Raw genomic sequence first — 1153433 nt, 5'->3', positions numbered from 1 at the left:
AATAAGGGAACAAAGAAAGATTCCCCGCCCCCTCGCCCCAATAGCCCCTGCATAACTCCCCTGCATAAGTAAGTGCACAGCTGTTACCTAAGTAGACACTGGAGCTCAGGATTTGGTCTAAGGTGAACTGATGTAGTATTAAAATTTGCCTACCTACCTCCAGAGAAATTAGAATATCCAACTTGCATTCCTATTCCAAGTATGTATATATTTGTTCACTTTGTTCGATCTGATCTGAAGGGTTTTTAGACTGCCTAGCTGAAAAAAAAGCTTATAATTTTCAGTGGTAGCTTGTAAGGTCAGGTAACTGAGGTCTTTATTGTGAAGGGTTGTGCCCTCCTTCCTCTCAGCCAACAATTATACCAATCTTCAATTAGATTTCCATTAAGGAGCACTGCTTTCTGGCCTGTGAATGTCATTCAAGAAAAATGTTCTTGTTTAAGATTTATCCATACTTATCTGTAGCAGTGTATTTTAAGGAACAACCTTTGAGCTGGCAGATGCTCCACTCTGAAAAGGTAGGGTTGGGGAGAGGAAGAAAGATGCACCAAAAAAGTAGGGGCAAATTTTCCCCTCAGAGGACATGCTCCATGCCTAAAGAAAAAAAGCAAATGCCATGAAAATGCACTGAAACAACTTGAGGCAGAACAAGTCACACTCACATCAAAAAGCCTGTCTCATTCTAAAAGTAAGAGAGATATTTTTAATCTCTTAGGATGCTAGTTATGATTACCATATGAAATAACTAATCTCCTCTGACAGGGCCTCAAACTGTCACATAGCTAAAACTCAAGGCTGAGTAAAGCAGAATATATTTTTCTTCTCAAATAAATCAAACAGCAGTTCTTTGATGACAAGGCCTCAAATTTGCTTTTCAAATTCCTTCTTAGAGGTATAATTTTCGAGAGCCTTGTTTACAACATCCAAGGTCAGCTTCTTCAGCCAGCATTAATATCAGCTTTGCCAAGTGGTCCCCCCACCTCCACACTGGGCTGTGACCTAATTCAAACACCCCAATAGAATTCAACATGCTCCTCACTGCTGGTCCTAAGCTCATTCTGCAGGGGCCTTTCACAGAGGTGAGCACAGGATTCACCCCTGTAAAATGACCTTTCAAAAGTGCTTATGTAAAGAAGTCCCTCACCTTTTCTTTGAAGAATCCACTCCAGCCTCAGGCTTCTCCCAGGCGTTATTTTCAGTCTGATGAGTGGTAAAGAAAACAGATCCTTTGAATCTACTGTCTTCTCTTGACCTGCAATGACCAACAAAAAGATTTCAAAGCTGATTACATGACCACTTTCAGTTTTGCTTAGGCATGAAGTTTGAAGCTGTATTCTTATCTTGGGTTCTGAAGTTAAAGCAGCTTTTGTCCTCATGTATCAGGAAGAATAAAGTTTCAGGAATATGAAATCTCCTGAAACCAGAAATTTATCATCACTTTTGCCTTCTCAGTTGGGCATCTATGAAGAAGCCAGCCATTATATGCAACAGTATCCAACCTGTTTGCAGATAACCTTCTTTGCAAGCAAAATAGATCAGCAACAATTCAATGCTTCTGCATATGCTTTTTCAATGTACAAACCACTTAAATATAACAGTTCAAATCTTGAAAGCTTCTTTCATATTCAGATTGAAATGGACCAGGATAATATAAATTCAAATTTATCTTTACTGTGTATACCTTTATGGTGTACTCTGCTTTTCCATTTTTTATTCTATTTATTTTGGTCTTTCAGTTTCTTTTTTCCTCTTTGCCTTTCTTTTCCACTCCTCTGCCATGCTTTAGGAAACCCCTTATTGGGTCTTACCTTCCCCTATACCAGCCTGGGTCCTCTCTCAAACATGGACTACAAATGGCACAAAGACCTTCCTGGTGTAGGCCAGGTGTCAGGCACAAGCTGCTTGTTTTGATGAGGGAACAAATTTTCAGTAGCACAGAACAGAGACACTGTGCTTCCCTCTTGTACCAGGGAAAAGGCAGGCTGTTGTCTAGAGATAAGAGAAGTAGCAGCTGCTGTAGAACAGCAACAGGTGGTGCTGCTGTGCTGCCAGCACAGCTGGGGAGTTGGCTTGGCAAGCAGCAGAAACCCAGAAGACAGGGAAAACCCCAAGCTGAGGAAGTTTTCTTGGCACAAGGTTGTAGCTCTGGCTGCTTGTTATGGATTTGTTTGTGTAAGTCTAGTACCTATACTTTCTTCCTTATGCACATTACACAATTTGCATCAAACATATTACACTACTAAAAATATAATGTAGAGATCACAGGTAAGGGATACCCCAACAAATTAAAGACAACTAATAGTCCCATTATTTATTAACAGCAACCAACTGGTAACACCCTGCCTCAAGCAGTTTAAACTCAGAAAAGCAAAAAAGCTTACCTTGAAAATCACCAAATCTGGGATCCAGCATTCAAAGGATGGAAGAGTCATTCACCTCTCGGCCATGTCTCTCTCATTTGTACCAAAAGGGAGCTAACAGTTGTAGTGACTCAGATCATTTCAACTACTGCAGCATGTTACACTAGGTAGTAAGAGACCTGGTTGTGGCACACATTAGAAAGTGGAATGATTCAGCTAGGGCACATCTGACTGATCTCAGAAGCAATACCATAAAGGTATTTTTTGTTTAAGTCTTGGTATGAGTGCCTCTAGCAAACCAAGGATGCTGAAGACTATAACAACTAAAGGAGAAGGAACCTCAGTCAAAATGAACAGTACAGATCACGGAGCATGCATGTAAAGTACCTTCTACTCAATATCCTGATAGAGAGACACACCCTACTTTGCACCAGCTGAAACCTCTGCACAGTTTTAAGGAGTGACCCAATGAAGAATGCATCACAGCACCATAGCCTTAAGATAATACAGACATAGATAGTATGGGTGAAATCTATGCCTGACAAGAAAGGACTCAAGCACTTTTGCCAAGTGCAGATGATAGGAAGCACACTTGACAACCAGCCTTAAACCAAGGGCACCCTCAGATTATGAACTAGCAGTCAAATAATAAAACTTCCCTGATATATCCAGGGGCTCTGACATCTGCAAGTTGTACCAATTGCTTGTCTCATCCTGAAATGAGTCTCAGCAACTAGCTGTCATCCATGCCCCAATTTCATGATAGGGAGTTCTGCTGTATCCTTGGGGTCAAAAGAGAACAAGAGGGAGAATTTGTCAGAACACTCTTATTACATATATGTGTATTAAAGTAGCAGCCAAAGATCCCAATGAAGGTGAAGGACCCATTGTGCTAGGCATTGTACAGATGCATAACAGGAGACAATCCCTTTTCCAAAGACACAACATGCAAGGATGCCAAGCCTAGCAGCAACAGCAATGTGTGCATACACAGGCTAGTTCCATCTACAATTAACAGATTTCCAATCCATTTTTAACAAATGGACTAAATATTGCTGGAGGTAATAACCATTGAAGGTTCTCAAACCCTTATAGTAATACTTTCATCTTTTGTGAGCAAAGATGACTGCATCTGGGTGGGGGAGGGAAGAAGAGAGAAAAGAAGTGGGAAAGAAAAAGAGAAGACAAGAGAAAAAGAGAAAGAAGGAAAATGAGAAAAAAGGGAAAGGGAAGAGAATGAAGGGGGGTAGAGGCTAGGTCACGTGAGTACATGGGTGACTTATAAGTCCGATCTTTGCTTTGAACAATCTGCTGCAGCAGAGGCAGGAAAGCAATGAGGACTGGATATGGGAGGTTTTCATTTTCCTGGTCGTGCATTTCTTCATTGCTTCTGTTGTGCATTGCTGTTCAAAGGCCTATTCTCTGTTTTGTATTTGGGACCTCCAGGATGGATAGTTGTGAGTGATTTGCTTCCATGACTCTGGGTTGATGCTGAAACTCTTTAGGAACATCTTTAGGGTGTCCTTGTACCGCTTCTTTGGTGTGCCACAAAAGCATACTCCATTTGACAGTTCGCCATAGAAGACTTTCTTTGGCAGGCGAGTGTCAGGTGTTCTTGAGAGGTGGCCAGCCCATCTTAGCTGTGCTAGTTTCAGCAGGGTGTGAATACTGGGGAGAGTTGATCTTCCGAGCATCTTGGCGTCCAGAATCTTGTCCTGCCACTAGATCTTCAGTATCCTTCGCAGGCAGCACAAGTGGAAGTGGTTTAGTTTCTTGGCATGATGCTGGTAAATGGTCCAGGTTTCACAGGCATAAAGGAGGATTGGAAGTATGATGGCTTTGTAAACCTTCAGTTTTGTCGACATTCTGATACCTCTGCAGTCCCAGACGGACTTACGGAGCCTACCAAAGGTCACGCTAGCTTTTGCTAATCTCGCATTGACTTTGTCTCAAATCCTTACTGCCTCATAAAGCCCCATGAACAAACCTCCCTCAGATTGGTGGATCAGTTATGCAATATCCATCACTAGCACCAATTTGGAAATAGGTGCAGGATTCACAAGCAGCCCATAAGTAGGGCCTGCATATCTAGTGGGCTTGTGCTAAGATTTGCAATGGATCACATCTTGGAGCTGAGATAAATGCTTTACAAAAAAATCCCTGAAACACTACAATCACTCTGGCCACACATTTTCAGCAAGAATACCAATGATCATATCAATGTGATAAACTTCCTAACCCTGGCCCCAGCCCCTTCAGCACGCTGCACCTTTCTGAGAAACCTATCTCCTAAACCAGAGACTGTGAAACCACCTGCACCTGGAATAGGAGGCTGGTAATTAGCAAAGCTGATTGATGCTGCAAATTGCCCACCTGGTGTTAATGTGCCACGTTGTGCAGACATAACTACACTGTTTCCAGTTTAGGGGCAGCTTGCCCACAGCAGCCCTTGAAGTGTAGCATGTCTGAGAGCATTACTGCTGAGAATTACAACATTTAGGTAAATTTTCCTTTTATCTGGGAAATGAGGGAGGCCTTAGGAAATGTTTGTCAGTAAACAATTCTCAAGTGAAAATGAGAGAAGCTGATCTACCCGAGAAGCGTTTCTTTCCTTTAGCACCCAAAGTTATAAGGATTATCATCCCAGTTTTACAGGTGAGAAAACTGAAAAATAAAGAAGTTCAGCGACTTGCCAGGGGTTCTCAGTAAGGACCAGATCCAAAAAGGGACACAGATACCTGAAATGGGGTTTAGACACAAAAGTCGATACCCAGAAGTATCCAAATCTTGACCATACTAAACCATTTCATGCTACTCAAACATCTGCTTGAGCAGGCTCCAGAAACAAGGCATTCCCCCGCCTACCTCCTCTTGGAGTTTTAATCTGTACATAGAATATGTGAGGGCCCTTGGTACCTGACACAGAGCTCTGGATTCTTCTCCTGGGATTAGGGGACTAAAAGATGTTGCAAACTCAGAATCACAGGCTCCTTTTTGAGTCTACCCCTAAGTCAGCAGCGGAGTGGAGAACAGTTCTTTGACTCCTGATGCTGTTTTTTAAGCACTATGTTCTTCCACTACAGACAAATTTGTACCTGAAAGGATTTGAAGCCATGAAGATCAATTTCTTTGGTGAATATGTCTTGCTGATCCCAACACATGCATAACACCTGTCCCAGAGAAGAAGTATATACCAAATATATACCACCAGCTGGTCTTGACATGATTTACATTAATAAAAATACACTGGGATGCTCATTCTCATTAACACGAATATAGGTATAAATTACATACACTTTAAGGTCCCTACACATTGCCAAGATAACAAATTAAAATTGGACTCTCTACATTTCTTTTCCTTACCTCTGGCTTGCAGCAGTAAAACTAAGAACTACATTTAGTGTAGTAAAAGACAGAACGGTTTCAGTTCACACATTGCATGTAATCCTTCTCTGGCTTCAGTTAACATGAGCTCAACCCCCGCCCCTAGAAACTTACACTGAGCTTCGATTTGTATTACAGTTCCAAAACCCCAGTGTGTTTTCTCCGAAATTATTAGCTTTTAAGCTTTGCCTGGTTTCAAGTCAAAACCATTTGAAACTGCTGAGTTCTACAACACTGTTATAAACCAGTTTGTTCACAACTCAGCACAGGTTCGTGAGCATTTTGAGTTAGCTTGTAAATTCTAGGTATGTAAACCTGAAACTTAGTAACTTTTGCCTGTTGTTATTAAGACTTATGCCTGTTGTCACGAATAACTTATTGTTGCCATGTTATAACACTTGGTTACCGTTAAGGTATCTGAAAAAAAAGAGTAGTGGGATTTTACTTTTCACAAATCCAAGCATGTATTATTGATCTTTGGAGACTGAGGATAATGTAGATCAAAGAAGAAGCTGAGGTGTCCTAGCAACTGAAAAAAACAGGGAAAATGAAAGAAAAGTGGGCTAACAGAGAAGGATAAAAAAGTTGGCCAGCAAAGAAAATGGAAAGTGGAACAAAGATTTCTGAAGAGTGCTTTGTGACAGCTTTAAAAACTGTATGGCACTATGTTGGAGAGCTAGAGACTAGGCAGCATGGTTCTGAATTCAAGACCAAAGAAAATCCGAGGATGCCCTTTACTTGCATCAGGGACAGTGAGTTATCTTGTTCAGTTAAAGCAGGCCAAACTGGTAGCCTGCAGGACACACGGCCCCTGAAACGTTAGCATGCTGCCCACAAGCTCTGGCCCAGCCTCCACTCCCTTTCTCCCACCAGTTGCTCTTGCCCCAGCAGCTGGGAAAGGGCTGGAGCACCAAAGCTGCATACTCAGTAAAGGAGGGAGCGGGGTTGCCCATGCTGCAGGTTGTTGGTGCATGTGACCAGGAGAGGGAGTGTGGGGGCTGTGTGCATAGTGGTAGGGGAGATCCAGGCTGCCTCTGCTGCAGGGTGGGCTGCATGCATAGCTGGGAGAGGAAGGGAGCTGACTGCCCACACTATACACACAGCAGGGAGATGGAGACAGTACAGCCCATGCAGCATGTGCAGTCAGGAGGGGAAGGGAGCTGGGCTGCCCACATTGTGGGTGCAGGGGTGGCCACCTCACATAATGAGGGTGGAGCACCTGCCTATGTGGAGTTCTTCCCCCAGGTCTGTGGCCACGGTGGCATGCAGTCCCCACAGAGCACGGCCCCAGGGTCTGTAGCCATGGCTGCCTGGAAGTTGGACAGCCCTGAGTTAGAAGGGAACAGGCAGCTGAATAAAGGCTGTAAGTCAAACAGTATCATGGGACTCCTACCCTGCCCCATTATGCTCTGATTCTCTACTTAGCACATGAACATATGGCTCATGGTACATTTTATATTAAACAACTGCAAGATTTGGGGAAAAATATAGGACAGGACTAAAGGAATAACAAGCAATTTCTGTGTTCTTGGAAGCAGCAGCAGCTGGGCTGGCAGGGGTGGCAGACAGCATTCTTGCACCCTCTCTAAACTAGGCTAGGTACAGACATTCAAAAAGCCCAAAGTAGAATCGATCTAAGTTGCATAGTTTTCTGTAAGTGTCATAGTTTAGATCAGTAGTGAACAGAACACGCACTCACCCTGTAGTACTTAGTTTTACTACTGCAAGCCAGAGGTAAGGAAAAGAAATGTAGAGGCAAATGCCATACTAGCATTCCTACTACGTTTTTCTTGCCGAAAAGATGTTACTTGGTTCTGCCATTTTTAAACCAGGCTACGTGTGCTAAACTTGTGTTCTGTTATCTGTATAGACCAGTTTTGTGTGTCAAACTTCTGTTTTGTTATGGGTATAGGTTAGTTACACTGATCAGTTATACTGGTAAAGGTGTAACGTCTGTACCTGGCCTTGGTGTCCACAGCTGGTGTCCCAGTTGCTTATCCACAATTACCCTACTGGATGGTACCATTAATATGTTAGGTGATAAGCTGATCTCCTCATTTTGAGTGAAATGAAGACAGGCCAGCTTTGGAAGGGATGCAGGCTTCTCTTTAAAAAAGTAAAAAAGAAAAAAGAATGCATTTTTAGAATGCCATGGAAGGGTATCACACATAGTCCTGTATCAGCAGAGAATGCTTCTCAGAGGTGTGACACAATGTATGGGCACAATGAAGTGCCAGGTGGAGACACCCAAGGAAAGTCTACATGCATTAGAGCTCTTCAAGCAAAAGCAATAAAGCATGCACAGATACTAAACCCCACCTAATAAACCCTGCTTCTCACTGAGCTAATTAACTTGGGTGCAGATCTTTGTTATCCTGGCTATACTGCCTCCAGAACCAGAGCTAACACAGAACCAGTGCTGAAGAACCAGAATCAGTGCTGCCCTGAGCCATGAAGAATACTCAGAAAAATCTTGTGCAAATGGCAATGCAATTTTTGCCATGCCTACAGGTTTGCAAAAAATATTTCATAGATTTCATAGACATTAGGGCTGGAAGGGACCTTGCGAGATCACTGGGCCTAAGGGGCAGGACGTCAGCTGGGGTCAGATCACCTCAGCAAGATAAGCATCCAAGCATTTCTTAAAGGTATACAGAGTAGGTGCTTGCATTACTTCTGGGGTGAGTCTATTCCAGACTTTGGGCACTTGGACAATACAGAAGTTTTTCCTTATGTCCAGTCTAAAATGGTCTTCCAGCAGTTTGTGACCATTAGACCTTGTCTTCCCTTGGGGTGCCCTGGTGAACAGATGTTCTCCCAGTTCCTCATGCACACCCCTTATATACTTACAAGCTGCCACCAAGTCACCCCTGAGCCTTTGCTTCTCCAGGCTGAACAGTCCCATGCCTCTCAGCCTCTCCTCATAAGGTCTGTTCTCTTGACCTCTAATCATGCACATGGCTCTCCTCTGGACTCTTTCAAACTTCTCCACATCCTTTCTGAAGTGTGAAGCCCAGACTTGGATGCAGTACTCCAGCTGCAGCCTAACCAAGGCCAAGTAAAGTAGGAGAATAACTTCTTGGGTCTTGCTTGAGATGCATCAGTAGATGCAAGCCATAGTTTTATTTGCTTTGCCGGCTGCAGCATTGAATTGGTGGCTCATGTTCATCTTGTGGTCAATCATGACCCCTCAAGTCTCTTTCAGTCGTGGTGCTAGTGGGTGTAGCACTGCCAAGCCTATAAGTATGATGTGGGTTCATCATCATGTTGCAGTAGCTCAAGCCCTTTCTCCTTCATGTCCTTTGTCCCATTATTGAAACTGCAACTCTAATAGGCATATGAAGATTTTGCAGCAACAAGTAACATCTTTTTGGCAAGAAAAACATAGTAGGAATGCTAGTATGGCATTTGCCTCTGAGAGGTGGGATAGGGGGCACTTCTATCCTTATAAATACGTAAATCCTTTCTTTAATGAAAGCTGTCAAAACACCTTTTTGAGTTCTGTCACACCTTGGGTATACAGGCAGTCCTCAGACTTATGACACAATTGATTCCTGAAAACCATGTCTTAAGTGGAAAAATTGTAACTTGGAATCATTTTCCCATAGGAAACAATGTTTTAAATGGGGGATCGGTTCCTGAACCAAGGCCTGATACCCTATTTTCACCAAAAATAATCCAGAATTTTGTACTCAATCAATTATAGATGAGTAATATAGCTACATTCATGTATTTATATTGTAAATAGCAATCGTATTGATTTGGAAGAACTTATTTGAGGAGATTTTGCTGGATATTTTGAAGGGCTCTTGGTTGGACTTTTTGAAGGGTTCTTGGCTGGAGTCTTCTCAGGAGTCTTGGCTGCAGGTTTTTCTGGAGTCTTGTCTGTTTTCTTAAAAAAAATGTCCAAGGAAGTTTGGACAGATGTTGTCCAGGGAGATTGGTGACACAATGAACTTGTTCACTGGCATGGCATCGCATCAGATCAAGTGTTGTAAAGTTGAAACTGACATCAGAAAGTTGAAACAGGGTGTCAATTTATAAACATTGTAAGTGCGAAACATTGTAACTTGAAACACCAAGTTGAGGACTGCCTGTATACCCATCAGCATTGATATAAAAAAAATGCTTTATCCATGTGAGACAACCCCTAGTATCAGGGAAACTAACAAGCTAGTCCAGAGATATTATACCTTTTGGGATCAGGAATAATTCCACATGAGAGTTTGTCACACCTGTGGTAATGTTTATGTACATGCTGATGATCTTTCAGCTACTCCTTTGAGTTCTGTCACCACTGGCTATTCCATTTACCTGTATGGCCTCTATTACTCTCAGACCACGGTGATGCAATGTTACCAGTCAGTTCAAATGCTGCTATGCAGTATGTACCTCTTTGCACTATCATAAGATTGGGGTCAACCTACCTTGCTCACAGATCCAGCATAATTTATTAGGCAGCTTTGTGCCAGTGACAGCTTCCTGGACCAGGCAGTGCCACATAGACAAAATAAATTTAAGGCAATTTACATTTCAATTAAAAACAAAAACCATATGCCTGGAATCACTCCAGCTACCTCTCCATACTATAAATCATTAGATGGTATTTGTCATGCAACATGAACATGGATCTGTATTTTATCCTGAATCCAGCCAAGGAACCAGAGGATGCCAATAAGAATGGGACCAACTCCTTCCAAGGAGATGTGCCAGGCAGGCACACAGTCTTTATTTTGCAGGAGCCCAAGCAAGACTTCCCCACACAAACAACTTAGATATTCAGCTGCCCCCATTGTCAGCTAGCCTTTGCTCCCAAGAACATGTTGATTGCAAACACTATTACACAGAAGAATGGTAAGCATCACTTTGTGAGGCTTTCTTGTAAGTGATCATTATTGCATGCCAAAATAAACAACTGATCACAGAAAAAATAGCTTTCTTTGCAAGCTTTCAGGCACATGCACCCTTCTTCAGGCTGAGGACAAAACCAAGATTGTAAAAAGCCTCTTAGGTAAAAAATAAATTTCATTTTTCACAGGGGAATTTTGAGGCTGGTAGTCTATTCTCCTGGGTCCCTGAGAGTTCTTTGTGTGAGTTGTAACTTGATGTGCAAATACAGCTGATCCCTGGAGGTGTCAGATGTTAGAAAGGCAGGGAAGCTCAACTAATCTTTCCTTCTTGTTCAGCAATGAAGATTATATTTCCAAAATCAGCTAAAATACAGGATCTTTCATGTTTCAGGGATGTATTTGGTAGCTATTTAGTAGCATTTCTTTTGTCTGAGACAAAAAGAAATGCAAAATTCTAGAACTCTTGGTTCAGAGATGATACCTTTTATTAGACCAAGTAAGAAAGACTTCCAGCCTCAAAATTCCCCCGTGAAAAATTAAGTTTACTTTCTACCTAAGAGGATGTTTGCAATCGTGGATTTGTCCTCAGCCTGAAGAAGGGGATGTGTGCCCAAAAGCTTGCAAAGAAAGCATCTGATGTGTAACTCCACCATCAGCTGATGCTTAGCCAGATGCCACTCCCATCCACCTGCCATATGCTTAGCTTTAAAACACATCAGTTTTAATATAGAGATATGTTGGAGGCCTTGTATGTTTCTGTGTTGTGATCACATAAGGAATTAATTCTGAAAAATCAGTGCAACTTGACTATGTTTACAAATCTTAGAAAGGAGCTTTCTTTTCAGTTAAACTCATCACAGTGTTTTCTCAATAAAAGTCTTTTTAATAGCAACATAAATCCTAAAAAGGCTTTTTTATATTAAAAAACCCATTAAAATGATTTTTAACCTTTATCAATGAGATTTTAAAATTTTCTTATAAATCACATTACTGTTATATGCAAAATCCTACTAAAAAGGTGACAGACTGCAAAGCACAAATACTAGGATACAAACACTCTTGCTCCCCTAGATGTCTGAAATGTCTGTGGAATAATTAACTTTGACCATGTCCAGAGGGGATAGAAAATGGAATTTTAAGTATGAAAAGTCATTTAACAGGGCTCTAACCCTGAAAGGCAGGACTGCCTTTTCCCTGGATTCTGTATAGGTGCCTATTCCCCTCCAGCTGTACAAAATGCCAGGGGACATGATTCTGATGAATCAAAGCAATATAAATCTTATTGGATTCCCTTGAGTTCCTGGAAATAAGTACTTTTCTTTCTGCTCCCTCCTATAGATCAAGGCCCATCCTCCAGTGTTAAGATTACATCCAGATATACAACCATGATCACTAGCTTCGCCTCATCATGATTCACATCCCAAACTCTGACCCCTGACCATGCTCCACTTACATTGTTAATTAGATATCAGGCCTCATATAGCCTCCAAAACAATAAATGAAGCATAGCATAGCAGCAATTCAGCAGGTTACCCACTAGAAACCACCTGTGTCAGCCAAGGAGTATTTATGCATCAGCACACCAAAGACCACAGGTAGAAAATTAGAGAAAGAACTTACAGGGTCTCTAAAGACTCCTTTCAGAGCCTACATAGATGACAATCCCACAATTTTGGGGTGAAAAAAAAATGTCTACCACCAAACAATGGAAATCGAACAATGACCAATAACAGCTTGCTACTTTTCTCAGCACTTACAATATTGGGACCCTCAGGGACAACTGCATGACATTTAGTGAACCTGAGAGGAAAGAAAAAGAGAACAGAATAGAAAATGTCCAAGGATCTTATGAAGGCATCTGAAGTGTGGGAAGGAAGCTCCAAAATAGAAAATATTTCTAAGGCAAGAGAAGAAGAAGAAAGGAGAAGGACCTCATGGCCAGGAAAAAATGTATTGGGAGATAAGTGAAGGAGGGGATCAGTTTGACCAAGAAGTTGGAAATATTAAGTCTCAAAGAGAATGAGCATAGACTGGCTGTACCAGAGCAGATAATACTAAATGACAAGGAATAGTGGCAGCAGTTCATTGATATTATAGAAAATTTTTTTTCCAGCAAAGTGGAATAATTGGTCCTGCACTTGCTCCTCTCTACTCTCTACTTCTCCTTTGCCCAAGGGTGACAGGAGATGGTGCTGTGGGGTGCCGCACAATATTAGCACCATTAGGTGTGCAAACACCTATGCATGATTCACTGGATAAACACAGAGATTTCAAATAAGAATCCACAGTGGCAAATCATTCTGAGCCATTGTCAGAATAATTACTCTATTATTTTGCCGTAGTCAAAAAAAAAGTGAAAGCTAAGAGCTGGCTTTTTCCGAAGAGTGCCTGGAGTCTAAGAAGGTTGAGAACCACTGCTATATGGAAACAAACATTCTAACTTTAACTTGAACTAGAAAAGGTTTATGGTTCCCCTAAGTAATGAGTGGGAGTTCACAAAGACAGTCAGGTGGTAGCTTTGTTTTCTTATGAGTTACTCTCATTGTTGGCAAGCTTGAAGAAGCAGAGGAATGCATTTAGAGCCAAATGTTTTACCGCTTACAGTAAAAGCTGGTAATCATGGGAACAGAGCTGTTATGCTGCCACAGTAGATTAATGCTCTAACAATTTGGACTTTTTATTGCAAAGCACTATTGTTTACATTTTGGCAAGTTTTCAGACCTCTATGGGATCACACTTCCATTAGAATCAAAACTGCAGGACTCTTGTGCAGACAAGGCCAAAAAAAGGCAGATCTCCAATAAGTAAGACCTTCCAGATGACTCCATTGGGACAAAGCCACATAACCATAAGCAGCGTTTCCTCCAAGTCTGGATAGAAATTTTAAACATTGGAGTCTGAAGGTAGTAAGAGCCACCCTACTCCAACTAAACTTCACTGAGGTATGAAGACCTTAGGCTTTTTTGAAAAATCTTGTCTCTAGTACATCACTTGCCACTGAGAACCTAGCTTTAGTTTTCTCCTAAATTACATGTGCTGAGGGACTAAGCCGTCTTTTGGTGGATGGTTCCTACAGCTGGCTGGAGTCCTAAAGGTTGCATTGAACAGACTGAACAGCTCAATCAAATACATTCAGTAACACTGCTCACCTGCTGGCATTTGTGTGGGAAATGAGATACTACACAAAAATCCACTCAAAAAAGACTGTCATTCTTTCAGAATATCAATGTTTAATAAAATTTAATTTTAATGCCATTGTGTGCATGGATTTCTTTTCTGTCTCTAGGCACATCCTTAAAAACTAATTTAACTAACGAGTCTAATTAAGCTTTCCTTTAAAAAGGCAATGGAATAAAATAAAGGAGGTCTGAGACTATTATACTGTTAATTTTCAAAGAAAAGGAAGCTGCAGTCATAAGGGAAAAGTACTGGTCAGATTCTATTTGACTATCAGGGTATTTAGGGACATGTACCAGAGTTTAAGGATTTTTTTTTTTTGCATGAGCTACAAGGATTTGATGTGGATGAATGCTCTGATTTAAGTCCCTGTGCCATCTTTAAAAGACATTGGAGCTGATTTTCCAGTACAGTGATAATAGTTAATCCCCAGTTACTACTATATTAAAAGTCAATTTTAAACATATGTTCCTTGCTGATGTAGTTCTCTGTAGGTGCCTTATACAATAGCCTGAAGTATACAGCCATTTGAGCCAATTTCCCACTGGGAAATCAGTTACCAGGCTTTATTTCTCTGTGAGAAAATTAAAAATCCTCAGATTAACAAATTAATGAAACACACCTGTTATTCCAAAATCTATTTAGCTCATTTCACTACAGCAGGGGGCAAGGAAGTAAGACAGAAAAAAAGAGCAGGAGTAGCATCATCCTACATTTCTGTCCATCCTTAGATGCTAGAACAGACCCACCTTCAAAATGTAATAGTGCAGAGCACTTCATTCCTAAGTTAAGTACTAAGGACCAGGTATTTAGCAGTAGTGATGTGCGAAGCTTCGTTCCCCAATTTGGTTTGGTGGAGATTTGGCCACCAAATAGGGCCAAATCTCCAAATCTGAATTGAATCTCTCCAAATCGTATCCAAATTTAATCTCGCCAAATCGTATTGGAACCCTCCAAATCAATTTGGAGAGATTCGGAAAGATTTGGAGACTTGGACATAGACACGGCTTTAAACATTTTTTCTATATACCTCTAGGTAGCAGGTGGCTCGTGGATGCTGCAATGCTGGGGTGCACGGAGTGTCCCAAAGAAGTGCGGGGGGCCCACCAGTGTGCTTGGCAGAAGACCCGGAAGTGACCAGAAGCACTTCTGGTCCACTTCCAAGTCTGATGGGGAGTGCACAGGGGGGCCCCCCTGCACCTCCCAGCTTGGCAACTGGTGTCTCCTGGGTCTGGGGGGGAGGGCACCTGGGGTACCCCTGAAGCCAATTGCTGAGCCAGGGGAGTGCGAGAGGGGGGCCCCTGTGTGCTCTCCAGTGGACCCAAAAGTGGACCGGAAGTATTTCTGGTCCTCTTCCAGGTTCACCACTGAGCACATGGGGGGGCCCCCCGCACTCCTGTGGGATGCTCCATGTGGCCTGCATCGCAGCATTCACAAGCCATGCTGGTACCTCAAGGTATGTAGAAAAAACCATTAAAGCTGTGTCTATGTCTGAATTACTGATTCTTCGAATCAGCATTGAATCTATAGATTCAGATTCGGCCAAATCAAATCAGGGACAGTGATCCAAATCAACTAATCGAATTATGGTCCCTGATTCAGGCAGAATCCGAGTCTGGCTCAAATAGGGCCTGCTTCGCACACCCCTGTTTAATAGTATTTAGGACCCTAAAGGATTAAACCTATTTAATGTTGCTCCCATCTGCTTTGTAGCAACCTTTCCATTCCTTCCCACTCCCACATTTTCCCCTGCATTTTATTCTCTCTTTGGCCTTCTAGCAACTGAAATTCTGCATAAAACCCTATGTTCTATATGAAGAAGAGATTTTTGTCTAATCATTATACGAGTAAATGAAGCTTGTCCCAGCAGGACTGAGCCCTTGAAGATATTCATCCAAAACAAATCTGCCATGGAGGTGCGATCCTGATGCGTTCTCATGGGTTTAATATATGTATTATCTTACCTATTTGGCTGATTAGTGTTTTACTTGTGGCAGCTTTGTATACCACAAGAAGCTAAAACTGCCATATTTTATATAGCATTTTCAAAAGAAATGCAGTAAAAGTAACGTACTATGCCTTTTATTTCTGAGTGTATTGATTCTTGCTTCCATGGAAACACATACATGGAATAATAAGCAAGGAATAATTTAGAATTCAATTGTGCACAGTGAATCATGAATGATAACACATTCTCAGCTTTGAGGTACAAGAAATCCTGCCTTCACTGCCAGCTCTGGGGAAAAAAAAAAATCTTTTCAAGGAAATGCACTTGGAAATCAATAAAAGTTTTTTAATTAAATACATGTATTTATATCAATGAAAATATAAATTCAAATGAAAATTTCAACCTATAGTTGCAACCCCAGGCACTGGATTCCCACTCCATATCTACCTTTACTACCAGCACTAGGAGACCCAGTATCTATGCAACCTTAATTCAGCCTTGTGGTATATATGCATTATGATATAATCTTTAATTACATGATTAGAGTGTATTTCTTCCACAGGTATCTGACCTCATTCAATCCACTGTGGATTTTATGAAGTATTTCAGGCCCTTTACAGTTAAGGGGTATTATATAAATGTAAGTCATGTGTATAATTGCTTTTTCATTATTATTTCTCCCACTGGAATGCAAGGAGGATATAATATAAGCCAGGGGTTGGCAAACTATGGCCCATGGGACAAATCCAACCTATGAAGACTTTGCCTATACCCTTCCAGTCAGGGCTCCAGTGGACAAGGTGGGGGAGCCTTCACTGCACTACAGTTGAGCAGAAGAGAGAAGCAGTAGCAGCAGCCAGGTCCTAATGCTGACTTACCTCCAACCCAAGCTGGGTCATTCCAGGCCCCCACCGAAAATGTTGCTGTGCCCTGATCTAAGGCATTCTGTGATGGAAGGCAGGTTTTTACCATGTACAATATACTTTTAGAGGAATACTGTACTATTTTACCTGTCTTTCAAATTATCATTAAAACTTACAGCCCATCACTAGTGGCTGTTCAGATGTAAAATATGTTGAGTTACTCAGAAAAAAAAGGAAAAAAACAAAAATGAATAGGGAATTTGGTTCACATTCCCCCACAGTACAGCAGATGTCCTAGGCTGTGTGTAATCTGTTGATGATCATGCTTTTGCTGCCAAATTTGCCTACAGTCATTGCACAGGCAATTACTAATTCATTTTTGCAAACATGAGAGGATACCTTGAGTCAGAAAGGGGCTATATTCAACAAAATACCATGCTACATACTACAAAAATGCAGCAGTGTTTCTTAGGAAGAAACATGCATGAAAATCAGTGATCAAAACTGAGTCTGGGCCTGCAGTTCAGTAACCCACACAGGTTAGGTTTCTTTTGCTAGGGATATAAAAAAAATCCCAGAAATTAATTTGAATATTCTGGTGATTTATGGCTGAGAGATCATAAATGGTCAGGTTTAAGAGAAAAGGGAAAATTATATAGCAACATAAAAAAATTGGTAAAGCTTTTGGACTGAGGTAAGGCAGCATGGCCCAGTAGATGGGGAGAGGAGTTGGTAGGTCCTCTGCTACCAACCTGCTCTGCAAATTTGGGCAAATCATTTAACCCTAGATTCCATGTCTTCTTCCATTGGTGTACTAGCATCACTCTCAAAGCATCCACGCCAGAAGACAGGTGGGTGATCCAGGCTGACCTGGACAGGCTCAGCAAGTGGGCGGATGAGAATCTGATGGTGTTCAACGCCGATAAATGCAAGGTTCTCCACCTTGGGAAAAAATACCAGCAGCATCCTTATAGGCTTGGCAGTGCTATGTTGGTTAGCACTATGGAAGAAAGAGACTTGGGGGTCATCATTGACCACAAGATGAACATGAGCCTGCAATGCGATGCTGCGGCTAGTAAAGCGACCAAAACGCTGGCTTGCATCCATAGATGCTTCTCAAGCAAATCCCGGGACATCATTCTCCCCCTGTACTCGGCCTTAGTGAGGCCGCAGCTGGAGTACTGCGTCCAGTTTTGGGCTCCACAATTCAAAAAGGATGTGGAGAAGCTTGAGAGAGTCCAGAGAAGACCCACGCGCATGATCAGGGGTCAGGGAAGCAGACCCTACGATGACAGGCTGAGAGCCCTGGGGCTCTTTAGCCTGGAAAAGTGCAGGCTCAGGGGTGATCTGATGTCCACCTACAAGTTTATCAGGGGTGATCACCAGTATCTGGGGGAACATTTGTTCACCAGAGCGCCCCAAGGGATGACGAGGACGAATGGTCACAAACTACTACAAGATCGTTTCAGGCTGGACATAAGGAAGAATTTCTTTACTGTCTGAGCCCCCAAGGTCTGGAACAGCCTGCCGCCGGAGGTTGTTCAAGCGCCTTCATTGAACACCTTCAAGATGAAACTGGATGCTCATCTTGCTGGGATCCTATGACCCCAGCTGACGTCCTGCCCTTTGGGCGGGGGGCTGGACTCGATGATCTTCCGAGGTCCCTTCCAGCCCTAATGTCTATGAAATCTATGAAATCTATGAAACTGGTGTGAGTACAGTCCCTGGCACAACAGGGCTCCAGTCCAGTTTGTGTTCTCTAGGTTCTATCATAATACAAATGATTAATGGTGACAGTTTGTACAAAATTACCATAAGAAATCTCATACTGATTTTGCCCTTTAAGAGGAAAGTTATACTCGTTGCACTGTGCCACAAATTACCTTGGGTCAGACCTAATTAAGAGGAAAAGTCTTTTACAAACTGACTGCAACAATTTCATATCCATGTCTCTGGCCCTTCTAAAATGTTGAGAACTTTGATGGGTGGCAGCAAGCTGCTGCTTAAGCTTTCCATTGTCGGGCCCTGTATGGTAGACTGTCTTTGTTCAATTGTGCTGCCAAAGCTAAAAGCTTACTCCTTTTAAAACCTGGTCCTTCTCCCTTACTCAGCTCACTCCAGGAGGAAAAGGACATCCATATTAGAGCTTCAGCAGATCTGACTCTAGTGTTGGCTCTGCCACAGATTAGGCTACTAGTGTGGCCTTGAATTTAACTCCCAAGACCAGCTCTGCATTTTGTGAACAGGGGGATGCAGACTGGTGGAATAGTTAAAAGCCTTTGAAAGCCCTGTTTTATTATTATGTGTGCTGTTAAAATGTTATCTAAAAGCAAGCAAAGGTGATAGCAGAACATGTACTTTTACTGAAATAAATTGTTTTTATTACAATTTTTTTCTGTAAAAATGGAACATGTCCTAAGGTGGAATTTATAACATATTCATGATGACGTTCCTGCTTTTACTCCCTCTGGGGAATTATAGGACTCTGTATGTAATGAGAGAGAAAATAGGAACTCTTTTGCTATAAGAAACAAACAGAAGGTTTATTATGATTTTCCAACCAATCAGTCTGGGAAGCTTTGGATACAAAGGTGGAAATATTCTGAAATGGAGCTTCATATTCAAAGTAGAGTGTGTCAGATATTTTTGTAATGATTTTACATATTTTGTTTAACAACTTCCAAATATAGGTAATATTTGTATTATAAGAGTAGATTCATCTTTTTCATATGCTGCTTTCTATCTGCTTTTTATTCCTATATTATATGAGAAATAGAGAGACCCTCTGTTTCTCCAATGAGGATGGGTGGCTGGGTCTGACCCAAATCTGTTTTTGCTTTTTTTAAATCTGGGAGCAGCAAAGACTTTGGGGCCTTAACAAGCCCCAGGGCTTCACCCTGTATCCTTGGTGACTCTGGTTCTTGGCAATGGGTAAGAAGCAGAACGGTCTGCAGCCTCTTCTGTGTGGGCATCCAAATCCTCCCCCCCCCCGCCTCTCATTTTTGGCCCCCATGAGCCCTCAGGGCACACATCATTGAGAGTCCAAGAGAGAGGGCAACTCCAACTACCTTCTCAGTAGCCTTGGGGAAGGGTAAGAGTTCAAGGCTACCTGCAGCCTTCCTTGATGTTTAGAGGCTCTGCTCTTAGGGTACCAAGGATTTTTTTTCTTTCAACAATGAACAACTCAGATGGGCTCCTGAGCCCACCTGACCAGTGGCAGGGCTCTGGGGTACAAAATTTCAGGTCTTGGCATGGCAGGCCTCTGATTATTCAATACAAGCCCTGGGAGTGTCTATGAGGATAAGTGGCGGAGTCTGGCCCATATTTGGCTTTTTGTGATGTTTTTTAATTTGGAAGTGCCCAAGACGCCTTGGGGTGATTACCTTACCAATGTAATTTATTTAGGAGTATTCTTCATGTGTGTTGTGGGCTGTGTAGAGCTGAAGAGCTTCTACATAGTTTAATATTTTCTCCCCAGCCATTTAACTATTCTGTTAACTCATACAGTACAGTAAATGACAGCTCAGGTGGAGGACAAAATATTCATAGCAGAATAAGAAGGGCAAGCAGCAAAGCCAGGATGGTGGGAGTATATTTCATGCTCTTGACTGCTTATAGACGTGCTCGTGCACATTCTAATTAAAGTGTATTCAAAGAGACTTGATTAATCAAGTTTGTTCCATGTTCTAATTAAAATGCTCTAGTGTTGCCTCACCATTACATGTATTAAGCCCCAGCACTTTTCAAAATGGCTCCAAAAAGGCTTTAACTAAACCTTGTCGAATGAGCTGTAGTTAAAGTGCCCCCACAACCATTTTGAAACAGAGGAAGGCTTAATACACTCGATGATGAGCTGTTTTAATTAGAGCAGCTGTCCAGGAACTGCTCTAATTAAAACTCCTCTCTCCTCCACTCCAGCCCACCTCCAAGTACATTTATAGGCAACCTTTTTGCTGTGCTTTGCACCTGTGATTATCTGGAATATTTATATACCAAGTTAGGGTTCCTGATAAAAAAGAGAAATGGTCCATACTTGGTCATTTTTAAGAGCCTATGTACTAGCCCCAGCATGGAGGCTTTACAAAGAAGTCCCTTATCATATAGAATAGAGATGGAAAGAGTTTGGCAATAGCAGTTAATAAAGGTGCCCAACCCACAGAGGGCTAAAAAACAAGTTTAGAAGTTTAATCCACCTTGGGATTGTCTTCCATTGCGTTATATTTGTGTGCACCCTAGCAATATCCTGTCTTTCTGAGGGCAGGTTACTTAACTGAAGGTGACAAGTGTGATAGGGTACTATGCCCCACAATATGAACAGGTTAAACAAGAGCACATGAAACGCTGAGACCCAGAAGCAACCAAGGCACCTTAGACCACTAGTTGTGTACAGCATAACAACCAGGGCCTGCAGCTTTGAGGAAGAGCTATCAAAATACAGGGTGGGCATTAGAGCTGTGTGACACAACACCGTTCCACTGCGACTTCCGCTTTGATATTTTCACAGAAGTGTTTTGTTTCAGGTTTTGTGAGCACTGTTCTGTTTTGTTTTGTTGAAACTGTTTCGCTGTTTCAATGCTGTTTCGATGTTTTACCCATAGGCTATAAGGGGGAAGCATGAAACTGCCTATAATTTTGGTATTGCTAGCCTGATTCAGATGACACTTGCAGGGACGGTAGCCCCTTCTGAGGACATGAAGTCTGCCAAGTTTGAAGGACATAGGTGCAGAGGTTTCTGAGAAACTGCACCTCAAGGTGCTGACAAGCAAAACTATCGCTTGCTGGCAGTAGCAACCTCCTGTCACCCGGCATACAGATCCGGGGGCCCACACCCCTTGGAGGGCTGCGGCACTGTGCTGGACTCCTCCCCCGATCTGCTTGCCAGATGACAGGAGGCTGGTCCTGGCCAGCTGGGACCGGCACTCAGTGCAGTCTGCACCCAGTGCTAGGAAGATTGGTGCTGCAGCTGGCCCCAGCTGGAGCCAGCTGTCATGTTGATCCTGATTGAGCTAATGTGGAGCCAACTGACCATGTTCTTCAGGGCCTGCAGTGGGCTAGGCTAGGCTGGGCCCTTGCTCTGTACTACTCTCCTATTGGTAGGCAGCCAGCCCTGCAATAGGCACTTGCAGCCTATTGGTCCTTGGCTGCTTACTTCCCCGCTGCTAGCCCATAATGTGCTGTCTTCTCCCACTTGGGGACATCCCTGCTGCACCTTCTCCCTTAAAGTAACAAGGAGCCACAGTCTTCTACATTTCAGAATAAGTATCTTACTTGTACTGTTCTAGTCCCCAAATATGCAACTACTCGCCTTTGGTCATACCAATAACATAATGGATGTCATAAACAGGTGGCCTAACCCAGTAAGCAGGCAAAAAAACCCTTAGTATTCAGATTACAGAAGTGATTAATGTGTTTCAGAATTTGCTCCTATTCATACTTGTCAACTGATGCTCCATTTCTGAAATCAAAAAGTCTATGGTTTTCAGATCCTGTGCAGCAAGCATCAATGGGTGACAGGGATATGAGCAAATGGGACAAGAGTTGATCTGAATTTTTCCATACAAAAAGGAATTGTAAAATGTGGTTTCTCAAAACCACAGTAAATTTGTGAAATAACAAGCTTAATGATTGTTGCATTTCACTAGAGTCTTGCAAAGTTTTTCCAAAAGATGACATTCAGTTCCTCTTATACCATATCACAAACGAGTGATTATATAAGTAGAAAGAAGAGAAATACAACTATGTATAGAAATTGGGATTATTATGGTAGTGATATCATGACAGGCATGTTTTCTTCCTCCAAGTCCAATCATGTGGAGAGATGATAGAGATGAAAGAGATATTCATGACTGATGATAATGAGAAAATTATTTGTGTCAAATCCATTTGGAAAATCTTTTTATAGCTGTTAATCTCTGTGGAAGTAGAACTCCTGCTAATATCCATGGGTTTTAATGTATAAGCAACATCAAGTTTTTAAAAAAGCATGGGGAGTTAAGAAAGATACACACAACTTTGCAGAGCAGTCCTCCTCACGTTTTCTCATTTGTAGTTTAGATGAGGTATGGGCAGCTCTTCTCTCAACTCTGTGAATGAGATACAAAACAATGACAAGGACAACTGAATGGAACTGGAATGTGAATAAGAGAGAAATCTTAATATTGAAATGAAGAGCTGGGCTGCCTTGAACACTGTAACAAACAGCTAGTCCAAGACCACTGTAAATTCAGCTGAATGCTGAGAGGTACAGATTTACAGAAGTTTAGGGCTGGAAGGGACGTCATGAGATCATTGGGTCCAGCCCCCCTACTCTGGGGGTCAAATAAACTGCTGGGGGTCAAATTTGACTGCTGGGGTCAAATAAACCCAGCAAGGTGTATGTCCAGTCTCCTTCTGAAGATCTCCAGGGGAGGTGCCTGCACCACCTCCGCTGAGAGTCTGTTCCAGAGTCTGGTCACACAAACCGTGAAGTTTTTTCTTATATCCAGTCTGAAACTTTTTTCTAGGAGTTTATGACCAGTGCTCCTGGTTTACTCCTGGGGGGCTTTGGTGAATAGTTGTTCTCCTAGCCCCTGATGCTCTCCCCTGATATATTTGTAAGCTGCCACCAAATCCCCCCAAAGTCTTCTCTTTTTTAGGCTGAACAGTCCCATATCTGTCAGCCTTTCCTCATATGGCTTGCTCTTCAGGCCTCTAATCATATGAGTGGCTCTTCTCTGGACTCTCTCAAGCTTCTCCACATCCTTAACTTTAAGAACCTGAGCAAGTTCTGCCGAAATTGCGAGAGCTAATTAGACTTAAAGGACTTTCCATTGACTCAGTAGGCTTTTAGGCCATACCCAAAATGCTTAGTGAAACAGATAAAAATTACTCATGTTTACTCAAACAAAGCACATGTTTAAGTTCTTTGCTGAGCTGTGGCCTAAATGCCCCTGGATGCCAGTGAAACTGAACATCACTCATTCAACATCTCTATGACCATCTCCCCACTTTGCATTCCCTCTAACAGAAGTAATCCCCAGCACAGACAATGTCCTGGAAACTAATGACTGACTGAAGTTAATAGGGTGATTTGGTTCATCAGCTCCACCCAGGCTGTCTTTAATCCCCTGAAAGGGCCCTGCACTTCAATTATTATTGCTTAACTAATAACCAGGCTAATGACAGAGGTGAGGTGGGTTAATTTAACAACCACTGCAAACCATTATGATAGGTCATATTAGGGAGAATAATTATTTCCTTTTTTAAAAACTTTCCTCATCTTTTACCATGGTGAAAAAGTTTGTTGCATTGCCTAGTATAAGACATCATTGACTGCTGTTACCATATTAATGTACATTATACACTAGTGCATGTCTTCTACATTGTTTTTAGATGACGTCAGTTTCAACAGCTGATTTCAGGCTGTGCTAAATATTGGTTCTGTCTGAGATAGTATTGACTTGAAAATCTAGAAGATATATTCCAGATGCATTATACTAACAAGGTCACTTTCTAGCAGCACTTATCTGCATGTCTAGTGGTATCACTCCAATACAACACTTGCATTGTATATGAAGATACCTTATTTTCCAAGTTGGACTAGTGGTTTCTTTGTATATTGAATCTAAATATTAAATCTGGTACTCATCTTTCCCCAATCACAGACAAAACTATCATTCACTGTTTTTTGGAATCATTAAGCTTGTTTTTGGAAACTTTTGGAAAGTTTCTTGTTGCATACATGCTGATTCAAAGGTAATACAAGAAAAGTAGTAGACTCAATGAGAACTGCTAATGGGATAACCTACCAAAGGTAACAAATGACGTGCTTTACCAGATCCTAAACTACATCTACATGACTCATTATACATGTTTTAATACAGAACATAAAAACTGAAATACTTTATTTGTTTCAGTCCAAAGTTAATTGCAGGATAAAAATGAAATTTACATTTATTTTGTACTGATTCCCCATATCACATTAAAGAAGTTATTCTTCCTTTCCAGTTTGAATGTACTTAGTGCCTTCAAGTGAGGACAATGATAAGTGCTCTTTTAAATACTTCTGGCTATCTTCAGTTCAGAAAACTAGATGGAGGGAAAAATACTGAAGCACATAGAGTTACAGGCCAAACAAAAACAAAAAGGCTCATATCTTTTTCAGGCTGCTTGCAGACATTAAAAAACAAACAAAAAACCCATGCTTTACTGGAAGAGGCAGCACATTACTTCAACCCAGCTCTACAGCATCTGTAAAGATCCATCACTTCAGTGGGGCTTTTTGGCACTTTCAGTTAAAGCTGATTCAATCAGCTATTAGATAAAAGCACCAGAAAAGTCTCAGCCAAGAGCCTGATCTTTACAGATGTCAGGCTAGGCATGCATGGGCCTCACCACAGGAACGCACTGAGTTTAAAGCTAAGTGCCAGGGGGTTGTTTTTTTGGGGGGTGGGGGAGGGGGTATTTACATCTACAAGCACCCTGCACATGTGTTAAAATTTCTGTTGACTGGATATTTTTATTTTAACTCGCCCCCAAAGAGAGCAAAACTACAGTGATCATTCCAAACATGCCAGGGTGGTAGCTACTTCAAAGCAATTATGCAGAAAGGCCATAATAGATCACCCCTTAAAATCTCTCTGGGTTCTAGTTTATCTGGACCATTTATTTTCTAGTAGCCCATACCAGAACATAGGTCTAGAAATATGTTTTGCATGTTTTGTTATCTTAATATGCATTTGAGGAAAAAAGAAAACAAAAAATAATTGAAAATTGGTATGGAAAAAAGTTGAACAAGATAAAAATAGCTTATTTCCTGCATCTTTTTTTCCTCAAAAAATACTTGCTGGTTTTCTTAATCTGCCTACTCACTCAGATGTTGGAAAAAAGACTATCCAGGTACTACCGAGAATTAGTCTTCTCTACCTCTGAGGACAAGAGGAGTTCTTGCCCACCCTGATTAGGAGATACAGGGCATGTCTATTAGGGGTGTGCAAAATGGGCTCTATTTGATTCAGATTCGGATTCAGCCCGAATCAGGGACAGTGATTTAATTTGTTGATACGATGCTGCTTTGGAGAATTAGTAATTCAGATATAGACACAGCTTTAAATGTTTTTTCTACATACCTTGAAGTACCAGGCACGGCTCATGAATGCTGCAATGCTGGGGTAGATGGAGCATTCCATAGGAGCATGGGGTGGGTGGGTGGCCCCGCGTGCTTGGCAGTGAACCTGGAAGAGGAGTGGAAGTACTTCTGGTCCACTTCCAGGTCCACCAGGAAGTGCACAGGGGATCTCTGCCCCCCATGCCTGCCCAGCTCAGAGATCAGCTGTGGGGGGATCCTGGGTGCCCCCCAGTCCTAGGAGGCACCAGTCGCTGAGCCATGGAGGAATGGGGGGGAGGGGGCGGGCCAGTACGCCCTCCGGTGGAACCAGAAGTGGACCAGAAGTGCTTTTGGTCCACTTCCAGGTCTGCTGCCAAGCACGCTAGGGACCCCCCCCACGCTCCTGTGGGATGCTCCATCCACCCCAGCATTACAGCATTCATGAGCCGCCTGCTACCTAGCAGTATGTAGAAAAAACATTTAAAGCTGTGTCTATGTCCAAATCGCCAAATATTTCCAAATCGATTCAGAGGGTTCTGATTCGATTCAGAGAAATTAAAGGGTCTCCTGATTCAATTCAGATTCAGACATTTGGCCACTGAATCAGACCAAATCTCCGCCAAATTGTATCAGGGACTGAAGCTTCACACAGCCCTAATGTCTACACATGCACTTTAATGTGCAGTAGACTATTTTACTGTGCAATAAAGCGTCACGTAAAAAACCATGACATTACACTAATGCGAAGTAAAATAGTCTACTGCACATTAAGCATCACTAAAAAGCATGCAAATGTGCTAATGCACATTAGCACAGCCTAATACACATGAATTTAGTACCTTGGAGGTACTAAATTTAATGCAGTTAGAAAAGGCATGTTAATGCATGTGTAGATGCACCCACAGATTCAGAACTTAACATGAAAGGCATTACCAGTCTCTTTCTCATACACCAATTCTGCTTCCTTTGGTTCATTTTAAGCATCTCCCTTCCCCCTTCCCTGTCCTAGGTCTAGCTAGAATAGGATAGTACTGACTTATGAGACTTAAAGGTGCTAAATAGCTTATTGGACTTAGTATCCAGATATCATTATTCATTTATATTTAAGCTGAAGACAATATAACTTTAACATGGAGGCTTTTCTTTCCAGAAATCCCACACCACTTGGACTTCAGCATCAGAGATGACAACATAAAGATGAAATGATATTTTAAGGCAAGCTAGTAAAAAAACAGAACATCAGAGATTATCTGACCTTTTTTGTTCAGTTAATAGAAAATGAGTACTTTTTAACTATGACTCATCTCTTCTTTTTTTCTCATACAGATAAATGTCCTTAACAGAGAAAAAGCCTTCTACATTCTTTAGATATGTAGACTGCAGGATGTAGAAATAACTTCAGATTTTTAGAAACATTACTTCAAATCACTACCTCTGTCAGGTTATGTTTATTCAGTGGATAATGCATCTACTTGTAGACTAGCTAGAGAGAATAAATTATAACCATTTGTGGCAGGGCACTGTTGGTGCCTGCCACTTTAATGGCTGGGTCAGGTATCCAGCAGGTGCTTGATGGTGGCAGCCATTTTGAGAACTTAGTATATAAAGGCTGCAGTCTACTGCTGCCAGCCCAGGCAAAAACATTGTCTAGCTGAGCTGCAGCAGAAACAACCAGGAGGTAAGGGCAAGAGCTTAAGGGGATAGCTAGGAAGCTCTTGGTCCTGGGAATGACTTTAAACTGCACCCTGCCAGTGATGGGTGGCCTGGTGGGGCTCCTAGTGGTGTGGGAGCCCCCAGGAAATGCCAGCCAGTTACCACCCTGGTGAAAGGCTGGTTGGGCTGCCTTAATAACCCCAGCTCCCGCAACTGGGTGGGTAACCCCATAGTGGGGCCAAGAAGGTGGACCCGTGTGAGAGAGTGGGCTAGATGCTTGGAAGCCTGACTTGAGGCACTCTCAACTGGTCAATGCTGGGGCCAGGACAAGAAGGGTTAAAAGGGCCAGCGGCCCACCACAAAGGGCACCCAGAGCTGAGGGCCTGGGGTTCTGATCTGCCTTGGAGGGGGAAGAGTGCAGGGAGCTAGGCAGCCCAGAATGAGGGCGGAGTAGGCTGCCTGATAGGAGGGATCCAGTTGGGGTCCAGGCTGGAGGGTTATGGGGCCCAGTGTGGGCCTGGAGACATCAAGAACTTAGATACCATCTGTGAGGCATGGGCTGCGGTGTAGAGGTGGTTCAGAGCCACAGATAGCACCACCTGGCATGAGGGCTGGGAATGGGCAGCTTTCTTCATTATACCACCAGTTTATGGGAACAACAAAGTCATGGCAAGCAAGACTGGGTAGACTGACCCAGAGGGACAGGTAGGTGGGTCAGCATGAGACCTGGCCCTGAGAGTTGCCCCCTGTCACACCATTCCCTAAACATAATATAAAGATAGCAGAGACAGTGGAACAGGGCCCCAGTGCTGTAGCCACTATAGAAACACAGTAGCACATACAGACCCTGCCCAAATAACCCATCAGCCTACACAGACAAGAAAACAGAGAGCTTGGGAAGACGAATCAACATAATAGTGGCAATTAGGACCACAATTATTTTTCCATAAGTGTAATTAGGAGGGAATGATCTTAAATTGAAAGATAAGGAAGGCAGAAGTATGGGAAAAGAGCAAAGGAGAAAAAATGTCCTGATGCCTTGTTGTAGAAATTCAAATTCTTTAGGTGTGCCTTGATGAACAAAAGTGCCTTTAGTATTTTGAAGTGTTGGTGGGGGAGATCACAAGTTATATGAGAACTGGAACCATCTATGAACAATTGCAATGCTAAGAATGGACAAACAATGTGTATAATATTGCCAAGCACAGGTGCTTCCTTAAGGACTAAAGTCTCGACAACTCCTCACACCAGCACAAACATACCCTTCATAACCCACAAAGTCAAGATTTTTAGTGTTGTACGAGTTTGAGTATCATGTTAGCAAGTAGTCTCCAGTGTCAAAAATGGGAAAATATTGCAGAACCAATTTGACCCTATTTTGAAATATTGGGATGTCCTATGTTAAAGATTAATTAAAAAATTTAAATGAAGCTAATAAGAATGGAGAATAAATTCAATATGGATCCCAGAATTTTAACCTGGTAGGAGATACAGCAGAACGGCAAAGCTACTACCAGTACTGAATGAGAAAGTGCTCGCAGACAGGGAACACAAGGACTGGACACTATAAAACTTCCATCATGTACAATTTGGATTCAAAAGCCACCAATTTAGTAGGAAAAAATACACTACTCATAAGACGTTACGCCTCATAGTTTCATAGTAGTTTCTTTGTGTTTAGGGTCAGAAGGGACCTAAACAGATCATCAGGTCCGACCCCCTGCCCCAGGCAGGAATGAGTGTTGGGGTCATAACACCCCAGCCAAATATCTGTCCATCCTCCTCTTGAAGACCCCCAAGGTCTTCCCTTGGGAGTCCATTCCAGAGGCTGGCAGCCCTAACTGAAAAGTAATGTCTCCTGATGTCCAGCCTGAACCGTGTCTCTAACAATTTGTGGTCGTTATTCCTAGTAACCCCCGATGATGCCTGGGGGAACAGAGCCTCCCCCAATTCTCACTGGTCTCCCCTGGTGAGTTTGTAAATGGCCACCAGATCCCCTCTCAGCCTTTTCTTATAGAGGCTGAATAGATTCAGGCCCTTTAGCCGCTCTTTGTAGGGCTTGACCCACTGCCCCTTGACCATGTGAGTGGACCCTCTCAATGCTAGCCACATCCCTCTTGAAGTGCGGTGCCCAGAACTGGACGCAGTACTCCAACTGTGGCCTGACCAATGCCACATAAAGGGGAAGGATCACCTCGCTGGGCCTGCTTGTGATGCATTTGTAGATGCATGACAAGGTGTGGTTAGCCTAACTGACTGCTTCCTCGCGTTGGCGGCTCATGTTCATCATAGAGTCAACAATGACTCCAAGATCCCTTTCTGCAACTGTTTTTACAAGAGGAGTGTTCCCTAGCCTACAGGTGTATTGCTGGTTCCTTCTCCCTAGGTGCAGTACCCTGCACTTGTCTGCATTGAATTCCATCCTATTCTCATCTGCCCACCTCTGTAACCTGTCTAGATCTAGCTGGATTCTGTCCCTCCCCTCCAGCATACCCACCTTGCGCCACATCTTGGTGTCATCAGTGAATTTGGACAGTGTGCTTTCCACACCCAGATCCAGATCGCTGATAAAAATGTTGAACAGTACAGGCCCCAGGACCGAGCCTTGAGGGACTCCGCTGCCCACATCCCTCCATAAGTCCATAAGTGTAATTAGGAGGGAATTAGGAGGACGCCACTGCCCACGTCCCTCCAAGTCAAAAATGACCCATCTGGCCTTGGAGGTGAGGTCAGGGCCTGTGTAGCCAAAGTGGTCCACCACCACCCATCTACCACCACTCTCTGGGTGCAACCATTTAGTCAATTTTCCACCCATCTGACTATGTAGGCATCAGTGCTGCAGTCACCTAGTTTTTTTAAGAGAATGTGGTGGGAAACAGTGTCAAAGGCCTTCTTAAAGTCCAGGAAGATGACATCCACCTCACTGCCCTCGTCCAGGGACTTTGTGACCTGATCATAAAAAAGAAACCAGGTTAGTTGGGAAGGACCTGCCCTCAATGAACCCACATTGGTTACCCCTAAGCATTACCTCCCCTGCTGGGCCCTTACAGATGTGCTCCATGATAATTTTCTCAAAGGTCTTCCCAAGGACTGAGGTAAGACTGACTGGCCTATAATTGCTGGGGTCCTCCTTTCTCCCCTTCTTGTAAATGGGGACCACAGTGGCCCTTTTCCAATCCTCTGGTACCTAGCCAGAGCCCCACGAGCACTCATAGAGCCATGTCAGGGGCCCCGCTATTACCCCCGCCAATTCCCTCAGCACCCTCAGGTGAAGAGCATCTGGACCTACTGATTTAAACACATCCAGCCCCTCCAAAAGTTCCCTAACTAGGTCATCCCTGACCCTAGGCATGGCAGTGCCTCCCCTGGGTCCATCCATAATCCTAGTGAGGGAAATGTCCCAGTCCCTGTTCAGAAATATGGAGGCAAAGAATTTGTTAAAGAGGTCAGCTTTTTCATTTGCTGCAATCACCAGATTGCCAAGCCTGTCCTGTAGGGGCCCCACATTACCAGGTGCCTTCTTCTTACTCCCAATGTATTTGAAAAAGGACTTTTTGTTATCTCTAATTCTGGTCACTAGCCCTAGCTCCATCTCTGCCTTAGCCTTCCTAACAGCCCCCCTGCAATCACGAGCAATGGAGGTGTAATCCTCTTTGGTAATAGCCTCTTGCTTCCACTATTTGTACGCCTCCTTTTTTGCCCTCCAGCATTTCTGGATGCCTTTGCCAAGCCATTGGTGTTTTTTAGCACTCCTGCCCCCCTCAGTGCACATTGGAACTGACTCCCTTTGAGATCGGAGGATCGTTTCCTTGAGGAACAACCACACATCTTGGACTCTCATCTCATTGAAGCTCCGAGACTCCAATGCCCCTCCTACTAATCTTCTTAGTAAGAAGATTCCTGGTAACACCAGCTCTGAAGCCACCGGTTGACCTCACCGTTGTATGCCTCATGGCACCCTCCACCTCTGCTTACTGGAAGAACAGAAGAGAAAACCACCTGTGCCCCCGTCTCCTTGAGCTTGGCCCCTAAAGCCTTGTAGTCTCTCATGACACGGTCCAGGCTGCCCCTGGCCGTGTCATTTGTTCCCATGTGGATGAGGACCATGGGGTATTGATCAGTGGGTCAGATGAGGTCCAGGATCCATGACATCCCGAATCTGAGCTCCAGGCAGGCAATAAACCTCACATGACATGGGGTCAGGGCAACAGATGGGCCCCTCTGTTCCTTTCAGGATGGACTTGCCGATGATGAGGACCCAGTGACACTTCCTCTTGGTGTTCCAGTATCGCTCAATCTATGCCACGCATGGAGTGGCATCAGCTCCTCTGGAGCCTCCTACCTCCTCCTCTCCTACCTCCTCCTCCACAGCTGCCAGGGCCTCATACCTGTTCCCTAGCTGTACCTGGGGAGCTGACACTGTGGCAGCACAAGTAGCCCTGGCTCTGGAGGTGACCATCTGCCATACCACTGCAGCAGGTCTCTCCCAGGGGGCTTCTGCACTAGGATCCTAACCTTGCAGAGAATGAAAATACCCATCAATTTTGTCCTTGGCAGCCTTGATCCCTTGCAGCCTGCTGACCTTGGCCTGGAGCTCCTGCACCTGCTCCTCCAAGGCCCAAAGGTGGGCACATGTGGGACGGACAGGTAAGGGAACTCCCGCTCCCCACTCCCCACTAGGCTGCAGAGGCCCTGCCAGGCAGCCCCCGCAGATGGGGGGGAGGGTGGCTCTAGCCCCCCAGTGGGCTCCATCTGGGTGGAGGCCTCAGAGGAGCCCCGGGTAGGCAGCGCCACCAGGGGCAGGGCCCTGGCAGTCTGCCGTGTACTCACCACTATTGTAGAGTGAAGTGTCTTCCTCTCTCCCCTGTTGAAGCCTCTGACCTGGCTCCTGCTGCTTGCTTGCCTTGCGCAAATGCCAGACCGCCCTTACAGAGTGTGCCTGTTTGCGCGCTCGGGAGCGCGTGGCTTAGGAGTGCAGCTCCCTGCTGCTGTTTGCTAAATGGGATCTGGGGGCTTTCCCTCTGGATCTGCTGCAGCTGCACCTGACCCTGCTTACCTTTCAGCTGCTGTCACCTCTGCCACCAGTGCTGGTCTCGGGTGAGTGTGTCAAGGGCACACGTGCGCTTGAGGCACACGTGTGCCCGCTCCTGCTCCTGGTCCCAACTGATTTGAAAGATTCCATAATTTCTGGGGGCGGGAATCTCATAATGTTGGATGATGAACTGGTAACAAAATAGAAGTATTAAAAAGTCTCACACAATCCTAGAGAGAGCTAAACATTATATTCATTTTACAGATTGATAGGTAACTTATTGGTTGAGAAGGCTAAGTGCAATTCAGAACCACTAGTTCACCTTGAAACTATATCTCAGATGCCTATTGCACACTTTATTATATGATATTTGTCATGCATTGTATGTGTGGATCTGACATGTAACTCTGATAATCTGGTCATATGTGTATACACAAACAGTATGAAAAATGTGAATACAAATACATGGTTCTATTTCTGGAATCATGGTCTCCCAGGAAGGTTAATAACAGCATCCTGCTGATAGTGACTACATTTAACCTGAAGAAGTATACACATTATGCATTTAATACATTTATATAAAACACTGGGTGTAATGCACACCTCTTCAGATGATTTATACTCGCTAGCTGTGGGATTCTGTGTATCAGCAGAATCCTAATTATATCCTCACTTAAGAAAGAGGGAGGAGTCTGACTCTCACACCAGGCAAAAGCTCAAGTAGGCTATGATAACATTCCTTCCATTGACTGAGTTCAGTTCATTAGTCTTCTGTCACCAGCATTTGTAATCCTAACTCTTCTACCATACTGGACCAGTTCCTAAAAGAAGGCAGGGCAGGGTGGCACCATAGGGCCTTTGTACATGCCACAAAATTGGCCTTTAAAGCAGCTTGAATGCCCTTTTGCACTGCTTTAATGGCAATGTTGTTTGCACGCTCGGCAGTATATTCCACTTTAATGGCATTGCTGTTTGCACACTTGGCAGCGTATTCTGCTTTAAATGACTTTGTTAGGTAGCAAACTAAAACACCTCAAAGGTGTTTTATCTTGCTACTTACCAAAGTGCAAGAGTGCACAGGGCACTGGAAGCTGATGTACTTGGGGCTCAGGGGCTGTGGGACCTGGCAGCAGCCCATGCAGACAGGCTCAGCTGAAGGGAAAAAAAAGAAAAGTGGTAAGTCTGATCTTTTTTTTTTCTCCCCAGAGCCTGCCTGCCTGTCTGAGCTGTGCGGGGGCCCGGTGCTTCCCTCCATGGCTGGGGGGTGGGGAGTGGTACTTCCCTCCGCATCTGCGGCACGCCCTGGGACCACCTGGGCCGGGTGCCAGAGGCTGGGTGCTGCCTGGGGGGCCCCCACACAGCTCAGGGACTGCTCGGCCTGCCATCAGCTTCCTCTGCCAAAGAGGCAGGTAAGGATCGGGCCCCCACCCTTGTGAAAATGCCATGGGGGTTTAGTTCAGTTTAATTCTCCCTAAATTGAAGTGGTGTTTTTTAAAAAAATACTGTTTCAATTTAGGGAGAACTAAACCACATTAAACTCCTGTGGTGTGTACAAGCAGCCTTATACACTCACTCATTAACAAGTTAGTCTATAGATCCATAAGGTGCCACTCTGCCCTACCTTCTGTCTGAATTACAACTACTACAGCTAAATACCTCTCTCTAACCTTGAAAAGTTATTAAGATAAAAATCCATAGAAACATCTATAGTCAACTCTAACACTTTGCAGCAAAAAACCATGTTCTCAGTTCTTCATAAAATGTTGTCGAACATCAAAAACTCAGGCTGAAAGTTTTCAGATTATATTTTTGTTTTGGCGGGGGTTTATTAATTTCACTGAAAATTGTTTTCAAAGTTCTCAGCTGTTTCTAAGAGCAAGTTTAGGTAAAAAAAGGGAATTTCCAATACAGGTAAAGTGAACTTTTCTTCAAGCTTCCTCCATGCTTTGGAGCAGAGACTTGAAGTTTGACAAGTATTACCTACTTTTAATACTTAGCATCAAGTTTTAATGTTGTCCTGTTTTTTTATTGAAATATATAAATATCCCTTGACAAAAGTATAACAAACTACGCTTCTCTGAGAATGCCATCTTACAAATGAAGGAAGTATTAAGTGAAGGGAGAAATGAACCAACATTTCTCATCTTACCAGCCCATAAGCAGAACAAAAGGATACTGTTAAAGCAGCTACAGTAAATACCACACTAAAACAGAGGCGATATAGAACTGAGACAAACCTTAAAATAAATTGTGTATATTTTTCTTAGATTAACAAACAATCCCTCTGATATAAACAGTGTGCAAAGGCAGAAGATGGAACTCCAGCTTTATCCTTATTATTGCCGGTCATTTTGAATGCGTTTCAGAAATACAATGGAGTTGGACTTTTCACGTGAAAAAAACAGTGGTTCAAGGCCACAACCTACAGCACATACAACATACATTTTAATTTTGAGCAAACTTTTGAAGCACTTCTAATGCTGCCATAGGTTCTTTTATGGTATTTAGAAGACATTTATGTTTTAAAAATAGAAATGAAATTCTGAACCACTCCTTTTTTTCCTGGTACTGTGCTGATCTAATATAATCTGTTCGAGGAACAAGGAGGACTTGAGGGGCTTAGAACAGCTTGAGTTTCTGATTTATTAATTGTAACATACAGGGGTAAGCAAGGAACCCAGTTATTAGGAATACAAATATTATATGTGCTTGAGCAATGAAACATATTGAAAAACTAGAGAATTAAATTCACTGATTTTTGTGACATGTAGCATGCAATGACAACCATATTTATTAGTAGTCAGTGGTGGAGGCTAACCTGCCCTGGTACTATGTGGTTATAAATTTTTTAGGAAAGGGCTGAACAAAGGAAACCAAGGTCCATTATGTATTCTTCACCCTTCAGCCTTCCTCCTGCTGAAGGAAGCACTGTTGCCTTTAATTTAGATCTCAGTGTATGGCGGGCTGGGTTACTTGTACAGTAGTAATATTAGTCCTCATGGCTGTAGGCATTGATGATAGGGACTATTAATGGCTAGACTATACTTAATTTATTCAAATTGGTTATGACTTACTCAATGAGAAAATAATTTACTCAGCACCAGCAAGGTTGATGAATCTGGTTGTAAAAGACCACTCTATGACCAAGTCTTCCAAACTGCTCCCAACTCCTATTGAACAAGCAGGAACTACTAAGCGCTGAGTATTTTTAGACATCTCACCACTTCATTTGCATTACTAAATGTGAGTTGAGCTATTTTGAAGATCTAATCCTCAGTGAATATCGAAACAGTCTCAAGTCCTTTCACTAGAAAAGACAGGCTTCCAAACTAAGCTTAATTATTGTTTCCCTTATCAAAGTACAGGAGACTGCTGTTCTTCACCCCCACTTAGTGGGTGCCTGAGGCTGGTACCCCAGTCTCCCACCCAGAGTTATGGTACTGCCTGCCACCCATTTTAGAAGGGATTTGCTTGGAAGCAAATATAGCCTGAAGCTATATAAACTCAGAAGTATTCCTGTGGAACCCTCACTGAAGTGGAGCTATAGACCTAACCGGTGTCACTGGTTTCATTTTAGCATATCTCAGCCAGGACGGTGTGATAGGAATACAGAAAGGAGTCATGAGCGGACAGAGGTTGTACAGGGACACAGTTCCTCTCTGGAGATAATTCTGCTCTCGTAATGCCTATACATGTGCTCCAAAGCATTCTAATTAGAACGCCTCGGATCAGACTCCATTAATCAAGTCTGCTCCGCATTCTAATCGGAACACTCTAGCATCACCTTATCATCATGTGTATAAGCCCCTGAGGGTTTTAAAATGGTTGCTGGGATGCTTTGACTAAAGCTCATCGAATGAGCTTTAGTTAAGGCATCCCATGGCCATTTTTAAAGATGCAGGGGCTTAATACATGTGACGATGCATTTTAATTAGAGCAGCTCTCCAGGAACCACTCTAATTAAAACACCCCCCCCTTACCCCAAAGCACGTGTATAGGCACACCGGGTGATCCTTGGATATTGGAAGCTGGACCTGTTTCCTGTTCTAAAGGGCACATGCTCTGTCTTCTCTGAAGGTGATTATGTAAAAGCCCCACAAGGTCCGCCACCTTCCATGTTTCCCTAAGGGAAAGGTTGTCGGGGTCAGAGACCACCCTTCTGTAGAGTTCATATTTGTCAGTGTCCCAGGGGAGCGGGGGCACTGGGAGACCCCCGTGGCGGCCAAGGGGTCTGCTTACCTCCTGCAGGGCTGGAGGCACCGAAGAAACTCCATGCGCCGGCAGCGCCGGCGCGGGTTGTCAGCCGGGCATTTATCCGGCTGCGGCTGAGCAGCGGGGGCAGGGCACACCGGCTGGGAGAAACAAAAGGCGGCCCTGCTGAGGCAGCGGGGCGGCTGAAGGGAGAGAGCTGGAGCGTGGAGCCCCAGCGAGCAGGGGATCAGCCGCCACCCGCAGAGTGCGGGACGATGCAGGGAGGAGGCGGAGCCGGCTGCGAACAGCGCGGCAGAGCACACGAGAGCGAGATGACGAGGAGAGAAGTCAGCCCCGTAAGCGGGGCAACAGCCAGCAGGGAACCCGAGGCAGCAGGAGGTGCGAAGGCAGCGCCGAGAGCAGGGCCAGCTGCACCCCGCACTACGGAGCCGACAGCACGGGTAACCGCGACAGGGACCATTCGAAAAGCAGACAGGCCATCTGCACCCCAGGGAAGGAGGGGGCAGGTCAGCATCCCCACTGGGAGAGGCATACCCGGTCCGAAGACCGCTGGTAGTGGCCGGGGGGACTGAGCCAAGAGAGGACGAGACGAGGACGGGTTGGAGGCCAGGATAGGAAGACCTAAGGTAGTGTATAGCCGGGGTGTAGGGGAGGACAGAGCCCCGAGAGTACCTGCGAAGAAGCGCATCGGCACCGGGGGATACCCCAAGGGAAGACCCCCCCCACTGAAAGAGTCATCAAAGTTGTGGCAGGCAAGTTCTGGGGTCCCCCCTTATACCAGACAGGGTAAACCCTGGGGCATACCAACGAAGCCCAGGTGCGCAAGATCTCGGGTCCAGGTGAAGGCGGCGCACGAACTCCTGGTCGAATGGAGGTGGGTACAGTCGGTGTGTTTGTCATCAAAGATATCAGGTTACTCCGTGATACTGATGTAATCTCAGTGAGCGTCAGAGAAAGAGCCAGTACTGAGGAGACTACAAAAAAATCCAGAGCTGGCTTTAAAAGAACATATTAACTAGATCTATAAGGAGAACTGAAGTATGAAAAAGCAGTCTACATTTACAACTTATCAGATCTAAACTTGTATCTGTTTATATGCTGTCTGGGACCAAATAAGCATTCTGGACACAGCATTTGGCACATAAATCAATGTAGCCTTCAGATGCTGTTAGCCAAGGCCAGTTCTGTTTTTGGAAGTGGGTAAAGGAGGAAGCACTCAGCCTTTCCAAAGATTTTTCTACAGCTGTCACTCACTGCTGGAGAGTGGGGGTGGGAGCCAAGCTACATCAGGCAACACACATTTTTTGGATGGTTTCAATACTGCCAACAGCTGGTTACTTCTGTTCATAGTCAATAGACAGTCAGAATGTATCTATTTTCAGCAGCAATATTGACCCTAATTTGATACAGACATTGTAGTCTGGAGTTCATTCCTCCAAACAAGACATATTCAAAGGCCCTATGAAATCAACCATCCAACAAGCTACCAAAGATGTAAAAAATTAAAAGGACCTCCTGTATGAGTTTTTATTTACTATGGAAAGAAACTGAACTATGATTTCCCACAGTGCCAGCCAGCAAAAAACACTACCTGTATATATTTGCATGAAGTCCTTTGCCTCAACACCGATAGAGCCCAGTTGTAATTTAGATCTTCCAAGGTCCACTCTACTGAGCACAAGGAGATAAAAAAACTGACTCACCTCACTTCACTGCACTCAAGTGATGGCAAAACTGTCTTGTATGTCAATATATGGATTTTTAGTTGGTGATAATGACATCAGGCAGCCCTCCCCAAATACTGATCAGAAGACTGATGAGCATTGTAATACTAACTAGTTTTACAAATCTTGTATTAATGTCACATTACTCTCCACAGAGGACTGCCCTTTCCTCCCAAGTGTCCCTGGCTGCATTAAAAAAGCTTATTTGTTCAGAAGAAAAATACTTTCCTATTTTGCCATCTGGATACACAAACCAGAAAACAATTTATGACTGAAGAGCTACACACTGCCAGAATATTTTTAAAACCGGTGTGTGTGTGTGTGGGGCGGGGATAGTTTTTAGACCTTCCTTGGCCAATTGTAGAGCGTATTTAGGGTGAAAGGACTTTTTCACTTGTAGTCCAGCCTCTTTCCATAATCTAAATTCGTGTATTCCTAATGAATAGGCCAGACACGTGCAGAGCCCAGACCCACAGCTTGCATGGGACTGCACAGTGAAGAAAACACTGATTGTTATGACTTAGTGGAGTCTTAAAAAATCCAAGGGTTTTTAGCTGCAAGGGAAACATAAAAGAAATTTTGAGTGGCGTGAACAATTGTTTCAGAACAAACAGTTACAATTAATTTTCATACAAGATGCTGTTTCAAACAGAATAGGTTTGATTTGATTTGGCAGGGCTGCTTTTGACATGAGTAGCTGTGTTTCTTCAAACCTGATAAACAGAGAATGACAAGATGTTCACGTAGTTGTGGAATTCAGATTTTCTGAGACTTTTGGGTCTTCATATGGCTTCCTTACTAAACAAAATTATGTGCTCTGTGACTGGGGAATTTAGCAAATACCTGAGCCCTCGTCAAAGACATGGCAAGCTGTTTTAGCACCCGTGCAATGATGTGTGTGTGTGTGTGTGGTGGGGGGGGGACAATTTATGCTGGGGCTCTCCTCACTTTGTGGTGGTTGCTACTGCTGCTGCCACTGAGGGACAGGCAGGGCAGCTCCTTGAGGGCTGCTCCTGGTACCCTGTTCATCTCTCCACCCATAGGAGCAGGGGTGTGCTTCCCATGGCAAAGCCTTCAGGAGCATCATTTCACCTATCATCCACCCCCAAGATACATTACTGGACATGGGACTGAGCCTGCCCAGCTTCTGGGGCTGGGCTATGCCTACTGTAGCAAGAACACCTGGAGGGGAGGGAACTGTACTGGTGCCCCCTCTAAGTTGGTGCCCACGGTTAGAGACCTGCTTCATCTGTCCCTGTTTAGCTACTGGATCTAGTCTTTGAAATGCTGGTTAGGGATAATAAAATTTCTCCAATTCACCCTGCTGATGGTGCAGTGTTAAGAAGTCACTGGGAATTTCTCTTCTCTCTCTCTCAGTTCAGTATAGGAGGGGCAACAAGAATGGTGTGGGGGCTCTTGGGATCATGGTTATTACAGGGCACTGCTCTGCTCCCCTCCACTAATTCTCGGCTGCCAGGTGGTCCCTTGGGGAATATACACTACTGATGTAAACCACTGTAGTGCTTATGTTGGGCTTGGCACAGGCCAACCCACAAAGTCAGAGAACTGCAACTGGGTCTCCGACAGTCCTCCATAAACCTGTACTAAGCAGGTGTCAGAGCATTGTGTTTGTAATCCCAGAGAAAGGCATCATTTGGTACATAGATTAAAAGCCTTAAAGATAAAATGTGACCTTATTTGTTTGGGAAGGTTATGCTTAGAAGAAGTCATACTTACAAAGCCTTTACCATTATTCAACTTCTGTTTAAACATTACAATGCAACCTATGGATTATATTGGCTATAAATCACATTATTTTCAGCTGCTGCTTTTCTTTTACAAGCCTAAGGATTTTCTCCTACATCTGCTGATGGATATGGCTATAAAGATAGAGCTTCAGTAAACAAATGAACAGGAATCAAACACCAGGTCAAGGTTCTGAATGGGACCAACCTGTAGCAATGGCCTATTTGCCATCTTGGCCAATCCTTTAATCTCTAGGTGCCCAACCTTTTCATCCTGTAGACCAGAGGAGCACTGCCAGGTCCCTTTGTGAACAAGATCTGGTGGGTGGGCTCGATCCAGTACATGGGGCCAGTGTGGTGGGAACCTGATCTGGCCACAGGGAGGGGCAGCACAGCCCAACCCTGATCCATCTGCAGGGAGAGAAGAGGGGAGGGCAGGGTGCAACCCAGCTCTGATCTGGACACACAGGGTGAGAATCGGTGGTCCAGGGCCAGGGGTGGAACAGCCCTGATGCAAACATGCCAGGTGGCAGAGAGCAGCTGGGCCCCAGTCCAGATGTGCAGGAAGCAGGCTCAGCCCTGCTTCTTCTCCACAGCAATGGCCCAGGCAGACCTGGATCCAACTGCACAGAGCTTCCACCACTGCCCCACTGGCAAATGTTCTGACCAGTGGGGATCCCCATGGGGTGGATGCCATGTCTCCATGGGCAAGATTTGGCCTGTGGCTGGGCACCCCTGCTTTAATCCATCCCCATTGGCTTGCAGATGCAGAGTTAATTCTTCAAGTTTGTTCTTATATGATGTTCCTGAGTATGGACCATAGCAGTACTAAGGAAATAGTAGTGCTGATAATTGTACTGTATTGTCATGCTGTTAATTGTACTGTATTGTCAAGGCATAAGTTTTGGGACCTGCATAGTGTGCTTTTAGGGAAAGGATGTGGGTTTTGTCATTAAGGTTTAAGGTTTATAATGCCTTGTTAACTGCTAGTGTTTAAGATAAATCCTTTTGATTACGTAAAGGCTGCTGTGAAACTCACACACTGCGATTCACAGAAAGATAGTTTTTCAAAAGCTAAATCTACCCTGAGTTCAGACTGATTTCTACCAGAAAACTTAGCTGTGAGGAAGGCTATATCCACAGAAGCAAGCAGCCACAGCATTCACACTGCCAGGGGTGATGTTAGTTAGGAATAGGAAATATAGATGTTTGTTGCTTCTCTACATTTGGGTAGAAATGGCTGGGGAATGTGGTAATTTAACTCTCCCTTCGTACTTAGGGAGGTCCTGTGGAGCACTCAGACCAGAATCCCTGTAGGAAAAAATGCACAGCGATAACGATGTCTGCCATTCCTCGGTGACACTGCAGGAGGTCAATGAAATTGACCCTATGGTCTTAAAACAAAGTGTTCTAAGAAGGAAAGCGGTAACATTTCAAAGTGCACACCATCTAGAAAAGAGTATCTTCTAAAAATGAAATGAAATTAGGAAGAGTATTTCAACCACAGCAGTATTAGTCCTTATTGTTGAGGCAGAGAGAGAAAAAAAACCCAACAATATTCTTAGGAGCTCTGTCTGGTATTTCAAAATAATGCCATCAGGTATTTTGTCTTGCTTACAGATTTAAGCCATCTTGTATGAAATGTAAAATTTCCCCTCTTATTTGGTCTAGACCTAAAAGGCAAGTGGAGGAAGCTCTGACTGAAATTCAAGGTCCTCAGAACAGCACAACATACTACGCCCCATGAACAAGACAAAAAATGCTGCCAGCCACCTTTTCATTTGTTGCTAAGGGAACATGGGAAGGAGTGCTATAATTATACCAATAAAGACTGAGACAGACAGAGAAAGAAATGTGGTATGGGCATGCATGACAGTTCTCTCCTTATTTTTATTTGGTTTACTGCTTTATAAATCATTGCATCGAAAGCATTTGAGGCCCTGTGTATGTTATCTGATTAGTGACACATAACTGGATCCCTTAATCAAGAACCATCATTGATTTCCAAATAAAAATGAAAAATTGGAAAACCCCAAAAGAAACATCAAGAAACATAAACTACAAATAATATGAAATGCTCTGAGGCTATAGTACTCCCCTGGTTTGCAGAGCAGCACATGAGAGTAGGGCAGAGACAACTCAGCAAGGACTGCATAAGTGAACAAGATGAGGTGTGTCCAGAGGCATTCCTCTTTATGCTGCTACCCCAACATATCACCTACCCCAACATGTGTAGCCTTACTTGGAGGGTGGGGGGAAAGGAAGGAGGGGAGGGCAGTACATCCTGCTAGTACAGACCTGCATAGATTCATAGATTCATAGATGTTAGGGTCGGAAGGAACCTCAATAGATCATCGAGTCTGACCCCCTGCATAGGCAGGAAAGAGTGCTGGGTTCAGATGACCCCAGCCAGATCCCATCTAACCTCCTCTTGAAGACCCCCAGGGTAGGGGAGAGCACCACCTCCCTTGGGAGCCCGTTCCAGACCTTGGCCACTCTAACTGTGAAGTTCTTCCTAATGTCCAATCTAAATCTGCTCTCTGCTAGCTTGTGCCCATTATTTCTTGTAACCCCCGGGGGCACCTTGGTGAATAAATACCCACCAATTCCCTTCTGTGCCCCCGTGATGAACTTATAGGCAGCCACCAGGTCGCCTCTCAACCTTCTCTTGCGGAGGCTGAAAAGGTCCAGTTTCTCTAGTCTCTCCTCGTAGGGCTTGGTCTGCAGGCCCTTAACCATACGAGTGGCCCTTCTCTGGACCCTCTCCAGGTTATCTGCATCCTTCTTGAAGTGCGGCACCCAGAATTGCACGCAGTACTCCAACTGCGGTCTGACCAGCGCCTGATAGAGGGGAAGTATCACCTCCTTGGACCTATTCGTCATGCATCTGCTGATGCACGATAAAGTGCCATTGGCTTTTTTGATGGCTTCGTCACACTGCCGACTCATGTTCATCTTGGAGTCCACTAGGACTCCAAGATCCCTTTCTGCTTCCGTTCCACCCAGCAGGTCATTTCCTAGGCTGTAGGTGTGCTAGACATTTTTCCTCCCTAGGTGCAGCACTTTGCATTTCTCCTTGTTGAACTGCATCCTGTTGTTTTCTGCCCACTTGTCCAGCCTATCCAGGTCTGCCTGCAGCTGTTCCCTGCCCTCCGGCGTGTCCACTTCTCCCCATAGCTTTGTGTCATCCGCAAACTTGGACAGAGTACATTTCACTCCCTCGTCCAAGTCACTGATGAAGACATTAAAGAGTATTGGTCCAAGGACCGAGCCCTGCAGGACCCCACTGCCCACACCCTTCCAGGTCGAAACCGACCCATCTACCACGACTCTCTGGGTGCAACCCAGAGGTACAACCCCTAAAGGGTACAACCCCTAAAGCAAAGGGAGACTCACATGACTGAGTCACATTCTGCCTCTCGGCCTCCCCAGGGGTAGCAGAACAACCCAAATAATCATGGCTTGCATTTTATGCTGTGACATTCAGACAAATACTACTTAAGATAAAAATTAATAGAATTTTAACTGGCTTGTTTTGTTTTACAGCAACTGCAGACAATCTTAGAAACCCCATTTGTAGAAGAATAGCATTCTATTAGTGCAAGTGCAGTACCCTGTATGCTACTTTATATGACTCACAAAGAAGCACTTTTATACCACAAGCAAGTTAAATGGCTTTAATGCAGCTAGGTGGCTGGATTAGTTGGCCTGTATAAAAGAATATGCTAGAGGAGGAGAAACTGAGAAGTGAGGTTAGAAGGTAATTACAGATATTTAGCAATTAGCAGGTTAAATGGAAGCTACCTGTTCAGCAGGGATTATAGCTCACAAAGGAGGTGATTTGATTTACACTCTGAGAATGAGATAGGAACAAAACACACTTTCAGCCTTTATAAGTCAGTGAACTCCAATTCTATACTATACTGATAACTGAGAGTAAATTGGTCACTGCATTGCTTTCACTCCTGCTCTGTACTGGGACGAAAGATAGATACATCCATTCAATGCTAACTATCTTCCATTTCACAAACACTTTTGCCAGTGTCATAATGACCCTGACACAAAGGGATCTGTCATGATGACACACCTACACATTACTCTATTGAGTTACTCAAAACCACAAAACATGTCATCAGTGTCTTTCTTGTAAACAGTAGATGTACAGAGAGTCAAAATGCTCTAAAGTAAAAGAAAAAAAAAGGGAGAGAGAGAGAAAAAAAAGATAAACTTCATCTTTGTAAATATACAAACATGAACTAATGGCAAATGAGCACCAGATCTAGTATAAACAGGTGCAGCCCTATTGAATTTAATGGAATTGCAGCTGGCCAACCTATGTTACAATTTGGCCAACTGTTCAATCATATACACATTATTATTACAGGAAACAAAGGGGGTCAGATTCATTTCAGATATAACTCTGCCAAAGCCAAGGGTTACTGAGGCTATGAATCTGGCTATGTACAAAAGATTGTTTGGGAATTAGTGCATTTTCTCTCAGCAGCGTGATTTATTGTCAGAATACACACATGCACACCGGCTAATTACTGGTTTTAATGAAACATGTCAACACAATATAGCTGGCTCAAATTCCTTCTAACTTAGCCATGCTGAATATCATGGGTGAAATTGTTATAAATAGTTTGCATAATTGTAAGTGTACCATTCCTAATGAAAGAATGCTGAGTATTTTAAGCACCATGTAATGGAGCAGAGAAAGCTAACAAAATTCAGTAGAAATGAATAGAGAAATTGGATATTATTTTTTAACATGTGGCTTAGAAAAAAATATATTTATGTAGGGACAACCATTTAGCTGAAACATCTTTACAGAACAATAGACTTTGGCTTCCTGCACTGACCTCAATTTGGTGGGAAAAACTCACTCTCCCAGTGTGTTGTATCCCAAACATTTGCTTTTTCTTATGCAGAGAACTGTGATGCAAATGAATCCAGCACACACAGAAAGTAAACAGGTCCGTGTATCTAGTGGGTCCATGTATCTAGTGGCAAGGCTTCCAAAAGGTCACAACTCCTGCCTTCTCCCAGAATTCAAACAGCTCCCTTGCCTTTGCACTGGCGACTCAATTTCTTTCTCCCATGTCTGACATCCCTCCACAGTTCAAAAATTCCCTGTTTGAGCACCTTTTAATTTTTACATTGAGAATAACTGCACTAAGCTCACTCCATGTCATGGTGGATATTTGCAGTTTGAGCTTTTACAGTGTAGTGAAATCTTATTTTGAGTATGTGAGTTCCCAGGGTTTCTCAACCGGTGGGACAAGAAGGTCCTCTAGGTGGGACTCAGGTCGCAGTGGTGAAACTGGAAATGCCACAGTGGGACTTCCGGTTTCACTTTTGCATACTTCGATCAGCTACACCCCCCCCCCCCTCCCACAACGCTCTTCGACTGGGACGTAAGGTGCAAAATGTTAAGAACCACTGCCTTAATCAACTGGCTTTTGTAGAAGAATTTGCTCCCTGAAGAGCATCTTGGCCAGCCCTCTGAAGCAAAGTTCAGTCTTTTAAATAACAAAAAAACCCCAAACAAAGCAAACCCCGCACCTTCCCTGTCCCAAACACTGTGAGCAGAGCCCCTTTCATTCTGCCCCAGTATTGCATCCTGGTCCCTCTTCCCAGAGTACCCCCAGTGGGACACTCCTTGCTTGCCCAAATACCCCACATCTGGACCCCCCAAAATCTACTCTTGCTGTTGTTTCCCAATGCTGCTTCCACAAGTGGGCTTTCTCTTAAAGGAATGGACTACCCTGTTACAACATGACAATTGGATAAATCCATCTATATCCAGCTAATGAATTCTATTCTGTATTTTGAACTATGCTCATCTCTCTCCCAGAAAGTGAGACTGCATTTGGGTTCGCTACCCTCAGGAGGCAAAATGAGAAATTCTTGCAGCTGGTATAGGGTTAACAATAGATGGCTGTTAAATTGAAAAAATCCATTCAATGGACCCCTGAGAATGGGTATCAGTTACTGGGGAGTCCAGAGTATGAGCACTGGTTTCAGATCCTACAACAGCTGCATTACAAGGTCCTATTTTTCATGCAAGGGTAAGAAATTGCAAGCTTGTGCTCAGGAAATGTGTTAGAGGGGCCGAGGTGAGGCAGAGTGCTGTAGCCTATTCAGAGCAAGGGAAATGGTTAGAACATGTAGCACAGAACTCAAAACACAGGAAATTGTTGAGTGTACAGTTGGGGAAGTTTTACCAGAGCTGTGCAGTCACCCTATTGTTCCTTTATTCAGAGCAATAGGTGGAATAATTTCCCTTGAATAATGCAAGTAGCACTCAGCTCCAGTTGAAGCAGTTTCCAAAATTATTTTGAACAGTATTTTATTTATTCATCTAGTCACCCAGGTACTTGCATTGCCTCCCTCTCCACAGTACCTGAACAGTGACAAGTATCTATTTCAGTGAGCTATTTTTCCATGTGCATCTCTCCCTCTTCACTTATTTGTGGCTATACAGCATGTGATAATTTTAGCTACACTCCTGGTCCTAGAGAAAATAATACCAAAACTTCCTTTGTTATAGGAGGGCTGTCTAATCTGTGGATTGCAGGTACCCCATGAGGGGTTAAATTGTGGCTCCCAGGCTCTTGCTCAGTCAGTTCCCCTGATTGCTCCAGCTGCAATAGCAATAGCAGCTGGATTCTCCAGGCTCCCACTCCTTCCTCTGGCTTTCGCTACCAGCCCCAGCCCTAGGGGGTGGGGCAGTGTGGCAGCATAGATAACTGAGGATGAGCCTGGAGCACACCATGCAGTGTGGGGTGTGGGAGGTCACAGGCACATAGTGCAGCAGAGGTTGGGAAAGCTTGGGGGAGGGGGGCGGTCAAAGGGGTGCAGCGCAGCATGGTGAGTCACAGGTGCAGGCATGTGGTACAAGGGTGGGGGGAAGCGGGTAGAAGGGCGGTGACCATGGGGTATGCAGTCCAGGGCTAGGGACAGACATTCAAAAAGCCCGAGCCTGAATTAATTCAATCTTTGCAGGTTAATCTAAACTAGCTAGGCTAAATCAGTTTTGTAAGCAGACAGACATCCCAGAAATGCAGGCACATGCCTGTAGTGGCTTAGGCTAGAAGCCAGGGAGCACTAGAGCAGCCCTCCCTTCCCTTGTATAGGGCTAAGCTGAGGGGGTCATGACCAGGCCCTGACAGGACACTGTGATTAAGGAGGGGTCCCCATTCATGATAACAGAGCATTTTTCAGATCTGTTATCAGCATTTAACACCCCATCAGAAAACAAAGCCTCACTCATTACAAGCTCTTCTTAAACAGTTTTTTCCAAAGGAAGGAATGCAGGGACATTACCATCTGAGCTGTTGATTACCTCCAAAAAGCCCTGAGCGGACACTGTCCTATCTGCCTTACACATCACTAACTAGCATACCACATGCTGGCTACAGCCTGTGCTGTAGGAGAGAGGAGGAAGGGATCTCTGCTTAAGCAGCGAGTGGTGAGAGGGGGGCACAGGGAAGCCAGCAGACCCTGCTGTGCCTCCAAGTCTCTGCTGAAGCTCCAGCCAGGGAACAGAAGGGAGGTGCTAGCCCTGCTGTGGAACAGAGAGCCCCACCCAGCCCAGAGAGCATGCTGGGATGCTGGAGGTGTCTGGTTTAGCTTAAACAAGTGAAGAGTCTGGGACATACTTTGCATAAACTGCTTTGACTCAAATCACTTAAGTCTGATTCTATATTTAACCAGGTTTATCTCAAACCAGTTTCAGCCATTTTTAAACTGGTTTATGTGCACTGAACATCTATTCTGTTACAGGTTTAAACTAGTTCTGATCACTTAAATTAGTTTATGTGTAAGGTCTGTCCCTAGCCCAGGGGGCCATGGCCCCCACTGGTGCAGTTCATAGGGCATGTGGCTCCCCAGCTTCTTGGAAGTTGGACAGCCTTGCATTATAGGAAGAATCAGAAGAACACTATACTTTCTCTTCATTATAATTTCTTTTACTCTTTAACTGTCATTATCTTAGATGACTGTGAGACATCAAACAGTAAAATATTCCTCCTATTTTCTCTCAGTTACCTTAAAAATATATGTAAGAGACTTTCCATCCCAGATCAGTCCTGGGTACTGAGGAGAAAAAAAATCATATTTGCCAGTTTGAAGAACAGAGTCTGATTTAGAGCTTTCTGAAGTCAACAAATCAATTGACTTCAATGAGCTTTATAGCAGGTTCACAGATTTTAAATATATGGTCAATGGACATATGAAGCAATAATGCTCACAGGCTCAATTTATCCATTTTGCTCAATCAGTAGTTCTATCATTCTATCACCAATTTAACATTGCCCCTCCCCCCCACCTACCTGTCTCACACCTAGTGTCCCCCATTCCCTCTGATCCTCACTGCCATGCATTTGCATTTTCAGACTTCCATTTCACATATTGTCTCCTGGTCCTGGGCATGACCTGGAACTGCACCCTGCTGGGGTAGGGAGGCCTGGGGGAACTGCCTGTGGTGGGGCAGTGCCATTCAAATACCAGGACCATGAACCTCCCCAGTAAAAGGTGAGGAGGGGCGCCTTAAAACCCCAGCCCCCACAACCAAGTGGGTGACCCCTTAGTAGGGCCCAATAAGGCAGACCCATATAATAGAGAGTGGGCTAGCTTCTCAGAAGCCTGACTCAAGGCAGCCTCAACTGGTCAATGCTGGGGCCTGGACAAGAAGAGTTAAAAGGGCTAAAGTGCCCATCGCGAGGGACGCTCAGAGCCAGGGGGCCTGAGGTTCTGACTGGCCTAGAGGTGGGGCCAGGGCCTCTGTGGCCAAAGGTCCCAGAGAGAGGGCCACTGCTGAGAGGGACAATGTGCAGGGAGCTTGGCAGCCCGGAATGAGGGCGGAGTAGACTGCCTGATTAAGAGGGATCTAGTTGGGGTCAAAACTAGAATGTTATGGGGCCCAGTGTGGTGCTGAAGCTGTTAAGAACTTATGATGTCATTTGCGAGGCATGGGCCCCAGTGTAGGGAGGTATGGAGTTGTGAATAGCACCCCCTGGCATCAGGGCATATAATGGGCAGCCTCCCACATTTACTACCAATTTTTTATACCAGCAAAGTTGTGGCAGGCAAGACTGGGTAGACTACCCCACATAGACAGGTGGATGGTCTGAGGTTGAGACCCAGCCCTGAACATGCCCCCTGTCACAGAGGAAAACAGAAATCTATAGATACTCTTGCCAAGAAATGCTTCCATTTACCAGCTAGAAGGAGAGATTTAGAATTCTGTTTTCTGGAGATATAGCAACCCATATAATTTATAGTTAGAGATCAAACAAAAGAACATCCACATACGTGACACAAGTGAAGACTCCTAAACAGATCTATATCTGACCTTAAGTCAATATACTTCAGGAAAACGCAATTAATTAGCCATAGTGGTTAGGAAAAAACATCCCTAACCTTATCTTTGCCATCTCATTGATCAAGGCTTTCAAACCAGTGAGTCATCAAGCACAAATTTAAGGTTTTCTGGACTGGTAATTTTTTTGAGCTCAATTCAGGATGGCATGTTGGAATATTTTAAAAAGTCAACTTAATGCATCTGACTTTTCAAAAGGGTTCATTCAATCAATGTGCATTTTCACATGCAGGCAAATCAATGCGTATAGGATATCAGAATTATTTTGAGATAAGCAATATGGCTTTGTATAATGGATAAATGGAGAGATATTTATTGATAACAATATTTTCTTATGAAAAGTGGCTTTCCCTCTGTTTGTACAGTATTTCATAGGTATTATTACAAAGCAGCATTTATTAATTTGCAGCATTTAGGCATTCTCTCAAAATTCATCTACAAGACAGAAAAAGTGAGGAATTGGGCTTGAATCTGTGAATCTGTACTTTACCTCTCTAAGTAGAACTGCATTAATTTTTCCTGCAACACTTAAGCTGGGGGTCTCTTTGCCGGTACACAGAGACACAGATTCATTTCCCCAAATCCCTGAAACAACAACATTGTGGTCCTCTCCTAACGTCAGATCTAATTTGACTGTGGATGAATCTGCCTCAAAGTAGTAGGTGTGTTTGAATGGTACACACCCATAGAAGTGTGTTGCTAGTTATTTATGTACCTCAAAGGCTGTGCACTTTAACTTGTTAGCATGACTAGTCATCTTTGTCCACCTACTTTCTCCCCCTAAAGGAGAGACTTCAAGAAAGAGACCATGCTTTCAGCAAACAGAATGTACGTGTGTATTTTCCTTCTGTGATGAATATATTATGGACACACAGCTGTCATCACAGCTGTACATGTCAGTGTTTGCTTTGTGCTTGAGTAAGCCATCTCAGTTGCCATTTTGAGACAAGACAGTATAGATGTCCCCTGTTTCAGATGCATTGCAACATTGCAGTTGATCCAGATAGATAAATATGGAAGATATAAATGGAACTAACAAGGGTGATAAAACTTTTTGGACAAGCCATGTGTGTACAAACTATGTACCAGACCCCATTATTTAGAATGAGGAATTCTCAGCAGGAAGAGAGAAAAATTTTGAATCAAAGCATAGTTTCTCTATCATGTTCCCTGAGCAACAGAGGAAAAAGTAGAAGAATAGGTAACTGCTGTTCACTGTTGCTAGTAAACATGCAAGTTGAAGCTCAACAACTCTTCTTGTTTCCCTCTTCTCTGAAACGAGTTAGAAGAACTGTTCCTCTGCTAGGTCAATCAGTTATAACAATGTGCGATTTTTGAACACATTAGGGAAAGTGGTCAGCGTCAGATAACCTTATTTTTAAACTCAGATGCTTTACTTGATTTGCCTCCAGCTTTTCAGAAAAAAATCTATGCCAGTGACAGAACTTACCTGAGAAATATCAGGTGAATATCTAGGGAAGTAGAAGGCTGAAAATAGGTATTTATGATAGAAAGATAACTTTACCTTTAGCCATGGAGAATCTTTCCATAATCAGAAACAGAACACTTTTCCTTTAGTGTACCACACCTTGTAGTTCTTTACTGTGTTGCTGAATGTGTAAGGGAATCATTCTCTGATTTCCAAACCATTGTGATTTTGTTTGGCTCTGCTACTTACCTAGGCTCTCAGAAAAGCATCAAGTTTAGCACATGACCTAGTTTAAGACATACAGCCTGTGTGTTGTAGGAGGGTGAACAGGAATGGTTCGAGAAAGAAAGGCCTGCTATTGGAACATGCAGCAGAACATGAATCGCAGGTTTATGATCAACCATGAATACAACTGAAATTGAGTCAGAAAAGAAGAGAGATTTTGTTCAACTCTGGCTTCACAACAAAATGTAAGCATGCACACTACCCTTATTACAGGACTTTCACACATGACAGTACATGGCAGCTTATAAAAGCAATACATATGTGCAAATAAAATTAAAATATTTTATGATTAATTAGCAGTACTGTACCTAGACTCCTGGCAGCCTTGGGTGAACTTTTTGTATCGGGCTCCGCTTCACCAGAGGTAATGATAATAATCATCAGACAACGAGAAAAAATTACCATTTCTGGGCCCCCTTTCTGTCCCTCAGTGGCAACTGAGATGTCTCTGTTAAATACCATTAGAAAATAGGAGAACAACAGCAAGAGCATATTTTTTCCTAGAAAAACAATTGGTTAGATTTGTATGTGGAGGGAACCCATGCAGGTAGGGGAAGTCAGGGAAAATGTTAATGCTACCTTAATGTTATTCACTTTCCTATAACCCCTTAACATGCTTGGAGACAAGAGGTGTTGGGAGTGAAGGATGGAGGCTTGGCACAGAGCATAGTAATAATGATATTGTTCTGTTGCCCAGGACCAGAGCCAAAGCCAGAGCCAAAACAGAAGAACTAGGCTGATATGTGAATAGGCTGTGGATCCTCCAGGACCCACAAGTCTCAGGAAAATGCTGACGCTTCTTTGCATCTCCTGTGACTCCTCTCACAAATGGAACAAGCTGAGAAAAATTCAATGAGGGCAATTTAGCAGAATGTCCCTCCCTTAAAGTCCCTGCTTGCACATTTTTCCCATGAGTGCAGTGCTTTAGACCCACATGCTCTTCAGAGCAGGTTATGTGGTTCAGTGACTTGCAAATGAGTAGGAGCCAAGAGAAGTCTAGGTCTAATTTCAGCTGAGCCACTGACTCCTTGTGTGACCTTAGAGCAGTCACTTGACATCCTTGAGCTACAGTTAGTCCATCTGGATGTCTCAAGGAAAAATAACAGAAGCTTTTGGAAAACCTGATTCTTCTTGTGAGTTTCCCTGGATAAATATGTATATACAATACCTATATGCATCTCTGTGAAGCAACTTTTATTTCAAATGAACCTATGGCCTGAAATATTAGGCTTTTATTGGTTCTTCATTTAAAATTTTTCTTTTGTCTAAGCATGGCAATATTTTATGGCTATTAGCGGAGCAGAATCTGGGGGCCCAAATCTATTGATACATATACCAACCACACGTAAATGCCCATCATCTCACACCTGGAGATTTTAATCATGCTCCAGAAACTCTAACAGGCAACCAGCTTGTCTCTCATTTTAAACCAAGACCCTTTTTAAAGCAACAAAACTGGCATCACAGTAGTCCAATGTCTATTAGGAGCAAAATTGTTGTTCACAATATAATTATTGCTATAATTGCGTTTAAATGCAATGCACATTTGCTGATTAGTTTGCAGTCTGTCAAGGCGAGGCAGTAAATAAACACTTACCAGGGCTTTTATTTTGCTGTGTAATAATTAGCAAGCATCAACAGTATAACATGGCGGAACTGCTTTCCTATTATATTGCAAAATCAGGGAATTGCCATTCATTTTTGCACCAGACCCTTTGCTGAAGAAAGTGCACGATTCAATCTGCATGCTTACTGCTTTCAGCAAGAGTTAAAGAGATTCACATAAATGTCTGCATTCTACCAACCCCCTCCTACATTTAAACTGCTATTCCCATGTGCCTGTTACTAAATATAGATCCCACTCTCCAGATTGACAGCAGAGTTCCTGCAGCTTGCACCACGCTCCTAATCTTTGCTTTACACACTCCTAATATGGTAGAGAGTCACAGCCAATCAGGGCTTTGACAGGGATTCTAGTGGGTAAATTGGGTTTGCTGCACTGGACCTCCCCCACCATCCCCCTCAAATGAACCACTTCACAGGAAATACAACAGCTGCCGCTCTACAGAGGCTCTAGCTTAACCTTTTGTTGTACTGGCATCAGAACGACGGTGTGTGATGCAGACCGCTTTAGCATGCAAAATTGTGCAAACACTAAAATGCTTCTCTTTTACAGTAGCAAAAAACAAAACAAAACATGCAGAAATATCTGGATGCGGCCGGAAGAAAAGACATGGTGGGCTAGAGGTGTGGTGGAATATCCACCCTTGGAGCTTTTTAAGAACCAGGTTGACAAAGCCCTGGCTGGGATGATCTAGTTGGGGACGGTCCTGCTTTGGGCAGGAGGTTGGACTAGATCAGTGGTTCTCAACCTTTTTTTGTACTGGGACCCATTTGTACTGGCCGATTGGCCAGTCCTGACACAGTGCTCCTCTCTCCTGACCTGCTGCCCTCTGCCCCCAGGCCTCAGCCCCCCAGGGTGTGTGGCAGGAGGTAGATGTGTGTGGGACATGAGGGGGCCCCAAATAGCCCCTCACAGGTTGGATCTCTGCCAGCCTGCAAGGGGAAAGCCACAGCTACCCATGGTTTTCTCCTTTTAAGGAGAATCCATTTTTAAAGTTTGTTCGCAACCCTTTCATATACGCTTGTGACCCACTTTTGGGATCGAAATCCAGGGGGTGAGAAACAGTGGCCTAGATGACCTCCTGAGATCCCTTCCAACCATAATTTTCTATGATTCTGTGATTTTCTGGCAGAGTGGGAGGTGAAAATTTCTTTTAGGCTCTGGAATGGGAATCCAAAGCAAGAGGTATGTGCCTTTAGAGACCCTTTTGCCTATTTTTCTGACTGAGATACAAAGTAAGTGCAAGGTTATTTCAAACAGCACTAACTTATTTCATCTATACCTGTTGGCCTGACAGTTCTGAAAACTCAGCCCAATAATTAAAGGTCTAATAAAACATTTTGTTTGGATTTCAGGTGTCAAATTTTTTTGTTTAAATAAAATTATGTTTTACTTAAACAAAATTTCAAATGAAAATGAAAATGTTTCATTTTGAAAATGTTAAAATAGAATGTTTCTTATGGCAGAAATTGTTCAGGGGGAATAAAAAATTTAGGCAAAACAGATGCAAATTCTTTGAACATTTTGCTGTAGCAGAGTCTGCACTTCTTAAAAAAGCTTCAATTGACATTTCCCCTACTTAAAATGAAGTTGGGTTCCAAACTCAGTTCAATTAGCATAATGAATTATTAGAAGTGCTCATATAGCAAAATGAAGGAGATTGGATAGACTAGATCAGTGGTGCTCAACCTATCCCTTCCAACCCTGCACACCAGATCTGGCCACAGGAGGGCCCCATGTGCCAGATACAGACACACCGGCAGCCAACTCCAACCTAACTCAGCGGGTGCGTGGCGGTGGTGAGCGGGGACTGCCTGCAGGTGGCCACGGTGACATCAGCAGCAAGGGTGGGTCGAGTGGGGACTGCCCACAGGCAGCCATGGCAGCGTCGGCAGCGAGGTGGGGTGTGAGCGGGGACCACCCACAGCCGCCATCCACACTGTTGGCAGTGGCAAGTGGAGACTGCCTGCAGTCACCAGCAGCTGTATCAACAGCAGTGGGGGGAGCAGCGACTGCCCTCAGAAGCCATCAGTGGCTTAGGCAGTGACCAATCTCGGGGGGGGGCACATGTCCCCCTGTGCCCCCCCCCCCATGCATCACCTATGCCTGGGACACCCATTATAATTCCCAATAGCCGGCTGGGACCAGCCTCTAAAATCCAGGACTATCCCAGCTAAAACGGGACTTATGGTCCCCCTACTCTGTGGACCAGATCCAGCCCAGGGGCCTGAGGTTGAGCATCATTAGATAGAATAGCACACAGCAGAGGTGTAATGTTGCTGATCTCCTCACCTAAACAGTCAAGTTCTTAAAATATCTTCTAGGTGAAAATTCCCATTTCTCATTAATGTAACTCCAAACATGACACACTGCATAGTGTAACCTAGATATAACAAAAGCATGTATGACTACAGTCAAGCCAACATCATTAGAGTAAGGCTGTAAGCTTACATGTAGATACAAATGGAAAAAGTGCTAGGAGTTATGTTGTTATCTGCAAATTTGACAGCAGACAGAGATGAAATTCTGGAAAACTCTTTGGCAAAAGTAGACATACCTGTACAATAGATGGAATAGTCATTGCCATTGACAGGTTCTAGAGTTGAAACATGGTTATAGAAAGATGAGACCTACCCCGCCCCCCCCCCGACCCAATAGCTGCCCTTCCATGATTTAGTAACTTTCCCAGAAATCCAGAAACAAAATTAGGAGAAAGAAACAATTGTTAACACAGTCAGTCATATAATGGCTTTTCACACAAAGGACTAGACACTACTGCATAAATTTCATTTTAAAATTGAATTGTAAGAAGTGGCATGAATTTGTTTGGTAAGAAGCTTTACAGTTACATTGTTCAAAAGAGCAACCTACAGCCTACAGATGAAATCCAGCCCATTAAGTAATATTATCCATCCTGCAAAACTGGGAGGTCAGTGGTAGTGTCGCAATAGGGCAAAGCGATGGCCAGCCTTTAGAGCAAACTCTGTTCATTTGGTACCCCTAACTCCTTAAAGGTCGCCAATACCTATACTAGAGCAAACAAACCCCAAATGCTTCCAGTTTTCATGTACTTTCTACCAAACACATAACGTCCTTGAAAATGAATGTGATCTATCACAATTTAATCTATACTGAGAGTTTTAAAATTTCTCATTTACCCTGCATCAAATGGACACTTGATGAAAAACACTATTATTCAGCTCTGTTTTATTCTGATGGGTGTTCTGGCTTTGCTCCTAGGAATGGTGTGTTTTCACACATTGAATGAGTAATGAATTTAGCCCAGGCTGTGACTCCCTCTGAAGTAGTTTGCCTGTAGTATGTGTTACCTATATTTGAAATTAAGAGGAGGACTTGTTCCAACAATTACATATTGAAATAATATAGCTACAAGATTGGCCCACTGTAGATAAATCTATATATGTCTTCAGGAAAGATTTGGAACATGGAAAATAGTATTTTATATCAAGCACTTTCAATTAATACTAGAATGGATGAATGAGTTCAGGTTAAAAAATATATTTTAATATATGCAGAGGTAGAACAATTGTTAGTTTTTATTTTATTTAAACTAGTTCCCTACTGAATCCCTCATATTTAGGGGTCCTGTTTTGATACTATGACATCAATGAACTGCTCCCCTCTTCCTGATCTGACCATTCTCTGAAGGATGGATTGAGAACCTCAGCCTTAACTAACCCCACAGGGATAAGTACTTCATCCAGGCTGCCTATTAGCTGCTAAAACCTTTACTCCTGGATCACTGGTTTCCAAATTCATCTTTGTAAATGCATGGTGGTTTTTAATAAGTTGGACTCAAGCCTGTGCAAAACACTCAATTTAGTCCAATTGCAGAATGAAGCCATCAACTTTACCTTACAATTTTGAATTCATTCACTTGAAAGTCAGCCCATACTCAGAAGTTTGAAGCAAGATGGGTTCCTTGTACATCTCTTTGTATATCTGGATGAAAGTTGAGGGACAAAGATCTAGTTTTAATTCTAATCTTAATTCTGATTTTCTGAAGGGGTCTTAGACTGAATTTTATATCTTTACAACTTTTTTTTTTAAATACATGGTTGCTTTTGTGCCACTGCAGTACTAGAGCATTAACCATGCCTTGCTCTACTGCTTTTTACGTATAATATGTTACAGGGTATTTTTTATTTTTACATATGCTTTGGAGTTGTGGTATGTGAGGGTTTAGAGTGGATAATTTTTTTAGGACTCTTTGAATAAAATATTGCCTGCAAAATACATGGACTGGACTTAGTTCTCTCAAGAGGCTCCTTCTAATCATATGTTCAAACTTTTTTCAGAATATATAAGGTATATTCTCAAAAAACCTGAAGTGTTCATGACACATGTCTTGAGATAGAATAGATACATGATCTAAAGGCAATACAGGACAGCATTTTTTCACTCAAGAGTTAGTTCAGGCGTTGGGCACTCTGGTACAAGCAACCAACTAGTGTGAGTGTGGAGGAGCTATTGGTCTGGGGACATATCCTATGGTTTAACTGAGCTTCTCCATGATTTCTTCCCAGTTTTGTTGTGGGAAGCTTGATTGCCTTTCAGAGCACTCAGGGAGAAAGACAATGCTAAAGTGCTAGATATTAGAACTCCCTTAGTTAAGCCTATGTCCACACTGCAGTGCAGGCAGATTGCCATCCAAATGTCAGTAGTGCCTGGGCTTTAGGCTGTATCTAATAATAGGCCAAGTGGCCTGGGTTTAAAGTACCACCATGATCTAGCAAAAATCATTGGCCTTTGCATGAACGCCATGTTAGGAACAACACCCAACTAAAAACCCATATGAATTTTGAAGTGAAAACAAATCTTCAAAAGTCACAAATCAGCTTAGTCCTCATGGTATGCTCACCTTACATTTCACAGCCACTCTGGTTCCCCTGCCTCCTGCATTCAAAACAAGTGGTACAAACTTAGAGTTGAGGGTAGGTAGCCAATATAAAAAAGAAGGTACTGCCAGAAAAGAGAAAAGCATGTATGTTGCATAAAACATGTTTGCTGCAGTTAACAGTAGTTCTTAGCAGAGATGCTCCATTCCAGAGGTAGTCTGAACAAATCACTCTAAGCATAGATTATACATGCATCAGAATTTTACTATCTATCATATCTAGGGATCTACTCGGTTCACAATTTCCCAGATTTCGCAGAAACTGAAATTGGGCATTGTCCATGAAATCCACACCCACAAAAAAAAACTTACTAAAAATAAAATGCTAGATGCCCAGTGAGATCCAGAGGTCCTCATGACCACTGCAACCCAGCCTTGCAGCCCAAAGCGGGTGGAGGGGGGAGCTGCTAGTGCAAAGGGGAGCAGCCAAGATGGAAGCTACCGCCCCATCCCACCTGCCCCTCATTGCTGATTTGCTGAGTAGGCTGTCCATCTCATGGCCCTGCCCATCTCGGTCAATCAGTAGCAAAGGGAAAGGCCACATGATGGACAGCTCTCACATCCTTTCAGCAGTGAAGGGCAGGGCCACAACTGGCCCTCAACCAATCAAAGGGGTCGAGGGGGGGCACTGCAACAAGCCTGCAGAAATGGTGGCCAGCCCCAAGATCAGCTCACAAAATCAGCCACCTGCCTCCTCCATTTCATTAGGTCCCTAATCATATCAAATTAGGACAGGCTCATAAAACAGTAGGATTTGCAGGAATAAAGTACTGAAATCCAAAGTGGCAGCTTTTAGTCTATGACTACAGGTCAATGGGACTAGATTCCTAACTCCCATTGGTACTTTTGGTAGGGGCATAGAACTGAAAAACTGGAGGTTCAGGTTGAAGCCTCCTTAAAACATGTGGTCATTTAGAGGTTCTGCTTCTATTGTCAAAGATGGGTGCAGGCCCTCTGGAGGCATATTTTTGGTCCAAAATCTTTAGGTAGTTCAAGGTTTGTTCATAAAGAGTGCTTATACATGTGCAGCGAGGCTGCTCTGACATGCTGTAATTACAGCACATTGGAGCAGACTTGATTAATCAAGTCTCCTCCTGTACTGGTATCCCCACATTGAAAAATGGTGGCAGGGGCACTTTAACTAAAGCTCATTCAAGCCATTTTTCAGTGCAGGGATGCTGATACATGAGCTGCTCTAATTAAAGTGCCCCCCACCCCTCATGTGTATAAACACCTAAAGCGCTGAAGAAACTCATTTTCACTTAAGAGCTCAGTTTCCTTTTCCTTTACATCTGCCTCCAAATAGTTTTACATTTCTTAAATTTCAAGGTTAAATATATTTTTTAGCAAATTGAGCAATTATGCTAAATACAGGAAATGCAGATGCTGCCAGCCAGCTTGAGCAGTTTTGTTAACAAAAATGAATCTATCCAGATGCATAATGTATAACCTTAAGGCTGTAACAAAAGTCTGTTCAATTTGGAGATTAAAGTGCACACAGAAATCCAGAACTAGGTCTGGATATTTATAATATTAATTCTTTTGCAAGGGTACAGCTGATCCAGTTTGAACAGATAATTGTTCCTGCAACTGCTTTAAGTTAATCTGACTCAACATCACATGTCCAAATAAATTTGAGCAGGGAAAAGTAAGCTAAAATTAAAAACTATTAATTTCATTCATAAATGTGTTACATGATTGTTGTGTTTAAGTATCCTCCCTTGGAAAATGGGTTTTTTTCATCTCATTACTGCCTTAGCAATAAGCGCTTTTCCTGCAGTCAATTCCTCCAATTGTGGATATCATATTTTATGTTCACATAGTTAAAAAAGTATGATGTATTTACTGGTGATACACAATTGAGAGTAAGGGAGGCAGACTGACAGGCACGTTGTCTTCTGTCTGATCACTTTAATTTCAGGCTTCAGAGACCACAAACACAGTTGTTCAAATAGCTGTATTTTAAATATGTGGTACTGGAAAGAAGCCTGTGTGCACCTGTCTGGTGCTGTTATCACTGATGTGGCACAGCTACAGAAAAAAAAAGTATATTAAAGACTGAAGGCAGGCTATTATAGTTACTTCAGCTGAAGTGTCATCTTTAGCAGATGTGTTTTCATCTTTCCTTTTCTTGTTCCTTTGCAGACAGCAAACATTGTATCCTATCCCAGCATGAAGTACATCAAGGGGATTAAAGTCCTCTATTTCCAGAACAGGTAAAGTTTGTGGCTTACCTATGCAAATTTCCCCTACAGTGCCTGCTGATATGTTTCAACTGAAAGGGTCAAATTGATTGATAAGATGCAGTTTGTATGCTTATTCATACTCCACACTGGGGACATCTACATGTGCAATTAATGCAAAGCAATAAACACCAGAATTTATTGCTCCTGGGTGCAGTGTTTGAATGTGTGCCAGGGACTGCAGCATGTTGAGCTGGGGGGAGTAGCCCCAGCTGGCGGTGGCCCCAAGAATCAGCCTGCCAGCCTGGGGCAGCTTCCCCCAGCTCAACATGCTGCAGAAGGGCTGGCTGGGGCATGAGGGTGCTTCAATGTGAAGCTAGCTGGCAGGCAGCCCCTGCACTAAAGCACCCTTGTGTCCCAGCCAGCTGGGACAGTGTCTACAAGTGTGCTGATACAAAGTAAAAAACTGCAATAGGATAGTACTTGTAGTTATAAGTCCTACCCTGCTGCAGAGCCAATTAGATTACTCTAGCCTCATAGGGGTGCACATGTGGATGTGCAACATTTACTGCCAAGCTAATAAGTCAACTCCAAGTCTTGTGTAAACACACCCACTGAGACTACAAAGATGGGGACCAATCAAGTTGCATGTAAAAATATGCTTAGCTTAAATGTGGGTTTCACCAGTGTGGCAGCCCCCTCACCTCCCTAAGAAACTATATGAGGTATTCATCTGGTATTAAACATCATCATGTTACCAAGGGAAAAATGACAGGCAAAGGGCTGAAAGCAGTGTCTGTCAAGGACTTCAAAGTTGAGGGTCTACAGAGAGTTCTCATTTGAATAAAAGCAAGGAACTCCATTCTCCTTTGTTCTGTAAACCTAAAGAATGCAGAATTGTATGTCCTTTGCTATTACTACTCATTTTAAGTAAACTGTGTTTCCTTGGTAACGCCACAAGTAGGACTCATAGGATCACAGGGAATTAGGGCTGGAAAGTCATCACAAGGTCATCCAAAGCAGTGCTATGCTCAAGGCAGGATCATCATGACTAAGCAAGCCAAGCCAAGTGTCTGTCCAACCTGGTCTTGAATATTTCCGGGGATGGAGATTCCACAACTTCTCTAGTAGGCCTCTTCTAATGCTTGGATGCCCTTACAGTCAAAAAGTTAACCCTAAAGTCCTAAATTTCCTCTACTGGAGCTTGAGTCCATCACATACCTACAGGCTTGGAAACTCCCTTCTTGTCAGTGCGGAGGCAGAAAAGGATCTTGGAGTCATTATTGATGCCAAAATGAACATGGGCCAACAGTGTGGGGACGCAGTCAGGAAGGCCAACTGTACCTTGTCATGCATCCACAGATGCATCTCAAGCAGGTCCAAGGAGGTGACCCTCCCCCTCTATGCCACACTGGTCAGGTTGCAGTTGGAGTACTGCGTCCAGTTCTGGGCACCGCACTTCAGGAGGGATGTGGACCAGCAGGCATTGGGAAAGTCCCTGTTCCCCCAAGCACTACCAGGAATGACAAGAAATAATGGTCACAAGCTGGCAGAGAGTAGATTCAGGCTAGATATCAGGAGGCGCTACTTCACAGGGTGGCTAGGATCTGGAACCAACTTCCAAGAGAAGTGGTGCTGGCTCCTACCCTGGGGGTCTTTAAAAGGAGGTTGGATGAACACCTTACCAGGGTCGTTTGACCCCAGTACTCTTTCCTGCCCATGGCAGGGGGTTGGACTTGATCTGCTCAGGTCCCTTCTGACCCAACCAACTATGAAACTATGAAACTTGTAGCCCTATTCACTATGACTAGAGACTTACTTAATTCATGGTTTTACAGATTTCGTGGAAACCACAAAATCTAAGATTGTGTGCAAAATCCACAAAATCAACAACAACAAAAACCTTAATAAAAATAAAATGCTGGCTTCCTAGTGGGAGACAGCAGTCCCTACTGCCAGGAGGGGAAGGCTCTAGCTCATGGGGGAGCTGCCCCCTTGGACCCTCCTCTCCCTGCTGAGGACACTTTGCCAATAAGCATTGAGGGGCAGGGCCACATGAAGAGCAGCCAACAATCAGGATGGCAGCTGCCCCCTCATCCCTCCTCCCCCCAGGACCTTTCTGCCAATCAGCACCCAGGGGCAGGCCTCTCCACCAATCAGCAGTGAGGGGTAGGGCCACTATGAAATGCCCACAAAATCGGCTCTGTCTGCCATTGGTGGACTGTGAAAAAAGCTTTCTCTCACTGCAGTTTAAGTAGGTCCCTACCTATGACCACAGAGAAAAGCCCATTTGCACCTTTTCTACAATTACCTTTTGGGTATTTGAAGATCATTATCAATTTGCCTCTCAGTCTTCTCTTCTCCAGATTAAATAACCTTAGGTTTTTCAGACTTTCCTTACAAGTTATGCTTCCCAAGCCTCTAAGCAGTTTTGTTGCTCTGTGCTGGACTCTTTTCAATCTGTCCACATCCTACTTGAAGTTCAGGGTTCAAAACTGTACACTGTACTGCAAGTGAGGTCTCACCAGTAATGAAGAGAAACAAAGAATCACTTCCCTTGATTTGACCTTTTGGCAACAAGAGCACACTATTGGCTCATATTCAGCTTATAGTCTAACTCTATTGTAACACTTAGTTACTTTGACTGTATTTACTTTGAAAATTTAAACATCTCCAAAGCCTGTTCAGTCAATGGTCAAACTCGCATTGCCATCAGTAGGTTTTGAGGCATAGCTTAAATTTCATCCCTATATATCCTTACTAAATCCACATTATATTTTCCCTTTAGGAAGATAGAGATTCGGAAACAATGTGGGTAGCAGAACTTCATGTTAACCATATAATCATTATTTGTTGAAGAACTGGGAGCCCAGAGAATAACTTTGTCATTTATTTGCACCTATGAGATGCTAGGAGAACAATACTAGAAATGGAATCAAGAACACTTTCACCATCAGAAAGTTTAATTGTTCCAGTGCCTAAGGCTTTGGATTTACCCAAAGACATTATTCAAATTTAGTCCCATTGAAGAATTATTTTCTTTCCACTTAATGCATAAACAGCATATTCCTAAGGATTCCTCAGGTAAGTAAAGGTTGCAAGATGGGGCATCAGTTGGTCTCAGTAGACATCACTGTACACCAGATGAGAAAGGTAACGTAGGCAGAAACACAACTACACATACACTTTAACAATGCTCTATGATACCAATGTTTCCAGTGCTGTTGAGTCTTACAGTCTTTGGTATTTTTCTTTTCATTCCCAGTTCCTACACTCATTTGATTACATTAAATCTCAACTTCAATTATAAAAATAACAAGAAGTACTAGTCCCCATGATCGTTGTGGAAAAACTTGAAATTGTGACCACTGGAGGCTAGGACACCAGAAAGCAACCTGTCTCCTTCAACATTTTAGTATTAAAAAAACAAAAAACCAACAAAGTCTCATGATTTCTGACTACCACTGTTGTGACAGGGGAAATAGCTGTTTAGAAAATGCTATTGTCATAAAAAAATCACAAGAGGTATTATTATTTCTAATTTGTCACAGAAGTTTTTTTAGTGTCATTGTTAAAAGAACAGTTTTCAAGAAAAAAAAATTAAAACCAATTACAAGTAAAAACTTCACAATGGAAAATATAAGGGAAAATATTTTCTTTGATTCTGCTTGCTCAGAATTAAACACACAAATGGTGCCTCTAAATCTGTGCCTGTTGAGACTAAAGGTTTGCTCTGGGGAAAAAAAACACGTTTTTCATTGGAGATTGAGCAATGCAATTCATAATTACTGAATTCTAGTAAACTGTAGCCTTAAAATTCCAAATAATTTTACAATATTTGTACAAATACTAGTAGTAGAAATTGGTAAAAATGCAATATGATACAAGGAAGTATGGTACAAGGAAATAAAGGTAAATATACTCATTTTAAAACAGACATTTTAGATGAGTTTGGTTCATTTGTGAGGGGACAATTGCCTCTAAATTTCAAAGTGAAGTGCAACCCCATTAAAATCTTTTTCACAGACTTCATTATCTTCCAACTCCATAAGAATGGACAAAAACAATATAAATTGGGATGATGTCAATGGGTTACCTTCAGATTTAAAACTAACAGAGCAATCTGTTGAAAACTGTCTCAGAATATGATAGCAAGATTAAAAAGAAGATATTTCCACCAAGAGGCATTTCTTACACTACAGTAAAATAAGTTTTAAATGAATAAATAAGAGAATGATAAAAAGAGAATATACAGGTGGAATATAGGTACTAATATGTTCCTTGAATATTGAATTAGAAATCAAAAAAGTCTAAAAAAACAGAAAATAACTATTCTGTGACTGGAGAGGTATAACTGTGGACATTGGGGAAAATACTAAGACAGACAAGATACATAAAGCAAGTAAATAATTGGAGAGAAAACAAGAACATTCAAAAATCCATCTTAAAGAGCATTACAGAGTCCACATTGGCTCCAACTGAGGAAAACCAGCAGCACTTTAAAGTCAATGGGCATTTATACATAGGCTGGGGAAGGGGGTAGGGGGACACTTTAATTAGTATGTCTCTGAGAGCCGCTCTAATTAAAGCGCCCGGAGTGTCATGTGCATCAGTATCCCCGTGCTTTAACTGAACTTCATCAAATGAGTTTTAGTTAAAGCGCTCCCACTGCCATTTTTCAATGTGGGGACACTGATACACATGACACCAGAGTCTGCAGGAGCACAGTAATTACCACGTTCCAACAGACTCGATTAATCAAGTCTATCCCAATGTGCTGTAATTACAGCATGTCGTAGCAGCCACTCTGCATGTGTATAGGAACCTGATAGGCCTATTCCTTTACCTAAAAATCATACATGCAGTGCTGGATCACCTCTTTAATTTCTACGAAGTCTCACTTCCCTGTTCATAAAAAGGAGACAGTACTTCTTCCTCTCTTAGCTTTTCTGCATCTAGTCTATTCAGATGATAAACTTTGACATTTTTATTGATTCATAATCAACCATAATCACTACCTATACCCACACATCTGCTCAAACCCTCCAGTTGGGCAGCACCTCTGTACTAGGAAGCCCTTCATCACCTACCTGCACCATCTGTGCTCTATTTCCAAAGGCTCTTCCCCAGACAACTGGGCTGCACAACTATGGAAAGAATGATGGGTCTCTGAGAACTGCAGGCTCAAAACATTCATCCCAAGCCCCTCTATGAGACCTCCTGGCTTTGATTTGGACAGACGCTTCTGGGTCTGCCTCAATAGGCTTCAAACCAGCTATGGCCGCTTCCGCCATAACATGCATGAAATGTGCCTGACATCAAGTGCCACTTGTGAATGTGGTACCCCCACACAGACTACAAACCACATAGTTACAGAATGCCCTGTCTTCCATTGCCCTGGAACCCGCAATGCCCTCAGCAACCCATCTTGATCCTGGCTCAGCTCCGTCTAATGTGAAATATGACCAATGCACCATTTTTGTCATACAAATAAAAGAAAAGATTATCAACTTCTGGGGCCAGTGAATACGCATATTTCCTTACTATTATGCTATAGAACAAAATGAGAAAATACACTTACACTTGAAAGTGCCACTTTCTCTTGGTTAGTAACACTTTCAGAAGAACATAACACTTTGCATTTTAAACAGCAAGGGTTAGAATAAATAAAAAGTACAAGGAAGTGAAACTTTTTTTTTCCTAAAAGGGAAACTAGAATATTTCTATGAAAAAAATTTAAAGAAGGATTTTTTTGGTAGATGGAGAGGGAATCCCAGCCAGCTTTAATGTATAGTGCCTAGTACAGAGGGGCTTGCTGTACTGGATTATACACATATTAATCTTATATGAGAAGAAAACAAATTCACAGAGGAAAAGGATAATGGAAAAGAATCAAAGAATCAGGATATGTCCATGTGCAGATCTAAGATTTTGAAAAGGAGGGTGCAGATGGTGTGGAGCATCAAACATAATACAACACATTTTTATCAAGTTAAAAAGTAACAAAAGCTTTAATAATAAGCTAGGGACCTAGGACTATATTATTCCATTAAGATCTAAGCAAAAAAAAATATTGAAATGTGTGTTAATTTATAGATTTCATAGGTTTCATAGACATTAGGGCTGGAAGAGACCTCGAAAGATCATCAAATCCAGCCCCCTGCCTCAGGGGCAGGAAGTCAGTTAGGGTCAAAGGATCCCAGCAAGATAAGCATTCAAACTGTTCTTAAAAGAGTCCAGAGCAGGTGCCTGCACCACCTCTGGAGGGAGTCTATTCCAGGCTTTGGGGGCTCAGACTGTAAAGAATGTTTTCCTTATGTCCAACCTAAAACGGTTTTGGAGGAGCTTGTGACCATTGGACTTTGTCATCCCTTGGGGCACTCTGGTGAACAGATGTTCCCCCAGATCCTGATGCACATCCTTTATATACCTAAAAGCTGCCACCAGTTCACCCCTGAGCCTGCACTTTTCCAGGCTGAAGAGTCCCATGGCTCTCAGCCTCTCTTCATAAGGCCTATTCTCTTGCCCTCTGACCATGTGTGTGGCTCTCCTCTGGACTCTCTCAAGCTTCTCCTTCTTGAATTGTGTACTGTACTCCAGCTGTGGTCTCACCAAGGCCGAGTACAGTGGGAGGATGACACCCTGAGATTTACTTGAGAAGCATCTGTGGATGCAAGCCAGAGTTTTGTTCATTTTACCAGCTGTGACATCACACTGGTGGCTCATGTTCATCTTGTGGTCAATCATGACCCTCAAGTCTCTTTCGGCCATGGTGCTAGCGAGCATAGCACTGCCAAGCCTATAAGCATGCTGCAGCGTTTTTTGCCCCAAGGTGGAGTACCTTGCATTTTTTGGTATTGAACATCATTAGGTTTATATCCACCCACTTTCTATGCCTATGCAAGTCACCCTGCATTACCAACCTATCCTCAGGTATGGATGCTCTACACCAAAGTTTAGTGTCATCAGCAAACTTGGCCAGTCCACTTCTGACACCAGTGTCCACATCGTTGATAAAGATGTTAAAGAGAACCGATCCAAGGACAGAGCCTTGGGGGACACCACTGGTCATGGAGTGCCATAATGATTCACTTCCATCAACTACCACTCTCTGGGTCCAACCTCAGGGCCAGTTGGCCAATTTTTCCATGAGGAGATCATGGGACACCAGATCAAGGGTGGTGTCCAGATATATAATGTCAATCACTTCTCCCTTGTCCAGGTGATATGTCACCTGGTCATAGAGGGACATGAGATTGGTCAGGCAAGACCTACCTACAACAAACCTGTGCTGGCTGTCCCTCAGGATGTTGCCATTAGCCAGCTTGTCAAGAATGGTCTCTTTGATAATTTTTTCCAGAAGCTTACCAGGGATTGAGGTCAAGCTGATTGTCCTGTAGTTCTCTGGATCTACTCTCCTCCCTTTCTTAAAGATGGGCACTACATTGGCCTTCTTCCAATCTTCAGGTACTTCACCTGAGCACCATGAGTTTTCAAATATTTTCGGCAATGGTTGGGCTATGGCACCTGCCAGCTCCTTAAGTACTCTGGGGTGTAATCTATCAGGACCAGCTGACTAGAAGGTGTCCAGCCTTTCAAGGTATTCTTTTCCATGGTCTACACTGATGCTGGGTATAAATTCAGCCTCACTCTGGCTATCCTACATCATGCTAATCAGGGCGGTCCCTTTGGGCTGATGAAAAACCCATTTGCTATATAGTATGTATAAAACCAGAACAATATAGGTAAAAATAATCAAAACTTGTTGTTTCATTAGTCTATAATCATTAAAATTAAATATACATGTCTCTTGGATTCATAAAACAAAATCTAGCCTTCTTGGTCACCTTGGCAGTGCATCTAATACTTCAGTGAAAGTTATTTTCACACCTGAGTGAATGTTCACTTGAGTTAAAATTTCTACACCTCAGTTAGTGTTTCTAGTTAGAGTTAAAAACAATCTCCAGGGCTGTGAAACGGGAGCTACATTACCAGGAGCAGCTAACAGACAGCAGAATTGCAGAAGAAAAGAAAGCTTTATTAGTGGAATTATTAAAGATCATTAAAAAGAAAGAGGGTCATTAACACCAGTGGAATGAAGAGTTTAGAAAGAATTAAGTAGATTATAATGAGTCATAATGTCAGTTGACTTCCCCTCTACAGCCTGAATAGAAATGCTGCCACAATGCCAGGCAGCTGGTTTTAATCTTTAGGTTGACCAGGACTTAAAGGGAGGTATGACCACACCACTGCATCCCCTTGTGGATCCTCCCTGAGATATGTCTCCATAAGAACACACACTGTGGAACACAGCACCTGTAATAACACAGTAACTCTAGTATGGTTTCGCTCAAAACTGGAGTAGGCTACTCCTTGTGACATCACCCCATCATCTCTGCAGCAAAGACATATTTTAAGGGGTTAACATGACCCATGCATACATAATTTTGGTTCTGTTAATGTGACCAGAATAATTCTATCTTTTTATTATGTCAAAGAAAAAATTGTCAGTGATTGATACATTGCATTGAATAGAGTATTCCTTTCACCAGCCTCTTCTCTCATCAGGCTGTCACTACTGGGGTGGAAACAAATGACCGATTATGTAGGACACCTGTAACCACAACCAACATGCTTGTTAAAAACAATTACAACAAGGTGGCTCTCAAAAGAGCCAGTCGTCTTTGAGAAATTGTGCTGATAGATGTTTTGAATCCCAGTTGTTCTAGGATTCTCTCCCTGCAGTATTCCTTTTAGCTAGAAGACTTTTAGAACATTAAAAAGATGGTTCAAATGTCAAAGCTTGTCTTTCAAAGGGCTCTATTATGAAAAAAACGGCTTTGAAAGTCAGCTTTTCCCCAGCTCTTCATTTCATTTTGATAGCTTTGTCCCTCTGCAGCACAATTACTTCTTGCTGTTCATGTGCTGGTAAGTATAGTCCCTATAAAATGAAGAATGCTTAAACTAAGCCACATACAGACAATAAGGTTATGTCATCAATCAGCTCAGCCCTGACACTTACACTCTTGCTCATTGATTTTAAGGTTTAAATAAGTATTAACATTATTTCATCCAGCGTCTAGCCAGGTGCTTCTCCCTGCCCTGTGTACTTTACAATGCCAACAGTTCTGAAAGCTTGAGCACATCTGAGCAGATTCCTCTCACTTTCCTAAAATCAAGCTTCACAATGTGTGGCAGCAAGAAAAACAACCCAGACAGTTGTTATGCCTCAGCAGATGCCTCTACAGCAAAATTCAGCAGGAGACTTGTGTTTAAGTGTCTCCCTCTCCTAATATCACAAAACACATCATTGTTGGCAAGTGGCATCTGAAAATTGTTCATTGTTCATGAACAACGATGATATTCTTGATGATATTTCCCTTCTATCGTGGGCAACTAGGTTTTAGGGCTATTTATCTAGTCCAATGCCACCCTGGAACTGGAAATGCATTGTCTCTATTATTATCTTTATTAGCTCTAGAAACATCGTTATTAGTTCAGATGGGGCCTTGATGAGTTAGTACAACATAAACAGATGTTTAGCCTGAAATTTAGAAAGATAATTTCTTGTAGACTTCTTTACATCAGGGGCATCTAATTGGTGCCCCGCAGGCAGCATTTGGCCTGTAAGAAAGCAGCACGTGGCCTGCAGGCCACACACAGCCCATGAGTGCTTAACACATGGCCCACAGGCCCCAGTGTCTGTCTTTCCAACTTCCATGTGGCGGAGGGTGGCTCAGGGAACCTCATGCCAACTGTGCAGCCTGCCCAGTGTGGGGACCACACACCACCCACAAGGCCACATGCCACTGACACAGCCCACACAATTGGCGGGGTGGGGGGGAATCTAGGGGGATCCACCTCTGCTGTGTATGGCCCCTGCATGTATGGGGCTTGAACTGCATGTTGATGCTGCCTGCAGTCCCCGGCCACACCAAATTGGACAGTTTGTTTTTTACGTCATGCTTTCTCAAAAGAATCACCAGTCATCTATTTTTAATAATTTGATTTGTGCTAAATTATGAATCACAGGGTCACAGAGAAGACGCCTGTTGGAGATATGCTGTTCTAAGGGCCTGATAATGGCCTGATACTTACCCCACCCAGGACTCTCACTAGCTACTGTGCCCTCAAAATGCAAGCAGCACTTCATGGAGGATGTGAAAAACTTCCTGGATCAGGCTTTACAGCACTGGTCACCACTGGTCAATCAGGATCAACTGGTGGATAATGCAGCCTCTTGAAGTTGATCCCGGGCTGCACATGCCACCCCCCCTCCCTAAGCCCAGCAGGTCAATTGGTGGGGGAGGGAAGGAGCGGAGGCCTGGGGGGCATGTGCAGTGGGACTCCGGGCACAAAGACCAGAGCAGGGGCAGAGTGCAGGAGTGGGGGATGTGGGGAGGGGGAGGGCACACAACCTGGGAGAACACGTGAGGGCGCATGCATACCTGTATTCAGGGCAGGCTGGGGCAGTGGCAGTGCTGGGCTGTTTCCAGCTGGGTGGCTGTGCTGGCAGTGCTGTGAGTGGCAGTGCTGTAAGCAGGGGGGGCTGTAGCCTCACCCTGCAACCCCCGCTCCCAGCACCACCGATGAGTGGAGAGCAGGCCAGGCCTGGCAAGAATAGCCCAGCACAGCCTTTCCTCCACCCCCAAGGACAGGAGGAAGGCAGGCTGCAGCTGCAGGCTGAAAGGCAGCTGGGTCCTAATGCTGCTGGGGATATTGTGTAGTCCCTTCTTTGTTGTATCGGGCCTATGAACCCCACCACATCTCAGTTGAAATTTCTAACAATGTAGGCTCAAATAATGCAGGAAATTACACTGATTTTGCTGATCATAATTCCCCCACCAAAAGCTGAATCTACTCTGAGTGCACTATCCTGAAGAGGAAAAAAAAATCATAAAATTGCCAGGTTTTAATAACTGGAAGTGTTTATGCAATGTGTTGGCACACTCTGCCAGCTGCCTTATGCTACTGAGGTACAATAGCTACCCTTCATTGGTTTCTCATTGTTTTGGGGATTTATAGAGAATTTGAAGACACTGATGTAACAAGTGCTCTTCTGAGACATCATTCTCTTGAAGAGTGATTTTAAACCACCTGTTGATCCTTTTTTACCCATTCCAAGATTAGTGATATTTAGAAAGGTAGTTAAATGGGCACCTTATGAAAGTATCAAAACAGATGAACAAGCAGTACTGGATAAAGTTTGTGGCATTATTAACTTGTGTTTAAGGAAAGTAGGGAACACTTTAACACTTTTGAGTGAGGTTTATTCATTGCAAGTTACTATTATTTGTAACCAGTTGTGCTCAGGGTCATTCTTGCCAGCTACAATGAATTCCACTTTATAGAATCGCTGGTTAGAATCAGCCACTTATTTGAATCAATATGGAAAAACCAAAAACATTTTTATATTATTGCATGTAAAAATTGCTCATATTAGAATCACAATTTTCGGTTTTTGGAATCATTTTACCCGAGAAGCCCAGGGATTTTGCAGTTTTGTGAGGAGCCCTCTGCAAGCTAAGAGAGTTCCAGCCTTCAGAGGGCTGGGAGGGAGTGGGAGGAGAGCAGTCAGGCAGGGGGTGCCATGTGCATGTACAGTACATGCACATGGGCCCAGGCAGCCTGGAGAGCAGTGCCCACATGTAAGTGAGGGAGGAAGGGAATTGAGCCCCCATAGGGAGGGAGGGAGGGAGTTGGGAAGGGCTTGGGCCCCAGCAAGGAGTGGGATGGGGCCATGGGCAGCTTGTCCGGGGGCAGGGGCTGGGCTCTCTGGTGATGTGCCCCCTGTGTGCACGGTAGCATTGAGGGGCACAACCCCATGCTGCTGCCCACCCCCGCCCCACACACAGATCTGGGGTTGCAGGTCCCCCCCCTTCAGGAGTGCGCACCAAGCCAGGGAGCTGGCCTCACCCCCTGTGCCCAAGCCCGCAGCAGGCAGCAGCAGGTGGGGAACTGGGCTCTGCTTCGATGCAGCAGCAGCCACCACCTCCTACTGGGGAAAGTGAGCGGCAGACCTGGGTCCCTGGCCCTGTAGCCCTGGCAGGTGGGTGCCCCATCCACAGGGCTGGGAGGCCAGGGGGCTGTGGGCAGTGGGCTCCAGCAGGGCTGGGGCAGCTGTGGGATGGGGGAATGAGAGGTACGAGCAAGGCCAGGGGGCTGGGGGGGGGGGGGGGGGGGGAATTAGTATCTGTGTTCTTTAAAAAATTGGGTCTCCTTTTAAAGGAATCAGCTGATTAATAGAATCAAATCACCATTTCCCAAAGTGATTCCAATAAGAGGAATCCACTGTATTAAGTTTTGTGTAAGATCCTGCCAGTGCTAAGCAACACCACACAGAGCAAGCCCACAGCTTTGAATAGACTAAGTTGCAAACTGAACTTATCCAGTCATATAGGAGTTTTCGTTTTACTAACACAACAGAACACTATTTTCAAATAGATTAGATCCAACAAAGCTCACTCTGAAAGGCTTTTCATGCCAAACTGGATTCTTCATTCCCATTCACAGCTGTGCATGTCCAAAGATGATAAGTGAAATTAGCTATTGTTTATCCAACTGTTTGCTGGGGATAAGAGTGACTTTTTAAAATGGAGCTTAAATAGCTAAACATAGCCAGTTGCATTTCAATATTATTATAGAGAGAGGAAAAACAAACATTCTCTTCCATTTGTACATTATTTCATTCTGTTCTCATAGGGGTTAATGAGTATAGATCAGCTCACTGAATAATTTGTTCTCTAAGGTTCTGTGTTTTTGGCATAGTACTGATATGCTTGGCACCACTCATACTAATTTAGAACTCACTCCAATGCTCTAGCTAGCCACAGGCAGACAAGGTTCTTTGGGTAAATCTGATATCTTTTAGTAGACCAACTATAATAGTTGGAAGAAAGTAAGATTCCAAATAGTTATTAGTGTTTTAAAGGGAGGATGAGTTCCTTAAAAAAAAACTTACCAAAATTCGTTGTTGTTTTTGGCAGTGCCTCATTATGAGGATAACATTCTTCCAGTAAATTGGAAGTGATCAGTGAGTCCATAGATGACTGGCCTATCCAAGATCCACATGTTTGCCTGAATAGATAGCAAATACTTCCGGGAGCAAGGAATGGACCCTGGTGATGTTGGCTCACAGCTCTTTCCCTTCTACCTGCCTCTTTAGCAAAGCAAGTTTCTTCAAAATGATCAATGCTTTGTCATACATCAGGGCACCACTGGAGACGATTCGGGTAATAACAATACAAAACTCAAGAAAAGAATTTTCAATGCAGAAGCAATAAGCTTCTTTAAACAAAATTGACTTTCTTCTAACCAATCAACTGGGCAATGCATTTGTAACTTGTTCATGCCTGTTCCCCCTTTCTAATGGCATAAGGAGGGCAAACTGGTGGACTAAGATATGAAAGTGCAGGAGCAAAGCAACAGCTCTATTACTTCCCAAAGACTCCAGGGATAAGTACAGACAGTCAAAAAGTCCAAGGCTGAATCGATTCAATTTTCACAGGTTAGTCTAAGCTGCATAGACTGAACCAATAAGCAAGTGAACAGACATACACTTTTGATTCCAGAAATGCAGCCACAGGTCTGCATTGGCCCAGGCCAGAAGTGAGAGGGTGCTAGAGCGTGCCTCCCTGTTTGGTTGGAGCAGACCGCTTGGGCCAAGGCTAGCCTCCCCACCCTGCAAAGAGGGGAATTGTGGGATAGATGCAAAGCAGATGCTGGGGTACTGTGAGTTAACTTGAATCTGGAGGGGATCTGGGACAGAAGGTCAATAAACTGATTTAACCTAATTCAGTTAAGTCTGATACTGCATCCATTCGGGTTTATCTTAAATGAATTTTGGTCATTTTGAAAGCAATTTATGTGTACTGAACTTCTGTTGTGTTACAGATTTGAACTGGCTTCTGATCACTTATACCAGTTTATGTGTAATTTCTGTCTCTTCCCATGACTACAGCAGGTCAGGGATCTATCCAGAGGGGTATGAATAGACCAAAAGAGCATCTGTCATAAGTGTCATAGTAAAAATAGAAAAATCTAAACCAGAAGCCAAAGCAACTTACTGCAGGGGTAGGCAACCTTTTCGTCCTGCAGGATGAAATGACACAGCCTTGGTCAGAGGCAGGTGGGTAGGTGCCAGGACCTGGCCATAGCCACTGCCACTGCTGCTGCTTGTCCCTGTGGCAGCAGGGAGAAAGCACCTGCAGAGGACGCCACACACTACTGAATGCCACCAAAGTCCCATGTCTGCAGGTCAGATCCAACCCATGAGCCATAGGTTGCTGACCCCTAGCTTACTGCATTAGAAAGTGGACACATGACATGCTTACAGTGGAGTAAGTCAATCTTTCTCCATGATAAAAGTACAGCAAATAAATTAAATGCATCTTGCATCAGTAAATGTCATTCCATTAAGGCAGTGATTGTCAACTGGGGGTACCCATAGGGGTACTTTAAAAAGTCATAGGGGGTACGCAGAACAAATAAAAAGGAATTAGTGGTACACCGATACATCGGTCTCATATCAGATCAGCACCAATGTAAGGACAATTGACTGTATTGGCAATCGACTTCTTCTGGCTGATGTGGCCAATAATGTGGCCAATAAATGCCGTGTGCGTGCACACAGCCACAGGGCAATATGCAGGCAGCCAGGAGCGCAGCTCAGCAGTGTGGAGAGCAGCTGGTCCAGCTGGTAAGTCTGTTGTGAGGGAAGGGTGTGGGGTTGGCAGATAGAGACCCCAGAGGTGGGGCAAGGAATGGGAATAGGGCTGGGGCTGCCCAGCCAGGGCAGGGTGCATGACTGAGCTGCATGCTGGTGGGGGGTGGCTTCCACTGCTATGCACATCCCCAGGAGAGCATGGTGGGGACGGAGCATGTGCTCCCCAAATCTGCAAGCAAGGTGGGGGCAGGCTGCTGCTGTGGGCTGGGGCAGTGCTGAGATGTTTCTGGTGGGGGTTGGAGGGGCTACAGCGAATTCTGGAGTGGCTGCAGCCCCTCCCGTAGCCCCCCTCCCAGCACTGCAGACACCGCCGCCTGCCCCAAGTGTAGCCCAACCCCCCCCCCCCGCCCCCACCCTGGGAACAGACTTGTGCAGCCCTGGCCCCAGCCCACAGAGGCAGCCTGCCCCATCTCGCACACAGATCTGGGGACACACACCCCCCATGCCTTCCCAGGGTATATGTAGTGGCAGAAGCTGCCCTCCCATGCCCTCCAGATAAGCCCCATGCTGTGCCCCGGCTGTGCAGAACCTGCCCCAGCCCCAACCCCACTCCCTCCCTCACCACAGGGGCCTTGATCTGCCCCCCCTCTGCCCCTTGCCTCCCCCAACAGACTAGCCAATGCTGCATATATTAATAATGCATTTAATGTTAATTAGTGTAGCCTGCTTTATATCACATGATTGGCAACATTAAAAATGAGAAAAAAATATAAAGGCGTGCATGAGCTGAAACAGAAGGGGTACACTTGTTTAAAAAGGTTGAAAACCCCTGCATTAAGGTATAGTTACCCCTCAGAAGTGAGGAGTAGCTGTTTGCTCAACATGAACCAGTTCCCCTGTTACCTAATAGCTGGGTCCTATTACAGAGCATACTATAGGCAACCAACTTAAGACAGCTGGTCATGCTTCCACTCCTTCCATAGAGTAAATTTTCTAGGGAGTAAAACCTGGCGTAATTATTCTGTTGTAACTGAGTTATTTGGTCATACTCTTACTCCACTACAACATGAAAGTTTCTATTGAACTTACTCTGCATTGCAAAGTTATGGTTTGGGAACCCACCTGACTTGACTTGGCTGGAATTACACTCCTCTCAGGAAGGTGGATTCCTGACAAATTTGGAAAAGAGCATCTGCTTTATGGGACTGGCCAAGCAACTATCTGTCCCATTGCACAATCTGGAGATGCCACACTGCACAGTGAGGAATGCCACACCACACCTGAACCCCACATTTCTACATGAATTTTTCATTTCATATTTCTAACAGGAGGAGTACTTCATAAACGTATTTAAATATTGATTTTCTCCATCTGCATTTCAGAGACACAAGATAAACAGTAATATAACCAGAGGTCTTGCATATCTGTTTATGACACAGTACATATATTACAACTGATATTCCATAATGTGCTGATCATTTTGTGGCACAACCTAAAATCCTAGAATGCAAAGCATTTTCCATTGTATTGCTAGTTTCTACATAACATCTGTTAAGATTTTAAGATAGAATATTGTCCTCATTCTGCCTCCAGCAAAATGCATTTTTGAACATCTCATTCAGAAGTCCACCGACTTAACAGGTCAGAAACCCAGGAGATACAGACAGCTTCTCAGTCTCCTATGTAAAAATGTCAGCAGCTGCACAATTTGATTATCACCAGTAGAACTAACAGTGACTTGGAAGCAGGTTGTTTTAACACATCAATAATCACCCAAGTGATAACCAATATTATCACCTACAAACTCCAGTATCAGTTATTCTATTACAGGGGGACAGTCAGTTATTCTATTACAGGGGGACAGTGGCTGTCAGATATGGAAGAAATATGAAATTGTATTTTATTTAAATATCCTACCAAAACAAAGAGCAATGTGCAATCTAGGGGTCACCCAAAATAAATGGGCCATAAACAAAGGATGAGAAAAAAATGAATTGTCTCCAGACCTTGGGATAAAAATCAATCCTGGCTGGCTTAAGTGGGCACAATCCTTCTGAAGTCAGCTTTTCATAACATGGAAACACAGGTCATCAAAATCCTTCATCATATATCACCACCCTGCTGTTTGTATGCAGTAGCCTACTACCATCCATGCCAGCCTTGATAATCTGACTTTCCTTATCTCCTGCAAATGTCTTTGCACTTTCTCCAACATTATCTCCAACACTTTCTCCAGCACTAACTTTGAGGGATACCCTACCTTCTGACTTTAGACTAACATGGCTAACTACCTCACTCTACAGCTGGGATAACAAGCATGTAGAAAGTCCTAGTAAAAAATGCATATAAATACCACCCTTATCTTTCAACCAACTGCCACCAGGCCTGCAAAAGATAGCAATCTACTAATGGCTAGGCAGGCAGAAAGCATGATCATTAGCAAAAACATTGGTAATGTCCCATTATTTGCTTCCCTGTTTTTCCCCTGCATAGCCTGCTTGCTTGCCTCAGCCACATCTTTACTATGATTGTCTGGACTGTAAACACTGAGGCAGGGGCAATGATTTCCTAGATAATACTTAACACAATGGGGCTCCAACCTGGTTGGCTAGGCACAACCACAGTATAGGTGTTAAGTAAAATTATTAGTTTGCTAGTGATAACGGGACTGAGGTAAAATAACTGATGTTATGTCATTTCCTTTAACTTTCTAGCCAATATATTTTGTAGGCAGAATCCAGGCATATTTTCTTTCATTGACTGGATCTATGAAAGACATCAAACTTTGGAATTATGCCCGGGATATCCAAATGTCAATGGTGTATATAAAAACCCTAATAATTGGGCTAAATGATTATGTAACATTCAATAGGAGAATTTTTAAAAAGATTTCTCATCCGAATTCATAGGGATTTTGCATTGCTTTTAATATTTATTTTTAGAAAACTGCAATCCTTTGGAACCTCATGCAAGCGCTCATCACATTTTCCCTTCAAAATGAAATTGCCTTAATTTTAGGGGTTTATTACAGTTATAAAGATGAGTAATGTTAAGGTGCAGTCAGTTGTAACATGGCAGAACACGATAAAAGTGGTTAATACAGCAGTTTCACAAAGCAGTCCATATTTTAACAACAGAACAAAAGCAAGCATTTTACACACAGGAAGAAAAACTTAGGAAATTATTCCTGTACATAAAAGGACTGGGGAGGGCACTTTATGAATGCTGAGCTGACTATATTATAGCCATAAAAGAAGTTAGTGTAGGAATGGAAGGGTCAGTGTTTTGTACCAGGGTGTGTTGTATAAGTACATTTCATGATGTAACATAGATGAATCTGATACATGCTTTATGGACCACAAAGAGAGCTGTGGTGGACCAGTTAAAGCTTCCTGCCATAGGTCTGGAGGTGAGAATTCAAGCCTTTCTTTGGACTTGTGCTGAGAGCCACCCTCAGTTGACCCAGCTGTACATGGGTGCCTGTTTGTTTAAGTTGAGGAGTCAAAGATGGTTATCATTTCCACATGTGCTGCTGGCTACAGAAGCTTACCCAAGCTAGGCCACCGAGGATTGGGCAGACCCTTGACTATTTTTTAATACGGCACAAAGGCACCACCAGCATTTCCCAAGATGTGTCTTGTTTTTTTTTCCAGTTAAGGCACATAGTAGATGGTTTCACTGAACTCATGTCTCATTTCACAGTTAAAAATGAACTACTGAAGGTTATTTAATAATATTCATTCACCAGATAAAATAGTTTTTTTAGTTTGACCCAGAGGGTCCTGTTACTTCAAAAGAGAGACTGCAACAAAAGGGCCCCACACAGCTGAACAGGGGTTAGCTGCAGGAGGGAAGGCAGCAAGGGAGCAACTGCAGCCTAGGCGCAGTAAGTTGCTCAAGCTGGGAGAACGTACCTACGGCTGGTCAGGAGAGCTCCTAACTGGGAAGGGAGGGGTTCAGGGGATAAGCCTGGGTTCCTTCAGCAGAGGCCTAGTGCTGCCCTAAGCTCCATGTTGAGAATAGCCCCAACCAGCCTGAGCTGGTAAGGACCAAAGCTCAAACCAGACCAGGTACCCCAGGGGCTGAGAAAGCCAGCAGTATGATGCTGCTGCAGCAGTATGATAGGCTTCTGCAGCAGTATGATGGCCTGGGGGAGGATGGGGGGGATAATTTAGGAGCAGTCAGCTTTTATTTTGTGTTATAATTTAAACCAGAAGACCATGTAATGGCTGGAGGGGAGGCTAGGAGGCCACACAGAGGTGCCTGGGAGGTATTCCAAGTTCTTAGTCTATTCTGGGGTGGACCAAAGCTGAGAGGGGCGGAGCCTGTGCCCCAAGGACAAGATAGGCACTAAGGCCAAGAAGGCCAGAGTCTGCACCCCAAAGGCAAGATAAGGGCAGGCTCAAGCCAAGATGGCCAAGGGTCAATCTTGAGTGAGATGGGGCAGGCTTCAGCTGAGAGGGCCAAGAGGCTGATACTCAGGGGCTGGGCCAGAGGAAGTGGGCCTAGGCTGGCAGTCTACAGTGAGCCTAACCAGCAAGCTAAAGCTAAGAGGCGGAATGGGTCTAGGGTAACATCTGTGAGACATGGGCATGGCTATAGGGCTGGATGGATGGAGGCCACAAATAACCCATAAATTGATTGGTATGCTGAAGCATGAATAGGGCCAGGGGGACCGTGACCGAGTATCCAAGAGGAAAGGTGGATCCAGACTGGGCTCACTCTAGGACCCTGGGGAAGCCTCCGTCTCACACAAAAAATAATGACATGAAGCATGGCAGACAAGAAAGAAGAAAGGGTACTCCAAGGAGTTAGAGTGGGGGCAGGGGTTAAGTGGACACTAGGGTGTCTGCTCCTTGCTACTGATATCTTAAAATACCTTGTGTTTTTTCAAGTATTATACTGGTTCATTTAAAACTGCTCTCCCTTTCCTTGGAAGAGGTCAGGGAGGTTGAGGTAGACAGGTTCTTCCAAAGTTAAGATACTAGAGCTGGGTAAGCCATGGCATCAAGATGCCACATCAGGAGTCAACCCCACGCAGATTATGACATGACAAGTGTCCTTTAAGCCTCTGCCACTGATTCTGAGCTGGGCAGAGTGGGGGCAGCTCCAAATGTTTGCCCTCATTTGGATGAGATGGAAAAGGATTTTGAAAGGTTACCCAGCTGATCTCCTAGATAGCAAGTTTGCACATCCAGATAGATTCCAATTTTTATCTGATTCATTTTAACCTTTAATCTAGCAACTGCCAAGGCTGTTATCAGTTTCTACCTCTTTGGCAATTATTTGCATGATACCTCAGTCCTTAACACAAGCTTGACATATTTGTTAGTAATCTCAAAAAAGATCTGGGGCTGAATGAGCGGCATATGTATAGGCTTCTCTACTACTCCTGCCCTAGATGATGTAGTGTAGTGTAGTGTAGTGATCATCATGATCAATAAACACAGGCATACATGAATGAGAAAAACCAAAAAACAAGCTTTATTTATGAAGCAGTAGGCTAGCCTCTATAGACCCTTTGTTTCTCACTGATTAACCTGACTTGGGGACAGTCTCCCAATTCCCAACCCCTGTAGCCTTCATAGTTAGGGAGTATCTGTATAACTTCAATCATTACATCTTCCCACTTAACAATAACTACAAAAATAAATTAATACAAAACTCCATTAACAGCCATCTAGAGATGTGGTTACTAACACATCATTTTGGAGTGAGTCTTTACCGCTTATCTTCCCACTCCCCTTTCCTACAGCTCTTTTAAGAAGTCCCTGTGAGGGTTTGGTTTGTTGTTGTTTTTTTCTCTTCTCTCCAGGTTTCACTTTTTTCTCAGACTGACAAAGTAGCAGATACAGTTTCTGATTTGCTTGTGATAGGAAGCTTTTCCTCCAAGGCTTGATAGACCGAAGTCCTTATGCTGGGACCTGAATGACTTGCACTTTTGGCAGCTGTGCTTCTGCACCTAGCACAAAGTTCATTAGCTACAGACCACTGCAATCAATTCCCTCTTTCTGCATGATAGTATTTTCATTCGTCTGTAGGTACATTTCTTCCCATTTCTTCCAGTTTAAATATGTTCTGAAATAATTGGTTTCTTTCCAAAAAACTGTCAAGATTTGAGCCGTGATAGCCAAAAGGAACATCATAAAGCCTGAATACTGTGTCTTCTTGTACTGCAAGCACACACTTAAGTAGACTGAGTTCTCACAAGCTGCTAGACTCAAAATTAGTGTCACCTTGCTAAGTACCACGATAAACAGGAATTTGTATACTCTGTTTATATGTTGAGTGCTAGTGATGCATCTCCCTTTCACTGGTATTTTTGTTCCTGAATGGAGTTATTTTGCTGTGTGTTGGACTCACTTGTGGTCTCAATTTTAATTTTCTATATTCACACTCCAATAAAATATTAATCTGAACTTGTGTTCTGAGGACTTCCATGCCCTGCAGCACAGAGTTTGGAAGGCCAGGGATTCCCAGGCTTGGGTGGTCTGTAGGGCAGAGCTGTTCTGGAGTCCAGGAAGGTCTTTAGATGACCTGGGGTCCCCTGAAGCCCACTGAACAAATGGCCAGGAAACCAATTAAGGCCCTGCCTTTGTTGTGGCAAGAATTATCAGTATATTTCCACAAAATGATATGGTATACATCAATTGTGCACAGCCTTTTCCCCAGCAGGCTGGATAGGCAGTGTCCAGTCCATCTGCAGGCTGGATCCAGTTGGTGGCCCTGATCCAGTGCCTGGGGCAGGCATGGCAGGGCCCCATCCAACCATAAAGAGAAGGGTGGGCGGCAACCTGGCCCCAATCCAGCTGCTTGGGGGGAAGGGTACATGGCCCAACCATGATCTGGCTGTGGGAAGGTAGGAGACATGGGAATTTGGCAGCGGAGGAGGGTTGGCCATATTAATGTTATCTTCACCACTATTAATGTTACCTTCAGCACCTATAGGGAGCCCCTGTAGGCCAGTTGCCATGGCTCCATGGGCCACATACCAGTTGCCATAGCCTGCAGACTAGAGGTTGCGCTGGTATAGATGAATTAGCCTTTCCACCAAAAAAGTTCCATTGGAGAATTCCCAAGCACCTCTAATAATTCTCCTCCCTTCTCCACTGCCCTTGGGTTGCCATATATCATATGGAAATAGGAAGGGAGCAGTCCCTATAATTCCCTGAGAACAGGGGTTGTTACTCTTTCCCATAAAAAGCTTGGAAAAAGAAAACACTCTTTGGGCGTTTATACACGTGCTTGGGGAGGGGGGCTCTGAGAGCCACTCTAATTAAAGCACCTGAAGCATCATGTGCATCAGTGTCCCAGCACTGAAAAATGGTGGCAGTGGTGCTTTAATTAATGCTCATCGAATGACCTTTAGTTAAAGTGTCCCTGCCACCATTTTATAGTTCAGGGATGCTGATACACACAATGCTGGAGTCTAATTACCACACTCCAGCAGACTTGATTACGTAATCTATGCACTGTAATTACAGCGTGTCAGAGCAGCCTTGCTTCACATGTGTAGGCACCCTTTGTGATGCCCTGAAGTCCCTTATTGCAGGGACTTCACCTAACATCTGGCCAAAATCTTGCGTAAGATTATTTATTGGTACAACCTCTAGTTATTATCATCAATGCTGCAACATATTAAAGGACAGCACAAACACTTTTTACCACAGGCTTTTAGCACTTAAGATCTGCAAGCATATCTGTTTATTACAAGCATATGCTTGTTTACTGCAGGCTAATTATCTTGGTGGGTAACATAGCTTGATTTCTTATGTCACTGCTCATTCAGTGCTGAAGATAACAAATTGCAGGGATGGGAGCCATCCCTGCCAAATCTAAAAACCACTACTTCACCTTCTTTTCCTTATTACCAGCTCAATTCCATACTTAAAAACATCATCCATCTCTCAAGATATTTACCATATTCTGCATTCATCACCATGGTTTCTGAATACTCGTGTGTCAAAGAGCTGATCTGTAAAATAGAAAAAAGTGGTACCCATTTAATTCTGACTTAAGAAGAGAGGTAAAAAATGGCAAGGTGGTGGAAGGACTGTTAATGGAACAAAGTCTTTCCCCTTAAGGCTGCCATCTGAAATTAATGGCTGTTCAGTGGTTATGACTTATGTTAAGTCAATTTGATGGTCCCAGTTCAGTTCCTATTAAACACTTGCCCACCTTGCAATTGGTAGATGGCACCATCAGTGAAAAAGCCACACGTCTCTAACACTTTTCCATTCCTCTAGGCCAGGGCTATTCAACTGGCAGTCCACAAGCTGCACGTGGTCCCCAAAGGGTTAGCATGCTGCCTGTAGGCTCCCAGAATAATGACCGCTGCTCCACATCCCTGGTTATTGCATGGCAGCCAGTTTCTTCAGACTCCCCACCCTCCTCTAGCTTCTACTTCCTGCCCCAACTCCTAGTGGGGTGGGACAGTATGGCACAGTGGAAGAGAGCTGGGGTGCCCATGCTGCATGTGTGGCAGGGGAGGGGAGCAAGTTACTCTCACTGTACATAAGAAAGACAGGACCAGGGTGCTTGCACTGTGGTGGGCACATGATCAGGAGGGAAGGTAGGTGCCACACATGTGGCAGGGGGGATCTGGGCTTCCTGTGGTGTGGACTGCCCGTGCAGCACGTGCAGCCACAAGTGTAAAGGGGGAGCCAAGCTGCTCATGGGGCATGCATGGCTGGGAGGGATGGGGGAGCTGAGCTGCTTTTGCTGTACATGCAGCTGAGAGGATGCGGATGCAGGCTGCCTGTGCAGTGAGGGAGAACCAGAGGGCCACTCACGTGGCAAGTTGTCCTCGGTCTGCAGCCTGCACTTTGTGTGGCTCCTGGGACAGCAGCCTGCGCAGCATGGCCCCAGCTGCCCAGAAGTTGGACACCCCTGCTCTAGAGGACTATTCAGAATGGTGTCAAGGTCCTTTGCAAGGAAACTTTCCCTGTCAAGAACTGGGTTGCTCCTGTACTGTGGACTTCACCCTCAAAGTCAGTACTGCTTAGAAGAATTATACTGGGAGAGAAAAATGTTCTGTGCACAGAGATTAGTTTGAAATATAGCAACATTTGAGAAGCAAGAGATTCAAATCTTTTCTTGCAACCTAATACACTTGTTTTGCAAACCTGTAAGCTACACTCAAGTGTTAATGCACGTTTCATTTTATGGCATACATAGGATCTTACCTGCATTCTCCAATTCAATAGTTTTATTAAAACAAATGCTAACATTTGAATTGATACATATCTTGGTAGAATTGGAAAATAATATAGCATGCTGCACATGGTAGCTATTTAGGTGCATAGTTGTGGTACATTAACACAATTTAAATCATGCCATTAGTAATGCAGTCTATGTTAGTCTGGGGTAAAATAACTGGGATATGTCCATGTGATGCTATGGTAGGAAGAGAGACAAGAACCTGTGCATAGTCAAAAGGCTGAGTGCTACAGTTTTGCAAAACACAAAGTAACAAATTGCCTATAGCTAATATAAATAGTTAATCAGACAAGACTGTTGGTAGCAGGGACAGGCCCAGCAAAGCTGAGACCACAAGTTGTACTATAACTTCCGAACCTCCAAAAGACAGCCAGATGCATTCCATAGTGCAGTATTGGTCTAAGGTTTATTTTTGTTAAAAATGGGAGCTTAAAGTTACATAACTTGATTTTTCAGTAGTGTTCAATACCCAAAAGCCCTTGAACCCCTACTGACTTTGAAAGAAACTGAAAGTCAGAGCAGACATTTTTAAATATGGACATAAGCCAGAGTTTCCAAAATTTTAGGCTCCTAAGAATCATGAATCAGGTTTCAAATAATGTAACCAACTTCTAAGTAACCATTTAATTGAATACGGATTCCAGCTGTGTTTACAGTCTTAAGACCACTACAGAATTTACATTCTTGAACATATAGCAATGGCTTATAAGGAAAGCTACTGTCGTACTATTTTTCTTCTCTTCTTGAAACAAGGTACAAGTCTGTGAAAACTGTGCTGTGACCTTCTTGTGCCCTGGTTGTCCTGGAGATTGTCCAGCTCCAAAGTAGAGCAGAGGAGAGGAGCTGCACAGGGAACTGTGCTTGACCTGGGAACTTTTAAGAATGGAGACTCATCTTGTTTTTCAAAATGCTCCTGAAAAAGAGGATAAAGGAAAAGAAGCAACTACGATAGAAAAGAAACAACTATGATAAGGAACCAGAAGGCAAACCTAACAGGTTTCAAGGCTCTTTTGGACAGGTATTTTAACTGGCAGAGGGAACTGTTTAAAAGAAAGCCTGGAAGAGGTACACTTGCTGAGTTGCCAGCTCATGATTTTATCACAAGTCTCTTAATTTTTGTTATTTTTCAGGTCCTGGAGGCATGACTTTGTGCCTTTGTGACTGCATAGAAAGCATGGAAGCATGAAAAGCTCAAAAGGAAAATCAATCAGAAGACAAAATAATTCAGTTCGGAAAGATTGTGGATTTCTGCAAATATCTGAAGTCTGAATTTCATGCAGAACTCCCTTGTAGAGTAAGCCGTAAAGCTTATGCCTGTCAGAACCAGTCAGTCTCTAATATGCCATCCTGCCTCAGGAGGCATAGCGAGCTCAGTGAATGCCAGGGCAAGGGGGAGACAGGGCTATGCCGCCAGCTGTAGACTGGGGAGAAACAGGGCAGGAGACAGATGTAGATGAAGGGAAGGGAAGACTTACCTTTCTGTGCTCCTGCTGCCACTGTCACTGCTGTAGCAGTGTCAGTTCCAGTCCAGTGGCAGCTGCCTCATATCTGGGCTCTCTGGTGCCCCACTCACTCCCCATCCCAATATTGGGCAGGGCTGTGCCTGCTCTGAAAAGGCTCCCCAGCAGAGATGGGTCTACTCTCTCCAGTCATCCTGCACCCCCTGGATACACTGCTTGGTATGGTGCTGCCCTGCCTGGCCCCTATGTCTGGACATAGGCCAAGGGGGGATCCCAGCACCCCCTCAGAGTCAGTGGCCAGGATGGGTGACCCACTCACCCTACTCTAGTTACAGTTCTGCCCTTCCTACCGTCTGCCAGCTAAGGAGTGTAAGCTTGCACAAACAAAACACACAGGATGACAGCCTTAATGAGGATATCTTTAACCAAAGAGGAAAGAGTACCTCTCTTCTTCAGTCTCTGTCAAGTACAAATTACAGGGTGTTTTTACATGTGCTCTGGGAGTGTGTGTGAGGGGGGCGCTTTAATTAGAGCAGCTCTTGGAGCTGCTCTAATTAAAGCACCCACAGTGTCTTGTGTAGCAGAGTCCCCACATTTCAAAATGGCAGTGGGAGTGCATTAACTAAAGCTTGTTGAATGAGCCTTAGTTAAAGCGCCCCCACTGGCATTTTGAAGTGCAGGGATGCTGCTACATAAGACGCAGAGGCTGCTGGAGTGTGCTAGTTAACACACTCCAGCAGACTCAATTAATCGAGTCTGCTCTGACATGCTGTAATTACAGGCACCCACAGGTAAACTTAATCTCCAAACCCTTTACTTTGAACTGCTAAGGAACTATAAATACTGACTGGTGGTAGTGTCCCTGAATGGCTGTGAAACCGGTGTTTACCCTGGTTTTAGATATGCCTGCTCTTACCTTTTACACTTATTAAGGTTTTTGTTTTACATTTCAAGGCTTGCATTACATTTTCCCCCCATCTTATTCTCCTGCTTTTTGTGTTTTTTATTTATTCTTCCACCCTTTTTTAATTAAAAAATTAGGACTGAAACTGACAAAAATACTGAAGAACCCTAGTCTTAATAAAAAGTGCAAAATAACACAAAACACATAGTGTAAATGGGAAGCAAACTGTTTACCTAACATTTAAACTAATGATGCATTCAAACCTGGCCTGAGAGAGCTTTACTAATCCTAGCTTTCTAATACAACTAAAGTTGAGGTGGAAAAGAGGGATGGTAGTAATAGGAAGAAAGAGGTCTATCCAGTGCTAATCTTGCCACCTGCATACGTACCTGTGTCAGGGCTAGCAGGAAAAGGACTGTAGTCACTGAGTACATATTAGTAACATCATTTTAGCTCAAAACTAGCATTTAGATCGATGTTTGAGGCAGATAAAGAGGCAAAAAGCAGTCATGAGATCAGTATCAAAATATTCACAAGAATTACAAGAAAGAAAATAACTAATCTGCAGTGCTTGTAAAAGTTGCTTGTGACAGTTCTGGCGATTGAAGCCTACCCCCTTAGCCATAGAACAAATCCAGGACCAACAGAGCAACAGCAGCTGCCTGCTGACATATTTCAGCTCTGTCTGGAAGGATCACTTCTAGTCATGGTGGGGGGCAGTTTTATCTGTCTGTTCAGCCTGCCAGCAATGGTGACCATCTGTCCCAATGGCATCGGCAGCTTTGTGGCACAGCTGCCATTAAATAGGAACTGGACTGTGACCAGCAACTTACTTCACATATGCCAAGTTGCCTTTACATTAAAAGGATTTTAAGGTACTTCCCTAACAACCAGCTTTTGATGAATGTTGGTGCTTTCCAATACTAATTTACTCATTCATCCAATACTCCTGAAAATCAAGGTATTTATATATTTCTTTGATGTTTGCACCACTCTCCCCAAAAAGGCTCCAAGTAGCTAACAATAAAAACAGATAAAATAATAAAACAATAAAACAGTACCTCAAAGAATACCCAGAATTAAACCCCACCTGCTGAAAGCCTGCCCAAATAAAAGGGTCTTACACTGCTAGCAAAAAATGGCAAGGCTCAGGCTCTGGCAGCCTCAGTGGAGAGGGAATTTCAGAGGTGGGGAGCAATATGCAAGAACTACCTCCCACGTGTTTTGGCTAAACAAACTTGGGGCATAGATAGTACTTTCAGGAAGTTGCTCTTGATTGACCTCAGGGATCATGATGGAGCATAAGGAAGGAGGCAGTCCCATAGGTACGGTGGGACCATTTAGGGTTTTATAGGTCAAGACTAGCACTTGAATTGTACCCAAAAAGGTACTGGAAGCTGGTACAGACCCTGGAGCACTGGAGTATTTTGCTCCCAGCAACCTGCCCCCATCACAAGGTGGGCCACTGCATCCTGTACCCGCTGCAGCTTCTGAACAGTGTTCAAGGTTAGTCCCACATAAAGCACATTGTAGTAGTAGCCACAAGGTTACTAAAGAATGGATGATGGTAGGCAGATCCAAATCTGAAATAAAAGGTTGCAGCCTTCACACCAGATGAGTTGACACAACGTACTCCTAGCCACTGCTACAACCTGAGCATCCAGGTGCATTAAGGGATCCAGAATCACCCCAATACTGTGGTCCTGAATGACAAAGGGAGGCTGAACCCCATCAATAGCAGGTGTCCCTATCCTCCACACCATGAGGTCTGCCCACCACCATCACTTCTGTCTTCTTTGCAATCAACTTCAATTGGTTCACCTATACCCAGTCCCCAGCTGAGCCAACCACTGCATAAGAACAGGGACCTGATGGAGCTGGATGTCATCTGCTTACTTATGGTACATCACGCCAAATCTCCACACAATCTCAGCCTCAGATATATTTTGAACAGAAGGGCAATAAGACAGAACCCTGGGGTATCCCATGGGAAAGTTTCTGATGGGAAGATGAACACTCATCCATCACCACCATCTGCAATCTCCCTGCTAGGAAAAAGCAGAACCACTAATACCCACCAGGTTAGTAGATGTTTCGTCAATAACCCATGGCCAACTCTATTAAAGGTGCTGAAAACTCTAATAGGATCAACAGGGAGCAATTTCCCCTGTTAATCTCCAGGAGAAGATTGTGAACCAAGGCCACAAGTGCACTCTCTCTGTACTATACCTAGAATGAAAGCCAGGCACACAGAGGTGCGCAAATCCAACAGCATCCAGAAATAACCATCCCCCAAAAATGGGAGGTTAGAGACAAGGTGGCAGCTGGCTAAGTCATCAGTGTCAAGCAATGCTTTTTATTGTAAAGAGTGGACAATTGCAGTTTCAAGAATATGCACCATACTCTACCAAAGGGAGGCACTGAAAACCCCTGACAGCAGTGGCCCCTGTCTGACTTTTACAAGCCAGGATGGATACAGATCTAGGTCACAACTGATCTTCCACTTCCTCTGCATTGAAGTGACAAGAGTTGAAACTGGTTCATATGAAGCAGACAAGACTCAGCTTCCTCAACCCCAGTGTTAGACTGCATCTGAATGCTGGTCATCAAGCTGAGCCAAAGACAAGTGATTTTTTTCTACAAAGTAGGTGGCAAAGTCATCACAATGGACTATAGATTAACCATTTGCCACATGGAAACAAATCTGACTTAACTAGCTATTTGCCATCTGAAATAGCTTTGCTGGATGGCATTTGGCAGGTGCAACAGTACAAGAGGGGGAAAAAAGTTTCTTTGCAGCTACAATTGCACAGTCCTTAAAATAATAGATATTTTATAACTTCCCCCTGCTTCCATACTGCATGAAGATCTCTATTATAGTGGATCATAAAGGATCTCTCAATCCATCCTGCCCAACCACTAAAGTAAAACACAATGGAGGCACCCTGGAGTCCATACATCACAGATCAGTTAGGGCTTTCATCCAGTACCATAATGAAGGGTGGGCACCTAGAGCAGCAGCCCAGGTACCCATTTAGAGGGGGCACAAGAATGGCAGCCACAGCTGCTATGAGGCCAGTCACCACTGATATCACCATCCAGGATGCAGACTTTTATGGTCACACCTCTGCTTTCATCAAGCAAATTCTCCTGTTATCTCCTACTGAGATGTGTTAAAATGATCCAGGCTAAAAATAAACAGCCATACAATGGGGCTTTCAACATTTCTTTTGATAAACATAACATGATGGAGGGCATATAGACTGCAAGGGTGAGACAATAACAAGGTGCCTACAAGTCTTAATCACAGAAAAAGGTGAAATATAAGTGATCTCAGACAGAGGGCTGGTTCAACAAATGAAGTGCAGACAGCATGTTATTTGGCATCTTTTAACAAAACTGTTCTCCTGGACAGCCTGGGCCACCTTACCAAAGTCAGTAAAATAGCAACAGTTTAGAGCTCCCTCTCAAATTATTTTTAAGCTAAAATCAAGTTCTGCCTCCTGCTCTCCAGCTAAGTGATATCCTGAAATATTCAGAAATAAAACTATATCATAGAAATTATAGAGAAGAAGGACTGGAAGGGATACCAACAGGTTGTCTAGTCTAAGCCATGCCTGAGGCAGCATCATCCCTATCCAAACCCCCATCCTATTTAAATCCATAATCTAACTTCTTAGTAAAACTACCATGAACCCCAGAGACGATCCGAGCAGGGCATGGAGCCCAGGGCAAATCAGCCTGTGCGAGAGGAAGAGAGTGCTGAGTGGCCTGACATGAAGCCAGCAGCAGCGTGGAGTTGCTATGGTCGCTCTGCCTGGCTCCACAGGGCCCCGCACAGCACAGGGTCTGGGGCAGTTGCCCCAATTCCCTCCCGCCCGCCCGCTTCCGGGATGGCCCTGATGAACCCTGACACAACACAAGATATAACACCCAAATCTGCCACAGGTAAAGTAGAGGGACCCCAGCAGCCAACATCTTGCTTCTGTAAAAAGTTGTTAGTATACGCTCAAGAGATCCCAGATAGTGGACTATGCCCCCTGCTACAGGAGACAAATACTCCCATAGTCTATACAAATATAACCATTCCTTCCTAACCCCAAATATGACAATCAGCCTGACCCTGAGTGGAAGGGCAAGACCCTCTAGCCAAGAACCTCTGACTTTAAGGCTCAGCAGAAGCAGTGGCATACCCCAGTCAAAATCCCCAGCCTTGGCTGCAGCCAATACCCAATTCATGTGAGGAAGGCTTAAAAAAAAAATCCTGACATGTATACCAGAAAGAAGGGTGGGGAGGGGGCGGAGGAGCAGGAAGATGTAGGATTCCCTCCCAATCTGATGCAACAACCAGTAAAGACCCGAACCATGGGAAATACCCATAGTACGACATAGGCGTAGCTGTGCTTATATCAACCCCAAACAGTAGTAGTTCAACCTCCTCTTGAACACTTTCAGCGATGGAGAGTCCACAACTTCCATAGACAGTCCTTTCAACTGCCTCACTATTCTCACAGTGAAGAAGTTTTTCCTGGTATCCAATCTAAACATGCAAACGGTATCAAGGAGATACAGTGCAAAAATGGGTCAACCTACTGTTCTTTTGTGGATAATGGGAGAAGTAAAATAAGATGGTAAATAAGAAGGCAACATGACAACATGATAGCAAATGAAATTCAATGTTCACAATTGCATTGGGCAATTTACATTATTATTTTCAAACAAAGATATGATCCAAATTAGTTTTAATATCTCAGAAAACGATGCAAGTATAAGTGAACCATCACAATTGTCACAATGGTCAAGGAAAAAACAACACAAAGAATGATTGTTTGTAACATGCTACATACACTACTGCATGAAGCATAGGAATTGTTGGTAAATCACACTGCATGAGACTTTTGGTAGTATCACGCACTTCAACTCATTAAAGAAAGAAGGAAGTCACAAAAGGCTGAAATTATTTCAAACAGCATTTGAAATAAAGGGAAAAGACTCCAGCTGAGATTGAAAGTCACATCCTTGCCCCACCAGTTTCTTAGAATTTCTGATCATTTGCAGGAATCCTGGTTTTCTCTGTTTAAAAATCACAAATTCTCTGATAAAAAATGCATATTCTCTGATTAAAAACCCCCAAATCCACATTTTTCCGCAGTTAAAATGAAACACTGCTATATATATAGGTATCAGTTTAACACTGTTTTATTGACATATTTACAGTTTAAAAGCAGCTTGGAAGCCTATCAGCACCTCAATCATTATAATACATTTTAAAGCAACTGGAAGCTATAATAAAATAAATTCTAAATACCTATAAGTTTTGGCATTTGATTTTTGTATTTTTTATCATGGAAAATCAGAGCCTCCTCTGTCCCTTTCACTCACCAGGACAGGGGTCCAACTGTGGCCGTCTCCTCCGCTGCTTTGTGGTGCTGAGCAGTCCTGATATGCTGATGCCCTGCCCATGCCCATGTTGTTGCCCCTCACTGCCAACCCACAACCCCCTGGCCTTGCCAGTGCCCCTCACTCCAAACTTGCAGCCCCCCAACCCTACCGGTGCCTCTCACTCCTGATTCATGGCACCCTGCCACTGCTGATACCCTTCACTCCCAACCCACTGCCCCCACTCCCCCAGTGTGCGAGGAAGGGAGTAGGTGTGTGGGATAGGTGGAGGGGACACATATCTCCACCCAAGATTTCTGCACCCACAGCAGGGCACAGGGCTGCAGCTGGGCCAGACCAGCTCTGGACAGGAACCGCCTTCACTGCCCAGCAGGTGGGACCCAGTGAGACACAGCAGTGACAGTGGCAGCATGAAGTTGTGCCCCCACTGCTGCCAGGTGGGCAGGGTGGCCCTCAGCTTGGCAGCCATGGCAGTGCAGTGCTCCCTTCTGTGCTGGGTCCCACCCACTGGGCCACAGAGGCAGCTCCTGCCCAGAGCTGGTCCAGCCTGCCTGCAGCCCTGCACCCCACTGTGGGTGCAGAAATCTTAGGGGGCACATGCCCCCTATGCTGTGTCACCTGTGCCCCCCAATGTGTGATCTGTGCCCTGTCACCCACTGCATGGCTTGTGCTCCTTCCTCCCCACCCCCGCTTCCCCGCCCAATGTGTGGCCTGGGCTCCTTCTCTCCCCCCACAATGTGTGGCACACATGCACGTAGTGCCCCCTGCTTGGTCGCCCTCTTTCCACTCGCCACAGCCCCAAGCAGCCCCTTGCAGGCTGGAATTCTGCCAGCCTGCAAGAGGAAACCTGCAGTTTCCCATGTTCTTCTTCCTTAAAGGTGAAAATCCATGTTTTTCTGCAACTGGAAAACCTGGATCTCTGCTGATCAACCACAACTCCAGTTACTCAAAAGCAACTGAAATAAAGCCCTGAACTACTTAATGCAGAGAAAAGCAAGGGGTAATTTAATGGAGAGCCAGATGCATTTACAGAATAATGAATGGAAAGGGCAAAGCTGACATTACTCTATACTATTTCCCATAATAAAGTAAAAAACCAGCATACAAGAAAATGTAACTCCAAATAAAAAGGAAATAATTAAATAATTAAAGAAATAGGGGGCTTTGATACAGAATAATTCACTGATCTATTGAGTTCACTGTCATGGGAGGCAAACAGTCTAGTCTGAGTAAAAAAAGAAAACTAGATTTTGTTTTTTAAAAATTCAGTTTCAATTAAATTATATAGGATAAAATTACAAGGGTGACTGGTTCTCATTCTCTGGGTATAAACTGTATTAGAGAATGCTACAAGACATATCCTGCATGAGGTAATATTCCAAATAATGAGTTCTTTTTAAAAAAAACCCACAAACTGAAGTTTTATGCCCACTACCTGAACCATTGCCCCCTGCTTCCTAGTGTAGCATAATTACCACGTATACTTTGACACTGTAGTATTTTATGTGAATTTATATACAGAACTAATAATGAGCTATTAAGCCTCAATTAAAAACACCACAAGAAACTTCTTCAGATAATTAAATCTACTCCTGCAGTTTTATACACTAAAGCTAGCCGCGACTTAGGTCAAAACAGTTAACTTAGTGTATAAACCACTGCAGTGGGCACATCTATAACGTGCATTTATGCTGGCTAAATTTACTGCACAGTAAATTACTGCACAGTAAGAGGGAATAGGCTGGTGTCTACATGTGCAGGCATTAAAGTGTATTAACTCTGTGTGTGGACTGACTTGGGACTAAAGTTAGTTCCAAGTCAGTCCACATACAGTGGTACTGTGCAGTAAGGCATCTACACATGCATTACTGTGGAGTAACTAATTAGGCATAAATTTGATACCCGCATCATGCAAGTATTGAATTTACACTCAAGTCTGCATAAGTCGCCATATTTACTGCACAGTAGACATGTTCCCGTACTGTGCAATAACTTTGGTTACTGCACAGTAAATGCAGATGTGCAGATGCACCCAGTATGTCATAACAGTTGGTCACTAGGGCTGTGCGAATCGGCAGCAATCTGATCCGGCTTCAGATTCGGCCGCTTCGGATGGCCGTGATCCAATCCAGAGCTCCGGACTGGGTTTCTGCCTCGATCCCTCCTAAGCGGCTCCGAAGCTTCGGAGCTGCCTCAGAGATCTGGCCATAGGGTATAATGGGGAATCAATGGAAGATCTATAACTTTGTTGGGTTTTGTATGATTTGGATGAACTTTGGAGGAATGGTAGCCTCTGCTAAGAGCATGAAGCCTGCCAAGTTTCAAGAAGATCAGTGCAGGGGTTGAGGGAGAACTGCACCCCAAATGCTTGAAAGCAAAGCTCCTGTCACGTCTGTGTTACAACACAGAGGGCTGAAAACTGCAGGAGTGGTAGCTCTTGCTGAGTCCACAAAGCCTGCCAAGTTTCAAGATCAGTGCAGGGGTTGGGGGGAACTGCACCCCAAGCTGCTGACAGGCAAAACTCGTGACACAAATGACCCTGTGCGTGTTAAGGCGCAGCGAGCTGAAAACTGCAGGGATGGTAGCTCTTACTGAGGCCACAAAGCCTATCAGCTGTGTGTGTCCTAGAGCAGGCCTGAGTGAGTGCTGGGCCCTGCCAGGCTGCAAAGCCTGCCTGCCAGCTGTGTGTATTTCATTGGGGGAGTCTCATTTGGGGCCCTGCACCCCAAGCTGCTGACAGGCAACACTCGTGATGTGGGTGGGTGACACTGTGTGTGTGTTAAGGAGCGCCCTTCCTGGTGCTGGAGCATCTGCACAACATGGCAGTGTGCCCCAATGAAGTCTCCTCCTCCCCTACAGCCTCACACTCGTTCCTCCGCTTTGTGTGACAACAGGTTCAATAACTTAGTTGGCTCAACACCAGTGGCATCAGCAGCAGCAGAAAAGGTACCCACACGGAACTGTCACAGAGCCTGTTGTTTTATAAAGGAATTGACAGCAAGAAGTAAAGATGTTGTGTTGTGTTGGACATATGATGTTATTCATGGTGTGTGATGGCTTATCTTGTGTTTTTATGTCTATGTGTGTATTATGAAAAAAAAGGAGTACTTAAAAAAAATGTATCTTTGGAAGCTTTAGGGTTGAAAACCCCTTTGTCAGGCTGAGGAAGGACCTGCAGTTGGTCCTGCATGGAAGGAATAGTAAAGAAGCCAGAGGCTGGCCTGGCCCGCAATGCAGGCAAGAATGCCAGTCAGTGAAAATGGAAATGGAGGCATCGGGGGTGAGGGTGAGGACAGGGGGATGTAGCAGCGCAGGTAAAAGTGCAGCGGTACCTGGGGAGTCAGATGTCCGGCCGGTCGCAGTGTGCCAGAACTCCACTGTGTATATTGAGTCCGTGAGTTTCTGTACCTACTACCTAGGAGGCTGATAAAGTGCAGTTCATAGGCCCAGCTCTGAGAAGTGGTTTGTACATTCAAACAAGCACCTAACCCTATCACCAGAACTGAAGCCAACTTCCCACAGATCAAAACACAAAACCTGCCAACTACCTCCAGTACCCCCGCAAACTGTGCACCAGAATCTATCAAAGACAACAAAACCCAACTACCTGTGGGGGCACATTCCTCACCAAAAAAACACTCTGCCTCCAGTCTCTCAGGCCTGATCCTGAGAGGGAACAAATTACAATTGAAACCACTTTTCAGAGCTGGGCCTATGAACTGCACAAAGAAATAAATTGAATTGTAATACAAGTAATAATTTAATTGAATAGCTAAGTTAAACTAAGCTAAGTTAAGCTAAATCCTAACCACTCCTTTATAACATGAAAAAGCAGCAGGCAGGTCTCAGTCACAGCGTTCCTCTCTCACGCAGCTGCTGACAGGGAACAAGCTGCAAAAGACACAGAAGGGCTGGAAACAGGGGCTTTTATACTTTCTTTAGTCCCATCCCACAGATGCTGCCATTGGAAAGATAGCCAGGGAGAAATCCTTCTCACTGGCTACCTACAGATATCAGTCTTCCCCCACCCCCCACTCCCACTCTCCATCCCCCACCCTGCTTTAATTGCCTCAAATGGCCAAAGTGACTCCGAAACATCCAAAGCGGGTCCAAAATGCTTTGGATGCTCCTGACCCGCTCCGGACACCATTGCTGGTATCCCGCTTTGACCCAGAAGTGCCATTTCAGATGCTGAAACATCCGAAGTGGGTCCAGATCCAAAGCGGGATCTGAAGACTCGCACAGCCCTATTGGTCACCCCAAAATGAACAGTGCAGTAGCTAAAACTACCACACAGCTCACCATTATAGTTCTCTCTTTCCCTTAAAGGGAAGAGTCAAGCAAACAATAGCTGTTCAAGTGCCATTGTCTAACATCCTGCTGTCACTCTCTTTCATGTACATATTATAATCTTTATTAAACTGTATCCAATTTAATAAAGTCATCCAGGAGAAAGAATTCTTGTTCATTTATTCAAAATTGCTGTGACAAGTGGAAAAACACTTGACAAGATAAATGTCACCGCTCAGTGTCATTCCTAAAAGCTTGTCTCCACCATCAGAAATGACTTATGAAAACAAGCTTCACTTAGCATATATTTAATTGTGAATCTACAGCAACAAAAATACTATCAAATCTTAGTGTTCTTGGGTTTATTATGGATGACAATGGAGCTGTGCTGCAAAGAAAAATTACGGTGCATTCACAGAAACCTAGAAAAATAGGGTTAATCCAAACTTTTGCTCAAGGCAGGATGGTACCTAACTAAACCATCCCAGTCAAGTGTCTATATAATCTACTCTTAAAAACCTCCAAGAATGGAGATACCTCAATCTTTCTGGGTAGTGTTCCAATGCTTAACTGCCCTCATAGTGAAATAGTTCTTCCTAAAACCTAACCTAAATTTCTGTTGCTATAATTGTTCCTTGTCCTGTTCCCTCCGGCCACAGAGTTTAGTCTATTTCCATCATCCATAGAAGCACCCTTCAGGTAGTTGAAGACTGCTATCAATTCCTTTCCCCCACCCCCAAGTCTTCTCTTCCCCAGACTAAATAATCCTAGGTTTTTTTCTGTCCCTTTTCATAAATCATGTTTCCCAGTCCTTTAATCATTTTGTCACTCTCTGCTGGATTCATTCTCTCTGCTGTCCACATCTTTATTGAAGTGAAGGGCCCAAACTGGACACAGAGCTCCAGATGAAGCTTCACAAGTGCCAAATAGAGTGAGAGAATCACTTTCCTTGACTTAATACAGCCTCTTTCTGCAAGAAGAGCACACTGCTGACTCATATTCAGCTTATTGTCCACCCAGGTAACACCCAGATCCTGTTCAGCAATACTGCAGCTTAACCAGTCATTCCCCAGTCTGTATTTATACGTGCCATTGTTCCATCCCAAGTGCACTTGTCCCTGTTGAATTTCATTTAATTAATTTTGGATCATTTCTCCAGTTTATTACCGGCATTCTGAATCCTATCCCTACAAGCAAGAGTGCTTGCAATTCCACCCAACTTAATGTTATCTGCAACTTTTTGAGCTGTGCACTCAATCACACCCTCAAAATCATTAATGAAGATATTAAACAATACCAGAATCAGAACAGACCCTTGGAGAACCTCACTTGATACTTCCTCCCAACTAGATGTTGAGCCATTGATCATCACTTGTTGAGCATACTGATTCAGCCTGCTATATACCATTTTACAGTAATTTCATCTAGATTTTATTTCCTTTGCATTTCTCCTTTATTTCCATGAGAATGTCATGGAAAATTATATAAAAAGCCTTGCTAAAGTCAAGGTATATCACATCCACTGCTCTCCCCTACCCACAGAGCCTGACACCTTGTCACAAAAGGAATCAAAAGAGCATCCAGATACAATGATAACTTTGTCAAGTAATCTCTGGCATGGCAATTCCCCATCTATCCACACTTTTAAATGGCTATTGTTTTTAACCTTAATTTTCAACATTGGACCAACTCCTGACAAAACTGCCCTCACCACAATAAGCTTTACATTTCCTAGTTTCATAGTTGGTAGGGTCAGAAGGGACCTAAGCAGATCATCAAGTCCGACCCCCTGCCATGGCAGGAAAAAGTACCAGGGTCAAACGACCCCAGCGAGGTGTTCATCTAACCTCCTCTTAAAGACCCCCAGGGTAGGAGCCAGCACCACTTCACTTGGAAGTTGGTTCCAGATCCTAGCTGCCCTGACTGTGAAGTAGCGCTTCCTGATGTCTAGTCTGAATCTACCCTCTGCCAGCTTGTGACCTTTATTCCTTGTCACTCCTGGTAGTGCTTGGGGGAACAGGGACTCTCCCAATGCCTGCTGGTCCCCTCTGACTAGTTTGTAACAGGCCACTAGATCCCACCTCAGCTTTCTCTTGTGGAGGCTGAACAGGTTCAGGTCTCTTAGCCTCTCCTCACAGGGCCTGTCCTGCTGCCTCCTAATCATGCAGGTGGGCCCTCCTCTGGACCCTCTCAATGCTGTCCACATCTCTCCTAAAGTGCAGCACCCAGAACTGGATGCAGTACTCCAACTGCGGCCTGACCAGTGTCGCATAGAGGGGGAGGATCACCTCCTTGGACCTGCTTGAGATGCATCTGTGGATGCATGACAAGGTGTGGTTGGCCTTCCTGACCGCGTCCCCACACTGTCAGCCCATGTTCATTTTGGCATCAATAATGATTCCAAGATCCTTTTCTGCCTCTGCACTGACAAGAAGGGAGTTCCCCAACGTGTAGGTATGCTGCTGGTTCTTCCTCCCCAGGTGCAGTACCTTGCACTTGTCAGTGTTGAAATGCATCCTGTTCTCATCTGCCCACCCCTGTAACCTGTTCAGGTCCAATTGCAGCCTATTCCTCCCTTCTAGCATGCCCACATACCCCCACATCTTAGTGTCACCAGCAAATTTGAATAGGGTGCTTTTTACCCCCTTGTCCAAGTCACTGATGAAGACGTTGAACAGTGTGGGTCCAAGGACCAAGCCCTGGGGGACCCCACTGCCCACATCCCTCCAGGTCGAAAATAACCCATCCATCACCACTCTCTGGGTGCAGCCCTCCAGCCAGTTAGCGACCCATTTGACTGTGTAGATGTCGACGGCACAGTTCCCTAGTTTTTTAATGAGAATGGGGTGAGAGACAGTGTTGAAGACCTTCCTGAAGTCCCGAAAGACTATGTCCACTGCTACCCCTGCGTCTAAGTATTTTGTGACCTGGTCATAGAAGGTCACCAGGTTGGTCTGACAGGACCTGCCTCTAATGAATCCATGCTGGTTACCCCTAAGCATAACCTCCCCTGCTGGCCCCTCGTGGACATGCGCCAGGATAATTCTCTCAAAAAGCTTACCCAGGATCGAGGTAAGACTAATTGGCCTATAGTTCCCTGGGTCCTCCTTCCTCCCTTTTTTGAAAATGGGAATCACATTGGCCCTTTTCCAGTCCTCTGGCATCACATCAGAGCACCACGAGTGCTCATAAAGCCATGCCAGGGGTCCTGCAATGACCTCTGCCATGACAGGAAGTTTCATTGTGTCCAAAGAACTCCTTTATCTTAGTGATTTAGGCAAATTTTTAGACTTGCTGGCCAGGGTGTGGAGGGTTAGAACAAAAACCTTAAATTTGACTCCATGTTGTACAGCAGTAGTTCCCAACCTTTGTGCCCTGTAGGCTGAATGGGCAGTGCCAGATCCCTCTGTAAGCTGTATCCAGCTGGTGGACCCAATCTGGCTGCAATGGGAGGTATGAAGTGGGAGAGGGAGCAAAGCAGCCCCAATCCGGATACACAAAGGGTGAGAGATGGATTAGCCCTGATCCAGGCATGCCTAGAGGGAGGGGTGGAGCAGCCCCAAACCAGATGAGCATGTGAGGAGGGAGGGAAGCAGCCTGGCCCCAATTCCAACATGCAGAGGGCCTGGGGAGTAGGGTTTTTCAGCCCTGGGTAGAGGCCCTGGGAATCAGGGTTTTTCAGCCCTGATTCAGACATGCAGGTTGAGGGGTAGCAGCCTGGCCCAATCTGGACACCCAGGGGGAAGGTCTGGCCCTGATCCCACCATGTGGGCAATGGCCTAAGTGAAGCTGGACCCCGCTGCATGGAGTTTCCACTGTTCCCGAGTTTTCTGATGCATGGGGATCACCACAGGGTGGATATCACAGCTCCACAGGCTGGATTTAGCCAAAGGTTGAGCACCTCTGTTCTATGGGAAGCCAACATAAAGAAGGGGAAGTTTGGTCCAACATGTTCCCACTTGTCAAGAGTAGAGTAATGAAGGGGAGTGAATGAGATACCAGTCGTCCATCCCGTCGCCCTCCCACCCTCCCTCGCCCCCCTGTCACTGGCCTAGGCCAGGTGGATGGTGTGAGAGGCAGAGGGAAAGAAGCTAAAAAATAGCATCAGTTGTGCATCTGACCTAGATGCTGCTACAAGCAGAATAGCCCCTAATGCTGCTTCATGCACCACTATAGCCCAGGGGTATCAAATATCCAGTTAGGCCTCTAGCTGTCAATGTTCTCAAGAAAGTACACTATTGCATTCTGTAGTACCTGGAGTTTCCAAAGGCTGATGGTTTTGTTCCCAGTACTTTGTGTTGGTGTAGTCTAGACAGCAGATGATGGAAGTGTAGGTAACCAGAGTCTGGTCATCATTGACCTGGATGGGATGGGATGTGATGGGATTAGATGAGATGGGATCTTCTAGCCAACTGGGAGTGGTAAGAAGTGTTAGCAGCATCTCAGAATATCTGATAGCATAGCATTAGCAAGCAATCCAGAACCACAAACATCAATCCCCTGAGCTGAGAGAAGGATACCTTCCCCTTGACATATACAGACATTCTAGGTTGTTGGTATGTAGAATTACCTGAACAAACCATTTGGGCTTGTACCAAGTGTTTCCACTCTCACTCCTCTGAGACAGCAATACAAAGGACTGCAACTGAGCTGCTGAAACAGAAGAAGCCAGAAAACTTTGTCTCTGCCCATGGGCTTTAGGGTTTTCTGTGGATATTTGCACCTTTCTCCTTAAAACATTAGCTATGCTAAAGCTAAACCAAAATTTATGATGGAGAGAGGGTTGTGTAACGGAGAACTTTATTCAGGTTCTTACATTGGCCCTATCCCTATAACTGGTTGGACAAGTTATCAGACCCTCCCTCGGGTCACCTATGAGGTCATTTTTATCCAGCCTCTAAATAAACCTGTATTAAACTTAATACCTGAAGAGCTCAGGATATATCATATATCTACAATAGTTGGAAATAGGAAGCTTGCATAGAACTTTAAGTTACTCTTTGAGATGTAATTTGAATCCTAAATTCTAAGCATCTTCTACTTTGTAACCATAAGAATGATCTGCAAAGTCCACAGAAACCCATATCAAACAGCCCTATCAAACTACTGTCATTCAATAGTTATGAACTATATGGTTCACCTGAGACAGTGTACCAGTATTTTGCATGGAACTTTAACAAGCACACCTAATTTCTGATGGAATATTGAACAACATTGTGACATGAATTGTAGTGAATATCCTTTCACACAAGGCATTAGGCACGTGGAGAATCTGAATTACAGTTAGATCACTAAGAGAGAACCTTATTAACTCTTCCCTTAAGAGCCCCTTCAGCTAAACATTGAAATAATCCTGTACCATTTAAGACAATTATATAGTACGTATTTATAGTTATGCACGCAACATAAAAATCTGTTTGAGCAAGAACTGTTACTTTATTAGGCAGGAATTTCAGGCTTGGATTTGCAATTATTTACATGTATATGATTTTCATTTAGTTCTGATTTTAAATGAAAGTTAAAATATAATTGCATTTAATTCACCCAAAGGGTCTAAGAGTTCATTTAACAAAGGATAGTCTAGCTTCATTAAATGATTACAAAGGAAACTAGGAATTGCTGGTATTTTACAATACAGCTTGAAGTCTCATGGGACTCAAGTCAGATATGTTACATACCTTTAAAGAAATCAATTCTTGAACCCCAGTAAATGAAACCGTAAACTATTCTTTAATACCTTCAAGTGCTGCCTTTCTCAAATGGAATTTGTCATTCTCAGGATCAATACAGAGAATATGGTACTAGAAGGGTATTATAGACAGCAATTCACAAGACTGCATCATAATAATGTCACATTCACAAAGAATCCCTAATTCAGCCTAAAGTGTATTTTAGTCTTGAAGTGAAGTCTAGGTATAATAATTTGCTACAGGTTAATCTTCAGATTCAGCACAAATAATGAAAAGGGATGTTAACCAAACTTGGCAAATATATGTATAAAAGCAGCACCTATAACAATTATTGAAGCATTGAACACTCCTTAGAATGATTGGCATGCCTTCACACACAAAAATCAGAATGAATATTCCTTTTTAGTATGGTCTTATAGAAGAGACATAAAAAAGTCTGCTCTGCAAGACCCTTAGTGAAGTGAAATTGCTCTCAAGTAGTGTACGGATATTACAGGGCAATGGGTTGACTGGATAACCATGTATAAAAAAGGGGGAATTCTGACGTTTTTCTGTTTAACTACATTGGCAGGAAAAGCAGAGAGCCATGAAGGGTTTATTCATGAAGGGTGTTAGACTTGTGATAAGTATTTTCTTACCTGGATTCTAGGCTATTCTAATGCCTTACTTCAAAGACATTTTACTTCAGCCATACCAATATCTTCTGTAAGGTTGAGGTGGTTTGCTAATATCTTCCTACTGAAACACTGAAAGGTTAAATGACCTGTGCAAGGTAGCAAGTCCTATCTGAAAAAGCATTCAATTTTTATTAGATACATATTTAATTAATTGTATTGCAAAGTGAAGTGCTGCTCGTATATCTATATTATTTTAAATATGACTTTTGTGATCTTGAAAAGAAAGGATGCTTCTATGTATTATAGCCATATGTTTAGAGGCTAGGTTTTAGGATTGGCATCTAATATAACTGTGGACAAATGAAATCTTGAGGAAAAATTTAGCTTTGAATGTTTAGGATCGGAACATTAAAGGTACTCAACACTGATCACCACTGCCTCTACCAGGTTCAATGGTGCACCCGCAAAAGAAGGAGTTTGGTGATACCACTTGTGCCTGCAGTTAGTTTAGTCCATTTTCTCACCTCCACCTTCAATCAGCTGCAGGTATAAAAATGTGAGATCAGTTTAAAACACAAAGGAAAACCCAATACACAGCTCAAGCCCATGCTACGGTTAAAATATAACCGACAACAAGCTATGTCCCAGTTGGAAATACTGGGAAGAAACTACATGAATTTCAAAGAGTTTCTCAGCTTGAATGCCTGGGGCCTTCAACCTTTCATTCATTATGATTCTACCCTTCTCCCTTTTAAGCCAATTAACTGCAATTTCTGACAGAGTGGAAATGTTCCTTTTTTGCCAAGTGGACCTGCCAAGTTACCTATCAGCACTGTGTTTGTTGCACAAGACAACCTGTAGAAAGAGCCCCACTGGTATTTCCACAGCAAATGGCGCGCGTCAGTTTCTAACATTCTGTAACTTGTTCACTCAACCAAATACATTCCTCTTCAGGAATGCCAGAATTTCCAAGTGCATAGTTTATGCCATGCAGAAATAAAGGCAGGTGGAATATCTTTTTCTCAAAGATTGTCATAAGAAGCTATTGCTGACTTCTTCATTCTGTTGGGTGGATTTCCATGAAAGTGACATCCACAGCTTATTGCAACGTATTATCTGTGGTATTTTAAATAGAGTGATTTTTCAAGTAGCAAGAAGGAAAGGAGTTGGTTGGCTGGTTTAACTATAGATGCCTTCTGGACAGAGTCCAAAACCCAGCAGATAAACAGTCTGATCATGTGTCACAAAGAATTTATTTACAATGTGATTGTTTTTCTTTTGGCTCTGTAGTTGTAATACAGCTGCCATGGAAGAGCTGTGTTTTGCATCTTTTGAAACCCTTAAAATCCCTCTTGTGTTTTTTCAACCTGTCTAATGATTAACTTGTTTGTTGTTGAGTCAATGAAAGGTATTATTAACCCCACAATCACCTTGATGTTCTAAGCACCATTATTCCTCTAAGTATTTATAGCACCCTTCACTGGGATGTCCTTTTATTCACTTTTGTAATTTGGTACATTACTACAAGCACATCATTTTTCTCTGCACCACAGTTAGCTTCTGCATATAAAGCAGTTCATCACACTTCAATTTGTTATCTGATCAAGGACAAAAAGTTCCCGTTTAAGAAGAGCTGCAAGCCCACCTAGTTAAAATTCCCCTGCAAAAATGCCAAGTGCACTGGCTTCTGCGAGTTTAAAAACTCCCTGTGCATAGCCCTGCATTTTTAAGAGGGTTTGATTATTCTCTCCAACTCCACCCAAGCCAGGCACCAAGAAGCCTCTTCATTTAGGATCTTCACTAGACTGCATAGAAAAATGGCTGTGGGGATATCAGTAAGACCCTTATATAAATACTAGTGAATTGCCTATCAAGAATGACCGGGGGGGCCAGCAAACTTGCTAACCCTACCCCCTGCTATACCACCACCACCTCCCAGGAGCAGGGGGGAGGAAGCTTGCCCCACTGTCCCCTCCATTTCCCTCCACCAGTACCCCGCTCTGTCCCCTCCTTCCCTGCTGTCATGGCTGCGCATGTTTCAGTAACCAAGAGCGTTACTGATAGAGGGACAGACAAACTAAGGCCTTTATTATATTAAAATGATGGCATACAGTGAAATTTAGCCACCTTCCTGGGACCATAGTTACTTCCAAGACAGCCACAGAGAGGCCTTCCCTGCCTCAAAACAGTAAAGCTACCATGAGTTTTCTACACAAGGGATGATACTTACCCTAATTTTTTTTTTTTTTTATTTTACTACAGAAATACAGTGCAACATCCATAATCTGTTGTATTCTTGTATGCCCAGTATCAAGTATAATATTGGGGTATTTTTATACTCGTTATTGTAGTATTTGATTATATGAACAGGTATAGCTATATTTTCTTGAAAACAAGTAAAAGCATGAGACAGAGGGAGAGATCTCTGCCTCTAAGTCACTGCCAGTTTCAGAAAAATGTTTCCTTTCTCCAGTTTTAGATATTACAAATATCTTACCTCGTGGAAAATATGTTTTGTACCAGCCTGTTTGTCAACAGTCCATTGAAAATAAAGAAATAAGAATTTGCGTAAGCATAAAATAAGGTCTGAGAAGTAAACCATTTATGTGAAGATGTGCTTGGGAATGAAAAGTTGACACAAGTTAGACTCATGGGCAGCCAGCATCTCTGGAAATCCATCCCTAGGTGTCTAAATTTAAGTACCCAAAATTAGAGGCCACCTTTGAAAATATGAGCTTAAATGGAAACACATGGACAGTAAACAGGCTGCATGATATTTTCAAGGAATAATAAACCAACATTTCTAAGCCAGCCTTTTCTGAAAGATGTTGAAAGCATTTCTCCTGACCAAGTAAAAAAAAAAAAAATCATGATAGTATTTTGTATTTGAAAACTGCCGAACACAAAATCTAATCCCACGTAGTAGCAGAATAATTTTTCTGATAAGTAAAGAAAAACTTCTTATGTATCAGAACCCAATGAGTAGAAATAGGACAAAAGATCTCCATTCAACTGATAACATTGAGCCCTAGAAATGAGGAGTTAAGAATATTGGCTCACGCTTGGATTTCATTGCAACTAAGTGTTAGTCTGAAAACATTTTCAGAACAACACTGTAACACTGATAAGAAGGAAGAAAAAATTCAGGTCTAGGAAAGCCTTTGAATGTGGTTGGGTAATGATGAGTGTGAATAAGCAACACAGAACAGTCAGCAAAGAGATGCCTTTGTCAGACATCAGATGTAGCTAGACATCATGAGCTAGCAGTTTTCCAGAGAGAGATGAGGAAATCCCACACTAGAGTTTCTGTTCTTTGCAGAGAATTAGTCAAACCATATTTTATTTATTGATTGATTTTAAACAAAGGTATCTGGGGAGGTAAGTCATCTCCAAAATATGAACAGAGTGAACAAAACTGATTATTGGGGAGACAATTGCATTTTATGACTATAGATTCACACTATACATTTTGAATTCCAATTACATTTGTACAATATCATAAGTGCTGGTCAAAACTAGGAATTTCCACTTTGTATAAAACTCTGACCTTTTGCAGATTTTGCTCCAAATCAAAACAAAGTAGTTCATTTCAACATTTTCCATGAAATAACCAAAAAATGTTTTGAGTGAAATGAAAATGTTTCTAGTTATTCGTTTTGTAGAATAAAAAAAGTTGAAGCAAATTTTTTGAAGCGTCTCACTTCAAAATGAAAAGTTGGAATGGCATAGTCTGATGCTGTCAAAGAGAAATGTTTTAGCTATCAAAATGCTTCATTTTAGTTTCAAAAAGAAATGTAATCAAATTTGATCCATTCCCATGGAACATTTTAATTTTGAGCAACTGACAGGTTCCAACAGAAATACATTCTGTCAGGAAATGTTATCCAAATCCAGTCATTATTAAAATAGAGCAACTCACTACACTAGTATACTTACTCTTATTATGACCATTATACACCATCATTAATTCTCAGGTTTTCAAAGAAAATTTGAATTTTTCATCATTATTTCTCGTCTCTCTATTTCCTTAACCTGCTTACTGTCTTTCCATTTGCTTTTCATTTTGCTTTGTTTCACATCCACATGGCTTCTCCAAAGTAGTTTCTCCTTTAGAGGTAATGCTCAAGCTGTCTTCAGTTTCTTTTGACCCCTACTATAAAATGCATTTTAATGAATTATTTATATATTCAACTCCCCAAGGAGTTTCACTTGTATCTTCTATAGTTTCTGCCTGTCACAGGCAATTACTGAGTTTCATCGGCTGGACAGCAGCTGCCAGTAATCAAAACATGTCCCTTCTTTACCTTTGGGTTTCACACCATTCAGCACACACAAGCCTACCAGATCTCCTCTATCATCAAGATGATCATCTTACGGGTTTCCCTGGCCTGTTTTGAGGATAAGGTTGGGTTGGCTATTATTTGTAAATCACCCTGTTGGGTAAGGAAAACAGTGAAAAACAGACAGCTTCTGCCACTTGTATGGATTTGGATGAACAAATGTAAATGCCAGAAATAAAATCCTTTGCATACTAAAGCTAGAATACCCTCATATCTAATAATAACCATGGCATTTTACCATTTGTGTAGACACCAACACATGATCTTTGCTTGGCTTTATCCAAATAACATCCTAGGCAGGGCAAAACCACGGTAAGCTTGCTAACCCCTTTAATAAATACAAAGTAATAGGTATGTATAAATATTTATCTAGTATTGTGTGCTCTAGTTCTTATTTTCCAGATAATCCACCCATCATCTGGCCTTACCTTTTTTCTTATGTTTTAGATCAAGGGGGGGGAGGGGGAAATCTTTTTGGCAGGTGTGCCATAAATTAAGCCTTGCACCCTCCCCAAATGCCACTCCTATCCCTTTCCCCTGCCCAATCTGCTGCTCTGTTTTCTGCTCCCTCTTTGTGCTCCTTGCCCAATCTGCTGCCTGCCCCCTCCATAATCAGCCATGTGCCACCTAGAGCCTGCCTGTGTCATTTGTGGCAAGTTGGCCACCCCTGATCTAGACAATACAAGAAACTCAGTGGAACAGGTGTATCAGAAGGAAAACTGTTTATTATTTCAAATGCATGGATCTGTTTCCTTTTAACTTTGTAAAAATTCTCCAAGATATTAAAGCATTGAACGATTAAATATTTCACACAGGACTTTGTAATAAAGCTTGTATCACTGAAATCACTTCACAGTGACAGACCTCTCTTGTTCAAGTCTGTTAAAAGTACTTGGTCCTCCTCTTCTGGGGTTGGTCAGGGTCAGTATCACTTTCAGCCTAATATCAGTCTACCAGGCTGTGAAGGTTAAAGGTCCCTTGCCATCATGTCTAACTCCAGAAGAGACAGACGTTTAAAGCCTCTTCACTGGTTAGTGGGTATAAGGGGCCCTGAGACGTTGGCACTCCACTGAGTCCCACCTCAGAACCACAAGGACAAGTTTTCATGGCAGCTTCATTCTTACTAATATCCCTCAGTTTACTTCCTGCCCTACATGGCGTTAGTCCAGTTATTTCCAAACTCTCTGCAGGTCTAATCACCTCTCTCACACTGGCTGTCTGTGGTCATGCCAATTCTTCACAGGTCTCTTTAGATGACCCAGGCCTTCCTTCTACTGTAGGTTGGACCTGTCTCTTGACTGGTTAGCTGGAAGACCTTGGTTATTGTAGATTTCTAGTTGCCCTGCTGTGGTGTTTCTAGAGTCCATCACCAGTTAACTAAGTTGCTGCTTTAATAGTTCTTTTCCTCCTGATACCTCCCAAAGCCTAAAAATAAAGGCAATAATAAAAAAAACAGATTGAAATTGTAGCATTTTGAAATACTGTACCAAATATATATCCCATAAACCGTCTCCTACAAAAACCAAAGAATTTCACACAATTGTACCATAACAGTTTCCCTTTTCATCTACCTTTATGGCCCAATCCTGCAAAAAAACCAAAAAAACAGAAGAAGGATATTTTCAAATACCCTCGTGAATTCATTGGGAATACTAATATATGAAAATAAGCATGCACTTGAAGGATGTGAGCTGGTTAAATTTGTACTATATTAAGTGAACTAGTTTAGCTTCTAGAAATGAACATTTTCTCACTGAAAAAATACTTTTTTGTGAAATTGAAAGCTCATGGGAAAATCTTTTGAATTATTTTTATTTTAACATTTAAATTGAAAAACATGCTAATTAGGTGTGTTACTTCCATTTGAAATCTCTTTGCTGCTGCCCTTTTTCCAATAGCAACATAGAAAAGTTGGAGGAGGCACTTGCCCCCTTAAAAATAAGGAACTTTCAGAATGTGCATGAAATGTTTCTCCCAGTTTTAAAGCAACTCTGGGCATAACACATTCATCCTCCTCCCACAGATTCATTTTTTCTTCTCCGTTAGCATTGTAGGTCGGGGGGGAGGGGGGGGATTTTGTAATGTTTAAGAACCATGTGTGGAGAATTCAAAATCAAGTGCCTTCACATATAGAGATTTGCTGTAAAACAGAACAAAAAAAAAAGGACAATTAGTGGAACCTGGCAGTTAGAGCCCTTGCTTGGCCACCAGGAAGAAAATGCATGGTTTGGTTTACTTGTGAAAGTTGCCCTCATTTTGAAATATAGATTGTGGGGATCATGGGGTACTCTGGGTTCAATTTTAAATCTCGCTTGTGGAGAGGTAGTTTCAAATCCTTGACTGAAATAATAGATTAAAGAGCTATTGCAGTTCATATGTCAACACACCAAGCCCCTTGCTTAATAACCTTTTCTTCAAAGGTCTAGGAGTGCGAACCGACCGAGAAGAGCACTTTGTTTCACACTTTCCCATGAACTGTGAAATAAGCAGTCATGGTGAAGCTTTGCATGGCTCTTAGTCCCTTGGAATCATTAAATAAATTCACCCCCGCACTCTGTTTTCCACATTTGAATGAAGCCAAGCAGGTTGACCCTCAGAAAAATCAGAAGAAGCTACTTGCTCTAAACTCCTCATTGCGCATGCAGGTGACAATATTGCCAAAGCCAAACACTCATAAAACAAGCAAAAATAATCCACAGTTTAGACCTTGACAGTCATGAGATTCAGTTTTTCTATGCATGCTGCCTCACAAATTGCTTTCTGGCATTGTAGTTTATAATTATAGCCTGCTCTTTTCAAGTTTTTGTATGTAGCTGTGAGGACTAGAAACTTTGTGTTCATTGAAAGGGGAGAGCTTCTTACATAGTAATAAAATTCTAGGAGCTGGGGCATTAAGAAGGATACTATCTATCTATCTCAAAACTGATAAAATCATGAGAGCTGACAACACTGCATTGGATATGCTTCTATTATTTACTCATGTAACTGCAATGCCTCACGGCTTCAGTGTTGATTAGAACTCCATTGTATTGGAGAAAGTAGCATGAATACCTTTGGCAATTCTATGTTATTTTCTTGTCACAAGCCTCATCTCAGATGATGATGCTTGAGTCTGAGTTTTAATTTCTTGTAGCAAATAAAATGAGATGAAAGAGTGAGGTCACCCATGCACTTAGGAATTAATAACAAAAAAGATCTAGGGACATGAGTTGATCACAAAGTAACTACGAGCCACCTCTGAAGCAACTGTGGAAAAGGTATCTGTGATCCTAGGATGCATCAAGCATGGTATTTTCTAATAGAGGGACAGGAAATTATTAAGGCTGTTGTACATAGCCCTAGTGAGAGCTTATCTGGAATACTGTGTAGGATTCTGGGCACCCATGTTAGAGAAAGACTAGAAGAGGTGCCATTAATCAGGCTAGAAGGGCTATTAGGACGATCAGCAGGGATCCTGGTTTTCTATGTTTAAAAATTGCAGATTCTCTGATTAAAACTTCTGAAATCCACATTTTTCTGTGGTTAAAATGAAATGTTGAACACAATGTTTTATTGATATATTTACAATTTTAAAGCAATTTGGAAGCTAGAATAAAATTAATTCAAAATCCCTAGAATTTTTGGCTTTTGATTTTGGGGTTTTTATCAAGGAAAATCAGAGCTCCCTCTGTCCCCTTCACCCACCAGTACATGGGTCCAGCAGCAGTCGTCTAACCCCGCTTGACATTGAGCAGCCCTGATATGCTGGAGCCCTGCCTATGTCATTGCCCCTCATTCCTGACCCACAAGCCCCCAACCCTGCTGGCGCTCATCACTCCCCAACCACAACTCCCTGACCCTACTAGTGCCCCTCCCTCCCCAACCACAGCCCCCTGCTCCCCTCCCCAGCCCTGCCAGAGGGGGCTCCCAGCTGCCAGGGCTATGGGGCCAGGGGCCAAGGTCCTCAGCCCCCTGCTCCCCACAACACCCCCCAAGCCCCAGCTGCCACCCATGGGAGCCAGCAGCTACTGCAGTGAAGAGTGGAGCCTGGCTCCCCTTCCCCCATGGGCAGCATGGCCAGAGTGAAGCCCATTGGGGGGGGGGGGGGGGCTGCCCACTGTGGGCTCGGATAGGGAATTGGGGGCTGGCTCCCCGTCACTGTATGCACTCCCGGGACAGTATGTGGGGCACATGCCCTCCAAATCTCTGTGCCCCAAATTTCTGAGCCCACAGCAGGCAGCCTGCCCCCACCACATGCACAAACCTGGGGGGCACATGCTTCCCTGCCCGCTGCCCCTCTGGGAGTGTAAGCAGTAGCAGGGAGCCAGACCCCTCCCCATCCCCCAGACAAGCCACCCACAGATCTGTCCCTGTCCTTGCCTGGGCCCTGCAGCCATGCACTCCAGCCCCAGGACCCAAGCCCCATGCACTGCCTGGGCTGGGCAGCAACCCCAGCCCTGCTCAATTCTCTCCCTCTCTCACTATGAGGGCCTCAATTTCCCCTACCCCCTATTCCAGACTTACCTGCAGGAGCTGCTCTCCAGGCTGCCTGGCAGCCATGTGCATGTGTACATGCGCACATGCACATGGCTCCCCCTACCTCACCACCCTTCTCCCACTCCCCCCAACCCCTTTGAGGCTGAAACTCTGCCAGCCTGCAAGGGGAAACTGCTGTTTCCTGCATTTTTCTCCTTTAAAGGATAAAATCTGGGTTTTTCTCCTTAAAATGAGAAAATCCAGATTTTACTGCATTTTAACCATGGCAAATGGAAAACCCAGATCTCTGATGATCAGGAGACTAGAGAGCCTATTGTACTAATAGAGACCTACAAGAGTTTGGCTTATCCAGCTTAATAAAATGGAGGATGAGTGTGGATCTGATTGCTCCCTATAAATACATCACAGAGGGTGCTTCTACATGAGACATTTGCTGTGCTGTTGGCTACTTAGCTGTACAATAAACATGCTGTCTGGGTTGGCTGGGGCACAAGGGTGCTTCCGTGCAGTGTCGGCCTGCTGGCTAGTCCTGTGCTGAAGCATCCTCGTGCTGCAGCTAGCCCCTCCGCAGCATGCCAAGCCAGGGGGAGCAATCATGGGCTGACAGGCTGAGCCCCTGGGTCCCCTGCCAGCTGAGGCTTTTCTACCCTGCTTCAAAGTGCTGCAATTCTGGGAGCAGGTGCAGTTGTGCACCCTGCAGCAATAAACTCCAGAACAATAAGCCCAGGGTGAACACGAGCAAAATTAAAAATATTTAACCTAAAAGACAGTGCTGACAGAAGAACAAATGGGCATTAGATGGCCATGAATAAATTAGGCTGGAAATTAGAAGATGTCTATCAGAGGAGTGAGGTTGTAGAACTGTCTTTCATTGAGACTTGTAGGGGCAAAAAAGCTAATTGGTCTGAAGACAGAACTTGATCAGTTTTTTAAAAGGATTGTATGACATAGTACTTGTGATAGCAGGAACTGCACAAGATAATTCAGAAAGCCCCTTTCAGTCCTATATTTCAAAGAAGTTTCTACCCTTCGTCGTTGTGAAAAACAGTTGGGTAAACATAAAAATGGAAAACCCTGAGGATATATCAAAAGCATATTAGATTTATCATTAATAAAATAAAATCTCAAGATGTTAAGAGGCCTGAGTCATGATTTTTTGAACACTCAAGGTTGGCAATACTAATTATAGGTAAAACTGTTTGCCAATGCTAAAGTCCCTGTACAAGAGCACACCTGGATTGCAGCAGTTAACACAACAAAGACAGAAATAAAATACGGCCTGTTTATAGCACATACCTGTCTGGGCAGAATCTTTCTGCTTAGGCCCACTTTCAGAGAGTCAAAACTAAGTCTTATGCTGCAAGAGAGACTCCACTGCCAAACACAGGCAGACTACTTCAGCCCTGGGAAGCCAAAATAAAGATTATAAGCTTAACTCACAGTCTTCTGCTTTGACTACAGCATGTTATTGGCTCCTCCCTGGTCAGAACACCCCAGGTGCATGGAACCTCCCAATCTATACAAGAAGAGAAATAATTTGTGCCCTCCCCACTTTTGATTGCTTTCAATAGACTTTGCCTTGAGCAGGGGGCACTGGGGAACTTTCCTTTTCAACAAAAAGGAGCAGGGCCTCCGTCTGGGGTCTCATGAAGATGGAATCCTCTTCAATTCATGCTGATATAGCATTGAGTGTACACACCCCAGCACAAGCTCTGTAAACGCCATCAAAGCAACCGCTTCCAAAACACTGATTATAAAAATAAGCTGGGAAGTATTTTATTACGTGTCTTCAGAATGAAAGCAATTCACTCACCTGGTGAATGTGGTGGACTCGGTCAGGATCTGGGGGAAAAAGGAACGCTGGCTTGCAAAGCATCTGCCCTCCGGAACCGTGAACACACATGAGCATTCCTTTCTGACAACTCTGCCCAGATTTATTAGCTGCAAGCAATTCTCAGCTAATGTGTGAAGAACATTGACGTTAGTTAATTCCTAATTATAAATCATTTCAAATCATTTAGTCACTCAGAATATAGCCTTTCAATTGTGCAAGTGTGGATCTTGATTTACCTGAAATGCCTAGATTGGGGAAAAAAAGGGAACACTGCATTAGGAGAAAGGGAAAGCATTACTTTAAAATAGACAACACCTTCCCCACTCCTACCCCCCACAAAATCCCACTTGGGCTGAGATGTTTTTTGCTACATTCCTGATTTTGGCTGCTACTGGGATTAAAACAGTCAGAGTAAAAATACATGGGCAGACCAAGAACAAGCAACTCAACTGAAGCCTTTGTAAGGATCACACACATTACTTGTCTCTTCTTATAGGTTTGACTCTAATTATGTGCAGGATAGACAGGATGCGGGGTGTAAAAGTGCCAGGGGTAGAGTTCTTTGGGTAGATGTGCTATCTTTTATTAGACCAACTGAGTAGTTGAAAAAAAGTTCTTAGTAAGCTTTCGGGCACAGTCACCCTTTGTCAGGCATAGGGCATCTCTGCTGGTCTGAGACTCCAAAGAAGGAGAGAAGCTAAAAGTGTGGAGGGATATCAGTGAAAATGTAAATAGATAGAGATAAGCAAGACAAAAGGAAAAGAAGGGAAGGGGAAGAGAGCAGGGGGAAGAAAAAGTTAGAGGGAGACCTGTGCTATGCCAAACAATACTTGGAAGAGTACTGAACACATCTCAGGGAGCAAGTGCTTGGCTAGGATGAAGCTCAACCTTGAAGTCCAATGCTGGGAAGAGCTACTGGAGATGGGATGGACTGTTGTTGGGAGGAACTAAGGGATTTGTAATATAGATGGTCAGCAGGTTTGATTTAAAGGCAAGCCTGGGAACAACCTTCAATAGGATTATAGACATAACTTTAGTCATGCCCGGGATCTAAGATAAGGTAGCTGCTTTTATGGGTGGAAAAGTTGCCGCAAATCCCCACAGCACTATGCATTACAGCCCCTAATTTCTGTCCAGAAAAACACCCTAATAAAACACTTCAATGTGGAGAACTAGAAGAATTCTTCCGACACCTGTGCCTCAAAGAATATTTCCACGACCAAACTGAACCCACTCCCAACAACAACTCATCCTCTGACAACATTCAGGAAAGGATCAACGCCAAAAAGCCCAAAAAAACATCAGATTGGACACCTCGCAGTGGACGAAACCCTAACCTTGACCGCTACATTGACTGCTTCAGGGAAAGAATGAACAATGAAATAATCAGCAACACACACCACCATAACAACCTCTCTCTACCAGAGAAAAAGGCAATAGAATCTCTAAGATGTAACCACCAAATAGTAATAAAACCAGCAGATACAGGAGGAGCCATAGTCATCCTAAACCATGAGGATTACATAAAGGAAGCCAACAGACAGCTCTCTGATACCACCTACTACAAAGAAGTACAAGAAGATCCTACTCCCCTTTTCACCAAAAAACTCAACAATACCATCAAATCATTTCCATCAAGACTACAAGAAAAACTACAGACCTTGATCCCCCCGCTATCTAACCCGGGGACTTTTTACATGCTCCCTAAAATCCACAAACAAGGGAACCCTGGCAGACGTATCATATCCAACCATGGGACCCTAACTGAGGAAATATCAGGTTTTGTTGAATCCATCCTAAAACCGCTTGTCACCCACAGAGCAAGTTTTGTACAAGACACTACAGACTTTCTACAGAAACTTAAAAACATAGACCACCTTCCCAGCAACGCACTCCTGGCCACCATGGACGTTACTAGCCTATATACCAACATCCCACACCAGGATGGCATCCAAGCCTGCCTTGCATATCTACAGGAACAAGATTACAACCCAGAATACAGACCCAAAGATATTACTGAGCTTATACACTTCATCCTCACACACAACAATTTCACTTTTAATAATCAACACTTCCTCCAGATGATGGGAACAGCTATGGGCACTAAAATGGCCCCAGTATGCCAACCTTTTTATAAGCCACCTGGAAGAAGACTTCCTTAAGAACTGCACCATCAAACCCTTGCTATACTTAAGATACATGATGACATCTTCATCATTTGGACTGAAAACCTGCAATCTCTGATTGAGTTCCACCAGAAATTCAGCAATCACCATCCCTCCATCCGACTTTCTTTAGACTACTCCAGCACCAACATCTCCTTTTTAGACACAATGATCAGTATCCAGAAGGGTAAAATACAGACCACAGTATACAAGAAACCCACAGACCAACATACATATCTGCACAGAACCAGCAATCACCCGAAACACACCAAAAAAGCTGTGATATATAGCCAAGCCCTCAGATACCACCGCATTTGTACTGAAGAAAACACCCAGGATTGCCACCTCACCAATCTTAAAAAGGCTTTCACCCAGCAAGGACACTCCTCCAGAGAGGTAGATCGCACGTTTGAAAGAGCCACCCGGATACCACGTGAAGAACTGCCGCAGTACAGAAGAAAAACACCCACAAACCGCACACCGCTGGTTATGATGTATCACCCCTCCCCTGAACCTGTACGGAAAATCCTCAAAAAATTGCAACCCATACTAGGCAGAGACCCTATTCTTAAAAAGATCTTCCCAGAGCCACCCATCCTAGCCTTCAAACAAGCACTGAACCTCGCCAACCTCGTCACCAGAAGCAAACTTCCTCAAGCCCAGAACACACCAAAAGGATCCAGACCGTGCCATGACAAGAAATGCAAAACCTGCCAACACATCTCCACCACCCCCACAATTACTACACCCCACAACAGAGCCATCAGCATCCCTGGATCTTACAACTGCACCTCCAGAAATGTGATATACCTCGTCCAATGCACCAAATGCCCTGATGGAAGATATGTAGGAGAAACCAAACAACAACTGAGCACCAGAATGAATGCACACTGGAAATCTATCAAAGACAGAAACACCCAGTTACCGGTGGGGGCACATTTCTCACAGGAGGGCCACTCTCTCTCCAATCTCTCAGTCCTGATCCTCAAGGGAAACTTACACAACACTTCCCAGAGATGAGCCTACGAGCTCCATTTCATCAACCTGCTGGATACTAGAGATCATGGACGAAACATAGGCATTGGATTTTTGATACATTATAATCTGCCTGACAACTGACTCCCCAGCCCAGCCCCTGGCTTCTTTACTTTTCATTCCATCCAGGAAGAGCACACACCAACTGCTGAAGCTTCCTTAGCCTGACGAAGGGTTTTTTAACCCGAAAGCTTGCTTAATAACTATTCTTCAACCATTTGGGTTGGTCTAATAAAAGATATCAAATTCACCCAAGGAACCTTGTCTGCCTAGCCCCTAACTATGACATCAAGCCATGTTCCTTTGGCCTCCAAACCCACTATATGTCCACTATGCTGAGGGTTGCAGCACAGCATAAGCTACCTTGTATAAAGCCAGTGCCTCGTGTTATCTTGTATTCTAAGAGTGCTCTTACACTGGTGGCAACAGTAAAAAAAATTGTACTGCAGGAAAATGAATTCTTGGGGTCCTGCCATATTTGAAGACCATGCACAGAATAGCTACATCTCAGACAGGTTTTTTTCAAATCACAGAAAGGGACTTAACTAAGAACATGAACAAGTGATTGTTACTAATCCTGCCATTCCTGTGATTGCTTGCTACTATGATAGCAATGTATAACTTCAGAGTTCTCTAGCTACTCATCTATAGGTAAATAGTAAGCCCACTTTACAGATGGAGAAACAGTGACAGAGAAATTAGGGTCAACATTTCAAATGTGTGTGCAAAGGTAGGCACCTCCATGCATGCCACAGTGAAGGCAACCAGTGGGTGTGAAAATTAGTTCACTTATGTAAAGTTAGGCACCTAAGTCAGAAAATGCTAGCATAAGTGACTTGCCAAAGGCCGCATGACTAAGGTTTGAGTCATACAGAGGCTTACCCACATGATTAATTCCACATGCTGTGAGGAGTCTTTTTTAAGCCTAAAGGAACTACTGACAGTGCATAAATTTAGGCACGTACTGAATTCTTTATGGGATCAGGTCCTCGCGCTATTTAACTTGCAGTTGCTCTGTGCAGATGGACACCTCTCCCAATGGAGAAACCCAGTGAAAGCACTAGGTGTGCAGTTGTAGCAATGCAGAAGAGCCTGCAGAATCAGGGTCTAAATCAGTTGCCAGTAGGTGTAACAAATCTTAGGAGTTCATGAATCCCAATCACTAACCACTCTGCCACTTTATATATAAATGGAATTTTCCTTATTGCAACCCTGTATTTTTTCATATAAAAATCTTCATTTGCATCCTGAGGCAGACTGAATTGCTCATAGCACATACACAGAAAAACTCTTGCTGTTGGGCAAGAAGCATTGGCATGCTCATTCTAGTCTAGAGCACTCCATGTTCCATTTTATACTCAAGGACGTTCTATGATGTCTCTGCAGAGATACCTGTGAACACATCTTAACTTTTGGAGGCTGTAAAGAGGGTTTGCCAAAAATTAAGTCATCTTGTTTTCTGTATTGTAAATGACCCATTTTATCAGGATGCCAAGGCATATAGTTGGCTCTTAAAAACTCCTCTAGACATAAGCTTTAGAATTCAGCCTGGCCTTAGAACATTATTTCTTCTTGTAAAGCAGAAGTTGATAGACTCAGCTTGTACTCTTAGGCTTGGGCATTAAGCATTAAGGAGCCATTTTAGTGATCAAATGGAGGAAGTTCTCAACACTACAAGCTTCTCTCAGCTGATTAACAAAATCAACTTTCAAACATACCAAGTAGTGGATTTTCCAGAGCAAGGGGAAAGTCTTTGACAGAGCTGGCAACAGAATCCACATCCACTAGCTCTTCTTCTTTCTTTCCTCTCTATCATTTGATGTCACGGTTATACAGTACTTGAAACTAAAGAACAAATATTTTTCTTTTCTTCCCATTACATGAATAGCAATTATAACATTGTTACAATTTTGCTTTAAAGATGTAAGAGTTTGGCATAAAAATCACAGCTGAAAGCTATCTTTTAATTAGCAGAGTTTAGAATGACAAGCTACAAAAGAGAATAGTGACACTGATTTTAAAGACACTTTTGGACTGTAGTAAATTAGTCCTAAATAGTTTTCAAACACTTTAAATAACTTTTAAGTGACTCCTTTCTCAGTACCATATTCTCATCTTACTTGATCCTTCAGTGAAATCAAAATAATTTGTTATAGCACATTCCTCACTCTAGGAAACACTTACCTCAAACTGCCTTTTCCCCCATAATTGTCTGGTTTTTGCACATTCAATCCCTTCTCATAGAAAGTGGCTTAAGTGCCTTGCACCCACAGCTGCCTCAACAAATCAGAAGCTTGCCTGCTCATGTTTTCAGATATGATAAGCAACAACTCTATACGGAAAAAAGGTCTTAAAAATGAAAGCCTGAAAGGGATTTAAAAGGAAAGAAGCAGTGCCACTGAGGAATATTAGTCTGTATCATATTTTAAATATTTATGCTCTTCATATTCTTTATTTGGATCACTAATTCTTTAGCTTTCAGTCATGATAGAACATCATGATTATCTGGCCAAGAGAAATACTGCGAAGAAAGGAATAGCCACAGAGAGGTTATCCTTATACAGCATAACAGATCCTTATTCAGGATCTGTCTTGAACTCAGAAAATACGATGGATATGTTTGTTTTTTATTTACAAAGATTTATTTTCACTCTTAGTTAGCTAAAAATGTGGGAACGCATACTTGCTTTATCATCAGTACGTACATATCTAAGAAGGCAGGGCCTTCCTAAAGAAACTACATAAATCTGTTGCAGAAATTCCCCATCCATGTTGAAAAAAGAGCACTGTGAAGTGTGATTCTTCAGGGAAGATCCTCTAGATCTGAATTGGCATAACTGGGAAGAAAATGTAGCCAATAAAATATAATTGGGACCCACAGAATCTGGTGTTAAATAATGAAGTTTAAATTCTGGACTTATTCCAACTTTACTGCAAGCAGAATTTAGTCCAATGAACCTATTTAATATTGACAATATGGTCTGTTTACCTGTCACTCTGCCAAATACTGGAGAGCAAGTATCAATATTGCTTTGGTTGTCATGTTGACCAGTTCCTCAATTAGGGGTCTCATTTACAGGAGTTTGAATGAAAAGATAGTACAAGTGCTTGATTTCAATAAAAGATTTTTGACAATAAAAAAATATATTTTTTTTTTATTTTAAAAGAAACTGAAAACTAAATCCTGTCTTCCTTATATACTCTTACTGAAGATCTGTTTCCTTCGAAGTGTAGCAACAACTTGATGTTTAAAAGAATAAAGAAAAATTATGCTCTGGCGTGTAAGATGAACATTAGAAAACTCAGGCCAAGAAACATTTGAGCAACATTCAAAGGTTACAATAAGAACACAAAAGACATACTGAGTCAGACCAAATGTCCATTTAGACTAGTATCCTGTCTCCAACCGTGGCAAGGAGGAGGTGCTTTATTGGGATAAGTGAGATGGCTGATAAATCCTCATCAGCCATCTTTGGACATGCAGATAATACAATCATGGAAGGCATTCATCCTTGACTGTGAGGGATTGCCAAAGAAGAAGGATTGGGAAAGAATATGTACAGGGCATATCTAATGTAAACCAAGCCCTGTTATACCCTCTCTGCCATCAACTATCATTGATTTGGGGAGGTTAGAGGATATATCCCTGACTCTTAATAGCTACTGATGGACCTGTCTTGTCCTTTAGATATTGTCTAAACATAAATGAACCAAACAGGCTGCATCCATCAATATGTACATACTGTATATGTAAGCATTTTAAATATAAATCTCATTACATACAAATCTCACTAAGCATTTGAAGCTTTGTACTGCATCCCTGGTTACTGTACAAGGAACTTTGTTATTAACTTCAAGGTGTATACCATCAGGCTTTACCTAGTTAAGAAATGCCAACAATCTGAGGGACCTGTATGATCAAACAAAATCCAAACTGCAGTGGAAAGTAGTAAAGTAGGACATAAAGTTTTATTCTGAAATGATCTCTGGCCACAACAACAAAATGTAACAAATATTCACTAAAACAGTCTTACTCCTGTCATCAGCTGTACAATACATACAGTATCATAAAACTGGCCACTAGGATTAAAATCCACTACAACATCTTTAATGTTAAGTGGCGACAGCAGCATCTCACAGAAAATTATACATACATATATACACAGTCAACATTCAATCGTTTTTCACGTTTTCAGTACACACAGTTGCAGCATATTACAGTCACGTGTCTAAGTCGTTGCTCAATAAAAACCCAAGCTACTGCTTAGACATAGTTGTAGCAGTTGAGCTGAGATTTTAATTACAATTCGTAGCAGAGATGTACAAGCCCCTAGAAACAATAATTCACAAATGTATATTTTATTTAAATGCTACCGGAGCAGTATGTTGGGCAATATTAAAATCTTTACCAACATGGAACAAAGTGTTCTTTTCCTACTTATTGGAAACATCATTGATGGAAAAAAATATATACATTTCCAAATGGAGAGTAGCAAATAATACACACTTTTCTTAAAGATTCTAATATTGCCCAATGCTACTTATGCCTAAAGTGTTTTAACATTCTCCGGGAGTCATTTAGAACTCCACACCACCTACCAAGTTAAAAGTGGCTTAAGTGCCTTGCACCCAAATTGTAAAAATCCCTGGCCACCTTTATTAGAGCCAGGCACATATAAAAGGAATGCACTTTGGTTCATACCAAATGCCCTGGGATTAAATCACACTATAAAATTAAATGGTTTGAGGTAAATTTTTACAAATACAGTTGATTTCTGTCTAGTGTTATCATAACAAAAATTTATTTAAAAAAAAAAACAGTCTGATGTTAAGGTACAACCAATGAGGAAGTGCCATCTTTAACCCCTTTAAGCAACATGGAAGTTACTACAAGAATAGAGTGTTCTATCGAGCATAGTAGTATGATTGCCTTATGGTATCTATTAAGGCCTTGAAAAAGTACAGGATGTTTTTAAGACAGGTAGAGCATTTAAAAATAGATTTCATCCTCACTATCTAGTATTCAAAGGGTTAAAGAGGCCACAATGCATGCCCTACAACATGGCATTTATAACAAAAGGCACATTGTTAACACCAAGGGCACAATTTATCCTCTATTGTTAATCTACACATCTTGCATCACTTTGTTGTTCCAAAACACTTAAGTGGTAATGAACACTCCAGTGGTGCAAGAAACTGAGCCAAAGGAGACTGCAACCAAAGACAAGACAACACTGTGCTATTACTAAAATCTGAAAATAGCTCAGACATCCCTAGACAATGGTTACATGTGAGACTAAGCACTGTTTCCAAGCCAACTTCTATGCGCCTAATTATCAGAGCCCTTATAATAAAAATCACATCAAAGCAACATCCTTTTCCTTTTTCCTTCTTTTTACATTTAGAAATAAGCTACAATAAAAAGCAGCTAGATCACTAAAAACCATAACATAGCTGCTTCTTTAGGTATAGTTGAAGTTTCAATGCATTGGGTTAAAAAAATAGCTCTGCACACTATATTTTGGCCTAAAAGTTTCCGGTAGCATTCATGAATAAAGTCAATCACAAATGCATTATTGGCATTTAAGAACTGGTTACATGAAACAGAAAATGTAGTGGTTTTAGCCTATTAATGACCCATGAACGATGTTATAAATGTTTTCTCTTTACATTTACACTGAAACCAGGAACAGAAATCAATCTTCAATTTAAAATGTGATGGGGAAAACTATTGCCTTCCCTAATATAATGCAATCTTCATGCTTTAACATTTGTGAATTTCCTAAACAGCTAATGGTAGAGGGGGAATCCCAGTTACTGCAGAAAAATATAGTTATCATAAGAATCTAATTTTTTTTTTTTTATAAGAAAGCTAATAGGCCTAGAAGTCTATTTTCTAGACCTAGAAATTACCAATCATAAATTAATGGATATTTGGATTACAATGCCACTTTTATTTTAGTTGTATTATTGTATCTCAGTTTTGAACATGATTCCATATAAGCTTACATATTGCACTTACACACACTGTATAAAATTGTGTACATTTAACACTGGGACAGGGAACTATAATTTAAAAAAATAGTAAGAACATTAGTTTATCAAAGCTCTAGTGTTAAAGTTAGCAATTAATAAACATCATCCTTTTTCACAAATTATTTTTGGGGTTTCTTTATGTATTGACTTTTTGGCAAACAGTTGTATGTTTCCTGAGAGTTCTATCTTTTCTTATTACTATCGCACCCCCAGAATTTTAAGTTAATTTAAAATAATTAAGAGCAATTTAAGTTTTAAGTGAAAATCTCAATGAATATGTAAGAGAATTTAACCGGAAACTTTCTTAGCCTCTCTGGGGACCGTGCTTTAAGTATTTTTAATAATTTTTAGAAGTAACGTAGTGAAGTCTGTGCACATAAACATTGTTTATAATAAAGTTATTGAAGTTTTATGAAATCCATCCTAAGGTCGCTCATTCTAACATCCACAAACCCTTCCCTTTCCTTAAAATTCCCTTTGCCTGTCCTTCACAATCCAATGTAGATTATTATCACTGCATATGATTTAATACTGATTTTACGTTTCAAACTGCTTTATTCAAAAATATGTTGCACTGCACAGTAATTCTTACTTAATCCTGGTTCTCATCCCTTGATTAGGACCACCTTCTTTCCATGAGTGCAATTAAAACACATACATGTGTGTGCACACGTGTACACACACACACACACACACACACACACACACACACACACACACACATATATACATAAATCTCTACTGTTCCTTCAAGGTTCTCTTCAGCTATCATGCTAAAGATTAATTCAAATCACTTAAACTTTCCCTTGATGTTTCTCCCTTAGAGATGTACCAACTATTCCACCAATTAAGCTGATGTCATCCACAAAGGATGCAATTAACATGCTAAGATTTAACAATCTTCACATGGTAGTTCTCTAGAAGAGCAAATAGTGTTTTGTCCTTGCATACAGATTTGATCAGAAGGTTACAATGTACCAATGAGGTCATAATCCATCAACTAGAGATTGTCTGGAAAAAATATCTGTGAAACCTATGTAGCATTAACAGTCTGGGAGGTACAGTATAAAGGTGACAACAACTGCAAATATGATGTAGCGAGCCCTGGCTTCACTTAAGCAGAGAGGAGAAAATAGGAGGGAAAAAAAAAAAAAAAAAGAAAGAAACCAAAAGTGAGCGATGTTGGCTGTACACCTGAAATTAAGTGCAAAACATTTTCCTTTACATTTCTTCAAAGTGGCTCATCTGTCTTATTAAGATTTAGAGGAACACATACAATCCCACCCTCATTCATCCTCCCACTGTCTGTTCCTCTCCTTTTAATACAGGGTATGAATGCTAATAAGGTATTCTTAGTCCCAGCAACTTTTTTTTGCACTGATGCCTGCACATTTGTTTTAATCATTAACATTATGTCTCATTTTTTAAAAATTCTCTAGGATGTGGCTGTATCATTATGAAGTCTCAGCTTCCTCAAAACATCATGGAGAAAATGACAATATTAGATGCTATGGCCTCAATTCTGAAAGTGCTTACACAGGTGTCAAACTACTCAGATGAGTAATCTCAAACAAACCAAGCAAACCAAAGACAAGCACAAGTTCATTTTTTGCCAGATTGGGGCCATCATCATTGGGGGTAAGTATGGAAGAGAATTACAAAATTATCCTAAAGGAAAACTAATCCAAACCATGGAAAGAAAGGTTAACATCTTTGATGCCACGCTGTAATGCATGACAGTCAAGTTGTAACCAGTGGCCTGCCACTGATGTTTATTACCGTGCCACACTAATTACAGTAAGGCTAATTGTACTTTAGAAGACAAACATTTTTAAAAAGAAGTACAAAACTTAAAGCATCGTCCCCATATTTTATAAAAAGAAAATCAACATTTCTTACATTTAAAATGAGTGCTTGAAAGATACAAATGAATAGTTATTGAGCAAATAAAAATAGAAATCTGAGCTACTTCATATGAATAAGGCTCAGCCATGTAGTATCTCTTGTATAACCAGCAGTGGGGTTTTTCAAACTCAGCTAACGAGTTTTGGCAACACTGTTCTCTGCTGAATATTCCCATTGGCATCTGTCATCTGAGCCAAATTAGTCCTCAGTTTTGAAGCTGAGCTTGAAGTTGGAGGTAACTTGGAAATTGACGTTATAGCACCAGTGCTCTCCGTTATTCTTTTTGTCGATGTCTTCTCCCCAGTTGGAGGCTTTGGCAAACGTCTCCTAAGCCAGGGATGACGTAAAGCCTGGCTGGGCGTCATACGTATAGCAGGATCCCATTCTAAACACTGTTTTAAAAAGTCAAGGAAGAGGGGATCATCACATCCCTTTAATGCATTCCCCCACTCTCTGCTCTCTGGTGGGCCACGCAATTTTCCCCTCCGGGAACGGCCACCATTGAGTACTACAGAACCATCAGACAAAGTTGTAACAGTACAATAACGGGGATAACCCTTAGAGCTTACAAAGTTTTTGGCTCGTTTGGATGAATCTAGCAGTTTTTGGGAGGGCATGCCCAACAGCTCTATCATACAAGCCAGCTGGTCCCCTTCATCTTCTCCAGGCAAGAGTGGATAACCTGTTAGAAGCTCTGCTAGAATGCAACCTAAGCTCCACATATCAATAGGCATCCCATAACGAGCACCAAGGATCACTTCTGGAGCACGGTAAAACCGTGACTGAATGTAAGTGTAGACACGCTGATGTTCATAACAACTAGAGCCAAAATCAATAACCTTAATACCACTTCTACCCTGCTGCTTCAAGAGAATGTTCTCTGGTTTAAGGTCACAGTGAATGATTCTATTTTTGTGCAAAGCATCCAAGCACTGTAGAATTGAGTGGGCAAACTTGCGAACCAAAGGCAGGCTGAAGCCCTGAAATTTGTTTTTCTTTATTAGCTCATAAAGATTCATACTCAGCAACTCAAATGTCATGCAGATATGGTTGCGGAATGTGAAGTTTTCCAACATATGAATGACATTCATGTTGTTATCCTTATCTTGCTTCCTTAGATGCTCCAAAATTCGGATTTCTTCCGCAGCTTGGCGGTGGAAACGTTTTTCATTTCTCACCATTTTTAATGCCACATGCTGATGTATCTTGTGATCATAGGCTTTCACAACTTGCCCAAAGCTTCCTTTCCCTATCACTTTCAGGACTTCATACCTGTATGCAATATGATCATGGGGTACTTGCACGTAAGACCCCTGGTCATCGTCATATCCACCATTGTTTGGCCCACCAATCACGCCTTGCCGTTTCTTTGCATTTGGACCCAAAAAGTATATTTCAGGGTAGTTGAAAATTTCATGGTGTTCAAAGGCTGATAATTTTTGCATGTATTGCTTCATTGCTTGCTCTGGTGTCATAGGGGAGGCTTTTACCTTCCCTGTTCCATCTGTAGATTTTAAAGAGCTGGAGCTCCCCTGTCGCCTGTGAGCACTATCCAGCTGTCTGTCCTGAACCACTGGCAATCCAGATTTGCCTACTGTTGTAAGTCCATTTGGTTGTGTCGTTAGAACTGTCCTCTTGTTGCTATTGTCTTCGAACAGCTGCTGAACCTGGATCTGGCCGTGGCTACCAACATGTAGGTGCTCATTCATTGTGTGCTTATTGCCTCCAGCCTAAAATTCAAAACAATACATTTCCAATTAAAAAGAAGAATATAGAACTGAAGGATCCAGACTTCCAAAACTCCCAATGCTTCCACCCCACTATGTCAGAATTATTTCTACTAACCATTTTTCTAAAAGTCATTTGTCTATAGTTAGGTTAATATATGATCAATATATCATGATGTTTTCAATACTGGCTGCATTTGCAAGATTCCCTATCTCAATTATTTCCTCACTCTCACAACTATTTAAATTAAAGGTTTGCAGCAAAGATGTGGTAGTACCATGAGCTAATTATTTCTCTGGGCTATCTGTATGGCAACAGTCCAGTCATATCAAGAAGTACGCTAGAGGGAAATTAAACCTGATGCTACAGAATACAAGTAGCAGTTTGACTTAAGCTTGGGATTCACATTATGCCTGCCAGCAAGTCTACTGATAAGGCTCTTTCTGTTCCCTTTCAGTATAAATTCATAATAATTAGGATTGTAAGTCAAAATCTGGTATAGGACAGGACTTTCCATCTTCAGGTCGTGTACAGCCCCTCCCCCACCCCCCTTCCCCCAGGAAGTCCCCCACATTTCCTACCATATGGGCATGACATGGCCCTGCAGAATCCCCCTTCCCTGGCACATGGGCAGTGTTGGCAGCACACACGACTCCCCAACCCAAACCACCCGTGAGAAGGGCAGCTGCAGGGGTCTATGGGCCACTGGCTGGGCAGGCCTGCGGTAGGAAACCAGCTGCTACATATAATTTTAAGCTACAAGGAATATGCTTTGACATTTAAAAAAAAGAAAGAATCTGGAAGTTATAATAATCCAAGAAACTAAGTTTAACACATGGAAATGCCACAGCCTTCTTTCAGCAAAGCTTTTAGTCACTAGACCTAAGTGTATGCTTAAGCACTTTGGCAAACCGAGGCCTATTACAATAGCACTTAGGTAGCATGGAGTAATAGCCATGGTACAGAGAGAAAAAAAGAAAACACACTCTGATACTTCTGTAATTTAGAAAATAGGTCTGGTTTTCTAGTTTTGATTATGGACCAAACATGAGCATTCAGTGATCTCAAACAATAAAAGACCTGAAGCACTGAAGGGTGAAAACAACTAGTGTGCATTACCACATTTTGTAAGGAGAAGCAAACAATATGCAAGCATACACTTGTCACCTAAATATATATCATTAGAATTCCTTATTTATTCTATGCAGAGAATAGTTATTCTGTCCCTAAGAAAGGATTGCAGCAGTTTTAAACACATTAAATTCATGTATAAATTTCAATCTTTAAAATAAAAATAATTTTTCTGTAACTTTTTAAACTTACATTTATCCTTTGTGTAATTCACTGAAGCCAATGAGGGAACACATATGAATCTGAGAATAACAGAGTAATAAAACTAAGCTTTATTGAAGCTATGGATTCTAACGGTGGTAACAGTCAATAGTTACACAAGGAGCTAGTCTGGCTCTTAGGGCCTAACCTAACAAGTGTGAATAGTCACAACTTTGAATGCTCTCATGTGTACATGCTGTAGGTGCTTGGCATTAATAAAAAACAGGTCTTAGGAATTTAAACTCATTCTCTTGGCTCCTTGACCATATGTGGGAAACTTAAAAATATTAGGTACGACTATATGGGGCCTGAATTTTCTACATGAATTTACTGCAAAGAATTCACAAGAAAGTAAGTGAAGCTATAGCTGTGGGACTGACCAGTGCTGAAGATGCATTTACAAATACAGGAACAAAAAAAAAAAAAAATCACCAGCGCATCAGTTTTTTAAGGTAACTTCACAACTGTGATACCAAGTCACGGACTGTAAACAACTTGGCAGCTCACTATTTGATTCAATTCAAAATATTTTTCAAACTAGAATACAGGGTCGTCTTCTTAGCATATCTTGGATAGTATACTGGCAGGAAATATGCAAAATAAGAGTGTCATCTTTGGCCAATTACCCTCTCTCCCATTAATGTTTTGGATAAAAATGACCCAATGAATGTCTTGATGGTCAAGTGTTACCAAGAACATCTTAGAGTTTTTGCCACTAATAGGAAAGAGATATTTTTTTCAATATATCTCCTATATCCCTGTCCACTGACTTTCCGGCTCCGTTACATATTTCCTGTGTAAACATAGGAAAGGCATTTAAATATTTTTGTGTCTCAGTTCCCTATTGATAAAATGGGAGAAAATCTTTCCTTTCTTCTATTCTTGGCCTACTTATTTCAAATGCAACCTGTTCAGGGTGCAGAATGTCTCCTGCTAGATGTTTGTACAGCATCGCTCTGGACAAAACGGAGTACCACTGGTGGCTGGGGCCACATGTTATCATTATACAAACAACCCTCCTTTCTTTCAACTTGGTCTTACACAAGTCTGAGAAGAATTCTACTGCTGTCTCTCTACCTGATATACCAGCTGCAATATTGATGCCAAATCACTCACACAAGTTCACTGAAACTATTATGCAGAAGAACCTAGCCAGAGTAAGAACACTTGCATCCGATTCTCATTTTCTCTTCTTGCAACCAAAGAAAAAGACTACTTCACTAATCGTTTAAAAAATGTGCTAAAACTAAATTCACAAATAACTAGAATGGGTTCCGATTTCAGGCAATGAAAAGTCTGCTGTTTAACTACAAAAGAATGACAGACTTCCCCCATGAGAAAGTCTGTCCATGTAGAGCAGATTATACCATACTGTCGGATTCTATTAAAGTTTTTACTGTGTTGTGACAGACATTTTTAATAAAATCATTCTTCAATGCCCTCCCTTCCTCCCCAAATAGAAAAACCTAGACACTATCTACACGTTTTTGATCATATCCGTTCAGTTTGTCCATCTGAGGTTTGCATAACAAAGAAACTCTCCAGAGTTCCTGGGAGTTGTTTCTGCTGAGCTTACTGTTCTTTCGCATCCATTTTGAATCAGCTCTAACAACAGACCTGTTTTATTTCATCACTGTGATTCAACTGCATATGTTTATTTGCAAAGTCATTTGGGCATGGGTAATCAAATTTGATTGATCTCGCAAGAAATGTTATGACATGCTAACATTCAGAGCAAAGGAGATTGAAACATTCAAGCACAGAGAAGATATATAGAATATTGACACTAATTGCCTCCCTTGTTTGAAATCTCAGAAGCACCAGGAATTAAGCCTTCAAGGAAACTTAAGTGCCCTGTCACTCCTAAAGGCAATTCCTCCAGGTCAAGTTTGAAGAATATTTGTTTGGCATTTCCTGGAAGAGGGCCCTGTTCCTCTCCATCTTTTCTTCTCTCACAGCCAAAAAGAAGACTTCAGTCCTCAGAGCAGTTACAAGAACCAAATGCACTTAATGGGAGTTGGCTTTGTTCTGGAAGGTGACGAGCATAAAGATTAAATGCATGTGGAAGACTATGTTGATATGACTAGCACAAAAATGCTGCAATGTACAAGTTGAAAAAACTCAAGCCAAGAAATTCTAGAAATCAAAATTTCTTCTGGCACATTAATTTAACGACACTTAATGATGCACATTATCAACAAGCTAGGACAACAATAGGAAATAATATTTAAGGGCAATTAGGCTGAGCCACTGCCCTCTCTTTTGGAATTTATTGACTAAAGTGCTAAACTTGAATTCATTTTCATTTTCTTAATTTGATTCCCCAGATGATACGGGTTCATTGTTGTCTGCATTTAACAAGCACCGCAGTTTTCATTAGATGAATCTGTACATTCCTCAAATTGACAGTCTTTGTCTTGTACAAAGGTCTTAACAAAATTAATTTATCCATCCATTGGTAGTGAGCAGGGATTCTTTTTCCAATGAGCATGACTGCAAATAGCACTTCAAATTTTAGACAACGTTGTTCTGCCTTCCTCGGTCTTTAAAAATCTTCAACGTTTCTTCTGCTGCTGTTCATAATTTTTATGAGGGGCAGAAAGAAATTACCAAGACTTTCTGGGTTTTCTGTATCCCCACTTGATCCTAAATAGCATCAATGCATGCATTTTGTGCTCACGCTTGTAAGGAAGCAGAATTTAGTACTGGACATATTCAGAGTGGAAGGGGCTGAAAGACAACTTGAGAACCTACTCACATAGTAGTCACACAGCTACAGAGTGTGAAACTGCTTATTCTCCCTTTAAATAACCTAAAGAGGGTTTCAGATTTATCAGGCTTACCAAGCAGAGGCTGAAATATAAGATGGAGTTTCCCTCCCTCACACAGGCTACTGGAATACAGAGACACTATCACAGAGCTCTTCTACCTAGCAGTTTGGAGGGATGAAGACTGAAGTCTCCCCAGGGTTTTGCCTCTACATTTCAGCCTCTGGTCATAGGGGCAGAACTGTTTCATCTAGTGGATGAGCAAACGGCAGCTTGTGGCCAAGTCTATAAATAGATATTGTTTTTGGAGTGGGATCAGCTGTGCCAGGATGTGCCCTGGAAGAACAGATCCACTTCACTAGCATCTACAGATGCCACCAAGGCCACTGTTCTGCAGGATTGGGCCCATGCTGCTCCCAGGGTTTCACCCTGCACAGATGTGGCCCTGAGCTGAGAAGTGGCAGAGATACATGCACTACAAGAATACCTCGTGGGAGAATTCCCAGGGCATGTATCTGTGAGCATCAGTGGTGCAAGAGAATTGCCAAGGCATGCATCTGCAAGCGTCACTGGTGTAAGAGCATTCACATGGTACACAATGGGCAAACAAATGTCCTCCCATTTAAAGAATCATAAACTGTGATTACCTCTGGTCCCAGCAACATTTTTGGGCACCTGAGGCATGACAAAGGGCTAGGATATCTGTTTGCTCACAAATTGTGCCACAACAAAAAAAAACCTATGGTGGCACAAGGGCAATGTCCTGTTTGTACCCTAAGTTACCCTGCTATAGTGATCTTATTACCCACTCTGGATGCATAAGTGTCCCCATTATAGGATCACCCTCCAGAGGTGTGCAGACATTTCCCTGTTCCTATAATGGGGGACTTACACACCCAGTGGGGGTAAGAGAATCGCTCCTACACTTCAGCTGGGTTACACAAAGTTGGTCACAAGCTGCAGCATGGGCGACTGGTGCCACCTTAGTCAGGGGGGCACATGCCCCCCCCCAGTGACCAGTCAGTGACCGCAGCCAATCTTGCCAACTGGGAGGGGAGCCTACAGCAGCTAATCTCGCCAACCGGGGGGTGCCCCCGCAGCTGATTGTGCTGGCTGGGAGTGACCACAGACCTCCTGGAAACAGCCACAGTGCTCCCACTCCTCAAGCAGTGCTTGCAGGGGGGGCACCAGTGCTCCTGCCTGCCCCCGCCTGTCGCCTAACCAAGGAACACTGGCTGTCAGGGGGTGCATGTGCAGCCCCTACGTGCCACCTCCTACACGTCGCCACTGAGCTGCATTTTGGACAACCACTAAATGAAACAGAAGGGTCCTGACAATTTTATCAAGTCCAAGCTTGTGCAGCTTACAAACTCCACTGGATTCACTAGTGAAGCTTGTAAGTTCCCTGAACCATAACTAATGGACTTTTGGAGACATAAAGGGCTTTAACATGTCTTAGCTGAGTGCTGAAATGCTTGCAATATTCACAAGCACCATCACTATTTGATTCGAATGTGTAAACCTAACATGTTTATAAAATATCAGCTTCTGCTTCCACAGGTGAGCTTGTAAATTCTTGTAACCAAATAGCTGCACAGCCATATCTCTACCCGTGTACATTCATATCATGGTTTATTGCCCATCCTCAGTTTTATATTTATAAAGGTTTATCATTTTCTCAAGCTCATTTCTTCTCAAATATCAAAGCATTAATTTCTCACTAAAACTGGTTTTATGTGACTACCAAGTTTGAACTCACAAAATTTACTTTTTGAAGCTATCTGGGAAAATCAGCTATAGAAGAAAATTTAAGTAAAAATGTTTTCTCTATTATTTCATAACTCTGAAAACGTGACTGCTATTTTGCTTAATACTTTGTTTGTTCGTTTTATGGAAGGGGAGAAAACTGGTTAAAAAACATCCACATACACCCTTAGAAAAAATTAATACAGAAACCATTTTTCCAGCATGTTATAAATGTTTCAAGACAAGATTTTAGAATGAAAAATATTTTACAATCATTACTATAGCACTGGTAGCAGTTATATTTAAATTGGATCCTGTGTGCTAAAACTGGGAACTGATTAGCAGTCAAGTTTATTTCAGTAGCTAAGGCCCAGTAAGCGTATAGCTCTATCCCAGTATTTTCTGTTATGTCCATCACTGTAGGAAACAGTATAAACCTTGGTATTTCCATCTATTAATTATATTTCCTAACAATAAGGAACTATATGCAATCAATACCTAGGATATTATTTTTTATCTTTGCTTGTTAAAGTCATTCAGCTTCAGGAATTGTACTCATGAAAACTGCCCAAGGCAAACAGATGAGCTATAATTATTTACAATCAATCGGGTCCATCAAAAACATAAACAACCATTTATGCTGTCATCAGAACGCCAAAAAATGATTCCTGAAATGAATCTTAATAAAAAATGACCACGCACACCACACAAAGGATGAACAAGGGCTCTAACTGTTAAGACATTCAGTAGAACAAGACATGTCAGTCTGATGTGACAAAAATATTAGGGAAGGGAACATTTTGCCAAGGCAATAAATAGCACACTTCCAGAAAGTGTGTTACACAACATACTTTGCTCTCTAGGATAGTTCCAGGTGCTTGGCTTTCAGCTGCTTTGTGCCTGTCATGCCACAGGCATATAGGTATCAGGTGTAGCATGCTTCAGAGCTTATTTAATTTATAATGTGCATATGGCTGAAGGTCTTTTTTCTGGGATAAATGGATTCAACAGTGTATCTATGTTTATAACTTCTAAAAATAGCTGTTTATTATCACGCTAGCAATATGGTGCCATTGTTATAATGACCCTATAATTACTATACTTCTTACACATGAGAAGACAAAGTCCTTGCCCTGGAGAGCTTGCTCTCAGTATTAAACGTAACAAAATTCACCCAGAGTGGACTGATTACTTCTGGCACACATCCCACTCCAAATTCCTTTTTGAAAAGTTAACTTTGATCTTGCATTGCAACGGCTTTAAAATACTGTCATAGCAGGACCTCATCTCAAGAGCGATGGTTCTGTGAGTGCCTCTGATCTCACAAATATTTCCCTAAAAAAATACAACATTCTTGTGGCACCACAAGCAATTGATTATGAGGGGGGCAGGAAGCAATAAGGAAACATCTATTGTATTTGTCAACAGTCATAGGATTAAACAGCTGCTGGAAAGAAACAGAACTTGCAGCATAGATGTCCACAAGCTTTCAATTACAGGAGTCTCAGAAACTCAGGATATTATACTGAAATGTAAACTAAACTGTCTGATATGGAGTTGAGGCCAAAGAGCATGAGTTAATGAAAGCTGGTGAGCAACAGACAGTTAACTGAAAGTAGGGAAATATTAGGAGGGGCTTGAATAAAGATGACAAAATCTTTTGGTGCACTGTAGAAGGGCAGTTGTTACCAGCCTAAACAGCAGGAGGAGACTAAAACTGCAATAATGGAAGAGAAACTGGAAGAGTATAGGGCAGAAGTGTGAGTGCAACAGGAAGAATAGAGAGATGTAGGCAAAGCAGAGGACAGAGACAAGACACTGGTAGAGGTACTCACAGATGGATGGAGATTTACATGAGCAGAGCAGGTGGCAAAGATTATCTTTGCCACAGCATGTAAAGTGGATACAAGGGTTGAGATGTGAGATGAAGACTGAAGTAAAAAAAAAGTTCACAGCAAACAAAGCAAGAACTAAAGATTTTGAAAGTAGGGAACAGATACAAAAGGACAGATTTTGGAGAAAAGGACTAGGAGTCTGCAATGACCCCTCCAACATTTTCAAGCTTGAGTGTCCAGAAAAATAGTGGAAGTATTGATGAAAATGGAGAAGGAAAGGATTAGGATAGTCTCACACTCTTAAAAAACAAACATATTAACCAACACAACCTGGTGCAATACACTGCTAAGTCTGTCTGCTTAGCAACACAGGTTGCCATGATGACAGAGACTGAAGCCATATCTCTGTCCTGATGTTCACAAACTTCTAAGGGAAGGCACCTCTCCCTGTCTGACCCTGCTGACTAATAAGACGAGACAGGATTTTCACAGAAGTTGAACCTATAGCATATGACTCAGCTGTGTAAGCAGTTAAGAATGGCAGTGGGCCCCTTCACTTTCATTATAAATTTCTTCAACTTGGTTTTCCCTCTACAGGTTCTTCAGATATGTGTGCACACACACACACACAAATATCTAAACATGCTATTTTTCCTAAAGGCTGGGAAGGCAAAAGAGACTGCTATTTTTATTTTTAGCTGTGTGGGAGGTACAGAAACTACGGTGATGGGAGCCATGTAAGTATATGCACAGAGGGAGGGAAGTCAATGTAGAAAGAAAAATTAGAAGTTCCATTTTCAGCTCTGTTTTGAAGAAGTGGTGGGAAATAAAATTAAAGGGAGTTCAGTCAGGCAGTGTTAAGGGAGGTCACTGCAGCTACAAATCCTAGAATGATCTTGCAACCAATATATCCAAATGGTTTTAAAAGTTACAATCCACCATTCTGATGTCACAACTGATTCTTACCATAAAAAGTTATGTTCACATCTTCTACCAACCACAAAATAACAACCTGCAAAATTCAGCGAGGCAGCCTGCAATACTTCTAAAATAGTACTCAAGGCTAAATAAGTGGCATATCACAGAGACACAGATTTTAACAGTGAGAGCTAGAGGGACCTGAAATGCCATAAAATTGTGCTTGCCCTTTTCTGCTAAAAAACCCATCAGGGTTCTGTACTATCAACACCATGATCCTAGGCCAGCAAGCAGAGATAGACATGAGGACTACTATATCTGTATGAAGCCCAAATTAAATCCATGGGTGAATGCACATGTCTGTGCAAGAACACTTGCATGGCTATTTTCTATGTTTTTACTATTATGTCTTATATTTTGCTTTAAAAGAAAAATGTAAACTGCCTCCACATTGTTTTAACTCAGCCAGCACTTTACCAGCTCTCCATCTGTTTAACTACAAACAAAATTTAGCCTCTGTGTTTACAGAGGCATATAGTACTGTACAGAAGTAGCTTCAGTATATACACATGCTATATAGATATAAATATATGACATGCGTGTGTGTGTGTAGGCATGTATAAAATATAATGATATATATATAGCACTTGTAGCAGTTATACTGTTTAAATTAGGTCCAGTGTGCTCAAACTGGGAACAGATTATCAGTCAAATTTATTTCTGTAGCTAATGCCCAGTAAAAATATAAATCTATACCATAATGCCCATCACTATAGGATAAAGTATAAACCTTGTCCATAGGAACCTGTAATTGTTCCTGGAATTTCTATGTATATCAGGATGCTCCATAAGAGAATGAACTGATATTCTACAAATGAAAGAGGGGTCTGCGGGGGGAGAGAGAGAGTGTATGTGCATGTGGGTAAAACATACTGATGCTGAACATAGACCCATCTTTGATTTGTAGAACATCAGGTCATTCTCTTATGGAGCATCCTAAATTTAATGTTCAATTAAAAAAAACAAAATGGAAAATGAAAGCCTTAAGCTTCTTCTTACGGCAAGTGGATCGGAGTAAGATATCTGTATCCCAAACGCTATGCAGAAAGCCGCTGCAACGCCGAGATCCGAATGCAGACAGTTTCACCTTCCACCAGCACATAATCACATTACAGTGTAAAGCTCTGCCATATGTTTACAGAGATAGCATGTGAGCATCCAACCGGGCAATCATTAGTCTGAAGCAAAACGCAGGGGTGAGCGCTGCCTTCTGCATAAGGACACCTTCTGCCATCGACAAGGCAATCAGAGGGACGGACGTGGCAGTGATTTGGGGCTCTTGCACCACCCGGGAGAGGGAGACCCACCCCTCCAGAAATAGCAGCTTGTTTGGGAAGCCCCATGGCTGGTGGATTGGCCAGGACTGGGCGAGGATGGGAGCTAACCACCCCCCCATCCCATCCCCTCCCGTCTCCTCCCTCCACCTTCCTTCGGGAAAGAGCTGAGGCAGTTCATGAGACACATCAATGAGCAAAGAGCAGCCTTCAGGTCAGGCCTCCAACCCCAGCCCCCAGCCCTGGCACATCACCCGGCGGCGGCGAGGGAAGGGCTCATGTGTCCCTGCTAAAAACAGATTCATGAAGGGGTGGGAGGGGGTCAAAAACAAAGCAGCTTCTCAGCGGCCCTGACCGTGCGCCCAGATGTGAGCTGATGTTGCCCCGCTCCCGCACGAGACTTGTTGAAACCAGGAGCCCCGGGGGCGAGGGGAGGGGAGTGGTGTCTCCCCGCGGCCAGGCTGCAGCGCGCCCCCCGCCCCGGCCCGGCCCGGCTCTCACCGTGTGCGCGGCGTTGCTGGCCCGGAGCGGCGGCAGCGCGATGGGAGACGGCGGCCCGGCGCCCGCGGCCGTGCGCGCTCCCAGCCCCGGGGAGGGCTGCGGCTGGCGGCCGCTTTCGCCTGCCCGGCCTGCGGGGGGAGAGCAAGCGGTGAGCGGCGGCGCGAGGGGACGGACCCCGCCCCGCCCCGCCCCGCCCCGCGGGTTGCCTCCCCCCAGACCCCGCGGGGCCGGGCCGGGCGGCCCGCGCTGCTCACCGACTGGGTAGGCGGCGGCGGCGCTGGTGGAGGGCTTCCTGGTTAACATGGCCGCTGCGGCGCCGGCGGGGGGAGCGGCATGTCAGCAGCGCCGGGCGGCTCGGCCTGGCCGGGCAGCTGCGGCCTCGGCGACGCCCCGCCGCAGCCCCCTGGCGCCGGGCCCGCCGGGCACAGCCCCCGGCCGCCCGCGCCCCCAGCCCCGGCGCATCCCCGCGCGCCCGGACCCGCCTCCCGCGCCCGGCCGAGGGGCGAGCCCCGCCTCGCCGCCTCTCTCCTCCCCCTGGCGGAGCAGCGACCCCCGCCCGGCCCCGCCGCCGCCGCCGCCGCCCCCGCCCCGGGGAGGACTGGCACGTGCAGGGCCGAGGAGCCGACTCCCACCTCGGAAACCCCCTCCGCCCAGTCCCGCCCCGCCGCCTCCCGTGTCTGGGCCGGGGCCGGGGCAGGCGCGCGGGTCCTGCCTCCCGCGGGCCGGGCAAAAACCCTCCTTTAGCCCCGCCGGCAAGGAAAGGGCCGGCTCCTGGGAGGGGGAGAGCTCGTCCTCCGCTTTCGCATTGGCAGGCAGTTCAGTCACCGCAGAGGGTGATGCCCCCAAGCCTGGTATGCCCACACCTTAGCAGGTGATACCCTCAAAAGCCTGGTATCCCCACACCGCAGAGGGCAATACCCCCAAGCCTGGTAACCCCCAACTGCAGAGGGCGATACTTTCAAAAGCCTGGTATCCCCACACCACAGAGGGCAATACCCACAAGCCTGGTATGCCTGCACCTTAGAGGGTGCAGCTCACTGGAATGGGGGGGAGGGAGAAGGCATCATCCAGACCACCTCATTCTTGAGAGCATCAGCCAAGACAACAGCAGTGGGGAGAGGGCAAGAATGGGCAACAGAAATGGGGCTGGGGGCAGAGCAGGACAAACACCAGCTGCAAGGAGACAGAAAACAGCTACCAGGGGCCAAGGTGAGAGTTTCAGAGGGGAAAATAAATTGAAACATTTATAGGGACAAAGTCTTACCAAAAAACACATCTGACAGAAAGCAGATTCTGAAACATACAAAAAAGCCTCAATTTGAATAGGGGGAAAAAAAGACAGAGCAAGGGATTTTTTTTATTATTATTTTCCTGTGTGTGCTGTAGAGATCACATGAATCAAAAGGATTCTTGATTCAATGTCAGTTTGAACTGTAGTACCAACAAAAATAGATATCTGAACATTTGCCCAGTTTAGGATTGAGCTAGTGAACTTTCCTCTCTACACTCAACCCTTTTTGGATGCTGTACATTTGTTTATGAAATGCTGATAGGTAGGCAGATGGACAGACATCCTTTCCTTTCTCCCCTTTCACAAGGAAGTAAAAACAAACCTCTCCTTTTCCCACTGCTACAGATATGTCTTCCACTTCCCCTCCCCCTCTGTCCTCCACTGCCTGGGGCACAAACATGCACAAAGACCTCCCCCTCCTCCTTCCCCCATTGGTACAGAGAAATAGACACTTTCCTCTTCCCCTCTTGCCATACACAGAAAAAAATACCATACCTTTTCCTTCTCGCATACAGCTGACCTTTTCCCCTCATGGCAAAAGAGAGATTTTCACCTTTCACTGCCCCTCCAAACACACTCTCTTCACAGCCCATAGAAAGAAACCACATTGAGATACATTTGTGAATGTAAAAATAACAGTAACATGTTACCTCAGTGATCTAAATGAGTTTTCTTTTACATAGGTTTGAGTGGTGTGGTAGCTATGATGGTCCAGGAAATGTTTCTTTTATTGGCAGAGCAGGAAGCTGATTAGTAGAGAATCCTGTTTGTACAGCAGCTGTATAATGAAGCTTTTAAAAAGTGAAGCTTTAAAAATGCTTGCAAAAGTGAGGCTTTAAAAATGAAGCTGATGTTTGACTACCACTCTGGTCCCACAATTCATACCAACAAAGAATATGTACACCAAATCCCCTGAACAGTCAGCACCATGGGAATATTTCCCATGAAATGCCTTAGAGGTCCAAAGAGTGGTCCAGAGGAATGCAGCATCCCAATATATGGAGGCAGAGATAAGTGTAAGTAAGATAAGTACTGAGATGAAAATGCAGCTGGCTCAAACTCAGTCCAGATAAGAGAGAAGTGATATTGATACCAGGGAAACACTTCACAGGACTAGCAAGAGCTCTAACTTCACCTCTATGAAAGGTGTCTGGTCTGTTTGTCAAGGTGAGAGAAAGCAGTAAGTTCCTCTGGACTCACTGCTTCCTCTAAATATCCAAACTTCAGAAAAGCCAAATAGGGCTTTTTCCTGTTTCAGCAAGATAGGGCAGAGTCTCTTTCCCTAACAGGTGTGCTTTACCTGTGTCATCTAAGGCTGGCCTACTGCAGTTCATTTATCCAACCGTACAATCGCATAGATTAAGATTCAGCTGATCCATCACATAGTGCCCCATCTGGTAGATAAGACAGGCCAAAAAAAAGAGCACATCACATCAGTGACTGGCTCCCATCCAATTCTGTATCCACTTCACAATTTTGGTGCTAATTTTTCAAGTTCCCAGTGGGACAGATAGATAATTTAAAGTCTCTCTCTCACTCTGTCCAATCCACCTTGACAGTTCTGATCAATATGGTCACTGTGGCTGATGCAGTCTAGAGTGAACCTGGGGATCAGGATAAGCCTGTCTCAACACTTTCAGGCACAATGGAAGATACCTCTGTTCAAGCATTTCTTCTTGCAGTGAAGATTATTAAATGGCTTTACTTAGAAAGAAAGAAACAGGAGAGAACATCCCCTCTTAGAAAGCAATGGCAAAATCATAGAGAGGAGAGCTGGAGAGTGCTGTCCTTTTGGATGAAATACTGCATTGCCTAATTGTATATTTGGACTCTAATCCTCAACAGTATCAATGGGAGTTAAGCTTCTAAATACCTTTGAGCATCTCAGCCTTCATATCAACATACCACAGTATGCTACAGTGATGGTACTGTAGGAATAATAGACATATCAACACTTCTTGAAAAGCACTGAGTACCTTTAATCAGTATTAATTGCAAATTATGGCCTCTCTGAAGACTGGCATATAGAAAGGGGAATTGTAATGGAACTGTTACAGATAAGTGATTGTAAATGGCAGGATTTGGATGGAAGAGAGACACAGATCTAAGGTTGAGATTTGATTCAGAATTACTTTAGAACCCTGATCCCATTGAAATATACAGGAATTTTCCAATTGCTTTTGTGCAAGCAGAATCCAGTCTTACTTTTTAAATCTGATATGCATCAGCCTTCATTATCCCCTCCAAAAATATTATTTTCTCACTGAAATACCTATTGCAGTGGAAGTTTTATATAATATTTCAATATAATTTTTAAAAATAAAGCTGGGCTTTTGTTATTGATATATACATTCAGAGCGGAGAGGAGAATTCTTGCCACAGAACTGTAGAAAGTGCATTAGCACTGGTAAGAATATAGTGCAAAGCTAAAGTAGCTTGCAAGGATCAAGTATTTGTTGGCATTCATAAACCACTCCAGCTATACTTTATTCCAGCTAAACTACTTGCACACAGTTTATTCTGTTTTCAAAGATTCAGTCATACTTCTCTCTAAGAATGCATAAGCTGCTACTTTTATTATAGCATTAAGATACAACAAAGGATGTTTTATTGGTCCATGAATATGCCCTAAAAACATGTTCCAAGGTTCTATATGAGACTGCAGGACAAAGAGTAATTTTTCTCCTTATATTATTAAAGTTATTTTGTGAGATTTCTGTCCAGTATATTCAGATCTCAGGACATGCTCACCATCCATCCTTTCTTAACTTCTATATTTTCCCCCCCAAGTCATGTAGCACTAATGTTCAGTCTGTGCATTCATTTTAGTTTGCACAGATGATGGAGGAAAGTGTTCTGTGCCAGATCTCCCTCTATTGCAATTTGTCATTTCTTTTTCCAGATTGTGTTCTCAAAGTATATTAGATTTTTTTCCTTTTACCATTTATTATTGTGTAAACTCTCTGCATGGAGTAATTTGGAGACAAAGGGTCCCATTTTGCTTTCAGTTAGAGTGCTGTAAATCAGGAGCTACTGTACTGAAGTCTGTAAAGTAGCACTGGTATAAAACTAATGTAAGAGGAAAAGAGTCAGATACAGATATTTTTAACTCCCATAGTGAATTAGTTACACTGAGAATTAGCTACACTGAAAATTAGCATGTTATATAAGGACAGTCTATAACATTCCTTCACCCATCTGCAGCAGAATTCTGGTCCATCGTGCAGAAGCAGCTTGGTAGCTTTTCTTCATTCTTAGAATCAAAGAATTATAGAAAAGTAGGACTGGAAGGACTGGACTACATGACCTCTGGAGATGATGTAGTCCAGGGGTGTCAAACAGGGCTGGATAATTTCGACACCCCTGGACTACATCATCTCCAGAGGTCCCTCCCGAAAACTCCCCCCACCCCACCTCCCCAGCCCCTCCACCAGCATACCTGATCCTGTGACTACTCCAGCCAGTCTAGGATCTATGCATGCAGTACAGATCCCAGAATAGCTGGAACAGGCACACTTTGACCAGAGCAGCAGCTGCTATGCATACACAGTAGCCTCCCCCACAGATCCAAGACTGGGCTGTACATGGCATCCACTCCAGCCAGTCCCGGACCTGCAAGGCATATGGCACCTACAAACACCACAAGTAGTGCAGGTCCTGGACTGGCTGGCGTAGGCACCATGTGATGCATGTTCCAGAGTGAGCACCATGTGTGGTGCAGTCTGGCCACGTGCAGCACAGCTACTGCTCTAGCCGGACTGCACTTCATGCACTGCCTATTGCAGCCACTCTGGAATCTGAGCTGGGAAGGGGAAGAAGAGAGAGTCCGTGGACCAGATCCAGCCCACAGGCTTTATGTTTGACACCCCTGACCTAATCTAGCCCCTCGCCTGAGGCAGGATACTCCCTATGCAAACTATTCCATAAAACTGTACAGTCAACCCTATCATACAACCACAGCGTATAGCACCCTAATCTGCCACAAGTAAAGCAGGGGAACAACAGAAGTCAATGTCCTGATGCCACAAGGGTTGTTAAAATATGCTCTTCCCCCATCTCCCACTCCCTTACCACAAGTTCTGTTTCTTTGTTTTGCCAAATGTATGAAATGTATATTAATGTACCTCAAACAGTGAAGGAAGGGAGAATGAACAGAGGAGATGCAAGATGACAAGTAGAAACAAATGAAGGTGAAATGGAAAAATGAAGGGAATAAAAAGATGGAGGGAGAAAGGAAGTGAAGAAAGGTTTAAAGAATATATAGTGAGTAAAGGGAAGGGGGAAAGGAGACAGAGAGGCTTCATTCTGCTGCCCTTGAGGCCTGATTAACTCTTCCTGAAGGATCTATTTTTGGTTGGCAATAGGGAGAAAAAAAACCCCAGGAAGTTCTCCTAATGGATTCCACTCCCAAACCTTTCTATCAGAGTGGGCAGCAGAATTCTTGTTTACCAGCAGAATAAAGACAAGATACATATCCCAGGGACCTTTTAAAATCTGAATGGATTTCTCTGGGTCCAAATGAAGCTGGGAAATTTATGCAGAGCTGTGCTGCAGCACTGCCTGTCACCCGTGCCTGCTGGTACTCACCCCTTTTTTCTTTGAAGTACATGACTTCTAGCAACAGCTGCCTCTGAACAAGCTTGTAAAATAGGTTTCCATGTCTAAAGATGGTTGTTTCTTCTCAATGGTTGATAGAGTCTTAATCTACATGGATTCCTGAGAAGATGAACTGTAAGACTGAGGATGAAGGGAAATTGTTCTCTTCCCATGGGTCATTCTTCTGTCCTATTCCCATGTGCCCTCTGCATCTTCAAGGGCTGAGAATAAAGATGTTGCCATCTGCTCTTAGATGCGACTGAAAATTACCATCTTCCTCCTGACCTTTCCTAAAAACTTAATCAAAAACAACCTAATAACTCAATCAGAAGCAACATAATAACATAGAAGGAACTAAGCAAAAGGGGTAGTTAAATCTAATAAAAAACTGTTTCAGTTTGTTAAATCCAGTGTCTTTCCTTGGTCTCAGTTTCCCCACAACATCCACCTTGAAAGCCAATTTAGAAACTCTTTGTAACCTTTCCTGAACCCACTGTGTGCGTGAATCAGTTCTATGATGTATTTCAAAACCAGCTGTTCATACATGGGTTGGGTTGGTCTCAGCAATAAAAATTCTTGTAATCTTTACTCCTCCCACCCTTCACGTAAGAATGAAAGGCCTTCCCAGTAAAGGGTGTGGGGAGAAGAGAACTCTATTATGCTGCACTATTTTGAAAAGGTAGAGTTGAATTCTGTAAGGTTTTGACTGCTTTTGGTTCCCTTTGAAATCAGTGGAAGCAGAAGGAGCTCAGCCTCCCACAGGATGCACTCAAATTACAAAACTACAAATCTAGATCTCTTATGATAAAGCTCATTAAAATCATCACTCTTCAAAAGTACCAAAGTGAGCCACAATTAAAAGATAATGGGTCAAAGAAATTCAGAATCCAAAAAGAACTCCAACCCAGTTTTTTCCTAGGCTGATTCTGGGAAGAATGTATTAATCTTAAAAAGAAAATAATTCATTACAACTAAGGAAAGAAGTGTAAATCCCAAGGCCCACTATTATATTATTAACTGATGTGATCTACTGTCAGGATTTACACTTAAGATTTTGGATTAAGCTGTGAACTAAGTGTTGAAAATCAAATTTAAGGCTGCATGCTGGGAAAAAGCCTTTTTCATTCAAATGTATTCAGGAATTGTGTTAAGGCAACAAGAAGGGAATCATCCTGATGTTCTGGGCTTAGCTTCATGTTCCTCTGGTTGGGAATACATGAAGCAGAAGAGATGTGTTGGGAGCTCTTCCATTCTCCATTTTGTGCATTTGTCCTGGTGCAAAGCATAGTCTGGATGGCTCCAGGCACTGCAGAGGTAGCTGGCTGTGGCTAGCACTATCAGAAGTGCTAGTTGTAATAAGGGTGAGTGAAGCAAGAGTATGATCATGATTCCTCCCTCCTATGTTGACATATTGGAGTAAGTGCTGGCTAAACTTGTTCGTATGGTTGTACAAGGGAAATCTCTATTCATGTTTTCCCAGAGATTTAAATGTCATGCAAAGACAAAATCATTAGGCACCTCTGCTATGGTAATACAACCCTTAGCTTCCCAGTACAGTTCAGGGTGATACAAGCTGTAAATGAACCCACTGTTTTAAATTAAGAGATTTAGACAGAAATAAGAATGTGATCAGTGTGTACACAGAGGCAGGGGCAGAGGGATGCAGTTGTACAGCTTTTTGACTCCTGATCCACCCAAAGTTTAAAACCAATTGCTAGCAATGGCAACAGCATTTCTTTCAGGCAACGAGGGAATCATTTGATTTCATGGCTCACTGTAATCTACCCAATTCCTTCTACACTCTTTGTCTGACAGGAGAGGTGTTAATGACCCTCTCTCTTGTTTTAATAGTTTTGATGCTCCACTAATCAAGCAACTCTTTCTTCTGCCCTTCTGATATTAGCTGCTCCTTTTAATGCAACTCCTGTTTCACAGCCCTGCAGGATGTTTTTAACTCTTGCTAAAAGCATCAACTTAGGTGTGGAAACTTGACTCAAGTAAATGTCAATTCAGGTGTGAAAATAACTTTTAGTGAAGCATTGGATGCACATCAAAGATGCTCAAACAGGTTTAAATTTGTTTTATGAAACTGAAAGAGATGTACATTTAATTCTAATATCAATACGACTAAAGGAAAAACCTCTTTTGATTATGTTTTTATCTAGTTCGTTGTGTTTTATGTATATTATAAACTATAGCAAACCAATGCACATTCCTGTAAAGTCATACTTGTTTTTACTTTCATCGTAAATTGAATAAAATAGCCCTAGGCCCCTAGCATATTACTAAAGCCTCGAGTTTCTTTTTACCTGGAGAAAAATGTGTATTGTGTTATTGTGATGCACCACACCACACCACCTGCACCTGTACCCTTTTCAAAATCCTAGATCCACACATGTATATTCACACCCATATTTGAATGTGTGTGTGGTAAGAAAGGGATGGGATTGATAAACTGCAAATACATTCTTTTGTCACTGAGTGAAAAACTGGAGTAGAAAGTCATAATTCATTATCATTTGTAATCTTCCTTTTCCCCTATATATACACATACAGAAACAAACCATTCACAATCAATCCATGGAGGGAAAACCTGAAAAAAAAATCACTGAATAATTCTGAATGGTAAGTAAATGCAAGAGAATTCTTTTCATAACCATTTTGCAAGTAGAAAAAGACAATAAACTCCCAGGAAAGATTTTAGCAGGTGCAGGAAATATTTTAGCATGTGTATTGGATTTTACTCATTAAAATAATCCCATTTGGCACATCTACATGTACTATTAAGGTGACTGAAAAAACTCAAGCGTACTTCATGCAGGAGTTCATTGCTCCCAGGCACAGCATTTATGTGTGTGCCTGGGACTGCAGCATGTTGAGCCTGGGTGGAGAAGCCCTGGCTGGCAGGGGGTCCTGGGGGCCAACCTGCCAGCCCGGGGCTGCTCCACCCTGGCTCACTGTGCTGCGGAGGTGCTGACTGAGGCATGAGGGTGCTTCAGTGTGGAGCTAGCTGACAGGCAGCCCCTGCACTGAACTACCCTCATGCTGCAGCTAGCCCTGTCTACACATGTTGCATCTACACATGTGTTGCAGTGGAATAAACTCCACCATAGGAAAGTACTTGTGTCTGGCAGTGCTATTCTATGGTGGAGTTATTAATTTACTCCATCCTAATAGCACTGCATCTGCAGACCCTAATGTTTTACTGCAGAGCTAATTAGTCTGCTCCACAGTAGATGTCTCATATAGATACACCAATTGATTTCAAAAGGACTTCTCACATGCTCAAAATTCTATATATGATTAGCTGTTTACAGGATCTGGACCTACTTGTGTCACCATTATTTTCTGGACTAGATCCAATGAAATACTTAGATGGCCCAAAATTACGTACAATAGCAACTAGTGTTTAGATGCGTGGCTCCCCCAAACTGGGATTGATAATCCAGTGTTAGGCATCTAGGCTTCAACAAAGCATGGGGAGAGTTAAAGCACTATAACAGCAGCATCAGGGAGTGCTGTGTTGGGGCATGTCATGCCCATTTTGTGCACATTACCTCCTAAAGAGGAAGTATTGTAGCGAGAAATCCTGCCTTTCAGGAGAGCTTCTTGATGTGTGCCCAGTGCTACACTAAGCCAACTATGCTACTTGGGTTCATTTGGCAGTTTTCATAAAGAAGGCCCAAAGTATTTGTATGATGTTCCCTAGAGCCATACTGGGGTGGTATAAAACATGCCCCTCAGCACCCTAGAATAGGACACAAAGCAGCGAACACACTGAAGAGGGAACCACTCAGAGTTATCAAATAAAAGATGCAGAGGGCTTGAATATGTCTGCAATATGGGATATATGACTTCCTCTGCAGTTTAGGTGCCTCTTTCAGGACAGGGCCTCTATCCGAGTTTCACAGTCCAGAATCCTCTCCTGAGGGTAGGGGCCTGCCACAATTTGAGAAAAGGCATAATGAGCCATTTTTGGATCCTGGGTGGCAGCAGCAGCCACCAATATGGCTCCCCCTCTAAGTTGATACTGGGGCCTAGTGCTTTGATCTCCCATACCTGCTTACACTATTGGAGTTGAGTATATCTTGCTGTTTCTTTTAAAATATAGAGTCATCATAATGCCTCTGCTTATGAAACCATTAGAGCAGTCACCCAGGAAATGGGGGAGGTGAGTTAAATTCCCTCCTGCCTCAAGGGCCATATCCAAATGATTGTGGCCATGTGGTATGGGGTTTGCAGCACCTCACACTAGCATCTTGCAGCATGGGGGGCAGGGTTTGACCCTGGGAGATCCTGGGGTCAAAAACATCCAAAAAAAGAGCAGAGCAGCACATGTGGCGGCAGCATGTGCCACCCAAAACCAGAGCCTGGCCTACCAGAGTCACACTCCAGTGGCTGGCCAGACTCCCAGCTGCAGGAGCGCCACGGCTACAGCTTCCCCAGCCCCCAGGACCCCACATAGCAGGACCGTTGACTTCTGGGGCCAACACAGTTGCTGGCCCCAGCCCCTGCTACCCCATTGGGGGTGCCAAAGTGCATGTGGCACAGGCATTCCCTGCGACAAGTAGCAGAGGCACAAGGTGTGCTGCTGCTATTTGCCCCTGGGGAATCAAATGTCTATGCTAATCTGGATGTGGCCAGGGAGTTCAAATGCTCAGAAAATGTCCCAGCCACTAGGAGCAGTGCTGAGTTCTGGGCCCTGCTTATTGGATTGCTTCTGTGCTTTATGTTAAACAGTCTCTGAGGACTGGAACCCTCCCAGGAGAGTGTCTTTGAATTCACTGGTGTGCAGTTGTCTAGGTTCACCAGATACGGAGAGTGTCTTTAGCCTTAGCCCTGGTGGTCAGGACTCTCCCATTTGAGGCAGAAGGTGTAGTTTTGAATAGTCTCAGGAGAGGATGGAATTGAACTTGGGTGTCTCATTTTCCAGTGATTTCACTTGGTTAGGACATTTAAGACCTTCATTGCCACCACTGTAGTCTTAACAAGGAAGCAACAACAAGAAACCCTCACTATTCGCAGGTTCAGCATTGGTGGTTTCAAATATTTGCGAATGTCAAACCTGCATCTTAAATACACATTTCCCCCTCCAACTAGCACAAATATCTTAAATACACTTACAGGGCTCCCACCACCGCCAGGCTTCTGCCGCCACCAGCACAGTCGTGCTCCTTCCCCCGCCAGCCTCCGGGGGCACTGCATTCATGATGTTCATAAACGCAGTGCCATATTCGCAGATTTCACCATTCGTGGGGATCTCAAGAATGTATCCCCCGTGAATGGCAAGCATCGCCTGTACAATTGCATCATTTAGTGAGTCTGATCCTGTGGACTAGGGCTAGGGACAGAAGTCACACATAAATTTGTTTAAGTGATCAGAAGTTGATTTAAACTTGTAACAAAACAGAAGCTCACACACATAAACCAGTTTCAAAATGGGTGAAACTTGTTTAGGATGAACCTAGTTGAATGTAGTATCAGACTTAACTGATTTCAGTCAAGCCAGTTTATGAAACTTCTGTCCCATACCCCTTCCTGGTTCAAGTTAAATTACAGTCCCCTGGCATCCCAGCATGCTTTCCAGTCCTGGGCTGGGCTGGGCTGGGCTGGGCTGTCTGCTCCAGCAGAGAAGGATTGGCCCCAACCCTCTGCTCCCTAGCTGGAGCAGTGAGGGCTGGCTGACAAGTGAATAGGGGGACAAGCCCAGGTAGGGATACAGTCCATTCTGTGGGGGGACTGCCCCCCCAGGCAAACCCCAGCTGGGGGCTGAGGCCAGTGAGCAAGGTTAAACATTCCTTCACTCACTCAGATTTACTGCTGGCTGCAAGTGTGGACTACAAATCCCAGAGACACCTGGAATCAAGAAGAGGAAGTGATAAGCAACCCTGCAGAGTTCTGCTGCTGTGAGTCTGGACTGCAAATCCCAGAGACTTCAGGGGCAGCAGGAAGAGGAAGCAAACACACAGCCCATGCTGGCCACATGCCAGAAAGCTGTGCTCTAGTGCCCCCTGGCTTCTGGTCTAAGCCACTGCAGGCATGTTGCTGCATTTCCTGAATCAAAGGTAAATGTCTATTCATTTCTGTTTCAATTTAATCTGTGCATCTTAGACTAACCTGCATAAACTAAATCAATTCAGCCTTGGGCTTTTTGACTGCCTGTGCTTAGCCCTGATGTTTCCAGAGAATGCCTCCTGAATCAGGTCCCTCAGAGGACTTAACTAAAGGAATACTTCCTCCTTGGATCCTGATTATGCTTAGTTGTCAGAAAAAGCTGAGCGACTCAGCCCTGTCAAGACTGGGGCCCTTCTGGGCACACACAGAGATGCAGCTTTAGGCACCAGGGTCTAGTCAAAAAGTAAGATGTCTATGGAGCTTGCAGGCTGCTAAGCAAAGATTTTTTGGATTGGAGATCTGGACTTCAGTTCCTAAATTCTGTCTAGGTCCTCCTTTATGCACATAAGTCCCTTTTAGGAGCTAACCTTATGACCTCATTTTCAGAGGTGCTGAATAGGAACTGGGAGCACTCAGTACCTCAGAAAATTAGCCTACTAATAGCTCTGACCTTTGGTTTAGCTTTGTAAAATGAGCATAAATGCACAAGACAAATATTTTTAATCTCTCTGAAAGGAGCCTTATCAAAGCTTATTAATGCATGTTTTGAAGTATTATAGATACATATTATATACACTCATTATTATTTTCCTTTTATTTAAAATGATCTTTGTAGTGTTGTGTAGAGCCCATTAATTCTCTCCATTTACTCCCTCTGGTAAAGTATTGCAATAAGTACACCGCCCATACATGCAGCATGCAATGTCTTTGTCAATATCAGGTGTCAGGATGTGATAAGTATATTCAAATGCAATTTAACTTCAATGCATACAAGTTAATGATCATTATCTCTAATCAGAAAAACACCAGAGGATAGGTCATAAATACCTGGCACACAGGAAGGGCAAGTGATATGCAGTAGGAAAGATAACAAGAAAGAAGATTATGGAGAGCCAAGTAGAAACAGGGAGGAGTAAAGGAAGCCAAAAGATGAAAACAAAATCACTTTTTATTTTGAGGCATGAATTTTCATTTTAGCAGTGACCTTTGTCTCTTTTGCATCTCCATTCAGTGTTGTCTCCACTTGTTCTCTCTTGTTTTGTGTAAACTTTTTGTCTGTCTCTCTCCCACTGCTTTCTATTCTGTATTCGGTCTTTTTGCATCGTCTCTTGTCCCCTTGGAGCCCTTCCCCTCTCTATATATCTCTCCATACCCAAACAACAATGGCTGAGGTCAATAGAATGCATAAAGAGCACCTTCTCTGTCCTACATTTTATGATGCAGCATTTCAAATATCAATAACTTACAGCAATAAAAGGAAAATAACTAGGACTTAATGATCCTGCAGAGGCTGGTTTATATGGGTTCATGAACTGGAACTTGGAGAGTTCCCAGCTGAGCTGCTGCTAATATAGCTGAGAAGTGTGTGGGGTTTCTTGGACATCCTGTGGCTCACTTGGAGGTATGTGTTCTAGAGCGGGGTTTCTCAACCAGTGGGACTTGTCCTCTAGGTGGGAATCAGGTTGTGGCGGCAAGACTGGAAATGCCACAGTGGGACTTCTGGTTTTGCTTTTGTGCACTTCGATTGGCCATTGGGGGACTCCTCCCCTCATTGACCAGTGGGACCAGGGTTTTTTTACCTTAAGTAGATGGGACATAAGGTGCAAAAGGTTGAGAACCGCTGTTCTAGAGAACCTGAATCTTCTGGAAACTGTGTCCCACAGGGACTTCACTATTCAGAAGTCCCTAACCACCCAGGCCTTAGGACTTCCAATTCTTACCTTTCTTGCCTTCTGGGGAGGCCCTCCCCTCCCTGCTAGGCTGCTACTAGACACCAGTGCCCAATCTCTGGTGATTCCATGATGTACCAGGTGGCTGCTTTCTCCATCTAGCTGTGGGAATCTATTTCACCTTGGTTACTTTGTTCCAGAATCCACAGAGCTATAGGACTCAAGAGGAAACAGCCTGTAGAAACAACAGGAAAGAAGAAATGTTCTTTTCCTGCAGCACTGAACTCCTCAACTATTTGCAGGAATAGCTGAATCTCCTTCATTCGAGATTTTCAAGAAGAGGCTGGATAGACATCTATATCCAGGATGGATTAGATGCATCCAGGATGCATGAGATGCCTCGCATCTGCCTGGGAGTTGGACTAGATGACTTGTGTGTTACCACATTCAGATTAGCAAATAATTCTAGAGGAAGCCCTCAGAACTAGTACAACTTGTATCTCCAGTTAATTTAAGGATTAGTACTTCTAGGAGTGTTTCCTAGCGGTACTAAGAAATCTCACAGATACCTAGCACTCAGTCAAAGTTAAATAATCACCACATTTGGGGACAGGAAATAATTTTCCCTATGATCAGGGTGTCAAAGGCAAGGGCAGGAGAAGGAAGGGGTTGCCTCTCAACAGCATGGGACATAATCCACTTCCTAGAACCATTTAGGCATCTTTTGCCTAACAAATTCCCTGCCATTGCAGGAATCCAAGGCCTTGGTCATACCCTGGTCTTCTGCTCTCTTCCTGTAGGACATGATAGTTTTCTGAGGCTCAGGCTTTTTCTGCATTAAAGATTCTATGTTTGTCCTGGGCAATTATAGTGAAATAAGGCAAAGTTAATATTCTTGCAGACCTTTCACAACTAAATGTCGATTACAATGGCCTCAGATGGCACAGAACTGGACTTGATGAAGCAGGTGGTCTGTTACAGTTCTACATTTCCGTGCTTTCTATTTCTATCTTTCTTCCTTCTCCCTCTGTCAGAGGAGGGTTTAGTCTAATTTCTGACATCCTAAAAGAGCTGGTGGACTTAGCCAGACAACAGCAATCCCCATCATAGCTAGAAAAAGAGGAGGCAGCTACCTGACACACACTGAAAATTCAGGGGTCTAGCAGTGAAGAGAAGGGATACTAACTCAAAGAAAGCAACAAAAGAGTGGTCTGGGTGGTGGGTCCAGACCCTTGGCAAGGTAGTACAAGATAGTGCTGTGAAAATCAAAAGCACATAGAGGTAATGCTGGCATCCCTTCTGATTTCAGGTGTATTCAGGGTTCCGATTAGAATGACTTTATCTGTAAAAAAAGTCCCTCTGACAAGGTGCTTGGGGCATTGTAAAACATACTAAAATCTGCCTAATAATGTAAAATCTGTTTCTACAAAAACAGATCAACAAAATGTTGATTCAACAAAATTTTGTTCAACAAAATGGTTTCTTAGAAATTGAAGAGTCTCCCCTTCTATTAATTCAAATTCATAGATTTCATAGACGTTAGAGTTGGAAGGGACCTTGAAGATCATCAAGTCCAGCCCCCTGCCCCAGGGGCAGGAAGTCAGCAGGGGTCAAAGGATCCCAGCAAGATAAGCATCCAAGCATTTCCTGAATGAGTCCAGAGTAGGTGCCTAAACCACTTCTGGAGGGAATCTATTCTAGGTCTTGGAGGCTCAGACAGTAAAGAAATTTTTCCTTATGTCCAGCCTAAAATGGTCTTGGAGGAGTTTTTGACTGTTGGTCCTTGTTTTTCCTTGGGGCACTCTGGTGAACAGACATTGTCCCAGATCCTGATGTATACCCCTTATATACTTATAAGCAGCCACCAGGTCCCCCCGAGCCTGCGCTTTTCCAGGCTGAAGAGTCCTATGGCTCTCAGCCTCTCTTCATAAGGCCTAGTCTCGTGCCCTCTGATCATGTGCATTGCTCTCCTCTGGACTCTCTCAAGCTTCTCGACATCCTTCTCGAATTGTGGAGCCCAGAATTGGATGCAGTACTCCACCAAGGCCGAGTACAGTGGGAGGATGACATCCTGGGACTTACTTGAGAAGCATGTATGGATGCAAGCCAGAGTTTTGTTTGCTTTGCCAGCTGCGACATCTCATTGGTGGCTCATGTTCATCTCATGGTCAATCATGACCCCCAAGTTTCTTTCAGCTATGGTGCTAGCAAGCATAGCACTGCCAAGCCTATAAGCATGCTGCGGGTTTCCCCACCACCACTCCCCCAAGGTGGAGTACCTTACATTTATCAATATTGAACGTCATTAGATTTCATAGATTTCATAGACATTAGGGCTGGAAGGGACCTCGGAAGATCATCGAGTCCAGCCCCCCGCCCAAAGGGCAGGAAGTCAGCTGGGGTCATAGGATCCTAGCAAGATAAGCATCCAGTTTGCTCTTGAAGGTGTTCAATGTAGGCGCTTGAACCACCTCCGGTGGCAGGCTATTCCAGACCTTGGGGGCTCAAACAGTAAAGAAATTCTTCCTTATGTCCAGCCTGAAACGGTCTTGTAGTAGTTTATGACCGTTCAACCTAGTCGTCATCCCTTGGGGCGCTCTGGTGAACAAACGTTCCCCCAGATACTGGTGGTCACCCCGATAAACTTATAGGTGGACATCAGATCACCCCTGAGCCTGCGCTTTTCCAGGCTAAAGAGCCCCATGGCTCTCAGCCTGTCATCGTAGGGTCTGCTTCTCTGACCTGTGATCACGCGCGTGGCTCTTCTCTGCACTCTCTCAAGCTTCTCCACATCCTTTTTGAATTGTGGAGCCCAAAACTGGACGCAGTACTCCAGCTGCGGCCTCACCAAGGCCGAGTACAAGGGGAGAATGACGTCCCGGGATTTGCTTGAGAAGCATCTATGGATGCAAGCCAGCGTTTTGGTCGCTTTACTAGCCGCAGCATCGCATTGCAGGCTCATGTTCATCTTGTGGTCAATGATGACCCCCAAGTCTCTTTCTTCCATAGTGCTAGCCAGTGTAGCATTGCCGAGCCTATAAGGATGCTGCGGGTTTTTCTTCCCAAGGTGGAGAACCTTGCATTTATCAGCGTTGAACACCATCAGATTCTCATCCGCCCACTTGCTGAGCCTGTCCAGGTCAGCCTGGATCACCCGCCTGTCTTCTGGTGTGGATGCTTTGCCCCAAAGTTTGGTGTCATCGGCAAACTTGGCCAGTCCACTTCTGACTCCAGTGTCCACATCATTAATGAAGATGTTGAACAGTATGGGTCCAAGGACAGAGCCTTGGGGGACCCCACTGGTCACAGGACACCACGATGAGTGACTTCCATCAACTACTACCCCCTGGGTCTGACCACGGAGCCAATTTTCCAGTCAGTGGATCATGGTGGACCCAAGGCGACAATTGGCCAGTTTCACCAAGAGGTGATCATGGGATACCAGATCGAAGGCTTTTTTGAACTCAAGATATATGACATCAATCTCTTCTCCCTTGTCCAGGTGATAGGTCACCTGGTCATAGAAGGAAATGAGATTGGTCAAGCAAGACCTACCCGCAACAAACTCGTGCTGGCTATCCCTTAAGATGTTGGCGTCGGCCAATCCATTAAGGATGGCCTCTTTAATAAACTTTTCTAAGATCTTCCTCGGGATAGAAGTCAGGCTGAAGGGCCTATAGTTAGCCGGATCCACTTTCCTCCTTTTCTTGAAGATAGGCACCACATTGGCCTTCTTCCAGTCTTCGGGCACTACACCAGAGCACCAAGAGTTGTCAAAGATCCATGCTAGAGGCTGGGCTATGATGCTCGCCAGCTCCTTGAGTACCCTTGGGTGAAGATTGTCAGGGCCGGCTGACTTGAAGGTATCCAGTTTCTCAAGATGTTCCTTCACGAGGTCAGCATTAATGGAAGGCAGGGGATCACCCTCACCCGGATTTCCCTGTCCCGTAGCGGGCATGGGCGTCCCATGGGACTGATGAAAGACCGACGCAAAGTACCCATTTAATAGGTTGGCTTTTTCCTGGGTGTCAGTTGTCAGTTGCCCCATCTGGTTCAGCAGGGGTCCAATGTTGCCCCTGCTTTTTCTCCGGCTCCCCACATATCTGAAAAAGGACTTTTTATTGTCCTTGATGCTCGAAGCTAGTTGGAGTTCAGTTGCAGCCTTGGCTTTCCTGGTATGCTCCCTGCAGGACCGGACCAGTGCAGAATAATCCTCCTTGGAGGTGACTCCCATCCTCCATCCTTTGTAGGCCTTTCTTTTTAGCCTCAGGAGGTCTGCTAGGTCCCTGGAGAGCCAGGGGGGCTGCTGTGCCCTCTTGCTGCCTTTCCTCCGAGATGGAATAGTCTTAGCTTGTGCATTGAGGATCGCTCCCTTGAGGAGCAACCACTCTTCTTTAACACCCCTCTCCCTGGGGTCATGGTCCCTTAGGGCCTCACTGACAAGCCTCCTGAGCTTGTCAAAGTCGGCTTTCCTGAAGTCAAGGACTTCTGTGTTGCTGACTGACTTGCCAGCTTTTCGGCGGATGGTGAAGGTGATCAGCTTGTGGTCGCTGTCACCCAGCTTCCCATCGATCACTAGGTCGCCGATTAGGTCATCCCCAGTAGCCAGTACCAGGTCGAGCAGCGCTTTGCCTCTCGTTGGCCCATAGACTTCTTGAGTCAGGTAGAGGTCATCCACACACGAGAGGAAGCTTTGCGACTGCTCAGATTTTGCTGAGCGATCCTCCCACGAGATCTCTGGGTAATTGAAGTCACCGATGACAACCATGGTCCTGGAGCATGCGGCCTCAGCCAGTTCCCGGGCAAACTCCTGGTCAAGCTCAGGACTTTGGGTGGGAGGTCTGTAGTAGACTCCCACCATTGTGTCCCCTGTGCCATGTTCCCCACGGATTTTAACCCAGAGGGTCTCCAGTTGTCCACCCTGGTCGCCAATATCGGTTTGCAGGGACGTGTAGTTTTCCTTAACATAGAGAGCTACACCCCTGCCCCTTTTCTCTACACGATCCCTCCTGTACAGGGAATAGCCATCTATACCCGTGGTCCAGTCATGGGTGGAGTCCCACCAGGTCTCCGTTATCCCTATGACATCATAATTATTTGCATTGAGCAGGAGGATGAGCTCCTCCTGCTTATTCACCAAGCTCCTGGCATTTGTGTACAGGCAGGCAAGTGTCCCCTGGGGGGCTCCTTCCTTGTCCACAGATTTTACCAGGGCTAGGGCAGGGGTGGGCTCCCTTAAGTGCCTTGACCCGCTGGTTTTGCAAGGGTTGCTCAGCAGGCCAGCAGTGTCGGTAGTCCCCCCATCCCTCAGCAGGCTTAGTTTAAAGCCCAGTGGAGCAGGTATGTATATTAGGTTTGTATCCGCCCACTTACTAAGTTTATCCAAGTCATTGTGGATCTCTAACCTGCCCTCAGGTGTGGACGTTATGCCCCAAAGTTTAGTGTCATTGGCGAACTTAGCCAGTGAACTTCTGACACCAATGTCCACATCATTGATAAAGATGTTGGAAAGAACTGGTCCAAGGACAGAGCGTTGGGGGACACCACTGGAGATGGGGCACCATAAAGATTCACTACTATCAACCACTACTCTCTGGGTCTGACTTCAGAGCCAATTACCCAGCCATCAGACTGTGGTGAAGCTGAGGCCACAGTTGGCCAATTTTTCTGTGAGGAGGTCATGGGACACCAGATCAAAAGCTTTTTTAAAGTCCACATATATGGCATTAATCTCTTCTTGCTTGTCCAAGTGATATGCCACCTGTTCATAGAAGGAGATGAGATTGGTCAGGCAAGACCTACCTGGGACAAACCCATGCTGGCTGACCCTCAGGTTGTTGCCCTCAATCAGCTTATGCAGAAGGGTCTCCTTGATCATTTTCTCCAGAATCTTAACAGGGATTGAGGTCAAGCTGATTGGCCTGTAATTCCTGGGATCTACTTTCCGCCCTTTCTTGAAGATGGGTACCACATTGGCCTTCTTCCAATCTTCAGGTACTTCACCTGAGCGCCATGAGTTTTTGAATATTTTTGCCAATGATTGGGCTATGACACCTGCCAGCTCCTTGAGTACTCTAGGGTGTAATCTGTCAGGACCAGCTGATTTGAAGGTGTCCAGCCTCTCAAGGTGATCCTTTACTAGATCAACACTGATGCTAGGTATAAATATGGCCTCACCCTGGCTGTCTTGCATCTTGCTAGGCGGGGCGGTCCCATTGGACTGATGAAAGACTGACATGAAGTACCCATTAAGCAGATTGGCCTTTTCATGGGTGTCGGTTATCAGCTGTCCCATTTGGTTCAGCAGGCGTCCAATGTTAACCTTGCTTCTTTTCCGACTCCCTACATATCTGAAAAAGGATTTTTTGTTATCCTTGACATGTGAAGCCAGAAATGAGTCCTTGTATTGGAGCACTGTCTAGAGCTCTGCCAGAACTAGAATTTCTATTGCAGAAAAAAAAGATGGAGATTTCAAAATTTATTTTCATTCTTAGAATGTGATGGAATGTTGACATTTCTGTGATACAACGGATCTCGGGTTAATCAGAAGGTTTAATAAATAAATAAGAGCATTTTTAAATGAAAAGTCGTTTCAAAATGAAAACTCAGAATATTCCATTCTGAACAGGGAATACTTTAACATCATCAAAATATTTAGTTCAATTATTTTTTTTCAAAATGGAAAGGCTCTGCTATTTACATTCCTTTGGAAAAATCAAGTATTGATGAAACAGCATTTTCCAGTGGAAAACATTCCATCAGAAAAGCATCAACTGGTTGTTAGTTCTGGCCACTCAAAAATCAGGATTCTGGCAAATATCAGTCTGCAGCTTCTACCCACATCATGACTCAACAAAGGAGAATGATGCAGGAAACAGAACTATGCAGAGTTGAACCATAGACTGGAAATGTTGTACCTACATCATTCTATGCTATTTGCATATAATCCAGTTATATATACATGGAAATAATGACTGATTTGTATATCATTATTAAGAATGATGCCCCCATACCTATCCTGCCATGTGCCTATATCAATGCTCCATTATTTGCACTGACCATTAGTGCGCTTCTGAATTCACTGTCTTTGGGCTCCTACACACGTGCAGGGAGCTGGCTCAGACGCACTGGAAATCTAGTGTGTTAGAGCAGACTCAATTAATCCAGTCTGCTGAAGCACAGAAATAAACACGTTCCAAAAGACTCTGGTGTCATGTGTATTAGCATCCCCACATGGAAACTGAGTCTACTTTAGCTCAAAGTGCCCCACTGCCATTTTTTGCTGTGGGGATGCCAATACACATGATACCAGTCTCTTCTGGAGCGTGTTTATTTCTGTGCTCAGTGTGGAGCTCACTGATACATGTGATGCTCAGGCACTTTTAATTAAAAGCACTCACTAATTAAAGCACCCCTGTACCCCCACCCATGCCTCCTGGAGCACGTGTAAAAATGCCTTTTGACACTGAAGAGGACTTCTGACATGGGTTTCTCTGTGGACAGTCACATGGATTCACAAGTCACTTTCTTCCTCATGGTTCAAAAAATTATTGCTGCTGTTGTTGCTGTACTTGATGATAATTATAATACTACTTAGTACTTTCTGTCACTTTGCATCAGTTGATTACATGGTGCTTTATAAAGGATGTCACTATTATTATTCTTTTCTACAGATAGAAAAACATAGGCACAGAGAAGTGAAGTAACTTACATGAGGTCACTCAAAAAAGTGATTTTTAGCACACATTGCAGAGCCCCTCCATTTCTCCCTTGCATTGGAATATATGGGGACATAGTAAGAGCAGCTAATTTTTGAAGAGGATGAAAAGTTAAATTTTTAATTTGCCTGGATTATTGATTATGGTTAATATAGAGAACAGTTTCTTAGTTATACTGGAGTCCTTTTGATATGTATGCTTTCATTCTATCTGTCCTTAAAGACTGAGTAGATGCTACCCTTAGTTTGTATAAATCAATGTAAATACATAGATACTATAAGGAGGCACATTCAAAAAGGAGCTGCAAGGTGTTGTACATTAAACTTTACCCCTTTATACTCTGTTAAGCCCATTTACTAGAGTGCGCATGAGTGTAAAGCAGGCTAAGTTTGTGTAATGTGTACAGTGAGGAAGAGGAAGGAGGTGTAAGAACATGGGTAGTAAAGAAAAGGCTGTCTTGCTTTAATTTACACTATCTTACATATTCTCCTATTTTGTTTTTCTTACCATAGCCCTTTTCCTGGCATCACACTGAGCTAGACTCCATTTAACTCAGCTATACACTCAGTGAGCCAAACTCAGAGGTGATGTGTAAGAAGGAGTGCTCACGTCTTGTATGCAAATGATTAGGAACAAGAATCTGAATAAAGCTGAGGAATCTGGACGGATGTTTTACCAAACTGTACTTATTATTCCATGTCTTTATAAATCTCCCAGAAGTAAAAAACATAACACCGCCCCAAAACCAAACATTTCTTCCCACAATGTACAACCTTTCCACTCCAGGAATTTTTTCCAAATTTTTTCACTGCAACAGAGACAGTTCAAACTCTGCTGATGCTACTGTCCAGATTCCTAACTCTCTAAAGCAGGGGTGAGCAAAATCTGGCCCATAGACTGGATCCAGCCTGCCAACTGATTGGATCTGGCCAGGGGGTAGGTACCCACCAAATAAATGGATCTGGCCCACAGACGGGTGGTGGCTCCAGCTCCAGTAGCCATGTTATGCCAGGTTACCAGGGCTGCTTCCAACATGTTGGTAATGTTTTCTCTTTCCCTTTGGATCAAGCCTGCCACTGGCATGGAAATGTGAACCTGCCCATAGCTATAGCATGGCCACTCCCCACCCCCAGCCCCCAGTCTGGATCCGGTGGCTGCCCGCCACATCCACAGCTGCCCAAATACAACTGGCAGCTTCCACGTCAGAGCTCTGGGTGCACAGGGGGAGAGTGGGGTGGGGACACAGTGGAATGTGTTACAGCTGCAGGTGGATTCTGGCTTCCGCACTGGTCGCAGCCCATAGCTATAGTCCACCCTGACCCACTCCACACCTGGGGCCCTGACCTGGAAGCTGCCAGCTGTATTTGGGCAGCTGTGGACATGACTGGCAGCTGCCAGGTCCAAACTCAGGAAGGTGTGGGGCTCAGTAAAACTGGGTGGGTGGACTCCAGCCACGGGGTGGGGAGGCATACTAAAACTGCAAGCAGGTTCAGGCTTCCAGGCTGGTCGCAGCAAGGGATAGGGAGAGGGAGGAGGGGGGAGAAGTGTTACCCTCAACAGGTCACTAAAACTTATTATGTAGCCCGCCAGCCCAAATAGCTGCCCACCCCTGCTCTAAAGGGGTATCAGCAAAAAGCAAGGGAAATGTCTCAAAATTTCCAAGTAGCAAAGTCTGGGGTTCTTAATAGTGTCCCAATAGCTACATTTCTGCAACATATTTATTATTGACTCTGTTTAGAAACTTTGGATACAGCTACTTAATACTTTAATATGTAGAATTCTGTAACCTATAGGTTTTGTGCATTTCCTTATACTGCAATTTTTTATATTTCCTTTCTGGACACTTCAATAGCACTTATAATTGAACTATGTCAGGCCAGACCTAAACTACAGACTTCTATCAATGTAGTTACATGGGTCATGACCATTCCCTGAGCAACACAGTTGTGCTGGCAGAAGCACTTATTGCAATTATAAAAGCAAAATGAGGCTTGTATTGGTGTAGCTTGTTTTCTTCAGAGAGATGGTGGTAGTTTTACTATAGAGGTATAAAGTAAAGATTCAGTAGTAGAGCTGCTTTCAAATTAAGAGTGTTCTGTCAGTACAGCACACTAGTATTCTTATACCAGTGAAGCACTTATGAGTATAGATATATATATATTTTTTTTTTTTTTCACTGTCTCACAGACCTCCTGTGGTGGTAGGCAATGTTACATGCCATAACATAGATTCAGGTTGTTGGCATCTTAGGGTAGGAGCTAAGGGGGACTGATCAGAGGTAACTTTATCTCTTCTCTATACTTCCTCCACATAATTTGGGGATGGCCAGACAGCAATTTGATCTGAACACAAATTAGGATGCGTCAGCCTTGTAAATTGTGACTCCTGGCAGTGGGATGCTCAAGCAAGCCATCTCAAATCTCACTGTACAAAATTGTCATAGGGGTACACATGGGCAACTGGTGCCACCTTAGTCAGGGGGTGGGGGGGGGAGGGAGATGCGCCCCCCCCAGCAACCAGTCTGTGACCACGGAGGAGGCCCCCCATGGCCAATCTCGCTGACTGGGGAGGGGTCCCCCTGTGGCCAATCTCACCGACTGAGAGGGGGAAGGGTTCCCCCGTGGCAAAACTTACCAACCAGTGAGCAGCCGCGCTGCTCCCAAAAGCAGCCGCAGCCTACATCCAGCGCTCGCACTCCCTGGCCAGCACTCATGGGGGTGGGGCTCCCATCACATAAGCAGGGAGCACAGCCGTTCAGGGGGTGCACCAACACTTTCAGGGGGTGCACGTGCACCCCTGTGTACCCTCTATACATTGCCACTGGGGATACAGTCTCCTCCCATGCTCCTGACATGGCCAAGCCATCGCAACCTCCTCTTCTTGACAGTGGTTTCTAAGTCTGTCAGTCCTGTGCACTCCAGCACCTCTGTGTTTTGTATTTTGTCTTCCCACTTTATTTTCAGGATCCTATACAGGCATCTCATGTGGAAGCTGTTTAATCCCCTGATGTGCCTAGCATATGTAGTCCACATTTTTGAACCATAAAGCAGGGATGACAACATGCAAGTCTCATAGATTCACATTTAATAGTTTGCTGTTATTCCATGCATGTTTCTGTAATAGCCCAAAATTCTTAGCTGCTTTTCCAATTCTTTTAGTCAGTTAAGTCTGAAGGCCAAGATTTCTGCTGGTCATAAAACCCAAATAGCAAAAGCTGTCAATGACACCAAAAGATTTGCCCTCCAGAGTGATGTCAGGTATTGGTTCTGCCACCCCTTGGTACATGATCACATCTTCTTGAGACTAGTTGTCAACCCAAAGCTCTTGCATGACTCAGAAAATCTGTTCAAGAAATTTTGCAGGGAAGATTCGCTGTTGGCAACCAAAGCTGCATCATCCACAAACAGGAAATCTCTCAGGACAAGCTCTTTCACCTTGGTTTTCGCTCTAAACTTTGTGATCATAAGCCTCCATCTAGTCTGATTTGAAGATAAATGCCATCTTAGCTGTCCTTGAATGAGGAAACAGGAATGAAAAGTAGATATTAAAGAGCACGGAGGCTAAGACATATCCCTGGTTTCACCCTGTTTCACTCCATATATTTGTTTAATAAAAAGAGAAGTGAATTACCAGGCAATGTTGATCTTTTGAAAGAACATGATTTCTAAGAAGAGAGGAGTTTCTGAGGAGGCATTCATATATCACACAGTAGGCCTAAGGAAATAGAAAAAAACCCACTCCTGACAAGATCTTTGAAGTCCATCCCTAAAACATGATGAATCCTTTCTTGAGTCATGAGCACTGGATATTGCATAAAGAGAAAGCTGTAAGTGATTAGAATTTTATAAGAGGAACTCATGTCAGGGAAGTAAAAACATTTTCCCCTTGCCTCTCCCCACTCCTACAATAATGTAAAAACCTCTTTTGCCACTGGAAGGTCCCCAAAATCTAAGATGAATGGATAGACAACACATCAGTTTATGAAACTTAAGAATCTTTGAACAGACATCCAGCCAGGATATACATTTTTTTAAGAAAAAAAATCTAACCTCAAGCAATCTAATGTCCTATGAGGAGGCCCTTTCATCTCCCTTCTTCCCCATGTACTGTGACATGAAGTCCTTGAAATGACAGTAATTACAGATTAATAAAGAACCAGGAGAAGGGCTTAGCTAGACATTGTGCCCCAGGGACATATCGTTCTGAGAACTGTGATGACAACATTGGTTTTTCATGAAAAAACGCAGCATCACAGCTCTGCCATGAGGAGTATATGAAAAACAAGATAGAGATGATTCACATACATGAACAGCCAGCAATTTGGGAACAGTACAGTTGTCAGTAACCTGTAGAAAAGCATCAATCTCTTGCAGAAAATAAATTCCCAATTTGCTTATTAAATTAAGATTGTTATGCCTGTTCAACCATGAACACTAACCACACCATGGTTTAAAATTACTACTAACAGTAACATTAAATGTCATACATATCTTCCCCTGTGATTGTCACAGTTTTCTTTATTGTACTTTTTCCCAGAAAACTGAAGTCCATTTTTTTCTTTAAGGACCAGTTCAGAAATATGACAACATTTACTTTTGAAACTAGATTGCTGTGGACACCTTGGGGCTCTGCTCTAAATATAAATCACCCATGCAGCATGCTTGTCAACTTAGCCCAGACATGTCAGACAAGGTTTTTTTTCAACTAGACACAAGCAAACCCTTTATAAAAAAAAACTGCATAAGCTTGAAAAACAACTAGACTACTGTCACATCTTCTTGAGATTAGGAAACAAAGAAATACCTTGCTCTTGTATGTCTTTTTTGTGCTACTAGTAAACTGTCAAGTTTCATCATTTTCTCCCCCATGTGCTTGCTGATCTGATATGCTCCTGCTATTGATTTCAATGAGGTAAATAGGCATCTTGGTGTAACTTCAATAAGAACAAAATCAGGACCTTCTAGTGGAGCAAATACCAAATATAAGGTTCTTAACACAAAACTTAAAAGCTGGTTAATCAACTGCAATGTGGATAATCTCTGAGAAAATGCAAAATGGTAAAAAATAATAATAATGGGTATTATAAAAAAACATGGTAAACTTAATCTGATTCAGGCTGGTGCAGACTGAAAACTTATCTTGACATATATAATGACTAGTCGCTGGCCAATGTGATATAAGATCATGTTTTCAGTGTAACTGCCAGTCCACATGACAGAAAACCCTATCTTAATTGTTATCCTTTGATGGCAACAGCATCAGCAGAAAGTCAACACAAAGGGCATTTATAGACATGCTCCAGGAGGTAGGGAGGCCTTTAATTAGTGCAGCTCCGAGAGCCGTGTTGATTAAAGTGCCTGGAGCATCACATGTATCAGCATCCCTGCGCTGAAATAATGGTGACCGGGCGCTTTAAACTAAAGCTCGTGGAATGAGCTTTAGTTTAAAGCACCCCACAGCCATTTTTGGCATGGGGACACTGATCCACATGATGCTGGAGTCTTCTGGAGCATGGTAATTACCACACTCCAGCAGACTCGATTAATTGAGTCTGCTCCAATGTGCTGTAATTACAGTGAGTTAGAGCAGCCTCCCTGTACATGTATAGAAGCCCATGTATTTCCATTGACTTCAATAATCTTCCTGTTCTGTACATGCAGACAACCAGTGCACCCAAGTAACATTGCTCTTGTAGTTTTGAGTAGCAGTGCATCAATTAGGAAGAGGTACAGAAACTTGTTCTTCTGTTTTCTCTGCTGTATGTCTTCTGTAGAGAAACAATGGACTTGGTCTCTATGATTGTCAGTACAATGCCTTTACCACCACTACATTCACTCAGTCACACACAAAAGAAAAAAGGGAGAAAGGGGGAAATCTACAAACCTTCAAGAATTACCGGTATTTCATATAGAGGTGCCTTCCATCTAGCACCTAGTGATGACATTAGCATGTTCACTGGTGGTATTCCATCCAGAGTGGCTTTTGAATTTGCATTTTTTTAACTTCCTTTCAAATTTAGGGCACAGTACAAATTTATTAATCCCTAGGATCACAGCACATCCTGCATTTTTTTAAAATGTACAGAACTATTCTTTTAGTGGTTAAAGGTCCTAACAGGACTGACACTAATTTCTGTAGAGCCCTGGGCAAGAATACTGTGTAATACAAGCCTCCATCCAGCTTCCTCCCCTCTCACACCCCCACCTCTGCATGTCCACAATAAACCCTATTCTGCCTCCCATCCCCTACCTCTGACTTTGCACCTGTAGGCTGTGGCTAATGTCCCAGTTTTGGAGGCTTTGCAGCCTCAGATGCTTACACAAATAGATCTGGAAACTACAAAATAAGATGAGCAAAGGAAAAGTATAATAAGGAGAGGAATGCAATCAATGAGCTTGGAGTAAAACTAGGGAATTCAATGTGTGCCATAGCTTGCAAACACTAGCTCAAAACAAAGTATGGATGCGGGGAGCAAGGATTAGAGTGATAGATGATATGCCTGAGGACTGGGTCCCCAGAGTAGTCTTTTTCGCTATATAGATTGCCTGCTTGGTTTCAGACTGCCACTGGCTTCTTATTTGAGTATGCTCCAGTTTGTTGTAAAGGTCACTTACAAAAAAAATGCTGTCAGAAACACAGACTGAGGTTTTCAAAAACAACTAGTGCCCAAGTGGAATCACCTTCAACATTTTTCAGAAGGTGGATATCCAATGCCTTCTAAAATCAGGCCCTGTACAATCTTTTCAGTTGAATGCCCAAAGCTTGACACACATCCAGAGTTGTGAGCTACCTTAGAAAATATTTGCTCTGAAGTCTGCTACCACAAGTGCTCTCTACTACACAAGGCAGACAAGGTTCTTTGGATGAATCTGATATCTTTTATTAGACCAAATTAAGTAGATGGGAAAAAAAAATTAAGCAAGCTTTCGGGTTCAAAAACCCTTCGTCAGGCTGAGGAAGTTACAGCAGTTGGTGTGTGCTCTTCCTGGATGGAATAAAAAGTAAAGAAGCCAGAGGCTGGGCTGGTATGCATACAAGATAAGCGGTCAGTGCAGATGTATGCATACCAGCCGAGCTGCTGGCTTCTTTACTTTTTATTCCATCCAGGAAGTGCACACACCAACTGCAGAAACTTCCTCAGCCTGACAAAGGGTTTTTGAACCTGAAAGCTTGCTTAATTTTTTTTTTCCCCAACTACTCAAGTTGGTCTAATAAAAGATATCAGATTCACCCAAAGAACCTTGTCTGCCTATGTCCTTAGACCAGCACGGCTACAACCTACACCCCTCTACTACGCAAGGAGGTCTCTGTTTTTACACTGAGTCACAAGTAGGCCTTTTGTGTGTTTTACGTTTTATACAAAATATGTAACAGGAAGGAATCTCACAGGCACAGCAGCTCAATGAGACTCTCAAGAAGCAATAACTCTTACTGCATTAAGATGAGATGGACATCCAAATGCTGTGAACAGTTAAAATGGGATTTCAAGACTCATTCTTGCTTTTGGCATGAAGGAAATTAACAATTTGAAGCTAGGGGAAATCTTATGACAGTGACAGTTCCATTCACTAATTCTGACCCTCCTATAAAATTTGTCTTCCAAACCTATCAGTAAAAGGGTTACAAAGCAAAAATCCCTAAATAGCTAATGGCTGTTAAAGTTAGCAGACAAGCACTACCAAAGTATAGCACTTGGCTCCAACCCACAGTATCTGTTAGCATTTTTTTCTCCTGAAGGCTTTCCTAAAATATATCCTTGATTACACTCTTGTCCTTGTTCAGTAGTTGAAGATCAGCTGAGATCTCCACAATGTAATCAATCTATCAAGTGGATCTAGATCAATCATTCCATTTTCAGACTACACACATTTTTCTTGTTAGATAGCTGAAGAGCAGCTTCCAAATCTAGCCCTTCTCCTCAAAGTTACCTTGCTCAACAGGGTCTCAACTTCAGGAACAAAAAAAGATGCAAGACAAAGCAGCTATTATAGAAAATAGAGAGGTAACCACCAGTGATACAAGAGTATTAGATGCAGTTCCAAATTCAAAAGCATCTAGGAGTAAAATTAAAAACATCCCAAAGCTACTATCATGTTGGTTGGACAATCAGAATTTTGAATAATTTCTCAAAATAGTTTCAACTATTAAATTAATAGATTTTAAGATCAGATGGTGTCATTGTGATGATCTATTGTGATGATCACCACTGTTGTGATCCTGCAAAACTCTCGCCTTAGGACTTCCTTGAATTAACTCCTGTTCCAGATACAGTAGTTGTGATCAAACCTGGGCATAGTTTTCAGAAAACCATGAGCTCCTGATTTGAAAATTTCCAGTGCTTGAAAATCCTCCGCAGTCCTTGGAAATTTTTTTCAAGTTAAACAACTAGGCCTTTTTTCTGAGTTTGTCTACCTTTACTTTCTAGCCATTGGTTCTTCTTGTACCATTGTCTGCTAGATCAAAGAGCCTCTGTTATCACATTTCAGTTATACTTGTGTTTATAGATTCATGTTCCATATGCCTTTATGTAGCTTTTTATGTACATATCACTTGTCGATAACCTTTGTGCACACTAAATATGTGGTAAATTGTGTATTACTTCTATTGAGTGTCATTCAATATTTATTGAATATTTTATCTCAAGATCAATTACAGGCAGTCCTCAACTTACAATGTTTCGAGTTACAATGTTTTGCACTTGCAACGTTTATAAATTGACACCCTGTTTCAACTTTATGACATCAGTTTCAACTTTACAATGCTTGATCTAATGTGACACCACACCAGCAAACAAGTTCTTTGCGTCATTCATCTCTCTGGAGAACATCTGTCCAAACTTCCTTGGACACTTTCTTTAAGAAAGCAGACAAGACTCCAGAAAAACCTGCAGCCAAGACTCCTGAGAAGACTCCAGCCAAGAACCCTTCAAAAAGTCCAGCAAAGAGCCTTTCAAAATGTCCACCAAAGTCACCTCAAAGAAGTCCTACCAATAAATATGATTGCTATTTACAATATAAATACATGAATGTAGCTATATTACTCATCTATATTTGATCGAATTCAAAATTCTGGGGTACTTTGGTGAAAATAGGGTATTGGGCCTTGGTTCAGGAACCAATCCTGCATTTATAACATTGTTTCTTATGAGAAAATTGGTTCCAAGTTACAACGTTTTGACTTAAGACGCAGTTTTCAGGAACCGATTGTGTCATAAGTCCGAGGACTGCCTATACTAATATATTGTATGAAATGGGGGTTAATGTCCTACTGTACATTAACATTATTAAATACTGGAGTAAATTTTGTCAAAGTTGCTCCTGGGGCAAAGGCAGCAGGGAGCAGAGCCCTGAGCTCACAGTAGGCAGCCTGCCCCTGCCCTGTGGGAGGCACATGCCCCCATGCCTTCCCCAGCGGTGCATGCTGCTGTGTGGAGATGCCCCCCCTTCCCTCCCACTTTTGGACAACCGGCCCCGGCCCTGGGGCCCCATTTACCTCAGCATCTGCTCCTGCCCTACTCCCTCCCTCACTTCAGGGACCTCAATCTGCCCCCCACCGTCCCTTCCCTCTCCCCCTGCCCCCTCCCCTCCACTTACCAGCTGGGTGCTGTCTGTGTCTATGTCTGCTCCTCACTCCCAAGCCACAGCCGCCCCCCAGCCCTGCTGCTGCCTCTCACTCCTGACCCACAGTACCCCAAATCCTGCCAGGGTGTGTGGGGACCTCCCTCCCCAGACTCCAAAACCCACAGCCCTCCACACCCTCACAAATACCTCCCCCCACCACCATACACACTTCAAAAGTAACATCTCATGATTTACATGCAAGTCTTTTTGGTTTTTTAAGAGTTCGTCTCATGATTTTTGGCACAGTGGGGTCGGCAATACTGTCCCTTCCAGCCCTAAATTTCTGTGAATCCGTGAAAATGGGCCGCATATATATTCAACAAAATCTAGTGAGTGAGAGTTAATTGAGCAAATCCTGCCCAAAAGCACAGGACTCACCATCAAAATCACACCAGAATGTTCATAAATAAAACTGAAGGTCTGCTGTTTTCATTTCACACACAGATTTTTTTTTTTTTTTTTTAACTTTAAAGGATTTTTAGAAACACATCTTGGACAAATAATGCTGAAAAGTAATTGTAGTAGGAAACAGGGCAAACATATTAAACTATCTACTAGTTCTATATCTTTAGCAGCTGAAAACTTTCCAAAAGCACAACAACTACCACAGAAGAAAAGCAAAAGAAAATATTCAGCATTTCCTGAGGCACTAATCTGTGCAGAATAGAAGGGGAGGAATAGCAAAGCCAGGTGCTTAGGAAACAGCAGTGTGAAAACATACTGATGCTTCTTGTCTTTATTTATAGACATTAGTGGAACCAACTCTTAGTTACACTGAGGGCACTTCAGACAAAATACGAGAGCGCAGCATCTCACAAAATGCAGAATGAAAACATCATTTATGGCCATATTTAGACCTCTCTACAAGGCCAGAGGGGTTTAACTGAAAATGAAAATCAGGCTTGCTACTATACACAAACAAGTTAAGAGAAAAGCTTGTTTGAAATAAACTGCATGAAAGACAAAACTAATGGGTCTAATGTAAATATTACAAATGTACTTCACAGCAGGTGTCCATAAAATATTAACAGAGTACATGTTCTTAAGGCATATGTTGGGAAATAAGAGAGAAAAATGACACAGCACTTAGGAAAACTAAGTCCCTTGGGACTAAAATATTCCATTTATCAACAGGCCTGATTGGGGAATAGTTCATACCTGCAATACTAGGAAAGAGCCTGCTCTTCTGATGGTGACTGCTCAGATGTCACAAGTTAGATACCACAAACCAAAATCATTAGTCATGATTGAAAATGGTTGCACTGAAATTGCACACCTGCCACTAGACACTTTTGTGAGTACCACTTTTTCCCTTTTGCTCACAGGTGTTGGGTAGTGCAAAGCTATTATATCCCTTTTCTTATAGACCCTTCTAGATACACAAGAACTGCAATTTTGCCATGCACTTTTGTAAGGTGTACAAAGTGTTTTCATTGACATGCGTACAGCTCACCCATATAAGCACTAGGGCTGTGCAAAGCTTCGGTCCCTGATTTGATTCGGTGGAGGTTTGACCCGATTTGGTGGCCAAATCCCTGAATCTAAATTGAATCAGGAGACCCTTTAATTTCTCCAAATCGAATTAGAACTCTCCAAATTGATTTGGAAAGATTTGGTGAGTCAGCCATAGACACAGCTTTAAATGTTTTTTCTACATACCTCAAGGTAGCAGGCGGCTCATGAATGCTGCGATGGTGGGGCGGATGGAGCATCCCACAGGAGCATGGGGGGCTCCCCAGCGCACTCAGCAGCAGACCCAGAAGTGGACCAGAAGCACTTCTGGGTCTGCCAGGGAGTGTGCTGGGGGCCCCCCACACCCTCCCGGCTCAGCAACTGGTGCCTCCTGGGTTGGGGGAGCGCCCGGGGTCCCTCCGCAGCCAATTGCTGAGCTGGGAGGGTGCGAGAGGGAGGGGGGGCCCACACACTCCCCAGAGGACCTGGAATGGACCAGTCCACTTCCAGGTTTGCCGCCAAACACAGCCCCCCCCCCCCCCCCCCGCTCCTGTGGGACGCTCCATTTGCCTCAGCATCACAGCATTCATGAGCTGCACCTGGTAACCCGAGGTATGTAGAAAAACATTTAAAGCTGTGTCTATGGCCGAATCTCTGATTCTCTGAATCAGCATCGAATCTTCAGATTCGGCTAAATTGAATCAGGGACAGTGAATCACTGTCCCTGATTCAGGCCAAATCTGAATCCAAATCGAATACAGTCCATTTCGCACACTCCTAATAAGCACTGGGCGCAATCTGGCCATAGATAAAAGTATGGGAGTACTGTCGTACAATCCCAATGGAAGTTATTATTTAGGAAGCAATAGCCACTTTATCCATCAATAAACACTGACCAACAAAATAAACTAAGCATACAGAACAGGTAAAAAAGTTAAAATATATGGTAACATGATATGTGGAGTTATCACAACTATATCTACAGTACCATAAAGTCTTAAAAAAGGATAACCTTAAGGCCCAAACATTAAGGCCTAATTCTCTTTTTTTATTCCTCAAAAGCACAGATTGTGACTCATTTTTTCCTGGATTCTGTAGTACCTCAGCTTCCATCCCTCCCCCGTTGTGTTAAGATAAGCACTAAAAACTGCATGGGTAAATATCACTATTAAGGAAACTAGAACCTAACTTTGATTAGAGCAAGGAGTCAGATTTTCCACTGGAAAAAAGAAGCAGTTTAGATTAGAAGTGACCCATTGGTGTAAAATGAGGATGGTAAGTGCTATTCATCTAGGACAGTTGTAGACAGCATCTAAAACTCCATCTTGTGACCGGACCAGACCAGTTTCTAGGATTGGTTACAGTGACAATGGTCAGATCTCTAGCTATCTTAATTTGAACAGTACCAGGTGGGAATTTGACTCAATGCTCTTAGTTCCAACATCCCTTTGGATTCTGCTGGGCGAAGTAATATTATTTTGATTAGCCATAAGTTACTATAGTCTGTTTGTTGGAATGCTTTATATTCTCCTTCATGAAAAATAAAAATTACCCAGTCAGAGCTTTATCCATGTAACACTCGATTTTTTCTCTCACTTTAAATGCCTTGTTCTACACTAGGACAATACCGATAGAACAGAGCTTTTGCAAGCTGGAACCAAAGCAGTCCTACCGAAGTCAATGGACTGGACGCCAGTGTAATTACGCTGATTTACATCAGCTTGTGATCTGGCCCCCTAAGTCAAATGAACCAGGCAATGTCACACAGGGACTCATAGGAAAAGGCTGATTCTCCCTAGGATAAGGGGATCTTCCCAAGCTGTGCCTCCTGGGTGACAGAAAATAGATTGGCAGCCAGCACATAGCTTTAAAATATTTCCAAATATAGCTGTGCCATTGGCTGGAAGGTTGATTGTGACACTAGAGAGCACAACAGCTTCCAACAGTAGATAGATAATATAGTGGAATATGTCCCTGTCAAAAAGTTAACAGATCCTAGCAAAATGATATGACAAATATTTGAACAAGTTTGATAATCCCTTATTTCCTTTAGCGGGGAGAACAATTTGGGAATTAATTGCAAATATTTTTCATATACAATGACTCAGTAAAGTTGTGCTTAATTAGTTAAGTCTGAAGAGTGGATATTGTAGTGCACTTAAGAGCTACAGGAGTTGTTTAATTGATTTGTTCATTAGGCCTGAACTCATAAGCCATCGGTATTTTGTGAGAACTTCCTTTTCTGCCTGTGAACTATCCACCAGAGACATTTTGGAAATCTGTTTTGCTTTATTTTGGCATCCATGGGTTTTGAGAATGTTCATGTTGCACATGAAGCTTGCATTGTTTTTTCCTGGGATATGAAATATAGGACAAATTACCTTGTCATTTCCACCTATTACTTTTATTCTTATTGTATTGTAGTCTTAGTGGATTGTAAAGTGCCATGTAAATGACTGATAATCATTAATAATAGCGATACATGCATATGTATAATCTCACTAGCCATTTCCCTCTTCATGATTTCCATATCATAATAACTTAAGGACAATCCAAGTTGTTTAGTGAGTGGTCAACATTATATTAGCTTCAATCATGAATTGCTATGGAAATCTATAATTTCTAAACACTGCATCCACTTGTACATTTGCTGCATCTTCATACATAATTTCCAGCAGCATAATTCCACTTTCATCACACCTATGGTATTGAGGTATTTGTCCAATAAAGAAGCTGAGTAATGCGGCATCACAACAACCAAAGTGTCATAACTTTGTTTTAGTAGGACATTCACAGCGCTATCGTAAGAGAATGTGCTGACATTTCATTTACAACCATCATTTATATGGACTCAGTGTCTGACCCACCTCTGACTTGCTCTAATTTTACATTGGTCTAACTCTGCTGACTTCAACAGTTATTCTTGTTTTACAGAAACATGGAAGGACAAGCAGGCCCTAGAATTCAGACAAACTCATTTACTCTGGAATTAAAAGTTGGTTGAAAATCTCAGTCTATCAGAATATTTAGAATTAGTTGATATGTGGCTTTTTTAAGGTATGGGTGCAAACAGTATAAATGTACTGATTTGGCCCAAAGTTTTTCATAGACGGCTGCCCATGGATTTAGCACTAGCTCTTTTTTTGTATGTTTTGGCCCTGGATTGGTGAACAATCCTTTTTTTTTTCCTCCCAAACTTTAAAAAATGGAATCTGTTGGATATGCTGTGTAGTTTTGGTACTTTAAGTAATATGCAAATAAAATTTACACCATAAACATTCTGGCAGAAGAAGAGATAGGAGGGCTACACAGAAGATATACCATGTAAGACTATAGAGTATTGCTTCTTCCTTGCCTTTCATTTATTCTTCCCAGACAACCTTCATTTTTATCTTTGGTACCTCGTTCTCCCTCTTCCATCTCAATCCTTCACCCTCAGCAGCTTCAGCTTTCACAATGATGGCCTGTCTCATGCATTAACCACCCACCTCCTAACATTAACTCCTTATTTGATCTTAAGCAGTCAGTGTGGTAGAGGTGATATCTTTTATTAGACCAACTAGATAGTTGCAAAAAAAAAAAATCTTTATTTGCAAGCTTTCAGGCTCTCATGCCTTTCCTCACACAAAGGAAAATGTAAAGTTTGTAAAGTTTCTCCCAGGTAGAAATGAAACTTCATATTGTACAGGAGAGCTAGAAAGTGGTACAAGTTTTCCTGGCTGGAAAAGGTCATTTTATGCAAATTAGGCTCTGATAAAAGTTATTTGATCTCAAGTACCCAGGTTGTATTTGATCTCAAAAAGTATTTGATCTTAAAAAAAAAAAAGGATTTGATCTCAAAGCATTCTTCAAACTTTTCCCATTCTGACTTCTTTGGTTTCCATGTTCCTGCTTTCTCAGTCCTTAAGTACCCTCTAACTCACTGATGAGATGACTATGCTGCTCTCTTTATCCTCCTCTCTGCTGTCTCTTCTTTCTGTTAAATCCATTGTACTTCCACTCTTGACTCCTTTGTTTCTTTCCCGCTATAAAGTCCGTTCCTCAACTGTGATCTATATAGATCAACAACTCTGACCTTTCCTCCCCAATATCTTCCTCCTAAAATGTTCACTGCTCCCACTTCCTCATTCTCCTGCAGATGATTGTACTGCCTCCTTGAAAGGAAAGACTGACATAGCGTGTTGCCTGTGAATGTGTTGGGCAGTCAAAACTCTAATATACAAATATTAAATATATATTATATATATATTTATAATATTTGTATATTAAATATTGTATATATAATATATTATATACATATTAAATATTAAAGACACTCTCATTGACCCAGAGGAACAGACTTCCACCTTCAGCTTCCTCTGTGCAAAAATGAAGTTTATTTTCTATCTATGGGGACTTTTTACCATCTTTAATTTTCCCTGAGCCTGAGGAAGGGTGTATATGCTCAAAAGCTTGCAGAAAAAGATTTTTTTTTTTTGCAATTTCTTAGTTGGTCTAATAAAAGGTATAATCTCTGAACCAAAAGTTCTAGAGTTTCTTTTTGTCTCAGATCCACATGACTACCAAATACATCCCTAAAATATAGGCACTGGTCTACTCTGACCTCAGTCACTATAACCTCCTTCTTTCTATTCTATGTACACACTTTACTCTCATCTAATTCTACCCAAACAGACCATAGGATCCCTCCCTTTCATTATTTTGAGTTAAAGCTACTTCAGCTCACCATCAAAACACTTCACAGCACTGCCTGTTCTTATTTACCCAGTCTTGTCTTTTATTCCATTGCCCTCCCCCTTGCTTTCTGCTAAACTCATTTCTGCTAAGCATAATGTCAAGCTCATTCACCCACTTATCACAGCTTCTCACACAAACACCTTCATGCCTAGTGCTATGCTCCCGCAGAAACAGGCTCCCAAGTTGATCAATAAGGCCTCTCATCTTTCAAACCTCACAAAACTCACTCTTGCCATGACACCTAGGAGTCAACAAGTTAGTGACGGGTGAAGAGGCAGACAGTTAACACTTACCTTATATATTTATATAGGAAAAAGGCAAAGGTCTGGCCTTGCCTGAGGACTAGCAGACAAGTGTGGTTACAAGACAGCAGTTTCAACAGCCAATGGCATACAAAGTATACACATGATAATGTCAATGGAATACAATGGTATACACATGATAATGTCAACCACACATAAAAGAATGCTTATGGATGTCTAGGCTAAAAACATTCAACCAATTTAAAGCAGTTCTGATTAGTGTGGGATATGACTGGTATTAAAAGAGAGGCACAGTCTCACACCCAAGGCTTAAGTGGCAATTAACTTGAATTAGTTGCAATTGTTTTGAGGCAAAATGTTTGTCTGGATACTTTACAGGTACTTAATGTGGGACAATGGCCTTGTCTACCTCTAAGGTGTCTTTGGCAAGACACTCAAATCAGATAGTTGGTCTAATAAAAGATGTCACCTCTGCCACTATTTTAAAAGCATTTACTATCAGATGGGAAGACATCCAGCTGAACATATATTGCAGATGTGCTTAACACCACTTTAAAATCATTGTGCCTTTTCCAATATGTTGTAAATGTTCTCACCGAGTGTTCTACTACAGAAGAAAGATGCACTGAATATTGTTAGCAAAGGCAACTGAATCTTTTTGAGTAGCTCTTCATTTGCAGGCTTCACCCTCACCTTCAGGCTGCTCACTAGCAAGTTTGTCACCTTGCTTCAGGCTATTAGTGCGTTCTCTCAGAGCTCTAACAGGATGAAGGATACCCCACTGCCCCCCATTCTCACAGTACTTAAACACCTTGTTGTCTGCTAAATAAAGAACCATGTCTGCCTATGTCCTTAGACCACCATGGCTACAACCTATACCCCTGCTAAATAAATGCATCTGAACAGGTCCCTTCAGGTAACTCTTGTGTCAGCTATATTTTCATTTTGTCCTCGCTCACAGCACTGGCAGCAATCATCATTTCTTCTTAGTTTTACAGATTTCCCCTTGAAAATGGAAAAAAACCCTTCCTGCTTTGTCTTGATTGGCAATAATTCTATCAAAAAACTCTCAGATGTTTCTAAAAAATAATATCATTGGAACAGAAGAGCACAAGGCTTGCTCTTCTACCAAATCCCTGTTGGGGTAGGGAGCTGGCTTATGCCTCTCCCCATCCTGTGCAGAGATTGTGATTTGACTACAGAAACATTAGGTTTTGTCTACACTGTGACTTCAGCCATCAGTGTAGATCCCCCCAGTGCAAACCCCTTGGGCAGAAACATTTTACAGGCCCCCTCTGTGTGCATGATCCACACAGTCGCATCTCCTTGGGAGATGCCCTCTGCTGAGGGGCTTCCAGCTGCAGGGTACCCCGTGCACCTCCACACCTGGGAGATGGCAGCAGCTGTGATCTCCCAGCTCCAAGGGTGCATGGTGTGCCCCTGCAGCTGGAAGATGGGAGCAGCTGTGGTCTCCTAGCCCCAGGGGTGCATGGTGAGCCCCCACAGCTGGGAGATTGAAGCAGCTGCAATTTCCCAGATGCAGGGAGCTCCATGCACCCCTAGGGTGGGGAGACTGCAGTAGCTGTGATCTCCCAGCTGCAGAGGTGCTCCAGACATCCCCAGGGCTGGTGAATTGCTGCCAGGACCCAGTGTCTGCACTTTTAGGGCTCTGGGTCCCAGCAGCCATGGGAAACTCCTTGGACCCAGTGACTGCAGCTTCTGGGCACTGCCCAGGCTGAAAGTCTTCTCAGCTGTGGGACTCCCAGCCCTGGCTGGAAATGGTACACCCCTGCAGCTGGGAGCTGGTCAATTGATAGGCTCCCAGTCACAGGAGAGACCGTTACACATGCAAATTAAAGCATGTAGCAACCAGGTATAAAGTTAGTACACATTTTCAAGGTCTAATGTTATAGCTGGTTGGACCTTTTTATGGCTACTATTATAGTAGATACACTGGAGGTAGGGCTAGGATTCAGAGTGAGCCAGAGAAATTGGAGGACTGGGCCACAAGAAATATCGTAAGGTTCAACAAGGACAAGTGCAAAGTCCTGCACTTAGGTCAGAACAATCCCATGTACTGCTACAGCCTGGGGACTGACTGGCTAAGCAGCAGCTCTTCGGAAAAGGACCTGGGGGTTACAGTGGACAATAGGCTGAATATGAGTCAACAGTGTGCCCTTGTTGCCAAGAAGGCTAACGGCATACTGGGCTGCATTAGTAGAAGCATTGCCAGCAGATCAAGGGAAGTAATTATTTCCCTCTATTCTGCACTGGTGAGGCCACATCTGGAGTAATGTATCCAGTTTTGGGCCCCCCACTATAGAAGGGATGTGGACAAGTTGGAGAAAGTCCAGCAAAGAGCAACAAAAATGGTTAGGGGGCTGGGACACATGACTTCTGAGGAGAGGCTGAGGGAACTGGGCTTATTTAATCTGCAGAAGAGAAGACTGAGGGGGGGATTTGATAGTGGCTTTTAACTACCTGAAGGGTGGTTACAAAGAGGTTGGCAGTAGACTGTTCTCAGTGGTGACAGATGACAGAACAAGAAGCAATGGCCTCAAGTTGCAGCAAAGGAGATTTAGGTGTGATATTAGGAAAAACTTTCTCATCAGGAGGGTGGTGAAGCACTGGAAAAGGTTACCTAGAGAAGTGGTAAAGTCTCCATTCTTGGAGGTTTTTAAGGCCTGGCTTGACAAAGCCCTGGCTGGGATGATCTAGTTGGGGATAGTCCTGGTTTGAGCAGGGGGTTGGACTAAACTAGATGACCTCCTGAGGTCCCTTCCCACCCTAGTTTTCTACGATTCTATGATGTGCTAAATACTTTGCACAGTATCTGGTCTCAGTCAATTGCACATGTCCCGGGGGAGAGTGGGAGAAAGAACCCCAAATTACAAATGGGGACTCCCAGGGACGAGAACCCCCTGGAGAAAAGAAAATGAAAACAAAAAATAAACAAGGAAAGTACTTACCTGCAGCAGGACCCGCGACGCAGCTGAAACAAGAGAGGAAGCACATGCAGATCCGTGAGGCGTGCTTTTATACAGCTGGGACTGGCCGATGACATCATTGGCAATCACCAGCCGACACGAATAAAGCAAACCACTGGCAGAGGTGGAGGGGAAGGAAGATCAGAGCTGGTGAAGGCATCACTGGGTGCCTCCTGGGAGTCCCTTCAGAGGGAAAAGCTTGCAGAGGCTGCTCCTTATTCCGGCCGCAGCGACGGAGGGAACAGGGAGCCAGAGGCTGCTCCTTACACCGACAGCAGTGACAGAGGGAGCAGGGAGCCAGAGGCTGCTCCTTACTCTGGCAGCAGTGACAGGGGGAGCAGGGAGCCAGAAGCAGCTCCATACTCCAGCAACGGCAGCAGAGGGTGCAGGGGGCCAGAAGCAGCTTCTTACGCCAGCAACAGTGGCAGAGGGAACAAGGAACTATAAGCTGTTCCTGACACCAGCAACAGCAGCAAAGGGAACTTGAAGTCCGAAGGGGACCCTGATGCTGGCACCAGGAGCGGAAGGAGAGCCAGACATGACTCTCTACACTGTAACAGGTGGGATCATCGAGGGCACTGGGGAGGTGGAGGAGAGGCTCCCTCCGGAAGGCACCAGACAGGAATAGCACATAGGGTGCACAGTGAGGTCATGAGAGACAGGGTGCTGACCCTGGGTATGAGAAGTGACCAGGAGTCCCCGGAGGGGCTGCAAGGCGCCCGAAGGGGGACGCTACTAAAGGAGGAAACAAGAAGTGGGGCTGTAATCCATAGAAGGTTGGGAAAAGGGGGAGACGACCCAGGCAAGAGACCATGGGCTACCCCAGCCACACGCAGGTTTTAGCCCCTGACAGACCCTTAGAGAGGCAGGTACTGGTACCCTGGCGGTAGGGCCTAGGAGGGAACCATGCAGGTCCCTCGAAACAATAGTGGGTTTTTTGGTTGGTATTTGTGTTTCCCCCTTTTGGAGGGGTTGAGGAGTAGGGCCAGGTAACATAGGCAGGATAATGGTAGCAGAGCTCTTTTGAGCCCTATCTTTGCTTGGGACCCGGGTTAAGCGCCGTACCCTGGGGGAAGGGGAGTCAGCCCTGTGACCCAAGTTAAATACCATGGGCAATCTGGGACTCTTCAAGCAGCGCACCCTTCAGGAGCTAATACTCCAGATGCGAAGGGACTATTCAGACCAATGTAACCAGGGGCACAATGGTGTCAGGAATACAGCCGGAGAAACATAGTGATCCACCGAGGCTTGGTGTAAGGCTGGGGTGTAGGGAAGGTGGAGCCCTGTAGATGACCGCCGGACGGACCACCCGCCGACGAGGGACCCCAAGTGGTCGGACCCCACCACAGATAGAACATTCAAAGTCATGGCAGATGAGATTGGGGGAGGCCACTCCGGAAGTAAACATCTACTCAACGGCCTACAGATGGTGGTAAGGCGAACATCACTGGCCATCCAGGCCAAGGCCACACATGACCAGATGTTCGAGGCCAGGCAGGCAGAGCGCAATTAACCAGTTAATTGCTTAATATCTCTAACATGTAGAGGGGACTACAGGAAAGTGTATCTACATGGCACAAGGCAGCATCATTCAGAGATATCCTGAGGTAGGTCTCTGTGCACTACCCCAGGTACTGAAGGCAAAGCAGTGTCATACAGTGCTATCTAATCTAGCTCTGCACTACTTGGTAACAGGGGTAATTACCCTGCTTCTGGCACTGTACAGATATGCAGCCACTGCTTTAAGGCCAGGAAGGAGCATGCATAGAGCAGTACTGCATGCCTGAGGTGTCTACTGGGCACAACAAATCTGTAGTCTAAAAATGGCCTGCCTAAAACTTTAGGACGGTATGAGTGCCTACCCTCCTGGGATAGATCAGGTGTTTCTTCAAGCACAGTTTAAGACTTACATCTAGCATCAGTCTTAGCCTACAGCCCTGACTCCCAGAGCCACGTGAAGAAATCAGAATCTCAGCATTCATTTTTAAAAAGGCATTTCAGGCCCTATGGATAGAAACAAAGGCTTTCTAGCATGACCAATGCCTGCCTGCATTTTTAGGACAGCCTTAAAACAATGCTGCAGAAGGTGTGACTCAATGATCTGAACACTGAAAGCTGCTGTCACATCACCCTGGAAACTTCCAAATCTCGCTTATAGGTTATCAGATACCAGTGTATCTTGCTTTTCTTTTGGCCCTCAATGCTGTCCATATTACCATGCAGCTACAGGAGAAACAAACAGGGGTAAGGCAATATTTCTGGTTAGCCTGGAGACCATTCTGATCCCAGTAGTCTTTCCTGCCCATGTGCAGGGGGGCAGGACCCAAAGATCTGTAAGATCCCTTCCAGCCCCTAACAACTATGAAACTGCATTTAACTTCTAACCTTGCCTATTTATTGGGAAGAGAGTTACCTGTATAAATACTTCTGCTATAGTTTTTAAGTTTGCGCTTTTTGTCCTTACCATTAATGTCCTTCACAATCTGTCTCTCCATACTTATCTGCTCTTGTCTGCTACAGCATTCTCCCCTGCCATCTCTGCTTTAAAAGGTGCTGCCCTCTTCTTTTGTCAGTTATTTTCTCCTGCAAAGATCTTTGTATTTTGCTTACATGACCTCTTATATGTGGAACATCCTTCCTGAACCAACCCAGAGGTCCTTGCCACCTTTATCCACTTTCCTCCTACTCTCCCATAATACCCAATTTCAATTAGCTCATAAATTCTTTGGAGCAAAGACCATATTTTTTTTTACATGTTTATTTGATACCCACAGTAGAAGCATGCTCATCCTTACAGATAAACACTGGTACTACCATAATACAAATAAATCAGACCATTTGTAACAATTAGCTCTTCTGGAGACAGCCACATGTGGTCTCTGGGCCATACCTTTGCAATCTCTGATTTAGAGAATGAAACTTTACTGTTGAAGTGTACGCTACCAACAGAAGAAGGAAGTGTTTGAAAAGTCCTAATATACATATATGAAGGGGGATGGGTGTCAGTGAGAACTCAGTTAATAGTTTCTTCATGGGTACATACATCTTTTGAAATGACCCAGTTTAGGAATAAGATTGTAGGAATCTTGGGCCATTTCCTGTAGAACAGGCAGAAAAACACTGCGTAATGTCTGCAGGATGTTGTTGCTATGGGGAAAGCCAGGAGTGACAGCACAGAGATCCACAGAATGTGAAGGAAAAAATGAACCATTGATGATGGTTCTACATTTTTATTTCTTTAAGGCCATAAACGAAAGGCAGATACACTAAATTGACTGAGCCACTGGATTTTGATAAACTGCCTCAGATGCAAACTGTTGGTACAACGTTTCTGAGCTCACTGTGCAGTGATATTGGATTGTATAAATTCCTGGAAATGTTATATATGTATGCAATAAGTCAACCAAGCTCAGGTTCTGAAGTTTGCCTTCAAGATTAATATCCAGTACTCTCAAAGTTAAAAAAATTAATGCATAGCTTTTTTTTAGGGCCTATTACAAGTAACAAAAACCAAAATTCTTTTCTGGCTTTTAGAGTAGGTGCCAGATACCTTAGAACTGCTCTTAGGCTAGGGACAGAAGTTACACATAAACTGGTTTAAGTGATCATAAACTGGTTTAAACCTGTAACAAAGCAGAAGTTCAGTGCACATAAACTGGTTTCAAAATGGCTGAAGCTGGTTTAAGATACACCTGGTTGAATGTAGTATCAGACTTACCTGATTAGGGTCAAACTGGTTTATGGAATTTTTGTCCCGGATCCCTTCCTGGTTCCAGTTAAATCAGAGTCCCCCAGTACACTTTTCAGCCCTGGGCTGGTTTGGGCTGTCTGTTTCAGAGAGCAAAGCTGGCCCCACTCCTCTCTTCCCTAGCCAGAGCACTATCACTGCTCCGGCTGGCTGAGAAGGGGGCTTATACCTGCCCCACCTCCCAGTTTGCTGCTCACTGCTTAAGTGGGGATCCCCCTCCCTTCTTCCCCTGCCCTCCCACAGAACAGACCCCAATGGCACAGACCCCAGCTGGCATCTGGTCATGGTCACACCACCCCCATGCTAGCTAATGCTGAGATGTGTTTGTGTCTCCAGTTTCACTGGGACAAAGGCAGACAGAAGTGTCTGCTTAGGGCTTTTTGGACCTAATCAACAGGTCAGCTGGTAATATCCCTCTGTTCCTTCCTTGGAAAAAGCTGTTTAAGAAGAACTTGAACTAATGAGATAAACTTTGTATTACCAGCTCCCTGCTGGCTTGCTTACCTGTCAGTTTGCTGCAGACAGTATGAAGAAGCAGAAAGAGGAAGATTGAAAAGCTCAGTATCATCAACAGATGCATGCACTCCAAACAAGCAGTTCTCCCTCCCCACATCTTTGCCTCAGAGTGCTCACCATGGGCCAGGATCTGGCAAAACTCCCCGCCCCTTAAGCAGCAAGCTGAGAAAAGCTTGGTGTGGGCTGCTTCCCCCACCGCCTCCAGGCACACCCCAACTGGGGACTGTGCAGGCCAGGGTGGGGGTTTAAACCCCTCCCTAATCATAACATTCTGCTGGGGCCTGGCCATGCTCCACCTCAGCTCAGTACTGTGGAGAGAAGGGAGGGCCCCCCAGCTTCTATCCTGAGCCACTTCAGGCATGCGCCTACATTTCCTGAATCAAAAGTGAATATCTATCTGCTTGTAAATTGGTTCAAGCTTTTAGACTAACCAGCAAAGATTGAATCAATTCAAGCTTGGGCTTTTTGAATGTTTGTCCATACCCTATACCTATCACCTGGAAAAGGGAGAAGAGACTGATGTCACATATCTTGACTTCAAAAAATCTTCAGTCTGGTATCCCATTGATCACCTCTTGGCAAAACTGGCCAACTGTGGCCTCGGGTCTACCACGATCCACTCTCTGGGGAACTGGCTCTGTGGCTGGACCCAGAGGGTGGTGTTTGAAGGAAGTCAATCATCATGGTGCCCTGTGACCAGTGGGGTTCCTCAAGGCTCTGTCCTTGGGCCTATATTGTTCAACATCTTCATTAATGATGTGGACATTGAAGTCAGAAGCAGATTGGCCAAGTTTGCCAATGATACCAAACTTTGTGGTAAAGCATCCATACCTGACTACAAGAGGGCGATCCAGGCTGACCTTGACAGGCTCAGGAAATGGCAGACGAGAACCTGATGGTGTTTAACACCAAAAAATGCAAGATTCTCCACCTTTGGAGGAAAAACCTGCAGCATGCTTATAGGTTCGGCAGTGCTATGCTGGCTAGCACTACAGATGAAAGGGACTTGGGGGTCATGATTGACCACAAGATGAACATGAGCTTTCATTGTGATGCTGCAGCTAGTAAAGCAAGCAAAACGCTGGCTTGCATCCATAGATGATTCTCAAGCAAATCCCAGGACATCATTCTCCCATTGTACTTGGCCTTGGTGAGGCTACAGTTGGAGTACTGCATCCAGTTTTGGGCTCCACAATTCAAAAAGGATGTGGAGAAGCTTGAGAGAGTCCAGAGAAGAGCCACGTGCATGATCAAGGGTCAGGAAAACAGATCTTATGACAACAGGCTGAGAGCTATGGGACTCTTCAGCCTGGAAAAGTGCAGGCTTAGGGGCGATCTGATGGCCACCTATAAGTTTATCAGGGGTGTTGCCCCAGACAATTCTTCCACAGCACATTGAGCCAGTTTGGAGCTGACCTCTAGGGGCCCCCTGCCAGCCAGGGCTGCTCCAACCCAGCTCAACGTGCTGCGGTCGTGGGCACATGTTCAAATGTTGCTGCTGGGGGCAATTAACTCCAGTGTGATATGCACCCGAGAAACTTCACAACATGAAGAAAAAAGAAGCTAACCTCAACAGCAACATATACTTTTTCTAAGCCTATGCAAAAAACACAACATCATTCCCAGAGGACTGAACCTCTACAATCCTCTGACCACCATACACACTTCCAAACATGCTTCACAACTCTGCAGGAAAACTTCAGAAAAACTTAGAAATCATCTCCTTCACATTACTCTACTCTAAAAGAAATCACCTCAAGAAGAAAATCAACACATGCTACAACATTCTACAAGATGCTAATCCTGTTATCTTCCCAAACATTATACAATGTACACAAAAAGACTACCAAAGATTTCTTACATCATCCATCCAACACAAAAAGAAGAAATGGAACCAATTATCACAAGAACAACTGTCCCAGCCACAAAACCCTGAGTATTGTACCAATACTGTACAACATTCCAACCATCATACTTGATGAAACAGAAAGAATCAATCAACCCTCTAATGTTAACAATATCTCCATGCACACACTTACTAAAGCTGAAAATCTGTCCTCTCCAAAGACCTCAATTTCTGTCCAGAAAAATACGTGAATAAGATACTACAATGTGGAGAACTAGAAAAAAGTTTCCAACACTTCTGTCTGAATTAATATTTCCACAACCAAAATTAATCCACTTTCAGCATGAATTCATCTGGTGACAACATTGACAAAAAATTAACCCCAAAAAATCCAAATAAACCTCAGATTGGACACCTTACAGTGGACAAAATTCAAACCTTGACTGCTACATAAATTGCTTCAGAGAAAGAATGAACAATGAAATACTCAACAACAAACACCACTATAACACAACCTCTTCCCCTCAGAAAGAAGGGCCATAATATCTCTAAGATCCAACCATCAAATAGTAATAGTAACCACCAGCAGATAAAGGAGGAGCTATAGTTATCCTTAACCATGAAGACTACATAAAAGAAGCAACAGACAACTCTCTGACACTACCTACTATAAAAAACTAGAGGAAGACCCAACTCCCATTTTTACCTCAAGACTCACAACTACCATCACATCTTTTTCATCTGAATTACAAGAAAAACTTCAGACCCTGATCCATCCAACTACCGAATCCAGGGACATTTTACATGCTCCCAAAAATCTACAAACAAGGGACCCTGGAAGACCTATTATTCCCAACCATGGAACCCTAACAGAAGAAATATCAGGTTTCATTGAATCCATCCTAAAACCACTCCTCACCCAAAGACCAAGTTTTATCCAAGACACAACAGGCTTTCTGTGAAAACCCCAAAACATATACCACCTTCCCAGCAATACCCTCTTAGCCATCATGGATGTCATTAGCTTATACAACAACATCCCACACCAGGATGGCATCCAAGCCTGCCTCACATATCTACAAAAGCAAGATTACAACTCAGAGTACAGACCTCAGGATATCACTGAACTCATATACTTCATCCTCACACACAACAACTTCAGTTTCAATAACCAACACTTCCTCTAGGCTATGGGCACAACTATGGGCACCAAAATGGCCCCACAATATGCCAACCTGTGCCCGAGGACAGTCTGATGGGTACTCGAGGCTTCAGTGCCCAAGGTGAACCCCCCACCCCCTCTAACTTTCCTGCCATGACTTGATGGAGTGGGAGGTTCCTTGGGAGATGACATGTTCCTCTCCCATGGGCTGGCTAGGTGTAATAGCGAGTGGTGTGGGGCTCTGCCTCTCCTACACCTCATCCACTCATCAGCTGAAATGCTGCCGCAGCACAGGCCCATGGTGAGTGGAGTCATGCACATGTTATCCCTTCTGATCTCAAGACATCTCTTCCCTTCTCTTGGGTCCAAGTCTGGCATGACCAGCATGTGATGGTACACTGGTCATCTGTTAAAAGAAAAAAACTCAGGTCTGCCGACCTTCCTCTATGAGTTTCCCTCAGGGCATGCCAGGTCAAGCTTCCCTATGAAGACCCAAGCTTTGTTTGAAATAACATCCCAAGAAAAAGGAAAGTGGAACTCAAAGCTCCCTGGTGTCTCACAGTGACACCCAGGGTCAGGGATTCATGCGTCCTGTGTCCCACAGTGGGTTCTCTCTGGCAACGGATCCCACCAGTCACTCCCAGGGGTGAGGTTATCGGTCCTCTGATGGGGAACTGCCCCTTGCTCTCCCTCACTGCCAGGCATGCCAGCTTTTCCGGCTATGTGCCAGCTGGTGTGGGCTACCTGGCTGCCATGCCGGCCAGCGCAAGATATCTGCCTGGTGAGCCTGCCTGGGCCGGCTCCCTCTGGTGCAGCAGGAACATTCCCCACAGCGGGGGTCACTCCTCTGGCCATGCTGGTATCCAGGGCTTGCCAGTGCCCTGGATGCCTTTTTATGATATCAGCAGAAGCACACCCTCTCATGTGCAGGGGAAGCATGCTTTTAAATCGGGCTGGAGACGCCATGCGTGTCTCAGTGTTCCTGCCCCAGGCTGCTGGAAGGAAGGTAAGTATTTGCTCAGCCCAAGCTGGGCTGAGCTCCCCTTTGCCTGAGGCTTATCAGGGTGGGAAACCCCCTGCTCTCTGGAGCTCCGGGAGCCAAGTTACCCAGCACAACAACATGGCCCACCTGGAAGAATTCCTGAAGAACTACACCATCAAGCCCATGCTATACCTGAGATACATAGATGATATCTTCATATTTTGAACCAAAACCCTGCAGTCTCTGATTGATTTCCACCAAAAATTCAGCAATCATCATCCCTCCATCACACTGTCTCTGGAATACTCTAACACCAGCATTTCCTTTTTGGACACCATGATCTATATCCAAAATGGTAAAATACAAACCACCATATACAAGAAACCCATGGACCAACACACATATCTACACAGAACTAGCAATTACCCTAAACACACCAAGAAAGCTGTAATTTACAGCCACACCCTCTGATACCACCAGATTTACACCAAGGAGAATAGCCATGATCGCCACCTCACAAATCTCAAAAGACCCTTCACCCAAAAAGGACACTCCTCAAGAGAGATAGATCGTACTTTTTAAAGAGCCACCCGGATACCAGGCAAAGTTCTGCTGCAGTACAAAAAGAAAACCCGCATAAATTGCACACCATTAGTTATGACATGCCATCCTTCCCCGGAACCTACATGGAAAATCCTCAAACAATTGCAACTCATACTAGAAGACGACCCAATTCTTAAAGAGATCTTTCCAGAACCACCCATCCTAGCCTTTAAACAAGCACCCAGCCATGCCAACCTCATCATCAGAAGCAAACTCCCTATGACCCAGACCATGCCAGGACAAGAACTGCAAAACCTGCTAACACATCTCTACCACTCTCACACTAACCACACCCCACAACAAAACCATCACCATTCCTGGATCTTACATTTGAACCTCCAGATATGTTATACATCTCATCCAGTGCACCAAATGTCCTGATGGAAAATATGTACAATAGACCAAACAACAACTGCATACCAGAAAGAATGCACACCAAAAAGCCATCAAAGACAAAAATATCCAATTACCTGTGGGTGAACACTTCTCAAAAGACAATCACTCGCTCTCTGACCTCTCAGTTCTAATCCTCAAAGGGGACTTACAAAACACCTTTTGTAGATGAGCCTTCGAACTTCACTTCACAAATCTACTGGATACAAAAAATCATGGACTCAATATAGACATTGGATTTATGACACATAATAACCTGCCTGACATCTGATTCACCACATACCTTCCTGAACTTACCATTTACATTTTCCCCCACCCGGCCCCTTTCTCTCATTCCCTCCTTCTCTACCTTTTGTTTTCCTAATTTCCAGCTATTTACTTTTTCACAGACTGCCTCTTTTGTATCTTGAAGAACTCATTATTATAGCAGAATCTCCCTTGCTTACCTTTGGCATTCCTTCACCCATTTTTCGCCCTCATTCCCATTTTTCCCTCTCCTTCCCTCCCTTCTCTACCCATTGTTTTCCTAATTTCTACCTATATACATTCTCACTGACCTCCTGTCACACATTTAGCTTCTTTCATTCCTTGGAGATCTCAGAACAACAGCAGTCTTCCTATGCCTGAAGAAGGGTACTTGTGCCCAAAAGCTTGCAAAGAACTTTGTTCCAACTAGTCAGTTGATCTAATAAAAGATATCACCTCTACCCAAAAAACCTTGCCTGCATGTGCACCAGAGTTTATTGCTGCACATCAGTTGCACATGTAGATGCACCCAGTGGGTACTATATCTCTGCCTATCCTTAGTTGAAATCAATACATTTCTATCACAATGTATCTTGTGCTTCACACTATTTCATTATGGAATCAAGGCAGAGCTGGTGTGGCCACAACATTTGTTTCAACTGAAACATTTTTCCACTAGGCTCTATGTCTTTTTTCTAAGTTCAAGAGGATAATGAACAGCTGAAGAAAAGTGATTAAAGGTAACAAGGAAACCTTGTTTAAGTTACCACAACACCAAATTTGATGGTTCCAAGTCATTTTGGAAGCTCTTAAAAATATAGTAATATTAAATATCTAAGACTGTTTTTTTAAATATAGGGGTACACTCTGCTGGAGGTGACATCTTAGTGAGTGCGTGAGGCTAATTTTTCTGGCTCAAGTACAACAGGAAACTAGCCAGGGCACAACATGTTGCACCTGTCTCCTATTCCCTGTACTTCATAGGAATGGCTAGCACCTGTTGTATAAAATCTACTCCAAAGGATTGGCCAGAAATGTTGCCTAACAAAGAAGAGATTCTAGCCCTGGAGAAAATTACAGTTAAAATCCTGCCACTGTTTGCTACTGATTCCAGCCAGAAACCAGGTATTAGACCAAACCAAAGGATTTACTATTGGGCTTTAACAAATCCTGGACCTCCTGGGCTACCAAGAGAAAACAAAAGAAATGGTACTATTCCACAGAGACCACTAAAGAATTTTAACAGTCTCTTCTAATTTCCATTAGGAAGATGAGGATTATTCTGTTACACTTAATTAGCCACCTTTCCTAACTTAATCAGTAACATTCATTTACAGGAAAGAGGTCAATCGCAAATATAGTCCTCTCAGTCATGAACCAGGAAGTCCAAGGAGGGAGGTTGCTGCCTAGATAAAAGGGAGGAACACCAAAAAGTAATTCAGAACGAATTTCTTTGCAGGACAGAAATGGAAAATGTAGAGCAAATTTAGCCAAAGGGAAAATGCAAAGCAAAGCGTCCTAATTGGTGCCAGAGAGAAATGAGTTTGAGAGAAGAATCATAGACTCATAGAGAAGCAGGGCTGGAAGGGACCTCCAGAGGTCAGCAACACAGAGCACAGCCCCATAGAGTCTGGGAGAGAAATGCTGAAGATCATGTCGATCTCATTGCTTGAAGTATTCTGCTTAAAAGACAAGCTTCAGCAAACCCTGTCTTCTGGCCTATGCCTGTACCCATATAATATAAAAATTTCCCCCCTTAATCCCAATCACTGACCTTGAGGATCTTTAACTCTTATGGTTTTGGTGTTTTTGCTTTTTACCTTTACACCATTTTCAAAAGTGCTCAGTGAAGGCTCTCTCGTATTGCTATTTATATTATCTGGGATCTCCCAAGTATTAACAGCTGATGCCATCTGGCCATCTTTCCACCCTTTCTGTTCATGACCTATACTGGACACATGCTGAAATCTAAAATATTTATACACAAGGGTGACACTGTTCTTCTAATTACTGCAAATGATGTTTCCTGTGTCTTTCATATCATTCCCTCTGAGATGCAAGATGTGATCATTGTAGTAATAATCTCTCCGTCTCTGCCATGCTAAAAGCCTGTCTTATTCTTGGCTGAAATTCCTTCTATTTAACACTGTCACATTTACTGAGTACCTTGGAAAAAAACTTGATCTTGTTATCTCCAGGGAACCAAGTGAATGTCTCAATAATAAGAGCTTTGCTACATCATGAAGAATAACATGGTATCCTCATCCCTCTGAAGGTCAAAGCTTCAACACTGAGTTTATTTAGGGCACCACCGCTGGAGTTGTTGCAAGTCTTTCAGATGATCGGCAAAACAATGAGCAGAACTGGTCTTAGATATACATAGGTTAATTTTCTTTGGGACCCATGTTCTGGAAAGCTCTCACAGTATCTCAAGGATCCTCATTTTCTCTGTTTAAAAGTAGCAAATTCTATGATAAAACCCCCCAAATCCATCAGTTTCCATCCACAGCCCGCCCCCCGCTGGTGCCCCTCAGTCCCCTCCTACAGTCCCCCATCCCTCCAGCCCTGTCAGAGGGGCCCCCAGCTGCCAAGGCTACAGGGCCAGGGAGCTGGGTCTGCAGCCTCCTGCCCTCTGCAGCAGCACCCAAGCCCTGCTTGCCACCCGTGGAAGGCGGTGGCTGCGGCAGAACGGACCACAGAGCCCAGCTTTCCCTCCCCTGTGGGCAGCGCGGCCAGAGCGGAGCCCATGGAGGAGCAGAGCCCCCAGGGTGGGCTACCTGCTGCAGCCTTGAGCTCCCCACCCTGCTGCCCTCTCCACAGAGCCTCCACAGCCCAGCAGGGGAGACCCAGTGTGGCAGGTCAGAGCAGGGCAGGGAAGCTCAGTGCCGCTGCCATGAGACAAGTGCTGAGCTTCCCTGCCTGGCCCCACTCTGCTCTGCCATGCTAGGTCCTGCCCACCGAGCTGCGGAGGCCGCAGAGAGAGGACAGCACAGTGTGGGATCCTGAACCCGCAGCAGGCAGCCTGCACCCACCCTACACATGGATCTGAAAGGCATGTGCCCCCATGCCCCACCCCAGGAGTGCATGCAGCAGCAGGGAGCCAGCCCCCTCTGCCACCCCCCTGAATGAGCTGTCCACAGCTCCATCCCACTCCCCACCCAGGCCCTGCTGCTGTGCATTCCAGCCCCAGGCCCCAAGCATCGTGCAGGCTGGGCAGCAGCCCCAGTCCCAGCCCTGCCCAGCTACTTTCCTCCCTCCATCCCTCACTATGGGGACCTCAATCCCCCTCCAACTTATCTGCGTGAGCTGTTCTCCAAACTGCTTGGTGGCCATGTGCATGCGTATATATGCACATGCACATGGCTCCCCCTGCTTGACCACTCTTCTCCTGCTCTCTCCAGTCCCTTGCAGGCTGGCAGAGTTCCAGCCTTCAAGGGGAAACCCACTGTTTCCTGTGTTTTTCTCCTTTTAAAGGAGAAAATCTGGGGTTTTCTCCTTAACATTAGAAAATCTGATTTTTACCTCATTTTTCCATGGCAGATGGAAAACCCAGATCCTTGCTTATGAGCCTAACCTTACTCTTTCCCTCTGCCAGTTTAACCAAAGCCTTGCTGAATTTTGTCCCTCATGGCAACTCAGAGCTTTACTCCTGCAAATTGTAAGAGCAGATTAAGCAAATGATAATTTGTTGTGCACAGTCAAGTATTTGGGGTAATTTTAAATTACCATATAGCTCTTGAAAAGGTCAAGAGTTCATAAACAAAGCTGAATGGAGGCCATTCCATCTGCCATACAAGGAAGAAGTAAGAATACTTTCTCTAGAACCATCTCCAGTATCTTCAAAGCACTTTGCAAATAGCAGTTAATTTTCACAGCAGCCCTTAGACATAGGTGAGAAATCTGAGGAACAAAGAAGTTATGGGACTTGACAAAGGGCAATTAAGTCAACATTATGATCTTGGATCAGCCAAGATGAGAGACGAGCTGAAGATACATCTTGGAGCAGGGGAGCTGCTATTCTCAACTGCATTTGCTGGCCATGGCCCCAAAGATACCATTCTGATACTCAGGGATTCAAGGGTGCTCTGCGTACCAGTGGCATGAAAGTCGCAGCACAGGGAAATAGCTTGGCCCTGTTGCTCTTAATTAGTATCATCACTAGAAAGCTACAGAACACCATTTGCTGCCTTCAAATTCTGGAACTTGAACCACTGATCCTAGGGTTACATTCTGTGCTGACTTAGAGCCTAGTCGACCTCATTGTTGTCCTTCAGCTGGATTGTGCAGAGTATAAATCAGCTAGAATTTTTGTCTAAAATCTAGTATCATCAAATTTGCCACATCCTATGATCTCTCAGTGAATATGATCAATCTGCATTTCCTTTTCCAGCTGTAAATCTTTCAAACCTGGGCACTGGTATGTAGTGATCATGTTCAAATTAGGTCATCTGCTACTTGACCAAGTTAAAACAGGGTAACTGTACTGTTGCAGACACTTCCTCTGGCTGAAGAAGGATGTCTATACACAAAAGCTTGCAAAGAAGATTTTTTTCCAACTATTTTAGTTGGTCTAATAGAAGATACCATATTTACCCAAAGAACCTTGTTTGCCTTGTTGCAGACAACACATTTGTGTGATACTGTTTATTTTGTCATGACATGTTTGTTAAATAATTTTCACTGTGACCCTGCCTGTGTCTCAGGTGTCTTCCCCTCCCTCCCCCACATTGGACACAGTTATTTTCCTTTATCTGAACGGAGTGCTAATTAAAGGGGCAAGACTGACATTCTTCATCTACAGAGAGCAAACAGTGGGCAGGAGCTGGGCATGCTCTCACACAGTCCTGCCAATGCATTCCAAGCCTGTTTTGGAGGCTCACCAGAGGCGTGAGAAGGTAGCATCAATGCCCATTCAGTCCTCATCCTCTTTGCTGCCAACAGAGCTGTCAATGAATGCCTTCTGTGGTGATGCTTTTGTGATGTGGACACCTGCTCAATAGCAACTCAGCTGACATTACTAATTCCTTTTCTATGAGACCATGACAGCTGTCAGACAGTAAAGGCTTTTGGTCACTGCCAGTTCGAGCTAGATTGAAAAAAAGGCTAGAGGTAGAGAGCCCTGGATCCCATTACCAGTCCCTTGAGCCATGCAGTCTGGTGGCTTTGTTTTCCAAATTGGATTTTGGTTTGTTTGGTAAGCATTTCAAGGTTTGCCTCTATATTGTGTTATTGATACTGACCTCCCAGGTGGATTGCTTTCTCAAGTAAAGAGGACGAAGCTGTATATCAGACTGCCTACAGAGAGAATGAGCTAACCTGTGTAGAGATTTGGGTTATCAGAAAATGCAACTGTATGAATGAATGTAACATACAGACAGTCTTCTTCTTCAGCACACAGATTAACACTAAGAATAGCAAGTCTGCCAGCTCCTTTAGTCCTTGAGTAATACAACCAGGGATTGGGCTGACATGGCACAACACACTGCTTGACACACATAGCTTAGCACACACCTCCAAAAGGGTGTGCTGGGTGCAGCAGAGATGAAGCCACAGTCACTTTGTGCATTTCCTAGTGTTGGGTGGGAGAACACATGCTGAACCCACCAAGTGCTGAGTATACTCCCCATGAAAGTATTATTTCTTGGCTCCAAATTCCAGAAGAAGAGTGCCTCTAACAGCTGCCTCGAGGACACTCCCCTACCTTATCAAAGTAATGATAGCTACAAAGTTCACAAAGCATTCAAACAAAGGCTGCTTTTAATTACTATGAGTAATAAATGAAGTGTATGTATAAGTATGAAATGAAAATCAGCAATAAAAAAATGACATCTACATAAAAATAAACAAAAAGGGAGAAAGTACCCTGTTGGAAGAGGTAGGGTTGTGGGTAGACTTGGTGAAATGCTTTCAATGAATAATAATTTCACTGAAATGTTCTAATTTCTGAGGGGACTGAAACTATTTGTGAATTTGGGCTGAATTCAGCTGATATTTTAATACAAAAAAATTAGGAATATTATGTATTTACTATTTATTTAGTAAATCTATAGAACACCCTCCCCAAAAGAGGGTCAGGGTGCCTTACAATGCAAAACAGATAAATTATAAAGAAAGAAAAAAATGTTAAGGTAAAATAATGTGTAATAAGAACAAACTCTCTAGAAAATGCCACAAAAATTAACCCCGCCTGCTGATGGCCAAATAATTTCAATTATTAATGCATGTATTTAATATATGCATTCATGTATTAATGCCTAAATATTGCTGAATAGGTTAAGCAAAGTTGAAATGCTTCATTTTGACATTTAAAAAATAAAATGGTTCAAGTTTTTATTCAAACATATTTCTGTTATTAAATTAAACCATACTTTTAAAAATGTACAAAAAACTAGATAATGCATTAATATAGCTAAAAAGTTGATTTGCATCAGAAAGCTGAAAACTTAACTTTTAATTCTTACCTGAAAACTGGAAAAAAATATTTGAATAAAAGCTAGACTGAAAAATCAGTGAAGAAATTTTTGGACAAAATCTGTACCTAATGACCTGGGTTTTCTTTTTGTCTCTGCTTCTGTTTCATTCATAATCAAACAAAATCTTTTATTTTGGATCCAAGTAAACAGTTCAAGTTGACCCAAAATGCTTTTTTTTCTAATTTTGCAATTCACCTACCAAACCAAAAATCCACTGTTCACACAGCTCTAGTTAAAGGGAGATATACGGCTCTCATTAAAGGGAGATGAACTGTGAGCACTGAATGGGGTGGGTCTTTCCATTACAACTTCTGTATTAAAGAAATCTCAGTAAGAAATTGAAAATTGGCTATTCTTTGTCCAGGAGCCCGAAGCTCTGATATACAATGCCAAGGATTAAACTCTAATGAGACTGTCTCTTTCAAAAAAAGACAGACATAAATTCTAAGCATACATACAAAATAAAAACCAGGCACCTAGTCACGTCATACCTATTAAATGAGCCTAACCTGCACATCCAGACATTTTTCTTTTGATAATTTGTCGGCTATTGAGCAAGTTGCTGTTTTGAGCAAGACATGCTGTTAAACCTAAAAGGAAACACTGCATTTTTGGGAACTTGTAAAATAACACTGGAAGTGAAGGGGCAAAATCAAAAAAGTCATTGTAGTGGCATCCCCTTCTTTTAGTCAGATGGTCAGTGATTAGAACAGACGAGAGAGAGCTAGGTCTTCCACCTAAGAAGATTTGAACTGACAGTGGACAGGCAGGGGTGGATCCGGAGGGTTTCAGTGGTACAGGTGTACCACGCTTTGCTTCCTGCTCCGCCCAAAGTTTAAAACCTGTTGCCTGGCAATGGCAGCAGCACTTTTGTTCAGGCAGCAGTGAGGGAGTCACTTGACATCATAGCACATTGTAATCTACCCGATTCCTTTTAAACTCTTTATCCCACGGGCATTAACATCCCTCTGTCCTTTTTTTAATAGTTTTGATATTTCATTAATAAAGTTATTCTGTCTTCTTCAAGTCTGCTATTAACTTCTTTTAGTAATGTAGCTCCTATTTCTCAGCCCTGCAGACTGTTTTTAACTCTAGCTAAAAGCATTAATGCAGGTAAGGAAACATTAACTCAAGTGAACATTCATTTGTACATGGAAGCAACTTTCAGGGAAGCATTGGATACAGCATCACAATGTGTGAGAAGGTTTGATTTTGTTTTTATGAATCTGAAAAAGAGGTACATTTAATTCTAATAACTACAGGACTAAAGAAACGTCTTTTAATTTTTTAATATCTAGTTTGTTGTGTTTTTATACATAATATTGGCTATGGCAAATTAATGCACAATAAAGTTACACCTGTTTTTGCTTTGATCTTATAGCCATAGGCCCCTAGCATATTAGTAAAGCTTCTAGTTTCTTTTTACTTGGAGAAAAACATGTGTTGTGTTGTGATGATGCAGCACCCCATTATGTACTACCCTTTGCAAGATCTTAGATCTTCCTACCATGACTGGATAGATTATTCTAGATATATCCTGCTCTCCCTCTAATGCTCCTGTCCCTGTTAAAGGCAGGATACTGGACTTAATGGACCAGTGGCCTGATCCGGTATGACACTGCTTATCTTCTTATGTTCATATCTCCAGCAGCAGGCTACTGGCCAAGCAAGGATGGTGCTCTCTCACTCACTCCTGTTGGCTGTTCTGCTTTGTACAAGTAATTGAAGGGTCACTGAAGCAGGAATCAGAACCCTGCTGTCCCACTCCAAGGGCAGAGTTTTTCTCTCTTACTTGTTCAATGAATATTTAAGTATTTTATTAAAAAGTCGAACAGATCCAGCAGGAGGGACTGAAACTTAAACAGACATCAGTGAAGGGCTTTTTGCAGTATCATAGTCATATTATTTTTTCTTGACACAGAAATGGAACATACTAAAGTCTCAGTTTTGGTTCCCAAGGGAAATGATACTAGAAACAGCAACTCATTGTTTCAGATTTAAAGTGGGGGGGAAGAAAGAGCATAGAATCATAGAATCATAGAAGTAGGGTCGGAAGGGACCTTGTAGATCTTCAAGTCTGACCCCCTGCCTGGGCAGGAAGAAAACTGGGCTCAAATGACCCCAGCCAGGTAGGCATCAAGCCGCTTCTTAAAGACCCCCAGGGTAGGAACCAGCACCACTTCCCTTGGAAGCTGGTTCCAGATCCTAGCTGCCCTAACTGTGAATCTAAACCTACTCTCCAACAACTTGTGGCCGTTATTCCTTGTTATCCCGGGGGGCGCTAGGGGAAACAAGGTCTCCCCCAAACCCTTCTGGTCCCCCCTAGTGAGTTTATAGACAGTCACCAGGTCCCCCCTCAGCCTTCTCTTGTGAAAGCTGAGCAGGTTCAGGTCCTGTAGCCTCTCATTGTAGGGTCTGCCCTGCTGCCCCCTGATCATGCAGGTGGCCCTCCTCTGGACCCTCTCAATGTTGTCCACATCCCTCTTGAAGTGGGGTGCCCAGAACTGGACACAGTACTCCAGCTGCAGCCTGACCAGTGTCGCGTAGACGGGGAGGATCACCTCCTTGGACCTACTTGAGATGCATCTGTGGATGCATGATAAGGTCCGGTTAGCCCTGCCGACCGTGACCTCGCATTGTCGGCCCATGTTCAACTTGGAGTCAATGATGACTCCAAGATCCCTTTCTGCCTCCATGCTCTCAAGACGGGAGTTTCCCATCTTATAAGTGTGCTGCTGGTTACTACTGCCCAAGTGCAGCACCCCGCACTTGTCAGTATTGAAACGCATCCTGTTTTTGTTAGCCCACCCCTGCAACCTATCCAGGTCTTGCTGCACTCTTTCCCTCCCTACTAGCATGCCCACCTCACCCCAAATTTTGGTATAAAAAAAAGCACTGAAGATGGAACTGAAAAATAGTACCAAGAGGTGTTGTTGCTCACAATTCCTCCTACTTCCATTCTCACTGCTTTGCCCATAAAACCCCTCTGGCCCAGTTTTTCTCATGTGACTGTTCATAACCTATTGGTAGAAACACAGGTTTTTCCACTGACCACCTAGGGAGAAAGCTGGCAAGAGATACAGATGCTAGCTTAGAGCTGTGGAGACTCAGATTCAAGTCCCAGCAGTACCACCAACATCCTGTGCGACCTCAAACAAGTCAGTTTCCGCTGGTGGGACACACAGCAGGTGTGTGCTCATAACAGGTTCCACCAGAATTCTTGTAACTTGCAATTCCTCTAATACCATCGACATGACTTTGGTATGAGACACATGAGATGAATAAAAATTTTTATGGAAATTGATTTTTAGTTTTTGGTCTACATTATCTTCAGTGGCACGAAAAGGAGAGAACAATTTCTGACCAGGTGATATCAGGTGACTTGGGTTCTATTTCTGTCTGGCTACTTCTATGAACACAGTGAAGTAATTTCACTTCTCTGGGTCTCCCTTTCCCCTTCTACCTCCTTTCTATTTTGACAGTAAGCTTTCTGTGACCAGTATCCCTTACAATTTGTAGTACATTGGGAGTCCAATCTTTGTTGGCTCTTCTAGGCTCTACTGAAATAATAAAGAAAAAATAGTAATGTTAACATGTAAGAACCTGATTATTCTCTTAACTGTACTACAGTAAATTGTAGTGACAGGAAAATCAAACTTCATAATCTTAATCAACCAACCAAACTGTCCTTCTAAAGACAAAAAAAAAATCTGAGCAGCTCTATACCAGTTTTTTGGTCTCTCTCCTCTAAACTATAAGATGCTTAAGACATGGCCCATGAGGTATATTTTTTTACACAGAATTGTGCATGCTGATAGCACTCAACCAAAAACATATACAAAACAAGGAGATTCCATACTTATGCCTTCCAAGAAGTTTGAAGGACAATATTTAGCTGCATATAATAAGTTTGCTGAATACTTTGACAGTGATGAAACCAAATATTTATTGCTGTCATTCCAAAGCTCCTCTCATAATTTTTTACATCAGAGACTGACCATTGGTTAATTTTATTGCTTTAAAATGTATAACAATTTTCTCAGGCCAGAATTAACTTAATTCTTATTTTGCCACTCCACTGAAATGAATTATAAATCCAGAGGAGCTCCATGGAGAGTTAGGATCATTTTGAAACCAGCACGGGTTCGTAGCAGGCAGATCGTGCCTGACTAATCTAGTTTCTTTTTATGACCACTTTATGAAACGCCTGGACACAGGAGGAGGGGTGGATGTCATATACTTAGACTTCAGGAAGGCCTTCGATACGGTATCCCACCCCATACTGGTGAACAAGTTAAGAGGCTGTGACTTGGATGACTACACAGTCCGGTGGGTAGTGAATTGGCTAGAGGGTCGCACCCAGAGAGTCGTGGTGGACGGGTCAGTTTCGACCTGGAAGGGTGTGGGCAGTGGGGTCCCGCAGGGCTCGGTCCTTGGACCGATACTCTTTAATGTCTTCATCAGCGACTTGGACGAGGGAGTGAAATGTACTCTGTCCAAGTTTGCAGATGACACAAAGCTATGGGGAGAAGTGGACACGCCGGAGGGCAGGGAACAGCTGCAAGCAGACCTGGACAGGTTGGACAAGTGGGCAGAAAACAACAGAATGCAGTTCAACAAGGAGAAATGCAAAGTGCTGCACCTAGGGAGGAGAAATGTCCAGCACACCTACAGCCTAGGGAATGACCTGCTGGGTGGCACGGAAGTGGAAAGGGATCTTGGAGTCCTAGTGGACTCCAAGATGAACATGAGTCGGCAGTGTGACGAAGCCATCAGAAAAGCCAATGGCACTTTATCGTGCATCAGCAGATCCAAGGAGGTGTTACTTCCCCTCTATTGGGCGCTGGTCAGACCGCAGTTGGAGTACTGCGTACAATTCTGGGCACCGCACTTCAAGAGGGATGCGGATAACCTGGAGAGGGTCCAGAGAAGGGCCACTCGTATGGTTAAGGGCCTGCAGACCAAGCCCTACAAGGAGAGACTAGAGAACCTGGACCTTTTCAGCCTCCGCAAGAGAAGGTTGAGAGGCAACCTTGTGGCTGCCTATAAGTTCATCACGGGGGCACAGAAGGGAATTGGTGAGTTTTTATTCACCAAGGCGCCCCCGGGGGTTACAAGAAATAATGGCCACAAGCTAGCAGAGAGCAGATTTAGATTGGACATTAGGAAGAACTTCTTCACAGTTCGAGTGGCCAAGGTCTGGAACGGGCTCCCAAGGGAGGTGGTGCTCTCCCCTACCCTGGAGGTCTTCAAGAGGAGGTTAGATGAGCATCTAGCTGGGGTCATCTAGACCCAGCACTCTTTCCTGCCTATGCAGGGGGTTGGACTCGATGATCTATTGAGGTCCCTTCCGACCCTAACATCTATGAACTATGAACATCTATGGCTCATTACCATCCCCCTGATTCATGTTAATCTCTCCCCACTCCACAGGTGACAACAAACTTGTATCTTTTTAATGGTTTTGATGTTCCGCTAGTCAAACTATCTTTTCTTGTGCTGCTTTACTGTCTGTTAGCCATTCCTGCTAATGTCTCTTCTATTTCACAGCCCTGCAGACTGTTTTTAGCTCTAGCTAAAAGCCCTGACTCAGATGTGGTAATATGAACACAAGTGTAGAAATAACTGACTATGGAGCATTGGAAGCACTGTCAAGATACTCAGGAGAGCTAGATTTTCACAGAAGATTAGGGCTGGAAGGGACCTTGTGAGATCACCAGGTCCAGCCCCTCTGCTCTAAGCAGGAAAGACTGCTGGGGTCAAATCACCCCAGCAAGGTGTGTGTCCAATCTCCATTTGAAGATCTCCAGGGTAGGTGCCTGCAGCACCCCCGCTGAGAGTCTATTCCAGAGTCTGGCCACACCGTAAAGAAGTTTTTTCTTATACACAGTCTGAAACCTCCTTCTACGAGTTTATGACCGTTGCTTCTGGTTTTCCCTTTGGGCACTTGGGTGAATAGTTCTTCACCTAGCTCCTGATGCTCCCCCCTGGTATATTTGTAAGTTGCCACCAAATCCCCCCAGTCTTCTGTTTTCTAAGCTGAACAGTCCCATATCTGTCAGCCTTTCCTCCTATGGCTTGCTCTTCAGGCCTCTAATCATATGAGTGGCTCTTCTCTGGACTCTCTCTCAGGCTTCTCCACATCCTTCTTGAAGTGTGGCATCCAGAACTGGGTGCAGTACTCCAGCTGCAGCCTCACCAATGCTGAGTAGAACTAAGTTCCTTAGTTTTGTTTGAGATGCATTGGTTGATGCATGGCAGTGTCTTGTTTGCTCCACTAACTGTAGCATCGCATTGGTGGCTCATATTCATTTTATAGTCAAATATAGTTTCATAGTAGGTAGGGTCGGAAGGGACCTGAGCAGATCATCAAGTCCGACCCCCGGCCATGGGCAGGAAAGAATGCTGGAGTCAAATGACCCCAGCTAGGTGATTGTCTAGCCTCGTTTTGAAGACCCCCAGTGTAGGGGAGAGCACCACTTCCCTTGTTCCCTTGTGTCCGGATCCTAGCCACCCTGACTGTGAAGTAGTGTCTCCTGATATCTAGCCTGAATCTACTCTCTGTCATCGTATGGCTGTTATTCCTCATTACTACCAGCAGTGCTTGGGGGAGCGGGAACTCTCCCATTGCCTGTTGGCCAGCTTGTAGATGGCCACCAGATCCCCTCTCAGCCTTCTCTTGTGGAGGCTGAACAGGTTCAGGTCCCGTAGCCTCCCCTCGTAGGGCCTGCCCTGCTGCCCCCTGATCATGCAAGTGGCTCCTCTCAATGCTGTCCATATTCCTCCTGAAGTGCAGCAGCCAGAACTGGATGCAGTACTCCAACTGCAGCCTGACCAGTGTCACATAGAGAGGGAGGATCACCTCCTTGGACCTGCTCGTTATGCATCTGTGGATGCATGACAAGGTGCAGTTAGCCTTCCTGACAGCGTCCCCACATTGGCGGCCCATGTTCATCTTGGAATCAATAATGATACCAAGATCCTTTTCTGCCTCTGTGATGATGAGAAGAGAGTTCCCCAGCCTAGAGGTATGCTGCTGGTTCTTCCTCCCCAGGTGCAGTACCTTGCACTTGTCAGTACTGAATCCCATTCTGTTCTCATCTGCCCACCTCTGTAACCTGTCTAGATCTAGTTGCAGCCTGTCCCTCTCCTCCAGCGTGCCCACTTCTCTCCACATCTTAGTGTCATCCACGAATTTGAACAAGGTGCTTTTCACCCCCTCGTCTAAGTTGCTGATGAAGATGATGAACAGTGCGGGCCCTAGGACCAAGCCCTGGGGGACCCCACTACCCACATCCCTCCAGGTCGAAAAAGACCTGTCCACCACCACTCTCTGGGTGTGGCCCTCCAGCCAATTGGCAACCCATCTGACTGTGTAGGCATCGACACTACAGTCACCTAATTTCTTAATGAGAATGGGGTGAGAGACAGTGTCAAAGACCTTCCTAAAGTCCAGAAAGATGACATCCACTGCGACACCTGTGTCCAGTGATTTTGTGACCTGGTCATAGAAGGCCACCAGATTGGTCTGACAGGACCTGCCTCAAATGAACCCATGTTGGTTGCCCCCAAGCATGATCTCCCCTGCTGGTCCCTCGCAGATGTGCTCCTGGATAATTTTCTGAAAGAGCTTCCTGAGGACTGAGGTAAGACTAACAGGCCTGTAGTTCCCTGGGTCCTCCTTCTTCCCTTTTTTGAAAATGGGGACCACATTGGCCCCTTTCCAGTCCTCCGGGACCTTGCCAGAGCACCACAAGTGCTCATAAAGCTGTGCCAGGGGTCCTGCAATGACCTCTGCTAATTCCCTCAACACTCTGGGGTGGAGATCATCAGGACCTGCTGACTTGAACATGTCTAGACCCACCAGAAGTTCTCTGACTAGGTCCTCGATGACCCTGGGTCTGGCAGCACCTCCCCTGGGTCCATCGGGGATTCCAGTGGGGGGGATGCCCAGGTCCCTGCTCAAGAAGATGGAGACAAAGAAATTGTTAAAGAGGTTAGCTTTGTCATCTGCTGTGACCACCAGATTTCCTAGTGTATCCTGCAGAGGCCCTGCGTTACCCAGTACCTTCTTTTTACCCCCTATATATTTAAAAAAGGACTTCTTATTGTCCTTGATCCGGGTCACTAGTCCCAGTTCCATCTCCACCTTAGCCATCCTAACAGCCCCCCTACAACCTTGGGCAATGGAGGTATAATCCTCCTTGGTGATGGCCCCTCCTTTCCATTGGGTGTACGCCTCCTTCTTAGCTTTGAGACATTCGTGGATGCTTTTGGTGAGCCATGGGGGCTTTTGAACAATCCTGCCTCCTTTGATTCGTGTGGGAATTTTCACCCTTTGGGCTTGGAGGATCATCTCCTTAAGGAACAACCACTCTTCCTAGACTCCCAATCCCCTCCACTCTGGGACCTCAGTGCCTCCTCGACTAGTCTCCTTACCTCATTGAAATCTGCCCTTCTGAAGTCTAGGGCTGTTGCCTTGCTGCAGGCCTTTGACACCCTGCACTGGATGGTGAATTCCAGCAGGCAATGATCACTGTCACCCAGGTGGTCGAGAACCCGCAGTCCCCTCACCAGGTCATTGCCCGTGGCCGGGACCAGGTCCAACAAGGCATTTCCCCTGGTGGGACTGTGCACCTCCTCGGTTAGATGGAGGTCCTGTAACTCGGCTAGGAACCTACATGAGCAGTCAGACCTGGCTGACCGCTGTTCCCAGCAGATGTGTGGATAGTTTAGGTCACCCATGATGATTAGGTCCCTTGACTTAACTGCCTTCGCAAGCTGACCTGAGAATTCCCAGTCTAGCTCTTCCCCCTGGTTGGGTGGCCTGTAGTAAACCCCTACCGTTAAGTCCCTTTCCCCGCGACCCCCTTGTATACAGACCCAGAGCACTTCTGTCTGCCCCTCCTCTGACCCAGTGCTGTTTGTTGAGGATGTGTATTGCTCTTTGATGTAGAGCGCCACACCCCACCTTTCCTCCCTGTTCTATCCCTCCTGTATAGCCTATAGCCCCTGATGTTTACTGCCCAGTCATGTGTTGGATCCCACCAAGTTTCAGTGAGCCCCACTATGTCCGGGTTAGTGTTAGCTAGCAAGAGGGCAAGTTTCTCCTGCTTGTTCCCCATACTACGAGCATTAGCGTAGAGACATTTAGGGTCTTCTGAAGGTGCATGTACAGCCCCGCTAATCCCAGGACTATCTGGGCCTCTGTCTCTTACCTGGGTATTTCTTGTGTTCATCACCTGTCTTGGCTGGGCTGTTCCTGTGGGTGTCTCTTTGTTCGGTGTTCCATGGCTCCCTCCGTCCTCAACTTCCCCTTCCCCCAAAGTAAGGGTCGTGGTCCAAAAAGCCAAAGCCTGCCTCAAGACACCATTTCCAAAGCCACAGGTTGACCTCCCTGATGCAGAACTCATGGCATCGTCTGTGTCTGCTCACTGGAAGGACAGATGAGAAGTCCACCTGTGTCCCTATCTCCTTCAGCTTGCTCCCCAGGGCTTGGTAGTCCTTCATCAGGTGGTCGGGGCTGCTCCTGGCCACATTATTAGTGCCCACATGGATTAGGACCATGGGGTAGTAATCGGTAGGCCGGATAATAGCCAGGATTATCTTCTTCGCATTCTGAATCCTCGCTTCAGGCAGACAGTAGACCTCATGTGACGTAGGATCCTGGCGACAGATGGGAAGAGCACTCGGCATCTCTTCTTCTGGGTCGGCTTGCCTCCTTCAGCCTGTTCTGTGCATAGACTGGCCCCCTCTCCAGAGCTGTCCTCCTCTCCTTCTTCTTCTTCCAATGCCACCAGGGCCTCATACCTGTTCCCCAGCTGGACTCGGGGAACTGGTACTGCACCTCTGCAAGCAGCCCTGGATCTGGAGGGAACCACCTGCCATTCTCCTGTGGATGGCACCTCCTGGGGTTCTTCTCCCTCTGGTGCTTGGCCCTGCAGGGAAAGGAAATACCCATCAATTTCATCCTCTGCTTCTCTGATCCCCCTCAGCCTCCTAACCTCCTCCTTGAGGTCCCCCACCTGCCACTCCAAGGCCCTAAGACGGGCGCCTGTGGAACAGGTGTGGGGGCTTCCATCCCCTGCCCCCCCAACCCCACCGGGCATCCCCCACAGGCCAGAGGGCAGGGTAACACCAGCCCCCCCGTGGGCTCCATCTGGGTGGAGGCCTCAGAGAACCCCGGGTGGGTGGCACCCCCTGGCAGGGGCCCTCGCATCACTCCATGACCACACCATTTTTTTTTTTTTTGGGTGCGGTGCCTTCTCCTTACCCTTGCCGAAGTCTTTCTCCTATCCCCTCCTACTTGCCCGCCTGCATGAACACTGGCATAAACACCGGCGCGCTCTGTTCGCGCGCGGCTCCCTGCCAGCTCAACTAAAAGGGATCCGGGGAGCTTCCCCTCTGTATCTGTCCCAGCTGTGCCGGCCCCTCTCCCACTTACCTTAGGGGGATCAGCTACTGCTGCCCCCTCCACTGCCTCTGCTGCTGCCTCCACTCAAAATCCTAGATCTGTTCTTGTTCATAGCCCATGAATCTGTATAATGGTTGAGCCCTTGCCTACGCTTTGACCATCCCCCAAACCTGAACTGTGACTTAAATATGTTGACTTTCTTAAAAACAAGAAATGGCTTTCTAAAAGTAGTCCAGATACCACAAACAGTCATTTATGTGGCTGGTGCATTTACTGTAGAATGTGAAAGTATTATAGTGCTTTTCTAGATGGCAACTTGTACTCTTTTTGCCATTATCTAAACACCACAGCTGAAGGAAGAACACCATTTTTCCAATCCAGATGGGGAGATTTTTAAAAAAATCACCACCTGCCATCACTTTGCCTTTCATGATATAACAGAAAAGTACTGCTATTAATTGCAACACATAGGGCACATCCAGACGAGCCCGCACATGCCTAGTGCAGTGTCTCAAACCCCTTTGCAAGAGGCACATGCAGAAATGAGAAAATGTTCCTCATGCTGCAAATTTTTAGCATGGAGCAAAATTAAACCCCTGGATATCCAGGGGGGCAAAAAAACCTGCAGAGAAAAAAAACAGGGCAGGACAGCCTATCTACCACAGGCTAGATCCTCCACAGAGATGCTCTGGTAGCAGCCAGAATGTCTCTACAGTTAGCCCTTGCCCATCAAGGGCAGACAGTATGCCAGCTTCAGGGAGCCGGACCCAGGCTCCAGTGAAGGTAAGTAGAGGAGGAGGGGGTTGGAGGAGGGGGAAGGGGACGATGGGGAGGGGGGACTCCCGCTAGCTCCACCCACTCTCCCAGCCCCGCAATCACTGCCCTACCTGGCCCCATCCCCCACCTGCCCCCCAACCCCTGCCACACCTGGCCCCAGCCCCCCCTGAGGACCCCCAATCCCTGCTCCACCTAGCCCCATCTCCCCCAGCCCCATGAGCCCCCCAATCCCTGCCCTGCCCAAACCCATCCCTCGCCTGCCCCACAAGCTCCCCTGAGCCCTGCCCGACCCCATCCTCCACCTGCCCCCAATCCCCCAATACCTGCCCCACCCTCAACCCCATCCCCCACCTGCCCCCCAAGCTCCCTGATCCCTGCCCCACCCAGCCCCAACCCCTGCCCCAGCCCCCCCAATCCCTGCCCTGCCATAAGTAGAGGCTTTTTTTTTTTTTTTTTTTTTAAGTGCCAGAGGCTGGGGTGGTGGGAGCAGCCATCAGAGGTCTAGAGGTGCAAGCGGGGGCTGGGGCTGGGTAGGGCAGCCATTGGGGGGTGGGGCAGCCATGGGGGGGCTGCAGGAACTGGTGCGGGATGGGGCCAGGCAGGGCAGCAATCTGGGGGCTGGGGCAATAAGCAGGGGTGGGGTATGTGGGCCCTGCAGGGGAGTTGTAGCACCTGTGGGGACCATTTGGCCCCTGTTGGGGGACTGTAGCCCCTGGGGGGGGGCTGTTGCACCTGTGGGGGGCAGCAAAACATATAGGTATTGAGAATTAACTTTATTAGGATGATAGAGACACTGGTAGGCTTCCAAATTGCTTTAACACAGTATATATATCAATAAAACACTGCCCAACTGGTCACTGTCTCTCTGTCTCTCACTCTATATATAGTGGTCTTTTGTTTTAATTGTGGAGGTACATGGATTTTGGGGTATTTTGCAGAGTAATTTTGGGATTTTTTTATCAGGGATTTTTCAGTTTTCAAATAGCAAGCACCAGAATTCCTGCTAGGGAGGCAAGTGGCAGGACCCAGGCAGGGGAGCCTTCTCAGAGCTGGAACCTTGGACCCAAGCAGAGGTGACTGACCTCCTGGCCAACTGGGGCCAGGAGGACATGCTTTGACCACCCAATAGATGCCCAGATGGCCAGGCAGGGGGCACACATAGCAATAGTGCCACACAGAGGCCAGCTTTGCAGCCACAGCCCACTGGCAGCTGGCCCAGAGGGTCAGATGCCTCTACTGGCTGTGCAGTCCCCATTCGGGTCTGGCAGGTAGCAGCAGGTCACAGCCAGGCAGCAGCCCCCACTGCCAGACTGCTGCAGTGGGTAAAAGGTCAGGGAATTCTCAGGGCTGCTTAAGGAGTCCAGCTGGCACAAGAGGTAGTTTCCCCAGGTACCAATTGGCTGGGCCCCAGAAGCTCCTGAGAGTGAGTAGCCCTGAGCTACTTGATAGGGAAGCTTTTTATATTGCTGGGGACAGCACAGGTGCTGGCCCTGGGCTCTAGCTCCCCTGGCCGCAGATCCAGGAGGACCTGGGCAGAGTTATTTTTCCCCAACTGGCACAATTTGCCCCATGCCAAAGAGCATGTCTGGGCACGTGCACTGAGGCAAAAAGCCCCAACTCAAATTTGCACTGCTTCTATTTGAGCTGCTGCAAGCACATATGCTTGCATGTGTGGATGTGCCCACTGCGTTTAACTGCATATATAGGGAGAAAAGTGAGCACACCTGTGTATTAGTATAGAAAAATTAAGTACTTACATTATGGCAGAACATTCAGATGTCTTTGATTCATTTAACTTGCACACTACATTATTTAAGATAATGGAAAGGAATCATTTGCCTTTGTCACTTTTAGTTGCATAGAAGTGATTTGGCTCTGGCACAGACGGCATAGTGCCTGTTGGTACAAATGTACTTTTGTGATAGGTGATGAATTTTACTTCTCTGAACTGAAATCTAATTACCTCTTACAGTGGCACCTATGCCAGGGCCTCCTATGCCCATCCCTTCTGCTTCCTATATCTGTAAAAGCACATTTATAAAAAGACCATTAGGAGCCCATATATTTTCAGTGAAAGGACTGATGTAAAGAACTGTCTCAGGACAGCATAACAAAGAATAATGTAGCCTATTATCTTCTCACCTAAGTAAGCATGCATCTAAACAGCTACCTAAGTGAATCAACTTTTTTCTAATGGGTCTGATTTCTTGCATGGGAAAAGAAAGGCATTCTGACTAATACATTCTTCTCTTAGATCTATCTGTTTTCAAAAATGGATTACATTAAAGATGCATATCAAAACAGTCCTTCACTTCTAAATCAACATAGTAGCTGTTTTCTTCTGAACTTGAAGAGCTCTGCCAATACTATCCTGCCATCATTTGTGTCATACAATTCTGGAATTCACATGAAATTTTAAAACAAAATTGTTCTCGTTATTCATTTCTTATCCAAAGTACCCAAGATCAATATTCTGTTGCATGGCCTTCAGAAAAACTGCAAAAGTTATTGAACATATCCTATTATATTTAAAGAGACCGATTTCTCTTTAAAAACAGCACCTTTCAGAAGTAGCATTGCCCTTTGATTGGATTAAAAGTTGAAAGAATGAAAAATTGGTGCCTTTCCTGAGTCACTCTGAAATACCAAATATGACAACAATATACTTTAGGCAAATTCTCACTCAGATTATAGATCTTTACTTTGTAAGTTACAGTGCAAAATTACACCCAGTGGGGCAGCGTAAACCTGACTGTAGAACAAATGAAGATAAAGTATGTCATTTCAATGTCAAATCCATCGTTGGCAAAGTCCATTGAATTTAAATCATACAAGCTCCAGTGAAACTAGCATGCCACATTGTATCAATGGGGAGAACTATACATGGTTAGCATTGCATCTCAAAATGAGCCTAGTCAAAAGTCAGCGACTCTTTCCATTGACACTGATGGGCTGTGGATTAAATCCAATATTAGCACTGTTAGAAACACAGTGGATCATGAAGAACTTTACAGTGTGCGTGAGGCAACATGCAGATCCTAACTTGACATGCTATAAAGATAGAACGATAGAGCATCTGAACAACTGTTTAATCTATGTGAACCAAATGGAACTTGAGACTCACAATAGGCAATGTTATTATGGCCATTAATTTGTTAATGTGTATACAGCCCTTTGAACATGGGAAGTACTACATTGATACTGTTAAAATTAGAATTTGCTCTAGGAGCTATTAATCTTTATAGTTACTGTACCAAAAAAGCCTTATGTTACCATACATAGCTTTATGGTCATCGGTGTATTAAGTTCATACTCACCCACATAACCCACCACAGTATTGCCAACCCCACCATGCCAAAAATCATGAGACAAACTCTTTAAAAAAAATCAAGAAATTGACATGTAAGTCATGAGATCCTATTTTTAAGTGCGTTTGTGTGTGTGTGAGGGGGGGGTTCTTTGTGAAAATGTGGGGGGCTATGGCTATGTGTGAAGTCCAGGGAGAGGGGGTCCCCACATGCCATGGTGGGATGTGGAGTACTGGGGGTCAGGAGTGAGAGGCAGCAGCAGGGCTGGGGGGGATGTGGCATGGGAGTGAGGAGCAGACACACAGACACACCTAGACAGACACCCAGCTGGTAAGTGGAGGGGAAGCGGCAGGGGTGGGAGATCAAGGCCCCCACGGTGAGGGAGGGAGTGGGGCAGGGGCTAGAGTGAATTGGGCTCCAGGGCTGGGGCAGGCATTCCAGAGGCATGGGAGGAAGTGGGGGTGCAGCTCCTTGCATTTGCATGCAGCCCCAGGGGAGGAATGAGCGGTGTGTGCCCCCCGCGGGGCATATCAGGGCTGTCCACTGCAGGCTCAGGCCTCTGTGCCCTGCTGTCTGTGCCCCAGGAGCTCAGCTGTATGATACCACTGCTGCTCACTGGGCTGGCAGGGGATGTTGGGAGCACTGGCTGCATGGCATGTCCCCTGCCCGCTTGGCAGCAGGAAGCACACTGGTGCCTTTGGATCATCTGCCCCAGCCCTGGGGCCCCATTCACCCTAGCCCTTGCTTCTATCCCACTCCTTCCTTCACCACAGGGGGCTCGAAATCCAACCCTCTCCCCCCCACCCCCAACCACCCCTTCCGCTTTCTCCTCCAAAGACTTACCAGCTGGGAAAACTCAGAGAATTAAGGGTTCAATTGGAGATCATGAGTCAGACTTATTTTGACTTAGAAATCCTGAGTTTCACAATGCTTTCCCAACAGTTGGCATTACTGCCACTGTCAGCACACTCTTCAATATATTCCCTTTGCTTGATCTGCAGAGTTGTACAGGCTCTCAGACATCTGAACAACATAAGCATTAGGAAAACACGGACCCACGTACTTGAATCACCTGCTGTGTTTTGTGTCTATCCCAGGTGGGGAAAAATTACTACAACTCCAGTACTCTTCAGTAAAGGTGCTTCAGGGGTTTCTGTGGAACTTAGGACCCTGGACTATTATGTAGTAAAAGTACATAAACAGGAGGTCCAAAGACCAAACATCCCCATTCTCTGTTGTTTAGTATTTGGAGACAATTAGTGCTACAACATTGAACAATGTGCTTTTAGATCAACTTTGACAAATGTGTTCCAGAATGGCATGGAAGAAGGAAAAATGTCAGTGGAAGATGGGAAACACCAGCAGTTTGGGTTTAAGAAGGTTGAAAATTTAGTCCACCGCTATTTTAAATATTTGCTGTTTGATCAGCTGTGATAATTATAATATATTAAAATAAGAAGGACAGGGTCACTTCAGATATTAAGATTCTCCTGATAGGTTCTAAGCATCCCTCAATCCAGTCCAGTTGCCAGGAAAAACAAAACAACTGGAGGGCTGCTCTAACCAGCTTCCCACAAACTCATCAAGCTCTTCCTGTTAGCTTGAGATGACCAATTATGTTTCCTTTACTTTGAGTAAATTCCCTATGCTAGTGACCTAAAGGAACAATATTGGAGTTGTTGTAATGAATTTATACAACACAAAGAAGCACATAAATAAGAGGAATCTGCACAGGAGCCAGATCTATCACTCCTTAGTGCTACCCAAACAATGCAAAGAGCTGGTGGGAAGTGTCAGGACCTGACCTAGGATCCGTAATTTTAGACATGTAACTGATTTTTCATTCTTTGCTATTCTCAGTGTATCAGCTATGATTATTGTTATCAGGTGACCATCAGTATTCCAGACAATAGATCTGTGTGTTTGGATAACAGCTGTTATCATGTATGGAAGTCTGTTTGCCTGACGTAGCTTAGTAATTTTAGAATCCTGAGACAGAAACAGAGCATAGTATGTGGTGCGCGTCCTTTGCATGGCTCTATCTTGGGTAGGTTACTGGGTTACTTTAACATGATGTATTCGGGTTACTCCACTGGGAATCAATCAGATCGACTTGGACTGTGCATCTGGTGATGATAGATATAGTTAATAGCCTTATCATTTGTTTTGTGACAGAGGACCATTTTTGTCATTCTGTTTCTACAGAATAAAGTGAACAGACTAACAAAAAAGCGAGGGGGGGAGAATAGAAAAAAGCAAGCATTTGGAACTGCTTCCTTGACAATGTCCATGAATTCATAGGAAGTGCTCAGTATCTTTCAGGGCTGGTGCTCTAATGTTTATAATCCTAGCTGAATCCCATAGTTAATCTTAGTGATGTATGTAGTCCTTTTTCCTGTTCAAGACATATGCAGCATACATTTCAATCAAGAATAGATCCAGCCTGCAAAGTGTGATTCCAGAAGTGTAATTCAATCAGTTAGAGATATTTGGATCTAATATCAGATTAGATGTGGCTGTTTCATTCTAGGTTTTAGGTCTGGTTCCATCTCTAATTTCCATTATTTCTTCTTCAGTCATGTATTCAATACTGTCCCCCTGTTGGAAACAGATTTCCCATGGGCCAAACAATTCCAACCCCTATTTCTCGGGGCACTTTGTATACTGTTAGAACGAAGTTGAAGCATGGGTCAGGATTGGGGTGTTTTTGGAACTCTGGCCAAAAACATTGCCAACCCTGGCCTAGGCTATCGAATCAAATACCCTGTACTCACAGGCAAACATTTTCAGGACTCTTCAGATAAATCTAATACTTCATCCTATCACCATAAGCACAAACTCCCTTAGGAAAACGAAACTCAAAACATCCCACCTGCAACAGATAAAAAGCAGGGGAGATACGGGCACTACCAGCCAATACTATACCAGATGAGTCCCGCCAGTTTGGCCTGAGAGATTAGATCACCTTCTTGCCCCCAAATCTGGTGATAGGCTTCACCCTGAGCAGAAGAACCAGAAACATGAGAGGTTTTCAGCTAGGCTTTGACTGCTCATCCCAGTTAAAACTAAGCAATCAACCAGGAGCCAAGGCTGATGCTTCAAAGGAAACAGAGAAAACACACACACACACACCCCGTAACCCGGGTACACCCAAAGGGTGTGCTCTATTCTCAGTCGGGTGGGACAGGTAGGCAGGAGGGGGTGCTGTGAGAGGGATACCAGAATTTTGAGCAGACCCCTCTTTCCTCTATAGAGTTAGCGCAAGCCCAAAGTTCTTAACTATATACAATTTATTGAGTTACCAACATATATATATGTTATATATATTTATAAAAAACTCTTTAAGATAGATATCATTACAGATATAGATACAAATATACATATAAAGGTCTGTTAGCTGGGGGAAGTCGGCCCTAGGGAGGGCATTCGGGTAAATACCCATGCCTCAGGCCCAGAAGAGGGGTGGATCCCAGGACAGTCAATCCAGCAAGTTTATTAGCTAACCCACTTGTGGTATAAAGACATCCTTACAGAGCCCATTATACAGAATTAATACACCCAACTATTTATAACACCAAGAATAACAATAGATACCAAATAGGAAACATAACTATACCAGATATTAGATGTACCCTATCTGGGTTCCAAGCACTTGGTCCCTCAAATGGGATAGGGTCTTCTCCCCCTAGGCCCACTCCCCCCAGGGTTCCTTGCCTGGGAGCGCCTCCTGTGTGGGACCCAGGTTCCTGGCAACACACGGTCCTTCCTCTGGGGGCTGTCAATCTGGCCTCTGGGTCCTCACACCATCTCAGGCCTCCTGGAGCCGTAGGCCTTGAGTTGAGGGTTCTTCTCTCTGGGCCCTGGGCCCCATGTTGGGCACCCAGGGAGCTCCTATGGGAGCCAAGCCCTCACTGGATCCGGTTCCCCGGCCTCACGCCAGGGGTCTTTCCCCTTTGTGAGCCCTGCTCTGGGCACCACTCTGGGCCCTGCTCTGGGCACTCTTTTAGTTTAATGTGGAGCCACACCGTGAGGCTCTAGTTATCCAGCCTAGAGCTGGGGCTAACTTGAGCAGCCTCAAGCTGCTCCCAGGGCTGGCTCTCTGTACACTAATCCACACACTGTCGAGACTCAGGTGGGGTCCAGATGATGCTCTTCTCTGAGCTCCTCTCTCCTCACCATCCCTCGCTGCATCTGCCCAGTGTGCTGAGCACACTGGGCTTTTATTTACACCGGCGGCCCCATCCCTGAAGTCTGCCAGACCTGCAAAGCAGTCTTCAATCAGGTCCAGGGGCTCCGAGCAGGGGCGGAGCAAGCCCCTCCCAGCTGTTACCTGATTGGTGGAAATGTTCCAAAATAGTTCTAAAATACAAAGGCAAAACTGGGACAGGGTTATCAAATAAAATATATAAAGCACAACAGCACATAAGCTATTGATTAATTAATTTAGTTTATCCTCTATCATTTGTATGACATATACAGAACACTTTTTAAATTTGTTAGTTATCTTAGTTGCTTCAAAGGTAGATTTTCCCAATATTTAATTAGTTGGATTCATTATTTCTATTCTGGACTCCATTATTTCTATCAACCTGCTGCCTCATGGTCTCATTGTTTGTTTCTGCAAGCAACCTACTCTGTAAGAGGGGTGGAGGTGCACCCTGTAGATCTCAAGGATATGAAAACTGTCCCTCCCCAAAAGAGTCATCACATTCCAATTCTCAGGATTCTTAGGATCAGAACAGATTCATCCTCAGAAGTACAAGTCCATATATACCAGATTGTAAAAGTAAACTGGGATAGAGGGCAAAATAAATCAGAGTTCCTCTATGAATTAATCAGTTTAGTTCAGAAGGTCCCATCCTACAGAATCTGGAGATTCACCATAGCCCCATTTACACTTCATGTGATTGCCATCATATAACAATGACAGACTAAGCAGGATCTGATTCCTAGAATCATAGGGCTGGAAGGGACCCTGAAGGATCACTGGGTCCAGCAGGAAAGGCATCTGGGGTCAGGTGACCATCCAGTCTTCTCTTGAAGACCTCTAGGGTAGATGATTGCACCACCTTAGCAAGGAGCTTGTTCCATACTCTGGACACCCTAATTGTGAAGAAGTTTTTCCTAATGTTCAGCTTGAAACTATCTTCCAGGAGTTTGTGGCCATTGTTTCTAGTTTTCCCCCAGGGCACCCTGATGAGCAGTTGTTCACCGTGCCCCTGATGTATACCTCTGATATAGTGGTAAGCCACAATCAGGTCCCCTCTCAGCCTCCTTTTCTTTAGGCTGAAGAGTCCAAGATCCCTCAGCCTCTCCTTGTATGGCTTGCTCCAGCTGCCATACTTCAGCTGTGGCTGCACCAGTGTTGAGTAAAGTGGGAGAAGTGCTTCTTTGGATTTACTGGAGATGCACTGATTAATGCATGTGTAACCCAGGTACACCCAAGGGTGTGCTCTATTCTCAATTGAATGGGATGAGTATGCAGGAGTGGGTGCTGTGAGAGGGATGCCAAAATTTCAAGCAGATCCCTCTTTCCAATATAGAGTTAGCCCAAACTCAAAATTCTTAACTATATACAATTTTTTAAGTTATAATATATGTAAACATAAAACTAAATATCATATACATATATTTACACAGTGAACACTAACCAGTAACCAAGGTCAAACCCTAAATAACACTATTTACAACATCACAATACAACATTTCAATTACAAAATATAAGGTGCAAACATGAACAATCTTAATAACATCTATTCCTTAATATAGTTCCTGGCCCATGGCAAGAGATAGTCTTCCTTCCAATGGTGTCCCTTGGGGGGTGTCCAAGAAGCACCAGGGGCCCCTCCCCTTAGGGCCTTGACTAGGCTGGGGGCTGCTCACCCAGCCCCTTCTCTGGGTTTGCCCGCCTCAAACGTCTTTCCCCTGTGGGACCCCAGGGCCCAATGACTCACGCTCCCTCAGGTGGCAGTGGTCAGGGCACAGCTCAATGGGGTCTCCTCTGCTGGAGCACCTCTCAAGGCCTCTCCCGTGCCACTGGGTGCCTCCCCACCCTGTGCCCCGCTCTCGGCACCAAGGGCTCAGCTCCTCTCAGCTGTTCTCTCCTAGCACAAGCCGGGCCCTTCAGGCTCTGGCCAACTGTCCTCACACTGGGTGGCTAACCCAAGCAGCCTCCACTGCTCCCTGGCTCCCAAGGCTTGGGCCCGTGCACTACCCTGCACACCGTGGGACCCAGCTGCTTGCCAGGAGCTAGGGCCTGAGCCGCTGCACTGCAGCCCCGAGGCCTTTGCCCCATGCGTTGCCCCAGGTACTGTGTGGCCCACTGGCCCTGCCAGGGTTGCAGGCTTGAACTGCCGCTTGCAGCTCCCAAAGCCTGGGCTCCATGCACCAAATCGCGCACTGTGTTAGGCCCAAGCAGTCTCAAACCGCTCCCAGGGCCAGATCTCTGTGCACCGTCCCTGTGCGCCGTCAACAGCCCAAATGGTCTCGCACCACTCCCAAGGCTGCTCCTCCAGTGGCAACTTCAGGAGCCTTGGGCCTATTGCCCACTGGGGGAGAGCTCCCCGGCTTTTCTTGGCTCCACTCTTCTTGAGTCCCTCGCTGCATCTGCCCCTCGTGCTGGGCATGCAGCTCCTCTTGTATGCTCCAGGGCTCCACTCCTGGCTCTTCCGGACCTGACAGTTTACAGTCTTCAGTCAGGTCCAGAGAGCTCTTCTCCCCTTCCCCTCAGGAAAGGGGCATGGACTTTTTCTCCTGCTGCCTCCTGATTGGTGGATGGGCTCCACCAATCAAAACAGCATGATCTCAAGCCTGGGACTCAACCCAAGCTCTGAAAGGTGAGCCTGCTACACATGCCAGAGTTTTATTGGCCCTAGCAGCTACTGTGTCACATTGCTGACTCATATTCATGCTGGGGTCTATTGTTACCGCCAGATCCCTTTCATTTGTAGTGCTGGTCAGGTTAGCAATGCCTAGCCTGTAGGTGTTCTGGGGGGTCTTCCTTCCCAGATGCATCACTTTGCATTTCTCTTTGTTGAACCTCATCTGGTTCCGTTCTGCCCAACATGCCAGCCCGACTGTCTAGGTCTGCTTGTATCTGCAGCCTATCTGCAGGTGTGTCCGCACAACCCCAGTCCCCTTCAAATACCCCATGCCCCCAATCTCAGTCCCCCCCAGATACCACACTCTTCCCCTTCCTAACCACTACTCCTCTTTCTCATGCACTTTCTAACACATGATAACTGTATAGCCCTGCTATTTCATCCCCTAGTTTCATTTTCATATCTGTCCCCAAAGGCCCCTTCCATTCTTCCTGTAAGTACTGACATAACCAGAGGGTCATCCCTTCCATCAAATCCATGTCTGTACTGGATACTAAAAACTGCTTTCTAGACACAGAAATACATAAAAATATGGGCTATTTGTCTGCACTCATAAATGTGGACTAGGGAAGGGCAGAAGAGTCATCACAGTAGAACACATAGGCATTTGGTTAAAGGGCCTACGTTTTAGCTATTTCTGTCACAATTCTTAGAAGCTCAGCCTGAGCCAACGGAAGGGAGGAGCAATGCAAATGTATATGCCAAGTTCCGGATATGAAAACCGAAGGAGCAAATTTTATGCAGAAGAAAATAATTCCACAGCGAACTGGTCCCCAACCTGCCAGTACATTGGATGGCAGCAATGATAACTGCCCTGCCATTGATCTGTATAGACCCCATGCCTTCCATCCTATTGTTCCTAATCATCTGCCTCTCTTCAGTGGATTGTTACCATCTTCAGGCAACATATCTTTATAGCAGTAAAGCTATGAAGCCATAGGTAATAATGGAATTGAAAGAACCTCCTAAATCTTCTAGTCTGTCCCACTGTGCTAGTGCACCAACCTATAAAGCCACTGCATGAATGATAGTGCCAGGCATTTGCTCAGTGATGCCATTTTTTATTCCTGCATACAGCTCAGCGGGCACAGCCTCACCAGGAAAGGCTCTCCTGCCTGCCAGAATACACTGAATCTTGAAGAACTGAATTGAACAGAAAGCAATGAAACAGTTGAACCTTAGCTGTTAAGTAAAACTTTCAAATATATTGAGCAATGGCCTCCTTATTGAATTCCACACTTTCCTGAAGGCAACCTTGCTGGATGTCCTATTTCTAGGAAGACATGCATGTCTCTCCTGAGATAATATTATTTGGGTCTCAGGCTGTTTCATGTATTTCTAACATCCCAGCTGTCGATTCCTATGATCACACAACAATCTCAACTTCCATTTGAAATAAGTTCATACTTTCATGATTGTGGAGTAGAAAGGAGATAAAAACCCAAATAAAAGCCTAAGTGTTGGTAACCCCTTCAGGAGCCTGGGGAAGCATGCACAGCAGTGGCTGTAACCACACACCCTTCTAATAGAGAGTGGTTTGCACTTCACTGGCCTATTTTCTCTAGTTGCCTCTGGGTTCCAGGTAAGTAATGAGGTTCTGGCCGATCCCTCACAAAGTTTCTAGCACTGCCCTCCATACAAGACTGTCCTGTTTCCTGTAAGCCATGGGCAGCCCCCACATAGGGATAAAAGAAGTCAATGTCTTCCTTTTGTGCACCTATGCTGCAAACCCTTTTTCAAATGAATCGTGTTTGTGCTTAATGCAACATGTTATATATATAAAACATGTTGCATTAAGCTTATATTTGTTTTAAGTTAGGAGTTTTAATTTGGGAATACTGCATGCATTCCAGTACAGTAAAACATACACTACTTTTCAGCTCATCCTTTTAAAACAAGGTTTACACTCCTGTTAGAGCTATACATTCCTCTAGTCCATAATTAAGTGAGATGTGACTAAATGTAGTAGGAAAGATGAATGAGTCCACCTGCTTTCTTCTCGATTCCTATTCAGTTATCACCACACCTCCTCTCTACAGAACTGTTTGGAATCTCATCCTAATCTAGAAGCAGCATTTGAGATGCACCTAATTCTCACATCAAATCTCAGAGTAGTTCATTGTGGCCTCATTAAGAAGAAAATACTTGATATGGGAGATTTGTCTTATTTTTTAATTTGAAGGATTTAACAAATGCTACATGTACTGCTTTCTTTCCTCCTAATGTTCATCTGCTTCCGCTTGGTGATATGAGAATATGGAAAAGATTAAAATTATGCTTTGGGGTTTAATTATTTTACCCAAAGGACATACAAATTAAATCACAAAATGTCTACATTAAAAAGAAGAAGAAAAAGGGGAAATCAGCTTAAGCTAAAAGCTTCATAAATTATACATGGAAAATGGTAAACAAGGTCTAGTGAATGTTAGCTTCATATACTTGTAAAGATAAAATGTTAATGTACAATTGTTGCAGAAAAAAAAAATCACATATTTGCAGTGGGACGTAACTGCAGCTTAATTTGCCAGCATTTGTTTTCAGTCAGCTCTTTGATTTCTTTTTCACAAATATGCTTAGCATTTTATACATGCAGTTGTCAAAGGGATTGGTACAATCCTGTATGCTTTTATTTGCAATTACACCTTTCTGCATAGGTAACTTGTTAGTTGTCATGAAGTGAATGCTATTATAAATGCAGATCAGATAAGCTTGTCTGACCCCAGGAATGCTAGACACACGGCCTTCCACAATTCCATGGGAGCTCAGAGTCGGTTCCTTCACAGACAGTAAGTAGAATCTGCAGCCCTCTTCCACCACTATGAACTCAGAGTAGCAGAGTAGCTGTTAGGGCTGTACGAAGCTTCAGTCGCTGATTCGATTTGGCAAAGATTCAGCCTGATTCAGCAGCTGAATCTCCAAATCCAAATCAAATCAGGAGACCTTTTAATCTCATTCCGCATTCCTGTGGGATGCTCCATCAGACTGACCATCTCAGCATTCATGAGCCATGCCTGGTACCTCAAGGTATGTAGAAAAAACATCTAAAGCTGTGTCTATGGCCGAATCGCTGATTCTCTGAATCAGCATCAAATCTTCAAGTTCAGATTCAGCTGAATCAAATTGGGACAGTAATCTAAATTAATCAATCAAATCACTGTCCCCTGATTTGGACTGAATCCAAATCGAATATGGCCTGTTTCACACACCCCTAGTAGCTGCTATAATTCTGCAATTTAAGGTTTCCCTGCCCGTTACAGATTTTCATGAGCTTTGACTGCTTGTATTTTTCAACCTAATGAATCAGTTCCTGGCTGGAAAATATAATTGTGGATATGCTTCTGTACACCCACACCCACAAACACCCCCATAGGTAGATACTGTATGACAAGCAGATACTAGGAATGCAAAATTATCAACAAGCTGCAATCTGGGAACTACAGGCATATCTATATATTGCAATGGTGAAAGAGGTTAAAAGGTATATCAGCAGCAATAACAACAAATTCTAAATTTCCAATCAGCATTTGAAGTGACGTTACTTAATCAATTAGCTTGTATTACCCCCAGTGAAGCCCAGGTGACAAAATAAAAATTATTACCAACCAGGCAGTAATATGGGCCACACTGTGAAAATGACTGGTTTTTCCTTTTTCTTTAATGGATGGGTTTAATAACAAAAACAGGTTTTTTCCTTTCCTGTTTCTTAAAGCAATATTTCTTTTTTTCCCCTTTGTAATGAAGAACTGAAAACAATACAAAAAAGAGAAAGATAAATTGTGAGGTGACCAGAACATTTCCTTGATTTTGATTTGGACACAACTTTCAACTGCCTCAAACTTCATGCCATATTTTATTGCATACAATACACCATGGAATAAGATATGGATCTTGTTTTTGAAAAGCAGAAGGGAAGGAAAAATATCTTTCCTTATAGTAACTGAGTAAGAGCAGCTATGAAGACAAGCCTACTGATTGCACTGCTCCCTGTGAATGGCACACAGACTTGAGATGTTAGCATCCTACAGAGATGCTCAGTATGTCATATGGGGTTCAACTGCATCATTCATGCTACAGCCCTGCCTAGAGAGGTATGTGAAATATTATCCCCCCCCCCCCCCCCCAATCTGACTATCCCCTTTTGGGGCAGGTGCAGAAGCTACCCATATGCTTTCCCAAAGCAAGACTGCTAATCTGATGAGGCACTTATGCACGTGCAAAAGAAAGGAGAATGCTTGAGTACCTCTGTCTCCAAGCTGCCCTTGCACACAAGATCCATTTCCAATCTATTGAAAGCTGTCTAGTAGGCTAACATCTCAAGTGTACTAAACCCATAATGTCCTCTCAAACATCCTTGAACTTGCAGGAAAGCCTGAGAAGATGCCTTGTTTTCCTGATGTTTTATGAAATCCCAGTAAAGAGGAAACCTGCACTAGATTTTAAACAGAAACATGATTGTTACTCTGTGTATAGCAAATTATTAATATAAGCAAAGATATTAAAAAAAGAATGATGAATCCATATGCTGGTTTTGATCCTTCTTTTACTGAACTCAGTATTTTTCCCATCAGAAGCCAGAGGAAGCCCACAAAACAGAAATATATACCATATTTACTTAAATCTAAGATGACCCTGAATTTAAGACAACCCCCCAGTAATTCGATTCTACATAGGAAAAATGCCTCCCCTGTCTCCACCCCCCCCCCCCCCAAACACACAGCTATAGCAGGGGAAATAATGGATGAGGTGGATCAAGTGGCCTCCTTACCCTCTGCCCCACCCACACACTTCTTCTGCCTGCAGCCCCTTCCCTCTCTTATTATCAGATCCTGTTCAAGCTCTATTCTCCCCCAGAGCATGTGTAACAGTAAGGGGGGAAAGGAGGCAGGCAGAAACTATCTGAAATGCAAGAGACCAAAAAACAGTGACTTTGAAATAAATATACCTATAATAATTTGCATATATCCAAATGACTATGGGTGCCTATAGGCTTAGTTTATTCAGAATTGATGCATTTTATCTTTTTTGCAAACCACTGCAAGCTTTAGCACAGATATTCAGTAAACACACTTTTGAGCAGCACCGTTGTATTTACTTATTACACAGTACAAACTTTTTTTTGTTTCGTAAAAATATATGTCTCTCTATATATAAGGTTATATATATCTACACTCTACCAATTACACCACAAAAGGGAAAAAAACCTTTCCCATTACAAAAAACATACCCGCACCCCTGTACAAAGGCCCGCTGGCCACCCGAACCCATTACAGTAGCCACAATGCGCACCACATACACAAAACAACTAAGTCCATGCTGGTCCCTCAAACCAGCCCATACTTCCTTTTCTCCCTTACCCCACTTGCAGGGTCACACACTCAGTTCTCTTGCTATCTCTGCCATTGTCACTCCAGCTTCCACTGGAAGAACCGCTGCTGCTATTGCTATCACTGTCCTCTGTTCCACTTATCATACATAGTTTGTACTGTGAATATTTGCCCAAAGCCAAAAAGCTCATCATCTAATATATAATTCATTGAACTGGGCCCTATCAGAGTCAACAGTATTTCAAGCCATGGTGATCCCACAGCTCAGCACTGCTCAGTATGTGTGTGTACTCCAGATACCCCTCAGAAAGGATCCCTGCGCTATTTATCCCTCCACTCATTCTATTCTTGTCACGATGAGTCCTGGGACCCTCCAAACATTTATATGCAAATGAATCATAGGGCCACCTGATCTGGCTCTACCCCAAGGAGGGCAGGACCACATCAGTCGTGTGCAACAGGGTAAGAGAGGGGATGATAAAGCCTCACATTTACACAGACATTTGGTGACGTTTGCCAGACATTTAAGGCTGGCAAAGAAACAGGAATCATTGGAAACAGGAAAGAACAGCTGTGGGAGTGAAAAGGAAGTCAAAATATATTCAACACAGTGGTTCACCATGAGTTGAAAAAGAGTTGGTCCTGAAGGGGACTGAGTGTAATGGATACTATATCTTACTTAGTTGGGCTGCACTAACCTAACTTTGTAGGTAGCAGGAAAGCAAGCCTAAGAGAAATGCAACACAGATGGGGTTTGGTACGAACAGCAGAAAGCCCAAGAGAACTGTGCAACAGTGAGGAAACAATACACCATATGTTCTGGGAGTGCTTCTTTGTAAAGAAACTATGGGGACGAGTACAAAGGTTTTTGACTGAGATAGGATGCGGAGTAGATGTTTCCTTTGAGGAAGTGATATATGGGTTGGTAGAAGGAAGACCTAGAGAATGGGAAGCTAAAGTGGTGATCATGGAAATGAAAGCTGCTCTATGGAAAGTCAGGTGCTTATTAGTCACCAAGGGCTTATGTTTTACAGTGACAGAAGGTTTACAACTAGGGTACTATGAAATAAGGAAGTACATGGGACAAGAGCAGAAAAGGGGCCAGGACCAGTATCTACATACGGTGTGGAAATATATAAACCGGAACAGACTGTTTGCACTGGTGGGAATAGGATAAAGAGAAGGGTAAAGGGAAGGAGTAGGAATGCCATATCCAGACAAGGGGTAAGATTTCAAAGTATAAAACAAACAAGAAACATGATATTATATGTATGACAGAAGAGGTTCATGTATAAACATTATTGAGGTTCTAAGAAGTGGTTTATGTAAGTGTTATATATGTTGTATAAAGTTGATTATGTAAAAAAGTTCTTAGTGTTGTATGAAGTTGGTGATATAAAAATGATACGTGTTTTTAATAAAATTAAAAAATTAAAAAGCAGGAAAGCAAGCCAAGACCTTGATAAAGCTGCTACCCTAGAATCAAAAGAGTCCCAAAATTGAGCATGGGCAGTAATAGTGATGGCAGCATTTGTGTGTAAGGGGGGGGGGGGGGGGGGGGGGGGGGGGAGTGATGAAGGGTGGGGGGGAGAGTGGTGAAGTCCAGGCACTTAGTTGAGATTCAAAGACTAAGGGCAAGATACAGAGAGGTACATTAGGTACTTTATCTCCAAAACATTATTCCAGGAACCATGGAATGAAATCCCTCCCCCCTCAGACCTGTACTCAGGTATGTCTACATGTAACTGTGTACCTGCCCAGCCAATGCACCCTCCTATGTATGCTTATGCATTCACACTGCAAGGGCAACAGAAATACAAGCTGTGTGCAAGTGCCAAAAAGGCTACTGACATTTAGGCGCACGAAGGGTAATGGAATTCTGTCCCTCAGCTATATACACAGCCAACATTCCCAAGGAAGCTCACAACAATTTTTCATACTGAATGAAAAGAGTTAGGCACTTTAGAAAGGTGATTTACCAAAACCCACATGCTGAGCATGAAGCTGCCTGTAAACCAGGTGCTCGCAATCTACAGCCTGCATGCCAGATCCAGCCTGTGATGAGAGTCTATCTGACCCACCAAGCATGCCCAAAAGTAATATTATCCTTTCCATTGTTATTAAATTCTGCATAAAGTTGTTGTTCAGCAGCAGAAGTTCTAAAAATGACTGCCTCCATCCTGCTTTGGGTCTCAGCTGTGTTAATTTAGCCCACTGCCAGTGAAAGATTTCTGACCAGTTTCCTAACCAGCAGGAAAAACCACATGCAGGGATCAAGTCTGACCTTACACCCATTTCTTAAGCTTAGGTACCTGCCTCACAGTTGCACATGTGAGGTTCCTAATCCACTCTGGATTTAGATCCGGGAGTCCTTTTTGAGGTAGGTGCCCTATCAGGCAGGACTCACTGTTGGCAGTGAAGAGACACACCTCGTATATAATAAACCCATGATGAAAGAAGGCACTTGCCCAGGAAGTGGGAGAGCTAGGTTCTAAGACCTCCCCAGCCTGTGGGGAGAGAAGCATTCATGTATAGGAATGGCTACCATAAGGGAAACAGAGAAACATTGTTCTCCTTCGTTTTTAACATTGTGTGTGCAACACACAATGTTAGCAGTGTTAGGTGTGCGAACATGATTCACAAGATCAACCCAAAAATTTCATATAGGAAGCCATAGTGTCAAAAACATTCTGCCCTGTTATAACCAAATTGTTCTGGCATTTGTCTATAGTCAAAAAATGAGTGAAAAGTAAGAGCTGACATTTTCCAAGGGATGCCTTGAGTCTAATGGAGGGGTATCTCATGCCAAAACTGGGATGCCATGAGTGTAAAAAAGTTGAGAATTACTGGTATAGGGCAAGAGAAGAAGCTAACCTAGGGAAGATGTAGAATCTCCTTCATTGGAGGCTTTCAAAAAAAAGGCTGAATATATATCCATCTGCGATGCTTTAGAAACAGATAATACTGCATTTATATGGGGAGTTCGATTAGATGATCCTGACAGTACCATCCAATCCTGTGATTCTATGTTGCTTTCACCTGAGATAAAGACCTGGAGTTCTACATTCCTTTTAAAAATAAATTCTGCTTTCAAGTAACCTGTGCAACATCAAAGTTTGAGAGCCAGACTCGACCTATGAATGCATTATCTTGGACAGATTTCCCACCTAAAGAATACCTGTAATTCAAGTACTTGATTTTTTTCCCAGCAGTTCATCATTTCTGCAAATGAAATCTATTTGTGTAATGAAACATCAAGAAGTTCACAGAGAGATGTAGAGCTGTTATATAGAGAAAAAGCTTTGAACTCAAATGCCAGGGAAAAACCCATTTAATTGTAGTTACCGTACACTGCAAAAAAATGCAGAAACAAGCTATTTTCATTTCCTAGCAATTGCACAATGGAAGTTCTTCCTAGAAGCTCAATAAGCTTACAGTTGGTACTAATTGGAACTTTGTTGGCAGTCTCAGTAGCGAAGACAGAGTGCAACTGAATACGGAAGCTGAACGCCTCTTTCCCCATTGTTGTGGGGGGGCTGAGAGAGACATTCTGGTAAGGCAGCATAGGGAAGCTTGCATTGATGTTCTGCACAGACAGAAGTGACAGTTTTCACCCAATCTAGACACAGAAAGCAGTCTATAGCTATGACCAAACACAAGTGCGCAGTGGCAGACAGCTTCACAAATAGCTGATCAGGCGAAAAATTGCACGGGGGGTTCAGATGAAAACGCTTCAAAACATAGCATCTTCTGTAACTTATGTCTGTACTGCCTACCAGCCTCCGAGCTGTTTTCAGAATGGGAGGGAGAAAAGGAAGTGGAGGGAGGTTTAGCCCCTGCTCGAGGGTGGAGCGGGTGAATTGGAGGGTGACTCCAGTTTACCCACCCCACCCTCCAGTGCCAGCTGGGGAATCCCTAGAATGAGCTCCCTCTGCTACCTTTCCCCCGCCCATTCTGAAAACAGGGACGGGCTGGGAGAGTAGGGACCATTACTAGGAGAAACCGGCTGCAGGCTGGCAGCCAGCAGCTCGATTCCCCTCCCCCCTGGGACCAACAATGAACTTCTGTTTGGTCCAGGGGTTTGTTGAAACTCAGAACGCTTCCTACAAAGCGCTCACAGGTACAGAGGTACCTGCACTTCTGTGCCCTCTGTGCTGTACTTATTTTGTGAATAAACAGAGGTTTGATTTCTTACTTTTCACTCATTTTTGGCTATCGAAAAATACCAGAACAATTCTTCTGTTGCAAAGAACTCAGAAAGGCCATAATAGGACAGAAGTCTGCAATTGCTAGGAAATGAAAATGGCTTGTTTCTGTAGTTTTTTTGCAGTGTATGGTAACTACGATTAAATGGATTTTTCCCTCGCATTTGAGCTGAAAACTTTCACAAGTTCTAAAATAATTTTAAAAAAATTAAAAATAAACAAATATGTTCAATACCATACTGCAACCACAATGGAGGATCGGTTTATTTAGCACCTTTTAAAAAATTATAGACTAACGGGCCCTAGCTCAGGAAAGCACCAAACTATATGCTTAACTTTAAACACATGCCCAAGTGTTTTCCTGTAGAGAGACCCAAGTAGCACTCAAGTTCCTTCTTTGCTTGCCAACTAGTGGAATGCAAGATGATCCCCCAATTTCCTTGCTCCTACCCTTTAATGTTACCAATTTTCCATCTCTTTATCCTTCCAATTAACTTCTTCTCTTCACTTGACAATTTCAAGCATGATAGTTTTACTTATCCCTGAAGAAAAGCCAGTAGCTTCCTCTCAAGTCAGTGCTGTAACTGCTTCATCATGAGGCAGTCAGATGAGAGCGCATCTTTAATTAGAACCACCAAAACTCAGCGTCTCTGGAGACCAAATCAGCCTCTTCCACAGTGCACCTAATCTCCACCAAAGTGGCTGTCCATCCCAAGTAATCAGAATCCAAGTAATTCTGGAAAAAAATAAATCCATATTATACCTACTCCTGTGATTCTCCAAGCAGTACTAAACTGTGCTGAAAGAACTGATAAAAACTTCTTATGCTACTGAATTTACAAATGAGGTTCTGCCACTATGAAACACTATAAAGTCCTTAACCCAACTGTACATGAAGTTCCCAATGACTTCAGTGGAAACCACTTGTACACTTCCTAGATAATCCATTTATATGGGATATTTCCAGGGTATCTGCCCTAAATAATAATATGCTTTATGGCTTTAGTGATATTGTACTATCGGACACACATCTGTGCCCACACACTAACTTCATGTAGAAAGGCCTTACCTGAAACTCATGGTAGGTAATGATGGTCTTTCTTTTTATTTCAATCAGCTTTAGAACAGACTCTAATGTGGAACACCTCCTAGCTTCAGTGACTCTTATGTGGTCAGTGAGGGGTCAAACTCCATTCCTCATTTAAAATGTTTCATTTATTAAAGGTGTGGGTCAATTCAGAGCATGTGGCCATAGTGACAATTAAAAAAAAAAAGAGTCATGCTTAGTACGAGTAAAAATTTTCCCATCTAAACAGTTTTTTGACAGAGAATTGGATTTTGAAGATACAAGATTTTTTTTTATATGCAAACTTGTCTATGGAAAATGTCAAGTTTCTTTCACATACTTCCCAGTCAAAAGGTTTGATACTGGGGGAGGGGCATTTTTGATGAGAAGTTTAAATTGTCCTGGATATATTTAAAAAAAAGCATTGCACTACTCGGTAATTATTGAAAATTCACACATTTATGTGAAACGTATATTAGATGTACTACAAATAACAGTTGACTGAAGCTGAAACAAATGGCTGCATTGTAATACACGTTTCTTGCAGAGGGGGCAAAATCTGTGTGCCTCCTTGTCAGGAAACATTTTATTTTTGTATGCAAATAGGCATTTCCATCCATAATTACTATGCAAGGAGATATGTTGATTATAGTGAGATTACTCATACAGCAAGATGCTTCTCAACATAGTAAGTCTGAACAGCATGGTTTGCCTAAATAAATGTTTGTCTGTGTGCATGTTTAGATATCTTTCATGCACAAAGTGAAAGGCCCTTCAAAATGCTATACTAAAAGCTTTAGTATCACAATGACAAGTTAGTACTTAATAAAAGGATAATGCCATCAAGTATACTCACCTGAAGGCTAAAAGTCATAAACTGCAAGTCCTAATCTCAGTTGTCAGTAAATCATTGTGTCATGCTGGACAACTCATTTATCCTCTTACTCATTTTTCCACCTGCAGAATGGGTAAGTCATGCTAAAAAGCCCATAAAAAGTTCAAGAAATGAATATTAATATGTTACCATAACAATTAAGGCTGTTAGAGTACTTGGCAACTTTGTAACTAACACCAAATATTTAGATACCTAAACAAGGCCTTACAAACAATTTTAGTTGCGTGGTTTTGAAAATGTGGAGGCTAGCTCACAGATGCATCTTATAGCATTACATGAGAAAATAATACATAGGAATAATTGCACTGCAGGTGATACTAAATGGACTTGCAAATTGTATTATAATTTTAACAGCAATGGTGATTTTTTTGTAATAAATAAAGGTAATTATGCATTTCATATCCATTGCATTAGATAGATAGCGGCAAGTATATTGGAACAGCATCACACAAACAGGTCCTGAAAACAGCACACCCAGTTTTAGATTAAACAGATTCTGCTCTTGGTTCCCCAGTAATTATAAAGCAGCACAAAGAAATGCACATAAACAGCATAAACAGCAAGGAAGCCACAACTGTCTGAGGACTGGCTTCCTTTACCTCACTACTGTTAGTAAACTTGGTTTTGTTCAGATTAATTGGTGAAAAGCCTGAGATTAGCACAGATGACAGGAGAACCATCCAATAATGCTTTAATAAAGTGACAAAAGACAATGTTTTCTTCCAACTGCTCCAACACTGGAAATGCAATTAATTAAACACATCCATCTAATTACTGTATGAATTGTCAGGAGGCAAAACCATACTCCAAGGCAGATATTCTGGGTATCATTTCAGGAACTGGATTCAGTTTCCTACTTTCATTTTCAGGAAAATCTAAAATAATTGAATTCTTTAGAAAGGATACTAAATCTGATCATTTTCCAGCAACAGATAAAAGCTGATTCTAATCTCCACAACTAAGCAAAACTGCAGGAAGCTTTTTGAAAGCCCTGCCCCCCCTTCCTGTGGCCAACCAGCCAACCAACCGGCCACCCGGAAATTCCCATTAAAAGAGTATTCCAGCGTGTAGAATGCCACATAACAGGGATTTTACTGTATTTCAGAAACAGGAGTCTTAAAATCCTGAATCCATACCTGCACATCTAAGTGGCCTGATTTTCAAAAACACCATCTATCATTTCTCATTAGGGCTAATGAGGGCTGTTCAGTGTTTTCCCAAACCAGATCACATGTTTAAGGAGCTAAAGCAGAGATTTTGGAGCCTTACTTTAAGATCCTATTTTGGAAAACTTTGGTCAGGATTTTTGCAGTATGCCTTAAATAACTCATCTACAGTAGCCTGTTGGCTGAAAGACATTCAAGGAACAGGAGGTAAAACGTAGGATACCCTCCTTTCATACAGATGGGGGTTTTCTAACCAAGAATGTTGCAAGACTGTAAGTATCCAGTCACTCAGCAACCATCAATATACCCGCTGCTAAAGAGATCCTTGACTGCTTAAATATGTAATTCCACAACAATGCTTACCAAGATAAACCTCACCATATTTGTCACTTTGCACCTCATAGTCCCTTGACTGGTTACTAACTTATCCACCTTTGTGAAACACAAGGCACATCTACATGTGCTCTTAATATGCAGCAGTTAACTCTGGCACATTTTGTGCTGGAGTGTTTTGCTCCTGGGCACTGCTTTTACACATGTACCTGGGACCACAGCATGTTGAGCCAGGTCACAACAGCCCTATCTGGCAGGGGTCAGCCTGCCAGCCTAGGACTGTTCTGATCTGGCTCAACATGGCTCAGGCATGAGGGTGCTCCAGTTCAGGTCTAACCGGCAAGCAGCCCCCCCATACTGAAGTACCCTTATGCCCCAGACAACTAATAGGCCTGCACGTGTAGATGCTGAGACGTTTATTACAGAGTTAATTAGGCAACTCCACAGTAAACATCCTGTGTAGACAGGACCACGGTGTCTTGGCTCAAAGTGTTTAGCACAAAGGAAAAGATAAACAAAAGAAAAAATCTTTCCTGGTCAGCCTGGCAGAATGCTGGCATTTCACGTGCACTTTATTGTGCATTAGCCTATTTTAATGAGCATTAAAGCATCACAAAAAAAATGCTCTTTAGTTAATGCATATTAAAATAAACTAAGGCTCCTTTTTCTAGTATCTCATAATGGAGGTACTAGATTTAATGCGCATTACCTAAAGCACATTAATGAACGTGTAGATGCACCCCCGAATTCTGGGGAAGCTTTGTGGTTCAGTGAATGCAATGACACTCCTTCCAAATCTCTTAAATTCCTCCTCTTCTGCATAATGCAATTCACTGCATTGCTAACCTATGTAAAAGACTTAACAATAGCTGCTGCAGATATCATTATGAAGTCATGATTCTGGATCTGGGAAAAGACAATGAAGATGAAAGTCAGTGGAGCTGCATTCATTTGCAAATAGAGCTCTAGTTCATCCTGGGAGTCATTAGTGAAGAGTGATCTAGTTTTCTGTCTTTAATCCTGAGACTCTCCCACACACTGTAAGCAGCCCAAGGCAGCATTACTAATATGCCACAGGTGTACTCAGCAGAAGCAGTTGAAAAAAAAATCTGCTCAGAGGGCATGTGAGGATGGCTTTTGTAATCACTATTACAGTACAATTAGGGCTTTACTATATACCCCCATCATTTCATAACACTGACTGGATAATTAGTGCCACTTCAGCACAATAAGGCCAAATATAAAGCCTGTCAGACCATCTGAATGGCTCAATCTACATGTGTGCTAACTCATGCCAAGGATAGCATGGCCATGTGACAAAATTTTTTTCAGCAATCACCTGGGAAAGAAGGTAATGAAATAAAGGCAGGATACTTCACACAGGAGCTATGTGTGCATGTGAGATTATTACTGTATGCTACTCAGCCGCTACCAAAACTATTCAAGCATTTTAACATCTATTGCATTAGTAATGCTTTCTAAGGTGAATATATAGCCCATGAAACTTGCCATATCAACAATATGGAACATAAATTCCTCTCTGTATTCTCAGAACAGGGAGAGCATGAATATATGCTCATTGACACTATTTCATAAATCAAGGGTAGACCGATTTTAAATCTAAGTGGAGCTGTATGCTCTGTATCCCCTTCAGGGCCAGTTAAATTAGCACATTGGAGATTATTGCACATTCATGTGTGTGTGTGCGCGCGCGCGCGCGCGTGTGCCTGTGTGTGTGTGTGCGCGCGCGCGCGCACACGTTTTGGATGGGACTTAAATAATCAGAGCCTTGTTTCCTCTGTCTGTAACATTCAAGATGTATTTCCTGATATGTCCCTTCAAAGAACCTATGTCTGGAAGAAGCCTCCTGGGCCACTGAGTTCAGTCCTCTGTACTCGTAGGCAGTCATTAACCAAAAGAATCCCCAAAAGCATCACTTCAATCCTTTCTCCAAAATGACAAAGAACAATACCTGAAGCACCAAAACAACCCACAGTATGCCACAAGTAAAAGCAGAGGACAAGGATACTGCCAAAGGCCTGCTGCTGCAATGACAGAGCCCTGGCAGGTGGTTAATTGATGCTCAGTTGATCTTTAGAAAAGGGCTATGCCCGAAACTACTAGCCCATGTGGTCTGTGCCGATAAGACTTAAGGGAAAACTTACTTGCATCCTAAACCCAAATTTGACAATTAGTATGACCCTGAGCAAAACTACCTAACCAGAACTATCTAGTCAGGATAAGGGGCAACTGTAGACGTGGTTGAATCATCCCCACTTGAATGATGCTGCAGGAGCAGCACCTGGGAATTTTAAATCCCCAAAGCAGATAAGAATCCCCTCCCCCACATCAGCTTTCAACACCCCCTCCTTTCCTCTCCATGCTCAGTGCTATGTCCACTCCCCTCCCATCCCCCCCAGCCTCACCTGCCATTGTCCCTTGTTGACCTGGGGGACAGGCAAAGTGCCAAAGCTGCTCCAGCCAAGCTATGCAGGGAGCTGGGCTCAGCTAGAGACAGTGGTGGCAGGTGGATTCCTCCTCTGCTCAGCCCCCCCAGCCCATCCCAAGGAAGCCCAAGAGCAGATACAGGGAGGGGGAACTCACTTGCTGCAGCCACCACCACTGTCCCCAGCCATACCCCATTCTGCATGCAGCCACTCCCTGCAGTCCTCCCTGGAGTGGGGCAGGAGTGTTTGGGACAACAGTTGTAGCATGCCAATCTCCGTGACCTCTTCTTCTGCCCAGAGGTGTAAGTAGAGAAGGTGAGGGGGGAAATGGGAGGTGAGGGAAGTGGAAAGGAGGTGCTGTGATCACTGAAGGTAAGGGAGGGGGGTGCCAAGAATGGAAAAGGGCAGATTCTTACCTGATTTGGGGACTTAAAAAATTTCCAAGGTCCTGCTCCTTCTGCATGTTCTGCCTGTCCCAGTGGGCAAGGGGAGTCCAGGAGTGGGGGTACAGTCATCCCTGAAGTAGTACCAGTCACTGCTCCCAGACCCCCTTTTTAAAATCCTGGATCTACCTATGGGTAGGACCCCCCAGTTTTGTTGTTGTTGTTTGTTTGTTTGTTTGCTTTGTGCTGTTTTTTAGAGTAAGAAATCAATGTCTGTGGCCATAATTACCACTCCCTACATTGTTTTTCTCTTTGCTGTCTTATTCCTCTACTTGACTCCAGAGGTGACTAAATTTCAGTGCAGCACCATGTATGAGTCTAGTTCATGAAGCACTTTGGGATGAAATATGAGCTATAAAATGTCAACTTGATGCCTCAGTAAACTGGTCTGCTAAATGTCAACTGGCCATTTAGCAGTATGGCAGCCCAGTAATAACACCCCAACCCCACCAAAGTGGAAGGAACAGTATCATTGTAACACCAGTACAATGCTGTTGCTTTTTAGCTAATTATACTAGTCTTAATAAGCTATTCTTTACCACTCTGCCTTTTCTCCTAGTTTTATACCTCTTAACATTTATTTATGGACTGTATTGACTTAGCAGTAAAATACAGTGGGAGGTGTGGCTGGAGATATCACAACAGCATGAGTCATAAAACAGGAGAGAGAAAACTAAAACAAAGGTGTGTGCCTATTTTATAACAGGGTGGGACAACTACTGAATTTGCCTCACTGACATTAATTAACATATAAAAATACCATAGAAGTGGTTCTTATTGTTCCAAGATGCATTCAGGGATGCACTAAAAATGTAGGTGATGAGATAACAAATTTGTCTTTCCATAACTAGGCATAGGACATATTCCTTTACACAGAATACAATTAAGTCACGATCTTCTTAGAATTTACACGTGGCATTCTTTCCTCCTCACATAAAAACACTTACCTCAACAACTGCCTTGCTTTTGAGGAGCTACAACTCCGCCGTGTCAACCCTTTGGGAGCTGGAGATTAAAAAAGCGTTACTGGGTAAGAAGCAAGGATTTGTGACCGCTAAACTTATACAATTTCAAGATGCATGGGAGAAAATGGATGAAATCTCATAAATCTTGAGACCATCCAAAATAGCAGTCACAAAATAACAGCCACACCCTCAGTCCTAAACTAAGGAATTTTGTGTTTATTATTTTATATATAAAATCTACCTGGTAAGGTACAGACATAGATGCACTGATACCAACTGGCCACAGTGGCAGAGTTTGTGGGAAAATGGAAGTCCACATAGAGTCTAAGCACCAGAGAAAACAGTATAACCTTGGCTAAAGCCTAAAGTGGAGGGACATTTTGGACAAAAAAGGGAATCGTCAGGAAGAAAAGTGAAAGAATCTGAGGAATCCATAGGAGGAAACAAAACCAATAAAGATGTTCACCCAGACTTTAGGAGCTGTTCTTACCCCTTTCTTTCATATGCATAGGTACATACAAAGAATTCTGTCCCAAGATAGAGAATGATATGGTTCTGTCGAAATCATGGGGACACAGTTTCCATGGGACAGCCCAAGCAAATACAAGAGGAAGCTGATGTCACATGCATCAAGATGTACCAAGATATTGGTATAGAAGGAATAAGAATCGAGCTCTCATGCAGCAGAACCTATTCAATTTACCTTCATTCATATTTTATCTATACACATTAGCTTTAATCCCAGAACAACTGAAGCTACAGATAATGTCAACTGCACCACAGAAAAAAATCCCTAATTTATAAAAAGAACTTTCTATTATTTTCTTGTATACATCATTTGAGGACTCTTCACTAATTATTTTGGTAGCAAAGGGGGCGGGGGAGGTGTGGTTGGAAATGCCAGTATATTTCCTCTCTAACCTTTTTCCTGTTCAACATTTGAGCCAGCTGTATGTTCTGTTGCCAGCTATATAGCAGTTTGGTCATTGAGAAAGTTTGCTATAGCATCTCACTTCACACTTTAGGGACCTTTATGCAGGATCTCCTGACCAAGGGATTTCAGAAATCATTGTGTATGTTCTTCCCCACCAGTATTCCTGTCAAGCTATTTGAAATGCAGAACACTATAAGGGCAAAATGCCATTTTAATGGAAGAGAGTAATACACAGAAGAACTGTAAGCTAAGAGCTAGTGGAACACATTTTAAAATATGATTTTTTTTTGCTGTTATCAGGGATGTAGATTCTGCTCATGATCAGACTCTTCTTTTCTTGGGCGAGTAAAGCCAGTGATCTTCACTTTCAAATACATTCCATAGTTTGTTTTCCTTGATAAGTGCCTGTCAACATGTGCAATTTCGCATTTCTGGCCTAAATAAAAAGGGTGCAGTTTTTCTCCTTTAAACAGAAAGATCAATAGGGCCGGGAAACGAGGTTGTGTATGCGCAGTGTAGTGTTTTGCATAATTTGGTACTAGTCAATGACTAGCGCTTCTAGAAACTACAGAAACACAAACAAAAATCATAAGAAAGTTACAGACAAGCATGTTTCATTTCTAGTGGAGTGAAAGCACCATTCTATCCAGAGTTTCTTTCCATAGTGCTGGCGTACATGGTATTATAGTTGTACTCTAAACCTTAAAATGTTTATACACAGAGGATCTCACAGATTCCTTTACATGTTAGATAACTGACATCTGAGGTCTTTTTCCCTCCATGAGAATAAAACACATAAGAGACCCAGTGCCTTTTCATTTACACTGCTATAAATAAAAATTGGTGGTTCCAATTAAGTCAATTGAGTTACACTGAAGTGAAAAAGATGTTAGATCAAAGCCTGAACAATGGCTGTAAAAACAAGAGCAATTCTCTATTAGAGATGGCTGTTTAAGAACAAATGCTTGGCAAAAATTGGGCCAGTCAGCACCAGATACTCGGTGTCAAAAAAGGCACTTACAGCATGAACTAATTTTAAATCCCTGGGATATTAATGGGCAAGCAAGAGACAGCTGGTTGTCAGGATGTCACGTACTCCCAGCTGTGGAAATTTAGGGATTCATTTCCACTTCTGGAGTTCAAAGCAGAAGGTGTACAAGCCAGGCTTTTTTACATTTGGATCAGGAGATTGGTTAGGGTGGGACTGAGGGGTAATCACATCTGTGAGATGGGAGTCCAAGAAGGGTGGGAGGTCCTCAGGGGACTGATCCTACAGGCACAGAGGGACACCATCCCAATACATGCAAAGGGAGGCAAAAGAGCCAAAAAATCTCCTTGGTTGAGCAGGGAAATCCAGGAGAGCCTTCAGAGGAAAAAAGCAGCCTACAGGTTGTGGAAACAGGGGGCGGGCAAACACCAAGGAAGAGTATACCTGCTTGGCTCATGCTTGCAAGGAAACAGTGAGGAAGGCCAAAGCAGATACAGAACTCAAGTTGGCAACAAAGATTAAGGACAACAAAAAGTCCTTCTTTAAGTACATAGGGAGCAGGAAGAAGGCACAGGGTAACATAGGGCTGCTACAGAATGGACTAGGGCAACTCGTAACTGATAGGATGAAAAAGCGGAGCTCTTTAATAATTTATTTGCTTCTGTTTTCCTGGACACGAAAACAAATACACCTCCCAATGAGTCATTAGTCAGGAGTGAGAGTAATACCAATCCACCAATGGTTAACACTGATCTAGTGAAAGGGCACTTGGAAGGGCTGGATGTTTTTAAGTTGGTGGGCCCCGACGATCTTCACGCAAGGGTACTAAAGGAATTGGCCGATGACATAGCAGAACCACTGGTGCAACTGTTTGAGCGCTTGTGGCACTTGGGACAGGTCCCAGAGGACTGGGAAAGGGCCAATGTGGTCCCTATCTTCAAGAAGGGGAGGAAGGAGGACCCAGGTAATTATAGCCCAGTTAGCCTCACCTCTATTCTTGGCAAAACCTTAGAAAAAATCATAAAGGATCACATTTGCAGGGGCCCAGCAGGTAGCACAATATTAAGGGGCAACCAGCATGGGTTTATAGCAGGCAGACCCTGCCTGACTAACCTGATCTCTTTTTATGACCAGGTCACAAAGTGCTTAGATGCAGGAGTGGAAGTAGATATTATTTACCTGGATTTTAAAAAGGCTTTTGACACAGTGTTGCACCCAGTTCTTACAACCAAACTGAGTAGCTGTGATGTGGATTTTTTCACAGTAAGGTGGGTGAAAAACTGGCTTATGGGACACACCCAGAGAGTGGTGGTGGATGAGTCGGTTTCTTCCTGGAGGGATGTGGACAGTGGTGTCCCCCAAGGCTCTGTCCTTGGACCAGTACTTTTTAATATCTTCATCAGCGATCTGGATGAAGGTGTTGAAAGCACCTTGTCCAAATTCACAGATGACACTAAACTATGGGGCAGAGTAAACACACTGGAGGGCAGAGAGCAAATTCAAGCAGATTTGGACGGACTGGGGAAGTGGACAGATCAGAATAGGATGCAATTCAACAAGGATAAATGCAAGGTGCTGCAGCTGTGGGGAAAGAATCTCCAACACACCTATAGACTGGGGGGGTACCATTCTGAGAGCCACAACAGTGGAAAGAGATCTCAGAGTCCTGGTTGACACAAAAATGGACATGAGTCGCCAGTGTGACGAGGTAATAAGCAAGGCTAACCGCACTCTTTCTTGCATCAGCAGGAGCATCACAGGCAGGTCTAGGGAAGTGCTAATTCCCCTCTATGCACCATTGGTGAGGCCGCAGATGTAGTACTGCACCCAGTTTTGGGCATCGCACTTCAAGAGGGATGTGGATAACCTTGAGAGGGTTCAGAAGAGGGCTACTTTTATGGTTGAGGGTCTGCAGGTAAGACCCTATGAAGACAGACTGAGGGACCTGAATCTCTTCAGCCTTTGCAAAAGAAGGCTAAGAGGCGATCTTGTGGCTGCCTACAAACTCATCAGGGGGAGTCAGCAGGGAATAGGGGATACTCTGTTTACCAGGGCGCCCCTCAGGGTTACCAGAAATAATGGCCACAAACTGAAGGAGAACAGATTTGGATTGGACATAAGGAAGAAATTAATGGTAAGGGTTGCCAAAATATGGAACGGGCGTCCAAGGGAGGTGGTGCTTTCCCCTACTTTGGAGGTGTTCAAGAGGAGATTAGACAGGCATCTAGCTGGGGTTACTTAACCCCAGTGCTCTTTCCTGCCTGGAGCAAGGGGTCGGACCCAATGATCTACCAGGTCCCTTCCAACTCTAGGAATCCATAAAATCATTACACTGAACACTGGCTACAGCTCAGGACAAAAACAAGATTTATGTTTTCAGATTGGAAAGAAAATATCAGGGAGATAACAGAGGGATCAGTCTATAGCACTTTTTAAAATAGAAATGTACTTAGATGATAATACTGAAAGCACAAATTGCCAAGTTTACAGATGAGAGGCAGATGAAGTAATAATCGACTTACCACTTAAGTGTGTCCACAAAGAGAATAAATATAGTTCAGTATGCATGACTATAAAACAAATAATCTTAGGAAAACATGATGATATGCAACAAGAGAACCTAATAGAATGGAAAGAGTATTATAAATGATCATGCAACCTTTTTCAAAGCCTTTAGCAACATGCAGCTGTTAGCAAAGAAAGGATGCATGATATGAGGATGGAATGACGAAGTCCATATGAAAGAAGGTGATACTACTGATATATTCAAGGTAATAGCTACCTCTAACTTGGAGTAGATTTCAGCCAACATTCTGTTATCATTAGCAAACCCACTAAATTGACTGCTTTTCCACAATAGACCACTGTTTTGAGGCTGTTTCTACTGTGGATGAAAACCAACCTTTATAGTTGATTTTAGATCCCAGGCTCAGGAAAGCAGAACTTCAAAGCAATTTGCACACTGTAAGAAATAACCTAGCCACTAAAATGTGTTAATGTCTTCTGTTCTCTTGAGATATTTCATAATTAAAATGATCTGGATTAAAACTGCTTTACATCTGCCAAGACACAATTTTCAGGCATATTTTGTGCCCACTTTGATGCTAATATATTATAACTTTGCAAAGTCTTCTTCTGCTGATATGGATATAGATATGGATACTTCTGTTCAGAGGATATCAGCAGCCATACAGTTGGGGTTCAGTCCTGCAAGGCACTTCTTTGCTAGATCAGGATCAGAGTGTTCATGATCACCAGGGATCTGGGTTTTCTGTTGGCCATGAAAAAATGTATTTTCTCATTTTAAGGAGAAAAATGCAAGAAATGGTGGGTTTCCCCCTGCAGTCTGGCAGAATTCCAGCCTGCAAAGGGCTGCGGGGAGCAGGGGGCGGGTGATCAGGCAGGGGGCGCCATGTGCGTGCATGTACATGCACTTGACCTCCAAGCAGCATGGAGAGCAGCTCCTACAATTCCCTGCAGGTAAGTTGGGGGTGGGGGAGAGGATTGAAGCCCCATTGGTGAGGGAGGGAGGGAATTGGGCAGGGCTGGGGCTGGGACGCTGCCCAGCCAAACAAGTGCATGGGGCCTTGGACCCGGGGCCAGGGCAGGAATGTGCAGCCACAGGGCCCAGGCAAGGAGTGGGACAGAGCTGCAGGCAACTTGTCCAGAGGATGAGGGGGAGAGGGGAGCTGGCTCCCTGGCTTTACAATTGTAAATATATTAATAAAACATTATGTTCAGCTGATACACACACACGCACATGCACACATGACGTGCACACACACACATATATATTTACATACACATATATGTATGTATGTATGTATGTATCAGTTGAACACAATGTTTTATTGATATGTTTACAATTTTAAAGCTATTTGGAAGCCTACCAGTGCCTCAGTCACTGTAATAAAATTAATTCTAAATACCTAGAAATTTTGGCATTTGATTTTGAGCTTTTTATCTAATATTTTATATATATATCTAATTATATATATATTAGATATATTATCTAATTTATATATATATATATATATATATATATATATATATATATATATATATATATATATATATATATAAAAATTAGATAATATATGCATTAGTGGTGTTTCATTTTAATCATGGAAAAATGCAGATGTTGGTGTTTTTAATCAGAGAATTTTGCAATTTTTATCAGAGAATGTGTGATTTTTTTAACAAAGAAAACAAGGATCCCTGATTATCACTCAGAACTAGCCCTACAGGAAGGCTAGTATGGAGACCCTGGTTTGGTTCCAAACATTGTTGCCTGAACTAGTATCTGGTGAGCCAGATTCTTAGCTACAGTAAATCAACAGCGCTCCATTAACTTAATTACAGCTATGCCAGTTCACATCAAACATGGTGTGGCCATGTATGTTTAAAAGAATATGGTCCTGGATGAGACAATTCTAGTTTTTAACATGTATTTGATATTATTAAACAGAACAATATCAAGCAACTATATGACATTAAATTGCCCAGGTTTAAATGTGAGAGAGAAGAAAGTAAAACAGCAATGTATGGCATTCCAGGGGAAAATTTCAAACTACGAAATGTAAAAATACTTTGGACAGTCCACTGTCCCCAGCCCAGAAGATAATCCCCATTGCCCAAGGTAGACATGCCACGATACTGTACACAGTTTCTGTGCCATTTGTTGTTAACAGAATAAATACCATAAGAAGGAACCACATGGGTACAGCTAGGATCCAAATAAGCCTAGGCTACTAAATATACACAAATAAGCTATGCTTAGCTACATACTACTGCTCTGGCTGTATCTGCCAGCTTCAAAAACTTACCGTGATAGATTAGATACTGTTAGAATGCTCACAAACTATTTAAAGGGCTACCATCCTAGTCCTATACACTTTAACAATATAGTGTGACCACCACACAGACAATGTGTGGAGTTAGATACTAGATGCTAATAAAAGACCCAATAAAGATCAAAAATAAAAATCTTGGTAGCTAAAATAAGAGATGTTGCCCATAGGAAATTAAACTATGTCATAATGTGCTGGTACGTGGTGTGCGTCTGTACCCACGCATGTAGCCATAAATGTGGGTTTGCTCCTAGCATACAACAGACAGTGTAGCAGGTTCAATTAAAAACTGGCAGTATTTTTTTTAAACAAGCTGTTCACTGCTGTAACTTCTAAAACTGCTTAATGCTTGGATTTTATTGCGGTATTATTTGAAAACCACATTGGAAAATGACTGATTTAATTCTGCAATGCTAACGAAGAGAGGGGCTTAATGTCCTAGTAGACAGAGGTGCCCAGAAGAGTGGGTTTAAGGGAGACTATTGATTTTCCTTCCCCTCCAGTCAGAAATAATGCTCAAGAGTGCAGCTGAAACCTGCTCATGATCTCTCATTGGTTTTGCCTACAGTTAAGCTGAGCTACCATAGCTTTACAATAGCACAAGCAAGATTAGAATTAGACCTTCAGCTCTGGTCTCCTACTGCTTTTTGATTTATCTGAACAGTGATTTATGTTTAATTCTGGAGGAAGGACTCACTTTCAGGGGGCTTTGTTAAACAGAAAATCCTTTTCCAGAATGCTTTCTGACAATCCGTTTACCACAACATAATTTAATGCCACCTTCTAATGATACATTTGTGATGAGCTTGCCCTGGAACTATGACTGCAATATCTTTCTTTTCCCTTTGCATGGTTGCCAGACAACATGTTACCTTGGCAGTTTTCCAGTTTCACTTCATTTTCTGATAGCTTCAGGTATTCAGGCTAAGCCATTCCTGCTCTGCTTACATCTTACGCTTAATATTTTCTGCACTGGAGTGACTGACCACCAAAATAAACCCGACAGGAGTTTTTTTCTGGGAATATATTTCACCTATTGCATCAAAAGAGCATTCTTTGATTTTACGTGGCTTGGGGACCTGTCCCATCTGTGCACATTGTATGCCAAAAATTGGGAAAGCAATGCCTTTTGCAGAATGTAGAGCCAGGGTCAGTGCTGTCTTCTCTTTCTCAAATTAAAACGTACCTCCCAATTTTGGATACCCAAATTGTCTCAAGGAGCAAGTTTAGCTGTATACCTTCTATCCTCATCTAATCTGGCTGTTTTCTCACCTGAGAATAGCCTAAATATATCTTCACCTCCAATAACAAAATTACATTCAAACCCAGATTCTTCACAGATTAGGTTCTTTAGTCCCCTGAGAAGATGAAGATTTATGAACAAGGCAAGGATCATGTACAGACCCATTAAGTAGCTACTCAGGACCACTGAAGCAGGTCAACTGTTTGCGGTGGCCTTTATTTCAGAGTATCCCTTCTCCAATCTGCTGCTATAGATGAGGTCTATAGAAAACTGTGGCCTATGATGTAGCAGGTTGAAGATGGATAAACATTTGGTAAAATAGACAGGTGCATACTCTGCTTATTATTTTTAAAAGATCTGTTCCCTCTTAAATGCTTTTGTTTTATATAAATAATACTTTGTGGTGAGGAGGCTGTTTGGTCACTGGTTGGCATAGTTGTTGACCTGAAAAGGACTGAAGGACCCAAGCCCAAATCACCTGCCGAGATTAAGAATAAACCTGGTACGAAAGTGAGAAAATAAAGAGATTACAATCTAAATGAGAAGTGATGGTTCTAGGCCTGAAAACTAGTGGGGGAGTACTCAAAAGGCCAGAAGAGATGCAGTTCTCTATGACAGGTAGGTCTAAATCATTTGGATTGTTAAAGGTCACTTTATCTCTTAGGGTTTCTGTCTGACTATCTCAAGATCCTAATTGCAACTATGTTACATTTTAGCTCTCCTCAAATAGCCAACCTGGGTTTTGTCTTGGTCTCTTTCAACCCAGGGGGGTTTATCCACCAGCCTGCAGCTAAGCTGTCTCTCACTCTGCATAGTGTCCTTTACTGATAAGCTGTCTTGGCTGCCTCATTGGACAAACATTTTTCTTTTAATTTCTTGTTAGCATTTTCTGCATCTCTTTTCTCTGTTTTCGGACAGAAGGCCTTACTACTCCCTCCTGAAATATTTGATATTTTGAATGTATACTCTTCTCAGTGTAATAAAAAAATCTGCTTTCCCCCAGCTACTGTGCAGGTCTCATTACTACTATTTTTTTTCCTCCCTTTTCTTATTAAAGAAAAGAGAAAAAAAAAATTGCATTTATATTGTACCTCTGATCCCAAAACAATTCAGAGAGAGACCTAAAAATGGAACGTAGGCAGAATGTCATTATCTGAGTTAGGATTTATCCAAAGAGATAAAATTCATTCAATTGCTAAAAGTGTATAAGGAGTCAAAACTCAGTTTTAACCTTATCTGAGGTTCCTTACACAGCACATTGCTCCTTAACACCAAAGTCATCCAGACAAAGAGAAGAATTACCAGCCCCATAACTTGAGGCACTTGGTATTTCAAGGAAGTTTCCCTGAAAGAATAGTGTCACTACGGAAATAAGACCTGTGCCATAGATTTCCCTCTGCTTGATTGTATCCATACAGCACTAAGTTGCAGTTGTATAAAATGGCTATGCTGACTCATCTCTTGTGCATTCTCCATCCAACCTAGCCACCAGTTGCTCTGCCTCCCCTGGCTGTCATGAGAGCAACGTCTTCAAATAGAAGTTGGGGCAGAGTACATAAGGAAACTTAGTCCCATTAAAAAAAGAGTGCCCACTGCTGTCATCCCCACTGCTATTATAATCTATCAGGAGAAGGGAGATGGGGCAGAAGGAAAATCAACCCCAATCTGAGGGATGGTAAACAGTGGCGACATGTAGGGGGTGCACAGGGGTGCACGTGCACCCCTTGAGAGCGCCAGTCCACCCCCTGACTGGCCATGCTCGCCGCTTAGGCAATGGGCAGGGAGGGCAGGCTGGAGCATCGGTGCCCCCCCTGCAAGCACCAGCTGGGGAGTAGAGTGCTGTTGTTCTCCCAGAAGCAGCCGCAGCCACTCCTGGAAGTGGCCCCAGCAGCCCTGCTGGTTGGCTGCAGCAATCGGCCGTCTCATGATCGGCCATAGGGAACTCCCTGGGTCAGTGAGATCAGCCAAGGAGGGACCCCCTGGTCAGCGGGATTGGCCATGGGGGGACACCCCCCAGTTGCTGACTGGTTGCTGGGGGGGCATGTTCCCCCCCTAAGGCGTCACCAGTCGCCCATGCTGGTAAAGTCCATATCTAGATATACTTGAGTGTAGAAGTTAGTACTAAGCCTTGCCCCTACCTGGGATGTGCAGGGAACTGCTCCAAAAATTGCTACGTGTTAGAAGCAAGTCCTACATTTTCATGTTATTGCGTGGAAGGGTGGACAGGAAGAGGAGGTCCTCAGTGGAATCCAGTCTAGCACCATCCACTAAAAGACACAAAATGACTTGCATGAAGAACAATTTCCTCAAAGTGAAAGGTGATAAATTCCTGTAATTTCTATAGTAGTGGTTCTCAATATTTTTTCCACTCAGGACCCCCCTGGGTAGATTCAAGGGACCCCTCAGAAAATCTCAGCTCTTAGTTTCAAACTTAGTTTTTTTACTACAGAAAATAATAGAGCTGTGTGTGTGTGTGTGTGTGTGTGTGTGTGTGTGTGTGTGTTACAAAGGACTCAGAAAGACCACAACAGGTCAGAATGTTTTTGACCTTCAGGATTCCATTTTGAAATACCTAAGTGTATCTTGTGAATCATGCATAGGTGTTTCCATACCTACCAGTGCTAATATTGTGCAGCACCTGTTGATACATCTCACAGCACCCTGGTTGAGAATAATTGTTGTACAACATAACAATATTTATAGGTCAAATACTGTCCAGGTTCCTTGGTGGCAATTTCTGCTGAGCCAGGCTCAGTTCAGCACTCTCCTGTTCCTTACAACTACCTAAAAGAGTAGAGTTCCAGATCCTTCCCTTTTCCCACCATGCCTTGCCAAGAAGTACATCACTTTTGTTTTCTTTGCCTCCTACTATTACTAGAGTGGCTGAGAGTCAGATTCAAATGAGTTCTTCCCCCTCTCTTTACTGAAGAGAAGTGTTTTGTAACCACTTCAGTTTACGATCACGTTACAACAGAAAAAATATTCGGTCAAGTCATAAAACAAGTACGTGTTGTGCTGCTCCCTGGAGCCTGTTAGTAGCCTGAAAACTCTTGTTATAGCTCTGCAGCAGGCTCAAAGTCCATCCTTTAGGCTAAGGGAAAAAAAACACCCTAAAGCTTGCTTGTTGGTCCGTCCTCGTCCCCCCCAGCCCCATCTACTAGCGCTTAGGAAAAAGACAGCTCTGACCCATCTTTCTTTCAGAGGTCCATCCTTAGAGTCCCAAGAAAAAGAAAACAGACAAGAAAGTGTAGCCTGACATGAAACACTGATTCTTCTATTCTGAACCCCTATGCCTTGCTTTCTTCTGCAGAGGCAGATTGTCTTGGCATAGGCAAGTCTAAGGATTGGGCTCTAAGGAAATGTATGAAATCAGGGAGAGACACTGGGAAGGATCTGGTGATAAATAAATGACTGGTAACTACTGGACTGAGAGAATTAATGATAGGAACATGTCTTAGAAGCAATTTAAGTTATAAGCGTACCCTTCAAAGGGCTGATGTCACCTCTTCCCTTGACCCAGTTTAAGTATTGGTCTGGTCTAATTCTGCTTGGCTTGTGAGCACAGAGAGAATACCAATACAAAAGGATAGAACTTCAGGCTAATTTTGTGTCAGTTTACAGCAGGTCACTTAGAAATCAGGTTTAATTTTAAATGCTATATGAAATATACAGTCTCTTAAAGGCACCAGATGCTGGCTGCTGGTTTTGCTCATTCTCTCAGTTAATTTCTGTTTGAATTATATCCCTTATATAGTCACTCATCTTGATGTGAATCAGCAGTGACTCAAAGCTGTTACCATCTGCCAGCTGGTTGGTAGAATAGGTTCTGTAGCATTATGGTGGAGGTGTCAAGAATGAAAAATGAAGGAGAGGCCCAGTCCTGAAAAGAGCTGTATGCAATAGCATAAGTAGGGGTCAACAACTGGGACACCAGCTCCAGGCACCAATTTTGAGAAGGGCCAGGAACGGTGGTTGCCACTACCAGCCTAATCACTACAGCTGGCCCACAGTGGTCACTCTGACCAACCCAGCCACTATTGCTGCCCACAGTGCATAAACTTCTTGTTACATCCCTGGATGAGTAATCAACTTCAGAAGGAGTTGAGGATATTTGGCATGACACAGGAGAAGGTCTGAAAGGCATAAATAAGGTTCAAGCCATCTCCTTAATTCTGTCCTTACAAACCCATTAGACTCAGTCTGTGCCCAGGCAGGCTGCAGCCTACACTTGTGAGTGGAGGTGACTCCAGGGCCGTGTCTCCGCAATCCCCCCCAACCATGCTGTGCTCAATGCACATACAGTCAAGCAAGGCAGGATGCCATTGCCAGGCCCCTGCTTTACACAGGGTTGGCATCCTTCTGCAGCTTCCACCATGTCAAGGGAACTGCCTCTGAGAAACCCTTTTGTTCTGGGAGTACAATGGGATGTGGGAGTATCCCAAGAGCATCTCCTTCTCAGGGTTGCTCCTTTCTGCAGCTGCTGACAGCAGTTCTGGGTTCCATCCAGCCTTCCCAAGTAACCGGCAGCTAGCTGCACAGACCTCCAAAGGAAGCGTGCTGCCCTCTCATTACCTCCATGGAAGGGCAGACATGGAATGGAATTGCCCATTTGAAATGTCTGCACATCTCCCTGTATACTGAGAATAGGAACATTTACATGCCCCAGGTGAGGTAGAAGTTGCACCTATACTTTGCCTGTCTACATGGGTTCTACTCTTTGCACACCCATCTGCACCAGTAGGAGTTGTAGGATTCTGGCCTTAGCTTGGAACGCTGCTCCACTATTTGGATGTCCCAAACATCAATCCCATGACAGCAAATGGATTCAGTCCCATTGTAGGGAGAAGGAGAGGAATAGTGGATGATGGTCTCTAGTTAAGGGCTGCTTGTACACACCATGGGAGTTTAATTCAGTTTAGTTCTCCCTAAATTGAAATGGTGGGTTTTTAAAAACACTGCTTCAATTTAAGGAGAATTAAGCTGAACTAAACCCCCATGGTGTGTACACAAGGGTGGGGGACCAATCCTCACCTGCCTCTTTGGTGGGGGGGGGGTGGGGAGGGGGGGGATGAGCTGCCAGCAGGCTGAGCGGTCCCTGAACAGTGCAGGAGCCCCCCAGATGGCACCTGTCCACTGGTACCCAGCCCAGCTGGTCCTGGGGGAATGCCACAGCTGCAGAGGGAAGCACTGGCCCCCCAACAGCCATGGAGGGAAGAACCAGGCCCCTGCACAGCTCAGGCAGGCAGGCAGGCTCCAGGGAGAAAAGGAAAAAAGATCAGGCTCACCACTTTTTTTGTTTTTCTTCAGTGGAGCCTGCCTGCATGGGCTGCCACCAGGTCCCACAGCCCCTGAGTTGCACAGGGCCCACCAAGCCCTGAGCACATCAGCTTCCAGCACCCTGTGCACTGTTGCACTTTGTTAGGTAGCAAACTAAAACACCTCAGAGGCATTTTATCTTGCCACATACCAGTCACTTAAAAAGCGGAATACACTGCCGAGTGTGCAAACAGCAACGCCATTAAAATGGTGCAAACAGGCATTTAAGCTGCTTTAAAGGCCAATTTTGTGGGGTGTACAAAGGCCCCTGGACATCAGCAGCAAAGAAGAAATATTTAAATTCTTATAACTGTCCTCTCTGAAGACTTTTACTTCAGCGCCTGAAAGACCTTTTATGTATAGTGTAGATAAGTCCACAGACCTTACACTATAGAGAAAAAAAAGAATGCTCTGTGTTGATAATTAAAATATTACCACATTTTCAAATGTTCAGAAACTTTGTAAGTCACCTAAAGCATGCATACATATCCACCACCTACACATGCCCTTAAGGGGTAATCACCTCCTCTGTGCTGTTATTCCTTTGTCACAAAAAAGAAAGAATACCTGAAAACACATTGTTCAAATTCTTTTTTCACCCTATCCCTTCCTAACTAAAATGGCTCAAGAGGTTTTGCTCTAGCCCTCAAAGATAAACAAAACATGTCAGCCCTTAAAGATGAACATCTTGGGATGGTGTGATACAACTACTTAATGCCAATACTTATTTAGTCTCCACTACAGTAGTCTCTGCTAGCAACAAATTTGATGGTAGGAGATATTTTAGCAAATAAGCAAAGAAACATCAAGCACAATTGATGTGGTATTTCCACACTGCAAATACTTAAACACTGCTAAAAAACCCCCACCCAATTTCTGCCTTATCTGATATCATAAAATGATGTCATATTTTGAAACTGACAATTGGAGAAATCTCCTGTTGTGTTTATTTCTAGATTTAATACAATAAGAAAAAATATATTTTTAAAAAGCTTCTGACAATACTTCAACCTATCTACATGCTTTCAATAGGACAAATAAAAAATAAAGAAACAGTTTATACTGTGTATGTGCTAAATCCCTTTAAAGCAGGGACAGGAAAAATACCTGTGGGCCAGATCCAGCCCACCAAGCCATTCTATCTGGCCCACGAGACCCCTAAAATTTTAGAAAATTAATTTTTATCTGCTCTGGCTGCCTGTCAAAGATGACAACCAGCCAGTAGCAGCAAGACCCAGGGGGAGCAGGTGCCAGGACCCAGTGGCTAAGCCTCTACAGGTTCTGGCCATGCAACACTTGGGCTGTTCCCTGCCTCCCTCTGTCTGTGTTGAAAGTAAGATAAGATTGGATGGAGGGAAACCACTGTGATATGGCCAGCAGCCAGGAGCTCCATGATGCTGGCTGGGCTGGGCTGGAGCCAAAGAGGGAAGCAGCAAGCAAGGGGGTGGAAGTAGTGAGGGTTGGGGTGGGGGGTGGGAAGTGGTGGGCAGGGGGGCTGTGGGGAACAGCAGGCAGGAGAGCAAAGGGTAGCAGGGGCAGTGAGGGGGCTGTGGGAAGTGGTAGGCAGGGGGTTGGAGGGTAGTGGAGGTGGCAGGGGGGCCTTGGGAAGTGGCAGGCAGGGGGGCAGAGGGAAGCAGGGGTGGCAAGGGGACTGCAGGAAGCAGCGGGAGTGTGGGGAGCAACAGGGGGAGCTTCAGCAGGGCCACGGGAAGCAGCTATGGCATAGGGAGAAGCACAAGGAGAAGCCAAGGGGCTGTGGGAAGCAGCGGCAGTGCAGGGAGCGGCGGGGGCCGTGGGAAGTGGCAGCAGGAGGAGGAGTGGTGGTGGCTGGGAAGCAACAGCAGCAGTAGTGGGCAGGCATCCAGGAGGAAAAGTAGAGAAATGACGAGGAAGTGGCAGGAGCACAGAGCCCATGCCGGTGCCCTGAGGCCAGCGGGGACCCAGGGTGGGGCAGCAGGAGCCTGGATCTTGGGCATGGGGTTTGCATCGCATGAGGTGCTCACACAGTTCACAAGACTCACACACGATGAAGCCAGCAGCCCAGCCCCATCTCTCTCTCTCTCTCTCTCTCTCTCCCCCCACCCCCACCCACCATAATCCCACACTCCTCCCACAGAAATCACATACCCCACACAATAAGGGAGTATATGTGGAGAGATGTGGTTGGGGATGTGTGTGTGTGTGGTGGGAGGTGTGATGTGTGTGGGGGGGGGGTATAGATTTAATAGATTTCTAGGGTTGGAAAAGACCTATTAGATCATCGAGTCTGACCCCCTACTCTGGGCAGGAAAGTGTGCTGGGGGTCAAGTAACCCAGCCAGGTGCTTGTCTAACCTTCTTTTAAACGCCTCCAAGGTAGGGGAAAGCACCACCTCCCTTGGAAGCACATTCCATATTTTGGCAACCCTCAGTGTAAATAATTGTTTCCTGATGTGCAATCTAAATCTGCTCTCCTTCAGTTTATGGCCATTGTTTCTAGTAACCCCAAGGGGCACCTTAGTAAACAGAGTATCCCCTATTCCCTGCTGACCCCCCATGATGAGCTTGTAGACAGCCACAAGATCAGCTCTCAACCTCTCAGTATGTTGCAGCTGGAGAGAATGGCAACCAGGTCAGAGCTCAGGGGCCTCGACTTAACTCCTCATGAGCCACATGCAACCCATTTGCTGCCGGTTAGACTGCACTGATCTAGCCAATTTCATTGAGCACTTAATTCCTCTCTGCTTCCCTGAACTGACATACCTATTCTGTATTTTATTAAACATAAGCTACTGGTCTTTACTTTGAAAGTCCTACCCTACCTACCATCTGATTCAATACTGAAAGGTCAACTCTTGCCTCTGCTTTGCCCGATGCCAACCTCCATTATCCCTTTACATTTTCCACTAAGTATCTTTGTGCTTTGTCCTATGCTGCTCCTGAAACTTAGGTGAAGCTCCTGGTAAACATTGCAAATAAACGTTTTTTTTTCATTCCAACCCCCTCCTTGAAGCTCTCCATTGCTTTAAGGACTATAAAGAAAATCTTGAAAGTGGTTAAGTGGTTGGTATGCTATGACCACCAGTGCTGCTGACCAATCTTACCACATTGTCTCTTTGTACCTCTCCTCCCAACTGCCTGAATCCACCTATTGATTCTCACACTTACATTGAAAGGTGTCCTCAGCAAGGAACATCTATCCATTCTGTGTTTCTACAACACCCAATAATGCAGGTTCCTGGTTCAAGATTAGGGCCCGTGGCTCCCACAGTAATATAAATAATAAGTTCTAATAATATAAATAAATGTTCTGGACAGATCATTTTTCAGGCCCATTTTTATCAAGTTATAAGGTAAAGTGTTACAAGTGGATCAAAGCAGAAAGACACCAGTTTCAACACCTGAGTATTGTAGTTTGTTGTAGACAGAACAATACATTGAAAAATGCCACTGCCACTTTCATGGCCAAAAGCATGAAGGCACAACATAAAGTTTACTATAGGCAACTTGAAAGCAAAAAGGTCCAAAAATTCTGAAACCAGTTTCCAAAAGCAACAGATGAATTTTTTCCAGTCTCCACACTCCTTTATAAGGAACCTGAACTACTGTACAGCACTGGGTAGAATAAACTCGCCAAGGGGACTTAAGCTCAGGTTTGCAACTCTTGAGTGTTCTGCAGCCCAGCGGAATCCTCAGCTCTAATTTCAGCCCAGCATTTCATGATCAAGAACAAAAGCAGTAGTCTCCTACAACAACAACTGTAAATACAATCTCTATCATATCAGAAATTCCAGTTGAACATTTTCTATTCTTTTCTTTGGCCAGTTAGGGTTTGGGATTCTTTCAACAGTTCTCAGCCTGCAGGTTTCAGGGGATACTGATCTTCCCAATAAAACCAAGAGCTCAGTGAAAATAAGGAGAGACTAGGTTAAAGGATGATGCTTAGTGTTATTTAGTGTTTTAATGAAGTTTAGTGTTATTTCCTGTTAGATACTCTTATACAAGGATCTGTGTTAGTATTTATCTCCCAAAATTTTGCTATGCTGTTATAGAAGAAACAAGCCTTGTTTAGATGACAAATTGGTCAAAGGATTCCATCACTTTTTATTCTAACCAACTTAGTTTGTCAGTGCTATGGAATTGAAATGGGTCATGGAAAAAAACATGGGTCACCCTCCTTCTGCAGGTTGAATTGGGTTTGGGACTCAGGGTTGATAGCTTTGGCATTGCCTAAAGTATAAAATTGATAGTACCCCAACACTGGTGCCCCTCCCATTATTAACCCAATCATAATTATAATTCACTCTGCAAAAATAAACTTTAGTGTGTTTATAAAAAAAAAGCCAGGGGGTAGGTAAAACACAAACAGGTTGACAATTGCTGTCCTGGGCCTACTGGACAGCTATCTTCCAGACCATTAGGACACCTATACACAGGCAGAGAGGCTGCTCTGATGTGCTGTAATTACAGTGTGCCAGAGCAGACTTGATTAACTGAGTCTGCTGAAGCATGGTGATTCCATGGTTCAACAAACTCCAGCATCACATGTATCAGCATCCCGGCACTGAAAAACGGTGGCGGGGGCACTTTAACTAAAGCACCCCCACCAGCATTTTTCAGCACAGGGATGCTGATACATGTGATACTGGGCGGTTTAATTACAGTGGCTGTCGGAGCTGTTTTAACTAAAACACCCCCGCCACCATTTTTCAGCACGGAGATGCTGATACATGTGACACTCTGGGCGCTTTAATTAGAGCGACTCTCAGAGCTGCTTTAATTAGCCTCTCTAATTAAAGCACCCCCACCATCCAGAGCATGTGTATAACCACCATTAGGGTCTATCCTAATGCCATCAGATTCATATTCATATATCATTGGGCTGTAACTTATTACCTTCACTTAAGCGTCTGAGTGGTATGATATTACATATACAGGTATGCTGGTCAACATCTTGGTGCCAGCCAATTTAGCATTTATTTTGCCAAGATGCAAAAAACAACCTTAAACAAGTAAAACTTTTCACATGCTCACAAAATCAAATGTGTTTTATAAGGAATGATCCTATCCCAAGTCCATTGGAAGAGCTGTGCAAATAAATATCCCAAAAAAACAGAATATCAAAATAATTGAGATTAAAAGTACTCAAAGCAGTGGTGCTTTTGATCTTATTTTTATTATTTTTTGTTCGTTTGATTTGAAAATGCTATAATCTGTGAGGTCAAAAACCATCTTTCCAGAAAGCCCCTAAACAAAAGATTTCCTCATAAGTATTTAAGGGCCAGTTCTAAAGAAAACAACACCTGTATTTACACACAGTCACATTTGAATATTCAGTCATTTATGCAAGCAAGGAACAGACGCTACACTTGTTAAGCAAACAGCATAAGATATGGGGCACAAAAAACCCCACTTTACCTCCCCAATCCCAAGCCAGCAGCATGCTATACCAGTCTACACAAGAGCAGCCTGAGGGCTGCTCTAAATTACTTCTGCTGCCAGTGGCCCCAAGTGGAGACCAGGGTTCCTGATGATCAGCAAAATAAGGCCATGCTTCCTAATCTGGCTCCAGGGAGAAGAGAGTAGGAGTTCTTATATAAACTATACTTCAGCAGAAATCTAGCTCACTCCACTAATTTAAGAAACATTTTGCTTCAGTGACACAGTACAAAGCAACATTAATGCCTCAGAAAATCTGGGCTAGGGTCTTTGAGATAAAACTGTCCAAAATCTTCCCGCCCAATGAAAAATTTCAAAACCAAAAATGTTAATCTTGAATTTGTCATTTTCTTCAGCAGGGATTTTTCTAAAGAAAACAACTTTCTGTTTACTGGTATTTTTATTAATAGTTAATTTTCTTTAGATCTGAATAAAAAATATTTTTATTTTATATTTCCTCAACCTTAGAAAAGTTATGAAGTAGCAAAAGTATAATTTCACGGTTTTCTTGCTTCTTATTCTGTAATTTTTCCAAAGATGAATATGTTTTTAGATATTAAATTGAAAGTTAAATGGAAAAAAATACCAAAGGCAAAAAGAGAAACAGAGATACTGGGAGGAAAGCCTCCAACTAACCTTATATACATTTCTGTATATTTAATTTTTCATACACACACACACACACACACACACGCACAAGGAAAAAGAAAAAATAGGGAACCAAAATCCAAAATTTTTAACTTTTTTCAGTTTTTACAAATGAAAAATTCAAATGAAAATTTGAAATTAAAAGAATTTTTCTTATTTCACTTAGTTCCTAAATTTCTCATTAACATTATAAATGTTATGAAAATTACATTTTCTTTAAAAATAAAAAGAGTGTGTGCGTTTTTTAAGCCCCATTTTTCTAGCAGGTACATTTTTCAGTAACATTTTTCAGGCTAGCTTTAAAGGAAAACAGCACTTGTGAACACAAAGCAAAACAAGTTTCTTAGCAGTTTGTTCTTTGTGTACACATTTGAGTGTGTGTTAAATTGGGCTAAAGGCTATCATGGAGTCCCTACCTTGTTTCTGAAAACCAACCAGCATATGAAATAAACTGACTTACATTTACCTATTTAGACAGTTTATATAGTTCCCCCATCATCATAATTTTAGGGCACTTTATAATCATTAGTTTTATTCTTGTGATACCCCACTCAAAATCCCATTAAGGTCAATGAGAGTCATTTCAGTGACTCCATTTCTTGAAGCACCTGTTAGCTTGATGTAAATTGTTCATTTCTTTATATCCTAAGCCACAGCAAGGTCCATTTGAACATTTCCAAAAGCATGACATTCTGTAAATGTCTCTCTCACCAAAAGCTCCTTTATCAAAGGATTTTACAAAACTAGTTGATTTTACACAATATATGAGCTAAGACACGATTTATAGGCGCTCAGTTTCATCTCTGAATGTCTTTGGATTTGTAAGTTTAAAACATCCCTTTGATGTTATTTGAACTGATTTTATGTACATGCGCAGACATACGTTCAGGCAGGTTAGGATAAAGGATACGTTAGTCAGTGTCAGCCATCAAACATTGACCAGCAGCCCAGAACTGGCTATGTTGGAACTGGTTTGTGATCTTGCACAAGAAGTTTGTTCTTGTGAGGGGGAAGGATAGACTGAGGGGGAAGGGATAGACTGAGATTTCATTATGCGCCTGGAGCAAGGATTTGAGTTTTGCTGAAGAAATCCTTGGAGGGCAGTCCCAGGGATTCATTTAACAGAGTGTCATTTAAGGTTTGCTTTGCTGCTGTGTTACATGCAACAGAACACCCAAGAGGTAACTTTTCAAAGGATTCATTGTCTGCTGCTTTCTATCATTTTCTTCGTTGCAGAGATCAGGAAAGAAAAGATTTGCTAACAAAAACATTTGTGCACATTACATATGGTGTAAACATCTCTGATGCTCTTGCCTCTCCCACTGCCTCTCTCATAATGTGACTGATTAAGCAAGCAGCAGGATTAACTAGGTTTTTTTCTTTTCTTCTTTATTGGATTTATATGCCACCTCTCTCAAAAAAGCTCAGGGCACCTTACAATAAAAGACAAAAGGAATTTATAAAAACAGATAATATATTAAAATAAGATAGTATATCACAATACCCTCAAAACTTAAAAAATCCACCCCACCCACTCCCAACTCCTCTGCCTCTTACCAAGGAGTGTCCTTCCCCCTTGCACAGTCCAACCTTGCTTTCAACCTCATTCACTTTCTTTATTAAAAGACAGAAATTTTCTTCCTGTATTCCCTCCCAGCCCACCCACTCCCATTCCCCTGCTTCCCTGGGAAGTCTCCTCCTCCATCCCCCTAATGCCCATTCCAAGCCTGTAGTTTTCCCACCTCAGAGGGAGTTATGACTGCCCCCAAAACCCATTCATCCTCCCCTTCCCCATGATGAGCATATTATTCAGTTTAAAGAATTATAGAAAGAAATAGCAGGCACCCCTCTGTCATTGCTGAAGAACAACACCAAAGGGTGCCCTTTAGCTTCATCCTTTGGCACTGTCCACCCACTAACAGGTTTGGCAGGCATACGTGACGAGTGGGGGGGGGGCACATGCCCCCCCTGAAATTGGCCCTCACCGCCTGGGGAGTGGGGAGCACTGGCCAGTATCCTCTTCCCCTCCCCCCCCAAAAAGCACTGATGGCACTTTTGTTTTTTTCCGATGGCACTTCCAGTTTGCCAGTGGCACTTCCAGGGTTGGGGATCGGCTGCTGAGGAACTCCCTCCCAGTCAGTGATTGGCTGCTGGAAGACCACCCCACCCCAATCAGTGATCGGCCAGTGATGCTCCCCTAGAACCTGGAAACACCAGTCATTCATGTTGGTAGAGTCTGTAAAAGCATAATTAACAGGCCTTTTGCCATAGCCAATGCTGAGGAAGCATGGTGAGGGAGGGAGCAGGGCACAGGAGTCTTATCTATACCAAGGAATCAAAAACAGTCCCTTGCTGCTGCTGTCACCACAACTATCTTCCTGCCCCAACTTTTGTTCACTCAGTGGTCTGTGCGCCCAGCTGCTGTTGCAAAAGGAAGGCCATGGGGCTGCTTCTGCTGCTAGGGAGTAGACTCTGCAGAGGTGGGGGTGCTTTTGGCAAAAATCTTAAATTGGCACCCAGGCCTGGTGCCCCAATTGCCTGCCCCAAGCTATATTACTGAGCATCTGCAGCCTGGTTGGCTTTACCTATGCACTTGCAAAACATATCTCATCATTACATGCCTGATGAGAAAACCTGCAGGCAGGGGCTGAACTTATCCAAACTTTCCCTCACAAAATTTTCCCCTTATTTCCATCAGAATCTGCCTCCTCCTGAGCAGGTCATGGGCCTAATCTTAATCTACATGGATAGGTGGAGATCAATGGGAAGCCAAGGCTATTCATGTGCAAGCCTTGCTATTTAAATGCAGTATTGCATTAAAAAAAATTAAGACTTAGGTCATCTCTTAGGAGGTTTAGGGAAAGGAAAACTCAAGGAATGTCTTCCTGGGCATTCCTTCAGATCAGTTGGAAAAAGGCTCTTCTACAATTGAATCCTTAAACCACTCCCAGATACCCAGTTATCTTTAGAGGCCAAAGCGTTCTGCTCAGATTCTTGACAACTCCACAGTAATTGTAGAAACTCCTCCATTCCTTATCAGTTCTGTGTATGACTAATTCCACTTACTATGCCGTAAGGCTTCCCTTGCAATACATGGCTTCTTAGGGTGCATATACATGTTATCCGATGCGTTCTAATTAGAATGTGCTGAAGCAGACTCGATTAATCAAGCCTGCTCTGCATTCTAATTAGAATGCTCTAGCATCACCGCAGCAGCACACACATTCTGGGAACCACTCTAATTAAATCATGCCCCCACCCCTCCACCCCTGAGCATATGTATAGGCACCTGTAGAGTCCTAGGCAGAAGAAATGCAGAAAAGATTAACTGTTCTTGGTGTAATCTCTTAAACACTATGTCCTCTATCCTCCTCTGCTGCAGCCTAACCAGTCCCTACCTGCTCTATTTATACAATTCAAGCCTTTAGGTCTCAGGGGGTGCATCTACATGTGCGCTCTACTGTGGAGCTAACTAATTAGCTCTGCAGTAAAGTATCACTGTCTACATGTGTGCCTGTATTAGGGTAAAGTAAATTAACTCTACTGTAGGATAGTACTGTATGGGGCAAGTACTATCTTACAGCAGAGTAGTTGCATGGGCCAAAATGCACATGTAGACAGTGACTGGGACATGAGGGTGCTACAGTGCAGGGGCTACCTGCTGACCCCCACCCTGCTTTTCAGCATGTTGAGTGAGGCGGAGCAGCCCTGGGCTGGCAGGTTGAACTCCTGGGGTCCCCTGCCAGGTGGTGCTGCTCCTCCCAGTTGTGTAAACTCAGTGACTGGGAATAATAAACTGTAGCGTGAATTACACCTCCATTTATTGGTATATGCTAATTGCATGTGTAGATGTGCCCAGGATGAAGGAATGGTGGTGTAAGTGCAGCTCATTTTCCTCAGTCCTCATCAGCATAGAGGACTCTTGGGATTAACTAGCTCAGTATATAGTGGTAATTCATAATTAATACTGGCAACATGCCATTTGAGCTTAGGTAAGCATTATGATACCTATTTAGCAGATGGAAAAGTGATTTACTAAATGAGTAAGACAATGTCACTTTTCAAAAGATCGCACTTTCTAATATATGGCTAGAGAAGGTTTTAAACCCCAAAACCTTATTAGTTTTTCCAAACAGCCAGTTACAGGACTGCAGTCTCACTGTTACATATAGCATTCAAAACTTATTAAGCCCTTTCTAAACAGCATCCCTACCATGAAAACTAGCAGGAAGGCTTCTCTTAGCTCTTCCAGAACAAGGCGTAACGCATCTCAACCTGAAGCTGCTCTTACCTAAATCACACACCTACAAGTGGATCACAGGGACCAGCTGCCATTTAGGGTTTGAATTAGATGTCCACAATGTTAATTCATATCAAAGGTTTTCATCAAAATATGAAACTCCCTTCGCTCCCAGGTTCATTTATGACGTTCTCCTCACTGGAATAAGAGAATGAAATATAAGGAACTTGGGATTTCTTAGCAATTCGATGTGGCACATTCCTTCAAATATCACTATCAAGAAATCATGTTCTTTGGCTGGCTGTCTATTTGCTTTGTCTGTGCATGTTATATTAGATTTTAGGGGTCATACCCTCAGATAAGACATATTGTTAGTGGTCAAACTAGGACTTGAACCTGTAGCTTTTACATTATAAAGGGACAAAATTTAACTGCAGGCCCAGCCTAGAGTTTCATCCCTAGGTGTCTAGTTTTATAACGCTTTCATTTTTCTCCTTCTGTTTGAAAACAGTCTTTGCCTTGGAGAAAGAATTTATATAATAGAAAAAAAAGATGTGTTAATATCAACTGCTATGCATTTGCATATCACCTTCTGATGCAGACACACACACTGACAGAATATGCAAAATCAGTCTTTGATCTAATTCCAGTTTCGCCCCCCAAAGATACAACCATACAAATTTAGATGAGTTTATAATTGTCCACAATTCTATTGTGCAAATCCTTGCTATCAACCTAATTCTGTGCAACACGCCTGACGTTTCCTAGAAAGTTTCATCTGCAATTGGGTAAAATCCCTAGAAAATCAGCTATCATCTCTCAGTACATGATTTCTGTATTTAACTTGCATGGTAAAATCCTGACAAGCACATAATGTTTTTCATCAAAAGCCATCTCTGACCTAGATCAGCATAGTCAGTGATATCAGCCTTAGAGGACTGGAGAGACAGTTCATCATCATACAGAGAGTCACAAACTGTTGTAAAGTGAAATCCAGACATTGCATAGTGATGACATTGCCTCATCACACATTGAGACCAGCCACAACAAAGTCATTGCAAAAAGATTTACGACACCATATTAAGATTATTTTGTGGCTTTCCCAGTTGATGCACCTGGCCAAATTCTGTTCTTACCTGCACCGCTTCCTTTGCTACAAAGCTCATGAGGTTAAAACAATCATATTTATATTTCACAAATTGATGTGGTCCTGTATACTGTAGATCCCATTCCCATCATTGACAGCAATGACATTCAAGAGCCACAGAATTAAACTTGAGACCAAAATCCAACTCCCCTTTGGCAGATTAGTAACAGTTAAGTGGCATTTTGAGCTACTTATGAAGATTTAGATCTTACTGTCTGTACAATATACTTTGTCCTTCTAAGTAACTGTCACAGGACTTGCTCCAACCTCTCCAGCTCAGATGCAGGAAAACCACAAATAGTGAATGACACCAGAGAAGGAAGGCAGCTCTCCCACCCAATAGATTAGTGGTCAGGACACTTGCCCAGAGGCTAGGGGGTCCAGGCTCTATGCTCCCCACTCATGAAGAGCAGGTTTGAACCTACATCTTCTACCTTACAGCACGCTGCTCCAAATACCAAGCAACAGGCTTTATTCTGTTGAGCAAAAGATACGTGGAGCCAGAAGGGAAGTAACTCAGAGGGCCAATGATTCAGTGAAATGAGTTCTGACCCTCTGGCTTCTGCTCTTTCTGCAGAAGCAGGTTAGGACAGAAGCTATGTTATGGCCATAATATCCAAATGTAGAAATATCACTGGGGATAGAAGCAGGGACCAGCTCCAGCACAACCTCCCTTGCAAGGCAGTGCCCTTCTCACTGAGGTCCAGTTCTGCTTGCTTTCTGGTCCCCCACATGATCCCCTTGTAGCCATGCATAGGCCTGTGCAGCGTGAGCTGTGGCTGACAAACAACTCTATAACTTGAATCAGACATATGCTATCCAAAGCATAACCAAACTGCAGGGAAAGTGAGGATGTCAAGCTTGGCCAGTTTCAGGGAACCTAAGTCAAAGCTGCAAAAATATGACTGAACAACAAGCCAAGGGCCTATATCCTAAATACTCTGCATTACAATTGCATCCTAAAACATTACTAACTAAGGTAATCAAATGTATTAATAGTTATTTTGCTATAATAAATGTATTTTGCTAACATATTCAAATGATTATAGACACAAAGGCAGCCTTGAGGATGGAAAGAGCAAAGCAGCCTTGTTAGGTCACAGGCCACAGTAAATAACTGACCAAGGGCCAAAAGGCAAGCCATAAAGACGATAAGAAATCTGCCCTTCTGCTATCTTAGAAATATAAATGTCGATTGATTAACAAGATCTTGATTAAAGATTACCAGATGATTAACAGACTGGGGTCAGACACCTAAAATAAAGAGCCTTAGCTAAATTGATCCCTTGACCCCTTTCCTAGGGCCACTAAAATCTAGTTCCATCCAGTTCTGAAAGTTCCAGTGCAACAAAGAAATTTAAGTAAAACCAATCAGAGATCAAATATTAGCATGTCAAATCGACCATCTATAAATATTGGGCCTGAGGCAAGCAACAAATTAGATCTTTCCTGAAGCTCAGAAGGAGAAAACCAACTCTGCAAGAGTCCCCAGGAAAGCAGAGATGCCTGGCCAGCAGACCTGTTTTTCCTGAATCCAAGGCTGCATATGCATTGTCTTTATTAATATTAATAAGTCTTTGCTATTGTGTATCCTAATAAAGCTTTTGAGTTGTGACTGGAATGGCTGCATTGATCAATTAATCTCACTCTTAACCACCAGTCTAATCAGAAGGTAACAACCACCTCTTGGCTAGCAGTGGGCCAATCTCAACAGGAGTGGTGAAGGATGCTTTTGGCAATAGCTTACCCATAGCTTCGTGATTAGGAAGCACTTTGCTGAGAAGCAGGAAATGCAGATTGAAACCCATTTTGTCTGGGTGTGGGGGTGAGTGTGAGTGCTGGTGAGAGAGTGAGAGAAGAGAAACGGGAACTCATGCTTCCTGCTCCCTAGGTAAATAACTAGCCATCATAACAAGCTAAATAGTCCCTCAGTATCATTGCCCGCCGGAGTGGATCCAGGGGAGTGCAAGGGTGCACTTGCACCCTCTTTGATTCTTGGTTTGTTTTTTATACAATTATATATATTTCCTTTTCTTCAGTCTTAAACTGAATAATACAGCCCTAAGCTCCTAGCAAATAGTAACGCTTCTAGTTTATTTTTAATGGGAAAAAATGGTAGTTAGTTTTGTGATGATGCACCTCACCATGAGAACCCCCCTTTGCAAATTCTAGATCTGTCCATGTTGCCCGTTGCGCACCAGAATGCTTGTAAGAGCAAGGGTCAAACTCTGTATGAGCAGGAGGCAGAGTTTGATGACTAGCTGGACACAATGCCGCTACACATGAGACTAAAGCACCTTAAAGATCAACAGTTGTAAAGCCTACCTTAGCTCCTTGCATCCTGCCTCTACTGTCAATCCTGCCTCTCCTGTGTTCCAACCAGGCTCTGAAAGGTATTTATTTACACGTAGGAAACTTGGCTATACACTTGTAAAGTGGGCTGTATTTCTCGAAAAATTCTGATGCCTTTCATTTTTTATATTTTTAAATCTTTTTCATCTTTCCATTTTTTTAATCTCTTCATGTGCAAATTTGAGAGGACATTTTGCTCCTATGAAGAGCAATAGGAAAAACAGAAGTTTCAGAATGACAGTGTTCTTTGCTTTGGTTCTTTCTTGGTTTTTTTTTCTTATTTCACAGTGAGAATGATTTGAGGCTCTAAGGCTGTTGAGCCTGAATCCTGCATCCACATAATAGATGGGTGAGCAGACTGTTAAAAAAATTATGCAATAGTACTGGTGGTTATGCTATAGCACTGCCTCCGCTGTAGGTCATCAAAACCTGCCTATTATAAACAACCTGTTCTCATTTGCATAGAACTTTTGCAAAACTTTAAAAAATGTCACTTTGCCATGTTAACAAGACTTCTGACAACAATTCTCCAAGAAGCTCTTGTATCACTGTTCTTTGGAATAGGGACAAGTTTATAAAGGCAGAGTTGTAATAGGTCTAGAGAGGTACTTTTGTTGTCTTGTCCAAGTTACAAGTTTTTTCAAAATTGGACTTTGCATATGCTCAGTAGATACCTGTCAGATTTTTGGCAGCTATGTTCACAGATGAACACTGAGCAAACTCCATCCCAGGACTTCGAAGAGATGAGCAGGATGTTCATTGCATTCATTCCTCTTGGCAGCTAGGTACCACTGAGGTACCAAGCACAGGAGCAAAAAACAGGAGGACTGACTTACCTGTGCTGTTAGTGCTCCTCCTGATGCCACCAGAGACAGGAGGTGATGACAGGAGAAGGATGTAGTGATGATAAAGAAGGACAAGGAAGCAGTCTGAGCCAAGTGCAGAGGGGCAAGAACCAGACCCAGAAGAAAATATTTGACCATGTAATTAAAGACTATATCAGAATGCATACCCACAAGGAGAATGAGTTAAGACTGCACAGGCACTCTTAATTCCGGTATGCCTAAATTCGCAATTGTTTGATGTTGCAACCTGAGCCTCCCTCTGACAGAGGCGGATTAAGGTGTACTGGAGCCCTGGGCAAGCACAAAATTGGAGGCCCTGTCCCCGCATGGGAGCTGGGCTGCTGTGGGGGGAAGGGTCCCTTCCCCTCCTGGTGCTGGCGAGGGAGGCTGGGTGGACCCCGCTGGGCTGGGAAGCACAAGCCCATCTCTTCTCCCTGATCCCCACCCCATCTACAGCTGAATGTGCACACACACAGGTGCACACACTCTATTCTCACTCTCTGCACATGGACACAGACACACACACACACACACACACACACACATACTTTCCTCTCACAGGATCTCCCCCCTCCCCCACTCTCAATCACATGGAGGCAGCCCTCCATCCCCACCTCCCTCCCCTGCCGCGAGCTGCCTGCAGCTCAGTCTTGCTTCCTGCCTGGCCCCTGTTACACTTACCTGCAGGGAGCTGCTGCCTGGCTGTCCCGTGCAGCCAGACAGATGGAGAGGGCTGGCTGGGCTGGGCCAGAAGTGCCACGCTGTGTCTCTGTGGGCTGGCAGGGGCACTGAGAGGGGTGGCTGTGGGAAGGCTAAGATGAATTTTGGGAGGATATAACCCCCAAGGCCCTCCCAGCGCCTCTGCCCACGAAGGCGCAGCTCAACTCTCCCAGCCCAGCCCAACCCCAACTGTCCCCCCCCCCCCCCCACCAGGCATGGCGCAGCTCTCCCAACCTGACCCCAGCCTTGTGGGCCTCTCCCCACCCCATTGGTGGAGAGGTCCCACTTCCAGCTCCCAGGAAAGGAAATGTGAAAGCTTCAGTTTTCAACTTGGTGCCAAAAATAGGCGCTTATTTTAAAACTGCAGCTTTCACTTCCCTGCTGATGAGGATCCTGGGGCCGGGGCTCCAAATTGGTAGGGACCCCTGGGCTCATGCCCAGCTGGCCCGTGCATTAATCCGCCTGTGCCTTCTGGTCTAGGTTTTCTGTTGTGGCAGAGCATTTGATGTGCTACCACTTTAAGAGGTCAGGCAGCCTGCTGAGCCAAGGGCAGATGGGGGTCAGAGCTAAGTATGGAACCAGCAGACCCAGGACGCCAGCAGGTGAAGCCTGATCAAGGGAATCACCTGTTTGGAAGAGAGCTGGGTATAGACAGGGTATAAGCCCAGACTCTAAGAGCAGGATGGGCACTAACAACATGGGAGCTGGTATGGGAATATCACCCAGCAGGAAGGCTGCTGCTCCTGAATGCCAGCAAGGAGAATAACATCTGGAGGTTTTGGTAGGAACTAAGGGGATGGAGGAGGTTCCTGGAGGACCCAGTGTGGGGGTCCAGAGCCCTGAGAAGGGAGCTGAGTGTCCAGGGCCTAGCGAGAGGCCTGGTGAGCCCTGGAAGAGGAGCTGAGAGTCTGTGGGCCTATTGAGGAGCCAGGTGAGCCCTGAGAGAGGAGCTTAGTGTTTGGAAGAGAGTGAAGAGTCTGGGTGAAGCCAGTGAGTGGGGCAGAGTACAAGGGCCTGTAGAGGGGCCCACATGAACCCAGAGAAAGAAGTGGCTCTTAAATAAGACCTATGGAGGCTCCATGTGAGCCAAGAGAGAGGGAGTGACCTATGGAGGGGCCTAAGAGGGTGGACCCACAGAGACAAGAGGGCTAACAGCTGGAGGACTGTCCCTGGGAATCTTAACTGGCCTGTGCAGGGCCAGGGCCCAGGAGGGGCCAAAGGGTGAAATAGACCATGGCAGAAACTGCCAGATCCAGAAAAGCCTGGAGCTCTCAACTAGCCTGAGGTGGGGCCTAGGCCTTGGAGAGGCCAAAGGTCCTTGTGTGGTCACAGCCAAAAGGGAGGGGCAAAAAGTGTGCAGCCCAGGATGACAGTGGCTGGTGCTAGGGTATCTGATAAGGAGGGATCAAGGAATGGGGTCTGAGAGTGAGCTGGTGGCCAGAAAAGGAGGACTCAGATGGAAGATTGAGCCACGGCCGAGGGGCCCAGTGGTTAGCAACCCAGGAAGAACATAAGACATCCAGGGGGAGCCTAGAGAGGGATAAGTAAAATGTGGAAAGTTGGAAGACCAATCCTGGGCAAGACCTGAAACTGCACCCTACTGGAGCTGGTTAGCATGGTGGGGCCGTCTGTGGCAGGGCAGCCTCCAGGAAATGCCATGCATGGGCCATTCCAGGGAAAGGCGAGGATGGGGCACTGGAAAGCCTCAGCTCCCACTGCCTTGTGGGTTACCCCATAGAGGGGGAAGTCTAGGGGAGCACACCCCAACAGAAAAGCACTTAGCAGGGAAGACCAGTCCAGCAGTCCAATGAGGGGCTGGGAAATAGTGTGCAGGACCAGATGGGTCCAAGGGCCTGAGGCATGTACTGATGCCAGCATAGTGAGAACAGAGGGGTCCAGCAGCCCAGTGAGGGGCTGGGAATAGAGTGCAGAACCAGATGGGTCTTAGGGCCTGCAGAGCATCCAGGAAAGTGGAAAACTGAAAGAGTCCAGGACCAGCGACCAAAAGGAGCTGGCAGGCCTGAGAGGGGCCAGGAGAGAGACCAAGGGGCCTGGTAGCCCAGGTGTTTGTTGTACGAGACCAAGGGTTCTGAGGGCCCAGAGAGGGGCTGAAGGGGCCTGGCAACCTGAGTGGGGCCACAAGGGAGACTGAGGGGTCTGGCTATGGAGGGACCAGGAAGGGGCTGTGCAGGGAGATCAAGAGGTCTGTAGGTCCAGATAGGGGCTGAGAGAGGTCAAGGGGTCAGAAAGCCCAGAGGGTCTGCATCAGCAAATAGTAGAACATCTGTAAGTATGCCATCTGTGAGGCCTGGAGTATGGTGTAAGGGAGGTACAGAGCCATGCAATTGGCCCATAAGGCCAGGACCACAATCTGGGTGGTCACTGTAACAAGACCAGGACAGCCTCCCACACTGTATATCAACTAACATCAAGGCATGGCAGAAGAGCTGGGCAGACTGTCCATAGAGCAGAGTATTTCGAATTTTTTTGTGGGGTACCCTCTGACATCTATGTTTATACTTACATATAACAAAGTAGTTTTTTCTAAATGTGCATAAGTCTGTCACTGTTTTAAAAACAGGAATATATTGTGCCTGCAGTTCAAGTACACAGATAATTCTATCTTTTCCTAAAATCCTGTTGAGAATTCTAAATATTCCTTGCATTTTTATAGCTCCTTCTACTGGAGGGTTTAAACATTTTTAATAGCCTTTGAATCAAGCTCCATAATGCCTCTCCTCTGCATAACCAGAAATCAAGCATAGAGAAATTACCTGAGTTGATTATGGTCAATCAGAAAACTGGGACTTGAACCAATTTATTTCTTGCTTTCTAAAGGTTCACTCCTAAACATACAACTGGTCTAGATTTTAAACCATAATAGATGCCTATTTTTATAAAGCTTCAATTTTTCTTCTCCAGTTTTAAAATAGTTATTGACTGATAGAAAGCATTTATACAGTGGAAAAATGGATCAATTGATATTGACTGGTGTTACAGCATGCATACATATCGTAGTCACTAACTGCATGCCAGCAACCTACAGCTTTGCTTCTATCTGGAAGACCTTTCCTACAGAAAGAATCATTTAGGATGTCAGGGTGAGCAAACTCCTCTACTTCCTAGAATGATCTAAAAGGAAATGAATTGTTTTGCCTTATGGAAAAGCATCAGCAAGAGCCTCGATGCTATTTTTAAGATAGATACAATTTTGACTAGACAAGCCTGGAACTCATTTCGCTAGACGGAAGACTATAAAAGAAATTAGTGTCAGCAGCATCCTGTCTGATGCTATTTTTTTTCTTTCAAGAATCAAACCCACTTGCTTGAATTTGGAATAAAACAGAAGCGTGAACTGGAGTTATTTTAATACATGGGAATGGATGTGAGGGATGAGGTGGAACAATAAATGAGTTGCTTGCCTAAAATAATAACGGGGGAGGGAGATCACAGTGTTAGCATCCTGGTCGCATCATCCTGTGGTTGTTTTAAACAGATTCAAGCAGATTGCTTTCTTTCTGTGCATTCTAGTAAAAGAGATTTTGCAGCCAGCAGACATTTAGTTTTCCTGGCTAGTTTTTGGATTCTGGCCACATGTCATTAGTGACCTATTTTCACAGCAATGAGATCAGCTGCGTTTGTAGGACCCTGAATCAGCAGCTTGCTCTATTACTCCTTGACTCCGCCTGCCAAAGCTTCTAGTCTGCCCAGATTCCCTAAATGTGCTGCTCCTGTGTTCTCTGTATAGATCTGTAGGAAATAGCAATTAGTTATAAAGAAATCAGAGTGGGACCTGCAACTTCCTTCCAAGCAAGGCCAGCAGGCTTCACGAAATCCAAGCAGCTGATGCAGCTGAACTTGAAATTAACTTTGCCTAATTAAAAGGACCTAAAAATAGCAGAAACCTGCTCTGTTCATGGAAATTATAATCCTTCCCAGATGGTGATATTAGAAAAAAATGGATGGCAGCAGAAGCAGCAAGAGAGGGATCATACGGCATTTGATTAGCGCTAGAACCCCTTCAGTAAGAATCTGTGAAAACTCCACTCCATGTAATTTACTCATCATGTCCCACAATGTCAGCATCATATTATCATCATTTTCTAATAAGATTTTGAGCTTCCTCCTAAGTCTCCTTCTAAACTAAATTTACTGGTACAACCCAGGGAACAGTCTGGGCAAGGCCCTCTAAAGTACTTGAACTCTGCATTAGTGGACTATTGAGTAAGGACTAAGGGCTATAGGTACAAGACCAGCCACTCCAAGAGTTTTTCAGCTTCAGTGAAGGCAAAGATTTTTGTGGGTAAAATCCTTTATTGGATGAAATACATGGTTGGGATAGATTTTGGTAAGTTTGAGTGCAAGGCACTTCTCTTCAGGGCTGAGAAAAAAATGAAGCACAGCTTCATTTAATCGTCTAATATTAAAAATATTCACTAAAAGTTATATTTTAAAATGGTAGTTAAACATTCACTAAAGCTGTGCTCCCTATGGACTTTAGAAGTCTTCCTGAATTAGTTTCTCTTATTCAGCCAGGTCAAAGACTGAACACAATGTTCATGAGTACATCATCCAGGATGCCTAAGTACAAGAAAGAAGAAGGATTCTTGGTTTACTGGGCAAATCATACAGAACCTCTTAAAGAGCAGCCAAAAATCAGAGAAAAGGGGGAAAAAAAACCTAAAACAAAAAGGAGAAACATGGGTCCCCTTAGCAGCTAGGAGAAAGAAAGCAACAAGTAATATACCAGAAGTTACCCTCATTCAGTCTCATGCTGTGGTTCTTGAGTGTCACTGTCGCTGCTGTAGCATACAGGGCCACATCAGCATGCAATATGTACATATGATCATTGTAACCCCACAAAGAGGGAGAGGACAAGTAAGAGCAGAGTTAGACCAGGTAAATCAAGTAGAAAAGCCACAATATAATCTCAGTGTGGTATCTGAAAATGTCTTTGCAACAATTTTGTTGTAGCTTGGCCTCAATCTATGATAATAACGCTATGTTCTCAGCATAGGATGTTTGGATCTCACTTTATAATTTTGTGACTTTCTGCAAGCCTATCTGAGAATAAAGCATCTCTCCAGTCCTCTGAGGCTGATATCACTGGGTGCATCTAAATGAGACTCTTTACTGTGCCGCAGATTAATTTGCTGCACAATATAGTGTCACCATCTACACATACATGGCGATTAGGGCACAGTGCAGTAAGTTACTGTGCTTAAACACACAAGTAGAATGGTGATGTTAGGATTAGTTTACTCCAGCTCAAATTGAGCTGAGTATATTCAGTCATATTAATTACACACATAGACGCACCCACTGACTCAGCTTATGAAGGTCAAAGGTGGCTGCTGACTAAAAAAATCATGTGTTTGACACAACTACAGAAATCCCAAGCTAAGTGATAGCCCCTGATTTCTGTGGACTCTACACTGTCATAGATATATATTTGTGAAAACATAGGTAATGCAAACTTATTTCATTTTTCCGTCCAGTTGAAACTTCACCCATCTGATCATGCAGCCCTCTTCCTCTGGAACCACTCAACAAAGCCCTTGAGAGTCCCTCAAAATACTAATAACATTAGGGTGAAACAAAATACGCCACAGTCTCTGCTGTTGCAACTCCATTAATACCAATATCTTAGGCATTTTAAAACTATTTAATCTACATAATTAAAAGTAATCTCAAGTTTTTTAAATTCATAAGATTTCTCCTGTGACTACTTACATGTTCTTTTCACTTTCATTCTGAAAAACAAGTTAAAATGGCTGCCCTCAGGCATTGTGACAAGGATATAGGACAATGTAAAAATCCAAGCTCCTTCTGAGATGAGAGGAATGATTCCATTAAGTTAAATTCTCCAAGGACTTGTTTAGGCAGACACAGTAGTAAAAATGACAGAAGCCATTAAGGAATGGGTACATTACAGCTAGTAAAATATAGACACTGTTGGATGTTAGATGAATACATAGATGTTTAAACTATTCATGGCTTCCTGTGCCAATTCACCTTACCTCTACAATAGACCTTGGGAGATGCCCTTGAGTCTCTGAACTGCTGTTACAAATAAATTTGTAGTGACTGATATACTCTGGTTTCCTTTGAGAAGTTGTATTATTGTTAGTAGAGTTTCTTTGTTGTTTGCTGCCTCCAGCAGGATTATTGGAAAATTTTTCTGAAAAAATGGCAAAGCACCTGGAATAATAAGTGTAGCTTCTCTAAATGCTAAGAAGACATAATTAAGTGGCCCTGAGACCCAAGCCAGATTTGTTGAAGAACACACTAAAAAACTGTATAGGCTTAAATTTGGAGTTATCTCCCTACACTATTGTCTATGTATATGGAGACTGAAACAGTTGAAGAATCTTAAGCTATCTAAAGAAAAGAAATTATTAGTATTACATTTTAAAAAAATCTTTCAAACTTATTTTCTTAAAAAACCAAAAATCCTTATACTTCATTCATGTTTCTAAGCTCATTCTTGGAGGTTTCATTGATATCTGGGGGAAGGAGATGGAAAAAGGGTATTGCTGTTGGTCATCCCTTGGGATAAAACTGCTGAGAGCTACCTAATCCATCCAAATAGTCCAGCACATCCATCACCATGGTATCTGAGCTCTGAATAGAAGATGCAGGTTCTTTAGTCATAAGGTTCAGGGAGGCAGATGAAATCCAAGCACAAGGCAGAAGCAACAGAAAAGGTCAGATAGATGATGAAGTGCTAGAAAAATAATAAAGTAGCCAGTTCTTCTTGACCTGAAGAAAAGTGAATTCTAATGTGTCATTTTAAGTACAAAGGTATCAAAGAAAGGTAAGTATGCAACAAAACTCCAGGTAAGTACGTGGAATACTAGTTCTTCTCCTTCTGGGAGAAAAAACGAACCAGTCTGAACAGAGAATGTTTCAGAAGTGGGACCCCAGCACTGAGCAAAGAGGAGTCCTTTGGATAGATGAGGCCAGGTGTAGCCTCAAGGGCGGACTCTCTGCCATCTTGCTTCACGGGGGGTTTAATCCCCAAGATTTTATTCTATGCCCCCTAAATTGAAACAGTGGGCCATAGAATAAAACCCTGAGTCCTAAACCATTTCAGTTTTTCCATCCTGTTACAATGAGGGACCTGATCCTTTTTTTTTTTTTTTTGGAGCCAGAGCCGAAGCCAGAGCCTGCCTGGGGCTGGGAGGCAAGCTGCCAGCAGGCTAAGTGGCCCCTGAGCTGCAGGGGACCCCAGTCCTTCCCTCCACAGTGGTGGCACCCCCTGAGGCTAACCAGGCGGGGTGCCAGCAGACCAGGTGCTGCCCCAGCTCGGAGGCAGCACCCACCTGATCCATCTGTTTCCTGAGCCCGCCTAGGCAACAGCGCCCAGTGGTCTTCCAGCGTGCCAGTTCAGGGAAGAGCTGAATCAGGCCAAGTTCTGTCTCTGAGCTGGGGCAGCATCTGGCCTGCTAGCAGACTGTCCAGGTGGCTTTGCGGGGTGCTGCCACTGTAGAGGGAAGACTGGGGCCCCTGCAGCTCAGGGGCTGCCCAGCCTGCCAGCAGCTTGCCCCCTGGCCACAGAAGCGGCAAGGAGCCCAATCCTTTTTTCGGTGGAGCCTGCCTGCCTTTCCTGCAGCTGTGGGGCAAGCTACCAGCAGGCTGAGTACCCCCTAATCTGCAGGGGGCCCAGTTCTTCCCTCCACAGTCACAGCACTCTCCAGGGCTGCCCAGCAGGCTGTTAGTGGGCTGGGTGCTGCCCCACCTCCAAGGCAGCACCCGGCCTGATCCAACTCTTCCCAACCCTGAGCTGCAGCAGCACCTGGCCTGCTAGCTGCCTACCTAGGTGGCCCCGGGGGGGCACCACTGCCCTCCTGCAGCTCAGGGGCCAGTTAGCCCACTGGCAGCTTGCCCCCCAGCTGCAGGAGAAGCAAGAAGGCCCCACCAGAAAAAAAAAAGGATCAGGTCCCTCACCTCTTCTGCTTTCAGCAGGTAGCTGCTGAAGGGAGAAGCAATGAGAGGCCCAATTCTTTTTTCCTGCGGAGCCTGCCTACCTCTCCCACAGCTGGGGGGGCAAACTGACAGCTGCATCATTGTAATTTGCAGAGCTGCAAACTAAACTATATCCGGATGTCTCCCAAAAGTCTTGTACATGTACACTGTGATGTCATTAAGTCACACACAGTGACAGTTTCATGATGTGTACATGTTAATGGCATCACGTATACAAGTGCCCGTCATGCGCAGTGTAACAATCCACTTCACCATGTACTGAGAGCAGTCAGCTCCTACAATGATCATTTTCTTTCCAACAATACACTGCATGTACAAAACCACAATCAGACTGGAGGGGAATGGGGAGGGGAGTGGACAACAAAGGTGTACTTCTTCATATCTGTACTTAGCTCTGATTTCCCATTGTGTAAACAATTATTGTACTTGAGAACTGTTATTCTCAGTGTTACTGTGGTACACGAGCTATGTACTTGCACTAAATGCACTGAGAAATACTTATAACCTGTTAATTTTATTGGCCTAAAATTACCACTAAAAATTTGTCATCACAGAGAAAGCTTCTGTGGCTGGATCCCAATGTACAGGCACATGCGATTTGTGGCACCGCAAACCTCTTTGTGATGCCACAAACGCTACGCCTGGAATGTTAAAATGTACCTCGCACTGCAAATTTGTGGTATGGGGGCAAAATTTACTACTGGTAAATCCCAGTACCAAACAAAAAACACAACAACAACAAAAACGCTGTGAAAAAAGCAGCGTGGCATATGCCACAGGGCATGCACAGCGGGAAGCAGTACTGAAACAAACTTGTTCTGCTACCTTCTTGCCACTGCAGGCATACGCCCCTGCATGTGGGGACATGCCCTGTGAGTTCTTTTGTTTTGTGGGGGGTTATTCTGGTTTTTGCTTGGTTTTCTAACCTTCCCTGGAGGCACTGGACATGCAGAACACCACAGTCTAATTCTCTGGGGTCTCTTTGACAGCAACAAGAGACCACAGGGGGTTTCAATGAGGTGTTCTAGTGCTCCTACCAGTTCTTAGAAACCTCTAAGGTGTTTGGCTGGAAGGTCTTACTTATACAGCCAGAGTTGAACCAATTGCCAGAACTGAGGTCAGGGAGGAACATGGGTTTGTCTGCCTTCCTCTGTAGTATAAGTCTTGGCCCTCTTCCTAGGATCATCTGAGTATTTATTAATTTAACAAACTCCCTGCCATTGTAGGCATTGTCCATGCCCTTATTTCCCCTGCTTCTTACCCCTAGCATGTTGTAGGCAGATTTTGGGAATTCTGTGGATGCAAGGGGAGCAAGAGGTCAGAGAGACAATCTTGTAGATGCTGCTGGATAAATGGTTTCCCGTGAATGAGGAGACTGGACACGATGGTCTGTGAGGCCCATTCCCATCCTGCGTTACTATAGAGATAAGCTTTTTCATTCCGAAACTGCAATAAGCTGCTTGAGTAATAACAGCGTTTAGTGAAGAGTAAAAGTGCTTTAATTCAGCAGATGTGAAACAAGCTAACTGGTAGTGCTAAAGGCTTGGAATAGACTGCAAGGGAAGATGAACACTCTTAGGTTACTGCATTTATTACTGCACCTGCATAGAGAGAGAATACATTAGAGATCAGTCCAGGGAGCCTTATTCTCAGTCATTCCATTCCCATATTTGAGGCAGAAATTCTGGGGAGAAAAGATGGTTTCCTATCATCTTTGCCCATCCCATATTGGGGAGATACAGAGGGACCCTTCTGGTCCTTAGTGTAAACTGAAGAAGTTTTCAGGCTGCACTAGTGTATACTCTGCTTCCCACAGCCACCTATAAGCCCTAGAAAGTAAAGAACAGCTGTAATATAGTACAGTCCATACAGATCCTTCAGCAGCATAACTGAGGGTGGGCAAGCAGGGCACCAGGCCTGCATGCCATCTCAAAAAGGGTGCCACAATAGCACCCTTCCCACCCCAGCCCCCGAGGAGAGCCTGTGCCATGACAGCAGCAGCTGCTGGGTGTAGGGACATTGTACTGCTGCTGCTGCAGCTCAGAGAGATTGTGCTGTGAAAGTAGCACAGGGGATTTGAGACCTTGGGGCAGGTAAAACTGACACTCACTCCTGTACTCTGGCACTCAATGTATACACACACACATACTCTCTGGCAGGGTTTTGCACAGGGCATGTAGCTTGCTAGTTATGTCTCTGATCTATCCTCTTTATGTCTAGGGCAAAAAGCAAGGTCAGTAAAGAGGCCTTAGACACCTGGAGAATGCTCAAAGGGCAGTTTCTGCTGATTTGAATGATCCTTAATGCTGTCAGAATGGCACAGAAGGGCATTAATGCAACTAAGAACTTGTTAGATTCAAATCAGGCCATTTTCAAAATGGGCCAAGCCAAACCCCTAAATCTGAGCATCTCCAAACCCTCTGGCTCAGGACCACCCTGAGTTCCCAAAGCAAAGCATCATTTTCTACATGAAGTTATTAAGCCCATTTAGCACCTCAGTTTCTCATTTTAAGCAATGCATAGTTGCATAGAGAAAGTTGTATCTAATAGAGTGTTGGACCAAATCTTGGGACCTTCCTAAGTTCTTACTCACTCTGGATACAGGCACACCCCCCCCCACACACCCCCGTCCTTGCAATAGAGGTAAGATTTGGATGGCAGATTTGTCTGAGCAAGAGCTGCAAGTTCAGACCATAAAGTTAGTGGGGTCCACATATGTGAAGCAGACACTGACTACTTAGCCATGTCAGCACTCCCATAGCAATACCTACACTGACGGAACTAATTGTTTAAACTACTGATTTGAAAACTAACAAAAATACCAAACATTTAGAATAACAAAAAATGTGGGAAGTAGATATTGTTTTTACCCAAGATTGTCTGAAAAACCATATAGCTAACACTCTGGAGATCAAACTACTGAAAATAGGGGGTTTATAGTAGAACTGCTAATACAAACTTTAGTGGTGCTATTGGACATCACTATAATAAAGTTGAGGGTCATGAGCTGTAATAACAATTGTACCCAGCCTGTTCAGGAAATGCTAGTTCTGCCCATATAACTCGACTGTACATTTTGTATCTCTTTGCTACTGTGCTGACACTGTTTGGTCATAGTGGATCCTAAATTAGCAGTTAAGTGGAACAGGTAGCTAAGGGCTTGAGACGATGGAAGCCTAATTACATTTCACTGCCATTAAGACAAAATTCTCAGCATGAAGTTAGAGGCAGATTTTACAGGCTTTCCAAATGTCATCAGTGCTATTGATAGGACTCTAAATAGCTGAAATCAGCAGGTGATAGCAAAAGACTGTATTAGGAGCTGAGGGGGAAACAACCTATTCTCTCAGTTGGTGATCACCTAGTATACAATCATTGGGGCATGTTTCCTGACAACTGTGCTTATGTGCTGATGGAGTACGTCACAAAACAAGCTTTGTACACAGACCTTCTGCTTATCATTAGCTCTATTATGTTCAAATTTACTGGTGTTAATATAATCCGAACTGGCATATTTTGTATCACTCCTCAGTCAGTGCCACCAATAATGAATCCTTTAGAACAAACTTCTCAAACTTCTGCATGCAGGAAAACTATGACCTGGATGATGCCTCTCTTTCCCACCTGCCCAACATGAAAGCATGGAAGGAAAACCACAGAGAGGGACCAGCCAGACACTCCAGCTGGTAGAAACAGTGGCAAAAGTACCAAGAAGGGACTTTCAAACACTCAGAGCTTCCTACAGGTCTGACTGGAATGTCTCTCCCCTGTGCTGAACTAGTGTTTGCTCCAACCCTCTTCAGAGGCTTTTCCCCCCAGCTTTACTCTACACCTGTCCTTCTTAGCATCTCCTTCCCTAGGACTTGCCTTTGGCTAAGAACTACTAAAGCCACTTCATTACCAATTTTACAGAAAAAAGTCCTCAGGTTTAACTGCATAATGCTTCCTGAAAATTCCTGGAAAGACTCTAGCCTGACCTTTGGCAAAGATTTAAGCTGAGATGCAGAAAGAAGGGGATTGTAACAGTTCTATCTAATACTGCCTCAGCATTCCCCTGGCACATTATACTTGAATTAGGCAGTGGCTGCCATAACCTTATTAATACTGTTGCAAAAATACCCTCTAAAAATACACTTGTCCCACCAGTCAGAGCACAACCCCCAGTTCCTCGTTAGTGATCCCGACTGATCCTGGTACCAGCACAGAATTTACTTCAGTGCCTTTCCCAAAGCTAACTTAGAAGAGATGGTGCCCTTCCTCCTTCTAGCTTTATTACCCAGGTAGAAAGTAGAGGCTAGAGAGACTAACTTACACCAGCAGCAAGTGAGGTTGCTATAACCTGAGGCCTGTTGCAGATAAAGAAACCAAAGATAAAACAAACACATGAGGCATTTGGCAGTGAAAAGTTTTCCTGCAGGGAGGTAAGGAAGCTGAATAAGGAAGCTCACGTATTACTTTCTCTAGAGTCCTGTTACTAAGAACACCAACTCCTGCTTTAAAAGCAATTATACTTAAAAAAAATAAATTAATTAAAAGTATTACCATTTTGGCAAATAATGAAAGAGGAAATTTGAGAAAATAGAAAGCTTTGAAGTCTTTCTTAAAGCACCTTTTTTCCCCCCTGGTCTGATGCAAATTGTACATTTTATTTTACCCAGCAGAATTTATTTTACCCAGACTTAATATAAAAAGAAACCTAAAAGAAAACTGCAGTATTCAACACCAGGAATATCAGCCTGCAGAACACTAGAGGTCGCTCTTTACAATGAAACTTCCCAAACCTAGTGTCCACCTCCAGGCTGGCAAGTTTTTCAACCTGCAACCTACATGGCCAAATGAACAAAATATGAATTAAAAGGGGATAGAAATGTGCAAAGGAGGCCAATAGCTCCCAAGAAGACAAAACAGTGGTAGAGCATGAGTATTTAAGTACTATTTAATTGCCAGAAGAAACTACAGGAACCATGGCAGGAACCTCAGTATGGCATTATGGGCCTGACAGAATAAAAGGATGTATGTAGCTGCTCCGAAGACAACAGGCTTCTGCAGAGATAGTACTAGAATACAGTCATTTTGTTTCCTGTTTAATGCAAGTTTATGTTGTGTTGGAGTTTGTGGGGAGGAGGGGCGGGGGGCCTACATTTTTTCTTGGATTTTTACATATTTCATTCTGATGTTGCTTTTAAGCTTAATTGCCCCTAACAGGTACTAGTCTGATGGACCTTGAGACCAATGACCTGTAATTCAGGTTTACCAGTCTTAATCATCATTCAAGTCACTGTAATAAATTAGGACACAGATACAAATGAGAACAGAAACAGAGTACTTTTCCAACTTTATGAGTGCATCCAGACGAGTGCACATATGCCTCTTGCAGCATCCCAAGCCCCTTTGAGACACTGCAAGATGCACACGTGGGAACAAAAAAACATTCCCCGCACTGCATATTTGCAGTGTGGAGGCAAAAACTGATACGTGGAGGACCATGGGAGGGGCCTGCCTGGCCCCGGCCCCACCCCCACCCGCTCCTCCAGCTCCCCATCCATTCCACCAGCCCCTGCAACACCCCATTCATTCCCCCAGCTCCTGCTGTTTTCCCCAGGGACCACCACCATGCACTTGCCTTTGTTGACTAGATCCTGCATCAGGAGGTAGGACAGATTTCACCTCTTGGACCAGACGGCAGGTTGCACATGTTGTGGGTAGACCCATGCGCCGGGCCAGCACAGAGGGGTGCACCCTCTCCTGCCTATCATAGTCCAGGAGGTCTCCAATGTGGGTGACACCAGCCAGGATCAACGTCTGTTGCAACTGGGGTGCCTCTGCCATCAGCACCTCCAGATGGGGGTTCCAGAGGAGGGGCTCGATGAGCAGGTTGGCACCCTGGCCAACTGTTGCAGGGGACCTAGAAGCGGAGACCAGCCTCCAGACCCAGAGGAAGTCCTGGTAGAAATCTGGCAGTCCTCGCAGGGAGAAGCCCCGCAGGCTGAGGAGCTGCCAGTTGTATGGGAGCCCCTGGAAGTGGTGGAAGAAAGCGCACCCCTGGTGGCCCCATGCTGCGTGGCTGCCAACACTGTATAGCAGTCACTGCAGGACCTGAAGGTGGAATGCCAAGACCTGGCTGCACAGGCAAACCAGGCCCTGGTCACCCTCCCGTAAGGGGAGGCTCAGGACCTCTGCAGTGACCCAGTGCCATCCTGGCCAGAAAAACTCCAGTGTCCATCTCTGGAGTCCTGCCAGGACCTCAGGGGGCACAGGCAGGGTGTATAAGTGGTACCAGAGCATGGACAGAACGAGCTGGTTCAGCACCCGCACTCTCTCACACAGGGAGAAACATTACAGGAGCCCTGCCCATGCCCAGAGCCACTCCACCACCCTTGCCTCCAGCTGGTGCCAGGTGTCTGGCAGGGAAGAGTCTGTGTGGGACAGGTAGACCCCCAAGTAGAGCAGCAAGCCCACGCCCCAGTGGATCCCGCAGAGTGTGGATGGGAGTGAGCCTACCTGCCACCCATCACCCACTGCCAGGCCAGAGCTCTTGACCCAGGTTACCTGGGGAGAGGAGGCCACCGAGTACAATGCCTGGCAGGCCTCCACCTGCACCAGGTCGCCTGAGTCCTGGACCATGAGGAGTACGTCATCAGCATAAGCTGACAGGACCAGCTGCACTGCCGGCTCCTGAAGCATCAACCTTGCCACCCGCTTCCGCAGGAGAATGAGGAAGAGCTCCAGGACCAAGGTGTACAGTTGGTCTGACAGCAGGCAGCCTTGGTGCACCCCTTTCCTGAACAGGATGGGCTCCATCGGGGTCCAGTTGAGCTTGACCAAACATTCTGCAGATGTGTATAGCACCTGGAGAGCCCGCATGAAGTGGGGCCCAAAGCCAAAGGCCTAAAGCGTGCCTGTGAGGTACCTATGATCCACTCTGTCAAACTCCTTCTCCTGGTCCAGAGATAGGAGGGCGAAAAACAGGCCCTCCCAGTGTGCTAGCTCCAGGAGGTCCTGAGCCAGGTACAGGTTGTTGAAGATGGAACATCTGGGCACCATGTACATCTGGTTGGGTTGGATTGCGTCCATTAGCACGGACCGCAGGCACAGCGAGATGGCTTTCGCTACCACCTTGTAGTCCATGAAGCGGAGGGACATGGAACACCAATTCCTTAGGTTGAGGGAATCTCCCTTCTTCGGCAGGAGGGTCAGCACAGCCCTCTGGCACGACAGGGGGAGCTCCCCACTTCCCTCAGATTCAGCCCAGACTGCGGGAAGCTCTTTGGGAGCATCTTCCCCCCAGAAGGTTCCTGCCCTGCCATTGTTTCACATGAAGGCAGGGAAGATGATAAAGAAAAACAAAAAATCCCATGGGGCTGGTGAATCTAGTAGGGGCAGGCTGGGGTTGTGGGGGCAGAAAGGGGAAGGAGGAAGGGAGAAAGAGGGCTGAAGCTCACTGAGCCACAGCCCCACAGGAAAAAAAGAACCAGGAGGCCTATATTTTGAGAATGTGGGGCAGGGAGGGGGAAAACACACACAAGGGCTGAGGAAACTCGAGCTGGCTTACTAAGCTACACAACAAAACACCAGGTCAGGGAGAGTGAACCACAGGACTTACCACACAAGGGCAAAAAACAGAAGGAAGGCTGCTGAGGCAGGTGTAAAAGATGGCTAGAGCAGTGGGGGTCTTTGTTGGTGGAAGATCTGTACAGACGCCCCTCAGGCCTCCAGCTGGTCACTCAGCAGCAGTGTAGTTGGCAGGAAGACAAATCAGATGCAGTGAGGTAGCTGTGGGGGAGGTGAGGAGCAGTTAGTTAATTAGGAAGTGATCCAGGTCAGGTGTGGTGTCGGGTGGTGCAGCAGGGAATCTCCCTCTCTCCTGAAAGGGGGCAGCAACAGCAGTAGCAATGGTGGGAGCCCTCCAGCTTGGCCACTCAGGGTGTGCTTTGGGTGAAAATGGAGGTGAAGGTGGGGGTGGCCTGCTAAGGCAGCTGGGGCAGGCAAGGTTCCTTTAAGCTCTGGTAGTGATGGTGGGGGGGCGCACAGGTAGCGCAGGCTCCCTCCCCAGACTGTCCCCCGACTGCAGCTTGGCAGCGGGCTGGGCCGCAGACCAGAACAGGGGTGCAGAAGCTAGGGTGCAGTGCTGGGGTGTGGTGCAGTGCAGTGGGCCCCTACCTGAGGGGGGTAGCAGCATGCAGCAGAGGACCCCCTCCTGGGGGGGGCAGCAACAGCAGCAGCAGCCCAAGGCAGGAAGGGGTGTGGCCAGCTTACTCCAAAAGCTCTGAGAACAAGCCAGCAGCTAACAGGAGCCAGAGGCAGGAAAGGGCCTGGCCATCTTCTCCCAAGAAGCTCCTGAGACCAACCTTTCAGCAACCAGCAACAGCAGCAGCAGCCTGGGACAGGAAGGGGTGTGGCCAACTTCATCCCAGAGGCTCCTCCCCCAGAAGCGCCTGAGAGCCAGTAGCCTCGAGCTGCTTGCCAGGGCAGCCTTTTGTACTGCTGGAGCCAGCACAGGTACTGACCTCAGGCTCTGGCTCCCCCTGGCTGCAGATCTGGGAGGAGCCAGGCAGGGTTATTTTGCCCCAAGTGACACAATGTCCTACACCAAAGTGCATGTCTGGGCACGTGTCCTGAGGCAAAAAGCCCTGATTCAAATTTGCACCACTTCTATTTGAGCTGCTGCAAGCGCATATGGCTGCATGTGTGGATGTGCCCCATGAGTGTTTATTACATCAGGAAACACAAAAACTATGCAGAACCCAATCCCCCAGAGCACAAGGGAGATCAAAACAGTAATGCTACCCCAAAGACTCTTCCTTTAACTAACCAAAAGGCTTTTCAAACAGGGGAGGCTCTACTTGAGTTTCCAATATGTTCTAACACACCACATCCTCATGATACCACCTCCTCTTCTGCTTTCTACAGACACTTACTAAGAGCAGAATACATAAGAAACCACTCCCTTTCCCTGACTCAGTATTTCCTTTGCAGAAATATGAAACAGTCAGCATTTTCCTCCCTATTTCTGAAATTGGGAAAAGCATTTTCTATACCATACCCTGAATCTCTCTGAGGTGGGAACACACTTCTAAAATCCTATTTCTTGTTTTTTCCTGTGGAAAAGGAAAAACTTACCCCTCCTAATTTCAGGGTTCCATGGTGGGGGCCTAACAACACTGGAGCAGAATACATCTAGATTTTTACATAGCTTGTAAGAAAAGACTCCCATGACAGTTCACTGGGTACAACAACTTTGGAATTTAGGAACTCTTTCTACAGCTAGGAAGCTAAGGCTTATCCGTCTCTGCTAGGCCTCTGCTGCAATTATCAGCAAAATATAAAATAGCATTGGTTTAGTTTTTGTTGTGTAGGTACCTGCCTGCCAACAGGAGCAGATCTAGGATTTTGAAAAAAGGGGCTGCGGATGGTGAGGCATATCATCTGTACAACATCACATTTTCCTCCAGCTAAAGGGAAACTAAAAGGTTTACGAATATGGTAGGGTGCTAGCACTATATTCAGTTTTAAGATCAAAGCAAAAGGAAATTAACTATTGGAATGTACACAAATTTGCTAGAGTATATATAAAGTTTAAGATAACACAACAAACTAGAAAACAAGGTCAAAAGATAGCGTAATTAGTTCTTTATGCATTATAGTTAAATGCTCATCTCTTATTCAGATTCATAAAACAAAATCTAGCCCTCAAGTGTCTTGACCATGCCTCCAATACTTCACTGTCAGTCATTTCTACACCTGAGTTAAGGTTTTTAGCTAGAGCTAAAAACAGTCTGCAAGGCTGTGAAATAGAAAAGAGACATTACCAGGAATGGCTAACAGACAGCAAAATAGCAGAGGAAAATATCATTTAAATACTGGAAGATCAAGACCATTAAAAGGAGAGAAGGTAATTAAACCTCTGTGAAGTAGAAAGATTAGCAGGAATCAGGGAGATAATAATGAGCCGTGAAGTCAATTGACTCTCTCAGCATTACCTAAACAGAAATGCTGATGCCTCTCCCAGGCAGTTGGTTTTAAAGTCTGGTTGGAGCAGGAAACAAAGGGAAGAGTGCACCTGAACCACTGTACACTGTACTGCACCCCCTGCTTCCCCAGATTCTCCCCTTCCTGCCAAGGAATCAAACTGAGCTCATCCACTCATTTCACACAGGCCACTGAACAGACCTCAGCTAATGAAGATTTACGATTACTTAGCCTGGATTCTAAACAATGGTATATCATTGAAACACTCTGTTTATTTTAATCTCGTCTGAAACAATCCTATGCACATGCTTTAGAGATGTGTTTTGGTGCAGTGCAACACCTGCCTCTTCTGATAAGGATCCATTTTCAGTGTGGGGTCAAAAGAATTAGGCCTATATTTAACTGAGAAATAACCTGAGTTCTATTAATTCCCTATGTAACATGCCAAAATTATATTGTTTTTTCCACAAAATGGCATATATCACAAGAATAAACATTTATGCTAATGTTCTAATTGTGGTTTTAGTTATAGTTCGGACTAGTCATAAAGCATTTCAATGAGTATATTAGAAACAAGCAAAGATCACATTAAATATTCTTGTGACCAGCTTTCTGTGGCTAGTGCACTGCAATACTCAGCTCTGCCATATAAGTGTAATGTCTGCCAGGAACCTAAGCCACGATAAGTCTTTTATCATGCCTTAAATAGCAACACAGATGCACAGTCAAGTCAATTTATGGTGTAATAATGCAGCAAGTGAGCCACAAAGCTATTCCGTGTAGAATCATAGAAAGCTAGGGTTAGAAGGGACTTCAGGAGGTCATCTAGTCCAACTTCCTGCTCAAAGCAGGACCATCCCCAACTAGATCATCCCATTCCAGTCTACCCAGGTCTTAAAAACCCAAGCTGACAATCAGCTATTTGTTTGGCACTTAGCTTTCAGCTTGCCAGTGCAAGGAGAGTCCAGGATCTGTACAGTGCAATTAGGACCTGCTCCCCTGTCCCAGATTTGTACTTCCTGATGTGCCCGTGTGGTATGGCAGGAGATATGATTCTTGGGATCAATGCCTTTAAACGAATGTCCGCTAGTGGCCATAGCACCAATTTCAGGAGATTTAAGTGGTTCCATTTTTATGGATGTTTAGAATGATTTAAAGTAAGAAATTGCTAAACCTGGATGGTCTGCTAATTTGTAAGAACAAAGGTTGTGCACTGGACAAAGAAGACTGGAAAAGAAACAGGGAGAAATAAATCCATCTGAAAAGAGGGGAAGTTCTCACTGCTGTTTTTTATGCAAAAGATGGTTATTAATTATAGAAGAAAAGGAACATTAGAAAGTACTGAAGGAAACCTTTGTTCTTGACAGGCTACTGGTAAAAGAAATTAATTTTGGAAGCAAAATCCTGGTTCCACTTAATTCAATGCACTTTTAACATTGTCTTCAAATATGATCAGAATTTAGTTTTTGGCATTTTTGACCATTCACACTACATAAGCTGCTTAATTTTTATTAATTTAACAAGCAAAATGTTAGACATGGATAGAACATGTGAGCAAAACTCCTTTTGCTTTAATGATACAAATAAACAACAAGAGCTATAAGAAGGTATTATATATATGGCACTCTATGTTATGCTTTCTGTTCTTAAAGGTAATTCCCTTGCACCTTTTCCCTAATATTTGTATTTTAATGTTTGGAGTTCACACACATTTTTGTACTAGCTGAATCAAATAATTAACTTTTAATAATTGAATGAAATGTGTTAGTATGTTTCTCAGTACTGTTGGGTCCAATAACTCTACTTCATAGACATGCCATTTTCCAAGAAATGAGATACATTATTAATAAAATGCGCTGTGTCTATTACCCATCCATTATCAAATACATTTGAAATATGGATGGAAACCTGCCAATGTTAACTGACCATTCAACTTGCACCACTTTTTGCGTGTACAGTTTAACGTCAGATGTTATATATGCAAGCTATTAAATGTTTTCAGGAAACAAGCCCCTAACTCCATATAATATGAGGTTTTTGATTTCTTGAGGGGGTTGTTTTGGGTTGGGTTCTTTTTGTTTGTTTGGAGGGGTTGGCTTTTGTTGTTTTGGTTAATTTTTTAAGCCATTTTTTGCACGCTGGCTTCAGCCCACTAACATTGCCATATACCGAGTTGAATATTCTTCCATATCAAATACTGTCAGTGGAATTCATTCAAAAACATACCACACAGAACGTCTGAGGAAGCAGACATTGTGGGAAGAAGCTATTCAGTAACTGTAGGGGAAGTCTACTAGTAAGGCATGGAAGACTTACCAAAGCACTGATCACTACTCCCCTTCTGGGGTTAGATTCGCATATCATAATATTTCATGTATCCTACAGTGGACATTGGAGCACTAGGGTCAATCACAGATTCATTAGCCTCATCAGTTCAGCACAGAGCTCAAGTCAAGCAAATACAGATAGTGCAGTTGCCAAGGTTGCCAACTGTCCATAAATTTATGGATACGCTGTAAAAACAAATTGCCCTAAAAACACCTGTCAGTAAAAGACCCATAAAAAGATTTTCCCTTCCTTAAAAACATGGAGCTATCACTCCTTTAAGACCCCCACCCCAGAAAAAAGCTAGAGCAGCCATAAAACCCAGAGTACAGCAGCACCACCTACTGTTTGAGCAGGAGAATAGCACTCTGCAGGCATGGGACTCCTGCAAGTGTTTTGTGGCTCTCCCAAGCCTGCTGGACCTGAGGTTCTCAAACTGTGGTTCGCAGACCAAGCTCCATTTAAGTGGCCTGCAGAAAGGTTGCAGAACAATCAAGAATATCTGTACTTGTAAGATTACTGATATTAAAACACAAGTTGTGTGCTTTGATTTGTAGAACAAAAAAAACGTTTATTAAGTGGTCTGTCGAGACCCTCAGCAATTTTCAAGTGGTCCACGAAAAAAAAGTTTGAGAACCACTGTGCTGGACCCCTCTCCTCTCTCTGCCACTGGGTCCCTATGACCGTGCTCTACCTCTGACAGCTGCTCCCATTGACAGTACAGGGAGGGGGCAGTGCAGATGGGACACCATCGTCAACACATTTTGGCATGGAATTATTGTTTTCATGTGTAATCCCTAAGACTCACCAGGACCAATCTGTATAAGGAAAATGTCATTTAAATAAGCTATGGGAACAACTTCCAAACCACTTCTTGGTCAGAGCTGCAGCATCCAAGATGCCATATGCCTACACCCTTCTCCATGAGAGTGCATCACCTGTAAAAAAGTAACAGAGAAATAGTTAGCATCAAACTATTATTATCTCGCATTCTTTCAGGATAATATAAGAGGAGCTCCTGAGGAATCGGACTCCATAGCATGCCAGATGCTTGTACTCCCTTTTCTGGAATCCTGGCACCCTTCCCTGTTCCCATACCTCACATAGCAGAAGGAGGATTTGGGATTTGCCTGTAATTGCTTAGAGGAGAGCATGATGATGAATGATGTGCCTAAATAATTATTTGCAAAATTAGTTTCCTCAAAACAAAATCAAAAATATAAATCTGCCCTCCAAGGAATCATTTATAAAACTACCAAAGCCAATTTTGAAGAACTCCACTGACTTGAGTCTTAGGGGACACCATATTATAATCCACCAGCAGGAAGGAGCTAGGGAACCTTAAAAGACACTGTAAATAAGTTTCTTTGAATTTAAAAAAAACCCACAGGAAACAACTGGCATAGCAGCTTCTTGAGGGACTGCTTAAATATCTGAAGTAAGAACAGAAAAATCTCCTGTAAACAAAAAACAAAAAAGAAGTTGGAGTTAGTTATGGCTTGCAGGGAAAAGGTAAGTGTATGACAAAAATAACAGCAGAGCCCAATGCTAGTAAAAAGGCCTAAGGGGTATGTTGAGGTAGGAAGAGGAGCTAAAAGAAAGTCAGCCTATTTATATATGAAGGAATAAGAGGGAATTAATGATTCATATGTCTGAGAGGCTGAGCTCCTTTTAGAAATCAAAAGGAAAAAGAAATCCCATATATATTTAGATCAGTAGGAAGAATAGACAAACATAGAAACAGATTCTGATAAGGCTAAATGCAGGAGAATCTCTCTTATTCTGCAGCTGGATGAAGAAAAGTCAATGAGACTATAAAATAAAGGTGGGGTCAGCAACTTATGGCCCATAGGTTAAATCTGGCCTGCAGAACTAGCTCTGTTGATGTTTGGCAGCAGGAGGTTTCACCTGCACTGCACTGCACCACAGCCAGACAACTGGGTGGCAGAGAGCTTTCCCATGCCATGCCACAGTCAGGAAGCACAGAGAAGAGGCAGCACAGAGAAGCAGTGCCAGCAGTGGCAGCCAGGGCCTAGCACCTGCCAGCCTCAGACCTAAACTAGACTGTTCCAGCCCGCCACTGGGAAACATTGACAAACATTGAAATAAGGTATAACTGAAGATTCATAGATTCATAGATGTTAGGGTCGGAAGGGACCTCAATAGATCATTGAGTCCGACCCCCTGCATAGGCAGGAAAGAGTGATCCCTACTATCTGGCCCCCAGTGCTGCCCCTGGGCCTTGTCAGACCCACACAGGCATGCCCATGCCATGTAGCCAGGGCAGATCCTGCCCATTGTCCCTTCCTCTTCACAGCACACTCAATCTAGGGGCTGCTCCAGATGGTCAGGACTGTGCCCTGCATATGGTATGATCTCTGCATGCAGGACTTACTCCATCCAGTTCAGGACCTGTGCTGTCTGCAGTACTTGCAGGCACCAGATACAACACGGGTCCCAGACTGGCTGGAGTACTTGCTGGCACAGGCCTGGCAGAATATAACCCATACAATAATTACTTCTAAATAGCAGTGGAGCTTCTTGGAAAATATGAACATAAATCAATCAGCAGATGGAAACAGTTTGTATGCTTAAGGGATATAGCAACACAACATTTACTTAAACTGGCTTTCCTATGTATTTTGAAGGGATCAGCTAGCTGGAAAAAAAAAACCCAAATAGGGCAGATGATGGCATTCCTCCTCCACCCTTATTTCAAGATTTCAGATTGAGACTGGATGTCTCCCTGGAGAGACTCCCATCAAATGCCTGTATTAGACTTAATCCAAGCATAGCTAGGGGGCCCTCTCTACGTGAAGGTAAAGGCACATGGGATCTAATACACAATCCACACAATTGCACCTCCTGCCATGCCACACATGCATAGCAGGAGGTATGATTGTGGGATTGCACATTAGATCCCATTGCACCTTATCATTGGTGCAGGGGGAGCCCAGGATCACAATCCTGGGCTCCCCCTAAAGCAGTTGGGCCTATAGCTGCTAGCCCCACAGCTGGCAGGGCTTGCAGCGGGGAAAATGCTGTTTCCATTGTGAGCTTCATGAGGTGTGGGGCTCACAGTGGGGGCAGAGGGCAGAACGCTGCTGCCGCTAGCAGCCTCACAGCTGACACCACTGCCCCCCAGTGCAAGCCCTGCAGTGAACAAAGCTGGGAGCAGGTGATGGGGCTCCCAGCCACAAGGGAGCACTTCCCCCCCACCGCCCTCCTCCCCCCATTCAATTAATGGCATGATTAGAACAAGCTACAAACTTATTACTTATTTTCTGTGAAATAACTTTGTAGATTGCTTGTTTTAGTGTACCATTAATCATGGGCGACTGGTGCCTCTTGAGTCGGGGGGGGCACCAGTCAGCGACTGGTATGTAGCTAGGTCACTAACATAAAGTGTGATTAACTGGTTAATCATGCCTTAAGTGTAACATGTAGAAGGGGCCCAGGTGAAATTCTATGGCCTACACTACACAGAAAGTCAAACTGAATGATGTAGTGATCCCTTTTGGACTTAAAGAAATCAGGTTGGATCTGTGAATGATTCAAATATTTCTTGCAAAAAAAGGAAGCACCAGGGGAACTTTCAGTTAGGGATAAGGAGGGACACATGGGCATAGTGGTGAGAACAGAAGAGGAGGAACTGGCTCACCATCAGTAGCATTCACATCTACAGAGCAACTGTTTCTCATATTGAGGTTTTATTTTAAAGGAGGGTGCTCATTTCTCTCTCACATGTGAAAGTTAATTGCATTTGCTGGTATGCCTCAGTACTCCATATAAATAATTCCTCACCAGAATTAACTAATGTGCATTAAGGTTTGCCACTAAAATTTCATAAGTAATTGCACAGCAGATGATGGTATAAAATAATGCATTTCTACAGTCTTTCCCATGTCTTCTTTGTTTGTATGAAACTTCACAACTGAAAGAGAATACACAGAACTGAATCCTGCCCAAGAAGGGTAGAGTATTTCAGAGTTAATTTCCTAAACATCATGGTGGAGATTTGCAATGGCCGCATTGTCACCATGTAGTATTGGAAAGTCACCAAGTGCCACAGCTACCTTTATGCCACTCACTTTCATGGCAAACACACCACTAGATCTACCACCTACAGCCAAGCTCTACCTTACAACTGTATCCTCTCTGATCCCACCAACTGGAATGCTCACCTTAAGGATCTGGAGCAGGGATTTTTACAATACAATCTCAAAACTGTAGCCACTAAAATCAAAGCCAGACTCAGGCTTTGATTTGAACTGCTACGATGCCCATCCCACAACAAGGACAACAGGATCCCTCTGGTTGTCACCTGAATCTCCTAACTTGAACACCTCAGATTAATCATCATTAATGTCAACCCCTCCTGGAGAGGAATGACCATCTCAAGGGAACTAATCTGTCCTGGATCACAGACAGCTCCCCAAGCTCAAACTACATCTCAGAAGCAACAGGCTACTTAATTCCCATTCTCACTGAGGCACCAGGCCTTGCAGCAGACTAAGGGCACTTTTACATATTTCCCAGTGCATTCTGATTAAAACACATCAGACTAGTCTCAATTAATCAAAGCTGCTGCAGCATCTCATGTATTCAGCATCTCCATGTTTAAATATGGCAGTGAGGGTGCTTTAACTAAAGCTTGTTGAATCAGTTTTAAAGCACCCCACTGCCATTTTGAAACACAGGACACTGAATACATGAGTTGCTGTGGGTGTTTTAATTAAAGTGTCTTCCAAGAGCCACTCTAATTAAAACGCCGCTTCCCTTCCCCCTCCCCCGGTGAACGTGTACAGACACCTCCAGATGCCAACTGTGCCCACTCATCAATAAAGACCACATCATCACCACAATCTGCTGGCTGGGAAACTAGCTCCGTGGTCGGACCCAGAGGGTGGTGTTTGACAGCAGTCAATCGTCATGGTGTCCTGTGACCAGTGGGGTCCCCCAAGGCTCTGTCCTTGGACCTGTATTGTTCAACGTCTTCATTAATGATGTGGACATTGGAGTCAGAAGCAGACTGGCCAAGTTCTCCAATGATACCAAAAGTGTCCACACCTGAGGTCAGGAGGGTGATCCAGGCTGACCTCAACAGGCTCAGCAAATGGGCGGACGAGAACCTGATGGTGTTTAACACCAAAAAATGGAAGTTCTCCACCTTGGGAGGAAAAACCTGCAGCATCCTTATAGGCTCGGCAGTGCTACTCTGGCTAGCACTGTGGATGAAAGGGACTTGGGGTTCATGATTGACCACAAGATGAACATGAGCCTTCAATGTGATGCTGCAGCTAGTAAAGCGAGCAAAACACTGGCTTGCATCCATAGATGCTTCTCAAGCAAATCCCAGGATGTCATTTTCCCCCTGTACTAGGCCTTGGTGAGGCTGCAGCTGGAGTACTGCATCCAGTTTTGGGCTCCACAATTCAAAAAGGATGTGGAGAAGCTTGAGAGAGTCCAGAGAAGAGCCATGCGCGTGATCAAAGGTCAGGAAAACAGAACCTTACGATGACAGGCTGAGAGCTATGGGACTCTTCAGCCTGGAAAAGCACAGGCTCAGGGGCAATCTGATGGCCATCTATAAGTTGATAAGAGGTGTTCACCAGGATCTGGGGAAATGTTTGTTCACCAGAGGGCCCCCAGGGACAACAAGGTCGAACAGTTATAAACTGCAAGACCGTTTCAGGCTGGACATAAGGAAGAATTTCTTTACTGTTTGTGCCTCGAAGGTCTGGAATAGCCTGCCATCGGAGGTGGTTCAAGCACCTTCTTTGAATGCCTCCAAGAGAAAATTGGATGCTTATCTTGCTGGGATCCTATGACCCCAGCTGACTTCCTGCCCCTGGGGCAGGGGGCTGGACTCGATGATCTTCCGAGGTCCCTTCCAGCCCTAATGTCTATGAAATCTATGAAAAATCACTAGATCAAGGAATACTGTTTTTAACATCTGAGGTTCATTCACCTGCACCTCTACCAATATCATATATACACTATCACCTGCTTATAGTGCCTCTCTGCTTTCTGCAGTCCCTAATGAACAAACACAGATCTGGCATCAGTTCCAGAAAGACACAGAAGCTGGTGGCAGAACACTTTAGCCTCCTTGGACACTCCACTGCTCACTTCAGAGTAGCTGTTCTTAGTAAAACTTTTTTAAAAAGGAACATGAAATTACAGAACAAAAACTCAGCCACAGACTGGATTGTATTAAGTATGATCTAGACCGTGACTATCAATTATTATCCTATTAGCTGGACTAGCTTTTCCCTTTTTTCGTGCATCTTAGTTTTCATTCAGGATACAGCACAGGTCCTTCAAGATTTAAAAGTCTTTCTGGATTTTAAGAAAAAATAGATACTATTCAGAGTTTGCTATGATGTGTAAAACATTGAACAGAAGGGGTAATAACTAACTGCTAACAGTCAGCCTTAGAGCCAAGTACCATACGGTTTTCAGTAAACAAACATTTACACAGAAGTGACACATAGAAATACTTCTCTCCCCATCATGGGCAGCTATTCTGCCAGACACTTGCTTAACTTGCTTGTTAGCTCCTACTTCAAATTTTCTACCTCCCTGCACTGTAAAATGTAAGGAAGGAGAGGAACTTCCCCCTTCTTTTAGCAGAGATGTGGGATTTACATTCTCCTTCTCTTAGATCCAGGTCAGTCTTTAGAAGTCCTGCCCCACTGAATTTCAGAATTCACAAAAAAAAATGCCAATCTAATTGTAGAAAATAATCAAGTATCTCAAACTTATGCACAGATCGTTTCTGTAATAGATTTCATTTTCTTCACATTCCCTTTCATAGGGACAAATTTTTAGCACCCTAGCAGGGGACTCTATACCTTTGCTGGAGAGCAGCTGTACAACTAGCAAAATTTAGGACCATAAGAAAGATGTTAGCTGCTTGAATGCTTCTCTCAATAAAGATTTACTGTCTAAACTGAAGAGGCACATTGCTGGGAGGCAAGAATTTATTTACAGTTCAAGCCTGACCTTTTTAATGACTAGTAAAATCATGTTATGGAGCTGTTGGAAGATTTATTGGCCCCATTTAAGAGTGCTGACATTTTGTGATTATTGGCTCTAGAAAGCATACTGGCACAGTTGCACAGAAAAAGTTTGAAGGTTCCTTCCAAAAGAACAGCTCTTTTATCTATTGGATTAATACAGTAAAAGCCTGATTTTCAGAACATAGAGAAACAGCAGAAGCTACTATAATGTCAACTGCAGCTTTGTGTGCTTGGGTATCTCAGAAACCTGGGTGTTAAGTTTGAAGGGATAGAAATACTCTTGACTTGTTGCAAATCAAAAACAATTATTGACAGTCCAAGAATCTGGTGGCAAAATTTAATGGGCTTATTGAAGTCACAAGTCAGAGTTACTATAGGAAGGTTACCAGATCTTAGACTGTCAGATAATAAATCAAGAGGGCTGATCCTTAGGTCTGGCAAGGGCTGGTATGTTGAAATATACAGTAGCACTTGGATGGCCAACCTGAGGCACAAAGTGCCACAATGTAGCATAGGCAACTTCTGTGTGGATGGCACACAGCAAACCAGGGAAAAGATGGGCACTGTAGGGCTGTGCGAAACAGCACCGTCTTGTTTCGACATCCATTTGCCATTTCAAAGGGTTAGCATTTCATTTTGTCATTTCATTTCAAAGCGCTGTTCCGTTCCGTTCCACTTCGTTGAAACTGTTTCACTGTTTCAATGCGTTTCGCCCAAAGGCTATAATGGGGAATCATGAAAATGCCTAAAACATTGTCATTACTTGCCTGATTTGGATGAAAATTGCAGAGATGGTAGCCCCTTCTGAGGACATAAAGCCTACCAAGTTTCAAGGAGATGGGTGCAGAGGTGTCTGGGAAACTGCACCTCAAACTGTTCAAAAGAAAACTCATGATACATGCCAGCAGCGGCAGCCTCTTGTCATCCTGCATGCAGATCTGGGGGCCCGCACCTCTGGGAGGAGTTTGGCAGTACTGAGAGGGCAAGTTGAGCTTGGTGGGGCTTGTGGAGCCAGTCAGAGTACAGACCTGGCTCTCTCTGCCTCCCGTCACCAGGCTGCACTCTGACCCGCTCTGCCAGCCCCACGGAGCTCATCCTGGTGGCGGGAGGCAGGAGAGAGCCAGGGATGAGCTCCATGGGGCTAGCAGAGCCACTCAGTGTGCACCCTGGCTCTCCCCTGCCTCCCACCACCAGGCTGCTTCAAAACTCAAAACATTTTGAGTGCCCTCATTTAGTTTCAAAGCTCTTTCAATGTTTTTGTTTCATTTCAATTTCACTGTTTTGAGCTCGAAATGCATCTACACAGCTTTGAAACGAAACACTCCGTGAAATTTTGCACAGCCCTAATAGGTAGCACAGTGGCAGATAGGGTAGGAAGCAGAAAGCAAAGCAGTAGATCGGGCAAGGAGCACAGGGCAGGAACACAAAGCAGAACAGCTCATTGGACAGGAGAAGGGGACCAGAGTGTCAACCAGGGATAGTGTGCGGCTAATTTGTGGCATGCCTGCCAAAAAGATTGATCCACACTGCAGTAATATATCTGAAAGCTTCAATAAAATATAACTTAATATGGCATTCAGGAAAGCATTGAGAAAGTTTTTGCCAAATTGATTTTCATTGGGTTTGTAGGCACCAGTTGAATAGAAATCCTGACTCTCAAATCCTATTTCCCTCCTCACTCAAGTATAAATAGCAAAAGTCCATTGTAAAAACCTACTTGTATAACTTCTATATATGACCTTTGATTTTATTTCTGTCCTCTCCTTTTTCAATATGTGTCTCAAGCTAGACCCCAGCTGCCATTGAGGTTAGGCTTGGTAGGACTCCTCAGCTGGCATTAGGGCTCTTCCCAAGAAATAGCCAGTGTCCAGGGATGGTTCCTAAGGAGCTCTTATAAAACGAATTTAGTTTTGGGGCCCTTTGCTTCCCCTTTCATAAGGTTATCGTTTCAACCTGAAGGACTCCCAATGCTAGGGTTAGGAGTGGACCTATCAGGGGTCTCTGGTTAGGTAATATGTGTGGCTCCCATAGTGCTCCCCTAGCTAGGGATAGGTGTGGGTAGTCTCCAGACTTTGGTTAAGTCTGGGGTTCAGCAGGGCACCCCCAGGCAAATATTGGTGATTATGTTTGTCAGATGTCTCAGGGCTAGGGTTTGGTCTGGGTCTGGCAAAGCACTCAGGACTTGGATTAGGTATGGGACCAGCAGGGGTATCCTGCTTGGGATATTAGTGCGGGCCAAGAGGGCTCCCCAAACTTGTTATAGGGATTAGACAAGTAGGACTCCCTAAAGTTAAGGATAGGATTGGTTGCCTAAGGATCAGTTAGGGACTCCCGGGCTAGGGGCCTGGCAGAAGCAACTAGGTTAGGGATGAAAATGCTTGCCAAGCATGGGGTACTGATGGAACAGGCAAATCTCCCCAACCTAGAATCAAGAATTTTAGACTTCAGTCCAGCAGGGCACCTTGGGCCCAACAAGGCATCCTGAAATAAAGTCATGGCTGAGTCCAGCAGAGGTATCCTGGTTAGGTTTGGGTTGGACCCTGTAAAGTCCCCTAGAGATAGGGATGGGGCAGTTGCCCTCAGACTTCGAGCCCCATAGGGCCTCCAACTAGCATTAGCCTTGGGCTCAATAGGTGTTACCCCCAAATCCTGGATGGGAGAACCAGTGGGTTGCGGAAAGAACAAATGCTTGAGAGAGAAGAGTTTTCACTTCACTAATGTAGGTTTATTTAGCAAACAGCGTGCACCCTTATATTAAGAAATGTACCTTGGAAGCAAGTCTTGTTTCCTATCCCATTGATCAGACAGTCCAAGGTCTTGTTGAGACATTCAGGGGTATAGTAATCCAGTAGTGCAGTGACCCTTTTGTCCCAAACTTTTTCTGCCTTTTGTTTCTTGCATAGTCATTATTCCTACTACTACTACTACTGCTATTCACAGTTTATTTACATAATAGATTTTTTACTATTAGGTATTTCTCTAAAACTTCATGCAGAAACACACCCAAACTTGCATACTTTTGTTATCATACTTCCTCTCTTTCTGTATATCTTCCTCCTGCTGTCCTTGACAATGTTTTTTCTTAATAAATTTGCAACTGTTTGCTCAGCTTTAACCAAATAGTGACCTCCTAACAAGATTGGCTTCTATGCAGTATCTTGCAAGACTAGACACTGGTAATTTTTTTCTTTTTTCTTTTTTTATGGTTACATAGGGACATAGGGGCTACAGTCAGGGATGGATCATGTGGGATTAAATTTAGAGCTCTCCTTCTTCCTAAATAATTACAATTGGGCCTATAGGGACTGGTAGGACATGCCACCAATTAGTAAAGTGTCCTAAAATTGTTGAATATTCATAATTGAAAGGCAGCTTTTTAACCAGAAACATTATGTAATTTTTTTAACCTTTCTTTATATCCATCAATTTTTGCTGTTCTTCTTGCCTCTTCTTCTCCAAAGCTAAAAGACTAAGCAGTCTTTAGTCCTCTAAGCATTTTAATTTATACCTATAATCTTCTTTCTCCCTGCTCTTCTTTGAGACCATCTTCCATGAAGCCCCCATGCAGAAGGAACCTGCCCAGTTCCTCCCAACCCAGTCCAACACAATTCCACAGTCACCTATGAGACCCTTCCTTAAAACATCTCTGCAGAAGTTCAGAACCTCAAGATGCCTTCCTTGCTCCACGGGGCTAACTGCAGGCAGCTGAAAATCAAATTTGAACTGTAATTAAGTCAGACATAAGTAAACATATCAGAACTAGTGAAGTTGGCAGATCCCTGCCACCAATAACTTATCTGCAGCTTGCATTCAATATTGTTGAGTACAATTGATAAAAAGCATTGGGATTGTTTCTGCCCATGGGGGCAGGTAAGAGTGCTAGGGCCCAAGGATTCCTCCCTGCCAAGATAGTATTTCTCTCACTGAGCCCATGCCTTCTGACTTGCTCTCCTCCTTACCCCACATATCAGGAAGTACTGGAACATGTTCTGTACAGTACGTAGCTCATACCATGGACACACCGCTGGGAAGTGGGAGATGCAGATTCAAACTCCTGGGTGAAGGAGATCTAGAAACTGCATATCCTACTCTCTGGCAACTGTCCTAATCATGGGGCTAAAAGGTGGGACGGACCTCTGCCTCCTTCTCTGTTAAACTGTCACTAATCATAGTTTTTCTCTGACTAGGACTGGCACACAGCTGAGCACATCCAGACATCTCTATTTTACTTTAGAGAATATACAGCCATAGTGGAGCCTTCTGAACTTGCTCAGTAGGGAAGCAAAGCTACGCTAGTAAAATCTGTGCAGGTACCAAAAATGGCATTCTTGAGGCTACATAAGCAGTTCCAAAATGTGTAAAGGTAAAATAGGATGTGGCCCTTTTAATGTTTTTAAATGTGCTAAAGAGGAAAATGTATGGCACATTTGTAAAGCCATCTGTTTATGAAGGACCTATTCTTCAACTGTTCATTTATTTCTATGTTAACATTAGAAACTCAATTTCAAAGGTATTTTACATACTTCTACTCATAATAAATAAGCAGCATTTGAAAAGAAGGCACTAATTACTAAATGGAGTTTTCTGTGAAAAAAATACATTTGGTAGTCATTCAAGAAAAACACATGTCAAAAAGCAAAGTGGGAGTAAGGTTTTAAAGGAAAGCATATTGAAGAAGCATAAATATAACAGTTTCTTTATATCTAGGGTTTGGTTCCAAGAAAAAAATCCCAGAACTAATCACTATCAACTTGTCCATCTATTTATTCCTAATTTGTTATTACTGAATTACGTACTGCTAGTGTCTGCACCCAAGTATTGCAGATGGCCGTTATCTTTATGATCAGCTGAAGCAAACTCCCAGGTTTAAATACAGCCAAGCCAGAGGGAAGTGGCCAGAGATATACAAGGTGCTGAAAAGGAAAGAAACTGGGGAGGACATACAATGCATCCCCTTTTACGTTTTGATGACTTAGAATCATGCAAAAGGTGCTGAATTGTTGTTTGAGGAATAATATCTGCGAGTTTTATCTGTTTATGATAAGCTGCTCTAAGTTGTTGGATAGGTGTTGCATTTAGAAAGTGGGTTCTTAAACCTAGTGCTCTGAGAATTGACACAACACTCAGTTGATGAATAGCAGAAAGGCTTGTTTTAATAACTACCAACACGCTACAAAACTAAACAACAGAAAACAACTGTTTCCCAATATAAAACACACTATCAGTCCTTGTATTGTCTTAGCTGCTAAGAGATCTTTACCCAATGTAAGCATGAAGCAGTGCTTGTACAGCCTCAAAGCATGGATCCTTCACTTGTTGGCTGGGTGGCAGGGTGGTTTCTTGGTCTTTCCTGGACTGCAGACACCTTGATGGCAGATTTGCTTAGTTCTTATACTGTTTAATTGTATAGATTCAAAGCATTTTTCCTTGATGGTTGGCCATTAAAGTCCCAACAAACAGGGAGGAAAAGGACCAATATATTACAATTGTTAAATTGCCTGGCTCCTGTTTTCAGATTTCTCTAGGTGTGAAGACTTGCATTTTTCTCAGCCACTGCAATTACAGGTCAATTACAAATGATGGGCCTTGAGTGGTCAAACAGGATGCTTAGAGGCACTGATTACCGGACAGGTCTTTGGGTATTTGTTTATCAATGGGGCAAATTTGCAATAGCTTGTACTGGTGATGGTCTATTTACAAAACTCCAGTCATGAATTGAATGGTTGAAACACTTGTAACACCTTAGACATTGGATTCCTGTTTTGAGAAATGTGAGGATGTCAGGTACAGAATATATCTTTTCTATATTCAATGCACTTTTTACAGGTTTCTCTTGAGATGCATATTTAGTCTTTTGTTTTCTTTAGCTGCTAAGACAATTGAAATGCAAGGAATACATAGTTTCCTTGCCTTCATTGACTCAGCCTTTTCTTTGGCTTTCTTAGGTACACACATGTGATGAGCACATCCAGTCTCTGCCAATAATTTTAAACATCACTTTATATATGCAGCATAGGACAGGATATAAAAATAAAATAAATAAATGGTTTTTAGATGCATTACTTCAGTGGGGGACAACCATTTTGGCAGGCATACCCAAATTAAGCCAACATTCTCCCCAAGTGCCACTCGTGCTACTGCTTTCTGCTGCCTGCCCTGTGTTACCTGACCAAACTGCTTCTCTGCTTTCTGCCCTGTGCTCCTTGCCAATATGCTGCTCTGCTTTCTGTTCCCTGCCTTATCTGCTACTGTCTTGCTTGTCCCCTCTCTGACCTGCCATGTGCCACACCACCTAAAACACCAGATCTGCAAAAAGATGGCTAGGTATTATAGTCAAAGATGCTGTTCTTCTACTTAGCAAAGTCCATCTGAGGTATGCCAGTGCAAGTTTTAGTATTACACGGGTATTCTGTGTGCATTGCAAAACTCCAATTCAGCACAACACTGACTTAAAATTAAGCACATGCTGTAGTGAAGAGGCTGTCAAAAATGTAATTGCCTTCCAGAAACAGACCATGAGCGAGCGGGAGCTAGAAGAAAAAACCTGAATTTGGAATCTGCTGCCACTGCTATTCAGACTCCTCTGCTGTTCATGTCTGCTTGTGGGACATTTACAGGTGAAATAGGATTTGGGGCTAATGCACCTAAACTGGCACAGTCACTTCACTTGAGTCCCTGAAAAACCTGTTAACTGGTCAACTTTTGTAACACAATTTCATCTTAGCCTTCAGACGATCACAAAGCAGCAAGGACATAGAGGACTAGACTCTTAGGTTGCCTGTATATGAGAGCAGAGGCTGCTCCAACACACTGTGATTACAGTGCATCAAAGCAGGCTCAATTAAATCAAGTCTGCTGGAGTGTGGTAATTACTGCAATCCAGCAGCCTCCCACGTCTCGTGTATCAGCATTCCCATGCCTAAAAATGGTATTGGGGGCACTTGAACTAAAGCTCGTCAAGCTTACCATTTAAGTGCAGGGATGCTGATACACTAGATGTTCTGGCACTTTAATTAGAGAAGCTCCGAGAGCTGCTCTAATTAAAGCACTCCCTTCCCTCCCCCACCCCAGAGCATGTGTATAGTGCCCTTATAGGCTTTAGGATGATTTATAATTATCGTAAGTCAAGTTAGGTCAAGAAGCAAAGCTAAAAGAAGAGGCAGCAAAGGAAGTGGTAACAGGCAAGGAAAAGTCATATGTGAGAAGACTAAAATGTAGATTAAAGGTTGGCTAAACTACCTAGGTCAGCTTGGGATCACTTATATCTATGTTCATGGGTTCGTACCAATTATATCTGGTCTTACTACAGAAGTGCTTGTATAACCAGTAACAAAATTAGGCATATTTCCTGGGTAACAGATAAGGTTAGGGTGGCCATCATAGAGGACATTCCGTTTTCTGCTACTCTGTCCTCTATTGATTTGAAACCCAACACCTTTATGTCCTCAATTTTTCTCTTTTCTCTCTCTTTAAGAGAAAAATAGAGGACATAAAGGCATCCAGTTTCATATCAATAGAAGACAGAGGACAACTGGGCTGTCCTCTATGATAGCCACCCTAAATAAGGTACATTCAAAATGTCATACTAGAATAGGTGCAACTTCATATCAATGATTAGATTACATATTAGGGATAGTCACATATCCACTAAATTTGAGATACCTTTATTTAGCAAGCTTTTAAAGTCTAGTAATCAAGCATAGAATTTAAGTCCACCACAGAGTTATTGCTCTTCCATTTTAAACTCCAGTTCTTGTTGAACTGCCCATCTGCAGGGAAAATAAGATAAGCAGCTTTTTTAAACTTAGACTTTAAAACATAGGTAAGAAGTTCTTCTCCCTGACAGGTTGGCCACCTGTCAGTGATTTTTAAGGCTTTAGGGTTCAGTAAATTTAAGATCAATTTATTTTTGTTTCTGGGACATTAGATTCTATTGTTTCTTTAGGTTAATGATCATTTCATTATTCTTAATCAATGCCTTGCAATAGCTTACCTGTATTGTTTTATCATTCATATATTTTTTGTATTTCAATATTAAAATTGCCATTAAAATTTTTTAGAGCATGTGATTTTTGTGGAACAGGCTTCTTGAACATTCTTTGGTCCCCAGAACATCGCTGGAGTTCAACAGGACCTACCCTCCTTTAGCATTAACCCACCTACTTTTTACATGATTTTTTTTAAGGACTATGAAGTGAAAAAAAATATACTTAGAAGCAGAGTTGGAAGGGATCCAAAGGTCCAACCCTGTGCATGAATGTACGTGTGCTGAATGATCACAAACAAATGCTTACCTAGCTTTCTCCTGAAAACCTGCAAAGAAGGAGACTAACTTCCCTGGACCTTCTCATGCATGGGATGATTCCCATGCATCACTGTTCTAAACAACAAGAAACTAAATCTGCTTTCCTGCAGTTTAAAACCATTGCTTCATGTCCTACCCTCTGCAGTGAAGGAGAACAGTAGTTTTCCTCTTCTTTATGATAGCCTTACAAATACTTAATAACTGATAGCAGTTCTTCCAAGCTAAACACACAGAGTTCTCTCAATGTTTCCTCATACAGCATGCCTTCCAACCCCCTTATCATGTTTGTTACCCTCTTCAGCTTCTGTACATCCATCTTAAAATGCAGAGCCCAGAACTGAACTGAATACTATAGCTGAGGCCTAACCAGCACCAAGTTAAAGTGGTACTATCATGTCTTACTCCTGTTGATGCAGCCCAAAATTACATTAGCTTTTTTTGTGACTGTCATACTATGGACTCATGTGAAGTATATGATCCACCAAAACACTCAGATCTTTCTCAGCAATGCTACTGCCTAGCCAGCTATCAATGACTGCATATTTGGTTATTTTTCCTTCCATGTAGCAACTTCCATTCATCTGTGTTGAACTTCATTCTATTGTCTCTAGCTCAGCTCTCTAATCTATTCCTATTATTCAGTAGGTTTATAATCCTTCCCAGTTTTGTGTCATTTGTAAACCTGATCAGGAAGCTTATTCCAGCAACCAAATCATTAACAGATATATTAAACAGCACTGGACCCCTGACAGCCCCTGTGGAACCCCACTTGAACCTTCCTGATATTGACTCATTTATAATTGCTCTTTGCTTAAGATAGATACATAATTGACTCAGTCTAATAGCAATTTTATCTAGTCTACATTTTTCCAATTTACTTATGAAAATGTAATATGGAAGTATTTGAAAAAACCTTACTAAAGTCCAAGTATAATATTTCTACTGCATTCCTCTGCATATTCATCCAGCTAGGTGTGTTATTCTCAGAAGACCAATGAGTTAAACTTATAAAATGATAAAGCTTGTTTATTCAGAGAGCCTTCTTAGCTTACTGATCTGCTGTTTCCTCTTGCCAGTGTAACAAGTGATACATAACACTCTTAAAGGTACCCACACATCTTCCCCCTTTACATACAACATATCCCCATGTAATACTAACATTGGAAGTTTAGTTCAACCCATTGTTAAAGCACATTTTAACAGGTCTCTATTAGTCTTTGTGTTGGATTTTCAGCTCTAAGTGATCTCAGTTTCTCTGCATTCTCAATCCTTATTGGTTCAGTTCTAGTTCGGTTTCCTTGTTCAGATGTCTCTACTTCTGTGTCATTCTCATTCTCCTCTGTCATTTCCTGTAGCTTTGTTGTTAGCTCTGTTTCCTTTGGTGAATCTTGTGATGCTGCTTCGTTTCTCCCCTTTACAAGCCACAAGTGTTGTCTGTGTCTGTTCCTTCTTAACACCTGTCCCCCAGTGTGACTACTTGATAGGATCTGGGAGCTACTTGGTGGGAAACTGGTACTTTTTGTTTCCACATTTGTCCATCTGAAATAAGCACCATATCTTTGTTGACAGGGGGAGTTACCACAACTGCACATAATACTATTTTTGTTAAAGTTTCTCAATTTTTTTAAATGTTTTGACGTTTTGCTTTTCATTCTGATGAGCATCATTTCACAAGATTTGGCAGCCTGGCTTTGAGTTTCTTGTTAAACAGTATTTCTGCTGGGGACAATCCATGTTTCCTGGATTTTTAGAGTAATTTAAGAGTGACAGATAAACATCAGTGTACAAATCCAGCTTTTTTTCAATGATTTCATCACTATTTGTATTCCATTTTCCACCACAGCATTGGATAGTGGGTATTTATGACTTGAAGTGCTGTGACGGACCATATTTGCTTGCAAACTCCTTAAACTCAAGAGAGTTGAATTGAGGTCCATTGCATTCTCACAATTTGTGGAATCTCGCATATAGCAAAAATCAATTTGATGCGAGTTATGACAGGGTTTGTTATTGTGCTTTTGGGCAACCCAACTCCGGGGATGGGATAGTGAGAATAATAATCCAGCATTAATACATAATTTTTTTCCTGCATGCATGCATAAGTCAATGCCCACTTGATACCATAGAGGTATGGGCTCCTCCATGACCATCATGCTCTCTTTTGTTTGCACTGATCTGTACTTTAGGAATGTTGTACAAGCCTTTACAGCATCTTCTATGCCATTATTTCTGTTGAACTAATATAGAGCACCCCTTGCGCTCCTTTTGCATTTTTCAATGCTTAGATGCCCCTCATGTATTCCATTTAACACATCTTTCTTTAGCACAGCTGGAACAACATGTCATAAGCCTCTAAACAAAATGCCATCCAGCACCAACAGCTCTTCCTTTAACTGAGAGTAGGTGGTAGGTACAGTAAAAGCTCTGTTATCCGGCATCCCCTGGGAATGGGGGATGCCAGATAACAAAATATGCCGGTTAATTGAGCAGCTCAGGCCGCTGCTTCTCCTGCTGCATCTGGGGCGTCCCTCCGCCCCTCCCGCAACATCGCCACCTCTCCGCCCCTCCTGCAGGCCCATGGAACAGGGAGGCAGGCCCTGCACAGCTTGTTATGCCCCCGGGCTATGGGGACTCGGCAGTGCAGGCTGCTTTGCCCCAGGCTGTGGGGCTTGGAGAAACCGGAAGTGTCATGGTGGGCACTTTTGGTTTCACTTTATCCTACAAGCTGGCATGCTGGTTAGTAGAGCATGCTGGCTTGTAAGATGTCAGTTAACAAAACTTTTACTGTATATATTTTGCAGGCCAACCAGCACAAATAGTTTTTATCACTTTTTTCAATATGGTGTCCTGCGCAATAGCTTCTGCAATTAGTGCCCACATTTTATTTATGACACGAATCACTCTTTTAATTAGTTTAACATGTACTATGTCTGAGCCTGGAATTCTGTCACATGCTCTGGACAACATATCTGCAATAAGTAGATGCTTTCCTGGCGTGTACTGTATGTCTATATCATACATTTGCAGTAGAAAGAAAGGTCTCTGTAATCTGGGAACCATGTCTGATTACCCTTTCTTTGCTATAGTTACCAAAGGTTTATGATCAGTTTCAGCTGTTACAGGCTTCCCACAGATGAATATATGAAGTTTCTTATAGTCATATACCAGAGCTAAACTTTCTCTCTCAATTTGTGCCTATAGACACTCTGATTTAGAGTGCCCTAGAGGCATACGCTACTGGTCTCCAGCTACTCCCAGGCTTTTTTAAGCAAAGCTGCTCCAATGCCTTCTTTAGAATCATCTGTTGACAATTTAATGGGACTTTTAGCATCACAGTATTTTAGTACCAGAGCTTTCATTATTTTTTCCTCCAAATTTTTTAAATTCAGCTTCATCTTCATGTTCCCATATCCACTGAGCATTTTTTGTAGGAGTGATCTAAGGTGTTTTGGTCTGCTCTGCTAAGTTAGGTAGATATTTCCCTACAAAAGTGATCCTTCCCAGTAATTTCTGCACTCCTTCCTTATCTGTAGGGGGTGGCATGTTTGTAATGGCTTTAACCCTTGCAGGATCAATTTGCACCCTTTTCTCAGAGAGCTTTTCTCCCAGATATGTTATTTCTTTGACCCTAAATTTGCATTTTTGTTTATTCAGTTTCAAACCTGTTCTGCAAGCTCTTTCTAGTGCCTTTCTTAGCCTCAAGTCATGTTCTTCCATAGTATTTCCCCAAACTAATAGAAATTAATATAATTTCCCCAAACATCAATATAAACCAGGGGTGGACAAAATAGGCAATCCAGCCAGCAGCCAGACTCCATTTCCCAGCAGCCTCTGCCCACACGGCTGGGGCTGCCATGGAGACCCCAGCTGCAGCTGCACTGTGAAAGCTCATGGGGTTACCATGGAAACCAGCCCCAGCCAAGCTGGCAGGGTGCACAGCAGAGCAGGGCAGGAGGCTGCTTCAGAGCCAATGGGATCTTGTGATGGAGGCAGCTTGCTCCAGGCCCAGGGCAGAGCTGAGGTCTGCAGCCTGCACACTCTGGGCAGGGGCATGCAAGCAGTGGATTGTGGCTCTGCCCCTGCTCCAGACCATCTCCTTCTCTGTAGCTCCACTGGCTGTCACATATATGGTGAAGCTCTGCTTAAATTTCTTCCAGTTTTCTGCGGCATTGCTGGACAGCTTTAACTCCTCCAGAATTCTCAGATGTTCCATTTTTCTGTCCTTCTTCGCACCCCACTCCTGGTACCATGTGTTATTCTCAAAAGACCAAGGAGTTAAAAACTTATCAAATAATAAAGCTTGCTTATTCAGGGATCCTTCCTAGCCTACTGATTTGCTGTTCTCTTCTGAAATCCCCAGGCCAGTGTAACAACTTATAGATAACACTCTTAAAGGTATTCACACACTAGGTACTTTGTCACAGGAGGAGGTCAAATTGGTGTGGCATGATCTAGTCTCAGAAAATCCATGATGGCTGCTAGCAATCACTCTTTCCTTCTCCCACTATTTACAAATTGCCTTTTGTTTGTTTGTTTATTTTTAATAATTTACTTCCTGTAACTTTCCAGGTACTGAACTCTGGCTGACTGGTTTCTAAGTCCCTGAGTCTTTTTTTTAATAGTTTAAATAGTATCTAGATGCTGAGTACTGTGCATCCATCTGGGCCTCAAGTTGACATACCAAACTCATCGACACACAACTCTACTCAGTAAATAGTATCGATCAATCGATTGATCAATAGATTGATAGATATTTGTCTGCCACCCCTAAAAATACAAATATGTTACTGCTAAATACCAAATAAATAATAGAGGAGGGTCCCAGCAGGGCCTAAATGAAAATCATATACTCTAAACTCTATTAACTACAAATTTACAATTATAAAATACACAAGACATATACACAATAACATAAACTATGGATAATATCCATTTAATCTTATACCACCCAACACAGATTTCAATGAAGGTCATGCGACTCTAAAATTGATTAAAGTTCAAACTTGTGTAATAAAATACAGTTCACAAAATATAAGATGCTATCTCCTATATATATATATATATATATAGAGAGAGAGAGAGAGAGAGAGAGAGAGAGAGAGAGAGAGGAAGGATCTAGATCCTGGGTGAGTGCCCAAACCACTAGGCTAGTTAGGTTCTCAATTTTTTTTGCAACTTACATAGTTATGTACCTACCTGTAAGTGGGCTGAAATGCCATTTAGACACCCAAATTCACCACATAAATGCTACTTATCCATCTCAAGATGGATAAGTTCTTCATTTCCTCTACATGCACAACACCCATTCATTACCTCTGTCACACAGGACAATGGAAGTACTTGCCCTTTGGTTAATATAAGATTACTATTAGCTATACCGACTATGCATAAACATATGCTACAGCAATACATCTTGAACTGCACATGTAAGGGATCTTCTTACTGCTTTTGAGTTACAGTATCACCCCTCTTAATTGTGTTAGCTTCTACTTTTATTCTGGAAAGAAGTTTCTAAGTCATATCCCCATGTCTCAGGATTCAGAGCTGTGCCTCATGTTCCTGACATGCCACACACTGGTGACTGACCTTTCATTATAGTGCATGTCTGGAGCTGGGCTAGTAACCTGTTCTCCTTTTCACCCCAGGAAACTAGAGATGCAAGCATATTCTGAATATGGATACAATTATAAAAGTGTGCTTTAATTTAAGCTTTAGTTTCAAATTTGTTTGTATTTTATGCAGTGACTGTTCATTGTAATGCACATAATGCAGTCCTGCCCCCAAGACTGAGACCCATCTGATTACGCTACCTGCTGGTCTCCCTTTTTCTTCCTGACTCTGTTAATCTTGGGTCCTTCATGCACAGTAACACATCTTAAACAGAATAAGCTAGCATATAGACTAGCAATTAGGGGAAATGTGGGTTTGAACCCCTTCAAGCAAAGGAGGAATAGTCTCTCACTAACCACAGGGTAATTATAGAAAAAGTGGGTAACAAAACACTCACACCACCTCCTCCTCCTCTGAACAGAAAAATAATGAGCCTTAATTCCATCTTTTGAAAAAACAGCTATAGGTTACCTGTCCTCAGAAGAAGACTCCAGGCCCTGGATCCCAAGTGGATATACACGGCAATCCTAACTTGCATGCCTAAATTCTGGCGAGGGGTGAGATTTAGAGACACACATCTGTGCTTACATTTCCTAGTGGCTAGTTCTTGGCCCCTCCATGACTAGCACATGGGGTTTTTGATTGCTATGATGAGGCATCTAGCTCTCTGCATAAACCGTAGACAAGGAGTTAAGGCTCCTACACTATGAGCTTTGGATTCTGCTTCAAGAGGTGGGCACCTAAACGTTAGGCATTTCAGCACTTAGCTTGTAGGCACCAAAGTCTTTGATTGGGTATAGCCCAAAGCCATGTCAAATGCACCAAGTGCAATTAAAAAGAGACTAAAACCATTCCCTTCCCCCCCCCATGCGCCAAACTAATTTCTTTCAGCATAAAGCTTTTAAACAAAATCTTAGTTCTTGGGTAACATTCCCTTTAGAGGTACCTGTAGTAGTCTCTCAGCTCTATAGCAATTCCTACTCAAATTTTTGCAAATAAGCAATATTACCACATTCCCAAGCATAGTGTTTTTTCTAAAACATTGCCCCAATGCATTGCTCCCCCCCGTCCCTAGTACTTACCAGCTCAGAGTGGCTGCAGCTCCCTGCTGTAGCCACCGGGTTCTGCCCAAATCATCAAAGCTCTCTGAATCTTTGCTGAAGATTCAGAGAGTTTTGAATCAATTCAGACCTTTAAATTGGTCTCCTGATTCAATTCAGATTTGGAGATTCGGCCAATGAATCAGGCCAAATCTCCTCCATATTGAATCACTACCTGAAGCTTCACATAGTCCTATCATTTAGCATTCTTACCTTGTGGAGGAAGGGAATAGCCTGGGTAGACACAGGAATTCTAGATCTGGCTTTGACTTAGGTAGAAGGTATTGCTTTGCTTTATGAAAAAGGCAACATCAGCCAGCAAAATTTCTCCCTGTTTCACTGTCTCTGTGTTAATTACAGAGACCTGATTATTAGAAGGGAAGGATGTGAAACTGGCATAGAACTAGCTTTTATTTTCATACACCTCAAAGAGTATATGAACGTTAAATGAGAGAATAAGGAGTTGCTTGCCATTTAGTTACTGTTCTATCCAACCTCTAAAGTATGTCATTTGAATTTCAAATCATGACAGATCAACTGCAATCTCTCAGCAAGAAAAAGTGCCATGTGCATTGTATATGGCATGGCAAAAGACTACAGTACATGAATCAGCAACACTACAGAGAGAGCACGCTACAGAAATAAATAATGAGATTTACCTAATGGATGGATTTATAATTACTGGATGTATGTATTGTTGCTATCTATTACAAATTTTACTGCGAGTTTTATAATATTTGATGTGTTGCATAAAACCTCAGCTCTTGGAGATAAGTGATTATGCAAAAAGCTCAGGCATTTATTTATGCACACATATTAAGCTTCTCATTACTGAAAAGAAAAGCTTGAAAAAAGCACCATATAAAAGGGAGTAAAGACCAGAAGGGCTGGTATCTGTTTTAAGAAAACTAAGAAAAATTGATTTGTTTTAAATTGCTTGGTTTTACATCAAATGCTCTGATTTTCTGGGGCACTGAATTGATTTCTGAATGTTTAGAGTTAAAAATTCCATAAAATTATAGAACATAGAACTGAAAGATGCCTCGAGAGTCATCTATTCCACTCCTGCCCTATCCTAAGACAGGATAAATCCTGCATAAACGTTTTCTAATAAATGCTTAGCTAACCTGTGCTTAAAAACCTTCTATAATGGAGACTCTACAACTACCTTGAGTTATCTATTCCAGGGCTTAACTCTGCTTATGGTTAGAAAGTTTTTCTTAATATTGGGATATTTGTGCTTGCACCTAATTATTGGCAAATCAAAGCCATCTTGTTGTAGTTTAAGCCCATTATTTCTTGTCCTAGAGGGCATGGAAAATTATTACATTCCTATTTTCAGTAATCTTTTACCCAGATCATTAACCGAGATATTGTATAGTATCATACCCAAGATAACTATCTGCAGAACTATACCTAATATATCCTTCCAGTTAGACAGTGAACTATTACTAACTCTTCTTTGAGTATGGTTTTCCAACTGTGTGCACACCCTGCTACAGTAGCAAAATACAGCCCCAGAGGCCCAATCCAGCATGTAGGGTCAGTCAACAGTATTGTGGGTCACCTTTGGTTTCAGAAATTTGAGCAGTGGCAGAAATTTGAGTCCAGAAATTTGAGCAGCAGTAGTATTAATTGCTGTGGGTTTGGGAGCCTTGGCAATTAACACTGATACCACTCACACACCACCCAATTTCCAGACCTGTGGGGAGCCCACAGGCCAAATGACATGACCCAGTGGGTCAGATCTGGCCTGTGGACCAGGTCTTGATTACCCTCGATCTAGATCATATTTCTTTAGATTGCTTAGAGGACCCTGGGAGCTACAGGCCCATCTCTTTGCTCTGCACAACATATAAGCTCCTGGAGTGGCTCACCCTTCTAAGAATTAACCCTATCATCAACCTATTACTCCCCCAAGAACTTTAGACCCCATTGTAGCTGCTGCGAACAAGTCCTTGCCATCTCTACAAACATCAAGGATGGTTTTCACTGCAAGCTCAAGACAGGGGCTGCCATGAATGACATGTGCCCTCAGCAGCTGGTGGGGCACAGCTGCGCTGGCAGTGGCAGGAGCTCCCGCAGACGGCACCGGCACCTTGGCGAGCGCCAACCAGAGGTTGGCAGCCACCCACAGGTGCCGCCAGCAGTGGCCAGCGGCGATTGCAGACCACCCACAGATGCTGCTGGCAATGTTGTTGGCGGGTGGCAAGCGGCAACTGCCCACAGGCGTCACCAACAGTGTCAGCGGTGCCTTTTTGTAGGGGGTGCAACAACAGCCTCCCATAGGGTAGTGTTCTGGCACTGACACATTTTAACAACTACGTAAGTGATATGCCCTACACATGATCATGGAAATGTATCTATGCCAACGATATTGCTTTGATCACACAAGCAAAATCTTTTCAGGAGACTGAAGCCACACTGAACCCTGACTTATCCATAATGGCTAAATACTTTTGTAAGTGGAGACCACAAACAAATTCAACCAAGTCCATCATCTCAGCATTCCATCTTGACAATTGCAAGGCACATGACACCCTCAACATCACCTTTTGTGGAGAAAAAGCATGTCATCCTAACTATCTTGGGGTGAACTTTAACCACCCCCTAACCTACCATTATCACCTCTGAAAGACTGCCGTGAAAACAAAGGCACAAGTGAACATCATCCAAAACCTTTCCAGCACAAGCTTGGGTGCAAAAGCCATCATCCTCCACACTTCTGCCATAGCCCTGGTCTTCTCAACAGCTGAGTACTGTGCATCCATCCGGGCGTCAAGTCGACATACTAAACTCATCAACACACAACTCTACTCAGTAATGAGGACTATCTCTGGAACTTTGATATCAACTCCAGTGCAGTGGCTATGAGTACTTTCAAACATTACCCCTCCCTCTATTCAACAGGATGTAACATACAGAGAAATAATGTTTATCAATAGTATTCTGGACCTTCCCATCTACAGAGACCTTTAAGATCTCCCAACTCATTACATGATTTCACAAAAAACTTTTTGGGCAGAAATCGAGACCCTCTTATACCACAACACTAAAGAATCTTGGAGGAAACCTTGGACAGAAAACACTTTCCCCAAAAACACATTGTTTCTCACCTGTGACGTCCGTGGGCCTCACGTCTGGTGCCACCCTTCGTCCGGTAGCCCCTCCCCTCGTCCCGCCTGCCACGACTTTGATGTTATTGGTAATTCGAAGGAGGGGTTCAGTGGAGATCTTCTACCAGAGGGGCTTACCCGACGTGGGGTACTCATGATTCAGTCCTCAGGTGTTCCATGGGGTTCCGCCACCCCTACACCCCGTCCACTCGCCAACCGGTCACTTGTGCGTGAGGTGGTCACTTGCCTGCTATTCGCCGGCCTTCTTGCCGACCGGAGTTCCCGACCAGAGGGACCAACCAGAGTTCCCGACCAGAGGGACCAACCAGAGGGACCGGAGGGACCCAAGCTAATGGTCGACTTCAGTCTGCCTGTCTTGGAACCCAGCTAACCTGGCTGCTAGCTTGGGTCGTTTCCTTTCTTTCCTCCCCTGATCTTTAGAAATAATACTCCTCCGGGATAGGGAGATTTCCCGGATCAATGCCTTGACCCTGGCAATCCCCAGGGATCACTCCTCTTGCCCCCGCCGGGGCTTCTAATTTTCGCTCCAGCTGCGGAGCTAGTACAGAGCTGCCTGTTTGATGCTCCTGCTCCGGGGAAGCCGCAGCACCAGCGACGTGCTGCACGTCTCCTCCCTCCTTCCCTGGCTTCTCCCCTACTGCAGGGTTTGTCGGGGCTTTTAAACTTCCCACAACAGCCGCAGTGGCTGCCACGATTGGCTCAGCTGCTCCCCTTGTTGGGAACAGCTGTTTAAACAGCCGGCGTAATGGCGGCCGCGTCTGCTGCTGCGGTCCCAGCTCCGACGTCAACGTCCCTCCCGGGGGTGAGTAGCCCGGCCCGTGGATTTCTTGAGGGGGTGTTGTTGCCCGCCTATCCTCCGCCTTCACCCATGACAGCGACCCATCGCCGTCACATCACCCAACAATGCAAAAACTGGGCTTCAATCATCCACAGAGCATGTGGACAAACCTTAATAGGATATGCACTGAACATGGCCGGTGTGGCCACCTGATGTATAAGTGGCACCTAAAACCTCTCCTGGTTGTGACTGTGGAAACCCTGACCAAACCATGGAGCACATAACAACATCCTGCCCCAGATACAAGTTTGAGGGCAACATCCTGGAGTTACACTCACTTTCCAGCAGGGCATTGGTTTGGTTGGGGAATTTGGAATTAAAACTGTGACAATAGCTCTTGCTCCTAAATCTGTGTGAAAGGAGATAGGAATGTCACGTGAGGTGGCATCAAAAGACCACTTAAGTCAAAATGCGATACATCTATGACTTCTTCCCTATTCACAAGGCCTGATAAAGGTCACAGAAAGAACCTAGTCAGCACAAGATTTGTTCTTAATTAATCCATCTTGATTGTTACTTACCACCTTCCAATATTCTAGATGCTTATAAACCAATTGATTAATTAACTGACTAGTCTGTAATTTTTAAACTCTTCTTTTCCCTAGTTTTGAAAGATAAAACACTGTTTTCCTTTTTCTTCTAGGCCACTGCCCATCTTTCACAAGTTATCAAAAATAAAGGATAACAGACTGAAGCAATCTCAGAACAGTTCCCTAAGTACTCAGGCCCAGCTGGGCTGAAAGCACCTCATTTATCTAAATAGTCTCTAATTTATTTTTCCCTATCTTATCCCGACTTCATCCCCCTTGTTTCTGATGTTAATTGTGTTAACCATCTGATCACAGTTCACCTTTTTAGTAAAGACTGAAGCAAAAAAAAAAAAAAAAAAAGAAAAGAAAAGCATTAAACATTTCAGCCTTCTTGGCCTCATCCATTATTCACTTTTTCTCCCCATCAAGTAATGGAAGAAAGTCATACTTTCTTATAACTAATGAACTTACAGAATAGTCTCATTATCTTTTATATCTCTTGCTAGTTGCACTTCATCTCTTGACCTTTCTGATTTTAGCCCTACTTGCTTGTGCTGTTCTTCTTATACTCATACTTAATAATCTGAGTTTGCTACTTTTTGCTTCTTTCTTGGATTTCAGGACAATGTGAAGTTAGTCCCTTACAATATTTCCTTTCTTTCCTTCTCCCTGGAAATTGGAATATTTATACTTGCACCTTCTTACTGGCAATAAAAAAAAAAATGCTAACTCCCCCAAACTTTTTCCCCTTAGATTTATTTCCATAAAATTTTACTCATCAATTCTGAGCTCATTCAGGCCTGCTTTCTTGATATCTATTGTCTTTTATTTTTCTGTTTTCCTGCCTTTCCTTCCTAAAAATCACAAACTTTGTAATTGCATAAATCACAGTCATTCAAGTTATCTTCCACTTTCATGTTCTCAACTAGCTCACTATTAATCTGAAGCAAGTCTAAAAGAATGTCCATTCTAATTGCTTTCTGCAGCTTCTAAAACTTGTATCCAACACAATTCAAAATTTTGTGGGATAGTTTGTTCAATGGATCTCTTTCCCATTATACACACCATCACTTACATTTTTGCAGACCTTCACAAAGTATTTTAAATCAGGCAAAACAAATTAATCTGTGAGACTAAAGGACAATAGGATATAGGGACTGGCACTGAACTGGGACTTCAAGGTCCCTATGTTGAACTATTAAACAGGTTAAACTTAACATGTGTTAATAATTACTTATCAAGTGAATGCTACATTAAGAAAAAGAGATATAAACTGTCTAACTGTAGGCAAAAAATAAGGCTACTAGTTCAAAAAAAGTTCCATATTCACCGTACAGTAAGACAATGTAGGTTAAAATTAAGGACACCTACAAAGTTATAATGTGACTGGTCTTAAAAGCGGCAAGCTGTTCATGTTATCTCCCCACAGTCATATTCAGGAGTTGATCAACAGGGAGCTATCTTAATTCACTTAAATCAGTGGTGCCAAGTTGTACCTAACTCCAGCTACTTATATGTCCTGTATGACTTTCAGATTCTGCACAATATACATTTCTACAGCTAAGGAAAAATCTTCCTGAAATTCACTTAAGTATTCACTAGAGCAAAATTATCTTCCCAAGTCTGTAAACAATAGATTGAGAAAGGCAAACAAACCACTCTTCCTTTCATTTGGAGTTAAATTGGATGATGATCCTTTAAATATCAATGCATTGTGGATTACTTCAGTCAGGGGAGTGGAAAAGGCTGCAGGAAGGATCTGAAAGATGGTATAAGGAGAAAACAGAAAGGAAAGATATGGCAGGGAAAGGGAAAAATCAGTGAAGTCCAATGGATAAACCATTAGATTGAGGCTCAAGAGGACCTGGCTTCTGTTCATGCCTCTGCTGCTGACCTCTGTATAACCTTAAGCAAAATCACTTCACCTCTTCATGCCTCTGCTTTTCTTCCAACCTTTTGTCTCTGTTGTATATTTAGAACAGTAGTTCTCAACCAGGGTGTCCTGCACTCCTGGGGTGCCTTGAGATCTTTTCAAGTGGGCTGAGGGGTGCCACACAAAGTTAGGTGTGCAAACATGATTCACAAGATAGGTTCCTATTCAAAATGCCTAGGTTTATAAAATTAAAAACATTCTGACCTATTATGGTCCCTCTGAGTTCTTTGCAACAGAAAAATTGCTCTATTATTTTTTGATAATCAAAAAAATGAGTGAAAGCTAAGAGCTGGCATTTTCCAAGGGCTGACTTGAGTCTAACAAAGGGTGTTTTGAGTCTAACAAGATTGAGAACCACTGATTTAGGCTTTGAGATTTTTGGAGACAATGACTATCTTTTACTAGATGTTTATATAGTGCTAAACACAACAGGGTCTCACCTGGGGTAAGTAAGCTCTACAACAATATAAATAGTAATAGAAGAAAAAAAAAAGAAAGAAACAGAAGGGAAAAGAGAAACAAAGGGCAAAATGAGCAGTGTACCATATCTTCCCCAACAGAGTAATGATTAAAATGATGAGGTATTTCATAAATACTAAACAACAACAGCCAAAAGCTTACTTACCACTTTAGGACCACGTTCTATCCTTGATCTCTGAAGCTAACCTCCTGCTGATAATCAGTCAGTGCTCTGTTACGGGCTGCTATGCAGGACCAAAGGTACACCATAGCCAAGGATCAGCAAATGGAAATTGTTCCCCTGTACACCAGATTGAGAATCTTTTGATCAAGAGTCTGCTTGTAGGACAATGGGCATCTCTGGAAACCAAAGCTTTCCATGGAAACCTACCTGTTTCTGTTCAGCTTTCACTGGGAAGTGTTTTTCAAATGGAATGACAGACAGCACCCGCCCCCAGAAGAGTTCAAAGCTGTGCAAATGGGAAACTGAGGTTCAGGCTCCAGCTCTGTCATTCTCTCACATGCCAGAGAATTGTTCCATCACCAGACTGTTGAGGCAGCCTTTGTGTTTCTCAATCCCTCCTATTCCAGCTGTTCCCCTTTGTATAAGTAATTAAGTGTTAATTAGGAGAGAGAAAGAGAGAGAGAGAGAGGGCCCTAGAGCCCAGCAGTTGGGGCACTCACCTGAGTTGTGGAAGATGACGAAATCTTTGTTTCAATATAAAAAGTGAACAGTTCAATAGGATAGATTAAGTGAGACTCATACCAAAATAGCAAGTAGACTTGTTTACCCATTCATCTGGAAACATGGGAGACACCAATTCATTTCATGAGGCTAATCAGAGCTTGAACCTACAGTTCCCCCACAATGCATCTCTTTGCCCTAACCGCTGAGCAACTGGCTAATCTGGAATTTCCTCTCTCCCTCCCCTTCCTTCTCCACTTTCTCTCCCCTCAATGTAGAACAGGAAGAATTTCATAAGGGGGGAAAAAACGCAACATTTGCTTCATAGATCCTCCCTCCAAGGAGTGAATTAATGTGTTAGTGCAACACACTAGACATGTTTCAAGTGGTAACGATACTTAGTATTTACAATAGTTTACATTAATCCATTGCAAATAGCATTTCTGATGGAAACATTCTTGTTTCCAGGACTCTGCACATCCTGGCATTTTTTCAACGTTCTCATAGAGGATAGATTGAATTCAGACTCTCACATTCATTATGAATAAGTCTTGTATAAGAAAATGTGCAACATTTTTTACTTGTAAAATTAATCCTTTTCACAGAACATAAGAAAAAATGGAAATATGGAATAATTCACTAAAGATAAGATTTAATTAAATAAATGTGATAAATCACCCCCTTGACAACTTTTTCTTCACAATTAGCAACACAGCAAAATGATCTGACCTTTCCAACACTGGCACCCTCACATTGCAAGTGCATCATAAACGATCGTCTCCTTGCTACCTGGATTCACAGTAGGCAAATGCTTGTTTTAAGTCCCTAAGCATTTCACTGTAGCCTCAACATTCTAGTTAATCATTTAAAACGAAATCTTTTCTCCAAATGTATTTTTCATGAGCCACTAAAAGCATTTGCCTTCTTCTTTTAAGCTTGGCATTAAATCATTAAAGGAACCCTGACTTAGCAAATGGTACAGCAGTGATATCTGAATGAAAGGCTGAGCCCCAAAATAATGGATCAGTTAATGCTTAATTTGATACATTTCTGTCAATCACTTTGGATGATTTGGAAAAAAAAAAAAGAATCTGAAGTGGTTTTGGAGTTTCACAAAGAGAAGACAATAAAGGGAGCTGCAGTAATTCTAGAAATCAATATTTTCAGTACACAGGAAAGAAATTATTTTGATTCGTCTGCATATATTGATTCTTTGGTATTGCCAATACCATTACTTGTACATTATCTATACATTTCAAATGAGAGCACATGACAGTCCCTTTCTTTCTCAAGCAATACAAAAGAAATGTACACACAAATATGAAATAAATGCAGTACTGACAACCAAGTTCTGCCTTATAATATGCATAGGTAACCCCTGCATTCCTATAAACAATAGGAGTTCCTCCGACCTTGGCTAGACCTGCAATAGTGCCTCTTTTGGGTAAGAACAGTAAATAATAGTACTTCAGTCTGTAGACGGATATTATTCTCCAACATTGTAACCTGTGAATACTTATAATGTGCCCTTTTTCCTGTAGCTGGTAGAAATCTCTTTCAGGGAAATCTCTTGGTGGAGATATTATTTAAAGTCAGCTAGCGAAAGGGAAAGGCAATGTCAAATCTCCTGTGGAGCAAGATTCTGAACTGCATCAGAATCATAAGACATGGGGGAAGGAAAATGGGCTGACTACAACATAAGGAGAGAAGTTTGTCATTGTATTCTCTACAGTAAGTATTTCTAAAATAATGTGTACAAACCAACTTTCATGTCTCAAGTTGCAGTCGGGGAAGTTTAGGTTAGATATTGGGAAGAATTTTCTTACTGAGAGGGTAGTAAAACACTGGAACAGGTCACCAAGAGAGGTGGTTGAATTTCCATCCTTGGAGGTTTTTAAGACCCGGCTAGATAAAGCCTCATCTGGGATGATCTAGTAGGGGATGGTCCTGCTTTGAGCAGGGGGGTGGACTAGATGACCTCCCGAGGAAGAGAGAATGAGCTAGAAGTCAAATTTCAAAGAAAGGCTTATAGTAAAGACATAGAAGAGGGCAGATGGCATCAATGTGGAGACAGAGAGAAGAGTAAATTCTACTGAAAATAGAACAGAGTGGAAAGGAGGAAAGGGAAAGGGCTGGAAGTACTGGAAGCAGCAGAAATGGGAGTTGAAGCCTAACATCCCCACCATACCTTCTTTTAGGACATGAACCATAAGGAAAGTGGAGGCCTCCCTAAAAAAGAGATAAGTGACCTGCCTTACCTCTCACATAAAAATGCCATTGAAGAGTTATGGACAAAATTCAGTTTTCCAGAACATTCAAGTCTTTTAACCATGAAACCATGCTTTCTTTTACTGAAACTCCCCGCCTTTCACTATTTACCTACCACTTTTTACAACAAATGACAAACAGCCTCCTTTTAATACATAACTCTGCCTCATTCCCAGTGCAGGTGTTCTGTCCACTGAAAAAAAAGCCAATTGAAAATATAAACCCCATCTTGTCAGACATTGCCACGACTCCCATTCCTCCCTTACCGGTCCCTATTCCCTGTCTCCTTGCCCAGCCAGTTCTCCCTCCCAACTTCCACCACCTCTTCTTGTTTGATTTCAGCATTTACCCACTTTTCCTCAGCAGCTCCCTTTCCCAGCATCCTGGTTCATCTCTCTAATCCTCAATTATATGTGGCTACCAGCCATACTTCTACCTCTCTTTCCAAGTCCTAGTTTCACTGTCCAACCCACATTAGGGGTTTTTTTCCCTTCCTTCTCGCTACACACCGTATACAAATCTACTCCTTTCTGTCCCTGCTGGTCCAGCTTTTTACACTGAACATTCAAATAAGGCTAAAAACAGCAAGGCAAAATGCACAGGAAAGGTTCCTAGCTTTCAGTTTCAGCACCTAGCCCAACCCTGGATGACAGTAGTAAAGTCCATCTTCACCTTGCAACACCGCACTAGAATATGCTCGGCTGTTCTGTGGGGAAGCCACATATGCGGTGTGGTCATCATCAGGAGCTGTAGGATACTGCATGCACCACTAGCCCAGTACTGGAGCACAGATCAGCAAGAACAGAATCTTCAGAAATTTCAGCACTAAACTCAAAATTTTCTACTAAGCAGGTTGAATGGCAATTTTTCAACAGTTTATAACAAGCCGGCCAAATCTGAACAACTGTTCAACAGACCTGACAAAGACCCACATCTGGGACAAAGGCCAATATTTTACCTTGTTATTCCAAGGAATGGTGGTATCAGCACCAAAGAGATCAGCAGAATCTTTTAATGATGTGTTTCTGCTGCCCTCTTGACAACAGCTGAACCATTTTGGGTGAAACATTAGATCAGCAGTTCCCAAGCTGTGGTACGTTACCACCAGCGGTATGCAGACAACCTGTCAGAGGTATGCGTTAACAGATTTATTATAATGACTTCATATGACAAAAATTTGCTGGTGGTGCTTAAGGTTGAACTGAAAACTTTGCTGGTGGTGCTTAAGGTTGTATCATTTTAAATTGGTGGTGCACAATCTGTCAGAGTTTGGGAATTGCTGGATTAGATGGTTTTCCAAAGAATCCTCACCTGGCCTTCAAGTTCAAGATAGGCAGCAGTGGCCTCTCAAGTAAAGCATAATCTCTACACAGCATTTGAGTAGCAGTAGCTTTGAAGAAGATACCTAATAAGATAAGAAAGAAAAATTATTCTTTCATTTATTCCCTTGCTCAGTGAATGCTTATCTCTACAGTCCCAAAGGATATTTGGAAGGATATCAGAATTTAGCCAGCAATTCCAGTTTCTTCAAATGGTACCATGATTGGAAGCTCTGAGTGTACAGCAATTTTGTCAAGTGAATCATTAGTTTTGGGGAAAAAAAGCTGAAAAGCAATTTAAAGTAGATTTTAATATTGTGCTATTTTTCATGCATTCACAGTGAGCTCCCAGCCCTCAGTAACAGAAGCAGTCCCTGCAGGCCAAGGCTGCTGTATCTCAGTTTAGACCGAGCGAAGATTTTATTCTTCCATGCATGGCTTTGGCAGGAATCTTTCCTCAGCAGATGACTAAGGACTTCAGTAAGAAGGCCACAGCAGATTTATCATTAAACAGAGGAATGAAGAGTTTATGGTCTTTAAGTACAAGTATGTACAATAATTCCTACTAAATTTAATCACAGCCTCAGCCTTAAATTAGATGAGAAGGAAGAACTGTCTGCATGATTCTAACTTGACAAAAGGCTTTTTGGTGCTTGTATTGCTCAGGTGTTTCATTTCCTAAAACCAAATGCCTTTGATATTAGAACACCCCTAATGGTGTCAATTCTGGAATGCTTAGTTGAGAGTCTGAGGTCTTTCATTCAAAGTACCAGATTTGAAGTTTTCACCTTCTCTTTAGAGTAGAGGTCACCAGTCTATGATCCAGCCCACAACTGCTTGGGGGATCAGTAGCATGCTGTGGCTAGAGAGGAAGTATCCCCAGGATCCTACCACTAGCTTTTCCCATTGATTCCCTCAGCAGCATCTGCTGATTGTTAGGGGATATGGAGATTTGCAACCTACAGTGTGTGTGTAGGGTGAGGTTGTGGGTGTGTGGGGGGTAGGTCACAAGCAATGGCCCATGATGACCAAAGATTGCCAATCCCTGCTTTAGAGGATTTAGAGGTGACACGCTCATGAGAGGTTTTAAGTTGATCCTCTAGGAACTATTGGTCAATATGCACTAGCTACCCTTGAGGTAAGACCTTAAAAGAAAGGGAGAGATCACCTGTGATGGGAAGTTCACATTACCAGAAACTGAAGGGATGATCTATAGGCATGTGTCTGATACATCAGCTTAAAGAAAGTAATAACCCTTTAAGCTCCCTTGGGCCCACTGGAGGGTAAAAGACAAGGCAGGGTCATTTCCCCAAGGAAGGGGATCTGAAATCACTTCACACCAAGTTTCTTGCTACTGTGGTCAAGCTGAGTAGGATTTGACCACAGAGAAGAAGTGAGCCAGAGCCACTGCAGACTTGCATCTCACTGGTATCATAATGGTCACAAACCTTTGCATCTTTCATGGGAGCTGTGACCTTGAGGATGAAATAGATAAAAAGGACTTTACTTCTTCCAACAAGCCCTTTCAATCATTCCTTCAGACCTGCATGCTAGCTGGGAACAGGAATTTCTTCTCCCTAGTTTCTATGGTTGTGGGTAAGGGAAGGGACTGTACCTTCCCCAGTTTCAGGAGGGTCCAGTGAATGCGTATTCCTGCTTCGTGGGAATGCCTAAATAAGCTGCAAAGTAATCTTTGATGGTGAGAAAAGGGATCTTCCAAGTTCTATATCACTGATTTTGGCTTCATATCAGTGACAGAAACTTCCCTTTGATCTCAACCCCACCCTTTGACCTAACCCCACCAACGCAGTCAAGCTAGGAGCCACACTTCACTACCATTTGCACCTCACCCACACCGGCAGAAACCATGTTCCTCCCCTGGTTGCTCCTCCAGTATACCAGTGTGAACCTTGCCTAAATGCCAACTGGAAGGTAAGTTCCTGCAACTAACTATGCTTGCTGTGCCCCTCAAATCCACCTCTAAAACCCAAGAGTGAAGTACAGCAAAGCTGAGACATACAGGTTCAAAGTTATTGAACAGACCTATACGTAGCTAAAATTATTTGAGAAATCCCTTGAAAGCTCCAAGTCAGCTGTGCATGCAGCTCAGAGGCAGAGTTCTGGAAAGCTCTTCAGAGATATTTCTGCCGCCAGGTGCCAGGGAGAGAGAAATACCATCCTGTAAAAGAGTTTGTCATGAAGTGGGCTGAGTAAGGGAGAGGGACAGAGGGAAAGGAAGAGGGAGGGGAACATATTAAAGAGCTCATAATTGAAGTTCCTTAAAACAGACCTCAAGATTTTTCCAAGGTTTCAGCCTAATTTTGTTTTGCAGGAAACACTGAGCATGCTAGTACAATAATGTTGTCACTGACACCACTTAGTACCTTCAACATCTAATCCTAGGAAAATACACGGGTGGATCCAGGATTTACTCAAGGTAGGTACAGGACACCATCCTTCAAAACATGGGGGCATGGGGGTGACGCATGGCTGGAGCCCCTGGGTCAGCTAAGAGCACTGGGGAACAGGGCAGGGAGCAGATACATGAATGGCAGGGGGCACAGAGCAGCCAACCTGTTCTGTGCCAACACGGTTGCTGCTGTCCCTGGCTGACCTGGGAGGGGAGGGATGGGGGAGGTTGCAGAATCGCTCTTGCCCCATTCCAGCTGTGGGCTGCTTCTAGCTAGCAGCTGTGCAGGGTGCCAGGCTTGGCCTGGGATGGTGGTAGCAGTGTACAAGTTCCTCTGCCCAGTGCCAGTTCCCTGCCTGTCCTCCCTCGCCACTGTCTCACACTGGCAGAGAGCAAGTGCTGGAAGGAGGAACCTGTGCATCACCACCGCTGTCCCCAAATGAGCCTGGCTTCTTGCACAGCTGCTCCCTGCAGCACAGGGAGGAACAGCCCTGGGGTTTCCTCCTTCCAGCACATGCTCCTGACCAGTGAAGGACACAGCAGAGGAAAGCTAGAAAGGGAGCAAGTGCTAGAAGGAGGGATCTGTGCACTGCTGCCGCTATCCTCTGCCAAGCCCAGCTCCCCACAGACCTGCTGAGTGGGGCAGGAGCAGCTCTGCACCTGGATCATGTGGGAACAGTTTCAGAAGTGGGGTGTGTCTGTACCATTAAGCTCTCCTCTCCCCCCCCCTCCCCAAAATCTGGCCCTGGAAAAATATCACACATTTCAGCAAAAAAAGCACTCCTGACATCACATGCCAAACACTAGTTTATCACAACCTCTGGTAAACTAAATCTAGTGCTCAATGCTGAAATTCTTGTTCAAGTCTAGTGCTAAAAGCATAGGGGAAGGCAAAAAGCAACTAGCAATAAGGGGGAGTATATTAGTAATGCCATGACATTTGCTTTACCATTTTTCAAGTTTTAGTCCATAATTAAAGCAGTATCTGATTCACAGTTTCTCTGAATGCTCAATTGGAAAAAAACCCAAAAAAACAAAACTTGGTTCAGATCATAATCAAAGGAGGTTAGAACATACATTTTGAAGAGACAAGCACATCTAATAAATTCCATCTTAAAAACATAGCTCACATTACAATGTTTCTGAAAGAGCATAGGAATAGTGTTCTTTCAGAAGACTAATCATTGTGACAGACAGACAGACAGACAGACAGACAGACAAGAACCTATATGCTCTATAGAAAAAAAGGTTGTAGATTACTCTCAAAAGCTTTAAACTGATTTTCATTTGAGCCAGCCACAGTGGTAACCTTCAAGAGCCTGGTGAGGAAAAATATTTGCTGAAATCCACCAAAAGGTAATGCTACATGAACATTAGATTTATTTGTGCAGAAATCTTGCAGTGTTGTTGTGTGTTTATGAAGGCACAGTGCCATCTTCTGGGAGAAAAGATAAAAAAACTCACTGGAATTGTAGCTGGAATTCAGTGGAGCTAATATAATACTCCATAGTGATGTTAATTGGGATTACATAGCCAAGACAGTATGTTACATTCTGTGCAGAAAAGGTATACATCTAGACAGGCTAGGAAAGCAAAAAAATGTTTAAGTAAGTTGTTATTAGTTGTGCCCCATACCAGATCAATGAATGCAATAGGACAGTGAGGATGCTGAGGTCAGCTAAAAACTACATAATCCTCTGATGTTTATGCTCCATCTTGGATAGATGACATCAGATTCCATCTTGGTAGTCAGCAACACTGTGGGAGCACAGATCTGATCTCAGGGGGTTAATTTTTTCCACTAGCTGCTCCAAACAGAAATTAATCACAGGGTTTTCTGCATGGAAATCATTGGATTCAAGAAAGACAAATGAACAAAAGACTCAATTTTACAAAAAACTGGAATTTAAATGAAAATAAAATGGTGCAGATTATCAGTTTATGACTGTTAGATCAAATATTATGTTATTTAATGAAGGTTGGAAAATTCTTGTGTATAGTAACTAAAATACATTCCTTATGTTCTTTATATACTTTAATATCAGAATACATTTTTGCCTTTGTATATATTTGTCCAAAAGAAGAAAGTATTCCATCCAGTACTTGAAAGAACGTTATTTCATTTTGGGGTTTTTTTCTGGTTATTAAAAATGTTTTCCCCAGCACAATACTAATTACTTGTTATTGCAAGTCTTAAGTGATTACACCCAGGAAGAACAATTTTTGGAAAAAATCCTCAGAGAATATGCAAACACACACTTGCTCACTAACGTAGACAAATAAAATCATGCATATTTGGGTGTAATACCAATGCAATAAATTGTACAGCTACCTGGTAAGCAGAGAATACATGATGGGTGATATAATAAGGGTTTAAAATAACACAGTAAAGTAGAAGATCCCAAAAGGAGCAAAATTAAATATTCCACATGAGTTTTTGAAGGTGCATCACATATTTACCATTTAATATTTAGTCATATTTAATATTAAATATTTCTAAATATTTTATTTTAATGTAAGAACTATCAATATATTCCTTTTATGTTATTCCATCTTTACATCTGAGAGCATTGGCAGCCATGTATACCTATAAAAGAATCAAAGGGGAAAGTTAACTATATAACTATCTCTCTCAAAACTACTTAAAATAACTGTTGTTGCATAAAAATACCATATCTTTGAAGTCTGATATCCAAGGTCCCTTTAAAAGCTAATAGAAAGTGAAAAAACAAAAAAACTATTTTGCTTTTCACTTAGAGTATTTTAATGACTTAAGGTTTCTCAAAGTGTCTCAATCTCAGGATATTTCACTGTGTCCATTCATTGAATATAGTAATCTCTGCAACTCCTACCAAACATGGCTATTGAAAAATCAGCTAGAAACCCAACACATGTTCTCTTGCACAAGGCAGCAAGTTACTTTTAAAAAGAATAATGTTCAGCCTTGTGCCAGTATTTACCAGTGTCTGATAATGCATTAACAAAATTAAACATAGTATCCTTTTTCTTTAATGAAAAGTGATAACCCATGAAAACTGACCTCACTGACTCATCTGTTTTTCAGCCACATTTTTGCAAGATATAAAGATAAGCTTATTTTTCAAAAGGGTTTTATATTTCTTTTGGTATTTTTCTCAGATGCTATGCTTTTAATAAATCTATCTCCATCACCATGTCAAAGAAATAAATATACTCCTTGAAACAGAGTTGCACTGGCAACTATGTAGTCAAACATTGTATACAATCCTTAGATGTTTCTTTTGTCTCCTTTTGTTTCATTCCATCCAGGAAGAGCACACACCAACTGCTAAAGCTTCCTGAGCTTGACAAAGGGTTTTTGAACCCGAAAGCTTGCTTAATAACTATTCTCCAACCATTTGGGTTGGTCTAATAAAAGATATCAAATTCACCCAAGGAACCTTGTCTGCCTTTTGTCTCCTAGGGCACCTGTGTTTCTGCAAGTAACATCAGCTCAGTCAGGTATTGCTACAGGCTCAGATAGGGAGGAGACAATAGGGGAGATTGGCTTGATGAAATCAAGAATACAAAAATTTCCCTGTACCCTCCTCCCCCGAGATGGCACTGGTATACAGAACCCACCCAAAAATGCATATTTGTAATAAAAACTGTGATGTTTACAATGGAAAAATGCAAATGCTGGTATACAACATGAATACTGTACTGACCATCAAGCATTTCTTCTGGCTACTTATTTTAGAGTAATTCTTACACCTCCTTTTAAGCTTTCGAAGGAAAGGCAAAACATTGTTTCATTCCTTTAATGTGCGTAACATAGTCCAAGTCTCCTAACTAAAGATCTACCCTTACAAATTATACAGGATTTTATCAGGTCTATTCAATTAGACAAAGTAATTATACTTCATTTAATGGAGTATATGACAGAAGCCTTAAAGACCAGACTTCTTCCCCAGCTGGGAGAGGCAGGTCTTTAATGCACAAAGAAATCTTGTGATAGTCTGCAGGGTTCTTTCCCTGTAACCCTTGTAAGGGGCTTCCTGCCTGAAACAGGCAGTGATTAAAGTTAGAGCTACCTTACAGGTCAGAAAATAAGCGGTTTCTTCTTGGAAGTGACCTGCAAACCCAGGTAATTGCTCTATTCCAATTTCCACTCCCTCCAAGTCATCTCATTCCCCTTCTCCCTCTCCTGGTCTTTGGGATTCTTGATGTAATTTAAGATTGCTACCTATTACACTTTTAGCTCTGACTACAATTAGTATGTATTCAATTAGGCACTATGAAAACTTGTGGAGCAATGAATGCCTTAACTACCAGCAGGAAAACACCAGGAGGAAAACCGTTAACAACCATTTACTGGTCAGGAATGTGATGCAAGTGCACATTCAGTTTACTTGTATGTGGCAGGTTTAGTTTTCCCCTTCAGTTTTACATTTTGATTCTAGCATGTACATCCACCTTACAGAAAGTAAATCTTTCACTTGAGGAGCCAAAAAATTCCTATTTCCATGAAATTATTTGCATTTTATGACTTCCACCTGATGTTCCCCAAGTGCTCAAACACTAATCAGTCAATCAACTCACAGAACTCTTTGAAAGAGCATGATCTCCATTACAGACAAAGAAATAGACAAGAAAGAGGGAGGAAAAAGAGGGTATGTGATTTCTCTAATGCAGAGCTGGGCAATTATTTTGGCTGGAGGGCTGCTTAACAAGTTTTGGTGAACTGTTGAGAGCCACAAGGGCAGCCCCACTCCTTGACAGGTGCCCTTCCCCCTAGTCACCATCTTCAGATCATATGTCCTGTCCTTAACCCCTGGCCTTTGCCACCAGAAGTCTTTACCCTTGCCCTGGAAGTCTTCCTTTTGGGAGGGAGGTGCCATCTTGAACCTGGAAAAAAAAACAAATCGTATACCAGCTGCAGGTGGCAGCAGTGTGCAGGGCTAGCCCCACCTGGCCTCATAACACACGGCTCCCACCCAAGTCCCTGGCTACACATGGCAGTAGTGTGTGGTGCCAGCCTCACCCAGCTCAATAGCACTCCCTCCTGCATCCCCAGCTGCACATAGTGACAGCATCCAGGGCCTGTCCCGCCCAAGTCCCCAGCTGCACATGGTGGCAGCATGTGGGCCAGCCCCATTTCACCCCATAATGTGCAGCTCCCCGTGCTCCCACCCCAGTCTCTGGCTGCAGGTGGTGGCAGTGTGTGGGGCAAGCCCCACCCGGCCCAACAGTACTCCGACCTGAGCCCCAGCCACATGCGGTGGCAGTGTGCAGGGCTAGCCCCACCCAGCTCCATATGCTCCTGCCCAAGTTCCTGGCTGCATGTGGTGGCAGCAGGCCAGACCAGTCCCACTCAGCCCCATAGCTTGCAGCTCCTGTGCTCCCACCCATGTCCCTGGTCGCACATGGTGGCAACGTGCAGGTCCCGCCCCAACTGAAGTAGTCCGAACCACATCATGAATGATGACAGGGCTCTGGGGTTCCACGCTTAGTAAGTCAGGAGCACAGGTGGTTTTCTCATCCATCCTTCTGGTAAGCAGTCACCGTCAGCATCAGGGCACCTGCGTCAGGGAAGTCAAACTGCGGCTCAGGAATTGGTACCATCATGTGGGTTTTGGCTTCTACAACCACAATCCACACTTCCATGAGAGAGGCATCCTGGGATGAAATGGTCTTCATCTCTCTTCTAAAGGTAAGAGTCTGTTCTCTTACAGGTTGGCTGATCTCCTCCAAAGGGCTTTAAACTAGGTTTGTTGGGGGACGGGGAAGCAGAGGATAAGGAGAACCTAGGATCAGCAACCCATGAGCAATGCACTGGATCAACCCAGGTAAGCACTAAAGTAAGCACTAAGGGGTCTGATAGACATCAGGACAGGGGGGTACCAAGGGCACCCATCGAGGGGCTTAAATGTCTCTACATTAATGCTAGGAGCATGGGGAACAAGCAGGAGGAACTTGCATTCCTGCTTCCAAGCAACAACTTTGACCTGGTTGGACTAACTGAAACCTGGTAGGACCCTACTCATGATTGGGCAGTAGGCATTGAGGGTTACAGGTTGTACAGATGAGATAGAGTGGGGGAAAAAGAGGGGTGGAGATGTTGCTCTCTATGTTAAGGAAAATATACATCCTCTATAATCAAGATGGGATCAGAGGAGAGCCAAACTGAGGTACTGTGGGTCAGGATACAAGGGGGTCAGGGGGAAAGGGACTTGGTAGTAGGGGTCTACTATAGACCACCATTTCAGGAGGATGAGCTAGACCTGGAATTCTCCAGACAGCTCTCAGAGGCTGTATGGTTGAGAGATATTGTTGCCATGGGTGACCTAAACTACCCTGACATCTGCTGGGAGGAGAAGTCAGCCAAATTAACCATTCACGTAGGTTCTTAACCTGCATACAGGACCTCCACCTAACGCAGGAGGTATACGGTCCCATTAGGGGAAATGCCTTCCTGGACATGGTGTTAGCTACAGGAGATGACCTGGTGGGGAATCTGCAGGTACAAGATAACCTTGGGGACAGTGACCGTCGATTGATTGAATTCACTATCTGGCAAAGGGTGGGTAAACTAACCATCATGGCTGAAGTGCTAGACTTCAGAAAGGCTAACTTCAGTGTGCTCAGATTAGTTAGTGAGGCATTAAACCTCAAGAGCATCAGTGAAATGGGGGTCCAGGAAGGGTGGTTGTTCCTCAAGGGAGAGATCCTACGGGCGCAGAAGGAGACAATCCCATTGCACATAAAAAGGGGCAAAGGGGCCAAGAAGCCCTCTTGGCTGAACAGGGAAGTCCAGGAAAGCCTAAGGGCAAAGAAAGGGGTATACGGGTTGTGGAAACAGGGGGTAGCTACCAAGGAGGAATATACACCTCCCTGGCTCACACTGCAGGGAATCAGTCAGGAAGGCCAAAGCAGGATTAGAATTTAGGCTGGCAACAAAATTTAAGGACAACAAAAAGTCCTTCTTCAGGTAGATGGAGAGCAAAAGGAAGGTGCAGGGTAGCATAGGACCCGTACAGGACAAAATAGGGCAACTGATGACAAAGAGGGGGGACAAAGCTGAGCTCTTCAATGAGTTCTTTGCATGTGTATTCCTAGACACAGACCAAGACAAATCTCCCAGCTGGATAATAGACAGACGCAGGAGGGATACCAGCCCACCAACAGTTAGCACAGACTTAGTGAAGAGGCACTTGGAGGGGCTGGATGTGTTCAAATCAGTGGGCCCGGATGAACTTCATCCAAGGGTGCTGAAGGAATTGGCCAGTGTCATAACAGAGCTGCTGACATGGCTGTTCAAGCACTCATGGGGCTCTGGTCAGGTCCCAGAGGACTGGAAAAGGGCCTATGTGGTCCCTATTTTCAAGAAAGGGAGGAGGGAGGAACCAGGAAACTATAGGCCAGTTAGTCTCACCTCTATCCTTGGGAAAAATCTGGAAAAAATCATTAAGGATCACATATGTGGTAGCCCAGCAGGGGAGATGATGAAAGGAAATCAGCACAGATTCATTGCAGATAGATCCTGCCTGACTAAGCTTGTTTCTGTTTATGACCAGGTCACAAAATGCTTCAAACACAGAAGTCGAGGTTGATGTCATCTGCCTAGACTTTAAGAAGGCCTTTGATACTGTATCTCTTTCGGTTCTCGTAAATAAACTGACAGGCCGTGATGTAGATGATTACATAGTTAGGTGGGTGGTAAATTGGCTTAGGGGTTGCACCCAGACAGTGGTGGTGGAACAGGTCAATATTGACCTGGAAAGATGTGGACAGTGGAGTCCAGCAAGGCTCGGTCCTTGGACCAGTGCTATTCAATGTCTTCATCAGTGATTTGGATGAGGCTGTGGAGAGCACCCTATCCAAGTTCACAGATGATACCAAATTATAGGGCAAAGTTAACACACCAGAGGATAGGGAACAGATCCACGTGAATCTGGACAGGCTGGGAAAATGGGCAGAACAAAATAGGATGCAGTTCAACAAAGACAAGTGCAAAGTAGTGCACCTGGGCAAAAAGAACCACCAACACACTTACAGGCTGGGGAATGACCTTCTCAGCAGCACAGCAGCAGAAAGAGATCTTAGAGTCATAGCTGACTCCAAGAGGAACATAAATCATCAATGTGACAAAGTGATCAACAAGGCTAACTGCACTTTTATCATGCATTAGCAGGTGCATGATGAACAGGTCCAGGGAGGTGATGCTTCTCTTCTATGCAGCACTGCTCAGGCCACAGTTGGAGTACTGTGTCCAGTTTTGGGCGCTGCACTTCAAGAGGGATGCGGAGAATCTTGAGAAGGTTCAGAGGAGGGTCACTGGTATGGTCAAAGGCCTGCAGGGAAGGCCCTTTGAGGAGAGACTGAGGGACCTGGATCTCTTCAGCCTTCACAAGAGAAACCTGAGAGGTGATCTTGTGGCTGCCTAAAAATTCATCAGGGGAGGGCAGCAGGGAATAAGAGATGCTCTATTTACTAGGGCACCCCCTGAAGTAACTAGGAACAATGGCCACAAATTGATGGAGAGCAGAATTAGTTTAGACATTAGAAAGAACTTATTTGCAGTAAGGGTTGCCAAAATCTGAAATGGGCTTCCAAGGGAGGCAGAGCTCTCCCCTACCTTGGGGGTCTTCAAGAGGAGACTGAACAAACACGTAGCTGGGGTCATCTGACCCCAGTGCTCTTTCCTGCCTAGGGCAGGGGTTCGGATTTGATGACCTACTGAGGTCCCTTCTGACCCTAACATCTATGAATCTATGAAACTGGCCCCGTAGCACACAGCTTCTGCACTCCTGCAACATTCAGGGCCAGCCCAGCCTGACCTTACAGCACATGGCTCCCCACATTCCTACCCCCTTTCCCCCAGTGGGAATCCCTGGCCTCGACCCATTGGGCCCTTACCTGAATTCTCATTCTTGCCAGCAGGGAGGCTGGGAGCAGCCATGGAGTGACCAGGCAGAGGCTTCTTGTCTCTAGTACCCCCCAGCTTGGGACTGGGGCAGGTCAGGCCAGGCATGGACAATGCAGCTTGCAGAATGGCAGCAAAAGCAAGGGCTTACAGAGGGGCCTCATGAGCCGGATGGAATTGCCTGGTGGGCCAGATGCAGCCCGTGGGCCATATTTTGCCCACCCCTGCTCTAATGCTATGAAGACATGTTTAAAGGATAGGTTTTTAAGTCATTAAACCTTGTTATTATTTCTAATTTTCCTTTAAGAACATCTTTCTTAAAGCATACAAAAAAAATTACTGAAGATTCACAGGATTATGATTTCCCCTGTGATAAACTGAAAAGGTGCCCAAAGATTCTTTGACAAGACAACATGCATATGTACTATAATACACTGAGTATAGTCATATTCATTAGACAAGAAAACTTGCTTAACAAATTAAAAGCCCGCAGTTCTCTAGGCAAAACAAACACACAAATATTCTGTTTGCCACCAAGGCAGGCCTACCACTCATACCTACACACTTGCCAGTTTATGTGCAGCATCAGCATCTAGGCCAGGTACAGACATTATACTTTTACCAGTGTAAGTGATTGGAAACCAATCTATACCCGTAACAGAAGTTCAATACTGACTGCTTTAAAAATAGCAAAACCCAGTCTAAGATTTGCCCCCCACAACTCCTAGGCGAATGTGTGTTTTATTTGCTACTGACCTAAACTACACCACGGACACATAATTTAGATCGATTCCACTTTGGGCTTTTTGAAGGTACATGCCAAGCCCTAGTCTATTATAAAGCTTTGATAACACATATCCAGATATGCTAACTATACCAAGGAGTTGGGTTCTGGCCCCACTACGCTCACCTCCCATGTTAGGCTTGCCAGCGAAGTCTAGCAGCAGAGAGTCACCACTGCAGACATGGGCCCTTTAAATCTGGTGTCTCCATGTACAGTGGGGCAGAAGCAGAACCCCAAAAGGCCCTAGGAATTCAAGGCCACTAGGAAAAAAAGGGCCGTGAGAGACAGAAAAAGAGAAGTCCCCTGGAAAGAGGGCAGACTGGGAACCTTAGCTGGAACCTTCACAGAAGTGTGGTTTAATCGTCACTTGAAAGTCAAGAGGGCTGCCTTTGCCATTCATTGCTGCTGCCAGGAAAGGAACGCCAAGGCCATGGAGGCACCAGCCGTAGCTGCAGACTGGTAAGAAAGCATTCACCCGTGTAGAAAGTCAGGGGAAGGTCAGGAACTTTGACCCTACCCTCCAAGAGTATGGACTACCCCTGAAAGAGGGGAAGTAAAGTGTACTGACTGTGTTAGCATGAAGCTGCAAATGAGCCACTGACAGAGCGAGCTGCAGAACAAGTCCCCAGCGGGGGGCATAAAAAAGGGAGCCAGACATCCAGGTCCCATTTGGAAGCATGAACATGACCCTGAGGGAACAGAAAAGAGAGAGAGGTGAGGGGGAACAGAGGATGGGTCGAGAAACAACCTACAGTTGTGCATTAATTAGATGCTTGATGGGAATGAGCCACGACCCACGGAAGGTGGCCAGGCTGGACTGATTAAAAAAGAAGCTAAGAAGAGTTTCTCTGGACAGTCTGTCTGGGGGGAGCTCATCTTCTCTCCCTACAGTGAGGGTGCCAAGGAGAACTCTTAATCACCTTACTGGCTAAAAGACTATAAAAGGGATAATAACCGATAGCCCAGAACCCAAGAGACTGACCAGGGACTCTGGAAGATATTTGCTGGCTCCAGGTATGGACTATGTTATGACAGCCATGTAACCTGAGAGTTGAAATTAAAAGAAGATGGGCTTACTTGTTCAGGGTTGAATTGTGATGAGGGAGGTCTTGAGATACTGTGAGTGAATAAGGGTTATAAATAATGTGGGTTGGACCAAGAAGCAACCTGATGCATCCTGAACCTAGGGTGGGACAATGAAGACATTAAGCAGAAACCAAGGTTCCAGCAGTACCAACTTTTGTCTTAAGAGAGACTACCTATTAGTGTATCTGGCTTCAGTCAAGATCAGCCAGGAGTAAGTCATTGGCCAATCAAATGAAGAAGGCTGAGAGAATAGATGTTGAGATCCGTAATTGTTAAGCACCCTGAGAGAGTGATGAACCAGGGTGTAGGGAAGGAAAAGAGCCCTGGGGAAGATCAACAGCAAGAATTAGCAGAGAGAAAACCCACAGGGCAGACATTCATTCTGTCCACAACAATTCCAGCAAAGTTGTGGTAGGTGAGAATTCTAAGGGCAGGGGAGTGTTGAACCAAAGCGGGAGATCCACTAGCTGACCTGACAGCACCCTGTCACAAGTGGTGCACTGGCCAGGAAATTGAGGCTCCTGAGACTTGTAACTCTCCTACAATTGAGGAAAGACCTCAAGGACAAAAATGGACCCCAGCATGAAGGCTCCAGAGTGGCAACAGGCCCAAAGTATGATGATTCAGCTCTTTCAAAATCAACAGGCACAGATAGAAGAATTCATACAGGTAAGATCGCTAGAAGATGATGCACAACAGCAGTTCAGCGAGAAAATTGACTGGCGATGTTATTGCGGGCGGCAGAAAGTCTAAGGATGCCAAAGACGACAGAGGATGATGTGGAAGCATATTTAGAATCCTTTGAGAGGGCAGCCCTAGCGGAAAATTGGAGCCCTGAGAGATGGGCCAATTACCTAAGCCCCTTATTTGTCAGACCCAGGCAGCCTATAGAGCCTTAACACAAGCAGCAAATGATTAAAAAAAAAATATGAAGGAAGCAATCCTATACTAATTGGGCGCAGTACCATAGATGTATTGGCAAAAGTTTAGAGCCAAGAAGAAATGGGAACAAAAACATCCAAAGCTATTGGCCCAATACTTGAGAGATACAATAAATGCTGGGTACAACCCCACCAGAAAACAGTTGTGGAAGTGATAGATTTGTTCACACTGGAACAGTTAACTGATTTAGAAGAACAAATGAAGAAATGGGTGCAGTGTTACCAACCCCGAACCATGGAAGAGGTGCTACAACTTGCTGAGGCATTTACAGCGGCTGAAGAAGAAACACTGTGGGGGAGGCCAGTGCCAGGGACAGACTCAGTGGGGCCAGCTGACACACATTGGGACACAGGGAACTAAAGGATTGAAGGGATACGAAGATCACATGGAGTTTTAAGAGTTCGAGAACCAGAGAGCCAGTGTACTAAAGGTGTGGATGTGAATGGCAGGTCATGTGGCACAAAATTGCACAGGAAGAGGCAGAGAGGGATTGTTGGGAGAAGGGGTAAACTCTAGACCAGGAGATCTGTAAGCCAGTTTGGCACCACAATGAAGCCATGGATTGTAGCTTTGGGAGACTGGTGGGTCCCTTCCAGTGTACCAAAGGCCATGGTAGACACAAGATTAGGCTCCATGATTCTATCACCTGCAGTTGATTCAGGCTGTGCTCAAACTATGTTGAAAGTAAACCTGGTACTTGCTCAGGTGGGCACAGAGGAAGGCCTTATTCAAATGGTTGGCATCCACGGGGAGTCATATCGCTATAAAACTAGAATACTCTGACCATAATGGACTGGATGAAGAATGCAATGGTACTATTAGAAGAAAAAATTACCATGTCCCATGTTATTAGGAAGGGACTGGCCATACTTTCATGAAGTGATCAATCAAACCATGGGGTGAAAAAACAGACATAGAAGAAACTGAGAATGACAAGGAGAGGAGGAAGAAGGTTTGTTAGAAGAACACCTGGTCCTGGAACAGGGGCAGGAAGAAGAAAATATCAACTTGTAAGATGTCATCAATGAGGGCCCAGTTTAGAGAGGTGCAGCACCAAGAGCCCACCTTTAGATACGTTTATGAAATTGGTTGGCTAAGAGACAGGAAGAAGTGGTACAACTGGATCTCTCCATGGTACATTTTTGTTTAGAGGTAAGAAAGGGGATCTTGTACCGTATAGAGAAAGGGCATCAAGATGATTCAGAGATAGCTCAAGTACTAGTAACTCAGAAATACAGAAGGCCCCTCATGTGCACTGCACATACCCTGCCTATGGGTGGGCATTTAGGGAGGGACGAGACAGAAGCTCGATTAAGGTGTTGGCTGTATGGACCTGGGATTGTTAACCAAGTGAAGCAATTTTGTAAAAGTTGTCCTGTATGCCAGGTGTAAGATATTAGTCCCCCACAAGGTATTGTTAATACCAATGCCTATTGTAGAAGATCCTTTTGAGAGAATTGCCCTAGATGTAGCAGAGCCCCTCCCAAAAAGTACCAAGGGCAACCAATTTGTATTAGTAATTATTGATTATGCAACAACATATCTGGATGCTATTCCTTTGAGGACAGTGAATGCTCCCAATAGCTGAAGAACTGACAAAGTGGGTGTCTCGAGTGGTGTTGCCACAAGAAAAAAAAATATTAAGGGACTAATTTTATGTCAGGGGTGATGAAGAGTGTGTGTGAAACCTTACGGGTAAAGCACCTAAGAACACTAGTATACCATCTGCAAATGGATAACCAGGCTAGCAGCTTTCCAGATTTCCGTTTTTGATTTACTGAGGTCTTTTCTCCCCAACAAACCTCTAAGGAACTCAGACTGATTCTCTGTGGAATCATTTTGTGTCAGTGAATACAATTTAATAATGTAGTGCTTGACCCTACTAGTGATGGAAAACTATACTTTTCATAACAGGTTTTATTGATGTTTAGGTTTGCAAAAAAAGAATAAATGACCTCCAGGGAGATAAAGAACAATTTAATAAGGCTTTTGCTAGAGAAAACAACTGCAGATACTTTGTTAATGTGCTTATTGGAATAAATGTTATCTTTATTAAAAGGAGCTACAGAAAAGTGGATATCATTGACTCAAGTGGATTGTGTATAGGCGTTTGTAGTACGTTGTAGACAGGTACCAGCTTGAGAATATAAAGCCAGTTGTTTTAATAAACTGAGAAATTTCTTACCTGTTTGTAGATTCACTCCTTGCTCATCATGAACACACTGCCTGGAATTCAGACTCCAATGCTGCTTCTGGAATCTCCTTGCACTGATACATTTGGCTCCCTCTTCTTCTTGCTTGACATCAGTTCTACCACATTTCTCTCCAGGGTTTCAGATAACACTAGAAAGGCACACCTTTTTCCTTGGTTCAGTTATGTTTTAAAACTTGTTTTAAGGGAAAAGCTAGAGCTCAAAGATGACTGTCTTTTAGCAAACATTCTCACCCCTGCCACCAGTCTGAATCCTCTTTATTAGCTGAAACTGCTGTTTTAAATTACAGCACAACATAGGACTATTACCATGTTATCTCCTCATTCTTTGAAAGGGGACTGAAAAAATTATATCAGCATCACTGTAGATACCCAGATGCTCTACCAGAAATGAAAGGGGAGTTAGAAAGCTGGATTCTTTGCTCACAGATAAATGTTTTCTAATCCCAAACACATCATTAACAGCATGACACCTCTGATATGCAGGCTGCCTCATCTTACTGAGAGGGTTTTGCAGGCATCGAGTGGTTTTAAGGCAGGTACAGGTTCTGATATGCCATCCAAACTGCAGTCTCCATACCCAGCCATAACACAGTTTTAGAATAGGGAGACAGCATTCCTCTTCTGAAGCACAGCAGAAAGATTACTTCTTCAGCTTCCTCTATTTGGCATGCTGTGTCATAAGGAGCAAGAGAAACAGAGCTCAGCAGGTAGCCCCAAGAAAAGAAGAGCCTAGTAGGGGTGTCTGTAGATGGAACAGGGGGCCTAAATTGAAGCGGTGGGTTTTAAAAACACTGCTTCGATTTAGAGCTAATTAAACCCTCACGTCATGCACACATCCCACTGACTTACCTGCCCCTCAGTGGGGATGTAAGGGTGAGCTGCTGGTGGATGGAGCGGTCCCTGGGCTGCAGGTGGGGGGGGCTGGTGCTTCCCAATGTGGCAGCAGTGGGGCCCATCCCCCAGGCAGCACCTGCCCACAGGCACCCGGCTCAGGTGGTCCCAGGGGGCACTGCAGCCGCGGAGGGAAGCACCGGGCCCGGGTGCAGCTCAGGCATTGAGGCAGGCTCTGGGGGAGAGTGGACATCAGGCTCACTTTTCTCTGGTGGAGCCTGCTTTCCTGGGCTGCTGCCAGGCTGTCTACAGGGCTTCCTGCAAAGTCGTAGAGCTGCACAGAGCCTGGTGCTTCGTTCCACAGCTATAGGCGCCCCAAGTCCTCTAAGCCGCGTTACACTGCTGAATTTCCTACAGTGGCTGGAATTAATGTGCAATACACCATTAAGGCATGCAAACACTGACACCATTAAAGCGGTGCAAAAGCATTTAGCTTGCTTTAAAGCGTTGTGAACACACGCCTCTTGTTTCGTCTACACGCAGGTGATATGGTCCTAACAGAGAACAGAGGAGGGAAGGGGAAGAGAATAAAATGGCAGCTGTTTACTATTGCCCCCAATTAAACTTTAATAGATGGTGTGGCACTGAGTAAAGGTAAATGCACTGAAGAGCAACTCTGTTTAAACCAGAAGAATAGATTTTTGAAGTATTCACAAGGGGAAAAAAACAGCTAAGCCCCAGGATCTGGGGATTAACTTCCTGGTTTTGCTCAGAAAGTGTTATCCGAAGATTCTGACTGGCTAGATCTAGAAACTGATTATGAACTCTGAAGTAAACAGATTACTTTGATGTTGAATGTTTTCCCAAATGAAAGCAGCTAGTGGGTACAAAGATAGTGCCCATCAGCCATTTGGTCATAGCCATGAGTAAAACCCACAATAAGATTCTAAGCCACAGAAGAGGCAAAGTGCAGGATGCGTAGAAGGAAACTGTTCTTAATAACACTCTACTTGGCTTGTTTTGGGGCCTACCATAGTAGCACATGAACTTTTTGTGCATATAATTTGAACCGTTAAACAGAAGATCACTGCTACATCTTATATGACAAGTACTACATCTTACATGCTCCCTCCCTTAGATACTTACTGAAATCAAAACTTCTTATGTGCTCAGGATTTTTCCTTGTAAGTGCTTCAATAAAACCACTAGCATTTCACATTCTGAAACAGGTTGAAATTAAACAGAGTATTCACCGCTACAGATTTACTACTTACTGCTAACCTCAACGTGGGCTGGGGGCAGGGCAGATCAGGCCGTGCCAGATTCAACATGCAGAGCCAATCTGGTGGGGCACTGCATACAGCATATGCCTTGTGCTGGCCCCCCGTGCCATGTGCTGTGCATGCAGATGTTCCAGCTCCCTGCACAACACATTCTAACCCAGTTTCAGTGCTCATTCTGCACATAGGATGCTCCACCAGACCAGCCCTGCATGCTGGCTCTGAGCCGGGTCCAAATTGAGCCCCAGACTATCTGCGTGCACCAGAACCAGTGCACAGGGCGATCTGGCAGGGCACCCAACAGAGTGTGCGCCCTGTGCACCACATACAGACCAAGCCCTAGTGCTGGACTAGTGCATGCATGCTACACGCAGCACTGGACTGGCCATGTGCACTGCATGCAGCCACCATTAGACAAGTGCTTCACGTGGTGTCCCACTGAGCTTAAAGCAGTGTCTCACTGGACCAGCTGTGCGCGCTGGCTCTGGCATGGCCCAAACCAGACCAGCCCCAGAGCCAGTACACAGGGCCAGTCCAGTGTGCACTCCAGACCAACCTCTTGTGCCAACCTTATGACAGACCCACCTGTGCCAGGTCAGTCCAAGACCCATGGGCCAGATGATACAAAACTCTGCAAACTATATTTTTGACACCCCTAGGCTACGGCATAAAAGCTTTAGATGATATAACAGCGAGCAGAATCAATGCACAGAGTGAAAAATGGAAAGACTTGGTGAATGATTTGTAGTGTTGTCAGCAAACCTATAACTCAGAGGTGTTCTGTGGTCAATATAAATTTTATTAGCTTTTAATTAGATGCAAGCTGATAATGACTAAAACAGATCCATTCCTCATTTCCTGAAATGTGCTTTATTTGAAGTTAAACTAACAATCAGACCACACCTGAATATATTGAATGACTAGCTACCAGAATCTAAGGTGACATGTTCACCTGACAATAGGAGCTTTTAAATGCAAATTAAAAAGAAGCACCAGAGACAGGAGACGAGGATTCCTCCAAGCCCAATGCAGTGAACTTCCATCTCTGTTTAAAAGTTCAGAACTCTTCAGGACTTGTTTAATCTAAAACCTCTTCATAGCACTCGAAGCGTATGAATTACACTTGCACTTCATTTGCAATTTACACTGTGAAAACAGTATGAATGGAAACATTTTGAGCAAGTAAGTAGGAGTATCAACCTAGGCAGTATTGAAGTGATGATGTAGATGGAATGATCCAGGAAACTGCATAGTTGGTTCAAAGATAGACAAGTTTTTGAAAGCAAAGTGATCTGATGAGAATGACTTGCATTACAATCATAGAAAATGAGGGTTGGAAGGAACCTCAGGAGGTCATCTAATCCAATGCCCTGCTCAAAGCAGGACCACCCCCAACTAGATTGTCCCAGACAAGGCTTTATTTAGCTAGGTCTTAAAAACCTCCAAGGATGGAGGTTCCACCTCTGGGTAACCTGTTCCAGTGTTTTACTACTCTCCTAATGAGAAAAATTCTTCCTAATATCTAACCTAAATTTCTGTGCTGCAAGTTGAGACTGTTGCTCCTTGTTCCATAATGTACCACCATTGAGAATACTCTAGCTCCATCCTCTTTCAAATGAACCTCCTTTCAGGTAGTTGAAGGCTATTAAATCCCCTTTTCTCTAGACTAAATAAACCCAATTCCCTCAGCTTCCCCTCAGAAGTCACGTGCCCCAGCCCCATCACCATTTTCATTGCCCTCAGCTGGACTCTATCCAATTTGTCTACATCATTTCTGTGTGTGTGTGTGTGTGGGGGGGGCGGGGGGGGGGGAGGAGGGCAAAACTGACACTACTCCAGATTTGGCCTCACCGGTGCTGAATAGAGGGGAATAATCACTTCCCTTGACCCGCTGGCAACACTCCTACTAATGCAGCCTAGGATGCCACTAGCTGTCTTTGCAACCACACACTGCTTGCTCATATTCAGTTCATTGTTCAGTGTAACCCCCAGGTCCTTTTCTGCAGAGCTGCTGCCCAGACAGTTGCCCCAGCCTGTACCAGTGCATGGGTTTCTTCCATCCTAAGTGCAGAACTTTGCCCTCATCCTTGTTGAACCTCATGAGATTTCTTGTGGCCCAATCCTCCAATTTGTCTAGGTCACTCTGAATCCTAGCCCTACCCTCCAGCGTATCTACTCCTCTACCCAACTTGGTGTCATCTGCAAGCTTTCAGAGGGTGCAATCCATCCCACCTTCCAGGTCATCGAGGAAAATACTGAATACAACCAGCCCAAGGACCGACCCCTGGGACACTCCACTTGATACAGGCTGCCAAATAGACATCGATACATTTATTACTACCCTCTGAGCCAGATGCTCCAGCCAGTTTTGTATCCACCTTACAGTCCATTCATCCAGCCCATACTTCTTTGGCTTGCCTATGAGAAGGTTGTGGGAGACCATATCAAAAGCCTTGCCAAAATCAAAGTATACTACATCTACTGGTCTCCCTGCAACCGCAGACCCAGTCATTCTAATAAAGTAAAAGCCTTAGTGTGTCTGTCTGTCTGTAATGCTTTATTCGCACTCTGATTGGTTGTTTTGGCACCCAATCACAATGTTGACTGAAACAACCAATCAGAGTGCTCTGTACAGACAGACAAACACAGTGGAGTTCCACCAGGATAGCAGGGACTGAGGGGCCAGAGTACACAGGTGAGGCCAGTGGCACTGGCCTTGGCCCTGCTCCTTGGAGGCAGGGATGGAGTGGGACTGAGGGGCTGGAACAGTGTGGGGGGGGAGGGAGGGAGAGAAGAAGAGTGTCTCATGAGGCCAGTGATGGAGCAGCGGCACCATGGGACATTGGGTGGTGGCACTCCGTCCCCACCCACCCTCCCCCCAGTCATTCATAACAGGCAATTTGCTAGTCTCATCGTAGAAGGCAATCAGGTTGGTTTGGCATGACTTGCCCCTGGTGAATCCATGCTAACTGTTCCTAATCACCTTCTTCTCCTCCAAGTGCTTAGAAGTGGATTCCTTGAGGATCTGCTCCATCGTTTTATCAGGAATTGAGGTCAGGCTGATTGGTCTGTAGCTCCCTGGATCCTCCTTTTCCCCTTTCTTAAATATGGGCACTGTTTGCCCTTTTCCAATCATCTGGGACCTCTCCTGATAAGCCATGAGTTTCCAAAGACAATGGCCAGCAGCTCTGTAATCACATCAGCCAACTTTTTCAGCACCCTAAGGTGCATCCCCCATCCAGCCCCATGGAGTTGTAAACGGACTTCATCCTAACCATGCAATGGGTTCCATAAAATCTCTCTCACAAAAATCAGTGCCTGAAGCATAAGCTTACATATTCTGGATCTGAGCATCATTTTTCCTCCTTTTCACAGAAGGAACACCATTACTGACATATGAAAAAGGGGTAGAGAGGGAAGTGTTATGGTATAGTTCCTTCGAACTTCAAACAAAGAAAAAAAAAGGCAAGGGGGAGGGGTTGCTGCACCAGAAACGGGAAAGAAAATGATTTAGCAACCAAGAACTGCTTACCTGATAAGTTGCTGGATACAGAAAAACCTATACATGTCACAGGTTAGGTTCTATAACCCCTCCCTGCACAAATGAGGGTTTGGAAAATAGCTAGGGTTATAAAAGAACTACAGTTCTTTAATTGGGACTGATAGGGTGCTCTCTAGCTGTTTGCTGTGGCTTTATTTCAGAAGGTGCTGTTACCTATAGTAAACAGCTCTGAATTCATTCAGCAACTCGGTGAAAATGAAGGAATTTGAGAAACACCTGGATCCAGGTTCTACTGTATTAAGCTTCTTAATAGTTGGGATAGTTTCCATATTGCTGTTGCCCAGTATCTTTGGATCTGTCAACACATTTTTAGATACGTATTGCGGTTTTGTTTAGTTTTCCCTCCAAGTTACATTTCATCATTAAAATATGGAATCCTTTATGAATTTGCACTTGTCAATTTATCATTTTGGGGAAAAAGGCCTCATTATCAGATATAGCACCTAAAGTATGTTGACCTATTTTCATCTATCAAGCAAGTTATTTCTCATTTCAAAACTACACTTAATGTTTACTGCACTTTACTGACCAATTAAAACACATATTTTTTGAAGTGCGTTTTGTTCTCCCACCTCACCATGTAACAAAGTTTTTACACAGCTCAAATAAAAGCCATAGTTATGCAGACACACATTCCTCTCATGAGTTTGTACAGATAGAAAATGACAGGAATTCAGTAAACAGAGGTACATAAATGGCAACAGAAGTGACTGACCATTCCTCACAACTGGCTAAAAATGTGTGCCCTAATCTCACTGTGGCAAAGAAAACCTGTAAAAATACTGCAAGAGAGTAGCGCTCCCCCACCCCCATCACCACCCCTTAAGGTTCTTTTAACTTCTCTTACTTAACTCTCCTAGGGCAGGCAAATACAAGGTAACTCGTAAAAAGCGTCAACACACCGATATTTACAGTAACATACAATATCAGATCAACTGTTTACAATAATTCTAACCACTCCAAAAATTAACGTATGAAAGCTTTTCAAATAACTTGAGAACCATGTGCCACTAAAACAGAATGGTGCTTCTCTCTCCATTAAGGAGAAACTCAACTTCCTGCTTAGTCCCAAATCTTGCTGTTCTGCAGTTTATTGTGAAATCAGTTATTGATACACAAGGTGTCTTGGTTTTCATCATCTATATTATGGCAGTTCTTCATATGTGACATTCTGTTCTCTCAATAGAGAATTACTTGTGACATCTAATCTCTTAATAGAGAATTACTATTACAATTGCATGGAATTTTTCACCACAACCCACCAAGTATAAGACCTTAAATTTTTTCATGTCACATCCAAGATCAAGTCCATAAGTACTTTCTCACTCATTGCGAGTGAAGACATCAGTGAAGAAGTTTAATATTAATGATGACTAATAATCTCAATAGATTTTTAATTCATAGCATCACATTATGGTTAAAATTAGATGAAATACAAAGGAGTATGAAATTCTCCTGCATCGTGGTCCCAATAATAAAAGTGTATTCCCCCCCTCCCCCAACATACGGCATTTCTCACTAAAGTTGACCACCATCCTTTTCCACCATATTTAAATATGTTGGTACAATTTAAGATGTCCTTTATTTCTACTTCCAAAAGACAACTTTGTTACATGAGCATGACGACTTTGAAGATAGATAAGCTACAATATCAAAATGATTATTTTTGCAGAGTTACTTGGAATTGTAACTACCATTTGGAGTTCATGTAAACTTCTCCATACAGGTCCTTTTAAAAAGAAAGGCATCAAACCCCACCAGTTTGCAAATGTGTAAGCAAAATTAAACAATTCATCTGGTAGCTAACAAATCCTGACATACTACTCCGAACTTCTCAGAGTTCATTAAAAATGCATGCGTGAGATACTCCAGTAACAGTCAATGTATGCCAGACAACAGTAATATTTGATTTTAAGAATTTGTAAATGGCTAAAAAGTTATCAAGTAAAATTAAACCAGAGAAAAACCTGAAGACCAGAATTTTAAAACAAAACAACTGTAATCAAAGAAGTGACAAACTTCAGTTTAAGGCAGTGGTTTCCAATTTTATGATGAAGCCTCAACTTGCAGTAACCACCACCTCCATAGTCCTACTCCCCAGTCTGCTACTCACCAGAAGATTACATGATGCTTGAAGTGTATGAGCTTGCCAGTGGGGGGTCCCTTGGCCACTATATTGCTATTACTTCTGACTAGCAAAAAAAATTGCAGTCTACCAAGTAGATGCGTGAATCTACAATACTACACAATTTTACCTATTGGGAGTTGCAAAACAAGGGATGGAAGGCAGAGATCTTCCGAGAAACAACCTGCTTGGACATGTTTATAGTAGGTAGAATGCAAATTTGGTCCAGGATTCCATGTTTTACCTACTCTCTGAATTTTTCCCCACCCCACACCTGCACAAGCTCCTGGCTTGTCTTCCAAGTGATTCATTCCCCAGGTTGGGAAACACTGGAATAGTGATTACTTTAACTATAGACCACCATAACTGAAATTAGAAACTTGTATTAAAACATAACCCTCTCTCTTTTTTCCCCTCCTCTATGAACATTTTCTTTGTAAAAATAATACCTGCAAATCGCACTGATACAGTAGTACTTATTTTAACTTGTATTATGAATAAACTGCACATGCTGTTTTACAGACAATATATTTGTAAACTTGCTCATGCAAAATTAGTGTGCACAACAGGGATATTACTTTTCTAATTCCCCACACCTTTAAAAATGACATGTATTTATGTCTGTATTTTTGAACTGTGCCCAAACCCTCAGTAATAAATCTTACACAGAAGAATCTCTCATCTGCCAGCCAAATCCATTTATGTAACTAAAACAAAAAAAAGAATAAAAGTTGTACAAAAACGTGATGGTTTTGTTTTTACAGGAAGAGAAACTTAATAAAAAGAAAAAACCATGGTCATGAAATTTTAACATTTTAATCCTAAACATTAGGTGGCAAATGGATGTTGGAACCTAATTTTCATACACCATGCGCTTAAACTTTTTATTTCCAAATGTGGCCAAATCCACTAAAACATGAGTGCTTTACAAACTCTGGATTATGGAAATACATTTCTGGAATCAATGCAAGAAAAGCAACAATGGGAAAAAAGCCAACTGTTTCCATAAAGGTAAATAAAATGGAACAAATGTGAAGATTAGGTATTTTTCCATTTCTTACTTTTAACCCGTCAAATCAGTGCATCATATGGTTCAACGTAATGGTCCCCATTTTGAACAAGTATCTAACTAGTGTCCATTGATTCCAAGTTAGTGGATGATGAATCTTTTTGGATACTTTCGAAGATGGCTGCCAGCTCAGGGTTAGAGCTTATCTGCGACTGAAATTCACTCATTAATGGACTCTTCTCTGCTTCTGGAATAGTTAGAAGTGCTGCTACTGCCCTCATGGCAGATCGCTTGAGTTCATCTTGTTTTTCAAACTCCTGTTTCACCGAGTTTGCCTTTACCTGGGGTAGGAAAAAAAAAAAAGCATTTAGGAAGTTTAATTTTTTTTTTTTAAAACATGCACTTTAGGACATTTTTGTTTTCATGTATAACCACTTTCATTAAACAGGTATCTGAAATGGTTTACTACTGTACTGGCTGCAATGTACTCAAAAGCTGAAAAAGCAAAAAGCCCATCACAGGAGACTAGAAACTTGTAAACTAATGTTTAACGTACTTAAACAAAAAATATTACAAATAGACTTGTCTTGAAAATAGCAGAATAGGCAAAAATTAGTACTAAAGAAAAAAAATAGCTAATCCATATACCAATTGAAAGCAGAAGTACCCAATCTTCATTTAGTCGGGTCAGCAGCATTATAAAAATTAAATTACAGCTCTGGGCATATTTACCAAAGTCAAATTTTTATAAATTGTTAGAATCTCAATGGCATTGCCATGCAAAACTTTTCAATCGTACAGATATTACTTCACCACTGAAAAAATGCCTCAAGTCTATCACGTGAAACAGGAAGCAGAATAACTGCAAAAAGTGAGTAACAAAATGAACAGGGGAAATTATTTATATAACGTAACACCTAGAAGTCCTGGCCATGAACAAGGACACCATTATGTCAGGTGCTGAATAAAACGTACTGCCTCAAACAGCTTATCATAAAGGTAAATAAAGCATTCAGAAAAGGAAAAAACAGCAGTCTTATGCCACTCCCGTCATGTCATACTGCACGTCTGTCCTTTCAGTAGCCAACTGCAAGTTTTCTGTAACTTTTAAATCACTGTTAAAAATTATATTAACACTCAATATTCCATATTTCATTTACATAATGAAACTTGAGTTTGCCAAGTGCTGAAACAGCAATGAAGCTTCTGACTGACCTCAGACAAGGTAACCAAATGATCCAGGAATATTTACATTACCAAGTATATTCAGAACAGAAGAGGAATTTCGATTAAAAATTGTACATATAAACCCAAGCCCTTCAAAATATTTTATAAACTTTTTAAAATTATAGCAATTCTTGAATATAACCTACCAAATCATGACAGACTAAAAGTGTACTGTGTGTGGGTGAAAGTACCACTTTGGGCATCTTATCTTACAATACAATTAGGTTATGAAGAATACATTCATGCAAACCCTGTTGAAGCCTAGTTTACAACTACAGGACATAATAATTTCATAATGATTACTTCTCAAACAGTACTGTATTTGGTATTCATGGTAAGACCATGATTCAGTCGCACCATTTCTATGACCTTTATTCTGTTGCTGTGTTCTATCAGTCAAGAGTAGTTTTAATTAAGACAGTACCTTTGTTGTACATGTGGCACGTAAGGGTTCAACAAGTCTATCCAGCCTCTGTAGTACTGCACTTGGACACAGGGTAGACAGTCTCACCAACATTAAGAATGTTAGCATCTAGTTGAAGGGAAAGTCAATTCAGAAACAAGTTATACCCTTTTCCTCTACAGCAATACTTAACATAAACAGAATTCAAGCAGAATGGACCATTTAAAAAGAAAGATTGCCTCACAATAGTTGTCAATCAGCCTGCTGGTCTATTCAACATTTACATAAGCAAGAGTACAATATAATTCAGTAAATCACTGCTTAGAAGAGAATGCTCACATATAAAATGTATAAGATGATAGCCAACCTTAATATCATAGTGATCCTTCAAGCCATCTTCAACATGGTTTAAGAATTCAAATATGTCTAGTCTATCCAAACAACTATCTAAAAGCGTATACATGCACTCAAAAGCAGCTTTTCTGATGTCCAGCCCATCATCAACTGTATGCTTAAATGGTCCCATTTCCACCTGCACACAGAAACAAAATGTTATAAAGTCATACTTAAAAGTCCTCTTAATTTTTGTTTAGAGGTTTTTCCTGGTTCACCTACCTCTCTTATTAGCTCCTTTCTCACTTTTGTTTCATTGTAAAGATGAGGAAGCACAGTATCTAAAAGGTCCCTTATTAATGATGGTTTATTGTGTGCTGCTGAGTTAAATGTCACTAGAGCTACTCTCCTTACATTGAGATCTGGGTCTTCCAGTGTTTTCAGGAAGTCACCTGCAACCATGGAAATAAATCAGTTACAAAACAATTTTTTTAGTTTGCTATTATAAATATTTCTCCATATTGGATTCATGTTCATCTTTTAATAGCAAACTACTTAACCTGAGTACAGTTTTAGGTGAACAGAAATGGCCATTGCTACTTTTAGCCACAGTGCACAGAATTGTCTATAATCTTGTGACTTAATATTTCATATATCTGGACTTTGGGTTCAGCATTATATACATTAGTATCACACTGAGAAATACACAGCATTGTAACAGAGCACTTACTAGCAGGGGCCTGAGTGGCAGCTAGGCAGCCTGCAATGCCAATTAGGCAAAGTTGCCTGATTGGTAGCAGAGCCCAGCTGTGCTCTATTAAGAGCTAAGCCCTGAACTGCAAAGAGGCAGCAGCTTGCTGCCAGCAGCTAGGGAGCAACACCATCTGGCTGGGCTGCTGCTCAGAGTAACATCTTAGGGCCAGGGCTATGGGGAAGGAGAATGCCCCATGGTCCTAGGCATGACCGGAAACTGCACCCTGCCGGAGATGGGTGGCCTGGTGGCACTGTTTGTAGTGGGACAGTCCCCCAGAAAAGCCAGGCCAGTTACAGGCCCAGTGAAAGGAGAGTATAGGGCACCTTCTAAGCCCAGCCCCACATCCCTGGTGAATGAGATCAAGCAGGGGGAGCCCAGACTCACCTAGAGTACTGAGGCAGGGCCCAGGTTGGTGGAGGGACTGGTGGCAACACCCAGATTCTTGACAGAGGTCTGAGGCTGCATATAGGAGCCAGCATGAAGCTCCAGGGGGTGGGGCCCTGAGCCTTGAGGAAGCTCCCAGGGCCAGGGATAGGGAGAGAGCCCAGGGAGGGCTTGGGAACAGGGCTCGAAGCCCTGATCCCAGAGGTGTGGGGTTAGAGTCCTGAGAGTGTGCACAGGGCCTGGGGCCCAGTGTATGTGTACAATGAGAGAACCCAGGGTGAGAACGCTAGGACCGTGAGCTCTAGTGGGGAGTGAGAGTCCCACGTGAGACTCCGGAGCTTGGGTCCCAGTGCTAGCTAGTTGGAGGAAACATCTGCGAGGCATGGGATATGATAAGGGGAGGTCAGAGACATATACAGAGGCCCTTGTCATCAGGGCAGATAAATGGGCAGCCTCCCGCCTGATTACCATAATTATTAACATAAAGGCGTGGCAGGCGAGGAGGTGGGTGGCTGGCCCTAAGACAAGTGGGTAGGCCTATTTTTAGACTGGCCCTGGGACACCCACTGGTTACAAGCATTTTATGCAAAAAAGTGCCACTGATTTCAATTACCACTTTCAAAGTGTCCTTTTAAACCTATACTGTTATTTTTCGGTGGTAAGCCTTACATAATTAGTAAAAAAAAAACCAAAGAAAACCCTACTTGAAATCATTTCTATCCTCCCCCCTGATTTTCATAAAACATGTTTACGAGTGTGCTACCATCCACTCTAACGTCAAGGAGTTAATACAGATGTAATCCTAAGAAACCTAAAAGTGTATTTAAAAATATCTTTGCTACTGCATGTCCTTAACTTATAAGCGAGTAAATTTGTTATTGCATGCTCTTAACTTGAGCAAGCAAATGAGTGAGAGAGAGATTCCAAACCTATTAATGAAAAACTACTTCCCAAACTCAACCATAGTTAACATTCAGCCTTTGCAGAAATCATTTGTATTGTACTTCCACAATAAGATAAATGAGACAAGAGTTTTGTTTTAAAGTTTACCTCACACTATAGCTGGTTGCTGTGAAAAAATAGAATATAAAGGGAAAAGTAAAGGACACCTATATTCCTACATACAAAGAAAAACAGGAAAAATGATGAAAGAAGCAGGACAAAGAAATACGGACACTGATGGAGGTCCAATGACAGCCATTAGGTTTGGTCCCCTGTTCACTAAGCCATTACAAGAACTCTGAATTCTTTCTGGATTTTTTCCTGGCCCCATAAATAACAACTGATTCTAAAAGGAAGCATCTCTGGTTTAGAGGCCTGCGCATCATACTGCAAGCACTCTGGAGGACAAGTAGTAAAAAAAACCAGGATCTAACCAAACCACTTGCCTCACTCATCGTTCTCTACAAAAAAACTGGAAGATTAACTAGAAAAAATGATTGTGATGTAATTTTGAAAGAAAAGAACAACGAGATTTTTGGACTAAGCCACTAATGGTAATTGTATCTTTTGGCTGGCAATTTAACAAAAGGCTCACCTGAAGTTGAACATGGAAGTCCAACCCAGTCTTGATTTGAAAAAAAAAAGTACACATAAACATTTCCAATACAGAGACTAGCTAGTCACACCATGAACAAAGAGTAATTGAAAATGCATGATTCTGAAAATATGCCAAATGTTTTACTTTCCTACAAGACTTAAGAGAGTAGGAAGCATACATTTTCTATGGATATTAACCAATTGGCTTACAAAAATTCTCCATGGCAGGTTTGGCCTCAATGGTTTGTCATGAACAAAAGTAGATCTGAGGATTAAAGTCAGATAGCAATATAAAGCCTGTTTTTTCATGCCAAATATTACCTTAGTTATTAACAAATCAAATAGCACAATTCTACAGCTCAGATTACTTCAATAGGTATAAGGAGAGTTCAGTAAATCTTAAAATTTTAAAGAATGACATGACTATGCTTGAATTTATGATAAAATGTTTGGAAATAGTTTCAAAGTGTAGTATACCTATACAATTGCAAGTGAATGCTTAGCAGTTTCTATCATGACTGTACTCTGAGTTCCCATGATCTACAGTGAAATGTCACTATTGCCTCCAGGTGCTTCAGTCTACAGCTTATAACCAATACTAATGTAATGGCTATTAGTAAGAGCAAAGTGACGAATTACAGAAACTGCAAAGTATTTATTTTTTTGAAAAATGGATTCTTTAAAATGCACACATTTCAACACAAATATGAAGTAACTGTTTGAAACTAAACTTGTTTAAACTTTTTTTTTTTTTTTTTAAAGTGCAAGAAACATACCTATGCAATTCTTCAACAGTGGATCTATGGGTTGTGGATGATCAGAAATAGTGAACTTCACGGCAGTAACTACTGAGCTTCGAGCATATGATGATCCTAATATGAAAACATTAGGGAGTATAAGGATTAGGAATTACTGAAAAACCATGACTACTAAATTATTTCATTGCAAGTGACTTTCTCTTGGGTTCCATTTCAAAATATTAATTTTCCTAAGGATGGCATTTGAGGTTGATTTCTGAATAATATAGAACAAAACAACTGCAGATTGCCTAGCACTATGTTGTTTTTTTCTTCATATATATCCTATTACATTTTAAATGAAGAAAAAAATTAGACCTTAAATGTTACTTAGAAATATATTAAAGTCTGCATTCTATACAATATTAATTAAATAATGGACAACTTGAAACCATATCCCAATACATTCAACACAGGAATTCTGTTTTACATGACAGCAAGTATAGAAATGTTTGTCAAGTCTTACAGATGAATCTGGAGTACTGAATTACATACAACAGACATACCATATTTACTTGAATACAAGATGATCCCGAATAGAAGACAATGCCCCAATAAGTTATATATTTTTTTAAAATCAGCTTTCAGGTATAGAATCTAATTATTGGAGATTTGCCTTGAATTGGTCTCCCTTCCACTGCTACAGCAGGGAAATAAGCTTGGGGAATCAGGTGGCCCCTTGCCCTGTGGCCCCCCCAACTTTTTCCCCCTACAGCCAATTCTTGCTCTTACTGTCAGCCCTTGCTCTCCCTGAGTACATGAAAGTAAGGGGCAAATTTCAAAACACTGACATTGAAATAAACATGCCTATAGTAATTTAGTTCATTCACTATTTAGTGTACCATCACACTAATGATAGGTGACAGGTAAGAAACAGACCAACAGAAGTATTCTGGGTGAATTGTTTAGGGCCCGGTTGGGTATGTATGTATCTGCCATACATTTAAGACTGGCGAAGAAACCAGGATCACTGGAAACGGGAAAGGCACAACTAAGCTGTGAGTGAAAAGGAAGCAGAAATGTATGACTCACCATGACTTGAAAAAGAATTGGAGCTGAGGGGGGACTGAGCACAATGTGTACTACTATACATCTAATTCAGATGGGCTGCACTAAGCTAACCATGTAGCAGGTTTCTATTAGCATGTTCGCCCAACATGGGCCATGTGTTAGATAGTCATGTTCGATGTTAGTACATTTAATAAGCTTCATAGTTGGTTCCCATTACTGAGCACATGCTGCTTTCTGGAAGCAATTTAATGATAGACAATGTATTTAATCAAGGTTTTTTTTCTATTCAAGTGCAAAATAAGGGGCTTTTTCCCCATGCTGATGGGGGGGGGGGGGGGGGGGCGGAAATCCTTGTCCTTGTATTCAAGTAAATGCAGTGCTTACTCCTTAACCCTCCTTATTATTTTACAATTATTCTTATCTGCAGTTTAGGAATCTTTCAAATTTATCCCACTGCCAGTGGCATAATAATGTCTCCATCTTATTCTTTGAAACTATTTACATACTTTATAAGAATTCTAACAAAAGCCACCTTCCATTGTCAAAAACAAGGACAGGAAAGTCATGTTGACTTATTTCTGAAGCATAAGGAAAACGTTATACTAAAAAGAGCCTTTTAAATGCTTACTATTTCAAAAGTATAAATTGGACAGTAAAATTCAGTTGAATTTTATGTGGATTTTGACTTTTATCAATTCACTGCTCTATAAATGTTATATGAAATTCAACTGCATTCATGAACAATGTGTAAAATTTTGTTAGCTTAATTATATGGGCTGCAATGGTACTGGACAACAACAGTCCCACAGAATTCAAAAGCACACCTTTTCAACAATAAAATATAAGTATTTCATAGCTTTTGCACTGAACTCCTTGGAAGAAATCTTATCAGGAAGCCAATATTTAAATATATACATAGGTGAATGTGTACATACATATGGTATGAATAACTACTCACCTGATGCTAAATATCCCTTGAGCCGTGGGAGAAGAGTCTCTGGGTCTATTAAAGTAAGCTTGCCCAAACATTCAGCAACAACATTTCTTGTACCCTCTTCTGCACATTCGCAGTGCTTCAGCAATAAGGCCCAGATGTTCTCAACATATGGTTTCAGACCTACCACTGATGCTGAGCTAATTATTTCTTTCAAGGAATGGAGAAGAAGGTACTGCCTCTTAGGTTGACTAGTTATTTCTTGTAAGACAAATGGTAGATATTCAGGAAGATTACCAACACTAATACTGCCCAGTGCATAAGATGCTGCAGACTTTACTTCTTCACTAGGAGAGGAGAATGCTTCTAATATTACAGACTTGAGCTCAATTTGTCCACTTAGGTCAATGTGATGCCCAACTTCCCCAAGAGAAAGCAAAGCTAAAAGACGAATGGAATCCGTAGATCTTGAGTTCTTGACATCTTGAATGAACTGACCTACTACAGCGGGTCCTTCTTTAGGGCAAGCTCGTGTAAGGGCAGCTACACATTTGGCAATGGAATAATAAGACTGCTTGTGAGTAAGTGCTGTGCTCTGTGAATACACTGGACCCGTTAACATGCGTAGTAAATCCATATATCCCAAATTATTTGTTCCAGTCACAACCAAAGCTTGGAAAAATTCTAGCATGGCACTAAGTGCTCCACCCTGCAGTAGGGGTGATCTCACCAGCCCAATAAGTTCATTGAGAATGGACCCACTGATCTTTGACAGGGAGGAAGGATACACTTTAGCCAGTGTAGTCAGAAAACTGATTGCCATCTGTGATACATGCATATCACTCTCACTTATGAGAGGTGGAAGCTCATCCAGGACTGCATCAATCATGGCAGCTGTCAAGCTGTCACTGTAATTTTTAATTAATATATCTAGAGCAGAAAGGGTTCCCAGTTTCAAAGCTCGCTGGTTCTTCCTGAGGAAAGAAGCAAGAATAGGAACACCTTCCCCAAGGACTGGCCTGAGATCTATCTTCAAAGGAGAGCCAGCAATCAATGTCAAGGCCTTCACTGTAGTTAACCGAGTAATCTCATTCTTCAGTCTCTCCAGGAATATCTGAAGCGTATTAGGCAGGTCAGTACCCAGATTATCACCAAGGCTACAAATAATCTGGCCCATGCAAGATATTGCCCTCTCTTTTACTTCTTGATCAATATCAGCAGCCTTCAATCTCTTGATCGTGCAAGTAAATAAATCTTTGATATATGGAGTAGCATCAAAGGAAGAAGGCTGGTCTAAAGGGCGAATGACCTTCACAAGCTGTTGTGTAACCAGAAGTGCCTCTGAGGTTATCTTGTAAAACGGGTCTCCAACACAAGCTACAACTGGTGGTACCAATGCTTGAACATGAGGATGGAAGACTTGGGGAGAATGGTTACAGAGGATCACATACAAACAAGACAAAGCATCTATCTTCAGATTAGAAGAGCTTGATTTGTCATTCAGTGAAAAAATTATCCCTGTAAAAGAAAGGACACACTGTTATTTACAGGCTGGGTTTTAACAAAGAAATATCCCTAGTCTTGAAGGGACTACAGCCAAATCATGCTGATGTTTTCTGCTCCCAAACCCTATTTTATGAAAGCTTCCCCTACACTTTACTACTAAAGAAATAACAGAAACCTCTTCTACTCAACCCACTTAATGCCCTTTTCTTGTCTGGTAGAGAACATTTTGAACACAACTGTTCAAAATGAGTGTACTTAAAACACACACACATACCCAGCTACTTTATAAGAGTGAAAGAAGTTTAATGTTGTATCTGGAACTAAGCACTGACATTATACATTATATTACAAAACTGTTTTACATATAGTTATATAGAAATTAATAGAAGTTCCATGTGCCTAAGTTTTCTTTTGAAAAGCTATCAGCTAAGTACTAAAGAGTTTCCAACTAATTTCCTGTTAAAATCAAGAAAAAAAAATCTAAAAGAAAAGCTTTTTGGCTTTGGCAGTGTCACTAATAAAGATTCTACATATGCAGGAAACACTAAAATACAGACAGTATTTCACCCCAAATAGGTGATAACATGGGCAAAGTTGGCCTTGCAATTAGATGCAAGACAGCCATTTATACACCAAGAGAAAAAGAATTCTGTTCACCTTGCCACGAACAATATTGGCTATTTGCTGCTAAGAGGAGTAAGATTACATTTATCTAAAATATACACTCAGATTCACACCAAGCTACTTTAAGAATGGCATTTTCTTTTAGCTTTACATTTTAAAGCTTTTCTTTCTTTAAAATTATCAAAATGTTTGAAATCTAACTCACTGCTAATCTTACACTAGCCACCTGCCCATCAAGAATGACCGCAGGGAGGGCAGAAGGCAGGCAGGGACGGAGCCCTATGTTCCCTCCCTCCCATCCAGGCTCGCTCCCCCCTTCCTTCCTGCCACTTGGGGTCCAGGTCTGCTCCCCGCTTCTGCACCACAGTGCTGGGGGGAGGGGAGGAGCGGACCCAGGCCCAATGCGGGGGGTGTAGGGGAGGACCACGGCCAAAGATGGGGAGAAGCTGGCTTGCTGTGGCAGTGCAGGTGGAAGGGTGGGGGAGGCAGCAGTGGGCCCAAAACACAGCAGTGGTGGGGGGAAGGGAGGAACAGGCTCAGGCCTGATGTGGAGGGGAGGAATGGGCCCGGGCCTGAGAGGCAGGGAGGCAGCCCGCTTCGCCCCTCCCCCTGCCACATCAACCCAGGCCCGCTGCTCCCCCCTGCATCGCAGTGGGCTGCCTTCTCCCTCTCTCGCAGGCCCACTCTGCTCACCCCCACCACGCTGTGTCAGCCTGGGCCCACTCTCCCCCCCCCTCCCCCAACCTCTGCCACAGCGTGCCTGCTCCTCCCCCTACTGCCACCACATCTGCCCTGCAGGCGGTGACAACAGAAAGGGGGAGGGGCGGGCTGAGGCCAGTGCTGGTGGCCTTGCCCCCCCCCCCCCCCCGGGGTCCTGATCCCACTGCCCCCCCCACTCCCAAGGAGCAAGGGGTGGGGGGCCAGGCCAGCTCTGGTGGCCTCACCTCCCCCCTGCTCCATTATCACTGCCTCCGGGGAGTAGGGGGGGGGTGGGGGGGGCACGGAACAGTGAGGGCTAGCCTAGCCCCTGTTCCATCTGCTCCATTGCCACCATCTCCACCCCGTTCCTTTGCTCTCTTGCCACCTCTCCATCCTGTGTCCCCACCATCACAGTGGTGCTCCGCCATGCTACCACCTCCTGTCCCAATGCTGTATTTGCACTCTGAACGGTTGTTTCAGTCAGCCAATCAGAGTGCAAATAAAGTGTTATGGACAGACAGACAGAGCCTTTTATAATATTAGAATTTACTAGTATGTTTTTCATACCTGGCACAAGTACAGGAACATGTTGCGTCAGGGCTCCAGGTAACACATTTACCAGCTCAGTTAGCATGTTAAAGCAACACTGACGAGTCTTTACACTCTTCTCTTTCATCTGTTTGTGTAAGGCTTTAACTATATTGGGAACCTGAAATTATTACATATCTGTTAATTAGTTTAGCAGTTATCACTTCCTTTGCACAATTACCCTAGATCATGGGGGGGAAAACCTATCTCCCTTTACTTTGATTCTTTAGATAAGCTTTATTCCCATTTAAACTGACACGTAAGATAAAGTTTCATATGTTCAAATCAACCCATATACTGAGAAATTTTTAGGAAGATTTAAAATTAATCTTACTTAGCTAAATATCAGGTTCGCTCTTTTAAAGAATTTCTACAAACAAATATTAATTGTACCGCTGTACTAGAACAGTTCAGAGAAGGTGTATTTTGTCTGCACTACCACACCGCTATTGTTTCAGTAAAGTGTTCTAAAAATCCCTGCCTTCTACCTAAAAATCATGTCGCTTCACTTTCATTGTATGATTTCTTTTCATATTTTGAATTTAGTTGAACAGTTATAATAGCAGATAAAACCGGAAGAATTCGGTGCTTCGACTCCATAGCATTCTTGGAGAGGACAGTGAAAGCTTCAAGTTAGGTAAGTGCTTCTGCTTCTGAGTCCAACAGGTAATTGCAGTTCCCAAATCAATAGCAGCTTTAGGGACCAAATTATCCTACACCATTTTATAATGTGCTGGCATATGGGTTCTGACTATACAACTCCAAACTCCATGGTATCAGAGAGTAAAGAACAAATCGTTTTGGGCCATCAAAGAAACAAAAATTATGCCAGCTAACCTGACTCTGAAGCATTGTCAAAGGTGTCTCTCCTTGTTCCATGGCATCAGGATCACAAAGCCAACTCTGCACAGGTCGAGTTTGTTTTAAAAGAGAAAGATATGCATGGAAAACATCTGCTTTTACATTCTCCTCACGCTCTTTGAATCTCGCTATCAAAGCAGGGGATACTGTCTTGTAGAATTCTGGAAGCATTTCATGCCTTGTGCTAACCACTGCATCCAAGCATTTAGCAGCTGCACGCCTCACTTTCCAGCTCATATCATCATCATCACTATATTCATCATCACTCCCTTGAAAAAATAAAATAAATCATCACATGGAAATTTTAAACTAGACAATTCAGGCCAAGTTTTGTATAGAATGATATTTTACCCATTTCATGCAAAAATGTATGGGAGGGTCTTTACATTTGATAAGACATACCAAAGACATTAGCTTAAGGGATGTTTAAGAATCACTTGGTCCATAACCAAAAATAAAGAAAAGGTCATTCAAGCTGCCTCAAATCTAAATTTTAATTACTTCTTTTGCTAGTTTCCTCAGACTGGTCTCTCACATCTGGCCCCTCATTAACTTCTGTTGTGAAAAGGGGTTCGGTTTCTTTCATTACATCTAGGACATCACTGAACTTTTGAAGTACAACAAGGCAAAAATTAACAGCAGACCGAAAATTCTGAAAGCTAGTCTGTTCATAATGTTTTACTCTTATTATGGGCATCATACCAGCAGAAGGGGGTTATAAAATCTGGCTGCAATATTGAAGAGATCTCTAGTTTTAATAGACAGTTGATTTTATTTACTGTGACACTCCAGAATTATAGTCAGATGCCATTTCACAGACAAGGGGTCAATATGCAAACAGTGATCACTGAAAGCCAAAGCTCATCAGTGTTTAGGTACCAATACTCAAAAAGCCCAAGGCAGAATTGATCTAAGTTATGCAGTTTTCTGTAAGCTATGTAGTTTAGATTGGTAGCAAACAGAACACACATTCACTCTTTGATGGGTGAGGGAGGGAAGGGAAGGGAGCAAATCTTAGGTTCCGTCATTTTTAAACCAGTCTGTGTGTGCTGAATTTCTGTTTTGTTATGGGTATAGACCGGTTTCCAATCAGTTACACTAGTAAAAGTGTAATGTCTGTATCCGGTCTTGATTTAGTTGAGGTTCACAAGTTCTTCCCAAAGCCAAAAAAATATACCTTGATCATCATCATCGCCACCATCTGCATCCATAGCATTTTCATCTTCATCTTCATCATCATAATTATAATTGGGATCATAAGTAAGGTATTTAAGACAAATGTTTATAATAGTAGACACATGAGGATAAACTTCTTTAGGACATCTGCATGATAAACACACACACACAAAACCTCATCTTCAAGAATTAAATAACAAACAGAAGGCATTTAACACTGGGCACTTTGTTATGGGGTCCATTAGCAAAACTGAAATAGTCAAAACCTCATTGTAGATGTTTTTCCAGAATTCAACTCATTCAGCTATAAAAATGCAATCCAATCGAAAATTGGCACACAAGACCTCAGGCCACAAAGAATACAAATAGAGATAGGATAAGCTTGTAGAACTAGAAAGAGAACATGGAGTTCTATCAGCAGAACAGAAAGCAAAATACAAATATAGTTCACTAGTAACTTGGCAGTGATACAGTCTTGTTCTCCATAATTTAGATACCCAAAATGCTATCATAATAATCGTTATCATCATTAAGCAGTGGTAAAGGAAGCAAGCAAATCTCATTCTTTCAGAAAAAGCACAATGGACAAGCAGCAAAGGAAGCATGCTTTACACTGTCTAGGATTCAAAGATAAAAAAAAAAAAAAAAAAAAAAAAGATAATTCAGGGCCCCCTCAAATTACCCAGTGTGATCTGTTTAAACACAGGCTCTGGAATCTCATGATCTATTTGTGAAACTAAGTTGTTTCAGGTTCCACTAATGAGGATCAAGCACTATCCACGAGCACTGTATTGATTAAAATACGAAGTAATATTTTTTTACTTTGTCCCTGAGGTACGAATAGCATTAAAATGCCATACTTTTGTGTAAGTCAAGAAAAATTATGGTGGTTATCAGTTAGATAATAAAACACTAATAAAATATGATAAGCTATACTATATTTCAAAAATAAGTAAGCAAAGATCTCTCATAACAAACATCTCCATTAGTAAAGGAACCATGTGCTATGTGGTTTATTACAATGCTTTTTAACTGCTCAAGAACTGGCAGTAAAACACCTTTGTAATCAAACGGTACACAATCTCTAAGAAAATCCAAACTTAAGTGTACTTGAAAAAAAACAACTTACCGCCTCACAAAGGATTCAAAGGCTTGAATGCAGTACTCTCTTAGTTCATCATCATCCACATTACAAAATTTTACCACCAAAGGGATTATTTTCTCAAGATATTCACCTGATAAAGAAAGTTGGAATAGTAATTAGTCACATCTAAAAATATTCAGAGTTACCAAAAAAAATATGCATTCTCTTACCTATTCTGTGACCAGCTTGCCTACTGATAGCAGCAATACATTGTATATAGGTCCTAGTTGTTGACATGGAATCATTTTTAGACAGCTCTGTCAAGAGGTGTTCAATGAGGTCAACAAAAACTATATTGCCACAACTCATAACCAGATGACCAAGAGCAATGATGGTTCTTTTCCTCACAGCAAGTCTGGGGCTAGTCAGCTGGGGGAGCAGACAGGTCAGAATTGAAGGATGGAAGTTAACAAGCAGTCCTCCTTGCCTTTAAACAGACAAAACACAAACTCAAACCAATTGAACCTAGAAAAAGATGTTGTTCTTATATTGTACCACACAAATAATCAAATTAAGATCCTAATATCGTATTTAGAATTATTTAGGAGAAAAAGTTACTGTTTTCAGACACATTTTAATCATATTAATAAAACTTTAAGAGACTTTCAGCAATGTCAAGATAGAGGAATCAATAAGTCCAATAGTCATTAAGCTTAAATGCATTCTAATATTAACGCATTTGTTCTTCTACAAAGTTTCATTTGTATTCATTTTCCTTAATATGGATCAAGTTATACAACTATTTCACATCTTTATAAAGCTTAAAGTATAACCACGTTAAGGTTAATCAATAGAAAGCAAATAAAGTTTTGGGGGCGGTTGGGGAGGGGAGGAGGGCGTGCAGAATTTATCCACTTAAAGTGCAACATTGTGTGGAATAGATGTTTACCTGCTCAGCATGTCAGCCATTATGTCCAAGGCCTCTAGTTGAACAGACACATCTTCCTGCTTGGCTATAGCACTAGTAAGACGCCCTGTGATCTTTTTACAAACATTGGCTGCTAAGGCAGATCCTGAAAAAACAAAACCATGACATTTTCCTAGTGAAAACATACACATCTAATACCAAATTTAATATGTGAAAGTATGACAAGTCATTTGGACACGCCATTAGGAGCACATTTCTCACAAAACAACCACTTCCTTTCTGACCTCCATATCCTCGCACTCGAATGAAGTTTACCTAACACTTTAAAAAGGCAAACTTGGGAACCAAAAATTATCAGTCGGATGTATACTAAGAACTAAGGACTAAACAGAGACGTTGGTTTTATGGCACACTATATTTTACCCGACTCCTAAATTCTTTCCAAACATAAAAAAATGGGACTGACCCTCCTCTGTGTCAATCTCCCTGTAATCAGCTTTTCTTCTGCTAATTGGGGCTGCGTCCAGACGTGCGTGGATGTTTGGTTCTCCAAGGGCAACTAGCAGTGGTGCACCTTGTACAGTCACTAGCTGTCCCCAGGGAATGCCTGTGCAATGCATACTCTGGCACGCAGCAAGTTACCCTGGGTGAGGCAAGGGAAGCCAAGGCCAGCACTGGGGTGGCCCCAGCAGCCTTACCAGGGTTTTGGGGACCTCCCAGGGCTGCAGCAGCAGCAATCCTACCGCGCGGAACCTGGCTGGCAGTGAACTGCAGCTCCAGCCAGTCGGGCTCTGGCTTTGGGCAGTGCATGCTGCTGCCGTGTGCACCACTTTGCTTTCCCCCACCCAGGTTTTTTTTGATCCCTAGATATCCTGTGCCTAAACAGCTTGCTTAGAGTCTTATATAAAGAAAACAATGAAATTGGAAAACCAGTATAAAAACCATAAAAGTTAGCAAGGGTCTTCACAGCAGATATAAACTGAAATTATTTTCATGACCTTTTTAAAACTGACTTGATAGCAAGTCTATGTCTATTTCAGTATGAAATAGGTAACAGTATTTATAACAGGGGTGGGCAATTATTTCAGCTGGAGGGCCACTTAAGTTCTGGGGAGCTGTTGAGGGCTACACACACAAAATCTTGTAGAAGACATCATTTTAACAAAGTATAGATTTTAAAAAATCATATACTTAAAACCAAACATCTACTATAACATTTTAATTTTATTTCAAAAAAACTTTTTCCTGATTTTTGTTTTCCTAGTAGTGTATATAGAGGCGACTGCATAATAGCTCAAAATAAAGTTTCTCTCTAGTATGTTGTATGGGGGAAAAGGCTGGAGGAGAATGTGGCGGGTAGGGGTACACACAGGTGTGTAGGGAGCTGCCCATATGCTTGGTGCCAGGAGCTGGCCAGAGGTAGGGGGAAGAATGAAGGGAGGAGTGGCAGGGGGTACGTGTAGCAGAGCTCACCCAGGCGAAGCGGAGGTGGTCCACATTGCACTGGCATCCAGCCCGTGGCTGCCCTTGTGGCACTCTGTACAAGGTTGAATTGTGCCTGCTCCCACCAGGGCAGCCCAGGTACTGTTTGGGTCCCCTTGCCTCCAGTGGCTCCTCCTCCTCCTCCTGCCCCTACTATAGCATTCCAGGCCCAGGGGGGGGAGGGGTGGGAAGAGCTGCAGCCAGATGGCTCCTGCCCCAGTGCATAGGGCTCTAGCTCCTGGCTGCCTTCCACCCACTCAGTCATCCAGAGTGATGACCTGCAGGTGGAATGAATGGAAAGCTGTTGGGAGCTGGAGCCTGACATGCTGGGACAGCAGCCACCTGGCTGAAGCCTCCCCACCCCCGAACTGGAACAGAGCAACAGGAGCAGGAGGAAGAGGAGGACAAGCCGCTGGAGGCAGGGAAAACTGAGCAGTACCTAGGCAGCTACACTGGAAGCAGCCCTGCTGGGAAGCTGTGCGTGCTGACCAGGGCCAGGATTGTCCGGAGGATGCAGGCAGGAGTGTGGCGTGGACTGCCTCAGGTAGGAGCAGGTAGGGCTCAACCCCATGCAGAGTGTTGTGGGCCAGATCCAATTAAGTGGCGGACACCCACCCATGGGCTGGATGCAATCAGTTGGCAGGCTGGATCTGGCCCACGAACTGTATTTTGCCTGCCCTTGATTATAACAAAAGAACAGCAACAGACACACAAAATTAATTTTCATCTGATGACAATGAATTTCAAAGTCAATGCTAGCAGATGTACATCAGAACCTACTTCACTTTCAATAAAATAAGATAATGAACTGAATGCAGAGAAGAAATTAAGTCAGCATACCTTATTCTTAAAGTCAGAGGTTGACTATGTTGTACAGCAGTGGGCTGGTGCTTGGGCTGTATGTAGTGTGGCACGAGCAAAACACTTGGCCACCCAGTCATGGCACAGAGCAACACAGGTGAAGCCCCACCCCCAGACCAAACACCCAGAAAGCCTCTGCTCTGCAGACCAGATGTTTACCTTCACATACAGAACATGCATCCAAAGGGAAAAAAGTTGCTGCTAGGGAGAAGCAGTGGAAAGTGGGGCCAGTGTCAGTAGCACAGATCCAGCTCACAGGCCATACACTGCCGGCTCCTGCTTTATGTAAACAGTGAGATGGGAAAAGGGCATCATTTCTTACCACTGGAAGCTGGTGGAAGTTCTCCAATGACCGTCTTGAGGCCAATGCTTGAAATATCACGTAGCTGCTCTTTATCCGAAAGCATGTTAGTACAGAGCGTATCTACAATTGTCTCCACCTGATATTCCTTTACCTTACTGACCAACGGGCCAAGACTGTAACAAAAAACAAAACCATGCAAAAAGCAATTAAATCTGCAGTTTTAAACAACCATCACCTTAAGAGTTCTTCATTTAGATAGTGATGGTCCTAAACTAAGATTATTGCTATTATTTGTGCTTTTTATTGAATAGTATTCTTGAAGTGGCAAACCAAGTTTCCATTAATTATGACTTTTCCCCTGTAAATCCCCAGACACCATGCTTTTTTTAAAAAAAAAATTTGCTTTCATATCATGAGTTTAAAGCCCTTTAGATCCAACAAATTTTGTACCAAAGTTAGTACTTCATGCTTTCAAAACCCACCTTTTTAACTAAAAAGATCATTTAAAACAAAACTAGCACATCCACTGAAGGAGTCCCCTGCGGTTCAGTGGTAGAATCCTTGTTTGCCACACAGGAGAGAGAGGTTCAATTCATGGACGCTTATACAAAATACAGCCATGGAGGCACCAAATGTCTGGTCCTATTCTAGGCTTTGGATTCTGTTTCAGTGGCCTAAAAGGGGGGGGGGGGATGGAAGAGCTGGGCAGCCTTCACTTAGGCATATGCATCGAAGGTCTGGGTGACCTCTCATGCATACACCATGATCTGGAAGGATCAACAGCTGCCAAACCACATCCACTGTACACAAGTATGTGCACTAAGCTACAAGTGCATACCTGAGCCTCAAACTAAAGTATGCACAAAAATGTTAAAGAGTGAACTAACTGATTATATGGCACCTTTACTTTAGGCTTGATTTATGCTCAATCTGACGTGCAACTAGACAAAAATTATTTCCAGTATTATGCTGTGTGAAACTGGGTGTCCAAGCTCTTATAGACTCCAACCATTCACTCTAGCATGAATACCTTTCTCTTCTCAGTGTTTTGCTGAAATTGGTTCCTTAACCATCCCACGATCCATTTTGATGATCAGGTCAGTCCCGTATATCCTTTGACTCGCATACTTCCATTTGTACAAAAATGCTGTGGTTCTAAGTTGGCGCATCACTGAGCTTACTGTAACAAGTAGTATGACTGCTGGAAAATCTATAATGCAGTACCCACAAATGGTATTTGCCTATAAATGGTAAATAGTACAGCATGCTTTAAGCTTTTTCTCAGTCCTCCCCATCACTGACTCTCACTCTCTCCCCACAATTACAATGGTCCTTTATCAAAAGTGGCAAACAACAAACAACAATAAAAAACCCAGCAACACCTTTTCCCAAGCTATTGTTACCTATATGCACTGAAATGTTTATCCAGAAGAAGAGTTGCTAACTTTATTCTTCAGATTCCAGACAAACACAGCTAAAGAATAAATTCTATTTTGCTGGCTCATAAATCAAAAGATACAAGCACATTTCAACTACATGGCCAAATTCTATCATAATTACATAACATTTTTAGAATCTGGCCTATCATTATTGGCAATAATGCATGAGCAAGTAATTACAGCTTGACTTTCATATCCCAAATTTAGTTTGCAGGGCTGTTTCTATTGCTGGAATGGTGAGACCACTGCTTGTCACGCTGGCCAAGTCTCATTGTTTTCTTGTACTGTCCTACCCAGCCACCTGTTGCTCCTCATCTTATACTTATGAGTCTACCAAACTCAAGGAGGCAGCTGGCCAATTTCAAGGGCATATCCCAGGGCCCACTGCCATTTTTGCAGACTGAGCATGGCAGGACTCCGCCACACCTCTGATTGGCTGAGGAGCCCCAGCAGTCCCACTATTCCCCCCAGATTACCACATGGTTCAAAACTGCATCTTAATTACCCTGGTTAAACCTGGTGAAGCCATTAATCCATGTGTTAAGCACGGATTAATGGTTTCCCTGGGCTTAATCAGGATAATTAAGACACAGTTTCTGGCCATCCCCGAGCAGCAGACTCTATGATTCTGGTGGGCTCACTGCAAAAACACACCAAAAAACCCCACAACTTTATCAGCAAGCAGAGAAAAGGATGAGAAGCCCTGCTGTCTTGGAGCATGGGGAGGAAGGCCAAGGGGGGAGGGGAGGGGAAGAGGGGGCAGGGAGAAGGGGAGATAGCCCCCTGCTGCAAGCAGCTCCCTCCCTTCCCCCACGCCATGCTCCAAGACTGCAGGACCCTTCACTCTTTTCTCTGCCTGCTGGTAAGAGGGGAGGGGGGGTGTTGCAGACAGCCTGCCAAAATTGGAAAACCTGTCATTCTTTATGATTTCTACACAAATTGCTGAATCGTAAATTTAGTAGGTCCCTTATATTTAAACCACTGGTTCTCAACTGGGTACTGTGGCATTCTTGAGTGCTGTAAGGGTACTGTGGAAGTATCCTAGTAAAAACTGCCTTCCGGGCTCCCCCTGCATTATGGCTTTCTTGTGCTATATAGCACTTCCTGGTCTGGCACTCCCTGTGCTCCTCCCAGACACGGGGGCGGGTGGAAGCAGACAGGTAAGTGCTGGTTCCCAAAGTGTAGGGAGTGCTTGGCTAGGTAGGGTTACACAAGGCAGCTGCTGCCTGCTTTAGGCTGAACAGAAAGCTCTAATGCAAGGGGAACATGTACACATGACTTAGCCATTCACAGGCAGGCAGAGCAGTTTCACCTGGAGGCTGCAGAACTGCGCTGAGAAGCACTGAGGTAAGCTGAGGCAGCACCGACAGGGGTTCTCAGCTAAGGAAGGCCTCCACATTCAAAGTGGAGGTGGGTGTCATAACCCTGAATAGGTTGAGTACCACTGACTTAGACTATAACCTCTTTAGAGCAGCAACCATCTTTTTGTTCTGCTGGCACAGCACCTACCACAACACAAGACCTAGTCATGGACCAGGACCATAAGTGCTATAATAATGGTAGTTAGAAACAAAATCTGCCTTTAAACAAGAACAAGTCTGATAAGGTAATCACCAAGACCAAACTTCTGCAGTCTATTTGTATTTAGTCACTTTCAACTTGTAAGACTGTAGCTCAGTCTGCACCTAACCACAATTTAAGAGTCAAGGGGAGGAACAGATATCATCTTGTTAAAGATCAATTTTAAAAATTCACTCATTTGCATGGTTGCATTAGCAAGTTTCAAAATCCCATTCCAACACACCTTCTCTCTCATCCATCTTGGCCGTTTTGGAGTTGTGTGTTCATTTTTCAAGACCTATTAATGCTTCCCCATGCTTGGGATGAAGTGTTCCAATTATTTCAAAGAAAGAAAATCTTTTAAGACACCTATCACCAACTCCTTAACCTCCTTTAACACCATCAAACAGAGAACAAGTATTCCAAACACAGCCTGGCTAATGGAAAAACACCCCAGCTTGGTTAATGCACACAATAGCTAGCGTAAGTCTTAAACACCTACTTTGTTAGCTTCCTCTGCTTATACTTTTTGATATACCTCTTGCCATTGCCCTTTTTCAATGCTTTCTATAATACTGCATGGAACATAATTCTTTGTCAGCAGCACCTGCAAAAACATGAGTGTATGCTTGTCAGGCCACAATTTATTTCTCTTTTTTCTGTCGAAGTGGACAACATTACCTATTTTGAATGTTCAGGCAAACAGAGCTACTTCAGTTGCTGCCACTGAAGAAATGCTACAAACTGGTTTAACAGCATATGGTTGCAATCCTCCCATAACCAACAGAGGCTTTCAAAATTGAGTCTCTCACACTGTTACATACATCTAGACCAGAACACAGATCTGTTCTAAAACCGCAACCAGCAGGATCAGAAGCTATTGAAGTAATCCTAAAGATTTATCCACAATGCAACCTTCAAATAACAGTAAGGTTAAAGCTTTGAAGCAACCTGTTAAAAATATCTGGTTAAGGCTTTGGGTGCGTACGCAGGAGGGGAGAAGAGCAATTAATTTGTTAGGTAATTATTTTGTAAAGGAAGCGCTGTTGCTCGGAGACTGCCAGCTTGACAGCCAACATTGTTACTTTGGATGATCGCTACCACAAAGACCTACAGTGTGCTAAATCAATATACATACAAAAGAAGAACATGTAAACAAAGCTGTTCAGAAGCAAATTACCCAAGATATAAAACCATCCTGCCTGAACCCAAATATTTATTTCTCACATTTAACATGGAATACCAACATATTTGGGAGACTGAGATGTCGTCTCCTAAACATTAATTTTGAATACCATAGTTAGTCACATAGTACACATACCATGAACCCAGAAAAGCAGCCCTCCAAAACTGGGGTGCATGTTTTAAGCAAGGAGGCTGGCTTTCTTCACCAGAAGATAAGCATGAAAATGCTGTGTTGAAAAATGGCTGCCACCTTCTCTGCAAGGAGGCAAAGCCCAAAGTTAAACCTCTTCACAGCAGCTCAGCTTGCTAGCTGAGAAAGAACCTGGCAGCCATTTCACAACATAGTCTCTCCATGAAAAAGTAGGGTTAGGCCATGACTTCTTCCTATATTTGGGTTCTAAAAAAACCCAAAACAAACAAACAAAAATCAAGGTCCATGTCTTATTTGAGTGACATGAAGTATGCGAGAAAACACCATATCTTTCTATTTCATTTCAACAGCAATCAAACTGAAAACCTGTAAGATACTTGAATTAAATGTTTGTGATCAAAGCAACTAAGCTTAATGGGGAAAAAACCTAGGAAAGCTTAAATTTCCAAATACCAAAGTGTTGTCTCTTAAAACATCAGACTTCTGATGCTGCAAAGTTTAGTCACCACAAACAGTCTGAACCTTATTAAAATATACGAAACATTCAAAAGCTGAACAAGCAGCTGAAACTAAAAATAAATACAAACTAATGTATTTAACTAAAAAAAAAAATAAACCAACTTTTACCTAGAGACACATGCCTAGTGTCACCCTGATGACTCCACTGTATCCTTTTTCTTCAGTTTTTGTAATAGTTTTTAGATGCAACAGGGGGCAACCTATACACATGCCAGATGTCTTCTCCAACAGAATTCAGTTGAGCAGAATCAATTAATCTATTAAACATGTTTCAGCAGCCTCCACATCATGTGTATTCAGCATTCCTGAGCTTCAAAATGGCAGCGGGGGCACTTAAAGTGAAGCTCATTAAACGAGCTTTAGTTAAAGCACCCCGCTGCCATTTTGAAGCGCAGGACGCTGAATACATGTGACGCTGCAGATACTTTAATTAGAGGCTCTCGAAGCTGTTCTCACTAAAGCTCCTACACGGGAGCACATGTAAAGATGCCCAACCTGTCTTCAAGAAAAAAACGTTTTCCTCCTGTGTCTGAAAAGTCTCTTTTCCTTCTGAAAAGTAGTGGGCACTAGAGTAATACAGCAGTAGTAATCACTGAAAAAGTACCAATATGGAAGAACAGCAATAGGTATAAAGCTAAGAGACTTCTAGCCACAAAGTTCAGATTCAAGGTAAGATTATTTAACTAAAGCTGCAGTTGTTGCTTCATTTGTATGACAGACCTTAAGACCTTTAAAGTCCTTGAAAAAAAATCCAAGTTCAAATAACCTGAATACTCTAAGTTCCATGGCCATAAACATTTCTAGCTGCAAGGATTCCAGTGAACAATACTGGGATTATAAAGTCATAATATTAAATTAAACCCTATCTGTTAAATGTTGCTACACAATTCCAGTAAGGTCTGATGAAGAAACTAAATACTTCTATACTTTGAAAGGAAATAGACTCTGCTCATCCAAATAGTATCTTTCCAGTAATCTGATAGTCAGACTCCAGGTTAGCCACTTAGCATAAGTTTTTTCTGAAGGAGGTTAATAGAGTGCTGCTGCTATAATTTTATGGAACTGTGGATTGTATATAAGAATCCTGCTGGAATTAAGTTAACATCATGTCTCAAGGAAAATCTGCAGGGATATCAAAAGTTCAGACCAAACTGACAAAGAACTAATAACACTTCAAAAGAGGACTCGTGCGCAAAAAGGAATATAATCTAAGTTAAGAATTGATAATATATGTTACACAACCGACTACTTTATTAAATTTTATCTTGGTACTTAAAGCATCACTTATCCCTTCTCCCTACTGTATCAGATAGCTCCAAAAGCTTTTAAATGGAAAAAAAACTACAGGTATGTGTTCAAACCTGTAATAAGTATATACTGAGAAATGCTACATTAAGAATAATTTTGCATTTATTTTTGTAGTGCAGTTAGAGGTCTTTTCTCACAATGAGAGAACTGGATCCAGAGTTAAGTCCAACAGTTATCACAATTCTGGATCCTGTGCTGAGCAGTCCCAGTGAGAGGACAGTTTACAGTTCCAGTCAAACATGAAAATCATCATTTCAGATAAGGGACCTGCATGCAGCTAAGGCCAAGACAGATGAAAAGTCTGCCTATTATATGAGTACTTATGAACTGTGTACTCAGTGAATGGACTAGAGTGGACAGCAGATCACCTGGCTGATGTGCTCACTAATGTACGTTGCAGATTGGTTGCTACATTTTTTCCTGGTTGGATATTCAAGGGTATACGATTTCCATCTTAAGGGCTGTCAACAGGGGGATGTTACATCATATTAAATATAGTGTTACCCCTAAATGGTCTCAAGTATTCTTATCTTCGATCATACAAATAAATCTGCTTTGAAACAAAAATATTCTTAAGTGAATTAATCACTTTCAACTGTGCGTGGACAAACTCCTATCTACTGTTACTTGCAGTCCTTCCACTGCAGTCTCACTGCACTACTCCTCTCTACACCAAAATTGGACTATAACCTCCATTGCTTGTAGGCCATATTGACTAAAATTATAAAATACAGCACACTGCAAAACACAAGAACCAAATGCCGATAGATGGAAACACCTGCAGAATACAGATCTATCACTGAGTGATAATTCAGGGTGCTGTACAACTACCATATTCGCTCGATTCTAAAACAAGCCCTCTCCCACCCCATTTACAACCGAATAGGATATTACTTTATTTCTTTTACATCATTTCAACTAATCAAACAGAACACTTGCTGCTTAAAGTTTTAAACAAATCATTAAACAGGTAGAGGATATTGACCAAGCATCTGGAATTGTTTTACTGACTCACTTTTTAAAGTAGTAACCTCTTCTGCCTCTCCTGAGAAAACATTTCATTTCCATTTACTCAGCTACTTTGCTTCAATGTATTTCATGCAATATTGAGAAAGCAGTTGGAAACTGAAAAAAGAGGGGAAAGGCTGTTTCCACCTACCAATCTATGAATAAAAATGAGATGAGAAAGAACAAAATCTACTATAGCAAGACCCAATGACCAGTAACAGCCAGTTCACTTGTCTAATTACAACCAATACTTCATTAACAGATCAGTTTTAAATACAAAATGTTTTGATAAGAAACGTTTTTATCTAGTCATTTAGCTAATAGTTTTTGAAATGCCGTTTGTGGATTCTGACTTTCTATGTCCGTCCAAATGCAACCTGGCAAGTCACTAGTAAAAAAATATGATTGGTAAACTAAACGCATCGTTTACCTTTCCAAAATAAAAAGGAGAAATTAAAAATCAGAATAAATGTATTTTAAGTTGCATAACTGAGAAAATAAATATATATATAGAATACCCTTTTTTAGCAATAGTACAAAATTCCATGTTAAAGAGTACATTCATTTGCAATTCAACATGTTTTAATGATTACCAACCAGTGAGTATAAACCACTTTTTACAAAAATAACTAAGTACAAATGCAAGTTAAGATCAAAGTCAGTCATTTCAATTAAGGCTTCCTTTTAGCTAATTTAAAACAGCGATTTAGGTACTTTTGAGTTAAAAATCAATCCATCCCCAAGGTAATTTTAATCTAATTTTCTGCTATTCTTCTACCTACAGTTATATTACTATGGTATCCAAAGCCCTCTAAAGCTCCCCAAGTCAAAACTGGGTACGTAACTTCCAATACATTTTTATCTTCCTTTTCACATTAGTAACTTTCATGATCATGACACTGACCCTCCATACTGTCTGAGCAGTTTGAAAAATGACACTGACAAAAACTAATGAATTATAAGAAAACCAAGAGGAACCACACAATTTAATCCCCCACTCTAAAATTACATCGGTCCTAGCAGGCATTTCACAACACTCTGCAACAGTGGTTTTCAAACTGCATTTCACGAAACCTTGGGGTTGTGCAACAGGTCATCAGGGGTTCCACAAACCAACTGGGGGGTAATGGCAGAGTGGACTGGATGATGGCATGCCATCATTACTGGGCCAAGTCACCTGGCTCTGCATCAGCTCACAGCCAAGGGTAGAGGTTCCATGGCAGAAGAAATTATATGAAAGGGGTTCCGTGACTTTAGGAAACATAAAAACCACAGCTCTGCAACAAAAAAATTTAAAGCACACACCTGAATGGTAAAATGCTGCACAAAGGGATATCTGTGCAGCATGCTGCACAGTTCATCCGAACAAATACAGAGCTTCCTTGGTGCAATAATTAAAAGCACTTTAAACCAGCAAAGAAAAACTACGCAAATGCATTTTGTTAGACCCCCGACTCCATGCACCACCCAACAACTAGGGAGACGACAATCCAATCATTCATGGGTCCTGCTACTCATTAGCCAGAGCAGACGGAGCAAATGCTACTTGCACACATTACTCACAACAGCTTTATTTAGAATGGAGACAGCTTCAGGCGAGCTCCCTCACAGACACCCAGTCTATGAACACGGGGAGCAGCCATGAACAGTAGTTTCCCCCCCACATTTATACACTTCGGTTTATGCTCATTAACATTTATTCCACCCTGTCCCTCCTTCTGTTCCACCCATTTCTCCTCCCATTTCAAGCTCTGCCTCTGTTTACTGTTTGCTTCATTAGCATGGAATTGTCTATGCATTTCATTCATTTACATGTCTTTTTGCTACAAGCACGTCTAAGACCGTGACTCCTCTTCTTCGGTCAATGGGCGGACTTTGCTCAAAACCTGGAAGCTTCTGGAGGCTTCTTCACCAATCGCCATTCACCTGTTCGCATATGTTCATCTTGGATTCTGTTACCAATTACGTGTTGTTTTTCACATTGCAATCTGGTTTTCTGTCTCAGGTTATACCATCTTCCACATTCCTAAAACATCATCTCATTCACAGCAGATTCACTTGTTGCTTTTTTCTCAGAAAATGGTTGACACAGTTAAGATGGTTACTTAGCACAAGGAAATGACTGGCTTAGATATCATTCTGCCTTGTGGTCAGCAGCTCTGCTAGGCCACAGATCGTGCCTTTATTCAGCTGCAAATCCAATGCTCCCCAAGATCCAAATATTGTCACCCTAACACATTTCCGTTCCAGAGTTAATATCACGTACCCAGGGCAACCAAATGGATTCACTGTAATATTTCTGTATAAACGTGCCCTTAGGTAAGGGTTACAGATAACTGAATTAATGGACTGTACAAGCAATGGTCAGTGAGGAAATATGAAGGAGGACTGTAGAAACAGCCTGACCAATAGATAACCATCAGTTATCACAATCCAAGCTTTAAGAGTAGTCAAAAGTGGAGGCTAAAGAGTAGTCAAAAGTAGAGTAGTCAAAAGTGGAGGCGCTAGTTAAAAAACCATGGCCATGACACTAGGTTCAGACTTGACATCATCATGAAGCCTAACAAGCAAAGACATCTTTAAACTAAAATACAGTTGAGAAGATGAAGCTGGAAGACAGGGACGCATAAGCTTATGCACAAGGACCTACCCGACTCGCAGTTTTGCAGATTTCGTGGAAACCACAAAAAACAGCATTGTCCACAATTCCCAGGAACTCCGGGATCGGCTGCAACTTCCCACAAAATCAACCAAAAAAAAAGTGGCAGTGACACAGACTGAGTGAAGGCACCCTTTGCCAGTCAGCGGCATTTATAGATTAAATCAGACACACATAAGTAGGGACCTAAGTCACAGCAAGACAGAAGGTTTTTTTGTGGCCTGCTTGCAGTGCACAGAGCTGATTCTGTAGGTATTTTGCAGTCGCCACCCTCCCCCCTCACTGCTGATTGGTGCAGGGGCCCTGGGTTTTTCTGCACCAGAAAAAATTGCTTTATTATTTTTCTGCAATTAAAAAACAAGCAAAAATGAAGAGCTGGCATTTTCCAAGGTGTACTTCCAGTCTAAAAAGGTTGAGAACAACTGGCCTAAGGTGCAAATCTACCCTGCCTTCAGACTATATGATTAAATACCTCTCTCTGCTCAAAGATCAAGGTAGTAACTTACGTAACTGAATATTTAAGAGAAACATACTGCCAAGCCCATGTTGTGGGAATATTTAGTAGATGAGATAAGAGCTTTCGGTCCAATTTAATCACCCTGCTGCAAGACTAGAAAGATAGCACCTTCTATAGCTAGGTTTCATCTTGTCTACACCAACTAGTTTCATGTGCTTCTGAAGACCGCCTATGTTAGAATCACTCCCCTCAAGATCAGAAGTACAAGTTATAAGGCCAGATTAAATGACTAGGTCCAAACAAGACAGCAAGATTTTGATAGCATCTTGCATGCTAACAAATAAGCCACTACCCAACAACATAAAAGCAGGCCATTTTGACAGTACATGTTAACTGTAACTCTACAAAATGACCATAATTCACGTTTTTGTTTAATTTTTCCCAATTATATCTGCTGACTGCAGCAAAAAGTTTTTAATACACTTACGTAATTTTGCAAGACAAAAACATCTCGAAGTGGACTGGATTTTACTTTAGAAATCTATCGAAAATATTTATTAATTAAAAGTAACCTTGTAAAACACAATGCAAGTTTTTCACAGGTCACTGAAGGTAAAACCCGAGTTACAGAACTAAATTTCAACTGATGCTGCTGTATGCAAAATCGAAAGAAGCCAGTCTGACAGGCAGACACCAAGCTGAGTCTGCAAGCCTAGAACATAAAAACATTTATTTGCCAACTGAGCACAACTCAGATGGAAGTAATTTAAAAAATACACACAAACCAAGTAGCAACAAATAAAAACAATGGGGATTGTAAAAGGGAGAAAATATGCATCTGTGCCTGCTTTGTCAAAGAAAACACTTCTGATCTTTAGACTCCATCCCTGAATTTTCTTAACTGCCTGCCTTTGAGCAGGTCCCTGATGAAAGAAAGGCATCAGAAGCTAAGTATGCATTCAAGAGGAAAAGAAACTTCTTCCTGGCTCCTAACTTTAACTGGCAGAAGTCCTCAAGCATGGGACACAAATAGAGTACACAGTCTGTAAGCATATTTAAAGCTAAAGAGGAAGGACAGTAAACACAAAGGAAAAAAACTAATCTGGAAAGATTCATCCCAACTACAGGGCTTAGACTTCCTTGCTTACATGTGTAAACTAGAGATATCTATACAATTTAAAACTAAAGCACATCTTCACAAAGACTTCAAATCTCATCTCAAGAACACTGAGATATCTGCAAGCCTCCACACTGAAAGTAAAACACCACTCCAAAGCTTAAATTCACTCTAATGCAAGGAAGCCATGTCTTACCTTTGACCATTATTTTCAACTTCCACCAAAACACCTTGCCTGTACTATCAATGCAATTGAGAAGATGCATGCCAGACACCTTCCTCACATGCAAGCATCCCACACTGTGATGAAGTCTGCTTTCCTAAAATCATAGAAAAGTAGGACTGAAAGGGACCACCATAGGTCAGCTAGTTCAGCGGTTCTCAGTCTTTTCTGTACTGGGCCCCATTTGTAACATCAATGGCTAGTCCCAACCCACTGTCCCTCAGTCCTGACCCACTACACCCCAGTCCCCCAGTGTGTGGGGTGGGGGACAAGCAGCCCCTTGCAGGCTGGAACTCTGCCAGCCTGCATGGGAAAACCTACCGTTTCCCACATTTTCGTCCTTCAAAAGAGAATCCATTTTTAGAATTTGTTTGAGACCCTTTCATATATACTTGCAACCCACTTCTGGACCGTGACCCACAGGTTGAGAAATGCTGACCTAGTGCAACCCCCTGACTGAGGCAAGATCATCACTATCCAAATCATTCTAGACTAATTCATAATCTAACCTTTTAGCAAAACTACAGTCAACCCCAACACAAGACAAAGATGTAACAACCTAACCTGGCACGACACTCTTCTCACAGCTGCCAACAAATTGAGCACCAGAAGCCTCAGCATAAGCTTTTATTGCTAACACTGAAATCACTTCCAACCTGCTACCCCTTGCACAAACTTCCTGTAAAAAAAAATCAGTCCTTGCTCCCCAATGGTTAGAAGTCTAACTTATAGGCTAGTTTTTCAAAACCAAGTCATAAATTTACAAGTCTTATCTTCTACGCTTAAGTAGTTTTTCCTCAATGCTTCATATTGACTCAGTCCTCCAATGAATTAATAAAAAATAACTAACTGTATCCCTACTCCCACTTCTCTATTAAAGGCTAAAGAAACCAAATATTTCTAATCTTTTAGAACACAGATTTTCCTTTACTCTTATGGCCCTTCTTTGGTAGGGGACTACTACTAAGGGTCAACCCAACTTGAGGCAGTAGCCAGCTGATTTTACAGGCAGAACATGGGGCTAGTCACTATTTGAGGGCTTATCATGGCAGGAGCCTCCCAGGCTTCTGATTGGCAGTGCCCCCCCAGGTTTCTGATTGGCAGGGGGACCGGTGCCTCCCCACCACCGCTGATTGCAGATGTCTATCCATCATATGACCCCACCACTCAGCACTGACTGGCTTAGGGCTGTCTGTCATGTAGTCTTGCTACTCACTGTTGATTGGTGGAGAGACAGGAAGCCCTCTCAGCCAATCAGCAGTGAGAGGCAGGGTCACCAGCGATCTTTCTTGTGCTAGCAGCCCCCTTTGTGTGGGGCAATGCAGCTGCAAGGACCACTAGTTCCCACTAGGGAGCCAGCATTTTTTAAGTTTTTTTCTCTCCTGCATATTTTGCAGCAATCACCCAATTTTGCAGTTTCCATGAAATCTGCATAATCACAATTTGGGTAGGTCACCACCTATTACAAACTGAATTAATCATTTCCGAACACAGACGACAAGCAGTGCACACCATGTTCTAATTGCAATTTTACCAACAGATGTACAACAGAACTAATACTTCCCTGCTGTTACTATAACAATATTGCCTAATATTTCCCAGAATTACAGCAGCCTTTATTATGGCTGCACCAATGTTGCAGAATGGCTATGAGCCACTAATCAGCCAATACATCTAGATCGGGGTTGTCAACGAGGGGTATGCATACCCCTGGGGGTACTTTGAAATGACCTAGATGGTACACAGGGGGTGGGCAGGGATGGAGCACCACCACCCCGTGCTGCTGCCTCACAGGAGCAGGGCTGGGGCAGGGCAAGAGCAGGGCCGCACAGACACTGCACTGCCGCTGCTCACCGTGCCCTTGCTCCGTGTCTGGCTGCTTGCCACTCCTCCCTCAGAGCCTTATGCCCCTCCCCGCCCCCCATGTCCAGCCACTCGCTACCCCCCCCCCAGGGGTACACTTCCTAAAAAAGGTTGAAAACCCCTGACCTAGATGATTTTTCTGTTGTCTCCAATCTGAGCTACTAGTTTACTGCAAAACATCTTGGCAGAAGAACATCTTGGCAGAACCCTTAAGAACTTTGCAGCTCAAACTATTAAGTTTCATGCTCCTATTTCTCCAATACACGGTGCATCTTTTTCTCCCCATATTGGCAATACCTCTCAGCTTTGGGTCACCTTGAAATTTCATAAGCACACACCTAAATGAAAAATCTAAACACTATTGTTTGAGACCAATCCCTAAGAAACATCACTAGTAACCTCTCTCCAACCTTATAATTCCCTTTTCAGTATTACCTTTTTGCAGTCTTCCCTTTAACCAGCTCTTTATCCAGGATACAATTCTACTACTCATCTTCCTTTTCTCTATCATTCAAGTTTCCCATGTGGTTCAACATCAAATGATTTGTTTATACAGATTAGATCAATTCCACTGCCCTTTCTTAAGTCTGTTATCCCATCAAAGAACAATCTTAGGTTAGTCCAACATGATCTACCTGGGATAATGCTACATTGCATTTTATCCCATTTTCTTTTTACTGCTGTTTTTGGCAATACCATCCCTTAAACAAACTGTAAAGTCTGCATTGTATCAAGGACAAACTAACAGGTACAGATCTCTTGTTCCTAATTTTGTGCCTATAAACATTACAGACCAGATCCTATTCCACCAATAAGGTACTGAAATGGAATTTAGGCTTCTAAGCAGTTGTCTACACCATGGCACCTGTACATCCCAGCCAGCATGTCTCACCCACCCATGCCTATGGGCACAATCCAAACCAAGAATGTTGCTGGCAAGTTTGCTTACGCCAGGGGCTCTCAAACTGTCGTACGTGTACCTCTGGAGGTACATAAGACACCTATGGGGGGTACATGGGAAAAATTGTGTAATGGTGGATTTAATTTTCATTATACGGTAAAAGCCATGATATCCAGCATTTTACTAACTGGCATTTCTATTAACCGGAATTTCAGGCTGTCCGGCCAGACACGGCGGGGGAAGAAAGTTCACATGTGACAGTGGGCACCACCTACCACCCTGTGCTGCCAGCGCTCTGGATGCAGCCGCCACCAGTCCCCCTGTCCCACGTGTCACCACCACCACCCCTCTCCACCCACCCCACATCTGGCCAGAAGCCCCTGTGCCTCAAGGTAACTGGCATTTTTAGATTACCAACACCCCCCATTCCCCACTCATTCTGGAAAACAAGGCTTGTACTGTAATAATAATTAACATTTAAGGGATTAAAATATAAAATGTATGCTGGTAGAGTATGTGGGCAGCTGGTAAATCTGGAAGGGGGTACATAATAATAAAGTCTGGGAATCTCTGGCTTATGCCATCGATCTCGAGAGCAACTGCTGGGTCCAGCCCAGAGTACCTCACCATGTACATGTTATTTGGAGCATGATGGAAGGCACAGACAGAAGAGATATGGATATGCCATGTCCAGGTCCATCCTGGAAGCATAGACAAGCTTTAAGTGTCTAAGCACAATCTTATTCCATCTTGCATGTGGTCCCTGTAAAACAACTGATACAAAGGGTAAGTGTGTCTTAACTATTTTTTGTAACAGTCTTAAAACTAAGATGAAGGCATTTTGCAAAAATAAACATATTAATGGTTTTTCAGGGACTCAATTAGGGCAGAATAGGAACACACTTAGATAACCAAGTACCCCCCAGTCCCCCAGTGTGTGTTTGATGTCTAACAAAGAATACATAAAATGACTCCAAGTTTGCTATTCTCTAGTCACAGGGTACAACCAGCCAGTTAGCAAGAATTTTTAATTAATCCATCACCAATTTACAATTTTATAACCATTTTTCCAATAATCCAGAACAGATATAATCCAAGCCCACTCCCTCAGTTCTGGTCACAGTGAGCAAAATTTTGCACTCACCCGAGATGTGGAGACTGCCATTAACACATCCTCATTCCCATTAGGCATCTCCCTCTTATGCACCTTAATTCTTTGTGGTAGGCTTAGACAAGGTATTAATTTAGTATTTGTACTGTATCTAAATTATCCTTAAACTCCACCCTCAGCAGAGATGCTCCACTTTATTTCTCTATTTTTGCAGCCTTTTGAAAGGCAAAAAGAAAACCTTTTGCTATTTATTTTTTCTGTTAGATTCAGCAAGCTGTCTTGTGTTTTTGTGCTAGAAGCCAAATTACCTCTTTTTGAAAAGAACTGAATTGACTGGAGAGAGGCCCAAGAGACTTGATCCTAGAAACCTGATCAACCATCACCACTTTAAGCAACTTTTTTTTTTTTTGGTTAAAGTGCATAGTCTCTGAGACAACTACAATCAGGATCATATTTTAAATATTGAATAAAAAAAATCAACCCATTTCTAAAAATAACCATTGTCCCTTGTTGGCAAGTACTATTACAACTGCGGATGTCATGCTACAATTGAAATAGAAAGACTGTAGAAAAGAACTCCAATGATGCTGTGGATATCATCAGAGAAAGATCAGCAGAAAGAAAGAAAGGTCTTCAAAACCCAGTTTTGTAATCATTTTAACATAGGAATAATTTGAGCAAAAAGCAAGGAACCACCAAAATACTATTAAACTTGAGAAGTCAACATCCACTTGACTAATAAATGAAGAATAAAGTTTGCTGTACAGCACCAAAACACTGGCTTCCATGTGTTATACCCAATCATACCAATGAGTGCTTCAAGTTAGCAAAAACTTCCCTGAAGGATGTAAGGGACTACTTTCTCAAACAAAGTTCTAATTCCTATCTAAAATGCTGTAACTAGAGTACCAAATAAGAAAAAAATTGGAACCCTTCTTTTGCATTATTCTTGTATCTGCCTAAAAGTAGTTATCTTCTTTAGGCTTCTCTGATCTGTTTTAGATGTGAAGTGTGAGCTATCTACTTAAATCAGAGCAGTAGAAACTGACTTTGGAGAAACACCTTTGCCTTAAAAAAATTCTCTGTTCAAGGTTATCAGTATCATTAACATCCATATCTACTGTGTCCACATGAAGTAACTAACTTAACTGAAAAGGAGAGCTCCTTTCCTCCACCCTAACAGACGCACTAAAAAAATATAAAAGCCTGGAGAAAAAGTTTACATGAAGCACCACCCTGTACACAGAATCAGCTACATAGATCAAGTTACTCAGACACACCCATCAGTGGGTCACCCACATGTCAACCTAGCAAGTTTCTTCTGCGTGGCCTCCAGAGACAAGCAGGACATATGAATTAGCGGAGTGACCCAAGAACAAAATACACTTTCTCTACACAAAACAAGCAAACCTGAGGAGGCTAGCTGCATAAAGACTATCAAATCATGCCTTTCATCATGTTGGTATCAATGCAATGCAATAATACCCCATTGCCACATCTCTTTTTGAGCAACATTAAAAACTGAGAAAAATAACAATAGTCACATTCAAAAGTGTCCTGTCAGAGAAGACGTACTATATCTCCTAGGCCAGGGATAGACAACCCCCAGCATGAGTGCAAATTAGTAGCGTGCGGAGACATTTTCCTCGGCGTGCCAGGTGGTGCGCCAAGGAAAACGTTTAAAAAAAAACATTTTTTTTCCAAGTTGCTGCTCCGGGCTCTCTGGCCCAGCCACTGCTCCCAGCGCTGCATAGGCACCAGAGCTGGGGCGAGGAGGGGGTGGGGTCAGCGTCCCTGTCTGTGCCTGTGTCTGTGGTGATGCTGAGAGTTTCACAAAGCTTCACAAACTCGGCCACAGGCATCAAGGGTGAGGTCAGCAGAACGCCGACTGCACACAAAGGCAGTATATGAACTTATTTATTGTCACCAGGTTTCAAATTTTTAGAAAACCTGGTATTTACTGTAAAAAAAAAAAAAGCAACATTTATGATTAACTATATTAATATGCAGTGCATCCTGCCATGTACCCCCCACCCCAGCTTTGTTTTTCTGGCATGCCAGCACTCCGGCACCTTACGAGGTAGACAGCGAATTTTTTTCAGCGCTTTGGCCAAAAACATTGCCTACCCCTGTCCTAGACCCATTTAACCTATTAATAAGCCAACAAACTAACTTAATCTAAAATGCCCTTTAGCTGGGGCTTTATTCCAGATAAAACCCCAAGATCTGAGACCAATTTTGACAGGCACATGATACCATCAGAATGATGCTTCCTTGGGAAAGCAAAACAAGAACAAACCTTCACTATACAGCACCCATCACCAGCTATGAAAAAGATAAGGAGAATTAGAAAGAACAAACTTGGGAAATGGGCTTCTATCTAATCAGACAGGAAAAAACTATTGAGTAGGATATGCCAGATAACTGTTTTTAAACACCTTTTAAAAGGAGAGTGACCTCACAAGAAGTTATAGCTTTTTTTCTGCCTAAGCCTGCAAATAGAATTTAAACAATGCTTTATGGTTTGCTCAGTAATTTTTCCTTTACATTTCTCTTCCCCTTTGTGGTAAGTTGAACATTGCTGAGTAACATTATTTGGATTGTTATACAAAACATCATAGTGAGCAACAATGAGAACACAATCCTGCAGCAACAGGGCAAGCAGTGGCATCAACTCCCACAGCTGCCAGAGCCACCATGCCCTCACAGCAGGGCCAGTTAACACCACTACCTCTCACCCCATTTCTGGACGGAGGGCATCTGGCCTATGAGGTCAAGTGAGTTTGACACCCCTGATCGAGAACAAACTATTCATCATATTACGTTTAATCCTGAACAAAACAACATTACATTATTGCTTCCATCTCACTGCTGAAGACATTGAGAGTAAATTCTACATGATTTTCCAATCCAAGTCAATTAGCAAAAACACTATAAATGTTCCTTTTCATATGGATAACAGATACAGCAAAGTAAAATAAAACCAAGAGCAGAAACTCGCCTTCATACATTGCATGAAAGTTTGAAACAAGCAGCATGTTGTGCATAAATAACTAATGAAGTACCATGTCAGTCTACTAAATATTAAATCAACAGATTTATTAAAGGAGGTCCTTTCATTAGCTACTGTGTATTCGTCTAAAGGACTGGAGATTTAGTTTTGAGCATTTTAGTCAGATTTAGTTTACACCTGCTTGCTTCTCTACTGTCCCCTTTCAGGGAAAGTTCAGATGTTCCCCCACCTCTAGCTTATGTCAGCATACCTCTATTTAAAGACCACCACTAGGGGTGCACCAATAGAGATTTTTGGGGCCGATACCGGTATCCGATTTTTAAAGAGGCACATCGGCTGATACTAATCTGATTTCTAATACAGCATGAAGAGCTGACTCGAGCTGGTAAGCCCATTGTGGTGGAAAGGGAGGGGGCGCAGATCAATGTCCCCAGTGCCATGAGGGAGGGGATAGGAGCAGGCGCATCCCAGGATGGGGTGGAGCAGAGTGCAGGATGGAACCATGGCTCATCAGGGGGGAAGGTGGCTCCCGCCATTGTGTGCACCCCAGGAGGGCGGGGGGGGGGAGGCGCCGCCATAATGCGCCCCCGGATCTCTGTGGGGCAGGCTGGAGCTGGGGCTGTGTTGGGTTCTTCTTGCCAGGGGCTGGGCTCGGGGCGGGGGCTACAGAGTGGGCTGCAGCCACCCCAAATTTTGTTGTAGCTCCCTACCAGTGCTGCTATGCGCCTGGTGCAGCCCGGGCTCTTCCCAGAGTGTGGGGGAAGGCAGAGGTTGAACTGGGGCTACGCCAGGCACGTGGCAGCGCTGGGAGGGAGCTACAGCGAAATCTGGGTTGGCTGCAGCCCCCTCCATAGCCCATGCCCCGAGCCCAGCCCCTGGCAAGAAGAGCCCAGTGCAGCCCTGGCTCCAGCCCACAGCTGCAGCCTGCCCACTGCACGCAAATCCAGGGGCACACGGCCCCCATGCCCTCCCAGGGTGCATGCAGCAGCTGGAGCCACTCCTCTCCCTTTATTTATTTTTGAGTGTTAGTTTTTCACAGTAGTGCCTAAAGCACCTTCCTTTCTTCCCTAACATATCAAGGCACACTACCTAGAAACTTGCTAGAAAAATTGTTATTTCTAGAGTTAGTATAACAAAGCAAACCAGCAAGTGAAAATGTGAGGATGCCAAGGAAAATGGTATAAACTCATAAAGCCATACAAAATGTAATCCACTGTATTTCCTCATGCTAGTTTATGTTTATATTGCTTTAGAAAAATGAATAAGTAAATATAAGCTAAGACAAAAAAGATTTTCTTCTGCAGCAAAAACAATACTAATTAGAATACATTGAGACCTGGGGGCTCCTAAATCCAAAATTAGGGACCTAATTTTATGCTTACAAGTTTGAAAATTATAACTAAGTGTTACTGTGTACACTACAGCACTAATTTTTCATTATATTTTTGTATTACCCATGTCAAGCTTCAACCAAGTTCTATAACCAAACAGCGTGCATCTCAAATTTGGTTACTATTTTCTTTAACTGTCTAACCCAATAACGCACACCCTTTTGGTCCTGTGGGCTAGATAATGGATAAGTAACATGGGGCTAATCAGCAGGCTGGATCCCACATGTAGTTGGCACACAGGGTAAGTCCACAAGTGCAATCTAGTGTAAACCCACATACCAACTTCAGCTGCAGAGCAACTCCACATGCCAGAATGATTCAGTGCACAGAGCCATGTCATCCAGCCTGCTGGGCTCCTTACAGGCTCAGAAAGTTGGTGGTGAAAGAGCAGTGCGTCTAAAAGCTGTGGTAATTAATGTTGCCACTGCTCCCCCATAGCCAAATTTCCATATTCCTGGGAAGTATCCATGGCCAGATGACATGGCCCCACAGGCTGGAGGTTAAGTACCACTTGTCTAACCTGCTTGAGTACAATATAAAGACTTTTATTACAAGATGGTACAACTTCAGTATCCATAGCTAATTTCAGAAGTAAAAAACGTGACAAGAAAACACAGATGCTTCTGCAAAGACTGGGTAAAATCCTACCCCATATTGCACGTCCCTGAAAATCCATTAACTTGTCCACCTTTGTATCATAAAATCATCTTAAAAGTAAGATTTAAAAAAACAGTAAAGAGAAGAAGTACTCACCCATCTTTTGAATTAGTGTGTTTTTAAAAAAAACAAACAGCAGAATGGGACAGTGTTAAGGCAACTAAAGTACACTCAAGTGCCTAACACACTGAACAGGATCTGGCCCACTGTGATCAGCAAATTAATGAAGTAGAACTACTGTGAAAGAGATACTAGCTAGTACTGCAGCTTCTGAGGGACACAGTGTAATGAATATCAACAACTATATTAGCATACTATTAAGAAAATCCTAAAACTAAGAAGTTGCCAACTGCCTCCTGATGCTTCCTAACGGTACTTTTTCCAGTATTTTGGCCAGCCTAATATTAAACAACACAAAGACATTTCCAGCTCTTCCTACATATAAAACGTGAACATGCATTAGTTATAAGCATTGTTCAAACAAAAATTTGTGCAATCTAAAGCTGAAATAAATTATCTCAAGTAACCGCAAGGTGAGCTGCCTCTAAAGAAGACTTGTGTTCAGCCTCACCTATGACATTTACTTCAATTTACAGTTCATGTGACAAACACGTAACAAAAACCAGGCTAAATGAAAGATAAAGGCAGCCTAACTTCAGTCACAAAAAGTACTCAGGAGGTAGAGGGCTGTGCGAATTTCTCCACATGGAGAGACTCTTTTTAGGATCTGGAAACTATATGCCTATAGGGAACAGGAGCCAGTTGGGAGAACGGAGAAACAGATGTGTTTAAAAATGCGTTAATAAATTAGACACCCAAGGAGAGTAGGTGGTTAATGAGAAAACACCCTCAGTATTAATCTGGGGAAGATGAGAGACTATAGACCTGAGACTGAAGTACTTAAAAAGCTGAATGCATTAAACTGTATTAAACAAAAAGCTGGTTGATTTGATGACCAAACTTATACTATTCATATTACTTTGAGTGTTTGGATTTGTATTTAAAACAATCATAAAAGCATGAACCCTCTCTTGCATTTAAGACAATGCAGATCAAATTCCTCCCCTTAGACAAGGAACATCCATGTGGCAACTACAGACACATTTTATAGTTTCAAAGTTGATAGGGTTGGAAGGGACCTGAGCAACTGATCAAGTCTGATCCCCTGCCATGGCAGGAAAGAGTACTGGGGTCAAACGACCCCAGCAAGGTGTTCATCCAGCCTCCTTTTAAAGACCCCTGGGGTAGGAGACAGCACCACTTCTCTTGGAGGTTGGTTCCAGATCCTAGCCACCCTGACAGTGAAGTAGCGCCTCCTGATGTATAGCCTGAATCTATCCCCTGCCAGCTTGTGACCGTTATTTCTTGTCACTCCTGGTAGTGCTTGGGGAAACAGGGACTCTCCCAATGTCTGCTGGTCCCCCCGGACTAGTTTGTAAACGACCACTAGATCCCCCCTCAACCTTCTCTTGTGGAGGCTGAACAGGTTCAGGTCCCGTAGCCTCTCCTCTTGATCCCTGATCATGCAGGTGGCCCTCCTCTGGACCCTCTCCATGTTGTCCACATCCCTCCTGAAGTGCATTTTAATGGAAGGGTAATTAATTAAGTTTCTTTTAATGCTGTTTTACAACAGGCAATGGAGAGAGAGAAATCACAAAAGACTAGGTCTCCAAAGATCACCAGCAAATGCTAGGCAAACCAGCTCATCAGAGTTTAGGAACAGCGATATAAACAAAAACAACTTCATAAGAAGTCTATTATTAAGGCAAAAACCCCTGGAAGAAATCCCTTGAAAGATGATCAATTTAACATTGCCACATTTATTTGAACAGTTAAGTGCTATACAGAAGTAGATTATGCTGTCCAAATATTAGACAACTGTTTCCATGAAAGACAGAATGCATACCATTTGACAGCCAAATTTTGCACCTCGCCATTCTTATCCTCTAGTAATTTTAGAATCATCTTCACCACCTTCCTCTCACTGTCATCATCGAGCTTGATGGAATCTTTCTGTAATTCTGTCATCAGGTCATTTGTAGCCATAAACCTGCCCAAAAGAAAAATCAAACCATTGTGTCATAAATAGTCTGCATCCATTTAACTATACAGTTCAAGATTACGTTTTCTTCATGCCTGATGAAATTTAGTCTATTTAAAACTATATTAATATTACCAGTCAGAAGTATTATTACAGGGTCAGAAGCACTATTTTTAACTACTTATACTGAGGAAAAAAGCTAATTCAAGAAAAATCACTTATAGTATTTCTCATACATCAAGAACATTTATGTTGAAGTTTTCCCTAAGAACAAGGGGAAGTACAACCTTTATTTTTAGTGTTTATATTATTTTAGAGATTAGAGGTCTACAGAGAGAATAAAAACCACAGGTTAAGAATGGAATCCATTCCTAGTCTTAAAGCAATACTGTGAATGGCTTCAGATATTTTGTAAAAAAAAACTTTTCCAAATCTAAAACCAAAAAAAAGCATCACCACAGGTCTAACTGTGCAAAACTAACTGAAGCAAAACCTAACTGAAGACAAGATCATTCAACTGTTTTACACTTATCTTTTGTATTTTCTTTCTCCTAGATATAGATTTCTCAGGACTAAAACATGGTCATTTACACATTTTTCAGTACCTAGTCTTGATTTCCCAGGCTCCTGTGGAGAAGACTACCAAATTCTATGTTTAATTATGATCTATGGACCAGAGTGTATAGAACTCAAGTGAAGAAAGCGGTATTTATTTGTAACTAATCATTTACCAATTTGTTCTATGTTCATTAGTTCCTGCAAAAATTACCTGTTAGGACCCTAGTACATATGCCTTGTATTTCTCCTCTTTGTCTACATTTCTTCTTCATTCTGCAACTGCATCTACTTTGAGTTTCAAACTGGTAGCTTCTCTACCAGTGGTTTTTCTACTTTTCATTCGTAGACCCCTAAAAAATTTCAAAAGAAGGTGCGGACTCCTTTGGAAATTTAAAATGGAGGTGGTGACTCCTCTGAATTGTAAGTGCGGTATTCACATACTTTTGATTGATCACAGGCATCTTTCACAGACCCCTTAAGACACAGTTTGCGGACCCCCGAGGGTCCACGGACCACAGGTTGAAAACCACTGTTCTATACCATCACACGCTATCATTTAGCTACCTAAATGGTCAACACTTAAGCACTTAATGTTGATATTTGGGCTTTAAATACTTCAGTGGGACTCAGGCAGACATCTCAGCATCATCCAAACTCAGGTCACACCTGGAAAGTTACCTCTACAGCTTTAAATACAGAGATGAAGTAGAACACACTTCCTCATGCAGTCTTGATTTGCTCCGTCCCACTGAAGCCAATCCTAACCTGGGAGGGACCAGATGAGCCAAAAATAGCTAAATGATTAGTCTCAACAGGACCTGCATTTAAGCAGAACCAGGAAAACAGCTGGAGACAAAGTCAAAATTGAAAAGCAAAGAAAATGGAAGAGTGGGATGGTAACATGGACACAAGCAAGACAGTCGAGCACTTAGGCATGCATTCAATAAAATAAAATCCAGTTTCTGACTACCTTTCACTTCCTTCCTCTAACTCCACTTGATACACAGTGTTTTTCTGGCTCATTTCCTGATCACCCACATCTACTTCCCAGGCCTGATTAACCTCAGATTTTCTCAATCTTTATCCACCAACAACGCAACTTATGCTCTCTCAGTCCAGCAACAGCTTCCTCTTCAAAACTGTAAGCCAAGAGCCCTCCACCCTGTCTTCCATGTAACATATACATGAAGTGACAATTTCAATCATATACAACTAGGAAAAATAACTGGCATTTAAAACCCTAGTCTTCCATAGTTTGGGCCTGGTTTTTCATCACAATCCCCTTTCTTCCCCAGACATGCTGTACTCAACATGGCCTGAAGAGGACAATCAGGCAGCTATGTCCCAATAACTGCTATAGATCACACTTAGCAGTTTTCAGCTCTATTTCCTGAGGAACAGAGTGTGCCTGCTTTAGCAGGGATGATGGCCTTGTAGTAAGGGCAACTAATAGAAAAAGAAAAAAATGTATCCCAAGCTCACCAAAGAAAAACCCAAATTATATTACTGCCCAGGAGCTTTGAAAGCTCATAAGTGCCTTTGGAGAATAAACTAATCACAAATGATGGATAATTTAGATTTAAACTGAATCTTAATTTTTTAGATAGGTAAACTGTTACTTATTCATTACTTTCACAAGGCATTTTCTAACTTAGTTTGTTAGTTCTGCTTTTTCTTGATAGCATGTTTACATCTAAATCAGGAGTAGACAACCCCCCACACAGGTGCCAGAGTATAGAAAACAAAAGCATTTTACTTGGCACACGTGCCTCAGGACAGATGACAGGGAAGGGGCTGGGGATGCACTGCCACAACAAGGATTGGATCTTAGAAGTCGAGGTTGCAGGTGCTTTTGCACTCTACCCAAAAACTTTGCTGACCCCTGATCTAAACTGTCGTTCTTTCAATGGCTATGTTCTCTGAACTACTCAACATCCTATAGCATCAAGGAACTGTAAGAAAACTGACCTTTAACACAAAGACTTGGTTCTGCATGCAAATACATGACAAACTCAGTGTATCTCAATTCTTAATCATATATCTTGTAGTTTGCAAATTCAAAGAGGCTAATCAAAAGTTAAAAAATATAGAAACACATAAACACTTTCAGCAAGTGTACATACACCTTCTGAGGTACAAAATACCTAGTGCAGAACTTCTACTCCTCAATTAATGCCTAATAAGCTTTAGCTACTTTTTTCTTTTGCTTTCAATTTCAGCCAAATATGTCTGGTCCCACACAGGTCATTTTTGGGCAAAATATTGAAGTCCAATCAAACCTGTATTTCGTAGTCATATGACTAGACCTCTCCAGAAATTACTCACCACAATAAAGTACGTTTTCTTAGATTTATCACATGTAAAGAACAAGTTTGGGAAAGGCTGCCTAAATTTTAAAAAGCTCAAGAGATAAGGTTTAAGAGAAACCATTCTCAAGGGTTAAAATGTTATTGTTAAAATACTAGCTTTCAAGTAATTTAGAAGACTATTAAATACTAATATACTTTCCTTTGTAAAGGTATAGCCTAAGTCTAGGCCATTTTTAGGGCGTTCTACTGTGAACTGGAAAGAGACTCCCCTCAGTATCTAATGGTGAAATCCAATCACAAGTCCCTAATGTTACAACTGCTCCAAGAAGACACAGATAAAACACATACACCTGTAAACCAGAGCCCACAGACCCTCTCTTTCCTACTACGCAGAAAAAACACTCTGAAGCAGTCTGGTTAGGAAGCATGTGCTCCCGCAGCGACTATAAGCTGAGTGCTAAAATTCGGTGCAACACGAGAGAACCAGAAAGCCGCCTTGTTTTCATTTACGTCTAGAATTTTTTAAAACATCTATTTTCTACTGTCCGCAGCAGGAAGCAGACCCGCCACTTTAATTTTTCTGAGGCATTTAACCCCAACACCGGACTTTATTTATTAGGCTCAAAATAAGATTTTAACCTAAAACTTTCAAGCAGCTGAACCCTTTGGCTTCCTGCTACTGGCTCCAGAGGTTTGTTTTCTTTTTCGAAAGGGGGGGAGGGGGAAGCCACCTTCACCCCCGTCACAAGTTTCTGATTAAAGGGTGGCAGTGCCAAGTCCTGCACCACCCTCTGCACTCCCCCTTCACACAGGACGAGCCTTTGGAGGGCTCCAGACGGGGCTGTCAGGGCAGCCGGTGGCCTTTGGGGCGGTGAAGGTCTTAATGCCTCCACAGGCCGCTCCCGCAGCGCTTGCCTGGGCCGCGAGACCGCCTCCGCGCGAGGGCGGAGCGGGAGCAGGCCCGGGCCGCAGACGCGCGGGGCCTCCCGGAGCAGGGTACGGCGAACCGCCGGGAGGACTGGGGCCGGGCGCCCACCTGAAGTCCTTATCGCTGGACGTCATTTTCTCCAGCAGGTTGGAGATGTGGTACGAGGCGCTCGCCATGTCGAGGGGCCCGCGCGGGGGGGAGGGCTCTCCTTGCTCTCGCCGGCTCCACCTCGCCTGCCGCCGCCGATGCCGGTGCTGGGGGCGGGGCCGGGCTCTGGGGAGTTGCGGATCAGCGAGGCCGGGGCGGGGCGGGCAGGCGCATGGCCGCGGGGCGGGGGAAGGGAGAGGGCAACGCCGACGGCGGCCGTTCGCTCGCTCGCGCTCGGGGCGAGGTCAAAGGTCACGGAGGGTCTCGCGAGCCTTGCGGCGCCACCGCCGATTGGTCCGGAGGAGGCCGCTGGTGGCGTCCCCGTGACGTCAGAGCGGACGTGGCGCAGGACGTGCGCGGGAGGAACCGGGGCAGCGGTTAAGGGAGGAGGCGTGCGAGCTGCGGGGACTACCTATCCCGGCATGCAACTGGTCGGGCCAAGGCATGCTGGGCTTCGGTGACTCGCCGCGCGTCGAACACGGGGAGGCGGAGCTCGTTCTGCGCGCTGCATGTCGGGACTCGTAGTCCCCGCCCGGGGGCGCCCGCGCTTGTCCCTGGCATGAAAGCTTGTCGCCTCAGCGGGATGACGCGAGGGGGTGGGGACGGGGCGCGTCCGCCGTCTCCCTTTCCCTTTCCCTTTCCCGCCTCTGTGCGCGGGAAACCGCAGGCGGCCGAGCTCGCTCCTCCCAGCTCGGCGGGAGAGGCCCTGCAGTGCCCGCCCGGCCCGAGGTGGGCGTGAGCCTGAATATTTTCCCGCTTTGAGGCTTCCTGGACAGGGCGGGCGCAGCCCCTACCTCCGGGATTCTGCCGGCGGGGAGGCAGCGTGGGAGCCTTGCTAGGATTGGCTCGCAGGACAAAGCCAGAGATTCCCAGTAGGGCCCCACAAAGTTCAAAACCATTCTTATCTCTTGTGCTCTTTCTGATGGCTTTGCCTCAGAAAACTCACTCTTGTATTTTTCTGTAGGGGGAAAAAAACGAGTGAAAAGAGTAGGGACCCTGCAAGTCTCCCCACAGGTGCCTGAAGTCTGAAAAGGTGAAGCACTACACCAGAGTAGTACTCCAGGCCCGAGATCGGGACCGTTCTTGGCAATTCAGCCTAGCACCCGCATGCCAGAAAACCAACCCCTGCCTGAAGTCTCTGAACTTGTTCTCCTCTCTGGCCAGTAAGCTCATCAAAGCACCTTCCATCAGTGGAGCAGGAAATAAGCTGCACAAGAACTGCAGCTAAAGAACTTCACCCCTAACACCAGCTTCTGCCCCTCGGGATGGCAGCTCCTGCAGGGCCTGGATGGCTCTTAATCATCTCAAAATGGGCGTTGGACAGTTTAAGGTCACCATGCACTCTTGGGGGCCTTTGTAACAAATGTTAGCTGCAGCTGTGGTGCTCAAACTCAGACGGTGGACCACATCATCTATAAATGCCCATATGGCCCTCATTTGGGCACCCAAGTTCTTATTGATACTGACCATTCTACCTGTTGGTGGCTTTCTGGCTCTCATGCTTCTGACGCGAGTTTGGCGACACTTGCTCCATCATCATCATCAGAAGTTACCATGAAAAGAGTGGACCTGGCCTCTCCCTGGTGCCCGAATACCTGCTGGGTCAGAAGTAATCTGCAGATAGGAAAGAGGAGTCTGTTATCTGTCACCTGTAACTTCTGAAACCCATTTTTGACCTGTATTCTGTGGCAACGTTTGCCCTAAACAACTGTATCATTCCTAAAGGAAGCAGTTGGGGGGCAGTTGTAGTACATGCTTCTGCGTGTTCAAACGTTCAAACCAATTAATATTATGCCCTGCTTACAATAGCACTGTTTTAGGCCATTCAGTTGCAATGACCTGTGAGAATCCCAGAAGCACTTTGATTCTCAGAGGTTTCCAGATGTCACAGGGAGATCCTTGGATTATAATGAAAAATTATTTGAACCTAATGTGCTATTTTGGTAATGACTTGCATCTACATTGGCACTTAAATATTCCAGATAGACACAAGGATTAGAGCATTAGTAGAAGAAATTATTCATACAGTATAAATGATCACAGCTAAAGAGCTGAAGTTAATTCTAATCCAAATGTTATTTGGCACACATGCCACTAGAAGTATTGTTGTGTGCATTGTGTTTCACTATATAAGCAGGCTAGGGTGGGGGAGCCAAGCACTTCTGGTAAATGCAAAAATCTCTAATGTCTGTAAGGCATTCATCCACCTTCACCACTGTTGCAGAACAACACATTGCAGATGTCCGCTGTCCGCAGATCCATTCAAGATATTAATTCACATTTTGAAACCATCATTTCCAGTCAGATCTAGTATTACATGCTTTACACCTTGAGAGTTTTCAGCACATTTTACAGATAAAATAATCAGATTCAGAAAGAACTTTAAGCTTTCATGGAGAAAGAGCTCATAGACATTCTTGGATTCCACTTCAAGATTCTGGAGGTAGTGGGAGAGAGAGGAACCGTCAGCTCTGAGTCTCTCTTAATTTTCAATGCCTGATTGGATTTCAGCTGGAACTAGCTGTTTCTTTCTGCTCCCACTGGGATTTCAGGGTCATTGTATGTGCTTCTTTCTCCAAAACATTCTTCCAGGAAAGAAGAGAAACAGGATTCCTGGAAACAGGCTTCCCCACCTCATTCAGTGGGATTCTTTGGTGGGCAGTCATTGGTACTCCTAAGAGGATACTTTTTTCCCCTTCTAGGTGCTGATATACGTGTAGGCCCCTGTAACAGGGGGCCTGCTCGGGGCTGATCTCTGTGGCCCGCCCACCTGTTCTTGGGCCAACCACCTGCCTTCTTGCCCGCCACGCCTTGATGTTAATTGATTAATTAATAGATGTCAATTAAGCAGGAGACTGCCCATTTTGCTGCCCTGATGCCAGGGGGCACTCTCTGCGACTCCTTTCCTCCCCTACACAGCAGCCCAAGCCTCGCAGATGGCATCTAGATGTTCTCATCAATCACCGGCCCCAGAATCCACCTATCAGGACCCCTCCAAGATCCCTCCATTCAGGCAGCCTACCCCACCTTATTCCAGCCTTGGACCACCTCCAGGCCAGTCAGGACCCCAGGCCCCTGGCTCTTGGGCATCCCTTGCAGTGGGCCTCTGGCCCTTTTGACCATCCTGGTCCTGGCCCCAGCACGGGGGTGATGGGCCAGTCGAGGGTACTCTCTTGTTCAGGTCCGAGTCTCTAGCCCCTCACTCTCTCCAGGGGTCTGCCCTCTGGGCCCTTCACACAAGGGTTACCCACCTGGTGGTGGGGGGTAGGGGTTAAGGTGCCCCAACCCACCTTTCACCGGAATGGTAACTGGCCTGGCATTTCCTGGGGGCTCCCACACCACTGAGAGTCCCACCAGGCCACCCACTCCCAGCAGGGTGAAGTTTTAGGTCATGCCCAGGACAAGGAACCTCCTTACCATCCCCTAGAGCTCCTCCCTTACCTCCAAATGTAGATCTGCAACCCTCTGGCCAAACAATGTTGTTGCCTGGCCTCCAGGCAGGAGGACTTCCCTGTTTATATAGACAGCCCCTGACTCCAAAATGGCTGCCCTCACAAGCACCTGGTGGCTGCCAGCTCCAGGCCCTTAAAGTGGCAGGCACACAGTGCCCTGCCACAACCCCCCACTCCAACTCATGGCACTTCACATAAAATGCCATGAGTTAAAGCATCCTACCCCCACCCCGACAGAGGTTTGTCTGTTGGGTTGGAAGGGGCAGGGGATCAAGCCTGGCTACAGCAGATGAGTTACCCCTCTCCCCCAGTTCCTCCCCCTCCCCGCTCCAGTGCTATTTGCAGGAAAGTAGCGGGGAGAGAGGAAGAATAGCGAGCTGCAGCCTGGGGTTTGCCTAGAAGCTGTAGCTGAGGGGGGTGGGAGTGCTGTAAAGTGGAGCGCCTTCATCGGATTCCTCATTTGAGAGGGTTAATATGCAATTGGCCACTTTTAACGTGCTCTGCAGCCATGCACCTGTGTCACAGCATGGCTGTAGAATGCTTTTAGGGGGACAATTGTGACAAACGTAACTTCTGTCTGCACCCTCTGTGCCACCAAATGTAGCTTTGATATATCACTTTTCACAGACTGTTTGGTCAAGAACACTTACTTTTAAGAAATGGTTTTCACATCATTTATCCTTTCTTTCTTGACCATAATAGCTGAGAAATTTCAAAGATTGTTCAGCCTGGTTCTCTTCAAAGCAGGGTTTAATACTGGTCTGAGAAATACTCGCTAATTTGGTCAACCTATACACTTTCTGGTCATGGCTGCATATTACAAATGAAGTTCAGTAGATGCAAATTTTATGGAGGGAGTTAGAAATTAATTCAAGTAACTGGAAATAAATATTTTCCAATTGATAACCAATACTTTCACACCTGCATTGGCACTCCTGATCCTGTAGATAGATGCATGATGATCTCACTTTATTCTCAGAGATATTTGAAATCTTAATTACATTCTGGAACTTAAAGGCTATATCTTGCCTTACATTTTTAAATATATGTCCAAACTGCTGACAGTGAGTAAAAAGCAGAATTGGCTTACAGATACATCCATCAGTTTACAGTTGCTCTTTCACTCATTGCAATAACTCTGAATTCACCAGTCAGAAAAGGAAAAAAATATACTGCATCACTCCATATCAGTATGTAAAGAACTCTGCTATACTGTTCTAGGTTTTAAAAGTAATCCTTTAAGATGAGAACTTTATAGCTGGTTATCAGTTTCTACAGCTGGTTTCGGGAAAATAAAAGGAAAAAAATACTTTAAGTCAAATGTAGCTAGCTGCTATAACCAGATATTCTGAGCCAAAGAAACTGTTACATAGACTTGGTTTGTCATTTGGATAGGTTTTTTCTTTGTTTGGTTGTATCTTAGAATTCCAAATCTTGAAAAAAAGATATATTTAAAGCAATACTTCAAAAAGTCCTTGTTTCTCTGGTGGTAACATGAAGGTATTGCCTAGATTTAAATATATAAAAAAAGTGACTTTGAAAAGTAGAATAAAGAGAGAGGAAAGTTACAAACTTTTTAAAAGAAATATTAAATAAAAAACCCAGCAACAGCAGGACCTACATTGGAATATTTGTGTGTTTATGTGTCTTTGCGTGTCTGAATATAGATATTAAGGTTGATGTTATATGGAGTCATATATAGGAGATAATGTTAGAATAGATACAGAAACAAAAACTTTGTATTTCCTAACATTAGCATCTTAACTATAACATCACTTTGATGGAAGGTTGAATTTTGGTTTCTTTTTTGTTTTGTTTTGCTGTTGTTTCTCATTTTTCTAACTTTGCTGCTGGGTGACATTTCAGAGCAACTTGTAACAATTTTGAAGCAGTGCATTAAAGCAGTGCTTCTCAGACTATCTGATGTGGTGGACCAGCAATTTTTTTTCCAGTGGGCCAGGGACTGGTGCCCGGTTCAGCCGGTGGCAGCAACTGCATAGCGCTGCACAAATGCACGACCAGCTGTTTCTTTCTCTTTCCTCACCTCGCACAACGTGGCGTCACCTGGAGTGTTGGAACGTACGAACTGTGACACTATGACATATCAATGTTATGCTTCTGAAAATATATTTCTTTCTTTCCTGGCAAGTCACTGCAGACCAGCGAATATATTTCTTTCTGTCCTAGCAACTCGCTGTGGACTGGCAACCGGTGGCTGCTGGTCTGCGGACCACCACTTTGAGAAGCACTGCATTAAAGGACTAAACAGCTTGACAGCTTCTTTCAAACAAAAATATTTATAAATCTTTTTTCTACCTAAAGATAAAGAATTATTCATCAGAAAGCTAAAAAAAAAGAATCCCAAAATGTCTCTCCAAAAGCAATTTAAAAATGGTGTTAGTCTAAGAGATTTCTAGAAATTTACAGAGGGGAATAGGTCATTTCATTTAAAGCTGCATGACTGACTTACCCGCCTAGCCCAGATAAGCCCTTTTCAAAAGCAAAAGAAACTGTTTGAGTGCCTAGTGATCCCAGGGATTTCAAAAAGAGCAAGATGAGGACCAAAGTGCTGAAAATAGCAAATGCATGTGATTAGGACATGAATTGGAAAGGGCTGTCAAAGGGGCTGAAATTGCCTTTCAAAATGAGTCCAGCTCCAATGAAATTCTCCAGAAGAGAAATTTTAGAAGGCTGTAGATCAAAAAAAAGTCTGAAAGTCATTCCACCTTCGGATGATTAAAAAATTAAGTATATTTGCAGGCTTCACAGTCCAAAAAAAATTTCAGACATACCATTCAGAATAAAATGTCAGACCTTTCAAATGATATTCAGCTTCAAAACAAAAGTCTGCAAATATGCTATAATGAGGTTTCCACAGTTGTTATCTCTCAGTTATTTCTATAACAAATGAGCTCAGTTTACAAATCAAACATTATTTTTTTCTTACTGCCCGCTCCGCAAACTTATTCTGCGCTCTGCAAATCAAGCCAGGCTCTTCTCCTGTGTGCCAGCTGAACACTAGCCAGTTGCACTCTTGCTCATTAACAGAGCTTTGAAGCTGAAGTTTCAGCAGGCCAAATTATTATTTCATTTACATCCATGCAACTCAATTGTCTTCAGATTATATCCTCAGGGACACCCGTACAGTCCCATCCCCTTCTCTTAACTTGCAGACATATAACTGATTGGAACATATGGTAGTAAACAAACCTATTTATGATTACCAAGAAGGTAAAAATACAGCTTGGTCCCTTTTGACTGTGTTGATTTTAGGGCTTCTTATAGCTGGTTAGCCACGCCACAGCTCTATGCATGATCCTGTCCGCAGCAGCTAGGCCAAAAGATAGTGGCTGAGCATGAAATCATTTGCTTCTCTTTTTCTGTTGTGGAGATATCTATCTCCAAGCTGTAAAGTCAGAATATTTTAACCAAAAATTGTACTTATTTCCTTGGTTTCAAATGTAACAACATAAAAAGATTGTCTCTGCTGAGCTGTAGATGTCCTGGCCATTTTGATTAAAACATGCAGTCTACAAATGTTATCATATTTTACCACACACACCTGTCCCCCCAGAAAACCCTGTAAATGTGGGGTGTGTTTTATGTGGGAAGCTGATTCTGCCCTGGAACTGAAGCATGTAATAGTGGCTTCTATGAGCTGTGCTTATCTCCCAGCCCAGGAGGGAGAGGTGGAGTGCACCCTTCAGGATCACAGTTAGTTTTAACCCTGTTACAGCCACTGGGCAGTCCTGAAGCTGCTGGTCGGGACTGAGTAACACTGAGAATCAGGATCCTCCCTCCTGTTGAGGCCAGCCTTTGTGCTGAACTCATGCTGTGATAGTTAAGATTCTGGAAAAAAAATGTTTTCTTCATTCTTCCTTCCCAAAACAAGGTGCACATATTAATGCAATATTACACAATTCAAACTTTTCTTGCCATCCCACCTAGTAAGCATTAGTGAGCAAAAATATCTGACACCTATTCCTTATATTCCCTGCCTAAAAATGAATGGAACATTATAAAGAATGTGCAAGAAATATACTGTGAAGATCAACATACAACAGCATAGTTTGATGTGTTGTTGAGAAGGCAGCAGCTCTGGGATACTTACAGCTTGACATCTGATCCGTTAGTTTTTCTAGATACAGCACTACACTTGCACCCTGGAAAATCCAATGTAAATAGCCAACATGTTAATCAAAGCTGACTAGTTTCTGTCATTTCTTAGCATTCTTAAAGCATTGGTTTTGATTCTTGATTAGGGACAATGTATTTGTGGAGGATGTAGGTATTCTTACCATCTCTTTCCTCGGGCTATAAATGATTGTCTGTAAAGGTGACAGATAGGAATCCACTTTCATGAACCAAATTGAACTTAAATGATTAAAATATATTGGAAAGTATTAGTCATATAAAAGTATAAACAATATATGTCAGGTCTGGTTTCTGGGAGCGTTATTAGACTGATTCATCAAGAAAATTGTGTAAGGTAAAGTGATTAAATGCCATTCATCTTCTAGAGCTGATGCCATATGCCAGAGAACATCACTGGAACAACAGTGGTAGTCCACTGCTTGTCAAGATACGTCTCTATTAGCTGCAACAATCAGGGTCATTTTTCCCCCGCTCCATGTGAAAGTTTTACTAAAGGAATATTGTAGCTCACAACCAATTTACAGCTGAGCTGGAGAATTTCTCCTAGTAAAATTATATTCTGGATTTTTTTTCTTTAAATAATGTTATTTGAAAAATAGACTAGTAGTTTGAAACCATTACACACTTTAAGCCAAGTCCTGTCCTCAGCTACACAGTGTACTTCTATAAATCTACACTGTCTTCAGTGAATTTACCTCTATATTACCTTGTTTGGATATGATTTCTGCAAACATTTCCATACATATTTCTCAGCAAGTCTTACATCTGTAGTATTTAAGATCTAGTGAAAAAGTAGCTAACCTACAAATCAGATTAGACCGGCAATTTAATAACATAAATAACCTCACCTTCATTACAGACAAGACTGGGACTGCAAATCACGTTCTATATTTGTCCAAATCAAGATGTTACTGAATTTTTAAATGAACTGAAAAAAGCAAACACATAGGGCATCTTTACACATGCTCGGGTGGGGAGGAGGGCACTTTAATTAGAGTGCCTCTGAGAAACACTCTAATTAAAGTGCCTGCAGCATCATGTGTATTCAGCATCCCACACTTGAAAATGGCAGCAGGGGTGTTTTAACTAAAGCTTGTTCAATGAGCTTTAGTTAAAGCTCCCCCTCTGCCATTTTAAAGCACGGGGACGCTGAATACCTGTGACATGGAAGCTGCTGGAGTGTGCTAATTAGCACACTCCAGCAAACTCAATAGAGTCTTCTCTGACGTGTTAATTAACACGTCGGAGCAGACATCTGGTATGTACATAGGCAACCATAGTGTGCAGGAATTGGGTAATAGTCTTCTAAATTTTTTGGAAACCAGAGAGGGGCATCCCTGGTCTCTATTACAGAAGTCATTAGTATTGTGTCAGAGTGCATATAACTAAACCTTGAATGTTTAGATATAGTTAATAAACAGAGTTTATTAACTATATCTAAACATTCATTGTTAAACAAATGAACAACCAGATTGTATCTATGTGTTTTCCTCTTATTATTAATGATGTTCAGAGAACAAAGGTGCAACAGTACAATAGACTGAGGAAATTACTATGAGAACAGAATAGTTTCCTTATCTTTTTCCATTCATGGCCCTAGACCTGCCCTCTTTTTCCTGCACAAGGCCCTCTGTTTTTGAATCCTTTGCATCTTATGCAAAACTAATTTTAAAAAGCAGCTGTTTCGTTGTCCCCTATTGACATTAACTCACTTTGTTAATTTATTGAAAAACTGCATACTGCCTTATTTCCTAGGATCTTACCTTGTCTTACTTCATTCAAGTTAAGTCAAATTAAAAGCCCACATCTTTTCCAAATGAAGATGTATAGTGCCTGGCACTTGATCATTCTCTGCAAGATCCCTCAGGTTCCTGTGTACCAGAAATCAGTATGCTCTCTGATAGTCTTGTGAGTAGGCAGTGGTATCAGAAGGATGAAATGAAGAGGCGTGCTCAGGCCTTCGTTCTGGGAAACTATTTTACTACTAAACAGGGTTACATTTCATTAAGAAGTCTAGACTATAACAACATTCTATTTTTTCATGATCATGATTTATTTCAAAATTTATTTTTCTCCTGGGTACAAACTTTTGATTACATCTTTGTGCAAAATGTTAGTAAATACTTAGAGACGCATCGATGTGAAAAATTTTGAAATCCATTTGGTTAGATTTTTCATTTGGCTTTACCATTATCAACCATATATTATAATAATGTGGTGGGGATGAAATGATTAAAAATCCTCTTCTTCCAATCTTTCAGGATACATATTCAATTGTAAATATTTGAAACTCTAATTACCACCATTAGAATTTTTGAGGCCTGGAGCTATGTGTAATTCCTGGTCCATTCATAATGAATATGCATAATATTAAATAGGGCTGCCTGGAATTGGTAGGGCTCATTTGTGAATATATAAGTATATGAATGACAAATACAAAACCCAGTATCTAGGAAGCAGAAACATGTAGCCAAGAGCTTTATATCCTTCATATGTATTATTTGAGTTGAAATAAACTTTACAAGGAAACTGCTGGTATTGTTTACAACACTGTCAACAGTTAAATCATTATGTGCCAATAACAAATATAGATATTGAAAATATGGGCTTAAATTTCAGAACCATTTTTAGAAGCACCTCTCATCATTTCCGTATTTCCATAAGCATTAATGATGCTGATAGTTCTAAAGGAGAATTGATATTTTATTAACATTTTCAAGACAAAAGACATATCTGATGTTCCAGTATGTGACATAAAAACAAAACTTTAAAAACACACAAATAAAACAATCTGGTAAAAACTCTGCTTTTCTCATGCATGTAAATTCTGAGATGCATGACTTTGTGTCTCTGTTAATATCTTCACACTCTCAAGATGGTTTGTCATTTACTATTTAATCTTTTTAAGTAAAAATTCTAGAATACATTTTTCTTTATATTCAGAAATAGAATGATTGGAAATTATTTTATAATTAACCTGTGGCTTTTGTTTAAAATGAAAACCAGTATTCTAGAGCGTACATTGCTACACAGGTCTAGTAGATGAAGCAGAGGACTGGTAACCTCAGGAGCTAGGATAAATTCTAAGAAGGCCACAGTGCTCTCACAGTGATTTCTAAGGGGAGCAGGATTCTACCATATGGCTCAAACACCAGCTTTGTTGTTAATTTCTACCTTAAGTGAATCAGTTGTCTTATTGCACTTTAGCTACTCTATCTTTGGGGATAATGTAATTATCTACCACTTTTATCCTTTTACAGTCAGACTGGTATAACAGCGGTACGGGCAGCACTAAGGTCTACAGATCGAATGTAGAGTCTATTTTACTGTATGGAGTGGAACATGGGGTGCTGACCCTATCGTTCATTCAAAAATAGAAAAAAATCCTAATTACCTTCTAAGGCAACTTTTAGCGTTATCAAATCCTACAATGGGGAACTCATGCAATCTGAAATGGAGCTGCTTACTGTGAGCACTTTAGCTCTATTAAGAACTCTACATTACTGGATAAAAATTAGAACCTGTACCCTAATCAGATACCTTAAGAAATGCATTTTAGAAGTCTCTTCTCTTCCAAATAAATATTTATTTGGATATTTATATAACATACATATTTTTCTCCAGACAAATGGCCAGGGAAATTTGCTGACACTCTCTGATCCATTATTCCTCCCTGTATTTAAAACAAGGTATAACTTCAAGAATTAAAGATGCAGACAGATATTCAGACAGTGAGTTCTTCTCAAACATCTTCTTTTTAGGATTAATAAACACTCTTGGCCAAGAAACCTACCTATCTAAAATACAAAACCACAAATGAGAGGCCGTTATTAGACTGCAATTCACACAAATGAGATGTGCTGTTGCTATCAGTAGATGTGCTTTCCGACCCCATATACAGACAGAGTATGTTCTGGTGGAAAGAATGAAATAGATTATTTAAGCCACTATCTGTGGTCCGGATCATTCTTTGAAGAAAAATAAGAAAAAAAATGAAATTTTCCATTAGATGAAATATTCAAACACTGGGCTAATGAGAATAAAAAAAAATTGGCTCCTTTCTAATAACTTACCGTCTGTCCTGTACTCCCTAGAGGTATGTACAGAAGTGCTCCATGCGCATTTTACAGTGCTGTAATTTAAGGCACAAACAAAAGTGCAGCTCCCCACCATAACTCATGGCACTTCACAGGAAGCGCCATGAGTTAAACTGATCCTCCCAACCCAACAGGCTGTTAGGTCAAGAGGGTGGGGGATTGAGCTTCAATTTGGAGCTGATCCAGGGAGAGAGGCTGCATCTCTGCATCCTCTTCCCCAAACTCCATACCCCCTCTCCCCTCCCTGCTCCTGATGCTGTTTCATGATAGTAGGGGAACAAGAAGGCAGGGGAAAGAGATCCATTCTGGGGTTTCCCAGCCTTTGCTGGAGTGTGGGCAGGCTCCAGTCCACCCACCCCACCCTCCAGTGCCAGCTGGGCAACTCTCAGAATGAGCTCCCTCTGCTCCCTTCCCCCCTCCCATTCTGAAAACAGCACCAGAAACAGGGCTGGCCTGCATCAGCTCAGCCCTGCTCCTGGTGCATTCAGACACAAGTTAATGAAGATGCTCCGCACGTGAACCCTCATGTAATGACGGTGCAGATTGTCATGGGATCAGGCTCCGCAGCCATGCACTTGTGTTTGGTCACGGCTGAAGAGTGCTTTCAGGGGCCAGATCAGGAGAAAATTGTCACTTCTGTCTGTTTCCTCTGAGTACTTTTTATGGCAAAGTTACAGCTCTTAAACATGACAGAAGTGCAGTGTTTGGTGGGGGAGCCTCTGAGCCTCCCTCCAGGTTCCAGGCTAGGAGCCAGGGGGCGCTCCAAAGCCTCCTGGGGCTTCTCAACTAGTCAGAAATTTGACCAGCATACAGAAGTTATTTAAAGTACTGTAGGTTGCTATGGTGCAGTAAAATACAGTGTTTCAAATGTAACACCTCATTTAACAAGGGTTTATTTAAAATACTGTACCCATTTTTAACGTTCTGTAAAGCCATGCACTTCTGTTAAGTCATGGCAATAAAGTGCTTTAAATGGTGAAGAAAGCAACAGTACATTAAGCTGCTGTAGTCCAACCTGGAGATTCAAAGCTATAGGAAACCATTGTGAGAGCTACACTGGAGATGAAAGGTTGCAACTTCTTCTCCAGATTGTTCAGCAAACCTAAAATTTTAAAATGGCAATTTGAGCTTCTGCTGCTCTTTGAAACTCCAAATTTTTAGCAAACACAGGGAATATATCAGATCTAATTACCTGATTCTCCACTTTCTTATATCTCACATGGTCATTTTCAAGACTGTAGAGTATGTACAAAATGCTCCGGGACCAGAGTAGTGTTACAGACACCTTGCAGCATCATAAATAATTATTCATGATGCAAAGCAGGAGAGAATCAGGCTCAAGATCTCATTACAGATCCCTGAACTGGCTCTTTCTCCAATTGCTCCTCCACACTTGTGAGGATTAATTTGTTTGAATCTAGGCTGAGTCTAGTTCAGGTCACATTCATTCAAATCTTTATCTTGCAGGGAGGGTGGGGAATAAAAAATCATACTCTCTGGATTGCATGAACATAGAGCTACTGGGAACTGAGGGGTGCTGGTTCAGATTTTTCAGGGTGGTCTTTGTGGAATTTTTTCAACAGATCTGAGGCATGGGTATCTTATGTGTGATCTTCAAGCCCATATCTCCTAGTCTATCAAGTAGTGCAATTTCCCCCTTCTCTACTTTGAATTTAAGATTTTGTGGACTACATACCTCCTCCTTCTGTCCCTGTGTTGTTACTGGGGGTGGGGGTTGGGAACAGTGAGGGAAACAATTCCCTATGTATGACTTGAGACTTGAGTAGTGACTTGGAATATCAGGTTGATCTTCAGTGTCTCAGAGAGTTGTAATTGGAAGGCTACCAAGTTTATTTGGCAGGTTATGCAGAAGAGCTGAGGAAGAAGTAATCCAGCTTCCATGACAGTCAATCTGTATGAAGATGTTCAAACTTCCTGCCTCACAGGGTAGGCAGGTGCTGACTGGAGGGGCTGGTCCATCTGCTGCTTATAGGTCCTTTTTACCCTTTCCAGGTGTTGCTTTAATTCCCACTGGACTTTTTGAGTATGGTGTACCAATTCTGCTGCTTCAGGGTTGTCCAAGTCTGTGGCTAAGGCAGGGTGCAACTGGAAGTAGAACCCATAGTTTGTAAAGAAAGGACTTTCCCTGATTGAGGCATGCTTGGAATTGTACAAAAATTCTGCAAGTATTAGGAATGAAACTTCAATTAGCCTGTTGAAAATTAAGGTAACAGTGAAGGTATTGTTCTAAGACCTGATTGGTCCTCTAGACTGACCATTTGTCTGAGAATGGTAGGCTGACATGAGATGGGCGTGGATTCCCAGTAGAGGCAGGGTTTCATGCCAGAGCCAGGAGATAAATTGGGTGGATGCAGTCTGGGAAACCATAGAGACATGCTACATGGTCCAGTCATAGCTGGGATGTATCTTTCAGTGAGGAAAGGCACTGGCATGGGATAAAATGGGCCATTTTTGTGAGTTGGTTATGGCCAGGGTCACAAAGCAAACATTTGAGACTGGCAGCTGTATGATGATAGTCCAAAGATATTGCAGACTATGGACAAGGTGGGGTGGAGAAAGGTTAGAAGAGTCTACAAGTCTTCTGAGGGGGTCTCTCAGTGCAAGCAAAACCTAGCAAAAGTGGACAAAGGCCTGCATAGTTTTTTGGTGGTCATGTCCACCAAAAGTATCACGAGATGAGGTGGTAGCTCTTCTTTGTTCCAAGCTGGTCTGCTGGAGGAGGGAAGAGGGGGCGGGGCGGGGAGAAATCATGCCTTAGGTGCAGGACAGTTTAGCTAAACCTGGAGGCATGTACATCTTGCCTCAGGTAAATATGTTTCTAACCTGGACCAGTGTGGTTGCTGTGCAAAGACAGTCTGCTCTTCTGGGGGTGTTTTCTTTCAGGTGGCATCACAGAAAAAGGAGAGCAGATCTGTGGCAACATGGCATTGATAAAGTTACAAGGCTTCAAAACAGGGCTAGTTTCCTGTGGTCTTGCAATGAATTTGTATCTGGGAGAGGACATCTGCCTTCCCACTTCTAGGCTTGGGCTGGTAAGCTATTTGGAAGTAAAATCAGGAAAAGAAGAGTGCCTGCTGAAGTTGCCTCTGATTGAGTGCCTTAGCCTTTTGGAAATACTCCAGGTTCTTGTAGTTGGTAAGAATCTGCACCCCTGTGCTCCTTTAAGGTAACATTGTCACTCCTCAAAAGCTGGTCTGACAGCCAAGAGCTTCAACATTTCAAGCTTTTGAAATTTCAAGATCTTGTGGTCCAAGAACTCAAAATGTTGTTCCCCAGGTGAGCTTGTGGGAAAAGAAGGCGCAGGGCTGCAGGACCTGTTTCAGGTCTTCTGTTGAGAAAGCACTGTACATATTGCAGTACTGGAGGCATCTGTTTCCACCAAAAAGGCCAAAATCTAGATAGGCTAACACAGAGGCAGAGGTAAAGGCTTGCTTTAGGTACTCAAAGGCTTTTGGGGTTCCATAGACAGGAAAACTGTATGTTTTTATGTAGCAGTGCAGTGAGAGAGGCCACTACCTGGGCAAAGTTGTCAATGAACTACCAGTAGAAATTGGTACACCCCATGAATCTTTAGAGTTTCTTGGGCTAGGAACAGAAGTTACACATAAACCAATTTAAGTGATTGGAAGCTGGTTTAAACCTGTAACATAACAGAAGTTCAGTGCACATAAACCACTTTCAAAATGGCCAAAACCAATTTCAGATAAACCTGGTTGGCTGTAGTATCAGACTTAACTGATTTAGGTCAAATCAGTTTATGGAACTTCTATCCCAGATCCCTTTCTGGTTCAAGTTAACTCACGGTCCCCCAGCATCCCAGGATGCTTTGCAGCCCTGCACTGTGCTGTCTGCTCCAGTGGAGCAGGGACTGCCCTGCCCCTCTCCTGAGCCTGCTTCTGCCTGCGTCTGTCAGCCCATAGGGATGGGGGAGGGACACGGGAACAAACCCCCAGTTCCTCCTAGGCAGGGTCTACACAGCACATGGGGAGGGAAAGCTCCTGTGGTGCTTTTCGACCCTCAGCAGCCCTCCCCCTGCCAGGGGAATGTCCCACCTCCCCCTCCCCTGCACAGCTGCTTGCCTTAGCTGCTGCCACAAGAGGGAGGGAGAAGGACTTCCTAAGGCCCAGGTAGTGTGGGCACCAGGGAGCCTCCACCTCAGGGGACTTCCTCCACCCCAACCAGGGGTCCAGCGGAGAGGACTTCCCCCACTCCCCCTTCCCAGCTGCTGATTGCTTCAACCACTGAGGAAGAAGGAGTCCTCCTGGCCAGGTGCCTGCCCATGGCACCAGCCCAGCATGGGGGCACCAGGGAGCACCTGCCATGGGGGGCTACCCCCCCAGCCCAGCCCAGGGTCCCCCAGCCTGGGGCAGCCCCAGGGAGTTGAGGGGAATTCTTCCCCTCCCCAATCCCACAGCTGCTTCTCTTACAGGTCTCAGGGATAGCCTGGGGCAGCTTCAGGGAGCAGAGGGAAATTCTTCTGCTCCCCAGCAATTGGTTTTGCCTCAGGTTTACAGCAGCTGAGTCAAAAGTAGAATTTCCCTCTGCTCCCTGAGGCTGCCCTGGGCTATCCCTTAGACTGGCAGAGGCTCAGTCAAGTAGCTGTGGGGTGCAAGAGGAGAAGCATTCCCCTCAGCTCCCCTGGACTTCCCCGGCTGGGGAAGCTTCCCAAGGCAGGAGCTCCCTGGTGCCCCCACACTAGGCTGGATTGACAGGCACCCAGCTGGGAGGACACCTCCCTCCCTCCTATGGCAGTGGCTGAAGCAATCAGCAGCTGGGAAGGGTGTGGGGGGCTCCCCTTGGCTCCTCAGGGCTGCCTGGCCTGGGGAACTGAGGCTGGGGGAAACTCCCTGAGGGGGAGGCTCAGCCCTGGGCCAGCACCTGGACAAGATGCTCTTTAACCCCCCTGTGGGGAGACAGCTTGGGGTTGGGGACATGTACTGGGGAACCAATTGGTATGGCCCCACTTGGCTGGGCTGGCAATAGCCAGCAGGCTGGGAGATATGCTCTAGTGCCCCCTGCCTACTGGCCGGGGTCAGTGCAGGCCTCCCCCTGCCTTTCTCAACTGAAAACTGAACATTAATTTGGCTGGGTCTCGGTTCAATCTACACAGTTTAGAGCAAGCTGCCTAGATTGAATCAATTCTTCCTCAGGCTTTTTGACTGAGGAAGATTAGCCCTGATATTCCCAGGTGCCTTCCACTCTGACGACCTGAACTTTTTGCGTGTCCATTTTCAAGCCCTTTGGAGCTAACATAAAACCAAGAAACTTAGTTGAGGTTTGGTCAAAAGTTCATTTTTCCAGCTTATCTAAAGGCCATTTTAGTGCAGCCTTCCCAATACTACTTGGACATGCAACACATGTGGTTGAGGGTCTTCTGAGAAAATTAAAATATCATCCAATTAGGCAATGAACTGGTCTAAGAGGTCTCGCAATACATTGTTGATGAAGCGGTAGAAAGTGAAGCAGCCATCAGTGACTTCAAAGGGCATAACTAAATACTCAGAGTGCCTGTACTGAGTCTAGAAGGCAATTTTCCATTCGTCACCAGCTCCGATTTGCACCAGGTTATATGCCTCCTGGAGGTCAAGACTTGCAGAATATGTGGGGAGTTTTCAGTTAATTGAGCAGTTCTGGGATAAGGAGTACTGACTGCAGATGGTGATGTGGCTCAGGGCCCTGATAGTTGACACAGAGGCAGAGGCTCCCATACCTCTTCTCAGTGAATAATACAGGGACTCTAGTAGGTGAGGTGGACTTCCTTATGAATTCCCAGGCCAGGCTTTCCTGCAAATATTTACAGAAGGCAGCAAGTTTTGGCTCTAATATGGCACAGATACATCCTACTGGGACCTTTGCTCCAGCTGTAGGGCAAAAGGGTAGTCATAATCCCCATGTAGGGGGAGGACCTCTGCATTCTCCTCAAATACATTAACCTATTTTTGGTATTTGAGGCAGGCTGGGTCCTCCAGGGTCTGTGCCCCTGGGGAGCAACAGTGGTCAGGGCCCCTGCTTGAATCATCAGGTGGGGAGCTATCCTGGGTTTACAGCAGTGCTGCTGACAGTAGCTGGAATCAAAGCAAACCTCCTGGGCTTTCCACCTGACTAGGAGTCATGGCAAGTGAGCCAGAAAACCCCCAGAATCAAGGGGAATGTGGGGAATGGACTGTCTTGAGACACTGTGTTTCATGATGCCCAAAAATATTGATCTCCAGAGGGGTGGTCTCCCACTCCTTTGAACCAGGTGCCAGATGTGAGCTGTCTATAGTTTCAATGGTCTCTGGATTGGACTGCTGCCTTAATGGGATTCGAAGAGCCTGGGCTACAGTCTCATGGATGAAATTGCCCACTGCCCCAGAGTCCAAGTGGGCAGATCTGACCCGGGAACTCGAAGGTGGGCATATAGCAGTATCAGAGGATTCCAAGGATCAGGTTTGCTGAGGACTTCCATGGTTGAGTAGGTGAAGGGAGTTTATGATGACCTCAACCTGGCCCTCCTAGCCAAGCTCATTTTCATGGTCACCTTCCTTGGAACATTTGATGAGTCTGTGTCCTGAAGCCCCATAATAAAGGCACAGATCCTGCAGGCAGCATTGCTACCTTTCTTCCGGCATAAGGCAACTGTGCCCCACCATCAATCTGCATGAATTTGGGAGTGACCACATCAGAACAGGGGCCAGAAGGGGGTTGGAAGTACTTCTTTTCCTCCCTCAGCTCCTGGAATCATTGGTCAATGCAGACTGCCAGATCCACAAAGACACAGAACCCTGAGGGCAGTTCTACTCTTGCTAGTTCGCCCTTTATTTCTTCCCACAACCCCCACTGGAATTGGTAAAGCTGGGCTGCTTTGTTTGAGCAGGTGCCTGTTGCATACAAGCACAAAAGGGAAGCATAAGCAACAGTACTACCCTTCCCCTGACAAAGGTTCCTTACTATAGCCTCTGCAGTCCAGGCCTGGTGTTGAGGGACTATTTCATGAATGGTCTGGCACAGGAATCAGGTCTCTGAGGGAAATATGAGGATCCAAGGGCTAATGACCAGATTTGGAGGGAGAAGCTGAAACAGCATCTATATTACAAGCAGAATTAGAATACAGAAGGTCAGAAGCTGAGCTACTGGGTCCAGGGAGAGAAATCTGAAGCCAAAATCCAAAAACATGTCCAAAACCAGGGTCAAGAACCAGGAAAGCCAAAGAGCTCCAGTCAGGAGGCTTACCACAGCAGATTATATCAGAATGGTTGACGGGTCTGGGAACCCACAATCCCAGCTGGCACTAGTGGGTAGGCAGCACCCCTAGCAGCCAATCAAAATAGTCTCTGTTCCTAAACTGGGGCAGAATTTGTTAGCTGGGGGCTCACCTTTGCCTGGCCCCTGGTGTAGGTTCCGGGTTGGGCTAGGAATAAGAGGTGGCATTGGACAAGAATCCGCTTGCCATGCTGCTGGTTTCCATCATGCCTTTCAGATAGAGGGAGAGGTGCATAAGGCTCCACGAAATGATCCTGGAACACAACAACCTCACTGCAAACCTGGCATTCCTTCTGGTACACCACCCAGAGGGATTCCTGGCCAGCAGCTGCTGCACTCAGGCTTCCACTATTTGATGGGAAGAGGCAAGTAGATTCAGCAGGTCTTGCTCAGCCTGCTGGCCTCCTTGAGTTGCAGCATCCATGTTGGGTGAGTCTAAGGGCCCTGCCAAGGGATTAGGCTTCATACAGTCCTCTCTTAACCAAATGGGTAGTCTGAGCAAACTGTCATGCTGTGTCCTGGGCAACCAGATCTGAGGCCACTGGGAAACTGAGGTGCTGACCAGCATCAAGAAGATCAAAGAGATTCCAGGGACAAGCCAGGTCAGGAATCTCAAACGTTAGTCCAAGAAAAGGGCCTAGGAACAGGCTGAATCAGAAAGCCAGGAGATCTGGCAGGGAGCAGTCAAGAGCAAGCTGGGTCGAAAAGCCAGGAGATAAAGGAGTTAAGAGCACAAACCAGAGGGAACAGCAAGACAGTTTGGAATCAGAATGAGCCCTATTGCCAACACAATTCCTGCTTTAGGTCATGGATTAATATGGGGCAACTAAAAGGTCAGCTGGCCCTTGCCACTCCAGTGTCAGGGAGTGGGCAGGATGAAGGCTTCAGAGGGGGCTGGACCACCCTAAGTGATAAACTGTAAGATGGCAGGCCAGGATGAGTGCCTATACTAATCAGGTTGCTGCCCTAGGTTCAAGGCCCCAGCCTGACAACAGTGACTTATAGGACTATCCTACAGCTCTATTCTGGTGGGAAATAGCAGAACAAGCCATTCCTGGGGAGTGAAAGAAAATGGATCTGTATCATCCTCTGCAAAATGCTGTTGTTACAGTTCTGCAGCATTTTGTATATGGGGGATCTAGGATTTCAAGAAGGGGGGGATGCAGATGGTATAGTGCATCATCACATATAACACACACAAATTTTTCTCCAGTGAAAAAGAAACTAGAAGCTTCACTAATATGCTAGGGCCCTTGAGCTAAATTATTCAGTTTAAGATTGAAGCAAAAACAAATATAACTGTATTTAAATGTGCATGAGTTTGCTATATTATACATTATGTATAAAAGCAAAATGAATTAAGCAAAAAATAATCAAAGATGTTACATTAGTCCTGTAGTTATTAAAATTAAATATACATCTCTTTCATAGTCCTAAAACAAATTCTAGCCTTCTTGAGTATCTTGGCAGTGCATCCAGTGCTTCCCTCAAAGTTATTTCCACACCTGAGTTAATGTTTTATAGTTAAAAAACATTCTGAATGACTATGAAATACCAGCTACATTAATAGGAGCTGCTAACAGACAGCACAATTACAGAAGAAAGGCTAGCTTGCTTAGTGGAACATCAAGATCACTAAAAAGGAAAGAGGGTCATTAACACCTACGGAATTAAGAGTTTCAAAGGGACCAGGTAGATTATAATGATCCAGGAAGTCAATTAACTCTCTTCTATTAAGAGCTGCCATTATAAAAATGCTGCTGCCACTGCCAGATAGTTGGCTTTAAACTTTGGGTGGACCAGCAATGAAAGCGGGGTGCAGGTGCACCATTGCACCCCACCTGGATCTGCCCCGGCATTTATAAAGATTCTAGGTACAATAAGAAACATGCACCCAAAGCCTATTTGACTCTTCTCACTAGCTTTACTCTCATTGCATTTGGTGAACTACTATGGTTTTTTGGGGGAGAGTACCATATTTTCTCCCCTATGTTTGCCATCATGATGTCACTGCAGACTCTTTACACTTATGGCTTTAATTTTTGTGCCTGATATCACTCCCACCATCCACTCTTTTTCCCTTGAGTTCTCCCAGTGACAATCAGAATGGAATGCCTGACTAGCAGAAATCTAGAAACAGTGTAAAATATATATTCTTCTTCACAGGTAGATGAAGGAGAATGGGGCTCCACATGGGGCTAAAGGAAACCCTTCATTAGCTATTAGCAGTGCAGGGCTTGCGGCACCTAACAGAAAGAGGTTCTGATTTTGAGTAGAAGGGTAATTTGGACATATACAAAGGTCCAATTGTACATATAGCCAAATTTAGCACAATAAAAATTCTGAATTTTGCAATAAGAGCAAGGCAGGGGATTAGTAGAATTCCGGAGGTATTTGTGGATGTCCGTTTTCCATTTGGAACCATTGTAAGATTTATGTCCACAAACAAAAGGAAAAGATTTTGCTTCAAAAAGCTGGTTCCCAAATTCTAGTTCTGTCCAATGAGTCATTTAATAGCATAATATCTGCAGGGTGGCCAAAGTAGGTTGGCAGAGATACTATGCCCCATACTTCTGGGGATATATGGAATTGCCTAGCTGGGGCAGAGAACGTGACCCATTTCAAATCATCCATTGTAGTGGCTTGAATACACTAAAGCACTTAAGAACTTAGTTTTAAGTCATTTGTATTAAATATGTGCTTTAAGTTAAGCAGATACTTAAGTGCTTTGCTGGTTCAGGACATTGTTGCATACTGCAGGTGCATCAAGCAGAGAGAAATGTCTCATCCCTCTTGTTTAGCACAGTGAATTTGAAGCTCTTGAGATTTGGCTTTATTTAGCTAACATATTTGCTTTGCTCAGTAATTTGAACATGTAGCTGCAGAAAAAACCTGCCACTTTTCAGCTCCCTTATTGAGGGCCCAGTTCTGCAACCTGCTGAATTAAGGGGGAGGGGCTGGCATTAGACAACTGACAGGTCATCGCCTGAACCTTGCAGGGCTGACCTATATTTGACAGATTTCTGAGAGCAAAATGAAGCTCTGACTGGTGCTGAGTGCTGTGGGTAAATTTCCAGAGCTCTGAGGATTCTTAGTAGGAAATATTGAGCGCGCTTGATTCTTTTTTGTTAGTACTCACCTGGATATTGTAGATAAATAATTCACTACACATTTACTCATTTGAATTATTGGCAATAGAACTAGAATGAAGCTGTGTTTTCACAGGAACTGCTACACATTCATGACAGCAGCAAAGAGGATGCTGAACCATCCTCACAAGAGGACTGGCCCTTGAAAAAAATTCTCTCTCAAGGCAAGGTGCCAGGCCAGCGTTGGTGCAGCACTGAAAGAGAGAGAGGGAGGGAGAGAGAAATGACATGCTATCACTGTTCCTGATGTCTCCATACACATACAGTGTTCTGTGCAAAATCAATCTGTTTGTAGTTTCAGCCTTAAGACAATTTGTGCATCTGCCGCTCAAAGATTAAGTGACTTCTGTTGAAAAGAAACAGGCTTTGGGGATCACATTAGTTATTAAATGACATGTTTTCTTTACCTTACTTGTGCAGCTAAGGGTACCAAATTAGCAATTTTTTCTCTTTGTATTGAGCTTTATAGTGCATCCTCATTATAAAATTGTTCTCTGGAGCCAGTGAAAATGCCCAGACTGTAGGCTTTCTGCCAGGGGAAAAGGAAAGAGGCAACTCAGTGATTCTTAAATTTCTCTAAAATAATAGTACAGTTACAAGTCAATATTCATCCAACAATTACACACTTGCCCCAGGAAAAAGGGCACGTCTCTTGTTCTCACAAATGAACCGTTCATTTCTCTGTAGGCCAAAAGTTTTTATATTTGGCTACTTTATTTTCTGCACGCCAGTGATCTTGTTATTTTATTCTTATATTAAGCTGTCTTCTTATTGTGCAATTGCTTATAAAAGCTGTTGAACAAAAAGAAAGTGAGAAAAGTGGTTCAGTGGTTCTTTTGTTGGATACAAACTTTTACAGATTCACCGAAGTTTAGGGCTGGAAGGGACCTCATGAGATCATTGGGTCCAGCCTCCCTGCTCTGGGCAGGAAAGACTGCTGGGGTCAAATAACCCCAAGCAAGGTGTGCATCCGGTCTCTTTTTGAAGATCTCCAGGATAGATGCCTACACCACCCCCACTGGGAGTCTATTCTAGAGTCTGGTCACACGAACTGTGAAGAAGTTTTTCCTTATATCCAGTCTGAAATCTTCTTCTAGGAGTTTATGACTATTGCTCCTTGTTTTCCCCTGGAGTGCTTTGGTGAATAGTTGTTCGCCTAGCCCCTGATGCTCTCTCCTGATATATACATAAGCTGCCACCATCTTCCAAAGTCTTCTCTTTTCTAGGCTGAACAGACCCGTATCTGTCAGCATTTCTTCATATGGCTTGCTCTTCAGTCCTCTAATCATACAAGTAGCTCTTCTCTGGACTCTCTCAAGCTTATCCACATCCTTCTTGAAGCATGGTGCCCAGAACTGGATGCAGTACTCCAGCTGCGGCCTCACCAAGGCCAAGTAAAGAGGGAAAATAGCTTCCTTGGTTTTTCTTGTGAGGCATTGGTTGATGCATGCCAGCATATTGTTTGCTCTGCTAACTGTAGCATCACACTTGTGTCTCATATTCTTTTTATGGTTAATTATGACCCCCAAGTCCCTTTCAGATGTGGTGCTAGCTAATGTAGCACCACTGAGCGTGTAAATTAGTTGGGGATTTTTCCTCCCCAGATGGAGCACTTTACATTTCTCAGTGTTGAAAAGCATCTGATTCTGGTCTGCCCTTCTAACTAATCTGTCTAGGTCTGCCTGGATTGTCAGCCTACCCTGAGGCATGGCCACACTTCCCCACAGCTTAGTGTCATTGGTGAACTTTGCCAGTGTGCTTTTCACCTCCACATCCAGATCACTGATGTAGATGTTGAAGAGTACTGGTTCAAGTATGGAACTGTGGGGGACCCCACTGGCTACCTTTCACCAGGTTGACACAGATCCATCTATTAGTACTCTCTGGGTCCAACCCTGCAGCCAGTTTCCCACCCATCTGACCATTGAATTGTTGAGCCCATAGTCCCCTAGTTGTACTTTGAGAGCCTCATGGGACACCAAATCAAAGGCCTTCCTAAAATCCAAGTAAATGACATCGATCTTATCTCCCTTATCCAGGTGGGGAGTAACCTGCCTGTAATATCAAGGAGATGAGGTTAGTCAGACATGACCTACCCACAACAAAACCAGGCTAGCTGTCATTCAGAATTTTGCCTTCTACTACCTTATCACATATTGATTCCTTGAGAATTTTTTAAAGGATTTTGAATGGGATTGAGGTCAGGCTGATCAGCCTGTAGTTCCCTGGGTCCTCTCTCCTCCCCTTCTTGAAGATGAGCACAACATTGGCCATCTTCAAGTCTTCTGGGACCTCTCTTCAGTGCCATGAATTCTCAGAGAGGTTCTCCAGTGGTTCTGCAATGACTTCGGCTAGTTCGTTCAGCACTCCTGGATGGAGTTCATCTGATCCTGCTGACTTACAGATATCCAGTCTAGCTGCTGACTTACAGATATCCAGTCTAGCTGCTCTTTCACCAGCTCTACATTGACTGTTGGTAGGTGATCATCCCTACTGTGACTATTCTGTGTCATATTCTGGAGAAGCTTGAGAGAGTCCAGAGAAGAGCCACGCGCATGATCAGAGGTCAGGGAAGCAGACCCTACGATGACAGGCTGAGAGCCCTGGGGCTCTTTAGCCTGGAAAAGCGCAGGCTCAGGGGTGATCTGATGGCCACCTACAAGTTTATCAGGGGTGACCACCAGTATCTGGGGGAACGTTTGTTCACCAGAGCGCCCCAAGGGATGACGAGGTCGAATGGTCACAAACTACTACAAGATCGTTTCAGGCTGGACATAAGGAAGAATTTCTTTACTGTCCAAGCCCCCAAGGTCTGGAACAGCCTGCCACCGGAGGTTGTTCAAGCGCCTTCATTGAACACCTTCAAGATGAAACTGGATGCTTATCTTGCTGGGATCCTATGACCCCAGCTGACTTCCTGCCCTTTGGGCGGGGGGCTGGACTCGATGATCTTCCAAGGTCCCTTCCAGCCCTAATGTCTATGAAATCTATGAAATCTATATTTGCACTTGGCAGGCTATCACTCTTAGACTAGTGGAATACAGCTGCAAAGTACTCATTCAGGAGTTCAGTTTTCTCTTTGGTGTCGGTGATCAGATGTCCAGAAGCATTGAGCAATGGTCCCACATTTCCACTGGTTTTCCTCATGTTACCTACATACCTTTGGAAGGGCTTCTTATAGTTCTTGATTTTGGTTGCCAACCTGAATTTGGTCACCGCCTTTGCTTTTCTAATCTGCCCCTTACAGGTGTGGGCCAATATTATGTAGTTCTCCTTGGGTCCTATTCCTATTTTCAATCATTGATAAGCCTCCCTTTTCTTTTTCAGAAGATCTGCGACTTCCCTATCGAGCCAACATGGCTTCCCAGCCCTTCTGCCACCTTTTTTGTGTACAGGTATAGACAACTTCTGTGCACTGAGGATTGTATCCTTAAGGAACGACCACTCTTCATCCATACTCTTTCCCTGTGGTCCATGACCCATAGGGCATTACTCACTAAAGCCCTTAGCTCATTGAAGTCAGTTTTTTTAAAGTCATAGCTTCATAGTTGGTAGGGTCGGAAGGGACCTGAGCAGATCATCAGGTCTGATCCCCTGCCATTGGCAGGAAAGAATGCTGGGGTCAAACGACCAAGCTAGGTGATTATCTAGCCTCCTTTTGAAGACCCCCAAGGTAGGGGCGAGCACCATTTCCCTTGGAAGTTGGTTCCAGCTCCTAGCCGCCCTGACTGTGAAGTAGTGCCTCTTGATATCTAGCCTGAATCTACTTTCAGTCAACTTATGGCCATTATTCCTTGTTATTCCTGGTAGTGCTCGGGGGAACGGGGACTCTACCACTGCCTGCTGGTCCCCCTTGGCAAGTATGTAGGTGGCCATCAGATCCCCTCTCAGCCTTCTCTTGTGGAGGCTGAACAGGTTCAGGTCCCGTAGCCTCTCCTCATAGGGCCTACCCTGTTGCCCCCTGATCATGCAAGTGGCCCTCCTCTGGACCCTCTCGATGCTGTCCACATCCCCCCTGAAGTGCGGCGCCCAAAACTGGACACAGTATTCCAACTCTGGCCTGACCAGTGTCGCATAGAGGAGGAGGATCACTTCCTTGGATGGACCTGCTCGTGATGCATCTGTGGATGCATGACAGGGTGTGGTTAGCCTGACTGACCGCGTCTCCACATTGGTGGCCCATGTTCATCTTAGAATCAATAGTGACTCCAAGATCCTTTTCTGCCTCTGTGCTGACGAGAAGGGAGTTCCCCAGCCTGTAGGTATGCTGCTGGTTCTTCCTCCCCAGATGCAGTACCTTGCACTTGTCAGTATTGAAACCCATCCTATTCTCATCCACCCACCTCTGTAACCTGTCCAGATCTAGTTGTAGCCTGTCCCTCTCTTCTAGCATGCCCACTTCTCCCCACATCTTAGTGTCATCCGTGAATTTGAACAAGGTGCTTTTCACCCCCTTATCCAAGTCGCTGATGATGTTGAACAGTACGGGCCCGAGGACCAAGCCCTGGGGAACCCCACTGCCCACATCCCTCCAGGTTGAAAATGACCCGTCCACCACCACTCTCTGGGTGTGGCCCTCCAGCCAATTTGCAACCCATCTGACTGTATAGACATTTACACCACAGGCGCCTAATTTTTTAATGAGAATGGGGTGAGAGACAGTGTTGAAGGCCTTCCTAAAGTCCAGAAAGACTACATCCACCATGACGCCTGCATCCAAGGATTTTGTGACCTGGTCATAGAAGGCAACCAGGTTGGTCTGACAGGACCTGCCTCTAGTGAACCCATGTTGATTGCCCCTAAGCATAATCTCCCTTGCTGGTCCCTCGCAGTTGTGCTCCTGGATAATTTTCTCAAAGAGCTATCCCAGGACTGAGATAAGACTAACAGGCCTATAGTTTCCTGGGTCCTCTTTTCTCCCTTTTTTGAAAATGGGGACCATATTGGCCCTTTTCCAGGCCTCTGGCACCTTGCCAGAGCACCACGAGTGCTTGTAAAGCTGTTCCAGGGGTCCCGCAATGACGTCTGCCAATTCCCTCAGCACTCTGGGGTGGAGATCGTCAGGACCTGCTGATTTGAACATGTCTAGTCCCACCAGAAGTTCCCTGACTAGGTCCTCACTGACCCTGGGCCTGGCTGCACCTGCCCTAGGTCCGTCCAGGATCCCAGTGGGGGAGATGTCCTGGTCCCTGCTCAGAAAAATGGAAGCAAAGAATCTGTTAAAGACCACCAGATTTCCAAGCATGTCCTGCAGAGGCCCCACGTTACTCGGTACCTTCTTTTTACACCCTATGTATTTAAAAAAGGACTTCTCGTTATCTTTGATCTGGGTTGCTAGTCCCAGTTCCATTTCCACCTTAGCCTTCCTAACAGCCCCCCTCCAATCTTTGAGCAATGGAGATGGCCCTTCCCTTCCATTGGGTGTATGCCTCCTTTTTAGCTTTGAGATGTTCCTGGATGCTTTTGATGAGCCATGGGGGCTTTTGAGCACTCTTGCCCCCTTTGAGTCACGTGGGGATTGTCACCCTTTGGGCTTGGAGGATCGTCTTCTTATGGAATGACCACTCTTCTTGGACTCCCAAATCCCCTCCCCTCTGGGACCTCAGTGCCTACCTGACTAGTCTCCTTACCTCATTGAAATCCGCCCTCCTGAAGTCCAGGACTGCTGCCTTGCTGCAGGCCTCTGACACCCTGCGCTGGATGGTGAATTCGAGTAGGTGATGATCATTATTGCCCAGGTGTTCAAGAACCCACAGTCCCCTCACCAGGTCGAGAATTTGTACCTTACTGACAGATTTCCCAGCCCTATGACAAATGGTGAAAGTGACAGTGTCATTGTCACTGTCGCCTAGGTTGCCTTCTATCATCAGATCACTCACCAGGTTGTCCCCCTTGGCCAAAACTAAATCTAGTTTAAATCTAGGAGGGCATTTCCTCTGGTTGGCCCTTATACTTCCTGAGACAGGTAGAGCCTATCGATATAAGTCAGGAATCTATGAGACTGGTCAGATCTTGCTGAGTATTCTTCCCAGGAGATGTCTGGGTAGTTAAAATTGTCTGTGATGACCATATCCTATGCTCTCGCAGCCTCTTCCAGTTTTCGGGAGAATTCCATATCTAGCTCCTCATCTTGATTCAGAGGTCTGTAATATATTCCTCCAGTTAGGTCCCTTTGACCGCACCCCCCCAACCCCGTGTCCTGACCCTAAGGGTCTCAAGTCACCCTCCTTAGTACCAACTACAGCTTGCTCCTTTACATGTAGAGCTACCCCATCACCATTATAAGTTTCATTTTAGAAGACTGGCCATTAAAATTGGATCCAACTGACCTGGAAATCTTTTTCCATGATAGGATCGACTAACTAGAGTCACTGAAGCAGAATGGAGGAGTAATTGCTGAATGCATATTACCCTGTTGAACTAACAGATAGGCTGACACAGATGTCTGAGTCCCTGAAGTATAGCTTTCATGGATGATGCTTCCTGTCATGGTACCCAGAATATGTTAGTAAATCAACTGGGATTCACAGTGGCTTGATAGACTCCCAGTTTTAACTCATCCTTCACAACAGGAGGTAAACTTCTGTGTAGAAGTAACCAAAGCATTGGTACAAAATGGCAAGTCATAAGAGACCACATTTACAGTGTGCATTCATAAGCAGCACATACTGATATCTAGCAAATTGCTATTTATTGTGTTCTTGTTTAATTTACTAGCTATCCCTATAAGCCCACAAAGAATAAACTAAAAATAAGTCACACTTACAATAATATGGTGTTTCAAATCTCCAGAGATGAAAAGGTTACAATTTCTTTTTTGCAGGGTTCCTGAGGGAGCATAAAGTCAACTGCAAATTTTCAAGTTGGGTGGTGGCAGGATGTCAAATTATATAAGAGGCTCCAAAGCACTTGCAGTGATTAGGGAATGCAAAAATCACAGCTGATGATGTCAGAAGTACTAAATGGTATCAAGAACTAATAGAGCAATCAGCTGCTCTTTGTACCATGGTGTCACCTTTTAGAGGAGAAGCAGAATTGGGTAGCAGTCATAATCCATTATCTGATGACAGAAGACTCACTAAGAGTGATGTTCTATTACAGTTCATATTTCATTGTTTGAAGATGATCAACAAGTGTAATAATGGCTGGATTCATATTGTTAAGGACAGTCATCATTTCAGCTGTCATTGGTTTTTTTCATTACTTGCAGCCAGTGGATTATTTTCAAGTAATAGATCCAATTTTTTCCTTCACTCTACTCACCTGATGATCTCAGTTATTTAGAAAGACAAACAGTATATCAAAAGAATATTTAATAAAAAGTGATTTAAACAAAAGGAAGATTTTTAGGAAGTATGGTATGCACTGAATTTCAAGCATAAAGTTGTCTCTCTTTGATAGTAGTACTACATGAAAATAAGGAACCAAAGAAGTAAACATGCTTCAAGTCCAATTGATGCTACAGGGTTAAGGCTCTCAATATGTAAAGTTGAATCATACACTGTGCCAGTTACAGTAATGTTTTCATGCCCATAATAAATCTTACGATTCCAATAATAAAAATAATTTCACTCAAATTATGTAGCTCTATTCTTTTCCCTTCAAACCAAACCTAAGGACCTGATTGCACAGAAGATATGGGCATTCTGCATCACATCAGTTCAGAATGATCTAATCTACTCTGATACACAAGTCCTGAAGAGATGCATTGCTAAGGAGATCCAATCAGGGTCTATTTTCCCCTGTTCTAGCTTAGAAAGCTAAAACTGCATCAGAAAAATAACGTTGTTAATTCCAGAGAGTTACCTTACTACAAAATCATTCAAAGGTGGTGAAAAATATTAAATTTATCTCTTCATAATTTAGATCATTTTATTATAATTGTAATTATAGAGGATTCCTAACAAGCCAGCAGAAAGGTCATTTTTGCTGTAAATAAGTTTCACAGTGTCATGACCCAAAGGTCTGATTTTTTTTTGTGCGTGCTTCGGCACTAAGAATTATCCCCGTGGGTTTACAGCATCATTGCACGGAGGAGTTCTGCTGTGCAGAGAACCCGCGTGCAAAGGAGTGTTCCCGCCACTTTGCAGCGATCTTTGCAGGGTGCATTTCCTTTGCAACACAGAAATGCACGGTGCAAAGATTTCCCGCTCGTCGTATGCAAATTCATGCCCCGCAATTGGCTAGTGCTAAATTATTCACACGTGGTGGCTAGCGATTGGCCTGCTAGCCGTATAAGAGGCTTGAGCAATTTCCGCCCAAGCCGAAGAGGACTCCGCATCCATCTCGTGGGGACTCTGGGTGTGCGTGGCAGGGTAATAGAAACCCTGTGTGTCGCTCAGAGGAGTTAGGCGGCCTGATCCACCGCCCACCTCTTCCCGTCTTCGAATGGAGCCTACTATAAGACGTAACGACGAGTTTTATGCGCGCTTGTCCTGGACATCCAGAGTTTGTCTGCGTGGAGCCTAGCAACCTCCACGTGATTGTTTGTGTTCTGTCTGCGTGGAGCCTTGCAAACTCCACGTGTGTTCGTGTTTTTTGTTGTAACCGCAACTCAAGCAAGTTCTCAGCCTACACCACGACCATCTCGGTGTAAGTAAACAATCAACCGTTACGTGTCTGTGCCTAATTCTAGCTCGGCGACCTCCCTCTCTGACCCGGCCTGCCCGGGCTGCCGGCCACAGCCCGCGTGCAGAGCGACGAAAAGGGCCCGGGGTCTGACCCAGCCCGCACACACAGTACAATTTCATATTCAACAGAAGTCTAAATAATAATTCTCATTCTAAGACACTTAACTGTACTGAGGACAATCAAACTGTATCTTCGCAATCTGGATATCCAAGGAATTTTGCTGGTAAAAAAGAATGTTTTCAAAATCCAGTTGGCAAAATACAAAGATGATGAAGCTTGTGTGCCTGTGTCTGCTAACAACAATACTATTAAAAGAAGTATAAAAAACAATGGATTAAAAGGCTGTGATACCCTTTATCACTAGATTATTTGTTCAAGTCCGGAGCAAGTTAAGATACTTACTTCCAATGGCTGACCAGCATTTTTAGCACTTTGGCCTCCCTGATGATTCTCATTTATCATGAGCTATCTCCTCCCTGTCCTATATTAAGTACCTTCACTCAGGTCTCGTCTATCAATCATGGCCAAGGTCTACCTTAAGAACATCCCCCTGTTCGTTGATGCCTATAGATCATTTGATGTTTCTTGATTCCTCCATTTGGACCACATGGCTGATCCATGCTAATCACTGTGTATGAAACACACTTGTAATGCTATTTCATAGTTTTTTGTTAGTTCTTTGCCTCCATTTTGTCTTCACTATTAGCAAGTCAGGCTAACAATGATTAAATGTTGTTGCCATTGGATGGTCATTTAGTGACTTCATCTCCAGAGTCCAAGGGAATAGTTATATATATCATGCAAAAACTTGTCACCATAATTGTTTCCCTTATTTATCTCCTGAGGAAGATCCAAAAAAATAGACATGGACAATGTACTGTGCTCTCAATCCTTAAGGGGTTCCACCTGTTTTGGCTGGAAAATCTTGGCCAGGAGCAGGGGTGGATCCAGTGGGGTGCATTGGTGCACCCGTACCCCCTCCTTTGATTCCCACCCAAAGTTTAAAATTAACTGCCTGGCAGTGGCAGCATTTCAAGTTAGGCAGTGACTGTGGGAGTCACTTGACTTCATGACGAATTATAATCTACCTGATCCCTTCTAAACTCTTCATTCCATAGGTGTTAATGACCCTCTCTCCTTTATAGTCTTCTCGATGTTCCACTAAGCAAGCTAGCCTTTCTTCTGCAATTCTGTAGTCTGTTAGCGGCTCCTGGGAATGAAGCTTCTATTTCACAGCCCTGCAGATTATTTTTAAATCATTGCAATGGAGTTTGTTTTTATTTCTATCTTAAACTGAATAATACAGCCCTAGGCCCCTAGTGTATTAGTAAAGTTTCTAGTTTATTTTTAACTGGAGAAAATTATGTGCTGTTTTATGTGTGATGATGCACCACACTATCTGCACCCCGCTTTTCAAAATTCTAGATGTGCCCATGGCCAGACAAAACAAGAAAGTTTACAATAATACTGTTCATCTATGGTTTTTAGTATCGATCAGAAGCATAGCTAGGCAGTTCTTCATCGTGAAGGCAGTGGACAAGATCAGACTGTTTCCAGCAGCATGGAAGCTGAAGAAGCATAAGCAATGGCTGATATTTTTGCACCCCTGCTAAATGCCCATGGATTAGTATCCTAATTGCTCCCCTCCCCACCCCCCACACACACCTTTTAGTTTGGCTATCAGTATCAATTTTTTTTAGTCAAGGGAGTTGATAGCTCAGCATTACAGCACTGTGGGAAATGGTTCACTATAGGGAAAGAATTTTCAGGTCTATGCAGTACCATTAAACAAAATCAAATAAAACAGTATCTTTAGAATAAAAAAGATATAAAACTAGATGCATTCTTGTTCTCTCAATAAAACAAAATAAAATAAAACAGAATTGGACGCTATACCACTTTCTCTTTTGGTAATAATTTCTTCTTTAATCTTCTGCAGCAAGTTATTAGCTTGCTTAACAACCCCCAAAATAAATGTTTTCTCTTAGTAAAAGAGTTGTAACAATAGTCAGATGCACATCTACTCTTCCCTCTATTGAATCTTCTTTGTTAGCTCACGTGGGTTGTTGGCTGACATAAGGAGTAGAAAATGTTTTAAATCTGGCTTCTCTCTTGTTGATGCCAGTGGAAGTTTAGCCATTGACTGCAATGGATCCTGCAACAGGGAACCTTTGCCCTGTAACTGTGAGAAGATGACAGGACCAGCAGAATCTGCAAGGGTCCTTTAAGAGCAGGGTGTTTATAGCCCAGAGAGAAAGAAATTCAAGGGAGGAAAGGTAGGGGCCTCCAGAGAAAAGCAAGCAGTGCAAGAGGGAGGGATAAGGTCCCTAGAACAGCCTATGGCTCTGCGGGAGAGTGGCAGAATGCTGAAGGAATTGCAGCCAAAGGGCAAGCACTTTGCAAGGCAGCAGAGACTGATGAGCAGGGATCTGGGTTTTCTGTTTCCCACAGAAAACAGAGTAAAACACAGATTTCCCCCTTTACCAGAGGAAACTGCGGATTTCTCATTTTAGCAGAGAAACCCACAGATTTGCAGTTTTGCAAAAAGCATTCTGTGGGCTGGCAGAGTTCCAGCTTGCCTGGGGCTGAAGGGAGCAGGAGGAGGGCAGTCAGGCAGGGGGTGCCATGTACATGTATATGCACATGGCCGCCAGGCAGCCTTGGAGAACAGCTCTGGCAGGTAAGTGGGGGGGTGGGATTAAGGCTCCCATAGGGAGAGAGGGAAGGAGGTGGGCAGGGCTGCGGCTGGGGCTGTGGCTAGGTCTGGGGCTGCTAGTGGTGCCCAGCTGGTGAGTGTGTAGGGTTTGGGGCCCTGGGGCCACAATGCATGGCTTCAGGGTGCCAGTGGGGAGTGGAATGGGGCTGTGGGTGGTTTGTCTGGGGGGTGGGGCCACCCCCGTTGCTGTGCACACTTGGGGGGGGCAGAGGGGACACGTGCCTCCCAGACCTGTGCATGCGGTGGGGATTATGTGCTGCCTGCTATGGGCTCAGGCTGTGCCCTCCCCCAGGGCCTCCACAGCCCACCAGGCGCAACCTGGCGGGGCAGGGCAGAGTGGAGCCATGCAAGAAAGCTGCTTGCCCCAGGTGAGAGAGCATTCTAGCCCTGGCTGAGGAGGAGGCCGGACTCCCAGGTGGACCCCAGCAGTTCCTAGAAGCAATAAAAGCAATAAAAGGAGCCTTAGTGGGTAAGAACATTTTTCCCTGCCATGTGACCAAGACAGAATAAGGAGGCCTCACTTCAGGCTCCTTAAAGCACCCTGAGAGACTTGCCCCTTGTAGATAAGAGAGTCACATGGCGTGGGGCAGGGGGGTGATTTAACCCCTTCAAGGCTGGAGGATCAGGAGGGCCCAGAGCTCTGACCATGGGACTTAGTTCCCAGCTGTGTTGCCAAGACTGAAATATGTGGGCCTAGGGTTAAAGATAGTGTCGCTGCAGAGAGCCGCGGCACAGGGTTCGGGGCCTTAAGAGCCCTAGTCGGCGGGCGGGTACTTGTGACGCTTGGAGTGGAATCAGGTACTCAAGCGTTTTGATTTAACAAATAGATTACTTTACTTACACTGCTCGAACAGTGCAGGTCAGAAGCTTGCTTCGGTTACTGTTGCAAACAGGTACAGGGGTCGGGCAGAAATTACAGAATTCATTTGGTCGGTCTGCAAATGTGTTTGGGGTGTTCGGGGTGTTTGAGCCGGCAGTCGTCTTACGTCTCGGGTGGGGGTGTGCTAGGCCCCCTTGGGTCGGTGACAGGGAGTCCTTAGTGGTTGATCAGGCCGCTAAGTTCTTCTCTAAGACACACACGGAGTTTTCTAGGCTCCACAGCGTGCTCAGAGCTCTCCGCGAGGTGTGTATGGAGTTCTCCAACTTGGGCGGAAACTGCTTCAACCTCTTATACGGCTAGCAAGCCAATCGCTGGCCGCCACGTGTGAATAATTTAGAACTGGCCAATTGTGGGACTCAAATTTAAATACAAATGGCGGGAACTGCCTGCAACATGCATTTCCTCTCTGCAGCTCAGAAATGCACCCTGCAAAAAAGGCTACGAATTGGCGGGAACTCTTTTGCACCCGGGGTTCTCCTCTGCAGCAGAAAACTCCACCGTGCAAAGAAGCTGCAATTAGGCGGGAACTTTTTCTAGGTCATTAATATATAGTCACTGGGCTCTGGGATTTTTCACCCGTGACCTACTTACAAAATGATTGACAGACTGTGCCTTCTGTATCAAGTTATGGAATCCTCCACTGCACTATAGGCATATGAACAATGGGTTCTGACAGGTAGGAGCTAAAGCAAGTAGGTCTGGACCAAGAGGGTCAGGACCAAGACAGGTATGAAAAGAATGGAGACAATTGACCCAAAGGAAAATCCCATTCTAAGGCTCAGGATGTCTTCTGCAGAATTAGTTGTTCCATCAGGGCATGGCAGGCAAGATGCAGGGTGGCAATTCAGAAGAGCTGCAGTGGAGGGCAGGATAGACACCTGATGGCTGTTACTACCACCCGGCAGGGCTAGACCTGCCATAGTCCACATTTTGGAACTTTTATTATGTTCATGCACATGTTACCTGATGAATCTGTCTTAAATATTCTTTCTCCTGAGGTCCCTTCCAACTCTAATTCTCTATGATTCTTAGTCCTGTATATCAAAAATAGCCATTCTCTCCTGACTTCCCAACAAGTATATGTTAATATCTCTCTACTATATGTATAAAGGTCTCCAGATTCTTTGGTTAGAGCCAGTCCTCTCTGTATACCACCATATACACAATATAGGTGCATAGTTGTGGGACCAAGTAGCAAAGGCATAAGTTAGCCACCCTTACACACCTACCAATGAACCCATATTCAAAAATATTCTGGTTTTGCCTCTCTCTAATTTTAATTGCTACATGCAAAGGTTAGCCACTCTCACCAAGCACTGTTAAATCTTGTATGTTCTTCCCCACAAATTTAGCCTTGTCCTCAGCACCATCAATGTTCCCTTCCAGATATTTACCTCAGTATGACCCAAATTTTTCCATCCATGGCAATCAGCCTATCACTTACTTTACAGAGTTGTTATGACGACTCTCTTGGCTGGAGGTGCTTGCTGAGAAAGAATAAGCCAAAATGGTGTTCTCAGATTAATTAAAGAGTTTGATTGCCAAGCATGGGTTTCCTTTTTTAGTCTTTTTTTCCCCAGCTTTATTTTTACTTTTTGCATGTAGTGATATTTCTGTGCTTATTAAATCCACACTGATAATTACATGCAAAAGAGCAATTAACAAAAGATAATTTAATGGCAAAGAATTTGTAATTGAACTGTTTACCATTCAGAAGTGTCTTCAAATGATGACAACTTGTTTTCAACCTACTGAAAGCTCTCAGATAATACAACGATGGGCCCCTATAAATAGACGTAAAAACTTCACCAGCTGAAAGTTAATTTCAGTGACATTGCTATTGTAGAGCTTCCAGCTGAGTTGGCCATTTTTAATTCATATTTTTTCCTGCCCAACTTTATATTAAGCAGTTCTTTGAAATCATCTCTACACAGTGGACACATCACCCAAGTGGGGTGCAGTAAGTCAGCTGCTCCCAGAAACTAAAATCTGTTTTCCATATTAATATTCTGATCTGTTTGTGAGCAACTGGTGCATATACTACCCTGCTTTTTAAAATATAAATCAGTTCAAGTTTCATTACTAAGTGTAAATTACATTTCTTACTTGCAGAATTCCAGCAGAGACTGAAAATCATGGAAGGTTTCTTTGCTTTTTAAAATAGAAACTTGAATTACCTGCAAAGATAATAGTTCCCATGTTTTGAAAAAAAATTCTAATTCCAAACATGGTTGTTGAAGCAGTGGATGTGGGACACTATGATTTAACTTAAAATCTAAGGGAAAAAAAGAAGCCTCCTGAATGATAAATTCAGTAAAAAGTATTCAGATACCACATTGGCTGTAGACACATGGATGATAATAATGTCTTATATTTAAACAGTGCCTTTCCTCCCAAGGGTCCCAAAGTGACAGATTAAAATAAAAACCTGCAATAGGATGCAAAGACACTACTGGGTCTGTCTCTACTTGTCTAGAAAGGTTGGCCATGTGTAGACGAAACGAGGGGCCTGTGTACACGACACTTTAAGTGGGCTAAATGCTTTTACGCCGCTTTAACAGTGTCAGTGTTTGCACACCTCGGCGGCATATTGCACATAAATTCCAGCCACTGTAGGAAATTCAGCAGCATAATGCACCTTAAATGACTCGGGGCGCAGCAAACTAAAACTCCTCTGAGGAGTTTTAGTTTGCTGCCCCTATAGCCATGGAGTGAAGCACCAGGCTCTGATCTCCACTCTCCCCCACTCCCCAGAGCCTGCCTGCCTGAGCTGCGTGAGGGCCTGGTGCTTCCCTCTGTGGCTGCGGTACCCCTCAGTACCACCCAAGCCAGGTGCTGGTGGGTGCCGCCTGGGGGGAAGGGGGCATTGCTGCTGCGGAGGGAAGGACCAGTGCCACCCCCCCAGCCTAGGGACCACTCTACCCGCTGGCAGCTTGCCCTCCCTTCCCCGCCACCGGAGAGGCAGGTAAATGTGGGGGGTGTGAACGGCACACGGGTTTTAGGGGCCCTAAATTGAAGCAGTGGGTTTGTATTTTATGAAAAGTTTTTACTCCTGAGCAGACTACTATCAATTGACACTTTTTCTGTGCTCAGTCATCAGGATCAGTACATCTCTCACTAAAATGAAGTAATCTCTGCAATGAAATATAACAAATATTTTGCACAGTAATGTTATAGAAAGATCAGAACAGTAAATACAGTTACTGTATCCAGGTAAATCTGCAGCATAATTTAAAGTCAAACATTATTATGTATCAAATTTAGTTATGGGACCACCTAAACCTCTTTCCCTTGTGCAAAGCCATGTGAACCTTAGCTGTATATCTTGTTCAAAAGACCTCTAGCAGCACTGTGTCCCTTTGCATCATGCTGGTATACTGGTTGCATCATGCTGGTATACTGATGTGGAAGGAAGAATACTCTCTCTTGAATACCTAATTCTTTCCTGAAGCTGTCATTAGTTTCATAAATGTCTTCCATCCAAAACTTGCTTCGCACAGGAGATCTGATGTGACCACAACCTAGTAAGGATGGATAATATGACGGTTTATATTACAGAAAAGAAAACATCTACTTCATTTCTTTTGTGTCTATTTTAAGTATCAGCCTTGAGCATATATTTTCATTCACTGGTACTTTTAATAGGACATCAGCAAAGATGATCTGTTGTGAGATTGTTATTCTTTAAATTTTCTTACACATGTAAACATTCCATCAAGAGGCCTTTCATGACAGAAAACATCATGTAATAGAAAGCTTCCTGTGGCGTTTATTACTAAGACATGACTGTGGCTCTGTAATAAGCGTTCAAGTCAAAATCTGGGAACCTGGGAGTTTGATATAAGATTGTAACTGCTGTTGTAACTTCATATCCTATAGCTCATTTGACCTTCTTTGTGCCTGCAGTGATCCTTACTAGCTGATCCTTTCAGGAATATTTGCAGTCTTCATGCCTACGAGCCATGGCACAGCAGAGTTATAGCCACATGATTTCACCTCCTCCAAGATGAACAATTTTTGCTTGGTTTTGCCTAGCAGAAGCTGTCTTGAATAACAGCCCAGTATTGCTTAAACAAAAAAAGTTTTATTGGGTGCTTGACAGAATGAGATGGAGCACCATGCCAGAAGTCATAAACACTTGGACAACACTATTACTAACACTATTACTATTCATACTGCAGTAGAGCCTCTAGTCAGGGATTGAGACTACATTGTGTTAAGCACTATCAAGAATCACACACACGTGCAGACACACACAAGTGCACAGACACATACACACACAAGCTCCCCACAGCTCTCCCTGAAGACCCCTCCCCCATCCCATATCCCCAGCAAGCAGCTGAGTCTGGCAGAAGCCACGCCAGCCAGCTGTACCCACGTGGCCTGAAGTGGTGTGTGGGAACACCATGTGGCACCAGCTCGGCCTGGCCATGTTCTACAGGCTCGGAGTGGGAGACAGGGTGCAGGAAGAAGGGGGCTGGGAGCTGTGGGTTATCTGCACTGGGCCAAGTCGGTGCTCCACTGTGTTCCCCCCATTCTCCCTGCACCTCCTCCACCATACCAAGTCCCTGGCACGTGGCTGGATTCGACTGGAGCCATGCTGTGTCCCATGCACTGCTTCAGACCACATGGGCACAGCTAGAGTGGCTGGTGCAGCTCCTGCCTGGCTCAGCCATGTGCTAGGGACTTGGAGTCAACCAGGAGCCATGCCAGGCTCAGGTAGAATCCAAGCCATCCACACCAGTTGTGCCCATGTGTCACAGTCCTAAGCAGCACGTGGGAACGCAGCATGGCTCCATGTTGGTGGCATCCATGCCCCTACCAGGCCCCAGTCTGGCCTGGCAGAGCACAGAAAACACATGGCTCCTGGCCCTCTTCCCTCTGTACCTCCTCCCTCACCAGTGGGAAGACCCATACCTGCGCTTTGACTCTCATTGGGGGCCGGGCTGTGTGGTCTGTGAATGGCCACAGGGTTGGAGCTGCATGCAGACGGCCTGTCCAGGCAGAAGCCTGGCCAGGAGCTCAATGCCCCCTGCCTTGGACCATATACCAGGTACTGGGGGACAGGGGAGGCTGTGCCAGGCTGGGGAGGGGATTGGCTGCCTGGCCACGAGAGGTGGAGCTGCTGCTGCTGTAGCCAGCTACGATATAGGGAAGGGAGAAGGGTGAGAGGTGCCGAAACCCAGGGTAGCCACAAGCCAGATACAGTTCTCCTTCAAAGGAACAGCCGTGGGCTGGATAGGATCATTTGGTGGACCAGATCTGGCCTGCAGGCTGTATTTTGCCCACCCCTGATCTAAGTACATACAATGTATAAAACCTTATAGACTCAGAGAAGAAAGATCAAGAGTCACCCCAAGTGTAATGGCTCCAAGGGGTAACATGGTTAAGGCACACCAGTTTCAACAACCTACAGCAAAACAACAGAGCGATGTGGTTAGCATCATAATAATATGCCTTTGACACCAGCTGAATAGCTAGGTGCCCATTTAAGCTATGAGAACAGAAAGCAGCCTTTAGCACAAGTTTGAGCCTTTGGCTCTAAGCCAAACCCCTGGAACTGTAGCAAGATGCTTTAACCACTCTGCTGCTGCATCCTGCCCACTTGGACTGATAGCATCACAGATGTGTTCTGGCTTTGTTGATGCCTGTCTAGGGAAATGTAAGTGTCAAGTTTCTAAAGAGAAGATGCTCAAGACTGAGTGAATAGGCAATCCCACTCTTTCCCATTAACTATGGAGATGTCTGTCTTTACACAAAGCAGTTATTTCACTGCTATGCTGTCTGCACATTAACAATGAGTCTAAGAATCTGCCTAACTAATGCTATTAGCTTATGCTAAACAATGTCTCCTCATACGAATATATGAATATGGCCATTCAAATAGATTACATTGTCTGGAAATATTTGCTAGCCCCCAAGCTTGATGTACATGCCCTTTAGCTACTAATTGTAAAGTTAACAAGTCTAAACAACTTTTTGAAATATATCTTGATTAGCATGATAACTATGTATTAGCTGACAGCCACCATGGAATGATTACCTATATTCCCACTAACCACAGTTAAGGAAAAGTTGTATTTATATACCTTTTTACATTTATATTTCTTTTCACATTTGGAAAAATTAAAATCTAAGTTACACATTTATTATAATTATACTGGATGATGTTTCTATCTAGGACAATATTTCTCAGATGTATTGGGCAATTCCTCCAACTTGCCAAGATTCATTGTGGGTTACAGAACATACAGTTGGACCAAGAAGCAGTTTTGCGACTTGCTTACTACAGAGGTTTATAATGAAGGCATTGATCCAAGGTTGATTGAAGCCATTGGGAGTCGTTGACTTCAACAAGCTCTGTAAAGGCCTGTAAGAGGAAGATCTGGTAACAAGGGACTGGTGTAGTAATACTCATATTTGTGGCTGGACTAACTGTGCCCATGCTTTTGTGCTTTTAAACACAGCGTGGGCAAAATATAGCCCGTGGACTGGATCTGGCCCACCAAGGGATTTTATCTGGCCCTGAAACAGGGGTTAGCCCGGGCCATGGTACAAGTGGCTGGTCCTGTTGCTCCCGGAAGCACAGCAGGGCTGAGGTGGCACGGTGGCGGGATTCCACTTCCCAGCAACCCCAGCAGTGGCTCCTTCTGGCTGCCACTGCCAGTGTCACTGCCCCTACCTCCAGACCTGGCCCCACTGCCCAGGCACCCCAGCCCCTCTGTCTCACATTCACTGCTAGGGGTGCTGGATGGAGCAGGCAGGCAGGGTCTCCATGAAGACCAGCCTGGGACTCATGCAGGCAGGACATGCTCAGTTAGGCAGATGGTGGGCAGGGAATGGCATCTGGGAGCAGGATAGGTATGCAGGGCCAGAGCTGGGAGTGGGGCTGGGTTTGTGGGGCAGTGACAGGGCAGACCCGCAATCTGCTCCCAGCATATCCCAGCAATGGGCTCCGGTTCCACAGGCAGGCTCCCCACCTGCCCACAGCCCTATCCCATCCGCCTGGCTGAGCACACCCTCACTGGGTCCCGGGTCGGTTTCCATGGAGAACTCGGGATTACTGGGAAGTGACAGCATGGGGCCAGGCCCCAGGGCAGAGCAATTTAGGGAGTTTGGTGAGGTGTTGCAGGTGAGGGTGCTGACCCAGTGTGACAGGGTGGAGCGGGGCTGACCTGGGCCACGACAGCTCACCCAAACTCCCTAAGTGGCCCTCTGGCCCAAATAATTGCCCACCCCTGTATTAATGTAATCTGCAAAATGCTGCAAATCTGGCAGAAGTCTTCTGATGGGTGTAGCACCTTCAGAACCAAAAGCACTACATTCAACCGTTTTCTTCCTTGCTAGTTTCAATATGTTTCAAAAAATTAAAATATTTAATAATAACATCTTTCTTACATCTAACAATGTGTGACAGCAGTAGGTGTATAAGGGAATGATCTTTATTTTTTGGCTTCATTCACCTAGAATGGATCGTGGTTTCAAAATATGATACTCATATTACATGATGGGTGAATATCCATTGACTTCATTGTCACAACAGTCACCCATCATGATGAATAACTTGTCTTCTCATTTTTATTTAAAATGGTATATAGAACACTAGTTTTCAGTCTGTATCACATTTTTTATTATTTACAATCTGAAAATGAAAATAGCCATAATGGAAATATGATTTCATTTAAATTCATATTTAGAATATTTGTGTATATTTGGGGAGCTTTTACACCTGCTGGCAAGGTAAGCAAGTATATGTCAAGTAGCACCTTGGGAACTTCAGTAGATAGTAATTGCAAATGTACAGGACCTAAAGAGCCATCATGCCTTTTGGGTGAGCATAATTAGTGTTCCACATTATCTGCATGTATAGCTGACATCCCAAAGTAGAGAGCAAGGGATCATAAGCTATACTGAAGAAACAAAACCTGATGGATTCAACAGCAGTTTAAAGCACTGGATCATTATAGTAAGCAACAGTATGTCATATTTTTTTAACTTATAGCTGTGTACACAGAGTTGTGATTATTTTAAAATATCAAAACCCTTACAAACAGGTAAGCAGGTTTTCATAAGTAATAGAAACATAATGAGGTCACTACCTATCTTGCACACCATGTTCAAATCGATTTCTTAGTGTAACTGTCATCTCTATAAAATTTCCCATCAGCATAATGTGTCATTTCAAAGCTAACATTCTTTATAATTGGATTCTCCTCCATTGGCAAAAATGTGTGCTTTTTTAAATGTCATCAAAGTCAGGAAATGGAAAGCAGAATAGTAAGTTACTTGAGACTATTTTTCTTTGCAAATGTTCATAATGGTAATATTTGGTTTGTGGCTGTTAAATTCGGGATAGATAATTATATTCTGTTACAGGCAAGTACCCAGAATGTTGTAAAGAGAACATTTTTTTTTCTTTTTCAGTATCAACAAGTTCATGAAAATCTGTCTATTGGGGTCATGCTTCTAAACTGATGATTTTTTTAACCTTGCCCAGTTTTGATTTTTGTATAAAATTGTAACTACTATCCCTTTAAGCACTAGAAGTTCTGTTGAAATATTATATTGGTATTGGTAGTATACTTAGCTCCTCAAGGACAATTACTTCTGCGCTGTTGTTTAGAGAAACCTCCTAGCTGATTGTGAGCAACATTTATGGCTACATTTTTAGAGGCCTCAATCTAATTCCAATTTTGAATACATAAGAATTATAGATTCAGTCAACTCTCCCCTCTTTGCAGTTTATTCAGTTCAAGCACAGTGCTAGATGGCCAATATACTTAGTATTTTTAAGATGATATAAAAAACACTTTATAAAGGAACAATATATTATTATATCCACTGTCATGGAATGCCTACCACTGAACAAAAACAGAACCATCTTCTTTGTGAATGTTTATTACTGATTATCTAAAACCACCGTACCTGTACACACTGCAGGAATGTAAGATTACTGTATAAACTGAATGTTACAAATGACACATGATAAGTTACAGTACTAGACAAGTAAATAAGTGTTGAAAGAAAAAGGAAAAGCACATTTAAGGAATGACTTGAAGGAAAATTGAAAGGCTAGAATACAGAACGTGGCATGGGAATATGAAAGAGAAGGGTCAAATTTACCTTTCCTGCTTTGCCAGAAAAGTAGTGTTCCATTATCAGAAATTCCCACAGGCAAAAAAAATCGTTTCTGAGGTTTATCTGGATTTTCCAGAGCTTTAAAGTTCAGAGCCTACCACAAAGGCTCTTACTTGTGCACATGTAGTTTCAGCCCTTTTGAGCTTTTCTATAGTGCTCAAAGGGTTGTAGGCCTATGCTTATTGACCAGAGGTTCAAACAAGCTACAGCAGATTATAGGTCAACTGAGTAGTAGTGGTGCAGCAAGGCACAGATGCTCATCACAGAAAGATTCTGCAATCCTGAATCCTGCTGTGTAACCCCTATTCTGTGAATATATTCACTGAAATCCATGCAATTAGGATTAGTTAAAAGTAGGAAGGGGGAAATTGCTATGCCAATCACAAACCCTGAAAGCACCCTATTGGCACTGGTTGATTGAAAACGACTGCTGAACTGAATTTCTTTTCTCCAACGCTGGTAAAAAGAAAAAAAAAGTACTGTCGTAAGCCTAACAAGTTACACAGTCCTGTGATTTTAGGAGCTGATTGTTACATACTCTCTAAGTCTCTGAGTTAAACAGCAGATCTAGAACAAGATGCTCTAGCTGCATACTAATGGTTTACATTAGCTTACATAAACTATTGCCCTAAAAGTATGAATACATTTCTAGGTTCTAAATAATAGTTTTTGGTCCAGTTTCAAAAAATGGGTATTCTGCACTTCTGAGCCAGACCATGAATCAGAATGCCAGCTCAGAAAGTATTTAAGTACATTCTTAAATCCATCCTTATTCAGCAGAGCATTTGAACATGTGCTTAAGTCCCATTGGTATGGCCTGATGAGAGAGGCCAAATCAGAGCCTATGGGAATGAACCTGATGTAGTAGGGTGTAATACAAGTCAAAAGAGAAAAGTTAAGTGCTGTGTAACATGGAAATTAATTTGAAAGAAGTGGCGGGGGAGAGTATGTAGCTCACTGGGCAATATTTACAAATGTAGCAGGGATAATAACTTTATTTCCTTTCTTTCACCCTTTGTCTGCCTTTTCTGTTCCAATTTGGAGTTGTTTTGGCAGGTATTCTCATTTATTATTTATATATACAGCACCGAGCACAAAATCCCCAGTCTCAACTGGAATTTCTAAGTATCATTATCATAGAGATAATAATAAACATAATTATTATAACAATTATGGCATGAATCAGAAAGTTCCTACTGTGCTATAATAAAGCCATTTCATAACAAGAATTGTGTACATTCAGAATAAGAGTCCATAAACAAAGGCCTATAGGGTTGTTAGCAGAGTTTGTTTAATAAAAGCTTGGGTAAAATAAATAAATTATGTATTTCTTTACGGGAGTTCACATTATATTCTTTCATGGAAATTGCCTACTCATTTGGTTTCCCAGCATTTGTCCTTGTTTAATGCTCTGTTCTTAACGTCCTGTGTCCTGATGATTGAGTTTGAATAGATAAGGCTTATTTTAAAGTCTGTCAGCAATGCCTTTACATCAGCTAAAGGGACTGCTAACTGAGACTCTTCCTTTTTTCTAGTGATGCATGATCAGATTGACATAGACACCCTGGGCACATCCAACTTAGAGGCTGCGACATCTAAAATTTAGGCAGCTGGACACATCAGTCAATGGGGAGAGTGAGGCACCTATGAAAAACCCTCATGTTGATTGGCAACTGTCTAGAGCTAAACAGTAGAAGTGCTGAACATTGAGTACATCTGACCTCCACCCCACCTTTGGAGCTTAGTCATCTGACTCAGTGCCACATATGCACCTCTGTTCGCTTGGGATCTAGAGGCTTGTGTCCTCTCCTTAAGGTAAACACCTACTTGGGTAGGGACAGTATTTACCTTCTGTACAAGAGCCTTGTGGTTGGGGCACTTGTCTAGGAAGTGGGAGAACTGGGTTCTATGACTACTCAACGAATACTCTACAGACTACTGTAGTACAGACTTCAGTAGTCTGTACTACAGACTATAGACTGAATCCCCCTGGTTCTCCCTTGCCTTTAAAGCTATAGCCTGCTTGTCTTGCCTCCTGTTCCTGTTTATCTGATTCTTACCGTATTGCGTTTGGACTGATCTTAGGCTTTTGAACTCCACCTTGCATCCTGGTTCCTCTCTCTGGCTTTTGAGTTTGGGACTGGTATCCCGACACCCTGGCAACATTGGGCTCTAGTTCTAACTAATGGACTGGACTACCCACAATCTGGTCCAAATAGTCTCAGCCTCAGGACTGAAACCAACTCTCAGCTGTGCCGTAACCACCAAGGTAAAGGAAGGCAAGGATACTATTTTCTACTTTCTTCCCCTGCTGCTGAAGCTAGGCCACTTTACAGCAAAGACTGCAAGACTGATGAGGCTGGGGAAATACAGCAGAACATGGAACTGGACTCTGCAGCCTAGTGGTCAGGGACTAAGCTGGGAGAGATTCTATCTCCTGCTTTCAGGTTTATTTATTGTTTTTCTCTAGTGTACCGTGTACATTGTAAAATGCATAAATAGTCCAGGGACCAGAACCTAGTTTTCCTCCCCCGTAGCTGAATGGCCTAACAACTGGGTTACAGATACATGCCCCCTCCTGCTTCCTGTCTTCTAGACCGGTGATTCTCAATCTTTTTAACCACAAGGCACCCCTTCATGATTATTCAGAATTAAGAACCACTGAGCTAGAATCTAGCTCATGCCACAGGAGGGTGATGGGGAACCCTACGGTGCCCTGCTTTTTCCATCGTCTGCCCCCTCTCAGCTTCTTGTCCATACCAGATGGAGCAAGTGGTGCTCCTCTGATGGCTTGAATGCCAGTGACTGAAGACACATGTACCCATTGCCTCTCCCACTAGCCCTGGGAGCATGGGAGGGATGGGGGAGGGGAGGGGGGTCAAGCTAGGCTGAAAAGTGCAGCCCCATGGACTGATGGCTTCCCATCCACTCACATGTACACATACAACACAGCCCACTGCTGGGAGCACAGAGGCCAATCTGGGAGCTGTGTGGGTGGGGAGCAGGCACAGGCACTGCTTGTCTGTAGGACGCTGGGGCTCCCAGTACCAGGAGAGAGAAGAAGTGATTGTTTACCTCCTGGCAAAGCTGCTATGCACCACAGCACCCTTGGAAAGATCCCCTGTCACCATGGTTGAGAATCATCATTCTAGACTCATAAATCCTACAGACTTGACTATTACAGTGGTTGAACTATGTCCTTATCAGCTGAAGTAGGAGAAGGAGAGAGGCAACTGTGCTTTTAGCACTGTGCTTACAACATTTTCCTGAGAGATGGGAGATGTAGGTTTGAACTCCACAGAGGCTGACGTGGGCCCCAAACCCTGGAGAAAACATACTGTTTATACTATTTGATTGTTAGTACTGGGACACAGTTGGAGCCTTTTAGCGGTGGTTTTTAAAAGCATTTTCAAATGAAACTGAAGACTCTGTTCACGTAAGAGGATGATGGTTCAGCTCAGATCAGAGGTGAAAAACACCTAGTACACATTTGGTAAAATTATTTTGTGTAAATTTTTAGTGCTTATGAAAGTTTTTCCATTTAAAATACTGGTAACAAAAACTCTCTGTTAACCATATTTCTGTTGAAATATTATATTGGTATTGGTAGTATACTTAGCTCCTCAAGGACAATTACTTCTGCGCTGTTGTTTAAAGAAACCTCCTAGCTGATTGTGAGCAACATTTATGGCTACATTTTTAGAGGCCTCAATCTAATTCCAATTTTGTACAGAATAGTTGGCCATGTTAGTCTGAAGTCAGGCAGAAAGTAGGGCAGGGTGGCACCTTAGGCTAAGTACAGGCATTCAAGAAGCCCATGTCAGAAGTGCTCTAACTTTTGAGCTTTACTCTAACCACCCAAGGTTCAGCCAGGAGGAAACAGAACAGATGTTAGCCCTTGTTGGGAGAAGGCTCGGATCCTGCCTGCACAGCCTGAGAGCAGCAGGTAGTGGGGAGATCTCGTACACCTCCCAGCATGCCCTGCAGGCTCCCTGGGCTGCTGAAGACTCCCAAGTGGAGCTGAACAGCCAAGCCACCCCTGATTGATTGATTGGTTGGTAGGGACATCATGGCTGCCCATCTGGATGCCCCTCCCCACACACACCAACACAGAACCCAAGTGTCTGAGGCATGACTGGGCCACTGATTTTCATGCAACTGATGCAGACAATGCCTCCCTTGCACAACTCCCCATACCCCAGGGTGATGGAGAGCAGGCACTACACTCTTGTGGTCTCCGATTCTGTCATCAGAGACATCATCGCCTCACAATCCTTGTTGAGGACATGGCCTACCCCAAGGGCAGCCAATTATTTCGGGCAGAGGGCCGCTTACCCAGTTTTGGCAGGCTGTTGAGGGCCACATGGGTAGCCCCACCCCTTGACAGGTGCCCTGCCCCCTGGTCACCATCTTGGGATCAATGTCCCAATGTCTTGGGACCAACATCCCAGGGTCAGCACTGGTGGGGCCCAAAGTGAGGCACAGGTTGGCAGGGGTCTGTGGAGCCGGGCTGGGCTGCACCAGCAGGGAGGGGGGAGCTGGCCCGGCTCCATAGAGCCCCTGCTGGCTGAGACCCCGTGATCCTCCCATCCTGCTCTGGGCCCTGCTGGCACTGGCCCCAGGACACGGGTGTGGGCCCCATGCTCCTGCTGGCTCCTGTACCTGCTCACTCCCAGTGCCCCCCAGCCCCACGGTACAGGCAGGGGGCAGCGCACAGCCCTGACACCCTGCTTCCCAGCAGGGAAGGAGCTGGTGCTGAGCATGGGAAAAGCGGCCCCTCACCCACCCCATGGCCAGCACTCCCTGCTGCAGGTGCTCGCAGCCCACATGAGGCTGTCTGGAGCAGGCACAGGCAGTCCCATGTGAGCTGTGAGTGGCTGCAGTGTGGGGCGCCAGCCACAGAATGAGTGAGGGGCTGCTTTTCCCCGCTCTCAGCACTAGCTTGTAACCTGGCCCTGCTGCCAGCCTGGGCCCAATGCCAGCTCCGGGCTCGCCCATTGGGGCTGTGCATGGCAACAGCAGCTGCAGCCCCCCCGCTTGCCCAGCTGGGCAGTGTTTGCTGCTGCTGCCCACCTGGAGCTTGCATGCTGGGCAGCCCACAGGTGGCGATGGCAAACACTGCCCGGTGCAGCAAGCAGGGGGGGCCGCAGCTGCTGTTACCATGTGCAGCCCCAATGGGTGAGCCTGGAGCTGGCACAGGGCCCAGGCTGGCTGCGGAGCTGGGTTACAAGGTGGTGCTGAGCACGGGGGGAGGAAGCGGCCCCTCCCTGCCCCGTGGCCGGCACCCCACACTGCAGCCTCTCGCAGCCCGTGTGGGGCTGCCTGTGCCTGCTTCAGACAGCTCCGCGTGGGCTGCAAACAGCTGCAGCACGGGGCACCAGCTACGCTTTCCTCCACACCAGGAGGGAGCCCAGGGAAAAGCTGAGTGTGGCAGGAGAAAAGCGGGCCCTCGCCCGCCCTGTGGCTGGTGCTCCCTGCTGCAGCCTGTGCAGGGCTGTCCAGAGGAGGCACAGGCAGCCCCAGGCAGGCTGCAAGTGGCTGCGGCGCGGGGCCCCGGCCATGGGACGGGAGAGGGGCTGCTTTTCCCCCACCCCATGCTCAGCTTTTCCCTGGGCCACTTTTCCCCAGGCTCCTTCCCTGCCCAAGGTCCTCCCCTGCCCTCCCCTCCTTCCCCCTTACCTGCAGTTCCGGCGCAGGGCAGCCACATGGTCCCAGGCCAGAAGCCCAGCTGGGGCTTCCGGCTGGGGGGGCGGGGCCAGGTGGGCCCTGCTGTTGTGGGAGCTCGCCGGGCTTCCCCTGGGTCCTACTGCCCTTGGTTCCTGTTATTTTTGACAGGAACCAAGGGCAGATAAATAATACATTTTCTAATTTTTTTAGGGGTCCCGTGGACTAGATAGAATGGCCTCACGGGCCAGATTCAGCCCGCGGGCCATATTTTGCCCACCCCTGGCCTACCCCCTCCTGCCCTGGCTCATGAGGCCATATAGGTAGCAGCTAAACCACCAGAAGGAGCACTTCAACTGTGGGCCAGGCCTAGCATCATGAGTACACGCAGGCATGAGGGAGAGGGCAATCCCCCAGTTGATGTGTATTGTCCCAGGCATGCACTGCAGCAGGCTGTCTAGATCTGTGAAGCACTGGAAGCCCTCCCCAAATGAGTAGGGCTGGAGGGCTTCAACTGCCCATGCCCTGGCACCAGGTCATGGGTTTCCACCATGGGGTCCTCTGGCCCTGTGTCACAGGCACCACTGCCCACACCCCAGACTGCCTGGGGACCATCTCCCTTCCCTTCTCCCTTCCCAACCCTCCTCCCAGGGGCACATATTGGGGTCCAGGGGAATGCAGCACAAGGAAGAGACGTGCCTCATTTTAATCAAACCTTGAAGCTGCCAAACTTTCAGTGTGTTTGTTAAACAAAAACTGCCCAACGTCCCTGCTCCAGAACTTGGAACCTTCTTCTCAGTTAATTGAGACAGTGGGGAAGACCCTGCCTGCACCAGACAGTTATGCTGGTGGGGAGGAGGGTGGGCAGCCATGGTGGGTTCAGCTTATCAAACATGAAATCTTGGGGTGGCAGGGAGAATGCCATGCACTAATCTGCTGCCCCTTGGTTTAATTAAATGTTGAAACTGCCAAACTTTTCATATGCTTAATAAAGAAAAACTGCAATGTTGCCTGCTCCAGAACTTGGACTAGAGCCCAGGGGACTGCCATTCCACACAGCAGGCCCCAGGCCCCCTACCCCAATTCTCTTTGGGGCCCTGTGTCCACACCAGCAACTGCCAGCAGCTGGGCACAGTGAGTTGGCCCTGGAAAGTGGGCTGAGTCAATACCAACCCTGGTATCAGGGCTCAGGCAGCCTGGTCCTCCTCCCCTCCTGCACTGCTGCTCCCTGGAACAGGCCCTGCTGGATGCCTTTCTGGCTCTTCAGACCATGAGTCAGCAGCTCCCATGCACCATATCTCTTGTTCTGGGGCCTCCCAGCATCCCCCACTCAATGTGTGGTATGAAGCGTTCCACCATGGCCGCCGCCCAAACGCCCCATCTCATGGGATTTCCAGGCATGTTGCCCTAGGGAGCAGTCCCTGGAGCAGAGCTCTCCATGATGGAGGTGGGGTGGCAGCTTGCCCCACCACTCCAGCTCAGGAAGGCATCGGTCTCTCTGCAGGCACTTATGCCACTCAGGGGTGTCATAGCTGAATCTCAAGTGGTCTTTGACCCTCCCCATAAACTACTTATCCTGGCACTGTGAGTGACTCAGCTCCATAGCAGTCATGCAGTGGCCCTCAGAGTGACTGGCCATCCATAGACCTCATTCTTGGACCTTCGCAGCACATTCCTGGTCCTGGATGGCTCATTTCAGTGCCACAGCACTGCAGGTCCAAGTAGTCGCCAAACTGTCCATTCTAACCTACTGCATCAAGGGTCCCCTTTGGGACTCATGTTGACACACACATCTCTGCAGGTGTCCAGCTGACCATTCTGAATCCAGCACCTGGGCTCCATGACCTGGCCTGCCATTCACAGATGCAGAGTCTGCAGACAAAGGAGATGTTGAGGTAGTTATGGTGAGTCCCCTGCCCCTTTTTCCCTACGTGGGGCCAGAAGCTCAGCACTAACCATGCTGTGAAGGGCCAGCATTCTGCCTCTCAGATGGGAAAACCCAGACATCTGGGTTCCATATCCCTGCAGTGGGATCTGGGAGGGCTGGGAAACCCAGGCAGCAGGGCCTGGAGGGATGAGCCTCCTCCAGTTCTCCAGGAGGGTGGGGGTTGCTAGAAGGAATTCCCATTTCCTGCTGTGCCTTACCTGCAGACTACTGCTCATTCATAGCTGCTCCTCCAAACAGTGCCCAGAGGATCACCAGTAAAGATGCACAGATTCACCTGTTGGCACCTGTGGGGGTCAAAAAAAGCTTCTAGTGTATATCCAGGTCTGCTGGGCTTAGGGTTTGTATCAGGTGGATCCAGATAAACATGCTGGCCTCTCTCAGGAAAGCAATGCAACCTTGAGGGATGGGGTGGTCTGTTGACAATTACCCAGATTTATGGCCCCACTTAATGTAACATGAACTGATAAGCCCCAACAACAGTAGGGGAAACCAAGCCTGACATCTCAGCTTTGTTCCAGACCAGTGATACAGGGTTAAAAGGGTGGTGTTTGAGAGGCATAAGGTCAATGGGGAGCATCAGTAAATCAGTATCATCAGTCTTCTTCTGCTGACAGATTTCTGGGCCTGTGGAGAGCCTGGCAGGCCAGGTACTATGGCCCTGTTTGTTACGTTAAATTTAGATAAGGAATGGGGTTAATGAAATTAAATAATCATTCATTTCGGCCTGAAATCTATTCCTATAGCATTTTATACCAACACCAAAAGAGTCCCCAATTGGGCACAACTTTGACAGAGAAATGTGGGTCAAACTGAACAGATTGCAATCTAGATTCAGATGTTTCAAAACAACCCAGTTTTGAACATCTTGGACAGCCCCCTGTGTGCATGTGGTGTCCACAATCAGTGCAGCACTTAACTGAAAATTGCAGTCTTTACAAATGCCCAGATGGGGCAGGTGGACTCTGTACTCTAAGCAATAATACCAGACAGTGGTTCGTAGCTGGCTGGGGGGGAACAAGGGGCATGGGGTTGGAAACCAGGCCTTTGCTGACTCTTGTCAGTGATAGCCCAGGGGCAGGGCTGGGCTGGCACTAGGGCAGAAGAGTTGAGCACCGGCCAAGGCTAAATCGCTGCCCCATGAGGGAGGGGGTGTGGGGTGCCACAATGCTCCATGGGATATTAGTGGAATGTGATGTGAGTCACAATGGGATGTGATACAGATGTTCGTGCTGGCGCTGTAACTTACAGCACTGATACCACATCCATCCAAGGTTGTCCTAGAGTGGAATCTGCCATTTTTTATAGTGCTCTATGGGCCCTGACCGTCTGTTTGGTTACAGCTGTAGAGCACTTTCTGCGCACCTAAGTGGACAATAAATATAACTTCTGTACCTGACCCCAGAGACTGTTTCAGAGGCATGAGCTTTCATGGGCAACAATCTGCTTCATCAGTAGCACAGTAGGAGCTGTTTACCATAGAGCAGGCACAGCAAGCTCTAATGCTGAAAGCTTCCTCATGCTGCATTGCCCATTTGCTTGAAGTCTAACCTGAAAGGGAAGGAGAATAATGCTTGGTACCCTGCTGAAATTCTTGATTTCTCCACTAAGACAGTCAACAGTGTTTGCAGTCAGCATGAAATGTGTGGTGAGGGTTGTCGAGGCCATCGAATTTATTTCAGCTAGGTCACTGAATAGCCTTTGGATCTTAGTAAACTTGCTTACTAATAACCAAGGTGAAGTTGTAAAGTTAAGAGTGTCCACGATGTATTACCAATGCTCTGAGCCATTCATTTCCCCTCTGAAAGTAGAATACAAAGAATATCAGTTGTATTGCAACTTGTATTGCAACTTGTATAGTTGTATTGCAATTGAAACCTTCTTTTTGGAGAGGATTATTCATTTTAGTTATACCATGATGGTCACTTGTTGCTGTGAATGAATTTCTCTCTGAGCTGTTTCTGACAGATCTCTGGGGGGACCTTTTCCCTGGAGTCTTAGCATATGTATTGTTCACACATTTAGTGCATAAAGATGGAGGCTGAACATTATAAAATAATTTCTTGCAGGAAGTAGTTTAATATTATTCTAAATCTTGATTCTTATGCTAACTTGTTTCTGGTGTAAATAGTGTTTTTGCACCCTCCTTAAACTGAGGTAAATAACTGCACAAGGTGTGCATCAGCAGTATTTTGTGCCTGATAGGCATTTTAGGAGTAAATGTTTTCAGCTGAGACTATTAACTAGTTATACATTAGCTCTTTATAAACAAAATAATCCCTGGATTAACAATAAAGTTTTGTATCAGAACTGATCCACTCCAAAAAGTTTGACTGTTTTCCTTTTAGACTAATTAATCTCCCATTAGCAAGAAGACAATAGGGATATTACTCTTGGCAGAACATGAAGGGAAAGAGAAGGAAAAGGAGTTAAAAATAGAACACACCCTTGGGGAAGATTATAGTTGATCCCTTAGTAACTAAGAAGGTAGACAATTTTATAATTCTCTTTAGTCATCAGAATTGAATGGTAATCAAATGAAAATTGATGGCTTTCATATTACTTTTATTCTATCTCTGTACAAAATACAGTGCTGAGTTTGAAAAGAAGCATTCCAGAAAGAAACTGATATGGTGACTTATGTACTTAATATGCTAGGTAGTGAAGATTTTTGTAGATGAACTTTTACATTGCAACTGCATTCTTTACATATTGTTTATTTCCCTCTTTAAAACTTTACAATAGGGGTGTGCGAAGTGGACCCTATTTAATTCAGATTTGGATTTGGCCCGAATCAGGGACATTGATTCAATTTGTTGATTTGGATCACTGTCTCTGATTCAATTCAGCCAAATCCAGATCTGAAGATTTGATGTTGATTCAGAGAATCAGCAATTTGGACATAGACACAGCTTTAAAAGTTTTTTCTACATACCTTGAGGTAGCAGGTGTGGCTTGTGAACGTTGCAATGCTGGGGCACATGGAGCAGAGGGGAGCCCTCCACGTGCTCGGCGGCAAACCACCCCCAATTGTCCCCAGCTTGGCGATCAGCCACAGGGGGACCTGAGGTACCTCCCTCAGACCCAGGAGGCACCAGTCGTTGAGCCAAGGGGCACTGCCCCCCCCACACACACACACATGCTCCCTGGCAGACCCAGAAGTGGACCAGAAGTGCTTTTGGTCCATTTCTGGTTCTGCTGCCAAATGTGCTTGGGAGACCCCACACTTCTGTGGGACACTCCATGCACCCCAGCATCACAGCATTCAGAAGCCTCTACTACCTAGAGGTATGTAGAAAGAACATTTAAAGCTGTGTGTATGTTTAAGTCTCCGAATCTTTCCAAATCTCTCTGAATTGATTTGGAGGGTTCCAATTTGATTAAAGCGTCCTCTGATTCAATTCAGATTCAGAGATTCGCCCACCGAATCGGGCCAAATCTCCGCTGAATTGAATCAGGGACTGAAGCTTTGCACAGCTCTATTTTACAAATGAAAAAGGCAGGCAGTTACTAGTAATATGATTCAACTTTCTTTCCCCATTTTATTCCAAAAAAATCAGGAAACCTAAGGTTTATGGTGGATACAGTTCAATCTAGGATCTTTTCTAAAGTTTCCTAAAGTAGTAGAGTTTTCTAAAGAAAAACTGTAAACAATAAAGTTGTTTACAGTAAAACTATTTCTATTAAATCACTATACCTCATTCATTTAACCTGGTTCCTTCTTCTTAAAGAATCAAATAAGTCATAGGAACAGTGGTGCCCAACCCATCTGGCTAGGGTTACCATATTTCCAGTATCAAAAAAAGAGGACACCTGTGAGGGGGGGAGTGGGGGAAGAGGAGAGGAGGGGGGGAGGGTCATATGATTGTGGGGGTGGGACAGTGATATGCCCTTGCCCTGCCTCTGCCCCTCACTCCTATGCCTCTGCCCCCCAGCCCTGCCAGTGTCTTGCACACTGGACCTGCAGACCCCTGCTCCCACCCAAGCCCTCATGGTGCCCCTCACTCCCAACCTGCAGCACCCTGCTCCCCCAGCCCTGCTCCCCAAGCAGCTCCCACGTTTATGCTTGTTCATGCATGCGCACATGCACACACACACAGAGTATCTCTTTACTTGACAGCAGCTTTCTGGGGCATGTGGAGCATCTGACCTCTGACAGCCAATCACCTTGCATGCTGCTCCCAGCCCCAAGCAGCCAGCCTGGGAAAGCAGAGGCAGAGCAAAAACCCAGACATTTGCTGGCATTTTAAAAACCTGCCTGGACACGAGGACAGGGGGCCAAAAAAAAGGACATGTCCGGGAAAACCTGAATGTATGGTAACCCTATATCTGGCACTCATCGGGTGCTGGATGAGTGGTGGAGGGTCAGTCTTTAGGGCAGATCTAGTGTGTGGGGCCAGTCCATGGGCTGTATCTTGCTCACCCTTGGTTCAGAAATCCTGCTAGTTAACATAGTAACTATGTTTGCCTAAAAGTAACAACATAGAATGTTAAAGAAGTTTGTAAAAACCAGGGCTGTTTTATAGCCTGTAAATTTATTCAAAAATATAAAGTTAAAGAAAGAACTCAAGTAAATTGATTTATTGTGTGATATAATTTTATTTTTGGAACTGTCATTGTCCATTTTATGGGTATTTTTTGTAAAATAGATTCCCAGAGATGCTACCTACAACCATTCCAAAAAAATTACACAGACAGACTGATAGACACGTGCAAAGCACGTGCACACAAGAGAATATTTTTTTAGAATTTCAGGAAGAAACAAATCTGGGTGGGGGGGTCTATTCTACACACACGCACATGCACATACACCCCCCCCAAACAAAACAGAAACAAAACAAAAGGGATTCTGCATGTGTATTTTATGATAAAATGCATATATATCAGTGTATATTATACATATATGGATTGGTAGATAGGGGGCATGCACAGGTGAGTGGGAACAGCATGCCCCGGGCCGTGGCAGTGGCGACTCCCCCAGTGTGTTCCCACATGTCACCTCTTACCTGGGGGAGGAGGAGGGGTGCACTGGGCACCACTGGCACCATGCGACACACCATGGTGCCTCCCTGCCCCCAACGCCAGCTCCCTTTCCTGATTGACTGCTGGGCTGCTGCTGTCAGTGATTAGCCAACAGTGAGGAAGCGCCCCTCTGTGGATGGATGTGGGGTGCGGGGGGCTCATGTGCAGTGGCTACCTCTGCCACCCACCACCCCATGCCACTGCTGCCACCCACCACACACTCTTTCCCATGGCCAGTCGCATATGTGGCTCCACGGGCTGCCAAAGGGCAGCATGCAATTGGCTGGGCATGTGGCCCGTCAGTAGCCCACAAAGCTGCACCTGTGACCGGCTGCGAAAAGTGGGGTATGGCAACAGTGGCGGTGCAGGGCAGTGGTTGGTGGTGTAGGGAAGTGGGTGGTGGTGGCGGCAGCAGTCAGCAGTGCGGTGGGGTGGGTGGCAGCTGCAGTGGTGCCTGGTGGTGGGTGGCGGCACAGGGCAGTGGGTGGCAGTGGCGGCACGGGGCAGTAGGTGGCAGTTGCAGTGGCAGCATAGGGCAGTGGGCAATGGCGGTGGCAGCAGGCTGCGGTGGTGGCCACCACATGCAAGCCCCTCCCCCCAGTTCCATGTCTGGCCGCTGCCACCAGAAGGAGTACACTTCTTAAAAAAGGTTGAAAACCCCTGATATAATATATAATATATAGTATGTTATGCTACATATGTGCGCCACACTGTATACACTATTTATACAGTTTGCGTTATGCTAAAATACATATGTATTAGTTTGTGTAAATATGTAGGTATACCAAGGGGATGAGAAAGGATGTGTATATATTTACACAAACTAATATTTATTTATTTATTTATTTACACGGGCTAGTATATATGTCTTTATACAGACTAATAATTATGAAACTATTTCCGATTTGGGGACTTCCTATACCTACAAATGAAAGGTACTGCTATGGGCACATAGATTCATAGATTCATAGATGTTAGGGTCAGAAGGGACCTCAATAGATCATCGAGTCCGACCCCTGCATAGGCAGGAAAGAGTGCTGGGTCTAGATGACCCCAGCTAGATACTCATCTAACCTCCTCTTAAAGACCCCCAGGGTAGGGGAGAGCACCACCTCCCTTTGGAGCCCATTCCAGACCTTGGCCACTCTAACTGTGAAGAAGTTCTTCCTAATGTCCAATCTAAATCTGCTCTCTGCTAGCTTGTGGCCATTATTTCTTGTAACCCCCGGGGGCGCCTTGGTGAATAAATGCTCACCAATTCCCTTCTGTGCCCCCGTGATGAACTTATAGGCAGCCACAAGGTCGCCTCTCAACCTTCTCTTGCGGAGGCTGAAAAGGTCCAGTTTCTCTAGTCTCTCCTCGTAGGGCTTGGTCTGTAGGCCCTTAACCATACGAGTGGCCCTTCTCTGGACCCTCTCCAGGTTATCTGCATCCTTCTTGAAGTGTGGCGCCCAGAATTGCATGCAGTACTCCAACTGCGGTCTGACCAGTGCCCGATAGAGGGGAAGTATCACCTCCTTGGACCTATTCGTCATGCACCTGCTGATGCACGATAAAGGGCCATTGGCTTTTCTGATGGCTTCATCACACTGCCAACTCATGTTCATCTTGGAGTCCACTAGGACTCCAAGATCCCTTTCCACTTCTGTGCCACCCAGCAGGTCATTTCCTAGGCTGTAGGTGTACTGGACATTTTTCCTCCCTAGGTGCAGCACTTTGCATTTCTCCTTGTTGAACTGCATTCTGTTGTTTTCTGCCCACTTGTCCAACTTGTCCAGGTCTGCTTGTAGTTGTTCCCTGCCCTCCGGCGTGTCCACTTCTCCCCATAGCAATGTGTCATCTGCAAACTTGGACAGAGTACATTCCACTCCCTCGTCCAAGTCGCTGATGAAGACATTAAAGAGTATCGGTCCAAGGACCGAGCCCTGTGGGACCCCACTGCCCACACCCTTCCAGGTCGAAACCGACCCATCCACCATGACTCTCTGGGTGCGACCCTCTAGCCAATTCGCCACCCACCGGACTGTGTAGTCATCCAAGTCACAGCCTCTTAACTTGTTCACCAGTATGGGGTGGGATACCGTATCAAAGGCCTTCCTGAAGTCTAAGTACACGACATCCACCCCTCCTCCTGTGTCCAGGCGTTTCTTAACCTGGTTATAAAAAGAGACTAGATTGGTCAGGCACGATCTGCCTGCTACAAACCCGTGCTGGTTTTCCCTCAGCATAATTTGTCCTGCCGGGCTCTCGCAAATGTGAGCCTTGATAATTTTTTCAAAGATTTTGCCAAGGATGGAGGTGAGACTGACTGGCGTATAGTTGCCCTGGTCCTCCTTCCTCCCCTTCTTGAAAATGGGGACCACACTGGCCCTTTTCCAGTCCTCCAGGACTTGGCCCATGCGCCACGAGCGTTCAAATATTCCCGCCAGTGGCTCTGCAATGATGTCGGCCAGTGCCTTCAGCACCCTCGGATGGAGCTCATCCGGGCCAGCCGACTTAAAGACATCCAGTTCTTCCAAGTGACTCTAAACCATCTCAGGGTCTACGCATGGAAGTCTGGTGCCTTGCTGCTGCCTCTCTACAATCCCAGTGAGAGACTTGTTGTGCCCCTCGCTTAGGAACACTGAGGCAAAGAACTCGTTGAGGAGTTCAGCCTTGTCCCCTCTGTCCGTCACCAATTGTTTCTGCCCATTTAGCAGGGGTCCTATTCCTCCCTGGGCCTTCCTTTTACTCCCTATATATCTAAAAAACAATTTCTTGTTGTCTTTTATTTGGGTTGCCATCCTCAGCTCCATGGTAGCTTTGGCCCATCTAACTGCCTCCCTACAAGCACGAGCAGAGGAGGTATATTCGTCTTTGGTGATCTCTCCCTGTTTCCACTTTTTATGTGCTCCCCTTTTGGTCCTTAGGGTGCCCTGGATTTCTTATTTCTCACATGTATGCCCTTCCCACCCCCCCAGGGTAGCCCAATATATTTGACAGGCCTTGATGTCTACTTCCTCCACAGGTATCCTTTTGGTATACCTAAGGTATACTGATGACATCTTAATTATATGGACATATGGGAAAAAATCTAGAAAGTTATATCAGGACTTTAAGACACCCATCCCTCCATCAAACTGACTATGAAATACTCCTCACAGCAAATTCATTTATTGGACACCACTGAAAGTTTGCAGTGTTCATATCACCACCAAATTGTATTGGAAATGAATCGACTGCCACAGCTACCTCCACACTAGTAGCTGTCATCCTAAGCACGCCTCTAGATCCATCATTTACAGTCAAGCTTGATATTACAGCCATATATGCTCTGATCCTACTGACTAGTAACTGGAGCAGGGATTCCTACAATTACCGTGCAGTCTCAAAACTGTAGCCACTCAGATCAACGGAGCTAGATTCAGCCTAGTTCTGGCCCTCCTACAATAGCAACCCTGAGACAAGGACAACAGAACCCCTTTGTTGTTGTCTATACCCCCCCAGCTTGAACACATCAGACACATTAATGATCTCCAACCCTTCCTGGAAAATGACAAGGTAGCCATGGGGGACAAACCCATCCTGGCTTACAGGATGCCTTCAACCTGCAACAGACTACCAAACTGTTATTTTCACCAAGGCACCAGACTTTGCTCTGGGCCCAGATGCCACCTGTGCCCCCTCATCCACACAGACCACAACATTACTGCACCATGTAACACAGATTGCAAAGTCCAAGGTTCATTTCCCTTTACACTGACCAATGGCATATATGCCATCACCTGCTTACAGGGCCTTTCTGCTGTCTTCATTGGAAAGATGGGGCAATTCGTACCTGAAAGAATGAATGAACACCAGAAAGACAGACAAGCCTGTGACAAAATACTTTGAACTCCCTGGATATTCCATCACTTATAGTGGCTATTCTTAGACAACAAAATTTGACAAATGAACTTGAATGGGAAATTGCAGAACAAGAAATCATCCTCAGACTGGATTGTGTTAGGTGTGGTCTAAACCAAGACTATGGATTCTTATCCATTACCTGGATTAGCTTTTATAAGCCCTACAATGCTCAATGGGTTAGCAATTTTGTTTTAATCTCTTCCACCCACTGCCTCTCTTAGAAGCATCTCCTTCTTCCTCCGAACTTCCTTACCATTGTATTCTAAGTACTACTTTATATTTAGCAGCTCTGCTTCCTGCAGTCCCTTCACAGCATTTAATGAAGTAAGCCACCTACTTACAAAAGCTTATGATATACACCTCTGATTTATTTAGTCTATAAAGGCTCTCTTCTGCCTGACTTTAGACTAATACAACTAACAGCATATAATAGAATGCGAAATCCAAATGTACACATTTGCTCATAGCAGATCACGAGTCACATCCAGTTCAATCATACATAGGCAAACCAGTGCTGATCCTGTGTTGCCAAAAATGTACGAAGCTTTACTTTAGCATATGTTCTTGCACTTTCACTAAGTCATTTTTAAACACAAATATTTGTCTGCAGTATAATTGCTAGATATACAAAATCCTGACAATTGCATTCATTCTGAACTATTATGACGTGTTTTTGTTAGCTGTTTTAAACAAGCTTTTCCTCCTAACCATAGGTTTATGTTTCTTTTCTGCTAACTAGTGCATTACTGTTTCCTGGAAGGCTCCATCTCTTAGCATAGGCATGTGGTTATTATAATTCCATACTTCATATGACAGACTTGACCGATGTGGTCCATTTATTCACCATCTAGCACATTATCTCCCATATGTACAATGAGTTATTACCTTTGCTCCACTGTAACAATGTATTATGCTGAACAGTGGGCCTGATACTTTTAGTCTTTCTACTAAATGTTCTTTCATGAAAACTGAATATCTAATTAAATTTATGGCCCTGATCTCTTTTAGTATTGTTATGATTCCTTTCTATGCTGTTAGCAGTGCTATGCTTATATAGAAACTTATATCTAAGTGGTGTGCAAAGTGCTTTACAATCGGGGGGTGAAATTCACCCCTGTGTAGAGAGCACACATAAAGCCTACATACCATTCAAGACACTATACTGTTGAAGGGGAATTTAAATGGCTCATAATCCTGGTGTTCAATCTCTGCTCAGGTACATTTCACCCTGGTTGCAAAACTATGGGCCACTTACTCATAGCAGCAGTCCCATAAATTTCAATGTCACTGTATAAGTGAGTAAAGTGAGTCATTTGGGGCATTTTCCAAGAATCCCTGGGCATGTCTACACATATTTTTAAATTTAATGCACATTAATCTAATGTGGATTAAACGGGTTTTGGCAGGTGTCTACACATGGTTGGATTTGGGATTAACTTTAGTCCTAGATCAGTCCAGACCTGCCATGTGCCCCTGTGGCTACTGAAGCCTCTGGACACGTGGTTGCCAGCACTTGGCAGCCATGCTGAAGCCACAGCCAGCTGCCAGCACTTGGCAGCCATCTTAAAAGCACACCCTTCACACTGTGACTTCTGGGCTGTTGCTTCCTCTGTCATAGCACCAGCATGGCACAGGCACAGGCAGCATTTCCCAGCCCTGCTCAGTAAAGTTCTGAACTGTGTCCTGCCTGCGGCTAGGGGAGTGTGGGCAGGCTGGGCAGGGAGTGGGGGCTTTGTTTTACTAAGGATGCATATACACATATTAACTTTCTGACAGTTAAGCTGGTTTACCATTTTCTAAGCCAATTTAACTGTCAGAGTGTACACACGTATGTGGAGCAGAGTTGACTTAAATGCAGAGCAAGATAATACACCGAGGTATATTATCCAAGGAATATTATCTTGAGCTGCATTAATAAAGTCAACTTAGCTCACAAGATGGCTGCCACCGTGTCAAAGAGCTGTATGTGTGTACACTCCATCTTGGTTTAAGTCAGCTTAGTGTGTCTGCACCCATACCTGGGTAAGATTAAATCCCCCCCAAAACTTACTTCTCCTGAATCATCAATACTACTTCCAGAAGCACCTTGGGTTTTCCCATGCAAGTACTGATGAAGCCCAATTCTGTTTAGGCTGTTATAGCTGATTAGATCACAGCTTGAGGCCTACTATTATAATTGTTACCAACTTAATTATTTGCCTCATGTTAAACACACTGCTTTTCCACTATTCCCTTCCATATTATTAATTTCTTATCTTTCCAATTAGAAAAAATATCCTAAACAATCCAGCACTCAATAAAAGACTACTAAATTGCTATTGTTGTTCACTCATTCAGGTTTCTTTATTAGAAGGAGACAGCAGAGTATTTTTTAACATATGGTTGCCCTCAGGTTAATATACTCTCAGATCACTTCATTTTGTTGATATTGTTAAGGTGGTTCAGAAGAACTGTTCTAATTCTTTCTGTTTAGCATAAGACAATATACTCCAGCTCTTGTGGAGACCTGTTTATAAATGAAAAAGCAGAATTGAAATTAATCACATTAGTATATCCATTCAGTTAAAAAAAAATCAATACACATATTTTGTGTAAAGAAACAGTAATGGTTTGGGGTGAATGGAGTTCTATATGAGCTGTTTGGGTCCATTTTTCTATATCCCTGCAGCATTTGTATCCAATATCTTTTTTTCTCTGTGCCTATTTTTTTCTAGCAATGTTTTATAATGGCAGATTCTTTTATTGGCTCCTCCTGTTTTACTAGGAGCATTTAACAAAAAGTTACAAGGGAAAAAAGATCAAGACAACATTCAAAGACCTATGAAGATAAATGCTAGTACAGTGAAGCACATTAAGGCTAAATTGTATGTCAAGATCCTCTGATTTATGTAGCAGAGCTGTGCTGAATTATACATAGGTGTTAATGATTACAAAATCATTTTGTAACCCTCAGTTTCATTGAAATAATTCTAAAATTATACCACAAATGGAAATGATCACCGAATATGTTATTTATTTGCAGTGAAGTACTGGAATAATTCTTCTGCATAGCTAGGAGCTTTTCAAGAAAGGTTTTTATTTGTTATATTTGGAAAAAGAAGTGGGAATATAGCAACATGATGGACTCTGCAGCCCAAAATGCATAGGAGCAGTGATCTGTAAAGATGAGTAATTCCTTGTGGCAGGGAATTTCCTCTTTTCTGCACTTCTTAAATTGCACAGACAATGATCCATTCTTGTAAGGTTTAGAATGCTGCATGGGATTTTTCTTCAGTTGCAGACTTTTTCTTCTTCTCTCCCAAGTTGATCTTTTCACTGCTTCTCCTCCCTTCTCTTGGAAAAGATCATGTCCAGCAGGTCATTCTTATTTTTGCTGTTGGCCATGCAGAGATGAATCTCTTTCTGTTTCCCAATCTACTATTTAAAGGGAAAAAGCAAAGGAGCAAGCAAAAGAAGTCTTTCTTGTGTGAACAACACGTGCAAAATTTCACCAGGTGTCTAATTTCCAAGCTGTTTCAGTGCATTTCGAGCTCGAAACAGTGACATTGAAATGAAACAAAAGGCTTTGAAACAGCTTCAAAACGAAATGAGGGCACTTGAAATATTTAAAAAATTTTGAAATGTTTTGAGTTTCAAAGCCAGGCTTGCTTGGCTTCAGTGCTGGTCCCAGGCAGTAGCGACAGCCTCCTGTCATCCCACACACAGATCTGGGGGCCCACACACCAGGAGGAGTCTGGCACAGCCCCGCAGCCCTCCCGGGCGTGTGGGCCACGAGATCTGCACGTGGGATTGTAAGGAGTGACCTAGAAACCTCTACTCGGAGACAATAAGAAGAAGAGAATGTTATGTGAAAAATGCCCATCTGCAATGATAAGGAGGAGACAATCTCGGATAAAGGAGGCTTGAAAACAAAAGAAGAAACAGAGTACTGAGTTAAAGGGCTCATTAAAATACTAAAAATCACACCCCTAGGTGGGGAAAAAGTATGCTAATGAAACACATATGTATGTAAATGAGATACATGGCTAAAACACAGGTATAGAGACATGCTCAGTAAAGAACTTCTTGCATCACTCACTTATAACCAATCATTAAACAAGCACGCTTGCAAAGGCTTGAAAACTCCTGTATAAAAGATGCTTAGAAATAGTGATCTGGTGTGCTTGTTACGTGAATTATTCCGCTTGCACCTTTTATTGCTAGCAATAAACCTTCTTTGTATTTTCACCCCTGGTATCTTTATTGGCCTTTGCATACCGGGCACGATCCCAGACTTGAGCTGGGGCACAACAGTTTTTGGCACCCCAGATGGGACTGCCTTAGATAAGGCTTTGCCTGGACTAACTGACGACCAGACGACTGCTCCTCCGGAACAAATGTCAGGCGCGCCCCGGGCTCTCTTTTCCCGGTAAGACTTTTGCTTCAGGGGGGGCTGGATCGCTGAGGCGGCAGTAGCCTAACGGTGCAACGCCATAGAGTGAAAGTACCAGTAACAAGCACTTGGGTGAGAGGGTAGAAAGAGCATAAGGCCTACCGTCAGTACGCCTACCTGGGATTATCTCTGTAAGTATTCTGTCTGGCCCGAGTCCAAGACCAATGATTTTCCCCTGTGAGGACGAGGACTAAGAACAGATCCCTGGATCCCAGGTAAGTTGGACGGTCAGAACCGGGAAGGCAACCCTGAGATGGGTACCATTAACAATAAGGTTAGGGAATGTACCCCCCTCTCTTGTGTATTGGGACATTGGGCAGAATTCGGTGGGGATCCTATGACTAAGAAGAAAGCTAAATTCTTCTGTGAAACTGCGTGGCCACGCTATAAGCTAGATGATCAAGAACATTGGCCTCCGGAAGGAAGTGTTAATTATAACACCATCTTACAATTGATTTTGTTCTGCCAGCAGAATGGTAAATGGGAGGAATTGATGTATGGGCAAGCGTTTATGTCTCTCTGTAGGGATAGAAAGGTTTTGGATAAATGTGGATTGGGGGAGGGGGTTGGGATCTGTAAGGTGGCAGTGGCTCGACCAACTGAAAATCCTGTCCTGGAATGTCCGGAGCCGGAGGTTCCACTCCCTTTGCCACTTCCACCTTATCCTCCTCCTCTTCCCCCTCCTCCTCCTCATTCGTCTGATTCCTCGTTGGCATCCGCTCTTCTTCCTTCTTCCCCCCCCCCCCCGAGGCAGAGGTTGAGAACACTCCCCGACCCAGGGATCTGGAACAGCACCGACCATGGCCGTCGGGTGCTTGGCAATCTCCAGAACCCCTGACTTCTCCTGATATAACCCCGGGAGGTGGGTGGAGAGTACAGTTAGGAGCAGACTCCGGGGTTAAGGGAAAACATCACAGGGAATCTGATCCTGGCCGTGGGAAGGGAAATGGGGTATTTCCCCTAAGAAAACAAGTGGTACCTGGGCCACTTGAAGACGATGGTGAGCCAACCTACCATTGAACCTTTGTGCACGTTCCTTTCACTACCTCAGATTGTTTAACTGGCGGAACAATACCCCCAGCTTCAGAGAGGATCCTGAAAAGGTACGAAACCTGTTTGAAATGATTTTCAAAACCCATAACCCAACTTGGGCAGATGTTCAGTCTCTTTTAGATGTCCTGTTGACACCAGAGGAAAGGAGGATGGTAGTAAACAAAGCCCGTGAGTACATGGAAAAGGAAATTACTGCAGGGCGCCTGCATGGAAATAGGGACAATCATGTCCCAACCCAGGAGCCAGATTGGAACCCAGACCAAGATATGACCTCCATCCGCGCCTATCGAGACTATATCCTCCGAGTATTGAGAGGTGCTGTGAAAAAACCTCAGAATCTCAGTAAGGTGTATGAGGTTCGACAGGAGACGAATGAGACCCCGAGTGCCTTCTTGGAAAGAATCTACACTACTTTCAGACAATACACCCGCGAGGACCCGGAGGATGCATCAAACGCTCGCATGGTAAATATGATCTTCATAGGTCAGAGTGCACTGGATATTAGGAAGAAATTGCAGAAGACAGACGGAGCAGCAGGTATGCCTATTTCCCAACTAGTAGACATTGCTTACAAAGTATTTACTAACCGAGAAAATGTTCAGGCAGAGAAACAGGACAAGAAAGAGGAGAGAAAGATGAAAATGCAGGCAGCCCTAGTGGCGGCTGCAATCACGGGAAAACCCAGAAATGAGGGATCCCAGAGACAGCCTCAGAGGCAGGGTCCATTAGAGAAAGATCAGTGTGCCTATTGCAAACAAAAGGGACACTGGAAGCGGGAATGCCCCAATTGGAAAGTAGGTGAAGGTGAAAAGAAAAGAGAGGAGAGCAGTGGACTGTTTGCTTTTGGAGGGGATTCAGATTGAAGGGGACCGGAGGCCCGGGAGGGAAAGATAACCCAGATCCCGGTGTCCCCTGACGAGCCTCTGGTTAAAATGCAACTAGGGGACAGAGATGAATTGGTAGAATTTCTCAACGATACAGGTGCTACTCATTCCGTCTTAACTCAAAAACTGAAACCTTTAAGTAAAAAGACTGTGCCGGTGGTAGGGGTCACAGGGAAGGCAGTAACACGGCCCTTCCTACAGCCAATGGCCTGTAATCTTGGGCAGGCCGAAGTCACCCATCAATTCTTGTATATGCCAGACTGCCCCGTTCCCCTTTTAGGGAGAGACCTCCTCTGTAAACTGCAAGCTACGTTGTCATTTCAAGATGGACAAATGTTCCTAACGGTGCCTCCTGAAAAGGGGTGGCATCTGCAGGCCTGCCTTCTCGGTCTTCTCCGAGAGGAAAGTACACCGGATATTCCTCAACCCCTGCTCGATGCTGTTGTTCCATGGGTATGGGCAGGTCACCGACCCGGGAAGGCTAAAAATGCTGACCCTATAAAGATTCAACTTTTGCCAGGGGCCCAGCCTCCATGCGTTAAACAATATCCAATGCGGATGGAAGCCAGGAAAGGACTGAAGCCGTTAGTTGAACGGTTCCTGGAGTATGGCCTTCTCCGTGAATGCACATCAGCTTTTAACACACCCATCTTGCCCGTGAAGAAGCCTAAGAGTGACGAATATCATTTTGTTCAAGACCTGAGATCTGTAAATAAAGTGGTCGTGAGTATACACCCGGTTGTCCCCAACCCATACACCCTGCTGTCTGCCTTGAACCCAGCTCATAACTGGTTCACGGTTATTGATTTAAAAGATGCTTTCTTCTGTATACCGGTAGAGAGGCAATCTCAGGAAATATTTGCATTTGAATGGGAAGACCCAGATACTAGCATTAAGACTCAGTTTTGCTGGACTGTCTTACCCCAAGGGTTTAAAAACAGCCCAACCCTATTCGGCACTGCATTAAGCAAGGATTTACATAGGCTAAAACTGCCACTGTCCTGTGCCCTTCTGCAATATGTGGATGACTTGCTTTTAACAGCCACCACTGAAGGAAGCTGCCTGGAGGGAACAATCTGCCTCCTTAATTTTCTGGGACAAGAAGGATACCGGGTGTCCAAAAGTAAGATGCAACCAATGTCCCAGAAGGTAACATATTTGGGATTTGAACTACAGCCTGGTCAGAGAGCCCTGTTGCCTGAAAGAAAAGAAGCTATATGTCGGCTAGCAACCCCAAAAACAAAGAAGCAACTACTGGGCTTCTTAGGTACAGTAGGTTTTTGCAGGATTTGGATTCCAAATTTTGGGGTTATTGCAAAACCTCTGTATGGAGCTACACAAGGTGATGAAAAGGTGTTCACATGGACTGAAGAGTGTGAGCAAGCATTCTGCCAGTTAAAGCAGGCTCTTATTGAAGCACCCGCCTTAGGACTACCGGACATGAGTAAGCCTTTTTCCCTTTTTGTGCATGACCAAAGGGGGGTGGCCGTTGGAGTATTAACACAAAAATTAGGTAGCTGGCAGCGACCGGTGGCATATTTTTCTAAGCAATTAGACCTTGTGTCATCCGGATGGCCTGCTTGTCTCCGGGCTGTTGCTGCCACCTGTCTGCTAATACAAGAAGCTGAAAAGTTAACCCTAGGCCATGAAATGACTGTATATGTGCCTCATGCAGTGCTTACAGTCCTGGAGCAGAAAGGAGGGAACTGGTTAACCCCGGGATGAATGGATCGATATCAGGCCATCCTCCTCGATAAGCCTGAAATAAAATTGGCCATTTCTCGCACTGTAAATCCAGCAACACTGTTGCCACCTATGGCTGACACAACAGATCTTGTACATGATTGCCTGCAAACATTGGAAACTGTTTACTCCTCAAGACCAAACCTGAGAGACCAACCCCTTGACAATGCTGAATTGGAATTCTACATGGATGGCAGCTCGAGTATGGAGAATGGAATTCGAAAATCTGGATACGCTATTGTGACTATACAGAATGTGATAGAAGCAGGACCTTTAAACCCATCTGTTTCAGCTCAAAAGGCTGAACTCATTGCTATGACTCGGGCTTTGCAATTGGCAGCCAACAAAACTGTCAATATTTATACTGATTCTAAATATGTTTTCCTTGTTTTACATGCTCATGGAGCACTGTGGAAAGAGCAGGGTCTACTTGATGCTAAAGGAGCAAGCATTAAGCATAGCAAGCAAATAAAAGCTCTCCTCAAGGCAGTCTGGGAACCGAAGGAGGTAGCGGTAATGCATTGTAAGGCACATCAGAAAGGGAACGACCCCTCCACAGAAGGTAATCGATTTGCTGACTCTATGGCAAAGAAAGCAGCTAAAAGACCTCAGACAGACTTGCTGCCCGAAGTAAGTAATCTGTTACCTCTCCTCCCAGACCTATACTAGCCTGTGACACCACAGTATGGGGAAAAAGACAAACAATTAATAAAAGAGTTTCAAGCAAAGAAGGGGGAGCACGGGTGGCTAGTAGCAAAGGATGGCCGCATTATCATCCCAGCTGCCTGGGTTCATGTGGTAGTAAAGAGCACTCATCATGGCACCCACTATGGACCCAGGGCCCTGGTAAGATGGATCAGTCACTGTGTAACTGGAGTGGGATTAAAAGAGGCTGCCAAGAAGGTATCAGAGACATGTGAGGTCTGCCAGAGAAATAACCCAAAAGGAGGGAAAAAAGAAACTCCAGGACATCAGAGAATAGGCAATGGACCAGGAGAAGAATGGCAGGTGGATTTTACCGAGTTGCCCCGGCAACAAGGGATGAGATATCTCCTTGTCTTTGTGGATACTTTCTCTAATTGGGTTGAGTGCTTCCCATGTCAGACTGCCCAAGCCCGAGAGGTGGTTAAGGCGCTCCTACGAGAAATCATACCTCGCTTCAGACTTCCAAAAGGAATAGGGTCAGACAATGGCCCACATTTCATTGCACAAATTACTCAGAAGGTTTCTGAGTTCCTGGGAATCAGCTGGCATTTACATACCCCTTGGAGACCCCTGTCCAGTGGAAAGGTGGAACGTATGAATCAGACCTTAAAAAGACACCTTGCAAAGATTTGCCAAGAAGCTCGACTCAAATTGCCAGAGGCCCTACCCTTGGCCCTGTTACGAGTAAGGGTCACACCACATTCTAAATTGGGATTAAGCCCATTTGAGATAATGTATGGTAAGCCTTACCCTCTGAGTCTGCCCATGGGTACTGAACAACAGTTACATGTTTTAGGAGAGGGAATGATTAGAGAATATGTATGGTCCTTGGTTTCTGTTTTGTCTTCCATCCACCAGCAGGTACGGGATGTGCTGCAGTCACAGGATCAGTCTCCTGCCCCGGAAAACCGACTATTACCTGGGAGTTACGCCCTTGTGAAAGACTGGAACGAGGAACCACTTCGAGCCAGATGGAAGGGCCCATATAGGGTACTCTTGACAACCCCGACGGCAGCAAAGCTCGAGGGAATCAAGACTTGGATACATTCCAGTCACCTAAAGCCAGTGGCTGGACCAGAACAAGAAGGAACCCCTGCAGACTCCGGGACTGGAGGCAGAGAACAGTGGAAGGTGGAGCCAATAAGAGACTTAAAATTCCTATTCAGAAGAAAGGAACTTTAAATAATTTGACAATTTTTGATCAAATTTTACAGCCCTTATCATGAAATTGGTCAAGGTTTTATTGTGGGGCGTCCTGATCTGTCCACTCCTTCTCATAAGAGGGGAAAACCTTTTACAACAAAAATTTGACCCTCAGGAAAATGTCTGGATTTATCTGGCCCGGGAAATTTTAAATAGAACGGACTTCTGCTTAGCGGGAGGGATCAATGATCACCTGGTTTTTACCTCATGCTTAATCGCAGTACCAACCCCTTTGAAAATTTTACAAAATTATACTATGCTGAAAGATATAGATAAGGAAAGTACATATCAGAATATATATAATTGGGGGACTATTGTAAAAGATAAAAGCAGAAACATGTTTTCCTTACGGGTTCAGGCAACAGCTAATGCTTCCGAATGTTTCCTAATGGTTAATTGTACTGGTAATTGCCTTAAATTGAACCAAGGTAAAAATGTCCTCTGTAATGAAACCAGTCAAATATCCTATGCATACGCACATACCGTCCTTCCTCGAGGATGGTTTCTAGCCTGCGGGAGAATAATATATTCATACCTCCCAGCAAACGCTACTGGAGGATCATGCACCATTGCCCGTGTAACTGCAGCTCTTCCAAGGAAATCTGACCTAATGCACACTGAACAAACCCGTCTTGGTGGGAGGTATAAGTGGGCATACACTACTCTCACCGCCGATTGTGATGAGAATGATTCCCCTGGACTATTATCTAAGGCTGAATACGTAGCATTAGCTGCATCTATGGTGGGGGTTCCGGGTCCCCCTGTAAGTAATAGCAGAAATCTTGATGCAGTGGCCTGTGTTCTAGCAAAAGGACTAAACGTTACATCCCGAGCTCTTTCAGCCCTGAATGCTGAACAAAAACAATTAAGGGATGCTGCCTTGGAGAATAGAGCCGCTATTGATTATCTCTTATTACGACACAATCTTGGGTGTGAAACTTTAAAAGGAATGTGTTGTTTCAACCTCACCGATAATTCTGTGCTGATTGAAGACAAAATTGGTGCCTTATAACAATTGGCACAGACGTTAAAAGAATCATCTGGCTTAGACTTTTCCTGGTTAAATTCCTGGCTTCCCAATTTTAGATGGTTGAGACAGTTAGTACAGTTGTCTTGTTCTGTATTATAGGAATTATGGTTTGTTGCTGTATCCAATGCTTACCTGTTTTTATATCTATCTTCAGGCCTAAGGTAAATCAAATGATTTTACAAACAAAGAAAGCTGATGATACTAGATTTGTGTTAAACCAAATTGCATGGAGCAGTTATAATAATAATTAAAAATGATCCAAAGGGGGGAAATGTAAGGAGTGACCTAGAAACCTCTACTCGGAGAAGATAAGAAGAAGAGAATGCTATGTGAAAAATGCCCATCTGCAATGATAAGGAGGAGACAGTCTCGGATAAAGGAGGCTTGAAAACAAAAGAAGAAACAGAGTACTGGGTTAAAGGGCTCATTAAAATACTAAAAATCACACCCCTAGGTGGGGAAAAAGTATGCTAATGAAACACATATGTATGTAAATGAGATACATGGCTAAAACACAGGTATAGAGACATGCTCAGTAAAGAACTTCTTGCGTCACTCACTTATAACCAATCATTAAACAAGCACGCTTGCGAAAGTTTGAAAACTCCTGTATAAAAGATGCTTAGAAATAGTGATCTGGTGTGCTTGTTACGTGAATTATTCCGCTTGCACCTTTTATGGCTAGCAATAAACCTTCTTTGTACTTTCACCCGTGGTATCTTTATTGGCCTTTGCATACCGGGCACGATCCCAGACTTGAGCTGGGGCACAACAGGATGACAGGAGGCTGCTGCTGCTGTTTGGGGCCAGCGACAGCAGCAATCTTCCTGGTGCTGGGAGTGGGCTGTGCCCAGTGCCAGTCCCAGGTGGCAGCGGCAGCCTCCTGTCATCCCGTGTGCAGATCCAGGGGCCCACAGCCCCAGGAGGAGTCTGGCACAGCCCTGCAACCCTCCCAGGGGTACAGGCCTCCAGATCTGCGCACGGGATGACAGGAGGATGCCACTGCTGGCGAGTGATATGAGTTTTCCTTTCAACTGTTTCAGCTGCAGTATCCCAGAAACTCTGCACCCATCTCCTTGAAACTTGGCAGGCTTTATGCCCTCAGAAGGGGCTACCATCCCTGGAATTTTCATCCAAATCAGGAAAGAAATTACAAAGTTTTAGGCATTTTCATGATTCTCCATTATAGCCTATGGGAGAAACGTTGAAACGCATCAAGACAGTTTTGATGAAACAAAATGGAACAGTGCTTCAAAACAAAATTAAACAACGAAACAAAACACTGTCCCTTTGAAACAGCGAAATGGAAGTTGATACGAAACGGTGCTGTTTCGCACAGCCCTAGAAGACACTTCTTCATGAGAAGGAATGACACAGACAGATAGGCTCAGGAATTAGAAAAATGATGCAAAACGGATTTTTTTTTTTTTTTTTTTTTGTGGATCTGTGTAGCATCTTGGCAAACAGGAAGATTATGCAACTAGCTGCAAAGCTACATAATCACTTTATGTTTAGGGCCTTGGTTCAGGACTCATTGGAGAAAGAAAAACAGGTGCTCCTCCAGCTGCTGGACACAAAATAAGCTTTCAGAGTGAAACACAATTCACAGTAGGATTGTGCAAATGATAAAAAATGTAGTTACACATATTGTGGTGGGCTCCACAGTTCTGGCTACTCCTTATCATAGTTCAACGTTGCCAAAGAGTTTTGTTAAGCAATTCCCATTTGGCTTCTATTATGTGAGGCTCAGATACTCTAATGCTTGGCTCCATCTTGACTGGTGAGGAAAACCAAGTGGCAGTACCATCTGAGTGCCACTTATTTGTGGCATCAAAATGAGACCTCATTCTCATCTATTCTTCCCCATTCAAGTCCTGAAATCACCTATTTAGTAACTTTATGAAAGTGACTATGACTTCATACTTACTGAGCACTTCCAGTCTCTATACCAAATGCCTTCTTTATTAGGCACTTCTCTGAAATTAGGGTCAAATCTTTTCTTTATTTCAGCTTTGAGTTATACCACATTCATATTTAATACATTTGAACAATTTCCTTTCCATATTCCCTATTTGGAATTAATATTAATTACTATTGGCAGGAATATAAATCATATATTCTTAACTTCTAATAAAAATCACGAAGATTTTTCTTTATCAGTTGACTGAGTTTCTGAGCTGCTTTGGAGAATATTTACTTGTAGTCTTTGGGTCACACTATTGGCTGCAGTTGTGGAAAATTGTGGATTATCTGTTCAGAAATATTTATGCAGTGCCATCAGGACACAACCTTCTCTGATCATCTTTTGAGGGTGCTGTTATTTATAGATGACATGAAGCAGGAGATTTGGTAAAGGAAAAAATTAAACTTCCCTTAGTCACAGAGATAAGGTAGGGCAAAGTGGTACCTTAGAGACTAATTGGTTTAGAGAAGTATGAACTTTCTTAGGCAACAACCTACCTCATTAGTGCTTAAAGTGCCACCCTGCCTCACCTTCTGCCTGACTTCAGACTTAGATGGCTAACCACCTCTGTTTCTTAGTCACAATTACTGAGCAAAAGGTTATGTTTAGATCCAGACATACTTGGACTATGTGAATCCCTATTAGTGAATTTTATATTCAAGTATGGAATTCAGACTACACTAATACTCTTGACTGTCTACCACTTTCTGGTAAGACTCCCTGCTTTTGTTATACGTATCCATAGGCTTTAATCCCACTGAACCCCAGGTATTGATTTATTTGCAGGATCTGGTAGAAGCTGGTAGGTGCTGCTTCAGTGAACAATTTTTTCCTTTTACTGAGATCGCAGTTGAAAGTTTGAAGCTCTTTTTCCCCTGAAGACTTTTCTCTGCAGAGTTGCACATAGTTTCATCTAGTCACCCTATGTGCTCAATGTATATGTGAGCTACGAGACTGAGACATTTTGGACTGCAACAACATCAGTGCGCTGATAACTTCTATGTCTCCTTTTTTCAGACCCAGTTTTCCTAGCCACATCCTTGTGACAAACCCTAGGGGGTCAGGGTGCTTCCAGAGAAACAGGATTTTGTAAGCTTATTGGTCCCCCACTCCCAGGATTTTGTAAGCTTATTGGTCCCCCACTTCATTGAATGGGTATGCAGGTTATTAATTTGCCCAGAAATCATGCTGTACCCCAGGTACTTCGGTAAAGTAACAGAAAAACAAAAGGGTTTATTAAAAGGAAGAACAAATGGTATGAAAAAGAAAAAGTGATCAAAGGCTTTGACAACAGAGCATAAAAACAAAACTGACCAAATCCTTATCTAGGTTCAGACCTAGACTTTATATAAATTCCTGTTAAAATCTCTTGGGGTCAACCTCTCCCCAGTTACAGCTAGCTCCCTCACCCAGGGACCTCCATTCCCCCTTTCCTCACAGGAAGCCTCACCTAATGGTCACTGCCTCCAGACCACTCCACACAGCTTCCTCCCTGCCTCTGCCCCTGCTCTGGCCCCCATCCCCCACTCCTGACACTTTCAGGGGAGCCAGAGAATACTAGAGTGTTTCTGCCTGTGTAAATCCATCCAAACTATCTGAATGCTAAAGTGCACTAGTTTGGCCAGCAGTTTAGAACCTTTTTCAACACCAGTGTCAGATATATAAAGTTTCTCAGTTCATACAATCCTATAGGTTTGGAAGGGACTTCAAAGATCCCCTATTCTACCCCTGTACAGGTCCATATGTACTATTCCTAAACCATCACAGACAAATACTTATCTAGCCTCCTCTTAAAAACCTACAGTGAAGGAAATCCTATAATCTTCCTGGGTAGTTCTTTCATTTTTGCCCATAGTTTAGAAAGAATGTTATTATTTCTAGTTTTCTAGTTTTCACTTTTACTATTTTATTTCCAGTTTTCTAGTTTTCACTTTTACTCTTCTTTAGAGCCATTATCTTGAACAAACTAGCCTTTAAAATGCTAATTCCAAAGGACCCATATAAATATTTTATTTCAAATGTATTCTGGTAGAAGCACCGAGAACATTAACTTGTCTGTAAGGGTTAACCCATTAGCAAAAAGGGTGCCTTATAAATTGAAAGGATAGCACTTAACCAGGAAAGATTCTGGGCATTAATTTCTTGCCTTTAGGAATGGTGAATCATGTTGCCTGTATTATATATGATGCAGTTTCCTAAAGAAGCAACCTCAGGGGCATATTCTATACTCATGTTGTTCATAGAACTACCCTCTGAGTACAACAGTGAATCTAGGACAATGCCCACTAAATTATCATTACATTTAAGGCTCTGAATTGTCAGCAGGAAACAAAAAAGCCTTACATTTCATTTTCTTAATATCACGTGACATCTACAAAAGCAACAATCTATACTAATTGGTGGTAAATTAAAAAGAAAGAATATTAGGATGTAGGTTATACTACTATACTGAAGACTAGCTGAAATATGTTGGTATTTTCAGCTAGATGCTTTTTTCCTGATTGCTGGAAAACACACATTGAAATCTATAATTTAAAACCTTGACCACTTTGTTAATCTTTAATGTTGTTAACTATTACTAATATTAATAGTTTAGCAGCACCAAAAGGTTCCCTGTCAGGAAGAAGGGGTCCCTGGGGTCTGTAACAAGACATTGGAAGAAGAACCTTGGCACAAAACAACATTATGTTAATGTGTTTCAGGGATAAAAATATAATAAGGCATATCTACATGCTAAACTTACCATGCCTAGCAGCAATGCCCTCAAGGACACTGCTGCTGCAGGCTGGCTGCCTTCTAAACCAAAAGCACTGTTGCCGTGTCCAGGTGCTGCTTCTGGGGGGAAAATCTGCACTGTTGAGTGATGCTATATCTACACAGCAAGCTTACTATTACTGGCCTATGTTGTTTTGGGTGAACTGCTAAACTGGAAGCCGTGTAACCCTATATGTACCATGCTTCAGGCTAGCTAATTAGTGCAGAGTGACACTGTCATTTAGCCTGCCTCCGTGCTACTTAGCCTATCTGCGGCACCATGCAGACTTGACAACATTCTTGCTGGTTTAGGAGGCAGCTCACATATGTCACATCCTTGAGGGCACTGCTGCAAGGGATAGCAAGTTTACTAAGACATGGCCAGACAGTACCAAACCCCCAGCCCCTGTGCTTATTGGCTCATCTGTGGTGCTATATAGATAAAGTCATACTATATGCTTCTGCTTTTGGATGCTGACCACCTGGAACAGCAAAATATGCGTGTGGGTAGCACTGCTGAACTTGGTGAGTTTATCATGAAGACATGGCTTTAGGTACCTTCCCAGAACCAGAAATCCATAGACAAGTCATTCTCACTGTTACAGCACTTTACAAGGGTGCCTTGGGGTACAACGCATTGTTACCAGTGTGTAATGGTAAATGTTCTGTGCTGACGCTACAAGGTTCCCAGCCCAACTTGGTCCCCAGGCTCCAATCTCCTTACCTTCACTTCTGGGCTCTCTGAATCCTGCCCTCTCATGGTTATATCACCTGCAACAATCTCATGTTATAGGTTCATAGAGAGAGTGCCCGAGGAGGCAGATGTGTGGTTTGGGGGATGGGTCCCTGTCTGAACTTAGGCTCTTCTGGGCCTTGGCTCACTTTTGCTCTGGCTAGGTCCTGTGGCCCAGGGTCCAGTGCACCAGGACCCTAAGTTCTCAGGTCCCAGCTCCAGCTCAGCCCTCTGTGGGCTCTGGGCCATTTGGCATACCCACTTTGCGGAGATGGGGTTTACACTACCTCACAGTCTTGCAGCCCAGTCCTCTGACATGCCACAGGCCTTCCTGTTGTAACACATTTGGGCTGCTGCACACACAACATCCCAGGGCTCCAGCCCTGTAGGAGTGTTGTAAACTGCATGCCTCTGCTGCACCCCAGTGGCCTCTAATCCACCTCTTACAGCCATCCTGATCCCCAGTGCAAATGTAAATCAAAGTATGTGTCTGCTCTCAAACACCAAACTTGCCAAATGCGTATTTGCCTGTCAGGGTTAATTCTTACCCTGGGGAAACACAAATGCAAAGTATTTTCCTCATGTCACCTGCAATGTAGGGTCTCTTCCCTCCATTACATGGGCGACTGGTGCCTCCTGAGTCTGGGGGGGCACCAGATCACCGACAGGGGGTGGGGGAGGGTTCCCCAGTGGCCAATCACTAAGCCAGCGGTGAAACCAGAAGTGCACTTCCACTGGCACTGCTAAGGGGTGCACAGCCAATCTCAGGGGGTGCAAGAAAACATGCTGCTTTTCCCCATTTTTCATGCTGGTTTTTTTTCCCAGTAGTGTCATTTATAAGCAGATATGGAATAGTTTTCTACCTGTGTTCCATCCCTCTCTGCTCACTGTTCCTAAAGGCAGTTAAAAGCCCTGATCTTCACATAATGACTCAAGGAGCTAAGTGGTCTCCTTACAGTTTTACAGAAACTGTTCAGTGTGTCAGGGGTTGTTTTTCATAAACTTGAATATTTAATTGGCAGATTGAATAACCCATTATTCTATTCCAGGGAAGCTACTCAAGGCAGAATCTTGTTTTAATCCATTTTTATTTTGGAAACTCTTAGAATATTTTTATTATTATTATTATTATTATTATTATTATTATTTTGCATATGATATAGCCTGCAATGGCCTGACAGCATTGCTAATCCAGGAGGTTTTGGTAGTATTTATGCATTCCTTCAGTTCTGGTGACCCGTTATGCATCGCCAATGTCTTCCACCCTTCTGTGATGCACAGTCTTTGCCTCCAGGTCATCCAGACTAGCTCACTCCTGGAGCTCTGCCTCTTATGGCCAGACTGTCTCTTCTGGGCTAAGTCCTGGGCTTTTGAACCTCTCCCTGGGTCATCTGATCCTTTACTTCTGCCCCAGGCCTGCCAATCACTGCCTACACCTGTGGTGGGCAGACATCTTATTTAGATTCGTTTCACCTTTAAGTCTGTTCAAAGGTTTGGGGCTGGCCAGCAAGCCCTGGGCTCCTTCCCCCTTCTCAGTAATGGGTTAGGGGCCCCATTACACCGTTAGCTGTACAAACATGATTCACAAGATCAGCCAGTGATTTCAAACAGGAATCCACAGTGTCAAAAACATTCTGTTCTGTTTGTGAAGAAATCCCCCTTTTCATCTGCTTCCCTGCTCTGAGTCTGCCCAGCCCCATCTATTTTCAAACTCTGGCTGCTGGATTCCCCTGCTCAAGCTAAGTGATAGGGTTGTAAAAATTCCTTAAGGAAGGAGAATCTCTCTTTTCTTTGTCCTGAGATTCCCGCTGAACAACCGGTGTAACCCTGGTCACTCCACCTGGGGATGCTGATGACTTTTAAAAGAAGCTGGGTTCAAATAATGCCTGCTTCTGGTTGGAGCCAGGTGATAAGGTCAGAGAAGGTATTTATGGGTCAGGTCACATGGTCTGGGTTCTTCCTCTGGGGAGGCATTTTCTTGGAAACATAAACAGAAGCATGGGCCACCAAAATCCTCTGGATGTCTATGTAAGGTGCTCTGTTACTTTCAGGGGACAGAGCGGTCTGCAGCTGCCTGCAATCCCAATTAGACGTCACTGCCTGATTGGGGAACAAGGTGTTGCCTACAAGAGCAGGGCTCTGAACAGCAAGGCAGCAGCAGTTTGCTACCAGCAGCCGAAGGAACAACATGTGGCTGAGCTGCTGTTCATGGAACACCCTAAGAGGTAAGGGCTGGGACTATGGGGAAGGAGGAGGCCTCATGGTCCTGGGTATGACTGAAAACTGCACCTGCCAGGGACGGGTGGCCTGGTGGTACTGTCTGTGGTGGGACAGTCCCCCAGATATGCCAAGCCAGTTACCTCCCTGGTGAAAGCTGAGTGTGGGGTGCCTTCTAACCCAAACCCCACATCCCTGGTAGGCTAAGATCAGGCAGGGGGAGCCCAGGCTCATGGGAGTCCTGAGGCAGGGCCTAGGTTGGTGGAGGGACCTGGAGCAGTGCCCAGGTTCACTGTGAGCCCTGAGGCTGCTATAGGAGCTAGAGTGAAGCTCCTGGTGGGAGGGGGACCTGAGCCTTGAGGAGCTATTAAGGAAGCTCCTGGGACCAGGGATAAGGGGAGAGCCCAGAGAGGGCAAGAGGATGGGGCTTTGAGCTCTGATTCTATAGTGCAGGCTTGGAACCTACAGTGTGGGGCCTGAGCTCCAGGGCTTAGAGGCCCACAATGTGTGTAAAGAAAAAATCCAGGGTGAGGGCGCTGGGACCACGAGCTCCAGTGGGGAGTGAGATTCCCAGTGAGACTCTGGAGTTTGGATCCCAGCATGAGCCACTGGAGGCACAAACATCTGGGAGGCATGGGACACAATAAGGGAAGGTAGGAGTTGTGGGTAATGCCCTTAGCATCAGGCAAGTAAATGGGCAGCCTCCTGCCTAAGTAACATCATAATTATTATCATCAAGGCATGGCAGGAGAGCTAGGCGGGTGGTTTGCCTGGAAACAAGTGGGTGGGCCAACCAGTTGACCGATCCCAGGACGCCCACTTGTTACACAAGCCCATTCTGTTTTGCTCAAGGTGTTTTTTTCTTTCAATACTCCTATGTCATGTACCCCTTCCTCATCTTCTCCCTCTTTAACCAATAAAGGTATCTGTTACATCCACATTTATGGATGCTTAAGAGGGTAAAGGCTATAAAGGCTATAAACTATCCTTTATAGCTCCCTTTGTTCAGTTAGCTAAGGTGGGAATGGCTTTTTTTCCCTTTCCTCTGGTGTAGGGGGCTACTTGTGAATACTTCAGGTTAAAAGAAACACCCTAAAATAACACGGTGGGTTAAGCACCCCTAAGGTCTGCAGGGTCTGTGTACCCCCAGCTGCACAGAGCCCTAACAGTGACCAAAGCCCAGGTAGTGGCAGCAATTACCCCAGGCTTGCGGGTGTGCTCCAGGAAGGAGGTTGGCCAGACACCCGAAGCATGGTTTTGATCGGGCACAGTGAGGCAGGTGACTCAGCGTGGTAGTGCCCCTGTCTCACCACCCTTTGAGTTCTTTGCAGCAGAAGAATTGCTCTATTTATATTTCTGTAGTCAAAAAACAAGTGAAAACTTAAGAGCTGGCATTTTCCAAGGGGTGCCTCAAGTCTAATAAGGTATGCCTCAAGTCTATCAAGGGGAGCCTCAAGTATAAAAAGGTTGAGAATCACTACCTAGATGGAAGCATTATGTTTCAGGTAATCCGAACCATCTCCTGCATACTAATTGCTTTTTCCTTTATAACCTCTGTCCACATGCTGCACATTTATTTAAGAGCAAAATTTAGTTTGGTTTGGCAGCCTTGTATATCTACTCTGTGCTCACTGTCGATGGGTTTAAATCACTGTACAGGGTGCAAAGTAGTAAAGAATCCAGCCTTGACAATTTGGTTTATACTATGATTGCATGTGTTGAAAATTCCTATCAAAGATAATCAATTCAGGTGCACAATGCTAATTTCTCTCTGAGATCAAGGAATCCTGATGGAGTACACTATCACAAAACATTACTAGGAAGCTTTATAGAACCTTTGTTTTCTTCTGACATTGAATACATTATAGATAAAGTGAGGAACTTCACTAATCCATAGCTGCCTGGTGACATGTGCATGCTTGCTGCTCAAATCATCCATTCATGCCCATGGGTGGATCTAGGATTTTAAAAAGGGGAGTGCAGGTGGTGTGGTAAATCAGCACATACACCACAAACCACACTTTTTTCTCCAAATAGAAAGAAACAGGAAGCTTTAGTAATATGCTAGGAACCTAGGGCTGTATTATTCAGTTTATGATCAAAGCAAAAACTAATATAACTTTATTGGAATGTGCATTAATTTGCTATTGCGTATATTATATACAAAAACACAATAAACTAGATAAGAACATAATCAAAAGATGTTCTTTCTTTAGTTCTGTTGATAATAGAATTAAATGTACATCTATTTCAGATTCATAAAATAAAATCAAGTCTTCTTGAGCATCTTGACACTGCATCCAATGCTTCATTGAAAGTTATTTCCACACCTGAATTGACATTCCCCTCAATTAATGTTTCCACACCTGAGTTGATGCTTTTAGCTAGAGTTAAAAACAGCCTGCAAGACTGTGAAAAAAGAAGTAGATTAAGAAAAGCAGGTAATAGCAGAATTGCAGAAGAAAGAAATGCTTGATTAGTGGAACATCAAGATCATTAAAAGGAGAAAGGGTCTCTAACACCTGTGGGATAAGGAGTTTAGAAGGAATCAGATAGATTACAGTGGACCATGAAATCAAGTGACTTCCTAACAGCTGGTTGAATAGAAATGCTGCGGTCACTGCCAGGCAGTTTGTTTTAAATTTTGGGTGAGCCAGAAATCAAAAGGGGATGCAACCTCACCACTGCACCCCTTTGGATCCACCCCTATTCATACTAACCAGTTTGGAATCTTCTGCACTCCAAAGGGACTAAATGTGGCTCCCCTTGCAACAAGTCCTGTTTTCCAGTAGTGTTCGTCTGCCTTTAATGTTTTCGCAGCCAGTACCCAGCTATTATAAAGCTGTTAGCGGGGAGAAGGCCTTGGGTACATTAATCAGTTGCTGGCAGAAAAGAAAGGAGGTAGGGAGAAGAGAGGCAAACTGGACAGAAAAAATTAAGGAGAAGAGAGTCAGAAAAATGGACAGCAGCAGAGCTACATGCATATTTGGAGTGACTAACAGGATGGGTATGAATGAAATAAAGGAAACAGGAAGGTTGTAGGAGACTGCCTTCATCTTTCCCAGTTATGGACAGATTCCAGGCTTGCTCCTCCACAGGCTAACTCCAATTACCCTTTTTCAAGTTCCGAATTCACCTGTAGCTCATATCAGCCTTTTCCTTTTCCCCTACTTCTTCACTGGGGACCCAAAAGGCAGCTTTCATTGTCTAATGCAGTGGTGCTCAACCTTCTGAGGCAAAGGGCAAAATGAGTGGCACAGAGTCTATCTGCAGGCCAGATCCTGCGTGTAGGGTTGACACACAGGTGAGATTCCATGCATCAGCCTGACCCTGTGCACTGGATCTGGCTCTGCACTGGCTGAACCCTGCTTGCCAGATCTGGCCCCAGAGCAACCTTGCATGACAGCCCTGCCTGCTTATGTGATCTAGTCAAGTGCACATGCCAATTGGGCTTCCAGAGGGACTAGAAATTTTGAAGCACAGGAACAGCAATTAATGCTGCTATGGCTCTCCCGCCACCAAATTTCCAGATCAATGGAGAGCCACACAGGCTGGATGACATGGTTCTGTGGGCTGGATCTGGCCCATGGGCTAAAGCAGAGGTTCTCAAACATTTTTTTTTCACAAACCACTTGAAAATTGCTAAGGGTCTCAGCAGGCCACTTAATACACGTTTTTTGTTCTACAAATCAAAGCACACAACTCATATTTTAATATTAGTAGTCTTACCTTACAATTACAGATATTCGTGATTGTTCCGCAACCTTTCTGTGGACCACCTGAATGAAGCTTGTGGACCAATGGTGGTCTGCGGACCAGTTTGAGAACCTCTGGGCTAGAGGTTGAGCACCACTAGTGTAATGCATTCTGATATTTGCAAGGTTGGAAAACCAGATTGTTTTAGACCTATATGGAAAACATACTGCTCCCAACAACCAGGCTTTCAAGAATACCACACTGCTCTAGGGAGGCTGCTTCTAAAAATGGAAGCTGGGTCAGTACAATGATTTGGAAGTGCTAATTAGCAGTACTAAGTGACCAGATCAATGAGCTCATTCCCTGAACTAATTAGCCCTCCTGTGGCATTGCATGGACAAAGCAACGTTGCTTTTGGTGGAGCAACCTAAGTGGTGCTGCCAGGATGGTAAGTTTACTGGGCAGACATGGCATTAACGATTAGAAAAAACCTAATGAAAGATTTGATGCATTCTAACAAAGGTCTACAAATCAGGGTGAAACAGCTCACTGACCTCGTTTGCTTCTCACATACACTAGCCTGTATAAGCTACTTGAAGTACCAAAGAAAGCAACCCTAGAACAGGACATAACACCCAAAGAAATCAACCCTAACATGGGTTGTGTATGTTCTGATACAAAAATCAAAGGTATATACATAGGTTCCTCCTGCTGGAAGGCAGTAAGCAAAGGTTTTCTCCAGCTTGAATGCTCACCCACAAGGGAGATTTCAGAGAGAAATCTTGGGCCTGCTGAAGTTAACAGCAAAAGTCACAATGACTTTGGTAGGCCTAGATCCAGGACTTCAGCTGCAGAGCCTCTCCACACTACAGTACACACCTGGAAGCACCTCTGTAAAGCAAACACCACCTGCTTTGTGTGCACCAAATCTAGGAAGTGAGGCAAAGTAGCCAGTCTGGAATAGTCCTGTCACATGCACTGCATGGCAGGCATGGCACAGAAGCAGTGGAGAAGCTCTCAGTGAATCCTTCTCTCAGAATACTGGTAAGAAGGAAGCATATGCTTCATGCAGTTGAGCTGGTGTCAAAGAAAGAGGCACTATTATTATGCAGTGAGAGAGTAAGTACTATTACCATTATATTTCTAAAATAAAGAACAGCCCTAGTAAAGGGGAAGTCATAAATTTTCCAGCTATATATTCAGAATTAATTGGCATTTAAAACATGTTGAAATCTACATTCACTAAATCTAGCAGATCTAAGCATTACATGCATTCGAATTCATTGGTACTATAGTGGAAATGTAAAAGGACAATTTTATCATTTTAAATACAGCAGAAAGGACTGATTAAATCCAATCTGTTATCACCTATGAAGCTATGTTATTGGGAGCGCCCATCTATTTCTAAGGCTGCTGTTGTTTATGTTAATTATAGGATACCTTATTCTGAAACAGTAATATGAGTTAATATCATCCTCAACAAAGCGTTGGGTGAAATTCAAAGTGTGTTTAATGGAATTTCAAAGAAACACTTTGTGATTTTGTTTTGTATTATTTTGCATGTAAGGAGTCCTAAACTTTTCAAGATGATATAAGAAGATGTGGGATAAAAAGGCATATCTGAGAAAAGTAAAATGTAAATTGGAGGAATCTTAAAAGGCTGTGAAAGATTATACTGCAGCCAATGTCAATAGTACAGACTTTTGTCAGCATAATTATGTTGATCAGGGGTGCAAAGAGGTGGGACCCATGATTGATATAGCTGCCCAGGCAGAGGCCTTTGGTGGAGATGCAAATATACAAGCAAAACAGCACTTTTACTGCCATAGTTTGTTGTGCCTGTGGGAGCTATTTTACTCTACTAGTATAAAGTGCAGCTTTATTCCTATAGCTGTATTCCCTCTAGGAGTAAAATATAAGGAGTATACAGGTGTTTGTATGCTAAGGCATTCTTAGTATACACATATACTGTGTATGAATTAGAACAAAAAAGACAGCTTAATTTCACGATGTTAAGGATTATGCCATCCTGTTTCATCATCTTGATGCAATGCATGGCCCCTACTGACTATCTGTAATACACCATTTTTTAGAAATTATTTTTATATTGTTTTTCCAATTATTTTAATAATTCCCATTGAATCATACTTGTGTGTGTGTTCCCTGATAAAAGGCAGACATTTGTTTGATATGTGGAATGACTTCAATTTCCTCTGCATAAGGGGTAAGTGCTGTACAGACTCAATTACTTCAGGGCAAGCTCACACATGAATATGGCAAGCTATTAAATGTCTTGACCAACATTCCTCTGCTTTCCTGCAGTCTATCGTTTATTGCAAAAGGCTCAACAGAAGTCCAAGAAGAAATATAGAATACAGGGATTTGCATGCATATATTTAATATGTATGGTATGTTTATTCACAAATATATATATAAAAAAATAACCAGTCACATATAACCAGCGTACATTTTCAAGAGTTCTTGGGGGACATATTTCCCCTTGCTCAAGTAAAGCAGAAGGAAGAACACATTTGTTGACATTTAGCAAAATATGTGATCATTTCCTAATGAATAATCAGTTTCTGATCTGTTCCCCTCCCCCTTACATTTTTTGGCATGAAAAAAAGCATGTAGACAGTTCATATAGAGCATGCAAAAATATATTATTTTCCACAAATGTGATTATATACGCTTGGTATTTCAATAGTCTAATAAGGAGAAGCATCCTGTATGTTCATGCACTGACTTAGAAAAATTATCATTCTTGTTGGCTTCCAGCTGTTCGATAACAATGTATTTCTACCAACAAGTAAACTGTAATCATTTTAAACTTAAAATTCATTATCCGTTAGTAGTTAAATACAAACTTCAAGTTATTCTTCATGCTAACCAAACAAAATTAACAAGTTGTGTCATAGTGGAAAAAAAATGTAAAAAAATAATTTGGACAAAGTTATGGTAAAAGATGGGAAATTACAATCCCAGAATTACAAATGAGCACCACAACAATTCTCTGGATCTACTACACATAACTTTATTTTCTCCCTTCTTATTTGCAGAATATTCCAAGAGTTGGAGCATTTTTCTGCAGAATTTTTGGAGACACCTCTGTTCCTTCTCATTTGAAACAAAATAGTGCATTGATGACACTTATTGGTACCAGGTAAGCCTGTGCGAATAGGGGAGTATTCGATTCGGATTTGGATTGTGATTCAGATTCAGCTGATTCAGAGGATGGTGATTCGATTCTGAGATTTGGATGAATCAATTCAGACAAATCAGCTTCAGAAGATTTGGTGCTGATTCGGAGACATTCAGTGATTTGGATCGGCTGGGGAGAGGCAGGCACAGCCGGGTGGCTGCAGGTTCTCCTGCGGCTCCTCTGGCTATGCCTGCCTCTCCCCAGGCAGCGGGAGCCAAGGGAGAAGCCCCCATGGCTGCCCTGCCCGGCCCCATCCCCTACCTAGCCCCAGCCAAGTCCTGGCACTTAAAAAAAATAAATGGGCCCATACTCACTGGCTGCAGCAGCAGTGATGGGGGCCTCTGAGTGCTTGAGAGAAAGCCCCCCCACAACAGCACTGGGAAGCAGGGATTGCCTCCACCGCCTGGCACCCGCATGACAGCTGCCCCATGGCACGGGTGCAGCACAGCTCAGCACTGCATTGTGCACTGCCTGGGAGCTGGGGCAGCTGGGGCTGAGTGGTGCTGGGCTCCGGCTGACTGCTGGAGCCGCCCCAGCTCCCAGACAGTGCTCAGCACCCTGCTGAGCCATGCTGTACCTATACTGTGGGGCAGCTGCCACACAGGTGCCAGGCAAGGGGACAATCCCCTCTGCCCCCAACTCCCTCCACTGCGTGGGGAGCTCTGCCACGAGCCCTCAGAGGCCCCAATTGCTGCTCCTCCAGCTGGTGGCTCTGGGGCTTTTTTTTGTTTTAAATGCCAGAGGCTGGACCGGGCGGGGGATGGGGCTGGGCAGACCAGCCATGGGGTCTTCTCCCACAGTTCCCCTGGCTGTGTGTGCCTCTGCCCTGGCAGAGGGAGCCATGAGGGCTATGCCCTGCTGCTGCTTGCCCAGCTGCCACGGAGGGTGGGGGCGCAATGCAGGCATGGCTCGCTCTGGGCGGCAGCAGGGCATAGCCCCCACTTCCAGTGCTGCCACACCTGCATCAGTGCTGGGAGCAGGGCCTCTGCCCTGCCGCCGCTTGCCAGCTGGTACGGAGGACATGGGATGTGGGCACAGCAGTGCTGGGAGTGGGGGCTCTGCCCTGCTGCCACTTGCCCCCTTCTGTCCAGAGCAAGCCACACCCACATCCTTCCCCTTCCCCTCCCCCCTGCCCAGGCTGGGCAGGTGGCAGCAGGGCAGAGCCCCTGCTCCCAGTGCTGCCGCGCCTGCATCCTGCACCCCTCCGTCCCCCTCCCCAAGTAATGCACCCCCCGCCTCAGCTCAGCAGCTTCTCCCAACCCCAACAGACTTACCAGCTGGAGGTAGCTGTCAACTGCCTATTTAGTCTATGGCCGAATCTCCAAATTGGCCAAATCTTTTCTGAAATTTTTTCCAAATTGATTTGGATGCTTTGAATCAATTTGGAGCTTTTACTTGATTTTCCAATTTGATTTGGATTCGGAGATTTGGTCCCTGAATCGGGCTCAATCTCCTCCAAATTGAATCGGCTACTGAAGCTTTGCACAGCCCTAGTACCAAGTACTGAGCACACACACAAAAAGCAAAGTACACTTTGTCAACTATTGTAAATGAAAAAGTTAAAATATTTCTGCTACAAACAACAGTATTTAGGATTTAATCAAGCAAAGGTTAAGCAACTTCAGGTATGTATTTAGTAACCTCATCTCCCACTTACTTCAACAGGAGTTGGAGATGCTCAAGAGGTTCCATTAGGAGGTCAGTCCCTCATAGGATCAGGCCTGTAGTAATAAAGTACTGAAAAGTATTTTTGTCCATAGTATCCTCAGTGAATTGTCTCTTCTGTTCAAATGACAAGACAAGACCAAGCAGGAAGGTTGGGAGAGAGCTACAGCTCTAAGACTTTCTTTATACTTGTACTGTAGGAATCTCTTTGGAGCTTTGCTAGGCCTGAAGGACCAGGGAAAAAATACAGAGAAGTAGAACAGGAGACATGTTGCTTCTGGCTGCAACCTATGTTGCTGACCCCACACATTTCATTGAGAAAGAAAAGGCAATACTTCCACAAGAACCATATACATGAGCAAAGGTGAAAGACTGCGTCCTAAGTGGCATACAGGAATGCAATACATGTTCAACATTTCTATTTTAGTAAAACACTTGAGCATCTTCTAAAATATTACTCAGAACTGTCAGACTGATTTGAATTCAATATTTCCGTATTAGGAGGGTAAACAAACTGCATACATTAAATGGCAGTATTTTGCAATGGAAGGGAGGCATAGGGAAATATTGCATGGATGAACCATGAGCCATCAATACAATGCCACAGCCGGCAAAGCAAATACAACTCCGGCTTGCATCTACTGATGCATCTCAAGCAAGACCCAAGAAGTCATCTTCCCACTTTTCTCGGCCTTGATGAGGCCGCAGCTGGAGTACTGCATCCAATTCTGGGCTCCACACTTTAGAAAGGATGTGGAGAAGTTTGAGAGAGTACCAGGGGAGAGCCACACACGTGATTAGAGGTCATGAGAGCAGGCCTTATGAGGATAGGCTGAGAGCCATGGGACTTTTCAGCCTGGAGAAGAGAAGGCTCAGGGGGACTTGGTGGCAGTCTATAAGTATATAAGCGGTGTGCATCAGGAACTGGGAGAACATCTGTTCACCAGGGCTCTCCAAGGGAAGGCAAGGTCTAACAGTCACGAACCATTGGAAAACTGATTTAGCCTGGACATAAGGAAAAACTTCTTTATCGTCCCAGCCTCCAGAGACTGGAACAGATTCCCCCCAGAGGTGGTGCAAGCACCTACTCTGGATACATTCAAGAAATGCCTAGATGCTCACCTTGCTGGGGTCATGTGACCCCAGCTGACTTCCTGCCCTTTGAGCAGGGGGCTGGACCTGATGATTTCACAAGGTCCCTTCAAGCCCTAATGTCCATTAAATCTATGGATGTGTATCTCAGCCTTTGTTTACTTAATGATAAAGTGCCCATTAATGACCATACTACTAGGACACCAGAGATCAGAGCCACTGAGGAAGTGCAAAGTTTCAAGCAGGATGAATATCTTTGGTATCTGCCAGGTTTGGGGTGATAGATTCCTAAGTACCTTTGCTGGAATAGGGGGCAAATCATCCAATAGGTGAAGGTTGGGGTGAGGGAAATTTAGCAGAGATTTACTCTCAACCAAAGCCTTGCATGGGAATTGTAACATGGGAAGTCATGATCTGGCCTTAGGGTTTTCAGCCTGCTGACTGGCAAATTTGATCTGGGGTATCATATTATCTCTCAGGAAGGATCTAATACAGGAGTTGGCAGCCTTTTGCCGACACAAGCTGGAACTTATGACCCAGCTGGGCCACAGACCTGAAATCTATGCTGCTTTCCCCTTCCTTGCAAGGGAAGCACAGAGGTGGCAGAGCAGCAGGCTCTATAGTGGAGCATACTGCAGGTGAGGGGGATAAACATAATCATCACACAGCAACATGGCTCTGAGCCCATGTGTCAGATCAAACCTCTCTGAGCCAGATTGGACCTTTTTACAGACCAGCTGCAACCCATGATCCATAGGTTGCTGACCCCTGAATATGACAGAATCTTGACTCTTTGGAAAGGGGGACCTCTTTAGTGCCATTGTTAGGACACTACCATTGGATTGTTTTAATGGGTAAATAATTTTACATCAAATGATCTTATTCTGTTCAGTTAGTCTCTGTTGTTGACAAAGGGCATCATATATTTTATGGTATTCTATACCCTGTTCCTGGAGCCTTTTAGTGATTCTTTCCTCAGTACAGTCTCATCCTATCCTCAAAGTACATCACAGTGAAAATTACTAGCTAGGGAGTTTTATTAAAAACAAATATCTACACTTGATATAAGTCTGCCTATTTTATGATGCGAGAGAAAAGGACAGCAGAAAGCATTTGTGTGTCTGTTCACTCATAAAAGTGCCATTTTCTCTATCATGTATTATTTGATTTTTATTATGCTGCATTCTTAATTTTTCAGGTATTATGAAAATCCTTAACGTTTCCTCCAAAATGGAAGAGCTCCATCCTGCAATGTCCTGGCCATTCTTCTGAAATCTAGAAAGCATTTGCAAAAGGAATGGAGAACGCTTGGCCCTTCATGTGATTGTGTCTTCTTAGATAAAGAACCAACTCATTTCCCAACAGGTTAAGTTTGTCACAAACAAAGTGTGATTTTAATGACTTTTCCACCAAACATTTGATGTTTATTAGTTTAACAGCTATTTACTTTCAAATTTGTTTATTCACCCCTTCTTTTGGAAAGATTACAGGGACAGTTTTAAAACATTCCAATTAGATTAAAAAGGTCAACCTTTTTAACTTTTATGTTAGTTATTGTGCAGAGAGCCCAGTAGTTTGTGAACTGCTTTGGAATCCTATGAGAATAAATTGCATAACACAAATGTAAATTATTATTTTATAATTAATGCAATCAATTGTTATTACAGTCATCTGTTATAGCAATCAATATAAAGAGTAAAGAGAAGCAATAAAATGTTCAAGGAATAAAACAGAAGTACAATTAGTACAATGCATGTTTTATAAGCTTTTTAGAAAGAGTATAGCAGCATGGGGGAAGGAAGTGGAATTGTTATTCCCAATATATATAAAAAAATAGAGGATAAGCCAAAATAATCCATGATAGATGTTTAACCTTCCTCTTAATTTGCATAAGGGTTTGATACTGTTCCTTCTTGAGTAAAGCCCCAATTGGAATTGATGGTCCTATTTCCATTGTTCAAATAACTGCAAAGATTTTCTGTGAATGAATGTGTGGGCAGTATTTGGACAAATTAATTTTTTTATAGTTTCAGCTAGGACTTCAGAAAACAGTGCTAACCCTGAACAAACTTACTGCTGTTCATAATAATTATTTAAGTTCACATATCTGCATTGAAGTATTAGTGTAATATTTAAAGTGACCAACTTTCAGGGAACAAAATCCAGGACATACTTCCAGATGCTCCACAGACCACTGAAACTGGATATAGTTTACCTCTCTTAGTTCTGGTTAATGCAGAGCTATGAACAGGCTAATTAGCTCTCAACTGGGAGGTAGTAGAATTGTATTCCTCTATTATCATGCCTCAGCTAACTAGCTTTGCCCTTCAGCAGATGCAGCAGCACTAATCTAGGGGCAATTTTTTATTAGTCCCTTTTTCAGAAACTTGTCAAGGATAGCAGATACAGTCCTAAAATTTGGTCAAGAATATAATACTGAGAAAGATTTGAACACTGAATCAAGAATCACTGTACAGTAGAATGGTAAAAACTTGCAGCTGCTCTCTCTAAACATCAATGACCAAAGAATGTGAGGGTCTGAGCTAGTTGGTCTGGAAATCTTTCCATTTTTCTCAAGTCTTCAAAAAGAACAAGTATAAAAATAAAAACTCACTAAACAATCTACCAAACTAAATACATAAGTCAGGGGCGGGCAATTAATTTGAGCAGAGGGCCGCTTACTGAGTTTTAGCAAGCCATCGAGGGCCGTGTGACAGGTAGCGCAGGGCAAATATATATTAATTTTCTAAATTTTTAGGGGCCCTGCAGGCCAGATAGAATGGCCTGGTGGGCCGCATCTGGCCTCCAGGCTGCATTTTGCCCACCTGTGACATAAGTAATATCAAATCTGGCTGAAGTCTCCTGAAAAGAACTAATTAGAAAAACATTAAAATATTTCCTAATATGAGAAAATGTTTGTGGTCAAACATATTGATTTAAAAAAAAGTTGTGTAACCTCACTAATGAAAGTTCTTCTTTCATTATCCATACATAGGGCAAGATCCTGCTGCCAGTGAAGCTGGAAGTTTTGATATAAATTTAATGGGAATAGGATCAGGCACTGAGATCCATAGATTTCAAGACCAGAAGAGACCAGTGGTGATCTTAAGGACTTGGACACAAGTGTTAAAGTTGGAGAAGGTTTGCTGCACTTAAATTGTTCCCAGCTCCTCCACACATAACAATTAGAATGCACCAGCTGCTATCTTTTTAAAAGGGCTCCAAGCACAGGGAAGTTTAAATCCATGTTAGTTTAACCTGTTGTCTCACACAGGTCCCTAAAATTTCTTTCTGTTAATTTTTGTTTGAATTGGAGCACTGATTTGGTGGGGGGAGGGAATCCACTCTTGTTTTGAAGTATTTCAGTGAGGGAGAGCCACCACACTTGGACTGTTGTTCCAGTACGCTTAGTGTTGAAGAATTTGAACCTTATTTTAATCTACATTTGTCTAGCTTCAGTTTCCAGCTATTGGATTGTGTTGTAACTTCTCTACAACCCCAACTATCAAATTTCTGTTACTAGTAGATACTAACAGATTGTGATCAAACCATCCATTCACCATTTCTTGTTAATATGAATGTGGGATGTACAAGAAAGATATATGATGTTGGAGTTCTGAGGAGATTAGATTAATAGATTCATAGACGTTTCCCTTTTGGGACAAGCAGGGACCTTATTTCCTTCCAATAATATTATCAATGAGGTGGCTATATTTTAGCTTGTTTACTCTTCTCCCACAGGATCAGGCACTGAGATCCATAGATTTGGAATATCCACATGACAAGCAGAAGGTACGAAGGACAGTGTGGCCAATACCACCCATATTATTGTAACATGCCGTGTCCTGCAGAAATGTGGGGGAAGCTAAAGGAGATATTTTTTGTTTATAGTGGGCATGTCTACATGTGCAATAATATGCTTTTCCTAATGCATATTAAATTTAATACCTCTGGGTGCCTGTACATGAGCATGGAAGCTGCTCCAATGCACTGCTCCAATACAGCATGTCAGATTAGTCTGCTGGAGCATGGTAATTACCGCGCTCCAGCAGCCTCCCACAACTCATGTATCAGTGTCTCTGCACTTAAAAATGGTGCTGTGGATGCTTGAACTAAAGCTCGACAAATGAGCTTTAGGTCAAGTGCCCCCACCACCGTTTTTAAGCATGGGGACGCTGATACACGAGACACTGTGGCACTTTAATTAGAGTGGCTCTCAGAGTGGCCACCACTGGAACATGTGTAAAAGTGCCTTCCAATGTGAGGTACTAAATAAATGTGCATCAGGCTGTCTTAATGCACAGTACTGAAAGCACAATTTTAAGTGACTTTGCATAGTAGCTTATCTTACTGTGCATTAGTATAATTACTTGGGTTTTTTTTACATGATTTCATAGATTTCATAGAGATTAGGGCTGGAAGGGACCTCAGAAGATCATCGAGTCCAGACCCCCGCCCGAAGGGCAGGAAGTCAGCTGGGGTCATAGGATCCCAGCAAGATAAGCATCCAATTTACTCTTGAAGGTGTTCAATGTAGGTGCTTGAACCACCTCCAATGGCAGGCTGTTCCAGACCTTGGGGACTCAGACAGTAAAGAAATTCTTCCTTATGTCCAGCCTGAAACGGTCTTGCAGTAGTTTCTAACCGTTCGACCTCGCTATCCCTTGGGAACAAACGTTCCCCCAGATGCTGGTGGTCACCCCGATAAACGTATAGGTGGCCATCAGATCACCCCTGAGCCTGCGCTTTTCCAGGCTAAAGAGCCCCATTGCTCTTAGCCTGTTGTTGTAAGGTCTGTTTTCCTGACCTCTGATCATGCGTGTGGCTCTTCTCTGGACTCTCTCAAGCTTCTCCACATCCTTTTTGAATTGTGCAGCCCAAAACTGGACACAGTTCACCTGCACCTCCCAGCTGCGGCCTCACCAAGGCTGAGTACAAGGGGAGAATGACGTCCCGGGATTTGCTTAAGAAGCCTCTATGGATGCAAGCCAGCGATTGGGTCACTTTACTAGCCACAGCATCACATTACAGGCTCATGTTCATCTTGTGGTCAGTGATGACCCCCAAGTCTCTTTCTTCCGTAGTGCTAGCCAGTGTAGCACTGCCGAGCCTATAAGGATGCTGCAGGTTTTTCCTCCCAAGGTGAAGAACCTTGCATTTTTTAATGTTAAACACCATCAGGTTCTCGTCCGCCCACTTGCTGAGCCTGTCCAGGTCAGCCTGGATCACCCCCCTGTCTTTTGCCCCAAAGTTTGGTGTCATCGGTGAACTTGGCCAGTCCACTTCTGACTGCAATGTCCACATCATTAATGAAGATGTTGAACAATATGGGTCCAAGGACAGAGCCTTGGGGGACCCCACTGGTCACAGGGCACCATGATGATTGACTTCCATCAATTACTATCCTCTGGGTCTGACCATGGAGCCAGTTTTCCAGCCAGCAGATCGTGATGGACCCAAGGCCACAATTGGCCAGTTTTACCAAGAGGTGATCATGGGATACCACATTGAAGTCAAGATATATGACATCAATCTCTTCTCCCTTGTCCAGGTGATAGGTCACCTGGTCATAGAAGGAAATGAGATTGGTGAAGCAAGACCTACCTGCAAGAAACCCATGCTGGCTATCCCCCAGGACATTGGCATTGGCCAGTCCATTAAGGATGGTCTCTTTAATAAACTTTTCTAAGATCTTCCCTGGGATAGAGGTCAGGCTGATGGGCCTATAGTTTGCTGGATCCACTTTCCTCCCTTTCTTGAAGATAGGCACCACATTGGCCTTCTTCCAGTCCTTGGGCACTACACCAGAGCACCAGGAGTTTTCAAAGATCCGTGCCAGAGGCTGAGCTATGATGCTTACCAGCTCCTTGAGTACCCTGGTGTGTAGATTGCCAGGGCCGGCTAACTTGAAGGTATCCAGCCTCTCAAGGTGTTCCTTCATGAGGTCAGCATTGATGGAGGGCAGGGGAACTCCTTTACCCGGACCTCCCTGTCCTGTAGTGGGCATAGGCGTCCCATGGGACTGATAAAAGAATGATGCTTTAATGTGCAGTAAAATAGGCTACTGAGCACTAAAGTGCATGTGTAGATGGGCTCAAGATTCTCATGTTTGTAGGCCCAGTACAGAAAGCTCTCCTACAGTGCTGATGTATAGGGGGTGCAAAGGGGTGCATGTGAACCCTGTGAGATAGGTGGTGCACCCCCTGACAGCCAGCGTTCCCTGCTTAGGCGACTGCTGCCCCCACTAAGAGTGCCAGCCAGGGAGTGGGGGCTCCAGGAGAAGCGCCACTGGCATTTCTGGGTGCACCGCCGGCACTTCCAGGCACACCGCTGGCACTTCCGGGTCAGCGCGATCAGCCATGGGGGGACACCCGCACCTCCCAGTTGCTGACTGGTTGCAAGTGCCCCCCCCCAACTCAGAAAGCACCAGTCACCCATGGTCTCCTATCACCAGAGCAGCTGAGATAGGACAGCAAGGGAAATAAGCAATGTGGCTGAGGAACAAGAAGATATCATGATGTAGATGGGGGAATATAATATTGTGCATTGTTCTGGCATAGAAAGCTATTTAATTCTATCAGGTAATTTGTTAGTGTGTCATATTGGCTTCTAATACCAGTCGAGTAATGAAAGGGAGACAATTGGAGCACCAGCCCCAGCTACCAACTTGGGGGTGGGAAGTTAGGGGAAGTGCAAAAATAGCAGCCCAGCTACAGCTATTATTATCCTGTGCCCTGCAGCCACTCAAAGAGTAGAACTGACCGGTTATTTCCTCTGTTTAATACATTATTGAAAATCGGGGATAAAACCTCCCATCTCTCTTTCTTTTCCAATCACTGTATTCCACTATATTGTACAACCAAACATTTTAAAAAATTTTTTACTTGTATTTATTAATAAAGTATTAAAGCAGCCTTTGCTAGCATCTTAGTTGCTCACCCACAACTATATAATGCTTATAAACACAGAGAAATTAAATAAATCTCTAATTGCTACAAATTATGGGGGACATTGGCCATAATCTCTGACAATTTTCTTGTCCCGAAACTGACTGAGGATCTGATCTGTAAGAGTCTTAGAAGGCAGGAATGGTGTGGCTGAACTCTAAACACCTGCTAGGGCAATGAAATTCTTACTCAGCTATTTCCAGCTTAATCCATTTAATAGTAATAATACAATTATTATTATTATCATCATCATCTGATGGGGGAAGGCATAATCAGATCAGGGCCTTATAACAATATTAATTTCAACATTAGTTCAGGCTGGGGGAGCCACGGAAGATAGAATTATTTGGGAAAGCCTAGACTAGAAGAAAGATCAATTTGCCCTGGCTACTGGTGAAATCCCATCAGTCTATAGCAGTGATTCCTTATGAAGGTGTTGTGGCACCCTGGATTGCCAGGGGATTCTTTTAAAGGTGTTACAGGGTGCTGCACTATATTAGTAATGTTAGGTATGCAAACACCTATACATGATCCACAAGATAAAACCAGAGATGTCAAGTAGGAATCTATAGGAGTGTAAAAGAAATTATGATTTGTTGTGATCTTTCTGAGTTCTTTCTAGAAAATAGAGAAAATTGCTCTACTATTTTTCCATATTCAAAAAGTACTGAAAGGTAAAAGCTGTCATTTTCCAAGAGGTGCCTTGCATCTAAAAATGTTGAGAACAATTAGAATCATAGAAAATTAGGGTTGGAAGGGACCTCAGGAGGTCATTTAGTCTAAACCCCTCCTCAGCACAGGACCATCCCCAACTAGATCATCCTAGCCAAGGCTTTGTCTAGCTAGGTATTAAAAACCTCCAAGGATGGAGTCCCCACAACTTCTCTGTGTAACCTGTTCCAGTGTTTTACTACCCTCCTAGTGAGAAGATTTTTCCTAGTATCTAACCTAAACTTCCCTTGCTGCAACTTGAGACTGTGAGGAGTTGGAAGAGGAAAATCACTAACTAGGAAAGGAGATTGGGAGTAAATGAGGAAAAGCTAGCCATGAGACAGGCTGGAAAATGAGTCTGAGAAGCCTAAGTATGGGAAACTGGGATTGAATGGCAAAGAGAATGGGGATGACTCAGGGATGCATAGCAAAAATTGTTTGCAAAACTCCTGTCTGATTGATTACATAAATTGGGTACTATGTAGGAAATGAAGCAAGAGGTTTCAAAAAGATATTAAGTCTGGGAATGAAAGTAATAGGACAGGATCACACTGCAGGGAATGAGGCAGAAAAGCAGGCAGGAAGGTCTATAACAAGTCATCTCCAGAACCTGCTATGGATTCCAATCCTTGTTTCAGAAGATTGGACCAAAAGAAATCTCATGAGGTTCAATAAGGAGAAGTGCAAAGACCTGCACTTAGGAAAGAACAATCTCATACACAGGTATAGTCTGTGGACTGACAAGCTAAACAGCAGCTCTGCAGAAAATAACTCGGGGGTTACAATGGTCACTGAGTGTATATGAGCCAACAGTGTGCCCTTTTTGCAAAGAAGGCTACCAGCATACTAGGCTGCATTAGTAGGAGTGTTGCCAGCAGATCGAGGGAAGTGATTCTTCCCTTCTATTTGGCACCGGTGAGGCCACATCTGGAGTACTGTATCCAGTTTTGGGCCTCCCACTATAGAAAGGATGTGGACTAATTGGTTTCTCCCTCAGCCCCTCTCGGGGCCCTCAGACCCCTTGGTCTCCCACTCAGCCCCTCCCTGGGTTGCCAGACCCCTTGGTCTCTCATCCAGACACTCTCTGGGCCCTCAGATCCCTTGGTTTCTCACTCAACCCCTCCCTAGACCACCAGGCCCCTTGGTCTCTCACCAGACACTTCTCTGGGCTGCCAGACCCCTGAGTTTCTCACTTAGTCCCTTCTCTGAGTTCTCAGACCCCTTGGTCTCACTCTTCCCCAGCCCCTCACTAGGCCTCTGGACCCTTCTTGTCCCAGTTCCTCTAGGCTTGAACTCTCACTACCAGACCTCCCCTTCAGCCTCTGGGCTCCTGCTCTCCCTACAGGTCAGCCTCCAGGCTCCTGTTCTTACTTTCTCCTTTGGACCCTCCCCAACTCAGATGGCACCAATGTCATGCTGGATGACAGTCTCCTTGATCCCCTTCCTTTCAGGCTGTAGTTACACATGGACCTGCAGCCTATCCACTCCAAGGTCCTGGCCCTGCCTTGGGCTAGTTGAGATCTCCATGCTCCCCTGGCTCTGGTAGTCTGCAGTGGTCCCTCTTAGACCTTTTGACCCCTCTTGGGCCCTGGACCTGTACGGGCCAGCTGAGATTCCGTGGACCAGTCTCTGGCTGCCAGCCCATACACTGGCAGCCATGGGTCTGCTTGCTTTACTAATATCCTGAACAGATCCAGGGGAGGCGCAGCCAGGCCCAGGGTCAGGGAGGACCTAGTCAGGGAATTTCTGGTGGGACTAGACATGTTCAAGTCAGCAGGTCCTGATGATCTCCACCCCAGGGTGCTGAGGGAATTGGCAGAGGTCATTGTGGGACCCCTGGCACAGCTTTATGAGCGCTCATGGTGCTCTGGTGAGATGCCAGAGGACTGGAAAAGGGCCAATGTGGTCCCCATTTTCAAAAACGGGAGGAAGGAGGACCCAGGAAACTATAGGCTTGTTAGTCTTACCTCAGTCCTGGGAAAGCTCTTTGAGAAAATTATCCAGGAGAACATCTGCAAGGGACCAGCAGAGGAGATTATGCTTAGGGGTAGTCAACATGGGTTCATTAGAGGCGGGTCCTGTCAGACCAACCTGGTTGCCTTCTACGACCAGGTCACAAAATCCTTGGATGCAGGTGTCGTGGTGGACATAGTTTTTCTGGACTTTAGGAAGGCCTTTGACACTGTCTCTCACCACATTCTCATTAAAAAATTAGGTGACTGGGGTGTAGATGCCTACATAGTCAGATGGATCACAAATTGGCTGGAGGGCCGCACCCAGAGAGTGGTGGTGGTCATCAGCAACTTGGACAAGGGGGTGAAAAGCACCTTGTTCAAATTCGCAGATGACACTAAGATGTGGGGAGAAGTGGGCATGCTAGAAGAGAGGGACAGGCTACAACTAGATCTGGACAGGCTACAGGGGTGAGCAGATGAGAACAGGATGGGTTTCAACACTGACAAGTGCAAGCTGCTGCACCTGGGGAGGAAGAACCAGCAGCATACCTACAGGCTGGGGAACTCTCTTCTCGTCAGTGACGAGGCAGAAAAGGATCTTGGAGTCACTATTGATTCCAAGATGAATATGGGCTGCCAATGTGAGGACGTGGTCAGTAAGGCTAACCGTACCTTGTCATGCATCCACAGATGCATCACGAGCAGGTCCAAGGAGGTGATCCTCCCCCTCTATGAGACATTGTTCAGGCCGCAGTTGGAGTACTGTGTCCAGTTCTGGGCGCTGCACTTCAGGAGGGATGTGGACAGCATCGAGAGGGTCCAAAGGAGGGCCACTCGCATGATCAGGGGCCAGCAGGGAAGACCCTACGAGAAGAGGATAAGGGACCTGAACCTATTCAGCCTCCACAAGAGAAGGCTGAGAGGGGATCTGGTGGCTGTTTATAAACTTGCCAAGGGGAACCAGCAGGCAGTGGGAGAGTCCCTGTTCCCCTGAGCACTACCGAGAGTAACGAGGAATAACGGCCATAAGTTGACTGAGAGTAGATTCAGGCTAGATATCAGGAGGCACTACTTCACAGTCAGGGTGGCTAGGATCTGGAACCAACTTCCAAGTGAACTGGTGCTTGCTCCTACCCTGGGGGTCTTCAAAAGGAGGCTAGATAGACACCTAGCTGGGGTTGTTTGACCCCAGCATTCTTTCCTGCCATGGCAGGGGGTCGGACTTGATGATCTGCTCAGGTCCCTTCCAACCCTACCAACTCTGAAACTATGAATAAATGCCCCTTCTGCAGGCTCAAGCCCTCTCAGGCCTACCTCTGGGCTCCAATCCACCTCCCACTGGGTCCCTAGGCCCATGGGATCTCTGACTTTGCTGGTAACCACTCTGGCTGTGGGTCCTCTACCCAGCCCTAGGACTGCTAGAGACCTCTTTTCAGTGCTTTTCTCTCAGGGTGTGCTCCCCTAGCTTTCCCCCGCCAAAGGGTAACCCACAAGGCAGTAGGGGCTGGGGTTTTCAGGTGCCCCATACTTGTCCTTCCCTGGGGTTTGCCACTAGTGGCACTTTCAAGGGGCTACCCTGCCACAAGCAGCTCCACCACTGTGGCCACCAACCTCAGTAGGATGCAATTTTTGGTCATACCCAGGACCCACCTCCAGGCTATCCTGCCCTGATGATCCTGATATTACACACCCTTCCTGGGCCGTGGGCTTCCAGCCCCATTCCTTGCCCCTTTTGGGCTACAGACCCCCAGAACCCCTGCCCCCAGCTCAGTCTCACCTCCGGGCCCTCTGCCCCAGCCTCTCTGGGCTCCTACACTCAGCCCTTCAGTAGGCTCCAGACCCCTCATCAGGTTCCACAGGCTCAGCCCATCCTTTTGGACTCACCCAGACCCCACAATAGGTCCCCCACACTTGGCCTCTCTCTATGGGCTCACATGGACCCTGCAATAGGTCCCATAAACATAGCCCCTCTTTCTGGGCTCACCCAGGCCCCTCAGTAAGTCCTACAGACACAGCCCCTCACTCTCTGGGCTCACCCAGACCTCTCAATAAGTCCCCTACTCTCAGCCCCACTCTTCTATGCTCTGGCCCCCTCCCTGGGTCTCTAGGAACCTCCTCCACCCCTTTAGTTCCTTCCCAAACCTCCAGACTGATTTACCCTCCATGCTGACCCTCTGGAGCTCCAGCCATCCTGCTGAGGTAGTGCTTTCCCAGCAGGCTCCAAGATCTTACCATCAGCTTTACTCGGGGCCTGGGCTTATATCTGCCTTATAAGCCTGGGCTTATTTCTGCCTAATAAGCCTGGCCTTCCTCATGGGTCAGATAACTCCCTCAGACTGGCCTCTCAAGGGATCCTGCCCATGAGTTCCGTGACTGAATCAAAGTCTGTTTTTCTGAAGTCCAAGGTTCGTAATCTGCTGCTCTTCTTCCTTCCCTCCTTTCTTCAGTGTCCTGATCTCAATCATCTCATAGTCACTGCTGCCTAAGTTTCCATTCATGACTACATCCCCCACCAATTCTTCCCTGTTTGTGAGCAGCAGGTCAAGAAGAGCACTGCCCCTAGCTGGCGTCTCCAGCACTTGCACCAGGAAGTTGTCTTCAACACTCTCCAAAAACTTCCTGGATGGTCTGTTCACTACTGTACTGCTCTCCCAGCCAATGTCATAGACATAGACATTGGTATATGTAAAGGAGATTGTTGTTGGTGTTGTTGTTGTCTGATGACAGAATGGCATATCAAAGAATGGAGCAAAATGAAAAGCTACAAGGGCAAACACTGGAATTTTTCTCCCCCCAGGAATCTTGCAGACATCCTTGAGTTTTTTCTGCATGATGCATTTGGCCAAGGTTTGAGAGAATTTGAGTTAATACTAGCAGGGTAGCCAGGTTTGGAGCCAGAGGTAGAGCAGCATCAATAATACCTCACCTTTTTGCTGTGCATTATATGCACAGAAGAGGAGGAAATGGCAGCAGACTCTGGAGCTGCTTGAAAGCAGGGACTCTGGGCAGACCCTGTGCCAACCAGCCAGTGTGCTCATAGATAATACATATATGCAGAACTCTCAGCAGAAGCTACACTGACAGGTGAGCTCTGAAACTCATTGATATCCAGGATCACAGTGAGTGTTTTGGTCACTTCCCTTTTGGCTGTGTGGCACATGCACAGTGAAGAGAGCATGTGTGTCACAAAGCCAAAGGGGCTGTAGCCGCACCCCTGTCACTACAATCCTGGATCGGGCCATGACAGTACTGAACCAGGATGAAGAGCCTTGATGGCAGCAGAACTGATTTAACCTTGCAAAACTTTCACTGTGCTCACACTCAGCATTGGTCAGAGGAGCAAGCACCCACAAGGTCTGGTTTAGAGAGCAGAATCCTGGATGGGGGGGCAGAATCTAGCTGTCTGGCACAGCTGGGCTGAGCTGTATGGAAACTGGCAGAGGCCATGCAGAAACAGAGTTAAATACCAGGCAAAGGTACATAGACTGGAAGTATACAGAGAGCATGAAGGGCAAGAACATACTAATTAATGGGAAATCCCCAGGGCAATTTACAAGACTGCTACATGGCTCCCAAGTCTACATATCCATTGCCTTGTCATCAGAGATGAGCATGCCAGCATGGATTCATGGATCCAGATGTGCATTTCAGGATTTTAAGTATGGATAGCAATTAGGGCATGCTTGTAATGTAGATGTACCCTTTAGGCACAAAAGATCTTAAGTCTCTTTGAAAATCAATAGGAATTAGATTCCTAAGTCACTTAGGTACTTTTGAAAATCAACATTATTTATTAACCGTGTTAGCCACTAAATCATAGAACTTATGCACCACAAAGAGTTTCAAGCACTTTTATTTCTTAAGGAGTCTATTTCTATTTAATAATGTAATTAGGTCTATAATTCAACATCTGCATAAAAAGACAGAACATAAATTGGATTGTAAATATTTACATAATTTGCTGTTTTCATTATGCTGGTAGTTCTGTAGTCCTTTTTAAGTGATTTACAAAACTAATTTTCAGTAAGAACACAGTTATGGGGGGCTAATTAGAGCATTTCATTTTAATGGTACACAGAAGAGAAGACAGGGATGGTGGCCAAGATTTTCCAAAGTAACTAAACATATTGCTTGTCTCAGTTTCTAACTGAACACACCTGCAAGCTCCAATTTGTATTTATCATTTCTTTATTATTTTTTTTTGCAGAGGATGAATGCTCAGCATTTTCTGATACACCAAGCCTCCTTTATGATGTCCTTTCAGACAACCACAATTTGAGAGACTCAAAAAAATCACTAATCATTGTGAAATATCTTTATCCATAACTCTATTCTTTCTGGAAAGAACTACATGTACCTCTTTCTGCTGGTGAACAAGGTTCTTTGGGTAAATGTGATATCTTTTATTAGACTGAATAGTTGGAAAAATTGTTCTTTGTAAACTTACAGGCACAAACACTCTTCAGGCATAGGAAGAGTCTGCTGTTTTGTGTTTCCCATGGCAGAACGGAAGCTGAGATGCAAAATGCAGGTCTGTGAAAATGCAAATGTGTATCAGTGAGGATCAGAGGGAATGGGAGACAATAGGTGTGAGACAGGTAGCTGGCGGGGAAAGAAGGAATGTTGAACTGGTGATAGAGTGTAGCTGGTAAAATGCAGACAGGTTACCTGGGGTTATCAGATGGCAGGCAGGTTATAATGTGCCGTAAATCTAATGTTTATATTCAGTCCACAATTTTTTTGTATCCAGTAGATTTATGAAGTGAATGGAGTTCATAGACTCAGCTGAGAAAGGTATTTTGTAAATTCCCTTTGAGGATTAGAACTAAGAGATTGGAGGGAGAGTGGTTGTCTTGTGAGACGTGTGCACCCACAGGTAATTGGGTATTTTTGTCTTTGATAGATTTTTGGTGCGTGTTCATTCTGGTACACAATTGTTGTTCTGTCTCCATATTTTCCACAAGGGCATTTAGTGCACTGGATGAGATATATAACATTTCTGGAGGTGCAGGTGTAAGATCCAGGAATGGTGACGGTTCTGTTGTGGGGTATAGTTATTGTGGGAGTGTTGGAGATGTGTTGGCATGTTTTACATTTCTAGTCCTGGCATGGTCTGGATCCATTCAGTGTGCTTGCTTCTGGTGGTGAGGTTGGCAAGGTTTGGTGCTTGTTTAAGGCTAGGATGGGTGGTTTTAGGAAGATCTCTTTAAGAACTGGGTCTTCTTTAGTGGGGATTTTCTTTTGTACTGCAGCCATTCTTCATGTGGTGTCTGGGTGGCTCTTTCAAAAGTGCAATTTATCTCTCTGGAGAGTGTCCTTGTTGAGTGAAAGCCCTTTTGAGATTTCTGAGGTGATGATGGCTAGTGTTCTCAGTGCAAAGTCAGTGGTATTGGAGGGCTTGGCTGTATATTATAGCTTTCTTGGTATGTTTAGGGTGATTGCTGGTTCTGTGTAGATGTTTGTTGGTCCACGGGTTTCTTGTATATGGTGGTTTGTATTTTACCATTCTGGATATTGGTCATAGTATTTGATCATATTGATCTCTCTTCGGACACATTCAGGTGGACCTTTATGCTTGTGCAGAGCCCTACTGAGGTTAGTAACACTCCACACAGATAGAAGGGACCACCACATTCAAGCAAATCTAATTGCAGGGGTGGGACACTTTAACCTCTTGGGATTTATGGGTCCACCATACTTGTAGTGGTAGCATTGTAACATTTGCCTTGTGCTTTCTGGATGGCAACCACGTTTAATTCTTATTTTTTCCCATTGATCAGCCAGCGATAAGGGATAGAGCCCTAGGTTGTGCTGACACTAGGGCTATTGAACATACACAGTGGCCACATCTACATGAGTGGTGGACTGTACAGTTGTTAATGTACAGTCATTTAGTACTTGCATAACCAAGTACTAAATGACTGTGCAGTAACCGGCAGTACTGCACAGTAGTGTCCCCCATGGTTCTTTTCAGACGCTACTGCACAGTAGCAATAATCTACTGTACAGTAGCTCATTCCTACTGCAGAGTAGCATTGCATCACAGTTAGTGCCTACCAACACTACTGTGCAGTAGGAATGAGCTACTGCTTAGTAGCTTGTTGTTACTGTGCAGTAGCATCTTGTGTAGATATACCTAGTGTTATGCAGACACACATACAAATCATATTAATAATGTGATGTTATTCCCTTAACAAGGTGATACAGATCTTCTCATAGTTAGTATTGGGCTAACTGTTGTTATCTATGCTATTGTCTTCTCTGTAGGCTTTTCTGTTTGTTTTTCTCCCCTTTATTTCCTTTTATTGAAAAGACTGCTTATCTTGAAAGCTGTTTGTCACATTCCTGAATACCATATCAAAAGGATCATGGTTTAGACATCCAGAGTGCACCTGTGCTTTAATTTCTGAGATTTGTTTTAACACTTTCACTAACAGATGTTCATAAAAATAGAAGTTTATTCCATGGCAGACACTGAACAAATATTTATTGCTAGTTATGTATGCAAACATATGCTGCTAATTGTGTTGCAGCATATCACAAACTGAAGAGCAATACATATATGTAGCTTGATGAGACTAGAATGTACTTGTGTTGGTTAATAATTATTAATTAGTAGCCATTGAAACATGAATTATGTTTAGATAGAAGCAAAGGGTTACCAGCTTCTTCATGGCAGCTGCAGCGTGTATGTGACAGGGTTAATCAGGTGGTTTGTTTGGTAGGGACCAAGGAACTGATTATCCAATTTGTGGGAGGGTTTTTGGTGTGTATATGCTTGGTGGATAACCATACCTTTTGACCCATGACATAGGTCAGGCTTAGTTGATGTCAGCAATCAGTGTATCATTTCTGGCTTTCCTTAGCTTGGTCTACTCAGTTCTTCAGATATCCCTCTATTTAATGAATATATTGCACCCATTCAGAGGCTGCAGGGTTGGGAGACATTGAGGACAGCTCGGCATGGAGTTGGGGGCAGACACTAATTTGCAAAAAATGGACTCAGAGCAGTAGAAATGTAGTTTTCATTGCTGTAAGCAAACCTTGCAAGATTGAGCAAGGAGGACTATGGCATTTCTCCAGTTTACTACACATTGTGGCTGAAGCCATATACAGAGAACTCCCTTCTGCACAAAACATAACTGCCTCCTTCTCCTGTGCGCATAAAGGGGAAAGGTTCATGAAATCCTAGATTCAGAATTTAAACATGGCTAGCTATGGGGTTCCTGGTGGATTGGGATGGGTGCAATCCAGAAGATCACACCTGGGAACCACAGAGAACATATATGCCCCTGTACTGCTCCAGGACTTCTGTGAAAAGAATCCAGGAAAACTATGATCAGGCTGCCTAGACATCAGGTGTAAAAGCAAAGGGTAATGGTAGGTCCCAGTCCAAAACCCTCAACCTGGAGGTGCAGGGAGCAAGCACCAACTCAGCCCTCCACTACGCTAAAGCTTATGAATGAAGTGGAACAGCAGGGAAGAGGCACCAAATTGAAAAGCCAGCCTACTACTAGCTCTTGATTAATCAGTGCTGTTGGCTAGTGATTGATCCCTTCAGGCTATATAAATCCTGGGCAGGAAACAGGAAGCTGTCTGAGCAAGAAGGTTCCTGCTACACATGCAATGAATGCCCTGCTGACTTCTCACTCCTGTCTCCTGCTTCTAGAGTCCTGTTGCTGCCTCTGCCTTGTGACTTCGCTTGTTTGGAACTCTGATCTACAGATATCCAACCTCGCTTGCTCCCTGCCTTTGCTCTGCCTGTTGTTTCAGCCTTGTCTCAGCCTCTGGCCCTGTGGTTTCAACCCAGTTCACACTAGCCACTAGGCAGACCACTCAAGCTGTGGTGCATGATACTCCACCAGCACAAACTTCTCCAGCAGGAAAGCTTATGTTTTTAGTCCCAGGTTCAGGGACAATATAAAGATGGAGCTATGCTCTTAACCTACCAGCATGGAAACAGAGATGAACAGCATCTGTGAGAGTTGCAAAATATTTTACCAGTGATTTAAAAAGGGCATGTAGGACACACTTTTAGACACAGGATTCTCCCTGTCTGCCTTTGCAGTTCTGTTTTTAATCCAAATGCCGGTGTCAACATGAATTGTGTTAGGCATTTGGAACAGAATACAAAGTTAAGAGTTCCAAAATCCTCAGACATATATTTCAATTTAGATCTACACACTAGTATTCAAATCATGTGCAATTATTAAATAGCTGCTGAATTCCAACTAGTTCCCAACATGTCGTCTTTCACTGCTCACCCCCATCCAATTATTCCTTCAACCTAGGAAAAGATATTGGAGAACAAATGAACTTTGCAGTGTGACCAGAAAACCGACAAATGTACTTTGTAATTGGGGTGGGTGGGATGTTTCAAGGATTGGGATACTTCCGTAAAAATTACCTACTTCCATCATCCTTCATTAAACTAACTAGGTGTGTTACTTTAAGCACCTTAGATGATTTCAGTGCTGCAGTATCAAACAAGAGATATCTCGTTACAGATTAGGATTCAATTAATTTAAAACTTTCAAGTAAAAACCTTAAGATTGGGAGGAACTGGAAAGAGTGCATACAGCAGTGCTGGTATGATACTTAAGAAATGCCCCTTAAAAACTGATGGCTACTTTCTACCATTAACACTGTCTCAACATCCACAAGCATTTGTTGGTTCAATACAGCCAATGTCAGTAACAAAATACCATCAAGCTAAATAGAATAAGGCTGTTGATATTACATGAGCCGGTTCCTATAGTGTCCTATGTTATGCCTAGAAAGACTGTACAAAAAATCTTGCACATGGCAAAAAGTAAAGTATACTTCCTAGTCAGTGTAACAGGTATTGTCATATGTCTGTTCAATCTTCAATGTGCATATTCCTGAAAAGTCAGTTCACATTTAGGGGGAAAAAATACTGTGGGGTTTTTTTTAAACAGTTCTGTACCAAATCCAAAACAGCAGCTGGGATTTTATGTCTCCCATGAGACCTTGCAAAATCCTGCATTCATTCCCAAGGAATGTTTACACCTTTTACAAATGATGACACTATGGAGAAGTAATTAGAACTGGGCTGCTATGACTGGAGAGAAAACCATGATCATCACTATACAGAGATAATCTATGTCTGAACTGTAATTGCGCAGAAGTTCAACAGTGGCAAGGAGCAAACATGAAGGTCAAAAAGTGAAATGTTGTCTTTTTCCTCTAACCTGGAAATCCCATTGGAAAAGCTCAGATTCACTGCTAGTGGATGAGACCCAATGGTTTGGAATGTGGATGGAATTTGATTGCATTACACATGACTTAAGAGCCTGAGTTCTACTTAAAAAAATGACTTAGAAGTCTAACTGCCAAAGTAACTTTTGAAAATAGGATTTGGGCTACTAGAAGTTGGCTCTTTTGACAAATTTGCTGTTGGTGCATACTAGAATTAATGGCAGTGGGAGAAAAAATGCCTCAAGTAATTTTGACCGTGTAAGGTTGAATCCTTCTGCTGATGAAATCCATGACAGATTTTCCATAAGAACATACATTACAAATCTAAATTTAAGATTCAGAAATGTCAACAGTAGGACTTTAGTCCTGTAGCTCAGTAGGACTCTTTTTATCATTGAAGGAAAAATCAAACAGAAATAGAACGGAAGTAGGTTAAAAGCAGAAATCAGGGTATTTAAATTATCAGGATGATAGTAAATAAATATAGTAAGAAGCATAAGCAGAGGCCAGGGAAGGCTAAAAATCTAAGTACATGTGTACTTGTACTTGGGGAGAATGGGTAGATTCTTGGAGCTCAGCTGCACATAATATTGCACTGAAGTAATAAAAGGTTTGAATAAAAAAATAGTTATTTCAGTGCATTTAAACATTCCTGTTTCACAAAAAAAGTGTTACAGTCAATTTAGCTTAATTTGCTTGCTACTAGCTTTAGTTTGCATTCATGCAATTGTAAAAGAAGTGATAAAGGAATTAGAAACATATATATCCGGAGGGATTTTCTTTTTATATATAAGAAACATATATCTTTATGGAACTTTGTTGCAAGTCCGTTTGCAGGCACCCTAGTATCAGAATGAGTATTTTGGTGATATATGTGGCCAGTGAACCTGCTTGGGATCTATAGATGCTGAATCTGAATCCTGACTTCTTAAGAATTTTGCTCTCTTCCTGAATTTTTAAATGTATTTATTAGATGTATATGCTACTCTCCTCAACAAGGCTCTTACAGCAAAAGACAAATTAACTTATTACCAGGACACTTTCTGGAAATTTTTCCTGGAGATCAAAGCTTCTGGCCAAAAGAATTAAAATTTCAAAATGTTCTGAAATCCACATATACTTTCTTCAGAGGTATCGACAAGGAAAACAGGATTAATTAAAGAAAAGGACAACAGCAGGAAGTGGCAGCATTAGGGTAATTGTGCTCTTTCCAGCACTATGGGACTGAGTGTGACCAAAGAAAAGCAATTAGCTGGGTTTCTAATACACATTAATATGATTAAAGCATTGCTTAGTATAAGGAAACACACCTACAATAATGACCCCTGGCACATCAATATTCTGACAGGTCAAAGAACCATCTTGAGGACCAGTATGATGTCACCAGTGATAAAAGCAGTGCCAGGATACTGTCACTAGTCAACGCAGTAAGTTCTGTTTATCTTAAAAAAACAGAATTTTTTTCTACAATTATTCGTTAATCTACATAAGTAAATGCCTCACATCTATGAATCTAACCACTCAAACTGTTGTTGTTTCTGTGAATAAAGGAAAATGTCAAACAGTAAAAAACCTAGTAGTCGCATGGCTGTTTTCAGAACAGTCATAGCAAACTTCACAATATCCTTCCCCCACTGCTTTAAAAATTAAGCCTCAGCTGGCAAGCTACAATCAGCACTTGAAAACAGTATTCTAATCTCCCACCAAAAATTGCAGAACTCTTATCAAAATGAAAAAATCTAGTGTAACCTTAATCAAGAAGGCTCTTTGATCCATCTGAATATTACTATGCCAGGGAGCCGATTTAATGATGCAAGTCAAGTAGTCAAGGAGTTCTTTAGGTATCATTGTCCCAATAGGAAGCTGACTCTACTACTTACATTAGTTTAAAATCCATGTACAAAGGAAGACTGCTTTGAAATGTGGACAACAGTATAGTTTTTTGTGCAAATCTGGGGTCACTTAATCAAAGGTTGTCAATAGCCTGACCTTAAATCTTTATTTCTACATTTTCAGATGCACTTGATAACCTGGAAGAGTAAAGGCAGCAATGTAGGTCAGACTTAACTGTGCATGAATAGCATTTTTGGTCATTTGACTAGAATAAAATGTAAGGTGTGATATTAGCACATGCCAGCTAATGTGTTAACTAACATGTTTTGAAAGTCTAGCATAGACAAAACCCTACTGTTTTGAACATGTGCCAAACTGGTGGAGGGAGTTAAAAGCCTGAGTTTTAACTCTTCAATTCCCAATAGTTCAGTCCAGGGGTGGCCAACCAGTAGCAGGCATGCCACAAGTGGCATAGGCAGCCTCTGTGCATCACACCTGGCAGATGGGGAGGGGACAGGCTTATCAGGTACACAGAGAAAACATGGGCATGAATGCCCACAGTGGGATAGCGCCCCCTTTTATAGGGGCTATCAGGTGTGCATCAACTGATTTATTGGGACAATTTAAAACAATAACAGGGATAAGAGTGACGGTCAGAGGTTGAAGACAAGTGGGGACACCAAGCAGAACACACTGGCCAGTCCCCACTGGCTCCTTGAACAAGTCTAAGTAAAACTCTGCCCAGAAACATGACTGGATTAGGAACAGGAAGGTAGCTCGGGCCCCATTGTCACCGGCAGTCTTCCCAGCCAAAGCCTGCTTCCTGGTCTGAAAGATGGCACGGTGGGGAGGGGACAGGCTTTTTTTTTACACATATTGAGAATGTGGGCCTTATTTCATTCATGGGACAAATAAAAGACAAAACAGGGACAGGAATGATGGGCAAAGGTGCAGGGTGAGTGCACCAAGAGAGGAGACGGAGCAGAGTATACTGGATGGTACAGCGCCCACTGGCCCTTGAATGCATCTAAGGAGCCAGTGGACACTGCCCAGGGAAACCACTCAGAGACATGACTGGATGAGGGACAGGAACGTGGCCCTGCTGTCACTGGGGCATAGGTGCCAACTCTTATTTTTGCTGGGGGAGGCCTAAGGTGATGGATCTGTGGAAGGTTTTATGCATCAGCCTGTTGTGTAAGGAAGGGCTGTGGCACCGCTGCCCTGGGGGTCCTCCTGGCCAGAGCCTCCTCCCTGGTCACATATGGGGCTGGCTTAGCTAGAGCGGGGAGGGGACAGGCAGGGAGCAGCGAGCACAGGGGAGGGGATCAGAGAGAAGCTGGAGCAGGGGCTGGGCTATTCGTGGCCCACGAGCTGGGCTCCCACCCGTTTTGCCCCTGTCTTTGACAGCACGCCAGGGGAAGCATGCCCTAACCCCACGGGGCCTCGCTTAGACCAGGCCAACGTTCCTCCTGGAGGGTGTCTCGGGGTTGCTTCTGGCTCCTGCGGGAGGGGCTCGGTTCCTCGACCCAACCCCGCCGGGACTGGCCGCCCTCACGGGGGACCGCGCCACGGGACAGCACCGCGGCGGCCTGAGGGGCAGCGAGACCCGGACCCCGGCGCGGGCGGCTCCCCCCCGGCGGAGCCCGGCCGCTACGGTGCACCGGGGCCGCGGCCGGGCGGCAGGCGGGGCCCGCAGCTCCGCCGCAGAGGGCAAAGCCCGGCGACAGCAGCAGCAGGCAGGCAGGCAGACAGGGCGCCTGAGGGGCCCGCGGCGGCTCCATTGTAAGCGCTGCCCGCGGCGGCCCCGGCGCTCACCTGGCGGCTGCGGCTCCGGCTCCGAGGGATCCTATTGTGCGCCCGTCCCGCCCCCTGTCCCCGGCTGAACCGGGCGCGCCCCCTCCCCGTGCCGCGCCGCGCCGCTCCCGCCCCCCGCGCCGGGAAGGAGGAGCCGCCGCCGCGGAGGACTGCGCTGCGCGCCCGGCTGCGGCACCAGCGGGGCCGGGGCACCATGCCGGGCTGGAAGAAGAACATCCCCATCTGCTTGCAGGCCGAGCCGGAGCGAGGTGAGCGCGGCGCGGGGGTGTCGCAGTGCCGGCCGCAGGCCCCCGGGCGGGAGGGCGGGAAGGCGGAGAGCCGGCGCCCGTCCCTGCCCCTGTTCCTGCCCCTGCCGGGAGGCTGCGACTCCCCCGGCCGGTGCGTGCGTGCTGGGGGGCTCTGAAGTGACTTTGCAAACTTCACGCTGGGGGGAGGGCTGCCCTCTGACTCGACTGCGGGGCAGCCCCGGGGCTGGGGAGGGAGGTCCCGACGCTGCTTTCCGAGTTGTCCCCGGCGAGGGAAAGTTGCTGGTGGCTCTTAAAATGGCCCCTCGGCCGGCGCTGCGCCCGCCCCGCGGCCCGGGCAGCCCCGGCGGGGAAGGGTTGTGCCTCCCTGGGGGGGGGAGCCCCGCAGCGCCCTCAGCCCCCGGCTGGAGAGGAGACCGAGGGCAGGGCGGAGGACGTGCCCCGCCGCTTTCCTCGTCCGCGAGCCTGCTTGTGGCCGGGCTCCGTGGGGGATCAGGGGACAGGTGCTGCATCAGCAAGGGGGTTACTGTGTGGCTGCTGGCTGCACGAGTTGTGCGGGAAATGGGGGGATGCCAAGGTGAATTGCCCAGCTGAAACGGGCATTGACAGTTGGGAAGTTTCTGCTACACCCCCACCATCCTTATTTGTAAAGAAATGTAGGGTTTTTTTTGTTTGGTCTTTTTGGTATACGGCATGTCAACGAAGGGTTAATGTATAGTCCTTTATATACCTTAGTTTTCCCGTGGGCTACTGAATCAGGGGGTTTCTGTCTTTCCTTGCTTTCTTATTCAGCACAGAGATATTGTGTAAAGAAGGAAAACCCGCAAAACATTGACAATGAGACTTCCTGGTAGGTGCAGTGTTCTGCAACTTCTTCTCCTGCGTGGGGATGGCAGTCTGCTTCTGTCTGAAGTGTTTCATTTATGGCTAATCCTCCTCTGCAGGGGTCAAGACCCCAAGGTGCCACCTGCTTTCAAAACCGCTGACAAGGGAGCATGAGTCTTGGTTATGAGAAACTGCATTCTCTTCTGTCAGTGTCTTTACCACACATATGCTGAAAGGTGCGTGCATATATAAGTTCATGTACAAGCGAAGCTGAATGTGTAGGTAGCGAACCACAGAAACAAGGTAGATGTTTGACACAGTATGCTCCCTGCTTTTTAGAAATGTGGAACATTTTCAGAGATGCTCTGATTTGGGTAGATCCGAAGGTTTTGTTTTTTTTTTCTGGTTTCACTATGCATAGAAATCTGATTTAGGAATGGATGTTGTGCTTTCTGCCTTATCTCTTTTAGTAGTATGTGATGGAACAATTGCTAGTGGGTATCTTTTTTGCTTTGATGTTTCTGGGTTTTTTTCCCCCTACACCAGCTCAAATGATGATTTGTAAACAGTTCTTAATGCTTGTTTATTTTATTCAGATTTCCTACTTGGTATTTCTGTTTTCATTATAGAGCTCAAGAGAGTCATGTTTAGAAACTCTTACCCCTGGTGCTTTCCTGTATTATTTCCATACTGTAAATAAAAAACTCTTCAGAACCTAAAGGAAATGGTTTCTTTCTAATACACAGTCCATTGTATGTTGCTTAAGCTTAACTAATCAGTTTTAGCAGAATTTCAGTGCTATCCGGAGTTTGATTAAACTCTTTCTCCTTTGGAACTAGGGCAAACAAAGTGATCCAAATTGGTAATCAGCGTTGAATTTAAGTTGTCCTTAAACATGAAGAATATAGTAGATTAGATAAATCTTTCAAACTACCTGGGGAAAAAAGACTGGTGTAGTAAGTAATGAAACGAAGTAAAATGCATCTTTTAGCTAATGTTGGAGTTTAGTATGGCATCGACTTTAAAGGCTATTAAAATACAGTTGAATCTGGTTCTTGGCCAGTTGTGCTAATATCCCCCTCTGCTGTTTCTAGACAATATTTACATTCATATCTCCTACAGAACATTTACAAATATCATGCTACCCTAAGATTTTGTGCGTGTGTGTAGGACCTATTTATTTTAGGCGAACATTGCAACCATCTCTTACAGCAGAGTTAATAGAACATTACCATGCAAGATATTGAATAGTATAGAATAAAAAATATAGTTTATACACCTACTGTTCGTTTTGTGTTATATATTCTTGTCATTTGATCGCTTTCAAACGGAATTGTCTCTGTTAGTGAAAAAAGGCAAATTTTAGTCAGTTACCTATTGTGTAGCCATCTGAATGTTGTCTGAACAGCAGTGACCCTACCAGTGCGTATAGTGCAACATAAAAATAGCCCCATTGCTTTGAGTTAATGTTTCTTGACAGCCTATACCCTCCCCACCCCCAACAGTGAAAGAAGTAGTAAAGTCATTCTGCAGCTCCTATGCTCTACAGTTTTCAGTCCTCCTCCTCAGCCTCTGCTACCTCTTTCCACAGTCAGCAGTTCTCATCACATCTTGCCAACAACCTAGAGGACAACTAATATGCAGCCTTAATTTCAACTATGTTAAATGATTATTGTTTATCATTTGTATTATATGAATTAAACAGGGGTCAGAGCCTTGTTGTGCTGGGTCCTGTGTAGATATTCACAGTTTAATTGTCTTGCATGTTTTGAGGATTGACATAGTATGGATGAGGTTTTTGGCTAATGAGTGATCCTTAGTTATGAAACCCAGGTAAAAATTATTAAGAACTAAAATACTGAAAACCCACAATAACACTGCAATAAGATGCCAAATACCAAGGTAAGCAGTTTGTGTAGATGCTGATGAGAGTGATCAAATAATTTTAAATCAGTGAAGTTTAAATAGTGTTGGGGGAGACCCATGAGGCCAGCATTGAGGAAGTGTGTATTAGTGGCAAAGGTAGGGTATAGAGATATAAAGCCTTGATGTTTTAAGGTTGGGAGAGGACATTAAAGAAAACAGTTCTCTATTTGATTGTCCTGTCAACCAGCTTTGTGGTTTCCTGCTCATTAAGAGAGTGCGAGTTGCATGATGTTTGAGCAGCTGTTTTTGTCATAGGTCATATTTCTGATTTATTCTTCAGTGGCATTATTTGTGCATGCATTTAATAAAATGTTATCTATCTGTCCTCAAATCATGCCAAAAAGGCAAAACAGTGATTGCCTTCTGTGATTAGTCTACCAGAATGACCTCAGGTAAACTTGTACAAATTACAGAGGTCTATATTAAAATTTTTCACTAGGGGCTACACCTTGGAGAGCTGCTTTCTTTCTTCATGTTCTCTTGTAGAAGAAACCAGTTTCACAACCTTTTCCCCTACTTCTACATCTCCAACTTTAAACATCACTTTGTGCATATAGGACATGGAGTAAAGTTTAAAAGCTTACTGTAATAGGGAATATTGTGTATGGTCGGGAATATGTTAAGAAGCCTGCATCTTGGGTGTTGAATGTCATGTGCAAAATGAAAGTGGGTGTGGAAGGGGTTTAAACTGGAGCCTTGAAGGGAGAAATGGAATGTGTAGAGAGGAGGGTAGATGGGAGGAGTAGGGTTGAATGGGGGAGAAAGTGAGTTTTAAGTTAGAAAAAACCTTTTTGGGAGGGAGAGGAGTCCTGCTATGATGTTTCACTTGTTGGTTAGAACAAACATTCCCATTCTCAAGGCCATTTCTACTTCATATTATACATTACTGACACCTTCCTCCTCTTCCTCTTTAGTGTCTCTGTTCACTACACAAGCCCCTGTATGAAGCAGCTCATTTTTCACCTATGGAGCTATCAAGTGGCATGTTGAACAATCCAGGATGTGTATAAATAGAGGTACTGGGCAGACAGTGAAGAGTAGAAGGATTTAGTTGGGTGAGAGTTGGGGACTGTTTCAATGTCTTGGTGTCTGGTGCCTCCCTAAAGCATCACGCATAAAAGGTTCTTTTGATACTGATACTTCTGCTACCCACTAAATCAAGCCAGTAATTCTGTGGGGAGTCTTTCAAATGCTGTTGTATAAGTATGAAGTGCTCAATTCGTCCACTTCTTCAGAGGTGAGGCAACAGCATCAGTGCAGTAGTGTTTGCTCAAGGGCATCGACTCTTTCAGAACTCTCCATGGAGCTGTTGCCTAGGTGCGCTAAAGAGCCTTCCTAATACTAATATATTGGCACAGATGCACTATACTAACTTCAGCCTGGATTCCCTGCTCAGCTTTGAAACCTTTTCTCCAAGCTGTACACAAGCCCAGTGTATCAGTATCATGATCTGCCCCCACCTGACTGACTAAGCTTCCTCTTTTTTTGATGGTCCACTCAGTAATGCCTGCTGCATAGGTTGCTCTCTTGTTTGAGATGTGCTTGAGCTGGTGTGACAAGAACACAGCTGGCCAGAAAGGTTTGAAGCAAATGGTTTCATTAGAAACATTTTAGTCAGTTCAGGCAAAGGAACTGACAGCTGTGAGTAGTAATTTGAGATAACCTTGGAAAAACTCAATTTATGTCCTGTATGGGGTAGACAACTTTATGTGTAATTCTAAACTTTCATAATACCTATGTCTGAGATGTCTTAATGTGTGTGGGGGACACTAGCTGTTGACCTAGAAGAATCCACTGTAAATGGAGGTAATTGGGCAATGCTGAAAAAGAAAACATTTGATAAGTGCAGTCTGAGAAAAGATTATTCATTTATGGGGAGGATACTCCTACCAGAGTTTAATATACGTAACACTCAATAAATAAAGAAACAGCCCTTGCTAAGCTTTTGCATCCCAATACATGGCTACCTTTTTTCTCAGAGAGCCTCTAAGAGCAGGCCTGAACTTGATAGGACCTGGTCAATTCAGAGCTGCTTCAGAAACCATGAAACTGAGGTCTCTTCTGCAGTTTCACCAGTTCTGGTGTTAAAGGGAGTGTAATGTTAAAAAAATAGATAGCGGGGTTGAAGAGTTGCTATGTACCTATGCTGTTTATACGCTTATCCAATATGCGGAGAACCAGAGTTTATTGCAAAAGGTAAATGACTGGGACTAGTGTTATCTTACTGTGCAAGTAAGTGAATTATTCAAGGTGCTTGTAAGTAGAGTACAATATATGACAAATATTAATAATTATTTTCTTTTAAAGAATTGTGAAGAATATGTGCTTTTCTTCTCAAAATGTATTGTGCTAAATTTAGAGACCAAGTTTAATAAGTAAAATGTAGAATAGATTTTTTGTCTTGAAGTAGGAATTGCAGCATGACCTGTAACTATAGACAAGTTATTTCTACCTCTGTAATTAAACAACATTTGGAAGTAACTGTGTTCCTTCCTGGATTCTGTTGCCAAGTTTCCCATAAGCAAGCTTCTCTTTTAGAGGTGTGGAATTGCACTCTGTGTTGGGTAATGCAGTTGTAATGCATGGCTGTTGCAGTAAACCCTGTCACTTCAGAAGTGACATGTTAAAATTCATTAGTGCAAGATATATCATTAATATTCAGGGCACATTTCCACCCCAGATTTTCTGCCTGATCTAAACCAAATCCATTTATAAACCACCTAAACCACTTTTTGAGGTGACACTTGAGCAAATACCTTTGAGAAGAAAAATGTTTCTAGAATTAATATTATTTAATATCCTTTTCAATCAAGTTAAATGAGAGCATTTTTGGGACTACAATGTTAGCTTCATAGCTGATCAAGTTTGACAGGAGCATAGCAAATAATAACATCTTATCTTGTGTGTCCCCTGCTGTACTGCTTAGAATCCTTTAGTTCATAAAGTTAGTGTTAAAGTAGTGTTAAAGTTGTATTTATATCTATTTTGATCTATATACAATAAATATTAGCACATTGATACCTCCAGGCATCCTTGGCACATTTTTAAATATAAAGCTCACATAATTAACTCCCATGCTCTTGTGCTTTGCAATCCATGCTGTAGTTCAGTAACAAAAAAGACAATAAAGAAACTAAACTCTTTATTGTAGGGGTGCACCAATAAAGATTTTTTTGGCCAATACTGATAGCTGATTATATTAACCATCCGTATCGGCTTGATGAGGAAGAAGAAAGACCTTACCTGCCGAGTTGATGTGAGGCGGTGGAGTAATGGTGAAAAGTGGTGCTGACAGAAAAGACGAACACTGGAGAGATGCCAATGCCGGCGTGGTCACGCTTTATAAGCGCGTGCCACCGGCACTTAAAGGGCCAGAACCCTATGGCTGGGTTAAAAGCAGCCTGATGCGAAGAGACAGAAGGACTGGAAGTGAGATCTGGAAGACCCGGGAGGGGTGAATGGTGGAAGACAGCCAGCAGGCAGCAAACCCATTGAGGTGGCTCAGAGGAGCCAAACGATTTGCCTACAGGCGAGTTCTAGTTGTCAAGGACTGAAGATTGGGGCTTGAGCAGGGACATTGTGCCTGGAAAAGCAGAGAGAGAAGGGTCGTGAGTACAGGGGACCCAAAGTGGTTCACTGGGGACTGTGTGTACTGTGAACCCTAAAGTGCAAGAGTGTCCGATGAGGCAAGGACGTGGGTGGTCCAACTCTGGGCGTGAGGACTGCAAAATGGGATTAAACCTCAGAGTGCTATTTTGAGTTACGTAGTGTTGGGTTTTTTTTGCTTCATATATTACCTATCTCAGAGGGCATGACATGAAAGTGAAGCCTGTGTGCCCAATGCATCTATTTGACAATCTTGAGGGTTGGTGTAAGGTGAGGTGTAGGGGAGGTGGAGCCCCAGAAGACTGCGCCAGGGCTGGCTTAAGGACAGCATCCACGGGGCTTAAGACCTTCCTCCCAAATTACAAAGAAGATCAAGTCATGGCAGGCGAGAGTGGTTGCCCTTACCCCAGTCCCAGTTGTGCAGCACTAGGAGCATGCTGTCACACTGCGCACCCCCAGGGGAGGCATGGGAAGCATGTACCCCCCCCCCCCGAATTTGTTCATGGGTTGAGGGTGGGCTGCATGCTCAAGGCTAGGGGCTTTGTTGGCCTCTTCCCGGTTGTGGGGTGGGCTGGGGCTGCACTTGGGGTGGGCAGTGGCATTGCTGGGAGGGGCCTACAGCCACCTCAAAATTCCCTGTAGTTACCCCTCCCAGTGCCTCCACTGTCCGCCCTTCCCCAAGCGCAGCCCCTGCCCATTCTCTTCCCCAGGAATATATTATATTATATATAATATATATTGGGGCACAGCCTCTGGCCCCAAGCCTACAGTGGGCAGTCTGCCCTCACCCCATGCATAAATCCGAGGGGCACATGCCCCCCCAGGGGTGCACACAGCAATGAGATGTGTGCACAGCAGCTCTGCCTCACTCCTGGGGTCACATTCACTGCCCTGACTGGGCAGCACCTTCCCCGTCTCTGCCCCACTCCATCCCTCACTGTGGGAGCCTCGATCTGCCCCCCCTCCCCCTCCAACGCCCCTTCTCTCCCCCCTGCCCCTTCCCTCTGCACAGACTTGCTGGCTGGTTGCTGCTCTCCAAGCTGCCAGGCTGCATTCCTGGCTGCATGCATTTACTCAGCATTTATCAGTGACATTATCAGCTATACCAGCCAAAAAAAGCTCATTGCTTATCTTGTTAATTTTCTTTTTATCAGTGCCGATCTGATATATTGGTACACCTCTATTTTATTTTCTCCTCCATCTCCTAGCCTCTCAATTCTTGCTTTGCCTAGAAAGCCAGAAAAAATGAAAGACATTTGCCCCATATCCAGAAGGTCAACAAAAGCTGGATTGAGGGCCAGCTACACAAGGATGTTTACCTTTCGAAAGCTAGCAGGCTTGCCTGTGCTAGAGAGAGGGCTGCAGTTTGAAAACCTCTACAGACAGTAAACGGCAATCTCTCAAATAGGTTAGGCAAAATCATATCTCAGCCTCTCTCCAGAAGACCATAGGCAGGTAGTGCAGATCATGAAGTACTGATGTATCATACTGAAGATTAGAACTACCAGTTAAAATCAGGCTGAAGACTTAGCATCATTTTAATTTCTAAGTCTTGTTCTTTCATATGGTGTCAGATACCAACTTCTAAGTCTACGAGCCACTATCTGGTATTGCTCAATGTGTGGATTCTATCTACCCCATCTGGGCATTTGTAGAGAGTGCAGATTTTGATTAAATGCTGTCCTGTTTGTTGGACTCCACATTCACACAGGGGGGCTGTCCAAGGTGTTCATCTTGTGAAGTATTTTTTGACTTGGCATCCCCAATCTCTTTCAGGAGCTTGTGGGCTTCGTGTACAAACAGTTTACAAATTTTAAGCCTATTTAGCCTCCATTTGTTTGGGTCTTCAGTTAAAAGTTGGTGGAGCAGATCATATTCATCATCTCTTGCCTCCATTGCCAGAAGTGATGTTAGGGTTTGTCTTATGTCACTTGGTCTCATGCTCGAGAGTACAGGGTACATCTGTGTGTGTGTAAGTTGTGCAGCCAGTTACAAGTCTCCGTGCACTGTTAAATACAGTGTTGAGCTTTTTATTGTGACAACTTCTGAACTATACAGGAGCACAATACATAATATTATATTATTGCAAGTGCAGTGGTTCTGAGCACTTTGAAGTTAGCATCCCATGTCATGCTGGCTAAACATCTTATGGCAGCTACCAGTGCAAACACTTTCCTGCATATCTTTTGAATGTGATGTTTAGAGGTGAGGGAATGATATAACTAATGTGACTCCTAGGTAGTTTGGGTATGCTAATGGAGAAGAATGTGGTTGCCTACTCAGATATTCAGCATGCCCTTGGCTTGAAGATTATTTAGGTGGAAGAGTGATGATACTGATTTATTGATGCTCAACTTTAAGCACCACTTGTGGAGAAAGCCAGTGATGAGTTCCATGTTTGTGTCTTTTCCAATTCTGTGATGTCTTTTTCTTGGGCTACCATGACAATATTGTTAGCATGCATGTATCACTTAAGTTGAATGCAGGAAGTCTGAGTTATGTGCATTGAAAAATATTGGTGCTAGCACTGCCCCTTGAGGGACTCCATTCTTCAGGGTTTGTACACTTTTGTGTGTTTTTTTTTTTTTCTCCTTGGCTGGTAATAGTTTGAATTATCTGTTGGAGATCATGTTCATGATGAAAGCACATAGCTTGTGGTCAGGTATCTTGGAGTGCAATGTATATTTGAGGCCTTGATGCCATACAGTGTCGTAGGTGGCTATAAGATCGATAAAGGCCGTGCCTGTTTTCTGCCTCATTTCAAATCCAGTTTGTATGTCAGATGTAAGTAATGTAACCTGGTCAGTGGTACACCAGTTTTTCCGAAAGCCAGCTTGTTGTTTTGGGAGCTGGGGATTGACGATGTTCTCTATTCTATTCAGGATTATGCACTCCATGAGTTTGTATGTAACACAGAGTAGTGAGAGAGATCAGTAGCTTTTTAAACCCTCTGGTGATTTATTGGGTTTCAGGATAACAGTGACATCAGCTTTTCTCCAAATTTTTGGAAGCCTGTTACTTTCTAGACATTTATGCATGAATTTCTGAAGCCATATTTTCATTGTAGTTCCAAGCTTGATAAATTCTGGAAATATCTTATCTGGTCCCAGAGCCTTGCCAGTCTTGACCGCTTTAATAGTTGTCACATGTGTTGGCAGAGATGGGGGCAGTTAAATTAAGGTTGGTTGTGGGTGGTTTAAGTTGTCTGAGAGTCAGATATATAATCATTGCTCTCTGTGTTTGCTTGAGTTACTGTACTTTTTGCACAGTATTTTTGGAATGGAGTTTGCTGACACAGGGTAATGTTGTTTTTTGGTGCCTTTGTCCGTAAGGTGGTTACTGGTGCACCATGCTTGTCTACTCGAGTGAGTCATATACAGTCCTTCTATGGTAGTGAGCCATCTCTTCTTTTCGATATTATTCAAAGCGGTAGCCAGCTGTTCTGTAGTTCTTTTCATGGTTGCAGGGTCATTGCATTACTTGATGGTGTTAAAAGAGCTGTTCACATTGCTCATCCCAGCATGGTGTATAGCGGCTTCTTATAGCCTCTAGGTATGCAGAGTTTGGCCATTTCAATTAGGCAGCTTGTAAATGTATTGTAACTTTGATCAGTGTTGTTTTTTGATGTATCCTGTAATCAGTTTGCTCTCTTCTTGGTCAGCCTTTGATATTTCTGCCAATTTGCCTTCCGAAAGTTCCATCTTGAGGCTGGTATGGATGGGATGGCGCAGGCTGAAAAATCATATTGTCAATGCAGATGAGTGAGGGTCTGTGCTGAGATGATGGAAACTTGTCAAGTACTTTTTTTATCAGTATTTTACTTGTTGCCTTTTCACCGGGCAATATCTGGGTTTGTCTGAATAGTCCAAGGTTGAGAGCGGTAGATATGTGGCTCTTTGGGGTCATTTATGAGGGTTATATCATTGAGGCTTGGCCAGAGACAAAGATCGTCTCCGTTGCTACTGTTGACAGTGTATCCCCAAGTTTGATATTGACAGTTGAAGTCACCTGCATATAAGGCCAAATGGTCATAAATCGGCAGGGACGTGATTGACAACACGGCAGAGGGTGGCTAATATATGCTGACAATGATTATGTCATTGATCTGGGCAGAGCTCCTTTGTGTTGCACTCTGGAAGGTTTTATGTTGCTTAGTAGAGTATGGCAGGTCACTTCTGATGAAAGTAGAAAGGCCATGAATCCTGTTGGCTACAGAGACTGCAAAGCCTGTAGCCTGAAAGTTTCATCTTCCATGGTTGCTCTAAATGTTTCTTGTAGAAGGACTGCATGAGTTTTCATTTCCCTGGTGATGAGTTCCAGCACTAATTGCTCGAGCGAGGTGTGGCCTTCAATGTTAAGTTGAAGAACAGTCAAGCTTTCACCTCGTAGATAAGAGAGGGTGCTCTTGCTCACCCTATAGTCAGTATGCCAAAAAAATTGGAAAGTATGGTGTATCAAAATGGGAAAAATTAAAAATCCTGTTAGGGTGATAGTGGCTACCTTATCTTGGAGTCTCCCTTGAGTTAAAAAAAAAAATCAGGGTGATTTTTAAGATACAGCTGATGATGCAGGAAATCTGATGTGCATAGTGATGGGAACACATGGTTAAGTGGACTAGTTATGTGACCAAACTTAATGTTTCAAGCTTTTTTTTCTTTTTGAGGCGTAAAATTAACACAGAAATTTTAAGAGTTGTCTCTTTACAGTTTCAGGAAACAGATGCTAGGTGTTCCATGGTCCAAGTTTTGGGTTTTGTTTTTTTTTAATGTATTCATAGGATCATGGGAAAGCAGGGCTGGAAGAGATTTCACAAAGTCATCTACTCCAGCTTCCTGCTCAAGGCAGGATCATCCCTGAGTAAACCATTCTGGCCAAGTGTCTGTCTGTCCAATCTGTTTTTGAAAATTTCCAGGGATGGAGGTTCTACAATTTGTCCAAGTGGCCTGATCCAGTGCTTGACCACTCCCAGAGTTAGAAAGTTCCTCTTAATTTGCAACCTATATTTATCCTGCTGTGCCTTGAGGTAATAGGTCCTAATCCTATCCTTTTATATAAAAGGGTTGGTATGAATTTTTTTTTCAGGTGAACAAATGTAAAGCAATAACTAGTGGAAAATAGAGATATATTATATGATTATTTTTGGCAACAGCTGGCAGCATGTTGTACAAACCTTATATTAAGACAGAAACAATCTGTGGAGTAAAATGCGTGAAAAGGTCCAAACTACACCTGATTTAAGGTTATTGTTTGAATGAACAAGCATCTTTTTGTTTCTGACGAGAGAACTCATTTGGGAATAAAAGATTTAAATCTTTATTCAAGATGAAAAGAATTCTTAGACAAAATGCACTGTTTTATAACAGAATTACAATTTCCCAACAGATTCAGTAAGTTGTCTTGTAAATACCACAGTAGCAGATGCCTCTATTAAGAATTGGTTACATGTGAAGTCTTTTATAGCCTTTTCATCTCTAAAAAAAGAATGTCACCGTAATCCATCTTCCAGAAATGGACTGCATCTCAATTAGTCTATATAATAGATTGATGAGTAAAATAACAATCTACAGAATTTAAAGGGACATCATCTGAAAGTTTCTTTCATATGCATTTTTTCAGACAGCATTTAAAGTCTTGGATTAGTTGTAATGCTTCTCTTTTTTTTCCTCCCCCAACAGTACTAACAAAAAAGGCATAGGGTTTTAGGGACAGCTATGACCTGTAACTACTTCGTTTTCAAACTAATTTCAGATTGACAGTAGCCCTTAAATCAGGAATTGGCAACCCTTAACATATGTGCCAGAGCATGGCATGCAAGGCTATTTTTCTTGGCATGCCACTGCCCACCCAGGCTGTGGCCAGCTGCTGCCAGCCGCGGAGCCACGGAGCTCCTAGCAGGCAACTGGGAGGCTGCAAGCCCTGCTGCAAGCACCCTGAGCTCCATGGCTGGCAGTAGCTACTCAGAGCTTGGGCTGGCTGCAGGGGTGGCACCAGCCTCTTCCCAGTGGAGGGGCTGAGGTGGGGGCTGAGCTGCTGGCAGGAGCAAGGTGGGTGGTTTTCGGAGGGGTAGACTCAGCTGTGTGAGGCAGGCCGCATGGCCAGGCTGGGAGGGTCTGGCTCAGTTGTGCAGGGTGGGCAATGGTGGCTTGGGTGGTGCTGGAGGTGTGGCTACAGAGGGGGTAAGGTGAATTTTAGGGTGGCTATAGACCCCCTTCCACCTTTGGCACCATTCCTGTGCACTAGGCTCCAGAGCCCCAGCCAGGCTTTGTGCCAGCAGGGGCTACATGCACCCCTCTGGATGGATGGTGGGGGAGGGACTTGAGGCAGTGCAACCCCAGGCCCCTCCCCCACTGTCCACACTGCAGCATGGGTGTAGTTGCCACCAGCACGGAGCTTGTGCCATGGCTTTGGAGCACCGGCATCAGTTTTGTGCTGGTGGCTACTGCACGTGCACCTTGGGGCACAGACAGGGGAGGGGCCTGAGGCAGGGTACCTGTGCATGCCTCTGGGTGGAGGGGTCGGGGTTGCATTGCCCCAGCCCCTCCCCTGCTCTGTGCTCTGTTCCTCAGAGTGGATGATGGGGGTGGGGCCTGGGGTTGCACTTTCATAACCACCCCTCCAGCACCACCTGGGCTGCCACTGCCCACACCATGCAGTTGAACCTGCCCCTCCCCGTGCTGTCCAGGAGGCATGGCCCACCCTGCGCAGCTGAGCCCACCCTGCTCCCACCCAGGTGCTTAGTGCTTTTATCCTCTGTCCTTTTTTTTTCCTCTCTCCTTTTCTTCTATTTTTTCTTTTTCTCTTTCTCTTCTTTTTCTCTCCCCTTTTTCCTCTTTTCTTTTTTCTTTCTTTCCCTCTTTTTCTTTTTCTCTCCTCTCCTTTTTTCTCTTCTCTTCTTTCTCTTCTTTTTTTTTCTCTTTTCTTTCTCTTTCCTTCCTCCTCTCTCTCTTTTCTCTCTCTCTCTTTTTTCTTCTATCTCTCTTCCTCTTTTTTTTTCTGTGTCTCATCACAACATGCTTAACAACAACAAAAACACAACCAGAAAGGTAGTATATGAAGGTCTAAAAATCCTAAACCCGGTGACAATGAATAGAAAACCTGGTATTTACTGTAGAAAAACAAAACAAAAACAAAAAAACCAACCAAACAAACAAAAAACCCTTTATGATGATTAATAGGCAGTGAGTCTTGCCATGTATCCCTCGCCCCAGTTTTATTTTTCTGGCCTGCTGGCACTCCGGCACCTTACAAGGTAGACATTGTGGTTTTTCTAGTACTCCGGCTAAAAACGTTGCCTGCCGCTCCCTGCCTTAAGTGCCTCTGCCTGAATTTTGAAGGATAAATTTGAGCTAGACAGGAAATGTATGTATGTATATATGTATGTATGTATGATATCTGTGAAGGATGTTGTATTCTGTGAGATAGAGACTGCGTCAGGATAAAACAAGTGGGAGTTGCTTACATGAGCTGCTAAATTAGAGGATAGTGGGCATAGAGCAGGGGTGGGCAAAACAGTGGATCCAGCCAGTGGCCAGACTCCATTTTGCAGCAGTCCATGCCTGCATTGCTGTGGCTGGTTTCCATGGAGATGCCAGGAGTGGCACAGCCATGACTGTGGGGTTAGGGTTTCCATGCAGGCTGGCCCCAGCAGCTCTGGCAAGGTGTGCGGCTGGGCAGGGAGCTGCTCTAGGGTTGGGGCTGGGATCTTGCAGCAGTGACAGCGTGATCCAGAGCTGGGGCAGAGCCACGATCCATTGCCTGCATGCCCCTGCCCATTGCTGGGGCTGGTCCCCATGGAAACCCTGGCCCCTCACTGTCACAGTCCCACGGCTCCTGGGTTCTCCGTGGAAACCAGCTGTGGTGACGCAGGCAGGGGCTGCTAGATAATGGAGTCTGCCATGGGCCTGATCCGGCCCATGAGCTGGACTTTGCCTGCCCCTGGTGTAGAGCTTTGCTATGCTCTTCCATAACTGTAGGTATGTTTCCATGGCATCTATTTTTCATCCTCTTGTACTGCTTTGAAGTGCTCTGTGCCTATCTGCTCCTGTTTTCTGGGTACCAGATCCTGAAAACGAGGCAACAACACTTGCCTTGGAGTGGCCTTGAGTGTGCTCCAATAGAGAGATCCCCAAGGCAGAGAGCTTGAGTGGCCCTGGGTTATTCTCAGGGTTCTCCAAGGAAGCTACATTGCCTCATTTTGGGGAACTGGTGCGTGCCAAGTGGGAGCAGGAGGGTGGGGTGTGCTTCCTGGAGGGAGTAGGGCTGGTCTGGTGTTTTAGCAGGCAGTGTAGTGTGCAAGGGGCAAGATTTTTTTTTTTTGTGATAATTTTTATTGGAGCAACTCCATTGTTGGAAGAGAAGCTTGATGAGCTTTTGGACGCCCATTGTCCTTTCCCAGGTGTGCTCAAGGCATGCCTGAAAGCTTGTCAGACTTCCCATCTAATTATACATTTGGTCCAATGAAATATAATACAAAGAATCCCTTGCTCCTTTTCATTGAGAGAGGCAGCGTAGATGTGCCTACACAGTTGTGACAGGCAGAGCAGGGTGGCAACCTTAGAGATTTAACTGGTTCATGGAAGTGTACGGGTTTTTTTAGGTAATCATACTTCCAGATGCTATGAATGAACTTGCAAAAACAGGGCTTCTAAAGAGCAAGTACAAGTAATGGGGGAGGAAATACTGTTTGGTCAAGGGGGTACTGAGGTGGGTTCAATCCTTCATTAGGGATAAACAAGGCAATTAACCCATTGAGGGACATTAGGGTTGTAAAATCTAATCTAGGAAATGGGATAAGAGTTGAGACCATATTTAACACAATGCAGTTTGTGGAAATAATAATTGTATGACAGGTACTAGCTATTTCTCCCCTTCTCCTTTTCTTCCTAGTACATTGGCTGTACTTGATTCTGCTCTAGGTAGAATCAAGGAAAGCATATTAAATTAGCCAGGATATAAGAGCTGTTTAGGTGCAGGGGAGCGAGAGATGTTATAAATCTATATGTACAGAAATGCATGTTATGTACATTTGCTGGTTTACCTTGTCTATGTACATTGTCAACTCTGAGGGCAGAGTGCATTTTAGTGTGTGTGTGTGTGGGGGGGGGGGGGGAGGGGGAGTCGCACGCACACGTATTTGTAGTTGTCAGCTTTTTAAATTTGAGAGGGAGGAGTTGAATGCTTCATATAGGTTGTATATTTCTTTGTCACCACCATCAACTGTGCTGCTGGAGAAGAGAATGGACAAGGCCTAATTAATCTTGGCTATCCTGTCTGAAAATTTGCTGGTATCTGGATATAATTTTTGCCCCAAGTACAGTTGGGTAACTAAGTGTTAGCAAAGAAGCTGATGCATCATACCTGTTAGAACTGTACTTGCTAAAGACCTAATCTTGTCCTCATTTCTATATATGCTTCCTATTGACTTTGGTGGGATTTGTATCTGTGCAGCAGTGGGATCCATGTTGAAAGTGAGGCTCTTTTGGAATAATCAGATTATTTTGCTACTCAAAGAACAGCTTGACTTCAGTGATATACTATGTAAATTAAGTATTCTGAGCATTCATGTGTCAGGAATGGAGTATGTGCATGATAGTCAGGCTGGAACTAGATGTGTAACCATATGAACAATATTTCCACAGAATGAGAGGGCTAAATTCACTGCTGGGTTAAGTGGGTACAACTTCATTGAATTTTGTGTGATAGAGTTCCTTATGCTAGCAGTCTCTTGCTGTATCCCTTAGCGGCATCAATTCCTTACAGTATTCCAAGCTCCTTTCAGAGAATGCCAAGGGAACTATTAACAAAAATACACTGCTGCCTTCATCTTTCCTCCTGCCAGATTTGTGCTTTTTATTTTACTTGTTCTGGCATATTTGTAGATAGTGCAATATCTTGTATGTGGTAAGTGGATTTAGGAATTCAACCCTTTTATGATGACCAGAATAAATATTCAGGAAATTTTGCAGTTATTTGAGGGATACATCTGCAAAGTACTTAAGAGTTGTTAATAGTAACCTCCCCCCCTTGCTAAAAGTAAACCAGAAACATACTATGTATATATTTTGGCTCAAGGTTAATATTGGAATTTGTATGTTTACTGTGATATGGTAGAAACAGTTAAATGAATCTTCTGTTACAAAAACACATTTTTAAAACTTGATTTGCTGGTGCATTTAATTCTCCTTATGCTCACTAAGACTAATAAGTCTGTTTGCAAAAATGTGCATGAGATAGATAAACTTCCAGGATTTGCATCTCAAAGGTAAAGCATTTGATTAAACGTATGGTGCAAAAAATGAAACGGGTAATATATTTAAAAATAATTTAGTAGCTTTATTTTTGGGACACTTGTGTTTAAGCATACTGTTTTGCAAATTAGAGGATATTTACCAGTAAGAAAACTGACTGGTATTGTTTTCTTTTGAGTCTTAGTAATTTAGTGTGACTGTCAGTTTCATATGGATCAGACTGGTAAAATAGAGATGGTAATACCTCTCAAGATCTACCCGTTTCTGATGCCAAAATGAGACACAATTTACAAAATCTTCATAATTATCCCTTTTTTTTTTTTTTTCAGATATGGTTTGCATAGCAGTCAACAATGTTGTTAACAACATTGTCATGATTTCACATCTTTCTTAACTTTTTCCTTGAGGCAGTGTTCAGACTCAGGCAGACATTATTGCCTGAGTTAATGTTGGGTTTACATTTTGAAGGTTATCTTCACAACTGTAAGACTTGAAGCCTTTTTGTTTCTATTCTTGATTGAAGCCAGCAAGATAATTTCAAGGTATTGTGCTATTCAGAAAATCAGACTCATGTTTATAATGCAGGGGAATTATGGGCTTTTTACCTTATTTACAGGTAAATATAAATAAACCTGGAGCTTAATTTTGGTTGGTAAATATATTTTCTTTGTGGATTTTCTTTTTCTTGTATGTATACACGTAATAAATTGGCAGGATTAATTTATCTTCATTTTATCTAAAAGGTTTGGGACAAATAAATTAGCAAAAGTCTTAATATTTAATTATGAAATTGTCAGCTTTGGCGAATTATTAATTTATTGTAACAGGAGGTACTATTATGTGGACTCATCTTGCACTTGGTGAAAATCTGAAACACTATATTATTTCTTTAGATCAGGGTTGTCCAACTAGCAGCCTGTGGGCCACCTGAGAACCAGGGAGTGTTAATTTAGAGACCCCAGGCTTCCCCTAACTGCTGTTCCTCTAATTGCCCCGGATGCTGGTTCTGTAGTTATGTCTCTAGGCTTCTCCTCCCTTCTTCGCTTTGACTTCCTGCCCCAACCCTAGGTGGTGGAGCAGAACAAAGTGGTGTGGCTCAGCTGATGCGGCTCCTGTTGGCGTCCAGCTGCTAAGAACTTTGACAGCACGGCTTTAGATCAATTTCTACTTGTTAGACTATGTTTTTAAAAAACATTACGGCTAAGTACAGACAGTCAAAAAGCCTGTGGCTGAATAGATTCAGTCTTTGCAGGTTAGTCTAAGCTGCAAAGATTAAACTGAGAAACAACTGGACATGCATTTATTTTTGATTCAGGAAATGCAGCCACATGCCTGCAGTGGCTCAGGCCAGAAGCTGGGGGGTGCTAGAGCATGGCTCTCTGGCTCTGTGTTTGCTTCCTCTTCCTGCTGCCCCCCCAAGCTCTGTAGGATTTGCAGTCCAGACTCATAGTAGTAAGACTCTTCCAGGCACAGGCAGGGGCTGCTTCCAGGTACCTCTGGGCTTTATAGTTCACAGTCACAGTGAACAGTAAGTTTGAGCTGGGGATGGGGTGTTCAGCACCCCCCTCACCAGGCCCAGACCCCAGCTGGGGTTTGCCAGCGGGGGGCAGTCCGTGCCTCCCGCCCCCCCGACACTGTTGGAGCAGACAGCCCAGCATAGAGCTGGAAAGCATGCTGGGGGAATGTGATTTAACTTGAACCAGAAAGGGGGCTGGGACAGAAGTTTCATAAACCAGTTTGACCCAAATCAGTTAAGTCTGATACTCCATTCAACCAGATTTATCTTAAACCAGTTTCAGCCATTTTGAAGCTGGTTTATGTGCACTGAAATTCTGTTCAATTACAGGTTTAAACCATTTTCTGGTCACTTTAAACCAGTTTGTGTGTAACTTCTGTCCCTAGCCCAGCTGTGGTGAGAAATGAGTATTTATGGACTCTGTGTCCCATTTTCATGGGAAGGTGATGGTCAACAAACAGTGAAGTGACTGTATTTCACCAAAAAAAGAAAACAAACAAACAAACAAGCCAAAGCAAAACAAATCCAATTCCTCTGAGATTTGTATTGCTGTAGTTCATTCCTTGCAGTTTGAAACACACGAACACAATGGAAAGTCTATGACCTTCCTAAATAGGTATCCTAGATGATGATGGATGATGATGATTATGATTTACAGTTATACTGTTGTATACTAGACAATCTGAAATACTTGTCTTAATGGTTTTCTTGCCCTGCTTCTATCTTATATCACTCTGACATTTTTTCCTCTTCTTGCATTCTTTGCGTTTTATCCTTTATGATCTTACCAGGGTTGACAGTACTTTTTCTGACCTCTTTTTGTAACTAGACATATTTGATGTTTTTCTACTGAATAGAAGCAAAAAGGTAAAAAAAATTATAGTATGATGGCCTTGTTTCTTAAAATCAAGCAACTCCTTCATACTTAGGCTAGGACTCTAGAGAAATGAACTGCTCTTTAATTGACTTGTTTAAAGTGCTTTTTATTATTTGCTTCATATTAAACGCATGCACTAATTACATAAACAGTCTGTTGCCTTCAATTTGCACAGTTTTGCTTCCAATTATTAAAATGGCAGTATATTTATGTGAAATGAATTGTAAACAAATCTTTAATTGGTAAATGTGAAGGCTTTTCTGAGTTTTATAAAAAAAATTATGAAAAATCATTATCTTCATGCAAAATACTTTTTCTGAGGTACATAGAGATATCACTCCCCCCTCTTTTACATGTATTGTTATTGAGATTGCTCCTAGATTATGCAGTAATGCAAAATTAATTTTACAAAATTAACACTGTATATAAAAATCCAAAATGTAACTCACTCTAAAATTGTTTCAGCATGATTAATAGTATCTCACTTTTTAATTCTTGCTCACATGCTGTCATTGAAAATATCACAGAAAGTCCTGATCCAGTAATACGTTTCCCTTTAACTTTACCACACTGAGTGATAGGTACCATTAGACTAACTGGTGTAATAACATTTATTGTATGTATGTGTAAGTGTTTACAGAACCAAGCCAAGTACTTTAATTTGTTTAAAATAAGTTAAATATTTATTTAATATTTACACTATTTACAGAAACGTGTGATTTTTCTGTGCTTTTAAGGGGCAGAATAGAGGGAGTACAAGAAGGCCCTTTTCCTTCCTGGAGGTGTACTAGTATCATGGGTTGTGGTATAGTATGCTGGAAACAACTCCATATGCAGAACTGTTCTCCCAAAATGAATCTAAGATAACTTCTATGTTTAAACTAAATGTAAATTAAATACCCTCTTTCACATAGACTCTTGTTCCCATCCAGAATCCATCTTTTCACAATCAGTCAACACCTTATCCAACATTTAAACAAAAAAAGTAGACCTGTTTTAATGGTATGCTTACAGAAGCCATATTTGGGGTCAGAAAGGAATTATCTCTCAAGACTGTCAAAAGGCCATTGGGTTTTTAAATCTTCCTTTGTAGTGTGTGATGCAGATTGGTTTCAAGATTCATTTAATTTACCTAACAAATTTCCTATCATTGTGAGGGAGGCATTGGTGGTACCCTTATGTCTCCTGCTCACTTTCTGTGGTATATTGTATTCGGTGGTATTTGTTTGTTTGCTTTTGGTTTTTTGTGGCTGTGGTACCTGAGACTGGCCAGAGTGGAAGTTTTTATGTAACAAATGTTTGTTACATGGAGGCCTGTGATTGCAGGGTACTGGATTTCATGACTGGGAGGTCTAATTATAAACCTGTGCTCCTGTATCATTAATGTGGGCACACTGTGGGCTTGATCCCATGGTTCTGGGCTTTGCTAATGGCTTCATAGGGTCAGGAAGGAATTCCCCATCGTACCTGTTGCTACGGGCATCACATTTTTTTTCACCTTCTTCCTTGGGTGTTGGCTGCAGCCAAGACTAGGCATTTTGATTGTGATGTGTTGATGCTCCTGCTGGATGTTTTGTTGTGAAGTGTTTTGGATAAATGTACTTAGGATGCCCTTTTTGTATTTGAATAATCTTGATTACAATAAAAACTCAAATATTCCTTGAGTGCAAAAATAATATTCCAGTAATATGACTGATTTTATTTCAAGTTAAGACTTCACAGTCAGCAACCCTGACCAAGCCACTAGCCTAGTATGTTGTACCACCATGAGTCATGTGTTATGGCTAGTATTTCTATGTAACCCTGAATCTTTTGATTTCTTTTATACATTTATAATCTCAGCTATACTGCTGCTATGATAGATTTTTTTACCTTTGATTTTGTTCCTGATTAGAAGGACTTGCCCTTCTGCTTAGGATCAGACTGATTGCCATATCTTGGATCAGGAAGGAATTTTACCCTGTTTTCAGATTGGCATGGACTGGGGGTTTTGTCTTCCTTGGTAGCTGAGATCATGGTTCTCTTCCTTGAGGGTTTGCAGCAGCAAGGTATTAACATTGTCCTCAGCCACAGTCTTTACTTATGGCAGGTTGAAGTGTTCTTGCTGTTTGTGTGACAGGGTTGTTGTGTAGTTTTAAGAATGTCTTTTACAAACATTTTTATGGGGTGGTTTGGATATGAATGATCTTGCCTTGATCGGGGGTTACTGCACTAGTTGACCTGCTGAGGTCTCTTCCTGCCCTGCTCTTCTTTTCTTTTTTTGGTTCTGTGATTCTGAGCTGGAGTTAATATGCATTATGACCTTAATCCAGCAAAGCATTTAAAATACCTAATTGTTTTTTTAGACCATCCCCTGGGGCTCATTATTTCACTAGGATCAAACTGTATGAAAAGGACAGAACATGCTGGCACTAGTTAGCTTGATGTTATTATTAATTATATCCCTAGTATATTTTAGTTATGTTTTCAGATGGAGGCTAAAGCGTGAATCCAGCAAATCTCTTAAGCATGTACGCACTTGCCCCTGAGTAGTTCTTTTGAAGTCAGTGTGCTTAAAGTTATGCAGGTGCTTAAGTGCTTTGCTGGATCAAGGACTAGTTGCATACAGGTAGTATGTAGTTAGGACCACTCTTGTGTTTGAACTTAACATAAATTTTGTAGGGAGAAGCAAAGAAGGTAGGTAAACGGGGAATTAAAAGTCATTTTAATCTTCAAGCTACTTTAGAAACAAAAGATCAGTAGCCTAACAAACGAAGTTGGCACCTGGGGCAAACCCTGCACTAGAGTAGGGGAAGGGATACAGTTGGCAGTACCACAGTTCACAGTCTTACCTATGCCAGGAACATCTAAATAGTCCCCAGTTGCACTGATGCTGTTGTCTAGCTTGCTTTTACCATTGTAGCTGTTGCTTTTAAAGCAGCAGCACCAGCAATTGGAGTTCTCACCATGGATATGTTATCAGGAAGTGGACTCTGTGGCTAGGGGGTGATTCTGGTGCCCCTCTTAATTTGGTGCCTGTAGTAGGGGCCCTTCTTGCCCACCCCTTGTTATGCTGCTGCAAAAAACAGAGCAGGAAGGTAATTATAAAGAAAAGGTGATGACCTAGTTATTTCTTGTTCATGCTGTGAAAATAAGTTGAACATATTTATCTGCAAGAGAAATTGTAAACTGTCAGTTTTATCAATTGTCAGGTTAATTTATTTTTTCAGTTGATGGAACCTATATTGTCACAAATGGTGCCTGTAAATAACACACATGTAAAATACAAAGTAACATATGAACAGAGCTAACTAGGAGTCACATCACTGTAGGCAACAAGCATCTCTTATAGGGAATGAGTTTAAGATTCCAGTATACTTTCAGTTGGGCCAAATCACTAATCGCACAATATTTGTCATGTTATTATAAAATAGGGAGACTATTTTTTAAGATGTAGGGAACACTCAAAAATGGAGAGCTTTAGCTTTAGAATAAAACCCAAAATGTATAAAGTTCAGCTTTCATTTGGTATTTACAAAACCCAAGTTTTGCTCTGAGTAATTTTGAATGCATTTTCATAGTATTTTTAGAAGGTACACAGTCAGTACTATTAAACAAAAATGGTAAAACCCTGGCCTTGTTGAAGTCCATTTGAATTTTACCAGTCTTGAATGAACAAAATCTTTATTTTCACAACATATAGGGTAAGGTTACGTGTTGCACTTAAACCATACTAAATCTGGCGTGTTAAAGTTAGAATGTGTTATGAGCAGTCATCTATGTTATAGCCGTGTTGGTCTGTGAATAGAGATAAACAAAGCTCTTGGGTCAGAGGTGATATCTTTTATTAGACCAACTAATAAAAGATAACACCTCTGACCCAAGAGCTTTGTTTTATCTCTATGGGCAGTTGCGCATTAATGGTTAACACTGATTTTTGCCTTCACACTAGAGTACTGGCAAGTGGAGTATGGCTAAGAGCCAGGACACCTGGGCTCTATCCCTGCTTTAGAGGGTTGGGAAGGGTTAGGGTTGGGAGCAGTGTATTTTGGGATGCTGGAGGACTGCAAATTGCTTATTTTACTCTGGAGCAAACTGAAGTTACACCAACAAGAACTTGGTAGCATGGCTCAGAGTTAACCCTTGCTTGAAGTGGCATAACTTTGAGATGCTTCAAGGGCACTTAAAACTCATTAACTCATGCTAACATACTAATGGCACTTAAAAGTGAGCATCTTATGGTCTAAATGTAATGTATAGCTTCACCCATAATATAATAAATCTTTATTTTTATTTGGGAAAGGATTGCGTTTTTTTACATTTTTTTTTTTCTGAATCAAAATGTTTACATAATTGGAGGGAGAGAATCAAATATTCAGAAGTAAGGGCATACAGATACCCTGGATCATAAGCTGAGAATTGGTATGGGGAAAAGATCTGTAGAGGAAGAATGGGGAGAATGGTATTAGTCCATTTAACTTTTAAAAAAGTGACTAGGAGTTATTCTCATTACCTACCTTGTTATTTTATTTTTGTGCTTGTGCATTTTTTTTTCTTTTTCATTCTTAAATTTGGGTTATTGTAGTGTACTAGCTGTTTCTTCCTTTGGGCTGAGAGAGTGCTTAGCACCTGGTAGGTTCTACTGTAACAAATATGATTTAAAGAAAATAATCAACGTTAATATTGGAGCTGCTTGGTCTGTCCCCTAACAGTATTAGTATTGTATATTTATATTGTGCTGTTAATTTTGAAATTTTTTTTGTAAATGTTACATATTAACCCTTTCCTTCCTCCACCTGCTATTCATTACTGTCCGGTAGGTATTATCACAGGAAGAAATTGCAATAGACGGTATGACTTGTGCAAGATCATGGAGGATCTGTTTGCTGAAATTTGAACTTTGTCATGTTCTCAAAGTATAAAAAACACTCTTTCCAAACTGTCCTCATGTCCTTGGTTAGAAAGTCTGTCAGATTCTTTGTGAAAGATACTTGGAAACTATGTGTAGGCCAAAAGTGAATGAATAAGCAACTTTTCTCTTAAAAAGAAAAAGGCAAGGGACTCCTGGTCATGTGTATGAAGAAAGTGTGTATCAGGAAGTGTCATTTCTTGTTCTTGGTAGGGACTTAAACTTTGATGTATAAAGCTAAAGTCAAGTAGAAAACTTTGTGGGATCTACTAAGTTAGGTTTAATACCTGAGCCTATGTATAAATGATGGTTATGTCTCTTACTCAGAAAAGATATGCGTGGGTATATGTTTATGTAGCAGATTATTAACTGTATTAAAGAAAGAATACTGGTATGTGATTGGAAGCTATATAAAAGTAGTGCTGATTTTTTTTTTCTTTTTTTCAGCAGATTGCTACTTTAAAACTTTATTTATATGTTCAAGATCTTTTCAGTAAATGGAAAATATGAAATTAATGTTCTGCATACCAATTAATATTTGTACTCATTTATCTCTAAGATGATATTATAATATCCTTGCTTTACAGCTTTCATGTATGAATTGACTACTCCAGCAAATTTCTAGTGGTATGTCTTTAATACAGAAACATCTAGTATTTAGTATTTTAAGTTCTCAGGGAATCCCTGTGCAGCACTTGCATTTTGAGACCAGATTTTTTTCAGGACGAATATAGATACCCAGCCCAGGGAGAGAATCTTGTTAACTTCATCTTTCCTTCCCCTCTGGAAGAAAAAAAAATAAAAGACCCACGGTCACAATTGTGCCCTGTTCTGGGCAATATATACATTGTTGCCCAAGAACCTAGAAGAAATTTGGGAGACAGACAGGCTTTTTCCTTGCATTGAAACTGAAGTGTATAATTTCTGAGTTGTAAGAGTTCCTGAATGACTGAAGAGAATTGTCTTATGAAAGTCTTTTCAGTTTCTATTAAGGATGTGAACTGGGAGATGCTGGAATACATAGCACAAAGAGCCATATTTAATATGACCTGACTGATGCTGCCTATTCATGATGATGACTCATCAGACTAATAAGTTTATCCTGGATTGCAAACCAGTTTAAGTAGTCCCAAACCCCTTCCTGGTCTAAGTTAAAGCAGAGTCCCCCAGCATCCCAGAATGCTTTGCAGACCTGGGCTGGGCTGTGCTGTCTGCTCCAGATAGCAGGGCTGGCCCTGCCGCACTTCTTTAGCGGGAGCAGGGGCGGGGCAGGGCCCCCTAGGGCAAAGGAGGCAGGGTAGGGTTTTATTCCTTCCTCCCTCCCCTCTCCCCCCCACCCAGTTGTGGTCTGCCTGGCCAGGGCATAGACCCCCCCTGTCAAGCTCCCTCCTGCCTCGCTGTTCCAGTGGCAGGGGCTGGGGTGTGGCTAGAGGTTGGCTGACATGGCCCCCTGAGGTGAAGGGGGCAGGGAGGGGGTTTATTGCCCCCTTCCTCCTTTCCCCCTGGGAGACCCCAGCCAGGGTCTGCCTGGCTGAGGCACAGCGGCTCCTGTCAGTCATTTCCCCCACTTGCTGCTGGAGTGGCAGGGCATGTGGCCAGCCCTGGCAGCAGCTTCAAGCGAACCGGGGACGGGGGAGGCCCTCTGCTTGAGGCTGCTGCTGGAGGTGGCCATGGCCTTGTTACACTTCAGCAGCAAGTTGTGGGGACTGCCTGACAGAGGCTGCTGCGCCCCTGCCTGGAAGACCCCGGCTGGGGTCCATGCTGGTGGGACAGGTCAGCTTCCTTCCAGCCTTTTAGCCACTGCTGAAGAGAAGGGAGGGTTTGCTTTTGTGTCCCCTGGCTTCTGGCATGAGCCACCGCAGGCATGTGGCTGCATTTCCAGTGTCAAAAGTGAACGTCTGTTCTCCTGCATTTTGGTTCAATCTATGCAGGTTAGACTAACCTGCAAAGATTGAATTGAATCAGGCTCAGGCTTTTTGAATGTCTGTACTTAGCCCTAGAGTTAATTCTGTTCTCCTTCAGATTCTTGATCTTCCTGTATGGTAATATTGAGTGTGGCATTACAGGTTTGCAGGAAGTTAGAAGCTATTTTTATGAAAAATGCAATGAGGAAACATGGTTGATTACGAAGAGGGCTTTATTAGACTGAGACCATAACGTAGAGTTAAATTAATCCTACCTAATTGATGAGTGTTTTTATAACATACCTATTTTTAATAAATTGTTTCAGTTTGGTTTTTTGAATTTCAGTAATTACCAAAACTAAACAGTAAATGGGAAATTGTATTGCATATGCAAAGGCACAAACCAATATTCTCCAGACTGAGGTAACTCCAAGTAGATGTCATTTTGATTAGGAGAAATCATGACTGAAAGGTCTAGAAGTTCCTTGGGCTGCTTGTTTATATACTGTATAGACTATATACATATAATTTAAAATTCAGGGCATGACTTATTTTGAAAATAGCTTTTCTATTTTTACTCTTTGAAAGTCAGATGAGGATATTTAGATTCAAGAATTAGCTAAGATTCCTGGGGTGAAAATTCTGTGTTTCAAAGCACACTTTAATTTTCTTCCATGCTGCTTTGCAAAAGTGCTCTGAGGTATGTGTTTCATTGTGAAGTGTTTTGGATAAACGTACTTAGGATGCCCTTTTTGTATTTGAATAATCTTGATTACAGTAAAAATTCAAATATTTCTTAAGTGCAAAAATAATATGCCAGTAATATGACTGGTTTTATTTTAAGTTAAGACTTCACAGTCAGCAACCCTGACCAAACCATTAGCATAGTATTCTGTACTGCCATGTGTCATGTTAACCTTACTTCCTTTATATAATTGCAGTGTTATGGCTAGTATTTCTATGTAACCCTGCATCTTTTGATTTCTTTTATACATTTATAATCTCAGCTACACAGTTGCAATGATAGTTTTTTTTTACCTTTGATTTTATTTTTCGTTAAATAGAAAAGGAGGAAAGCAAGAATTGTATTGAAATGGGAACATGGACATTTATGTATGGATTGGGTTGGTGATCCATCTGACCCAGTATTCTGTCTCTGTCAGTCTCCAGTACCAGTTGCTTCAGGAGAATATATTCTGTAGTAATAAAATGTAGTACAGTTATCCCTCTAGGACACTTCTTTTTAAACCCCCAACAGCTAGAAGCATAAATTGGACAATTTATACCTTTTCTAAAGCTCCTGTTTGCTTTTAATATTTACGGCCATAACTGGATATTCCTGTTACTTTATATACATGTTTAATTTAATCCTGTTAATCTCTTGGTCTCTATAATAGCTTGTGGGAACTGTTCACCATCCAGTTGTGTATGGTGAGAGACCATATGAGAGACAGCATTTCCTATGGTGAGAGAGTATTCCAGTTTTGAATTTATATTTTCAATTTATGAATGTCTCCTTTTCCTTATTTAATAAGAGTGGGTGAACAACCCCCCCCCTTTTTATCTTTATCCTCATCCCTCCTTTCTTTGTCTCTTGTCTAAGACCAACAGCATTAGTGTTTTCAATTGGTCTTTGTAGGATATCTTTTTACAGCCCTTAGCATTCTCACTGCCTGTCTCTGGTTTCCTTCTATTTCTGCCCTGTCCTTATTTGAAACAAAGACTGGAACTGAACACAACTTTCCAGGTGAGGTTATACTGTTGTTTTACATAATGGGTATTCTACTGAACCCCATCTTTATGCATCCTAACATTTTTGTGTAGTATTTGACTGCTATTGCTTATTGAGTAGCAAACTTCATGGAGTTATCCACAATAATGTTCATTCATTTTTCTGAGCTGATGCAGCTAATTTAGAGCCTAGTGAGTCATAATACAGTTCGGAATACTCCCTCCAATTTCTATTACTTTTCATTTGTCAGCATTGGATTTTACCTGCCACTGTTACCCATTCTCAATTAGTTTCCAAAGGTCCCAGAAGTGCTTCACAATCTATTCCCATCTTTATTATCCTAAATAATTATATACTATCAGATTTTGCTACTTCATTGCACTATAGTTGTCTTCTATTTGCCTTTCTCTATGATAAATTAAACGTTTATTTGTACTTTAAATGTATATGGTGTCAAATTCTTATTGCCAAGTGCATGTGAGTCAATAGGAGCCAATTATGTGAGTAAAGGAACGTGGATTTTGGTCAATCAGTATTTATTTGGTTTCAGGGCTTTGACTTAAGCTTTCAACTATGCCTGTTCCCATCCATGAGGTGGAGATGTTTTGCTTTTGCATACGTACAGACGTAGTCCCTTCATAGCATCTGATGAAGTAAATGGTTTACTTATTCATTTCTGATTTGGTTAATCTTTAATGTGCAAGTCCGCAATGCTTTCTGGCATATTTCTCCTTACCTTTTTTGGTTAAAAGTAGACCCAGTTGAAACCTGAGTTTTCCTTTCTGTTTGGGGTGCTGAAATTCCCATTGTTGCTGTTGTGTTTTTTTTTTTTTTAAGTTTCTCACAATAATACACAGAAAAATGCATCTCCAGGCTCTAGAGCACGGATGTCCTGGAAATTTTAATTCCCTGCTGCCGTCCCTTTTGACCCAGTGCACCACAGCACATTTCAAGGAGTGGTGAAGCCCCAAGCTCTCATTCTTTGGTAATTAGTTTGTTCTATTTTAACACTGGCTTTGGGGCTATCTTAGACCATCAGGAACTGAGCAAGCCTGTTGGTTTCCACATCCTCAGAAAAGCAGAAGACAGTCTCCAGCTTAAGCCAGGGCCTTCAGTGTTTAAGACTCCTATTTCCTCAGCAAGAGGAGCCTGGAAACTTTGGGGCTGTTTGCATAGCGTCATCATTATTGGCAATCCCTCAATTTAAAGATGACTTCTACCATGTCTCATTGATGGGTCTTGAGGTGACTTAAGAGTCCAGTCCTTGAGCCACTGATTTATCTGCAGAAGTCTCAGGTCTTTCCACAGGGGAGAGTAGGCCACAGGCCAGAGTTCCTCTCATTTTCCTTCCTCCACTGTCCTCTGCTTTGAGGGCTAGACACTTTACCTCACGGTGAGCTGCTGCTTAGCTGATGTTATGGCACCATTGGTGTCTGTTAGCAGCCAGCTCCTCCTAGCTTTTGAAGTTGGCATCCATTTTCTTCAGATATGCCTTTAATGCGTCCTTGTAGCATTTCCTCTGGCCACTGTAAGACCTCAGACTGCAACTAAGCTGCGAATAGAGCACTTATTTGGGGTGTCAGGAGTTGGGTATCTGCACGTGATGTCTGGTCCAGTAAAGTTAGTGCTTGAGGATTACTGGCTTGTTGCCGGTAACCTTGGCTTTAGGTATTTATGTGGCCATCTTTCCATTTGATGCAGAGGATTGTTTTACTCCTCATTTTACTTCTGGTGATGTATTGATGTTTTTTTGAAGATGCAGGAGTAGTTAGAATTGCACATATGCCCACTTACTTGGTGTTTTTTGTAGAAAAATGATTTGGTAAGCCCGTGGATGCTTGCTGGAGGAGGTGTATATTTGTTAATGGAACTAATGTTTATGCCTTAGGCCATGAGTACATAATGTAAATGCTAGCAATAAAAATATGTCCAGATTTCATACAGCTTCTTGGTCTCTGTTCAGCCTTCTCTTCAAGCTAAGGTTAACTGCTTTTAAAACTGTGTGCTGTGTAGCAAACAGAGCCCAGGTTCGCTGTCAGTGTCCCTGGATTCTGTGTCACTGGTGGTTTACAATGCAAAATCTGGGGCAGCTTCGATCTTACAAACCTAGTTTTTAAAACAAGTTTGAATTATTTATGGCAATGAATAATATATAGAGGCTACTACAGATTTATTTTGATGTTACTTCTCACAGCTGGGTTTCCTGCCACTGTGGTTTGGATTTTACCTTGGAGAGTCTCGCTCTAGGAGTACCAAGCTGCTTCTTCTTAGCTATGTTGGGAGGGTGCAGAATTAGGCACCTTGGTGCTAGAGCCAGCCCTTAGAAATATTGGAAACTTTTTCAGAACCCCATAAACCATTTACAGCCCTCACCTCCAGTGATGTCTAATTTTTTTCCAGTTTGGACTTAGTATATGATTATCTGTCTCTTTGGTAGTTTGCTCCCACTTGGTTTTATTCTATTTGCCAATTCCTGAGAAACTTTGAGATCACTCTCTCCTTTCCCACCATGTTTTGCTTCATACTTTTGTCCTGTCTCCACTTCTTCCATGTCCCTCCTGCCCTTACTTTTTTGCCATCCCTTATTCTTGTTTCCTCAAGCCTTTCCCATCATTCAGCTGTATTAATATACATTGCCATAGTAATCAAAATAATGTTAAACATTTAAATTAAAAGAAGAAAAAGAGCCATGTTCCTGTCATCACCTGTTGTTCATGCCCTTTTCTCTTTCACCTTTTGCCTCTTGTTGTTCCAGCTCCAATGCATATGCAGGCTGCTGTGCCTATACTAATCTCAATGGATTCTCTGCCCAGGTGCAGGAGTCTGTGCACACACACTGTACCTTTTGGAATTGGGGTCTTAGATTGTAAGAGCCCGAGAGAGGAACTAGGCATCTCTATATGATCTGCATTGGGTTTGCTTTGTTTTTTTTAACAGTATCTAGCACAGAGGGAGCTACAATCTTTCCTTGGTGGCTTTGGCATTACTGCAGTATGAATAATTAATTGTATGTTATTGTCCTTACATTTGCAATTCGTGATTTTTTTTTTTTTAACCCCACTGATAATGCATAATAATGGCTCTGTTTTGGGAAGGGCTGGAGGTTTCTGTGTGTTTGAGCTAGGTGGCTCTTGCTGGGGGGAGGGGGTGCAGGTTTTGACACCTGGGAGTGCATGAGGCAGTCATGAAGTGACCGATTCTCTTACAGTTAGCAGTTATGTAATTTTCAGTGTAAAATATTTGTGATTTTTAGATTCTAGAATTAAAATCCAGCCCTTTGCCCCTTTGCTGAACGGGGGAAATTGACAGCTTTCAGGCTAACTGCAGATTTAAGAATCATGGAATCATAGAAAATTAGGGTTGGAAGGGACCTCAGGAGGTCATCTAGTCCAACCCCCTGCTCAAAGCAGGACCATCCCCAAGTAGATCGTTCCAGCCATGGCTTTGCCGAGCCCTATAAACCTCCAGGAATTAAAATTCTACCACCTCTCTGGGTAACCCATTCCAGTGCTTTACCACCCTCCTAGTAAGAGAGTTTTTCCTAATATCCAACCTAAATTCCCCTTGCTGCAACTTGAGACCATTGCTCTTTGTTCTCTCATCTGCCACCACTGAGAACACTTTAGCTCCATCCCGTTTGGAGTCACCCTTCAGGTAGTTGAAGGCTGCTATCAAATCCCCCCTCCGTCTTCTTTTCTGCCAACTAAATAAACCCAGTCCCCTCAGCCTCTCCTCATAAGCTGTGTGCCCCAGCCCTTGAACCATTTTCATTGCCCTCCACTGGGCTTGTTCCAACTTGTCCACATCTTTTCTACAGTGGGGGGGCCCAAAACTGAACACAGTACTCCAGATGTGGCCTCACCAGTGCAGAATAGAGGGGAATAACGACTTCCCATGGTCTACTGACAACTCTCCTACAAATGCAGCCTAGTATGTTGTTAGCCTTCTTGGCAATAAAGGCACAGTGCAGACTCGTATTCGGCTTACTGTCCACTGTAACCCCCACATCCTTTTCTGCAGAGCTGCTGCTTAGCCAGTTGATCCCAAGCCTGTAGTGGTGCATGGGGTTTTTCTGTCCTATGTGCAGGACTTTGCGTTTGTCCTTGTTGAACCTCATGAGATTTCTTTTGGCCGAATCCTCCAATTTGTCTAGGTCACTCTGAATCCTCCCTCTACTCTCCAGCATATCTACTACTCCCCCCAGCTTGGTGTCATCCGTGAATTTGCTGAGGGTGCAGTCTATCCCATCTTCCAGATCGTTAATGAAGATATTGAACAATACTGGCTCCAGGACCGACCACTGGAGCACTTGATACTGGCTGCCAACTAGACGCTGAGCCATTTATCACACTACCTGTTGAGCCCAACGATCTAGCCAGCTTTCTATCCACCTTACAGTCCCTTCATCCAACCCATACTTCCTTAGCTTCTTGGGACACCTTTAGGTTTTTCCTCACCACCACAAAGCCTAGACAGATTTTTTTTTTTATTTAGTGGCACGATTCTGTCTTCATTCTGCAGATGTTTCATAACTATTTCTGTGGACACAGTGTGTGCTTGGCCCTACCTAGTACATGAACTTTCAGTGTTGGGGAAACTTGCATTTGTAGGATGTAGCTGTTGTAAAATGATTACCTTTGAATATCACTACTGGGAAGCTGTGCTTGTCATTAAATGAATACCCTGTGTCTGAGTGTATCAATGAGCAAGTTTTCACTGTATCGATTTCATTTATTTAAGAAGAAAATAAAGCTAAATACTGAAGTCTCATCACTGAGAAAGCTGTTTACAGTTGTGGATTGAGAGAGAGCTTTCTGCCTTACAGACTTCTGAAGAGCAAAGAAAAGGTTGTACTCATGACTGGTCCCTCAGGGTGACTTGCTGTCTACTTGCAGTCACCTCCCCACAAAGGACAGATAAGTGTCAGGCACAATTGACTCTGCTGTCTCTCATGTTACTGCTATACCTTTTCCTTCACTTAGGCTGTGGTCTTATAAGAAAACCAGACATGATTTAGCATATGATGTTTTACTGAGGCTATAATTACACATGCAAATATACACTAGCAGAACTGTGTTAAAGTACAAAGTCAAGTACAGCACTTGAAAAAGTTAGGAAATGCAAGAAGTAATTCAGCTCTTGTGTATCTATATTGTAATACAGCCTTTAATTACTTGATTGCATGTGATTTTTTTTTTCCCCCATTGGTTGTTCACTGTGTGTCCCTAGGGCTTATTTACTGCATGCTATTCAAACCCTGTTTGAATAAAGAATTGTTAAATTTCTTCATGAGCGTTTCCATAATATATACAGATTAGATATTGAAGAGTGCCTTGTGTGTTATTTTCACAGATCTGCACAAGGTGGAAAGGCATTGTTATTCCCATTTTGCAGACAAGGAACTGAGGCACAGTAAGATGAACTTAAGAAGTGTCTGTTAATCTTCAGTGCTTGATTTGAGATGCCCAGTTTCTGATTTTTTCAGGCTACCTAGCTTAATATATTATTTTATACATTAAAAGCCTAGCTCCTTTTATGTGGATCAGCCTAGTTCCTCTATGTGGAAGCGCTTTGCCAGTGGATTTCGCAGATTTTTTTTTCTGACAGCCAGCCAAGGATTGGAAACCATTGTAGCTTCTGGAGATGACTTGTTGTTAGAGACCTTCCTGCCTGCTCTGCTGTCTCATTTCCTGCAGTGTGTTCCTAGCCTAATACTGTCCTTCCCAGCCTTAGTATCTTTTTGAAGTCTTTTGCTTCATTTCCTACATAGTTCCCAATTTATGCAATGAATAAAACAGGAGTTTCGCAAACTTATTTTTTTGCTATGCATCCCTGAGTCATCCCCATTCTCTTTGCCATTCAGTCCCAGTTTCCCATACTTAGGTGAGGTGGCAGGGGCTGTGTGTCATGGAGTGGAGTATGTAAGGGGGGTCCCCCACATTCCCCCACAGCCTTCCTCATCCCCCAACCCTGTGCACTTGAGCCCTGTGCTCTTGCTCCCCCTGACCCTGCCGCTTCCCTACATGCTTCCTGGATCATTCAATGCAGCCATGAGATGAGGAGGAGCCGCTGGATGCTGAGGAAGCTGAGCAGGTCCCTTGGTGGCTGCATCAGCGGCAGCAGCAGCCCCACCCAGAAGTTTCATGCTAGCTGATCTGGGCCCTTCCATGCATGAGGGTGGGAGTGAGGCATGCGGGCTGGGTGGGGTACAATTAGTTGGTGGGCACCCATGGGCCAGATGAAATTGTCTGGCAGGCTGGATCCAGCTCTCAGGCCTTATTTTGCCTGCCGCTGCTCTAGGCCTATGCCATCTCAGTTGAGCCATATTCCTTTTGGCTTGCTTTCTTTTTGGCCTCTCGTATCGTTCCTTCTCGGATGCATGGTGGGCCAGCTGTAGCTAGGAGGGTAGGGAGTGTTCTTGGTGATGCCTAGCCCATGGACTGCCAGATAGGGCTGGAAAGTGGGAGATATAGGTTTAACCCCCCCCTAGAAACTGAGTCTCCCACTCTCTAGACTACTAGGCTGCTGGGCTGAATGATGGGAAGGTTCACGGCTGCCACTGCTCCAATCATCATTTTGTGACTTCGATAAATTTACCTGCCTTCCTAAAGGGGTAGGATATGAAATCAGCATATGTAGCCCCAAAATGCCATTTGCATACCTCACCCATATAAAGGTGGGAGCTGGATTTGGGCTAAATTCTAAAATGTTTCCTACTGGTTATGTGCAAACTGCAAGGATTTTAAGGGTTTATATATTAGCCAAATTTGGGTATACAGGTGACCCTTGCCATTTGTGGGGGATATGTTTTCGTATCCCCTGTGAATAGTGAAATCTATGAATAAGGCACTGTGTTCACGAGCACAGTGCCCCCGGCAGCTGCGGGGGGGTAGGGGGGCACAGCTCCGGTGGCGACAGTGGGAGCATGGCGGCAGCAAGCGCGGAGCTCCCGAGGAGCTTCTGTAAGTGCGTAAAGTGTATTTAAAATGCGGGTTTGGCATTCGCGAATATTTGAAACTGCAAATGCCGAACCTGCGAATAGCGAAGGTTTCCTGTATTTTCATAGGAATGTCAAGAAAACACATTTGTGGGCAAACTGTTACACTAACAGCATGAAAGGGGAAATCTCCCCACTAAAATATGGGAGGGGGGGTAGAATACAGCACTTAAAATAAAAGGTAATCAAAATATTTTTATGCTGTCAAACCATGCAAGTACTCGCTGAAACTTTCCCCCTCCCTTCCCCCAAAAAGCTAGCCAGAGGTAGATTACTGGCATGGAAAATGTCAAGCTCGGCAGTTAAAATTTGATGAGTAACTGCAAAAAGAACACTACACTAGAAAGTGTTGGACAGCCCTAATAATTTGTGGTATTAATAATGTAGAAATTGTAGGAAAAAACGATCTACTTAGAGAGGTTAACATGGGCAAAGAGCTCATTTTCTGTGGTACCTCTGGAATTTTGTGTAGATGGAATTTAATCTTCCAGTGCAAGTATATATTCCATCGACTCTGAAGCCTTCTTTCATGATAAGAGCTAGATTTTTTTCCTTTTCAAATAGAAAAAAGGAGAAATACAATAATAAGAGATGAATGTAGATATCCTCACATTTTCTTCGAAGAAGGAAGGGAAAGTTATCTGATGTCAGAAAAAATACTCTATTGTGATAATAGCCAAAAATGTAATTAAGATTCTTGGTATCCAGAATGAACAGGTTATAAAAGAATCCCTCTAGTAAATACAAACCAAAAAGAAGCTTGTCATTCCTCTTCACCCTGCCTTAGGAGAACATAATTAAAGCAGAATAGCATTTTTTTAATAAATGCGAAGTGCATGAAACTTTATAAAAGAAGTCTTTTTCATATTTTTATCCTTAAAGTTGATAGAGCAGAGGCTGCACTCACAAAGCAAACTGTTACGCTAACAGCATGAAAAGGGGAAGTTTTTCCTAGGGAATATATTGGTAACTATACCAAAGGAATTCTCAGGAGAAAATGTTGGATCAGCTACACTCTGGACTTCTGTGGGCTTAATCAGGGCTATTAAAATCTGGTCTTCAGCACTTTCAAAAATGACTTTCAAAAATGGAAGACATTTGTCAAGTGTTTACCTATTTGTGCATATGTGCGGGAGCACTCACAAATACATGCATACCTGCATGTTTCCAAAAACATTTCCCAAATATGCTTTATAGCCATGGGCTATGCAAAACAGTACTTTTCCATTTTGACTTCTGTTTCACCATTTTGAAGGGACAGTGGTATTTCATTTCGCTGTTTTGAAGCACTGTTCTGTTTCGTTTTGTCCAAAATGTTTTGAAGTTTTACCCGTAGGCTATAATGGGGAATCATGAAAATGCCTATAACTTTGTCATTTCATGCCTGATTTGGATCAAAATTGCAGGGATGGTACCCGCTTCGGAGGGCACGAAGAACGCCAAGTTTCAAGGAGATAGGTGCAGGGGTTTCTGGGAAACTGCATTTCAAACTGTTCAAAGCACAACTCATCACTTGCCAGCAGCGGCAGCCTGCTGCCATCCCCTGCACAGATCTGGGGGCCCAATGCCCCCCCGAGAGGGCTGTGGGGCTGTGCTGGACTCTTACCCAGGGGGTGCGGGCCCCTGGATCTGCGTGTGGGATGACAGCAGGCTGCTTACTTACTTTACTTATTAAAATTTTCTATCTTTTATTATACTGAAAAAATGATAAAATAAGTTTATGAAATAGGTAGCAATTCAAAATCACTCAGGTAAGAAAATGCCAGAATTCAGATTGCCTGTGCAACCTTAAGCCTTACATTTCAGCCTATAATTACATGATCTTTTTTTTTCCCCCATTTCCTCATTCAGTGCACAGAATGGACAGTGACTTTCATGAGCAGTTATTCACTGTTTTATTTTCTTCTGTTGTGTGGCCCAGGCTCTATTTACTGTACATTAGTAAAATCTTATTCTGAGGAGAGAGAGCCCTCATGGGCTTTCTATGGTGCTCATCATCACCATAGTATCCATTGCCAGTTTATTTTCACAATGATTCTGTGAAGTGGGGTGAAGGAGCAGTATTATTTGTATGAGATTTGAGACTCGGAGATAAAGGCAAAACATGTCTGTTAAATATAGGTGCTCAGTTTTGAGATGCTTAGGACCTGATTTTCACAGGTCTCAGGATTGTGTTCAAAGTATAGCTGCCTCCTTTGTTGATTTAAATTGAAGCTGTGAGTGGTGGGCATTTACACAGATCAGGCCCCCAAGTATCAAGTTAGAAAATCAGCTCAGAAAATGAGAATGCACAATTGGCAACCATCGCTGAAAAGTTTAAGTGACTTGCTTAGCAGCATGTAGGAACTCTGGCAGAGGCAAAGATAAAAAGTTAATTTCTTCAGTTGCTTTCACCATGAAATTATCCTTTTGCTTCTTGCAATCACCTCTTTCATTCACTACACCCCTTCTGACTTTTGCAACAGAAATAGGGTTCCTATAAGCAAGAGTCTACATCAGGAGTGCTCAGCCTCTGGTCTGTGGGCCAAATGCAGTCCATGGAGCCACAGTAGTTGGTCTGTGGGGCTCCCCACTGGTTGGGAAATTTGGGGCCAGGGAGCAGTGGCAGTTAATACATGCTGCCAAATGCATGCTGTTAATGCATGCTGCCAAAATCCCAAGCCCTGCACAGTGAGTTGGGGCTAAGCCACACCCTTCTTATCCCCCTTCTCCCCCCCACTCCCCCTGCAGCTGGGTCCCCGCTACAACTGGCTCGGATACTGGATTGTGACCAGATCTGGCTCATGGGTGGACAGGGCACTGCCCATCTGGCCCATCGCTGGTCTACATCACAAACTTGATTAATTCCAAAGGAGGATGGAAAAAGTAGATGTGATCATGTAATTGGGACTAAATCTTCAGATTTACTATGTACACTTCTGCAAAATGAGGAAATAAAGTAACAGATAGCAGTAGGAGGTTGTCATCATTTAAGTCAACCACCTTAGAAGAAACGGAACATTTTGTTAGTGGGTTTCACCCACATATACAGTGCAGACAGAAGTGCAGCTCCCCGCTATAACAGAACGCTTTGCAGGAAGTGTTTTGAGTTGCAACAATCCCCTGGACCAAACAGAAGTTCACTGTTGGTCCCAGGGGGGAAGGGAATCTAGCTGTTGGCTGCCAGTCTGCAACTGGTTTCCCTTAGCAATGGGCCCTCCTCTCTGCAAGCCTGTCAATGTTTTCAGAATGGGAGTGAGGAACGGGAGCAGAGGGGGCTCTAGGGGTTCCCCAGCTGGTGCTGGAGGGTGGGTTGGGTGAATTGGAGCCCCTCCCCCCCACCTCAGGAGGGCTCCAATACCCCTGCCCCACCCTCTAGTGGGGGCTGAAAAAACTCCAGACAGAACTCCCTCCACTCCCTTTCCTCCCTTCTATTCTGAAAACAGCTGGAGGCTGGGAGGCATCTCAGACAGAACTAACAGGAGATGCTTTGTTTTGAAATATCTTCATCTGAACCCTCATGCAGTGAGGGTTCAGAAGATTTTTCGCTGGATTGGCCGTTTTTCAAGCAGCCTGCACTTGTGTTTTGACATTACAATAAATTGCTTTCTGTGGCCAGATCAGGCAAAAATTGTCACTTCTGTCTGTGCCCATAGTGAGAGCAGAGGTATGGTGAGACTCAGGAATCTTGACTCCACTGGAGTGGAAGTGAGTGCAATGTACTCTACTGCAGGGGTGACACAGGTGCTACAACTGGCACATAGCAGACTGGTGAGGGGATAGGAAGCACAGTGGCAAGTAGGGCAGAGAGCAAGAAGCAGAGCATCGGATCAGGCAGTGAGCATAGGGCAGGGGGCAGAAAGCTGAGCAGCAGATTGGATAAGGGAAATAGATTTGAGTAGCACTTGAGGAGGGTGCTGAGCTAATTTGTGGCATGCTTGTCCTATAGTTTGGGCCCTGCTGCTTTATTGGAACATACTCTGGCTGTTTCTGCCCAAGCTTAATCCTTCCTGATTTGTCTGAGTCCATTCTCTGTTCCACCACTGGCTCCTAGTTCTAGACTCAGTCTCTTCTTCTAGTGACTTCCACTCTGCAATTAAGGTTTCTGATGTCAGTACCAGTCTCATTGTTGAGTAATTGCAGCAGTTCTCCTATCTCCACCTTCAACTCCTTCTTAGTCTCCTTGTTCAATCAGTACCAGTTCCCTCCCTCATTCACAAGCTATCCCTTCTGCTCCTTCCCCCAACCCTTCAAGTCATCCACGTGGCTGTGTTTTCTGCTTCTACTGGCTCCCAGACTTCTTCACCCTTCTGGCTGTCTTCATTGCTTTGGTTCTTTGTCCATCTGTTTTTTGCCCAGCCATTCCCAGGTCTTTCCTCAGTCTTCCCTCTGCCATTTCTTCTCATCTGATCTCCATTTTCCAAACTCTCCATTTCTCTCCCTGGATGTCAGACCTACTCTATGCCATATCAATCTCAGCTTACCTGCCTAGGTATCAATCTCTACTGCCAGACTCTTGTCCAAATCCAGGTGCCCAACCCTTCAATGTAGTACCTGTTGTCTGGTTCCTGCCCTCTCTGGATTTGAATTCAGATGGCTTCTTCCTTCATGAGGCCTGGATGGCAAAAAAAAGGGAGTATCACTGAAAGTGTAGGGGAGAGGGGCTCTGTGCTCTCAGGCTCCATCTCATCCCAGAGCGGTAATTATAGGGAAATTCTGGCTTTGTTGCTGTAGTCCTAGCAATTTCCTGCCTTCTCAATTCCCAGTTGGTTCTTAACTTTGAATGAACTAGTCATTGAACTGAAGTAGTTAAATACATGAAAAAATGGGAAATGGTTTCTCTGCAGCTGCACAAGAGGCAACTGCTTTCTAAAGCTGGTAAGCATTTTGGAAAACTCTTGAGTCCAGGTGCATAGCTGCCAGTTTAGTGGTTTGACTTTCTTTAATACTTTGACAATAAATGTACTGCTTAATATTATTGTTTAACTTAAAGTAATATTTAAAAAATCATTTAAATTAAGCAGTTCACATAGGTTGCCATAATTTAAAATTTAAGAATTTTTTTTAGAAAAAAAATGTGTTTTTAAATTTAAAAAATTAAATGAAAAATATTCCTTTAATGTTTCTCATTACCTTCTGGTATGCAGAATCAAGTCTCTTTCAAGGATCTGCTGCAATGCTGGTATGGGTGCCTGTGTAGAACACTGCTAGCATTTTTATGTGAGGGAACTGGCACTGTTTCCTTGTTCTTTACTTGCTTTTTCTTGTTATACTAGTAGCTTGAGACTAGAATAGTTGCAAGCTCAGCTGGGCTTGTCTCTGCTTTTATAGGCTGCAACTGGTTAGCAAGCTTGCTGTACTGGCCACCTGTTTAGTTTGACCTTGATTAACTTTACAGGACAGGCTTTATTTTCATTACATTTTCTTACGGTTGTTATATTGCAGATCCTGTCCTACCACGTAACTCTCTTTTGCCCAGCGTTTTGAAGCATCCTGTTCCAAAACTCATCCAACTACGTGTCCTCGGCCTTCCTGGAATTCTGCCCTCAGCACTGATCCAAAGTTTCACATTTTGCATTTTCTTTAAAAATAAAAGGATCCATTCACATAAATTAATTGCACTTTTAAATGTAATTGATAACTTTCTGTCTTAATATGAGAGAGATCAATCAGAATAACTCTGTTATAGAAATGCATTTTACTTGCTCTTGGAAATCTTTTTTTGGTAACTATCCTCTTAGATAGATAGAGAGATTATTGAAATATTTTTCACCTGCCAGAAATAAATCTGGCAGGTTTCTTGCCATGCCTGATTCCCATTGTTAAACTAAGCTATGCTTGTGTTGGTTCAGTGTTTCCCGTAGCGGAAAATGTGGTGATTGAATAGAGTTAATTTATTAGATTCAGTTTAGGTTTTACAATTATAATGTGCTTTTGCATTATTTCTAATTAATTTGTAAAAATGATGCGTATTTTAAGATTACCCTAAAGGTTATTCTCCAGAGATGGTATGCTTGCAAAATCTATCATTTGGAAATGAGGTGCCTTTCCCTGTTCTACAGAGGATTCATCAGGAACAAAATCTAAGAGTACTATCTTATAAAAGCAGTGGCTGGTGTTCTGCAATGATAAGACTCAAGTCTTACAATTGTTGAGATAAGCCACTTATTTACAGAGACTAACCCAATCTCAAGGACAAAACAGTTAATTAATTCTCAACAGTTTATGTCACGATACTTGTTAACATTAGAGAGCCAATTCCCTTGCAGACTATTGGAATTTTTTTTTACCAATACTTCAGGGAAACGTCTCATTTCTAGTCAGTACTGTACTTGAATGTAGTTATTGTGGGGAGAAATGCCCCAGTGACTTATTCAGCAGGAAAAAATTATTATTGTACATTGAAGTGCTTGTCTTCTAATTTTTTTGTTGCATAGTAGATGCATCAAGTAGATGCATCAAGTATTTAGAAGTACTGTAATTAGTGAAAACATATAGACCTTAGCATAGATTGTAGTTGGTCATTGCTGTTTCTGGTTACATTTTTTGTTGAAACTGTTTTGTGATGGGAAAATTTGGTTTTCAACTAAATGTAATTGTTTTGCAGAAAAATCTGCTTTCCATGGTTTGTTTACCTGAAGATGAAAATTAAGGTTTTTTTCCTTTGAATTTTTATTTCTGAAAAATGATTTTCACTTTTCTTGGAAATTATTTTTGCAGGGGAAGAATTATTTTCTGATCATTCTTCAACTATCTCTGAATTAAAAAACAAATCCTGTGATGAGAATACTAACCTTTTTGATCTTTCTAAGGCATATTCTCAGAAAAATAAGTCACGGGGTGTCTGTACACGTGAAGGGAGGCTGCTCTGATACACTGTAATTAGAGTGCATCAGAGCAGACTTGATAGTCTGCTGGAGCATGCTAATTAGCACACCTCCAGGAGCCTCTGCATCTCATGTATCAGCATCCCCCCCTTCAGAATGGTGGCGGGGGCACTTTAACTAAAGCTCGTTTGACGAGCCCCTGCCACCATTTTTCAGTGGGGACGCTGATGCATGAGACATTGCAGGCACTTTTAATTAGAGCAGCTTGAGTTAAAGTACCTCCCTTCCCCATCTTAACTATTCTCCAGGATTTTTTCTGAAGCTGAGTGTGTGTGCAGCTTGGCTGGGGACTTGAGGCACAATAACGTTTAATGTTTAGATTAACCCTGGTTTGGGAGTTTTGGGTTCCATGGAGACCAGAGATTATCCTGGATGTTTTGAAGGTTTTTTTATATACTTGGGTGCCAGTTTCTCAGTTGTTAAACATGAGTGTCTGTAAATCATAATGTAGACACAAACATTAATTTTACTTCTGGCTTGATCCCCTGATTTCAGGAGCGTGACATCTCTTGATGGTATGTCCTCCAGAGTGGGTAATTCTACACTGTTTTCCAAGCTTTTTCAGGCTCCATCATATACAACTGTAGCAGGCTTGCCTTTCAGAGCTTGGGTTGAGTCCCCGGCTTGAAATCTTGCTGTTTTGATTGGTGGAGCCCATCCACCAATCAGGAAACAGCAAGAGGAGTTAAGTCATGCCCCTTTCCTGAGGGGAGGGGGAGAGGAGCTCTCCCCCTCCCCCCCCCCCCGGACCTGATTGAAGACTGTAACGCTCAGGTCCGGAAGACTTCAGGGGTGAAGCCCTGGAGAGTATAAAAGGAGCTGCGTGCCCAGCATGAGAGGAACACATCCGGGACAGAGAAGAGCTGGCGGGGCTTAGAAGAGCTGAGGAGAGCTGCTCAGCAGGGCAAAGCAGTAGCCCAGAAGCACCCCTGAAGACTTCCATCAGCGGGAAATGGCAGATGGCTCCAGCAGCTAGGCTCTCTGTGTGCAGCTCGGCGCATGGTGTCCAGACCCTGGGAGCTGCATGAGGCAGCTCGGGTCTGCAACCTCTGGCATGCAGCCAGACACAGTGCACAGGCTGGCACACGGAGCAGGATCTTTGGAGCGCTTGGGCAGCTCAGGTCCTCAACTCCCAGAATGAGGCTGGGAGCTCAGCGCAGGAGGCGCTGCATGGAGGTCTGGGAGTGCACCGAGCCTGGTACTGCACAAGGCAGCCCAGGCCTCCAACCCACAGCAAAAGGTTGAGTCTAGGGAGCCAGATGGTGCTCAGGCTACTGAGCCAGTGGACAGGGACAAGCCAGAGGCCCCAGAAGCCCTGCATAGTGGAGCCCTATTCCAGGTGACAGTGACCCCCCCCCCCCCCCCAAAGCCCACTGCAGGTGAGAGAGCAGCTTGGTGCAGAGGACAAGGGCCACCCTCCAGGTCTGGGAGCCGTGAGTTGCAGGGAAAAGAGGATTCCCATAGGGGAGGGGAAGTCCCCCCTGGTTAGTTAAGGGCTTCTGAAAGTGGATGTCACACTGGGAGGGCCCCCCTAAAGTTACCAGCTTCCTTGTAGGGCTTGGGAAAAGCCCAGGGGTTGGGGTTTATCTTTGGGGTTCTTGCACCATAATTGGTGTGATGTTGTGCCTTATATTTTGTGAACTCTCATGCTTGTAAATTAGTAGATGAGTAGAGTCCTGGGCCCCCCTGTTGCTATTATGTCACCTGTTGTTTATTTGTATTTATTTGTGGCTTATTTATTGTTCACCCATACTTATCTATAGTTTCTGTGTTGGCTATCTATGTTTATTTTGGGGTTTATTTGTTTCAGATCAGATACACAGCTGTATTTGGAGCACCGGTGTAGGGTTTTATAACATTTACCCAGAGTGTATTGTTTATGTTATTTGTGTAGAGATTTTATATGTATTATTGTCCAGATGTTTTTATCCATGTTTCTTTTCCTTGTGATAAGTTAATGTAAATAAATTTGTATATAGTTAAGTACCCTGACAGTCCTGGCCTGGTTCTATAGGTATGGAGGGAAACTGAGGGTCTGCAGTTCCCCCACAGCACACCTGCCAGCTAACAATTCCCTTCAGTTGGAGAAGGGGGAGTATATATCTGAGTTACCAGGGCTACACAACCATTAGAATACTCTGCTACATGTTATGATGTGATATAATATTCTGGTATCTATGAAGCATATGGTCTTGCTCCCTTTTGCATCTTCCTTATGTTTATGAGACACACCTACAATTTGAATTTGTAGTAGTGAAAGACTTATTTTAAAGTTATGTCTACACTACTTTCACAGAAGTGTAGCATATTGCTATTTGGGCCTGCTTTAACTAACTGGTCAATAGCAATCAGCCTCTACTAGCAGGGAGCTTGATGCTGGCTAATTTATCTTGCAGAAAAGTCACGTTTGTGACTACTGTGCAGATATATAAGTTGATTGATTGCAGTGTAGAAGGATTTTTACATGCCTACACATCTGCTGTGATATTTGTTGAGTCTCTATTACTGGACTTTGTAAGAAGAATAATCACTGGAATAGAGTCAAGATTTTTTTCATGTGAAGAGTTTGGCAGAAAAACACCACTTTTCTGAGGAGTGTAGGGCCTCTGCCTTCAAAATTCATTTCCGCTGATTGCCGATCAGATCATTTGCTTGGAGAGCTTCAAATCATGCCACAAAGCTTTTGTTCAGTCAGGCTTTAGGCATGATGTTATTGCTTTAAAATAATTTGGTTTAGTCCAAATTATGAAGGGCTGGGCAGAGTTCTTATTTACCTTTGCAAGTTTTAATATATTTATTCTTTATTCTCTTTGGTGTGAGAGTGTGTTTATGTTTTTATACATTTTGATGTGTACTAGTTGTTACACTATACACATCTCATGGTATATACGTATATCTTACCTAGCTGTTGGGTTGTTGCTAGCATACTGTGAATTAATAACATTTATTTGTCTTGTAGATTTCTTCTTTGAGTGTTACACACATTGACAGTGTTTTATGGATGCACATATTTATGTATTTCAAATACCTTTTCTTTATTTTGTGTTTACTTCCAGGCATTTGAATTGTCTGACTTCATTGTGGTTGGGTTTGAAGTTGCTGATTCTGTCTTTGGTCTAGACTCTGTCCATTTGAATAAAAGTAACAAAGTGCTTTTTTGACAACACTATTGCTATTTTGGGGCCATGGGCATGAGAAAATTGTCCTTGTAGTTCAAAAACTTTTTCCTGAGGTGATTCAGGCATAGTAGTAACATTTTAAGTAATTGTTTGAAGTTTATGCTATTCTATTTCACTTTTGGTCTACATACTGAAAGCTGTTAAAAATAACTGAATGAAGTGCCAGCTAGTAAATTCACACTAGTAAATTCTGCTTTATTTGTGACAGTTTATTATATGATTGAGGTTTTAAGTGTTTCTTTAGAAAGATACTGGTATTCTTTGTGTCACTACTTACTGAACTGAGGTGCATTTGCTTCTGAAAGCATGAGCCATAGCTCACTCTCTAACTGGCACAAGGATGTATATATTAGACCTCTCCCTCTTGCCTGACAGCAGATTGGGGAGGAGGCAGCACATGTTGTGCTACCCCCCTTCATTAGATTTTCTGGTGTCTCTGCTAATACTGTTAATATTGGCTTGTTTGTAGTGCTTTTCATTGTATTAACCAGTAGGAGCTGGACTGAGATGACAAACATCAAATGCTAGTAAGCTCTCAAATTACTGGTTAGACAATGTAGGCCATTATGTTTATATTTCCATGTGGTTATGAATGCAAAGTCCTAATAGGGGGCACAATTCTTAGTTCAAGTATTTTCAAGTGAGTGAGACAGGATTCTCATGGATATGTGCCTTAACTCTTCTTGGCCTGTTATGCCAGCCAAATGATGTAGCAAGAGAAAGTGAAGCTGTCTTTTTTTCACCCCATATTCCTTCGCTTTTTCTCCTCTGACCATTTTCCAACTTCTTATTATCTTTTGAAAAACAAGGTGCTCCGATCTGAGTATTCCATGTGCAACTGACTTCCAAAGAGATGCTATTACCTTCCAGCTCTTCTCCACATGTTCACCTGTGGACTAATTTTGAGCCTTTCTTGATGGAGAATATTGCTTTGCATGTTCAAGGGCAAATTCCCTATGATGAATCAAATGAACATCTCCCCACATGTTGAGATTTTCTCCTCCTGACCCTGTGGTCATGTTTACGAGGTTTTTCTTCCTTCCTGATTGACCAAGTATCTGCCTTTTGTAAGCTAAAGATGCATTTAAAAATACAATGGTCATTTCTGAGTCACTTTCATTCCATCCATTTTTAAGAGTGAGAATTATTTTCCTGCCACTTGGTTTGTTAAACCCTCTTTTCTGCTGCATTTTTAATGGAAAATGAGCTTTTTTTGGTCATCCCTCTGTTCAACCTGATGACGGGTGGTTGGACCCAGATTATGCGAGCAGGCCGGGGACAAAAGGGTTTCGGGGCCTTATTCCTCCCTCTTCTGTCTCTCCTTCCGTTGACAGAAAAACACCAAGGAGGCGGTGAGATAAGTAAATGCTTTACTCACAGTTTAGGCAGAAAAAAACTTCTTAACAGCTGTTTCAAGATTAAACTCGCTGATAACTCGAGAGCTCTTAAACACGTTTGGATGGTATACCCAGTCGTGATGGGGGCGTCCGGGGGGAAGGGATTTCGTGGATGCAGGACCTCTGGTGAGGGTGATCAGGCCTCTGCGATATTGCGTGGGTCCCCCCTTTCTTTTGGGGCACTCGCCTTTTTAAACGGGCTGCATCTGCCTGCCCCCTGCCAATCAGCCCAGGACTGCTGATCTCGCGGCTATCAGGCCGCGCCCACTACTTCCCCCACGCCATGAGCATGACTTGCTCCTACGTTTGGCGTTTGGTCATTTTTCTTTCTTTTCTTTATCACACCCTCTATTTGTTTTTCTTGAAGATATAAATGACCCTATATATTCTTTCTTCATTCCTTCCACATTTTTACATTTCATAACCTCTGGTCTTTGAGAAGGACTTCCTGGCTATTATTATTAAGTTATTAGGAACAGAAAAAAATGCCATGTTGGGTCTCACTATGGTCTACTACTATGGTCCTGTCTTGGACAGTGACTAATTCCTAGGGAATTCACAGGATGCATTTAGGAAAAATTTACATGAACAATAGGAGAGCTTTTTCTTAACCTAAGGCAGTTAGTGTGTGGTCTCAACAATTTTTATTTCTATCAGGTGGTGGGAATACTTGTTGTATGCTGTATCCTTGGCAAAATCTTTGAAAAAATTATCAAGGCTCACATTTGCGAGAGCCCGGCAGGACAAATTGTGCTGAGGGGAAACCAGCACGGGTTCGTAGCAGGCAGATTGTGCCTGACTAATCTAGTCTCTTTTTATGATCACTTTATGAAACACCTGGACACAGGAGGAGGGGTGGATGTCGTATACTTAGACTTCAGAAAGGCCTTCGATAAGGTATCCCACCCCATACTGGTGAACAAGTTAAGAGGCTGTGACTTGGATGACTACACAGTCCGGTGGGTGGCGAATTGGCTGGAGGGTCACACCCAGAGAGTTGTGGTAGATGGGTCGGTTTCGACCTGGAAGAGTGTGGGCAGTGGGGTCTCGCAGGGCTCAGTCCTTGGACCGATACTCTTTAGTGTCTTCATCAGCGACTTGGACGAGGGAGTGAAATTTATTCTGTCCAAGTTTGCAGATGACACAAAGCTATGGGGAGAAGTGGACACGCCAGAGGGCAGGGAACAGCTGCAGGCAGACCTGGACAGGTTGGACAAGTGGGCAGAAAACAACAGAATGCAGTTCAACAAGGAGAAATGCAAAGTGCTGCACCTGGGGAGGAAAAATGTCCAGCACACCTACAGCCTAGGGAATGACCTGCTGGGTGGCACGGAAGTGGAAAGGGAACTTGGAGTCCTAGTGGACTCCAAGATGAACATGAGTTGGCAGTGTGACGAAGCCATCAGAAAAGCTAATGGCACTTTATCGTGCATCAGCAGATGCATGACGACTAGATCCAAGGAGGTGATACTTCCCCTCTATCGGGCGCTGGTCAGACCGCAGTTGGAGTACTGCGTGCAATTCTGGGCGCCACACTTCAAGAGGGATGCGGATAACCTGGAGAGGGTCCAGAGAAGAGCCACTCATATGGTTAAGGGCCTTCAGACCAAGCCCTACGAGGAGAGACTAGAGAAACTGGACCTTTTCAGCCTGCCACAAGGCAGACCTTGTGGCTGCTTATAAGTTCATCACGGGGGCACAGAAGGGAATTGGTGAATTTTTATTCACCAAGGCGCCCCCCGGGGTTACAAGAAATAATGGTCACAAGCTAGCAGAGAGCATATTTAGATTGGACATTAGGAAGAACTTCTTCACAGTTAGAGTGGCCAAGGTCTGGAATGGGCTCCCAAGGGAGGTGGTGCTCTCTCCTACCCTGGGGGTCTTCAAGAGGAGGTTGGATATGCATCTAGCTGGGGTCATCTAGACCCAGCACTCTTTCCTGCCTATTCAGGGGGTCGGACTCGATGTTCTGTTGAGGTCCCTTCCGACCCTAACATCTATGAATCCCTGTTCTATAAAAGTCAGCCTATGGACTTTCCAGTCAGCCTGGAAATAATTGCTGATTAAACTTAGTATAGTGGTCCTGTGAGAGCTATTGTGCATCTTTCCTTTCATTCAAAGGAAAGGCAGCTTCCCTTTGCAGTCCTCCCGTTTCCCCTCATTAGAGCTGCAGCATATGCAATGTGTATGCTGCAGCTGCATATTTTTTCTTTTCAGCTGAGGCAGTGAAGACCCTCACCTGATACCGTACTTACTGCTCTATTGCTGATGAGTAGAAATGTTCAGGAGTCCTGCAATATGAATCTCTTGCGACCAGAAACTAAGAGAATTAACATCTGTGACCAGTAGAAAGAGTCCCTAAAAATGATTTTTTTACTTAATAACCAGTAGGATGTCTTTGTTTTGCTGCACAGTGTGATGGTTTGCTTGAACAGCTAAACCAAACATGTCTGTCTCTGTCTTTTTCAGATGCACAATTCTTACCAGCATTCCCTTGAGAAGGCTGGTCTGAAACAACAACAGAGTCTGGAATATGATGATGTGATTACAGCTGATTGGGAATTTTCCACTGAACTGTGATTTCATCATAAAATGCTGATGCATCAGAACCAAAATGCTTTGCAAAAGCACATTATTTTGGCAAACTTCCTTTAAGTCATTGGCGGAGGTTTCCTACCAAATTTAGAAGCAGGCTAACTGGGGACTGTGGATCTAGAGTAGCACCAATATATATGGTCTACTCCAGGAACTTGCACATGTTGTCTGGCTTGCAGTTAGGGACCACTGGCCTTCAAGACTCCCATATGAGCTGGCACTTGGGTGGCAGAACTCTGTCTGGGGAATTAGTGTGTTCAGGATTCATAAGCCCTGGCAGCTGCTGCCTGAACTTGACAAGTTTCTTGTCAAACTCACTGAAGCCGTCCACTGAATAGCATTGTTATTCAACGGAGGGCAGCAGTGAGTTTGACAAGAAACGTATGTTTTGCTCAGCAGTTGCTGGAATCTAACTAGTATATTTACTTTAAGAAACACCGTATTTGCGTGATTCCAAAATGCTTTTTTTTTTTTTTTTTTTTTTGTAATTTCATGAAATACTTTAAGAATTTGGCTTTGTGTGTTCCCAACTGGAATAAAATAAAATGTCAAAAGTGCTGAAATTTCCTGTGCAGTAGAAACTGCATGGTTCAGTCAGCAATAACTGTGATTGATTTGGAGCATCTGAATAGTTTATGTTGATCTAGTTATTGGGATTTTTACTGTACAAATATCCTGGATTAATTTCAGCAAAATATCTGGAATAGGAAGAAAAAATGCCTTAGTAAACAGTTAGGAGTGCTCAAGGAACAATGCTAGAGCTTTAATAATTTCTCCTCCTATTCAGACAACCTTTAAAACGGGTTCTGGCTTGAACAGGAAAATGCCCATGACTTCTGAAGGATGGAAAATTTCTGGCAGGTTTAAAAGGGAGAAAAGAACCAGACTGAGACTTGAACATTTGCTGGGGCTGCCTGAAAGAAATAAGATCTACATAGATTTTTACCAGACTGATAAGTTTTTACAGAAGACAGCTAAAACTCTCATTACGGTAAAGCCCTTTTTTCTGGCCTTCACAACTTCAGCTTTCCATTTATATCCATCCACAATACTGCAAAGTTCATTTTCCAAGCTTGTTGCTTTACCCATGACACCCATTTTGCCATTTCTCCCTCATTTTTTACTGCATTTTCTATGGCATCAAGCATAAAGTATTTATCTCTATTTTCACAGCTTATCCTCATCCTAATAGCCTATTCTCTCTTGCAGTATGTAGAAGTTGACTGTCATACCCAGTCAGCCCAGGCTGGTGTCCTTCATCTCCTACTTGTTAGCTTTTCAAATGAGTACCTGCCCCTCTTAATTGGTAGGGGCTCCCTATATAAATCTGCAAAGCTTCCTCATGATCTTTCTTTAAATTCCTCATTAAAATTATCTTTTGTTGTGATATGTGGACAACCGCAGTGCTGAGAATTGGTAGGGAAGTCATCAGCGTGGTATAATTTCATTGTTTTCATATCTATATCCATCTGTTGTCTCTTAGCTGTGCTTAAATTATAATGGTCCCTGATCCAGAAAGCTTTTTTTTTTTTTTTTTTTGGTTCAGTGTTTATACAGCATCAACAGGGTCTTGGCTGGTGACCCTTATGTAAATAGAAATAATCATGGCTTAAGATATGGGTGGACTTGAGGGGGCTGAGCCCCTCCCCATAAGAAATGAGAGTCCCTGGCCCGTCCCATGCCTTTCTAAGCAGCTGAGGCAGTGGTGGCTCCTTCCAGCTGCTACCACTGCAGACCCCCGCAAGAGTTGGAGTGTAATTTGAACTCTGGAAATAAATAATAGCAAGCATAGGTATTGTCTTTTTTAACATAATTTTTTACCATAGTGTTTTGTTCCTACTGCTAAAATACATAAGATTTTGGTTTAAAGAACTCTGTTATAGACATCACTGGTTACAGACTTCTGAAGAGAAGCTGCTCAAGTGCCTGAACTCCATTGAAACTACTGCTTAATAATGGCTGATACAGGGTGCTTCAGCTCAAGGCTATGTTAAAGATTTGGGAGCTTTCTGAAATTCTACCCCTGAGTAGGCGAAGACATGAGGCTTGGCGCCTGAGGTGATGTACTTGGAGGGACTAGACTGGGGGCAGAACTTGAGCTAGCCCTGTAAGTGTGACAGGTGTGTATATAATGAGAGTAGGTCACAGAAGGAGGAGTTCAGGCTGTTTTCCATGAACAAGATGTTTTTGTGAGTCTAGGCTTTATGCAATCCAGTCACAAGAATTAATAATGGGTCCCCTTAAATTTTTGCATGCAGTTGTCTGTTTTGAAGATGTGTTTTTTCACCTGCTGTAATGAATTGCCCCAAATTTTATTAGGAAAAGTCTATCATAGATTAGAATTTTCAAGTCCTTGCTGTCTGTGACCTGCAATCTAATATATTGCACTAAAAAGGATGACTCTACAGATTGGAGAGTAGTTTATCTCATACTGGTTTCTGTAATATCCTTTAAGTCAGGGGTCGGCAACTCCTGGCACATGTGCTAGAGCATGGCATGTGAGGCCACTTTGCTCAGCACGCAACAGCCGGCCCAGGTTCTGGCCAGCTGCTGCTGGTCATGGAGCCCAGGTTGCTCTCAGCAAGCGGCAGGGAGGCTGCAAGCCCTATTGTGGGTAGCCCAGGCTCCTTGCAGACAGCAGCTGCCCAGAGCCCAGGCCAGATGTGGCAGGCAGTTTGGAGGCTGCAACTGATGCACCAGGGTTTGAAGCCCTGGCTCAACTCTGTGGTGGCAGCTGCTGCACATGTGGCTTGGAGCGCACGGTGGGGAAGGGACCTGGGTCGGTGCAACCCCAGCCTCTTCCCTGCTGTGCACCCTGCAGCATGTGTGCATCTACCACCACCATGGAGCCAGGCTGGAGCTCTGGACCCCATTGCAGCTGTTTGCAACCTATCTGTTGCCTGCTGCGAGCACCCTGGACTCCGTGGTGCCAGCAGCTGCACACATGTTTAAGGACACACGGTGGGGCAGGGGCTAAGTTTGCTGCCCCCAGACTATTTCCCTGCCATATGCTCCGAGGCACGTGTGCAACTGCCACCGCCATGAATCCCAGGCTGTTTGCAGCAAGTTGTCTGCAGGCTGTAAACAGATGCACTGGGGTCCAGAGCCCTGGCCTGGCTCTGGCAGCGGGGGCTGTACTTGTATCTCAGAGAATGGGGTTGTCCTGCCCAAGGTACCTTCCGTGTCGCGTGCCCTGAGGCTTGTGTGCAGTCGCTGCCGGCAATGAGCTGGGCCAGGGTCTAGACCCCAGTACAGCTGCTTACAGACTTGCAGCTGCCTTTTATAAGCAGCCCAGGGTCAGAGCCGAGCCTACTTGAAGCAGGCAGCCACAAGGCTGCAAGCCACTTCACCGGGGCTTGGAGCCCTGTCTCAGCTCATTGCCAGCAGCAACTGCGTGCGTATCTCCAGGAGGACAGTGGGGAAGGGGCCAGGGCTGTGCTGCCATAGCAAGGTTTTGGCCTCTCGCGGCTCCCCCACCATTTGCCCCTGGCTCACCAACAGCTTTGAAGTATAGGTTGTGGGGTTTTTTGGCATTCGTTCAAAAAATGTTGCCGACCTCTGCTCTAAGTGGTTCTCAACCATTTTAAACTCAAGGCATGCCTTGGAAAATGTCAGCTCTTAATTTTCACTTGATTTTTGACTACAGAGAAATAATAGAGGAATTTTTCCGTCACAAAGAACTCAGAAAGATCAGAACAGATTTTAACAGTATGAATTCCTATTTGAAGTCTCTGGGTTTTCCTAATAATGCTAACATTGCCTGGCAATCCACAGCACCCCTGAAAGAATTTCAAGGGACCCCAGTGTGCCGTGGCACTCTGACTGATTGAGAATCACTCATCTAACTCCATTGAGTTTGCTGCTACTGTTGTGAAACTTCAGGACAGTAGGGCATATAATCCTAATCTTTCCCAAAAGTTGCATGTATGGTCTCTGACTTCATAGCATCTGTTTCCTCCTTCTGACTAAAGCCTTTTCTTTGGCATCAACTACTTGCTATCTGGTTATATCTAGGGTGACCATACATCCTGGTTGGGCTGTGACAGTCCTGGATTCTATAGGCCAGTCCCAGCTGGATGGTCAAAAGTCCTGGGCCAGAGTCCTGTGGGGAGGTAGAGCATCATGGTGTGGCAAGCAGGTAGGCACTGCTGTGTGGGAGCAAGGGATGTAGGCACACACACAGACACACACACACAGACACACAGCACAAGCTGAAGGTCACTTCATCAGGTGCTGTGAAAGGATGTGCAGAAAGCAAAGTATAGGAAGGAGAGTGAAATGACAACATAGATGACAAGGGGGTGGAGAGGAGGTGGGCAGTGCTAGGAGAGACAAGCAAATGAACAGTAAACTTACAGCAACAAATAAGTCACAAAAGTTGGTCCAGGTAACGGGATAAGAATCCCATCTGATCAAGTAAACTTACCTGTGTACGTCAATCATGTCCCTCACCTTCTCCACTGTTCTTAGTAGAGTTGGAGTGTTGCAGCCATGATAATCCAGGAAATGCATAAGAAGCAAGTGTTTTTTTTACACTTTGTGGCAGGATCAGGCCCCAGGGGTAGTTGTGATGCTCCCTGATAGCCATGTGGCTCCTGCCCTGCTCCCGCTCCTAGGATATCTCTTTCTCTTGTCTGCCATGCCTTTTTTGGAATAATTAGATTACAAAAAAGGAGGCTGTCCCAGGATCCCAGAGTAAGCTTTTTCCAGTTCTTTGTCCCGTGGGTCCCTCCCAGACCCAGTTGCTCTTAGTCTTGCCCTCAGACACTAAGTGGGGCCCTCCTGGCCCTGTTCATGCTCCCCAGGGCACCAGTTGCCTTAACGGCTAATTGTGGCCACCTTCTGCCCCTACAGCCACTCTCATGCCTTGCAGATGTTATTGGTTCTTAATGCAGTGGGTCACCATACCCCATTACATTGTTAGGACTCCTCAGGCCTCCATGCCCTTGTTGGGGCCTCAGCTTTCCTGGCTTCCATCCTCTTTCTCTAGGTGGGTCCCTTAGCCTATTGCTACTGCACTGGGCTTAACTTCTGGGCTCCAGCCCCTCTTGGGCTTTGGGCCTCTGGCCCTCCCAGCCTCAGGGCAGCACTGTTGCCTTCCCAGCTTGGGCTTTGGCCCTCTCAGCTTCTGTAGCTATGTGACGCTTAGACAGCTATGTGGCTTAAGCCCTGGTGCACCCCTCAGGTGCCCCACTGAGGCCTTTTCATCCACCGCTGATAGCCACTTCCAGTCCACCAGCATAAACTTGAGCAAACAAAACAAGCAGCCACTTAACAAAACCTTTACTCCCACTCTGGGTTAAAGAATATTTTTCCAGCCATCCTCCCATGGGCTCTCAGCCCCTCTTGGGTCAGGTGACTCTAGCCTGGCACAGCTGTTCCTTTTAATGAACTGCTGGCCTACTCGAGCTGCTACAGCAGTGCTTTTGCTGCTCAGGCAGGGCTCTCTCTGTCCTACCAGCCTCTTGCTGTGCAGCTAGCCCAGCACTGGGCATTTGGTGCCCATGGGTCTCTGGCTGTCTGCCTTCTTTCAGGCAGTCCCTAATGAACAGCCTTTCCCCCCACCTGGGGACCTCCTTGCTGTTGCTTCTCCCTTAAAATAATGGGAGCCTCTGGCCCCCTGTTGTACACTTCTTTAAGTTTTCTTTTATACATGGAATTAAAACACTGGCCATTGTTTTATCTGGTAGTTATCAAGCTGGGCTTGCATTTTTCCAAGACCTGAGGGAAGGGTACTTAGTATCTAAAAGATTGTCTTAACATCTCTTCTGGCTAAACAGTTGGTCCAATAAAAGATAATGCAAGAAAAATGTTGCTTCTACTGTCTTTCACTTTTTTTGAATTTAAGGGTGGAGAGAGGAAGAGTAAAGTAACAATTGAGCTTGTAGCCTTTCCTCCAAGGAACTGGTTTGTCTCCTAAATATGCAGTCTCTGTGGAGCAAAACGTTCTGATCTAGGCAGGGTTGGCTCATCCCTACAATCTCAAGTTGATAAATTGGGTTTTCTGCAGTTGAATATTTAAAAAGGGAAGCTTAGTTTTTTTGCAGTACTGGTTATTAAAGAGTCAAGTAACCCTACTTTTAAAGAGTCAATCAGACATTGTCTAAGAGTTCTCCATTTCTTTTTTCCAACTAGCAGGCTTTTGCAGGTTCATGATGCTGTTTTGTGTACAACTTGTGCTTACAAATTACCCGGACTTTATAGTTCTTACATTTATATTTTCAGTGCAACTTATAACCTCCCTAGCTTCTGATTTTATTGGTCACGTCCAAATGTATACTGGTGCTAACAGCTATACTTATAGCTGTTTATCTTTTTAAACTGAGAAACACTGAGGGACTGTCAAGTTGAAATAATATTTTTCTGAAAATTAAGTACCTATTATATTTGGAGGGAGCACCCAAGAGAGTCATAACCAAAATAAGTTAGCAGATTTTTATTCGATTTAATTTTGTGCTTTGGCAGAACATTTTGGTGGTTCTGCTTCTCTGAGGGCCTGCTTCTCTGACTTCTTTTGTACTCAGGGAAGAGTTGTTAGTCCCACAATAGTGCCTACAGGTCCTAAACAGGATTGATGTCCGCCTGTGCTAGACATTGTACATGCACATAATAAAACATTCTCTTACAGTCTAATTCAACAAGATTCAAAAAGGGTGGCAGAAAAGCAGCAACAATGTACCCATTTTACAAATAGAAAACTGAGATACATGGAGATTGTGTGACTTGTACAGGGTTACTCAGGAAGATCGTGACCGCTGGAGATTAAACCCATGCTTCTAGTATACCTGTTCCATGTCTTAATCAGAAGTCCCAACTTCTTCAGATCCCCATTGCTTAACAGAACCTAAAAATATCAACAGGAGGGGCAGAGAAATCTTAATTTTCAATTGATTAATTGAAAATTTACTGAAAAACATTTTTAGAAATGTCTTTAAGTTTTATTTGACAGTGTAAAAGTGAGCTTCTTTGAAAGAACTAATTTTTAGATGAATTGGCTGTGGTGGCAACCAACATGAAGTACTGCTTTTAACAAATGTTTATGTTTATTACAGGTTAACTTAGAATAAACGTAGGATATTGCTTTATATTTTCATGCTTAGAAGAGGATTTGTCTTTTATTCTCAAGCAGCTGTACTAGATGTAGTATGATTTTTCTCTGGGGAAATTAAACATGGGGGTAGGGAGAAAGTGGGGCAGGGCACAGTCCCTGACCATGCCCAGAGGTAACTCGGGAGCTGGTCCTCCAGAGAGATGCTTTGCGTTCTGGCTAGAGCATCTTTATGGTGCTTCTGCTGCCCCAGCACGCGGGGCATGAACCCTTATTGTCCTGGGGCAAGCAGAAGCACGGCAAGGATCGGGACCCAGGCACTGGCATGGGTAAGTAGGGACATGGTGGTGCGGGGGTTTATCAGTGTGGGTGTGTGTGGGCATGTTTGTTTTGCCCCAAGTAGCACAATTTGTCCCACACCAAAGTGCTTGTCTGAGCACATGCACTGAAGCAAAATCCCTGGCTCAAAAATGTGCTGCTCCCATTTGAGCTGCTGCAAGTACATGTGTCTGCATGTATGGACATGCCCATGGCACCGGGCTTCTTAACTATGCCAAATAAATGGCAGTTCCTCAAGGGGAAATAGTTATGTCAGTACGTTTTGAGAAATCTCCCTGTTTCCTTATCATTGCAGGGTACAAAAACTGTTCTGCTCAGTCAGTGTTCATACCTTGCTGTAGGATTGCATTACTGGCAGTTGTACAAGAGAAAAGGCATGTTTGAGGAAAAAGCATCTCTACATTTGACAAGACCTTGAATATAATAACCATAGATCCAGCTTTTCCTTACCTTAATGTAAAGATAGTATTCAGCTACTTCCTGCTGCTTTTCTCAAGCTGTTTCCCCTGATAATTATGATGTCTATGTAAAATCAGACAGATTAAAAAGTCAGGGAGTGGAACTGAAATTCAACTTTTCAAGGGACAGCAGTAAGGGAACTTTATTCTTTTTCATGACCCATTATTAAAGGATCCAGGAAAATCCTACAGATGAAAACTAAGAGAGAGAACTCTTGTTTCATTGGTTGGACATATGTTTGTGTTATCATGGTGGCATAATGGTGCTATTTTATAGGAAAGACCTGAATGTCCTACAGTGAAGAGTCGGCTTTTCTCATGCTGATAGCTAGTCAGACAGCTAGCAAATAAACAGGTATATGGAATGAATTGCTTGAAGAGAAAACACTGTTGGTCCATATAATCTAAAGCCTGTTGATATATAATCACCCGTCCTTGAGGCAGTAGGAGCAGACAAGTCACAGGAGCCACGTGTCCCATTGCCGTGCCTTCTTGTCCTGTGTAAAGGTGTGCTAGCGGGCTGTGCTGGGCCAGGTCCCACCGCGCGCTTTCTCCCTGCACACACCGCGGGTCCAGCAGCACTGCTGCCAGAGGCAGGGTCCAGCCTGGTGCAACAGGCAGTCCCCATGAGTGGTGCGGGGCCCTGGATGACAGCCCAAGCAACCTGGGGCTGCCTGAAGGGCAACGAGTGGCGCACGTGGCACCAGGTGTGAGGTGGCTGGGGCTGTCCTACTGGGGGCTCTGGCTACAGTGGGCTCTGAGCACCAGATGGCTGCTTTGGGGTTGGGCTGGGGCCCTGTAGGGGGCGGCAGTCCATGTACTTGGGGGGGGGGTTGTGCCCTGGGGGGGGCAAGGGACCCACCCCCCCTAAGTAGCCACCCCACACAGACCCCCCCACAATCCCCCATACCTACCCACAATACCCCATACCCCACACATCCCTCCACAACCACCCACACATTGTACCCAGCTGCCAGACAAGATAAGACCTGTTGGCAGGAGCTGTGGCTGCAGGAGCAGCTGTCCCCACATCGTACTAAGTGAAGGGGTCAGGGGGAGTTCTAATTGTTCTATGATAAAACCAAAAGCAAACATCAAAACATTTAGATATTTAAAATTTAGAGACACTGGTAAGCTTCCAAATTGCTTTAGAATTGTAAATATAAATATCAACTTTGCCCAACTAATCGGTCTCTGTCTGTCTGTCTGTCTGTCTGTCTGTCTGTTTGTCTCATATATATAATATGACAGAGAGAGAGACTGATCAGTTGGGCAATGTGTTTTATGTATGTATATGTATATATGTATATGTGTGAGTATATGTGTATATATATGTGAATATTTGTTCCAAGGAAAAAAAGTGACATTTCCTCCACTGTGTTCACATCCCTTCTGAGTCTGATTTTGTAAATAGTCTATTGGAAAAGTTTACTGAAAGAAGTATTGAGACGTGAACCATTTTAAGCTAATATTAGAAAATATTCAGCAGGAACTAAATTTCTACTCGTATCTTCTCACCAGAAACTTAATTGTAAGAGTTACAGTGTGCCAAAACAATACCATAACCAAACATAACCAGTTCAGCTAGTGTTTTATTTATAACAAATAGTTAAGATGAACTGTTTATCTCAAAGTTACTTAAACACTATAAAATCTACATCTACAGAGTACTATTTAAAAAGTGTATTCTTACAGGGATTTCAAATCAGTTAATATGAGAATGATAAAATGCTTGTGGACAATTTGCAAATGTAAGAGGCTAAATTTGTCACATTTGTTGCAGGTTATTTATACTGTTTACATTATAGTGTCTCAACTAATGCAGTTAAACACTATAGTGGGCTCTGTGCTATCTGTGTTTTTGCAAAGGTTTTAAACTCTTTATTAGTAACTCCCATTTTATTATGATGGTGGCACAAAAGGAGTGCTAAAATGTTATACTAATCTGATTTAGAGCCCTAGAAAGTTGCATCTTATTTGTAAGACTTAAAATTTCATAGAAAATAAATTTCCTTTTTTTTTTTTTATACTGGATTTGTATGTCAAGACAACATTGGGAATAAACTACCTTGCCATCTGGTAAGGAGCCATGCCCGAGTGCAGTGGAGGAAGCCTAAATAATATTCACAAAATTGAGATATTTGGTTCTGATTCTGAACACTTGTAAGTAAAGATTTTTAGGGTTAGAGCCTTTAAGCAGGTAAAAACAACTTCCTCTCATTTTGAACAATCTAAAATAATGTGCAGTATTTATATACATACAGTACTTGTGGACCAGAAAATTGTTGAAGATTCCCTTTTAAGTAGTAGTATAGTCATCTGCTCCTACACTAAGTTTCATAGGTGACGCGTAGGAGGGCGTGGGGGGTGGGGGACTCATGTTCCTCCTGAGATTGGCCCTTTCTGGCTGGGGAGTGGGAGGCAATGGCCGGTGCCCCCCTTGAGATTGTGGGGGTGCTGAGAGAAGCACTGGTTGCACCTCTGGGTTTGCTGCCAGCGCTTCTGATTGGCCACTGCTGGGGGACTCCCCCCTGTCCACAATTGACAGGGAAAAGGCAGTAGGGATAAGGCAATAATAGTGGCAGAGATCAGGGAAAAAGGCAATAACAGTGGCAGAGATCAGGGGGGATGAGATCATGGCAAAGAAACAGGGGTTTGCAGGCAGAGAGGAGCTCAGGATGGCTGGAGCCACAGGAGCATGGGACAGGTGTTGGAGGTGGCGGTGAGCCAGAAGCAGGAGAGGGAGAAATGAGACGGAAGTTAGAGGGGCGAGGTTCCGGAATCATAGTAAAGCAAAACCCAACTCAGGTTTCCAAGTAACAGTTTTATTAAATGAACACTGTACTGTACAGTTTGGTTCCTACACACGCTCACACAAGCACTCCCATACACACTCACACAATGGTAGCAGGAGAAAGAAACTCAGTGGAAGGGTTGGAGTCCAGGTAGGGAAGAGAAACAGAGTCCAAGTCCTTGGTTGAAGAGAGGATGGGGGTGATAGCTACCTATCCAGGCTGGAAGGGGGTCTTTGTCCAGCAGGTATTGTCCAGAGGGGGTCGCCGGCAGGGCCTCTGGGTGGGTAGGTGGTGTGGTGTGGTGCTGGTCCAGATGGAGAGGGTGTCCCAAGGAGTCAGTCTTCACTACCCCTTTTTATGGGGCAGACTACCTCTGATCTCCTATGGGGAGGGCATGTCAGTCCTGTTTCAGAGGGTTCCAGATGTTCATACTGAGCATGTGCAGCCTTGGCACAATGGTGGATTGCCTCATCTTTTGTTTCTTGAATGCTGAGGGTGGTTTCAATGGCTCGGTTGTTGGTCCATTTGTTGGTTTTGATGGTGGGGTGATTTTAGTAGGGGGTCCTGCTATCATTGTGTGTCACTCATCCATTCACTCTTGTGTTTCAGGCATTCAAGGAAAACCAATTTATATGGGAGAGGTTACAGAATTGCAACATACTTGCACAACAGGGCATGGGAACAATATGGGAGCAAGATGGGAATGGATACTTGACATCACTTCACAGACACAGGCCTAAACCATACAATATTAATATGAAACAATAAATATCAATGCACAAATGATAGGAATACAATATAAAACAGTAAAAATCAATACAAACCTAACAGAACACTATTTACAATATATAAAAAAGGGGCTTATTACAATAATAGTATACAAGAACTTAGCTTACCTAGTACTACTTGTAATCACCTATAAGGTATAGAGAGGGCAGAGAGAAAGTCAGAAGTGGTTAGGGGAAGGGGAGGGAGTGTATTTTTAAATAAAAAAAAGAAAGAAAAACTGGGGGTATTGCTACACTAATGCTTTCAAGGATCTGGGTGGATGATGCATATATTAATGCAACCTCATTTATCTCTAAATGGGGGGCTGTGTCCATGTATGTCTGTGTGAGAGGGAAACACAGGTTTCTAAAATGTGGAGCCACATGATACAGTACATAATCATGTGATGCATATATTTATTGTACTCATTTTGACTGCTTGTCCCCTGCTGCTTGCTTTGTTTTCTCAGGTCTTAGAATCCTAGAATCCTAGAGATGTAGGGCTGGAAGGGACCTCCAGAGGTCATCTAGTCCACCCCCCTGCCTGAGACAGGATCAGCCCTATCAGAACCATCCTATACAATCCAATCTAAACTCTATGTAAGAATACGGTCAACCTTGATGCAACACAGACCTAACACTGCAATATGCCACTGGTAAATCAGGGGAACCTTGGCAGTCAATGTCTTGCTTTTATGAAACGTTGTCAATATACAGTCAAAAGACCCCAGGTAGAGGGCCATGCCCCCTGCTAAAGGAGGAGGCAAAAAACCCTGCAGTCTGTACTAATCTAGCCATGGGGTAAAATTCCTTTCTCACGCTAAATACAGTGATTGGTCTGACCCTGAGCAGAGGGACAAGACCCTCTAGCCAACCCCTTCTTGAACACCTCCACTGAGGGAGAGTCCACAACTTCCCTAGGCAGTCTATTCCACTGCCTCCCTATTCCACAGTAAAGAAGCTTTTTCCTAATATCCAAGCTAAACTTACTTTGCTCCAAGTTCAAGCCATTGATCTGGGTTCTGCTCTCTGCAGTGAGAGGAAAGATGGTTTCCTTCTTATGGCAGCCCTTCAAGTATCATATTTACTTGATTAAAAGACAAGTTTTTTTCCCCATGTAATGTGTTGGGGTAAAGCCCCTTGTTTTACAATTATGAAGTGGCAGGGGCAGGTAGCAGCTGTGTCTCTGGCCCCTGGGTAAGGGCCAGAGCCATAGCTGCTGCCTGAACCCCCCCTCCCCCAACACTGCTGCATTTGTACCACCCCAACGGCTCTTCCCCTGCAGCCTTGGGCCCCTGCTGCCCCATCTCCCTTGTTCCTAGGGTTACCATACATCCAGATTTTCCTGGACATGTTCTCTTTCTGAGTTCTCTGATCTCCGTCCGGGCAGTTTTTTGAAACCTGAACCAATGTCCAGGATTTTCCTCTGCATTGCTGGTGGGAATGGGGGGAGGGCAACTGGAGGCAGGAGCACCATGTGCATCTGCATGTGCGCACACATGTGTACAGCATGCAGCCTAGCAGGGGAGTGGGAGCAGCCCTGGAGGCTGGATGCAGGTAAGTCTGTGCGGGGTGGGGGTTGGAGGGCCAGGGCTTGGGGACTGTCTGGGGGAGCTGTGCATGTGTGTGAGGGAGATGGGTACCTGGTGGCACTGGGGGGTCATGGCCAGGCACTGGGGCTGCATTAGGGTGTGGGGGGAAGTGCCTGTCCCTCCAGCGGGAAAGGGGACAGGGGGGCCCTTTGAGGGCAGCAGGGAACTCCATGGCTCAGTTGGCAGCACAGGGGCTGGTGCTTGTGATCATGGGGGCAGGAGGGGCAGGATGGCCAGGAGGTGCTGCCTGGGGTGGGGAAGGGGAGGGGGAGCCATGGCCAGGCCAGGATGCCTGGAGCAGTGCGGGAGCCCCAGCCTGGGGCAGAAGGTGCCACAGACCTCTTTTCCTTTTCTCTCCCACCTGCACTGGGGCCGGACTCGCTCCACCGCTGTCTGCAGAAATCGGAGTCACGACACTCCAGCCTGGTTGGGACGGGGGCAGCTGGGGCCCCCTCCAGCAGGGCTGGGAGGAGCAGGGGGCTGTAGGTTGGGAGTGAGGGGCACTGGCAGGGCTGGGGGGATGTGGCTTGGGAGTGAGGGCACGGGAAGGGTGGGGGGTTTGTGCGTTGGGAGCGTGGGGCACTGGCAGGGCTGGGGGGGGGGGGCTGTGGATTGGGAGTGAGGGGTGCCAGCAGGGATGGGGGGCTGCGGATTAGGAGTGAGGTGTCCCCCTGACAGGTGTCCTCTTGTTTGGAACTGGATATATGGTAACCCTACCTGTGCTGCTTCTCTTTTGTCTTCTGCATGGCCTTCTTTCCCAACCCACCCATTTTACCTTTGCTTTGATGCTGGCAGGCTCTGTCTCTGTTACAACCTGGAGCATGGAGCACTTCCCGGCCAAGTAGCAGGGCTGGCTCCATGCTGCTGCTATGAGGCAAGGCTGGAGCTGTGCTCTGTGCCTCAGGCCACAGCAGGGATAGGGCCTGGTGTGCTGGAGCAAGGTAAAGGAAAGGTGGGAGGGGCAAGCAGGGGGGTGGGGGGAACACGGGGAGAAATGGGGATGGGAACCCAAAGCTGCAAAACTACATTGACTGCTGCCCATCTTGCACATCAGACCAGTCTTGAAGCAATGACCTGTTTTAATAATGTCTTGCAACCATGCAGGGCTAGAATATCTCTGTCTCTCTCGCTCTCTTTCTAAGTGGGATATAAAACATTTTGCTTTGCTTGAGGAGTCCAAAATAATGTAAGAAAAAGCCATTTTTGGAGGTTTTTAAAAATAATCTATCAGCTCTGATTTTTCTTTCTCTGTGAATCCTGTATTACAGAATTTGTGGTAGAAAAGGGAGCTGGACATCTCAGATGGAGAGTGAAAGAAATAGCTCCAATAACATTTTGAAAACTCTTTAAACCATTTCTAAAGTGTTTCTCTTTATGTAAGATATGTAGCATGTGTAGAATACACGTTGTACTGGGATGTGATGTTTTTATTGGGACTCATGTAGGATGACCTGTATAACTCTTGTGAATGCCAATTTGTTGCTGATTCAAAAACCTTTGTACTATATCTCAGCACATCATCATTTATGGTCTAATTTAATGTATTTTGTAAATATTTGTCATTTTGTGCCATAAAGATGATTCATCTTTCCTGAAGTAGTAAGCAGCATACATATTTTATTCATGACTTTACAATGATTGTTTTTAATATTTTATTTTGTTAACATTGCAACACATTTAACTTGCTTCTGAATCTAGCCTTCCCTTAGTATCCGTTATTTATTGAACACTGATGGCTGTTGTGGGGACTAGAAAGCTATTGTAGATGACCCTTAATGACTCCATTACCTCCTATGTTGGCAGCATTTCTAATATTTAAATTGTCTTGACTTTTCCTGGGATAGCCTAAATCCCAGCACACTTGGGTTTAATAGTAGTCCTAGAGCAATGCAGCATTAGAGTGCCGAGTCAACAACATTACCACTAGCGTAAAAAAAGGTCAGTAAGGTGGCTGCCAACATAAGGTTGTATTGTCATTTGTGTCATCATGTGTGTCTACTCCCCTCACATTTGTTAGAGGAAGCAATTATGCAAACCTGATCATTAATACACAAGCTGTTTATTCACTATTTCTGAAAACTATCTAACAAAGGTGTAGAGCAGGCTTTTTTTAACTTCCTCTGCAAAGATCTTTAAAAATGTGCTACATTAGTTTAGTACTTCTACTGTCATCCTAGGAATATTGTTACAAAAACAGTGATATTATGATTATAGAAATATATAAACAAGGTACATTTTGTGATGTAATACCCCTGCCTTTTTCACTTGTTGTATACTTTTTCACTAATTCACAGAAATTCAGTAGGTCAGATGAACCTTATGATACCTAGTGTGACCTGTGAAAATGCTTTTTACTTATGTAATTAGCATAAAACCTTAGATTGCAGATCTCCTCACAAAAACTAGCTAACTGTAAAAACCGATAATGTTCGTAAAGTATGTTAAGGTCCCTGGGTGAAAGGTACTATAGAAATGCAAAGTATCAAGCCAGCAGTTTAATTATAAGATAAGAAATGAATTTTTCTTACACAGTTGTCTATAGAAGACATTCTGGGTGATTTGCTTTGTAATATTTAGGTCATTTAATTGAGATTTATTTTTAAATTCCTTGATGAATGTTCTCTGATTAAGTGCACCTCTTTAAGGTGTCTAATCCATGCATTTGGCTGCCTGATACCACAGTTTAAAAATACCAAATTTCAGGTAGGAAGAGAGTTGCTGTTTGGAATCCTTTCAAATAAGCAACCTTCATCTTTCAAAATGACATTTATTACACTATAATAATAGCAAAAGTACTGAATTTGCTTCAATTGATTTAGCAGAGTATACTGTTCATTTAATATGCAGTGCTTCTAGGATTCTAATCTCCATTTTTCTATCGTGGTTTATGATTTGATGCAGATTTCCCTTGGGATGTTTTTCCTTGCCTCATATAGAAAGCTGGATCATTTTATCATATGCAATAAATCCTACTATATACTACTTACTGTGCTGTCAACTAGACCAATTCATAGTTTGATATCAGCATTTTTGTATGACATTAGGTTGTCCTAAGAACTTTGATATTAGTTCAGTTTACACACACTGACAGACGTGCACAAACACAGAAAGAGAGGAAGAATTGTGACTTTGTGATGAATAGCATCAAATAAGTAGTTTTATTTTAAATTGCCTGCATTTGAACAACAATGTGTTAATTCAGCATCAGTTTCTGCTCCTTTTGCAACAGTTACACATATGGGAACACATCAGTGCAGTATGACTCAAAATTCTGAACATACTTTCCCCCTCTTTCTGCCAAATTGCCTACAGTTTTGATGAGGACTGTGAAATAGACATAGTTGTGGGTTGAAGGGGAAATGGAAAGCCAGGGATCTATGCCTCCAAGCCTACAGTGTGTCCCAGCTGCATGGAGGGAATTCCCTCCTTGCTTCCCTACAGCTTTTCTTCTCTCATGGTCATGGCAACACAGCAGGACCGACCACCATTTTTTCCAGTCCTAAACTATGATCTGTGACTCTGCAGAAGAGAGTTAAAGATTACATTAAGAATCACTCTTAGCTCTGAGCAGGTCAGTATTTCTTTGTTGAAGTTTTTGGTTTTGGAGAAACAAAGAAAAAAAATAATTTATTTTATTTTGGGGACAAAGTAGTACTTTCTTAATTTCTGCCTGCCTCTCCTCCTTCCCACCCCAACTAATGCATGAGTGTAGGTACAGAAGTTTAGATTTCACCTTCCCCTATAATACTTAGTAGTGTAGTGACAGCGGTGTGTTGAGGAAACATATTGTAAACCTGTTGCAGTTCATTGCGTTCCCAGAGCAAGAAAAAGACCTGTAGGATGGAGGTCAGCTCCCCCGAGCCTTATTTGGCTTTCTGGACTGTAAAGACAGCACATTGGCATGCTAGCCCTTACATTGACCTGGATCACAGGCAGTCTGGCCCTTTATTTCAGAACTAAATATTTTGAAGGAACTGTAAGTTGCAGTAAGTTTGTAGAATCAGCCATAATTACTCTTTTAACTTTTAAAAAAAAGTTCTATATTACATTCCTAAATAATTATACAAAGGATCTGCAAACTTGCACAAAGAGAAGGAACGTAAATGTAAGTGTGGTGTCTCTAGTGGATGCTGTGAGTACCACACTGCCCCCTTGGCCGGGTTCCCCAACTCGCCTGCCACGACTTGGTTACTTGAAAAAAGGAGGGGTTCAGTGGTGTTCTTCTCGAGCGACCTGATGACAGGGTACTCACAGCAGTGCCGCAGTGTTCCTCGGGGCTCCGCCTCCCCTACACCCTATCCACTCGCCAACCCCTCGGGTGTTCTGCTCATGGTTCCACCGTTCTCTGCAAGCCCCTTTTCAAAGGGGTCTGGCATCAGCTTCAGTGCTGGCCAGTTGCTTGTATGTTAATGCACATGGAGCCTCAGAACTTCATCCCAGAGGGCTGAGCTCCTGTTCTCTGGCATCTTTCTCCCTCCAAGGGAGAGAGATGCTCCTATGAGCTTTGAAATTAAGGTGGCTGGGGAATGACTATCCCCAGCCTGAAGCAGGACACTGCTCCCCCTGCCTTGGGTGCAGGGGGCGGCGCGTGCAACTCTGCTATTGCCAGCCTCCAGAGCAACCGCCTGCCCGGCGAGCTCCCCGCTGGCTCTCTTCCTCTCTCCCCTCGCCAGTTTCTGGTGGAGTTTTTAAATTTCCTGTGGTAGCGGCATCAGCTGCTGCAATTAGCCGGCTGTTGCCCCGCTTGGGAAGCAGCTGTTTGAAAAGCCGGCATAACGCCGACTTGCACGGCTCCGGGTCCGCTCCCAGTGGTAAGTTAACTGGGGCGCAGGGGGCCTGCTTGTTCACCCTGGGAATACACGGGGCTGCCCTCAGCACCCTTAGTGCCTGTGGAGGCTTCTCGCCGCCACAGTAAGCAAATGTGTAAATGTAACACTGCTGTACATGATTTTTATGAATGATCTATTTAAAAAGATTAGAGAGAGAATTCTTTTTTACTAATCAGTTTGGGATGACCACATGATTTCTGAATGGAAGTGGCAAGAAGGCTTTATAGAATCCATGTAATTTATTTCCAAATTGCTGAGCAATCACAAACTTGGGAATCTTGGCATGTCTAAGAGAAAAAAATAACTCTTACCATGAAGATGTCAGGCCAGCTAGAGCTGGGGGAGGGAGACTGTTAAAATTAATTAATAGTACTATTCATTTCTAACATAATCCTTCTCCTCAGTAAGTTTCAAAGCAGTTTACAAGGAGAGATCAGTGGTGTTGTCCACATTTTGCTTGTGGGGAAAATGAGGTATGTTGAGATGAAGTGAGCTGACCAGGGGTACCCATCAGGTCAGTAACAGTCAGGAATTGAGTTTAATGTATTTACCTTTAAAGAATAAATATGTTAGATATTAACTGCTCTTTTCCTGGCTTCCTCTAGCTTAGATGCTATTTCATCTCCTCTACATAATTCTTGTTTGGATGTCCTTTTCCCCCCTTCATTCTTATTAAAACTTTTAATTGGCTTCTGCAGGAACCTTTCCCAATAACTGTAGCCTCAGTAGGAAGATTCTGGGTTGAGCCTAGGTAGGAGAGAGGCTGGACCCACTCAAGCTGCCAGATTGTTTGTGTTGCTCCATATGGCATTTTTGTCAAATTATTTCATTACTGACTGCATATTTACAAACAATTTGCATAGGTCCATAAACATCAGCTCCCAAAATATACTCTGGGAATATTGTGGAAGATAGGATACAGTAGATTTTTTTTTCTTAAAAGGTTCTCTTAGTACATTGAGCAAGTGTATGGTGGTAGGTCTAAAGATTCATAGATGTTAGGGTCGGAAGGGACCTCAATAGATCATTGAGTCCGACCCCCTGCATAGGCAGGAAAGAGTGCTGGGTCTAGATGACCCCAGCTAGATGCTTATCTAACCTCCTCTTGAAGACCCCCAGGGTAGGGGAGAGCACCACCTCCCTTGGGAGCCTGTTCCAGACCTTGGCCACTCGAACTGTGAAGAAGTTCTTCCTAATGTCCAATCTAAATCTGCTCTCTGCTAGCTTGTGGCCATTATTTCTTGTAACCCCCGGGGGCGCCTTGGAGAATAGATACTCACCAATTCCCTTCTGTGCCCCCGTGATGAACTTATAGGCAGCCACAAGGTCGCCTCTCAACCTTCTCTTGCGGAGGCTGAAAAGGTCCAGTTTCTCTAGTCTCTGAAGAGGTAACCTGGAAAAGGGCACTTTGTGTCCAAGAGCTTGTCCAAGATCTCTCCCAACTGTACAGTTAGTTTGGCAAAAGATATTGCAAAACCCCTTGACTCTTGTACATTTCCTAGACAATCATAGCATTCTAACTGTATTATCACCACTGAATTCATTTTTTCTCTTCTCAGGGGGAGCAGGGTGTTACAGGGAATGGTAAGGAATAGAAAATATCTGTTTGCCTTGTGCTTCCTATCTACCAACTAAGAGTCTAGGTCTAAGGACAGAAATTATACACAAATTGGTATGGCCAAGTACAGACAATTAAAAAGCCCGAGGCTGAATTGATTCAGTCTTCGCAGGTTAATCTAAACTGCATAGATTGGACCCATAAGCAAGGGAACAGACATTTCCTTTTGATTCTGGAAATGCAGCCACATGCCTGCAATGGCTCAGGGTAGAAGCTGGGGGGCACTAGAGCATGCCATCATGCTCAGCTGGTGAGAGGGGGTTTACAGGGTAGATGCAAGGCATCCTGGGATGCTGGGGGACTATGAGTTAACTTGAAAGTGGAGTGGATCTGGGACCAAAGTTCAGTAAATCAATTTAACCTATATTAATTCTGATACTACATCTTTCCAGGTTTATCTTAAACTGATTTCACCCATTTTGAAAGTTAGGTATGTGCACAGAACTTCTGTTGTGTTACTGATTTGAATCAGTTTCTGATCATGCATACCAGCTTATGTATAAATTATTTCCGTAGCCTATAAGTGATTGGAAACCAGTTCAAATCTGTAACACAATAGAAGTTCGGTCCACCTAAACTGCTTTTAAAATGGTCGACAAGATAAATCTGAATGGATTTAATATATCAGACAACTGACTGAGGTTAAATTGGCTTATTGAACTTCTGTTCCAGATCTCCTCCAGAATCAAGTTAACTCAGTCAGTCTCCCAGTATGACAGGATGCTTTGCACCTCCTTGCAACCCCCCCGCTCCTTCCCACCAGTAGCAGGGTGGGAAGGCTACCCTTGGCCTAAGCTGTTTGTTCCACCTGAGCAGATTGGCACGTTCTAGTGCCCTATGGCTTCTGGCCTGGATTTCCAGAACCAAAAGTGAATGTCTGTCCACTTGCTTATTGGTTCAGTCTATGCAGTTTAGACTAACTGCGAAGATTTGACTGTCTGTACTTAGCCTAGTGGTAGCCAGATGAACCTGCAGCCCAAGCCCTCTTGCTGGCCAGGAGTCCAGTTGAATACCTGATATTCTGCCTTGCTACAGGAATGTGTGAAGTGTTATGAAAGACAATGGCAGGTTTGCCAGCTGAGGCTGGCAGATCCAAGCTAACCTAGTTCCATCTAGTGAAAGTATAACCACTGGGTTGTTTTCCTGTCATTATTCTGAAGCTATGGCTGCACCCTGTGACCTCCTGAAGGAAGTCAGAAACCAAGCATCTCAGAGCAACATAGGCAGGTGCTGATATTTTGATGTGAAGCCTCTTAGTAAAAGTAGAAGAATGTTTCCTAGGGTTGCTGCTGCCTGGCTTTTCCTTTCCCTCTTCTTTTTTTAGGAGATTACGTTGGGATTTTTGTACATAAATTAACTAAAAGCCTGTGACCAGGTGTGGGATGTTGGGTCTGATTTATTTACATGCATTTTCCTTCTGCCGATGCATACACTGCACTTTTGTGGATTTAAGCAGTAGTTGTATCTCTTTGTACAGTACTGGAGATCAGTTAAGCAATATTGCAGTGGAGGTGCATGGACCATCAAGTTTTTTGCATAGCTTGTATTAAGGTGTAACTGCATGAAAAATAGTAATTTATTTTAGTGTTCTGTGCTGAATAACTTTTTTCTTTCCTCTCATGGATGGTTGCTGGTTTTTAAGCTCATATTCACTTACCATTTTGGGGTAGACTCAAAGTCGTGAGCCTGAACCAAAGCCCCATTATTAAGAAAAAATATATCAAACATTAATGCCTGGAGTTTAGTCACTGTCAATGGAAGAGTTAATTAAAAAATTCATTGACAACTAACATAGAAAAAAACATAACTTTGTCTTGATTGATGATATGTTGCTTCTAACTCCTTATTTGCCTATATATTTTTCTTTGACTGACTTATATTCCAATCATGCATCTAAATTTGAATTATTTGTTTGCATTCTTAATTTTGTGATGGTCCTGTGTCCATGGGAAGTCAGGCAGGAGCTGAAATTTTATTTTACATATACACAAATGAATGCTAGTGTGTTTCACGGGCCATGAAGTTTGAATTGTATCTAACATGAATGAGTAAATGGTTTTTATAAATAATTAGTCTTCTGCTTAATTACAGCAGAAGATTCTTTAGCACATTTATCAACAATACGGTGACATTCTTTTTAATTGAATGTGGGAAACAATCAGCTCTCTTATAAACTTTGTAGTCAATACTGCCTTGTTGTACGAATTGTAGCTGATGAATTTAATTTGCTGTTTATTGAGTTATTGATTATATGACAGACTTCCTTAAGAGAGGAAGTTATTTGAAAACTTGCGCAGCCTGTGGACTTGGCCTGCACCATTGAAAATAGTTTTCTAAATGTAGCCATTGCTTAGCAGCTTTGTTATAAGTAATAAAGCCAGTCCAAGTTTAATAAAATACGGTATTGTAATGCCTGTGAAGAATCGTCTTTGATTTTGATTTTACTTTTAATTTATTTGCAAAGTGCATGCCTCCTGTGCTTTCCCTGGGGATGCGTGTAGTGGCAGGGAGCTGTCCCCCTGGAACCCCGGGATGAGCTGCTGCAGGTACATCTATTGTTCTAGTGCTCTTGGCTGTCTTCTCTCTCTCAGCTTCTCTACTCATTCCTCTGCACCTCTCGTGGACACATGACAGTAAAAGTTTATTTGCCTTGCCCTTGTCTCTTTTTTGGTCGGTGTTGTGGGAAAGAGGTTACTATTCTTTAAGCTACTTGATTACATAAAGAAGCTTAATAGTAGGAGTGCACCAATAAAGATTTTTTTTGGCTGATACCGGTGGCCAATTATTAACCAGCATATTGATCCTATAGCTGATATGCAGCCCAGCAGCTTGGAGAGCAGTATCTGGCTGGCAAGTCAGTGGGGTGGGGGGCAAGTGGCGCAGCGGGGCCAGATTGAGGCCTCCATTGTGAAGGAGGGAGGGTGGGACACAGGGCATAGCCATGGGCAGCTCACCTGGGGGGACGGAGAAGAAGGGTGGCTTCCTGTTGCTGTGTGCATCCGCAGGAAGGGGCATGGGAGGGCATGCCCCGCCCCCCAATTTGTTCACAGGGAGAGAGCGGGCTGCCCTCTGGGGGCGGCGCCTGCCTCTTCCCAGCAGGGGAGGCTGGACTGGGCTGCACTCAGGTTTGGCGGGTGTGGGGTGGGTGGTGGCAGCACTGGGGGTGGGGCTATGGGGTGGGCTACAGCCACCCCAAAATTTCCCCATAGCTACCCTTCAGCCACCCCTTCCAGCACCACAACCTCCAACTCCCCCTGCTGAGAAGAGGCCAGCACAGCACTCAGCCCAGAGCCTACAGCGGGCAGCCCAAACTCACCCTGTGCAGAAATCCAGGGGGCACGTGTCTCCCCATGCTTCCCTGGGGGTCCATGCAGTGGCGGGGAGCTGCCCCCCCTTCTCATCCTCCCACAACCTCCAGCAAGCCACCTGTGGCTTCCCCCTGCTCCCCGTCCTTCCCTGCCTCAGCTGAGCAGCACCTGCCCTTGTCCCTACTCCTGCCCACTTCCTCCCTCACCATGGGGACCTTGTTCTTGCCACCCCCCACTCCTTCCCTCCCCCATGCCCTTCCTCCTCACAGATTTACTGGCCAGATGCTACTGTCCAAGCTGCCAGGTTGCATTTCTGGTCATGTGTGTGCTGCGGCTGTGCACATGCATGCAGCATTTATCTATGACGTTATCAGCTAATAAAAGCCAATTGCCAATAATAAATCCAGTTCCCTCAGCCTCTTCTTATAAGTCATGGGCCCCAGCCCCCTAACCACTTTTGCCCTCCAACTATCCACATAATTACGACCTCCCACTATAGAAAGGATGTGGACAAGTTGGAGAGAGTACAGTGGAGAGCAGTGAAAATGGTTCAAGGGCTGGGGCACACAGCTTACGAGGAGAGGCTGAGGGAACTAGGTTTATTTAGTATGGAGAAGAGAAGACTGAGAGGGGATTTGATAGCAGCATTTAACTACCTGAAGGGTGGTTCCAAAGGGGATGGAGCTAGATTGTTCAGTGGTGACAGATGACAGAACAAGGAGCAATGGTCTTAAGTTGCAGCAAGGGAGGTTTAGGTTGGATATTAGGAAAGACTTCCTCACTAGGAAGGTGGTGAAGCACTGAAATAGCTTACCTAGAGAGGTGGTGGAGTCTCCATCCTTGGAGGTTTTTGGGGCCTGGCTTGACAAAGCTCTGGCTGGAGTGATTTAGTTGGGGATGGTCCTGGTTTGAGCAGAGGATTGGACTAGATGACCTCCTGAGGTCCCTTTCAGCCCTAATTTTCTATGATTCTATGATCTTTTCTGTAGGGGGGGGGCCAAAACTGGACATAGTACTCCAGATGTGGCCTCACCAGTGCAGAATAGAGGAGAATAATTACTCCCCTTGCTGTGCTGGCGGTGCTCCTACTAATGAAGCCCAATATGCTGTTAGCCTTCTTGGTAACAATGGCAAACTGATGACAGATATCCATATTAGTGTCGACTGTAACCCACACGCCCTGTTCTGCAGAGTTGCTGCTTAACTAGTTGTTCCCAAGCCTGTAGCAGTGCATGGAATTTTGCCATCCTAAGTGCAGGACTTTGCACTTCTTCTTGTTGAACCTTATGAGATTTCTTTTGGCCCAGTCCTCCAATTTGTCTGAGTCACTCTGAATCTTAGCCCTACCCTCCAGAATATCTGTTATACCTCCTGGCATGGTGTCATCTGCAAACATGCTGAGGGTGCAATCCATCCCATCTTCCAGGTCATTAATGAATATATTGAACAAAACTGGCCTCAGGACCAACCCCTAGGGACTCCACTTGACACCGGCTGCCAACTAGATATTGAGCCATTGATTATTACTTGTTGAGACCCATGATCCAGTCAGCTTTCTGTCCATTTAACAGTCCATTCATCCAACTGGTAATGTTCAGTTTGAGTCTCCAGTTCTGAAAGTAAGTGCTCATTGTAGTGAGGTCCTTTGTCAGCCCTTGCTCCAGATTCTTGAAGCTTCTTCCTGTGATCATTAAGGCGACATTGTCTGCATATATATATATATATATATATATATATATATATATATATATATATATATATATTTTGGATGTTGTGGGGGGCAAGTCTGAGGTGTAAATATTGAAGAGCAAGGGTGCTAGGATGGAGCTCTGAGGCACACTGTTCTTCAGAGGGCACCTGTTGGATGTGTCTTTTCCAATATGAAGGGTGAAGTAACGGTTGAAGATGAGGTTTTTTTGCAGAAAATGGACCATATGTTTGTTGGGGATTTTGTGAAGGAGCCTCAGGATGAGGCCTTATTGCCATGCTGTGTCATAGGCTGCAGATAAGTCTACAGAAACTGCTCCGCACTTCTGCCCTTGTTCAAAAGTTGCCTCGATGTCAGTAGCACCTTCCACCTCACTAACAAACTTGCCAAAACAACATTGGATGTCAAGTGTGGAGCAAACTTCATCCCTTCGAAAACCACCCAAAGTATCTTAGAGTCACCTTGGACCACATCCTCACATACAAGACGCATCTTACCCAAGTGGCAGTTAAAGTACAAGCTCACAACAACTTGTTCTGTCAACTAGCTGGCCTCAGATGAGGAGTTAACTCCACCATACTTTGGACATCCACCCTGGTACTGGCATACTCAACAGCTGAATACTGTGTCCCAGTATGGTGCAGAAGTGCCCACGCTCACAAAGTTGACAGGGCATTTAACAATAGCATGTGATTCATATCTGGCTGCGTCTGCTCTACCCCTACATCACAGCTCCCACTCATCAGCGCTATCACTCCCCTTGACATCCTCCATGCGCAACAATGCCTTCACCTCCTTTGCTGCGCTGAACTAGACCATAATCGCTACCTACATCAGCACATTTGCTCAGATCCTCCAGTCAGATAGTGCCTCCTAATTAAGAAACCCCTCATCCCTCATCTGTACCACCTGCGCTCTGTTTCCAAAGGCTCTTCCTCAGGAGACTGGGCTGCACAATAGGGGAAGAACGATGGGCCTCTGAGAACTGCAGACTCAAAACATTCATCTCAAATCCCTCTACAAGACCTTCTGGTTTCAATTTGGATAGACTCTTCTGGGTCCACCTCAATAGACTCCAAACCAGCTATGGCTGCTTCTGCCGTGACATGCATCAAATAGGCCTGACATCAAGTGCCATTTGTGAATGTAGTGCCCCCTTACAGACAGCAAACCACATGGTTACAAAATGCCCTATCTTCTGTTGCCCTGGAAACCTCAGTGCCCTTGACAACCCATCTTGATTCCTGCTCAGCTCTGTCTAATGTGAAATATAACTCTGGCACACTGTTTTTGTCATTCAAAACAAAAAATCTAACCCTTACTTCCTTAGCTTGCTTGCAAGAATGCTGTGGGAGATGGTATCAAAAGCCTTGCTAAAATCAAGGTATATTACATCCACTGCTTTCCCTGCATCCACAAAGCCAGTTATTTGATCATAGAAAGCTGTCAGGTTGGTTGACTTGCCCTTTGGTGAATCCATGCTAACTTTTTTGATCACTTTCTTCTGTAGTTCCCTGTATCCTTTTTCTTCCCTTTCTTCAAGGGCAGCACCTTCAAATGTTTAAGAGCAGGTCAAACAGACACTTGGCTGTGATGTTTTAGAGAAGTAGTTAGCTGTATTAGTCTGAAGTTAGTCAGAAGCATCGACACTTACACAGTCAAATGGGTCACTAACTGGCTGGAGGGCCACACCCAGAGAGTGGTGGTGGATAGGTCATTTTCGACCTGGAAGGATGTGGGCAGTGGGATCCCCCACGGCTCGGTCCTTGGACCCGTGCTGTGTAACATCTTTATCAGTGATTTGGACAAGGGGGTAAAAAGCACCCTATTCAAATTTGCTGATGACACTAAGATGTGGGGGGATGTGGGCATGCTAGAAGGGAGGAATAGGCTGCAATTGGACCTAGACAGGTTACAGGGGTGGGCAGATGAGAACAGGATGGGTTTCAACACTGACAAGTACAAGGTGCCGCACCTGGGGAGGAAGAACCAGCAGCATACCTACAGGCTGGGGAACTCCCTTCTTGTCAGTGCAGAGGCAGAAAAGGATCTTGGAGTCATTATTGATGCCAAAACGAACATGGGCCGACAGTGTGGGGACGCGGTCAGGAAGGCCAACCACACCTTGTCGTGCATCCACAGGTGCATCTCAAGCAGGTCCAAGGAGGTGATTCTCCCCCTTTATGTGGCACCGGTCAGGCCACAGTTGGAGTACTGTGTCCAGTTCTGGGCACTGCACTTCAGAAGGGATGTGGACATCATTGAGAGGGTCCAGAGGAGGGCCACCCGCATGATCAGGGGTCATCAGGGCAGGCCCTGAGGAGAGGCTACGGGACCTGAACCTGCTCAGCCTCCACAAGAGAAGGCTGAGGGGGGATCTAGTGGCCATTTACAAACTAGTCAGAGGGGACCAGCAGGCATTGGGCAAGTTCCTGTTCCCCCGAGCACTACCAGGAGTGATTAGAAATAACGGTCACAAGGTGGCAGAGGGTAGATTCAGACTAGACATCAGGAGGCACTACTTCAGTCAGGGCAGCTAGGATCTGGAACCAACTTTCAAGCGAAGTGGTGCTGGCTTCTACCCTGGGGGTCTTTAAGAGGAGGTTAGACGAACACCTTGCTGGGGTCGTTTGATCCCAGTACTTTTTTCTGCCATGGCAGGGGGTCGGACTTGATGATCTGCTCAGGTCCCTTCCGACCCTACCAAGTATGAAACTAGGAAACTAAGAATGAACCTTTATAGACTAACTAAATAAGATATGCATATAAATAAAGATAGCACATGAGCTTTTATGAACTCAAGTTCACTTCATGAGATGCTGTCTGGAATTGTTTAGTCAGTCACCATCCTGCCTTCAAGCTGGGGGCTGGACTAGATGACCTCATGAAATCCCTTCCAGCTTTACTTTTCTGTGATCCTAATATGGGAACAGAAAACAAAAGAAAAGAGATTTTTTTTTCATATCTTGAGGCCACATAGTAGGTCTGACTCTTAGCCTAGTGCCTTGTCCTTGAGTTAGTTGGTTTCACAAGCCTGTAGATTTGCCAAATATTTATACAGGATGCTTTCATCTTTAGAGTGGTTTACAGTCAGATAAGCTTAATTCCTCTGTTAAGCAGCTAGGTACCTTATTTTCTGATTTAAAAAGACATGTATGTTGCCTTTTTCTCTCCCTTACCCAGAAAAGGAGATCATAAAATTAAGATCTGTCTTAAGCACTGTTTTATGCACTGAAGTTGCATAAAAAATAGTTTAAATCAATAACAAAACAATGCTGAAGAGTATTGGATATGCTATCATTTAAAAGGATATGAAAAAATCCTGATTTCACTTAATTAAAAACAAGAAAAAGTTTTTGCACCAGTTTAAGATATATTAGAAAATATGATTTTGTTTCAGGGTGAAATAAGTGTGTTTCAACATAAAAAATAAAACACAGTTAAATGTGTAAATTATCGTGGCAATTTTTTTGGTCTGGCTTGTATGGACACTTCAGTATGTATGTGTGTAATTTCTTGTGTATGAAGGTGATAATTTTAAAACTCTAGTGAGGATATCGAAAGGAGTCAAACTGAAACATTTTTACAGGCTTAGTTTTGTATTTGGATAGCTTTGTTACCCAGCTTTGTGTCTTCATTTAGGCTATTTGTTATGAAAGTATCTGTTAAAAACCCATTTCACCAGCAGTCCAGTTTTTATCAGTACTATGTTCATTTTTTGCAAAAGCATTAATGACTTAAGGCACTTATTGGAAAGTGTGTACATGATCATGAACTTCAGCTGAGACATGTACATTTATTGCTGGTGACAGACTGGATGGACAGACTGGGAGGGTAAGCTTTCCAAAATGCAGTGAACCTGATGTGGATGATATTTTCTCTAAGGTAGTGATTCTCAGAGTTTTTGGTCTCTTGGCTAGGGACAGAAGTTGCACGTAAACTGGTTTAAATGATCAGAAACTGGTTTAAACCTGTAAGAGAGTAGAAATTAAGTGTACTTAAACCACTTTCAAAATGGTCAAAACTGGTTTAAGATGAGCCTGGTTCAATGTAGTATCAAACTTAACTGACTTAGGTCAAACTGGTTTATGGAACTTCTGTCCCAGACCCCTTCCCGGTTCAAGTTAACTCACAGTCCCCAAGCATCCCAGGATGCTTTGCAGTCCTGGGCTGTGCTGTCCACTCCAGCAGAGCAGGGTTGGCCCCACCTCTCTGCTTCCTAGCCAGAGCACTATCACTGTTCTGGTTGGCTGAGAGGGAGTGCGGGGTGGGAAATGCAGCTATGAACCCCTGGCAGGGGTGGAGCAGCCCCTTACAGGCCTTTTCCCCCACTCACTGCTGGAGTGTGTTGGGGGAAGGGGATGGCCAGACCCTGAGCCAGGCCAGCAGAATGAGGCAGAGAACTTTAAGTCCCCTCTCCAGCCTGCACAGGGCCCCAGCTGGGGTCTGCTTGGCAGGGGCAGAGTGGCCCCTAACAAGCTTTTCCCTGATTGCCGCTCTAGCAGAAGGTGTGGGGAGCATGGCCATATGCCAGCTGGGGTTGACACGTTAAGGTGGAGGGGAGGTATGGGGGGTATAAACCCCCTCCCCCACCCACACAAGACCCCAGCCAGGGTCTGTCTGGCAGGGATGCAGTAGCCACTGTAAGGGTCTGCTTGGCAGGGGTGCAGCAGTCCCTTCCTGGCTTTTGCCTGCTTGCCTCTCCAGCCAGACTCTGGGCACGGGCCAGCATGCTTAGGTGGAGGAGAGGGAGCATCCCCTGGCTGGGGAAAAGTCACTGCTTGGCTTTTCCCAGTGGTGAGTGGGGAAAAGCCAGGCAGGGGCTGCTGTGCCCCTGCCAGGAAGACCCTGGCAGGCGTCCTGTGTGGGTAGGGGATGGGGTTTAAACACCCCACCCCTCTGCCTCAGCATGCCAGCCTGGGCCAGGGTCTGGCCACACTTCATGCCTCCCTCCTCCTTCTCTCCCTTCCGCTTCAGTGGGAAGCAGGGTAAAAGCCTGGCAGGGGTGCTTGCCCCCTCTTCTCCTTCTCCCCAGGCACACCCTGACTGGGGTCTGTGCAGGCCAGGGTGGGGGTTTAAACCCCTTCCCAGTCATACTTGGCAGGCCTGCCTGAGTCTGGCCATGCCCCCACCCCCAGCCAGCTTGAGCAGGGAAAAGCCTTGAGGGCTTCTCTTCTGCCTTCCCTCCAGCCTTCTAGCTATTACTGAAGGAAAAGAAGGGCTTATTCTAGCGCCTCCCAGCTTCTAGCTTGAGCCACCGGCTGGCATCTGGCTGCATTTCTGTAATCAAAGGTGAATGTCTGTTCACTTGCTTATTGGTTCAATCTATGCAGTTTAGAATAGCTTGCAAAGACTGAATCTACTCAGCCTCGGGGTTTTTGACTGTTTGTACTTAGCCCTTGACATGTTCCTTTCATTCTTGGTTGGTTTAAGAACAAAGACATAAGCTAAATTCTCTTACCAACATAATAGCACTTTTTTCTACTTACCAGATATACAAAAGGCAACTGCTGAGCCTTTTAAAAAAAATGTATTTATTTTTTGTAGGAGTGTTTTTTTTCTTCTTTAAGGTTCTTTGGTTTTTTTTGTGTAAAGGCAGTGTCCTGAGTTACAGATGTCACTACATGGAGAATGCTGTGTTGAGAATTCAGTTTAGGACTTGGTGTATAGTTCCTGCAACTAAGAAACAAGAGAGGTGGTTAACCATGTTAATCATTCCATCTGGCCAGATCTTGAAGATCTCTTGCAATGTGTCGCGGTCAGTCATTTCTGCATTCTGCCTTGTGGTTGTGAAAGCTATGAAGAGAACCCAGAAGGATTTGGAGTGTTTGTAATATTTTGACAAACCTGAATATAAAGATAATATTACACAGGATTATCCTGTTTCATACAGCCCTGGTAGAAGCACCCCCATGGGTCACCAGTCACAGGGCTGCTGTTTTTGGATGGGGAAGGAGTGAGGAGGGTGGGATTAGAGAGGGCAAGGAAGGCCAAGCAGTTGTGGTGTGTGGTGGGGGCTGGACCAGGTGCGTGGGAGTGGCACAGGCTGCACGGAGCCTGAGAGCAGGCAGGGAGGGGGAAATTCCCTCTTGCCCTGCTGCTGCTGCCACCACCACTGGTCTTGGGGTGGCAGGGCAGTGATCTTGGGGTGGAGGGGGGAGCTGGTAGCTGATGGAGGGAGCAGGGTGATTTGGGGGATGGAGGGAATGATCCAAGTGCCCTGGGGGACCCTTTCCCCCTTCCTCCCTTGCCTATGTTGTGGCTAGAGAGCCAACAAGTAGGGTAGGCAGCAGACTTGCAGCTCCTAGCCATACCCCTGCTCTCCAGCCCTCTAATGGCAGGGATCAGCCGTGCATATTACACAAGGCAATAACCCCGAATGAGTGACTGATCATCACTAACACTAGTTAACCATAACACAGACTCATGTGTAATCTCACCCTTAGACCCAGGTGCACACAAGCCAGTGATTCTCAACTAGGATACCATGAGATCCTTTTAAGGGTGCTGCTGAGTGCCACACAATGTGAGAACATTAGGTGTGCAAACATAATTCATAAGATGAACTCAGAGATTTCAAATAGGAATCCACAGTGTTAAAAATGTTCTGCTTTGTTATGGTCTTTCTGAGTTCTTTGCAACAGCAAAATTGCTCTATTTTTTCATAGTCAAAAAATGAGTGAAAACCTAAGAGCTGGCATTTTCTGAGGTGTGCCTTGGGTCTAATGAAGGGCAACTTGAGTCCAAAAAGGTTGAGAATCACTGACTTAAGCTTTTTTTGGTTTGAGTAGGCTGCAACGTTATCCCTTCTTAGTATGAATTCTGGGTGCATACTCTAGCCCAGGGGCAGGCAAAGTCTGGCTTATGGACTTCATTTCCCAGCAAACCCTGACTGTATTGCTGCGGCTGGTTTCCATGGAGACCTCAGGAGCGGTGGGGCTGTGACAGCGCGGGGGTCAGGATTTCCATGGAGGCCAACCCCAGCAGTGCTGGTGTAGCAAAACCCCGTTTTTCTTTTTTTTATTTTAAAATGCATTCCCTCCCCTTCCCCAACCATTTCTGACTTGTTCTCTCCTTCTCTATTCCCTATAGATGAGTAAAAGTGAGCTAAGACATAGGATAAGCTTCAGCATTTTATTTTGGCAGCAAGTTGTATTTGTTTTGTTTTTTCTCCTTCATTATATTGTATAATTATTATGTTTATATTGATTTTTACTGTTCTATATTACTATTTTACTGGTGCTATATGATTTAAGCCTACATAAGTAGGTTAGCATAAGTCATGTCAAGTTTCCATTTTGTTTGTCAAGTCTCCATCTTTTCCCCATGCCCTGTTGTGTAACCTATGACTCATACCTACCCCTCCTATGTAACTAGGTTCCTGAATGAATGCGGATGAATGAGGGTGCTTGAGAGACCATGGCAGTAGGTCTAAAAATAGCTCTGTCTGAATGACCGAACCATCAATACCAATACCTGGAGCAACAACCCAGCCATTGGAACCCCCCTCAGCATTCAAGAAACAAAAGATGAGGCAACCCACCATTGTGCCGAGGCTGCACATGCTCAGTAAGAACTCCTGGAACAGGACTGACACTGCCTGGACATGCCCTCCTCATAGGAGATCAGGGGTAGTCTGCCCCATAAAAAGGGGTAGTGAAGACTGACTCCTTGGGATGCCCTCTCCATCTGGACCAGCACCATGTCACAGCACCTATCCACCCAGAGGCCCTGCTGGTGACCCCCTCCCCTCTCCCCCCGACCCCAGACAACACCTGCTGGACAAAGACCCCTTTCCAGCCTGGATAGGTAGCTATCACCCCCCACCCTCTCTACAACCAAGGACTTGGAGTCTGTTTCTCTTCCCTACCTGGACTCCAACCCTTCCGCTGAGTCTCTTTCTCCTGCTGCCATTGTGAGTGCTTGTGTGTGTGTGTGTGGGAGGGGGTGGGGGGTGGGAACTAATAACTTTACGGGGCTGTGTAGTGTGTTGTCTGTTTAATAAAACTGTTATTTTGAAACCCCAAATTAGGTTTTTGTCTATTTCCTGATTGTTTCTTCCTTTCCACCACTTATCTGCCCCCCAAATCTCTCAGCTGTCTGCCTCAGTTTCCAGCCCCAAGCTCCCAGGTTTCTGCCTCTCTCTCTCTTTCCTGGCTGTCTCCTCCTTGCCACCAGGCTTTTCTCCTTGCACCAGTGACCTCAAGTAACCCCAAGCCTCAGTTCCTTAGCCAGCTTCTCTCTAGTCTACCGGTTCTAATCCCGGTTCTGGCAACTTTCACTCCCTACACTTTAACTCTTTCTCTCTCTCACCTGAACCTTCCCCCAGGTATCCCAGGTACCCCAAGCGCACACATACATACAATACTATCCAAGTTAGGAACTTACCTGTGTGTATGTGTATTTGGGTTGTATGTGTGTGAACTGGTGAGTGTGTGTGTGTGGGTATATATATGTTGTTGTGTGCATGGTATATGAATTAGTGATCTGTGTATGTGTATTGAGTGTGCGGGTATGGACAACTGATTTTTGTCTAACTTTTGGGGTGTATAGTGTATGTGCTTGAATTGGTGATAGGTATGCATATGCCTAGGCTGGTTTGGATGTGTATGTGCCTGAGTTGGTAGTGTGTGTGTGTGTGTGTGTGTGTGTGCACGCACGCACGCACGCACGCACCCAGTTGATTTGTGATTTGTATATGTGCAATTGTGTCACACCCTCCTGTCTAACCGCGCAATATTGAGATCCTGAGAGTTGGCCTGACCCCAAAGGACAGCACTGGTAGGGTGTGCAGCTACGTGGAGAGCTGCTCTGGGACTGGGGCTGGGATCTTGCGACAGTGACAGTGTGGTCTGGAGCTGGGGCAAATGTAGATGCATTAATTTTTATTTATTTTATGTTTTAAAGACTTGAAGAGGGTGGGGTAGGGTTGTATTTGGATACCTAAATGCTTAATGAGTGGAATTGGATCTGGTCCTAGGTGCATAGAAGCCAGGAGAATTGATGGAACTGTGGGCCATCCGTGTAAAGGCTGCTGGAACACAAGCATTTTAAGACTCCTACACGTTACCAGACCCAAGAGTGAGAATAGCATTCATCTATTATGTGCGACAGAAATGGCATAAGCTTCCTTCATCATTTGAAACATTGATCGGGATAAATGATGTTCCCCTGGCAAATGTTGTTTTATGAAAAATCAAACAGACTGAAACAAAGAAATGAGCAAGCAGACCCCACTGAAGCAAACTGGATATTAGAGCTCATGGCCTTAAAGCCCTGTGGTAGTCAGTCTGAGCCTGCTTCCTTACTCTGGTGTCCTGGTGGCCTTCCTGGTCTCATCTGCCATGCATTTTATTTTTATATACTTTGCGAGCCAGCCCTCATTTCTGCCGGAGTGACACTCAGGTGCTCTTCACTTGACTGTCTTCAGCATGGCCCAGTCAAGATCACTGCCTGCTGAATTGGCACAAGCAATTACTTGCTGGCTTCTCAGGTCTAATAATTTAATCAGCCCTCAGGCTCACCAGCTTCCCTGGCTTGACCTGCCTTCTGTTACACATCAGTCCTTGGCCTAGTTAAGCCTCACTTCCAATCTGCAAGGCTTTTAATGATCCCAGCTCAAGTCTTAGGGCTTTTGTCTCCCCTGATCAGCAGGGATTCTGGTTTTCTCTGTTTAACAATCCCAAATGCTCTGATAAATGCCCCCAAATTCTCTGATTTTAAATCCCAAAATGCACTTTTTCCATGATTTTAAAATGAAACCCCACTATATACAGGTATCAGTTGAACAATGTTTTATTGATAATATATTTACAATATTAATGCAGCTTGGAAGTCTACCAGTTCTTCAATCATTATAATAAAATGAATTCTAAATACCTATATATTTTGCCATTTGATTTTGTTTTTTTGTTTTTCATGGAAAATCAGAGCTCTCCTTGCCCCCTTTGCTCACCAAGACATGGGTTCAGCTGTGGTTGTCCCCCCTGCTGCTTTATGGCACTGAGCAGCTGTAATAGTAAGAGCTTTGCTAATGCTAATAGCAAGAGTTTTGCATGCTGATTCCATAGTAGGCTGGCAAAACGGCACATAGCCTCCTGCTCTGTGAGCGTGACTGAACCATGAACCTAGATAGTAGAATGTTGTAATACAGTGGAATGCAGCAAACACCAGGTGTATTGGATCACGACTCATCCCCAAATTCCTAGCTTGAGATAACGTTATTTACTCCAGACTATATAAGCTGTACATTCTGAAGTTACAATGGGTTCCTCAGCTCTCGCAAAAGTTCTGACTTGTGCGGAGCCCTGGCGCAGGCTGTCGAGTCCCAGGTGGGAAGGAAGACATTACCAAGACAGTCAAGGACTTGCAGGAGGCGGGTGTGCTGGTGCCCGTTAATTCGCTGTTCAATTCTCCGGTCTGGCCAGTTTGCAAACCTGATGGGTTGTGGAGATTAACTGTAGATTATCGGGAACTTAACAAAGTAGTAGACCCGATTTCAGCTGCGGTACCAGATATGGTTTCTATGCTAGAGGATATTAGTGCCACCTCTGGTGAATGGTATGCTGTGATTGACTTGGCTAATGCCTTTTTCTCTATCCCTCTGCATGCAGGTCATCGGGCCCAGTTTGCTTTTACTTGGGAGGGACAGCAATACGCTTTCACCATGCTTCCACAAGGGTATTTAAACTCCCCTGCTTATTGTCACAACATGGTCAGACGTGTCTTAAGTGAAATTTATTTGCCTGAAGGAGTGTTAGCCAAATATTATATTGACGATATAATGCTAATAGGCAACACCCTGAATCCTGTGGCAGAAGCTCTAGAATGTGTAGTGAAACATATGCGGGAGAAGGGGTGGGAGATAAATCCACAGAAAATTCCAGGTCCAGCCCAAAATGTAAAATTTCTGGGAGTTCAATGTTCAGGACCTACTAGAGATATTCCACAGAAAATAAAGGATAAACTACTCTCTCTCCCCAACCCTACTATTAAAAAAGAAGCACAAAGACTGATCGGCCTTTTTGGATTCTGGCGCACCCACGTACCTCACCTTGGGATATTGATGCAGCCCCTGTATAAAGTAACACGTAAAGCTGCTGCTTTTGAATGGGGAAAAGAACAACACCAGGCCTTCAGTGATGTAAAAGCAGCTGTACAGACTGCCCTGCCCCTGGGCCCTTATTCATCGTCTGACCCTATTACGTTAGAAGTGTCAGTAGATCAAGATCATGCATCATGGAGTTTGCGGCAGACTCCTATAGGGACACATTAGAAGTGCCCATTAGGCTTTTGGACTCAGAAATTACCTGATGCAGCCAGTAACTACACCCTTTTTGAATGGCAGTTGCTGGTGTGCTATTGGGCATTGGTCGATACAGAACAAATAACTGAGGGACGTGAGATTCATATTAGACCAGAAATTCCCATAATGCAGTGGGTCATGCAGGACTCCATCTCCAACAAAATAGGGAGAGACCAACAGTCCTCCATTATTAAATGGAAGTGGTACATACAAGAGCGCGCAAAGCCCGGCCCCCATGGCATAAGCAAATTTCATGAAGAAATAACTACCCTGCCGGCACCAGTGGAAAGTGGACTGTATTTATTACCTGTTGCGACCTTGCCCCCCCCCCCCCTTTTGCGTCATGGACCCCTCGTTATGATGATCTACTACCTGACCAAAGGAAGGCTGCCTGGTTTACAGACGGCTCAGCGCAATACGAGGGTCCTACTCACGTGCGGACTGCGGCTGCCATTAACCCTGTAACTGGTCACCAACTCAAAGATACCGGGATGGGGGCTTCCTCCCAATGGGCTGAGTTGAGAGCTCTTATGCTGGTGATGGATTATGAGACCGAATGGCAAAGCCCCGCAGTTTGAATCTATACTGATTCCTGGGCAGTGGCAAATGGTTTGGCAGTATGGTCCGGCGCCTGGAAGGCCTCGAACTGGTAAATCAGAGGAAAAGACTTATGGGGCCAGGACCTGTGGAAACAAGTAGCCATAAAATCTGAGGTATAGAAATTCATGTTGGTCATGTGAACTCCCACCAACCCATCAACACTGGGAATCCTGAACATGAATGGGACAACCATGCTGATGCTTTGACCCGGCCAGTGTTGGAGTGTCAGACCGATGCTTTAGCCGACTGGATACACCAGCAATCAGGACATGTGGGAAGGGACTCGGCCTATGCCTGGGCGGTCGCACGTGACTTGCCCATAACGCGGAGTGAAACCGCATCAGCGGCAGTGCGGTGTCCGTGATATCAATTGGCACAGAAGCCCTTGAATGAAAGGCTAGGCCATATCCCCAGAGGGCATGGACCAGCTGGGAAATGGCAAGTTGACTATATTGGGCCACTGCCAGCAATAAATCGTTATCGCTATGCTTTGACGGCCATTGACACTTTCTCTGGTTATGGGATTGCTGTACTGGTCCAGAAGGCAGATGCCTCGTCCACCATCCGTGTATTGGAGACGTATCTTGTCCACATTCACGGCATACCCCGTGAGATTTCCTCTGATCAAGGTACACACTTCACTGCTTGCTTACCCAGCCATGGGCAGCTGGACTTGGCATTACTTGGACATTTCATGTGCCATACCTCCCGCAGGCAGCAGGCCTCATTGACCGATGGAATGGTCAACTGAAGCAATTACTGACCAAAACATTGGGCCCGACCCTCCAGGAGTGGCCATCTCAACTGCCTACAACAGTGGCTACCCTTAATAATAGAGAACTTGTCAGAGGATATTCACCTATGGATAGGATGCATGGATGCGGGAAGAAAGGGATGGAGGAGGGAGCATTGGGAGAGACAGTGCTCCCATTAACCATAAAACCAATACAGAACCATAAGCCTTTTTTTCTTCCCACCCCCATTACTGTTGGATCAGTGGGTATGGATTTAGCAGCACCTGGAGCAGCTACATTGGATGTGGGACAGACGGCAGTAGTACCTTTGAATTGGTGACGGACGGGGGGACAAGGCTGAACTCCTCAACGAGTTCTTTGCCTCAGTGTTCCTAAGAGAGGAGCAAGACAAGTCTCTCACTGGGATTGTAGAGAGGCAGAAGCAAGGTGCCAGACTACCATGCGTAGACCCTGAGATGGTGCAGAGTCACTTGGAAGAACTGGATGCCTTTAAGTCGGCAGGCCCGGATGAGCTCCATCCGAGGGTACTGAAGGCACTGGCTGACGTCATTGCACAGCCACTGGCGGGAATATTTGAATGCTCATGGCGCATGGGCCAAGTCCCGGAGGACTGGAAAAGGGCCAATGTGGTCCCCATTTTCAAGAAGGGGAGGAAGGAGGACCCAGGCAACTATAGGCCAGTCAGTCTCACCTCCATCCTTGGCAAAGTCTTTGAAAAAATTATCAAGGCTCACATTTGCGAGAGCCCGACAGGACAAATTATGCTGAGGGGAAACCAGCATGGGTTCGTAGCAGGCAGATCATGCCTGACTAATCTAGTCTCTTTTTATGACCAGGTTATGAAACGTCTGGACACAGGAGTAGGGGTGGATGTCGTATACTTAGACTTCAGGAAGGCCTTCAATACGGTATCCCACCCCATACTGGTGAACAAGTTAAGAGGCTGTGACTTGGATGACTACACAGTCCGGTGGGTGGCGACTTGGCTAGAGGGTCGCACCGAGTGTTGTGGTGGACGGGTCGGTTTTGACCTGGAAGGGTGTGGGCAGTGGTGTCCCACAGGGCTCGGTCCTTGGACCGATACTGTTTAATGTCTTCATCAGTGACTTGGACAAGGGAGTGAAGTGTACTCTGTCCAAGTTTGCAGATGACACAAAACTGTGAGGAGAAGTGGACACGCCGGAGGGCAGGGAACAGCTGCAAGCAGATTTGGACAGGTTGGACAAGTGGGCAGAAAACAACAGAATGCAATTCAACAAGGAGAAATGCAAAGTGCTGCACCTAGGGAGGAAAAATGTCCAGCATACCTACTGCCTAGGAAATGACCTGCTGGGTGGCACGGAAGTGGAAAGGGATCTTGGAGCCCTAGTGGACTCCAAGGTGAACATGAGTCAGCAGTGTGACAAAGCCATTAGAAGAGCTAATGGCACTTTATCGTGCATCAGCAGATGCATGACGAATAGATCCAAAGAGATGATACTTCCCCTCTATCGGGCACTAGTCAGACCGCAGTTGGAGTACTGCGTGCAATTCTGGGCACCGCACTTCAAGAGGGATGCGGATAACCTGGAGAGGGTCCAGAGAAAGGCTACTCGTATGGTTATGGGCTTGCAGGCCAAGCCCTATGAGGAGAGACTAGAGAACCTGGACCTGTTCAGCTTCCTCAAGAGAAGGTTGAGAGGTGACCTTGTGGCTGCCTATAAGTTCATCACGGGGGCACAGAAGGGAATTGGTGAGTTTTTATTCACCAAGGCGCCCCTGGGGGTTACAAGAAATAATGGCCACAAGCTAGCAGAGAGCAGATTTAGACTGGACGTTAGGAAGAACTTCTTCACAGTTAGTCACCAAGGTCTAGAATGGGCTCCCAAGGGAGGTGGTGCTCTCCCCTACCCTGGGGGTCTTCAAGAGGAGGTTGGATGTGCATCTAGCTGGGGTCATCTAGACCCAGCACTCTTTCCTGCCTATGCAGGGGGTCGGACTCGATGATCTATTGAGGTCCCTTCCGACCCTAACATCTATGAATCTACGAATCTATGGTCTGTGGATTTACCTCCTGGCTGGTTTGGGCAAATACAATCTCGGTTGGAGCTTGCGGCTCGAGGGGTGGTGACCGAGGGAGGTGTGATTGACCCAGACTACTGGGGGGAAGTGAAGGTCATACTGCACAACCAGGGGGGAAGCCCCTTTTACCTGGGAAAAGGAGGATCGACTATCCCAACTATTGCTTCTACCTGCTCCCCTTGTGTCTGTTAATGGTCAGATATCAAGTTCTTCAAAGGTGCGGCATCAGGATAGCTCTGAGTCTATGGGGCAACAGGTGTGGGTAACCCAACCTGGGAAGGATCCTATACCCGCTGAACTCATAGCTGAAGGAGAAGGTAATACTGATTGGGTAGCACCTAGGGGTGGAAATCGATGTCATTTGAGACCTATGGACCAATTGAAAGCAAGGGGTTTATAACCCTTGGCACTCAATCCAGATGATGGCCCAGTGGGACATTGAAGATGCTGTTGGGTGGACTGCTTGGCTAGTGGCCGCCTTCTTCGGACTGACAACATTAATTGGACTGGTACACGCTATACGGCAGAGCGTCTTTGGAAGAAACCTGCTTTTGCTATGCATCACTTTAACTGTGTCATGTACTGTTTTGTGTGATTGTCTTGCTTGTATTTCTTTAGAGGCGCAGTGTTTGTGGCTACCTACCAATACCATGGGGGATGTTGCAACTCAAAACTGCATTTCCGGCACTTATACATGCCCCCCTGATTTGCGGTCCTGTCTCTTTTTAAATGTAAGTGTTGATAGCACCTCATGTAAGGTAGCACCATCACCTGGGAAAGGGTGGGGGACTTTGTATTGTAATGAGATGGTTACTGTAAACTTTTCTTTGCTATGGGGGGGCCCCCCATTAAATGTACCACAATCAAGCAAATATGGCTGACAAAAAGAGAGGTTCAGCAGAGCCTGAAAAACTTATCCGGAAGTTGGGATACCAGATCCGGGGGTAAAATCCCGATGACCCAAGTTTCTCCAAACTCTACACTGATTTGTTATAATACAAGCATCTTAATGGGGAGGGGATGGTGGGTTCAACTGCTTGACGTTAGGCACCAACCTAGCGTGGCCACCTGGAAACCCCACATAGCTAGGGTTAGGTCAACCTGTCGCATAGTGTGGCAAGGACCTCGCATCCATCATGTTCAGTATACCATCAATATAACCAAGGTAGATCTTCGAAAATCAAAAAAGGATTGTGCTCCCTGGTTGGAACATACACTGTGAGTTAAGAGAGATATAAGCGATGCTATCCTAGGGGGAACTGGAGCAGGCACAGGGGTGGTCAATAGCTTTGACACTGAAACCTTAGCAAATAAGTTGAGTAAATTGGGCTTGCTTGATGGACAGGCCCTAAAATTGATAGGTTCTTGAGGACCCTTATTGCCTTGGTTGACTGGGACATATTTAGTTGGTACCTATCATCTTTGGCAATGGGTTAACCAGACTGCTCTCGAAATAACTGGCATCTTGAAGAAGCAATCCACCTTTCAGAATGCTACCTTGTGTATGCTTTGGCAATTGCAAGCATATCAGCAATATCGTAACTTAAGAGCTGTCATACAAGGATTCTCAGGGTCAGAATGGTGAAAGGCCTTGGGGATACAGTTTGAAGGGTGGCTGCAACCCCGCCCTCAGTACACCCAATGCAATACCTCAGTTTGCACAGTGGAGTTTAAACTAGCTATTAATCAGACCTGGCCTGTCGTGTGGTGTGAAATGCAGATATTCTCCCAGTTGTTTGGAGATCAATGGTGGGTCCCCATGTTTGAGGGTTCCCACATTGATCTAACGAATAGGACTCGTTGCATAGATGACTGTAAGAATTGGCCGGAGGGATGGGTGTGCCCGGTTTGTAACCATTTGTATGCGCCATGCACTTACAGTCATGACCCCAGTCATTGTAGGTGGGAACGCTGGTGGTTACAAGAGACCCTCACATATGACTTAAGGAATGGGACAGCTTGTGTGTTTTCTCCTAACCCGATTCATTGGAATAGGGATAAGGTCTCCTCACCCCCTGTGTGTGAATGCTGCCATCAGGTGAAGATTATTACCAACCTACGAACCAAGGAGAGCGTCCCCTTCCTTAATTTCTCATATGAAGCCATGCACTCTACCCTCCCCATTCCTCTGTGGGTGGTACTGGTTAAGGTTTCTTTTACACAGCTTGAGCAGTTACTTGACCAGCGTGAAGAAATCATTCACCACCTCCAGAAGATAGCTACCACCATTGCCCGAACCAGAGTCCTGATAACAACCCAGTGTGGTGAACTACTAAGAATCACCCAAGAAGAGCACGACCTTCCGGTGCATCATTGGTGGGACGTTTTTAAAGTCCCCTAAAGCAAATGTTGTATTAAATCTTCTATTGTATTGTGGCTGTATGCTTGTTATTATGGACATGCTTTTTGTATCTGTGCATTCGGTCCCTCACCCATCTGTATAACATCCAGCGTAAGCAAACTGCTTAGGACGATTGCGAGTTAGACCTCAAATTCTTGGTGGGCTGTAATAGTAAGAGCTTTGCTAATGCTAATAGCAAGAGTTTTGCATGCTGATTCCATAGTAGGCTGGCGAAACGGCACATAACCTTCTGCTCTGTTAGCGTCACCGAACCATGAACCTAGATAGTAGAATGTTGTAATACAGTGGAATGTGGTAAACACCAGGTGTATTCCCCAAATCCCTAGCTTGAGATAACGTTATTTACTCCAGACTATATAAGCTGTACATTCTGAAGTTACAATGGGTTCCTCAGCTCTCGCAAAAGTTCCAACTTGCGTGGAGCCCTGGCGCAGGCTATCACATCCCCAGAATTGGGACGCTCTGGGGCCAGGGAAACTATGCAGGGTGGTGGCTGCCGCCTAGGGCCGATGTGAAGTGACTGTCCTCTCTGCTCTGTCCTATCGCCTGCCTCTGCGAGTATCCTTAAATAAAGCTTTGCAAGGGTGAGAACAACCATGGGTACGTCCTTTGTTCAGGCGCGGGGAATCTTCTGAACCCAGTAATTCATTCTAAGACAGCAGCCCTGATATGTCAGTACCCCACCCTTGCCCATGCCATTGCTCCTCACTCCCAAGCCACAGCTCCCCGAGTCCTGCCGGTGCTCCTCACTCCCAACTGATGGCCCCCCTGTCCCTGCTGCTGCCCCTCACCTACAGGCCCTAGCCCCAATGTGTGGGGAACAGAGTGGGCATGCAAGGAAGGGGTGGTGGGACACAGGCAATGCATCAGTGAGATGGGGGGCATGTGCCCCCCCTTCAGATTTCTGTGCCCACAACAGGGCATGGGACTGCAGCCTGGCTGGACTAGCTCCAGGCAGGAGCTGCCTCTTTGGCTCAGCAGGTGGGACCCACCGTGGGAGGGAGTGCCGCATTGCCATGGCTGTCAAGGTGAAGTGCAGTGGCAGCACAGAGTTGTGTTCCCCACTGCTGCTGGGTGGGCTGGGGCCACCTCACCTTGGTGGACATGGTGGTGTGGCGCTCCCTCCCATGCCAGGTCCTGCCTGCTGGGCCACTTCTGCCCGGAGCTGATCCAGCCTCGCTGCAGCCCTGCACCCCACTGTCAGCACAGATCTGGCGGGATATGTGCCCCTTCACCATGTGACCTGTGCTCCCTCCCTGCCCCATAGACTTACCTGGACAGAGCTGCAGGGCATATACCCTGCACGGCTGCCATGTGTATGTGTGTGCATGCGTGTGGCACCCATGCATCCCTCTGCCCTCCAAGCAGCCCCTTGAGGCTGGAACTCTGCCAGCCTGCAAGGGGAAACCTGTGGTTTCCTGTATTTTTCTCCTTTAAAGGAGAAAATTTGCATGTTTCCTCAGCAAAAAGAAAACCCGAATCCTTGCTGATCAGTTTCTCCAAAGCTTATCAGCCCTCAATTAATCTCAGCAGGGCTTACCCCACCCTCCGTGGACTTTCCTGCAAGTTTGGGTGCCTCAGTCCACAACAGCCTACAAACCAAACGGGCACTGCACTTTCCATGAATGACCTCAATGGCCTTTTTTTCCACAGTAAGCTGCCCCCTGCCTTGGGGCCAAAAAAACCTGGGATTTTCAGCCCATTACTCAAATCCAGCTGGGTTCTCAGCTACAGGCACCTTGGCCTTTGTTTGTATGCAGTGTAGCAGTCCTCCTTAGGGAGCTTCTTTCCATTTTCCTTTTCTCCTTTCTCATCAGCTCCTCTCCTGCCCTGGCTTGTATAACCCAGGGCCCTGCCCCTTCCTGCCACAGAAGGAGCCTTCCCCTTTATCCTTAAACTGTCCGTACACTAATGGGATAGGGGTTCCTTATTACACCCACCCACATCAGTGCATGTTTGTACTCCTTCTAGTTGCCTTGGTATCCTGATAATACTCAATTTAGTTGTCACAATTACAGTTATTTTTGTGACACTTTAATTCAGCTTAAAGTTGCTTTACAAACATAAATATCGATTTTTATTTTTTTATTTTTTTTTTTTTTATTTATCAGCTATACCTATACCTGAAAAAAATGTACAATAAAAGTTTTGTATATATCTGTACATGATGGCAGTGTGGTGGCATTCAGGTTTTTTTTATTGTCCATCTTTTTCATAAATAGTTTCACTCTCGGTTCCATTCCCAAACACGAGCTAGTTCAGCCTTTTCAACTAAGTGGAATTAGGGTTATTCATTCTCTGTGATCCCTAGTCTAAGGACTCTCGCAGAACTGCAGCGTCCCTTTTGTTATACCACGGCTCTGGAGGTAGGCGGCAGCTACTGTGTGCCATCTTACCCTGACCTTGGGTACCTTTGGACAGATTAATCTGATTTCTTATTTCTTTCTCCATTAAGGGTAAACTGGTTCTCTTTTGAGACCTCCAGTCTACTCCTGATACCTGTGCAAGTAAAAACCAAACCACAGATAAAATGAAACAAAATAGTTTGGCTGTGAACTGTAAAGATGAAATGCAAAGAACAAAAACATTTTAAATTTAATCACTTCTATTTTCTGACTAGTATGGTCTACTAGTTGTCAGGTTTGCTTACCCAACAGAACTTAGTCTACAGTAAACTGAGGTGTTAATTTACAGTAAACCACAACTTTATATTAATTCCCAGTATGGACGCTCTTAAGACTAAATTGGTACTACCTATTGGTCGTCTAAGGGCATTTATTCTACCCTCCTGAAGTCCCTGAAAAACTGTTAACACAAAAAGGTAGGTCATCTTACTATTGCTGTTTTTTGTGCCTGTCTTTAGGCTAAGAGGAAAGCATATTACATAAGTAGACAGATTAAACTATTTTGTAGGGACTGGAGCAAAATGGGATAGGATTGCCAAGGTCCCTGCCATGTATTACACTTAAGGCATGATTAACCAGTGAAACATTTAAACAGTTAAACACAGTTGTAACCTGGGTACACATTCAATCAATTAATGGTGTGATAAAATGAAGAATAGGCCACAAAGTTATTCCACAAAAAATATTTAATAACTGTGGCTGGTTCCTGTCACACCATGAACTGATTGCATGACCATGAGCACCTTCATGGCTAGGAGCCCCGTCAACTGATCGGGGGGGGGGGGGGGGGAGGAAACATGAGCCTGCAGCTTACTTGAGCTCCCAGCTGCAGAGGTGCATTGTGCACCCTGCTGGCTAGAGCACCATCAGCTGGATGTGCTCCCAGCTCTGCTGCTTGCACCCAGCCAGGTAGGCCATGGCTGGGGTTCCCCGGGGGGAGAGGGGATGGAGGGGGGGAATAAATCCCCTTCCTGCCCCCTTGAACTCAGGGGGCCATGCCAGCCAATATCTGGCCATGCCCCTACCCCTGCTGCTGGACCAATGACAAGCAAGTGATCCTGATGGGGCAGCAGGACCTGTGATGGTGCACCTGGGAGTGCAACCCACTTTCCGAGGGCAGGGGGAGAGGGCTGCACTGCCACAGACTGCACAGGGCAAGCAGTGGTGGGGGGGGAGGGGGGCTATGGCCACCCCAAAATCTGCCTTAGCTCTCATAACCAGTCCTCCCAGCCTAGTCGGTGCTGCTCATCCTGCAAAGGCTATGGCAGCTCTGCCCACCCCATTCCTGCCTGCAGTGCACCATTCCCCGCACTGAGAAGAGGCTTGTGTTCCCTGGAGCACCATCACAGGGGCTATTGCCCCATCAGGGTTGCTCCCCCTTTGCCAGTCCAGTGGAAGGGGTGGGGGCGTGCCCAAATGCTGGCTGGCATGACCCCCTGAGGTGAAGGGGGCAGGGAGGGGGTTTATACCCCCCTCTCCCCCCTCCCCCTGCTGAACCTCAGCCGGGGTCTGCCTGGCTGGGTGTGAGCAGCTGAGGCAGCAGCTGAGGCTGGCAGACCCCAGCTGGAGTCCCGGGGTAGAGGGGAGTGTAGATCGCTTCTTGGCCTTTTGGCCAAGATCAGTTGCACTAACTATAATTGCTTTGATTGCTTATATTGTTATTTTTCTTTTTATCTTAATGGTATATTTCATTGTATAAAGTTAATCTTGTTATGATTTACTTTTTATAATAATTTGATCAGTCATTATTAGTGTTCTGGAATTAACAATCTATTTTAAATTTCTTATTGCTTAGCATAAATATATTGGACATATCGATCTCATGACTTTAGAACTTAAATTTAGTATAGGGAAAACGCTAGTGTAAGGGTTTGTGGTATGTCTGGCGTATGTGGAAAGAGGTAACAAAAGAGTGAATGATATATGTATGTACAACGTGAAGGAAGACTGTCCTCTTGCAGCAGGTGAAAGTAGCCTTCTGTGGTTTAACAGTTAAAGGCTGCAGCAATGTTGAGTTAGCAGTTAAGGTTTACCAAATACTAGATCATGCTTCACCCTGATGGCTGAAGACTGCAAGCAACAACCCCGCTAAAGATTGCAAACCACAAAGCCAGAAGATCATGTCCTACCAAGCCCAGCCTGCCAACAGGACAAAGGAGGATGAGCTTCGTGTTTGACTCGGCAGAATTCATAGGCTTGTATGGATAGCTATTACTGTAAAGAATGAACACAAAGACAAGGGTTTAGGTCTTTTTCCACCTGCAAGAAGGAGTTTTGGGTGTGTCCAACAAGCCCTGACTCCAGCCCTTGTAGTCAGTCTGGCTGGCCACCAGACTGACCTGAGCAACTTTAGAACTTGGTAACACCTTAACTTTTCAAGGAATGTCTAACTATCTGTGTGTGCTTGTTTCTTTGTATGAATGAATAAATGAATGAATGAGTATGCGTGGAAATGAGTGAAGCAAATAACCTTACTGGTTTTTATTCTTTTCATGTTGCATGTTTTATGTTCCAATATATGTGGCATTATGCCTTATCCCCTGATAAGATTCCTGCTTGTTTTTAATTCACACTGTATGCCCTGTGTGTGCAACAGGAGGGAGGGGGGAATAAATCCCCTCCCTGCTCCCTTCAACTCAGGGGGCCATGCCCCTGTCTTTGCCACTGCAGAAGCAGGCCAGGGGAAGGGCCCTGACATAGGCTGCTCTGTACCAGCCAAGCAGATCCCTGCTTGGGTCCATGCCAGTGGGACAGGGGACAGAGGGGAGAATTAAACCCATCACCATTAACTTCATGCTACTGCTGGAGCTGGCCACACCCCTGCTGCTTGAGCAGCCAGTGGGGCAAAATGCCTGACGGGCTGCTGCGCCCTGCTGTGCCGACCTCAGCTAGGGTCTGTGCTGCTGGGACAAGGGAGGGAGGGGGGAATAAATCTCTTCCCCGCCCCCTTCACCTTAGGGGGGCTGGCTTCTGGCTCTGCCTAGGGAGCAGAGGGGTGGGGCCAGCCCTGCTCTGCTGAAACAGATGGCACAGCCCAGACCAGTGCTTCAGAGCTTGCTGGGATGGGCTCTGATTTAACTTAAACCAGGAAAGGGTCTGGGACAAAAGTTTCATACACCGATTTGATCTCAGTGAGTTAAGTCTGATACTACATTCAACCAGGGTTATCTCAAATCAGTGTTGGCCATTTTGAAACTGGTTTATATGCATTGAACTTCTGTTCTGTTACAGGTTTAAACCAGTTTCTGGTCACTTAAACTGGTTTACATGCAACTTCTGTCCCTAGCCTAAAAGAGTGCCTTTCTGCTAGACAGATTTCTCCAATCCCAGAGTAAGCTACTTAACTCCTGCATAACCACAGTAAGTGCTAATAGAGAGTATCTGGTGCACTGTAAATTTACACCATACCTTATTGTAGATTAATTGTAGTTGCAGAGGTTAAAGGGAAGTAGTTTAATGCATTCTTTCACTGCAGACTATTGTTTTCTCAGGCCCTTACTGTTGCTATTAGCTTTTTCTCTTACTGAGTCTTCTGCCTTTATATAAAAATGTTTTTTATCTTAACAGGCAATAAGGTTAAGCTTTTCTGTAGCATTTTGGATCACAAAGATATTCTGCACGTAGTGACACTTCTGCCAATACCCAATTTCAAATGTATTTCTTATTTTTAGATGCCTAAATTGTGATCATGTTAAGGGAAATAGCCCTCTTCAAAAGTTATCTATCTTGTGGGAAAGCAAAAACATATCCTTTATCATTTTTTTGAGTACAATCAACATGCTGTGCACGTGACTTTTTCCCTTCGTGTTCTTTGTAGAGCTTTGGAATTTGAAACCTCTGTATTCTATCAAGTGCACACTGCCCTGTGGAACGTCCCCAGAGGCTGAATCACTTTTTGCAGTGTGTTGTCACTTACAGGTACTGGGTAGAGCTGCTGTTACAGCCTTGTAGAACTGCTAAGCTCTTCAGAGAAATTGAAACCAAATGAGCTGGGGAGTCATTTATTGGTAACTCTTAATTTTCTTCCTTCATTTCAACTCTTCTGAATGTGGTAGCAAACCAGGATCTGTTGCTACAAGCCAAACATGCTCTTAAAAGTGTCCATCAACCATGAAGATTTGGCAAAAAAATTAAATAGAGATTAGGAGAGTAATTTGAAAGAAATTTTAAAAATGCCACTTTCTTTCTTTCTTTCTAATTGTTCTGGTTAAATTACAGGTTAATCTCATCTGACAGAGGTCCATACATGAAATGTTTTAGAGGGATGTTTCCAGATTTTGGAAAAGTTTTTAGTCTGGGAGGGACAGTGGGCATAAAATTGCCTATATTCCCCCAACATGGTGTGGTGGCATAATTGGGACTATTGCCTGAGCTGTAGAGATCTAGTAGCAGGCTGTTACAAATTAACACAACTAAGAGGAGCCATGGGGTCAGGATGTAAACAGCTAATAGTTATTGTAGGACGGGGCGGGCAAATATTTCAGGCAGAGGGCTGTTTACCCAGTTTTAGCAGGTATCCCCACCCCTTGACAGATGCCCCACCCCTTGACAGGTGCCCCACCCCCTGGTTACCATTTTGGGACCAATGTCCCAGGGCCAGCACTGATGGGGTCCAAAGCAGGGCACAGGCTGGCAGGGGTCTGTGGAGCCAGGCTGGGCTGCACCAGCAGGGAGAGGGGGGAGCTGTCCTGGCTCCATAGAGGCCCTGCCGGCTGGAACCCAGCACTCCTACCACCCTGCTCTGGGCCCTGCTGGCACTGGCCCCGGGACACCGGTGCAAGCCCTGTGCTCCCACTGGCTCCCACACCTGCTCACTCCCAGTGCCTCCCAGCCCCATGATACAGGCAGGGGGCAGCACATTGCCCCAACCCCTTGCTCGCCAGCAGGGAAGAAACTGGTGCTGAGCACGGGAAAAAGCAATTCTTCGCCTGCCCCGTGGCTGGCGCTCCATGCTGCAGGCACTTGCAGACTACGTGGGGCTGTCTGGAGCAGGCACAGGCAGCCCCACACGGGCTGCAAGCAGCTGCAGTCTGGGGCACTGGGCACGGGATGGGCGAGGGGCCACTTTTCCCCACGCTTAGCTCCAGCTTGTAACCCAGCCCTGCTGCCAGCCTGGGCTCTGCGCTGGCTCCGGGCTTGCGTGTTGGCGGGGCTGGGTGGGCCCTGCTGTTGTGGGAGCCCACTGGGCTTCCCCTGGGTCCTACTGCCCTTGGTTCCTGTAATTTTTTATAGCAGCCAAGGGCAGATTAATATTAATTTTCTAAATTTTTTAGAGGCCCCGCGGTCCGAATCCGGCCTGTGGGCTGTATTTTACCCACCCCTGTTGTAGGGTCAGGCAGGTGGTACACAATCATGTTGACACTACCCCTCAGAGTCTACACTGAGAACAGCTTGGTTTAACCCAAGGACTGGTTCTGAGGGTAGCAAGCATCACTCTGCTTTGATTTTATTGCCTTTATTCTTGTTGCTGCTCATCATGTACTAAATGCATGGTAATTAAATATTTGGAAATATTATCTATTTTAATATCCATTATGTTGTGCTATTTTCAGTAAAAGAAAGATGGGTAGATTGTCTTTATTTTGCATAGTTTCACATGCAGCTATCAGGAGGATATTATTTACAGAAATCAAAGGTAACAAACATTGAGGACAATGGAGAAATGTTCATGATTTTGATATAACACATTTGTTTTGGGTGTTCTATTTACATAATAAAGCCAGATTGAAAAAAAAAAAAAGGAGCTGCCTGCTCATTTTTTCACCACTTCTGCAGAATAGGTTCCTGATTCAGGAAGATACTTAAGCCTGTGCCAGATGCAAGTTAGCAGTGGGAGGTATTGATATTTACCTGTCTTTGTGAATTGGGGCCCATGTACTTGGCAGAGATGCAATAGTTTAATTTATTAATATTTAAGCTTTTTCTTTTTAATTTTAAATAAAATCTATTTTTCCATTCTGATAGAACTGTTTTTGAGCATTTGAAGATATTCTGGCTATAACATTAAAACTAGGATGCTACTACGTTTAAAAACTAAGGAAAGAGAATAGTTGACTGTGCTCATGAGGCTTTCATAAAGATATATATATTTTTTTAGGGCACATGAATTGACATGAATTCTGAGTAAGAAGTTCCCAGATATCAGATAGTCTCATTTTAGCTACTAAGCTATAATACCAATTTTCTTCTCTCTAGCAGCACAGAAGCACTTTTGAATGTAAACTGTGCCCTCTTGTGTGGTACTTGAAAAACCAAGAACTCAGAAATTTTATTTTCAGTATAAGGTTTCTTTTTTCTTTGTTTAGATACTTGTAGTCATAATAGCATTTCCCAGGATTCCCCATTTTATCATCTGTTTAGTAGTTCTTACTTCAAAATCTTTTAAATATTGCCTGTTTTTCTCCCCCTGCTGAGCACCACCTTCTTCAGTTGCATCCATTTTAAATTCGTAGACTCTCTTCTGTCATCAAGCTTATTCAATTTTGGTGCGCAATAGCATGTCTAACTTCTTTAATGTATTCCATTTCTTTCTACTATACATTTTGTCTCTTTGGTTTTACTGTTAAATTTTGAAGTAAATCTTAGAAAACACTGCTACTCTTGTTTTATCAGAGGCGGCCCTTCCTGGCTCAGAATTTGTAGCACTGAGAAAAGCTGCAGCTTGTGCTTTTCTTAACAGTAAGAATTTTCCAACTTTCCTTTTTATCATTATTACGTGCAGTATGCTAACAAAGATTTAGTTCCTTAGAGATAGGAAGCATTTAAGTAAATTAGGAAAGATAAGAATTGTACAGCAGAGGGAGAATGACTTAGATGAAGTAGAACAGCCAATTGCATTCCTTATTTTTAATAACATATTATTTCCTGTATCTTGCCTTTGCCTTATTTGTACAATGAATGTATTCATAGCCCTCTGTAGAGCAGGCTAGGTGCTGATAAATAGATAATAAAACACATTCAGTATTAATTAAAATAGGTGAGATTCTTGGTTGCACTGAACCTTGTGGCACTTGTACAAGACAGAATAATGCTACTTAATTAGTATGTTAAGAAGCAGAGCTTCCATTAGATTTGGTTGAAGTTCAACATAGCAGAGAGCCATAGAGAATTTGACTTGAGATCTAAGAACAAGAAATGATGGCAGGGATCTGAGTTAAAAAGTTTACAAGATTTCTGTCTTGAAAAACTGACACTGAAGTCATTGGCCACATTACTGAACTCAATATACTTTTAGGGTTGTAAGTTCCATGTACAAAGTTATCCATTGAATTGCACTGGATTGTACATCTCTGAAAAATGTATGCAGCTTGTCTTTTTGTGTTTTTTTCACTAGGTATCTATTTAATGTTCTGAAATTCTTAGATTTTGTTTAATTTTGTAGTAGCACATGCTAAGACAAGAGAGGTTTCTTTAATATTGTGTCTGTATAGTATGGCAAGTTATTTACCATGAGATAAAGTGCTTAATGCTGTAGTTAATTGCTACCAGTACAGAATCCTAAGATAAAATGTAACTAGATTGTTTGTAGTTAACAATAGTTTTCAACAGTTTCAGGAAAGATAATTGTGGTGGGTCATTATCAGCTCAGGGTTCAGAGTAGGTGTGGATATTCTTTCAAAACTGAAGTTCCATCATCATACTAACAGCTGCTGTTTCCAGCCCTCATAACTTGCCACCTGTAACTCATTACTCATAATCCTTGTCAGCTATGTTGTCTTATAGCTATGGTATCTTATAGCGCTGTTGCCAACTTCTGAGTGGCTGGGGGCCACAGGCTCCATGGTCACCAGATGCCATGCAGACTACATGCCATGCTGTGTGGCACCTCCCCACTTCACCATTACCTCCACACTGCACAGGGTCCCTAAATCTCTCTCCTGCTCCTCCCTAACCAAGCCGATCCATCCATGGGCTCCATCAGCTCTGTAGGCTATGCTGCACTGTCCTGCTTCAAGGGCACCAGAAACTGTAAGAGAAAGTAGGACCTAGAGATTCCAGCAGCACCAGTCTGAGGGCAATGGGGAGTGGGGACCTGGGGGCCACAGATTAACCCTCTCAGGGTTGTATGGGCCCTTTGAAACTGGCAGGAACCCGTGTGAACAGCCCTGACCCTGACCCACCCTACACTTGCTCTGGACTCAGACTGATGGAGCAGACCAGCTCCAAATCAGCTGGAACATGCGTGTGCAGCCCTGACCCTGGTCTACTCCACGCCTGCTCCAGACTCATCCACCCACACTGAGCAGTGACAGCAGTGGTGGCAACTGAGCAGAAGCTGCTGCTTGGTACAGGGGAAAAGTGGCCCCTTCCCTTCACCGCTGCTGGGCCCTTCTTGCTGCAGCCTCCTGGAGCCTGCACCTGGGCTACCCTGCAGCTCTTTTGCACTGCCATCTCTGCTCCATTGGGTGTCCCAGAGGTGGTGGTGATGGTGGCGTAGAGAAGCCTCAGGGCAGCTTGGTGGCTGCAGCAAGAAGGGCCTGGCAGTGGTGAGCGGGCAAAGCCACTTTTCCCCTGCTTCGAGCAGCTTCTGCCCATCTGCCTCTGCTACTCAGCGTGGGCAGGAAGTCTGGAGTAGGTGTGGGGTGGGCTGGGTTTGGCATTCTGGCTGGTCTGCTCCAGCTGGGGTGAGTCTGGAGTGGGTGCGGGATGGACTGGGGTTAGGGCCGGGGCTGTGCACTATTGGCAGTGAGGAGCTTTAGGGTGCTTGGCTTCAGGCTGTAAGGGGTGCTGACCAGTCTGTGGCAGCTCCCCAGAACTACCTATGTGGCCCATGGGACCAAATAATTGCCTGCCCCTGCTCTTACATGTCTGTGCTGCATCCTTGTCAGTGCTGCTACTCCTGATGTAGTTCTTCAGGTACTTAACAGCTTCTGATGAAGTGAACGAAGTGATGAAGCTTTCTGATTCATGAAAGCTTATGTGCTCTATATATCTTATTTAATTACTCTATAAGGTGTATACCTACCCTGCTTTCTGCCTGACTCCAGACTAACGGGGCTAACTACCTCTTTTCAGGCACTAAGAGGTCCTTTTTACAGATGCCTTGGTGGCTTCAGTCTAGTATTTGGATAGTCTATTCTTCCCAGTACATTTAGTATTAGGATCCATATTTTCTTAGAATACTGCCTGCGCCCTCACATTCTTCTCCTATTTTCTAAGTTATTCTGTTCTCTTATTGTAAGCTGCTTTGAGCTTCTGTTGAGCAGAGTGGCATACTTTGAATAAAGTCCAGTTATTTTACAATGAAAATTCCAGGTTCCATAGAATCATAAAAAGTTAGGGTTTGAAGGAACCTCAGGAGGTCATTTAGTCCAACCCCTTGCTCTCAAAGCAGGACCGTCCCCAACTACATCACCCCAGCCAAAGTTTTGTCTAAATCGTCCCATCATACCCCACCCCCGCAATCCAAAACTGCAACACAATTCCCATTTGGATTGAGTGTTATGGTCTGAACAGGTCACTTGTTCATCTCTTGAAGGTGAACCCAGCACTGGAAGTGAGGGGGCCAGATCCTTCAGGTTGCCTTGAAAAGGAAGTTGATCCATCTAGAACAATAGCAGGTCACTATGTTTTTCTATTCTAGAGGATATTATAAATGTGTAGAAAACATGCTTGTGTGTCTGAGAGAAGAAATTATGAAAAGATGAGGATCCATATTGAGAAGAAAGGTATCCTTAACTTGTTCCAGGCACCTAAAATGATTTGTTGGAAGGTGCATGAAGAAAGGACATCTGGGTGTTTCAGCCTTTAAAGATAGTTTCAGGTTTTGGGGGTTTTTTTATTCTCCTTTATAATTGGTTATTAAGGGCTCTCCCATACTTGTGTGTAATTTTCATAAGTCAGTTCTAAGTAACAATGAAGTATGTGAATTGATGAGAAACTGAACCTTTTGGTAAATAAGAACATGTATGCATATATAAATATATAAGCATATTCATTTTGTAATGTATAATAATTTGTACCCATACATTCTACATATTTTATTTGTAGAATATATAAACAGTAGCAGTGCAAAATGTAAAATGAGTGAATAAAATACGCACATTTGCTTTGTAGTGAATTTCTTAGGGTATCTTTTTGAACCAAACTAAGTTTAGTTTATGTAAGTTGTTACCAAATAATATATTCTACTTGGTAGAAATCAAATCCTGAAATCTCAGATTGGGATATTTTGATACTACTGAACCAGAAATATGTCTGAGCAGTAAATTAAACCTGACAAAACTGTCATAAATTGTAAGTTTTAATAGAAGCTTAATCTGAGCTTTCATGACTTTGTCAAAACCAATAATATAGCCTCAGCTAATTCTGAAACGGGGGTCTATCACAAGGCAGATTGCAAAGGTTAACAAATTTGAAGACCCAGTTATTGGAAGAAGATTTTTATATATTATATATCATTTCATAAATGTATCTCCAGCAGAAGGTATCTATTTCTTTGTTTAATCATGAGAGGACATCCATTCTTAAACATCCTAGAAACTTTGTTCATTAACAGTGCTGATTTTCTTGTTCATTTGTAATTGTAAAATAATTTGCTAAATATTTCAGTTAAGCAGATCCTGATACATGGTGATTTCATAGCAACACAGTAAAGATCCTTGCAGTGGATGTCTCTTGCCTTTCTCCCATCTTTTAACCTGTATGCTATATTTGTGCCCCTCATTTGAAAGGCATGCTGAACAACAACTTAAATTTAAGAGAGCTACTTGTGCTCTCAAGATTTTAGTTCATCAGCCTTAACCTCCCTCCCATCCCACACACTTTTCAAGAGATTTCTGTTCTTGAAGACCCCTCAGTGACTCAGTTTTTTCAATTTCCTTATATACCTATTGCATGGTGTTTATTAACACCAAGGTTGAAGGTTTGATCCCTGGTGTAGGTCATTGCTTCCCAACCCGTGGGTTGCAGCCCAAAGTGGGTTGCAAGAATGTATGAAAGGGAAGCAAACAAACTTTAAAAATTGATTCTCCTTTAAAGGCAAAGAATATGGGAAACTGTGGCCAGACCCAGGATGTCATCCTCCTGCTGTACTTGGCCTTGGTGAGGCCACAGCCAGAGTACTGCATCTAATTCTGGGCTCCACAATTCAGGAAGGATGTGGAAAAGCTTGAAAGAGTCCAGAGAAGAGCCATGCACATGATCAGAGGGCAAGAGAATAGACCTTATGAAGAGAGGCTGCAAGCTATGGGACTCTTCAGCCTGGAGAAGCGCAGGCTCAAGGGTGACTTGGTGGCAGTTTATAAGTACATAAGGGGACCCTAGCTGACTTCCTTCCCCTTGGGCAGGGGGCTGGACCCGATGATCTTACGAGGTCCCTTCCAACCCTAATGTAGATGAAATCTATGAAATTTATATGAGGTTGTTGTTTTATTTGTGACCAGAATCATGGGTTTATGATGTTTCAAGATAAATATATTACTTTGGAATTAAGCATAGATATACAAATAAGATGGAATAATTGTTTGAAGAAAGGTGATGTTTTATTTTTTACATGGGGCATGGAATATAAATATAAAGCTAAAGCGGTTATGACAATTATATTTGTGGTTGGGATGAATGAAAGGAGAAGTAAGAAGCATCATGAGATTTAAGATGAGTTTTGTGGTTTGGTTATGGGATATTGGTATTTAATGTGTATGGTGGGTGATGATGAGATTTTGTTTCATGTTTGGTTTTGGGTGGTTTTAGTTTTAATGTTTTATGATTTATAGTGTGTATATTTGAAAGAAAGAAAGAAAAGTGTTTATAGTTATGCTCAGTCTTGGCTGCATTTAATCAACTTCATAGCTGGCTTCAGTTACTGAAGCCATACTGTTTTTGGCAGCAGGTTAGTGATAGACCATGTATTTAATGTGGTTTTCTTGTATGCAAATATAAGGCCGGGGGGAGGTCTTTTTCTCCATTCTGATTGGAGGAAAAAAACCTTGTCTTGTATTCACATAAATACTGTAGTTTTCAGTTCTTAAATTGGTAATTAATGGTTAAGAAAATTAGCAGTCTGTTTGCCTGGAAGGATATGAATATTTCTACCTGTCAGGAAATGCTGATGAGGAGTGGGACAGTAAACTGGTCAGTGTGGTGCTGCATTCTGGTTAGAAGAGAAGAATGAGAAAACATGTTTCTCTGTATTTCTGGCATTGTGTTTCTCCCACCTACAGTTGAGTTTGTTTATACAGTTTATGTTCCTTATGTAATAAACCTTTTTTCTGTTTTATTTTACCTCAGGCCCCCTCTACCCATGCACGTAAAGGTGCTATAGGATCTCATGTGCAATTCATATAATTGCACCTCCTGCCATGCCACATGTTTTTGTTGGATTGCGCATTAGATCCCATTGCATCCATTGTGCGTTAGATCCCATTGCATCAGATCCTGAGCTCTCCCTGCATCAGCAAGAAGGAAGTTCCCATGGCTGGGAACCCCATGCATCCCAGTTGTGGCTCCCAGCTTCTGGGGTGTGGGAAATCCCCAGGGTGGGAGGTTTGCTGCTGCGGCAATCTTCCCATCTGGGGGTGTGGGAAAATTTTGTCATCGGGGTTCCCCACATTCCCAAGCTCTACGGATCTTGGCAACTGCAATCCCCAGGGTCTGGGGGTTTCCTTTACCCCTGAGCTTTAAGGACTGTGGCAGCCACAGTCACTAGGGTCCGGGGGTTTTACATTGGGCATGATGCAGTCTTGTGGCTGATGGGCTCCCAGCTGAGTCCCTGCTACACATGCAAATTAAAGCTCAATAGCAACCAGCTATAAAGTTAGTACACATTTTTGAGGTCTAAGTTTATACCTGGTTGGAGCTTTTTATTGTGTGATAGCTACTTTGTATGTGTAACTTCTCTCCAAGTAATTGTGTAATTAGCCAGTTAATTGTGCACTTCCTTTATCATTTAGAGGGGGCCTCAGTGTTCATCTGTGGTAAAGGTGATTTTTTTCAGAGCAATTGACAGCTGCAGGTATTTCACTCCTGGGGGAGGGTGAGGACCTACATATGTTACAAACTGATTATCCCATAAGCTGTCATACTTTCTCTGATGAAATTGCAAGGCCTCAACACAGGTAGGTGGAACTAGGGTAGGTTGGGTTAGGAAGTTATCTGTGGGGCAAATCTTAGTCTGTTCTCAGTAGACAAGCAGTTAAGCAGTGGAGAGAGGTGTGGAGCTGAAGGGCTAGATGTTTCTGTAAATGGATAGCTAACTTCATGGTTAGGGTATAGACTGAAATGGGGACAACAGAATGAAAAATGGAAGGATGTATCATGGTATGTATTTACTATCTGGCCTGATGGTTCTATCTCTGATTCTGATTAGTAAATGGAGAGTCATACTAAAGAAAATTTCTAATGCAGAAAAGTACTGCTTATTAGGAAGATGTCACTAATACTTCTTAAAGGCTAGTTCATAACTGGTCATTTTTAGTTTGTCTGATCCAGAAAAGGATGAAGGGACCTAAAGTTCTGCTTTTGTATGTGCCCAGAACTGACACCTTAGCAAGGTGAAGCACTTGAATATCTATGTAACCCTTAAATCTAACTGGAATTCACCAGCTAGGCATTCATGTTCCTGTGTCCTGTGTGGGGGCCAGGTTTGGCACGCAGCTCGGATTATGCCTAACACAGACTGACAGACTGGTATCAATATGACAGAACAGCCACAGTCACTTGCATTAAAAAAAACATGGAAGGTGCTTGCATTCAAAAACACAGTGTCATCATTTCTCGCCCCTGCCCTAGGACCATTTCTGTATTTTTCAAAAAACAGTCTTTGGATAAATTGCATAAATACCATTTTGTTCAGTTGTCCCCATTTCAGTCTGTGTCTCATCCATGAAGTTAACTATCCATTTGCAGAAACATTCAAGTCTAAACAAACCATGGATGGGGTGAAGGAGTAAAACCCACTTCTTCCACTTCTTAGATGTTTTAACTAATAGGTTAGAGGCTAGATTGTGTGATAGCACTCACTAACCCTCTGCCACCATGCATGAAATATTGTATTAAAAATATACTGATTCTGAGAGTTAGTACACAAGAAGCAACATGATTGCCTTAGCAGTGTCCTGGTTTCTGGGCCCTACCCTAGGACAATTCCTGCATTTTACAAAAACAGTCATTGGATAAATTGCGTAAATAGTCCTTGGAACATGGGTTTGATCCCAAGTCTCTCCCATGGTCAGTAAGTATCCTCATCACTGAGCTGTAGGGTTAGGATCCCTCGCCATTCTGGCCTCATGACTTGTATTCTGTTCTGCCTAGCGGCCCAGCTTCAAGTGGAGGAGTAGAGGTATCCCCAGCATGGCCTCTTTTGTAAATTAGTTGCTGGAGCACTCTCCTGTAAAATGGGAGATGTGGTTTTGAGTCCTCTCAAATGGACGGTCTCTTTATTCCTGGACTAGTGCTCTAACCATTAAGGGCTCCTATACATGAGTAGGGAGCCTGCTCCAACATGCTGTAATTCCAGCACATTGGAGCAGACGCCATTAATTCAGTCTCTTGGAGCATGCAAATTAACATGCTCCAGCAGCCTCCAGCATCACGTATATCAGCGTCCCCCTCTGAACAATGGTGACAGGGCACTTTAACCTAAAGCTTGTTAGATGAGCTTTAGTTCAAAGCGCCCCGCCACCATTTTTCAGCATGGGTACACTGATGCACATGATGCTCTGGGCGCTTTTAATTAATAGTGCTCCCAGAGCTGTGCTAATTAAAGCATTCCCTTCTGCCTCCTGGAGCATGTGTATAAATGCGCTAAGTTACCACATCAAAGGTGGGATCCACCATTTCTTTTCTCCTCCTCCAACTTAGTTTCAGACCAAAGTGTTGGCCACTCTTTCATGACACAGAAGGGGGGTTCAGGCTTTGATTCCTGGTCTAGCATCAGTGCATAATCAGGGCTGCAGGTAGGAATTTCCATGAGAGAGATGAAATATCAGTCATTTCTCTTTCATCAGCATTCCCTACTGGCTAGCTTAGATATCTCTTTACATAGCAGAGGTGCACCGATATATTGGTCCATATCATATCAGCACCGATAAAAAGGAAAACTGACCTTATTGGGAGTTGGCTTTTTTTGGGTAACGTGGCCAATAATGTCACGAATAAATACGGCATGCATGCACGCAGCCGCAACATACCCTCGGTCAGGAGTGCAGCATGGCAGTGTGGAGAGCAGCATCCACCCAATAGGTCTGTGCGGGGGAAGAGGCATGGGGAAGGGAAGAGGTGTGGGAGGGGGAGGGAGCAGATTGAGGCCCCTGCAGTGAGGGAGGGAGTGGGGCTGGGGCAGGGACAGAGGCAGGTCCTGCCCAGCCGGGAAGGGGTGGGGCATGGGATGGAGCTGGCAGCTTGTTTGGGGGGCGGGGAGGGAGGGAGGGTGGATCCTGCCACTGTGTGTACCCCAGGGGGAAGCATGGGGGGCATGTGCCCTCTGGATCTGTGGGGAAGAGGGTGGGCTGCCTACTGCATGCTTGGGGTCAGCACCAGTGTCTTCCTGGGTGCTGTGCTTGGACCAGATGGGATGGGGCAGATGGTGGTGGTCGGGGGGGAGCATGGTGAATTTTGGGGTGGCTGTAGCTCTCTTCCCAGCTGCTGCTGCCTACCCCGCCTGCCCACCCTGAGCGCAGCTGCCAGGAAGAGGCTGGCACCGCTCCTGAGCACTCAGTGGGCAGCCCACTCTCACCCGATGCACGGATTGCAGGGCACATGCCCCCTAGGCCTCCCCTGGGTGTGTGTAGCAGTGGGAGCCCCCCCTCCTCCCTAAGCTCAACCCCTCCCCGGCTGGGCAGCACCTGCTCCAGCCCCAGCTCCAGCCCCACTTCCTCCTTCGCTGTAGGGGGCCTCAATTTGCGGCCCCATGCCCCTTCTCTTCCCCGCACCCCTTCCCTCCCACAGACTTACCAGCCAGATGCTGTTCTCCAGGCTGCCAGGTTGCATATTGGCAATTGGGTTGTTATTGGCTGATTCAGCTGGTCAATAATTGGCCATCTGTATCAGCCCCAAAGACCTTTATTGGTGCACCCCAACTACGTAGTATGCTGCCTGTTAGGAATGGGATTCACAGGTATGTAGTTTTCTGTATGGTTTAGATGGGGAAGTTGGGTGCCTAATTTAGAGCTGGACCACCCCTCCTGGGGCCCAATGCCAGCTCAGTGGAATTTCCTGATATTCATCCAAACTCCTTGACATCAGTGGGAGGAATTCCCATTCATTTTGGCGGGCTTTGGCTCATACCCTATGAGCATAATGTGTAACAGAAAGCTGCTTATACAGCAATTATTTCCATGCTGCTGTTGGAAAAAGTAGGATGTTGTAATGATCTGTAATATAATGTAGTATTAATTAAAGCCTATATTTGTACTATTAAGTTGGTCTGGTCTGGTGCTTGATTATCAGTTTTGAAATCTATTTAATAGAATTAGCCAGTCAGTTTGATTGTCTTGTAATCACTGTATTAACTATTATGTATCAAAAAATTAGTATCACTATTTTATATATGTAAGATGAAAATAGAAAACTGTCACACTTTGATTCCTTAGAAAGTTTTTTGTTCTATTTTAATATGCATTATGCTTCCATTTGCTGACACACTGTATCCTCAGGAAAAGAACAATGTTAAGAAAAACATCTAATTGTGATGTTTCTGTGACATGACAAGAAATCAGAACCTATATGGGTGATGGTCCTGTGTGTAAAGCAGTAGTTTTATAGACAAATATTAATATCAAGTTCAGCACTAGTGGAAAATGTTTTTCTATTGAAAGTAAATTATGACCTTGTAGAGAAGCAGAAACTGCAACAGTATGAGTGCGTCTTAAGTTAATTAGTTTTCTTTCCTAACCGTGCATGTTTCTATGCAGATCTCAAAAGTTAATTATTAAATAGATGCCAGTCTTTTATTGTGATTTTTATAGTTTCATAATTCCCCTCTTGTTATATTATCTTTATCAATGATATTCACCTCTTGTCTAGTAGACTGCAAGCAAAATTTTCTAACAAATACTGCTCTCTGGTACTGTATCTCTTCATATTACTTGTGTTCCCCCTAAAACATTTTTTCTGTTTTGAACAAGTGTTTCTTGTATTCCATAACTTGTGAACATAACCAGTATTTCATAATGACTCTGGGCCAGTGACATTGGGAATTTCCACACTGAAGTCTTTAGGTGAGTCTATATTTGGAAATTGTGTTCAGTTTTTTGTTTTTTTCCTTTCCCCCTAGGAATGATGCAGCATCACCAATATTATCAGCAGTGTAAATTCTATTGTATATTGGACTCAGATGTTTTACCACCTAGACATCTAGTCCTCGGTGACTTCAGTAACAAATTTGCTCAATTGGAAATGAATATATGTTGTTTCATGGCTAACTGCCATATATACAAATGCAAAATGGATAATAAATATTCAGCTATCTCCCTATTTACTTCTACATCATGACACTCAGGCCAAATTCTGTATTCAGCAGTCCCAGTTCCATCATATTATCTTAAGTGAAATATACTAGTAAAATTGAAGGCAGAATATGTCCCCTACAATTATATAAATTATATTGATGATGTGGACATGATAACTTAATCTAGCTCATGCTGAGTAACTGTTGGTGCTGCACTTTTAACGAAAGTGAAAATATATTAATCATTGAATATAGCTGCAACTGAATACATAGGAAGCAGGTCTGTGGAATAAGAAGGTTCCATTTTATACAGTCACTTTTCAAAATAGAACCATTCTTTTAATAGTCTGTACTACAGAAAACAATGAAGATTTTTTGGGGCTATTAACAGATGTCTTTGGAACAGAATCAGCTATGCCAGGATGCATCCTGGCACAGCTGATCTGCTTCATTGGCAACTACAGATGTCAGCAGGGCAGTTGTCCTGTAGGGTCAGACCCCTGCTGCTTCCCAGGGCTTCAGGGGCCCGATCCTGCAGGACAAGGGCTTTTGGGTGTCATGCCCTAATTTGGGGCACAGCAGCCTGATATGCATGCCACAGGAACTCTTCCCCCCACTCCCCATTACTAGCTTTGGTCATGGAAACATTTTTGGGCAGTTGAAGCATGACAAGGGATAGGAAATTGTTCACAACTCGTGTTGCCATAAAAAAAAAAATATGGTGGCATGATGGCAATTGTCTCTGCACTCTGGGGAACTAAGAAGATCTAGTTCTGAAGCATGGTCTCTTCCTACTGTCACTTTTGGTGTGTAGGCTGCTGGGGTCTGTGTTTTGGGAGGCTGAAGCTAGCAAGCAGCCTTCCAGATCCCAGAGCTGATGAAAAACAGAACGACTTGAATTTGTGTTCCTTGATGAAGTTCAGGGAGGTTTACTGTCACTTGGACTGTACGTCAGCTGGTCTGTTCAACAGTCAGCCCAATGTAGTGAATTTTGCCCAGGATAGGTAATGACACAGTAGGTCAGTAATGCTCCCCAAGGTTGCTATGAAAAATGAGTCTGTCAGCCCCTGTGTTTATACCCAAAATTTGTTTACCTGTCTTTCTGTTGAGATATTCTTTTATATTTGTCTCTCTTGCCGGGTTTGCACACCTGAATTTTCAATTCTTTTGATCTGTGCCATGTTAGTGTGTTTTTATTTTTACATTACTCAAGTTATTCAGCTACTATTTTTGCTACTCCCTTCCTTGAATCAGCTTCTTAATTCATTAGTGGTTTTATGTTTTACATTTCTTATTGGATCTTTCAGCGATCATGAGGCTTGTTCTTCTCAAACTTCTTTTCAGAGCCTTAGCTTAACTATAGTTTACCGTAACTGTGGCTTAGCATAACTGTAATTCCTACACTAGTTTGCCTCTATCTAGCCGAGGCACTAAAAATTGTCATTATAATTTGAAGGCCTTTTATGCACAAATGGGTTGAAAACAGTGACAGTTTGAGTCATTTGCCTTCTGATTGTTCATTTGTGCAAAGTCATCAGTGCCCAGATGAAATAGTGGCTGCTAGCTGCTACGTATCTTTATGGGCATTTGCAGGGGAGGGGTGAGGTTCACTTTCAACTCTAGGCATTGAAAGGTTGGAATTTTAGTATAGAGAGATTCTTCTTTTCTGACCATAAAAAATCATGCCTTTAAAATGGGATCAAAATTGATCATTTTTTGTTATTGTCATGTGTTTTGCATGTGTATTTCTTCTTGATACCAAATTCTTATGTGCAGGTCACCATTACCTTTCCTGAGAGTGCTCCAGAAACTTCAAAATTATCTTCTTCAAAAATGTTTTTCCTTCTTTTGTCAAAATCAAAGTTTGTCATGGGAAAAAATTGTAGATCAGTTATAAATGAAACTTCTATCAGGAAAATTGAATAAGAAATGTCAGTGGTTTGAAGCTAAACATTTTGATCTAAGGACTTTGGCATTTAGTTTGGAATTTGAAAAGTTGAATTTTTAAAAAATATGTCATCCCAATTTGGTACAAAATCAAATTATAATATTTCCTTTGGTAGATGGGCTTTGGTCTGTGGCTGTAGAAGGCAGGGCTGGGATCAATGGCTTTCATCTGCAGTAGAAGAAATGGTAGGTTGGAGATTAGAATGAGATTTCTGACTGTGAGGGTGGTCAGGTTACCTACAGAAATTATGGAATCTCCAACCGTGGCAATTTTCAGCAGCAGTTTGGACACTCACTTGTTCGGGATGGTTTAGTCAAGGATGATCCTGCCTTGAGTAGGTGATTGGACTAGATTAGGAATTCTCAACCTTTTTCTTCCTGAACCCCCATCCCCTTCCATGCTATAAAAACTCCATGGCCCACCTGTGCCAGAACAACTGATCAGCTCCCCAGGCCTGCCTATGCAACCTTGTGTGCAGCGGATACAGCTCAGCAATGGGGAGCGTTGGGGCCCCACTCATCTGAGCGGCAGCAGTGCAGAACCTTATCCACGCGCCCGGAAGATGGAGGCTGTGGGGCTGGGTGGGGTACACCTGCTGCTGCCTATTCCTTGGATCTCGCCTCAGCCCCAGGGGGCCAGGGTGTCTCCTCCCTATGCCAGGCTGGGCCAGGCAGACCCCCTGAAACCTGCTTGTGGCCCCCCAGGGGGCTATGGATTCCTAATTGAGAACCACTGAGCTAGATGACCTTGTGAGGTCCCTTTCAGCCCTATTTTCCTATGATTCTATCACGCTAAATAGAAATTTTGTTCCAAAGCAGCTTGAGGTTTATGGACATCAGACGATTTACTATTATGTAAAAAGCGACAGGTCTTTACTGTTTATCATCTGCTCTTTCACCCTTGCTTATACGTATATTTTTGACCCATGGCAAATGGAAGCTAACCTGCAGTAACTTACCTCTTTGCTGGCTGGCTAAATTACTGTAGCTTAGCTTCTGTTTATTGTGGGATAAGAATGTTGACAGGATAGTTACTGCAGAGCAGCTAATGCCCAATAAAGACTCTCCTCTTTTTGTACCTTGCTTAAATTGTTCATATGTCCATATTCCTAGTCACTCTACCATAGTATGTTTCCATCCTTTCATCTGCTGATGGAAAGCAAAGCTACAGATTGGTATTAATATATGCGTAACCCTGGGCACGACACTACCCATGCCTTCACCTGGATAGTGGGATCCTGGGGTACCCGGTAGCCAGTGACCCTGCCCAGCTCCCTGGGTAGCTGCTGCAGGGTTCCCGAGTGGAGAGCCTTCCCTTACAATCAACCAGCCTTGCAGACTGTTGTAAAACTATTTACAGGATTTAATTATTTACAAGGTAACATCTAATCAATTCAATAGAACAAATGTTACACCGCATGACCTGATGATGGTGGTTTAAGGGTTAATGCTTCTTGGATACACAGTCCTCTAGGCGAAGGTATACAAATTACCCATGACAAATAAGGAACCAATAAAGAAATACATTGATACTCCAACTAATAAACATCAAGAACTTATTTACACAGTCTATAACTTGCACACTGTGTACTGAGGACCCTATGTGCATTGCCCCTGATGGGGTGTGGTAGGGAGCAGGACTGCATCTGTGTCCCTGGCACAGGATCTGTGGGCAGTCCCTGGTGCTGGCGTCCCTCGCACGAGCTCCAGGCGTCTCAGTTCAGCAGGCGGTGGCTCTTCCTCTCCTGTCCCCAGCCATACAGGGGCTTGCAGGAGGGTCTTCCCAGGCTCAGAGTCTACTCACAGGCATCTCCTCTCTTGTCCTGCCCTGGCAGGGCTTGGAGGGGAAGGGAGAGATAACGGACATAGTGCAGCCTCTCACTTCTGCAGGGCTCTGTCAAGAGTTCAATCTAATAGGACAGAGAAATAACTAGAGTCTGCCACATCAGTGCTATTTTCTTTGAATGAACATTTATCTAGAGAAGCAGTTAGAAAGAGAAATATCGGTATGGAAATATTATCAGAATTTAGGCAGTTACTAAAATAGAAGATACTTTTTCGCCTATTTGAAGGGCTGAGCCTGATATTTGCAGTCAGACCTTAAATCTCCCATTTTCAGTATGTTTAAAAGCATCTTTTAAAAGAAAAAGTAGATCTTAATAGTTTAATAGTTAATTCTTGATTTCAATATGTTCTTGAACATTCCTTCATTATTTTTTAAAATGGAAGACATATAAAATCATTGATAGTGAAAGTGAATAATAATCCTCCAATGCAATTGTGAGCATTCTTGCAGTTCTCCAGTGGTTGAAATTAATGTTGCAAATTTACTGTCTGGTATATTTCAAGTGTTAGATAAATACTGATTTAAAGGAAGTACTCTGCTTCCTTAAAAATAGAAATTACTGTTTTCTTTTCTGTTTGTCAGTAAGATTTATACCTCAGCTTAATTGTAATGAAAATACACAATAATAAACAGAAATTACTACTTGGTATATATACAGTGTGGTATAACTTGAATAATTAATGATAGACTTGGTTTAGACTAGTCTGTTTTTTCCATTTACTTTCTTGTTTCTTAATAATATTTATGGAGTTGTAAAAACTTCAACTTTCAGCCATGCTCAGCAGGCTATCTTGAGAATATGTTTCAAGAGTGAACTTCACTCTGTCTCTTTCCCTCTGAAAGCTTGAGTGAATGGGTTTGATCAGGAATCCCAGTTTACCAGCAGGCTACATGACTCACAGCATAGCTACTCCACAGTAGCTAATTCAGCATGCAGACTGGTATAGTGGCCACTGTTCACTGCTGTCTGCAGGGGGAATTCTGGGGTTCTGAACAGTGACAAAGCAGTAGTAGTTAATTTCCTGTGGCTAATTTTCTTTCTGGTGATTAATCTTGAAAAATAATATAACACTGATATATCAACAATATCCATATTTGAGGCAGCTCTATTTCAATATGCTCCTTTGAAAAGGGGCTATTTAGAAATGAATTGTTTTGTCTAAATAATATCCCCAAAAGATCAAATTTAATTTTAGTTTTAAAACATGGGACTCTCAAATCAAAATTTTCAGTTGGTATTCTGGCTAAGGAAAACCAGACTTGGATAACTAAAAGAAACTATATGAATTAGATTGTAACGTAATAATAACCCTGCAAGTAAATAATTTATCTGAGTATTTTCTTTCAATATTCCTCTTTCAGTACTTCAGACTTTGGCAAAGAGGGATTTTGTGTGCTGAAGAATTGCCGGGCTTTTCTTTTGGGTAATTTTAGCTAATGCTGACATAAAGAGATTCCAAAGAGTAAGGGATCTAAGCAGCAGTTCAGCCGGCTTCTGGACAGTTCTAGGAACAACTCTTAAAATGTCTGAAATCAGACAGGGTGTCAACTTAAATGCCATGTAACATATTAAAATGTCATGTAGCATCTCTATTCCTTGGTTGTTGGTGTCCCCATGGTGTGGACTCTTTGCTTTCAGCAGAGAAACAACTCGTCTAGGTAATGTGGGGTTTCATTAGCAGAAGAAAAAAACAAGATTGACTTTTTTTTTTCAGAAATGAAAATAATTGCATTCAAAGCAGATAACAGTGCAATTATCTAATATTATTCTGTGAAGCTGAAGCTGGCCTCCAGTACTGCCTGTGGGTTTTAAGAGTTGACTTGCTTATGGTGCCTGCACTGGCCAGGCTGGAATCCATGCTGTAGGTCGCACCCACCCTGGTTTTGCCGCATACAGCATAAGTTCTGGACTGACTGGAGCAAGCCCCATGGGCAGCGTAATCCTGGACCTGCTGAGGCAGGTGCTGTGGGCACTGGATCTGGCATCCGAGTGTCTATGGGTCCAATCCTGTCCAATGGACTGGTCCCATGCCGAGTGGGCTAGATGAGTTTGATACCCCTACTGTTGTTGATGTAGAGATATAGGAAGCATGAATTAGAGGGCAGGTACTTGGTAATGGTGAACTGCAAGAAGGCTGGCATTTGAAAAGAACCTCTCCATGAAATGTTTTCTGTTGTTGTTATGTTATCTAAATTAAGAAAACATTTGTTTTTTCCAAGTTTGTTTACTGACTCTACTGCTCTGCAGTGTCTGAGCTTTCCCTTGCTGTAGAGGGGCTGGGAATCTGACAGCCAGCTGCTTGGGAGAGTGGGAACAGGGGGTCGGAGGGACAACTTCTGGTCCACAGTGTGGAGCAGGACTCTGGCCTGCACCAGCAAAAGGCTGCCAACTCCTGTGTTATGCAAATGGTACAAAAACAGTACCGTATTATCTTTTTGTAATACTATATGAGCCAGGATTCAGTAACTCAGATCTTCACCCCTTGAAGTAAAGGAGTAACTACTGCTGTTGGTTCCAGCTGTAGATTGCTACCTACGAGTTGACTGTAAATAAAGGAGGACATGTGTACATGTTGAATAGACATTTACATTAATTTATTTTACAGAGCTTTCCTACTCTGCATTATATTTACGTCTATTCTAATATTTTTACGATAGTGAATTACTTGATTTGCTATGTTATCAATGCAAATGGTTTGTTTCAAGAACTCAGAATACAATTAGTCTGTAAGGTGGCACCCTACCTACCTGTAGCCTGACTTCAGACTAATAAGGGTAATCGACTCTGTTTTCTTAGAAATAATAACTGAAAGATAGGTAATTCACTCTGAGATATGTTTAGTTGCAATATGGCTGATGATGCTAGTAGATGATTCTGAAGTTGCAGAGATCGCAGATGATGATCGTTCATAATTTCTTACAATTAAGCTGGACCCTGAAACAAAACTGTAAAAAAGTCACTCGCGCTCAATGTGTCTACACGTGATGCTACATTGCCATAGTAATACACTATGGCGACGTAACATCCACGGGCAAAAACCGTGACTCTGCAGTTACGTTACCCTAGTGAAAAACTCCCTTATTATAGTACGTCACTACAGCAATGTACTGACTTAAAAAAACTGCATGGTGACCATGGCGCAGTACATTGAAGGTGTTTTAGTTCAAAAGCACACTGCTGCCATTTTCTCAGCACTGATGCTCATTTTGCCATTTATACAAATGCATACGACGCAGCACCAGGTGCGTCAGCTCGCATGCTCCACAGACTCAATTAACTGAATCTGCTCTGACGTGCCAGATCTCCAGCGCATCGGAGCAAGCAAATGTATGTGTATAAATGCCCCACGTTTTTGAGCATTACTATTTCCAGATTACTTCATGACTGGTTTCTGGTCTCAGATTGGATTTGTATTAAATAATTTTTAATAATGCTAATATAAAATTTGTGCACAGATACACAGACCTTAAATTTTAACATTTAGCACTAGCACTTTTTCAACATATTTATTTAGCTTTGTCCATTTTCCTGTGCTAACACCAAAATTAGATGCCATGACTGATTCACATTTCTGAAATTCTCTCTAAAGGAAATACTAATTTGTAAGTGGCTTCAGTAACTTTGTTGCGTATATTTCATGGTTGGTAGGATTAGTGTAGCTCAACAGAATCATTTGCCACTTCCCTGTTATATTGTCTTCATGTATTTTCTTTTTTAAAAAATTGATGACATATCACAGCTCAATAGATTTAGATTAATTTAATAAGACTTCTGTCTTACTAAATATTTCATTACATCTGAAAGCTTCTTCTTCATGTGTTGATGAAGTTATGTAGACTAAAGAGTTTTATATTTCCTTGCAAACTTTAACCAAAAATTTTTGCTGTTGTCATTTTTCAGGGTTTTGTGGTCTATTTTTTAATTAGCCACAAGTGACAAGCAATAGCAAATTATTTTTATGGTATTATTAACCATATGCAGTGTTTCCACTTCAGGCAATCAAAATCATGGGCTTAGAATAAAAATGTGATTTTTAGATTTGCTTTATGGTTACTCAGCCTTGAGTCATGCTTTCCTTCTTTTTTTGTAAACTTGATTCCTAAAAACCACTGTTTTTTAATGAAAACTGATATTTGCATGTAATCGTAATTTTAGCAACTTGGGGTGTTTTTACACATGTTCTAGGGGTGGGGAGGGGTGCGTTAATTAGAGCAGCTCTGAGAGCCGCTCTAATTAAAGCACCCGGAGCATCCCGTGTATCTGCGTCCCTGTGCTTCAAAATGGAGGCGGGAGTACTTTATCTGAAGCTCGTCGAACGAGCTTTAGTTAAAGCGCCTCTGCTGCCATTTTGAAGTGCAGGGATGCTGATACACGAGACTCAGAAGCTGGCTGAAGCATGCTAATAAGTGCTGTAATTACAGAATGTTGGAGCAACCCCACGACGCATGTTCAGACCGTTGGAGATTAGGAAAATTTAAGAGCGGTATTGTGAGAACTGTGGCAACATTCAAGTTACTAAAAACGAAAGTAATACCAAGACTTTTAGTAGCTTACTTGGAAATGCACACGCAGCACATTTCAGTATAAGAGACTTTACAACCAGCTATTAATGTATAAAACATTAATAAATATATTGTTACATTCTAAATTAATTCCTGTGTAATGAAAATATGAAATGACTGTCTACATGAGCCCAAATGCTCCTTAAAATTATATACACATTTGTTTTCGCATATTTTGCATCTTAAAATATTGTTGTGTCCTTGAATTATCATGCAAAAACTTTACTTGAATAAAAGATGTGACATACTCAATATTACTCTAGAAAAAAAAACATGCCAGACATTTCTGGAAATTCTTCTGCGACTGCATAACAGCAATAGAATTTAGCTCCTGAATATGGTAGTTCACTTCACCATGCCTCTGTTTCCTGTTAACTGGTCTTAAAGTTTCTTTACATGCCTATATACACTGAAATGTGCTGCATGTGTATTCCCAAGTAAGCTACTAAAAGTCTTGGTATTGCTTAAGTTTTTAGTAATTTAAAAGTTTCCACAATTCCTCTATTTTTCCTAATCTCCAAATTGCTAAAATGTATTTCTTGCTGACTGTAGGGAGTTCTTAAATTTTTTTAAAAAGTTGTTATGGATCATTACAGATCATTTGACAAGCTAGCTGCTTTGCCTTGTTGTTTGTGCTGCAGTGATGGAGCAATAAGTTTGGAGGAAGTGCCCTGAGACTTTCACTGCTTAAGCCAGTAAGACATTAGAGTTAAGTACAAGACAGTCAAAAAGCCTGAGGCTGAATCATTCAGTGCAGGGGGGAGCACTTTAATTAGCGAGCTGCGCTAATTTAAAGTGACCAAGCGTCATGTGTACCAGCATCCCCCACGCTGAAAAATGGTGGCGGGGCACTTTGAACTAAAGTTCATAGAACGAGCTTTAGTTCAAAGCACCCCGCTGCCATTTTTCGGCATGGGAATGCTGATACATATGATGCCAGAGTCTGCTGGAGTATGTTTATTTCTGTGCTCCAGCAGACTTGATTTAACTGAGTCTGCTCTGCCGCACTGGATTTCTACCACGTCAGAGCTGGCTCCCTGCACATCTGTAGGAGTCCTATGTGTACTGAACTTCTGGGCTAAGTACAGGCAGTCAAAAAGCCCAAGGTGGAATCGATTCAGTCTTTGCAAGTTAGTTTAAGATGCAGAAATTAAATTGAGAAACAATTGGACAGTCATTCACTTTTGATTCAAGAAATGCAGCCACATACCTGCAGTGGCTCAAGCCAGAAGCTGGGTGGCACTACAGCATGACTCTCTGGCACATAGCCAACATGGGCTGTGTGTTCACTTCCTTTTCCTGATGCCCCCAAGGTCTCTGGTTTTTGCAGTCCAGCATTACAGAATCAGAACTCTGCAGAGTTGCTCATCACTTCCTCTTCCTGCTTCTAAGTGCCTCTGGGATTTGTAGTCCACAGTCGTAGCCAGCAGTAAGTTTTTAGCAGGGCAGCTCTGTACTTGGGGGAAGGGAAGTTTAACCCCCCTCCCTGGCCCTAGCTGGGGTCTATTAACAGCCTGGGGGTGGGGGCAGTCCCTGCCTCCCCTTTCCTCCCCCCTGCAACCCTTTTCTGCTGGAGCAGACAGCCCAGCCCAGCCCAGCCCAGGGCTAGAACGCATTCTGGGATGCTGGGGAAATGTGATTTAACTTGAACCAGGAAGGAGTCTGGGACAGACGTTTCATAACTTCATAAGTTTCATAACAGAAGTTTTGACCCAAATCAGTTAAGTCTGATACATTTAAGGTTTATCTTAAACCAGTTTCAGCCACTTTGAAACTGTTTTATGTGCACTGAATTTCTGTTCTATTGCAGGTTTAAACCAGTTTCTGATCACTTAACCAGTTTATGTGTAACTTCTGTCCCTAGCCCTGTTGTTTTACAGATTTGAATTGGTTTCTAATCACTTATACATATTTATGTGTAATTTCTGTATAGGCCTAGATGTTTTTGTGCATGTGTGCTTTGAGTGAGTGGCATACATATACTGTATTACCATCTACTGTTGGTCAGTCTGAGGAAGCCTCCTAAATATCAAATTCTGGAGAGGTAACTTGTACGTTCTGTAAGGCAAAGAGAGCCTGGTTTATGGCTATGTGAAAGGAAACCAGGAAGTCTGTTTAAGGTTTCAAAGAAAGAATAAAATTAATGGAAAGATGAAGGAATGTTTGATGAACCTCTAAGGGTTCTCGGGGAAGATAAGTTATAAATATGGTAGCAAATAGTGCAGGTACTACTCGCGAGGTGCATCTACATGTGTGCTTTATTGCAGAGTTGACTAATTAATTCTATGGTAAAGCATCACTGTCCACACATGTTCCAGTATTAGGGCACAATAAATTAATTAACTCTGCCATAAGATAGTACTGTCCCTGACATTAACTAACTGTGATCAAATGCTCATGGGGATGGTGACTGCTGGGCACAAATTGTGCCTGGTCAGACCAGCACCCAGGGGCCAGACCCCTGAGCCCCTCCATTGCCCAACACTACCACCAAAAGCCTGGGGCTGACTCCCCATTGTTCCCTGCCAACACAGGACTGCTCCGCTCTGGCTCTAATTGCTGTGGTTCGGGAATACACGTAGACACTGTGCCTGGGAGCAGTTAATTCTGGCACGAACTGCTCTGGAGTTTACCGTGTTGCCTTAATAGCACATACAGATGCACCCACTGTCTACAATTAATTTTAATCAAAAACTAGTGATAAAAAAATTATATTGCAGTGTTACTCTTAAGGTGTAAAATGTTAACAATATTTCACAGAGGACTTCCTAATTCTCTGGTGGAATCTTACCACATTTTTCTTTTGTTTTCCCTTTTCCCTAACTTCTTTCCTTTTTTCAAAGCAGTAAGTGTTTACAAGAGGAAGCTGGAAAAAGCTGAACTGTATGAAAATTGGCAGCTTTCTTGTAGTCTGTGTCATCTTTTATGGTTAATGAGGGGATGCAGCAAAATGTGCATATTAATATTTTATTGAAGAAGATACTCAAACTCCAGCTGTGACCAGAAAAATCAGTTTTTATGTGGCAAATTGAAGCAATGTTTCCCCATTGTCTCACTTGATTTCTGTATTCAACAGCCACCCATATGCTAGCATACATCTCTTCAGCCTTTTTTATGCTTGCAGAATTGAAAATGCAGTGCTCAGTCTTATTCTCATATAAACCATGAGTGGCCAAATTGTATATTGTAAGGCAGCATTAGTGCGATCTATTTAAAAAACTTAGTTATGAGGGTTTTTTATATTATATTTTTGGATTGGAAGGTTTGTCAACTGTACAGCAACAAATGTACAGCAGATGGCAGTATTTACCTCACAGTTTAGGGATCTTAGTTGTTTTTAAAAGAACCTGAAGTAGATCATTTACATTGCAATTTGAGAGGCATGTGAATTCATTTAGATCAATATGTGTAATTGTTTAATTAAAAGAATTTCTACTTAAAGTAGTTCAACTGTTTATAATTTATTTGGTATGGTGTGGAACAGACATGATTTTAAATGGTTAATAAATTGCATGTTAATGCACACTACTTTAATGAGTGATAATTTGGGGACCTATTGCAGATATTAATTTCCTTCTCCTACCAACATATTCATGAGACAGCTCTGTAGCATCCGAGTACTTTGTGCTATTGCAGCAATAGTTCTTTTATTAGCTGAGGAGTAGCTCTCTAAATCAAGAGTTTACTAATTTCACCATACTTTGGTTTTAGTGGGACATTAAACTGTTTTGGGGGGCATTAGTATTTAGATACCTGTGTACTAAATAACTCTGTACTACTTTGGACTCCATAGCAATTCTGTACTGTATACTAGCCTACTACTCTGTGCTAAGCTACAATACTGCAGAGAAGGACTTTAGGGTTACAAAAGATCATAGGCTGAATATTAGCCAACAGTGTATTCTTACTGCAAAACAGATCAACAGTATACTGTATTGTGTTCTACAGGCTGGTCACTTGCAAATTAAGAGAAGCGATTATTTTGTTCTATTTGGCACTGATGAGGCCTCACCTGGAGTATTGCATCCAGTTTGGGGCCCCATACTTCAAGAAGGATGTGGATGGATTGGAAAGAATTCAGCAGAGAGCAACCAAAATGCTTCATGGCCCAGGAAACATGAGGAAAAAGCTAGGGCTGTTTAGTTTGGAGAAGACTGTGTGTGGATTTGATAACAGAATATACAGTATAGAGGATGGGGCATAGGTGGAGGAAAGCCAGGGATAATAGGACTTAGCCCCCGCCAAACAGGGCCAGTGACAGCAGCTCCAGCACCACCACCACTGCATTGGCATGCCATTGCACTCGCTGCATAGTCCTCAGCTGCTGCAAGCACGGCATCAGCATGCGCTGGCCCCAGAAAGGCCCTGCAGGAGGGAGGGGCGGGGTCAGGCAGGCATGCTCTGCACTGTTCAGCCCCCCAGTTAATATTTTCTAGTGCTGCTTATGATGGAAATAACCTTATTTCTTTGGCTGCAGGGGACAGGACTAGGAGCAATGACCTCAAGCTGCGGCAGGGGACATTTTGGTTGGAGATTAAGAAGAACTTTCTGACTATGAGGTTGGTCAGTTGTGGGGGATGTGTATTAGATGACCTTTGGAGGTCCCTGTTAGCCCTACTTTCCTATGAGCCTAATTAACTAGTGTGATTTTTATCAATTATGTTTGATGTACTCTTCGCAGTGTCTCTGGGAATGCAAAAATATACAGTATTTGTATAAAAATACAAGAGTAGGGGATGGATTCTGAAACAGACCTAAGCAAAGACATGAGTCATATCAGATCAGTAGGAGACATTAATCTCTGAGTTCTTTGTTGAAAATACTTTTATCCCCAACAGCCAGTTATTTGTCATATCGGCTATTGTGACGGTGCAAGGGGAGGAGCTGGCATCTCATATAGGTAGAGATAGTCATCTCATCCTTCTTACATCTTTAATGCTATAATCAAGGACTTGAATCATACCTAGCATGAATAGAAAGCCCATACCATTTCAGTTTCTCCCATTGGCAGCTTGTACAATAACATACTAAGGATGAAAGGCAAGGTAAAACCTGGATAAACCCTGACAAGAGACCTAGTGAGGGTGAGCAAGGAGAGTTACCTGTTAACATCTGTGGTCATTTGGGATATTTCCCCTTGTAATTATTTGCTTTCTCCATTCACTTGGGAAGATTATCAGTAGATGAGACCAAGTTATTTTTTGTACCATAATTAGGACAGAATTGGAGGAGTCGGTAATTCTAGAATTTTACTTCATTGCACCTTTTCAGTATCCTCTACCAAAATCAGCAAGTTTGGGACAGGTCATTTAGTCTAAGCCCTGCACAGATGAAGGATACATTTTTTCCAAACCATCCCAAGCAGTTGCCTGTCCAGGCTTTTCTTAGAAACTTTCAATAATGAAGATACCACAGCTTCTTTAGGCTTCTTGTTCCATTGTCCTCTTACAGGTAGGAGCTCTTTCCTGAGATTTGATCTAAATCTGTTTTCCTGCAGTTTAAAATAGTAGCTGCATATTCTTTTCTCTCTGGCAAAGGAGAATGTTTCTCTGCTTTAAAACAGCCTTTCTGACATTTGAAAACTGGTATTGTGTTGTACCTTACTCTCCTTTTCTCCAAACTAAATATATCAAGGTCCTTCAGCTTTTCTTCATATGGCTTGTTCTTCAACTGCTTTGTTATCTTTGTCAGTCACTTTAGCACCAACTTAGGTTTTTTACATCCTTCTCAAAATACAATGCCCAACGCAGGAAACAGTACTCTATCTGTGCCATAACCATTGCTGAGTATTGTAGTTACTATCACCTCTTATATTTTGATGCTGCTTTGAGAAATAATCTTTCATGTGACTGGTATTGGTATCTAGTGTCTCTTTAGGTCACATTAATGAGCTCATTCACCTGTGGGTCCAGCAGCTGTTTACCTGATATGGAACCTTGACCAAATAGTAGAGAGAAACTCCAGTGCATCCAGGATGTTAGTGAAGTTGAAATTGGAGACAACATATCATGTAGCCCTATCAGAAATTGATCTACCACACACAGAAATAGCTAGTCCACCTTGAAATGGATCAGGTTTCTCAATTCCCAATCATGTTTAGGTAGATGAGCAGACCTCATTATCTCATCTCTGATAAAGTTAGCGTGATGTGCTGGATTATGCTTCTCAGTGTATTTAATAATGTCCTAGATAGCAGTAATGCTTCATACAAATGCTTAGATAATATTTACAAATGTACAGAGCTTTTTAATGATGATGATGATGATTTTGCCATTCTTACTAATTACCATCTATGAGCAGAATTACTAAAGTTCCTAAGGAAGATGCCTGCTCATTGAGTTTTTAAATACATGATTTCCTGACCTCGTGAAGGAACATCTTGACAGGCTGGATACCTTCAAGTCAGCCGGCCCTGAGGGTTTACACCCAAGGGTACTCAAGGAGCTGGCAAGCATCGTAGTTCAGTCCCTGGCATGGATCTTTGAGAACTGGTGCTCTGAAGTGCCCGAAGATTGGAAGAAGGCCAATGTGGTGCCTATCTTCAAGAAAGGGAGGAAAGTAGATCCAGCAAACTACAAGCCCATCAGCCTGACCTCTGTTCTAGGGAAGGTCTTGGAAAAGATTATCAAAGAGGCCATCCCTAACAGACTAGCTGATGGCAATATCCTGAGGGATACCCAGCATGGGTTTGTTGTGGGTAGGTCTTGCTTGACCAATCTCATTTCCTTTTACGACCAGGTGACCTGTCACCTGGACAGGGGGGAAGAGATTGATGTCATATATCTTGACTTTAAAAAAGCCTTCGATCTGGTATCCCGTGATCACCTCTTGGCAAAACTGGCTAACTGTGGCCTCGACCTCACCCCGGTTCACTGGCTGGGGAATTGGCCCCGTGGCAGGACCCGGAGGGTGGTGGTTGATGGTAGCCAATCGTCATGGTGTGCGGTGACCAGTGGGGTCCCTCAAGGCTGTGTCCTAGGGCCTATACTGTTTAACATCTTCATGAATGATTGTGCCTGCCTCTGTTCTACTAGGTGCTCTCGTGCGGCCTTAGCCTGGACTATTGATTGCGCCTGTCCTGGGCTTGTGGGTGGAACCCAAAGACTACCCCGGCTGATGTCAGGGGATCCCCTTGACTCGTCTGCCACGACTTTGAATGGTACCTCAGTGGAGGGTTTCCCCTTTGAGGCAGCCTCCAGGGTCGTTGCGCCTCCCGGTGGGCACTCACGGGGCTCTGACCTCCCCTACACCCCAGCCACTCGCCACCTTGGGTTGCCGGTATTCGGGCCCCTTAGGCATTCTTGGCTCCACCCAACCTCTTCCCGCTCCCTGCTAGCCACGCGCCAGTGTCTTCAGGCCATGCCATGATGTACGGACTTCGAAGTCCTCGGACCTGGGTCCCACTAATCCGAATTCCTAGTGCCCTATCCCAACCACCATGTGACATGATGTGCAGTTCCCACCACTGTGATAGCCAAAGCACTAAGGCCACTGGGTCAGGAGGCCACGAAGGGTGCCCTTGGCCTATGGGCCCCATGGATCCCCCTGTGCCCAGGTACCCAGCCCTGGTGGCTCGCCCCACTCGGGTATTGAGTCCCAGTCTTTTATCCTAGGGCCGAAGTGGGACTCGTCTGCCACTTGTTCTGTCCCTCCTTGGGGTCTTCTGCCGCCCTCCGGCGATCCCCGTTGGGGTCCCCATTCGCCATGCCCCTTTAACCTCCTCTCTGAGGCTTCACTGCTGGCTTGCTTGTTGATCCCTGCATCAGCTTGCCCGATGCTGCTTTCGCTGAGTCTGTAACCGGCTCCTCTGCTGGGGCCGCTGCTGGTTCTGCTGCAGGTGCTGCTGCTGGAGCCTCTGCTGGCTTTGCTGCCGGTGTCTCTCCCGGCTTCACTGTGAGCCCTGCTGCAGGCATCGCCGCTGGCTCCTCTGCTGGTGTCGCTCCCATCTTTGCTGCCGCCTCTGCTGACGGCATCCCTGCCGACCCAGCCATCGGTTTTGTTGTCGACTTCGCTGCCGGCTCCTCTACTGGCGTTACTGCCGGCTTTACTGCCAGCTCTGCTGTCAGCGTCGCTGCCGACTCCGCTGTTGGCTCCGCTGTCGGAGCCTCTCCCGGCTCCGCCCCCGACTTCCCACGCTGCTTGATGCAGCAGCTGAGCCCCTCTGGGTGAGGGCTTCCTCCACGAGCCTCTGCTCATCTGCCGCCCCACTGCACCCTCGGGTCAGCTTTTTATCTCCGCCAGGTGGCGTCTCCAGCCCACGCTGCCCGGCCCCAGCTGGATATAAGCACGGCTGAGCAGTCGTGGCGGTGGTTTTGCCGCGCGCATTCCTTCTTGTTCTTCAGGCTCTGCAGAAGGTAAGTGAGGCTTTCTTTTTGCTTTGGCCTGGGGTCCTCCTGTAACCTCAGCTCCCCTGGGACAATGATGTAGACATTGGTGTCAGAAGCGGGCTCGCCAAGTTCACTGATGACACCAAACTCTGGGGTAAAGCAGCCACACCTGAAGACAGAAGGGTGATCCAGGCAGATCTTGATAGGCTCATGAAGTGGGCAGATGAGAACCTAGTGGTGTTTTAACAGCAAAAAATGCAAGGTTCTCTACCTTGGGAGGAAAATCCTGCAGCATGCTTATAGGCTCGGCAGTGCTATGCTGGCTAGCACTACAGATGAAAGGGACTTGGGAGTCATGATTGACCACAAGATGAACATGAGCCTTCAATGTGATGCTGCAGCTAGTAAAGTGAGCAAAACACTGGCTTGCATCCATAGATGCTTCTCAAGCAAATACCAGGACGTCATTCTCCTGTTTTACTCAGCCTTGGTGAGGCCGCAGCTGGAGTACTGCATCCAGTTTTGGGCTCCACAATTCAAAAAGGATGTGGAGAAGCTTGAGAGAGTGCAGAGGAGAGGCACACGCATGATCAGAGGTCAGGAAAACAGACCTTATGATGAGAGCCTGAGAGCCATGGGACTCTTCAGCCTGGAAAAGCGCTGGCTCAGGGGCAATCTGGTGGCCACCTATAAGTTTATCAGGGGTGTTCACCAGGATCTGGGGGAATGTCTGTTCACCATAGTTGGTCCCACTAGGGGGAATGCCATACTGGATCTGGTATTGGCAACGGGGGATGACATGGTAGGGGACCTACAGATCGGTAGCCATCTGGGGGACAGTGATCACCTAATAATAGAATTCACCATAAGACATTGAGTGGCTAAGGTAGCTAGTAGGGTGAAAATGCTAGACTTTAGGAAAGCTGATTTCAATGAACTCAGGCGATTAGTCAAGGACGCACTGCAGAGTAGGAGTTTTGAAGTGATGGGAGCCCAAGAAGGGTGGCTGTGCCTTAAGAAAACGATCCTTCGGGCACAAAGCGAAGCGATCCCGATGTGAGGAAAAAGAGGGAAAGGGGTCAGGAGGCTTCCTTGGCTGACCAGAGAAATCCAGGGCAACCTAAGGGCCAAAAGGGGAGCACATAAAAAGTGGAAACAGGGAGAGATCACCAAAGATGAATATACCTCCTCTGCTCGTGCTTGTAGGGAGGCAGTTAGACGGGCCAAAGCTACCATGGAGCTGAGGATGGCATCCCAAGTAAAGGACAACAAGAAATTGTTTTTTAGATATATAGGGAGTAAAAGGAAGGCCCAGGGAGGAATAGGACCCCTGCTAAATGGGCAGAAACAATTGGTGACGGACAGGGGGGACAAGGCTGAACTCCTCAACGAGTTCTTTGCCTCAGTGTTCCTAAGCGAGGGGCATGACAAGTCTCTCACTGGGGTTGTAGAGAGGCAGCAGCAAGGTGCCAGACTACCATGTGTAGACCCTGAGATGGTGCAGAGTCACTTGGAAGAACTGGATGCCTTTAAGTTGGCAGGCCTGGATGAGCTCCATCCAAGGGTGCTGAAGGCACTGGCCGACGTCATTGCAGAGCCACTGGCGGGAATATTTGAACGCTCGTGGTGCATGGGCCAAGTCCCGGAGGACTGGAAAAGGGCCAATGTGGTCCCCATTTTCAAGAAAGGGAGGAAGGAGGACCCGGACAACTATAGGCCAGTCAGTCTCACCTCCATCCTTGGCAAAATCTTTGAAAAAATTATCAAGGCTCACATTTGCGAGAGCCTGGCAGGACAAATTATGCTGAGGGGAAACCAGCACAGGTTCGTAGCAGGCAGATCGTGCCTGACTAATCTAGTCTCTTTTATGACCAGGTTACGAAACGCCTGGACACAGGAGGAGGGGTGGACGTCGTATACTTAGACTTCAGGAAGGCCTTCGATACGGTATCCCACCCCATACTGGTGAACAAGTTAAGAGGCTGTGACCTGAATGACTACATGGTCCGGTGGGTGGCGAATTGGCTGGAGGGTCGCACCCAGAGAGTTGTGGTGGACGGGTCGATTTTGACCTGGAAGGGTGTGGGCAGTGGAGTCCCGCAGGGCTCGGTCCTTGGACCGATACTCTTTAATGTCTTCGTCAGCGACTTGGACGAGGCAGTGAAATGTATTCTGTCCAAGTTTGCAGATGACACAAAGCTACGGGGAGAAGTGGACACGCCGGAGGGCAGGGAACAGCTGCAAGCAGACCTGGACAGGTTGGACAAGTGGGCAGAAAACAACAGAATGCAGTTCAACAAGGAGAAATGCAAAGTGCTGCACCTAGGGAGGAAAAATGTCCAGCACACCTACAGCCTAGGGAATGACCTGCCGGGTGGCACGGAAGTGGAAAGGAATCTTGGAGTCCTAGTGGACTCCAAGATGAACATGAGTCGGCAGTGTGACAAAGCCATCAGAAAAGCCAATGGCACTTTATTGTGCATCAGCAGATGCATGACGAATAGATCCAAGGAGGTGATACTTCCCCTCTGTCGGACACTGGTCAGACCGCAGTTGGAGTACTGCATGCAATTCTGGGCGCCACACTTCAAGAAGGATGCAGATAACCTGGAGAGGGTCCAGAGAAGGACCACTCATATGGTTAAGGGCCTACAGACCAAGCCCTATGAAGAGAGACTAGAGAACCTGGACCTTTTCAGCCTCCGCAAGAGAAGGCTGAGAGGTGACCTTGTGGCTGTGTATAAGTTCATCACAGGGGCACAGAAGGGAATTGGTGAGTTTTTATTCACCAAGGTGCCCCCGTGGGTTACAAGAAATAATGGCCACAAGCTAGCAGAGAGCAGATTTAGATTGGACATTAGGAAGAACTTCTTCACAGTTCGAGTGACCAAGGTCTGGAACGGGTTCCCAAGGGAGGTGGTGCTCTCCCCTATCCTGGGGGTCTTCAAGAGGAGGTTAGATAAACATCTAGCTGGGGTCATCTAGACCTAGCACTCTTTCCTGCCCATGCAGGGGGTCGGACTCGATGATCTATTGAGGTCCCTTCCGACCCTAACATCTATGAATCTATGCATCTGTGAATAGTGCCCCAAGGGATGACAAGATTGAACAGTCGCAAACTCTGCCATGACCGATTCAGGCTGGACACAAGGAAGAACTTCTTTACTGTCCGAGCCCCCAAGGTTTGGAATAGACTGGCGCTGGAGGTGGTTCAAGCACTCACTTTGAACGCCTTTAAGACACATTTGGATGCTTATCTTGCTGGGATCCTATGATCCCTGCTGACTTCCTGCCCCTGGGGCAGGGGGCTGTATTCGATCCTCCGGGGTACCTTCCAGCCGAATGTCTATGAAATCTATGAAACATGGGAGGTAGAAAAGATGAGCTTCATTGCTACACTGTCATTCCATTCTCAGTCAGTCCTTTGGGATGGGAGTGAATTCTAGGCATGTGACAAAAGGTAGCATCTTTACACAATCAATAATCTGGTACTGAGGCAGATAGATAGAAAAATACTTGTCAAAATCTAGGGTACCTTAGAAATCCTTGTATATCTGGGGTTGGCAGCCTATGGCCCATGGGGTAGATCCAACTCATTTGATTTGGCCTGAAGATGTGCAGCTTCTGCAGCAGGAGGCTTTTACAGCGGTCACTTTCCCATACTGCCGTGGTTAGCAGCAATGGCAGTGGCTGGATACTAGTGATTGTCTGTCCATTTCTCACCCAGACTCGGTGATTTTGGCCCACATCCAAAGAACATTGCTGACTGCTGTTGTAGAAGCATTTGAATGCTGCTAAACTGATTGAAGTAGACCATAATTTTGGTGTAGTGGATGACCTTGTTCCACTGTATGTGGGACAGTAAACATGAAACACTTATCAGTACTCCATTATGGCATGACAATATTCCAGAAAAACACTTACTTATATGCAAAGCTATTCAGTGTCCAGCATTTCTATTCAGGAATTAATCAATAGCATATGATCCTGAACAGGGATACTGAAGTCTTGTATTGGTTTTCTGTTCATTGGATTTTTTATTGGAACTCTTGAATCCCTTCCTCTGGGATCTGGTATTTGCAAATTTGTCTCAAGAAAACTTAGATGGCATTTTGCTAGCTTAGCACATACTTAGACACAGTAGTTCCTGCAACATATGAAGGATTTCTATTTTAAGGTATCATTCTGATGCTTTTGCGGTCCTGATGCTGATAGCACCTAAGAATTTGTAATTTTAAGAATAAAACTTGTTTTACATGCAGTTACTTTGTCTTGAATTATAAATTGAATAATTTAATATTTTTTTATGTTAGTAGAAATGTATAGAGAGCCTAATATGGATTTTACCTGTTATTAATGGTATTATTGCAGGTTTCAGGATAATGGACATTTGTTGATTTCCATACTAAATTGCACTGAATAAATTGCACTATTCTCCAGAATGTTTTTAATAACCAGTTTTGAAAGATGAGAGGTTAACATATTATGGATAGTATTTCTGACCTCTGGTGACAGTTGCTCTAATTCTTGATTTATACCCTTTATATTTTTGAAATACACTAGATTTATATGTGCTATTTAGTGTATTTACATGTATTATGAAAATATGGGAACAATTCACTAGGACTCTGTACTATAAGGTTTTTATTCTCCGTAGCATAATTTACAGGGAGCAACTGGGCAACAGTCTTTGGGCCTGTCTTTTGGGAGATGGGCCAGAGATGCCCAGGGTTTAGAGCTTTGTCCTGTTACACTTTGTTCTCCACTTTTACAAATTACCTCTTTTGGCTAGCTTCTCTGAATTTGAACACTTCTAAAATGCCAAATGAGTAAGTCAACACATTAAATTTTGAAATGGATATATAAACAAAATAAACGGTATCAGACTATGTCTCCTTCAGTCTGTATGCAAAACAATCCTCCAGGTACAAGGCTCTCTTCCATTGGTGGGTTACTGTACCATCTTCTCTGGGAAGGTTCTCTTTGGGGCTTGGGATAGATGTGAGGCGAGATCAGGAGTGGGCAAAAATGGCCCAATGCGCTGGATCGAGCCCGCCAAGGGATTTTATACTGCCTGCAGCAGGTCTCTTGGCCCCACGCACCCCAGATGTGGGGGGATGCCTGGGCTGTACCACATGTGGCTGGTTTCACTTCCCCCAGACATGCAGTAGGGCTGGGGCGGTGAAGTGGCCAGACTTGCTTCCTGGCAGCCCCAGTGGCTGTGGCTCCTTTTGACTGTTGCTGCCAACAGACCCGGCCCTGCTGCCCGGGCACCTTGGCCCATCCATCCTGCAACCACCACCAGAATGGGCAGGCAGGGTCTCCATGGTGACTGGCCTGAGACCCTCACAGGCAGGGTGCGCTCAGCTGGGTGGATGGGATAGGGCAGTGGATAAGCAAGGAGTGGCATCTGATAGGTTGGGTTGAGGTTAGGGGCTGGGGGCAGGATCATGGGGCCATAGCAGCATATGGCTGGGGCCTGGGGCAAAGCCACCATCTGCTCCCTGCATGCCCCTGTGATGGGTTCTGGTTCCATGGGCAACGGTGTGTGGGGAGAGGACTGTGGCTCTGTCGGAGGCTCTGGCTCTGCACTATTACTGTTCCACAGTCCTGGTCCAGGCCACGTGTGTGCCCCTAGACACTGCTCCGCAACTGCTCGTATACCCATCCCATCTGCCTGGCTGAGCATGCCCTGCCCAATGTTCATGGGCCGCTCCCCGGCTTGCCCTCCTACTCCTCCCAACACTCCCAGAATGGTCTAGTAATTTAACACTTAGAGAGTTTTGGTGAGCTGTTGCCGGCTGTGGGGAGGGTGCTGACCCAGTGTGGTAGGGAGAGGGGGTACTGTTCCAGCCCACAACAGCTCACCAAAACTCCTTAAGTGGCTCTCCAGCCCAAATAATTGCCCACCCCTGGGCTAAACTGTGGGTAAAGCCTGAGGGGGATGTATATTGGCTCCTTGGAAGAAACAAATATAAACATATTCATAGTCTCAAACTTTTTCTAGATGTTTTCTTCTACACATCTTCCCAGAGTCCTTTGTAACTTCTAGCTTCAAGAAGGGGTGAACCTAGAGGAGCCATGCTACAAAAAATGTGGGAGCCAGCCAGAGGCATATGAGACTTTGTGCAGATCTCAGGGGCCCTTTCTGGTTTGTGCAAGCTTTCTCTGCAGCAAGTCAGAGAATATTTGGGAGGAAATTCTTCCTCAAATGAAACTTCTAGTAACAGTTTGGTATCAGGTAAGTTATTACTATGGTTTGATGTAGATTTTGTATTATTATATGTGAAATATATTTTGTTGAAATGTAACGTTACAGTGGCGATGTTAAGTTATGGTTCACTTGGGCTATCATTAAACAGGGGCATAATTTTCTTTGGCAGGAAATTTAGGCTTTGATTTGAGATATATATATGATGCTTATTTTATGGACTCAAAGATTAACATTTTAGGAAAGTTTGATTGAACTCTGGCTAGGTTTTTTTTTTTTCTTGTGACTTTGCCTCACTGTACTAAATAGAAGTGATTTCTCATGCTGTAAAACATTTTAGATGATCTTTGTGTTCAGATTAGTTCAAGTTAAGTCATTTAATAATGCCAGTCTTCCCATGGACTTGGGTCTTACTGATGTATGTATACTTTCAAAATCAGTTTCTTCAAAAACTATACATTTCTGATAAACTGTTTGAAAAGCTTGGACTATCTATATGTAGCATGTCACTTTTCATTAACATTTTGATAAAAGTACTAAAATTTCACTTGCCTTCAAACTAACATGCCTCTTGAGGTAGAAACCATGGAGAATAGAAACAGATTAGAGAACCTAGTGGTTCATGGAATTGACTCTTGCACCTCGATACTGTGTTCTGTCATGCCTTCATTTGTCTTGTGATTTGAATTCAGATTCTTGTAACACTATTTACATTATTCTGAAAGCTTTCCTTGGGCAATGTACAATTTCATAATCCAAGTGACACAGCTGCTATAACCATCAAGGCAGTTGTCCTTGCAGATGCTGGAAATTCTGTAACTCTTGAGATGTGTACTGTGTCCGCAGGGTATTCTGTTTTCCCAAGAGGAAATGTATAAAATGTCTCATAAAGGTCACTACTGTTAGCAGCTTTTTTTTCTTTTAAATGTAAATGTGTATGTTGTTCTTTTAACAAAGTGCTCAGATGCTCTGGAATCTAAAAAAGTAGGCTGTTGCCAATGAAAGCTCATGCCTCTCTTAACCACTTAGTCTCTAAGGGTGCCTATACAAGTACAATGAAGCTGCTCCAGTGCGCTGTAATTGTGTTGGGGGAGACTCAATTAATCGAGTTTGTTGGAGCATAGTAATTACTGCGCTTCAGCAGATTCCAGCGTTACGTGTATCAGTGACCCTGCACTGGAAAATGGTGATGGGGGTGCTCTTAACTAGAGCTCATATAAAGCTTTAGTTAAAGTGCCTCGCCACCATTTTTCAGCATGGGGATGCTGATACACATGACATTCTGGGTGTGCCCCTGCCTGCTGGAGCATGTGTATAAATACCCTAAGGTACCACCCTGTCTTACCTTCTTCCTGACTTCAGAATAACACAGCTAACTACATCTCTGAGTTCGTAACTGTGTATGCTACCCAGTTGTTCTCCACCTATTTGACAAACATCCTTCCTGGAGATATAAGACTCATCTCAGGCCCCAGACCGGATCCAGACTGTGAGGGTTTTTGTGGGCCAGATCCAACCTGGGCCGGAGCAGGAGCAGACTGCCTGGTGGGACGGGCGGTGTCAGGTCTGGCAGGAGCAAGAGTGCAGGGGTCTGGCAGGGGCAGGGGTGGCAGTGAGCTAAGCTCACCGCCAGTGACTGTGACCAACAAGGTCAAGGGGCCCAACTTCTAGTGCTCTCTGGTACCCCTGTGGGTGGGATACAGAGACTCTGCAGGCTTGTGGGCCATAGGTTTGACACCCATGCTTTAAACAAACAAGTATTAATCATTAAGCCAGAAAGATTTTAAAACAAATGTTTTACAACCAACAGAGGCAACCCAAGCAGGGTGCAGGGCCCAGGGCAAATCAGCCTGTGCAGGGCCCTGTCCCTGGACATGAGGAAGCCAGCGGATTCAGTGGCAGGGATGACGAGTGGCTGGATGTGCCAGATTCGGTGGCATATTTGGTGGGGGGGGCGCGGGGGTGCTGAGCGGCCGGATATGAAGCCAGCAGCAGCGTGGAATTTCTGCACTGCTCTGCCCGGCTCCGTGGGGCCCCCCAAAACGTGGGGCCTGGGGTAGTTGCTGTGATTTGCACCCCCCAGGGATGGCCCTGACAACCAAAACCAAGAAGCAATTTTACATTTCAATAACTTGATAGGTTGTGGCAAAGTTAGAAAACTCTAAACCCAGTTTCTTAAACCTTTGTCGCTTCATTTCTGCTTCATTTTCAGAGATATCTTAAACAGAAGTTATGGTTCTGTTAATCATTAATATCTCTAGAGAATTACATCCTTTAAAACAAAGATTCTGAACAATACTTGATAGCTAATTTATCCTTTGCCCTAGGTTAAAAAAAAAAATCAAGATTTTTTTTTAAAACTGGTTGCCCCTTGCCTTGTCTCTCTCTTTTTTTTCCAGCAGCATAATCTCCGTATGCCTCCACCTAGCAAAAATCAGTTGCCTTATAAAGTCCCCATGTGGGTCTCGATTTAGCATCTAACTCACCTCATTTCCCTTTATTTGCTGCTTTTGCAGAATTGGCATACATGCAGCGGTGGAGGAAAGGGCTGATGTTCAGCCTGCAAAGTGTAGTGGAGAGAGGAAAAGAGGCATTTATTTGATTAGCAGTTGATGACAATTTAGTTCAATGTTACATAAAGGGCTAACTTGAAAAGTATAATTAGAATGCTAATTGCCTTATTTTCTGCATTATCATCACTAGAACCTGATGTCCAAACCCTTTAAATTCAGAACTCCCAGTAAGACAGGATAAGATGACCCCTTAACTTATATTATTGATTTTTGAGAAAAGTAAATCATTTAAGGAATAAAAATTAAGGTATGGGAAACTTTTATATGGCCTCAGTTGTGGTCACAAGAATCAGTTACTAGAATATTCCTCCTACAAAAAGGAGCAATATCACGTTTGGTTTCTTGGGGAAAACAAGCTGTTTCTAAATTTTTCTCTTAGTTGAATAGGGTGATTTGGAATAAAATAGAATACACCAGAAATAAAACAAAAGGCAAAATAGAAATTGCTATTAAAAAGTAAAAGAAAAATTGGAAGTTTTTGTATTAAAAGTCTGCTGAGTTTTGAAAAATTGTGGAACTTCTTAACTAGTGCATTATTTTAAATATGCAGTATTTACCTTTTGATAAGGATTAGGTTTCCTGTTATGCTTTATTGCCTAGTAAATTATTATGATTATCAGATTAATTTTTGTTCATTAATTGAGACTTCTGAACTGCTCCTAAAATCAGAAACAATTAAAGAACAGATTTCAGTTCTTAAGCCTCGGTCAGTTAATTGGACTAAAGTGAATTGAAGGCCACTGAGTCATGCCTGTAGAACACTCATGTAATTGCCAGTTGCAAAATAAAGTGAAAAATGGTACCCAAAAAGATTTGGTTCCTGCTGATATTGGTGACACAACTAATATTTTAATATTGAATGTGAATTGGAACTAACACATCAGTGGAAAGGTGAACTAAATTCTGTTCTGACAACAAAACAATTTGCTTTTTTCTGAAAAAAAATCAAATACCATCTTCTGGCTTGAGATGGTCGTGGGCTATGAAGTTCATACAAATATCAGAAAAATAATCCTTTTTTCTGGAACAATTTGGAGTAATCTGGAATGCCTCAGACTTTCTCCTTCCCTGTCTGCCCTTCCTTCTCCAGCACAGAGCTGACACTGAGAACACTGGCTAAGTAGAGATGTTTGTTGGGGCTAAGGGGAAGTTAGATTGGGTTCAAAATGACCACCTGATCTAAATTAGTTTGTTCCGATGTGGACCTTATACTTAGACCTGGTCTCAGTGATCTGAAATCAGTTTAAACCCATAGCCTAAAAATGGCAGAACCTGGTCTAAGATGGACCTGTATCAATGTACACTCGAACTGAATCGATCTAGATTAGACTGGTGCATGGAACTTCAGAGTACAGTTACCTGCTCAGCTCCAGGCCCAGGACTGCACTTTTCTCACCCACCCCCTTGGCACTGGGCTATTTTTAGCCTTCTGGCTTTTCCCCCCAGCCCACAAAACTCCCCCAGCCCACAAGCTGTTCCCAGTGCTTGTTTTATCCATGTTTGGTGCTGTCAGGAGCCAAATGAGTAAGTATTGGTGGGGAGAGGGATGGGAGCGATGGGGGTATAGGTTTGCTGTAGGGAGCATCAGAGGGCTAAAAATAGCCCCTGGTCCCCTGCAAGCCCCCTTGCAGACCACACAAGGCCCTCTGATCTTGCCAAACCTTCCTGAACCCCAGCAACCCCTCATAGACCCTGCCTATCTCCCTGATCTTTTCTGCCTGCTCCCCCATCACTTCTGTAGATCCTGCTTACCCTTCAACTCCCTTGTGGACCCCTGATCCTTCCCCCCGAGCCTGCTTGCCCCCCCAATAGCCCCTCTGTCCCAACTTACCATAGATCAGGGGGCCATTTTGAACGTGATCTAACCTCCCCCTAAAGTCCCCTGAATGTCTGTACTTAGCCATTGATTGTATGCCATTAAACAGAATGAGAGTTTTAGGGGTGGACATAGCACTGTATTCTGGATCAAGGATGAGGAGTTGCATTGGCAGTGAGCTGTTCTCATTCTCTTTCATGCTTATCAAGCTTGTCTCCTCCAGGGATATGCCTGAACTTCATTTCCCAAGGTCTTTTGTCTACTACAATGTTTAGCAGAGTGCCAGAGCTCCAGGCTGGTATCACTTTATTTATTACTTGCACCCTTTATGAAGGTGATCCTGTTTGTCTTCATAATATCTGATATATCCTAATCACTTGGTGCTGACATTTGTTAGCTATGGCTTACTGGCATAACAACGTTTCTATGGATATTGTCATGAGGAGTTAGATTTGTGGAGTGATTCTTTATTAGTGATTGGCCCAATGTTCAAATTGTAGAGCAGCCAGTTGGCTGGAGCACTTGCTTTCCCAAGATGGATTTAATTGTTCCTGTAATGACCCAAATGTCTCTACTGGAGCACTGCTAGCTGCTAGACTTTTTTGTTTGTCAGGCCATGAATTAATTGTAAAGAGTAAATAAAGTGCTAGCTTTATTTTGCCTAGCTGCATTTTGCCCATTGCTAAGCTGGATTTCTGTTTAATGACTGGAATAAACCTTTGAAAATAATTTAGCCAGTAAAACTTGAGGCTACTGTGATACAGTTGTAATGGAGATGGAGAGTTCAACCCTTTCATCTGTCATTACTGGGAAGGAAAGACTAGGTGAAAGGGTAAAGGGGCTGGCATTGCTTTACTGACTTCATGTATTGATCTCTGTTATGGATTTAGCATGGAGTAGAGGGATTGCATTTGTAACCTTTTTTCCAGGTGTCATTGTCAGCAATAAGGCCAGGTCCAGATGTCTGGGGGCTCCTTATAAGTTGCCACCATATCGATCCTCCACTAAGAACCGCTGAGATAGCCAATTCTCTTCTCTAGGTCTCCCTAGCTTGCAGCACTTTCCTGAGGCTGAATGTAAACAAAGGAAACCTATTTGGGCACGCAGGAACACAGGCTTATGTTGGAAAAGGCCAACCACGAAATACACATAATTTAAAATAACCATTTTAATGACATCTTTGGCAGATTCCTTTAATAGTTTCCATCCCATCTGCATGAAGGTCTGATAGGCATATACCTTCAATACTTTAGTTCCTCATTTGTGGGTTGGCATCTTACTAACTAATCCAGATGTAGTTATTTCAGCTTCATTGGTGCTGGGTAGGGGTACAGGTACAACTTAGCTCTGCTGCCACCTTTAGCAGAGTTACCTCTTCTCAGAGGTCCATTAGCATCATTTTCCACCCTCTTTCAGTTTCAGAGATTGGTGCTTCAACAGAGTTCTTCCCACAAGGTAAGAAATCCTTATCTCTCTTTCTGTCTGTTCTGTCCCACTGCCTATCCAGTTCAGAGTTTGTATGCTATTCTGGTGACTCTCTGAAGTGTCACTTGGTAGATTTCTGCATGTTGTACATCTTCTCATTTTAACAATGGATGGTGAGCTTCTTCCCCATAGAGTACTTCTGTGGAGTTGTGGGTAAATATCAAGCTTATCAAGAAGCTTTGGGCTGCTTGATTCATTTCTTAACTAAATAAGGTAATAGCCAATTTCCTATCCTCTAGACCTGCAAGCCACAAGATGTGGGCTGTTTATTCATTACTAGGGGTCTACAGAACTTGAGGAGCTGGCCAGCCAATTTCATGAGCAGATCCAGGGGCCAGCTGCCATTTTCACAGGGTGATCACGGTAGCGCCCATCATGCCTCTGATTGGTCAAGGGACCCTAGCAGTCCTGTTCCTCCCAAGAGGTTGCCATGTGGCCCAGAAGTGCAGCTTAATTACCCTGATTAAGCCCAGGGAAATCATTAACCTACATGTTAAGTGTGGATTAATGGCTTCCTTGGGCTTAATCAGGGTAGTTAAACTGCAGTTTTTGGCCATCCCCAAGCAGCATCTCACTGCAAAAATGAATAAATAAATAAAAAACCTCACTGGCAAGCAGAGAAGCCCTGCAGTCTTGGAGTACTGGGGAGGGAGCAGGGAGCCAGGGGGAGTGCCTCGCATGTCCGCTTTGATGGATGGACGGCATGGCTGGGTTGAACCTCCTGCTTGCAGTACAATACAGCCCATGGGCGCCTGGGTTCTGCCTCTGGGTTGGTGGCCCCAAGCCCCACAGACCTGGGCATTGCACTTGGTGCGGGTTGGGGGCCTCTGCGGCAGGGGCAGCTCATGTATCACCCTGTCTGCCTGTGCTCTAGTTGCTGCCATGTTCCTGGATGCCACCAGCCAAGAGCAAGGCAGGAGTTGGGGTGCTGGCTCTCTGCTTCTGCCCCTCCCCCTCTGGTCCTGCTGTAATGGAGGGTGATGCTGCAGGTCCTGTCAACCAGTCACTTTGGCCTGGCTATTTCTAGCTGACATTGGCCTGTACCCCACTCCAGGCCACCTCAGCCCACCCCAGCCCAGCTGTTAGGACCTTCTGGTACTGCCACCCTGTAACAGGGAAACCTAGCCCTGTTACTAAGAAGCAGAGCTGCCCCTGTAAGACCCAAGTCTATAGGAACAACAAGCACCAGGAGGGTAGGGGTTAATAGCCCAACCACCCAAGCTGGTCAGCTGACAGGAAGGGGATAGGCCTCTGGGCACATATAAACCCCAGGGCCAAGGCTGGCAGGAGGAGGTCTCTGGCAAGCAGCCAGGGGAAGAGAGCTCCTGCATGGCAGAACTACCCAGGAAAGCTGTGGCTACTGGCTAGACTGTTACTGTGGCTAATGAGGCTCTAGGAGTCTATAAGGTACCCAGAGCTGGGTGGGGGTGGTCAATGTGCATGGAGCAGTTTGGGGTTTTAAGGAGCCAGAGTGTGGCTTTTATGATTTGTATTATGTTATAGCCCAGGGGCTCATATTTATGTTGTTGTTCTATCTGGTGGACTGGGCTGAGGCTATTTGGGGAGGAGGAGGCCTCATTGGGGCACACTACTATGCAAAGCCCCAGCGCCAGGGGGGTGCAGCAATAAGGGGGTGGTCAGACCCCAGGGCCAGGGGGGGCACAGCAACAAAACAAGGGGGCGATCAGACCCCAGTGCCAGGGGGTGCAGTGAAGGGGTGTGATCAGACCCCAGTGCCAGGGGGCACAGCACCAGGAGGCACAGAGACAGGGGCAGACTCCAGTGCCAAGAGGCACAGTGACAGGGAGTGAGTCGACCCAACATCCTAGGGTGCAGGTCAACAGTTATATACCATCTGCAATGCATGGACCACCGTGTAGGGGAGGTTTGGAGCGGTGGATAGCAACCCCTAGCATTGGGGTAGTAAATGGGCAGCCTCCCACCTGAGTAACACCATAATCATTGTTCCATAAAGGCATGACAGGTGAGATAGGTGTGTGGCTAGCCCAGAGACAGAGGGTCAGGCCTACGTTAGACAGACCTGTAAATGGACCCTTGCCACATGCCCCGTGCTGCTGGCTTCATTCATGGCCTGCCCCACCTTGCCTCTGCACCTCCTGCCACTCCTCCCTCCCTCCCCCTCTTGCTACCAGATTTGCCCATCACTTTGGGGTGTGCTCATTTATTAGGGATATTTTTCTAGGGTCTTGGTAATTCTGTCAATGTGCTGCTTGTGTTACTTGTGTTTCTATATGGAGCTGTATATCTCCTTTCTGCAAGTCCTCACCCCCTATGGCGCTATCTTGCAGGACTCAGTTTCAGTGAGGCTGCGTTCCTCCAGTCACCAAATCAGTCATACACACACAAATTAACGTGACACGCCTGACCCAGCCGGGCTGATCATCATGGACAGGCTGGCATCCTCATATGCCAAGGATCAGTTCATCAGAGCAACAATAAACTGCAGTCAGACACAAGCACACAGGTAAACAGAATACCTCTGAATCCAGCTGGGTGTCCAGCTGACACCCTCATGGGCCAGCATTCAGTTCATTAGAGCACATCTGAGTCAAACTGGGTCAGTCAACCTGTACAAGCTGATCCCCTCCTGTGTTTCAAACTCAGCACATCCCAATCTTTAGCCTTTTGATGAGCAGACCCCACAATATTTTTGGGCTTTACAGGGATCTTTAGCTTAGGTAAAAGAACCATTGTTGCAGAGCAAGTGGGGGAGAAGTAGAGGGGGAAAAATATACCCAGTTACTTCCAGTTTGACTATAAAAGTTATTTATTGCTAAGTATATGAAATATATAATGGTACTAGTAGTAATAGACATGCAAAGGCAAACAAACACAAACAATTACAATACCACCCTGGTTTTACTAAGTCTTTGGGGAAGCTTAGCTCAAGCTTAACTAATACAGCTCAGGTTCAGAAATTTATGCCGAGAGAGAGCGAGATTGAGAGTGAGCATCCTGGGATCTCACCAGTCCAAGGCACTTGGGTCTCAAAGCTGACAGGTAAAGTTCCTAGGACAATCCTTGAAGGGAGACGATCTGCCTCCTTCAGCCTCTCGAGAAGAACAGTGGATGGTGTCAGCACACACACTGCTGCTTTTTTACAGATTTTTATACTCTCAGTTCAGCTTCTTCAAAGCATTTTCAATAGTGTAAATCACTGTCTTTTCTCTTGATAAGGGGTTATCTGGTTTGGAACATCTCAAGAAACTGATTGATAATCAGGAAAAACATAAGGTTAGGGAGTAACCAGACACTTAGGAGCCAGCTTGAAATTCCTATGGATAGCAGATATACTGATGGGATATCTCATGGTTTCTTCAGAAACAATAGATAGCTTGCAGCATCAGGGTTTTGAGATTTTTACTTGTGAACAAGCCTCAACTTAGCATGACTTTTCCAGATCTTACTATAGTCTTTTTACAGTCTTAAGGCAATTACTGGAGTGTTCATAACCTTTTGTGGAGAGGACTTCCACCAGTCGTCCCAGGAAAAGTATGACAACACGTGTGGTCCGGGCTCCAACGGGCTGGATGCTGTGATGAACCCTTTACCATTGTTCAAATGTTGCCCATACCCTCTCTGACTCAGTCTCTTTACCTCAGCATTCCCTAACCCAGCAACTGAGTTTTACCCAATCAAGTTTAAATAGGCCTCCCATAGTGTGACTGGAGAATGTATGGCCCAAGATGCCTATTAAACTTACAGGTGGGGGGGGGGGTAGTCCTTTGTAAATCCAGATTAGAACTGGTCTGATAAATGCTGAGCTGGGTATGTGTAAATGTGGATTGATTAGCATTTGGAGCACAGATTCCCCATCATGCATTGCTTCTCTGCTTCTCTGATCCCAGAATTCACTGCAGTCTCTGCTTCAGGCATTCTGTTCTCCATCTCCCATGTAAATGAATGGTCATCTGGTTCCATCTCGGATGCAAATGAGACCTAGGGCAGTTGTTTCACTCTTGTCACCCTTATCTGGAGGGTTTTAAGTGCGTTTCCCACTGCATCTTAATTAGTTTTGTTTAGGTTGGGGGGGGGGGGGAATTATTTGTCTGTCTGACTCACTGTGTCCTGTGCCAGGGTTCCCCAAGAACACGGAGCTGAACGATAACACTCTGTCCTTTCCCCACCCCTGCTCCAAGACTGCAGGGCTTTTCTACCTGCCAGTAAGTTTCCTTTTTTCCAGTTAGACCTTGCTTTTTTGTGGAGCCCACCCGAAATTGTGGTTCCATGAAAATTAAATAATTGCAATTTGGTATCATTACACATACTTACACATTACACATACGTGCACAGTGACACAGTATTATTGTGTGTGTGTGTATATTTATTGTATGTAATGCACACTCATTATCCATTATTTGTATATATGAACAGTATTTATATATATTTATATATATGATATTACTGTAAGGTTTTTTTTTTTAAAGACATAAAATTTAAGATCTGTACATTCCGGTAGATAGCCATGTTTGTATTTGCATTTATAGCTGACATTGCCTGTTCATATGAGATTGACTAACACATAACCAGAACTCAATCTGAATAACTGAGACTGGATTTATTTTAGCATAAAAGATAATGTGAAGGAAAAGATTGGGGGAGAATAATTTTACAGCTCTTGTTGAGCTGGCGCTTGGTTGAACATTATGTAACAATCATTTAAAAGCTGATATAGGGAGGAGGCATTAGAACAAAAGGATTGGACTAGCTTCATGTTTTAAATAATGTACACAGGTAAGACTGCTTAGCCGTGAGTCTGTTAAGCCCTCAGAAATATAAGAATGTACATGTAGACATATATGTATCTGCATTATTTAGAATGTATGCAGCATACCATTTAGTCTTTACAAGTGTGTTATAGTGTGACCTTCACTTGACATTGTAACCATCATTTGAAGAATATGACTTTTATATTTTTAGTATATAACTACCTTGAAAGGTCAGTGACAGAGCAAGGCAGCCCATTGTATGCCTGACAATTCTCTGAATAAATTGACTCAAGCGTTATCAACAGCAATTGTCTTAATGACTGTTTTACTACATGCTAAAGTTAGGAGGCCTGAGGAATGCGATTTTTCTCAGCCTGAGTCCTAGCGAGATGGGGATTTCTTAGCTACCCATCTAACTGAGACTAAAGATTCAAGGGGGAGAGTATAGAGGAGTGCATTTGTATTTGCAGGCCTAAAAATTTGCAACTCTTTGCTTTGAAAATTCTTTGAGAGAGAGAAAGGCATTATGTTTAGAAATTCCTGTGTAAAGTGTATGTTCTTAATGTAATTTGTCATGTGCCTCAGAGAGAGAGTGCAAAACAGAAGATCCACAGAGATGGAACGGGGAACAACTGGAAAGGCATGGGGGAGGTCTTGGCATGGGTTTCAAAGGCCTAGGGCAGTTGGACTATTTAGTTCCATGTTTCAGGGAAAAGATCCAGAGAGCAAGCCTTCATCCATTAGTGTACCTTAGAGGCCTTGGGTTGGAGACAATTGGATGCTATCAGACCCAACTGTTTGGAAGTATGTGGTTGGTCCAGTTGCAACAACAAAAATGGCAAATCCTTTAAATACCCAAGAAATATATGAGGATTAAGGAAGAAGTAAAAGTAGTATTTACACTGTTATTTAGGGTGGTCCTTAGGGTTACCTTCATATACCCAGCGCCATGTGAGCCAGCCTTCTCTACCTGTTACCCTACTACAGCTGCAAGTCAAATGCAGGAGAGACAAGAACTGGGTGGACTGACTCCTGCAAATGTTCTTGTGTTCCTAGAAGTAGACCAGCCCTTCTAGGAATGAGCTGGCCTTGACTTGTCTCTCCTTCAATGATTACGGGTGCTAGAGACAGGAAGATGGGATAGTGAAGGGCCAGAAGTCAGATACAGGAAGTTGCTGTTTCTGGTCTGCAGCACAGAGCTGAAGAAGATTAAAGAGAAGTTAAGTTAGGGGCAGGCTTGACTTTCAACACCTGAGCTCAGCAGAACTTCCAGGGGCGGACTGAACTGCTGCTTTTGGAAGAGTTGAGAGTTAATATAGTTGGTCTGTAGATTTGTGCTGGAAGGTGGCCCTAAGTAGCAGCGTAGACAGCAAAAGACTTAAGCCCTGGTGGTCTTATGCATAATGCGAAAACCTCTTATGTGAAGCAAATAAAGTTAAATTTAAAAGTAAAAGCATTTTATTCTAGTAAGCGAGTAACATATGGAAATAAATGAGCAACTTTGAGCAGTATTACATTTACCTAGCCTATCAGTTTAAGAAGAAACGGAGAACCACTTTTGGGTTGGAAAGCAGAGTGCAGACTGTGAGTATAGCCTAAGATAATTGGGTTTGGCATTATTGGTTTTTTTGGTTTGTTTTTTTTTAAAGAAAAATAGTTCCTCAAGAAATCCTGCTAGTTAATTGAGCACTGGCCATTGAAGTTCTGATGTTCCTGCTGATGCTTATAACAAAAACTCTTATGGTACAGTGTTTTGTTTCATAGCTTCTTTCTAAAATTTCTTGGACAGAAGCTGAAATCTGAGTTGGTTACTTTAATTTCTATTGCTTGTATTTTATTATGAGCAGCTTCCCATTTCTTCTGGAGATTCAATTGCTGGTTAAATTGTTTATTTGAAATCTGTAGCTTGTAGAAATCCATGCTCCAACCATGTGTAAAAGAAAATTTTCTTAGCTGTACTAGAACCAAACAAGGTTGTTTAAAAAAGCCAATAAAAAATCCATCCTCCTTCAAAATGCAAAAAAACCCAAACAAACCCCTACTCTTTTAAGGACAAGTGGGAACAATATTGTGATGTTATAAATCTGTATGTTTTCTTAAGTTTGGAGGTAAGCTGCATCAGGGACAGAGTGTAAAGTTAAGGCATAGCTAATACTGCTTAACCTGCTCTTTTCCACTGTAAGTTTTACTTATTATGGCAAATAGATTTCAAGGGCCATAGCTACATGGGAAAACCTGTGTAATTATGGCATTCAGACTATTTTTAATATACTTTAATTAGGAGAGTTTAAATGAGAACTTCAGCTAAGCAACTAATTTTTAAGATGTGGAAGTCCTCCTGTAGGGATCTATAATTTCTCAGTCCCTGAATAATCCATCAGTCCTGATATACATCTTCTACCTGCATCCTTTTTTTGACAGGAAGGTAGTAAGCTGCCCTCTTCCAAACCCTTCAGGCCCTCTGTTATCTTCTAGAGGACTTTGTCTTACAATACTTACAGTTACCTGAATCCAAGATACATTTTGAATTTAATACAACTGCCCCAATAATCAAATTCTGTACATGAAAATTATAAATTTAAGATTCACTGGATCTTAAATTCATCTCCCCTACAGTTGTGGCAAGGGACAAGGGGCGAGACCCTTTCCCCTGTGTCTGCCCCCTTGTTGCCTGTGTGCTTCTGCCACTTGCCCCCTGCCCTCCCATGTCTACATCTGTCCTGCATGCCTGCACCCTCTGCCACCTGCACCTGCCCCATGCCACCTGCCCCCCCATTGCCTGCCCCCTTATTCCCCCACTTTTGGGTGGCTCTGGCTCCACCTCCAAGGGAAGTGGTGGCTCTGGTGCTGGCCCTGGCCCTAGCAGGCAGGCAGAAACAGTGGCAGAAGCTTTAGGCCCAGCTGGAGCCCAGGCTAATGGCTGAGGGGGAAGAGGGAGGTGGAAGGGGGACAGGCTGTGTCATTTCCTCATGCGCCCCCCCACCTCTACCATGGGTCTTTTCTGTGTACCTCCCTCACTCCTCATGGTCTCCCCTGTACTCCTCCCACTATGAGCTCCCTTCCCCACTGCAGGAGCCACCCTGGCTATGAGTGAGCCAGTACCTGAGCCACTACCTGCTCTGGGCCAGTTCTTGAAGACAAGGCTTTTTACCTGCCATGTTGATTGGGGGAAAAAAATCTTCTTCTTAGATTTGAATAAATAAAGGAGATACTCAGGATAGTGGCTAGCATATCATAGATATTGCCATAAAGCAAATATGTGATCATCTGAGAGGAATCTCAGTTGGCTCCTGGCTGTGGGGGCTGCCTGGAACGACTGCAGGCATCTGGGATCAGGAGCAATGACACCTCTGCTTGTGAGGTTTGCTCCACACTGGAGTCTCTGGAGTGCTGGTTATGGGAGCTCCAGGATGTGGCGCAGAGGCTGTGTGCCATCAGGGATGACGAAGAGGAGATTGACTTTTAGTGCCAGACTGTTCACCTGAAGAATGAAGAGGGGAGTGCAAGGATGGCTGTAAGGACAAGGGTGGACAAGAGAAGCTTCCGTGAAGTCCAGCTAGGAGACGCTTGGGCAAAGGTTGTCTCCGGCCCCAAGGCATGCTATGCCAGGGTTACTACGTCCCTGGACCTTTGCAACAGGTACAAACTCCTCGCAGCACCTGGAGAGCCACCTGAGCCACCAGCTCCAGCACTGGAGGAAGAAAGACATCTTGCAACCACTCCAAGGAAGAAACGCAGAGTGATCATCATGGGTAACTCCCTCTTGAGGGGGACAGAGGAAGTGATTTGCTGCCCCAACCCCTTGGCCCATGTGGTCTGCTGCCTCCCAGGGACCCCTATCCAGGATGTAGCTGAGAGGATCCCAAAACTTGTCTGGCCCTCTGACCACTACCCCACGCTCCTCATCCATGTGGGTACAAATGACATTGTTGGCTACAAATGTCCAACTCGGGATCCTTAAAATTCTAGTTTATTAGGCGGATTGAAACACTGTAATCATAAACCTTGGGGCTGGTCCACACACACACATGCACACACATACACACACACACACACACACACACACAGTAGCAGGCTACAGAGTCAGGTATACCTATCCTACAAGCGCTGGAGTCTGTCGTTGAGGCTTCTTTCAGTGTGGTGTTATCTTCCAGAAGGGAGTCGCCGGCTGGTCCTTCTGGCTGGACAGGTCTGGTCGAGTTGGAGATCAAGGGGGCGCCACTGAGGGTCACTTTTCACTGCCTTTTATCTGTCCCTGGCAGACTTTGGTGACTCCCCAGTTTTCTGGTTTGCCCAATCCAGGGGTCATTGACCCTCGTGGGACTTCCCCCCCCTCGGTGGCTAATGGACAGCATCTGTCAGCCCCAGGGGTCGTCCGCATGTACGTGCAGGTTTGGGAGTCCGTTGATGAATTTAGAATAGGGCTCTGGGAGTGGTCGATCTGGAGATATTCAGCCCAAAAGTTGGTCTCTGGTGTTGATTAAGTCAGGCCAGGGCTTCTAGCCCTTGATCAGTGAGGTATAGAGATTTCCCGGTTGTTACATTGTCTTCTATTGAGTTCACCTTCCAGGTGATAATTGCTGCCTGCTTCCATGTTACACATTCAATCACTGATTCACTCATTCTTTCAGAGGCCAGCCTGATTGATACAGGGAAGAGCAGTTTGATTCCTGCCTTTGTTAACAATGTTACAATGTATAACTTACTAAAACACATTTAGTTGAAAGTTGAAAGGTGAAGAGTATAAAATATAAGCTACAAATGCCATGGCACACAAATAGATAAAAATACCAAACTACAAGGGGAGATACAAAATGCACACATACAAATTTTAAAATACAATTCCTTATCTTAAAGTGAAAGAGAGAGGAAGGAAGAAAAGGTAGAAAAAGAGAAACATATCCAAAGAGGGGAGAGCAAATGCAGGCAAGAGGAAAAGGGGGCTTTCTGCTACATTAGAGGAAAAGGGGGCTTTCTGCTACAACATGGCTCGGAGCAATCCCAGCCAGGTTACGAGTGATTACAGGGCTCTGGGGTATGGCTCCAGGGGTTGGAAGTGCACGTAGTTTTTCCCTCCTTCTGGTTATGGGTCATGGGGACAAGAGGGAGAGAAGAATTGATGAGGTGAACAGAAGACTGCAGTGTTGGTGCCGTTGCAAAGGCTTTGGCTTCTTCGATCACAGTCTGCACTTCTGTGATAGATGCGTCAGTCTTGAGAGAGATGGCCTTCACCTCACTCCAATGGGGAAGAAGCTCTTCTCAGCCAGAATGGCTGACCTACTCAACAGGGCTTTAAACTAAGTTTGTCGGGGAATGGGCGGACAACCACCTGTGCTGTCCCACCAAATGTTAACCACAGAATCAGTAGGTCATGCAGCACAAGGGAATTCTCTCCTACCCCAGCCCAGGACAGAACTCTTCTATGAGTGTTGGGAAGCCTAGGGACTCCGATGACAGGCTTACTTGCCTGTACAAAAATGCCAGGAGCCTGGGGAACAAACAGGAGGAACTGGCCCTTCTGCTACACAAAAATCAATACTATCTCATAGGAATAAGTGAGACCTGGTGGGACTCCTCCTATGACTGGACCACAAATATAGATGGCTATACCTTGTACAGGAGGGATTGTGTTGCTAGAAAGGGTGGGGATGTAGCTCTATGTGAAGGAGCAGTACACTTCCCTACCAGTGGAGTTTGGCACCCAATACATGTGACTTGAGACTCTGGGTTAGATTATGGGGAGAATGCAATGAAAGTGATAGGAGTCTACTACAGACCTCCTAACCAAGAGGAAGATCTTGACCTTACATTCGCTAGGGAACTGGCGGAGGCTGTACTGTCTCAGTGCATGGTTAGCATGGACAACTTCAACTACCCTGACATTTCATGGGAGGAGCACTCTGCCAAATCTGATCAGTCATGTAGCTTTCTCACTCGCATTGACAAACTCTACTTGTCTTAAGAAGTCTACAGGCCAACATGAGGTAAGGCGTTCTTGGTCTGGTACTGGCCAAAGGGGGATGATCTAGTGAATGGCCCGAGAATTGAAGGGAAGCTGGGAGACAGTGATCACAATCTGATCACTTTCTCTGTCCATCACAAAGCTGGCAAATCAGTCAGCAATGCTGAAATCCTTGATTTTTAGGAAAGCCAACCTCCATAAGCTCAGGAGGCCGGTTGCCGAGGCCCTGAGTAACCATGATCTGATAGAGAAGGGTGTCCATGAGGAGTGGTTGCTCCTTATGGACACGATCCTTGAAGCGCAAGAGAAGTCTATCCCAGCCTGTAGGAAAGGTAGCAAAAGGAAAGGTAGGAAAGGCTGAGCACCCCCCCATGGCTAAATAAGGGGAGTCATGGACCTCCTGTATCTGAAAAGAGAAGCCTATAAGGGATAGAAATCAGGTAATATCACCAAGGAGGAGTATTCAGCACTGGCCCACACCTGTAGGGAGCAAACCAGGAAAGCCAAGGCTGAAACTGAATTCAAACTGGCTATGGGAATCAAGGACAACAAAAAGTCCTTCTTCAAATATGTAGGTAGTTGGAAGAAAAACAAGGGCAACATTGGACCCTTACTAAGCCAAATGGGGCAGCCCACAACTGACACCCAGAAAAAAGCTAATCTCCTTAATGGAAGAGGGCTAAAGTGGTACCCATCTTTAATAAAGGAAAGAGGGATTACCCTGCTAACTATAGACCAGTCACTCTGACTTTGGTCCTGGGAAGAATCTTTGAAAAATTGTCAAGAAGGCTATCAACCACAAATTTGCAACTGGTGGGGTACTGAGAAACAACCAGCATGGCTTTCTCGAGGGGAGGTCATGCCTAACAAAGCTGGTGTCCTTTTATGTCCAGGTAACTACCAGCTGGACATAGGACAGGAGGTGGATGTCATCTGCCTAGATTTCAGCAGGGCCTTTGATACTGTTTCCCATGAAATCCTCTCAGTTAAGTTGGAGAGTACTGGCCTAGACCAGGCTACAGTGAGGTGGGTTGGCAACTGGCTGAATAGCTGATCCCAGTGAGTGATAATTGATAGGGTGGCCTCATCCTGGAAAGGCATCTTGGGCCCGTCCTCTTTAACATCTTTATCAATGACCTGGATGAGGGAGTGAAAAGCACAGTGATTAAGTTTGCAGATGATACCAAGCTGTGGGGACAAGTGTGCACGTCCGAGGACAGGACACAGATCCAGACGACCTTGACAGGCTGGTCCTATGGGCTGAACACAATCAGATGAGGTTCTACAGGGACAAGTGCCAGATCCTTCATCTGGGTAGCTATACAATGGGTGGTGATCCACTGGCTGGCACTGTATCTGAAATGGACCTGCGGGTGACAGTTGACCAGAGGATGAACATAAGCCACCAGTGTGATGAAGTCGCCAGCAGAGCAAATAGAACTCTGGTGTGCATCAGCAGATGTGTTGCCAGTAGATCTAGAGAGGTGCTCCTCCCCTTCTTTTTGGCATTGGTGAGGCCACAGCTGGAGTACTGTGTCCAGTTCTGGACACTGCACTTAAAAAAGGATATGGATAAGCTTGAAAGGATACAGAGAAGGGCCACCTGCATGATCAAGGGCCTGGGGGACAGGCCCTATGAGGAGAGACTTCGGAATCTGGGTTTGTTCAGTCTCAGTAAAAGAAGGCTGAGGGTTGACTTGATAGCCGCCTACAAATATGTCAAGGGAGAACACTATGATCTGAGAGAGCAACTTTTCAGAAAAGCACCCTCTGAGAGGATGAGGACCAATGGACACAAGGTAGTTGAGGCAAAGTTTAGGCTAGACATATGAAAAAACTTCTTTTCAGTACGGGTAACTAGAATCTGTAACATACTTCCAGCAGACGTGGTACAGTCGCCATCCCTGGCGGTGTTCAAGAGGAGGGTGGGACAAGCACCTCATTGAGCTCGTTTGAGCCAAATTATCTTCTGCCCATGGTGGGGGACCAGACTTGATGATCTTACAGGCTCCTTTCAGTCCTTCTGTCTATGATTCTATGATTACTTTGCATCGGTCTTCCACCAGCCCAAAGAGATCACCCTGCCTAACAAGATGCAGGCTTACCAGGGTATGGGCGAACACAAGGCCGTCACTGGCAAAGATCTCATGAGGGAGCACCTTGAGAGGCTGGTGTCACAGGCCAGTTGGGCACTGTAAGTATATCAATTTAGCCACTGGGCTGTTTGGTTCGGGATTGAGGAGGCAGAGTTGGGAGTAAAGCAATGGCAAATTTATTATAGCTTACACACTCACACACACACACACACACACCAGTTAACAGAAAGATAAATGCAATAAGCAATTTAATGCAGTATTAAAGAGCTCTAATAGTAAATAATAACAACAGATAGATCAATCTGTCGTAGGCTGGCTGGGTGCTGCGAGGGTATCAGCCCCTGGGCTGCTTAAAACAACAGATAGACAGACATGGGTTGGCAACTTATCGATAGTCCCTCAATGCCAGGTGATTCCAGTGAAGTCAGGCATCTCCGATCGACGCTGTCGGAGGGATTACTGGGGAAGATCCCTTGATCAGGATCCGATCCTCACTCACACCGGGAGTCCGGGGTCTGGGCGTGGAACAGCAGTGACCGTTCTGTTCCCTCCTTCCTGTTGGTCACCTGACGCACGCACTTTTTATACCTAGTCTTTTGCTAACTGTTGGATTTAGAGCCACGCATAATCTTGCTTTATAGCTGTTACCCTATGGGATTAAAAGGTGTTAAAAATTATTATAAAAGGTTACTACCCAAACTTGGGTCTATCCAATAAGCAAATTACAATGAAGCATCTTCAGGTTTGAAATGAACATTACTCCACCTAAATCCAACCCCTTTAGATTCCTCTGACTATGCTTTTGTTTTTTGAGACATGCTTTCCTGGAATGTGCTGGGTGGGCCAGGTGGTTGAATCTAGTTTTTATCAAGGCTGAATTCTGAGCAAAAAACTATTAGGTCAGCTAATCTTATAGCTATAGCTTTGTCTTTGAGGCCCAGTTAGTTTCACGAACAGTTACAAGTTACATTTGCGGGTTACAAATTTACAAGCTTTATATTAGACAAAAATTCCAGATGCCTCTAAGAAGCGCATATTTATTGCTTATTAATCTCTTTGGTTCTGGCCGTCACAGGCTGGACATTCACAAAGCAGTTGGCCTGGATAAAATGCACCCAAGAGTACTAAAGGAACTGGCTGACATCATAGCGTGACCAGTAGTGAGGATATTTGAGAACTCATGGTGCTCAGGAGAGGTTCATGAAGATTGGAAGAGGGCCAGTGTGGTGCCTATCTTTAAGAAGGAGAGGAAGAAATATCCAGGGAACTACAGGCCAATCAGTTTGACCTCAATCCCTGGTAAGATATTGGGGAAAAAAATCATGAAAGAAACCATTAACAACAGGCTAACAGAATGCAACGTTCTGAGAGAGAGCCAACATGGCTTTATTGTGGGTTAGTCTTGCTAGACCAACCTTATTTCCTTCTATGACCAGGTGGCTTATCATCTGGACAAAGGAGAAGAGGTTGATATAATTTTGTTTTACTTTAAAAAAGCCTTTGATTTGGTCTCCTATGAAGTCCTCTGGTAAAACTGAGGAACTGCGGCCTCGACAACCTTATGGTCTGATAGCTGGGGAACTAGCTCCATGGTCAGACCCAGAGAGTAATAGTTGATAGAACTGTGTCAACATGGTGCATGGTAACCAATGGTGTCCCCTAGGGCTCCGTACTTGGACCAGTACTCTTTAGTATATTTATAAACTATCTGGATTCCAGTATCAGAAGTGGACTGGCTAAATTCACTGATGACACAAATTATGGGGAAGTGTGGTCACACTAGAAGATAGGCTGGCGATTCAGGCTGACCTGGATAGGCTCACAAGGTGGGCAGATCAAAACCTGATAGCATTCAATGCGGAGAAATGCAAGGTGCTCCACCATGGGGGTGGGGGAATCCACACCATACTTATAGATTCAACAGTTCTACACTCACTAGCACCATGGCCGAAAGAGACCTGGGGGTCATGATTGACCACAAGATGAACATGAGCCACCAATGCGATGCTGCAGCTGGCAAAGCAAACAAAACCCTGGCTTGCATCTACCGATGCATCTTAAGCAAGACGCAGGAAGTCATCCTCCTGCTTTACTTGGCCCTGGTGAGGCTGCAACTAGAATACTGCAACCAGGTCTGGGCTCTGCAATTCAGAAAGGATGTGGAGAAGCTTGAGAGTCCAGAGGAGAGCTACATGCATGATCAGAGAGCAAGACAACAGGCCTTATGAGGAGATGCTGAGAAGCCATAGGACTCTTCAGCCTGGAGAATTGAAGGCTCAGGGGAGATGTGTTGGCTGCCAATAAGTACATAAGGTGTATACATAAGGAACTGGGAGAACATTTGTTCACCAGGGCACCCCAAAGGAAGACGAGGTCTAATGGTCACAAACTTCGAGAAGAAGGTTTTAGGCTGGACTTAAGAAAAACTTCTTTACTGTCTGTGTCTCCAGAGCCTGGAATAGACTCCCCCCAGAAATGGTGCAAGCACCTACTCTGGACACCTTAAAGAAACACTTGGATGCCTGTCTTGCTGGGATCATTTGACTTCAGCTGACTTTCTGCCCCTTGGGCTTGGGGCTGGACCTGATGATCTTGAGAGGTCCCTTCCAGCCCTAATGTCTATGAGAGCTATGAATGTAGGTTCATATTCTTGCAAACACATGCGTTGCCCCTTCCCTCTTCCTTTCCAGGAGAGAAGCGGTAACTTGGGATTCTCTTTTCTTTGTTTTGTTAGGTATTATAGGGGTTTGGGTCCCTCACACTTCCAGTGTTCCTTTATCATGACCTCCATCTGTCCTCATTCCCTCAGTTTCCCATTTCTATATTTCTGTTGTTCTTTGCCTGTGTGTGTGTGACACTAAACACACATGTTCTTGTATCCCCAGGTGGTGGTGGAGGCCTGAGTTTGGGGAACCTTGAAGTAGGCAGGTGCTTACTATTGTCTTATCAGTACTTCTGTTGCCACTTTCCTTGCTTAGCTGCCTATAAGCTTTAATTGAATGCCAAGTGGATGAGTCCACGTGGGCAAAGGAAAACAGTCTATCTGTCCTATTTTTTTCTGATCTCAATTTTGGGTTGGGCCAGCTGCTCTGGTTTCCCTTAAAGTCATTGTCTTAGTGCTGGCAATACAGGACTTTTGGCAAGTATGAACAAAGACAAAGAGCATATGAAATAATGCAGTGGGGAGCCCATCTTTTTGACAGATGTCACAAATTAGGCCCGCATCCTCCCAATGAGCCATTCTGATCCCCTTTCTCTGTCCAGTATCCTGCTCTGTTTTTTGTTTTCCACCCTGTACTCCCTGCCTGATCTCCTGCTCTGCTTTCTGCTTCCTGGCTCATCTAATATTGGACTGCCCGTCCTCTCCCTGATCTGCCACATGATACACACAGGGACTGCTTGTGGCACCTGTGCTGCCAGTTGGCCACCTGTTCAATAATGGATACTTTTGTTATATATTGGGATTAAGTGTTAGCAGCACTTTTCTATTTCCAAATGGTTTATAAGTAGAAATTTTGCCATAATGAATCTAATGGAAAATCCAGTTCACAGGAAGCTCATAGTGTCCTGCTTTTTGAGCTGATGGCAACTGTATGAAAACTGTAGTAGTGATATATGTATCCTCAGGCTACAGGTGACATGCTATGTCAGAGTTGAAAAGTGTGACTTGGCAATCAGCTGCTGACATTAGTGTTGGGTTTGCCATGCAGTGCATTTTACCATTAAGTAGATACAACAAACCAAGGAGGTATACCTTTATTGTGGGAGTAGATAGTGTAGAAGAGGTGTGAGAAAAATACATTTGTCTAATGGCACACTGGATTTTTTAATGTATGTATAAGTTAAGTTGTTCATTAGTTATGGTAAGGCATAGAATATCATTATAGTAGTGCAAAGCATGTATGCAGTGTCAATGCTGTCATGATACTGAGTCAGATAAGCTAGCTTCCATCCCCCAAATTACCCTTTTTTTCTATTTTCTCCAGTGGAACAGTGTAAGTGGGTCACTTGCCTCACTTCCTTATCAAGGCCAGTCAGCTTAGGGTTTTCAGTTAGTATATTTTACATGGGGCTGCCTTGTCCTCCATGGTAAATGAAACAATGAAACAAGCAGGTGTACACACAGAGAAAACCAAAAGGTTCTGTCTTTTTTCAGACCTTGAGAAGGGAAGCCCAGGAAACCTCAGCACCACAGCCTCCTCTCCTCTGTTACACTGTGCTCCTAGCGCTTTTAACCTTCCTTGTGTTTCTACCCTCATTTACTAGTCATCATTTTCAGTTTACTCCTAGCCTTCCACCCAGGCAAAATAATAACTGCTGACCACCTACTGCTGGGTTTCAGCCCCTGAAGGCTAAGCACCTCCTTACAAACAGCATTATCTGTTCTGAAGGAAACCCTATCTAGCACTTAGCATTTTCATTAATGTCTCCTTATCCTCGAGGTTCTGTTTTTCTCTTAGCAGAGGTGCCTAGTGAAATTCATGACAAAATGCATGCATAATCTCTGAGAATACCACCAAAGAAAATCATGAGCACTAATGCTAGAGACAGAAGTTACACATAACTTCAGAAACCGGTTTAAACCTGTAATAGAACAGAAGCTCAGTGCACATAAACCAGCTTCAAAATGGCTGAAACTGGTTTAAGATAAATCTGGTTGAATGTAGTATCAGACTTAACTGATTTGGGTCAAACCAGTTTATGAAACTTCTGTCCCGGACCCTTTCTTCATTCAAGTTAAATCAGAATACCCCAGCATCCCAATAATTTATAGCCCTGGGCTGGGCTGGGCTGGGCTGTCTGCTCCAGAGAGCAGGGCTGGCCCTGCCTCTCTGCTTTCTAGCTGGAGCAGTGAGCACTGGCTGACAAAAGCGGGGGAGGGGGTCAAGCCCAGCTGGGGATGCAGCCCAGTCTAAGGCAGGGGAGAGGCAGGGGGAAAACTGCCCCCCAGGCAAGCCCTGGCTGGGGTCTGGGGCCAGGGAGGGGGTTAAACATCCCTGCCCGCACTCAAACTTACTGGTGACTGTGACTGGACTACAGATTCCAGAGGTACCTGGAAACAGGAAGTGGAAGTGATGAGCAACCTTGCAGAGTCCAGTTGCTATGGTTTTGAACCACAAAACCCACAGACCTCGGGGGCAGCAAGCAGAGGAAGCAAACACATAGCCCATGCTGGCTATATGCCAGAGAGCTGTGCTGTAGGCCCCCCGCCCAGCTTCTGGTCTGAGCCACTGCAAGCTTGTGGCTGCATTTCCTGATTCAAAGGTAAATGTCTGTTCACTTCTGTTTCAATTTAATCTGTGCATTGTATACTAACCTGCAAAGACTGAATTGATTCAACCTCAGGCTTTTTGACTGCTTGTAATTAGCCTAAGATTTGGGGAAACAAGCATGACCTGCCAATAAACTTATTCATCCATGGCCCATTCAAACCAGATCAACCCAGTTTTGGTAGGATGAGTAGCAGCAACTGATGTGAAATTAATGTAAGAGAGTGATAGGTATGTCTCTTTTTCAGTGGTGTCAGCATCAGGATGATGATATTTTGATGCATCATTAGAGGCAGAGTGAGGAATGTAAGCATCTATCAACTTTAAACCTGGTGTGAAGTTTTTATTAAAAATTAAATAACACAAAGCACTGCAGTTAATTGCAGCTCCAATGCAACTGAAATAGAATATTTCAAACTGGAAATACAATTCAAAAGTTCACAGGGTAATTTCTCACGTGAACCATTTATCAAGAGACGTAGCAATTTCCTCTCATTTGGGCTAGGGCCAGACATTCAAAAAGCCTGAGCCTGAATTGATTTAATCTTTGCAGGTTAGTCTAACCTGGCTAGGCTAAACTGGTTTGTAACTGTAAAGACATCCCCTCTGGACTGAGGAAATTCAGGCACATGCCTTCAGTGGCTCAGGCTAGAAGTTGTGGGACACTACAGTACCTGAGCTGATGGAGGCATGGCCAGGCCCTGGCAGGACGCTCTGATTATTTCCCCCTCCTCCCCCTCCGAGCAGCCCAGCAGGGAATTTTTATCACCCCTAACTCAGTGTTTATCAACCCATTAAGAAAACAAAGCCTCATTAGTTCAAGCTCTCCTTAAACGGCTTTTCCAAGGGAGGACATGAAGCTACCTGTTGATTAGCTCCAAAAAGCCTGTCTGCCTTTGTGTCTCACTGCACGAATGGTAGCCAGCATGTGGCCTGCTAGCTAATGCTGAGGTGTCTGCATAAGGCAGAGGGGAGCGGGGAATAATCCCTGTTTAGCAGGGAGAAACCAGGCAGTTGCTCTGTGCCTGCAAATCTCTGCCAGAGCTCCAGCCAGGGAGGGGAGGGGCTAGCCCTGCTATAGAGCAGAGTCCTGCCCAGCCCAGAGAGCATGCCGGGATGCTGGGGGAGTCTGGTTTAACTTAAACCAGGAAGGGGTCTGGGACAGACAATGCATAAACCGATTTGACCCAAATCCGTTCCAAGTCTGATACTACATTCAACCAGGTTTATCTCAAACTGGTTTCAGCCAGTTGCAAACTGGTTTATGTGCACTGAACATCTGTTCTGTTACAGATTTAAACCAGTTCACTTAAACTGGTTTATGTGTAATGTTTGTCCCTACCCTTGGAATCTTTGGATGCCTTTCTAAAAGATGTCTTACTAGCTCAACCACAGCTTACATAGCTCAGAACAGAAATTGCTTGGAGAAATTTGACAGCTGGAAGAAATTCTACGGTGTAAAGAAAGAGAACAGAATAAAACAATCATAATGTTCTTTTGTGAACTTGAAATCTCTGAATGAAGCTGGTATTGTCTGATGCATTAAGGGGTTTTGCTGCTTGTTTATACTGCAGCTGAAGACTGTATTTGTTCATTTTACAAAATCCCATACTTACTGTATCTGATTCTTTCCCATCCTGGGATGCAACTTGCTCCTTTTTCTGTTCTCACATGTACATAATCACGCTAAACTGGCTGACTGCATACATCTTTATTAGAACTGCTTAGTATTTTTGACAGAACATGCAGTTCCAAAAAAATTGAAATTTTCTCCCCAGAAGCTGGATTTTTAAAGATGTTTTTCCCCCATGCGAAAGCTAAAATATTCTTTTGTGTAAGTGTTGGGCCAACCTAATTTGAAACATTTCTGTTTGGCAAACTAAATCAAACAGTTTAATCTCTGGTGAGTTCAACCTTGAACTGCCTCTGTGCAGACCTCCAATGAGGAATTGTGCTTCTGTCCTATGGCCTCATTTTAATGGGATGAACTTCTGACTGCAACACAGGTCCTATGATGTACTGTGATTTTTGCCTCTGAAACTGCCAGTGTGCATAATAAGAATCCTGTGGGTACAGTGCATCATGGGAGATGCTGTCGAGCCAGAGAGAGAGCCTAAGCCACAGAGGAGATGGATAGGCGTGAGGCACTCAAACTACAACTCCCATAGGATACTGAAGGGATTTGGGTGGACACAGTTCAGTGCTGAACCAAACCTAAATAAAACAGTTCAGTTAAAAAGGCTTAGCAGTTGTAAATCAAATACTTTGAAACTTGACATGTACACAAAAACGATGCTTTGATTTTTTTGGTCTGGATTTTGTATGTTCAAGTCTTATGACTTCTTGTAGGAAGCACATACCGATATTTTTTGAGAGCCAGCTTTAATTATTATGTTATGTTTTATAGCTTTCAGAATATTTTGCCCACAGAATTCAAGTTACTGTTTCAATAGAACAGTTTGTGAAAGAAGGTAATCCTAAATGTCCAATATTTAATATTCTAATATCATTATTCAGTATTTTAAATTTTGTGTTCTCCATTGATTTTAAACAAAATGATCTTTAAACACACTGACCTTCATATAACACAAATGGGATGCCACTGTGGGCTTTCAATTAATATGTTAATGAATTCTGCCTTAGTAAGGTGCCACTTGCAATTTTTAGCCATACAAAAGAAACTGTCATTGGAATCTATCCAAAGGATTCTTGCTTACTGAGAGTGACTATCTCTAGCAGTGATACAATTAATAACTTCCTTATCAAATAAATGTTTGAAATAAACATAAAATGTGGGTATAATTTGGAAAATGGCTTATTTTATATATATATATATATATATATATATTTTTTTTTTTTTTTTTTTTTTTTTTTTGGCTGACTTAAATGGGAGGATGTCTTGATTGAAAGCTCATTTTAAACAGTACTTTAAGAAAATACTTTTTGGTAATTGTCATCTTTTAAATATCAGGTAAAGATAGACCAGGGGTGGGCAAAATACGGCCCATGAGGCCCCTAAAAAAATGTAGAAAATGAATATTTCTATGCCCTTGGTTCCTGTAAAAAATGACAGGAACCAAGGGCAGTAGGACCCAGGGGAAGCCCGATGGGCTCCAACAACAGCAGGGCCTGCCCGGCTCGCCCCCCCAGCTGGAAGCCTTAGCCAGGGTTTCTGGGCTGGGAGCATGTGGCTGCCCCAGTGTGGGAAGCTCAGGTAAGGGGGGGCAGGGGACCCTGGGCAAGAAAGGAGCATAGGGAGGGAAGCAGGCCCTCCCTGCCCATGCCCACTGCCCCGTGCTGCAGCTGCTTGCAGCCTGCATGGGGCTGCCTGTGCCTGCTCCGGACAGCCCCATGCAGGCTGTGAGTGCCTGCAGTGCAGGGCACCGGGCATGGGAGGGGCTGCTTCACTCCCCATGCTCAGCTTTTCCCTGGGCTCCTTCCCTGCACGGAGAAAAACAGCCCCTCGCCTGCCCCATGCCTGGCGCCCCATGCTGCAGGTGCTCGCAGCCCACACGGGGTTGTCCAGAGCAGGCACAGGCAGCCCCAGGCCGGCTGTGAGCGGCTGCAGCACGAGGAACCGGGCATGGGGCAGGGAAGGGCTGCTTCTCCCCCCCCCATACTTAGCATCACCTTGTAACTCGACCCCACTGCCAAGCTGGCAATGGGGCGGGTTACAAACTGGCGCTGAGCCTGGGGAAAAGTGGCCCCTCACCTGCCCCATGGCCAGCACCCCACGCTGCAGCCGCCTGCAGCCTACATGAGGCTGCCTGTGCCTGCTCCAGACAGCCCCACATGGGCTGCAATCGCCTGCAGCATGGGGTGCTGGCCGTGGGGCAGGCGAGGGGCCACTTTTCCCCATGCTCAGCACCAGCTTCTTCCCTGCTGGTGAGCAGGGGGTCAGAGCTGTGTGTTGCCCCCGACCTGTACTGAAGAGCTGGGGGGCACTGGGTGTCAGTGGCTGGGGAGCCAGTGGGAGTAAAGGGCCCGCACCAGTGTCCTGGGGCCAGTTCACTGGGGGGAACTGGGCATAGGGTGGGGAGGGGCTGATTTCTCCTCCCCTCCCCCCACCACACTCAGCACCACCTTGTAACCTAGTCCCACTGCCAGGCTGTTACAAGCCTGGTGCTGAGCGGGGGGAAAAGTGGCCCCTTGCCCGCCCCATGGGCAGTACCCCACGCTGCAGCCACCTGCAGCCCACATGAGGCTGCCTGTGCCTGCTCCAGATAACCCCGCACGGGCTGTTAGCTCCTACAGCGCGGGGTGCCGGCCATGGGGCAGGAGAGGGGCCACTTTTTCCCACGCTCAGCACCAGCTTCTTCCCTGCTGCAAGCAGGGGAGTTGGGGCTGTGCGCTGCCCCCTGCCTGTACCGCAGGGCTGGAGGGCACTGGGTTTGAGCGGCCAGGGAGCCGGTGGGAGCACAGGGCCTGCACCGGTGTTCTGGGGCCAGTGCTGGTGGGGCTCAGAGCAGGGTGGCAGGAGCGCGGGGTCCCAGCTGGCAGGGGCTCTATGGAGCCAGGCCAGATCCCCCCTCCCTACTGGTGCAGCCCAGCCCAGCTCCACAGACCCCTTCCAGCCTGTGCCCCGCTCTGAGCCCCACTGGTGCTGGCCCTGGGACATTGGTCCCAAGACATTGTAACGTTGGTCCCAAGCTGGTGACCAGGGGGCAGGGCACCTGTCAAGGGGCGGGGCTATCCATTTGGCCCTCCACAGCCTGCCAAAACTGCATAAGCAGCCCTCCACCCAAAATAATTGCCCGCCCCTAGATAGACTGTCTTTCTAGGGAGACAAACTTTCTTGTCCATAAGGACGATTTATTCTGTATAAGGACTAAGTACAGAGCTAAAAGATCATTTTATCTATCATATAATAAATACACTAAAAATTCAATATTTGAATGTTTAAGGGTAGCTTGAAGGGGATGTCAGTAATACCTATATTAGCTGTTTTGATTTTGAACATTTTTACTTCTGATTTCTTTTCCCTTCCAGGATTTAGATTTCCTTTTTTTTAAGTCGATATGAATTAAAGTGGTGTCTCCTGAGAAATATACTGAGGAATGTATTTTTTTTCTTTTTCCAGTGGTAGGAAAAGTACAAGTGGCAGCCTGTATATCAGCTATAGGAATGAGGAGGGTTGCAATCTTCCCTGCAGAGGACAACCTATTGGTATATCACTAAATGGACAAGAAACTAGAATGACTGGAGAATATTAGGTATCCTCATACTACCCCCACATTATTCCCTAAGCACTTTTGTTAGCACGTTTATCTCATAATTAACCTGCTTTCATCCTCCTCTTAGCCAAATATTGAAGTCAAGCACTGCACTCTCAAAAATTCATGCTTGCCATAAACTATGTCTTTTCATAAAAGTGCTAATGAAGTAACCAACCTTCCAATTTAGAAGGTATAGGAAATAATATAGCACTGGAGGTTTTTGCTCCTCTCATAATGATAACTTTTTCTTAAGTTTATACTTCATTTACTGGAGTGTTGCTTGCTTATATGTAATACATCATCATACAAATCTCAGGATTATTAGGTCAGGTGTACATTAGAATAATTTTTTCTGTATAAAGTGTTTGTTAAGAGAGTGATATATTTTTAATTGCATTTCTGCACATCAATAATGCTTTTGTCAGTATAGCTTATTTTCTTTTGGAAAACCATAGGCAAAAGCACTCTTCTGCCAAAAGAGATTGTATCTACAGAAAGAAAGTTTGCCAAATATATATTAGAACAGGGGCAGGCAATTATTTTGGGTGGAGGGCTGCTTACCGAGTTTTGGCAAGCTGTTGAGGGCCACATTGGTAGCCCCACCCCTTGACAGGTGCCCTGCTCCCTGGTCACCATCTTGTGACCAGAAGTCCTGCCCCATAACCCCTGCCCTTTGCCATCAGAAGTCCCTCCCCTTACCTCCAGAAATACTCCTTCAAGCAACGGGTTTTGCCGTCCCAGAACTAGAAAAACACCAAATTATGTTCTAAAAATCAAACATCTACAACATTCATTAATTTGATTTCAAGAAATATTTTTGTCCTGATTTACACGTGTAACCCTAGCCACGGTGCTACCTGCAGCCACATCTGAATTTAGGGTTCTGGGGTGTCAAATAGCCTTGGTCAACCTCCCAGCCTTTAAGGCTGGGGCCACCTCTCCCTGGAGTGCTTTCTTGCGGTTTTCCTACACACTGGAGTACATACAGTCTCACTATTTACACAGTTTATTTACAAAACAGTCAATATATGAATGAGGTTAATAGTAGAACAGGATATCAATAATCTATTTGTCAAAAATTAGTATCAATGAACTAAAGCACTCTATACAAATTGAATCTAAGACACCCTCAGTACAACTCCCCAGCTTAAACCTTGAGACTCCAGTGAATTTCAGCAGGAGCACACAGGGTTAACAAGACATCAGCTCTCCTTCACATTGGCAACACAATAACCATGGGTGGTGCTGATGCTGCTTCAGAAAGTTCTGCTCTCTGCTAGAGCCTGCATGGGGAAGAGGAGCACTCCTCTGCTCCAGCTGTTTGTGGTATCTGCAAAGAAATGCACACTGTCCCCTTTCCCTATAAGCACCTTTCTCCAATTCCCAGACATGGCCCCTTGTGCTGATAACTGAAACAACCCTGAGTTTATCACCCACACAGCTCCAGGCTATTTCTCAGTTAACTCTCCCCAGAGCCTTCCCAGATCAACACCCTGCCCCACTAGGCAAGTCTACCTTACCACCCTTTTCCCTGCAAATCCAGCAGTAGGTTACACACATGTTTGTGTAGTGTACACAGAGGTGATTGCACAATAGCTTAAAATGAAGTCTTACTCTTGTATGTTGTGGCGGGGGCATGGGATTAGGGTTGTGGGGAGCTGTTAGTGTGTGGGTAAGTGGGGGAGGATGTGGGTGTGGGGTGATGGAGTGTGTGTGTGTGGATATGTGGGGTGTGGGTGGGTATGGGGTTTGTGGGGGACTATGTGTGGAGGAGGGTGGCTGGGCTGTGAGGGGGTGTGGGTGTGAAGGTCTGCAGGTATGGCAGTGCGAGGTGGGTGTGGGTACATATGTATGGTGGGGGATGTGTATGGGACTTGCCCTATGAACACACACGCGCACACACACACACACACACACACACACACACACACACACACACAGCTTCTCCCCCTCCCTCCTTGCAGAGACACACACACAGACCCACACACATGCCCGTACCCCCTCCCGCTCCTGGCCCTGGTGTACCCACATGGGCCATGCTCTGGTGATGTAGTTGGGGCCACATGGTGCTGGAGTGGCTGTGTGCAGGGAAGCAGCGCAAACCATGGCAGGCAGAGACTACTGGGGGGGGGGGTGTGTGGATGGGGCGGAGCTAGGCTGGCTTTGTTAGTGACTGCTGCTGGCTTCCCCTGGGTCCTACTGCCCCTTGCTCCTGTCATCTTTGACAGGAGCAAGGAGAAGATAAATATACATTTTCTACATTTTTTAGGTGCCCCGCGGACCAGATAGAATGGCCTGGTGGGCTGGATGTGGCCTGTATTTTGCCCGCCCCATATTAGAATGTAGTAGACTGCACCTGATTTTGGTTTCCTTTATAGCTATCTTTTTTGACACTTCTGTATTTTTTTGTTTAAAGTGATTGCAATTTAGCATGGAATAAAATTCTTAAGTCCCTATGTGAACAAAAAGCTTTGTCTTAGATTTGACTACTGGCCTGGGGCAGGCAGTGACTCAGCTCTGGCTTTGGCCTGAGCTGCTACCTGCCTCAGGCCCCACATGCAAAGGGGAGACCACACACCATGCCCCACCCCTGCTGCCTGCCACCCAGCCACTCCCCCTTGCCCCAACCCTGCCTATCTCTTACCTTCAGCTCAGGCCCTGACCTGGCTTGGTCCAGTTCAGAGCTTCCACTGCTCCTTCTGCCTGGATCAGTTTAGCCAGGATCAGGGCTGCTGCTGTTGCTGATTAAGCCAGAGCATCCCAGAAGGTAAATGGTGAGGGTGTAGGTACCAGAGGGGGGGAACAGACAGTGGGGGCAAGTGTAGGCAGGGGGGCAGGAGGCAAGATGTGGGGGAGGGCAGGTGGCAGGGGTCAGGTACAGGCACAGTGGGGGCAAAGGACAGGGAGGCAGGCACTGGGGACATGAAGTATAGAGGGGCAAGGGGCATTGGGAGAGTGGGCAAGTGGCAAGGGGAACACGTGGCAATGGATGGGGCACCTGGCAGGGTTAGAACATTTAAGAAGACCCTCCAATAATTAGATTCAATAGTTGAAAAATTATAATAAATTTATAACTTTCCATGTATAGGATCTAATTATTGTGGGTTGTCTTAAATTTAATGTTGTCTTAGATGTGGGTAAATATGGTATTTTTTCTTTCTGAGGGGTCTTGCATAGTGGAGCACATGTCCCTACAATTTCCATTTCCATATCTTTCAGAACTTAGATTTTGAGGTTAGATAACATTTTTACTCAAATCCAAGACACAATTTTTCTCCCAAATAACTGGTGGGGGGAAGACTTGTCTTGGATTTGAGTACTGGCACCTGGGGCAGGCAGCAGCTCAGCTCTGGCTATGGCTGTCAGCTCAGCACAGTCATAGGGGTGCAAGTCATGGGTGGGCAGCAGGGGGGAGCAGGGAATGGGGGACAAGTTGCAGGGGGAGAGTGAGGGTGGGAGAGCAGGCATAGGCATAAGGGGCAAGGGGTGCAAGGCAGGCATAGCAGGACAAGTGTTAGGAGTTGAAGTCAGGGATGGAGGGGCAGGCAGCAGGGAAGCATGTGGCAGGGAGGGGAAGGGAGCATGATGTTGGGGCCTGGCTTGTTGCCCACCACAGCAGTGGGGGGTATGAATTTAAGGTGACCTTCCACTAATTAGATTCTGTACATGGAAAACTGTTACACTTTTATGCTTTTCCATGTATAGAATCTAATTATTTGGCAGGGGGTTGTCTAAAATCAAAGTTGTTTGTATTTGGGTAAATACAGTAGTTAACATTGGTTTTATTATATCTAATCTCTAATCATGTGCATGGATATGTTTATGTACATGTACATATACATGCCTGTGTGTGTATTCCTTCTTATTTTTCCCTTGTATGTAGCATAATTCTCTTTTCTTCCAGCTAGCACTCAAGCTTTTATGCCCCTGACACTCCATCCATCACAGCCAAAAGGATCAGTCAGGTAATTTTGCCATTAGAACAGCTCTTGCTGATTCACAACATGTCTCCTCCAGGGAGATCAGTTTGACCTTGTATGTTCCTTTTTTTTAAAACTAGTCAGTGATTCCCTAAATCTTATAATCAGATATTCTTATGTTATATCTAAGGTTGTATATTCCCATGCATGGATGATTGTGACAGTCTCTTGGCCATATACTCCAGACAGTAATCCTGTCTGTTCAGGTCTTTGTATCTTTAGTTACTGCTTCAGGCAAACAGGCTTCTGTCTTGCTAATGGGTTCTTACTTGTGTACATCCTGTCCATAAATCTAAGGAATAATTTTAATTATTCTTTGTCCCCTTGCTGGTTAGCTGTCCTTATGTTAAAATATTTTAAGCACACTATGTTTTTCCTTTTTCCTCTTTTCTGGGGAGGAGAGAGGGGAGTATACTGATCAGGAATAGGAAGGATAGTATCATAGGATGGAAAGTACTGAGCTGTAAACAAAACAAAAATCATGACTGGTAGTTCAAAATAATTTGTTCAGGAAAAGAAAAATGATTAATATAACTTTTATACACATATTTTTTCCTATTGTGTGTATTTAGCTTCTTTTTCCTTGGTATTTTAATTCTAGCTGGCAGTTTTGGCAAGCAAGTGGATATCTCCGAGGCAGACATCGAAGCTACTTCATGTATTTGCATTATACTTTCTATGACGTTCTTGCTTTATTTACGTGGGATTTTGGGCTTTGCTCGCCCCTTGGTTTACATTGTTGTGAGTAAAGATTATTTTCTTTTCTAATCCAAACCACAGGACATTCTCTTCTGTCATTTTTGTCATCCTAGTTGCATTGACTGAACATCTGTGTGAACTGAGCTTCTTTGAGCTTGTTCTCCTTTCTCTCTTTGACTTTAAAAGCATTGGATAAAAATCAGCATACTACAGTTAGTTTTCTACTAAAATCCAGGTCTCCCATAATGTAACATTTCTAGTCTCTTATTGGACCCCCTTGTTTGGATGCGAGTTCCTAATAATAGAAAAATATACTCTCCCATCATTTATATAAATATTGGAATCATGAATGCTTTTTTAAATGTTATTGTTCTCTTCATTCAATTTTCTTCTGAAAATGTATTTCATTTGTAGATAAAGTATAAGCTTACAAAAATAAGGCCCAGCTCATGTAAAGACTTCTGTACATGTGTGTGGTTGTGTTGTATTTCTTTTGATGCCAACACAGCCCCAGTTTGCCCTGTCCTTGAATTCCTGGCCCCTCTCTGAGTTTTGTGGTTCATGTGAGACAGTTCCACAGGCTCTGTGTAGCCTGTGGGTCATAAATTTGACACCCCTGGTTTAAATAATACATCTAGAAAGTTGGGCTGCATGTCTGGTATCTCTTAGTTGCATAACCAGCAGTGGGAGATTGGGGCACCAGCCCTGGGCATCCACTTGGGGGGCACAAGAGTGGCACTGTCAGTTATAGTCAGCCCAGCCCCTGCTGCCTCCACTGCTGCCCATAGTGCAAACCCTGTTTTCTATTTCTTGCATGTCCTTTGCTTGCCTTATGTTAAAGGACACATATCTTAAAGAACACACATTCCACTACACTGGTGAATAAAAAGGTTAACACACTGCTGTGCAGATGGTAAAATTATGTGCAAAATCTATAAGTGGATAAACTCTAATTGTATCATTGAAACTGAAATACAGATATCCTTGCCTGGGCTAAACAATTTTGATTTGTTCAACTTGATGATGTAGTCCAAATGAACATAGGGTTCAGACATCAGAGGCTAAATCTGTGACCTGATTTTATATGTGAAGCCTCCATAATGGCAGGAAAATTAACTAAGGACTTTACATTTTGAAAACAATTTGTCTTGCTTTTGATCTTAAGCAGAAATTCCTTATCTTCCTGTCAAGTATTAGTGCCAAAGCCAATGCCATAGCAAGACAGTGTTCCTCAGGCACCAGTGCAGGGTAAGGGACAATAAAAAGGAGATGTTACTGGCAGGGGCATGATCACATTTGCAGTTCCGACAGCAACCAGAAGTTATTGCTGCTCCTGTGCTCTAGATACCCATATACAATTCATTCCTATGCTGCTGGACAGAGCCATCCTCTTTTAAGCCTACTGCCACTCCCCTGAACTGTAATGCTCTGTGACTCTCATAACTTATTTATTGTTGCATAAACTTCTGGCTGCTGTATCATTCTTTGAGTGTGTTGTACCATTAGCTTAAAATTTTTATAAACTGCTGCATGGGTGAACAGATGAAATATAGAAGGTGGCTGCTGTTTTGGGATAAGAGGAGAAGTTTCAATTTGGTTAAAGAAAAATTTACCAAATTATTATTTTATGCATAAAGTTAATGAAAGACTTGATACCAAATAGTCAACTTTTATACCAGATAGCATTCACTTTTCTTTTTCTTTTTTACCTTAATCATGTAACAGCTATGTCAATAGCAAACTGCTTGCAGAATTGCTATTTTTTTCTGAAATGTAGGTGAATAAGGGAGGGAAACCCCCCCCCCCCTTATTTTAGAATGTTTAGTTTCAGCCAGAACTTCTGAATATTTTATGTGCACTGCACATGCATTTTGACCTGTTTCCTAGGCAACAAACTATATTCATGTCCTACAAAAGCAAATCCTAGGGATAATCTTGAGAGGCTACAAAGTTAACCTTGGAGAAAACCTGAAACAGTAGAATCATATTAGGTACAGCTTGTTTAGCTCTTAAGAACTGTATTTTATATCAGGGTAGTATGTGTTCATGTGCACACATGGACATAGAAGGTCTTGACTTTGTAAAGGCATTTGCTTAACTTTAAATAACTTAAGTTCACTGGAATGACTTGCTTGCTTAAAGTTATGCATGTGCTTAAACCTTTGCAGGATTAAGGCTCCAATGTTTGATATTGGCCTTAATATTTATGTGAGTGTACATATTTTACATGGTGGGAATCACTATAATTTTATATCGGGGGGAAAAAGCTATAACTATTGCCAGTGGATTGCTTAATATATGGATTGAAATTTTGGAAATTAAACAGGAATGTTTATTGTTAGTATCACAATTTGGTCTTTAATTTTTTTTGGAAAGCGTGCATATGAGAGTTTGGTTTGGCTTTTTCTTTGAAAATGAAAATAAGATTTTATTGCTTATGCTGATGTTATTTAAGATAACTTTTATTGCGCAATTTGAGAGATTTGGGGGATTGTTTAATTTTTTTTTAATGAGTGGAGTTGGAGAAATTGAAATTATGGATTTCATAGATTTCATAGACACTAGGGCTAGAAGGGACCCTGGAGGATCATCGAGTCCAGCCCCCTGCCCCAGGGGCAGGAAGTCAGCAGGGATCATAGGATCCCAACAAGATAAACATCCAAATGTCTCTTGAAGGCGTTCAAAGTGGGTGCTTGAACCACCTCCGGCAGCAGTCTATTCCAAACCTTGGGGGCTTGGACAGTAAGAAAGTTCTTCCTTATGTCCAGCCTAAAACGGTAAAGGAGGAGTTTGTGACCGTTCAACCTTGTCATCCCTTGGGGTGCCCTGGTGAATAAACGTTCCCCCAGATCCTGGTGAGCACCCCTGATAATTTTGTAGGTGGCCACCAGATCACCCCTGAGCCTGTGCTTTTCCAGGCTGAAGAGTCCCGTAGCTCTCACAGGCTGAAGAGTCCCATAGCTCTCAGCCTCTCATCATAAGGTCTGTTTTCCTGACCTCTGATCATGCGCATGCCTCTCCTCTGCACCCTCTCAAGCTTCTCCACATCCTTTTTGAATTGGGGAGCCCAAAACTGGACACAGTACTCCAGCTGCGGCCTCACCAAGGCCGAGTACCACGGGAGAATGATGTCCCGGGATTTGCTTGAGAAGCATCTATGGATGCAAGCCAGCGTTTTGCTCGCTTTACTAGCCGCAGCATCACATTGAAGGCTCATGTTCATCTTGTGGTCACATGACCCCCAAGTCTCATTCGTGTGTAGTGCTAACCAGCATAGCACTGCTGAGCCTATAAGGATGCTGCAGGTTTTTCCTCCCAAGGTGGAGAACCTTGCATTTTTCGGTGTTAAACACCATCAGGTTCTCATCCACCCATTTCATGAGACTGTCAAGATCTGCCTGGATCACCCTCCTGTCCTTAGGTGTGGATGCTTTACCCCAGAGTTTGGTGTCGTCGGCGAACTTGGCGAGCCCGCTTCTAATACCAATGTCTACATCATTCATGAAGATGTTAAACAGTATAGGCCCTAGGACAGAGCCTTGAGGGGACCCCACTGGTCACAGTGCACCACCACAAGTGACTTCTGCCAACCACCACCCTCTGGGTCCTACCACGGATCTAATTTCCCAGCCAGTGGATTGTGGTGAGGTCAAGGCCGCAGTTAGTTTTGCCAAGAGGTGATCATGGGATACCAAATCAAAGGCTTTTTAAAAATTGAGATATATAATATCAATCTTTTCCCCCTTGTTCAGGTGATAGGTCACCTGGTTGTAAAAGGAGATGAGATTGGTCAAGCAAGACCAACCTGCAACAAACTCGTGAAATTGCTGATTTTCTATTTAGTCAACTGTCTACTCATTAATAATAAAGCACTATAGAACCAGAATGGAAATGTGAAGTAGTTTTGGTTCTTACCAGCATAAAAATTTATTGTTTCTTACCTTTCTAGTTTTTCCACAGTGTACAGATGCAAGATAATGGTAACTTTTCCAGCACTAAAACACTGGTGAGACTATCGGCCTTGTTAAACAGTAATTTTAGGAGCTCTTAACCCCTGGATTGGCTGCATATTAACACATTTCAAGTGGCTTATAATACTTGGTATTTGGTTTAAAGTTATGCCACTCCAGGGTAGGATTATTTCTAATTCATCTAATGTTGCCACTGTTGCATTAAGGTGTGGCCATTCCCCACAGCTGTTCTGCCCATATTGAAGTCCTCCAGTATCCCAGGATGCAGGGGCCTCTCATGAGTCAGGGTGAGCGGGAATGCTGGGGCACAGTGGGGCTGGGCACGGTGCCTCGCTTCCTAGGCATGTCGGGCATAGCGAGCACTCCAGGCCTGGAGTGCCTGGTGGCTGTGGTGCCTCCCACCACTGCTCAGACTGACTATCTCTGCCCAGCAGGAGCAGCAAGCTGGTCCAAGCAGTGGTGGGAGGCACTGTCCCCCCCATTGTTTCTTGCACCAGTTTGCTCTGCCTGGCAGGAACAGTGAGTCAGTCCTACCCTTAGCTCCTAGTTCAGCCCTTCTCACCAAGGCTCTAGGGGCAAGTCACAGTTGTGCATATGAAGGACAGCCAAAGATGGTTTTTCGCCTTAATGTGTGACTGCTCCGCTAAGCTAATCAACATTAAGCCAACTAACATTTGTTCAGCTTTTCGAGTAAGGTGTAACAAGGTCCTAAGGACCTGACCAAGTAAGGGGAGTACTTAAATGAGTTCTCCCCTAGATACCAGTCACCCTAGGCTTCTAGCTTCAGTTGGATTACTTACATGAGCAAGGATTACTGAAAATGGTTTCAGACTCTTTAATTCTAATTTATGAAAGTAATTTTTACATGTTAACAACTTTAGCAGCAATTTCTTTAAGTAAGCGAGGGAGAAGCATGTGGGCCTATGTATAAATAATTTGTCACCTAATCACAGAAATTCAGCAGAAGATTTTTATGTTTATCACAAGGAAGGTCTGCCACACCTCTGAGTATTCGCGAGAATATTAAGATGAACATTATACATATACATATACCTGATTTAAAATAATCCACCAGGCATTCCCTCAAGAGAAAACTTCAGCTTAGTATTTTAGACTGATTAGTTCTGACAGTGCTTTTCATTGTATATGCTTTTATTGACTGTTTCTTCCAGTGGGAGTGAGGCTTTCTGACAGGTAGTGAATAGTGAGAGCATAGAGGGCAATGTGGTTCTGCTTTCCAAAATAGGGGATTAGGTTAACATTTTTTCAAGAGTCTTCATTTAATAAAGTTATGTATGAAGAGCCGCTAATAAATAAATCATTGTCCAGCTAAGCAATTTCTTCTCTATCTGTAATGAGGTTGATCCCTTAATCCCTTAGAAATCTTTCAGCATTAAATCCTATATCCCTTCATTACAAATATTTCATATAGTAAAAGTATACATGGATCTAAAAAAACAAATTGGTCAAGTTTGCAGGTTTGTCTCCCAGTAAAGTGTTCATGAGCACCATAGATAGCTTCAGGTAACATAAACAAGTATGTAAAGTGAAGAAGAATGACCAGTGTAATTTTAGTCCTCCCTGATGTGTTTAAGTTTGAGAGTTATGTAAGCATATAAACAAATATGCTTACTGCAGGTATAAAAAAGCACAAATCCTTGGGGGAAAATAATTTTCAGATGCTTATTTTATTATACAAGTAAGCTTGGTGCCTAATTCTTCATCTCTAAAGGAAAGCACACTGGCAATAACAGTATCAGGGATGAAGTAATTAAATTGGGAATTACTTTTAAAAAAGATGAAATCTGGACAATCTGAACAAGCCTCAAACAAATTGTCTGCATCAGTAGGTGATAGCAATTTACAACAATCCATATAAATAGGACTAAACTAAGATTCTTCAACCCCAACCTTGACTGCAGGAAAAGTGGAGGTCTCCAAGCCATGCCTGGTGTGGGTGATTTTGTTCACAAAGTAGGTGGCAAACTTGTCCCAGGGACTAAAGAAGACTTAGTTACTGTCAGACAAAAGCTGGATTAACCAGCCCATTAGCTACCCAGAAAAATATGTATGCATGTCTGTAATTTACTTGTGGATTCTGTATAGTGTCCCCAGATACCGATTGCCTGGGCCCCAGAAGCTCCTGAGGTCAAGTAACCGTTAGCTGCTGGCCAGGGCAGGTTTTTGTACTGCTGGCGTCAGGACAGGGCAGCTTTTTATACTTTTGGGGACAGCACACGTGCTGGCCCCGGGCTCTAGCTCCCCCTGGCTGCAGGTCCTTGTCTGGGAGGAGCCAGGCAGGGTTATTTTGCCCCAAGTGTCACAATTTGCTCCACAACAAAGTGCATGGCCGAGCACGTGTGCTGAGGCAAAAATTTGCACCACTTCTGTTTGAACTGCTGTAAGCACACATGCTTGTATGTGTGGACGTGCCCAAGAAGCAAGAACTGAACACTGATATTGTTTTTATGACACTAAAACCTATCTGATTCCTGAAATTCTTCCTACATGCTACAGGTGATGATAACTCTCCTCCCTTTGATAGGTCTTGATCTCTCAGTAATCAAGCCTCTTTTCTTCTGCCAATTGTCTGCTACCCCATGGAATTTCTCTTCCCTATAATTTCACAGCGCCTACCCACTGTTGTAAAAAATTGCTGTGCTTGCTTTTCTTCTCAGACCTGAAGAAGATCGCTTTGCATGCAGAAGCTTGTCTAACTTTATCCCAACTATATATTTGTTTCAATAAATATATTGCCCACAGATAATCCTTGTGTCTCACCTTACTTCCATGTAAGAGTAAGTTCTCAACAAGAGAGACCATGGAGATAAACATGGGTGCTGTAATCTAAAGACCCATTCCTGGGGTTTAAATAGTGCTATCCTTTATTAATAGCAGTACCTGAAGCTATCTTCAGGGAGTTTTCAGAGGGGACTGAATAAAGGTTAAGGATAAAACTTGGTAAATTCATGATGGTTATACAAAGAATTTGCAACTGTATTTTGTCATGTTAAATGCCTTGAAACAGAAATTACAGAATCAAGTCAAAACTTTGAAGTTTACCTCTCCACCATCCTCCCCAGCAAAGTAGTTATGTAAGCCAAATACTTCCAAACATACAGGCACAAGCAAGTCACAGTGATTTGCTGGATGAATGATTATAGCTATAATTGATATAGATGTGGGCATAAAGAGTTAAATTGAGTACACTGAAGAAAGAGGAATCAGGGTAGTTTCTCTGATCTTGCTACAGCTCTGATTTTTCAGGAGGCTGAAGGTCTAGCTACAGGGTCTGTCCAACCTGATTTATATCACCATCTTTTGCTGATTCAAGGCTGGTGCAGTTTATATAATTTCAAGGCAATGTTAGGTGGGAAGGTGAAGATGAAAGATGCAATTTGTGTAATATAAGATTAAACAAAATATTACAATCACATGAATAAAAAGTGCACTATTAAGGATGAAAAGTCCAGTCTCTTAATTTAGGAAATGCCTGAACTAAGGTTGAAAGCAGTAGTTAGCTCTGTTAGTCTGAGGTCAGTCAGAAGGCAGGGTGGATATGGATCTTTATGGACTAACTAAATAAGATATATAAGAAATAAGATATATAGAGAGAGAGCACAAGCTTTTGTGAACCCAAGTTCATGTCATCAGATGCTGTGAAAGGACAGTATGGAGTAAGGTGGAGCGAGTGCTTGGGCCTACCTACTGTATTTAAATCACTTGCTCCACTTTATGCTTTGTTCTCTGTTGTCCTTTCACAGAAGGTGAACTTGGATTTACGAAAGCTTGTGCTCTCTCTATACTTTACTTAGTTAGTCTTTTTAAAGGTGCATATCCATCCTGCCTTCTTGAACTAAGGTTACTTTAATACAGACCCATTTTGCATATGCATTACAATACAGTCTTTAATTACACAATCATAGTATTTTTTTTCTAGGCCCTCTGTGTACACTTAAGATTTCAATATTTTGTTTTCTCCTCAGTGTATTGTTCTGTTTCTTGCACACTATTCAGATCTTTCTCTGAGGGCTATTGTTGATCTCCTCTTGGGCTTTTCCTAGGGCACTCAACCCTAAATACTTGATAATCCAAATACCTCATAGATATTACTTTATTTTCACAATACTCTTATGAGAAGGGCAGATTATATTATCCCCACTTTACAAGCAGGGCCCAGAGAGTTTAAGATTACCAGTTCGATTCCCAAGTTGAAAAACTTAGGGCCTTAATTTTCAGAGTATTTAATAGTCTATAGAACTGAGTAACATGGGAAAAATAGCATATTTCTTCTTAAGCTTCCTTTGGCCAGATCATTTTAGCTGAAAATTTCCAAAAAATTTAAATTAATATAAGTGGTTCAAATGTAATAAAGTTTTAAGAGCCTGCACTCGGATGCTATTTTAATGGAAAGAGTCAGGGAGCCTTAATAATAATTGGTTCTACCAACCCTATGTATAGTGACAACATAGGTATTGAGGGAGAAAAGGAGGCTTTTCTAAGTTGTAACAAAGTTGTATATTACAAGATTAATATAAAAAAAAGTCTTCAGCTCTTTTCATTTTTGAAACTACACTTTACCAATGTCAAGCGCAATGGAACTGAGCCATTGGTTTTTCCATTCCCTTCATAGATTCATAGGTGTTAGGGTCGGAAGGGACCTCAATAGATCGAGTCCGCCCCCCTGCATAGGCAGGAAAGAGTGCTGGGTCTAGATGACCCCAGCTAGATGTTTATCTAACCTCCTCTTGAAGACCCCCAGGATAGGGGAGAGCACCACCTCCCTTGGGAACCCGTTCCAGACCTTGGCCACTCGAACTGTGAAGAAGTTCTTCCTAATGTCCAATCTAAATCTGCTCTCTGCTAGCTTGTGGCCATTATTTCTTGTAACCCCCGGGGGCGCCTTGGTGAATAAATCCTCACCAATTCCCTTCTGTGCCCCCGTGATGAACTTATAGGCAGCCACAAGGTCGCCTCTCAACCTTCTCTTGCGGAGGCTGAAAAGGTCCAGGTTCTCTAGTCTCCCCTCATAGGGCTTGGTCTGCAGGCCTTTAACCATATGAGTGGCCCTTCTCTAGACCCTCTCCAGGTTATCCGCATCCCTCTTGAAGTGCGGCACCCAGAATTGCACGCAGTACTCCAACTGCGGTCTGACCAGCGCCCAATAGAGGGGAAGTATCACCTCTTTGGATCTATTCGTCATGCATCTGCTGATGCACGATAAAGTGCCATTGGCTTTTCTGATGGCTTCGTCACACTGCCGACTCATGTTCCACTAGGACTCCAAGATCCCTTTCCACTTCCGTGCCACCCGGCAGGTCATTCCCTAGGCTGTAGGTGTGCTGGACATTTTTCCTCTCTAGGTGCAGCACTTTGCATTTCTCCTTGTTGAATTGCATTCTGTTGTTTTCTGCCCACTTGTCCAACCTGTCCAGGCCTGCTTGCAGCTGTTCCCTGCCCTCCGGCATGTCCACTTCTTTCGTGCAGTATCTCAGAGTCTTTCATGTATTCCATAGAAAGGGATTATTTATCCACCAATGAAATGCAATATCCTCTGGACAAAATATTCTGCACCAGTAACATCATATAACATTTTTTTTAATTAAGAAGGAAGGTGAAATGTAACTTTTTCAGTGGCAAACCAGGATGTTTTATTTAGGTCCAAAGGTTCACTACACTTGTACAAAAGTACTGCGGACTGTTCTAGTGATCATAAGAGGTCTGGGCTAATTCAAACTAATATAGGAGTCTAAATCATACTAACCATAATTGGAAGAATGTGAAATTAAGTAAACCTCTCTATCCTTAATGAATGTTGATGTGCCTTTTTAAAAATACAGCAGCATGAGTTTAAAAGAGGGTCTCTGTGTGCTTTGAATATTCCATTTCTTCATTTTGAGTCAGACCATTAACATTATTTAAACATTTTTTCCATAAATTCTTCAGCAAATGCACATATGCATAAGCACGATCTGTTTCACCAGACAAGCCGCCCTTGTCTATTTCTATGCTGCCAGTTTAAAATTGTGTTGAAAAGCATAGGAGATAAGTATCAGTGTATGTCACCTGAAAGACTAGTTAGTTAAAATTTAACTTGCTAGCGATTTGGCAAAACTTAAAATTGAAGCCTTCTATAGCTTAGTAGCTTTTAAGTGACGTGCTACTATTTAATTAATTTCTTCTATCCATGTAATTATATAAATGATCCTATACCTATAGAGCATGCACTATTTGGCAAAATACCCATGCTGATATGTCTGTTTCACAAATATAAAGGAACAATTATAGATCATACTATAGCTACAGAGGAAAGGTCCCTCAAACTGTCCTCCTCACCCTTGCTGAGGGTTGCCAGGATATTGGGTCAGGGTTCTTGGAGGAACATAGGGACAAAACTCTGGATGCTTTCCCAAAAGAGAAAGTGGTTGATGGGGTGAAAAACACAGACAGAGTTCTGTTCTCTGTCCCCCATTCTAAAAGCCCCTGCAGCAGTGCCTTCTGGGTAGATGGCAGGAAGTAAGACATAATTTTTAATGGCCTGGAGGATATAGGAGCAATTGTGACTTCAATTATGACTCTGAGTCTGTGTCATGTAGCATAGCAAATTGCATTATGGTGGCTTAAGATACAATGGTGCTGGTCAGCGCTGTCCCTAGGGTACGGTGAATCAGGGCAACCGCTCTGGGCCGCGTACTTTGTGGGGGGCCCCGTGGAGCCAGGCAGAGCAGCCATGGCCCCTCCCACGGGGCCTGTCTGGAGCTGGCAGCTCAGCCCCATACCATGGAAGAAGCACAGAGAACCCCTCCCCCCACCCTTTGCAGGGGTACCATGGCCCCGTGCAGTGTTAAAGGGGCTCCACACCCTGCTAGGGTCATCTCTGGTGCTGGTTCCAGCTAACCTACTTTCATTTCATAGAAGGATTGTGAACACATTGAAAGATGTGAGTATGATTCAAAAGGATCTTGACAGATTGGAAATTGGGCTACAGTTACCATGATAAAGTTCAGTGCGTACAAATGCAAGATTCTGCACCTCGGGAGGAATAATCAAAAACACAAATAGAAAATGGGGGACACCTGGCTGGATGGCAGCTCTATGGAAAAGGACTTGGGAGTCCTGGTAGATCACAGACTCGATATGAATCTGCAGTTTAATGCACCTGCACAAAAAGCCAATGCAGGTTTGGGCTGTATCAATAGAAGCATTAGGTGCAAGACATGGGAGGTGATAGTGCCTGGTTAGGCCTTATCTTGAATACAGTGTGCAGTTCTGGGTTCACATTTTAAAAAGGCTGTGGAAAAGTTGGAGAAAGTCCAGAGGCAGGCAACAAAGATAATCAAGGGCTTGGAAAGTAAGTCCAAGGAGAGGCTGAAGGAGCTAAGCATGTTCAACTTGAAGAAAAGGCACTTAAGAGGAGACATGATAGCAGTCTTCAAATACTTGAAGAGCTGCCATTAAGAAGATGGAAAGCATCTTTTCTCTTTTGCTGAAGAGGAGGACACAGATTATTGGCAGCAAAGTAAAGTAAATTAAATTGCAGCAAAGTAAATTTAGCTTGGATATCCAGAAAAAAACTTGATTGTGAATGTAGTGAGACAGTGGAATAGATTGCCTAGGGAAGTCGTGGACACTCTATCACTGGAAGTGTTCAAGAAGAGGTTGGATAGCCACTGGTCGGGGATGATCCGTAGCTGTGCCTATTTTCTACCATGGATATTTTTCATGCTTCTGGGCTTTGCTGGTTGCTCCTGTCCCTCCATTCCCCGTTTCTTTCCTGGTATGTGTCAGGGTGTTTTTAAGCCTTCCCGGGGGCATTGAGTGTTGGCTACAGCTAAGGCTGGGGATGTCAACTGGGGTGTGTCCATCCTCTGCCTAGGAGCAAAGCCAGAGATTCGTGGCTAGAGGGTCTTGACCCTCCACTCAGGGGGCAAGACCGTCTAGGCAGGAATCAGATGGATCACCATAGCTGGGTTTGGGAAGAAATTTTACCCCATGGTCAGATTGGTATGGATTGGGGGGGGTGGGGGGGTTGTCTTCCTGTGTGGTGGAAGGCATGGCCCTCTACCTGGGACCTCTTGAGAGCATCTATTGACACATTTCCTAAAAGCAGGACATTGGCTGCTGTAGTTTCCCTGCTTTACTTGTAGCAGTTTAGGGTGTTAGGTCTACGTTGTGTCAGGGCTGAGGGTGGTCTTATGCAGAGTTTAGATTATGGCTATATGGGATAGTTTGGATAGGGATGATCCTGCCTCAGCAGTGGGTTGGACTAGATGACCTCTGGAGGTCCCTTCCAGCCCTACTTCTCTGACTCTGTGACTCCTTTTAGGTTTGGAAGTTGTGGAGATTATATTGTAGTTGCTGCGCTGGACTTCAGGATCAAAAGTTTGAGAATCACTGTGCTGAAGTATAGGAACGTGATCATCTGAGTAACTTGAATTTTTCTCTCCTTTTCATTTATTAGCAGGATGTTGGTTCTTGCTAATATTTATTTCCCCCAACAGCTATTTGTAAATGTCCTCCTTTTAAAAAGGCAGTTTAATCTATAGATTTATTTCTTGTCACACAAATGTTATAGGGCTTTACATAAACTCAAGCCAAGCACCTCCAGAATGACACAATATTGCAAACTGCAAAAATTAAAAAATCATGGGCTGTGTTTCAAGACTGTTAAGATAAAAATAATTTCTTTCTAATTTGTCTTGTCACTTCCAAGCCAGGAGTGTGTGTTACCATCCAGCTTTTGAGGGTTTTCCTGCAAATTCTGAAGCCTAGATGCTGCTATTTTTAAGTAAAAGTTGAGATTCTCAAGTATTTACTTGACTCCAGGACTTTGGCTTTAAGAAGAATGTCACACATCATGACTCATGATAAATCATAAAAATTGGTTGTAGCATCTGTTGGTTAGTATCTACTATCAGTCTGTTTGTTTCTTCTCTTGAGTCTTGTACCAGAAGGGTCTCTAGGGAAGATTGGCTGCATTGATATAGATGAGCTGTCTTATTAAATCTAATTTAAATCTTTATTTGATGCGCTTTTAAATATGACTCATAATTCTGTATCTTTCCCTCAAGAGGTTTCTTAATATGCAGTGTAAAATAAAATACAAGAGTGTCCATGAATCATGAATGCATACATTAGTATACAACTTAAGATTTTTTTTACCTAGTCAACACACACTACATTAAAGAACATAGCATAATTTCCCAAAAACAGATGGTATGTCCTCCTCTGCAATTAGTGACAGAAACATTTGCATTCCTAAATATGTTTCTGTTACAAAAGTGGCATCTTGATGCTCATCATTTCTGTAATACATATGCATTCTATTACAAAATTGTTTGAATTTAAAGACAGAACCACAAAGCAGTTTTTTCTTTCTAACTAAGATTTCTCTTTCATTTGTCTGTCAAATTCCAGCTTCAGGATTCCATATATCCTTTGTAATATCTGAAGATATCAAAAGAATAAGAAATATTATAATTTTCTCCCTGCCTTCTTTGCGTTGGTACTTAATAGCATTAAAATTGTTGCAGCAAAAACTCAGTTCCAAATTCAGAACAGGATTTGATGAAAGGTCCACTGAAGTCAATGTGCATCTTGCTATTGACTTCAGTAGGCTAGATCTGCCGTAAGTATAGAGCAATTTATTTTTTAACTACTTTTAAAGACACCAGAGTTCAATTTTTTAGAATCAGTATCATCATCATCACCAGTAGGTATACATAGCACTTGTGATATTGAGGAAGATTGATTCATTTCTCAGGAGAACAGGTTAAAGGCTTTAACTTGCATAGTTATTTCTGTCTGTATATAATTATTGTCTTTTCTTTTACTGTGATAGGATTTTAGGCAAGAATAACAGAACAAAGATTGTGATGGATAATTTGTTGTCTGTATTCCTGTTACCCCTGAGAGCCCTTGCCTGGCACCAGGACCCCACTGTGCTAGGTACTGTTAAAAGAAAATATAACACAGAGAGAACAGTAAAACATCCTGCCTCAAAGAACTTGCAATCTAAGTTTAAGATCAGAACTAAACAAAAGGTAGAGATGGGTAAGTGGGAGATTCGATGCATGGAAAAAAGTGCAAGGGAAGAGGAAGAAAGAAAGGTCATTATAATAGGCAGTACTCTCACCCCAACAGTGTTAGGCCATAATTTTAAGACAAGAAAAGCAAGAGAAGATGAGGATGTGTGCACTCTAAATAGTCCCATTGACTTTACTGTAAGTGCTCACAGTATGTTAAAATAAGCAACATGAATTCGTTTGTGCAGGATTGAGCCTGGTGTCATTGGCAATATGTAGTCACTTGAGTGAGAGACAAATGCAGTTGTCTAGAAGATAACAAGGATTTTTTTTCTTTTTAAAATTCAGTTTACTTTTTAAGTACAACACCTATTTTAAAACTGTTGATACACAATATATTACTGATTGTCTGACTGCTTGAATCGGTTTTTCCATAGGTTTTCAATTCATATTTAATTGTAGCTTTAACACGTGGCAATTAGATTAAACTGAATATTTATTCTCTATAAAATTAAATTAAATAGATTTACTGTCAGGTGAGATTTGATGTGATAATGAATCATGCTGTAGTCTTATGTCTTGCAGTTATGCTAGTTGAACAGAGTTTTATAGTTCTACAGAGTTCTATAGTCCTACAGTTCTACAGCTTTAGTTTCCCCATAAGTAAAACGTGAACATTTTTATCTTTGTTTTTTTAATTAGCATAGATGGTGTGATGCAAAGTTTTAAATGAAGCAGCAGTATCAGAAAAGCATAAATACGCTTTGAGTAAATAAGGCTTGTCATTTTTCTTTTTGATATGAAGATGAAATCCATGTAAGAAACTAATCAACAGTGTCTTATGTCACCCTGCTGTAACAGTTAATCATCCTTTCCACAATCCTGTATATTTTCCATTGCTTCATAAACTGAGATATTCTTGTAATTTTGTGAAATTATTAGGAACTTTGCAGAGGAATTTATGGAATTCATTTCTTCTTAATAAAGCATATCTTGAGATATTTAAATACAAGGGAATGATATCAGGATATCTTTCTTCCTTTTTTTCCCTTCTCTCAAATCTGAAATTTTTCTAACATGAGGCACTTGTGGTCCATTAATATACACTAATTTGGAAATTTTTTGTTGTTGCTGAAGTGAATGTCTGGTTTTGTAAAATTTGCAATATAGACACTTGTCTGAAATTAGAACAGCAAATGTGATCTAACTTTGCTGGTCTGCAAATTTTTTAACACAGTGACTAGTAAATTAAGCCAATTCATCCATCTGTGAAATATTTCAAGGTCAAACTTTTATTGGCTATAAGATTTCTAGTTAAAAAGACAGAGGATGACAGTACTTATAGTTTGGTAATGTTTGCTTACTGAGCGTGAAATGAAATTTAACAGTGTGGCATGTCTACATTTGTAAATTTATTGTGGTTGTTTAGAGTTCTTGGAAAATGAAATGTCAAACACTTCCCCTAAGCTTCCAGTATACATTGTAATATAAGTCTTGGGAATGGAGCTCACTCTTTCTACCAACATGAAATTAATTTTTCATGTCATGATTGGTTTTCTCATGTAGACCTGGCGTGACCAGGTCTGAAATTAAAACCTAACAACAGTAGAGTAGATTAAGCTTTATGTGCACTACAACATTTTTCTGTTATAATTGCCATATTTTCTTACATACAACACATACCTTTCCCCCCATAATTACCTCCCCACTCCAGCACCCGTTCCCCCACAATTGAGTGGGGAAGTAGATGTATTAAGTGGGGAAGTAGATTTTCTGCCTAAGGTAAAAGCATACTGCTTTGTTTCCTGTTCCACAGTGCAATAACTATGGTATTACTCCTCAGGCTGTGGAGGGAGTCAGTTTACTTAATGGCTCATTGTTCTCCACTCCAGAGATGTTAAAAATCACCCTTCCTTTTCAATAGTCTTGATGGTCCTCTAATCAGGCTAACCTTTCTTAGGGCAATCTTGCTGTCTGCTAGATGCTCCTAGTCTCTTTCCTCTTCACTTCACAGATAGATTGGAAAAGGATTAGGTTCTGTTTCTGCTCTGTGCAGCTGTAACTCTGAAAAAAAATTTTTTTCTTCATTCTGCCTTTCAAAAGCAAGATGCATATTATACTCTGGGGCAAGCTGTATGCAACAAAATATGCTATGTTTCCTAGATGGCATGAAAAGATCTCATCCCTTAACCAACATAGCTATAGCAGCAAATCCTCAGATGTGGATGCAGCTTTGCTGGCAAAGTATTTTTTCCCCAGCTTAGTTTACATTGTTTGGTGAGGGGGTAAAGCTCTGCTGGTGGAAAAACTTCTACTGTTTGCATCAGTTGCATCTGCATGAAAGGGTACTGTTAGTATGGCTGGAGTGGTAAAATGTAGTAGTGTAGTGTAGACAAACTTTAGGAGCCTCTTGTTACAAACATTGACATTTTCATCTATCGTCTACAGTAGAGCTGGAAGGGACCTCGTAAGATCATTGGGTCTAGCCCCCTGCCCAAGGGGCAGGAAGTCAGCTAGGGTCAAAGGATCCCAGCAAGATAAGCTTGGGGACTCGGACAGTAAAGAAGTTTTTCCTTATGTCCAGTCTGAAACGGTCTTGCAGGAGTTTGTGAACGTTGACCTTCTCATTCGTTGGGGCGTTCTGGTGAACAGGCGTTCCCCCAGATTCTGATGCACACCCCTTATGTACTGAATAGGCTGCCACCAAGTCACCCTTGAGCCTGCGCTTCTTCAGGCTGAAGAGTCCCATAGCTTTCCAGCCTTTCTTTATAAGGCCTATTCCCTTGCCCTCTGATCATGCTCACGGCTCTTCTCTGAACTCTTTCAAGCTCCTCCACATCCTTCCTGAATTGTGGAGCCCAGAATTGGATGCGGTACTCCAGCTGTGGCCTCATCAAGGCCAAATACAGCGGGAGGATGACATCCTGGGTCTGGCCACAATTTCCCACATTTTTCGCCTTTAAAGGACAAACAATTAAGGTGGAATCTTCAAAGTATCATTGCTGAAAATTCAGAAACACATTGAACATGTTTAGCAGAGCAGTTTACCAAGTCCATATTTAACTCAAATTTCATATTTAGGAATTTTATTTCTGTGTTGGGCCTGCAATATAATAAAAATGCATGTGAAGCAGAAGATTTAAGGCAAATTGGAAAACCATTTAGGCTTTGAGAAATTTCAAAAGGTGCTGTTTAATTTTAGACTTTGGCTCATGGTTACTCACATTGGTTGATATAGAAATTCCAAATTTAATTTATTTTAGACTTATTTTAAATTCAGATTTAATGAGGCCCCAACACTTTGGATTAGTTTGGGGCTTTAGAAACTTGGAATGATTTTATTATGAACTCTGCCAGACCATGTGTTTCTTAAAGAGCATGGCAGTGCTGCAAATGCTTTATAATGGACAAAGTAGAATGCTGTGTGCTTCACAAAGCATTAGTTGACTAAATGTCCAAACAGGGTTTAGGAAGTTCCTAGGTCCATTAGCCCCAGTGGCAGACTGACATAGTGGGAACCAACTGGCAGAGAATTGCATTAAATAACAGGTAGTCTGGTTTCGGAAAACAGGAGAAAGACAACTGTCCAAATAAATGCACAATCTTGGCACATTTTTTTTACCATTTGATGCTGAGAGTCATAATGGGAGAATTGTGAGAGTCTATAAGGTAGGAAGCAAAGTAAAGGAGAAGGTAGAAAGTGAAAGTTATACATAACTTTCAAGCTCCATAAGAAGAACGTCCTCAGTAGTCAGAATAGCATTTTACCTACATGATTTCATTACAATAATAATAAAAAAGAAACAGAATTTCAAGGATGAATATTGAAGCGGTCTCTTAATAAAAGCCCTTTTAAGAAGAATGAACATTGATTTTTTTTCATCTTGGATCACACCCATATTTGAAAGTAAAACAAAAAGTCTGTACCACTCATTGTCTTGTGTGTAAACCCATAAACTTATATAATGCATATTTTATAATAGTAAGCTGCTGACAGAAAGCACTGTCTGAGAAAGTAAAATCCCAGGTATGTATTACTAAGCCAGTGGAATTTCAACTTTGGCAAATCCCATTATGAAATGTCAGGCAGTATTTTTCTTTTCAGATTAAGTTACAAAGACTTCACCTGATTGTCTGATTGGAAACAAATTACAACTGTAATTACCACTCTCAATTTTTTAGCTCTTGAGTGAAGACAGAAAGGAAGGCAAATGTCCTCTTTAAAGATGAATAGTGGCTCATGTTATAATGTCCTTTTTCAGAGTATGGGAGATGGAGAACTAATAATGGTCCATGCGCTCTGCTACTCTACCCGTGCATCATGAATAGTTTCCAGGCTCATAGGGTTCTGGTAAAATGGAGATACTTCATACTGGTATGTCTTATCATGATGTTATATATGCATGTTTGCCCTTTTCCTTTTCTAATTGGCCACCTCCTCTATCCTTTTTTACCTGACTTGTTTGTTACTGTTGTCTGTTACTGCAATAAAAAGGATGTTTTTAAAACTAGATGTTATCATCAGCATTCATTTAAAAAGAAAGGAAAATGTGGCATATTGTAGAGGATGAGAAGGGTTAATTTGCCTCAGTTGGCCTGTACCTTAAAGTCAGGAGATTTCAGATGACTGGCTTAATTTGCATAAATATTTACATATTTTAACCACAAATGCATTCAATCATAATAACAGGGGTGTACGTTGTAGCCAGGTTGATCTAAGGACATAGGTAGACAAGGTTCTTTGGGTAAATGTGATATCTTTTATTAGACCAACTAAATAGTTTTGTCAGATTTTTCTCCCTCAGCCTGAAGAAGGGTTTTTAAACCTGAAAGCTTGCTAAGAAAATTTTTTCCAACTATTTAGTTGGTCTAATAAAAGATACCAGATTTACCCAAAGAACCTTGTCTGCCGTCCATCATAATAAAGTTCTCTCACACGTTTGTCGTCCTGTGCTCATTGAACAAAATTTGCTTGTTGTTTGAGTGAACCAGCAATAAAATCCTTCCGTTCATTAGCTTTATTTTTCCCCTATATAAGATTAATTTTACCTTTTGGGTGCACAGGTTTTCTAGCATTTATTTTCCAATGATTTCATTTCTGGTTTTAGACTTTCCTTGTTCAGTAGTCAGACTTCTTCACTATGCCTCTTCTCCATTCCTTTTAGCTACTCCTTCAAGTATTTAAACAAAGGCCTTGTGTCAAAACAGTTGATTTCTCTCTGATCAAGCACTTTGGTGAATCATCTCAGTAAAGGGATACATGAATGAGGATTTCACTACCACCTCATTATTACTACTTTGGTTGTTCAGCATTATTGAGCAAGTCTATAGAGCAGGGATGCTCAATCCCTGGCCTGTGAACCAGATTCGGCGCTGCGTCATCTGGCTCACCTGTTATGCTAAATCCAATCTTTTTCATTTACTCTAGACTTAGAGTAGGGGAGGGATTTTAGAGGTGACAGAACTAACAATCTTGATCCTGTAGTGACTTTTATGCATAGAACTTTTGCACAGTCAGGGCAGAGCACACAATGAGGGAAGATGTTTTAGGTTTAATGGGAAGGATGTGCTTATGGCCAAAGGGTGAATGGCAATTCTGAAGGAATTAATTTGTTTATTGCTTTTCTATAGCCATCTCTGCTATTCTCACAAAGAAAACATTCTTTAACAGCTGCTGCTGTTGTATACAGAGAACAACCTCTAAAACACCTTTGAAAAGGGGGGAAAAAAGTCTAGACCATGACTGTCCAACTTCAAAGAGTCCAAGGGCCACATGTTTCTTAGGCTGCACTTGGGTGGGGAGGAGGGGAGTGGCACAGTATAAGGATAGCACGAGCAGGGGTCACAAGCCCTCCAGGATGCCTGTCCCATGCCTGCTTGTGCAGGTGGGCACCCCCTCACCCAACTGCACCATGCACATAGGTAGGTGCTTCCCTGTGCAGCTTGGCACCCCACCTCAACTTCAGCTCCCTGCAGGCTCTCCTGTAGAACCACATCTCATGGGTGGTCTGTGCTGCCAGCTCCCCTGGCACTGTGGGCTGTGCTGTACCATAGAATCATAGAAAGTTAGGGTTGGAAGGGACCTACAGAGGTCATCGAGTTCAATCCCCTGCTCAAAGCAGGACCAGCCCCAACTAGATCATCCCAACCAAAGTTTTGTCTAGCCAGGCTTTGAAAACCTCCCAAGGATGGAGTTTCCACCACCTCTCTGGGTAACCTGTACCAGTGTTTTACTACCATCCTAGTCAGAAAATTCTTCCTAATACTTAACCTTCCCTTGCTGCAACTTGAGACTGTTGCTCCTTGTTCTGTCATCTGCTACCACTGAGAACACTACAGTTCCATCCTGTTCCGAACTCCCCTTCAGGTAGTTGAAGACTGCTAGTAAGTCCCCACTCAGCCTCCTCTTCTCTAGACTAAATAAGCCTAGTTCTCTCGGTCTTTCCTCGTAAGTCATATCCCCCAGCACCCTCACCATTTCTGTTGCCCTCCACTGGATTCTCTCCAATTTGTCTACATCCTTTCTGTAGTGGGGGGCCCAAAACTTGAACATAGTACTGAACATATGGCCTCACCAGTGCTGAACAGAGGGGAATAATCACTTCCTTTGACCTGCTGGCAACACTCCTACCAGTGCAGCCCAGTATGCCATTAGCCTTCATGGCAACAAGGGCACACTGTTGGCTCATATTCAGCTTATTGTCCACTGTAACCCCCAGGCCCTTTTCTGGAGAGCTGCACCCAGCCAGTCAGTCAGTCCCCAGCCTGTACTGGAGCATGGGATTGTTCCATCCTAAGTGCAGGACTTTATACTTGTCCTTGTTGAACCCCATGAGATTCCTTTTGGTCCAATCCTCCAATTCGTCTGAACCCTAGACCTACCCTCCAGCATATCTACTACTCCCTCCAGGTTGGTGTCATCTGAAAACTTGCTGAGGGTGCACTCTGTGCCATCTTCCAGGTTGTTGATGAAGACATTTAACAAAACTGGCCAGAGGACTGACTCCTGGGTCACTCCACTTGATACCGGCTGCCAACTAGACATCGAGCCATCGATTACTATCCTCTGAGCCCGATGCTGTAGCCAGTTATCTATCCACCTTACAGTCTGTTCATTCAGCCTATACTTCCTTAGCTTGCCTGCAAGAATGTTGTGGGAGACCATATCAAAAGGCTTGCTAAAATTGAGGTACACCACATCCACCAGTCGCCCCGCATCCACAGAGCCAGTCACCTCATCATGGAAGGCAATCAGATTGGTCAAGCATAACGTGCCCTTGGGTAATCCATGCTGACTGGTCCTAATCACATTCTCCTCCAAGTGCTTAGAAATTAATTCCTTGACGATCTGCTCTATGATTTTTCCAGGGACTGAGGTGAGTACCAGGAGTGCCCTTCCTGGTTCATGTTAACTCACAGTTCCCCCACATCCCAGGATGCTTTGCAGCCCTGGGCTGTGCTGTCTGCTTCAATGGAGCAGGGTTGGTCTGCTCCGTAGCCCTATCACTATCACTGCTCTGGCTGGCTAAGGAGGGGGTGTGGAGGGGGACCTGGCTTTGGACCCCAGCCAGGATCTGCCTGGCTGGGGGGTGGCAGGGTGGGAAGCAGCGGCTCAGGCTTTTCCTCACTCCCTGCTCAAGTGGAGACCAAGGGGTGTGTCTAGGCCTCAGCCCTGGCCAGCACACTCAGGGGTGGTTAAGCTCAAGCAGGGAGTAAGGAAAAGCCTTTGTGGGCTGCTCTCCCAGATTCCCTCCCTTCCCTTTGACAGTGGCCAGCAGGCTAGGAGGGATGCTCTAGTGCCCCTCAGCTTCTTGCCTGAGCCACCGCAGGCATGTGGCTGTATTTCCAGAATCAAACGTGAATGTCTGTTCCCCTGTTTCTTGGTTCAATCTACACAGTTTAGTCTAAAGCTGCAAAGATGAAATTGGTTCAGCCTCAGGCTTTTTGATTGTCTGTACTTAGCTTAACCATCACAGCTCATGTTCATCACTTTCAATAAGGCTATTACAGATAAATTCCCTATACCTCCAACATACATCGTGTATGTAATTTAATTCTCAAGTTTATAGCATAACAAAAGTCTTAACTAATATTGACAAAACTACCAGTGCTTTACGTATTTGCTAGGGATCTATATTCTGGTGAACAGTGTATATATTGTTTTTCACTCTTTTGTCTCCTTGGGTAGAACTTCAGCTTTGGTTTAGAGTTTCTATTATTGGTTATATTGAAATAATTTATTTTTGAAGACAACTGAAATAGAGGAAACAATTTGTAGCTGAAATGCGGATGTTTACTTTTCAATTAATTTTGAAGTTGGTCTGTGTAGTGTTAGAAGTTATAATTTAGACATGCCTTCTAACTAAGGAGACTGAGGAACCTGGTAGTTGGGAAATGGTCCCTCACTGATTAAGTACAGAGAGTCAAAAAGCTTGAGGGTGAATTGATTTAATCTTTGCAAGTTAGTTTAAGCTGCATAGATTGAAACAATAAGCAAGTGAACAGACATTTACTTTAGATTCTGGAAATGCAGCCACATGCCTGCATTATCCTAGGCCAGAAGCCACAAGACGAGGGTGGGGGGGGGGGCACTTGAGCATACCTCCCTGCTAGGCTAGAACGGACAGCTTGGGTCAGGTCAAGCCTAGCCTGTGCATCCTGCAAGGGGACAGAGGGGTGGGGAGGAAGGGTTACTGGGGAGGTGCAAATGGGGTCCTGAGATGTTGGGGGACTGTGAGTTAACTTGAATCTGGTGGGAATCTGGGACAGAAGTTTAATAAACTGATTTACCTTAAATCAGTTAAGTCTGATATGACATCCATCCAGGTTTATCTTAAACCAGTTTCAGCCATTTTGAAAATGGTTAATATGCATTGAACTTCTGTTGTGCTACAGATTTGAACTGGTTTCTGATCCCTTCTACCAGTTTGTGTCATTTCTATCCCTAGCCACTTAGGCAGTAGCTAATTAGAGACAAAGGGACCACAGAGGATTGTCTGCTTTTCCACAATAAAAGTTGTTTTGTAGTTTTTCTCATTCATGCCTGACTACCTTTACTAAGCTCTGATCACTGCAGTGTAGGGTATGGTTTATTTACAAAATTAGGTACAGCATATTGGCAAAATTTCAGAACTTTTTTTCTTTAACCTTTAAAAAAAAAATCAGAAACGCTTGACCGGCAACTCAATACAATCAATTCAGATTCTCTCAAAATATTTTCTACTTTTAATATTTTTAAGTCAGTCTCCCTGCTTTATCTTCAGAAAATCTTTAAAGTCTTGTCAGAGGTAAATCCAGTTCACTCTTCACTATAGAGCCTCTGTCCATGTGAAAAGAATACTGAATGAATTCAAGTTTTGATGTATAATTTTGTCAGGGCCGTGAGTGTCTCTATGGCAGTGGTCATGTTAGATTTAGTTTATTCACTTTTGTATTTCACAGCTGTTAGTCACTTTACAGCAATATTTAGCAGGCAGCTAAAAACAGATAAAAGGGCTAAACGTATACCTTGCATTTCATTTAAAAATAAAAAATGCAAAAAATGAAGCATAACATTTTTCTCTCCAAAACATAATTTGTGTGTCAAATTTTAGTTGACAGTGTTCCTTTTAAGTAGTACTATAAAGATTTCTTAGAGTTCTTGTATATCCATGCCATATTTTGACATGTGTGCATGTGCTTGCATAGCACACACACATGGGCAGATTTAGGATTTACTAAAAAGGGATGTGACATGCTGCCTCTCAGACTATATAGGGATGGGAGTAAGGCATGATTGGAGTCCATGAACTAATGAGAGACACAGGGGAGCCGCACAGGGAGCTGGCATATGAAGGGAGGGAGTTGCCTACCACTGCCACTGCTGCTGTCCCTGGCTGAGTTGAGTGTGCAGGCAACCCCAGAGCCACTTCTGCCTTTTTCCAGTGAGGAGCTCTGGGGAGTGGCAGTGCACTGAGCCAAACTCAGCTAAAGACAGAAGTGGTGGTGCACAGGTTTCTCCTTCTAGTGCCTGATACCTTCTCAGCTGATGACCCTGGCCCCCCACTGCTGCCACTCTGGCACTTGGCCTGGAAATCCATGCAGCCACAGCCCAAGGGCTGGAGCAGGCCAGGAGTAGCTCTGGGGTTTCCTCTGAACCTGGGTCAGCTGTTGGCAGCTGCTGCAGCAGTGACAGTGGAAGATGGTGTGACTCCTAAATCAGGGGTGGGCAAAATGTGGCCTGCGGGCCAGATCTACCCCACTAGGCCATTCTATCTAGTCCACAAGGCCCCTAAAAAAATTTAAAAAATAATTATCTGTCCCTGGCTGCCAGTCAAAGATGACAAGACGTCAGTGGCAGCAGGACCCAAGACGAGCTGGCAGCAGGACCCAGCGGCAGCAACAGCAAGGCCTGCCTGGCCCTGCCCCACCCGTAGCTGGAAGCTTCTGCCTAGCAGAGATTTGTGGCCTGGGACCCTGTGGCTGTTCCCCTACCCTCCCTCCATCTGAGAGGGAAACTCAGATAAGAACGGGTAGAAGGAGCTAGGGGGAGGATCACCAGCACAGCAGGAGCCAGCCTGACCTGGCCGGCATCACATGGTTCCCGGCTGGCTCCTGCTGCTCTGGGGAGGGGGACATGCATGTGGGGGGCATGTTTGTAGGGCAGTCCCACATGTAAACCCCACCATTTGCATGTACCCACACACCCCCTCACACCACCATACACACGCACCCCCCAATACACTCACCAGCCCACACAAACCCATATGTACCCATACCTCACACATCCACACACACATCCACCCCCCACACCTATCCACCCCCACAATCCACCTTACTCACACCCACAACCCCCCACAAACTGCATAGCCACTCGTACACACCCACAATACCCACACCTATCCACCCCCCACAAACCCCACATACATATCCACACACATACCCATGCCCTCCCCCACACACTACATGCACACATACCCACACACACCCACGGCCCCCACAAACCCTGTAGCCACCCACCCATACCCCCCACATTCCTCCATACCCCCTCCACAATATACAATAGTAAGACTTCATTTTAAGCTATTATGCAATCACCTCTATGTATGCTACACAAACGCATATAAATTGGGACAAAAATTTTTTTTTAATCAAATTAATGTATGTTGTTAGATTTTTTTAAAATGTATTTATTTATTTATTTTTAAAGAATATAATTTGTTTTTTTTCTGGTTCCAAGATAGCAAACCCCTTTGTCAAAGGGAGTACTTCTGGGGGCAAGGTGAGGGACTTATGGTGGAAAAGGTCAAGCGTTAGGGGACTGGACATCTAGTTCCAAGATGGTGATCAGGGGGTGGTACACCTGTCAAGGGGCAGGGCTACCCTTGTGGCCTTTGACAGCTCGCCCAACCTTGTAAGCAGCCCTCCAGTCAAAATAATTGTCCTCTGCATGCACACAAACTAGTGTGTGTAACTTAATTTCTCCTCCATTATTTTCCTCATTCACAGGTTTTTTTTCATTTGTTAGGGTGTTTTGCAGAGATCAAAAGCATCAGGAATTCCAGTATAAGTAAATATCTGTGTTTAACTGTACTGTTCCTACTTCTCCACTCAGACCTGATGAAGAATGCCTTATGTTTGAAAGGTTGTCTAACTTCACCCCAACCATGAAGTTGGTTCAATAAAACACATCATCCACAAAAATCCTTGCCGAAATACCTTGGAGTATAGGTTAGAAGTGATTGCAAGGCTACTTGGAAAGGTTAGAGTCTATTTGAAGAATAGATTTGTCAAATAATTATGAATAGTCATAGATCATTTGAAACAGAAAAAGGCACTATTTTTTTTTTATAATGCTTAGATATTCTGATCAGAGAACAGATGGCAAATAATGAATAGTAAATGCCTAAATAATGACTAGTTGTCAACTAAAGTGAAATAGGCTTAAATTAGCTGAGACCCAGTGAGTTTGCTATGTGCCATAGCAGCACAGAGTTGAGACCCAGAAGGATCACTGCATGCTACACTGGAGCAGAGCTGAGACCTGGTTTCCATTCTCAGACTCATTCTTTTCATACAGGTAGATAGTAGGATTCTTTCAATTCTTTGTTGCTGTTTACACAGGGGATGCTAGAGCAAGTAGCAAACTGGTGAGTTGCACCTGGGTGCTCAGAGTGGTCAGGGTGTACTGGAGTTGCACCCCTAGGTGTAGGAGGGGTGTTGTCTTGGGGCCAGCACCACCTCTCCTGGGCAGTGGAGTTTAGGAGGAATGAAAGTTTGCCTACAGAGCAAAGGAGTGGGAAGGGCTGGGAAAAGTGTATCTTGGGATGCTGAAGGAATGGTATAGCTTTAAAACATCATCTGAAATGGTATAGCTTTAAAACGTTTAGATAGTACTTAGGAAGGGGTAACATCTTAATGGGTGAATGATCCCATTTCTGCCTTTTTGATAGTTTAAAAGTAACCTGTAACACCACCCTTAAAGAGGACCAGAGAGGACAAGCTCTCTCTGTCTGTCTCTTGCATCAGTGTGATGCATTTAAGTTTCACGTGGAAAATGCAAAATGTGAATGTTGTAACTCAAGAGATTTTTCCTTTCGAGATGTTTCTGTTTTTAGCCAGCCTCTGTAAACAATTTACATGCAGCTGTGTTTTTGTCCCAAGAGGGGTAACATTAAGCAGGTCTCTTGTGCTGCCTTGCTGTGTCCTCTTGCATGGTTACCCTCCAGTCAGAATTTAATGAGGCAAACACAGTGTTCCCTCCCAGTAATAGGAGTATGTTACAGGTTGGCTTGAGAAGGTGGGGTGCAGGTATATATTATCCATGTCAAAAATTTTTTCTTCCTTCAAAAATTGTGACACAGTGATAAATTACATGTAGAATGTTTATTTAAAATACTTAAAATAAAGTTGGTAGGGAGCTAAGTATTACAAAACCATAATTCTCTGAGATCTCTTACATTTTTGATCCAGGGTTCCCTGACTGTAACCCCACTCACCCTGTTAAATGACATACCTTTTTATTATGGACATAAACATTGTTTTCCCTCAGTTCTTTCCTCCAAATGCTGTTTAAAAAAATTAAACTTATATTAAAAGAATGAATATTACAGAAATCTGATATCCATGAAATATTACCTAGATTTGTTACATATCTAATTGATATTCATAAAAAAGTATGATGTGAACAATGCATAGAGTCAGCAACTTGTTTCCCACCTAAGTACCGATAAAACTTCTTTAGACAAGTCAGATTAAGGTGTTTCAGGCTGTATTCCGGCATTTAACACTGTCCAGTTTGCTCATTCTTGTTCAGTCCATATACAGTATGTTATTTTGTGGAACAAACCACATTTTTCTTCCAGGTTTCTATCAGTATATCTTTTTCATTATATTGCATGCCACGCAGACGCAAGTATTTGCTTAAGCTCCTGTCACTGTTTGCAAGAGGCTCCAAGATCTACCAATGGATCAAGATCTACTGGTTGGTGACCACTGAACTACACCTTACCAGAACCAAGGGAGTAAAATCCATTTCAAGTCTTTGAGCCAAGTCATTTGGAGATTTGGTGAGCCATAAAGCCCAAACCATGTCAACATTATAGTTTCCATTTGTGGTATTGTAACTTCCAGGAACTTTGTACTTAAAAATTCGGCTATAATAAAAGGTCTGTTGTTTCTGCAAAAATTCACCTTAAGTACATGGCCGGGGGGGGGGGGGGGGGGGGGGGGAGAGATATCAAAGCCCAAGTCACTTAGCCGTTCTGGTCAATGGAATGTACTCATTTGATCTCCCCCTTCCCATCCCATTGCACCTCCTTTGTAAAAATTGTGTAATATGTTTGTTCCATATATCTGGTCTGACTTCTAGAAGGTTTTAATATGGGCAAACAAGAATTAATGGTGTCAAAAGGTTGAAAAGAACTTTTTCATTGCCACTGGGTACATCTATACCAGTGGTCACCAACCAGTGGATCTCGATCCACTGATACATCTTGGAGCCTCTTGGAGTTGATCTGAGGCTGGGGTGGGGAACTGAGTGCCCATGTGCATGCATGTGCATGCCCCCAGCCCAGCAGGTCAGTCCATGGGGGAGGGAAGGGACAGGGGCTAGATTGAGGCCCCTGTGGGGAAGGACAGTGCCACAGAGGCAGGAGCAAGGGTAAGTTGAGTGTGGCCCTGGCTGGGTGGGACTTACCTGCTGGGGAGGCATGTCCCCAAATATTTTTTTCTCCCTCTGCCTCGATGTGCACCCCCTTCCATCCCCACAGACTTACCTGAAGGGGGCGGGGGGGGCGAAGCGGTGGTGGCAATACAAAGTAGATCTTGGGTTGTTTTTAAATGCCAAAGGTGATCTCCTACTTAAAAAGGTTGGAGACCACGAGACCACTGATCTACACATTCATTAATGTGCTTTTGCTACTGCACATTAAGTACCTCTAATGTGAGGTACTAACTAAATGCTCATTAGGCTGCCCTGATATTCAGTAGCAAAAGCACGCACTTTTTTAGTGACGCTTAATGTACAGTAACCTTATTTTACTGTACATTAATTAGTGTATTGGCACAGTTTTTGCCGTGACACTCTAATGCGCAGTAAAATAGGCTACTGCACATTAAATTACACAAGTAGATGCACCCACTGAGCAATGTTCCCAAGAATAGCTTCAGATTACTAGATAGTTGAAGCGATGGGGGTAAAAAAGGATGTGATAGCTCTTCCATTGTTAGAAGCCATGTTTGTGACATTTAATTAAAAGGTTTTCTGCTTATCCATTTGGAAAGGGAGATGATGATGATATGCTTGCAGTTGTACTGTGAGGGCTAATTAATGGTGGGTTGAAAGAACTGTTGAAAGCAGTCAAAGCATTAAATGCTATATGTGTTGTACAAAATATATATTTCTTACATTAGAAGCTTTAAGTCACAGTGACTCACTCAATAGTCAGAATTGTCAAACAAGTTTAACACTTTCTTCTTTGTACTTATGCATTTTGAAATATATTTTAATTATTATAATTTTTCTTATATAATCCAGTATAGGACCCACCCCATTTTAGATGCATGATGCTTCACAGGTGTGTGTGTGTGTGTGTGGGGGGGGGGGGGTTGTTCTTTAAGGTTTTTCATATTTTAAAAAGTTTCAAATTGTTATGTAGTATTTTTAGTTGGAGTTCTTTAACATATTTTTTGTCTCTAAGACTGAGATTCAAAACCATTTTTCCCCCCTGTGGTCACTTTTTCTGTTACAATACCTTGTTCCCTCTTTCATTTAGCAATATGAGAAGGGCAGAGGGGTTGCATCTTCAATACCTGTTAACAATCCGCATAGAAGTTTTGACCTTACATGGTGAAACCTTGCTTTATAATGTATATTTAGAAGCAACTGTTGCCGTTTGTTTTTTTTTAGATTTGCAGTTATAATTGTAGTGTAAAAGTTAAGTATAAAATCTGCTGTATGTCTTTAACAAATTTAAACTACTACTTCTAAATGTAAAGTATTGTGTAAAATTAGAAATACAGGAAATTGGCTCAGCATCTTAAAAATAGCCCCCCATGAGAAATTAGATAGGTGATGACAACATTTTTCTGTGCATTCCTATAGTTTGCATTTAACACTAGAAGATTTAGTTACAAGAAAATAGCAACAAAATTCTCAAAATGGTCTAACTTCAAAAATAAAAATAGCAACAAAATATAAAACTTATTTTTAAATGAATCAGAGGAATAAAATATTCTTGGCAAAACAGTTATCATTTTCGCTAGAAACCATAAAACCCTATTCCAGCTCCAGAGGGGAGTGGACAGACAAAGAAATTATACCAGCTTAAAGAAATAAGGGGTTATCTTCTATTCAGGTATTCTGGTGTATCTGTTTAGATGTCAAGTCGTATCTTGTGATTCTGAAAACTAAAGTGGAGTAGCTTAACCTTAATGAAACAAGGATAAGGTAACCAACTAATGAAGCAGTTACCACAGAGCGGCTAATATCCAGTTAGTCACCCTTGCCCCCTTTTTTAATACGGTATAATTTTCTCTCTGTACTGCTAGTTTTATAAGTGGGAACCTGCCCTCTGTCAATAAAAGTTGTTGAAATGATGAAAATAATAATGCAGTGCTTTTCAACCTTTTTAGACTTAAGGCATCCCTCATTAAATTGATGGTATCCCTTGAAAAATGCCAGCTCTTTGCTTTCACTCATTTTTTGACTGCAGAAAAAATAATAGTAGGGTTGTTAACTCTGACTGAAGCTATTTTGGGAGATTTTTTTCCCAACATGACGTAATATCATTAATTGTACTGTTCAGCCCGTTCACAATATCAATCTTCCGGATTGCTTTCAGTAGTCACTGGGAGATCGATGCCAATTCTGGAAGACTCCCAGCCAATCCAGGAGGGTTGGCAACCCTAAATAATAGTAATAGAGCAATTCTTTTGTTGCCAAGAACTCAAAGACCAGAACAGGACAGAATGTCTCTGACACTGGATTCCTATTTAAAACCCTGGGCGCATCCAGATGAGCACGCACCTGTGGTTATGTGGTGCTGCAAACCTATGTGCAGTGCCACCTACCGCACACACCACACATGCAGGCATTCCCCACGCTGCTGATTTTCAGTGTGTGTGGGGGAGGAGGGTTGGGGGGGCTGACACAAGGAGACTCCGGTGTCAAAAAATCCTGCACTAGAAAAAATTGGGCATGGCATATGGCGGCAGCATGTGCTGCCCAAAACTGGAGTTTGGCTAGCCAGAGTCACACTCTGGCTACGAGCTAGGCACCTACTGCCAGATTGCTGTCATTGGAGCCTTGGAAGGCCCCCAGAACCCCAGGTAAGGCTGCTGGCCCCAACACACCCTACTCCACCCATGGCAGTTTGCTGCGTGCCAGAGCACACGTGCATGGGTGTTCCCCAGGGACAAGTAGCAGTGGCACAGCTATGTGCCACTGCTGTTTGTCCCTAGGGAAATGCATATATGTGATCATCTGGACATGTCCTCTGGGTTTATCTTGTGAATCATGCATAGGTGTTTGCAAACCTAACAGCGCTAATACTGTGTGGCACCCAACAGCACATTTAAAAAGATCTCATGGCAACTCTGGGTACTGTAGCACCCTTGCTGAAAATCTCTGAGCTGATGTGTTTCAGTATGCCCCCCTGTGCTTATTTTTTAAATTCTGCAGGTGTCTACCCTCAGATTTCTCATATCTAACAAGATGTATAGAACCCCTTTTCTTAGCTTTTGGAAACAGTATATTAAGTACACTTTTTCACTATTTTTGTTAGCCACATGCATGCATAATGAATCCATACAAGCATAGTGAGGGGGGGGAAATTATTTTACAAGCTCAGTATATATTTGGCTACATTTTGAGCTTCTGAAAAAGCAAAATCAGTTTTCCCTAGCAAATGGCTTGGCAGTTGGTATGCTAAAACTGCTGTTCATTAAACTAGTAAAGATTGTTTGACTACTACATTTTCTCCTCCTGTTTGTTTGCTTGTTTTTATCTGTGACTTGTCATGGATACATTGAAAGCTCTTCTGTATGCACGTGGAATGTGCATTTACTGTTTAGGACAATGGAACTGGCTTCCTCCTAGAGCCTCCACAACCCAGCCCCGGTGCGGCAGGGCAGAGCAGGGAGGGAAAGCTCGATGGCGCCATCACAAGCCCTGTGCTGCTATGGTGAAATGCCCCCTGCCCGCCCAGCAGCAGCAAGGGGCAAAACTCTGCCTTGCCACCCCCACTGTTGCTGGGCAGGCAGGTGGCGCTTCTCCATGGTGGCACAGGGCTCATGGTAGAGGCATCAAGCTTGTCCACCCCACTTTGCTGGGCTGCACTGGGGCTGGACCATGGAGGCCGCAGGGGGAGGGCAGCAGGGCAGAGAGCCTGTAGTGGGCAGCCCACATTTGCTTCCACCCCGTGCACAAATCTGGGGGACACGTGCTCCTCATGACACCCCCTAGAAGTGCGTGCAGTAGCACAGAGCCACCTGTAGCTGTGATCTGCTCCACACGTGGGCCCTGTGGCTGCGCATTCTGGCCCCAAGCCCCACACACTGCCTGGACTGGGCAGCACCCCCAGCTCCAGTCCCAGCTGGGGTCCCAGCCCTATCCAACTCCCTTCCCTCACTATGGGGGGCCCAATCCCCCCTCCTCCCTGACTTACCTGTAGGGAGCTGTTCCCCATGCTACCTGGTGGCTTTGTGCATGTGTACGTGCGCACATGCACATGGTGCCCCCTGCCTGACCACCCTTCTTCCTACTCTGCCAGCCTGCAAGAGGAAACTGTTTCCCATGTTTTTCTCCTTTAAAGGAGAAGAGCTGGGATTTTCTCCTTAAAATGAGAAAATCTGGGTTTTACCACGTTTTTCTATTGTGAAGAGAAAACCCAGGTCCCTGATAATAACAAAGCCTTGCTCTCCACTATCCCAGCTGCTATAATACCTTAAATGTTTGTCAAAAAACTATGATAATATTAATTGAATGTTTTTACTATTTGGAAGCAGCGTGGCAAAAAAAAAGAAAGCTAATTAAGACCTCTGGAATATGCAGGAGCTTTGGGGAGCTGTTCTAAAAAATGCCTAAGATGTTTTTTGTTTTGTTTGGTTTTTTGTTTTGTTTGGTTTTTAGATACAACGTGCCATTCAGCTGATTTTCTTTTGCATTGTTACACAAACTCAGTGTGTATAACAAAAGATGATCTCCATTTGAGATACTGCACTAAAACTAATTCTGGTGGTACCTTCAGTATGTTAATCAAATTACTACAGTGCTGAGATTTCCAGAGTGGAAAAACTGGGATTCCTCTCACAGGGTATGAAGAAACTGAATATGTTTCAGGAGGGAGCTCAGGCATGTACAGGATTTTGCCAGGATTTGGGGAGATTAGGGAAGGAGGAGGAAGAATACCATGTCCCAAATTCCTATTCTTTCTTGTTCATGACTTTGTTTCCTCTCCTGCTTCCACCAGAAACTGGCCTCCTTTTGTTCCACCCATTCAGTTACTTGTTGCTGGTGGTCAGAAGAAGCTTGGAGACCAAGCCAGGTTGAGTCAATAGTAGTTTCCCAGGTATTGTTGGCATGACTGAACTTACCTGTAGCCCTCTGCTTGTAGTAGGAATGGTTCCCACTTTCTGGGTAGAGTGGAGCTAACTTTTTGTCAACTGTGTGACTTCTTGGGGTGGAGATGGGGTTGAAGAGGTAAGGTGGCAGCAGTTAGATGGCTACTGGGTCAGGGGTCCCTTTTGACAAGCATTTGCTCAGTTGGCCTGCTATCAATGATTGAGTGACTTTATGCACTGAGATACCATAATACATATAGGCCTAAAATTGTTAGAAGTGTGAAAATCAAATGCCAAAATGAAACATCATTCTTGTGACCACTAATCAGAAGATTAGAGGCAGGCCTGAAACAATGGACTCTCAGCTACATTGTCACTCCACCAAATAATAGTTCCATTTTGGAAGAATTTGTGTATTAGTAGCTTTATACATTCTACAACTTTACACAATTAAGTGAAATCATAATGTGCCTTAGTGTTTAAATATTTGCTCAAATATGGTCAAAGTTCAACCCGCTTTACAGAAAATAGTGAATCATTGTCTTTATCACTAGGAATAGACTGCTGTTTCTCAGATGATTTTCCTATAAAATGGATTTTATAGGAAAACTGAAGATTTCCTAATTGCGGGGGGGGGGGGGGGGGGGCATTTCATGGGTGCCTGGGTTCTGGATATTATGCTTAGCAGATAATTTGACGGATATGATTGATTGCATTCCAAACTCGCAGCAGCAGGATGGTGGTGTCCTGCTGTTACTCAGTTTGTCCGAGGGGGTTACGAAGTAAATTCTGTGATAAATGTTCATCTGACTGGAGGTGCATGAACATTGTTTTTGTTCTTGTAAAGGAGGAGGATTTTGTCATAAGTGCTTGTGAAATTCCTGCCTTATCTTGGAGAATGTTGGTGGAATGCGGACAAGTAACCAGAAAAATGCTGTGCACATTTTTAGGCTTTATACAAAACAAATAGTTCTAGTTGGTGCACAGCTGGTTTGCTGGAGCATAATTTTGAAGTTTTACAATTTAGCTAGGATTTTAGCTGAGTTCTGTATAGTGTGCTCCTGATGCAGCTTTTTTTGTTTGCCTATCTCCATATAGCCTTACTGGATCTATGAAGAGCCTGTCTGTGAAGTGCATTTTAATATTTAGATCAAACAATGATTGGAATACACTAATGCCCAGTGGGTAAACGTGTCATTTTAAGCAGCTGCCCAGCTTTCTCCCTGCTGCTCCAATTAACACATTCAGCATACACACTTGTCTGTGAGTGGGCTGTGTGTATGGATTAAACCACTTTGCTCTTTATTCATCCAGGATGTGTTTATTTCGGAGATGGATCATTGTGGCTTCTGTCTTTAGAACAAATTACATCAAACGGGGTCTTGAGCATGTGCCACAATTATTATTAGAGTAGAGATTAACAGGCTACAGAAAACCTATTTTGTCTTCAGATATGGTTCAGTCCATTGACTAATGTGTATCCCCGCCCCCCAGCCCCTCTTCAAATGATGGAGACGTAGGATAGTGAAATTATAGTGCTGGGATTCCTCTTGCTGGCAGGCAGATCTTTTGAACTTTGTTCTGTTTCTTTTAAAAACCTGCATGAGATTGTATTTCCCTTTTTGCATTGTTATTTCCCTTCTTTAGCTTCTTTTCATTCTAAAATATTCCAATGAATGGATTGGATAGAGGTCCTTTTTAAAGGTAAAACAATATGTTTCCTCGTCAGAGCTGAAACTGTTGTTTTTCTTTCATATTATTGGAGTGGATGGTCAAAGGATCCAGTTCCACATCTCTCTTTGCTGTTCATTAATGCTCAGACAGCTTTTTGTGAAGCTTAGCTGTTGGCTAACACCAGCAAAAGGTAAACTGGGCTGATCCTGTGTGCAGGTGAAAGAGATGGAACGGTTCTTGGGCTTTGTCAGGCAGATAAGAAGGTCGAGAAGAAGAAAAGGCAAAAAGTACCGACCAGAGGAGGATTACCACGAGGGCTATGAGGATGTTTATTACTACGCTTCAGAGCATTTTCGAAGTAAGTCTTGTATAACCTCACAATTTCTTTTTCTGTGATAAATGTTTAGTATTGTTTTTACCTTCCTTTAGATAGTCTTCTGCAGATATTAAGGCATTATTCTTCTACTGCATATTTATCTGTCTGTTTTTGCTGATAAGACATAAAAGGAAGCTATAATGGTACTGTAGCTTTTAAACCAGACAAGGTTTATAGACCTGGTTAATATTTCAGGTGCAGTTAATTGATTCTTACTGTTGCAAGCCTTTTGTTAAAACACTTTGTATTGTACAGTGATAGGATAGCTCTATCAAAATCCTTTTGTTTATACAAAACATGCTTTTGCCTGTCAAAAAAATCTTTCTGGAGGAAATAAATGCTCCTTCATAAGTTCAAGTTGATAATTAATGTGTGTTGTTGAGTAAAAGTCAGTCTTCTGTGCCTGAGCCGTGACCTTTTCTTTTCAGTAGAAAGTACCACAAGTGGGCTCTTTTTTTGTTGCTGCTTATTCAGAACTTGTAAGGAATTAAGCAATCATTTTGTTTGGTTGTCACATGTCTGCAGTAGTCCCTATAAAGCAAAACATTACACACATTTTTAATACCCTTTCAAAATCTGTATTGCAAACTGCTATGCACTGGAATGATTCTCTGTACCTGTCAGTGCTTTGAGCTTGTGATCTGTTTCTGACTTATCCCAATGGATTGGAAATGCCCAGAAATGCCTGAGGGGACAGTAGGAAGGAAGCGACACTGAGGCATCACTTAGTTTATTATTCCATTCTATAAGTGAAAGGTATTGACAGTATAATCAGTCATGCACTAAATATATATATATTTTAAAAGGTTTCTGCTTTTTTGTGCTGTGATTCAGGGGCTTTGCTGAGAGTCTGCTTTCTCCTGAGCACATGAAGTTTGAATATACTTTTATGCATGTATTATTTGAGTAGCTGTCAGTTTTGATTTGCCCCACTTAGACTTGCTTCCATCTTACTTAACTAAATTGTGATAAGTATTAGTTTTGGCTTAAATGCTGGAAAAAATATAATTTAGAAAAATAGTGTCTACATGTTATGGAAATGTATGCAATAACAACTTCTTATTTATGGTTTTGATAACCCACGCTCCACACACCTTTACTGTAGGTAAAATATTTTAGTTTGGAGGATCAGTCAAATATATAATGTGTGAATTTTGTTTGGGTGTTAAACTAATCCATCCCTAGTGAAATTCCTTGAATTTTGCCTTTTATATGACCTCATTTTTATATGAATAACTTCAACATAATTTGTGTATTTGTTTAATTGCTCAGGATCTTTTAAAAAGCCCTTTATGTCTTTATATGCAAAGATATCATGGTAGGTAATTGACATTAGAAATCTGAATACACTGCACCAGAAAATGTACAACACTGTAGAAATTTTAAATTAAATTGAGTTAACATATGCATTTTCTAGATTTTGTCAGCTTTTATGAATATCATATATATGGAATTAGTTATGTTGACATTTTTCCATAAGCCATTGTTATAAAATCCCTTAACAAAAATAAACAAGTAAACAAAAAGTGTGCACGTGCATATATGCACACACTTTTATTAATTTCAGTTGGGCCAAACATCTAATAGTGATCATTCTTTTCATTTCTACTCCACTTAATAAAAGGATATTCTTTCTCCGCTCTTGAGCCTGTCAGGGTTGTCTGCCACACAGTTTTTTTCAAGTGGGTGGATATACTTTCTGGAAAGCTGCATTTCCTATATCAAATTTTAAAATGAGGAATTATGCTGTCATTTCTATCAGTGCTTATATTCTTCAGAATTAAATAATCACCTGCAAAATAATATACAGTTCTGCAGAGTTGCTGCAAGCACCATGTGCATTCAACTTCTAACAGCTATTTAAAATGTGTCACAGAGGACTCAAGCTCTAGAGATTTGGGTACTCATCAGTCATCAAGTAGCAAAGAATCACTTATAAAGATAGCACATACATTGTGTGCGTCAGTATCAGTTGGGTAGGTGCAATGTCCACTTAAATCGATATACAAAATGCCATTTTTCTGCTATGTAAAATTGTTGAACCTACATTTCATGTAAATTATAAAATGAAATGTGCATTTCATAGTTCAGTGTTACTACATAATGCATCAGTTAATTATTGTTTACAATATGAGTTTAGGGGAAATACAAACCTTTTAATAGATGTCTATTTTGTATGCATAATAAAAATTGAGAAAATTCTTTGCATGCTTCAGAAGGTCTTTTACCATATTTACCAATAGAGATGTCAGACCAGAGCTAGTGGAGTCAAAAACTTGTTTCTGCAAAAAGTATAAGCATTTCTTGTATATGTAGATTTCTCTTGTTTTTTTTCCCAAAATAGTATTTTTCATATCCAAAAAAAATTGTGTTTTGTTTTTGTGTTTTAATTTGCCCATTGGATTTGAGAACTGCTTAAGACAAGCAGTTTGGTAGTGTTGGAGTGATGTTGCAAGTATGATGGTCCAGGAAATATGTGAAGCAAGGATGCTTGTGGGTAGTATCCTAAGAGAAGCACTTTACACGTAATGTTTCTTTTTGTTCTTTTTTAATGTTAACACATAATAGTTTGTGTGCAATATCAATAAGAAATGCAAAAAACTACTTTAAAATACCTTAAGAGTCTATCAACCACGCAAGCGAAAGGCAATAGTTAAAAATTGAAAGGGCGTCTGGGGATCTCAGTTCGACAGAGGTCTATTCTTAATCCAATTGTGCCTGGACATTGTAGCTCATAATGCATGGTGAATAGCACCATTTCTTTTCTGAAGCCTCCTTCATGGAAGAGCAAATGAGTGGTGAACCAGTAGGGTAAAAGCAATATTAATAGAGCTTCCTTGGCAAAAGGTTGACCTCAACTCTGAGTTTTCTTGTTTTTGTCAGATTTAGCTACTGTTTGGTTGCATTTTATTTACTCTCAAGTCATAGGCAAAAGGCTGGCTTGGTTTTTCACTGCAGACTCAGTGATATTATTTTTGTGGCTCGCAATTTTCTGCATAATGCTACACAACATTAATGTGACTGACCAGCATTCCTATTTCACAGTAGTAATAGTGCCACATTCATTTCAATGAGACCTTACATTGCAAAAATGAGTAATGAAATCCCAAGCTACTTAGAAAACTTGGTGCTTGTTACATAAGATGCCTTGGGGAGCATGAAAATACCACCATCTAACCTGCTTCTTTTGTTGAGGCTTGGCACAGCTAAGTTGCCTTACTACATTACTTGGATTGAACCTTAACGCTAAGAATGTTACATAGCAAGGGGTGTTGGAATGTTTTTGCCAATTAAAAGTGCTCTTTCACTGAAGCCAGTAAATTTCACCAAGATGTTTTGGTTTCAAGTTTTCCAGTGGAAGGCCTTTAAGATTGAGGGCACTCCTATTGGTCCCTCTTAATCAGAGAATGATCCCCAATTGAAATCTGATCTCATTTTAAAAATGGGTATTTTAGTAAAATGTTGTTTTAGCAAAAGCTAGGGCTGGCCCACCCTATCCTGCAAAACCTGCAGCCACAGGGGACCCTGCAGCTAAGGCCTCCCCTACCACCACTGGCTTCTTCACATCAGGGAGCCCCAAGACTATATCTCACAGGGGGCCCCAAAAAATTGTGGGCTGGCCCTGGCAAAAGCACTTAAAAGCTTTTATTTCTTCTTCACATTAGAATTAAAAACAAAACTTGAAGCCTTACAAGTTGTTGCAAAATTAAAATATTGTCGTCCAGCCAGCCTGATTTTTTTCAGCTTGATTCAAACGCCACCTTTTTATTTTTAAATCATTAAAAAGACTGAAAGATTTGAGTATACCATGCCGCTTAATCATCACATTTAAGCAGGATACCTTATGAAATGGCTTTTGCATCATCATGAATTGTAAGATTTTTACAAAATCTTATAAAACTTTACTCATCCAACTTCATTTGGCTTCACAGTTAAAAAAAATAAATAAATCATAGTTTGGCTTCTGGATATGGGCATAAATTGTGTGGTAGATGGATAAAACTGTAGCAGAGATGGCATGTTCCTGTTTGTTCTTATGCTAAGTATTCAGGAAGGGATTCATCCAAAGCATTCAGCCCATATTTCCAAGTGCTAATTATGGCCTCCAAGATGGTGTCCATCAGTGGTTACAGGGTTAGATCTTTTTGGAAAAGATAGTTTAATGGGGGAGGATTTTAGCAGTTTCACTTTATCTGGGGTGCAGATAGAACTCAGAAAAGATACTGTACAATACATTGTTAGTAAAAATTGCACAATACAATTGTATGACGTGCCAGTAGCTAGCTTGATTATTTTTGCAGTGTATACTCTGTAAAGGCAACAGTTTATAATAAGCAAGCCTATGCATTTAAACAAAAAACTAAACAAAACCCTTTCTACTTGTACATTTTGATCTATTTTGCTAGTTTTGCCATTATTATTATTATACATATATATAATTTGATTGTTTAACTTATTGAAGTTTAGGCCACAGGATTACTGGAAATCTTGCAATAAAACAAAGCGCATAAAAGTTTTAATATTTCTTTTGATACCTTAATGTTGTCTTTCATGGGATATTTTGAAAAGGAGATTTTTTTCAGTCTTTACCTCCTCTATAAAAAATAAACAAACCCTGCTTTTATATTATAGAGTAGCAAGAATTACAAATCATTCGCTGCTTTAGATGTTTTACTGACATATACATTTAAACCTCAGTGGTGCAAACACTCACATAAGGAATCCTGCAAAATTAAGTGGAATTATTTGGATGGGTAAAGCTACTCATGCATGTTTCAGAATCATGGATTTGCTTTGTGTAAATGGTATCATTTCCAAGTGGCAGTCTTTGTATCAGATATGAACCTGGTGTCTGTTTAATAGTTAAGGTATTTAACACACACACAGTCCAAACTTTATGTAACAATGTCTTTATATATTCTTAGTAAAAGACTTTTAAAACATAAGTTACTCAGTAATTTCTGGATGTGTCATTTTTAGAAACACTGGGGGAACCTACTACATGTAGTAGTTGGTGGGTGGGAGAGAATGGAATTGCTAATGTACAGTATGATCAAATATTTTGGGCCTGTATCCAGGAAAACACTCAAACATAACTTTAAGCCCATGAGTACATGTGCTTAAAAACAAGCATGAGCTTAAGTACTTTGATGGATTTAAGTCTAGCTGACTGCACACTTAGGGAAGTTATAAAAGCACTAATGCTGACATGACTTGCCATATTTGACAATTCAAAATATACAGAATTGATTCACCTGATGAAACATCTTGACTGTTACAAGTATAAAGAGTTAATTAGATCAGTTGGATGTTTTTTGATCTGAAGCTCCATGCTGAAAGCTGGAATCTACTATTTGCGATAGAAATTCTGGCCCACATTCTCAATTTGAGAACTCCGTGTAATATAAGCAAGAGCGGATAAATGGTAAAGGTAACGCAGAAGTTTTTTTCCAAGAAATATAAATGCAAATGAATAAATTATGGAGTTTTTAAGCTCTTTGGCATGGAAGCCCATAAGGTTCTGAGTTCTTTACCTGCTGTGTCCACAGTAGTTCAAATGCATGGGAGTTTGAATGCCTTTTAAAGGTATCTGGAAATGAGGATGAGAAGTCATTTTAGAATAGTAGAAACCGTTGCTGCAATATCTGCCCTCTAAAACAGACATTGGATAGTAGCCACCAGTTTGAGAGACGGGGGAACAATGCATTCAAAGCAGTGAGGAAGGGAGTAAGGGGGAATAAAACCAGAAAAGAAAGCAGAACATCTAAGGGAGAAGTAAACTAAACAACAAAGTAGTACATATGGAAAGAAGAAAGCATGCAGGTAGAGATACTGGAAAAACTTCAGGTTTAAAACATTTCAGGTGTGAAAGGAGTGAGTGAAAGGGAGTGTGTTTAGCAGAGGTGTATTGATATAACAGTTTATACTGTATCAGCACTGATAAAAGAAAATTTGACATTATCAGGAACCAGGTTTTTTTGGCTGATGTGACTGATAATGTTGCCAATAAATGCTGCGTGCATGCACGCAGCCCCGCAGCTTGGAGAGCCGTGTCCGACTGGTAAATCTGTGGGGCGAAAAGGAATGGGGGGTGGGAAGGGGTGTGAGGGCAGGGGGCGCAGATAGAGGCCCCTGCAATGAGGGAGGGAGTGGGGATGGGACAGGGGTAGGCGCTGTCCAGCTAGGGTGGGCAAGCCGTGGAATGGAGTTGTGAGCAGCACGTCCAGGGATGCAGGGGTGGGGGCAGCTCCTGCTGCTGGTGCACTCCAGGGGATGCACAGAGGGGCACATGCTCCCCGGATCTGTGCGGGGTAAGGGTGGGCTGCTATAGCAGGCTGGGGTTGGGGGTGGTACCAGGCTCTTCCCGGTGGGGGAGCTTGGCCGGGGCTATGCGCAGGGCAGGCGGCTGTGGCGCTGGGATGGGGGATTCGAGGGGGGCTACAGCGAATTCTGGGGTGGCCACAGCCCACCCCGTAGCCCTGCTCCCAACACCGCCACTGCCTGCCCCGCATGAAGCTGCACTGCTGGGAAGAGCCCAACCCACCCCAGCCCCAGCTCTCAGCAGCAGCCTGCCCTCACCCCGTGCACAGATCTAAGGGGTATGTGCCCCTGGGGTGCACTAGCAGCGGGAGCCACTCCTCCTCCCTCCCTGTGCCCCGGGCCAAGCCACTTGCATCTCTGTCCCACTCCCTGCTGGGCGGTGCCTTCCCCTGCCCCAGCCCCAAACCCCACTCCTCTCTCACCATGGGGGCCTCTGTCTGCCCCACTACACCCCTTCCCTCCCCCTGCCCCTTTTCCCTCCACAGACTTACCAGCCAGAAGCTGCTCTCCTAGCTGCCGGGCTGCATATCAGCAATCAGATTGGTATTGGCTGATACGGCTCATTAATAATCGACCATTAGTATTGGCCGAAAAAATCTTTATTGGTGCACCCCTAGTGTTTAGAGGAATGAAAGAGATGTGATGGGAACCAGAATGAAGAATGACAGTAGATGATGAGATGAACTTTTTTCATTCATTGTACTGAATGTGTCTTACTTTTAATTTTTTTTGTTTGTTTGTTTCAAAAAAGCTTTCCCACTCGTTTTTTCTACGGAAGCAGTTACTGTCATTACAACAGTTATGTTGCATGATTGGGAATGGGAAGATTGGCAGTTACGGCTTATAGAAGATAGTCTACCCTCATCCTCTCTAATTTGCATTACATTTTGAGAAAGCATGATCTGGAGCAGCAATGTGACCAGACTTCCCTAGTTGTATTATAAGGAATAAATAAAAACAGTTGAAGTACAGGCATGAAGACCTGATGTGAATGCCAAAGCTGTTCTGTTTAGTGTTCATCTACACTGCTAACAGGTGTGATTGCAGCAAAGGTAGATATATCTGAGCTTCATTTTCATCTTGGCAGCTTGGGTACCTGGATCAGTGGCAGCGTAGACATCTGCACAAGTAAGTACATATTCAGGGTGGGCTTGTACAGCTTGTACCGCTGAAGCTATACTATAGTTAGTACCTGAGCGACTAGCTGTGATATGTCTACACATGCTCTAACCACATCTTTTTTTTACTGTGTAGATATAACTTCACAGTTTGTGATTGAACACAGAAGGATGCAGTCACCAAAGACAGTCACAAAAGACTGAACGGGACCTCATCCACTGCTCCTATAGGCAACCATGCATAATCCCTTTCATACACTGGTTAGATTCCCTGTGTCCACTGCTTCTATTGGAGCACTGTTCCAGAATCCCTCTACTCTGAATATTAGAAATCTTCTAATCTCCAGCCTAAATTGAGTCAGAGTCAGTTTATACCCACTTATATCTGTGCCAGCTTTGTTCTTTAGCTTAAATATCTCTTCTTCCTTGTTGTTATTCCCCTGATGTTATTTTTTGAGAACAGTCATATGCCCTCTTAATCTTTCCTTTACTAGGCAAATAAGCCAAATTCTTTTACTCTCCTCTTATAAAATAGGCTATCAATTTTCCTGAGCAACCTCATAGCCCTCCTTTGCAATAGTTCCAGTTTAAATAAATCTTTCTTGAACATGGGAGATAAAAATTGTATGTGGTATTCCAGTGTTACCAGTGCCTTGTACAGTAGCACTAATACGTCCAATGTCTAGTGGAAATATCTTGACTAACACATCCTAGGATTGCAGCCAGCTATTTCACAGCTGCATCACTTTGGTGGCTCATTGTCAACCTGCAGTTGACCGATACACCTGTTGTCACCCCTTGTTCTCCTTTGTTGTTTGCAACTGAGGAGCTCCCAGTTTGTGGCAGGAATTCCTGTTGATAGTGCATAACCTTGTACTTTGTATTATTAAATTTCTATTCCTCCAATATCTCCAAGGTCATGCAGTTCATCTTGTGTGATACTCCAATCCTCCCCTGCATCAATATGGCTGCCATCTTTGTGTTATCATCAAATTTAATTAGCATGCTACTTCCTGTGCCAAGGTTGTTAATGAATAGATTGAATTTTATTAGTAGATGTTTAGAATTATGAATCCAAAAAGATGACAAAGCCAGTAGGGAAAAGTTTTCAACTAGCAATGATCACACCTCTGTTCAACCTCACATACTACACTTGATCTGAGCCTACAGTTAGTTCTGTGACCAAACCTCAAGAAACTCCACTAGTATTCTCTCTTTAACCTGATCGTTTCCCTTTCAGCATGATCCTCTATAGTCACTTGCTTATCCACCTTCAAAGTTATACTAATCTTCAACTTGTATAGTTTCAGTACAGTTAATTTCCTTTGTATCCAACACTTTACTGAATTTCAGATAGATCTAACACATTTCCCTTTTCTAAAATGTTGGCTATCAAAGAAAAGGATCGGGTGAGTCTGGCACCATCTATCTTTAGTAAATCCAGGATCTCTTTTATCTCATTTTATATTTAACCTCTGTGGACTTAATTATTGTTTTCCTCAAAATTTGCTTGGAAACCTTGTGTATTGGCATTAGGCAAACAGGCTTAGGTTGATAGATTTAGGAATGGACAGATCCTGCAGATAAATGCATGGTTGCACAGGTGGTGTCGCCAGCAGGGATCCGGCTTTGGCTTCTTTGACCATGGGATGTTGTTCCAAGAAAAAGGATTGCTAGTACAAGTCAGGATTCACCTGCTAAAGAGAGGAAAGAGCATCTTTGTAGACAGGCTCACTAATCTAGTGAGGAGTGCTTTACATTAGGTACACTGCAGGATGGAGACCAAAGCCCTGAAGAAAGTGCGGAAGCAGGAGACCTGAAGGAAGCATGAGGAGGAGGGGGCAACAGGGGAGGCCTCCTCATTCTTACCAAGAAAGTAGGGCAATCGGCTATTTACCTCAGTTGTCTATACATGAATGCATGGAGTGAACATGATTGGAATAACAGAGAGTTGGTGGGATAGCTCACATGACTGGAGCACTGTTCAGGAAGGACAGGCAGGGAAGAAGAGGTAGAGTATCTAAAAGAGTGGTATGATATTTCAGAGCTCCAGTATGAAACTGGAGATAGGCCTGTTAAAATTCTCTGGATTAAGGTTAGAGGGAAGAGCAGCAAAGGTGATGTTATGGTGGGGGCCTGTTGTAGACCACCAGACCAGGAGGATGAGGTAGATGAGGCTTTCTTCAGACAAGTAGCGGACGTTTCCAGGTCACAGGCCCTGGTTCTCATGGGGGACTTCAGTCACCCTGACAGCTGCTGGGAGGGAAATACAGCAGTGCAAAGGAAAACTAGGAAGCTTTTTGGAGAGTGTTGAAGACAACTTCCTGGTATGGTGACTGAAGAGACCAACCACAGGCCAAGCTCTTTTTGACTTGCTGCTCACAAATAAGGACAAATTAGTGGGGGATGTAGAAGTAGATGGCAGCTTGGGCAGAAGTGACCATGAGATGTTAAAGTTCAAGATCCTGACAAAAGGAAGAAAGGAGAACAGCAGAATATGGACCCTGGAGTTCAGAAAAACAGACTTTGATTCCCACAGGGAACTGATGGGCAGGATCCCCTGGGAGGTCAGTCTGAGGGGGAAAGGAGTCCAGGAGAGCTGCTTGTATTTCAAAGAAACGTTACCGAAGGCAGAGGAACAAACCATCCCAGTGTGCAGGAAGAATAGCAAATATGGCAGATGACCAGCTTGGCTTAGCAGAAAACCCTTTGGTGAGCTTAAACACAAAAAGGAAGCTTACAAGAAGTGGAAGCTTGGACAGATGACTAGGGAGGAGTATAAGAGTATTGCTCAGGCATGTAGGGATGAAGTCAGGAAAGACAAAGCGCAATTGGAGTTGCAGGTAATAAAGGACGTGAAGAATAACAAGAAGTGTTTCTACAAGTACGTTAGCTACAAGAGGAAGATCAGGGAAGGTGTGGGTCCCTTATTAAATAGCTGAGGCAATCTAGTGACATATGAGGAGGAAAAGGCTGAAGTACGTAATGTCTTTTTTACCTCAGTCTTCACAGGCCAAGTTCAGCTCCCAGACTACTGCACTGGGCAGCATAATTTGGGGAGAAGGTGAGCAGCCCTCAGAGGTGAAAGAGCAGGTTAGGGACTATTTAAAAAAACTGGACATGTACAAATCTATGGGGCCAGATGAGATGCACCTGAGGGTGCTGAAGGAGTTGGCTGATACGATTGTAGAACTGCTGACCATTATCTTTGAAAACTCATAGTGATCAGGGGAAGTCTCAGATGATTGGCAAAGGGCAAATATAGTGACCATCTTTAAGAAAGGAAAGAAGGAGGATCCAGGGAAATACAGAGCAGTCAACTTCACCTCAGTCCCTGGAAAAATCATGGAGCAGGTTCTCAAGGAATCCATTTCTAAGCCCTTGGAGGAGAAGAAAGTGACCAGGAACAGTCAGCACTGATTCACCAAGGACAAGTCATGCTTGATGAGCCTGATTGCCTTCTATGATGAGGTTACTGGCTTTGTGGATGCGGGAAGAGCAGCAGATGTGACATATCTTGACTTCAGCAGGGCTTTTGATATGGTCTCCCACAACATTCTTGCAAGCAAATTAAGGAAGTATGTGTTGCTGTAAGGTGGATAGAAAACTGGCTGAATTGTCACGCTCAATAGGTAGTGATCAATGGCTTGAGGTGTAGTTGGCAGTTGGTATCAAGTGGAGTGCTCCAGGGGTTAGTCTTGGGGTCGGTTTTGTTTAATATCTTCATTAGCGAACTGGAAGATGGGATGGTTTGCACTCTCAGCAAGTTTGTAGATGACACCAAGCTTGGGGGTGTATTAGATACACAAGAGGGTAGGGTAAATCAGCAGTCTGCCCTTGTTCCAAAGAAGGCTAACAGCATACTAGGCTGCATTAGTAGGAGCATTGCCAGCAGATTGAGGGAAGTAATTATTCCCCTTTATTCTGCACTGGTGAGGCCACATCTGCAGTACTGTGTTCAATTTTGCCTACCCCCCCAACCCCACTACAGAAAGGATGTGGACAAGTTGGAGAGAGTCCAGCAGAGGGCAGTGAAAATGGTTACGGGGCTGGTACACATGACTTCTAAGGACAGGTTGAGGGAACTGGGTTTATTTAGTCTGCAGAAGAGAAGACTGAAGGGGGATTAGATAGCTGCCTTCAACTACCTGAAGGGTGGTTCCAAAGAGGATGGAGTTAGACTGTTCTCAGTGGTGGCAGATGAGAGAACTAGGAGCAATGGTCTCAAGTTGCAGCAAGGGAAGTTTAGGTTAGATATTAGGAAAAACTTTCTCACTAGGAGGGTGGTAAAACACTGGAGCGGGTTACCTAGAGAGGTGGTGGAATCTCCATCCTTGGAGGTTTTTAAGGCCTGGCTTGACAAAGTCCTGGCTGGAATGATCTAGTTGGGGCTGGTCCTGCTTTGATCAGGGGGTAGTACTAGATGATCTTCTGAGGTCTCTTCCAACCCTAATTTTCCATGGTTCTATGTCTTAAAAATTCTTATACTGGATCTCTGTTTTCAGATGCCAATTCTGGGGTGGAGACTGAGCACATTAAATGCCTAGAGTTTTGCTTACACTTCAGATGTGGTCATTTCCATTTCTGTATCATCATTTTCATTAGCTGTCTTGCCTTCTACCCACATTTGACAAATTCCTTATGGAGATTGAAGTGAAGTATTTAATTTTTGGGTCATAGTTGTGTCGCAGAGCACTGAGGTGCCCTGCTCCTAAAGAGGATAAATTGCGAGTGAAAGAGCCCTAGCAGTGAGTGATGAGCCCAGCTGCAGGTTGCTAGGGGAACCAGAGGAGGTCAGCTGACTGTAAGGGGCAGGGCCTGGCCCTTATAAACCCTGGGGGCTGAGGCCAGAGGTGGTTCCCTGCCAGCAACCATGGAGGAAGGAGCTCTCTCATGGAAGGGATGGAGTATTTCCCAGTAGGCTTGAGCGTTCTTATGGCCAGGCAGCTTCTGTTTAAGTTATAGCCGATGGGCTTGCATTTTGTGTTGCTGTTTGTCACCGGTGGTTTGGGTGAGGCTATTAGGGGTTGGAGGAGGCCTCATAGGGGACTCACACTAGTGTGGTGCACAGCCCCAGCCCCAGAGAGGGGCAGTTGAGAAGCCCCAGAGAAGGGGGCGTTGCTGAGAAGCCCCAGTGCAGGCATGGTGAGCCCCGGAGAAGGGGGTAGCAGTGCAGTCAGCCCCAGAGAAGGGGGCAGCATTGCGGTGAACTCTGGAGAAGGGGACAGCATTGCAGTGAGCCCTGGAGAGAAGGGGCAGCATTACTGAGGAGCCCCCAGAGGAGGGGCAGCATTACTAAGGAGGCCCTGGAGAGAGGGCGGCACTGTAGAGGAGGCCCTGGAGAGAGGGCGGCACTGTAGAGGAGGCCCTGGAGAGAGGGCAGCACTGTAGAGGAGGCCTGGAGAGGAGGGCGGCTTTACAGAGGAGGCCTGGAGAGGAGGGCGGCTTTACAGAGGAGGCCTGGAGAGGAGGGCGCGGAAAGAGAGAGAGAGAGAGAGAGACGGGACTACAGAGAGCTCGAGCGCCAGAGGGGGCACGGAGAGAGACAGGGCTGCGGAGAGCCCAAGCTCCAGAGAGGGCATGGAGACAGAAAGAGACAGAACAACATCCATGACATCTGCGAGATTTGGGGCGTGGTATTGGGGTGGTAGGAGCCTAGGGTGCCCCGGAAGCACCCATTTGTAGAGAGGGACCCATGAGGGGTCCGGGAGTCCACAGGGCAGAGACTACAGCAAGACGTGACCAAGAGGGCAGAAAAGGCAGCCTCCCTTATATTGCGTCATCAAAGACGTGGCGGGTGAGAATCTGATGGTGCCCTTGGGCCAATTTGGCACAGGAAGGGGGCCTTGAGGAGATCACGGCCCTCCTGGAGGACCCTGCTGTGACAAGCTAAATTATGGCAGTCTTGGTAGTTTGATTTCCTTTACTGTTAGCATTAAATTCAGAACAAAGGAACACGTAACTAGTTATGTAGAGCTGAAAAGTGAATGCGCCTTTTTCTAACTGACAAATCTGGGAAAGATTAATAATAATGAATATGAACATTAATTAACCTTGTGATATGCCTTTCAGGAGCATGTCTTTGCAAAAGGGTACCCTTTGCAGAAAAACTGCATAGATCAAAACATTTATTTCCAGTGATAATATACAGGAACGTGTCATAGTTTCATAGTTGGTAGGGTCGGAAGGGACCTGAGGAGATCATCTAGTCCAACCCACTGCTGTGGCAGGAAAGAGTACTGGGGTCAAACGACCCCGGACAGATGTTTATCCAGCCTTTTTTTAAAGACCCCCAGGGTAGGAGCCAGCACCACTTCTTTTGGAAGTTGGTTCCAGGTCCTAGCCGCCCTGACAGTGAAATAGCACTTCCTAATGTCTAGCCTGAAACTACCCTCCGCTAGCTTGTGTCCATTGTTTCTTGTAACTCCCGGGATTGCTCGGGGGAACAGGGACTCTCCCAATGCCTGCTGGTCCCCCTTGACTAGTCTGTAGACTGCCACTAGATCCCCTCTCAGCCTTCTCTTTTGGAGGCTGAACAGGTTCAGGTCCCTCAGCCTCTCCTCATAGGGCCTGCCCTGCTGACCCCTGATCATTCGGGTGGCCCTCCTTTGGACCCTCTCCATATTGGCCACATCCTTCCTGAAGTGCGGCACCCAGAACTGGATGCAGTATTCCATCTGCGGCCTGACCAGTGTTGCATAGAGGGGGAGGATCACCTCCTTGGACCTGCTTGAGATGCATCTGTGGATGCATGACAAGGTATGGTTGGCCTTCCTGACCGCGTCGCCACACTGTCGGCCCATGTTCATTGTGGCATCAATGATGACTCCAAGATCGTTTTCTGTCTCAACGCTGGCGAGAAGGGAGTTCCCCAGCCTGTAGGTGTGCCGCTGGTTCTTCCTCCCCAGGTGCATTACCCTGCACTTGTCAGTGTTGAACCCCATCCTGTTCTCTTCGGCCCACCCCTTTAACCTGTCTAGATCAGCTTGCAGCCTGTTCCTTCCTACTAGCTTACCCACTTCACTCCACATCTTAGTGTCATCCGCGAACTTGAACAGGGTGCTTTCTACCCCCTCGCCCAAGTCACTGATGAAGATGTTGAATAGTGTGGGCCCAAGGAACAAGCCCTGGGGAACCCCACTGCCCACATCCCTCAGGTTGAATAAGACTCGTCCACCACCACCCTCTGGGTGCGACCCTCCAGCCAGTTAGTGATCCATTTGACCGTGTAGGCATCAACACCACTGTCTCCTAGTTTCTTACTGAGAATGGGGTGAGAGACCGTGTTGAAGGCCTTCCTGAAGTCCAGAAAGACTATATCCACTGCGACACCTGCATCCAAGGACTTGGTGACCTGGTCGTAGAAGGCCACCAAATTGGTTTGACAAGACCTGCCCCTAATGAACCCATGCTGGTTGCCCCTGAGCATAACCTCCCCTGCTGGCCCTTCCTGGACAGGATAATTCTTCTGAAAAGCTTCCCCAGGACTGAGGTAAGACTCACAGGCCTATAGTTTCCTGGGTCCTCCTTCCTCCCTTTTTTGAAGATGGGGACCACATTGGCCCTTTTCCAGTCCTCTGGCACATTGCCCGAGCACCATGAGTGCTCGTAGAGCTGTGCCAGAGGTCCCACAATGACCCCTGCTAGTTCCTTCAGCACTCTGGGGTGGAGATCATCAGGACCTGTGGATTTAAATACATCTTGTCCCTCCAAAAGTTCCCTGACAAGGTCCTTATTAATTCTAGGCCTGGGTATGCCACCCACAAGGCCCTCGGGGGTGCCAGTGGGGGAGATACCCAGGTCCCTCAGAAAGACAGAGGCAAAGAAATTGTTGAATATGTCAGCTTTACTGTCAGGTGAGATGACCAGATTTCCTAGCGTGTCCTGCAGAGGCCCCACATTATGTGGCACCTTCTTTTGCCCCCCCCATGTATTTAAAAAATGACTTCTTGTTGTCCTTGATCTGGGTCGCTAGTCCCAGCTCCATTTCTGCCTTGGCCTTCCTGGCCGCCCCCCTACATTCCCGAGCTACCGAAGTATAGTCATGGAACCATGTAACTATAAAATCAGATAGGGGGATGTCTTTGCATTTCACACCCTGATCTTGAAAATTACATTAAGTATGAGAGAATAGACCTGTTATTGAAATATTCCCAGCACTAAGTGCCGAGGAACATGACATATCTTTGTTTTGTTTTCTGATATTTTTGCTCTTAGTAATCAAAACACACAGGGATTTTTCAACTTTTGTCCTTGTAGGCAATTATTTATATCAGTGATTTTGTTTCTGAATGCTAACCAAAGCTATAAAATACATATACAATATTTACTTATATCCAAGATGAGGTTTTTCCTTCTTCAGCATGGGGTGGGGCTCTTGTCTTGGATTTGTGTGCAAGGTAGGGGCAGGGGAGAGGAGACAGGCAGCTGCTCTGGCTCTGGCCCCAACCTAGGCTTGGGGTCAGAGTCAGAGCCACAGCTACTGCCTCCAACCCCTTCCCGCCATCTGTCCTCTTGCCTGCCCCACACGCAGCCTCTGCTTCTCACCCCTGCTGTTGCTTACCCTCTGTTGCAGCTCTGGCCTAGAGGACATGCTGGTTCCAGTCCCTCCCCCCACCCAACAGGAGTAGTGGTGGTGATGGTGGCACCTCTGGCCCTTGCCTTAGCTCTGGCTCTGACCCAGTCTCAGGGCTAGGGTTAGAACTGGAGATGTTGCTGTTGCATGCACTGATGTTGGGCCAGGTGTGGGCCAGAGCCAGTATATGCTGCATACCCCAGGCCAAAGCTAGAGCTGCAATGGAGTGTAAGCAGTGGCAGGGGGTAAGGGGGGGGGAAAGTTGGGGAGAGGCAGGGGGCACAAATGACAGAGGGGTATTGGCAGTGCAGTATGGGTGTCAGAGGACAAGGTGTTGGGGGGGCAAGGGGCAGAGGTCAGGCCACTTGACTCCCCTGTACCCTAACACCTGCCTCTTGCTGCAGTGGTATAGGGAATGAATTAAAGATGACCCTCCAATAATTCGATTCTATGCATCAAAAATGATAACAAGTTTTCCATGTATAGAATGTATGGGGGGGGGTTCTTAAATTCAAAGTGGTCTTGGATTCAGGGAAATATGGTAAAATAGTGCAAAGGAATGTTCATAGATTTATTGTTACCAAGATATCTGATCTTTATTTTGGTTTGCTTATTTTTTTAGACCTTATTTTCTTATAATGTAAAATTGATTAATATAAATTTAAAAAATCAAACTAGTTTACTAGAAAAAATGAAATTCAGGTTTCCCCCACTTGAAATTCATATTTAAGCTAAATCCAAGGTGGTGAAGAATCATAAACTTTTAAAAATTGGTTGTTGACCTGTGTAACTTTACATACAATTTTCATTAGCTCTTGGTGGGAATGTCTACATGAGATGCTAGTTAGTGCACACAGTAGCAAAAATCTGCTGTGCAGTAGTATTGCGAGGCACTAACAGTGCAGCAACGATACTGTTCAGTAGTAACACGCTATTGCGCAGTAGCGTTGGGAGAAAAAAACATGCAGTGATGGTACTTGCTTATGCAAGTAACAACTGCACAGTCTGCTACTCATGTAGACACGGCCAGTGTTGACTTACCTCTGCTCAGCTGAAGCCTATGAGAACTATTATCAATGGGAACAGTTAGTCCAAAAGTACAAAAATAGCACTTTCATGTTCTACTATAAATCCAAATTGCATTGTTTTGCACTGGAGTATGGGTTTATAAGGAAAACTCCGAAAACTTCTCAAGAATAATAGCTCCCTTGAATTCTTCTGTAGCAATAGCAACAATAATATTGGCCTATAGTGTACTATATTAATCTGTGTCTCAAGCTACTTTGCACAGTGTCTGCTTTGGAGGAGCTTCAGTGCTAGTGCTTTTTCTGGCTATTTGAAGATGTTTGTCAGTCTTGCCACTGAGGCTGCTGCTGGTAAATTGCACCTGACAGTGTTTGGGTTATGTATAAGATGGGATTTCTTTAAATTAGGCTGTTGTCTGCAGCAGCCTCATTGTTCCCCACTGGGAAGATTCTCCCCCCCCATCCCTGCTTTTACTGGTCATATGAGAAATTCTTCTTTTCCGTTGTTAGGCTTGTCATAGTTTCATTACCGGGTTTTTTTGTGCTAGTATGACACATTAGCAATTTTCTGAGTCATGTGTTTTTATTAGGTGATTATGGTTTTCCAGCTCAGATTGCGTAGGTATTAATTTATCTTAAGGGTGAGGCAACTGTTGGCAACTGCTTTCATTCATTCATGGCAACTGTTTTTCATTCTGTATACAGCAATATTGTCACCTCTTGCAATTTTACTTGGGAGCCTCATATTTGTCCCAATACAAGTCAAGTGAGTACCCGAGAATCTCAGCTTTCATTTCTAAATATAGCAAGTTTCTAACAGGTTGCAGATGACAACTTGAAGAACATGACCAGGGTGTATCCTAAACGTTTGCAAATAACTTATTTATAAATGTCTTATGATTTCTTCTTCCATTTTTACTATTTTTTAACCCTGAATCATGATTTTAAATGCTTGAAGTTGGCAATAGGTGTAGGATCATTATGCATCTCTGATGGCAGGAGGACCAAATTGCTCTCCCAACAATGAGTGAGCTAAAGTCAGTAAGGAGTGGTGTACATCCTGTCTCTTATCACCTTATCCTTCAGCACAAGGTAGCTAGGAAGATGAGATGTTTTGAGGCTCAGTGGTAGCAGTGGATGTCGGCTTTTACCCTTTCAGTGATACAGGAATGAAGAAAGTCGGGGGAGGATGGGGACAATGACAGTATTATCACCTTTCATCAGCTGTCAATCTGCTTGGGCTTCCCATGAACAAAGGACTAGTTATATCATTTTCTTTGAATAAAATAGCAACCTTTTCAGATGTTTTTTTAAACTCAGACTGTGCGCGTTGACACTGATGCCTGCTGTTGGTCAAACTTGTTAATTTTCTGCAAAGCAGAACATACAAAGAATGCAACTCCTCTTTCATGCTGTCATTTTTGTCACTGTGGTGCAGACAACCATTGTCCCAGATGCAGTTTGATATATCATGATAACTGTGCTCTGGGTTTGCACCCTGGTAGGCAATTTTTGTGTGTTGTACTCCTCTGTTCCTCTTTACTATGGAATTTGAATGATTGGAATCTTTAATGTATTGATCCTCATAACAGCCCTGAGTTAGGGAAACTCTATTATAATATTAAACCCTTTTTTTATAGATGGGGAACTGAAAGAAAGTTGTTATAAAGAGAAAAAATGTAGCAGGTCATGATTAATTTTTAGAAGTTTTGGCAGAAAAGTTTCCATGTTCCAAATGCTACAGAACTGTGAAGAAGTAAATTCTATTTTTATTTCCTACTTTTTATTTATCCTGCATGTTTTAGCTATGAAAATTTTATTGTTTATGCTTACGGATGCTGATGAATGTTTGAATAGTAGCTATTGCTAAATTATGTAGTTGTTATAAATTCACATCTAATTAGATTGCTTTCTTAACTATTGCAGCCTTATTGTACCCAGTTATACAATTCTGTCAGTGAGACACTTGAGTATGTATAGTTCCCTGCAGGCACTTCTGCTCTGCTAGGTGCAGACTCCAGTTGTGAAGGTCACTGGGGAAGGGGGCTGGGGGAAGCAAAAGCATGTTTAGTGTAAAGGTGTGTTTATTCCATTAAAATTATTCTATGTATTCTATAGAAACTGATTTAGTTATGCAGTTTTAAGAAGGCTGCAGTAGCAACAGAGAAGAAACTTTGGTAAGTTATTTTTTTGCACATCATATTAGTACTTCTTGTTGTTAGCCATTAGGAGTGTAGATTTTAGTGTTGTATTTGTTCTTTCATCTACAAGTCTAACTCTTGTTACTGACTTATTTAAATAAAAACATTGTTTATATGCCCCTGCATGAGAAATACACATTTTTACCTGAAATTCCATCCCTCAGCTACCCTTCTTTAAAAATTACTTCTGCTATAATATCCAGTAATTAAAAACAGTGTATTCTATTTGCCTGATAAATTGGTATCAGATTTTTCTTATAACTTGAATCAAATTTCAAACACTGGAAATTCAGAGGGCAGTGGGTAGCCTTTTAACTTTTCTGTTTTTTGTTGTGGATGTGTATATACATGCATTTATCTTGAGCATAATGAATCGGATTATGAATGTAAAAGGATAAGGTTATCCTTTCTTCTTCAAAACCTTGAGTTGATATGGACGCAGAGTTAGAGAATCTGAAGTTAATCAGAGAGACAAAAGCATCTGTGAAACCATCTACTTCGATAAAGCAATTCACCACTGATGGAAAACTGAATGTATAGGAGTTAAAAAGGAGGAACAAAATAACACATACCCTTTTCAAAATGGAGCGCTACTTTTTGAATGAACTGTTACTACTTTCTTCAGTAGAATATAGTTGTTATTCACAATAAACTGTCAAACTAAATAAGTCTGAGCTGGTCTTGAATTATATCTACATAAGATAAACAACAGAATATTGTAGACATTACATTATAAATGGAAAGTATAACACTATCTTTGCTTAGGGTTGTTTGATACTTTCTGTAAAACTGTTTTCAGTTGTTTATAATTGCCAATTCTGTACTGTTCAGGCTTAAATTTACTAAGCTAGGTGTTTGCCTCACGCGGAATGTTTTTGAAGGTTTCAGGAAAAATGGCTCAGCTCTTTCTTCAAATGAGAAAAATTCATTGCTATCTCCTTATTAAAAATCTATTTAATTGAGAAGCACTAGTGCCCAGATACTTTGGAGCAGGGAGTTGAAACTGTTGGAAAGTCTTTGGTATCTTGTCTTTCTCATGGAAAACAGCACAGGTTAACCAAGTTATAACCTTTGAAGACGTTTCAGTTTGCACGTGCTCTGTAGAGACCTTTTGAGAGTTGTGGCTAAAATCTCTGAAGATTCTGTTCATACTGAGCATGTTCCAAATCAAGGAAGAAATGCTGAACCTGGGTTTTCTCTACAGTTGTAGGCCTTGATGGTGGCATGCTATTGTGGCACTGGGTACAGTGTTACTCTTCTCTGGTGTTCTTGATACTTCCCCAGTTGGTGGCTAGGGAATGTTGAGGAAGAGGTGATGTGGTGAATGCAGAAGTCACCAGGGATGAGGCAGGTGGCAGAGGGAGTGGACTGAGCAAGAAGCTTGCATGGAGACAGACAATTTTGAATGAGGAGCTTGAGGTTAGAAGCATTTTGGGACTAACTGAAAAAGGATCCTAGAGAAGAGCGAGAAGTGTGAAATAAGAAGGCCTAGGAGGAAACAAGGGAACTGATATAAGGGAAAGACCAGAACTTGGATGGGGATCCCAGCTGGACGAGGGTCTAGAATACAATGCTGGATGGCATCCAAAGGGAGCCTGGGATGAACAGCTGACTGATGCGGGGAAAAGGAGGTAACAGGGGCAGAAGGGATAATGGTTAGAAGGAAATGTCTATCCAGTCTAGAAGACAGTTCTGTCTAGAGCCTAGAATAGAATCCAGTGTTCATCAGTCTTGCCATTCCTTGACTCCCAGGAAGTCTCTTTGAAATCATCAGGCAAAAAGGTTTGTTCCAAATCAAGGAAGAAATGCTGAACCTGGGTCTTTTCTCTCCTTAGTCATGGTCCTTGGAGGAATAACAACCTACTAATGTGATCAGTAACCTCAAATGGCAAAAGTCAGCTGGGGTTCTACAGGTTCCAAGCCTACTGATCACCCATGTGGGTCTCAGTATAATTTCAGAGGATGGAACTTCCCTTTTTTCCCCCCATTTTATTTTTAAAAACCTACAAAATTATATGCAGGCCTGCATTAAAGAACATTATGGTTGCAAGGTCAAGTACTTCAAAAGTAAGGGAATTCCAGAACTCAGGCTGTCAGTGCAACATTAATTTGACCTCTTTTGGCATATGTATTACAATTATACCTTATGTGACAACATACAGTCTATACAATACATGGAATAGACTATACCCTAGAAATTAGGGGTGTACTAATAAAGATTTTCTTGGCCAGTACCAATCCGACAGCTAGTTTACAGGAATGTAGCTTGGAGAGCAGTGTCTGGCTGGTAGGTCTGTGGGGGAGAGAAGGGGCATGGAGGGGCAGATAGAAGCTCCCATAGTGAGGGAGGGAGAGGAGCAGGGGCAGGCACTGCCCAGCCAGGGCGGTGAATGTGACTCTGGCAGGAGTGGGACAGAGCTGCGGGCAGCTCATCCAGAGGGTTGGGGGGGGCACCTCCCCACCACTCTGCACCCTCCAGGGGAGGCATGGAGGGCATGTGGCTCCTGGATTTGTGCATGGGGTGAAAGCGGTTTGCCTGCTGTGGGCTTGGGGCCAGGGCTGTGCCAACCTCTTCCTCATGTGCAGCTGGGCTAGGTCTGCACTCAGGGCAGGCAGAGGTAGGGTGGGCAGTGGTGCCACTGGGAGGGGTGGCTGTGGGGTGGGCTATAGCCACCCCAAAATTCCCCATAGCCACCCATCCTAGCACCGCCACTGCCTACCTCACCCGTGTCTGCCCCGAGCTCATCCCTTGCCCAGCCCCCCTGCAAAGGAGTGGCTGGTGCAGCCACTGGCCCCCAGCCCGCAGTGGGAAGACCCCCTTCTTCCCATGCACAAATCTGGGGGGGGACACATGCCTCCCCCAGGGGTGTGCACAGTGACAGGAAGCTGTCCCCCCCTCACCACCCACCCGCACCCCCTGGAGAAGCTGCTTGTGACTCTGTTGCACTCCCAGTGGGATTGCATTCACCACCCTGGCTGGGCAGCATCTGTTCCTGCCCCACTTTCTCCCTCATTGTGGGGGTTTTGATCTGCCCCCCCTACACCCCTTCCCTCTGCCAAGCCCCTTCCCCCACACAGACTTACCAGCTGGATACTGCTCTGCCAGCTACCTGGCTGTATTCCTGGCTGCATGTATGCTGTGGCTGTGCGCATGGACGCAGCATTTATCAGTGACATTGTCGGCTACATCGGCCAAGAAAAGCCAATTGCTGATAATGTTCATTTTCCTTTTATCAGTGCCAGTCCAGTATGCACCCAATGTATCAGTGCACCTCTACTAAAAACAATTGGGTTATATGGCAAAGACGACTTGTCTGCGAAACAACTTCCTCATTTGTTACAGAGGTTGAATGTAGTGAATGAGGCAGAGGACTGAAGGAACAGAAAGGATAATCTCATGATTTAGGTGATGGAATGATGATGTCCTGAAGAACTGAATTCTCTCTCTGTGGGAGTTCCTATCTAATGATAAGCAAGTCATTTAAGCGACCGGCTTTTGTAGATGGTCACTACTGTATTCACTCAAATACAAGATGAGGATTTTTTTTCCCCAATTAGCACTGGGGGGGAAAAAGCCCCCCATTTTATGTTTGCATACAAGGAGACCTCATTAAATACATTGTTTATTGTTAAATAGCTGCCAAAAGTAGGATGCACTCAGTAATTAGAAACCAACTATGAAGCTGATTAAATGCAACCAGCACTGGGCATGACTATAAAACACATGACTCATGTCAGATAAACATACTGATGTGTACACATTAGTGCAGCCTATCTCAATAAAATATGTACTGGTGGCCATTGCATGCAATTTCCCTCAGTATCGACTCTTTTCAGGTTATGGTGTGCCACTGAACTGAATACACTTTTACTTCCTTTTCACTCCCGCAGCTGAGCTGAGCCTTTCTTTCCCATTGCCAGTCTTTCCTGCTTCTTCACTTGCCTTAAATGTCTGGCAGATGTCACCAAATGAGGCCTCAAACAGTTTATCCAGAATCCCTCCATCACTCCCTCTCTGTCTGCTGCATGTAGGTTGCCCTGTGCCTCATCTGTATATAAATTTTTGGAGGATCCCAGGATTCGTGACTAGTACACCCGATCCCAGTCATGACTGGGGGGGTTGCCAATTGGCACACGGATCTTTGGTGGGGTTGGGGGGAATCTAGAATGCACACACAATGCTGAGCTGTGGGATCACAGTGATTTGAAGCACTCTTAAGTCTGTGAGACCTAGCCCAATGAACTATGTGGTAAATCATGAGCCTTTTGGTTTTGGACTAATATCATGCATAGTGGGCATGTCTATGCGAGATGCTTAACGCCACTGGACTAATTCTACTACACATTAGCGTGGCTGGCAAAAAGCATGCTAATGTGTTAATGCTCAGTAGATTAATACACTGGGCATTAAACGTTGCACAAAAAGTGTTAATTTGTGCTAATACGCAATAGCACTGATTATGGGGCATTTAGTACCTGTTATAATGGGGACTAAACTCAACGTGCCAAAATTATGATGCATTAATGAACATATAGACACACCCAGTTTGTACTATATATAAGTTGGTACAGAAAGAGCTGCTTAAAAGTATTTGTGGAGTAACTGTACTAAAATTTGCAGCAATTTTAAAAAAGGTAAACTTCATCAATTGTGGCTGAACCTAGTCAATGTTACCTGTTGTAATTTGCTTATACACAAATTTTTCCCCTCACTTCCATGTGCCCAGAAAGAGCAGGGTCTGACAGTAAAGGCAAGGGCAGAGGGTAAGGGGGCTATCTGTTCCCCCCAAAGATTTTATTTTCCCTGTTGTAGCAGTGAGGGGGGGAAATTTCAAGGCAAACCACCAATCATTAGACTATACCTAGAAATTTATAACAGACTAGCTAATTGCTCGTCAAGAATGATGATCATGTAAACACTCCCTCCCCTGGCGCTGCCTCCTCCTCCAGCTTCCGGTATGGGGGCTTCCTCCCCCCGCCCACCTCTGCCTTGCAGCAGAGCTTCCCCATACCTCTCTTTCCCTCCCATCACCCTCAGGCAGGGAGGTGTGGGGAAGCCCTGCTGCTCGGGTGGCTGGGGGTTTGTTTACTGCCACCACAAACTTCCCCGGCAGTAGCTCAAACTTGGGCCTGTGCAGCCTGGGGCCACACAGCCATTCATTGCCTGCCCTCTCGGCAGAGCATGCGCAGTTGGCCAAAAGCTGACAAATAGATACACAGACACGCATACAGACAGACTAAGCCCTCTATTATATTAGAATTGTCTCTATATAGAATCTAATTATTTGGAGGAGTATTGTTTTATGGGTGATCTTGTATTTTGAGTAAATACAGTAATTTAATTTTACTCATTTTCTGTGAGCTCAACATGAAAACCTGATGTCTGACTTGCAGAAGTATGGAATGGTCACAGCTGCAGCTGAAGGTCAAATATACAAAGTTCTATATAGTGCTAAGTACTCTGGTAAAATCAAGCCTGAGACATCTCAAGATACCCAATATTAATGGACACTTTTGACCTTAATTACTCTATGCCATAATTCCCCAGCTGTAAAATGAGGGTATCAGTATCATCTTTCCTAGTAACATGTTTATGAAAGTAAATTAATGTTTGTGAAGCACTCAGCTACAAAAGTGATCATCCCTATAGGAAAGCCTATGACGAAATTAATGATTCTGTCCTCAGAGCAAGGTTTGAGTAATGTGCACTAAAGAAAGCATAGAACAATGCACTAAGCAATGAAAAGGAAACAATATTGAAGAACTGCTCATGATGGGGACGCTGCTTATTTAGTGCATTAAGGCAGAGACTTCTGGGGAATAAAGACTGCATCACAAGTCATTCGCACAGGGGGACCAAGTGAAGGTTTTAGAGGGAACCTTGATATGTCTTAACTTTTGAATACTTGATTTTTGCAGCTTTAACATAGGGGTTATCTGCACCTAATAAAGAGCATCAGAATAATTTAAATTAACAATTTCAAATTCTACAGCAATAATGTCCAGCTGGTGGCATGTGGGCTCCATCTGGCCCTTGTGGGTTAATCTGTAGCCCCAAATCCAGGCATGGCTCCCTCCATTGCTTATCTTCTGCTGCAGCCCTGGTCTCCAAGCTCTCCCTTCCTCCTCCAGCTTCTGTTTCCTGCCCCTATTCCTGCTCCTGCCCCTGCCTCCAGAAGTGATGTGGCATGGCCCTTGGGGCTGAGGAAGCTACGTGGACTTGGGGGCTCAGTGCAGTGTGGTGGGGTAATGAGGGAGGTGGGGGAAATGTGGTGCAGAGTGCTGCATTATTGGGCCCATACAGCACAGCTTGGTGCACCATGGGGTGGGGCACATAACATAGCGCTGTGCATCATGCAGCCTGGGGGGGATGTGACTGGCTGGCACTACAAGTGACTGATGCTCTTGTGGCCCTGACCCAAAAAGTATTTGAAGAGCTCTGTTCTATGTAATAAAAATCCATATGCCCCTTCCTGGGCAATTACTGTCAATATGCATAGAATTACAACTTTCATTTAGAACCAGTAAACACAAAAAGGTTTTATCTTGTACAGTGGTAAAATTAACCTTTCAGAAGTGACCATGCTGTTCATTCTCCGGTAGGTAGATGGACAGTGCCGTTCATTCTCCAGTGCTTTCTCTTGTGTTTTTTTTCTATCATTCAAGGTATAACAGGCAACCATGAAACAGAAAAAAGTCCTTCAGTTTCATTCTCTGCTCTGTTTGAAAAAAGTCTGAGCAGGAACAGATGTAGCCACTGGAGGTATCCAATGTAGTAGGAGAGAAGGAAGATGAATTAATGGGATGAATGGGATGAATTAAAAAAAAAGACAAATAAGGTATAGGGAAGGAATTTTGAAGGGAGGAGAACAGACAAATATGGGAGATCTTTAAAGATGACAAAAGGCACCTGTCAATGGGGCAGAGAGGGGAAAAAAGAAGTCAGACTAAAGACAACTCAGAAACAAGTTGATATAATATGATCTGTTATTGGAAGAAAATAATGAAGGGAAGCCAAGAAAAGAAAGAAGGTGAAACCAGAAGGAGAAGGACACAATTAAATATGGTCAAATAATAGTGAACAAAATGTGATCAGCTTTATTGTAAGAACACTCTTAATTAGTTGCTGTATTGCATCAGTTCTACATGCTGAATATCAATTTTTAATAAATCACCCTTTAAAAATTGTTTGAAAATGCAAATAAATACAGAACACAAAAATAGTACTAAACTATCTTCTTTAAATTATGGAAATTGGGACTTCGTGATAGGCACAGAAGCACAGGAGTTTTTCTCCCTGGGTAATTGTTTAATTCCTAAGGCTAGAGGGTAAAAATGTGAAGCTGTGATAATAAATGTTACCTGAATTACATTTCTATAAACTAGTTGAAACTCTTTGTGAGTTGAAGGATGAGGAGGTGTTCATTTTAAGGCCATATATATTGCTACTGAATGCTAATTGTATAATCAATTGGGTATTTGTGAAACTTCAGTTGATGGGGTTGGTAACCTCTGATTCTGAATCCTTACTTCTCTGGGAAGCAAGAAATCTGCATGGAGAATAAATTGTGTGTGTGTGTGTGTGTGTGTGTATGTATGTGTAACTTGGAACAGAGTATGAATTTCTGACTGAAATTACAGTGCTTCCAGCACCACTAGTGCTGAGGTCATTCATTGGTAACGCTAAATATCTTCAACGGCATTTAGAATTTAAAAAATAAGAACATGCATTTTCCATTGGGTGATAGTGGAATTTCATGTCAGCATCTCATTAAAATGTTATATTTAGTCTTTGTGCTAAAGGGAAGAGGGGGTGTCTTCTGAAAGATTGAGACCAAAGCTGTTTAGGCTGGTGAATATAACTGTTAATTAATAATTAAATAATGTAGAATGCAATTAGATGATAAACTGTTGGGCCCTTACAATTCCTGTGGATTTAGTGAGAGCTTGATAGACACAATAGTTCACGTAACCTGTGGTTCACCTGGAAGTCTCAGGAATGTATCCAAAAACTGGTATTTGAAGCTTCTAGCACTTGTATTACTGGAGGTCCTGTTATTAACTCATTACAATTCTGTCTTTCCTTCCCCCACGTACAAATTGTAAAGACTCTTTTTGAGGTTTTAATATTGATGTTTTGTATAACTTTTTCATGCTTCTCCATGTATTTTAAAAATCTCACAGAATTCTTTACAGATTTGAAACATTCTAATATAATAAAGCGCTTAGTCTGTCTGTCTGTAACACTTTTGGTCAACTACACATGCGCCACTGAGAGGGCAGGTGGCGGTTGGCTGCACGGGTCTGGGTGAAGAGGCAGGCGTGGACGCAGCCAACAGCCAGCAGGGAGGGGGAGGCGATGGGGACGGAGGGGAGGCAGGGAGCCGGGGGGGAAGCCCTACTGCTCAGGGGAGGAAGCAATGGGGGGGGAGGGTGGCTGGAGGATGAGGCGGTGGTGGCTCAGGGAGTGTTTACATGGCCAGCCCCAAAGAGTTAGAGGGGGCAGAGAGTGGGGGAAGGGGTTGGCCATGTAAACACCCTGTTATTTTAAATCCGTCATTCATGATGGGCAATTGGCTAGTCAATATATACAATTCTTTTCGCATATGTTTATTATATCTATAAATAATCTTAATTTCTTAATACATTTATATTCAGGCATTCAGCAATGGATAGTCCATTGCAAGCAGTGATGGAGGAAGTAAGCAAGACAGCATTTGCTTATTGAAGGGATTATAACTGTCCTTTTAAACTATTGTGCTCCTGAAAGTACGGAAAACCATTTGGAAATCATTGTATGGGATCAATTTATAATTTGTCATTTGATTTTTTTTTTTAATACTATTTGATAGATAGAAAACAATACTACTACTTTTTTCACTACTGCTTAAAGAGTCCTAATGGCTCATGGAGTTAATAGGATAGATTGTGTCACAACAATAGTTTTCAGAGACTGAGCAAAACAGCGAAAGGTCGTTTTAGTTACAGCCCAAAGGGTTGGTGGGCCACTGTGTGTAACAGATAATTGGACTTTTTACAACCCCATTTCTGTTCATGATGGAGTATTTTCTTGGTAAAACAGAACCATAGAATTTTATTAGCTATTGGTTTTAGAATCTGATGCACAGTTTTCTCTAAGTGCAGTTAGTGCAATTAATATAATTCAGAGGTTTACATCAGTATCAAGAGAAGAAAAGTGGTGGGAAGGCACTTTTCTGATGTAGGAAGTTAATTTAAATTGTTTTTTCCAGGAAGTGTGCAAGCTCTGTTTATTTCTCAAACAACCTTTAATGTGAAGACTATTAAAAAATCTTCTATGAAAACATTTGTCTGTAATGGTGGCTGGGCTCATACATCTTGAATATCTTGGTATTCTGGTAATTTGTTAGTAGATTTGCAGGTGGAGAAAATGCAATTTGATTAGTGATTTTTCATTTAGTGATAAAATGTGGCATGTCTTACATGATTAGTGAGTAATGGGAGACAAGCAACAGCTACAGCTTTGCAGCCCTGGATAGACGCAAGCTACCATGAACTGAAAATGAGTGCCGTACAAATAAGGTGATGGATTTCAAGTTGTGTACCAACTTGTAGAATATTATATTTGTATAAAATGAAGAATATATAGAATAAAGTTATTTTATATATTGATGCATATTACTATTGCTAAAGTTCACCTTTAAAGTGCATCTTTAGTAGGTAGCATTTTTAAGTGAGCATTCATCATATGATGCTAAAGCCAAATAAAATAGAAGTCTGAGTAACCAGCTGTCATTCAGAGGACTACAATAAACGAATGAAGTGTGGTGAATTGTTCTTTTTATTACTGTAGTAGCATTTGGAAATACTGAGTTTCTGAGAAGCATTAATTAGCTAGTTAATCTCTCCATCGGGTCGCACTTTCAGCTTGTAGCACTCATGAAGTAGAAGTTTGACTTAATGTAATAACCTGTCTCCCTACATTGTGATCTGTGTTAAGTCACAATGCAAAGACAAGTCTGCTAGATGTATTTTGTGGTGTGCCGCTTTGCATTAGTTTTTTATTTGCTGTATACCTTGTAGGTTTTTTTTTTTATTCCAGTTTTTAAAATATTAATTTTTGCGGTCGGTCTTGAGTTATTGGATGACGCAGTTGTTTTCTCAAAAGCATAAATGTTAAGATTCTGTGAATTAAGTTTGGATTCCTTTGAAATATAAACAGAAGATGTTTTAGTATGTGAAAGAGCTGTTCACTGCCAAATGCCCAACCCCTCTGGGTTCGCTACACATGTATAAAAACCAGCAGTGCCCAGTATGGGACACCTGGCATCAAACCCTCCTCAGTGAGGAGTAATAATGAACAAAAAAAATATCCAAAGGAATCTTTTTACTTTAACAACAGACAACAAATGATAACCTTGCAAAGAAAAACATGAAAAATCACAATATATATACAAATATTGTATTGCTTGTTGGTACTAAATCAGCTGCTAACCAGTTTCACCATCCGTGCTACTACTTGTATACTGAGACTGGTTAGCAGCAGATCGAATCTACCTTCTCTGGAGCCTCTGGATGGATCCAGCATATTTCTTCCTCCCAGCCAGTGCTCAGAGCAGCACGCACGCCTGTGCCTGCAAGAGGTCGTTTGAATTCCCAGGGTTGCTAGGATAGAGTTTTTCTTTCTCCTCTTGACCTCAGTAGTACTCGCAAAATGGATGCTAGCCACCACCAGTTTCCCCTGAACATGCTCAAGAGGGTCTCACTGACCTTCTCAAGGTGGATACAGTGCCAGGAGGGTTATGTATGCAAGAAGAAATAGTTGAGTTGCAGATAATTCTGTATCTGGAACAACAGAAGCACATGAAAGCCTGTTCTGAGAAAAAGCATTTTCACTTGATTTATTGCTGCATATAACCAGGTAACAGTCATATTGGTGAGGGAAAGGTGAACACATCCCATTCAAAACTACTTATTTCCCTGAATAGATTAAGGTGTTGTTTTTGTGGGTTTTTAAATTTTTTCCCCACTTATTGACTGAAAATGCTAAATTAATAGATATGTATTTGACCCAATATTATAGGAATAAAAGTAATTGAAATGCAGTATAAATTTTTATTTTAAGAGGCGTGAGCTCATGGTGGTATTACCATCTGTTTTGTTTTATTCTTTACGTAACTGGAGTTGAATGGTACTCCATAAAGGAGAAAAATTATACTTTGTTGACATGACAGAAAAATCCAGAGTTTGAAACATGTAAACTGCCTGCCTTCAGATTTAATTTAGGACAGCTGGGAATGTCTTTAATTTAAGGCCGAATTTTTGTTTTGGATTTTTTGTGTGTTGTGGTTTGGATTTTTGGTTTGCTTTTGAATTATATAGTAAGCTATCTAGGGAAGAAGCCAGGGAAGTGAAATTTTAACAGCTTTCTGATATGCAAATTCAGCTCTTTTATTCAGTGTGCAGTCTGAAAGGGTTCTACAGTGGGTCTCCAAATGCATACGGACATTTTTGGGGGTTTAACTGCCACACAGAAAATCAAATAAAGTATCTTCAAAAGATGTCTGAAATAAGTTCTCTATTTGTTCAACTTACGCATGTGAGTAATTTCATTCACCTGAACAATTCCACTGACTATTAGAAGTTATTCAAATCTGTAGAGGTTTGTAGTACGGAACCATTAATATACATGCTTGACTAAATGACGCATGGCTAGAATGACAATATTATTTCTTAGAGGTTTGCCACTTATCACAGTTACAGGCTTTTCTCCACATGAATTTCTTGAGTCTTTTTTTGTGCGTTTCACTATTTGGCAAGGATAAAAATTTTCCTTTCAAGATGGATCGACACCTTTAGGTTGGTTGCTTGTTTTAAGATAGTTTTATACTGTAATGCAGTATTTCCACTATGCTTTGCAGGTGGAATCTTTCATACCTAAAAACAAAGAGTTGATTAGTTCTGCATTATTTCATTTCAACTCACGATTTCAACCTTATTCATTAAAACTGAAGTAGAAAACCTGGGTCTGAAGGACCTCTGTTGACAGAAACACTAGCCTGGAGCAAAAAATTCAATAAACATTGATTACTCAGTCTAATGCAGTTTACTGTTGATTTCTTTTCTTTGAAAAAGTCAATTATTCTTGCCAGTATATTTTATGCCTGGGCCTGCACTTGGAAATTAAATAATGTTTTAAAATACAATACTATAATAAGAAAATTAAATAAAGGTTATTTAGCCATGACCCCAAAATGTTGATGTATTGAAGTATGAAGAAAAGTTGGGCTGACTTGTAATAGATAACATTAAGGGAATTAAATACAGTCATTGGGTAATTTTCTTTTTATTTTACACACAAAAATAGAAATGTGGGTAGAATTAAGATAGATTTCTGCCTGTTTTAATGTATATGATCCAGTTGTTCAAGATACTGGGAATAAAATTCAATTCAGTGATCATACCGAAACAGAAGCTTGGAATTACACTTGGTTCTCTTGGACAAAGGCTGAGTGCACAGGAGAATTCTGTATGCGTCGGCTCTATTAAGTATACATGTAAGGGCTCAGAGGCATGGATAGTCAATTATGTTCAGAAGAGTGGATAGGGAAAGCAAGTTTTATTTTCACTGTAATTTCACTATTGTGACAGTTTGGCTTTGATTCTTCAGATGTGTGAAAGTAACGTGCAGCATAATAATGGGTGAGCAAGCAGGGCACCTGGCTCCTCGCACCCAGCACCTTCCATGCAACATCTGTGGCAGTGGCAGAGAGAAGGGCAGAGAAGCAGTGATTGTGTTTGTAGCACCCGGGTGGCGACAGCACATGGCACAGGGGCAGCAGCCTGCAGAAACAGGGTTTTTCTGGCATGGGGAAGGTATCATTCTTAAAATTGCCATTCAACACACGTGTCAATGGTACAAAAAAGCAGGAGACATCTCTCCCACACAGCAGTGAATGTCTGACAGGCTTGCCCTGTTTCTGCCGGCCACTTCACCTGCACTGTGCGCTGCCACTGCCCTGGGCACAGAACTAGCCAGTTATGCTTCTGCAGAAACAGACAGCAACAAGCTGTACTTGTGAAGTGTCATCACTATAGAATAGTGATGGTCAACCCTTTTGCCAAACACCCTACAAGTTGAATCCAATGTAGCAGATAGTATGACTCTAATAATCAGCCACTTCTGTCACCTGGTGCTGCTGAATCCTGTCACCAGTAAGGCACAGCGGCACTGATTTTGGTGATACCTACTTCAACAGCTCCCGCAGGGCCAAACTCTTGAGCTAATACCAGTCCCTGCCCCCTCCCCAACTGCTATGCCAAACTTCAACCCCTGCCCAAATGGCCACTCTGAGCCCTATCCACATTCATCTGTTCCCTCCTGATCTGCCACATGCCAAACACCAGCTGCCTGTGCCACTACAGGTTAGCCACCCCTAGTATGGAATGAACTTTTAGTTCTTGACTTTAAGACTGAAACAGAAAAGCAAAAAATGTAGCTTCAGTTCATCTACATTCTTTATGGTGTGAACCCCTAAATCAATGAGAGGAAGTTGTAAGTAAGGTAATAATAGTGTTCTGAGGGAAAATATTCACCTTTTATTCCACTGAGATATTAAACAATAAAAAAAGTTTGCCTTGGTAAGGAAAAACTGTTAAGTCGAAGGGTACGTCCAGATGACCATACGTGTGCATTTCTCTGGGGACAAATAGCAGTGGCACATAGTTGTCCTGCTGCTACCTGTCCCTGGGGAACACCTGTGTATGTGCACTCTGGTACACACTGCTGCCATGTGTGTTGCCCTGCTTCTTTCAGGCATGGTTTGTTTTTTTTCCAGGCATGGATCTTCCAGTGTCAAACCCCCGCCCCCCCCCCTCCCCCGCATGGCAAATTAGCAGTGCAGTGAACGTCTGCATGTGGAGCGTGTGCAGTTTGCAGCACTGCAGACTACATGTGTGCGCTTTTCTGGACATGTCCTAAGAGTATAGAACTAAGGATTTGACCCCTATTTTTTAATTTAGGAAAAATTTCCTTTAAGCCTGCACTGATTTTAAGAACGCCGCATGTGAAAGTGTTTACCATGTTAAATCTCTGCATACCTTTCACATGGAGCTAAACTGCCTCTCCATAAAAGTAAATGTATTTGAATCATTCAGCCTCTTATGGCATTTGATGCATTTCTCAGAATAGTAGGCAGAAGATTTTCCCTTTCCTTAAATGTGTGGCTCCTACAGACTTCTACATTTTTATTTCACATTTATTTCTCCAACTCTCTCTCTCTCTCTCTTTCCTCCCCCTCCCCCCCAAAGGAAATAACAGATATTTAGAAAATGTTTAAACATCCTTCCATATTGACTAATTCTTTCTCCTGCTCCACCCATAATATTATCATATCAATCTTTGAAGTAGGTACTCTGTTTTAATAAATCCACCCATAAAGAAAGGATTTTGCTCACATTAGCATAGTCTGCTTGCAATAAGGCTAACCCAGATCGTGTCCTGAAACTTATCTTGAGAGTTGAAGAAGGTTATTCATTTAGGTGGATGGGGAGAGTAATTTTTATATATACCTCTGCTTTAACTTCTTGCTAGTACCAAGAAGCCATTTTCTTCTTGCTAAATAGAGAGGTGTTTGCAGTGTAGCAAATGCTATTTGCCACATTATGGAGGCAGATCGAGAAGAGCCAAAGGTAAGAGCTGTGACCTGACATCACCCACTGACATCATCTGTTGTCATTCTGACATTGTCTACTCCTTCCTCCCACATATTTGCCACCTCTGTAGTTGAACATGCAAATCTTGGATGCACATCCTCAGTCATCTGCAGACTCTCTGATGACTCTCCTATTAACTGGAAGACTGTCATCCTTGTATCGAGGGACTGCCAATGATGACGCAGGGGTGGACAAGTGTGGTTGATGCCCTCATCTCAGTGGGTTATCTCACTTTTACTTTTAACTTTGCCTGGAGCTCCAAACACATTTGCCTCTGTGGTCCTTATTTCCTGTCATCATCTGTGGTCTTGCTTGTGGTTCAGAGAAGGCAAAGCTGCATGTTTCCTGTGGAAACTAGAGGAAATCACTTTGGTACACATTCTGGAAGCCAGAAGTTTGCCCTTGAGTTGGGGGGAAGTTTTGAAAGGGATATTCTTATCACAGCCACATCTGTTCTTTAACAGCCAAGTTGAAGAAGATCCACGTTATCTGTACTCTCTGACACCAGTCCTACTTTCAATCCTTGTCTTCACGAGCAGACGCATGTTTTTAGTATAGGTTGGCTAGCACCTAATAACTAACACAAGGAATAATCCTAGTGAAGATAAGTGGATTTGTAGTATTCACACATTAGGTTCACCTTGGCTTCTGGATATATGTGAAGAGTAAAAATTGCCTTATCCTTTCCTGGGAGTTTACTTCAAGTTGAGTAGTATGTTGTAACTAAATAAAATAAGAACATTCTTGTAATGGCAATGTTCATTAAGTTGTTTTAATTCTCTTTTTACATTTTTTTGAAAAATATATTTACTTAATGCTCATAACAAGTCTTAAATGAACCAGTTGTAGATGAACAAGTTGCATTCTTATCAGCGTTTTTTTGTTTATTACTTTTACTAAATCATTAGTTTTCTTTCCCTTGCATCTGTCTGCCTCATGCTGTATTACATTCACTGAGTTCAACGTGGCTCTGAGGGGGTGAGTGTTGCAAAGGTGTCTTGCAGAATACCTAATACACATAGTATATTGAAAGGACATACATTTAGTATTTAGGTTGTAAATATTATATTGATTATTTCCACAGGAATTCATTATCATTTATCCTATTAAATTATATTTAGTGATTGATTATTCTGAATGAATTATATTCTATTGGCTATATTTTTGCCTGAGTACAATTTTTGTTCATGTCTTTTTAATCACTTTAATTGACAATATGGATACTATAAAGTATTTTGGCTACTAAAGTGGTTGAGCATATTGCATGACATTAACTGTGGATGTGATTGATATATAAAATAATGACAGAATTTTTTAAAAATTAACATCAGGCTATATTATTACTGCCAAATACAGATCTTTTGTAGTATAGAGAGAGCACTCTTAAGCTTTAGAGCAGATTGGTATTGGAAAAAAAATGAATTAGGTAGACTAAGTGGAGGGTATTCAAATACTTTAAATATGTCATTGTTCCATGTAACTGGTGCCAACTGTCAAGAGTAGAAGTAATTTGCTAATGGGAACACTGGCCCCTCTGAAAAGCCATTTCATGTACCATGCATGTATCAAGAGGTTTAATAATTAATCAAAGCAGTTATATCAAATGTCAGAGGAATATGCCCTTGCCTTCCTCATACCTCTTAACCCTAATTTCCAGCCTATAGTGATAAAACACTGCAAGATATAATAGTAATACATACACACTAACAGTTATGTCCTCTTGAAACACAGAATAGTTCTTCTTCCACATTCTTCATCTTGCCTTTAATTTGTAAATAATGTTACTATACTGATTGACATTAATTATACCATAATTAGTTTTTGAAGCAAAACCTGGATGGAAATTTTTTTTTCCAAGCAAAGAAAATCTGAATATAGAGGGTGAGATCTTTAGTGCCCCCTGTCTTAAGCCTTTGACTATTTTAGAATGATCAGAGGAAGGGAGCTGAGTATTTTCCCATTGTTAAGTTGCATAGGAGTAGCTCTGTCCTCAGAAGCATGGTTGAAGGAGTGGGTATGGTGACCCACTGGTTGTTGTTTGGGCCAATTAGGGGCTTTTGCAGGGATTTGCATAGTAGAGATCCTGAGGTTGTTCCAAGTTTGCTTGGATTGCACCAGCCTCCGCTGAGCTCCTGGGGCCACACTGGGCCACACAGTCACCTTTGTGCACACCCACATCTATACCAGGTATTTTGGGTACAACTGCAGCGACTACAAACTATGAGAAACTATGTGTGATTTCAAATAACAGTACTTGAGATAATTTATAAAATTGCCTTCTTAGTATGTCTCCATGCCCATATTCACTCATATCACACTGAGCACAAAAAGAAAGAATCTTTTAGTACTGATTCAGGCTTCTTTTTAACTGAACTCTGCTAGCGGTATCTATATACTCCAAGCAATAGTCAGTATGTGTGTATGCATGCAATATTTTAACTGCAAGCTCTCTCTGTCTTCTTAGTAGAAACTATAATGGTGCCTGCCGTTAAAGTCTTAATGCAGAATATAATTTTCCATTCCAGCATTAGTGCCATGACCAGTCATGTGGTAATAGTGGTCTCTAGAGCTAATAGTAAATCAATGCTAAGTGACTCCATTGTCTTTATTATCCCATCCTTTGAAAGAGGCAAGTCTTTTGTGTATTGTAGAAAATGTGAGAATGTAGTTAATGAAAATATGCTGAATGTAGCTGGTATCTACACGGAACGGTGTCGATTCTGTTTTGCTAGAGAGGGTATTCGGCTGTATAATGAGCTTCCCACAAGTTCACCCTGTGGAAGAAATCAAACTTTGCATTGTGGTTGTATCAGAATTGACAGAGCCATCTTGGTTTATTTAGAGCTAAACAAGTGATTACAAGGAGGGTTCTCAAAGGAACTCTGAACTCTATAAGTTTACAAGTGTATTTATACTTTAGACAGCGAGAAAAGATGCATGGTTCAGACAGAGCAACCTTGAAGAAACAGGAAGAAGTTGATCATTCATTTGTCACACGTAGGCAGTTTACTTATTCAGCAAACACATTGTGTTTTGGGAACAGCTATCAGTTTCTGGTTCGAGGGAAAGGAGGAGGTTAACATCTGCACACAGAGATTAATATATCAAGACAAAACAAGGCATGAAGGTTTTTCCATATCTTAGAACATTTTAAAACACATAGCATCAGCATCTTTTTCTCTTCTCTTTCTCTCTCTCTGTCTCTTCTCTTAGTCAAGTAAGAGACCTGGTTAAACTTATTTCCACAACCCAAGTCCACATTTGAATCAGGTAGCTGGGAGATGTTCTGTGCAGCAAATATATTGGATTAAAAAGCTACATGTGATGGCTGGCCAGTGAATGACACTGTTATGGATAGTGCAGGAGCAGTTTGCTCAAGGACCCAAGTAGCTCTGGTAGAGAAGAGCTGCCGCTATCTTGCTAATTTGTTTTTCATACATTGTCTCTGGTATGACAGGTTATTGCACTGCTTGGAAAGCCTGGAAAAAAGAAAATGTGAAATTTTGCAGGAGTAATGAAAAGAGCAACTCTGACAAAGGAGGACGATAAAACAAAAGAAAAATGACAGCTTTATTGGGTGGGTAGATGTATGACTGTAGGGACCCTGGCCTGTCTTACTGACCCACATTTTTCCTTTTATGCAAAGTTCAAACCCCTCCCAACAGCATATTCTACTGCTTATTGCAGCAGGTGCGGCTTGTTAATTTCCACAAGACTCTAAGGGGATGAGTGACACAAAGATGTCTTGAAGAAAACCCTAGGAACAGCAAAGCTTTGGAAGGATATGTAGGATGGGATGTATTTTTTCTTATTGTTATGTAAGTTAACTATTTTCTGGGCATTAGGTTTATTGGCAGGATTGACCATATGTACCAGGTGAAGATTTTATTTGAAACAGAGAGTGATTGCCACCCGCCCACAGACTCCAGCATGCATATGAACTTTTGCCTGTAACATAAAATAAGTGACATTAACCTCAGGGTAAAAAATCTGCCAGATTCAAGGATAGTTCTCTTGAATATCCTCCAAAGATAAATCAATTTCTCATGAGCAGAGATTTTTACACATTTATTTCTTTTCTTCACATGACAATGAATATGAAGAAAAGTCTAATTTACTTCCATGAGTAGATTTCAAGAGTCATGCATGGCTTCAGTAGTTAAGAGGCTGGTTTATAGATTGAGAAATAATAAGACTCTTCAAAAATCCTCATTTAGATGAACTATTCCTTTCACTGTGATCTATATGATCTGTACACACAACTTGTATACATTGCTTTTAGTACTTGCTTTTAAGTTTGCAGGATCAAAACCTCTTTTTTAGCATTGAAATCTACAATAGATGTAGCAAAAATCTCTAATATTTCTTGAATATTTATTTAAATAAATACATGGATGTTTTAAAGATATCCAGTAAAGAGTAAGAACCAAGATTTGCTACAGGAATCTATCTAATTAAAAATAGACCCTGGAGAGATTTAGAAATAGTAGAAACAATGGGGAATTTGATAATCATTTGGTCAGCGGATAAGAAATAATAAAGCAAAGCAAAAATGAATCATGTTACAAAATAATACTGTGTCATAATTAGGTACCTATTTAATTCAGTTTTGTGGATTTTTTAGAAAGCACAAAATCCAGGATTGTCCACAAAATCAACAACAAGAAAAAAAACAACCTTAAAGTGCTGGCTCCCCAGTGGAGCCAGTGGCCCTCGCTCTTGGCAGGGGAAGGTGCCGGCTGGCAGGGGCAGCATGAAGGGCAACAGACAAGAGGGCAGCAGATCCCTCGTCCCTCCTCCTGCTGCTGGGGTCCTCTCTGCCAATCAGCACTGAAGGTAGGGGCGGCACAAAGGGCAGCCAGCAAGCAAGATGGTGTATGCCCCCTCTTTCTCTCCCTCACCCCGGAACTCTCTGCCAATCGGCCCCAAGGGCTGGGGCCGCTGTGAAATTGACTCTGCATGCAGGAGCTGGGTGCAAAAATCCTTTGTCTTGTTACAATTTAGGTAGGTCCTTAATAATAATACAACTTGTGCTTGAAATTTGAGGATCTCAAAGTGCATTTTAGAAGCTGGGAAAGCATTGTTGTTATTCCTATTTTATAGGCAGAGAAATAGTTCATGAAGTCTGGAGGTAGCATAACAAACCACCTAGAATGCAAAATCATGAAAGAGTATGGAATATGTTACTTAATAAGCATAAAATGGAGATTATAGCTTTTGGTAAGCCATCCTTACTCTGCTGAAATTTCAAATACAGGATTTGTGTTCAAGATCTTTAAGCATGTCACTATTATTTATTAACTACTTTTGCATTTTACTTTGCTCATGAAGTCATATATTTGTGCTTTATCTAGTTTTTCTTTGGTGTGGTTCTGCTCTGAAAAGCAACAATATAAAAAGGTTTTTTTTTTAACTTAATCTATGCTTTACGTATATTCAGAATCACAGCTGCACAAACAGACTGTGACTCTAGAAAATATTTTGAAATATTAGCACTGTAGAATTTTAAAGTACTATTACTTAACTTACTGATGTAATATGTTTTAATAGACTAACAGTTAGGTAGGAGGTCTGTGGAATAAGTTAACCTTTGTGGTTTAAAAGTCTAAAGAAAAACGTATAATCTAATTTGGTTCTTTTGAAAGCCTTTTAAGCTAAACTGTTCTTATCCAGTTTCAAGATTGCATTGAAGAAGTGTGTATTAAAAAAGGAAATTGCTTCATGCAGTTTTAACAGCAAAATAACAAGCATCTAGAAACGGCAGATCTTGCAAACATAAAGTATATTAAAAAAGGAATTTTAATCAAGTTTGGATGCAGGTATCTTTAAAACGGGGCATCAAGATGCCAATATATTCAAAATGGTGTACCAGGCACATAAAGGAGGCTATGATAAAGCCATCACACATGAGTTTCCCCTCCTACCCCTAAAACATTTGATAGCACATCCACTGGTTTACCTTGTCCCCATAAGGAAAGTTGTTGCAAAGCCCCCAATTTTTTTATAATTAGCTAAATTGTCTTTGATGCTACTTATTTTATGTCCTTGCAAAATAACAATACAACTCTGCCTCTTGTCTCTTGATCCCTTCTGTTTCTGTTATTATAATATGATACATCCCAGAATCATGACAATTGAGGCAGTCTCTTGTTGTAATCCTAGGATGCTTTTACCTTATGCTCAACTTCAGTCAATGAACTCTCCAGATTTTGCAGATAATATTTTTAAACACTCGCAGGAAGTCAAAGTTAAACACTCTAATAAAAGGAAAAAAGCAAATCAAATTCCAACATTTAAATAATGTTAATAATTTGGTATGAAGGAAAAGCTGTCTGACACTTTGTATTTTAACTTTCTCCAAGTCCATACATCACCTCCTTGTGCCAGAGTCTCAAAATGTTACAAGCTATGGATCAGTTTCTAAACGCTTCATAACTAAGAAAAGAAAAAATAAATGTCATGCTAGGTTTTTTTTAAGTTTGAACACCAGAGCTTAAAATGTCTGTACAAGGCACCAGTGCTGGAGTGTGAATTAAGAAGACTCTGGAATTCTTAATCATTACCTCAAAACAATCTCAGTAGTTCATGTTGGAAGAGTATTAGAATGGAAGGCAAATAGAGGGGAAATGTTTTTGTTTCTTCTCCTACCCCCATATGTTGTTTAGATGTCTTTAAAATGTTTAATTGGTTTCCCATATTTTCATAGGTCTTTCATAGAGCAACAGGGGAGAAAAAATGGCTAATACATTCCATAGGTAGATTTAAGGGCAACAGTTACAACAGGGGCAGGCAAAATATGGCCCATGGGGCAAATGAAGCCCGCTAGGCCATTCTATCTGGCCTGCGGGGCTCCTAAAAATTTTGAAAATAAATATTTATCTGCCTCTGGCTGCCTGTTGAATATGACAGGACCCAGGGGCAGTACGACCCAGGGGGAGCTGGCAGCAGGACTAAGCAGCCACAGCAGCAAGGCTGGCCCTATCTCCACCTCCCCCAACCAGAAGCCTCTGCCTAGCAAAGGTTTCTGGTCTGGGACCTGGCTTGCTGCTACTGTCCCTGCCTGTAACTGTTACTTCCCCACTTTCCTGCCCACCCGCTGGCCGCTTCAGCACCACGTGGTTCGTGGCTGCATTGCCGAACCACAGGAGCATGCGGCCTGCTCCAGTACCCTGGGGCCAGGAGCTAGAGGGGTGTGTGTGTGCTCACAATGAGGGAGGAAGGGGGAGAGAGATTCATAGATTGTTAGGGGCTGGAAGGGACCTCACAGATGATCAGGTCAGGCCCCCCTTGCTCTAGGCAGGAAGAAATCTGGGGTCACATGACCCCAGTGAGGTGACTGTCCAGTCTCCTTTTGAAAACCTCCAGGGTAGGTGACTGCACCACCTCTGGAGGGAGTTTATTCCAGTCAGGACACCCTGACCATGAAGGACTTTTTTTCCTGGTATTAAGCCTGAAGTAATCTTCCAGGAGTTTGTATCCATTGGTCCTGGTCTTCCCCAGGGGTGCCCTAGTAAACAGTTTTTCACCGAGCTCCTGATGTACCCCTCTGATATAGTGGTGAGCTGGTATCAAGTCCCCTCTCAACCTTCTCTTCTTCAGGCTAAAGAGGCCCAGGTCTCTCAGCCTTTCTTTGTATGGCTTGCCTTGCAAGTCCCTGATCATATAGGTCGCTCTTTTCTGGACCCTCTCAAGTTTTTCCACATCCTTATTAAAGTGCACAGCACCCAGAACTGGATGCAGTACTCCAGCTGCAGTCTCACCAGTACTGAGTACAGCAGGAGTATCACTTTCTTAGTTTGACATGAGATGCTTCGGTTCATGCATGCCAGCGTGTTATTTGCCCTGCTGGCCACCACATCGCACTGACGGTTCATGTTCATGCGATGGTCAGTCATTACCCCTAGGTCCCTTTCGGCTGTGGTGCAACTCAACATGTCACCGCTGAGCCTGTATGTATGTGGAGGATTGTTTGCCCCCAAATGGAGCATCTTACACTTGGAAGTGTTAAACTTCATCTGGTTCCAGTCCGCCCAACTCTCAAGCCTGTTCAGGTCAACCTGTATCTGCAACCTATCTTCTGATGTGACCACACTGCCCCATAACTTGGTGTCATCCCCGAACTTGACCAGTGAGCTTTTCACTCCCCCATCCAAATCATTGATAAAGATGTTGAAAAGCACCAGTCCAGGCATGGACCCCTGAGGGACACCACTGGCCACATCGTGCCAGGGCAACACAGATCCATTCATGAGAACTCTCTGGGTCCTACCTTGTAGCCAGTTTCCCACCCACTGAACTGTTGAGCAGCTGAGCCCACAATCTTCCAGTTTTCCCACAAGGATACTGTGGGATACTAGATCAAAAGCCTTTTGGAAGTCTAGGTCTACCTCATCTCCCATGCCCAGGTGGCGAGAGACCTGGGCGTAGAAGGAGATGAGATTGGTAAGACAAGACCTACCCATGACAAAGCCATGCTGGCTGTCATTCAGAATCTTACCGGAATCTTACGAGAGAGAGAGTGTGTTTGCAATGACGGAGGGACAGTGTGCATGTGTGTGCGTGTGTGTGCGTGTGTGCACCCAATGAGGGAGGGACAGAGTGTGTGTGTGTTTGTGTGTGTGTGTGTTTGTATTCATAGGGTGAGTCTCACACACACAGCCCACCATACACAAGCACCCCCACCCTCCTTGCACTGCCATACATGCAGACCCCCCACATCCACACCCCCTCACACAACCCAGCCACCCGCCCCCACAACCCTCATACCCACCCCACATATCCACACCTCTCCACATGCTCCCTTCCCCATCTACACCCCCACACCTATCCCCCCCCACAAAACCCCCACAGACACACCTACACCATCCCCCCACCCCCACAATATAGAAGAGTAAGACTTCATTTTAAGCTATTGTGCAATCACCTCTATGTGCACTACAAAAACCACGTCAATCAAGACAAAAGTATTTTTTGAAATCAAATTAATTAATGTTGCAGGTGTTTGATTTTTAGAATATAATTTAGTATTCTGGTTCCCAGATGGCAAAACCCCTTGCTGAAAGGAGCAATTTCAGGGGTAAGGGGAGGACCTTCTCGTGGCAAATGTCAGGGGTTAGGGGCAGGGGTCTTCTGGGCACATCATGGCAACCAGGGGGCGGGGCACCTGTCAAGGGTCAGGACTACCCATGCAGCCCTCAACAGCTTGCCAAAACTTGGTAAGTGGCCCTCCACCTGAAATAATTGCCCACTCCTGATTTAGAGCTATATTTTTAATATTTAAAAATATAGTAGACTGGGTTCTCCTTTAAATCTATCCTGTTCCTATTGTTCACTGCTTCTTTTTATCCAAATACAGCACCAGAGATATTTCACTGACTTAATCTCCCTTCAGTTGAACAGTGCCAGAAAGGGCCCTGAGGAGAGAAGTTATTGGTGAATCTTTACCCTCAGCTGCTTTGTTGTACTCCAGGACTGGGTAAGCAAAGCAAAAGAGGTGCACTGTTGGGCAAAACAATATCATCTCACAAGTGGTAAGTACAGCTTCTCTCATCACTTCCTCCTTATACTCTTATGAGCATGGACCCCAAATACTGTAAGCCATTGTTTCTAAACATTTAAGCAAGGGCTGTGGGAGATGAGGTGAAACTGCCAGTTTTGCCAAGGCTATAGGGAGATGTAGATGTTGCCAGCAGCCTAAAAAGAACAGTTTTCTCCACACAATATGAACATTTTAGATGGTATCAGCACTACCTCCTCCCCCCACCTATTTTTTTACTTGTCTCATCAGTTTATACAACCAATATCCAAAAGAAAACAAATTTCCAACCCATGATATTCCCTTCCCTTTGGACAATTCCAAAACTTTACCCCTCCTTATCCTAGCCAGAGAGAGCAATAGTCCTGTAGTGGAAACACTTCAGATTGTTTTTTTTCTTAAATCATTTACTGTGTGCTTTTTCTGTTACTGCATCTCCCTAGCAGTTCTCAGTTCCTGAAAGAACATGCTATATAAACAATTTCTAATGATACCAAATTCAAATAATTTTTTTAACATTCTCAGCAAATACTTAAAAACTACCTCATTCTACCCTCACTTTTGTAATTTGACATTGCTAGAACACCCCAGTGGAATTGCAGCTCTGTAAGCTCCAGAGAACACTTGCATTTTGTGCTAAAATACCAGTATTAGCTAAAATACTAAGCATTTCTTATTGAAGTCATATTATGCAAATCCAGTTGTGATCTGTAGACTGCACCATTCTAAAGCCTACGTACTATGTTGGTATGAGAATTGAAAGAAGAAACAAAGTTAGGAAAAGTGCCTGTTAAACATACATGATCTACTTTAAAAATATAAATACTGTTAATAGCTAATAGAATACTGTAGACAAATTCCTCTCAAGTAAAAGGGCTTTGCTTTTTCCCCTTCTGTAACTTTTGGAAAGCTTTTTGGGCTCTGAATTTTGAACAGCTGCCAAAGCCCCAATTTGGCCATTTTTGGAAGAGCTGATTTTCATTTTCAATATCTCCTTTCTCTGCAAGCAGCCTGACGACTCACAGTTATGGTATACCAGACCCACTTTCCCATAATTTCCTCAAAGGTAACAAACATCTCTAACCTCTTAACCTATGAACAGCAACTAAACAAGAGCAACAGTCCACTTTAAAGGCAATCTAGAACAATGTAGTATACAGTGCTAGTTCCAGCAGACCTTTGTCAGGTCTGATTTGAATATGAGGTCAAACGGTCTAATAGCTTGTCTCAGCAGAAGCATCTATTGAGGTGCTTTTTAGAATCCTCTTCATATAGGAGGACCTATATGAAACTGATAGAATTGTGAGGGTAATAATACAAATAAAAAGAGGATTTTAAAAGTATTATGCAATATATGTAATGCATGTAAACACATGTATGGTTCAACAAAATAGTGTGAATAAGTATGTTAAGTATTTTAAAAGGTGCTCGTAATCTGAAAAGAAGTATTCTGGATGACGTTCAGTCAGGGCAAAGGCTTCTATCAAGTTATAAGTCTCACCAAATGTTAAGTAATAAAATGGGATTCAGGACTAGTGTTGACACAACAGCTTGTTCAGTGAATGACGGAAAGCCTTTATTTATTCATAGATTCATAGATGTTAGGGTCGGAAGGGACCTCAGTAGATCATCGAGTCCAACCCCCTGCATAAGCAGGAAGGAGTGCTGGGTTTAGATGATGCCAGCTAGATGCCTATCTAGCCTCCTCTTGAAGACCCCCAGGGTAGGGGAGAGCACCACCTCCCTTGGGAGCCCGTTCCAGATTTTGGCTACTCTAACTGTGAAGAAGTTCTTCCTAATGTCTAGTCTAAATCTGCTCTCTGCTAGCTTATGGCCATTATTTCTTGTAACCCCCAGGGGCGCCTTGGTGAATAAAGCCTCACCAATTCCCTTCTGTGCCCCCATGATGAACTTATAGGCAGCCACAAGGTCGCCTCTCAACCTTCTCCTGTGGAGGCTGAAGAGGTCCAGGTGCCCCAGTCTCTCCTCATAGGGCTTGGCCTACAAGCCCTTAACCATACGAGTGGCCCTTCTCTGGACCCTCTCCAGGTTATCCACATCCCTCTTGAAGTGCGGTGCCCAAAATTGCACGCAGTATTCCAACTGCGGTCTGACCAGCGCCCGATAGAGGGAAAGTATCACCTCCTTGGTTCTGTTTGTCAAGCATCTGGTGATGCACGATAAAGTGCCATTAGCTTTTCTGATGACTTCGTCACGCTGACGACTCATGTTCATCTTGGAGTCCACTAGGACTCCAAGATCCCTTTCCGCTTCCGTGCCACCAAGCAGATCATTTTCTAGGCAGTAGGTATGCTGGACATTTTTCTTCCCTAGGTGCACCACTTTGCATTTCTCCTTGTTGAATTGCATTCTGTTGTTTTCCGCCCATATGTCCCAGTTTATTTACATATTTACTACAAGTACTCATTGTTAAATGAGCCTAAAGCAGGGATAGGCAAAATACAGCATGCGGTAAGTCTGTCTGGTCTGCAGCGGGTCCCTCAGTCCCGCCTGGCCCAGGCAGCGTCCAGCCGTGGCATGTCCTGCCACCCCCTGAGCGTGCAGCAGAACTAGGGCAGCTTCACAGCTGGACTGCCTTTCTAGACAGCCCAGGAGGTGGCAGCTCCTGGCTGCCTTTCCCCCATGCTGAACAACAGCTTCTGTCCCATGCCGCCGCTGCTGAGTCTGGGTGGGCGAGCCCAGAGCAGCCGCAGTGTGCGCCGGGTCACGGCTGTGCAGCGCGGGTCCACACTAGTACCACGGGGTCGGGGCCAGTGGTAGCAGTAGCCAGAAAGTGCTGCTGCCACCTGGGGTGCCTAGAAAGGTGGTCAAGCTGTGGATCCACCCTAGCCCCTCTGCATACCCAGGGGGTGACAGGACATGCCATAGGAGGGTGGTCCAGGGTAAGCTAGGTTAGGGTTGTGCCTGGGTTCCAGCTCATCTGCTCTGGCAGGAGTGAGCCCAGAGTGGGTGTGGGGCGGGGTGGGGCTGCAGGGAGCGTAGGCTCTGGGTGGTTTCAGGGCAGGGGTGGGAGCTGACAGGCTGAGGGGGTGCACAGGGGGCCTCCCATGCACATGCCACCATACCCACAAACTCCACAACCACACCCTCCCCTGCAAACAATCACACACTCCACAAATCCCACACTTCCCCCCACAACCCTCTCCATACACCCCCCCCCCCCACACACACACACCCATGGAGGTGTGTGGAGAGGGGAATCTCTGGGGGGAGCCCTGCTCACTGCTACACACATATTGTCCACCACACATGTACCCACCCCCCATGCATACCCCCAGTCACCTTCCTCCTCCACCTACCCCACAAACTCCAAACCCACCCACACATCCCCACAAACCCCATACCCCTGTACACCCCCTTGCATAATATACAAGAGTATGACTTAATTTTGAGCTATTATGCAATCACCTCTATATACACCACACAAAAGCACACAAATCAGGACCAAAATATTTATTGGTCCAAAAATTTATTCGGTCCAAAATCAGGACCAAAATATGTTATTGTCAATGTTTGATTTTTAGTTCATAATTTTTTTTTTTCTGGTTCCAAGATGGCAAACCCTGTTTCCAAAAGGAGTACTTCTGGTGGTTAGGGCAGGGACATTTGGTGGCAAAGGTCAGGGTTGGGGGATGGGACTTCTGGTCCCAAGATGGCAACCTGGGGGCAGGGCCCCCATCAAGGGACGGGGCTACCCTTGTGGCTCTTGACAGCTCACCAAAACTTGTTACGCAGCCCTCCAGCTGAAATAATTACCCACCCCTTGCCTTAAGCAAAGCAGTGTCCAGTATTTAGTTGTAAAAGTGAGTCAATACAGGCAAAAGAGGCAGTCTGTTTCTTTGTCAGCTTCTTGAGGTGTGGACCCTTTCGCATAAAAGAACAGTGGGGCACTGTAGCAGTTACTGTCAGAGTGATTTCTTACATGTTTGGTTCCTCTTTTACACCCTTTGGCTCAGCATCTTCAAAGCATTCTTATAGTAGTGTAAATCAAGAGAGAGTCCCAAGCAATAATGGACAGGAAAATCCTGTTAATCAAACTGCTCATTATTGGTTATCAGAAAGTCCCAATTTGAATGAATTACCTTCCTCAGTAACAAGAGGTTACCCCATTTCTACTAAGTTGGAATGTATCAGGACATTGATTAATAACCCGGAAAAATGCGAGGTTTTTGAGGAGTCATCCTTGGAAGATCAAGGGAATCACTAAGGTAAAACAAGAGTAAATCAGGAGGAGACAGTAATCACATATGTAGAATGTCTCTTCCTGCACATAAACACAAGTTAATTGCAAAAGAAATATTTACCATACTAATTAATCAGGGATGGACATTTCACACATTATATACCAGACAACCAAAAGCCTTCTTAAAATCATCATCAATATAGTAAGATAAGCTGGAATTGATGCCTCAGTATTTCTTTTCAGAAGGCCTAGCCACAAACTCACATCCTCTTGCACTATGCAGTTGTCATCAGTATTTTGTATTTTAACTTTTGTGAGTAGGCCCAGCTCAGCTTGAATTTCAGTCATTACCAAACAAGATTTTTGTAGCAGGAACACTTATTTACTATTTTCCATTATGGCACTAGTGGAATATTAATTTTAAAGTTGTTTTTAATGACCAGGACAGGGCCTGTAGCAAGTGTTTCTGAGACCTCTTTGTTTTATGCTTGTTTCTGTTCAGTTCTTTATGGAGTATACAGTCACTGTAGTAAACAAAATCTATTGAAATCTCTGGGGAGCTAACACTTTTAAAATGAATCATAAGTAAGAAGAACCTTCCCCCCCTCAACAAATTAGAAGTGTACAGTGCTGAAGAGCTAACAATGTTGTATTGAATCAGTTTCTGAAAGATTCTGCTCTCCAAATGAGGTCTTTGATATGTCTCATAATTCTTCTATAAAACTCTTTTGCCCATGGTCTAGTAGACATGGAAGAAAATAAACATACTAGAATGAAAAACTTTCTAATAGCTGAAGTTGCAGTTCACCAGGAGTTTCATACGTATTACTTTTCAGGTCAACTTAAGTGTCTCCCTATTAAGAAACATTTTGTGAATCAAAGTCAGATATATGAGCTTTCTAAAGGCAGGTGCTAAAGATCAGACTATTTAGAAACACATATTGGGTATGCAGAAAATGTTTCTTAAACCTTGTTGACTACAGCAACTTGATAGATTCTCTGGAGCTTAACATACCAAAGGCTCCTATCTACTGCATTAATCTGAGATCCCCTGCCCATTCTGAAAGGTAGAGATTAAAGCATCTGTTATGTGGAAAAGTTAGAACTCTTTTGGCTTAGCCTAATGGTAAATTGGCTATGGGCATTAGGGCTGTGCAAAATTTCGCCGGCCATTTTGTTTTGACGCTGTTTTGACTAATTTTGAGGTCGAAACAGCAAAATCAGAATGAAACAAAGGCTGTCGAAATACCCTCGAAACAAAACGAGGCTAGTCGAAGCATTTTGACCATAGGCTGGGGATGGGAAGTGAGTCCAGCTGGGCTGACTTCTCATCCTCAGCACTAGATCCCCATCCCCGGCACTAGATTGCGCTGGGGGTGGGAGGCAGCCCAGCTGGGCTGCTTTTCCATCCCCAGCACTAGATGGCGGGGCCAATCTAGCACTGAGGAAGGGAAAGCAGCCTAGCTGGGCTGCCTCCCGCCCCCGGTGCAATCTAGCTCTGGGGATGGGAAGTTAGCCCAGCTGGGCTGACTCTCCATCCCCAGTGAAACATTGAAACAGCGTTGAAACAGCCTTTATTTTTGACGGAACAGAATGGAACAGCTGTTTCGAATCAAAATGAAATTTGAAATGGAACACTGTTCCATGGAACCGTTGAAACTCAAGGCAAAAAGGAGTGGTGCTGTTTCGCACAGCCCTAATGGGCACGTCCTTGAGGGATGCTTCTCTAAATGGAGGTCCCTAAATGTATGGGGACTAGGTTGGTTATTCATACTGTATGTTCCTATTGCTGGTCACAGCTTCATTTTCCCTACTGAGGGGCTGAAGAATGTACTCGGTTCCTCCCATATTGACCAGTAGAATGAAATGCAGACAGTGAAAGCAGTTCCCAAGTAACCACATACTTTAAGACCAAGAACTATTACTTTCCAAGGGAGATTTAATATTTTTCATATACTGAGTGAGGAAAAGAGAACACTAAACATATTTCCAGAAGAGGTTTATTAGTTAATATAAGGTAAAATAAATCAAACCACAAATACTGAAGCTTCTGGGACCAATTTTGTTTTAGATGGTACTAGTAGCAGACTTCGTGTGTAAAAGGTCTTGCTGTGATTTAAAGAGTTTAATATTCAAACAGGAGCTTCAGAGCTCAGGCAGAAGTCTGGGCAGTGTGTTACCTTATAGACTAACTCATTCAGAGCAGCATGAGCATCTGACTAAGTTAGGCTATAGCCTACTTAGTCAGATGCTGTGAACAGACTCATAGATCTGTCAGCCTTAGCACAACCCCTGTTCACTCAGCCAGACTGGGTCTTTTTTCTGGTTGGAATGTATTCCTACAGAATATGAAAGCCGTGGAGTGAACTACTGCTGCCATACATGCACACAAACACACACCCATGCACTTACTTGATAGATGACAATAATTGTGATGTATACTTAAAGGTCCAGGATTTCCTAAAGCTCAGCTATCCCCCAAAAACATGAGAAAATAGATAGAATTTGCACTGTGTCCTGAATGTCAAGAGATCCAGATTATTTTGGAGATTTTTAATGAAAGAATAATTTAAATTTACTTGAAAATGTCTGCTTAGATTTGTGCGGGCCGGGGGCGAGCCGGGCCCGTCTTTGCGCACGCGGGCTGTGGCCAGCAGCCCGGGCACGTGAGGTCAGAGAAGACCGGGGGCGAGCTAGAATTAGTCACGGACACGTAGTGGTTGATTTAAAGATTATTTACTTACACCCAAGATGGTCGCGGTGTAGGCTGGACAGTTTCCAGGTGCAGATCTGCTTAAATCCTCGTTGGAGGACTACGACAAATTCGGTTCTTTGGCCCCGGAGTTGTTAAGGCTCCACGGGTTCGGTAATTTATTTCCTACGGATTTGTCGCAGCTCCGTGGGTTCAGTTCTTTGGCCCCGGAGTTGTTAAAGCTCCGTGGGTTTGAATCTTTAATATGCAGGAAAGGGATACGTCTAGGATTGCGCTTGGCGATGGGGAGAGGCCAGAGGCTGTTTAGACCTCTGTTGCCTTCTTAAGAAATGCGTTGGGTCCGTAAGGATCCGCAACGCTTAGAGATCTTCACACAGCGCGAAGTCTCCTCCTCCTGATGTTCGTGGAGTCCTCCAACTTGGGCGGAAATCACCCAAGCTCTTTATATGGCTAGCAAGCCAATTGCTAGCCGCCACATGTGCATGTATTAGAATCGGCCAATAACATGGCACGAATCTTCATACAAATGGCGGGAACTCCTTTGCACCGTGCATTTCTGAGATGCAAAAGAAATGCACCATGCAAAGAAAGCTACAAATTTGCGGGAAATTCTCCGTTGCACCGGGGTTCTCTTCTGCAGCAGAGAACTCCACCGTGCAAGGAAGCTGCAATTTAGCGGGAACATAATTTAGCAGTGCCAAAGCGCACACAAACAAAAAAAATCACAACTTTGGGTTGTGACAACATTCATAGAGCTTCCATAGAAAAGGGAAACTGCATTCAAGGGAACAACCAGGTATTGACATCTTGTAAGTGAAACCTCCTTATGTACATGTACCAGTAGCATTGATTATGACGTGTGCTAGGCCAAACTGACCGTGCAGAAAATGCAAACTGAGGAAGATAGTACCTGAAGAACAGACATCTGAATGCCAGGTTATTCACCTCCTCACATAACCATAAACATTAGTGATCTCTAATAAGTTGGTTGAGCCAGTGTCAGATAAATGCAGTTTATTTGCCATAGAAATTACTTCCAAGAAACAAAACATTTTCTTGGAGATCTAAGGAGATACTCTCATTCACTTCTGCTTTTCATATTTTATAGTAATATAAGCTGTAGCACAGACCAGGCATTTCTCCCTATGATACAAAGAAACTCTTACCCTTCCTCATAGTTTCTCAGTCTCTCCTTGTATAAGAGTCAGATCACATGTTAGCTAAATTGCCAGGTGAAGACAATTTGGCTTCCTGTTATTGGTGATCATATTTTCACTTTTCACATCATACCAAGTCTGTGAAATTTTCCATCAGCATGTTCTACCTTTCTTTTGCTGCCATAGAGTTGGGCAACCACTTTCCCTTGAACATCTTCTTTTGTGACCCTTCCACAGTGTGGCTTTGTTCTTGGTATCCTGGTTTCTAATGAAGCATACATAAAAGTCCTCCTAGCTCATAGAAGTTAGGTATCATCTTGTTCCTTGGAAGTGAAGGCTCCTTTGGCATCTAGTAATTGCCAAGTTATTAAACACTCCAGATGAAACACCCGTATTACTGAATGTATCACTGTAGCAGCAATTGTGCAGTCACAAGCACTACATTGTAACATCATTTATTGAATCTGCCAGGAGGGGACAGATAAATTTAGGTGGGTCATTTTAGCATCATGTGAAGTTATCTCTAATGGGTAAAAAAGAATATAGGAAACAGTTCAAAACACCTATGTGGAATTTGGATAAATAGTTACATTTTGTAATGTTACATTTTTTGTAAAGTATATCAGTGTTTTTGACCATATATGTTTCACTGGGGCTCATTAATTAAGTTCCCATTTTAGCTTTTAACAGTAAGACCCATATGTGCAATGATAACCTGCTTGCCACTATAAAATATGAACTACAAAATGTGCAATATGAAAAACATGAAGTAAAAAACATGCAATAAGAAAGTACCTTAATAGTGCCACAGTATACTGTTTTGCTTGTATTCACCCAAAGGTTCTTTGCGTGAATCTGATATCTTTTATTAGACCAACTTAAATAGTTGGAAAGCAATTTTTAAGCAAGCTTTCAGGTTCAGAAACCCTTTGTCAGGCTAAGGAAGTTTCAGCAGTTGGTGTGTGCTCTTCCTGGATGGAATGAAAAGTAAAGAAGCCAGAGGCTGGACTGGTATGCATACAAGATAGACAGTCAGTGAAGATGTAGACTGAGGAGTCAATGGGTAAGAGAGAGCCTGGGTGTGTGGGGAGAGAAGGGGAATGAATAGTGGAGAAGTGCCTGAGGAGTCAGATGTCAAGCAGGTTGTCATGTGTCATAAATCCAATTTCTATATTTAGTTCATGATCTTTAGTATCCAGGAGGTTAATGTAGTGGTGTTCATAGGCTGGTCTCTGGGAAGTGTTGTGTAAGTTTCCTTTGAGGATCAGGACTGAGAATGGAGAGAGAGTGGTTATCACTGACTGCTTATCTTGTATGCATACCAGCCCAGCCGCTGGCAGCTTTACTTTTCATTCCATCCAGGAAGAGCACACACCAACTGCTGAGACTTCCTTAGCCTGACAAAGGGTTTCTGAACCCAAAAGCTTGCTTAAAAATTGTTTTCCAACTATTTAAGTTGGTCTAATAAAAGATATCAGATTCACCCAAAGAACCTTGTCTACCTATGTCCTTAGAACAACATGGCTACAACCTCCACCCCTGTTTGGCTTGTAACATTTATAGAGTGCTTCATCAAGGACAAGGAACTATTTAATCACTGCTGAGGCAAATTGATCTCGGCTCTGCAAACAAACTGAATACAACTGTTGGACAGAAATTATTTGTTGATTTTTTGACCTTCACCACTTGGCTCTGGTGATTTCTTCTGTGAAGAGTGCTGTCATTATTTTAGCAGTGTTTCTCACAAAAGAGTGATTGCATCCTAAAGCTGTCAGAAAGGTTATAAAAGTTAATGTGGTCTTGTGTTTGAGGTGATTGGGGTATTGTGTTATGTATCTTTGTGGATGGGCAAGGGGGGGACTAATATTAGGTATACTTGATTCTGGTCCAATCATTAATTTGATTTTTTTTTCCCCCTGGAATGCTAGTTTTTTTTCCTTTAGTTTAATGTGATATCAACTGATAATCAGCGTAAGTTATGGTTGCATCACACAGATACAAGAAAAATATTATATATTTGTGATGGAGAAGAAAATAAGTTTTAGTACATGTACAACAACTGTGTGTGTGTTTTAAAAAGCAACATTTTAAAAAGGACATAGAGAAATTAAACGGGTAGTCCAAAGGTGGGCGACAGAAATGATAAAGGGCTCGGAAGGCAGTTATATGAGAAGAGACATGTTCAGCTTGTGAAAAGTCACTTGAGAGGATATGATAACAGTCTTCAAATATATGAAGGACTGTGATAAATAAGGAAAACCTTTACTTTCTTGCTGTAGAAATTAGAATGAAGATCAGTGGCTTGAAGTTGCAGCAAAGTTGGTTTAGACTGGATATCAGAAAAAGACATCTTCACTGTTAGAATAGTGAAGCAATGGAGTAGACCCCCTGGGGAACTTGTGCAATTTCTATGTGGAGGTTTTTAAAAAGAGGTTGGACAGGTTTTGGTCAGGGATGATCTAGGAGTAGCTGTGCTATGCTCTTCTTTGAGTATGTCCTGTCTTTGCCACATAGGCCTGGGACCAATTATTTTCCTCTCCTGTTGCTAAATATGTTGGTGGGGCATGAGCTGGCACATCACCCTCCTCAGAAATATTGGGTGTTCTCTGCCACCAAGGCTGGGAATTTTTACTTGGATGTGCTGCTGCTCTTGTTGGGGCTAAAACTCTGAGGTTCCTGGCTAGATAGAGGGTCTTGCCCCTCTGCTCAGGGTCAGATCAGCTGCCATACTTGGGCCCGGGAAGAATTTTACCCTATGGTTAAATTGGTACACGCGGGGGGGGGGGGGGCAGAGGGGGGTTGCCTTCCTTTGTTGCAAGGAGGTGTGGCCATCTTCCTTGGATCTTGAGAATATTTCAACAACCCTCACAGTAGCAGGGGTGTTGGCTGCTGTGCTCTCTCTGATCTGCATGTGGCAGGTTAGGATAACATGCCTTGTAGTTGTATCAGGGTTGACTATAGTTTTACTAATAGGTTAGATAATAGATTTGTATACGATGATTTGATAGAAATGATCCTGCCTCTGGCTGAGGTTTGGACTTTGAGACTAGGGGCACACATTCAAAAATCCAGAGCCTGAATTGATTCAATTTTTGCGAGTTATTCTAACCTGCATAGACTGAACCAATTTGCAAGTGAATAGACATTCACTTTTAACTCAGGAAATGGAGGTACATGCCTATAGTGGCTCTGGCCAGAAGCTGTGGGGGGCACTAGAGCATGTCCTTGGCTGCAGGGAAGCTGTGCTGGGGGGAGGCATGGCCAGTGAACTGGCCAGGGAGGGGGTTTATTCCCCCCCCTCCGTCCTACCGGCATGGACTCGAGCCAGTGTCTGCCTGGTGCTCCCCCCTTGCTGCTGCAGTAGCAGGGGTGGGGGTGGATGCCAGTTGGCATGGCGCCCTGTGGCAAAGGGGGCAGGGAGGGGGTTTATTCCCCCTCTGCCCCCCGGGGGACCGCAGCCAGGGTCTGCTAGCCCCAACTGCTGCCTCCGCTGATTGCTCCTTGCATGGGGAGAGTGGCAGAGTAAGTCCCCTCCCTGCCCCCTTTGCCAGATGCCAGAGGGTGGAAATAAACCACTTCCCTGGCCCTTTCACCTAAGGGGGCCATGCTGGCCAGCCTCTGGCCATGTCCCCACCCCTGCCACTGGAGCAATGAGGGGGAGGGAGCCTGATGGGGCAGCAGCCCCTGTGATTATATCCTGGGAAGGCAAACCTTTTTCCAGCAGGGGGGCTGCACTGCTGGCGGGAGTGGGGTGGGCAGAGCAGCTGCAGACCGTGTGGGGTGAGTGGTGAAACCAGGACTCGGAGGAGTGGCCATAGCCCTCCAAGCCATACCTAGTACACCGCCACTCTCACCCCAGGCAGTGTGCGGCAGCTCTCTCCACTCCGCTCCTCCCTGCACAAAGCACAGCCCAACTCAGGGCTGCAAAGCATGTTTGGATGCTGTGGGATTCTGGTTTAAATTAGACCAGGAAGGGGTCTGGGACAGAAGTTCCCATAAAGTTCAATTAACTATTATACTATGTTCAATCAGGTTTATCTCAAACTGGTTTTGGCTATTTTGAAAGTGGTTTATGTGCACTGAACTTCCGTTCTGTTACAGGTTTAAACCGGTTCCTGTTTATACATAAGCCTGTTTATGTGTAACTTCTGTCCCTAGCCTGAAGGTTCTTTTTAGCCCTACTTTTCTATGATTCCATGATGCTAATGTATATGGTATAAAGAAGGAATAATAATACACATTCCTAACTTCAATGTAACAAAATTAGTGCATTAGACTTCTGGAAACAATTTCTGGGCCAATGATGTGAAAAGAAAAACAGTTCTCCATTAATCCCACATGTCCTTAAAGGGGCACACTGCTTCCTAGTCTCTTGATTTTAATAACATAAAGCTTTTTGTTTTTTTAGTATATCAGTTCAATAATAAAACAGAAAACCCTTTAGATGAAGAACTGGATGCAGATGTTGACATTTGTGATAAAGTACATCCATCTTGGTGCAATAAATGTTAACAACTGTGATGCTTTATTTTCTGTATAACATTAGGTTTTATTTTCATTTTTAGCGTGTCAGAATTCTAATTCATTTTCAATGAATATTGCTAAAAGATGCCCAGTGTTTTGTGTTTTTTTACATATAACTGTTTCTGCAATGTAATTTTGTGTGATTTACTACACAGTTTTTTAGTTTCTGTTTTGAATATATACAAAGTTAGAATTCACTATAAACAACAAACTACCAAACAAAAAAGAATCCCTAAACCTTACAATATGGAATTCAGTCCTGAACAGAGGAAAATGGAAAAACAGGAGCCAAATTCCCTTAACTTAATTTAGATAGGGTGACAATTGGTAATATTTTTGTTTTTTAAATGTAAGTATTCTATAACCAGTCTCTCAGTCAGGTTACTAGCAATGCATTTTGGAACGTGCATCAAAGCAATATTTAAAATGTAATGGAAAAAATTGCTTGAGTTATTGATAAATGCCTCAAATACTGTACAGCAACTGGGCTTGGGCTCTAAATTTTTGGTTTGTTTGTTTATTTTCAGTTATGGAAGCAAAAATGCCTTTTTCTGCTGTCAGTCGATGTTGCACAACTGCAACATCGTCTTAGCATAATTGATAGTTTAGGGAAGGACGATGCAGTGAGCCACCCATTGGAGCCAACATTCATCTTGTTAGGCAGTGTAAGTGCCTGTAACGCTACTTTATAATTTACGTCACTTGAATAGCAAGGAAAGACTTAGCAAGTTTTAGGGGAGAAATATAAAACAAACCCTTTGGAAATGTTAGAGAAAATGCACACTTGGCAGATGGCAATGCCGTTTGTGATGTGTATATAATTATTATTCAGTTTTAGGTGGTACTTATGTTCCTTGCTCATAATGAGAAGATTCATTTGTACACATCATCATTATCTCTTCTGACATGTGCGTTAGTGACATTAATCTGTGTTTTATTTTCTGCAGCAGTAATAATGGGGTTATCTTCCCTAGCTTTATTATGTTGTCAGACCTTCTGAGGTTGTCTTCATGGTACAAAGGAAAAGTATCACATAAGGACAATGTCCAAAATAACTAACGTTTTAATGTGCTGTGAAACAATGAATTTTCTGATATTTAATTTTTATTTCCTGCTCAGTCATGATCTTCTCACTTATCACTGGACAGGCAGACAAAATAGTTGTGTCAAATGTTACATTTGAGAAGTTATTCATTTAGGAAAATGGTAAGAAATAGAGGTTTTGTATTTCAGATAGGAATATTTCAAGCACTTTAGCATGCAGAAGATAATTTTGAAGCAGCAAAATTTCACTCCTTTTTCAGAGGCCTAAAATAGCTTCACTGTTTTCCCTTCAGGACAAAAGCAGGTAAAATGAAGCAGGCTTTAGAACAGGCTGCTGTAAAGTTTTCAGATAGATGTCTTGTGATTTTGTGTGCTTCCTAAGAAATTAGCTAACTGACATCACCTTGATGAGTAGATTTGAGTATAATGTGCATGACTTTATCATGGAAAAGAAGTTACCTCTTTTGCCCAAGAGGTTGGGACACCTGGACATCAATGCCATCCCCAGTTTGCTGGGGTTCTCCCATGAGAGTTCCCTAACCACCAGGCAGGGTAGAGAGACAAGGCTGGTTGGGGCTGGTTCCCACCATTTTGTACATGCCACAGCTTCAGCACAGCAAGGAATGCAAGATCCATGGGATCGGAAAGAAAGAGCTTAAGAGGAAAGATAGCTCTGTTGGGGTGGCTGATGCAAGCAGTCACCTTGGAGGAGAGAGTCTGAGGTTCCCTTTCATGTTTCAGGGGCTATTGCTGTATTTTTTTCAGTGATTGTTCAATTCCAAATTAAGTATTAACAGGTGCTCTCAGTCCCCCTACAATTATCATGCTTTCAAAGAAAAGAGCGAGCCATTCATCAGTACCCAAAGGGACACTTTGGCACCTGTGTCCCAGAGGGAATTTCAGGCTATGAATCCATCTTTCTCAAGTGTCTAATTCATGGCTACACTCTGGTCAAAGGTGTTGGCTGCCTAAACTCTGGTGAAAAGTGACATTTCAGACAGACATACCTCTCTCCATTATTTTCTATAAGCTAGCTTCCTTCCTTCCCTTTTTAACCTCCCAGCTCAGCCTGTTGTCAGTTCCATTGTGAGGTACTGAACTCACTTCATGGACTGTGTCAAGAGCTGGGGTACCTACCATAAAAATATGTATTCTGGACACCCAGAAGTTCAAGGTGCTGATGCCTTTCCATAAGTCTTTCTGTGGAACTGGGTCCAAATGACTTCTGAAAACTCTGACCAATATTTTTTCCTGTCTTTGATTAATTTATTTTAGTCTTTGAAGATGCTCAGTGGCTTCCAGGCATGGTTGCATGAAAAAATTTAAGTGTTTTCTAATCACCATTGGCCCTGATATTTTTTTCTGGTACCATAAAGTACAAATTTAAAAACATGTTTCAGCCTCTTGTTTTCTTATCTCAAACCTCTTTTTCTTTGCTTGTATTTAATCTGCAAACAAATGAGGCTAATTATTTGTTCATCCATGTGCTGAACTATGTAGCCCTCTTCAATTAGTCTGGGACTCTGAATTTACATGATTGTTTTAAAAACTGTGATAAACATCTATTTATACTGTGATTATTTGGTGGACAGATACTTTTAGTTGTATTCCTCCATAGTGTAAGTCTGACTTCAACGGTGTTACTCTGGGGACAAATTTGCCTGTATGCTGTTCTATAGTCTCAGTTACTAGAGCTAGCTTTTAGTTTTTGTTACACTTATTTTTAATATTTTGTTGTGTTTTAAAATAAATGAATATTGGGGTTTGGAATAAATTAGAAAGAATATTGGGGTTTCAAAAATATGGTTGGCTTGTATAATGGAATGAAAAGACTGAGAAAAATGTAATACTCTCTAGTGTGGCTCTAAGTGTGAAACCAATGCTGCCATTATACAAAATACTTCCTCCCCAAATAATTGGGACTGTTCTGTACTGTATGCAATAGTGCTGCAAATGCTGTATTATGACCTTGGTAGCTTGAAATTAAGTTGATAAACTGTAGCTGAAAGTTTGGTTTTCTTATATTATATGTATAGTTATTTGCGCAGTTGATTTAAAGTTTGTTCTTGCCAGTTTGTTGTGAGGACATGCTTGAGTGACTAACATAAACATCTACTATTCTGCCTTTTGTTGTTTGTTGGTAGGAAAAATGCTTCTGTTCTTAAAGATCACAGCAGATCATAATTATTTACCATCATTCTGAATGTCTACAAGAAGTTGGATACTGAAAACACTGTCAGAGAGAAGAATTGCACTGAAAAGTTTCTTTTTTTCTATTGCACCAAGTGTGTGTCAGTGTATTGCCTTGATATATGTACGTAAAATGTATGCTGTATGCAGAAAATATTCATTAGGAGGGAAATATAAACACAAATGAACCATAAAACAGTAGGCAAGGCAAAGCGTTAAGTCTCTATTTGAAAAGAAGAGAAAGAGACCTTGTGACAGCAAATTGCCAAGTATAAGAAAATTGCCTGTAAATCCATCATGGGGAAAATACCCCAGAAGCATCTGATCCCTAATGCTACCTAGAAAATTTCTTCTGCCACAAGGGAGGAGCAAAAATCCTCACCACTTCTGTCTTTTCAGAGTTGCTCTGAGCAGATCCCCTGCTAATATATCTGACTAGCTGCTCTTTCACAAACTGTGTTTTCAGGAACAGATATGAAGTCAGCCATCTTTCTCAAAACCAACATCTAGTTTCATAGCTCAGTTGTCATGGCATTGTTGAAAGATATATAAGTTTACTTGATGGACCTCTTCAAGGAGCACCAAGCTCTGTGAAGTCCTGCCAAGAGAGTCACTATCTGTTTGCCACCCAAGCTCCCTTTTGGGATCTCTTAACTACTCCAGTGTGTCAGGTACCCACCCATCTCTTTTTTCACACCCTCTCACAACAACCCCAAGTGCGGATGTCTGTGAGTAAAGGAGACTGTCACCCTTTGATCCTTCTAAAGGTGAGCACTCTCTACTCCTTCTCCTCTCCTCCTCTCCCCCCACATTGTCTGTGGGAGACAAGCTGTCTTTTGTCAGCAGGGCTAGGGACAGACATTCAAAAAGTCTGAGCCTGAATTGATTCAATCAGGTTAGTCTGACTGGGCTAAGCTAAACCGGTTTATAATTGTACAGACATCCCCTCTGGACTGAAAAAATGCCAGCACATGCCTGCAGTGGCTCAGGCTAGAAGCTGGGGGAGCCCTAGAGCAACCCTCCTTTCCCTTCCACAGTGCTGAGTTGAGGGGGGTGTGGCCAAGCCCCAGCAGGATGCTCTGTTTAGGGAGGGGTTCTCCCCTCCCCCACCAAGCAGTCCAGCAGGGAGTTGATAACACAGTGTTTATTAGGGCTGTGTGAAGCTTTGATAGCCGATTTGATTTGGAGGAGATTCGGCCCAATTCGGTGGCTGAATCTCTGAATCTGAATTGAATCAGGAGACCCATTAAAAGGTCCGAGTCGATTTGGAGGCTTCACTGAATCGAATCACTGTCCCTCCAAATTGGCTGAATCTGAATACAAAGCTAATACTTGCTGCTTCGCACGGGTCTAGTGTTTATCACCCTTAACTCAGTGTTTATCAGCCCATTAAGAAAACAACAGCCTTTCTCCATTAGTTCAAGATCTAATTAAACAGCTTTTCCAAGGAAGGAATGGAGGGACATTACCAGCTACCTGTTGATTATCTCCAAAAAGCCCTAAGTCAACACAGTCCTGTCTGCCTTTGTCCCGCCTCCCACAGCACAGACCATAGCCAGCATGTGTTATGTTAGCTAATGCTGAGAGGTGATTGTGTAAGGCAGAGAGGAGTGGTGGATCCCTGCTTCAGCAGGGAGTGAGGGGGAGGGGGGAGCAGGAGGAAGGCAGGCAGACCCTGCTGTATGTTCAGTCTCTGCTGGAGGTGCAGCCAGGGAGCAGAGGGGAGGGGCCAGCCCAGATGTCTGGAACAGAGAGCCCCAGCCAGCCCAGAGAGCATGCCAAAATGCTGGGGGACTCTGATTTAACTTAAACCAGGAAGGAGTCTGGGACAGACATCGCATAAACTGGTTTGACCCAAATCAGTTAAACCTGGTTGAATGTAATATCAGACTTATCTCAAACCAGTTTCAGCCATTTTTAAACTAGTTTATGTTCACTGAAGTTCTGTTACAGGTTTAAACCAGTTTCTGATCACTTAAACCAGTTTATGTGTAATGTCTGTCCCTAGCCCTGGACACCAGACTTATCATTAATAGGTAAGAAAATTAAAAGCCTACCCTAAATGGGTTGTAATCTTAATATCTGATGGAATGTGACATGGAAGAAACAAGGGTCAGTTGTGGAGAAAGAGGCAAAGCATGAGGATACAGATGTGCAGCTCAAATTTTTCAGGAACTTGGCTACAGTTTATAAATCACTGGTCTGCTCTTAAGGGTGTTTTTCAGACTGTCATTGCTTACTTTTGTGAGGCTAGATTATACTTATTTTTAAAGAATTGCTGCTGGAGCTTCTGCTTAAGAAGTCATCTGTCATTATTTATCATTGTGATGACTATTAACTTTTATCAAATCTTTCATTTAAGGGAAAAGTTGTCAAGCAAGTGGCAGAGAAACAGCTCTGCAATTCAGAGATTTCCTTGACTGAAGATCTTGGTATGGACAGTCACTTCCCACTGTCGGAAGAAAAACTGCCTATATCTGATCCCCACCTCCCATTCATACTTTTGTTAAATTTGAGGTTTACAGGTAAGCTCCCTGATGGAGCATCTAGGGATCTCACTGAAAACAACATTAACTAGAGGTCCTCAGCACTTTTGATAATTAGGCAACATATATTGAGTATTAGCCTAAATTTAGGTGCCCATATTTGACAATTTTCTCAAATGATTTTAAATCAAAATATTCACAGTGAGTTTTTTGAATGAATGCTTTTATGGATCCTTCAATATATGGGTTTTCATTTAAATTGCTAAAGAATATAATCTCTTGTCATCATTACATCCCTATTCTGTTATTCTTCCCACACCTCATGTTCAGTGGGCATCTACAGTGCCCTAATGCCTAGATAGTTGATGCTGTGCCATTTCTTACAAGCTGCCACAATTGAGTGAAGCAGATGCATTTTTTTTCAGACTGATTCTTAAAATTGGGGAAAAGGGCTGTCCTAGTACCATGAATATATCAGAGCAGCAATAACAGAACTATCTAAATCTTAAATGGTCTTGTCTAAAACAGCATTTGACAGAAAAAAAACAGATTGAAACCAAAGCAGTAGTATGTGTAGCGCACACCAGGCTCATCCCTGACTGAACCATCCTAGTCAATTGTACCCAACCTGCTTTTGAAAATTTCCAGGGATAGAGATTTCATATCTTCTCTAGGTAGCCTGTTCCAATGGCATGGATACTAAGGCACACAATTGACAGCCCAGATATCATAAGTTTGAGGCCATAGCAGAAGCACTCATGGCGCAGCCCTGTCAGATTCCAGCAAATCTGTGAATTCTGCTAAATATCTTGTCACAAGGACATGAAAAAGGAAAGGAATGCTCGTAGTCAGAACGTTCCTTCTAATTTGCAACCTGAATTTCCCCTGCTACAGCTTGAAGCCATTGCTCCTAGTCCTGATCCCTGTGGCCATGGAGATTGGCCAGTCTCCATCCTTTCTATACTTGCCCTTCAGGTATTTGAAAACTGTTATCTAATTACCCCTTAGCTTTCTCTTCTCCAGACTAAATAACCCTAGCTCTTTCAGGCTTTCCTCATAAGTCATGCTTCCTAGGCCACTAATCATTTTTGTTGCCCTGCACGGGATTATTTTTTATTTGTCCACATGCTTGAAACGTGAGGCCCAAAACTGAACACAGCACTCCAGCTGAGGCTTCACCAGTGGTGAATACAGAAGAAGAATAACCTTTCTTGATTTGCAAATGACCATCTTGTTAATACAGCCCAGTATAGTGTTTGCCTTTTTGCCTTTTTGTTTTTTACAAGAGCATACTGTTGGTCTTGTCAAAAGCTTTGATAAAGTTAAGGTATATTAGACCTGTTGCTCTCCCCTGTCACCTTATCATAGAAGAAAAATCAGGTCAGTCAGACGTGACTTGCTCTTGGTGAATCCATGCCATTTGTCCCGGATAACCTTGTTCTTCTCTAGGTGCTTCACGATAGATTCCTTGAGGACCTGCTTTATGATCTTTCCAGGTATTATGGTCGGGTAGCTCCGCAGTGCTGCCTTCTTCCCTTTCTTAAAGATGGGGACTATATTTGATCTTTTTCCAATCATTCAGGGTCTTACATGACCTCCACAAGTTCTCAAAGAGAACTAATGACACTGAAATTACCATATCCAATTCCTTAGTACCTTAGGATGCATTTCATGCAGCCCTGTCAAACTGAAAGCATCTAACTTTTTAAGTAATCCCTAACCTGTTCTGCCGTTACTCTAGGCTTGTGTTCTCAACCTTTTTAAACTCAAGATACCCTTCCTTAGGTTCAAAACACCGCTTGGAAAATGCCTTAAATATCTTAGGTTTCATTTCTTTTTGAATACAGTAAATTAATAGAGCAATTCTTTTGTTGCAAAGAACTCAAAGACCACAACAGGTCAGAATGTTTTTAACACATGGCTTCCTATGTGGAAACTCTGGGTTTATCTTGTGAATCATCTTGCACACTTAACAGTGCTAATCATAGTGTGGCACCCTGTGGCACCCTTGAAAGTATCTCAAGATATCCCAGTGTGCTGCAACAACCTGGTTGAGAGTCATTACTCTTGACTGTAAAACTCCTTCCCTATCTTTGCTGCATCAAGAGTAAGTTTGTTTTCTTGAGTTAATTGAAGGAGTGGTGATAATATAACTGGGTTTTTGAGCAGTAAATAATTTAATCTAAGGCATAGTGAAGATGATTTAAGATGAAGTAATATACCAAGACAAATACTAGGCCTTTAAATACCTTATCTACCTCTGGATGAAAATCATGTAACAATTGAAGAAATTAAATATATATATAACTTTCAAGGTGGTGGAATGGAAATTTACCTGACAAAATGTATGACTTGGGATTTTGGTAAGATGTGATTGGTGCATGAGAAAATTCATTAAAATGTCTCAAAGAAATACAGTTAGGTTTAAAGGGACCAGGGCTTGATGCTTGTAGTGTCTTTGTTGTTTTGTGTGTGTGTGTGTGTGTGTGTGTGTGTGTGTGTGTGTATATATATATATATATTTAGCTGCTGAGTGGATTGCTCTCCTGATTCTTAATTATTGAAACTCAATTCTTAATGCATTTCTTAGTTAATCTGATTTGTATTTAGATTATTCCGTGACTTTTACTACAGTGCTCTCTCTATTTAAAAAAAAAAAGAAATTGCTTCTTACTGACTCATTTTGATTTTCATAAAATAGGGCCAGTTCCCAAAGATTTTAATGTGACTCGTGCCCACTTAGTTAGGCTTAAAGTTGGCACTATGTTTTTACATCTGGTTTGAGACTTGTTCACATTTTCATGCTTATATGCAATTTGTAATAATTTTCAAGGTAGTATTAAGTACCTGTTCATATACACTTGGTAATTTTAAATTGTAGTTCTTAACTGCACTTAACGCTGGCATATTTACAGGATTTTTGATGGTGCCAGAGAGATGTTCATTTCTGACTTGCCCACAAATGGCCTCTGTTAGAAAGCCTTTCTTGTTCCCAAAGGCAGCCTAGTAAGGTGCTGTAGGGCTGGAAAAACAAAAACAAATGGGGCTCCTATACATGTGCAAGAAGGCTGCTCCAATGTACTGTAATTACAGTGCATCAGAACAAACTGTATTCACTGAGTCTGCTGGAGTGTGGTAATTACTGCATAACGCTCCAGATGCTTTAATTAGAGTGGCTCTCAGAGCAGGTCTATACACACCCATGTTGACTGTTAGGTAAAATGCATGTGATATATGTGAGGTCAACACTGATGTATTTTGCTCCATTTCCATACAGTTTTTACCACATCTTCTAGAGTTTTTGGCTAAATACAGACAGTCAAAACACCAGAGGCTGAATTGATTCAGTCTTTGCAGGTTAGTCTAAGCTGCAAAGATTGAACCAATAAATAGATGAACAAAAATCACTTTTGATTCAGGAAATGCAGCCTGGATTCAGGAAATGCCTGCATGGGGCTCTGTTCGCTGCTTCTTCCTGCTACCCCCGAGGTCTCTGGGATTTGCAGTCCACAATCACAGCACCAGGACTTTGTAGAGTTGCTCATCACTTCCTTTTCCTGCTTCCAGGTGCCTCTGGGATTTGTAGTCCACAGCAGTAAGTAAGCAGGGCAGGGCAACTCCATACTTGAGGGAAGGAGCATTTACCTCCTGCTCCTTGGCCCCAGAACCCAGCAAGGGTTTGCCTAGGAGGGCCAGTGAGCCAGCCATCACTGCTCCAGCTAGGGAGCAGAGGGGTAGGGCCAGCCCTGTTCTCTGGAGCAGATGGCACAGACCAGCTCAGGACTGCAAAGCATGCTGGGATGCTGGGGGACTGTGATTTAACTTGAACCAGGAAAGGGTCTGGGACAGAAGTTTCATAAACCGGTTTGACCTCAATCAATTAAGTCTGATACTACGTTCAACCAGGTGCATCTCAAACCAGTTTTGACCATTTTGAAACTGGTCTATGTGCCCTGAACTTCTGTTCTGTTACAGGCTTAAATCAGTTTCTGATCACTTAAACCAGTTTATGTGTAACTTCTGTCCTTAGCCTTTCTCTCCATACCTTCCCCTAGCCCTGTAGGCATATTCCTAAATCTTATATTTTATGAGTGCTCTTATAGGCAATTGCTTACTGGTAAAAGGCTTCTTGTACTTTTGTTGTCACTTGCAATAATTCAATCAATATTCCTTTTTTTTTTGGGTGGAGGGGTGTGGAAAAACTTGGCATACATTTTGTGATGATGTTTGTCTTTGTAGGCGCTCCTTCAGGGTATTCTTTTCTTCAGAAGACTTGCCCTTTGGGTTATGTTTGCACTGTGGTGATCATTACATTTAAGTGTGTATATAAATTGTCTTTTCTGCCCTTCTTTATTTCATTTGAACAGCTCATGGTTCAGCATGTTTAAGCTGGTCAACTTGAATTATTGCTTATGATTATCCATTTATATAACCTTTGTTTGAAAAGGTTTTTCTTCCTGTGATATTACACTTGTGATTTTTCAGTATCTGTATTAATTTTTTTTCAACCTTTAAATTTATACTTGTCTGTATAGGGTTGTTGGTTATATCTGTGTTGATATACTCTTACAGATTTATGAAGCTTGTCAATTCCATTCATGAATGTAATCAGATTTTTAATTTTTTTATCAGAATTTTTTTCTTCTTTTAATCAATTTGTGATTTATTGTTTAGTGACCTCTGTTTACTGTAATGTTCTCACACCTTTGAAAATATTCCATCATACCCCTATTGATGTCTTATGCATCTTGATTTTATTCAAATTATGACAAAATACAATATCTGAATCTTGTATGTTGATATTTCTTATTGTTGTTAAATTCTTCTTGTTCACTTTTCATTTCACATACAATAGCTTAATTTTGTTTTCCCTAGCCACTTCCTGTGATGTATTTGCTCTTTTCAAAACCTGTTCTGTTTTCCATACTTCTGGGTCACCTTGGTAAAATGATTAAATTGAGTTTTTAAAACATACTGTCAGTCACCTTGAAATGTACTGGCACATTTCTGGTCTTTCTTTTCACTATCAGATCTGGAATGCTCACTAGGCATGTTACAGCATTTTTCTGTACACTGCAAAAAAATCTATTTTCTATAGCAGTCATTGCCAAAGATTTTGTTTAGCCGTCTGTTTTTCCTTAATAATTGAATTAGTTATTTTCTCATGTCTTGTAATTTAACTTCTCTTTCAGTAAATACATACAAAAATATTTACAATTTCTTTTTTTTGTGTAATGGTCAAAATTATTTTAGAAATCAGGCTAATAACATGCTACTTTTTGCAACATGTTTATGTGGCATCCTTAATCTCAGTAATCTTTTTGATTACATTAAATTCTGCCATACTATGTTTTATATGGCTTTGAATGTTCTTTTGTTTGTGGAGGTAAGGGGGTTGGGGGACATGACTGAGGGAACTGGGCTTATTTAGTCTAGAGAAAAGGAGACTGAGAGGGGACTTAATAGCAGCCTTCAGCTACTTGAAGTGGGGTTTGAAAGCAGATGGAGCTAGAACAGGGGTGGGCAAAATACAGCCGGTCCCTTGGTCCCACCTGGCCAAGGCACCGCCCAGCTGTGGCACATCCTGCTGCCCCCCTGGGCATGCAGGAGGACTGGGGTGCCTCCACAGCTGGGCTGCCTTTCTAGGCAGCCCAGGTGGCAGTGGCTCCTTCTGGCTGCTGCTGTCCACAGCAGTATCAGCAACAGCAGCAACCAGTGCATGTAGCCCTGACCCCATGTGCCCCATGTCTGCTCCAGGCTCACTCATCTGGGTTGAGCAGCAGGAGCATGGAAGAGGAACTGCTTCATAACGCAGGGCAAAAACAGCCCCTCCCCTGCACCCTCACTTCATGGTGAAGCCACCTGGAGCCTGCGTGGGGCTTTCCTGCATCTCCACCACGTCACTGATGCCTCTAGGCTGCCCCATGGGGCAGCGGTGGCAGCACAGAGCAGATGCAGGGCAGTCCCGCTTGGGCTCCAGGTGGCTGCACCAGGAAGCACCAGCAGTGGGAGTGGGAAAGCATGTTTTTACCCTACACTGAGCAGCAGTGTCTTTCCCACACTGCAGTTGCTCTGCCTGGTACCCAGCCTGGGCTCCAGGCTCACATCTCCAGGCTGAGCAGCAGCAGCAGTTGGGCAGAAACGTTTGCTCAGCATGGGGGAATGCAGCCCCTCCCTCTCATGCTGCTGGGCAGTTTTTGTTGCAGCCGCCTGGTACGCACACTGTGCCAGGCTGCCCTGCAGCTCTTTCATTGCCATCTCTGGGCTGCCCAGCACAGCAGCGGTGACAGTGTGGAGCAGCTGCAGGGCAGCCCAGAGGCAGTGGTAACAGAGCTGCGGGGCAGCCTGGTGTGGCATAGGCTCCGAGTGGCTGCACCAAAAATTGCCTGGCGCTGGCAAAGGGGAGTAGCCACTATCCCCCTGCACGGAGCAACAGTTTCTGGATGGCTGCTGCTACTGCTGTTCAGCCCAGACAGTCCAGCTCGGATCTGATGTGGGGCCGGGGCTGCATGTACTGGTCCCTGCCACTGCTGTGGAGCTGGGGCCGATGGCATTGGCAGCCAGAATGAGCTGCCCCAGCACCGCTGCATTCCCAGAGGCAGCAGGATGCACCAGGCTGGGCGGCACCAAGTGTGCACGGGCCACGTTGGAGTTGCACTGCTGTTGGTTGTAGCGGGGAAGTGCTGCAGGACATACAGGCTCTGGGCTGTTGCAGGGTGGGGGCTGACTGGCTCAGGGGGGCACATGCGGGGGCTCCCATTCACACCCCACATACCCTCCCCCTCAACCCCATAACTACACCTTCGCCAGCTCGCCAAAACTTGTTACGTGGCCCTGTGGCCAAAATAATTGCCCGTCCCTGAGCTAGACTGTTGTCAGTGGTGACAGATGACAGAACAAGAAGCAATGGTCTCAAGTTAAGGGAAGTTTAGGTTAGATATTAGGAAGGATTTTCTCACTGGGAGGATAGTAAAACACTGCAACAGGTTACTCGGAGAGGTGGTGGAAGCTCCATCCTTGGAGGTTTTCAAAATGTGGCTAGACAAAGCTTTGGCTGGGATGTTCTAGTTGGGGCTGGTCCTTCTTTGAGCAGGGGTTTGGACTAGATTACCTCCTGAGGTCCCTTCCACCCCTAACTTTCTGTGATTCTTTGATTCAATTGAGGATGAAAAATTTTGCAGAACTGATTTTCCACAGTATTTCCCTTTGGAAACACTGATATACAGCGTTTAGAAAAGGAAATACTTTTTGTAGGGTTCCTACCAGATGCTGGCCAAAAGTGACATGAGTCTTGTAATTTGCACTGGGAAGTACCCCAGGATACTCAATTTCACATGCTATTCAGTGGTTGGCAGCTGTTTTAGTCAGTAGTTGTGAAGGTTATCAAGATTCTCAGTTCCTCTGGATTCATGCTGAATGCTACAGTCAGGGAACCTTGAGCTTCCAATTACAAATCCATACATTTTTAAGGCCAGAAGGAACCACTACATAGTGCAGTCCTTTGGAGTCCCCAGAAAGATCTGGCTTTAGGATTCAAGCAGCCTGGATAGCCAGTTGGCCTGGAAGTCTGGAAGCCCAGGTTCCAGAGCAGTCTGCATGACCACAGATGCTATAGGCCATAGTCTCCAAGGGAGTCTTTTAGGCAGGCTTCTATGATGCTATGTTGGAAAACTATGTTGGAATTCATGCAGTTTCCCTTGGGGGCAGGTAAGGTATGTGACCTTCAGAGCAAACCAGAAGTCTCCCCAGTGAGGAGTTTTGCTTTGCTTTGCATCAGGCATAGGTACAGTAGTGATGCTTCGCATTTACAAGACATATGTTTGGGAGAGACTGATACACAAGATGCCACGCCTCACCTCACCTTGCTTGTAGTCCAGAAGGGTCCAGAGTAGAAATTCCTTTGATCACTTGGGGATGAGAAAAGATTGACTTCTCTCATAGGCATCAACCTTGAGCAGTGCCCTTCTTCCTGTACAGTGACATAAGATATTGGTTTAGCCATAGAGGTTGGGTAACATTTCCAAGTGTAATGTGTGAATAAATGAAGGGTATAGCATGTATTTGATAGGATTCAGTTAGAAAGTAGGAGTATGGAATAAAGGGGTAGACTATTTGAGGTGGGGGTTAGGGTGGGGGGAGGGGGTATGAAGTCAAAGGAATCAGAAAACATTGTTGGAAAAGGGATAGATCAGGGATCAAGATCAAAATATGGCCCATAGGCTGGATCTGGCCTGCCAAGGGATTCTGTTCAACCCATGGTGGGTCTCCTGCCCAGCCCAGGCCCGGCAGGCAGCCTGAGCTGTGGTGCATGTGCCTGGGTCTACAACCCCTTGGTGTGTGGCCGGGCTGGGGCTGCATGGTGGTGGGACTTGGCTTCCTGGCAGCCCCTGTAATGCTGGTCACTTTGGCTGGGTGCTACTGCCAGCATCTCCACTACTGCCAGCTGACCTGGCTCTGCTACTTGGCCATACCAGCCCATCCGCCCCACAACCACTGGTGGGGGAACCAGGCAGAGTGGGCAGGTAGGTGTGGTCTCCATAGAGCGAGGACCCCCACCTTTGCCTACCAGGCCACAACAGCTCACCAAAATTCCTTAAGTGGTCCTCCAGCCCAAATCATTGCCCACTTGGATAGATACAAGGGGGAGAGGGAGCAAGAGAAGCAAAAGGAGAAACTAGAATTGGCCTAGGAAAAGATCCTTTAGGATCTCCTAGAGCAGTGATTCTCAATCAGGGTGATGCTGAAATCTTTTCAGAGGTGCTGCAGGGTGCCACACAATGTTAGCATGCCACATCATTGTTAGGTGAACAAGCATGATTTACTAGATAAACGCAGAGATTTCAAGTAGGAATCTGTAGTGTTCAAAACATTCTGACCTGTTGTGGTGTTTCTGAGTTCTTTGCAACACAAGAATTGCTCTACTATTGTTCTGTATTATAAGAAAGAATGAAAGGTAAGAGGTGGCATTTGCTTAGGGGTGTCTTGAGTCTGAAAAGATTGAAAACCACTGACCTGAAGGAAAGAAAGTGGAACAAAGTAAGGAGGAAGGAAAAAAGCAGGCAACAAAAACAAAAGAGAGGTGACAAGATAAATTTAAACACAAATTAATTTCCTGGACACTTTGAATTCGAATTTGTGTATCTATTTAAATAGAAAAGTATAAGACTAAAAGGTGGGATACTTAGGAGATTTAACTTCTGTCATTTAAAAAGCACCCCCATTTTGTCTGTCTGTCATTATATTTGTAAGTAAAAAAATATTTGCCAAAATGAACAGCTGCTGAATCTTGTGTGTCAATTTTCAACCCAAACACATTTTTACAGTTGATTTATAATCTCTTGAAAATACGGATGAAAATGCTGACATAACTTTAACTATAGTAATGAGAGTGTGCCACTACAATAAAAAAATAAAAAGAGAGGTTTTATTACACTAGATGTAAGGTAGTCTAGCTTATGCAGCCTACACTCCCCTGCACTTACAGGACAGGATCTTGGCTTCCTGTGGGTTGATTTTTTTTTTTTTTTAAGTCTGTGGTATATTGTGTTCAGTTATTCATTTCCTTTTCATTCATACTAACTGCCTCCTCTTTCAAGTCTGAGAGAAATTAAACAGCACCATTGCCTTATATTTCATGTCAGTATCATACAATGCATTTCATAATTGTGGTGAAAGTGCTATAGTTTCCAGGCTAATTGTTTTAGAAATGATACATAGATCAACACCTAATCATTGTCCTTTCCTTTCATGAGAAGACCTGAAAAGCATAGATTGTAATGCTGTGTATTTAAAATGTCTATGGAAGATTTATAACAAATGGGTGTCTCTGCTTTGCACCTGCAACAAAACTTATTATTCTTTGCTAGACATAAATAGTAGGTGAATTCCCTTCACAGAAAATTTTTATATTGGTTGAGCTTTTACATTCTTAACCATTTGCCTGTCTCATAAACCCTTGTTCAGACAATGTTCAGTTCTTCTAAACTTTCTTCTGGGAATTAGCTCCAGAAATATATGTTCAAGAAATAACTTTCCTACGGCTGTAGAAAGCTAAAGGATCTGTGCTTAGCTCAAATGAGAAAAACCCCCACAAAAAATACTCGTAGATATCTTGGGAATGAGAACTCAGCTGAATCAGGGCATGCATAATTGCTTATACATTTTCTTTCTTTCTTTCTGGATACTTTAGCCTCAGTGTCTGTTACTTAAAAGGAAAACTGAATCCATTTTGCCTAGCCCAGCAGTCTTAAAGTTCAAACAGTAAAAATGCTTGTATGAGTAAGCTGCAACATATTGAAATAATGTTTCTAATTTTAATTGACACTTTATTTAAAGCAAAGTGGCTGCCACTAATATCAGACATTAGCGCTGTTTTGCAGGTAGATAAAAGGTATGCGCAAAGTGAAGTCTTCATCATTTTGTCATTGTTACCGTCCTGTGATTCTGACAGTGCATTATAGGCCTGATTATCCACTCATTACCTCATTTCACACAACTGACTGTTGACTTTGAATTATTCCTATTTATGCTGGCATAAATAAGAGGGAGTTCAGGCTGTAAATTTATCTTCAAACTATTTTGATACTAATTTAATGGCAGAGTAATCCTGTGATCAACATGTAAAATATTGTTTTACAATATGTTAATGTTACTTGTATTACAGTGTGGATGCTTGGAAAGTATGTTGCAGCCTGTTCCATTTTCCTAACCCATAGGTCCATTGGACTAGCTTCACCCCTGGGATCTTTCAGGGCAGCCAGTGCATCTGCAAATGTGCAAGGGTCAGATAAGTGGGCGTTATGATGATTCAGAGTTTTCTGGCTGCTGCCCTTGTCCCTCCTCGCCCTTCCCACAATATCCATGGGAGGGCTTGCAGCAAGATTTTTACCCCCTTTCTCTAGGGACAAAGTCATCCTTCTCCAGGATAGCCACTTTCAAAGATTCAGGGCACATGAACAAATGTTAGCCTTGTGTCTACCACTGTGTCTGGATAATTATGACAAAATGTCATCAAATTTTAATAAGCAGATTCTGTCAGTACTCGGTTCATAGGTGCCAGCTATAATTAATGTGTTGCTATGTCATGGAAAGAAACTGGCTCATGCTATTGTGCAAGTCCAGGTCTCAATTCCAAGCTTGAGTTTTAAAGGGTTTGGCACAGGGGCCTTCTGCTTAGGTCAGCAGAGGGAAAGCAATCCTGTGTTCAAGGCATATTAGAACTGCACTCTTAAAACTACACTAGCTTCTGCTGTATGCTCCCTTCCTGGCACAGTTTGGCTTGTGAATTGGTAGAAGGCAGGCTAGATTTGCTGGTGAATTGGTGCTCCATCAACCTGCATCCAGATATTAGGTACTTATTTTAATTTAATTTTAACGAAGGCATTAGGAGCTCAGACCAAAATGGAGAAATAACAAATTAAAAAGTATTTACATAAATTAGATGTATTTAAGTTAACGAAGCTTGGTGAATTTAACCCTAATGTACTTAAGGAAGTAAATGAAGCAGTCTCTGAACTATTTGTGATTCTCTTGAAGAACTCATAGGCCGCATCCAGATGAGTGAACATATGCCTGTTGCAGCACCTCAAAGCAGTTTTGCTAAGAACAAAAAAATGTTCCCCGCACTGTATTTGCAGTGAGGACTAAATTTAATACTAGGAAATCCCAGTATCAAAAAATAACATCCTGGGAAAAAGCAACTCATGGCACATTCCTGGATGTTGCCCTGAAGAAACCAGAGGCTGGGCCCACTAGAGAGATGCTCTAGCACCCAACCAGAGTGACTCTGCGGCTGCCATGTGCTCCTGTGGCTCCAGCATGCTGCCTCAACATGCTGGCGCAAATAGGAGTGGGGCAAGGCTATGTCCCCAGTAAGTAGGGAAGTGAGGGGGATGGGACAGAGGGGAGACTGTGGGGGGTGAGGAGGACTGCTTTGAAGGGGTGGGTCCCCTGCCCTCCTCCCCACATGGCAAACAGCCCCCTCTCCCTGCAGCAGCAGCAGCTGTCAGAGCACTCATGGATCACTGTTGGCAAAGACCCCCAGTGGCACACAGTGTCGCCTCAGACCCAGGGGCTGCACATGGCACACAGTGTCAGCCCAGCTTGCCGGCACACACCCTTAGACATAACCAGGCCAGATCTTGCTGTCATCTGGGGTTCGTAGCACCACAAGCAGAAGCCGCAGATCCTTGGGCCGGACCAGGTCAGGTCCTGCCTCCATGGAGCCAGCCCAGCCCACTGACTCACATGACACATGGAGGCAGGACCTGGCCCAGCCTGTTGGTACATGGTTTCTGCCTGTGGTGCTGGGAGCCCTGGGTGACAGCAAGAGCCAGCCTGGTTCTGTCCGAGGGCATGCACCATGGGGCTAGGCCAGCACCACGTGCCATGTGCAGCCCCCATGTTGGAGACGGTGCCGTGTGCCACCGGGGATCTCTGCCAGCAGTGGGCCATGAGTGTCCTGATAGCTGCTGCTGCTGCTAATGCTGCTGCTGCTGCTGCTGTGGGGGGCAGGGGAAAGGGGTTGTGTGTCATGTAGGAGGGCAGGGAACCCACCCCTCCTGAGCAGCCCTCCCCCAGTCCCCTCCACCTCCACACAGTCTCCCATAGTCCACCTGCAAACCCCACACTACCTAACCCCTCCCCCAACTTCACCCACACAAACCCTACACCCTATACTTGGGGGGGGGTGATGGGCTGGGGGGATAGGTGGAGGTGACAGCAGGGGTTGGGGGGGCTGTGTGAGAGAGAGAGATTGGGGTCGGGGATGGGGGAGAGCTCCGGGTAGGAGAGGATGCCAGAGCTGGGCTTAGACTGCCCCCTAGAGGCTGGCCTGGAAGAGAAGGGGCTTTACCAGCCCAGTCCCTGAGCCCCAGTCGAGGGCTTCCCGGGAACAACATGGGGATTGCTGGAGCCTGGGCACAGGCGCAGGGAGCAGAACAGCAAGGGCTGGCACTTCTCAGAGCCACAAAGCAGTGGGCAGAACAGCTGCAGCTGGACTCATGTCTTGCTGCTGGAATGGAACTGCGGCAAGGAGGGAGCAAGTGGCATCAGGCAGGGGCTGCGGGTCAGGAGTGAAGGGCACTATGGGGGCTGTGGGTTGGAAGTGAGGGGCAAGGGCAGGGCACTGCTATATCAGTGCAGCCCAGCTCACCACATCCTGGTGAGTGAAGGGGGCAGGGACAGCTCTGATTTTTTCTATTATAAAAAACCAAAAAGCAAACACTAAAGTGTATAGATATTTAGAATTCATTTTATTATGATAACAGGTACTGGTAGGCTTCCAAATTGCTTTAAAATTGTAAATGTATCAATAAAACACTGCCCAACTTATCTCTCTATATATAGTGGCATTTCATCTTAATTGTGGAAGAACTTGGATTTTGGATATTTTAATGAGAGAATTTGGGGGGGGTTATTAGAGAATTTGCAATTTTTAAACAGAGAACACCAGGTTCTCTGCTAGTGAGGCAAGTGGCGGGACCTAGGCAGAGGAGCCTGCCCAGGGCCAACACCGGGGACCCAGCCAGAGGGCAAATGAGGTGGCTGGGCATTTGGGGGCCAGGAGGGCACACTTCAAATAGTTTGAAGCGGGCCACTGCAAGGAGCACATGTTCTGAATGATAGCTTCCCAAATGGCAGAATAGGGGCACCAGAAAACATGACAGCTGTGCTACGTGAAGACCAACTGTGAAGCCACTGCCCATTGGCAGCTGGCCCAGAGGTGCAGGCAGCTCTGCTTCAGTGCCTGTACTAGAGCCCAGGCAGCCGGGCAGTCCCTATCTGGGTCTGGCAGGTGCGCAGCTATGGGGCCACAGGTCCAAAGGGGTAGATGCTGTTGCAGGTGGTAGCAGGTCACAGCCAGACAGCAGCCCCCCACTGCCAGACTGCTGTAATGGGTAGAGGGTGCAGGGGCAACTCTTAGTTAGGGCTACTTCAGCAGCCAGCTGGCACAAGGGGCTAGTGTTCCCAGATACCAACTGGCTGGGCCTCAGAAGCTTCTGAGGGCAAGTAGTCTTGAGCTGCTCGCCAGGGTAGCTTTTTATTCTTCTGGGGCCTCTAGCTTCTAGCTCCCCATGACTGAAGATCAGGGAGGAGCTGGGCAGGGTCAGTTTGCCCCAAGTGGCACAATTTGCCCCACACCAAGGTACATGCTCAGACACATGTGCTAAGGCACAAATTTGTGCCACTGTTATTTGAGCTGCTGCAAGTGCACTTGCCTGCATAGGTGGACACACCCGTAGAGGGCATGGGATGTCCCAAAGGACTGGAGAAGGGCAAACATTTTGTACCTGTGAGAGGACCTGGGAGTTATGAACCAGTCTGTCTAACTTTGATATGCAAAATGATACCAGGACAAATTATTAACTGATTGGTAAGCAACTAAAGCTTACAATATACACTTAATGGATTTGTCAAGAATGAATCATGTCAAATAAATCTGATTTTCAGCCCTGACAGGATAAGTGGCCACGTGGATAAGGGAGAAGCAATAGATGTGATACATCCTGACTTTTGTAAGTCTTTTGATGCTATCTCACATGACACTCTAAAAAGCAAACTGGAAATGATATCTCCAGAAGACAGGTTCATAGCTGGTTGAAAAAAACAGCACTTGATGTCCTGTCAGAATGGGAGGATATTTCAAGTGGGGTCTTGAATGGATTTGCCCTGGCATTCAGTCTGTTCAGTAGTTTGATTAACGCCTCAGATGCTGGAGTACAGAATTCACTTAGAAAGTTTGTGGTAGCTCTTTAGCCAGGAGTGATTTGCCAGCAATTAAGAGGCTAAGATCAGAATTAAAAATTATCTTGATAAGGTACACTGATGTACAAGTCATGCATCTGCGCTGTAGTCAGCTTCATCCCAAAATAACAAAAATCTGTTCAATGTAAATAGGTTATTATTAGTTCTTCTGTCACTTACAGGTGAGATACTTTAATAGTACTAACTGTGGGCAGCTGCCTCCAAAGAGCTGGTCATCTGTCAACACCATGCACCAATATAACTTACATAGTAATATAAGTTAAACCATTATAAAAGTGCTATGTGTCTACATCTGAACTCACTCCTCACCAAAGCACCTTCAGGATTTTTCCTACACTACTTTTTCCTACATGTAGGGAAAACTCCAACTCAGGTTCCATAAAATTGCAGCTTCATCTATTTCAGGTTCCTCTTTAGAACTGAACTCTTCAGTAACAAATACAGAAAACCATATTGGTCAGTCAGCTGGTGAATTGTGAACATTGCTACTAATTGATTGTGGCTTGTTGAAGTCTTTTGTGCTAAACTTTCTATTTTTGTTGTAACTTGTTGTTTTTCTTACCCCATCATCTTGCCCCAAGTAGTGTATTTTCTGCTGTAAGCTCCTAGTTCTGGAGCCATAGTTTACCATATGTTTGTGCACTGCCTGGCTTTGTGGGAAATGTACCTCATTGAAGCCTCTAGATGTTCCATTAATATAAATGATTAACAGTAATAAGTAAATGTCAGTCAGTTGCATTAACAAGTAAGGTAAAGAATAAGCAGCCAAAATCAAATATGGCTAGTAATAAAGAGCCAAGAGGACAAAAATAGTAAATGTAAGCAAAAGATAATGTCTGAACAGATTGCTTTTTTCAGTGTTCCATGAAAAACCAGCAGGTCTTTAAGACAGAGCCTGTTCCAACAATTTAAAATTTGTTCACGCTGTTTTTGGTCACATTCCAAAATTTCCCCACGTGGCATGTGTAATAACTTCAGAGCATTGTAAGCTGGTGGAATGACTTGAGAAAAACACGCCACAGTAACAGGTAGCAAAGTCTGGTCCACAGGAGAGACTTTTGGTAAATAAAATCAAAAGAAGCCAAAAGAGTAACAAAAAATTTCCTTGATCTGTGGATCACTCAGTCCTCAAAGGCTCTGGTAAAGACCCAGGTGTCCCCTCCTTTTGCTCATGTCCCTGAACATCTCAATAAGGAAGGGACAGAGGAAGCTGATTTTAACCCCTTGTTCCCTGGGACGTAGGTAGTGCTCTGTCCTGTCACAAATACTTACCAGATGCTGTCTAAGTCACAGCTGTCCTGTTTTGTTCAAACTGATATCAGGGTTAGCCACCAGCAAATGCTGAAATGGTATATGCATTGGGAGGAGGAGGGAGACCTGATCCAACACCCACTGCAAACAGTCACTGACTTCAGGGAATATTTGAGCAGGGCCCAGAAGAACACATGCAAATATATGAAATGTCTGGATCTTTGTGTTATGAAATTAGAGAATTGTTTATTATTGAATGCAACAGGGAAGAGAGAAGTTAAGGCAAAGAATGGGAGAGAGTACTTTTTGTTCAATATAACAAGCCCTTTTTCTTTAACAGCGCACAATTCAGTTGATCTTTTTTCCGTAAGACACGTGAGCAAGCTCCTGCTGTACTGTATGCTGTTGTATCAGTTAATGATGTGAGCCAAGTCTCACAGGAGCACTTGTAGTCTGTAGGGGAAACTTGTTTAGTGTTGCTTTTCTGGTAGTGAATGTCAGTTCATTTCAGGGGCTAGATGGAATTAGCAAAGAAGCGGAGACAGAATCTGTTAAGTCTCTTTTTGCCCCCAGGTCCGGACTCTCTTGACCTTTTGGTTCAAGCTGCATGTGGCTATGGACAAATGAAAGTGGCTGGTGTATTTCCTTGTATGGTATATCCATCTGTGGCTATATTGTTCTAAATTCTCTTGCCTGGAGAAGAGGCTGCTTGCTTTTGAACGAAACTTCCTGCAAGCCTTAGAAAGCCAACACAGAATGAAGTCAGTTTTACTCCATATAATACACCATCCATATTATTTGCTTAGGGTATATCTACCTATCACAATGCAGTGCTTCTCAGTGATGAGGTCCCCGAGCTAACTCAAGTACTCAAGACATAACTATCCAATTAACCCACATAGGTTGCTAAGCTAATGCAGCAGTACTGCTTTTGGTACGTGTACCAGCTCATTCCGAACTAGCTAATGAACCTCTGCATCAACATAACCTAAGGTCTGGTCAGTTTAAACCTGTGCAATCCACTGAAAGTAGTGGCTTATTTGGCCTGTAGACTTGTATTACTTAGAATAATACATGGTTTGTAAGTAACTGACATTGGTATCCAGGTTTCCAGTTTCCAGGGTTGGGAGCTAGGTGAAACAAGCATATTTGGTGTAGAAATTACTGAGATACCACAAATATGGAATTCGCCAGTGTGCTGTCAGTTTTCAGAAGGCAACCTCTCATTAAATATTATGTGTTCTACTGTTTAAGATGTGGTGTTCACTGTTTATTAATGTAGTTAATTATAGCTAATCTCAGTGCAGGCATTTTTGGGTTTTTTTTAAATAAAACTAGCATTGTCCAGATTTTTGGGGGCTTCTAATTCACAATATTCAAATTATTAAATGCAAAACTGCAGTTCTGCTCCCCATGAACTATCCAGTTCAGGTTGGGGTCTACCATCATATTACAGCGTGAGAAATTACAGCAAGTCAGGCAATGCAAGTTGCTAAATAAATTAACCTTTCTCATCAAAGTTGCATTATTTATTTATGGTGTTAAGGAATCAAAGTCATACTAGCTCTCACTGATTTTGGGTGGCAAACATGTACTACTGGGGTTAAAGCCTTCATGAAAATTCCTGTTTTAAATCAATCTCTCTTGTTCTTTCCACTTCTACCAAAAAGTACTTTTGGCTTTTGTCTGGTCCTCTAGGAAGAGTATCTGTGGACTGTGTATCTTGTATCTTTCAATAATATTGCATCTTTTTTAACATGCCGGGATAGATGTAAGGGGCTATTGGTCCAGTTGAGCAAATGCTCTGTGGGGCTTGTGAATTTTATCTCTTTCACTACCAGAAAATCCTAAATACTGAATTTGAGCTTTCAAAGTCATATTTGTACATGATGCTCGCTCCTTGAATGTCAAGTTTGTGAACTGTCAGCTTCAGTAATTTCCACTGGGAATAGAGTGTCTCGAAATGCTCAAAGTTCACTCCATTTGCCTTTACAGCACTTTTCATTTATGTCAGAGTTCCTGTCTAGATATAGTTGGCTATTTTCAAACGTAAGTGAACTTCTTTCAGGTCCTTGTTATTAAACTCCCTGCATGCCACTAAGGATTTTTAAAGAATTGGACACTTCCTTTTATCTTTACCCATGAACTTTATAACATTCATTGTATCTTAACTGAGTGACCTTATGACAAAGCTTTGTGTCCCTGTGAAAGCTGGGTAGCGGCATACACATTTTGTGTGGTACTGAAATATTAAAGTCTTAAGGGCATGTTTGCTGCTCTTTATTAAGATGGGTTCTGCTTATTGAGACAAGTTACCTGCTTGACCTAAGTTTCCCAAACTAGGGAAGTTTGTTATGAAATGAAATCTCAGCCTCACTGGAAAAAGCTACTGTTTTCAGTAACTTATTTTTGCCTTCTGCTGGGTGTGGGTAGTTGGTGACTTAGAAGTCTTTACAATGTTTGGTGCTGAGGTGCTAGAACAAAAAAGATTCCTACTCTCCATAAGCGAGTGGACTGTTCAAGCCTGGGAAAGAGCTATAACAGAAATATGCCTGGGATTGTCAGCCAAGGGGCAAAACATAGTTAATCAGTTTTCTTCTATGAAAGAAGATGAATTTTTAAAGTATTTTGACGAACTGAAATAGGAAGGAAAGTTTTATATGCCATTCTTGTAGATTTTAAAATCACTATTCACCCTCCCCCTGCACTATTCCAATTTAATCCTATAAAATCAATTAGGTATGTAGGAGTTATATGCATTATCACTTATAATTAAAGTCCATGGTAATTACTGCCTAATAGGAACTATCTTAATAAGTAAATGTTGAACTCTTGATGACAGTCTTATAGAGTCAATTAAAAAAATGATTCACTTAAGATTAAATTCTTCAGATCCTTTCAGTTCAGTATGAATCATTTTGGTGATTTATTCCTTGGATTTGCAAGATGACTGAGCTTGACAAGACAGGTTGTCATTTATAATGCATATTCCATATTCCCCCCACTATAGTTTTCAACATTTCTGCGTGTTCCTTCTGAAAAGCTGCGGTAACATTTTGGTGCAGATTTTTTATTGACTTGAGAGAATTAACATCTTTACTAGGACCACATAGTAATTTATTTTATGCTGAGCAGAAATGCCAGCTATAATAAAAGCAAATTTTCTCAGTGACATACATATATGCAGTCAGCTTCTTTTTAAATGACTAAGCATCCTTGGGATTAAGAATCACCATCACACAAAGATGTTTTTCTCTTAGTGAGAGCGAGAGTGAGATTTTAATTAAATTGGCACACAGCTGTATGCCAGTGCTGTTGGTTGGAGCATGCTGCCCTCTATCTACAGAATTCAAGAAATATATTTTGTTACTTTGGCTTTCCAGTATTGAAGACAAATTAAAATAAGATTGGCATGTGGTTGACTTGCTGCAGGTGTGGATTTCCTTCCTATCATAAAAGTCTGTTTGCTAACTACTTTTTCAAGAGGATTTGGACTCCCACCAATTGTTAACTCTGCGGTGCAGTATGATGGAAAGGTTCTCTGTTTGGGGGTGCCATCATGTGGTTGGGACAGATCAGATTGCTTTTTACACATCTCTACCAACTATGCATATGGATATTAAAGATCCCTTTGTACTTTTTGAAAGGAGCTTGAGCATAACCTCAGTATCCAATCCAATATTCCCTTTTTCTCCATAACACAGATTCTGATGCCTAAGGCTCTGGGTAAGTAAGCTATTGTTATTCACATAATGGCTGCCATGTTTGCCTATACAATCACTGCACTAGCAGCTTGTAAATCCTTACTTTTATATAAAGCCCTTTGGGATGAAAGGCACTATATATAAACATCCAATTTTTTTCCCATTTCTTCTAATAAAAGCTTTTATGGGACACACTATACAGAACAGTGTTCAGACCATTCCAGTAGAAAATAATCAAGAAAATGACTATAGAGACACACACAGTATTTTTCCTAGTTGTTGGAGAAGAATGACCATAAGCTCTTCCATTTGCAGTATTTTTCTTTACCATATTTCATATAATTATCTATTTAAATAAACTTTGAATACTTTATAGTAATTGTGAAAAACAAAAATAAACTTCAATTGGGTAAATGTTTTAGCCAGTTTGTATTAAAATGGTGGTTATAGTCTCAGGTTCATATAATTTGAAATAGCTGAGAATGTTTAGGTGTGCTTTAGTTGCCCATAGTGAACCTTCCCTGCAAAATCTCCTGGGTACATTTTCTGCATCATGCAAGAGCTTCAGGTTGACAATTAATCTCAGGAAGACTATGATCATGTACCAAGGGGTGGAAGAAACCAGTACCTGATATCACTGGAGGGTAAGTCTCTTGGCATCATTGACAACTTTTGCTACTTGGGTTTTACGTTCAGTAGGAACTTGACCTTCAGACTGAACTGACTTGACAGAATCAGAAAAGGAGCTAAGAATTTCAGGCTATTACAGAAACATGCATGGAATAATAATAAACTGTCAACTAAATGTGAAAATGCAAATCTATATTAGATTTGCGTACTGTCATCCCTGCTTTATGGTTCAGAAACAGGGACTACATATGCTAGGCACATCAGGATATTAAACAGCTTCCACATGAGATGCCTGTGCAAGATCCATAAAATAAAGTGGGAAGACAAAATGTCAAACATAAAGGTGCTGGAGCACGCAAGACTATTGCACTTAGAAACCACTATCAAGAAGAGGAGGTTGCAATAGCTTGGCCATGTCAGAAAAACAGGAGGAGAACATATCCCCAAGAATATTGTGTATAGCAAGGTTTGAGATGGCTCCAGGAAGCAGTGTTGCCCTCTATGGTGGTACCACTATGTGTGCAAAGATGATATTAAGTCATTCAACATCAACATAGAAACCTGGGAGGAGTGCACAGAATCCCGTCCAATATAGAGGGAACATCTATCTGGTCCTGGGGGCAACTCAACATCCAGAGGATGGAAGCGGAGCAAGAAAGAAGGAAGCAGCATGCTGTAAACTTGGACTCCAACTCAGACATCACAGGAATCTGTGAAACTTGTAACAAGCTGTGTCATTCTCGGATTGGGCTTGCCAGCCATAAACAGATTCATCAGACTCCTGACTCTTACACATACACCATGATCCGCAGGATCAACAGCTGCCATGATAGAAAGTTTTAACAACCCAGCTGCCTTTTTTATTATGTGTGCATATGTATTAAGTCATCTGTAGTAATGATGGAGAATATATGTATGATATGTGTTTTAAAAGTCTGCATAAGTTTTGGTTTGCTGCATTATTAAGATGTTTTTACATTTGTCTGTGCCTTATTGAGCTTACAGGCAACTCTTACAAGATTTTTGGGCACAGCCCTGAGAAATCTAATACAAAGAGAAATATTTGTATTTAAAATATGTCTGTGTACTTCTTTTTAATTGATAGCATGCACTCTGAAACAGAAATAAATGTAAGGGCATTTCGATTAGGCAGTCCCAGACAGCCACTCTAATTCAGACGTTGCAGCATCACGTGTTCAGCACCTCGTGTTTCACAATGTCTTCAGGAGTGCTTTAACTAAAGCTCATACAGCAAGTTTTAGTTAAAGCACCTCCTCCGCCATTTTGAAACACAGGGTGCTGAATACATGTGATGATGAGGCATGTTAGAGCGTTCTAATTAGAAGGTTCCAGCAGCCTTGATTAGATCCATTAGAACATGTCAGAGCACATATATAGGCACCCTGTGTATCTGAGTTTTCAGAAGTTCTTGGCTTTCACTATACTTAAGTACATGAACAAGAATTCAGAAGGGACTGAGCAGTGAACAGCTCCATATGACAGGGACGTCTAGGGGCTGAGCATTTTTTGAAATCTTAATGAACAGTTTCTTGGTTTTATAAATTTTCATGGAGTAGTTTAATTAATTTTCTTGGCTCATGGCCTTAGTGTTCATGAAAACAGATAAAAATTCTGCTTGTGAATACTTTCATGTAAAAAAAAAATCATATGCACACTTTTCCACAGAGAGAGAGGTTATTCTGTTTTAACTGTATGGTTTTAAATTTTAGTATAACAAATATATTTTTGTTTTTAATTTATTTTAATGCCTGCTTAGCTTGAGAGAAAAAGCATTTACTCTTCTGGAATGACTCCAGGGCTTGAGGTTCTGAGAATCCTACCTGAATAGCAATACCGGCGTGTGTGGTTATTCTTCCTGGCTTCCTGCTCATTCTTGTTCCCCATTTCTTTTATTGTCTGACTGCTGCATTGAGCCTCTTGCACTCTAGTGCTATTAGTGCAAATGAATACAATTCTGTCTCTCTGTAGCACCCCACTGAGCACTTCAGAGATTGGAAGACTTGACTCCCTTTCATGCTGTGCCTATTGGTGCTAGTGGCTGAAGTAGTAGAAAGAGTCAGAAGGTGTAGGAAAACATTAGAAACAGGTTTTAGGCATTCAGTATGCTCATTTGGCATATCTGTCAAGACATTTTTAAATTTGTCTGTGCTTTGTTGGATACTCGTATCCTCTGGGATGGTACTAGACTAACCTGTGCTTAAGATACATTCATAATTTTATTTTATTTTTTTAAATAGTTTGACTTTGTTTCCATTTTTGTGATGAGTGAGCTACTTCTCCCATCACCTAAAAAAACCCACCAATCCAAAAACCCCTTTACTCATAGGCTTGAGTAAGAAATGAGACTGTGGAAAGGAGCTGTTTTGTTTAAACAGTGTAAGTAACCACCCAGAAATATAACAGATTTGCTCAAGTCTCCCTGCTAATCTTGTTGGTTCACCTTTGCCCTCAGTTCAGATGGAGATAGGAAAGCCAAACAGAAGGCACTGTTAAAATTGCTTTGGAATGAATCAGATTCATTCATGCATAACTCTCTTGTCCTCTTTTAAAGATTTCAAAGTAAAATGCACATCTTTTCCTTTTAGACAATTGCATAAATATTTAAAATGAAATTCAATGTAGAGTTTTATGGATAATGCATTATTTAATTTAGAACTCTTTTAAATAATAAAATCTTAAAGTTTATATAAAGGGAAAACAGAGTACATGCTGGGAACATGAATGTACAAACTAACAGCAAAAATTAATTCTGGGTGTATGTTAAAGCATTGTCTTATCTGTGGAATTCATCAGGACCTGGTTAAAGCTCCGTTTACTTTAATGGCCAGCATACCTTCTAAAACAGTAATTCATAATCCCTTGATAACATCGGGTATAGTTTTGGTAAGCATTCTCCAAATGTTATATGGTCTTTTAGGATGCATGTATGTTCTAGACTCTGCTGTTTTCATTTTCTTGTTTCCATATACCTGCATAAAGATCAAGCAGCGTGCAGCCATCAAGTGTAGGCATATCAAAATCTTATAAACAGCAAGATCAAAATAGCCACACATTTCTATAAGAAATTTCCACATTTAGCCAGTAGAGGGAGTCAATTAACACTAATGTGGAATCTGCCAGCAATTGTTTAAAAAAATTGAAGCATGCAGTGTATGTTTTAGCTTTCCTCAAGTATGTGAGTCTATGTATATTATTTTAAAGGACTATTTATACACACAACTTTTACATATGTCCTACCCCCTTCAAAATCCTTAAATATACTTCTCTCCTGGATCAAAAATGTGGAAGAATATATGTTTTCATAGATTCATAGATGTTAGGGTTGGAAGGGACCTCAATAGATCATCGAGTCTGACCCCCTGCATAAGCAGGAAAGAGTGCTGGGTCTAGATGACCCCAGCTAGATACTCATCTAACCTCCTCTTGAAGACCCCCAGGGTAGGGGAGAGCACCACCTCCCTTGGGAGCCCGTTCCAGTCCTTGGCCACTCGAACTGTGAAGAAGTTCTTCCTAATGTCCAATCTAAATCTGCTCTCTGCTAGCTTGTGGCCATTGTTTCTTGTAACCCCCAGGGGTGCCTTGGTGAATAAATACTCACCAATTCCCTTCTGTGCCCCCGTGATGAACTTAAAGGCAGCCACAAGGTTGCCTCTCAACCTTCTCTTGCGGAGGCTGAAGAGGTCCAGTTTCTCTAGTCTCTCCTCATAGGGCTTGGTCTGCAGGCCCTTGACCATACGAGTTGCCCTTCTCTGGACGCTCTCCAGGTTATCCGCATCCTTCTTGAAGTGTGGCGCCCAGAATTGCACGCAGTACTCCAACTGCGGTCTGACCAGCGCCCTATAGAGGGGAAGTATCACCTCCCTGGACCTATTTGTCATGCATCTGCTGATGCACGATAAAGTGCCATTGGCTTTTCTGATGGCTTCGTCACACTGCCAGCTCATGTTCATCTTGGAGTCCACTAGGACTCCAAGATCCCTTTCTACCTCTGTGCCACCCAGCAGGTCATTCCCTAGGCTGTAGGTGTGCTGGACATTTTTCCTCCCTAAGTGCAGCACTTTGCATTTCTCCTTGTTGAACTGCATCCTGCTGTTTTCTGCCCACTTGTCCAACCTATCCAGGTCTGCCTGCAGCTGTTCCCTGCCCTCCGGTGTGTCCACTTCTCCCCATAGCTTTGTGTCATCTGCAAACTTGGACAGAGTACATTTGACTCCCTCGTCCAAGTCACTGATGAAGACATTAAAGAGTATCGGTCCAAGGACCGAGCCCTGTGGGACCCCACTGCCCACACCCTTCCAGGTCGAGACCTACCCATCCACCATGACTCTTTGGGTGCGACCCTCTAGCCAATTCGCCACCCACCAGACTGTGTAGTCATCCGTGTCACAGCCTCTTAACTTGTTCACCACTATGGGGTGGGATACCGTATCGAAGGCCTTCCTGAAATCTAAGTATACGACATCCACCCCTCCTCCTGTGTCCAGGCGTTTCGTAACCTGGTCATAGAAAGAGACTAGATTAGTCAGGCACGATCTGCCCGCCACAAACCCGTGCTGGTTTCCCCTCAGCATAATTTGCCCTGCCGGGCTCTCACAAATGTGAGCCTTGATAATTTTTTCAAAGACTTTACCAAGGATGGAGGTGAGACTGACTGGCCTATAGTTGCCTGGGTCCTCCTTCCTCCCCTTTTTGAAAATGGGGACCACGTTAGCCCTTTTCCAGTCCTCCAGGACTTGGCCCGTGCGCCACGAGCGTTCGAATATTCCCACCAGTGGCTCTGCAGTGATGTCGGCCAGTACCTTCAGCACCCTCGGATGGAGCTCATCCGGGCCTGCCGACTTAAAGGCATCCAGTTCTTCCAAGTGACTCTGCACCACCTCAGGATCTACGCATGGAAGTCTGGCACCTTGCTGCTGCCTCTCTACGACCCCAGTGAGAGACTTGTCGTGTCCCTGACTTAGGAACACTGAGGCAAAGAACTCGTTGAGGAGTTCAGCCTTGTCCCCCCTGTCTGTCACCAATTGTTTCTGCCCATTTAGCAGGGGTCCTATTCCTCCCTGGGCCTTCCTTTTACTCCCAATATATCTAAAAAACAATTTCTTGTTGTCTTTTACTTGGGCTGCCATCCTCAGCTCCATGGTAGCTTTGGCCCGCCTAACTGCCTCCCTACAAGCACGACCAGAGGAGGTATATTCATCTTTAGTGATCTCACCCTGTTTCCACTTTTTATGTGCTCCCCTTTTGGCCCTTAGGCTGCCCTGGATTTCTCTGGTCAGCCATGGAAGCCTCCTGGCCCCTTTCCCTTTTTTGCCTCACTCAGGGATTGTCTTGCTTTGTGCCCGAAGGATCATTTCCTTAAGGCACAGCCACCCTTCTTGGGCTTCCATCTCTTCAAAACTCCTACTCTGCAGTGTGTCCTTGACTAATCGCCTGAGTGCATTGAGATCAGCTTTCCTAAAGTCTAGCACTTTCACCCTACTAGTTACCTTTCCCACTCGACGTCTTATGTTGAATTCTATTATTAGGTGATCACTGTCTCCCAAATGGCTACCGATCTGGAGGTCCCCTATCATGTCATCCCCTGTTGCCAATACCAGATCCAGTATGGCATTCCCCCTAGTGGGACCATGCACGTCCTGTGTCAGGTGGAGGTCCTGTACACAGGTTAGAAACCTGCGTGAGCGATGGGATGTTGCTGTCTGCGTCTCTCAGCAGACGTCTGGGTAGTTTAGGTCCCCCATGATTACTGTCTCTTTAGCTTTTATGGTCTCCGAGAGTTGCCTCAGGAGCCCCGCATCTATTTCTTCCCCTTGGTGTGGGGGTCTGTAGCAGACCCCTACCACCAAATCCCTTTCTCCTTGCCCCCCATGTAACCTAACCCACAATCCTTCTACTTCCTCAACCTTGGATTCTGTCTTGATAAGGGTTGATGTATATTGCTCACTGACATAAAGTGCAACCCCCCACCCTTTCTTCCCCGACCTGTCCTTTCTGTACAATCTATAGCCCTCAATATGTACCACCCAGTCATGGGATGAATCCCACCAGGTCTCTGTTAGCCCCACTAAGTCATAGGTATTTAGTGCAAGCAGGAGCGCTAGTTCATCCTGCTTGTTCCCCATGCTCCTAGCATTAGTATATAGGCACTTGAGCCCTGCGACTGGTGCCTTTGCTGCCCCCCCGCTCCAAGTCCCAAGGGGCCCATTGTTTCTTACCTTCTTGTTTCTTACCTGTTCTGTAGTGCTGGTCTCCCCATGGCTTTCAGGTTTCCAATGTTCTCCTTCTTCAGGCTGGGCTGTCCTTGTGGGTGCCACATGGTTTGGTGGTCCACAGCTTCCCCTGCCCTCGTACTCCCCTCCCCCCGACGAGCCTAGTTTAAAGCCCGCCGGAGGAGATCCGCCAACCTAGTAGAAAACACACGCTTACCTTTGGGGGACAGGTGAAGCCCATCCCAGCTGAGCATGTCCCTCGTCGTGATGTGCGGGTCATTGTCCAGGAAGCCGAAGCCTGCCTCGAGACACCACTGCCGAAGCCGCCAGTTGGTTTCTCGGATGCAGTTCTCCTGCCGTCTTCCTCATCCGGTCACTGGTAGGATGGAAGAGAAAACCACCTGTACACCGAACTCCTTCAGCATGCCGCCCAGAGCACTGTAGTCCGCCATCAGGTGATCGGGGGTTCTCCTGGCCGCATCATTAGTACCCACATGGACTACGACCATGGGGTAGTAATCGGTGGGCTTGATCCTGGCCTGGATTACCTCCGTCACATCCTGAATCTTTGCTCCAGGGAGGCAGCATACCTCTCGTGCCGAGGGGTCCTGGCAACAGATGGATCCTTCCGTACCTCTCAGGATGGACTCGCCTATGATGAGCACTCATCGCCTCCTCCTCTGGGTCCTCGTGGATCTCTTGATCTGTTCGGAGTGTGAAGAACGTGTTGATTTTGATTTTTTGAACTCTGCCATTAAACCATGCTAGACTTCTTTTGGTCCTTTTTCCATTTTTTTTTATTTGCAGTATGCATTTGCTCTATGCCTCCGATATGGTGTTCATAAGTAGTTCCCATGTTGCTTGCAAGTTCCTCACATCCTTAAGAGCCAGTTTTAACTTTTGTCTAACTTGATGTTGATTTTGTTGCTTACTATTTACATATGTTAGAAGGGAGTTGAATACTGTTCTGGCATTTTTTCACTTTGTTGCTGGTACACACAGACACTCAAAGAGAATCTGTTTCCAGTTTCTCTCTCTTGTAATTACAGTAATGCCTAAGGATTTGGTACGTCTAGTTGATTTTTAGTGTTAGCATGCCTAATAGCAAAACTCTTTTTAAAATCTCTTTTCTTGACCTATAGAAAGTAGCCATCCAGGTTTTGATTTTTAAAGGGGTACCGGGACAATTAACTCATGTCTAAAACTCTTCACCTTTGATGTTGTGTACTCTGGCAGAAATAGTAATTCTATTTTCCAGTTTTAGTTATGAACTTTTGGTTCAGCAGAAAATAAATATTAAAAAAAAATCTAAAGTGTTTATATCTCTGTCACTTTGATTTAAAGGGTAATGTCAAGCTGCCATGAGTAGACCAACTGATTAAAGTACACGTGGGGAAAAGGGTCTTCTTCTAGTTACCATAGAATTTGATTTTGTTGCTCAGCGCTGAGTGATGCATGGTGTAAAACATCTGTTATTTGGAGGAAAACTGATCCAGGATGTTTCCACTGACATAAGGAGAGATATATTAGATGGAGATAATGGTGCTAGACAAGAGCCCCAAATGGTTGTCTTAATATGAAAGTTGTACTTGTGGCTTGAGGAAATTTAAGAGGGAGAGAGAGGAAGAAGGAAAAAAAACCCAAAAAGGCCTGACCTGAATAACTTATCGTACTTCAAGGATAGACTCCTTTTGCTTAAGGACATAGGAACATAAGAATTGCCATTTACTGGGTTGGACTTGTCCCGAGAGAGGAGTGACAGAATTTCCATAACATCTTCCACAGTGAAGACAGATGCAAAGAATGTATTTAGTTTCTCAGCAATGGCCCTGTCATCCTTTAGTGACATCCTTTTACATCTAAAGTATGATCATCCAAAGGCCCAGCTAACTCCCTGGCAGGTCTTTGACTTCTAATGTACTTAAAGACATTTTATTGTTACTTTTTGTGCCTCTAGCAAGTTTCTCCTCAAATTCTCACGTAAGTTGTCTTATTACAGTTTTAAATTTGATTTGCCAGAGTTTGTGCTTTTTATTATCCTTATTAGGATTTGACTTCTACTTTTTGTATGAAGCCATTTTTCTGCTTATTGCCTCTGCAACTCTGCCATTAAACCATGCTAGACTTCTTTTGGTCCTTTTTCCATTTTTTTTTATTTGCAGTATGCATTTGCTCTATGCCTCCAATATGGTGTTCATAAGTAGTTCCCATGTTGCTTGCAAGTTCCTCACATCCTTAAGAGCCAGTTTTAACTTTTGTCTAACTTGCTTCCTCAGTTTGGTGTGATGTTCCTTTTTCAAGTTAAAGGCTACAGTGTTAGATTTTCTTGTCTTTTCTTCTGCATGGATGTGAAACCCAATTGTATTGTGGTCACTATCGTTGAATGGCTCAGTAACATTTACCCTTTACACAAAATCTTAGGTCAAGAATGGCCTTTTGTCTCATAGGTTCCAGGACTAACTGCCCCAGGAAGCAGTCTTTTATAACATTAAGAAATTTGGTCTCTGTATCCTGGTCTGTTGTTAAATAGATCCAGTCTATTTGTGAATAGTTGAAGTTCCTTATTATTATTGTGCTTTCTGCTGTTGCAGCCCCTCTCAGTTCCTTTGGCATTTCTAGTTCGCTGCTGCCTCCCTGGTCTGGGGGTTGATAGTATATCCCAAGACATACTTTTTCTGTTGAAATCTGGGATTTCTATCCATGAACATCCTGTGGTACCTCTCTTAGCAGTTGAAAAATCTACCCTATTGGATTCAAAGCAGTCTCTGATGTAGAGTACCATCGCCACACAAGTATGACCTACTCTATCATTCCTGTATAATTTGTATCCTGGTATTACAGTATCCCATTGATTTTTTTTTTTTCCCCCTCATTCCACCATGTTTCAGAGATATCTGTTATGTCAATATCATTATTTACTGCTAAGCATTCAAGTTACCCCACCTTTGGTCTTAGACTTCTAGCATTAGTCTAGAAGTGCTTATTATTCTGTTGTTATTATTCCATTGGCAGGCAGCCATTACAGCTGTCCCCATACCCCCATTCCAATGTGGAAATCAGCTTCCTCACTTAAATATGCAGACCAATTTGGGAAGAATACATGCACCCCAATTATGCGGGGAAGATGCCTGTTCAAAGCAATGCAGTAATACTCAAATCAGTAGATACAAAGGAAGAATTGTTATAATTTTTCAGATATTTCCTCAGGTTAGTTGTTTGATAACCTCTGTGAGGTGTGAAGAATGTTAACATGATTACACTTGGAAACACTAGAGGGTAGAGACACAAAAAGAGGAATGTGGGGAGCAGTCCTTAGTCCTGAGATTCAACACAAGCAGAATGCAATGAGGGCACATCATGTGTCAGGAAATCTCATTTTTCAGTTTTCTTCCAGTAATACTGTTGAGAATATTATCAAAAATTAATTTCAGATGAATGCATGAGTGAGTGAATGAACATGGTATCAAGCATACCCGGTCTACTGAGAAAGCAGCTTTGAGAAGAACAAACAAACCATCTACAAGAAAATAAGGAGCAAACAGACACCTTGTCTCCCCTGTCTCAGAATCTTGTAAATCAAAGTAACGCCTTACCATCCATCTTACCATCTGCTAAGCCTCACTATCCATCTGCATATCTAAGCCATGAGGTATGTTACTAGAGCCAGCTCAACAACAACAAGGTGATTGGCTAAGTGGGTTGTCAGGGGCACTGCAGCAAAGTCTGCCTAAACGAAGTATAAAAGGACAGTGAAGACCAGGCCCCAACAACACCGTATGCCATCCACATCAACTCGGGTGTCCCTCCCATAAGACTACCAGCAGGGCTGTCCCTGGGAGGGGGTGAATTGGGGCGACCACCCCAGACCCCGTGGTTTGGGGGGCCCCCTGGAACAGTGTGGCAACTCTGTGCTGCCACCAGCTTCACATCCAGTTGCTTGGCACCCCTCCCCACCCCCTGCCACTGAATCTGCCACTGAATGTGGTGCATTCAGCTGCTCGCCATTCCCCCTGTCGTCAGATCTGCTGCCGGCTTCCTCGCATCTGAGGACGGGGCCCCACACAGGCTGGTTTGCCCTGGGTCCCAAACCCTGCTCAGATCATCTCTGACTACCGGCGTCCCTCCCATAAGATCATCGTGTCCAGAGGCACCGCAACTGGCCATCGTGACTGAACCTAAGCACCAGTGGATTGGGTATGTGTATGTGTGTATGAGTATGAATAGTTTTAGATAAAGCATTGCTTTTCCCCACTTGATCTATGTGTGTCACTCAGTAAAGATCTTTATTGCTGAACCCGTGCGTTGGTCTGTCATCCAACAATATAAACCACTAAATTCCCTTCTTATGGCAGACATTTGTGTCCTCTGGCATGAAACATAGCAGATTTCCAATAGATAGATCTGGTTTAAAACGCCCGAAGGGCAACATATTCATGGAAGATTTTTAATTAAGTTCTTTTTTTCTCTTTTTTAGTTTACAAACAAATAGACCCATTCTAGCTAGTAAAAATAGTAGCACATGAGGCAATAGCTTTGAAGTGGCCTGCTTAAATTGGCGGTGGGCCATATTTGATGTACAAACAATGTTCTTTTGTTTTTGGTTATGTGTTGTAGAAAGTTGGGGTTGGAAGGGATCTCAGGAAGTCATCTAGACCAACCCCCTGATCAAAGCAGGAACATCCCCAACTAGATCATCCCAGCCAAAGCTTTGTCTAGCCAGGTTTTGAAAACCTCCAAGGACGGAGCTTCCAACACCTCTTTGGGTAACCTGCTCCAGTGTTTTACTACCTTTCTAGTGAGAAAATTCTTCCTAATATCTAACCTAAACATCCTTTGCTGCAACTTAGTTCTGTCATCTGTTGCCACTGAGAAGCTCCATCCTTTTTTGAACCTCCCTTCAGGTAGCTGAAGATTGCTATTAAGTCCCCTTTCAGTCTCCTCTTCTCTAGACTAAATAAGCCCAGTTCCCTCAGTCTCTCCTCATAAGTCATGTCCATTACCATTTTTGTTGCCCTCTGCTGGACTCAATTTGTCCACATCCTTTCTGTAGTGGGGGGCCCAAAACTGACACAGTGCTCCAGATGTGGCCTTACCAGTGCTGAATAACAGGGAATAATCACTTCCCTTGACCTACTGGCAACACTCCTACCAATGCAGCCCAGTATGCCATTAGCCTTCTTGGCTACAAGGGCACACTGTTGGCTCATATTCAGCTTATTGTCCACTAGAACCCCCAGGTTCATTTCTGCAGAGCTGCTGCCCAGCCAGTCAGCCCCCAGCCTGTACTGGCACATGGGATTGTTTGGTCCTAAGTGCAGGACTTTGCACTTGTCTTCATGAAGTTCCTTTCAGTCCAATCCTCCAATTTGTCTAGGTCACTGAATCCTAGCCCTGCCCTCCAGCATATCTACTACTCCCCCCAGCTTGGTGTCATCTGCAAACTTGCTGAGGATGCACTCTATGCCATCTTCCAGGTCGTTGATAAAGACATTAAACAAAACCAGACCCAAGACCAACCCCTGGGGCACTCCCTTGATACCATCTGCCAACTAGACATCAAGCTATTTATTACTACCCTCTGAGCCTGATGCTCCAGCCAGTTTTGTATCCACCTTACAGTCCATTCATCCAGTCCATACTTCCTTAGCCTGCCTGCGAGAACATTGTGGGAGAACATGTCAAAAGCCTTGCTAAAATCAAGGTACACCACATCCACTGGTCTTCCTGCATCCACAGAGCCAGTCACCTCATCATAGAAGACAATCAGGTTAGTCAGGCATAACTTGCCCCTGGTGAATCCATGCTGACTGTTCCTAATCACCTTCTTCTCCTTCAAGTGCTTACAAATGAATTCCTTGAAGACCTGCTCCATGATTTTTCCAGGAACTGAGGTTAGGCTGACTGGTTTGTAGTTCCCTGGATCCTCCTTTTTTCTCTTTCTTAAATATGGGCACTGTTTGCCCTTTTCCAATCATCCAGGACCTGATCGCTATGAGTTTTCAAAGATGATGGCCAGTGGCTCTGTACTCACATCAGCCAACTCCCTCAGCACTCTTGGGTGCTTCCCATGTGGCCCCATGGACTTGCACATGTCCAGCTTTTCTAAGTAGTCCCTAACCTTTTCTTTCACCACTGAGGGCTGCTTATGTCCTCCCCAAACTGTGCTGCCTGGTGCAATAGTCTGGGAGCTGCCTTTGCCTGTGAACACTGAGGCGAAAAAGGCATTGAGAACTGTAGTCTTTTCTGCATCCTCTATCACAAGGTTTCCTCCCCCACTCAGTCAGGGACCCATACTTTCCCTGATCCTTCTCTTGCTATAGACATGCTTGTACAAACCCTTCTGGTTACCCTTCACATCCCTTGCTAGCTGCAACTCTAATTGCGTTTTGGCCTTCCTGACTTCATTGTTGCATGCCCGAGCAATGTTCTTATATTCTCTAGTTATTTGTCCAAGTTTCCACTTCTTATAAGCTTCCTTTTTGTGATTTAGCTTACCAGTGGCAATGCATAGGGAGTGCTGCACCCCCTGAGAGCACTGGTGCACCTTCTGACAGGCCACGCTCCCTACTTAGGCAACGAGCAGGGGGGAGGTGGGAGCGCCGGTACCCACCCTGCGAGCGCCAGCTGGGGAGTGGGAGCACCGGATGAAGCGTCACAGCCACTTCCCAGTCAGTGAGATTTGCCGGTCACTGGGGGCATGTGCCCTCCCGACTAAGGTGGTACCAGTCACCCATGTAGCTTACTATAGAATTCTCTGCTAAGCCAAGCTGGTTTTCTGCTATACTTGCTAGTCTTCTTGCTCGTTGGGATGGTTTGTTCCTGCACTCTCAGTAAGGCTTCTTTGGAGTACAGCCAACTCTCCTGGACTCCTCTCTCCACTCAGTCTGGCTTCTAAGGGGATCCTGTCCATGAGTTCCCTGAGTGATTTGAACTCTACTTTGGAGATTTTTGATCATATATATTATTTTTGTCACCTATACCAACAAGTTGTTTTAAACACAGCTCAGAGAATTAAATGAGAGTGTGACTTCTATAAAAAGGCATCTCTAACACCAGCATTTCCTTTTGGGACACTGTGATCAATATCCAAGATGGTAAAATTCAAACTACCATATATAAGAAACCCACGGACCAACATAACTATCTACACAGAACCAGCAATCACCCTAAACATGTCAAGAAAGTTGTAATTTACAGCCAAGCTCTCCAATACCATTGAATTTGCAGTGAGGAGAATACCTGTGAATGCCATTTGGCAAATCTCAAAAGGGCTTTCAGCCAACAAGGACATTCCTCCAGAGAGAGAGATCACACTTTTGAAAGAGCCACCATGTGAATATTTGCTGCAGTGCAAAAAGAAAATCCCCACAAATCGCACACCATTAGTTATGACATACCACTCTTCCCTGGAACCTACATGGAAAATCCTCAAATAATTGCAACCCGTACTAGAAGAAGACCCCTCTCTTAAATAGTTCTTTCCAGAACCACCCCCATTAAACAAGCACCGAACCTCACTAACCTCATCACCAGAAGCAAACTCCTTATGACCCAAACCACCATCCAGACCATGCCAGGACAAGAAATGCAAAACCTGCCAACACATCTCTACCACCCCTGCAATAACTACATGCCACAACAGAACCATCACCATTCCTGGATCTTACAGCTGCACCTCCAGAAATGTTATATATTTCATCCAGTGCACCAAATGCCCTGATAGAAAATATGTAAGAGAAACCAAACAACAACTGCGCACCAGAATGAATGCACACTGAAAATCTATTAAAGACAAGAATACCCAACTACCTGTGGGCCCACACTTCTCACAAGTCAATCACTCCCTCTCTGATCTCTCAGTTCTAATCCTCAAAAGGGAATTTACAAAACACCTTTCATAGACGAGCCTACGAACTTCACTTCATAAATCTACTGCTTACAAAAAATCATGGACTAAATATAGATATTGGTTTTATGACGCTTTACAACCTGGCTGACATCTGATTTACCAGATACTTGCCTGACCTGACCTCTTACATTCTTCTTTGTCCCTACTTTTTCTTCCCTGCCCTCCCCTACTTTTCTTTCCTTTGTCTCCCTAATTTCCTGTTATTTCCTTCTTCATTTAAAGCCTCTTTCTTACCTTGTATTATTATCACTGTAGTGTTTCCCTTTGGCCTTTGTCCCCCTTGCTTTCTTTCCCCTCCCTGTCCTGCTTTACCTTTTTTGTTTTTTTCTTTTTTACCTATTTATATTTTTACTACATATCTCACACTTTTGAGCTTCTCTCATTCCTGTTTCCTGATCTCCAACTATTTCCTTTTTCACTGACAATCTCTTTTCTACCTTGTATTCTATCACTGTAATATCTCCCTTTAGCATTTTTTCCCTGGCTTTCTTCCCCCTCCTCTCTCTGCTTTACCTTTTGTCTTTCTAATTTCTACCCATTTACATTCTCACTGACATCCTGCCACACTTTTATCTTCTCTCATTTCTTGGAGTCTTAGAACAGCAGAGACTCCCTATGCCTGAAGAAGGGTGACTGTGCCCAAAAGCTTGCAGAGAACTTTTTCTCAACGACTCAGTTGGTGTAACAAAAGATATCACATCTACTCAAAGAACCTTGCCTGTCTATGTCCTTAGACCAACATGGCTACAACCAAAAACCCACTTCTATGAAAAGAAATGACATCATCTTTTTGACAGTATTGATTCAAAACCTAAACCCCAAAAAATGGATTGAGTAGATTTCTAAAACAGAATGGCCTTTTGTGAGGCTTACGTGAGATGTTTTCTCTGCTTAATGCTAATTCCCAGATCCCACTGATCAAAGACAAGGCCTTTTCTTGTTAACAAAAATGATTCATTAGCTTTTACATAAAAATAACTTCCTTTATCCAACACTGCTTTGTTTAGACTTTGAACGGGCTATTAATGTGCATTATATTGTATCTTTCTTTCTTTTGTTATTGTACTTGTAATCGAGGTTGTCTTTATTACATAGCCTCTTATTGCCATTCTGTTGTAACTCATTTCCTTGTAATTGGATATGTACCATCTCTGAAATGCAATTTTCTTTGTGCTTGTAAAATGCATAGTGCAGGCTATAGACATGAGCTCTTTCATAGGATCATCATTAAAATAAGGATCAGAGATTGTTGCCCCAAAGGCAAGATTTTACAGGACTTTAAGCAGTTAAGACAAACATACCATGACCACAACTTGAGGAGACAGAGGGGGTGGGAACTGATGAAGATGCAAAGAAGAGAAAATACATGTGATCAAGAGAGGGAGTACATGGTGTTGGAGGCTTGAGAGTATGATTCCCCTTCATAACTAATTATGCTGTCAGTACAGCTCAGCAGTGAGAAGGGAATTTTCTTTTCTTTTCTAGGCAATCTCAAATTCATTTCTGCTTGTCAGGTATAAATGAAATGAGCTTGATGGTCTCAGCATAATCTTTAATGGAGAGGAATGAATACGATACAAAACATCATTCAAATCCAGTGCTAATAGTAGTGTTTGTTCCACAGCCTAAGATTGAGCTCCTATGCAGGTTGAATACTCTTGTCCTTAGAGAGAGAAGAATGTGGGATGTGTATTAATGATAGCTCAGTATATTGAGATGTTACACATCCTCCCATCAGGAGTTATAAAACCTAGCATATGATTGTTGCATATGATTGTGATTATCGTAATTGCATAGACTGACATGAACAGGAAAATGCACTCTAAGATGCTGTTTTAAATTTGAGTTTGCTTTTATATTTTCATACTCCATTTTAATGCTACAAAAATATGTTTTAGTTCAAATTAGTTGGGCATTATATAACTGTACTAAAATATGCTTTCAATAAAAAGGCATGCAAGTGCCGACTAATATATGAGTGATGGAGTATATACAGGTCATATACTACTGCTTTGAAGCTCTTGTTCCAAGAGTGCTTATTTGGCTTTAAACTGTTCTTTCTAAGTCGCCTTATAACAGGTGGGTCATGTTGCCTATAAGCAAACATTGAGCCTTCAAAGAAAGGGTTAAATAGGATTTGTCAACTCACTGGCTGGCACATCTGACTTATCATTTATCATAAGCCACCAGGCAATCATTAGGTACTAGAAACCATCAGTCACTCCCTACTGGGGCTAAGTCCAAACTACACATAGAAAACCTCATGTATAATGCAGTTTTTTAGCTGGACAGATGATTGAATAATTATGTTTTTTTGGAGCTATGTGTGTGGTTGCACAAGCTTAAAAATTTCATGTTAAAAATACAAAGGGTATGTTTATAACTCCAACCCCTCCAACCCCCTTCAACAGGTAAAAGAGCTAGAGCAGCACATGAGGTTTCTATAGGCCTTGGATCCAGATGGAGGAGGAATTCACCCAATACAGTACATAGGGGTATGGTTTCAGGACTGGAGTGGGACCTCAGGGCTGGAAAACAATATACAGCATTGTAGAAAATTTAGACAGTGCTTGATATATACCACATGTACCAAAATTTAGCTTATTTTGTTGTAATGTAGTGATATTTCTTATTCTGACAAGACTTTTGTGAGGGACTGTGGGAAAAGAGATTTCAGCCCACCTTCTTCCAAAGCTTTAAAGGGATGCTGTCAATATTAGATTTTTTTAAATGGACTAATTTTAGAAAGCAGTTTTGGTAAATGGAACATTGGCTATAGCTAAGATGGGGTTTTTGATCTGAGGTACAATGACACCCCTGCTAGTACTAGAAACCCATAAGTTCCAGGCTAAGAGAGTCTTTCTCCTCTACTCAGGGCTAGGGGTACACCGATAGAGATTTTTTTGGCGAATACCAATAGCCAGTTTTAAAATGAGCCATATTGGCTGATACCGATCTGATTACTGATATGAAACTGAGCAGCTTGGAGAACAGCATCTGGCCGGTAAGTCTGTTGCAGGGGAAGGGGTGAGAGGAGAGGAAAGGGGCATGGGGGGGTGTGGATTAAGGCCCCAGTGATGAGGGAGGGAGGGAGTGGGGCTAGGGCAGGGGCAGGCACTGCACAGCCAGGGCGGAGCACAGGACAGAGGTATGAGTTGCTCATCCAGGGGGTGCAGCTTCTGCTGCTGCATGCACCCCAGGAGGGGATGGGGGGCATGTGCCCCCAGATCTGCACATGGGGTAGGGGTGGGCTGCTGCTGCAGGCTGGAGCCGGGGCAGTGCAAGGCTCTCCCTGGGGGGGGCTGGGCCAGGGATGCACTCGGGTCAGGCAGTGGTGGCGCTGGGAGCGGGTCCCATGAGAGGGGGCTGCAGCCACCCCAAAATTCACCATAGCCCCCTCCCAGCACTGCCTCCACCTATCCCAAATGCAGCCTAGCTCAACACCCCACTGGGAAGAGCCTGGCACCACCCCCAGCCCACAGTAGCAGCCCACCCCCCAGACAAGCCACTTGTGGATCCTTCCTGCGCTCTGCCCCAGCTGTGCAGCACCTGCCCCAGCTACAGCCCCAGCCCCAGCCCGACTCCTTCCCTCACTGTGGGATCCTCGATCTGCCCATACCCCTTCCCTCACAACAGACTTATCAGCTGGACCCGGCTGCTCTCAATGCTGCAGGGCTGTGCTCCTGGCTGCTTGTGTGCTGCGCTGCAGCTGTGCACATGCATTGGGCATTTATTGACCACAAGTCAAAAAATACCAATTGCCAATACCGCTAATTTTCCATATATTGGTACCAATCTGATGTGGGACTGATGCACATCTACTCAGGGCCATACCAGTTATTGAATTCGGGCTGAGATTTTTTTTTTTCCCGTACATGAAATGGACATGGACTGTGCCTGCATGTGCTGTGTGTTTTTGGGAGAGACAAGGGGAAGTTGGCCTTCTTTGTAAGGGGAACCCTAGGGTTAGGGACAGAAATTCAAAAAGCCTGACCCTGAATTGATTCGGTCTTTGCAGGTTAATCTAACCTGGCTAGGTTGAACTGGTTTGCATATGCATAGAAATTCCCTCTGGACTGAGAACATGCAGGCACATGCCTGCAGCAGCTTAGGCTAGAAGCCGGGGGATGTTAGAGCAGCCCTGCCTTCCTTTCCACAGTGCAGAGGTGAGGTAGGGTGTGGCCAGGCCCCGGCAGGATGCTCTGATTAGGGAGGGGTTTCTCTCTGACCAGGGAAGGAGCCAGCAGGGAATTGATAACACAGCATTAGGACCTCATCAAGAAAACAAAAGCCTCTCTCATTAGTTCAAGCTCTTCTTAAACAGCTTTTTCCAAGGAAGGAATGGAGGGACCTTACCAGCTGACCTGTTGATTAGTTCCAAAAAGCCCTGAGTAGACACTGTTCTGTCTGCTTGTCTTAGTGAAATTGGAGACACAGACACACGCACCTGTCAGTATTAGCTAGCATATCATATGCTGGCTATGGTCTGGGATGTGGGAGAGAGGAGGGGGGGAATCCCTGCTTGAGCAGGGAGTGGTGAGGAGGGAGAGGAGGGGTGTAGCAGGGGGAAGCCAGGCAAGCACTGCTGTGCCTGCAAACCACAGCCTGAGCTCCAGCTAGGGAGCAGAGGAGTGGGTCCAGCTTTAATCTGGACCAGACAGCCTGGCCCCACCCAGGACTGCAAAGCATCTGGGATGCTGAGGGACTCTGGTTTAAATTAAACCAGGAAGGGGTCTGGGACAAACATTGCATAAACCAGTTTGACCAAATCAGTTAAGTCTGATACTGCATTCAACCAAGTTTATCTCAAACCAGTTTCAGGCATTTTCAAACTGGTTTATGTGCACTGAACATCTGTTCTGTTACAGGTTTAAACCAGTTTCTGATCACTTAAACCCATTTATGTATAATGTCTGTCCCTAGCCCAAGAGTTCAAAACTGGTGGAAGATCAGCGTGAGGCTCACTGGCACAGCTGTGGTGGGAAGTGAGCACACTGACTTTCTTTACTGTCACCTGCTTAAGGTATTTGTGAATTCCTTCCTTTCAGGATTTTTTATTCACTTACATTTAAAGCAGAAAAAGGGTCAAGATCTGATATTTTTAAAATTATATTCCTTGAGCCTTAAAATATTACCACCAGAAGTTCTAACTTCAGTTTCCATCCTTTTCCTGCGTACACATTCAGCAATACTTCTGAAGCCAATATCAGAATCCCTGATGATAGCCTGCAGTGCCAGCATGGGCTTCTCTGACCTGGAATCCAGCCAGTGCGTGCTGTTGCTCCATAAACATGTGCTGTCTCAGTTGTACTTGTTCATTGTAGGGCTCCTTGCTGCTGACCCAGCTCTGGATTTCTGTATCACATAAATGCTCTGTGGCATGACAGCTTTTCCACAGTGACCTAAACCTGGGTCTCTGGTGTAGTTGGTGCTGTTGACATAAGCATCTTGGGCCCCAGTGCCGGCCAAACAGAGTGAATCTTTAATGCCTTCTGCTTGAGTTGTATCTCATTTTCATACATCAGTGAAGATGCTGCATTCACTCTTTATTTAGAGTTTCTTATCAGGTGTGAAATGAGCTGATGATAAAATCCTCAGTTACTTCAGATTTTTAAATGATGAAGATAGATGGCTATAATCTTCTGTCATCTGACACAGGTTTGGTTTCTTTCCCCTTCTCTCCCCCCCCCCCACCCCCCACTGTTTCTGTGCCCTAACAAAAATGATAGGAATTCATATTTTAATGTGATGGCATCCAGATGCACTGCATACAAACCTCAAGGAAATGACAGAGGAATAATGGTGGTAATGAAGAAGCAGACCATTGATTTTAATATGCAGGAGTAACACAAAGTTGTGTGTATTATGGATCAGAATGGGAGAGCTGGCACAAGTGCACAGAGTGATTTGTTGCATGCATTTGTTTTCATTTTTATCCATTAGTAGCACCACTGATATTCAAACACAGCTGAGGGATCTGTAATGGGAAATGGGGGAGGGGAATTCATATTTTTCAGCTTGCTAGGTGGTGACTTTGTATCAGTCAGCTTTCTAATTTCCTGCTAAAATGGTCCCCTTCCTCCTTGCCTTATTTTAAAATAAATAAATAAAGAGAGTGTGCTGCTGTTGTGCAGCTCTGCATTCCAAACAGCAGCTTAGGAGCATTTCCATCATCTCAACAGTTTTATGGACCTTTCCTGTAAGCATTGGATCTTAGAGGTTGGTGCAGTACCATTAGCATATGCCTCTGCAAAATATTTCATCCCTTTGTGACTCCCTTTTGATCAATTAAGTTTATGTAGCTCTTTCAAAACAAGTTCATAGAAAGGATTTGTTCACAGCCCCTCTTTGTGATACCAAGTTTATTTTCATTGCTGAAGTATAATAGCTGGCATGTCACATTGCATAGGTTAAAAAATCCTTAAAATGTGTATTGGATAAAGTAAATAAAAAAAGTCCTAAAGCAGTGGGAGAAAGAGTCCCCACACAAGACTGTATTTATAAAGACTGTGACACCCGAACAAAATCAAGGAAATTAGAATATACATCCCAGCCAAGATCAGCCTTGGTTGTATATGCAAAACTCGATGATCTTATATCCAAGGTATGTGTCATCATATGAATTATAAATTATGTACATACTGTGGGATATTGTAACAGAATTGCTGATAAGAAAGAAAGAAAAGTGATCTTGGCAGTTAGCATCTCTTAACATGACTGTGAGTCCTATGAAAATGAAATAAGTAAACAAATATTTTAAAAAAGGAAAGATTACTCCTAATTTTGGTTGGTCATGACCAAATCTTGATGCAGTCAATTATTTTTGCTTATGAAGTTAGTGGAAGAAGTAGTAGTAGTAGATTGGATTTTCTTTCTGCCTTTCGTGTACTGTGTTACAATTTTACTTGGAAAAATACTTAAATTTATGTGGATATGAAAACCATTGAAAACTAGCTTAAGGATAAAAAATATTTTAATAATATATGGCAGTATATTGTTCTTCTAAAAGTTGTAGCGGATACCAAGCAGAAGGGTGGACGTGGAATTAGGAGCAAAACTAATGTTCATAAAATGTACAGTGATATTAAATTGGGTGATCTGAATAATAGTAATAGTGAAGCCATACTGAAATGTGTCAGGTCCCTCCTATACATTACATATATTACATAATTAACTGGTTAATCATTTAATAAATTTAGACCAGCCATACATGCTAAGCAATTACCATGCAATCAAAATGTCACTCCAGCTATAAAAAGAGCCAAGCAACTATAAAATTAGTGCTTGAAAATGTGTAACAACTCAGAAGCTGGTTTCTTTCCAGCTTTCATTTGAACATGTAGCAGGGTCCTTAAAGGAACTGGAAATGTAAATGTAACCCAGGAAAACAAGACTTGACTTGGTGAAAAATTAAAATATCTTTGGGGAAATAATTTAAAATGTGATGATCTGATATGAAGGGAAAACCCAGAAAGTGTTAATGCTCACAGGGACCAACTAGGGCTAGGGACAGAAGTTGCACATAACTTTTAAGGGATCATATAGTTTCAGTTATCAGAAACTGGTCTAAGCCTGTAACAGAACAGAAGTTGAGTGTACATAAACTTGTTTCAAAATGGCTGAAACTGGTTTAAGATAAATCTAGTTGAATGTGATATCAAACTTAACTGATTTGGGTAAAACCGATATATGAAATTTCTGTCCCAGACCCCTTCCTGGTTCAAGTTAAACCACATTTCCCCAGCATCCCACCATTTTGCAGCCCTGGGTTGGGCTGTGCTGTCTGCTCCAGAGAGCAGGGCTTGTCCCACCCCTCTGCTCCTTAGCTGGAGCAGTGATGCCTGGCTCACCAGCCTCACTGGCTGGCTCACTGTTAACCCTGCCCCCCGGCAAACCTCTGCTGGGGTCTGGAGCCAGGAAGGGGAGTTAAAATCACCTTCCTCTGAGTATGGAGCTGTCCTGCCCTGCCTACTTAGTGCTGGTGGCTGCGACTGTGAACTACAAATCCCAGAGGCACCGGGAAGCAGGAAGAAGAAATGATGAGCAACCGTGCAGAGTCCTGCCACTGTGATTCTGGACTTCAAATTCCAGAGACCTTGGCAGCAGGAAGAGGAGGAAGTGAACACACAGCCCATGCTGGCTACATGCCAGAGAGCCGTGCTCAAGTGCCCCTGGTTCTGGCTTGAACCACTGCAGGCATATGTCTTCATTTCATAAATCAAAAGTGAATGTTCATTTGCTTATTGTTTTAATCTTTGCAGCTTAGATTAACATGCAGAAACTAAATCAATACAGCCTTGGGCTATTTGACTATCTGTACTTTAGCCCTGGAGAGATACTGGAAAGCAAATTACACATGAGTTTGCTATGGAAAATGGCAGCCCAACTTGCAAAACACTTACAGACGCTTCGTCTGGGGGCCTCATGTCATAGATATGGGAAGCGATAGTCCAGGCTAGATTTCATCTAGACCGCTGAATTCAGTTCTCATAAGAGAGTGACAAAGTGGAGGGAGGTTAGTGAAGACCAGCTAGAAAGATCAGGGCTTGGAGAGCTTGGTTTATGACGTAAAAATAAGTAGCTACATGCAAGTAGCTTATTTGTACCTGAGCACCAGTTAAGAGGAGAACGTAACATTTGAAAGAAGGACGTGCCTTCTTTAGGGAGACTTTGAAGTTTATAACTGAGAAACATCATAAGATTAAGGCAAAATTTGTATTAATAAAATCTTCCTTTTGGTGAGTTTGATTAAGCTGTGTAAATTCTCAAAGGAGCAGTTTTGAATGTGTAAAATTAAACTGGGGAAAGTACTAGTGGCTGGTAGAATCCTGTATTGACCAGGAGATGGACTTGGTGATCTGATAGGTCTTACTCATTTGTGTATTTTGAAAGGTTTTATGTATTTTCTAGTTTGTACACAGCCACATCACCAAAGCGGTGCACAGCTCTGTGCAGTCTTCTCTTCAGTCCTGTAGGGCAAGCACCAGAGTCTGAGTAGTGCAAGTCAGATAAAAGATCCTATATTCAAGAAAGGCAGGCTGTGCAAGATTTTCCTTAACTCAGTGCCCCTCCTTCATCATTCATTTGGCCCTTTTTCTCTCTACTTTATTCAGTCCTTACTTCATCCCATTTTGCTCGCTATAGTAGTGGACACCACAAGCTGTTTTAAATAAATCTATTTGTGAAACCACATCGAATGTTAGAGAAAATGCTAAACGGCAACTTCTAGTTAGCAGTGACTTCAAAATAAAACAAGCTTGGAGTTTCCATGCAAAGTTGTTCTTGGTACATGGCTAATTTTGAAATCTCAGTTTTTAAAAAATCCTTTTCAATATTTTATCCCATTTCCCAGACACTTCTGTCTACTGTGGGATGAAATATGGCATTCAGTATTCCAAGAGGTCACGATCTTTGGATGGGAAACTGAAAACTGGACATTATTAATAGGATGTTAGCCTCAGTTTTAGCTATGAATTTGTTACTCTTCCTGTACAATAATTTGAGAAAATGATAGGTGGCAATACAACATTTTAAAAAATATTGATATATTTGCAATATTATTTTAAAATACTAGAAATATTGGTGCTTGAGAAATCAGAATATGATAATTCATTTACTAAATTTCAACAAGCATTAGAAAAAAATACAAAACATTGAATTGTTATTACTAACTGAATGATGTCCATACATAATTCTTTGAATGTATTAATCATTGTGATTTTACACTCTATATATGAATGAATAAATGAATATCTATGAAGTCAGACGAATATTTTGCCTTTGCTTTAGCTTTTTATGAACATATGTATTTTCTGGGGGGAATCATTTATTCAGTTGACAAACAGGTTTTAGTTTTTTATTGGGCCATTGATAAATGCATAGCAAAATTTTTGTTTAGTTGTTCTCATTTTGTCATTGAACATTCATATGTAATGTCATATTTACCTTGGGAGATTTATAGTTGTACTTCAAGAAATAGAGACAGTGAAAATTTGACAAGTATATGTACAAAATTTAATGTGTTACCTTTATCTGGCTTGACTTCTATATTTTTAAGGGAGCTTTAAAAGGAGGTATTAAAAATGAAATAAATAGCAGTGAGGGGCCATTAAGACATAAATGTCCCATGGTAGAAGACTATTAAAATAAGATTGTGGATTATCAACCTTCACTTCCTTGAGACATGGGTTACAAATAGTTAAAGTATAACCCTCATTTGTTGTATTAATCCTAGTAAAATATCTGGAGACTTCTTTTTTATTTAACCCCCTCCCCCCCCCCTTTTTCTGATAAGGTTTTCTGGCCATACACACTAGAGATGTCATCTTTTTTTTTACCTAGATAACATCATGTGTATTAGGGTGTAGCTACACTCTACAATTAGCACATGCTAACTTTAAGGAATGTTAGTTGGTTTTAAAGTTAGCACGTGTTGTGAGCAGTGGCATGTTAAGGGCTAAAACCCTCTGTAACTTTCACTGCTTGTACCTGCCATTGGCAGGCTGGAGAGCAGGGGTGTGGCTAGGAGCTGCTACATTGGCTCTGTGCCTGCCTAGCCCACCTGCTTTCTGGGGCAGTGTAGGCCTCAAAAATGGGTGGTGCCTGATACTGGGACTCCACCAGCCGCAGTCCACCCAGACTCTAGATTGCCACTGGCTTGAATCAGGCCTCTGTCACCCCCCTGCCCACTGGATTGGGCCCACCAGCTTCCTGAACCCTTCCCACTGCTGGCCCATATCACACTCGCCACGCCCTTTAATAGTCCTGATTGCATTTGCCACCCCAAATTGATCCTTACTCGCCTCAGTAGCCCTGATTGCACTTACTCACCCCAGATCGCCACTGTTCTGTATTCCCTTCTTCTCCCCACCAGAAGCTCTCTGCTTATCTGTTGCTGCCAGCAGTGTCCCAGTGGATCAAGCTGGGAAGCGGATCCCACCCACTGCTGTTGCTCTCTGGGCTGTGCGGGGTGGCCCCATTACCTGCCTGCTCCCCTGGGACACTAGTGGCAGCCACAGGGGCAGGGGTGAGCCCCAAGGGACAAGGTGGCAGGAGGGAGAGCCCCTAGGGATTGGGGGGGTGGGGACAGAGGAGAGCCCTGGGGTGGGATTAGCCAGGAATGGGAGCAGAGGGGAGGGGGGAGGATTCTTACCTTTAGAGCTCCTCAGGCTGCCCCTGATGTCACTCTGGAGGAAGAAAGAGTGACCACCTCATGGGAATGACTGGGAATCATGTCTCCTGGATGCCTTCTGCTGCTGCTGAGCAGTATAGCCATGGTATGGGGGTAGCAGTGGGAAAGGGGCTATTTCTGACTTCATGGGCCTGTGCAGAACTGAGAAGCGTGTGTGGTACCACCCCTTCTCCCCCCCCACCATTGCCACTGAGCAGCAGCCAGAGGCACACACTGGGAACACAAATGCACACCCCCTTCCCCCACCACCATCTGTGTGTGGTACTGTGGATGTATCCCCCCAAATCTCAGCAGCTCCCCGCCTCCCCGCAAGTCACCAGCTGCTGCTCTGTTGTCCAGGCTGACACTGGGGGAAGGGGGGCACATCAGAGTCCATGGGGACAGCTAGTCCACCTGGGAGCAGTGTTTCCTGGGATACTGGAGCACTGTGAATTGGTCATTTGGTCTCCCCTGAACAATTAGACGTATGAATGATGCGTGGTTCCAGAGGCTGGGGTGGGGGCATGGCAACTGCCCACAGGCAACAGGGGAATGTTGGCGGTGAGCAGGGAGTGGTCCCGCAGGTGGCCGTAGCGGTGTCAACGGCATCAGGGAGTGGTAGTGAACATCCCCCTCACCACAGACGCCGTTGGCAGCAGTGATCAGCAACCACCTGCAGATGCCACCGGCAGTGTCAGCAACGAAGGGGAGCAAGTGGTAATCGCCCACAGGGCTTCTCTCAGGGGCTGCACTGCCAATCTCAGGGGTGCACATGCACCCGCATGTACCCCCTGTGCATTGCCAATGATTAGAAGTTAGGCAAAGTCAAGCTTATTAGGACAGCTCAAAGAAAATCTTCATTTCAAATGGCATAACTTTAAGACATCTAGAGGTGCACTTAGCACTTGATGCTGAGTGTGAATTTGTGATCCTTCATGTTTTAAGAGTCTTTAATAAGGCTTAATTGTAACTTCTAATCTCACCTGTACTTGTGCATCCCATTTTTATAGCATGGCACTGTGGATCTTTGCACTTATGTTACTGCAGAAGGGAGGAGGAATGGTCTTACAGAGAGAGAGATGTTTCCCACTATTGAAACTCTGTCACTTTTGGGAATGAATGAATGGAGCAGTAATTTAATATAGTAAGCCTTTACAGTAGTTTAGGACATGAAAACATTAAACAATAATACAAGGGCAGTTTAACAAGGTAATATTTATATTTATATTGTGGTTTGTGATTGCTAAAATAATTTTTAAAAATGAGGGCTATTAAAAGTACATTTTTGGTTAACAGGTTTTGCACGATTCTAAATGTAGCTAAATTTCATTTATATAGGTTTAAGTTGTTCAATAATGTAATGATGGGGGTTTTTTTTTACTTTTCGCATCCTGCAAATATTTTCTTTAGGTATAGTTCCAACATTTTATAAGTTTGCCTGTCTACGTTTAAGTACAGTTTAAAGCAGATACCTGACAGCAAGATGTAGTCACATTATTATCAGTGCATCATAGATTTTTAAAGCCAAAATGGCCACTTGTTCTAACTTCCTATATATTACAGGCAATAGAAATTCCCCCAGTTAACTTGTGTTTGACTGAATGCAGGGGATGGAAACCTCTTAGGAGTGGTAGACTAAATCACCAACAGAGATTAACAGAGCTTGATCTTAAGAAGGCCACCGCTTTTGACCTGGCTTCTTTTTCTCCCTTCTCTATAACTGGCACCAAATTGTTGCAGTGTCCTGGCTTCAGGGGCCAGATAAAATTACTTTTCAGGCCAGATCTGGCACACAGGAGCTTATAGGTTGCCACCCCTATGCTAAAGCATATCTTCAACAAAAACATTCAGCCTTGAAGGCTAAGTACAGACAATCAAAAAGCCTGAGGCTGATTGATTCAGTCTTTGAAGGTTACAGAGATTAAACTGAGAAACAACTGGACAGACATTCACTTTTGATTCAGGAAATGCAGGCACATACCCGCAGTGGCTCAGGCCAGAATCCAGGGGGAGCTAGAGCATGGCTCTGTGGCATGTAGCCAGAATGGGCTGTGTGTTTGCTTTTTCTTCTTCCTGCCCCTGAGGTCTCTGGAATTTGCAGGTCAGAATCACAGCAGCAGGACTCTGCAGGTTTGCTCATCACTTCCTCTTCCTGCTTCCAGGTGCCTTTGGGATTTGTAGTCAACAGTTGCAGGCAGCAGTAAGTTTTTACCAGGGCAGGACAGCTCTGTACTTGGGGCAAGGGAAGTTTAACCCCCCTTCCCTGGCTCCAGACCTCAGCTGGGGTTTTCCTGGAGGAGGGGCAGTCCCTGACCTTCCCCTACTGCCCCCCCAAAAAAACCTCTTATCTGCTGGAACAAATAGCACAGTCTAGCCCAAGGGCTGGAAATGCTGGGGGACTGTGATTTAACTTGAACCAGAAAGAGGTCTGAGACAGAAATTTCATAAACCGTTTTGACCCAAATCAGTTAAGTCTGACATTCTACATTCAACCAGGTTTTTCTTAAATCTATTTGGCTAGGGACAGAAATTACACATAAACCGGTTTAAGTGATCAGAAACTGGTTTAAATCTGTAATAGAACAGAAATTCACTGCACATAAACTAGTTTCAAAATGGCTGAAGTCTCATTAAGTAATTTTTTGTTGTCTACAAATCACTTTTGCTACTCTTCTCTGCACTTTCTTCAATTTTTTCACAGCCTTTTTCTTAAAATGTAGATGTCACAACTGGACACAGGATCCTATTATCAGTCTCCCAGTGCCCAAAGGTAAAATCATTTCTGAACTACTCACTGCTCCCCTATTTATACATCCAAGAATTGCATTTTCCCTTCTTAGCACAGTGTTACACTGGGAACTCATGTTGAGTTATTTATCCAGTATGCCCCCTAAGTCCTTTTAGAGTAATTGCTTGCCAAGCTGCTGTTTTCTGCTCTATAGTGGTGGCCTGGGTCCTTTGGGCATTTTTACACGTGCAAGCACTGCAGTTGTATATGCGGCAAAATGCACATCAGTACTGAAAAAATGGCGGTGGTGTGCTTTTGAACAAAAATACATCAGAGATGCTTTAGTTCAAAAGTGCACTGCCGTGATTTTCTGCATGCTGACTTGCATTTTGCTGCTTATACAACTGCACACGGCACAGTGCAGTTCGCCTCAGCTCACATGCGGAGCAGACTTAATTAATCGAGTCTGCTCCAAAGTGGCGGATCTCCGGCACGTTGCAGGACAAAAAAGTATGTGTATAAATGCCCTAGTTCCTAGATCTTGTGTTTTGTTCAAATGGGCACAATTTACTAAACCAGAGGTATCTGCACAGCTGTGTCATCCAGCACTTGGGGCTTCCCACAGGTCTGGAAATATGGCAACAAGAGAAGTGGTAACAGCTTTAATTGTTCCAAGAACAATTAATACTGCCATTACTCCCCACCACCAAATTTGCAGATTTATGGCAAGCCCTGCAGTCTGCGTGACATGGCTCCACATGCCAGATCACTCTGGTGTGAGCTTGCTCTGTGGCCAGATCCAGAACATAGGACTGTGTTGGCATGTTGAACCACACCTGCAGACAGACCTTGTGTCCTGATGCCCCCTTCTGGATCCAAGTACCATGCACCAATCATCCAGCTTGTGGGGCCAGAGAAGTTGAGCATCACTGGTTCCGGATTGCACCATATGACTTCCTCTAACTGAGCAAAGGAAAAGGAAGAGGTTTAGTCCTGCACAGCATGCCTTAGAGGTCATTCTGTCTGTGGAGAAGTCACCCATGGAGATAAGCCCTTGTGGATCTCAATTATCTTTTAAAATTTAGGTGAAAGGTTTTAAGTTCCAGATCAATTAATGATCAAAGGGTGCTTCAATTACTAATGAGTTATATTTATAAAATTTAACGTATAGATTAATAAAAGACATGCAATTTAATTATAACTGTAAAGAGTTTAGTGAGTGTGACTGGTTTTACAGCATGGTGATGAGGACTAGAGAAAGGCCCAAGGCATCCAACAAAACAGACACAAATGTTTACAGTACACAAAAATTCAGGAGCCTTTGTCTCCCTTACACTTTATTGAAACATACTTTTACTGAAATAGAGATTAAAGAATGTGAAAGCAAACTGCCAGCCCTGAGGATGGGCTTCAGAGGAAGAGATCATTCAAACAGGTTTTGCAACAAATTTTGCTGTGCTCAGTATACATCTTGCTGTTTCCACTGCATTACAAGACTGCTGTCCTCTCCTGACTATATCTACTATTGTTATTTCGTGGCATATGCTGGAAGGAGCTAAGAGACTGTGCTGTATACGTAAACAACGCATTGAGCTTATTAGCTACTTGTCCCACTCCCCATGATGTAGAACCATGATTTTCAACCTTTTTTTCATTTGCATACCCCTAAAACAATTTCAAATGGAGGTGCACCTTTGAATTGTAAGTGTGGGAATTCACATATTTTGATTGATCACAGTCTTCTTTTGCAGGCCCCTTAGACATAGTCTTTGGAGTCCTATGGGCATAGACAGAAGAAGAAAATATTATTCGAGAGGGTTAAGTGCATGCTTTAGCATGAAAACTGCAACTCCCATTGTGCTCCGCACAATGCGACACATGCGCAATTAGCCTCTTCTTCCTCAGCCACACGGAGCTGAGCACACGTGGGACTCTGGCCTAGATGTACGTTGAGTGGTGCCATGGTGGTGCTGCTGCTGTCGTCAGCCACCACAAAATTAGTTTGGGGGTGGGGGGCTAACCCCCCCTCAAACCATAAGCAGACTTCCTCTGCCTATGCCTAGGGGTCTGTGGACCACAGGTTGAAAACCACTATTGTAGAAGAAACCCAACACGTTCATAGCACAGTCAGCCACTGCAACCCAGGTTTGTCCTGTGTGACGTATTTGATCCTTCTCCCTGAACTTCACAGTGCATCTTGTAGATTTTAGAGACATACTGATTCTATTTCAATTTGCCAGGTTTTGACAGCAGTTTATAATGCTAGGAAAAAAGTAGGGGTTCTTAACTGGTTGGCCACTAGTCAAATAACAACGAACCACTTCCTGGTCATAATTTCAAAACAAAAATGCTTTGTTTTCACAAAGGAGTCAATGCACTCATGCCATATTGTGGTTTATGTGCAGAGAAATATCATTTTATCAATGAATCAGCTTTTCCAGTCCAATTCTGCATTTTCAACGTATCAGAAATGTGTGGGTTGAAGCTGAGTAAGCCATATTACTTCACTTTTATGCTGCATTATCTTCTTATAACCTCTTCTTGTCTGCTTCAAGGTATCTTGAACAAAAAGGCATGTCTATAAAATATTTACAGTTAATGCTTGAACATCTATAATAGACCATTATACTAAATAATCCTCATACTTAATACAATATGGTTACATCTCTTACAGTACACATTACTTTTTCATGCTGTATTCAGATTTCATGGCTGTTAGATGTTTTACTAATTCATAAAAATAAATGAAGAAACACAATAAAATGGCTAGGGAAAGGTATAATCATTCCACTTTCGTTCTAGTAGTTTTAGTAGTATTAGCATAATCTTATGGTTTTAAAGGAAAGTCAAAGCAGCTGTTTTCTTCTAAGTATAAGAAGCTTTTACCCCACTTGAATGATAATATTGAGCATATGAAATGCTTAATTACATTTTAGTTTTTATGTTGTGTTACATTTAGCATTTTTACTCCCTCATATAAAGGATAAATATAACCACACTATAACAATTTGATTAGACCAGGTAAAATCCCCTGACTAGCCCCAAAAGATTTTCAAATCAAATGCCTTTAGGAGCTAACAAATGTTCTTACTAGTCTTGCTTTTGAAAAGCTAACTCTTGTGTTCCAGGAGATAAATACTGGTGTATCTGCAGGAAGGTCATCCTTGTAACTAATTGAAAAAGTACAAAGCCCTATAGGGATTGTAATTACAGAAGTATTTAGCCATGTACTGCAGCATGTGGAAACTACTTGCAAGACAGAGACATCTCTTATTTTTGAGATTACATTAAATCCTAGAGACTGTAATTATATGCATGTTGAGTTGAGTACACGGTGGGGGGTTGGGGTTATTTATTGTTTCTCTCTTTGAAATCTGCAAATGTACTGAAAGTGCAGAATTCATTTTGTTTTAATTTGTATCATCTTTTATTAGTGCTTCTGCTTCTAGTATTGGTGAAAAATTGCCTTGGTTGTGATTTATTTCATTATATTTCAAAAAGTAGTGGTCCTTTATGAATCATTCTGACAGAAGAGATACTAGGATGAATTCTCAGTAATATTTCTGAAAGAAAGCATGCCTTTTTGCTTTATTTCCTCCCATGAAATGAAACCAAGAACATGCTGCAATATTGTGGATTTAAATCAGGTGTGGTGCTGTATCTAAAATAGTTTATGAACTGTATCTGCATAGATTTTTCTCCCAAGTTATCCAATAGTTGAGATTACACTTATAATTGCCGGTTTAAAAAGACAATTTAATGGAACTGCTAAGTTCGTTGTTTTTGTAGCCAATGTTGTATTTCTGTAGATTATAATTCCCTTAAGCCCCCAATTAATTTTTAAGCAAAAGTTTTGTAATTGTGAAAACCTTGATCAGAACAGATGAACCATGTATTTTACAGTAAATGAAATGAGTTTAGGAGTGAAGATCTGAGTTTTACTAGCCTACATCCAAGGTTGACTGAGAACAGTTCCCTCCATTTAAACAAATATCTCTTAGGGTTTGGGGGTTTTTTTGTTTTTTGTTTTTTTGCAATAAAAATCGTGCTTTTACTGAAAGGAGGGATTTTAATCCTCACCAATTATTCATGCTCATTGGAAAGATTTAACATTTCTGTGAATCTGTTATACAGCATGGTTTAGAACGGCATAGTATATGAAGTAGTTATTTGCTGTTTGTGGCACGCACAAGAAGATTGATATTATGTAAAAGAGGTGTACATTTTCTAAAATCTAATTTTGCACATAATTTTATAAAATGTATTCACAAGACTAGGTTATCTTTTGTTTTTAATGAATTGAACTGTAAGACAGGATCTGCATATGTTATTCAGATCTTAAAATGCTATAGCAAAAAGACTCTTGATCTCCCATAGTAACTTTAACACTTGACTTGAAAACAAATCCTTTTTTATGCAATGAAACCATCTGAAAACATAAACCTGTCTTATGCCCTAATATGTACACAGCATGGAAAACTGAAGGATTTTAACTAAAACAGACCCAACTTAATATATTCACAGATTTCTTTGTTGTCTGACAATAAATTTTAAGGACACTCATTTTTATAAGTAAAACCATTAGGTTGTGTTTATGGATGCTGCAACATGTTAAATATAAGCAGTGTGTCCTATGTACAATTAAAATACTCCAAATTTTCAGTATTTTCAAATATAATTTTTCAATTGTTCATTTTTGCAGGAATTTTTTAAAATGTTGGCTTTTGTCAAAGTCTTCACAGCAAGTGCTATTTTGTACTACATCTTCATGTCATGTCTAGCACATTTAGACTCTAATTTTAATGGAGCTTTTGAGTTCTTTAGCTAAGCATAATAAACCTACATTTAAAATTCAGTTTTAAACTTCTGGTGACAATCTTTCACCATTATAATTCATTCATCCTTTGGGTAATATTTGATAGATTACTAAACTATTTTAGCAAGCAAGGTTGCAGACTCTTCTTTGTCTTACTATTTGTATATTTTACAAGTGGATAGGTGGGGATGTTAAATGTTATGATATTGCAGGTATCTACAGTGTAATTTTAGTAAGTGACAATGCAAAATATGATAAGCAAAATTAGATACGCAGTGACTTGCAAAATATGTACAATCTATCTGAATGCATGAAGATGTGTGACACTGAAACCAAGTATCTTTTAATCACTGGGAACTTCTGAGTGTCTGAATGTGAGGGGAAAGATCAAGGTCTAGGAAGTAAATTTTGTTCCAAAGTAATACAGTGTTGTTCTGGACATACACCATTGCTTTAGCATGTTTTTTTAGCATTTGTAACAATTGAGTAATGAGCTGTGGCCTGAGTTCCCAATCCTGTAATATGGTGCCTATGGGCAGACCAGTGTAACCACACAGAGCCCCCATGAAATCTGTCTCTGCACCTGTGGGGCCTTATAATAGACATTTACCAGTTGTTTGTAAATTTACATTTGTAAATCTTTGTTAGTTGGTTGAAAATCAAATACTAAACTAGGAGAAAGCAAAATACTTCTTTTTATATGGAAGTGAAAGAAATATTTTAACACGTTTCCCTTCAGCATTTCCAGTAGAAGCAAAACAATTAAGCACCCTCAAATCAAAATATTTTCAGTTTGTTGAGCTGAGTCCAAGTGCTTGGTTTTGGCTTGACTTGATTGATATTAATGTGTGCCCCCGAGCTGCCTTACTGCTTCCCAGTAATTGTAATTTGAATGCCTCGTATCCTTATTCTCTTGTATGGGTAGATATTCTGACTTGGTTTGCATGTCCTATCATGCACCTTTGATGGCTTCACTAATAATGGAAGTTTGCAGTGCATCATGGGGGTTGTATTCCAGCCAGGAAACCTTGTGCACAGAGGAGATAAAGAATGTGTGGCACCCAAATTGTAGCATTGATATGCCATGTTAGATAGACATTGACTTAAAATCTGTAAAGGCAAGGAAATTAATTGCTTTTAAGGTGGAGCTTGATAAGCGTATGAAAAGAATTACATGATGTAACTGTCAACAAGAGCAAAGGACTAGACTTGGCTGACCCAGGAGGTCTCTTCTAGTCCTGTTTTCCTCTTACACAGAGTCATTTGAACCGAGCAGAAACTAAATATTTCAAATGCATTTTTCTGATATAATTCTGATTAAATTTCTTGGCCATTTTTCTGAAACTGCATTTTCTATTCAAACAAACAAATATGTTGACAGAAAATTCTTATTGTCAGCCATTTAGATACTCTGTTCTCATATTGGAAATTTTATATTGTATAAAAGTTAAGATGTTCTATTCTGTTTAAAACAATTACTTGATATTACTCCTATATTTCATGTTTACTTCAAAGAAATTTAACTCATGTTGTCATTGTAAAAGTTTCTCCCCAAAGATGGTTTGGTAGAGGTTAGCTAGAAGATGGCCTTTTAAAGGAAATTCTGCATATAAATGCTGCCTATTTTGTCATGTGAAAATAAGCTTCTTTCATTTTCTGACACACAGTTGATTATTTACCATGGGATTTTAGTTATCCAAGTATGTATATGTAATATAATATGTAATATATATATATATATAACATATACAGTGCATATATAATATATACTTTATAATAATATATTATATATTATATATATATAATAACACATTGGTATTCACACACACATATAAATATGCCTATTTATAGTCATTTAAAACTTGTAAGAAAAAGAACACAAGCAACAATATGAGTTCACAATAGATACTATGAATACACAGGTCCCAAAGAAATAAAGGTTAACAAAAAAGAAAACAAACAAAATCCAGGTTTTTACACATACAGCAGAGTAAATACTAGAGACAACCATTTAATAAGGAAACAGAATAAATTAGGGACGTTTCTAATGTGTGTGTTTTACTGATGCATGCTTTTAAACATGAAGTAATAAAGCACCATAGTCAACTAGGAGATGGCAAGCACCTTGTTAATACAGTGAGTGCATACACTTGAAATTTCACACACACACACACACACACACACACACACACACACACACACTGTGGATGTCCATGCAGTTTTGCTATGCATTTTCTTAGCTGTTTTATCATTCACTAGGATTCTGATCTTTTTATTCCTATTTTATTGAATGTAACCAGCCTTTTTTAAAATGAACTTTGGCTCAGTTATTAGATTTGAATGATATATATTAGGGGGTTGTGAAGTGGGCCATATTTGATTTGGATTCAGCCTCATTTGGGGAACAGTGACTCGATTAACTGATTTGGATCACTGTCCCTATTCAGTTTGGCCAAATCCAAATCTGAAGATTCGATTTTGATTCGGAGGATCAGCGACTCGGCCATAGACATAACTTTATATGTTTTTTCTACATACCTCGAGGAACCAGGCCTGGCTCATGAATGCTGAGATGATGGGGCGGATGGAGTGTCCCATGGGGGGGACAGGGGGCCTGTGTGCTTGGCAGTGGACCCGGAATTGGCAGGGTCCCCCGCACACTCCATGGTGGACCCAGAAGTGGACCAGAAATGCTGGGGACCTCCCCACACTCCCGTGGGACACTCTATCCTCTCCACCATCTCAGTGTTCACAAGCTGCCTGGTACCTTAAGGTACATGGAAAAAACATATAAAGCAGTGTCTATGTCCTTATCAAATCTCTCCAAATCGAATCGGAGGCTTCTGATTTGATTTGGAGAGATTAATGGGTCTCCTGATTGGATTTGGAGATTCGGCCAGCAAATTGGGCTGAATCTCTGCTGAATCGAATCAGCAACCAAAGCTTTGTACATCCCTAATATATATCCTGAGCATGGGTAGATCCATGATTGCAGCAAGGGAGATGCAGCCACACCCCTTTGACATTGGCATGTGCACAGCGAAGAGAGCTCACTGTGCATGTGCCACACAGCCAAAGGTGTATGGCCACTCCCACCAGACCTCATTGGCATGTCACTGTGATGTTGCAGTCCTTCGGGTCCATCCCTAATCTCAATAAAATAGTGTCCAACTACTGGAGTAATACCAGTGAATTTAGCAGCAAAAGTGGAGTACCTTTTACCAAGTGGTAAAACTCCAATTCAGAGACACACTCGTATTCAGGAAAGCTCTTTAAAATGAATAGGACATGCTAAATTCCTTCCTGCATCAGGACCTTAGAAAGAATAGAGAAGCAATTTTGGCAATTGCTTTCAAAGAAGAGTGACTTTGATGTCTTACAAAATATGGGAACTGGTGAAAACTCAAACAATAAGGCCCATAAGTATATAAAGTACAAATTGTGCCAAACTATCCTGAGTGTCTTTCTTGAACAATAATAAAAAAATAATAGCGGATGAATAGACTATGCAGCAATTGCAATATATCTTCACTTTCATAAAGTAAAGTCCTCATGAAATCTTACTTGAGAAATTCAAATTGGTTTGGATACCAGCTCTATGACAGGATTGAAGAGCTATCTAAAAAAGCATAAACAAAAGTAATGGTATCTATTTGGATAGAGGTGGCTATTGCAATGCTTCTGAGACTATTTAACATATGCATTTATAATCTACAAGACAAAGTAAAAAGTATAATTAGCTTTTCAGATCAAGGACAACGTATGCCTTTGCTTGTGCAGCCCTTACTTGGCTATATATATATATATATATATTTCTTATTATTACAGTGTTACACATTCAGAATGGAGACTAATGTGTGAGACACTAAAAACACAAAGGGCTTGATTTGCTTCTCTGTCCAAACTCTGCTTTTCATCTTCTGCCTTGTGCCCAATGTATCCCTTCAGCTCTGTCTTCCAGGGTGTGGTGGGCACAAAGAGGCAGAGGCATGGCCTGGGTTCTGTTCACAGATGCAAATGTTCCCTCCAACAGGAGAGCTGCAGACACTTTGTGGTGTTTAACATGGTACACCTAGGTGCTTTATGTGATCTAAAGACTGTCAAGTGTAGCTGATGATGAAACAAGAGTAGACATGAATTCCAGAAGGTGGTCACTAAAAATGTCTTATTTCCATCTCTAATGTTAAACTAGGTGTTGCTAGCTCAGTCAACTCAGTTTGGTGCTGACAGAGATATAGTGAACTAGTGAAGAGGCAGAGAGCCGGTGAACTGGGTCCAATGAAATGAAAATCTGGGAAACATTTGCCTGTAGAATCTGCAGATATCCCAACATTTACACAGTGTTTCTGTATGCACAGTGAACAGGAGGAGTGAGACAGTACAGTTATTTGGGCAGCTGAACAATCATCTAATATATTCTCTTGTTTTTGTCAGAGACATAACTAAAGCCATTGAAACAACTTAGTCCTTGCTAGGCCCTTTGACAGATCTAAATAAATCAGTATGGATGCTTGATCTGAGGTCCACTCTCAAATGGAGCTCATTGGCCAACAAGACTAATTCATTCTCTATATGGTAACACGGGTGAGGACATGAGACAAGGAAATGTCAAGATTCCTGGCATTGCCAGGTATGTTTAGGCACCATCTTTTCAAGAACCTTTTCTTTAAAAAATGGAAATGGGACACACAATGGCAAGAGGTGAGATTATTGGTATTGAGATTGTTACTTGAGCAAAGGCACAATAAAAAATGTTGGCAAACTGCTTGCTTAAAAAATGATATTGATAATCGCCACCCATGATAGGTCCCAAACCTCCCTGATTGAATTCTTCATTCCAGAAAGACAAGGGTCCAAACAACAAATAATATCAAAATGTTTCCTAGTTGCTTGTTGGACTTCTGTGAATAACAAAGCATGGAAACCCCAACTCCCTGTCCCCCAAATTTCCATACACGACAGCTCCATGTCAGAACTTAGTTTCAGAGAAAGCCTGTTCAAATCCCCAAACCCATGTTCACCAGATTGCCCACTACTTAGGATAGGAGGTCAAAACCTATCTAGATCTAATGAAAATGAAACCTAACTGTTTGGTTGGTCTTTTTCATGTCTATTAGCTGAATTTTATTAACATTTAATAAAATACAAATGAAACATATGAATTAGAACATGTTTATTTACCCATTCTTCCTTTTACCTCCCCCCCCCCAATTTGGTTCTTCTTCCATCCCTTAACTCTCATTGTAGCAAACATGCATCCTAGCACTAGCTGATCAAATTCAGTGTAGCCTTTATTAACCTGCCAGGAAATACCCTTGCTAATTTTGAAACAGAAGGAAATAAATGGGTCAGGAAGTATATGAAGGCAATGCTAAATGTGTTCCCAAAGTGGAGGAGAAGGTGATAGAGGGATAATTATTTGATAATTGTTGTCAAGTGAACCATTTGTCAAATGGGCACAGTTTTACTTTTAAATTTGTGCTATAAGTTCATAGAACCAGTATGGAGTGTTGTCCATCAGGACATTTTTGATTGGTCTTCTAGGGTGGGATGGAGTTGTCATTTAAGCATCATGTTCAACTTAGTTATTTTGTGAATGAAATGTCAAAGGGAGGTTAGTTTGAGGTGTGACTAGAGATAGGTATGTAAAATTCCTGATGAAATGGAGCAATACTGTACAGTATATAAAATGTTGTAAGGTTTAGGTAGATTTAGTTACAAGATAAATATTGAAATGCCCTAAAACTGTTCTCTTTCTTCCTAGTTCCCCCTTCTTCTTTCTCCCCCATGGCTCTGGAAGAGGAAGGAACCTGGCTCACTATGTATTTTCTGTGCAGCATCATTTTATTTGTTTTTTTGTGATCAAATGCTTCATGGTCCTGCCTACATAACAGTGTATCGTACTTGCGCTTCCTCTCGTTCGTTCTCTCTCTCTCTCTCTCCCTCTGGTTCTCTGGTTCCACTGCCTTAATATACTTGTCTGTAATTGTCAAAATGCTTTTCTGATGATAAAATCAAGCAGACATGTGATTTGTTTCTTCCCTACTTTTCTCTAAGGTTAAACCTAATTCCTTTTCAATTAAAATATAGTTTTCACTTTAAAATATTCCCTCCTCCCAACCCTGAACTAGGTTTTCCAGTCTTTTGCTTGCTTATTCAGGGAGAATTGTAAAGGAAATGAGAGATGCAAGGGAGGAAAATATCCCTACGTTTGCTGAAAAGCACGGCCCTTTTCCTGGAACAGAAACCATTGCTCTGTGCACAGTGGGGAAACATAGAATGGCTCCGTGTAGTATCATTGTCTGTATTTTATACTACTGGATGCTTTGTGGCTTTTAAAGAAATACTGCTTTTAAGCCATTGAGCTCATACTGAAGGTGGTGATAGTGGTGGTAGTAGTAGTAGTGAATGACACAGCTTTGCTGGATGACATGAAGCTGATCTCTGCATCAGCCAAGAGGAATTAAGCTTTGTCACTCCCCACTGGGACTACCTTTCTTCTGGTATGTGCGTGAGGAATTCATATGCTTCTGCTGCATCCACCAGAGCAGAGCCTTGAGTATACTTTACCACTGAAGGCAGTAAGCAAGAATGATAGCTGTCTCTTTTAAATGCCGTTGTCAAATTCTGAGGAGACTTGCTAAAGGTAATGTGCTTTCCTTGTTATTCATTCAGTGGCTCTGTCGTAGCATCCATAAACACAGCCTAATGGTTTTACTTTTAAATATGACTGCCCTTACAATTTATTGTCTGACAACAAAGAACTCTGTGAATATATAAAGGTAGGGTCTGTTTTAGTTGAGATCCTTTAGTGCTCCATGCTGCGTGCATATTCGAACATAAGATAGGTTTATGTTTTCAGATGATTTCATTGCTTAAAGGAGGATTTGTTTTTAAGTCAAGTGCCAAAGTTATTATGGGATATCGTTGTTTTGTATTCCTGGTAACTGCTCAGAAGAGTCTTGTATGTGTTACTCTGTACTGTCTATTATTAAAAGCAGCTGAGAAGGATACCTAGGACCTGTATCAAAGATTAGTGGTCTTTTTGTGTTTCTAGTTCTTTTGTGCATTAGCATTTATAACCTTTCAGAGGGTGCTTCTCTGCATATTGAAAATATCTGAGTCAAACAGTATATTATATGTGATGAAATATATATAGTTTGGGTGTTTTCATGACTTGGATTATGTTCTTACACTTGGGAAGTTATTTTTAATTTGTCCATTCTAGAAATATGCATTTTATATTGTCATAAATTTTTGTAGTCTTTAGTTTTCTGTTCCAAAACTTTAAAACGCATTCAAATCTTATTCTGAGTTCTGTGTGATTTTTAGCAGCTGTATTTAAACCTTTATGGACAAGGTATCGTGGCTTTTTTCCCAAATTAGTATATTTTGTTAAGAAGTCCTATTTATCATTTGAAAAAATTCCAATTAATATTATTCAGAAATGTTTGTACTGTCTTTTTGTAAAAGGTTAGTGCTAGGGGAAAGTTATTTTTATAGTAACTTCTAACATTGAGTCTTGAAATAAATGAGAAGCTTTTGTTTTTAGACCTGTTAATGTGAAACCAGTACTGGCCATGACTTTAGAACTGTAAACGCATAAATATGTTAATGAAAGTATGTGTATTAACTTAGCTTAAAAAATCAACATTCCTTGATTAATCAGCATTTCAGCTCAAAATCAATTATTTTATTTTGCTTGTGTGTGATGGGTCCTAGAACAACAATATTTTAATTAAAATTACATATTTCATTTTCCTACTCTTTATGTTGCAGCATAGGGCCCTTAGAATACATCCAGAATTAAATATTTTAAACTTATTTATTCATTCATTGATGGGCTCTTACCTCATATCTATTTCTCGTGATGTTTAGTTTTCCTATGTGTATAGCATATGCTTAATTTCGGAGGTTTATTATTAATTTATCAGCTTGAAATTCCATGTTTTTCTTTTACAGTTTTGAATGAAGGGGCTAGCCTTGTTGTCTGATGAGCTCTTTATATGACAGATTTTGGCACAATAATTTAGTCTCTCTTAGTGATGAGAGTTGTTGCTCCACTTAAATACAATTTTCTCTGGTATAATCAATATTCTCATACATCATAGCCATCTTAATTCTTTCACACTTCCATCGCAGAGAATTCAAGCTGTTTTTTCTCTGAAATAATTGTAACTTCTTTTGTCCCCCAAGTAAGAACAGGTATGAAACCACTGATCACACACTGAGAAGTGTGTGTGTTATGTTTGTCTACTGTTGCTGTATATGTGGAGAGAGAGATGTTCGCTAAGCTGCTGCCAATATACAACATTTGATTCTTCCTCTCTTAATCTTTATATCTCCTAATTCCAGTTCACTGTTCAATATTTCTGGCTGCTTATTAAATAACCACTTTGGTTCAAATTATTGTTCATGAATTATTTTTTACATAAACTTTTTTGTGTTTTTACCCATATAAAAAAAAATGTATTTTCCAGGCAGTAATCTTTATGTTACTTGTAAGGAAAACAATGTGACCATGTTCTGATTTAAAATATTTTTTTCAAAGGTGCAGTAAGTGGAAGAGATTGTCTTTGTCTTTTTCGCAAGGGAAAGCACCCACTTCTAATTCCTTTTTTGGTTTGTATTTTTGTTTTGCTAGAATCCAAGGCTAAAACCATTATTGCTCAACTAGACATCATAAATTTTGTAACTGGACCTCTGTGCCAACTATTTCATAACAATGAGGACAAGTTGTTAAATTGATCAAACAAGTATAGAACAGTTGTTCAGCCATGAATTGATGGATGCAGTGTTCTCTACAGGAAAAAGAGAATGAAGGATGTCAGGCAAATTAAGCTCTTCAGTGTCTTTGCAGAGCTCCTTGGCTTGGAGAAGAAGCAGGTTTGAGCACCTAAGGGCAGAATTTGGACCTGCTTTTGTGTTTGTCTTTTGTTGCTAGAATTTCACCCTTGTCTTCTCATTTTTTAGCAAGACTTTGTTCTAATAGCTAAATTCTTAGGATTCTCTGCCTCTAATTTTGTATGTCAACCATCCATTACAGACTGGTCAACATGATCAAAATGTCAAAGAAGAAGGATGCTTTTTCATTTCACCTAGTCATAGGATGAAAATGACTCTTCTATTTGTAGTCAGCTGTCCACTCCTTACTTACTCTCATGGTTTCTCTTATGTTGTTACTCTTTGCCACTGGATCTTCCATTTTCTTGGCCTGACATCACAGCTTTCTGTAAATGCTTTGCTCTGGCTTGTCTCTACTAGTGTCCCTTCTATCCCAATTCTGTTTTTCTCTGAAGACCCAAAAGCTTATTTCTTAGTCCTCTTTGCTCTTTTTGCCTTTACCCTGATGTAGTAAAAATGAGTGTGTGATGCACTTGATTGCTATATCGCACATTAATAAATGTTGCATATATGTTTACTGGATATAAAAGCATGAAAAGCACTGCTTTCACATTGTTTTGTCAGTTGCTGTCTGATCTGATAACAGTCCACTATGCAAAAACATATATACAATTTCTGTATAAGATGCATATATTTTAGTTCCACTTGAGCTTTTTTTTGTTACATACTTAAGTTTTAATCTTAACTTCATAGCTAGCACTTCTGTGCTGCTGAATCTCAGTTGTACATATCGTTTGGCTCATTTAATGTTTCCTGTTTGCCTTGATGAAGTAAACTTAGTCTCTTCTTCTTTGGGTTAAGTATTTTAGAGTGATAATTTTTCACAGACTAACTAGAGAATCTCCAAATCTCCAATCTCTAGCTTTTCACATTTGTCACTTAACGAGTTAGGGGATTATGAGACAATAATATGTATAGCCATTTCCCTTCTACCTATAGTTCGTGTTAACTCTTTGATAAAGCACAAGTCAGAGTTTTGCCTTTTCAAGAGTATATAAAGAAGCATTACACAGAGTTAAGCCTCAGGGTTATTGTGTGTATAAAGATCTGACTGTAGATGTTAACAGCATTTCCCAGTGAGCTTCAAGGAGAAAATGCCATGCAATTTCTTAATAAACAAACACTAAGTATGCACATTGTAAACACTGTAAGTAGCTTTTGCAACACTAATGAATAACTCTTTAGATGAGAGCTTCCTTCTGTTGTTATTAACGTATATAAGTGTTAGCAGACGCATCTAAACATGATCCTCTGTGATCTTTCCTCAAAGAGAATTTCTCAGTCTTCGCATTGTGGCCCTTTTACGTAGCATGTGTCCTCTGGACTTTGCAGGGCCTGAGAAGGATGGCAGCAGGGCTTTGGTTCTTTTTACAGAATCATTTGGGTTGAAAGGGACTTCTAGAGTCGGCTAGTCGAGTCCCAAGCACCTCAGTGCCATGTTAGCCTGTAAAAGTATTCCACCTCTTGGGTTAGGAATCATTTGATCTTCTCTCAGTTGTTAGTGAGTAGGTTCAGGTTCAGAGACCCATCCCTCACAGAAGATGCAGTTCTTTATTGTGCATCATTCAGCTGTTGAGGCCACCACACTTGAGTTGATTCCTATGTTCATAATCTTCCTTTTCCTTCCTACCAGACTGCTTACCCTCAATGAAAGCTTCCTATACAGCTTCAGAAGCAGCTACTTAACGTCTCTTTCTTTTTGGGGGGATGTCTCTGAGGCCACCTAGTAGAGTTAGTTTGATTTATTTTATTAGAGAGCCCCTGTCACAAAACTTGCCTATACCACACTCTGGCTAAGTACAGACAATCAAAAAGCCTGAGGCAATATTGATACAACCTTTGTGGGTTTCTCTAAGCTGTGCAGATTGGATCTTGAGTACATATAACACACTTCCACCCTTGTGTTGGGGGAAGCAGGCAAGTGCCCGCACTGCCCTGGCTAGAAGCGGGGGGGCGGGGGCGGGTGTTCATGCACACCAACTAGCCATCCCTGATTGACTGTCAGGCACATGCCCCCAAACCCCTGCTGTCACCCTCTCTTGCGCCGAGTCCTAGGCTTCCAGAGCTGGTAGTCTTGGCGGCCCCAGGGGGAGAGGGGCTGGTGGGGGAACAAAGCCATGGCTATGGCCCCCTGCCCAGCTGGGGTCTGCATAGTGTGGGGAGGCCTGCTGGGTGGTGGGGCCTCTTCCCCTGCAGCCCACCATTCCTCCCTCTGTAGCCCAGCTGGGTGATTGCCCCAGCCCTGCCCCTGTGCCAGACCTGGCCTCTGGCATGGGGGCTTGGCTGGGGTGCTTGCCCATGTGGACTGCAGCAGGAGGAATGCTGGAATCCCAGAGAAGTCTCCACTGCAAGGCCCTCCTGTGTTGTGTAGCCCCCAGCTGGGCAGTGGGGCTGAGCCAGGGGCCTCCGTTGGCCCTGTTGCCAGCCCCAAGACTCCCCACCAGCTGGGCTCTGGAGCAGGGGCTTTGCTGCTTCAGCTCTGTGACAGGCCAGGGGCAGGACTGGCTGAGCTTGGCTGGAACAGACAGCGGAGCAGAGGCTAGCCTTCCTACCCTGCGAGAGAGGGTGGGAGTTGCAAAGCATCCTGGGATGCTGGGGGACTGTGGAGTAACTTGAGTTGAGAGGAGATCTGGGACAGAAGTTCCATAGATCGGTTTAACCTCAATCAGTTAAGTGTGATACTACATCCATCCACGCCTACTTAAACCGGTTTCAGCCATTTTGAAATGGGTCTGTGCGCACTGAACTTCTGTTCTGTTACAGCTGTAAACCAGTTTCCGATCACTTATACTGGTTTATGTGTAACTTCTGTCCTTAACCTATATATGTGCAGAGCCAGATTCTTCAAACTGAAATCTGTGTCTCCTCTGTGTTTCTCTTCTTTCCTTTGGACTTAGAAATCAAATGCTGCAGGGTAAAGCATGAGGGATGTACCACTGCAGTCTCCAACCTTGGTGTCCTCTTTGGATGTGAACACTACTTCTCCTTCTCTGTATCTTTTATCTGCAAATAAGCATACAAGATGTTTATCTTGCTATATCCATGCTTAAATCCTCAACCATGCCTTCATCCCCTTTTCTGTTGATTAATGAAATTCCTTTCCCTGGCTTACATGAGCTCTAAGCACTCCATCTTCACCTAATGATGTCCCTGCTTTCTCACGCTGAAACAGTGTTCTGGTTGTATCACCAATAAGCTCTTCTTGAACATTTCTGTTGTTTCTCCATTCAGTCCAGGCTCCAGTTCAAAGATAATTAGGCACCATGTTTTTACAACCCACTAGTCTTTCCTTACAAGTCTTTACAAAGGCTGTTCCCCTGTTGTTTGCTTTGGTCCTTTCTCACAGGTACTGTTAAATAGCTCATTCTGTTCTCTCCACCTTGCTTCATGTGGTGAAACTGCTACTGTATCTACAGGAGCTGGCACCTGGAACAGCCATCTTCAGACTGTTCAGTGTACCTCTCAACATGCAAAGGGCAAATGTAGAACATAGCATATGGCAAAAGTCCAGAAAGGTGGTCCCACACACAAATTATTCCTTGTTATAAAAAAATACTGTTGGGTTAATTTCCTTAATGTAAATAATAATGTCTACAACTTAATTTGTTTTATTCTTTATTTCTGATGTAATTAATTTCAATAATAAAAATGAGGGGATGCCATTTAAAAAAAATAAAACCCTGTATTTTTGCCATAAATAAATATTAGAGCTATAAAGAAATGAATTCTGTTTAATTTTATATTGCATTCAGTGGCACAGTGTTTATGAAAGATGTTACCAAATAAAGTATATTATAGCACATTGGTTCTGAAGTTTACTTTTGGTGTATATTAGATCTTCTTAAAATAATTAAGGGAAAGTTTCCATTTTCTGGCCCACTAAGTTTCTTGCAGGGCTCCTTTTGATTTCTAGTTTAATAGTTAAGATTGTTGAAGAAACACAAAATGTAATACAGAAAAGCAGCAGTTACTAGAGCTGGGAGGCGTGGGAGTTTCTGATTTAAACATCACTTTTCATTCATGCATAAATCTCTGCAACTTTTAACATTTTGGCTGAAATTTTGCAGACTCCGTCTATATCCAACAATAATTTTTAGAACAATGTTTGAGTGAGAATTGTTGAGGAGTTTTGCACAAAGTACTTTCCCCAAATGTACAGCTGCTAAGCTCTGCAGCACAGGAGTTCCCTCTGGTTGACCTCTTAATAGGATGGCCATTGTTCCTGTTTTAAAACACTGTGTCCCCTGTCCATTACTGAATGAGGAATGTACTGGAAAAAGTCCTTGTTTTTCAGTTTGTTGGTGGAAATGCATGTCAGTCACTTGTCCTCACAATTCTATTGGATGTGTCTAGCGGTAGGGCAGTGCACAGCTAGGAGGAGCATGGTTCGGAGCCAACGATGGAGGGAGGGAGAGAGGTGGAGGATTGCAGAGGCTTGTTGCTCTGCGCCTGTGCAAGGAGCCATAGCTGCAGTGTATGTGCAGGCACAGCAAGGGCCGAGGCACTGCTGTGTGCCTGAGCTCCCTGCCTGGGCTGGGCATGTGCAGGTGGGCCTGGGCCCTGGGGTAGCTGAGCTGCCGGGGCTGGGCAGTTGTTGTGCAGACACACACCCCTGTGCTGCCTTGCACAAGGCAGTGGCTTTGAGAGCACTGCATTTGTACCTGCTGGAATGCCAGTGGGATTGGGAGGAGGCTCTTGTCACCACCTCTGTACCCACAGAGCAGCCTAGTGAGTCCCTGAGGTGACTTGCTGCACAGGGAGGGGAGCTTTGGGCAGAAGGGACTCTGGACTCCCGGGCGGCTGGGCCAGCTCATTAAGTCATTATTTCTCCTCCAGGACAGGAGAACCTGTCTGTCTCCTGGGGAAGGAAGAGAAGGTCCTGCTGGGCAGCTGACTGCACTGCCACAGGCATCCAATGCCCACTGACCCCACTCAACCCAGGTCTGACTAGAATTTGGCCAGGGCAGATTCACAGGTGCCCAATGTCTGTGCTGAATGCTGATGGGGGGTGGGATGAGGTCCCTGTGCAGTGCATGCCCCTGGCTCCAGAGCGTGGGGTTGGGCTGGAGTGAGACCAGATCCCAGGGGGAAGGGGGGTGCCTGAGTCTCACACCTACTGTGCCACGCTCTCTCAAGGCTGGACTGTCTGGAGAGAATGGCAGAGCTGTGGGATATGTGAAGCCACGATGCAGGGGGGAGCTTTCTTATTGTATTTTACTTACTGGTTTATTTGTTATTGTTTTTGCTGGTTTTGTTTTATTGGTATAGTATGAAAATGAATACATATTATAATTAAAGTTATAATAATTACTTGTTATTAAACTAGTACTCATGAACACACTTACTACTGTCCGCATTCAATGTCATTAAAAGTGCAAAATAAAATAATTAATATTTTCAATAAGCCAAAGCCAGTGCCATTTTCCCAGTCTTTTTGTGGTGGCCCCTGTTGATCACCCCACCCCTCACTGCTGATTAGCTGAGGAGGTGGCAACCCTGCTCTTCACCGCTGGTTGGCTGAGGGAGGCGGTGGTCCCACTCCTCACCAAGGAGATGTTGTGTATTCTGGGAATGCATCAGTGGCCACCCTACCTCTTGAAGTAGGTCAATCAGGTCACTGGAGTAGTTAGTGTCTAGCCAGAAACTTCCAGAATAGAGTTTAGATGGACTGTTGCCAGTTTGTTGCAAGCTCACAGAGCTTTGAAGTTCAGGGAAAAAGGCTCTTTTTTATGTTATTATTCCTCATTTTGTTTCTTTTTAAAAGCTTAGCAAATTTCATGTGCGGCACATCCACCAAATTGAAAGGTTGCAGACTGGATTCCATTAACTGGTAATAAAGTTTAGGGTCCTCCTATAAAACCACAATCCAAAAAACTGCATTAAGGACCTGAATCAGCTCTCATTGAAGTTAATGGAAAGACTGCTATAGACATTGCTGAGAGTTGGTTTGGACTCAAAGGCAATGATAACGTTGCACAAATGAGTGTTCAAAAAATAGGAAATTTCCAGCTGAGCTAACAAAGTACAACTGTAATTCCCTTCTCTTCTGCAAATGCCTGTTCTTTAATTACCTGTGGAATAAATATAATATTTCTCATAATATAATATAATATTTTTCTTGTTCTCACATGCATTTCTAGTGCACCGTCCAATAATTTATGCTGTTCTGTGTGTACCAGGGTCCATGAAAATCATTTATGTTGAATGTACATGGTAAACCATAATTATGCAATATACTATAACAGCAACAGTAACCTTATATATGCAATGCAGAGCAATAATGGAAACTTGTTGATATATGTATGCTACCAAAGTTTAAAGCTAAATTGCCTACATAGTTAACTGTGCCATCCCCTGAACATTGGTAGGTAGGTTCCACTGTAATTTTGTGCTTAGCCCTGATAGCATTGCATTCTGACTAACTACCACTTTTCCTGAAATGGCTCAAATGATGATAGGGATTCAGTGGGTTGTGACATGTACCGTATATAGTTATTTACAAAATTATTCAGATGTATTTCTTCATAGTCAAACCCAGAAATGAAGCAAAACTACCCCAAAGGCATATGTCACCTCTACAGCATGTACACCCTTTCAGCTAACATAGAGTTTTTCTCTTGCTGTCATGGTCCACCTACTTTGAGATGAGGCTCACACAAAAGGTGGAGTGGGGAGCTCCTATTTTTAGGATGGTTAGGTGCTTATGCAGTGCGTACTGCCTTTTTAAGAGCAAAAATATAACTCACCATAGGGTAAGATTTGAGTATGATAACGACAGATCTTCAGTTCTGTTGTTAGCATAACCAGAATGACTAGCTCTTAAAATGAATTGTTGTGTGCCCTAGAGAGCCACCAGACATTGGAGGATACCTTTCAATAGCCCAAGCCATGATTATTTTGTTTTATCTGACTCCATGGTTTAATCTCTTGGTTGCAGTCCTGCATTCACTTGCCTGTGCTTGCTCTCTCTCTCTCTCTCTCTCTCTTCCTCTCACTATACTGTATTCCTTCAAATATAAGACACTTCAATTCTTGTGAATTTAAGAAACAATAAAATAACAAAGAAACGTTTGTGCATACATGACATTTTTCCTTTTTCCTTTTTTGTTCTATTTATTCTTTTTACACAAAGGTAAGATGTGAGCCATTTTAGAATAAATATTTTATTTTAAAAAGTGTAGCCTGTTTTCAAAGGAAGATAATACAAACAATCTTTTTAAGCAAGCTATAACTGAAGAGTGCATACAGGAAATACAGACCCTGGCAATGCTCTTAGAAAACATGGGTTTCTGTTGGAACAATAAGATTATTATTAAATACTTCTCAATAAATTATTGCAATGTTTCAAAGATCAGGTGCTTTATCTTGGGGCTGTTTATGATGCTTACCTAGACAAAGACCGAGTCCCAGGGTCCCCCCATATCCAATCACCAAGTTGGGGGGCCCCCCCAGTGTGCTCCCCAGCAGATGCGGAACTGGACCGGAAGTACTTCTGGTCCACTTCCAGGTTCACTGCTGACCGCATGGTCAGCCCCTTCCATGCTCCCGTGTGATGCTCCATCCACCCCAGCATCGCAGAGTTCACAAGCCATGCCTGGTACCTCGAGGTATGTAGAAAAAACATTTAAAGCTGTGTCTACGGCCAAATCACGGATTCTCCTAATCAGCATCAAATCATCAGATTCGGATTCAGGCAAATCAAATCAGGGACAATGATCTGACTCAACGAATCGAATCACTGTCCCTGATTTGGGCTGAATCTGAATAAAATGCGGCCCTTTTTGCACACCCCTATAATGCACCTATTCAAGAGTTGCCTACAGCACCAGTTTGTTCTCTGCTCCATTACAGTCCTGTCTCTCTATGCTATCTTTACTCTGTGTTGTCCTGCTAAATTTTTTTCCCTGTTTATTTCGCTTCGTCCCTTGTCTCTGCAGTTATTTTTTGAAATAATATGCTTTTCTTTCTAAAGTGTTCCCATCAGTCTTTTTTTCTTCCTTTGGAACTTTGTTTCCTTCAGTCAGCCCTATGCTCATGCTCATTCCTATTCACTTTAGAAGTTCTGATAGTCACCTGTTAGCCAGAAAGGTAAGCCTTTCAGATGAAGATGAATGTAAAAGAGTGGAGTGTTGATTATTTAGCCAAACTTCTATGTGAGAAACAAACCTTACCACCTTGCCCCAAGCTGCTTGGAAAAAGATGATCTCTCTCATATAAAGGCAAGTAATCTATCTTGTAGGATGATTTTGCGATGAAGAATACCGTTGGGATCTATCGAGCATCTTTTAAACAACCCTTGGCAGCAGCAGGACATTGGCTGCCATGGTCCCCCTGCTTTATCTGTAGCAAGTTATGATGTAATGTCTTTTCTCACTGTTGAATGTGTAGCTTTTAAGAGGTTAGGCAATAATATGGTTGGGATTGGGATGATCCTGCCTCAGGCAGGGGGTTCGACTAAATGACCTCTTGAGGTCCCCTCCAGCCCTACTACTCTTTAACACTATGACTCTATTTTAGGATTTTATAGGAGCACTGGAAAAGTAATACAGGAACAAGACAAGCTCAGCTAATTCCTTTCACTTATTGTCTATATAGGAATTTAAATGTCCTCAAAGTCTGTGGTCTGCAAAGGTGATATTAATAGTGTATATTAAATTCTACGTTTGGATTTTATCCCACGAGACACACCAGGGCATAAATGTTGGGCTCAGGAATGCAGCTGCATTCCTTAAAGTATGGATTGGCATCAATTTCTCCTGGAGGTTCTGTGAAATAGTTATCTCAAAGTTTAAAGTTTGGGACTTAAAATTCCACTAGTGCTACTTAAGCCATCTGTCTTTAAACATATGCCAAGATAATGTTAACAAGACTGACTCACCATCTTTGGGAACAATGTTTTAAGGAGGCAGGGTTTCCATAAAATTTAGTTTAAAAATCTTCAAAAAGTATAAAGTGACAATGGTAGCAAAGGATTTGGGACAGTTGAGGAAAGTATATTGTAACCTTCCTCCAGACTTTCTTTTGTTCCTGAGCATCGACTTATATTGACTATAACAGCAGCCAAACTATCAACATGTAAGAAATCTCAAATATAAATTTTGAACTACAGGCCTTTTACTTTTTGTAGGTTGTTTACTGAAAAAAAGGAGAGAGACACAGAAGCTAGTCTAAATTTAAAATAAAGCTGAGTCTGAGGTTTACTTTGGAAGACAAAAACGATTCTGGAAAAAACAGTATTCAAAATTTGTCATGTGCAGTGAATTCTGAATATAGACCCCAGTTTAGCTAGAAGGGGACCCAAGCTGCAGTTTCAGTTGCACATATGCTTGGTTGAGTTTTGATATTTAGGGTGTAGTTAGGGGCCATTTATATGGGGGTTTTGCAATAGCTTTTTGGGGTTTTGCATTTTCTGGAGCTGTCTGTATGTTTTCTTAAATGCAGGTATTAAGGGTCCACGTTTCTCAATCTGACCTGTATTTCTGATGCCTTTTTGTAGTTGGAATGACAGATAAACCTATTAAGAGAAGGAGAAAACAAAGGGCTGTGGTAAAACTTTGAAGCTTCATTTGCAGCTAATACCTTGGAACAGCTATGCAGAATTAAATCAGCAGTTCATCCAGTCTGGTAGGTAGCTTTTCCTTTAACAGTTGCTGATAGCAAATGCTGCAGAAAAAGATTCAAGAAAGTCTATAGGAGACAGAAAGACCTATCAGTCGGAGCAGTTTCTGCATAATCCTTATCAGTTTGAGTTTGGCTTATGCACATGGCAAGATTTTTATCCCTTTTCCCATGGCCTCAGCGATATCAAGTTGTCATTTGTGATTTCCACAGACTAATGTCATTGTTTAAAACAAAAATCACTGGTTGTTTCTAGAAAGAAACCCCTTTTGGTTTTGGTTTTGGGGAGAACTCAACTGATTCCTGGTCCATGAAACCAGCAAATGACAAACATTGCCTATCTTAGAAACATTGCTTAGGGCAAGGATGTCAGCCACATGGCCTGTGGAGGTGAGTTTTCCAGCCTGCAGGACTTTTCCCCACGACTGTCAGCAGCAAAGTAGTAAGTGCAGCTGCCATTCAACCCCTGTTACTGTGGTTGCCTGTGCCAGTGTGGACATGGCTAGCAGCCAAAGGGTGAATGTTATGGTGGAATGTAGTGTTTTTGATTGCTACTGACAATCACCGAGAGCTGCGGTGTTCTCTCCCTGCATGCTGGCTGCACTGATTCTCTGGCTCTGGCAGCTTCAGCAATGGGAGTTAACTCCTTGGCTGCCGGTGAGGACATAGTGGCATCAGCAGCCATGGCAAAAAGCCTTGCAGGCCGGATCTGTTAGTGGATCATCTGGTTCACAAAAAGCCCCATGGTCTAGATCTGTGCTTTTCAACTTTTTTCATTTGGGGACCTCTAAACATTTTCAAATGGAGGTGCAGTTCCCTTTGAATTGTAAGTGTGGGTATTCACATACTTTTGATTGATCATAGTTACCATTTGTGGACCTCTTAAGCATAGTCTGTGGATCCCCAGGATCTGCAGACCACAGGTTGAAAACCACTGTCAAGATCTAGCCCACTAACTTTTGGATTTGACACCTCCATCTTAAGGTATGTCTAGGCTGCATTCCTAGCATGCCCTAAGAAGGGTGGTCTCAAGCATTCCCTCTTACCAACTCTCACTCACACATGCCAAATCCAGAAATGAGCCAGTGAAGCAGCCCTGAGGCATCCTCTGCTGTCACTCCCACTGAGATTTTGAGAATTGCCACAGTGCAGCAGGTTTATTCCTGCATTTCTGGGTTTCTTGAATGTATGTGGGAGCAGAAGTCTAGGCTTGTGCTCAAGAACAGGCCTCCTAAGATGCACCAGGAATGTAGTGTAGAGTGGACATACCTTTCTGTTCTGGGACCTTGTTTCTAGAGATAACACTACTTTAAGAAGTGCATCTCAATCAAAGAGATAATGGCACCACACAAAGCTGAAAAAGTGTTGTTATCTCTGTTTCTTTGGCAAGTAGACAAAGAGGCCACGTCTAGACGATTGTGGCCGTGCAATATGTGGTGCTGCAGACCTGTCTGTGGTGCCACACACCACACATTTAGGCATTTCCTGTGCTGCTACCTTGCAGCATGGTTTTGGTTTTTTGGGGGGTTTTTTGGCCCCTGAAAATCTAGGGGCCAAAAAAACCCATGCAAAAAAAAGGAGCCCGGCCAGCCAGGGCCACACTCTGGCTGCTGACCAGGCTCCAAGCTGGAGGAGTGATGTGGCTGCAGCTTCCCTGGCCCTCAGGACCCCAGGTAAGGCTGCTGGGGCCAGCAACTGTGCATCATGCCAGAGAGCGCATGGCATGGGTGTTCCCCAGGGACAACTAGCAACAGCACAAGGTGTCCCACTGCTACTTGTTCCCAGGGAACCAAACATCTGCACTCATCTGGATGTGGCCAGAGTGCCCAAGGACATTCACTCACTCACGATTAGAACTCAGGTCTCCTGACTCTTATCCTTGTGTTAATCATTAGAAATAACTCTAAGTATGACAACAAGTAGGGTAGATTATAGCAAATAATATAATAAGCACCCTGGATTTTTCTTCTGTCTTCACCTTTTCATTTGCACTTTAAAATGCTTTCAGCTTGAAATAGCCAGTGTAAGAAAGCTTTGAAATGGGCATTCTCAGCTTTGCAACAGCTGAAGGAGAGGGAAACCGACTATTTTTTCTTATGAAAATGTTTTTTCTGTAATTGCTATTTAGGGTTTCTGGCACTGCATGTGTGAAGAACAAAAGAAGCAGATTTATTATATTTAATGAGTATAAGTAGTTTGCAACATTGTCTTTTGTTCAAAAGAACCCTTTGATCATATTGTTTTAAAAAGTAATGAAGGAAGGAAAATGGCTTTGTTTTCCACGTTAAATTGACCATAGTTCACAAGCGCGGGCAATATTTTTAAGCAACAATATAGTCAAGAATTGCTAACTGCATACTAATAGGACAGGGCATTTTAGATTGCAGTGATACACTACTCAATCGATATGAAAGTTTGACAGAAAGAGAAAGAACTGATTATTATGTCAGGCACATAATATTCCAAAGCAGATGGCTGATATATTCCCATAAGTGAAAATATAATTTGAGAACATTAGTTCAGAGCAGCATAGAATAGCATGTTTTCATCCTGATACACACAGTGGTCATGGCACTATCATCAACCTTATGCAACTTAGGTTTCTTGCTGTGTTTCTTGTATGGCATTGGATAAGTCCCAGAAGTCCTTAAATATCTCTGTGGAACTTACCTTGGTTACAATTTGTAAAATACAAATAACTCTGCTTCCCTTCTTCAGGAAGGGGTTAGGGTAACTTTAGTAAAGAAATGGTGGTGATTGTTGGTGATACCCAGAAAAATCAGACCTGAAAATGAATGTATTGCATTTGAAAGTTTCTTTAAGCCTATCCCAACCATGCAGTTGATTCAATAAAGTTACTATGCATAGAAAACCTTGCCTCTTGCATCTTTTAAAGAGTTGTTTGTGGCAACTGATTAATTCTTTTTTTAAACTGTTTTATCCAGTAGGAAATCTGTATATCAAATGAAAATCGGGATGAATGGTTTAAAATCAGATCTTTTGAAAATGTTTGGAAAGGAAGGATCACTAAGGTTATTGAGTTCAGTCCCCTGTTATCGCTGGTAACTACAGGATATAATCTTTCTTAAAATTCAACCTCCATCTTAAGACTGGAATAGGATTTTTGTCCCTATTATTACTCTTGAAGGAAGGGTGTTTCAGAACCTCAGTGTTCTGATAGCAAGGAAGAATCTTCTAATTTTCAGCCTAAATGTATCCACCTTTATGCTGAATGTTTAGAAAGGTTCAACCCAAAGAGGAGAAAAAATACAGGTGTTTTGATGAGGAGGAAACATATATTTATTATGCAGTTTCTATAATTATCCCTTGGCTGATGTGTGTCCTTATTACTGCAGTTGGGAATTGCACATGCATTACAAATGGAGACCTTCTACAGAGTATTTAAAAATAATCAAAATAGCTTAAAAGGAGACTGGTTACAACAAATACAAATGCAAAGTATGTGCAGCATTTCTGGAAAAAATGTTCTGGGAAATAATATGCTATCCAGTGTAGGCATAATCTGTTTATTTCAGCTGCTCAGTTTAGAGTCTAGAATAAAACTGAATCTGTTCGTATAACTGAATGATCATGTTGTGATGGTAGATGTCAACAAGAAAATATAATTCAGGTCTGCAGTACTTCTCAAAGAAACTTTAACTATTCCGATCAAGCAGGATGTGATGATCTTCTGAAAATAACAAAGTTTGGTTAGAGAAACCACTTTCTACATTTGGTTTTCCATTTAAAATGAATGTGAGAAGTTACTGAAAAGCTTGACTTCTATGGTTTTACTACATATCTAATGTGCAGAGAATCACGTAATTGCTCTCAGTTCTTTGCAGGCCATTTGTAATCAATGGTGCTGCTACTTCTTGCCACATTGAGAAGCATGAGTTAATGTAATGTATCATTTTCTACTCTGTGCCAGTTAATGAAATAAGCCTTTGAGTACTTCAAGTGATCCAAAGGTGATTGCTCCAGGGAAACAATTAGTATTTTTGCCTACTCATATGGTTAAAGTTAAGCTTTTGTGCGTGTCTTCAGGCCTGGTGCCTTAATAGTCATGATGTGGTGGCATCCACCACAGGTACAAGGCCTTGTGCTGGACAGAAAATGTAAGGTAATACTGTTCATGCTTTAGAGGGTTAATATCCAGAGAGACAAGAAAGACTAACAATATTAGACAAGATAATATGCATATAAAATGCTAAGTTAATATTTAGTGTTAAAAGCAATATAAGGAAATTTACAAGGCAAAAAATTTTGAACCTGTAGTTTTTTAGATATATAGGGAGTAAAAGGAAGGCCCAGGGAGGAATAGGACCCCTGCTAAATGGGCAGAAGCAATTGGTGACAGATAGGGGGGACAAGGCTGAAATCCTCAACGAGTTCTTTGCCTCAGTGTTCCTAAGCGAGGGGCACGACAAGTCTCTCACTGGGGTTGTAGAGAGGCAGCAGCAAGGCGCCAGACTTCCATGCGTAGATCCTGAGGTGGTGCAGAGTCACTTGGAAGAACTGGATGCCTTTAAGTCGGCAGGCCCGGATGGGCTCCATCCGAGGGTGCTGAAGGCACTGGCCGACGTCATTGCAGAGCCACTGGCGGGAATATTCGAATGCTCGTGGCGCACGGGCCAAGTCCCGGAGGACTGGAAAAGGGCTAACGTGGTCCCCATTTTCAAAAAGGGGAGGAAGGAGGACCCGGGCAACTATAGGCCGGTCAGTCTCACCTCCATCCTTGGTAAAGTATTTGAAAAAATTATCAAGGCTCACATTTGTGAGAGCCCGGCAGGACAAATTATGCTGAGGGGAAACCAGCATGGGTTTGTGGCGGGCAGATCGTGCCTGACCAACCTAGTCTCTTTCTATGACCAGGTTACAAAATGCCTGGACACAGGAGGAGGGGTGGATGTCGTATACTTGGACTTCAGGAAGGCCTTCGATACGGTATCCCACCCCATACTGGTGAACAAATTAAGAGGCTGTGATGTGGATGACTGCACAGTCCGGTGGGTGGCGAATTGGCTAGAGGGTCGCACCCAAAGAGTCGTGGTAGATGGGTCGGTCTCGACCTGGAAGGGTGTGGGCAGTGGGGTCCCGCAGGATTTGGTCCTTGGACCGATACTCTTTAATGTCTTCATCAGCGACTTGGACGTGGGAGTGAAATGTACTCTGTCCAAGTTTGCAGATGACACAAAGCTATGGGGAGAAGTGGACACGCCGGAGGGCAGGGAACAGCTGCAGGCAGACCTGGATAGGCTGGACAAGTGGGCAGAAAACAACAGGATGCAGTTCAACAAGGAGAAATGCAAAGTGCTGCACCTAGGGAGGAAAAATGTCCAGCACACCTACAGCCTAGGGAATGACCTGCTGGGTGGCACAGAGGTGGAAAGGGATCTTGGAGTCCTAGTGGACTCCAAGTTGAACATGAGCCGGCAGTGTGACGAAGCCATCAGAAAAGCCAATGGCACTTTATCGTGCATCAGCAGATGCATGACAAATAGGTCCAGGGAGGTGATACTTCCCCTCTATAGGGCGTTGGTCAGACCGCAGTTGGAGTACTGCGTGCAATTCTGGGCGCCACACTTCAAGAAGGATGCGGATAACCTGGAGAGGGTACAGCGAAGGGCAACTCGTATGGTCAAGGGCCTGCAGACCAAGCCCTACGAGGAGAGACTAGAGAAACTGGACCTTTTCAGCCTCCGCAAGAGAAGGTTGAGAGGCGACCTTGTGGCTGCCTATAAGTTCATCACGGGGGCACAGAAGGGAATTGGTGAGGATTTATTCACCAAGGCGCCCCTGGGGGTTACAAGAAACAATGGCCACAAGCTAGCAGAGAGCAGATTTAGACTGGACATTAGGAAGAACTTCTTCACAGTTCGAGTGGCCAAGGTCTGGAACGGGCTCCCAAGGGAGGTGGTGCTCTCCCCTACCCTGGGGGTCTTCAAGAGGAGGTTAGACGAGTATCTAGCTGGGGTCATCTAGACCCAGCACTCTTTCCTGCTTATGCAGGGGGTCGGACTTGATGATCTATTGAGGTCCCTTCCGACCCTAACATCTATGAATCTATGAATCTATGAATCTTAAGGGTGAAACAAAATATCACATGCCAAAAATAAGCAAAGAGCCATACAAACAAAAATTACAATGCACTTCTTTTCAAAAATTGCAGGAGAAAGAGGATCTGGGAATATAGGCTGCTTACAGACCTTTAAAAAAAAACCCCAAACTGCGCTTTACTGGAAAGAAGCAGTGTGTTACTTTGATTTGACTCTGCAGCATCTGTATAGATTAGGCACTTCAGTGGTGCTTTTTGGTGCTTTCATTTAATATCTAATAGCAGATTGAATCAGTTAGAAGTGCCAAAAAAATTTCACTAAAGTGCCCAATCTATACACGCACTGGGCAATCTGGGTCCAACTAACACACTGCTTCTTCTGGGCATGTGTTGGGCTCAGCCTGGGGACATGCTGAGTTTAAAATAAAGCGCCATTTTGGGGCTTTTTTAATGTCTGTAAGAAGCCTTCATGTTTAAGTTTCATTTTGCTAAGCAAACTAAATACATCAGAACTCAGAGTTTTTGAAAAGAATATTTTTTGAACATTCTTTGAACATGTTTTAAAAATCTGCAGAATTATCTGGCAGTGCCCCATCTGTTTCTGCATTTTAGCACTGGAGCTATGTAAGACATCGTCTTTTTCTCCTCTGCACTGTGCAGCTTCTGAGCTGGTGTCCTGCAGAAGCAAATGAAAGCTTTCTGCTCTCAGGGAACTTTTCAGCTTTCTCTGTCTAGGAACACAGAATTCCTTCTTCCCTCTTTTTTCCAGTCTGTTAGTCGGACAAAGCAGCTAGGCTAGTACCAATAGGAAGTCCTACAGTGTGACATTTACTTCTCATGCGCTAGTACTGCTGATGAATAACAGCTGCTTTATGTTGGCTGACAGCTGCAATGGCATAAGAGCCTCAACCCCAGGGGAATCAAGTTGACTTCTGCTTTGTCATACCTGAGGTTGCAGTGCATCCCAGTGTTTCCCTTTATCCAATTTAACAGGAAACCTCCATCCAGGAAACCTTAATATCCTGTTAAATTTCCTCATCTCTTGGGTCTTCAGCTCTTCACAGGTTGCGTGGCAGAAAGGTGTGGATACGTGGAGAGTTGTCATATTCTGGGTTTTGAACTTTGCATATAGGCCTTAAATGACTGCACAGATGCCCTTTTGATTTGTCTGGTATATATGACATTGTTTCTAAGAAGGCTCCTTTGAACTACTTTTCTATCCATGTAGTATCAGATCTACTTTTCTTCTATTTTGCTAATCTCATATTTCTGTCAATACTGAACCTCTGGCACTAAATATCTGGACTGAGTCTGGCTTTTGGATTTCGTCTCGGGGTTCTAAAGTGGGGATGGTAGGTCTTGGGCAGTCTCTACTCCTCCATACTCTTGCTTAGGTGTACGAGTCAAAGGTCTTGGTGTGATGATCTCAGGACTCTGTACAAGTGGAGTCATCAGGCACCTGACTAGACCTCAGGTATACACCAGGGTTAGGCTATGTTTTTTGGCTGGAGTGCTGAAAACCCCCACAATATCTACCTTGGAAGGTGCCAGAGTGCCGGCATGCCAGAAAAACAAAACGGGGGGGGGGGGGGGGGCACAGGGGGAGGTACATGGCAGGACTCACTGCATATTAGTATAGTAAACTATTGTTGTATGCAAAGTAAATAAGGTTTTTAAAATGCTTAAGAAGCTTCATTAAAATTAAATTAAGATGTAGATCTTACCAGTTTAGTATGATCCTTGCCTTTGCTTTTCCTTGATGAGTTTTCCAATGTCTGGCCTGTATTTGGATGCTTTAAGCTGCACACAAGCTTCTGAGTGATCAGTTATCAGTTGTTAACATTGTTAACGCTGTAGACTATGATCCAGAGGATCAACAGTTGCCTACTAGATATCTGTCAATGTAAGCAGTCCTTATTTTGCTGAGACTTGGCTTGTGGATTTGGATGTAATAAGTAAGAACAACAGTGATAAACCCAAGCTACCTATGGTTCATATTTTCCTAACAGACTGGGTGACTGTGACAAAGGCCATAAATAAGCTGTGCAAGTGAAATAGCTGAGTGGTCTTTGAACACACCTCTTTACAGATGAATGGAGGTTCACTTTTTTTCATTTTTGCTATATTTACTGTGAAAATAAGGCATTATATAATTGGTTGCATCAAGAATGAAGTGGAAAAGGACATCAAGAATGAAGAGGAAAAGGAAGAGCTGGTTTATTAGTACTTGTTTCTTCTCTATTTTGATGCCTTTTACATATGGAGATTCTTGAGGCCAGCAGTTGAATACACATTATAAATAAAAGAAAGGACAGTGTAGTTCAGTCTTTTTCATCTGTGAATTCTAAATGGCTGTGATTTTAAAGCTATATGCTGTTGATGCCACTGAAGGATGATGGCTGGCTTTAATCTAGCTAAGAAATGGACCAAAGTCCATTTCTTTAGTACTGCCCAAAGAAAGTTCAGCACTTACAGGCTTTTGTGCACAGCAGCTGAAGCAGCTGATTCCTGTTACAGCCTGACTTTCATTATTTTTATTATTGCAAAAAAAGAAAATAGAGCAACACTTGAACATTCCTCCTAATATCTAACCTAAACTTCCCTTGCTGCAACTTGAGACTGTTGCTCCTTGTTCTGTCATCTACCAACAGTCAAATATGCTGAAGTTAGGTTTCCTGTTTGTCTGACAAACACTCAGAATTATTTTGTTGAAACTGGAATGAAAAGAAACCTTCCTTTTACATCTGAACACTTATACTGGCAAATTTGAAGGGAGACATATTGCTGAATCTTTAGAAGAAAAGCTGAAGAGAATGTCAGATTTATATTTTTGAAGCTGCTATTGGATGTATGGATTCCAGATTTGCCAGTCTAAAACTACCTATCTTTATGTTCTTTCAGTGGCTTGACTCCACCTGGTAACCTAGGATTATAAAACTGGACTGTAGTACACATTGACAATATGTTAGAGCAAGTTGAAAAAGAAAAAGTGCCTTGCATCTTTGGTTGTTTCTAAAATGGTATTAAAATACTATGAAATGCACTGTAAATACTAGGGGTGTATCAATAGATATTTTTGGGACTGATAACAATAGCCGATATTTAAGGAGGCATATTGGCAGATACCATTCTGATTTCTGATATAGCTGCCTCCAGCTGGTAAGTTCGATGTGGTGGAAAGGGAGGGGAAAGAGAAGCCTCCGCAGTGAGGGAGAGGCCGGGGCAGGCGCTGCCCAGGCAGGGCAGGAGAAGGGCTGGAGCTGCAGCTTGTGGGGGTGGGGAGACGTGTGCCCCCTGGGTCTGTGCAGGGCAGGGCACGCTGCAGCTGGGGCTGCGCAGGGCTCTTCTTGGAGGGACAGATCAATGCCCCCCCCCACAGTGAGGGAGGGGGCAAGGGCAGGTGCTGCCCAGGTGGGGTAGGGGAGAGGGGGCCAGAGCCATGGCTTATGGGAAGCGGGGGGAAGAGGCGGCTCCTGCCGCTGCTTGCAGCCTGGGAGGGCAGAGGGAGAGGTATGTGCCCCCTGGACCAGTGAGGGGTGGGGCAGGGCAGGCTGTGGCCAGGACTGCACAGGACTCTTCTTGGCAGGGGCTGGGCTCAGAGCAGGTGCTGGCAGCACTGGGAGGATGCTGCATCCACCCCAAATTTTGCCACCATTGTGCTCCTAGTGCTGCCACCCCTAGACACCCGGCACAGCCCTGACTCTTCCCAGTGCGTGGTGGGGCATTGAGCCAGGGCTGCATGAGGCAGCTGGCAACAGTGGCACTGGGAGTGGAGGGGCTGTGAAATTTGGGGTGGATACAGCATCCTCCTAGTGCTGCCAGCACCCACTCCTAGCCTAGGCCCTACCAAGAAGAGCCCTGTGCAGCCCTGACTTCAGCCCGCCCTTCCCCGCCCCACACCGTTCCAGGGGGCACACGCCCCTCCCTGTGCCCTTCCAGGGTGCAAGCAGTGGCAGGAGCCACCTCTCCCTTGCATGAGCCCGGGCTCTGGCCCCCTCCTCCTCACCCCGCCTGGGCAGTGCCTGCCCCTGCCCCCTCCCTCACCATGGGGGGTCATTGATCTGTCCCCCCCACGCCCCTTCCCTCCTCCCTGCCCTTCCACCACAGCGTACTTACCAGCTGGAGGCAGCTCTCCATGCTGCTCGCTGTGCTCCTTGCTACCTGAGTGCTGTGCTATGGCTGCACACAGCACAGGCATTTATCGGCCAAATTATCAGTCCCATCAGGCCAATATCTAATACAGCCAGTTTTTATATCAGTACCAATCCAATAATGGACTGATGTATCAGTGCACCTCTAGTAAATACCAATGCATAAAACAGTGTAGCAACTTTTCTGTACATACAGCTCTTGGTGGGAGTCTTGTCCTGTTGTATAGTTACAATGGAAAGTGGCTTTTCCATAATTAGTTTAATAAAAGCAAGCAAGATATAAAGTATACTTGATACTTGAGGCAGTTGAAAGTGAATGTCCTAAATGCAAATACTTTCAGTAGCCATCAGGCTATTGTCTACACTGCAGGCTATTGTAGTAAAATCTGTCCCTGGATACCGTCACAATGAGCATTCAGCAGCAGCAGAAGGAAGCAGTAGAAGATGAGTAGGCTACTGTTATATTATATAAGCAGACCTAGATTTCAGCCCAGTTGAATATCATCCATAAAATTAAGCATTCCATTTTTTGGCTTTGATTTTACATAAAGTATAGAATCTCAGGACTGACTCACTTTTTCTGCTTTGTGGTGGCAGTGGCTTCTTAATTTACATGAAGTTCATGAGAAAAATAATCATGTAGTCAGATTTACTGAAAACACATAATAAAAAGAAAGCAGGGCACATTAATTCAGAATCCAAACTAGTGCAATGCAGAGAAATGCCTTTAAACAATTTTTGCAGTAGCAGTGTTTAATTTTTAATTGTTTGGGAGTTTGAGACCTCAGTCCAAAGTTCTGGGACCAAGTTCTTTTGACAAATGTATTGAGGTCATAGGTACCTATAGGTATGTGATCAGAATTTTTTCCTTACCTGGGATGAATATTTACCATAGGGATTTTTAATGTCTTCTAAGACAAGAGTAATGTAGTATGACAACTGCAGCATATCAGTTTCCACTGTTATTAATCTGATAACTAATACTTCGCGAAATAAAAAAATAAGCAATTTTGTAATTCAAATTTAGATACTGAATACATAGCAACTACAGTTCTTGAAAGGATAACTTTATTAATCACTGTCCATACATTCACATTTGCAGTTATTTCACAGATGTTTTAATGGATTTGGCTGTGATGGCTGGTGCTCTTTCTTCACACAACATGTTCTACAGAACATAACCTCTGCATATTTTATAGATGGAGGCCTAAATTATGTATCTGGAAAATTCTGTCAAGTGATGAGTCTCAAAAGTGTATTGCTAAAGTTTTGTGAAAGAATTATGAAGAAAGACTCAGTACATACATGCGTTATCAAATCTCTCTCCATTGAGATGTTAAAAAAGGAAAGGAAAAATGATAATGGTTCCCTTTATTTCAAAGTTTAAATCCTTGATAGAAAAAAAAATTAACACAATAGCTAGACTGCAAGGCAAGGGAGTGTCAAGTGAGTAAAATCTGTCAGAAAATATGTTATTGGGGAAGGAATCAAGTTCATATCTACTTTGTTATCTATGCACTGAAACAGAATTTATGGTAATTCATTTTCTTAGTCTGCTGGTTTTCATTAGAAGGCTTTTCATTCTTGGTAAACTTCTCTTGCAAAGGAGAACATTCTTCCTGTAAATGTAGTGTTTGTGACATGAATCCACAGGGACTATGTCTGCCTTGAAGTTACTAATGGATTTAGCATATTATGGGGAGTTTTACCATCTTTGTGAACTGTGTACTACATTAGGTTTTTATTCTTAGCCTACTTTTTTAATGTTACTGCAGGATGGAATAATTATTATAGGGTCTCATCCTAATACCCGTGCCAGTGACACACACCCAGATCTGTTTCTGCAGTCTTATTTATCTAGATTTCAATTTTTCAGAAAAGCTTTGTAGCAAAAAACTTTTATACCAAAAATTAAGTGTATATGCAAATCCTAATGTTTTTTAAATCTCTGACTACCTATGTGAGCACTTAATTTGGAACCTGACCAACCATAAGGCAGAAAAATGTCAAAGCATATAAATCACTTTAGTTAAAAAACTGGAAGATTTTCTGAAGCTTTGTAGTTGGAAAACAGTATGGGAAACTGTTCTAGTGGTCCACAGGAACCATGGATACTATCATAGTAAGTGTTGTTTATTTCTGTTGTTGCAAATCTTGTTCTTTATGTGCTTCAGGATTATTCCTGGAGATGCAAATTAGCAAGAACCTGAGGATGAAATCCTCACCCTGCCACCACTCCTCACATTGAGTAGCATCAACCTAAACTTGCATTGTTACTGATTTCAGCATGACCGCTCATGGGTGAAATTGCTAGTCAATATGAGTATCATTCAGAGAATAAATAAATATTCCCATTACCATCAATAAATACTCCCCCACATTAACTTTTTACTTAATTGCCTTAGAGAGTTCTCCAGCTCATGCTTTGGTCACTGTGACAAAATGTTCAACCCCTCTCCCCGCCTGTCCAGTGACCAGTGAAAACACAGCCTGAAAGGCTTGTCCCTGAGATGAACCAGTAACCAGGCAGACATACAACAAGATATCCCAGGAAAAAATATCACTACATTTTATCTGGCATACTTCAGAGGGACTTGATGAAGGATAGTAGTCTTGTATCAAGTCTTGTATAATTCTGTATGATCAAGTCCTGTATGATCCCAGGCCAAAAGGCTTTCTCTTGGGACAGATGCAATCTCTCTTCATAGCCTAGGAAAGAGTGGGCCTAACCTAGATGAATGGGTTGACAGAAATCAAGGCATGCCTGTAGTTGGGTGCTGAGACAATCCATAGCAGCTGAAGTCTGTTTGTGAGGAAGGGAGCTGAATGCTCAGCCTGAAAATTAGTATCGTGTGTTTCTACTGGATTTTGACTTAAGATTCTGTTACTGCAAGGGGAGGCTGATCCTAGTGGCTTTCTGGAAAGCCAAATAGATCTATAGTATGTGTAGGGCAAAGACTATGTGAGAGAAATTAAAGGACTATCAGTACATCTCCATACAAAAATGCTGGGGTAGTAGTTCTACTACAGTCTCATCAAACTTCCTGTGCTGTGTCCGTATTTAAAATAGTAATAATGTGGATCTGAGGGCTTTAATTCTTTGCTTTTTTATTCTTTCTGGATTATTCTGAGTCATCTCCAGCTGTAATATTTCCATATAGCATTAGTAGACAAAGCTAATTCATAGAATGCTAATGAATTTATATTTTTTTATTTACAAATATAGCAGGGGAGAGCATCAGGGGTTAGGTGAACAACTATTCACCAAAGCACCCCAGGGGAAAACCAGGATCAACTGTCATAAATTCCTAGAAGGAGGTTTCAGACTGGGTATAAGGAAAAACTTCTTCATGGTTCATGTGACCAGATTCTGGAATAGACTTCCAGCGGGGTGCAGGCACCTACCCTGGAGATTTCATAGATTTCATAAACATTAGGGCTGGACACAGACATTAGGGAACTCGGGAGATCATCAAGTCCAGCCCTCTGCCTCAAGGGCAGGACATCCTGGGGTCAAAGAATCCCAGCAAGATAAGCATCCAAACACTTCTTAAAGGAGTCCAAAGTAGGTGCTTGCACCACCTCTGGAGGGAGCCTATTCCAGGCCTTCGGGGCTCGGACAGTAAAGAAGTTTTCTTATGTCTAGCCTAAAATGGTCTTGGAGGAGTTTGTGACCGTTGGTCCTTGTCATCCCTTGGGGCGCTCTGGTGAACAGACATTCCCCCAGATCCTGATGCACACCCCTGATGTACTTATAGGTTGCCACCAGGTCTCCCCTGCGCCTGCACTTTTCCAGGCTGAAGAGCCCCGTGGCTCTCAGCCTCTCTTCATAAGGCCTATTCTCCTGCCCTCTGATCATGCATGTGGCTCTCCTCTGGACTCTCTCAAGCTTCTCCACATCCTTCCTGAATTGTGGAGCCCAGAATTGGATGCAGTACTCCTGCTGTGGTCTCACCAAGGCAAAGTACAGTGGGAGGATGACACCCTGAGATTTACTTGAAAAGCATCTATGGATGCAAGCCAGAGTTTGCTTTGCTTTGCCAACTACGACATCGCATTGGTGGCTCATGTTGATCTTGTGGTCAGTCATGACCCCCAAGTCCCTTTCGGCCTTGGTGCTAGCAAGCATAGCACTGCTGAGCCTATGAGTATGCTGCGGATTTTTTTTCCCCAAGGTGGAGTACCTTACATTTGTCGGTATTGCAAGTCATCAGGTTTGTATCCACCCACTTTCTTAGCCTATTTAAGTCAGCCTGGATCACCAGCCTATCCTCTGGTGTGGACGCTGTACCCCAAAGTTTGGTGTCATTGGCAAACTTGGCCAGTCCACTTCTGACACCTGTATCCATGTTGTTGATAAAGACATTGAAGAGAACAGGTCCAAGGATGGAGCCTTGGGGGACACCACTGGTCACAGGGTGCCATGATGATTCGCTTCCGTCGACCACCACTCTCTGAGTTTGGCATCAGAGCCAATTCTCTAGCCATCAGACTGTGATGTAGCTGAGGCCACAGTTGGCCAATTTTTCCAAGAGGAGATTGTGGAACACCAGATCAAAGGTTTTTTTTAAGTCCAGCTATATGACGTCAATCTCTTCTCCCTTGTCCAGATGATAGGTCACCTGGTTGTAGAAGGAGATGAGATTGGTCAGGCAAGACCTACCTGCAACAGACCCATGCTGGCTGTCCCTCAGGATGTTGCCATCAGCCAGCTCGTTAAGAATGGACTCTTTGATGATTTTTTTTTGAGAATCTTACCAGGGATTGAAGTCAAGCTGATTGGCCTGTAGTTCTCTGGATCTACTTTCCTCCCTTTCTTGAAGACGGGTACCACATTGGCCTTCTTCTAGTCTTCAGGTACTTCACCTGAGCGCCAAGAGTTTTCAAAAATCTTGACCAGTGGTTGGGCTATGACTTCTGCCAGCTCCTTAAGTACTCTGGGGTGCAGTCTGTCAGGACCTGCTGACTTGAAGGTGTCCAGCCTCTCAAGGTGTTCCTTTACAAGGTCTATACCGATGCTGGGTATAGTTTCACCCTCACCCTGGCTGTCCCGCGTCTTGCTAGGGACGGCGGACCCTTGGAGTTGATGAAAAACTGACACAAAATACCCCTTAAGCGGGTTAGCTTTTTCCTGGGAGTTGGTTGTCAGTTGTCCCATTTGGTTTAGCAGGAGTCCAATGTTACCCTTGCTTTTCTTCCTACTCCCCACATATCTAAAAAAGGACTTTTTATTGTCCTTGATATGTGTAGCCAGGTGGAGTTCAGTTGCAGCCTTGGCTTTCCTGGTTTGTTCCCTACAGGTACAGACCAGTGTAGAGTAATCCTCCTTTGTGGTGATTCCTATCTTCCATCCTTTTATAAGCCTCTCTTTTTTGGCTTGGGAGGTCCACGAGTTCCCTGCTGAGCCAAGGGGGTTACTGTGCTCTTTTGCTACCTTTCCTCTGAGATGGGATGGACATCCTTTGTGCCTCCACGATTGCTCCCTTAAGGAGCGATTACTCTTCTTGGACTCCTCTCCCTGCCAAGTCTTGGTGCCTTAGTGCCTTGACAACAAGCCTCCTGAGCTTATCAAAGTGAGCTTTCCCAAAGTCGAGGACCTGCATTGCTGACTGACTTGCCAGCTTGCCAGCTTTGTGATGGATAGTAAAAGTGATCAGCTCGTGGTCACTATCTCCTAGCTTTCCTTAAATCTTTAGGTTGCTGACTAAGTCCAGTACCAGGTCCAGCAGCGCTTTACTTCTTGTAGATCCATAGACTTCTTGGGTCAGATAGAGTTCATCCACACACGTGAGGAAACTTTGCGACCATTCACATGTGGCTGAGTGCTCCCATGAGATGTCTGGGTAGTTGAAGTCTCCCATGACAACCATGCACCGAGAGCGTGTAGCCTCAGCCAGTTCCCTGGCGAATTCCTGGTCAATCTCTTGTTCCTAGTTAGGGGGTCTATAGTATACTCCTACCATTGTGTCCCCTGTGCCACATTCCCCATGTATTTTAACCCAGAGGGTTTCTAGTCACCCTCCCTGGGTGCCTGTGTCAGTTTGCAGGGATGTGTAGTTGTCCTTGATCTTCAAAAGAAGACTGGACACACACTTTGCTGGGGTTATTTGACCCCAGCAGTCTTTCCTGCCCAGAGCAGGGGGGCTGGACCCAATGATCTCACAAGGTCCCTTCCAGGCCTAAACTTCTATGAATCTGTGACTTTACATTCTTATAATTGGGCACAAGTTTCCATAGTGTACGTTCAGGATTCACCTCTCACTACCTGCCTATTTCCTAACATATCAGTCCATTAAAGATCACACAATATATTAAGCTTAATTTGTTAAGGGTTAAAAAGTGATTAATAGTTCCTTTAACAGACAGCTTAAAATACTGTTATAGACTCCAAGAGTTTAAAAGCTACTTATAATAATGCTGTATAACCCTCTATAACACCTTCAACTCACATTGATATAACCCTCTACAACACATACTACTTGCATCTGTGGTATTCATCTATAAACCATTTAACTCTTCATAAACATTTGTACATGGGGTATCCTTTACCATAAGGTTCCTATTGTAGTCCTCTGTTTTTATGCTCCTTCAATGAGGGGGCATGAAATGTTTTGTACTGGGAAACTCAGTACCATACTGCTTTCGTTTTAAAATTTAAGTTAAATTATCTATTTGATAAATGTTTAGCTTGGATTTAGTTTCTGTATTCTAACACATTCGGATCCATTTTGCAGTTTTCTAGAGTAAGCGTGTTAAGATGACTATATGCAATGTAACATTTCCGTAAGTGAGAGAACTATGTATAACTGTGTTATACTACCTCTATCTAGGTGCTTAGCTCTAGCAAAGAATTTACTATGTGCAAAGTAAATACTGTTCTGACTGACTTTTAAAATGTCAGTCTCAAAACCTAAATAATTACATACAGTTGAGTATATTTTGATTCATAGCATTTCCCAGCAGTTTTAGGTGACTATATATCAAATTAATGTTTCTAGAAGACAGTGGTTTAGATTGCCTTTGCTTGAGCACTGCTGGTCGTCGTTTTGTGTTCAAGATTTTTTAAATATAAAAATAATCCTTCTGTTACGGCAACTTTGTCCAAGTAAACTAATGTTTTCAACTGATATGCTCAGATACTGGAAGGCTGATATAGTAGCTTGTTTTGGGGGATGGATTCAATGTGATTATACCTCCACTCAGTAGAGTATTATGGTTTCTTTTTTCTTAAAATTTCCTTCTTCATTTCCCTTGATAAAGATGCTTTTCACTGGAAGCTTTACTCCCTTGAATGCTTGTTTTGTTAATGGTTTTCATGCTCAGATCTGGACAAAATGACAGAAGGGTATAATCCACTGGTGAGAAGAACATATTTTATGTATGTATGAGAATTATTTTTCTGTAAAAGAGAGCTGTAACTCTTTTTGTTTCAATGTGGGTTTTAGAGTACTGGCAATATTTCGTTTTCAGAAATGGACAGCAGAAAAAAAATCTGCCACAATATTGGGGAGTAGTTTTATGAATATACCTGACTATATGGAATACAAGTTGTCCAAGTTTGCCAATGACACCAAGATGTGGGGAGAGGTAGGCACGCTTGAAGGGAGAGAGAGGCTGCAATTAGATTTAGACAGACTACGGAAGTGGGCAGATGGTAATAGGATGGGGTTCAACGTAGACAAATGCAGGGTGCTGCACCTTGGGAGAAGGAATCCACAACATACATACAAGTTGGGGAGCTCCCCCCTTGAGAGCACAGAGGTGGAAAGGGATCTTAGAGTCATTATTGACTCCAAGATGAACATGAGCTGCCAATACCAGACTGCAGCCAGCAAAGCCAACCACACCTTGTCATGCATCCAAAGGTGCATCTCAAGCCGGTCCAGAGAGGTGATACTCCCCCTCTACGTGACATTGGTCTGGCCACAATTGGAGTACTGCATCCAGTTCTGGGCACCGCACTTTAAGAAGGACGTGGCCTGCCTTGAGAGGGTTCAGAGGAGGGCCACCCACTTGGTTGGAGGGCAACAGGGCAGGCCCTATGAGGAGAGGCTGAGGGACCTGAACCTGTTCAGCCTCAGCAAGAGGAGACTGAGGGGGGATTTGGTGACTGCCTACAAACTTGTTAGGGGAGATCAGCAGCAAATAGGAAGGGCCCTATTCCCCCCAGCAGCACCTGGGGTGACAAGGAACAATGGCCAGAAGCTGCTGGAGAATAGGTTCAGGTTAGAGATTAGGAGACACTATTTCACTGTTAGGGTGGCTAGGATCTGGAACCAACTTCCTAGGGAAGTAGTCCTCACTCCTACCTTGGGTAAATTCAAGAAGAAGTTGGACGAACACCTGTCTGGCGTTGTGTGATCCCAGCGTGTGCTCCTGCCAGTGGCAGGGGGTCAGACTAGATGATCTGTTCAGGTCCCTTGTGACCCCAAACTACTATAAAACTATTACCAGGGCCTATAGAACTTTATGCTGCATATGTTATTACTCCAAGACAACTGTTTGACATAGAGCTGTTGGTGTTTGGTAAACACCGAAGATTCACTATTCACAAGATACCAGTTTACCCTCCTGTATCTTTCTTAATGTTTTAATAAGCTTTTTAATTGTAATACTAGAGTACGCCTCTTCTGCAATGGACTTAATTTGACATGTGAACATTAGTTGAGACCTTCCACTAAATTCTTAAGCAATACCCTAGCAAGAATTCATTTCAAACAGGACTCTGCAGGACTCTCCAGGATATTTCAAACAGGACTCTGCTCCTTCAATGCAGTTTTATCTTAGTTGCAGTTTGTCTTGCGTATTTAAGACTTTGTTGACAATTTTTGTACTGTGGGAACATTATATCATAGGAAACCCATGTTTGGGGCTGCGAGTAATCTGGGTTCTTACCCCACTGGCAATATAGCCCATGGAACCTGAGTTAGTGTCCCAGTGTACAGGTTTTACTTTTTTGGTGGCATAGAAACAACAATGCTTAGCTAGAGTTTCACTTTGAACATTACTGTTCTCAGGGGGATCTGGCTGGTTCCTCTCTCCACTATTCTCTCTGGTCCAGTTTCTTACTATGCTTTTTTTCTCTCAAAGAACCACTCCAGCCCCCCATCCATGGCTGCTGGCCTTGAACTGCACCTACTGTAGTGGGTGGCAGAACTTCAGCAAGTTTTTCAGTGCTCTAATGCCTGCTTTAAAGACTGGGCCAGTATTAGAACCAGGCTGCCTGAACTGAGGAACTGTTTCAAGTCATGGGTAAACCTATTTAATACAATATTACATTTTATTATGCATTTTAAGCAATAGTATGGATTTCCGGTACCTGTGGTAAGATTCTGATTTAGATGGCTGTCTCTACTAAGCAGTGAAGAAAGCTGTTAGAGCTGTACTTAGCTTGCTTCTGTGTACTTGTTCTTGTTTCACCCTGAAATTTCAAGTTGCACACTTCATATATTTACAGCTTCCTAATTCTCTTCCTAGTACATCATGTTATCAGATTCACTAAAACAGTGACACTATACAGAATAGTCAAGCAAGAGTGTAGCACGTACATAAAAAATAACATGATTAGAAATTTTAATGAAAATATACTTTGTTAATCCACAGAACTTTATTGAAACTATATTTTACAACCTGTAAAATACAGGCAGTACATTCAATATATCAATTTAATTTCATTGGTTTGTTCATGCCACACATTTGGTATCTTACCATGCATTTGGTTTAATCTTCCCTTTGTTTTTGAAGTACTAAACCAAACAAATATCAAGCCCTTCCATCCAAAAAGCAAACACATCCTTTTTTTTCTTTTTAGTAAGAGCACTTCCTTGATACAATCTGATGTGCAGTCTATAGGAACATCTCTGATTAATTCTGTCTCAAAGGATTCTCCCTTAGTTAAACTATCTAGTTGTTGAGGAAGGTAAATATTTTGAGACTGACAGCAAAGAAATAAATGTAAGTGAAAGTAATTGCTGAATAGTGCTATAGATTTTTATATTACATGTAGCTTTAGTAGTTGTTTCAAAAAAGAAGCAATTATTTAATAGTCTCAACCCTAGAAGATTACTTTCTCAGTGGAAAAAATTGTAATGGATACTGGGTATGCTGCTACACTTCTAAATCTCAACATTAAAGTGTAAATTTCACTTTGGATTGTATGGAAAACCTTTTCATGGAACCAAAGTTAAATTAAATGTGACAAATGATCATGATTAATCACTAGTTATTTCCAGAAATATCTTTGTTTCCTAATGGTATAAAATATAATTCAGAGAGAAATATAGATGTTTCACTTTAAAGGGGAACATCGACTGTTTTTATATAAAATTTTAAACACTGAGCCATGACATGATAATAAATGCTTTTGGATTTCATTGAAGGTTACAGTGACCTTTTCCCTGTTACTAAAAGAGCCAATATTTGAGCTCCTTTAAGCAATTCTAATTATGTACATATACAGCAGAGATATAATTTCCTCTTTTCTTCCCGATCTGCCTCCCTCTGACTTGCATAAAATTCACACAGAAGAGACAACAGGGGTGCCTGAGAGTGGGTGCAACTATATTTGTGAAAAAAATCTCCTAATGTTTTGAGGGTATAAACAGTAGTGACAGAGAGGAATTAGTAAAAGATGGATATATGGGAAAGCATAATGAGGAACAATCGGATGAAATTAAGAAAATCTGGTCTAATAGTCTAGAGAACTTAGTGGCAGTAAGGGGTGACAAGCAGTTTTGGTGTCATGGGCAGTGGAGGTGGCAGGGCAGTGGTGGCAGACAGGCCGACAGTGGTGGTGGCTGGGACAGTGGTGGCAGGCAGGCCAGCAATAGCGATGGCCACTGATCTTGCTCCCCCTCTAAGTCATCGCTTGGGGCTGATGCTCTTTTCTCCCACCCCTAGTTATGCTATTACAATAAAGTGCAATAAGCCATGAGCCAAAACTCCATTGATTTAACAGCAGGCTGGACAAATGCTAGAAAATGTACTGTAGTGAATCCGGTATTATTGCTGGATAATGGCATAGAACCTAATAACATAGGACTTTGTGGGTCTGTTATTTCTAGGGGCTCCTACAGATGTGTGGGGAGCCTGCTCCTACGTGCTGGAAATCCAGCATGTAAGAGCAGACTTGATTAATCATTCAGTTGAGTCTGCTGGAGCACACAAACTGATGTGATCCAACACCCTTTCATGTCACACGTATCAGCGTCCCTGTGCATCCCTGCACTGAAAAAATGGCGACGGACCTCTTTGAAATAAAACACATTTGATAAACTTTAGTTCAAAGCGCCGCGCCCCCATTTTTTCAGTGTGGGGATGCTGATGCACATGACACGCAGGCGCTTTTAATTAGCGCAGCTTGTTCATTTAAGCACCTGTCGCTATGTCCCAAAACATGTAAAAATACCCTAGGATTCCAAGTTTGTAAGAACTTCATCAGAAAACTCAAAATATTTAACATTATGTTAAGACCACATGTGATTTTTAAGTAAGAAGCACTTTGGAAAACATAAAAATATTTCATTAATTTCTGGGGAAATTAAAACTATAAAATGTAAAATTATGAAACGTCAAAGTATTTTTCAAATAAAATGATTAATGATTTTTAACATGGGAGTCTCAGCATTCCTCTGCAAGTAAAGGAAAGTTGCATATTGCTTTCAGATGAAGTCCTAATAGTGATTTAAATAATTCACAGACTCATGAAGAAGCTACCTTTTTTGGGAGGGAGAAAAAAGTCAAAGGTTTTACATGAAAGATTTAAATACGTGATCATATTCTATATTGCAGTCTGATCTTAACAAATTTTACTCAATACACTCCACCTTTTTTTTCTTTTCCATTTAGTAGGTTGAGCATAGATAGATTTCTGATATGTTTGCACATATTAGTTCTTTCATAAATTGAATTATAGTGGAATTTTCACATCTGTTAGACTCTTGGGGCTTGATTAGGAGGTAGGACTGCATAAGTATTTGCAGGATAGAACCCTTGATGAAAGTATTCTGTGACTTGCTTCTTATTAGGAGCTGCAGCACTTTCTAGCATGAAGACCACATTACAATATTTTCTAGGATTGCTGTTACTAAGGGATGAAATGCTGAATTGTCTAAAAAACCCCTTTCATTGTCATTCGCACTTTGCCTGTAAGATTATACTGAAGGTGTGATTCTGATAACTGTGTTAACAACTGTAAAATGCAGGTCATTACACAAATTAGGCTAGCAGCCAGTTGCATCATTATTGCCTGTCAATCTCACTGTTTTGTAAATTATGAAAAATTGCAAGAGATGAAACCATATGTTTTAATATTTCTTGCTGACTTCTCAAGGATATTCTAATAAGCTAAAACAAGCATTTGTAATACTGCACATAGGGTTCTCAATCTGACAGAAAATATGGCCATACAACCATGAATTTCCATCAGTAGAAAATGATAGATGATGGTGACTAAAGTTTTTCTGATGCAAATGTAATTATTAGTAGGGCACACTTCATTATGTATTCCTTTGTCATCTTTTGGATTTGCAGCATTACGCTTATAAATAAATATGACCACATTTTGTATTTGTTCAAAACCCGTGTGAAGCTTGTGGGTCTGTTCTAAAGCAATGCATACATATGCTGTGTATGTAGTCCATATACACTCAGTATTGTATGTATGTAGTGTTTCTGGAATATGGGAGAGAGAAAACAGCCATGAAGAATCAAATCAGAATGGAAGGAGTCCTATGTGTTATAACACAGAATATCTACAGAGCAATAAGGCATCTTGTTACAAAAAAATTAAAATTCTCCACATTTTAAAATAAGGAAATGAATGAATATGGAGTAATTGACAAAGAAGGATCTTCCATGTGGCACTATAGCTGGGGAGGCAGAATGCAGATCTTTCAGATGTAGTAGAGAGCATTTGATAGGAAACCTAATTGTGTTTGCTGATCAGCTCAGTCCAGTCAGGACCCAGGCCCCAGAATTTACCAATTTGAGGGTGCTCACAGAATTGTTCCCAAGAAACATTTGGATCAAGTGACTTTTTCTGTCTTGAACATGTACTGGGCATTGAAGCTTTACACCTAAGATTCATTATGGATGGAGGGAAAATGTGATGTGTGAAAGCCTAACCAACTAACAAGAACTATTGATATGAGCTATGGACAGGGCATCGATACTCTGGTCACTTGTTTCTTTATGTCTGTGCTCTCCATGCCAGAAAATTGTGCTCCAGCATAACTTATCTGATTCATTCTACAATAAGGTTGGGTATTTGTCTGGTCAAATAAAGTTCAGTCAATTGACTGGTCAAATATTGGTAAAAAATGGTACAAAATTGCCAATAGGTCCAAATAATACACAAAGATGCACACATTTTCCATTAAGAAATGTGTAAAAAAAATTAAGAATTATATTTGTGTCAAGAAAACTACAAAAATGTAGTTTTTTGTAAAAATGCATATCATCTTTGACCAGTTAAAAACTATGCAGTCAATTGACAATAGTTGACTAGTCAATTTACTGGCTTGCTGATCCTATTTTAGAGTAAATGCAGGAGACCAAAGTCCAGAGTGTCATCATAGTGTCCCCTAGGTCCATGGTTACACCCAGCATCGGCATCCCTAACTGTTAGGTGCCTAGGTGTTGGTGTCAAAATCCCAGTCCTAAATTAGGAGTCCGAGCTCCTGATATGATGCATAGGGAGTGTTAGTTAGCTAAGAATGGGAGTCACAACAGCCAGCATTCTGAGTGGAGGAGTGCCCACAGCAGCAAACAGAAAGCAGTCTAGGTTATTTAAACACTTACTCACAGACTTGAGCACCTACCTGAAAGTAAGATTCACAGTCCAGAGTTCCCCATTGGAGTTAGGTGCCTAAGTTTTCCCTGTTCGTATAAACCTGCAGTTCATTGTATTTTTTTTTTCTGAAACTACAGCCGTTGGAGAAGAAGATAGTGGTCATGCTACTGGTGCCCACTTGATTATATAATTGCCAGAAAATGGGAAACCTGAGTAGTGTGCCCTTTTCAGCACGAGAGGTTTCAAACCTAGACCTCTCATTTCCCAGGGCTAGGTACAGACAGTCAAAAAGCCTGAGGCTGAATCAGTTCAGGTTTTGTGGGTTAGTTTAAACTGCACAGATTAAATTGACACAGAAGTGAACAGACATTTACCTTTGATTCAGGAAATGCAGCCACATGCCTGCAGTGGCTTAGTCCAGAAGCTGGCGAGCACTACAGCAAGGCTCTCTGGAATATAGCCAGCATGGGCTGTGTGTTGGCCTCCTCTTCCTACTGCCCCTGAGGTCTCTGGGATTTGTAGTCCAGAATCACTGCAGCAGGACTCTGAAGGGTTGCTTATAATTTCTTCTTCCTGCTTCCAGGTGCCTCTGGGATTTGTAGTCTATAGTCACAGCCAGCAGTAAGTTTGAGTGGGGAAGGGGTGTTTAACCCCCCTCCCTGGCCCCAGACCCCAGTTGCATCCCCAGGAGCGGCCCTGACTGCCCATAGACTGGGCTCCATCCGCATCTGGGCTTGCCCCCTGCCCCCTTTGTCAGCCAGCCCTCGCTGCTCCAGCTAGAGAGAAAAGGGGTGCAGCCAGCCCTGCTCTCTGGAGCAAACAGCATAGCTCAGCCCAGGGCTGCAAAGTATGCTGGGGGACTCTGATTTAACTTGAACCAGGATGGGGTCTGAGACAGACGTTTGATAAACCCAAATCAGTTAAGTCTGATACTACATTCAACCAGGTTGATCTTAAACCACTTTCAGCCATTTTGAGACTGGTTTATGTTCACTGAACTTATATTCTGTTACAGGTTTAAACCAGTTTCTGATCATTTAAACCAGTTTATGTGTAACTTCTGTCCCTAGCCCAGAAGAGTATTTCTAATCACCGGGCAAAGCTGGGAAGGGGTGAGGGTGCACTTTCGACCTCTTCTCTTAAGGGGTGCAAACAAGGATGCAAAATTGTATGGACCAGAAGGAAGAAAAATCAAAACAGCACGACTGCAATCTAGTGATGAGAATGCTTCTTCATTCCAGCTCTTGCTCCCAAAATTGCATATGTATTTTACGTTAAATAGTTTTTGGATAAAATTCACAATGAAACCTGGGAGCAAGGACTGCATCCCAGGTCTCCCTTCTTTTAACTTAGGGCCCAGATCACTAGGTACAAAGTCATGCTCCTTCTTGTATGCTGCCTCTGCACCAATTAAATTATTTTTTGCATGGTAGCACAAGTCCAAAAGGAGACAGGTGAGGGCCCCATTAGAACCTTGTGTACAGCTGGGGGTTTAGGGCACTTTCCTAGGAAGTGTGTGAGTCAACCCACTTCTTAGGTGAGTGCTAGAGCCAATAAGCTACTACATAAGAAGAGGGGCATTGTGGCCTCCTCCTCCTCCTCTAGCCATGTTTTAAAATAAATCAGTAGCACTTTTTGAGGAGATGGGTCCTGCTGGACTGAGTTAGGTGTGTTCTGTGAATGTCTCCAGGATCAGTGGGATTGCCATTTGCATTTGGCTTTATAGAATGTGGCAGCTGCAAGTTGTATCTCCCAAAGGTTTACATTCATGACTTTGTGCATGTGTCATATGGCAAATTAGCTGCAAACATTCAGTTGTCTGGAACAAGTTACAATGAAAATCGTGTCTTTGCCAAATTAAGCATGCATGCAAGGCATTCTTAAGTAGGTATTTGCATATTGAAACATAAATGTATTTTTATGTATTTTTAACAAAAAAAGAATTTGGCTGTGGTGCACTGAAGTTTGTATGTGTGCTCTAAATATAGACCCCAATTTAGTACAGCTTTAAACCATGTGCTTAATTTGAAGTAGGTATTGAAGTCTCATTGACTTTAGTATACTTATGTACTACAGTGAATTAGTAATGTTTTCCTGAATTGGGTTATTAAGTCTTTGAAGAAGTTTAACAGGGAAAAGAGGTAGAAACAAATGTACATGCCATTTAAGCAGAACCGATGTGTGTAAATGGCTCTGTCGGATCAGACATTTTGGTTTGTTTGTCTCCTTATTTGGTGTCTTCAGATATTTCAATAAACATTAGAGAAAGTAAATTTTAAGATTTATTAACTTGTCAGGTTTGGAGACAGGCATTTTTTACTATTACATGTTAAGAAAAGAAGCTGCGAAAATACATTTATTTCAAATCAGAACAAATATGTGCATAGTTTTGTACAAGGAAAAGAGCAGGAATAAGTGATGGACTCTAAGGGTGTCTTTACATGCATTCCAGGGGTTAGGAGGACACTTTAATTAGAGCTACTCTAATTAAAGCACCTGCAGTGCCTCATGTATTCAATGTCCCACATTTGAAAATGGCAGTGGGGGCATTTTAACTGAAGCTTGTTCAACAAGCTTTGTTAAAGCACCCCCGCCACCATTTTCAAGCGTGGGGACGCTGAACACAGGAGATGCGATGCCTGGAACTTGCTAAGTAGCAGGCAGTGGCTGGAGCATGCTAAGATTAATCAAGTCTGCTCTGACGTGCTGTAATTACAGTGCATCAGAGCAGCATCCCTGCACATCTGCAGACATCTTGAGACTGGAAACAGTCATTGCCTTTGGAACAGGGCTAGCTGTGCCACGATGAGTTATCTCATGTCTGTGGGGGTGTTTTCAAGGCCCTATCACTCCCAGGGCTTCAGGGGCCCAATCCTGCAGGAAAACAGCCCAGGTGTTGAGGCACCTATCTTGAGGCACATATCTGCAAATGTGATAAATCCCCCACTTGCAGATGCGTACTCACTATCATGGTGCAGCAGCATGATACTGCTGCCACAGAAATCTCTTGCAAAGGGATTCCTGGGACCCAGATGGCTAGGCTTACACATTTGCAAGTGTGGGGGGGAGGAGTCCTCCTCCATGCTTGTAGACATGAACCACAGGAATCACCTGGCTCCTGCCCAGGGCATCTGGAAACTGTGAACAGCATCAGGCTGCCCGTACTCTCCCACCCGCCATAAGTGAATAGACAGCAGCACAAATTTGGGCATTTGGGACTTGACAGGGCTAAGAACTGTTGATTCAGTTTTGGTGCCAGCATAAAAAATGTGGTACAAAGGAATGTCTGTTTGCAGTCCATCAGACAAAAGCCTCTCATTTGGAGGGATTTTTTGTGTAAGATAATCATTAAAAACCCCTGTGTGTGCTTAACTAGTTAGTATCAAAATTATAGCAAATAGAACATCATAGTGTATACTTCAGAATAGTCTGATATTGGAAAAAATAATGATAAAGATAAGGTTAAATCCAGTTAAGGGTACAAATCATAAACAACAATGCTTTCAATAACTGAGAGTGCAAAAAAAAGAGGTCTTGGAACTCAGTTACAATATTTTAGGGTATATTTTTTATCTTTCCAGGAATAGTAGAAAAATATACTGAATGTAAATTCTGAACTGTGACTGAGTTGAACAACATAACTAATCATGTATGATCCTAACAAAAACAAGACAATGAGTTAATATATATTGGCATATATATATTATATATTTTATAATGTATATTGAGTCTTACCCCAATTTCAAGACGTTATTATGGAGAGACCAGTGAATCAGCTTTAGTAAAATTCTGTATTCTAAGGGACACTGTTAAATAGTTCAGTTCCCATTTATGTACCTTTTAAAGTTTCTGAATGTCCATCTGTTTAGGTTTAAAATAATCTCTCCAGCTCTGGGGAGTAATAATAAGCCATTTTATGGCCTGATTTGCAAAGGTCCTTAGTATTTTCAGTTTGCATTGTTTTCAGTAGCCATGTGGGTGTTCAGCATTTGCAGAAAAAACAGGCTTTAGTGTTCAGGAGATCTGTTACACAAATTAAACTGTATGTACTTAAAACTAGACATCTGGGTAGAACTATAAGGGCATTTGAAACTACAGATTTAGCAACTGGGGAATTTAAATTGCAGAGCTCAGAGTACTTAAAACCAACCATGACTAAAAATTAAATGAGTCCATATACCCAGAATAAGTTATTGGCTCAATTCTGCTATATATAGTCACACTGGTTAGTACTTTAGCTTGCCTGATGTTAGTGGGATGACTCACGGGAGATGTTCAAGGATATATTCAACCTGTGTTTTCAGCAATGAAACAGGAACATCTATCTGGTGATTTTTACTGGTGGTTCATGTGTCAGGATTTTTTTTTAATGTTGCTGCCAGTGAACGTGAAGGTCTTGATAGCATTAATTGCAGGGCCTGGCAAAATGTTAGTGTCTTGCAAATTACTTTTGAAATTATCCTTAGTCTTGACTAGAAACACTCTTCTGTTTGCTAAAGAAAATCAGGAAATTGTCTCATGTTTCAGGAGTCTGTACAGAAATCATGAGGACTCCCAGCAAAACATATGTGCAGTTTATTTTAAAGAAAATGTACGGTATCGTTTAATGGTAGTGTTGAACTGATGTTATAGTCCAGGAAATGTGAGAGGGAAGGATATTTTGAGGGGTGATATCTTTTATTGAACTAACTTCATGGTTGGGAGAGATTCTGGTCTCAGTGCATCTTGTCCCAGCAGTGATTTTACTGGGCAGTATTTTATGCCATAATGGAGTTGTAGTAACTCTTGTGTTCCAGTTGCTTCATTATCACTGGCCAGGTTTCGGTTTTGGATGGCTCACACAGCTGTCACATGCGCCACACCAGTTTTTTTCTCCACTTGTTTTTTTCCCAGTATCTAATTTTGCCTCTGCACTGCAAATATGTGGCATGGAGAACCTATTCATGTGCACCATGTGCATTTTGTGGCACCTCAAAAGTTGTTGAATGGCTACTTTGAGCAAAGTGATAAAATGACCCAGGGAGATTGAAGTGTTCTGCCATGGGCTTTTGTGTGTTTCTGGAATTGATGTCAAATCATTGTTCATTCATTCTTTTATGTAGAGATTGCCCTGTTGGCCAATGTAGACAGCAAAGTAACACTGTAAACAGGTGATGGTATATATGATGTTGGTGTAGGAGCAGATGAATGAACCCCGGATGCTATAGTTCATGTGGTTAAGTCCAGGGATTATATGGTCTGTGTTAATGACACAGGTCTGTAGTAAGGTCTGGTGACTTGGTGAGAACTGGAGTTAAGTAGTCTGTGGCCGCATCTATATGAGATGCTTACTGCACAGTAGCATCACCGGGCACAAGCCATGATGCGACACTACTGCACAGTAGTAAAGAGCTCCTGTGCAGTAAGTGTCACTAGTGCAGCCATAAAGTACTTGGTTATGCAAGTACTAAATGGCTGTGCAGTAACAGCTGCACAGTGGGCAGCTTGTGTAGACACTCCCTGTTCATGGAGAGAGGTTGTTTGAGGCTGGGGGGTTGTGTATAAATAGGGACCTTCCAAATTCATGGTGGAAGTGTGCTGTGACAGTTACTTTAATCTTGCAGGTTCCCCCTCCTCCCCCGTTGCTGATTGCCTGAGGAGCCCCAGTGGCCCTAGTGCTTGCTGCTGACCAGCTAGAAGGCAAAAACAGCACCATATTTAAAACTGCATTTTTTGCCTTCCTGGTGATCACAAGTGAGAGGCAGGGCCCTCCACCAATCGGCGGGGAGGGGAGGCAGGGCACGTGGGGAAACCTGAAAGATTAAAAGAGCTGCCACATAGCCCACTTCCATTGTGAATTTGGTAGGTCTCTACCTATAAACGAGGAGAAGCTTGCCCTCCCAGTCTACTTTGAGATGGTCATTGTTTTCCAGAAGGGTCTGGAGGTCATTAAGGATGTGTCCAGGGCTTTCTAGTTGGGGGCTGTAAGTGTCAAACATAGGGTTCTTGTCTTTGTCATGTGGTTGGGATCATAGTACCAGTCTGTTTGGCTTTGCTGATTCAAATGGCTATGGTTTTGAGGTTATATTGTAGGTGTAGGAAACTGTTCTAACATTTTCTAGAGCTTTAGAAAAAACTGCTTCAAGTCCTTTTGAGTTATTGTCAAAATGAAAAGTATATCATTATCACCACCACCACATGACATACTACATCATCTGACTTTTTTTCCAAATATAGAAGAAAAACAGTTATTGAATGCTTCTGCCTTTTCTGATTGTTACTGACAATTCTGCCATTCCCATCTACTGACACATTTTTACATTTGTTAGGATTCCCTTTGTTCTTAATGTACGTGAAAAAGTCCTCTTGTCCTTGTCTTCTTGCTTCCCTTATCAACTAACTACAGTTGCTAGCTTCTGATTTATATTCCTTGCTATCAACGTTTGCTTTTTCATTTTTATATACATTATTTTTATAGATGTTCTCATTTCTTCTCTAAGCCTGGCTAGGGTTTGTTTTTTGTTTTGTTTTGTTTTGTTTTTACAGGGAAGGGGGGGGTGGTCAAATCAGTGTAGCTTTCTTTCTCAAACCACCTTTGCCCCTCTCAGCAGTTCTTACTTTCTAATCTTTCCTCCCCTTTCCTTTTTCTTTGCATTTCAATTATTTTATTTCTTTCTCTTTAGTACCCCTGTTCTCTGCAAGTCCATTCCTAGCATCTGACAATGTAGGCTTGTGCTTTGAAAGCTTGTACCTTTCTGAACAAATTAGTCTTTAAGGTGCCACCCTGTCCTACCTTCTTTCTTACCTTACACTAACATAGTTAACAATCTCTTTTCTCACCAAGGGGATTGTGGCATGTTGTGTATCTAGTAAAATATTATAAAACAGTTTCTAATTATTGTTTTGATTTTTCTGTATAAATTCTTTCCCCCAGCTGATTTGGCTCATAATAATTTTCATCACTTAAAGCACACAGTTTGTATATTTTACTGGTTTGAACTTTACAAAGTTTGCTAATGCAATGTTTGCTTTGCAATGTTTCCTCAGATGTACAACACAATTGGTTCCTGAAAACTGCATCGTAAGTCAAAACATCATAACTGGAAGCCAATTTTCCCAAAGTAACAATGTTACAAATGGGGGATAGGTTCCTTTACGATGCTCGATACAGCTGCGTCCAGCTGGTAAGTCTGTTGTGGTGGAAGGGGATGGGGTAGATCAATGCCCTGGCAGCGATAGAGGGATTGGGGCTGGGGCAAGCGCTGCCCAGCCAGGGCAGGAGGATGAAGGTGTGGCTTGTCTGGGGGATGCAGGGATGGGAGTGGGGTGTGGCTCCTGCCGCTGCGCACCGCTGGTCTGGGAGGGCATAGGGGGGTGTGCCTCAAGATCTGTGCAGGGCAGGCAGGGCTGGGGCTGCATCATGCTGTGCTCTGAGCAGACATGGTAGCACTGGGAGCAGGGGCTATGCCTTGCCCTTGCTGGCCCAGCCAAGGTGGAGGGGGGCATGAGACGAAGGCACGGCTTGCTCCGGGTGGGACAATGGCACTGGAAGTGGGGGCTATACCCTCCTGCTGCTGGGTGCCACTCATCCAGAGGCAGCACAGTTGCTCCATCCTGCACCTGCCCCACCCTGGCTGGGTGACTGGTGGTAGGGCACAGCCCCCATTCTCAGCACCACCAGGCCCGTCAGGAGCAAGCTGTGCCTTTGTCCTGAGCCCTTCTGCCCTCCCCAGCTGGGCCAGTGGCAGCAGGGCATAGCCCCTGCTCTCAGTACTGCCGCACCTGCCTAGAGCAAGCCACACCTTCATCCCACCACCCCACCCTGCCCTGGCTGGGCTAGCAGCGGCAGGGCATAGCCCCTGCTCCCAGCGCTGCCACACTTGCCCAGAGCGCAGCACAGTGCATCCCTGGGCCTGCCCACCCTGTGCTGATCTGAGGGCACATGCCTCCCTGTGCCCTCCAAGACCAGCAGCATGCAGTGGCAGGAGCCTTCCCCCCACATCCCCACCCTCCTCTGGACAAGCTGTACTTTTGTCCTGTGCTGTCCCTCCCTTCCCCCTCCACCCTGGCTGGGCAGCACTTGCCTCAGCCCCAATCCCTCTTTCATTGCCGGGGTATTGATCTGCTTCCTTCCCTTCCACCACAACAGATTTACCAGCTGGATGCAGCTGTATCGAGTGTTGTGAAGTTGAAACCTGTGTCGGAACCTTAAAATAGGGTGTCCATTTATAAAGGTCGTAAGTCCTGTTTGTCAGAACTCGAAATGTTGTAAGTCGAGGAATCAAGGGGAATCAAGTCATGATCACTTGTAACTCAGCTATCACTAACTTTGAATCCAGTGACCATTTTTTTCATTATCTCTCAAAATGAAGCCTAAGATAGAATTCTGGAGTTAGGGTTGGGCAGGCAAGGTTCTTTGGGTAAATCCAGTGTTCTTTATTAGACCAAATAAAATGTTCCTTCTAAGGAGTAGCGGTCTGTGAGCACATGGCCTCGGTCTGTGAGCGCGCTGCCTTAGTCCGGAGTGGGAGACTTATCGAAGGGACCTGGGGCCCGGGGGCTAGAGCTGGGGATGAGATGCTGGGGGCTGGAGGCTAGAGCTAGGGGCTGGAGCTGGGGGCTGGTGTAGGCTCCGCTGGCTCTGGGGAAGTCCTCCACTCCCCCGCATCAGGGCCGGGCAGTCGAGCACTTCCCCAGAGCTGGTGGAACCTGCGCCAGCCCCCCGCCCCGGCCTCCATCCCTGACTTGCCTCACCTCGGTGGGGAGCTGCTGCCTTCCCCCGAGTGAGGCTCCACCAGGACACTGTGGGATATGCCCCCCGAAGCCATGTGGGGGAGCGGAGCAGTGTCCCGGAGCCACCGGAGCCTCGCATGGGGCAGGCAGCAGCTTCTCCCCGAGGTGAGGGAAGGCAGGGATGGAGGCTGGGGCAGGGGGCTGGTACAGGGTCCACTGGCTCCGGGGAAGTGCTCCACTCCCCAGCCCTGATGCAGGGGAGTGGAGCACTTCCCTGGAGCCGGCGGAGCCTGCGCCAGGCTGCTGCCCCAGCCTCTCCTAGTGCGCAGCCTTGAAAAGGCTGTGCGTGGCCACACTTTTAGTTGTGCACGGCCGCACACGCATGCACCTGAGAGGGAACCTTGCCCATAACCCTCCCTCCCAGCACTGCCACCTGGCCTGAATGTAGCATGGCCCAACCCCCACCATGAAGAGCGCGGCACTGCCTTCTTCTTCCTCTTCCCCTCCCACCTGGGATCTGCGTGGGGGAGAGAGCAGGCTGGGGCTGGAAGACAGTGGCACACTCTTTACAGTGGGGGTCTGGACTGCACTGCGTTCAGGCCAGGCGGTGGCAGCGCTGGGAGGAGGGTTTATGGGGGGAGCTATGGCAAATTTTTGGGTGCCTGCATCCCCCCACTGTAGCCCCGCTCCCAGCGCCACCAATGCCTGGCCTGAGAGCAGCCTGGTGCAGCCCAGCCTCAGCCCGTAGCAGCAGCCGGCACAGACAGTACAGAGTGGAGGCATACAACCCCTATGCCCTCCTGGGGTGCGTGCCCCCTGCCACGCCTCCCAGACAAGCCACTCATGGCTCCATCCCATGCCCTGGCTGTGCAGGGCCTGCCCCAACCCCAGCCCCACTCCCTCCCACACCACCATTGTGGGGGGAGGGCAGATTGAGGTTCCAGTGTTGAGGGAGGAAGTAGGACTAGGGCTGGGGCTTTGATCTGCCTTCCCCTCCCATGGCCCTTTCTTTTCCCCCTGCCCCTTCTCCCACAGACTTACCTGCTGTTGTGGTATGCCCCCAAATAATTTTTTCTCCCTCTGCCTCAATCTACCCTCCCTCCTTCCCCCCCCACAGACTTACCTGCTGAGTGGGGGGAAGGGGTGGTGCATTGTAGATCTTGGATTTCTTTTAAATGCCAAGGGTGATGTACTTAAAAAGGTTGGAGACCACTGCTATACAGACTCTTTTCATGGAAGATGGACCTGTGTTCCATAAAATCACTTTTTGCCTTCACTGGTGATTCTGGTCCTTGGTGTTGTTGGCTTTTTGAAGGAATCTAATAATACTTTAAGTTTGTAAGCTACTTTAGCAAGGAAGTGCAGTAGGAAGCAAATATCCTAGTTAGCTATTCTTCCCAGTACTTCTCTTTGCTGGTCAGTATCATTTCTGTCTTACCTGAATTTGGCTCAGACCAGTGGGCTTTCATTTAGCTACTGGTCTCTGCCAGATGTTGAAAAGTAGGAAAACATTTTGTCAGGATTTATCAAAAAGAGGCAGTGCTTTGTACCATCAACATATTGATGGCACTGCAGCTTGCAGTGCCTTATGGATACTGTAGTATTTAGAAGCATTGATTAGGATTAGAAAAGAGAAATGTGTGACTCATGGCAGAGTGCAGGCAGGGACACCTGAATCTGCCAACCAAGCACTACCTTCCTGTGGAGTCTGTGGAGGGAAGGCACTGACCATTGGCCCATGTTGTTGATTTTATGTTTTTTCATGTCTTTTCTGTGGGTGAGTAAGTAGCACCTCATCAGAAGCTGTGCCAGTGGCCATAGACATATTTAGAAGTATCAGCATGGGTACCTCTATCTATTGGCCTGAGATCACTAAACATTGGTTTAATGATTAATTATATTCTGTAGTATAACCTTTCTTGCACTGGTGAGAAGGGTGGGTTCCTTTGTTCTTCCTGGATCTGAGAATTCTTCCAAACAGAAGTTTCATTAAAACTAAAGTTTTCACAGAAGTGTTCAGTTTCTGTGAATCTGCACTTTGTAATGAAAAATGTTTTATCAAGCTCTTGGCCTCATCCACAAGACATTTGTGTGCAAAACAGCAAGACGGGTGTTTGGCAATTTACAGATGCGTACAAATTTCTTGCTTCAAAGAGTAAGTAATATAAAGTTGAGGTTTTGTAAGTAAGACTTTGGTAATAGAGTTGAAGGAAGGAGGAAACCATAAAAACTTAAATGAAACACATAACATAAACTATACATTCTGGTTCTTGAATAACGCACTGAATTAACATTTCAGACATTGCATACACTGAATTAACAAGGGCTCTTAAAAGGAACAGAACTACATAGTTCATGTACTGTAACAGAAACTTTTTCATATGTGTTCAAAGTCACTGTGCATCCTCACTGAATAGGGTTAACCCTAATTCTGGCAGGGCTAATACACTCTGGATTAATGAGTGTAGTCTATGTTGGGCATGGCCCAGAGCTCAGGCAAGTACCGTAGGTAGTTAATAAACCTTAGAAAAGCTAGAATTTACCCTTATCTAATTGACACTCATGTTATAGCATTGTTTGTCAGGGGTGTCAGACTTACAGCCCACAGGATGAATCCAGCCTGTGAAATTATATTGTATGGCCTGCAAGGCTCAAGTGGTCAGGAATTCGGGAGTGATCAAGCAGGGATTTGGCCCACTGCCAAAAATCTGGGGCAAAAAGCCCCATTGGGGATGCATGTTAGCAGCAGGGGACGAGCAACATGAGGAGCCATACAGGATGGATCCCACCTGGGGAATAGGGTGAGTTTGATATCACCCATGATCTGTTCCATGCCTTAAAACAACATGAATGCCTTTTTTAGCTTTAAGATCTGATGCTTAGTTGTCTTGTGTAACCGTAAGTGTGAATGATTGACAAGTTCTTTAGGCCCACATGCATGACCCCAGTGGCAACCTTGGAGATTGTTCTGGGGAAAATGTAGAGAGCACATTCCTCCTTTAGAGTGTGATAGCAGCTATGCATTACAAGCTCTAGTTTCAGGGGAGTAATCCTGTTTTTGCATAATATGTTGTCTGGAGTATTCTAACAGGCTGTAGCTACGGACAGACATTACACATAATCCAGTTTAAGTTATCAGAAACTGGTTTAAACCTGTAACAGAATGTAAGTTCAGTGCATAGAAAGCAGCTTCAAAATGGCTGAAACTGGTTTAAGATAAACCTGGTTGAATATAGTATCAGACTTAACTGATTTGGATCAAACCAGTTTATGCAATGTCTGTCCCAGACCCCTTCCTGGTTTAAGTTAAACCAGAGTCCACCAGCATCCCAGATGCCTTGCAGACAGCTGGGCTGTCTACTCCAGAGAACAGGGCTGGCCCTGCCCTTCTGCTCCCTATCCAGAGCTGTGGTAAAGACTGCAGGCACAGCAGGGTCTGCCTGGCTTCCCCCTACCCCACCTCCTCCTTGTCGCTCACTGCTCAAGCAGGGATTCTCTGCTCCCTTCCTTCCTCCCATCTCCCACAGTATGGACCCCAGCCACACAGACCCTAGGAATGTGGTATGCTAGCTAATGCTGAGAGGTGACTGTGTCTCCAATTTCACTGGGACAAGACAAAGGCAGACAGGACAGTGTCCACTTAGGGCTTTTTGAAGCTAATCAACAGGTCAACTGGTAATGTCCCTCCATTCCTTCCTTGGAAAAAGCTGTTTAAGAAGAGCTTGAACTAATGAGAGAGGCTTTTGTTTTCTAGATGGGCTGCTAAACACTGTGTTAATAGCTCCCTGCTAGTTCCCTTGCCTGTCAGGTTTGCAGACAATATGAAGAAGCAGGGACAGGGAGATTGAAGAGTTCAGTATCATCAAGGATGTATGTACTACACCCCCACCCCCCTTTGCCTCAGAGTACTACCTGGAGCCTGGGGTCTGGCAACACTCCTGCCCTTTGAGCAGTGAGTGGGGAAAAGCCTGGGACTGCAGTCAGGGTGAGGGTTTACTCCCCTCCCTACCTAGAACATCCTGCTGAACCTGGCCACACCTCCCCCTCAGCTCAGTACTGTTCAAGGGAAGGGAGGGCTGCTGTAGCACCTCTGGCTTCTAGCCTGAGCCACTGCAGGCATGTGCCTGCATTTCCTCTGCCCAGAGAGAATGTCTGTACAGTTGCAAACCATTTCAACCTAGGCAGGTTAGATTAACCAATGATTGAATCAATGCAGACTCAGGCTTTTTGAATGTATGTCCCTAGCCTGTGAGTCTAAACTTCCTGTTGTACTGCTTGCCCTTTATTATGAAGATTGCTGTGCAAGAGAAAAGATGGGAGGTTAAAAAAAATAAAAAGAAAGAGCTAGAGACTATTTAATAGCTTGAGCAGCTTCAGGCTTTCTGGGTTTTCCTCCACTAAACTTCAGGCTACCATTTCAATTAACCATGGAAGTATTTAATTGCACCAAACAGTTAAGGCAGGGGGGAGCTAAAACTTAATAGTGTTACAAACAGGCTAATAGAGAAATTAGTGCACTGACTCCAGTTCTGCTAATCAGTTTCCAGTACCTCAAATTTCATTCAGCCTCAGGCCAGGAGAGGTACAGAGACAGCATGTGATGCTCTAGTGAGTGCTTACCTTCTATCCCAGATAAGGAAATCACATCTCTGGCCTCTTTGCTGAAGCTGGTGTTATTTATCCCAGTCCTGTTCCACCCCCCAAATAGCATCAAATACAGAATAAAAACCCTGAAATGGCTGAAATCCCTTTCCTCCTGTAATCCCTAAGTGCCATTATGGGTCATTCAAATGGTGTCCATTTTAACAGGTATAGCTCTGAACCCACTGATCCATAAACAATCTTTTATTTGTTTGCTGCCACTCATTTTATCTAGGAGCTCCTCCCTCCGCCCCCTCCCCCCCAAATAAATGCTTCCGCTGATACAAAATCCAGTATAAAGCTTTCTGCAGAATCTTCCCATTTACTACAGTACAAAATCAATTTCCTGATACACAGAGCACCTCTGTGAGAATAACTCTGATGACCTGAGAAAGCATTTCTTCCTCTGCGCCCATGACATTCACAACAGCCCTGTTCCACAAGGACAGTAAAACTCCTGTTCAGTAGTCAGGAGAGACTTGCCAAAGCAAGTAACCAAACTTCACTGAATCTGAGCCTAGCTTAGTGGTACTCTGTTCTGCAAGAGATGGAAATAGCTAGAAACCCCGCTGCATTCAAAACTAATGTACAACGTGTTTCTTCAACTTTAATTTATGGATAGAACGTTTTGAAGAAAAATTAAATAAAACGTGCTTAAGTAAATTAAGTTATGTTTCCTACACACCGAGGTGGGGGAGTGAGACTGAGATTGTTATATTTATGTTTAAAGTTTGGTATGTGCACTGATACTGCAAGCAATTTATTCCATTTGCAGTGGAGTGGGGGCCAAAGGGGAGGCAAATGTTAAACCTGGAGTTCCCTTAGCTCCACTTCCAACTGCAGTTTCTTATAACTAGAATTAACAATGCAACTCCCTGCCCCCGCTTTTTTAAACTCTTGCCCAGAACCTTTATAAATGGACCAGTAAAGATCAGGGAAAGGATTAGGGCAGGATCAAGAGAATAACTGCAAAATAATAAGAACACTTAAATGCATTGTCTTTTCATTTTACATTATCTTATTTAATTTAGAATTACATTTAGATTTAAATTGTCAAGTTCAATCTCTTTTTTTTTTTTTGCAAAATCACATGTAACTTAATAAAAGCTATTATATTTAAAATTAGCACATGAATTGGTATTAAAATAACTGTATAGGTATATCATATTCCAAAGCTACATTTAGCTTTTAAAATATAATTTGCTGAATCTAATCATACCATCTACTAAGCAGGCTGACTAATGCTCTGTACTCAGTAGTGTTGTGTGATTTTGGCCTAAAATAATTGCTTAAAGCCTGCAGGTGGTGGGAATGGGGACACAACTATGGTTATGTGTTACAGCTGCCAAATATCTGCATGCTGACCCAATCAGCTAAATTAAAGCTACATTCAACAGTGCTGATCTTTGTTGCTTCAACTGTTGGGCATGAAGTATTATCCTGTTGGGGTGAAACTTAAAGGACTGACAGTGTACTGATTTGAACTGAGAGAAAAAATATTTTGGACTTTTCCATATGTTGCAATCAACATGAAGAGCTGGAACCAAGGAGTTGTGTTTTTCATATTTATGTGCCTAGATGGAGTACAGTAAGCTAAAACAGACAAAGAAAGAAAGGCAATTGGCAACTAGCAAGGTATTTGAAACCACTTGAATTATAGCTGTGGTTGTGTTTCTGTAATGGCTCTTCTCTATGTGTTTGATCAAGATTTTACAAGTGAACTAAGTTAAAACAGTACATGTACCATTAGAAATGTGCAACAAACCCGTAGCACTTATCAACTCTAAATTTCTTTGTTTTCTGTATTACATGAGAAGTTAGCAAGAGTTTGTGCATCTGTGTGTGTTTAGTGGTGAAAGATAATAAGAATTCACAAATAGAGAGCAATCATGTAGCATAATTAGTGGTGATATTAGGAAAGTACATTTTTTAAAGATACCTGGATAAAAATTCCTGACAATATTATGTATCTATCTTTTTTCCTCTTTATCCTATATATATGTCCACATATGCACACAAGCATTAAGAATCCTTCACTGAATGGTGGAATGCCGAAAAGGTGCATTGGATGATCTGTTACAGGATTTCTTTATCAACTCTTCATTATGCCCTAGTCCTTCTTTTTCAGGAATTGCTATTTTATAAACATTTATTTCTCAAAGCTTTCCGAGTGCAAATATTTTGGCACCACACTAAAAGACTTCCTTAAACACTGAGGTTCTAACCTGGATTCTGTAAATTTAGTTTCTTAAATCTGTATTTGGGCACCTAAGTAGGAATAGTCTGATTTTTCCAGGATCTCAGCATTAGCAGCTCTCACTGAATTTGATTGGATTTGTGAGTACTTAGTATTTCCAAAAGTCAGGCCACTTTTATTTAGGTGCATTTAGGAGATTAAATTTAAGCTCTCATGTTTGAAAGTTTAGCCAGAGATTATAGGGGGATTAGTGATTGTTTTTAAAATAATTGGTTTTCATAATATTGAGAAATCATGGCATGACCCAGTCCTACAAAAATATGCACAAGCTTAATTTCGTTCATAGTGAATAGACCCATTGATTTTCAGAGGGTGCTTGCAATGCTTAAAGTTGATTATATGAATAAATCTTTGCTGAGTCAGGGCCAGTAGCCACAATTCAGGAAATGAACCCTAATTGGGACTGTACCCATGTACATGCTTAACCTTTAAGCATGTGCTTAAATCTCCCTGACTTCAGCAGGACTTCATCTCTGGTTTAAAAGCTCTCTTAAGTAGGCATGCTTTCCAGAACTGCCACTTAAGTAAGAAAAAGTATTTCTGCTAGTAACTCTACAAGATCGAAGTTGACTGAGGATCTGGGATATCCTGCTTAAGACCAAGGAATGAAACATTGCTTTCAGACATTGACCTATTTGCACTGTCATCACTAAGTAAAACTGCATTTTAGAGACATCTGTTAGTAAAAAAGTAAAGAAAAATGTGTTCTGCATTATCTTTCATATTGAAGAAGAAAAACATAAAGTATACAATATCTCATTCCTCCAAAAAGATCTTCATACGAGCTAGGGAAAAGGCCTTGTTTGATCTTTATAGTCATTTATTCAATTTTTAATTAACTTTTTATTTCTAAGTTTCAATAGGTTTCTATTTTATCCAGGGAACAATAGGAGATAGTACCTGGAGTTAAATTAACACTAAAAAAAAGAGAAAAAAATCACATTGACAGTAATGAAAAATCATGCAGTCTACCAACTAATGCAACTGCCTCATATTTAGTTCAGTGAGAGTTTTTTATATTGTTTATTCCATCCATGCTATCAAAGGTTATAATTGCTGTGATTGTAAATATACTCGTGCTTCTTTTTTTAAGCAAAAAATGAATAGAAATTGTTTCTGATTGAAAATATTTTCAATATTGAATAAGGTAGAAAAAAGTTGGCTAACATTGAGAAATTTGTCTCCTCAATATCAATATCTACAGTTGCCTCACAACCACTTTGTACTTCAAACTATAGTACATAGTAGGCCTACCACATGCTGCTTGTGTGCAGGAAGTATGACTTCCATTCATAAGAGGGAGTAGTGATTCAAAAGAACAAGGGACCTCATCATTCACAAGTGGCACTGACTTCATATCCACTGTCAAGTTAAGTTAGCCAAGGTTTTCAAATGGGTTTCACATATAGGAACCGAAATTCAGGGTTGAAAATCTGACTTTAAATCAAGCCATATTTATTTAGGCGTCTAAATATAAGTAGGGGACATGGCTTACTAGTGATCAGGAAGGTGAATGTAGGAGAGGCTATATGCTGTGGAGGAAGTTAGAAGAGATTTAGATTTTATTTCCCTGTACTCTTTTCATGTGGGCTACTCCTTACTATTCTTTTAGTTTTGCTTCACTTTTCTCTACCTTTCTGCTCTTTCCTTCCTTACTCCCTCTTTCTTAATGTTCTGCACCCTTTGACCTCCATATACCACATGAGTGTTTTGTGTCACATCCATCTGCATTCTTTTCTCTTTTTTTTTTTTTATTTCTTCACTTCCATTGCCCCCTCCCTCCCCCATGGCATGGTGCTCCTTTGGTGTGAAAAGGAAAGTGGAAATCAAGATCAAGAGACTCATGTATATGCTAAGGTGGTGCAGCTATGTTCATAGGCTCATTACTTTCAGTTCTGCCTGGGGAAGGACTCCTTGTGGAAGTGAGGTAGAGTAGTGTTCATGAAGGTACTCATTGCTAGAGGCTATAGGGAGACAGTAGGGTGGCAGTATTTTTTTCTATGACAGAGCTAGAGATGCACAACTGCTCACCTGTCCTGCAGTCAATTTCTGTAGCTCCTCTGGGGTCAAGCATGCTGGGGTTTTACGTAAATAAACATTGTTTTCCAGAGAAATGGCTAGGACATTGGGAGACGCTGTTGGGTAATTATTTTAAATGAATTATTTCTCAATTTAGTTCAGTTAGACTGGAATTAAATCAGCAAAAAGGTAAGATGAAGGTGAGGCTTTACTTTGCAAAATACTAGCAAGAGATAGCTGAAAATATATATGCCTCTGCTTAACACTGTCATTGGTAACACCTATGGCATCTGTTAGAATGGCAGTTTCTTATACATTTCCGGGTAGCAGCAACAACTTTGTCCATATGCAGATCTAGAATTTTGAAAAGGGGGGTGAAGGTGGTGAGGTGCATCATCTTATATAAAACAACACATATTTTTCTCCAGTGAAAAATAAGCTAGAAGGTTTGGTAATATGCAAGGACCCTGGCCTGTATTATTTAATTTAAGATCAAAACAAAAACAAATATAACTTCATTGTTTTTAACTCATTGCAATCTGCAGGGCTGTGAAATAGGAGCTTATTACCAGGAGCAGCCAACAGACCTCAGAATTGCAGAACAAAGAATATCTTGATTGGTAGAACATCAAGACCATTAAAAAGAAGAGAGGGTTATTAACTCCTGTGAAATGAAGAGTTTAGAAAGGATCAGGTACAATGATCCTTACAATGAGACATGAGGTCAATTAATTGCCTCAGCACTGCCTGACTAGAAATGCTGCTGCCACTGCCAGGCAGTTGTTTTTAAGCTTTGGATGGTGCACTTGTACAGTGGGGTGCAAGTGCACTAGTTCTCCCCCCTGGATCCTCCACTGCAGATATCTATTTTTTAATTGCAACCGGTTTAGACTAATGGAATGGGCTCTGCATTGGGCTACCATGGCAAAGCTTTCAACTAGCACGTTGTGTGGCTGTTAGTTTTGATATTTTCTGGAGCATGCTATAGATCCCCTGTATAGCAAGGGTAGGCAAAATATACATCGTGAGCTGGATCCAGCCTACCAGATGATTCAGTCTGGCCTGTGGCCACTCCTCTAAAGGAGACTTGTATCCAGCCTGTGGCTGCCTTGGCTTTCAATGCCTCTTGCCGTTCTCCCTTCCTCGTGCCTCTTGGCTTCAGCAGCAGCCACTCCCCTCCCCAGCCCAGCCTGCCTTGTCCCACCCCCAACCCCCAATGGGTCCAAGGCAGCAGGTACTAACCCCCCTGCACAGGTTTCTGCCCAGTAAGGCTGTTTACACACAGGTCCAAACCTGCAGCCATTCACAGACCAAACAGCTCAGCCTCTGGCAAGAACGAATCTCAGGTAAGGTTCTCCCCACTGGCAGAGGATGGGGGTGCATGGGAAAGAGAGCCAGGAGCTGCACATCATCTGGGCTCTGCCAGATCAGGGCATGGTAGGGTGTGGGTATTGCTAGCGTGGTGCTGTGCTGTGTTCCTACATGCCACTTCAGGCTGCTCCATGTGGGCACAGCTGGAGCAGCTGGTGCTGCTTCTGCCTGACCATGGCACAACTCCTGTCCAATCTGAGTCTCTAGCATACTGCTGGGTCAGGCAGGAACCATACCAGCTGCACCCATACGGCCTGAAGCCGTGCTAGGAAACACAGCATAGCACCAACTCGGCCCAACCTGGCCCTGCCACAAGCCAAGGACTTGGGGTTAAGGAGGAGGTGCAGGAAGAAGGTGGGAACATGGCACGGCACCATCCTGGCTGGGCCCAGATAACCTGCACCTGCTCATGCCTGCCGAGTGCCGGGGATTTTGGGATGGGGGAAGTGCAAGGATAAGCGGGGAACAAAGGCTAGGTTCCCTTAACCTTTGTCCACTCACCTCTCAGCCCTTAGTTCAGGAGGGGTGGGCAATTTATTTTAAGTTGAAGACCACTTAGGGAGTTTTGGGGGTTAGGGGTGGAATTGCTGATCCGGCCTACAATGGCTCACCAAAGCTCCGTAAGTGAGCCTCCAACCCAAATAATTGCTCACCCCTTATAATTGTTTCATTCCAGTGTTGGCATCTCTAAAGCCCACTTAGGTGTTCTGCACTGTATCTCACAAACTTCCTTTCTCCCTGTGCTCCTTCCCAGCTGCTGAAATCATAATGGGGGAATCTCATTGTCAATCTTAAATGTAAAATGGGCGTGTTCAGTGGATACCTTCAATTCTGGTATTTACTACTTGTTATTGGCCCCATAGACAAACCTTGAAATAGTTTGACCTTCAAAACATAGTGCAAGCCCTATCAGTTATTTCAAGCTATTTCCTTAAGGGCTGAAGTGTTTTGTGGGTCAGAAATTCTTTTAGCTGATACTGGGCATATCTACGTGAGACGTTGACTGCTCAGTAGTCTGATACTACTGCACAGTAGCATCACGTGACAAAAACTGACATGACACTGCTGCGCCGTAATATTCAGAAAAAAAGCATTTGCCAGCACTACTGTACAGTAACTTGAGTCCCTGTGCATTTATTTAGTGCTTGTATATATAAGTACTAAATAAATGCACAGGAATAACTGCACAGTAACATCTCATGTAGACGTGGCCACTGTGTCAGTTTTATCTGTATTTGGAATGCGTGTGGTTTTATACAATTTTTTTATGGCTTGTGGTTACTGTGTTAGAAACATTTTATAAACTAGCTAATCCCATCTTTAGAATTAAAAATCACTCTTCTGGTTCCATACATGTATACAATGTATACAATGCCTCTTCAATGTGTAATAAGGATAGGGGGGAGAAACCTATTCTGAAAATTTAATGCTGGGTTTTGGTATCCAGGTTGTAGCCATATTGGTCTAGAGGAAAAAACAGTCAGGGCTCGTGGACAGAGGTAATATCTTTTATTAGACCAAGAAGATTTTTGCAAAAAAATGTCTTTAATTGCAAGCTTTTGGGCACAAATGCCCTTCATCAGGCATCAGAGAAAAGATTGTAAAAGTTTTTCTGGGTAGAAATGAAAGTTCATATTTCATAGGATTTTACAGAGGAGTCAATAGATGGAATCTATTTAAAATCTCTTAAGATGGGGTGACATTCAAGATCAAGTGACGTTTGTGCCCGAAAATGCCACCCAGTTCACGGAGCTTTTAATGTTGTTTGAAGGCCAGCAGGCTATGATCCACCATGCACACAACAAGTTGATGGATTTGATAAGTTGGGTCAAAGACAGGACATAACAAGAACTGTCAAGCTGTTCTTGTGAAAATCGGTGGAGAAGGGACCTGTTCCAGGAAATAGCTGTGAAGCAGAAGCAGTACCACAAGTACAACCCACCATTGCTACTGCCAATAGCTGTCTCCTTCTTTAGTACTGTTCATGTTTTGGGCCCCAAGCAGGTGCCTGTTCTGAGTTGTGACCCTTAGCTGCTGAAATCAATCCTTGGGTGGCAGAAAGAGCATGACAAGGAATGTGCTTCTTATGTGAACTTTGTCAGAGTGCCGGGTGCCTGTGTCTGTGTTTTGGGACTCTGTGACCAGTTTCCACATTTCTATGCTCTGGCAAGATGCTGCCTCACCATACCAGTGAACTCAGCCGACACAGAGTGTGCTATCTCTATATAGACAAGTCTTCATGACAAGTATTTGCTCAAGGGTAGCATTGAGTAAACTCCTTTTTACAATGTCCTTTAATAAATTAGATAGTGATTGTATAAGTTACAATTCATGTTGTGACATTTCAGTTTAGAGTTTAATTAAATGCTTAGATTATTTAATAATGCATCAATTAATGTTTTCTGTGGGCTTAATCCCCTGATTATGCCCACGGAAGCCATTAAGGGCAACATTATTAAGCAACTAAGCTGTGGTTTTGGGCCATCTGGCAATCTGCCGGGAGAGGCAGGACTGCTGGGGCCCATTAGCCAATCAGAGGCATGGAGGGGAGAGGGGCCTGCTATGATCAGCCCGTGAAAATGGCAGCTGGTCCCACGATCTCCCTGTGAAATTGGACACCTGCCTCTTTCAGTTGGGTAGACCCCTGTCCATTGGCCCAAAGACCACCAGAGGGTTCAGAGGTTTAGGCTTGACAGTTTTGACTAAATTGTACCACTTCAAGTAGACCACAATAGAATAATGTTAATGTGGATGCAGTCATGTTAATATACATTTTATTATATTGACATACCCACTAGACATGTACAAAAGTTATGTTAGAATGATTTTATAAATCAAATAGCTCTATTATTAGAATTAAAAATCACTGGTGTAGTTCTGCAAATTAGGGCTATCCAGAATCTGGGTGGCTTGGGGGGGTCACACACCATTGGGACCACTTGCTCCTCTCTGACATGTGGGAAACCTAACCTCTGTCTTCCTCCCCTTCTGTGAGTGCAGGGAGGGCAACCCTACCTCCTCCCAGGTGGGCTCTCCATGCAGCCAGCCCCCTTTCTGCCTTGTCCTGAGCAACCTGGCCTCTCCCCTGCCATATATGTGGTATGGGCCAATATGGAGAAGCTTGAACCACCTCTGAACAGGGGTCACTAAGACTAAAGTTAACACGCCAAAAAATTGGAGGAGGAAGGGAGAATCTGGAGGGCCTGGCCACTGCTCTAATAAGAGAAACCGGGAGGGGGGGTGGGTAGCAGCCAGGTAAGTGCTTATAGACTTCATGTTAATCCTTTGCAGGTTGCCAGTTGGATAGCTTTGCTGTAAATATATGCAATGCATTCACAACGTACAATAAGTTGTCAGAAAATATCCATTCCAGAAGGGAGAGTAGGCTGTACTGTTATACAGCAGTTTCATACCAGTTAAACTGAAATTGTAGCAGAGGTCCTACTGGTATAAGTATTTTGGTGAAAAAAAACAACTAAAATTCTAGTCTTAACCAAAAGTTATCCCAATACAAAAATCAAATGTAGACCATGCTTATCAGAAGGCAGAGTTTTCTGATAACCTTGTTCTGGTGAACCTGCTGTGCCCATGGGTAGAAGTTGGTGGGATCATGGCCAAAAGAGGGAACATTACAATCTACATTTATCTTGATGTTATAAACATTTAGGAGAAAAGAGTTGTTTTTAAACCTTTGGAAGAATAGAGACATATGACTGCAAGGTAACAGGATAACAGGAAAACCAATTGTAGTCTCATATAAAATAAATAATTCTCAGTCTGATGCAGCCTGTGGAATACCTTTCTAGGGAAAGCAATGGAAACTCCATCACCCGTTTAAAGGTAGGCTGGAAAACATTTGATTTACTGCAGGTAACATTAGTCTCTTACTGGAATGGAGATGGATTAAATAACCTAATAAAAACATTACCATCTCTAACCTCTCTGTCCTTTGAAATAGGGACTGTGACTTTGCTTCACACTTGGCTTCATGAAAAATAGAAGTTACCTTGCATGTGAGAACTGCTGCTGCTTCTCCCTTGTTCATGCATGCACTCACTTGCTCACTCCCTTGCCACCCACCCTTATGTATGCTTTTATTTAACTTCAGTGCAACAGTCTGACAGCTAGCTTTAAGGTATTTTTGCCACGAAACTGATTTATGTTTTCCTTGGCCTACCGCCCCCAAATCTCTATCAGTGATATTGCTAGCAGCCAGCATGAATGTGCTTGTTCTTTTTATTTTTGTTGTCTCTGCAGGAAAAAAAGGGATTGGCTACTTCTCTAACGTGTCCTTCTAAAAGGGCATTATCCATATATAACTATTCAGGGAAATTCAGTTTCAGTCATGCAGTTTCTAAGTCATAGGCAGTCAGTTTGCAGGAAAATCTCTGTATATGACAAGGCAAAGAAACAGACTGCCAGAAACAAAACCATAGTTTTTATGTCCACCCATACAGAAGAATTGTCATCCAGTGTATACACAGCTCAGATGTCCAGTAAAAATTCTCCAGTCGTATTTTAACTGCAGAAGGCTAGGTATAACAATAGATCACATCACATGCTTCCATAGAGGCTATATCAGGATGAAATTCTACCTGCCAACAACAATATTATCTTTTTACCCAAAATGAGTCAAGGGAACACTGGCATTCAAAACTACCTCAATTCAGAACATTCAGAACTAGCTTAATGTTGGAGAAGTGGTGACTCCTTCTCAGAGCATGGGTGTGTGTGTGCAGGCGCACAAGAGAGAGAGTCCTGAATACGGCCAAACACTACTGTACCTCAGTAGCTCTGTAAAAAATAGTAGGAGAGAGTAGATATTAGGGCTGTGCTAAGCTTTGGTAGCTGATTCGATTCAGAGGAGATTCGGCCCAAATCAGGGACCGAATCGCTGAATCTGAATCAAATCGGGAGGCCCATTAAAAGTTCCAAATCAATTCTAAGCCTCTGAATCAATTCAGAAAAGCTTTGTAAAAGATTCAGCTGCTTCAGAGATTTGACCATAGACTAAACAGGCAACTGACACAGCTGCCTCCAGCTGGTAAGTCTGCTGGGGTTGTTGGAGGGGGGAGGGAAGGGGCTTGGGGGAGGGAGAGATTGGGGCTGGGTTGAGACAAGCTGTCCAGCTGGAGCAGGGGACTGTGTTACTCGGGGAGGGGGGCAGGTGGGCATGTGATGCAGGTGCGGCAGCACTGGGAACAGGGCTCTGTCCTGTTGCTGCTAGCCCAGCTGGGGCGGGGCGGGATGTGGGAACCGCTCACTCCAGGTGGAAGGGGGCAAGTGGCAGCAAGGCATAGCCCCTGCTCCCAGCACTGATGCAGGTGTGGCAGTGCTGGGAGCTGGGGCTATGTCCTGCTGCCACCTGGAGCGAGCCATGCCTGCATCATGCCCCCTCCTCCCCCATGTCGGCTGGGCAAGCAGTAACAGGGCATAGTCCCCGTGGCTCCGCTTGCCAGGACAGAGGCAGGCACAGCGAGAGGCACTGTGGGAGAAGTCCTGTTGGCTGTCCTGCCTGGCCCCACTCCCCGCCCAACCCAGCCTCCTGGCACTTAAAAAAGCCCTGTAATCACAGGCTCTGGCTCTGGTATTGGCTTGTGGCAGAGCCCCCCCACGCTGTGGGGATTGTCCCCCCTGCTTGGCACCCGTGCGGCAGCTGCACCGTGGCACAGGTGCAGCGCAGCTCAGCAGGGTGCTGGCTGCTGTCTGGGAGCCAAGCCGTGCTGCACCCACGCGATGCAACAGCTGCTGCAGGGGAGGCAATTCCTGCTGGCCCCCACTGCCCCATGCTGCGTGGGGGGGCCCAGAGGCCCCAATTGCCACTGCTGCAGTGAGTGCGGAGCTTCTTTTTTTTTTTCTGCCAGGAGGCTGGGCCGGGCGGAGAACTTCTTCTGTGGCTTCCCCTGCCCCAGGAGAGGCAGGCACAGCCAGAGGAGCCATGGGAGAACCTACAGCTGCCTGGCTGTGCCTGCCTCTCCCCGGCTAATTTGAATCGCCAAATCTCCCTGAATCGGCGCCGAATCTTCCAAAGCTGATTCAGCCGAATCAATTCAGGACAGTCATCCAAATCTCTGAATCGAATCACTGTCTTGTGAATCAGCTGAATCCAAATCCAAATCAAATACTTCCCTATTCACATAGGCCTAGTAGATATGGCAAGGGGAGAGAGAAAGGCAGCATTAAAGTATTTCAAATCTGAACAAATATTTATTAAAGAAGAAATGGTGGGCCACAAAGGTAAATGCCTACTACAGAAAATGAAAGATAGGCAAAAGAAAGAACCAAATTTTCACTGTTTCGTTTTAGGGGTATTATGATATCACAAAATTATTTCTCTAAGAGGTTATATTCTTGCCAACTGCACCCACCAGGCCTCAAACATCTTGTTCCGGGCTTCCTTAGTTCGAGTGTTCACCGGGACTCGCTTTGCCGTTGCAGGTTGTCTTGTGGGAGGTCTTTACACGTGCTGCAAGCTGCCCCTTTCTCGCCTGCCATGACTTTGAATCTCTTACAGTGGGGGGCTCCGTGCAGCGCGGTTGCCCTCATTAGACGCTTGCTCCTTTGGGGTCTTCCGTGAGGCGCCACCTCCCCTATACCTCGCCCTACACCCAGCCCGGTGGATCCCGGTCACTTTTGTGGCTGACCTCGTGCTCCACGATCACTCTCCAAACAACGAGCCGTCCTCTAGCCTTCCCGCTTTTCCTGCTTCCACTCGACCTCAGCCCCTTCTCTCTGGGTCTTCCCAGAGCAGCCGCCCTCTGTCTGGGTCTTCCCAGCACAGCTGCCCTCTCTCTGGGTCTTCCCAGCACCGTTCTTCTCCCTGCGCCCTGAGCCCTCTTACCGACTCGCCTCCTGCCTTGCCTGTCGCTGGGACTCCTGTTCCAGGCGCTGGCACGCTGCCTGGGTCGTCTGCTCCTCCACAGCCAGTGACCGCCGATTCTCCCGGCGTCCCGCACCCCCAGCTGACTCCACCGGTCGGGCTTTCCCTCGGCGTCCGCACGCCTCCTTCCTCTCTCACCGCCGGCCCTCTTGGAGGGCCTTCCTTTGGAACCAGACTGACTAAAATAATTAAAACTACTTCCTAGGGGAAAATCCTTTATTTTCAAAGAGATAGATTGAATTTATATATAAGAAATAAATTCTGCCCTAACTTCTGTGAGTTCTCCCCTTTACCAAGGTCTTCCATTTCAGGCTGACATGATTCAGCTGCATACATTTCATGCTTGCTGAAAGTCATTTTCAAAGACAATAAACATGGAAACTGAAGACATGGTTGTAGAATCTCACTTTAAATCCTAAAATGAGGGGTCGATTATTTAATGGTTCAGTAATGATTCTATTTTATAGCACTGGGTTTTAATCCTTTAACAAATATTTGACTTTTTTTACAAACTAATAAAGAATAAATATTTATAGGATTTGAAGTAGTCTGTGTTTGGTAGATTTTTAAAATGTATTAGTTTAATAGGATTACTTCTTTATTAGATAATCCATTGAACTGAACTTCACTATATGCCAGCAATTTCTGAGCCAACTCTGCTATAGCTAATCAATATTAAAAAATAAAAAACAACCAAAAAAATCAGTTAAGTATTCTTAGAAAGATTTAAGTTCGAAAGTGAAAGTTATTAGAGTTCTTAGGCTGCATCCAGATGAGCAGGAGCATGTGCTTGCAGCGGCACATATGGTAGGTTACCATACATCCAAGTTTTCCCAGACATGTCCTCTTTTTTGGCCCCCTGTCCCCATGTCTGGGTGGGTTTTTAAAATGAGCAAATGTCTGGGTTTTTGCTTTGCCTTCGTTTTTCTTGGGCATAAGCAGCTTGGATGGCTGGGAGCAGTGGGCAAAGTGATTGGCTGTCAGGTGTCACGTGCTCCAGCAAGTAAGTGAAATGTGTGTGTGTTTGTGCACACACACGCATGGGAGCTGCATATGTAGCAGGGTGGAGTGGGGGGCAGGGGGATCTGGGTTGGCAGTGTGGGGCACTGCCAGTGCCCCCACTTTTTTGATCCTGGAAATATGGTAACCCTAGCAAATGGTAGCAGCACAAAATTGTTCCACTGCTTTGTGCTGCAGCTCCCGCCCCTGCACATGCCCTTTGTTGCTGGACACATTATCCCACTATGGGCAAACTGGCCCTGTCTGGCTCCTGCTGGCTTCCAACTGGACTCCATATGCTGGGCGAGGGGCTGAATGGGGCACCAGGTGCTTTACTGCAGGGCTACCTGGCAGGCAGCCCCCACGCTGAGGCACCCTGAGCCCCAACCACCTGGGGAGTGGCTAACCAAGGGCTTCGTGCTCCCCCATCTCGAGGCATACTGCACCCCAATACTACATGGCTGGCTGAGGCACAGTGTGTCTCAAAATGGGGGCTCTACAGCCTAGGGCTGTCCGCTCCTCTGTCTCCACGTGTGTCCAGTGCATGCTATTTTCACATGCTTTGCACCGCTTTTTTTTCCTGGGGGTTTTTTTGGCTACCAGGAAATCCCGGTAGCAAATTTTGCCCCTGTGATACAAATTAGCAGTGCTGCACATGGTTTAACATACAACACGTGTGGTTTGTGGTGCCACAAAGAGATCTGTTGCACCAGAGACTGCACATGCCTACATGTGTGGACGTGACCTTAGTGTTCATCCCCTTTTCACAATTGTGAATTTCCATTTAGGTGTTTAAATATAGGATAGAAGCTTAGTTTTAGGCACCTAAGATTGAAGAATGTGGGTTATATATTCAGCAAGCCTTCAATTTTGCTGGATATTCTAGGTATCAGTAAAGAAGATAATTCACCATCACGCATAATTGGAGAGTGCACTAGATCCCATTGTCTCAAGATTTTAATTGGGATAGTTCTATACTAAGGAAACCCATCTATCACAAGTCAGAGAATAAAAGATGCCATAAGTGAAAGAACATTGTATGCTCATTTACAGAGGAAAGAAAAGATTATCCACTGGATAATTGTACTGTCTGTGAATGACATATGCAGATACAGCATATGGCAATCCACTAAATTTAGGAGGGCAAATATTTTTAACGTCCATTTTTCTCATGTTTCTCCTAAGAGAATGATTCATTGTACATGCACCCCAGAATTTTGAGTGCATGAAAGGTTAGAGATTTTAAGTAATCTGGGACTTAATGTTTGGAATTTCAAAGCCCTTAGTTAAAAATCTCAGAGGTTCCTAAATACCATTTAAAAAGAAACAACTGACCTAAACATTTAAGAGGTGAAATTTTATTGGAAGTTTATGATGAAAATGGGAATTAGCCTCTTGCAAAATGTTTTGTGCCTTTGAACCATGAGAGGGAAGTGACTTACAAGTTTTTTGGTGACTGTACTTTCCATACCAAGTTTAAAAAATGGCTAATATATGTGCATAGATAATTGTTGACATTTTGCTGCTTTATGAAGCAGATAAATTCAGACTATTTACATTATACATCTGTTGAAAATACTTAGCCAATATTGCCTCTGTTTTCTGCAATTTATTGGCCATAAAATTCTCCAGTGCAGCTGTGATGGCACCGTGGTAATTGTGAACAATCCATGATATTAGTCCTTATTCGGACTTCTGCATTATTTAAAAGCAAATCTACCAAAACTTCCTCCCTCCCCAGGAGAAGAACTTCCTCTTATGTGTTTTTTTTTTTTTTTAAATTGCATTCTCAACACTAGTTGTTACCATGCTAAAAATGGCCATGTTAATTGTAGTATCCAGAATCTAGAGAGCACTTCCAAATATTCAGCAATCAGTTTGCATCCAGGACAGCTACATCTCAGTGTCTAGAGGGAGATATATATGTTTGCCATTGCTTTTGGTAGGGCTGTTCAGCAGTAGGTGCTAGGGCTATACACTGTTTGATTTTTCAAACTGCTGGCTAAATTTAAAAAAAAATGGGTTGACCTGAAATTTTCTTGTTTTCAAACAAGAAGTTTAGTTTTGTGTTGAACAAATTATTTCATTTGGGGGCATTTTTAATAAAACCAAATGAAATTTATAATTGAAGGGATAGATTTACAAAGGAATGGAGGCCTGCCTCATGAACTGATGCTAGTGTTACAGCTGCACTGTATTTATGGTGCTCAGCTAGGACCCAGGAGATTCCTTCTTTCTGATTTAAAGCAGGGATTCTCAAAAGGGTTTCTGCTGTACCAGGCTATAAGTTTATTCTGACCTGTTCTTTCTCAATTTCTTCTTTTATGGAGCTTCGACTGTGTAAAATATTTAAACAGTCATTGAGGTGAGAGAGACCAATTAAGTGACCCTGGGTGGTTAAAGCATTGAATGGGGATTTGACAGTCTGGTTCCACTCTCTGCTCCAGTAACTAAGAGGCATTGAGAGAGGCTCACCTAGAATGCTCTGTAGTAGGGCTGTGGAAAATTTCACTGTGTTTTGTTTCAACGCATTTCGAGCTCAAAACAGAGAAAGTGAAACTAAACATGAAACTTTGAAACAGCTTTGAAATGAAATGAGGGCACTCGAAACGTTTTGAGTTTCAAAGCAGCCTGATGGCAGAAAGCAGGGGAGATCCAGGGATGTGCTCCGTGTGACTCTGCAGCTCCATGGAGCTCAGCCCTGGTTCTCCCCACGTCCTGCCACCAGGCTGTGCTCCATGGGGCTGCAGAGCCCTATGGAGCCCAGCCTGGTGGCAGGAAGCAGAGCGCACACCTGGCTCTGCCCACCTCCCACTGTTGGTCTGGCAGAATCGATCAGAGCACACCCTAGTGGCAGGAGTCGGGCAGAGCCAGGGCTGCACTCCGCCTCCCACTGTCGGGCTGAACTCCATGGGGCTACAGAGCTGCTCAGAGCACAACCAGCAGCGGGAGGCGGGGAGAGCCAGGGCTGCACTCCGACCGTCTCTGCCAGCCCCATGGAGCTCAGCCCAGCGGCAGAAGGCAGGGAGAGCCAGGGGCTGTGCTCCACCTCCCACTGCCGGGCTGAACTCCATGGCTGCAGAGCCACTCGGAGTGCAGCCCTAGCCTCTCCCCTGCCTCCCGCCATCGGGCTGAATGACAGGAGGCTGCTGCTGCTGCCTGGGGCCAGCGGCAACATCAGTCTTCCCCAGCACTGGGCACAGGCTGTGTCCAGCGCCAGTCCCAAGTGGCAGTGGCAGCCTGTCATCTGGTGCAGATTCAGGGGCCCGCACCCCCGGCAATAGTTCAGCACGGCCCTGCAGCCCTCCCAGGGGTGCAGGCCCCTGGATCTGTGCGCCAGATGGCAGGAGGCTGCCGTTGCCGGCAAGTGTCACTAGTTTTGCTTTGAACAGTTTGAGGTGTAGTTTCTTAGAAACCTCTGCACCTCCCTCCTTGAAACTCAGTACGCTTCATACCCTCAGAAGGGGCTACCATTCCTGCAATTTGCATCCAAATCAGCAAGAAATGTTTTAGGCATTTTCATGATTCCCCATTATAGCCTATGGGTGAAATGTCAAAACGCATCAAAACAGTGAAACAGATTCAAGAAATGAAACAGGACAGTGCTTCAAAACAAAACGATGAACGAAACACTGTCCCTTTGAAACGGCAAAATGGATGTTGAAACAAAACAATGGTGTTTCGCACAGCCCTACTCTGTAGTAATCAGGATATTTTTCTGAGAAATAGGAGATGTGGGTTCAAATTCTTGCTTTTTCACATCCTGGGTGATGTATAGCTCTAACCATTGAGCCAAAGGAGCCCCATTTCTTCTTTTCCCTCTGTTTTGTGAGATTTTTTTTCCTTCAACTTTGGCCAAAACTTTTTGCCAAATTTGACATTAATTCATTGATATTGTGTAGGTTGACCCAAGCTGAATTTTTCGGTCAACTACTTTGCAAAGAAATTGCCCAGCCTTAGGACGAGTTCCGACTCTGCATAGTAAGTATTTGCTGGACTGGACTTGCATTAGAATTTACACCAAGTGTTTCTTTAAGCATCCGCTAGTCTTTGGGATTGTAAAAAAAACAAAAACAAAAAAATCCCCTAGCAAATGCTAACTACAGCAAGTTTCTTTATACCTGTGAAGGCCTTTAGCTTAAAGCTATGCATGTAACTGAAGAACTTTTAGTAACGGAACCCTTTGGAATGTAACAGCTGCCACAAATATGCTAGTCTGCAGAAAGTGATGTTTTTAGATACGGCTAGAAAATATACTCCCTTTTGTATCTTATGGTCAAAGAGAACCATTAACCTGATGTCATTTAGAGCTGATATAGCAGAAAAGGTGTAATCAAGACCTTTACCCGTCTGAAATAGCAGTATCCACACGGTTTTGTGCCTCTAAAGAATAATACTTTTCATTATGAGATTCAGGAGTGCTGGGCTGTCCTCCTGTGACTCAGTTATATCAGCTCCAGGAATGCTAGTGGCAGAAAATGTGAAGCTTGTGCTTAATTTTTATATTTTTTGACAGACTGATTTGGAGGCACTTTTATTTCTGCATTCTTGGAATCATCATCAGGACAAGATGTTATCATCATAATCACACCACTTTTTAAAATTCTTCCAGCGTCCAAAATGTCTTCGCATCTCTCAATATTTCCAATGGGCATCTTATAGGGAAAGTCATGTGTTTCTGTACAGCTCCCACATAAACATCTCCATGCAGAGTATGTTTCAAATATAGGTAAATTCACTTTCCCAGTGGGACCCCAATAGACACTGTGAAAACTTAAGCTGTAATGGCATGACCCTGTGTCTCTGTATGGTGGTAAAGCTAGGGGACATTAGAAACTGAGGATGTTTTAGAAAAAAAGTATTTGTGGTCAAAAATACCTCAGGTCTTTCTTCACCCATGTCTGATTAGTGGGTTCTAGAACTGAACTGTGTTCAGTTCTTCATAGTTAAAAATTTAACTTGACCTACTATGAGACCGCTATGGGGGATTGGGTGAAGCAACTAGAAAGAAAACAACTACAGGGAGAAAAAGTTTTACACCTCCAATATTCCTCCTAAATTTATGGTTGTTACAATTTCTTTTAACTGTTATTTCAAAGCTCTTGAAGAAAATGTCTATCAGTAAATTCTGAAATGCATTATAGATAGACATTTTGTCTCCTGCCATCATAGCAATGAGACTTCTTTAGAAGTTTTTTACTTCTGTCAAGAGTGGGTCTGAAGTGAGTAGAGGGGCTCACCAGCCAGGCGAGATTGTAGCAGTATCCTTCTGGTGGAGAGATTCAAGGGGTGATCCTGAAGGATTTTCCTGTGTAGAAATGAGAGAGAGAGTGACAGCTGGATGTAGGGCTGCTCCACACTGACTGGGCAGAACAGTGCAGCAGTGTGTGGGCTGTGTGATCATTGTTCAGGATTTGGGTCAGGATGTTATCAAGCTCATTAGTTACTGCCCAAACAAATTTAAGTAGCAGTGAAGGAAATAGTCACGTCAGGTAGTAAATTTTTGGAAGATGAATTAATCTATTAACTTTTATTTGAAGAAAGCCCTATATCAATTACTTGCACAGCCATGTGTAGCGACACACCAGTGATGCATCAATCATCATATGTTGGGTGATGTTTCAAATCAAGGTTGTCCAGGTTTAGAGTGGCTGGGGGCCACAGGCCACTCTGATGCCCCCAGGTTCCTCTGAGCCACCCAACTACAGGTTCCCTCAGTCCTGCAGGCCATGCTGCATTGCTCCAATCCCAGGGGCAGAAAGCAGAGGAGGAACCTGGAGACTCCAGCAGGGGTTGGAACCATGGGGGCAGTGGCTCTCAGCCTGGGGGCCTCCAGTTGGACAGCCCTCTTTGAAATCATCATTACACCTTTCCTGGAGGACATATCTTAAAACTTACCTTTTACTCTTTGTAGTTTGTCACCAAATAGGGCTTGCTTGTTTGTTTTAAGAGCATATAAGATGAGTACAACAAATACCCACAGATTTTATGTCATACTGTCAGTACTGCTGGGTACAGCACCAGGCAATTAAAAAAATACATACTATACAGTGTACCTTTTTATAGCAATATATAAATTTTTTTGCCATAGCACATGGTAGTCCTGGATATAGATTAGGCCTCTGGTTTCATAAAAGAAAATGTGTAGATATAAATATTGATGGTCCCTTCCCCAAGAAACTTACTCTCTAATTATAAGAGAGAGAGAACTGTTGGTTAGAGACAGGGAAACAAGATAACATTAATCAGCATTAAAAGAAGTGGATCCATCATATGCATTGTCTAGCCAATGTACAGTGGAGGCCACTGTAATCTTAATGACTAGATAACATTATTGTGTTCTTCACCCTACATAGGCAGGGAGCACCACAGAAACCTCCCTAATATTAATTATGTGCAAAATATGTCATTTGTAAAGATGTCATTGGTGACATGTATATTGCTAATTAATTAGTTAATGCATGTAAAGGATTTTGAAAATGTAATATACTAGACTGTGTAATTGTGTATTGTTACTGTTATTTGGGGCAATAATTTTAGGGAGGAGAAGTGACAGCCAAAAGAAGGAAGGTCATTTTGCTTCTCTAGTGATGACGTTTATAAGCCAGTAATCGTTTTGCTGCATTCTCCCAAGAAAGATGTAAATTAAAGCATTTATGTAACTTGGTCACTATTGTGTATAAGCAACAGAAAAAATATCCAGATTCCCTGTCTTCCAACCTACAAAAAATGGGACATTAACAATATATAACGCTTTTTAATTAGTCATTGGACTGAGAAATCTGCTGCCCTATCAGTCACCTCAGTACAATATAATGACCTGCTGGAGATTGTTTGTTTATCACAGGCTATCTAATCTTTCAGCCAGAGGAAATTTAAAAAATGTCCAGTGATGTAATGAATGCAGCACAAGCAATGCATCTGTGTATAACAGTATTATCTATGCATTTCCACTATAGTAAAAGTAGACACCTGCGGCATGATTCCTCTAGAAATGGGGAAGAGCTAATGAATTAAGGGGCAAAATTTTCAGGTCTCAATATAAATGTGATTTAGTAAGTGCATGTTTACTCTTCAGTGACAAAATGTTTGGTCTAGTTTTGCATGTAACATAAGGGTTAGGGATATCGCCACATTTTTATGGCATCTGTTCATCAGTGAGTGATGGTGGATATTGCAGCTATTCTACTGACTGGTGGTCCGTTTTCTCTTGTGGTTGTAAAGACCGATGTTAGACTTGCAGGTCCTGCCACAGTGGTCACAGATGTACATGGTGTTAGAGGCTACTGTACTAACAGGCTGCTTCCTTTGTGTACGTTTCTGTTGTAATTCATGTGACAATTTCTCATTGTGATGTTGGACTTCATGATTGAGAAGGGAGGGCCATTTTGTCCTGTCTTCTGCTAAGGCCTCCCAAAGGTTTGGGTTGATTCCAAAAGCCTTCATATCTTGCTTGCAGATGTCTTTCAAGTGCAGTTTTGGGCACCTTACTCTTCCCTCCCCACATGCAATTTGCCCATACAGGATATCCTTAGTGCATGTCTTCCATCCTGTGAAGTTGGCCAAGCCAGTTTAGGCGCCACTGTTTGAGTAGTGCAATGATGGTTGGCAGGTTTGCTTTGGTGATGACGTCTGTGTTGGTAATTCTGTCTTGCCACTTGATGTTACGCACTGTAAACAGTGTTGCGGGAAGCTGTTCTTGATATGCATATGTTGACCATGTCTCACTGATATATACTGCATTCCTTATATATATATATATATATATATATATATATATATATATATAATATAAGGAACCTGAGGATTCAGGCTTTGTACACAAGCAGCTTAGTTTTGATTGTGAGTTTTGTATTGTTCCAGACTCGGTGGGAGAGCTTACTGAAAGTGGTGGCTTTCCAGTGCACACATTTAGCTCTTCATCCAGTGAAGGTTGTCGCTCACTATGGATCCAAGGCAGGGTGGACTGATTTAAATCAAGGCAATTTAAATAATTGATTTAAGTCACGCTTTAAATCACCAAGAGAAAACCCTGATTTAAATCAGGTTTCCCACTGATACTTCATCACATGTTTCTTAAACAGTGGCGCAAATCTGATCACTAAAACATGTTAATTTACAACTCAGTACAGCATTTTACAACATCTGCCCTTAAACTCTTATTTTTATTTTCAAATGTTATTAACTGTAACAGACAAGTCATCACAACACTAAACGTACTCTGTCCTTTAAAACTTATACAACTGGATCTCATCTTCCCCACTCCGACTGTCATTTTTATTCATAGACTGAAACAGAAATGAGTTTTCCTGCTTTTTCAACTCCCAGTCAATTTCTTAGCTTTGAGTGAATAATGCCAAAAGGATGAAAATATTCTCTCTCTGCCTGCAGAGGAAGATACTGCTGTGAAAATTTGGCTTAGCAACTGAAGGGACTCTGTTTCAAGGTGCCTGGCTAATGATTTCCACCGATTCAAGGGAGTGACTTGGTTCAAAACATCATCAGTAAATATGTACTGTTTACATGGTTCCCCTCCAGCCCTGAAATGTATTATGACTGGCATAACTGAAGAGTGATTTTGAGATGCTCATGCCATGGCAGCTTCATCTTCTTCAGAAGTTAGGCATCTACCTTTGTATCTGGGGTTGAGAATATTCGCAAGAAAATGAGGTGGAGGTAGCGCTCGATCCATTTGCTTCTTTATTGCCTGCAGTTTAACTTTCTGGTTAGGTATTTCTTTCCTTAATGTCTCTGGAAGTGCCTTCCAAATTTCAACAGCATCAGCAATGCAGCAACAATCTCTCTGAAGTTTGTTTAAGGCTATGGATATAGGTTTCAGTATACTGAGCATATCCACTACATTCCTCTTTCATCCAATGTTAAATACTTTGGATGAGATACTTCCATCTGTTTTATCATGGTTTGCTTCACAAATTTTGATGAGAACAGGCCAGTTCTTAATAAATTGTTCAAAACAATCAACCACAGAATTCCATCAAACATCTTGAGGGAGAATTAGTTTGCATCCTCCTGCTCTCTTCAGTGAAGCTGAAGCAAAATGGTTGTTACGGAAGTATTTTGCGACTTCAACAACGTTTTCTTCTATTCCTGGAGAAGTGCTCAAGTCTTTGGCTAAAAGATGCATTAAATGGGCAGTGCAGCCACATGTTTCACAGTTTCATAGTTTGTAGGGTCGGAAGGGACCTTGACAGATCATCAAGTCCGACCCCTTGCCATGGCAGAAAAGAGCACTGGGGTCAAATGACCCCAGCAAGGTGTTCATCTAGCCTCTGTTTGAAGACCCCCAGGGTAGGAGCCAGCACCACTTGCCTTGGAAGTTGGTTCCAGATCCTAGCTGCCCTGACTGTGAAGTAGCGCCTCCTGATGTCTAGTCTGAATCTACCCTCTGCCAGCTTGTGACCGTTATTTCTAGTCACTTCTGGTAGTGCTCGGGGGAACAGGGACTCCCCCAATACCTGCTGATCCCCTCTGACTAGTTTGTAAATGGCCACTAGATCCCCCCTCAGCCTTCTCTTGTGGGGGCTGAACAGGTTCAGGTCCTGCAGCCTCTCCTCGTAGGGCCTGCCCTGCTGCCCCCTGGTCATGCGGGTGGCCCTCCTCTGGACCCTCTCAATGCTGTCCACATCCCTCCTGAAGTGCAGCGCCCAGAACTGGATGGAGTACTCCAACTTCGGCCTGACCAGTGCCGCATAGAGGGGGAGGATCACCTCCTTGGACCTGCTCGAGATTCATCTGTGGATGCACGACAAGGTGTGGTTGGCCTTCCTGACCGCATCCCCACGCTGTCGGCCCATGTTCATTTTGGCATCAATAATGATTCCAAGATCCTTTTCTGCCTCTGCACTGACAAGAAGGGAGTTCCCCAGCCTGTAGGTATGCTGCTGGTTCTTCCTCCCCAGGTGCATTACCTTGCACTTGTCAGTGTTGAAACCCATCCTGTTCTCATCCACACACCCCTGTAACCTGTCTAGGTCCAAATGCAGCCTGTTCCTCCCTTCTAGCGCACCCACATCCCCCCACATCTTAGTGTCATCAGCAAATTTGAATAGGGTGCTTTTTACCCCCTTGTCCAAGTCACTGATGAAGATGTTGAACAGCGCGGGTCCAAGGACCGAGCCCTGGGGGACCCCACCGCCCACATCTCTCCAGGTCGAAAATGACCCATCCACCACCACTCCCTGGGTGTGGCCCTCCAGCCAGTTAGCGACCCATTTGACTGTGTAGGTGTTGACGCCACAGACCCCTAGTTTTTTAATGAGAATGGGGTGAGAGACAGTGTCGAAGGCTTTCCTGAAGTCCAGAAAGCCTACGTCTACTGCTACCCCTGCATCTAAGGATTTTCATAGATGGTAGGGTCGGAAGGGACCTCAATAGATCATCGAGTCCGACCCCCTGCATAGGCAGGAAAGAGTGCTGGGTTTAGATGACCCCAGCTAGATGCCTATCTAACCTCCTCTTGAAGACCCCCAGGGTAGGGGAGAGCACCACCTCCCTTGGGAGCCCGTTCCAGACCTTGGCCACTCTAACTGTGAAGAAGTTCTTCCTAATGTCCAGTCTAAATCTGCTCTCTGCTAGCTTGTGGCCATTATTTCTTGTAACCCCCGGGGGTGCCTTGGTGAATAAAACCTCACCAATTCCCTTCTGTGCCTCCGTGATGAACTTATAGGCAGCCACAAGGTCGCCTCTCAACCTTCTCTTGCGGAGGCTAAAAAGGTCCAGGTTCTCTAGTCTCTCCTCGTAGGAGCAAGCCCTTAACCATACGAGTGGCCCTTCTCTGGACCCTCTCCAGGTTATCCACATCCCTCTTGAAGTACGGCGCCCAGAATTGCACACAGTACTCCAACTGTGGTCTGACCAGTGCCCGATATAGGGGAAGTATCACCTCCTTGGATCTATTCGTCATGCATCTGCTGATGCACGATAAAGTGCCGTTAGCTTTTCTGATCGCTTCGTCACACTGCCGACTCATGATCATCTTGGAGTCCTCTAGGACTCCAAGATCCCTTTCCGCTTCCGTGCCACCAAGCAGGTCGTTTCCTACGCAGTAGGTATGCTGGACATTTTTCCTCCCTAGGTGCAGCACTTTGCACTTCTCATTGTTGAACTGCATTCTGTTGTTTTTTGCCCATTTGTCCAACCTGTCCAGGTCTGCTTGTAGCTGTTCCCTGCCCTCCAGCGTGTCCACTTCTCCCCACAGTTTTGTGTCATCCGCAAACTTGGACAGAGTACACTTCACTCCCTCGTCCAAGTCGCTGATGAAGACATTGAAGAGTATAGGTTCAAGTACCAAGCCCTGCGGGATCCCACTGCCCACACCCTTCCAGGCCAACACCGACCCATTCATTTTGTGACCTGGTCATTAAGGAGAATCCTTCCATTTCCTCTTCTAAATATCTTCTCATCTTTGCCACATTTGCAGCATTGTCTGTGACAAAACTGCACATGTGACAGTTGAATTTTTGTTCATAGTTTATTACAGCTTTCACTGCCACTTCTTTTAAATATTCTGCTGTGTGGGCATTTCCCAATGTAGCTCTTGTTTCTGAAAGAGATGCAACCCCATCTTCTGTTGTCACGCAGGCACATATTACTGGATCATTGTGTACATTGCTCTACCCATCAAGGCTAGCAAATTTCCCCTCAGTATTTCTTGCACACTGTTCAAGTTCCTTCTCATACACTGTATCTAGCAACCTTCCACCAATGTCTGGTCTACCAGGTGGAGCATAGCCTGGTCGTAAGGACTCAACCATGTCAATGAAGTGTTTATTGTTAACAATGCGAAAAGGAGAATTTGTGGCATAAATGAACTGAGCAATCTTTTCATATATGGTGTCTTGTTGGTATTTGCTGGTCCTTACTACAAACCCATCCATGGTGGTGGTTTTATTGGATGATTGTAATCTTTTGCTTGTTACTGATACTTTGTCTGAAATACGTTTAGTTGCAGCACTACTGCTAAAAGTACCAACGGATGACTGAAGTTGTTGCAGATAGACAGTCAAAGTCTCTTATGCTTAAATGGGATCCTGAAACAAAAATGATTTTTGAAGAGTCATTCTTCTCAGTTCTTCTCACTCTATTATTCAGCTAATCGTTTACATTTTTTTTCCAGCAAGGATGCAGATCTGATTCCAAATTACCAAAAAATATAAGACCGACTTCCCTTAAAATGCACTTAATTTGGGAGTAAGCCCCATTGAACTGACTGGCACTTCTGTCTTTTGAGAAACAAGTATAAGATGAGGTTCCCTTGGGAAAGCTGAGTTATGCTGAAGTAAAATAGGGAATGAGACTTATGGCATCACCATTATGGTCTGGGGCCATGATGTTCCAAAATAAGGGGCTTGTAATATAAAATAAGAAAATGACACCCAGTGGTAACTGGCAGCTCTAGATTTCTCTTACTGCAGCTTTCTGTACTGTAAACTTGGGTGATAGATTCTAAACCTAGTTAACTAATTATACAAACCATAAGGATTAGCTAAGCTAAACTTTTTTTTTTTCTAGCAACATCTAGCATAGCAAACAGCTTTGGAATTTACTTGTTAAATCACAGTTATAGTAAAAGGCATAGAGAGAGTCTTGAAGAATGATGCATTGCAAAGTAAATTATTTACTAACCAGTTGATCTACATCATTCTTCAGACATACCTACATCTTCATCCACATTGTTTTCTCCCAATAAGCAGTTTTCATGATAATGTTTCATTCTTGCAACTAGGCCCTGCATCTCCTCCTTGCACTGCTTACACTTGACACGTTTCCCTTTTTTATCCAAGGAAGGAATTTCTTCAAAATATTACCGGATAGGGTCTTTCTCATGCCCAGAAGCCATGACAGTTTTTCTGTGGTAAAAGTGTGAGGGAATATAGGAAGCTGTATGTACTGCTAAATAATGTCTTCCCTTTTTCTTTCCACTCCACTCCACTGTTCCTTTCTACTCTGCCTCCGTCCTTTCCTATATTGTCTCTCTGTCTTTAAGAGAGTGTCTTAACTAACTCCTTGGCCTTGCTTGGCCCAGCTCCACCACCACATAAGCACAGAACAACAGCAGTCCTATCCAGCCTGTGTCTTTGCACATGTGACTTTAGTCTGCTGAGAAACAGAAACTGAAAGCCCAGAACTTTCAAGAAGCAAGAGCCGGTAGTTAGGCTGGACAGACAGACTACAGCCATATACATGTAGGTAACTCAATGTGTGTGAGTGTGACAGAGCCATTAATTCATTTTTATGAGACTTAAGTATAGGTTTAGCATGTTTGTGATGAGATATAATTGTAACTGTAATTTTTTAAATGAGAGAGAAATTTAGTATTTTATTGATGGTTTTTAAAAAATCTGATTTAAATTTTAAAAAATCAGATTTTTTTTTTTAAACCATTGATTTTTATCCACCCTGATCCAAGGTAGCAGAATTTATTCACTGCCTTGAGAGGTGTTATCAAGGCTGATAGATGGTGACTGGCGAACACCCTGTCCTAGGACCACAGTCTTCTTGATGGTGATGGTCAGGGCACACATCCTGCAGGCATGGAAGATGTAATTCATGAGTATTTGTAGTTGGTCTTCTTCATGAGCAGTGAGTGCAGCATCATCAGCAAAAAGGAGCTCCCTACTAAGTATGTGTCTCACTTGTGTCTTGGTTTTTAGACGTGATAGATTGTAGAGTTTGCCATCTGATCTTGTGTGAAGGTATATGCTTTCCTCCAAGCCATCAAAAGCATAGTGCAGCAACATAGAAAAGAAGATCCCAAAGAGTGTGGATGCCAGGACATGCTTTTACTTCACTCCACTGTTCATCGCAAACCTGTCAGAGGTTGATTCATCAAACTGAACTGTGGCCTGCATATTTTCATAGAAGGAGCATATCATGTTGAGTAAAGTTGGGGGGCATCCAATCTTTACCAGGACCTTGAACAAACCTGCTCTGCTGATAGTGTTGAAGGCTTTTGTCAGGTTAAGACATGCTACATACAGTGGCTTATTTTGTTTTCTGCATTTTTCTTGCAGTTGATGTAAGGAGAATCTCATGTCCACTCTTGATCTCCCTGCTCTGAATCCACACCGTGATTTTGGGTAGACACGGCCAGCAAGTTGTCGCAAGCATTTCAGTATGACTGGCAAAAGCCTTGCCTACGATGCTGAAGAGAGAGATGACCCTATAGTTGTTGCAGTCACCCTTAAACTCCCTTGTTCTTGTACAGAGTAATGATGTTAGCATCACGCATGTCCTGAGATACTTGACATTCCTTCAAGCAGCACATTAGAAGTTGATGCAGATGTAGTAGCAGGCTAGCCTTCCTGCACTTGAGAACCTCAGCTGGGATATCATCCTCCCCTGTTGCTTTTCCGCTTGCTAGAGAGTCTATGGTCTTGCTAAGTTCTTCTAATTGATGCCAGTGGCCAGATCATGGGTGTCTCCATGATACTTTTTGATACTGTTTGCCTGCAAAGTAGGTGTTAGTGATGTACAGGATGTTTAAGTGCAGAGTCCAAGAAGACATTGGCCATTTTCATTCATTTACCCCATGCCATGATGTCCCAGGTAGGTTGGCCAAGTTGTGATCTGCGCCTACTTAAGCATTAAAGTCCCTTAGGAGGAGAAGCCTCTTATTTGATGGTAGGTGCTCAGTGACTTGGTGCAGAGCATTATGGAAATTATCTTTATCACCTGAACTTGCCTGTAAAGTTGGTGCATAGGCACTAATGATGTTAATAAAGCTGTTGGTTGACTGTATTCAGAGTGAGATGATGTGATCTAATGTTCTAGTAGGGGTCCTGATGGTTTTGACCAACCTGTTGCAAACTGTGAATCTGACCCCATGTAGGTGAGTATCTTCTACACTCCTGCCTTCTCAGAAAAAGGTGTAGTTGGCCTCACAAATTGAGCATGAGTTGGCCAATCTTGTCTCCTGCAAGGCTGCAATATCAATGTTAAGTTTTTGCAGCCCTTGAACAATCATTGAGGTCTTCCAGACATTGTCCATCATCTCTAAATTGTTATTCATGCCAGGACACATGGTCCTGACATTTCAGCTTCCTAGCCAGAGGCTTTCAAGATTTCTTTTCTTGTTGCCTGGTACTTGATTTGCCCTCTGTTTTTCGACTTTTGGTCCAACCCTATGCACCAAATGAGGCAGGCAGACCATGGTGGGTCAACACCTTACTGGCTGGGGACCCGCCTAGCTTAAGGCAGGTGGTAGCTAACCAGTGGAACAGAATTGGTTCCTCCCACCAACGAATTGATCTGTGGTGCTCTATTCTATACCAGTTGAATTGAGCTTATAAACCATGACTTCCCCCTTCTGTGTTATGCCCATGCAAGTAGCAAAGATAAAGTGTCCTCTCCATTCAGTTTTTGCTGCAGTGGCCTGGCTAGTTGATATGGAGATGCTTGAGTTACCTATATACAAATGCCCTCCTCTTAGCATTAGTTTATATATGTAGATGATGATGATATCTAGATGACAATTTATGCTTCTTAGTATGAATATAAACTAACCTGAATAATAGGGTTCCTGCTTTGTTCTTGCATGTTGATCCTAGTAGCTTATCTTTAATTGTTATCTGGTAGATGGATGCTCACTGACCTTTCACCCCTTACCATTTTCATGGTGTTGGCTCCTTGGCCCTTTTTTCTTCTTCACAGGGCAACAACATGCATTGTTTCTTTGAAATATTTTCAGTACAAATTAATCACTTAATCTGCCTAGGCACCAGCAAATCAAGGAATTTACTGAAAGCACATTAAGCTTGATTCCAAGACCAAGAAACCACAAGATGCAGTTGGGTACAGGGAAAATTATGCTGTCACTAAAGAAGATAGTCTATTCATTCATCTCTTTAAACACCAGGCTTGAATGGGAAATATTTGGTTGTGGGAATTCCTCCTTGCTTTTGGTCCTCTCTCCATTCTATAATCTTGCTTTTGGTCCTCTCTCCATTTCATTTATAAATTTCATATTTAACAAAATGCACACAGACGGCTATTTTGTTTAGTATACTAATGTGTACATCACCCATTAAGATGTGGCCCAGACACGTAGTGACCAAAAGTCACAAATATTCATGGGCTTTTGTGAAATAAGATTATGATCTCTATTGACTTCTTCATAGAAAAGTCTCTCTCTCAATATCTGCCCTCACAGATAACACCCTCTCACAAGATACAGCTAAAGATTAAATGGATACATTAACCAAGCTGCTCCATATTCAAGTGCCTTGAATGGTAGTGTTGAGAAGTATTGATGGGCATTTGGGGAACCTTATCCTGCCTCTAGCTAGGCTTGCCCTTTCTGTGAAGGAAAAAAGATCTATCCATTTTCTTTCATGAGCACTAACTACTCTCTGGATATCTTCAAAAACCTGTGGCAACGCATTCCACCCAGCACATTAACATTAGATTTTCTATTTTTTTCAAATGGAAGTATTGTCCTTGTCCGGTCCTTGTCCAAAGTCTGCCTCTTTCTGAAAACATGCATGACTTCATGACAACCCTCTCCTTTCTGTGTAAGTGCATGTTTTATGTCTGTTGGTTTTCTTTTTTTGGCTTCATGATAGTATCCAGTATATACAGTGCCTTTGTTACTTTTCTAGCTAAGATGATAGTCCTATGGCAATAGGAGTTAATTTTACTGTGGCAGAAGCAATGGTATCTGGCTGTTAAGATGTCATGTGTATAAGCTGCAGGGCTACAACAGTCCTTTATCTTGTTGGTGGTGTTCCTCAAGCTCTTTTTGTTACTGAGTTTGCCTTACAGAGAAGAAATCATTGCAGAGAGTCTGTGGTTTAAAAACCTAAACTGTTCTTCATAGTGTCTTCTATATCAGACCTGGCTTTAAATTATGCTGACCAAACTTTATTTTGCTTGCTTGAAAATGGGGGTGGGAGGAGGGAACTAACCATCTTTGATGTAAGTATTCAGAAGGATTTTGAGACTTTTCAAGTCACAAATGCTGTAATCAGCAAAGGGGGCAAGAAATCTCAAGAGGGTCAGTTAGAAAGAAAAGTCAGTTGCCAAAAATATGTTTATATTATTCATCTGATGGTTTCTGTTGCATCTCAATATGTCTCACAAGATAACTTTGATTCCTTTACACACTGATCTATATTCATGCCTGAACCTATGCATATGCTGAAAACTAATTGGCCCTTTCTAACCTGAAGTCTTCAAGTAGAAGTATTTGATAGTGCATTTTAGAGCTTTTTGAGGATCAGATGAAAAGACAAGCAAAGCAGGCATCTAGTTTTCCTCTTATTTTTTCCTTGTGACAAAGGTTATGAAGTAAATATTGTCTGTTCTAATGCTTGATTTACACACATCATTCTTAGCAGAATCTCTCTCCTATTTTTATAGCTTGTCATTTATATTTAAAGTTACTATGTCACCTGTTTTTTTTCCACCATTGATTGTATTGCAAGGGATCCAGGAAGCTGCTTATTGCTACCTAATGCTGCCTTTAGTGTAGGCCCACCCAGTAGGTCTCAAAGATATATTGGTAATGATCAACCCCAGTAACATCCACTAATAAGTGTCATACTGCCATCTTTACAGCATGAAGGTGCGTGGCCAGACTATCAATTTGAGTCTCTCAGATCACTTGCCATAACAGAAAAGATTTGCGCAGATCCCCACATCCAAAGGAATGGCTTCTTATGGCCAGAGTTCTGATAAAGAGGTAAAGCTTCTGGCTTTGTGGTCTCTGTGCTGAATATGGATAGTCTTCCACTAGAAGTCATTAAAAAGACGGCAGGGTTTCTTAAAGTGAAAAGGGGAAAGTCTCTACTTCCCCAAGGTCATTTTAAAGTAAAACAAGTGAGACTTCCTACAGCCAGACTTAAAGAGAATTTGCAGTTTGAGTTTTAGACTGTGCTATCCTCCTCTGTGACTCAGCTGGAGTTTGCTGCCTTTGTCACTTTGTCACAAGAGAGAATGTGTGTGCTAAAAGGTCCTTCTTGACCTTTCCAGTTTACCTAGTAACAGTTCTTGTATTTGGAGAGAGACTGTAAGGTTTTGCTACTTTCCTGAATAGTATAATAAAGGAATTCTGAATTTCTGATAGGGTAATAGTTAGGGTGATTTTATGTCCTGTTTAAGCACCTAACCTGAGTGTCCTGTTGGTTTAGCAAATGAATGTTCTGTTTTCAGTGGGAATGCAGCAGCCCTCTCTGGTGAAAGGCTACAAAAGGGTTAGGCCAGTCCTCTGGCATCCCACAGCACCCCAGCATCACACTCTTCTCTGGTACTCTGCCATTGCTGCATTGCCCTCTCCTCCCCCTCCTTGCCTTTGAGAGGTGAGGGGGAGAAAAACATAGTATCCCACTTTAACACAGGAAAAATGGTCCCCCAGTGAGTGGTGTTCCTAGCATATAATCAAGCAGTTTATTTTTGCAGCAAAGAAGTAAATGTGTAGTTCCACTGTGAGTTATATTGAAATTCGAGCATGTTATAAATGATATGTTTCAACTCAAACTGAAGTTTCACCGGATTCATGTGGCTTATTTTTTTTCCTAGATGAGAGTCCTTATACTAAATCTGCAAACCAAGCCAAACCACCTGATGGAGCATTGGCTGTGAGAAGACAGAGCATCCCAGGTACACCAGCTTGTTTAATTTTGATGATCATTGCCCTATTGTGCCCAAACCTATGTTATAAGCTAAAGAAGGGAAATGTTGCATTAGTATTACCAAGCTGTTTGTAAAACAGATAGTATATGGGGAACCATAGTGACAGTCCCCACCTACTTAGGCTTCTTCACATTCAAACTTATAAAAAAATTCTGAACTCTATCTTCAAGCCCACTTTTATCTCTCGTTTGCAACAGGATTTTGATTTTTGGTGGGTGGAGCCTTGGGTCAAGGAGGTGCCTTTTGTTGTGCGCTTCAGAAGCTATTTGTACTGGCTATGCAGGTGGCGAGTTGTAATCATTGTTCCCATCTGGATGAGAATGTTGCAACACTTACAGTATTTGATATCTTGCATCTGTTGTCCCTGGCACACCCCTTCTCCCCACTCCCCTTCCCACCACCTCATTTGTAACAGGGGTTGGCAAGCTCTTACTAATGGCAGACCACAGCCTGTTATTTGGATGCTGCAGCAGGTCTCAGATCCCCTGCTGCTGCCATAGGCGTCCCTGCTCTGGAGGGCTGCTCTTTTGCCTCCCCAATGCAGCCTCCACCAAAAAGTGCTGCCCAAAAGCTAGGTGAGGGACAATTTGGACCAGTTAACTTGGTGATGGTACCTGGTACTGCAAAGCTGGGATGGCTGTGATGGCAAGGGATCGGCCTGCCACTTGTAAACTGCAGAACACTGGTTGCAGGCTAGATTGCATGGCTGGATAGCAGCAGTGTTAAGTACAGACAATCTAAAAGCCTGCTGAATCGATTCCATTGTCTCACATTAATCTAAGCTGTTTAGTTTGAACTGATAAGCAAGTGAACAGACATTCACTTTTGATTCTGGAAATGCGACTACATGCCTGCAGTGGTTCAGGCCAGAAGCTGGGGGGCACTAGAGCATGCCTTCTAGCCTTCTGGCCACTGTGGAAAGAAGGGAGGGTAGCTGGGAGAGAAGCACTCTGAGGCCTTTCCTTCCTCCCTGCTCAAGCTAAGGGGGGTGTGGCCAGGCCCAGGCTGGCCTGCTAAGTAGGTGGGGGTTGGAGAAGGTTTAAACCCCACCCTGGCCTACACCCTCAGCTGGGTGGAGGGGTGTGGTGAGAAGCAGCCCCTGCCAGTATTTTCCCCTGCTCCTTGCTCAGGTGGAGAGGGGGGGCATGGCCCGGGCTGGCACATGGCAGGAGGGGGCCCTGGCCCGTCCCCAGCCCACACTCTACCCCAACTAGTCTCTGCCTGGTGAGGGTGGAGCACCCCTGGACAGGCTTTTCACTCAAGTTTATTGCATTAATCTTTGTTCAGGGTTGCTAGCAGATAAAATCCTGCAACAAACCATTAGTCCTGTGCTAACAATGTGGAAAACTGTGCTTTTTGAGGGTTTAATGGTTATGTTATACAGCAGTAGGTTCATGTTATGCAATGCTGACCAGTTAGACATCAGGCACCAAGTATAACAGATCTCTCTCAGACTTCTTGGCTCTGAGTGGTTACAACACACAGTACTAGGACAAGAGCAAATGTAAGAAAATTCCCTGAGTGAAAGAATGGTGCAGTTAAGGTCCCAGCAGTGTTGAAACTCTCCAGGAATATGAACAAGAACTGGGAGAGTTTTAAGCAGTGCTTCACTCTGTGTCTGCAAGAAGTAACATATTCACTCAAATCTAAGTCAACCCTAAATTTAAGATAACCCCTCCCCCACAATAATTAGATTCTATATATGGAAAATGTGTAAAATTGTTATAATATTTCAAGTATTGAATCTAATTCTTGGAGGGTTATTTTAAATCTGTCTCCCTCACACTGCTACATCAGGGAAAGCAGTGACTGGGTGTGGCAGGTGGTACCCTTGTCCTCTGCCCCCCAGCACCCCTCCAGCCCCAGCTCCCTACAGACTTTGCCCCTTCCCACCACTCCCCATAATTTCTGCTCCTTCTCCCCACAATCTCTTCTGTCTTCTGCCCCCCACAATCTGTTCCTTCTGCTCTGCTCTCCATAGACTCTGCCTCTCCCCTATCTCCCTCCTGCCTTGCTGTCAGATGCTGCTCAAGCTCTGCATCCTGCTGGGTCACAGGGCACAGTATGTGGAAGTGTAGCCCTTGCTGGGCCATGCAACAGCATCAGTGCTTGTGATTGGCCAGACAGAGTACAGAGTATCTCTGTACTCGGTGCCCAGGAGGGAATTCAACCGAAGCAGGGGTGGGAAAGGGAACAGAGGGGTAGCAAAAGCTGTAGAGAGCAAATGGAGACTGCTTTGGGTTTGACTGTAGCCCTGACTTGGGCTCAGCCGCCTAACCCCCCACCTTCCTCTTTGTACATGAATCTTAGACAAGGGTTTTTTTCCCAGTGCTGATTGTGGGGGTGGGGAGCTTATGTTAGGTTCATGTTCATGTATGAGAGGTATCAGAAAAAAGGAAGGCTTTCAGAGGGTAGCTGGTTCTGAAGTACTTACTACATTTAATAGCTTTCAGCTAATTCAAGAAGAGGCTAGCTATGAAACAACAGAAAAATGTGAAGAACCCTACATTTCATATCAACATGGAACATGAGAAAGATGTTTTTGAACAAAAAATACGAAAAGAAGGCAAAAGCATGGAAGAGTTTGTGGGCACAGTTGTGAGGGATGAGGATTAAGTTTTGCCTTCCGGAGGAAATGGAGTCCCTGCATGGAATAATACAGATAGATATTTTCGGTATTATATTCTGCAGGCAGAGTTTAGAAAGAACTGAAAGGCAGATTTTCTGTATGTTAGAGAATCTTTAAAAGTTTTTAACAACTGCTTTTATCCTAATATGTTCTTGCATCTCCATTTCTGCCTCAGCACTGTTTCTAGTAGGAATCAAATAGAGATAGTGTGAGGTTTTTGGAGAAAGAAAACCAAACAAAAGTCTTACTATTTTTTCTTTTGTAATCTTAACCAGACCTAGAACTAGAGCACAGTGGGTATCACTTTCAAAGGAGTTTAAGTGATTCAAGAGACTAAGGACAAGGCATGATAGATACTTACAGGAGTTGGAATGTACACATACTTGAAAAATCTGTACATTGTTTTAAAAAGTGATTCAAGGATATTGGAGCTTTTGATGACTTTTGAAAGTCATGTGGGTGTTTTGGACCATTCTAACCTATATTTCACAGATGAGGAGCCACTAACCTACTGCTCTGAAAGTCTAGATTGGTGGAGATAATATACAATATTCAAAGAAATATACTTAGGCTACATCAAAGTGTTTTCACTTCAGCAAATTCTTATGGATATTTGAGTCACTTGCCCAAGGAAAAGTAAAATGTGTTTGGTCAGTGGGCCTTAGACAATAAGCAGATGGTCTAGGAGCCTTACTAGTTGTCTCAAGAAAGATAAATCTTATTTTGAAATGTAGAACACACAAGGATGCATCTTAAGGAAAAAGGGCTTAAAAAATGACTGGGAACTTTCATTGCCAAACAAAACTTAAATAGAAACCCAAAATAGCCCACTTAAAATAACAGAAGCAGTCTGAGGAGCTCTGAGAGAGATTCTGGTATTTGCTATTAATTCATATTTTATATGCAGTAAGGCTCCTGAGAATTGAAATCACAATATTTGTGTTTGTAAGATTCCATTGTGCATACACCTATGTTAAGTCATTCTCACGCCTTTAGTCAACTGTCTAGGTTTTTGTTAGTGCAAGTGGAGTGGCCTTTCAAATGCAAGATCTAGCAATACACGAAAGTCAGGAAAATCTTTTAGAACTTGTTAGAGGAGTTAGCAGAAATAAGTCACTTGCCTTTATATGAGGAACACTGTGTCTCATATTCACTCTAAATGCTACACCTATCCAAACACTGTGTCACTGAAATACTCAGGGAATTGCAGCCTAATATTGTGATAGAACAGCAGTACCTTCAAAATCAAATGCCTGTTGAATCATTTGTGATACATTCCTGAGACCCATGCATCAGATGGTGCATCCCTGAGTTATACAGTCTAAGTAACAGCCAGAAAGAGTACTTACATACTCATTTTCTCATTTTAATGGACCCAGCTAGCTTAAGAATTGCACTCTTTTAAAATTAGCCTCTTTTCCAACAGTGATCACTGTTTTTAATAAATCCCTTGTTAAGACAACTTTTAGAATCTGACTATTCAGTGTGACACTTTGGGTGCGCATACACATTCTCAGGGGTGGGGAGGGGCTGTTTTAAACACAGCAGTTCCCTGATAGCCACTCTAATTAAAATGATTCACTGTCACGTGCATTAAGCCCCCTGGCATTTTAAAAAAGTTGCGGGGGCATTTTAACTAAAGTTCATTCAGTGAGCTTTAGTTAAAGTGCCCCCGTGGTCATTTTAAAATGCGGGGGAGGGCTCAATACACGTGACAGAGAGACAGCGCTGGAGCGTTTTAATTAAAGTGCAAATCAGCACATCTATAGGCAGCTTTCGAGTCTGACTATTGTGTAACATCATGTCTTGAAAAGAATTAAAGGTTTCCAATCTGGAAGAAGAGTTTCTCAGGCACTTCTTATCAGTGAAGCACTTGTTTTCCAGAAGGTGGGAGACTCTCCCAGACCAGCATATGGGGTTATGTATGAGTTTAATGGGGGCACAGACAAAAAACACACTCTTGAACTGATGGCAGAAATACAGAAGAAAGTGACAATAAAGCATTGATGATGCATGGGGGTGCACATGCACCCCCTGAGCATGGCAGGGCACCCCCCCTACGAAAAGGTGCCACCAACAGTGTTGCTGCTCGCCACCCCCGCCCCGCTGCCAAAACCACCAGCGGTCTTTGCGGGCGGACAGCAATCGCTGCTGGCTGCCACCGCTGCTTCAGCGGTGTCAGCAGGTGGTTGCCAACCCTTGGTTGGCGCTTGCCACCTCCCTCCCCCCACTGCTGACAGTGCTGGCAGCGTCTGCAGGAGCTCCCTGCTTATCACTGCTGTGCCCCCCCCCAGCCACCAGGGGTATGTGTCATTCATGCAATAAAGAGTTGTTTTTAGGATGGTAGTAAAATATCTGGATAAACAATTGTAGCATGAATAAACAAATATAACAGCCCACAACTGCCCTCCGTACTTTTTGTATTAGGACCGAGTCCCAGGGGCAGCCATGATGTCCCCTGGTGGCCTCAGGAATCCTGCCTCACTCTGGCTTTCGAGGCACCCCCCTTTTCCTTGTTCTCTCCTACCATGCCTTGTTGTTATTATCTAATTTGGGAGTAAGGCCCCAGGGTCCCAGAGTAAGCCTTCATCTTCTTCTAGTCTACAGATTCCCTATGAACTCCACCTCCCTCTGTTATGCCCCCAGACACTAATCCTGGCCCATCTGTACCTTCCAGGATTAATCACCTTAATGGCTATTTACAGCCTCTGACTCTGCTACAGCCATGCCCATGCCTCACAGGTGTTACCAATTTGTCATTTCTGTGGTCTCTCGGCCCCAGACTAATAGTAGGACACCTTAGGCCTCTACATCTTGTTGGGGTTTAGCCTTCTTGGCTTCTGTCCTTTTCCTCAGCCTAGGTCCACTGTGCCGGGTCTGGCTTCTGTGTTTCAGCCCTTGTCTTGTCCTTCTTAGGTTTTGGGCCCCTGGCCCCGGTCTTGCTCTTCTAGGGCTCTGGTCTTGCCCTCTTGAGCTGCAGGCCCCTGGCATAGTAGGGAGTACTACTACACAGAGCCACCCACCTCATTGTGCCAGGCTCAAAATCACACTTCAGGAGTCTCCCCTGGGGAGCTTATATCCAGCTGTCCCCCTTCCTGGAGAACACCCACAAGCCTGGGGTAATACTGCTACCACCCGGGCACTGGTCTCTGTTAGGGCACTATGCAGCTGTGCAGCCCAGGATATACAGACTCTGCAAGTCTTGAGGGTGCTTTACCCACTGGTAAAGCTTCTGGGTGCTTCTTTTAGCCCAAAGCCTCCCAGGGAAGTCTTAGGTATGACTTGAGTTAGTCAATACACAGCCCAGCTCTGCTGGGAGCAAAAAGCATCTCTGTCCTCTCTCCCCTCAGGAATTCACAGAGAAAAACAGCCAGTCATGCTGTAACCCAATACCTTGGGTGGGGTGGGGGGGAGTAGACAATGGAATTTAAGATAAAAACACCTTGAGCAAGTTCTAATAAATTGACTCATACAAATATGGGCTCAGTGTCCCTTTTAATACATGTCTGAATTACTTAGCCTTAATCTACTAGCTAGTTTCCAGGTTTACTTCCTGATTCATCCAGACAGCAGCCTGGAGGTACTCTGCTTGTGGCTTTTCAAAATGCCCACCAGAGGAAGAGAGTGAGCTCCCTCCTCCCCTCAGGAATTTACCTAGCCCGGTCACCTAGGTGACCAGGTTGAACCAAGTAGCTTTTTGTAAGGAGGGTAGGGGGTAGTGGGACTAACCCAAACAAAGACAGAGGGGGATTTCTTCACAGTATCCACCCCTCTTGAGCTATGGGTCAACCCTAGTTCTCCCTCTCTGAGGTGCTGGGCCTCTCTCTGTCCTGCTATCTTCATCTCCAGCCAGCCAATCTTCACCTTCTCAGACTATGCAGCTTGTACCTTGTCCTGGCAAGCTCCTGCCTGGTGTCCCTGTCTGGCACTACGGGACCTCCTAACCTCCCGTGTCAGTTCTATCCAGTCAACTGGTAGCAATGTGAGAACTAAAACTTTTAGGCAACCACCTCGCAAAGCACACATCTCCTTAAGTGAGACTTATACCAGAACAAAACTGCAAAAGAAAAACAAAAGTACTCTGTCCCTTTAATTTTGGTAGCCTCACTCTGGCAACCCAGCGGTTAGGGAAACAAGGTGCTTCTCTCTCACAAACCTCACCTGCCCCTTCCCCCCCTTAAACCTTACTAGGGGCATTTAAAATGCAAGCATCCACACATAGGAGCTCATTAACTCATGCTGAGTGCTGTTTGAACATCTTGGGGTTACACCACTTCAGGAAAGGGTTAACCCTGGGCCATGCTATCTACCTTGTATTAGGGTAATTTCAGTCTGCTCCACAGAAATAAAATGATCAATTTGTAGTACTCCAGCATCTCAGGATGTACTGCTCCCAGCCTCTCCTCCCCGGACCCACACAAGCAAGGATAGAGCCCAAGTGTCCTGGCTTCTAGCTACACCCCTACTCACCAGGTTTCTAGTGACAATTCAGAGTTGTGCAGATAAAAAATGGTATTAGCCCTTAATGTGCAACTACACACCGCATGTTCCAACTTTAACTCTGCTTAATATTGCACACATTAAGTGTGGTCTAAGTGTAATGCTGATTGCCATATTTGGGGTAAGGAAGGAATTTTACCCTGTGGTCTGACTGGTATGGACTGTGGGGGTTTTTGCCTTCCTCTGTAGTGGGAAATGTGGCCCTCTCCTCAGGATCTCTTGAGCAGCATACCTACAGGCTGGGGAACTCCTCTCTTGTCAGCACAGAGGCAGAAAAGGATCTTGGAGTCGCTATTGATTCCAAGCTGAACATGGGCTGCCAATGTGGGAACACGGTCAGCAAGGCTAACCGTACCTTGTCATGTATCCACAGATGCATCATGAGCAGGTCCAAGGAGGTGATCCTCCCCCTCTATGTGACATTGTTCAGGCCGCAGTTAGAGTACTGTGTCCAGTTCTGGGCACCGCACTTCAGGAGGGATGTGGACAGCATTGAGAGGGTCCAGAGGAGGGCCACTCACATGATCAGGGGGCAACAGGGTAGGGCCTATGAGGAGAGGCTACGGGACCTGAACCTGTTCAGCTTCCACAAGAGAAGGCTGAAAGGGGATCTGGTGGCCGCCTACAAACTTGCCAAGGGGGACCAGCAGGCAATGGGTGAGTCCCTGTTCCCCCAAACACTACCAGGAGTAACGGCCATAAGCTGACTGAGAGTAGATTCAGGCTAGATATCAGGAGACACTACTTCACAGTCAGGGCAGCTAGGAGCTGGAACCAACTTCCAAAGGAGGTGGTGCTCGCCCCTACCCTGGGAGTCTTCAAGAGGAGGCTAGACAATCACCTAGCCAGGGTCATTTGACCCCAGCATCCTTTCCTACCCATGGCAGGGGGTCGGACTTGATGATCTGCTTAGGTCCTTTCTGACCCTACCATCTATGAAACAATGTATTGGCAACATTTCACAGAAGTAGGATATTGGCTGATGTGGTTCCCCTGCTTACCCATGGCAAGTAAGTGATAGGTCTGTGTTGTGTCAAGGTTGACGTTAGGTTTATGTAGAGTTTAGTTATGGTTTGTATGGGATGGTTTGGATAGGGATGATCCTGCCTCAGGCAGAGTGTTGAACTAGATGACTTCTCAAAGTCCCTTCCAGCCCTACTTCTCTATGGTTATATGATTCACCCTTACTCTGAACCATGATTGAAGGTTCACATTTTTAACTGCTCTTTTTTTGGATATAGGGCAGGACTAAGTAATCCTGATGTATGTATGATAAAGGTCTCTTCACCCTCTCCCCTCCCTTTCCCCAAGCAGTTTCCCCAAAGTATTCACAAGCTGTACGTTAGGTGTTATGTCCCTTGTGTCAGCAGTATGAACATGGCTCGTCCTACTTACTCTTCCAAATATCAGCCTTGCTTCTCCTTACTCTTTTGCTTCTCTAGGTAGAAGCAGTAGTGTAACCGAGGGGGGTGACCAAGGCAGCAGCCCTGAGTGTTTCCTTTGAGGGGGATTACACAAACATAGCTGCTACCACAGGAGCCATTAACCACAGCACCACAATCAGCACCATGCTAGCTCTGCGCTGCCCCAGGTGTAAAGCTTCCCTGCTGTGCCTCTGGGTAAAAGTTCCTGGATTTGGATTTCCTTGAAACAATTTTATGAACCTCTCAAGCCTTCATTTGGCTAGTTATCAGAGAGGTTGTTTTTTATTACTATGATAATGTGAACAAAAAGTAGTGCATGAATCCTAAGGCTTTGTAAAACTGTATCATTGAGATCCCATCAGGTCTGAAGGCAGAGACTGGCTGAGTACACAAACAACATGGTGTTATAATACAGGTGTTACCTGTGTCTCAGGTTTGATTTTTCAGGCCAAACTAAAAAAGGTTGCAATCATTATTTTATAAACATAAATTGAGCAAGCACATTTCATGAAATTAGTAGGTTTTATTCATTTCATCCCCAGAAGCAGGAAATGGATTAAATCTCTTTTGATGCAGAATTTGCTTGCTTAAGGTATGGAGTAGATGCATTATTCATACCATGAAAATACATGTCATTCTGTCATGTCTTCATATGGCATAAAATCAACAAATAGTTGATTCTTTCCCAGGGATTTTGGAGAATTGCTGAAAGTAATGATAGTTAATTAAAATGATATGCATTATTATTATATCCACACTGCCATTTAAATGTTGGAATTAATATTTCATATCTGTGTCTAGATATAGATATGCAGATAGTTATTTGAATTACTGTGTAGCTATGCAATTTATTATGTATGGTAAAGTTAAGTCTGAGTATTAAAGTAGTTTTGGCATTGACAAAGAGCCCACAGAGTAAGACTGGAGCAGATTTTTGCTTTTCTTTTCTGCAAGATCCCTCTGTCACCTCAGACGCAGACTGGCACCTGATGTATTATGCAGTTTTATTGTTAATTTGTCCATGTACTCATTTGAAAATCCTTGGGGCGAGAATCATGGCCCTGTTTAGGAAGTGATCTGTATTCAGGTCAGTACATGCCATAGAATAGTTACAAGTGTTCAAAACACATGTGTCAGGCAGTCTGAGGAAGTCTTGGAAATGGCTTAGAAACCATGTGTTTTTAGATATGAAATACCTAGTCATGGTCTTATTTGCATTCTGGTCTTTTGATCTTTTAATGCTCTCATTTTCCATCCTTTTTCTGCAACTGAGAAGACTAGAAGCCACCTTATCTTCCTTCCTTCTTCCTCCTCCTTCTCCCCCCTCCTTCCTTTTTTTCTTCTTTCTTTTTCTGGATGAATGCCAGGATTCTCAAGTCAACCTTATTTTTGCAGAGCTGGGGTATTAAGAAAAATACCAAATGTTTGAGACTAGAGACAAAATTGTAAGAATGAGTGACACTGTTAAAGAGGCCCACTGGAAACAATGGAATTTAACTACATACGTAAAGTTAAGCTTTAAGTGCTCTCCTGAATAGGGATGGACTCAAACAAGTACTTTCCCAGAAAAAAAGTATTCATTCTTATCTCTTAGAACAATTCCCAAGAATCTGTTGAGTCAAAAGCTATGCAAATTATTGGGGTTTGGGGGGGGGGGGGGGTTTGGTTCTCTGGCCAAATTGAAAATTAGGGGGTGGGAATTGTTTTGAATAAATCCAGATATGACTTTTTTTTCACACACAGAATGAAAACAGTGACAGTTTTACATTTTTGACTTCCTGAAATGCTTCATTGAACTCTAAATAAAAAGTTGTTTCATTTTTAGGTTCAACTGTGGAATCCTTTTCATTTTTTTTCTATTATTAAATTTTTACAAGTTGTTTCAGAATGAAAAATCAAACCATTCTGTTTTTGAGAACTGTTAAAGCAAGGCTTCCGATTTTCTAAAATGTTTCTGCTTTTGACTGAACTATTCATGAATAATGGAAACTGTCCAGCAAACAGTTTTGGTCACCTTGAAACTTTATTGTCAGCAAAAATCAAAAAAACCACCGAAAAGCAAAAGAAAAAACTAAATATTTTTTTCCCTGACCCTATTTATTGTTTAGTAAAATAAGTGTACTTTTTCTTCAGCAAACCTGTTGAAAGTACTGTCCTCAGTATGGCAGATTACTGGTGATTTTGAAGTCTGATTGCTTCAAATAGTTAGTGGAAGGTGATTGATTATTTATGGCTTTACTGACTACTGTTACTGGCCTTTTTTGTTAGTGGAAGGCTTGTGTGCCAGGAATTGAAAACCTATGCTGCTGAGAGCTTAAGCTCCTGATGAAACTACCCATTCCAGACAGGTAGAGGCCTGTTGTAGTCACTGTTTTCTGACCTGGTGATTGCAAACGTAGAAAAATAGGTATATGCTCAACGGCCCTCCCCGCCCCGCAGCAGATAAATCTGTGTAGATCAATGGCAACTGAGGTGCTACCGTAGTAGAGCACAGTGCTTGGCCATATAACAGTGGGAGGTTACCAAACTGTGATGGCCTTCACTCGAGGGAACTTAGTGTAGCTCTGTTGACAAATAAGGACTGCATCTCTTATTTTTTCAAATTATAGCAATTTTAGCTATTTCACTGGGATTAAAGGATGCTGATTAAAATCAGCAGTAGTGGTGCTGCACAAACTACCATGGCTTTAATCTTTTTGTATGCTCTGACAGCTGCAGCATCTCCTAAATTCCTGTAGCAATGAGGGAACGGCAAGCGACCAGCATGGAAACGCTTCAAGTCAAAGCCAGGAAGGTATATGCAGGCAGCCTAGATTATAGTCATTGGGTAGGGAGTCCTCTGTTCATCTTCTGGCTGTCTGAGTAGGGGTTTTTAGTAACAGCACAACTCACCCTAACCAGGGAACTGGAGGGGGTCTAGAAAAGTCTTTCTCACGAAGTATACTAGATAGCAGCATCTGGGGAGTTGCCCTTTTTTTCTTGGCTGAATGGCAAAGAAGATATTCTGCTCTCTCAGTATGGCCTTGTGGAATATCCTTATGTTGGTGGATAGACCTCAAGCAAACTAGCTTGCCAGAACACTGTACTTGTTGCCAGAGAGCTAGAAGGCTACACGATTTATATTGCTGCTCTTAGGAGCAGCTGACTGTGATTGGAGCAAGCTATATCTTTTTTGGCAAAGATGATCAGCTGAGGAATGACTGTGTGGTCTCAGTTTTGCAATTTTGTCTGAGCTGCAGTTGTAGGTATCTGCAAAGGGATGTGCATGTAAATCCTTCTGATCCAGATGATACTTTGATTGTGTGGACACCGTAATACATAGAATTTCTTCTTCTCCCCTTCCTCTACTGTATTGGGACCTGTACCAGCTTATCGTTGCCACTCCCAGTCAGAGGTTGACTGTCCTGGGAAACTTCAATGTATGCATGGGGAAAGACCTTATAACCCAGTGTCACATATTAGGAAGGCATAGCATTGGATCTGCCAATGCAAATGACAGTGTATGTCTGCAGTTGTGCATCAAGCATGAGCTGATGCCCAATACAGTTTACTAGCAAACACAAATGCAGGAACTCTCATGGCCCCGTCCACAATCCTGTCACTGGCACTTGGCTTATTGTATCATAGACCTTATTAATCAGGGATATTCCAGTTATGTGAGGGGCTGAGTTCTAGATCAGTTGCTGGATGATTTGTTCAAAGCAACTCTACAAATTCAGTCAAAATGCCACTTGCTGCAGTAGAATTTCCATGGAGGTTGAGTGTGAATCAGTTGAAAAATTAAGCCCACCTCTACTTTGTCTGGTCCTTAAGATCATACACTGTATTGCAGATGCTAGTACACATCGGATCAACAGGTATCATATCATTAAAGCAATTGTGCAATTTGTGACCCAGTGCTTCCAGGACTGTTTTGACATAAATAATCAGGGCTGGCTAGGGGTCTTGGCCCTGTGGTAGGGAAAACAAGGCAGTGGTCCCAGGTCCTGTTAGGATCCCTGCACATTAGAATGAAACTCAAGAGCTCATTTTTCAAAACTTCGGCAGCATTGCATTGGAACATTTTGTATCTTGTATTAATTTGTTAAAATCCCTTTGTACATCTGAGTGCTTAAAAGGCAAATTATTATTTTGTAATGCTTCTCTGCAACAGTAATAAATCCCTCACCTGACAACTGTCTTGTGCTTTATTTTTGCACAGGGCCCCACAATTTAGAAAGTTGCACTGAAAATTTTGTCAGTTGTGTTAGATGAGGAGGGCAGTACTTGTCCATCAAAAACTTCTTGACCATCCTGTTTTTCTTGTCCATCAACAGGATTACGAGGATATTTGTTGGGGTGTTCACGTCCAACTTTGTCAAGTGTAGCTCCCCAGTGATGGAATTCCAAAATAGATAATGGCATTAGTGCATTGACTCAATGACATAGCAGCGATTCTACACAACATTTAAGGCTGCCTAAGGCATTTCTTATGACTAGATACCACAGAAGGACACTGAGGGTTACAGGCTGACCCTGGTGTCATCAACAGCACTGAAGGCTCAGTAAGGTCTTAAAATGCTGCTGCCATTGGAGTTGAATGCTGCACAGCTCAGTCTACCTCAGACAATGTTTATTTATGTTTTAAATCATGAACCCACATTGAGAAAAGTCCTGAATGCCATGCAGATATTGAAAAATTACATAGCTCATAACCCAACATGCTTACAAGAATGAGGCCAAGCAGGTAGATTGAAGGGATAATCCCTTATACACACGCCCTGCCTGTGAACTGCAAGGACATTGATCACTTTAAATTTCAGATGCTGATGGATTGACATGACATCCTTCAAAACACAATAACCAGATGCAAAAAGTGACCAAACAAAAACACTTTAATACAATCAGATATACAATTCTGATTTTAGCAAGGCTTTTGATATGGTCTCCCAAAACATTCTCATAAGCAAGCTAAAGAAATTCAGTTTGGATGAATGGACTGTAAGGTGGATACAAAACTGGCTGGATCATCGGGCTTAAAGGGTAGTAATTAATAGCTTGATGTCTAGTTGGCAGCCAGTATCAAGTGGAGTGCACCAGGGGTCAGTCCTCAGTTTGATTTTGTTCAATACTTTCATCAGTAATTTGGGAGATGGGATGGAGTGCACCCTCAGCAAGTTTGTGGGTGACACCAAGCTGGGGGGAGTAATAGATACACTAGCAGGTACGGCTAGGATTCAGGGAGATCTCAACAAATTGGAAAATTGGACTAAAAGAAATTTCATGAAGCTCAATAAGGAGAAATACAAAGTCCTGCATTTAGGATGAAACAACCCTGTCCACTGGTACAGGCCGGGGACTGACTAGCTTTGAGCACGAGTTGGACCAGATGACCTCCCAAGGTCCTTCCAACCCTAACTTTCTATGACTAAGTGAACCTTCTCAGTGAATCTGGTACTGGTTTGGAGTAGAATAATAGGGAGAAAAGATCTGTGGAGACATAACATGGCCTGCATGTCACTGTAGAAGCACAGCAGTAAGGGATTTTGGGGAGCAAAGACAGTAAGGGGACCAAGCCAGACAGGATGGAACAGCTACTAAGCAGACCGCAGCCAGTTGCAGAAGCTAGGGTGTCTGTACTACTGTTCTGCAGCTGAGAACAAGGTGATTTCTGCTCAAGAAAGGTTCCCACTGTGCAACCCAAATTTTTGGGCTGGTTCTGGAATACCTGTAGAGGTCAATGAGACTACAACCTGTATCTAAGCAAGCCTTCATCACCACTGTCTATCCCTTGGATTGTGGAAGACCCAGCCAAGGCATGTAAGTCTAATCATCTCACCAAAGAAGACGGCCATTAGATACTACTGAGTGGTTCAATGAGTTGCACAGTAATTTGTGACAAAGCTTTGACCACATTCCTTGCATTGCCATTCGCAATTCTGTGGCAGATACGCGGTCTTTGATTTCTGATGATGTCCTTCAAGCCCAGAGCACTGTTTATTGGAGACTGACATTAGGCCTTTTTACACATGCTCCACCAATTAAAGTGCCCAGAGCATCTCCTAAGTGGCGGTGGGGTCACTTTGAAAACTCTTTGAACAAGCTTTAGACAAAGTGCCCCCACAGACATTTTGAAATGCAGGGACATGGATACATGAGAGGCAGAGGCTAGCTGGAGCATGCTAATTAGCACTCTCCAGCAGCCTTGATTAATCAAGCCTTCTTTGTTGTGCCACAATTATAGCATGGGAAAGCAGCCTCTCGGCCCATGGACAGGCAGCCGTTGTTGCTATTCAGAAAAGTCAACATGCTCATTGGCATGTGGTAGTGATAGCCATGTCCTATCACCGCTTATCTGCAGCAAGTTAAATCAGTGTGATGTTCAGAACAAGGTGAAACTTCAGTAGGTCTTCAACCACTTTTTCACTGGCCACATAGAAGTTGCTTACTCCTGCTTATGTATGCAATGTGACCAGCCTAACTGCGTTACGCCTGTAACAGCTGCTGCTGGACTCACAGCAGGGCTAAAGATCCCTGTAAAGGCAGAGCGGGAAAGTTTGCAGCCACAGTCATTTTGCAAAAGCGTATACATGTTTTTGATTGGCTCCCGAGGTAGGTGAGGGGGGGACACAGCTAGGCTCAGAGAGGAGAAAGGGGCCTGAAGGCAGGGGCCCTGGGCCACAGAGCTCAGGCAAGAACCAGGCTGCAGCTGGCAGTGGCTGTGACTGTGGAAGCTGCAATTAGAGATGGGGAGAAGACAGACCTGGCATCCTTTTCTCTCTGTAAGTAAAGGGACCTGTGGGCAGGCAAAGGGTCATAAGGGAGACTTGCCTAGGAGGGCAGGGTGTAAGTCCGGGAAGGCTCTGGGGAAAGTTAGCTGAGAAAACAGCCTGTGGGGGATAACTGAAACAGTCCTTGGTTTATCAGCACAAGGGCCCAGATCTGGGAACTGGAGAAAAGGTGCTTTTGGGCAGGGGGGACACTGTTTTTCTTTTGCAGATACAACAGACAGCTGAACCAGAGGAAAGCTTCTCCCCATGCAGGCTCTAGCAGAGGGCAGAACAGCACCTTCTTTGAAGCAAGTAGGGCTGTACCAGCAATGGTCCTATTTTGTTAATGTAAAGGAGAGCTGATGTTTTGTTAACCCTGTGCACTCCTGCTGAAATGCACTTGAGTCTCACGGTTGAAGCTAGGGAGTTGTATGGAGGGTGTTCTTTATTCAAATGGTATGAAGTGTTCTTAGTTCATTGATGCCCTGGCTTTGACAATTAAATGATTGATATCCTGGTTTGATATTAATCTCATTCATATGTTGACTGTTTTGTAAATAAACTGTGTAAGTAGTTAGACTGTACGTACTCCAGTGCATGGGGAAACTACAAGAAAGCACTCCACAGAAAGGTAGCCTGAGCCTTAGGGGCTGGGAGGTTGACCAAGGTTATTTGACACCCCAGGACCCTGAATCTGGACGTTGCCACGGGTGGCAACGTAGCTAGGGTTATACACTTTTGTTATCAACACTTCAGTGCTGTAACGATCAGCTCCCTGCAGCATGTTGGCAATGGATACTCATTCTGTACCAATTTGAACGGGTGCAAGAGACTGCAGGAAAAAAACGATGACTCTCTCCAGCTGCTAGAAGTGCATCCTGTTCAGCATCCAAGCTTTACACCCAGGAAGCAAAACAATAGGAACTACAGCCTGATAAATGTTAACCTTAGTAGAGACCTTGATACCTTTTTACCTCTGCTTGGTCAATTTGTCAAAGGCAGCATTTGCTTTCAGGATGTGGGAAACAACTTCCTCATCAATATTAACCTGATCGGTCAGCATGTACACTGCACAAGTAGCAGAATTCAAGAGTCACTGAAAGCTGCTGCCTATTGATGTAGCGCTGACAGCACAAAACTCTTGGTGAGTTCCAGCTGATATGTGATCTTGTTCTGTGCTGAACTAATTGTGTGCCCAAATCTGTCAGTAGCTACAGTGAATTGGCCACCCAATTGACCTGGTAGAACACACTACCAACGCACAGTTATTTGCAAAGAGCCACTGGTAGAGCAACCGAGTGGTGACTTCTGATCTAGCCTGCAACCTTGAATAACTGAACACTGTTCTAGAAGGGCAGAATCTTAACATCACACCAACCAGGATGTCACCAACCACCTTGTCCACAAGTGCCGAATAAAACAGGGTGAACTAAACTGGTTCAAGAAAGTAACCTTGTTTCACTCTTAGAGGTGGGGGAACACTTGGATAGGCCAGGGCCAGTTCTTACTCTGCCATGCATACCTTCACAGAGCTCAAGCAAGGGAACTTTTCAGGACACTAGAGCCTCTTCTGGAGGCTCTAGGAGCCAGTTTATCTGACCATACTAACAAAAGCCATATAGAAATTGCTGTTATGCTTATGACATTCCTCTTTGATTTGTTGTGCATCAAAAGTCATGTCCCTTCTGGAAGCTTATCACAGCAATCATTAAGGGTTATCCAAGCCAGTATTTCACTAGCTGCTGCTAACAGTGAGGCCCTCCCCATCTGAAAGTTATTGCACTCTATTTGATCTGCTTTTTATGTTGTGTATCTGAATTGGAGCCACATCTTTCAAGTTCCTGAGGGACCATTTCCTCTTCCTGGATTTCGCAAAAAGCCTTGTGTAGACTCTCAGTCAGGGCTACACACTATAACTTACATATTTCTAATGCAGTACCATCATGTTGGGTATTTAATTTACAAGATTCCTTCTGCAGTATGCAGTTTGAACTCAAGAACAGAGCTGGCAGTCTGGCTGGAGCAAGAACATAGTATGAATGCTCAGCCTTCCTTGCAGTTTCCCTTAGTGGCTTAGACACTAGCATAGGTTTTTTTCAGGAATCTGGCAACCTCGTTTTGGAGGAGTTGGCTGACAGAATGTTACAAATCAGGGATACAGTATTAAATAAACATAATTTTTGGGTAGATTGAATTTGTGGGCTGTTGGGCTGCAATGTGTTTGTTATTCTAAGGGAACACGTGGAAGTGCTAAACCGTTTTAAAATGAATGCTAAGTAAAAGATCCATGATGATGATATTTGAGAAGTCGTTGCACAGTGTAGCTTTCTTAATACTTCTTTACAAGGAAAAATATATTCCTATGCAGTATTAATAATATAGTAAAATAATATGATCTTGTAATCATGTCATGTAATTTTCAGAGGAGATACGCAGTGTATAAATATACCATGTATGAGCTGCCTGAAAGGGGCCAACCAGTTTTCTTACGGCCATTGGTTTTGACTGTGTACAGGTGCTGTTCATCTGTTTACGTGAACACAGTGATCTCTGGTCCATAGCGTGCTGTGCAGCAAATGTTTCTATTATGTGTGAGGCTGCACCAAATGTGAGATTCCTGAGGGGATTACATATTCCCCAAGAGTAACGGGCTAGAATATAGGTCAACTGAAACCTAGAGAATTTTAAAGGCCAAAGCACTTGCTTCAGCATGGCATATATTTTTGTCATATGTGGAAATGGCTATATAATCTTGAGAACAGGAAATGATTCTGTAAAAAAACAAAAAACTTAAGTAAAGGTTATATACAGTTTAAGAAAGTAACTGTAGTATAAAACAATTAAAAAGTAGAGTGAATGTAATAGCCAGATCGTATATAGATTAGAGTAAATGTTTTGATTAATTGGAATATTTGATCCAGTATACGATGTGTTTCAATTTACCCAACAAGCCAAATAAAAAAAAAAATCACATTGGCTGAATTTCACATTTTTATTTTATATAGTCCAATTTTAGTGAGAAAAAGAGCTATCCTAGCACAGTATAATACTAGAATAATTGTAGTACCATATTTCTTCTTTACAAGATTAACATAATCTTGGTAAATGTAGGGAGAAATGTAGCAAGTAACATTAAGAGACAGCAGAAATTTAAAAAAATATTATATTCACCTGATGTGATCTGAAGATAATGGTTTCATTAAATGACATAGCTTGGAACGAAAAATGGCTCAGAGGGTTAGTCCTGCTCTAACTCAGCCATTCAAATTTGACCCAGTTTAGCAGTGATCAACTAATCTCATTATTTGATAGCCTATGTCAAATTCAGTGGCTTCAATCCAGATCCTAGTGAAAAGGCATACATCTAGGAAACATCATCATACGTAGCATCATTGCTTTTTGTCTCAATAGATCCTAGAAAATACACATGGGATCTAAGTTATCCTCCCTTTTGCCAAAACTTCAGTTTAATTTCAATATATATGTCAATTAGGGCACCTTCTTAAGTAGCTTGTTGAACTGGGAAACCCAAGTCTGCCCCACCAATTAATGACCAAGGTAAGTTGAAGATGTGGATGGGGAAGGAATTCAGGTTCAGCTCTGGAAATTCAACTCTTACCACAAGTGGTACATTTAATTAAGACACAGCTACTTTTTAATGAGCAGATATCTAAATACTTATAATCTTTATTTTAAATTAATTAAATATTCAATGTATTTAAAATGGGTATAACCTATAGAGAGTCTGAGAAGCTTTTAGGGGTATAAACTTCTTTAAAGGATGTATATTAAGAGTGCAGCATCTCTGATTATCCAAACAACCCATTGATCCTAAGGCTGGTTATCACAAATAATCTGCATTCTTTAATTTTTATTGTCAAGATTTCAGACCTATTTAAGCTTTGAAGTTTCATCATTTAGAAGTCTGTTGTGTTCTGTAAAACAGTCACAGATATGGTATTAGCCTGGTATTGTTAATGAACTGCATTTTATCAGCTTAGAGTGCTCATACTTGCTATTGAAGAAATTTTTACCATTTAGAAATCCATTAGCATTAACCTGTGCAATCACAGTCAGAGTCAAATTTTGGTTGATTCCTAGCAGAAACAGATTTTTTTTTTTCTGTGAAATTCAGATTGCACTCCAGTAAGCTTCTCTGCATCTGTAGTGTTTATTATATCTGCAAAGTCATTCTCTGATTTTCATGTTCGATGAGATACTGAAACTGCCATATCATGTACTGTCTTCCTTTTTTAAAAAAAAACAAACTGTGTGTGCTATTGGTTTAACCTGATGGAGGCTTTTGAAATAGACTATAAAACAGCTTCTGATTTGCACATTTTTCACCTCCCTGCAACACTGAAACACTCATGAATTTGATTTCAAGCCTTTAACATCAAGTGAAAGAGGATTTTTCTGCAATTTTATTGTTTATTTTGAAATAAATAATTGATTCAAAGTAATTGTCTGTAGGAAATGAAGACAAAATACTTTGGGTCCCTGCATAAACAAGATCATTATTGATCTATTTATGGATTATATTTGCAGAACAGCAATTACTGTAGGATCGAGGTGCTGAAAATTTATGAATATGGACTCTGCTCTGCATGGTCACATGCATTCATTAGTGGCCTATTAATTATCTTGCTGAGCCCTAATTTAAACTGAAAAAGTTGTATTGATGCTGTAAAAGACTGTGAAGAGGGAGCAACTTACTTTGAACTCTCTTCCTATTTTAAATAGCATTAGAGGCCGAGTGTTGAAGTGATGGTCCAGGAAATATGCAAGAGGCATATTAGAGGTAATGTCATTCCTCAAGGAACACATACATCATGAAATGATCAACAAGATAAAGAAGGCTGTGATTACATTTCAAAGAATCAACATTTAGAAAGTGACACACTGCATATGCATAAATTACAGGCAGAGCTGAGAGCATTAGCAATGTCTAACAGCTTTCATTAGAGAATCCTGATTTTAGTGCCTTATAATTTTGCTTATATTTGCAAACAATCAGTTCCCTGATGGAGTCTTAGTTGGCATACTTATTTTTAATCTTGATTTGATAAGTAGTTAAATGGCTCCTATAACAGAGTTTTAAGGCTCCCTCTAATAACATTTTCAAATGTATTAATGTAATGTTTTTGGTTTTTTGTAAATTTTCAGTTCATTTTCCACAATGATTTCGAATTTAAGGCCTAATAACAGCAATGGAGCAATGTATGCATTCTACTGAGCAAGTCTATGTCACGGAATGGGGTCCCCAGGGATGGCCGTGATGCCCCCTAGGGCTCCTTGACCGTGCCAGTCTTGCCCAACAGGCACCCTTTTTTTCACCCGCCATGTCTTGCTGGTAATTTTAGTAAATTGGGAGGCTGCCCTTGAGTTTGTATTCTGGACACGGTCTTGCTGGACCCCACTGAACCCTGTGGGTTTTTAGACCTGGTTCAAAGTGGCGACTCACAGGACACCCTCAGCCTTACAGGCTAGATGCATGGCTCCAAAACCACCCCTTTACCATGCCCCAAGCCTCACAGATGGTATTGATGTTGTCTCTCCTCAGCCCTGTCTCCACATCCCACACTGGCCGCTGGGCTCTCTGCAGCCCTTTATTGCTGCACCCTTCTCTACCACTGGGGTCCCCACACCATCATGGGCCCCCAATGAGGCCTCCTCCTTCCCCAGTAGCCTCAACCCAATCCACCAGTCAAACAGCAACTAAAATCTGAGCCCCTGGGCTATAACATAATATAAGCAGTTCCAGGTGTGCTCTGTCCCTCTAGAACATCAGACTTCTCCCAGCACTAAGTGCCTTATAAGCCAGGGTCTCTGGTGAGCTCCTGGAACCCCTTAATCCTACCCAGAGTAGAACAGGCAGCCAAGCCTCTCTAGTGAGCTTCTCCTCCAAAAGCGAGCAAGCTCACTTCCCCCAACTGCTGACAAAGAGCCCCAACTCTACTCCCAGCCCTGGGGTTTGTGCGCCCAGGGCCCTGCCTCTTCTGGTCAGCTGGCCAGGTGCAGGCTAATTTACTCGTTAGCCTGTTGCCATAGTAACCTGCACCTGTGGGCTTCTGTCTGGCTCTTGGGACTCTCTCCCTAGGCAGTTTCTGCTCTTATAGGAGGAGGCACCTTAGTGCCCTGTGACAATCTGCCATATCAAAGCCTACCCTTGTCTTATACATTATGTACTTTGTTGTTTGTCTAACTTGCCAATATATAAGAAATTGTGAATTAATACATAGAATCATAGAAGTAGTGTCAGAAGGGACCTTGCAGATCTTCAGGTCTGACCCCCTGCCTGGGCAGGAAGAAAACTGGGCTCAAATGACCCCAGCCAGGTAGGCATCAAGCCGCTTCTTAAAGACCCCCAGGGTAGGAGCCAGCACCACATCCTTTGGAAGTTGGTTCCAGATCCTAGCCACCCTTACTGTGAAGTAGTGCCTTCTAATGTCTAATCTAAACCTACTCTCCAACAACTTGTGGCCGTTATTCCTTGTTATCCCGGGGGGCGCTAGGGGAAACAAGGTCTCCCCCAAACCCTTCTGGTCCCCCCTAGTGAGTTTATAGATGGTCACAAGGTCCCCCCTCAGCCTTCTCTTGTGAAGGCTGAACAGGTTCAGGTCCCGTAGCCTCTCATTGTAGGGTCTGCCCTGCTGTCCCTGGCTCATGCGGGTGGCCCTCCTCTGGACCCTCTCAATGTTGTCCACATCCCTCTTGAAGTAGGGTGCCCAGAACTGGACACAGTACTCCAGCTGCGGCCTGACCAGTGTCACGTAGAGGGGGAGGATCACCTCCTTGGACCTACTTGAGATGCACCTGTGGATGCACCATAAGGTCCGGTTAACCCTGCCGACCATGACCTCGCACTGTCGGCCCATGTTCATCTTGGAGTCAATAATGACTCCAAGATCCCTTTCTGCCTCCGTGCTCTCAAGAAGGGAGTTTCCCATCTTATAAGTGTGCTGCCGGTTACTACTGCCCAAGTGCAGCACCGTGCACTTGTCTGTATTGAAACACATCCTGTTTTTGTTAGCCCATCCCTGCAACCTATCCAGGTCTTTCTGCAGTCTTTCCCTCCCTACTAGCATGCCCACCTCACCCCAAATTTTGGTATCATCAGCAAATTTGAACAGGTTGCTTTTCACCCCGTCGTCCAAATCGCTGATAAAGAAATTGAACAGTGCAGGCCGAAGGACTGAGCCCTGGGGTACTCCACTGCCCACTTCCCCCCAGGTCGTATATGATCTGCCCACCACCACCCTCTGAGTACGACCCTTCAGCCAATTCGCAATCCATCTGACAATGTAGGCATCGATGCCACAGTCACCTAGTTTTTTAATGAGGATGGGGTGGTCGACAGTGTCAAAGGCCTTGCTGAAATCCAGAAAGACTTCATATTTCATACCAAAGGGGACAAACTGACCCCTTTTTATTGGAGAAAAAATCTTTCAGGTACTTTTTTCACCTTTCACTTTTTTGTGAAGCCAAATGAGGTAACTACATTTTGGAACTTGTATACCTTCAAGTTTGCATGTGTAGGAAAGAAAGAGATCAGGAAAGAGAAATATATTTATGAAATATATAATAGTCTGATCTGACGGCTTTCTTGGCAAAAGTTTGGAATGCCTGTGCTATCTAAGAGTGGAAAACATACAAGTCAGTTACAAGGTCATTGCAAACTAGCCTTTTCATCCTTTGTATTTCAGTATGTAATTGGCACCTCCTTTTAGAGAACAATTTTAGTTCCATTAGAGATGCATAGATTTAAAGGTCAGAAGGGATCATTTTGAGACAGATCATAGGATTTCCATGAATTAACTCCTATTTGAACTATCTTATCTTTTATCATATCTTTTACAAAGATATCCAGTGTTCATTTTAAAAATTGCCTTTGGTAGAAAATCCATCATCCATCCATCATTGACTCTTGTTCAGTTGTTCTAGGGATTATTTAGGTTTACTGCTAATTTTTTGCACCTCATTTCTGGTCAGAATTTGTCTACCTTCAACTTCTAGCCACTGGATCTTGTTACATCTTTGTATGCTATATAAATAAACAGGCTTCTGTTACGAAAGATTTGCTCTCCAGACTTCCCTACTCCTATTCATGATTCTCCTATTTATATATCTCTGGGTTGCATTAACCCTTTTGGCAGCAGCATCACACTGGGAGCTCATCTTCAATTGTTCGTTCACTGTGACCCCTAACCCTTTCATGATTTCACTACACTTTCATTACATACCTACTTTTTGGAGCACAGATGCACACAGTTTAGAGCTCTGTATTAGAATAGTGGGGGGACTTAGAAGTTTTATCCATGAGTGATCAAACTTCTATATCATATGATGAATTGTTACAGGATAGTATTTCATAAGTCAAAATTGCTTATGAAAATAATGAGGCCAAAACAAACTTCCCATAGGGAAATCTTGTTAATAGACAAAGTCTATGATAAAACTGCGTAAAAAAGAATGATGAATTTAAGTCTGTATTTGATTTTTAAATATCAGAATTTATTTGTCTATGGGTCAGTAGGTGTAATTTTTCTAAAAGGTTTCAGATTGAGTTTGGCCAGTCTAATAAAGTCAATGAGAACTTAATATTTGTCCAGTGTATTTGCAGAATTATGGCTAGTGAGACTGCTAACTGCAGGATCATTGCTTTTTAAGGAAGAGATATAATAGAAAGTACATAGAAGCTGGAAAGTACAATAGAAATATTGTGCTCTTCAGACTACTTACATTTCGGAGGACAAAAAACAAATAAGTTTGACTTGTGTTAGTCAAATAGAATAAGAGATAACAGTGCTGCAACAAAGTGCACTTCATGGTCCAAATTACAAATATTTTAAATATCATGATCTGTCAGAGGTAGTAACTTAGTATTATTGTCCCCATTTTATGTATGTTGAAACTGAAGTAGAAAACTGCCAACGACCAAATACAAATGTCAGTATTTAATTACGTTAGTTCTATAAAACACTGTACAGGATCCTAATTTGTTAAAGAAAAAAGTGATGACCAAACCTTAGGACCAGAAGTCCTGGCAGTTCATCAACTTGCCTTCAAAGAGACCTGTAAATTCTCCATTTACTTTTAGGTATTTTTATAATACATGTTTCATTTGCCCAGGTCTGTTGCTCCATTAAATCATTACAATCAGTACCAAAAACATCACAACCACCATCAACAAATGAGATTGGAATCTCTTCCTAGGATTCACAATGAATTAGAAAAACTGTAAAATACCAGGCCTTTGCTATTTTTGAGATAAGATTCCCTCTGAGATCCTTAAACCACACTATACTATATGATTTTGCTAGGATAGTCATATCAGCTAAGGGTGTTATTTTTTGTGACATTCCTAAATCAAAAAAGTCCTTAGGGTAAAGAAGTTATGCTGGCATAATAATGTTCTTGCCTGTGTTGCTTATTTCACTTGACAAACTGGTATAGGTTATATCAGCAAAATCATCTTGTTGTCAGTATAATTGCATCTGCACTAGGAGGGCTAGCCTCAGTATTGCTATGCTGGAATAGCCCTACCCAGAAGATCTTTTCTAGTGTAGACTTGTCCTTACATAGCTTCTCTGGAAGCAGAAAAAAGTTTCTCAAAGGGCTGAGTTAATATAGAATAATTTTGTAAATATTTCGTTTAGGAGAAAAATCCATGAAGTAGCTGAATATATTTTATAGAAGCCAGAAGGAAAAATCAGGATAAAGAATTTTTTATTGGATACTTTTATGGAGGCAGCCAGGAACCACTGTTTCTGCCTATTTGTCAAAGAAACCTGGAAAGGGAAATTTTGGGAATGATAGTGGTCCTCATACAAGGGGTAGGTGTTTATATAAGGTACTATTCTGCATCTCCAGCTTAGAAAAATACCTGCTGCCAAAAATAGGCACTCTAAGCAGTTTGTCTTTTCCCCTTACCAAGGGTATAGAATAAATCTTAGGAAATCCCAAATTGTGCCTGTAGGCATAGGCAACCCTTCTGTCCATTTTAATGAGCTGATGATTATTGAATATTTAAGGAAAAGAAATAGCTCCTAAGAGGTCAGCTTTTTATGAGATAAATCTCAGTTCCATAAAGGACATTAAAACAGATATGAACAGATGGGATATGCTCCCATTAACTGGAGTAAGTAGAGCTTCTGTCATAAAAATAGCAATAAAGCCAAAGTGTCCGTGTGTTTTTCAAATGCTGTCCTTTATGCATGTGTCTAAACTACAAATACGCATAAAGTTGTAAATTAACAAAAAGAAACCAAAAATTACATCTGCACCCCTGGTGCAAGTTAGAGATTGGCCCACATTTTCAGTGAGCTAAAATAATAGTAGGCCTTCAATCTAGAGCTTTCCTTTCCTGTACCCTAGGGGTTAAAAAGTGAAACACATGAGCCCAATCCATTGCAATCACCAAAACTTTTATTTACCAGAAAAATACTTTTAAAACCCGAGTCTTAATTGTATTAAAATGTGCTGTTTTATACTAAAACAATTTGAATAGAAAATCAGGAACTATGAGGTTGTTAAAGGTCTTCCTTTGCCTGATATCAGAGTACAGTTAAAAAGAATCAGCCACCTGCACCTCCAGTTGAAATCACGGGGAGCTGCAAGCATCTAGCCCTAGATCTGGCTGGAGAGTTTACATTGAAGCAAGTTTTGCTAGACAATGCCAGTTCATGGAGCTTGACCCCTTTTATAAAAACATGTATGGCTTTGTGAACTTCACAACAATGGTTCTGACAGAAACCTGTTGCCTACTAGACAGCTCAGAAGCCTGGAGTTTTAAGGTCCCCCACCCTAAGTGAGGCTATCTGGAGCCTCAAAATCCTAATGCTTGAATTTGGAGCACATTAAACTTCTAGGCTTAAATTGAGTTAGTCCCTCCAAAGGATATTAAATCAAATAGCAAGAAGTTCTTCATCCCTATAAATTAAAAAAAAAAAAAGAGCAAACACAGAAAGAAGTGAATTCACTGTGCAGTGAAGATGGGACTGTGATTAAAAATAATACAGCTATGTCCCCAAAATTAAGCAAATACTTTGCCCCAGTTTTAAGTAAGGAGAGCAATCTCTAATGTGCAGGCAAAGGCAAGATTGCTAGCGTCGAGTAAGTGTATGGACAGAGAAATAACCACATCAAAGGTGGAGGGAGCTCAGAGTGTTGTGCTCTCACGTCAGAGGACAAAATTCTCTCCACCTCAGAAAAAAAACTAGAGCATGAAATTACGGGTCAGATAGTGAAGATTTTTTTTTTTTAATCTATCAAATTGTGGGTGACATCACACAACTGGAGAGTGTAAAGCACAATAACTATATTTAGAAAGGGAAAAAATAATCTGAATGCTTACAGGCTCGTTAGTGTGACCTCCATGATATGCAAGGCTTTAGAACCATTTTTGAATAATTGAAGATATGGAAGTAAATATAAAATGGTAAGATTTAATGTGGGGTTAGCAGTGGAAGATTATGTCAGGCTAACCTGATTTTTTGAAAGGTTTTGTGATAAACCCAACCTGTCTGGCTTTCAGTAAAGCATTTGATACAATGCTACATGCAGAAAGTGAGGATTGTTAGAGGGTTGCAGTCTATTTAACTGGTTAAAGAAATGCCAGAATAGTTTGTGCTGAAAGCGGAACTGTCAAGCTGGACAGCTTATTAATGGAGTTCCTCAATGATCATCAGTCTTGTGATCAGTTCTATTTAATGTTTTCATTAATGAGCTTGGTATAAAAAAAATAGGAATCACAGAGATGGGAAGTATTATCTACATGGAAAGTACTCAGAAGGCACGTCTACACATCTATGTGACTACACAATTGTTACTGTGCAGTCATTTAGTGAGTACTAAATGACCGCGCAGGCAAAGGTACTAAATGACTGAGCAGTAACTGCTGTTACTGCACGGTCCCAGCAGCGCATGGATCATTTCCAACCCTATTGCGCAGTAGCAACATCCTACTGAGCAGTAGCATCGACGTCACGGCATTCATGCCCACTGATGCTATGTTGCTGTAGCATCTCGTGTAGATACACCAAGAATGTCCTACAGGAGGAATTGGACATACAGGAATGGAATGAAATGTAATGCACAAAAAGCAGGGGACTAATAATAAGAATTGTTGCTGAACCTGAGAGATCATTAATTGAAAATAACAGAGGAGGAGAAAGACCTGGCCCTCTAAGTCAGTCATGGGATGGCTATGTGGAACTGATATGATCCTACAGTGTGTCATTTGAGGGATTTCTAGTAGAGAGGGGGAAGTATACCATTGGACAAGACATTGACTAGAACTCATTGGAATATTGTATCAAACTCCAGTCATTTACATTCAAGAAAGATGAATGTAGACTGGAGCAGGTGCAGAGGAAGGCTGCTAGAATGGCTAAGAGGAGAGAGAGCTTGAAAGAAGACTAAAAGAGCTTGATTTGTTTAGCCTAGCCAGACAAGACTGAGAGGGGGATATAATTGTTCTGTATAAATATATCAAGGAGGTAAACACTAGGGAAGAATAAAAGCTAGTTAAACCAAAAGACAGTGCTGACACAAGAACAAATGAGTGTATACTGGCCATGAATAAATTTAGCCTGGATATTGTTTCCAGCTCTGAGTCCTGTGTTTCCAAGTCATGATGGGAGTGCCTGTCAGACACAATACCAAGATCTACCATGTGGGCTGCCCTGTGCTGTGGGCTCCATGGCTTCTAAACTTCTGGACTATCTGGGTCCTCCAGCTGCCCTGGGATCCAGCTTCACACTGGCTGCAGTGAAGCTGAAACAAACAGCAATTTCAGCCAGGAGCTGCTGGGATCTCAGGGAGCATCATTCATTTCTGAAAACCACCACTTTGTGTTCTTGGAACAAAAATCTTTCAGAATTTTCAGTTCAGGAGAATTTTCAAAAATCTTTGATTTTGTTCTGAGTTGGAACAAACCCAGATTTGAAACTACCAAAATGTCCTATGGATTGACCACATCTCAGGAAATCAGAGCATAAGTGATAGGTCCTGGTTCAGAGACCTCTGTTGATGTTAAGAGCTTCTCTGTCCGTCCATATCCAAATCATACTCACGAGTAACTCCACTTGAATATTGCAGTGCCTGTAAGTTAAGCACCTTGAACCAGGGAGGGGATCCAGTTGAAAGCATTAGGTGCCTATGGTTCCCATTCAGACAATGGAGAGTTAACTGCCTCCAAAGGACAATCCAGGGTACCTAGCTATTGAGCAGGGAAGTGTCTACAGCTAAGCAGTACGAAATGGGAGGCTGAAGGGTTTGTCTGAAATTTCACTCCTTCTGGGAGCTTATAAGCCTGATGAGGGCCTGCATATTAGATGTCAATATCAACTTGGGATCCACAGCACCTACCTAGAGGTTGTGCACCTACCTTACCATGATGCTAAACGCACACTGAGTGCATTATGTTCGTCATCCCTAGTCACACCCACCAGGAAACATAGCTGGTGGGGATGATCAAATCCTCCTTTTACTGAGTAGCATAGTGGTTGGAGCATTTATCCAATAAGTGGGAGAGGAGTTCTAGGTAATTCCTAGAGGGATTGAACTTTTCCAAGGTCAGGCTCTAGAATAACACATTTATCTAGGTCACTGGACAGCCAAGAATATTCCTATTTTTTAGCCAATGACTGCCTATTACACAATATAGAAACAGTCTTAGTCTCTAAGATGTCTTAGCAGCCCACACACAATGTTCTGGGTGCTAATATGGTACCGCTTCAATTTCTTGGTTAATTTGGTGCGAAACATTTTCCATTTAAATTGCAAAAGAAAGAACTCTTCAGTGCCGTCTTATAACCCGCTCATTTCGCTGTTTCACTGCAGTGCTTTGTTCAGTAGGTTTGCCTGTGTAATAAGTTAGCTCATGCAAATTAATGCATCTGCCTTCATTTGTGTTTGCCATTAGTTCATTGTGCATATATTAAACCCCAGGGAACAAAGTAAAGAGATTGATTAGTGAAATACAGAGCACAGGTTAGCAGAGAGGAAATGCACGTATTATAGATTTTTTTTCCATTGGCAAAGATCTTTAACAGAAATAGTAAATCCTTCTGGTTTGCAAATACATATTGGCAGCTGTGGTTTTAGCACTTCTTTGACTCAGCATGTATTAACATAAGCAAGTATTTTATGTTGTGGTACTTTAATCCAGTCTTTGTTTTAGCCTTGACAGTACTTTTTATTGGAATGTTTTCTTGTTACTACATGCAAAGTTAATGGTCAAATTGCTGGGTAAAATCTGGGCAAACCTCAACAATCCCTCTTTTGTAACCATTCGTAACTTTCCTTTCATCTGTAGCTATTTCTGATTAAATGAAGTAGTTTATTCTTGGCAGTCTTCTGTTGTAGAACATCTAAAATATCTCTGTGCTCCATTTATTTTTAGTTTTATTTTTTTAGATGAATGTTAAATCTTTGATCTTCTATTTCAGATACATAATAATATAAAAAATGGAGGGCAATTCTTAAGCAATTTCCATGAGGTCAGCTTCTTTATATAAACTTGTTAGCTCCCTTTTACTTTATTCTATTTTCAAACTGCCATTTTTCCAATAGCAAGCATTTGGGAATTGTGTTCTCCACAAAACAAATGAATAAACTAATAATAAACATGTCTGTTATTACCACATGCAAGTTAAGACAGCTCTTTGCCATGCTTGACAGATCTCTCATATCCATCACATTTGTAACTAAATTCACTGGCATGTACAAAAAAAATCCCTAGTAGCGCATTTTTTTGTCTTTCTATCAAACCTGAGTTGACAAGCTATATACAGAATAGGGGGGAAAAGGCCTCTCACTACCTTAGCAGGCTTCAAGAGCAAGACACGATCATATTCCTTGCCAGTCGTGCATCACAAAAAAACTTCTCTCTCTCATTAATATCTTTTCTCTAAAGGACAATAGGTAACATCTGTAGACAATGTGCACATTCATTTTACAAAGACTAATCCTTCTAAACAGAGACAATGACAAATCTACTGTAATTATCATGCCAAATCTCCCCAAATACTACACAGAATGGGAAGGATTTTTCAACTGTGTGTATCCTACAGAAGAATAAGAATCCTACCTCCTAAATACTTTAAATACGTAGTCATTAATCAAAATGGGGGAAATTTGTCTTGTCTGTGCTGTTTAAAACTTCAAATTTTTTTCTCAGTTTTAAGGTTCGCTAACAAGCTATATACCTGTATACCAGTTAAACCCAGTAGCATATAATGCTAGTTTAGCATATACTCCTTGCATCTTCATACTTTCTGTGCTATCATGTTACTTTATGGCTTCAAGAAGAATCCCTTGAAATGACAATGGAAATTAGTGTTTTATAAACCTCCATCCAACTAAAAAAGTAAAAATATAGATTATTGGTAATTACAGGAGCCTTAGGGATTTCTTAGTAAGCAAAAACAAGGAGTCAGATGGTTTCACATAAATGCTTCTCAGTCTGTGAAAAGCTATTTCTGGATTTAAGGAAGCAACCTATCCTAATGATAGTGGTTCAGTGTTAGATAAGGATGGTAAAATTATAAATTCCTATGTAAAAGTGATTTTTTATTTGGGAAGAAGCAGGTGATGTTTTCATAGCTTACACTGACAAGGAAATGCTGTCTAGTCCATCACTGTCTAGGGAGGAAGTGAAAGAAAAGCAGCTATTCAGAGTAAATGCTTTTAAATCTTCAGGTCATGTTAAGTTGTTCCCGCAAGTATTACAAGAATGGGCCAAAGACCTTTGTAAACCATTTATATGGATTTTTATAAAGCTTGGAACTGGGAAAATTCCAGATGGCTGGGAAAATATTGGGCCCATATTTAAAAAAGGGTAGATGAAATGACTTATGGGTCACTTATCCTGCAGTTTGTCCCACACAAGCTCATGGAAAAGTTATAAAATAAGTAACTTTTTAAGAATTTAAGTATGGTTGCATAATTAATGTCAGACAATAACACTTTATGGGAAAAAAAGTTTTGTTAGACGAGCGTTATGTTTTTTAGATGAGAACTCAATTGGATTGATAAAGGTAGCTGTGTTGATATGATAAATTTAGATTTTTTCTAACGCATTGGACAGAGATGAAAATTGGGTAGGTGATATGAAATAGTAAAAGTAAATAAAGACATGATATCCATCCAGGTTGCTTATAATGGATCATGACAGGATTTTTTCTTAGTGACACCATTTAATGCTCCTTAATAATGATCTACAAGACAACACAAAGTCATTAGTAGTAAAATCTGCAGATGACTCAAAAATTAGTGGCATGACCAGTAGTGACAGGTCAGCAATTCAGAGGTATGAGGTAGACTTATTTAAAAACCATCCCCTTTAAATACCAACAAATACAAGGTTTTACATCTGTATGATATTGGATGGTTCTTTAAAGCAAGGTAGAAAGTTGTTAGGTGATGCATTCTAGACAAATTCTGTCAAAAGATACCTAGGCATACAGTGGATTGTCTATCCATAGTTATTTCCAGATCAAGACTGGATGTGTTTCTAAAAGGTAAGGTGTCTTAGTACTAAAAATATATATATTAAAGGGCTCAAATATCATCTGATCTATTCTTATAGGAGCAGATAATCTAAACAGTCAGCTAGGACTTTTGAATTGGATCTAACTTCACCATGTTAATAGCAGTTCTTCAGGGCCTTGTATTATCTTTCAGTAATAAAAAAGAATAATAAAAAAATGTAGAAAAGAATTTAAATAAATGTTACTAAAAAGATGGAGGAGGCATCTTCACCAAGGAAAATCCTTACCAAGACTTGATACAGTTCTAACTGTATCATCTAGACCCAGTCTAGATACCTGGCTTGGATACCTATTAGCTGTGTACTCTCTAGCAATTGAATGGGATCATTAATCTTTGCATCTGATTTGGACAGAAATGTAGAAAAATTAATGGAATCCAAGAGCTCCATCCCTCCCTCATCATCACCATCTAATTGAGCTGTGTTAAGCTGTTTAATAAGATCATCTGTAACTTTAGGGCTACAATTGGGAGCCCAGTATTCCTACAAAAAGCACAAAACACTCTAATTTAAGCTAAAGGATTTAATGGTTGTTCTTACAGAGTAGGTCGTTGTTGTTGGTTTTTTTAATTGGTGTTAATTTTAGTCAATTTGTGAAAAGGCCCAATGTGAGTCATCTCATCCACCCACATCACCTCATAGTTCACTAATCCTCAGCAGATTGAAACCCAACATTTGTTGCTTCCCTGGGCTCTAAGGGTACATACAGACATTTGGGGAGGTTAGATCGCATGAAAACTGGCCACCCACCGGAGGTCAGTTGGGATGGAAGCAGGTGATGTTTTCGTACTTACACTGATAAGGAAATGCTATTTAATCCATTACTATCTCGGGGCAAGTAAAAAAATGCAGCTATTCAAAGTTTTTAAATCTTCAGGTCATGTTAAGTTTTGCAAGAATTGGCCAAAGAGCTTTGTGAACCAGTTATGTGGATTTTTATAAAGCTTGGAACTGGGAAAATTCCAGATGGAAAAAAGCAGGGGGGATTGGGGGAACAAGTCGGGTCTTTAGAGGGAATTGAAACAAACAGGGTCCATGGGTGGGGGATTGGGAGGATTGGGGGAGGCGAGTGGAGTCTGCAGGGGGGAATTGGGGAGGTAAACGGGCTCCATCGGGGAGTTGGTGGAAACTGGGAGGGTTTAGTAGGATTGGGGGGCAAGCAGGGTCCACAGAGGGCTTGGAGGGATTGGGGGGGAGACTAGTGGGGCCCATGGGGGGCCTTCTGCCCCCCTGGGACCAGGAGCTATTTTTAGCCCTCTGACCCCTACTCCAGGTGGGGGATGGACCCAGTGATCTGGGGGCTGGACCTGATGATCTTGTAAGTCCCTTCCAGCCCCTAATGTCTATGAATCTATGACCCCTCCCCCCAATCCCACCCATTCCTCTCCACACTCCGACTTACTTCGATTGGTTCCTGGCACTGGCAGTGTCTTGCAGGATTAGAGTTTTGGCAGGCTTGGGGATTGGGGGGAGGTTGGGCAGTCTATGGGAGAGCTGTCTGCCTGGTGGAGTGGGCAAGGGCCCAGGGGCCTAAAATAGCTCAGTGCCAGGGGGCAGGTAGGAAAAGGGTGGTCCCAGTGTTAAGGCCAGTGACTGGGCTTTCCCAGTCCCAGGCCTGGGTTGAAAACTGTACAAAAGTTCAGTTAAATCAGTCTCTACACTGATATAAATTTACTGAACTTCTGTACAGTTTCCACTTAGATCCCTAGTTAGGTCAATCTAAGTGTACAGTTCACAGCTGGGTGAACTAAGTTAGATCGGGTGGCCATTTTTAATGCAATCTAACCTCCCCCTAACATCCCCGAACATCTGCACCTAGCCTAAAGTGCCCCTCTCCTTTTCAGATTTATCTGCCTTGTTGTGTGAGATCCTGAAAACTTGACACACAAAAGCTTGGTTAATCACGCATTCTAGCCCTACTGTATTTTCAAGTGCCACCACTTTTGAAAACTCTTTCATACCAGTTTAACGCAGTACTCTGAGACAGTCTCTCTTCAGGAGTCATGTGGCTCACCCACTGCTGTTACTGTGGCAGAAATTTGGAAGTAAATGGTCAAAACTTCCTACACAGTCACTGACAAAAGAACAAAAACTAGTTGGCAAATGCCTTAACAGTATTGGGGTTGCCTATGAAGACAACCCAGGAGAGTGGGAAATGGAAATACTGTAATCCAGTTAGCTTGCAGTTTGTTCTGTAGATCTGTTCCAAGATAGCTGTCTGAAGCAGCTGAAATCTGACATACACTGCAAATTGCAAGTATCTAATTAATTGGCCTGGGTCAGTTTGTTGCAGCCAGTACTCATGATTGAGTTTGTCTGTAGGTCAGAGTATACCTTTGTTTTTGCTAGATGACTATTCCTGACTAAAACGATACAAAATAAAGAAATATTTTGTATCTAAAATGACTCCAGTGTACTTATCCTCTCATGAGGATACATTAAAGCATTCATATTTACTGGATACCTAATTTTGTATAGTTTATACCACTGTTTTCTTTCTTTAACTGATTTTTTCTACCAAGGGTTACCCAAGAATTATGTATAATATTTCTGTCATCTGATGCTATTTGTCTTTGAACAAATCGTGCTTTTTTAAATTTCCTAGGTTCATTTTAATAAATTTCTGAGAATGCAAAATTGTGGTGCAAGTCCTTCCTCCTTACACATAACAGATTTAGGCATTTGGAGCCTGTATGTTTTGTATTTGTCTTTTATTAGCAATTCTGTTTTGCACTTGAAGTCATACAACCATTCCTTAAAGAAAAGTTTTAAAATTGTTGTTTTTTTAAAAGAGAGAGAAAAGACAAGAACAAAAATCTGTTTATATAAAAACAGTAAAATACATATTAAAAAGTTAAATATTTTATGGGAGATGAGAAGGGAAGGAAGGGAGACATTTGGTCTCCAAAATACTGTGCAAAACATGCAAAATATAAAGGTTATTTCCAAGTTTCTGTTTGTCTTTGAAAAGAAATTACTGATGCCTCCAAAATAAGAACTAACCTGGGGCTTTGTTAATTAATTTGAAGTTTGTTTTAAAGTGTTTGATTATGTTTTTAAATGTATGTACTCCTTTTTACTCACCTCTGTACTAAAAAGTAGGAGTGTGCGAAGTGGGCCCTATCCGATTCTGTTTTGCCCGAAGCAGGGACAGCGATTCAATTAGTTGATTCAGATCACTGTCCCTGATTCAATTTGGCCAGATCCGAATCTGAAGATTCAATGCTGATTCAGAGAATCAGCGATTTGGACACAGACACAGCTTTAAATATTTTTTCTGCATACCTTAAGGTACCAGCTTGGCTTCTGAACGCTGAGATGCTGAGGTGGATGGAGCATCCCACAGGAGTGCGGGGGGCCTTCCATGTGCTCGGTGGTGAACCTGGAAGTGGACCAGAACTACTTCCGGTCCACTTCTGGGTCCGCCAGGGAGCGTGCTGGGAGGCCCCCCTGGCTTGGTGATCAGCCACTGAGGGACCCCAGGTGCCTCCCCAGACCCAGGAGGCACCAGTTGCCAAGCTGCGGGGGTGGGCATTGCCCAGTGCGCTCTCCAGCGGACCTTGAAGTGGACTGGAAGTACTTCTGGTCCACTTCTGGGTCTGCTGCTGAGCATGCTGCGGAGCCCACTGCGCTCCTGTGGGACACTCCATGTACTCCAGCACTGCAGCATCCATGAGCCCCTGCCACCTAGAGGTATGTAGAAAAAACATTTAAACTGAGTCTATCTGAATCGTCAAATCTTTCTGAATCTCTCCGAATTGATTCGGAGAGTTCTGATGCAATTTGGAGAGACTAAAGGGTCCTCTGATTTGATTTGGATTTGGAGATTCGGCCACCGAATCGGGCCAAATCTCCGCTGAATCTAATCAGGGACTGAAGCTTCGCACAGCCCTACTAAAAAGTATCTGTAGAAAGAGCCATTTTAATGCTCTTCTACCCTCTAAGAGCAAGGTGGACTGGAAAAATATATCTTATGTTTATGTTACTTCCTTTCTGCTTACATAGATTTATTGCTCTTTGAGCATTGTTGTCTGCCATTTCAGGGAAACAGAGGGAAAAGCATGTATTTCTGAAGTGAATTTTCTTTCAATCCCTGATGTAGTTTAAAAACAAATTGAAACACTAGACAGAAAGAGCTAAGAAAGTGATCACAGCAGCCCTATGTCTTAAAGAAGTCTGATGAAATAAACCAGATGGGGTAACTCAAATTATCCTCTTTGTACACAACCCCTACACGGACAGAAAGGTGTAAACACATACATATATACTCTTTGACTCTTCCTTTAAGTTTTTTTTGTGTGGTTTATTTTGGATTTTTTCATTTTATTTTGAAGGAGATTTTTATGCAAATGAATTGCAAGCACTACAACCTAACTAAAGGCCAAAATTAAGAGGGAATATTCTTATTCCAAAAACTTTTCCTCTTTTGTTTTGTTTTTGTTAGATCCTATTTACAACTGTCCCTCAAAAACACAAAGCCCATACCTCTCATAGGTAGTTTTCATCATCCATAAGATCCCTAGAGTGTAGCAATTATTCTTTATGGTCATTTATTTAAAATCAAGGAGTTGATATGCCACACCCTATGTGTGTTATCTGCCAAAAGCAGAGGGAATAAAAATTGTAATGTAGTATAGATTGTGCCTGATAGATTAGATCTGACCTGAATAGAAATCATAGAAACATAGAAAAATGAGGGTTGGAAAGGACCGTGGAGGTCATCTAGTCTAATACACTACTCAAAGCAGGACCATCCCCGACTAGATCATCCTAGGCAAGGCTTTGTCTATCCAGGTCTTAAAAACCTGCAAGGACGGAGATTCTACAACCTCTCTGGGTAACCTGTTCCAGTGTTTTACTACTCCCTCAGTGAGAAAGTTCTTCCTAATATCTAACCTAAACTTCCCTTGCTGCAATTTGAAACCACTGCTCCTTGTACTGTCTGCTGTCACCACGGAGGACAGGCTAGCTCTGGATTAGAATTGGTTTACACAAGAAAGTGAGTTGAAAGCTGCACAAAATTAGTGGTTTATTTATGCTTGAACTTCTGCTACTAGTCTTGGTGAAACTGCAGTGAGAACTTCAGTGTAGCTATTGTGGTCAGAAAAAACCATGGCTGAAACATATGCCTGCTTCTCATGCTCTGCGCTCGCGAGAAGGCAGGGGCAAGTGGCACCTTAAAGACTATTGGGTTCAGTGAGGCATGAGCTTTCATACGTGACAGCTTACTTTGTCAGATGCTACCACGTGCTTTCTCAGATGTAATCATCTACAAAAGTTTAATGCCTCTCTGAACTTGCTAGTCTCTAAGGGTGAAATTACACATTATTCTTAAACCATATTATATCCCTGAAATGTTCAGTGGTGCTAAAGTGAGAATATCTTATAAGCAATCACTCATTAAGAGTTAATACTGTTCCTTACTCGCACAGTTTTGACTCGTTACTAGTAGGCTGGCAAGCTGGGGCATGGCTAGGAGCCAGGACAGCTGAGTTCTGTCTGCTCCGGGTGGTGGTGGGTGAGGGGTGGCTGGGAATGGTGCATGCTGAAAGACTGTAAACTTCTCATTATATCTCTGTGGAATAGACTGAAGTTCCCCTAACATTAGCTAGGCGGTGTGGCCCAGAGTTAACCCTGGCCTAAAGTGATGAAACTTTGAGACATGTGGAGGGCAATTAGCACAAGTTAATGAACTTTAATGTGCAGACACTCGTGTTCTAAGTGCCCTTAGTGTAATCTAAATTATCTTCGCCCTTTAGGTACAATCCTTGTACATTGAGCAGCTCTGAACATGTTCAACATAAAAATAATCTTGTCCTTTTAATATTTTTTCCCCAAAGGCTGTTTAACTAGATGCCAGACAGCCTCCAGGAAGGCTGCAAAGTCATTAGAATGAACCCACTGACAAAGGGCACTATGGTCCAAGTACTGTCAATGGCCACCCTTTGGAACATGTCTGTTCCAGAGTCCTGCAGAGTAACCACTTAGGACTTTGTATGCCTTCCTCAAAGTACTACATCATCGTGCAGATTTCCAAAGTCGACTCCAAACTTAGGAAAATGCTAGTCCAGGCATCATTCACATAAGGCTCAGATACCTGCCTCCAAATTGCCCTGATGTTCCTGGGGTGAAATAGGCATGTGGATAAGCAATTAAAAGAGAAAGCAATTGCTAGTAAGTGCAGTTATACAAATATTCTGCTGATTTGAGGGTGAAATCCCCACAGCTATTGCATTTCTAAAAATTTCCAGAGATTTCCCTCATTACTTATACATGTATCTATTCATATTAAGGTACAAAATAAACAGTAAGTAAAGAGGCAAAAGTAGGCTTTGTTTGGTTTTCTTTTCAGTTGTTATTTACTCCTTGTTCTCCTAGACTACACAACATTATTCATTGAACATATAGAAGTATTCCTTGAAAATCAAGAATTCTGTGTATTTTCTTGAAACTAATGAAAACTTAATTTTCACTTTGAAGAATGACAGATGCACACTGCATGTTTGGAAGAAGCTCATGTATTTTTAAAGGTTGTTTGAATACATAAATTTAATGCTACAGTGATCAGGGGAAATTTGAAAACAGGCAATAGGTATGTGTTGATTAAATATTTTCTCAGTTTGCACTTGTTGTTTTGTGAAAATCTCTGTTGTATTCTAGTTTTTAATCTTCCTTTTTTAAAAAGGGAAAGATACACCTGCTTCTGAAATCTGATGATTTGTAAGGTTGTGCAAAATTTTGCTGAGTGTTTCATTTGACAGCTGTTTCAATGCTTTTTGATCTCGAAACAGCGAAATCAAAACATCCTTCGAAATGCCTTTGAAATGAAACAAAGGCACTCAAAGTTTCAAAACGTTTCGAGTTTTGAAGCTGGGCATATTTGGCTTCAGAACTGGTCCTAGCCAGCAGCAGCAGCCTCCTGTCATCCGGCAGGCAGATTGGGGGCCCGCCCAAACCCCCAGGAGGGCTGCGGGGCTCTGCTGGACTCCTCCCAGGGGGTGCAGGCCCTGATCTTCCTGCCGGATCACAGGAGGCTGTTCCTGCCGCCTCCGACTGGCGCTGGGCGCAGCCCACACCCAGTCTCAGGAAGACTGAGGCTGCCACCGGTCCCAGGTGGCAGAAGCAGCCTTCTATGATCCGGCAGGTAGATCAGGGGCCTACCCATACCCCGGGGAGAGCTGTGGGGGCTCTGCTGGACTCCTTCTGGGCATGCAGGCCCCCAGATCTGTGTGTGGGATGACAGCATGCTTTTGCTGCTGGCTGGGGCCAGTGGCAGCAGCAATCTTCCTGGTGCTGGGTGCAGGTTGCACCCAGCACTGGTCCCAGGTGGCAGCAGCAGCCTCCTGTCGTCTGCTGGGCCCCCAAGAGGAGTGCGGGCCCCCAAGATCTGCCTTTCAGATGACAGGAGCCAGGAGGCTGCCGCTGCTGGCAAGTGACCTTTTTGCTTGTCAACACCTTGAGGTGCAGTTTGTGCAGAAACCTCTGCACCTATCTCCTTGAAACTTGGCCGGCTTTGCACCCTCAAAAGAATTGTCACAATTATAGGCAGTTTCATTCTTCCCCATTATAGCCTATGGGCAAAACATCAAAACCACGTTGAAACAGCGAAACAGTTTAGATGAAACAAAATGGAACAGTGCTTTCAAAATTAAACAAAACTCAAACCAAAACACTGTTCCATCGAAATGGAAATCAGAGCTGTTTTTCACAGCCCTAATGATTTGGCTTATTTTTGTAAAATACTTTCAAGTCATTAGCACATGTTATTGGCAGCCATCAAAAGATAAAGCAAATTATTTTCTTTATTTGAACAAACACACCAAAAATTCTGATCATATTTAAAATTCAGAAGTGAAGAGAACATTTACCTTCATCCTGATAATGTTCTTTTTGGAAAAAAAATGTTTGTTAGTATCACCCTGCATTTCTGTTAAGTACCGTTCTATTCCTTCCTTCCCTCCCTCCCTCCCTCCCCTTTTTATCTTGATATTTAACATCTTTATGTCTGAGCACCTGTTCTGTAATAATGTATAGGCATGTGGGGTACAGAGGAAACACTGACCTCATTATACCAATGAGATGCTAATGAAAGTCAAATTCATTGAAATGAGAGTAATCTAATAGTATAACAGAGGCGTTTGATCCCAGAATTTCTTTTATATTATACTTAATACAAATCAGGAAACATAAAGACTATTCTTTCTGTATTTTAGAATGGTACTATCAAAATACTATTTAAATTTATATTTACACAGACTCTTACATAGTCAGAATAACTTAATTAACTTACTTAGATACTAGAGCAAAGTGGGACAACTCACAAGGCATATATCGTATGGTGATTGATCTCTGAAAAAATATGAAGGGCAGAGACACTAGTACAGAGCTTTCCAAACTGTGTGCCGCGACACATTAGTGTGTCGGCGGCAGTGTGTAGGTGTGTCACGCGAAATGCAGAAAATTTTGTGGAAGGGCACCACGGAGCTCCCTTACTCACGTCTGCTTCCCTTGGCCCCTCCCCCGGAACTGAATTACTGTGTCGCAAAATGATGCATGTCTAAAAAGTGTGTCACCAACATGAAAAGTTTGGAAAGCTCTGCACTAGAAGATCAGTGAGAGAACATTTGTCACAGAAAAAACAGTTACTTTCTGACCTCATAGTTCTTGAGCTCAAAGGAAATCTACCCAACACACTTATGAGATGAGCATGGAAACAGAAAATAATTAGCCTATTGGACACTAAATACCAGGGACTTAACATAGACTAAGATTTTGAGGTCCATTATAATCTACCTTATATTTGCTTAACCTCTGCACTTTGCAGGTGCAAAGGTCCTCCTGAACAATCTTGTTCCTCCTTCATCAAGGTTTCACTGCACCTCTCCTACCTGTTGGATACCTGATAATTTCTCTTATATCCTGTTTTTATTTACACATGGAGTTCTATGCAAGCTTTTATTCCATTTGCTACTTAGCTCTGCAGTGCTTTTCTCCCTAAGGAAGTGTACACTGGTACTGGAAACTTTCCTATGTCTATCTTAACCATTTAGTTGGTCCAATAAAAATGTCACCCATTGGAATTCTTGCTTCTCCCTTATTTCCTGGACCATTATGGCAACAATATCACTTGGACACTACCAAGGCATTTGGGCTAAGTACAGACAGTCAAAAAGCCCAAGGCTGAATCGATTCAGTTTTTTCAAGTTAGTCTAAACTGCAGAGATTAAACTAAGAAACAACTGGACAGACATTCACTTTTGATTCAAGAAATGCAGCCACATGCCTGCAGTGGTTGAGGCCAGAAGCTGGGGGGCAATAGAGCATGGCTCTCTGGCATGTAGCCAGCATGGGTTGTGTGTTTGCTTCCTCTTCCTACTTTCCCCAAGACCTCTGGGATTTGCAGTCCAAAATTACAGCAGCAGGACTGTGCAGGGTTGCTCAACATTTCCTCTTCCTGCTTGTAGGTGCTTCTGGGATTTGTAGTCCATGGCTGCAGCCAGCAGTAAGGTTTTAGTAGGGCAGGGCAGGGCAGCTCTGTACTCAGGGGAAGGGAAGTTTAACTGCCCTCCCTGGCCCCAGACCCTGACTGTGTTTGCCTGGTGGGGGGCATTCCCTGTCTCTCTCCCTGCTCCCCCCAACCTTTCTCTGCTGGAGCAGACAGTCCAGTCCAGCCCAGGGCTGGAAAGCATGCTGGGGAACTGTGATTTAACTTGAACCAGGAAGGGATCTGGGACAGAAGTTTCATAAACTGGTTTGACCCAAATCAGTTAAGTCTGATACTACATTCAACCTGGTTTATCTTAAACCAGTTTCGGACATTTTGAAAGTGGTTTATGTGTACTGAACTTTTGTTCTGTTACAGGCTTAAACTGGTTTCTGATTAATTAAGCTGGTTTGTGTGCAACTTGTCTCCCTAGCCTTCAAGGATGGATGTGCTTAGATATTTTCAGGCTCAAAGCTCTTAATTAAGCACTAAGAAAAAATCTTTCTTTATTGTTATATGTGTGTAGAGCACTTATTATTAGTTGTCTGAAATGTTAGTTTTAAAATGCAATTCTAAAGTTGAAATAGAAGTGCTGTGGATTATGGCTATTTACAAATTTGACACACACATTCCTTTTTTCCCCTAATTTTTTACTTTAAAATAGTGATTTAGGTCCATATCACAAATTAGTTCTGATGATTTATTCACATAATGCTTGGTGCCTTTTAGATTGTTGTGGAAGGCAAAACTCAAAGCATAGCAATGCTAAGACTGCAATTTATTGATTTCTTTTAAGCTCATGTCATTTATTCCATCTACAGTTTGACAAATAATAGTATTTTATTTTTTTCAATTTCAGTTCCTATATTGGTCCCAAATTAAAATAAAGTTGGAAGTAATTTTCTTGTCATTTTATGTACATCCTGTAAGCTACCACACAATTTGTCACACTTGCCATGTCTCTGCCTGTCTCTTATCAGGGACTGAAATAGCAGGGATGTTTGGAGGTCATAGCTTTGTTGCTACAGCTGTATAAAGAATCTTCTGCATATTCTGTTCCACTGTACACTGTACTTCCCCAACCATTAACTTTCTCTCATGAGCACTAGATTCACTTGCATGTTTCTATAAAAGAGAAAAGCACAGCAATATTTTGCTCTGTGGTGTTTCCTATTGCTATGATGTATTGATCAACTGCAATAAATTTTTCAGTGCATTTTGAAGAGCCTTGCTATCATGCTGAAATGTGTTTTAAATATATCCTATGACTTTGAAACATTCATTTATAAGTCTACAGTAGCCTATGTTGCTAAGGAGATTCCATTACCACATCCTAAGATCTGAAAGTTTCATGCCCAGTTATGCTACATTGCTGTAGTCCAGCTGAGAACTGATGATAGCAAGAATAATGGGATGAAATCGCATAGTCAACCAGACAACAGAAAGTGTTACTCTCAGATGCTGTTGTGCAAAAGGTTAGCAACAGCAAAGAATCCAAGGGTATTCCTAAACAACAGGCTGAATTTAACACTTGGAGATAATGTACCTTGAAAAATAAGAGCATCTTCGTCATGGTTGCTTTTTCTTCCTTTGCCCACCAGTATCACAGCTATCTTGTGGGGGGCTTAATTTATTATAAGCTGATCTTGTCCAAGCTTTGGGCTATTTTGGTGGTAATGAAATGGCCATACTTCATTGTGGTAGTAGTGAAATATAGGTATGGTCCTATGTGCAATTTGTAAATTATGGGTATTTTATTGTACAAGTCTGAAGTGACTGCAGTGTAGTATAGACATGCATGAGCTAGCTTTAAACTGGCTAGCTCATGCACCACTAGGGCTAGGGACAGACATTACACATAAACCAGTTTAAGTGATCAGAAACTGGTTTAAACAGAACAGAACAGATGTTCAGTGAACATAAACCCATTTGAAAATGGCTAAACCAATTTGAGATAAACCTGGGTGAGTGTAGTATCAGATTTAATTGGTATGAGTAAACCGGTTTATGCAATGTCTGTCCCAGACCACTTGCTGGTTTAAGATAAACCAGACTCCCCCAGCACCCTGGCATGATCTCTGGGCTGGGCAGGGCTCTCTACTCCACAGGAGGGCTGGCCCCTCCTCCCTGCTCCCTGGTTGGATCTCTGGCAGAGACTGCATGTATAACAGGGTCTGCCTGGCTTCCCCCTGCCCTATCTCCTGCCCACCTTGTACCTTGCTAGCCAAGCAGGGATCCCCGCTCCCTCCCTTCTATCTCCCACAGCATGGATCCCAGCCTCACAGACCCTAGGCATGTGGTATGCTAGCTAATGCTGAGAGGTGTCTATGTGTGAGTATCTCCAGTTTCACTGGAACAGATAGGTAGAACAGTGACCACTTAGGGTTTTTTGGAACTAATCAACAGGTTAGCTGGTAAGCTGTTTAAGAAGAGTTTGAATTAATAGAGTGAGGCTATTGTTTTGCTGATGAGGTGATAAGCACTGTTATCAGTCCCCTACTGGCTTGCTTCCCTGTCAGTTTGCTGCAGACAGTATGAAGAAGCAGAGAGAGGGAGACTGAAAAGCTCTGTACCATCAACAGATGCATGCACTGCACCCCACTCACCTTGCCTCAGAGTGCAGTTGCCAGACCCCAGGGGGCTGGGGGCTGGCAACACTCCTCCCCCTGAGCAGCCAGTGGGGAAAAGCCTGGGATGGTACAGGCAGAGTGGAAGTTTACACCTCTCCCTAATCAGAGTGACCTGCTGGGGCCTGGCCATGCCCCCCCTCCCCCCCCCCAACTCAGTGCTGGGGAAGGGAAGGGAAGGGAGGGTGGGCTGCTCTAGCACCCCCACCCCACCTGGCTTCTAGCCTGAGCCACTGCAGGCCTGAATTTTCTCAGTCCAGAATGTCCAGTTACAAACTGGTTCAGCCTAGCCAGGTTAGATTAACCTGCAACAATTGAATCAATTCAGGCTCAGGCTTTTTGAATGTCTGTCCCTAGGCCAGAAGTTAAGCCTCAGCAGCACAGATTTTAGCATAGGCTAATTTTTTGTGTTTCCTAGCTGGGTTCTGCAGCTCAAACTACGCACCATGCTGCTGTGACCAGGCTGCTATCAGTTTCCAAGCTAGCTAATTTAAAGATACACTGCTGTGGGGCAATGCATAATATATAATCTGATAAATTACCTAATGACTGCATGTAGATGCTGAAAAGAACCATGGAGAGAAACATCCATGGTGAGACTCCATAAATGAGGGGCTGAAGTGGTGGAAATGCAACCCATCACAGCTCACTGCTTGTGGCCCTCCAAGGTAGTCTCTAGCCTCTTTAGTTCTCTACCACAGACCCTCAGGTGAGATATCAGTATCTCACTGTCAACAGACAAACACTGCAGAGGGAACCTACAGGATGAGCATAGATGTGCCCAGTGCAAATGAAGTGGACTCCACATTAGTAACAATTATAATATGCAGCACTTTCAGGATACCATTTATCCACAGATCTCAAAGGCTAGGGACGGACATTCAAAAAGCCTGAGCCTGAATTGATTCAATCATTGCAGGTTAGTTTAACCTGACTAGGTTGAACCAGTTTGGAACCATACAGACGTTCCCTCTGGACTGAAGAAATGCAGGGACATGCCGCAGTGGCTGAAGCTAGAACTGGGGGGGGCACAAGAGCAGCCCTCCCTTCCCTTCGATAGTGCTGAGCTGAGAGGATGTGTGGCCAGGTCCCAGCAGGATGCTCTCATTAGTGAGGAGTGTAAACCCTCTCCCTGCCTGCACAGGTCCAGGCTTTTCCCTGCTCACTGCTCAAGGGGAAGGAGTGTTGCCAGACCCTGGGTCCCAGCTAGCACTCTGAGGCAAAGTGGGGTGTGTAATGCATGCATCTGTTAATGTCACTGAACTTTTCAATCTACCTCTTCCTGCTGCTTCATACTGCCTTAAAACCTGATAGGTGAGGAGCTAGCAGGGAGCGGATAACATAGTGCTTAGCAGCCCATCAAGAAAACAAAGGCCTCTCTCATTAGTTCAAGCTTTTCTTAAACAGCTTTTTCAAAGGAAGGAATGGAGGGACATTACCAGCTGATCTGTTGATTAGCTCCAAAAAACCCTAAGTGGACACTGTTCTGTCTACTTGTCCCAGTGAAATTGGAGACACACAAACACCTCTCAGCATTAGCTAGCATACCACATGCCTAGGATTCATGGGGCCAGGGTCCATGTTGTGGGAGATGGGGGAGGGGAGGGAAGCCCTGTTTGAGTAGTGAGTGGGGGGGCAGGGGGAAGCCAGGCAGACCCTGCTGTGCCTGCGGTCTGCCACGGACCTCTGGCTAGGGATCAGAGGGGTAGGGCCAACGCTGCTTTCTGGAGCAGACAACACAGCCTGGGACTGCAAAGCATCTGGAATGCTGGGAGAGTTTGATTTATCTTAAACCAAAAAGGGGTCTGGGACATGCGTTGCATAAACCAGTTTGACGCAAATCAGTTAAGTCTAATACTACATTCAACTAAGTTTATCTTAAACCAGTTTCAGCCATTTTGGAACTGGTTTATGTGTGCTGAGCTTCTGTTCTGTTACAGGTTTAACCAATTTCTGATCTCTTAAACCTGTTTGTGTGTAATGTCTGTCCCTAGCCAAAGTACTTTACAATGCACTGCTTTTGTCTTTAAAAGTGGGACCTGTTTGTATCTGATATATTTTATCTTTTACTTAAATCTTACTATACCTAGTTATTTTGGTTAGTTCTGACATCTAGTTATAGTCTCAAAATTAGTTTGGATTAAAAAATAATTTGCATAATTTGTCCATTATTTTTTAAGCCTAGTAATTTGTTAACCCAATAAAATAATTAAAGCCTGGGCAAGAGAGAAAACAAGGACATCTGTGAAATTAACTATTTGAGTATGTGGAATAACAGGGAAAAATGACCTTTTGTTTAAGCATTGCCAGACTTTATTGGTAGTCTGTGCTACCCCACTGGTACATTTTTAATAACTGGTTATAGAATATCTGCCACACATTTATCTTGATGTAGAATTATGTGTACAAAGCCCATAAATACTAGTATAAAGAATATGCCACTGAACACATTTTTTCTTATTAACATACAAAATTACTTGCTTGAGAGTTAGATGACTTTTTTTTTTAAAGTAACATCTGTGATACTATTTAAATTTTAATAATGCCAACAATTTTCTTTCAACAGAGGAATTCAAGGGCTCAACAATAGTTGAATTAATGAAAAAAGAAGGCACCACCCTGGGGCTTACAGTATCGGGCGGAATTGACAAGGATGGGAAACCAAGGGTATCTAACCTTCGTCAAGGAGGAATTGCTGCTAGGTAACCACATCTCCAGCCACAAAATACATTATAAGATGTGATTGCTTCAAAAATACATACTGCATCAAAAAGGTCACTAATAAATAACTGACTAACAGCATCTGAAAAGCAGCACATGAGAAAAGAGACAACGAGACATTTTAATAGAAAGAAACATGTAAATAGCATTCAGGCCGCTGCTTCTCACAAAGCTGTTTTGATACAAACCAGAAATACTGGCAATGTATTTGAAAGTCATTGAAGGAATAATTTTTTATAAATGTTTTAAATTTGATTTTTTTTTTTTTTTTTTTTTTTTTTTTTTTTTTTTGCTTGACCAAAATCTATAAAAATGCATTGGTGATAAAATGGTGAAGGCAAAACAGCAGTAGAAAAGCTGAAATATGACACCATACTTTCAAATGACTGCTGCTGATTCATTTAATGTTTAAAATTAAAAATAGCTGCTTGTACAGGGAAAGCCGGACAAGCTGTTACTTGAGAAAGAATCTGCTTGAGAGACAGATGTTAAGGCAAATCATTCCAAGTGACTGAGCAGAATATGTACCATTGGACTGTGCCACATTTACTATAATTGTTATATTGGCTGGGAAAGTAATGACTTTGTCCAGAAAATAGTTCTGGCAGTAGCCCAAACAAACACAGGTGAGAGGTTCCAGGTTAAAAGAGGACAGCTAGGAAGTGAAGTCCTTCCAGATGTAGTTAAATGAATTGTACTGTAACTAGCAAGCTGGCATATTCAGCAGCTTTTCTTACCTAGATGCTAATGCTCTAATAACATACTTTTTTTTATATTCCAGAAGTAGATTAGACTAAAATCTTGAAAAGTCACCATACTATTTGCATGATTCACACAGGAAGTTTTTTTGCTTATTTGAATTTAGATGCAAGCAAGATTGATTTTTTTATCAGCCCTGAAAGTGTCATTGAAAGGAACTTGGCTAACCTGTCACAGTCTCACAAGTTTACTAAAGAGATAATGTGCCTATTGCAGAAGTGACCAGCTGGATGTAGGGGACTACATCAAATCTGTGAATGGAATCAACCTGACCAAGTTTCGCCATGATGAGATCATCAGCCTGCTCAAGAACGTTGGCGAGAGGGTTGTTTTAGAAGTGGAATATGAGCTCCCTCCAGTCTGTAAGTAACACGAGTAGTTGAAAATCCCTTACATGTGTAATAATTGAATACTGTCTCTCTCACTTGCTCTTGCTCTCTCTACCTTATGATATAAGGTTTCTTAACTTAGACTCATAGAAAATTAGGATTGGAAGGGACCTCAGGAGGTAATCTAGGTCAACCCCCTGCCCAGAGTAGGACCATTCCCACCTATATTATCCCAGCCAAGGCTTTGTCTATTTGGGTAACCTGTTCCAGTGCTTTACTTAAAGGATGGAATCTTAAGGTCCCTTCCAGCCTTCTTTCTCTATGAACACTAATGCAGTGTGAGCTTTATATATAATAAAACTGAGAAATAATATAACTTGTTTTTTCCTGTTGTTGTTGTCAAATGCAGGACTATTTATGGTTGCATTTTCAAAAGTGCTTGAATGAAGTCCCATGAGAGTCCATTTCTGTGTACGGGCAATGCAAAGAGTGTATACCTATTTATCATTCACTGTTTCCTTATAATTTTGAGGGTAGCTAGTAACTAAGATATTGGACATTTGATAAATTTGGAGACAAGAAATCTATAAAGGAAATGGGGAGTCCCCAGGCACTCACACCTCCCTTTTTGTTTTTTTTCAGTTCATGAACTTCTGTTTTCAGCTCTTAATAACAGCTTTAAATAAGATATTTCAAGAAATAATAATTCATATTATTTTAAGTGTGTCTGTAATCCTTTCTTCAAGAGACAATCAATCCTTTTCCATCCATAAGGCCCTATATTGCTCCAGCAGGTGAATGTTTTACTTTGTGTTTTCTGGGGTCACTGCTGGGTAGAGGCTACTTGCCCTCTAACATCTTCAGGGCTGCCAAGTCCTTTCCTCATTCTGTCCTCTGCCCATAGATTCCTAGTATGACTTTACTGGGTGGTGGGAGACCTGCCCTACGTTTGCAGTAGCAGGATTATAAATATTGTTGTTCATGTGTCACTAACTCAGTTTGAGGCTCAGAGATGTATCAGACAGCTTTAATATGATGAATGTTCTACAGAAGAGACAAGCGAGAATGAAATGGTCCAAGTGATCCTTCCTGAGGAGTCTGGTAGTGGAGGGAAGAGTCAAAAGTAGAAGTGAGGTCTGGTCAGCAAATCACCTACCTCCTAAAGACAGGGTTGTTTTAGACCATTATCAGTATCATGCACATACAACAGTGGGTCCAGGAGTGGTGAAGTGGGGTGTAAACACCCCCTGCCCCCAAAGCAGTGCTGCACATGGGCAATAAGCTCTGAGTTTACTGTCTGCTCAACATAGGCTCCTGCCAGATTTCCACCGGCACAATAAGCACTGTGAACTCACTACAGCGCTCAAGAAAAAAAGGGTTAATGAATTCCATTGTTCTCGGGTTACTGGAGAGTACCTCTAATTATGGATTTCTTTGTCTTTTTGAACTTTCGGCAACCTCCTTGCTATATTTTGGACATTTATTGTAGGTCTGTGTTTATTAGGAACAACTGAGCTTCATGTTCAGACCTAGGATACTTGTATTAGAGAGATCAGCTGAGTACTAAATGTGATTATTTCACTAGCATTTTTTCATTCACAACTACTCAAACGTACATTTGCAGTTTAGGCTCTGTTGGCACATGTAAGCCTCTGTCTGTTGCAATATGTTTCTGCTATGCTACATTACATCAGTAATCATAACCATTCATTTAAGTTTTCAGGATTTCTGACCTCTTGTACAAGTATTGCTGGTAATGATGCTGAATAATAGCAGTTGTGCTATCCCTGTCAAGTTCCACTGATATTATATATGTGATGTCTTGTACCATAGCAGGAATGTTCATATATATGTCCTGTCATCCTCCAAATTATGCTGAGTTTGCATTGTTTCCTCCAGGGCCAGCTTACTCCCTGAGAAGAGTAGGTGAGTTTCTAGGGAAATTTCAGTAAAGTAATAACAATGGAGTCAACATTAATTTGTGCACAAACCCTTGTGACAGACAGTCTGACAGAGATTAGTAATCCCAATCCTGCCTGCATCTCTTGACCTTCAGAGAACCCATCCTTTAGGCTTCAAAGAAATGAGAAGTAGGGCTAACTCTCCACCCCCCTGCCCCCCCACCCTCTGGATGTACCAGTATTTTCTCTCTTCCATCCACAGAGAGAGGAAGTATTTGTATAGGTGTTACTGATTGTGTTCTGACCTTTTAACTATTTACATTTTAGCAATGGTAATTGCAGGTTCATATGGAACAGTGGTAGCAAGTCATTTTTAAAAATAATTTTATATCTTTCTGTGTTCTGCATTTTCTAATAAAACAAGCTTGGAAATTTGAAAATGTTTTCTTCTGTTTTTTTTTCCATTGAGTTTATCTTTTTTCCGTTTGGAAAATGTCAGTTCCCCATCCTTTCTAAAATTTTGCTTTTTTATTAGAGTTGAAATGAAAATGACTGCCTGTTTTTTTCAGAACTACAGCATCGTTTCTTGTAAAAATCATTTACCATGTTCAACCATCTTACAGTATTCATTCACCTTCTCAGCAAGGATCTGGGAACAGCTGCTTACTGTTGCAGTGTTGCACAAAACATTTGCCTTTAATATTATTCAAGCATTTTTAATTAATTTATTAATGATTAGGTGATATAATTATAAAGGGTTATTTTGAATCTAATATCCTTCATCCCTCATGATATAAATTCATAGATTGTTAGGGGCTAGAAGGGACCTCGCAGATGATTGGGTCCAGCCCCCCTACTCTAGGCAGGAAGGCAACTAAGGTTAGGTGACCCCAGTGAGGTGACTGTCCAGTCTCCTCTTGAAAACCTCCAGGGTAAGTGACTGCACCACCTCTGGAGGGAATTTATTCCACAGTCTGGACACCTTGACTGTGAAGGAGTTTTTCCTGAAATTGAGCCTGAAGTGGCCTTCCAGGAGTTTGTACCCATTGGTCCTGGTCTTCCCGGGGTGCCCTAGTGAACAGTTGTTCACCAAACTGATGCACTCCTCTGATATAGCAGTAAGACGCTATCAAGTCCTTTCTCAACCTTCTCTTCATTAGACTGAAGAGGCCCAGGTCTCTCAGCCTTTCCTTGTATGGCTTGCCTTGCAAGTCCCTGATCACATGGGTAGCTCTTTTCTGGACCCTCTCAAGATTTCCCACATCCTTATTGAAGTACGGTGCCCAGAACTGGACGCAGTACTCAAACTCCAGTCTCACCAGTCCTGAGTACAGCAGGAGTATCACTTCCTTAGTTTTATATGAGATGTGTTGATTGATGCATGCCAGTGTTTATTTGCCCTGCTGGCCACCACCTCGCACTGATGGCTTACATTCATGTGATTATCAATCATTACCCCTAGGTCTCTTTTGGCCATGGTGCAAGTCAAGCTGTTACCACCGAGCCTGTATGTATGTTGGGGATTAAGTTTAAGGTTGATGATATGACAGTTTAAGTTTAAGGTTCATGAGATTTGCTGCCTAAGCATCCTGAGTATACTCTTTGAATAAAGGTTCTTGGCTTCTGAGTTAAGCAGATGCTTCCCTAGGTAACTTTGAGTACTTGACTTGACAACCTCATGCTACTGTATCTACTTATGTGTATATATTTTTCTATAATTTGTCAACAATATATGAGAAACAGAACTACAGCATAATTTAAACCTGGACCTCTTAGCTGCTATAAATTGATATAGTTCTCTGTTGATTTTTACACCCATTGAAGAACTGGCCTACAAATTATTCTGAAGAATATGAAGTGTAATTAATACTGGTCTTTAACACTGACTGTTTTGCAGTTTAACTTTTCCAGTTGCATGATCACAGCTTGCTTAGCTTAGAACCAGTCCAAAGCTATGAGTATAATTAGAAAGAAAAAAGCTTTTTTTTAATTTTTCAGCTGTACAAGGATCAGGTGTCATCTTTAGAACTGTGGAAGTTACATTACATAAAGAAGGGAACACTTTTGGGTTCGTAATAAGAGGTAAGATGTGAATAAGTAAACGTGAATGTGAAAATGTGAATAAGTCTGAATTTCCTGATCCATACAAGCAAAAAGCCAACACATTTATATGATAAAAAGCCATCATATTTCAATATTGATTTGCTTACAGTTTGTAAAAACTTGTGTGATTTATTCATGGCATCTCTGTATTTTAATATACTATTTTTATGAACTAATCTAAATTTGTATTTATAGCATGGTAGTAATGAATCCAATATGCCAAAAACATAACAGAATTCATTTCACAGAAGGCCAAATCTGGCTACTGTTGAAGTCAATGGGAAATTGCTTTTGCAATAGGATTATTACTGTTAAAGAAGATATATGATAAATGTTGTATTTATATAAATTATGTATGGAAATTTATTTTATAGTTTAGTAACATCTGCAAGCTGCAGCATGAAAGGTCTCAAACTAAATTAGAAAATTTATTTATTTTTGATGATAACCTGGGAGGAATTCAGGTATTTGAGACATATAATAGGGAAAAATATAGAGTTACAAAACATACAGAGTTGTTTTGTGGTCAGTGATCCACTGTTCTAAGTGTAGATGGAGTGCACATGCTTTTGTCCCTGTATTAGAAACTCTGTAAGATACAGAGTTATAATGTCCAGGATGTAATGAGAATGACATAGTAAATAAATTTGGGAGATCAGGAAGTTTGAAGAAATTAATATACTTATTTAAGAAATAGTATTTTAGATGAGCATTAAAGAAAAAAACTGTTTCCATCATAAGCTACTATAATATTACTCCTAATATGCACCAGCTTATGTGTAACTTGGGTTTTTACTCTCATTAACCAACCTATAAGTATGTATGCTACAAACTTCTGGACTTGAACTTTGGAAATGAGTTTTCATAAAAAGAATATAATGAGAGTGTTTGTTGCTTTCTCTCTTCTAGGTGGAGCACATGATGACAGAAATAAATCTCGTCCTGTTGTAATAACATGTGTCAGACCTGGAGGGCCTGCTGACAGGTACAATTCATCTTCTCTGTAGCAAGAGAGAGAAAAGCAGATTATTTAGGATAGAAGTCAAGTCTGAAATCTGTGGAGTACAGTAGACCTGTTCAAACCTAATCCTTTGAAATTCATAAATTATACACTTAATTGAAATCATAATAGGCAACCACAGAAGCATGGCACATGATGACATGGCATGAATTTTAATTAAGAGATTTAGCTGCTTGTTTCAGGATTGTACCTCACAGACTTAAGGAAAAAAAACTGAAAATTCCCAGAAATAATAGGACATGATTACAGCACACTTTTTTTTGTAGCTTAAACAGCAGGCAGTGTAGCCATTGTGTTCAGTTTAACACTGCATTGAATTTCCCAGTGCTTTTCTTCTGCACTCTGTGAAGAAATTATCTGGCTGTGGACACATATACACATGCAATTAATGCTCCTGAATTTTCTGTGCAGAAAAGTGCTCCCCAGTGCAGAATTTTCTGTGCAGAAAAGTGCTCCCCAGTGCAAATCTATGTGTGTGCCCCCATCAGGAGCAAATTGAGCCCGACAGGATCAGCCCAATCCAAGGCTGCTCCTGCCCTGCTGTACCCCCCTGCAGCAGCCAGGAGGAGCTCCATGCTCCCCTGGGAGCCAGCCCTGAGCTGGCAGGGGGCACTTAGTCTTGAGCTCTGGAGTGCAGGGGGCTGGGGGTAGCTGTCGCAGCTAGGCGGGCAGCTCCGTCCCAGCCAGGTGGAGATCAAGCTGGCCCTGAGTGGGGGAAAGGGGGTGGAGGCTGTCCTGGCTGGTCAGGAGGCTGCCTCTCAGCCACATGGAGATCTGGACCCATTCGGAACAGCTCTCCCACCTGCTGTGGCTCCCTGCTGCCTAGGCTGACTGGGAGCAATGTGCTTCTGATCAGCATTTACATGTGCTCTTTAATATGCCAATTTCTAATACCCATATCTATTGCAGTAGATTAGTCTAATGCACCATCTAGACTAATCTGTGTAGATTACGACACTTTACTGTGCATTAGATTAGTCTAGTACACAGTAAAGCATCTCAAGTAGATGTACCCAGTGTATATTATTTTTCAAAAAACAATTAGACCCAGTTCTGAGATCAGAGTTTCCTTAGTCTGTTCTGAGGCACAACTCCCACTAAATCAGCCCAGAGTGACTGGGTGGAGGACTCTGTCAAAGCCCTTTTCACTAGGGTGAATTTAATCTCCAAAGAGAGCTGTAACTGCAATAAACAGGATAAAGAACATAGCATGGTACAGCAGCATGCTTACTAATTTTGGTAATGTGGTAGATCAGCAAGTGATTTTATCAGTATGACAGATCATAAGTAGGGGTGCCTATACATGTGCAGTGAAGCTGCTCTGATGAGCATGGTAATTACTACACTCCAGCAGACTCCAGTGTCATGTGTATCAGCGTCCCTGTGCTGAAAAAAGGTGGCAGGGGCACTTTAAACCTTGTTTGACCAGCTTTAGTTAAAGCACCCCCAACAACATTTTTTCAGCTTGGGGATGTTGATACATGTGACACTTGGGGTGCTTTAATTACAGCGGCTTTTGGAGCCACTCTAATTAAAGCATTCTCACCCCCTCCCAGAGCATGTGTATAAATGCCCTATAGGTCTAAATATATGTATCTATTCATTCATGTGTGTGTGTGTGTGTGTGGGTGTAACTCTTGTATGGGTGGGTGTATCTATCTATAAATTGTTTATATAATTTGTTATATATCTATTATATCGGTTATATATGTAACAGTATACATATGTAACAATTATTACATATATATGAATATATACATATATTTAGATCTATAGTTATGATCTGTCATACTAATTAAATCCCTTGCTGATCTAATAAAAGTAACGTATTACCAAAATGAGTGTGCGTGCGTGCGTGCGTGCGTGCGTGTGTGTGTATGCTGGGTTTTTGGTTGTAGCCATGTTGGTCTAAGGACATAGGCAGGCAAGGTTGTTTAAGTAGATGTGATATCTTTTATTAGACCGACTGAGTAGTTGGGAAAAAATTCCTCGCAAGCTTTCAGGCGCAGTCACGCTTGTTCAGGCATAGAAAGTCTCTGCTGTTCTGAGACGCCAAGGAATGAAAGAAGTTTCCAAGGAATTCCAAGCTTCTCTCGTTCCTTGGAGTCTCAGAACAACAGAGACTTCCTATGGCTGAAGAAGGGTGACTGCACCCAAAAGCTTGCTAAGAACTTTTTCTCAGTTACTCAGTTGGTCTAATAAAAGATCTACTCAAAGAACCTTGCCTTTATGTGTGTTATATATGTTATTCTTGCTATACATAAATAGGGCCCTACTAAATTAATGGTGGAAGTGCACTGTGCTGCAGCTCCTTTAATCTTGCAGGTTCCCCTGCACATACCCTGCCACTGATTGGTGGAGTGGCCTACTTGCAGCTTATTCCTTATTGGCAGGAATGCGAAACTGCATTTTTAAACATGACACTGTTTTTGCTTCTCTGCAATTCAGCCAATCAGTGGCTGGAGGCAAAAACAGCGTCATGTTTAAAACCATGGTTTTCACCTCCCTGCTGATCAGGAGTGATCTGCAAGCAGGGCCCTTCCACCAATCAGCAGTGAGGGGAGGCATGCAGAGGAATCTTGCAAGATTAAAGGAGCTACAGCACAGCCCATTTCCACCATGAATTCTGTAGGGCCCTATATACAAATATACCTTACATGAAAGATATAAACATAATAATGTATGTCTATATCATATTTATAGCTGTACGTAATAAAGCATTTGATTAGTACTTCACAAAATCATGGCAAGATTATTATGCGTTGATTTGGATAAAGATGCTGTTATCTAGATAGATAGATAAATAGATATAATAACTGGCTGAAGGTCATAGATAGATAGAAAGTTAAGTAATTTAGGGTAAACCAAGGACCGTACTTCATATAACAGCATTCGCTATCTTTAAAAAGAAAAAAATGTTAATAAGTGGCTTGGTATATCAATTATATTTTCAGAAATGGCATGTGCACCCTTAAAAATATTAAAGAAGCTAAAAGGGCTATTTCTTTAAAGGATGCTGTCGTTAGAAGTTTTTGCCTCTGGCTAACATTAATAAATAAACAGATAAACGTTCAAGAGAACCTTTGTCTTTTTTCTCTCCCTTCCCTCCCTGCCTTTGTCTCTGACCTCTGGGCCAAGGATAAAAATACTTTAATTTTCTCTTATAATTCAGGATGTGTCATGATATATACCTAGGAGAGAGGGTGGTATTCCTAGTCAATTTTCTTTCAAATTATTAGGAAAGAAAGAAGAGAATTATCTCGATGGGTTGAGGAATTTTTTTAGAGAGAAATCCGGAAATTATTCTTCATAGTCAGCAATTTGTTTCTTCAAGAATGTATTTTGCTTGCTATTTATTTTTTTTCAGAAACTGGGTGTTTGTGGGCACATCTACATGAGACATTTCCTGCAGAGTTGTCAATTAGCTCTGCAGTAAATGTCTCAACATCTACACATGCAAGACTATTAAGGTGGAGTAAGCTAATAAACTCTGCAGCAGGGTAGTATTTGTAAATACAAGTACTATCCTGCTGCAGAGTTTTTTACTTTGCAATACCGCATGTGTAGATGCTGATGCAGCTGGCTGGGGCACAAGGCTGCTTCAGTGCAGGGGCTGCCTGCCAACTAGCCCCGTACTAAAGTACCTTCATGCCCCAACCAGCCCTCCCAACACGCTGAGCTGGGTAGGAGCAGCCCCAGGATGGTTGGCTGACCTCCTGGGGCCCCTACCAGCCAGGGCTGCTCCAGCCCAGCTCAACATGCTGCACTCCCAGGTGCTCTTGTAAATCCAGACCCCAAAGCAATAAACTGTGGTGCAATATGCACTGGAGTTTATGATGTCACATTAATATGCATGTGTAGACATGCCCTGTGTGTGCAAAAGTGGGAGGGAGGGGAGGGGGACACACATGTTGTAACAAAAACAAGACCTAATAGTGATCTACTGTGATTTGATTAATTAATAATGTGTAGTTCCAATTATTGACTATCCAGTTAAGACTATTTTCTTTTCACAGTGACCTCTGGTCACTCGTACTGTCAAAGTAAATGTTAAGAGTAAAGTCAAGTGGGATGGATATCATAAAAGGCAGGATTGAATCGCTCAGCATAAATGGTGATTTTATCCAAGCCATGTTATACTAAATTAATAACAATTGTTCCTTTAATCTATCTTCAGAGAGGGCACAATCAAACCTGGTGACAGGTTGCTTAGTGTTGATGGAATTCGACTCCTTGGAACGTCACATGCGGAAGCCATGAGTATTCTGAAACAGTGTGGACAGGAGGCAACTCTGCTGATAGAATATGATGTCTCAGTAATGGGTATGTTGAAATGCTGAGCTTTAGTTCTGGGAACCATCTGTGACATTTTACTATCCATCCCTGATAAGCTACTTCAAAATTGATTATGGCCTGTTATACTTCTGGTAGCACAGATATTCCCATCAGCACCATCTCATTCATCTTTTTAGGTTTGTGAAGAGGTGAGCAGTGTTTTATTATAATTTAGAGTCTTACTACTTTGTGGTTCATCGAGTAAAATGATGCTGTGGATACTGGTGAGGTAACTTTCTCAGTGACTGGTTATGATAATAGGTAATGATGTGTAAGCATTTCTATCTCAGTCAAACAAAAGAGAGATTTACTAGCTCTGACAGGAGCCCGTATTTCCTTTTCCCAGTGTTGCTAGCAACACAATAGAAAAAGCCATGAACAACTAAAATCCTGTGCAAAGAACTGTGAGGGAGCAAAAAGAGCTGAAAGCTGAGAAGTAAGAAGGAAATTGTGGGATAAATAAAGAGCTTCAGTTTTGAACCGGGTAGTATTTCCAGTGAAAATATTTGAAGAGGGCTGAATATTGGCAGTAAACCTGAAAAATATATCTGAGGTTGGTCTAGCTCTGTGGTTAAAACTTCCATTATAATATATAGTTGAGAGAGTATTTGTACCATTGCTTCCTTTACTATCTTCAGTCTTTAGCAGAAACTTCTGCATTACTGAGTAATGTCCTATAGAGTTCTATTTCAAAGCATGACTCTAAGTGGAAAGGCCTGTAGAATATACTCTCAGAGTATGAAATTGCCAATTAATAAGAAAAAGCTGGGCTGGATGAAGAAAATCATTTTGGTTTTTTTCCAGCTAAAATTTGGTCTACAGCTGTGACTTTCCAGGCTATTATTGATTTGTTATACTCTTACACACACAAACTGATTCAAAGGTGCTACATTCATTTAAGTTTTGCTTCTTTACCTGTAATCTTCTTGAAGCCACTAGATAGTGGTACACTATTGGTTCTGGAATCCAGCCAGGCTGAGTCAGGGAATAAGAAAGAAGGCACCCCTGTGAAAGGAATTCCCCCCAGCTTCCTGCTTTTCACTGGACCAATGTGCTTAGTTTAAAAGACCCATTTATGGAAGATACTAGTATGTAGTTTAATGAGACATTGAAAAATATAAATAAGAATTACAAATAATAGGTGGACCTCTGAAAGTAATAGGAAAATAGGTATATTTGAAGTTTAGATAAACCCTGGAATAGCAGAGATAGCAGTTTGCCTGGTGTCTTTCTTTTCCCCAAACCTTCTCATTCTCAATGGCATAACTAGGGGGGTGGGTAAAAGGGGCAATTGCCTCTGGTGTCAATTTGGGTGCGGAGGAGGAGAGGGAGTGAAAAAAAGAGGCTGCAACATGGCAACAACCAGAAGTCCCTGCTTCGGCTTTACCCAGGGTGCCCAAACACATCCTGATACTGCTGCTCATTCTGTTTTGAAGATAAAACAAGATGGTTGCTCATACTTCTTAGGTGAGATGTGTATTTCTTAATTTTTGAGAAGCAATATTGGCTCAAGGTCATGTGCATCTTCACAGGCCATGTGGGTGTGATAATCTTTCCTTAAAGTTAGTTATCTGCAAAGGTAGTATAAGCCATATGGATTTAATAACTTTTTCATTTGTTATGGTAGCCCCAATATAAAGCTATCAATTAAATGATTCGTGGCACTTTATGAATATGGGATTTAAAACGTCTCTTCAAGAAGAGGATAAACTATTAGGCAAGTTGATTGGCTTCGTGAGATGATGCACAGGGGACATTTTTCCCAGAGATACTTATAGTGCTTGTTATTTATTCAGTACTGGAATGTATCTATTACTAGAGGACGTGTTACAGAGTAGAAATCTCTAAACGGAAAATTATTTTGTTAAGCTGAATTACTTTGTTAAATCAAGGGTGTCAAAAACTCATGGCATGGTGTTTCTCTGAGCCCAGAAACGCACTTCTGGATCCAGCCTGTGGGGCCAGAAATTCTGCAACAGAGAGAGTGGCAGTGTCATGTACCCTTGCAGCTGCCACATCTACGGGATTAATGGCACTGTAGGGCAAGCCAGCATCTACAGGATTAATGGCACTGCCTCTCACCCTAGCTCAGAATTTTGGAGTTGAGATCCCCATTGGGGATGCCTTTTGGCAGTGGCATTAAACCCCTGGGTGCTGCTCACCCTTGCTGCTAAATTTCTGGTTTAAGATCCCTGCTGCAGACATCTTTCAGTGGTGACGACAGACCTAGCAGCCAGTACAAGGGGGTTAATGCTGCCACAAAAGGTGGGTTGTCCAGCTTTCCAGCCCAGATGAGTTTGATACCTCTGCCTTAAATACTACACTGTGATTAGCCTAGTGAATTTAATAACAGCTTCTTTTTAGATAGTGATTGAACATCAAACTACACTTTGCCAGAAAAACAGATCTAGAAATCAGGCTTCCTTCAAGGAGAGTCTGAAATCGGGGGATCTTTCAGGTACAGATGAGAAATGCTATTCAACCATCTTTGTAGCCACATGGTATTGATTCAGATTCCCACTTCACCTCTCTTAAGAGGAGGAATGAAAGTTATGTCTCAGTTTCTTAGGAAGCAGATTCGATACGAGTACCCTCTTGATCACATTTTTAGGAATACTGTTGTTTCTTTGTAATTAAGGTTGCAAAAATCATTCCATTATAAGCCTGTAATTGTAACCAACAAAATTGGTGTTGCTTGCAAATTTCCATACTTACTCTGAAAACTAATGAGAAAATATCTGAAATGGTTTGGAGAAAATTAGTCTTTTTGGTTCCCAGACATGAAAATAGTTACCATGATCTAAATGCTGACCTCTGTCATTTTTGGTTAGCTATAGCTGAAATATAGCTTATCATTGCCCCATCAAGATGTTTACCATTTTCAGTCCCCTTGAATTTTCCTGCAAAGGCTATTTCTGAAGTAAATATACAGTGATAAAGCGAAATGATTAACAATTGTTATGTTTGTAGTGTGTGAATGAGTATTTGTTTGCTGGTTGCACCTGAGAGAACATAACATTTTATCTTCATCATACCAGTGTATCAGAGGCTTTCTTCCTGTATCAGTGCTAGAGGCCTGTATTATTTATTGAATCAAAGGAATAGGTTTTGCATGCTTCTCTGATTTATTTCAGTTATTTGTTTGTGTCAGTGAATTCATTGAAGTGACACACAATTGTTTTCTGCAGAGTGACAAAAAATGACAAAAAAACTTGTTTTTGAGTTCTAGATCTTTACAATCACTGACTATAGATGGTCCAGGAAATATGCATGAAGCAAGGCTTTCTGTGGGTGCTATCTTTCACTGGACCAACTGCACGGTTGGGATAGACTTAGACAAGTTAATTTCACTGCATTTGAAAGCTTATCTAAGACCATGTACAGGAGTTAAGTTTCTAGCACGACAAACTGCTCTTCCAGTAGAAAAGAACAGTATACAGTCTTGGTAGCGGGAGAGAAGGGGTATCTGCAGGCTGGAAGGGCTGTCTGTTCAGTCACTCTCGGGAAGGTTTCTGCGACTGCACATTTCCCAGAAATTTGATGTCCATGTGATTAGAGGTGTACCAATACATCAGTGGCACATCAAATTGTCACCAATAAAAGGAAAATTAACATTATTGGCAGTCGGCTTTTTTTGGCCGGTGTAGCCGATGTCACCGATAAATGCTGCATGCAGCTTCAGCATGCACGCAGCCAGGAATGCAGCCAGGCAGCTTGGAGAGCAGCGTCCTGCCAGTAAGTCTGTGGGGAGGGAAGGGGCATCGGGGGGCAGATTGAGGCGCCATGGTGAGGGTGGGAATGGAGCAGGGGCAGGCACTGCCCAGCTAGGGCAGTGAATGGATCCCTGAGGTAGATCACAGGGCAGAGCTGCAGGCAGCTCCTCCGAGGGGTAGTTCCACTTTTCAAATTATCCTTTTTTATGCAGTTTTGGTGTAAGTTTTTTTTCTGGTAATGACTCTTTTCTATTTCACAGCCCTGAAGACTGTTTTTAGTTCAGGGTAACTACTTTAACTCAGGTCTAGTAATATTAAATCAGGTGTACACCATGACTGACACTGAAGTATTGGAGGCACTGTTAAGATGCTCAAGAAAACTAGATTTGTTTTATGAATTTGTATGGAAGATATACATTTAACTGTAATGACAACAGGACTAATGAAGCAATATCCTTTGACTATTTTGACCATTTCACATCTAGCTGGTCATGCATTTTTAACTTTATATATAATGTAGCAAATTAGTCCACACTCCAGTAAAGTTATATTTGTTTTTTCTTTGATCTTAAACTGAATAACATAATGCTAGGCCCTTAACATATTAGTAAAGCTTCTAGCTTCTCTTTAACTAGAGAAAGAGATGTTTCATCTGCACCCCCTTTGCAAATTCCTAGATCTATGCATATATACCCAGAGTCTTCAATTATATCATCGCATACATTTTCCACAAAACCCATCTGCCAGTCAGTACACCATATGGCCAGTGATTACTTTATAAAGCAGCCATTTAATATTTTGCTTTATTCTTGTTGCTCATGTAACTTCAGGCCCTAGTGTGCACTATCTACCTCCCTCCATAAAGACAGATTCTTAATGTCCTCCTAGGTTTTTCCAGGGTATTCATCATTAGAGTATCTGAATGTTTCATAGTTATTGATAGATTCATTTTCCAAAATCCTTGTGAAATGAAGGGATAGTATTTTCCCCATTTTACAGAGACTAAGGTCCAAAGTGTCATCTAATCTTGGGTGTCCAACATGAGATGCTTGGACAAAATTTTTCAGAGTGCATTATGTGACACTTCATATGCTGAGAGAAGAACTCCTGCTGCTCTGAGTGCTCTGTGCTTCTGCACATCAAACTCACAGGGTAAATACCAAACGAGACATCCAGAAAATGAAGAGGATGTGATTAGTAACCAGTTTTGAACAATTTGGTGCGACTTGCCTAGACTCATACAGGAGCTCTGAGGCAGTGACAGGGATTGAATCCAGTTCCGTTCTCCAGGGTAGCTTTCAGCTGCTCTAAATATGAAATGATTTCCTTTTGCTTCTGCAATCCCTTACCTCCTTCACCCCACACTGTATAACTTTCATAGATTGTAAGGCCAGAAGGGACCTGGGAAGGTCATCGGGTCCAGCCCCCTGCACCAAGCAGGAAAGGTAACTGGGGGCTAGGTGACCCTAGCAAGGTCACTGTCTAGTCTCCTCTTGAAGATTTCCAGGGTAGGCGATTGCCCCACGTCTGAAGGGAGCTTATTCCACAGTCCGGACACCCTGACTGTGAAAAAAGTTTTTCCTAATGTTGAGCCTGAATTGGTCTTCCAGGAGTTTGTGGCCATTACTCCTAGTTTTCCCCTTGTTAAAGTGTGGTGCCCAGAACTGGACGCAGTACTCTGGCTGTAGTCTCACCAGTGCCAAGTAGAGCAGAAGAATCACCTCATTGGTTTTGCTGGAGATGCATTGATTGATGCATGCCAGGGTATTATTTGCCCTACTGGCTACCGCATTGCACTGATGGCTCATATTCATACTGTGGTCTATTATTACCCCCAGGTCCCTTTCATTCATGGTGCTAGTCAGTTCGGTGTGTTGGGGGTTGCTCATCCCAAGGTGGAGCACTTTACATTTGTTGATGTTGAACTTCATCAGATTCTGATCCACCCAACTTGCTAGCCTGTCTAGATCTGCCTGTATCTGTAGACCATCTTCAAGCATGACTGTGCTTCCCCATAACTTGGTGTCATCCACAAACTTGGCTAGTCAGCTCTTTATCCCCCATATCCAAATCATTAATAAAGATGTTGAAAAGTACCGGACCAAATACTGCCCTGTGGGACACTGCTGCCCACTTCTTGCCAGGATAACACAGACCCATTCACTACGACTCTCTGGGTCCTATCCTGCAGCCAGTTTCTCACCCTTCTGACTGTCTTGGAGTTAAGCCCACAATCCTCCTATTTTCTTGTGAGGACATTGAGGAATATTAAATCAAAGGCCTTTTGGAAGTCTAGGTATACAATGGCTATGTGCTCTCTCATGTCCAGGTAGCAAGTTACCTGGTCATAGAAGGAGATGAGGTTGGTGAGATAAGACCTGCCCAGGACGAAGTCATGCTGGCTGTCATTCAGGATCTTACCTTCTGCAAGCTTATCACAGATAGCCTAACTTCCATCCTAGGGAAAATCCTAGAAAAGTTCATCAAGGAATCTGATTGACCTATAGTTACCCGGGTCCTCCCTCCTGCCTTTCTTGTGGATGGGCACAATATGGGCCCTCTTCCAGTCCTCAGGGACTTCTCCACAGTGCCACAAGTTGTGAAAGATTTTTCGCCAGGGGTTCCATAATGACTTCAGCCAGCTCCTTCAGCACTCTCAGATTAAGATCATCTGGTCCTGCTGACTTGTATATGTCTATTTTTTTTAATTGATCATATGCCAATTCTACGGCAATAGTAGGAAGGCAATTATTCCTACTGTGCTCATCCTGTATTCTGTCCAACATTGTTTTTTCCCTTGATCCAGTGCAAGACCAAGGCAAAGTAATCATTCAGGAGTTCAGCTTTCTCCTGGGTGCTAGTAATTAGCTTTCTTGAGTTGTTGAGCAATGGCCCCACACTCCCATTTGTTTTCCTCCTGTTCCCCATGTACCTAAAGGAGGACTTCTTTTTGTCCTTGATTCCCATTGCTAATCTGAGTTTGGTCACCACATTAGCCTTTCTTATCTGTTCCCTGCAAATGCGGGCCATTGTGGAATAGTCCTCCTTGGGGCATGCCCTGAGCTTCCATTGTTTATAAGCCTTTCTTCTTTCTTAAGAGGACTGTGATTTCCCTGTTTAGCCAAGAGGGCTTCCCAGCCCTTCTATTACATTTTCTCTGTATGGGAAGGGATTTCCTTTGTGCTTCAAGGATTGTGTCCTTAAGGAACAACCACTCTTTGTGCATACCTTTCACCTTTGGTCCCTGACCCCACAGCACTTCCACTACTAGTGACCTAAACTTGCTGAAATTTCCATTTTTGAAGTCAAAGATTTCAATCCTGCTATCAGATTTGTCTGTCTTACGTCAGACAAGGAACCTGATGGTTTCATGGTTGCTGTTGCCCAGACTTCCCTCTATATTTAAGTCAGTCACCAGGTTGTCTCCTTTGGCCAGGACCAAGTCTAGCAGACCATCACCTCTGCTTGGCCCATGCACCTCCCAAGTCAGGAGGAGCTCCTTGATTGATCCAGCTTGGCTGAGTGTTCCTCCCAGGAGATATCTGGATAATTAAGATCACCCTTGATAACCATGTCATGTGCACATGTAGCCTCAGTAAATTCAGGTGAACTCCAGATTGGAGTTCCTCCCCCGGTTTGGTGATCTGTAGTATACATCTACAGCTAGGTCTCTCTCACTGCACCCCCCCCCTAAAAAAACTTAACCCAGAGGGTTTCAAGCTGTCAGCCTACTAGGAGGCGTACTGCTCTGTCACATAACAATGCCATCACCTTTCTTTCCTACCTGGTCCCTTCTGCGCAGGGTGTAGCTCTCTATAGCTATGCTCCAGTTGTGTGAGGAATCCCGCCAGGTCTCCATAATCCCTACTAGGTCATAATACCCACTGGAGAGTAGGAGGGCTAGCTCCTCCTGCTTATTCCCCATGCTCCTGGCATTAGTATATAGGCACCTGAGTCCTCCTACTGAGGCCCTTGTCTTCCCGTCCTGCTGACGGAGAACTATTCTCTTAGCTCCTACAAGAGTGGCTCTTCCAGTGTTCCTAACTACAGGACTTACTTGTGTGTTGGTCCCTGGACATGTTTGAATTTGTGTACCCCCGTCCTCCAGCAATCTTGGTTTAAAGCCCTTTCCAGAAGATCAGCCGTCCTGGCTGCGAACAGGGACTTACCTTTCCTCATGAGGTGGATGCCATCTCTTCCCATGAGTCTTCTCTCTCTGAAGCACGTGCCGTGGTCAAGGAATCTGAAGTCTTCTCGGTGGCACCAGCGTCGGAGTCTCCAGTTCACTTCCTTGATGCATCCTTCCCTTCTGGGACCGCGGCCTGCAACAAGGAGCACAGAAGAAAAGACTACCTGGGCCCTGTAGTCCCCAAAGCCCTGTAGTCACTCATAACCCATTCTGGATTACTCCTGGCTGCGTCATTAGTTCCCACATGGATGAGAAGCATGGGGTAGTAGTTGGAGGAAAGCAACAGTACTAAAGATAGCAGCCGTGATCCACAGCTAATGGGCTTCAAAGACATTTGCAAGTAGTAGAGGAACGTTGAGGTTCAGAACTCTTGGGCTTCATTTTTGCCTCTGAATGGTAGTGCATTCTAGTATCATAGACCCTTTTGCCCATTTTACCTACACATGACAATTTTTTGGTCAGGCATCTGACCTTGAAGCCAGTCTTACCCACAGGAACTCCGACTAGAGTTAAACAAGGAACTCCTGCTCTACTCCAAAGCTGGAACCCACTTACTGAGGTCAGAATCTCAACAACTCTGAGGTTTTCAAAGACCTATATCTCATCCAAGTGGCCATTGTATAAGGATTGTGCTTTTGCCCAACACTCTGAAAATATGCCATGTTGCCAAATTTCCCAGTTCTCCTGGCATACCATAGCTCCAAGGGAAAAATAGAAATGGCTGACAGAATTTTAACATGGAGGGGAAATGCATTTTTCTTCTAACCTTGTATTCAGAAATAACTGAACTGTTTGAACTTAAAAAAAAAATAAATTAACTGCCGTAGGTAAGCAATTAACAGTGAACATATTAATCCAAATGGTTATGGAGGGGCAAAGTTAATGGTAATTGAAAACAGGATGTCAGAATAGGAAGTGTCAGATAACATTAATAATGGCAATATCATCAGCTGTATGTATAACATTCACCCCTTGCTGAATTTATTTGGCTTCCTTCTTGCCTTCCTCCGTCTTTGCTCTGTTGTTCTAAATTGGTAGCTATATCTGTGAGTAGAAAGTTAGTGAAACAGAGGGAGGAGTTGTCTTCATATTTTAAAGGTGTGATATTTCTCTTTCTTTACAAAACTTCCCAATTGTCCCTGAAGAAAAATAAAGAGAATACAGTGATATCGTATAACATAAATGACTCTAACAGGCCCAATTAACATTTCTCTCTGGCACTTTTGAAAGTGAGGCCTCATTAAAAGCAGCTTCATAACTGTTGTTCTGCATGGAAGAAAGACTGTAAAGGTGAATTGAAATGTTCTTATTACTGATAAGTAAAACTAAAATTTCATTATCAGAAATAATAACAGAAGAGGGGAATTCAGAGAACCACTTATAATATAAGTAAGGCATGAAACTGTATTTTTCCCCATGTATACATTTGTTAAAAGAGGTACAGAGAGGAGGCCCAAGGTGGGGACAGGAGGCTGCTATGATTCTAACTCTGGGCCTGACCCCAACTCAGGACTACAGTCAAAGCTGGAGCAGATGCCCCCACACCTCTGTGTTGTACATGAATCTGAGACTAGGATCTTTCCCCTTATACTGAATGGAGGAAACCTTATCTTATATGTGGGAGTAAATATGGTAAGCTGCACCTGTCTGTGCAACAGCCATGTTTTGCTAGTCTCATTATTAAAGAAATATTGCTTCTGAATAACTTGGTCTCTTAACACTTGGTTTTCAAAGGTTTTTCTGAACATATAATCCCCCCTACTAAGCTCCACGTACAATCTCTGGAATGTCACTTGGGACATAAGCACTAGTGGAGCTGTGCTTCTGTTTTGCCAGGGCTCTGTGACAGCATACTCAAATTTTTTCTGCCACCTGCATACAGCCAGGCAAAGGTCACATTACCTAATTAACATAAAAAAGTCATTAAAACACTGGCCATGCTCTTTATTTAAAAATTCTATATGTATTTTGGAATCTTAATTTGAAAAGGGATTGAACAAAGTATGAGAAACCCAACAGGCATAGGATGGGCTCTCTCAAACTTAAAGCCCCCCCCAGCTAATTAGTGTAATTAAGCATCTCAATTTTTCCATGTGTCTGTAACTCTTTAACTATCCCTGAAGTGATGCTATAGGGGAGAAGGGGTAGGGGGAGAAATCCAGTGTTCATCTCTTGAGCAATTCAATTTAATCCAGGACTAAACCCACCAGAATATCCTAATCCCAATAATATGGAAGCTATAGGGTGTCAGTCAGGAAAGTGACAATTAGTTGGGTGCTCTAGCTAGGATGTTTGAATTTCCTTTCACTTTAAACCTTAACTCTAAATTCCCTGGGTTTTTGGCATTTAATTTTGCGTTAATTACAATATAGTATAACCAGATTCCAAAAGGGCTTAGACAAAATTCATGGAGGACAGGTCAGGGATGCATCTTCTGACATCACTAAACTAATGATGGTGGGTACCAGGGAGGGTATGAGAAGGGGTGGTGTAACAGGTCGCCCTCCCCAGCGCCATCTTCCAGGCCTTACGTGGGGCACCCTTGGAGTCCTCTTGGAACTCTGCTGTCCCACCGTAATCTCTCCTGCCATGTCTTGATGTAAATTAGTATGCGAGCAGGAGACTGCCCATTATATTGGGCATGTTGGGGTCTCTCCTAGGATGGTCTGACCCCTTTTCTTCTAGCTAGGCCTCTCCATCCAAACCCACCAAACAGGGTTTGACTCCGAGGCTCTAGCTCTTCCTTTCAGAGCCTGGAGGCTCTTGGCCCCTTTTTCTGCTCCCTTCTGCACTCCCTGGCCCAGAGGAACGGGTGCCAGCCCCACAGCCAGGGGGTCACAAGTTCAAAACCCAGGTGCAACCCCATCCATCCAAATAATAGAAAAAATATATATACTTGCACCTTCCAGGTGTTCCAGGTCTCCCTAGACTTTAAGATCATCCCAGAACTGCACCCTTACTGGCACTCGGGCTCTTTGTGTCACACTGGCACCAGGGCTGTGCCCCACCCCAAAGAGCTGCACCCTCACTGGTACCAGGGATCACACTCTGGAGTGGGTCCCCAAAATGAGGCCTCCTCCATCCCCTAACAGCGTCATCCAAACCTCCAGTCTTATTCCATAACCAAAAGAAAACAAATAAACAGTCCCATCCATGGGCAATATCTGCCACCCAAAAATGTGAGTAAGGAAAGCGGTATGTCATCTTACAGTTGCAGGGTTCGTGCTTTAGCTCCCCACCATCAGCTGCAGTGTGGCTGTCATCTCTCCAAGGCTTCTCTGGTTCCCCTCTTCCTGGCTTTTGACTTCCCACCAAGCCTCTCCCTGAAGCTCTGAGATGCACTCCTTCCCCCTTACTGCTATTCAACCCAGGGTTTTTATAGTCCTGCCTCTTCTGGTCAGCTGACCATCTGTCCCAGTTCAGCAGTTAACCCCTTCCTCACCAGCCCTCTGTGCCCAGAAGGTTCTGGCCTTATAGGAGTGCACCTTCTTCCTCGTGACAGGGTTAGGGTTCCCTGTCACAGATGCGTTACCTTAGACATGCCTGAGAAGTATGATCTCCTGCTAATACATCTGCTACTGCCACTGTTGGAGACAGTATCCTGGCCTAGATCGACCATTGGTCTGACCCCATATGGCACTTCTAATAGTTTTATCTGTGCAATATATAATTTTTAGTTCATATCTTTTAAATGACTAACCAGACCTTCACTTCATCTGAACACAGTTTTGGTATTGGATACGTAACATGGATATGTATGTAACTCTCAAGTTTATTTCACTTGTTTTTTGTTGTTTTCAGTTCATTGTTTGCTACTTCCAAATGATCTCTTACATGTATAGGAGTGGCATAAGTGGCACAGCCAGCCTGTGTTTGTGGCACTTGGAAGATCAGGGAAGGTACAGACAGACCAGCAGCAGGTAGGGCTGGAAGCAGAAAGCAAAGGAGCAAGGTGGGCAGGAAGAATAGGGCTGGGAGCAGAACAGCAGATAAAGCAGGGGAAGGGGATTGGAGTGGCATTTGGGAAGGGTGCAAGGCTAGTTTGTCACACCTATCAAAAAGGTTGTCCTCTGGTGTCCCAACCAGTTGATATATCATACAGCAGTGTGGATATATTTGTGCTTTTTATGGTTTTCTCATAGGGAAGCAGCCACCAGCCTGGTGAAAGTCTCCAGCCTTCAAAAATGAAGAGCATGCTTTTTTGTTTGACTGTTGTTTGCAGTTTAGTAGGTAACTTTTAAGCCTCTTAGAAGTAAAAAGTGTAAGAAAAAGTAAGTGCAAAAATTACAGCATAAAAACATCATTTGACCCGTGCAGTGTATATTAACAGCTTTCCAGCCTGGGGAACTTTCTGCAATGCTCTTCCTTGCTGGTTAGAGGAAAAGTCCTCTTACTTTTATCTTTTGCTAGATATAGCTGTAATGTCAGAGACAGGAAAAGGACTGAACAAATTTCCCTCCACTTTGAATGGAGACTATCCAGACTATTTGAGGATGCAGTAGGAAAGAGAATTGCAATCCCCACTACATGCACACAGTAACCCCAGGTGGAGGATAGACAAATGTTAGCATGGCTCATCTGTTATGCTGCTGCTGTTTAAAAACAAGCTAATTGGCTTTGTAAAACCTCATAATTTGTGTAGGCCAAAATAATTGAACACAGCAGACAAAGTGTTTAGAATCAGGGTGAAAATGTTCTGCTATTTCAAAAGAAGATAATTAAGCATCTCAAAGATTAAAGGATCTTTCATACGTGGCAAGCAGGAAAAGCTCCATAATCAGAAAAATCCACTTACTAATTTCAGCCATTGGCATTGCAACAAACCAGGACACCAAGGACTAAGGAAGGATTAGATTCTCTGCACATTAACAAAGGCTTTGGCTGTTCCCTTGGGCTATATCTTAACATGCTTGTCCCTTTAGGAATAGCAGTGGTATGAACAGCAGCAGCAAGCAGTTCACTACTGTCTGCAAGGTTAGCAGGACACATTTAACTAAACCTTTCCCAAAATTATTGGTTAAGAAAGGAATCTGATATAGAGCAAGTTTGTCTTTGTGATAGTTTTTATTGGCATGATGTATATTGCCTATGCAGGGCATGATAATATTGGCCTGCAAAGTCCTTTAGAGTAGACAATAGGCTGGGATACCCTTGGCCGGTGTAACTAAACAGTAATCATTGAAAACAATAGGATAGATTCTGTTCTCTGTTATAGCAATATAAGGTCCTGATTAGAAAAAGCCTTTAAACATAGGGGCTAAGTATAGACAGTCAAAAAGCCCAAGCCCAGAAAGCTTCTCAGGTTGGTCTAAGATGTGTAGATTGAACTGATAAGCAAGTGAACAGACATTCACTTTTGATTCTGGAAATGCAGTCACATGTCTGCAGTGGCTCAGGCCAGAAACCACAGGGGTGCTAAAGCAATCCTCCCTGCTCAACAGGAGCAGATGGCTTGGGCCAAGGCTAGACTGCCTACCCTATGAGTGGTGGTTTGCAGGGGAGGTGCAAAGCATCCTGGGATGCTGGAGGACTGTGAGTCAACTTGATTCTGGAGGGGATCTGGGGCAGAAGTTCAATAAACTAACTTAACCTAAATCAGTTCATTCTAATACTACATCCATCCAGGTTTATCTTAATACTAGTTTTGGCCATTTTGAAAGTGATTTATATGCACTGAGCTTTTGATGCATTACAGATTTGAACCAGTTTCCAATGACTTATAACAATTTATGTGTAATTTCTGTCCCTAGCTAGTATAGCTGATGCTGTGTGTGTTCCAGGGCTCAAGCACCCACTATAAAGAACCGTAGATTTCATATCATAGACATTAGGGCTGGAAGGGACCTCGAAGATCATCAAGTCCAGCCCCCTGCCCAAGGGGCAGGAAGTCAGCAGGAGTCAAAGGATCCCAGCAAGATAAGCATCCAAGCATTTCTTGAATGCGTCCAGAGTAGGTGCCTGCACCACTTCTGGAGGAAGTCTGTTCCGGGTCTTGGGGGCTCGGACAGTAAAGAAATTTTTTCTTATGTCCAGCCTAAAATGGTCTTGGAAGAGTTTTTGACTGTTGGTCCTCGTTTTTCCTTGGGGCACTCTGGTGAACAGACATCCTCCCAGGTCCTGATGTACACCCCTTATGTACTTATAAGCAGCCACCAGGTTCCCCCTGAGCCTGCGCTTTTCCAGGCTGAAGAGTCCCATGGCTCTCAGCCTCTCTTCATAAGACCTATTCTCTTGCCCTCTGATCATGGGCATGGCTCTCCTCTGGACTCTCTCAAGCTTCTCAACATCCTTCTTGAATTGTGGAGCCCAGCATTGGATGCAGTACTCCAGCTGTGGCCTCCCCAAGGCCGAGTACAGCGGGAGGATGACATCCTGAGAAGCATCTATGGATACAAGAGATACTTGAGAAACATCTATGGATACAAGCCAGAGTTTTGTTTGCTTTACCAGCTGTGACATCACATTGGTGGTTCAGGTTCATCTTGTGGTCAGTCATGACCCCCAAGTCTCTTTCAGCCATGGCATGAGCCAGTGTAGCACTGCCGAGCCTATAAGTATGCTGCGGGTTTTTTTCCCCCGAGGTTTAGTACCTTACATTTATCGGTATTGAACGTCATCAAGTTTGTATCCACTCACTTACTTTGTTTATCCAAGTCATCCTGGATGAGTAGCCTGTCCTCAGGTGTGGACGCTATGCCCCAAAGTGTAGTATCATTGGCAAACTTAGCCAGTGCGCTTCTGACATAAATATCCACATCGTTGATAAAGACGTTAAAGAGAACTGGTCCAAGGACAGAGCCTTGGGGGACGTCACTGGTCACGGAGTGCCATAATGATTCGCTACCATCAACCACTACTCTCTGGGTCTGACCTCAGAGGCAATTTCCCGGCCATTGGACTGTGGTGTAGCTGAGGCCACAGTTTGCCAATTTATCCATGAGGAGGTCATGGGACACCAGATCAAAGTCCAGATATATGACATCAATCTCTTCTCCCTTGTCCAGGTGATATGTCACCTGGTCATAGAAGGAGATGACATTGGTCAGGCAAGACCTACCCACAACAAACCCATGCTGGCTGTCCCTCAGGATGTGGCCCTCAGCTAGCTTATCCAGAAGGGTCTCCTTGATCATTTTTTCCAGAATCTTACCTGGGATTGAGGTCAAGCTGATAGGCCTGTAATTCCCGGGATCTACTTTCTGCCTTTTCTTGAAGATGGGTACCACATTGGCCTTCTTCCAGTCTTCAGGTACTTCACCTGAGCATCATGTGTTTTTGACTATTTTTGCCAATGGTTGGGCTGTGACACCTGCCAGCTCCTTGGGTACTCTAGGGTGTAATCTGTCAAGACCAGCTGACCTGAAGGTGTCCAGCCTCTCAAGGTGATCCTTTGCTTGATCACCACCGATGCTGGGTACAAATACACCCTCACCCTGGCTGTCCTGAGTCTTGCTAGACAGGGCAGTCCCATTGGACTGATGAAAGACTGACACAAAGTGCCCATTAAGCAGATTGGCCTTTTCCTGGGTGTCCGTTATCAGCTGTCCCATTTGGTTCTGCAGGGGCCCAATGTTACCCTTGCTTTTTTCCCCGACTCCCTACATATATGAAAAAGGACTTTTTGTTATCATTGATATGTGAAGCCAGATGGAGCTCAGTTGCAGCCTTGGCTTTCCTGATCTGCTCCCTGCAGGTACGGACCAGTGCTGAGTATTCCTCCTTGGTGGTAATTCCAGCCTTCCATCCTTTATAAGTCTCTCTTTTGAGATGTAGGACGTCCTTAAATTCCCTGCTGAGCCAAGGGGGTTGCTGTTCCCTTTTGCTACCCTTCCTCTGAGATGGAAGATGGATGCCGGTGCAAAAAACAAAGTTGACGCCTAGGCTGACCAGGAATGAAAATAACTAGGTACTTTAAGGTTAAACATATTTTGAGTTTCTTTCCTACACCTGGATTGAAGTTAAATTTATCTTGGTGCAAAACTGGTGAATGTGAATTTACAATCAGACTCAGTGGGGGCCACTGCATGAAATGTGCCCTATGGAAGATGCACCCCACACAGCAAAGAAATCACTTGGGCCTCACTTTCATCCCAGACTATGTTTGAAGGCTTGGTATTTAGGAAGGAAAAAGCATCTTTTCCCCTTGTACAGTGAACAAATTTGATCTAGAAATTATGGAAACATTGGTCTGCAGTATGTCATCTTTTAGAACACCATTTAGCAGTACAAAGATATACTTCACAGTTCATTACTTAATATTCTGCTTCTGACATTGTTGATATTATGTTTAGTCACTTCACTATGCATTATTGGTTCAAAGTAAACTTCACTAAAATACCCATAATTCATTTTAGAATATGTCTACAAGCCTACTTAGGCCCAGTCACTGTCAGGCTCACTCTAGCTCTAACTCACCCACCCTCTACATTAAAACTCCTTATCTCACCCGCTAGCAGCAGTTCTGCTCACCCACTGGAAACCTGCCTGATCATCAGGGTCTGAAGCCAAACCCTAGCCCATCCTTCCGGTATGTTGAGTACTTATCCAGTTTAAGCAAAGTGGAAGTACAGGATGTTTACTAGTGACACTTTGCACTCCACCTCCTGTCTTTGCTGCCTTCAGTTATAGCTGGTACAAAGGGAAGGACAAACAGAGCTGTAGCCAGGCATTTTGGTACCTGGTGCAAGACGCATGCAGTGTCCCCCTACTCACTACTAGGTAATTACTTCCATTTGATTTTGTACCCCCAACCCCCCCCCCAATGCAAAGGCACCTGGTGCCAGTGCACTGCTGGCACTGGCCTTGCTTTTTTATGGCTGTACCTTGATACGGGGATGATGTCTGCCAGGGGAGGGGGATTATTGGTGAGTTTTAAGATGGCTGAAGAGTCCAATCCATGCTCTGCAGGTTTTTCCATAGATATGTCCAGTGGTGCCGTTGGGGAAGTGGGGGTGGGGGTGGGATGGGACAACACACCTGTTGGCCAGGATGTCGTGTGCTTTCTTTCCTCCTCTGCTGTTTCTCGTCTTCCTGAGCAAGACAGTTAGTCCTCTTTGAAGTGGGCTGTATGGTGCAGTGCCATTGAGACTTGTTACCAACCAGCACTTCCCAGTTTGTAAGGTTAATGCTACCCTCCTTGAGGTATGCTTCAGGATGTCCTTGCAGCACATCCCCTGTACTCCATGGGTCCTTTTACCATGACTAAGTTGAGAGAAGAAGACCTGCTTCAGGAGATGTCAGCCATCCACACACAGTGGCCAGCGCAGCAGAGTTGATGTTTCAAGATCTTTTCCTCAATGCTGGTTATGTTAGCTGCATATAGGATGCTGGCATTGGTGCAGTGGTCTTCCTGTCTAATGCAAATAATTTTCCTGAGGCAACGCTGATGGAACCATTCCAGGTGCTTAAGATGGCTTCAATATGTCACCCGCATTTCACACCTGTAGAGGAGCATGGAGGACTGCATTGTAGACCAGTATCTTAGTTTCCATCTGCAGATCTCAGTCAGCAAAGATGCGACAAAGCAGCTTTCTGAAGGATACACTGACACAGCGAATCCTGTGTTCAGTTTCTACATCAAGACTGACTGGAAGAGGTGGCTGCCAAGGTATAGGAAATGCTCAAAGTTTTCCAGGGGTTCTCCACCAATTATAATTTGGTGGGGGGAGGGAGGCAACTTGTGCTGGGGCAGGCTGATGGCACATTTGGTCTTCCCAATATTAACGGAGAGTTCCAGACTATGATAGGTCAAGGGTGGACTGCAGATTGGTCTCAGTGTGTACAAGGATAACCATCATCAGCATACAAAGGTCAGCCATACCAGTCTTGGTAACTTTCATTTTGCTGTGGAGGCACCACAAGTTGAAAAGCTAACCACCCATTCGATACTCAACCCCAATTCCAGGAGGAAGGTGGTCACAGATGAGAATCAAAATTACAGCAAGATAGATTGAGAAAAAGGGTTAGGGCAATGATGCAGACCTGCTTTACACCGGTACAGATGGTGGGTGTGTCTGATACATTGCAAAGGTCTGTAGCAGTCATCCCATCATGTTGTAGCCTGAGGATGCTGATGAACTTCAGTGGACAACCAAACCTAGCCAGCACCTTTCATGAGGCTTCACAATTGATGGAGTCGAAGGCCTTGGTTAGGTCAATAAATGGCATAAACAGCTTCTGGTATTGCTCTCTACACTTCTCCTGGATCTGTCATGCAACAAAAATCATGTCAATGGTACCCTGTGATGGTCTAAAGCCACACTGGGATTCTGGAAGGACACCTTCAGCAAGAGGGAGGAAGCAATTCAGAAGAATGCAAGCAAGAATCTTCCCAGCAATGGAGAGGAGGGCAATAACTTTGTAGTTCCCACAAACTGACTTGTCCCCTTTCTTGAAGATGGTCACAATGTTGGCATTCTTTATGTCAAGTGGAGTTTCCTTGTTAATCCGTATTTTGATGGGAAGTTGGTGAAGTTTTTGTGCTAGTACTGTTCCACCAGCTTTGAAGACCTTTGCGGGAATGCCATCTGGTCCTGACACCTTATTGTTCCTGCCCTGAGTGATAGTACTCCAGACTTCCTAAAAGGATGGGGGATCAGCAAGAGATGCTATTACTGGGTGTTGAAGGGTGGACTCAGTGGCAGCTGAGACCTCAGATTCACAGTTGAGTAGAATCATGAAGTGAACCTTCCAGCATTGTTTGGTAGGTACATTATCTGTGAGAAGGGTGGAGCTGTCCTGGGATCACAAGGGGGTTAGGCCACTGGAACATGGTGCATAAATTACTTTTACTGCCTGAAAGAAGCTTCTCATATCATGTTGATCAGCAAAACTCTGGATCTCCATGGACTTCGCTTGCCACCACTGGTTCTTAGTATCCCTAACTTCATCTGAACTACAGCTTTAAGCCAGTGATAAACCTCTTATTTTTGCTAGTTGGAGGGTTCATTTTGCTTACTGCAGAACACAGTTCTCTTCTGATGGATAAGTGCTAGGATTTCCTCTCCTCATTATTTTCATCAAACCAGTATTGTTGATGGTAAGTGGAGTATCCAGTTGATTCAGCACATGCCTTTTGAATAACATTCTTAAGTTCCTCCCAATTTGCCTGGATGTCCTTGATCTCATCTGGTAGGTCAGAGAGGCTCTCAGTAAGGCATTGCTGAAAAGCCCCTTATCTAGCTTGGTTTTGGAGTGCCTTGATGTTAAATCTCTTCCGCATTACTTTCAATTGTTTACGGGGTTGTGATGCAAGCTGCATGTCCATGATTGATCTGACTAAACGGTGGCTCATCCAACAGTCATCTGCACCTGTCAGGACTCGGGTAATATGGGCATCAGTTTGATCACAGGCTCTGACAATAATATAGTCAAGAAGGTGCCAGTGTGATTGGAGTGTGGGTGTTTCCAAGTGGTTTTATATTTGTCTGAAGATAGTATTTGTGATGAGCGGGTCATGCTCTTCACATTTGCTCAGGAGGAGGATACCACTGGAATTGACTTTCCCTACCCCTTCTTTCCGAGTGGTGCTATTCCAGAGTTCAGTGTTGCCTAGCTCTTGCATAGAAGTCACCCCTGAGGATGAGCGCTGTAGAATTGTTCCTTGTTGACTTCATCATCAAGTGTGGGGGCATACACTATGATGACTGTAGTATACTCGTTGTTACTGAGCTTGAGGCAGTTATAAGGCATTTGTTAATGCCCACAGGGAGTTCTGAGAGCTGACTGACCTTGTTCTTGATGACAAAGCTAACCCTGTAAATGCTTCTCTCTTCAGGTGACTTTCCTTTCCAAAAAAAGGTGTAGCCACCTCTTTCTTCTTTCAGTTGGCCTTCATCTGCCCAGCAGGTCTCACTTAAGGTAGCAATATCAATGTCATATCTTGCAAGTTCTCTAGCTACTATGGCGGTTCTTTTAGGACGCTCACAGTTCAGGGAGTCTATGAGAGGGCAACATTCCATGTGGCAAATTTCAGTACTTTATTTTGTTGGTTTTGGCCTCAGGTAGAGTGATCCCATTGAATGCAGCAATCCAGCCAGGGGGCTTTGAGACAGCCTGTGTTTAGGGCACCTTTTCTAGCCCCTTCCCTATTCAGGTTGAGCAGAGCAGATCCTAAAAAGAACTGCTCAGTGATGGCCACAGCTGCCAAATTGTACTTCTGTCTTGGTAAGTGCAAAATGACCATCCCACAATCATTGCATGTGTGTAGATTTGTGACTAGGGACTCCCAGAGATCACTGTTACTGTGCCCACTGCCACTCATCTATCACCACAGGACTTAGTTTGTAGGAGATATAAATATCCCTGACAGAGGCCTGAGCATGACATCTTTTAATGTGGGGAAGCTGGCGCACAAGCAACAGCTACACAAACTTGACAGAAAGGAGCCCTGAACCCAGTGGCAAGGATGTCCAAGGCAGCCAGAGACCTCCATCCTGCTGCGGCCCTCATCTGCCTTCACAGCTGCAAGAGTACCAACAAGTCCTCAAGTATGTCTCTTCCACCACTGGGGTCTTGAGGAGTTTGGGCCATGTTTCGTCACCTCAAACCTGTTCTCCAGGGAAGACCTACCAGGAGTACAAGACTTGAGACAACATAGCTCTGAGGGTCATTGGAACACATATGTCTCTCCATCATGACAAGGTTACGGTCCAAGGAGAGGGATTTTTGCTCCTCTTCCTTCTATAAAGAGAAAGAACATTGGTAGAGTAATTTGTGCAATAGATTCAATGTTTAGCCCTCAAAATGGCTTACAGCTCTTCTTATTGTTGACATAGAAATTAGTTTTGTTTACTGCTTTTTTTGTGACAGAGCATGTTCTTCTTATCCTCAGAGAAACTGACCAGAATAATCTGAAAGCAATATTAATGATATCACATTAGTCATTACAAATGTAGATGATGTTAGAATACTGACCAAAGGCTGTTATCAGGATAAACTGAGAGCATATTCAGAATATACAGAAGGCAAATGTCAGGCTGATGGTTTCAACCTTTTTATATTTTATTTATCTTATCTGAAAAAATATATTCATAAAAGGGATTTATCTAAACCATTAAGTCCACATATGTTCTCTTTAATAGTTAATCTAATACCAAGCAAGCAAGCTATGAGTCATTACAGCAAGAGAGTGATGAGCTCTATAGAAGAGACCATCAATAAATAAATAAAGTATATGACAGCCTCTCAAAGGTATCTGTACATAAGCCTGGTGCTGTGGCATAGCCTGCTGCTTCCTCTCTCTTCCATACCTCCATCTTCATCAGCCCTCTCTGCAATGACTGGTATACATGTACACCTGGAGGCAGAGCCTAAGGCTCACCCCACATAACATAAAAAGCTTTTCCCTTCTTCCTTAAAAAAACAAAATCCAAACTAGGTTTTTCTTTATTCTTATCTTATTTTAATTTCAAGAGCTGGTGCCAATTCAAGTTCTCTCTCCTGAGTTCCTAATTTAAATCCAAAGGCCTCAGGCTTCACATGTCATTCATATATAACTTCCTCAATTTTTTAAAAAGAGTGCTTAATTCTGTTATTACATGCCCTGGAAAGTTCACTTTTAGTGAAATTTATCATTTACATTGGCTGTTGGATAAACTTTGCCACATAATGTACTTTGTCAAGTGCAGAAATTCTTACACATATGAGACTGCATTTCATTCCTATTCCTTTCAGATAGTTTTTCAGTCTCAAGCAATCCTCACTGTCAGCTATCTGCACCCTTTCATGAAGTTAGCCAAACAAGTTACTGAGGCCTGATCCAAGCTGACTGAAATCAATTCACATCATCTGGGCTTTGGATAAAGCCCTGGTGATAAAGACTGGTGTCATCTGCACTAGCTAAAGCTTTCTTCTTTGGTTGAAGCTATACAATGAATCCCTGCCTTCCCAAATGCTTATACCACCAAAAGAGTATATTTATTGCTCTTCAGACAGAAGAGCAGTTCTTCTGCCCACATTGCTTTAAGCAGATCTTAAGCCACTAAAAGAATTTATCAGCATTGGCACATCTACTTTAGGGCTTTTGCAGTCACAGCTATGTCACTCGGGGGAAGAAACATCAAAACTCAAATGTAGACCAGATCTAGTGCTACATTGTGAGGTCCTAATTGTAATTCACTTTAAAAAGAAAAATCATCTTTCATGGTTTATGAATAGTTGCCTCGCAGCACGTTGTGATGGGGCCAGTTTGTTTCTCTTTAAGAAAACAGGATATTGTATTTTAATTTCTGGGCTGATACCTTTTATTCTTTTGGGTGGGGTTTTTGTGGATCTTTAGTACTAAATTGAGGGCAGGATATAGAAGTATCAAATTACCAGTTTAGAGGCAACTTTTAAAGCCCATCCTGGTTTTCACTTGGATCAAGATTACAGCCCAAGCCTTTTCCCTAGAGCATTCTTGAGAAACTGCTCTATTGGCAGCTACTGTGAATTTCATTTGATTACCCTCTGGCTTTCACATAGCACACCGGATTTCAAATATTATCCTTTGATGTCATAAATCATGGTGCACCCTTTGTGCTGCCGATTTGTCTTATGTAACCCGGGTACGCCCAAGGGTGTGCCCTATTCTTAGTTGAATGGGATGGGTAGGCAGGACGGGGTGCTGTGAGAGGGATGCCAGAATTTCAAGCAGATCCCTCTTTCCTCTGTAGAATTATCCCAAGCCCAAAGTTCTTAACTATATACAATTTACTAAGTTATAATATACATAAACATAAAACTAAATATCATATATATATATTTACACAGAGAACACTAACCAATAACCAGTGTCAAACCCTAAATAACACTATTTACAACATCACAATACAACATTTTAATTACAAAATATAAGGCGCAAACATTCTTAATAACATCTGTTCCTTAATATAGTCCCTGACCCATGGCAAGAGATCGTCCTCCTTCCAATGGTGTCCCTTGGGGGTGTCCAGGAAGCACCAGGGGCCCCTCCCCTTAGGGCCTTGACTAGGCAGGGGGGCTGCTCACCCAGCCCCTTCTCTGGGTTTGCCTGCCCCAAACGTCTTTCCTCTATGGGACCTAAGGGTCCAATGACTCACGGTCCATCAGGTGACGGTGGTCAGGGCACAGCTCGATGGGGTCTCCTCTGTTGGAGTGCCTCTCCAGGCCTCTCCTGTGCCGCTGGGCTCCTCTTCACCCTGTGCCCCAGCTTGGCACCGAGGGCTCAGCTCCTCCCAGCTGCTGCGCCACTGCTGCTGGGTCCTGGGTGCTGGGCCTTATGCTGCAGCACTACTATTTCCCTGTGCCCTGGCTTGGCACTGAGGGCGCTCTTAGCACAGGCCAGGCCCTTCAGGCTCTGGCCAGCTGTCCTCACGCTGGGTGGCTAACTCAAGCAGCCTCTGCTGCTCCCAGGCTTCCAAGGCTCAGGCCCGTGCACCACTTTGTGCACTGTGGGACCTGGCCACTTGCTGGGAGATGGGCCCTGAGCCACTTCACTGAGGCCCCCAAGGCCCTGCTGGGGTTGCAGGCTCAAGCCGCTGCTTGTGGGTCCCAAAGCCTGGGCTCCATGCACTGAACTGTGCGCTGTCATGGGCCCGAGTAGTCTCACACCGCTCCCAGGGCCGGGTCTCTGTGCACCGTCCCTGTGTGCTGTCAACAGCCCGAGCAATCTCACACCATTCCCAAGGCTGATCCTCCAGTGGCAGCTTCAGGAGCCTTGGGCCTATTGCCCGCTGGGGGAGAGCTCCCTGGCTTTTCTTGGCTCCGCTCTTCTTGAGTCCCTCGCTGCATCTGCCCCTTGTGCTGGGCACACAGCTCCTTTTATACACTCCAGAGCTGCACCCCTGAAGTCTTCTGGACCTGACAGTTTACAGTCTTCAATCAGGTCCAAGGGAGCTCTTCTCCCCCTCCCCTCAGGAAATGGGCGTGACTTTATTTCTCCTGCTGCCTCCCGATTGCTGGATGGGCTCCACCAATCAAAACAACAGGATCTCAAGCCTGGGACTCAACCCAAGCTCTGAAAGGTGAGCCTGCTACACTTATGTAGTGATATCTCCTATGTTTTAGCTTGTCAGAGAAAGAAGGAGAGGTCTTAGCTGTTTGTTTACATTAACAGCCACCTGCAAAGGAGAAACAAAAAAGAAATCTGTCCCTTTTCTGCTTCATTATTATGCACTATGTCTCTATTACAGATAAAGATACAGATAGAGATACCCTGAGCCATCACAGCTACGTAACATCTCTTCCAACTATATACAGGAAACCCTCACTATTCGCGGTTTCAAATATTTGCGAATGCTGAACCCACATTTTTAATAAACTTTATACACTTACAGGAGCTCCTCAGGAGCTCTGCGCTTGCTGCTGCCGGGCTCCCACCGCTGCCGCTGGAGCCATGCCCCCTGCCACTGGAGGCACTGCATTCATGAGCACAGTGCCTTATTTGTGTATTCCACCATTTGTGGAGGATACGAGAACGTATCCCCCATGAATGGCAAGGGTTGCCTGTAGCTGGTCCAATAAAAGGTATTATCAAAAAAAAATTTCTTCTTGTACATTCTCTGAACCATCTGAGCTACAACAACACTACCATTGTCTTTGTTATAGGCCGGAGTCACAGGATAGACTACTGTTAAGGTAACTCAACATTTCCTGTTGCATAGCTTAAGTTTTCAGTTGCTTCTAATGTTGAAGAACTAACAACTTAGGCTCAGATTTTTCCACACAAGTATCTTGGCTGGGATGATCTAGTTTGGCTGGGATGATCTAGTTAGAGATAGTCCTGCTTTGAGCAGGGGGATGGACTAAGATGCAGGATGGCCCTGGTCTAGTTCATTGCTGGTGTGCATGCACCTCCAGACAGATGGCAGGGAAGGGGCCAAGGCTACACTGTCACAACAAGGATTGGACTCTTTGTGACTCCTCTGCTGTCCATCCATGGCACGCCAATGTCTTACAAGTCAAGGTTGGAGTGTTTTTGGCACTCTGCCAAAAAATGTTGCTGACGCCTGCACTACTGCCTCTCAGTTGAAATCCCCAGCAATTCAGTCCACAGTCAGAATGCCCTTTTGGGACCTGAGCAGGATTGTGCAAAGTCAAGCCATCAAAAGTTAAGAGATGCAAGAATTAAGATGCCTATGCAACCTTTATTTGCCATCACTGGGCACATCCACACATTCAGGCACGTGCACTTTCAGCAGCTCAAATAGGAGCGGCACAAATTTGAGCTGAGGATTTTTGCCTCAGCACGTATGCTTGGACATGCACTTTGGTATGGGGCAAGTTGTGCCACTTGGGGCAAAATAATCCTGCCCAGCTCCTCCCAGATCTGCAACCAGGGGGAGCTAGAGGCTGGGGCCAGCACCTGTGCTGGCCCCAGCAGTATAAAACCTGGCCTGGTAAGCAGCTCAGGGCTATTTGCCCTCAGGAGCTTCTGAGGCCCCGCCATTTGGTATCTGGGGACACTATCCCTTGTGCCAGGTGGACTGCTGAAGCAGCCCTAACCTGGAGTGGCCCCTGCACCCTCTACCCACTGCAGCAGTCTGGCAGTGGGGCTGTTGCCTGGCTGTGACCTGCTGCCACCTGTGACCGCATCCGCCCCCATGGACCTGTGGCCCCAAGGCTGCACCCCTGCCAGACCCAGGATGGGGTGCCCCCATTCTGCCATTGGGGCAGCTATTGCCCAGAAGATGTGCTGCCTGCAGTGGCCTGTTTTGAACTGCCAAAGCATGTCCTCTTGGCCCCAAATGGCCAAGAGGTCAGCCACTTTGTCTGCCCTCCAGTTGGGTCCCCAGTGCTGGCCCTGGACAGGCTCCTCTGCACAGGTCTCACCACTTGTTTCACCAGCAGATATCCTGGTGTTCCCTGTTTATGAATTGCAAATTCTCTGATAAGAAACCCACATTCTCTCATTAAAATACCCAAAATAGTGTGCTTCTGCTATTAAAATGAAACACCACTATATAGAGACAGGGCAGTGTTTTATTGATCTATTTGGGCAATGTTTTATTAATATATTTACAAGAGTAAAGCAGTTTGAAGGGGGGGTTGGGGGAGTTTGTGGGTGGGTGAGTGTAGGGTTTGTGGGGATACAGGGCTTGTGTTGGGGTTTGGGGTTTGTGGCTGAGTATGTGAGGGAGGGGTTTCTGGAGGTGGCTTGGGGATGTGGGTGTTGTGGGTAGATTGCGGGGAAACTGTGGGTGTGGAAAGGCTATGTGGGGGGGGCTGCTCAGAAGGGGTGGGTCCCCTGCCTCCTCTACAGGGTGCAGCCCCCCACACAGCACATGGACTGCCCCCCCTGCAGGGGCCACATCTTCCCCAGACAGGGCCCACAGCCCACCCTCTACCACAGGGCACAAATCCCCACTGCAGGGCCCACATGCCCCCCTGCGGGGTCCTCATGTGCCCTTGCATGGGCGCAGCTCCCTCCTCTCCCGCAGGGTCCCAGCCCCCCACAGGGCCCACAGCTCACCTCCACAGCAGTAATGGCCATGGGGCGCTCAGGGCCCACTGCAGCCAGAGCCCCTAGTGGCATGGCACAGCATGGCCCTGATCACCTCAGAGCCAGCACCATTTGTGCCACCTGTTGCAGGACTGGCCTGGCTCAGTGTGGCACCTCATGGGGCTGTGCGGCTTCAGGCAGCACGGGGCCACTCGGGCTGTCACCCAGGGGCCAGCGCTTCTTGCAGGGACAGTGTGTTGTACTGTGCCGGGTCCTGCCTCCATGGAACCGGCCCAGCCCAGCAGCACACGGGGCCCATGGAGGCAGGACCGGGTGTGGTGTGACATGCAGTCCCCATGAGCAGCACCAGCCCCTGGGTGACAGCCCAAGTGGCCACAGTGCTGCTAGAAGCTGCACAGCCCCTTGTGGCGCCAAGCCAAGTTGGGCCAGTCCTGAGACAGGCGGCATACCTGGCGCTGCCTCTGAGGAGATTTGGGCCACATCATGCTACTGGGGGCTCGGGCCACAGCAGGCCCTGTGCACCCAATAGCCACTGCTGCTGCAGGGGAGGCTGGGGTCCTGAGGGGGTGGGGGGGCTGTGTGGATCCTGCGGGGGATCCATGCTCACCGACCAGCCCCCTCACCCCTACACAACCCACACACATGCACTCTCCAACACTCTCCATTCCTCCTCCACCCATTAGGCTGGAAACACAAAAGGCTTGAAACAGGGAGATACAAGATGCTCTGGGAGCAACAGAGACTCCCTATAGTGCTACAAAAAATCATAGGAAACTACGGCTGGAAGGGATCTCACAAGATCATCTAGTTCTGCCTCTTGCTCAAAGCAGGATTATCCCTGACTAACCATCCTAGTCAAGTGTCCATTTAACCAGCTCTTGAAAACTTCCAAGAACAGATATTCTACAGTTTCTCTAGGCAGTCTGCTCCCATGGTTAACCACCCTCATAGTCAGAAAGTTCCTCCTAATCTCCAGTTTATATTTCCTCTGTTGCATTTTAGGCCATTTCTTCTAGTCCTGTCCCTTGTGGCCATAGAAATACACTCATCTCTATCCTCTCTATACTTGCCCTCCAGATACTTGAAGACTGTTACCAAATCCCTCCTCAGTCCTCAGGGGTGATAGGTCATCTGACCTTGGCTGCTCACTCCAGTTGCAGGGAGTGGGCAGGGGGGTAGGATGTTGGCCACCTGTGTCCAGCCAGGGTGTTTAGCTGGGGCAGTGGCAGATTGGGATGAGTAGTGAATACTAGGTAGGCTGAGGCCCCAGGTTTGAGCCTGACAGGAAAAATCACTTTGATTTGTAAGCAACAATCCTGTTAATACAACCCAGTATGCTGGTTGCTTTTTTTTTTTTGCAACAAGAGCACACTGTTGGCTCATATTCAGTTTATGGCCCACTGTAACCCACAGGTCTGCAACGATGCATCCTAATTAGTCATTTACCAGTTGGCATTTATGCATACAATTATTCTGTCCCAGTTGCAGGGCTTAGCACTTGTCCTTGTTGAATCTCATCTGATTGATTGTAGACTATTTCTCCAGTCTATTCAGGTTATTCTACAGCCCAGCCCTACTTTCCACAGTATCTCCAACTCCTAATTTGGTATCAATTGCAAAATTGCTAAGCTTAAACTTCACTTTGTACCTCCTCCCAACTAAACATTGAGCTATTGATGACTACTCATTGAGTGTGATTATCTAACTAGTTATGTACTTTCATCTAGCCTGTATTTCCTTAGCTTGTTAATGAGGATGTCATGAGAGAGTGTCAAAACCCTTGCTAAAGTCAAGATGTATCTCATCCAGGCTATACCGCCATCCACAGAACCTTAGTATAGAAGAAAATCAGGTTGGTCAGGCATGACTTGCCCTTGATGAATCTGTGCTAGTTGTTCCTTATCACCAGGGATCTGGGCTTTCAGTTTCCCGCAGAAAAATGGAGTAAACCTCAGACTTCCCCCTTTACTGGAGTAAAATACGGATTTCTTATTTTAGCAGAGAAACCCATGGATTTTGTAGTTTTTCAGCGAGCCCTCTGCAGGCTGGCACAGTTCCAGCCTGCAGGGGGCTGGGAGGGATCAGGAGCAGGGTCAGGCTGGGGGCGCCACCTATGGACATGGCTGCCAGGCAGCCTGGAGAGCAGCTACCACAGGTAAGTGTGTGTGTGTGGTGGGGGGGGATTGAGGCCCCCATAGGGAGGGACTTGGGCAGGGCTGGGACTGGGGCTGCTGCCCTCCTGGGCAGTGTGTAGGGCTTGGGACCCGAGGCTGCAATGCACGGCCTCAGAGCCCCAGCGGGGGGCAGGGCAAGGCCGCAGGTGGCTTATTTGGGGGAATGGGTGGGGCTAGCTCCCCGCCGCAGTGCGTACTCGCATGGGGTGGGGGAACCCGTGCCCCCCAGATCTGTATGGGGGGCAGAGGCAGGGCAGGTGTGTGCTGCAGGCTCGTGCTCCCCACCCTGCTGCCCTTCCCTGGGACCTTTGCAGCACAGCATGTGCAACCCAGTGTGGCAGGGCACAGCAGGGCCATGCAGGAAAGCTTCTTGCCCCTGCGAGCTCTACGCTGCCCTCGTAACGCTTCCCCTGCGCTTGCAGGCAGTGCCGGTGATGGCATGGGCTTGTGCCCCTCACTTCTGCCCTGCACACAAGGGAAGCGTTGCCAGGGCAGCATGGAGCTCAAAGGAGCCAACATCTTTCCTGCGCACCCTGCTATGCTCTGCCATGCCCGGTCACACACATAGTGCTAGGAGGCCCTGGGGGAGGGCAGCAGGGTGGGGAGCAGGAGCCTACAGCGCATACCCACCCCTTGCACAGATCTGGCGGGGCATGGGTCCCTCCTGCCCCCCAGGAGTGTGCACTGTGGCCAGGAACCAGCCACAGTGCACACTCCCGGGGGGCAGGAGGGACCCACGCTGCCCCTGCCGGAGCCCACACCAGGCAGGCAGCTGGGGGGGAGCCAGCTCCGTGCTCCTTCTCCAGCAGCAGCTGTTTTCTGTCGGGGGCAGGGGGCTGCAGACCTGGGTACCTGGCCCGGTAGCCCTGGCAGCTGGGGGCCCCCTCCAGCAGGGCTTGGGGTGAGTGAGGGGCACCAGCAGTTAACATATGGGCATGAGTGAACCCATGCCCACCATGCTGGTTCTAAGGACACATGCTGTAAGAGAATATGAAGTTGTTGGGCTAAATTATATAAATTCTGAACTATCATTCATCCCATTCTCCATTAAAACCCTATTAGTACTTTTCACTTGTGTTTTGCATGACACTAGATGATGACGATTAAGGAATGTACTTCTTTTTAAAGAAAAATGATAAGAATACATTTTAAACTTTATATGAATGTTAAAAATCATGGTTATTTACATGGTATTGTAGAGATTGAAGAGAATGCGGGACCTCACACCTGGTAGCTACATGGTACATAGCTGGTATGTGTTGATCCAGTCTAGAACTTGTAGTTAGTCATGCAGCCTACATTAGTCTGGGGTAAAGGGGATGAAAACATTTTAATGCAACACTATTCAGAGAAGAGAGAACAAGACAGCATACATGGTAACCACATCAGTACAGAGTTGCAATGTGATAAGACATTCTTAGACAATGGCTTAGGGTGTCCAGATTGTGCAATAGGCTCCCTCCAGAGGTGGTGCAATCACCTACTCTGGAATTCTTTAACAATCTTTAAGAGGAGACTAGACAGTCACCTTTCTCAGGTCACTTGACCCCAGTTGTTTTTCCTGCTTGGTGCAGGACTTGAGGATCTTCTGAGGTCCCTTCCAGCCTTACAATCTATGAATCTGTTTAGCATGTGGTATACAAATTGCTGGGGTGGGGAATAGTCCTATGCATAAAAAGTCTTTGTTGGTTAACTGTGAGTGTGGGAGGGGTTCAGTCAATCCGCATAGATTCACTTCTGGCAAGTCATCTTGGGCAGTTCTCTTCATATTGGCAGTGGCCCGTGATGTGCTTGATGTAGATGTTTCTCAATCATCGGATAGTATCGGTACCATGAGGTGCTTCATCATTTTCAAGTAGTAGTGGGGTGCTCTGTGGCTGGCAGGATGTTTTTGTTGCTTGGATCTTAGCCTAAAGGCTAAAAAGCACAAAATGTCATTTCATCTGCTGACATTTGATAGCAAAATAATCAGTGCCCTTTCCTGCAACCCAGCCTGCAGCATTCTCAGTCTAACCCTTAACATGAAATTGTGAACTTCTAACATGAAGTTGCAGAACAAGAAGGCATCCACAAACTAGCTTGTGTTTAGTACATAAGAATTGCCATTTACTGGATCAGACCATAGGTCCATCTTGCCCAGTATCCTGTGTCACATAGTGGCAGAGAGTGGGTGCTGAAAGGGGGAGTGAGCTGGGTATGACCAGAATTTTTTTCCACTGTTCCTTTCTCACTTGCAGCTTCCAGCATTTAAGGGCTAATTCAGAGGCTGTATCCTTAACTCCCATGCTCAATAGCTACTGATGTTCCTTTCTTCCAAGAATTTGTCCAAACCCTTTTTGAATCTAGCTAAACTGTCAGCTTCTACAGCATCTGGTGGCAATGAGTTCCAGAATGTTTCTCTACATGTGCACTGGATGTTACTGTGCTGTCCCAGTGCCACACAGGTTATTTCTGAAGCTATTGTGCAGTAGCACTGGTGTCATGGTTCATGCCCGCCAACCCTGTGTCATTGTAGCGTGTAGACTGTGTGAAAAAGAACTTCTTTTTCTTAAACTTACCACCCACCAGTCTCATTTTGTGACTTCTTGTTCTTGTATTGTGTGCAAGTAAATAATAAATCTCTATTAACTTTCTCTTCACCATTTACTATTTTGTAAACTGTTATCATATCCCCCCTCAAGAATCTCTTTTCTAAACTGAATAGGCCAAGCCTCTTTAGTTTCTAATCATATGGGAGCCCCTCCATATTGCTGCACTTTCTCTAGTTCTTCTATATCCTTTCTGAGGTATGAGAACCAGAACTGAGCACAGTATTAAAGGTGTGGATGCACCATGAATTTATAAAGGGGCATAATGACACTTTTCATTTTGTTTACAATTTCCTTCTTAATAATCCCTAACATTTAGTTTGCCTTTTTGACAGCAATTGAGCTGATGTTCTTAGCTAACTGTCCACAATGACTCCAAGATCTCATTCCTGTGTGGTAAGAGCTAATGTAGAGCCCATCACAGTGTAGGTATAATTTGGGTTATTTTTGACCATGTGCATAACTTTACACTTATTTACATTGAATTTCATGTGCCATTTAGTTGCCCATTTGCTCAGTAGTGCCAGATACTTCTGTAGTTCCTCGCAGCTCACCTTGGTCTTTGCCACTTTGCATAATTTTGTGTCATCAGTAAATTTGGCCATCTAGCTACTCGCCCCCTTTTCCAGATCATTTAAGAATATGTTAAATAGCACTGTTTCCAACACAGATCCCTGGAGGACCCAACTGTTTACTTCCTTCCATCCTGGAAACTGACCGTTTATAATCACTCTTTGGTTTCTATCTTTGTGCCAATTTCTAACACATGAGTGGATGTTCCCTGTAATCCTGTGACTACCTAATTTAGTTAAGAGCCTCTGATGGGGGGATCTTGTCCAAATACTGTGTCAGCTGGATCGCCCCTATCCACCTGCTTATTTATTGACACCATCAGAGAACTTTAATAGGTTGGTATGGTATGATATCCCCTTGACAAAGCCATGTGATGAATTCATCCACTGTTCTTTTTTTATTATTATTGTTTCTACCTGTTTTCTAGGAACAGAAGTTAGGCTCACTGGCCTGTAGTTCCCTGTGTCCCCTCTTGAGCCTTTTTTAAATATGGGAGTCACATTGCCAACCCTCCAGTCTCCTGGTACTGGGGATGTTTTTAAGTGGTAGGTTACATACTACAGTTAAGAGCTCAGCATTTTCTGATCTGAGCTCTCTTAGGACTCTAGGGTGAATGTCATCAGATCCTGGTGATTTACTACTGTTTAGTTTATCAGTTTCTTTTATGATCTCATCTATTCAAACCTCAGTTTGGTTCAGTTTGACTGACTGGTCCCTAGAGAGGAGGGGATCTGGTGACAGAATTTCCATAACATCTTCCACAGTGAGGACAGTAGCAAAGAATGCACTTAGTTTCTCAGCGATGGCCCTGTCATCTTTTAGTGCCCCTTTTATACCCTGATCATCCAAAGGCCCAACTGACTCCCTAGCAAGACTTCGACTTCTAATGTACTTAAAGAAATTTCTGTTGTTACCTTTTGTGTCTCTAGCAAATTTATCCTCAGATTCTCACATAGAGAACCTTATTACAGTATTATATTTAATTTGCCACAGTTTATGCTTTTTTTTATTGTCCCCATTAGGGTTTGACTGCCACTTTTTGTATGAAGCTATGTTTCTGTGCATTGCCCCTACAACTCTGCCATTAAACCATGCAGGGTTTCTTTTGGTCCTCTTTCCATTTATTTTTTTGTATGCATTTGGTCTATGCCTCCAACATGGTGTTCTTAAGTAGTTCCCATGCTGCTTGCAAGTTCCTGACATCCTTATGGGGACCCTTTTAACTTCTGTCTCACTAGCTTTCTCAGTTTAGTGTGGTGTCTGTTTTTAAAGTGGAAGGCTGCAGTGGTAGATTTTCTTGTCTCCCCTCCTACATGCATGTCAACCCAACTGCACTGTGCTCACTATTGCAAAGTGGCTCAGTAACATTTTCCCTTTGCATGAAATCCTGTGCTGTATTTAGGGCTATGTCAAGAATAGCCTTTCCTCTTGTAGGTTCCAGGATTAGTTGCTCCAGGAAGCAGTCTTTTATAGCATCAAGACATTTGGTCTCTGTATTAACAGAGACTCTGGATTCTTATCCCATTGCAAGGACTAGCTTCTATAACCCCTATGTTCAAACCCACCTTTGCCTCTCTCAGCAATGTCCCTCTTCTTATTCTTTCCTGTGCTTTCCCTATCCTTTGTATTTAAATTACTTTATTCTTTTCTGTGTAGTAAATTGCTGCTCTCTGCAAGTCAATGCACAGCATCTGATGAAGTAGGCTGTTGCCTACAAAAGCTTATGTTCCTCTGTAAAGTTTGTCTTTAAGGTGCCACCCGGCCATGCCTTCTACCTGACTTCATTTTGACATGACTAACTACCTCTCTGCAGTCTAACCTTTAGGCCAGCATTTCTCAACCCATGAGTTGCAACCCAAAAATGGATCACAAAAATGTATGAAAGGGGCATGAACAAACTTTAGAAATGGGTTCTCCTTTAAAAGAGAAAAACATAGGAAACTGTGGCTTTTCCCTTGTAGGCTGTTAGAGTTCCAGCTTTCAAGGGGCTGCTTGGGACCCTCCATGCCCCTCTTGTCCCACACACCCAACCCCTGCCCCACATGCTGGGGGGTAGAGGCTGGGGGTGGGGGGCAGCGGGTCAGGAGTGAGGGGCACTGGGTGAGGACTGGCCATCAATGTTTACAAATGGATTCTGGTCCAAAAAAGGTTGAGAACCACTGCCTTAGGCAACAATGGAATCTAATCCCCAGTCCCAACTATCAGACCTCCTGCCATGCCATACATGTATGGCTGTGCTCAGCAGCTCTGGCCAGGCTGTCAGGCATGGGGAAATTAGAGGCTCCTGGCAGGAGGAGCTTAAACATTTCCCCCAGTGGGGATGTTAAACCCTGTACCTTCAAAACCCGGGGACTGGGCAGAGACTCCTTGATCCAGGGGTCCTGGTGTTCTGGGACCCCAGGATCAGGCAGCAGCAGCCTGATTCCGGGGTCTCCATAGGCTGTGATACATAGAAAATTGCACAACTTTATAGGCAATTTTTATGTGTGCAGTTGTCTGATATCCCCAGTTCCCAAGGACCTGGGATCATGGTGAGGCTCCTTGATCCTGTGGTCCTTAGGAGCTGGCAGTGTCAGAAAAACACATGTGCTACTGGTTTGCACATGCAGTTTTTAAAAGTCCCAGCACACCAGTGCCCTGGGATCAGGGAACCTTTCCCTGATCCCAGGGTTTCTGTGCACCAGGGATGTCAGAAATCTAGCTACATGTGCAATTTTTAAAGGTCTCAGCACCTGGAGACTGTGGGATCAAGGAGTCTCTCCCCAATTCTAGGTCCAGTACCCCTTGGGACCTTTGAAAATCATGCATGCAGCTGGGCTGCACACACTTTTTTCTGACATCCTCTGCCATCAGGAGTGGCTCCCTGATCCAAGGGTATCAGCATGCCAAGACCTTTAAAATCTCCATGTGCACTTCCTCTGCACACCTGCTTTTTGAAGGTCTGGAGAGCAGCGAGTTCAAGATCAGGGAGACACTCTCTGATGTCAGGCTCATGGCAACCCCCAGCTGCCTCTAAGGATGGGGGTTGGAGTCCATGGAGTCCAGAAACCAGTTCTGTCCACAGCCTGATTGGTTAGGAGACAGCTGTGTCCCAAATCCTGGGACTGCCCTATGCTGGATCCCAGCACTTAACTGAGCATCAGAATCTGTTGTAGGTTAACCCTAACCTGCCACATGTTCAGCTTAGGATGTGATGCAAATGAGCTACAAAAAGGATAGCAGTGGGCAATTATTTGGGCTGGCAGGACACATAGGGAGTTTTGTTAAGCTGTTGCGAGCCAGGTCAGCATCCCCTTTCCCCCTCTCTCCCCCATACAACAACTCACCAAAACTCTCTATGTGGGATGAAACCATGAGCAGGCAGGGAGTGGTGTTCAGGAGCAGGGTGGGGGGGTGAGGCCAGGATAATGGGGCATGATCACAGGGCACTGACAGCATGGGTCCAGGGCCTAGGGCATAGCCACAATCCACTGCCCACATACCCCTGAAACAGGCGATGGTTCTACAGGCAGGGGTGTGCAGGGAGGCCCAGCCCTACACTGTCACCACCCCATGATCCTGACCCCAGGCGCAGCTCTCCATGTGACCGCATGCCCTGGCCACATGGTTCCCAGCCAGTCTCTGTGGCCACCTCAGTCCTCCCTGGACGCTAGCTTGGAGCCATGCAGGCAGGGCACACGGCCAGGAAGCTGCCCTCCAGGGCAGGGAGCTGTATCTGGAGTGAGGGCTAGGATCATGGGCCAGGGACAGCGTGGAGCCAGGGCCACGGCAGAGCTGGTATCCTCTCCCTGCACACCCCTGCCTGCAGAACTCGTGCCTGTTGCAGCGGCGTGCAGGCTGCAAATTGCGTCTCTGCTCCAGGCCCCAGTCCTGTGCTGTTACAGCCCCAAGATCCCAGGGTCTCCCTGGTCCTACCCACCCATCTTGCTTCCAGATGTCTCTGTCCCGTGGCCCTATCATGACCAAGTGCCCTGCCCGTGTGTGTGTGTGTGTGTGTCTCCCAGCAGCAGGTACGGGTCAGGGTGCCCCAGCAGCAGGGCTGAGTCCAACAGCAGCAGCCAAAAGTAGCTGCTGCCGCCCGGGATGCCATGCCTCCCTGGGGACAGCGGGACTGGTCACATGCACCATGGCCTAGGTACCCCCATGCTGGGGCTGGGCGGGGCCAAGGGACCTGCCATGCACCAGGCAGAATCACTCCGCACAGGCCATATTTCGCTCACCCCTGGGTTACACATTATATGTGGAATATATAACCTAATTTGTGGCTTATTTTCTGTATTATGACATCATAAATTGATCTGAACATGTGGCTGGGTTACTATTTAAGGTGCGATTAATAGGTTAATCAAGTCTTAAATGTGATGTGTGCCAGGAACCTTAATGTGTGAATATCAAGGTCAGATCTCAAATTCAGTTTTCTACATGGCAGCACATTGTGAACCACCTGAGCACCTAAATCGTGAACGACCTATTTAAAAGGAATCAGCATGTCTAAAGATGAGGTAGTAATGATTGCGTATAAGCTTGTTTCTTTAGAAATGTGTATTCAATGACTACAGAACAAAATGGGGCAATTCTTCTGTTTCGGAGAACTCAAAAATGTCACACAGCAAGCTAGAATATTTTTGACACTGTCTATTCCAATTTGAAATCTCTATGTTTATTTTGAGAATCTTGTATATGTTTGCACATCTAATGGTACTAATTATGTATAACATCCTGATACAACCTTAAAAGGATTTCACAGCGCTGCAGCACCCTGTTTGAGAATTACTAGTCTGAAGCAAACCCTCCAAGACAGGAACTATTCTTAGCTGTGCACTGAGGTCACTATTAACATATGTTTAATAAATTATCCATCTAATTGAGTCCAATATCAAAATAGAGTTAAAAGATTGATTTTTTGCATATCAGCTCTATTGCATTGGTTGTTAAGTATTTGGAAGCCATGAGCAGTGCCCAGGGCTCCTGTTAGCTCAGAAGCTTTCAGGAATATTGTTGTACCAGTAGAGCTGAGCTCTATATTACAGATGGGAACTCTGTCAGCTCCATACAATTTGAAAGTTTGAATATTCAAAGTTTCCATTCCCATCTGTTACATGTTGGCTGTGTGTTCTATAGGCTTTTTGAAGGGAATCAGCCCCCTCCCTTTCTTTAATTACTGCTGTTGTTGTTAATTGGAAACTTAGGAACACTGTGGCAATTGAACTTTATTTATGGGTGGTGCAGTGTTTTATGTTGTCTATAGCAGTTTGCACTTAAAGGCACACTTTCAAGGTTGGCAAGCATAGAATCAGACATACCAGCTGTGTTTTAGTTTGCAGGCACATATGCAAATTGTGTAGTCTCTCTACTTCTGCCTGTTTCTTGGCTCAGTTATGAACAGCCACGTGCAGAATCTTACACAAACTTGGCTGTTTGAAACTATCAGGATGCTTGTACATTTTAGTGTCCTGTTTACTTGCAAGAATTTAACAACCAAGTAAAGCAGTACTAATTCATGTGTTTGTACATTCTCTACAATGGCAAAACCACTGCCCCAGGGGTTAGTTATTGTAGAATCCTTTAGCAGAAGAGTTTCAATTTTATCTGCTGCTGTAAAGTCTCTCTTATTTCTTAGGGTAGTGACATTAGTCAAGGTTGCAATATTGTCCTTACATTCAGTTCCTGGAATCAAATTCAGGCTAAATTCCAAGTTCTACACATGTTAGCCCTTGTAGATGTTTCTAATCTTCTGGAATAATTCTGGGAAGGCTTCAGGAGAAATTAATCACTAGAAATTGGGTGGCCAATGCCCTAGTTGTCGGGTCCTGTAGGACAACGCCAGTGCAATCTGCTGCCACTGAAGGATTCATAATGGAAGAGCAGGGGCTTTCCAGAGCTCTTGTGTACTCCAGTAACTTCACGGCACCTGGCTGGTGCAACAGAGGGAAGCACTTGCAAACTAATGGTTTCTTTGGAGTTCAGTCAGATAAGCTTCACCGGAGTCCTTGTATGTGCCTTTTTAAAGCACGTGCCTTCTGTGCTTTTTGATCTCCAGTTCACAAAGGTGGATTCTAAGCTTTTGAATTGAATCTAGGGTCATAAGACCATGGGGTAAAAGGGAGGAATCTGGGTTTTCTGGGGCAGCTTGAGGAGAAGTCAAGCAGAAGGTAAAAGAGCACTGAGCCTGAAAGGGAAGGATTGTTTAAGAAAGAGAGTGTCCCTTGGATGAGAAAAAGCTTCAAAGCCCGGGGAGGGATTTTCTGAGCCTGGAGGGCTTAGATAGGCCCGTAGTTTGAAGAAACTGAGCATGAGCCAGAGGACTCAATTGGAAATGAGAGGGATTAGGTTAAAGAGCCAGGAGTGGGCTCTTCTTGCCCACAGCATTTTCAGCTTTGGCATTTTTGAGCTGAAAGGCAGTTTTGAATGTAAGAGCCAGGGGTGTAACTAGGGGCGGAAGAGAAGGACCCCGGCCCCAAGCTGTTCAAATGCAAGAACCAGGGCAGGCCAAGCACATGGTGACAGCAGCAGCACAGTTGGGAACTGTTCTGTAGGTTGTAGCGTAAGTAAGACTTCTGCACTCTCTGCTCTTGGAACTATGTCCCCCCTACCCCACACCGACCTCAGAATCACCTGCATCCCCCATACTTGGAAGTGCGCATGCTCCACTTCCAATCTGAGAACTGCTTCCCTGCCCCTCCTCCCCCCCCCCAGCTCTCCTGTAGGGTTTTTCCAGGGTGCAAACTCTGCTTGTTAAACCTGTTTGGGAGGGTCACATTGAAATGGTTGAGCCTGGGAAGAATGGAATTGGGTGACGTTGGGTTCTATGTTTTTGAGCTGGAAAGAGTTGAGGATCACTGGGGAGATTTGGAGCTGGGAGGGAGCTAGGTTGGACTGGCTGGTTTGAGTTGGGTGAAAGTAGATTATTTGGGGGAGTAAGTTGAGGGGAAGAGAAAGGGAGAAAGCAGCAAGTCAGTAGAAGAGGGCATGAAATACTGACATGTATGGCTGAGTTGCTAAATAAACTGGAGAGCATACCGGGATGCTGGGAGAGTCTGATTTAACTTAAACCAACAAGGGGTCTGGGACAGACATTGCATAAATCGGTTTGAGCCAAATCAGTTAAGTCTGATACTACATTCAACCAGGTTTATCTCAAACCAGTTTCAGCCATTTTCAAACTGGTTTATGTGCACTGAACATCTGTTCTGTTACAGGTTTAAACCAGTTTCTCATCACTTAAACTGGTTTATGTGTAATGTCTGTCCCTAGCCTAACAGAATAGAAGCTCAGTGCACATAAACCAGTTTCAAAATGGTTGAAACTGGTTTAAGATAAACCTGGTTGAATGTAGTATCAGACTTAACTGATTTGGGTCAAACTGGTTTATGAAACTTCCTGGTTTAAGTTAAATCACAGTCCTCCAGCATCGCAGAAGGCTTTGCAGCCCTGGGCCGGGCTGGGCTGTCGGCTCAAGAGAGCAGGGTTGGCTCTGCCCCTCTGCTCCCTAGCTGGAGCAGCGAGGACTAGCCTCACTGGCTGGCTCACTGCCCCCTCCCCAGAAAACTCCAGCTGGGGTCTGGGGCCAGGGAGAGGGATTAAACTCTCCTTCCCCTGAGTACAGAGCTGCCCTGCTCTGCCAAAACTTAACTGGCTGTTACTGTGGACTACAAATCCCAGAGGTACCTGGAAGCAGGAAGAAGATGTGATGAATAACCCTGCAGAGTCCTGCTGCTGTGGGTCTGAACTGCAAGTCCCAGTGACCTTGGGGGAAACAGGAAGAACAAGTGAGCATACAATCCAGGCTGCATTTATAGCTCTTTTCATTTATAGTTTTTCAGAAAAAGAACTATTCTTGTTAAAGCTTTTATTAATTCAATGCTATTACCTTCTCCTCCAGACCCTGCCCCCCACCCAGGCAGAGCATGGGCTGGGGCCTGCCCATACCCCCTATGCTCCAGCAGGGAGAAGGGAAAAGTCTGGGAGGTCTCTCTTCCCTTTGGAAGTGGCTGGCAGGCGTGCTCTAGCACCTCCCCTCCCTGCTTCTGGCTTGAGCCACTGTAGGCATGTGCTGCATTTCCTGAACCAAAAGTGATTTCTGTTCATTTCCTTATTGGTTCAGTCTCTGCAGCTTAGAGTAACCTGCAAAGACTGAATCAATTCAGCCTTGGGCTTTTTGGCTGTCTGTACTTAGCCTCTGACATCACTGGTTAATCTCTTTCCTGATCTCCTCAGCACCTCCTTCATTCCCCAAACCTTCGTTCATGGCACCTTCATGAAGTGTCCCTGCTTTTCCCTTTTTAAGTAGGCACCTCTAATTTGGAGTGTTGTGAGCTGTATTTCTGGATTACCAGACCCATCTAGCCAGGGATCCATTCTAGCTGTCTGTGCACATATTTGTGATAAAGGAAGAGCCTGTATTCTGCACTAGAATTCCATTTTCTATGCTTGGCCAATCTGGGCAGAGTTAAAGTGGCCATTACTTATTTTTCAGCTGTTATGGAACATTCCAAGATCAAGAGATCACTATGAAATATCATTTCATGGTAGGGTTTATGTTGAACTTCTGAAGCTTCCACTGACCTTTTGAACAAGAATGCTATTTAATTTTTAAATAGCTGTTTTATTATTAAACAAAATTCCCAGCTTCCCCCCACAAATGTTGCTTGCATTGTACAACACCAGCTTACTCCATTCCAAAACATGTTTTTGGTAAATTCTCACACTTCATTAAGCATATTAATATTTCCTTTATTCCAGCTCTCAAGGGAAAATTATAAACACAGTCAACAATTTGGGCTTTTCAGCCTCCATTATCAGGGTTTGCTTCTTGACAACATTTCTAATTTTCCCACAAGATCTGGAATGAAAAAAGGTTATTCTGCTTAATGAAGCATGAACAAAGCTAGGGTACAAACATTATGTGGTATTAGTGAAAATGAACACAGATGCTAGTACTGTATGTGTGGCGTACTCATGACCTTTACAGACACAGGAATAAGAAGAATAAAATAATGTTACTCCTCTATGATTGCTAATGGTCATAGCCGGCTGTAGGGCATCTCTAATATTGTTCCTCTGCCCTTTAAATAATGCAAATATTTCTCTCCAATCTTTGGGCTTTCCTTGTTGCTGCTCCTACCTCCCCCTACATCACTGAACCACCATCCCAATCCCATTTTCTTTAAATAGATCCATAATAGTCTAATACTGATCCTTTCCTGCAAATAAGGAGGTTGAGGACAAGCCATCCTTGAAGTGCATAGACGACATTTAAACCAATAAGTAACCCCTCTGAAAATTAGTATTGATATTAAGAAACCATCAGCCTATCTGGGAGACAGAGGTCTGGGTTAATCATCTGCTTGCCATAAAATCTGAATTAATGAAAATGCGACTACAGTTAAGGGAAATGGGACTGCAGCATAGAGAAAGGGGTGAGACAGACACAAAAGGATCAGATGCTAGTAGTGGAAAATGTAGATCTCAAATGTATTGGTGCTTTTGGTATAGAACATCAGCACTCAAAATGCCTCTCCCCACAGGACCTCTTACTGGTACCAGAGTGTAATCAAAGAAAATAAGTGTCAAGAGCATTCCCATTACCCTATCTGATGAGCCTGCATGGGTGTAAACAGGGCTGTCCCTGGTGGGGGGATGAATCTGGGCGACCATTCTGGGCCCCGTGGAGCTGGGCAGAGCGGCCACGGAAACTCTGAGCTGCTGCCGACTTCATGCCTGGCTGCTCAGCACACCTCCCCACTGCCCTGCCACTGAATCCAGTGCCTCCAGCTACTTGGCACCCCCGCCTGCCCCCCTGCTGCTGAATCCACCACTGGCTTCCTTGTGTCCGGGGGCAGGGCCCTGCACAGGCTGATTTGCCCCAGGTCCTGCACCCTACTCAGGTTGTCTCTGGGTGCAAAACAGGGGGACAATGGACTGGTAGAACAGAATAGCAGAGGAAAGCTTTCCTACCCCAGAAACTGCCTCCCTTCCACTGCTAACTGGTGGCTTTACACTGGAAGATAGTAGAGGTGCACTGATACATCAGTCCGATAATGGATCGGTACCGATATAAAGAAAACTGGCTGTATCATATATCGGTCCAAAGGGAATGATAATTTGGCCAATAAATGCCCGTGCTGCTTGCAGCCACAGCTGCAGCCGCAGCCACAGCATAGCACTCAGGCAGCAAGGAACATAGCCAGCAGCGTGGAGAGAGGCCTCCAGCTGGTAAGTCTTGTGTGGTTGAAGGGGAGGAGGGAGGGAAGGGGCATGGGGGGGCAGTTCTATGCCCCCCTGTGGTGAGGGAGGGAGCAGGGGCAGGCATTGTTCAGGTTGGGGGGGCAGAGCCACAGCTCATGGGTGGGAGGTGGCTCCTGCCATTGCTTGCACTGTAGGAGGGCATGGGGGGGGTGCATGTGCCCCCCAGATCTGCATGGGGTGGGGTGTGCTGCAGCTGGGGCTGCATGGGGCTCTTCTCGGCGGGGGCTGTGCTCAGAGCAGGCACCAGCAGTGCTGGGAAGATGCTGCATCCACTCCAAATTTCACTGCCACTCTGCTCCCAGTGCTGCTGCCGCCAGCTGCCTGGCACAGCCCCGTCTCTCCCTGGCATGTGGGTGAAGGCAGGGCGTTAAGCCAGGGCTGTGCCAGGTGACTGGCGGCAGTGGCGCTGGGAGCAGAGCAGTGGTGAAATTTGTGGTGGATGCAGCATCCTCCCAGTACTGCCAGTGCCCACTCTGAACCCAGCCCCTGGCAAGAAGAGCCCCGCGCATCCCCGGCTGCAGCCTGCCCTGCCCCATGCAGATCCAGGACCACACGCCACCTCCCCATGCCCTCCCAGGGTGCAAGCTGTGGCAGGAGCTGCCGCCCCCCGCATGAGGTGCGGCTCCACCTCCCCCACTTTGCCTGGGCAGCGCCTGTCTCTGCCCCCTCCCTCACCATGGGGAGCATTGATTCACTCCCCCGCCATGCCCCTTCCCTCCCTCCTCCCCTTCCATCACACCAGACTTACCAGTTGGAGGCAGCTGTATCAGAAATCAGATCAGTATCAGCTGGTATGCCTCCTTAAATATTGGCTATCGGTATCAGCCCTAAAAATCTCTATCAATGCACCCCTAGCAGCCCCTTAAAACTTCCCTGACCAATGACCTTTTATGCAAGTGATCTTGGGAAAAACACTGAACTGGAAGAGACTGATTAGGGAAGTCCCGGAAAGGAGAGTTGTGGGAACTAGGGGTTGTGCCATGGTAAGAAGATGGCTGTGGGTGTCCACATGGCAGGCGAGACATGATAGTTCTTCTAGCATGTTCACTCCTTTACTCCCTGAGAAAACCCAGACACATTTAGCATTTCTGTATTGTTGCTGGGAGGAAGTAGAGCGTGTGTCTGATGACCATCAGAAGTTTTCTCTGTGTAGGTGACAGTTATTAAAGAATGACTGTTAAGCATACAAATACAGGAAAGACAGCAAGATATGTTATGTGCAGCAAGAGATACTGTCTGAGAGTAATGAATATGTTGCCTTCAGAGGACTGGATCTGCTCTAGTCCTTATACCTATTTTCTTCTGTCCTATGCTCGTTTTGGTACACCATACTTATCATTGTAGTGTTGAGGGTTAATGAAGAAAAGTAGGTGTGGAATCCCTAGTGCTGTTGTGTTGCTCCCATTGTCAATGAAAAAAATTGTGTAAGACTCTGAAGTGATCTATGTGAATAGTGTTGCTACTTAAAACACAGGTCTTTAAAAAAGAAGGACTGGATTCTGTTACCAGCTCTGCCTCAATCTTCCTGCAACTTTGGGCAGGGTATTTATGCTGAAATTTTCAAAAGTAGCTACCAATTTTGAATGCTGAACTTGAGATATCTCGTCCCTGATATTCATGCTGCAGTTCTCTTGGCATTCAGTGGTGCTCAAAGTTTCTGAAAATAGGCCCAAGGAGCACCCAAAATAAATTACTGATCATTTCTAAAATATTGTCCTTAATATCTCTCTGCCTCAGCTCCTTGATGAGTAAAAAAAGGACAGTAATTCTTTTTGTGTGTTGGCTTTGAGAAGTTTGGTGAAGCTAAGCTACATTAATCATTCCCCAGCTTCCAGTTACACTGTACATGCTATGTTATGAATTTAATATAATGCAGAGGACTGAACCAGCTTTTGCCTCCAGGACTAGAGACAGACATCCAAAAAGCCTGAGCCTGAATTGATTCAATCTTTGCAGGTTAGTCTAACCTGGCTAGGTTTGTAACTGGACAGACAGTCTCTCTGAATTGAGGAAATTCAGGCACATGCCTGCAGTGGCTCAGGCTAGAAGCCAGGGGGCATTAGAGCAGCCCTGCCTTCATTCCACAGCACTGAGGTGAGGGGGGGTGTGGCCAGGCCCAGGCAGGACCTCTGATTCGGTATGTCTGCCTGCACCATCTCAGGCTTTTTCCTGCTGGCTGCTTAAGGGGTGGGAGTGTTGCCAGCCCCCAGCCCCCTGCTAGCACTCTGAAGCAAGGGACTGTGTGCAGTGTATGTGTCTGTTGAAGATACAGAGCTTTTCAATATCCCTCTCCCTGCTTCTTTATACTGTCTGCAGCAAGCTGACAGGCAAGCGAGCCAGCAGGGAGCTGATAACAGTGTTTATCACCTCATCAGCAAAACACTAGCCGCTCTCCATTAATTCAAACTCTTCTTAAACAGCTTTTTCTGACAGCTGACCTGTTGATTAGCTCCCAGAAGCCCTAAGTGGTCACTTTCTGTCTGCCTGTCCCAGTGAAATGGGAGATGAGCACTCACAGACACCTCTTGTCATTGGCTAGCATACCGTGTGCCTAGGTTCCATAGGGCTAGGGTCTGTGCAGTGGGATGGGGGATCCCTGCGTGTCCAGCAAGCAGTGAGGGGAGGTAGGGCAGGGGGAAGCCAGGCAGACCCTTCTGTACGTGCAGTCTCTGTCGGAGCTCCAGCCAGGGAGCAGAGGGGAGGGGCCAGCCTTGCTATGGAGCAGAGAGCCCTGCCCAGCCAGAGAACATGCTGGGATGCTGGGGGAGTCTGGTTTATCATAAACTAGCAAATGGTCTGGGACCGACATTGCATAAACCAGTTTGAGCCAAATCAGATAAATCTGATACTGCATTCAACCAGGTTGATCTCAAACTGGTTTCAGCCATTTTCAAACTGGTTTATATGCACTGTTCTGTTACAGGCTTAAACCAGTTTCTGATCACTTAAACCGGTTTATGTGTAATGTCTGTCCCTAGTCCAGAGGATTGGAACTTCTCTAGACCTTATACCTTATAAGCTGGTTTTGACATACTGTGTTCATCACTGCAGTACAGGCAGCCCCTGCTTAGCGTTCCTAATTGGTTCTGGAAAAACCGAGAGCTAAGTGAAACAGTATTAAGCAGAACCCATTACCCCATAGGATTTAATGTAAATAAAGATAATTGGTTCTGCACCACCCACCAACCCTGCACTCCTGCCAGCCCTGGCCAGGCCACTCCCGGCAAGGCACCACAAGGGCTCTGCCAGGGAAGGCATCAGCTCCTCCCAGCCTTATTGTTCCCCTGCTGTGATGACCCCTGCCGGCCCACACCCACCAGCTACCAGTGTACCTGTGCATGGCCCAAGCTGCCCCACACTGCCCATGGGGCCTGAGTTGGGGCTTGGGTGCGGGGTAAGTAGCGGGGCCATCCACCTGCCCACGCCCTGCTTTGCCCAGGGGAGGCACCCTCCAGGGCACCCAGCACAGGGACAAGCCACCACTGCCAGATAACTGCAGGTTCAGGGGTGGGGGAGCTCTGTGGGCTCAGCTTGCACTGGCTCAGGCCCTGCACTCCTGCCAACCCTGGCCCTGGGCTCCACACTCCTGCTGCCCTGCTGGCCCAGACCCTGCGCTCATGCCCTCCAGCTGCCCCTTCTTGCTGCTGCCACCACTATTCCCCACCTGATGGCCGCTCCAGCACCACATGCCGGAGCAGACCCTATCCTCCTGGGCCCTGCCAGCCTGGGCTCCAAGCTCATGGACCCCACCCTCCCCTTCTCACTGCTATCGCTCTTCTCCACCTGCTCCAGCACCACGTGCCGGAGCGAACCCCAGGCTCCTGCCACCCCTCCCTGGGCTCCCGCCGGCTGCCACTCACCACTTCCCTTGCCGCCGCCACCCCCGCCACCACTGCTTCTTCCCACGCCCCCACTGAGCATTATAGTGAAACACACTCAGCTCTGAGTGAAACTAGGTAGGTATTTTAAATGAACGTTATAATGAAACTGCGGTAAGCGAAACCGCGTTAAGCGAGGGTTGCCTGTATCTGAGAGCCTTCCCAGCAGCAAGCCAAGCAACGTAACTAACATTTGCCATGTGTTTGTTCTCTTATCTTCTACTCATGGGGAGAAGTGTGTGTGTGCAGCAGAAAGTTTGGGTTTGGATTTGGATTTTTGCATAATTACACATACATGCATGTACACACGCGCATGTGCAGTCACGCACATGCATTCACACACACACAGCCCTATATATTTGTTAAAGAAGGTAAGATGAAAAATATGCTCTGAACTTAGAGCAGAAGTTGGTGTGATTATGGTGATTCTTAGTTTGTGCTGGGTCTTAGTTCATGAAGTTTATTTGGAGTTCATTCCACAGTCTTGGCAAGCTCTGAAGAAACCTGTCTCGTATCCTTGGGCCTGCACTACATCTGTGTGTCCTGCTGTGGGTGAATGACTTCTGGCAGGGGTCCCTGCAGCATATAGGTGAAGGCAGCAGAAGGAGGAGAATCACAAAAAGAGAAGATATTTTTTTTCACCCAGGCTGCCCTTTACTCCACAGTGTCTCAAATTTCACTCTGAAAGAGAATGGGAAAGGCAAACGAGTGTATCTTTTTTTTTCTAATTCCTCACCAACCTCCCTTATCCCCCACCAAATGCTTCTCTGTGACACGTCCATCCAGTGTCCTGGTTTTTCACTTCGATCAGCCTTCAGGAGAGCAATGGTTTAAGATGGAGGGCTGAAATTGCCTCCTCCAGCTCCACCACTCATCGTGTAAATTTTCTGCAGTATAATTAATTCCCTTGTGTTCAAAGGAGATTTGTAATACCTAGAAAAATTACTATGCAACTGAAGTTAGAGTTGTTATATATTGACAAGGCACTTGGCTTTGGAACAGTCACAGCTGGGAAAGTAGGGTAAGATGTGAGCTACGGTTCTTTTTTTCCCCCCTGAGTATGTTAATACTGCTGCTTCTCTCTCTCAGTGGTGACTGAGATGCAAAAAAGCTCCTGGCAGGTTCAGAAACTGAGCTGGGAACAAATACCATCCCTCCTCTTTTTCAGGCTAAAGCTTACATTAGTGTGAGGCTTGAGAAGCTGTTGTTTTCACACATAAGTAGCAAAAAACAGACAAATTGCCCTTGGTTTTGTGTAAGATAATAAGAGTTATTCTGAGGATCAGTTGCCATATAAGGTATATATGGATTTGCAGCTTTGGAGTGAAGAGCACATCTTAGTGTGCTCTTACAGGTGTTAGAAACCATTCACTTTGCATTGGAATATGAAGATAGATCAAAAGTAATAAATTTCCACTGGATTCTAATCTGCAAATAGTACAATGAAACAAGCTAGGAAATATTCACCCTCCCTAGGAAAACTTTTGTAAGGAAAGTGGTCTTTTGGGCAGTGGGTTGGTAGCGGGATGCTGGTGGCAGTGAATTAGCCACAGTAAATGTCTCCACATAACTGAGCCTAAAGTGAAGTAAGAGGAATTTCCCCTCTTCTCATTGCCTATCCTCTTTCATTACTAGCTCCTTTATGCTTCCACTCAGATTTAAGTGCAGCAGCTATGGTTTTTTTGTTGTTTTGCTTTTTGAAGTGCACATCCAGTCTTTAATGTGGACGGTGGTGCTGAAAATCATGATTATGTTTATGTAAATGCCAGCTGCTTTTCCTCACAGGGTTTCTTGAAACTTGCAGACGGCATTGCTGCTTTAATAGCATATGTTGACTAATGAAGCTCACAACTGATACAATTTAATACATTGTTTTAGGGGGTCCCCCCCTTAGAATTAGACATATTAAGCAAGAGGCAAACACTGAGCCTTGGTTTCAGCAGCTTAGGGAATGCCATTTTGCTAAAGGAGTAGTAGGAGCAAGAGGACCTGGATAGACAGAAGAATGAAACTCTTTCCTATGGGAGGTGTTGCATGATAGCTGCACACACAAGTAGCGTGGCTTATCAACTGGTTGAAGAGAGGAATGCTCAGTATGGGAGAAGACAGGGGTATTCCGGGGAAGGAATGCATTGCTCTCTAAGAACTGGTTCTGTGTAGCACTGGATTATAGCATGATGTGATCTTTTTTGATCTTTTGAGCTGTTGATTTAAGGATTACGAGTCTGTAGAGGCAAAATCGCAAAGTTTGAGGGACTGGTTAAAAAAACTCAGTTAATTTTGCTCTGATCACACTTTAGGAATTAGGATCTTTTATAGTTCAAAGCATTTTTATTGGTTTTTGTTAAAGAACCATGCGCTATGACAACAGCTGAAAAGCCAGAGCAAGCATTCATCTTTAAAGTGAATGGGATATGGAACTTGTGGGTGCCACCAGGCAATAGGAAGACTGCACTTTCTGGGAGACTCTGTGCTATCTATTTACTACACTAAACATACTAACAATAAAAATACAATGAGGTATCCAAGTTTCAGACAAAAGAGTATTGTGTATGTTTCAGTGGATGCTGCGCCTATCCTTTAAATTAAATTACAGTATAACCTCATCAATCCGGATATCAAATATCTGGAATTCTTCAAAATCCAGAACTTTTTAAAACTACACTAGGTTGGGGAGTAGCAGTGGCCAGTCCCAGAGCAGCGGAGGGGGAAGCTTGCATGCGGCAGCTGCCACTGCCATCTACCACCTCACGCTGCCGCTCCTGGTGCGGCCGCTGCTCCAGATTCATGAGGTTATACAGTATTACTGAAAAAAGACAGAGCTGCTAGCAGCCTCCCCCTCCCTTCCATGTACAGCCGTCAAAAGCTGCGGAGCGCATGCAGCTAGGCTTATTTTATGTAAGCCTATTTGCCTGTTCTTATTGGAGTAGTATATCAAGAACAAGAGTCCTTTTGCTTGCAACCCAAAGTTGACAAATGAAAAGGTGGCCTGCTATTTAACTGAAGAAACATTAACCAAGCAAGGTTGTTATTAGCATGCAGAAAGTAATTTGACTGCCTCTGGGAGGCTTTAATCAAGCCTTGTGTACTGATTGAGATGCACTGCTCAAAAGTGGGAAAACTGATTAACAAATAAAAAAAACTAGAATGTTTTTCATGCAAACATTCATCAGTGTATCTTATGTAATTACATAGCCAATAAATCAACATAGTGTGTAAGTGCTTCAGTCATGGTGTAAATATCTTAATGACTGGAACATCTTTACACATGAATAATTTATATCTATATGATTCATTTTTCATATCCCTACTTTACTTCTGCATGATAAACTAATCCTTCTCTGTCAGGGGATATGCACTTGATTATCACTTTCTGATTTCTTTTTCTTGTGCTTATTTTTCTCAGTTAGACACACTCCATTTCGTCTTTTCTGCTTTCTGTAATGTTATCTTATTTATTCACCTTGTCTGCCTTAGTTTGCTTTCCCAATGCATCTTAACAGACATCTGGGAAATAATGCCAAGGCATAAGCTAATCTTGCCTATAACAAGTAACTTTGCAAGCACTGGGGCTGTATCTTGAAAAACTGACTCAGTCTCATCAGATATTATTAACGTCTTGTTCTCTCCTCTGCTGTTGAGGGGGAACTATTCATTATGGAAAGAACTTGTTAGATGGCCCAGTGCTCAGTGAAAGTTCATCACTTGCAGCACTTTTTTTGGTGCAGCCTTTCACAACAATACTTCTTATGAAAATTGCTTGGTTCTGCACATAGTGTTATGAGATACTGATGCTCAAAAAGCATTTTTGTAGCTCCAAAAATCAGTGGGAAGAAAAGCAACAAAGAAAAAAATGTGCTATGAGCACAGGAGCGGGCCTAAACTCCAGTTCCACTTCTATGGGGAATGTTTTCTTTGACTTTCAGCTAATCACACAAAACAGAATTTTCAAAAGTATGTTTTTGGAAGCAAAATAGGACAGCTCTATGCCCTGGACAGGGGCATGGCAGCCACCAAGTGCAGTGGTGACTATTTTTGTATCCTGCCATCTCCCCAAATCCAGTGTCAGGGCTACTGCTCCACTTGTCTTCCTCGCTTCCCCTTTCCCCCATCCTTCCCTGATTATGCTACTGCATTTCAGTGCTTAAATTTTGGGGGAGTTCAACTTGGGGCCCTTTTGGTCTGGTTTGCAAAGAAGCTAAGTGTCCTTTATTTCCACTGATTTCAGTAGTGGCTTTGGATATTCAGCACCTGTACAAAATCCACTCCTCTCCCCCTCCCCCCTCCAAGACTCACCTGGGCAGCAGCTTGAGGCACCCAAAATTGGTGAGTGCATCTGAAAATTTTCTTCTTTCCCAGTTCTTTGTCTATGTTCAGAATAATACTGAAGCATTTCCCAGGGGCTTGTTGAGGAATAATTAGGTAATGCTAATTATCCACCTAGCACCTTTTACTTCTCTTTGCTTCCTTTCTTTTCTATATACCTTAAATCTCTGCATATTCTCCTTATAAGGCACACCACACCTGTGTGCACACTAGTCTACAACCTTAATATTTTGGGTTCTATTTGTTATCCATGTTCATTTTACCCACTTTTGATACTTTGGTACAGTAGTACTATACTCCATTTCACATTCTTCCTCTTCTCTGGCATAATTCCATATTCCGTCATTATGTGCATTGGAAATATGTTGTAAATTATTTAAAATTAAATAGAACATCCCATTGCCTCCTTTCCCACACCTATTTTAAAGCCCACATAATGAGCCCCTCATTTCAGTCCCAGTTACTTGTGTGAAAGGCAGTCATATCTAAAGGTTCACTTGCCTTCCCCTTGCTCTATGAGCCATGTCCCCTCCTGCACAGTGGAACTTCCATTGATTTTACTCTAGTTCTAGTTTTCTACTTTCTTCACTGACTTGATGTTGTGAGACCCAGGTTAAGACCATTCCCTCTGTCCTAGTTCCGAGTGTTCTTGTTATTGCCTTGAAATGCACCTTCACATAATCAAATTTCCTGCCACTTACCTCATTTGCTGATTCATAAATAATGATTGGCAGGAATTCCCTAGTAGTTTAGTTTTCACCCTATGGTCACATGCTTCGTTTTGATACTTAGAAAGCAGCCTGTTTTCCCCCTTGTTCTGACTAACAAACTTCTGTCTTGGGCTTAATTAGCAATTCAACACCAATAAGAATGAGTCACGAATAAGAACTCTTTGCCAATCTTTCTTTCTGCTTTGTTTAGTGCTTTCTGCTTGCTATTTGAGTTGAGTTACTGTCTTTGAAATGTGGGACAGTTCTTCCCCTATGTCATGTACAGGGTATTTATTATACGTATACCCCAGCGTGGCTCCCTATGCATTTCTTTTCTTTGAATACATTAATCTTAGTATTTCTAGTTGTCACACTCCCTTTCTGTTCTCCCTTTTCTCCACAACTGTACTTTCTATCCTCTCTCCCTGCAGGGTCCCTGATAGTTCCTCTCTCTATCCGATTTTCCTACTTCAGCTGCTGATTAAGGTCCTCCCCTTCTCCACAAAAGATGGAACTAGCATTCACATTTATGCACTTTTAATCTATTCACTTCAGACAGATGTGCTGTTCTCACTCAGATATAGGAGCATTTCACAATTTTCTCAGCGTTAGTCCTTCAGAACTAGCTAATCTGTGTCCCAGCTGAATTTTGACTCTGCGTGCTCATTGAGCCATATTGCTAGTGCACCTCAGATGTGCACCTTGCATGTATGCCGCATTTTCAGCAATAGTTTTGCCCAGCATAAGCTTCCAAACACCCACAACAACCAAATTTACACAGCTACACTTAATTTAATTCATTCCACATCCAAAACATAGGCACACCCACTGATTCCATAAAGCTACATATGGCTCCTTCTGGAACTCATTTGCTGTCTAAAGAAATAATAGCATCTGTGGAGATTTTATGTGGAAAGAATATGAATTAGTATAATACTGAAGGGGTTTTTTTGTCTAATTTTAACAGATTCAGTAGCAACAGCATCTGGACCCTTGCTAGTTGAAGTTGCCAAAACTCCTGGCACTGCTCTTGGGGTTGCATTAACTACCTCGATGTGCTGCAACAAACAGGTCATTGTCATAGACAAAATCAAATCTGCAAGTATCGCAGACAGGTGAGTGCTACAGGACAGCCTGCATTACAGGTTCATGCATCCATGTTTATCTTTATTTTTGTTTTTTTATTTGTTTTGTTTTGATTGTTTGTTTTAAAAAAAAAACTTTCCTTGATATTTTAGATAAGTTTGCCTAAGGAAGATGTTCTAAAGGCAATTAAAGCTTACAATTAACCCATCTTGGCAGACAGTTGCCTGTTTTAGGGATTTCATGGCACCATTTACTTTTGCTCATTCCCACCTCCCTTAATTACAGAAAAACAACCCAACCCCAATGCACTATAGGTCATGCCGTAAATGAAATACTGTTCTCTGGCATGTCTCAGTCTGTTTGTATATGCTGTGACATGCAGAAAATGTAGAGGTTTGCTTGACTGTTTTAAATGTAATCCTCCAGCTGTGATTAACATTAAAAATAAATATCTTGCTGGAATTCTTGAAGTCAGTCCCACAGTGTGGAACAGCTGTCAAAGTAAGTAAATTTTGAGGCTTTGCAACCTTGAAGTGTTCTTTTAGGATGCATCATTCATTCTCATGGCACAGTGAAATGGAACTCCACATACCTGGATTTCTTTCCTATTAATATTTTAGAATACCACTGAGGTATTAGAAGGACTGGCTTCCTTATTATGAAGTAATTTTGCAGTATTAGATGGGGAAAATCACCTTTTCAGCTCCATTTGAAAAAAATCCGCCATATGCAGATAAGGTTATATTTACATTGGAGAAAAAATTGTTAGCTGTTTTCCCCTAGAGGCTCTAGTCTCTATATGGGAGCTGTTGGATCTTTAAAAAAAAATCCCTAAGGACTATGTTTCAGCAGCAGATTTCTCCTGCATGTCTCCAGTCATCCTTCCTTGTAATTTCTCTCTAGCAATGGTGCTGTTGGTGGCACCCACTTGTAGCAGTGAGTCTACAGCTCCACTGTGGGCTTTACCCTACAGCAGACCCTTTGAGAGTGACGGCCATTGATCCAGGGGCGCTCTCCAGTTCAATGGTGCAGGATGCTTTAATTTTCTCCCTCTGTTTTTTTCCCATTCCACAGGGGGTAACCAATTAAAGGAGCTGTCCACTTGACTGGTACGTCGGGATGCTGACTGCTGTGTTTGCATTGCTCAACTCATCCAGTAGCCAGTCTCTTGAGTGCAGCAAGACTTAGCAGCTAGCCCCTAACCTCCCCGCCCCCTCACCCCACTCCTCGAGTCACCATGCTAGCCCTGGTTTCATTATTTGTTTGACTACTGCATAATTTCATCCTCATTTACAGCTTTTGTACTAATACATGTTTGAATATGAATAACTCAAAAAATGATGAACTGGGTGCTTGTGTGAGGAATATGAGCAAGTTAGCTAAATCTCCTTAAGCTCTTGTCATTTTATTCTGCTGCCATTCACACATATATTAATAGTCAGCTACCCCATTCCAGTTCTGTGAGTGATGTCTTGGCATATACTGCATTTACTGACTTGTATTTAAGATTTGTACTAATAGACTTAAAGTTTAAACAGTGAAAGTTCCTATGGATATATGAATTCTTCTCTTAAAAAAAGCAAAAAACTCATAGTTGTCATGAGCAGTTTGAAGGCTGTAAAACTTATATTCCCAATAAGGAGCATACTTCATCATGCTGAGTTTTTCTCTATTTCCACAGATGTGGTGCATTGCATGTAGGAGACCATATTCTGTCCATCGATGGCACCAGCATGGAGTACTGTACATTAGCAGAAGCAACACAGTTCTTGGCTAATGCAACAGATAATGTCAAACTTGAGATTCTTCCTCACCATCAGACTCGACTGGCACTAAAAGGGCCAGAACATGGTAAGGGGATGTGTAGTCCTGGGTTCTGCCTCTAGTCTTACTTAATCCTTTTCACGTCATCTACCATTGCTGAGGTACCTAGAAAATGAATGTAAAACCAATTACGTACATACTGTTATTTTCCAGTTGCCCAGATTGTGTTCCTGAAAATTTCTTCTGCAAACTGTGTGCTGTGTTTTGTTTTGTTTTGTTTTATTTTACCACAGATTACCCTCAAAGAGCCTTAAAGATGAGGGGTAAATACTTCTCATTTACAAACATAAAGAGATTTGGGTTTTATACTTTTGTAGGCAGATGAAAAAAAAAATCAAGCTAGGTATTTATAAATTTAGTGAATAAAAAAACCCTACCATTACCAGTTTTTGGCAGCATATTCACTTGGAAAGGTGTTCTGAATGAATGACTATAGATTCAGCTACTTTCTGTGAGCTCAGATAAGTTCTTGACACTTCTTTTCCAAGTACTCAAAAATGCACAAAAGGAAACAAAAATTGAATTTCCCTTATTGATAAACCAATCCTTACCTGCTATATTTCTCAAAGGTACTTATCAGGTTACTTCACTACTCATTTTAGATGCTTATCAACAGTAGTTTTTGTTCATGTACAGTTTCCTCAAAGTCCCTGCCATTTTTTAGTTTACTGCTTCTTCATATTACAAATGTTATGCCAGGGTTTAAGGAAAAGTCCTCCTTTTTCACGTCTAATGAAAATAAATTTCTGATCCCGAAAAAAAATGGAGAACATTTATTCATTACAAGGAGACCAAATTAAACAAGAAGTTTCATACAAGGTAGCCAAACTCACTTCTTTGTCTTCTGCTGCCCCATAAATTTTAGTATAGCAGTAAAACAGTCTAGGATGGAATAGCTCAAATTATTAATGAATTTACCAAAGCCATATATTATACATTTTTTACAGAAGTCTCATAGAATCTAAGCTGTCTTTCTGCAATCCAAGCAAACTTAATTTATATTACTGGTAACGTTCAACCTCATAAGGAATTATTATACCTACCCACAATACAACCAGAGAGAGAGGGAGAAATCAAAGGCTGCCAGATAACTTCTTGCTGGAAACAGCCTTTTTAATTAATTAGGGCTCATAGCAGCCTTAATATAAGGAAAATCCACTGCCCATATTATCCTTATCAGATGTTAATTTTTATGCCATGGTTAAAGCTCAGAAATCACACAGTCTGGGTAGGGCATCAAAAGAAGAATCAATTGAATTTGATTTGTGTTAAATTTGATGCATTAAAATATATTGCCTCACTCAGGTTGTTACGAGTGTTTCTGGGATTTTCTTGGTCACGTCATCCTCCTTGCTATATTTGTTTTTTTCATAAAGCACTTTGAGGTTACTTCTATTAGATGTAGATCAGTGAGCTGTTCAGACATCAGGCTATTGTACTGTGAAGAGAAGCTAAATGGTTCTAGCCTGACTCTGGAACTGAATGTCCTAATTTCAGTACAAGTGAACCTCACATGGCTTCTACAATATTGTTGGAAAAACACATTTAAATTTAATTTTCCAAGTCAAATATGTTCCTTTCCTTTTCCATTGCCTCATCTACCCTTTGAGTAATGGCACTTCCCACTATGTGGGCAAACCCTACTTAGACATAAAAGCTTTGATGTATTTAGCCAGTTATAAGATTAGCCATTCTGTAACAAAAAGTAGAGAAAAATTATAACTTTTTTTCTGTCCATAGCAGAGTTCATGTGCTGAATGTAACAGTGTTTGACAATACAGCCAAATCCTTACCCTGGTTGGTTAATACAACAGTGCAGCCAGCAGGAAATACAGGTTCCACCCTGCAGTATTCCATCTTGTTCAGAGTGTACAGGCCACTTCGTACAGAGTAGCTCATCTCTAATCTAAAAATGAGGTATCTTTAATCTGCTCCACTGAGCTTTTGGCCTGTTGGCCAACACATCCTCCTTACATCCCCCTTCAATACAAATGTTGGCCACCCTGCCTCATTAAGATGCATCCCAGACTTGTGCTTATGAGAAGAACTCAAACATGGCCTTAACTTTTATCTAGGAAGAAATAATTCCTCTGAGAATTTCACTGCACAACAATAAATAGTGACATTGGATTTTTCCTGTGATTTGATTAATCAGACCCTAAGATAGGATTTTTCTGCTGATGGCTGAGAGAAGTAGTTTATTCCCCAGGACAATATAATGCCAGTGATGGATGCTGGCAAAATGAAAATGTCAAAGCAATAAATTGAGATGACTGACGTGTAAATCACTTCATTGTGGGAACAGTGATTTATGGTACCTTTTTTAATATATATGAGTACAACTAATGCGGGTAGAGACTTGCAAAGCTTTAATTAGTGATCATATATATCTTGATAATGTTTTCTTAAGTATTTTTCTAAAAAAAGTTTTAATCAAAGCTGGTAAGGTCAGAGGGAGATGAGAGAGACTATTCTATATTTTTTTTTAAAGCCATTAGAAGTATTATTTCTGAGATGACAAAAAGTTTCCATCCCTGACTGCCAGTGAAGGGACAAAGCCTCCTTGCTTGTTTGCTTATTTATTTATATGTTTATTTATTTATTTATCTTTCAAAGTGCTTTCATTTTTGTTGCTTTTTATTTATGCAATTCAGTTACCTCTCCCTCTTCTCTGGTCCTTTTTGTTTTCTGATTTCCTGTCATCCCTTCATGCGGGCAGTGAAGGTTCAAAGGAGCAACAGGCAACTTGCGTGGGATTCCTGTGCCAGCAACCACAGCAGCCTCCTCACCTATCACCATTATAACACCTACCACCCTGACCATTGCAGGATGCCAGCCTTGAAATGCCAGAAAACTCCTCCTCAAAAAGGCCTTCGTAATGTTCCACACTTTTTCCTCCTGACATTTTTCTTTCCTTCCTCCTCCTCCTCCTCCTCCTTTTTTCCCTCCTCTCCCTCTCAAACTTTTTTCATTTCAGGCACTAAAATCTTTCAGTTTTATGGTGTCACTTTTTTCATAACTTGCCCTGCCAAGGTCTTTCTGACATCTCAGGCCTCTTTTTTTCTCTGCAATCAACAGCCTTTGTAGATGGAGAAAAGCTTTAAAATTTCCAGGTACCCAATTTGTCAGCAATATGACTAGGTCATTAGCTTTGAATACAAAGAATGGCCTGCAAAACTGATATCAGAAATCACCTAGCAAGAAGGCATGACTGGAGTCAATGTGTCCAGGCACATTGATTTACATTGCTTCATGGTTGTGTATCTAAAATACTTTTTTTATGTACTTTGCTTAAAGTAAGAGAGAAACTCTTTAATTTTATGCTTCTATCTATAGTGTGTCTGCTACTCTCTAGGTACTTTCATAGCTTACAGGGCATTGAAATTCTGGTTGTGATTTTATATAGGGTCACTTACTAAGTTTGACAGATTTTTTTGTTACTAAATACACACAAATCATTTTTGTGTGCCATATACCTTGTCTGATTCATTAGAGAGTTACAGGCATGTACTACACTAGTCCCTGAGATAGAGTACGATGTGCCAAGTATTCCATTTCTTACAGCAGCTTTGGTGTCTTCATCCTTCTCTCCTACCTCCATGAGCGCATACAGCCTGAGTTCCCTGAACATGGGGACCTTACCTCGCAGCCTCTACTCCACCAGCCCACGCGGAACAATGATGAGGCGGAGAATGAAAAAAAAGGACTTCAAAAGCTCGTGTAGGTGATAACAGCATGTATTTGAAATGTGTGAGAAATAGGGGTTGGGGAAACAAAATCAGAGCCCAGGCATAAAGTAACTGTAGTAAAGAGAAGTAGTCAGAGAAAGACCATTATTAAGGTTTCTGTGTTAGACCTGGGAAACAGGAGACAACAGTGTACGTAGTGTTGTTGAATACCCAAGAGTAGCATGAGTTGAATACATCTAGCTTGAATAACCACTGTATAGGTGTATATATACCATGTATGGATTGCTATATTAATAATGGATATATTGTTACCTATATATACTATGTAATAATATAATATATTATTACCATATACTTTGCCTCAACAAATACTGGATCGGTTTGCAGTTCCAGTAATGAAAGTGATATTAAAATTCTTTTTTTCCTTTCCCTTCTCCCCATTTTCCCTTGGGAATAGAATTCATAGTTAAACATTCAAAAATAGACTCTTGGCAGATTCAGCTTTCCATTGTTGTTACCCCAGCATCATAGCTATTCTAACTATAGAACATACATTTAAAGATATATGCATGTTTTGGTGGATGGTGGGAAGTAGAAGATAATAGTGAGGACTGTTTTATCAGATTGCAGTAATACAGTTCCAAAATTGAAGTTCTGACGAAGATAATTTTCTGTAAAAGTTACTTTAGAGTTAACAGCACCAAACTACCTTGGATGTTTGCGTTGATTAAGTCATGCACCTATTTGATCTTCACAGCTACAGTTTTTATTATGGGTTTTATTTTATTTTTTTTTATCAATGTCTGGTTCAGGAATGTATTTCTTTTCTTGAGGGGGAGAGAGAGATTGTGCAAAACCAGATTAGCCATTAACTTGGAGATCACAGCTTTCACCAAAGATATGTGAGAGAGAGATTTAAGTCCCTGCTCTCCATGATTTGGAATGGAGACTTACACAAGGGTTTCCCATGTCCCAGGCAGGTGTCCAAACACCTGAACTATTACTTGTTCTGGGTGAAGGGTTCTCAGTTTTTTTCTGCTGAGGTTGTTTCACTTTATATGGAATTTTAAGTATTCACCAGGGCAGAGAAAGAGACTATGTGACCTAGTGTTTAGGCCACTTACTTGTAATATGGGAGACTTTGGTTCAAGTGTTTTCCCTGAAATCTCCTGCAAGGATTTAGACCTGGGTCTCTGATACTGAGCTATTGAGTAGTCTGGGTGGGGTTGGGAACACACTCGATTTTTCGCTGTCATTTTTCATGACAGTCATTTAAGAAGGTCTTAATTTCATCCCAACAAAAGAAATGCCAAATGCTGAAATCATTATTTGTTTTGTAAAACAAAATTCCTTTTTTCCAGTTAGCCCAATAAATAGCTTTACACTTGGGTGAACCACAGGAAACCTACATGCACATATCAGTAATAGCATGGGACTCCCTTGGAATGCAACTCAGTGCTTTTAAAATCAATAGATAACTCTTGATTCCAGGATTTTGCTTATTGCTATTCACAGAATTTTAAAAGGCATCATACATGAACCCACTGGAATGACAATGATAAACAAAACTGAGGAGGGGAGGGCATGTTTCCAATAGGCAAGACACACACTGGCTAGGATTCTTTAATCTCTTCCCATCATGTCAGTTATTTGAACACAACTAGCTTTTTTTTTCCCTTTGATAAAAAGTATCTCAGGGATACAGGTCATAATAGAACAGCTCCCAAAATTCCTGTGTTTTAAAACTGTCAGGATAGAATTACCTGGATGCTCTTGCCATGGCTAAAATTTTAAAAAATAAGGTGGACAGGTAGATAATTCACCTTGTGCTTACACATCCCCCAAGTCCTCAAGTTAGTAAGTTTAATTATCTAATTTTTTTACGTTTTTAAGTTTATAAGACTGTATCTAAAACCTAGATACAGCCTAGCTGACCCATCTACCCCCCCTCCCCCTTTTCTTTCAGGAAAAGTCTAAGGAAGCAGACTTTGCAAAGTTGCATGGAATTTCAAGGATATAATAATGACATTTAGTATTGGCTAATGCATTTGTGAGTTTCAGTTAGAACAATAACATTATTGCTAAGTTTTGTGTTTTTATATGCTTCCCTTTTTAATATATGGTTGTATTTGCAGAAAAAAAATAGAAACCTTGTTTCACAAAAACATACATTTGTCATTGACTTAAACAGAGCTCTGCACAAACATAAGATTGGTCCAACTGACAGTCTGATGAGATCATAGAAACATAGTGGTGGAGGCAACCTTAGGTGCATCTATACATGCCCCTGACTGTACATTTGGTAGTGCACAGTCCCGGCGGCACATGGTTATTTTTGGATGCTGCATTGCCATAGGGATGAGCTATGGCGACGTAGCTCATTGCTGTGGCGATGTAGTGTCAGCATCGTGGTTTGTGCCCACCGATGCTATGTCACCATAGCAACAAGCTACATCAACGTAGCATCACATGTAGATACGCCCCTTGAGTATCATGTTATCCAACCTCAGGGTCAGTGGGTTTGGAACTGTTGGACAAAGATAAACTTTAACTGTTTTCTCTAACAAACAAGTTAATCTAGGGAGTAAAAACTGTGGACTTCCACCACAGCACTAACCATCACCTTTAAGCAAACACTTGTTATTGTCCCCCAAAATGGCAGTTTCTTGCCAAAGTAAATCAGCTTTGATTTTTGTGGGGAAGAGCCCCATGTGAAACTGAGGGGGATTTTTTTCTTTACTTGTCCTTTTGGAGTGCAAATCTTTTTAGGTAGCTATACTCTTAGGCCTTGTACAGATATTCAGTTTCTCCTGGAAGAGTTGCTGCTCTCCCAGGAGAAACCATGAGTGTACAGTTGTTCAGGCTTTTTTTCCTAGAGTAAAAATGGCCATGCCAGGAGAAAAATAACCTGGGAACAGCCAGTGTTAAATCACTCCTGGGAGAATTTCTCTTGGGAGAGTGAATATCTGTACATGCTGTGGCTTCTCTCAGATGAGAACTTGATCCTCCAGCACCTCCGCTCCCCCCTTCTCTCAGGAGACAGTATGTTACTCGTGCCCCTCTCAATCCCCACATTGTGCTGCAGGGAAACAAAAGCTGACCACGGGCAGTCTGGGTTGGCCAGTCAGGGTTGCCCTATGCACTTCTGCTATCTTGTCACCAGGCTGACTAAAGGAGCCTGCAGAGCACACTGAGATGTGTGCACAGGGGCCCACTTTGGCTGAACAGTGCCAGCACTGTAAGCTCTCTGCTTTCCTGGGCCTCAGTATTCAAATGTCTGTAGACATGGCTCTGGGTAAGTTTCTCTACCAGGAGACCAAACCAGGGAGAATTTTCCCAGATTATTTGAATGTGTGTACACAGCCTTAAATAGATATATTTTTTTATCGGATCAACCATTTAATGCAGTACCTGTATTGACCTGCTAATGCATTCTTTTGCATCATCTGAAAAACTGTCAATCCCTAATAAGGCATTGCTGAAATTAGACATTTAAAAGTATGTATGCCCTCTCTCTTGCATGTGCATGTATATGACCAGACATGGAAAAATAGTGGGATTATTACATAAATACTGCTTTGGAGAGCAGTAACAGTAAATTCTGCCTATGGCAAAATAATTCCTTAGATTCTGCTATATTGTAAAGCAGAGGTCTGTCTGTTCAGTTGAAGAAACTTTTATTACCTGAGGCAATTTTATTACTGCTATAGACCCTGGTGACAGTCATGACTTGTTTTACTATGTTTTTAGGAATTGTTTTTAATTCATAGAAGTCTTTCCATGAAATTCACCTGAGTGCAAAGGACCAATATAAGGCCCATAAAATAGCCACTTACGTGGTTCATGGATTTAGTACCAGTCCTTTGCGTAAGAGAGAATGTCATTCTTCAATTCCATAAGAAATTCAATTGGAATTTCCTAAGAATGGTTCTGCATTTAGAAAGCTTTGGGGGGTGGCTGCCAACCATGAAAGGATGTTAATCTTCATGCTTCAAAGTTTATAACAATCTTTGTTAGATATAGGATGATATTATATGAAGGGGGAAGGGAGGAAGGTCATTCCATATTTGTTTGACACCTTTCACATAAGTAAGTAGTAATAAACATTTTCAGAAAGTATGTCCATACTGCAGTCCCATGCACAGCACAGAGGAGGGTATAGTCTAATTTACTCTACTTCTTGGGGAATTTTTGGAACCAATGATGAACTCTGTCCTGCTGTACCTAAACTGTTACCAGCCACTGAACCAGGTAATTTAAAAGTAATCATATATCTTTTCACTGTAGTATAGCATTGTCTAGTACACTACAGTATAGCTGTACCTGGAGATGGACACTACATTAAATAAACCTTATGTGTGATCCAGTGAAGGAATTCCTACGATCCTTAAGGAAAATGACTGCTCCTGCTGCTAAGTAGAGGGTTTTGGACAAGACTGCTCTTCTTGTGCGGAGCTTATGGAAATTAGCTATGTCCCTGTTTGACAACCCAAGTTTATGCCAGATGTAGACTGTTGCCATTTGTTTAAGGCAACAGCAAGTTATATTTTTGATTTTGTGACCAATTTCTAGCCAATCAGATTGTGCTATCTTTTAAATGCAAGTTTTAGCATTTCTGTGTCCTGAGGTGTAAGAAAAGAATGTACTAGTAAAGAATGCTTTGAATTTTTCATTGCTTCTTGTTTAAGAAAACATGCATAACTTATATAATCATCCCATGTTTGTGATAACAAAGTGTGATTGGGTAAGGTACAATAAACACTTCATTGCTGTGAGTTTGCAATGGCACATTACTTCTGCGGGGCTTCCCAACTGGAGCTATAAAAATGGAAGGCTCCTCTTGCATCACGTTTTATTTATTCCACTTAATATGTTTGTTTTTCACCTTTAAGCTTCCTGTTCCTTTTCAACTTTGAAGGATGTTACTGTGCGGGCCGGGGGCGAGCCAGGCCCGTCTTTGCGCATGCGGGCTGTGGCCAGCAGCCCTGGCACGCAGGGCCGGAGGAGACCGTATGGTGGCAAGGCACGCACAGGCTAGAATTAGTCACAGAGGCGTAATGGTTGATTTAAAGATTGTTTACTTACACCGAAGATGGTCGCGGTGCAGGCAGGAAAACTTGCTTGAGTTACAGTTGCAGATAGAAAAGAAGAGAGGCGGACTAGAGTTCCTTCCCGTGAACACTCTTCTAGCCCATCCGGTTGGAGGCTCTAAACCGCGAGCCCGTCTCGCCAACCGAAGAAAGTACTCGAAAAAAACAAGAGCTCTGGATTCACTCACAATTCACTCACACGAAGTTTGCTAGGCTCCGTGGAACTTGTGCGCGCAGGGAAGAAGGATACGTCGGGATTGCGCTCGGTGACGGGGAGAGGCTAGAGGCTGATCAGACCTCTGTTGCCTGCTTGAAATGCATTGGGTCCGTGAGGATCCACAGTGCTTAGAGATCTTCACACAGCGTGAAGTCTCCTCCTCCTGGTGTTTGTGGAGTCCTCCAACTTGGGCGGAAACCACTCAAGCTTTTTATATGGCTAGCAAGCCAATCACTAGCCGCCACGTAGGAATAATTTAGAACTAGCCAATGGTGGGGCACAAATTTGAATACGAATGGCAGGAACTCCTTGCAACAAGCATTTCTCCTCTGCAGCAGAGAAATGAACCCTGCAAAGAAAGCTACAAATTTGGCGGGAATTCTCCTTTGCACCAGGGTTCTCCTCTGCAGCAGAAATCTCCACCGTGCAAAGAAGCTGCAATTTGGCGGGAAATAATTCAGTGGTGCCAAAGCGCACACAAACAAAAAATCACAAGTTTGGGTTGTGACAGTTACTTACCATGGAAACAACATCATTGTTGTTTGAGTAAAATTTAGACCCCCAAAAGCTGTGATGGAGCTATATAAATGCCTAGACACAAACTGGTACCAAGAGCTTATGTAATAGTTACCATAGACACCCACCTGGTAGAAATTAGGGCTGGACTTGAGTCTATATGATTTGGTTTTCACAAGACCTCATCTATCATATTTTGGTTACTCCTAGCTGATTAATCCATTGCATATAAAAATATGAACTATTTTACCTTTTTCAATGTTCCCCTGCCAAATATAACATTAACCTAATAAAATAATACTCCTAATCCCCTTTAAATATTTTTGGTACTGCTTCTTTGACATTTAGGAGGATAAAAATAAGAAATATGTTGCCCCAAACTCAACATTGCATATCTACATAGCAAACCAGCCTTTAGCATTCTTAATAACTTGCACTGAAAGCAGTTGTTGTAACAGCCAATCTCATTGTCCTCTGTATGTATAGAAGCATGCAGTAAACTAGGCCTAGGAGTAAGCATGCTTGTTTGTTTCATTGTGGCTCATGTCTTAAAGGGTATTCTTTCACACAGAGGCTCTGACTGCTTCCAGTCATATTCCTGACAAAGTATAGGACCAGGAGGACATCCAGAGATTTGGAGCCCAGTTCTAAGAAACATCCAGACATTCAGATGTTTATCCAAACTGTCTCAGTTTCTGAAGGCCCTAACCAACCTGTTGTCTCCATTTATCCTTAATGCCATTTAAGATGGAGTTCTGATAGCCTTAACTGTTCTTCCCCTTTTACCATATACAGAAGTTATTTCTACCCACACACAGACATTGACTTTTCAAGGGACAGATCTGTCATGCAAAGACTGTCCCCTCCCCCATTTACAGAGCCTTTTCGATGTCACTCGGGCAGTTGGATGTGGTACTGTGTGGTCCCTGTTGCTGTCATTTTTAAACATACAGGTTCGAGAAGTTTTTTCACAGATGCCAAAGCCTTAATGCTGCGTGGATGTCCACAGAGGTTGGCATCTTACAACTGTACAAGTAGGTTTTGAGGGCAGCATTGTGCCACCCCTTCTTCCACCCACCCCCGCCCCATGGAAATTTATTGGTTGATTTAGATATTTTTCCTTTTACTTCAATGTTAACAACGTTTACTTTCTAGGCACCAACATTGTTAAAGTGTTAATAGTGCTAACCTTAAGCCATCTGTGACTATTCTTAAAAGTTAAGCCTGCACTTAACTGTTCTTAAAAGAAAAATAGTGGGACCGTTAATATTCTCTTTAGGCATCTGCAGAAACAATGAGAAAGTTATTGAGCTACATAGATGCCTGCTGAAGAAGGGATTGAGACATGGATGGGCAACAGGGATGTGGCCAATGAGTAGAATAATTGTGGTTTAATGTTAAGGAAAAGAGCTTGTTGAAACAAAGCTGTGTGAAGTTGGAAGCTATGATCCAGAAACTTCTAGAATGGGGCGGGCAATTATTTCAGCTGGAGGGCCGCTTAATGAGTTTTGGTGTAGCTTCACCCTTTGATGGGTGGTGTGCCCCCCTGGTCGCCATCTTGGGACTGGAGGTCCCACCCCCTAACCCCTGCCCTTTGCTACCGGAAGTGCCCCAACTTGCCCCAGAATTACTCCTTTTGGGAGGGAGGGTGCTGCTACCTTTTAGTCTTCTAGTCTCTTTCTATGACCAGGTTACGAAACGCCTGGACACAGGAGGAGGGGTGGATGTCGTATACTTAGACTTCAGGAAGGCCTTCGATACGGTATCCCACCCCATACTGGTGAACAAGCTAAGAAGCTGTGATGTGGATGACTGCACAGTCCGGTGGGTGGCGAATTGGCTAGAGGGTCGCACCCAAAGAGTCGTGGTGGATGGGTCGGTCTCGACCTGGAAGGGTGTGGGCAGTGGGGTCCCGCAGGGCTCGGTCCTTGGACCGATACTCTTTAATGTCTTCATCAGTGACTTGGACGAGGGAGTCAAATGTACTCTGTCCAAGTTTGCAGATGACACAAAGCTATGGGGAGAAGTGGACATGCCGGAGGGCAGGGAACAGCTGCAGGCAGACCTGGATAGGTTGGACAAGTGGGCAGAAAACAACAGGATGCAGTTCAACAAGGAGAAATGCAAAGTGCTGCACCTAGGGAGGAAAAATGTCCAGCACACCTACAGCCTAGGGAATGACCTGCTGGGTGGCACAGAGGTGGAAAGGGATCTTGGAGTCCTAGTGGACTCCAAGATCCCTTTCCCTAGTGGACTCCAAGATGAACATGAGCCGGCAGTGTGACGAAGCCATCAGAAAAGCCAATGGCACTTTATCATGCATCAGCAGATGCATGACGAATAGGTCCAGGGAGGTGATACTTCCCCTCTATAGGGCGCTGGTCAGACCGCAGTTGGAGTACTGCATGCAATTCTGGGTGCCACACTTCAAGAAGGATGCGGATAACCTGGAGAGGGTCCAAAGAAGGGCAACTCGTATGGTCAAGGGCCTGCAGACCAAGCCCTACGAGGAGAGACTAGAGAAACTGGACCTTTTCAGCCTCCACAAGAGAAGGTTGAGAGGCGACCTTGTGGCTGCCTATAAGTTCATCACGGGGGCACAGAAGGGAATTGGTGAGTATTTATTCACCAAGGCGCCCCCGGGGGTTACAAGAAATAACGGCCACAAGCTAGCAGAGAGCAGATTTAGATTGGACATTAGGAAGAACTTCTTCACAGTTCGAGTGGCCAAGGTCTGGAATGGGCTCCCAAGGGAGGTGGTGCTCTCCCCTACCCTGGGGGTCTTCAAGAAGAGGTTAGATGAGTAACTAGCTGGGGTCATCTAGACCCAGCACTCTTTCCTGCTTATGCAGGGGGTCGGACTCGATGATCTATTGAGGTCCCTTCCGACCCTAACATCTATGAATCTATGAATTTAGCTGGAAAAAAAACATATCATATACTAAAAAAATCATACATTTACTATAACTTATTTTAATTTTAATTAAAAAAATATTTTTGTCGTGCTTTATTTGTTTACAACTTGTGATTGCATAACAGCTCAAAATATACTCTTACTCTTATATATTGTGTGTGTGGGGGTAAAGGGGTGTATGTGTGGTGGGGTGTGGGGGATGTGTGTGCATGGTGTGAGTATGGTGGGTGGGGTGTGTGGAGGAGGGTTGGGAGTGGGTGTGGAGGGGTGTGGGGTATGTGGTTGAGGGGGGTATGGGGTTATGGTTGGGTGAAAGAGAGTATGGGTATGTTTGGGGGTATGGTGGAGGGTGGGGTATGTGAGATGATGCGTATGTGGGGGGTGGTCCTTGGAGTCCATGAAATGTGCCAGTCCCTGGATCTGCAGGTGGTGCCAGCCCTGCCCAGCCCCATAACACACAGGTCGCCGTGCTCCCACCCCAGTCCCTGGCCACAGGTGGCGGCAGCGTATGGCACCAGCCCCACCCAGCCCCATAATACACAGCTCCCACCCAAGTCTCTGGATGCACATGGCAACAGTGTGCGGGGCCAGCCCCACCCAGCCCAATAGCACTCCCAGCCCAGCCCCTGGCCACATGTGGTAGCAGAGTGTGGGGCCAGCCTCACCTGACCCCATAACACACAGCTCCTGTGCTTCTATCCCAGGCAGTGACCGCACATGGTGGCAGGGTGTACAGCCAGCTCCACCCAGCCTCATAACATGTAGCTACCATGCTCATACCCAAGTCCCTGGCTGCAAGTGGTGACATCATGCGGGGCCAGTCCAGCCTGGCCCGATAATGCTCCCACCCTAGTCCCCAGCTGCACGTGGTATCAGGGTGAAGGGCCAGCCCAGCCTGGCCCCACAGTGCATGGCTCCCTGTGCTCCCACCCCTTTCCCCCAGCGGGCCCCTTACCTGAATTCCCATTTTTGCAGACGGAGGGATGGAAACAGCCTGAGGGTGGCCAGGCAAAAGCCTCTACAAGGCAGAGGCTTCTTGTCTCTAGTACCCCTAGCTTGGGGCTGGTGGCAGATCAGGCCAGGCTGAGGTGAGTGGGGGGTAGTTGCTTAGCAGCCAGAGCCGCACCTCCTGCAGGGATGCTCTGGCTTGCAGAAGGGCAGCCCAGGGCCAGGGCTTAGGGAGGGGTCCTGTGGGATGGATGCAATTGCCTGGTGGGCCGAGTCCAGCCCATGGGCCATATTTTGCCCACCCTTGTTTTAGAAGGTTGTTGGGTCATTTGATAACGTTTCTAAATGTATCTGTATTTTTAATCTAAAAGTGTTAAAAGCAGTAAATGGCCATTTCTCGTCTTTATTGTAGTAAATGTGAAAGCTGGAGATCATGACTGCAGTTAGCTTATTAGCATTTTCATGTAATGAGGGTTCAGATTGTCTCACAATCAGGCATTTTAAAGTGCTCTGCAGCCATACGCTTCTGTCAGGGCATGGCTATAGAGCGCCTTCAGGGGCCCAACTGCATGACAAACCGTCATTTCTGTTAGGGCCCACAGTCTTAGTATAAATTTGTCTTTGTTCAGTTAGCAACAAAGAGCAGGAATCATATATGCATAAAATCAAGAGCAAATTGAAAGAAGCTGTATAGATTCATAGATGTTAGGGTCGGAAGGGACCTCAATAGACCATCGAGTCCGACCCCCTGCATAAGCAGGAAAGAGTGCTGGGTCTAGATGACCCCAGCTAGATGCTCATCTAACCTCCTCTTGAAGACCCCCATGGTAGGGGAGAGCACCACCTCCCTTGGGAGCCAGTTCCAGACCCTGGCCACTCTAACTGTGAAGAAGTTCTTCCTAATGTCCAATCTAAATCTGCTCTCTGCTACCTTGTGGCCATTGTTTCTTGTAACCCCCGGGGGCGCCTTGGTGAATAAATACTCACCAATTCCCTTCTGTGCCCCCGTGATGAACTTATAGGCAGCCACAAGGTCGCCTCTCAACTTTCTCTTGCGGAGGCTGAAAAGATCCAGTTTCTCTAGTCTTTCCTCGTAGGGCTTGGTCTGCAGGCCGTTAACCATATGAGTGGCCCTTCTCTGGACCCTCTCCAGGTTATCCACATCCCTCTTGAATTGCGGTGCCCAGAATTGCACGCAGTACTCCAACTGCAGTCTGACCAGTCCAGTCAGTTTCTTATTTCACAGAAGTATATCCTGATACGAAGGTCACAAGTAAAATCAGCCCACAAAGAAGCTAAAAAGGGACTGGCAGGATATAATCTGAGTTCTTTCTTTCTCTTCTCACATTTAAACTTGAAGATCCTGATTTCTGTACCAGCCCTATGTTTGGAACTAGGTCATGTCACAATTCATTGCACCCAAATGATGGAAAGCTGTCCAAGTTAAATCATAGGAGACAACTGAATTCAGAATTTTGTCAGTTCCTAAAAGATCTGCACTTCTGTGTAGCCAGCTTGACATTAATCAAGTGTGATTTTAGCACATTCAGATTGGTTTTGTCAAAACTTTATGACAAGTTAAGAGCTGAAGAGTATGTTGATAAAAGTATATCGATATTTAATGGCAAACCGGGAAACTTAACTAGTTAGGCTGTGGCTTAGTTATTGTGTTCTTGTGCTTTACCTGCAGAATTGTAAGCTTTTCATCCTGGAAATTATGTGCCTTCTGTGAGTGAAGAAGCTGTCCTCCAAGCCTGTTAGGTTTGCCCAAATGGTTTGCAGAATAAGATTAGACAATGCACAAAAAAGGAAGATGACAAAAGGAAGGGATGTGGCAACATAAGAAAGGGAAGATGATAAGAATAATCGGTAATTAGGGCTCATGGTGGTGCATAAGATTATAAGTGTTCTTTTTTATTATTTATTTAATTTTTTTAACATTGATTTTGTAAGAGCTACATGTCATTGTTAGGGTGGTGCCTCATCAAGTGTGTGGAAGATGAGAGAAAAAAAGGAAGAGACAGTGTTGAGGGCCTGAGCTAAATCCCTGAACAGCTTCCTGTTGACTGCCATGGATATCAAATCAAGACCCAAGTTTGTAGAATCATATGAACCTGAAAGTGAAAGCAAAAGTCTGGAATTTTAAACCCTAAACTGAAGGGACTATGTTCGTAGTCCCTAAGAAGTAGAGTGATTGTATCTCCCCATTTGGCTAGGATGGTCCCAGATTTCGGAAGTCAGTCCCGGCTGGCCAGTGAAAGTGAAAACAAACATCGTAAGCATGGGGTGTGGAGGCAGAGTGGCAGGAGCTGTGAAATAGGAAGCCCTAGCAGACAGCAAAATTGCCTTAAAATAATTTAGCTTCATTAGTGAAATGACCATTAATACTAATCGTTACTTCACAGGTGATGACTAACACCTATGAAGTAAAAAACCATGAGCCATTTGTGGCAGAGCACAGGGTGTCTCTGCCACTTTAAGGGCCTGGAGCCGGCAGCCTCCAGGTGCCTGATTAGGGCAGCCATTTTGAGGCCTATATAAACAAGGCAGTTTGGCTCCAGGAATCAGGCAGCAACATTGCCTGGTTGTAGGGCTGCTGTGAACGACCCGGAGGTAAGGGGGAGCTGCATGGGGATGGTTAGGAGGCTCCTGGTCCTGGGCATAACCTGAAACTGCACCCTGCCAGGAGTGGGTGGTCTGGTGGGGCTCTCAGTGGCACGGGAGCCCCCAGGAAATGCCAGGCCAGTGATCACCCCGGTGAAAGGTGGGTCGGGGCGCCTTAACCCCTAGCTCCCACCACCACCGGGTGGGTAACCCTGTGTGTATGTGGAGGGGCCCAGAGAGGGTGGACCCCGAGAGTGGGAGTGATGTGAGCGGGGTGCCGCGGTTGCTCCTAGGTGGAAGGGAGTAGTGGCACGGTGAGGCCCAAGGAGACAGAGTGAGTGGCTAGAGAGACCCAGCCCGAAAGGGATAGTACCCTCGAATGGCACATTGTGGGGCCAGGACTAGAGAGGGTCAAAAGAGCCAGGGGCCCACCACGAGGGACGCCCAAGAGCCGGGGGCCTGGGGTCCCGACTGGCCTTGAGGTGGGCCAGGGCCAGGTAGCCGAAGGTTCCGGGGGAACCACACCCGAGAGGGGAAGATAGCTTCGGGGGGGCTAGGTAGCCCGGATGACGGTGGAGTGGCTGCCTGAGAGGAGAAGACCATAGTGGGGTCTTGCGTAGAAGATTCTGGGGCCCAGTGTGGGGCCGGTGAGGAAGAACACCATGATGCCATCTGCGAGGCTTGGGCTGCGGTATTAGGGGAGGTCGGAGCCGCAGAGCGCCCCTGGCATCGGGGCACTACAATGGGCAGCCTCCCGCTTAATTGACATCGATATATGAATCAATTATCATCAAAGGCGTGGCGGGCGAGATAAGCGGGCGGTTGCCCAGAGACAGGCGGGCGGGCCACGAAGAGCTCGGCCCTAAGTAGGCCCCCTGTCACGGTGACAGGCGGGCGGGCCACAGAGTTCGGCCCCAGGAGACCCCCTGTCACAGTGGTGCATTGGCCGGGAACAGCGATCCGATGGCCATGCACGGGTGCAACCAGTGGGTTGCGTGCGGGGTACGGTGACCCTGGCCCCAGTGAGGGGGCGGGCGGTTGCCCAGAGACAGGTAGGCGGGCCACGAAGAGCTCGGCCCTGAGTAGGCCCCCCTGTCATGGTGACAAGCGGGCGGGCCATAGAGTTCGGCCCCAGGAGGCCCCCTGTCACACCATTGATTCCCTGCAGCCTGCAGGGGTGAAGAGGAACAAGAGCAGAGGCAGGGGTAGTGTTCCAGATTTCCCGTTGTCCCATCTGGTCACCCTACTCAGAAGGGAAACCACTGAGACTTGAGGACTGTTGCGCTAACAGTTTCTAAAATGCAAAAACAAGCAGCAGTTCTGTTTTACTTCCTAAAACCTTACAAAGCTCTTAAACTGCCTTCAGATGAGCCATGAAACCTTACTTAATTCATTGTAGGCAGTGCCAGAAGAAATGGGCCTTGAAGGAATTTAGAGGAGGGCAGGGTAGTAGCATAGATTTATAAAGGGAGAACACTTCAGAACTAGAAGTGTTGAAAGGTTTAGGAATGCTGCTACAGCATTGCTCTGCTGGTTCAACTAGAAGCCAAAAGAATTAGTCTCTGTCCTATATATAAGATGTCTTCTAATGCCTGCATATAAACGATGATAAAAGAACTCATTAGGTAGAGATCAAAGTACCCAAGGTGCAGCCTGCTTCTTTTCTGAGTATCTGTGATGAATCTCACTCATTTTTTCTCTTGACTTGTGCTGCAGTGCAGCAAGTTCAGATGAGCTGTGTATAAACAAAGAGCATAGAAAAACCTATCAGTAACACGGGTATCTTAATAGCATGGAGGAGCATTTCTGCTTGAGATAGTCAGTCAGCCTTTTTGAAAAACCATATAGAGCCTTAAATATGTTTATATATACTGGTTTATAATACAGGAAAAATTAGTTAATTGATCTTACGTATTTCAAATAGTCAAATGTTAAGTTAATAAATAGTACTCGTGACAGGTAGTGAAGATATAAATTCTTTCTTAGCAGCATGCCTAGAGCATTTGCCTAGTGCTATTACATAATGCATTAGAGTAGGATTTTCAAAAGAGCCTTTTATGAGAATTTGGCTGAAAGTCAGTGGGAGCTGGACATCTACATCCTGTATGTCTCTGGCAGATGTGCAGTTATAGGATCCGATGTGCAATCCCTACAATAATGTTTCCTGCCATGTCACGCATGCATGGCAGGAGGTGCGATTGTGGGATCAAGCACCAGATCCCATCACACTATATTGCCCATGCAGAGGAAATCTGGTGTTAGGTTCCTCCTGCACTGACAAGTAGCAAGCTCCTGCAGCTGGGAGCCCAAATCGCTGACAGCTCTCAGCCATGGCAGTACATGGTGTGCCCCCACAGCTGAGAGCTCCAGCCTAGCCACATGTTCAATTAATGTCTTGATAGGAACTAGCCACAAAGTTATTACACAAAATATATGTAACTGTGCCTTTAATTGCACATCTGCCAGTAACATACAGGATGTAGATGTCCAACTCCCACAGACTTTCAGCCTAAATCTCCTAAGAGGCTCTTTTGAAAATCCCACTCTAATGCATTATATATTAATACTAGGCAAATGCTCTAGGCATGCTGCTAAGACAGGAGTTATGTCTTCACTATCTGTAGTGAGTGCTGTACTATTTATTAACTTAACGTTTGACTATTTGAATTACATAAGCTCAGTTAACCAAGTTTTCCTCTCTTCCTTGTTTTGACACACCGTTAACTGCATTAACATATGGCCAGGTAACTACTCTATATGCAATTAACTGGTTAATCACTTCTTAAGTATAATGTGCCAGGGGCCTTAGGTTCTTTTGAGAAGTCTATCCTGTTGCACAATCATAAATTATTACAAACAGGATTTAAGAAGGTTATTCAAACAACTTCCTTTTATTTGCTGAAGAGAATAACATTACATTGTAAAACCAGATGTTTTCTATTCTGTTATCTATCATAAATAATATCATTTATAAACTTTGCCCTCAATAGAGTTTGAAAGAGGGTGGTAGTCTCTGGAATTTAGTGAGCTTATTGCATAGTAGGTGAATTATTTCAGAAAACAATTACATTTTTACTGCCTATGTCTGAATGTCTTTCCCTCTGGTCTGCTCTATTTTATAGTGTCTTTAGCCTCTAGCACTGTTGGTCTGGCTGGGCAGGTTGTCCACACAGAAACCACAGAAGTAGTGCTGACAGCTGACCCCATTGTAGGGTTTGGGATACAGCTCCAGGGTAGCGTGTTTGCCACTGAGACGTTGTCTTCTCCACCTCTGATTTCATATATTGAGTCTGACAGCCCTGCAGAAAGGTGAGGCTTTTTGAGATGATTGCTCCTAACTATATTTTCCTAAGTGTTCCTGGGATTACTTTGGGTTGGTCGCTTTGAGGTTTCTGATAAATTACTCAGCATTGCTCAGTGGAAATATGATACATAATGAATTCTCTGTTCTGACAATAAAATTTTATATTCTTGAACAGGTATAAGAAGAATAACAAGCACCAGTGCCTTTACTTTGCAGATTCTTCCAAAGTGAAACTGGAGGCTATGTTAATTAAAAGAGGGGGGCAGAGGGCACTCCATAAAAAATTCTCTGACATGCAAAAATTTTTTGTGCCATAGGGAGAACCCCATCTGTCTTTGCTGCAGTTTAGTTCAGATAAAATCTTAGGAAGTACTGGTCTTGAATTTATTAATTATATCTTTAGAATATTTAAAATGTACTTGCATGCTTACATTTGTTGTTCATAATAATGCAGTTTCATACAGCTCCACATTAGCTCAATAGTCAGTCCAACTGCAGGCTTCTAACCTATAATGTATATAGGCTATTGGATTATGATATATTATACATCCATGTTAGATTGGATTTATTTTATTTTACTCCTGGTTACCTGAACTTCTGATGGCTAACTTGTACTATTGTGTACCAAGGTGTGGGGTTCTACAAATAGGAGACAGAGTAATGGCTATAAATGGAGTCCCAACAGAAGACAGCACATTTGAAGAAGCTAATCAGCTTCTGAGAGACTCTTCTATCACTAACAAGGTCACTTTGGAAATTGAGTTTGATGTTGCAGGTATGAATGTACAATTGTTTTATCTTGCAAGACAGTATTAGAAATGAATCCCAGGTGCATTTGGATTCTTTTAAGCTGGAACTTTATTTTCACATATTTGTGACCTTTGTTTGCCAAGTAACTCCTCTGAAACATGCACCTTTTTGTGCAGCTTTCTCATTGCACTCTGCCCTCCAGCATGCTCCAGAAAACAGATGGTAATGACAAGTGCTGAAGAAAAAGCTGGTGACAGTCCCTTTGTCTGAGTTGTATCCAAACATATTTATCTCCAGAGATAGGGATGTTCTGCTGAGCCAGGACAAATGCTGCTACCCAGAATACTCTGCTAATGACATACTTTGCTGTATAGAAATGTGTGTTGCTATTACCGGATGAATGGAGAACTCCGAATGGTTCCTTTGTGTGACGCATCAAGTTGAAGCCTCTTTAGATGAGAGAGAATACCAATTAAAATCATAGTTAATTTGTAGTTAAAGTGACCGGTGCATTTTGCCTTCCTTGATCTTTTAATAAGAAGGCAAGGTAGAAGTGTATCTTGCAGACTAGCTGAATCAGAGATGTATCTGATGAAGTGAGCTGTTGCTCACAAAAGCTGATGCATATCTGATTCATGTAGTCTGTAAGGTGCACTATTACTCTGCCTTCTGCCTGACTTCAGACTAACATGGCTAACTACCTCTTTCTACTTTTTGATAAGGCATTGCATCATGTACAATAGACATAGAAAGCCATGGTTTGCCTATGTTATATGCATAGGTAATGGCAATAAATGGGAGTCCTAACAGAAGACAGCACATTTGAAGAAACTAATCAGCTTCTATAGATACACAATGCTAAATATGCTGTACCATTAAGACACTCCACTGATCTTATATTAGCCCCTCAGAAGCTAATATAGTGTTAACTCTGCTATGATTTTGCATGGTGTACACATACTTACACATGGAACTTAAATGAATGGCCATGTGCAAAATCCTAGCAAAGTGTTGCCAGTGTACTAATTCTAAGTGGCAACCTCATAAGCCAATAGCCATTGAAATCTAAAAAGCTAGATTATTGGATATTATCCATCCATTATTATTCATTTAAAATGCAATATTAAAAAATAGGAGAGTGAATTTTACGTCTGCTTCAGGTTACAAGAGGAAAAAAGTTTCAAACTTTAGACCAGTTTTTCCCTAGAATGTTTGTGACAAAACTGCTGCCACAAAACTACCATTGACTTCTCTGCAGCAGGATCAGACTTCCACCTGCTTGCAGGCATGTGTTTACATCTCTACACTACTGCAACTTAAAACGAAATTTATAGTCTTTGGTCAGATGCCAAAATCCAGGGTACAAGAGATACCAGAAGTCAGGATTCAGATGTAGTTCAAACATTCATTTACTCAGTTAGTGCCATTCCTTTGCTTAGTGTCCTATGCCTTTGCCCCTTAACTTTTTATTAGATGTGAAAACCACTGAAGTGGACATTTTAAAATGTATACATCCTATACCACCCATTGCCTGAAGATAAGAACTTTGTTTTACTATACTTTTTATTAAAACAACTTGCTAGTATTAGATGCACACAGAAAAACTCCACTTATATCTGAGCTGATAACAAGTGAACTAAGTTGCCTGAATACCCATGCATTCTGCATAAATCTAGTTTTAAATCTCCAAAAAAATGGAGCTACAGACCCTTAACTTATGCAGTGACATTATCATCACAGATATAAAGTACACTGCACCTGCATCATTTGCATTAATGGGTAGGTGTGATGTGAGAGTAACTAATATGTTTTCATTGGCATATGTTTATAGCTCCACATATTTGAAAGTAGAGTATCCTATCAACCAGGCAACTTTTTTTATTACAGAATCCGTTATACCAAGCAGTGGGACCTTTCATGTAAAACTACCAAAGAAGCATAATGTGGAGCTTGGCATCACCATAAGTTGTAAGTAAAATGATTTTTTTTTTTTCTTCAATCCCACTCTTCTGAGGTATTAAATTGGTATGTGAACTATATACTTATGAGCTAGATGATTTTCAACATATGTACTTTTATTCCTTTTTTTTATCAGTGATCTATTTCTTATCTTACAGCATATGTGTAGTAGGGTTGGTATGTTGTAGCCAGGATGATCCAATAAATGTCCAAGAGAACGATTTTTTGTGATACCTTTTATTGGGCAACTGTATGGAATACATACAAGAATAATACATATATGTATTGATTCAAAAAGAATGTAAGTGTACTCTCAAGTACTATTGTAAGTACCTTAAAAATAGAAGTTAATTAGCCTGAGATGCATGAAGTATTTTCCTAACTAGGGATTCTTTCCTGAATAATGGCCAATATGTACCAAGTAAAGCCTTGAATCCTGCTCACAGAAGAGGACCTCCTGCACAGATCCTCATAGTTCAGGGGACTCCTGAAGAGGGGTTTCTGCTGGCTACAGGGATGCACACACTTTATGGATTAAAGGAAGAATTTTAAGGTGGCTTATCCTTTTACATCTCTCTATGCCAGCAGAACAGCACAGTTGGGCAGTCCTACAATAACACACCAATAATGTACACATCATGGAGGAAAACATAGGCCCTCCTCCATATGCAGGTAAAGGCACAATGGGATCTACTATGAGATCCACATAATCATGCCTCCTGCCATGCATTAGATGTCATCGTGCCTTATCACCGGTGTAGAGAGAGCCTGATACTGGTCTCTCCCTGCACTGGCAACAAGCAAGCTCCTGCAGCTGGGAGTTTTCAGCTGCGGGGCTCCCAGCTGCACAGGGTGCCCCATGCACACTTGGGACTGGAAGATTGCAGCAGCTGTGATCTCTGAGCCCAGAGGGTCTGGCACTGGGAGGCATGCTGCCAGGAGGCACATTGCTGGAACCCTGTATCCACAGCTGCTGGGGCTGAGAGTCCCCTTAGTTGGGGCACTCCCAGCCTAGGCTGGACATGGTGCACTCCTGTGGCTGGGAGCTATCAACTGATGGGCCTCCCTGCCTCAGGGGAGACCCTGCTACACATGCAAATTAAAGCTCAGTAGCAACCAGCTTTAAAGTTAGTACACATTTTCAAAGTGTAACTTTATAGTTGGTTGGAGCTTTTTATGGCATGTTAAATACTTTTTATGTGTAGCTCCTCTCAAGGTAATTGTGCAGTTAACCAGTTAATTTCACCATACTTGTAACATATAGAGGGGGCCCTAATCTTACTGTGGAAACAAGCTTCTGTTCATACAACAATGGGGGAAAACTTTAATTTTAAAAAATGCTTTGACATTGTCATTTTGCATGTGAAATCAAAGGGTCCTTCCCCCTTACCCCCACTGTTACAACAACCAACAAGCATTGTCTAAAGGCTAAAGTTTGGTCATAGTTAGATCCATTGTACCAAGTTTGCCATGATCTACATAAAAGTTAAAGGGTGTTGTTCTTTAAACAGTTATTCCAGGACTGGATCAGGCTTGATATGCATTGATATTTCTTTGCATTTGTGGCCTTACTTAGGCTATTAGTTGTATTCAGAGTTATGTATATGCAAAACGTCTGTAGGTGGGGTTTCTGCTTTAATTTTTATTTTCAAAGCTTCCAGCAGCACAGAATAAAATTAGTCAGAAATGCAATGAACAACTCAGTACCATGATTCATGTCTAAAGAACAAATGAGATGCACTGTAAGCTTGGATTAATATGTTCCCCTTAGTTATATATTCAAATCAAACAGTGAGGCTCAATAAAAAATGCAGTTTGAAGCAAATTAAAATCATAGGCCTGTCAGGAAAAAGTGTGGTAATACAAGAAATATTTCTGCAAATAAACATACTGAACAAAGAGGAAAACTGGAAAGAGATTGTCCTACTTTGTTGTTATACTTTAGATCAATCTTGATTTCATGGCTACTTCCACAAATTAGCTTGCTCTGGCATTTTTAGTTATTGTTGGCTTTTTTTCAGAACTCTAGAGTCACAGCTCTTATACTTGTTTTGTCCGGCGAACCTAACTTCTAAGAGTCTTTGCATCCTTGCCACACTTGCAATATAATTTTCTGGTGTTATTGGCATATAAAACTGGACAAAGACATGAATGGCTTGTTTTTTCCTGTGTTTCATTCTCCAATATGTTTAATATGCTCACTTTTTTTTTATTATTTTATGTATCCATTCATAATATGTTTAAGCTTCCTTCTCTTTCTGTGCTTAAATATAAAGTATTCAGAACCTCTATCCTACACTTATTGACTCAAACTTTGCAAACTTGGCTGCTGGAAAACTTGAATTGATGCCTGTCATGCTTGGTTGTTCTACTTTACTAAGAAATGAGACAACCATGGGATGAGGAGTTTTACACCTATTTCCTTAATTTAGGGCATTCATAATATATTAACATCAGTGTAACATTTATTGATGACACTGTCATAATGCTAAATTATTTCTTTCAAAAATGAATCGACAAATGGAAGAACTGTTCTTGAAATTTAAGGCCCCACAATATTTGGAGCTACCAAGCTTTGAGCACAACTACTATGTGGCTTCAGGTGAAATAGATTCCATTTTGGGGCTGGTTGTAGGTAAACACTACAGATATCTGGGAGTTGTTGCAGCAATCTGTCTTGTTACCCCTCTTGTGCAATAAACTTTCTGTGGGTGATAATGACATAGTTAGACTGCAGTGGCATCAGCATGTAAAGAATACATAGTGTGCCATCCTTGCCTTCAAAGTGCCTTGATTAATTTGGATCTGGATGAGAGTTGATTGATGAACATTCAAGCCAAGACAGGTTTCTGGATAAGTGAGAAATGTAGGCTCTGGTTCAGGTCAGTACTTTAGCATTGCTTTATTTAAGTCCAAGGTTTTAAGTCTAGGATTCGGGGAGCAGGAGTGCTGTGTCAGCCTTTGTGACTGAAAGACCCCATTATTATAGGCGCATATTGTCTTGCACTTCTATTGAAAAATGATAGTCAAATTTGTTCAGAGGTCCCAAATTCTCCAGGCTTCCTCCATTCAGAAATTACGTGTTATATAAAAGGGCATAGGTAGACAAGGTTCTTTGGGTGAATCTGATATCTTTTATTAGGTCCATTTAAATAGCTGGAAAAAAAAATTCTTAGCAAGTTTTCGGGTTTAAAAACCCTTTGGCAGGCTGAAGAAGCCTCTGCAGTTAGTATGTGCTCTTTCTGGATGGAATGAATAGTAAAGAAGCCAGAGGCTGGGCTGGTATGCATGCAAGACAGGCAGTCAATGAAGATGTAAACTGAGGAGTCAGTGGGTGAGAGAGGCTGGGTTGGGGGGGAGAAAAGGGATGAATGTAGGAGGTAAATAATGGAGAGGTACCTGGGGAGTCGGATGTCAGGCAGGTTATGTGTCGTAAATCCAAAGTCTATATTTAGTCCATGATTTTTTGTATCCAGGAGGTTGATGAAGTGAAGTTCATAGGCTCTTCTGTAAGAAGTGTTTTGTAAATTCCTTCTGAGGATTAGGACAGAGAGAGTGGTTTTCTTGTGAGAAATGTGCCCCCACAAGTAATTGGGTATTTTTGTTTTTGATAGATTTCTGATGTGCATTTATTCTGGTGCGCAGTTGTTGTTTGGTCTCTCCTGCGTATTTTCCAACAGGGCATTTGGTGCATTGGATGCGATGTATTACATTTCTGGAGGTGCAGCTGTAAGTTCCAGGAATGCTGATGGCTCTGTTGTGGGGTGTAGTAATTGTGGGGGTGGTGGAGATGTGTTGGCAGGTTTTGCATTTCTTGTCCTAGCACGGTCTGGATCCTTTTGGTGTGTTCTGGGCCTGAGGAAGTTTGCTTCTGGTGATGAGGTTAGGGAGGCTTGGTGCTTGTTTGAAGGCTAGGATGGGTGGCTCTGGGAAGATCTCTTTAAGAATAGGGTCTCCTCCTAGTATAGGTTGCAATTGTTTGAGGATTTTCCATATGGGTTTGAGGGAAGGGAGATATGTCATAACCAGTGGTGTGCGATTCGGGGGCGGGTTTCTTATGTACTGCAGCAGTTCTTCACGTGGTATCCAGGTGGCTCTTTGAAACATGTGATCTATCTCTCTGGAGGAGTGTCTTTGTTGAGTGAAAGCCTTTTTAAGATTAGTGAGGTGACAAACCTGGGTGTTCTCCTCAGTGCAGATTCAGTGGTATTTGAGGGCTTGACTGTATATCAGCTTTCTTGGTGTGTTTAGGGCAACTGCTGGTTCTGTGCAGATACGTATGTTGATTTGTTGATTTCTTGTATAACGTGGTCTGTATTTTACCATTCTGGATACTGATCATAGTGTCTAAAAACGAGATGTTGGTGCTGGAGTATTCAAGAGATAGTCGGTTGGAGGGATGATGATGAATTTCTGATGAAACTAGGTCAGAGATTGTAGGTTTCAGTCCAAATGAGGAAGATGTCATTGATATAAGTATAGCAAGGGTTTGATGGTGCAGTCCTTGAGGAATTCTTTTTCCAGGTGGGTCATAAAAGGTTGGCATACTGTGGGGCCATTTTGGTGCCCATAACTGTGCCCATAGTCTGGAGGAAGTGTTATTAAAAGTGAAATTGTTGTGTGTGAGGATGAAGTGTATAAGGTCAGTAATATCTTTGGGTCTGTACTCTGAGTTGTCACCTTGCTCTCGTAGGTATGTAAGGCAGGTTTGGATGCCATCCTGGTGTGGGATGTTGGTATATAAGCTGGTAACATCCACAGGGACTAGGATGGTGATGCTGGGAAGGTGATCTATGTTTTTAAATTACCATAGCTAGTCTGTAGTGTTGTAGACAAAAATTGCTCTTTGGGTGACAAGTGGTTTTAGGATTGATTTGACGAAACCTGATATTTCCTCAGTTAGGGTCCCATGGTTGGATATGATAGGTCTGCCAGGGTTCCCTTGTTTGTGGATTTTAGGGATCATATAAACAGTCCCTGAGTTGGGTAGTGGGGGGATCAAGGTCTGTAGTTTTTCTTGTAATTCTGATGGAAATGATTTGATGGTATTTTTTTTGAGTTTCATGGTGAAAAGGGGAGTAGGATCTTCTTGTAGTTCTTTGTAGTAGGTGGTGTCAGAGAGTTGTCTGTTGGCTTCCTTTATGAATAGCATGGGGCTAGTCCATGGGCTGGATCGGGCCCTGTGCTGTCCCTGCACTTGAGGATTGGGCCCCAGGACCCCACACTGCCTCCAGGTGGGCAGAGCCAGTGCTTGGTAGGGGCAGCACAAGCCACTGGGCTTTAATCCCAGCATGTTGGGGCAGCAAATGGCCCCTCAGATCTCAGTCCTGCCCAGTCAGTCAGGTTCCAGGACCTTTGCCACCCCCGCCCCACTGCTATCAGGATCTGGGGGCCCTGTGCTGCCCTGCCTGCCCATTCTGGTATGGAGGGTCACAGCCCATGGGCCGAATGACACAGAACTTGGCAGCTGGATCCAGCCTGTGGGCTGGGGATAAAGTACCCCTGCTATAAATGAAAACCAATGAGTTTCTTGTGTTAACTGTTTCTAAGTGCAGTGGGTGTGTATACACAATTTTTATGGTGGCCTTCCATATCCTTTTGCCTTCTCAGTAATGGGTTTTTTTTGAGTTTCCCCAAATTTCTTCCCTGAGTTAGTGGTCACTTTGCTGTCCATTCCGTACGTAAGAAAGATCCTTTTCTCAGGGATTTCAGCATGCTTTGGAACAGAAACTGAGTTTGTAGTCTGCCAAGATAAATCTCCATACATTTCATGCTGCAGTTGGCACCAATTTCACCCTCAGTTAACTGTTTAGAGAAATTGGCACTTCTCTATTTTTTTAACGGGGCCCTTGCAACTAAATGTGACACAACAATATGTTACACAGTATCACCCTTTTTAAATGGGCCAAACCATGAAAGTTACTAAGCAGGACTAACATCCAGGAGTAGTTGTGAGGTGTTCAGATCCGATCAACCATATTGAATTGAAACAGCATAATAGATTTTTTTTTTTTTAAAGACTTGTGTCACTAGCTACTTTTTCATAGCCAAAGATTTGAAGACTATATTGAATGACATTCTAAAGATATATTCACTACTGTAATCTGAAAACCATAATTGTCCACTCATTCTTTTATATGCTTTAATATGAATAGAAGATTCTAATAGCCTTACTGAAAATAAGGATGACAACTCCATGTATATTCCCAATGAAGCTAATGGGACTAATCAAGGCATAAGACATTACTAAAATAGTAGGGGCACCACGCTTTTAAGTCCCTGCTATATTTTCCATAGTATCCCTGCCTTATTGAAGTATCCACTGTATCCCTGCCTTATACCTGAACAAACTGAATGGACCTGCTCTGGCAGTTTTATACGGGATTTGTGACTGAGTTCACAAATGGGGCGGTTATACGGCAGTTATACGGGGTTCTTTACTGAAAGAGACTTCTGTCTGTAGGACCTGTCTTATTTACTACAGAAGTTGGAAGGTGTATAGTAAATAAGGTAGGGAACTGCATGAAGAGAAAGGAAATGATCACATGGTTAAAGCCTTAGAATCCTGCCCTGAAGAACTGGGTTCTTTCTACCCCGTCCCTCCTGCAGAGTTCCTATGTGATATTAGACAAATCAGCTAATCCATGCTTCTTATATGTGGTCATTTCATTTCCCAAATTGAGGCCCTGGAGTTTGATTTGCAGAAGTGCTGACACTCACAGCTTCACCTAAAATCTCTAGGATCTGTGCTTTGAATATATGAAGTGCTGTATTATACCAAGTGCTGTAAATATCATCTCTTTGATATCTCATATTTGGCACCCAAAACAAATGGATGCTTTTGATCATAATCTTTCAGTAAAACATAGGTAGCAATACCCCTTATCTCACAGGGCCACTTTGACAATAAATTCATGAATATATGTGAAGCAGTCTGATACTGCACTGTGGTGATGAATACCATAAAAAAAACCATAAGAAAAGTAATCATTTCATCATTAGACCAGGTTTTCAACAGCGTACACTAAATATGGCATGGGGCCATCCTGCAAACAACAAAATGTGAATTATCTGCTCATTAAAGGATAGACCTGTAAAGGGGAGTTTTTACTTCATGCTATGCTCAGTAACTGTGCTATTAAAAGCTTTTTGTCCATATGATGCCGATATTTGCATGTAGTAATTGGTAAGAAAATGCATATTCAGGACTCTTGTCTGAAACTGTGGTAAGTTCACTACACAGTAAATTGCTGCATGCTGATGTTCATCTAAGCCGGTGGACAACAACCTTTACAAACTGCAGGCTGGAACACCCAGCTCCAGTGCAACACAGGCCTGAGGGCTTCAGCAGTGCATCAGCAGCGTGGGGCTTTGCTAGCACTTACACTGGGGCCAGGCAGTAGGAAGCTGCACCTGTGCTACCACTGCGTGTTCTCCAGCTGCAGCACAGGAGCAGCTTCCAGACGGTGGGGAACTGAGCCAGGCCCAGGCAGCTGGAAGCTGCATCTATGCTGCTACCAGTTTCCACCCCCCACATTGCACTCTCCCCCCAGACCTCCCATCTTCCAGCTGTGGCACAGACAACAAAGCTAACCTATTTAACAATTTCTTTTCCTCCATTTTTCTGAGCAGGGACCAAGTCATCCCCCCCACCAGGATCCCCAATGGTCCCAGGGGAGGTGCAGCCAGGCCCAGGGTCAGTGAGGACCTAGTCAGGGAAATTCTGGTGGGACTGGCTGTGTTCAAATCAGGAGGTTCTGATGATCTCCACCCCAGAGTGCTGAGGGAATTGGCAGAGGTCATTGCAGGACCCCTGGCACAGCTTTACGAGCACTCGTGGTACTCTGGCGAGGTGCTGGAGGACTGGAAAAGGGCCAATGTGGTCCCCATTTTCAAAAAAAGGGAGGAAGGAAGACCCAGGAAACTATAGGCCTGTTAGTCTCACCTCAGTCCTCAGGAAGCTCTTTGAGAAAATTATCCAGGAGCACATCTGCAAGGAACCAGCAGGGGAGATCTTGCTTAGGGGCAACCAACATGGGTTCACTAAAGGCAGGTCCTGTCAGACCAACTTGGCTGCCTTCTACAACCAGGTCACAAAATCCTTGGACGCAGGTGTCGCGGTGAATATAGTCTTTCTGGACTTTAGGAAGGCCTTCGACACTGTCTCTCACCCCATCCTCATTAAAAAATTAGGAGGTTGTGATATTGATGCCTACACAGTCAGATGGGTTGCCAATTGGCTGGAGGGCTGTACCCAGAGAGTGGTGGTGGACGGGTCATTTTCAACCTGGAGGGATGTGGGCAGTGGGGTTCCCCAGGGCTTGGTCCGCGGGCCTGTACTGTTCAACATCTTCATCAGCAACTTGGACAAGGGGGTGAAAACCACCTTGCTCAAATTCGCAGATGACACTAAAATGTGGAGAGAAGTGGGCACGCTAGAAGGGAGGGACAGGCTGCAATTGGATCTGGACAGGTTACAGGGGTGGGCAGATAAGAATAAGATGGGATTCAGTACTGACAAGTGCAGGGTACTGCACCTAGGGAGGAAGAACCAGCAGCAGACCTACAGGCTGGGGAACTCCCTTCTCATCAGCACAGAGGCAGAAAAGGAACTTGGAGTCATTATAGACTTCAAGATGAACATGGGTCGCCAATGTGGGGACACGGTCAGGAAGGCTAACAGATGCATCACGAGCAGGTCCAAGGAGGTGATCCTCCCGCTCTGTATGACATTGGTCAGGCTGCAGCTGGAGTATTGCGTTCAGTTCTGGGCACCGCACTTCCAGAGGGATGTGGACAACATGAAGAGGGTCCAGAGGAGGGCCACTCATATGATCAGGGAGCAGTAGGACAAGTCCCCGCCTTTTCAACCATCCACCACTCTTAGCAACAGTTTCATTGTTTGGAAGAAGAAAAAAGAAATGATGAAATACCTAGCAACACCCAGGGGCAGATCCAGGCGTGCAATGGTTCAGTCACATTCCCTTTCAGCTGTGTAGTACATGCACAGTCAGCTCTCCACTGCCAGTTACCCCTTTTTCAAAATCCTAGATCTGCTCCTAGCAGCCTTTGAAAAGTGAGACAGGGCCACACAGAAGAGCAGGTTCTCACTGGTAAAAAAACAGGACAGAGGCAAAGATGGAATTGACTGAGGAAAGCCCCCTCCATGACTGGGAAGCTGGCAGAGCAAAGCCTTTCAGTGACCTGGGAAGCTGTTGAAATGGACTGGAAGATCATGAACATACAGAGGCTATTGCTGGACAGTATGCTCCCTGTGAGACCTCCCTCCTCCTTCAGCAGGATACATCAGCCACATCAAGCTGCTTTAGCCTTGGTCTTGCAAGACCTTAAAAAACTTTTTCTCCTGAGAACAAGTAATCAGCCAGGGAGATTCCCTCAGGACTTAAATGGGAACAGCTTTTAGTACCTGCCTTTGATCCCTCCAACTCACATGGGAGCTCACCACCACAGTGTTCAGCCTGCAAGGTTCCTGAAGGGTGACCAGCGGGAAAGCCTGAAGGCTGAATACTGTGTTGTGAGCTGCTGATTTCAGAATTCACTTTTTGCATTGCTTTTTTTCTCCGATCTTCCTTCTGTTTTTTCTAAATGGTTTTGTCACATAGTTCTCCAGGCTTAATTCATTTGCACTTGCTCTTTTGCCCTTGTGGAACAATAAATATAATGTTTTCCTTCAGCTGTGGTAGTTTTTTATATAAAACACTTAATAAAAAATCATGTGTATCCTTACTGCAAAGTGCAGGCTGCTATAAAACAGGCAACAAAATAACGATTAAGACAACAGCCATAAACCAAAGAGTGGAAGCACAGCCCCTGCACTTTAAAAATGGATTCAATTTACAGAAAGCAAGCGTGTGTGAAACAAACCCCCACATAGAGAACCCACTCCTTAAGCTCAAGCAAACTATGAAACTGTTACATACAGTGAAAGTGAATGAAGGAAGCTTTGACAAACTCCACACAGCATAAAAAGGTAGTCCCTATCCCCATGGTAGGGACAACTGGAAGCTATCATAATCAGGGATCCAGGTTTTCTGTTTCTCACAGAAAAATCACAATTTTTCCCCTTTTAAGGAGAAAAACCTGAGAAATCATGGTTTTCCCTGTGCAGGCTGGCAGAGTTCCAGTCTGCAAGGGACTGCCTGGGATCAAAAGATAGGGGGCACCACATATACATGCACACACACACACACATGCACATGGCAGCCAGGCAGTGTGGTAGAGAGCAGCTCCCCACAAATAAGTCTGATGGGGTGAGGGGAGCATATAAGCAATGTGTGTGGAAGATAGGTGAAATGTCAGGGGGGTAGGGTGGAACCTAAGTGACATGTCAGAGAGGTGTGGGAGGTATGTGACCCCCTAGATTTCTGTGCCCACAACAGGGCATGGGGCTGCAGCCTAGCTGGACTGGCACTAGGCAGGAGCTGCCTCCGTGGCCCAGTGGGTGGGACATGGCACAGAAGAGTGCCATGCCTCCATGGCCACGAAGGTGAGGCACCCCCTGCCTGTCCAGCAGCAGTGGAGGGACACAACCATTTGTCACTTCAGCACCTCACCTTGGTGGCCATGGCATTACAGATGACATGGGTCTCCAGGCACCAGTGGTGGTGTCAGCATGGAGTTATGACCCTCCAACACTAGGTCCCACCCACTGGGCTGCGGAGGTAGCTTCTGGCTGATGCTGGTCTGGCCAGGCTGCAGCCCCATGCCCGGCTGTGGGAGGCTGCACAGTGCCACAAAGTTGCGGGGGGGGAGCAGCCTGAATCCTGGTGAGCAAAGGGGGCAGAGGAGCTCTGATTTTCCATGTTAAAAAAAATGGGCCTATGCAAATAGGGAAGTAGTTGATTCAGATTCAGCAGATTCAAAGGACAGTGATTTGATTCAGAGATTCAGATCACTGTCCCAAATCAATTCAGCCAAATCAGCTTTGGAAGATTCGGTGATTTGGCCATAGACTATAATGGGGAATCACTGAAATACCTATAATTTGTCATTTTTTGGCAGATTTGGATGAAAACAGCAGGGATTGTAGCCCCTTCTGAGGGCATGAAGCCTGCCAAGCTTCAAGGAGATAGATGCAGGGGTTTCTGGGAAACTGCACCACAAGCTGCTGAAAGCAAAACCAATGTCACTTGTGTGATGTGTGTTAAGGCAGATTTGGATGAAAACAGCAGGGATGGAAGCCTGTAACAGGGGGCCTTCCTGGTGCCGGTTAGATCGCTGCCCACCTACCTGTTTCTGGACCAGCCGCCCACCACTCTTTTGTTCAGGCAGAAACAGCTCACAAAAGGGACAGAAAGGCTGCAGACAGAGACTTATTGCTGTTTCTACATCCCTTCCCCAGTGCACTGTGATTGGAAGAGGACTCAGGGAAAGATCACAGCCACTGGCCAGCTACAGATGTCAGTCTTTCCCCCTCCTGTTCCCCCTCCCTCTTCTCAGTTTCTCTTCCCCTGAAAGACTGCCTTCTGAATCTCCGAATCTTTTCGAAATTGATTCGGAGGCTCCAAATCAATTCAGAGGGGGTTTTCTGTCTCACGATTCAATTCAGATTCAGTGATTCGACCTCCAAATCAGGCTGAATCTTCTCTGAATTGAATTGGCAACCGAAGCTTTGCACATCCCTATAAAAAAACAAAGTCAAATGCCAAAATATATAGGTATTTAGAATTAATTTTGTTATAATGATTGTGGCACTGGTAAGCTTCCAAATTGTTTTAAAATTGTAAATATATCAATAAAACATTGTGTTCAACTGATACCTGTGTGTGTGTGTGTGTGTGTGTGTGTGTGTGTGTGATACACATGGCAATTGTCATTTTGGACAGAGGCATCCTGCTGGCTGTTCAGTCTCCTGAAAGTCTCTGTGCCTCTTCTCCCGAACCCTCAGCAAGACTCTCTCCCTTTCTCTCACAAGCACTGTACAGCATACCAGACCCAATTCTAATTAAAGGAGATATTGCACAGCAGCCTCTAGTTTCCCCTTCAGCAGTCACCTTTTGGTCTCAAATTTACACTGTCATTATTCTGCAGCTGCTAAGGCGTGTCCTGCATCCCAAATGTCTGATAAAGGCTTCATCAGGCAGAACAATAGTGTGCAGTCTGGGTTTCCTAGAACAACAGATGGAAATGCTAATACCACTGATGTACTGCACGATGGCCAGTGGAAATAAATCTGTCCTTTTTCATTAAATAAGAGACATGAGCTCCTAAGAGGCCTGCCATCCAAACTTTTCAAGGCCTCCTTCTATTACCATTCTGGAAGCTGCTGGTGACTTAGCTCAGGCCTTAGGACTTTTTTACACGTGCAATCGCCCAGCGCTGCGATGCATGCAGTTATGTAAGCAGCAAAATGCATGTCAGCGCAAAGAAAATGGCAGTGGCATGCATTTCAAAATGCACTGCCACCATTTTCTGCACACTGACGTGCATTTCACCACTTATACAACTGCTTGCAGCTCAGGGCAGTGACATCAGATCTCATGCAGAGCAGACTCGATTAATAGTCTGCTCCAAAGCAGCGGGTCTCCAGCATGTTGCGGGACAGAAAGGTATGCATATAAATGCCCTTAGAGCACAGAGGTCACAAAATAGGAATATGGTTTCTATCAGTTGTCTCAGTGTTGTAGGGGAACTCTTTGCTTATGAAGCTGTCGGTAATCGTGTCAGCATTTGGCAGACTGTATAACATGCAACTTCCAGTGCACACTTCTTGAACAACACAAAGCAGTCAGTCTACTCTCACCATATTGCTTAGCTACTGACGAATAGCAGTTGGAGCTGGCAAGCTTCCAGATGGCAAAGACCACATGCTTTTGAATAAAGATGGAAGCCATTTCCATTGCTGTGTTGATGCTGTAGCTGTAGTGTGAGCTTTCTTCAGGGTAACAGGGTAGTTCTATACAGAGGAGGGTGCTACATCCTGGGCTGCTTCCAAAAGCGATCCAGCCAGCAGCCATTTGCCAGCTGTGTCAACAGCTATTTTGCACACACTCCCCAGCTACCTCAGGTGCCTGCCCTTAGTTACACTACAGGGGTTGGCAACATGCAACCCAAAGGCCAGGTATGGCAATGGAGCAATTTGATCTGGCATATGAACCTGGGACTTTGGCAGCAGGTGCTTTCCCTATGTCACTGTAAAAAGAAGTGGTTAGAGTTTTTCCCATGCTGCTGCAGGGAGGAGCAGCAGCAGCAGCAGCTGGATCCTAGTGGCTACCGACCCTCCACCTCTGACGTGAGGTGATCATTTCAGCCTACAGCATACAATGACTGCTAACCACTGCTCTGAAAATGTGCTCTTCCATCAGGCCATGCTTGTTTCATGGTTTCAGATATGAGAAAGTGAAACTGTTGCAAGAAAATTTTCTTCAGGGGCAGCTGGTCCATCTTGTCATCCTCCTTTGTTCCCACAATGCACTTACAGGCAAGCAAGTAACTGTACCTGCCAAAACCAGAGCCAAAGCTGCTCAGTAGCATGGTAGTTCATTTAAAAAGCTACAGCTGTTTGGCAGTGACAGGTCAAATATGCTGTTGATTATTAAATCTTGCTGAGTATACTCAGCCAACTTTTATCATTAAAATCCATCAGCCAAACCAACAGCATTGTACTACATTGCAACTTGACAGACCCTTACTTAATAGAATCAGTTGGGTATTAGCATCAGAATCTGAAACTGTGTTCTCTGTATGCAAGTTTTTCCCCCCACCATCTATCAGAATCAAATCTGTTTGCATGCATTCATCTGTAGCATCTTGAGCACTGAATGAAGTATGTGAACACATGATAAAAGGCTGTGTCCAGTTATGTGCTGTAGGCTTTTATACATCATACACTGTTGGTCATGAGTATAATGAAGTGCAATTTGTGATCAAGTGAGTCATTGTGGCAAAACCTCCAGTGTAAAACACAATTATGCCAGCATGTTGGCAAAATGACCTTTATTCTGTATAGCTTATTTTATTTATGGGGTTCTCAGTTAGGTTGTACTGGCAAAAATACAATGCTGCCTTTCTAAGTGGGGGCCACGTGGTGTAGCTGTTTCATGAAAATCATCCAAGGACACACCTGGGCTTAGTCATAACACACGTCCGGTTGGGCTGAATTAAAATAATATGAGCAACCTTAATTGTGGGATTTCTTATCCTCTAAGAGCTTGACCTTGATCTTGCAGCCTTAATAAATTCTGTGTGTGTGTGTGTAAGAAAGACAGAGAGAGAGATAATATGGTGTATATGTAATATGTTGTGTGTGTGTGTGTGTGTATATATATATATATATGTGTGTGTGTGTGTGTGTGTGTGTGTGTGTGTGTGTGTGTGTGTGTATATATATATATATACACATATATAAAAATGAATACATGTATCCATATTACGTATATCTAAAAGGCTGTATGTTTGTTCTTTTTGTACAGCTCCATCCAGTAGAAAACCAGGTGACCCTCTCGTTATTTCTGATATCAAGAAAGGAAGTGTTGCTCACAGGTGAGAACTCTCAACTTGCAGCAAAATTCTGTTGCCTCCAGCTTGTATTTCATTTAACTTCTGCACTTGTGGAAAGTATTATAAGTGTTCATCTCTCAAGCTTACAAATCAACCGAATTATTTTATTGGAAGAATAAATATGTTTTTAATCTCCAGTAGTTTAGACTGACTGTTTCCCATACACAAGCCTACTTCAATTTTAAAATCATTAAAAGGACAAGTTTGAATGGTGCCTTAATGTACTGTTAAAATTGTACTAAAAATGACCATGTAATATTGTTTATTTGTTAACAGAACTGGAACACTAGAGCTTGGTGATAAACTGCTTGCCATAGACAATATTCGACTGGATAACTGCTCCATGGAAGATGCTGTTCAGATCCTTCAACACTGTGAAGACCTTGTAAAGCTAAAGATCCGCAAAGATGAAGATAACTCTGGTATTACAGTTCTTGCACTTACAAATATTTTAGAGCATAGAATTGTTGTTTAATAGGTAGATTGCAGTTAAGGACTTTTGTTAAATGTTGCTTACATTTATTAATGACAATTAAAAATGTCAGAGTAAGTTAAACATAAGGGGTTGTCCAATCTGAAATTATCTCCATGGCAGTGTTGCCAACAGGGACTTTTTTTGTAATAGAAGCTAGGCGATATTTCAGTGAGATGCTTTCCCATCATAATATTGATTTTGCTCTTATGTGGCTAGCTAAGTCTTCTCTCGCTCAGATTCTGAGAATCATGCATAGGGTGGCTTCTTCTATCCCATGAACTGCCAACAGCCCTGTTCATGATCCAGCAGTACAGTTAAGAGTGTATTTAATCTTAAATCTATAATTTTGGCTTCTGTAGGGCTCATATGCCCAAAGTTAGACAGATTCTTAGATACTTTGCAGGTTCAGCCCATAAAGGTGAACTGAAATAAATACCACTTGGTACACCAGTTCCTACTCCCAGGTCACATGCTCCATAGAAATGCACACAGAGGGAGTTCTGCTGGGCAATCTAATACCAAAAAATTGGACCAGGTCAGTCCAATTACAATAGCTGCTGTTATTACTATATTTAGCCAAATACAAGACCCTGAATATAAGATGACCATTCAGTAATTGGATTCTATATATGGAAAATGTTGTCATTTGTTATAATTTTCCAGGTATGGAATATAAGTATTGTAGGGTTTTCTTGAATATCTCCCCCCCCCCACAACTGCTGCAACAAGAATAGCAGTGTCTGGGGTGGGAGGGGGGGGTCAGGTGCCCCCCTTGCCCTCTGTTCCATCCACTTCTTCCCCCTGCAGCCTTCCTGACCCCACTGCCACCCTCCCACACCCAGCTCTTTACAGATTCTGCCCCTCCCTCCTGCTCCTTCTAGTCTCTGCCCCTTCCCCCCAACTCCCTAGTCTCTGCCTCTTCCCCAAACTTCTTTGTCTTATATTTGAGTAAATACAGTAATTACTATTTGTAGTGTACACTAACACCTAAGAGAAAGCCATAGATCCCAGTGTGGCAAAAACCATGACAAAAAGATGGTCCCTCACTGATGAGTCTTTTATGGAACTCAAAGAACCTCTGCCTTAGGAAGGGAGAAAACTGAAGACCATTTTAGAGAGGTAATAGAGAACAGGTGTTTACTGTAAGCAGTTGGAGATTTAAGAGCTTTTCTCTGTACACAGTTGGAGGTGTCTTTTAGAAGTTTATAGCACCCTTGGCTTCTGTCTTCTACTTTAGAATCATAGGAAAAGTAGGGATGGAAGGGCCCTCAGGAGGTCATCTTGTCCAGCTCCTTACTCAAGTTAGGGTCATCTTTGACTAAATCATCTTGGTCAAGAGCTTTTTTCTGTCTGCCCTTAAAAATTTCCAGGGGTGGAGACTCCGCAGCTTCTCTGGGTAGCCTGTTCCAGTGTTTAACTACCATAGAAAGCTATCCCAAAGTAAATTTCTCCTGCTTTAATTTGAGATTATGCTCCTAAATCATTGTCCCCTGTTGCTGCAAAGAAGTCTGTCCCCATCTTCTTTATAATCTCCCTTCAGGTATTTAAAGACTGTTATCAAATACCCCTCTCAGTCTTCTCTTCTCTAGACTAAACAGTCCTAGTTCCTTCAACCTTTCCTGATACATTCTTGCACATCCCAAACCTCAAGTAATTGTTTTTGCTCTCTGCTAGATTCTTTCTAATGTGTCATAAAAGTGCAGAGTCCAGAACTGGACACAGTAGTCCAGGTGAGGCCTCACCAATGCCAAATAGGGTGGAAGGATCACTTCCCTTGATTTGAAGGTGACAGTCTTGTTAATACAACCCAATATGCTATTGGCCTTTCATGACTCGTATGCATCTTATTGTCCACTGTAATTTCCAGGTACTTTTCTGCACTACCCGTGGCCTAACTAATCATTCTCCAGTCTGTATGTGTGTGTGCAATTGTTCAATCCTAAACGCAGCACTTTATACTTGTCCTTGTTGCATGTCATTCAGTTGATTTCAAACTACTTCAGCAGTTTATCAAGGTCATTCTGGATCTTAGCCTTACTTGTCAGTGCCTGCAATCAACTTGCTATCATCTGAAAATTTGCTAATCAATCCCATCACTCAAATCATTAATGAAAACATTAAACAATACTAAGCTCAGGACAGACCACCTAGGGAGCCCCATTTGATACCCCTCCCAATTACACATTGAATCATTATTGATTACTCTTGAGGACAGTGATCCAACCAGTTATGTATCCACCTTACACCTTCATCTAGCCTGTATTTTTTTAGCTTATTAATAAGAATGTCTGGGGAGACATTGTCAGAAGTCTTGCTAAAATCAAGGTAAAATCTGCTGGTCCCCCCCAAATGCATGGAGCCTGTCCCCTGTCATAGAATGAAATCAGGTTGGTCAAGAATGATTCATTCTTGATGAATCCACACTGGCTGTGTGTTCTCAAGTGTGACCTCCTGGTTTAACTGTTTCCCAGAACAGGGCTAACAGTGAAATCATGACCCCACTGAATCCAATAGGACTTTTGTAATGGACTTTAGTGGAGCCAAATTTTCACCCTAGATTTGCACAGAGGGAGCATCTGTTGCCTTTTGAGGGACATGTGCCTCTGTTGGTGGTGGTCACTTTAGTCTGAACAGGACCCTTATTTACAAAGGTCACTTTCACAAATGAATGTTTCTTAATTTTATAGCTGAATTATACAGTACTTATACTGAGGTTCATTTATTTTAGCTTCACATTAAATTATATGTCTTTCTGCACAACAGATACCAGTGTAATTGAAGCTACCCCCATTTAGGTTCTCAGCCAGACTATAGAAATAGTGAAGTCAATTTTCCATATAGATTATACTCATAAAAACAATTGAATGAGTGCCAGCTTATACATAGTGATTAAAAATTTTACAAAGTAACTCTCAAACTCTGCTGGGACTAAAATGAAAATGAATTAAAATGATGGTGACAAAATATTTTTTTAAAGCTGACATTAACTTAAATTCATTTTAAGTAACTTGTTACTTATATTTACTTAGTTCTATTTTCTGAACACAGGCAATATGGAGCAGCCATACTCCTTTAAACTCAGTAAAATACACCATTAAGAAGTCCCCAAAGAGAACTAAAGCATCATGTTTATAAATAAGTAGACATGGGGATACCAAAGCAATTTCTAAAACCTAAGCAGTTTCTGGACACTACAACCTTTGATACCATTTTTAGATTCTTCTCTTAATCCATCCTTTAGTCCTGTTCTTTTCTGTATGTTTTCTATTTTTGTCATTTTTGCCCTATTTCCCCCTCAAGTAGCCTGTCTCTTTCTAATTTGTGTTTTCTCTCTTTCATTTCATATGTTTTTTAATCCATTTCCATACCCTCTGCCTGGCTTCCTTTATTTTAACTTTTTCTCCCTTTCTTTGTCCTCCTTTAGAGCTCTCTTATTCCCTCCTCCATCAAGCGATATTATATCTTTCAAAATATTTTCCTGGCTTCTACTTCTCTCCTCAAAGCCAACACAAGTGCTGAGGTCAGGAATGGAGTAGTTCCTTCCAATAGGGTTCTCTAGTACTGTTCCTCATTTACACAGGAGCCTGGATATAGCAGGTAACACTTTGCTTAGCAGAGTCCAGAGAACAATACTAGAGGTAGTACAGTATTAGGAGCTTACTTGCGGAAAGGTAACAGTTCTGCACCCTGTGTGTGGCAATGGCATTGGCTCACAGGAGGGCAGCAGCTGGGCTGGGAGCAGCTGACAGCTGTGGTCTCTTCTAGTTTTGTGCTCCCCCTGCAAGTACCTCAGTACCCAGGGCTGCTGCCAATGCTGCCTCCCCCCTTATCCCCTCCCCCCGAGTTGTGCTATTGATTACTAGGGCTGTACAAAGCTTCAGTCCCTGATTCAGTTTGGTGGAGATTCGGTCCTACTCAGTGGCCGAATCTCCGAATCTGAATCAAATCAGGAGACCCTTTAATGTCTCTGAATTGAATCGGAACCCTCTGAATCGATTCAGAAAGATTCGGTGATTCAGACATAGACACAGCTTTAAATGTTTTTTCTACATATCTCAAGGTATCAGGTGGCTCGTGAATGGTGCAATGCTGGGGTGGATTGAGTGTCCCACAGGAGCATGGGGGGCTCCCCAGCGCACTCAGCAGCAGACCTGGAAGTGGACCAGAAGTACTTCCAGTCCACTTCTGGGTCTGCCAGGGAGCACACCAGGGGGCCCCTGCACTCTCCCAGCTCAGTGACTGGTGCCTCCTGGGTCTTGGGGCGGGGGTACCTGGGGTCCCCCTGTGGCTGATCACCAAGCCAGGGAGGGCACAGAGGGGCCCCCCACGCTCCTGTGGGACACTCCACCTGCCCCAGCATCACAGCCTTCACAAGCCACGCCTGGTACCTTGAGGTATGTAGAAAAAACATTTAAAGATGTGTCCATGGCCAAATCACTGATTCTCTGAATCAGCATTGAATCTTCAGATTCAGAGTTGGCCAAATCTAACCAGGAACAATGATCCAAATCAACGAATCGAATCACTATCTCCGATTTGGGCTGAATCAAAATCGAATACAGCCCATTTCACACACCCCTACTGCTTACTTGTATCAAATGAAAAAGCAGAGACCTAAATACTGAGATGTATTGCAATAATTGCATTAGCAAGAGGGAAGCAGTATGGGAACATTTCACCAGGCTCTGAGGAAGCCCCAGTATGTGTTATGTAAATTTTATTAAGTGCCTTCTCCAAGCGAAAATTTTCATGAGCAGAAGGGAAACAATCTCATTGTTTCCTGCGAACTTCTCCCCCAAAGAAGGTAATTCCATCACCTTATTGACCTGATCCTCACAACCCAGAAATTCCTTTTTTTTAAATGTAGGTCTTCCATTAGACAGTCAAAGCAGCTGCCATTGTGTATTTAGGCCAAACATTTTTCATGTTATTAAATAGTTAGCCTTCATGTCTCCTGGAAATAGCATTAAAGGTAAGTAATACTGCAATTGTGTGTGTGTTCTGTTCTGTCATTTATTTCCTTAACTAGCGCTGAGGAGAAGAAACAAATAGAGCCTGGCTTCCTTTTTTTCCTGTTCCCTAATCATTGTAAACTTCCTGTTGTAGCGGGAAAATAGTTTATTTCATGAATGATGTCTACTAATTTTTGCTATAACTTTTGATATTACTGTTGATAGCTAGACACTTCAGTATTTGATTAATCAATGTCAACCAACATTAAACACTGCCCACTGCATTTTTCAGGTCAACTCCCCCACACTTTTCTTTTTTAAATCATATAGTTCACTTGCTATACTGAAGGAAGGCTATGTTGATATAGCTTTATTAAACCTGGGATCTCAAAACACTTAAATAATAATTCTCCCAAAGCGCAGACAAACAGCCCTTTCTGCTGTTTACAGTTTTGTGCTAACTCAGCACATGACCCTCAGTCACTTCTTGCTGAATCTTAGGTTTTAGTTATTTGTTTTTAGAGCAATTTTCTGGCAAGTGAGATGGGTGGGGGGCATAGAATCCATTTAACACAGTGGTCACCAATGTTTTCCAGCAGCGGGCAGGAATGACCCAGCTCGGGTCTGAGGTAGGTCAGCACTAAGCCCACTCACCACCGCTAGTTCTCCCTGCCACCCAACCACAGTCAAGGCGTAGGCAAATTTCCCTGCCACCCAGCCACGACGCAGTGTTGTATGACACAAGCAAGATCCTCACTGCCGAATGCTAGCAAACACTGCAGGCCAGATTCAGCTTACAGGCTATAGGTTGTCAACCCCTGATTTAACAGGCGTTCTGGATAAGTTTCGAATATATGTGCCACATATGAAAGGCGCAGTGAGTACAGGTTTCTGTTTCTTCTCCTAACATAAACCTTTCCTTTCCTTTGATGATACATGTATCTTTTCTTTGAAACTGGAGCAGGAAACAAGGCAAAGGACACTAAGAGAGTCTCTAAAGCAGAAAGATGCTGCATAGTTTTAAAGATAATACCATTTCCCCCTCTTCTCATGAAATGCTTAGTTCAGTGTTAAAGTGTCCCTCTCTCCGAACCTTTGCCATTGACATACAATTTCTTTCCTAACTGAGTGCTGAATGTGCATCAGTGAAGTTATCGGTACCTACTGAACCGTTTCAAAATGTCATTACTGGCACCTCTGGGAACATGTACCTGACAGGCCAAACACCCTCAGTAAATACCAATATCATAAACAAGGACAGGAGAGCATTTGATATTTCGATCTCCAGAAGGCTTTGACTTTTTAGATTTAAAAAATATCCCCTTGCAAATGACACATGCTACAGTTGGTTGACCTCTTGCTGTGACACCTTCTGGATACAAAGGACAAACAGTGCATTTCAGCCACTCACTATAATTTTCATCTTCATTTCCTGATTATTGTTTGGTAAGATAAAAAACAAAAAACATGCAAAGACTTCACAAAAAAATGACATTAGTTCATTAATTGCACAGCCTGATTTCTGGTCCTGCACAGAAGTTGGGAAATACTTTTAGTGATACCAGAAGTGGAGACTCAAAACAGGCCCATCAAAAGCATTGAATTGATATCTGATAGTTATCAATAAAATGGGCAATTAAGGAAAAAAGTCCTCAGCTGAAAAAAAAAAGGCAAAACTACAGTGATCACAAACTCTTCCTACCTCACAACTTTACTGTTTTTAAACCCTTTCCATTTTGTTCAGTTACTGGAAAAAAAATTTGTTCCCCAACAGGAAGAGTATCTCATTCCTACTAAAATGGTCTTGAAATTACATTTGTATAGAACCATACATATTACAGTTTTAAATATTGGAGGTTGAATCCTGGTTCTGCCGAAGGGAGTGGGAACTTTACCATTTATATAATGGGATCAAGTTTTGGCAATAAAAGCACAGTGCATTAAAGATGCTTTTATTTGTATTTTTACAAAATAAATTAGTGAAATATTGAATATTAAGACTATCTGAAATGTAACCTGTAGAGAATGCTCTGTCTTATTTCCAGTCACTTTTCTGAATCTATTGTTCTTTTCATTCCTTCTTTCATAAGAAACCAATTGCATCCCTTTGGCCTTTATTGTAGATGAACAAGAGAGTTCTGGAGCAATTATTTACACTGTGGAGCTCAAGCGCTATGGTGGACCTCTTGGAATCACAATTTCTGGTACTGAAGAGCCCTTTGACCCAATTATCATCTCCAGTCTTACTAAAGGTGGACTTGCTGAAAGGTAAATTGGAAAAACAGTAACATATGTTTTACTTACCAGCTTCATGCCTTCCACTATTCACATGAACTAACACAGTAATTTGCTGATTTCCTAAAATCTAGGGAGAAAGACTCACCTTAGCAGCTTACAGTCTTTCTGTCATCAATTTGTTTTCTGTATTTTTGCCAGGCTCGAGAATAACATGCCTATTTTAGCATGGCAATGTTAAACCTCAACCATAGGTTTCCTAGAGCAATGGAATAGCCAAAGGATTGTGTGTTTATGTATGTTTTTAAAAACAATATGCAGTACATGTGTGTACACACACATGCACATACACAGAAATTATGCATACATGCAGGCTGTTTGTTCAAGAACTTGCACATAAATGTAAGGGCACTCTTAAAAACAAGCAATTATCTTTGATAATGTTACCTAATGGTTTTCAGTGTTTCACACAGTAAATGTTATATAGGGGAACTTGCAAATATTGAGTTTATTTTACCTATAAGAAAATCTTCTATTTGTTTTATAGACATCTGGTATGTGTGTGTGTGTTGTTGTCGAGCAGTAACACTTTATTGACCTCATATGTATATGAACAGTGGAAAAGGTATAACATTTTTCATCCTGGTGCAAATATACTGAATATACTCCAGCAATGATCATTTTTAATTAAAATTATAAATGTACTGTGCTATCAGACAAATTACATCTTATAAATGTATTATTTATCTGTTTGACCCTGGCCAAATCCACAGGCCTCTGATGGATGTTTAGAGCCTGTGTAAATAGTGATTTAGGTCAAATTTTAAAACCTGGCTGGTGTTTTCGGCCATGGTTGTGTTTGGTGTGCAATATGACATTTCTTGGAAGGGCCTTTTAGAAAGGTCTAGGCATCCTCCATTTCAGGTGTCCCAAATTGGTCAACAACAATTACTGTAATTTTTTTAAGTCTTGGCTTAATTTCCTAAGGAGCAGGTATATAGAACTGTATCAACTGGGCATGTTTTTTGACAGTGTCAAACAAAAAACAATGATGTAGGGAGGGAGCACGTCCATGAAGAATGAAGTCTGCATGTATAAGCACACATACCAGAGCATATCTGTTCCTCTCTTGAGCTGATTGTACCAGAACTAGCATAACAATGAAATAGTGATTCATTGCTCTCATTTCTGCTGAATTTTCTGTCTCTATCCTCTGGTTGTGAGACTAAACACTGAAAAACCTACATTTATATTAAAATCTATCAAAGTAGTTTAGATTTTTTTTAAACAAAGAATGACCACAAAATCCTTAGCTGGAGCAAAGGAAATGAAAAATCTCTACTTCTGCACATTGACTTTGCTATTGGTAGTAAAGCAGAGGTGACTTAGGGAGTGGACACACAACAATTTATACCTGTGTAATTTTCATCAGTTTTATTTTCTGATATAAGCCCAACCAGGATCCAGAGTGGACAAAGCATCAGCTATTCTGGGATAGCTGTATGACATGGACTACTATTACTGCAGCTTTCCAAGAGGTGGTAGAAGGGAGCAGGTTTACCTTGAGTATACTGCTACCCCAGAATAAATTACGGATGCACAACACATACATTGATGTTACTTAGTCTAGTGATGTTTTTCTCTTATTTTTCCAAGGGAAGTTTGACACCAGATTCAAGTAAGTTTCACTATTAGGACTGTATTCCTTTTTACACTGGTATAAAGGTGCTATGAGTCCAAGCTCCTAATTGAAGTACCCTTAGTGATTATTGAAGTTGCTGATTAAAAGTAACTCCAATAATAATAATATCAATGTGAAATTAAAGGAAGAATGTAAACATAGAAATAAATTTATTTTGCTGCTTTTTCTGTTTATCTTTTCTCAATGTTCTGTTATTCTTTTTATTGTAGGACTGGTGCAATTCACATAGGAGACCGCATCCTAGCAATAAATAGTAGTAGTCTGAAAGGAAAACCTCTGAGTGAAGCCATACATTTGTTACAGATGGCAGGAGAAACTGTAACCTTGAAAATCAAAAAGCAGACAGATGGTGAGTATGGCTGTAGTTACATCAACCAATTTATTTCTATACCTTACAGAGCATTGGACATGTCATGAATGGAAAAGAGGTCAAGCATCTCTATATGTTTGCAATCAACCAATAATCACTTTTGTCTTTGAATCCTATTCAGCGGCAAGTCCCAAGAAGTTTCCTGGCTCTGGTCACATAAGTGAGATGAGTGATGTAGAAGATGAGACCTCTGCTGCACAGAAAACTGGCAAACTGTCTGACATATACTCCACTACGGTCCCAAGTGTGGATAGTGCAGTGGAATCGTGGGATGGCTCTGGTATTGACACCAGCTATGGGAGTCAAGGTACTACCAAGATTTCACACAGCACTTAAAAAAGGCCTCATACAGACATTCAGTTTCTCTTGGGAGAGTTCCTGCTCTCCCAGGAGAAATTGCAAGTGTGCAGAGTTAGGGACAGAAATTACACATAAACTGGTATAAGTGATCAGCAGCCACTTCAAATCTGTAACACAACAGAAGTTCAGTGCACATAAACTACTTTCAAAATGACCAAAACAGGTTTAAGATAAACCTAAATGGATGTAGTATCAGACTTAACTGATTCAGGTTAAATCAGTTTATTGAACTTATATCCCAGATGCCCTCCAGATTCAAGTTAACTCATAGTCCCCCAGCATCCCAGGATATTTTGCACCTCCCCTGAAAATTCCCCCTTTCAGGGTGGGCAGACTAGACTTGGCCCAAGCTGTCTGCTCCAGCTGAGCAGGGAGGTGTGCTCTAGTGCCCCCAGGCTTCTGGTCTGGGCCACTACAGGCATGTGGCTGCATTTCTGGAATCAAAAGTGAATGCCTGTTCACTTGCTTATTGGCTTAATCTGCTCATTTTAGACTAAACTGTGAAGATTTAATTGATTCGGCCATGGGCTTTTCAACTGTCTGTACTTCAGGCTTTTTCTCTCAGAGTAAAAATGGCCATTCCAGGAGAAAATTACCTGGGAACAGCCAGGGTTAAATCACTTCCAGGAGAGTTTTTCCTGGAAGAGAAAATTTTTGTATACGCTGACACCACAAGCCTGACCATGGACAGTGGATTTTCCCATCAGAGCTGCCCTATGCACTCTTGCCAGGCAGTCTTCAGACAATACTAAGATGTGTGCACAGGGCTCTCCTTCTCTTTCCCCTATCCCCACCCTGCCCTGGTTGCACAGTGTCAGCACTGCAAGCTCACCACTCTTCAGGGCCTTACAATTTGAATGTCTATACATATGGCTCTGGGTAAGCTTTTCTATTATGAGAACAAATGTGGGAGAGTTCTCCCAGACTATTTGCATGCTTGTACACAGTCTATGACTGAACCTTATCTGCCTTATAGAAAATCCTACCTCCTATCCCAACTTTCAACTTAATACTTCAGAGTGTGCTTGTGTTTCACCATGCCCACACACCTTACTGTCTGCTGTTCCTTCTTATGCTCGGCTGGCCACGAGTTCATTCTTTCATGACAGTGTGATGAATTGTGAAGCATTTGTCAATATATTAACAGGCTTTCAGTAGCTTTACTGATATCTGAATAGCCCAATCCATAGCTCATCACAGCTAAATGAATTTATCCTTCAAGCTTAGATTAATGTAAAGCACACAACACATTGAAGATGTTCCTTCCGTTGAGTATTTGAGGTCCATGCTCAGTGATTTTAAAACTGATTACAGTAAAGATTTATTGTAAACTGCTTAAAGGGAAGCATGAGAGATTATTCAGTGATTTGTTGTGCTTGCATGCCTTCCTTAGTCATGTGACATGAATATCTAAGTCTAGCTCTGGGAGTAATCACTGCATTTAAAGAAATTATTTTAATTAAAGAAATAATAGAATCTTGTTTTCTTGCAAACTTGTGCAGTTCTATTAGACTGTTTGCTTAATCATATATTTAAACTTAAGTTTATGTATATAAAGCAATATTTTAGACTGGAGAAAATGAAGGCAGCTCTTTAATACTCTAGATAACCAAAAAAACCCAAACACTTCATGCTTCATGCTACTGATGTGCCCAGTACATACATTACAGATATTTAAAAAGATAAATCCCCTCACCAACGAATTTCTTTGCCCTCTTCTGGTTGCACACATTCCTACAAGTGTATCTTCATCTCTACATTGCAGTAAACAGTTTGCTGGGAGAGAAGGCAGTCAGATCTTTTGGCCCAACTTTCTTCCCCTTCCTCCCCATCATAGAAAATTGGAGCAGGACCTGGCACAATACTTTGTTCACTTAGACTGAAGTTCTATGCTGATTATTTTGATCGCTTATCTTCAATTGATATATGTCTACGCAGTGAAACATGTGTTGCCTTCTGTCTGACACTCCTTTGAGACCTGGCCAATAGTATCAGAGAAAGTAGCTGATACTAGCCTTGATTGCTGGTTTTCTGTTACATAATTTTTATATTTAATGGTCTTTCAAGGTGCATCCTGCTAGTAACTCTGTGTGGAACAGAAGAGTCTTTCTTGGCATTTATTTGTGACCGTTTTTTTGTGTTTTGTTATTAATTTACTATTACATATAATATTTCTGTGGCCTGAAACTTGATACCCATTACAGTGATTGGGCGTGTATATACGTTCCAATTTAAGGCACATTAGCCATTTTTAAGGTGTATTAAGAGTGCAGGTCTACATGTGTGCACCCTTAATGTGCCTTAAAAATGGTGATTTTAGGCTAATCATGCCTAAATTTGGTACCTGCATAAAGCAGCTACCAAATTTAGGCGCAATTAGTTAAGGCACCTTAACTCATGTACATCTTAATGCTCTCTATGTCGACTGAATGGGCTGGAGCTGAGCCCAAGAGACCCTGTGCTGCCACTGGGTGCCATCAAGATGAAGAAGTGGCAGGTGCTGTTCTCCAAGGTGCAGGAGCTGGACCTGGATTGGCGGTTCTGACAGCAGCGATACCCATTGGTATACCGACCAACTTGGGACTAAGTCAGCAGAGGGGGCAGGAGGCACAAGGGCTCCTGTCAAAGCACAACGAAAAGCCCCCTCCCTTCCTCCACATGACTTCCTGCAGGGGAAGGGGGCAGTGCTGCATGGGCAGGGCCATTGCTAGCAGCTTCCCCATGCCTCTCCCTTAGGGTGGGTTTGCAATGCAGCCCTGCTGGGGCAGGACACCTCGCTATCCACCCAGGATTCAGGTGCCCTTAGAAACCTATGCTGGGGCTCCCAGCCAGGACAGCAGACGGGCTGGGACTGCATCTGCCCCCAGGGCCTGGCACAGCTTTCTCTGCTCTATGCACTTCCATCCGGGACAAGTGCCCAGCCTCCCTGCCAGACAATGCTCATGGAAAAGGTGGCGTGAGGTCCTAGGGATGCTGTTGAGTTCAGCCTGGGTGCTATGTGGGTGGGGGCCTGGCCATGGATCATACAGATCAAGGAGAGAGCCTAGCCCCTGCCTGCATTGCACCCAGCCTTCCTGTGCTGAGCCACATAGAGCCCCCAGGAGCTCACACTGCCTCTCCCATAGTGTCTGGCAGGGAGGCTGGGCGCTTGCCCAGGACAGAGGTAGGTGGAGCAGGGAAAGCCATGCTGGGTGCTGATGGCAAACATAGTCCAGCCTGCTTGCTGTTCCAGACGGGAGTCCTAGCATGGGCTTCTAAGAGTGCCTAAGCTCTAGCCTGCTCTTGTCCGATGCTGGGGAAGCAGGAATATGGGGAGGGGTTTGGAGCCATGGATGGAGCCAAACTGATACATGTTGAAGGGGACTGGAGGCTCCCACCTCCTCGGCCTGCCCTGGCCTGCACTGCCCAGCTATGCTGTTGTAGGCTTTGGGAGCTGTCCAGGGTGCTGCCCAGGGCAGAGTCTATGGTGGGCTGTCCCGAGTGTTGACCAAGACAGGCTGAAGACACATTCGCCCAACGAGCCATGTAAAGGTGCTGTAAGGCATGTACTTGTAGGCACACACCTAAACTGCCTTAATGTGCCTTAAGCTAAGGCACACTAAGTTTAGGTGGGTGTAAATTTATATGTAGACAAGCCCACTGAAATCAAATTCACTGTTGTGTTACTTTGATGTTCTTGGATTTATAATAGGGAGGGATGAATTTGGTTAATTCATTTGTGTATCTTTTACCCCTTGTGATGCGGGGCATAGCACTCACCCCAGCTCCAACTGCAGCAGCCCCGGGAGCTGCCGGCACCAGCTGCCTGCACCAGTGCCTGCACCAGGGCATGGTGCAGCCCAGCAGCTACAGGGAGCTGGCATCGGCCGCTCCCAGGACAGCTGCAGCAGTAGCTGGGGTGAGTGGGGACAGGCAGAGCCCCAGGGGGCTCAGGGCATGGTGGCTGCAGGCAGCTGGTGCCAGCAGCTCCCGGGGCCGCTGCAGCTGGGGCTGAGGTGAGTGGGGCCATGGCCCTTTCCTCTCCCCCCACAGACTTACCTGCTTGGGTGGGGGGGGGGGTCTATGCTGATTGGATAAGAGCGAATTTACCTCACATGTAATGAGTTATGGGTCTAAATACGCTCATCACATAAGAGCAAATTCACATATAAAGAACCTGCATAAATCAAGGGAAACCTTTACAGTACAAGAGCTGCTCCCCTTTTAAAGCAGCTGAAATATACATTTGTCCATGGCCCTAGATTCGGTCTTGAAAGAAGGTGATCTTTCAATACCCAGTTAGCAAGAAGTTTTCCCTCTCTTCCAAGATTGTTAAATTTTACATACCAGCAGTAGATAAGGTGAGGAATCAAATCAGTTCCATGGCTAGTCATTATTCTCCATAAAATAGAACTTGTGATGTTGATACTGGAATGGATTTACCTAGAGAGGTGGTGGAACCTCCATCCTTGGAGGTTTTTAAGGCCTGGCTTGACAACACCTTGGCTGGAACAATATAGTTGGGGATGGTCCTGCTTTGAGCAGGAGGTTAGACTAGATGACCTTCTGGAGTCCCTTCCAAACCTAATTTTCTATGATTATCTTATGGATAGTTAACAATTGTATATGATTCACCTTCCTACAGCTGCAAGCAAGTCTCCTTTGTCAACCTTAAAAATGCTGGACATGCTTGTATGGTTTTACTTTATTTCTCAGAAACAACCTGAGTATTATTATTGAGTTGTGTCTTATTTTGAATATCTTTTGTCTTAGCATTAAAGTTCCCCATATTTCTATTACAGTTTTTGGCCTGACCTGTCACTCTGAGTTTGACTCTCCTCCAAACTTTATTTGACATAAGCATATAGACTAAGCAAATTCAGGAATTTAGGAAATTTCATTTGCAGCAGATAATGCTTTATCTTATTTGTATTATTGATTTAATGCAGGTAGAATGCCCCAGTACAGTCCTAACTTGCACTCTAGGCAGGGGATTTAAAAAGATTGGTGTAATGATTAGATAATAAGCTTGGCAGTTAGAAAGGCTGGTTTTTATTCTAAACTCCACCATAAACTTGCTGTGTGACCTTTGATAAATCCCTTTGGCAAATAACTTCAACTTTTTGTGCCTGAGATTCCTACATTTATTAAAGCGAGGATAATAAAACACATCCTCTTCTTAAGAGTACTGTGAAGCTGCATTCATTGTGTGTAAGGCATTTTGAGCTTTTGAGATGAAAACTGTTTTATAAATGCAAAGTATAGTGGTCATTGTAGTGAAAAACAACAGATCTGCAGCTGAACCTTTGAACATTTCAGATCTGGTTGTTTTAAATTAAATCCTCAGTGATCTAATTATTTTGAAATTTAATCAGACTTGTTTAGGTTTTTATTTTGACACATTTTTCTATCTAATTAGGAGGTCAAAATCATTGTTAATAGCATGAAGATGTGTTACATTAGAAAAAGCAAGAATGTTTGCTGCTCTATTTCAGTTCAGGAGAACAAGCAGGTTAGTTTGACAGAGTGCCAGAATGCACTGTGCTGCTGTCATTTAATTTCCCTCATGGAGAGAAGAATGCTCAGTGTTCAGCTATAATTTAGTTTGTTTGACAAGCAACTGCACATGCATCTCACACATGTCTTCTTACAGAAAACTGGTCACACTTCTGCTTCTATTAGAAAAAAAATGCTATTGAAATACTAAACTAAATAGTCCCCAAACCTATATAGTAGTTCTAGCCTGCAGAGTCATGAAGAATTCTCTGCTCTGCCATCAACAGAGACAGAAAAGATCATTGTGCTCAGTTGGCAGCAGTCTAACTGCCGTTTAGGGTGGGCGGGGAGGCTTGGGAATGGGGTGCCATGCTTAGGATAAGACATTTAACTGAGGCAGATCTTTTCTGCTTACTGCTGTTGACATCCCACATGAAAATCAAAGGTTCCTTGGCAAAGAACTTTACAAAAAGACTGGAGAGAAATCCAATCTTTTCCCTCAATAAATCACATTATACTTAGAATATACATTTTATAGGGCCTTTCATCCCAAAGGATTTCAAAGCACTTTCCAAGTTTAAACTAATACACAGACTGTACCCAGGGAACACTCCATCCCCAGTGCAGTGGAACTAGCACAGTAGTTACTGCACGTCACTTTGGGGCAAGAAATGATAATACCTTATTCATGCAAGGGAATTTAGGTAGGCAGAAAGTAATTACCTGAGATGGAGTTTGGTTAGAACCCTGAGGTTAAACCCCTTTTCTTTTGTCAAAACTTCAAAGGGATCTTGAATGACCGTATTTTGTTTAGACTTCAATGCCTATTGCAGCTGCGCCCTGCACTTCTTCATTGTGTCTCCAATCCAACCTTTCTATATGGTCTGTTCCCAATATTCTGCACAGGCCACTCTTTCTGATGTTTGTGTTGCCAAATTGTGTGGGGTGCATTGTGGTGTTATGGGACATCTCAGGAGATGATCCATGGTTTGTTTCTCCTGACAGACATATTGATTGGTTGCATAGAGGCCCCATGATTTCATGAAAGCGTGCGTTGCACTGTGGTGCTGAGACATTTTTGCTAATGTTCAACATATAGTGTTTAATGTAGGGACTGAAGAATGGCCAGCCTAGTACACTGAGATACAGTCTAGGGACAGAGACACAATTTTGGACAATAGGTTTAATTTGTAGGGATATTTAATCTCTGATTTTTATATAGTTTTCATAAGAGCCCCCCTTTTTGAACACAAGTAAATCAGAACATGATTTAGTCAATGAAACTTATTGTGACTGTAAACAAATACCAGCATTTTTCATCCTACAAGTCATAGGTGCAAGTCTTGGCAAAGCTAGGCCATAAAAGTAGGCATTTATTGAATATTGTTGGTTGAAGACATGTGGAGTCATATTATGATTATATTTTTAGGACCCAGTTATCAGGCATCGGGATACAACTTCAATGCATTTGAATGGAGGAGTCCAAAACAAAGAGGCAATTTATCCCCCCCAAGTAGGTCAAGGAACCACCCTTTTCATGATACAGGATTGAGTGATGATGAATGGGACAGACCAACAGCCAGTGGGTAAGTCGCATGCATAGTTACATTATTTGCTGCGTGACTGCAGAATTTGTTTTTAAATTAGTGTTAATAGTCCAGGATGAAAACATCTTTTTCTAACACAGATTTCCAGCTTCTCCTTTAGCTACTGAGATGTAATATTTGCATTTTGTGCTGCATGAGATTTATGCTCTATGAAGCTGAAAGCAAGGCTGGCATGTATGGTAAGTTCTGTGCATAAAAGAGCACAGCATTAGCTGTTAATGTTCAGAAAAAAAAACCTGTAGGCACATCCCTTTACAATAAGCTTCAGATAGAAGAAAAGAACCCCTTCCCACACACTCCCACCCCTGCACACAATGAACAACAAAAAAGACAGGAAAAGAAACAAAACCTCACTAAAGCAACTTCATTTTCCATGAGAACTCTTGTTTCTGAATCACAATAACTTGCAAACAAAGCACAAGACGTTCTTTTCCTCCAGACATGGTAGAAACCAGAGGAACGAGGATAAAAGTTATCATAGCAATCCAGGAAAAGAAAGAGGCAAAGACTCTTCCAAGACTTCCTGTCCAAAACAAAACAAAATTTTCCAGCCCCATTTTTTGTTTACTGAAAGACACCTCCACATCATCAAAACCAGCAAAACCAAGGGATATTGCACAGTATGAGAAACCAAAGATCCTTCTGCCTTCTCTTATAAGGCTCATCCAATTACTGCTCATTCATCTCTGCAAAAAGCATAGTATTTTCTGCTGGAAGAAGTTATTTTCTGTAGAGAAGAAAATAGAAGTCATGCTTATCTAGGATTTCAAATATTCTGCCTTTAAAGAAATACATGCCGGTGTCTTTTGGCACAATGACCAATAAGTCTCAAATCCCAGAACCATAACTCATTCAAATTGAATAATAAAGAAAACATCCAGCTATTGTCTTACTGATAAGACAGACTGGATATGAGAGCCATAGCAGCAAAATCAGGGGTCAGGTGCCAACTCTGGTTTCAGCCCTGGATATCAATTGGGTATTCAGAGCAAAGTCTTTTCTACCTCAGGATTTTCAAGTGGAATCTTGATAAGATGATAGCTGTGGTCAGAGATAAGCTTTTGCTGCCTACCCAGCTGCTTTTGTTCCTACCACATCAAAAGTACAGAGAGATTTTTCTTATTCCAAAGGGAAGACTGTGAACCTGGACTATCAGAGGAAGGCCCTGGCCAAAGAGTAGGTCCAACCCCTTATGCCAGTTTAAATATTCAGCGCTTCTGTCTGTCTGTAAGGTGGTCACCTGGTTCCAAGCAGTTTGAGACAAGTGAGTAAAGTAGATAGTACTGAAGTTGCAGAAACTTCAGGTTCATCCACATTCCAATTCCACACCATCTGAAGAAGGACAAAAACACAAAATTATCCTGAAGAAAATCTTAGACCTCTTACAGTTAGAAACAGCATAATTTATCTCTCAAGACAAAAAGTGCCAGTTGCTTGATGATTTCCTCATCATAGTAAGAGAAAGATGTAAAGGAGTCTAAGTCAATGTAGCCCTTGAGCAGGATGGCCACATTAAAGATGAACAATCTAGCTTTCACTTTTAATGCAATCTCACCGAGACATATTGACACTGATAAACTCAGCAGACGTTTATACATGTCAACAATATCTCCAACTGGCCTATGCAAATCACCACTATCAAAACAAAATATTTGTTAGTTTTTGGTCTGTCCTGCATCTTAAAGAACTTACAGATGCCCATTCTTATGTAACACACTTTAGAACTCAGGTTCCCAACCACCAGGCCATGACCTGGTACCAGGCCACGAAGGGTTGGCTGCTGGGTTGTGGTACAAGCCTCACACATGGAGCCCCATATGTCTGCCAGGGCAAGCGGTTTCCACTGCCGGCAGTGACATGCGGTGTTAAAGCTGGGGAATGGGGCAGCCCTGAGAGGGATGCAGCTGGCTGTGTTTGCCCCATCGCACTCCCGTGCTGGTCTGCAGGTTGGGAACCACTGCTTTAGAACAGTCTCTCCAGGGAACCTGTGCCCTGAACAATACTCTTCATACTTCAGGCAGTTTAGCATGAAGTCAGCTGTCTAATTTAGATTAGACAGGCAATCCAATCTTATAGGCACACAGTGCACACCTCCTGTTTTGGCCAGTGCTTTAGAAGAGTCTTTAGGTGAACTGTATATACACTGGTCAATGCTTGTCTTAATTAGTAGTCTAATAAGGCCTACAAACATCTCCAGAAAAAGCCAAATGCAAGGAGGTGAAATAGTCTGCACCTTGGAGCTGATTAATTCAAATCAACTTTGTTCTCTTTCATTTCCTTTTACGCTAAATAGCTGATCATGAAAGGCTGTTTGCACATGTTCTCGGGGGGGTGTTAATTAGAATAGCTTTTGGGAGCCACTCTAATTAAAGCACCTGTAGCATCACAGCTATTCATCATCCTGCACTTCAAAATGGCAATGGAGGCACTTTAACTGAAGCTCGTTTGATAAGGTTTAGTTAAAGCACCCCTTCTGCCATTTTGAAGCACAGGGATGATGCCTAGGCTGCTGGAGCATGCTAATTAAATTAATTGATTAACTTAATTAGAATATGTTGGAGCAGGTGTTGGGAATGTGTATAGGTGCCCATAGTATCTAAACCTTTCAAAGTGAGGTGAACCAAGGATGCATTGTGATCCTTAACAAGGAGGAAGAAACAAGTGTCCTCTAGTAGAGTGGAGAGTACAGCATTCTACATGCCTCCTAGATCAAAGCAACTGATGGTGCTGAATTGGTTTCTAGTATAGCACTGTGTTGTTAATATTTGGGTGTCATCTGTTCTAAATGAAATTTCTCCAGACTTGACAGATGGCATTAAACCAGAAAAAATATTTTTATTCCAGTCAGGTAGCCAAACATCCAGCCCATGATAATGGCAGTTAATTCCATACCAGTACTGTGCTAGGGGCAGTGGGGAGAGGAAAAACTAAGGCAGCAGCCCAGTGACTTGGTATAAACAGAAGTCCTGGCTTCTTGAACATGGTTTGCTTGGCCTGAAAATATGTAATAAAGAAAACTACCCTTCCCTTTTATACTCCTCCCATTGTTATTAAATAAATGGCTTTGTTTTAACAAGAGGAGCACTTGGAGCCTCAATTCAAACTCAAGACGAGATGCAATCATGACTCTGATAAACATGCTGTTTGGGGATTAGTTAAATAATAGGCTGAAAAATTTAATCAGATATGAACTAGGAATCTGGTAATAAGGTTTATAATTTGTTTAAAATAAACATCATTTATTCAACCACTGCTTTAAGAGTAAAAATCAATAACAGTGTGCTGCCTAGAACAATTTCCTTCTTATCAGTGTAAAAATCCTGAGACATGGGACACAATTTAAAATAAGTAAAATAAGGATTGTTTGAAGACAGTATCTAGAAAATGGATTATACTCCTACTGACAAAACAGTGTGCTGGTCCTGCTAACAGACATGCTCACTCTTCCATTTTTCAGGAGAATTCTGGGGCCACCATGGCCTTCTGCTGAAGTTCTCTGTCCTTCCTCTAGGTAACACTAAGAAATACATTCCCCCAACATGCTACTTCCTTTGAACTGTATAGTATAGCTGCAGAAAGGAGAGAGAATACGCAGCATCAGAAAGACATGGGAGTATTCGGGAAGAATCAAAGAAATCAGTCAGAGCAAACAGCAGTGGAGTGGAAAACCTGGGGCAAAGAGGTAGAAATGAGGAATGAGAAGGACAGAACTAAAGAAAGGAGAGGGAATGGAAAAAGCAGAACAATCCAGAGAACAAAACCAAGAGTGCACACAAGCACACTAAGAGAGAAAAAAAAGGAGAAAAGCAATTTATATGAGAATCAGCATAAAAAGAAAGAAGACAGAACAGGCAAGAGAGAGAAAAATGGAAAGAAAATAGGCAAGACTCATCAGATGCTCCAAGGAATGGCATTGAGACTGGAGTAAGCAAACAGTGACTAATGTCATTTGAAAACTTCCTGATTTTAACGAAATTTACCAAGTAACTTATAATCAGGAGGAAAAAAGTTTTCAGAGTGAGATTCACCAGAGTGATGCTCTTGTCCCCTTTTATTTAGTAATCTGGGGTTTAGGCACTCAATGGGATTGTAGCAGAAATAGATTCAGTTCTGTCCTCTTACTGTGGGGATTTGGCTCCAAGGACCTCCCAGAAATTTTCATAATTCCCCACTATACGGCATACTGAGGTGGGTCCTTATCATCCTTTCTGTTGGAGCTGTTCCACTTTGCATGGAATACCAGAGAAACACCAGCATCACCACCCCTTCTTTGGCAGTTTGGAAATTCTAGTCCTTCACCTGCTTTTATTACAAATACCAGAAAATAAAACATCTTGCTTTGGGTTTAACCAAGACATTTTTCTTAAAAATGAAACAAAAATTATTAGTGGTTTGTTTCAGCAAGAAAAACTGAAAAACTGGGTTTGAGCAAAACTATTTTAAATGTATTTTTCAATTCAAACAAGTCCAGTTTTTTTTCTACATAGCCCTAGTTGGACCCAGAGGTCAGGAAGCTTTCAGCTACAGGGGCAAGGAAGAAATCAAAGAAAAAAAAAGACTGAGATTCTCACACTGCCACATTAATACATTCTGTAGGGATTACATAGGACTAGGCTGAGCCATCTGGTTCACTAAATGCAGTCCCCTGTTATGGCAGTGTAAAAGTGATGTTGTTGTGATGGTCCGGAAGTTATATGAGAAGCAAGGAAGAATGTCTTCCATACAAAAGCTTGTCTATCTCTATCCCAGCTACATAGTTGTCCCCTGTTATCAAAGACAACCACCAAATGTAACCCTATTCCTACACTTACCAAGCTCCATTGTATATGATAGTTCAATATTAGCATACTATATATTGTAATAGTAAGATACTATGTTGGACTTCTTTAGCTATGTAGAGTTGACACCAACCGTAAAAGTAATTTTCTCAGAATTACTGCAACTTCAGAGGTCAAAGACCTCTCTAAAACATCATGTTAACATCATGTGTGTCACCTGGGGAGGAGTCTGTCTCAGGATCTGAGTAGATATCCTCATCATTGCTGAACAGTACTTTAGAAGAAACACTGGGACTATAAAAACACATTGCGATAGAAGGCTGGTTTGCCTGAAAAGGCCAACCACTGTCTGCCTAACTGATAGTAATTGTGAAGAGAGCATTCTTGGTGCAAAGCTGTCGTGTGTGAAGTGTTCAAGCTGTAATGCCTTTGACATTAGAAGCTATTATGTTAACAGAGTACCCCATTAACAGTATCCTAGGCAAAACACCATTTATCAAGAAGGTCCTGAAATGTCTCCATAATGGTGCTCCCTATATATATAGACTGTTGGACACCTCTAAGTGCAGTGTAAATTATTCTTCATCTGAGTGCCTTTGCTATCTTGCATGCTGCTAGCCCAATAAAATGCTGTAGCACTGTAGCTCTGCATTGTGTTTCTGCAGTCAATAATTGGCAGTTTTTATCCAAACTCTTGCTGACCAATTCTATGTATCACTCAGCCAATTCTTGCAGGAGAGAGCTGGTAATAAGGCTTCAGCACTTTTATGAAACAGCAAAGAATAAATCAACGACAACAAGAATGGCCTAGAAATGGACTTTAAGCATATACTTGAGCACTTTGTTGAATTGGTGCCTACTTCTCAATGAAACAGAGTTGCAAAAATACAAGAGCCTATATATCCTGCTGTCCATAGATATATTAATTGCAACAGTTGTTGTGATAGAGGCTGGGACGGGGTTATATTAATTATGATAAATATAGCCAAGAATGAAGGAGTCAGCTGAAAGCATCAGGATTGGAGTAGATACGTTTCAAGATGTTATTTACAAAGGTGAGAGCTGGTTTTGTACACCACCAGGGAAGTTTGTGAGGTGGGAAAGTCTAATTATAATTATATCATTGCACTGATAAGCTATGAACTGTAATTCTGTTTGGTTCACTAATTTTCGTTGAGAGGTCCCAGTTATTGCAAAACAAAATGCATATAAATTGTTCTTAAGCCCTTTTCTTTTCTTAGAATATACCTCTTCCTTACCCAGTCACATACTAACAGTTGCCAGTATATGAGTGTGACTCTCACCCACACAGGCCATCCCACCAGCTACTGGTTTGTGACCCCCCACCCCTCCCCAATCTGTCCTCTTCTTATTGCAACTGTCTATTACTGCAGCTCCAATTTGTGGCAAGATGCTTGTTTAAATGGTACTTTTCAAAATGAAGCCTGTACGTTGTTTGTACATTTGACTGAACCTCTCTTTGTGAATCTAGCTTTGCAGGTACCCATGATAACACCGAGACTGACCAGGAGGAAAATTTCTGGTCTCAGGCTCTGGAGGATTTAGAGACCTGTGGCCAGTCAGGCATATTGAGGGAGCTAGAGGTAGCACAATCTTAACCCTTTCATCCTACTATATAGAGATATAATATTTTTGTTTGTTTTACATTCATTTTATGTTCTTTTCTGCTGTATATTTTTAGTTCGCATTAATCACACAACTTCATTTAAAAGCTTTAACCCCTTTCCACAGGACAAGGCTGACAGGCGTCTGTATTTGAGAAACATGACTCTCTTGGTACCTAACCTTTATGTTTATATTTTTGCTTGTGCAGCTGCTTCCCCCACCCTTAATAAAGCTATTTTCTTTCATACAATGCAGCTGAAATTCTAGAAACATGTTCACCCCAAAGCTTCCTGATTTGCAGCTTCTGCCGTGTGCACTGCTAACACTGCCTGCACATGCAGCGATTGGTGCAGAATTTTTACATGGGCATCATTTTCCAGCAGCAGTGCATCCTGTTCTCTTCTGGCTGCTTTCTGAAGTTTTTCTTCGCATGTTGTAATTTGTCTGTGGAATAGAACTTAATTTGATTAAGGCGAACATAAAAGAAAAATGTCACCTAAAACATTTTTACAAGAGCCTTATCACTTGGTAAACAAATATAACAGCTTGAGAAACATTCAGAGCATAGATACACACACACACACACACGCACACTGAATTTTTACATTATGCCCTAGAGTAAATGGCAAATATGAATTTCATTTCAATGTTGTACCATGTAAAGGTCGGGTGGGGAAGAACAGAGTAACTATGCATTTTTTTAACATTTTACATTTTCTGTAACTTGTTTAACCAGAACAATTAAGAATATACTGACGCTTTTAAAGCTGTGGAATAGAAAGTCCTAAAATATTTTCTTTTATGTTCTTTTAAATTCCCTGAGCTGCAGAACTGGCAGAATCTCATTTTCATTTTTATGTTATATAAAGTCCCTTAGCAACCACAAGGAATGTGAATGGCATAACTGGGTGAAATTTCTGCCGTTTAAATTGATTGTATATCCTCAGATTTATGGCTTCTGTATTGCATGTATAGTTATTATAATGTGATTCCAATGTACTTGTAATTGCAAGACAAAAAATTTAAGGGAAATACTTAATGTCAGTTTGGTTTAATTTTGTAGTTATCTCTGGCATGGTACCACTTATGGTTTTCATTATTCAGGGCACAGCAAAATGGTGTGGAAATAGATAACAAGAAAGGATATTTCAGCAAGTTAAGATTTCCGTCATTTAAATATCAATTATGTGGTATAGAAATTAAAACTTGGAATTGCAATTGAGTACTTCTACTTTACCAACCTCAGTATTGAGTTGCATAGCTCTGAACAAACATCATCCATCCAGAAGTCACATTATAGAACTAGGATTCCCAGTAGGTTATGTGGTGTGATTTTTGAAACTTTTTTTTGAAAAGCTAAGTTTAGCCATGCTCATGGATAGATCTAGGATTTTAAAATGGCTGGTGCAGATTGTGTAGCACATCATCAAACGTGACACATTTTTCTCCAGTTAAAGAGAAACCAGAATCTTTACTAATAAGCCAGGATCTAGCACTATAGTATTCAGTTTAAAATCAAAGCAAAATAAATACATCTTTATTGGAATGTGCACTAGATTGCTTGATTATATATAAACATTAAAAAACACAAGAAACTAGGCAAAAATGGTCAAAGTAATCAAAAGATAGTGTTTCATTAGTCCTGTAGTCATTATAGTTAAATGTACATCTCTTAACTAAACTTGTAAAACAAAGTCCAGTCTTGAGTGCCTTGACAGTACCTCCAATACTTTACTGTCAGTCACCTGAGATATTACTACACCTGTGTTAAGGTTTTTAGCTACAGCTAAAAACAGTCTTCAGGGCTCTGAAATAGAAGAGAGGAATTACTAGGAATGGCTAGCAGACAGCAAAATTGCAGACGAAAAGGTAGTTTGAATAGTGGAACATCAAGACCATTAAAAAGGAAAGAGTGATTAACACCTCTGGAATGAAGAGATACTAGCAGGAATCAAGTAGATTCTAATGAATCATTAAGTCAGTTGACTCCCACAGTATTCCCCGAATAGAAATGCTGCTGCCCTTGCCAGGCAATAGATTTTAAAGTGTGGATGGAACAGGAATCGGGGGCGGGGGAAGGGGTACAACAGCACCACTTATTTGGTTAAGACTCCCTTCTTATTTATTTCAAGATCTTCATCCAAACAGTAAAGATTTATCAAATCCGCCTACTGCTGTAGTTTCACCAGGGAGCACCATCAGTCACCATGGAGCATGATAGAAGCTATTACAAGTGTTTTGTCATTTAATGAAAGTAGGGCTCCAGAATTTAACTTTCATTTTATTTTAAACATATTTTGAGTGTAAATAAATGATTGCATTGCACAGGCTTCAAGCTGTAATCAGATTCATGGTATTAAAGCTTTCTTGGACATGTTAATGGCACATTCCATATGGAAACCTTTTGCCAAAGAGCTTTTTTTAGTGGCTTTACAAGGAGATTTTATGTCTGTCCTCTTGCCTTTTGCTGTACCCTGAAGTGACTGTGTTTTGAAAACAGAATAGAGAATTTGGCCTTCTTTAATCCAAATTATACATTAAAAAATAAACCTGTTTGTTACTGCTGTAGGCCACCATTATGTCAGGAAGTACATTGAGTTTGAATCATGAAAACCCACAGCCTCGCAGCCAGTTGGGAAGACAAGCCAGTTTTCAGGAAAGAAGCACTGCGAGGCCACATTACAGCCAGACAACCCGCAGCAACACCCTGCCATCAGATGTGGGCAGAAAGTCTGTGGTTCTGAGAAAAATTAAACAAGAAATGAAAGAAATCATGTCACCAACTCCTGTGGAGTTACATAAGGTCTGTAATTTTTTTACTGGTAATTCTTCATAATATATACAGCATAGGGAACCTAATTGTGTGGCTTTATATTAAGTACTTTTCATAATGACCCCACAAGTTTGAGGACGGGTCTATTATTTCTTCTTGCAAACACGCTCGTAATGTGTTCTTATAGGGGAACAAACTGAATAAGTTGCATCCTCACCTACTGGTTACTTTTAAAGCAAATCCTCAGGGGAGATGGCTGCATAGGCTCTTGTTTTTGTTGGTGGGTGCTCCTTTTTTTTTTTTTTTTGGTGTTCCCATGCCAAGCCCTGCGCATGCCCAGAAGAGACAGTGTGTTACTTCAACCCAGCTGGCCCCACCTGGCTCATTGGTGCTGAGCACCTGCTAATTTTTTTTGGTGGATGCTTGAGCCCCGGAGCACCCACAGAGTTGGTGCCTATGGATGGCTCTTTCACAAGAAGGATCTGCTGGTAAATTGGAACTAGCAACAGTAATAATTCATCTCTGCAAAATGTGTCTGTTAAAAAAAAATTACTTTCCAAGAAATATATTTCTTTAGCATATGACTCAAAAGGCCATGTTGCTTTCATTCTTCCTTAGCCATGAACCTGCTGATATCTCTCTTTGTTTTTACATTGTGGTTCACTTTTTATTCCTGCAGTAGCTCTCTCCCAGTGATATAAACAATCACAGGTTTTAAAAGTGTCCCTCTGGAGAAGAAAAGAGAAACCAAAAGTTGGATTGTGGCATCATTTCCCAAATTGTTGGATTCTTGCATAAAATATCACTTGGAATACAGAAGTTAGATGTGAATGCTCCATAGTAACAATGATTTTGGAGAAAACACTTGCTGCGTTTGACAGGCAGTTTATGACGAGGTGTGAAAAGGGGATGGAATTGTTATATCTCAATGGAATTCTCAGTCCAAAGGCTTTTTTCTCTATTTGTAAAGTGTCAGATGGTAACAGAAGACGGCAGGGGTAGGAGTTCAAAGGCAAAGCTGCCAGATACTCCTCCTCAAGCTGAAGTTTGACATTAATGCTGGGGCAGTGAGGAAAGGCCTCTTTCAAGGAGTAATGTAGGGCACTTATACATGTGCATGGAGCCTGCTCTGACATGCTGTAATTGCAATGCGTTGGAGCAGACTCAAGTAATCGAATCTGCTGGAGCATGGTAATTACCGCGCTCCGGCAGATTCCAACATCTATGATGGATACATTCCATGTATCAGCATCCCTGCACTGAAAAATGGCGGTGGGGTGCTTTCACTAAAGCTCATTTGGCAAGCTTTAGTGAAAGCACCCCCACTGCTATTTTTCATGGTGTCATCTGAAAGATTAGGTATCCTGTGCTTCCTGTCTAGGGTTAGCTGTCACGTGGTGGATACAGCCCAAGAGGGAAAAATTGAAACGCTGCAGGTGAGGGAACCAGGGAGTTGAGGTCTTTATTCTGCTTTAGAAAGTCTTCCCATAGGGCAGCTGGAGTGACGTGTACCCTATATGTGCAGGAAAGCTTGCACAAATTTGAAAGTGTGATGAGGGAGGTGATGGAGCTGAGGCCCAATAGGGAGACAATTAATTAAGTGGATTAGTCTCTCTATCTAATACATCAGTGAGTTTTTTTCAAAGGGAAACCCTGATTTCAGAAACACCTGACTTCAGGACAAAGATAAAGCAGTCTATAGATTAGGCTTCTGTAGGGCATTTTAAGGCAGATGGGAATGACAGAAAATGGAGCACTTTTATCCATTGATTTTCTTACACATCAGGTAAATTAAATCCGCAAGGATGTCTTGTTTTATAGGCAGCCTTCCTGAGTGTTATACGTCATCCTACCCCTGCACATTTATAAAGAGGGACCAATAAATGACCCCATAAGTTAAAAAAAACAACATGACTTTATTTCCTAATGGATCAAAACATATGAACTGTAGATACAACTGATTATTTTAAAATTTGAGATAAGTTGCATGTGGTCTCTGAGTTCTCGGTTGTGTTGGAGGATTCAGATTCCAGAAAGAGCAATTTTCTCTTTTGCAATTAATAAATATGGTTTGTAAGACATGAAATCCCATTTTTTCGCAGAAGATAGTGTGCTAGCTGACAAAATTATAGTCTCTGTGGTCAGATTAATTATATATGAGCAGGAATAATGAATTTAAGTAGAAAAATGTATTTTAATGATTCTCCACACAGACACAATGACTTCCACTTACGATTTTTATTGTGTTGCTATTCAGCAGTGCAACGAAGACTTTGTTATATTCATAATACTGTCACTTACATCTTAAGGGAGTTCAAGAACTGCTGTGCTCCTCTTCTACTGTCACTGTAACTAATAAGTGTCCAGTGGACAAATGGCGACACAGAAAACAAAACAGTTTTCACTTCAAGTGTATTGCATAAGAGTGTGTTTGTGTTTGCATAAACTCACAGGAACTGAGGCTTACAGTCTCTCTCGGATGGCTCATCTCTTTCAAGAAGGAGGAACTGAAGTGGGTCCAGTAATTAGCAATGCAAAATAAGCTAGGAAAAGATGGCAGCAGCAAGAGAGGATCAGGAGCATTATGAAATGAAGAGAGCTATAAAAAGAATAGATAGTAAATTTGAAGACACAAGAACAAAGTTGGGAGAAATAAATTGTGTTTTCTGGTCGCCTGCCATCCCATCAGCCTTTCTCTTTCTCCAGCATGCAAACACTTTTCTCTCCATGCTTCTTTCTTTTTTTCGACTTCCATCCCCCTCCTCTTTTTGTTTTCTCTCATTTCTCTTCTTTAGTCTTTTCAGTTTTGGCTTCACCCTGGATGAATGCCATCATCACTAACAAAGCTAAATAGGTTGGTCTTTAATTTGGAGCTGAACAAGCTGTGGCAGAAAAAAAGTGTTTCCGTAAGTATCCCATAGCTGAGATGCTGCTGCTGAAAATGTTCTAGCCTATGCACACACCAGCCTGAAACAGCTGAGTCAGTGACATTAAAGAACCCCTGTGGAATCATAGCGGTTATAGAAAACTGTGCTTGACAAGGAAGCCTTTGAGAGACATCAGTAACAATCCACCTAGGCCACAGTGCAGCAAAGCATTTAATTGTGCACTCAATACTAAATTCAGGAGTACTCCCCTTAACTTCAGTAGGACTACTCAGATTATACCTTTAGTAACTCGTTGACTTGTGCTGTGTAGTGCTACATGACCACCAAGAAGCTCTACCAAGAGGGAGCTGAGAAGCAGCAGTTACTATATTTACTCAAATCCAAGATCAGCTCTTTTCTCCCAGTCTACATGCGGGGAAGCCTTAGATTCAAGACTGACCTGGGGCATCTGCCACCTAGGAGGCACACAAGGGCTTCAGGGTGGAGGGCATGTGGGTGTTCATAAGTTTCCATATATAGATTCTAATTATGGGAGATATAATCTTAAATTTGACATTGTCTTGGATTCAGGTAAATACAGTATTGACCTATGTATAGCACTGCATTAACATGGTTGCGCTGCTTCCAGCTCAGGAGGTAATGTGCAGAGCAGGTGCGGTATGTCTCAGCACAGCAGCAGTATGTGTTACACCTTCAGATGTCTTACTGGGCTATGTTTTATTGCAGGGGTATCAAACTCATCCAGCCCTGTGGGCCAGATGAGGGGTACAGGACTAGTCCACAGGTAGGATCAAGCCTACAAACCAGCCTCATGTGCTGGATCCAGTGCACAGGGCTGGTGTTGCCCCATGTGCTGCAAGTGACATACACCCCAGACCAGGCCCATATGCTGCAGGCAGCACACACAGCAGCTTCAGTCTTGCATGTAACACGTGGGACGGGGCCAGTCCAACACCCGCAAGCAGCACTACATGCCAAATTGTAGGGCTCCACAGGCCAGATACAGCCTACGCAGGCTATATCTTTGACAACTCTGCCTTATTGAATCAGGACCTATGTGCCTTCTAGATAATAGCTCATACTTTCACTTCAGGGCACAAGAGGGAAGGCAACCCAAAGTCTTATTCAGTTTTCCATTTTGTAATGGTACTGGTGCTAATTTAGTTGACAGCGTAGTCAACACACCTTCCATTGTAAAGAACAAAGATGCAGTGTTACTCTGAAGGAAAAGCCTGCTAGAAACACAGTTGTGCAAGCAAATGATCTTGATGCAATACAGGGGGAGAAAAAATAAAAACTTCTTAGAGTAAAAGCACAAATGAGTAAGGCTAAAAATACAAAATTGTGAGTGGATTATCTGGCCAAATAGTTGACCCTTCCATGGTAGAAATTAATAGAACTGAATGACTTTACTGCTACAGATTTTGCACTAGGTTGTCATGACGTTTGTATTATACTGCTTAGCCATATACATGTGGTTTCATTACGCAAATTTAAAAAAAAGAAAAAAATTGAGTTAAGAATTATTATATAACAGTTGCATTGCAGTAGTGTCTACAAGCCAGCTGTGTTGGGGTACCACTGTGTTATGCTCTGAATAAGGCTGCAGGAACAACATCTATGCTCAGCTTGTGACAGTGCAAAACATCTACAAATAGTAAGATATCTCTTAAAATAAAACCTAATTAGCAATCCTTACACACAGCAACACTGTATTCCTGTATTCATGCAGGTTGTCTCTTAAGGAATTTATTAAAATTCAGATCAATTTTTTGCATTGTTTAGTGAATTCTTCTATGAACTCCTCTTGGCTTTGAGAGAGCAAAGCTTTCAAATCTGAATTCTGTTATACCAAATTGTTAAAAAACTTTAGATGGTAATTAATAGCTGTTCATGTAACTGAACTGACATATTGTTAAATCATCATTCAAGTAAAATTAATATCTTCCTTGATATGATCTACACAGAAAATATCAGAGGAGCCATATTAAAAAGTTCCACATGCAAAATGGTGCCCCAAGAGCAAACCTTTTCAACAGTCATCATATAATTTTCTCATTCCCATTTAATGAGGTAATATTATCCTTCTAAAATTATAGAATGCTCCAGAAATTTGAATGCCTCATTTGATTTACACTACACTTCTAAACTTAACATCCAAATCCAAAAATAAGAAGCTGTATGACTCAAAACCTGTAAGTTTCTATTTAAATTTATGAAAGTTTAATTTTATATGGAACACTTCCCTCAGGTTCCATCACAGATTTTTTTGTCGCTGGTTTATCAAAGGAATTTTAAAAGTCTAATAAATCTTTTACTTTTCAAACTTTTTATATTCATTTTACATATTGTAATGCTGATGACTGAAATTGCACTATTAAAAATAACAATGTGCCATCGTTATCTACAATAGCAGACCCTGCAGGTAAACTGCATTAATGGGAAACAAAGTGAACTGTAGGAGTTTCCTGGGTAAACAAGTTTTTCCCATGCCCAGACTGAAATACAAAGCAAGAGAGTTCTGAGAATAGGCCTTCATCTATTTGTTGAGTCATTTGAGGTCCAAGGTAGCTCTGATCCTTATACCCCTGCATATACCAGGACAATAAAGAATATAGAATATCATCCCTAGGAGCCTTCTGAGGGAACTAGCTAGATGGTGCAAAATCTTGTTCAGCACCAGCTTATGTCATAGGATTGTGCTAGATGGGTGATTTGAAGAAGAGATAGGGTGGGAGCGTTAAACCTCCTTAACCAAAAACTCCCCACTTCTTTCACCTGATTATCTGTGGCTGACAGAAACTCTTTTTCTGGGAAGTTGGACATTTTTCTTCTTAGATTCCAATCAGGCTGGAGGCACAGGCTTTGTTATCCCAGCGATCTCTTGGAGACATTTTTACCCCAGGTTTTGCTGCCTGAGCCACAGTTCCATAAATTTTCCCAAGATGTACCACTGCCATGTTGCCCATATCATTCCTATGGTGAGGACAGACAGATGATATGATTCTGCTGGTTTGCATGCTTCTCTAGTAACTTTTCTGGGCAGTGAGTAGAGAAAAGAGAGACTGCAGCCATCTGGATGCACTGTATAGTACTGTCTTGCCCAATATTTATTCAAGTAGGGAATTTCAATGAGCAGTGGATTTACTTGAAGCAGTATCTGCAGTCCAGAAGTGTAGCCACATGTCGCATATGTCTGCTAAACTGGATGCCTTGGCTGAGACTATCTTAACATCAGTTAAGATGTCAGTGGTGAGGAAAGCTGTTGCTTGGAATATTTTCTTAAGGGTCCCCATAGAGCTTTTACATCACCCAGCCAAGATACTGTAGTGCTTACAAAGCAGGTAGACACTCAGGATATGTCTATAGCATCTCCACAGGAATCCTAGGACTACTGAAACAAACTGCCCACTTGCTCAGGCTCCACACACGGTGCCTGGTGAAAATATATCATATGATTGCTGTTAAGAGTGGTGGCAGGTACACTTAGCGACACTCTCAGGAGTCAGGAGTATGACTCTCTGCTGATGGTCCTATTTCTGTGGGATAATGGCGAACTGAGAATGTCCCTGGATATACGACAAAATATTTTTCTGCAAGCAGTGCATGCAGGACAGGAGCAACTGGGCATGGGCTTGTTTGTTGGTAGAAGTTGCAGGAGTTAATATAGACATACCTCAGTGTAGCAAAGAAAGCCTCAGAGCCCCTAAAGAGAGTGGCCTCTATCTCTTTCATTTGTACCTTTGTGGAAAAAAAGTACTTTGGATGGGATAATCATCTCTTTCCTAATGGCCCCTGCATCTTCTAATGTTTTAAGTGTGTATGGACTTACACCCTGACAAAGGTGTTCCTAGTCATCTCTGACCATTTAAAGCAAGGGTGTATAGCAGCATTGCTCTCAGGCTCAGATTTACCGGGTGGTATTTGTCCCAAAGCCTCTCATTTGGCTGTGTCTGTATGGTAGATGACTCCTCTTTCCAGCACCTGGTGTCAGATTTGTCAGAAAAAAAAAAATCAGAACTGTTTTGTTTCCTTTTCCTGCTCAGAACTGGAATTGATGGGAACTCCCTCCTCAGGAGACCAGGATGAGTCTGAAGCAGAGGACAAATGTCTTTTAGCCTTTTAATATTTTTTTCTTTCCCTGTTGTGCTTCCTGTGGTTTTTTTCACCTCTTGACTCTTGTGCAGGAGTCCCTTCATGGCTATGACCCCTGAAGAGGGTCTCTTAGCCCTTTAATGGAGAGACTTGAGTCCTTTAGATATGCTTCCCCTTGTGTCTTCCCATTCTGAATTCTAATTTTATTGCTTGATGTGGAGGGGGTCTTACCACAAGAATCCCCCATAATGGAAGGAAAACTGTATAGAAATCTTAGTCCTTTCTCCAAAGAGCTGAAGACACACTTCATATGCGTGGGGCGGGGAAGTCTTTGGGATCTCTTCATTATTTTTCTCCTCTGGTTGCCAGGTCTCATACCTGAAACTGGCCAGATGGTGAACATTTCAATTCTATTCAAAATGCTCAGATGCTCCTGGTTGGATTTTTCTGAGCTGGAATTGCAGCTTCCCAGTGTCCAACTGTAAATCTCAGCCCATGGAGTATGAGATAACTGTGACTGACTGTAAGCATAATTCACCCCCTGAAGGACCTGTAAAGGCTGCCCTCACATAGCCTATGGGGGTCAGAAGACAAAGCTGGGAAGGTACTGCTGCAACAGATTTGACTGGGTGAAACCATCATGCTGCCAAATACTTGATCCAGGCAAGAAGAAAGAGTAGTATGTAATTGCTGCTGTCTAAAAAGCAAACTAAAAGGAAAGCTGGAAGAGAAGAGGGTTGGGAGTAAAGCAACTGCTACTGATGGCTGCCACAGGAGTAGAACTTCTGGTGGAAAATTGGCAAAGGGGCATGGCTGGCAGAGGTGATGCTGTGGACTTGAATTGTCTCTAGAACTGCCCATGCATCTGTTTTGTGAGAGATGCTGGGCACAGAATGGTGTATCAGGAATCAGTGGCTGGAAATTTAAGACATATTCAGGATAGAAATACGATATACTCATTTAATGCTAAATGTGATAGCCATTAAAACAAACCGCCAGGGAATTGATGGATTTGCCATCTCTTTATGTCTTCAGATGAAGGCTGGAAATATACTTTAGCCAAACACAAGTTATTTTGGGCTCAATACAGGTGTAATTGGGTAAAATTCTCTGGCCTGAGTGGTACAGGTCAGATTAATGATGATCTAATGATCCCTTTTGGTAAGAATTTATAAAATTCAAAATTATAACCTAAGTTTAGCAAACAGTCCCTGAGTAGCAAAAAACACATTCTGAAATCCTGTTGCCTTTATAGAGTTTAACAAATGTGCTTGAAATGTTCTGCTGAGCTGGGAAAGAGGAACCTATAACTACACCAACTGAAACAATAACTCATGCAGAAGCTAGGTCTGTATTCAACCCAGTTCAACTGGTCCTACCACTATCCTACAGTATAATTCTGCTGGCACTCCTAGGTTCAGTTGTCCTATCTGGTGTCTTTGTGTTAAGCAACTTATTTTGTTACTTGGCATTTAGACACAAGCAATCAGTGAGCCCTTAAAATGGTCTCTTGGATCAAAACTTACCAAAAAAACAAGTCGTTTTCTATTACAGGGAAGGTTAAGTCTTCCTGTTCCTTGGCTATACACATCTTTACAGAGCATGCCCTATTAATGCAATGAAAATCATGGGCTATTGTCAGGCATGGTTCTTTTGTTTGATGATATCTTTTAGACCAACTGAGTAGTTGGGAAAAAGTTCTTAGCAAGCTTTTGGGCGCAGTCACCCTTCGTTAGGCATAGGGAGTCTCTGCTAGTCTGAAAGTTTGCTAAGAACTTTTTTCCAGCTACGTAGTTGGTCTAATAAAAGATATCACATCTAACCAAACAACCTTGCCTGCCTATGTCCTTAGACCAACACAGCTACAACCAAAAACTGGGCTATTGTCAGCAGTCACAATTAGTCATACTAGTTAAAGCATTATATAAGCAACAGAAGCCTTCATGCAAAGTTTGTAGAAAGCTTGGCCTTTAGACAAGTTTTTTCCCCATAAGTGTCAAAAATTGTCACTTTCCCCTTAACCAGCTGGTGCTGGTTGCGGTCAAAGACAAGGTATTTGACTAACTGGACTTCTGGTTTTTGCTAGTGTGGCAAGTTCCACAGGTCTATAGAGTAGGATTGTACGCATCATCTTTGCTAATTCCCACCTTGTCATGCAATGAAGTTACCCCTCAGTTCCTCTAAGATTGAATCTAGTTCCACTTCACTATAGTGGGTGAAAGAGAGAAAAAACCTTCTTTTAAATAGTTTTTCATCTGTTCACAAACACTAAAGGGCATTTTGATTCTCATCTGCTCTATGATCCTGCATATATTTTTTTACCTTGCATTTGTGTCCAGTCTTCTTAAAACAGGCGGTTCACATGAAACCCCTTTGTACTGGCATGGAAAACAGTGATCTCAACAAAGGAGAACCTGTGCCTTGGCCCAGTGCTAATTATTTTCTTCTTGTCAGAAACCGTACACACAAATCTGTCAGCAAAATTTATTTTCTCCTTTTATTTTCTGGCCTTGTTAAAATGTTAGCCATATGGCTGTCTCCTAGCAGCTTGAAAATATACTTGAGATCAAAACAATCTTAGACATGCTGCCATATCACAGACTAAAGTCTCCATCAATAACAGATTTCTGGAGGAGTTTTCTGGACTCCTGCTCATCTATCAACTGTCAGTATAACCTAACAATCTTTCTAAGGTTCATTATTCTTAATCACAAGGTAAGTTTACAGTAGCTGAAATGCTGTTCCACCTCCTGGAATCCATTAAATTTGAGGTGTGATAAGTAACAATAGAAATGATTTGTGGGGTTTTTAATATACCATTCCTCAGAAAGTTTAATATCAGAGGTCTTACAAAGAGTGAAGGACAGAAGAGTATGCTTCCCTGTACAAGAGAAATACTTTAATCTTAAAAGTTGATAGGATTTTGGGCTGGCCTCGTAATAGTGTACTGCACTGCAACACTACAGAGGAGAACAGGGAGGAAAAGAAAGGAGGGGTTGCGGTACGGTAAGGGACAGTATTGTCTTCAAGTCTCTGTCTTCATGAGTAAATAAGGATGTGTTTCAATCATGAAATCTCCATTGGGCTGGGTTAGGTTAATACACCCCACTAAGATGCAAGCTAATGCATTTGAACCTACACTAGCCAGCTAGATCAAAGCCAGCTGACTTGTAGCTACACAGGAACTTATCTTATGACCAAGCATCAGGGCTTCACCTAGATTAGCCTGCAGCCACACCTGGACCAGGAGCAATACATAAATAGGGTTATCATCAAAGGTCTCCCTGAACTTTGCCTGCCCTGTAGCAGCATGAAACATCCTATACCAGGGCAAGTGCAGTTTTGATTGAATGACTGTCTGGGCACAACTGTGTCATTCAGGGATCATGTCTCTTCACACCTCTAAACTACATATCTTTGCCAGGCATCTGTAGGGTGGACATGGCTTGAAAAGATGACACCCTGTCTGGACAAGAAAAACCTTTCAGAAAGTCTTCTGGAATCCTTTTTAACCAGAACAATCAGGAACACAATGCAAGATAAAAAGGACCATCCTCAGAATACCCCTGGTGTTTCCTCAGGGAATGTCCTTCTCCCTAAAATGTTTAATTGTACCAGCTTTTGTTTTCTCCTTTTGGACAGTAGTTCCTCATCCCCCATTTCAAGGGCAACATAGGCCTTTCCATAATTTTTTTCTGATGCAATCTCGCAGTTGTATTTTCCTGTAGACACATACTCCTTTAGCTCTCCTGACATTAGAGCTTATGCAACTAAGACTCGGGCTGGATGGAGCTTGCCAGTGCTATTACTAGCTTGGTCAGTAGTAGTTACTGCTGTGGAAGTTACAGAAGAATCAATACAGCATTGAAGCCTAATGCAATTTTGCTTAAAAGGTTAGTTCATTTTGTGTTACCTGACATCCAGCTTTCCTCTGGGGATTCCTAAAAACCCAAATCTTGTTAATAGTGCTCAGACTCAGCTTTGGAACTGAAAAGAGGCCTGCAAACTATAAATGTCATGAATCTGTTCCCCACAGGACGATTATACAGGTCAGCTTTGGATAGTTTTGAGCTCTGCAACACAGGATTTTTCTATTTGGAATCCTGAAACTTGAAAATGTAAACTCAGGTGATACTGTAGCTTGTTACATTATTTAGTCACACTGGATTTCTCAAAGCTAATTATGCTGATACAGCCTAAAACTATCAAAACAAGTCAAAATATGCATTTATTTAGCCTAAGTCCAAGTACCACATCTCAAAGGAGCTGGGAATCTAACAGCTTCTACCTGCCTGGTAGAGCTAATCCATGGAACTAAAACAGCTAGAAAACAAGACAGGAAAGGGACTTACAAGGAAAAAAAAGTCTCAGAAACAGCAAGAAGATGGGAATAAAACAATGATTAGTAAAGTAAAATGGACATTCCATTACTGAAAAAACACTGAAGAAAAGGCTATGGATGAAATTAGCAATACAAAATGAAAGGCAAATGATTACTCGTTTGGAATTAACAAAAAAAAATCTCATTTTGTTTGCAGCAGAGCACAAATGTGGAAAAACATTTGCTTTCTTATTTTTCTAAATTATTTCTACAGGTAACTTTGTTTAAGGACTCTAATGCAGAGGACTTTGGATTCAGTGTCTCAGATGGTTTACTGGAGAAAGGTGTCTATGTTAAAAATATTCGCCCAGCTGGTCCTGGGGATCTGGGTGGTTTGAAACCATATGATAGACTTTTGCAGGTAAAACTATTGGCATCTTACATTTTAGTTAAGTAATTATTAATTACTTTAAATATATATAATATTATATGAAGGGTATACATACATATATGTATATATGAAAGTATATTGGCAGATTTTATTGTCACTTATTTGGAATGACCTTGTTTCCCACATTTAGTTTGACACATATTAGGGGAAAAAATATATATTTTTAGAATTTAAATATAGGTGTTGGTGCAATATAGTGCATCCAGTATTCCAGAGTTTTCATTGGCTTCTAATAGCTTTCTAGGTGCAATTGAAAGTGCTGATTTTGATCTAAGGCTCTAAACTGTCTGGGCCTTAAGTACCTACCTTGTCCTTTATGTCCCACCTCAATCCCTAACATCATCCAGCAAACTCCTGCAAATACCATCTATGTACCAAATTCACATGGGAAAAATGCATGGGAGCTCTCATTCTTAATCTGGAACTCCCTTCCGCCCCTCCACCTTTGTGACCCACCAGACCGCAAGCTGGGACCTCTTCAGAAACTGCTTTTCATTTGGCCAGATTAAGTTGGGGAATTGTTTGGGGAGTTTTTATTGTACACGTTTCTTAATCTTTACATACTTCTGTAAGTTATTTTGTTTTTTTGTTTTTGTTTTTCCTGTAAGCTACCCTGGACCTTTTTTTGGGTGGCATGCAAATCCAATAATTAAATGCATGTAATGGGTTAAATGAATGTAGTAGTTACCCTATATCACTCAGATAAAATCCAGGTGAAAAAATGAGTACATTTTAGACTAACAACTTACATACTAGATTTTCTAAAAAAGGAAGATCCTTTAGTTTGACCAACCAGACATATAACCTTTTCCTGTTTGCTCTTGAGGTATGAAATCTTAACCTTGTTTCTGGTCTTGGTCTATGTAGCTTAGTCCCCTATCTCTGTCCAATATACAAAGCACTCCCTTCTCTTACTAACTGCCATAAATAGAACTATCACCAACATTTAGTTTTTAAGCAACACACTAAATCAGATAAACAGGTTTCATTTCTAATATAATAAAGGGTCTAGTCAGTCTGTCTGTCCATAATGCTATTGGAGGACTCTGATTGGTTACTGAAACAACCAGTGCTCCAAGAGTGTTCCAGACAGGATGTGACAGCAGCGTAGTGGAGTGCCACCATGATGGCAGGGGACAGAGTGGGGGTCTGAGGCCAGCACTGCTGGCCTCACTGCTCCCCCTCCCCCCCGGCCCCACTCCCTGGAGGTGGTGGTGGTGGCGCAGGGTGCTGGCCAAGGGGATGGTGGGGCAAGCTTCCTCCCCCGCCACTCTTGGTTGGCGGTGGCAGCGCTCTGTCCCTGCCCGTCACCCCTCCTTCCCCCCCATCATTCCTGGCAGGCAGTTGGCTAGTACAAATATATTTTGTGTTCATTAGAAATTGTTGTCAGAAAACCTGCGTAACTAAACAGGAATGTTAAATATAATCTGTTGCATTCATATTGGAGAATATAGTCTAAGTGGGCACATCTAATGTGCAGCATACTGATCGACTGTACATTACAGAATCATAGCAAAACACCTTTGCTATTAGGCTAATGAGCAGTAGTATTAGTCTACTGCACATTAACCAGGACGAAACAAGCACATGATCATGAAAATGCATAGTAGGGCAGCTTATTGTAAATTTATTTAGTGCTTCCTTTTGCAGATACTCAATTTAATGCACAGTAGGTACTGTGCATTAATGAACGTGTAGACACACCCAGAGAGAAGATAATGTAGCAGTAAATATTAAGTGGTGTTTATGAGATTCTGATCTTGATCCCAGCTGTAATGTAAAATATGTTCTTGGTTCACATACTTGTATTTCTCTTTTATATGCTCATGTGTTATATTGCTTTCCTTCCTGTCCCTAAAATAGTACTAAAATTCAAACTTTAACCTTTCAGGTAAATCATGTTCGTACCAGAGACTTTGACTGCTGTCTCGTTGTGCCCCTTATAGCAGAATCTGGCAATAAACTGGAACTGGTTATTAGTAGAAACCCACTGGCTGCTCCGAAGGGAACTTCAGACCAACAGACTTTAGCAGGTGCTGAATGGAGTGACCAAAATAATGCCTTCCTTCAACAAACTGGACATATTACTAGTGTGGAGACACGAGAACCTACAAACACATTATAGCAAGAAGTTATTTTAAATCGGACACTTGGTAATGAAAGACCATATATGGTGCTAACTCCCTTTTAAGATTACTGTGATAACTGAGGCACAGATACCATGTGGCATTAAAAAGAGCAAGGGGTCCAACTATCTGTTTCAAGGCCTATATTACTTCAGCAACGGAGTTGCAGTTTTATTTCAGATGGTATGACTACTGAGAAGTGCCATTGCAACCTAAGCCTACTACCATAAATCATGGCAATGTTCAGTAAAGAAAATGGCTAACGGCCTTAATTTTTCCCTGACTAAGAAATTAGGGAGGTGTTTAAAGACACTATTTTTGCTCTTTGCCTTCTTTACAGCATCATCATTTTTGAGAGAAAAAGATTGGATCAATCTCTTTTTACTTTGGTGTCCAGATTTTGTTTTTAAATACAAGTCTACCAATTTGTAAACCAGCTGGTTTCTGGATGAGCGATTTCCAAGATGGTGGTATGCTGCACCAAGAAAGTCGCTTGTTAAATGGCTAGGAATGTAGTGTTTGTGAATAGTGTGCTGCTGGAGAGGTGCAGTCTTCAGAGTAAGCACTATTCAAATGGTTTTAGAAAATGCACGGAAGAAACTGCAGCATGTGGTGGTGAAGTTTACTGCCAAAAACTGTGGTAAAACTTTATTAGGCATTATATGTTATTTCCTATGCAATGAAGTACTAAACAGGATATGTCTTGCAGCCTGTATGATTCTTTTCAAAGAGAGATTTTTAGGTAGTCAAAAATTCTGAAGGATTATTGAATAATAAAAAAAAAAAAACCTTAAATGCATTATTTAATCACGGAACAAAAAGAAAAAAAATGAGTTTTTTTACTATATCAATTAATTGTATCAATGAGAATGATCATTACAAATCTATCTTGTATTGTTGCATATGAACTTTTTCTTACCAATAAGAATTTCTTGAGGGGTACTCAATAGTTAAAATTCACTTAAATAGGCCCTGTTTTCAGCCTTCTTGTAATTATCCTTAAAGTTTTTAGAAAATTTAAATTGTAAATACATTTTACAAATATATCATAAATCCTGTCCCATCCCCTCAGAGCAATAAAATACTGCCAGTTGCTTTTTATTCTCACCAGCAACTGTTTTGATTTGTTCCAGTATTCCAGTTGTTATGGTAATTATTGTTTAGTGAATATAAAATATATCAGATTTGTACATTAACTAACTGTAGAGTCCTCATATCTAAGCAATCATCTCACAACAAGATTCGTTCTGGTCAATTTAAATTGTTTAGGAAGAGTATCCCTACTGCTGTTTTCCTTAATCTGTAAAACGATCAAGCTCACCTGCCCTATACACAAGCGTCATGTCCAATTTATATTTCAGCACTGCCAGAGAAATATCAGTCACTAAAAAAGTTTAAATTGAAATCATGTAAAAACAGGATCATGAATCACTTAAATATGTATTTTTATTTGTAATGAGTATTAAACTGTAAAGTATTTTTGTACAAATTTAATACTTTAATAGCATGATATTTATCGTCTATGTATGTTTTTGGAAACTCAAACTGTTGCAAATATTTGTATGGAAAGGCTGTATAAAATGGAATAAACAGTGATTTAAAGACAATGTTATTAACATGGAGATGGTATTCACATGTATAAAACTTGTGCTATAAAGCAGATAAAACGGTAGGCTTAGCAAACCATTACAGATATGCTACACTTCACTATCCTCATTTTTCAGTTATTTTTAAATAGGATTTTCTTTGGTAAATCTTTTACCACAAATGTGCATTTTTACAAGAAAGATACAAATCTTCTTTTTAGAGAAGCACTGACATTTCTTATAATCTATGGAATATGCAAATGAAAGCCATGCCAGTTTAAGTACATATCAGTTGAAATAGTTGGAACATTTACCCAATCCTGTAAACTCCAGCGCAGCAAGCCACATAATTATCCAAACTGTATAAAAAAAAAATCACTGCCAGCCTTTGTTTTTTAGAGACTTAACATACAACACTGCTAATGAGTGTTGTGTGCACAGTATCTTACAGGATTTGGCCCTACTATGTATTACCAAAGTTAAACAAGTCATTTGAAGCTCATTACTACTTACATATGGAGCAGAAAACTGGAATCTAACATATTACTTTCTGGGCCCTATGCTGTGCAAAGAGAAAGTCCTTCCCTTCCCCCTGAAAATCACTCATTCCAACTTGGTTATAGTCTATTCACAGTACAGTCTATTACAGTCTGATTCAAATTCATGTTCCAGCAGAATATTTTATGTATGGTGGTAGTGTCTTAATTACTGTCATACTGAAACTTCCATCAATTTACATAGAAAATTAAAATCCACATGGTGTATAAATCTTTGGTTTTTAAAAGGGCAGGATGAATATGCAATGACGCCTCTACTCAAGCCCTAATACTATGAGAGAGAAACTAGAAGATACCTCTGGGTTGCACCAATATTTTACATAACATTTAACGCTCTGGCTGGACCAACAATGTACCAACTTGTAAAGAAGGGAACTTTTGTATCTGAAAATGTCCATGCAACTTTTCTGTTCTTCCCAAATAAGAAGGCAACACGATCAACATTTTCTTGAAAACTAACATCTCTAACTTCTGCTAAAATAGTTGACTAAAAAATGTCCATTTTAAAATAAGCTGTTTTTCAACAACTTGCAAAAAAGATTAAAAAAGCTTTGAGATGAATACTTAAATTTTTCTGTTCCAAAACCATATTTTTCATTGTACAAAATAGTTAAGTAACATAGTAATGAGTATCTTTGCTTGTTAATTTTTAAAAAAGTGCTTTTGGAGTGAGGTTTCCCAAATTCAGATGCTTCAGTTTGGCAGTCCCAAGTGGAGAGTCTTCAGTAGTTATCTAACAAACAAAAACAAGAATTATGATTAAACTGAAATAAAACGTGTACAAGAGAAGGGACCACTGTCCAAGATTTTGTTTTGAAGTGACTTGAAAGAAAAAAATATTTAAAGTGCAAACTACAGATTAATTTTTTCATAAAAGGTCAATTATAATTATTTATTATCAAGATGTATAACAATTCTCACAGTTTTAATGAGCTGCTTCAATCTCATCAGATAATTCAGTTTAAGCAAGCCAAAAAAGCTTCTACGTAGCATTTAAAAATTACTATTACGACAATTACCAGGTTTTTTCCCCTCCAGTACCCCTAAATTATAAATATCATCCCTCAACACTTTTCTGAGTAGTGAAATATTCTAGCAGACTATTATTAGAAAAACTAACAAATTAAGTAATGGGTATCAGTAGCATTTGCACTGCTGTAACAGAGTAATTAAAAAATCCTGCCCTCCCTCCAAAAGTTTCTTACCAAAGTTATTTTCAAAGGGCTCTCAGAATTCGATGTAAGACTCCTTTCCCTTTTACATGCATTTAATTTCACAAACTTCTCAGTCTCTCTTCCTACGCTGTCCAGCGCAGCAGATATCCTCTGTCCATTACTAGTCTCCATTTCATCAAGAACTGTACACTTCTCCTGTTTGGTGATGTCAACTTCAGCTGGTACAGAAACGCCAAGAACATCCTGAGTTACTGATGCCAGACCAGGTAGAGTGTCATATTCTTGACTCTGACACTGACTCTGTAGAAGAAAGTCTGTTTGCTCTGGACAGCTGCTCACTTCTGCAAATGCCTCTTTTAAACGCTGTTTTAAGCGAGTTTTTCTGGGGAAATTCCTGCTAGTAACTGCTTTCCTGAGTTGAGTCTCTTTAGCTACAATATAGACGCGGCAGCGTCCTCGAGTTACAGCGGTGTACACGTGCTGCCAATGCTGTCGGCCTGCGTTCCCAACTACATAGACAATTGTTTTCTCCTCAGAACCCTGCAACGCACATAATTTTAAGAGCTCTTTAACATAAGTTTCAACTTCAAAAATATGTGATAATTTTATCTCCATATGTGGGTGTGATTACTGTGTCAGTTTTAAGTATTACTTATAGAGCTAGATACCAATGTGAACAAAGGCGGCAAGATTCTATGAAGAGTGGTTTTTGCCTAAATAAGATGCTAAAATTGACTACAAGAACAGTAACCCCTTTGATTTGTTTTTGATGTTCCAAACAGCAACCCACAGGCAACAATCACAAGCCCAGTCTATAGAAACAAACTACACCAGTGCTTCAACATAGGCTACATAAAGACATTCAGTTTCTCCTGGGAGAGCCTCTGCTCTCCCTGGAGAAACCACAAGTGTATGCATGTTCAGGATTGAGGCTCTCCCAGGAGAAACCACAAGTGTATGCATGTTCAGGATTTTCTTCCCAGAGCAAAAATGGCTGCTCAAGGAGAAAAATAAAATGTTGGTACAAATAGGGTTAAATCACTTCCAGGACAGTTTCTCCTGGAAGAACAAATAGCTGTACAACCTACCCTTCTGACAGAAGCCACAGCATAGTCCTCCACCATCCCAGGGTGCTTTGCTCCAGCCTTCTTCCCTCCTACCAATAACGTGTCACTATTCTACAATTCCAGTCAAGCGTGGAAAAGAACACATCCCCTTCACAATCCCCACATCGGGCTGTAGGGAAGCTACTTAGAGCCACTACTTTTCCCTAACCCCCAAATTTGTTCCTGATTTTATCTTCAAGGAGTCTTTTGTTTGAATGGCGCTCCCAAACTCTGAGCTTTCCCATGAAGTTACAGAGCAGTGCAAAGATCAATCATTTTACTGGCTGACAGAACTCTGCTAAAGTAGTAACTGTTATTACCTGAAATGTGTGAATAGTTCTGGCCCATGCATGTTTTATATGACATGCTCTTCTCAGTGCTTTATACAATAAAGTAAATTCAGAGCCATATGTGCTGCTGATAGTCAATAGACGGCATCCATTAATTTCCACATCCTACAGAAACATCATGTGAAGAGACTTAACAACCAGGTTATACAAGGAATCCAATGTGCGCACACACACCACACCCATACACCCACAAACACAACTAGAATGATGATTAATATTTATGTTTATAGCTCTATCATCATGCTGACCAATCCAATTCAGTCAAGAATAAGAGAATATAATAAAACTAACAAAGCATTTTTTGGGGGTAGGACTTAACTGAGATATGCCAATATATTTTCTATGTCAAGCAGAAAAATCTGAACAGTGGAAAGTTATAACCACATGATGTTACCAGTTCTAAAAGGATCCCATCTTTTAACTACTTGATTCCCAGAAAAACTACTTAAATTTAGTAAGTCCCACTGCCCATTAAAAACTCCTCTCTCAACACCTCCATCAATCTTTAGAAAACTGTCTTGTCCCTCAGGTATGTAACCTTCAAATGTTTATGTCCTAGAAATAAATACCATATTTCTTGAAATTAAATTTGTTTCACTGTGAACATTTGAGTTTCAAGACAAAGGAATATGCAGCGCTAAACAAGACAACAAGCGGGTATTATCAAAGCTGCCCTTTAAATTTTGCCAAAAAACCCTGTCACTGCAATTCCAAGTCTCTCTCAAGAGGCAAAAGGGTTACCCATTACCTGAGTTTGGTGAGGTCAAATATCTACTATAAGAGAAAACTAAATTTTAATTTTTGTTCCTGATTTAGGGTGCAGACAGCAGTGCAGGTCCAAGCTATAACTCAGAACGATTTTTGCAAAGCTTGAGTTACAACACTGCCCAGATCAAACAGAAGTTCACTGATGGTTGCAGGGGAGAGGGGAATCTAGCTGGGGCTAGGAGCCTGCAGCCAGGTTCCCATGGCCAGGGCTCTCTGTCAAGCACTGTTTTCGGAATGGGAGTAGGGGGAAGGCACCAGAAGGAGCTCATTCTCGGGGCTCCCCAGCTGGTGCCGAAGGGTGGCGTGGCTGAATTAGAGCCCCCCCCTCCCCCCCCCGGGGGCTGTAATACAACCACTGTACCCTCTGGGGGTAAAAAGTCCCCAGACTGAACTCCCTCTGCTCTCTTTTCCCCCTCCCATTCTGAAAACAGTGACAGGCTGGGAGCTCCACAAACGCATGTTACAAAGATGGAACATTTCGTAACATCTTTATCTGATATCTCATGCAATGAGGGGTCAGATTTTCACCGGCCATCTCACTGGCAATTTTTTAAGCCGTTTGCTGTCGTGTGCTTGTGTTTGGTCACAGCTATAAAACTGCTTTGTGTGGCCAGATCAGGCAGAAATTGTCACTTCTGTCTGCACCGTTAGTGAGAACACCACCCAGCTTCTTGTGATAAAAGCATACATACATCTGTTATGAAAAAAATATCTCCATTGCATAGTCGTTTGCCATCCTCATCACCATCTCCGAGATTAAAGCGCGGTCTTTGCTCAGTGCGAGAGACTTTCATTATCGAGCATGCCATGCAGTCACATTGTTTAGGATTATCTGAATCGCTATTTCTTGTGCAGGTTTTGGTATTTCTTGGACAAAGTTTTGTAAGATAGGTATTCCTTGTGCAACAAATTTTGTCATTACATTGAAAAACCAGTTTCTTTTTATGGTTTCTGTATCAGAAATAGAAATTGAAATTAACAAGTAACAGCATAAAGCACACTATTAAGCCATCAGTACAGAATGAGGCTGGCACCCCATACCATATAAAATGTTTATAAAAGCTAAAGCCATTTGTATATTTTAAATTAGGAAATAGCAAAGGGAAATCTTTATTTCTAAAATGTACCTAGATACCCTTAAAGGGCTTTTACAAAACATGCTATGACTAAGTGTGACAGTCATTAAAAACTAAATTCCAGTACAGTAAGAAAAAACAAATAGCACGTGCCCAATTTATATGTTTAAAAATCTGTAAAGAGAATCAAAAGTGAGTTAGTTTAGTTTGTTACTTATTTGTACTCTAGCATCAAACAAACAAGGTAATGCATCTAAAGCAGATTTTTTGTTTTTAGTGAATTTAGAATTTGGCTTCTCAGTTTTAAAAGAGAAACCGAGATGGATAAAAAAGAAAAAGAAATGTACTCATACAACATGCCTTGATTCTCAAAACTCTGTCTTACCTGGTTACATGATGTGAATAATGTCGACAACAGAGTTCATTTATTAGATCACAATCTCGCCTAAACATATGAAACAAGAAATAGAGCCTTATTTCCTTACAGAACAATAGACGGAGGGTGTAAGAAAAATCGCAGGCAGTTACATATAAACAGTCTTTTTAAAATGCTAGAAAAATACATCAGGATTAAGGAAGAGTTGTTGACTTCTCTATGCATGACAGGACAGACAGTGGGCCAATGCCCACTTTAGTATTAACAATGCTAATCTTATAACTGATAGCTAAAGAAAAGTTCATTAATTACAAGCCAATTCATAAGATGTTGGTGCAAAAAATATATTTAATTCCAAAAATAAAACTAAAAGGCAAACAAGTCTGCAGAATTTACATAGGTTATTTGGGTTTGCTTCCAAGAAGGAAGAGGAATCCAAGAAAAATTATACTCATACACATAGGTGGTGGAAAGGGGGGGGGCACTAACCAGGCTCAGCCCCCTCAAATGCAAATGCAGGGGGCAGCAGGAATGGATGGAGGGCAGCCTGGCCACAGGCTGCTGCAGCAGGCGGGAGGGGCATGCACTCAGATACCCTGCACAGCCAGGATCACAGCTGGCCCAGCAGGCAGGTAAGTTGGGGGGCGGGGGGGAGGGAGAGTATAGGTAGAGACCTCCACAGTGCAGGGGACAGTGGGGTAGGGGCAGGAGCGAATCATTCATTCCTGCCCCTGCCCTGCCTGCTCCCTGTTACATTGTGGGGATTGTCCCACAACCCAGCCTGGCCCTGTGAATGGGGCCCTGCCTGGGCCAGGTCATGGGGCAATCAGAGCCCAGCAGCTCATCCAGTGGCATGGCACAGGGAAGCCGGGGGGGGGGGAGGGGGGAAAAATGTGCTCCCCCTCCCTTGACTCTCCCATTGTGTAAGCAGCAGCAGGAGCTGCCCACCCACGCCCCTGGAGGAGCTGCCAGGCTCCGCCTGACCTGGCCTGGCCTGAGCACAGCCCCCCACCCCACTAGTGCTCATACAGTAGTACTTGGATGGGGACAGGCATTCAGTTCTAGCACTGCAAACTTCTCAGAATTTCTGGGAAATCTCAGCACTACAAATCTTTAAGAGAGGGAGCATGCAGGTATTCCATTCTGTAACCACCTCGTCTCCTCTTCTTCCCATGTCTTCCCCAAACTGGGTGACCCCAGTCTGGGGAATATTCAGGAAAGACCATCTGCTTGATTTCACTAGGGGACCATCACAGGCATGTGAAATTTTGTCGTACTGAACCACCATGGACAGGAAAGATACTGGTCCCCAGTACAAGTGTGAACAGTATATCCATCAGCTATGTAGATGGCTTCAAGCAAGAATGTACCGTGCAAAGTGCTGCACAGATGAGAGGTAACATTAAGCTTATGGAAAACCCAAGTTATTGGAAGTCTGCATAAAAGAATCATTCAATATCAGAAGACAGGGTAGAGGGAAATAAAAGACAAGTGGCCTATATTTCCCTAGTGCTTTTGCCTATAACACTCATCTCTAACTCACTGTATTTAGACGTTTTTAGAACATGCTCACTAGCAGGATTTTTTCAGTATCTGTATACATGCTCTCTTACCTTCTGAAAGCAATGAACTGTGATTGTTTGGGATCTTGCAATCCTGGTCCTTTTTCAAGTAAAGTCTTTATGGCATATTGCAAGCCTGATTATAAGAAAGAGAAGATAAAGTATAAAAATGCAGACTGAAATCTGAGAGGTAGAAATTACAATTCAGCATGAAATCAGTATTTGCTTATATTTGCTTTAATAAGCCCAAGAGTGCCAACTCTTGGTTACCAGAAAAACGTTATGAGCACTGTGCAGCTTTCTAATACCCCATTTCTCCAGAGTTGAGCTACTGAGAAACAGAGAAGAAACGCATACTCATATCTGGTAAACAGCTATAATTCAGTATGTTTCACACAATTAAAAAAAACATGCTTTGAAGATATTCTTTGACAGGACAGTTTGTAGAAATACTAGTTTGTTGGGTTTTTTCTAAAGAAAGCTCTAGAACTAGGAAGTTAAAACTTTGTATCAGAATCTACCATATTGACTGGAAGCTAAGAAAACAATGAATGTAAGACAAACACCACAATAATTAGGTTTTATACATGGAAAATTTATATATTTGTTATAATTCTCCATGTATAGAATCTAATTATTGGTGGGTCATCTTTTAGTCATCCCTCCCCCCAGTGCTGCAGGGGGTGGGCAGGCAATGTGGGAGAAGGTGGTGTGGGGAGGTCAAGCAGCTAGACCTCTGCTTGTGCCTTCTCCCTGCCACCAGCCTGCTCCCACTTCTCTCTCCACTTCTGTTCCCCCTCCTGCCATCTTCTCATGCCTCTACTCCCTGCTTCCTCCCTCCACACTGCTTACTCTTGCTTCATGCTGGCAGGCTCCATCCCTGTTCTAGCGCAAAACACAGCCCAAGCCCAGCCCCCTATAGCAGCTGTGAAAGTTGCACCACTGCTATGGAGCTGGGCTGGGGCCATGCCTAGTGCCCCAGACTACAGCATGGATGGGGCCTACCAGCATGGAGAAAGGGTAAGGGGGAACCAGAGGCTGTATTCAGGATGGGGGGGAGGAGATAGGGAGAAGAAGCTGCAGGGGGAGATAGCAGGATGCTGGGGGCAAGCAGCAGCTGCGGCTACAGCCCTGACCCTGCGTGGGGGCTGAAGTCCAAGCCACAGCAGCCACCTGCCCCCACACCACCTTTATACTCAATTTAAGACAAGGGATTCCCTCCTCCCCCTCATATTACATAGGGAAAAAAACCTGATCTCCGAATTAAGTAAATACAGTACATAAAAGTTAAACACTGACTGCTGAATAAATTACTTGATGAGAAATATACAACTACTACAAGGATCACTTCCCCATATTTTGTTTTTTGTGGTATCTAAAATAGAAAATATGCCTAGTAGCCTTCTATTTCCTACCTAAGCAATATTTTAATGCCAAACTAGACAATGGACTCTCTCAATAAATAGATGAATAAACAAACAAATATCCTTTATCCTAAAAATATTCCCTTTATTAGTGCCCTGTATCTAACCTGGGAGTGCCAAAGGAGTTGGCAGGTCAAATCTGGTCCAGAGGGCTTCTCACTGCAGCTGCCACAGTGTGGTCAACACACAGGGGTTAACATTACCACCACTTTGCATCCCCAGCAACAATCAAAAACCAAAAATTCAGGAGCGAGTAAGAATAGTGTTAACTGCTGGCTGCATCAACTCAGCACCTCTGGCAGCCATGGCAAGGAGCTGCAGGCTGGATCTGGGGGTGGGCTGTCTGGCTCATGAAAAGTCCTTCAGGCTGAATGACCCACTTCCATGAGTCAGACCCATCCCATAGGCCATTTGTTTGAAACCGCTGATCTAACCAACAGAAAGAAAGCCAGTTCTAATGTGGAGGACCCTGCCCACAGTCCAAGAAAGCTGTTTTAGGACTACTTGCTTAGGACTCAAGTGCTCATGCTCTTGTATCATTCTCATGATTCAAGTATCTGATGCCATGCTACTTTTCAGAGTAGGTTATAATATTAACAGGTTTTGTTTTGTTTTTTTAATCACTGCAAACAGTTCATTCTTATTGGGTAAACTCATTTAATTCAAAAAGAGCTAATAATTTAAGTATTTTCTATTTTTTTTTTTAATGGAACAATTCAAATGTACTGAAATTGTTTCTGCTCTACGGTATATTAAACTGGTTTCATCTTCAAATTGTTACTTTTAGCAAAACTGGAAGAGGAGAATTCTTGCAGCATTACAAGACAGATCATAAACTCGGTATACAAACATACAATCAGAATCTCCTTCAGAAGGCAAAACAACAAAAATAAATTTCTTCTCAGGGCTTGGCATGGTCACATTCTCATTCCAACCGGTGATTGTGACTGTTGCATCAAATACTGGGAATTTCCGCTGTGAGATTCTAAACCACAAAAAGAAAAAACAGTTTCCTATTAAAACACTCCAGCTGTGCACCTGCACCTTTTGATACACAGGCCAGGTCTACACTACAAAGTTGTGCCAGGAAAGCTATGCTGACCAGAGATAGGAGACCATTAGCCAACGCACTGCTGACAAATGAGGGCTTTTATTCAGGTAATGCATGCCTTTAAGGAATGTGGTATATGGTCATATTGCAAAAGTGTCAGCCTACAATGAGTGTACACTAGAGGGCTCTATCAACATGGCTGTACCACCACAGCCATAAGCAGCAGAAATTCTATAGTACAGACAAGACCACATTTAAGTTTATTAAACCAGTGGTGGCAAGCCTTTCTGGCAGGTGTGCTGCAAGCTAAATGCTGTCCCCTTCCCAAGTGCCTCTCTTAACTCCATCCCCCAGAGGCACATCTGATAGAGTTTGTGCCCTGGGACACCGGGGGGGGGGGGCTCAAGCCTCCAGCTGCTGCAGGGAGCAGATCAGAGGTAGGATTGGGGGGGGGGGGGGGAAGGTGAGTCGCTGCCAAGAGCCAGGTTAACACTGCCCTGCAACCATCACAGTACATGATGAGCAAGGATGCAAATCCCTGGATTTGGTGGCTGTAGGAAAGGGTTAACCTGGCTCTTATCAGTGACTCTCCCCTCAAAGCAGGGTCCTGCCCCATTCCAGTTTCCATTCCAGAGCTTCCCTTCACTTAGCACCCGGGGCTCACAACACATACAGCAGCTGTCCATTTCACTTGTGTCATGAGTTAGCCACCCCAGACTTGGAGAACTGAGTACCCTCCCATTTTCTGTAAAACTGAATGACACTCGCTATATACAAGTGAAGGCCACAGACGAGCACTAGTAATTTCTTTCTTTTATCCTGCTACATTGAATTCAGCTCAAAAATGAACAATGGTACATTTCCTCTGTAGCCTAGAGTTTAGGGCCAGTACCCAGAAAGCAGGACATCTGGACTCTAGGGCCTCTTCAGTTGGAGAGCTTGAATGTTCCAGGAAAATGCCTTAATCATGAAGCACCTCCATTCCTCCCATTCAAGGTGCGCTCCGGGAAGACAAGAATACAAGCAGAACAAGGAGGAAGCTGATTGTAGCCAAGCTATAAGAGTGCTCTCCTGGGAGAACCGGGAGATTTAAACTGAGCAGCCCCTCTATCCATAATTTTAGATTAGGCTACCACTGGTTAAACAGAAATATCCTTGGATCAGGGACCAGAACCCAGGTCAACCCCTATCCCGAAGAAAAGCCCTAACCCAGCAGCCTCTGGAATCAGGCTCTCTGTTGCTTCATTCAGACCCCATGACTTTCACATTCTTGGCTGTGCAGGTTCAAAGGAGGGGTGGCAAGTACACCCCAAAGCTTAGTTTCTGATGATCAGGGCATTCTGCTGGGAAGTGGTAAATGTTGTTTTCAGGCCTGTCTCACCTGAAAGGGACACAGACACGCATCTCGCATCTCCTGGCTAGGTATCCTACCACTACACTAGAACATCTCTCTCCTCAGAAGCTTATAAATAAATTAAACGAAGCTTTTAAAATTAAATTCATATTCCAGAAACAACTGAAGTTACAAAAATTAAACAACATTATATAATAAATGTGACAAAACAAGCATTCTAATTTGTGAAATGAAGTAAATGGAGGCACCTAATGTGCAGACAGATGTAGGTGCTTGAGCTTTTTAGAGGGGTTCAGCTGCATGCCTGTGCTCAGCACTTCTTAATGGCTGCCTCTACTCACCGTCAGGCTTTCAGAATCGCCTCTCTTTCCGCACAGAAAACCCTGGGCATCTAAACTCATTCAAATGGAACTGCTCTTCAGATTTGCCTAAGCCTCCCTATGGGTTGTATAGGAATCTAGATTTTCAGTAGTATCTGGCCCCAAATCTTAAATAGAAACAAAACTTTTTCTTGTGGTCATATAAACAATGGATATTTTCCGGTTTACAGTTTTATATAACATATAACCTGTATTATTCAAGAGTACTCCAACAACTGTTCTCAGTGTTTTTGTTTAAACTGCAAATTTCATGTGAAAATTTCAGGGTGATATTTTTATCAAAGAATTATATTTTGAATATAAGATTCTGTAAACAGAAATAGTGAGCCACTTACTCTAGTTATAGCTCAATACCACTGTCATCTGCAAGCTAATGGACCAAACTAGTATAAAAATGTTAGTAATGTATACAAAAAATAAAAGCCTACCTTGTGGCATTGTCCACAATTAGCTGAGATTCAGCTCTATGATTAGTTCTCAGTTCCACGGACCCACCTCTTAGCTTCAGAGCCTCAAACATGTCAGTCAGCATGTTACCTGGATCAATGCTTGGTAACTGCCTAACATCACCTAAATGAAAGGTATTAGAATCATGATGAGTACTAAACACCAGAAAGAGTAGCTATAAAAACATCCCTAAATCATGGCAATACAAGAAATGAACACTCCACCCCCTTTGCCATGACACAATTACCATATACACACTCCGTACACGTTTTGTGGAACTGCTTTTTTCTGAGACACCGAAGATGGAGTTTTTTAAAAATCAGATTGTAGCATGGTCTTAGTTCTTCTAAGGTGTTGCTGTTTTCAGTATGTTTGGTCTTACTTTCCAGTCCTAAAATCCATTATTATTATTAGTTCAGTGGTCATTAGCCTTTTAGACTTAAAGGCACTGTCATGAGTCCCAAGGCACCTCTCAGAAAATACCAGTTCTTAGATTTCACTCATTTTTTTTTACTGAAATAAAAAAGCAATTCTTCTGTTGCAAAGAATTTGGAAAGACCACAACAGGTCAGAATGTTTTAAATACTGTGAATTCCTATTTGAAATCTCTGGGTTTCATTTTGTGAAGCATGTTTGTGTGGTAACCATGGCACCCTAGTTGAGAATCATTAGTTGTTATTTAATGTCATTACTAACACATTGTTAGAGTACGGGGATATCAGACTTGTCCGCAGGCATATTTAAAAGTCATACTTTTAAAAACGAATGCCATGATTGATAAGCAAGTATGCAACCTCCGAAAGTGAGCACAAAAGTACAAGAAAAATTCTCTTCGTGCTCCTCTGTTCTGTTTGTTGGATTAAAAACAAATCATTTTGGTCATTACTTTCCTGGCGCACCTTAAGCTTTTCACTTCTCTTCTGTTTTGTTCACCATGCTACCAACATCCTCTTTGAAGTCACATTATAGAATGAAGCAAAACTTCCTAATAAAATGTAACAGACTGCTGAAAGATGTAAGGGGAAGTTATCAAATTCTCATTACTTGATACTTTTAGAACCAGACAAAATGCCAACCACCATAGTCAGGGGTGGATCCAGATGGGCTGAAGCAGTGTGGCCGCACCCCTCTGTTGGCCATGTGGCACATAAACAATGAGGTTTCTAAGCTCACCAGAATGCCAGTGCAGCTACTGCTGGAGTTTTGCAGATGCTGTGAGATCTTGAGTTTATCAGCTGACTGCGTGGACTCTGGCCACAGTCCAGGAGTCCAGAAAGTGAGAGTGCTACTGCCGCCTGATCTCCTCTATTCTGAATTCAATGGGGGAAAAGGAGGAAAAAGCAGGAGGACAAATGGTAGCATTCTCTCCTTGGGCTCTGCAGTTGTACGAAAGCAGGGGCTTTAGCCAGAGTCTGCTCCAAACAGGTGCAGAGCTCAAAGAGCTCATGGCACTGGTGGACCTCTGTCAGCAGTTGCACTGACATGCTGGGGAGCTTAGAGAGCTCACTGAACATGTGCCATGCTGTCAAGGGGGGGGTGGTCCCCATCCTGGATCCACCCATGCATACAGGAGCACTGAGAAGGATGGACGCTGAATAATGTAATTATTTTTCATTTCATTTATGATTTTATGGCAGGAACAGATCTCCATGGAAAGGTTGGCTTGTCTCTCTGGTGGTTCAAAAAATTCCATGTAAACACTAAGTAAAACCAGGCAAGTTTCTGCTGCATTTCCTCTCACTATCGTGGGATCACAAACATGCTTTAAACACAGCCTGACAGCTTAAAGACTGCACACATCCTGAGAGGCATCAATGTATAGCCTGCAGACTCCTGCCCAACCTCCACTCCCATCATTGTTCCAGAAGCTGCAGTGATGGGGGCCAGGGTCCATGGGGTAGGTAGAGGCTCAGTGAATTTGCACTGGGGAGGAAGAGGGGGCTTGGACAGAGGGCTCACACTGCTTGCACAGCAGCATTACCAGGGGGTGGGAGATAGGAAGGAAAATCAGCCATATGTGGGCAGAAGCAGAGGTGGGCTTACATAGCAACAGTAGGGTTAGAATTATCTGCATGGTGGTAGCAACAGTGGATCATGCAGTAGGGGTCCTGGGGAGCCTATATAAAACTCCCCCTGACAGGCCGACCAGTATCCACAACTTGCGTTGGACAGCCCTGCTCCAACAGAGAGCAAGGTCTTTCACATTCTGCAAAACTCATGCTGTATTTCTCTGGTAGAGGTTAAACTAAATATACACTCTTACTTTTCACTTACCTAGAATAATAAGCTTGGCAAGTTGAGCATGTGCACACAGCAGTTTTAAAACTGAACTAAGAAGTCGTACAGACACCAAGCTCCCTTCATCTACAACCAGAACTGTCACTGAAGAAAACTTCCATGGGTAGTGTGTATCTTTTGAGTTCCATGTGTAAAAGCTATGGATGATCTAGAAATAAATTAAACCAAACTTTTAAAATTTATTTCTATTCCAGAAACAACTGAAATTATGAAAATTAAATAACTTTTTGTGATAAGAAGCATATCATGGCATCTTTCATCCTATCTCTATCATAAAAAAAATTTCAATTTACGTAAGGCAGGCATGTCAACTCATCTAGGTCTTCAGGGCCAGAAACTTAGCAGTAGTATTAACTGCTAAGGCTCCTAGACCCACAGTAGCTGTTGCTGCTCCTGCCAACCAATTTCCTGCCCCAGAGGACAGAAGACATGGATCAGTGCTCTAAATCCAGCCCATGAAGCCAGAAATTTGGCAGTGGGATGGACAGCTGCAGCATTAATTGCTGTCATTCTGGGAGCCATGACAAGAAACCTCTTGTCCCACTGCCAAATTTCCAGCCCCATGGGGAGCCACACAGGCTGGATGCCACAGATCCACAAGCCAAATGACATGGATTGGGAGGCCAGATCTTTGCCACCCCTGACATAATGAGACAAAATTAACATTCAGTCTTACTCTTCAATTACCAGAAACACACATCTGCTAAAAACATGCACTCTGATGGAAGAATCAATAAAGACTGCTTATACATAGGAACATGCAAAAATATCCTCAAAAACATAGCCCTTACTCAAATGTGGTCTGCTGAGTTCTTTTAATAATTATTAGACAGGAAAGTTAGTGAGAAGCTGTAGTCAGCAGAAGACTCGGTGTAATTCACGTATTACATTGGTCCAACATAGTATCTACTCTCCCACTAGGCAAAGGCCATCTTTTTTTCTAGTTAAGTGGTATGAATGTTAAGACTATTCTTCTGTAGATCTGTAGTAGTCTAGTTGCTAGGGACAATTTTTTATTGATAGTTTTATTCTGCTGTATGTTTTCCAAAAACGTAAGTTAGGCTCAACTTTTAAACTAACTTTTTAAAATTTAAACATAAATATAAATATTACATAAATATTCACATGGAAATCTATCATCCTAAATTCCAATATTCTCAATGGATATCTATGGCCTTTCTATGCCTCCTGAGTACAGTAGATATATGCCACCATGTGGATGAAAGGAGACTTCTCTCTTCAATTTTAAATACTACAAATTTTTCAAGCTTTATCAAGTTGATAAAATAATCTGAAACCCTCCTAATCCTATGCCATTTAAAATAAAAAGAAAGTGAAAAATGTATCCAGTTATGATTTTATAATACTGATTTGTAAAACAAGGTTGGACTGAAATGTTGAGAAGCTACATCTAAATGATGAGTCACAAAGCTTTATGAAACAGGTTTAGTTAGCAATCTGTTTCTTATACAAAGTAAGAGCAATGACTAAAAGATGACTAGAAAGAGTAGGAAAGGCTAAATTCTATACCTGATGGAGTGTATAAGCAGAAAGATGAGTCTTCTCATTCAGCAGGCTTGCTGCCCTTCCTGTGGGTGCAGTAAGTAATACATTTATAAGCTTGCGTTCACGAACATTATTTTTGTCAGAACAATGACTAAAGGTATTCCACTCATCTGTTACATCTTGGTCATTTTCAAAACTTTTACAAGCATCTTCTATTTCTTTTTCCATCTTCTGTAAATACTGAAAGAGAGAGCTAACTACTGTAGTCTTCCCACAACCCCCTTTTCCACTTATGATTGTCACAGGATTAGAACAAATCATCTTCACAGCATTCACTTGGTCTGGATCCAATTCTGCTTCATTTATGGGTTCTATATCTGGTGTCTGTTCACCAGAAATCAAATTATTGTCAGAGTTGTCATGACTATCTGGAATATGGCTTGCCTTCAGCTTCTCTGCTTCACAAAGCTGGTCATTGGATACTTTATCATCATCATCATCTCTTGCTTTTGATTTGTTAATATGACTAACATTGAGTACCTCTCGCACATCACCATGTAGATGCCATGTGGTGTCTGCTAGCAGATGTTTTACAGAACCTGCAATGTCTATTTCAGCTCTGTAAAGTGAAGCAAGAAATACAAGTTTTTTCTCACTGATCACTATCATCTCATCTTTCAAAAATTTAAGGGATTGCCAGGCATGCTCTATGGGCATATCTTTAGAAACCAAGTTGGTTAATTCATCTTGATCTTCACAGGTATGTCCCATATCTCTACATCTTTGCTTCAGTGCATTGTATATTATTAATGCATTCTTCTGCAATTCAGGAATCTTCCAAAGGAGGTGTTCACACTGGCAGAAAGCTCCCCAAGTTGCCTCACAATGGAAAAGACCTAGTTCTCGTGAAGTTATCTTCCCATGAAAAGGGAAAAAAAAAAAAAGTTTTAAATTATTTTATAAAAGAGACACTGGTATATTGATGCAGGAATAATGATTTTGCCATTAAATAAATACAAGCTACAATTCAAAAGATATGAAGAAGTCTAGAAAAATATATGGACATTTTTAAGAAATACTAGTTATTCTGCCTTCTCAAACCCAAGCAAAAACACTTTTCAAAGCAAAAGCCCTTCTTCAATCCATTTTTCATTCTATTGTGCAAAACTGAAAGCTTGTACCAACTCTTCCCCTTCCCCTGCATGAAACTTTTAACATAAATTTAATTCCAGAAGACTTGTGTATCAAATCTATATTCTACCCAAACTATCACCAAGTAGAATATAAAAAAAAGAATTAACATGTATAGCATTACAATACATATGTGCACATTAGAACAGAAATTATATTTACTGTGCTTATTATTAAAAGATTTCCTTTGCTGCCAAATATTAGCAAAGTAAGATGAGATGGTTTTGTCTCATTTTTGGAAAGTTTATACTTAATTTTTCCCCTTTTTCTTCATATAGAAGAACAAGCAGAAACTTAGCACAATCTATGTATAAAGTTTTGGGATTGCTTCATTTGTACACAAATGGTACTGGACAGTTAAGTAAGACAAATATGATCTGGCCAGTAGACACTACCCACACTACAGGGCCTGATGAATCTGACACCCCTGATATAGCTCATATTCAAAAAAGCAAATGCTTATTTCACATTATGATGGAGAGCCTGTAAAAGTTTTGGGTTTTTTTAATAGCCATTTTGAAGTTACAGACTAGAAAGGCTAAAGCTGTGCTAGAGATGCAAAGTAATTGATTGATTTTCCATTTTAAGAGTTTTTGTAAATAATCCTACAACAAAATAAAACAAAACAGACAATCTACATAGATGCACAACACTCACTCAGAAATCATTAGTCCAAAATCCTGCACAGATGCAGAACTTGCTATTCCTAAACTATCCTGGGCAGCCACCAACTTAGCCTCTTCTTGAAAACCTCTAATAAAGATTTTATAGCTTCCCTCAGCAGCTTGCTCCATTTTCCCACTGCTTTTCCAATTAAGAATTTCTTGTAATAATTTCATACAATTCTACCATGCTGTAGTTCAAACTTATTGCCCTGTGTCTCACCCTCCATGACAAATGAGAACAATTTTTCTCCAACTTCTTTAAGGCAGCCTTTCAAATACTTGAAAATTGCTATATTTCCCAAGCTTCACACAGGCAGACTAGGGCTGGACACCACCCCTTTCCCGACCTTCCTGCAAGGCCAATTCAGGACCAGACTACATCCCCTCTCCTCCTGCAAGACTGGATCAAGGCCAGGCTGCCCTCCATGCAGCTGGATAGAGCCGTGTCATACCCATTCTGGGCACTGCATCTGGCCTGCCAGCCCGATCTGGTGCATGGCAGACCACGCAACACCTATCTGGCCTGCAAGCCAAAAAGGTTCAGCACCACTGCGATATGCTGTACAGCTCGTCAATCTTTGCAGTTCTGTTCAAACAATACTTTTTTCCTCTACACTAACTCATCTAGCCTCAATAAAACTCAGCAGTTCAGACATAAAATATCTTGAGATCCTACTGCTTCTAAAGCACGTGGTAAAGATTTGAAAAGTCACACATTCAAAGCTTTTGTTCCAATGTTATATTTCAGTTAACCAGCCTGTTGGGACCCAGGGGCCTTCAGGCCTGGGTTTTGACTTTGTGCTTCGCTTAAGTTACATGCTTAGCTTAAGCTGCGCGCTTAGCTTGAATTGGGGTTGAGACTTGCACCTGGTGAAAAGGAGCAGATGGAAAACACTGTTCCTGACTCTAAAAGAAAAGGGAAGCTGGCCAACTAAATTGAATAAATATAGCCTGGGCAAAACCTACCCCAGCTAAGAATGAAAATATTACCTCAGAATAGAAAATTCAGGTTAAGGGTAACCGTATTTGGCAAACAGAAGCAAGATTATTAATATGCATTAGGAGGCAGGCTTAAGCTAATTTTACGTATTAAGTATATGGTACATAAAGAGGTGAGAGTGTACCCTTCAGAACCTGCTCCTGAAAGATCTGGTCACTGATCCAAGATTCAGAACTCAGACGAAGGAGTCAGGACCTCTCAGACCGGCCATTCAGTGACACTGTGTTCGTTACACCTTGGTGTGGTGAGTATGTCATATTGCTTTTGACTAACTACAATATTAAAATTCTAACTACTAAGGGCTTAATGCATGTTATTGGTTAAGGAGTAACTGTGTCCTAGTCTTGGAATTAAGACCTGGTACAAAGCCCAAAATAATGTTACTGGAGGTAACAAGCCAGAACCTGGATCAGAGGAGGTATGAGAGCTCTGGAAAAAAGTGAGACTTAAAAAGGAGGAGTTAGCTTCAAAACTTAAGCTATTGAGAGATGATTCATTTCCAACATGAGATTTTTCAATGCATTAAGAAATCATGACAAAAAAGTTTAACCCCCCACCCCCCATGTAAGTATACTGAAAAAATTAAAATCAGAATGATCTCCAAAGTGTGCACACATCTGCAGTTAATAATTTAACACCAATGTAGAAATCTGTCTGTCTCACTACTTTTCCTCCATCTCATTACAATGATCATGTTTAAGGGCTCAGCATCTTTTACATGAAACCCCTGTGTTCCCCAAACCAGAAAGCAACATTCACTTTCTGCATGCAGTACACAAAGAAAATATAACATTTCCTTTAGTTTAAATTATATTGGCATTTTTTGCACAAGAAGCAGGAATAATGCTAACAAGATTAGATAAGGTATTACAGTAAAGTTACAGTTTAGGGCAGCTGCATAGAAGGATGCTAGGTAGAGACAAGACAGTGAAGAGCAATCTTCACAGGCTTACCTCAATACAATTAGTCAGGGATCACAGCTTGGAACAACAGTATTAAGTTCTATGATGATAATATAACATAACCATATAACTTACTGTGCTGAATCCAAGTTTCCATGGTTCATTCTTTAATATCTTATTCAATGCTATTAGCCTTTCCATTCTGTAAGAAGCATTTTCTCTCTCATCTCCGTTCATTTCACTCTTTCTACACCAATTCACTTCCTCCATGAGTTTGCAAAAATAACGTGGCAGAAGTCTCGGCAGGAATTCCAGTATCATTGGGAACATCAAAGCAATCAATACCATCTTTCCTGTAACTATATATTCATCACAAACCAAGTCTTTATTAAAATACAACCACAAAAAACATTTCTAGAAAGCAATTAAACTTCATTACTTAAATTAGCAGGCCTACTCTCAAAAACCTTAAATCCAGCTGTTCTTTAGTTTTCCACTTCTTGCATTTCCTTTCCTTAAAGCCAAGTTAAAAGTGCATAGCCAACTTTATTAATAATCTGAAAACATTTTTACAGACTATTGATATGAATAACAACTACATTTACGCAAATGGAGACTAGGGAAAAAACAACCCTATTTTTCTGTTTTGCTGACACTGCATTTAATAGTATTTTATATACAATCAGCTTACACATATAGTCAAGACTGACCCTACCAGTTTGTGGAGAGCTTTCATACAGAACAACAGAAGAGAACAGCATAGTAGAAAGTAGGCAAATATTTTTGTAAACTCTAAATAACTGGTAGGGAGATTTGGGGACAAGGAAAGGACCAGAAACTACAGGAGAAGGAAGGGAAAAGACACAATGGCCATGTCTATATGAGCCATGTCTATACGAGCCAAGCAATGGCTTTTTTTGTGATGCTGACTTGCCGTAGCTCATGACTACTATACAGTAGCATCACATTATGATTCCTGCCATATAACACTACTGTACAGTATTCATGGGCTACGGCAGTCAGCATCTCATGTAGAGGTAGCCAGTGTATCTTAGTGGAAAGAAAAATCAATAGCTACTTTGGAGCATGAGGTACTATTTCCTGGTCTACCATTAGCCTACTAGACAACCTTAACCTTGAGTGGGTCGCTTCCTTTCTGTGCTTCAGTAAAATGAGAATAAAACTGTCCTTCTTTGTAAAGTGATATATATGCTCATGAAGAGAGAGCTAAAAAAAGCCTATGCACTCCCTTAGCAAGTAAGAATATAAAAAAAATTACCTGATATTTAAAACTACTGTAAACTGCATCAATTCAAATTTTATACATCAAACCTCAAGAAATCAAGCTTTATGATCAACTGCCTTCCCTTGAAGAAAGTGACTCTCAGATCTTTTTTCTCCAGCAAATTCTTCGAGGCAATTGCTCAGGCTCCAAGAGAACAGCACTCAAAGCTATGGAATTCATGACCCAAAATAATAAATTATTTTAGGTTATTAAAGAGGACTAATGGGACTGTGAGGAAGATCAGGAGGAAGGAGCATAATTTAGGGCAAAGACAACTTATGTTGGATATTAGGAAAACTGTAAAGCTCGTGAAGCTGGAACAGAATGTATAGGGAAGTGGCCAGTGGTGTCCTTCAGGGGACCATGCCTGGACCAATGCTTTTCAACATCTTTATCAATGACTTGGATGGGGGAGTGAAAAGCTCACTGGCTAAGTTTCCAGATGACACCAAATTATGGGGCAGTGTGGCCACACCAGAAGATAATTTGCAGATACAGGTTGACCTGGACAAGCTCAAGAGTTGGGCAGACCGGAACCAGATGAAGTTTAACACTTCCAAGTGTAAGGTGCTCCATCTGGGGGAAAACAACCCTCAACATATTTACAGGCTCGGAGGTGACAGCTTGACTTGCACCACAGCCGAAAGGGACCTAGGGGTAATGAGTGACCATCGCATGAACATGAGCTGTCAGTGCGATATGGCCAGCAGGGTAAATAACACACTGGCATGCATCAACTGACGCATCTTGTGTAAAGCCAAGGAAGTGATACTCCTGCTGTACTCAGCACTGGTGAGAGCGCAGTTGGAGTACTGCATCCAGTTCTGGGTGCCGCACTTCAATAAGGACATGGAAAAACTTGAGAGGGTCCAGAAGAGAGCCACCCATATGATCAGGAACTTGCAAGGGAAGCCATACGAGGAAAGGCTGAGGGACCTGGGCCTCTTTAGCCTAAAGGAGAGAAGGTCCAGAGGTGACATGATAGCAGCTTACCGCTATATTAGAGGAGTGCATCAGAAGCTCGGTGAACAACTGTTCACTAGGGCACCCCTGGGGAAGACCAGGACCAATGGATACAAACTCCTGGAACGCTGCTTCAGGCTTAATACCAGGAAAAACTCCTGTTAGTCAGGGCAGTCACCTAACCTGGGGTCACTTGACCCCAGTTGTCTTCCTGCCTAGAGCAGGGGGCAGGCTGGACACAATGATCTGCAAGGTCCCTTCCAGCCCCTAACAATCTATGAATATTATGCAACCTCCTTCATTGGAAACTCGTCATAAGCTAAAAACAGATAATCAGTTTATCTGAAGCCAACTCCCATCAAGACAGTCTAGTCATTTACACCACATGCAGCTTGAATGGCAACTAACTCCCATGATTAATAAGCCTCAGTTCTCCTGGAGAAAGTGTTGCCTTGGTATTTTAAAGGTATTTAGGGTGGGATAGTGGGCATGCAGAATAAAAGGTTTTGGGCTGAGGAGGAGGGGGAACTCTATCATCTGTTTAAGTTTAAAAGCAAATTTCTGCCTGGGATGATCTAGGTATATTTAACCCTGCCTGCATGTGGAAGGTTGGGCTAGTTTCTCTCAAAGTTTCTTCCAGCCCTATGCTTCTATCTTAAAAAGGAAATCTCATTAACTGGGACTTATATAAATCATATCACCTGAAACATGAATCACGTACAGCTGAAGGTGTCACATAAAGGAGAGCTGAACAGAGTTGAATCAGTAGTTCTGAGATAAATAAAAGTTTATTGGATGAATCTGTGTGTTAAATGCCACCCCCCCCCTAAAAATGTTTTCTCCCTACCTTACTCCTTCATGTCTCAGGTCATGCAGACTTACGTACATGCTCAATTTTAAACAGGTTTCTGGAACTACTCACATGCCTGAAGCTAAGCATGTGAACAAGAAAAATCTTTTGTAAAATAAACATTTATTTAAATGCACTGTGTGTGCTATGACATTAGCCTGAACAAAATATCTGAAAACAAAATCTTCAATATTTTTATGTGAGAATACATAAAATGTACTTACACGAGTTCCTAACATAAACAAAGATGTCAAATTCTTTGGTCTCTCTGGGATTTTTTCCTTTCTTAAGTTTTGACTTTTGAAACTCATCTAGTATTTCTTCAAGATTTCTGAAGTCCAAAGATGCATTCGCAGGAAGCCAATTAAAAAATGCTAGTATAAAATCATCAGGAACTTCACACTCTTTCAAGAAGAGAGAAAACACTTCTTTTTGGTTCTCTCCAATATCAGTCTGTAGAAAATATGATGGATATCCTTGTGCAACATTCTTTGATCCCACCTGTTTAACTTTAATGTTAACTTTCCACCAAGGTCCAACAAATGGAAAACGTCCAACCACAGCATATTTCTTCTGGGATGTTTCCTCCTGTATTATAACTGAAAATAATAATAATAAATTACAAATATTAAGACTAAAAAAAATTGTGATTTTAAATTTAACTACATTTTACAAAACAAATTCACTAGGTCAACAAATTTAGAAATAGTTTTAACTTTATAATTTTGACAGATGTCCATAATTTCATTCCAGGTCATACTAATCATCCTGGTTTTCCCCGATTTAAAAAAGAATAAAAATTGCAATTTCTCCCATTAAAACCCTCAAATCTGGGATAAATTAAAAGGCCCCTTGCTCCCCACCCCCCCAGCCTCCCTCCAGGCCTGCTGGTGCCCCCTACTCCCCTGCCACAACCACCTGGCCCTGCTCATGCCCCTCACTCCCCCCCCCCCAACCCCCTGCCAGAAAGAGCCCCCAGCTGCCAGAGGCTATGGGGTCAGGAACCCGGGTCCACAGCCCACTGCTCCCGGTGGTAGCAGCAAAGCAGAACCTAGCTCCCCCCCACCCCTGCTGCCTGCCTACTGCAGGCTCTGATGGGGGGGGGGGGGGGGGGGGGGGGGGGCAACTCCCTGCTGCTGTGCACTCCCAGGAGGGCAGGGAGGACCTGTGCCCCCCAGATCTGTATATAGGGTGGGCATGGGCTGCATGCTGTGGGCTCAGGCTCCCCCCTGCTGCCCTCTCCCAGGGCCTCTGCAACCCAGCAGGTGTGACCCAGCACTGCAGGGCAGAGCGGAGCCACGCAGGAAAGCTGCTTGCCGCTGTGAGCTCTGTGCTGTCTTTGCATCCCCTTTGTGTGGGGCTACATTAAGCGGCACAACCCTGTGCCACTGCCCCCAATGCTGATGCATGTGGTCAGGGCAGTGTAGAGCTCACAGTGGCAAGGAGCTTTCCTGCGCAGCGCTGCTTAGCCCTGCAGTGCTGGGTCGCACCCACCAGGCTGCAGAGGCCCCAGGGCCTGCGCCCACCCTGTGCACACAGCTGGACAGCATGGGTTCCCCATCCCCCAGGAGTACACACAGCAACAGGAAGCCAGCCCATCCCCTGCTGCCCTGGACAAGCTGCCCGCAGCCCTGCCGCCACGCATTATGGCCCCAGGCCCTAAGCCCCACGCACTGCCAAGCTGGGGCAGAGCTGGGGCTGCTGCCAAGTCCCTCCCTCCATTCCCACCTCCCCCCAACTCATCCTGCAGGAGCTGCTCTTCAGGCTGTCTGGCAGCCATGTGTATGCATGAGTGTACACGTGCACGTGGCACCCCCTGCTGGACAGCCCTCCTCCTGCTCCCTCCCAGCCCCCTACAGGCTGGAACTCTGCCAATCTGCAAAGAGCTCTTTGCAAAACAATAAAATCCAGTTTCCTTTGGCAAAGGGGAAAATCAGTGCTTTTCTCCATTTTTCCATTCTGAAATGGAAAACCCAGAACCCTGCTAATCGCCTAATCTGGAGTCAAAATGGTTATTTTTGCTGATACTTTTAACAGTTTCTTTGCCTCTGTTTTCCTGAACAGGGACCGGGATATGCCACGTACCAGAGGTAGGGACAATCTTGGGGATAGCTCTATCAAGCCTTTAGTCAGTGCAGATGTAGTGCGGGATATTCTGGAAGGACTAGACATTTTTAAATCTGCAGGTGCAGATGCCCTCCACCCAAGGGTGTTGAGGGAGCTGGCAGGGGTCATCGCTGAGCCTTTGGCCCGGCTGTATGAGCATTCATGGTCATCTGGCCAGGTGCCAGGGGATTGGACACTGGCTAATGTGGTCCCTATTTTTAAGAAGGGGAGGAAGGAGGACCCAAGTAATTATAGGCCTGTAAGCCTCACCTCGGTGCTCGGGAAGCTCTTGGAGAGGATCATCAAGGAGCATATCTGTGGTAGGCCTGCAGGGGAGATCATGCTCAGAGGCAATCAGCATGGCTTCACCAAAGGCAGGTCCTGCCAGACCAACCTGATTGCCTTTTACAACCAAGTAACTAAATCCTTGGATGATGGTGTCGCTGTGGACATAGTCTTTCTAGACTTTAAGAAGGCCTTTGACACTGTCTCTCACCCCATCCTCATCAATAAATTAAGTGACTGCGGCATTGATGCCTGCACAGTTGGATGGGTAAAAAATTGGCTGATGGGGCACACCCAGACAGTAGTGGTGGACGGTTGTACTCAACCTGGCAAGATGTGAGCAGTGGGGTACCCCAGGGCTCGGTCTTCTGGCCCGCACTGTTTAACATCTTCATCAGCGACTTGGACGAGGGGATGGAAAGCACGCTCCACGTTTGCTGATGACACCAAGATGTGGGGCGAGGTGGACACACTTGAAGGGACAGAGAGGCTGCAAATAGATTTAGACAGACTACAGAAGTGGGCAGATGAGAATAGGATGGGGTTCAATGTATACAAATCCAGGGTGCTGCACCTTGGAAGAAGGAATCCACAGCATACACACAGAATGGGGAGTTCCCTTCCTGAAAGCACAGAGGTGGAAAAGGATCTCAGAGTCATTATTGACTCCAAGATGAACATGAGCTGCCAATGCCAGACCGCAGCCAGTAAGGCCAGCCATACCTTGTCATGCATCCAAAGGTGCATCTCAAGCCAGTCCAGAGAGGTGATAATCTCCCTCTATGTGACTTTGGTCAGGCTGCAGTTGGAGTACTGTGTCCAGTACTGGGCGCCGCACTTCAAAAGGGATGTGGCCAGCCTGGAGAGGGTTCAGAGGAGGGCCACCCACTTGCTGAGAGGGCAACAGGACAGGCCCTACGAGGAGAGACTGAAGGACCTGAACCTGTTCAGCCTCAGAAAGAGGCGGCTGAGGGGGGACCTGGTGGCTGCCTGCAGGCTCATCAGGGGGGATCAACAGCAAATAGGCAGAGCTCTTTTCTCCCCAGCACCACCTGGGGTGACGAGGAACAATGGTCATAAGCTGGTGGAGAATAGGTTTAGGTTGGAGATCAGAAGGCAATATTTCAGTTAGGGTGGCCAAAATCTGGAACTAACTTCCCAGGGAAGTGGTCCTTGCCCCTACCTTGGGCATACTCAAGAGGAGGTTGGATGATCACCTGTCTGGGGTCTTGTGAACCCAGCATTCATTCCTGCCTGTGGCAGGGGGTCAGGCTAGATGATCTGTTCAGGTCCCTCCTGACTCTAGCTACTATGAAACTATTTCCCCTGGCTCAGATTGAATAGAACAGTGCGGGGGAGGATTACCTTCTTCCATACCATGACATGATCCTCATTGGCATGACAAGATAGCTGGCAGTGCCCTTGTTGCCTCTGCTTTTATCTGTGACGTGTTGTAGTGCAGGGATTCTCAACCAGGGTGCCACAAAATCCTTTTCACAGTGCCATAGGGTGCTGTACAATATTAGCACTAAGGGGTGTGTAAATACTTGCACATGATTAACAACATAAACAAGAGATTTCAAACAGGAATCCATAATGCCCAAAACATTCTGATTTGTTGTGATTTTCTGATATCTTTGCAAGAGAACAGTGCTATTTTTCCATAGTTAGAAAACGAACAAAAGGTAATAGCTGGCATTCTCCAAAGGGTCCCTTGAGTCTACTCGGGTTAAGAACCACCGCTGTAGTTTATTTTTGTTCTGCCACATAGTTATGTATGAAGGTCTGAGGCAGTGTTTTGGTTTAATGAGATGAGTCTGGGAAATCCTCCGGTCAGTGTAGTTCTCAAACATTTTAGACTAAAGGCACTCCTTAGAAAATGCTAGCTCTTAGTTCTCACTCTGTTTTTTTACTACAGAAAAATAATATGGCAGTTTTTCTACTGGAGAAAACTCAGGAAGACCACAGCTATGGATTTCCATTTCAAATTTCTGGGTTTATCTTGTGAATCCTGTTTGTAAACCTAACGGTGCTAAGCTCAAGGCATTCCAAGGTGGCACTCTACGTGAGCATCACTGCCTTAGACCTGCTAAGGCAGAGAAAATGAATCACTGGCCAGGGGGCCCTTTTCAGTCTATGTCCCTATCTATGAATCTCATCTCATCCCAGCATAACCGAGTTGTTGGAAAGTTTATTTGTGTTATGATGTACTGTTTGGGAAACACTCTTTTCCTACAGCTGCTTGTTTGGAACCAGTAAGTTTATTATTAGCTGACGGTAGCATCTTCAGCACTCTGCAACTTTCAAGAGATAATGCCAGGAGATGTTTATCACTTAGTAGAAGTGAAGGTTAATTGAAGTTAACTGCTTAACTTCATTACTTTCATTTGTCCTATTCTCCTTACAAGAACAACAAGATTTTATTTAATAGAACCTGTAAATAAAGTGCAAACTTAACTGGATTTGCAGAATAAAGATAGGCAAGCTTCTCATCATCAGACAAGCTACATACTTCGACTTCAACTGCAACCACAACTACTTAAAAAAAATAACACAATAGGAACTCAATTCTTAAGGAAAACACTAAATGTGTGCTTGGAAAAACAACCAGAGAGCTAACTCGGCATCCCCCAGGATACAGGATCCCTCAGCCTGTATTCAGGAATTAAACCAGAGTGACCTGCTGGCCAATTTTAAAGGACATCAGTGTGCAAACATCTAGTGCCAGAATCTTCCCAGGTGCTGACTCTTCCCACTTCAAAAAGGAACTTTTGGGCACACAAATAAACCTCTGAATCTCACCTAGATGCGGTTATATTCTTGTCTAACACCTGACTTTGAGTGAGACTCAGGGATTATAAGAGTTCAAACAAGGAGACAAATTCAACAAGTGCTGATAAACAAAGGGCGTGTCTACTTGAGACACTTACTGCACATTAGCCTGATAACACTGCAGTAGCGTGGCAGTTAAAAATTGTGCTAATAGCCTACTGCATAGTCTTATTAGGCTAAAGTGTCACAAAATAAGTGTGCGCTGGCACTACTGCGCAGCAACTCTAGATACTGGACATTTAGTACTTCATTAAACAAGTACTAAACTAAATGAGCAGTAATTAAGGCTCATTAATGAATGTGTAGACACACCCAAAGAATTTTACTCTGAGCACTACACTTAGACAAGGGTATAGGATCTGGCACCTAGCATGTTTTTAGTTTATTGCTTCTAAATTAATGCAAAACTTCCCCAAACATTTACTTCTCTGATAAAAAAATTAATTTCTCTACAAACTTTACCAGCGCTAGATTCATGGCTCTTTTTGTATACAACTGCAACAAAGCATAATTTGTAACTAGTTATAACTTTCAATTTTAAACATTAAAAAAAGTTTGGGCCCAGTTATTGCAGTATAATAGCTCATTAAATCAAATAGTACAACCTAGTCTGAGGTTTCAGATAATAAAGACTATGTATATGGAAGGAAACTATAATGGGCCAAGTCAATGCTAAGTGAAAGAAAACTGAGCCACTGCGCAGCACTTCACACCACAAAATGGCTGAACTGGCCCATGAATTGTTCTTTGCTCAAAGCAGAGACCACCTCCCCAACACCACCTGAGCGGCGAGCAGTACCAGAGCAGCCAGTGTGGAGATTGGCAGGAGAAGGGGGAGAAAGCCTATTTGATGCACAGAAAAACCAAGGGCACGTGCCCACAGAGAAATGGTTAGCCTCCCATGTTCTCAGAGGTACGAAGCTACAATTTCTTGGGACAATTTAAACCAGTAACAGGAACAGAAGTGGAGGTCAGCAGTTGACAAGGAGTGCTCCAGGGGCCACCAAGCAAAGCATATCACTGGGAAAACAGGGACAAGGAAACGGTGCAGTGTGGGATGCCTGCAGCACCACCCGGACACTATCACAGAAAGCGCGGTGTCTGCACCTAACACTGGGCCCAATCCCAGAGAACCGGTTACAAATAACACTGGATTTTCCAGGTACTTTTAAAAGATTGCAGGTGGTTTAAACTGTACTAAACCAGCTTTTATGTCTGGACGACCTCGGCTAAAACCGCACTGAAAATAGTTCAGGTGCTACAAGTGCCCACCCCCTAGGTGTTGATTTAGCCCCTGGCCAGCAGGCGGGATCTGGCCCGCAGGGGTCCCCAAGGGCCTGAAAATTTGGCAGTGGGGGACTGGGGGCAGCAATCACTGCTTCCCCCTGCTCCCAAATTTCCACTCGCTGCCTCCCAGGCGCTGGAACCAGCAGCCACATCCCAGCACAGTGGCATCCTGGAGCATCCCCAGGCGCCGGCCTTGCACCATGCTCCGGCACAGCTGATCCAGCCACTGGTGGGCAGAGATCAGGGCTCAGCGGTTCACTGGCGGAAGGGATAGTGCAGCCCCAGCCTCCACTGCCTGCCCTGAGCGCCAGCTGCAAGAGAACCAGCTGCAGGGGACACCCTGGGCGCTGCCAAGCCAGATCAGGCAGGGAGTGAATGCAGGGCTGAGCATCAGGAGGGGAAAGGCATAAGCTAGTAAATACGGTAAGTAAATACGGTAAATTGCCCTCCCCCCCACATCCACTCAGATTACAGGTGCTCAGGCGGTAAATTCCTTCTCTCCCCCCCCCGCAGGTCCACGCTGATTGGAGAGGAGACGCGAGGGTTCCACCCCACGCCATGACGTCACCTGCCCCCGCAAACCCGCTACACTTGAGGCGGGAGCGGCTAGTGCCTGCGTCGGCCCCTCCCCCCGGCCGCGGCGCTCACCTGCCCGCCGCGCCTGCCCGGCGCCCTCGCAGCTCAGTTCGGCGGGGCCCGTCAGGAGCGGCTCGTCCAGCAAAGCGTCCTCGTAGCCTTCCTCCTCCTCCTCCTCCTCCTCCTCCTCCTCCTCCTCCTCGTCGGGCCCCAGCCCCGGCTCGTCCTTGGGTGGCAGCAGCCGCCCCCACAGCTCGGGTCCTGGCCTGGCCCAGCGCTGCTCGCCCGCCCGCGCCATGCCCGCGCCCGGCCCGGCCCGGCCCACGTGTCCGGAAGGAGGCGCACGCCTCCGCTTCCCTCCCTGCGAGCGCGGAGCCTGCCCGGCGCGGCCCTGTGCTCCAGCTCCTGAGCTGCCCCGCCCCCAGGGAAGCGACTTCCTGTTTTGGCGGAGCGCGTTCCTCTGAGGCAGCCCCGGGCTCCCAGTGGCTGAGAAGGTGCTGCTGCCACGGCTGGGTCCGGTCTCTTCGCCCCACACCCGCACGGCGCCAGCTTGCGGCTGCATCGAGCATTCCCTCCTCGGCCAGGGGCCAGGTGGGAGTCGGGCTGTCACCCACTCGAGGCCACATGGGGCCCTGGGGCAGCAACCTCAGGCATGAATGCTGTGGGCCCCCCGCCCCGAGGCTGGGGGTCACGCAAGGCCGCACAGGCGGTGGCAGCAGAAGCATGGCTCCTGCAGGCAGCCACGGCGTAGGTGGGTGGCGAGCGCCGCCCAGCAGTTAGTGACCACCCACAGACGCTGCTGCGGCGATCACGGACCGCCTGCAGATGCTGCCGGCAGTGTCAGCAACGGGGGGTGGCAAACGGCAACCACCCGAGGGGCACCACCAGCAGTGTTGGCAGCGCCTTTTCACAGGGGGTGCACATGTACCCCCTACACATAGCCAGAGACCGAAGGTGCAAGATCAGGACCATCAGTGGACCCAGCCCATGGACAGATGGCACTGCCCATCCAGCTCACCCGCCAAAAATGTTGAGGGCTGCTGTGCTACAGGAATTCCAGGCCAAGTGCCATGCTCCTCGCTACATAGGGCAAAACCCCACACAGTCTATGGGGTAAAAATCCATCCCGACTCCAGATATGAGGATCAGTCTGACCCTGAGCAGAGGGACATACACCTCTGGCTTTGGTCCCAGCAGGAGTGTTGGCACACATCAGTCAAGGACCCTGCAAGCACCTACCCTGGAAATCTTCAACAGGAGACTAGACAGTCACCTTGCTGGGATCACCTGACCCCCAGTTCTTTCCTGCTTGGTGCAGGGGACTGGATCCTGATGATCTCCACCCCAGGTGCTGAGGGAATCGGCAGAGGTCATTGCGGGACTCCTGGCACTGCTCTACAAGCACTTAGGTGCTCTGGCGAGGTGCCAGAGGACTGGAAAAAAGGGCCAATGTAGTTCCCATCTTCAAAAAAGGGAGGAAAGAGGACCCAGGAAACTATAGGCCTGTTAGCCTTACCTCGGTCCTGGGGAAGCTCTTTGAGAAAATTATCCAGGAGCACATCTGCGAGGAACCAGCAGGGGAGATCATGCTTAGGGGGAACCAACATGGGTTCGCTAGAGGTAGGTCCTGTCAGACCAACTTGGTTGCCTTCTATGACCAGGTTACAAAATCCTTGGACGTAGGTGTCGTGGTGGACATAGTCTTTCTGGACTTCAGGAAGGCCTTTGACACTGTCTCTCACCCCATTCTCAATAAACAACTAGGTGACTGTGGCGTTGATGTCTACACAGATGGGTTGCCAGTTGGCTGGAGGGCCGCACCCAGAAAGTGGTGGTGGACAGGTCTTTTTCGACCTGGAGGGATGTGGGCAGTGGGGTTCCCCAGGGCTTGGTCCTCAGGCCCGCACTGTTCAACATCTTCATCAGCGACTTGGACGAGGGGGTGAAAAGCACCTTGTTCAAATTTGCAGAGGACACTAAAATGTGGGGAGAAGTGGGCACACTGGAGGAAAGGGACAGGCTACAACTAGATCTGAACAGGTTACAGAGGTGGGCGGATGAGAACAGGATGGGTTTCAGTACTGACAAGTGCAAGGTGCTGCACCTGGGGAGGAAGAACCAGCAGCATACCTACAGGCTGGGGAACTCCCCTCTCATCAGCACAGAGGCAGAAAAGGATCTTGGAGTCACTATTGTCTCCAAGATGAAAATGGGCCGCCAATGTGGGGACGTGGTCAGGAAGGCTAACTGCACCTTGTCATGCATCCACAGATGCATCATGAGCAGGTCCAAGGAGGTGATCCTCCCCCTCTATGTGACATTGGTCAGGCCGCAGTTGGAGTACTGTGTCCAGTTCTGGGCACTGCACTTCAGGAGGGATGTGGACAACATCGAGAGGGTCCAGAGGAGGGCCACTCGCATGATCAGGGGGCAGCAGGGCAGACCCTACAAGGAGAGGCTATGGGACCTGAACCTGTTCAGCCTTCACAGGAGAAGGCTGAGAGGGGATCTGGTGGCTGTCTATAAACTTGCCAAGGGAGACCAGCAGGCAATGGGAGAGTCCCTGTTCCCCCTAGCACTACCAGGAGTAACAAGGAATAACAGCCACAAGTTGACTGAGAGTAGATTCAGGCTGGACATCAGGAGGCACTACTTCACAGTCAGGGCGGCTAGGATCTGGAACCAACTTCCAAGGGAAGTGGTGCTCACTCCTACCCTGGGTGTCTTCAAAAGGCGGCTAGACAATCACCTTGCTGAGGTCGTTTGACCCCAGAATTCTTTCCTGCCCATAGCAGGGGGTGGGACTAGATCTGCTTAGGTCCCTTCTGACCCTACCAACTATGAAACTATCTTCCGAGGTCCCTTCCGGCCTTACAGTCTACGAATCTATGAAAATGAAAAACACCAGCCTTGGATATAGCCAACACCCAAAGAGGGAAGCTTAAAAATGCCCTGACACATGTAGCAGAAAGCATTTCATAGATTGTTAGGGGCTGGAATTGACCTTGTAGATCATCGAGTCCAGTCCCCCTGCAATAGGCAGGAAAAGACAACAGGGGTCAAGTGACCCCAGCAAGATGACTGTCCAGTCTCCTGTTGAAGATTTCCAGGGTAGGTGACTGCACCACCTCTGGAGGGAGTTTATTCCACAGTCTAGACACCTTGACTGAAGGAGGTTTTCCTGGAATTGAGCCTGAAGCGGCCTTCCAGGAGTTTGTATCCATTGCTCCTGGTATTCCGCAGGGGTGCTCTGGTGAACAGCTGTTCACGGAGTTCTGGATGTGCTCCCCTGATGTAGAGGTAAGCCGCTACCAAGTCCCCTCTCAGCCTTCTCTTCTGTTAACTGAAGAAGCCCAAGTCCCTCAGGCTCTCCTCGTATGGCTTGTGTTACAGGTCCCTGACAATACGGGTGGCTCTTCTCTTGACCCTCAAGTTTTTCCATGTCCTTGTTGAACTGCGGCACCCAGAACTGGATGCAGTACTCCAACTGTGATCTCACCAGTGCAGAGTACAGTGGGAGTATCACTTCCTTAGTTTTGTATGAGATGCGACGGTTAATGCATGCCAGCATGTTGTTTGCCCTGCTGTTTGATGAAGTGAGCCTCCACTCAGAAAGCTTGTGCTGGATAAATAGGTAGATATGTAGGGAGGCAGATATAAAATCTACTCTGATTAGTTTGTCAGGTGTGAATCTACCCTGCCTTCTATTCAAAAGCTTACTTAACTCTATTGTAGCTATGTATCCAGCCTGATATCCAGTCCCCTGGTTGGGGCAACTAATGCCACCCTCCCCCAATGCCCACTCTCCCCTGCTGCCTGAGTCCCAAACCCCTCACACCTCCCCCAACCCCCCAGCTGGATCTGGCTATATAGTGGGTCCAAAAAAAGACACCATCCAAAGAAATCCTTGTTTCACAGATAAACATCTCTCTTCACTGCTTGAATAATTTTGCAGTCTTTGAACCCTCTTCAATTTCTGCACATTTTTTTAAAAATGTGGACACCAGATCTGGACACAGTATTCCAGGGTCTGTTTTTCTTCTGCTGTGTATAGAGCTCTTATTCCTTATTCCTCTCCTGAACATCCAAAGGATGCACTTTTAAAAAAAAAAAAAACAGCTTCTTTTTCTCTGCTAATTGTGTCTGCTACCCTTGAGAATTTTTCTTGCTTCCTCCCCTCTGAATGTCTTGTGTTCAAAAACTTATTCAGTTTTATCACAGCTACATAGTTGATCCAATAGAAGATAAAAACGATTCCTTGCCATACATAATTTCTGGACCATCACAGCTACAGCATCACTCTTATACTATCTCAACTCTTTTGGCCACCTGTCACGCTGGGAACTCATACTGAATTGTTTGTCTGTTGTGGCCCCTAAATCTTTTTCATAGTCACTGCTTACCAAGGTACGGTCCCCCATTCTGTAGCTGTCATCTGCATTTCTTGTTCCTAGATATTCTATTATTTGACAATGCTAAAACACACTTTAGTTGAATGGTTCCAGATTGCTAAATGGTCCACATTGTTTTGTGTGATTGTCCTGCCTTCATCTTTACTTAGTATTCCTAATCTTTGTCTCATCTGTTAATTTATTTATTTCAAAATCATTGAACATGTTAAACAATATCAAATCTAGTGTCATTCTCTGAGGAACCCTACTAAGAACCACCCCCACCCCCGATAATTTCCACTGACAATTACTTTTTTGAGATCTGGCAGTTAGCCAATTTGTTATTCCAGTCAGTATATGCTTTACTGATATGGAACAATACTAATTTATTATCAGTATCAGAATGACATCAAGTGCCAAATCAATACCTTCCAAAAGATCTAAGTATAAGTATACACAGATGTGTTTATCAACCAAATTATATTTTGATCCAAAATGAAATCAGGTTGTTTGAGCAGTCTTATTTTCCCTAAAACTGTGTTGACTGCCTATCCTTTCATTCTTTTTCAGTCAAATCCTGGATCAGCATGTTCACTAATTTACTTAGAATTGATTACAAACAAACAAACAAACAGTTGTTGGTTACCTGGAACATGCTACTTGCTTTTTTTTTTCATACCGCCACAGCATGAGCATGTTTTGAATTCTGTGCAATTGTCTGGATTCCCCAAGCATGGTAGTTTTTGCTTGAAGGGATGTTGTAAGGAGAGTCAAAGTGACTAGTCAATGATACAGAGGTGTATGTAGCCTCCTTAAAGCAAGTAATTGTGATTGTGAAGGTACATGAGCTAGGTTTAAGCATGGTAACTCTTCTTGAAGGAGCCCCGCCATTGCAGCACAGAATTCCATGAAGCTGATTTACCATGTTTCTGGAAAGCTGCATTGCTGACATATTCTTCATAGTAAAATATGTGTTTTTTGCCTAGAAAATGATAGGTGTGTTTTTAAAATACCAAGACAAAATATACTAATATACAAAATCTATTATGGTCTAAGGTAAAACCTATGTGACATAAAGGTTTGTCATCTATATAAAGCTAATTGTTTAGATGAATGACAAAGTCCTATTATACAAAAATTCATAGGTAAATTCATTTGTGCCTGGAAATATTTGGCTGCCTTTTATAGACATATTTAAATGAATGCCCAAGATAATTTTTCACATGAGGATACTTAGCTATGCATTTGTTTTGTGTATAGGAGAAATGAATGAGCCCAAAACTACAATTTTTCTTTTTCTTGAATGAGAAGTTGGGCCACAGTATGAAATAATTTTCAACATGTCTGATATCCACATTTTCTGTTTCTCTCCTTGAGATACAGAGGATAGAAATCTTGGCATTCTAGCACTTGGTAATTCTACCTTCCAGGCAGGAAACCTGAGAAATGGAGATATGGTAGGCACTTCTTGCTCACATTAACTTAGGGTTGCCAACTCTGTTTGAATCTGTTCTGGAGGGTTTCTGGAACACCAATGTGTCCATGCTGTCCCCTACCCCTTTCCTGCCCTGGAGAACAGGGAACCCTCCCTTCCCCCCTGCCCTGTCATAGCTGCAGCCCCTGCTCCCCTCACCCTGACCAAATGTCCAGGATTTTGCTGTGCTCTGGGAGTGGGAGAGGGGGAGGCAATCAGAAGCAGCAGGGAGCACCACATGGCTGCAGGCAGGTCAGCGTGTGCTCTCTGCTGCTTCCCATCGCCCTCCTCCTGCTCCCACCTCTGGAGCAAAGGGATATCCCAGACATTTGGACAGATTTAAAAAAAAACTCCTGGACCACAATCAGAGGGCTTAAAAAGAGCCTCTGTGGAGGGAGCAGCTGCACCAAAGGTTGGAAGAAGAGGCAGGGCCTACAGAGAGGCTCCCACTTTTCCTCAGCTGGCCCCCGTGCTTGTAAATGTCACAACCAAATTGAGTAGTGCCCACGTCAAAAGCAAGTAAAACCATTCAAAGCAGTTTTGTTTTACACTAAGTTAACTAAGGGTTAACAAAAGTTTTTGCCAGTAACTGCCTTTTTGCTGCGCATGTCAAAAAGAAATTTATTGCTGCACCACTAACAGAGATAGAACTTAGCCTTCTGTGCTGTACATAAATCATTATAATTGGCCAAAGAAAACAAGGAGTAACCCTACGATAACACCCTAGCAAAGACCGCTAGATAATTGGTGATTCTAATTAAATTTATGACGTGGCGAAAAGCAATTGGCTATTACACAAATAAAACCCGTCTTCACTTCCGTGAAGAACGGGAGACCTCCGCACACGTAACCTGGAGACCTCTGAACGTATGCGTCAGAGTAACTGACAATTTGATCACTTGTCACTTCCCCGCGTCTCGACCCAATCTCAGACGTAAATCAACAACCTGCCGGCCCGACCTTTTCTCTGCCTGACCACCGAACTCTTATGCAGACCGACCTACGACCTATAAGCTGTAACTAACCAAGTATTTCTAACCTCCGTCCTTCACCACCTTGACGGCGTGAGTAAACAATCTTGCTTTGCAACCGATAAGCGTCCGCCTAATTAATTCCACTCCATGCGTCACAAGTACCCACCTGACGGATCCTTAACTGCCCGGGTGGGAGTCAGGGAGAGCTGCTGGCCGGCTGCCCTGGGTCCCAACAGTAAAGTGCTTGTGGCAATTTATTTTTTTTCCCTCTCTGGAGGTGAGGCAGAGGGAGCCCCCACACCCGAGGCTGCAGGAGGAGGCGGCACCGGCCAAGGGGCTCCGATTTTAACTCAGCTGGCCCCGCCCACCCTCCCAGCCCATACAGCCATTCAGCGCATGTGCAGTTGGGCAAAAGTGTTACAGACAGACAGACTAAGGCTTTTATTATATTAGAATTCCTGGAGACTGCAGGGCAATCCCGGGGGGTTGGCAACCCTCATTAACTAGGCCCAGTTGTTAAAAGCTGCACCAGTAAAAACTGAGATAGCATTAAAGGATCCTTTTGAAAACCTAGGGATAAATAACTTGGTCAAGTCAATGGTAAGGCTGAGTATAGAGCTCAGTTGTTCTTGATTTTCAGTACTCTTCATTTCATACCACTACTCATAAAGCTAAGAGCACTTAGATGAAATTTTATATATATAGGGTGAAAATTTAGCTCTTCTAAAGTCAATGGCAAAACTATTGACTTCAATAGTAGTACTGGAATTTCATCCATAACATTGTTATAAAAGTGAAAAATAGAAAAATGAATGGGCACTTGTGTAGTCTTAGAAGCATGTGATGTTTGTATGTGAAAATAGATTGCCAGAAACTGAAAAATATAGCATGGCAAGGAGTTTCTTTAAAAAATTACTCAGTCCTGCTGGCTTTAGATTATGGCTTGAAAAGTATTTTGAAATCTAAACCAACTTTGTGGCCTGACTTTTCTTCCATCAGGTACCGCTTAAAATTCTACATGAGTAGCTGAGGATGTACAATAGAAGGAAAACACATTCTGACAGCTCTATGATTTTACATCTTAATGCACTGTATCACTACTGTGATAATTCATGACGCCCTGGGTATAATCTGACATGACACTAAAGAAATTATTACTCCTTGTCCATGGGGAAAAATCTGTTTCTAAATTTCAACTCAGTGGTGCTACATGTGGTCAGAAAGGAAAAAAAAAGACTTCTGTTGGTAGTTATTTACTTTTAAGACTTTAAACTAGAGTAGATAATTCATTTAATTCCACTACTGCTTTGTTCCATGACATATAGTTGAGAGTTCTTCCCGTAATCGAAGCGCAGAATGTAAATATAGATATTCCTGTTAGAAAATGGATTTTTCTTTTAAATGGCCAGTGTAAAATCAGTTTTCAGTATGTTCTGGCATGTACACCTCACATAATGAGATAACAATGAGTTTAGCTTAATACCATTTGCCAGAGTGAACTAAGAATACTTACTATATTTTGAGTTTTGTTCACAGAACAAATCTCCATTACAAGGCAATTGCGAATCCCCCTCACATACGCCAGTCCCCAGAGCTGTTCCAGCTAGCCCAAATTAGAGCTGTTCAGATTACAAGTGAGGACTAAACTAACCTTCAGCTGTCCTTAAGAACTGCGGGGTGGGGGGAGGGGCATTCAAGGTGGCTAAAAGTCTTCTATGTCTCTTTCTGTTGTGGGTGCAGAGTATAACTAGGGCAAACTAAGTATCTGTGTCTTTGGCTTTAGAAGGTATTTTGCAATTGAAATGAAGTGGCAGAGTGGTCCAAATAAGAAGGCATTAGGCTGTCATGACAATATTGTTTTATTTTTGTGTCATTATTATGGCATCATATAATACATTAGCAGTTTTATATAATAATTACATTACAATGTATTATATGCTATATTGTTTATAATGGTTGTTATTAATTATATTGTTATGTGTTTTGTTTTATTTTTATTTTAAGCAGGAATTAGTTCTTCCTTGTACTATGCACTGTATTCATATGTAATGGAAATAAATGTAGCTTATGGTTCAAAGAACTTGTAGTATAAAACTAGATTCATATAGAATGTAAAGCATGAAGGGACAGTTTGACAGTTTTGATTATAGACCTAAACAATACTTTGACTATCGTTTGATATGAAGATGATGTCTGCCTAAGGGAGGTGGGGGGGTTATTGTTAAGTTTTAAGATGGCTGAAGAGTTCAATCTGTGCTCTGCAAGTTTTTTCTACAGATATGATAGGTGGTGCCTGGTGGGGGGGAAGGGGGGCAGCGGGGAGGGCACAGCTATTGGCTAGGATGTTGCAAGCTTTCCTTCCTCCTCTGCCGTTTCTCAGCTTCCTGAGCAAGACGGTTCTCTTTGAAGTAGGCTGTAGCTTGATGTATGGTGCAGCTCCATTGAAACCTGTTACCAGCCAGCACTTCCCAATTTGTGAGGTTAATGCCACCCTTCTTAAGGTATGTTTCAGAGTGTCCTTGTAGTGCTTCCTCTGTCCTCCATAGGTCCTCTTACCATGACTGAGTTGAGAGAAGAGGACTTGCTTCAGGAGATGAGTGTCAGCCATCTGCACACAGTGGTCAGCTCAGCTGAGTTGATATTTCATGATTTTTGCCTCAGTGCTGGTTATGTTAGCTGCAGAGAGGATGCTGCTGTACTCCAAGAGGTACCCACTCTCCAACTGAATGGATCAAAGCAAGTGCACAAGCATTGTGGGAGGTGTAGGGACTCTCCTCCCCCTATAGAGCAGAGCCAGACCAAAAATGGGGACTTAACCATATACCTTTTAATGAAAGAACAGTACCGGGAGCATAACCAGTATAAACCAGGGGGTACAGGGGACACTACAATGCCCCAAGGGGACAGAATTCAACAAAGGTTAGACAATTGCAATCATAGACATTCATCCAGTTGTCAAAAGACAGGGTTAACCAAAATATAAAACACAAACAGCAGAACAAACAATACTGGTTGGTGAAATATTAAAGGCACAAGATACAAAATGTCAAATAACAAGAAATATAGGGCCTGCTAGGGGTCTTGGCCTTCCCAGAGCCCCTGCCTCACATTGAGCTTCCTGGCCTCTTATCAGAGGAGCTGGAAGCAGAGCTGGGAACCTCTTAGGCTGCTGCTCAGATCCTTGCTGGATCTGGGGAACCTCTCCTGCTGGCCACAGCCTATCATAGGGGATCCTGGAGCCCAGTGGAGAGCCTCTCCTGCTGGCCGCACGCCACACTGCTGAGGGTCCAGCTGCTGCCTGCAGGTCCCACTCCTTCAGGTGCTTCTGGGGCAACTGCTCCCTCCCCGCTGGCCCAGCTCTTGCCAGCTCTTTGAAACTCCTTCCTTGTGGTACCTCACTGGTCTCCTCTGAGTCAGCTGTGCTGCCCCTTTTATCCCCCTCCAGGTGACCCAAGGGGCCAATCAGGGGACATGGAGGGTGAGTCTCTGGGGCCTGATTGGTGAGGAAAGGGAATCCCAAGTCCTCCAATCATCTTTTACCCCTTCAAAACCCCTGGGCCAAATCATTACCAGATTGGTGAGGAAAAGAAATCCCAAGTCCTCTAATCATTTTTTACCCTTTCAAAACCCCTGGGCTAAGTCACTGCCAGCTAGCCCGTCACACTGGTATTTGTACAGTGGTCTTTCCATCTAATGCGAAGGATCTTCCTGAGGCAATACTGATGGAACTATTCCAGGTGCTTAAGATGGCTTTGATATGTCACTCGTGTCTTACACTCATAGAGGAGCATGGGGATAACCACTGCATTGTAGACCAGTATATTAGTTTCCATCTGCAGATCTCGGTTGGCAAAGACATGGTGAAGCAGCTTTCTGAAGGATACGCTGCCACAGGGAATCCTATGTTCAGTTTCTACATCAAGAGAGGTGGGAGAGGTGGCTGCCAAGGTATGGGAAATGCAAAGTGTTTACCAGGGGCTCTTCACCAATGGTAATTTGTGGGGGGAGGGAGGCAGGCTGATGTTAGCCAGCTGATGGAGCACCTTGGTCTTCCAATATTAAAGGAGAGTCCCAGGCTATGATAGGCACATGAAAAAAGGTCAAGGGTGGACTGCAGATTGGTTTTAGTGTGTGTGAGGATAGCACAGTCAACAGCATACTGAAGGTCAGTGATGCCAGTCTTGGTAACTTTTGTTTTGCTGTGAAGGTGCTGCAGATTGAAAAGCTAACTGTCCATTCAATACTCAACCCCAGTTCTAGGAGGAAGGTGGTCATGGGTGAGAATCAAAATCACAGCAAGATAGATGATGTCAAAGGGCACTAAGATGCCCTTTGACATCGATCCTGGGTAAAGCTTTTTGACAGAATTATCATAGCACATGTCCATGAGGGGCCAGCAGGGGAGATTATGCTTAGGGGCAACCAACATGGGTTCATTAGAGGCAGGTCCTGTCAGACCAACCTGGTGGCCTTTTATGACCAGGTCACAAAATCCTTGGATGCAGGGGTAGCAGTGGACATAGTTTTTCTAGACTTTAGAAAGGCCTTCGACACTGTCTCTCACCCCATTCTCATTAAAAAACTAGGGGACTGTGGCATCGACACCTACACAATCAAATGGGTCACTAACTGGCTGAAGGGCCACACCCAGAGAGTGGTGGTGGATGGGTCATTTTCGACCTGAAGGGATGTGGGCAGTGGAGTCCCCCAGGGCTCAGTCCTCGGGCCTGCACTCTTCAACATCTTCATCAGCTACTTGGACGAGGGCATAAAAAGCACCCTATTCAAATTCGCAGACGACACTAAGATTTTGGGGGAAATGGGCACACTAGAAGGGAGGAATAGGCTGCAATTGGACCTAGACAGGTTACAGGGGTGGGTGGATGAGAACAGGATGGATTTCAACACTGACAATTGCAAGGTACTGCACCTGGAGCGGAAGAACCAGCAGCATACCTACAGGCTGAGGAACTCCCTTCTTCTCAGTGCAGAGGCAGAAAAGGATCTTGGAGTCATTATTGATTCCAAGATGAACATGAGCCGCCAATGTGGGGACGCGGTCAGGAAGGCTAACCGCACCTTGTCACACATCCACAGATGCATCTCAAGCAGGTCCAAGGAGGTGATTTTCCACCTCTATGCGACACTGGTCAGCCCGCAGTTGGAGTATTGCGTCCAGTTCTGAGCGCCACACTTCAAGAGGGATGTGGACAGCATCGAGAGGGTCCAGAGGAGGGCCACCCACATGATCAGGGGGTAGCAGGGCAGGCCCTATGGGGAGAGGCTATGGGAACTGAACCTGTTCAGCCTCCACAAGAGAAGGCTGAGGGGGGATCTAGTGGCCGTTTACAAACTAGTCAGAGGGGACCAGCAGGCATTGGGGGAGTCCCTGTTCCTCTGAGTACTCCCAGGAGTGACAAGAAATAACAGTCACAAGCTGGCAGAGGGTAGATTTAGACTAGATATCAGGAGCCGCTACTTCACTGTCAGGGCAGCTAGGATCTGGAACCAACTTCCAAGAGAAGTGGTGCTGGCTCCTACCCTGGGGGTCTTTAAGAAGAGGCTAGATGAACACCTTGCTGGGGTCGTTTGACTCCAGTACTCTTTTCTGCCATGGCAGGGGGTCAGACTTGATGATCTGTTCAGGTCCCTTCTGACCCTACAAACTATGAAACTATGTGCCTGCTCCTTTAAGGGCAGAAACAGCCTAGCCAGGGGCTTTGCAGGCTAGGCAGGGCACCACAGCTGTGGGTTGGCAGTGCAACAGGCTAATGAAGTAATTAGCAGACACCTGCAGATGGTCAGCTGACTGGAAGGAGACAGAGTCATGGGTACATATAAGCCCAAGGCTGCATCTAGCCTGGGTTAATTCTCTGGCAACAGCCAGGGGAAATAGCTCTTGCACAGGAAAGCAACCTAGGGATGTGTGATGGCCCATTTTGCTGCCTGCAAGACTAGTAAGCCTCCCAGAGCTCTTAGGCTAGGGACAGACATTCAAAAAACCTGAGCCTGAATTGATTCAATCTTTGTAGGTTAGTTTAACCTGGCTAGGATGAACCAATCTGTAACTGCACAGACATCCCCTCTGGACTGAAAAAATGCAGGCACGTGCCTGCAGTGGCTCATGCTAGAAGCCAGGGGATGCTAAAGCAGCCCTCCCTTCCATTCCAAAGTGCTGAGCTCAGGGGCAGGTGTGGCCAGCCCCTGGCAGAATGGTCTGATTAGGGAGGGGTTCCCTCCCTCACTTTTGATAACAGAGCATTGAGTTACACAGCACGGAGTTACACAAAGAGTTATTAGCATTTATCAGCCTATCAAACAAAAAAAGCTCTCATTAGTTCAAGCTCTTGAACAACTTTTTCCAAGGAAGGAACAGAAGGATGTTACCAGCTACCTGTTGATTAGCTCCAAAAAACCCTAAGCCAACCGAGTTTTGTCTGCCTTTGTGCACCTCCCAGAGCACGGACCATAGCCAGCATGTGGTATGCTAGCTAATGCTGTGAAGTGTCTGTGTAAGGCAGAGGGGAGGGGGGAATCCCTGCTCAAGCAGGGAGTGACAAGCGGGGGAGGGAGGGTGAGCAGGAGGAAGCCAGGCAGATGCTGCTGTACCTACAGTCTCTGCCTGAGCTCCAGCCAGGGAGCAGAGAGGCAGGGCCAGCCCTGCTGAGCTGAAGCAGAGAGCAGAGCCCCGCCCACAGTTGCAAAGCATCTGGGATGCTGGGGGACTCTGGTTTAACTTAAACCAGGAAGGGGTTACATACACTGGTTTGACCCAAATCAGTTAAGTCTGAGACTACATTCAACCAGGTTTATCTCAAACTAGAATCAGCCATTTTCCAATTGGTTTATGTGCACTGAACATCTGTTCTGTTACAGGTTTAAACCAGTTTCTGTTCACTTAAACTGGTTTATGTGTAATGTCTGTCCTTAGTCTTAATGTACCCAGAGCTAAGACAAATGCTAACTAGGTGAGAAGTTTGCCTTCTTAAAGTGGCAGAGTGTGGCCCCTTTGTTATTGTTATGTTATAGCCCAGGGGCTTATATTTGTATTGTTTGAACCAGAGGTTTGGGATGAAGCTATAAGGAGAAGTATGGAGGCCTAATTAGCACCCAGAGAGGGCATACAAATGCCTTGAGCCCTGCCAGAAGTGGGTGCAGGGTTTGAGCAGTTAGAAAGTCTGCAATGGGTGGAGGGTGCAAGCCACAGGGCATACAGGGGCTGGAGGGTCCGGTGCCAGAAGGGCAAAGCCAGAAAAGGGCTGGAGGGCTGTTATCTGTCAGCTTCGTGTTCTTGGGGAACCCTGGCACAGGACGCAGCCTGTCTGACTCACAAAGAATCCCCCCCACCCTCACCTAAATAAAACTGATTAAGATGCAGTGGGAGACATACCTAATGCCCTCCAGATAAGGGAGCAACTGCCCTTGGTCTCATTTGCATCCAAGATGGAACCGGATGACCGTTCATTTACATGGGAGATGGAGAACAGAAAGCCCGAAGCAAAGACTGCAGTGAATTCTGGGATCAGATAAGCAGGGGAGCACTGCATGATGGGGAATCTGTGCTCCAAATGCTAATCAACCCACATTTACACACTCCCAGCTCAGCATTTATCAGACCAATTCTAATCTGGATTTACAAAGGTTTCCCCCCCCCCCTCCCCACTCCACCTCTAAGCAGAAGAAAAAATGTAATAGGCATCACAGGCTGTACATTCCCTGGTCCCACTATGGGAAGCCTATGTAAACTTGATTGACTAAAACTTGGTTGCCGGGTTAGGGAATGCTGAGGCAAAGAGATTGAGTCAGAGGGGGTGTGGGCAACATTTGAACAATGGTAAAGGGTTTATCACAGTGTCCTGCCCATTGGAGCCCTGACCACAAGTGTTGTCATACTTTTCCTGGGATGACAGGTGGAAGCCCTCCCCAGAAAAGGTTATGAACACTCCAATAATTGCCTTAAGTCTGTTAAAAGACTATAGTAAGATCTGGAAAAGTCATGCTAAGCTGAGGCTTGTTCATAACAGGTAAAAACCCAAAACCCTGATGCTGCAAGCTATCTATGGTTTCTGAAGAAACAATGAGGTATCCCATCCAGTATATCTGCTATCCATAGGAATTTCAAGCTGGCTCCTAATTGTCTGGTTACTCCTTAACCTTATGTTTTTCCTGGTTATTAATCAGTTTATTGAGATGTTCCAAACCAGATAACCCTTGTCAATAGAAAAGACAATTATTTATACTATTAAGAATGCTTTGAAGAAGCTGAACTGAGGGTATAAAAATCTGTAAAAAAAAAAAAAGCAGCAAAGTGTGTGTGTGCTTCAAGAGGGGAAGTCTCTCTGACACCATCTGCTGTTGTTCTCGAGAAGCTGGAAGAAACAGATCGTCTCCCTTCAAGGACTGTGCTAAGAACTTTACCTGTCAGCACTGAAACCCAAGTGCCTTAGACTGGTGAGATCCCAGCTCTTGCTATCTCTCTCTTTTTTCTTTTCTCTCTCTAGGCATAGATTTCTGAACCTGAGCTGTATTAGTTAAGCTTGAGCTAAGTTTCTCCAAATACTTAGTGAAACCAGGGTAGTATTGTCATTGTTTGTGTTTGTTTTTCCTTTGCATGTCTATTACTACTAGTACCATTATATATTTCATATACTTAGCAATAAATAACTTTTATAGTCAAACTGGTAGTAACTGGGTATGTTTTTCCTTCTCTATTTCTCCTTCCCCACTTGCTCTGCAGCAATGCTTCTTTTACCTAAGCCAAAGATCCCTATGAAGCCCAAAAATACTGTGGGGTCTGCTCATCAAGAGACTAAAGATTGGGACGTGCTGAGTTTGAAAGACATAAGGGGATCAGCTTGTACAGGCTGATTGACCCAGTTTGGCTCAGACGTGCCCTAATGAACTGAATGCTGGCCCATGAGGGTGTCAACTGGACACTCAGCTGGATTCAGAGGTATTCTATTTACCTGTGTGCTTGTGTCTGACTGCAGTTTATTGTCGCTCTGATGAACTGATTCTTGGCATATGAGGGTGTTAGCCTGTCCATGCTGATCAACCCGGCCAGGTCAGGCAAGTCACGTTAATCTGTGTGTGTTTGTGTGTATGACTGATTTGGTGACAGGAGGAACCCAGCCCCATTGAAACTGAGTCCTGCAAGATAGCTCCATTGGGGGTGAGGACTTGCAGAAGGGAGAGATACATCTCCGTATAGAAACACAAGTAACACAAGCAGCACATTGATAGAATTACAAAGACCCTAGAAACATATCCCTAATAAATGAGCACACCCCAAAGTGATGGGCAAATCTGGTAACAGGGCCCAGCATCAGAAGGGTGCAGAGGGACACGGGCTGGAGGGCCCAGTGCCAAAGGGGTGCAGAGGGACACGGGCTGGAGAGCCCAGAGCCAGAGAGGCACAACAGATAGGGGCCGGGGGCCCAGTGACAGAAAAGAACAGAGTGGAGCTAGTGTCTTAAAGCCAGGTCCGACACAGTGGGCCTAGGCTAGAAGGCCTAGCCATATAAAAGGGGCAGTGGCCAAGTAGGCTGAGGCCCCAACAGAGGTGACAACAGTCATGTAACACCCATGAGGCATGTAGCGTGGTATAGGGGAGGTTTGGATCCATGCATTTAGTCCATAAGGCTGAAAGTGTCCCATAGGCACCAACTTGGAGCAGGACTGGCAAGGGGCCCGAGGACCTGTAGAGTCAAGCAGGGTTTAACAGGACTGTGATCACACATAAACTTGTGGGCAGCCTCCCTACTTATTATTTTTACCAACAAGATGTGGAATGTGAGATTAGAAGTCATGCTCAGGGCGGAACTGGTACAGTCAGGGCCCTAGGTGCATCACGGCCATCCCTGGGGATCCTGCGCAATGACAGATGGAGAAAAGGGTTGGGGTGATGATGCAGCCCTGCTTGACACCAGTATGGATGATAAATGGGTCTGTCTCTGATCTATTGTAAAGGACTGTTACGGTCATCCCATTGTGGAACAGCCTCAGGATGCTGATGAACTTCAGTGGATAACCAAACCTAACCAGCACCTTTCATAAGGCTTCATGATTGATGGAGTTGAAGGCCTTGGTTAGGTCAGGGAATGCCATAAACAGCTCCTGGTGTTGCTCTCTACACTTCTCCTGAATCTGTTGTGCAACAAAAATCATGTCGGTAGTACCCTGTAATGGTCTAAAGCCACACTGGGATTCTAGAAGGACATTTTCAACAAGGGGGAGGAGGCCATTCAGAAGGATGCGAGTAAGACTTTTTCTGGCAACGGAGAGGACAGCAATGCCTCAGTAGTTCCTACACACTGAGTTGTCCCTTTTCTTGAAGATAGTCACAATGTTGGCATTCTTTAAGTCAGGTGGAGCTTCCTAGTTACTTCCAAATACTTCCTAGTATTTGATGAGAAGCTGGTGAAGTTTTTGCACTAGTGCAGTCCCACCAGCTTTGAAGACCTCTGCAGGAATACCATCTGGTCCTGGTGACTTACACATGATGGGGTTTAACCCTCATTAAATTAAATAGTTTTATTAAATTTAAAAAGGTTTTTTGTAAAATGCTGTATCTATGTTTGAATGTGATAGCCTTTACAATGAATTAAGCCCAGTGTGCAATTCCCAGTAAATACCAGTAGGGAGAGCCGCATGCAAATCCACACTGTTGCTGTCTTCGGTACTGAATTACAACAGGGGGCACATTTAAACCAGTAATCCCCTCACTTCTGAAATGCGCCCCCACCAACACCCCTCATGAAGCCAGGGATCCTTGTGCTAAGTTGCATTCATCACCTCCCCCACCCACCCCAAACTGCACAGACTCCCATGGCGATCTGCCTATGAAAGAAAACATGCCACATTCGGAAGGACCTGTTTGAATTTCAGAACTTTATTTCAGACTTAAAATAGTGCTGCATTGACATGATTTTTTCTCAAAAAAACCCAACAACATTATTTTAAAAAACATTGTAAAGTAGTAGAAAAGTAGGAAAAAAGTATTAAAATATAAAAATGTAAAAATGTAGATTCCCCCCTTTATAAACAATTTAAATGAACAATTAAATAATTGTATTAAAATTAAATAAATATCTAAGATGGTACTTAAATAACTAGGAAATACTATTTTTATACTAAATGCAACATACTATTTATATACTATCTATTTATTTATACACTACTATTTATTATTTATACACTATTTATTTATACACTATTTATATACTATTTAAACACTACCATTGATACTACCTCTACATATCTATCTCTATATATCTATTTCTATTCTACTTTCTTATTCTTTACTCTGTTCTATTTTTTTCTACTGTTCTTATTTATTAATTCATTCCTTCTTTCATTTATTGTACTCTTCAATTTCTGATCTTGTAATTCTTCTGCAAGGGAAGAAAGAAGAAGAGGATGGGTTCTAGCCCATAGTCCCAACATCACCTTCTTCACCTCCCCTCTACAGGCTACAAAGTAGGTGGGGTATTTCTGACATTACCTATATATAATTTGGGATCCTGCATATCCTGGGGCTAGGGTTGGCATGTAGTGTCCGCCTGCACAATTCATCATGTTTCTGGAGTGGTAATTATTAAAAAATAGGAAAATTATCCCGAAATATTAAAGTGTTGAGAAGAGGTGCCACACCCCCTCAGTTGCAAACTTACCATTTGCTGCTGCTGCCATTGTGCTTTGTAGTTTCTGCCACAGTACTGGGCACAGGACAGATGAGGTGGAGTGGGGTGGGGAGGAGCACATACAGGATGCAAGTGGTGGTGGTGGTTGTGTGTTCACCGCCACTACCACAGGGTACTACACCATGGTGTGCATGAGGATTGTGCAGGTATTGGCTTGCTCCTCCATTTTTTTCTTTCTGTATAAGGACTACATTTCCCAGCAGCCCCCTGCCATCACATCTTAGGCTACTGTCCGTAGAGAACCCTGCAGCAGCTGCACTATGATGCCATGGATACCAACCCAGATGCACATGACTGTGCGCATGACTGTGCAATTTTGGGGTGGCTATAGCCTGTCACCTTACTGCCAGATTGGCAGGGAGTGGCGGCATGGTGTAGAGTGGTATGGCATAGAGCTAGCTTTGTAGCAGCACATCCAGAAATAATTTGAAATCTTTACTTGCTTCCTGAAAATATTATTGGCACCTTATTTGGATATAGCATTAAAAGTCTGGTTGCACTGGGGGAGAGTGGTATGACCCCATTTTCTCCTTCCTATGTCCCTGCCTCACCTGGGTTCTGAGCAGCTCACCACCCCAAGCCATGGGGCCCCTCGCAGGGGGCTAATGGCAATGTCCAGCCCAGAGTGAAAAAAGCCTAGGCCCACACTAGCAGAAGGCTTGCACAAAGCAAGGGACAGCCCACTTTTTTCCCCTTCACAGCTTTGCACAGGGTGACACATAGTGGGTGCATGTGCACCCCCTGACAGCCAGTGTTCCCCACTTAGGTGACAGGCAGTGGGGAATTGCTGGTGCTCCCCCCCCCTGAGCATGCCAGCCAGAGAGTGGGGGCAGCAGAAGTGTCCCTGGCACTTCCAGGTCAGCAAGATCAGTTGTGGGGGGAGCCCCCCTGCCCAGTCGCTAACTGAACAGTGGGGGAAACAAGTGCCCCCTCCCCAACTCAGGAGGCACCAGTCACCCATGGGGTGACATGCCTCACAACTCAACTGAGCAGGGACTTAAACCGAGGATCCTCAAGTTAGGTGTGGGATGCCCTACCAACTGAGCTACCCAGGCCCTGACCCACACCTTACCTCCCTCACCTTTCCATAGCTGTCCCAAGCCATTTCCCAAGCAAAGAAGCCAGTGGCCAAGGAGCACTATTCTTCTTCTCTAATGGAACCCAGGTCAACAGCCCACACAGTGTTCCCCCACGCAGCCTGCTCCAGCTCCTGGCACCAGCTGCCCCATCCATCTCTCCAGCCCACTGCCCCAGGACTCCCCAAACTGGGCCCAGAAGACTCATACATGAGGTACATTCTGCTCTTCTATCAGCTTCCCCAGTGCCTCAGCTCCTCACACGGAAATCTACTGACCTCTCCCAAGTGGGATGATCAGAGGTCAGGGAAGCAGACCCTACGATGACAGGCTGACAGCCCTGGGGCTCTTCAGCCTGGAAAAGCGCAGGCTCAGGGGTGATCTGATGGCCACCTACAAGTTTATCAGGGGTCTGGGGGAACGTTTGTTCACCAGAGCGCCCCAAGGGATGACGAGGTCGAATGGTCACAAACTACTACAAGATCGTTTCAGGCTGGACATAAGGAAGAAATTCTTTACTGTCCGAGCCCCCAAGGTCTGGAACAGCCTGCCACCGGAGGTGGTTCAAGCGCCTACATTGAACACCTTCAAGATGAAACTGGATGCTTATCTTGCTGGGATCCTATGACCCCAGCTGACTTCCTGCCCTTTGGGCGGGGGGCTGGACTCGTTGATCTTCTGAGGTCCCTTCCAGCCCTAATGTCTATGAAATCTATGAAATCTGTGAAGTGGAAAAGAGGACCCTGGCACAAGAGTAGTGGTGAAATGTCCAGCCCCACCTTGGGCTTAAGGATCTGGGCCCAGGACAACACACCCACTGCCACCATCCCCCATCACTACAGGCCTAGAGGGGGCAAACCACTTTGCCACCGAGCTGCACAGATCTCACAGCTCCATGCCATAAACAACCCTGAGCAGCAAGCTGTCCCTCGCTGGCTGCCTCTGGAGCAGGAGAAAAAGGGATAAGTAAGAGCCACAGCCTTAAATCCCAGGGACCCCCAAAGGTCTCACCTGGGAGTTGAACCTAGGACCTCCTAGACCCAAAGCAGGAGTCATATCACAGATTCACAAACATTTAGGGTTAGAAAGGACCTCATGAGATCATTGGGTCAGGCCCCACTGTTCTGGGCAGGAAAGACTGCTGGGGTCAAATAATCACAGCAAGGTGTACGTCCAGTCTCCTTTTGGAGATCTCCAGGGTAGGTGCCTATACCACCCACACTGGGAGTCTATTCCAGAGTGTGGTCACACAAACCGGGAAGAAGTTTTTCCTTATATCCAGTTTGTAACCTTCTTCTAGGAGTTTATGACCGTTTATAGGCAATGCATATGAGCCCCCTGAGATCAGCCCTCGCTGGCTGGGGAGTTGGGGTGACGGCCAGTGCTCCCCCTGAGATTGGGGGGGCACCAAAAGAAGTGCCAGTGGCACTTCCAGGTTTGCTGGTGATTGGCCACTGGTGCCCCCCAGTATCAGGAGGCACCAGTCACCCATGTGACCATTGCTCCTAATTTTCCCCTGGGGTGCTTTGGTGAACAGTTGTTTGTCTAGCCCCTGATGCTCTCCCCTGATATATTTGTAAGCTTCCACCAAATCTCCCCAAAGTCTTCTCTTTTCTAGGTTGAACAGTCCCGCATCTGTCATGAATGACTGGTGCCTCCTGTGACAGGGGGCACCATGGAAGCGAGTGGCGAGTGGGGACTGCCCATAGACGCCGGCGCTGTTGGCGGTGGTGGTGAGCAGTGAGCGGGGACCACCTGCAGACACTGGTGGCAGTGTTAGCAGCAGGGGAGGGGTGAGGGTGGTAAGCAGCGAGCAGGGACTATCCACAGCTGCCAGCAGCCACATTGCCAACAGGGGCGGGGGTAGCAAGTGGTGACTGCCCACAGAAGTTGGCAGTGGCTTTGGCAGCAGCCAATCTCAGGGGGGCATGTGCGCCCCCCTGTACCTCCCTCCCCCCACATGTTGCCAGTGTTCATATGGCTTGCTCTTTAGGCCTCTAATCATACTAGTGGCTCTTCTCTGGACTCTGTCAAGTTTCTCCATATCCTTCTTGAAATGTGGCACTCAGAACTGGATGTAGTACTTCAGCTGCAGCCTCACCAATGCTGAGTAGAGCAGGAGAATAACTTCCTTAGTTTTGCTTAAGATGCATCGGTGGATGCATGCCAGTGTATAGTTTGCTCTGCTAGCTGTAGCATCACACTGGTGGCTCATATTCATTTTATGGTCAAGTATGACCCCCAGGTCCCTTTCAGATGTGGTGCTAGCTAGCATAGCACCACCGAGCCTGTAAATTTGTTGCAGATTTTTCCTTCTCAGGTATAGCACTTTATACTTCTCAGGGCTGAACAACATCTGGTTCTGGTCTGCCCTTTTAACTAATCTGTCTAAGTCTGCCTGGATTGTCAGCCTAACCTGATGTGTGGCTGCACTTCTCCAAAGTTTAGTGTCATTGGTGAACTTTGCCAGTGTGCTTTTCACCCCGACATCCAAATCATTGATGAAGATGTTGAAAAGCACTAGTTCAAGTACTGAACCCTGGGGGACCCCACTGGCTACCTTCTGCCAAGTTGACACAGATCCATCTATTAGTACTCTCTGGGTCCAACCTCATACCCACTTTCCCACCCACCTGACCACTGAATTATTGAGCCCATAGTCCCTTACTTTTACCTTGAGAGCCTTATGGGCCACCAAGTCAAAGGCCTTCCTAAAGTCCAAGTAAATGATGTCGACCTCATCTCCCTTATCCAGGTGGGGAGCTATCTGGTTATACAAGGAGATGAGGTTAGTTAGACATGACCTACCCATGGCAAAACCTTGCTGACTGTTATTCAAAATTTTGCCTTCTACTAGCTTATTGCATATGGAGTCCTTGAGAAATTTTTCAAGGATTTTTCCTAGGATTGAGGTCAGGCTGATCAGCCTGTAGTTCCCTGGCTCCTCCCTCCTCCCTTTCTTGAAGATGGGCACAACATTGGCCCTCTTCCAGTCTTCTGGGACCACTCCTGAGTGCCATGAATTCTCAAAAAGGCTCGCCAGTGGTCCCTTAGAGCTAGTTCGTTCGGCACTCTCGGATAGAGTTCATCCGGGCCTGCTGACTTATAGATATCCAGCCTCGCTAGCTGTTCTTTCACCAGCTCTACATTGACTGTTGGTAGGTGATCATTAGGCCTGTGCAAATAGGGAAGTATTCAATTCAAATTTGGATTCAGCTGATTCGGAGGACAGTGGTTCAATTCAGAGATTTGGATCACTGTCCTGAATTGATTTGGCCGAATCAGCTTCGGAAGATTCAGCACTGATTTGGAGAGATTCAGCCATAGACTATAATGGGGAACCACTGAAATACTTATAACTTTGTAATTTTTTTGGCTGATTTGGATAAAAATTGCAGGGATGGTAATCCCTGATGAGGCCATTAAACCTTCCAGTGTTCAAGGAGATAGGTGCATAGGTTTTGGGGAAACTGCATCTCAAACTGCTGAAAGCAAAACTCACGTTATGTGTGTGTTAAGGCAGATTTGGATGAAAAGAGCCGTAATAGTAGCCCCTTCTGAGACCATGAGGCCTGCCAAGTTTCAAGGAGATAGGTGCAGGGGTTTCTGGGAAACTGCACCTCAGGCTGCTGACAAGCAAACCACGTGATGTGTGACTGTGTGTGTGTGTGTGTGTGTGTTAAAGCACAGTGGGGTGAAAACTGCAGGGGTGTTAGCCCCTGCTGAGGCCATTAAACCATCCATGTTTCAAGGAGATAGGTGCAGGGGTTTTGGGGAAACTGCACCTCAGGCTGTTGACAAGCAAAACTTGTGATATGTGTGACTGTGTGTGTTAAGGTGCAGCGGGGTGAAAACTGCAGAGATGGTAGGCCCTATTCTCACCCTCACAACTCAACTGCAACCAGTAAGCCTCAGGTCTCTCAAAGCTCTTACAGGTCTGGGCTTTCCCCAGCCAGGATTGTGCAGTGGCTGGAGGTTATCAAGTGCCTCCTACCCACCTTTCACCAGGGAGGTTTGTGTGGTCCTCTCATTTCCTGGGGCTGCTGCACCACCAGAAGTCCCACCGAGGCCTCCCTACCCTGGCAGAGTGCAGTTTTAGGTTATGCCCAGGATGATGTGGGGCCTGCTCCTCCCCATATAGCCCCAGCTCTTATACCTCCAAGTTCTTCCTGGCATGGGAACTGAGCAGGGAGATGTTCTTCCCCTGTTGGCTGGTGAGAACAATATTGCTGTCTCCAGCTCTGAGAGTGGTGCATTAAATGGCTGCCCTCACATTAGCACCTGTCCTGCCACATACATAGTCCTTTGTGCGGGCATGAGGGAGGCCTGCCAGGTTTCAGGAACAGTGGTGCAGGGGTTTCTATGAAACTGCACCTTGAACTGATGAAAGCAAAACTCGTGTCACTTTTGTGTGTTAAGGGGTGTAGGTTGTAGCTGTGTTGATCAAAGGATGTAGCCCAGACAAGGTTCTTAGGGTCAATCTGCTATCTTTTGTTAGACCAATGGAATAGTTGGAAAAATTCTTCTTTGCAAGCTTTTGGTTTTAAAAACCCTTCGTCAGGCTGAGGAAGCATCCAGTTTGTGTGTGTGTGCTCTTCCTGTATGGGAGGAATAGTAAAAAAGCCAGAGGCTGGCATGCAATGCAGGCAAGAAAGCCAATCAGTCAAAATGGGAATGGAGGAGTCAGGGGGTGAGAGAGACAGGCTGGGGTGGGGGGGAGAGAGACAGGTTTGGGTAGGGCTACATCGCTCCCCACCCCTCCGCCTGTCTCTCACCACCTGACGACTCCATTTCCAAGGCATCCATGACTATGAGGTGGAACTTGTGTGCCACACAGTGGATACCAACAAAGTTGGCATCACAGACCGCCTTGACCATATTGGCCCCATTGTTGGTGACCATGAACCCACAGGTGAGCTTGCCCTGACGAACGAGCCACCCCTGCACCATACGGTTCATGGCCACCATGATCTCCCTTCTCATGTGGGACTCATCCATCACCTTGGCCTGAAGGAGAGACCACCGATGGCCTGACTGATCGCACCAATGCCCTGTGAGGGAGAGGTAGATATGATCTCCAGCCTGGCTGCTTCAGATGTCTGAGGTGAAGTTCAGGGCTACCTGCGGCCCTGCCTTGTGCAGCTCCTCCCTCAAGTATTCCCTGAATGCCTCATACAAGGAGGACACCACCGTCCTGCTAAAGGTGGTGCATGCGAGCACTTGGTAGGATGGGGCCATAAGCACCATGAGTCACCTGAACCCTGGCTACTCAACTAAGGAGAAGGGCTGGCCATCCAAAGCAAGCATCTCCACAATGCTCTGGGTGACCTTGCTCGCCCTTGCAATGCACATCCCCCTTTGTAGGCAGCTTTCCCCCACCGCTCCAGGGTGGCCTGCCTCTGCTTCATGGGGAAGGGGGCTTTGGAGTGAGAGGGGGACTTCTCTTTGGGCATGCTTCCACTGGTGCCAGGCTGGGGAGGAACATGGACAAGGGGGTGCTGCCTCCTGAGATGCAGCAGCTTTGCCGTGACATAGAAGTGTTTCACCTCCTTGCCCTGGCTGATCTGCCTTCAGCAATGCTGGCAGATAGCATACTTGGGATCATCTGCCACCTCAAAATGATCCCACACTACACAACCTCTCTGCTTCTGTGTTGAGGGTGGGGATCCTGCCTTATCCCCCTCCTCAGCAGGCTGAGGCACAACAACAGGAGCTGACTCAGGTGAACCACTTATTTCCACAACCTTTGCTTCCACAATCTTAACCTCTTCTGAGGTGCTTTCCGGGGGAGACCTGGCTCTAGGGGAAATTTGAGAGGTGTGGAGCACAAATTCAGATTCCCCCTCAGTGCACAGAATTTCTTTAGCTAGGGTGCTCAGGTTCCCTGGTTCCAGATCCAGCTCCTCCTCTGGCACTGGGAGACTCACGCTGGGAGATGAAATTAGAGTGGAAGAGACTGTTACTCTGCTGCTGGTGCCTATTTCTGGTGTCAGGGGACTTGGTGCAGGTGCAGGGACAGGTACTGCTCCCACCTCCTTGCTCCCACTGGCAGCAGAAGACTCATGGCTGCCAGGAAAGAGGATGTGTCTATGTTTGGCGGGGGGGAAACTTGCAGCTCTAGCTCTCTCCCTACCCCCTCTAGCCCCCCTCCATCCCCTGTCAGAAGACCTGGCACCTGCCTTTCGAGCACACTTCGTATTAATCTTTCCTCTGCTGGAAAATGTGTCTCTGTGTATGTGCAGCTGTAATATCTTTTCTTCTTCTTCTCTGATAAATAACTGTGTCTGACTTCTTCCATGTTGTATTTACTGTTATGTGTCTAACTATATCATTTCTCTTCTTCTTCTCTGTGTATGAGTGTATGTAATGTATGTGCTTTCCTGCACAGTGATGGATCACACCGCAAGGGAAAACACAGCTTTCTTTTTAAAAAGTGTGGGGAACCCTCCGCCCCCAAGAACAAGTAAGAGGTTTTTGGGGGAAGAATAAGAAGTTGAAAGAAATGGATTGGATAGGGATAAGTAGAGGGATTCTAGTTAGTAAGCTGTATCCAATCCTTTCCAAGAACAGAAACTAGAAAGAGACTGATTAGGTAGGAACCCAAGCTAGTCCAGTACCTTTCAGATGCTGTTGCTCAGGCAGAAACAGCTCACAAAAGGCACAGAAAGGCTGCAGACAAGAGGCTTATATGCTGTTTCTACATCCCTCCCCCAGAGCACTGTGATTGGAAGGGGACTGTGGGAAAGATCACAGTCAATGGCCAGCTACAGATGTCAGTCTTCCACCCCATGTTCCCCCTCCCTCTTCTCAGTTTCTGTTCCTCTGAAAGACTGCCTTACAAATCTCTGAATCTTTTTCCAGATCTTTCCAAATTGAGGTTTTTATTTTTCTCCCAATTCAATTTGGATTCAGTGATTCAGCCTCCGAATCAGGCCAAATCTTCACTGAATCAAATCGGTGACCGAAGCTTCGCACATGCCTAGTGATCATCCCTACTGTGACTATTCTGTGTCATATTTGCATGTGGCAGCCTATCACTCTTAGACTGGTGGAAATACAGATACAAAATACTTGTTCAGGAGTTCAGTTTTCTCTTTGGGGTTGGTGATCAGATGTCCAGATGCATTGAACAGTGGTCCCATGTTTCAACTGGTTTTCTTCCTATTACCTACGTATCTATAGAAGGACTTCTTATTGTCCTTGATTTCGGTTGCTAGCCTGAATTTGGTCACTGCCTTTGCTTTTCTAATCTGCCCCTTACAGTTGTGGACCAATCTTATGTAGTTGTCCTTGGGGCCTATTCCTAACTTCCATTGTTGGTAAGCCTCCCTTTTTTTTTCAGAATATCTGCAACTTCCCTATTGAGCCAAGATGGCCTCCTAGCCCCTGTGCCACCTTTTTTTGCATACAGGTATGGACAACTTCTGTGCACCGAGGATTGTGTCCTTGAGGAATGACCAGTCTTCATCCACACTCTTTCCCTGCAGTCCATGATCCCATAGGGCATTACTCATGAAAGCCCTTACCTTATTGAAGTCAACTTTTCTAAGTCAAGAATTTGTACCTTACTGATGGATTTCCCAGCCCTACAGCCTAGACCAATGAGCCTGGCCCACCCCAGATGGCATCTTTACTGCCCCATTGGATTGCAGAACCCTGTGACATGGTCCCCTCTTCTGCTGCCAGCAACACTCTCTTGCCTGGCCTCTGAGCCTCGGGTGCCATCTGTCTTTCTGTTGGGACTTGTCTACGACAACAAGGTCTCAAGAAGTGGGCTCCCACTTGGGTGGAAAGCCAGGAGTTCATGTGCACTGAATGGTGCAATTCAAAGTCAGGAAAAATGCCAGGGGCCAGGGGCTAGGGGCCAGGGGCCAGGAGAGATGCACTGTGAGGCCAGGCTGGGGGAGTACAGGGGCTGAAGCCCTACCACAGAGGTGGTCGAGCTTCAGTGCAGGCTGTGGTGGTTGTGTGGCAGAATACCATCTCTGTCTCTCCCCAAACTCTGCTGTGTGACAATTTGGTTACCATGGTCACTGCAGAGGGCAGACATCCGATGGGCTCCAGGTAACCCTGAGTTGTAACCTGAGCTGGATACATTCCTGAGGGAAGCTGGAAACTTGCTCCCTCTGCTTACATGAATCACATACCTGGGTGGGGGGGCTTAAGCTCCCTATTATTCTAAGCAATGCCAACCTGACTGGAAGGGGGCTAAAGACACTGCCAGCCTACCCAGCAAACAGTGATGGATTTCAAATTAGTTGGCTGGCAGCCAACAGTTGCTGGCCTTCATTGGATCAGGTAAATGAGGTCATAAAGTTTATATAAGTTAAGGACTGCCCGGGAGGAGGGGCAGTAGCTATGATGAAAACTCAGAGAGAAGCTGGACCACCTGAAACTTGCTCTCTCTCTTGAAACTCATGTTCAATGAACTGCCTGCCTCCAGAGGGAAACTCTACCTGCCTCTGGATGATACTCATGAGTAAGCTACCTGAGATCTAACTAGATATATAGCTTGCAGTAACTCAGATGCATGATCAAAGGCTACCCACCCACCGTTTGCTCTATGGGATTTCTCTGATATTGCTCTACCCTGTGCCCTATTCCAAACCTATTCCTTGTAACTAATAAAGTTCTCCTTTGTACCTAGTGTAGGAGACTTATTGGGAGCAGATCTATATTATGCCTTGGGGTCCCCTTGGTTTGGCTGTCTAAGGGAGACCACTATTTGGGCTTCAGACTGAGGGAAGCACCCCAAGTTCTTGCAGTGAGTCAAGTACCCTCAAGAACTACTAGGCCTGTGTTTCCCAGGGGGCACAGGGCCAGGATCAGTCCAGACCCTGGGTGATGGCAGCATTGCCCCCAGGCTAGCGGGTGTGCTCCAGGAAGGGGATTGGCCAGAAGTGAGGTGCCCCCAGCGAGGCACTCGGAGCCTGGAAGGTGGTTGGGCATAGTGAGGTGGGTGGCTCAACACAGGAGCACCCCCTACTGGCCCATCACAGGTTGCGCCGGAGGGAAGTGGCAGGAGTCCCTTCTCTCCTTCCAATGCCCCTGCCTCACCCATGTTCCAGGCAGTTCACCACCACAAGTCATAGGGCTATGTAGTGTGTGATTGAATGAAGTTTTAGCAATGTGTAACGCAAGGCCAGAGCATGTTAGCTTAGATGGCTTGATATTAGAATAGGTTATGTTTAGATTACGTAATAACATCATTATAGTGACAATAATATATATATTTATCTACCAAACATATTATTGTCAATATAATGCTGTTATTACATATATATAATGTGTAATCATTTATATATGTAATCAAGCTATGAACTTTTTTATATAATATGTTAATGATAGTAGTATGATTGATTGAATGAATGAGGAGTGTATGATATGTTTATTGTGCCTGAGGAAGCAAGAGAAGGTTTGCTAAGGCGCTGAATGAAAGTTACCAGACAATGAACTGATTAATGGATGGCTGAGGAACCAGTCTGTGACCAGGTGCAGAGGAGATAAGCTAAGCAACAGGGTAAAAGAGGAATTTTGCACATCCTGCAATTTAGCCTACATAACGTTTCAAGGTGCCAGGTATTCTGTACCAGGGGGGTTTGGGAGCTTTTGCTCTGTGAATAATAGGTTTTATGGCATTTAGGAGTTACAGTTTGTTTATGGTTCAAGATTGTGGTTTCAGAGCTTGATACAATGTTTAAGAGAAAGCTAACAAAGGAGAATGGTGAAGAAGTTCAGGACGCTTTGCCCTTTATACAGGAAGTTAGCCCCTTAAAACAAATTTTGCAAAAATGTGGGCATAGCCCTTGGACTGAACAGGCAGTAGCAGATGCCTGTACTATCACTGATTTGGAAGAAAAATTTGGAAAATATGTAGAATTGTATGATAAACCTCTGCATTCCATGAAAAAAGGAAGCTGCGGCAATTTGGCTTTTGTGGGAGGCTGCTAAAAATCTTTTTGTTCACCTGGAAAATAGTCAGGAAGAAGTGGCTCTGTTGAATAAGCAACTTACTCAAATGACAAGGAATTTAGAGAGCTTGAGAGTGACTGCAGTGGGGCACAAATGCATATAGAATCTTTGCGAGATGCCCTAAGAGAACTAAAGTTAGAAAACAAGAATTTAGAGGAACAAGCAGGGGAAAAAGCTAAGTTAGAACAAGAGACTCATATATTACAGGGGGTGGTAAAGAAGTTAACTCTGGAGCAGGGGCATGCACCTATAAGTCACTCCCACTGTAATTCTGTCATTAAACATTTAAGGCAGAAGCTGGGGTTTGCCAGCCGACAAGTGGCAGCAATAACTACAGGAAGCATTGAACACTTTGATACCACAGGTGCTGCAGCAAATTTATGGGACCCCAAAGAGACCTGGGATGGAGACATTTGGACCAACCCAGTTCCTCCCATGGCCACGATGCAAAGGGTCATGACAACAGAGTCTAGAGGACCAACCCCTGATGGTGGTGGGGAAGCCCCTGTGACAGGTACCCAGACCACCACCACAATAATCCCTTTGTTTGCCACATATTTGAAGGCTATGATCAGTATGTTAGGATCTTTACTGAGAACTACCTTCTCTAAATGGACAGTACATGCAATTCAATTAGCTGAAAAGGAAGATATGACTGTAGAAGAAATGCAGCATTAGATGGCAGGATGTGCTGCCCCCGAGTTACGAAGGGGTTACCTGGAGACTGAGTACTTTGAATCATCAGCTGGCATCCCATTAAGTTTCATTGTTGAAATAATATGGGTCAGAGACATTTAGTCACACAGGCTTCCACTATTGCACAAGACCCAAATGAGGACCCTGAAATGTACTTAACACAGTGAGGTTTAATGCAAATTATGGCTGGGATTGTTGTCCTGGGGCCTGGTGCTGCAGGCCTTGATGATATGTCTTATTCAATTGATTCCCTCAGGGACTGTGAAGCCTCATTGCTGCCATATTATGCTAATAAATTAGGGGTCTGGGAACCTGGGCACTCGGCTACCTTAAGAGTTCTATGACAAAAAGTTCAACAAATCATGATCCATTGAGCCCCAATTCAGGTTAAAGAGGAGTGTACTCCTTTTGTGGCAGCCTTAGACCATGTTACATACTTGAATTAAAGTGGTGCAAAGAGTGGATAGAGCTCATAGAGAGGAGACTTTGCTGGGGGACATCCTTGTGGATGAGGTGGGCAGGATGTATCCTTTAAAGATTCTTCAGGACCTCTCGCAGAAAGCTGCCGCTTGGCTTGGAAGATTTTAATGAAACAGACTCGATAAGGAACAATGGGATGAAGCCTCCATGGCTGATATAATTCAGAAGGCTCTGGAGTTACAGCAAAGGGAACAGAAGCAGAGGGAGCAAAGCACTATGAGTGTAGGTGTAACCCCAAGTGTACCTTTTCCTCCACCTCCTCCTTGTCTGGAATAGAGGCACCTGCTGCATACAGAACTGCCATATGATGCAGGAGCTCAACAATGGCGGTTCGTTGGCAAAATCAAATGGGATCTGGGAGGGAGACCTTACATTTATGTACAGCAGGGAAGCAATGCTCCTACTTTGGCATGAATAGACACTGGTGCCACAGTGTCTTTAATTAAAATTGCTCCAACTAAAGGGATTAGAATGCACTCCACTACACTGCATTCTTTCCAGGGAAAACAAAATCTAGGTTGAGAATGGATTTGGGTTCCCCTGTCAATTCAAGGCTATAAGACAGCGGGTAACCTGATTCATACTCCCAACATGACAGAAATATGATTCTGGGAACTGACTGGCTATTTGAAACCCACATTATTACTGATATGCCTAAAGGCATACTTTGGAGGTTAGAAACACTTCCCTTACGATCTTGGCAAGCAGATATGCATACAACTATAACTAAAATCAATGAAAAATCTATTGCAGCCCTTACAGCGGCGTAAGCTGATGAATGGTGTGCAAAATTCGCTATGGTCTGGACACAAAAGAAGACAGACTGTGGTAAAATTGATGCTTGTGTGGGTGTGCCCTGTCCTTCAATGACAGTGGTGGGGGACAGGCAGGGTGTTGATGGAGGGGCCGGCTACTAGAGCAGTTGCCTCTCCTCTCTAGAATCAGGACAAGACCAACTGTTTAACTATATACAATTTATAATTATAATAAATACTTAAGATAAAACATGAAATATTTACGATAAAGCTTAGCATATGACACTACATATAATATCCCACAATTCACATAAACCATATAATTTACAATGTATAAAATAATTAATGCATTGAACAAGGTTACAACACGATAAACACATATGGAGAATCAATTTATATAACCCAAATTAGTTTATAATATTTCCTAGAACTAGCAGGTAACAATACAAATATTCATATTAACACAATAAGAACAAATAAACCATATAAACTTCCTTACAGAATTCCAATAGCTATATAGACCTTGACACAACAACAATTTCCCAAAATAGGGAGTGCACTCAGTACCTCCCTGAGGGATTTCCTTGGAGCCTCTTCCCTTTAGGTCCCTTGGATGTGAACATGTCCCTCCTGCAATGGAGGGTGGAGGCAGAAGACCCTCCTGGCAGATGTCAGGATCACCTGCGGGGCCTGCTTCCCCAGCAACTCACGCTTCCTCTCTGAAACAGCCGAAGCTCATTGTTTGGAGGTTGATCCCATGAAAGCCTCTCTTCAGTGGTGCCTTAGGCAAGACTTGATGGCCTGGCACCATGCAATGGACACCCCAAAGCTATCTCTCTTTCATAGGAGCCAAACCCATCAAGGCTCTGGTTCCATGGTCTCATACTGGGGGCCCTCCCTTCCCTACAAGGCCACAGCTGTGCTGGGGCTCCCACAGCTCTCCTACCCGCCCACACTCCCTGGGCAGGGATGTCCCTGGGAGAGACCTGCCTCCACCCTTCCCCAAGGGAGTCCTGGGAGCACGCTCCCCAAGGCCTTTGGGGAAGGAGCCCAGAGAGCTGCATACCCTCTTGCCTCTTGGACCGGAAGCCAGCACCTCACACGATGAGGACCAGTGCTTCCTTTCTCCTCCTCCCAGCCCTCGCCTTCCGGCAGGCTCTGCACACTCCCGGCTTAGGCTAAAACCCTAGCGCTCTTCCTGGTGGCTATGCACGCCCTGGACACAGATTGCTGAGGAGCCCAGGTGGAAGGGCTCCCCTTCCTATCTTCTGCCTGGGCCCCTCTTGCTAGCCTTTGGCAGCAGGTCAGGGGCTTCTGCCTCCAAGCAAAATGTTTTCAGGATCTGGAACCAAGGGGCAGGACTGTGCATCACCCCAGCACAGCGGTCCATTGGTGCCCCTGAGTATTGTGCCTGAGGGGACAAAGGCCTGAAGCTGCATCCTGAGTAGGGCCAGCCCAGCCCTGAGCAGCCCTTAGTGCCCTGCATGCTATGTGCGGCTGGGGGTGTGCCTCCTCCCTTCTTGTCGAGCCCTGCCTCCCTTTCCCTGGTGCCAGGGAGAAGCCAAATGGAGGTGGAGTGCTTTTGCTTCCTGTCTTTTCAGACCCACAACCTGAACAGAGCTGTTTGTTGCAAAAGACCAGCAGCTTGTGTCACGAGCTTACAGGGCTTGTTTGCAGAGCTAATTGCCGCACAAGAATCTGGTTGGAGTATTGTGGAGAAGGGGACCGCCCCTGATGGAGGGATTGAGCATCACGTTCCGAGCTGGAGAGGTGCTATTTTTTCCCCCTGCAGGTCTCTTGTGCTAGTCCTGGTGGATGGAGCCCTGTGGCCCGAGGTGATGGCTCCAGGTGGTGGTGTGGGACCAGGGGGCTGAGGTGGCCAGGCCTTCTTACTGCAGCTAGCAGTGTGTCGGTCTCATAATCTGGAGGCCCTGAGTTTGAGCCTCAGAGAAGGCAAGGTTGCCTCTTGCTGCCTGAGCCCAGCCCCTTGCGTGAGAATGGGGGTGGGCTCCAGCCGCAAGAGCTTGGTCTCCGCTGGCTTTTTGTCCCTGCCCTGGTTAGGAGGGAGGCGGCTGGTGTGTCCGTGTGGGTGGCGCCAGCAGTGCTCTTCCTGGGCCACCTGTGCCCAAGGTAGCGCATGCCATTAATGCTGAGGGCCATGCTCAGCCCTGGCTAGGGCCCGGAGAAAGGCTTTGTTGGGTGTGTGGTAGGCTGGTGGGGTAAAAAAGTGAGCAGAGAACCGAAATTGCAAAGCAGAGAGTGGGGAGGACTTGGAGCAGCAGGTAGGTGAGTGGGTTGGGATGCCAGAATGGTGTCCCGGACCCTTGGGGAGCAGGAAGGTGCCTTGTGCCCTGGCTGGAGGGTCTGAGCTGGCGGCTTTGCCTTTGCAAGGCACAGCCTACTTGGCAGCAGAGAAGGAGGAAAATGCCAAGCCGGAGTGGAGAGGTGTGGGGGGAGCAGAGGATGGCTGTGTGGCTGACTGAGAGCAGTCGTGGGGGCTGGAGAATACGCTGGAAGGTGTGGAGCCCTTGCTGAAAGGAGAGGCTGAAGGCAGACCTTAGGGAAAGAGGTGGTCACTAGTGGCAGCCCCAGGCCCTGCTTCATTTCTGCTGGGCCGGTGCAGCGTCAGGGGGAAGGAAAAGCAGCAAGGCCAAGGCTGGTGGGCGGTGAGCAAGGGCCGGAAACACACTCCAAGTCAAGGGCCCGTGCTGAGAGCGAGCCGCCCCCACCTCCCCGGCCCCGGCAGGAGACGGCGGGCGGCGCACCGCTCTGGAGGTCGTGGGTCCCCACTGGGCTGAGGGCCAGGTTCTGGCTCCGGCCTCTTTGGCAGCCTGGGTCGCAAAGCCCGCACTGCCTCCTTTTCAGCCCCTACGCTCCAGTTTCGGGGCTGGAGCTGTGTTCCTGGACATCTTGCCCAGGGAGGAGTACACCCTCGGGGCTGCAGTACAGCTCTCAGCAGGCCTCCTTCTCCCAGGCCCTTCCTTTACAGCCAGCCTCCCTGCTTTGCTGGCCTGTCCAGAATATCTGCCGCCAGGTTCTTGGGCTCCTCCTAGACCACCCCAGTCCCCCCCCAAATCCTCCTGCCATCCTGCCCTCTCCCTTCCACCTCCAACACAGGCACAGGTGCTCAACCCTGCCTTTCTTTAGTCCCCAACCTCAGAGGCAGGGTGGGGAGGGGGAGGAAAGTGGGTCGGCAGCCTGGCAACCATGTTGGCTTCAGTCACGTGCACTGTGGTGCCTGGTGCCTATCACAACCCAAGGGTGTGATTTTTGCTTGTGTGTGCTTCGGCACTGATGAATTATTTCCCGCCACTCGTAGCTTTCTTTGCAGGGTGCATTTCTTAGCTGCAGAAAGGAAATGCATGTTGCAAGGAGTTCCCGCCATTTGTATTCAAATTCGTGCCCCACTATTGGTCAGTTCTAAATTATTCCTACGTGGCAGCTAGCGATTGGCTTGCTAGCCGTATAAGAGGCTTGAGTGGTTTCCGCCCAAGTTGGAGGACTCCACGAACATCAGGAGGAGGAGACTTCACGTCTTGTGAAGATCTCTAAGCGCTGCGGAGCCTATTGGACCCAGCATGTATATCAAGAAGGCTACAGGGGTCTGATCAGCCTCTCGCCTCTCCCCGTTGCCGAACGATCCCTCGACGTACCCTTCCCTGGGCGCAAGTTCCATGGAGCCTAGCAAACTTTGTGTGAGTGAATCCAGAGCTCTGTTCAAGTCCTTAAACTGGGACTTAAGCGAAGTTTTCCTGGAAGTTTTCCAGCCTGCACCGCGACCATCTATGGTGTAAGTAAACAATCTTAAATTAAACATTAAGTGTCTGTGCCTAATTCTAGCATGCCGCCTGCCTTCCCCGACCCAGCGTGTCCGGGCTGCTGGCCACAGCCCGCAGTGCGAAAAAAAGGGCCTCGGACTGCTCCCGGCCCGCACATGGCGACAAGGATGGGATCAGGGGAAAGCACGCTGGAGCTAGAATTAGTTAAGAACTGCCCTTGGCGCAGTGGAAAACGCCAAGTAGAAAACTTTATGCAACTGGAGGCGCATATCGCTTACCACCAGGCGGGCAGAACGGGTGAGAGATTTATCAGCGGACACCTTTCGCTGAAGGGAGAAGAGGGAGCTTCTGAAGACGGAGTCCCGAGAGAGAGGGAAGTGTATTTGCACCCCACGGCATTCGGGTGTATAATAAGTGATGAGCAGGTCCTGTTCAGGCCCCTCGACACTGTGTCTCTCGCCAGAGTCAACCCGGTGGGCGCAGTAAACCCGACCCTCACCCGGGAGCGTGCCCGTTGCCTAAGATATGCTCGGGAGAGTGAAGAACCGGTGCCGATTGGCCGGTTCTCCCCCTTCATGGTGGCGTCTAGATTAAGGGGTTGCAAGCTTCCATCTGAGCTCCGCGAAGATCTGGAGACAGAGGAACGCGCCGCGGATGAGAGGGTGGCCCCACAATATGACAAGGGGGGAGTGTTAACTACAACTTTTCGTACTGTAACCGATCTAATGCATAAGAATTTAAGTTTGAAAGCCCAGCTGCGTATGGCCGTTCAAGCGGTCAAAGAAGCGGCTGCGAAAGAGAATCCTGAAACACCACGACAAGATGGCGCTGAGCAAGAGGGAGACCGCATGGAAGAACCGGAAGAGAAGGGTGGAGCTTTGGAGAAACCCGCGAGAGTTCGGTCAGTGACTCCGCCCATCAACGCAGTGTCGTTTCCAGTGATCCCGCCCACCGACGCAGCGTCGCTTCCGACGACCACGCCTTCTTGCCAACGAAAGGGAGAATCGAGCGGAGGAGTGCATCCGCCCCTCCTGCCTGAAGCAATAACAGCAGCAATGACTCCCGCAGCAGTAGTCCAGCCTGTAACAACAACCAGCCGAGTTGCTACTGCCTACTATGCTCGCACCAGAACTGAACTGCAGGAGTTGTGCAGAGAATCAAGAATCCAACCTGAAGAAACTCTAGCTCTATGGTTGGGACGTTTGGTCGTGGAACTTGGATCCGACCTGCTGAACCAGGAAGAAGCAAGCTTCTTGGTCAGACAAGCTTCATGGAGTAGAGGACATGTCACTGACATCAACATAGTAGAGGTTAATGTTCACTGGCCTATTCCACTGCCAGCGCTTGTTGCGGGACTGATCGGTCAGAAAGCCCACGTATGGCATGACGGACGGCCAGAATATACCGGCGCAGAACATCTCATGCTAGCAATCATCGGAGTCTCGTACTGTGCCTGGAACCCCAGAGCATGTGCGCTGGGACTGACATCACTCCAGCGAATAAGACCATGGCCTCACCGTCATCTACGAGACCCTGGAACCGTTCCAGTGACTGTTAACAGTATAGATAGTTGTCTTGAGGTTTATGGGCGAAAGAACATCGTCGTCCTCCAGATTCTGCTCAACCCAATGGTGAACCAACCCATGAGTAACCTCCTTCATCAGTTGT

At 43.5% G+C, this 1153433-nt stretch overlaps 4 protein-coding genes, 3 long non-coding RNA genes and 1 other non-coding gene across 22 annotated transcripts in view; 4 read left to right on the top strand and 4 right to left on the bottom strand.

Annotated features, from left to right (window-relative positions):
• Nucleotides 1-1996, bottom strand: part of LOC109284574 (uncharacterized) — a 15178-nt gene extending 13182 nt beyond the window's left edge. Inside the window, exons 1-3 of one of the 2 annotated variants that reach the window (XR_002092071.2) lie at nt 1809-1996; nt 1145-1252; nt 64-594 (exon numbers count right to left, since the gene is read on the bottom strand). This is a non-coding gene — a long non-coding RNA (uncharacterized LOC109284574). Of the gene's footprint in view, nt 1-63; nt 595-1144; nt 1253-1808 lie in introns of those variants that run through there. The other variant, XR_009461604.1, reaches the window with a different exon arrangement.
• A 117906-nt stretch (nt 1997-119902) lies between these two features.
• Nucleotides 119903-136456, bottom strand: DYRK2 (dual specificity tyrosine phosphorylation regulated kinase 2). 4 transcript variants are annotated; one of them, XM_059726072.1, is made up of 3 exons: nt 136310-136456; nt 136056-136183; nt 119903-125623 (listed from the first exon to the last, which is right to left on the bottom strand). In XM_059726072.1, exons 1-3 carry the CDS (start codon nt 136356-136358, stop codon nt 124022-124024), a joined length of 1779 nt encoding a protein of 592 aa, XP_059582055.1. In that variant the 5' UTR covers nt 136359-136456; the 3' UTR covers nt 119903-124021. The 4 variants fall into 4 exon arrangements, with proteins under 4 accessions (XP_059582055.1, XP_019348824.1, XP_059582056.1 ...); XM_019493279.2 differs by lacking the exon at nt 136310-136456 and adding an exon at nt 126945-126994 and having other exon boundaries at nt 136056-136132; XM_059726073.1 differs by lacking the exon at nt 136056-136183 and having other exon boundaries at nt 136310-136371.
• Nucleotides 136457-336445: 199989 nt separating this feature from the next.
• On the bottom strand, nt 336446-382300 carry CAND1 (cullin associated and neddylation dissociated 1). Its single transcript, XM_006275345.4, has 15 exons — nt 382018-382300; nt 377980-378123; nt 355530-355684; nt 352886-353009; nt 352167-352423; nt 351982-352087; nt 350854-350999; nt 349653-349945; nt 348795-348936; nt 345423-346916; nt 343433-343528; nt 340262-340431; nt 340014-340178; nt 339668-339775; nt 336446-338357 (listed from the first exon to the last, which is right to left on the bottom strand). The coding sequence occupies exons 1-15, from the start codon at nt 382083-382085 to the stop codon at nt 338133-338135; spliced, it is 3693 nt and encodes a 1230-aa protein (XP_006275407.1). The 5' UTR covers nt 382086-382300; the 3' UTR covers nt 336446-338132.
• Nucleotides 382301-382347: 47 nt separating this feature from the next.
• On the top strand, nt 382348-388999 carry LOC132250025 (uncharacterized). Its single transcript, XR_009461603.1, has 2 exons — nt 382348-382928; nt 383021-388999. It is a non-coding gene; the product is annotated as an uncharacterized LOC132250025 (long non-coding RNA).
• Nucleotides 389000-493039: 104040 nt separating this feature from the next.
• Nucleotides 493040-1087115, top strand: GRIP1 (glutamate receptor interacting protein 1). Of its 11 annotated transcripts, none has more exons than XM_019493240.2 (25): nt 694321-694506; nt 694693-694834; nt 897783-897863; nt 944431-944566; nt 945561-945706; nt 949573-949656; nt 950587-950662; nt 954876-955021; nt 1006821-1006968; nt 1008621-1008790; nt 1011483-1011638; nt 1012328-1012483; nt 1027864-1028050; nt 1028675-1028820; nt 1030683-1030763; nt 1045187-1045256; nt 1045551-1045696; nt 1052792-1052969; nt 1054848-1054987; nt 1055130-1055315; nt 1062273-1062429; nt 1068721-1068832; nt 1071424-1071657; nt 1083206-1083352; nt 1085274-1087115. In XM_019493240.2, the coding sequence occupies exons 2-25, from the start codon at nt 694702-694704 to the stop codon at nt 1085505-1085507; spliced, it is 3450 nt and encodes a 1149-aa protein (XP_019348785.1). In that variant the 5' UTR covers nt 694321-694506; nt 694693-694701; the 3' UTR covers nt 1085508-1087115. The 11 variants fall into 11 exon arrangements, with proteins under 11 accessions (XP_059582048.1, XP_019348785.1, XP_059582046.1 ...); XM_059726071.1 differs by lacking the exons at nt 694321-694506; nt 694693-694834 and adding exons at nt 816279-816489; nt 859393-859426; XM_059726065.1 differs by lacking the exons at nt 694321-694506; nt 694693-694834 and adding an exon at nt 493040-493156.
• On the top strand, nt 563550-576054 carry LOC132250024 (uncharacterized). Its single transcript, XR_009461602.1, has 2 exons — nt 563550-563700; nt 575151-576054. It is a non-coding gene; the product is annotated as an uncharacterized LOC132250024 (long non-coding RNA).
• On the top strand, nt 881963-882094 carry LOC132250444 (small nucleolar RNA SNORA17). Its single transcript, XR_009462184.1, has one exon. It is a non-coding gene; the product is annotated as a small nucleolar RNA SNORA17 (small nucleolar RNA).
• On the bottom strand, nt 1086937-1117050 carry HELB (DNA helicase B). Its single transcript, XM_059726062.1, has 14 exons — nt 1116539-1117050; nt 1112098-1112261; nt 1109605-1109979; nt 1106418-1106641; nt 1102549-1103439; nt 1100995-1101166; nt 1098702-1098843; nt 1096343-1096473; nt 1094116-1094200; nt 1092512-1092571; nt 1091743-1092001; nt 1090253-1090387; nt 1088857-1089366; nt 1086937-1088384 (listed from the first exon to the last, which is right to left on the bottom strand). The coding sequence occupies exons 1-14, from the start codon at nt 1117033-1117035 to the stop codon at nt 1088301-1088303; spliced, it is 3729 nt and encodes a 1242-aa protein (XP_059582045.1). The 5' UTR covers nt 1117036-1117050; the 3' UTR covers nt 1086937-1088300.
• Nucleotides 1117051-1153433: the final 36383 nt, after the last annotated feature.

Source organism: Alligator mississippiensis, chromosome 4, assembly GCF_030867095.1.
Source record: "Alligator mississippiensis isolate rAllMis1 chromosome 4, rAllMis1, whole genome shotgun sequence".
NCBI classification, from domain to species: domain Eukaryota; kingdom Metazoa; phylum Chordata; order Crocodylia; family Alligatoridae; genus Alligator; species Alligator mississippiensis.
This window is presented reverse-complemented; position numbering and strand designations above follow the sequence as displayed.

Excerpts from the sequence above, each read along its gene's own strand:
- HELB (XM_059726062.1), bottom strand. The coding sequence starts at position 1,117,035 with ATGCTCGATGCAGCCGCAAGCTGGCGCCGTGCGGGTGTGGGGCGAAGA. Across the intron at positions 1,094,201-1,096,342 it reads TTCTGAAGGAGATTCTGATT|GCTTGCAATATGCCATAAAG; the intron begins GTATGTTTGTAT and ends TCTTATAATCAG. Across the intron at positions 1,089,367-1,090,252 it reads GAACTATTCACACATTTCAG|GGTTCTGAGGAGAAAACAAT; the intron begins GTAATAACAGTT and ends TGTGCGTTGCAG.
- CAND1 (XM_006275345.4), bottom strand. The coding sequence starts at position 382,085 with ATGGCGAGCGCCTCGTACCACATCTCCAACCTGCTGGAGAAAATGACG. Across the intron at positions 339,776-340,013 it reads AGGATCACTATGATATTAAG|ATGCTAACATTCTTAATGTT; the intron begins GTTGGCTATCAT and ends CCCTTCAACTAG. Across the intron at positions 338,358-339,667 it reads GTGCCACATGTACAACAAAG|GTAAAGGCAAACTCGGTGAA; the intron begins GTACTGTCTTAA and ends TTCCTACCCCAG.
- GRIP1 (XM_019493240.2), top strand. The coding sequence starts at position 694,702 with ATGGAACGGTTCTTGGGCTTTGTCAGGCAGATAAGAAGGTCGAGAAGA. Across the intron at positions 1,006,969-1,008,620 it reads TCTGCAAGTATCGCAGACAG|ATGTGGTGCATTGCATGTAG; the intron begins GTGAGTGCTACA and ends CTATTTCCACAG. Across the intron at positions 1,045,257-1,045,550 it reads AAAGGAAGTGTTGCTCACAG|AACTGGAACACTAGAGCTTG; the intron begins GTGAGAACTCTC and ends ATTTGTTAACAG.
- DYRK2 (XM_059726072.1), bottom strand. The coding sequence starts at position 136,358 with ATGTTAACCAGGAAGCCCTCCACCAGCGCCGCCGCCGCCTACCCAGTC. Across the intron at positions 136,184-136,309 it reads CGCCGCCGCCTACCCAGTCG|GCCGGGCAGGCGAAAGCGGC; the intron begins GTGAGCAGCGCG and ends CTCCCCCCGCAG. Across the intron at positions 125,624-136,055 it reads CCAGCAACGCCGCGCACACG|GCTGGAGGCAATAAGCACAC; the intron begins GTGAGAGCCGGG and ends TTTGAATTTTAG.